The 1,150,676-nt window shown below is 36.8% G+C and overlaps 57 protein-coding genes, 7 long non-coding RNA genes, 2 other non-coding genes and 1 pseudogene across 136 annotated transcripts in view; 39 read left to right on the forward strand and 28 right to left on the reverse strand.

The window, feature by feature from the left end:
* Positions 1-20,091: 20,091 nt before the first annotated feature.
* On the reverse strand, positions 20,092-193,546 carry LOC132908847 (kinesin-like protein KIF13B). 10 transcript variants are annotated; one of them, XM_060963217.1, is made up of 29 exons: positions 193,290-193,546; positions 162,161-162,248; positions 55,939-56,102; positions 48,856-49,124; positions 46,589-46,836; positions 46,287-46,404; positions 45,678-45,890; positions 44,907-45,170; positions 44,269-44,518; positions 44,033-44,175; positions 43,303-43,650; positions 42,661-42,822; positions 41,849-42,371; positions 41,492-41,713; positions 41,138-41,404; positions 40,865-41,047; positions 40,551-40,742; positions 40,174-40,467; positions 39,899-40,074; positions 39,298-39,466; positions 37,070-37,087; positions 34,216-34,290; positions 32,384-32,535; positions 31,168-31,501; positions 30,544-30,809; positions 30,241-30,424; positions 29,953-30,150; positions 29,683-29,847; positions 20,092-29,452 (listed from the first exon to the last, which is right to left on the reverse strand). In XM_060963217.1, exons 1-29 carry the CDS (start codon positions 193,342-193,344, stop codon positions 29,364-29,366), a joined length of 5,829 nt encoding a protein of 1,942 aa, XP_060819200.1. In that variant the 5' UTR covers positions 193,345-193,546; the 3' UTR covers positions 20,092-29,363. The 10 variants fall into 10 exon arrangements, with proteins under 10 accessions (XP_060819200.1, XP_060819198.1, XP_060819199.1 ...); XM_060963215.1 differs by having other exon boundaries at positions 42,661-42,837; XM_060963216.1 differs by lacking the exon at positions 37,070-37,087 and adding an exon at positions 38,811-38,825 and having other exon boundaries at positions 42,661-42,837.
* Positions 36,650-39,058, forward strand: LOC132908858 (uncharacterized). Its single transcript, XR_009658434.1, has 3 exons — positions 36,650-37,343; positions 38,003-38,221; positions 38,287-39,058. It is a non-coding gene; the product is annotated as an uncharacterized LOC132908858 (long non-coding RNA).
* Positions 99,731-102,428, forward strand: LOC132908862 (uncharacterized). Its single transcript, XM_060963246.1, has 5 exons — positions 99,731-99,974; positions 100,311-100,424; positions 100,513-100,665; positions 100,771-100,996; positions 101,075-102,428. Exons 1-4 carry the CDS (start codon positions 99,888-99,890, stop codon positions 100,948-100,950), a joined length of 534 nt encoding a protein of 177 aa, XP_060819229.1. The 5' UTR covers positions 99,731-99,887; the 3' UTR covers positions 100,951-100,996; positions 101,075-102,428.
* Positions 193,547-193,577: 31 nt separating the features above from the next.
* LOC132908852 (DNA repair protein XRCC1) lies at positions 193,578-196,189 on the forward strand. The gene is made up of 3 exons (XM_060963235.1): positions 193,578-193,745; positions 194,584-195,899; positions 195,970-196,189. Exons 2-3 carry the CDS (start codon positions 194,611-194,613, stop codon positions 196,097-196,099), a joined length of 1,419 nt encoding a protein of 472 aa, XP_060819218.1. The 5' UTR covers positions 193,578-193,745; positions 194,584-194,610; the 3' UTR covers positions 196,100-196,189.
* A 359-nt stretch (positions 196,190-196,548) lies between these two features.
* LOC132908855 (proteasome inhibitor PI31 subunit) lies at positions 196,549-198,507 on the forward strand. Its single transcript, XM_060963240.1, has 5 exons — positions 196,549-196,779; positions 197,132-197,281; positions 197,374-197,630; positions 198,104-198,253; positions 198,334-198,507. The coding sequence occupies exons 1-5, from the start codon at positions 196,633-196,635 to the stop codon at positions 198,458-198,460; spliced, it is 831 nt and encodes a 276-aa protein (XP_060819223.1). The 5' UTR covers positions 196,549-196,632; the 3' UTR covers positions 198,461-198,507.
* A 185-nt stretch (positions 198,508-198,692) lies between these two features.
* On the reverse strand, positions 198,693-286,018 carry LOC132908856 (PRL-1 phosphatase). Of its 5 annotated transcripts, none has more exons than XM_060963241.1 (6): positions 285,871-286,018; positions 202,820-203,145; positions 202,258-202,743; positions 202,055-202,186; positions 201,807-201,973; positions 198,693-201,725 (listed from the first exon to the last, which is right to left on the reverse strand). In XM_060963241.1, the coding sequence occupies exons 3-6, from the start codon at positions 202,372-202,374 to the stop codon at positions 201,614-201,616; spliced, it is 528 nt and encodes a 175-aa protein (XP_060819224.1). In that variant the 5' UTR covers positions 202,375-202,743; positions 202,820-203,145; positions 285,871-286,018; the 3' UTR covers positions 198,693-201,613. The 5 variants fall into 5 exon arrangements, with proteins under 5 accessions (XP_060819224.1, XP_060819228.1, XP_060819225.1 ...); XM_060963245.1 differs by lacking the exon at positions 285,871-286,018 and adding an exon at positions 244,861-244,878; XM_060963242.1 differs by lacking the exon at positions 285,871-286,018 and adding an exon at positions 224,019-224,261.
* On the forward strand, positions 235,465-236,301 carry LOC132908939 (uncharacterized). Its single transcript, XM_060963402.1, has 2 exons — positions 235,465-236,018; positions 236,099-236,301. The coding sequence occupies exons 1-2, from the start codon at positions 235,538-235,540 to the stop codon at positions 236,299-236,301; spliced, it is 684 nt and encodes a 227-aa protein (XP_060819385.1). The 5' UTR covers positions 235,465-235,537.
* Positions 269,739-270,785, forward strand: LOC132909115 (uncharacterized). The gene is made up of 2 exons (XM_060963705.1): positions 269,739-270,503; positions 270,583-270,785. The coding sequence occupies exons 1-2, from the start codon at positions 270,023-270,025 to the stop codon at positions 270,783-270,785; spliced, it is 684 nt and encodes a 227-aa protein (XP_060819688.1). The 5' UTR covers positions 269,739-270,022.
* Positions 286,019-287,769: 1,751 nt separating the features above from the next.
* Positions 287,770-354,710, reverse strand: LOC132909149 (solute carrier organic anion transporter family member 3A1). 3 transcript variants are annotated; one of them, XM_060963752.1, is made up of 15 exons: positions 354,426-354,710; positions 306,848-307,155; positions 303,007-303,207; positions 300,956-301,009; positions 299,796-299,901; positions 296,435-296,651; positions 295,543-295,686; positions 295,057-295,272; positions 294,868-294,975; positions 294,395-294,628; positions 293,697-294,239; positions 293,196-293,385; positions 292,898-293,086; positions 292,654-292,805; positions 287,770-292,362 (listed from the first exon to the last, which is right to left on the reverse strand). In XM_060963752.1, exons 2-15 carry the CDS (start codon positions 307,057-307,059, stop codon positions 292,052-292,054), a joined length of 2,877 nt encoding a protein of 958 aa, XP_060819735.1. In that variant the 5' UTR covers positions 307,060-307,155; positions 354,426-354,710; the 3' UTR covers positions 287,770-292,051. The 3 variants fall into 3 exon arrangements, with proteins under 3 accessions (XP_060819735.1, XP_060819736.1, XP_060819737.1); XM_060963753.1 differs by lacking the exon at positions 354,426-354,710 and adding an exon at positions 338,265-338,359; XM_060963754.1 differs by lacking the exon at positions 300,956-301,009.
* Positions 354,711-355,279: 569 nt separating this feature from the next.
* Positions 355,280-355,351, reverse strand: Trnap-ugg (transfer RNA proline (anticodon UGG)). The gene has a single exon. It is a non-coding gene; the product is annotated as a tRNA-Pro (tRNA).
* A 3,371-nt stretch (positions 355,352-358,722) lies between these two features.
* On the forward strand, positions 358,723-361,234 carry LOC132908799 (uncharacterized). Its single transcript, XR_009658420.1, has 3 exons — positions 358,723-358,849; positions 359,067-359,172; positions 360,932-361,234. It is a non-coding gene; the product is annotated as an uncharacterized LOC132908799 (long non-coding RNA).
* Positions 361,235-365,648: 4,414 nt separating this feature from the next.
* On the reverse strand, positions 365,649-413,561 carry LOC132908849 (solute carrier organic anion transporter family member 4A1). 3 transcript variants are annotated; one of them, XM_060963227.1, is made up of 14 exons: positions 413,376-413,561; positions 410,368-410,861; positions 406,040-406,092; positions 385,803-386,019; positions 381,207-381,375; positions 380,425-380,563; positions 379,257-379,431; positions 378,836-378,938; positions 371,414-371,535; positions 370,811-371,074; positions 369,937-370,138; positions 369,282-369,429; positions 368,485-368,861; positions 365,649-368,039 (listed from the first exon to the last, which is right to left on the reverse strand). In XM_060963227.1, exons 3-14 carry the CDS (start codon positions 406,085-406,087, stop codon positions 367,841-367,843), a joined length of 2,163 nt encoding a protein of 720 aa, XP_060819210.1. In that variant the 5' UTR covers positions 406,088-406,092; positions 410,368-410,861; positions 413,376-413,561; the 3' UTR covers positions 365,649-367,840. The 3 variants fall into 3 exon arrangements, with proteins under 3 accessions (XP_060819210.1, XP_060819211.1, XP_060819212.1); XM_060963228.1 differs by lacking the exon at positions 413,376-413,561 and having other exon boundaries at positions 410,368-410,871; XM_060963229.1 differs by lacking the exons at positions 406,040-406,092; positions 410,368-410,861; positions 413,376-413,561 and adding an exon at positions 387,408-390,872.
* Positions 385,271-385,342, forward strand: Trnac-gca (transfer RNA cysteine (anticodon GCA)). The gene has a single exon. It is a non-coding gene; the product is annotated as a tRNA-Cys (tRNA).
* Positions 413,562-415,839: 2,278 nt separating the features above from the next.
* Positions 415,840-420,898, reverse strand: LOC132908801 (dynein assembly factor with WD repeat domains 1-like). Its single transcript, XM_060963136.1, has 8 exons — positions 420,583-420,898; positions 420,415-420,487; positions 419,731-419,934; positions 419,047-419,169; positions 418,401-418,585; positions 418,081-418,210; positions 417,548-417,846; positions 415,840-417,166 (listed from the first exon to the last, which is right to left on the reverse strand). Exons 1-8 carry the CDS (start codon positions 420,620-420,622, stop codon positions 416,970-416,972), a joined length of 1,251 nt encoding a protein of 416 aa, XP_060819119.1. The 5' UTR covers positions 420,623-420,898; the 3' UTR covers positions 415,840-416,969.
* A 430-nt stretch (positions 420,899-421,328) lies between these two features.
* LOC132909397 (nucleoside diphosphate kinase 7) lies at positions 421,329-424,239 on the forward strand. The gene is made up of 9 exons (XM_060964197.1): positions 421,329-421,865; positions 421,943-422,109; positions 422,182-422,340; positions 422,414-422,621; positions 422,695-422,815; positions 422,889-423,013; positions 423,565-423,678; positions 423,751-423,858; positions 423,947-424,239. Exons 1-9 carry the CDS (start codon positions 421,749-421,751, stop codon positions 423,980-423,982), a joined length of 1,155 nt encoding a protein of 384 aa, XP_060820180.1. The 5' UTR covers positions 421,329-421,748; the 3' UTR covers positions 423,983-424,239.
* A 3,609-nt stretch (positions 424,240-427,848) lies between these two features.
* Positions 427,849-451,711, forward strand: LOC132908848 (uncharacterized). Of its 2 annotated transcripts, none has more exons than XM_060963225.1 (12): positions 427,849-428,012; positions 441,377-441,620; positions 442,498-442,652; positions 443,129-443,340; positions 443,810-443,954; positions 444,141-444,380; positions 444,870-445,239; positions 445,342-445,522; positions 445,637-445,800; positions 447,019-447,222; positions 447,960-448,127; positions 448,727-451,711. In XM_060963225.1, the coding sequence occupies exons 2-12, from the start codon at positions 441,524-441,526 to the stop codon at positions 449,296-449,298; spliced, it is 2,508 nt and encodes an 835-aa protein (XP_060819208.1). In that variant the 5' UTR covers positions 427,849-428,012; positions 441,377-441,523; the 3' UTR covers positions 449,299-451,711. The 2 variants fall into 2 exon arrangements, with proteins under 2 accessions (XP_060819208.1, XP_060819209.1); XM_060963226.1 differs by having other exon boundaries at positions 427,867-428,016.
* Positions 451,712-452,131: 420 nt separating this feature from the next.
* LOC132908854 (uncharacterized) lies at positions 452,132-455,248 on the forward strand. Its single transcript, XM_060963239.1, has 4 exons — positions 452,132-452,547; positions 452,918-453,043; positions 453,468-453,816; positions 454,407-455,248. Exons 1-4 carry the CDS (start codon positions 452,411-452,413, stop codon positions 454,947-454,949), a joined length of 1,155 nt encoding a protein of 384 aa, XP_060819222.1. The 5' UTR covers positions 452,132-452,410; the 3' UTR covers positions 454,950-455,248.
* A 3,587-nt stretch (positions 455,249-458,835) lies between these two features.
* LOC132908880 (uncharacterized) lies at positions 458,836-462,442 on the forward strand. The gene is made up of 4 exons (XM_060963276.1): positions 458,836-459,793; positions 460,315-460,474; positions 460,598-460,799; positions 461,861-462,442. The coding sequence occupies exons 1-4, from the start codon at positions 459,790-459,792 to the stop codon at positions 462,071-462,073; spliced, it is 579 nt and encodes a 192-aa protein (XP_060819259.1). The 5' UTR covers positions 458,836-459,789; the 3' UTR covers positions 462,074-462,442.
* Positions 462,443-481,711: 19,269 nt separating this feature from the next.
* LOC132909138 (uncharacterized) lies at positions 481,712-515,003 on the forward strand. The gene is made up of 13 exons (XM_060963738.1): positions 481,712-482,873; positions 505,291-505,462; positions 505,571-505,594; positions 505,732-505,847; positions 506,115-506,352; positions 506,703-509,933; positions 510,072-510,269; positions 510,590-511,301; positions 511,594-511,794; positions 512,734-512,868; positions 513,064-513,341; positions 513,459-513,656; positions 513,852-515,003. The coding sequence occupies exons 1-13, from the start codon at positions 482,787-482,789 to the stop codon at positions 514,091-514,093; spliced, it is 5,832 nt and encodes a 1,943-aa protein (XP_060819721.1). The 5' UTR covers positions 481,712-482,786; the 3' UTR covers positions 514,094-515,003.
* A 447-nt stretch (positions 515,004-515,450) lies between these two features.
* LOC132909140 (adenylyl cyclase-associated protein 1) lies at positions 515,451-534,630 on the reverse strand. 4 transcript variants are annotated; one of them, XM_060963740.1, is made up of 9 exons: positions 530,003-530,801; positions 528,543-528,755; positions 526,101-526,455; positions 525,731-526,015; positions 525,351-525,592; positions 525,094-525,272; positions 524,815-525,021; positions 517,967-518,110; positions 515,451-517,746 (listed from the first exon to the last, which is right to left on the reverse strand). In XM_060963740.1, exons 1-9 carry the CDS (start codon positions 530,661-530,663, stop codon positions 517,663-517,665), a joined length of 2,370 nt encoding a protein of 789 aa, XP_060819723.1. In that variant the 5' UTR covers positions 530,664-530,801; the 3' UTR covers positions 515,451-517,662. The 4 variants fall into 4 exon arrangements, with proteins under 4 accessions (XP_060819723.1, XP_060819725.1, XP_060819724.1 ...); XM_060963742.1 differs by lacking the exons at positions 528,543-528,755; positions 530,003-530,801 and adding an exon at positions 534,479-534,630; XM_060963741.1 differs by lacking the exons at positions 528,543-528,755; positions 530,003-530,801 and adding an exon at positions 533,517-533,677.
* On the forward strand, positions 520,178-524,801 carry LOC132909139 (uncharacterized protein PF3D7_1120600-like). The gene has a single exon (XM_060963739.1). It carries the CDS (start codon positions 520,467-520,469, stop codon positions 524,577-524,579), a length of 4,113 nt encoding a protein of 1,370 aa, XP_060819722.1. The 5' UTR covers positions 520,178-520,466; the 3' UTR covers positions 524,580-524,801.
* LOC132909142 (uncharacterized) lies at positions 531,730-532,870 on the forward strand. The gene is made up of 2 exons (XR_009658499.1): positions 531,730-531,831; positions 531,907-532,870. It is a non-coding gene; the product is annotated as an uncharacterized LOC132909142 (long non-coding RNA).
* A 461-nt stretch (positions 534,631-535,091) lies between the features above and the next one.
* Positions 535,092-537,220, forward strand: LOC132909344 (serine palmitoyltransferase 1). The gene is made up of 2 exons (XM_060964124.1): positions 535,092-536,318; positions 536,421-537,220. Exons 1-2 carry the CDS (start codon positions 535,421-535,423, stop codon positions 536,924-536,926), a joined length of 1,404 nt encoding a protein of 467 aa, XP_060820107.1. The 5' UTR covers positions 535,092-535,420; the 3' UTR covers positions 536,927-537,220.
* A 1,626-nt stretch (positions 537,221-538,846) lies between these two features.
* Positions 538,847-541,096, forward strand: LOC132908899 (large ribosomal subunit protein uL10). 2 transcript variants are annotated; one of them, XM_060963318.1, is made up of 5 exons: positions 538,847-538,960; positions 539,571-539,658; positions 539,742-540,152; positions 540,247-540,591; positions 540,842-541,096. In XM_060963318.1, exons 2-5 carry the CDS (start codon positions 539,605-539,607, stop codon positions 540,983-540,985), a joined length of 954 nt encoding a protein of 317 aa, XP_060819301.1. In that variant the 5' UTR covers positions 538,847-538,960; positions 539,571-539,604; the 3' UTR covers positions 540,986-541,096. The 2 variants fall into 2 exon arrangements, with proteins under 2 accessions (XP_060819301.1, XP_060819302.1); XM_060963319.1 differs by lacking the exon at positions 538,847-538,960 and having other exon boundaries at positions 539,517-539,658.
* Positions 541,097-542,443: 1,347 nt separating this feature from the next.
* On the forward strand, positions 542,444-546,421 carry LOC132908898 (glutamate--cysteine ligase catalytic subunit). Its single transcript, XM_060963317.1, has 9 exons — positions 542,444-542,593; positions 543,223-543,332; positions 543,509-543,694; positions 543,777-543,949; positions 544,043-544,257; positions 544,365-544,733; positions 544,814-545,164; positions 545,240-545,421; positions 545,516-546,421. The coding sequence occupies exons 1-9, from the start codon at positions 542,444-542,446 to the stop codon at positions 545,682-545,684; spliced, it is 1,905 nt and encodes a 634-aa protein (XP_060819300.1). The 3' UTR covers positions 545,685-546,421.
* Positions 545,813-548,065, reverse strand: LOC132908900 (protein Mpv17). Of its 2 annotated transcripts, none has more exons than XM_060963320.1 (5): positions 547,850-548,065; positions 547,272-547,758; positions 547,062-547,177; positions 546,642-546,863; positions 545,813-546,558 (listed from the first exon to the last, which is right to left on the reverse strand). In XM_060963320.1, exons 2-5 carry the CDS (start codon positions 547,366-547,368, stop codon positions 546,433-546,435), a joined length of 561 nt encoding a protein of 186 aa, XP_060819303.1. In that variant the 5' UTR covers positions 547,369-547,758; positions 547,850-548,065; the 3' UTR covers positions 545,813-546,432. The 2 variants fall into 2 exon arrangements, with proteins under 2 accessions (XP_060819303.1, XP_060819304.1); XM_060963321.1 differs by having other exon boundaries at positions 547,272-547,476; positions 547,594-548,065.
* An 862-nt stretch (positions 548,066-548,927) lies between these two features.
* On the forward strand, positions 548,928-560,575 carry LOC132908904 (sodium/hydrogen exchanger 6). Of its 10 annotated transcripts, XR_009658453.1 has the most exons (14): positions 548,929-549,232; positions 549,944-550,170; positions 550,264-550,341; positions 550,430-550,506; positions 550,766-550,975; positions 551,054-551,304; positions 551,399-551,601; positions 551,689-551,954; positions 552,030-552,081; positions 553,364-553,420; positions 554,581-554,784; positions 554,883-554,969; positions 557,727-558,213; positions 558,572-560,575. XR_009658453.1 is itself a non-coding variant. In XM_060963343.1 (13 exons), the coding sequence occupies exons 1-13, from the start codon at positions 548,989-548,991 to the stop codon at positions 557,763-557,765; spliced, it is 1,995 nt and encodes a 664-aa protein (XP_060819326.1). In that variant the 5' UTR covers positions 548,929-548,988; the 3' UTR covers positions 557,766-560,575. The 10 variants fall into 10 exon arrangements, 9 of the variants coding, with proteins under 9 accessions (XP_060819331.1, XP_060819326.1, XP_060819322.1 ...); XM_060963343.1 differs by having other exon boundaries at positions 557,727-560,575; XM_060963339.1 differs by lacking the exon at positions 557,727-558,213.
* Positions 560,576-560,577: 2 nt separating this feature from the next.
* Positions 560,578-561,550, reverse strand: LOC132908906 (metallo-beta-lactamase domain-containing protein 1). Its single transcript, XM_060963351.1, has 4 exons — positions 561,400-561,550; positions 561,171-561,335; positions 560,962-561,078; positions 560,578-560,885 (listed from the first exon to the last, which is right to left on the reverse strand). Exons 1-4 carry the CDS (start codon positions 561,548-561,550, stop codon positions 560,686-560,688), a joined length of 633 nt encoding a protein of 210 aa, XP_060819334.1. The 3' UTR covers positions 560,578-560,685.
* Positions 561,551-561,591: 41 nt separating this feature from the next.
* LOC132908905 (integrator complex subunit 9) lies at positions 561,592-565,294 on the forward strand. Its single transcript, XM_060963349.1, has 10 exons — positions 561,592-561,783; positions 561,994-562,188; positions 562,273-562,677; positions 562,750-562,996; positions 563,082-563,262; positions 563,329-563,564; positions 563,696-563,907; positions 563,974-564,159; positions 564,237-564,431; positions 564,512-565,294. Exons 1-10 carry the CDS (start codon positions 561,775-561,777, stop codon positions 564,629-564,631), a joined length of 1,986 nt encoding a protein of 661 aa, XP_060819332.1. The 5' UTR covers positions 561,592-561,774; the 3' UTR covers positions 564,632-565,294.
* A 663-nt stretch (positions 565,295-565,957) lies between these two features.
* On the reverse strand, positions 565,958-568,309 carry LOC132908907 (FUN14 domain-containing protein 1). 3 transcript variants are annotated; one of them, XM_060963353.1, is made up of 4 exons: positions 568,179-568,309; positions 567,456-567,623; positions 567,053-567,248; positions 565,958-566,249 (listed from the first exon to the last, which is right to left on the reverse strand). In XM_060963353.1, exons 2-4 carry the CDS (start codon positions 567,614-567,616, stop codon positions 566,067-566,069), a joined length of 540 nt encoding a protein of 179 aa, XP_060819336.1. In that variant the 5' UTR covers positions 567,617-567,623; positions 568,179-568,309; the 3' UTR covers positions 565,958-566,066. The 3 variants fall into 3 exon arrangements, with proteins under 3 accessions (XP_060819336.1, XP_060819335.1, XP_060819337.1); XM_060963352.1 differs by having other exon boundaries at positions 568,051-568,189; XM_060963354.1 differs by lacking the exon at positions 565,958-566,249 and adding an exon at positions 566,431-566,960 and having other exon boundaries at positions 568,051-568,189.
* Positions 568,310-569,002: 693 nt separating this feature from the next.
* LOC132908901 (histone demethylase UTY) lies at positions 569,003-723,138 on the forward strand. Of its 8 annotated transcripts, none has more exons than XM_060963322.1 (14): positions 569,003-569,289; positions 569,752-570,005; positions 570,079-570,187; positions 694,463-694,641; positions 698,274-698,402; positions 709,010-709,193; positions 709,572-709,787; positions 712,328-712,489; positions 713,793-713,979; positions 714,201-714,518; positions 715,436-716,878; positions 717,089-717,344; positions 717,668-718,005; positions 718,148-723,138. In XM_060963322.1, the coding sequence occupies exons 1-14, from the start codon at positions 569,222-569,224 to the stop codon at positions 718,358-718,360; spliced, it is 4,056 nt and encodes a 1,351-aa protein (XP_060819305.1). In that variant the 5' UTR covers positions 569,003-569,221; the 3' UTR covers positions 718,361-723,138. The 8 variants fall into 8 exon arrangements, with proteins under 8 accessions (XP_060819305.1, XP_060819306.1, XP_060819309.1 ...); XM_060963323.1 differs by having other exon boundaries at positions 713,796-713,979; XM_060963326.1 differs by lacking the exons at positions 569,003-569,289; positions 569,752-570,005; positions 570,079-570,187 and adding an exon at positions 596,899-597,743.
* Positions 576,942-580,200, reverse strand: LOC132908908 (uncharacterized). Its single transcript, XR_009658454.1, has 3 exons — positions 579,109-580,200; positions 577,562-577,666; positions 576,942-577,499 (listed from the first exon to the last, which is right to left on the reverse strand). It is a non-coding gene; the product is annotated as an uncharacterized LOC132908908 (long non-coding RNA).
* A 1,310-nt stretch (positions 723,139-724,448) lies between the features above and the next one.
* On the reverse strand, positions 724,449-737,604 carry LOC132908902 (adenylyl cyclase 78C-like). Of its 8 annotated transcripts, none has more exons than XM_060963332.1 (20): positions 737,393-737,604; positions 736,381-737,325; positions 735,719-736,287; positions 733,522-733,754; positions 732,856-733,013; positions 732,566-732,755; positions 731,925-732,109; positions 731,566-731,764; positions 730,630-730,788; positions 729,826-730,055; positions 729,445-729,581; positions 728,861-729,173; positions 728,569-728,775; positions 728,324-728,421; positions 727,227-728,093; positions 726,916-727,153; positions 726,717-726,843; positions 726,413-726,519; positions 726,006-726,269; positions 724,449-725,925 (listed from the first exon to the last, which is right to left on the reverse strand). In XM_060963332.1, the coding sequence occupies exons 3-20, from the start codon at positions 735,775-735,777 to the stop codon at positions 725,713-725,715; spliced, it is 3,984 nt and encodes a 1,327-aa protein (XP_060819315.1). In that variant the 5' UTR covers positions 735,778-736,287; positions 736,381-737,325; positions 737,393-737,604; the 3' UTR covers positions 724,449-725,712. The 8 variants fall into 8 exon arrangements, with proteins under 8 accessions (XP_060819315.1, XP_060819321.1, XP_060819320.1 ...); XM_060963338.1 differs by having other exon boundaries at positions 727,227-727,517; positions 727,590-728,093; positions 735,719-737,325; XM_060963337.1 differs by lacking the exon at positions 736,381-737,325 and having other exon boundaries at positions 733,522-733,748; positions 735,719-735,767.
* Positions 737,605-739,006: 1,402 nt separating this feature from the next.
* Positions 739,007-748,221, reverse strand: LOC132909137 (tudor domain-containing protein 7-like). Its single transcript, XM_060963737.1, has 17 exons — positions 748,029-748,221; positions 746,530-746,679; positions 746,120-746,328; positions 745,938-746,041; positions 745,545-745,656; positions 745,138-745,474; positions 744,916-745,079; positions 744,435-744,791; positions 744,180-744,347; positions 743,841-744,098; positions 743,470-743,715; positions 743,044-743,394; positions 742,742-742,959; positions 742,448-742,661; positions 740,782-740,900; positions 740,523-740,674; positions 739,007-740,437 (listed from the first exon to the last, which is right to left on the reverse strand). Exons 2-17 carry the CDS (start codon positions 746,609-746,611, stop codon positions 740,214-740,216), a joined length of 3,315 nt encoding a protein of 1,104 aa, XP_060819720.1. The 5' UTR covers positions 746,612-746,679; positions 748,029-748,221; the 3' UTR covers positions 739,007-740,213.
* Positions 748,222-751,507: 3,286 nt separating this feature from the next.
* On the reverse strand, positions 751,508-754,722 carry LOC132909136 (polyadenylate-binding protein 1). The gene is made up of 4 exons (XM_060963736.1): positions 754,179-754,722; positions 753,289-753,599; positions 752,273-753,218; positions 751,508-752,190 (listed from the first exon to the last, which is right to left on the reverse strand). The coding sequence occupies exons 1-4, from the start codon at positions 754,369-754,371 to the stop codon at positions 751,748-751,750; spliced, it is 1,893 nt and encodes a 630-aa protein (XP_060819719.1). The 5' UTR covers positions 754,372-754,722; the 3' UTR covers positions 751,508-751,747.
* A 1,138-nt stretch (positions 754,723-755,860) lies between these two features.
* On the forward strand, positions 755,861-756,821 carry LOC132909130 (cytochrome b-c1 complex subunit 7-like). Its single transcript, XM_060963731.1, has 4 exons — positions 755,861-756,021; positions 756,115-756,162; positions 756,361-756,527; positions 756,630-756,821. The coding sequence occupies exons 1-4, from the start codon at positions 755,985-755,987 to the stop codon at positions 756,705-756,707; spliced, it is 330 nt and encodes a 109-aa protein (XP_060819714.1). The 5' UTR covers positions 755,861-755,984; the 3' UTR covers positions 756,708-756,821.
* A 502-nt stretch (positions 756,822-757,323) lies between these two features.
* LOC132909128 (sodium-dependent phosphate transporter 2) lies at positions 757,324-760,793 on the forward strand. Of its 6 annotated transcripts, none has more exons than XM_060963727.1 (8): positions 757,324-757,548; positions 757,662-757,715; positions 757,975-758,175; positions 758,287-759,074; positions 759,155-759,361; positions 759,433-759,643; positions 759,729-760,366; positions 760,469-760,793. In XM_060963727.1, the coding sequence occupies exons 4-8, from the start codon at positions 758,871-758,873 to the stop codon at positions 760,697-760,699; spliced, it is 1,491 nt and encodes a 496-aa protein (XP_060819710.1). In that variant the 5' UTR covers positions 757,324-757,548; positions 757,662-757,715; positions 757,975-758,175; positions 758,287-758,870; the 3' UTR covers positions 760,700-760,793. The 6 variants fall into 6 exon arrangements, with proteins under 6 accessions (XP_060819710.1, XP_060819711.1, XP_060819708.1 ...); XM_060963728.1 differs by having other exon boundaries at positions 757,979-758,175; XM_060963725.1 differs by having other exon boundaries at positions 757,324-757,715.
* Positions 760,794-761,015: 222 nt separating this feature from the next.
* LOC132909116 (EF-hand domain-containing protein 1-like) lies at positions 761,016-764,624 on the forward strand. Its single transcript, XM_060963706.1, has 5 exons — positions 761,016-761,063; positions 761,145-761,281; positions 761,389-761,723; positions 761,916-762,364; positions 762,442-764,624. The coding sequence occupies exons 1-5, from the start codon at positions 761,016-761,018 to the stop codon at positions 763,366-763,368; spliced, it is 1,896 nt and encodes a 631-aa protein (XP_060819689.1). The 3' UTR covers positions 763,369-764,624.
* A 620-nt stretch (positions 764,625-765,244) lies between these two features.
* LOC132909127 (YTH domain-containing family protein 3-like) lies at positions 765,245-769,366 on the reverse strand. Its single transcript, XM_060963724.1, has 4 exons — positions 768,992-769,366; positions 768,863-768,890; positions 766,039-767,720; positions 765,245-765,946 (listed from the first exon to the last, which is right to left on the reverse strand). The coding sequence occupies exons 1-4, from the start codon at positions 769,025-769,027 to the stop codon at positions 765,899-765,901; spliced, it is 1,794 nt and encodes a 597-aa protein (XP_060819707.1). The 5' UTR covers positions 769,028-769,366; the 3' UTR covers positions 765,245-765,898.
* Positions 769,367-771,322: 1,956 nt separating this feature from the next.
* On the reverse strand, positions 771,323-773,472 carry LOC132908960 (transport and Golgi organization protein 11). 3 transcript variants are annotated; one of them, XM_060963447.1, is made up of 5 exons: positions 773,334-773,472; positions 772,636-772,866; positions 772,387-772,481; positions 772,078-772,229; positions 771,323-771,623 (listed from the first exon to the last, which is right to left on the reverse strand). In XM_060963447.1, exons 1-5 carry the CDS (start codon positions 773,392-773,394, stop codon positions 771,413-771,415), a joined length of 750 nt encoding a protein of 249 aa, XP_060819430.1. In that variant the 5' UTR covers positions 773,395-773,472; the 3' UTR covers positions 771,323-771,412. The 3 variants fall into 3 exon arrangements, with proteins under 3 accessions (XP_060819430.1, XP_060819433.1, XP_060819431.1); XM_060963450.1 differs by lacking the exon at positions 773,334-773,472 and adding an exon at positions 773,142-773,166; XM_060963448.1 differs by lacking the exon at positions 773,334-773,472 and adding an exon at positions 772,949-773,059.
* Positions 773,473-773,485: 13 nt separating this feature from the next.
* Positions 773,486-780,122, forward strand: LOC132908953 (DNA polymerase alpha catalytic subunit). 4 transcript variants are annotated; one of them, XM_060963440.1, is made up of 22 exons: positions 773,486-773,633; positions 773,897-774,088; positions 774,162-774,474; positions 774,556-774,844; positions 774,907-775,323; positions 775,473-775,841; positions 775,923-776,127; positions 776,207-776,475; positions 776,545-776,661; positions 776,734-776,917; positions 776,987-777,115; positions 777,193-777,368; positions 777,441-777,681; positions 777,739-777,878; positions 777,965-778,170; positions 778,265-778,526; positions 778,617-778,791; positions 778,902-779,068; positions 779,152-779,397; positions 779,466-779,541; positions 779,626-779,825; positions 779,956-780,122. In XM_060963440.1, the coding sequence occupies exons 1-22, from the start codon at positions 773,618-773,620 to the stop codon at positions 779,956-779,958; spliced, it is 4,392 nt and encodes a 1,463-aa protein (XP_060819423.1). In that variant the 5' UTR covers positions 773,486-773,617; the 3' UTR covers positions 779,959-780,122. The 4 variants fall into 4 exon arrangements, with proteins under 4 accessions (XP_060819423.1, XP_060819420.1, XP_060819422.1 ...); XM_060963437.1 differs by lacking the exon at positions 779,956-780,122 and having other exon boundaries at positions 779,626-779,946; XM_060963439.1 differs by lacking the exon at positions 779,956-780,122 and having other exon boundaries at positions 773,493-773,633; positions 773,900-774,088; positions 779,626-779,946.
* Positions 780,123-780,226: 104 nt separating this feature from the next.
* Positions 780,227-782,681, reverse strand: LOC132908961 (pseudouridine-5'-phosphatase-like). Its single transcript, XM_060963451.1, has 4 exons — positions 782,326-782,681; positions 781,482-781,700; positions 781,062-781,294; positions 780,227-780,986 (listed from the first exon to the last, which is right to left on the reverse strand). The coding sequence occupies exons 1-4, from the start codon at positions 782,387-782,389 to the stop codon at positions 780,807-780,809; spliced, it is 696 nt and encodes a 231-aa protein (XP_060819434.1). The 5' UTR covers positions 782,390-782,681; the 3' UTR covers positions 780,227-780,806.
* A 1,050-nt stretch (positions 782,682-783,731) lies between these two features.
* On the forward strand, positions 783,732-786,500 carry LOC132908957 (protein disulfide-isomerase A6 homolog). Its single transcript, XM_060963444.1, has 6 exons — positions 783,732-783,916; positions 784,143-784,336; positions 784,419-784,643; positions 784,750-784,956; positions 785,054-785,379; positions 785,465-786,500. Exons 1-6 carry the CDS (start codon positions 783,901-783,903, stop codon positions 785,781-785,783), a joined length of 1,287 nt encoding a protein of 428 aa, XP_060819427.1. The 5' UTR covers positions 783,732-783,900; the 3' UTR covers positions 785,784-786,500.
* Positions 786,501-786,892: 392 nt separating this feature from the next.
* Positions 786,893-791,734, forward strand: LOC132908956 (gamma-tubulin complex component 5). 2 transcript variants are annotated; one of them, XM_060963443.1, is made up of 15 exons: positions 786,893-787,127; positions 787,204-787,323; positions 787,422-787,850; positions 787,953-788,212; positions 788,293-788,464; positions 788,556-788,766; positions 788,845-789,145; positions 789,207-789,403; positions 789,477-789,783; positions 789,857-790,076; positions 790,141-790,429; positions 790,621-790,698; positions 790,802-790,884; positions 790,963-791,122; positions 791,328-791,734. In XM_060963443.1, the coding sequence occupies exons 2-15, from the start codon at positions 787,252-787,254 to the stop codon at positions 791,375-791,377; spliced, it is 2,829 nt and encodes a 942-aa protein (XP_060819426.1). In that variant the 5' UTR covers positions 786,893-787,127; positions 787,204-787,251; the 3' UTR covers positions 791,378-791,734. The 2 variants fall into 2 exon arrangements, with proteins under 2 accessions (XP_060819426.1, XP_060819425.1); XM_060963442.1 differs by having other exon boundaries at positions 786,894-787,127; positions 790,498-790,698.
* A 72-nt stretch (positions 791,735-791,806) lies between these two features.
* Positions 791,807-792,403, forward strand: LOC132908963 (uncharacterized). Its single transcript, XM_060963453.1, has 2 exons — positions 791,807-791,987; positions 792,132-792,403. The coding sequence occupies exons 1-2, from the start codon at positions 791,809-791,811 to the stop codon at positions 792,310-792,312; spliced, it is 360 nt and encodes a 119-aa protein (XP_060819436.1). The 5' UTR covers positions 791,807-791,808; the 3' UTR covers positions 792,313-792,403.
* A 218-nt stretch (positions 792,404-792,621) lies between these two features.
* On the reverse strand, positions 792,622-795,824 carry LOC132908959 (ras-related GTP-binding protein D). Of its 2 annotated transcripts, none has more exons than XM_060963446.1 (7): positions 795,745-795,824; positions 794,202-794,350; positions 793,701-794,107; positions 793,494-793,630; positions 793,280-793,422; positions 793,051-793,199; positions 792,622-792,952 (listed from the first exon to the last, which is right to left on the reverse strand). In XM_060963446.1, exons 2-7 carry the CDS (start codon positions 794,255-794,257, stop codon positions 792,729-792,731), a joined length of 1,116 nt encoding a protein of 371 aa, XP_060819429.1. In that variant the 5' UTR covers positions 794,258-794,350; positions 795,745-795,824; the 3' UTR covers positions 792,622-792,728. The 2 variants fall into 2 exon arrangements, with proteins under 2 accessions (XP_060819429.1, XP_060819428.1); XM_060963445.1 differs by lacking the exon at positions 795,745-795,824 and adding an exon at positions 794,751-795,271.
* On the forward strand, positions 795,368-800,787 carry LOC132908954 (uncharacterized). The gene is made up of 4 exons (XM_060963441.1): positions 795,368-797,415; positions 797,489-797,587; positions 797,681-797,843; positions 797,916-800,787. Exons 1-4 carry the CDS (start codon positions 795,545-795,547, stop codon positions 799,821-799,823), a joined length of 4,041 nt encoding a protein of 1,346 aa, XP_060819424.1. The 5' UTR covers positions 795,368-795,544; the 3' UTR covers positions 799,824-800,787.
* Positions 800,788-801,148: 361 nt separating this feature from the next.
* LOC132908962 (cyclin-dependent kinase 2-interacting protein-like) lies at positions 801,149-802,497 on the reverse strand. Its single transcript, XM_060963452.1, has 4 exons — positions 802,064-802,497; positions 801,746-801,969; positions 801,558-801,666; positions 801,149-801,473 (listed from the first exon to the last, which is right to left on the reverse strand). The coding sequence occupies exons 1-4, from the start codon at positions 802,092-802,094 to the stop codon at positions 801,277-801,279; spliced, it is 561 nt and encodes a 186-aa protein (XP_060819435.1). The 5' UTR covers positions 802,095-802,497; the 3' UTR covers positions 801,149-801,276.
* Positions 802,498-803,474: 977 nt separating this feature from the next.
* LOC132909319 (uncharacterized) lies at positions 803,475-814,945 on the forward strand. 5 transcript variants are annotated; one of them, XM_060964092.1, is made up of 6 exons: positions 803,475-804,244; positions 805,578-805,770; positions 810,959-811,096; positions 812,867-813,312; positions 813,794-813,959; positions 814,155-814,945. In XM_060964092.1, exons 2-6 carry the CDS (start codon positions 805,768-805,770, stop codon positions 814,257-814,259), a joined length of 858 nt encoding a protein of 285 aa, XP_060820075.1. In that variant the 5' UTR covers positions 803,475-804,244; positions 805,578-805,767; the 3' UTR covers positions 814,260-814,945. The 5 variants fall into 5 exon arrangements, with proteins under 5 accessions (XP_060820075.1, XP_060820074.1, XP_060820077.1 ...); XM_060964091.1 differs by lacking the exon at positions 805,578-805,770 and having other exon boundaries at positions 803,476-804,244; XM_060964094.1 differs by lacking the exons at positions 803,475-804,244; positions 805,578-805,770 and adding an exon at positions 808,773-808,883.
* A 437-nt stretch (positions 814,946-815,382) lies between these two features.
* On the forward strand, positions 815,383-818,510 carry LOC132909293 (tetratricopeptide repeat protein 27). The gene is made up of 8 exons (XM_060964048.1): positions 815,383-815,600; positions 815,719-816,574; positions 816,656-816,722; positions 816,781-817,113; positions 817,190-817,363; positions 817,447-817,599; positions 817,688-817,849; positions 817,943-818,510. Exons 1-8 carry the CDS (start codon positions 815,522-815,524, stop codon positions 818,504-818,506), a joined length of 2,388 nt encoding a protein of 795 aa, XP_060820031.1. The 5' UTR covers positions 815,383-815,521; the 3' UTR covers positions 818,507-818,510.
* On the reverse strand, positions 817,323-818,900 carry LOC132909337 (uncharacterized). The gene is made up of 3 exons (XR_009658522.1): positions 818,763-818,900; positions 818,158-818,333; positions 817,323-818,057 (listed from the first exon to the last, which is right to left on the reverse strand). It is a non-coding gene; the product is annotated as an uncharacterized LOC132909337 (long non-coding RNA).
* Positions 818,901-818,902: 2 nt separating this feature from the next.
* Positions 818,903-820,258, forward strand: LOC132909321 (3-oxoacyl-[acyl-carrier-protein] reductase FabG-like). The gene is made up of 4 exons (XM_060964101.1): positions 818,903-819,051; positions 819,189-819,505; positions 819,594-819,795; positions 819,861-820,258. The coding sequence occupies exons 2-4, from the start codon at positions 819,189-819,191 to the stop codon at positions 820,101-820,103; spliced, it is 762 nt and encodes a 253-aa protein (XP_060820084.1). The 5' UTR covers positions 818,903-819,051; the 3' UTR covers positions 820,104-820,258.
* A 506-nt stretch (positions 820,259-820,764) lies between these two features.
* LOC132909327 (riboflavin kinase) lies at positions 820,765-822,061 on the forward strand. The gene is made up of 4 exons (XM_060964107.1): positions 820,765-821,074; positions 821,458-821,606; positions 821,681-821,783; positions 821,845-822,061. Exons 1-4 carry the CDS (start codon positions 820,987-820,989, stop codon positions 821,946-821,948), a joined length of 444 nt encoding a protein of 147 aa, XP_060820090.1. The 5' UTR covers positions 820,765-820,986; the 3' UTR covers positions 821,949-822,061.
* On the reverse strand, positions 822,059-824,618 carry LOC132909301 (H/ACA ribonucleoprotein complex non-core subunit NAF1). Its single transcript, XM_060964060.1, has 6 exons — positions 823,998-824,618; positions 823,644-823,902; positions 823,437-823,563; positions 823,085-823,353; positions 822,826-822,971; positions 822,059-822,750 (listed from the first exon to the last, which is right to left on the reverse strand). The coding sequence occupies exons 1-6, from the start codon at positions 824,425-824,427 to the stop codon at positions 822,242-822,244; spliced, it is 1,740 nt and encodes a 579-aa protein (XP_060820043.1). The 5' UTR covers positions 824,428-824,618; the 3' UTR covers positions 822,059-822,241.
* A 912-nt stretch (positions 824,619-825,530) lies between these two features.
* Positions 825,531-830,451, reverse strand: LOC132909289 (putative ATP-dependent RNA helicase DHX57). The gene is made up of 11 exons (XM_060964034.1): positions 830,258-830,451; positions 829,937-830,054; positions 829,662-829,846; positions 829,141-829,601; positions 828,213-829,044; positions 827,659-828,154; positions 827,204-827,583; positions 826,999-827,120; positions 826,608-826,927; positions 825,919-826,533; positions 825,531-825,835 (listed from the first exon to the last, which is right to left on the reverse strand). The coding sequence occupies exons 1-11, from the start codon at positions 830,320-830,322 to the stop codon at positions 825,692-825,694; spliced, it is 3,738 nt and encodes a 1,245-aa protein (XP_060820017.1). The 5' UTR covers positions 830,323-830,451; the 3' UTR covers positions 825,531-825,691.
* Positions 830,452-830,569: 118 nt separating this feature from the next.
* Positions 830,570-835,583, reverse strand: LOC132909308 (WD repeat-containing protein WRAP73-like). 2 transcript variants are annotated; one of them, XM_060964072.1, is made up of 7 exons: positions 835,354-835,582; positions 834,997-835,179; positions 834,750-834,926; positions 831,414-831,683; positions 831,165-831,318; positions 830,890-831,099; positions 830,570-830,824 (listed from the first exon to the last, which is right to left on the reverse strand). In XM_060964072.1, exons 1-7 carry the CDS (start codon positions 835,516-835,518, stop codon positions 830,622-830,624), a joined length of 1,362 nt encoding a protein of 453 aa, XP_060820055.1. In that variant the 5' UTR covers positions 835,519-835,582; the 3' UTR covers positions 830,570-830,621. The 2 variants fall into 2 exon arrangements, with proteins under 2 accessions (XP_060820055.1, XP_060820056.1); XM_060964073.1 differs by lacking the exon at positions 831,414-831,683 and having other exon boundaries at positions 835,354-835,583.
* On the forward strand, positions 831,990-834,746 carry LOC132909294 (elongator complex protein 2). Its single transcript, XM_060964049.1, has 2 exons — positions 831,990-833,446; positions 833,530-834,746. The coding sequence occupies exons 1-2, from the start codon at positions 832,257-832,259 to the stop codon at positions 834,662-834,664; spliced, it is 2,325 nt and encodes a 774-aa protein (XP_060820032.1). The 5' UTR covers positions 831,990-832,256; the 3' UTR covers positions 834,665-834,746.
* Positions 835,584-835,586: 3 nt separating the features above from the next.
* On the forward strand, positions 835,587-841,980 carry LOC132909288 (condensin complex subunit 1). The gene is made up of 22 exons (XM_060964033.1): positions 835,587-835,604; positions 835,901-836,070; positions 836,144-836,278; positions 836,380-836,558; positions 836,648-836,787; positions 836,897-836,978; positions 837,067-837,129; positions 837,203-837,436; positions 837,512-837,844; positions 837,924-838,110; positions 838,197-838,519; positions 838,599-838,991; positions 839,076-839,320; positions 839,399-839,519; positions 839,590-839,901; positions 839,969-840,096; positions 840,177-840,431; positions 840,516-840,788; positions 840,866-841,008; positions 841,103-841,423; positions 841,495-841,590; positions 841,657-841,980. The coding sequence occupies exons 2-22, from the start codon at positions 835,956-835,958 to the stop codon at positions 841,833-841,835; spliced, it is 4,257 nt and encodes a 1,418-aa protein (XP_060820016.1). The 5' UTR covers positions 835,587-835,604; positions 835,901-835,955; the 3' UTR covers positions 841,836-841,980.
* Positions 841,981-842,343: 363 nt separating this feature from the next.
* LOC132909298 (regulator of nonsense transcripts 3A-like) lies at positions 842,344-846,446 on the reverse strand. The gene is made up of 6 exons (XM_060964058.1): positions 846,162-846,446; positions 845,286-845,700; positions 845,039-845,190; positions 843,193-843,862; positions 842,815-843,101; positions 842,344-842,714 (listed from the first exon to the last, which is right to left on the reverse strand). Exons 1-6 carry the CDS (start codon positions 846,282-846,284, stop codon positions 842,499-842,501), a joined length of 1,863 nt encoding a protein of 620 aa, XP_060820041.1. The 5' UTR covers positions 846,285-846,446; the 3' UTR covers positions 842,344-842,498.
* Positions 846,447-846,673: 227 nt separating this feature from the next.
* Positions 846,674-848,978, reverse strand: LOC132909311 (transmembrane protein 43 homolog). The gene is made up of 6 exons (XM_060964079.1): positions 848,576-848,978; positions 848,240-848,425; positions 847,914-848,146; positions 847,545-847,845; positions 847,248-847,453; positions 846,674-847,180 (listed from the first exon to the last, which is right to left on the reverse strand). Exons 1-6 carry the CDS (start codon positions 848,588-848,590, stop codon positions 846,898-846,900), a joined length of 1,224 nt encoding a protein of 407 aa, XP_060820062.1. The 5' UTR covers positions 848,591-848,978; the 3' UTR covers positions 846,674-846,897.
* A 72-nt stretch (positions 848,979-849,050) lies between these two features.
* Positions 849,051-853,058, forward strand: LOC132909306 (thiamine transporter 1-like). The gene is made up of 7 exons (XM_060964071.1): positions 849,051-849,196; positions 849,510-849,749; positions 849,939-850,323; positions 850,622-851,020; positions 851,132-851,324; positions 851,405-851,543; positions 852,788-853,058. Exons 2-7 carry the CDS (start codon positions 849,627-849,629, stop codon positions 852,926-852,928), a joined length of 1,380 nt encoding a protein of 459 aa, XP_060820054.1. The 5' UTR covers positions 849,051-849,196; positions 849,510-849,626; the 3' UTR covers positions 852,929-853,058.
* Positions 853,059-853,316: 258 nt separating this feature from the next.
* Positions 853,317-854,208, reverse strand: LOC132909333 (uncharacterized). The gene is made up of 2 exons (XR_009658515.1): positions 853,816-854,208; positions 853,317-853,521 (listed from the first exon to the last, which is right to left on the reverse strand). It is a non-coding gene; the product is annotated as an uncharacterized LOC132909333 (long non-coding RNA).
* A 6,633-nt stretch (positions 854,209-860,841) lies between these two features.
* On the forward strand, positions 860,842-872,588 carry LOC132909309 (serine protease inhibitor 88Ea-like). Of its 2 annotated transcripts, none has more exons than XM_060964074.1 (4): positions 860,842-861,066; positions 868,744-869,097; positions 869,995-870,367; positions 870,870-872,588. In XM_060964074.1, the coding sequence occupies exons 1-4, from the start codon at positions 861,046-861,048 to the stop codon at positions 871,472-871,474; spliced, it is 1,353 nt and encodes a 450-aa protein (XP_060820057.1). In that variant the 5' UTR covers positions 860,842-861,045; the 3' UTR covers positions 871,475-872,588. The 2 variants fall into 2 exon arrangements, with proteins under 2 accessions (XP_060820057.1, XP_060820058.1); XM_060964075.1 differs by lacking the exon at positions 860,842-861,066 and adding an exon at positions 864,865-865,060.
* LOC132909338 (uncharacterized) lies at positions 870,620-871,000 on the reverse strand. The gene is made up of 2 exons (XR_009658523.1): positions 870,868-871,000; positions 870,620-870,792 (listed from the first exon to the last, which is right to left on the reverse strand). It is a non-coding gene; the product is annotated as an uncharacterized LOC132909338 (long non-coding RNA).
* A 60,682-nt stretch (positions 872,589-933,270) lies between the features above and the next one.
* On the forward strand, positions 933,271-933,391 carry LOC132909408 (5S ribosomal RNA; annotated as a pseudogene).
* Positions 933,392-995,618: 62,227 nt separating this feature from the next.
* Positions 995,619-1,126,525, forward strand: LOC132909297 (protein sister of odd and bowel). 2 transcript variants are annotated; one of them, XM_060964056.1, is made up of 4 exons: positions 995,619-997,043; positions 1,038,809-1,038,868; positions 1,088,962-1,089,007; positions 1,122,663-1,126,525. In XM_060964056.1, the coding sequence occupies exon 4, from the start codon at positions 1,122,830-1,122,832 to the stop codon at positions 1,124,909-1,124,911; it is 2,082 nt and encodes a 693-aa protein (XP_060820039.1). In that variant the 5' UTR covers positions 995,619-997,043; positions 1,038,809-1,038,868; positions 1,088,962-1,089,007; positions 1,122,663-1,122,829; the 3' UTR covers positions 1,124,912-1,126,525. The 2 variants fall into 2 exon arrangements, with proteins under 2 accessions (XP_060820039.1, XP_060820040.1); XM_060964057.1 differs by lacking the exons at positions 995,619-997,043; positions 1,038,809-1,038,868; positions 1,088,962-1,089,007 and adding an exon at positions 1,121,888-1,122,130.
* Positions 1,126,526-1,141,340: 14,815 nt separating this feature from the next.
* The window catches only part of LOC132909312 (tumor protein D54), a 22,323-nt gene continuing 12,987 nt past the window's right edge, over positions 1,141,341-1,150,676 (reverse strand). For 3 of the 4 annotated variants that reach the window (XM_060964083.1, XM_060964080.1, XM_060964082.1), the window contains exons 2-7: positions 1,149,888-1,150,018; positions 1,149,075-1,149,223; positions 1,146,851-1,146,910; positions 1,145,442-1,145,604; positions 1,142,476-1,144,407; positions 1,141,341-1,142,445 (exon numbers count right to left, since the gene is read on the reverse strand). In XM_060964083.1, coding sequence (XP_060820066.1) covers positions 1,144,279-1,144,407; positions 1,145,442-1,145,604; positions 1,146,851-1,146,910; positions 1,149,075-1,149,223; positions 1,149,888-1,150,018 — 632 coding nt within the window. In that variant the 3' untranslated portion in view covers positions 1,141,341-1,142,445; positions 1,142,476-1,144,278. The remainder of the gene's footprint in view (positions 1,142,446-1,142,475; positions 1,144,408-1,145,441; positions 1,145,605-1,146,850; positions 1,146,911-1,149,074; positions 1,149,224-1,149,887; positions 1,150,019-1,150,676) is intronic. The other variant, XM_060964081.1, reaches the window with a different exon arrangement.

Consider the following 1,150,676-nt stretch of genomic DNA (forward strand, 5'->3'; position numbering starts at 1 on the left):
CGAATTCGATTTAATTCGAATATCAGTCGATTCATAGTAATGGTACGTTAATATTTTCCAGATTGTATAAGTTAATGGTGATTGCTTCGATTAGAAGCGACGATCAGCGGCGTTTTATATTAGGAATTGGTATATCATAAATTAAGATTATTTCAATTTATTAAAATTATTCCGAGGGAAAGTGACGTTAGGGGAAAGAGTTCAGTTCGAGTGAGAAATGTCGAACTTCAAGGAAGAAATTTGTTAAACTAGATACCATTTTGCTAGGAAAGATAATTTCATTCGTTAAATTGTTATTTGTAGCGAAGTTCAAAATTATGCCTTAGATTATATCCACCAGGGTAATCAAGTTAATAACAAGCGTGTCAATTAGGAAGAAAAGGATTATAATAAATGATTATGGTGTCAGAAGTAATTCAATCGAAAAGATGTAAAACAATAATGAAATAATTGCGACAGATATAAATTTTATGTCAACTGATCAAAGGAACCTATTCGTCTTGTTAGTTAAAAGTTATGTTTAGTCATTCGATGACTCATCTCGGAACATTATGATAATGAACGTAATGACGTTCGACTTTGACTAGATAAAATTCATATTAGCGAAAAACTTTCCATAATATAATAAAAGAATATCATAGAAAATATTCGCTACTTGAAGATAATGATTTGAAGATTGGTACGAAAGGAAAGAATTTTTCTGTATATATTTCACACGTGATAAAATTGCGAATTATTGTCGATTATCTATCGACTAAATTAATTTTGAGAAGGCTGTTATTCGCGTAAAATTGATTACCATACCTGCTGTGACTTATCAGTATATTTATTATACGTGCTGTTTTCTTTTCTAAAGATAATTTCATGGAACTGTTCGATATAAGAAAAATGTTGTCTTCTTTTCCTTTCTTTCTGGAAACACGATGGAATGTATTCAAGAGAAACGAGATGACTCTTCTCATAACGATAATACCGATATAACGAGTTATCGAACCGTTTTCCGTTCTATATCTTTTTAAACAAATTATAAGAGGAATTGCAGAAGTGCAATACGACGAATCGTAAGAGATAACATTTTTATAATTATCGGTAGATTGTCTAACGAATATTTGTTTCGAATGATATGTACGTACTGCAATAAAAATTAACTTACTCGTTAACGTTAGAATGTTTTAATTCCTATTAATTATATTTATTTTATATGTATATTTATATAATAGGTTCGATATTATGCCAACTACGTCGAAAAAGCTTTTCAAAATCAATCTTTTACTTTGGTTCAATTAATTATTTATAGGTATTACAAGTCGTTAAAAAATAGCAAATTAAAAGATCGATGTTTCGTTCGCGCAAATGAAAGATAAAGAAAACACACGCGCGTAGGACGCGCGAATTTCATATTTCAACAATAAAGTTACCAATGCACGCTTTATCGAAACAAAATTGCCCACAACTCCGTCTCTTGATGTTCGATTTTTGGAAAACAAAACCAGGTCGGACCGCTTCTACTCGACGATGAATGAAAGTCTTTCCATTTGAGATATACGTGAGTGAAATACGAATTAACGAAAACCGAAAGAAGAGGGCTATTTTGAATGAAAATAGGGGAGCGATCGGAGGTTGGAAAGAGAAACAAAGACGATGGCTAAAGATGATGGTTCCTCGCGGTTTTATTTCGACCGAAAGAGGAAAAGAACGTGCGCCTCTTTTTTCCTGACCCTGTGGCTGACCCGAAGATAGCATCGTCAGTTTGGAATGCATTTGCATTAATTTGGTCCTAAGCCTATTTAAATGCAGCAGAATCGAGTTTGTAATCCTATCTGGAACGTCTTGCAGAAAAAAGTTCCACGCACAAAGACCCAACCAGGCCATGGAAATTAGGGGGTGAATCGATTTCTGCGAATTCTAAGACTTGCTTTTAAAGGGAACCTAGTAACATACGTGCAATACGTAAAATTCAAATAATAATTCAATTACGAACGATCACGGTTTATTAAAAATAACGTACAACGTAAGTTCTAATATATAACAAGATGCAAACGATCGTTCCCTTTAATAAATATACAGTGTCGTGAATAAATTATAAGCTCAACAGCTTATTTTTCATAACATTACGATAAAAATTGACAAAATTTTGTACGTAATTTATGATATTATAATATGATATTTTCTTCCGTTGAAGTCGCGGCGAAACTAAATTTTCTCTTAAAATTCTGTTTTCTCTGTGAAAAAAAAGATAAATTCAATATTAATTTTCTCACGCTTTCATTCGATGTTTAGTGATTTCTCTGTATTCTTGAGTACTTCTGTTAATCTATTAGGTACGCTGTCCACTAATTGATTTATAGTTTCGTTTTGAATATCCGCCCACGTAGACTTTACTATTTCTTGAAATTCAACGACGTTTTCTGTAGGTAACCTCTCTTGATCGTAAATTTTTCTTGCTACAATTTCTCGCAGCTAATCATCGTAATAATTCATTAGCACAATAGCGTTGTCTCGTTGAAAAATTGTCTTTTCGCCTTCTACCTTCTTTCGGTTATGAAAGGCAATAGTTCGCCATGTAACGTCTTCCGACATTCTGCAATGTTCAATCGCAATTTATAAAGACAATTTCGCTTAACATATGCAGCTACGATCGGTGGTTTTCGTCAGAAGTTTCTTAAAGAAATAATGGCGAGAATTGGTTCGAGTTTATAATTATTCGCAGCAACTGTACGTCAAATAAATCGCAAATGCAAATGCCCAATTAACTTAATTAAAAAAGCAATCAACAATGCACTTGAAATTCACTCGACGATTTAGCGATAACATTAGGAATAATGTTCACGATCCTTTGTTTCGCTCGATTATTCAGTTTGATTCACACCGTAGCGAGAAATCAGTGTGTTTCTAAAGAACCGATAAGTTGCACGGAGGAATTTATTATGGTGGTTTTATCGTGTTGCCGATGCGCCGGCACGTGCCCAGGCGCCACGATTCTTCATTTCTTCGTCGAGTCTCAGATACTTTCGTAGATTTTGAATACGTTTCTCGTGAAATCACTTTACTTTTTCCACCTCCTCTCTTATTCGTTCCTTGCACGGGACTGCCGTGAATCTCTTTTTGTCAGGCCAGTATTCGGAGAAGTCACGCGTGGCTGTGATAAAGAAAAAAAAAAGAGAAAAAAAAATGAAAGATTAGCAAGTTCTGAGCTTCGAATGATCAATTCATTTAGATTGTGAAATTCCGAGAACATTTCTCTTGATAATTATCTCGCGTATCTATCGTTAACTGCGTTCGCAAATGAAAAATTGAATTCGAGCATGAAGCGGTTGCAATTCACCCCGTCGTATCGTAAATACTTTGCCGGGTAAAAGATGTGAAAACAACTGGTTTATCGCCACTTCTAGATGAAATCTACGCTCGTTAGTCTGCTCTTGCGAAGAAATGCACGGTGAAACGGTTCGTTTTGTTCTCGTTTGATCGTGTCGAGCGATCATTGCAATATACTTGTTATTATTTCGCCACTTTACGGCGAACAAGATATTTTCTTTCGAACCAAGTTTTACCTTCGTTTTCGTAATTTTACCCTGTAAATAACAATCAGTACGTTATTACCAAGCAAAGTACGTTTTGTATTGAACTTTCCATGGAATATGTGGAAAAATCTCGAACAGGATCGCTATGATATAAATAATTTAGAAAATATTTGCAAATGTTCGCAGGCGAACTAAAAACACTGGAAGAACGTTCGCGCAGGAAAATTCCCAATTGCACAGAACACTTCCATGGAAGATATTCTTTCTTTCTTAGAGCGCGCGCTCTAGCTGCGAGGAATTCGTGAGAAATAAAAGAACATCTCGATCATCAAGGGGCCCGTGAAAGGAGTCAGTTGGCCGCGCCTAAGAAATCATCTGGTCAACCGACTGTTTGCTTTCTCGTTCCATTGTCACCGTCTAATTCTAATCGTCTATCGATGCTGTCGACTCAGCCCTCCTTTGTCGCTTCCTTTCTGTTTTTTTTACGTCTTGGTCAAGGTTATCGCGTGACAAGCCAAACTCGATGAAACGAAGGTGGTAGATTCCTTTTAAGGATGAAAAATGTTGCAACTGGTCCCATTAAGAAAGAACGAAGATATACATATGTAGATGATAGATTAGCTCAAAGCCGGGTTCGTCTACGACAACATCGCGAAAGAGTAGAGTAGTCTGTAAAGGAATCTTTAGCGTCGACTATAAGGATCGCAGGATTTGAATTCTATTCGATCACGGTGAATCGTGCTTTATAAAAATTATCCAGATGAAGTAAATCGCATCTTCGAGCCTCCATTCCAATGGTAAATCTATGTGTTTGTTCACGCTGATTTTTCACAATTCAAACTCGTGTGGAAAAATCGCACGAATATATTCCAACTTCTTACGACGATATAGGATTTAACTGGAATTTTGGGAAAATGACTCTTCATGTACGCCGACGTAATATTCAAAAAGTCATAATGATCGCGAAGAAGAACATTTTGTACGTGGCAATGCGATTTGGCTAGCCCAACTTTTTTGATTCATTGTGTTTACACGGAACGTCTGTGACCGGACTGTCTGTCTTTTTAATGAGTCAACATCCTTCCTTGTAGCAAACTCTGCGAACAATTTGCTCGCGGTTTCAATCGATACGACGTATCGGTCAGTCTACCACCTTTGTGGTATCGCCTTTGTGATTCACAGTGCGACCATTGAGCAATCAATGCGGTTGCTTCCTATTAATCTACATGCGAATTTATTTGCACTTGCTTTCCAATCGTTTCGTACATGTTACATATGTATTGCTTTACGTCTGTATGGGTATCCGATTGCACTCTGAAGGAACTTTCAAGTACTCTAAATTGCGTTTGAAAGAAGCAAATCATGATCGAACATGATTCGAGTACAATGACAAAAGGAATCGTTCCGAGTACTATTCGAAAGTACTATGAATGGAACGAGAATTTTCCTCTCTATTTCCACTAGATAAAATAAAAAAAGCAAATTCCTCGTAGAATCGAAATTTTTATTCTTCGCACGACAGATGAGACTATATTCGTTCGCGGTCTCGCTTGCGGTGGAATTTCGCCGAAAGAGAGGGGAAACGAAAGCGCAGGGAGTTTCCTTTCGTGAGTCGCGCGCGAAACCGGAAGAATCGATGCCATAATCGTTGATGGATGAGCCGCTGATTCATCCATCATCGACGAGTGGAAGCTTCCCTCGTTCGTTTCTTCCTTTTTTTTCTACCGTGCAACAAGTAACACGATTTGATTATGCATCGGACATGAAGGTCGGTTTGTAACTCATAAGCTGGCCAATTGAACGAAATTTATCGCGCGAACGAGTCAGGATAGATTCGCCGAGTTGTGGGTCACTGATTTTCGCCAAAGAATTCGATAATTTCCGTGAATCGTGATTGGTGGAAATTTTAAACGATAGGAGAGGGAAGCAAGATTAGATAAACGCGGAAATGTCGAAGTCGACACGATCTCAAGCATAGAATTAAATATGAAATTAATTAAATATAAAATCGAAGCTAAGTCACTCGTTTTATCGATCGTTCCGCTTTCATTTGCCAGGATATATCAAAGTATATATTTCCAGCATTGAAATATAGATCAGAAATTCTTTTCTATTCTTCTTGCTTCTTATTATCTTCGGAAGATTCGTCGAATTTAATTAATTCGGCAAGTTCTCCGAGACTGTTCCTATTGCAAAGACGAATGAACGTAAAGAGAGAAGATTCTACTGGTCATCTTTCTATGTAGAAAGTTAAATAGCTAGCTCCAATCGACGAATTGACCGTGACCTACAGGGATATATTCCCTTACGGTAAATAGCCAGGAGATAGTACTCATTATAATTCATAATTTCTCGCTGACTGATTTCCATAACTCGTTAATTTGCCACAAAGGCGAGTCGTTCGGCGTAGACTAGGTCGATTCGACGAATCTACTGTTAGATTTCTGCCGACTATTCCCTTCGAAACGAATCTCGATATTTCTCAGAAAACGATCCTCTTTAAGGCAAATAGATTCGACCGGATATTCGAACGATTCTTATTAAAGATAGACCGACTCGCCGTTAGTATTCGACTTTTTCTCGAATCATGTGACGACAATCCATCGCTTCGTCCAACGTCCAAATTCTACTACCCTCTTTTTCCTTCGCGCATCGATTGAAGACACACATATTGTGCGATCGTCACACAGAGTTTGGTCGATTTTAGTCGAAGCTGACGTAAATCTAACGCAATATCGCTGCGAGCTTGATAGTCTCTATTTAGCCTCATTAACTTTTTTTCAAGACTGCACGCTAGACCGTATCGCGATATATTGCAGTAGACTACGATATGAGTAAAATGTTTACAACCATTCAAAGTTACGAGATAGACTCGTTTCACACCTTTTTCTGCGGTTACTATCCTTCTCCGTGTCATTTGTTCTTTATTTAAAAAAACAATCTCCCTCGGAAATTATTATACTTAGCTCCTTCTTTCGTAACGTCGTAACACAGAAGAGACGCGATTTATCACGTCATCGGTTACTATTTTTCATTTGTGAGAAGCTAAAGTAGCGTGTTATAAGTCACGGTGAAATATGGATCAAAAGTTATCGATGCAAAATAATTACCGTGTGTGCGCACTGTGCAACTAAATCTTAGATATCTCTCGAAATTTTCCTTCGGTATCAGCATCTTGTTTTCCTAGGAACTGTACCAAGCAGAAAAATTTATTTCAAGAAAATCACACTCAAGATATTTCCCATCGGCATCATCGGGAAACTGCGAGACGCACGAACACGCGTCTATCGCAACGAGAAATCTAGTCTGCAGTCGCGACTGTTAAAGCAGGAAATCTGTTACAATTAAATAATTGGTCAGGCCACAGACACTGTACGGTTCACTTTATGGAAATTCCTAAGTCAGCGCTTATGTTAACCCTCTGTGACAGTGGTTGTCAGACTGCGAACTAAAGCTTTTAGTGTAAATATACGTATTATAGGTGAGAACGTAGAAAATGTCCAAAGTATAGTACTTATAATATTTAGTGAGAAAAGCAAAAGTTCTTGGAAAATTGCATGCGTATCCGCATTCTAATCGTGTAACTTGCAAGTTGCATGGATATATTTTTTACATTCTTATGTCTTACTAGTGAGTCATTAAATATTGTAGCATGTTATTAACATGTCGTTATGTCAAGATCAAGCGATTTGTTTATAACTCGAGTCTCGATAAAAATGTTGCGAATCAAGAAATTGTAATTAATTAGAATTTTCTCCTTTCGACGCGAATACAAACAGGCAAAACGATATTCTAATCTCATTGATAGTCTTGAACCTTGTACGGTATTCTTCGATGGAAGAATACTTTTTTCGCGACACATTTCTTGATGTCGACAAGGAAAAATCAATTTACTCGTTTTGATGTCTAATTTCCACGTTGCTTCCGCGTTACGGTAAAAAAAAGAAAAAATGGAGTCGTTGCGTCTGATGTTACGTGTACGTTGCACGTAATTCTGCCCGATGACGATTAAAACACGCTGATTACATTCGTTACGTGAAGTCGAATCGCCCTGCATCTGTGGGATTGTTTGGTACGAACTGCGAAAGATGACGAAGAACGATATGAATTATTTGTTTTCTGTCGAGGTATTGTTGCTAGAAATTGTTATGTTTTTCGAAGAATTGCGAGGCAGTTTGAGCGAGATTCTACGCAGTGGCGATCGCGGTGTAAAATGGAAGATTCAAAAATACGTAGAAACAGAAAGAAGAAAGAAATAAAAGGAAAAATTTAAGATAAAAATATATATAAAGCGATTTAAATTAGATTTGTATTTATCTTTGAATATTATAGAATCTTACAATTTATCTGACAGAAACCAAGCATAAAAAAAAAGAGGAATTTTGATAATATTTATGGGATAATTGATCGATAGCATAATTATTCGTTAAATTAAAAAATTGCTTTTTGATAAAAAAACAGAAGATACAGTGTGTCACCTTTTCCCCTCCGTTTGTCAAAATTATAGAACTTTCGTTCATATGTGACGAAATTATACAAGAAGAAAGTTTCATTGGCTGTTGCACTGTTCAATTTTCATATCATAGCTTCTGTTCAAAAACTAGCAGTGATGTCCCGTCGAAAATATCTGGGAACACGTTGTGAACGTCCTAGAATATGTTTTGATAAAAACGGATCAACAAATGGAATAACATCGTTTTCAAAAAATTCTTTTTAGCTGTATGTTTCGAAAAAGATATTTACTTGACATATCGAAGGAGAGCAGTATTTGAACGACGATGTAATTATATGAAAAAATCAATTTATTCGTATACACATAGACAGAAAAATCTTTCATTTCAATTATATACGTAGATTCAGGTATAAAGAAATATAATAATTTCAATCGGTTCCTGCGCGATAAATGCACAGCAATAAAATAATCTTAAAGATATTTCTTTTCAAGATAGTTGGTGTCACTAGGACCCATAACGACGATCGAGGGTGAAGATCGCTTAGTAATAGAAAATATCACTTATGTTTTCCCCTGTGTTCCTCAGAACCATAGAACCTTCGATCGTAACCTCTGACAAAAAGAGCTGCATCAGCTTCATCCTCTACTGCAATCAAAATTCATGAAAATTCCTCACCTCTTCGACTTCCTATTCTTCTTTGCCTCTCTTCATTTAAACGTCTCTTCATTATCATCGTCATCTCCGTCCTTCCTGATCGTGACATTTCGTCCAGACCAATAATAAATGATTCCTATGCAAGGATCGGCCGCGTAATTATGCGCAAGGTTTGCAGGATGCATCGTATTACCATTTCGATTGAAATGCATCGCGATGGATGATCCGCAAAGGCCAACATATCCAGTTGACGAGATCTACGCTGGCCTACAATGGCGAATTTCTACGATAAGAATGCAACTTGTCGCGTTGCATGGTCGAATAGCATCGGCGAAAATGCGTCAGCTTTTAGCAACGTCTTCCATGACTACAACCCAGTGACTCACAACGCCAATAAGTTTCGTTCCTTCTCTTTTCTCTCCCTTGTCTTTTTCTTTCTGTTCTTTTCTTTTCTCTGTTTTTCCTTTTTTTTAAAGTTCTTTCCTGCATCCGTTTCTTTCCTTTTCCATTGCCCGTGGAAGATTTTATTTTTGCTGAATCGATGATACATCCAGAGAACTCGTCGAATCTGGATGCGTCGATCGCCGAAGAATCTAAAACGGCGAAGGGATGAACGATCGATTCTGCTGCGACGAAATGATCGATCACTGACTCGGACCGAAATCACGTTGCATCGATCCTTACCGATCACTGGTTAATCACGAATCGGCATCCGTACGGAGATATAGAGGATTCTGATAATTTTGAATTGCTATCCTATAGCATCGGTCCCATAGCTTTCCATTAGCAAAGAAAATGAAGGTACTTTGATAGAGATTTATTTCGTTCTTTAAATACAGTGACGACTGTTTTATCTTGGATATTTTTGTACATTTTTGTGTATTATGCAAATCCTGCGAATTTAAAATGCTCCGTAAATGCATAGAGACGTGTTCTTTGGGAAGACGTGTTCTATGCGTGAATGTGAGAAAATTACACACGGTATGAACATTATCATATTTGTTTCTGTAATCATAAGTACGTAATGAACGAATTATCGTCATTATGAGAGAAGTATCGATGTAGACACCAAATTCATCAGAGTGTCATCCTGCTTGTCGTCTCTTTGTTTCAGGAAATTTTTCTTCCGGTAAATATAGTGAATTGTCGATGATTCACGCATTTAGCAAGTTAACCGTTTTAAATCGACTTCTCAGACACGTTAATTGTCATAAATAATTCTTTTAAAACCATACGTATTGCGGAAAAGAAACAACTCTCCAAATAATTCTCATATTTTCTCCGTGGCAATTGCAAAATTTACAGCTTCCTTGTAACAGTTTGAAAAAGATAATGAGTGCAAAATTATTATGAACAATTTCGTATGTACTCGGACAATGCCACGCATTGCTTCTTTCAACTGTATCTCTCAACTCGTTTCTAAAAGGAATAGGAAATGAGAAAAATGGACAGGGGACAAGGGAGAAATTGATGTATAAATAAGCGGAGAAATGGATAAATAGAGAAATGAGATGAAAGAACAAGGGTGAATGAATGATTGAAAACGTAATAGGAAAAGTGGGCGTAAAGTGGGAGAAGATTGTCTGCAAATTGATGAAATCTTTCCAGGATACAATTTTTTCAAAATATCGCAACGAAGTATAACCACTTGTAATGTTTCGTTAAGCCTGTAATAGTCGCTATTTTTTCCAAAAGCTAAGTGTTATCCCTAACGATACGATTATCTTGCTTCTAGTACAAGTTACTCTCTGGAATCTTAACTGCTCGTTTTCTAAGAAATTTCACACATAAACGCATGATTTACGATTATCTACATCAATTCATCTGTCACTGTACTATCTGAATCAATCTAATCATCAGGTTTTTTTCCCCGATGAAACAATTAAGTGATTTCAACTCTTAGAACATTCCATCCGCTTGATGAAGACAGGGGAAAATTTTTAAATTCAATGTCCATCGATTTCGTATTACACGAACTATCTTTATGATTAAAACGATGGCAGCAATTATCACATAAAATTATAACATCTGTCTTATTAAAATACCCGCTTCGAATAACCAAGTAACGTTAACATTAAAATTTCAATAAAAAACGAACCTATCGTACCTTTCTTGTTCCTCGATGACAAAAAAAAATGTAATTATCAATTAGTGGAAAAGCTGAAGAAAAATGAATGTATCACGTCTCTCCTCTCCGTATAATCTTCGAATCAACACGATGGGATAAAAATCTAACGATCCAATTTGTAAAGCAAATTCTCTCGAAAACTATGTTAAATGTGACCTCGAACCTACCTTAAAGGTAAAACTCCTTCGATCACAACGAATTTAACATCGTGCGACTGGATCAATCGGCGATAACACGTGCACTGCATGCGAGAACTCAACTACCAATTTGCTAATGGAAAACAAATATCGGGTGTGAGTGGGAAAAAGGCAGGTGGAAACACGGTTTCGAGGCATGGACGACCGTTCGATAAAGACGATCGTGCAGGCACGTGCCTGTACTCCGCTGGCTTCGTGAATTTATACGGCGAACGGGATGACGGAAGTGGCTGGAACACCAAGAGTAGAAGATACGACTGGAGGAAGTCGTTCGACTCGCCTCGATCATGCAGACGCTCTCAATGTAGTCGTATCTACTCGGAATTCAACGTGCACGTCGTCCAGATGAATTAACGACCGCCTCACCCTGAAGGCGAATCGATCTGGCAATTAGATTCGAAATTTCGAAAATCTCAGGACTCTGAGGCCTCCGTGTACTACGTGCCTCGATTCTCCAAGGTCGATATATGTATTCGTGATAATGAAACCAGTTGTGCCTGGAAAATTTCTCTTGGTAATTGCATTGTATCTTGCGGAAGAGTAGAACGATCTTGATGCGATCCTGTCGCTGTTTCTTTTATGTCTCGTCTTTTTTCAATTACTTGAACGGGAAATGAAGTGTAGAAATTTGTTTCTAGTTATCGTACACGTTAATATATTTGCATAAAATCAAGTTTCGATATGAAGAAAATATATATGTTTTGTACTAAAAGGACAGGGCATGGAACGAAATACAACGCTCAGATCAGTTGGATTAATTTAGCTTTACAACTAACTCGCGTGTTATTAATTATTTCTATGATATAGTCGATCGAAGCTTCATTTTTAATACAATAGCTCGCAGAAGGAGGAGCTTGGAGGAAAATAGATTCGGACTCACGATATTGTGCAAAATTAACATTACTTTTCGAATCACCATTGAAATTATTATTCCAACATACGAAGTAAATACGTTTCTGTAATTTGCTAAACAGATCATCGAATTCGAAGCTAAATGCCATTTAAAAAAAAAATTGCAGTCGATGTAACGATTAAATCATCGATTGTTATTCAACATAACGGGAAAAGTTACTACAGCGATTTATTAAAATTCCGCCAAGTTGAATAAATGCAACTTTATCGCACATTTATTTGGTATTCCCTGTTCGTGTAGATCGACGTTTACAAGGCGATCAGGTGTAAAGCAATTGCAACGAGATCACGCTTTCTCAGATCGATGTTGACGTAATTTCTCAACGGCCATGTCTTTCTCCATTCAGAATTTCTAATTTTACGGTTCGCTTCTTATTTACTGATGCAACGATCGAGATCACACGCAATTAAACAAGTCGAATTTCAAATTCTTCGGAGTAGGACGAATAGGAAGTCACGGTTGGTGACTTTCTAAAATTCTACTTTCCATCGTCTCAAACGATTCACGTACAATCTCGTTCGTAAGCCACCGAATATCGAAACATAATTTCGATTGGTCCATTCGGACCAAACGATTCATTTTTCAAGCGTTTCCTCGCATCCTTAAAAATAATGAGCGTCGCTGAAGTGCTCTGCATAATGAAAGATATATGCAACGACTTTGCCACTCTATTGTGCATGCGATTGGCAAACGATCGGACGATCGACGAGGTACACTAATATGAAGAGCTGATGATCGGTCGAGAACGAAGGTTTGCGAGTGTGCTGGCGGCATTTCGAAAAGCACACGAAGGGATTCCAGTAACACGACCGACCTTGCTGGCCGGGAAATCGTCTGAATAATTCAACGTTCCATTCAGAAATCGTCTATGGCATATCTAATTTTTTATATGCAAACGCTAGGTTACACAGAGGCTCTCTTAGCTTTCGCGTTCGAGATGAGTCGGCTAACGTTTCCTATCTTATTGTCTTTACCGTGATCGAAATATCAAGGCATCGTCGTTCCATTAAAACGTTCGATCTAACGATATAATAGGATCGCTCCTTGGGCAAAATTTCCTGCTAAAGCGGAACGAAATATTTAGCCAGGAAGAAGATTCTTCTGTATATTTCTGACATGTTATTGTTACTGCAGCTTTAGCTATATCCTTTATATTTACTACCGATCCATCTATCCATCTGCTTTCTACGAAAATTTCTATAATTTCATACGATTAATTAGTTTGTAGAAACGTACAAGCGTATAGTTTGAGCGTTTGCATAATTCATCTACCTGTCGGTATATAGATTAATAACGCGTCAAAATTTCTCATGAAATTCATCTATGGAAACGCTGTAACGATCGAACACCTACGTACATATAAGCTGCTCGTGGCTGTGGATTTGTTCAATGCAGCAACGATACTAAACATACAACCCCACGCAAAAGCTATTTCTGAATCGAACGAAAGTTCCTCTGTTTTAATTTTCCTGGAACACATTTCCTCCATAGTTCTCGTTTTACGCAAACTCCTATGTCTAAACCTGTAAACCGATCCCCAGCGTAAATCAATTTTTACTCGTTATTCGTGCTATTCTTACGAAAATATGAAACGTCGTATCAAAGGCCAATTTAACCCATTGTCAAACGTTTACAAAAGTGATCTCGCCACCGAACCTGGATTAAGCAACCTACCACATGGTACACGTGTGTCGATCATGTGAACGCGCTACGTTCGTTGAAACACAAACGATGGGGTCGTTCGCATAATTCTGTCCCTTTTCAAGCACGTTCGAATCGTGTGTCGAGCTCGCGGGTCGCTTGTGAGATTTGTATTTAACGCGTTGTTGAACGGAGTAACGATCGCCGAGGGAAACAACCGCGAGAAGATTCATGTTTTACACGCGCGTGGCCGAGGAATAGGTGTGCGCATTGAGAAAAATAAAACGACAGGAGAACACGCATTCCCGCATAAATGCATTCGGACGTGGCACGCCTCGGAGAGATGGTGCGTGATATATCGGAATGCGACACGTTCATGGCCATTTTTCTTTCATCTGACCCGCAGTCGTTACGTGGAAACGCAACGAAAATTCGAGGAACCACGCGGCTTCTGACTCGTTGTCGACAGAATTGATAATTCCTGTTTTGTAATAGTCTCCGTGTGGATATGACGCGGGTGCACGGTTTACAGTTTGTATCACTGTGTAGAGTCCTTTTGGCAGGATGTAGGACAAAAGATAAAAGGGTTCCTGGAGTCGATGATATTCGATCGTTCAGCTTATACCAGAGGTTTCATCAAACGTGTAAACTCTCATCAAACAGTGAGATCTTCGATGAAAGGTGCACGATATACGGTGGCTAGAAAAAGTATTGCCACGTACGTTTACTCGATATACAAGTTTCGTTTCGAGTCTTATAAATTTCATCGAAAAATACAAGCGAAGAACGGCAACACGTCCAAACCAGCTGGCTGCTGAAGCGAGCAGAACACTCATAGAAAGAAGAGTAGGATGAAAACACCCCACTGACCTCACTAAAGAAATAAAATAGTCAAACTCGAAGATGATATTCTTTTGGGGGTAGCCATCCACATGTTATTTAGCAATTAAGTTAGAAAAACTTACCAAATGTCCAGCTGGACAAATTGTGAAGTACAAATTAAATAATAATAATAATACAAAAAATAAATTTCATTTTCGTAGTATACATATTCTGTGAATTGATTATAAGGTATCACCAACATTTTTATCACGGTGATGGAAAACTCTCGGGGGTGTTCACATATGTCATAATTTGACAACTCATGTACTTATTCACCTGTCGATTACAAACGGAAATCAACGTTTCCCAACAATGTGCTGTCCTTTGACCACACACGTATGACGAGAAGATTAAAAGGATCGCAGGTGTTTCTACTTTTAAGCCAACTATTTCTAGAAATTACTATTTATGACGCGAAAGGAAATTCTTCCCGTCCAAGTTGAAAATTATCCAAGATAGATTAGATACTGATACGAGCATATTGATAACAAGGTGCTGAGATTAAGAAAAATTCTCGCGGTGTAGATCTAACAGGTAGCGAACAAAACTCGATTGAGAATTTATATTGGCAAAACAGGCTGACATATTCGCTAACGTGATCAACAAATACCATCGCGTCTCAAATAATAGATTTCGCTATCATTCACAAACAGTCTCTATAACTTTCAGTACACGTATGCCCATTCCAACACAAGTGCCACTCAATTTCCACAAGCGCTATCAAAATAATCCCTAGCTCATTCAACAAGCTCTCTCAACGCAGCCAAACAACCACCAACCGATTAAGTAACCATTTCGAACCATCGTTTTACCATCAATCGAAGTCTCATCGTCGGTGATTTATGCATCCTGCGGACACGTCGCGTCGTTTAATCGGTATGGTGGCAAGGAGCAAACTTCTCCCCTTTGCATTTTGTTTTACGACCGGTCCCAACCGACACCACTACACGAACCATGTTAGGGTCACAGACTTAGTATCGTCGTATCGATAATGTTTGTTTCACGTGTTCGTACAATGGCTAGTCACATACAGTGAGGAACAAAGATATTGGAACAGACTACAGAGTTTCCCCGTAAAATCCTGTATGGATTTTTGAAAAATACGAATATTTATACTTCATTTCTATATCTTTCGTAAAATACAGCTTTCAAGGGTTAAGGACAGTTACAACACGGATCTCACTTTCCTATGTGAGTTATAAGGAATGTAAAGAGCCTCGGTGTGTAATTAATAAATTTTGCTATTTGAATTCGCTCACGCCTCTCAATAAAAAAAATGTTGATGTTTTGAGTGGTGCTAATTCAGTGATCAGGATAGGGGGCTGTATTAATGAAAATTTACCAGTGTCCAGATACTTATGAGTAGACTAATAGATTCTTACGCAATTTCATATTCTTGTTAATCTAATTAATGAAAAGAATCTACGCAAAGATATATTTCTCTTGCAAAAATAAAGATTAAAAGACGTAGAAAATTTCGAGTGATACAAATTCAATAATCAGGATAGGGGGCTGTACTACAAAAAATCTATCAGTGTCTACCTACTAGTAATACTATGGATTCTTAACGGAATTTTATACTATCGTTAACGTAACTAGGTGAAGGAATCTTCACGAAAGATTTTTCTCACTATCTGAATATTACAAGCACCTCGCTAAAATTCCCATAAATGCATACAAAATCCGTAGTCCAATTATGAACGATAGCGTAGTCGGTGTATCATTGGCGAAGGGAAGAAGCGGAGGACGATGATTGCCCTGCTGGCCATGGGCAAGTTCACTGATCCCGGTGTGTCGCGTTCAAAACGTGCCACGCAGAGACACGCTGGATACAATATACACACGGTTCGTTCGTGGCCACGCTCTTGTCGAGAGAGGAAGAGAGAGAGAAAGAAGAAATAAAAGGCAAAGGAGAGAAGAGTGACTCGAACTCGCTCTTACACCGTGAACACGGCCATGACGTGAAAGCAAAGAGAAGGCGTGCGTTACATCCGAGCGCTACGTTCCCCTCGGTTGCTGAATGTCAATGCTTAGGGCGCTTCTTGGAATTCCGGCGAAAAATCGATGATCCCCAGCCTGGTCAGCCCGATAACGAAACTCAAGCCGCGATCGTTCACCTTCCTCGTCGTTGGGCAAAAAAGTTGCTCCTGCAGAAAGGATTCGAGACGAATTTCTCGAGCTTTTATTTTCGCTTGTGTTTTTCGTTTCGAATTCGTTGTTTGGGTCTGTGCGAAGTTGAGATTCATGGCGGGGAGCGGAGTTTAGAGGTAATTCGGAGCATGGTGGTGTTTGATGGCCTTTCTATCGGTGAGCCGTCGGAAATACGGCCATCAACTAGCGAAAGTGGTTGGATAAATTTTGTAGGGTGCCTGAGCTGATCAGTTGTTTGTTCGTAGGGTACTTTTTATGTTGGCCTCTTACAGGTCTTTCTGGTTGTTTGGCGTCTTCGAAGTAGATGTAAAAAAATGTCTATGAAATCTGAAATCTGTCATTTTTGTAGGTTTGATAATTACAGTGTTAGAGATTGTTTTTATAAAAATATAGATTCGCATAAAACTTCGTAGTCTGGTAAGTATTAGTATGAATAGATGGGTAGGTTAACATGATAATTAGTATATCAGAAAATATTGGTTTTTACAGATGAACGATAAATTCGTCATAAATTGGCACTCGATATTACGCAGCTTCCACGATACAAGACCCTTTTATATCGCCTCACTGTTCAATGTCTGTCGCTTACGTCTATCAAAAGGTACTCTTCTTTTTGTAATGGCTACGCGTCCTTAAGCTTATTCAGGCTCTGACCATGCTAACGTTAATTTGGAATTAAATTTATATACGTGGAGATATAATTCAAAAATTATAAGCTTCTTAGAGGACAGGATATTTAAAACGTTTCCTCATTGTCAGAAAGGAAACGATATAAAATGCTCTTATGACAATGAACATAATAGTATTACTTGGACAAAAATACATTACCTTTACTTCATTGTCATTGGAACATTAAAAATGTTGAATTATGCTACTTTCGCGTCTTCCTCATTTTTCATTTTAGTGACTTGTAGATTACTCCCAGTATAACTTTAACAATTATGAAAATCAGAGCTCTCTATACATACGTGTATTTACATATTCATAAGCTTTACTTTCTTAATGCATTTAAATCTTCCATCTATTAATTTTATAAAAAAATTTCTCGTTATCTTCTCTATCAACAACATAAATAGTCGCATATTCTATATCTTTGTTCTACAATCATCCTACTTCCTCGTAAACAATTTCCCTCGCTCTAACGATACTCTCTTTATACATTGGAATAACCATCGATTCCCAGTTCCATCATTAAACTTTTTCATCCATTTTCCTTTCTCCAGCCAAACGCCTCTATCGTCTAAGCAAGCAACCAAACGTTTCAACACGTCTGCCGTGTATTTTCAACGAGACAAAGGAGACAAAAACGCGCAACCAGTAATTAAGTCTGATTATGGAACACTGGCAATTAATATCCCTGGCAATTAAGCAAGATGTTTTCCGCGAAACAGCGCTCCCGTCGCTGCTCATACGCGTCTCTGCCATAAACTCAATCAGCGTGCACGTGCTCTAGATCCTACTAGCCTATATTTACAGTGACTAACAAAACTCATGTATTTACAATGACTCACTTGACATTTGTCATAGAAAATTTGTACGATAGTATTATATGAATTATACGAAATATTTTGCAATTGAAGACTGCGCAGATGAGAAACACGATAGGCCACGTTCCTTATCTTTTATCGTAGCGTAGTTTTATCAACGTAATCATGATAGTTGCATCTCGTTACCGGTTAATTGGTGCAATATATATTTACAAAAAGTTTCTATGAGTATTCAAATACTTTCGTGAGCAACAGCATGTCCACAACTATTTACGCCGACCAAGGTAAAGCTCGACGACGATGATTGTACGGGAATTTTACGCTTTACCATCGAGCAAACAACGGCTAAGAGGCAACTGTACAAGTGGCATATTAATTGCAGACATCTCATCGTGTCGCTCTATCGACGATGAAAAAAGTTGCTCGAGTGCACTGGTTGTTTGCACTCTGTCCGGCGAGAGATCTTTGTCGCGTCTCGGTTTTCTCGTGTAAGACGCACGGTTCTTCTTGCACCGGAACAAAAAGGACCTTGGAATCCTGTGGCTTGGTGTCACCGACATTCCCACAGGAGTCATCCTATTATATTTAAATTGGGCGAGCGTGCCTCACGCCCATATGCGAGATTGCTCGTACACGCGAGCACATATGCGAACACGTGAGCGTATACACTACCGTCCATAAGTATTTGGACACCTGGTGCAATTCGATCAGAATGGTTGATATGTTTTCGAAATTTACCATCAAATAACGTTTCTCTATCGTTAGTTCTTTACCTCGTATCAGAGCTTGAATGAAATATACTCCGTAAAAATTTTAACTAAAGAAGGGTGTGTTGTATCTGCAAGGGTAGTTCTATGTTTGTCTGTGATAAATGGCTGATACTTCACGAAGTCCATACAAACTTTTAGAATGTGGTTGGAAAAACATATTTCAATTGCTTCAAGACCCTTAACATTGAACAGACACACTTGAAGTCACTTAACTCATAGTAGGATCAATTTTCATCCGTCTTCGTGATTGCTCTTTTATGTGCGTTCTGGAATATTTAAAGAATATTATATTCTTTTTTATTTAATATTGACTACTTGTTACCATCAATGTCCACTAATTGATGATAACATGCTGCTATCAGGGGCCAAATTTAGATTAATAGTTTTATTTGAGAAACAGAGAGTTCTATATGAAATAAAATTCTAATCTCTCTTCTAATGTTTTATATAAATGCTTGCAACAATTCGGAAATGCCAGAATTTAAAATACTTATGAATGGTAGTGTACACCGCAGGTCAGAGCCACCGGCAAGCCCACCTATGTGAATCTTCTTCGATTTTCTTTCTTTCTTTTTTCTTTCGGAGCACGGAGTCGACAAAGGATGCACTTTCATTTGTCACCGAGCGATCCATGATCGCCGGAAGTGCGGAACGCTCGTCGTGACGCTGTCTGCGTTAATATTTATGCTAAGCAGCGTATAATCAACTAACTGAATTTTTGTTGGGCCTCGGGAGGAGCGTCTGATTGCTGGGCCACCTTTTTTGGGGTGCGAATTAGTCGAAATTATTGATAGACGAAATAGGAAGTAGAACTACTTCGATAATTATGTTGACAATGACTTTAGTAAAAATTTGTTTAGATAAACGTTGTATTGTTCGAAGAGGTCTAAAGGGATATTTGCTCTTCATTGACAAATTTGTACGTATGTTTTCAAGAATACGTATTTTTTATGCTTATTATATTTTGGTACTTCACCCTCAAAAGATCTGTAATTTATAGTCGATTGTTCAATTCTTGTATTAAATGACGAGCCTTGAAGGAAACAATGATTGAATACCAAATATATGGTGCGTAATAATGAAGTATTTACCTAAAGGGGGATGAAACATTCTATTTAAAATTCTATAATCAATTCTTTGAAGAATTAAAAATTAAATTTGCAATTAATTAAAATTTTGTACGATTAGCTTAGTTTAATCAGAATACGTGGTTATATAATATAAAAATATAAAAAAACGGAGTGAGATAAGAGAGAAATATGTATATATATCCAACAACAGTACACACAGGCAGAACATTAAATTATACTTTTATTATATTCATAAAAATTAAAATGTACACACCTTATTGTTTAAGTTCATACTCGTATTAGCTTCTATGCAAGTATCGCAGTATGTATAATATTTAACAATAGAGGTATAGGTACTCTCGAGACGAGACGAGCTTACGAAAAGAATACATGAAATTTTTTATTTTGTTATTTTCTTGGGGTGATACGGTATTTTGTAGCTTACTTCCGGTAATTATTAATATTATTGACTGCTTATAAAATAATACTATTACACAATAAGTCATCTCTCGGTTTACGACACAGTTCCGGTGTGACTCCATTAAACTTATTTATTCGCTTCAGCCTTCACATGGCTCTACGAGATCGAAAAAAGTAGTATACGATACTCTGTCTCTGGCAATAAATGAGGGATACCGCGCGATTCCGCTACGAGTCCGCTACTAAATCAAACAAAGAATGATTAGATTTTTTTCCTTTTTTTCGAAGAAATTACATGGAATATATCTCCTACCTATACTTTTATTTATTTTTTTTTCGTTAATGTATCATATATTTTTTTGCTTTTCTTACTTATCTGTCTTCACCGCTAAGCACGTCGTGCCACTAGTGCGTACGCCTGCGATCGGATGTGTGTGTGCGTGTGTAATACGTATGTGATTGCTGTGTGAGTAATAAACGTTAAGAGGTGCTGCTCGAGATTGTCGCGAAATCGAAAGGAAACCTTCGCTTCGTAATAAAGGCTATCGTAATAAAAATGGGTCCATTCATGGTTAAGCGTGTAGGCTAATATGTGAAGATAGGTGCTGAAAAAATGAGGCGAGAATTTAGTCGATATATCTTGTGTGAAGTTTAAGTCAGATTAATGCTAAAGAGATTGCAATATTGATGGAAATAACGCGAGTTTGCATCGAGCCACGACTAAACTTAACTTCCGTATAAGCACGTTCGTCGATGTAACGCGATCTTGTTTCCTTTTTCTCGGCTCTTGTAATCGTGCTCGGTCATGTTGTGTTGTGTTCATGTCCACGGGTGAGCAAGTGTGAGAAATGATCACACGATGCTTTCTGAAAGCGTTCTCCGTACAACGGCCACTGTAGCACCAGTGCGCGCGAAAAAGGTACGATGCTAATTCGATCGCTAACTATAATCTAAGTAATGGAATTTGAATCTTTTCGTCATGACGACGTGTTAATTGTTCACTATATGTATGCGTAACACGAAATAAAAGTCGCCTAAGCGCCTCTGATTTATCTTACTTTTTATTTTACACTCCCGGCTTCGATCTTTACTTCGACCGCGTTCGCGAACACTTATATCAATTCCTTGAAAGTCGATCACATTATTCGCATATTTTTCCATAACTGGTCCTCTTCATTGGTAATTCTTCTATTATGACTGATTGAGGTTAGAATTTTGACGCTTGATCGATCGGTGCTGTACTTCGATAATCGTTATTCGAGTCGATCTTTATCGACTGTTCCGCTTAATCGTAGTGGACTATCGCGTCGCGTCGCGTCGTTTTCTTTTGAAGTTCTTTATTTGTTCGTGAAAATTGATTTGGAAAGTTTTTGTAAGTTTAACGATTTGTGTTAAGTTTTAGTTACTGATCGTATATTAGTGTGTTCTCGCGATCGTAGTCGAAGCAACGTATCGTTACAATATCAAGACGATCTAAGTTCGATTGCTTGATGTTCTTTGCTATTTTGCATCTGATTTCTACCATTATCAGGTAATAATTATTATTTAAATTTTTGAACAATTTATTACAGAGCTGCTTGTTTTATTGATCGTATTTGGTTGAGTACTTTTTTCTACACTTTCAGGAAACTGTATTATGTGAATTAATATTAATATTTTTATTAGAATATCATTTAAAACATATTCAAGGTACCTTATTCCTTTGATTTTTCATCATTTTGCTTCTTTTAATTTTTGATTTTTCTTTGTTCATAATATGTAGTACATCCTTCTCATTTAAATATCTTTTAACCTCCAAGTACAAAACTGGTGAAATGGAAATTTTTAATTGTTGAACAAATTTGTTAACACACAACCTATCAACCAACTTTATATCAATCTACTAACCTTATATAAGAAAACATGCATTCGTATTAATGTTACGCTTGCTTCTTATGGAAATATCGAATGCAATATTAATTTAATGAATGTACAATGAAACTCTATAGACAGCGGTAAGTTTACTCACACACAGACTATTATTTATATTCACCTGCATATTTTGATTCAATCCATGTATTTTATCAATCCATTTATATTACACAGAGACAAATTTCTACAACTGTACATAGAATATTGACAGAAACGTTCTCATTTTGTTCTCGGCTCATGAATCTAAGGTTAAATGAATCGTGGAAGAGTAGAAAAAAGAATGATACAGCGGATCACGGCGATTAAAGTGAAAACATTCAGATAATTCGATCACGCGAACATGGTAATGGCAAAATGGCAGAACATCCCGCGAATCGCCCTTGCATCGTCCCATAGCCTTACATAAGACATCGTTCGAATAGATATCAGTTGAATGGGAACTGACTCTAAACGCGTTTTCTGCCTTTAATCACGCAATGCAAAAATAGGCTTTCCTATTTCCGGTTATCTAGTACCGGAGCGAGTGATACAGCGATCTACGGATCTACAGAGAATTCCCAAAATCCTTACAATCTAGTATCAATCTTTTTTTTTTCTTATTAACTTTTCTCGTCCTACTCGTCCGAAGAGGAGTTCTACGTTATTACAGGGTGAATCCTCGATCAATCGGAATAAGCGTACAGGTATTCCATGTTCTTTTCTTTTCATGTGAATATTTTGATCGCTAGCGATCAATTTGAATGGGATAATACTAATTATGCTATGATTTGTTCAATTCAAAGTTACTTTGTAATTATGTAATTAAATTTGTTTTTTACAACTGAAATGTTTACAATTTATACATCTCAGTGATGTAACTAGCATTTAATATTCGAATGACTCAGTATGTTGATATTCAAGTATTCAAGAATATTTAATCTTCATATTTTACTATACCTCAGAGTACAGAGTACTAATATTAAATTACTTCAAATTTCTGATATTCGAAATACTCATACTCGAGCACCCAAAAGTACCGAATACTGATATTCATGCATTTAAAATACCAAATATCGGTATTCAACCCCACTAGAATACAGGATAATGATATTCAAATACCAAAAGTTACTGATATTACCGGTATTCGAGTATTTGGATTATTAAATACCAATATCCGAGTACCACAAAACATTGAATACCAAATATTTGAGAAATTTTAAATATCAGTTGTTTAATATTTCAGAGGTGGTAATATCATATATCACCAATGCGCCTAGTTCATTGCGTTAAGTACAGGTATTCAAATACATCAACGCGATCAACAGAGATATCCAAGTATACTAGTATTAAATTCGTATAAAGTTATCGATTCAAACGTCTCGTTGAAACAATAATTTTCAATAGAAATTGAAACAATAATTTACTCGATGGGAGACAATTTACCGTACAATTGTTCCCTATGGAGTAAATTAGAACAGAATACACACGTGGTTCCGAAGATCGAGGATTCGAGAAGGTACAATGAACGAAAATTGTACGGTCGACAATTCTATTTGGTCGCACCATGTTCGACGTACAGATTGATTCGATTTGCAATGTACAGAGTGTCGGTCTCGGTATCGCTAATACAATAACAACAATCAAAGGGATGATGGTGAGGAAAAATGGGGGTGGAGGGTGTCTGGAGTTATCGTGAAGCTGGTGCACATCGTAGCTACAATTTTCTTACAATACTGTGTCGATAAACGTCTAAATACCGGTGTGTGTGTCTGATGGCATCTTTCTTTCGTTTGCGCACATACCTCCTTTGTCTTTTGTTATTTGCTCGTTTTTTTTTTACACATTATATTAAAATATAACACCAATCTCGACTCGCTTACATTATACATGTACATATGTGAGTTCTTATTATTTTTTTTTTTTTTCTTTTGTTTCGTTTAATGTATTTAGCGATGATCGTTCGAACAGTCTCTCACCGTCAAGCGTTTTTAGAAGAGTTCCGAATTCAATATTAACATTCTCGCACTTTGCGTTTAATTGACGACATTGGAAAATGCAGGCTCCGCGGGTATAGCAATTAAGATTCTGTAGGAAAGTTTCTGGGCGATTAAGTGCAATTAAATATTATGTAGCAGTATAATTGATTTCCTTATATTAGTTTAGAGATCACCTTGCATTGTTTTATTATATTTTTATCGATTAAATATAAAATACTTTTTACTTGGATTATATTAATGAATGATAGAGTGGAAATCTTTTATTGTAATTTTTTGGCATATCTCTTTCCCAATTTTAAAAACGAGGGCTCTGAAACACTATTTTGGTGATTATCACCCATGAATACAAATTTCGTATGTTCCTTCGCTATATCAAATTATTTATTTTACTTTTCATCCTTAATTTCGATAATGTAGCAGATGGACCATTAAGAATTAAATAAATTTTAATTGATAAACTGTTGCATGTTTTATGTTCTCCCAATGAAAGCAATATAGCTGATAAATACTTTGTACGTTACTACACAATATTTAATACACCCTAAAGATATTTTAAATAAGTTTCTGGTAGACGTGCTGTTAAATTCTTGCTAACTTTCTTGGGAGAAAAGAAGTCAAAAGTTTTCAATTTCTTTTTTACTGCTATCCTTTAGCATTTCGACTATTTAGTAGACAGATGTTTGTCAGTTCTCTGAAATTTGGAAACGCGAATAATTTTACTTTAAGCCAATCATCAATCGTGTATTGGAGTACTTGTAATCAAAGTATTTAACAAATCAAAGCACGAGAATTAAGTTATTCAGATTATTATTAGAATTTGCAAACATTAATTTTTCCTCTAATTTATTACTCGTTAATATTCATCAATCACAGATTGATTATCGTTTATCAACAAGTATAACAATGCTCTGATGATTATATCGTAACACGAACATCTTCAAATTAATGACGCGATAATAAAATACGATAAACAAATAAAAGAGAATGTAAAAGATATAGAAATATGTAAGTTCCAAGCTATGATTTTACAGCAAGTTAAAAATTCCAATTTCGTCACATACTTCAAAATATCTTCAATTTTTACCAATATAGTCTTCATGATCATATTCTTTATAAACAAAAATATTCTCAAGTCTATTGCACAATTTAAAGTACAAAACAGACATATAATTTAGAGTACAGATTTAACTTATTAATTAAAAGTACTCAAATACCTCCTCGACTCACACTTCCTTAAAATGGTTTATGTTTTTAAAATCCTCCGGCATAACACGTTCACCATTCTCTCGCGAAACTTTCCACAAATAACGAAGAAGATTTGTTTTCTTTAGTTGGAGCTTATGCCAGGGCGAACGTTGCGCTTTCTGAGAAGTCCAGCCAAAATGGCTAGCCTGATGGATGCGTAAAATGGTACCGTGCACAAGTCGCGCGTATGCAATCGGCAGCAGTGCGAGGGTAGAAAAACGAGGGAGCAGCGTAAAACAGCAAAAGATTAGTCTCACAGCCTTTTTATAGTTAGGAGAATCGATTAGATTACAGGGCGTTTTATTTTACGTCTTGTTACTTTTTTTTTTCTTTTCTTTAATACTCTGAAAAAAATGGACCCGTGCGACCCTTTGTTTCGACGTTGTTTATTTATTTTACTTGTTCGCGTCATCGTCTTCTTTCCTTCGTCTCTTTCTTTTCATCAGTTTATTCGTTTCTTTCTCATTGGTTTTCGTTTGGAACTTAGACCGTGTGTTGTGTGTGTTTGTCTGTGGCTGCAGCAGCTTTGCTTTCGGATGAAAGGGATAATGTTAAACTCGGAAGTCTTCCAGAGACATTCGTAAAACCGATTGGTCGAAAATATTATTCTAGGATCCGTTAGGGTACAAAGTATAGTTGTTGAACGATTATCATATTAGATAATTAATAACGATAAAAATGGACATTGTCTTATCGTGGGATGGAATAGGCTGTGTAAGCTCCGTCGATGCTAGATGCTCCACTGCGAGATATAATTGGAAATAAAGAAACAAAATTAATAAAAAAGAAAAAAACACAGAAAACGAAAGTAATCATATATGTACAATTTTTAGCTATTACAATAAAATTAGTTAATTATTAGAAAATATTTATAAGCAGACGATCGAACATTTTACAATTATTAGAAATTAAATTTTACTATGTTTCAATTCTATGTATGTATATAATTTCTCATCGTAACGATAGCGGGAAAGAAGAATTTAAGAAAAAAGAAAAAAAGAACAGAAAAGTGTAACGCGGTGTCTGAAACTTAAAAGAGACTTTATTAATCCTATATGCCAGGTAGGCATGTAGCATCACTGTGACATTTATGAGTCTTAATTTTCTTTCATCATTAATATTCTTGAATTACCAAAAAATGGACAGAGATACCTTCGCCCGCGGCGTTTCCCTTTCGTGTAAAATACGCGTTCGTATTTTTATCTTTACCATCTTTACTTCGTTTATTCTATTCGTTTATGATAACACGCGTGCACACGAAAGCAACAACCGGAAGTCTCTCGTCTTTTAATCGCATGACAAAGGAAACGTCGCGTCGCAGGCGAGAGTTTATTATTTATATTCAATAAGTATTACATACAGTAATATATGTTCATTATTGATAGCGTTTAGTATTGTTCTAATTGGACAGAAGTTGTTGTTCTTGTTATGGTTATTTTTTTCTTTTTTTTTTTTTCTTTTTTGGTTGATGTTCACAATTTGGGCGAATTTTCTTTCTTTCTTTTTTCTTCTTTTTCTTTCGTTTCTTTACGATTATATCTTAATCTTTATAATGATTAATTAGCTTCTTTCATTCGACGTTCATTTCTTCGTTACACGTTTAACCTTTTTCCCCCCTCCTTTCTTTCTATTTTCGCATCTTTCTTGTACTCCACACGATCTATTCGATAAATTAAAAAAAATATGCGATACCGTCGTTTGATTTTTCTTTTATACGCGACACCTTTGACCATCTATCGCCGTTATATCTTTTCACAGTGCTTTACTTATCTCCTTCTTCTTCTTCTTCTTCGCTTTTTTTTTTTTTTATTTAATTCATTGTCGAACGAGAAATCAGTATCGTCATCGTCGTACTGAGCAAAAATCACGTTTGAAATGTATCAAATATATATACATATATGTATATTAGAGTCGTTTCGCGGTGAAAATTCAGCCAAGAATCAAGAAGAGTCAAGTGCAACGAATCGTGGACAATTCGCCACGATAAAGAACAGAGAAAGAAAGAAATAACGTCGAATCAACGCAGTTTGACGTGACGCTAATTCAAGATACGATCAAGCAAGCTCGTGTTTTTTCATTTTCTTTAATTCGATCTCTACTATCTAAAACTTACGAATCTAGTATTGCGACCCTATGTGATCGTGTTGCACTCAGAGACGATTCACATTAGCCAGCGAATCGATTGTTGTGAATCAATGCCAGCATTGGGCAACAATTACTCTGTAATTGATAATTAATGATTACAATTAATTGCCATTGACGATGAAATTTTCATTCAACTAAGTGTAATCACAATTAACGATTAAAATTCCTATTTAATCTTGGAACATTATAATATAATATTGTATTCTCAATTGTCTTTTGTTATGAACATTTGTAAGAAACGGTGACTCTTTTTTATTATTCGTGGTCTGTGGATCTTCTTGCACGATATTTTAGCAATTAATAATATCAGTGTATGATATTGCTAGTAAGATAAAGATTGTACGTTGTGTAGACTTGTTTTTTATGATTTTATAATATACCTTTATACAGAAACAGATAATTTGTAATTTGTAAAATTTCGTTTGTTTTGTCAACAAACTAGTTGTTGTTACGCAAGAATAACTCGTGTCTAATTTGTTAAGATTTTAATCGATCGATGACCAACACTGACGATCACTTACGACAGAGACGATAGCCAATGTGAATTTCTTTTTTTATCTTCAATTTATATCGTCATGCAACACGCACAGTTTCTTCCATACACTTTTGCGCCGTATAAATTAATTGCGTGTCATGTTCGCGTTAACAACGTAATGCTGGACAGAGGACAATAATTGTATGTTACAATAAAAAGGAACTTAACAGATTGCGCTAAAAAAATACAATATATATGAAACAATTGTATACATATAAAATCTTTAAATAATCTACGCAACGCGGTAAATTCGTGTCTCATGAAAAGAATCATTATCTTCACATTTATTTTAGTTTTTGGCCGTCCCGTGTGATTTATTCCTCTGTTGGCTACATCTCCATTATTTCAAATTACCGGCCCGGCAATTTTGGAGAGTGTCTTTCATATTCTGTCTATTTATATATATATTCACTGGCAATTTCCATAAAATTGCCAAATTGTTATTTCTTTTCTTTTATTTTAATTCATATGATTATTGTACATATTGTAATATATTTAATATTCGTGTCGATATTTATTCCGTTTCTTTTTCTTTTCTTTTAAATGCAATCGGTGCTTAGAACTTATGGAATATTATTGTTTAAAACGAGCCTTGATTTACCACCAATGGTAGAAGATTACGATCAAAATAACTGACTCTGTTTTTCCCTTCTTTCTTCAATTATTGTTAAAAAATGTACAATTAATACGCGAACTAAATGATGCTTCCTCTTATGTAAAAAGTAAATGGCTCATCATCCCAGTCGTTAAAATTAAAAGTTTTTTGTGGAATGCTTACAAATTATATATATATACTATATATATATTCGATTGAACATCGTTCGCTGACTTTCGATACGCAAAGACGAAACTTTTCTTCGTATCGATGTTTCTTGCGCTTTTTGTTTAATATTCATTCTCTCTCACTCTTTCTCTCTCTCCCTTTCGCGCTATACTCGCTCTCTCTCTCGCTCTCGCTATGCTACTGAAGATGCGAAGTAGTTGTAGATACTATGCTTTCAGAACAGCATGTTCTGTTCGAGAAAAAAAAAAAAACACCAGAAAAAAAGTTTCTTTGACAGAACGTCCCATGCTTTGTGTGATACACATTACAATGACCTAATATTTCAAGTAATATTTATAAGTATTAATTAATCCATAACTGCCCTAATGTCTAAGGGACTGAAACACTGCTGCTACACATATCATAGGCATGTAGCAATTAGGATATTTAGTGGCTTATTAGTAGAACGAAGTTACTGGTGAAGCGGCGTTGTGATCCGTTTACTTGCCCCGTGGAGAAGATCGCGTGCCTGTCGTTGAAAGGCCCTCCCCTCGGCTTCGACTTCGGTGCAAGGAATGTAAACCCTCACCTGGAGCATTCGATTATATATTTGCATAAATTTATAATACCTCAAAGCACTCGGAAGACGTAATATTTCTAAATTTTAGCCAGGTTTGTATTAATTTCGCTACGTCGTACGTTTATCTTCTCGTTTGCAGAGTTTATCTTCGAATTCAAAAGAAAGTAGTTGATTATTTTCTAGTAATTGCACATTAAGTTATTCTGTTAAGTTATTCTTCTATAAAATATTCTTCGTACCTCTGCTGACGCTTCGACGCATCGGTGCAGGTTGAGGGACAGAGACATAGTTTCTAAGTGCTCGGCCACGTTTGTCCTGAATTAGTTTGTCCACTTTAACGAAGATACCGCATTTCGGTCGACACGTGAAGTACCTATGGCCATTCACAGCACCATCGTTTTTACCTGTAACAATAAAATTAATTTCCTCAACAACTGTTCTTTTTTTTTATCTATTAAAAACGTTTTTTCATCTAATAGAAAGGTGAAGATAATAAAAGCGAACGTTACCTGTCGGGGCATCGAGTTCAACTCCTATCCACGTCCCGGATGCAAACTCTGTTGGTCCAACGTACGCTATGACACCAGAATAGCTGTATGGGCGAACCAACACCGATTCACCAACTATAACCCAATCCGGGAGCGGAGTTTCGACTCTACTTAAGTCGTGTCTCGATCCGAAAGCTGAACTCTTGTCGCTCACGTCGTCTATTAAATTTTTATACAAACAGAGACGAAATTTTATTAAAGATTCGTTAACAAACGCTAGTTACTTTCTTGCTATCAATAATTGTTTACCATCGATTCGTTCAGAGGAGCTGTTGTCACCGTTTTCATAGGGAATGTTAGGTTGCATTGATTGTTCGAGTCGTGCTGCTGCTTTGCTCTCTGAAACTTGTGGACGGACCATGGGGAATGAAGCCCTGTGCTGAGAACTCGTAGGCCTTCCTGTGCTAGTAGAAGCTTTTCTTCGACGTACGACCTGTAATCGTCGGATTAACATTATAAGATTAGTCGATTTAATTTGACATATTAGTCAATTCGACACGAATAATGTACACAATACATACGTTCGTTCAATAGCATAAATATTAATATTACCTTCCCTGGTGGTAGCTTCGTGTGTACAACCGAGCTACCCTCCAGAGGGCTGTCTTCTCCAGAATTTGATGCCTGACTAATCTCCATGTCGCTTTTCCTTCTGTTGCTCAAACCCTGGCTTGGTGTATCCTTCTTCTGACAATGAGTAGAACTTGTACGCGACACATTGGTATTTGCATCGCTATCGCTTTTCGTCGAAGAAACCGGACTGTCGATGTCTGCGTCCATGTAGGCACCTGTCTCGTCTAAGTTCTTTCTAGTATGCTCTGCGATATACAAACGATCCGTTTTACATATGTGTTTGTATGTTTATAAAATTCAGGAAGAATATTAAATCAACGGGGAAAGGAAGTATATACTAAACGTTTTCTAAAAACGGATTTCAAATTTCTCATAAATGCATAAAGATCTATCGATCCCGAGACTTTAAGTAACTCTGAAATAGCAAACAACAACCTGGAAACTCTTCTGTTCTCATTAAACTGTTAAACTTCGACTATTCTATTTCTTCCTCCCCTATACTTCCCTTACGATACAATCTCTCAGCAACTATTTCACTCGACGCTCGTCTTAACACGCCTGTATACTTTAAGTATTTACTCTTTCGAGAGCCATTCAACTAACCCTCGCCGCAAGTGTTCTCCATCACGTTCAAGTTGCCCAACGCGTTAGTCACTTCACCCATATATTCCTCTGGCGTTTCCTCCACCAGTGAGCTGTCCATTCTCTCTGGTTTCTTATAATCCAACAGATTCCTATATTCCAAGTCTGGTGTCTCGTCCACGCTGATAGATTTAACGGAGATGGAGTCCTCGGACGTGAGATTGGTCGTAGACACGGCTTGTGAACCGTAGCCGCTGCTGCTCATGCTTGGCGTGTTGATCTTCGTCGATTGAAGTTCGACAAGAGAATCCAGTGTGCGTGAAGAAGTTAGCGGTTTTACTGGTTTCGCCGGTGCCTGAACGTAATCGCGTGTGATTTGATTGTGACAACGATGATATCGTGGAACTTAATAACTTTTTTCTAATCATGGACAAAGAGGAGAAACAATTGTACTTGATATTTCTCGACGATTTGTTCATTTTTATATCTGTAGTAGTATTTAATCTTAATTGTATTTTTGTATCGTTTCTTTTCGGGGATTCAGATCTCTAGATACAGATACAATGTTTCTTCTCTAAACAAAGATAACAATTTCTCTGTCTGTGATAGATGATTTTCTAATGGTTAAGTTTTCTAAGAATTGCTTTTGGTTAAGGTGTTCCTTTTATAGAAACGCATTATATAATTATAAATCATTAAAAAATTAATTATTAGAATCGTTCGCCAACATATGAATAGAAACTTTGTGCTATCGTTCTTTCAAAAGCTCTTATAGAAATACCACAATTTTCGTTATGTTCGCTGCAAGGGCGTGTCTGACCATAGACGATCCGTTTTCACTTTACGCGTATGCTCCTTACGTTTTATCGTTCAACCGCGTAAGCTCAAACAACACATTGCTATATCTTTCGATCAATGTTTCTCTAAGTTGAAATTCATCAAATTTTAAAACTACATAGAAATTATTGATGTAAATGACAAGATATACGATATACGAATAATAAATAAAATATTTCTTTATGAAGATGATCGAATCTAGGAAAAATTTCAAAGTTCAGCTAAAACTGTAGAAACTTCAAATTTAAGACTCGAAATTGTAATTTATTATATATAAGTGAGTTTTTTGAATAAAATACGAATATATCGATCAAGTAACAAAGACAACGATTTCTACAAAAGAACAAAGACAAAGAAAACTATTTCCAATGAATTTTCGAGATTTAAGAACGCGTACTACCTGGTACGAGTCATATTCCGAGTAATCAGCGTCGCTCTTCTCTTCGTCCTCGTCGTGTACGGGCGTCGACAACTGGTTGCCAGTGTTCGACGTTTCCTCGTGTAGAGTGGTCATTCGTAGACCCAATTTGCCACCGACCATATTCGGAGATGCTAAAAACGAACATTATCAAGTCAATAAAAGTCACATGTGATTATATCGCTCTTGCGAAGACTGTGAGAAATTGTAAAGAATATCAGGGCCGATCTGGCCACCGTGAATAAAGAAAAATTGATTAAAGGTAAAGGGAAGAATCGATTGATTTGTGATTGCTCGTTTATTTAGATTTATTCCTTCTTTTGGGTTCCAACATATCAAACATCCATTTAATCGGGTTTATGATTACACTAAAAGGTGCCAGGTCGGTTCTGATACACATTTATCAGTGATTGCAATAATATCGAACAAAAGGAATGTGGTCCATGCTGTTCCTAAAGAAAAAAGAAAAAAACAATGAAAAGGATAAACGGGTATATTCCACGTATTCGACGATTTGTTTTTCTAATTAAATTGTCATTTATCTTTTATTATTCATTCACAAAGTAAGGCGCGTAACTGGAATTATTTCGATAATTTGAGTAACGTGAGTAATTTGATAATTTGAGTAATTGTGAGTAACGAGTAGATGGAGGGTCCTTGTACTGTTGTCTTGTTCATGTTGCGTTCTGTACGTTTTTGCATTTACAAATTTCCCGTAATTTGCATAAAAATCCACAGTCTATAATTAGTACTTGTATAATTATCAACATGTTTTCGGTTACGTATCTCATTCTACACGCTAATTTCGTGTATTGATAATGTTCGACTATTTCTCGTCTTCCACCTAACATTTCTTCGTTCTTCTTCTGATAAAACATGTTTCGTATGTATTTCTATGTGTCAGAATGATCCATGTGAGGTCAAATTTTGTACTCGAGAATCGAAGTAAGTGTTCGAAATGAAGTACTATAAAGATTTGCAAGATCCAAGCACATAATACGTGGAATATAAGGCAGCCTGGAAGAAACGCAAAACAGAGGATGAGAAAGGTACCGTATGGTAATCGAAAGCGATAAAACATCGAACACATACGGAGAATTATGCACTGCGGCACAGTGAGGCTGCAGTTCCGATAAAGGACAGTAACTACGGAGAAAAATGATAAATACCGAAGAAAAGAAGAAAAAGAAAACGAATCGTGATTCTTATCGATATCTATTATCGTAGTGCTACGTAATAATCGAAATAAGGAGTAAGGAAACGAAACGATCTACTAATCACTACGAGAATGATCGAATGGACTCTTTCAAACTCGCCACATTGATTTAGAAAATCGACTATTTCAAAAATTCATTAAATTCAACGAATATTAAGTTTTAATCCTTTCTCCAGTAAATTAGCTTCTAGAAAAATTCTAATATTTAGCAGTGTCCATCTACTGATACTATTGTTAGCTTCGTTGCTAAATGTGAAAGCTAAGAGTATGAAATTCTACCTTATCACTAATGTATACGTTACTATTCTATTATTGCAGCAGAAAGATAAGACGTTTGATAGAAAATATTGGAGAAAGGCTTAAAAATGAATAGAGGAAATTTCTTTCCTCAAAATATCTCCCAACTTATTTTCGAGCTGCGTTGAACCCCTGGAAAATATCATTTCGATTCTTTCAGAGGCGAGGATCCATAGATCCCGCATTCTTACGAAAGATACGAAATTTCCGCGAGAATTTACACGAATAATTTGAAATAAAATCGATGAATTCTCGTGGCAATGTCAGTTCGAAAGAGCCATCAACAGCGAGTGTCACCTACACTTGGCAGAGGTGGATTGTTGCAGACGTGTCAATGAGTTGAGATTCAGGTTCAAATTCAGGAAGGTTGGTCTCGCTGAAAGGAGATAGACGTACTGATTACACGGCACTCGGTTTTTCTCGTCGATCACTAAACACTACATCTTTGTTCTCCTCTTAATGGCGAGCCTTCGACAAAACCTTTCTTATTTTTCTTTCTTTCTGTTTGCAGGCTTGTCACGTGTGATCGATCATGCCTGTAGGCTAGAAGACACTTGATACAATCAGGCAAACCAGATCAGCGTACGGTGTACACCTTTTGCGTCTCATATCGAAGATATTCGTGTCGACAGCAGTTATTATAGCCACGTACAAATATTTGTAAAATTTAGTAGAAAATATTGCACAGGTACAATTTCAAATCGTTTCTTCGTTCCCTTTTCATTTTGAGATTCTTTGTACGCGTGAAACGATTTAACTCGCCATTCTTTAACCAATCCAAAATGCACCAATACGTTAATTAAAACTCGAAAGATATTTTTCTTAATCTTATTCGAGAAAATATTTGTTAGGAATCTTCTAAAATTTAAAGTTATTTCGTACGATTAGAAATATGAATTTATCCAGAGGATTTTAGTTTAGAAATATCATTAACAAAGAGATTGATCGTAATTTATGATCTCATATGCATCGTGGATTTGTCATAAAGTATGCTAACGATAGCATTTTATTAGTTTAAAGTCAAAAGTGGTAACGATCTTGGGCTGTTCTCAATGCGGTATCTTCCTTGGATTTTTACTGTACAGTCGATAGCATTAAATATGTAGACTCTATCCTCCCGCAAAGCATGCTTCACTATGGCCGAAACAATAATTTCATGCAGTACTAAATTACTTTTAATTTTGCCCCCTACATCATTCTCAACTTGTCTGCTTGTATTTCTTCGCTTCGTTCGACTTTAAACTAATACTTCCTGCGGATAAAGAAAATGGGTCTTTCATCATAAAGAATAGTTGGCTAAATTCTTCTTCCAAATACGAATAAATATTTATTCCCTTCTTTGAAATATATCTTCCCATTTTCTTAGTTACTTGTAAGTTTCTTCCTTCTTCTTCGCTTCGATGAAAAACAATTTAGTTGCTTTAATTAATTAAGACCAACGATATCATTTAATTAAGGAAATATTCATAATACAAAAAAGAAAGATCCTGAATTGTTTTTCAGAAGCACGTCCACCTAAATCATTAATCAATAAATATTTATATATATATATATATGTACACATATATGATACAGTTACCCTACGTCTGTTTCTAAAATATCGCTTAATAGCACATTCACAGGTAGAGACAGTAAAAGTAGAACAACTTTACAAGCCATCTTATTCGTTTTTCTCAATTTGTTCTTTTTTACTCTTCGACTATAACTCGATCATGATATAAAAAGAAAAAAAAAAAAACATCTTATGCACGCTGGTTCACTCTTAAATTCAGTCTTAGAATATAGATACCAATCTCGATAACTCGTCGAACGTTACGAATTCTCTTTCTTATCTCAAACTTCGACGAGTCGTCGATAAAAAGAAGAAAAAGATTTAAAAAAAAAGTAAGAAAAAAAGAAAAAGGATAAGAAAAACAGAACTATAGAAATCGTTTCTATTCTAGTAAAAAACTTTTGCGAAAGAATTGTTCAAATACCCATGCTTCTCGACTGCGATTCGTGATATAGTATAGTATAGATCATAGATAATCATAGTCGTGATATACAGTGCTAGTGAACATGATTTCTACGCATGGTGATCTCTGATAGATACTGCGATAGACACGAGAGAAGATCGTTCTTTCATCTTGCTTTTGCAATGCGTTGACGTGACTTTCGTTAAGCGTCGATCATGATCAGCAACGCAGACAAATCATCGTGTAAAAGATGTGAGCCAAAGAGAAACAATCCGCATGAACATAGACGAGCCGATATATGCTTGCTTAGAGGCACACAAGGAAACGCATTCGGCATGCAACAGTAAAGTCGTGAAACTAAAACAGCATTTGCTCTTGTTGCAATGAAACAGCGTTCGACACATAGACAGAGAAGGCATCAGCAATTTTCAGAACTAGAGTTTAAATCATTTGAAGCGAAATATTCGTAATAGGATTTTTGTTGAAAATGACAACGTGAGTTCGCGCTCGCCATCTATATGTAGATGCGCCAGTTACAATAAATAGTAACTAGAAGATAGTTATAGGTACAATCGATAGACTTAATCGATAGGTTTAAGATGTTCTTTTGTTTTTATCCCTAGCCCATGTAAGAAAGTGCAAAAAGGTTTTTCAGCTCAGAACAGTGTGATAGATTTATCCAAAGAATAAAATAGTAGTTATTATGATTCTACTTTTAAAGACAGAAATAACAACAATTATGTCATCAACTGTTCGTTCGCTGTGATCTTTGACAAGTTTCATTCAACTACTGACAATAACAAGAATATAATCTTATACAGAAAATGTAAAATCTTTGGGTTATCCATTTAATCGAAATGTTGAACACTGGTAAACAACTTTCTACCATAGTGTTAGTGAAATTGAACGATTAAAGATACACGAAATATTGTTTATAAGTGTATTACAATACACACAATTTGATTTTGATGATATGAATCATTTCTGGTTCTGAACATTGCTAGCATAAAAAAAAAAGAAAAAAAGAGAAGATAGAAGTGAAGCACCATCGATACACTATATACACACATATATATATTTAAGGCGCACTGGAAGAACTAAACAACAGACAGACTCAACCACTCACGAGACATATTTATATACTAAGTCGTCACTGCCTGTTACGGCATCAATCAAATATCAATCAAGACTCCATTTTACCTGAGTTCAGAATGGAGCCTTGCGTGGGCCGAAATAGTTGTAGAAGTAGTAGACGTAGTGTTATAAACAGAGGAACAGAGATATAAGTTGCGTATTATTGATATAATCGCTTGGACTCGTTCGTGTTAATTTTGCTACAAAATTCTGCTGATTATCAATAAGGCTCGTTAATTAACGTTATCAAAGAGGTTCTGTAACAAGTGGTGGAGCTTTTTTTTTGTAAATATCGCTGCTAATAAACGCTATAGTAAATGCGGATCTGAAGAAAAAAACAGTAGGTCGTTTTTCTTTTTACCATGCTCAACTCTCTTTAGGCCCGCCCCTCTCTCTCCCCCTCTCTCTCTCTCTCCCTTTCTTGCATGATGTCACGGTTCATATGATTTTTTTTTTTTTTTTGACTAGGAAAGCTTTAATAAACGTTGCTAAATAGTGGCAAAAATCGTGCGTAAAAGTTGAACATAGCGTGGTGACATAACAGTATGATAGAAGCTGTAAATAGAATAAATACGAAGTTCCAGTGTGTAGTGGTAATTCGCTAAGAGGGAGATCGGTTTTACCAAACATCGTTAAGGAGAGTGATCGATCTGTTTGATCGTGTCTGTTCTAAGTGATTGAGCGATTTCCTTGTATGGTGTTCTTCTTTTTCATAGATAGAATTCAGTAGAATTTCATAGAATTTTTATTACTTGGAAGTTTCATTTCTTTTTTATATTAGAAATATTAATTAATATTATTTAATATTAGAAATATTAGAAGCTTCATTAAAAGTTTCCGAGAAATCTTCCGTACAATAATTTCCTAAAAAATAATATCGATGAATTAACAAATAGTACGGTTTGTTATCGAATATTTTCTGAAAATTTCCATTAAAATATTGCAATATTTTGATCTATCATAGACACAAAGTGTATCAAAATTCTTGTTATTTTAAAGATAGAAGTAAATTTGATTTCCAGTGGACACGATATAAGGAAACGCTAACGATGGATGACATGATATCTCAATAATAAAAACGAACGAAAAAGGAAACGGATGAAATGAACATCTTCCATTATTCAGAAACAACATATCTAATACCAAAGGAGGACATAACAGTGGAATTTTAAGACAATCAAAAACTAGGGCAAATCTTAGAATGACTATCATGGCAAGGTGGTATATTTATATATATATATATGTATAATATATTAAGAAACATTGCATAAGCCACATTTCAGAAATGAATGAATAGACTTTTATCGTCGAATATAATTCAAGAAAGCAAAAAATCAAGGCAACGAGAAGTGATCGTAAAACGTATGTCGATATATTATTCTAAGACTAAGGTCCTCAAAACACAGTGCCATTAAAATTTATCAAAGCGTTTAAATATTATTAATAATTCAAATTGTGATTTAAGCAAACTAAGATGTTGCATTCAATCAAATGATGAATTCGCATAAGATTATATATCATAAAGATATTCAAACAAAAATAGAAAAAAGAAAAAGAAAAAAGAGAGAGAGAAAAGAAAAGTAAAACGTCGAAAATTAAAATTCGTTCGAACTTTTAATGTAAAGTAGCAATCCATTTAGCGTAAAATTCTGCGCTCAGGTAGCAAGCTCTGTCGTCGATCATAGAGCAGCGTTAATAACGAAAGAAAATAATATTCGTTTGCTAAATTAGCTACGCCTTCATCAACATCATGGCAAAAACGCTTGCGTAGCAAAAGAACTCTCTTGCAAGAAATCTTGGGAATTACCTCTTTGTTGGCGTGCTTATGGTAGCACCGTTGGAGATATTGTTAAAAGTTATTATGAACAATAGTAACATGTTAATTCTATTGCAATTAAACAATCGAAGAATTAAGTGATATATGCAATCGATCGAATTAATAAAATGGATTACTACAAAATGAACGATGAACTAATGAATGAGAAAATGAATTGTATGAGTGAATATTTTGTGTGAATAATAATAATAAAAAAAGAATCCTTCGTTTATCGTTTATATTAGCTTCTAACTTGAGTATCAATCAAAATTTCATTTATCTTCTATGATTTCATAAATTATATATTCTTCCAAAATTGTTCATTGTTACAAACGTTAAATATCAAACGTATAATTATTTCATACACTTTCAGTTGGATGTGCAATTAAGAAATCATAGAACGTATGATCGCTGAATTTGTTGTTTGGAAATGTTTCGTTGGAAAAATGTAATGGATAGAAATGAAAAGTTTGCTTACCGATTCCGAATGGTTTAGCTGGCGCAGAAACGAAGTTCTCATCGTTTCTGGTGTGACCCGTGGATGCACGTCGCGAATGAAGCAGCCCGTTCAACTCTGTGTTGAGATCGGTCACGCTTTCAGAACGCGTGACGTTCAAAGAGTCCATCGAGGTATCGGATCTCATGATCTGCAAGTAGTCGGCGTATCACGTTACTTATCTCTATCTCAGGAGATACTGTATGATCTAACTATAGTCTGTCCAAAATCAATCAGCCGTTCAAGGCCTTTCCCCAATTATAAACGACATCACAAGTGAACCCCTCCCTCTTTTACATTCTTGAACCATTTAAAAAATTAAAAACATTTCTTTCAAATGTCATCTTAGTTAAGTGTACTGAGGTGTTTATATGGCTAAATGATTCTAGACAAACCGTGATAATTTAGAAAAAGTGACAGGATAGCGAATACAATGAAATTTCGAAACTAATGATACTACAATGTCTAAAACTACTACTGCTTTGGATTGAAATAAGAAAATACTTGGACTCAAAAGTGGAACACAAAATACCAACTATAGGATAAAGATTAAAAAAGAAAAACAAATTAAACGAAAGCATACAGTGCGTCCGAGACGGCGGAGAGGCAGTAGTACCTGCGAGAAGTTGGGTACGCTTGCTGTCTTGCGCATAAGTGGTTGACCTTGTGCTTGCAGTAATTCTTTTACCGCGACGTTTTGTCGTAATCGGTCTAAGGTTAAGATACTTTCCACCGCAGAAACACCGCGTGTATATTTTTCTATGCAAACATCAGACATGTGAGTTTAAATTATATTTTTATGTAGGTTTGGTCTTGAGTGTACAAGATTTTGCGTAATTATTATCAAAGCTGACTTACCGATGTAAGTCTCGCCATCACATAAGCTGTTGTCTTCGCCGCTAGCAGCTATTTGTGCCAAACTCTCGCGATCTTCCAATTCTTCGCTAGCCTTTGGTATATTAGACACGACTTCGTAAGTGACTCCAGTTTGAGTTAAGCAGTCGGTACGAACGATTCTCTTGAAGATTCTGTCTGTGATACTTTGCCGTTTGTAGATGTTCAAGGCTAATCGTTTACGCAGCACAAGATCCATTGGCGCCGGATGTGAGAGGCGAACCGTTGTTTTCAAAATTAAAAAAACCCGCTCGTTTGCTAAAATATATTTATAGACAGAATTGAAGATTCCGAATATTATAAATTCTTGAACGTTAGATTTTTATTGTTGTATGTCTTACCATCTGTGACTTTGTTCAGATGTATATTGTCGTGTATACTGGAGTCCCAAGCAGCGATAGCGCACACATCTTTCTCTATACGACGAATTATGGGTAAATTGTAGAATTTATTGCCATGTTCCTTTGGTAAGATGGAATTTAACCCAGTTACGGAGACTTCTTCTCCGGACTGATGCGTTGAAAGATCATCGGCTGTAAATATTCGATCATTAAAAGATTATGAAATGTGTATTGCTAAATATAAACGATTTTGGACAGTTCATAAAAAGATGAATAATTTTACACAAAATATATGTAGAATCCTTTTAACGTACCATTGAGATCAAGGAAGAGAACAGGTATGTGTGGTTCCATTCCTGGAGGGGGGTTCCAGTCAGCAGGTGCACCAGGAATACCTGATCCTGCTGCAGGGACTAACACTGCGTTTCTTTCTTCTGTGAGACTGACCCACTGATCCACGAGGCTTTGTTCTCGTTCAATATCTTGTTCAGTTTTATCTGTAATTATACATTGAAATTAATTGTATAATATTAGTTGTATAATAATTTCAATAGAAGGTTGATGTTTTTTCTATACGGAAAATATACCTTGTTTGTTAATGAGTTTCTGTATCTGTTGATCCAAGTATTGTCTCCTTCTCATTAAAGCTTCGCTCCACTTCTCCCTTAGTATACTTAAGTCTTCGTCCTGATAACTATCCAATGGAATCTGAAGACGATTCCTTACAGACACGCTACCAACTGCTATATTTAATATCGACTGACAAATTATGGGCAATGTTCCTGAATTTTGTACTGGTTTCACACGAACTTGTATTCGTCGTTGCTGTCCTTGACGTAACTGATAAATACCTCCTAGAAAAATATGAATTACATGCTAAGCAATAAGTTATAACGTAACGATATTTTAATATATTTAAAAAAGACAAGTATACAATGTACCTGTCCATGTATCTTGTTTCACAACCACATCCACCGGTGAATATTCCCCTTGCTCATTTAGTTCCTGGATTTCGACCCACAATTCGATCTTCCGCGTTAACTCTGACCATCGATCAGCCAGAGATCTAGCTTTTGCAAGTTGCTGCTCGACTTCCCAACCTGGCTTACTTCGCGAAAATCCGGCACTTCGGTGTCCCCAAACTTCTATGCTTAAGGCCCCTTCTGTATATGAAAATGTGTTTCTATGTATTTAAAAATTCCATATCTATATACGTATCTAAAGGTATCTTAGAGAGAAGCCTAATAGGATTAGTTATCGTATCACTGAGACATCAAACAATTTGATTCACCACTCACCGCTACAGTGTTCGATAAACTCCTCCGTTATGGGCACGGTAAAATCTTTCGTGTGATTAAACTTGAACACCAGAGAGTCTCTCTGCCCTATCTGGCAATTCGAAGTTAATTGTTCGGAATTGTCGATGGCTGGGACCACTATGGGATCTGGATGTCCGCAGAACATATATTGACAAAATACAAAATGGCTCAGTGACAGAGGCAAACCAGTTGCTTGTTTGATGGTCACGCGACAAGTGATGAAGCTCGATCCGGAATAATCCTCAGGTTCTGACGAGGTCGAGTCATTCGACGATTCTGACGCTGCCTCGCAGATACGGTCCTGAGGAAAGTGACCAGATATGCGACTAATCTCGACCTGCAGTCGTCCAGCGACTTCTCCTTGTTGGCTGATAATTGGCGTGTGATAATCTAACCGAACGTCGTGAAACAGAACCTCTAAGAAAATATTCGCTACTCCAATGAGATTGTGATTTTCCTGGGACTCGTAGAACGGGTCTTGAGTCTTCCCGGGCACTTCATCCTAATTTAGAAATCGTCCAGGTTTACATAGTTTCTCTAGTTACTGTTTAATGCATTGCTGACTGGCTATGAATATGCCCGTGTTTGCATAAGCACAGAATCACGTAAGTTTTGTAAAATTGCGTAAAATATAAAATTTTGTAAATTGTATAATATTGTTTCAGTTATGCAAAATTGTATTTTAATTGTATCCGATTAACTTTGATGTCATCAATTTTCCTCATCATCATTTTGGATAAAATAGCCAGTCAAAAATGTATTAAAAAATTGGAATGAACTAGGTAGTATACTTTAATGGCAGGTAATCGTTGACAATTGTTGGGATCCTTTCTGTCCTCGTACATGTCCCGCATATCGACTAATTTGTTTTCTAATTTTTCCATGGACCACACCTGGCTGCCCATGTTTGTCCTTTTCACTAGAATCGCAGGCTCGCTGACGAAGGCGCCCCGCTGAAAAAATACACTCTGCATGTCGAAGAGTGTGAAAGCAGAATGAACAGAAATAAATAAACACAACTCAAAAGTAAATTAAATTATTACAACGAAGAGGGTGCATATAAAAAAAAGATGATAATTGATGAGAAATTGCAAAATTATATCACAAATTAAGACAAGATAAGGAAGAAAGCAAAGAATAGAGAATTCAGAAGATATATAAAGTAAGAAGTATTAATAAAGTAACAAAATATTTGTGATGAAGTATTTGATGAATAAGTTGATACATAGGCATAGTGATATATTTCGATTAAATTTCTTAATTTTCACCTCTAATAATCTGAAAAGATCAGGAAAAGCAATTTCATTAGATTCCAAATTATTTAAAAGCTGTAAACACGAGTTTTAAGAATTCAGAGCCAAACTCTGAAGATTCCTTAATTCCTTTACTTTAAAGATGTAATAAGAATCAATAAGAAACAGCACATGCGTTACCTTTCTATTTGGACTTAAATTGTTTGGCGGAATCTGTAAAGTGACGCTAAACTTCGTTTGCTTCCCCATCTCTTCCGCCAAGAAGTTTGCCTCCTGCACCAATGCGTTCGCCTTTAAGATGTCCGCTTTCAATTGGCCTAAACTCCTTTTGAACATCTCGTCTCTTTCCTGGGCCCACTTCTCTACTCGCATTTGCGTAGTTGGCGTGCAAGCAGGAAGTTTACTACTTTGACTGCCCCGCAGGGGATCGTACGGTACGTAAGGGGAATAGGGTGTCGATGGAGACAAAATGTTGCGAAGTTGCTGAAACTGTCGCTCGTACTCTTGTCTCTGTTTCTCTAACGCGACCTAAATACAGAAACACATTGATGGTACTTGATAAGATAAAACTGGGAAGTAACAGTCAGCTGTGACAATTTCATCCAACATTGAGGAATTTCATATAACAAAATCTGATTCTGAACCTTCCCAAGTAAATATGGAATTTAGGACTATACAGTTAATTAGGTTACTATTATATGACCTCTAACATAGTTTAATTAAAGAAGTTTTTTAAAGAAGTTAAAATAGAAAATTGGTCATTTTTTGTAAATCTCCAAATAGTTCTTCACTTTTCTTGAAAAAATTGTTAGACTTGTGTCATTTTTGAAATAAATATGCGATATTCCCTATTGGATATGAGCAATATCTTTGAGAATCTCCGGCAAACATCATCAATCCCTAAGAATACCTGTTTATCTTCTTCGTGCTGCTTCTCGAGTCTAGCGATGGCTCTTTGAATAGGATCGTTCGACAACTCGTTAAGCATCAGTTCTTCTCGTGCAAAAGTGTAATCAATATTCTGTGCCGGCGTCTGAGGCTCACTGTTGATCGCTATAAACAGAGGGACACACATATACATACAGACTCTCGGATGTCACACATCGATCTCAAAGAATTCAATCAGGGATATCCATTAAGCGTTACCTGTTGCACTTCTGGGACAATTCACCCGGAAGAAATGATGATTTCCCCAGACGATCCTGTCACCGTGTAACAACGGCGTTTTCTCTACTACCTGAGTGCCGTTCACGAAACACCTAGCACCGTTTAATGGCGTCATATAGAGGCCAGTCTCCTCTATCGTGATGACACAGTGTTCAGGCAGAATACCAAGCCCGTGCAGTTGAATGTCCTGCTCTGTCTTTGCCGAACGTCCTCCAACCAGAGTCCTTTCCTAATTATTAACACAACAAGCACAATATATTGTATTATGTATTTTATACTTTATACTGTACGTTCTTTTATATATTATGTTACATATACAGAATGTTCTAGTAATTATGATACAATTGGCAAACGTAGTGATTCACTGTGTAAAATATTATTTGACAACTATCTAATTTGAGAAGCGACGAATAGTTTTGTAAGATTAGTACAATTTACTGGGATAAATTCATATTACATAATAAAGATATTGAGAAATGATATTTTTATGACAAAATTATAGGCTACTAATATATTAACGATTTTCGTAATCAATATTTTATTAAAAATGGGAGAGGGTGTCTTAATATTTCAATACGAGTTTAATCATTTGGAAGTAATTAAAAATTTTTAGGTACCTTCAGATAATAAACTAGCAGCTCGTTCAAGCTAGGGTCGTCGTTTAGATTTACGAGATAATACTTGTTCTTTTCCACTTGGATACCAGAGGCTTGAACACTGATTCCCATTTTTTCTAAGGCCTGTTGCCTTTCGTGTTGCAGCCTCTCGGTTTTCACCAGTTTTTCCTCCCACGTTTGCGACATTTCCTTCATTAATCGTTCCGATTCCGACAGCTTCTCCGTTATGTCTGTGCGTTGCTGGCCCACTATCGATCCTTGTCCCTAGAATTTCCGGAAGAAAGAGAATCCTAAGTTTAGTGGAGCGCAGAAGTAATTATTTCTCGAGTAACTTCTACGAATGTAGTTTGTTAAATCCTGAATGAATTGAAATGGAGCTACGAAGTACGAAGTTCGAGGAATAGGTTTAAGATTATTTCCTCTATCTAGTTTATTAAATTCCCAATAGTTTATAACTATGTTGTACATTATTTACGCCTTTTTTAAAAATAAATCTGCTAGATTCAACGAGTTTCATAACTTCGTTGGAACATCGTCTCTCCTTGAAATATCACATTATTCGTATTTAAGGGAATTAATCTCGATCGTTTTCTTTGACGCTTTCCTCGTAATTTTCTTGACAAAATGTGAAACTTCGACGGGAAGTTTCTAATACGGCTAATTGTAAGAAACTTCTTCAACTTTTTACCGACCAGCTCTAATGACCATGTTTGTCTGTCCGGTCTAACGCATAATTAATACAACGATGTTAACGAGACTTAATCATCTTACAGTTGCATGTAATAGCATCTCTTTCAACGCCTCCACTTCCTGCCTTAATTCTCGAATGATTCTTGCATTTGGATCCTCGTTGACCACCGCGTGATTAACGATTCTCTTGGCTCTGTCCGCGTATCGCAGGGTTGAAAGCGTTTCCTCGTAATTATCCGCGGCAGGAGATATAGTGGCTACCATTACGGTCTTACTGTTCCCGCCAAGGTTATCCTATAATTAAAAGTACAGCATGGTTATAAATGAAAGAAGTTGCTTCTAAAATTAATTAAATCTCGGTGATCGAAAGACTTTGTTTTCTTAATTATTTCGCTGTATTTTAACTGTACAATTTTTTCATACTACGATGTATCATCCACAGAGTCTAATTTATTTATTTTTTTCTTTTTAGGTACAGTTATAGCCTACTTGGTAATTATTAACAAATCTCTTCATATTGAAAGTTATAATCCAAAAAAAAAGAAAGAAAATTGAAATCTTCGCGTCAAAAAGTACCATCCTCGCCACCCCTTCTTATTAATAATCTTGTGTTAATTCTTTCTTTCCCTTTGCGTACCTAGCAATTAGCAGGCTAGTCGCATCTAACATTCCAAATATATCAAACGATACCTTCAACAGCCACGTTAGAACGGAGTCCCTGTACGGCACGAACTTGTCCTTATTCTTATTACTTCCGGAATTTTGATCCGCCAGCTTCGAAATGACTAGACCCAACGTCGTTAGGGATCTGCAAACATTTGTCTCTCTTATATCACACGATCCATCACGTCTCTCGTCTATTTCCAGGCCACAGACGCAAACACTTCTAGCCTTATTAACACGGCAGAAGACGGTAAATATTTAATTACAAGCAACGTTTTCTAACCGCGTTAGACGATTAGCTCTATCGCGCCAACAAAAGGAAACATTACTTGTTTATATTGCTTCCTTCTTTAAGCCTATCGCCCACCGCTCCAGTTTTCACAGCCCTTTCGCTCCCTGCCAAGTCCACCAGGCTCATCCGCGAGACCTTTTCACCGCTGACGCCGCTCTTCGAGTCCGTCAACGTTTGCGTCAGAATGACGGAGAATACAGCGTGCGACCGTGAACTCTCGGAATTCATGTTCGTCGCAGCTACCGTCCTCGACTTGTTCCCCTCCGCCATCAGATTGTCGATGTCCTGCGAAATCATTGCAGCAACTCGTGACGCCAATTTGACTTTTCTCTCGTTACCGCTCGAATCGCACACGCGATATACAGCTTCGAGCGGCATCGACCATATCATCCGGTCGTTGATAGATTACTCGGGTGACTTGACTGACTTGGTGAAAGGTGATTTCTGGGCTCGGGTTACCGGCGAACGGATGGCTGGCATGGAAAAGTTGGGAAATTAAGGCGATTCTGTTGGGAAATTCAGTCGATTCGGCAGGAATGCTGGATTTAACGATCGCAACGGATCGGTAGCTGGCGAGCGTGACGTAACGAGGAGATTCTTGGGTATTCCGAGAACCGGAAAACCGATTTGACATTCTCCGACTTTCGTGTTCGCCTATCTAGACCCAAGTTTTACGAGGGAACCACTTCCATTCGTTTCTCGAATTTTACGTATCCGTCGTTTCTTTGAAGTTCCAAAGCCTTTCTCTGTCTCCTTTTATGATTATCCTGAGGATTACTAAAATGTAGATATAAAAGAAAGAGAAAGATATTTGGACTTTCTAACGATTTCCATATTCTTACACGCATATGTACCTGTCTTTTCCAAGATCGTCTTGTAATTTTGAAAATCAGAGAGAGAGAGATCAATTGGAAAATTCGAGTCTTTCAACGTAATTCCGACAGATACGGCAAATAGTTTCCGTTAATTTGTAGAAACCTAGAGAACTGATAGAGACACGGCGAAGCGAAATATAAACGAAACGTCATGAAATATGAAGGAAGAAGCTGCTAGGTAAACGTTTCTTAAGTTTTCCCTTAAAAGCTACAGAATCGAACGACTGTGCGCGCGATTTGTATGGAAAAAGAGATCGCATCGAAACGATACAAAGGAAAGCCGAAAAACGTGACACGATAGTATCGTAGTTCACAGTCGATGAAGCAAATTGAAACTTATCACGCGTTACTGGTATGCACGAAACGTGTTTGTTGCATAAAAGAGGTAACCACTAGCTTCGCATACATGTAAAACGACCTGATTTTACTTTCTGAAAGGATCGTGTATCGTTATACACCTTCGTTCGTTTAATGTTCGTACGTCGGTCGAGCGATCAGTAAAAGTCATTGGATCGGTGGTAATCGCGACAGTTCAATCAACTTCATCGACTTAGAAAATAAACCGACGTACGCACGATTTTTAACGTTCTTTGGAAATGAATATCAATCTCATAATGGACATCAAACAGATTCGTATTAATTTCGTAAAACGAAGCTACGCTTTTGTCCATAACATTGGGTTGTGTTTCGCGAGAACACGAAATCATTAATTTCGAAAGCTATAAAATTCACCGTTTTGCGATTTAATTGCAGATGATAGTACATTATTGCGGGAATTAAATTGTCGAAGCACCGCAATGACGGATATCGATCATAACAGTTTCAGTTTTGGCAATATGCCAGTTACACGCGAAACAAGCGATAAATAACACCGGTGTGATTTGCCGTATCGTGGAAAAACCGGACAAGCGTGTTCCTAGTCTTCGTTTGTCGATAAATAACTTGATCGAAAAGAATATTTAGAATAAACAAGATATATCGTACGAAAGAATACGACAGTATAATTTATACGTAATTTATATACTCGAGTATCTCGCCTATGTTGCGAATAAAACGAATAATATTAAATATCTCGGTATATCGAACGATACAATTTACAATTTTCAATTTACAATTTTCAATTTACAATTTTCATAATTCGATTGTCATCCGTAACTCGTACGCGTACAGCGTCGAACGAAGGAAAGTTTGAAAGAGAAAGAATGCCAGTGAGACAATGTAATTGTACGAGATGTAATTTTATATTTAAATAGATATAATAGGTTTAAGAAATATGAAAAAATACGAAGAACGTTTAACGCGAAAGTCATTTCGTTATTTTACTTACCAGGAGTTTCAGGCACTTACTAACTTAATATTTCAATGCTTTATGCGCACACAAAAGGAATGATTAAAAGGATGCGACGAATATCGATAAATCTTCCCTTACCTGAAAGGATGTGACGGCGAGCTGACTAAGTCCATCCACGTACGGCCCCAGGACATTGTGTTCCCTGACTTTCAGCGACTGTTTGTTCGGCTTTGGATCGAGCAGATCGTGCACCTTCTCGTTGTAGATCTCCATATAGGATACCTCGACTTTGTAAGTAAGCTCCGAGCTCTGTTGCTTCGCGATCATGTCGAACAGGTTGTCGCACAGCCGTGGTATGATACCTTTGTTCTCGCCGCTTCCCATCATCGTGTACGATTTCCCGGACCCTTTACAAAATTAGCTCTCTTATTAACTTCGATCAATTGTTAAAAAAAATATAGACCATAGAACCATCGTCGTATTTATCAGGTTGTTCGAAAAGTTTCTTTCGTTTTATAAGGAAATAATAGACGCACGATATTTTTTTGTTTATTGAATTATGCACCAACATAATAATAGAAATAGAACGAAATGGATTACGCGTAATTCAATAAAATAATATAAAACAGAAATTGTTGTTCATTTGTTATCACCTTATGAAACAAAAAACTTTTCGGATAACCTAATGTATAAACCTGTGGGGAAATTTGTTAAATCCTTTATTAATATTTTAATTTAATATATTATTTATTATTATAATATTAAAATTTTATTTTTGTTAGTATTGATTAATTTTTTTCATTTCGACGGATGTTTGACGAGAGAATTTGCCAATGTAACGGAATTGAAAATTGAAATCGAAGCTGAATTTTTTCTCCCGAAATTTGTGACTTTTACGAGACACGTACATCGATCTTGAAAATCCTGTTGTTTCTGCTTATTATACACAGCCTCAGAGTTAATGAAACGGGCTAAAAGGATTGTCTTTGCGAGAAGTTATATCTCGGCGATAAAACGACTATACCTCGAGGAGATAAGAGACATCCCGTAATTTTTGCCAGGCTTTATGACTCCTTCTTTGGAAATGTTTAGCCATGGGGCGAGTTATGTAAATTAAGTAATTGAGCGAGGGTTGGCGTTTAGATGTTATCAGGACCGAGCGGAGGATGGACTAATGGATCGTTTCAAACGTAGAACACGAACCCGATGAACCACAGCAAAATTTTAACAATTCCTAGTCTATAAAATTGCGACTAAAGCCAGAGTTCAAATCGAAGCACGATAGTGATAGAATCTATTTTAGTCGGGCTAAGACTATGATCCACTCAGACTGTAACTCATAAAGTTTCATAAGTTTCATAAGATTTCATAAAGTTTTATAGACGAAACGTGTTCCAATTCAAATCCTGTGGAAAAATCGCAAGACGATGGATCGCGCAAACCAAGGCAGATCATCCTTCGGTAAACTCAATTAATTTTCAATTGCGCGTATTCAAATTTCCACGTCAAACACATTTTCCTACCCATCGTTAAGGTCCAAGTCTCCTTTTAATTTCAATCAGTTTCAAAGAAACTGACGCTGCTTCGATCACCGACAAACCACCCTTTCATGGACAGAAACTATAATCGATATTCTCGACGATTCTCATAATGCAAACATATTTTTTCACCCCATTATTAACTTGTAAATCTTCCTTTAAATCCTCGGCTCTCGAAGAAACCTGTAAGACCGCGACGATCAACAGCGAACCATCCTCCAACAGGCTTAACCCCCAATTGACACCATTGTTTCCTCGAACGTTAACAGGTTTAAGTTCGCATTCTCATCTACAATTTCTCATAAGACGTACAAGCATTCTATCCTGCTATAATCCCTTGAGACGATGAGCAGAGGAGAGGTGCAATCCGATTGATCGATGACAAGCGAGCAGCTAAGTGCGAGAAGACGCGAGAGTCTTTAGAAGTGCGTAATCTTGTTCCTTTTTCTTTTCTTTTTTTTTTTTTTTTTTCTTGTTCACCCTCCTTTCTAACATCGCGGCAGTGATTGAACGTCGAGGGAAGTTCAATATTCGTCGTCGTCGTCGTTGTCGTCATCATCGCCCACGCTAGGGTCAATGGCTCTCCCTTTCGACCGCTATCGTGACTATGCGAATATCTATTGCATTTATGGGAAATTTAAATATGGAAAAATGCACAGAGTGCGCGTGACATGAAAACATATGCGGAACATCCTAAGCGAAAAGATATAACTTAGGAAAAACGAAGCTGGCACCCCGCTGGGGGTAGCCACCCACATGCTATATTTATTTTATTTTATTTTTTTATTTACCAATGAGATATAACACTTTACCAAATGTCCTTCAGGACAAATTGTAAAAACCAAAATAAAATAAAAAAAAAATTTGTTATAAGCAGCGGATAGTGTGGATTTATTACGCGCTAGAGGGAAACTTAAAATTCTAAAAAATACACGTAATGCGTAAAAATGATAGGCGCAAAGTATCCAAGGTATAGCGTTACGTATTATAATATTCAGAAGGTGAAACAAATTTCTACTTTCTTCCTGGATATCGAGAAGGCTGAAACTTATTCCACAAAGTCTGGCGCGAGTAATTAAAAATCATTGTCCGAGGCAAATTTATCGCTTGCTTGAATCGTACGCGAGCAATGGACAGATTTATGGCAAGAGTCAAAGACGCATACTGGAAAATAAGGAAAATCTTCAGAGAATCCTTCTAGGACCAATTCTGTACACGCTACACTGTGACATAAACCGCACAAAATGGCAAAAGAGCAGCAACTATAACGCTGCAAAATCGCATCTGAAAAGCAGAAAACTAGTTGCAACTCGAAACGACGAAAGCAAACGCAAACAGATGCAAACACATCATGTTCTCACTTTGCGAAAAACATCGAGTATCGAGCTGAACGACATAGTCATCCCTCAAATTAAACAGGTCAAGCAGATAGAGGCTGCTGATGATAAGATTTAGACTCCAAACTCGCAAATGGGAAGATCGCGCGAAATAATACAAATAATAATATAATGATATTATATATTATTTATTATTATAATATTAAAATTTTATTTTTATTAATATTGATTAATTCTTTTCATTTTGACGGATGTTTGACGAGAGAATTTGCCAATGTAACGGAATTGAAAATTGAAATCGTAATAAAAAATACAAAGGTCAGAAGGTAATGAACGTTAACAACCAGAAAATCAAAAGTCGAAATAGAAAATAAATTAGCGATATAAAAAACAATGATCAAACCTATACGAACCTATGGAACACTCCTACTGGGATTAGCAGCAACGAGCCACGTCGCTAGATTTAAATAGCTACGATCAATTATACTCGCAACAGTTGTCAATTCATCGTGATATATCACGAAGGAAGATCCAGGGAAAGATCTAAAAATACCAACCATTCAAGGGGAAATTCAGAGAAACGTAATAAAAGAGCTGCGCAACGTTCTAATCGACTAGCCCTGGGAATGTAAAAAGGTTGAACGAAGGTTAAAGAAGAAGTATCCTACTGACTTGTTATGGAACTCCCATGGGATACGTGTTGCATTAGCAAGATGAAATCCTACCGAGGATAGTCACCCAAGTGGTAATTCATAGCTGGAAGAATTCTTCGAATGTCCAATCGAACAAATTGTAAAGAGAAATAATCGAAATGAAAAAAAAGACATTTCCACTTCGATTCCATTTAGTTAATTCGCTTTAAAAGCAGAAAGAAAAGGAAAAAAGGGGCCAATGTCTCTGTAAGGTGAACCGTGCTCGTACTGTCCACGTTTTATCGGCGTTGGCCCCCTCTAATTGTGTTATTCGTCGCGCAAAAGCGGATGGCGGTGATCTTGTTCACGGGTTGGAACAATGTTCTCGCCTTATCGGCAGAAATAAAACGTTAGGTGAAAACGCTGAACGTGGATGTCGCGAACGACGTAGAAAATCAGTAACAGGCGTTTCTTTCGCTTGGTACCTCATTTGGTCGGAGATTAGGACCTTTTCTATCATGTTTTTCCTTCCATTATCTTGCACATTTTCGTTCTTTATCTTTGTCTTCTATTTCTAGTCCTCGCGCTCCTTTTCTTATTTTCCCCTTTTTCTGGTCGTTTTCACTTCTGGTCGTTCTTCTTTCACGTTGCTTTGCTTTCTTTTCACCTTTTTCGCTTCTTTTCTCATGTTTGAGCGTTTAGAGTGCCATTTCCTGCATATATAGTTTATAGATGCTGATAAACGATATCTTAAATAAAAAAAGTTCGCGCGATATACTGTCATTCACAAGTTACGTATAGTTTCGCTTCAGACCGGCGTATATCGATAATTTGAAAAGGTTGTTTGCTTTTTATCTAATCTCCGTGAAACACAAATTGAGTCAAGCTTTCCGCAAACGCTAAGTTCTAAAGGTGTTTTTTTTTATAATGGACGACGTACATTTTTATTATCGTGGATTTTTCCATTATGCTTTCTACGCTACTTAAGTTTAGAAATGTTCCTTCTTTTTTATCTTCACTTATTTAGAGCCGCGTCCGCCTCTGAAGATTACTAGCGACTATAGTCCTGTACGATCGTTTTCACAGACTTTTACAATATTAAACTAATGGTTTGGTCATAAATAGTATCAGTACCACGTAACACATGTCAGTTGTATAGATAAATATCGTTATCTTTCCTGCCATTAGATTAATCGGAAAATGTTTGTGTCTCTTAGAAACCAGACTAGTTTTATTTCTTCCCTCGTCGTCTTGACGCTTTTTCGAATATTGCGTCGTTGCATTGCGTTTTGAAAATCGGCGACTCGCTTTAGCCAAGTTTCAATTAACTGTGATAACCAACGTGCAGTTTACGCCAGCGCATAAATTTCTGTTATCACACGCTATTCGCTATTATTTCCCTCTGTCTTTCAATTGGCAGCGTTATTTCCTTAATCCTTAACCCGTGCGCTTTTAAGCGCATAGCCGGCCTCTAATCGACGCTGCTTCTCTCCGTACTATTCTTCCTCGGATTTAAACGCAGCATAAAAACCAGCTTCCTTTTCGTCTCCCGCGAGAAAAGGACGGTTAAAAATGTTCAGAATCAAAATTTACGTCGAGCGAATAAATTCTTTGCGCGTTCAAGATCTACGAATCATTGAGATCACAATCGACGCTTGGCTTTTTATCCTTTGTCCTTTTCACCAGCAAATTTGCCGAGCGGAATTTTGAAATAAAAATTCGTGTCAAAACGAAGAAGGAAAGTCGTGACGGAAAAATCCACAGGCTGCACGCGATATGGAAAATTACACAAAATATCCGAAGCAGTGTACTATCGCGATATTTAGTAGACTCGAACAAATTTCTATTTAGACACTATTTCTCTAATTACGTTCGCGAGAACATAAAATCGCTCCAACATCCGCAGTCTCGTTAGCAGTCACGCGAACGTCAACGCTGCATTCGCTATGCAACGAACGGTAAATAATCAGATTCTTGCCGATTAATGACGATCTCGTCGGAACGGAGAGACTTAAAGACCACAGCGAAGCGACAAATCCGTAATGCGACACGCTTGTGCAATGTTAATGAAACCAGAATCTGATCAAAGTAAGTACGTGGAAACGTTCCACGTGAAGGGAGTTTAATCAGCTACGTGTTACGTTGGGTGTGGCTGTCTGAAGAACCGTGAAATCAAGGTCGAAATGTTAAACGCGTATAACCTATCATGTTATTTATTACTAGTTTCCAAATTATCTACAATATAATGGGAATTCGTTCGATTCGGACGAAGAAAAGAATACACTGTACACGCGAACATCAATGAAACATGTCCATATCCGAAAGGGAAAAATCCGCAGTTGGGAAATATCAAGTTGTCCGAAAAGTTTCTTTCGTTTTATGAGGAAATAATAGACGCACAATGTTTCTTGTTTTATATTATTTTTATTATTAAAACGCCGCGACATTTCACAGACTTGGTTTCACTTTTGGACGGAGGTGCATCGTTGTGAAAAATATATTTGCGAAAGAAAGACACTTTTCGGACGAGCTAATAACATATATGCAAGCAGAGGCAAATCGATGAGTGTTTTCGTATTATTTATTCCGTATTGCGGTGAACTAAAGTTGTAATTCTACGGGAAGTTGAGATTGCTTATGTCTCTATTCAGAAATAATAATAATCGATGTCTTAAGATAGTATATAGAATTATTTGTAAGTTTTATATTTTATAGTTAACCATAATATTTAGTGGAATCGTCTGAGACACTAATTACATACAAGCTCGAGCAACTATTCTATTATATTATTTTATAATTAAATTTATTATTAGGTTTTTCGTTTTATGAGGAAATAATAGACGCACAATGTTTTTTGTTTTATATTATTTTTATTATTAAAACGCCGCGATATTTCACAGACTTGGTTTCACTTTTGTACGAAGGTGCATTGTTGTAAAAAATATATTTACGAAAGAAAGACACTTTTCGGATAAGCTAATGTTATTTTCGGATAACAAAACTTTTGGTATTCTCAAATGAATGTTCGGATAGGAATGGCTATACCGTAGCAGATATTTAAATAATAAAATCGCGTAGACACGGCTCGTAACAATATAAAATCTCTATATTAGATTCTTCCAAAAGTTTCTCTCGTTTCTTCTATTACTACAAAATGGATGCAACGTAATTCGATAAATTAATATAAAAGAAAAAATGTGGTGCATCTGTTATTTCCTTATAAAAGACAAGAAACTTTTGCGACGACCTAATATTTCGAAACTGCAAAGAAATTTCGAACGTTGCTTCGTAAAGTTCGAATTAAGTTTAAAATTAGTTACACCGTCGTGTGTAACTTTGCCACAGATTCGAATTCCTTCTACCAAATCTACGTTACAGGAAAGCTAGCAGATTATCTAAACATCGTATTAGATACGATTAGGAAGCAAGAAGTTAGGTTTGCCTCGGGTTAGGTTCAGTTAAATCTATCACTATCTGATGCTACCTATAAATCCCAATTCCCTCCACTAAATCTATGTCACCTCGCAGGAGAATCCGCTAGATTCCGTCAGATATCGTTAACGCAAATCACCAATGGCAGGTACAGGGTACGAGGATTTATGTATGTACGTAGAATTTCATTTAGCAAAGCCCAACTCGATCTTTGTATCGTAAAATATATTTTGTTACGTTGGTTCTATGGTTAATCGGTATATCGATGGTATGTTGTCTCACCGGTTTGACCGTAGGCGAAAATGCAGGCGTTGTAACCTTGGAACGCATTGTCCAAAATGTCGCGACCCAGGGCGTCGAACACCACATCTTGATTCGCAAAGTTTTCCACGGCCGGGTCCAGGGAATAGAAACAATGATCGAACGCGAAGGTTTTCGGCTTGCTCCTGTAACAACACGAAAAGGTATGCCATTCGTTAGCACATTTTGTAAAGACTTATTACGAACGTGAAATTAAGCTGACATTTTTTAATTAAGGTCGTTTCAACTGAAAACCTCGAGATAGAAATATTCACCGAAAGCTCAAACGTATGATCGTTGTTTTATGTTTTAGGGAAAAATGAAAAGAAGAAACAGAAGAAAGAAGAAAATGATAGATAAAAGAGGAAGTCGATGGAGATGGCGAGGAAGATGATGAAGATGATAAAATACCAGAAGGAGAAGAAAGGAAAAAGGGAAAAGGAACATTTATATGTGGAATTAGTATCAAAAATTATTTATCTATTAGAGTAATTATTTTCATTTGTCCAGTGTTTTTAATCAAATTTAGAATTGAAATCTCTGATAGAGATTAAATTTCCATTTTAAAAATATGGATAAACCGATGAAATTCAGTCGTTGTTTTACTAAAAATTCAAGCAAAATAACTGTTTATTACACTTTATCGATTATATAATATAGCTACATTATATATTATAGTTTATTAGAACTATTTCACCACTTTATTTAATTGCTAATTATTTAGCAATTTTTAAAAAAAAAATACATTTTATAGTCAAAATATTTGTACAGTAAAATATAAAAATGAAACGAAGAAACAGAAGAGAGAAGAAAATGATGGAGAGGTAGAAGAAGAAGAGATAGAAGAGGAAGTCGAAGAGGAAGAAGTCGATGGAGATGGCGAGGAAGACGATGAAGATGATAAGATACCAGAAGGAGAAGAAAGGAAAAAGAACTGAAAGGGAAAAGGAACATTTATATGTGGAATTAGTATCAAAAATTATTTATCTATTAGAGTAATTATTTTCATTTGTCCAGTGTTTTTAATCAAATTTAAAATTGAAATCTCTGATAGAGATTAAATTTCCATTTTAAAAATATGGATAAACCGATAAAATTCAGTCGTTGTTTTACTAAAAATTCAAGCAAAATAACTTTGTTTATTACACTTTATCGATTATGTAATATAGCTACATTATATATATATATAAAAATACATTTTATAATCAAAATATTTGTACAGTAAAATTTTGGAAATTGAATAGTATAGATTCAATTTTCATTGATACGTCAAAGTATAGTTGGAAACTTCTCGTTTTTATATCTTCGATATATGTATCGTAATATTTGTTCATAAATATAAAATAGAAAATCTCCGGGAGGTTTCTAAAGGAACAATGACATTATTCCGATAATTACACATATTTCTCAGTATCATATCTGTCATCGATTTACGAGCTCCTGGGACTTAGTCGATGAAAAAGTTAGTTGCGTGTCGAGGGCTGATTTGTAACCCTTTCCGATGCCAGAAACGTTTTCGGTATTAAATCCCGACGTTTCCCTCCGGGAATGAAACCGTACGTGAGCCGAGAGTGAAATCGCGTTTACGACACATTACTTCTCAACGTATTTTACCAATAATATTTGAATAATGAAGAGTAATGGCAAGCAACTCGATTCTCATTAATTACCAACGACGTTCCATTTATAAAATAAAAAAAAATTCTCTTCCCACGAACGATCGAACAATTCGATCGTTGTACCTTTAATTTTGATTACTCGACAAAATGTCCTCAAACTCCTCAATTATTAATTAATGCTTATTATTAATGCTGCTGTTATCTTCGAATTTTTATATTCTAATCTATATTGCAAGATATACATATATATTTTTGTAGAAAATAGGGAAAATTTTCAATGCCTTAAGAAAATGTTCGACATAAAATTGAAACGGCAAATCAAACGTAGCAATGACAGTTCCTTCGTCTTTTGCTCAAACTTGAGATACCTTTTGATATTAAAAAGATACGAAAGAAGCTCGAAAGAAGGCAGCATATTAAAATACTATATCAGTAGCGGGAGAATTAATTAACCCTTTAACCTAGGATTGTCCTAATCGACCTAATCTGTCAAAATGCACGATCATTTCTAATGCATTGTTTCTCGGTCGTAGTATAGCAACATATTTTTCTGTAACTCTGTAATTTTTCATATTTTACCTTCATCTTATTTTATTGTATTCCTGTAGTTTCGATACATTATACGAGCCGCTTATTTCGAATTGCAGATCGAGTATATTTTTCGAAAAAATAGAGAAAGCGAGAAATGAGTTTCAATGAATGTATTTCACGAAAGATATTTCAACGTGAACTTTTTATTCATAAACAACGCACGATTTACATTTTAGAATATTCCTTTGTTTTGTTCAATTGAAATTTCGATAAAGAACGCAATTGCAAAATGGCTAATGCGTAATCATTTATTTCGAAATGCGATGCGAGGTCATTTCCTGCGATCTACAGTTTTCTCCAACAGTCGTCGCATCAGTAGAATCAAAAACAAACGATATGAAAATTAAACAGCGGTAGTTTGCTTTTCCTGCTTTTATCCTACAAACGAAGGCGAATTACATTACACGAAACATACACTTTGAACGATTAAAATTTAATCAGTTCTACGATTCACTAATTTCGAACGTAGCGTTCAGGTTCGTTTCTGATACAGAAGGAAGACACTGGCCTGGCTAATTCTCAAAGTAACAGAAGGAAATTGTTCGTGTATTGAGTTCAAATCTACTTAAACATATTGCAGAGAAGTGGACAAACCAAGTAGAGCGTATCAATATTTTTCGATCGATGGAAACGCGGGCGCTTCAACATCTCGAAACAAAGGAAGATGGACTCGCGCCACTTTCAAAATCAACGGTCCATGTACTAATTTTACTAGTTTTTGATACACAAAGTAGATGTGAAACACAGAGTAGGTGTGAAACGCAAAGTAGGAAGCAAAAAGTAGCAAGCGTTTCCATAAATTAGGTGTCATTAGGTGGCATTGACAAAATTTGCAATCACTTAGTTGCCAACGCAATACATTTATTAGTGCAAAAATTGGTTAAAGCGTCTTGTAAAAATTAGTTTAAAATGATTAACTAATTGTATCGTACAGGCTTGTACATTTTAGACGATCAGCTGTGCTCATTTTTTACATTGTCACGAGTGTCAAGAAAGGTTTCAGAGGTAACAAGGATAAAAGCAAGTCATTTTTATGATTTTCTTCTTCGACTAACTACTGACTCTACGAGTCTAGACGTTTCTGGCGTGTAAGTAAATGACGTTGAAGTAACTCTTTTTATTTCACTTCTCCTTATCGTTTGTTGCATATGATACGAGCCCAGCGATCATCTTTTATAATGTAACCATCGTTGGCGCACAGTATGGCATCTGTCACAGCCATCAGAACGCAGAAGCAAAGAGATTCTTCTTAACGTTAGATACTTCACGCTGACATCGCACCTATTTTCCCAACAAATCTGCAACATCTTCCCTGACAGATAAATAGAGCGTACGTTGTTTAAAAAGAATATTAGAAAATAATCGAATAGAAATTCGAGGTTCAATCTCCCAGGACAGATTTGCAACCAAGCGAATGAGTTTTGTTCGAAATTGATGGAGCAATTAGTTTTTCAATTATCGCGCACGCCGGTTTAAAAAAGTTATCGAACGTTGCGCTTAAAACAGTTGATAAACGATAAAAAGAATCGAAATATAAAAAAGGAAAAATTAGATTTCTACCTCGAGACTATATCTACGTCCCAGGAAAACGTCTAGTTCCGTGTAACTAGTAGTTAGAGTAAAAAAAAAAATTCATGAAATTCGCTGGCTTTTGTCGTCGTCACACGAGAATCCGCCCCCTCCCCCTTTCAGGGACTAATCCCGAACGAGCAGACATAACGAAGGGAATTATGTCGCTTCGAGGTTAACAGAGATTCTCCGTTGTACGTGACGGAATAACTAGAGAAAAGGCATTTTCCATCACGCAGGAAATACGAAGGCCCGTTCCATTGGAAATGAAAACGATTTCCTCTTGTCCTGGATATATCAGAGCCACGACCCCTGTTTCAACGTCAAAAGGCTCCAGAAGTCGTTGAAAACGAGCGTCGTTCCACGCATCGGCCGGCTATCGATTTCCTGTCGCATTTTCTCCACGAGTAATCAGTTTCCATCGGTTTTTCCTGTCCCGAGAAGAAAAAAAGAAAAAAAAAAAAAAAAACTGGAACGCTTCGACTTCCAGGCCACACCGAGTCATTACGGGGCTTGTGATTTCGGATAAAATCGTTCGTCGAGGACGAATCACAAAGACATCCACTTCGAGACTGGCCAGAATCATTATCGACGGCCACCCACGCGAAACTTTGCCGATGTTTGCGTTTCGCTTTGAAATTCCAAAGAATCTTCTTGCAGCCTGTGCAAGAAGATCTCCTTCTTCCACTCTTTTTGAGAAGCGTCCGGCTCATACCGATGCGCATTCTATCTTCCAATTTGCGTGAAAGCTTTTGGCTCGAAGTATGAAACGCATATTTTATGTATATTGCTAAATTTTTCTGAAGATTTCTAACTAAGAAGTTTCCTCGTAGCTATTCTTTCTTGCCTCTCCTTTTCTCCTTCTAGGAATGTGTATGGTCGATTCCAATACAAGAGTTTACTAAAGTCCTTGCTCACTTCGTCTAAAATAATTATATCTTCCTGTATTTTACGTTAACGTAATTATTAAGCCACTTGTATCCGCGCGCTGCGACTGTCTTCTATCACCAAGCGACTGCGTGTTTTATTTCCATTTTAATCTAAATAATTTTTTTTAAATAAATAATTTTTACTTTCCTCCTCTGTTATAAAGAATGTAAGATGCGATGTTTGCGAAGTAACATCGTTTTGAACAGTAAATTTTCGATAAACTCCATGAAGAATTCGGATGTCATTCACTGTACCTACGACCGACTGCGCACGGTGATATGGACCAGTCCTCTTAAGTAGAGCCATAATTAAAATGGGTTAACAATCGTAATTTCTCTTTATGCGTTATACCAACCGATAAAAATACAATAAATGCAATTTCAAAGCTTTCGTAGTATATATATTTAAATATCGAATTATATTTTATTATATTCTAATTATTCTCGTATATTCTATACTATTGTTATATACATTCACTTTACATAATAATTTCCATCGAAACGCGATATTTTGCTGCAGTAGAAAACGCAGAAGCGTTGTACAATGTAATGGAAAACAAACTTGTACGGTAATTATTCGTTGAAACTTTCATTTCGCTCACTACTGTACCACATTTCGTTTCTTATAGCTCGATATAATTTCACTTCTTTTAATTACGATGCAAACAAGCGTACAGGTAAAAAGTACGACGAGTTATTAATTAGTTGGCAAAGTATGGCGACACAAAGCTTTGACGGGAGCATGTCAGCGATGGCGAAAAAATTGCCCGTGTAAACCGGGGTCAATATCGATCCACGCCCCCGTTAAGTCCGCTCGACGACTCGCCGGAAACCTTTTGCGTTTGCCATATTCCTCTTCGTGTTTACCCGCCTCGTATTCCGCGATTTTTGCGTGGCCGTGTGTAAACTTTCGACTAGGACGTATCCAACTAATTGTGTTTGCCTTTAATGTGGCTACTTTGAAATTGGGACGCCAACTGCCACGCAGAGTGACGAAACACGCGGGATTACGTTATATCGCGGAGACTTTCTTCTTGTCGAGTAGTAGGCGGCCTACTAGGTATAGCGTGCGATAACTCAAGAAACGAATCTATCGTTTAACAGAGATAATCGCGCGTCTCGTATCGTAATAACATCGACAGCGATAATGGTAAAGCAACGAAGCCAATAATTAACGATAACAATGAAAATATCTAGTAATTTTGCTTATAATTACAGAAATACCGAATTCGTATATTTTCTACGATATCTTTTTCGTATCCTTCTCATATCGACATTCCATACATATTCTATTTGTTTATTCATTCCGTAGAGAATTGTGAATCTTAGTCGCCGAAATAAAGGTATAGGAATATTCACATTACACGTAGAAATGGTATGAAAATAGTTTCATATTTATTTAATATGTGATTTACAAGATATTCGTAGATACTCATTGCACGTGTCTCAGCACTCTTTTTGCCTCACCATCTTTTTACCACTATGCGTACGGAACAGTTGTATTATTTTGTTCTACGAGACGCTACGCACGTACATACTCCCCACACGCTTATACTCATATATGTGTGTCACCACTACGCGGCTAATCCAGTGTAGCAAACAAAATTACATACATCTCAATACACTCTTTATTTTGGTTTCTTATGCGCAGTATCTATGGTAAAGAATGGTTTGTTGAAATAAACGAAGCCTTGTTACGATGTGTCGCTATCAAATGTTACCAAGGCGACACGGTGGTCACCACCAATAAAATAAACGGTCCATTGGGGAAGAAAGTTATCTTACATGAATTTATTATTATTTTGTCATATGTTTTGAATAATAAAAATACTTCCGTAGCATCCTGAGCGAAACGTGATTTTGGCGTGGCAACCAAAGTGTTTAATAGACAATGCTATGTTATCTATATAATTCGAATTTCCACATTTATAGCGATATACGTGCACCCTGATTACGCCAGCTTTCCGCGTTACGTCAACATCGAAACATAAAATACCAGAAGATCGTTATTGTTACGGTATTTGCAACAAAGCTCATAACAGCGATCATGATTTTCACATTGTTCTTCTCGCTCCACTTTCCGTTACATTGCAGCTTACAACAACGGTTATTAATACGTGGACGTGAAATGTAGCATTTATGGTAACGAGGTCTAACAACGTCGCTACGAGCTCTTCAGTATCTAAACTAAATGAACGTTTGCCTGAGTTACCTCTCGACCTTATAATTTGACGAGCGACGTGTAACGACGATGGTGCGGGTTCCCAGAGTGGTAGTTCTTACTCGATATCTCCACGAAATTTCGAGAAATCCAAGCTGGCTAAGCATAAACGTGGTTAAAAGTGATTTCTTCGGAAAGTTTTTACGAGATCGATAGACGACGAGACGATAATCAACGTCGTATCCGTTTTGGAAACGATCGAATCGATTTCAGAGTTCGTAAGCTAGACTCGCCTAAACGACGACCGTTCTTCGTCCCATGAATACGATAAAACTTTTTCCATCGGCCTGTAAACGTGCCAGGAGACGAGCGTCTGCCCTCCACTCTGCCAACTAGAATCGCCGATCTCGTTGCAAGCTGTAGCCATTTAACGACCCCTCGAATCCGAACAACGATTCTGCATCGACACGGCTAATTTGCATAATCGCGTGGATGGACGAGCGTCTGCATGTCCATTGGACGATTAGAAAGCGTTGCGATAGACAACTTTTCCAACGACTAAGGATAAAGCTGCAGAGGAGGCTCGTTTAAATGGGGTTGTTGGCGAAGATACGTTTTGCAGAGCCAGTTTGGGGTGGATCGTTCTCGAGTAGATGGGCCGCTAGTTTTGAAATAATAGTTTTACGATATCCGGGATACGTTGATTCTTCGCAGTAATTATTCAGGATAGTGGTCTTACGTAATCGTATCGATTCTCCTATTTCATAAATAAGCGAAATAAGGAATCGTGTTTTTTTAATAAATTTACGTAAAATTGTATAAAAACATACTTTCTTTTCTATATCTCTTATTGCACACACAGAAGAGCTTAAATACATATAAATAATAAATAAATAAATAAATTTTCGAAATAAAAAGCTGCTCTTTATTTTGCAGTACTATAAGTGTCTTGCTCAATTTTTTTCTTTTCTATGTGTTTTTCACAGAGGCTCGATTTATTCCAACTTCTCTCTCTCAACACACACACACACACATATTTTTCTAACAATATACAGTACAACCCACCTATGGTTGTCTGAATCACTGTCTACGTTACACGTATAAAACATACCCAGGTTTCATGCGAAAATATAAAACACATCCAAAGCATAATATTTGCAACGTACAACGTACCATTTATTTCCATTCTATCCATAAAGCTACGAATTTGCGTACGTATACGCAGAATGCTCATCAACCGCTACAACCACCCACTCTTACTCACGTTAATTCTTTTAATCGAGGCTTCGCATTAAGCATTGTCTATCGCGCAATCTAAAAATACCACGTCCATCAAACGAGACCTTCTCAATCCCTGATAACACACACACACGCACCAATTACAAGCAACACGACATTCGTCCTAAAGTTTATCAAAAATTACAATCTCCCGCTACATCCACCCTTTGTAAAAACAGAAAAAGAGAAACACCCTTTGGCAATTAATAAACACCCCTTCGACTTATCACCAGCAAAGCAAACGCACCTTTCCATGTACAACACGCACAACGCGGAAACAAACCTGCCTTTTTCCCTTCCGAGAGTCCTCTGCGAAGCAAACTCTTGTCCGTCGTTAACAACGCGACGAGGACAACGCCTGGTCGTTCACCTCCTTTGGAGAATCGTGTCGAAAGGGAAGAAAGAAAAAATGGTGGGGGTGGCGGAAACAACACTTGGCACACGCGAATTGGGCCGACATCGCGTCATAGAAACAGACGGAGAGATTCGTTTTCGCGTTTTGTAGCACGTTACGGGGACACGGTGCGCAAAAGGCGACGTAGGCCGCTCGATAGTCCCTGTTTTAATCGAGAGCCGAGCCTCTCGAGCTGGCCGGCTGGCCATCGCGTGACAAAATCCCTTTCGATGTGCATCTACCGGGTGTACAGGAAATGGCGTATCTTCTCGATGGAAAATTCTACGAGTCAGAATAAGGGCCAGTTTGGTGCGATTAGCACAGTTTGAGAAAAGACTAGTCTTGGTATTAGGTCGTCCGAAAAGTTTCTTTCGTTTTATAAGGAAATAATAGACGCACAATGTTTTTTGTTTCATTGTATTGAATTATGCACAAACACAATAATAGAAGTATAACGAAATGGATCATACTTACATAGAAACAGAAATTGCTGTTCGTCTATTATCACCTTATGAAACGAAAGAAACTTTTCGGACAACCTAATACTTACGCGACAGAGCGTTTTCAGCTATACGGTTGGTATACGGTCGATATGATAGTTTAAACGTTGGTAACTGATCATTTATTTATAATTATAATATTCGTTGATCTTGTTAAATAAAGTAACGTTTTAAAAGTAAAATTACACAGCGAAACTGTTATAATAACATGTTTTTTAATATTTCAAGCCTTTTAAACTTTCGTTTCTTCGCATCGTACTGTACGTTTCGGTTATATGATTGGCGGACACGCGAACTTTCGTGTAACAAGAAATATACATGTCATACGTGTTACAGATGTACAGGCGTTAATAAGGTGTTGTTAAAAAATGAACTCCCTTTTTCGAAGGTCGTGGTTCTATTTATATATATATACACTATTAAATAAAATAATGGAAACATGTTACACGTATATACGCCATATATATGTATATGACATGTAACAGCTGTTTCCATTATCTTATATTAGGTTGTCCGAACCTAATATATTTATACAACATTTGTATAATTTGTATTGTAACATTTATACAAACATGAAACCTAGTCAGTCGAACGTTGTGATCCTTATTTTGGTAGAACAAAATGGATCATACGTAAATCGATAAAATAATCTAAAACGGAAAATGTTGTGCATCCATTATTTCCTTATAAAACAAAAGAAACTTTTTGGACGACCTAATAGAATTTTATCTACTATTTAATACGTAAAATAATACATATTTTGTTGTATATACGCAATCTTACATATTGTACATACATAATCTATTATTTAATAACAGAAAAGCCTGTTATTTGTCATATACGTACACGATGTATAAGATTTTTCTATTTCATTATTTTGTTCCATCCTTGTATACAGCTATATATAGATACACGACCTTCCAAAAACTGAATACATTTTTTATTAACACCTTTTGTACATACGTAGAAATACAGGCTCCTTGGTATACATGTAGGTGAGCTGTAACGACCTTCGACACGCAAACCTCTGCGGTGGTCAGACCGTCAGTAGTAGAGGTATACAGGTGGTCAGGCAATGGAACTGGGTTATAACGGTTGGCATAAATGCTCGCGTTCGGAGCTGACGTTTAGCAAACTACGATTCGGAAATTCCGTATTACAGTTTGGATTTTTACGGCCGTTCCTATTCTCTTCCAAATTTTCCAAGTGGTTCAGAAATTTATTTTTAGAATATCTTCGTCGAAGTAGGTAAAAGAGGATAATTTATTTTCTACACAATAACGCGGAAGATCTTCGTTCGCTGATTTGTTATAGATATCGTTAATTGTATGTATCGTTAATGGTTACCATTTAAATTAATTAACCAACAAATAAATTAACTTTATTGGAAGTTGTTTAATATCTCGAAATTCTCATTTATTCTGGAACGTCGAAATAACTAACAATTTCTCGATGTAAAATGAAAATGAATTGTAGTTTCGTCGAAGTCTCTTCCATGATTCTTTAGAATTATCGAATATTGGATGGAAATTGTCTGTAGCCTAGGAAAAGGTTAACTAGAATTGCGTATTAATCTACGTTACGATTTTTATTTAAAAAAAGGAACTGCAGATTCCGCTTTGTCGAGGCATAAAATTGAACGGGAGAAATTGCGGATCATGTTACGTTTAATACGCTTTACATTTCGAGGCGTGTAGAAGCAAGGAAATAGCCGATCTTCAAGGGATTTCTCTCTTCAAACGTTCGACGTTTCCAACGTTTGCACAGTCTTCAAAATAAATAGTCGGGAAAGTGATCGAAGCTTCGAGTAACTATAACGTGCACCAAGTTTCCAACCTGTGATCGTAACTGCAAATATACTCACACATATACGATGTCATCCGCAGGATAGAAGAGACGAAGAAAAGCATCGAAGAAAAGAAAAACAAGTCGGATGGTGTAAAATCAAATTTGATATGTAAATTTCTGCGAGCAAGAAGGTCAGTTTTAAAATACAATACAAGCATCCATAAAACTTTTCACGTATTTTACAGGATATTTAACAATTTTAAACTACACACTCTCGCCATAAAATTTGCGTATTATACGATAAGAAGACTAAAAGGGTTGTTTAACACCAGAATTATTAAACCGGTTAAAACGATCGATACGAGATCTCTGGTATTTCCAAAAAATGTACGCGTTCGTAACAATATCATCCACCATCATCGTTAATTTCCATTTCATTCGAACGAAAGTATGATCGCTTGTACATCTTCGTCTTCGTGTGTATCGCTTTAATAACTTTATTTCAATTAATTCGATATTTATATAAAATTCCAGCTCGTTGAACATAGGATCGCAGAAAAAATTATGCAACAATTTTCACGCAGCGTAAAATTCAATAAATTCAACGCTATCGTCCAATATTTGCCGCTATACTTTCCCACGTAGAAGCTTTAATTTTCCAAATCATCTACAATGGAATTTCATTGCACGCGGCAAGTATAGGAAGCTTTTCTTTTCAATTTCGCACAGACAAGCGAGATACATCGGACTAAGACCGCTGAATCGGACCTCTGAAACGAATTATTCACGATCGAAGCAAGGCTGGACGAGTCTCGAGGGGAAGGATGCAGATCGGTGAAAGCAGAAGGGACAGCGCTGCAGGCGGCGGATGTTCACGGGGAACACTGAATCAGGCCTTTAACGAAGGTAAACTTAATTAAGGTAGTTGTCGCTGGTACAGCACAGGCTGCGTGGGTCGAGCCAATAAATCGAGGATTTCGCTTCATAGTAATATACCGATGCGACGCATTGACCAGTCGGCCAGGGGAACTTGAAATTCACTCTGCTCTGCCAACCGTTTCACGTAGAATCGTTTCATTTCAATGTCATTGTACATTCACCCTTTTAGTTGGCAATTACGTTAAAAATGTCTGTAAGTGGATTTACAGTGGCTACAAAATATTTTCTTTTATGTTATTTATTATTTATTTATTTATTGCCGTGTCGATCGATGCTCTTTGAAAAGTTCTTCGTTATTCCTGATGACTTTCATCGGTCTTTTAGTGCACCTATATCTCTTACATTATCTTAATAAACGATTTAAGCGGATAAAAATGTCTTTTCCTTATTATGTGTTAAAATGTTCCTCGTTTCTTCTTTTAGTGGTAATTCCAATGTTAATTAATTAACAACGCGTCTATAAGTAATTATATAGATACTTATCGCTCACATTGTATACGTTTTTCGTATAGGAAAATAACCAATTCTGGATATTTAAAACTCTTGTACGTTGTTAGTCGTACGACCAATGACAGCATAAAATGACGTCGCGAAATTTCTTGGGTGAATCAGGTTCGACGAAAGGAAGCTTAAAAAAGCTTTACTCAGTCACGTGAAACTTGTTAGAATATAAGAGCCAGGATATTGCTTAGTTGCAGCAAAACAAGTGTATAACGTGATGCTAATACGTGTAGATTGAAATTTGATAATAAAATTTAACCGCTTATAAAACTTAAACAACTATATGTATACACGAAGAAAGGAAAATGAAATATCTTACTACATAATTCTAGGAAATTTATGTAATCCATCTTATCCTATTTCCTGAAAAAAAAAAGAAAAAAAAAGTTTGAGAGAATTCTAACATTAACATAATATCGTAGTTAGCGTGGTATTACAGCTAGATTATAACACAATTTGAGTATAAATTCTCTGAAGAGTACCTTGAACATAAATATTCTTAACATTTCTTATTATGTTAATTTCACGTTCCAATCTTTTTTTAACATATCAAGGATATATTTCTATATTTTTCTCATACTTGGTCCCTATTTTTACATAATTTCCCAAGGACGCTCACGCTATTTTCTTCGCACAGAACACAATTGCACGGCGCTTGTAAACGAGAATCGGCTGTTAATCGCAAATTGTCGCGTGATTCGGGAGAACACAAAAAGCGCAACGATTTTTTTCCCTTTTTCTTTTTTTTTTAAATACAAAACATCAGATAATACGTACCACGAGCAGAAATTGAAACGATCGTGTAGAAAAAGTCACAATTTGCAGCACGAGGAACGTTTTCACAGTCGTAAATAAAAATTTCAAGATTCTTGGTTAAATCGCGATCGTATTGTTTTATGACCAGTCGCGAACCGACTGCCACTGACGGAACGATAATAATGTCCCTGAAAAATGTTTCCATCGACCGACGTCATGGTCACGATACCAACTTCCACGTTCATCCCTTATTCATAAGAATTTGAAACATTAAAAACCGACTGTTGTTTGTCTCGTTTTACGGTATGACGTCGGCTAGACCAGACGAAACATCTTCGAACTCGTCGTTTATTTTACATGGCGTTTCTTTGCAAGTTAGAATTCGTGTCGCATTCCTCGTAAGAGACGTTGGCAATTGCCACGAGGGAATATCGTCGTTTGCGCGTCGAAAAATTATTTAGGAAAGCATGCAGCGATTTTTAAACGAGATCCGACGAATCAAAAATGTAGAACAGTGTAGAAAAGTCTTTAGTTCGAAGAAAATAACAATGTTTGGTTTGTCTCGGTTTGATTTATTATTGTTACGATTACTTAGAATTATAAATTTTTATCAGAAACTGAATATCGGGTTTGACTCATTTCTACAGAAAATTACGACATTGCCGCTTCTTGCAACAAGCCACAGAAATCATCCTAGTGGATGGTAATGTGTTTCAATAATTAAATATTGCGGCGAATTAATTATTAACGATGGCGATAAAAATAATGGTTTTTCAATTATTATCCAGCTGTTTAAACATCCAATTTTCGACTCTAAAAAAATGCGAATAATTCAAAAAGGATTTAAACAGTTTAGTGAGACTGTTGTTTATTCAAAGCTGTTTTGCAACTTTCGTTTCGCCGTTTATTTATTCATCGCTCGCTCATGAACGCGAAACAACGATTAAACGATTTTAGAAAGCGACTTGTTGTCTTTCCATTTAATTTATCTCTCGTTGTTTCGTTCAGAGTTCATTCGGCGAGATGTGAAACTTGATTCTTGCGAAGTATTGATTACTCTGAACGCACAAAGTCGTGGAAAATTATTACGTTTTTCCAACAGAGAAATTTTCCATGTTCTACAGTAGCTTCGTCGTATTTTCGAGCTGTTAGATTTAGTAATTTTGGAAGCTGCGTGGCTGCCGATTTTTTTTATGCTAAGAATACGTGACGCGAGAAACTGCACAAAGTTCGTCTCGTGCAATTTCGTTTGAAATTTATTTTCCCACACGTACGTGTACGCCATTTGCTTCAAACGACAGCAAAATACAGCTTCGTTCATCGAATACGAAATTACGAAAATAATTCTCCATTGATTCCAGCAATTATCTCGATGGACAGTTTTTAAAACGTTTCTCGAAAGCATTACGAAGCTGCAAAATTAATTTGATACTACGTATCTGTTCGTTGCGCGTCTGTATCTTTCAATGGCACCGCCGTTGTATCGAAATCGAACGACCTTTTTTTTATCGCAATTGTCGGCTTCGAGATTTGTTGAAAAACTTGTTAAAAATCATCATTGAGAGTTGCCTGGACTCGACTCGCGAGCCGACGAAATTAAACGGAAGATTGTAAATATTTCGGCCCAAGGCGGAAATAAAGAAGTTGTACGAATAGTTGGTTATACGAGCGCGTAATAAGAGAAACGCAATGAATATTTTTGCGAGAGATGGTTCGGTTGTAAATGCGGCGCACGCGATGAAATATAAAACGAACGAGCGACGTAAACGCTGCACAATGCCGTGTCTCGCGACCAAACTGTTTTCGCAATTTTGCTCTGATTAATTTTTACGTCAGCAAAACGATCCTGACTATCTTATCACGTGTAATTTCGGTTAATTTCTCCTGTAAGTAAATAATCGCGTATTTTCTCCAAAGTCTTTCTAAAATTATTACGTCGTTCATCTCAAGAACGATTCAAAATTATCATACCCGTGACCAGGCTTCTTGTCGATGGTCAAAGCCGCAGTTTCATTTCTCTATTTCCTAGGCGCAGCTTTGTCACGAGACTCGATCAAGTTGGAAATTCAAGTTGGAAAATGTGGCTGCATGGAGAGCGAGAGGATCTCGCGTCTAACGCAACTTACGCAAAAGCCTCGCGCCTGTGGCTCCATTCGTCTATCTTCTAAATTCTTCGCTTTCTACGAAACAGCATCTGAAAAGGAAGCTTTTTATCGCGAACAACTGCCATTCATTGGGTAATAATGCAAAATCACAAAAGTAATCGCGTTGTTTGAGAAGCAGGAATGTGCGCGCACGTTGCTCTCGCTTAACCAGTTTAGCTGTTGCGATCTCCTTGAAAACCACGTGCCTAAACTGTGTCGCTAAAGGTAAGCGATGACGACGAGTATACTCGTGAAACGCTGAGTACACGTGCCTGTTGTAACATGGAATTCAGTCGTAAACAAACGACTATTTTATTACTACGATTTACTGTAATCAATAAATTACAGTTTAAGCTACAAATTGTACACGAGTTATGAACGGAAAACACTATCATTTCTTCACGACGAGTATACTCGCGATAAACAGCCAACTGGTTAATTGCTCGTGCCTGAACGCAAGGGAACCGCGTGCGTTTGCGATCAGTTATACGAACAAATAATAGAAACAAATAATAGACACGGGAAGTAGATCTGTGTATCTTTCGTTGATGTGTATCTCGTTACCGCCAGGTTCCATCGTTAACGAATACAGCAGCGGAGAAGGGTATCGGGGAAATGGCACTTGGCGAACTCGAAAACACTCGACGAAACGTATTTGTCGTAGAATTCCGTGCCGAAATGGAAATATCGGTCGCGGATATCGATACTTTGTCGTGGAATAGGATAACTCGTTAAACGGCTCGTTCTTCAACTAGAAACTCTTGTAATCACGAAGTCGAAATTTAATAGAAAGGAATTGCCTTGAACGAGAATTTTGCAAACGCGATTTATTTTCGATAAAAAAGGAAACGACGCGTAAAAAAAGGGAAAGAAACGCCGAATTCTTAAACAGAGAAATCACCACGTTCGAGGGATCGTTGATCGAAACGTTTCGAGCCGACTCGTTCGTTCCTATTAAAAAGTCGAGAAAATTGGTAAGAATTTCACCGAAGCTTTGTCACATTTTAGTGACACGCAATATTTGCTTAATTGATTTATTATCCTACCGAGTCATCCTTCTATCGTTCGTTTATTTCTAAAATTCTTTCATCTTCGAAGTATTCCGATTATTTTCCATTAAAGGTTTCCCGATCGAACGAGAAGTTACATTAATCTTCTACTGGTTTCGGTAGAGCGCACATTGAAATTTCTTCGACTTTCGATTTTTATTAACTCGTTGTGAAAAGCTTCTCGACTAACCCCGATTAACCCAAGTAGAATCCCGTCAAATTCAAATTATCTCGCATCGATCGTCGACAAGAGAAACAGCAACTCATCCGAACGCTACCGACGTAGCAAAATTAATCTCCCGCATAACGCTTACGAGCTAGTTTGAGATTTACGAGCTTTTACAGCTCGCCAAATTACAGAGATCGCTGTTATCATCGACAACGGCTGCTGTATTACGTTGTTCGCTTGTCTTTATACCTAAACGTCTCGAAGACAGGAGAAGCTACCTTGAAAACATGAGAAAACGACGATAAAAGAAGGACGTCGTGTGCAGCTGAAATCTACTCTGGACGTAAGCCTGACGCTAGAGGCACGTTAATTGAACGGTCGATTATGGCACGGTAATTAAATCATCAGAGATCGCTGGCTGATCTCGCCTTTCGTATCTCATTTGTAAATTTGCTCGCCTGATAGAAATAACCGGCAATTTAATCGATAAACCGACGATAAGCGTGGACCTTTTTTTTCTCTTTTCTTTTTTTTTTTTTTTTTTTTTTTTATCAAAAATACGAATATAGACGCGAGAAGAAAGCGCTAGATATTTTTTTTGCAAAACATTTTCCTCGTTAATTCTACCTTTTCTCTCTTCGTCGTTGCTTTCCTCTGTTTCTGTTTTCCGTGGCAAAGAACATGGATTGGAAAAAAGGAGGCGATTTTTACAAAAGCGATTCGATCGCGATGTTTAATTTAATTTCGTTTTTCATGGAGATCGAACCCGTTTGTGAAAGTGTTCCTTTGATGTTTCGCGTTGCTTTGTCATAGCTGCGATACGCAAAAGAAGGCGATACGTACATGTATATCGCGTATGTTTTTAAACGTAGATACGCAAGACGTACGCGAAATATGTAAAAGATACGTAGCTTTGTAACGAAAATATTTCGCGTGAACATACTGTACGTATTACTCGATTAACATAAACGTACAAGTATCTTTCGGAAGGTATAGGTACAAATTACTTGGACATTTAATTAAAACAAAGGTAAACTACGTATCGATGTTTTTTTTTTCAAATTAATCGGTTGAATTGCCCGGTGCCTTTTTAAAGGCCAAAGGTTACCAACATTTTTGAAACATCTAGAGATCTTCGAACAGTGTGAAAAATTCCAGCTTAACCACCAGTTAGCTGTTGTTGCGACCTCTTTGAAGAGTGTATTCCTATATATATGTCGGGTTGGCGTTAGGGGCGTGTAATGAGTCTTCGCCGGTGTTGTTCATTGTTGTTGTACAAACGTTTATTACACTGATATAGTTGGTACACGATTGACAAGCAGCCACGGTAACTAGACGCTAATGACAATGACCCTAGGTTCGATATAGCGAATCCACGGTCCACGGGTTGTCGCCTCGAGCCTAAGCTCATTGCCTCAAGTTTCGAATGACCGTGTCTGGGCTATTTCATAAATGCTACGGTATTGAGGTTTTCCAAGTAACTCCAACGGGAGGGGGGTGTCCTTTCATCTCCGAAATATATATTTATAGGTATAGAATTAAGATAATAAATATCCATATAGAATTTAGTTCCTCCAATTAAACTTCCCATTTCTGAATTTTATTAACGACAGGGCAAACTGTAGCTATCAGAAATCGGAAAAAATCTTGCTTTCTTCATGACGAGTATACTCGTCAGAAACAGATAACTGGTTAAACCAAACATCTACGCTTGATTAAATACAAAGACGTCGCGAAATAATTTGCGCGCCCCTCGAGAAACATCTGGAAAAAATGGCACCTCGAACTATAATGGAAAAAAAAGAAAAAAAAAGAAAAACCACTCGATAATACCCTTTTTCTCTCGAACAAACAAAATTCCACTAACGGAAGCTTAATCCCCTTTCGTCCGCGTGCCGCTCTTTTTACAATACTTCGTTGTCCTATTTATCCATACAATCGAACCATTTTGTTATTGTCCAGCGTTGCATCCCCTGCTATGCACAGAGAATAAACCCGCAGAGCGGAGTTTAAACGCAATTAACGCCGCCGTTTACGCATAGCGATAGCAGAGGAGGCTGCGGTAGAACGTGGCCATAAATGAGCTTGTTTCAATGGCGAATACAGGACGAACGCAGCCAGCCAACCATCGACGACCAAAGGGTTCGATCCCCCGGCCATTTTTAATTACTCCTCTTGGACCTTGGCAGCGCGTTTCCAATGGAAACAGAAACGGCGACGCGTAACAGGTAGCTGTAGATTCTAAATAACAGCTGTGTCCACGACTGCGAATCGATCGCGTGAAGATGCGTTTAGACCAAACGAGCGACAGTTTGTGGCCATTTAGCGCGGACGATGATCGAGCAATCCGTCGGTACACTCATTAACAGATTAATTTGGCAGAAAGAGCTTCTTCGTGGCGAGGCTGGTGATTTAAGAATCGGAGCATTTATGGGACATTTAACCTTTGCATGAGGTTTTCGATTATGGGAAAAAACATTTTTGAGCGCCCATACAGACGATGATAACGAGGAGGAAAGAGTGAAATATAACTGTAACAAAAATTGTTTCAATATTTTTATTTATATTGCACGTACGTTTTGTAGTATAGTCCGCTGTTTATTTATTTTATCGAACGTCTGTGAGTTGTTGAGGGGAATCCTGATCCGTAAATCGTCTCTCCTCTTAAATCGTAGAATCCCGTTAAAGCTATCGCAGCTTTATAGAAACTTGCACGTTAATCTTAAAAACAGTTTCCTCTTAATAGAGTTACTATCCAACGTTATTAACAAGAAATTCGAATCAATTGCCCTGGAGCTATAATCAAGACGATTAAATTAATCAAAGTGATGAGATCGTGCACTATATCCAGGTGAATAAATGTCATCTTATCAATGCGTTCTTCTTATCCTTCAGTCGTAAGATATATAAACAATTGAATTACCTTAATTACGAGCTAATCATACAGACAAATAGACTGAAAGGCGATTAATTAATGGAGCACCGTTATCGACAAATTACTTCGATAAATGCGTCAAAAAATCGTTCGATATACTCGAATACCAAAATAAATGTATTTTCAGTGTCGTACTCTTGTTTCCCGCATCGATTACTTGCTTCAGCTCTGATTGTTCCACGAATAGCGTTATAAATATTCATTTGTTCGCTTGATTCCACGTTAATCGAAGCTTCTTCTACTTCCAATGTGAAGATAAAACGTAGACAGAGAAATCTCACGCGACAAATAAACGTGGTGCCCGAAGTGACTTTTACGCTCCAAAGAAACGAAGAAAAGACGGAAGAAACATTAAACGAATTCCTCGTCACTGTTTCCACACAAGGCAAATCCGCTCGTCTCTCGAATTAATTGCCAGCCATCGATTCTCTTTATCTCGGAAACGCTCTTCGCGAATTAATATTCTCTCACCGATCGATCACCCTCGCAAGGCAAAAATAAAGAAGAGAACTACGAAATGCAGAGCGAGAAGAAATCACAAAGGAATTACATTTTTGAGGGATCGTTGTTATTCGTTACATTTTCTCTTTATTTTTTTTTCTTTAAAAAAAAAAAAAAAAAAAAAAATAAGCGATAGAATTCCAAGCGAAAGAGATTGCCAGGGGAATAAAAAGGAACCAACGAGGAAAATACGCTCGTTTAAGCTCGTCGGTTGTCCTGATGGAATAGAAAAATTCCTCCCCTTCGAAAGGAGAAGGCGGTTCGTGAGGCGAATTCATTAAATTTCGCGGCGTATGCACGCCATTGGAATACCAAATCGCCGGTGGAACACGCATTTTCAAAGAATAATATAATTCGCATTGCGGCATTATAATTGCGAGATACTTGAAACTTTGGCTACGGAAAAACTTTTGCTCTCCGTTGGCGCCGGCGATTTTTTCATTTCTGCATCCCCACTCGTGGCGATTAGGTTTTACTTACAGGAAGATAAAGTGAGCTTGAAAGGTGTAAAAGTATAATTTTATTTGAGATTTCGTACTCGAGTAAAGAACGTGTACATATACACGCAAGATTATTATTTATTTGTTATTTGGAAGCTTTTGAATTTCACACCACTGCAATTTTTTTTAATAAGAACGGATAAATGATCTATGATATTCAAGATCAAGTATTTCTTTACTTTTATTTTAATATAATAATCGGTTGTCATTATGGGTCCTAGCGATCCACAGTTTTACTTTGGAAAGAAATATCTTCGTAATTCGCATGTAATGGCATCGTGTGTACAGTTTACTATTAATTTGAAGCGTTTCTTATAATATCTGTTGATCGCGCGAACGTCAAGGAGTTACATTTTTTCATGAAAATGATCCTTTTTAAAACTACCAGTGGAAAAGATTTTTTCTTTTGGAACGATGTCACTTTGTTAACCAATTTTTATCGAAACTTATTCTAGGACGATCAAACAATATTCCCAAATTTTTTCGATTCAATATCACTGCTATTTTTTGAACAGTAGTTACTTGAAGATTAAAGATGATCTCGGTGGTCCAGTGTGACAAGCGTGACAACCAAGTATTAAAATAACTCCCTCTGACATTGATATTATACGCGTATTAAGGGCGGGAAAGGTATTTCTTTAAAAGTTCTCGCTCCACGAACGATTTGAAAAGTTTCCTTCTAAAAAGCTGTTGAAAGAAAATACTGCAACTTCCTTTGCAGAACTCGACAATTTATTTTCCAACTAATCTTAACCAACATCCGCTATTTGGTGTGAAGCAAGAAATCGTGAACATCCTGCGACATCTAACAATATATCAAATAAATATATCTCTGCGCGACTTCAATGAATCACGAACAATTGCACCTGGCCGCCTACTCTCTATCGATTTTCTATAAACACAGCTCCGGATCACCGATAGGAACAAACGGCCAAATAAACACAAACGTTGAACAATGAGTTAGGAAACCCTTTGAAAATGTTCTAACAATAGCTCGTTTGCATAGATGCGATAAAACGCGGTCTCACGAAAGCCGGAGCTGGAGGAAGAGCTTTTGTAAGACGTTCTCAAAGACCCGCCAGTTCTCATCTCATCCGCCTGCTCCTTTTTCCTGTTTCTTTCGTCTAATTCCTGGTTGAAAAGCACGATGCGCGAGACGTTTCCTTTTGCCTCAGCGAGAAACGTCGCGGCAAGCTCTGTGTCAAGCACCCGATCTCTCCTTTACCGTAAAGAAGCTTCTGGCCTCGAGCCAGCCTTCCCTCCTCTTCGACTAATACGTACTTGTTACTATTAGTCGACAGATGCCTCGTGATTCGCCACGGAAGAATCTCGTTCATCCGATCGAGTTAACACCGGGACTCAATTATCTTAACGAGCTAATTCTGCGACTCGATTATCCGAACGAGTCAATTCCGAGACTCAGCAATCCGAGCAAGTTAACGCTGAGACTCGACTACGAGATGAAGTTAACGCCGAGGCTCGATCGCGCGTACAAGTTGACGCTGAGAGTCAATTATTCGAGCAGGATAATTCTGAGATTCAATTATCCGAACGAGCTAATTCCGTGACTCGATTAGCCGAACGAGTCAATTCTGAGACTCAGCAATCTGAACAAGTTAACACTGAGACTCGACTACGAGATGAAGTTAGCGCCGAGGCTCGATCGCGCGTACAACTTGGCGCTGAGAGTCAATTATTCGAGTAGAGTAATTCTGAGATTCAATTATCCGAACAAGTTAATTCCGAGACTCAATTATCTGAACAAGCTAATTCCGTGACTCGATTATCCGAACGAGTCAATTCCCAGACTCAGCAAACCGAGCAAGTTAACGCTGAGACTCGGCTATGCGATGAAGTTAGCGCCGAGGCTCAATCGCGCATACAAGTTGACGCTGAGAGTCAATTATTCGAGCAGGATAATTCTGAGATTCAATTATCCGGACAAGTTAACGCTGAGACTCAATTATTCTAACTTACGCAATGTCCTGATACGTACGAACATTTGTTCTTCTGGGTATATTGTATATTGACATAAAACCATTTGTTGCTAACAAAATCGTTCGTTTTTAGTGAAAATAAATTCCAAGTACCGAAGAAGGTACAGTCGAAATCCTGATAATTGTTCTATTAATTAACGTATCGGGTTGAAAGTTCGTTCCCTTTTTATGGCCAAACTGAAGTACGTGTTTTATATATAACAAGTACATTGTTTTCGATCGCAATCTATGCGTCAATTCTTTCAATCACATTTCGCCATCTTCGTGGTAACCTCGCTATTCCATTAGCGTAGGATCGCTGAGTCGTGTCTGAGCCTTCTGAGAGAAAGAAACGATCCTATTCGTTTTTGCAGTCTTCCGAGGAAGATGAATTCTTATTGTTGAGGTAGTTTCCGAAGCAGCGGAACAAATGATGGCCTGAGCGTGCAGGATAGGGAGAATATGGTAGATGAAGTGGAAGATCTTGTTCAAGAAGCATCAATTTTTGTCAAAGGCGCGACGGTTGATACACGTAGCGTTGCGTTGTCTTACGGAACCATGTTTGAACTTGTGCCAGGCCAAGGGAAAACAAGTGCTTCTAAAAATGTTGGTATTACGCTCTACAGTTGTTTTGGAAGTAATCAACAAGGCCAATTAAATTGAGGTTAATAGCCATTGTTTAAACTCATCTCGCTGCGAAAAACAGAACGAACTTTCTTCTCAACGCAATATTTGTGTCCGAGAGTGCTTAATTTAACCGGTTACGATTACGAAACCAAAATCAAATGTGCTTCGTGCGAAAATAATTTTAAGTTACTTGAAAATGATAGTAAATCAGAACTAAAGTCGGTGAATTAAAACGAAATAGAATCTTCCTCCCGAACAAAACCGACTTTAACTGTGTTACTTTAAATGATTTGAAGTTACCAACAAATTAATTAAACTGAGACAAAATTTCGTTCCTGCAAAACTGATTTTGAGCGCTATTATCGGCCAAGATTTTTCAATTAATTATTTACTTATTCTTTTTTTTTTTTTTTTTATTAGATTTCTGATCCAGAATTTTTCATCAACAGCTTTTTAGATTCTTATTTACTGTAACACACCTTGTATCATAGTTTTAAAGAGAATACGATCCGCAGGTAGCTGTATCAAGCGGAAGCAGTAAGCTACTCACAGGAATAATTCCAACTTACTGTGAGCATAGGTAACGAGACGCAGCGTCCAATTTCTCACGACAATAACAAGATCCTCGCGAGAATCAGCGAATTCTCGTGTGGTTTTCGCGTAGCCAAGCAACCTGGTATTCGCTAATCCCGTAGATGGTTGGCGACGGTTCAAATGCGTTGCTGGATCAGCGATACGCCATGGAATCGTCGCCAAAACTCCATGCTATTTGCCTCGTATCGGCACGATTCGTCACGTCACGATAATCCCACACGCGCCACTTCGAATTTTAATTCACAATTTTTCGCTCACGTCACGCGGTAATTTATTGAAGCCGTCATCTATAGGTATTTTTGATACAAACAGAGTCACGTGTTTGAACAGATATTTCTGGATCTCCGATGCAAAGAAAAATCGACGCGTCCCTTTGAAAAAGTAAAACGAACCATTGTTTATCGGTCAGGAAAATTCACATCTAACTTCGTGCGCAAATCAAAAATTGCAAATCTAAAAGGTAAAGCAACGATTAAAGGAGAAAATTCGTAGAAGTAAGCAAATATCCAATCGAATATTCCATATTCCTCCAAATACGAGAACCATACACGCCTACGTTTAAAAAAAAGATAACGTCTCCTCGATAAATCATTGACCACGAAACAGACTATCTTTCATTGTTAAAAAAAGAGAAAAAAAAGAGACCATGATTGCCAAACGACGCAAAATTCCTTCTCCGCTAATAATAATTAAATTTTAATTTCGATTAACAGTCGAATTTGAAAAAACTCGATTAAAACCGAGACGCAATTTTCGGGAAGCAATTGCCTTCCATCGCCTCTTAACGCGTTCCCCGTGACGTGACGTGACGTGAAATCGACGACGCAGAAAAATAAAAGAATCGTTCGACTGGCCGGCATTCGAAGAGACTTGGAAAATTAAATCGGAAACAATTCGGCCGAAAATTGTTCGGCTGTTCCCGACGACACCCACGGTAGCCGAGAATTCAATAAAACGCCCGGCAAAGGTCGGAGGTCAGTCACAGTTAACTCTACGTCTGCGAGGTGCAGCGACGTGCAAAAGCCTCGATTTATGGCCACCGTCTCGACTCTTCGTCCTCTATAGATCTATGATCCATGCATAGAGGATAGAGCACGAGCTTTCACCGTGACGATTCGACGTTGCACGGTAAATTGAATTCGACGTGGTGTGAAAGATAACCTGACGTGCACCTGACCTGACAAGCGACTGGCAACCCCTGGGATCATTAAGGAGGTTGTCCTGAATTAGACTCTTCTAAAACAGCCTCTTTTTGTGATTTTTTTTAGAAGGGAAAGAGAAATGAAGTTGAAATGAATGAACGAATACAAAAAATTTTTTTTAAATTATATACATTATATGTATAAAAAATATACATTACATGTTTTCCTCTTAAATTTTTCTACATCGTATATATATAAATACATATGAGATTGAAAGAAATTTAAGAGCAAAGAGCCTATAGCGGAGATGAGACGGTGGTCGACGATGACGAAAAGTAATGAGCTTCTGGATTCGAGTAACACGACGAACGATAAAGTTTACACGTAGAAAGGCGAATTGCGGTGATTTTATGAGCCGAGAGGATTACGCGGATGTGCCTAAGTCTGTCGCATCTGGTTTTTATCTTTTGATGCTCTCGAGAAGAAAACATTACGACGTTGCCGAGAGATCTTTCGGCTCGTTGCAATAATTTCAATGGAATAAAATTTCGACAGAACAGGGGATTAGCGATTTTTCTGAAGGGATTTGTTGATGGTAGACTAATAGCACGACGATGGAACGAAGTGGCATGGCAACAGGAGTAAAGAGTAATTAGCAAAGTAAGTGAAGATTGATGCTTTTGAGAAACTATTAAATTAAAGTGGAAGAGGGTTCTTTAGAAGGTAGATTGGTTTGTGAAAAGGCTTTAAATTGAAACTGAGGAGAATTTCAATTTTTAAAAATACTGACATTGTTCAAATGTAGAAATTTCCCCATCGGAGTTGAGAATAATTCATCGAATAAATACACACACAATTGTAGATTTTACATAAAGTTAAGTATTATTTTATTGTTATCATTCGCGTTATCGTGGATTATTACAAAAGTACGTATAGTATTTATTAGCTGTAAATTAAAATTCTCTCTGACGTTCGTGCCTCAAAAATTATTAATTAAAACGAGAATCCCGCTCAGGTATCTCATTACGTTTTTACAAATACCCGTTTTAAAATATTCGAAGTTCTTTCAATTAATTTTTTTGAACTCTCGTTTTTACCATTCTCAGCGGGGAATTGACGCGTCCTAACTCCCAGAGTATCCAAAAAGGCAAGACAGAAATTAGTTTTTAACAGTTCCGGGAAGCCGATGAGCCCGGATACAAAACTCGCGACCCAGAGAGAACTTTTCACCCTTTTCAAAGTACCATTCACCGTCAAATTTCAGGATAGTTACACGATATTATACCTTCTTTTTCAGTAAAATTTTGCATAACCTGAAACGAGCAGTTTTTACTATTTAAAAACAAAAATTTCAAGGATAACGGTTATCGGTAACCGATAAAAATGCTCTCATTTATGATGGTTATCGATGGATATATCTAAAGAAAGATTATATCACAAATAACTGTTATCCACAAGAAAAAGTATCGTCTCATGTACAATATGATGGTTATGAGCAACCAAAAAGATATTCTCTCGTCCATAATGGTGATCGATAATCCAAAAAATTCTCTCGTCGATAATGTTTATCGGTAACGAAAGGAAAATTTGTTGAGAATAATAGTTATCGATAACAAAAAAGAAAAGAAAAAAAGAAGAAAAATTCTGTTATAGGCAATCAAAAGGGAATTCTCTTATCGATAATGGTTATCGGTAACGAAAGGAAAATTTGTTGAGAATAATAGTTATCGATAACAAAAAAGAAAAGAAAAAAAGAAGAAAAATTCTGTTATAGACAACCAAAAGGGAATTATCTTATCGATAATGGTTATCAGTAACGAAAGGAAAATTTGTTGAGAATAATAGTTATCGATAACAAAAAAGAAAAGAAAAAAAGAAGAAAAATTCTGTTATAGGCAATCAAAAGGGAATTCTCTTATCGATAATGGTTATCGGTAACGAAAGGAAAATTTGTTGAGAATAATAGTTATCGATAACAAAAAAGAAAAAAAAGAAGAAAAATTCTCTCGGTATTAATGGTTATCGGTAACCAAAAACATTTCCATCGTTTGTGACTGGTTATTCGTAACCGAAACGATCTGTTAATTCTTGTACTGCAACTTTTAGTCATTTTGGTTCTAACTGTTAGAGTCCTTGCCTAAGATATTCCATGGAATATCAATTTCTCGAACAGGTCACTCCAATATATCGGAGAATAAGATCATCGATCAGCTTGAAGAGGAAACCGATGCATTAGATATCGAGTATTGCTGATAAGATGGCTGCTGTGGATGGTGGCCAATAGCTCGTAAACGCTCCATCTTCCGTGCAACATCGACATCTTCGCGAATTACGAGCTAATTAAATTGGAACACGTCCAAGAACATTGTTGAGCAACGAGAATAGCCGGTCGCGTGCTCGTGGTATATCTGGATTAAATATCGTCTGGTCTCATGAGAATAGACTGTCGCGAGGAGATGAACTTCTGTTCGAGTCTCTGTTAGTGGATCGTTGACTTGTGAATTATTAAAACCGACCATCAACCGTCGAATCTATAGAAAACCTGGACCATTTTGTCGAAATATTCGATTCGGAAGAAACGAGTAAAATTTTTCTCTTGTGCGATTTTCCATTTGAAAAATAATAATTAAAAGAAAAGAGAGAGAAACGAAAGTAAATAGAGTGAATTTAACGAAGAAAAAGCTTTCGTTTGCAGCGAGATAAATATCTCGTGAATATATCTTAGCGAATGGTAGAGTAGAGCAATGCTAATGCAAATTAGTATACGTATGCACGCGAGAAAAGCTTGAATTTTTCTTCTCTTTGCTTCGAATCAACGTTTATAGAAAATTATCTGCGATCTTGTGAAGTAATTGAGAAAATAATAAAATGCTTGAAACAGTAAAATATTAAAATTCCTTTGATCGCTCCTTTAATCCTTAAACGCATCGTTTTACCAGGTATAACGAAACATTTCGAAATAACCACTGTATACGCCTCGAGGCGTTTAAGTTTAATAATTCTCTGAGATTCTACTCTGTTCAATTTCGCAAATTACATATATAAATCTTCACGCGGTTGTTTTCAATGAAATTAATTATCCTCGGTATTAATCATCCCTCGTATCGTTGCTCGGTAATTCGCGATTTCGTTAGCTTCGCGATTATCCAACTATTTATATAGTAAATAAATTTGAATAATAAATTTAATAACTTGAAAAATCAATTTCTTGCATTTCCCATCTTCCACTTTCAAATTCCTACAAAATTATCCAGAAACAGATTCGACGAAGAAGATCAAACGTCCCAGAACGTCGATATTTCGTCGTAGCTCATTTTTCCAAAAGGAAGACATCACTGTAAATTTCCGATTTTTCGTTCGTTTCCACGACTATTTAATCGGAATTCGATGGCACAATGAAGCCATTCGTACTGGTTTGCGCGAGACTTTGATGGATGTAAAAGCAAACAGCTACGCGCGTCCATCGTTACTTTCGTGTATCGATACGTGTACAGAGATGGGAAGCGTGGCAGAAGCTTCTTTTCCGGAACACGCTTTTTAAAATACGCTTCTGTCAGCATTGTTTCTCCAGCGACTCGACTGTCAGGAAGCTGCGCGATGGAACGGGCCAAAGGTTACATGCGACGTTTATCAGGATGGACTGGCTGTGCCCGCGCAACTTGCCTCTATCCCGACATTCTGACGGGTCTCGGTGCTCATTCAATTTGTTGTCTTCTTCCTTGTTTCTTCCCAGTCTCTTCTTTTTCCAGCTCGTTTCCTTCGCTGCTTCGTCCGAGACCGTTTCTTTTTTTTCTCGCTTCTTTTTTTTTTTCTAGAGACGTTGTGGGAAGTAATTTTCGTCGTTGCTATCTGTTTGGAGAAATTTAAAGTTTGCATTGTCGAGTTAATTTGTCAGGAGGAAAGTAACGAGTCTCGCTGAGAAATCTGGCGTGATTTAACGAGGATTCATTTTTCAATAGTAATTAATCCATCATATTGGTCGAATCTATAAATTGGAAGACGCGAATTTGTTCTACTTTTCTTGAATACATAGAAATTCGCTGTTTACTTATTCAGGTTAGTGCGACAAGTTAGCGAGAAGAAGAGAGAAGCGAGTGATTTGAGAAGTTTAGCAAGACGTAATTAAGAAATTATTAATGAACGCATACGTGTGTATATTAACAGAAATTCAAGATAAGTACGAGCTATGTAGAGACATTTTGTGGATAAGAATTCTCAACGAACGAGATGCACAGTATTTGTGGTTAACATCTTCCGATTAACGATTTCTTAATTGTTTCAAACAACGATATCTTACTGTTGATAGTGAAATAAATATTTTTTCGTGCATATTTTTCTCACTCGAACCTCCTCCCAATTATCATAAGCGTCAAGCGCTTTATTCGTTATCCCATGGATAAGGTTAATTTATTGTTAATAAAATACATTTTGCGTTTGCTATTCGCGCCATCGTGGCGAAAGAAATTATGCAAAACAATGTTAGGTGTACGTAGATAGCGTCAATCTGAATAAATACGAGCGATAAGACCGCTCAACTAGGTGGCCATCTGCTAAAATTTAGTCGGTTAAGCTCGCGAAGCTTCAACGATATTATTAGTTCGTCCGGAAAGTGTCTTTCTTTTACAGATACGCCTTGCACAACAACGCACAAACATTTTATACAAACATGAAACCTAATCTGTCGAACGTTGTGATCTTTATTTTGACAGAACAAAATGGACCATTCGATAAAATAATATACAACAGAAAATGTTGTGCATCCATTATTTCCTTATAGAACGAAAGAAACTTTTCGGACGACCTAATAATCAACGCTGAAGGCGGAAAGAGATTTAAGATTTCTAGTATACTTGCGATTTGTATGTTTATTCCAATATTTAGTATAAACGTAAGAAGTAAGAAACGTAAGTAAGAGAGTTCAAACGTAAGCGAACATCAGGATAACTTTCTGGAGGCACCTGGTGCTTATATTCTAAGTGTCCATGGGGTGGATTTTCCTCGACGTTTCCTATGAAGTGGGAATTTGCGTCTGTTCAATTCCCTGACTTTCCAACGATAGTCTGTCGCTGAGTTCTCACCTGGTGTCGAAGTTTATGACACGTCGTTTGCTACTGAGCGGACTCGTTGAGCGCGCAAGAAGCTGATTAAGTTGTGGAAGTGGTCCGAGTTGTAGACCGTATATTATGGAAATTCCAATTTCTCAAAAATAGCAGATACGCCGTCCGTATCGTAATCTGAGGCTAATCCGACATCCTCGTACAAGGAGTGATCGTGTCAATAGGCAAATTAAAAAACTAATGTTCTTATCCATATTTATCGGTATTTCAACAGAAACTGTTTCTTTAATAGGCAAAAGAAACATACAAAAGGTATTTGTATAAATTATACACTTAAACTAAATAAATAAAAAAGAATTGAATTCTCCTATGGATAATAACAAAAAAAAAAGAAAGAAAATATGCATTTACCTTGGACAACATCGAAATACGAAAATAAACAAAACCGATAAACAAACGTTCAACCAAACCAAACGACCAAATAGAGGGGGAAAAACCTGCGATGCGAGAAAAATAATGAACGTATATGGAAAATCTGGTCTGTTCTATAGACTGCGAGTATCAATGCAATCTTATTCATCTTTACGAACATAATTCAAAAAACACGATCTAGATAGATTTTTATTACATCTAAATTTATTCGATTTTTTAATTTGAAAATGAAATTTAAATAGATATTTGTTTCACCTATTAAATATCACGGTAAGCTCTGTACGTAATGTTGAAGTAGTCGCCACTTCTAAGAAAATATAAAAAATATAACCTAGCAAACACGAAGATGGCACCCCGCTGGGGGTAGCTAAAAATATAGCCACATGGTATATTTTTATTTTTTTCCCCTAATAACTAAGATATAATACTTTACTCAATATCCTTCAGAAAACAAACTGTAAAAACCAAAATAAACTATAAAAAAGAAACTTCGAAGAAAATTCTACATGTGGTCTTTAGTTTTCTTAAGCGCTGAAGCCATCGACAGCGCATAGACAAAAGACTGCGTCGAAGGCAAACCATAAAACGTTGACTTGAAGGTTTTTCAGTCATAGGGCAACGCTGCTAGCGTGCAGATCTGGGGACCAGCTCATATTGTATCCCAAACTTTGTACTTACACTTTAATATTCAAAATATATATTTTCTACCTTACGATTTATCAACGTGTTCCTCTGTATTCACATACATCCAATAACCTTAACACTTAACATAATCTACACGTTTCTCTTTATTATACGAACTGTGTGGATTTTCAGAATCTTCAATTATCCAAAGGTGCGTGAACATCCGCAACATGCGAATCTACCAATTCCTTTCACCGAAATCGAATTACAAAATTGAACCGAGAAGAAGCTGCATAGAAATATCACCTATTCACGTGCCTTTTCACGTCGTATCCCTTTTCCCTTCTGTAATATTCAACCACCGCCGGTCATCCTATATCCTCCGATGGAAATCCTTTAATATCGTGGGATTGAGGACGTGGCTTAGGCTGTGGCCGACCGACTAGGCCGAATAACCGTGAACCGGTTGATTCGCACATTCGCACGTGCAACGATGGCAACTTTTATCTGGCGATAAGCGAGACTTTTCATTAAAAGCAGGCCTAGAGAGCTCACGGACGTTAAACTCCACGGGATTTAACAACGCTCGCTCGTAAAACTTAGCCTTTGCAGGGCGGTCTATTTGATTTACGCAAGTACGAGAGGAGGAAGAGGTGAGGCGGATTCTGTAAACGCGGTATTCGGCATGATTGTTGGCAAGGGATGCGTGAATATCGTGTTATTTTATACTTTTGCTCGATATTCGTGTTTCTTTTACATCGGAGATAATAAAATAACAGTTATTTCAAAGAAAGAAAAATGTACATTTTACTTTTTTGGGAAGAGTCATTGGGGTAGGAATTGTTATTTATAATTTGTATTTAAATGGAAGATAGTTACAGATAAATTTCGGAGGAATTAAACGATTGACAAATATTAATCTTTGATCGTTTTGGTTACGAATAATCCTTGTTATCAGTGATTAAAACTTTCTTTTAGTTACTGTTAGTAAACGTTAACGATGACGCGAATTTAATTTTGTTTCGCAGCAAGAAATGGTTATCGGTAACGAAAATAAAATTCGATCCATCGATAATAGTTGCCGGGGGAAAAAAAATTCTTGCTTTTTGTATTGATTACTGGTAACCAAAAATGAAATATCCAACATCGATAATTCGTAACGAAAATAAAGTTGCCGTCATCGATAACCGGTAATCAAGAAAATTTTAATCGCCTACAGTGTTTATTCGTAAGGAGAATTTCTTAATTAAGTTTCAATAAATGTTACGTCAAAATTCTACAAATTTGTCTTACGACACGTACGATTTCTCATTTTTATCTCTATTTGCCATTTATATTTTTTCATCGTATCTGGCATTGTCGTTGCGAAACGACGTAGAAAGTTTGCTTCGTTTTTATTTTCATTCGATTTCTCTGGCTTTCCTTCAATTCCACTGCAAACGTAACTTCGTTACACCGCTAAAACCTCCCTCAAACTATAACTTTCCACGAAAAAGAACTACTTCTCTCCGATGACAAACCTGGAAGAAGACTCGCGAAGCCAAAAATCTCCGTCGTAAATTCAACGACCAAGAAACATTCGCATTAACTAACCAGCCGTTTAAAGGGCTGCTTAGACATCCCTTAAAGACCAGAATCTATCTACGCTAAAAGCCTGGCACCGCGTCTTAACGTCCTTTAAAATTCCCCAAACGAAAGGAACAAGAAATACCTTTTTCAGAAACTTCCATCAGCCCGCTATCTAACTTCGATTTCCGCCGCAAGTCTTCTCCTTTTTTTTATTTTTATCTCTTTTCAGTCGTCTATCAGCGCAAAAGTCTGAGCGCCGAGAAGTTCGGCTCTGTCCCGTTTCGAGCCGCGCCGCGCGTAATTAACCCAGATTCTTAATTAGTGTAGGCAGCATCGTGACCCGGTGAGTTTTTCGAGCCTGAAAACCTGCGAGATACGATTACGCGCGCGTTCGCGTGTCCCGTGCGTTTAACGCGTTCGCCTTGTCAAAGAACGCATAATTACTGTGGAAATCGAGCCACTCTGGTGAAAATTCGCCAGTTCTCTTCGACATAACGGGAAAAAAAAAATGGGAGAACAAAATGAGGACGTCCAATAGACAGAAATCTTGTCAACCGAATATCCTTAATTCTTAGGTTGAACCATCATCTCTGCGGTTGTGAACGGTTTTCGCATTTTTTGGGAAACGCAGTTGGTTTTGGAAAATAGGCGATGACGTAATCGACGACCGAACGAGGTATAAATTCTCCCTCTGGAAATGGACACTGATAAGTGTTGTAACCATAGCGTTGTGAAATAAAAAATTGCACTTTCGCAACGAAGGGGTTGAACGTTCCAAGAGACAAAATTTATGGGATGAACTGGTGGAGTAGCAGCTCGAATTTCCAGCATCCACGGGCAAAACGGGAAATTTCATTTAGCCACAGTTGCCAGATAAATCGGCCACGCCGCACGACTGGCTGATCCCTGGATCCGGTGAACCGATGTCGAAATTCAAGAACACGAATTTCGCTCAGGAGCCATGAATTTCCACAAATCCTACACTAGGCCGATCATCCAAAGCTCTTTGAAATTTTCCAACGATCTTCCTAGACGGCAAGAAGTGGTCGTAGATCGCCTAAGCTTTGTCTCGATAGTTTCCACCTTCTTCTTCTTTTTTTTTTTTTTTCTTTTTGCACGAATCTCTAATTTTTCATGGAATTACAATCTCACGGCAAACGACGTGGAAAACCGTGAAAGGATTCGACGGATAAACAGAAAATCGGGCGCACGCTGGCAAACTTCCATTTTAGTTTGGACGAAAGAATTGCTTTGTAGGAAACGAAAGAAATATTTCGGATCTTTGTATTTCCTCTTCGTTCTTCGCCATTCCAGAAATATTACGTGTTTTTGAGCTAATGAAAAAAGATTAGAAAAAAGTCCATATTTGTTCGATACGTTACATCGATAGTACACAGATACGATAAATACAAAAAGATTGAAATTTTGATTCGTCGGTGCAATGCTATAAATTAGTATTTATTAATATAAATAATATCAGCTGGAAAAGTAAGCGGAGATTGAAATTTCTTTTCCATTTCGTCACCTACGGCGTCTACTTGCTTATTTTCCTGACAGTTGCTTTTTACACGACATTGTCAAGAATTTACGACTTACACCAAGCAAGTGAAAGTATAAATTGCATGGAAGTATGGCCTAGTAAAAGGGAGCTACGATAGAAGCGATTTCCAATAAATTTAATCGCAGTGTTTACGAAACAGTCATCGATCAACGGGCTTCGAGTTTTAATAGGAAAAGTTACGAGTGCGCAAGCTCGCGGTGAAAAAAACAGCTTTCCATCGAAAATAAATTGCGCGCGTGCAATTTGAAACTATCATTTTAAAGAGATTCAAAACGATTATTAAAGTTCATCGATATAAATTCCACACGATGTACCTAATCTTCCGACGAAAGAAGATCAAACGTTTCCTCGGCAAGGAAATTAGCCGTCGAATTGCTAAATTTAGTGTTGCGAGGTAATATGACGCGTCTTTAACGCGTCAAGTTTCTCTGACGGACAAAGTTAAGTCTGAAACGAGTGTTATTCTACCGTTTAGCGTAATCGACGACGCCTCTGTTAACCCCGGCATCTAATTAACTCGAAATAAAGAGGCGACACAACGATAACGATAATTGTCACGAGAGCGAGGATCAATATTCCCCGTTGAATTCTGTAGGCGCGTGAAACCAGCCATTTATCTCATTTCCAACGACTTTTACGATGATTGCTCGATGTACGTACACACGTAGATTTGTGAAGGTATTCGCAACTTCTTCATTCAAGGATATATTGTGTGTGCTGTAGGAAACATTTTGAAATTTCATTATTTCCGCGGTGAGACTCCATAAAGATTGTATCGATAAAGATTGAAACTAATGCCTGGGTAGGGTCTCTATCTACTTTCAAACTACGTACGGAAGTTTCTAAAGAAGGAGAAGAAAAAAAGGGAAATCGTTTTGCTAAATTTATTTTTCCATTCAATTTCGTCGAAGAGAATTGTGGACCAACGAACGATCTCCTTTATCCGACAGAAGGTTCATTTAACGAAAATATACGCGCCTTTCAATGTTTCGTAAACGTCGCTATAAATTTTCCAAAGCAACTTCGCGGAGGTACTTCTTATCTGGTGAAACGAGAACTCAAAATTGGTCTCGTGATAAAATAAAAAATTTGTCAGCAAGTAGCTTGTCAAAAGTTCCACTGCAAAACTCGAAACTTCTCGATGACTTCTCGATTTTGTATTGCGCTACGTATCGTATAAAGTAAATCGTATTGTCCGAGCAATAGAAGAAAATGATACAAATCTGAATGGATGGAATAATTTGCCACAAGAATTCTATCTTTTCCATTATTTTTCAAATTCCGTTGTCTATACGTGCGAAAGTAATAGGAAACCATCCTTCCGGCCAGTTCCCGTACGAAATTCTTCTCACCAGATCGCACACATAAACCTTCCAGTCCAAATCTAAATCCCGTACACCTGACGATACGTTTCGTTTAAACTACTCTCCTTCCATTTGACCATATCAAACCGCGATATCTCTGACAACAAAATAGCCTCTCAAATAAAACCATTGGCGGTAAAGGGGGAGGAAAAAGAGAGAAAGAAAACGAACGGTGTATCGGAAAAGCACAGGGAAAATCGTATTTTTCGTTTCCCACGAAGGCTGGATCTTTCAGCGAAGATCCGATAAGAGGGACAACGTGATCGATAGAACGCGACTATGCACCACTATTTTTGCGTAGCCTATGCGATAGTGTGCATTAGTATGCGGTTATGCGGTCATCCGAGCGTACTGCAGCCACACGGTGCACGGACATTCGTGTATCGATCTCGTTTCGGTGAAAATAGAACGAAACGCAGGCTGACACGCGGCCCTATCCGCCCCTTTTTCCCCTCCAATCCGTGTTTATCCGACGCCAGTTAACAGTTTTCCACATTTTTCTCCGGTAAAGAAACTCGTAACATTTTTGCGATTTTCTGTAACGCATTCTGACACGCCGACCTGTTCACCTCTTTTTTCTTTCTCTTCCCAATACGCGTTTAGCAACAGCCAATAGTTTTTACTTTTTCGAGTGGAAAAATTCGTCCACAATTTTAATCCATAACACGCTGATCTTGGAAAGTGGAACAGATAAATATCGTTATACTTGATAAAATGGTAATTTTCATATTAATTTGCTGTTCATTTTTATATTTTAACGTTATTCGTTCAGTGTTACGATAGCGTGTTACATGGATGAGAAAGTTGTGTCAGTAAATCTCAGCCGACATTTTACAGCCCAATTTGCAGATTTTTGTACAATTTTGTAGAAATATTCTTCTTAGAAGTCTTAGAAAATCAAAAATGAACGACATGATCGTGGAAGCTCGTAGTGTTGCTTTGTTACTCGATAAGCTCTCTATTCTCAATGTCTGTCTCTCCTGAATTTTGAGTCACGTTTAAAAAATTTTTGCAAGCGAGTTTTGCATGACTGTTGACATAAATCAACGATTTACATAGTAAAATATATTCAGCAGCGCGTTCAGTAAATAATAAAACATATTATCGCTCTGCGTTCTAACAATTTCGATTCATAACAGCAACAGCTGCTTCTGATTATTATCGACTCATTATTAATTCATCGTTCATTTCTGCGCTTTCGTCCAACTCAAATATTGTTGTTAAATATACATTGAACAAAATGTCTGCATACTCCTGAACAATACTACTACCAGTATCGGTACTGTTACTATTACCACCACTAGCGAACATACGTCTGCTTTTGTCCCTAGAAATTGCTCGCGGTGTAATATAATGCCATGTCATGATTTTCTATATAATACGAAAATATGGAACAGCTCCAAGTTTCCAGATTACACGGTGTCGGAATTGATATGTAATATTTCCGGTATCGATCTGCTATGGGGGAGGGGAGAGAGAGAGAGACAAACAAATACGACACAACGAGAATGATTCGTATTCTAATTCCGTGACGTGTCATCGCAAAGAACAGAAGGGCAGTAACAACCGCTGTCCTTGGCCCTTCATGGAAATTCACACCATCCGAATCACTCGGCAGCCACGATTTAATGGGTCACGTTTCGCGCACGAAATGTCAAGTATCTTGCGGACAGCGATAGCCTAACATATATTACGGTTATTTCGTTAGTTTCCAACTAGAAGAAAGTAGATCGTCCGTCCTGAACCTGTTTCAACTTACAAACCCTGTCAAAATGAATCTTCCTTTTGTTAATGAGCGTAATAATAAAGTTGTGTTTCTGCAGCAGAAAATGCGAAGCATCGAGATTAGAATAAAGTAGGTTGAACATAAAAATCGGATCCTATGTGCCGACAAGTCTCGGCTGCTGGGAATGAACAAACCCGCGATCTTCGTAGAAGTAACTTTCCGACGCATCGTTCCGTTAGTCTCGAAAGGGTTAACATAGATTGAATGTAGCAAGGTAGATTAGGTAGATTGCTTAATTTTTCACGAGATCTTCCAACATCGCACGAGCTGCAGTTCTGCTAGAATCTCGTAAGATTTGCAAGAATCGAGTTAAGGATCTTCTTCGATTTTAGCGATTTGTTATAAACGTATAACTTATGTGTTATAAATTTGTATTAATATATTTGTATGTTATAAATTTCGAATTAAGAGCACGATCATTGAATTTCAGTGTGGCAATCTCTCAAGGGATGATATCTTTAGTAGCTTTTCCTCCCTACAAAAATCCGTTCTTTCTCTAAATATCTCCCAACGTCTACGACCTTACGCCTACAAACAACGTGCACAAAAGAGTTTCTTCGCCACGAACTACTCATCCATAAACCAGTACATTTACCCGATTTCTCGAGCCAGCTACCCTAGATAGCATCCTGTACCGGAAGTCACGCTATCCTCCATCGAAATCGTAAGATTGCAGATGGATAGAGTCCACTCGATCGAACCTTAGGGACACGAGATAGTTTTCTTCTCGCAGGACCATCCTGTATACAGACACACGCAAATACAAACACACACACACTTCAAAGAAGTGGAAAAGAGACTGACCCACATCGCGACCGAATTTCGTTTAAATTTCTCCTTGGAATAAATTTCCTGCGCCACGACGAGGGTGGCTCGCGCGTGGTCTCCAGTAGGCACCGCTTATCGCCGCTTCCTGCACGAGAATCCAGGTCGTTCTACTTTCGAGAACGACGCGATACCCCGTAAAAGCGTTGAAATAGACAGCAACTGCCCTGCTATCTGCAACGCTTCCAGGCATTGAATTTTAACGACCAGTGAATTATCGCGCATCGCGTCTTCTCGGGGATTGATCCGACGATCCAAAATACTTCCGGTCTCGGCGAGATCTTCGCAGAGAAGAAGTCGAGCTTCACCGTGGATTTTAAAGGGTCGTCAGGCAACTTGTAGCAGCTGTTCAGATTACATTGTGAATTCGAGCGTCGTTTAATCGGGTTCGCAGCTTGTTTTGACAGATATGAACAGATGAAGCGGGAGGACTGTTTATTCGCGAGAGCGAGAAGATTTTGCGAGCGTTGCGAGCTTGTAATTGTTTCAGGTGCGGAGGAACTTGATCCCCACGCAACATCTACTTTGTAACGAATTCGGTTCCAAAATCCAGGAACCACAAATAGTGCGGGAAAACGCTTCGGATATTCGGATCGGCTTTCGCTTATGAAATACCAAACCAAACGATCGTATTAGGTTGTCCGAAAAGTTCCTTTCGTTTTCTAAGGATGCACAATGTTTTTTTTTGTTTTATATTGGTTTGTTGAATTATCCACGAACATAATAATAGAAATATAACGAAATGGATCATGCCTAATAGACCCAGCTATGTAGCCATAACCCAAAGACACGTTTAGTTGGCCCAAATGAATCCCTCGAGCCGCGCGAACCAGACGTAAACTGTTTCCAGGCGAACTACTGCGAGTTCCACGAACTTGTACGCGAAACACGAAGCAAGGTTCGCTGACGAACGCCAGCACAGGTTAAGTGGAATCTCTGAAATTGCTTTTGCCCCTGTTTCTCGTGTACACTGTACACTGTGCGCGGTACACGTTGCCACGAAGGAAGCGTTTCAGGGCGATTTTTCCGGCGCAGAGTGCGAATGCGTGTAAACGGTGATCGAGAGGCTCGCGAAAGCTCGCTCGGAGGCTCGGAGACGATGGAGATCGGTTTAACGTACGGCTTGTGAACTCTCGCCAAACCTCTAGCCAGTTTCTTCAACCTAACGGAACGCGTTGCAATTTAATATTCCATCGGTATACTGGTACGTTTCTCAGCGGTAATTTTCGTTTCTTCCATACTTTCGTTTGAATTCTTCTTCGCTTAAAAAGATCAAGACAACTCGTGGCGATAAAAGAAGAAACAATTGAATGATATTGCAGAAGCCAGGGAGTGTATTCATGAATTTTCGGTGGATTTTTTTTAAACCTGAGAAACTAAGAAAAATTGCATGAATTTAAGATCGCAAAGGAGTATGCAGAAGACGCGAAGCTTAAAGATGCAGGGTTAATATTCTGACGATTATTTTATTTACTGAAATTTTGTTCCGTTTCATAGCTAAGATGCTGGCGTTGAAGAGAATCATTTTTCGCATTAACGCGTTTGTTATCACGTGTCATATGTCGTTTGCGACGCGTCAGTCTTAGATAGGAAACGAGAGATATACACACACTCACACACAATGCACGTATATGAGAGGAATTGCATTTTAATTTTCCGCAAGATAGCTAAACGAACGCTTATATCTACGTTCGGCAGAGACGTTTCACTATAGCACACAAGTGACAAAAATATCGCGCGAAATTATTAAAATCCAAACATGACACGTGACGGCTGGACTTTTCCATAAACAACGATAACGAACATGTTATAACGAGACGCCGATAATGTCATAGCAATTCGATATTCTGTCTTTTTTTCTACAATCTTGCCTTTTATTTTTTCTTTTTCTTTCAACGACTGAAGGAGACGGTTCTTCGCATCCGATATTTCATTGCACGATTGCGTCAATCCATTCTGGATGAGTCTATCCTAAACTTTCTAATTTTTTAGAACGTGACCAGACTGGCCTGATAAATGGAAAACGACCATTTGTTTTGCCCGCGCCGAAGAAACACAGAGAAAACGAGGCAGAAACTGTCGTACATCGTATTGCAACAATTGGACAATGATTGATCGTCTCGGCTTAATAAATACCGCGATTTCACCGTCAGGCTAATTTCTCAAATCTCGTGTCTACTTCTTAGCTTCCAAGGTACAGAAACGTACCAAGGTTTCCCTTTCGTCGTTTATCGCGCGAGATCTTACGATATAAAGTCAACGTTAATTGCCTACAGTTTTATGTTAAAGTCCTCTAAAAATCTCTCATTTTATTAACACGAGAACGAGAGAGACAGAGATGAAAATTCGAGGATTGGTAACAGCTTCGCTCATCTTTCGAAACTCACAGAAACTTACAGGCTACGCAGTTTCTTCGCCATGAAAATCTGCGAATGGACGATGGTAACCAATATTTTCACCAGGTGTTCGACAAACAACCGATGAAAGACTTGGTAGAACTGACAGCTTTGGAGGGACCTTAACGTAACCGAAAGACGACAGCTACGATTCGGAACGCAGCGCTGGACGACGACGCGTTTTCGCTAAACAAAGCCGAGAAACTTAATGGTGTTAAGGGCTTATTCGAGCTCGTCACCGACAATTATCGTCCACGGCTAAGAATAGAGACCTGGAAACTTTGCGACAACTTCTGCTGAAACAACGACCGGCCACGAGGATAAGCTAGGGAAGCTAGCAGCAGCTTTGACCTCTTTCGGAGATAACAGAGGGGACGAACTTTAGTACGGATTTAGAAATTTCAGTATATTAACAGCGAGAAAAAAGAAGAAAGAAAAGATATTGTAACAGTGGAACAATTATTTCTCCGGTGTCCAACTTGGTTTGTTCCAGGGAATAAAGATCGAGAATATCGTCGATCTAAATTTGAATATCTAAGAAGGTCATATATTTGTTTGCCCGCTAGATTATGTGAATTTTCAGCGTGAGTAATTTCCACGACATTTTCGCTTGCTCTAATTATTCAGTTCATGCTCTGATACGCGTAATAGCAGTATCTATAATAGAACAAAAAGTAGACTACGTTACTGGCAGACATTCTGTCCGGATAAGAGTATTTGGATGAAGAAATTGACAGGGATACGCGAGTATTATCGTCGCACGCGTTTCAAGTCGACATTGTATGACGCAGTTTACGATATAAAGTTCCGCTCGTCGATAATTTATTAACTGGCAGACGCGTTAACGATGATGAGTCTGAGAGACGTGAAACGTCCGTTTCTATCGTTTAAGTATATAATTAAATAAATTAGAAAAATAAGGAAAATACAGAACGTCTAAATAAAAAAGAAGAAAATAAAAGAAAAGGAATATCGCGCGTACTCGTTGAAATTCCTGACCCAGTAAAAGAACGTAATAAGAAGCCGCACACCGGGGGGAAGGTCGTGAAAAACACTCTCTCAATCGACGAGAGTTTCATTTCCTCCGCAACGTCGCGCAGCTTCCGCTTGCGTGCACGCGCGCGAGCAAACTTTCATCCGTTACAATGCAAATTGCAGTTCGTCAGCTCCTGCAGATGCGGACGAAAATAGAGAGGCAAGAGGAAACGTCACTTTCGTAGCTGCAAGAGCAAAAAGGAAAAACAAGTATCATCAGGTTTAATCTTCGCGAGGATCTGAAAAGCATGCGCCAGCGCTTATACACACACACTTGCACGAATTCAAAGATCCTTTTAATATTTTTAAGTTGATATTAAGCGTAGATGTATGAATTTCGTATGCATATACGTGTGCGTGTACATGAAACGTTCGTTGTAACAGTCGTCAGGATTCTCGATTCGCTTCCGATAGTTTATCGAAGAGGATTTCGCGAGTAAAAGTTGGCCAGTCCCTTTTCGCGGATAATAAAAGCGCAAACACACTTCACTAGTTATGAGTATTACTCGATATGAGTAACTTTTTAATTGATCGGCTAAGATTAGATAATGGCAATTACAAATTGAATCTTATTAACAAGACGTAACAGTCTACTTTCATTAATATCAAAAATATACATTATAGTTTAGAAAAATAGAGATTCGGAACAATGTTTACAGTTTCGCGCTTTAATTATGTTCGTTGAACTAAGCTTTTACAATTAGACAATGGACAAAATATTTGCTCCATGTTTCCTTTCTTTTTTCCTATTGCTTCCACTTTACGTGCCATACTGTCTATTAAATTTCTAATCATTTTTGGTTAAGTATTATAACGTTCCTCTTGTGTTCTGTTTCACAACTCCCGAACCTCCCTCCTTTTCCTTTTTTATTTTTTCACGCGCAGAAACCTTCATAGGCACCACGCCTCTTAGGGAGTGGAGCGTAAGATAATGTCAGATTCTTATCGATTAAAACCCTCACGATATCCATCTCTAACGCACAAAGAGGGGCCCTGGACCCTAAAATACATACATCACAAGCCCCCTCTCGTTTACTCGTTCACGGAGAAGGGTGGGTGAACTCGTAAACCCATGAAGCTTATACTTTGTCAGATTTTTTCACAATGAACCACAAATTGTCCATTGGATATCATATTTTTGTACTGGCCACATCATCGCAGAAAACTTTTGACTTTCGAGCCAGGTTTTTCCTACTTTTGTCTTATCCAAATACTATTTCGTGTTCATCGAACGCGATAGAATTAACAACAGAACAGAAACTGTTCTCATTGTCTTGCTTAAGTGGTTTCGTCGTGGATTAAGCGTGTCAAACAATTTGCAAACCGAAGAATGACTACGCAAGAGTGTTGAACAGTTGATCGCGAGATAGTCAACGATCAGTTTTCGTTAACAGTTTCAGTTCTCAAACATTTATTCGCTGTTCTATCTGTTTTGACGAAACCTGCGAAACTTCAAACATTGTTCCAAATGCCTATATTTAAACAATATTCTGTACATTATGATAATATATGACATTAACCCCTTGCATTCCTATTTTTAATCTCAGAAACACCTTTGTCGAATCCCACTCGACATTCTTTGAGTGCCACCTTTTTTTGTGAATTGCATCCTGGAAATTGTTTCAAGATATATCATACGCTTAAAAATTACAAAATACAACAATAGTGTGAATAAAACTGGTATTTAAGTGAATTTCTCTCTTCCTTTATTTAAATTGTCTCATTTTGTAGTTAAAGTAAATTTCAGATAAAACACTTGAAAGCGTTGGGAGGTGCTGGTGACGAAATTGAAATAAAATTCAGAGTGCAAAGGGTTAATGAAACCAAACTGTTACGTTTTGTTAATCAGATTCACCTTGTATTTATTATTACCGAATCCTAAACGTTCAATTAAAAAATTACTCGTATCATCGCTTTTTACGTAAAACTAGCCGAGTATGATTACAGAGTACGTTTGCTCGTCATTGTACGTCGATATACGAATGAAGCTGGACAACTTTCCATAAACATATTCCATTGTTTTACATGGCTTCTATACGTAAACGGCTATTACGATTTCCACGACTCTCCTACATTCGTAAACACAGGAACCATAAGCCTGACTTGAGTTTATTCTTTGCACCATAACGTAATTCGTAATACCATTGATACTATATTCGGTGATATGCTGATCGGAATCCGAATTCGAATCATTATATTCATATTCGATAGAAATTTCGTATCATTCGTCATTTTACAACAAAGGAATAATATGCGAATATACATCGTGTTCATCGCCACCGTATCAATTACATATATAAGAAGAGAATAATTATGTACATAACACGGAAACAGCTAGTTTAGGAAACAATAACTAGATAAAAATTATTCTAAATGAAGTTATGATAATGATAGATGTCGCTAAGTGCGACATTTGAGTTGGCAGTTTTCATTATATACGTAGTTTTCAACCGGAATAGGCGGTAACCAACATTGCCTGTGTATTCATTATATTAAAATCACGTTTTTGTCGAAAGATAATATCGTTAAACGAGGTATTAATTAAATTTTATTGCGCTTGTTACATCTATAATTTAAGATTATTAACAGAAGGGTAAAAAAACAAAGGAGAAAGGTAAAAATGAGTAAGGACAACGACTATGTATTTGTATTGAAAAGTGAATTGAAGAGTTCCGAGAAACATTTTCTATATCAATCAGGATATACAGTAAGTATAAAATGTTCTCCTTTTCTACTATACAAGTAGCAAGAACATACTGTAAAATAATGTTTGCTTTAAAATTTGATGAGTAGACTGCGAATGTTTATATATTTTTGAATAATCGAAGGACACACAAGTGTGCAAAGTATACATAATCTGTACGAATATATTAAATGTTCAATGTGTTTAGTAGTTGAAACGAATCTTTCATTTATGTTCTACTTTTTATTTACGTGTTCATGGAGGTTCAGTATTTACGAATAAATAAAGTATGGCGAGTATGAGAAACAAATAATAAAGACGTTTCACGTGTATAAAACATTGTCTTTTGTATGTTTCCAGTATATTTGCGGTAAAGTGGAGAAAAATGATATACGATGCCGGAGTGAGAATGTAGAGAATTACCACTGTACATTTTTTTATAACGGAAATGAAGTATATGTTACAGATTTAAAAGTACATATTACGTAATTAAATCAATACACTAGAATAATATATTTTCATAATATAATACTTTCATTTGATGATGTTACATTATCTGTAGAGCAAGCATAAAACATATGTAAACGGCCATCCTCTAGAGCCCTATCGGACAAAGAAATTAGATTTGGACGATATTATTTGCATTGGATGTTCTAGTATTGAAGATGCAATCACAAAGGATAATACTCATGTGTATATATTACGTAAATTTCAAGTAAGACTTAATTATATCATCGGATTGTTTATCATCACGCGATATATTTTTTTTTGAAATATTTATCGAGCAAGATTCTTACACTTATTGCGATAATTCTAACAGGTGGCAGACCGGAATGTTGGTAAGAGGGTCAGTTCGCCTTCGGAAACTAGTTCATCGCAGGATGAAAAAACAGCTAATTCTAAGACAGAAGCTGACAAGGTACATAAACTTGAAAAAAAGCACTCCAATTCTGGTTCCAAATCGCAAAGTAAAATGCCCAAGTCCCGAGGTAAAAAATAATTGTCAGAACACAACAATTTTTCAAAGATGTTAAACACTATACAAGGTATTATCGCATTTTTATTCGCGGGTTATTTAGGCCGCAAGAAAAGAAAGAAATGATGGAATTTTGGTTTTATTTCAGGAAAGGCTAATTTCTAAAGGAAAGGATAAAATCTAAAGAAGATTGTCGAAAAGAATCTCTGAAAAAATCTGAACAACTTTCGAAACCACGATTAAGCGGCGAAAAGAAGACAGAACGACAAGGGAAGTTGAAATCAGAGGAACATTTACACGCAAGGGAGCAAAAGAATCGTCAAGAGCCTCGCAAATGTGCCGATTCTCTTCCTCTTAAAGCAAGGTTCTTAAATATTTGTTCTACGGAAGTGTTGGAAACATTGGAAAATGACATAAAGATGAAACTGAAAAAAATAGAGAAACAAAAAGCAGCATTTTTGGCAAATAATCGCGAAGAGAAACATATTTTTCCTAAACCGAAAGTGAATATAACGACAAAGTCTGGAAACGATATCCATCTCGGGCAGACGATCGCTGGATCCGGAAAGAAAATTGCAACGGAGGAGCCTACAGCTTCGTCTAGTAGATTTGCAGCAGCAGATAATACTTGCTCAAATGCAAAAGCGACTGATCCAATAAAAGGTAAAAACGTTTCTAAAGAAATGGCAACGAATTTATATCATTCATTATGTAGTACATTATTATTTCTGAAGCGTTTATATAATTTATAACTTGATAAGATTTGAGAAAAAAATCACAATGATACTTACAAAATTCAAAAACGAACTTATTACGAAAGTCTACTCAAAACTATTACAAATTATCGGACATAAGATAAAATCAAATAAACGAATGAATCCAGTAAATGAAACAAGAAGAAAAAAACGAAACGTAAGGTTGAAAATTTGAAGAGTATAAAAGTTACGTAAACGTGCGTGGTTTCGAAAGGCGTGCAAATTTACCCACGTTTTCCATTTTCAACGAGATATCCTCGTTACGACGGTGACGGAAGAGACTACAAGTGACATAATACCTAACTCTTTAGAATTACACCGATACAAAGGGACAAAGTGATACAAACATGCTTCTTCCGGCAATTGTCCCCTACTACGATCATTATACCGTACTACGTGACTGGATTTACGATCGATCTTCCAGTCCGTGCTACGAATCGATAGGAAAACGATACACGATAACGCGATCTTCCTTTTCTACTTCGACAACTTCGACAAACTACATGGCAAATAAATAATCTACTTTTACTAATTTACTACTAATATTACTAATATTACTAATATTACTAATATTCATCGAATAAGAAATAATCACAAGTTATACGCACAGCAGAAATGTAATTAAAAAATAATAAAATTGATTTATCAAATAGTTGCGAATTCTTGCGTATTTTTAAGGATAATTCGTATTTCATGAAAAATGTCAATTAATACGAGTTTCGAATAAAACGATATATTTCTCAACGACTACGAGCATGGAAACGCATATATTCTGACCCAGATTTCCACGAGTTTTCCACGCAACGAGGGTTTCTCGAGGACACAATGACTCAGGACAAGTTCGAATTCCCAGAAAATTGCCAGATCCTGGGTCGTGGGACAGCAGAGCCTACTACCTCGAGTTTCCATTTTCACTCTACCGTGAAATTAATTCGATCCAGCCATTTTCCTGCCGCCCTCCTTATACAGAGGACATACACGAGGGAAAGAGGCATACTTTGTTGGTTGATGAATTTCGATGAGTATCCAAACGTGTTTCGATAGCCATTGATTAGTTTTTTCTCTCTATAGCGATTATTCAATACGAATATTATTTCCATCGTTATTTCGATCCTTTTTATGCGAATAACTGTTTCATTGCGAAAAACAGTCGGATCGTACGCCTTGTATATATAAAACGGTCGAATTGTGAAGTTTATATTACGCACATTTAACTAACGTATGAAATTTGATGTTTTCAAACTTGAAATATTTTTGTCCGACGTGTAAATTAATTCGGTGCTCGCATAAATAAAATGTGAATTTTCTTTATTTTTACGGAGGCGCGCGGTATCATCGACACGCCGTCAATAACATTGGGAAATTTCAAGTGGAAAATTTATTTAATGAGCTAGGTGATTACTAGGACGATATTGAATAATTAATAATTATAATGTTTCTCAAACTTCTAGAAATTGTCTTCCTCGAACCTCCACGATTATCATGTGTTTGCTTATTTTCTACAAATGTTCAAACACGCGTACGCACGTTTAAATCGTACGACAATCAGTAGAGAGAGTGAAGCGTGAAGTATGCGAAAAACGCATGATTATTGTGTAATTAGATATACGCGTGATTACCTCGGCCAGTGTTGTCGGCACGGGCTATGATTTAACATTTAGTTTAACCGCGAAACGGACACGTGTCAAGTGACTGGCCTGTGGCCAAAGTTCAGGAAATCTGAGTCAAAAGAGACGGGAAAGCTGTGCGTAAATCACATTAGACAGATTGCTATTTTCAAACGTAATTCGTGATTGATCACACTTTAATGAATTGTTCCTAAAATCCAGTGTTATGAAATTAAACGAATTTTCTGTTATAAGACAAATCAAAATTTCTTATTTTACAGAAAATCCATTAATTTCTTTGTATATTTCACAGTAACGTGATTAACGTTTTTAACGTGATATATATATATATATATATATATATATATATATATATATATGTCGGAGATGAAAGGACACCGGGTTCCCCCCCATTGGAATTATTTGGAAAAGCCCGAATACTGTAGCATTTACGAAATAACCCAGACACAGTCATTCGAAATTTGAGACAATGAGTTTAGGCTCGAGGCGACATCCGGTCGCCGAGCGTAGCCACGGTCACGGGATGAACGTTTCACATAACAGAGACATAAAATAACATAGCTTTCCTTTAAAGAATTGGCAGTACAGACACTTGACAATAAGACATTCCAGCGGCCCCGCAGCTCGCCACGCACAGACCCCATTCTTTGGGCCAGATGATCGCCAGATGCCGATGCATCGTTTACAGTTTATGTTCAGATAGCCTGAGGAACCGTTATAAATCTTAGGACCTAGTTAACTAAAGTCCTTCAGATTGACAAACAGTCTTTGTTCCATCAGCCTGTAAATCTGTCACCTATTGCGAGAAGTTACGGGAAAGCCTGATTTGGTCACGTACGGCGTTGCCTGCTAGGAACTCTCTCTCTAGGGCGGCTAGCATCCTTTTCCAACCGCCAACATAGAAATTGACCAATTAACAGCAGCGCCTATTTCCCTCACCCTCCGAGTGGAGGCTTTCTTTGACGAATCCGATGATCTCGTGCCCTTAGGCACACCCCGTCATAGTTTTCCTCTGCAGCGTCGTCGCGACGGAAATTCATTCTTTTCTGGCAATCTGATTAGCTAAGAGTCAATCAAGCGTTCCTAGTATCACGAGTAGTAAGTTGAGTACGACTTAGACTTTGAAGCAAAGTATATTCGTCATCCCGTTGACCGTGGATTCGCTATATCGAACTTAGGGCCATTGTCATTAGCGTCCAGCTACCGCGTCCGTTTGTCAATCTTGTATCAGCCATACTTGTGTAATAAATATCTGTGCGACAACCATGAACAACACTGGTGAAGATTCATTATACGCCCCTAACGTCAACCCGACATCAGAAGTAGGATCACCACCGTCTACAATTAAGGAGCAGCTTCTGGCCATCGCAAGTGAATTGAAAAAGCAAGAGGTGGGTGCGGAACCTAAGGAAGTATCACCACCGTCTACAATTTCGAAGCGGCTTCTGGCTGTCTTGAGTCAATGGGAGGAGCCAGGGGTGAGTGTGGAACATAAGGACATATCATTACCGACGTTCAATCCCGATATCGCGGGTACCGACCCTGTCGCATGGTGCTCACTTGCCAGTTGTCTCATGGAAGGAAGGCCCATGCGATATAATGAGTTACTTCGCACCGTGAGTCAAGCGCTGAAGGGCACTGCCGCGGGGTGGCTCGCGCAGGTGCCGGTCAATGCAAGCCTTACCTGGTCAAAATTTAAAGAACTTTTTCTTACGCGCTTTGGTGGTATCGAAACGACAACCGAAGCTCTAATGAAGATGGTAGCCGAACCTCGGCTGGAAGGTGAATCCATAGGGGCCTATGGTGTTCGTCTCTGTTCCCTCCTTGGGGCAAGGTGGGATCATCTGGATGCGATCGAGATAGTCCACGCCACCGTTCTTTATCACCTGAGTCTGCTCGATGAACGTGTCGAGAAACTAGCGCTTACAAGCGACATCAAGACTCGGGATCAATTTTTGATGGAAATGAAAGCTTTCCACTACGCGAAGAAGAGGCCGGCGCCTTCGTCAGGAAATCCGTCGACGGGCCCCGAAGTTAAACGGCAGAAGATACCTGACCCCCGGATCAGGTGTCGTCACTGTGGTATTCCCGGGCATAAGATAGCGGAGTGTCGTACGAGAATGAGAACCGAGAGACAGGAGAAAAGCCGACCGGCTGGATCGTCCAAGGTGTCATGCTTCAAGTGTCGCGGAGAGGGCCACATCGCATCCAACTGCCCGCTGCTGCAGAAAACAAATCGCAACCCCGTTAACGAACGTCGAGTCAACTCCTGCGTGGTTGAGTCTTCAACTGGTAACTTAAGCCATCTGGGTGAGTCGTTCTCGTTTTATTTCGATTCTGGAGCCGAATGTTCGCTAATCAAAGAGTCCATAGCCTCGAAGTTTTCCGGCAAAAGAACGACCGACGTAGTAGTAATGCGAGGGATAGGAAATCACCGTATTAATTGCACGTCTCAAATTGCATCCATAGTACGTATTAATGGTTTTGCGTTGGAGATAATTTTTCACATCCTTGCCGACGGCTATCTAAATTACGACATCATGATAGGCCGCGAAATTTTGAGCCAGGGTTTTAACGTCAATATTACCCAAAATAGCCTCAGTATTTGCAGGGCAAAAGCTGTCAATGTTTACAATATAACCGCCGAAAGTAAAATCGATATTAATGGGGTCGACACCGAGGTGTTCGGTAAAGACAAAGACCGATTGATCTCCATCCTCGAAGAATTCAAAAGTTCATTTATTACGGGTTTCCCGCGTGCACGAGTAAATACGGGACAGTTAGAGATACGTTTGATTGATCTTAATATCACCGTACAAAGAAACCCCTACAGGCTTAGCGAGGCAGAGCGAAGCATAGTACGCGAACGAATAAGCGAATTAATTAAGGCAGAAATCATAAGGCCTAGTAACTCACCGTTCGCGAGCCCTATGTTACTCGTAAAGAAGAAGGACGGCTCGGATAGGTTGTGCGTAGATTTTCGAGAGCTAAATAAAAATACGGTCGCGGACTGATATCCTCTACCTCTTATCGCGGATCAAATCGCGAGATTGCAAAGGGCAAAGTACTTCATTAGCCTCGACATGGCCAGCGGGTTCCATCAAATCCCCATTCATCCCAATTCGACAGAATATACAGCGTTTGTCACCCCCGACGGGCAATACGAGTATACGACGATGCCGTTTGGATTGAAAAACGCACCGTCCGTTTTCCAGAGGGCTATTCTCAATGCCTTGGGCGGCCTCGCTCACTCGTACGTCGTTGTCTACCTGGATGACGTCCTAATCATCGCTGAATCGGTAGACCAGGCTCTAGAAAGATTACGCATCGTACTAGGTACCCTCGTAAACGCCGGGTTCTCCTTCAATTTTTCGAAGTGTTCCTTTCTCAAGACGTCTGTACTTTATCTCGGGTACGTAGTTCATAACGGAGAAGTTCGCCCAAATCCGGGTAAAATACGAGCCTTGAGTTCTCTACCGGCACCAACGACCGTCGCTCAACTTAGGCAGTTCATAGGTTTAGCCTCCTATTTCCGAAAATTCGTCCCTAAATTTTCACAGGTAATGAAACCGTTGTACGCACTTACCTCCGGTATTAAAAACCTAACTTGGACAGATAGACACGAAACCATAAGGCAAAAAAAAAAAAAAAAAAAAATAATTTCCATCCTGACCAACGAGCCGGTGTTAATGATATTTGACCCGAATTACCCGATAGAATTACGTACTGACGCTAGTTCGGACGGATACGGCGCTATTTTAATGCACAAAATCGACGGCAGAAACCGAGTAATAGAATATTACAGTAAGAGAACGAGCCCCGCGGAATCCAGGTATCATTCATATGAACTAGAGACCCTGGCAGTTGTAAACGCCGTTAAACATTTTCGCCACTATCTGCACGGACGGGAATTTCTCGTTGTCACTGATTGTAATTCGTTAAAAGCAGCTCGTAATAAAGTAAGTCTAAGTGACAGGGTTCATAGGTGGTGGGCTTACTTGCAAACTTTCACTTTCGACATTATGTACCGAGAAGGCAAACGAATGGCCCACGTAGATTTCTTCTCGCGTAATCCTGTAGACACCGACCGCGCCCCCACCAACAATATCGAAGAAAAGAAAATTAATCTGGCCGAAATCTCGGAAGATTGGCTACTAGCGGAACAACGTCGCGACCCTCAAATTTCTGAAATCGTCAACAAACTGCGAAACGACGAGCTCGCGGAAGACATTGCGAGTACGTATGAGTTACGATCCGGTACCCTTTACCGTAAAATACAAAGGAGAGGCAAGACCCTCTGCCTGCCCATCGTACCAAGAGGGTTTAGGTGGTCCGTCATTAACCACATACACCAGTCAATTATGCACTTAGGTTGGGATAAAACGCTCGAGAAACTGTACGAGTATTACTGGTTCGAAGGGATGGCGAAATATGTTCGCAAATTCGTAGAGGACTGTCATGCTTGTCAGATTTCTAAGGCGAATTCAGGCAAAGTGCAAGTTGAATTACATCCCATACCTAAGACCAGCATACCTTGGCATACCATTCACGTAGACATAACGGGAAAGCTGAGCGGCAAGAACGACTCGAAAGAATACGTCATTGTCCTGATCGATGCCTTTACCAAATTTGTATACTTACACCACACTCGTAAAATAGACTCACTTAGCACCGTTAAGGCACTTAAGTCCGCCATATTTCTATTCGGCAGTCCCTCTCGGATAATAGCGGATCAAGGGCGATGTTTTACCGGCAAAGAATTTCAAGATTTTTGTCAGGATAAACAAATTAAACTCCACCTAATAGCAACCGGTGCTAGTAGAGCGAATGGACAAGTAGAGCGTACTATGGGTACATTAAAGAATATGTTTACAACGGTAGAAACGACCGGGCGATCATGGCAAGACGCGATCGGCGAAATACAGTTAGCTTTAAATTGCACCACTCATCGTGTGACTAAATCGAGTCCGCTAGAATTATTAATTGGTAAAACAGCGAGACCCTACGGGTTACTACTATCTGAAAATACCGAAGAAAAGGAAATAGATATCTGCAACGTAAGACAACAGGCCATACGAAATATGGAAGATAGCGCTAAGTACGATAAGGAAAGATTCGATAAAACGAAAGCCAAAGTAGTTAAATTCAATCTCGGTGACTTTGTATTAAAGAAAAACGAGGAAAGGAACCAAACGAAACTAGATCCGAAATTTAGCGGTCCATTTGTGATAGCGGAAATTTTGGAAGGAGATAGGTACATTTTAAAAACACTAGACGGCAAACGGTCATATAAATACAGTCATGATAGGTTAAAGAAAATGCCAGATAGTCGCGTTCCTACTGAGTTGGACGTCTGCGGTGATGACGAGAACAGTGACCATGACGATGCGAGTACCTTGGTCTCAGAGGATCATTCTGACCACAGCACTTAGCAGAAAGAGTTTGCATATGCCAGTGTGGCGATATGGCAAAGGACAATGTCTTCATACATGTCCAGTGCGGTAATCAGGTGTCGGATCGAACATAGTGGCTCACATACGCCTTACGGGGGGCATACGGCTCAAACAAAGTAAGTGCGGGATCAACACACCGTTACCGAATTCGATTCAAGTATCATGGAAATAACATCTAACGCAGTGTGGCGATATGGCAAAGGACAATGTCTTCATACATGTCCAGTGCGGTAATCAGGTGTCGGATCGAACATAGTGGCTCACATACGCCTTACGGGGGGCATACGGCTCAAACAAAGTAAGTGCGGGATCAACACACCGTTACCGAATTCAATTCAAGTATCGTTAACACTACGGAGATAACATCTAACATAGTGTTTGAATAAAAGCTCAGTGTGGTATCATGATCCAGAGAACTGAGGGTCGTCCAGGTGCGAGATCGAGAATGGTCCATCATGTCATTACGCCCAGACTGATGATTCACAAAATGCGACTAGCGCTTCGAATATCAATCGTAACGTTACGGGTTTCCACTCTCTTTTAACTCTTTCGTTATCATACGTCCGACCAGAATTTTTGCTGTCGAACTGGACCCTTGACCTATTTTGACACTTAACTAAATTGTAAATAACGACAGTTATATCGAATCTAACATTGGGGAAACCCAATATTCTAGATACACCCGAGGACGTGTGATAGTCAGGATGGCCGTGTCGGAGATGAAAGGACACCGGGTTCCCCCCCATTGGAATTATTTGGAAAAGCCCGAATACTGTAGCATTTACGAAATAACCCAGACACAGTCATTCGAAATTTGAGACAATGAGTTTAGGCTCGAGGCGACATCCGGTCGCCGAGCGTAGCCACGGTCACGGGATGAACGTTTCACATAACAGAGACATAAAATAACATAGCTTTCCTTTAAAGAATTGGCAGTACAGACACTTGACAATAAGACATTCCAGCGGCCCCGCAGCTCGCCACGCACAGACCCCATTCTTTGGGCCAGATGATCGCCAGATGCCGATGCATCGTTTACAGTTTATGTTCAGATAGCCTGAGGAACCGTTATAAATCTTAGGACCTAGTTAACTAAAGTCCTTCAGATTGACAAACAGTCTTTGTTCCATCAGCCTGTAAATCTGTCACCTATTGCGAGAAGTTACGGGAAAGCCTGATTTGGTCACGTACGGCGTTGCCTGCTAGGAACTCTCTCTCTAGGGCGGCTAGCATCCTTTTCCAACCGCCAACATAGAAATTGACCAATTAACAGCAGCGCCTATTTCCCTCACCCTCCGAGTGGAGGCTTTCTTTGACGAATCCGATGATCTCGTGCCCTTAGGCACACCCCGTCATAGTTTTCCTCTGCAGCGTCGTCGCGACGGAAATTCATTCTTTTCTGGCAATCTGATTAGCTAAGAGTCAATCAAGCGTTCCTAGTATCACGAGTAGTAAGTTGAGTACGACTTAGACTTTGAAGCAAAGTATATTCGTCATCCCGTTGACCGTGGATTCGCTATATCGAACTTAGGGCCATTGTCATTAGCGTCCAGCTACCGCGTCCGTTTGTCAATCTTGTATCAGCCATACTTGTGTAATAAATATCTGTGCGACAACCATGAACAACACTGGTGAAGATTCATTATACGCCCCTAACGTCAACCCGACATATATATATATATTTATTTATTTATTTATCTATCTATATTATTATCTATATATCTATATTATTTTGCAGCGGCAAAATTGACGACTATCTCGTTCTGTCTTTGATAAATCTCTGGCTAAATCAAAGATCTCTAAAACCAAACAGCACAGATTAACATAAAATAAAATATAGAAAGAATAAAAATTAATTTAACCAAGGAAAGGAAGGAAAAATAAAAATTAATTTGACGAAAGAAGAGAGAGAAGAAAAACTGCAACGTCTGTCGTATCACTTCGGAACGACAAATGAAATCAAAAAATTCTCACTGTCATACCGCCGTGCCTTGCATTAAGGCGTCAACCTGATACGCGGCTATCGGTCGCAGAATGTTTGATTAAGGCGTTCAAAAGCATCAATCCACGATAAAAACGAGCCAGCGAGGGTAAAGAACCCGATGATTTTTTCGTTCACCGAACCGTACCACCAGTAATTACCCTCTAACTACGGTGAACATCGTGAAAGTGGAGCTCGTCAGCCCGCCCATTCGTCTCTCTCTCCTTCCTTTTCCTTCGATAATTAACGTTCACTAGTGTCGTCTGTGTTTTAAGGCCTTCTCGTTAATTTATCACGCTTTCCTTACGGAAAGGGCCACCGTTATTCCACGAATCTGCCGACTATTTTTGCGAAAATTTGCCGATCGAGATGATCGTAAGAGTGGAGCATCGTAGTCTGTTCGAGGGAAGAGAAAATTTCGAGCAACGAAAACTATTGGACTGTAAAAAATATCAGAATTGGGGAGAGAAAGAAATGTTGAAACGTACGTGTGCCACGGGACGTAAAGACAGAGAAATATCTAGGAAACGTTTGAAAAATATTTCAAAAGCTAGAAAACCGATTTAGGGAAGCTTAAGGAAAATTAAATTGAAATGATTTTAACGACAGAATGTTAAGCTTTTCTCGCGTTAATTCTACGCTTTTGGAAAATTTTCAAATTACGCCCGAGAAACAAGGAACTGTAATAATACACAGTTTCTTTTAAAAAAAAAAAAAGTACAGAGTGAATTAAAAAATTTATCGCGAAATTTAAAAACTTCCGATATTAAAAGTTATTAGAATGGTTATTGAGAAAGTTACGAGCTATTTGCTGCATGAATATAGAAACACGTCCACAATAGCTGCCATTATGACAAAGCAGTTTTAATAACTGGAAGCGTAGGAAAAATTGCTAGAGACTTGCGTGAATCGTTAGTTTAACTCAATGAAACAGCATACGTTAATCGCTTACCTGAAACGGGAAAGAAACGGCTAATGGTTCGTTCGTCTAAAATACAAAATTCTGATGTCTATCGATCATGTTATTATTTAAACTAGCATTTTCATCTATTTCAAATAAACAACGATGCAAACCATCGTTCATAAATGTTAAGTAATTATTATTCGTATCTATCACGACATCAGTCGGACAATATATTAATAATTTAGCTATTTGAATTTTCGTTATTAACAGTTACTCCAAATGATTAATGTCAACATATTTAGTATAGATATTTCTATTACGAGTAGTAAATAACAATTACGTATTTTATTATAATATACATAATATATTATTATTATTTATTATACATTTATTATAATACATTATGAATTATGTAATTTATAAAAACAATTATGTGATTATTTAAATCGCTATTACTAGATTGCGAATGTTTATGTATTCATGGGTAATTTAAATACGCAGATATGCAAGAACTGTACGTAATATGGAAAAATATGCAAAATATCAAAATGAAATACGTGTATTACGATGTTTGAAAAATTAAAAAAATAGATGTACTTTCATGTTCCATTTCTCTAACCGCGTTCTTAAGGGTGTAAAAAAAAAAAAGAAAGAAAAGAAAGAAAAGAAGAGGTATGAATTAAAGAAACTCGATCGATCGTTGATTTTATCATTCTGTTCGTTTTTTAATAGACCCATTCTATTCGATGCAAATCGACAAAAAGTCAAGGTCCTGTCCGACGCAATTTTCCGATATTTATCACGGTAATTTGCGATAAACATCGCTGACGCGAGCATCGAGCATTGTGCTCGAGTCAATTTCCTACGGCGGAAGCGATAATTTCGTTTCGAATTATCGACACAAAGGGGTGACACGATTAAATACGAGACAACGAGCTGCTGTGGAAGGAGCAGGGTGTGCGTATGCGAGAGAAATGCAATTTAAGACAATGAGAGAATCAAGGTGGGGAAAATAGTTAAAGAACGACAAAGAAATATTCGGCAAAGAAAAACTAACAAATATTTCGACAAGTATGCGACTGTATAATAATTGTTATTTCCAAACGAGATCTTTTGAAATATTTTGAAATATTCTCAAAATGAGTAGAAGATAATCCAAAAATGATTCAACGATATCTTTATGTATCGATCGGAAAATAAATTAAAAAATTTAATTGCTCATATAATTCGACGATGTTTGCTTTTGAATAACGCGGCAACTCTAATAAATTTGAAGACCTCGAAACATTTTCATAGAAGGTCTCGTGACCTCGTTTCCTTATTTTTCGAACTGGAAAGGATGCAATGCACAATCCACTAGGAAGTCACTCTGATCAGTCCCAAGAGTGTTCGAAATTCACCAGAAGAATCTGTATTCGTTGAACCGAGACGTATCTTTCTGTCTGCGCGCTCGACGAATTTCTTGCAACGTTGAAGACACGCCACGACTCGCTCATCCTGCTCGTTTTGTGTCAAATTTTTATCTCGATGACGCAATATGAAATACAGACTGCCAGTTTTCAGGAAAATTCATATTTTCGAGAATATAATTAAAGAACTAGAACAGCCCGCGGTGGAAAATCGTTTGAATTACCATGTATTAGAGAAAGCGCTATACTTTGGATACTTTATACATCTTCTCGTATCATGAACATTTAGCATCATGCAAATTTCGCATCATCAAATTTCCTATAGCTGCATCAAAATTCGCAGTCCGCGTCGCACAGTACCAAACTGAAACATTTTGAAACTTCGCCCTTCCGTGAAACCACAAATGGCGACCAAATAAAATTCTAATATCCTCTTACGATATATTAGCTTGTCCCAGAAGTTTCTTTCGTTTTATAAGGTTTTGTAATAGGTGCACAACATTTTCTGTTTGATATTATTTTATTGAACTATGTATGATCCATTTTGTTCTATTACAACATCATACATAATTCAATAAAATAACATAAAACAAAAAATTCTAGTTGTAAATCTATTACAAAATCCTTATAAAACGAAAGAAACATTTGGGACAACCTAATACAATTTGTAGTAAACTTCCTCTCTGCAACACTTTTCAAAAAATCTGTTCTTGCCTCTGGTTTATAAAACATGCCCCCCCCCCCTCTCTCTCGTTATTTGCACCAACACTCAGCTTCTCTGCTGCCTTTGAATCTGTTATCGCTTTTTCTTCAGCTTCAGTCTTGGTCCAAGTACTATCACAAAAGATCTTTGCCGTATAACGAGGGCACGCGCCCGTCTGTTGCTGCAAATACACAAACGGAAGTTGCGAAAAGGATTCTACGTGAATTTTCTAATCCTATAGCTCGATTAAGCCAACTTTTTTGCCAACAGGTCGTATTAATTATCAGGGACGATGTTTGAAAAGCGACATTAACAAATTAACGGGGAAGCTAGCCAAATGCCACGTGTTCGGAATACTTGAAAAAGAAACAAACCGCAACCGGTCGTATCCTCTGGCCTTTATGTATCTCTGAAACTACGGCGGCTGCCACGAAAACTATGCTGGACATTTGTACGTATAATTAATCCCGCGTTTCTATCTCTGGCAACTGTAAATGCTTTTGCTTCGTAGCAGAAACTGTCCCACTGGTTCAATAGAAGCGTCCCTCGCAAACGCAATAGCAGCGCAGAAACTCTCGTCTCTTGTAGCTCTTTGTCTCTTGGATACGTTGATTTTACCAAAAACGACCTGTTGAGAGTATTTTAGGAAATCGTTCTCCCGTTCACGGATTATTCTAACCGCTTTAACGTTACAACCGCCACGAAGTTATTCGAACGAATAATTTATAATTTTTTTTCTAGACGTTCCGTAGATTCGCGTACAACGACGATTTTTGTTCGAAATTTATCTCGTGAGATGCTGTTATTGTGCCATCGAGGTCCATAAGAATTAGGAGAATCAATTAGTTTCGTTGGGATTTTTCTCCTTATCAAAATCGCACGCGTTCAAAGAAAATCGAGTGAGTTACTCGAAAGCAGCATATTTTCCTCCGTTTTCTACGACTTTCGCCCACCTTTCTCTCTCGACTGTGAACTTTATAGGTTCCGTTTCAATGCTTTCAAAATTCGATTGTTCGCGCCTCTGTCACTTGTCATACGCCAGACGTCAAGCACAAACATAGCCATGTTACGTCACGTAATTCGAGTCCATAGTTTGCAATCAGATCACATGCTTTAGGTATAATTGAAGTACACAATTGTTGAAGAACAAGATAAAATTATCGATGAATAAAATGATAGAATTACCGATAAAAGATCAAACATTCGCCGGGAACAAAAGCTTGGAATATAATTCACAGAGCTTCGTAGCTTTATACCTACACACATCGTACAGATGTCGTGTAAATAACCCAACAAACATCAGCCGGAATTTGCAAATAAAAAACGAGAAAAAGAAACAGAAAAGAAAGGAAGCTAGACAAAACACCACGTCTAACTTGTCAGTCATCTCGTTTTTCGGAAGTAACGTTTACAAGGGACCAACAAAACCAGCGTGTTTCTAATTAAAGATTCTTAAAAGAAGATCGCTTTAGGTACTCGTACAAGCGGAAGAACAACAAGAACGTTTCCGTAACGAGGCCTGTGTGCTTTCGACTATTAAATAACCATTAATTCCGGTATAAAAGTTTGCCACGGTGCGATCGGCAGAGCTTAACCTTTCCAACGGGGTGTCACGAACCTTCGTTAAACTTTTATCCATCTTTTTCCTCTCTCCCTTTCTCTATTTTTTAGTCATTTACCTTTTGTGAGAGGATATCGATCGGAGAATGGAAACGAGCGCTGGTATTAAAAAGGTTTGGAAGATGCTTTCGAGGAAGTGTGGATGCTCGAGAGATCGTGAGAGGCTGATCGCACGAGTTTAGGTTCCGTTTCTTTAGAAGTCTTTTTCATTGGCGCTAGATTGAAACGGGATAACGTTGAATAAATGGAGAAGAAAGTTCTTGACGAAAGGTTTGAATTATTAGTCGATTCGATTCTGTATCAGAGGCGGAGAAAATTCTACTGGGTTAATAAAAGATCGATAAAAAGACGAGGAGTAACGTTGGGACGTATGGAAATTACTTTTATTAAATAAATGACTTTTTTTCTTCTTTTTTTTTTTTTTTTTTTTTTTTTTTTTTTGAGGAACTATATATACGAGTTTATGATTTTGTAGAGAAAAAAAGGAAATTTCATCGATTTAATATCGAATGTTGCATATTAAATATCGTGCGACAGTGTATCGGAAATTTAATAGGTCATGGTGAGTTAATATCGCATATTTCGTTCTATTTCGCATCGTTTATCCCTTTTGTACCTGCTTCCTCCGGAGGAATAAAATGGAAAATGAAAAAGGCTATAAATTTGAGTTACGTGTGTTATATCTCTCTGCATTTACGTGTATTTATGTAACTTTTTAATTTGCGAAGATCGTACGAATCATAGAAATATAGAAACGTCGGGATGAAATTCATTGGAAATATTGAAATAACAACAAAGGGATATCATATCTATAAAGTTCGAATTATTATTACATTTCTATTACGATGGAGTCTCGGCTATGCAAACCCCGCTTAATTACAAAAATTTAATAAAATTCTGTACTATCCGTGCAGCTTCCAACTTTGTTATTACTTTGTCTCTTTTGAAATTTTAACGCGAGAACTACGAAAGTGTAAATAGTCAAGTATTGCGAAAACGATCGATCGAATTTCACCTGATTAGGTAATTAATGAAACTTAAATACACGCACGACATTAAATTATCAAAATGTCTTCTTTTTTCTATCATTTTATTATACGATTTATAAAGACTACCGTATTATCCGAGTTTTTCATTGTTCGATTATTCATTATCGAGATTCTGTTTTATATACAGTGACGAGCAAAATCGTAAATACACTCCACTTGTATAATAAAAGAGAAGAACATATGCTTCATCTAGTAGAATTGTTTTGGGAATATTAATACGTTCCATTCTTAAATTCTTTTGTTTTTCGTGCTTCCTGCTGATAACCTTAGAATGTATATAAATGTACTAAGATTAATAAAACTTAATTAATACCTCGTTTTGCAGCACTAAGTTTCTGCTTTCTCAGTTTTCTGCTGATAACCTTACAGTGTATATAAATGTGCTAAGGTTAATAAAACTTAGTGTTGCAAAACGAGGTATTAATTAAGTTTTATTAACCTTAGCACATTTATACCCTAAGGTTATCAGCAGAAAGCACGAAAAATAAGAGGATTTAAGAATGGAACGTATTAATATTCCCAAAACAATTCTACTAGATGAAGCATATGTTCTTCTCTTTTATTATACAAGTGGAGTGTATTTACGATTTTGCTCGTCACTGTATATAAAACAGTTTACGCTTTTTCTCAGACAAACTCGTGTTTTTAACACAATGAACACACATGTATCATTGATAGGTATCACCTTTTCCGGTTGAAAATCACGTTAATTCCATGTGTGCGGATGTGCGAGCTTAAACATGCCAATTAGTGACACACACAGGAGCTTCGATTTAAAATAATTTAAATTATTATTGGCTGTTATGGCACTATTTACATCATTCTCTTATCACATACATAATTTATTCGATGGATATGTCCATGATATGTACCCACATATTAATCCCAATATACATAATATTTTACAAAAGTATGGATTTGGAAGAAAGTTTATAATCTCGCACTTTAATTATGCTCGTTTGCAAGCTTTCAAAATTAATATTAAGAGGGGGCCCTGGACCCTAAAATACATACATCACAAGCCCCCTCTCGTTTATTCGTTCACGGAGGAGGGTGGGTGAACTCGTGAACCCATAAAGCTTATACTTTGCCAGTTTCTTTTCACAGTGGACCACAAATTATCCATCGAATATCATATTTTTTGTACTGGCCACTTCATCACGGAAAACTTTTGACTTTAGAGCCAGGTTTTTCCTACTTTTGTAGTATGCTTAGGGCCCCATCTTGTCCAAATAATATTTCGCGTTCATCGAGTGCGATAGAATTAATAACAGAACAGAAACTGCTCTTATTGTCTTTCTTATTGTCTTCCTTCGTCGTGGATTAAGCGTGTCAAACAATTTGCAACCCGAAGGATGACTACGCAAGAGTGTTGAACAGTTGACTGTGAGATAGACAACGATCAGTTTTTGTTAAAAGTTTCAATTCTCAAATATTTATTCGCTGTTCTATTCGTTTTGACGAAACATGCAAAATTATAAACATTGTTCCAAATCCCTATTTTTGAAAAATATTCCGTATATCGTCGATATTAACGGCTGTTACATTTTATTAATCAGATTCACCTAATTGTATTATTAAAAAACTATTCGTATTATCGCTTTTCGCGTAAAACTAGCTTTTTGCTCGTCACTGTATTTTGCTCTGTCATTGCGTGCCACAAACAGACAAAATTATCGGAGATTCAGAGATTTCAAAATACATTACGATATTTCCACACGTTGCAATTATTCTCGAGATCGAAGATCTCGATGCTGCGACGATTTAAACTTTCTTTCCGCGGTTCTCAAACGAACACCATCGTATCTAATGGGTTGACTTGGCGAGGAAGAGAAGGGCCACGATCGGAGGAATATTGCGAGATATAATCGATTTCTGGTCGACCAGTCGTGCAGCCTGCGCGTCTGATTGCGAATTGACGATAATGGAAATGATAATCGATGTTCGACGCGGATGTTCGCCCCGCCATTCGGCGCAAACGGCAAAGGCGAAACGAATCGTCGAATGGGCGCAAATAAATCCGGTAAATTTGCTCGACGACCGTTTTTCTTTTTTTTTTTTTTTTGTTCGCTTTTTTTCTAGGTAACGAGCTCGGTTGTGGAATTGATTTGCCAACTGTTACCGTCGATCTTCGTTAAACGATCACGTGAACCGTACAGGGGGAAATCCTGTAGAACGTAGAGTTCAAAACTGTTAAAGTAGTCACCATTTCTAAGAGAACTCGACATCTGGTCTTTTTAGTTTCCTCAAGTACCGAAGCGATCGACAGCGTATAGACAAAAGACTGGGACGAAGGCAGACCACAAACGGTAGACAGGCGACGATGGCTTCAGGGCTTTCAGACAACACTGCTAGCGTGCGGATCTGGATCAGCTCAAATTATATTCCAACTCGTATTTACACTTTTGTATTAAAATATATTTTTTGTACCTTACAATTTATCCACGCGTTCCGTTATTCACACATCAAATAACCTCAACAAAAACGTTTAGGAAAATACCAAGACGCGTAAAAACGATTTTACCGCGAACCAATGCTCGATCCGGCCGCTGCATACTCGATAAATCTGATCATTCGCGACAAAAGGCCAACGACCTCGCTATATTAATAACCCTTTTCATCTTCGCGTTTGAGCTATACAAGAAGTATATTATGAATGTTCACACTCAAATTGCTGTCAAGCGTTCGATCCTCTGTCCTATCCTACCTGTAACGCTTTTAAACGAATTATTCGAGCGCGAGATGTCCCTCTGGAACACACGAGAGCGGCGCTCGGGCCAGCGGACAATCGACGAGACCCAGTTTTCGCGGGCAATTACGTCTACGGAATTCGAGTTTGTGAATTCTCGCGACGTAAACCAATCACAAGGCTACAGCGCACGATTCTCATAGAAACGAAGCGATTTAGATGTTCCGTTGCGACTCGATGAAACGTGTATCCACGGAGAATAATCAGACAATCGAGTCTGATCGGTTAATTTTAATTGCAGGACTTCTTTTCATGGATCGTCTTTTTGTTGCGTAAGAATTTCACGATATCGAAGAGTGGAAATTTTAGATGATTGTTTATGGAGAACCGTAGAGTTCCAAGTGCACTCTCGTTATCTTATTTCATCCCTTAACTACGTCAGGTGTTAATTCGTTTCTTTTAAAAGCTTATTTGTTAGCGGTTTGTTCATAGCGCAAGCACGTGTATTATAAAGAAGAAAACACAGTAAAATTTTGAAGCTAGTGTCACATCTGTCGTTTGATTAATCAATGACTGACCAAATAAAATTGGGTATAAAGTTAGAGAAGCTGACCCATAGAATGCATCGCTCCTTTTTTACTCCTTCTTCTTCCGATTACGGATGAGAAAAATGAAAGTAAATGAGTTCTGAACGACACAGAAAACATACAATTGCAACACGACTTCGACTACAATAAAATAAGAAATGTAACTATAACAGGAAGATTTGTAGTAATATAATAATAGTAAAGCAATATTATATTGTAAAAATATTATACAAAAATACAAGAAGCAGAATATGGCCTGCGGTTAACATTTTGCCGTAAACATTTGCTTCAACACTGCAAATCCGCAAAGTAACAAATGTGTTAATAAAATACTCGTCGTCGTTACATCATCGAACATACCGATCCGCACATAGCTAAAAATCACATCCTTCTGTTAATTAATTCAGCTTAACGATCCAGTTAGACGAAACAGATACTTCGATCGTACATAACGATCTATAAATGATCTTTAAATGATTAAAAAACCACACGTCCTTAAAATACTTCCTTTTTTACTGTTTCAAGAGAATATATATATATATATATACCTATGTGTTCTTCAAACACGCCCCATTTTTTCACCCTTTCCATCACGGTCTTCCTTTTCTTTTCGAGTTTGCCTCTTAACACCGTTTCCAACTTTCACGAGAGAAAGTCGGTAGAAGGGCCGGTAGCCCATCGCCACGATGAATAATTAATTTCTCTAATATCCCTTACCGGTCAAAAAACTCAACACGATTAATTATACATACGAGAGACGTTTCAAAGGGGAGAAGCAAATTTAGGGTGAAACTCGTGAACACGAAGCACCTTTGAAACATTAATTCGCAACTCTTCGCAGCTGCTACGATATTCTTAGGCTCGAGTGTCGATGTTGTTAAGTTTCGTTGAATCGATCGTGAAATTCTTCATTTCCGTAGAACACGCTTGCAATTATTTAGAAATTTTCTACGTACAGTGTTTCACGATATATTTTTATTTGACGTTTAAACGAACTATACTCGATGTTGTATTCGATTGGAGATCACGTTTGTATTCCATTTTTATCTACATTTGTGGCCAATTGTTCGTTATAATTTCATTTTTCCGTTGAAATATCCGACCTACCATTCGTAGAAGCTAACTAAAAACAAAACGGATAGAATAAAGCTGAATGTTTTACGATCAACTTTTAAACAATCGAGGAGTAAATGAAAAACGAAACGAATCCAAACGAATACCAAAATCGAAATTAAAAAGGATACACGTCGATTGAATTTTTCCGATCACGACGTTCAATTTTCATCCGCAATGTACAATTTCAGCGATAAACGAAAAATAAACGAACCTAAATATCGAAATTAGAATACAGCCGAGCAATTGAAAATCCAATGAAAGATTTGTAATTGAATTCTTCGACTATCTCCGCGAAATTCAACTACAAACTAAGCTAATCGAAATTAACAAGACTTATACTAGGATCGTTAAAACAATAACCAGAGGGCTGGCTTATACGCGCCATTATAAATCAAGCTGCAACACCAAAAGAGAAATACGATCCATTAAAAACGAAGCTTAATTCGCAAGCCTCCTGATCCACGCCAACATCAACAGACTCAAAATCAAAGTCATATTTTTGAGGATATAATTAAAAAAAAAAACAGCATGCGATAGAAAAGGAAGGAAAAATATAATTACAAACCTATAGAATCGGTAGAAAATTATATTATATTATAGAAAATTATTTTACCTACCAATTATTATTATAAAACGCTATATCTTTATTTTTATTTTACGTACTTTTGTTTCTTTTTACTTTTATTTATATTTTATATTGTTTTCACTATCTGCGCAATTCTCCACTTTCACATTCCCTACAGAAGCATAAAAATTCGCAGTCTAGCTACAATAAATAAAACGGTTTGTAAATACTTTTTGCAGCCACCGTAGTAGTACGCTTCGAGGGCTAAAACTCGTCGATCTTCCTTCCCGCTGTTTTTCTATTTCACAGCAATTCTGCCCCGGTTCGTAAAGGGGATGGCGTCGGGGTTTAACGCGAAATTTATTGCGACTGCGTGTGCAATACTCGATACGTGATGAAAATTTATGCACACCGACGATAATACATAATGCAAGAAAAATAAGAATTGTTCGAACGCGGTTGGATCTTATCCAGAGAGCGAACAAGTCCGAAAGAATAGAGATATTGGAAAAATTTCGGCAAACAGGTTCGATGATTTTTGTGAGACGATGTGGCACACGTGTTGGTAAGAACGAATGTCTGCCAGTGGATTATGGACTGTTCTGTAATGTATTATCACGCTCGCCAATCGCCTTATACGTGTATCAGTACATTTCGGACAGTGTGTGTAATGAGATATTGCACGGTTTGTGTAATTTGTTCCACGAAACGTTGTTTCTCCGAAATGTGCATTTGGCGAGTTGATACCAGAAATTCAATCTCGTCTTGCTGTTAATTGTCGACCATAGAATTTCGTGGTATTTGCCCTCCAGAGATTCCCTATTAATCTGTATATTATGTTAGATTCGTCGTTTGTAGATTCGCTGCCAATTCGCACATTATTTACCGTGAAATTATAAAACTCAGACTTGCAGCTTGTAACTTTCCCGTCCATTGTTAGTTGATAAATTGTTAGGTAAAAAGGTACCGAATTAATATCGAGCAGAGGAATTCCTATGTTGTTTGATTTTGATTTATCTTTGATTTAGGAGAAATCTATTAAGGACAGAACGAGATAGTCGTTCATTTTGCATATAGAAAAATTTATTTATAACGTGATATACAAATTGTCGTAAACACTGTGTACTTAAGTAGAAGGTAACAAAAGTAAAGAACGAGCGAAGTGGATGAAAGGAAAAAGAAGTTAAAGGGGAAAAGAGACGCGTCGACGTGGAATCGCGCGAGGCGTGATCAAAAGAATCTAATTACAGTTTCATGGTTGTCACAGGAAAGTGCGTTTTTTTGGTCGAAGTTGTCCAGGGAAATTCGTTTATCTTCTCAGCGAGCAGAGAATCGCGAGCTAACGACTTTCAGCTCGTGTCGACGATATTCGAGCGATAATTAAAGCTGATCTCCCTCGCTCGCTATCATCGCGCTACTCGTCTAATAGCTGTTCCTCGTTTCCAATATTCACGCTGAAATCTCATACGCGCGAAATTTTATTTGCCGACGAACGCGACCGAGTACCAGTGAAGATTGCTAGGCAATTCACGGGAGGAATCTTCGCGAGATCTTCCGTCTATTCGTGTCAATTGGATCGCGTTATACAGAGAAGAGCCGGAGTCTACGAAAATGAAAAATCTCACAGATACGACCGTATAATTGGATTTTGACGTTGAATCGAGACACACTGTAGAACTTCATTTATTTGAACAAGATTTTAACGTGAACATGACAGATAGATAGATCTTCTAAATTGAAGATCTCGTTTTTTCTTTTTTTTTTTTTTTTTACACAGATGAAAATGTTAGCTATCGTTTACGAAAATAACGATTAGAGTAAAGCGATAGGTGTAAGTTAAATTAAAAGAAATGAAAGCTGCGGTGCATTATATTCGCGCATTATTCCTCGCAATAAATTCTTCAAATACTTCGTTGAAATTTGTTTCGGATAAACGACAATCCTCCTTCTGTCCAGACCAATCGAAATTATTAAACTCTCGTTTCACCTTCCTCGGTTTCGCTAGATTGGTCCAGTGACCCAACACCCGGTCGCGTATAACGCTGTTTTATTCTCGTTGAATAAAAACCCTTGGGACGAACAAGTTTCCTCGATCGTTCTGGGCAAACGAACGCCACGACCCATTCGAATCCCGTAAGACCTTAGCTCGCTGTACAATCATACGATGACGTAGTTTTGTGGTGATAAAACAGGCGTTTCTATGCTTGGCCTTGTTAACTTGTTTCGCGTTAAATCCTCTCTGTGATGGGAATTATATCGCATGAAACGTTTCTCGTTTAGTATAGCATCCATTATCATGATGATAATATATAATATCAATAATAATATAGCAAATTCGAGAGATTCGATTAACTGGCAAATATTCGCAATAACATAAGATTCACTGTGTGGACTATCGATTCCGGGGCTCGTACACGTATGTTGGACCTTAGTCGAGAAAAGGATTAATTTAAGCATTCGCAGGTTGATAGAGAGTTTCGATTTCTTTATCAGCTTTGTGACCCAATTTACCTTGGTTCGAGTTCCATGTGTCGTGGAAGATATATATATATCTTCTATTCTACCTTTTATTCTACACGTGAGTATATATATACTCACATAGAAAATAAAACATATTTACTATCTTAGTTATATATGTATATATATACTTTCTATATTAACAAACGTGAAAGTAATAAACATTAAATTGCCTGTCTCGATCGATGAATTTGAAAGAGTTAGAAAAAGGTGGATTAAATAATTTTGCCTCTCCGAGAGCTACTGCACTTTTTATACACCAAATTACACGATTGAAATACAAAAGTTCTGATAAAAAAACAATGGTAAAATCGCGTTGCCCGTAGTTAGTCTATCGTGCTACGTATGTACATCTTTTTCGATAGCAATCGCGAAAATAAACAAGAACACTTCTGAAATCCACTCAATTTCAACGTCGATCGATAGTCGTACAGTTTCGACGATTGGAGATACAATTGAAAAAATAACGTACTCTCCAGCTGGATATAACGCAGTTTTAGCTGCGCAGGAAGTTTGTAAAAAAGAAAAGGAAAGAGGAAGAAGAAAGGATTGACTCGTACTGATCGTTATAATCGATATTGATAATGGGGAAAGCGTCGAGTTTCAGGAATTTCGATTGAACAGGATTCGATGTCCGCGTTTCGAATCCAATTCCCGATAATCTCGAAATTCATAGCAAAATTGAATCTGAAAACGACAATCGGACACGCGATTAATCCTTATTCGATGACTCCCCTGTCGCCGTTTCAACGAATTAACACGACCAGTTAATTAAGCCCGCCTCACGGTATTACGAAACAGCTGTTTTGCATTTCTGGCTGCGAGCCATTCGTTCGTTATCCATCGCGATTCGTCGTTTGCCACGTTACACCTGCGATGCATTATGCTAAAAAACGTCATCGTTTTCTCTCATTTATATCTGAGATGGATAGGACGGGAGAGATGCTGAAGAAAGGCTCGGAGATATTTGAACAGTATATTCGAATGCAGCTACGTATCGATCTAGCGATATCGTTGGTATGCTGCGGATTTTTACGCCTTTACAGGAAATTCGAAGACTAGACGAAGAAGTAAAGAAAGTGTTAGGTATTAATAAAGGATCGGTAGTGATTCTTATCTAAAATAAATGCTGAGTGATTCGATAGCGGAGATGGAAAGAGTTACCGAACTTCTTAACAGGTTCTACAAGTTCTATTTAACGCATCGACCGTGGAACTCGTTTAGAAAACATTTGTCACATTGTAAGTTCTGGCGAAGACGTATAGGGAAAAGTTGTCGAAAGTAAAAGTTTTACTTTCAATGGAACTTGTAAATTATAAAAATAGAAGTTCTTCTGCAACAGATATTTTCTTCGTCGATGTTCAACAAATTCTTCATTATTCTAACAAATGTGTATCTTATTTAAATTATTCGATGGTATTAAACGATTATTACGGTTGAACTAAATTACGCTAAATAATAAGAACGTTAATAATAATAACAGTAAGAGTAGTAAAGTACTCTTTAGTATTTCTCTTCCCGTTTGTTTACCTACTTATCGTGATTTTGACAACTAATACATCATATTCTGCATTATCATTCCATTCTTTCTGCCTTATGAGCAAGCATGTATTATTCAAACTTGACATTCGCCACTGGTATTCATAAAGATATCCAATGAATTATTGCTCTAACATGCACATTATCTGCAATATTGAACGCGTTTCGAAATGTCTAATAAATTAGCATACATATATTAATGGGGGATAGAAGCATTCCATTAAAAGAAGAAAATGATACGAAAATCGTTAGGAAATGTTTCGTGACATATAAAATATGCTACGAAAATAAAAAGCATTCTAGAAAATAAACGTAAGTGTAAATGCTTCTCTTCATTTTCCCTTTCTTCTTTTTTTTTTTTTTTTTTTTTTCTTTTTTATGTCACTGTACAATATCAGATTATGTTAAGAATTTTAAGCGGGAATGCAGGTACATTCTGCACTTTACTCTCTCGATTCGATTGTTCGTTACACGCTTTCATGGACTTGTTTTGAATCGTCGAAATTACATTGGGAAATCGTGTTCCGAATTTTATTCCGTATATACGATATTTTCCCATTTTCCTCGGCGTGTTATTTGGCATGGAAATTGAGCTACTCCCACGCAGGGACGCCTACATGTTATATTCGATTAACTGAATGAACTGACATAATTTATACGGCCTATAGGGGAACAGGTTTGAAAATTTATCGGACAACGAGCGTGTACGTTGCGTTTAATCGAATATCTCCATAGTATAGAAATCAAGATAGAAAAATTATATTGGAATCGTCGAATAAGTACGATAACATAGTTGTGCTCCGTTGAGAATATGAATTTTATTTATTTGAATTTAAATATCGTATATGATGTTTAGTAATAACGGACAGTTGAAATAAATTTTTTAAAAGATTAAATCTTTCTTCGCGCTTCATTCTACGTACACGTTGTTCGCGTGAACAGAATATCTTAGAACAGAAATTGGACTTTTTGAAATTTTGGTTCGAAATGGCTCGATTCCTTCGTTGAATATTCCATGCACAGCGGAATTTTGGGCGGATGTAATTTGCGTTGTACCACGATGCCAAAACTTGTACAACACATTAACGCAAATACATATAAACCAAGGATTATAACCAATATGAGAAGCAATTAATAATTAATAATAAAATATAGAATGATTTATTTACGTGAATTTAACAGTTTCGTTAAATAATAACAACTATAGAATAATTGTTTCGATGTAAAAATATCTTCCTCTTGAAGTAAGAATTTCAAAATGATATTTAGAGCGATAGAAAATTTCCTAAACGTACAATTTTCTATATATTTACAGATCATTTCAAATTACAAATTTACTTTGCACGAAGTAAGAAGATCACAATAATCGCAACCGTCTCTTTTATGGGTTTCCAGACGAAAAATATGAAGGCGGAATAAAGGACTCGCACTGGAAGAGCAAAAGCTTAATTAAGAACGGTAATTAAGGGGCTTTATTAATCGTTGAAGTTAAATTCGCTGTAACGCTAGCTATGATCCAGCAACGATCCAAGCTCTCCTGATCCTCAAAGCGAGGCAAATTGAATTATTCTCGAACGAATCGAAAATCTGCCGTTCTTTTTCTGTTTTTTTTTTTTTTCCTTCGCAAGATAAAACTCTGAACGAACTATTATTATTCGGTTTATTTCCGCAATTTTTTATTTTCTTCTTTCAAATAAAGATAGGGAAATTTCTTTTCGAGTGAATCGTGCCATTGAAACATTTAATAATCGTGAGAAACGAAACGAGGGAAACGTGAAATAGCTTTCTCATTGTCGCTTCAGTGGGTCGGTAAATTGTGATTCATTCTCTTTGGAAATCGCGAAAAACAACCGCCTGTCAGCAGATTTGCCACCAGTCGACTTCCAAAGAAAAATTTCCCTTGCGCGTATATTTCCATGAAATTTCCGTATACGCGTGTAACTAGAACTCTTCAAAATCTGTTGTTTAAATTTTCATTGTAGACCAAGATAAAAAAAAAAAGATGTGATTACCTTTTTCCTCGCGATTCCAGCCGATCGCAATTTTTTGAAACGTCTTCTTCTACGCGTTATCCAATAACCCACTGCTTCTAACTTCCCGCAAAAAGTCAAGCAGTTTGGTGCAATTTGAACAGCGTTGTTCTCTTTGCTCCCACAAAGGTGTACGAATACCTTCGTTCGTTACGAGTAAATATGGAAATTGATCGGCGCAGGTATATTCCCTCCTTCAGTTTCGCTTTAACAGAATATCCCAGCTGTGGCAAGAAACGAAGAATCAACAGCGAAGAAACATTCTTCCATCGTAACGTTGAAAATATAATAAAAATACCAATGTTCCAATTAAACTGCATCAAGCTCCCAAATACTGCTGTGTATCAGATAGCAACATATCAAATAAATAAATTTTAACTGCTCCTCCTTAACATCCTGTTTAACATCCGACTAAGACCAGTATATTCTGTCGTTCCATCTCATATTTGAATTTCGTGCACAGAATCCAACGTAGAAGTTCGTGATAAAAGCGATACGAACTTGTCCAACGCCTGACACAAACTACGCTAGAAACACACCACCTACGATCATTTACGTGGGTCTTTCATCCATCTTTCACGGATCATCAAAGAACATAAGAAGCAAAAGCATGAAGACAGAACCAGTCGTTTCCAAAGAAAACTCCTCGTTACGATCTCTGTTCGAATCGGAGCGATGATTCAGTCTACCGATTATTTCGTGGTATTCGCGCGTGGTACTTTTACAGGGTTGCTCATACAGAAAATTTCCCCGGCCATTCGACGGCCGTATCGATACGTCATTTCCCGAGGGTTTAGCGCCGGTTTAATCTCGAAGCGAAGAAAGCTTCGTGTGGGAGGCCGCGTTTCGTTTCAGCTTGAAGGTGCAGGACCCACCTTGCTCGACATATTGAAAACGCCCACCTGCCACTGGCTGCCAGCGGCCTTCCCTACCCGCTAAATTAACGTCAAGCCTTGCTGATATTTAGGCCAACGACGAGAGATCCTGTACGCTCGTGTCCTCCAGCGTTCGTTATCAATCTCGCAGCTCTATACTGTCATCTATAAAAGAGGAGCCCAGTATCATGCAGCCGATATTTCGATATAATATTAAGTTGTTCCAAAGTTGTCTTTCGTTATCCGCACGCAGCTGCTTCCTCTGAAAATCTTCGTACAAACACGAAACCTAATTTGTCAAATGTTGTGGTCTTTGTCTCGACAGAACAAAAATCATAATTCAATAAAATAATAGAAAATAAGAAATGATGTACACCGATTATTTTTTTATGAAACGAAAGGGACAACCTAATGGGTTGCTGGCAAACAGAAGATCGATAGTTCTCCTGTATCTTTGCGAACGCTTTTTATGCGCGTATTACGTCTGTTTAGAAAATTTACAAAATTTTATAGGGCGTCGTAGTGACGTTCAACCGTCAGGATTGTGGGTATTAGAAAAAATGTTGAGGCATTTTGAAAATGTATATCGCCGATCGTAAGTACGTACCAGAGCATATAATCGTTACACTTGTTGGAAAAACAAATTTTACGTTATTTACGTGGTACATGGTTACGTTAGTACAAGACAGACCCGAAAGCAAAGGAAATAACAGATTTATGATACTAGATTGACTAGTACTATAATACTGGACTAACTGTGCTAGGTATAACGCTAGATAACTGAGAGAATGGAAGTACTGAAAAGCATACGAATTCGTATTAAATGATATTCGATATTTGTATCAATCGGTCGGCGTTCATACCGGTTTGAAACACGGCCAACCTACTACTATTTCCCGTGCTAATAAACACAATCGCGTTATCGTATTTATGAGACCACTTGCTTCCCTTCGTTTTCCTCCTTACGTTCTGCGTTTCATCGTATTAGAGACATATAGCGTTGGAATTGCAAAGAAACACGTGCGCGTTATTATACAAGAAAAAGACAACACCGTAGGAAAGAAAATCCTACATTTTCGACCGGTTAGGTCGGCAAAATATAATTGTACGTCAAGGGGTTAAATAAAGAGCAGCGGTAGCATTTGGCACACATTCATAATCCTACACTTAAATTTTACAACGAGGAATTATTTATTTCCAAATGTTTTTACATATTACATATTTTTTATAAGATGAATAAATAATAATACAATCCGATAATAATATTAAATAATTTTTCTCGCTTTCTTCGACGCCAAATCTTTCATAACATCGTGAAAATCGATCGAACTTGCCACTTCACTCTCTATTGACAGAATAGTCAGAAATGAAATTTTCTCTTGGTTTATCGATGATCGCAGATAATTTTCATAGAGGGGCCTCTCAAAACGAGGGGCCGGGTTCCGGCGAACGCGCTGAACCTACTTTGCGCTGGTACTGATTAATTATGAAAAATTGTTCCAACATCTATTTATGCCCAACAGTGTTTTATGTAATTAATCTGTTCGTTTCAATAAAACACGTTGTATATTTCGCAGAGATCGTCAAAAGTATTCCAACAGACAATCGTAAACGCTTCTAAATATCGTAAAATATAAGCCGGTCCAACTATTGTCAATTCCTCTGGTCGGCGAACGTCCGAGAACAACCAATACCCGACCGTGGTTTAATCGAAAGCAAACACGCGAAACGACCAACGTTTATTTCACGACGTCGTTTAGACGAGAAGGTTCGTTTCGTCGTCCGAGGAATGCTGTCTTTATCGAATTTCGATGCACTCTAGGTAGAAACGAATCGCTCGCTGTTTAATCAGTTTCCAATTGCGTTTCCAGATTCGATGAGCTTCGGCCGCGATCTTTCGATCTAAATCGCGCGTACCGTTCCAACGAGGAACCAGCATCGGCCCAGTCTGTTCTGTAACGTCAACCACATCAGAGACCAGGCCGCACGCCGAGAGCAACACGACAATCAGATGTCTACACATCCTTGCCGCGTACCTTCAATATTTTTAAGGGCCCACCATAAATCTTGGCATTTTCATAGTTAGGATTTTTCAAACTGAGATGAAAACATGTCCTTAAAAAACCATATCTCTTCGTGTCCTTAACCCACCCATCACTAGCTTTCCTCCGTCACATCGTCACTTAACTTTACTGATTTTCCAACTCTCGAACAGTTAATATCTTTTTATCGGGTTTCTACCCTTAGATCAGTTGCCTACTTAATTTACATAACGTTGTTAGAGTAAAATGTAATGTATACGTGCCAATACAGTGTGTACTCAATTGAGATTATTAAGTGCATAATAAAGCGCAATAAAAAAGAAAGTTAATAGCTGTGTTTCGACTCAACCTTCTTGTCTTTTTCATAATCTGAGTTGTGACTTGTGATTTTACGTGACAGTTCCATCGTCGTGTTGTTTATTCTAGGAAATTAAGCAACGTTAGACGACTGGTCTGAGACGATCGTAAGGTTTCACACCGGCTGGCCGATCGTTCTCAATCCAACTTTGATCCATTCGGGACGCGCGAACGATTTTCGCCATTTGTTACGAATAATTAAGGTTAGGCTAGGTTTACGATACCGACACGCGTCATTCTTCTCCCGTTTTCCAGGTTACCATACGAATACGCTTTCCGATTAGATTTCTAGTTGGAGAAACTTAGGTTCGGTCGGCGAATAGTTTCTATGCAAGGCGAACTTTGTTCAAGCCTCGTCCACACCGACATTGTCTACGAAATACATTGTCAACCGACAGTTGCCGAAACACGTACCCAGACCATCTGCAGGCAACGTTGTTGCTTGTCCATCGCTAGAAGAATTGCGCCGGATATTCAGCTGTGTTTCGGTATCGACAAGTCGAAGACGAGTTGAACATGGAACGGTTTGAAAATTTAATTTAAGATTGAAATTCTATTGTTATTCCTTTCGTTCGTCTACCTTTCTGTAAATTCTTGTATTATCTGATTAATCAATTTCTCGGTGTTTGTTAATTTAAGAATTTATATAATGTTAGGTGAACAAAGTAAATAACGATGTTAGAACGAAGGCAAAATTTAAAATGAAATCTTAGTACCGATCTGATAAGGTTTGCGTTAATTCCTGACTTTTGAACGATAGATACATACGTCCGCTTCTGCAGTCGGATATCGTATAAGAAGAAACAATTCATGTCAGAAAGAAGGCCGAGAAAAGGTGTTCTTTTTGTAAATCTCCAGATTTTTCCAACGATCGATCGTTTCGTTATTAACGCAGAACGAGAAAATACAGGATCACAAATACAGGAAAACAGCAGCTATCGAGTGACGTAGGTGTAAGATTCAGATAATAAGCAATCGTTACGAGTTGATTAATATTCAATATGAAAGGCAAAACGCGCCAACTTAAATTTACGGTATATGTACTTTCAACCTCAGCCTATATACTTTTCCCTGTAACCTACAGAAATCAATACACCGATCAAATCTCCCTATTGTAGTCAAAATTCAAGATCCAAAGTTGCCAGCAATATCTTGCTGAAATTCCCAATTTCTCTGGCCGTACGAAGACTGGAGCGCAACTTTCGCCTCGATAATAGGGAAAGTTGGATTAAAGGCGTCGAGTTGCAGCGGATTTTGAGGCGCATCCTCGAATTCCCTAGGAAATCGGTGAAACGAAGCTCGCTTTAACGATACCATCGTCAGCTGAGACGGTGTCACGTGGCGAGCAAAGGCAAGACGAATTTTGTTACAAGGAAACGAGGCTCTAACAAGCGCAATATGTAGAACAGGGTGGTGAAATATTGGCTGCTAGAACTTCGGACGAGCGCAGGCAGAAAGGCATTCCTAGACGCAATTTCCTCAGCCAGGCTAAACAATGTTACGCGCGTAGTATGATATTATGTAGCTTATGGGGTTGGAAGGCTAACGTGGACTGGCGTATTTAGGGACTTTACGAACGGGGGTGGAAAGATTTGTGGGCATTGCGCGCGTTGAAAGTGGAGGATGGTCGAATAGATGCGAACGTATGATAATGCGAGAAATTGGCCTGCTCTTCTGAAGTTAAATTTAAATAAATATTGTAAAGTAGAAAGAGAGAGAAGTTTGGAAGTTTGAAAATTTCAAAATTTGGAAATTCGATATTCCGTGTGATGGTGAATTAGAAAGTTCGTCAGTTTGGCAATTAAGAAGTTCGAAAGATTGAAGGTTCAAGCATCTACGATCTGTATGATTTAATTATTTGCCATTTGCAAGTTGGGAAATTTTCAAGTACGCACAACTTGCAGATTGGAAAATTTCCTAACTCGATATCTTGAGAAGTTGGAGGTTCGGGAACCGAGGATTCCTGAAAATTGACAATTTTCGAGGATCAAGGACATTTGAAATTTCGAAAGAACCGAACGCTCCAGCATTTGGACAGATGACATATCGAAAAGTTCCAAGATCGAAAATTTACGAGCTCGCGGGCTTAAAACATTGAAAATCAGGATATTAGAAAATTTGAAACTTCAGATTGGTCTGAAATTTGGCCAACATAACGAAGACAGTCGTGTCTCGTCATAGTGCTAACGCGTTAACGTATTCACAAAGAACTACAAGTCTGCAAGTCTACAAGCGTTCCAACACTTTCGTCAGCCATCGTAACATAACATCTTCCGTTTTACTGTTCCCATACGAATATTGACAAAGTTTAGTCGATGAATACCGGTACACACTGTACATTCAGATTTATATTTCATAGACTTGTCTCGTTTACCCTGTCTGCATAGCGTTCGAAGCTTCATTTCGCGTTTCCATCCAACTCTCCTCCCGATGCCAAACCTTCTCCACTCTCTTTTCCCTCCGACCGAACACGCGACGCAAGGGAAATTTCTCCGCGGAGGGTTTGAAAAGGTCGTGATTCATTTTTTAACAGCTAGCTAGAGGATCTCTCGATTGCGATTCTTCTCGCCCTTCTTTTTCGTTATTAAAGCTTGGAGAGTTTGTGGTTGTTTGGGTTGGATATCCTTCTTCTTTTAATCCTTTTATGGGGGTTGCAGAAGCTTCCTCGTCTTGGAGTCTTTCATCTGATATTTCACGTCATTATTTTTGAGTACGCAGCTTGTATCCCCAAGAATTGTTTGAAGATATAGGGTACATTGAGAGAAGCCTAACAATCTCCTTTCTTTTTTCTTTTGAGATAGGAATCATCGCTATATGGTGGAAGGATTTTGAGTAATTCTTGAACGTTCTAAATTTTTTAAATTTACAAGAATATTGTCTGGTTGTTTGGGTAGTATATCCTTCTTCTTTTAATCTTTTTATGGGGGTTGCAGAAGGTTCCTCGTCTAGGAGTCTTTCATCTGATATTTCACGTCATTATTTTTGAGTACGCAGTTTGCATCCCCAAGAATTGTTTGAAGATATAGGGTACATTGAGAGAAGCCTAACAATCTCCTTTCTTTTTTCTTTTGAGATAGGAATCATCGCTATATAGTGGAAGGATTTTGAGTAATTTTTGAACGTTCTAAATTTTTTAAATTTACAAGAATATTGTCTGGTTGTTTGGGTAGTATATCCTTCTTCTTTTAATCTTTTTATGGGGGTTGCAGAAGGTTCCTCGTCTAGGAGTCTTTCATCTGATATTTCACGTCATTATTTTTGAGTACGCAGCTTGTATCCCCAAGAATTGTTTGAAGATATAGGGTACATTGAGAGAAGCCTAACAATCTCCTTTCTTTTTTCTTTTGAGATAGGAATCATCGCTATATAGTGGAAGGATTTTGAGTAATTCTTGAACGTTCTAAATTTTTTAAATTTACAAGAATATTGTCTGGTTGTTTGGGTAGTATATCCTTCTTCTTTTAATCTTTTTATGGGGGTTGCAGAAGGTTCCTCGTCTAGGAGTCTTTCATCTGATATTTCACGTCATTATTTTTGAGTACGCAGTTTGCATCCCCAAGAATTGTTTGAAGATATAGGGTACATTGAGAGAAGCCTAACAATCTCCTTTCTTTTTTCTTTTGAGATAGGAATCATCGCTATATAGTGGAAGGATTTTGAGTAATTTTTGAACGTTCTAAATTTTTTAAATTTACAAGAATTTTGTCTGGTTGTTTGGGTAGAACATCCTTCTTCTTTTAATCCTTTTATGGAGGTTGCAGAAGCTTCCTCGTCTTGGAGTCTTTCATCTGATATTTCACGTCATTATTTTTGAGTACGCAGCTTGCATCCTCAAGAATTGTTTGAAGATATGGGATACATTGAAAGAAGCGTAACAATCTCCTTTCTCTTTTCTTTTGAGATAGGAATCATCGCTATACAGTGGAAGGATTTTGAGTAATTTTTGAACATTCTGTATTTTTTAAATTTACAAGAATTTTGGCGACTCTCGAATTGTGGAAGTTCGGAAGCTTTAAATTTTCAAATTATTAAGCATATATAGTAGCGTACAAAAATTTCCGACGGGATAGATTTTTCATTTTATATTTAATATTCTCTTGCAAGATTTTTTCGAATATCGTTTCTCGAATATAAAATTAAGGACTCATTCTGGCTAGAAAATTTGCCCAAGCCGGTCTACATTTACACAATACTTTTCGCTCAATTATATCCGCGGAATACACAATAACGAAACAACATTTCAAATCTTTTCATGACCCTTACAAAGAGATCCTCGTCTTCAAGTCTATTACTTGATGTTCCATTTTATTTTCTCATTGTTTTTGAATAGGCAACTTGCGTTTCTAAGAATAGTTTGAAGTCTATAGCACACACAAAGGGAACGTCTTATACTCGCGTCTCTTAGAAATACGAATATTTCGAACATCTTACGTCAAGGCTGAACGAATTGAACGAGAACGTGACTTACGGAGCTACGTAGATCGATCTCAGTTTGCATGGAAAATTAATAAAAATATATATAAAACATGACAAAGCTCGGCTATTGAACCTGGTACACGCTGCATACATAAATAAGTATACACAGGTGCAGAGGTTGCAAATCGGGAACATAAAGAGCCAGCAGAATTGAGATTCAATCTTAAACCACCCTTTTCTATCGTTCCTTCGGTGCTTTTCAAACCGACCAACCCCATTTTCAAGGGCAACATTTTCCCATGACGCCTTTTAAGAATCGAAAACAAAGGTTCGCTTGGCACGATATCTCCAGCTTGGCTTTCGTCGATCGAATGCGGAGGCGAGAACGAAATAAAAGGGACGAGAGACTGAAGTTGATGGATAGAAAATGGGGAGGATCGACGGTTGTTCGTTAGGAAGAATGGATGCCATGAATAAAAAGTTGTCCGAGGTTGCCTTGCCGCAATGCAACGGTTAACGATTCGGAATACAATTTTTGAATAGAATTTTTCTATTCAGTAATCTTCTTACCAATCGTTGTGTATTTAACAGGCAAACATTCTACAGTATCCATTCTAATTGCTCATTTTCTAAATACAACTTGGTTCGGATTTCGAATTTTAAAAAGACGATACGCAGTATTAGCGTCATCGAGTATTTCAATTGAAAGAAACGTTCGCGTATTGACCACGTTTACATCCTGACAACGTCGTTTCTCTATTCTCTATTCATCTCTCTTTTGTTTGCGAAATTGAAATAAATATTTCATGGAATAAAGTTGTTTTATTTATATTTATTAAAAGAGTTTCCGAATAATATTCATCGCGAGCGAATATCGACAAAATTCCAGCTTAAAATACTCTGTTGTTCGTGAAAGAATAAACGTCAGAAAAATAACGACTTTTGACCTACTTTCAGCTGAATGCTACCTTAAACAAGATATCGATGTCAAGATAGATTGAAAATTGAAGCTGTCTCCATTGTCTCTGAAACATTGGCTTGCGCGCATAAACTACACGTGGGTGTTCGTGACGAACAGACTGACTTACATTTTATACCGCGATAGGTGTTCGAAGTAGAGTAGTCGAAACAGAGTAGTCGAAGCCGTGAGCGAGCAAACGTGATTTACAATCATAAGTTGACTTACTCACCGTTGCCAACGCTTTCTTGTCTTAATAGTAATGACGAATCTTTCTAATTCTTTCCACCAATTGTCGTATACCTCGCATTGTTTATTTATAGATACCGTCAGGAAAAATTGCTCCATCAGCTTTTCTCGTTGTCTTTTAACCAACGGTTGCTCGCATTGTCAAATGCTTGGATAGATACGAAGGATTCTCACGATTCGTGAATAAATTAAGGTTCTTGTACGGTAGAATCTCTCGCAGGTGAAGGTAGACGGAGAGGTCTGATATCGTTCGTTAATCGTATAATAAAATCACGGAAAACGGTTTGATAACGTAAATGTATGTACTGTACAAGTGTATATATATCTATTAATTAATTATTTAGTCGGCTGAAAGTTTCATTAACTGCTTTCACAGCATCTGACTATTTTCTTACTTTCTTATCCTTCGTGTTATAATTTCGAAAGAAAGGAAAACAGTTTGATTAATGCGACTAAACGTAATTCGGACAACCGAGACTTCGATGTACTATTACTTGCATTTTATTCGAGTATAAAAGGTAAAGACCAGTGTGTATATAATTATATATACACACGGGGTATTTTCTCTCTTTTGTCCATTTTCTATATATTCTTTTGTTTATATACATGTATAATTTATATTATTTACATTTATAGTTATATATATATATATATAAACAAAAGAATATTTATCTCACGGACTACGAGTCGGTCTGATCTGCTCCAACGCGATGCAAACTCTCTTTTATGCTAATGTTCCCTCAATTTACGCTATCCATTTCCACATCGTAACACGCTCAAGTACGGTTCAAGCGTTTCTGTTCGTCTAAAAAAAGAAATCATCTGCTGCGCTCGAGATGCCGAAAAGCTCTAACGAAAGAAGACAATGGGACGGTGACAGAGGTTGGCCCCGCTCTTCCATTTCTTTATCTCCTCGACATAGGGGAAAGAGCCGGAATAATGGTGGCCCAGTATGCAAAGAAGGGTTGGAAACAAAAGGCCACCAAGATGCAGCGCGAAAAGGAAACGGACGAATCAAAGGGAGACACAGATGAGCAAGACGAAGAAGCGAGAGTTTCCTCACTACCGTTCCAGCTTTTTCTTCGTCTTCCTACCACTGGTGCTCCAGTTTTTCCAGTTCTCGCCCCATTCGACATACTTGACACGCGTGTTAAGTGCACGAACCCTCTTGGTCCTCCTCTGACCGTGTGTCACAAGTATACACGAAGAATACTATCGCACACCGCTTCAAAATGAAGTCATCGATCCTTCAGCAGAGTCGAGACTGCAGAGAAACACCTCTAATTAGTTTGCCCGCCTTTGCGTCGATTACCATCGAAACGATCGACGATACAGTCGTTTAATGAGTTCTTGTCAGAGCGAGTTATCATACGCTCTTATTATATTTTATTACATTGGCGATAAAAAGCATTCGCACGTAATTCTATCTATCGTATCATTGGCGTGTTGTTTCATTAAGGCCAAGTGAAAATTAAATTACGTAATATTTAGTAGTGGTTTCGAGTGGTAATTAACGCGAATAAAAGTTGACATTAATTTTACCAACAACGTTCGCGTGTTCCACATTCGATAATAATCGCCAAACGACGAATGAAACTGAAATCCTTCGATAGCTATGATAGTTGTAGCGTCAAGATAAAAGCTCTTGGAAAGATCCAAGTCTCACGAGATAACACATTTAATTCGCGTGTTTCAACGATGATTGGAATACAATATAAAATCCAGAATTAAGGGTTCTCCATCTATGGGTTTTCTTTTTGTAAATATACTCTTCTCCGTTTAAAATAGAGATTCTGTAGAACCTTGAACGCTTGATGGAACAATTGGTCCAACTATCGACTTTTATAGATCGAAGGTACATCGAGTCTTTAAATCCACCTATGGCTAATACAGTGGCTAGAAAAGGTAATCGCGCGTAGCTTTATTTTCCAGCGAAGCTCTTCTCCTATCAGGTTCTACGTCCCATTTTCGTGCTACCGAAATAAAAATTCGAAAGTTGTCCTATGTCCACAAATAATAAGTATATTCCAAATCCTGTATCCCAGAGAAAAAGCTAGAGATAATGATTCTCGTGACGCAATTAATCGAGTTTACGAATCAGCGTCTGCCTGTTCACGCGTTCGCCATCTTCGCCGACAAAACACGACCTAGATACGGCGTATCAATTAAAAAACCATAAAGCTCCGAAGGAAACTTTCGCAATAATTCATCCAAACCGCACACACCAACTTTCCAACTACGGAGCTACGTTTAGTATTAAAATGATACGTTAACGTACATTGATGGTAATGAAAATCCAATCAACGATGAACACGTTGAAATTAAAGGAAAAACGAACGATTTATCTCCTCCAACGATATCAAGCATGAAAGTAGCTTTAATATACCGTTATGAAGACAAATGGCTCGCATATTTCACGATCGCGACGTTCTCGCGCGTTCTTCAACAAAAACCAACCGCGTAAAAGACAGATAAAAAGAAAGAAAAAAAGAGAAAAGAAAATTTATCGAAGGGTAATGTTAAACCTTAAAATATCAACGCGTGGCGAAATCTTTGGCCGAACAAGAAAGCTCTCGGTTAGTCTAGGAGATCTTTTAAAACAATGCTCGTAAAGGAACACACGAGCACCGTGAAACGTTATTTCCGCCGAAAGGGTTCGTGACTGGCTTTTATCGACCCATGGGAATATCTCGTCCTCGGAGCGTCGAATCACGCTGCCATGAAACGAATCGGCGTTGTAGCTGAATAAACTCTTGCAGTCTCTTTTACGTGCCAAACGATAGCCGACTTTTTCTCTCGTTGTCGCAACGAAAACGAGGCGGTACGTTTTTACCGGTGATATCCGATAAAAGTGATGTATCGAAAGCTGTTTCGACTCGATCTGGCGATATTTCCTGGCCGAATGTGGCGAGGAATGTTGCACGATATTTCCAAGGATCGCCTAGAATGACACGTAGGACGTATAACGCTGCTGTCGAGTTTGAAAAAAAATTCGAACAGTCGGTGATCTCATACGAAATATAACGATTGATGTAGGTCCAAACTGATATCCGAAAGGCAATTTGAAATTTAGATTAAAACGGCCATCCACTGTCTGACTGTTAATAAATCAAATCGTGTCGATTATTCTTAAATCATGGTGGCACGATAGTAATACATCTACACGTGTCTAGATCAGTCAACACTGTAAATGCTTGGTGGATCGCGTGTTCGACAACGTCCCTGGTGATCCATTAAATACGATACCAACACAAAGTGTCTCTACCTCGTTAAATCCGTATAGGGGAAGGAAGGAAGCTAACGAGGATTAGATGCAATAATTAAACTTCTATCTTCATCAGAATCTTGACCTACCGCATAGGAATATTTATATACCAGAAAAACTCCGCATACAGAGAGTAATCTCTGCATTTTGCAACATAAGATTCATATCTATACTTTGTAGATGAATATGAATTGTAGAATTATTTAAAGTGATCCAAGATGTTTCCAATAAGTATATCGATACTTTTTCTTGTTATTTTTATTATTTTTATTATTAGTTCAATAGCAGAAGGTTTAAGAAAGGAAACGAGTCTATCGTGAATTATCGTAATGTAATTTATTTCGCAAGATATGTAGATAGACTCAAACACTGTTGCGTTCAATTTCATTGAAGAATAAAAATCGAGGTTCGACGTATATATTTTGATATTCGAAGGAGCAAGGAATAAAGAAGAAACAACGATAAACAAGAATCTGTATTATTTACCTGTAAATGAAATTCAAAGATCCTCCTTCACCGCCAAATCATAAAATAACAATCCAATATAATGCACGAAAAGATCTTTTCGAAAAGTAAAATCTCTCGTGATATTCCAATATCAAAAGAATAAGAAGCAAGAAGAGTTTTTTTCCCTTGTAGTCCTAAAAATTCTCTATCTCCTGGATCACGAGAGATATAGTGTTTTTAGACCTATGCAGTAATGGCATATATAACTATCGATCTTCTTAAAGTAGGTACAATTCGTAACTGCCCTGATATATTGGGTTGGCAACTAAGTGATTCTGTCATTAGGTGATATTGACAAAATCTGCAATCACTTAGTTGCAAACCCAATAAAACTTCATAGTCAACTATGGCATTGCGTATCATAACAATTATGAATTATAGCTAGTTATACAAAATATAAATTTATGGAGATTGTACGAGGTATGATCGAAAAGTTCGTGTAAATTTTTTTTTAGGATTACATGTATTTATTCCTCAATATTTATATTCTCCTGCCCAAAGAAATCCCCATTAAAAATAATGCAATTTTGTTTTTCCCAGTCCTCGAAACATTTTTGGAATTCACTTTGTTTTATGCTTCTTAGATCGCTCAGCATTTTTGTTTTATATCTTCAATGCTTTGAAATTGTTCTCCTTTCGTAGCTTTCCTCATTCTTGGAAATAGAAAGAAGTTGCACGGTGTCATATCTGGTAAATATAGAGATTGAGAAATCGTATTGTCTATTTGCCAGAAAGTTTCTACAGAGCAACGAGCAGGTTCTTCCACAAAATCGCCGAATGTTCGGTACTAGAACCGACTTAATAGACAAGCAAATCTGAAGTAATCGATCAATGCAAAGAAATAAACCGAAGCGGGTTACCAACAAGTGGATCGACAACGTAAAACAATAGTTTTCTCAATCGGGAAATTGCAAAATTGCAAGAACTTTTTCATCAAACCTCGCACACTCACTGTTGGAAAGATGTAGAGAATGTTCAAGCAACTAAACTAATCAGAATTCTCACTGATGAATGTGTGAGAGATAACAGAACATTCCTGTCATTAAATATCAATGAAACATCAAGCTTCTCTCCGTACAAAATTCCAAAATTCCCAACTTCCTAACGTTTTGAGACGTCGACGTTCAAAGATCACTGAAAGAGCCTCGGAAGTTCGAAAATATCTAAATACCGCAACGTGTAAACTTGCAAGTTCTCGATTCTTCAATCCTATAGTTTGGCAGCTGAAAAATTCCAAATTCGCAAAGTATTCGCCAAGTTCGTTGAACGATGAAAATTCAAAAGTTTCACGCGATTGCAAGACCCACGTGCCACCCAATCTGCCAAGAAACCGTCAAAAATCTTCCGCCAGATACGTAGGTAACAAAACCTGATCGCACGAAAACCTCGAAAGCGAAAACCTCGAAAAAGTCGAAAGCTCGAAAGCGAGCAAACCGCTGCGTCAGTCGCATCTCCCTTTCATTGAATGAGAAAGGAGCGCGCGTATCTGCCATCGCGTAGTTAAATTCCCTCGGCTCGCATTCCGCAATTCGTTCCTCGATAACCGTATTTGCATTCGAGCGGAAGACGATCGCGCTGCGAAGAAATCCGCCTCAATCGACGAAAGTGTTCTCCCCCATGATGATCCGTCTCTTCGCTGTGGAATCGAATGCAACCGAAATTCCGCGTCCTTCAGACGAAATTTGGTCTATGGCCGTAGAGAAAGTTTCGGGGTTGGCCACGTCCGAGGACAGGACGTCGTAAAAGAATCCTGGGATTTACTAAAAAACTGATGACTTTCACGGGATGAGAAAAACTGTTTATTGTATACGAATTTTTCCATCCCCGCCTCGGAAGAAAACTCTCTCTTCCGAGGACCTCGGCACCCTATAAAAAGGGAAAGGAGCAAAAGCTGGTGATAATCCAACGTAGTCGGTCATCCGTCATAATTGACAGTCGATAGCAATTCACGATAGTCGCTGGTAGTCGCATGGTTAGTCCATCACAGATAGACACAGTTAGTTCGTACCAAGTTTGTATCACTTCTGTATCGTCATCGCTTAAGCGCAACGTGCGTCGTTATCATTTAAAACGAAACACATGGAACATCGAAATAAACATTGTTAAAGTTATACACCGGAGTGATTTGATATTACCCAAAACGTCCTTACCACCTCGTGCGGTCCACCATTGGAGCGTTGCGCCATCAAAATGCATGCACCTTAGAGCCTGAGTAAACAAGAAGATTCGACGATGTAGTCAGCCTGAAAACAAATTTGCTGTTCGTGGCCGTCCGAATGGAGAATTTCGCATGCAGTGAATGGGAAACAGTGTGAACGAATGGCTTCTATTCCAGGACGTGGTAATTGCTTCTGTCGAAGGAACCTTGCGATCGGGGGATGCGTGTGCTCGTTGCGAAGAAAATCACGGTGAGATAAGAGGGTACAATTTAGGATTCTTATACGTGGTGTCCCAGTAATTACCGTACAATTTCAGTTTACGACAATTTTGTGTATAAAGAGAAAAAGGAGAAAGAGACAAGCAGGTTATCTATGCGGAATCAAATTTTGTCGTGTAACGCTTTGTTTCTTGGGGCAGTCGAGTCTTGAAAATTACTGGCCGCCGAGAAATATTGGAACGTAACAAAAGAGAGAAAATGGAGAATAGGAGAGAATTTGAGAAGAAAGTTGAAGAACGTGAAATAACGAGGAAAAAAGAAGAGATAATGGAAATTACAGGGGAGGGAAGTTAAAGCAGTAACAGGCAGAATAAGAAATAGAAAAACGAACGATGCAATGGGTGGAAAAGAAAGGACTATGAAATGGAAAATGTGGTAGATATAGTAGAAAGAGAATGAATGATTACAAATGGAGAGAATTAAGGAAGTAACAGGCAGAATAAGAAACGATGCGAGTGGGTAAAAAAGAAAAAACGACCATGAAATGAAAGATATAACAGATGGAAAGAGAATGGGTGATTAGAGAAGAGGAAAATTAAAGTAACAGGCGAAGTAAGAGTAAGAAATGCAAACACAAACGACGCAAATGGTAGAAAAAACAACGACTGGATGAAGGAAATAGTAGATGGAAAGAGAATGAATGGTCGGAGAGGAGGAAGATTAAAGAAGTAACAGACAGGGTAAGAAACGAGAAAACAAACAACGCAAAGGGTAAAAAAAGAAAAAGAAACAACCATTACGAAATAGAAGAAATAATAGATGGAAAGAGAATGGATGGTGAGAGAAGAGGAAAATTAAGAGGAAGAGAAGTGGATTGGAGCTTTGTCCTTCGGTCCTTGGGACTTTCGTCCTCGACCCGAGAAAAGCCCGCATTAGATGTCCTTTCCAGCCCCGGGCTTCCCACCCTCGCCATTATACCTTGCCTAGTGGCCTGCTTTTCTGCCGCAAACCTCGCTCGTACCCCTTTTGCCACGGCCACCGCCACGCTAGTAACGAAGGCAAGAAACGCAAGAGCGAAATATAGCAAGAGAACGAGAGAGGAGAAGAGTAGACGAACGAGAAGGAAGGAATAAGTGAGTTAGTGAATAATTAACACTAGAACCTTGCACGAGGTCGTTTTCTCACTGAGCACTTGCTTTTCTTTTCTTCCTCGTTATTCCGGTACTTCTTTAGTCTTTACGACTTTCATACTTTTTTGAAGTTTTATATCCTTTCTGGAATATCTGTGTTCGAGGTTTCGTAGTTGTACAAAGAATACGACGTTCAAATGTATTAGGACTTCGGGACATTTGCTGGTGATTTTTAGAGGACGCAGAAGCAATCAATGGGTTGTAATTTTTTCATTGAAATTCTATAAATTCCAAACTATATAGATTGGTTCCTTTTTTATGTCGTACATGTGTTCTTTTCGTTTATTCGTTTCGTATAGCTTCAATTTGTATTTCTCTCGAAGAGATTTATACGCTCTAATCGTTGCTAGTTTTAGCGCTGAGCAATAAAGACCGTGAAGTTTACAAGCAGCGGGTTTCAGAAAATAGAGATAATCGTTGGGAAGTTGTTATCCCGAGTGCGATAAGTATGTGAGTTGGAACAACAGATAATCCTAGAATAACATTTATTTAATGCCCCTGGCAACAGTTCAGCCACTTATATTTCTTTTAGCGGTACAATTGAGTTTTCGTTGGTCGTCGAGGGGTTGATTTGACACTCAACCAGCGCAGCGAGATCATCGCTTCTCCTTTCGGACCATCATATCCGATAGATTATACCAGTCGTTTCCTACGTAACAGCTCTATCTAGAATTTAGCCAGCAGATTTTCAACGAAATTGAGAGAAAATTAATTTTCTTGAAAAATATAAATTACTAAAAGTGTTCGAAAAACGCCATAAATCATATTTTACGCCGGCGATTAAGATACATCGAAGATGAAGATGATACTGACAACGATATTCATCAGAAGATTCTATCTAATCTTGAGATTTATGAAGTTTACGTGGCTACAGAACGTTCGGGCAACGAACGTCACATTAAACGAGAAAAGGAAATTTTTTAAATATTTCAAACTTTGCAAGTATACCTCGAGAGCAGAATAGATTATTCTAATTTTTTCCAAACGAAATCTCACGCTACATCAAGGTAAATTTGAGCAAATATTTTTTTTCCAAACAACGAGCAAATACTTTATGGCTTTTGCCTCGAAAGGCGAAACACAGTCCGAAAGTAACAAATTCTCTCTCATCCCTCGCAAGGAGAAAAGATAGAAAAGGGCCCGTCACGTTTTTAGTATTCTGCATGGCAAGAGGAATCTGCACGGAAATGAAATCGCATAATGAAGACGGACAGACATGCACGACAATGGCGGCGAATAGCAAGCGGTTCAATTTCCAAGTTGCTACGTACAGAGAAGTTGCCGGTGCGTTTCAAAAGCGACAACTTTCTCCGATCATAAAGCCGTGAAAGTCTAGATTCATTGTTAATATCCATGCATCGACTGGTACAAGACCTTTAGTTTCTCTGGAGTAGCTGCCTGAAAATTAGTTTCTATTGTGTTCAATTTTATTGTATTACTTATTGTTTAATAGCGAGTCGTATAACTGTATTTTTTAATTAACGTTAACGTTAATTCCATCGTGTAATTACGAAACAAATTGTATAGGGATAGCGTAATTTTGAGATACGCTGTAATACCATATTATTAGCGTAATTCTTCTCAGCCTATACAGACTGTACGATTAGACTATCATTTTATTTCTTTAGTTTCTCCACCTTTTTTTCAATTTTTTAAATTAAACGTTCCAAATTTCACGCACAGGGGGTAGAAAAACGTTCACATCTCGAGTTTCAAATGTAGCTAGAAGAGATGCACAGTCAGAAAATTGTCGAATCGGCATTTGAAATAATTTCAAACGCGAGAGATTCGAAAACTATCGATTCTCCATACTCGAAGCTCAAAAGTTTGAAGATTCGAGATATACGAATATATAAAATTTCGATCATCGGAGGGTTCAAAATCGAAAATTCCGAAACTAGAATTCAAACTTCCAAAGATCTAAAATCTCGAGATCCCGAAATTTTCAATTTCAAACATTCGGAAACAAACGAAATTGTGCGAGTCGAGAGCCGCGAAATTTTACTCTACCAGTCAAACTGCCAAGCTGTCGCGAATTCAAAGCTCGTCGAACAATTCGTCGAAAGCCGATTGTCGTTCAAACAGTCCGGTCACGAAACACCTCGTTAATTGTACAACATCCTGACGCGTTAATTTTCACTGTCGTCAGTTTGTCGCAACGTACGAGAGATATACGTCATCGTTTATAAATAACGTAGAACACGATACCTGACCATTCATTCGCGATATCCCCCGTTCTCTTGTCTCTGACTCGCCAATGATCGTTGCTCCCTCAAGGTCCCTATCGATACGACTTCTCCGTACTCAGGATGACATCCTTTTGAATGTCATCGTCCTATTACGCTTCTGTCACTTCACTGCGATGTTTATAAAAGGAGATGAATAACCTTTCATCGATTACGCGTTAAACGAGACAGCCGATAAGCGACTTTTATCGTAGAGGAAATGGTACTTAGCATGTCTAATTAATTGATTTCAATAAGATTTTCATATATTTCTCTCTTGTTTTTTAATTTCTGTCCTTTTTTTCATTATTGGAATTTGAAATCTGTCTTTATTTCGATTTTGATCCGCCCTCCTTCTATGATTCGAAAATCTATTTCTTAGCTTATTAAATTAGCTGTTTGATAGCTTTGAAAATTGTGTACCTAAGGTGTGTTAAGAAAAGTAGAAGATATACGTAACAAATGCATTATTTTTTAATTTTATTAGCGATAGGAAATTATCCGACACAAAATATCGCCATTTCTTCGTAGCCAGAGCACTCGTTCGAAATAGCTAACTGATTAAACGCTTGAAACCTTACGCGAGCTTTATTTCAGTTGCGTAAAGCGTAAGTATCGTATTGTTCGGACTTTATCGTTCATGGGACCATTTTAAGATAAATTCAGGAATAGATCAGATGTAGAAAAATACATATCGTTGGGTCCAAAACAATATCCCGATAATTTTCCACATAAAGAGAAAAATAGGGATAAAGACAATACTCTATGAGGAAAACTTAAACGGACTGACTGCAGACACCAGGTGGAGGTACAACATGGCCCTCCCCCAAAAAGACACTAAAGACAAACACAGAAAAAACACAAAATAATATTGGTGGATTCCAAACCCATAAGAAAATATAAGTGAAAACTACCAATTTGACAAAAAACCATTCCTACCACCGTGTAACCTAGATGTAAGTACTGTAAATATGTAAATACTGTAATCATTGTAAATAATATAATTTAACACCCCCCTCCCCTTCCCTCTCATCCCCCCCTCAAAATCCCACAACGCATAAAAGTAATACACCGAGGAGTCCTGTTTTGCGGCCAAGTTTCAGGACAAAATACAACACACACAAGAATACACAAAAATCACGCACCAATGCGACTTAAATCCAAAAAACAAAAAATAAACGCAAAAACCGAAAATTCGCGACACATATTAGACCATGGCTACGTATCGGTACTTTTGCCTAAACACACTATAGTCAAATTCATTGTTTATTGTGAACCTCAAAAATGTACAAAAAATCAAATATTGGCTAAATAAACTATTTAAAAAAAAAAAAAACATATCGTTGGGTATAGTAGATGGATCATATTTGAGAAATATAAAATTTTCATGTTATCTAACGTACAATTTTTATATATTATATAAATACCGTGGATTATTTGTACGCAAAAAATTAAACGAGTAATATTTTTACATACCATATAAATATTAATCGTTTGTACGTATCTTGCGAGTATTAAAGATGTTGTACGAATAAAATGCTTTTATTTATAGCGTATAAGACACACATTTCGTTCGAATAGTCCAATTACTTTTATCGATTTTCGATTATCCGTGGACGCTAAAACGCGACACGAATCTCGTCATCGTGGACTAACGACGTATATTAAACGAAGGGGAACTCCAGCAATATTCCTCTTGCTGATATTACGTCCTACCGAAGCTCGCGACTTCTGCAAACATTTGATACGTAATACGAAATTTTCACCGCGACGTAATCTCGTGAAACATCAAACATCGTCGTTGTTACACCGAATATTCTGACGTAACGAAACCATGAGATCCATTTAGAACCAAGTTTCTTTGCTGACGGTGTGTTAGAGAAAACTTTCCACAACGTCGAGCTTGCAACTTCTTCCTGGGAACTTCCTTTGGCGAAATATTAATCCATTTTATACCAACGTCTCGTTGGATACTCGCTTATCTTGTTGCGAGCAACGTTACGTTCAATGTTTCTCTCGAAAAGAAAAATATAATACGTCAACTTACAATTAGTTAGATTATGGAGTTAAGTTTCCCATGGACGGACGTAAATAATCTTGTTCAAGTTTAGATCAGTATCGTTGGATTAAGTCGATTAAATTTTTTAGTATTTTCGTTCAATTTGTACAAAGGTCGCCAACGAAATTTATAATCGGACGATATTCGTGAATTTCCCTGTAATATTATCGATATTCGCTGTAACACTATCAGTGCTCAAATTATCGTGGGTTGCGCGTGATTTAGTCGATATCGGTGTTCTACTAGAGCACTGTCAATATCAGCATCTTCCTATAATACAGGCATTATAGACATGCTTGTACTGTACATTGTCAATATCAGGTTCTTGCAATAGCACAATCACTGTCGATGTAGTTGCCATACAATATATTAGATTTCTAATCTAATCAAGCTTCGTGTAATAATCGATTCGGTCGATCAGAAGAGAATTTTACAGCCAAAAACTTGGAACAATTGAATACGATCGTATCAAATTTTATATTCTCTTCTCTTATATATAATTTTACTTGTAGGGCAAAATTACGATGCAAAAAAGCAATTTAGAAATAAACAGGGAACTTCAAGCTTTTATCGATCAAAATCGAAAAAGTTGTAGAGATAGGATCGAGGTACTCGTTTCTAAAAAAGAAAAAAGAAATTGTGCTACAGGAGCAATAAATTCGAGTAAAAAGCACGCTGTATAATCCCTAGAAGCCTTTTAAAAATTCAGACATATTTATGTAGCAAGCTAGCGTTAATAAATCAAACAGGACGCAAACACCGTTGGAAATTGTAAGAAACTACAATCTACGATAGACCACTATGGACTGTTTAAATTTTCCGTTTACACCTACTCGTATTTCTCTACAAAGTGTCGCAGCAACTCTCTGTAACTCGAGATTCATGAAATCATGTCAAACTTTAAACTTCTTAGTTTATATTACCTTAACAGCTACATTTGTAGTTTATAAATTAATATTAAAGTTGAAAATTGTCGTAGTTTAGCTATTGTTCGTGACACGGATATATTGGATTCTGTCGTGAAACGCGATATGTTCTTACGTGACAGATTTTAAATTAGTGCTTTAATATATACAGTCATTTATCGACTAAATTAAAATACGCAAATTTTCTCTATAGTTGCTTGACACTTTACATCTATCGTCTACTACAGTTTCGTTCAATGGTACACCTTCTATCGAATTTTAGAAATTATATTAAATTCAGGAGTATTCAATTCTGCTAGTATTCCTGTCGAGAGGATTGGAAATATTTAACAAGTTGTTCCCTTGATTCCTAAAATACACACATAATTCCAAAATTATCCACTAACCAATCGTAAATCTCTTTTCGTTCAACAACCATCGATAACAATTTACATCTATCAGTTACCGAAGTTCGCTCGACTAGCCAACTTGATCAAACCCTTCGTCACAACACTAGCAGCTATTATTCAATAATCCTAAAATTGCTCGCTAAACAACCTTCCCTAAATCAGCAACGATAACACCCATTTGCTGCCATCGTTTATCAATAACAATTTGACGTCTATCAATTACAAGACTTCGTCAAAGCCTATCGCCACTACGCTTAATCAAATAGCAACCAGTACGACATATAATCGCCAAAAATGATTCAGCGAAGAGCTGCCCTGACATCATCGGTCATTCCTTTTTCATTCGACATTCATCGATAACAATTTACATCTATCAATTATCAAACTTTTCTGGTTCCAAAACTTCGTCAAACCGCGTCACGAACGCTTCAACGTCGCATACTACCAGCCATTAGCCAACTCTCGGTAAATTCCCTAAATTGCCTAAACCACTACAGACTGCCTAGAATCATCAGTCATCAGCAGGCGCACGCCTCTCGCCTAATATCCGTCGACGTCGCTTACGGTAGACGACGCGACTGCCCTTTGCATTTCTATTTACACGACGCAAACGTCGCTGGAAACTAATAACGTGGCTAATCCCGACCGGTTCGCCGAGAAGAAACAAAATGTCAACGGTAAAACGGTTGGCGAAAACGTTTTGGCACGAGAACCCTCCTATCGGTGCGTTTTATTGCCAGGGACGGTTCTCGTCGCGAAACACGCGTCCTCGTCATCTTGGATTTTATGGCCACGGTGCCGCTACGATTTACGGCGACTATCAGCTCGCTGGTCCGCGCAATAAAAGTCCCAGATATTGGCAGCACGCTACCGTTCTTACGTACGAGTTCATTATTTCCGTCTGCAGCGCGTATATTTGTCGTTGAGCGACAAATCGTCGTTACAAACTAGATAATATTGCAGTCCGAAACGGAAATAAGTGGACAGATGGTGAAGATGTACGTCTCTAAATGAAGTTTCCTTAAATACAACTTGTTTACACAAAAATCCACGTTTCGATTATTGATTGGATAATAATCTGTGCGCTATAAAGATACATAGCGGTGGTGCTAGTCCAATTAAAGTTCATCGATACCTACTTTTCACTATCTGTGCATTTATCTTTGTTCTCGACTGTACGTGCAAGTGTTTCCTTGGAGATTATGCTTTAATGTATATTTCGCATACGTTTTCTTCTCGCTGGATTATTTACGATCTGTCCGCTAAGAAGGCAACGAGAAATCTCGTACAGATAAAGTCGACACGTAGGTGTACTTGATCGAAACATCGACTTAATATCTTGCTCGTATTAATTAAAAAAATCTACTCGTACATTTATCTGCTACGGCTATCGAAATCGTTCACCTTTTCTTTTCTCTGATCCTCGTATTCGGTAGAAAATTTACGATCTATAAAACAGGTCATCTTTTGTCTTGTGCGCGATCCAGAGAGAGCGTTATACCGAGCATCCTCGCGGACGTTTGTATCTCCAACTTTACTATCTACTTAAAAGTTTCGCCAACTGTAGCGAAAACACGCGCTCCACGGTTCGTCCCACTTCTCGGCGATTCTTCAAAATCGAAGCTGACGTCGGGCCCATGAATCTTTATGGAAACGTACGGAGAGTCGAAGAGGTAGAAACTCTTGGACAGGTTGCAAGCCAAGGGTTTATTAATATGAAACGTTTAGCCAAGTACCGTGGCGTGTAACGCCATTTATCTTTCCTGGTCTGGATCCTTCGCCTTGAACGCGTTTCTATTCGAACAACTGCTGTCTACGATTTAGTATATTTGTACAGTAAAGTACGTCAAAGAGTCTACGGACTTCGATTCGACGATCGATACCACAGAAATCATGTTAGTACGGTAGAGTCTCGATAAGTGGAATCTGTTTCGCTCAAAAATTTCTATAAGAATCGAATTTTGTTCGTTCCTTTCCGATGCGCTGTAGAAGCAGCTCTGCAGGTCGAAATATAAATTTCTCTTGCATCGAATTATTCTTTCCGCTATCTATTTTATCTCTGTAACTGAAATTCAGAAAAGCTCGGTTTCTCTGCAAGTAGAATTTCTATAAGTTAGCGCGTATCGTGTCTCCCTTTATTGCATGGAAACAACGTACATAATGTCCTTGTTCGTGTCTTTGTTCCTCCCGTGCAAACTGACTGCTTCTCGTCAGTCGTGTGACAAGCGTACACGGTTAGTATAGTTTGTAGCGTTGAATTCACGCGTCTCTTACCTTACGTCTTTGAATCATCTGGGAACCGAACCCGCGTACAATAAAGCCGAATTTTCGTTCGTTAAACCTCTCTCAGTCGAAAACTTCGTTAAGTGGAAATCTCCATAATTAAGAGAGTGAAACTCTTCCCTTGAGATTCGAGTTACCAAAGTTCTAGCGGAATTAGTGGGGTCAGTCTTTCGTTGAGTTCGTAGGTGACTCGATATTTTCAGAAATTTCTCCTCTTAACCTTTTTTGCGTTGCGAAATTAACGATTGGAAATTTAACGAATATTCTATGTCACTAGATTCTAGATGTTCTATATTCCACATTAATTCTAGATTCTGCTCTCTAGATACAGATTCCATGTTAATTCAATAGCATAAAGATTCATATTAAATATATAAATATGGCACTTTCGTTAGAGAAACGAACGCCTTGTACAAACCACAACGCGATTGCTCACGGTTAATTATCCTACGTGCTAATTGCTTGTGGCGTAGGAGGATCGTGAGTAGGCGTGTGTGTGCGCGCGCGCGACCGCTAAAACACGTTTAGCGCCGCGCCGTGACTTTAGATATGATAAACTATCGGCTAGAAAAACAGCTAGCATAATTACTAGTCCATGCGGCTGCTCGCTCATTAGTGCGAGACCTTGCATCGTAACGAGTCACCACCGATCCGATCAAGTTCAATACTATCTCTGCTATTTTATTCTATGTTGCTGACCAGTCGAAAAGTATTTAAGGATCGTCGCTGTTGCTTTTATATCGATCTACGGAGATGATTATACGCGTCGATATAACGTAGGAAATAATCGACTCGTTTGCATTCCTGTACTTCGTGCTTCGTTAGGAAAAACTTCACTCTCACTCTCGTCTTCACTCACACGCTCATTTTCCTGTCGCGTTCTCATCGTTCCAACTTTTTTACGTATTTTCTTGATTCCAAGAAATTCGTCTCGCCTCTCTCTGTCGTCGATCGTCTCACCTTTTTCACGTATCTTTTTCATTCGAAGTAAATCATTATGTTACGACTGTTCTTCTTAGCATTACTTTTAGAAATCATTATATCGATATGGCTGTGGAAATATTATGCGATACAATTGACTTTCTTATAGGATTTGTTCGCTTCCATGGCGCTATCGTATTTACGATGATCGTTTGGGAGTGATCGATTATGTACGTGGAGGGCAGCTTTCGTTTTATTGTTCTTAACGCCATCGACGTGATACTGTTAACGGGGCCACCAAATGATTTGTACAGATATTCATAAATTATGGAACGTTCGGTCTATCCGCGTCGATGTTTCGGATCTGGCACGTGCCGAGGATAATCGAGCCGAGGATAAAATTTTCTCAAGTGGGTCAGCGTGTCGAAGCTCCAGGCTTTCGATTCCTGTTCTCACAACGAAGGTTTTCATATGTTAATCATTCGTCGCTGGCGTTTTCAATAGACGAATGTCCCTTCGAGTCCGAAATTATTCTTCTATAAGCTGTATACATTGACACATATTATGGTTAACATTGTATAATATGTATGTTAACGTTATGTAAGCTGTATACGTATCTTTACTTTCGTATAATTCGTAAAGATTGGCATATTACGAAATTTCGGTATATTACGAATCTTATCATTGTAATATTCTATGTGTTTAACAAATAATTATTATTATAATACTTTTGATTTTTCAACCAATCTTCTTAGTATTTTCATTGGTCTTCTAATTGAAATTACGAAAGAATTATTGGAAAAAGAAGATGGGATTGAAGTACAAGCTTTTTATAAATATGTTACAGTTTAATTATTTTAATTAGACCAATAATTAAAGATGGTAATTCGATACAAACGATTGCAACTTCTATTAGATATGCGTCGTAACTTTAAAGTAGCTCGTTCTAAGTCTATATTTACACGAAAAAGCTATATGTATATCATTGATAATGGTGTTATAAATAAAGCAGGTGGAGAGATAAGAGGTAGCAGATAAAATTCATCGGACACAAATAATATTTGTACGCTAGTGTACAATATAGCCATTGTTCTGTTCGTACAATGACGTTAGCCAACTATTCTCATTTACGTACTTTCTGAAGCTTTTTTATTGTAAAAGTACGTGCGACCTTCGGACAAATTATCTTCCAGTTTCTATATTCAGAGCGTGATACTTCATTTTCAAGTGGAATACGCTGATTTCACCTAATACTCCATTTTAAATATTCAGAATATTCGGTCTTAATATTCAAACAACGAAAGAAATCTCCATTTAAATTGCAGAATTTCATTTCATAAATAAAATATTTAATAGTAATTGTTTTATTTTTCAATTTTTGATGTACAAACATCTCTTATTCTGATCTAAAAATTAAATATAATTCTAAGACGAAAATAAAACTCGTTCATACGACAATTCGAAACGACGAATAAACTTCGCTCCTATTCAACGAACAGCTAAATCGCATCCTTTATACGCGTTTCATCCGATTTCCCTACGAATTTTCTCACGAACGAGAGGAAGAAAACTATGCGCGATTACTATCCTGCGCGTCGCCGCGAGGCATCGAGGCAAAAAATACACTACGAAGATCAGGAAAATTGCGCAGCGTCGTCTACGCCGACATTTTATGACAAGGAAAACAAGGAAATCGTCCGTGACACAGATGGATTCATAGAACTTGGTGAACGAGTTTAGAGGCTAATCGATGACACAGGGCACATTTCAATCCGAGCGTCCTCCGGCTTCCAATCGGCTCGATCGTTAATAAAACGGTAAATTGCATCTTGACGGACAGTTAACACTCGTTCTCGATATCCGACCTGATTTCTCCACACCATGGAAACGACAGACTCTTGAGTTTCGGCTGTCGTTCGAAAAAATTTCTGCCAATTTTTATATTGGTTATCCGTCTTTTTCTCTTTTTTTTTTTTTTTTTTAATTATTCTACTTACTCGAATAGAATCACTAAGAGAATTATCGAACTTTCGCTATTATTTGTTACTTTTAAAACATCAGGATCATCGATCACCGAACAGGGAATTTCCAAGCAATTTGGGAACAGGCATTCTTGCAACGAAGAGACTAATAACACCAAAACTATCCAATTTTTATCCGAAACATTTTCCAATATAATTGATAACATGGAAAACAATTCAGCTGCAACTCTCGGATGGTAATCGGCCTGTAGAATACCCATACGAGAATAATCTACATAAGAACAAAGTACAAACCGGTAGTATTAGTCAGAAGAATATTTTTGTCGACTCATTAACATACTATTCCGATTTAGTCACCACTTCTCAACTTTCAATCTCGTCGTTCCTCGGGCTATTCGGAATTCTTCTCAATTAGAGGTTTAACAGCCAGTGACTTTCCTGACAGTTTCCTTCCACGGAACACTGTAATCGGTTTCACTTTCGTTTCTCTAGGAAAAACGTACGCGTTTAAGGCTCGGCTACCAACTTTGTTTTCACCTGGTTCCCCGGCAGTTTCGCAACAGTTACACAATGACTAGCGATCATCGAGGAAATATGACGCGGAAAATGGGCCAAGTGTGAAAAGAAATCTTATCTTGCTGTTTCGGTGGAGAAGACACATCTCGTTCTCTCGTTTCATCGTGTTTCGCGTACCTTTTGCTCGTCTTCGTTGCGTTCGTTGTTCCAATTATTCCGCGCGATTGTTCCACTTGCGCAAAACGTGTTTCGAACTGGATGTTTGCGCGCGATAAAAATCTTTCTTCTCGGTCGGAACAAATTCGTACATTCTGAGTCATTCCTATACACGTGTGGGCACGATTGTTGCTGTTTCTTTTAAAACGTTACCAAACTCTCCGGTTTTACGTAATCATAGGCGTTTTGTAACGAGCTGAACGTGACGATGTTCGAGTTTTACACGAGGCGTCGAGAATTACAAAACTCGATCGTAAAGTTACGATTTACCTAACTCGACGTAAATTCGCGAAATTTGGAAATTACACGCTGCTGCATCCTTAGTTACTACTCGCAATGGTATCGTCGTTGCCCCTTCTTGTATCTCGTTACTCTTCCGTCGCTGTTACATGTTAACACATGTAAATAGACAATGGGAAACACGCGATAAAAAGTTTTCGTACTAATTCGTTTTCGATCTTCAAATTTATGTATTCATTTTCGTGACGTTTAGAATCTCCAGAAAAATGTTCGTTCTGTACGAAAGATTCTGTATAAAGCGCGATAGATCGTTTCAAAGAAAGAAAGAAGGAAGAAAGCAGGCAGCAACGATATATTTCGGAAATTGCTTTCTAACAAATAGGCGATTAAGGCCACGTTGATGATTATGTCGTTGTTCTTAACTCAAACAGCCGATATGACGGTAAGTAGCCATCGTAAAATAATTACTGGATGGTCACTTTCCACGTAAATGCCCTTGCCTGTCATCCATATAAAGTAACAGTAGCTTGATATACTGCTCGTACTATACGTAGAGTCATTCTTTGTAAGCTTATACGCTGAAACGATCGTTTATCATGGGAATTATTCCATCTATCAGGATGGAAAAAATTTCCACCCAATTATCAGATCACGTTCCATCACCGTAAGCCATAAACCAATGCCAGAAATCTGGCTACATAAATTACAAAAACGCGAAACTAGAGATATATAGAACCATCCAGCGAACAAAAGGCAACATCACCGCTAATCCATATTTACACGCAGCAACGCTGACTAACTATGGCCACCAGCCATTGAAACCTCGCTGTGTACGCACCGCGCAGGCTGTAGCAATAAATAATCGGTCTTTGTTGAAAACGCCGTGCTGTTCTCGCGCATTTTTCCACAGCGGCCAGTACGGTGCAACAGCATCGGACTTCACAAAGCCCCTTTCCGGATACGATCTCGTTCGATGTATGGTCTCGTTGTGACTTGTGACTCATACGACTTCTCATACGCTTCTGACGCCCCATACAAAACCGTAGAGCTTTTTGCATGACGTCGCTGCTCCTTGCTATCTTGCCAACTAACGCGTATACAGAGCATTCCACGATTTTCCATTTAAAACATCGCCAGCGTGCTATAGAAGAAAAGATGGGGACTATCATCGCGTGACAAAATGTTTGCAAGTTAAAGGGTACAACTTTCCAACTGCAGAGATTCTTAAGGAAGGAACTAATTCCTTGATAAAAATCGGTTATCTGACAGTTATCCGGCCTCGAATATGTACAAGTCGAAGATCCCGTTCCAGTCCGCAGCGAGAACGTTCTATCGGTCGAAACAAAACTCCGACTATTTGCCACGTGTCCAGATGCATTTTATTTGACGCCCGTAGCTCGAGCTTGGAGTAGCCAGACTTCTACAACAAGTCCAAGTTCACCTTTGTAAGTGGAACTTCTATCGTTGCTGCTTCTGCAACACGAAACGTGTGTCTGTGTGCAACGATAGGATCTAAAACAGTTTCGAATCACTTCGAATCTGTATCAGTGTAGATGATGACAATTTCGAATCACTTGCAACTGGATTCGAAGCTTACGACTATGGAGAGTCTTGGCTCAGTTTTGAATCTTAATAAGCCTGGAATCTTCAAAGTGTCTCGATTCTCGCTCATCTTGGAAGCCTTGAAAGTTTAGCCTGGATCGTGCCTCGTCGTCAAAATGACGGTCGACGAATTCATCGAGCCGCTCCTCCGTCTTTGTTTATGTCTCAATAAGATAAGCCGCGTAGAGCCATAGTCTTTAAAGCCTGCACCATGGCCTAAGCATCGCTTCCACTCCTAACTCTCGAGCTCGAAGAATATCGAATATCTCGCATCAACGCTTCCAAGATGATCAACGCTTGAGAGACATTAAATACCTGACAAATCTTAAGAATCAACAGCGATCAAGACTCTCAAGAGTCTTGAGATTCGAATCAGATTTGACGCAATTTGAATTTGCCGCCATATGTGTATATACATTCGAAGCGATTCGAAAGTGTTTCAGATTCCATCGATGGCTATGTGTCGCGAGGCGTCAGAAACCAATCAGTGCACGTATCGTCTGTCTTTAAACTGTTACGATTATCCGAAATCACGTAAGACGATGAAAACCGTGTTCCTACTTCGTTGTGTTTCGAACACGTGCACATCCGTGGAAGCTGATCCTTTTTCCTCAGTCGAACGCGTAATTGGCATCGCTTTGCTCGCGTCTTTAACGTTTACATTTCATAAAACGAGTTCCAGGAGGAAGCTTGGGATACCAACATCTTCTGAAAAGGCGAGCCTTCGTACAAGCTTCTGTATGTCCAAGTTTCGTTTGTTAAACTTGGTAAACTCGTTTGGTGAACTCTTTTACTCGGAAATTTCGATAGGTCTGAACCTAATAACTCGAAGATCTTCGCTCTTCTCTCGAACTTAGAGTTACCGGTGCTCGACTGTATGAAGATGATTCGTGCGACTATAAACACACGAATTAGAAAAGGTACGTACGACGAACTTGGTTTCAGGGCACGCTGAATTTCCAACATGTTTTTCATACTGCATGATAGTTTTTGACAAGCAAAATCCAAAGGTACTAGGTTTTAGGACGCGGTATAATATTACCGTAATATATAAATTGTAAAAATATATAGAAAATATATATAGTATGCAAACTACTATATTACTATATAAATAACAACGTCTCAGTCTTATTCTCGCTTATGCGAATAATGTTTGTATGGAACCTTGTGACATCCTGTACACAGGTTTTCGTGTAAGTACAGACACACGTGTAAGACACGTTTACAACAGCTTGACGAAACGAAATTACGAGGCTGGAAACGCGTTTTCTCTGTGGCCCTCGTGCTTGAAAATATCCACAACGCTCAAGTACCTTCCACGGCGCCATCGAGGCCAAACGAGCACCCTCGTTCCCGAATATCCGACGTTTTTCGCCTCTTCTCGTGCTCACGCGCCAGTTTCATCCACGGGATACCATGGGCGAGCTGTAGTTTTGCGGATACGATAAAGATTCCATGCGTTGAGTGGTTGGCTTTGGTGCTCGAAGATAGGTACAAAAGGGCGTGCCAAGAAATGTTACGCGTTTTATGATGTTGAGTCATCGAGATAGAAAAAGGAGTGGACGTATATGGAAGAATAACGTTATACGGATACGTTTTCACAGATATTGCTGGACGTCGTGATCTCCTTCTCGATTGACATCACAATGGTGTTAACGCAATGTGGTCGTAACGCGTCATATCGTGCAGGGTTTTGTATGTTTAGTTGATCCGGGAATTTTTGCAGGTTGAAAATACAGTCAGTGTAAAATGTATATTCGCTCGGCACTCGATTTACAAAATTACAAAATTATCAAAAAACAGGAAATATATACACGTACTTACGAACCTGCAAAATAATTTTCAAAAGAAAAAGTGAAAAAAAAAAAGAAGAAGAAGATGATGGCTATTCCTGTTGGGAAAATGTTAATAAACATCCAGCGAAAAAAAATAAAATTATAGAATGTAAAAATATACGCGTAATAGTAAAAGTATTCGTATCGTTTCATAGGTCGAAACGTACACAGACACGAAATGAAAAAAGGTCGAGCTTCCTAAAGAAAGCAATCATCCCGTAAATCTCTAACAAAACAATGTCAAACATTGTCGATCGGCTTTTTCTTCTATCGATCAGGATTTTTCAAGTTCCAGTAACAAGATCCAATTAAATGACGCGGCTTATGCTACCAACAAGTAATCTTCCGCGAATTACACGAAGAAATAGCGAGGAAATTCTACTTGCAGAAAATAAGAAGAGGAATTAAGAAAAAAGAAAAGAAACCTAGCAACCAGGTGAAAACGAGCAGAAAGTTGTAACGACCTCGCGTAAGAGAGGAAGAAAGAGAGAAGATAAATCAATAAACGAATGAAACCGTACATGAGAAGCGTCCAGGAAGAGCGTGCGGCTAAATCCTGGCGAAAGAAACCGGAAGAGAGGAGAAGAAAGGCCGGCAAACAAGCGTATTTGAAAAAATAGAACCACAGCCACTGTTTCAAAAGGATTGTTCCCCGTGGCGAAATAGTTCTTGCAGTCATTGTTCTTTTCCTCGAAAGAACAGGCTCTTTTCAAAGGAAAACGTCCCTTTCACACGTAAACGAAACGCCTCTAGCGTGTAATCAAAATGTCTCTTGCATCGTTTTTCCGCCGTGAAAAAAGAAAAAAAAGAGGATATAAGGTAATGGAAAATTGGCTATGTTGCTTCTTCGTTAATTTTAGAATTTTTGGATTTTTGGAAATATAGTAGAAAATTCCTCGAAACGAATGTTAGTCATTTTATTGAATCATGTATGATTCATTTTGTTCCAATATAACAACTAAATAAAATAATATAAAAGGGAAAATGTCGTGCATATATTATTTTCTTACGAAACAAAAGAAACTTTTGGTACAACCTAATAGAAAGTTTCTATTTATAATACCAAAATACATATGTCTCTCGTATCTATCGCAATGATTAACAAAGATTAATCGAATAACAAAATTTCCTCGTCCGTGTTACCAGGAATTAAAAATTTTTCATTTATAACATACTAAAATACGAGTGTTGGAATAAGTGTCTGAATAAATAATCAAAATCACCCAGGTAACAAAAGTTTTTGAATGAAACGATCGTCGAATATCTTTCACCATCCATCGTCCAAGAGATTGCAATTTGTTATTTATCAAAGAATGTGTCAACCTAATTCTACGATAGACACGAAGATCGAATTTGTTTCGATATAATCTCATGGATTTCCATCGTGGTTACGATGTTCGCGTATCATGGATGTTCCAGCAACGATGTTATCTGCCTACGTCGATAAGACTGTACGATCTAATTATCTGACAAATGGCGCCGGTACGCGCATGTATCGTAGTTTCTTCTTATCTGCATCGATGCTGTGGCTGTCGCCTACAAACCCATAATAATCGCCGGAACGATGAATTTTATTTCTTGGTGCACGATCTAACGATCGGTGTTCTTCGAGTTTTCGGTTTTATATGCAGCTATAATTTCTCTAGTCTACGCCAGTTCTTCTTATGTTCTTGTCTTGTCAAGCAAAATTATTAATTTTACTTGCACTCAGGTTTCACAATTCTCATCTTATCTCATCTCACCAAAGTATCGCGCTCATCTACAAAACGTGTACGATAAGACGAAACACAAAGAAGATATTGAAATATTTTCAGCTTGAAAAATATCTTTCAAACTGTGCGATTCTTCGTTGATATAAACGAACGTAAAATACGAATTTTATGCTTCTTTTTTCTTTCGACGAAAACGTCGTATATCCAAAGAAGTTAAGTTTCGGACAAATTATTACGACAGTAGCAAGTTTCTTTTTAACGCAACTAAGCTAGAAAATTTTCTAAACGCACTCGCAGCATCTCTCGTACAAATAGTAGCGAATTTCTTTGCTCTAATCGACGAGGTGTCTCGAATACTAACACAGTATAGATAAAGCAGCGTCTTATCGTTCCTTAAACAAAAAGGAAACTCCTAGCATCCCAACAATAATTCAAAAGCAGATTGCATACTGCTCGATAATTGCCTCGCACGATGCAGTATCAAGCAGGCTCTGATAAGTTTGAATTATGTGCGTCGCGGACAAACTGAAACGCGGAATAAATTAGGAACTTCGACCCTACTGTTGTATCTTTTTTATCCAGAAATTTTCCACAAACGTGTAAATATCCAGTATATATATATAATTGACGCGTTTAATCTGCGTCATAAAACGAACAATGATTGTTAAATTATTCAACGATTCGCATGTATCCATCATCCTCAACCATTATTATTCCCTGTTCCATCGCATAAACTTCCGAATTTCATGTATTTCCGTTGAACGGATAAGGAGGAGCAAGTTTTTCAGCGCGATTACTCGAAAGATAAGAACTTTCGAATGTATCTCATTGGAATTTCATGAGACAGTTACTATCTTATCGTGGAGGAACTCGACCAACCGACGTGAATTCGATGGATCGCGAAACTTCGACAAAAGATTAAGAAGGAAAAAGATGCTCGCCGAGGGAAAGTCAGAATTATGCGGAAAAATTTGAAGGGCTCAGGCAAAAACGACGATCTATATTTTTCCTTCTCTCGGAAGAGCAAGAGGAATATTGTACCGAGTGTCATCTACCAAGAGTCTTCCCATTCCTTTAAACGGAATATTTATCATATTACACGTCAAAATTCCCGCTCTATCGTGTTCGCGTTTTGGTCCCTAAATTTGTATTCCGAGTTGTTCTATAGTATAAATAATACTTTAGAACAATTACAACTATTCGGAATAATTTTTAAAAGTCCGAGCTTCGAAGAACGAGAGGCTGGTCAAAGATTCAGTTTTCTGGGGTTGTTCCAACAACCTCACTAGGTTTAAGTTGTTGTTTCTTGTTTCTTCGGAAAGACGCACTACAACTTGGAACAACAACGAAAAGATTCGACATTTAAGAAATATGGGGTTAACTTCATACAGGGTTTACATCTCTTGCCGCAGATAGGCTCCGATACTCTGGTAAATGTAAACCGAAACGAGGAATATACCCGCGTTATTTCGAGTTTCACTCGAATTCGACGTTTTTCCTTACGAGCTAGACAATGTTGGAGAAATATTCCTCAAGAGATCGCTCACCGTTCGATCTTGTCCATCGTGGTGGGATGCTGCAAGATGGTTTGCTGTCCGGACATCTCGACGACGCATTGTGTACCGAGTTCCAGCTCTGGAAAAATGGAACAACCAGTTAATTCGAAGTGAGCAGAAATTGCCATTTGAATTTTAAACGAGCAGCACGAGACACAAAAGGTGATTCGCGGTGAAAGAAAATTTGACGATATTTAAATTTGTCTATCGACTCCTCGTTTCACCTCTCGAAACAAAGTTTCCTATAGACAAATTTAAATATCGTCGATCGTTGCGCGATTGTATAATGACTGAATGAGAGTATTTGAATTACGAACCGAGGTGCACGCACGGTTTGCTATATTTATAATATATAATTATTCTCAAAAATAAAAGTATATGTATATACACGGTTTTATATAAGTAACAGTATATAATAAGCAAATAGTGCAGGTTACATATTTAATTTTGGTAGTACAATTAATTAAAATAAAAATACGTAACGTGTTAAATTTTGGGCAAAGTTCTAATTAAATTCACGTCTATGTAGACACGCTGTAGATCGAAAATTCAAATGTTCAATCTACTCGAATGATGGAAATTCATTATCGACTTTCTCTTCTATTAATAACTTGCCATCCGAACAATAGGCGTTAATATGTTCATAGAATGAAATCAGAGAATGTTCGATCGATTTATCCAAAACGTTTCGTAACTATCGTGATAACACGGTAATCATGTATAATTAATCGTTATACGAGACCATTTCATTAGGGAAGATATATTGTATTCTATAATATCACAAATTACTCAAATGAGATATGCTTCTGATTGGAATAAATAACGATTTAATCGGAGCAATGATCTTCGTGATAGATAAAAGATCGTAGAGAAATTCCTTGAAGAATAAATGAATCGATTTAAATTAACATCATATACATAGATATATTTAACAATTGCTAAATTAATAAAAATCTGTTTACTGTTTCGTTGTTGCAAGCCTATATTTTCTATGTAACGAACGTTAATAACGTTGCACGAGGCGTGTTTATGACGTTCCTGATGCATAATTAAATATCCACAGCATGCCCAAGGGAATTTATATAATTATAAACCTCCGACAAGCTGAACAGAGCCTGGACATTATTCAACGTACAAGTTGCGATTGGCTATGAAATTTAGTGACGCCATTATGAGATCTCGAAAAACAGTACATACTTTTCAAAAGCACCACGTGTCTAGAATTCCAATTGACTCCGATGTTGAGTCAAAAATTATACGCTGCATTCACAATTCCATAAAACATATGAAATTTGTAGTTTCTACGATCGATAAAAATTTGTCGTCTAGACACATGAATTTCACGGTCAAAGTAAAATAAAAAAGCAATAATCATAAAATGTCCAAGCTGCGATAACCAAGTCGTGAAAATTTTCCGAAATTTAAATAACATTGTTCAAACTTTATACGCGATACTTTGCAGAACCACAAAATTCGCATAATTTATTCCTCTAAAGCGGAGACTGTTGTTTGAACCTGTTATATACACGCGTGGCGAAGTACAAGAGAATATGGAAATAAGGAGAAACGGATCGTGTGTAGTCAGACGCGCGGTGGACGCAAAAACTACTTTCACATGATGATACATATTCTTCGATTGATTAATTTCTTTTAGTTGGATATCGTCTCTGCTTCTCACGGTATACGCGTTTTGTAATTATATTAAACACTTTTTACCCGTGTTACTTGTGCTATGTGCACAAAAAAGTGCGTAAACCTGTTTCAATTGCTCGCGCGACTGCCTCAATTATTTCTTCCAAGAATACTTTTCCGAGCTTTGCGAAATGTAGTAGCATACATCTACGCTAAATATCTCGCAGCTTCTCTATAACTAATAATTAATTTTTCATATTGGTTTCCAGATTTTACCGATTACGACGCTAACGAAATTTCAAAATAAATTCCGTATAAAACATAATATATTCGTAAAAGGTTTCTGTAAGTTATCGAATACTTTCGTAAGCTACTGTATATAAATACCAAACGCAAATACCAAGTTTCTAAATTACAAACATCCACCGTAAGCTAAATTCGATAATAACAAAAAGCTGCATCTTAATCCTTCGCCTCGAGGCTGATGCTATACCTGTTCATATATATATACAGCATGAGTCAGAATATGTGGGAAGTATGGCAAGAGCTGATTCAGCGCACCAAAGCAAGAAGAAAAGTTCGTACAAACATATACTCGACATGAATTTTCGAGTAATGGCTTGTTTTTGTGCTGTAATAGTTGCTTACCTATCTTCAAAGATGTTGCTTCAAGTGATCCAGCTTCAACAGAAGCGTGAATGTATAGCGTCATAGAACTTGTTCGAACAGCTTACGCGAATTTCCTCGTAGCTTTGGTCTTTCACGAAGAGTTTCAACGCGGTCAACTGGCTTTTTACAAGCGACAGATTCTAAATAAACCATCCTAATTGATAATTCGAATGGATTCTCTAGAGAGCGAAGAAACAAGACCAACACCGCCTATCCGTTTGTCAGACGATCGTTGACTGCTAACAAGGGAATGACACACGTCGATTTTGATGAAACTTCGTTTAAGCGTCCGTTACACCTGCCCGAGGAATTTAGTCGCAATTTGTCGAAATAAATCTTGTAACGTAGCTTGAGATTCATAGATCTGTGCGAAACGTTTCTTGAAAAATCCAGTTATTCGTTTAATTTTCGTAAGAGGATGATTTCTTCGGCAAGTTTGTCACACAGATTTAAGAATCCCTCGAGAAACTGTATAACATTTAATTCAATCGCTTTCTTTTCGTATCTTTCGTCGTAGTTTTACGATTTAAATAGAACGAGCGGTTCGGATAAAAAGTTTCAGATAGTTGAAGCTGCCTTAAAATAAAGAACGACCATGAACGAATTACGACTAAATTCTTGGGTAGTTCTAAGGAACACTTGTGCAAAGTTTCATCGAAATCGACGCGTATCGGTCACCTCGAGTAACGTCTAGAGCATCGTAAAGTAAGCTGTAACTGGAAAATAAGGTCATTCCGGGCGTACCATATGTTTATACCAACTTTTCTTCTTGTTTTAGTGCGCCGAAACAACACCTTTGTCGTACTTGCCACATGTTCCGACTCACTCTGTGCACGTATGTACCTACGACCAACGAGAAACAGAGCGAATAAGAAAACATGGAAGCCATACAACTCGTAATGTACAATGTATGTTCCTGCTTGGTAGTCGTAATGCTCGTTACATCCACGGCCGGACATAATCGTATCACACGACAACGATTCGCGAGTAAACATTCGCGCTCGAGTTATTCGAACAAACTGGCTGGTCGGTTCGATCGATCGCGTTTCGGGACGCGAAACTTTCCTGGGATCTCCATATTAGAGGTTTGTGGTAGAACCTTTTTTCCGAGGAAAAATCGTACTCGTGTAAGTTGTTGCGATCGCCAGGAAATCCAGCGATTTCCAAGCGACCGCTTTTATGCCTCGTAAGATCTTTTTCTTCGTTTCTTTTATCTTCTTCTACCGTTTCTCCGACTATTCCGGATGCCGCGGATGTTCGGCTTCTAGATTTTTATGTACCAGGTTGTGCCAAAAGTTTCCTTCGTTTTATACGGAAACGATAGATGTATTTTTTGTTTTATATTATTTTATTGAACGATCCATTTTGTTTTATTGGAAAATGACCATCTGTCGTTTCCTTCTAAAAACAAAAGAAACTTTTGGCACAATGTGATAAATAATTTCGCGAAGATGAAATTTCTCGAGTTCCTCGAACCTTGGGACAGTCGAGATTCGATAATTGTTAAAATTTATCGATAAACGTGGAAAACTTGAAACCTTACCGCGAAATTTGTGGATCGTTTTATAGACTCGCAGGTTCATAGGTTTCTACAATCAGGTTTCTGTGCCACGCTTGTGTTTTCCATTCTCTTCGATCGTTTAATATTTCAAGCATTAACTAAGTCAAATACGTACATTATTCATCGCTATCGATTATAGACGGTCACTGGGAATGATCTACGTACTATAAATGCGACAGTTGAATCTCAAAGACGTGCACAGTCTCGTAAAAGTTTCAAAAGTATACGTACTATACGTGCTACAAGCGAAAGAACTATTTCCTCAAATTATATTTCCTAATGGGATTGTTGGAAGTTTTACATCTTATTAAAAAAAATTCTATCTTCGTTGCCTGTCATCCATTTTATCAATTACTGCCTATAAATCGTGTAAAAATATATAGCAATTTAATTCTCCGGACTAAACGCAAGCGCAAAAAATCGTAAAAAAGAAAGGAAAAGAAATACAATTCGAACGAGTAGACCTTAAGCCACGTAAACCAAGAGGAACCCCTACGAAAGAAGAACAGAAACTAGAAAGAGAAAGGAAAGAAAGAGAAAGGAAGAAAAGAGACGAAATAGAAGAGAATGTAACGACAGACGGGTCCCGGATGATCGATACGATTACTCAAAGCGACAGAAGAGAAAAGCAGAGAGGCGTAAAAGCCAGAAGGGGAACGATGCACGAGGAAGCCATGCATGAGACAACGTCTTATGACAGCCACGAGTCATAACGCTCGTAACATTCAACTGCACGCGCATACGTAATCGCGTAAGGCGGCAAATCCATACTAAACGACCCACCATTCTTCTCTCGCTTTACCGTTGGCGTTATTCAAACGCGTCTCGGCGACTAGAACCGCCGCGATCCGATCGATACACCGTGTACCGTGTGTTCATTCATGACTCGATGCGTTCAATACCACGGGATATCGTTTTTCCTCCCTTCGTTACGAGCCAGCCCTTTGCAGAGGCTTTTCTCTTTCAGAACGCGCGGCGATGATGGTAAATGACGCGAACCGGGAAGGTTTTTACGGTCGTTTGAAACTTGACAAATGGAAAATTAAGTTCTTCGCCTGTGCGAGCGTCTGCGCGGTGCTCGCCAAAGCAAGCGAAATTTCAACACTTTTACGCCCACGTGTCACATGTCACAAAGCGTTTTCAGATTTCGACAGACACCGCTTGAACGAACGCATCGTCGTTAGATGGACAATTTATTTCCACTCATTGATTAGCAATACGTTAATGATTCGTTAAAGCGATCTGAAAATGTATTTATAGAAGTTACGAGATATTCGTTGGAAACGTGTATCGAGTAGGCAACTGGTATGAACGATGAATATAACGACTAATGAATAGTCATCGATAATCATCGAGCGTATCAAGCTGATTTGCCTCGATAGTGGCGCAGCTTACAAAATGTAATCCTTAGAGGAGAGCGTGTTTAAACGCCGACGATAAAACCTTTTCCTTGCGACCTCTCCACTAAATCAGTTAATTAACTAGATTAATTTAACTAGGTTAACTAAATAACGATTAACTAGATCGGTTGAATTGCAACTGTCCGGTTGAGCGGCGAACCCTGAGCGATATTATCCTTTAAGGTGGGCGAGATTAAAAATTTATAGTATAAACGTAAGGATATGAAACGTAAGTAAGAGAGTTTAAGTGTAAGTGTCGGTCTACGGGGTGGGTTTTCGTCAACGTTTCCGCTGAGATGGAGATCTGTGTCTGTCCAATTCTGTGACTGTCCTACTGTCGTAGGTGTCTCGCAAGCGGTGCGTCTTACGCGTACCTGGTGGAGGGTGCGTAGCGTAACGTCCGCTAGCGACATTGTCCGATAGCCTGTCGTCGAGTTCTCATCTGATGTCCAAGTTTATGACACGTCGTTTGCTATCAAACAGATCTTATCGAGCGCCTAAGATGCCAATTTAGTTGTCGACGTGGTCCGAGTTGTAGACTGTATAATGTGCAATGTGGAAAATTCCAAGTTCTGAAAAACAGCAGATGTGCCGTGCGTATCGTAGAATGAGGATAATCTTCTATCCTCGACAGTTTAAAATTCCTCAAAAATTTACGAATGAGATCTTCGAGGATCGTTTGAACGACGTTACAAGGCTGATTTAACGCAAGATATGACATACAGTTATAGCCTTTCACTCGTAGCGTCACAAAAAGAAACGAAGAGCAGCCAGTGGTGTGAAACCAAGGGCAGCTTGATGGCCGAATAAATAATACACCGTTCTACGCGATAAAACGTAGAAACACAAGGTAGACGTTCTAATCGATAAAAGCAAATTCGAAATTTTCCAAGTGGTGCCACTATCAGAACAAAGCAGCGATACGATAAGTATCGAACATAGTCTCTCTGAATATCGAGGTTTATTAACATAACAGAGATAATTGACCGTTTACATATGTTCACGACCTCTGCAAAATATACTTGCGTTAAATATTTTACAACTTCTTCGTATATTACATCGTCCATGTATAACCCATTTTCTTCCAATAGATAACATAGTACAACATAATATGATATTCAATAAAACAATATAAAACAAAACATATGATATAAGCATCTATCATTTCCTTACAAAACGAAAGAAGCTTTTGGGACAACCAGATATTTCCAAACTCGACCAATATAATTTTATTAATAGTAAATTCATTATAGCCTCGTTATGGCATTAACGAAATTTCAAAATGTTTCCCCCAACCATAAAAGAATACAAGTATTGGAATACTTTTACAAGCGAGTGCTGTATTGGGTTGACAACTAAATGATTACGGATTTTATCAATACCACCTAATGACAAATTCCGCAATCGCTTAGTTGCCAACCCAATACCACGAACAGAACGATATTTCTAGAAACGCAAACAAGGAGATTTTACGTATGCGGCCTCGACATGTAGCAACCCTTCACACGACTCGATCATACAAATGCAGACTTTCAGATGAAAAGCTGAGGCAACTGGATCTATAACGATACTACGCCCACCACGTCCATTGACATTTCCATCCGTATTCATTGACGCGAGGTTCACGCACGATCACGCGCGCGCGCGGTGTCGCGCGACGATTTATCGAGCGTGTCCACGCATAGCGATACCCGTCTTGGAACTTCTAATTGCCTTTGTGTTATAGGAGAAACGTGTCGTCGTGTCGATCGTGCCGATCCGGTGCAAAGAACACCGATAGACGATCGACTATTCTAATCAACGTCGAATTCGATATGCAGATTGTTAAAATTCACGGGAATACCCGGTATTCCATGGAATAAATCCATGTGTTTAATTTTTGTGCTCGGTTTTACCAACTTTTGCCAATCGCTAATTTGCAGCGATTCGTTGACTTCGAGTCGGTCGTAATCTTTTCGATATTTTAATTAAACGACAGTTTCGAAAGATTTGGCAATTTTCCTCTATTTTTCTGCAAGTTCGATACTACGAACATTTATTACCAGGATATTTCATAATTTCAGCTTTCACGCGCTAATGAGTTTTACTCGTATAATCGGTAAATAACAAGTGACTACAATACGTAAGGTATCTGGGAATTTTCCTGGAAATAGCGTCAGCATATTCTACGAGTGGATTTAAGAAGAAATAAACGTGACGCACGTATTGCTTGGAAACGTTTCGTCGATCGAATCGACGAATGGATTAATTCGTACAGACGATAGATCGAAATGAATATGATAAAACTTGATTACACCTTGAATAGAACGTAGAAAGGAGAATAGCTGAATCATGAAATTTTGAGATGGTAATAATTAGTTATTACATCGCGTGATATATAGAAAAGAGGATATGTGCACATATTTGAACGATGAAAACTTTGTCGAGGATTTTTCATTTGATTTTACGAGATAAAAATGAATCACAGGAAATTTTCCATGAATGTCATTCGAGTTTCTCTCTCGCTGAGAATAACCAATGTTCTATTATATAATGTTTCATTAAGATTGGTTTCTTTGCAAGGAGAGAAAGAGAGGGGGAGAGAGAAAAAGAGGAAGAGAGGGAGACAGGATGGAGTAAAAGATTATTCTGCTTTATCTATATCAAATATTTTACTTAATCTTGACTTTATTTTATCATTGATATACTTTTCTTTCTAGGGCTTCTTGCGCAATAATTTATCAATTAATAACGTTAACGAATTCACAAGTTACAAGCTGATTCTTTCTTTTTTTTCTTTGACGAGGAAGATTATAAATTTTTCCTTTATTATTTGAAAATTATTTGAAAATATTTGATGATTTGTAATTTGTCAAACTTATTAGTGGAATTTCGTTTGATTTATTACCAAACCTGTTACCGCTATACTGTGTTTGTAAAATTTTATCGATCGCAAGTAGCAATATTTATTAATTCAGTAAGAATCTTTCAACTATTTCTTTCCACACAGATACGATCGAGTTTTCAATCGAAGGAGAGGAATTACAAATTTCATTCCCAGATGCGTTTCTTATCGGAACAAATTCCAGCGAAGAAAGCGAGAGGATTTCGAAGAAACGGAAATTATATGAAATTAAATTAGTCAAATTGCTTGTCCCCTTTATTTTTACATCTCGTCGATCGGTTCCGGTTTAACAGAATCGCTTACGTCCTTTAACTTTGTGATCCCATTGTCGGTCGATGGAAGCAGAAGGGAAAGAAAAGAAAAAGAAAAAAAGGGAAACAAGGGAGGCAAAGAAACAAAGAATTTCAACGTTTCAGGAAACTACGAACAAAGACCAAAGAACCCTCCTCGGACTCTAATTAATTGAAGGGAGGACACGTTGTTTCTCTGTCGCTCGCTTCTTCTTCAAGATCGAAGCAAGGCATCGAGGCAAAGAAGGAACTAATCGTCAAGCGACTAATGAAAATTGAACGAGGCAACTGATGGAACGTATTAATTGTCTTCTGGCGACGCGACCCGCTCCCGTTTCCCAACAAAACGTTCTTGATCTCGATTTAGGATAATCGAAACGATCGTTGAAAACGCAATTGTATCGCTGTACCGACCATTGGTCACGATCATCGTCGTCGAGAGATTTGCATTTTAAATTCCAAAAGATGGAATAATCGTAGTATAGCATCGATCGAGTAAGACAACTTAATCGGACGAAATTGCCAGATCGATCCGTGATTAGCAGACTGCGGATGTTTATCCAGATTCGTAGCTTGATCAACGTGATTTGAAAAGTGAAATCTCGAACGTAGTGCGTATTGGTAGAGGTACATTGATAGACGTGTGTGTCATAGTGAGACAGATGACGTCATGTCGTCTCAAGACGCGTGATAGAGGAAATGGGGCAAAATGATATCGGCAGAGCCACCGTCCGAAGACGTACATAGCAGCATGAGTCACGTAATTTTACTTTGTGCTCTTGTTTAAATAGTTCAGTCACCTTGAGCGATGAGATTCGATTTTGAAAACCATTCTGGCAAGAAGGAAAAGAAGAAAAATCACCTACAGAAGTAGGAACATATCTTGCGATATTTCTTAAATATCGCTAAACGATTAGAGAAAATAATTGATTAATACCTAACTATATTACGATAATTAACAATGAAAGCTGATTTTTCCCTTTTATCTTGTACTTTACATTCGTAAGAATTAAAACAAACTTTACCGCTGACCTTTACTTATACACTAGTATTATATATTTGCTCATACTCGGAATATTTATGTCGTCGATATAGTTGTGGCACGATAATATTCCTGGTATAATATTCGTGAGATGAAAGCGGTAGGAAAATTCTACCACTATCCTCGAAGGAGTTAAGAGTCAACATCCTTGGGAAAACAGTGGGAACAAAGTGAGAGAAAAATGTTCTTTATTGGTCAGCAAAGAGTGACCTTCCACCTGATCGAACGTCTCGAGATTTTCCTCGCGCCGTGAAAATCTCGTCTCAAGCGGGCCACGAGAGCATCTTGAGCAAACATTATTTTTATTTTCTCTGAATCCAGCTGCTGAGTCAGGTAGACAGGTGTTCGAAGCTGGTCTCTTGGCATACGTTGGAAATTGCTCTCGACACTCGACGCTAAAAGTTCGGAAAGGAACGTTCAAGGAGAAACTTCGAAAGTATTTTAAAACCTTCTAAACGTAAATATTAATCACAGAACGAAAAAAATGACAAAAGGTTAATCTATATTATCTTCAAGGATATTACTGTATTTTGAAATACATTTTAACATCTTCTTCAATCATAAGCAATAAAAACCTGTACGACGATATTCCCCTTTAATTAATTCATCCGCTGCACAGAATCTCCAACAAAAACCTCCGCATCAATTTCTCCTCTATGCTAATGCATTTTAATACTTAAACAAACACGCATAAATGAATAATAAGAGGGAAGAAAACGCGACTAATTTGACGCTCGAATTTCATATATTCAAATGCGGAAGGCCTTCTATTGTAATATCAATTTTATCGCTTTTTGTCCTAATTTTCCATTGTACAATACGTAACTGCGATGATAAAGGATAAAGTCAAAGTAGATCCTTTATAATTAGTAACTTTATAATTAGATTACGCGCACTGTGATAAATAGACAGTGTTAGTAGGCGTATGGAGTAGTATGTGTTTGAACGATACTGTCGTAACATACTTTCGAAACGTAAATGTGTTATGTTGTTCAAAAAGTATCTTTCTTTTACAGACACGTCTTTTACAACGACGCATCTTTATACAAACATGAAACCTAATTCGTCAAAGGTTGTAATCTTTATTTTGATAGAACAAAATGTATCGTACGTAGTTTATGCATCTATTATTTCTTTATAAAACGAAAGAAACTTTTCGGACGACCTAATATAAAGGTAAAATGAACTCGCTAGTTGCAAAGGGCACGTGCACGCGCGTTACGGTGAAATTGCAGCTTTTCTTTCGAAAAAAAGACGCTAGCTCCTCGTTTAAACAGCGTTGCTGGCTCTGTGTGCATGTTGTACAAATAGAAGCGAAACTCATGGCGTTCGCGTGTATATTGTGTAGATTGGAAACGGAGTTCGTTGTTTCGAAGTTTATTATTCAAAAAGGAACTTATTTAAAGAAACGAGAAGTTTTACTTTCTGCTTAAAGTATGTACGTTGCGAAATTATGTTTACGATACAAGTGTATACGATAATAACAAATATTATTTTTATTTTTAATCTCCCTTCCCTTGATGATAGATTTTTGATCGCTTGAAAAGTGTATTATCGTAGAAATTGTAGAGAAAAATTTGTTACACCAAAGATATGGTACAGCAAAGAAATATTGTTCCTTTCTTGTATGAAAAGTTACTTCTATATTTCAAAGAAAGGTTTCGTAATTTTTCTGCGGATTTAGGGCAAATTTTCGAAATTCCAACTACCTTCCCGCTTTAGAAAACCCGTTTGCGATTTATTCCTATGTTTCCCGCGAATAAATGTAAATTTCCATTAAACAATCCTAAATAGACGTTAAATAAATCTATCGCGCGTCTACATTTGGAATTTTAATACACTCGTTCTTTAAAAAATATTAGAATTACACGAAATGTATATGATATTCATCATAAAATACGAACAGAGAATATTATTGTATTAATGATATACATACTTGTTTCTAATGGAATGTTCGAATGAAATGGAACTATTCTGACGAGGATATACTGTGATGGTCTGATGATAAGGGCAGTCTTGCGAATCCCGAAAAGATTTCTTTATTAACAATACGATAATTCTACCAACACTGTGAACGTGATACTCACCGAGATAGACGTGTACACTATCCTATGATGTTTGCACGATTAACAGTTAAGGAATAACTAACAAAGGAGACGAGCATGTATTTATACACTTCGTTCGTTCCATGCTTTGAACAAACAAGCAAAAAGAAGAGAAGAAAGAAAGAAAAAAAATTCCAAGGAAGGACGTTCTGTAATCGCGACGATCAATAACGACGCTACCGATTCCTTTGACCTTTCAACGCTACATTTCGTTTGATATAATATTAAAACAAAGCTATAGCGACGTACACAAAAATTCATAATCGATAAAAATCAAAGAATCTTCCAAAGTGTCTACAATAGCTGGAAGATAAAAAGGAAGAGAAGAAGAAGAAAATAAAGAAGTCTCTTTATCTTTCCTTCTGCGATGCTCTTACGGCAGTCGAAGTTTAAACATTTATCAATTAACGAGGTAGAATCGACGAGGACAAACATCGTGATACTCTTTAATACGCGGACGAACATTTATCATGGAAAACTCGACATCCTGCGAAACCAGATGGTATCTGTTGCACGAAGCACGTCAGTCTTATTTAAGGTGCTGAGTTTCGCATCATGAGCAAACGTACGCGAACAATTTCGTATACGTGGGCGAACGTTCTTTATTTGGAGCGCGTTACGACCACAAATTCACTGTCTATATAATAAAACGTGTGCGTTACATTGTATTAAGCGAGACACGTTCTATATCGTTAAGAGCGTTTTATTTATTTCCCATATAACTCATTACCGATGCAATGTCATTGGAAAATCATACGCAGCAGAAGCTGCAGAGATTCCGACCTCCACCGTGCGGAAAAATTGTGATAAGGAAATTAAAAGATACTATTAGGTAGTCCGCAAAGTGTCTTTCTTTCGCAAACGTGTTTTTTACAGCAGGTGCACCTTCGTACAAACGTGAAACCAAGTCTGTGGAACTCATTTCAACAGAATAAAATGGATCGTACGTAATTCGACAAAATAATATAAAACAAAAAACATTTGCGTTTATTATTTCCTTATAAAACGAAAGAAACTTTGCGGGCGATCTAATACAAAGATCTGAGAATTCAGACGTTGCAATCGATGAAAGCGCGATCGTTCATCTCGCGTAGCAATTCGATGTTTGTCGTATGAATTTCAAGACGCGCGTATCTACTATTCTGATATAACAATTTCGATTTCGAGTAAATATTAAGAAATATTTAAAAATAAAAGAGAAACTAAAATTTGGAAAATTTGTTCACAGCAAATGCATCTATTTATTCGATATACGTAGCTACGTATGTTTCATATTTTTCGTAGTAATATCGAGAATTATCGACCGATTTCGATTTCGCGTTACAATTTCAATTCCAAAGGGATATTAAATTATCGGTACGAAGATGAGCACCCCAGTAAGACGCTTGTCAGGTTAATGAAATAATTTTGCTTAACTGGTTCCGCTGACAAGTACCGATGACAAGTTAATAAGGAACAGCTACAAACTTTCCTACATTCAAGCGAGTTTCAATGGTTTCCGTGTTTGTGTTGCTGCAAAGCGAGAAACGCGATCGTTTGACGTCGAAAGGTACGTTTAGAGTTTATACTTTAAACCAAACGAGCAAAAACATAGAGCGAGTATACTTCTCATTACTTTCGCCAGCAACTTTACAATGAAACTACTAATAATAAAGCATCTATTTCTCGAGTTTTCAGGATTTTCAAGAGATTCTCGATACCCTAACAAAACTTTTTTCGCCCTTAATTTGTCGTCTTTTCTATTTTTAGTAGCGTAAGAACATCTTCAAGTGAAATCATCGTTTTAAAAACGAATATCGTCTGTACGAAGCAGCATTGTGTTCATCCGCAAAATTCTAACGACATTGTGGCCATCGTACGAAAAAATTCATGTCGCTTATGAATATTCCACGCTGCGCAACCAACTCGTAACAATTCCACTGGAAATTCCGCAAAGCTTCAGACGACAGAAAAATTCCAACGATGAGAGATCAATTTTTAATTAAACGCCTCGACAGTCCTCGACCTTGATTCATCGAGTTGCATTAAACATGCTACTTACGTAAATCAAAACTCTTTCGCTTTCTCTCTCCCCTCCCCTCTCCTCTATTATCTCTCGTTTGCAATTTTTTAATGAAAAATTCACCAAGCCTCGTTCAGTACCTTTTCAACGAGCAACATCGTTCCCTTCGACCTCTGCAACCGTTTCAAACGAAAGATACGATTCCGTGGGAAAGCGAGTTTCTTTCAGATTTGCCACCTCGAACGTTTTAACGAGTCAAAATTCGAAAACGATGGAAAGGGAAGATGCTATCGAGAAGCTTCAAATGAAAAAGCCTCTGACTGATGGTTCGATGGAAAATGAACTCGTCAGGTTTGAAGATGAAAGGAGCTGCTCGAATAGATGCTACAGCCACTAATTTTCTCGCAAGGATCCTGAATATCGAGCGTATCAATCGCTGGCTTTGTTCTCCTCTTTTAAAATTACGTTTGTCTGTATGGACCGTGAAAAATTGCGCCGAGACGAGGAAAAATATCTCTGTTTTCGCAATTGTCTAAGAAATGCAGCAGCCTTTTATCTTTGTCTTATAGAACCGTTTAAATTGTAACAGAAATAATTAATCTCGTGTTTCTCCTAATTTACTCTATGTTTTATTATAATATATCATGTGTGCGTGTAAAACAGAAAGTAATTGCCTGTGGTTTATGAAAATATTACGTAAATGACCATGGAAAGGATACGATAATTTTAATAGAAAATTACAGAAAATAAAATCACCTGGCAATTCAAACTCTGTGATTCGAAAAATTAACTGACAAATCACAGATAAATTAAGTAACAAATCTTCGTTTAGTATTTATCAAAAAAGAATATATCGTATGAGTATACCATTTATCATATCTCAATGGATATTTTAATCTCGTTCATCCAATTCTTCAATCGCGTAAATAATTTAAAATTATTTATTACATTGGAAGAAGCAAAGCCAGAATTCGTAAGTTTATGAATTCGTAAATTCTCGCAACAGATGTGACCCGTTTGTTCGTTCTACGTGCTACGATATAAGAACGAAACCTAAATTCCTAAATTCGTAAGTTCATGTACTCTCGAAACAAAGCTACACCGTTTATTCACACTCTACTTCCCGCCTTGCCAACCTCAGAAGACAAATCCCAACGATAAAAAACGCTTCCACTTTACCTTCAGTAAGAGAGCGACTCTTAAGTCAGCGCAAAACCGCGACGTAAATTATAAATAATTGCAAACAGCAATCGTAAATAATTGTTTGGAAATTCGGTGCATTCGCCACGGATTCGTTACGATACTTTCCGCGTCCGTGAACCACGTGCCGCGCTAATGGAACTCGTTCCCTCGTTTCACTTTCTCTAAACAACAAGAGAAAACCGAGTCTAACAAACGCGTTCTCCGGGCAACCTCTCTTTCGTGACGCTAAAAAGTCTACACGAGAGGAAAAAACGGAAAATGATAAGGCGCGCGCGCCTTCTCGGCCAGAAATTTTACATGCGAGTTCGATATCTTTAATTCGCGAGCGAGTTCCGCTTAACTCGTCGACGATCGTCGAGCGTCGATGCAAACGGGTCAAGGTAGCGTGAAAACAAGCAGGATGAGAAACGATTTAATAGAAAAGCTTGAGAGAAAAAAGCTCTTGATCTGTTCCGTTTTTCAACGATTCGAACGCTTCGATTCGAAACAATCGTCGAAGGAAAATCCTTGAAATTTAATGTACCGATTTAAAAATTGTTCTCTCTGGCTCTTTTCTCGCGTGTAAGTATTCGTAAAACATTTGATATTATCGGAATAACGATGGCAGATGTTCGATGAAGAAAGTTACAAATATGGCAGAGAAGAGGAGGTTTATAAAAGGAAAGATATGAAATTTCGGGAGTGGAGAACGAAGCGAGATAGATAGTAATTAAAGAAGGGAGCAAAAATTATGCAAAACTTATTATAGTAGCGTTACTAGCGGAGCTTTAGTCCTCGTGTGGCAAATAAAATCGCCAACATCGACTCGCAGTCTCCGCTTTCAATTTCTACGATTTCTATCTTGGCAATAACAGTTTGCTAAAATATAAAATTCAAACGCAGCAGTATATCGCAGAATATAGAATTTCCCGACGTTTCAAACAATATTTTCCAGTCGAATAAAATAAAAATTATTTCTCGCACAGCTCCACGTTTGCCAAATCGTACCGAACAATAACTCGGTTCGTCACAGGTTTCCATTCGTGTGGAAACAACGGTTCAAAGCAGGCTGCAAAAATTTCGGCTAATAGCGAAAAATAGTGCAAAAAAAAAAATAATAATGGAAACTAATTTTGCAAAAATTAAGCATGAAAGAAACGTGTCGATAATTACTTTCTTACTGAATTATTCTTTTGCTCCGTTATTTTTAAAAACGATCATTTAACCAACTAGCGTTCTAACGTTTCTCGCAAAATACTTTTAGGGGATTCATGAAATCGTATCGCTGACAAAAAATATTCCACGCGCAAGAGAACAGCGACCACATTTTCCCCGAACGTGTGTATACGCATTTTCCGTGTTTCCTACGCGAATAATAAACCAGCAGAACAAATAGTTTCCAGCATGCAGAGAACATGGTATTAAATTCCATACGCCGTCATACGAACAAGAGGAATACTGTATCTACCAAACTGATTGTTTGAGAAATGAAATAAAATAGAGAATGGAATAAAAGAATTTCGTAATAGTTCGTTAAAATTAACTTTTTATCTATTTCCTATCCGAACTGCATATTTCCATATAACATTTCCATAGAAACGTTCGATCGTTCAGTCCTTCGGTTTTCCAAAGTATCGTCTAAAATTGGAAAATGGCCAACAACGAATAAACAACGATATTTAACGCTTTACAAATTAACAACGTAAGAGAGAGTCGTGCGGCACCGACCAAAATTAATTCTGCCTTTTTTCACCGGATACTAACACTCTTATTCGAGTAGAAAAATGAATATAACAATTTTCTGTAACATATTGGATGACAACTAAGCGATTGCGGATTTTGTCATTAGGTGGTAATGAAAAAATCCACGATCACTTAGTTGCCAATCCAATATTTCGGAGCCATATCGTTTATTTCCTTTGTTTTCGCTGTTCCGATGCGAAAAACGTACACGTTGACATGTGCGAGTATTAAAAGTTACTTTCTTCGAAGGCAACTGATATTTTGTTTCTCGGACAAACGCATGACCTTTTCTATTGGATTAATTTACTACCTAATAACAAAATCCCCGATCACTTAGTTTCCAACCCAATAAAAAAGGTCATGTGCTTATTCCAGAGACAAAATATCAATTCTCTTCGAAGAAAATAACTTTTAACACGTGTCAACGTGTATGCTTTACGCGTCGGAACAGTGAAAACAATGGAAATAAACAATATGGATATTACGCGTACTATATGTAGTTCACTGAGCGTAATTACCTGTACGAATAAATTCTTGCAATTTTCTTTGTATATTATGCGCGTGATAATCTGAAACGTCCGCGCGTTGTCGTACAGACGACCAAGGAACCGTTCACCAACACGAACTAAACTTTTTTCTATCTGTAAATTCAATCTGTTGGTAGCTGAAGGTAAATTGGAAGATGTTCGTTTAATCTTCCTTCTAGGTTTTGCCAAGCTCAGAGAGATGTCTGAATTCCAAAGCAGGAAAAAGGAAAATGTACGGAGGAGAACACGAATGCGGCTTTCAAGCTACCCTGCGAAAATAAAATGACCCAGAGACAGGCCACCGAGGTTTTCTGTGTTCCAAAAACGGAGAATGCGAGGCTGGGTGTACGTCGAAATGCGCGAACCAAGAAAATATGAATTACTTTACTCGCGATGTACGTAAAAGTAAGATTTGAATAGAAATATGTATTTCAACGCTTAAATATCTTTTTTTTTAAATTATTAATCATTTAAACCGAAAAGAAATTTTCTTATGCAAATTGCAACATTTTTATTGTCGCAAATTATTGACTCTTAACATCGAATGTGACAAAATAAATTTCTCTCCTCTTACCAAGTTTCATTTGTATTGGAAACTTCTTTTCGATATCTTTTTTTTTATTATTAATCATTTTCCTACGCAATTGCAACATTTTTATTCTCGCAAATTATTGACTCTTAACATCGAATGTGACAAAATAAATTTCTCTCCTCTTACCGAGTTTCATTTGTATTAGAAACTTCTTTTCGATATCTTTTTTTTTTTATTATTAGTCATTTAGACCAAAAAGAAATTTTCCTACGCAAATTGCAACATTTTTAGTCACGCAAATTATTGACTATTAACATCGAATGTGACAAAATAAACTTCCCTCCTCTTACCAAGTTTCATTTGTATTAGAAACTTCTTTTCGATATCTTTTTTTTTTTCTTTTTTATTATTAATCATTTAGATCGAAAAGAAATTTTCCTACGCAAATTGTAACATTTTTATTCTCGCAAATTATTGACTCTTAACATCGAATGTGACAAAATAAATTTCTCTCCTCTTACCAAGTTTCATTTGTATTAGAAACTTCTTTTCGATATCTTTTTTTTTATTATTAATCATTTTCCTACGCAATTGCAACATTTTTAGTCACGCAAATTACTGACTCTTAACATCGAACGTGACAAAATAAATTTCTCTCCTCTTACCAAGTTTCATTTGTATTAGGAACTTCTTTTTAAATGTTCATTCTTATCGTAGCCCACCCAAAGCGCATATAACGTGACGCAAAGAACTTAGAGCGATCGGTACGACGTTAAAACAATTTTGGATTGGCAACCAAGTGATTGCGGATTTTGTAATAACCACCTAATGATAAAATCAGCAATCACTTAGTTTCCAACCCAAAAACAGTGCAATGTCCTACGTCCAATGACGATTCTACGATCCGCGACTTTATGTCTCTTCGTTTCACGCTGCCACAATTCTGTCTCCTGTCTTTTCTCACGCGAACGTTTCTTCTCCGTGACGATACAACGAACCATCGTGAAAACCGATAACACATGAAAAATACACGATTGGATCTGGTCACGAATCGAACGCCGACTAGTCCCCATGGTCGTCATAGTTTCATCCAAAACTGTATCGTCAAACCGGTATACGGTTAATCGATAGAAAATGATCGTTCATGCAGATAATTAAGAAGAGATGACAGAACGACGATAGGACGACACGAATCACGATATTCCGATCGGTCGAGTGATAAAGGCCGGTTTGCTGTGTAGCTCGATAAATATCCGATCGACGACGCGCGCCAACCTGCTACGTGTTACAACCCCTTGACAAAAGCTCGAGGTAGGGTAACGAGAGAGGGTAGAACCGTGGATCGATAACGCGACGAAGATGGTGTCTGCGAACGGGGATCAACGAATCGTACGGTTATTACCGTCGAGGTACGACGTACGAGTTTCGACGAACGTATTTCAGCAAAATAATGGCTTTTTTGAAACTCGTTCGATCAACCGATTTTTGAAAATATATACAGTCACTCGTGGAAAATGTATATAACGTACGATCCTATAGGAAGCTTTTACGAACATTACGTAAGCTATACGCGTCTGAAACATCGCGAGGAAACTCGACTGTCTTAAGAAATTTGGAAAAACATATAGAAATTGGATTAACCAGTTAGCTTTGCGACCGCTTTGAAAACTTTGAAAAGCGCGTAGCTATTGGGTTGCAACTGAGTGATTGCGGATTTTATTATTAATCATTTTCTACGCAATTGCAACATTTTTATTCTCGCAAATTATTGACTCTTAACATCGAATGTGACAAAATAAATTTCTCTCCTCTTACCAAGTTTCACTTGTATTAGAAACTGACAAAGTCCGCAATTATTTAGTTGCCAACCGAATAAATGCGGCAAACAGTAAGCGGTGACGAGTATACTCGTCAAAAACAGCTAACTGTTAAGTAGAAATATATTACAGAAAAAAAAACACACTTTTTTAAGATACACCGAAATTTGGGATTTGCAATTATTTAAACGATTTAAAGTAGAAGTAGGAAACTTTGTAGGATACATTTGATGCTTTTTAAATTGAATACAATCGTACAATGTATGTGACGAAAATTGAGAAACAAGGAACAAGAGAATATACCGTTCATCTTGTATTTCTGTTATATTCTTCGTTCGATAAGATCGATAGGTAAAAACGGACTACGATTTTGAACGTTTCGAAGGAGGAACTGATTGCGCGAAAATTCATTTCTTAACGATTTATAAGGATTTTCGAGGAAATCGCCTCTCGAAACGCTCCGAGTCTGCTTCGTTTGTATTTTTGGAACGCACGAATCGCTACCAGGGAATATTTGCTTCCATCTTGAGTTCAAGTGATGCGTTATTTTTTAACGCCACTCGAGGCGATCCTGTCGTTGGGCAGATGCATACGACGTTAAAAAAGAAAAAAAGCCAGTTACATGCGCTTCTTCTGAAGAGATCTTAGATTGTCCAACGTATTCGTGTTTCTAATTTTAAATTTCATATCCGACTCTTAATATTTCTCATTCCTCGCTCGGTCGTAAAAGACAGGATCGCGTACGTTTAAACATTTATTGAATTGGCAACTAAGTGATTGCGGATTTTGTCAATACCACCTAATGACCAAAATCGCCTATATGACCAAATGACCAAAAAATAAAAGACAGGATCGCGTACGTTTAAACATTTATTGAATTGGCAACTAAGTGATTGCGGATTTTGTCAATACCACCTAATGACCAAAATCGCCTATATGACCAAATGACCAAAAAATAAAAGACAGGATCGCGTACGTTTAAACATTTATTGAATTGGCAACTAAGTGATTGCGGATTTTGTCAATACCACCTAATGACCAAAATCCGCAATCACTTAGTTGCCAATTCAATAAATGTTTAAACGTACGCGATCCTGTCTTTTACGACCGAACGAGGTCTTTTACGTGATTGCGGATTTTGGTCATTAGGTGGTATTGACAAAATCCGCAATCACTCAGTTGCCAACCCAATAGTAAGTACACACATATTATTATCAATTTCCCTATGGAGATATACGAGCATGATTAAGTTAATATCGAAAATACATTGCAATGGAATCCTTTACATCGTTGTTAGACTGCGGATTTTTATGCAAATACATATTTTTGAGAACGTAATTAAGAAAACAGAATCTACGTAGACGATTGTTTCGTTCGTTAACACTAGAACTAACGATAGTTGACACGAAGCTATTTCTACCAAGCCAATGGAAATGACTGATCTTCAAAAAATACGTAATAATAGAATATTTTTATATTTATTGATTTACTACTTTCTTACAGAAGGAATTCCACGTTATGTAGTACATTTTTGATACTATTAATCCATCTAGGATCCCTAAACGAGGGTTGACACATTTATAAAATTGTCGAGCCAATCATTTTGACTGCTGTGGTATTTCTAGCGTTAGCATCTAGCGATCTAGCGATCGATCCGCAATTTTCCTGATAACTGATATCATCACATCGAATGATACGCGGTAAAAATTTGAAAAACGTGTGGCAAGTTGTACAAAACGAGGAACCTGGTTAATTGGGGTTCGATAAACAGATTGCAGGACCCTTTTACACTTTGACAAGTACCAGTCATTTTCGCCGGTATTGGTATAAGTAGCCTTGATACAAAATTATTCTCAGTTTGAATACATAAAAAACAAAATTGACTGGTTTTACAATTTTATTTTAAAATTCCTGCTTCATGTTATTTTTTTTTTTTTTTTTTCGCAATGATGTAATGACTTTCGCAACGATAACTAAAAGAATAATATAATGAATTTTAACATGAAGCAGGAATTTTAAAATAAAATTGTAAAACCAGTCAATTTGATTGGTGTGGTAGTTCCAGTGTTAAATATCACAGAAAACGCTACATACTTTGGATATTTTATATGATTTCTCGTATTATATGAATTCTGTGCAACTATGCAGATTTCCTATAATGCATAAAAATTCGCGGTCTAATTAACTATACGTTGATTAAATTGAAAACATAAACGAAACGACGGATGTTTGGATTTACATGGCAAAGAATCGAGGATCAATTTATCCATATGAATCGATGTGTATCCATTGGAATTTAAATTCTTGGTAGATAGGAAATTTCTCTTACGTCACTTGTTTTGCAACGTGATTGATCGGAGTTTCTTATTTGTTCTCCAAGTTGCCGCAACAACTAAATATAGTTTGTTCCTTACGATAATAGCTTTCTTATCGGTTAATAAATTCTGCTCGAATTATTTTCTCTTTCTGTAATTCAAGATATCGGTAAATCAGAATTTCATCGACACTGTACTTCTTCATCGAGAAACCCTAACAATCTGGTCTCGGAAAATGTCACAAATTTATTTTCAAGATTAAATCTTAAATTTTCTCGTCAAAATTTCTTATCTCCTTTTTATCAAAATTTAACTACCTGATCTGTAATGTATATTTTTAAAAATTCCCGGAATTATGTTTCCTCCTAGTCCTAAGATGGAACAAAATTTTCTAACATCTACCAATTACCTGGTATCGATCTATCTCAAAAGAAAACATAGAAATAGGTATGATATTTGAAGCAATTCATTTTTGTATACACACGCGTTGCTCGACTTCTCGAAAGAATTATTCGCCTGTTACATCACATTTTATATGAAATAGACAGCGTCGTCGATCGTCCAAGTCAGCGAGATACGAGCAGAGCAATCTCTGATAACGTTTATCAACGACACGAAATTCCATTTTTCTTTCTTCTTCTCTGATTCTATCTTCGCGGCGAACTTAACAGCCACGTATCTTCCACGTAAGTTCGACTCGAAGAGAAGAAGCTTCACGGCGTTTTCCACGGCAACCGAAATGAATTTTTCTATGCAAATGGGGGACTCGGTTTCAAACGTAAAGATTCCAAGCGTTCGTAATCGCGCGACCAAGGATTGAAGTTCTAAAGACAGGACAGAAAGTTTTCGAGCAAAGCTGGAAGAAAGGGAGAGCTTGAAAGAACTTCAAGGAGCAAAGTTTTTAACCGACTTCTATATTTTAATATCATTTTCGTACGTTTTAATTTTTACACCGTCCTCTTCCCTACCATTCTATTTCAACGCGAGATATTCGAAAATTACGCTGATTGAATACATAAAATGGCTTGCATCGCGGAAAATCAACAAACCCTATGGAATTTTCGTTTTAATATATTATTCATCGGATCGTGGAACTTGGCATCTTTATATTCGGCATCGCGTTCCATTTGCATGCGAAAATTCATTTCGCTATCACGTTCAAAAACATTTGTCGTATTTCATTAAACATATTAAGCTGTCCGAAAAGTTTCTTTCGTTTTATAAGGAAATAATAAAAAAATTTATATTAATTTATTGAATTATGCGGGAACATAATAATAGAAATATAACGAAATGGATTCAATAAAATAATATAAAACAGAAATTGTTGTTCATCTATTATCATCTTAAAGAAACTTTTCGGACAACCTAATAGATCCCATGAAATTTTACGATATAACGCTATTTTAAGGTAAACGTCGTACCATGAAATCAGTATGTTCACGTACATATTGCAAATTGTTTGCTTTATCTCGCGGTCAAAAATCGATATTACTTTTCTATCCGCTGAACGATCTTGTTCCATGCGAGTTGATATAAAATATCCCGTACGATCACAGTCCTAAAGGATTACATCCTTTTCGCCTGATACAGAAATTGGTAACGCGAGGCTCGCATTTTCAATCAAATTCCCGTGAAACATTTTTTGAAACAAATAAATATTTTTTAGAGTAACTTTAACACACTTTGACTGCCACGTTGGTCATCAACTTCTTGCAATTGTAAAAATTGAATGAAAATTCACAGTTGGGGCATTTTAAACATAACCGATAAATAGAAGATACTTTGAGATAAGAAGTACCATTTCGACCGAATGTTTCATCGAAAACATAAAAATAATCATAATACTATTTACTGATATCTTCTACACGTTTCAACCGAATGTTTCATCGAAATTATAAAAATAATCATAATACTGTTTACTAATGTCTTCTACACGTTTCGACAATACATATATTCTGAACGTTTTGCTTACAAAGAAATAACGAACGCGAATGATTCATTGAAATAAATGAAACCTTGTTATAACATGTCGCTATCGACTGTTACCAAGGCGCCACAGTGGTCACCCGTGACTACCAATAAGATAAACTGTCCATTGAAGAAGAATGTTGTCTTACATCGTCAATTTATTACTATTTTGTCATTATATGCTTTGAATAATAAAAATACTCCCGTGGCGTCCTGAGCGAAAAATGTGATTTCGACGTGGCAGTTAAAGTGTTAAAAGATGATCGTACGTAACGTATTTAACTTTGTAAATAGAATTTTATATTAAACAAATAGAACAAATATATAAAATGGAATAATGAAATAAATTTCAAAGACAATACGTTCAATTATAATAGATATAATTGTTGAGAATTGTGGATCTTAATTGCCGAAATAAAAGTAAAGAAACACTAAGACTAAACTTAGAATTTATATTGAAATAGTTTTAGATTTATTTAATAAACGATTATATGCTTTGAATAATAAAAAACCTCCCGTGGCGTCCTGAGCGAAAAATGTGATTTCGACGTGGCAGTCAAAGTGTTAAAAGATGATCGTACGTAACGTACTTAACTTTGTAAGTAGAATTTTATATTAAACAAATAGAACAAATATATAAAATGGAATAATTAAATAAATTTCAAAGACAATACGTTCAATTATAATAGATATAATTGTTGAGAATTGTGGATCTTAATTGCCGAAATAAAAGTAAAGAAACACTAAGACTAAACTTAGAATTTATATTAAAATAGTTTTAGATTTATTTAATAAACGATTTCTAGGATCTTCGTCAATATACATTTGCACGCGTCTCGGCAATTCCTTTGTCTCGCCATCTTCCATACCAGACTACCAACGGAACAATTACATTCGTCTGTTTTTCCAGACACACATACTTCCACGTACTTATATTCACATACGTGTGTCACTCCTACGCGGCCAATCTAATCTAGCACACAAAATTACACATATCTCAATAATAATAGATATTGTGTGTACTGTAAGCTTATGAATTCCACCGTAGTAAAATTAAGATAAGCTGTCCTTTGTCATGAACTAACAATTTGCCACGTCCTTTTAAAAGGACGTCCTTTAAAAAGGTTGCCGACTATTGGCCTAACTTATATCACGTTGACTGCCACGCGTGTTTTCACTGAAATCTCAGTCAGACCACGCGTGCCGCAGTACCAAGCGTTCTCTGCTAGGTACTCCCATCGATATTTTAGTAATGCGATAATTTAAATAATTTTGTTAATAAACCATTTTCCTATTACTTTTATAACTGTTGAGGTTATTCGATGTACGAACAGAGGAACGCGTGGATAAATTGTAAAGTAGAAAATATATTTTAATACAGAAGTAAGTACAAGTTTTTTTTTATTTTTATTTTGGTTTTTTTTTTTTACAATTTGTCCTAAAGGACATTTGGTAAAGTGTTATATCTTATTGGTGAAAAAAAAATAAAATAAAAATAAATATAGCATGTGGGTGGCTACCCCCAGCGGGGTGCCAGCTTCGTTTTTTCTAAGTTATATCTTTTATGATAAGTACAAGTAGAAATATAATTTGAGCTGCTAGCAGTGTTACCCTATGACTGAAAGCCTCGAAGCTACCGTTTATGGTCTGCCTTCGTCCCAATCTTTTGTCTATATACTATCGATGACTTCGGTGCTTGAGAAAACTAAAAAGACCGGATGTAGAGTTTTCTTAGAAGCGGTGATCGCTTCAACAATAACATTTCGATAGTTTTATTATTTCCTCTAGAATATCTTTTCAAATACCTACGACGATCCTTCGCAAGTAGTCGAATAAGCGCCACCCGAATACGGGTGACGCGGCCCTACCGGAAACTTTACTGTCACCCGAATACGGGTGTCGTGGCAGACGTGGCAGATATAGGTTGGTAAGCAAGTACACGAGTAACAGTGTAAGTCAGAAGGAACAGAATGAAGAATTGCACGATGCAGCGAACCAGGCGGTCAGTAAATCTGCCAGTTGCCCGTATGGCATGACGAATAACTGGAAAACGTCATAACCGTATGTCATCGGTAAACGGGAATATCATAAATCGATTGATTTCGACCTCGACCAGAGAATTTTGGTGTCTAGCTATTTTACACGTGCAGATATAGCTCTGCTTATAAATATCACGACAAATTACTGGTCTCGCATGAAACGTGATAATTGATTCAGATTATTGGAGAAACGATTAATCGGGTCAGCTCTGTCCTTCGATTCGTACGTATCTTCTATTCGAATATAAACGACAGTGTTGAAACGCGATAAGTAACATTTACTTTCTTCTATCTTCCATAGAAGAGAATTTTTTAATTCAACGTGCTATCAACCATACAGCACCATATCATCTAAAGAATTTGTTCGTTTGATCAGGAATTAAATATGTATTTTTACTATCTTATATCATATTGATGAATCTACGTATACATAACGTGATTAGTCATTTTATCGATCTCGAAAAACAACACACATTGTCTACCATATGACTGCACGCTGCTTAAAAAATTGTTCTATTTAATTTAGCAACTAAATATGTATTCTTACTATCTATATCATATTCTTCTCATTTAGTTGGTTTTATACGAAACTTTCTGCATTTATCGTCTATCTTGCAAAGGTAATATTATCTTTAGTCACAGTCGGTTGCTTCTCTTTTCAACTAATTCTAAATCATATCAAAATATCTTCTCTGTCACCGAATGATATAGAAATGCGAAAATCAACAATTCTATACACAATATCATATCTTTTCCAAATGATCTTTATAATATTATCTATGCTCTGTCGTCGAGTATTTTGCAAAAAGCGTAACAAATTTCGCCTGAGAGCTTACAAATTCGTACTTTGCCAATGTTACAAAAATTCACAGAACATTCTGTACACACATACTGGATGCTTCCATTTAACCGCGCCACGTTTTTCATTCTTCACCGAATTATACTTTTCTAACATTGAGAAATATTGAGTTGGCAACTAAGTGATTGCGGATTTTACCATTAGGTGGTATTGACAAGATCCGCAATCGCTTAGTTGCCAACCCAATACGTTCAGAGACTCAACATCTAACAAAAGAGAGAGAAGACAGAAATATAAAAATTTTAGAAACATAGCTAAATAAAGGTCTGTACATCCGTAGAGACTCAACATCTAACAAAAGAGAGAGAAGACAGAAATATAAAAATTTTAGAAACATAGCTAAATTAAGGTCTGTCCATCCGTAAAGACTCAACATCTAACAAAAGAGAGAGAAGACAGAAATATAAAAATTTTAGAAACATAGCTAAATTAAGGTCTGTCCATCCATAGAGACTCAACATCTAACAAAAGAGAGAGAGAAGACAGAAATATAAAAATTTTAGAAACATAGCTAAATTAAGGTCTGTCCATCCGTAGAGACTCAACATCTAACAAAAGAGAGAGAGAGAAGACCGAAATATAAAAATTTTAGAAACATAGCTAAATTAAGGTCTGTTCATCCGTAGAGACTCAACATCTAACAAAAGAGAGAGAAGACAGAAATATAAAAATTTTAGAAACATAGCTAAATTAAGGTCTGTCCATCCATAGAGACTCAACATCTAACAAAAGAGAGAGAGAAGACAGAAATATAAAAATTTTAGAAACATAGCTAAATTAAGGTCTGTCCATCCGTAGAGACTCAACATCTAACAAAAGAGAGAGAGAGAAGACCGAAATATAAAAATTTTAGAAACATAGCTAAATTAAGGTCTGTTCATCCGTAGAGACTCAACATCTAACAAAAGAGAGAGAAGACAGAAATATAAAAATTTTAGAAACATAGCTAAATTAAGGTCTGTCCATCCGTAGAGACTCAACATCTGTCCATTAGTCACAGAGAATCGACGTTTACGGACTTGAAAACTCCAAGATTCGCGTCAGCGTACAAGGAATCGGTAGCTTTGAACTCGCGGAAACCTTCCGCGGAATCCTTGGCCCAGATATTCGGCACGTGATCGAATGCCTGGTCAGCGTTTGCACGTAATCGACTAACCCCCGTTATAGGATAAGAAAACGATGACACAGAAGTAGTGGATCGTGATAGAGAATCGTTCCGCAACCTCGTCGTTCTTCCTGGAATGTGCCAATCGAATCGATTCGATCCCATTCACTACGATCTCGCCGTTCGATTCGATTTACTCTTGTCAACCTTTGATACAAGACGCTCGAACCAAGCATATTGAATGTCTAAAACGATCGACGATATCGCGTTTCGACACTCCATTCCATGTACCGCGTCTTCTTTTCATCCTTTTTGAGAATTCGAAACAACGTGGAAGACCGTTCGATCGAATCCTTGCCGCGTTACATTTCTTTCCTTCGAGAACTATGCTTGCGATCGAATAACCGACGAAATACGAGGAAAGAATTTTTGATCAATACGAACGAATTATGGCGCGCTTTAAACTGCATGAGATACATGCAATTGCCAACGTTAATATTCGCACACGGTGCTAGCTTTGTATTTGTTGGTTTGTATAAAAAGGGACGATTTAAATATGTCATTAAATATGTGTTAAATATGTTGTACGACGTGTAATGTTATTTATTTGACGAAAATATGAATCGTTTATTCTATCTTGAAAATAAGTAAACAGTTGGTTCCTGACGATGACGATTTAATTTAACGTAAGTAATTGTAACAGTTGTAATATTCGAAATTAGTAACAAGTCAGAGAAAATTAGCAACGAGTAACTGAGAGGGCAGAGAGGAGCGATCGTTACTCTTCGCTCGAACGTTTCCTCTCGATTTATTTTTATTTCCTTAATTATTCGATGACGGTGAGTAATTATCGGGGAGAGTGCACTTCTCCCTGAATAGCGATGCCTGTTGATAATCCGCGCTATTAGAGACCATCCTCTATGTACTAACACGTCATCGATCTTTTTCTCCCTGTGTTCGTGGCTCCATTTCGATGGATAGAACTGATTCGAGATCTCTATCCTACAGATGTAGTCGATTCGAAATGAAATACGGCCTTCTGTTCGTGTTTTAACCTTTCAAACTCCTATATTAATCAATCGAACCCTATTACGTTCGCACGTTTAGCACGTTTCCAACCCTATCGTATTCAAAAAATCTCTCGATCGATATCGCGTTGAAAAAATTCATCGTTTCGATCTTATTTCAAATCACACTAAAAACATATAAAAAATATATATATATTACCCGAGATAAATAAACTTTACCTCGTGTAATTTTTAAAAACATGTTCAACGTAAAATTGAAAAATCGTACGTACCAATAACACTTTTCCGTATTTTTTCCACACTAAAGGTATTTTTTAAGGTTAGAAAAGTATAATCGATGGAAAGAACGATCGAAAGAACAGGGTTAACCTAGCAGCGGTCCGCGCGTAAAAGTCACGGACAATGGTAATGGCGACGCTTTAACGGCGTGTCCACGATCAACGCGCGTGTTAACGATATGTCGATTCCGAGGTAGACCGTATTACGTCAAAACACTGACAAACGCACGCATATTCTGCTGCTCCGTCAACCGATTGAAGAACATTCTTCAAAGGACAAGAAACGAAAGAAATAAAAGTAAAAAAGATTCTATACGTATGAAACCGGTCACAGGTTAAATCGGTTAACTTCACGGAACAAAAAGCAGAGAATATTAATGGGAATTATATAAGACAAGTATCGATCAAGCGCTTCGGCATTAAAATTTACAAAATTTTAAAAAGCAGAGAATCTCAAAAACCGAATACGCGAATACGCGAGAAAAAGAAATCTTTTCCTTTATGTATTAAAAGCGACAAGGTGACACGTAAACGTCATCGTCACGTTATCACTCCACCTGTGCGCTCGTTGCTGCATTCACGATCGTTATCGAATATCGTTTCAACTGTTTACAAGTACACATACACATACACGGATCGTGAAATCAAGTATAATAAGCAGACTGCGGATTTTTATGGTTCTGTGAAAAATTTTAAAGTGCAAAAAATATACAAAATGCATGTAACAAAAATACAGGAGACATTCAAAGTGAAATATTTATTATAACTTTTTAGTAGGTGAAATAAATCTTCATGCAGATTTTATTATTCTAGTGATGTTGATAAAAATATGAAGCTGCATAAAAATACGCAATCTAGTAACAAGACATTCGAGAAATCGATGAAAAATGAAAAAATCGTAGCGCGAGGTACTCGAAACGTACGATTTTGTTATCGAGTCGTGATAGCGCGAAATCCAATCGAGATAGCTATTGCGACCAGTCGAACTCGTAAGAATCACTCGTCCGATCGATCGAAATTCGACGTCGGAAGGCCAACACGAGTAACGTCACTTTTAGTCACATGTTTGTTCTTTGTCACGCGGTTTTACCGTGCGACAATTGACGGCCAACTATTTCATGTTTTCTTTTTAGACAAATGCGAATGATAAAGAAACACGCGAATCATCCATTCATTCATAATTATTTTCTATCCTAGAAAGTTCGAGTTCAAGAACTTTAACTTCGTTATTTTATGATATGTTTAAGTACTACGTTAGTCAGCATTAGATATTTACTGCTACAATACCATGTCAACTGTGAAATACACAAATTACGCGTAACTGTAATTATGTAATTCTCGATATGACGGAACGGAGCGAAAATTCTAGTTTAAAAATTCTATTATAAATACAATCTGTCATGTTACGTAGAATAGGCATTTATATGATATTACAAAATAAGATTCGCATAATTGATCTAATAAATATTTGACAAGTTACAAGTCACGAGTTACGAGTATCGATAAATTTCTTTGCATAACAGCAACAAATTTGGCAATTTAATTGCCCTTATTCGATATAAATTTAAATTGTGGAAATTTGATGCAAGAGAAGTCTATAACCTAGAGAACTTGTCACTTGTCACTTGTCAATTCACCATATGATTTTATTCATTAGTAAATTATTGTGCAAGGGGGTCCCAGATGTCAATCCAAGCATCGAGATGAAAGGAGAGGCAACGATCCCTAAAACGGTCCGTGACTTTCTGTGCTTTGCACAAAGGAGCGACAGAGATTCAACTAGTAAACACTAGAGAAGTGGGTCTCGTAGACTGAGCCCTCCTCTTCATCTCATGCACGCTTTTTAACCAGGCGTAAAGTATCGATACGGGCGCGAGATAAAGTAACGTGAGACACGATAAATAGATGCGGTATAGCGTAGCAGGTGAAAAACACGTTCGTATCGTTGAGACGATAGAAAGAAAAAAACAAAAAATGTCACTGTCAAAACGTACTCCGACCGTAAATACCAAAGGTCGATTTCGAAATCGTTAACCGGATAAATACGGTGATCCAACGTGAATAAAAATTGGCAAGTGATAGAATGATTATTAAAGAGACATGGTAAAATAATGATACTTTATTTTCAGATGTACGTACCTCTGCGATTGAACGGCCGAACCCGAACGGCAACCTTTATTTTATCCGTAGCCATGATTTCACACCGGTAACGCGCACTGTATATCCCGATCACAAGGAACTACTCGATGCTTTTGTTGTACACAAATACGATATTCACACGATCTTCATAGCGCTACATTATTCTCAACCCATACCGCGAACTTTTCATTCTTTCAAACGGCACTACGTCTCACCGAGCCCATGACACACTTCGCCATATTGCTTGAAGCTCGTCGTGCGCCAGACGACAGTCGTCCTATCGAGTGAACGTGCTTCCGAGAACTACCGCTAGGAACGCTCGCGAGCCGAAAGTTCTATGACGTCACGTGTGCTGAGCCATCCGTCATCTGGTGGCCGAATATGAAACTAAAGGACAGCAAATTATTCGATCGATGGAAAGGTTACACGGCAACAAATTACCGCGCGATTTGAAACGTTCGCATATTTTTACGCAATAAAACGTAAACATAAAATAAAGTTCTATGACAGTACTTATTAAAAACTTATAAAGTTTATATAATATATACAAAATTATAAGAGCTATTGCTTTACGTGTTACGATAACAGCGCTACCTAATGTTCTTACAAAATATGAGTTACAAGTATTCCGGCTTTTAAAACTAAATAACTCTATTATATACAATCACGAAAATCAATAACTGATTATTTTTTGGTACTCATTATTACAAAACAAGATTCATCACTCGAAATACAGAAAGAGTAAAAATCTATCTCTTATATTTTTTATAACAACAAATTTCAAATTCAATTCAATTTATCACTATCGTAACGATATTATAGATATATCGATTTATCAAATAATAATATTATCGATAACCTTATCGATAGCAGCAGCTCTATTTTTTATACCACAAGTCGAATCATCAATCCTCACAAGAGGACGTAAATAAAGACACGTGATCAACATCTAGGGGAAAAAGGATTACGCTCACTATCTTGAGATATTAAATAGAAAAATATTTTTCTAAACATTAACCTTTTAAGTATACAGACCGAATACGTTCGTCAAGTTTGCAAACTCAATTTAATATAATTCCTATAATGATACGAAGTCATCCCTAAAGATTATAATTCACTAGCGATTATCAGCCAATAGCTGACGTATATAGAATACGAAATATACAAACATTATTACATGTATTTCTTCGACAATTTTGGCGGTAAACCAACTTATTTTTAGATAATTATGCTCTGATTCGCTTTTAAATAATTATTCAACAACATAATAATCTGTTTGTGTTTAATATTGTAGGTATCTTATCAATCTGAGGTGTTATCAATGATTATTAAATTTACCAAAGTAATAAGCTGTTCTTCAGAACATCCATCATACCCTGCATCTAATCTTCTGCAACACCGTTCACATTCCTCATGGCGTTGCGCAAAACCAGGAGAAATGCTTGCAACTGTTATTTTTCAATTGGCAGAATCATCTTGTATCACAGGTTTAGACCTTGGCAATTATCGCAGTTGCGTAGTAGTTGTTACTGCTTCTACAGAATTAGAACCTGACATATGGCTTCCCATTGTGAACCATCAATTCTTAACACATGATGAAGCTGCAAATGGCAAATTTAGAGATCAAGTACAGATATTTACAAAAAAAGACCTAAATCCAGACACAATAAAAACAAAGTTTGATCGTGTAAAGGTAACATGCATGCAGTCAGCAAATTTGAAAGAATTATTTGGACTGTCCTTCATTGAATTAAAAACAGAAGTTGTACTTGATCTGGGATTAGATATTTTTGGAAGATTCAAATTGAAAAATCCTGAGGAAAATAACATTGATGACATTAAAGAAAGGTATATGAAAATGATTGGCCACAAGAAAACAGATTATAAGGCTGAATTGCTTGCAAAAGTTAAAGAAACAGGTATGAGTAATTTTTCTAAGCGACAAGAAGAGGGTAGAGAACCGATGAAAAGGCCATTGTTGCAAAAGTTGGAAGCTGGCAAAGCAGAAGAAGTATTTGGAACTAGGAACAAAGATTCTGATAGTTCAACTTTAATGAATGATACTAAACATAAAAATGAAAAAGTTACAAATGATAAACCAATAGTAAGAACTCCATTTGGTGATGTTGTGACTTCAATTAAAGAAAATAAAAATGATATACAGAAAAATGACAGCCAAAAAAATGATACACTTTCAAGAAAACGTACTTTATCTCCTGAACAAAGTTCCTCAAAACAGAATAAAAGAAAACAAAATTGTTCTCAATGCCAAGATGAAAACAAACTATGTAATACCTGCGGAAAGTTACCAAAACCTAAAACAATAATTACACCTAAAAAACCTGTGAAAGAACCAAAAAAATCATTTTCAAAGCTTTTTGAAGATGTATCATTTTCACTTAGTGGATATGTTAACCCACAGAGAGATGAAATTAGGAAAAAAGCTCTTCAAATGGGTGCAAGATATATTGCTGATCCTAACACAACTAATAAAAGATGCACTCACTTAATCTGTGCCTTTAAAAATACACCAAAGTATCAACAATTAAAGGGCCACTCTAAAATTGTCTCGCACACCTTTATTGAAAAATGTTTTAGTGAAAAAATAAGGTAAGGTAGCACAAAACTATGACATATAAATAAGTAAATTAGTACTACATAGTAAATAACCTTTTTCTAGATTTCCTTGGAGACGATATGCCCTAGATACCAAAGACAGTGCTGAACCAGAAAGTGAAGAAGAGATTTTAGGTAGTTCATCTCCACTCAATGCATTTGAAGAAGATACGGATTCTGACTCTTATTACTGAGATCAATATTTTTATATTTTTTATGTGTTGAAAATAAGTGCTGGTACAGAACTCAATATATATGTACATAATAAATATAGTTATTTAATATATTAGTTCTTATCCAAAATTCGCTTGTTATTGATATAATTTTTACTATAATAATAATAACGAACTTTGTTTATTACACATACTTCGTTACCAATTAAAATTAAAATAAATATGTTCATGTAATTGAATATTCTAACAAAAAAGACACGTACCTTGGATATCATAACAAGAATTTAAAGTTTGAAATGTTTTCAAAGATTCATTTGTTTGGCGGTAATACGCATTACCGAAAAATCATATCAACCAAAACTAAAAAAATCATGATTTGAACACACAAAATTTTTGGCGATATATTGCGATGATTTAAAATACAATTTAACATTTAATAATGGGTAATCGTTGAAACATTATACCGGTTCCGGAAAATAAATCGTCAATTGGATTCAAATACCAATGGCGTAAACTTGTAAACTTCAAAACTCGTCTGTCACTCAGATACCAAAATGGGTGATACAAGGAACGTTTTCGGCTTCGAACTGGTACAAGAAATATATAATAGCCAGATTACGAAAAAGGAGGATGTTTTAATATTATTCGTTCATTGGTATCTTATAAAATATGGATTCAGATGTATTGGAATCGGCGATTCTGTAAGTTGTTAAAAAACAGTGCTGTATAAAATATTGCGCAATTCTAACGTTTTATGTAGTAATATCTTTTTCGTAAATTTATTCGTATAATTAAGAAAGAAGGTACATATATAAGTCCTTATTGAAATTTTTTATTGCATAACCTGTACTAATCTTCATTTCGGCATGTCCAATGTAATAAATGATTTATAATACGATTTTAATGTAGATACAAATATTGTCATTGTATACGCTTGAAGATAGTAGAGTGAAACTTCTATCTCAGCACTATTATAATATGTATAAAAATTGTAGGAATAGAGTAATCTTCTAATGATAATTACAAAAGGTTTTTGTTTTTTCTTTTTATCAGAAAGCATTTGAACCAACAGAAAAAGGATCGCAATTACTTCCAGAAGGATGGAACACACGTCCAAATTATGCATTACGTTATATAAAGGACAGCAAATTGTTCATATTTCATGCTATAAAGTCTGACGAAGATTTACTTATAAATTTATTGGTAATTTAAATTACATAATATGTTACACGTTATCAAGCAATCTGTCTTATCTATAATGACAAAATAATAACTGTAAATATTTTATTTTGCAGAAAGTTGATGATCAAAATGTGTCCAATGTTCAATTTCCAATTAATCAGACTGTAAATGAACTTCGTGGAGCTTTAGACACTGTAATACCTTCATATCAAAATGTTATAAATGTAATTCAGGAAGATCTTATACACGCATTGATTCCTGGCAATATGATCGGAAATTCTACTCAAACAAGCTTTACAAATGATCAGTCAAGGGACAATCCATTAAGGGTAGGAGAGCCGACACGTCCGTCGTCTGCATCATATCCATGGTAATATTCGCATCGATTCATTACAAATCTATGAGTAATTTTATATAAAAAGAAATGTCTTTTATCATCTTTGTATAATAAAGGCTGACAGGGAGACAAAAAAGAGAAGAATCGATGCGATTTTAATATATTAAATTTACAAATAACATATTTGAAACATCTTTACAGAATTTTCATAATTCCGATGATATAAATCTGGACGACTTTTCATCAATTTTTGAATTTTAAATCTTTACCGTTTAATTTCAAGCATGAAAAAGCAATCCTTTTGAGAATTAAAAATCTTACATTTTACGAATACAATTGATCCTGCAAACGTGATTGGTATAAACATTTTTACTCTCTCCATGACATGCCAAAAATAATTATATTCTCTTTGCAGTACTACAGGAATATTATGTAAAGCAAACAGTAACTTTATGCCAATATTTTATGTTGAAATCTTGTTAAAATATTTGTTTAAAATTTTAAAGGAACCGTGATGCTGATCCTTTAAGGGTAGGCGCCGCAGATTTAAATCCATTTGGCCAGGGTAGTGGTATGATTTTTGATCCATTTTCATCACAACGTAATCGTATAGACCCATCTAGACCTGGTTTAGGAGTTCCTGGTAGACTACCACCGTAAGTAAATAATAAAGAAATATAAAAAATATGTTTTTATTTGTATTAACACTGCCATTTTCGTTATTATCTTATTATAGAGGCGCAGTACCACCATTCGCAAAATTTGATCCTTTTGGCCCCCCAGACGTTAATCTACCAAGACCACGTCGTGATCCAGACAACGACCACTTTCCTCCTCCAGGATACGACGACATGTTTATGTAAAACGACAGAACAAAATGTAAGAAATAAAACAAGTATACTTACCTAAACCATAGTTTCGTGCAGATTATTATATTTGCAAAATACTTCTGACTTTATAAAAGAGGAAGAAAAAAAACTGTAGTATAACGAAGCTATCTGAAATAAACGATTTCGCTCGTTTGCAAAAGAAAAGTTGTAATGAAACATTTTATTTTGCAACGCATCAGACATATAAATGATAAATCACAAAATGTTTCTTCACAAAACGACTTCCATTCTTTTTTATTTCATTACTGATGTTTTACAATATAACAAAATTTTTCATTTAATTTAATTAATGTCTTTAATACAGCATTATGTAGGAAATTACATTAATAAATCAAATATACAATAATCATAATTCTTGTTTAAATTGCGCTAACTCGTTAAATTTATTTTTTGCATAATCGATTCGAAAGGAGTGACTGTTCTTACTTCATTACGTCGGTTCAAAATAGAGGATTTCTTTGCTACCTAAGTTGTTCCTGTTCTTTATTATTTATATGAATTGAAACACTATTATTTTTTTATATTTTTCTTAACGTAAAATAGTCATCATATGAAACAAATGTTCATGATCGCCGTTTATAAAATAACGGCGATTAAACGAAACATTTCGTGCATTTTATGGGTCATTTTTCATCTTCTGAATAATAAAATAAAATTTGATAGCGTTTCGATTCAATTCTTCAAGAACGAAATCTTTCTTTCCTTCTTCTATTAATACTTTAGGAATACGCGATATAATAAATATTCAGATCAAAATATATTTCTAAATCCCATTTTAGATAAGTTCTATGAATACCAATTGACTATTCGATTTAACTGTGGATTACAATTCTGGTCAACCCTGAAAAAGATCTTTAAATGTCATTTTCATAGATACCACGTTCTGCGATAAGCCCAATCAATTGATGTCCTTTATAATTTTGGACTTCTTTTTCGCAAGAGATGTATCACAGATAAAATATTTTCACTCATAAACGTAACTACTTCAGACAGTGAAGTATAAACCGCTAGAAGAAGTGAATCGATTTGCAAAATTAAATTTGACATGACAAAAACTTGATGGTAACTTTTACGATGAATTGCTAGTAGGTATACCTAATTAAAGTATGAATATCTTACTTAAAAGAAAAAAAGAAGTTCATTGTAAAGAAAAAGGAAATTAAGAACATTTCACCAATCGTCATCAATTGTTAACAATAAACCTAAGGAGATAGAGAAAAGAAAAATTGAATAATTAGAAAATTATTCATTTTCGGATCTAAGACTCGATAATTTTTCTTTTTTTTTACGAATGTCCCTCGTCCCATCCTCTGGTAAAAAATATTGCAGTTTTTTTAACATTACAAAAAAGTAGCTGTACCAGGTTCAAATTTCATTTCGAGTCTGCGATTATGGTGAATGTACAATGGTTATACAATGGTACTTAAAAGTTATGCACAAAAAGGACGAATATATCTTATCATTGGCGTATCGTGCAATTAAGTTCATTATTTAGTTAACAGTTCCGTACAAAAATTTCATCTGGGTTTCTTACACGCTAATTACCAAAAACTGGGAGAGGAAAAAAATACAAACATCAACTACGATAGTTCACGTCAGCATATCACGCAACCTTCGCTATAAGCACGAGAAACGATTATGAACGCAATTCATGTATCATAATTATATACAGAAACGTACATTCACGTTAAATCTGCAGACACATGAAATGATCTAAATATTACATTAATTAGTTTAGGAGCGAAATTTTTTTCTATCTTCTGAACACAGTTTAGTGTGGCGTACAGCATCACCGACAATTTTACCAAAATTGCGATTACGATTACAATATATGCTCCACACAAAATGCGTATGCAGCCTTTTAAAATTTATCGAATAAAAGTGGGTGTTTTTTTTTAAATTTTGGTGAAATTGCCGTTAAGCTACGATAAAATTGATATATAACTCTGGAGTGATTTTTTTTCTTCACTTTGTTTCGTAATATTCGTTATTTCAAGTTAACGCAGATTTCAAGTTCAGTAAGAGTTAAGAACACTCATCAATTCGGCATGCCATTGGAAATGCAACGCAATGTTCCTTTTGTTTGTTATATTTTCAAAATTAATGCTTGATCGTTTAAGTTTAAAAAATTTGCTAATTTTTGTGCAAATTGTTTTATTTCATACAAAGCTCGAAAATTTATTCATATGTGATAAGCACATGGAAATGCGTATTGCAATTTCTATGTTAATTGTTACTAATGTATACCAAATTTGATGTGATAATATAAAATAGAAAATAATATTTAAAAAAATATTTACAACGCAGCGTTCACTCGTGTTTCTTCTTGCTTATGTTATATGAAAAACATCTGCAGAAAATATGTACTTAATTATAATCTGAAAGTAAATACGTTGAATTGCTTAAAACATTTATTTATTCCTTTCATTTAATCATTATGGAAAACGCGAGCTATTTTCTTATTGCACTAACTCTTTAAATAACTAAATTTGATGACGGCTGGGTACAATTGCGGTACCAAAGGAACCACATTTTACTACAAATCATACTAATCCAAAGGTATTTACCCCAACCATCCTTAAAGTATCTTGCATAAATAACATATTAACTAATGTTCACAAATTAATTAGTAATATTGTGTATTTTATTTTATTGGACCAAATAAATGCAGCCTTCTAGAATACTTGCACACAATAATCTTAAATGACATAGAAAATATTATCATAAAACGCATAAGTTGATTACATTTTTTGTTTATTTATTATACAAATGATCAGATCCATTCGAATTTTATTATTATTCATACTATGTTCAGAAGGCTTTTTCTTTTCTGTAATATTTTATGTTAATTTAGTATCAAAAATAAATACAAAAATTTCGTAAAAGAAAAGTGCAAATAATGATACACAATTTATTTTAGTCTTAAATCGCTTCATTTATGCTGGAGAATCAGACGGTGCAAAATATACTATTAAAATTGTTTCATAAGTACAGTTGCATTTCCATTGATAGGCCTTTCAGAACTGAGTTGATACAGTATGTCTCTTGTTATCAGGCGCGAAAACCTATACAATTTAGGTATACCAATCAGTATGAATTAGTAACTTTTCAAAGAAATCGTTTGATCTATTGGACGCAGCAGGAGTTCTTTTGTCCATTCTTGAGCTTCAGCCGAGATTTGGGACGATACTTTTCAAGATAGGCCAGCTGCTTTGAGTTGATAGCGCCTCGTCTTTTACTGCAAAAGTAAACAACATTTGTATCTACCTCATATATAAAGGAATTGCATAAAGATAAATCAAAATGAATATATACTTACTCCCTGATTAACGCAACTGCATCTTCATACTTAAGTCCCAGCTCAATAAGGGCAAGTGCAACTAAGACTGGTGCCCTACCAAGTCCTGCAACACAATGTACTGCTACACATGCATCAGGAGACTCGCGAAATCGATTTTTTAGCAGTTCAAACCATTCATCAATGACCTATGATCAAAATTGTGTCATTAAAATCAAATAAATTATATCGTGTGGTTACTTTCAGAATACTATCAAAATAATACTTACTTCATTTGGTGGAAATGTGCCATCATCAAATACCAAATCTATGACATTGATCCCTTCTGTCTTGAGTTCCTCAACTTTATACGTTGGTTCACAGACCCTCACTACTTCCTTAACATTGTGCTTTTTCAGTTCCTGTTAGAAGAACAACGTTTATTATATCGTATTACGGTTTATTAATATTATAATAAAAGAGAAAAACGTACTTGAATAAAAGTATGGATGGTCTGATCATTGGGCCGATCAGTAATAAGGAACTTCATGTTTTTGTATTCGATCTCGGCGGGTTCTGGTCTGATATCCTTCACCCTCATGTTGCTCATTTCCTTCTTGGACAACAAGTGGTGTAAAACTCCTACTTCCTTTATGCTTCTAAGTTTTATGTTTTTAATAATTTTGTACGACACTGTTTCTCTTTATTTTTGCAATGTGCCACACTATATGAAGCAACAAAGGCTGAATTTGACAACTTAGCCCATAGATGTCAGTCTTATAAAGTTGTTTTTCATTTAACTAATTGAATACTTTGTTATTTTTTTACAGAGGACAGAACAATGGGTTCACATGTAGACCTCAAAGATGGTTGTTAAGGTGCAAATTTCACTGAAAAGGTGAGGGCTACGTTACATTAGGCGTTGTTGATATGCGATCGATTCCCACTTGGGATCCTTGACTACGTTTCGGAAGATTATCTGAAAAGAGATCACTGTGACAACCCTTGCACGATCCAGCTTATATATAACAAAAGTCACTGACTTTGATGCTTACCTATTTGGCACTGGCTGCGCCTGGATCAGGTGCGCTCAGTAACTACAATGCTTGCATTTAATATTGTATATTAACAATTGATTCTATTTAATTCTTCTATGTTTTGCGTGATGACTAGCTGATGATTTTCTGACTTCGAGGAAATGATCCCAGTATTAAAAAATTTTTCTCTGCCTGATTAAGATGTTCTTTCCTTGTTTCTTTTTTAATAGTACCTAGCAGATTCTAGGATATTTGGGCGTGTCTCTCTATTTGTGTTGAGCCTGGCAGTATTCTGCACTATCCAGCTGAAACTCCATGTATGTGAGGATGCACTCACCAGGAAACTGTAACATAAACACAATTTTCATAATTATGTTATATATTAACAATTATATTATAAAGAAATATATTTTTGATTTTTCTACTTGAATTTTTCTTGAAGAACTATTGCTTTTATACAATATTTGGTCCGTGTAAAATGAATGAAGGTTAGGTCCAGAAGACAAAACGTGACGTACGCATTTTTCAAAAAATAATAAACGCAAAATGTTACATTTATAAAAGTAACAGAGATTCTACGTCAGGTCATTGTAAGATATTTTCGATTTGTTTCCAACAAGGAAGCGATTACAAGTTGTGAATGTTTGACACGTGCCAAATCTTGCGCCAATTTTCATAAGTACCCGCACACGTAATAAATATTCTTTAAAATCCTCACCCAAAAAATCCGAAACAATTGTCGTAATACTTTGTCACGATAATTCATTACGAATATGCAGCAGACCAAATTTTATCACTGAAAAAAAGTTTGCTCGACTACGCAAATTCCAGGGGATCTGCGTTGTCATAATGACATTAGTCGACATCTCGAAGCTCGAGTAAAATCGATTAGAGGTAAAGCTTGTAGTATGCAAAACCAGGATACGATGTATATATGCATATTGTGACTATGACGCATCTTAGAAAATTCTATTCATCTATGTTTTGTTAATTAATCAATATTCCAATTCCAAAATGCTAAACTAGTAGCAAGAGAATACTCGCGAAAAATACAAAGTTTAATTTTTATTCCGTATTTTTCTCAAATTTGTATTATAAAAGTAGTCAGGAGAATTATCTTTCGTGTTTCGTAAAAATTTCGATTACGAAACGAAATTACGTTTATACGATTTCTTCAATTAGTTAATAATTATTTGCGAATGGTAACATGGAAAAATATTGCATGCAATTAAAAAATTGAAAGAAAGGTGAATATAAAAAAATATTACGAAATATATGGATTATATGGTATGAATTGTGATTATATCATTTAGTTACAATTTAATTATAAGCAACAGAAACGGATATGTTCACAAGGAAAAAAGTAAAAGTAATGTCACGTTGAAATCTTTTAAATTTATCGGTGGCGCTAGTTGCGCGTGATCTTGTAGAATGTGTTGAATTCAAAAGATTTCAAGTAGCGCCGAAGAAAGAAGACTTTTCTCCTTATCTTTGGCACGAAAGTTTTGTGTAGATGCCAAGCGAAACAGACAGTTTAGTTTCGAAGAAGTGCTTCCGTCATTTTATGCATCTGGTTTTAAGGATTTGTACTGCTCGCAAATAGAAATGTCTAGGTCAACATTCCGAGAACGCGTTCATTAATCGAATTCACGCTATACGAATTTAATTTGAAGTATTTTACGTTAATGATTTTTAATCGAAATTTTTAATTCAAATATGAACGCATGCAGAAAGAGATATGTTCTACCATATTTGCTTCCTACAAAATACTTGTACTAATAATCGAAGACGTGAAATTTTTATCTATAAAAAGCAACATTAAAAACTTTGTCTTTCAAACCTTCTCGCTGTAATTACTTTTCATCAAGCGAAGGTAACTACGGAAGTATGTACTGAAGTATTGAAACTTCGACACTTCTGTATCACAACTTAATGCGGTATTTATAATTTATAATTTACACTTTGAACGTTTTTTTTTTCCACGAGAGCAAGATTATTTATTCGAATGAGTTACGTATCGACGCGAATCGTCGGTATCGCGGAATGAAAATACGTTCGACTGACAGTCGCCTCTTTACGGACGTTTGTGAATTTGAAACGCACATCGAACAAATATAGGTGTCGATACTTCGGGGTACACGACGAATAGCGCGGCGCGTCGTTCCGTCAGGATGTCGAGACGATTTACGAAATCGTCTTTTTACGTAACGAAAGCTTCCGAAGCAGAAGACGCCGGCAACATCTCAAACTGCGATGACGGATAGGAAAAAGTGAGAGCGCTCAGATCGACGTACCGGAATAACCAGAATAATTGGCAGCCGGTACACGAACAGCCACCAACGCGACTCCACGCTTCGCAATGCGCTCGCTTCAAGGTCGAATCCATCTTGCCAACCCTATACGTCTATTATTTAATTTACGTCGGCCCTTTCGACGTTCTCAATTGATAATGAAAAGGCAACCATTCTTACGTCAACTTTGATTGAATGAATGAAATAAATTTGTAACAATTTCACCTCTGGATGAATTGATTTAAGACAATATCCGTGATAGAAATCAGGCAGCCTTAACGAATAATGTAATGTTAGAATCTTTTAAATATTCAGGTAAGGATAATGATTTCGAAATGAAATAAATGAAAAGAAATAATACTACAATAAATTTTCTAATTAATAATGGAAATAGTGGTAAGATGAAATAAATGTCTTTTTAGACTTCTTGCGACTATAATACATATTTATGCGATATTACAATTATCTCTCGAGTAATTTTAACCATTTTTTATGTAATCTCTTAGAAAACATGATTATTCCAATTTTCTACTAAGTATCTTTGATTTTCATTGCCTAATTCATAAATATTTATGAATTCTTGAATCAATATGCGGTTTCATTAATTGCATGAATAAGTTTCCATTATATTAATCGGATTATGTTAATATTGCAATTAATCGAATTGTAACTAATTGGATTTTAATTTATTTATATAAATTAATCTGCCTCGTCTGTTAATCCAGGACTTACATACACAAATCTCGAGAGAACATAAACAAAATATGATCAATCATGAAACATTTAAGAAATACTAGAATGTTTTAGTCTCGTGAGAAACGAAAAAAGAAAATCAATTTATAAGTGGTCGTCCGAGTTTTAATAATATTCTGAAGATTTTTCTATGCTTTATACTATTATTATATAATGTCAGTAATTAATGTTGAAATATGTTGCTTCATTTACTATGTTATTTTTACAAAAGTAAGCAGAATATATCGTGTCTTGGAAATATGTATATGTATAAAAGGTTAATTTAAAAAGGTAAAACGTGTCGATGACTGAGATATGTATAGAGGTCGCCACGTATACGTGGTTTTACCGTTAGCACCTTCGGTGGAGCGTCGCGTCGGTGGAAAAAAAAGATTCACTGAAATCAACCTAGAAACCTACTTCAGCGCGGAACACGTTAGCCCTAGTGAAAACGAACACGCCGTGCGGGCACCGTTCATCTTTTTACACTCGTATATCGCAATCCGAGACAAGTGAAACTCGCCATCGTTGTGCATTCCCCTCCCCCCATTTCGATGTATGCACTTACTTTAATCCCGGAACTATAATAAATCTCGCATCGAGAAATCGTCTACGATTCGCGAGTCTTTTTTTTTTTTGACATTTTCACTGCTTAACCTTTTAATGGCCAAACCTTTAACCCTCCATAGATAGGCGTTAAGAACAGAATTAACATCGAATATCTTGTTTTATTAATTCAATACAGATTATTATAATCATATATAATCCAGTGATGCTATTTTAGGTTAAGGTGCAAATACTTGACGCATAAGAACGTACGGCCGACCTAACCTCACTCTTGTACTGCTTAGAAGCAGTTTAGGTTAATGACCTAGAAATGAGATTAAATTGGATAAAAACCAGCTTCTTGGCCTCTTGCAGGTACAGAAACTCGGGCAATCTGTTTTCCAGAGGAATCGGTCTCCGTTCTGCGACACAAAGAGCGAAAAATATTTATTCGCAAAACGTTCCTCTCGCTTTCATTGGCTATATATATATTTTATCCGATAAAATTCGGGAAGTATCTGGACACAAGACAAGGCGGGGCATATTATTATCACGAGAAAACAATATGTAAGTTCAATGAAGCGTGCAAAATGGATGCAGGTGTTCTCTGTTTGAGAAAGATAAGTCGCACGGCGTTGGAACTGGAATTAAGAAACTACGCTGAGAAATGCAACCCTGTTGCGTTATTTCAGACACTGTCGAGCAGATTGTATTTTTCTAAGGTTAAAGAATATCTCGGGTCTGATCGATTCACGCGATTTCTCAATGTTTCGGTTTTACGTTAACTGTTTTCTTAGGACGTCACTTGACTCCAACTGTTGAATTAATCAATTCCATAAGACCTTTTGTTGTCATAGCTCCATAAGATTTAATAAATTTCATAATTCGATTAGATGTAATTCTTCTGCGATAATTAGAGATGCGTTCATGGAACATTGTGAATATTTGATCTTTAAAAAGGTGAAATATATATATATCAGACAAAGCTGAAGCATTCTTTTGCTTTCCTGTAGGAAAACGAACACGAACAAGTGTTTCTGTTACGAATCCTCTCTTTTTAAGACGTATACTTCCCCATCGCTTCTTTTTAGCTTCACCACGATATTCTACGGACTTAGAATATTAAAAGAATTAAAGAAGGAATGAAAAATTTGTCTTTTTAAAATTGAGCGCAATCCTTAAAAGCTGCATGAAAATCAAGCGAACATGTTCCATGTTCACGTTTCTATTTTCTACTAAGTAGAGTAATTCGATCGGCCACGAATATACTAGCTACTATGCTGCGAGCTTACTTTGCGATTACAGAGAATAGCCACCCTTCCTGGAAGCGGAATTCTTTTTCCGCTTATCAACGCGGTCGTGATCCGATAGAAATCGATGAGCGATAAGAACTTCCGTTTTGGAGCGAAATCGCCAGCAAAGTGGACTTTGCGTAGATACTGAGATTGTAATTCGTCGTGGAAGCTCTTTTTTTAAACGATTTCTTGCCCATACGCTCCTGGAAATACTTCAACGTTTACTACGAAGGACGTTCACGTCTATGTCGTATGTGTTATATATACGAGACATTTTAAAATTTCTTTAATACGTTAACGAGACACCGCCGTCGCGATTATATTGATAAAATTTCGTAGAAATCTGAAAATACAAGATATTACAAGATATCCGTTGCAAACGTATATTCAGTGAAAACATGGAATATCTATTTGAAACGTATGTGTAACAAGCATTGCCGAGATGGAGTGTCGGAGACTCCGCAGGTGCAATCTTCCTTACTCTCTTTCATTCTATTTATAACTAAATAGCTTTGTATTTTTTCATTCGACATCAGGTACTACGATACACGCATTCACGCAAATACACCAAAATGTGTACTAAAAATAATCCTGTGCATATTTGCTATAAACCAAAAAGCTCTTCAAAAAGTTTCGTCATTACCAAGTGATAGCAATTGTCCGTAAAATAGGAACCGCAAGACGATCCGAATTCCTAGAACAATTAATCACTCCGACCAATTTGCTGTTTTGTCGTTGGTTGGCGTTGTCTAAGTCTCGAACGCCAGCCAACTAATTCCTAAGGTAAAAGAGAACTTTCATTTCGACGCGAACTGGAATTTATTCAGAAGCATACATCATACGACACACTCGGAACGTTCGTATATTTCAGCCACGGCTGCAACTCGTGCAATTTTCCTACCATAAAGTTGCACGCATCTCTTTATTGGTAATTGATAAGAAACGCGTTAAAGCAACGGTTACGTCATGCAAGCAAATGGAAACTATTGGACAAGAATAAAATTGTTATTGCAACTCGATCTTATCGCATCAGGCATCGGGGAAAGAACATTTTCACGAACAAAGTGAATATTTCGAATTCGATCCGTAAACGCACATTATGTCGCCATTTGCCACTTCGAAAATTTAAACATTTATCTCGCATCAAGATTCTACGAGCATAAAGAGCAAACCACGCGAAACAAACGTATTTCATAGCTATGGTGTCGGATTTTTTTATTTTATTTTGGTTTTTTTACAATTTGTCCTTATGGATATTTGGTAAAGTGATATATTTTATTGGTGAAAAAAAAAAAATAAAATAAAAATAAATATAGCACGTGGGTGGCTACCCCCAGCGGGGTGCCAGCTTCGTTTTTTCTAAGTTATATCTTTTATGAATGGTGTCGGATTGTAATCAGTTCGTTTCTTTCCACCAATGTTTGATTCGTAATTACGTTAGCGGTTGATGCAATTTCCAACTTTGAACACTGTTTACCCTGGCGCATCTCGTTTCTGAGCCTTCGTAGTCGTAGTATAGTATAAAAAGAGAGAAGCATAATAAAATGAAAACGTATTATTTACAAGCTTAAGGATACTTAAGAGATTCTCGAAGAATTTTAAAAACTAATATTAAAATACGTGCACAAATCACACGTGAAAAACTCTACGATTCTTTGTTACGGATATACATATTTTGTTCTTTTATATATATTACACGTATTGTTTTTTTTTTTTTTTTTTCGAATGTTAATTCTTACGGATACGTGCGCGTTTCTGAATGTATTTTCAACAATACATCATGAACGATTTAGGAGCCGACATACTTGGAATGCACAAGCGGGCAAGACAAAGGACTCGCGTAATAAATTTCCATCAAGCGCATAGTCGTTTGCGAAATTGCGGGACAGGGGAAAATTTCTGCGAATCGCCGCGCCGAATTCTTTTTTATCAACCACGAGCCATTGTTGGCTGATCGATCGTGAACAAACATATAACGTCGATCCATCATCGTATTTTCTCGCCGATAATACGGCCAACTGAAAACACGTGACAAAATGTGAAGAACGCGGTCGTAGAAACTTTTTGGCGAAAGAGCCACTGCAGTTCTGTGAAATTTTCAATGCGAATGGGTTATCTTTGCTCGCTTCAATAGATTCATCGATTTCGCTCGATGATATACGTATATCGATTCTTGAGTCAACGATGATCATTTCGAAGCTTTTCAATTTGTATTTAAATCAGTTTACAGTGGCGGTCAAGGGACAATTTATGAGCTAAAAAGTATGTAAATGGATTCGTAATAAACTTGATAAGAGCAACAAATAAATGCGAAACATCGTTAATATAAAAATTATTACAACTCGTAGTACGTTAATTTTAAACGTTCTTTTATCCGCGGTAGCTCAATTTATATTTTATATCTTTTTTGTCTTATTTATTTTCTCCATTTGTTCTTTACGGTTCAACGTAATTCGACGCAAACGTTGCTTCTCGTAAAACACCACGCTTACGAATCTTCGAAACCTAAAGTCCAGAACCTAAAATCTACGCCCTTAAAACCTATCTATTGCCATTTAACGTTCTATATATTTTTGCATATTACGTGCGCCCTATGCATTTTTGCATCTTTGAATTTTCGATTAAAAAATCTACAATGAACAGTGTTAATCCGGAAATCGAAAGAGCTTCATAGAAAAGGAGATTCTACGCGGAAACTTTTGCTCGTGGAGCGTCTGGGAAACAAACCATTTCGTACTTCGTCGAGGCATGTTTGTTCGCGCCTTTTAATTAAACTCATCGGCTAAGCGCAAGACAAATGCGTAAATTCGAGCCGAATTCAATGATGGTACGGCAAATAGAATTTTATTTACCGTTTGCCGTGCTTAAGCTGTCAGTACGCGTTGCACTTTATCTGCCTGTCAGCGTTTTCACTGTACCACGATATTTTAAGCCCAAGCAGCCAACTATAAATATAGGTGTACTCGACCGGCCGGCTGTTTACCATTTAAGTTTCGCGTTAAACGTCAACATTCCACCTCGTTTTCGTCCCGTCGTGCAATTCACCATTAACGAATTCGTTAACTCGTAAAGAAGCTTCGACGTTTTGGCTCTTCTTTGACGCTAGGAAGCTCGGTCGGGCCATTTTTACTCAACCGCATATACATAGCGAATCGAAGATATTAAAAGAATATTACGTTCCGTAAAATTCCTTCAACATATTACGAATTGATCGTATTCGTTCATTGAGTTAGTTGGAAAATCGTGCGATAACCGGCACGAAAGATAATTAACACATTTTCCGTTTAAATTCATCGCGCTACTCTGGTCTCGGGGCAACGTGAACGAGCAATCTTCTTTAGGAAAAAAAAGCGGCCATGTCGCAGTCGATTCCGAAATTGGCAGTAGAAGCATTTGGCAGAGAGCTCGAACAGCGAGCGCACATATAAAGAAAAATATCTTTGCTGTTATGTCAGACGATAATTCGCGCAGTTGACATCGTGCGTGCATTGTGGACGAATAGCAAGGACATTGTCCACGTGATGGAACGGTAATCGACGAAATGGCACAATTAATTACAGCTTTAGCTTACACTACGTTTAACCCCTTACGTGGTCACAGTCCGTAACTGTCATGGACAAATCGACTATGTTTGCGCGTCATGTCAATTCCTCGCTGTTACGAATTCTAGCGGTGCAAACCGATTTGTCGCACGACGAATAGAAGTAAACAGAATGTAGTTGTTGGCCTTCTATCGACGATTGAATTATTTTGCATATTAGATCCTAGAGTGGAAAAGAATTTATGAAGATTCGTGAGGTCTTCTAAAAAAAAGTTCTATCCGAGTTTTATTTGAGATTATTTTACTGTAAAGAGTCGAGAAAATTGATACAGAAAATCTGATTTCGTTGCATTATACGATGTTTCGTTTTAGCGCAAATTATATAAAAAATGTAAAAGAGGAAAATAGTGTAAGTATATTTGAAATTGTAATGTAAAACATTTATCATACTGTTGGGCAGTATAATGATAAGACCAATTAACGTTTCAGTTTGAAATCAATGACAAGAATAAATGGAAAGTTCGTGTAATATAATACATTCGTAAGAAATTAGCTATAAGAAACAAACGTTATTAGTATTGTTATAAACGAAAGTTGCGATAGAATTTGTACGAGCAATTTTATGTGATAATTTCAGGACACTCTCTTTCAATTGATAGCGGAAAAAGGGAGGATATTTCTTTTGAAAATGTGAAATGAAATTTCTCTTTCGAACAAGCTTTTGTTTCCGACGAAATTAATTTAGAGAACAATAGACGTTTACTCTGTACCGTTAAGATTGGACCACAAACGTCGTTATTATTCATAGTAATTTCACAATCAACGTAATAATTGTAGTTTTCCCATTAACTATTTATTTATAGCAAGTCTAGATATTTGTAGAAATTAAATAAACGAAACTTGGGGAGAAATTAATTTTGCCTATTTTGTGTGTTAGATCAAAATAGCATTACAATTTTTATTACAATTATAATCGTGAGATAATCATATTTATAATTGTATATTTATATTTATTATATTCGTAACAAATATATAGTCTCTACTTAGATACTTCACCGCAAAAGCTAAATAAATTTTTAATACGTTGGATTATTGAAATTTGTTTAGAATATTTTGAAGTCGCGAATATTATGAATTCACTCGTTACGAATGTATATATTATAAAATTTATACATTTATAAATTTTTTAAATCATTCTCGCGTTTCCTTATAATCTAAATGCTATTTAGCAATTGAAAATACTCGAAGAAACTGGCGAATAAAGGACTAAATAAACGATGAAATAATTTCAAAGTAACTTCCTTTTGTTCTTTGTTTTACTGCTTGAGTTTTATGTCTTTAGGATATACATATTGCGTGTCGGACTATCTAAGACTATTTATTCCGTGACGAATCCACCTGTTGATGCATTTAAACAAAATTGATTGTAAAATTAGAATAAAACGCTTCGCACAATAATATCTATTAATATGGCAATAGCGTTAACGTTTTAAGCTCAATTATTCATAATATCATGACAATATTCATAAAACAATATGACAACAGATTATTCGTGTAATCGACGTATCGTCCACGATGTTACAGCAAATACCAACAAAATTGCCAGATTACATGTTTAATACACTCGAAAGCGGTCAAGTTATCTAAGAAGGAAACGTTTAAAATAAAAAGGTGAAAGTATCGACGTCAATTTTATCACGAGTAGACCGCGGATTTTTATGCATTTATTTATATTCAAAAATTTAAAAATACAAAAATTCCATAGAATATTTAAAGTAACTGAAATACCTAATTGCTGTAACATTTAGATTAAATAAATCTCTATGATCCAGTCACAAAGTATCAATGGTAAAAAAAAAAGAAGAAGAGGAACACGAATTCACAATTTCTTGTAAAATCGCTGTAGAAAGAAACAGAGGAGAAAACGCCGATGAACGATCATCGATTCGAATTTCCTGTTGCTACGAGATACGAAACCCGGGGCAACTTTCCACAATTTTGCGCCGATTCTCGTTCGAGAAAGTCAGCGTTGCAGAACGGCTCTCGATCGTACGCTAAACAAGGAAATTCATTGTTAATTATCGCGACATGGCAGCCGGTGCGCGAGTCTACTGTACGCGAGAGCGTGTAACAATAAACGCGAGACAAGAGAAATCGCGGGTCAAGAGTCATCGCGCGTATCATCTATCGCCGGCGAGTTTATCGAGCAACAAGAAAGAAAACAGCGATCGTCTATTATGGAAAGGAAATTTTCTGCCGGTTCAATGGGAGAGCGAATTATTTGAAACGCGGATGTGATACTGTGCTTCGATAGCTCTATTAGCGCGGAAAATATGTTGCTGTTGCGAGGAAGATCTCACGACTAGAAACGCAGCCTTTTATGCATTTACGAAAGATTTCAGAGTGTAAAAAAGAAAAAAGAAAAAAAAAAAAAAGAAAAAAAGAAACAAGAAGAGTATAACGTGAATAAATGAATTCTGCAAAAGTACGTAAAACATGGCAAGTATAGTGCTCGTTATAATAAAATAGGTAAAGACATATTCTCCTCCCTAGGTTTCATTTTCTTTAATTATATCCATTCGTAGAAGCATGAATTTGCACAAGTTTCTGCAGTTTACTTATGAGAAAAGTAAATGGTACTCCATTATCACGTTCCGATGTTATTATTCTCTCCTCTGTAAGATATAAGTTGCAAAATATTCGTCAAATATGTAAAAATTTATTAAGATTCCTAATACTAGCAACGTAAAAATAAGAACAAAGAGGTCGGAGTATCGTGGAAACGCGTATTTTTCTAGACGAGACGAAAGAATCGGGCAACCGTGGTCGTGACCATGAGAAAACGTTACGTTAGACTTGGAAAAATCGTAAATGCACGACACGCTAACAAAATATAGGCTTGGAGGTTTCGGTTTCACCTTCGCGATCGCACAGATAAGCTCGATGAGAGAACGACAATCGTAAAAATGTTGAAGCAGACACCAGCGTGACATCAGAGTTAGATTAACTTTCCAAGTGCTCGGTCTATCGGCGCCTTTCCCCACTTCTCTCTCTTTTTTTTTCAAGATATGCATTGTACTGTATAGCGTTTTTCTCGTGCGAAAAATAAACGAGTTCGCCGTGTATATCAAGATAGTCTGCAGAGTAGAACGTTAATCACAGCGAGAAAAGCGAAATTAAGTTTTCCAGTTTTCGATATTCGTTTCGGAAGAGAGATAATCGAGGATAATTTTGAAGGAACGTTAATTATCATCGAGTAAGATAGACCTTGGCGAAAAAAATTAAGCAAAGATATTAGCGGCATTAAGCAACGCCTGATAACAAGAGAATATAATCAGACGACAAGTATATTAAGTACCTAGTCATTACAGATTCTTAAAAACATTTGCTAGTAAAGCTTGGAACAAATCTATCGGAGATGAGTCATTTCGCTGATAAAAGTACATAATCTCTATTCCAAAAATACTTACTCATTACGTACGAAGTATGCGTGACTATCTGTTTGAACAGTTGATTCATTCACATATATGTAATCGAGTCGACGATATAACAACGAATGAAAAAATCGATCAAATCAATCGAATTCGAAGATCGTTTCGACGATAAACCTAGAAATTTGTATCTTACCGTCTGATCTTCGATTTGGCTGATCGAGTTCCATCAAACTATAAAACCTTGAACTTTTATTACACACGTTAGGGACACTTTGTTACAATCGAATTTATTCCACAATTTAATTTGTTCTTAATACACTGTGAAACGTATCGGCAAAATTATTCAATTTTAGAAGCAGAGTTATATTTCTAACTTAAATTTCGCAGGTTTAAAGTAGAAAGCTCGTTACAACGAAACGATCGTCCTCCCGTCTCGTAATGTGACAACGATTTTCCAAAATTTCACAGATCTGGAGCAATTTATCATAAACGAATGGCACATTTTAGGTTTGTTACAATGACCCAAGAAAATGTCCCAAAAATCGATATCGCGACGTGTCTGGTTTCGTTTCTCAAAAAATATCTCGAAATACGAGAACGCCGAAACTTGAACCCAACACGAGGTCAGCGCTTAAAATTACATACACCGTGAGTAATCTCTCAACTTTGTACGGATCAAACTTGCCGCGCCTCTTGCACTTTGTAAACTTGTTGCACGTACGAACTGCACTTAATGCACCAAACGTGTTCTTCAAATCGTTCTAACCTTGGCAGATCTGCAACTTTCCAAATACTTTCGAAAACGTATCGAATTTTCCAGTCAAAAGTGTGCGTTTTTCCAAAACGCGACGACGATTTTTCGAATTATCCGCCAGAAATCGATGCAATTTTTTAATTAGAAAGCTCGAAACAACAGGATTGGTCACTGAGCTTTCACGATAAACTTCGTTGAGGCGCTTCGTTGAGAGGGAAACAATAATTTCCTCACATTGGAAGGGTTGCCGCCGCATTATGTTTGCGAAACTTCAATCAATCAATCGATTCGCGTTCCAGGAACTTCCTAATCTATCGGAAATCGATTATTAGGTCTGATAAAGTAACGATATTCTCGAAAGATAAAACGCGCGGTTCAACGTGGTGCACATGATCCTGACATTTGGAACGCGCTATATTTATTCGGAAAGCACGTGTTTACCGATCTTCCCCCGTCTTCGTGCTTCGATACTTATAAATATACCAAGACCGTCGCGAGCTTTGTCGCCTTTGTAGCTGGCTACGATAGTCGAGATTTTTAGCGTGACAATATAAAAAGCACGATCTTCTCGCCCTCTCGTTTCATTCTCCCCGTTTTTTCTTTGCCTCCGCTTTTTTTCGCTCTCTCTCTCTCTCTCTTTTGCTCTCTTCTTTGTCGTGCGCGTAAATTCGCTTTTAAAGTATTCGCGGAAATTCATGAACGAAGAGCGTTGAACCGATGCACGAGAATTTGCATTGACCTTTATTGCCTCTTTTGAGCCGACCACGGATGAAACATTTTTTTCTCTTCTCGCTTCTTTCTGCACTTTGGCTTTTTCAGGAAATAACTCGGCGATACTTTTGCAATAAATATTTCTATAATGTCAAACATTACCAGCTTTTAATATTACGCCAAGTGTACTTTGTACGGTGTATTTTTCAGAGCAGAGAGATTTTCAAACGTTCGTGGAACGTCAGTTTTTTTTTTTTTTTTTTAAATAGTTTATTTAGCCAATATTTGATTTTTTGTACATTTTTGAGATTCACAATAAACAATGAATTGAGTATAGTGTGTTTAGGCAAAAGTACCGATACGCGTCGGTACGACGTAGCCATGGTCTAATATCTGTCGTGGATTTTCGGTTTTTGCGTTTATTTTTTTGTTTTTTTGGGTTTAAGTCGCATTGGTGCGTGATTTTTGTGTATTCTTGTGTGTGTTGTATTTTGTCCTGAAACTTGGCCGCAAAACAGGACTCCTCGGTGTATTACTTTTACGCGTTGTGGGATTTTGGGGGGGGGGGGATGAGAGGGAAGGGGAGGGGGGTGTTAAATTATATTATTTACAATGATTATAGTATTTACATATTTACAGTACTTACATCTAGGTTATACGGTGGTAGGAATGGTTTTTTTTTTTTGTCGAATTGGTAGTTTTCACTTATATTTTCTTATGGGTTTGGAATCCACCAATATTTTTTTGTGTCGTGGAACGTCAGTGTACAAGGTGAAATGACAAATGCGTTTTCATGGGTTTCTCTAAACGGCTAACGATTATTGTAAAAAGAGTGCAATTTCGTTCGGATATCGATCCAGAATAACGTTACTCGATCCTCTCAACAGCTTTTTTCCTTCTTTTTTATGATACGCATATACCGTTTCGTATTACTTCGTGTATTTTTGAAATATTGTCAAATATTTGTCTATCGTCGAATAATACATTTCGAATGAAATATTCTGTACTCGCTTATTCATCGATTAATTAAAAATATTCGGCAGGTAATCGTGAACATCCCGAATCTGTTTACGCGAATGATACGATCAGAAATACAACGTTGAAAAGTAAATAGCAATTGAAACAGTGAAATCGAAACTCTGTTCCTTCTTTTTCACTGTATTTCTTTGAATAATTATTCAAATGGTCGTCGTTTTTTCGGAAAGTCAATGCGAATAGATTGGAACTTCGCAAACCAAAGAAAAAGCTCGCACGAACGATTTCAGCGATAAGAATCTTCGTCCAAGCAACAGTTACGTAATTCTTGAACGTTTGATCGTCGATAGAAGTTGTTTGGCGGTTCTGCAACTGAGAAATTATGTCATCGGACAACGCGGCACGCCGGAAGCGGACAAGAAACTACGCGAACCAGTTTGCGGTAGTAGGTAATTCGAGGAATCTGAATTGATCGATCGAGTGGCAATATTTTCACGACGATTTATAAAGTTTCCAAGACCACGCGGTATCCGCGTGTCATCCATTAAAATGACGTTCTAACAAAACGTGTAAAGATATATCGAAAGCAGAGGATTTCGCCAAACTTTCCATTTCTTCGGTCTTGTCGCGTTAATTTATGAGAATAATCTTGTTTTCATATATTTTTCATTTATTAGGTTGTCCGAAAGTTTCTTTCGTTTTATGAGGAAATAATAGACGTTCAACGTTATGTGTTTCATATCGTTTAGTCGATTTACGTACGATTCATTTTGTTCCGTTGAGGTAAACACCGCGACGTTTCAGACTTGGTTTCACGTTTGTACGAAGGTGCATTGTTGTAAAAAACACGTTTACGAAAGAAAGACATTTTTCGGACAATCTAATATATTTCATACGATGCCGTTGCCTAGAAATATTTATTAACAAACTGCTAAAAATTATTAGCTGCAGACAAACTCTAGGGAAAATTGTTTTATCCGCGTTTACACGCAGAAGAATTTTATTGCTCAATAATATTGCATTATTGTGAAAATAAGAAATATATTATTAGCTGTTAAAGGTTATCACGGTGGAAATCTCACTTCGAGCTCTAATTCATAGTATCTAATTCTATAATCTCTATTTTAACATCGTCGTGTAAACAATCGTAGCAAACAATTTTTCTATTTTTCTTCTTTGATATTGAAGTTTTATCGCTTAATTGCCACGTTTAAATTACATTTGTCTGACTTTATCGAGTCCTGAAACATATATTTTGAAGTGCAATGCCATTCACGATACGCGCGAATGCGATTTTCTTTGACGATAGCCTTCTAGGTGAAACCAGCGAATTAAATTCTATGTAATAAAATACGAGAAATCAAACGATTAACCCGGAGAAAATACAAAATAGTAGCCCCGATATAATTAGTCAAATTCGAGTAAGCTGCGCGAATTGTCAAACTCTGTTTCCTCGACAACAATAGGACAATGCCACTCTAGATTTTCCATTTATCTTCTCACGCAGACTCGCCTCCTTTCCACTTGTATCGCCAGTTCAGCGACACCCTGTATATATTTCTAACGACATTTCTTCACCGTTAGGAATGGCAGCTATTTGTTGTATAACTGTTTCTTTCCAACTATTTTCAACTACTTTCTCCTTGGCACCTTTACTCGACCACTAGATCACTAGGTCTGATTAGGTCATCGGATTACTGCCGGTAGACTGCTAGAATCTAAGTTACGCGACTATAGTCGCTTTTCTTAGTCTGTTAAATCCGTGCAATTTTCTTTTTACGAATCAGCTTCGTCTAATCTCTTCGAAAGATTCCAGTTAGAAATCTCAACATTTCCCAGCTATGTGTACTTTCTTTAGGAGAATCAAACTCCATGATACGATTTGACTGTAGCCATCGTTAGAACTATTCGCGTGCCACTTGGCAAATTTCTACGAGTCTGAACGTTTGATCGAACTTGGATTACAAACGAACGAATTAACGCTCGATTAAATCGCCTATTCAATGATTGTATTTTTTACAAAGCAGTTGACAGATGCGACGCTTTACATTGTAAATGCCCGACTAAAAATGCATCTAGGATACGCGTTAATTTTTTTATTCTGCCAGCCACTTGCCGAGTACCCGAGTACCCAACAAGTCGCATAGTAACAGCTCTAATTTCTACGTAACCGAGTGTGTTCTCGGTCTGTTGCTTCAAGGTAGCCTCGTCGTTTCCGCCCCGAGATGCACTAAACGCGGCTCTGTACAAGGAGCCTTTAATGTAATTGGATTTTACGCCATGTCGTTTTAACGTTGTATAATGCTTTTTCGATTCTTCCTTCCCTTTTATTTCTCTCTTCGAAACGGTGGATCTCGAAACGCTAAAGAATTCGAGCGATATAACAAAATTCAACGGCAAACGAATAAACGAACGAAAGGAATAATTTACAGCTTACCAGATAGCATTAATTTATGAGCAAACGAATTAATAAAATTCTCACGTCGCGGATCTAGTATCTAATTCGTGATGGAAGTTTCAAAGGAATATCTTTTTCAGTTTAATTAGGACTTGCGAGAAATTCGAGTGACATTGGCGTGACGTTGCACGATTCTTTTATTATATTTATCTTTATGAAGCTTATGTGACAAGATAATTTCTCTATCCTTCTTACTTGCAGGCTGGCTGAGTCACACGATTCTGACAAGTCGCGTATTCCTTGTTTGGACGAAATTCCGTGGAAAACGCGACAGAGGAAAGAATTTAATTGTGTAACGTGATTAGAGTGCCTCCTGTGACGTCATTCCTGCTTCACTGCAGTCTAAATAATGTAACTGTATGTTTCGCTTTGAAATTAAAATTCTTCTTTCCTGGCGAAATTGAAATCTGTGTCAAAATATTTCTAGCTTTTCGCCGGTCTATTCTTGCACTCACACGTGCTTGTCAAGTACGTACATCGATTCCACGCTCTCCGATTTGTTCATAGTTTCTGCTAATTACATTAAATTCAAATATTTTATGCTAATTTTATGGAAATCGCTATGCGCGATTACGTAATCTCGCCGAATTTAGATAATAGACTTTTGACAGAGATTGACAAGTGTACGACGTTCGACGATAAATAAATAAGACTTGAATTTCATTAAAAAAAATATACACGTCTTATCTCATCTCTTCGCCGATCTGCGAATAGATTAAAATTCAAATAGAGCTTAAAAACGACGAACAATTTAATCAATTTCCTAGGGTATAAAATATATCCAACGAATACACGAATATTTCGAAAAATAGTCGAATACTACGAGCGAATTGAAATAAAGAATATTTCCCTGTACGTTATTCAGGGAAATTAAATATTCGAGACATTAACCCTGAATTGGTATCGTCGGGTCGTAAGGTCGACTACAAGAGTTTGCGTAAACTTATTTAATTTTAGACTATTCCATTTCAATTCATATTCTGCGATTAATGCTATCGATAGGCTTATCGCGCAAGATATAAAATACGAATCAAAATTATATACCTTAAAGCTAATCAGCTTACTGTTGTAGTCACTCGTAACTCGACAACATCGGTCGTAAGTTAATTTTGAAGCGATCGTAACAACATCAAAGTAATAATACGATCTATACGATACGGTTATTATAAAACTTTTATTATCGTAATTTTTATTATCAATTACTATTATTATAATATGCTTCTAAAATACCGAGGTTTATTTATAAAACATTTGCTTGCCTGGCAGTTAGCGGGAAGAAAAGAAAGAAGAAGAGAAAGCAAAGATTAAAGGGAATCGATATTCTTTACAAGCTTACGTGATGTAAACGCACGTTTATATAGCAAAAAGGCGGTTATGAGAGCCTTATGACGCGAACCAGCATTAAAAAAAGAGTTGCAAACGCTATAAAACCATCGATACGAGAAGACGGAGTACGTTCCTCGCTTCAGATGTGTTCGCTCCAGTCGTATTTTCAATAATGGATCGTCTAATCCCTTCCAAGTGCACGTTATCTATGAAATCCGATACATTTATCCACGGTTTCCAAGAATATATCCTCCGCCGGCGACTTACTTTCTCTCGTATATGTGTGGAAAAGAAATAAAAACAAAAGAATAAGTAAAAAAAAAGCGAAGAACGAGGAGCTAGTTCCAAACGTAAATTGTTTTTTTAAACATACATTTTTTACTCGACTATAATGTTACTTGAAAACCAAGAAAGAAGTTTACGCGACATTTCATCCTTTTCGAGTTTCTAAATTTGTCGAATCTCAAGTTTTCAAGTTGTAACAAAAATGAACGACTTGTCATAGTGAGAAACTTGTTGAAATTTTCGTGTTCTCTGAAATTCTTTTCCAGGTTGTCGAATTCCCAAACTCTCGCAGTTCAAATCTCAATGTATTTCGTTCGAAAATGTTTTTGATAATATCCATTTATCTGTATAATATCATCGGAAAGCACGTAAGATTTAAACAGGAACACACACATGCAACAGACCGTCGTCGGGCAGTTGCGTAAGGCAATTTAATCGTGTAGAGTGTAGATAATACCTTATAGATGGCTTGCTTGTAACATACGCGAACAAATAAACACGTAATTCGATCGGTATAACAAGCCCGATAATAACAAGAAACGTTTACTTTTCGCGTTGATCGGATGGCCGCCGTCACGTCGAAACTTCGCAGAGAATATGTTAAAAGTCGAGCAAAACTTCTCTAACATTTACGAAAGCATTGACCCATTTCGAAAACATTTTACCCAAGTTCCAACGGAACCTGATCTAAATTAACCTTCTGCTCAAATTCGAGAGATTCGTTTAATAAGCGAAAACACATTCTCTGTAAATTTGCATAAAACGTGATGTAAACTCTCACCAACTCGACCTTGAGGTTATTAATACCAACGAATAAAATCTGATAAAGGGTTACTTGCATAGAACACGAATTGACATTTTAGCAATTTATTTAATATTGAAATTTATTTAATATTGAAAGCAATGGAAGTTTTGAAATTCAATATAGTAGACGGATAGACGATGCCGGTAAATTAAAACATTTAAATAATTACCAACCAATTTTTATATTTTTTATTGTTCGCACAGAGATGCAAAAACCGTTGAAAACGCATAAACGATACTCGATATCAAATTTTTTTTTTTTATTTTGATTATTTTACAATTTGTCCTTATGGACATTTGGTAAAGTGTTATATTTTATTGGCGGAGAAAAAAAAAATAAAATAAAAATAAATAAAGCATGTGGGTGGCTACCCCAGTGGGGTGCCAGCTTCGTTTTTTCTAAATTATGTCTTTTATGTCTCGATATCAAATTGCATGAAAATCTAGTAATTGTTTATTATAAACGAACAGTCTGTAATTTTTTATCGAAATATTTTCCGTCTATGAAATATCTGTATATTTTGAAACGCTATCTTTCTCGGCACTTTTTAGGTGCATTATATTTCACTATGGATAAAAAAATCGCAAAATAGCTTTGCAACTTGCAATGTTCTAACCTTCAGAATTTCCGATCGCGTTAATATTCATAAAAATTCCCGTTAATACATTTTAATTATTTCGTATATATCGTAAGATTCTGGGATCCTTTGAAACAAGTTTGAAAATCCAATTCTACGTCCATATTTCTGAAACGATACGTATGGATAAGACGATGATGCTTAACTAGCGAGCCTTTACGGGTCACGCGTAAGTTCAACGTGCCTAGAGAGAAACTTGTCGATAAAAATAGTAGAAATGCCGCGCCGGAACGATTGTGCTTCGATACTGGACCAATTCGTGGCCCGATCGATCGATAAACGAGCCCCTCGAAAGCCAAATTGATTAATCCCATATTTTATAAAGTTATTAAATTCGCATTGTCCGGGTAGAGAAATTAGCGTTCGATATGGTAAAAGGAAATGCTTATTTTCATAAATTTAACATAAAGGAATAGCGTAAAAAATAAAATAAGATAGAAACGAATATTCAACATCTATTTTAAAGAAACTGCATATATTTCAAAACAAAGATACCTTCTACCTTAAAATAATTTTACGCCGTTCCTGTGATTTTTTTAACAATCCTGACTTGGTCGTATAAGAAGTTAGACGGCGCGAAATTTTGAAATTCTTTCGATATATAGATAATATCGAGCGCGATTTGAAACAGAGCCACTAAAAGTTGCGATAAATTACGTTCACTCGTCAGATCATTCGTTAGACGTAGTACGCCAGAAGAGGAAAAAGTCGCGTGACGGAATTGACTTTGTGTTGTAATGCATTTCCATTTACACACAGATCGCTTAATAATCGTCGCTTGCCAACGCTTACGCTAATGAGTGCTCGCAATGCCAAGGAATGCGTGCGACCTGTTTGCCGTTTACGAGGCGTGAATGAGCCATCGAATATGTATATCGTTTACTACGTAAAAGCGTGATACAATTTGAGAAAAATCGATCTTTCAAGAAACCTATAGTGGAACGAGAATATCGAAAGCAGAAAATTATCGAGTACCTCGTTTTCTTCCTCTACGATTTAGTTAGCACGACAGGCCTATTTCGACAAATTATTAACTAATTAACTGATAAATAAGGAATGTCGAGTTCTCGGGAAACTTTTGTTTGAACTAAAAAGTTCCAAGAAACGAATGGTTAATCAAATCGTGTTTTTCCTGTACGCTTCACTTGTAGCAACGATGAATACGTTCTAACGATACGTCTAGCTAAACGATAGATGCATGTACTTCGGTAGAATTGCTCTTCAGTTTTTAGCGTATTACGTTTTTTTTTTTATAAAAATAGGAAAAAAAGCGAAATACGTTTCTATTGTAAAATTATAGGATTTTATTTTCATACGAACACTCGTTATTTCTTTATCGACTACACATAATCCAATGGAGATATCTGACCACGTGGTACTTCTGGCATCGGAAAACGAAAGAAAAAGTGTAACCAAGAGAAACGTACCTTAAGGTCCTCTGACAACAGGACAAGCCTGGTCACGGTGAGCAGCTGTATCCCAATCCTGTGAGACGCGGCTTTGCACGTTGCACGATTGTGGGTTCAACAAAACAGCGTGAAGATGCACGCCGGTAGTCACATCTTATACACACTGTGTAAAGCACACTACGTGTTGTACACGATTTCACCTCGCAATAATTCCGTAGCAGGAACAGGTCGTAAAAACACGTCTTTCTCTCTCCACCAACTTCACGAGATATGTATTACTATACGTATATATATATACAAACGTATATATACACGACACAATCACTTAACTGATCTTGAGATTTTAAGATTTACGCGTAGGTGGTTGGCCAACGTGGTCAACCAGCGACAAGGCGAATTCCTATTGGATTTATTTACTGGATGTTCGGTAGATAGTCGTAAGCGAAAACGTAAGAGAACCGGGAGGCCCTGCGAACTCGCGGACAACTCGAATGTTCACGTCGAGACGGTCGAATCGAATCTGGGCCAGCAGTAGCGCGTCGATGAAAATAGCACATTGCCGAGACAACTCTGCCCTCTTCATACAGACGCCCCACTATTTAACTCGTCGTGCGCGCTCTTTTCCTCCGCTAGAGCGACCGTGACGCTTCAAGCTGACCGACCAATCAGGATGCTGCATTCCTCCGTGACGTCACGCCCCGGAGGAGTGGTTGCTCAGAACGAAGCGCAAACGTGAACAATACGAATTACCTGTAGTGTTAGCTTCGCTCGATATTATTTATCGTTATTGTTAGAAGATGCAAATACGCACAGAATGCGCGCAATACGCAAAAGTATATCGAGTATTCGAAGTATAACACAGCGCTTCCCTTTTTTATGTAACAAGCCTTACGTCATAAAACGAATTTAAACGAGACAATCGTTTTGGCGCCATTATGGTTATTACAGACAACTGCAAGGCACACGTGGTTGAAATTATCTCTCAAACAATGGAATAACTGAGAATGTCGACATACAAATGTCACGAAGATTTCACCCATAGATAAAAGACGTGCTTGTACGTGTGAATATTTCCTTTGATTTGCAGTAAGAGATCCGACATTGCATCATTCTGTAATATATGGCAGTTTACTGTTTCGCCGATTGAATACGATTCTTTCTATAATTGTATCCATTAAGAAACACTTTCGTACATTTTCTAGACACAGGAACGCTTTGACGATTTAACGATTTAACGATTTAAAAATGCTGCAAAAATGAAAATTTAGATTTATTGGAAGGTGATGTAACGCATAAAGAAATAATTAGAAGGTAAATAGTTGGCACATTTTATGAATTTCGCAGCAATTTCTCCGACAAAGTGATATTTGAGAAATAAATAAATATAAGATAAATTAAATGTTGCAATTATTTAGGTAAATTTCTCTTTTATCTATCTGCAATCATATTGACTGAATTAAGAGAGGTTCAAACATTAAATTTAATATGAATTACTACGTACTTATGCTATAGGTACCGACTGTATTAGAATTCATTGGCGACGGTACGTCCCGAGAATATTTATTCTAACCGATATAATCTATTCCAACTTAGCTGTTCACATTACCGGATTAAGATCGGAGCCTCATTTATCGATAATATATCTAAGCGATTAAAATTATACATATACATATATCGAAACTAATAACAATTCAATTTGATTGCTCAAACCCTTTGAAAAATATTAAGCAAACGTGCATCCTCTGTTCGAAAGAGATATTTATATTTCGATAAGTTATATATCATTTTATATTTAATTTTGTCATTATGCTTTTAATTATCTTGAAATTTAATATATTTCTGAAATATCGAGTTCTTAAATATTTTAAATATTTACTGTCAGTATTTAATCATTTTACAAAAGATTTTTCTACAAAATTTTTGATTTGTGTTCAACGACCAGAAACGATTCTCCATTTAATTCCATTAAAAGTTACAATTTACATATAGTAGATTAATTGATTAATTAAAAATCTGCATTTCGACCGATGAAATGAACTAATGGATAAGAATTGAGAACGGAGAGTCAAAAATTTCAAAACAGAGAATCAACAGAATAATTCGACTTTTTCGCTGTAAATGTTATTTTATATTTAATATTCCGGTAGGTTTATTTGGCCGAAAATGGCACGAAAAATCGTCGAACAAAAGGCACGTGCGATATGTTCGACGTACGATTGATCGCACGAAAGATGGACATTTGTCGCGAAGCGATAGATAAAAGAGGAACTCAAGAACGAACAAGGCTGTACGTTGATCGTCTACGTTCTGCGCTCTACGAGATAATGGAGTAAATAAGCGATTGTCTGCGACACTCGATGCTTTTGACATTGATAATGACGGAAATCACTTAATAAATACTATCGAGAGTATTTAATTGCTGTGTCATAATGAAACGTCACTTGAACTATCAACATTTTATTATCGTATTCGTAGGAGCTCTTGCTTCACCTTTTAAGAGCAAGTTTTTATTTATGTCTTCAAGAACAATCTCTTCGTGATTAAACAAGGGTAACTTTTCTTTTTATATTTTTTAAGGTTATTCGATGTATGTGGAATTAAAGAAACATGTGGGTAAATTGTAATTGTGGGTATTGTAAGTATATATATTAAAGTACAAAGTGTGGAATACAATGTAAGCTGATCCAGATCCTCACGCTAGCAATGTTACCCTGAGACCAAAAGAACCGCCAAAACAATGTCGTACGTGTACCGCTTATGGTCTGTCATCGACGCATTCTTTCGTCTACGCGCTATCGATGACTTCCGCGCTTGATAAACCGAAGACCAGAGTAGAGTTTTCTTAGAAGTGGCGATCATTTCAACGATATTTATTTATATTTCATTCGCCGGAAATCTAAGAACAATGTCATAGGCGTACGAATTAAAAGATCAGATAAGATTATCGGGAATATTTGAAGTAAGAAATGGGCTACAGGGGTATTAACTGCAAGCTGAACTCTTAAAATCATCTTCACCAGCTCCTATAACGAAAATTCACCGTTTTGTTTCTAGACTGTACGCAAATTTTCCACGAGTCTCTTTTCAATGAAAGATCAGTGAAATAAACATTTTGCACGTTCGACTCGTGTCTCTTAAATTCTTCCGTACTTCCGCGAACCAACGAAATTCGCAATAACGACGCGACAATTCTAAGCAAGCTGCTCCACTTGAAATAGAACGACTCGCGCCGTGTCCTAATCGCCTGGTGACGCGTCGGTTGACACCGAAATATACGATTTCCTGTGATTGGATATAATTTATTAGCGATAGTTTCCAATTCATAAATAATGTCACGTGCATCTCTGTTAATTCAGATGGAAACAGGAACGCGACAGGCGCAGTCGTGCTAGTCGTAAATATTAAATATACCTGGTAACATGATAAAGGAGTTGCTACCATCGAACGTGTAGGACGTTGCACGCAAATGTGTTAAGATCATTTAAATGTCAAGAATTCAAAATTCCTTTTATCGATGCGTACGATATACAGATAGTAGTTCTTTCGTAGTATATTCTGTTGCATTCGTTCTATTTTCATTTCATCTTTCAAGGTCGATTAATTAATAGGGATAATTGGCATGTACATTTTTGAAGAGAGGATTTTTATTTAGACAATTCGTTTATTGAATTTCGTATACGTCTTAGAAGTATATCCATTTTACATATTGATAAACAAACTGTTTATTTCGTGTTTATTTAAATTCTCCATATACTTGAAGAGTTTAATGTCTTCGTATATTGATAAATAAATAATCGATTGATTGTATACCTGTAAAGTGTATAAAGTATCGATACATTTCCTTATTCTGTTACCAAGTAGCTTCACGTATGCGAGAATTATAATAATTATTTATCAACATATCACTGTATGTACTATTTCATATATTACATCTTTACATTATCATATTAATAATTGTCTATTTGTTAAGAAATGATTCTCCCATATCATCGCTCATTTCTTTTCTCCTTTTTACAAAATCTCTTCGCGTAAAGCGCAGAGAATCAAATAATTCCACAACAACCTACAACGCCTATCTACGAATAGTCCTAAAATCACGTTTAAGGTATCAAAGAAGGATTAAAAACGAAAGAGAGACACGGCGAAGAGCAAACAATCGACGAAGAAATTCAACGACGAGGAAGCATTATAAAAGCATAGAAGCCGCTCGCGAGAGATCGCGTTTTCCAGCTGTCGACTTTTCGAACAAATCGCCATACGATCGACGAACTCTTATCTTCTCGCTACCGTTTGTTCCACACTTTCCACTACGTGCACCGTAATTCCATTTCGCTGTGCATTTTGACCACAAGCGGCAGTTCACGATTATGCAGAGACAGGATTGTGTACTAAGCCCCGCGAGTCGGATTTGTTTGCCAGATTCATCGATATCTAGAGCTTACGTTGCTTGCGATGCGATTGGAAAGGACGATTTGAAATTCGAACTAATTCGAATTAATTTATATTTGTGTGTTTTGCACAAACATGTTCCTTTTTTTTTTTTTTTTTTTTTTTTTAGCTGTTGTAATTTATTGGTGGCCAGAGAAAGTACAATTTTTAACATATATATATACGCAATAATCAAAATATTTGGTAGAATCTACGGTGTTCGATAATTCGGAGTTGTTCAGATGGTTACAACTAGCCTCTATATTAATGTGGAAAAAGTGGAAAATTTCATCGTTTGTAGAAATTTAGAAATTGGGAAGTCGTTTCGAACAAAACAGGATATTCCAATAATACACTTATCCTTCGTCGCTGCTTTACCATTCTTAAGTACACTGATCCGTCATAAACCATAGGCCATATCCATTTACTAGGACCCGCAGGGAACCTTCCTAAAATTAAAACTTTTATTTTTCTGCAAAGTCGTTCATCGCTATAATTATCTTTTACCGTTAAGGTAAAGTATAATATTCTATTCTCTATTCTATTCTTCTATTCTCTTCCAAGAACCCTAATAGAGAAGGAAAAATAAATACCAGACCATCAATTTGGATTCAGAAATAAACACTCCACCATAGAACAAATGCACAGGCTTGTCAACGAAATAATACACACAATAGAAAACAAACAATATTATACAGCCCTATTCATGGACAGAGAGAAAGCATTAGTCAAAATAAACCTCGAAAGCCTACTACAAACAATCAAGAAACAATTCCCGGAGCAAATATACCAATTAACAAAATCATACCTAAGTAACAGAACATTACAATAAATTACAAATAAATTACGATAAATTACATTACAAATAAATAGGTCCTAGGACCTATACTATACACACTATACACGGCCAACATACCAATCCCCGCTGGGGGTAGCCACCCACATGCTATATTTATTTTTATTTTTTTTTTTTTCTTCACCAATAAAATATAACACTTTACCAAATGTCCATAAGGACAAATTGTAAAATAACCAAATAAAATAAAAAAAAAAATTTATATACACAACATACCAACAACTGCCAATAGCAAAATACTGACATTCAAAACCTTGCAGAGATAACTAAAAAGAAGCGTGCAACGTACCAAAGATACATAACTGAAGAGTACTGGGCTAATATGTGGTTTTCTATTGTACTGACATAAGCGATCTGTTCATCTTTATTTGTCAAATATTATAGAACAAACAAAAACCATATTTACATCATTGGTCGACGATCGTTCGACAGGGAAACGTACGAAAGATAAGACAGCTTCGCGCTAAGTAGCGATAATCTTCCGCGTCCTACAGGCAAGCCATACAACGCGTACGTGGATACGTTCAATTTTCCAGAACACCGTTTCGTTCCGATAAATATAAAGAAAGAAGAGAATAGCTTTTTTTTCGTTCAGCCAACAAAATCCGCAGGTAATCGAAACACCGCGTAACGTGACGAAAAGTTTCCAACCGGCCGTGATTCCCCTCGGCCGAGGGAATCCGACAGATAAAACGATAAATCCACCGTCGACGTTATCGTCATCTCTGCACTTGTGATGTTACGCGTAATTAGTCTGCCACAGCGCGACTCGATAAGCCGAAATTTCGTTGAACGATTCGATCCTACGACGATTGAGCTGTAATAAAACGTACGAATCGACAGAACGGCGACTCGTATCGCGATCGCAAATCATTTGGATTCGCGCCGGTGTTCTTATCGTTAGATAAGACGAACAGAGCGGAGCAACTTTGTTTCCTTCCCCCAAATAAAAATTTCCTTTGGGCGCTTCGTGGAAACGCGAGCCGAATTAGGGCAATTTTCGAGGATAAAATAATTCTGAATGAAGATAAAAATCGGAAGATAATGCGGAAGGAATATCGTTAACGGAGAATCTTGTGGATCGAATGGCAGCGTAGAAAAATCGTCGGCGTTGATGTTCGATCGACGACAACGTTCGATTATTTTTTTTATCTACGAATTGGGTCAAAGAAAGAGCGAAGCAGATCACGATGCATATTCGTCTCTGTCGATCAGCGCTTATTCGAATTCGATCGAATGGATAATTGGAACACAATTCGAGAATCTTGAGACGTACGGATAGAAGGCTTCACCTTGAAAAGACGTCGAGTGTTCGTACTGTGTACGTGTGTATGCCTGGAATCAAGCGATATTCGATGCAACGGAATTCCAACGAGCAAGATATATTTCAATTTCAATCATACGCGTGGATAACCAGAGCTGGTGGAAATTCAGATGCAGGAAATTTACGAATATCCGCGAGGGACTTTTACTTTCTACAAACTTTTCAATAGAGCCAAGCCATTCCGATGCAGATCGATTCGACTACTTATGCATACATAGTACCTTGGTCGTTCCCCTGTGGGATAACTCGCAACTCTAATCGCGATGAAAATCATTATTTTTTGTATGCTGTAGGAAAGGAGGATCGATCGATGCCTCACTATTATTCGTAACTATTATTCGTAAGAAAAACATTTGAAAATAATTGAGCCGAATATTTTGAAATGTACTTTGCTCGAAGGGATGACAAAAAGACCTTCGAAAAAGGGTAAAATCCTTTCACTTTCCCAGTTCTACCTTAATGAACAATAACCCTAAGAAATTTCTTAACCTGAAGAATGTCTCGTAGCAATTACAGTGTAAAGCGACAATACCAAGTTTATGGCAGTTTCTTAGGATTATCGCGTATCGTCCTAAGTATGTTGTACAATTGTTGACCGAGGGATAGATTTAATAAACAAATGTGAACGGTACTTAAGCCGTAGCCTTGCCTATTAATCGTTTAACGAGACGATGTAAAGCGAAAGAAATTTAATTTTGAAACTCAAAAGAAATTCTCTATGACACGAAATTCGTTGATAGAATTTTCGACGAGTCATCTTTAACAGTTTTAATTTTATCTATATTTTTGTATACTTTTAATATATACTTTTAATTTGATCTTTTCCATAAACAATATGTGAAACCGTTAAACTCATTATGGGAAAATAGAATTAATTATTTTAATAATTTGATTATTTCTTTAATATATATATATATATATATAATACAATATAATAACGACCTCATAAAAGATATAACTTAGAAAAAACGAAGCTGGCACTCCGCTGGGGGTAGCCGCCCATATGCTATATTATTTTTTATTTATATTCTTTTTCTTCACCAACAAGATATAACACTTTACCAAATGTCCGCAAGGACAAATTGTAAAATAACCAAAATAAAATAAAAAAAAAAAATATATATATATATATAACGGAACCTGAAGGGTAGTTTCCTTTTCCTTTATTCGAACGTAAATACCATAAATCTCGAGAAAAGTAATCTGCTGTGCCTAATCCGCTCGTACGGTTCTCTATTGTTGCACGAAATCCATTTACATGTTGCATGGTTATTAACACGTATGAGCAAAACATGTGAACGATGGTAGAATCCGAAAGACAATAGAAAGAAAAGTAAAATGCGAATGAAATAAAGAGAAAGCTTTGTTAATGAATTCATCGACCTTCGTAGCTGCCATTGTATCTCTAAATTGTTCACAGCTTGAAAAATTAATCTCGAACGATATTCTTATATGAAATTTCGATTTTACAATAAAAATGTAAAATATCGAAAACATCGAACGGTCCTAACTTTGCGTAAACCTTTATTTTTCCGATAAAACTAGTTCACTGTACGACTCGCTCGTTATAAAACCTTTCGCTCTAACAGCCCCCTTCGTGTATGCTTCGGAGCGATTCGTTTCCCATTCCAACAATCGTTTCTTCGTTAAACCAAGATTTTAATAACAGTTGGCTTTGATGAACATTTCTAAAAACGAATAATAGATAGAAGTACACGCGTAAATCGTTCAAAGATTTACGTATCGTATTACAGCATTGACGATTCAAAAAAATCTCGACGATCGAAAAACAGCGATCATTCAGCGCGAACGTAATCGCTGTGGCACGCGATTGACACGGTAGCGCGAGAAACAGCTGATCGCGCGAAGGTGAATACGCGTGTCGCGGCGTAAAATTACCAACGCCAGCGAAACGAGAGGCTGAAACCCGCCGAACGAGAAACCCGAAGCAATCCGAACGTTAAAATAGAAGGCGACACGTGAATTACCATGCTTCCTCGCGTAACCGCTCGTTCTCGACGCGAACAAAGGTCAGGGTTGCCGAATGGATGCGCCCCGGTGACCGTAGTTTTTCCACGAAGCCGATGGAAAACGCGGCCCCCGAGGTCGAGCCGCACCGGTTCTGCAGTCATCGATCTGCCTCTTTTTCTCGCGAGTTCGTAACAGGTGAGCGTTAATCGCGCGACGAGAAATCCCGAGATGGAGGAAAGACGATGCAATTAACACATCGCGTTAACGAAGTTATTCTTCTCAAGTACCAGACGTTTCTACGTATATTTGATGAAAATTCTTATTTACACTGACGTTGAACGACGTGCATCAGTAACGATTTATCACCGTTGGTGGTAAATTGCGCGAGACGAAGGAGCGTAACCTGGAGAAAAATGTTCATGCAATAAAAATAGAATTAGATATATCGATATATAAAATTGTAAATATTATAAAATGTATATTTCACGTTTAAATCATTGGCAATGTTTCGCATATTTTCCAATTTCCACTTGTCTAGCTACATTTTTACGCGTCTGTTATCACCGCTATTTTTACGTTTTTTAAACGCACGAGCTGATAAAGAAACGCTCGAGAGGGAAATAAGAAAACGTGCAAATACTTTTGCCAGCCACTGTACGATATTTGTATAGGATAAAGGGTAGGTGTAAGTAGAGAAATAGAGAGCGATATATAGAGAAAACACAAAGAGTACGTAGAATAACTTTCCGAGAATAGTTTAACGATATAAATATTTATTGATAATTGTTTCGGCTAGAAATAAGTAATCGTTTCGATTTTTAAGGAATTTGATCGACGTAAAAAATCACACGGAAAAATTTTTCCACAAAACCTGAGAGGTTCCGACGGATCATAAAAGACATAACTTAGAAAACACGAAGCTGGCACCCCGCTGGGGGTAGCCACCCACATGCTATATTTATTTTATTTTATTTTTTTTATTTACCAATGAGATATAACACTTTGCCAAATGTCCTTCAGGACAAATTGTAAAAACCAAAATAAAATAAATAAAAAAAAAAAGGTTCCGACGGGACGGAATTACATTCGAATTATTACGTGAAAGATTGAGAAAGGTTATGGAATAAAATGGTTCCTATATAATTCAATAAAAATACATCGAGTAGAAATGCAAATCCGAACCAACTTTTTCCTATTTTTTGTAGCCGTTACGTGACGAATCAAACCTGACAGCTAAGTCAAACCATTACTTTCGTCTGTGTAATTCAACCCTTACGAACTAACGACGTGGTCACCGCGAATTAGCGGCACGCAATTGCAAAGTTTCTTTTTTCCGTATATGCGCTTGAAACAATGGCCAGTGGTGTTCCATACCGCTGGCCAATATATCGGTCAAGGTAGAGTTTCGATAGGAACGTTAATTTACAGATCGATCGCGCTTCGGCGCCAAGCGTCTTTACATTACCATAAATTTGGGAAATACGCAACAAGATGATGGGCCGATAGTAACACGTTGCTTCCAGTTTCGTTCGTGGTTTGACCCTTGCAAAACTGTGTCACGCGTTGCGTTACCCTCCACGTTCCTCTTTATTCGATTCTTCCAAGCTTTAACGCGTAAAACGCGGTATTATCTTTGTTATGGTAAATCGGAGACTTCTCGTAAACAATACTGCACGTTTGGCAAGCGTAAAATTTTTTCAAGAGGAAGCAGGTCTTCTCTGTGATTTAAAATCAATTTCGAGGTGCTATTTCAAAATTTCAATCTCGAGATTTCGAGATAAAAATGTTAACTACTGTTAAATAAAACAGTAAAAGAAACAATAGATGCTAAGGACGAAATGTTATATTTTTACATTACACGTTCGAATAATACGAAACCGTTATCGGTATATTAGATATAATATTGGTTACCCTGAAAGTTCGTTCCGATTTTTAAGGAATTTAATAAAATAATCAATATTACTCTGTTTCAAACTGTTTCCAAGTATATCACGCTGAGAAACGTTACCAGAAGTATCTTACCATCAAGCAATAAAATATATAAATTAAAAAAAATCGAAGAGGTGGTTTTTATAAAAAGTATACTAAAAAGAAGAATAACCTCGTAGATACGGTTGAATTTTGTACAGGGCTGTTTCTGTGTATGGCAAAATTTGACGAGAATTACGAGCAAAAAATACGGCACTGCAATACGTGACGGATAATGCTGTTCTCCACGCAAGCACATTGAATAACTAAATGATAATTTTTCTTAAAGGCTTGAACTTTAATAATTAATAATACAATTGAGTGTGATATATTTTGAAGCATAGCAAGACAGAGACTCAAGACACGTCACAATTTTTACGCTCATAGCGAGCTAGTGCTTTTCAAATTGCTCTTCGTTTTCTATTTTCCAGCGACATTTTCAGGTCGAAGATTTTAGAAAATGACAAGGATACGGATCGGCATGTTAAAAAAGCATTTAATAATGGTATGATTATTTTAACGAAAAGCAACAATTGACGCTGGCGTATCAAAAAGAAATACTATATATTCTGCCTGTATATATTGTTAACACACAGACTACCGAAGCGTCCTGTTTTGTGGCCAAGTTTTAGGACAAAAAATACAACACAAACAAGAATACACAAAAGCTGTGCTCCCCAGCGGCTTAAATCCAAAAACACAAGAATAAAAAAAAAACTCCTTGGCTAACACTCCTTATGCTAATTCATAGTTTAAATGAATTACATTCAATGTATAAAAAAAACTATTTTGGCTAAATAAACACAAACAAAATATTGTTAACACTGTCACAGAACATTGAGAAGGCGAGAAAAGTGTGAAACAAGGAAATGAAAATGAACGTTTAGTTCGACTAGCGACCGCACGAACAAGGGAGGTCCCTCGTGTAACCCTAAAGTACTGGGGGTGGGGGCCCTACTGGGGTATATAAGAGGGCCTCTTCCTGACAGCATGTCAATTCAAAGCATCGTCTCGTCTAGCCACATACATTTGGCAGATCAGAAGTGTCGAACAGTGACCAAGATTTCTCAAGACTCGTTGATCATGGAGATATTGCAACGTACGAACGATCGCTTCCGAGAAGGAGTTCCTGTCCAGGTGATGCGAATGGAATCGATTACCACCATGTGGGTCCGCATCGTTGGATTTCCGAAAATAACTCAAACACTCTATTCGGAGATGACGAATCGTGACATGGAGTACCTGCCGAAGAAGAAAAGTTTGAAAACAGGCATGCTCGTCGCCGTGCTCGCAGAGTTCGGGGGCCGCGCCATTTGGGAAAGAGCTCTCCTTTTGCAACGGACCATGGAAGGCTACATCGTCTTACTAATCGACTGGGGCTTAGAAATCGAGCAACCCCTCGATACGATACGGCTGTTGCCACGAAACTTGGCGCAGATGGCACCGTGGGCTAGAAGAATCGTCCTGCGAGGTATTGTTTTTTTCTTTTTTTTTAATTTTATTTTGGTTATTTTACAATTTGTCTTTACAATCTTTTATGAATCCTGCCAGGTGTACGAGAACAACCGGTCCAAGGGAGGCAACATCGAGTAGCCCAATTCAGCATGTTGAGACGGACAGGCACCCTAGTCGACGTCGATCCTTCTCCGGGAGAAGCAATAACAGCAAGGTTGGTGCTGGATGCAGAGCCAGGAGAAATCCAAGGAGATATGGGAGCATTTTGGTTGGAGAAGGGATACCTCGATCCACAATAATCGACACTTGCAAGATGCTTGCTCCTTTTTTCTATGTATAGAATCGTTTTGAATGTATGGTTTTGTATGTATGATTGCGTTATATTGTATATACAGTTATATTTTTCTATGTATATCTCTACTGACTTATATATCCCAAGGATATTAATATTAATGAATAAACACTAATTGAAGCTTAAAAACTTGTAAACTTTCTTTTATCCTTCCTTTCCATTCACAACAATCCTACAATATTAAATTTAATTTAAATAAAAAAAAGAAAAAAAGGAGAAAGAAAAAAAGAAAAAAAGAAAAACATATTAAATTTAAGATATCTTTTAATCTAATAATTTTTCGAATCAAATACTTGTATACTCTTCCGTAGAGAATTAAAAACTGCATGGAATCGCGTCTAAAAAAATGTTTCGTACCATTTACAAAAACAAAGACCACCCTCGAGTCTCGGATATGCATCCACCTAGAAAAGATCTGCGACCATGGCCGGATGGCCCTCTCGAAATGGGGCAAGTTCTATCTGAAATACTTTTTCCGAATAACGTACAGTTTGTATTCTACGAGATTATTTATCGTAATTCCATGTTGCTTTTGTACCATATTATTTTATATTTAGATATTCGATATAAATTCTGTAAAATTTATAATGTGAGATATAAACCTATTTAAATCTGGATTTCGATTAATGAAAAAGTCTTTTTCGATCGTTATCCAATAGTTAATTGTTTGTGATAAACAAATGTAAACAGATTCATGAAGCTTTTCCAACGACGATTCACGTAATTTCACTGTTTGCCGAGTAATGTGTTAGTTTTGGTCATTTGAGTAGATAATGCCACTGTCATGAAACGGTGTTTGTTCGGAAAGATTTCTGGGTAAATTCATTTATTACCTGTGTCAATTGGATGTAACGGAGACGTCTAAGCGAACTTGTTGCATTTAGAAAATGAAGTAAGGTAATTGAAGATCATTAGAAATGCGATATATGCGTTTGAAACTTGTGAGAAATTGAGCGTCACTCAAATAAATAAAGATGCGAAAAATAGGTTATAGAAAGAAACATAATGAATTTAACGTAGGTATAGCTGCGGAGTGGGGAAGGCAATTCTCTGGCGATAAAGAGGTAAAAATGGGAGAATATTTGACTGAAATAACCAATCCAAAATGGCAAGCTTTTGAAAGTATCAGAATTCTGAAAATCTTGGAATTAAACTAATCCGCGAGCTGGCCATGTTTTTATTTTTGATAATAAAATAAAAAATAAAAAATGAAATAAATAAAGTTCAGCAATCGAGCAATACCCTATTGTGTAATTACAGCTTGACATGTACAGCTTTCTCTGTATGTTATTATTACATTCAATTGCATAATACCTGGTTAAAAAAATTAGTTTTTTCCCCTGTAGTGGATTTTCTAATAAAAATCATTTAAAAAAAAATTTATTTATTCCGTATGTTCTATTTTTTACTTTTTTAGTCTTTATAGTTGTCGTCAGAGTTGTCACATAAAAAAGTATTTTTTCAAATTTCACCTCGGCTAAACCAACAATTATCTCCAATAGAAAATTGTCAAGTTTTTGAAATTATATCGCAGTGATATTGGAAATGAGCATGCGTTTCAAATTGCAGCTTTTTACAGCTGTACGGAAAATTAATGTTATTTCGCTTCGATAGTTTCACGCAGGCAAAACAGAAAAATAAGCTAAATAAAAACCGTTAAAAATATGACAACGTATTGCTATCTTCATTGTCTGCGATAAATTTTAACGCAGCGCGTTTTCTTTACAGGCAAAGGAGAATGTTTCTCTATTATTAATAATTAACAGGGAAAACAATTTTTCTCTGAGAAGCTGTTGTAATTGCGCTAATTTATGTGATTTTATACGTAATTATTGAATGGACATTGAGTGGCAATTCTATCTTCATTAGTATATCGATAATTCTTGATAAAAATGGTTATGAGATGAAGCAATATCTCTTCGGGGATTAATCACGGTAAATTAATGATTAATGATAATTACACAACTGTATCTATCGTACGAGTAAAATCCAGCGATATTCTATCGTTCTTCTCAAATGATGTAAATGTACATCAATGTAATATAAATGATAAATATTTTCTCGAAATGCCAGAACAAAAATAGGCTTCTACATACGAAATTTGTACATAATTTTCCCTCGTAATATTTTCTTTGCTCGCTACATATCTTCCTTTTATCAATAAAGCAGAACTTTTATTAATCGTTGCATCGTATTAAATTGACGTTTCTACGTCATATTAAACTGATTTAACTTTCTCAGGTATTTTATATTTATACAATAACAATTTTATACCCTGTGTGTTTGTACGTGTGTGTTTGGAAAACCTTAGATGTTTCTAGCTACCTTGCTACTACTGCGTTCGATGGCGAACTTTTTTACACAGGGATAGTATATTTAAAGTTCGTTGATTACACTTAAAATATTCTGCATAGCAAAAGCGCTGACAGACGTCTCTTCAACAACTTCACGTCGCGCAGAAAAAACTTATTTATACCGTATATAAAACGTCTCCGCGCATAGCCAACAACTTTCATTATAAACATTTCTCCGTGTACTGAATGGTTTAAGAGACGTTCCAACGTTTTTCAGCGAAGTAAACATAGCGTATAAGAACAGCAAAAATAATATCGTCCAGCCATGAAGAAAGACCACGATCGCAAAAAAAAAAGAGAGAAAAAGGAAATAATTGCAACTTGATTGAACAAATCCGATCCAAACTTGATCGTCGTGCCTTCTACGACGTAAAATAGCAAATTATCGATCGTCGTGTTGTCACGAAGATTCGATATCGTGGATAACAACGTGAAAATGATCGAAACAGGAAACAGTTTCGTAAGATGAATAAAAAATCGACGATTCGAGCGATTCGTGTCGGACCATATTGCCATCTCGTCGAGCGAACGAAACGCTGTGTGTACGTCGATGCGACTCGATAGCCTTGAAATTTCAACAACTGCAACGCGATTGAAATTGTAGAATGGCACCGGTTCAAGGACCAGATGGAGACTTTTCGCGATTACGAGCCGCTCGTTCTCGCAAATCGATGCGTCAAGTGGAAGGTGAGGATTTTCTCAGTTTGTTGCGAGCACACCGCGCTTTCTTTATACCAGAGAGACACCAGCTACGATAAAATTACATAGTCCACGGTATAGAATATAATCTTGTAAATGTACCGTTTCTTAAAATAGAACGATTCTGTCGTAAGAAATCTTGAAAATTGGCGCTTCGTTTATATCTTCTAGTTCAATTTAACCACTGCGCGACCATTCGCAAGTGTTCGAGTACTTTGGTTACTTTATAGTAACAGGTGGTGGTGATAGCAGGGTTTCTCTTACACCAAGTTCGTTCTATGGTCCCTTGGAATTACGATAAATATACATACAAACGTATAAGGATAGACATCGAGAGAAGGTACTTTTTGGTTTGCCAAATTTTGGTTTGGTTTTGCCAAATTTCAATCGAGTTCCTATCGATCGGTCAAACAGTGGCAAATAATAAAATTGAGTACAGTTGCTTCTCATACACCAAGTTCGTTCTATGGTTCCTTGGAAAAGGATAGACATTGAGAGAAGATAATTTATGTTTTGCCAAATTTCAATCGAGTTTCTATCGATCGGTCAAACAGTGGCAAATAATAAAATTGAGTACATTTGTTTCTCATACACCAAGTTCGTTCTATGGTCCCTTGGAATTACGAGAAACATACATACAAACGTATAAGGATAGAAATCGAGAGCAGGTAATTTTTGGTTTGGTTTTGCCAAATTTCAATCGAGTTCCTATCGATCGGTCAAACAGTGGCAAATAATAAAATTGAGTACAGTTGCTTCTCATACAAGTTCGTTCTATGGTCCCTTGGAATTACGATAAACATACATACAAACGTATAAGGATAGACATCGAGAGCAGGTAATTTATGTTTTGCCAAATTTTAATCGAGTTTCTATCGGTCGGTCAAACAGTGGCAAATAAGAAAAATGAGTACAGTTGTTTGTCTAAGTCTTCGAGAACGAGTTGCATCGTAGAGAAGAGACTGATGGAAAGCTCGCGAATAATAATCTCTTTCTTCGCGATTCGATGACGATCAGACGATCGTAACATAGATATTTCGCAAACTTCCATACGGTTGAATGTATTATATGTATTCCACGTATGAGGCTAATTTACTGGAGAAAACTTCTACACCAACCATAAACCACGTAGTTTATCGTCCATTTGTAAATAGCTACGCCACGAACGTTGTATTTCGAAAATATAGTATCAGTCAAATATTTGGAAGGTAAAGACACTGTACACGAGCAAATTTCCTGTCTACGCCTGTGCGCGAAATTATAATCTTCATAGAACGTATTTTAATATTTCAAAGACACGATATCCGTTATCAACAACGTGGAGTAAGATAAGTTTGCATTCAACGAGGATGCAAATTTATCGTTAACGTAAATTACGATAAAACAGCGTGATAATCTACTTCGTACAACACCGATTCGCGGTGGGAAACGTTGAGGGATGGTTGAGAGGATTTAACTTTAACACCCTGATGTTACAGATTAAGTTAGAGAAGACTGAATCGTAACATTAAGCGAAGTAAATGTTGCCCATTGTTCCGTGACTTTGAAATGTCAGGCGCGTATAGAAGATCGGTCTATGACCCGAAATTTTCCACAATATAATTTATTTTCACGATCTTTTTGGTATTATTAATAAACGCAGTTTAATATTTAGCTCCTATCTACCGCTCGCATATTTTACGCGTATTAATTCGATAAATTTGTATCAACGTTTAATTACGTCGTCCGAAAAGTTTCTTCCGTTTTATATTATTTTATCGAATTACGTACGATCCATTTTGTTTTATCAAGATAAAAATCACAACGTTTGACAGATTATGTTTCATGTTTGTATAAAGATGCGTCGTTGCAAAAGACGTGTCCGTAAAAGAAAGACACTTTTCGGACAACCTAATACTTTCTATTATTCCCACGTTTCGTACGTCACGTAATTTATCACCGCGCGTAAGAAGTTAATTACTCGGGAAAAATTGTTTTCTCTATATACAAATCACATTGCAGAGCTTGTCAGACAACATCCTACACGTAATACAAATTCCACCTACGAAACACCCCCGTACAAGCCTACACATCCTCTTCCCACAGCCTATTGCACGCATTCATTACAGAGAACTTCTTTGAACCGTAAAATATCAATTGCCCCTTATCATCATCGTCCTCTGTAGCGAAGAATACCGAAAGGGATAAATCTGAACACGTAGCGTTCCACATAGTCGAACGCGTTTCACCCTCGAAAATTTCTCGGTCTATCGACTCTCCGCGTTCATAAATCTCCGATTTATCTGAAAATTTGCCGTACGAATCGCAGAGTGGGTGTCGAAGCGCGCGCTCTGTTTTATAATACGTGCTAATCGCCAGTATATCGTCGATTTACGTGATTTCTCATCACAAATTACGGTGGATTGATTCGTACTTTGGTGAACTGCCTTGTTAAACAGAGAAAAAAAAAAGATACAATTGCTGTAACGCTTTACCGACCGCTAGCGGTTCAACAGCACGTTCGACCGGCAGGTCAGGCGCTCTGTTTCGATTTAGACTCTTCAATACCATTCTTTTCGTTCATCGCGAACGGTAAGACTTCAAATTGGTATAAAACTGTGGGGGGTTACAAAGCAACGCAACTGAGCAAGGTACCTTGGTACTAAATAACAAAATTATTGCTCAAACAATGAGAAAGATTGTCGGCGATGAAAAGCCGATTAATAGGTTATCGATCGGTAAGCGTAGGTGACAAAAGCCGATTAATAGGATATCGGTCGATAAACGTAGGCGACAGAAGCCGATTAATAGGTTATCGGTCGGTAAGCGTAGGCGGTAAAGGCCGACTAATAGGCTATCGGTCGGTAAAGTGTAAGTAGGAAGAAAGGAAGCAAGGGAAGAACTTTGGACACGTTAGATTGAAATTGCAAATTGCAGGTAAAAATTGGCAGGAAATGAAGCGCATTCAAGAATTATACGTTCGCGAGAGTGCGAATCACGAAGGGTTTTGGGCAGACTCGTCTACGCTTAGCACGCACGAAGACAGTCCCTTTCCAGATTGCGCGCTGTTGCATAGCGTTGCATAAGATTGCATAGTTTCGTGTGACGACCGCATTGCGCAGGTTCGACGCATTCCTAGGGAACACGCGGGTCTAGTTTGAACCTATCGAGGACGTGTCTTCCTGCGGAATTTCATTCGCGCGTCTCCGACATGTTTCATCGTCCTTCGGCGCAACCAAGTTCAATGGTGTTCCTTGGATGCTGGCACGCGAATCGAACCGAGTCTCGAACGTTGCATGTGGTTTTTTTACTCGTATCTCATACTTTTAGTCGTTTTCGTACGTTCATATTGTATCGCACAGTAGCGTGAAGAATAGCGTAGTAGATAGTAGGACACCCTGTATAAAGCCGAACTCACGAAACAGAGACGTAATGGTCCGATAACTATTACGCACGGGTGGCAGCTATTTTCGGACACACAGTTTGCAAAGAAATAGTCTATTGATAGCTTGAATGAAAATCCAGCTCGATAATTTAATTTCGGTTATTTGCATGTTCTCTGGCAGTACTTTCTAGAAAATTCAACTAGACGAAGATTTCTACGAAGCTCGTGAAGTTTCTGCGATGTTACTTTCGCACCACGATCTTTTTGTTCGTGAAATTCTTCTGTTTTTTTTTCTTTTTCTTCTTTTTTTCCCTGAATGGGAGAGAAATGCCAGGGGCTTAACGAATGTTTAATTTTGAAGCGGTTTATTCAACTTTGAACAATTTCCAAACCAAACTCCATCTCAGAAGACAAATACGAAACATCATTCGGAATGTAGAAATTTCAACTTCGAACACTTATTATGTTATTATCGGAAGAGAAGGTAAATTTGAACAAGTAACAGACGATCGAAAATGAATGGATAGATAAAATATATTAGAAGCGATAAATTTTGATCTCTTCCAGTCGGGACAAATTTCATTTCGGTTTATAACTCGTGTTATAGTTCTGGAACGTTCAACGTGGAGCGTCGTATCGTGAACAATTGGAATTGTTTGAAATTTCTTTCCAATTTTACATTTTTCCTTTTCTCAAACTAAAGGAATAGTCTGTCTCATAAAAAGAGGGAAAAATATATATTTAAAAATAATAGACAAGTTTTCTAAAACATAGTTCTCGAAAAACATAGATAATGATATAATCCGTTCGTAAATATCGCAGACGTTTTGTGTACTTTAGTGTATGCAAAGAAAAATACTTTCTATTTGAAGGAAATAATTCAAGTTTAAAAGCTGCGGCAAATAATCAAAATTTCGCAAAATAACACCCAGCAGAATCGCGAAAACAAGTATTTTTAAAGTGCAAAATTTGCGAGAAAGAAAAAAAACAGATACTATTTTTTTACGAAGGCGATTGTCGTTCGAAATAAAGTTAAAGAGTTCGCCTTACACGCGCAGAAGCGCGATAGAAACTTAGTCCAACGTTGTCCTTGATCAAATTCTATTCAAAAGCGACCTTTCATTTGGAAATTTTCACCGAAGGAACCAATTTAACTCGTGCAACGAAACCCTAGGTAAACCAAATAAATCGCTGGGTCGTGTCGAATTACCTTGTATCGGATATTTATAAATAGTTCTTTCGAAGGGATTAGAGAAGCTACTTGATGTGTGAAAACAACCGCGAAAAGCTGTCGGCTCGAAAAAACTTTTTCAATAATCGGATAACTCTGTCTTTTTCTGGGTGAACGAGTTTGAAAACATGGAAACGTTGAAAAATAAATATTTTCTCATAATTTTCTCATAATTTCGTTATTTTGTTCAATCGTCGCTTTTCCATATACAAATAACGAACTCTCTGCCACTCTCACTTCGATCCATTGAGAAATACGAAACAGCGGAAACATCGAATACCATTCATTATTAACAGAGTTTCGTAAACTCCTTATCTATACATATTCGACGAAACTGAACATGCACCAAAAACTAGAAGATATACACGAGACTACAAAGCTGGAGAAATAAATCAAACGAAACATTGAATTTTGTGAAAGCAATTTTAATTAAGCAGACTCGACAAGTGCTAAACAAGCGTGGCTACTAAAAACTGAAAACTATATACAACGCTGTTACTGTCAAAAAAAAAAAAGAAGAAAAACCAAAGAAAATATTCTCATCGCAAAAATCCATCCATTGCAAACCAACCTCAAACTATTGGTTTGGCAACTAAGTGACTGCGGATTTTGTTATTACCACCTAATGACAAAACCCGCAGTCACATAGTTGCCAACCCAATACCTAACCTCTTCTTTCATACAGCGCTCACGACGACTAATACGTTGAAAAACCGTCGCAGGAAAATGTTCGTAATAAAAGGGAGCTTCTAGCCGATCTAATAAAACAAAACAAAGCAACAAAATCTTCGACAAGAAGCTTACTAAAAATCCTGGAAAAAGCAATCGATATCGTGTTCACCGCAGCGATCGATCCACCTCAAAGAATCCGCAAAAGGCTGAATCCCTCTCTTTCGTCATCGATGAAACGTATAGGAAACGTCGGTGTCGAGTTGCCGCTCTCTCAAAAGAAACAATTATCGCGAGCTTCCGCGGAACCCATTACCCACTCGAGCAGCGGAGTCTTGATGAAAGCGCGCACCGTTGAAACAAAAATGCTCGGTGGATCGAAGAACGATGACGTCACGGTTAACTAGCGCTGCGGGGGGGTAGCCGTGGCCGTCGCGTGGGGGTGAGCCACTGTGACGTCGAATCGGTGACGTCAGACGCGGGTCATAACGTCACGAAACTCGCTGAGGTTACAGCGAAAGCGCTGTCAGAGCTTGAATTCGTTTCCACGCGTCTGTGGCTGTATTTGGTGGGGATGGGGATTAAGGGGAGCGCGGAGCGATGGGCGAATTTTGGACGCCACCCCTGGCTCTTTCGCCCTCTCGTTTCGCGAGCTTCCCGGCGCACCCTCGTCGCCACAGCTCTTCCAGACGGCGAAAGGGGGATTGAACGAGCACAGGGCGACGAACCGCGGCCATTAGGCCATGTTCACAGCGGCGGAGCTTACGTTGTAAGCGTTTCGCGCAGGCTACGGACGTGTTGGTGCGTTCTTGGGAGATTTAAAATTCTAGAAATCTACAGGATGCCGTACAACGGCTGAAAATCTGCCAATTATTTAACGTGGAACATTTATTACGACGTCCAGTTATAAGCGACGTCCACTTTAATTGCGTACAGGGTGTGACCGAGTAACATAGCAAGCGGGATTCACAGAGACGTTGCGAGAGAACGAGGAGAATTCGTAGGGCGAAAGTTTTTCGCGCGAGACTCCGTTTTCGAGATATTCAGGCTTGAAAATTTGCCAAGTACACTTGAACTTGACCAATTATCGACTGGATATGAGCAAACGACGATTGTAGCACGTTATTGTGGACGCGAAAACAAGCAAGAAACGTAAAATAGAGTTTCTCCATTTAAGGCTTTCGTGTTCAAGAAAACAGAGCTCCAACGCGCGTAGTTCTTAGAGTAAATTGAATTCTATGTTTGTCTTCTATTTTGTCACAGAGGATTGCCTCTCACCCGCTTGATATATTATTCCGTCGCACTCTGTATATTCGTACGAAAAATAAAAATTCACCAACATTCGCGGTTATTTTATTCATAAATAAATCCAGAGATCTATTAATCCATTTCCATCGCGCGTGCCTCGCAATGTAATATATACCAAACGTAACAAAATTTGTTTTGAGTTCATTGAACGAACGGAGGTGATTCGTTCGAATTTTCTAAACGATACGAAATTCTTCGAATTGTGGGAGTCGAACAGGTGTTTCGGTATTTGTTTTCTGATATCCGCCGATGCAAATTTACATTAAACCGTAACGTATATCGCAAAATACTTTGTACAACTTACTATCGAATAGAATGCTTTAATGGAATTATGGATGGATTCTTTGTCGCGTACGTACTACGCTTTAATGCCAGAGTTGGTAAATGCCACGCGCGTGGAATCTGATTTCTCGTGACATTTCGTCGTGCATCATCGAGCGAAAAAAGCGTATCAACGGAACAATGCGCCTTGTTCTCTACCCCCGGGCCACGCTTTCTCAACCGACAAGACACTTTATATTACTTTTGTCCAGGGGATTTCAACTATGCAAACGACCTGCTGCGGTTTCTCTGCGACAATCTCGCGTATTCATTCGTTTAGCTCGACGTGTACTATCGTCGCCACATTATTCTTCCGACTACTTGCTCCATTTTCGATCTGCAATTTATTTCCGCATAGCGTTAAGGAGGCAATGGCAATACGTTTCGTGTTTCGAAATTTGTCGAAACTCGTCATTTCGTGAAGGTTCGACGTTTGAAATTTTCATTATGAGACGTTCGGTTGAAAATTGTTGAAATGTTTTTAAATATATTTGCAACCTAGAACGTTCGAAAATCTTTCTCGTTTAAGACACACGAAATTTTGCAAAAATAAAACATTCGAATTTGCGATTTCCAGTTTCAAAAAATATGAAATAATTTTTTTACCTCCGTTTTTATATCGTGCTTCGTGATTATTAATACGACCATCTCCACGCAAGCTTAGCACTTTTATCAAAAAATATTACGCGCCCTATCCGGGTACTTTACACGGTTTTTGAAATAAATTTACGAACGTTCGCTGCACGTTCTATTTTATTTTCTCTATAGAACGTTCAGTCGCGATTACTACCTTCGTTCTAGTTTGCATTAAACAAAGTATTTCAAGTCCAAGACGAATCTCGGATTATTATTATTTTGTTGATTTATTTGGACAGCAGGCTTTTTACACAAAGAAGCTACATTTTCGTTTTTAATCCTTTAATTTTTAATCCTATATAATAATTTTATAAAAATATGTAAACTAAGTGCTTTAATAGATCGCGCATAGTTGTACTATATACCGTTTTCCCATCGTCCTTTATTTAAATCTTTCCATTATTACTATAAAAAAAAGACAAGTACTAACTTCCATCGATAAAAACGCTCAATTTCACCTATTGTACGCCTCCTACAAAAACAAACGCGTTGCATAGAACTAACTATTAAAAGAAGAGAGAACCTTTTTAATACGAGAGGTTTTTGCCTCAACAAAAGAAACTGAATAGAAAATTCGAAGTTGTTTTTTCAGTAGCTAAAGCATGTACGAAACGCATGTTTCAGCAAATAAACTACAAGAAGAATATTACACAGGACTAGCTATCAAAAGAAGAGAGAACATTTTTCAATAGAAAATTTGAATATCTTCTGCAAATCGTTAAATCGTACCTGAAATTATTTTACAATTTCTCCGCAATTACTTTCTTTACACTGTCTATCTATTTCGCTGTATAGCAAATTTCTCGCGCGGTTCTTAGAAATAAAATAAATCAGGTTCGAAGAATGGAAAAATAATGGGAAATTACGCGCAAAGTACCCGCCGAAGTAACAAGAAATTGCAAAGTTAACTTCGAAAAAATAGCGTTCGCGACATTTTCCCGTTTTCCAATTTACACACTCGACTCGTTTCGTGGCTCGCCAGACCATTCGCGTTCCTACCAGTAGAAAATTCAATCGCCGATAAAACACGCCTTGCTCCGATTATTCTCGAAACGTTTCGCGTACGTTTTACCGGGACTGCATTTCCAGTCAGCTCGGCGCGTTACAACGTTACAGCGAAAGAAGTCACGGCAACGGGGGGTTTCAGGTGCTCGTAAAATCGATATCGCAACTAGGACACTAGGTTATTCGGCGAACGATGATAAGGGGGCTACCTTCGGCCGAATGATCACCGCTGATAACGTCGACAACCATTGCGAGAGAGAAGGGTGGGAATAACTGGTCGGGCCGATGCAGCCAAGAATAGACGCGGCCGTGAAAGAAGGGGAACAAATGAAATTCCCGGAAGTAAACGAAAGAGCGACAAATCGCGCGGAAATTAACGCGCGTTCTCTGCGACGCCGATTTCTTCGAACTTCTTTCGTTTGCTTTGCGTGGCTCGCGTCACGCGTTAGGGATATTAATTATTTTTCCTGTCAAGCGCAACTCGCAGCGTGCGTAGGATGATTTTAGCGATTAAACCGTGCATTTCCACGAGAATTTGTATATTTTTGCGAAGCTACTTGACGCTAGCCTTAGCAATCGCGGGCAAGCGACCGGTTTCAAAATTTAGCTTGAAATTCAAACTTTATGTAAATTCTTTATGTAATATCCGAACAATCGATTTCTCAATTTTTGTCAATTTACACAAAGTTGGACGAACGAAGGGAACAACAATGAACGCGCAATTTTAAACACAATTCCGAAACCGGTTCATTTGACCGGGTCTGGCAAGGTTCCTGTTAACCGGTTAACTGCGCTCGTGTATACTCGTCGTAGCTCGTATTTATTTACGCGCTCCATGACCTAGCCCCATGACGGATTTCTGAAACTAAACTCCGCGGTTAAATGGTTAAACGAATGCGAGATTTCAGAGATTTACTTCGACAGCTGATTCTCATGACGATTAACGCCGAGGTTTAAATAACTTTGCATATGACTGTTTAGTATCAACAGTGACACACGACTTAACCTTTTGCGCACTAACGTCGCATATACGCGTTCTGCGTAAGCCATCAATTTCGCCGAGCAACTCGTATATGCGTTCGACGAAAACAACAGATACAGCCGAATGACTCATATGTATGTCCCAGGTAAACGAGTCGCTATGAGCGAGAAACTTATTAACAACTGAGTAATTGAGGATTTTGTTAATATCATCTAATGACAAAATCCGCGATCACTTAGTGGCCGAGCCAATATGTACGCGTTCGACGCAAACAACCGATACAACCAAAAGGCTCGTATGCGTGACATTTTAATTATCCTGCGGAGAATCTGTGCATGTATATACGTCTAGAATTTAACATCTATGAAGGAAAAGCGTGTCTACGCAGAAGCGTGCGCTGGCAATTTTAAATGGCAGCAGCACGGGCCCTATTGTACGACTTGGACTCTGAACCGTCCCGACCGCAAAGGGTTTCCTTTCTTTTTCTTTTGAAAGAATTTGACAATCAACTCTCATTAAGAATTATAAGTAAATTATTCTGGCGTGGTATTAAATCGTTATTTAATTTACTACTTTTCTAAATAGAACTCGATAATTTTTTCATCAACCGTACGACGCGTTTTTTTTTAAAAAGAAAGAGTATCGAGATACTGTGGTCAAAAATTGCTTCTTAATTTAAAAAAAACGTTCGATTCGATGTAACTGTAATTTTGTAAAATTCCGCATATGAGAAAGACGGAAAAATGCGTTTATATTTTCCGTCTCATAAAAGATATAACTTAGAAAAAACGAAGCTGGCACCCCGCTGGGGGTAGCCACCCACATGCTATATTTATTTTTATTTTATTTTTTTTCTTCACCAATAAGATATAACACTTTACCAAATGTCCGCAAGGACAAATTGTAAAATAACCAAAATAAAATAAAAAAAAAACTCTCATTGAGAATTATAAGTAAATTATTCTGGCGTGGTATTAAATCGTTATTTAATTTACTACTTTTCTAAATAGAACTCGATAATTTTTTCATCAACCGTACGACGCGTTTTTTTTTAAAAAGAAAGAGTATCGAGATACTGTGGTCAAAAATTGCTTCTTAATTTAAAAAAAACGTTCGATTCGATGTAACTGTAATTTTGTAAAATTCCGCATATGAGAAAGACGGAAAAATGCGTTTATATTTTCCGTCTCATAAAAGATATAACTTAGAAAAAACGAAGCTGGCACCCCGCTGGGGGTAGCCACCCACATGCTATATTTATTTTTATTTTATTTTTTTTTCTTCACCAACAAGATATAACACTTTACCAAATGTCCGCAAGGACAAATTGTAAAATAACCAAAATAAAATAAAAAAAAAAAACTCTCATTGAGAATTATAAGTAAATTATTCTGGCGTGTATAATAGGTGATTATCGTATGTTTGATCCTAGCTGAAACTAATCTTTAAATCTACACCAAAGGGTTAAGAAATGTAAATTTCAGAGAAGACACGTTCCGAGCCGGCTTCGGTGTAAGCGGCACGAGTACGTAGAACCGATGGAATTATAAATATGTCGTTTTGCAGGATAAAAATAGAAATCTAAGTAGATCTTCTATTGGATAAATGAAAATTTCAAATTGTTCGAGTCGTGTCGCTATCGGTGTACCAAGTAGCGATACGTTGCGCGTATTTTGTATCTGTCTTCGTGTCGTCATAATTGTTCTTCGTGTTCGCGATAATTTTGAATTACCTACGAATGGATAAACATCCGAGATCTAGTAAAGATTAGACTGCGGATTTTTCGAACCTGCAAAAGCGTATGCAAAATGTAATAAGCGTAATAAGCAAAGATATGCAAAATAGAAATGGAGTACCTTTTGTAACGCGTAACAGGCAAAACAATGTTTCTTCGAAGCATGTAAAAGTTGAAATCGAATAGAAGAAACAATTTTGGCAGATACGATATAGATAATTTCGAGCGCTTTCAAAAATATTTCAGCAAAAATGCGTTTATCGCGTCAGATAATTGTAATCGGAATCCTTGAAAAATTCGATTTATCAATAAGTAAACGATCATTATTATCTGTAATCTGCACAAATCGACGAACCTACGTGGAAGTTACGAAAATTCTCGATCCAAAAGTAAACGATCCAGCGAGATATTAAAATGGACAAGATTACGTCTTATGGAACACTAAATTCTCCGTTCTTTTTCTCTTATCGTTGAAATTACCCTCGATGATAATAAACATTTTGTTACGTATATTGTACGAAACATTTTACGATAAACGAAAAGGAAAAACCTAAACGAAACAAGAAAATTGCACGAGTTAACGAAAATCGTTTCGACTTCGTCAGTTAGCCGTTGTATTAGTTATTTACTTTGCAAAATATTTATTTATCCTTCAAGATTCGGGTTTAGAGACAGAAAGGGAAGCAGCTCCAAGTTTCTATCGACATCTCGTTGATTCGAAAGAAATTTTGAATTCCTAACAAATTCACGCGTTTCAAATTTATCGTAAGCGCAAAGCCTTAGCTACAAGTAGTTAAATACCATTAGCAAGCGTTTAAAACACGGTAAAGCTGGCAACAGAAGAGCCAAGTGTTAAAATAGCAGCTGCACCATCTTTACATAAGGTTATGCATGTACCATTAGCATTAGTTTCAGCACTTAACCCCATAATGCCGGTGTATAGCAAGCAGCGCATTATCAGATCTTAAGCGTTCCAAGATTCATTGCTGCGGGCCATAATTCAACGTATAAACCGCTAAAAACGATGGCTTTTCGCGCGGAACCTCTGGCCAGATTCACCTTCTTATAATAGATATCCCATCAAAAATTCTATCAGAAATAGAGGCAATCTATCAAAAATGTCTTAAATCCAGGCTGACGATTTCTTGAAATCCTGCTTCTATACAATATCTACAGGCCATAGTTTGAGTGTTTACTCAAGCTATCGCGCACAATATTTTTCCCTTAATCCAAACGATGTTATAACGATACATTAGACAGTCTTATCTCTGACACTCGAAATTACCAATTGACAGAGTCACATTTTTCTGAAATTCGTCGAGATATGCTATTTCCAGCTACGTACGAGATCAACTTTTTCAGACGAAGATATTCCTTACGACGATCGCTTATGATGCTTTCGCATGTGACAGTTTTCGACGAGAATGAAAACATAGTCTGTTCTTCTCCTTTCAGATTCCTCAATTTGAGTATCAAACGTTTAACGACCCCAAATTTTTTAATTGCTGTATATTATATTACATACATGTTGCTTTTATATACGTGTGTTGCTTTTATTTGGAAACATTTAAATACGTCGGAGACGACGCTAAAAGATGTTCGAAAAGAACGTACGATTTCGAGGTGGACATATCGCGCCATGTATTTAGAGCTTGAAAAACCTTGTGAGGGTCAGGGTTATGTTTTTAAACGGCAAGCGTACTTTTTTATTTTCTATGTATTCTTAGAAAGTGTAGTAGACATCAAGACATTTTTCAAGCACTCGTTACTTGCATCTTTCGCACGATCCGCTATCGAGATACGAAATGTCAATTTTCGTCCAATTTTTCGACGAGCGCACTAAAAATTTTTTGCCAAAAATTTCAAATGCACGCACGAGACGATAACGTCGCAGACACTGAAATAAGCGAAACAGGAATTCTTAACCGGTTAGCTGTTGCGACCTCGTTGAAAGCTTTGAGAAGCGTGCACCGTAAAACGTGTCGCGAAAAGTACGCGGTGACGAGTATACTCGTCGGACAGAGAGTATGCGTGGCTGTTATAATACGAGATTTTATTTTGTAATTTTATTACCGATTAGTCACGACAGAAAATATTGCCATCTCTTCGCGACGAGTATACTCGTCGTGCGTAAAAAGTAGCTAGAATTGACTGTTTAAATTGCAATTTTAATGAAAACTAAATTAAATACGTAAATCTTAGGATGTTTTGAATATTCGAAGGCGAAGGGGGGAGATAAAACGAAGGAATAAAAAAATAAACTGTATACAGTGTGAACGCAAAGTAGTTGCTTTTTCCTCTCCAACACATTTTACGTACACGCTTTTCAAAGAGCTCGCAACAGTAGCTAAACTGGTTAAGTACGTCCGGATGAAACTGACGCGCTGTACATTCCAGTCTCTGTTATTATCTTCAAATTTCAAAGAACGAACCTTATGAAAAATGCGAAAAGACAAAGCTTCGAATATCAATTACGCGGCGTCGCTTTCAGCCCTTTTGAAAGGAACGTCGTGTCGCAGTCACCATTTCGCGGATTAACGAAACGCACGTACCAGCTACGAGATAATTGTTTTGCAGCGTGTTGTATAGCGAAGAGGAGAATCAACCCTCCCTAAATTCGAGCGGTAACAGCATTAGCGTCCCGTGACTAGCACCCCCCTTCCAATCGAACCCGACGCGAACCCCACAGACAGTGGCGATCGTTAAGCAAGGTCAGTGACATCGGTCGTCCAACCCGTCTACCGTCGAATATCTTTTTCATCCAGCTATACACGACGATCTTGACGCGTCCTGCCTAGAACGCTACATTTGTCTGGCTATGTATGTAGATAAAAAAAGAAGAGAAAAGCGGTAAAAGCAAGAAAATTATATTCTGTCTATATTTTCTTTTCTTCTCTCTCTCTGTCTCTTTCTTTTTTCTTTCTGTTTACGAATTCTTTGCTTCGGTTGATGACAAAAATAGACGAGTTAATTTGTTATTAGAACGATTGATATTTACAGCTTTATCTGTACGCGTATTATTTACGATAGTCGATAAAGTATAAAAGAATGAGTTAGGGTGATTAAACATGGAGGAACGATCGATCTAATTAACTTTTCTTTATATTCTTCTCTTCGTTAATTTTTAAATACAGGAAGAAGTTTCTGAATAAGCAACGACCTAACGAACGGAAAAATTCTTAATAGAATTTCAAAATATTGCTAATATGTTTTACGATAAGTTAAGAGGACGATAACAAATTTCAGTTCGTGGTCGTATGTTTAAAATTCTTTGATAAGAAACGTTTCCGACGATTTTTCCCTTAATATATTAATTGTTCACAAGAGCGAGTGGAAATTCCAACATTAAAACAATGCAATTATTGCGTTTCTCATAAATTTACCTGTACTTCTAAAATTTGCAGCAAGGTATCGTACAGAGGTGTCAAGTAAAAGCGCATACACAGGTGCACGCGCTAATTATCGTTACCTGAAGCAACGCGCAAGTCTATCAGCGATTGAACAGTAAAAAACAAAAGATATTTCTGCATGTCCGTCCTAAGATACGCCGATTAGTATCCATAATCGATGAAAGTGATCGCTTACCTGAAATCAGAAAATAGTTTCATTAAAAATATGATCTGAGAACCGTGAAATTTTCATTGTATCGTTACTTTTATTATTTTAATATTTATTTCCCTACCACGCTCATTCCACTAACGTGTTTTTTACGTTCAACGTTACATCGCCTTCCCAACAAAATATTAAGTCGTCCGAAAAGTTTCTTTCGTTTCATAAGGAAATAATGGATGCACATTTTTCCTTTTACATTATTTTATCGAATTACGTACGATCTATTTTCTCCTACCAAGATAAAGGTCGCAACGTTTGACAAATTAGGTTTCGTGTTTGTATAAAGATGCATCGTTGTAAAGGACGTGTCTGTGAAAGAAAAACACCTTTCGGACAACCTAATACCTGCGACCTGTGCGCGCTAAATTACAGAGCAACCGTAGAACCACGCTCTGTTGTTGATTCAACTTCGACGAAAACGCACTGTACACTCTTATTCGAGCTTCCCATAGCAATTAACGAAATTGAGAAAAAGCAGAGTCGATCAATTTGACTTGCGACATGCTCGTACGTAAACCTTCCACGTCTGCGAACTAATTTCTCCGCTGAAGAAAATTTCTCGCTCCAACGACCGATAATAACACCATCGTGAAAGTATCAGTGAACGAGTTTTCAAAAATAACTACCAATATGCCCATACGTGGTAAACCCAGCCGCTGTACCATCGGCTCTCTATGTTTTTGCTGTCTTTCGATCTTCTTTCGATGCAGCGGGATCCGCACGAATCGTCAGATGGAAACTATCGAACGTGTCTTGCAGGCACAATTGCGAACCGGTGCAAACTTCATAACCGCCCATTTAATGGTCGTACATTGGTCGATTCATAAACTACAAATACGAGACATCGTATCGGCATTAAAAGTGACGCTGTTAAACGAGACGGACCGGTTAAAAATACGAAACCAGTTCGACAGGTTTTCGAAACCGCGATCGTGGCGAATTTCACACTGGCCCGACAAAACGTTTCGTCCAGAACGCGAAACGTTATCGATCGGTTTAGGAAACGAGCAGCGGCGTTAATTAACAAATTAGCAAAGCCGACGGTGTTAAGGATGCGTGCCGGACGATCTAGGACAAGCCGCCAGAGGATAACGCGGTTCCTCGGCATCGTGGCGTTTAAATTCTCAGACCTAAGATTCAGAGGATTTTCTCGCAACATCGTCGCAACGACAATGGTTTTTCGCTGTAACACGAACGCGAGACAGTCGAGATGAAAAAAGAAAAAAAGCTCGTTCTTAGAGGTAAATTTCAAGAAGAGAAACCGTCCGGAAGAAATCGTATCGATCTTCTACACGGGTCTCTGTGATTATCTCTAATTCGTGTTTACCAAACGATTTCGCGAAGAACACAAAAATAGAAAGATTACTTTTCCATTCTGACCCATGGAATTCGTACGGATTTTCCCCCTTGCAGAAATTTCACAACTGCGCGTATCATTAGGACTTTTTCAACTCGCAATCACGTACGAGATACGCTTACAGATCCGTTTCAAAGTTTGACGATATAGGCGCGATAATCGAGTCTCGTTACGGCGCTAATGGAACTTGTAAATCTTTCGTACAACACGGATAACACGTCGATGACGGATTTCTATGATACGAACGTTCGGATAACGTGTTCAGCTAATTCAACTGCATCAGCGTTTCGCGACAAACTTATTGTCATATCGTACAATGTAGGTATTGGATTGGCAACTAAGTGATTGCGGATTTTGTCGATACCGCTTAATGGGAAAATCAGCAATCACTTAGTTGCCAAGCAAATACTTCGTAGTACAAACCTTGGCGCCCTTCCGCTTATTTTTATTCTCCTATTTTTATTTCTTCCCTTTTTTCATTTGGTTTATTTTCGGAATAAATTACCGATTGTGTTTCCTTTTAATATCGGTGGCGCTCGAACGTCGAACAACGTGATGTCTACACGTGTATCGATCAAGTTAATTATAAACCGCGGCCTTTTAACATCCGTTATTTTCGTGTAATTGCGGCGCAGCATCGTGGCCGATCCGATCGAGCAGAAACATTGAATTAATTTTGTTGCGTTCGAGGTTATTCGCGGATCACGCTCCGTCTCGTGAAAGTAAGTGCACGCCGATCGGGTTGTGTAAGACGAACCGCGACTCTGTGGTTATCGATCGATTCTAAAAATTGTAACACGTGTTGTAATTAGCGACAACTGACAAACTTTCTTCCTTTCCCATGGCTTTCCCGTGCGTGCGTGCGTATGTGAATGAGTGACTTTTTTAGGTGGTTAAGCGAAGAAAGAAGCGTCGAAGCGTGCAATGAAACTTGATGGCAAAATTAATGTTCGGGATACTGCGTTCTTGTTTCGAAAGTGATACAACCCGGAACGTGTAAATATATATTTATGTAACATGTATCTTTCAACATAATATATAACGCGTTGCTTCGCCGATTAAAGTCGGTAAGAAGAGTAATTAAATGGTTCATAAAGCAAAACTGAGCCTCCGTTTGTTCGCATAGTGGATCGTCTAAGCTCGTGCAATTTTTCTTAGGTTTTTGTATTTTAAAAAATCCCCCCAAATTTCTGCTCTTCCAAGAATCGTCTGAAATCATCAGAATCAATCTAGAACATTATCCAATAGATTTTATCGCTACGCGTTACCTTAATCCTCTTTTTATGCGAAGCAAAATGAAAAATTAGATAAAATTGCTGGTCGAAAACGTCTCAGTACGGAGTGTTAAGTACGATGCTCCTATTTATAATTCAGAATTTTAAAGAATGTTAAAGCACTTTTCCATAAAAATGCTGAGAAGAAAAGAAAGGAAAAGGACGGTAAAACAGAATTTTTCGAGTCACGTCGCTTTTGTTTTGTAACTTTATTTCGATCGCGCTTCGTGAAAGGCAGACGTGACGGTAATTTTCAAGTTTGCGCGTGCCATCATTTTGAATCGATCAAGCATGTAACTGCATCAAAATTTATCTATGCGCACCGAGGGAACACACGATGTCCGCATCTTCCTGTGTTCCTCGTCTCGTCGGAGAAGTTGCCGCCAAGGGAGTCGTGTAATTATCCCTTTCACGTAAATATGAATGGTCATTCCAGCGGCTAATTGTATGGGTTCGTCAGGAATCCTTATCGATGAATTCGCCGATAACACCGTCTTACACAACAAGTTGCAAACCGATAGTGTTAATGAATTTATAAGTTGGGAACCGCGGCTATACAACTTCGTAAATAGCGAACACAGCGTCGTACTCAAACCTAATTAACCAGTTAACTGCGTTCGACGTGTATACTCGTCGTTGTTTGATTTTTACCTGCGCACCTCGTAAGGGACTTTTAAATTAAATTGCGCGGTTAACAGGTTAAACGTCGAATGCCGCACGTTGGATTTTATTCTATCGGATCGATTTTCTAGTTATCATCGGCGATCAAATTGATAAGCAATTTATTCGCTTATATAATTGGAAAGAATGTCTGGAAACGGTGGCAACTTACGCGAAACGTCATCGAACGGCCATTTCGAGAAAGGGAGGATAACGATTGTGCAACGTGGATAATTATCATGGACGTGGTAATTCTTGCTAATTACATCGATAGAACGCAAAACGCGCGATAGTAATGCGCGACAGATGCTGGCGGAAACGACCTCCCATGATAATTTAAACGATTCCACGTTACATCACGCGTTATTGCTTCGAACCTATAAACAGCTGTTCAAGTATCCGATTGCTATATGATAACAATGAAGAACATTTTACTCTTCTTAGTAAATTAACGACGAATCGATAATTAAAAGCTACGTTTATCATTTTCTTGTAGAATCCACTCGAACAACTTGAATTAAATTTAAATCGATCGTCGGTAGATTATATATAACATATAATACACGTATAGCTTATATGGAATATATATATATATCGTATGTTATATATAATAATAATAATAAAGGTATTTAAAGCGAGTGTCTCAAGTATCGTTTCTTTTGAATTCTACGAGACGAACAAGCGTTGTGAATATTTTTGCGCAGTAATATATCCGTTGCATGCGGCTCGATTATACTGCAGATGTTCCCACCGTTGCTAGGCTAATTATGCATCATTAATGGATTAATTACTTTGACTAATTATTCGCGTAAAACAGCGCAATTTTTTATTGACGTATCGAGAAGAACATTCACGTTCAGGAGATATTACGTCCTTCAAACAAATCTAAATTAACATAATTTTTTATATTTTTTAAGCTCTTCAAGGGCGATATTTGTTAAAGTTTCAGAGACACGATTTATAATTACTCGTTTAATTACATTTCATTTATTTCGAATGGATATCGATGTCGGTAATAATATTCAACGTTATCGTCCTATCTTTGTATCTTTCTACGTAACAAAGGAAAAACAAAGTATGTTTCTGTATATTTAATGGCTGCATCGGCCAAGAGATTAAAAACAAGATCTCTTGGTAGAAAAATAGAATACATTCAGATATTATCTTTGAATTTATAACAAATTACACGGTATACGTAATTATCCTCTTTAGTTTCGTTGAGCGCAATTTACATTTGCGATACGATATACTGGAATCCCCGTATTATATCAAACTTCTGATGTATTCAAACTTAAAACCAAGTAACTACAAAAGTCCCATAGAAGGAATCAAATAATTAGTGCAACGCAGAAGCTTCATACATAGGCAAATTCGTCGCTACGTCGCACTGGGCGAGCAAGTATTCGAAAACTTTCACTCAATCCGAATTTCAGATATGTCGAAACGTTTCAAATCCCGAGAGGATCTCGCGTTACGATGAGAAAACGTTTTTATCTCGTGGTACCCCATCGAGCATATTATTTTCCCAGAATTTGACCCTTTTGCCTTCGATCGTCAAACGGAATTCAAAGAAAAAAAAAAAAAAAAAAGAGAAGAGAAGAGAAAGGTAGAGAGAAAAAAGGAAACGGGAGAATAGAAAGAAAAGGGGAAAAAGAAAGGAAAATGGGAACGAACCGAGGGAAAGGATGACGAAAAAGAAGAACAAAAAGGATCGGGGGAAAAAGGAACGAAAGAACAACGATGGTCGCCAGCGCACGCACGGCACCCTATTTTTTGCCGACATCGTCTGGATCGAAGAAGCCATCTGAGCAAGGGTCAGAAAACCTCTGGTCACTGACCTTAATTTTCGTCTCGTCTCGTCTCGTCTCGTCTCGATGAAATCTCAGTCGGTAAGGTCACGATCAAGAACCTTCTCCTCTTGCACGATTCGACCGATTTTATTCATGAAATTTCGCAAATCGTCAGAGTATTTCGTTTCTCGCCTATGCCTGTCGAATAAGTTTTTGCGAAGACCGCGATAAATAATAACGAGCAGACTGTATCATATTCGATGAACGAGGAAGACAGAGGCGAACATCTTTTCTAGCTAATGGCGAGATCGAAATATCGTGGACCGTCAGCGAAACAAGAAACTTTATAGAAAATAAATCGAATTTTGATATTTACGAACTCTGAAATTTCTGAATTTTCCGGGCATTTCTTTATATTTCTTCTTACGCTCTTCATATTTTTTTTTTTTTTTTTTTTTCTTTCAATACCCAAACGAAGACAGCATTTATTCTAACGTCTCGTCGTTTGATATAAATATAGAAAAGAAACTAGATGGAAAAGTTTTCGAACAGCTCGGTGATTCGTGACTTGTTGGATTTTTATCGGTAGTCGAATCAAAGGGTTTGTCGGCTTTATCGCCGATGAAAACAAAGCTGTTTGTATCCGTGAAACATCATCCACGCGGTCTGGTTGTGTCTGGCCGTAAGAAAAGCAACCGAGGGTGGCCTACTGAACAAGTCTGTTTATCGAGTTGATTGAATCATGGCAACGTTCTATGATACTGTTGGCGACGCGAGTTTCAAGAGTTCTTCGAACGTGTATATATATATATAGCAAGCTACGTGAATCAACGAGGTCGTAAAACTGTTCGTGGTTGTACGATATACATGTACATCGGATCTGAAACCAATTTTTATGGAATAACGTAAAACCTTGCTATGCAGTGGCAGACGAAAATATCTGAACGTTTGTAAAATCCTTTCGTGAATATATTACGCCCGCTATGTGAAATATTATTTAATACCGTTATTTATTATTTCTTTGTCAAAGTATTTCTACAGCTTTGAATTTTGTCGGATTTAAACAATTAACCTAACGTAGATATTTGCGAGACGCAACCCAAAGCCATCGGTAATCGTTGGAGCGAGGATTTTCATGGGTTTACGGGTAATTCGCATTAACCTTGCTAAGCTCGGTGGAACGACTGATTTCAAAACTTAATTTCAAATTGTCCCTTCATTCTTATTTCTTTCGTTCGTCCAACTTTCTGTAAATTCTTATATCGTCTGATTAACCAATTTCTGAATTTTCGTTATAATATAAAAATTTACATAAAGTTAGATGATCGAAAGAAATAAGAACGAAGGGACGATTTTAAATTAAATTTTGAAACCGGCCGTTTAACCGGGTTGGGTAAGGTCAGGGTTAAGGGCGGAAAAATCCATACCAAGAGAGAGTGCACACAATATAGAAGAGCCGTGGAACAACCAAAGTGGACTACTCGTCATAATTCCTAGCAAGCGAAGCAAATTGCTAAGTAAGCTCCATTTCTTTCTAGTTCTTTTCATAAAAATACGAAATTGCATATGGTCGATGCAATTGCTCTCCGTAAAAATATGAAATTGCCTGCAAGCGTATGTAATCTTCGACACCTGACCGATTTTATCTCGTTACGTTTCTTCGCCTGTACGTTCCACGTGTTCTATACGTTGGTATATTTCTGTAAGTACTTCGAATAGGGCACGATGTAACATAAATCGATTCCACGAGTCCATAGATTCGCTTGGTAGCTTATGCAGATCGCTTTACAGGCGCACTCACGTTGCGCTTCGCTGCACCACGAGGAGCACTGACCCTCTTGTCAGATTGTGGCCACGGAAAGAAAACTATGTACACACGTATCTTCCACGTGCAGCTGAGACGCAGATTTCATTTTATCTTCTTTCCTTTCTCTTTCTTTCCTTTTCCTTTTTTTTTTTTTTTTTTTTTTTTTTTTGGATCGATGGTATTATTAGTAGACTTTGTACTTTCATGCAGTAATTCGAGAACCGTACGAGCGGATTACGTACAGCAGATGGTTACTTTCCTCGAGATTATGGTATTTACGTTCGAATAAAGGAAAAGGAAACTACCTTTCAGGTTCTGTTGTTATATTGTGTTATATATATATTAAAGAAGCGAACAAAGTATTAAAATAATTAATTCTATTTTCCCATAATGAGTTTAACGGTTTCACATATTGTTTATGGAAAAGATCCAATTAAAAGTATATATTAAAAGTATACAAAAATATAGATAAAATTAAAACTGTTAAAGATGACTCGTCGAAAATTCTATCAACGAATTTCGTGTCATAGAGAATTTCTTTTGAGTTTCAAAATTAAATTTCTTTCGCTTTACATCGTCTCGTTAAACGAATAATAGGCGAGGCTACGGCTTAAGTACCGTTCACATTTGTTTATTAAATCTATCCCTCGGTCAACAATTGTACAACATACTTAGGACGATACGCGATAATCCTAAGAAACTGCCATAAACTTGGTATTGTCGCTTTACACTGTAATTGCTACGAGACATTCTTCAGGTTAAGAAATCTCTTAGGGCTATTGTTTATTCAGGTGCAGTTGTGAAAGGATTTTACCCAGAAAGTGAAAGGTTTTACCCATTTTCGACGGCCCTTTCGTCATCCTTTCGAGCAAAGTATATTTCAACTCGCTAATCACTTTCTGTCTTAACCTGTTCTCTCTAAACATGTATATTAAATTACTAATTATAATTATCTTAACCGAAATACGGGGTGGGGTGGCGTCGATCGTCGTATCGTAACGAGAATTTACGATTCTCGTCTCGAATACGCGTTTCACTAACTTTTAATTTCAAGAAGGCTGCAAAAATTACAGCAAGCGATAAACTAGCAAATAAAGACAAAACACTTGTCAGAGAGAAATAATCGTCGAATGGTAAATAAACAACAACGTGGTATGCAAAGCGACCGAATAAATTAAAAAAAAAAAAAGGAATTACGATTCTCTAAAACTAGAATCTCCTCGAATTTTTCTTAAATCTCGCAGCGAACATTCCGAGTCGATAAAATCACATCGGTATTTTCCCAACGAACAATCTGAAAGCTGTAAATTCTATTTATTTCGCAAAGATACGATATTATTCTTCGGACGAAGGGAATCGCGTGTTCCAATTTTTCACCGACGATTACCACGTAGACGTGTCACTAGCAACAGAGACGATAAAGTATCCTGAAATGGAAACTAATTAGAGCGTCGCGAAACAGCAACGAGTTTCTTTGGTGGAACAGGTCCGGAAGGAATAAAAAGGAGAAACGGAGAAATACGCGATGCATAGAGGACACGTAACACTGTTAACTTTATAGCACAGCGGCGCCAGGCTTCGAACGTCAAGGCCGATTAAAGTCTCGGCAATTCCAAGTATATAATTTCAAAGAAATTCCACGTGCCAGGTTGTTTATTAACCGACTCGTTCACTCGTCCGTCAACGGTGAGTTGCTTTTTGGCTATGACGAGCATAATGTTCGTCTGAATATTTTTCACTCGCTGTCCTGTCCATCCTCAGGCTGTCGTACGCGAAACGATCGATTTGACAGATGCGTGATATTTTTCAACATATAATACAGGCGACTGAAAGTGCTTTTATCGCAAATACCGTGCATATATCAGGTAGAAAATAATCGCGTAAGCTCGTAAAATCCTTCACAATTGTTTCTGTGTTCTGAAAGGTGCTAACTAACGGCGTCGTTAACATGTTAAAATTAAATGGGTATATTTAATTAGAAATAGACGCCTAGTGGACAAACTTCGCGAACGCGTAAAATCGTTAAAAATTTAACGAGCGACTGAAAGTATTGTTAAGTAACACCCGTTAGATAGAAAACGATCGACTTCACGAACGCCTAAAGTTATTTAAAATTCAGTGACTAAACGTGGTCGTGCCAAACTTAATTAACTAGAAATAGCGTATTTAAATATTTCAAAGGTCTGTACCTGCAGCGTTAATAAATTAAGTGACTCACCCTATGCATTGGCATCCGAATTGAAAGCAAACACAATATTGTACAGGATAAATCACGCGACTAGGACGAGCTGTAGCTCCGATTTCCTCGACGATAGAGAAAAACCGAATGCTTCGATAAAATCTATGTTTGTAGGTATTTATCTTTTTCTATTGGGTTGGCAACTAAGTGATTACAGATCTTGTTAATATCATCTAATGACAAAATCCGCGATCACTTAGTTGCCAAGCCAATATATACGCGTTCGGCGAAAACAACCGATACAGCCAAAAGGCTCGTATGCGTGACATTTTATTTATCCTGCGGAGAATCTGTGCATGTATATACGTCTAGAATTTAACATCTATGAAGGAAAAGCGTGTCGACGCAGAAGCGTGCGCTGGCAATTTTAAATGGCAGCAGCGCGGGCCCTATTGTACGACTTGGACTTTGAACCGTCCCGACCGCAAAGGGTTTCCTTTCTTTTTCTTTGGAAGAATTTGACAATCAACTCTCATTAAGAATTATAAGTAAATTATTCTGGCGTGGTATTAAATCGTTATTTAATTTACTACTTTTCTAAATAGAAGTCGATAATTTTTTCATCAACCGTACGACGCGTTTTTTTTTTTTTTAAAGAAAAAGTATCGAGATACTGTGGTCAAAAATTGCTTCTTAATTTAAAAAAAAACGTTCGATTCGATGTAACTGTAATTTTGTAAAATTCCGCATATGAGAAAGACGGAAAGATGCGTTTATATTTTCCGTCTCATAAAAGATATAACTTAGAAAAGACGAAGCTGGCACCCCGCTGGGGGTAGCCACCCACATGCTATATTTATTTTTTATTTATATATTTTTTTTCTTCACCAACAAGATATAACACTTTACCAAATGTCCATAAGGACAAATTGTAAAAACCAAAATAAAATAAAACAAAAAATATATATATTTTCCGTCTCTTTCGTACGCTGAACTTGGCGACTACGATTTTTCCCCATTTTCGACGAAACCGAAGCTACAGTCCGTCCCGGTTGTGTGGTTCAGCCGCGTAAACACAAAACAAAACCACGTAACTTTCGATTGGAAAATGAAAAGTACTGTACGAAGGAAAGAATTCGGAATTGAATAGAATTTCGAAACGGAACTACAAAGGAAAGAATGTCTTTTTACACTGCAAGAATCACTCGAAACACGGTGATTAGAGCGATTCAAGGTATCTGAGATAAACAATACGTGATATGTAACGTTATAACAATAATGACGTAAGTATGGTCACGCCTGTATTTCTTTATCGCGACGAAACACGAGACCCAAGATATAACATGTTAAAATTAAATGGTTAGCCACAAATACGTCTGTGGACGCAACGAAGTTGATTGTAATTAGTCTAACGGTATAATTAGGCCAGATCGTAATTGGTAATATCGTGGTCAAACAGAATTAGGTTAGTAGGTACTGTTGTAATTAGCTAGATATTAGTGGCGAAGATCACACGAGTTCCCTCTGTTTATTTAAAACTTTTAGCTTTCCATTTTTTATTGCAATTCGAACAATCGATAGATCGTTGCGCGATGATTAAATCGCGGATATCTCTGCATCCGTGGATAATTCGAATAATTTGTAAAAGAAAAAAAAAATATACAGAAAGATACGGAAAATATTCAAAGTAAATTATTTTCTAAGAATTTACGAGATAAAACAAATGTCTGTTTAAATTCTGTTTCATTAGTCGCGCTCGTAAAAAGCATAAAATTGCATCGACTATAACTCTAGCGTATATCGTGCAATTTTCCAATGCACAATAATGTTTATAAAATTGTATCTTTGTTGTATACACGGAACAAAGCAGAAAAAAATCAAAGATATCGTAGTATCAAGCAGGAAACCTTGCAAGTTGAAGCCTACGGTTTCAAGAACAATTGCGGTAACAACGATAAGAGCAACAGCTACACTGAAACAACTTCAATGGCACCGTCGTCAACTTTGCTTGATTTACCGGCGTTTATTTACCAGAAAAGATCTAGAGAGAGAGAGAGAGAGAGAGAGAGATTAAGTGACACGGTTTTTTACAGAATCTACTAACCCAGAAAAAAAGGTGGACGTCTCTCATACGAACACGAAGCTGAAATGTTTCTCCCTTTTTTTTCTTCCTCGTCTTTTCTTTTTTCACGACAAACTGTACAGTTTCATGAAGAGCTTGGCAAAATGGAAGTGAGCAGTCGGTTGCCTGGGGTGCGGTACGACGACGCGATGTGTGTCTTTGCAGAGGGTGTACTCGAGAAAGAAACAGCCGTCGAGTGACACTTAAAAGGGTTATGCGCGAAGAAAATTTTTTTTTTTCGTTGCTAGAAGACGTCAGCACGTGAGGAAACGAGACTTCCAGTTCTACGTAGGATTTGCGAATCGGCGACTCGAAACCTCGAAGGTTTCCAGCGATTTTGAAAATTTCACAGCGTGAAATATTATGTATAACTGGTTAAAATGAAGATTATCGTATCCGTGGCGTGGTGCAACAAGCACCTATCGATGTCTGCGTTCGCAAGGTTGAGATACTAGCACTTAAAGATACGTTAGTTGACTCACGTTCGAATAATTTCTGACGCAGAAACTTCTGCCGTCTCGAATTTCTTTTTCAATACGAAAAAAAAGAGAGAATCACAGCTTGCGCAGTCTGTGTGTTTTACATCGACTTTGGTATATTTCGCGGGAAGTTTATCTTGTGAAAATTTCCACACTGACGTACACAGATGCCATTTCATAGTCGTTTCTAGATAGAACTGGAAATCGTCGTTTCTAACATAGAATCTACAACTATGTTTGCGAGTCGGTTTTGCAAAAATATGTTATTGGCATTTCTATACTAATTATTACCCTTGACACATATTACTGTACACGGATTGCGTCATAAAATATACTGTTATCATATTTTTGAATATACTGAATATTTAACCGTTTCTGCGTAGGATAAGTTTTCAACGACAGCACAATTACCGCGTTCTTTATTTGCAAATGTTTCGTCGTAATTTCAAGAAACTTTTTACATTCATTCTGCGAATCCTGTCATAGGATAGGGTAATAGGATAAACAAATTAAATAACATAAAATCACGACGTCCTATTGTTCCTTCATTCACCCTCGTAAATTTCACAACGAAAATAATTTCGATATATGTACGTACTCTACGTCTATATAAATAAACGTGGAGAAACGCGCGATAAACATTGAAAATATCGAAGGATATATTCTGGAAAGTTTTTTCAAGAGAGATTTCTACGAGATTAATAACCGCGTTGCATGTATTAAAACGTGAAATTTATGGTACTATATTTAACGTTTCACCCTTTGCTGCAGTCTCGGGCAGCATCGTGAAAGAGTTAATTACATCATTCGTACTACGGTTGCACAACATCGATTTACCGCAAGAAGCTGGACTATGATCGAACGACCTAACCTAACGTTCCACTATTAATCAAACCCGATGCTTCTGTGACCGCGGAGAAACCCCTAGATCCTCGACTAAAATCGATTCTTTCGAGGAAACGAATCAAACTACCCTTCGCTTCTCGTCCATCGAGAAAAACGTCGCGGCTTCGCTGCTGTGTGGTTGGAAGGGACGAGGAGAAAGGAGGAACAGACTGAAATTAAATCATAATGGATCGAATACAGCGGCTAAACACGTTACACGATTCTAACGAAGAACGTCACGAAAAAAACGAGGGAACGTTCCTCTCGAGGATATTCGAAGGGAAAATAGCGCTCGTACGGATGTGCTCGTGCGCGTCCGTTTTTAGACCAACACATAAAAACAACGTTAGAAAAGAAGAGCACGGGGTCGAGTCACGATTAAGTCCGTGGATCCGTCTAGTCGAGATAGTAATTCAACTCTCACACGTGGCACCGGTAAAAAGGAGAACCGTCTAGGGGAGTAATCTTCGTAGACGATACGGAGGGTGGTAGTCGTCGGTGCACGTCAGAAAGACGAGACAAGAGCAGCAGACAGGACCAGAGATAGTCTCGTCGTACGCTCGCGTTACGGTAAACAACACATACGTGCGCGTTTACGTCGCGATATTTTAGCTTCTTTGTTTCTACGATTATTGCTTGCTCGTGCTCTTTCAACGAAATTTCTTGCATAGCTTGGCAAACGACTTTTCTATATCGTAGCAGAATTTATAGGAATCTATCGAATACGATAGTTGACTTACTTTTTCCGCTACCTACGCGACTCTTCGTTCGTGTAACGAGCCATTACACGACGATTCAACGAATCGTCGTAACAATTTTCAATGAATATCGCAGCGAAATTTTACTCAGCTTGAATAAACGTTCGCGAATCGAATCCGCTGTACGCTATCGTAGCGTGTTGCGCTCGTGAATATTGGATTCTATTTTGATCACGCGAAATAAGAATCAGCGCAAATCTTTCTGTTGCTAATTTATCGATCGATTAAAATTGCATTTTGTGAAAGCAGGTAAAAAAACGTGCAGATAGCTGGTTTCGATTGATAGAGCGCATGCACAAGGACGACAGTGTTTTATCGTATGATACGCGATTGTAGCTAATGAGCAATGCGAATGGTGTTCTCGTATTAGCTTAAGCATTATGCGTTAGCCACTCCTTGCTTCCTGTTCCGATCGTTCACCGTTATGTAATGTAATGCAATTTACATAACAGGAAACGGTAAACCAGGGCCTGATCCAGCGAATCGTAGGCATTATTGGACAATGTTATCGGGTAACGAGGTTGATCGATCCGCGACAAGAATTCGCGTAAAGTGCAATGAATGAACTTTACTTACGAAACATCGGGTTTCATCAAAGTATTTAGTTAGATGAATGAATATCGCGGAATATTGGTGACGATCGCGAGTCGATGAAACGCGAGAAACTGCGGCACGCGTCGATCAATTACATGGAAAAGTTAGTCGAAAAGAATTCGATTAAAAGCTTAATCGACATAGAGGTGAAAGTACATTTAAATATTGGAATCGAATGGAAGCGAAAGAGAAACGATGGAATACGTACTCACGAATTTAGGAATAATAGAAACGTTCTAATTTTCTAGCGCCTGTCGGAGCAAAGATGTTTTATTTTACGAAAGTTCTTACCTGATCTTATTCGCTTTGTCCGTCTAATAAGCCTACAAAGCAACGATCGAGCTTTTTTCGCAGTGCAATTATTTCGTAGCAATCGATCAACAGCCTTGACACGCTTCTGCCTCGTTTTATGCTTTACTGGCTTCGCAAGGATTCGGATAAAAAAGCTACTGTACAGTAAAAATTGATAACAAAAGAGGATTAATATAGGAATTTTATTTTCTACGATTTTCTAATAGCGAGGAATTTCTAATTTCGCGAAGACAAGTTGTCGGAAAGAGTTTCGGAATAATTCATAATCCAGAGGAAATAAAGTAGCAAAATAAAAACTTTCGTATTTATACAAGAAAACTGAAATATATATAAAATTCCATTTATCCGATACGACAGGTTAATATGAAAATTTCGCATATATTGAATTTAGAAGGCGCTCTTTCATAAAACACATGAAATACAATGTGTTTTTCACCATTCCAATAATTGTCAATCACTAAACTACGAATCGGATATCGGTAAAGAGCTGAGTTTAAACTCCGCAAATTAAATTCGTTCCAACTATTTTTCTCTTCGCCACTAAAACAAAAACTAGCGACGATCAGAGAGAAACAAGGAAGCAAATAGAAGAAGAGGGAGGAAAAAAGAAAAAGAAAAGAAACACTTCGATCCTACAAGTCGTATCGCGTATCTCTTTGAAGAAAACTTGCAAAAGATCGATTTAACATCTTAGGTACGTACGGTTGAATTTTGTACGGAGCTGTTTCTGTGTACGGCAGAATTTGACACGAATTATGCGTAAAAAATACAGCACTGCAATACGTGACGGATAATGCTGTTCTCCACGCAAGCACATTGAATAACTAAATGATAATTTTTCTTAAAGGCTTGAACTTTAATAATTAATAATACAATTGAGTGTGATATATTTTGAAGCATAGCAAGACACAGACTCAAGACACTTCACAATTGTTACGCTCATAGCGAGCTAGTGCTTTTCAAATTGCTCTTCGTTTTCTATTTTCCAGCGACATTTTCAGGACGAAGATTTTAGAAAATGACAAGGATACGAATCGGCATGTTAAAAAAGCATTTAATAATGATATGATTATTTTAACGAAAAGCAACAATTGACGCTGGCGTATCAAAAAGAAATACTATATATTCTGCCTGTATATATTGTTAACACACAGACTACCGAAGCGCCAAGTTTTAGGACAAAAAATACAACACAAACAAGAATACACAAAAGCTGCGCTCCCCAGCGGCTTAAATCCAAAAACACAAGAATAAAAAAAAAACTCCTTGGCTAACACTCCTTATGCTAATTCATAGTTTAAATGAATTACATTCAATGTATAAAAAAAACTATCTTGGCTAAATAAACACAAACAAAATATTGTTAACACTGTCACAGAACATTGAGAAGGCGAGAAAAGTGTGAAACAAGGAAATGAAAATGAACGTTTAGTTCGACTAGCGACCGCACGAACAAGGGAGGTCCCTCGTGTAACCCTAAAGTACTGGGGGTGGGGGCCCTACTGGGGTATATAAGAGGGCCTCTTCCTGACAGCATGTCAATTCAAAGCATCGTCTCGTCTAGCCACATACATTTGGCAGATCAGAAGTGTCGAACAGTGACCAAGATTTCTCAAGACTCGTTGATCATGGAGATATTGCAACGTACGAACGATCGCTTCCGAGAAGGAGTTCCTGTCCAGGTGATGCGAATGGAATCGATTACCACCATGTGGGTCCGCATCGTTGGATTTCCGAAAATAACTCAAACACTCTATTCGGAGATGACGAATCGTGACATGGAGTACCTGCCGAAGAAGAAAAGTTTGAAAACAGGCATGCTCGTCGCCGTGCTCGCAGAGTTCGGGGGCCGCGCCATTTGGGAAAGAGCTCTCCTTTTGCAACGGACCATGGAAGGCTACATCGTCTTACTAATCGACTGGGGCTTAGAAATCGAGCAACCCCTCGATACGATACGGCTGTTGCCACGAAACTTGGCGCAGATGGCACCGTGGGCTAGAAGAATCGTCCTGCGAGGTATTGTTTTTTTCTTTTTTTTAATTTTATTTTGGTTATTTTACAATTTGTCTTTACAATCTTTTATGAATCCTGCCAGGTGTACGAGAACAACCGGTCCAAGGGAGGCAACATCGAGTAGCCCAATTCAGCATGTTGAGACGGACAGGCACCCTAGTCGACGTCGATCCTTCTCCGGGAGAAGCAATAACAGCAAGGTTGGTGCTGGATGCAGAGCCAGGAGAAATCCAAGGAGATATGGGAGCATTTTGGTTGAAGAAGGGATACCTCGATCCACAATAATCGACACTTGCAAGATGCTTGCTCCTTTTTTCTATGTATAGAATCGTTTTGAATGTATGGTTTTGTATGTATGATTGCGTTATAATATTGTATATACAGTTATATTTTTCTATGTATATCTCTACTGACTTATATATCCCAAGGATATTAATATTAATGAATAAACACTAATTGAAGCTTAAAAACTTGTAAACTTTCTTTTATCCTTCCTTTCCATTCACAACAATCCTACAATATTAAATTTAATTTAAATAAAAAATAAAAAAAAGAAAAAAAGGAGAAAGAAAAAAAGAAAAAAAGAAAAACATATTAAATTTAAGATATCTTTTAATCTAATAATTTTTCGAATCAAATACTTGTATACTCTTCCGTAGAGAATTAAAAACTGCATGGAATCGCGTCTAAAAAAATGTTTCGTACCATTTACAAAAACAAAGACCACCCTCGAGTCTCGGATATGCATCCACCTAGAAAAGATCTGCGACCATGGCCGGATGGCCCTCTCGAAATGGGGCAAGTTCTATCTGAAATACTTTTTCCGAATAACGTACAGTTTGTATTCTACGAGATTATTTATCGTAATTATTTATCGTATATTATTTTATATTTTATATTAGATAATTCTATAAAAAATTATATGCAATTTTTTCATTTCATATTTTGTATATTATAGTGATCCGAGTGTGTTTCGGAATTGTAGCAAATCGTTTTTCGTTTTCTATTTTCTAGCGACATTTTCAGGTTGTAGATTGTAAGATATTGCAAGGATACGGATTGGCATGTTAAAAAGAGTATCTGATAATGGTATATTTATTTTAACGGAAAGCAATAATTGATATCTGACACTGGTGTATCAAAAACAAAGAGTATATATTCTATCTGTAGATATTGTTAACACTGTTATAAAATATTGCGAGGACAAGAAAAGTGTGAAGCAAGACAAATGAAATAGATCAATTAGTTCAAACGGTGAGCGAACGAGTTAGGAGAGTAAGCCATTATAGTGGAGTGTTGTAATATAAAATGACATTCGCGACTAAAGTGGCGCGTCGTACCTAAGATGTTAACGTTGCGGTATACCAACTATTTTTCGATCGTGGATTTTTTCGTCCTTTTTCCCTTCTATCGTTTCTTTTCCTTTTTTTCTTTTTTTTTTTTTTTTGCGAATCGTGAGTTTCGCAGGGAAAGCTAGAAGTCACTGTACAAACGGGGTTGCGAGTGACGCGTACGATCGATCGACATTCACTCGATTGTTTCGCGAGTGTTTTCTAAACGTTCCCTTTGTTCCTCATCTCCGCCCATTGTTCTTTGTTGCCGGTACATAGGCGCTCGTTACGCGCGCGAATAAAACGCGCGCTGTGTTTACTTGCTCGTTCGCGCGTGTTGCGTGTTTTCCCCCCACCGCCCTCGCCCTGCGTATGAAACGAAAATCCGCGAAAGTCTTTTGGGAAAAAAAGAACGAGAAAGACATGGATAGTATAAATTTTGATTAGGCTAGGATTTTGTCGAGATCGAATTCACGTTGAATTGGACGTCGCGATTATACTTTTAATACATTTTAGTATTATATATACTTTAGTATTGGTATGGCTATCGTGTTATTTTAAGCGTACGTTTGCGAAGAATATATTCTTTCGTACAAATAAATTATCGTAGAAACGTTATTGTATAAATAAAAATAAAATGAAAATAAAATAAGAATATAATAACATATATTTAATATAGATGTTTCTCCGGTTGAAGAATCTTGCGTAAGATCGATTGTTTGATAAATCGATATTTCCGGTCGGCAAAGACTGATATTCCTCTACTTCTTTCCGAGCATGACTAACTTTTCTACAAAATCTGTTACGTCGCGCGAGATGATCCGCGCGACATCCCTCATGGTCAGGCCGCCTAAGCCTACCCATCGTCACAGTGACCCGCATTAGGCCCAAGGAACCCCCATAAACCACATCTGTTAACCATTAAACTACGGTCATATAAACATCGTCGACTTATGGAGGGTCCCAAAATCCGTAAGTTTATTGCGCATTCTCGCTAATTACGAGGAAAGCACATGTGCCCTGCGAAACTGCTGGGTTTTCCCCAAGAACAAGGACACCCATGAGCCATATCTGCACGAGACTTTCTCCTCGTATTGAGTTTATTAATATTGGCCAAAATCAATGGGCATCGCGGATCGTTACCCTCATTATTCTACCGAAAAGTGTGAACAATGAATCCGCGTCCTTAGTTCAGCAAGGGTACACCCACACCGAGCTTTCCTCCTAAATAGGACGAGATGGGTCAGTCACTGTTCTTATACTACGCAGACAGTCAACTACACTGTTCTTATACTCCGCATACAGTCAAGTACACTGTTCTTATACTCCGCATACAGTCAAGTACACTGCTCTTATACTCCGCGGACAGTCAACATACTTCGGACGGTTCTTTCGCTCATTGGACAGTCACGTTTACTAATATGAGTCAGGATCTCGGGCTATAACGCGCTAACACCTCAACCCTCGGGTAAGACATCAAAATAATATCTGTACGTTCCACGTGTTGTTAACGGTAATAAATAAATGTATATTAGATAACTGTAGACTATAGTTATTCCAACACAACCACCCCTATTATTGTAACTGAAATCAGGGGATCGCCTGACTCGCGGTGTCGATTCGTATATCGTAACGGGAATTTACGACTCCCGTTGACGCGTCTCAAAGCGAACGCGTCTCCCCGCGAATGGACGAAAATACATAATCCACTCTGGATATTTGCGACGGTATTTAAATAACATTGTTCGTTGTTTAATAATAATTATCTGTTGTTTAATAATAATATTTGCGGAAATTAATTTTGACGTCGATATCTCTCCTAACAAATATCGAGCTTCGCGTTTAAACTACCATCGAGTTAAACCGATCGATTCCATCGAGAGTAATTATTTGATCCGTAAAAAAAGCTTTTTCTTAATTTAATTTGGAATAATTTTCAAATGACGCGATTAAAAAAACCGCCCCAAAAACGCGAGATCCGTTATTGGCTATGCTACAGTCAACTATAACTTTTCTCCCAATAACAACAACCTCTCGCAAGACAAATAAAATACCAATATTATAATAATCGTAATAAAACGTATCTTTACGAACGATCTCTCTCGTTTTCGCCCTTCCTATCTCCTTCGCCAATTTTACTTCCAACACGTGTTAAAGAATCTTCGCGTACACTTTGTGACAAAAAAAAAAAAAAAAAAACGAAGAAGAAACGAAAGAAAGATCGCGGTTTGAAAGTTCCGCGATCCTAAAGATCTAAAAGCCCGCGCGACCCACGAGATCGAAGGAGTTTCACCGAAACAAAGTTGTTCCATCCGCAAACAGCTGTCACCGTACGATCCAATTCCGCGACACGTTCTTCCATCTGTCTCCCGTTTCAACGAGTCACCACCCACGTATTTTCCCCGCCATTTCCCACCCCTGGAAACCTGTCCGCTCCTTCGGACAAAGAAAATACACACCTCTTCCTTAGCGACCCGCGAGGCCTGTTTGGCGAACAAAGAGTGGCTCGCGGCCGCTCTAAGAATCCAATCACATGTGCTAAATTTAATAAGCATTACACAGGTGAAATACGAGCACGTAATTCGATGTCCCCGCGTAAACTAGATGCGCACGTGGTCTTGTAAAGCGAGACGTCAAGGTGATAACGAGATTTCTATTCAGAAAAATCGTGCACCGCGTTACCCGACCGGGATGAATTCCCTGAACGTCCGACATATTCCGATGAGAGTGCAAGGATATTGATATCGATCCTTTGTCATGCTTCTCGTCATTCTTTCCGTTCAATTTTCAACTCGTACGTCTTCGATGAACCTTGGCACTGACGATATGCAGGCTGAGTTAGAAATACGTGTCGATAGTTCAAGGGGTGAACGCTTAAGGCGTTAAAATAAGCTTAAAAAAAAAAAAGAAAAAAAAAGAGAGAGAAAGGAAAAGAAGGTCGAACGAACCATACGACCTACGTGCATTTTGATCTTCCTACATTTACATACGCGAATTTCAGGTGTGAATGTAGACGAGAATCAAGATTAAATTTTATTTTATTTTTTGCAATTAATTTCCTTCAAGTGCACAATTCATTCTGCCTGTGTATCTCTACCTAGATCTCTACGATATCAGAGATACTCGTTTTAATTAATTTGAAAAGTTTCGTCAAGTGCGAACAGATAATATATTTCACGTGAGCTATTGCTGATCCGCGATCAGATAAATCACAACGATCGTCATCATTGCACACTGGAAGCTTCGATACATCGTCGTGTCGTTTATATTTTATTTGAGATTAACCGAATCTCCATGTGATGTATATTACACCGTTTAATATGTTTCGTGTTATATTCGCGAAACGTTACAAAACGCTGTATCGGTGTGAACTGTTCTTGTGATTTCTCGTTGCGATCTCGCGTCTTCGGAACGCTGCAAATTTGTTTGATTTGCCACGCTTAGACGAAAACGAAGACGCGATTGAAATAAAAAAACTTGCTACGGCGGTAAAAAGCTGCTAAACGCGATATAACGTATTATTTCCTTCTGTCTTTCAACAGCTGTTTGGACGAGCGAAGAAAGTTTTTCACGTAGCAGTTTCTGCAAGCAGTTTGATGAAGTATAATATACCATTGTCACGAAAGAACATGATATTCTGACTCATGACATTCTGTATTGCACGATGTTAATTCACTTTATGCAACCTCGCGAAACGTTCCACCGAATAGTAAAATGTTATCCGACGTAGAAACGACCAAGATTACCTGAATTCAATTTTCACCATATGACAATGAATCACGCTGAAACGCGGGATGTAAAACTCGAGGAGAGGCGAAGGAAAAGTGTTTCGATTGGAAAACCGTTAAATAATTCTTTCGTCAAGATCTTTTTGTGCGTCAGGAGCTAAATATACAAAATTCGCATCTTATCTAATCGCTATAAACATATTAATAGATAATGAAACCTGATTATGCATAATAACGTTTAAATGCTATGTTTGCCCGAGTATTTCCTGTATCGTATCGTGCAAGAGTTAGTCAAACTTTGTATTACTATAATTTACGGCCTCGTTGTATTTCTTCTACCAAGTATAATATGTATATTGGATCGTGATATACCAAGTATACAATTATTTTTATAGTATACGCTAATTTCATGTATACATAGTACAGTCAGAAGCATACAGTAATTTTAAAGCATTTCTTTCGTTCGATAAATATCGTCGTTTTTGTAGATACACAACTGTACAGCAATCTTCAAACTAGAAATCGGTACATTTTATTACTACACGTATGATTTCAATTTTTACGTTACGTTACATGACGGATAATGCATTCTCGTATTTTTGGAATTGAAGCAAAACTGGACTCGCGAAAGACCAGACATTGTACAATATGTTGTAATATTTATCGATCGTAACGCTAATTGTTAACGTTATACCGCTAAGCTATTCGATGTAAGAACGAATTCTGTACGACGAGTTAAAAACAAAACGTATGTTCGTTGAGAGATCCATACGATTACTAATAATCTAAAAAAAGCGAAGGAAAAACAAAAGAAGTTCTCAATCGATACTGTATCTTACTACGTCTATACTGTATTTTCCCTTGTGTTTTTTAATTTATTGTTTCTCTGTTTCAAAAGTAACACGTTAACCTTCTTCCAGAGTTTGGAAAATTTTTCGTAAGATTACATTTTCGCGCATTTTTCTTAAAAAAAAGAAAAGAAAAGGCGCACTTGTTTCTGAATTCAAGCTGCTTCTTCGCCAACACGCTGTATCACTTCGGATGACTAACGTAGCAGGCGGTTTTTCTAGTAAAACTCGCTTTACAGCAAACAAGTTCTCGTCTATCACGGCTGACTAATGGCACGTTCTTTTTTTAAAGGGAACCCGTTCACCTGGGCATGAGTAATTTCTGACCGACATATCGCGCATCGATATCTTCCTTTTCCTACTTTATCAATTATACCGTTTTGTCGGACACGACTGATTCAAGGGAACATGGAAAATCTATCATCGAGGCAACAGTTTTTCTTCGATAGATGAACGAGCTCACGTTCCATCTACATCTATTCACAGATTAATTACGAGAAAGTTGATACTACGATCTATCTATTGGATTGGCAACCAAGCGATTGCAGACTTTGTTATTACCACCTAAAGTCCGCAATCACCTACTTGCCAACACAATACACATTGTAAATTAAATTTTCGTCAGCGAGATAAATTCGACACGCTAATATTTTCTACGCTGCTGTCTTTTCCTTATTTTTCTTCTATTGATGAACGAGCTCACGCTCCATCTACACCTATTCACGGGGTTAATTACGAGAAAGTTGATACTACGATCTACCTATTGGATTGGCAACTAAATGATTGCAAACTCTGTCATTGGGTGGTATTAAAAGCCGCAATCATTTGTTGCCAACACAATACACGTTGTAAATCAAATTTTCGTCAGCGAGATAAATTCGACACGCTAATATTTTCTACGCTGCTGTCTTTTCCTTATTTTTCTTCTATTGATAAACGAGCTCACGTTCCATCTACACCTATTCACAGGGTTAATTACGAGAAAGTTGATACGACGATCTATCTATTGGATTGTCAACTAAATGATTGCGGACTCTGTCATTGGGTGGTATTAACAAAAGCAATTATTTGTTGCCAACACAATACACATTGTAAATCGAATTTTCGTCAGCGAGATAAATTCGACACGCTAATATTTTCTACGCTGCTGTCTTTTCCTTATTTTTCTTCTATTGATAAACGAGCTCACGTTCCATCTGCACCTATTCACAGGCTTAATTACGAGAAAGTTGATACTACGATCTACCTATTGGATTGGCAATTAAATGATTGCGGACTCTGTCATTGGGTGGTATTAACAAAAGCCGCAATCATTTGTTGCCAACACAATACACGTTGTAAATCAAATTTTCGTCAGCGAGATAAATTCGACACGCTAATATTTTCTACGCTGCTGTCTTTTGCTTATTTTTCTTCTATTGATAAACGAGCTCACGCTCCATCTACACCTATTCACGGGGTTAATTACGAGAAAGTTGATACTACGATCTACCTATTGGATTGGCAACTAAATGATTGCGAACTCTGTCATTGGGTGGTATTAACAAAAGCAATTATTTGTTGCCAACACAATACACATTTGTAAATCAAATTTTCGTCAGCGAGATAAATTCGACACGCTAATATTTTCTACGCTGCTGTCTTTTGCTTATTTTTCTTCTATAGATAAACGAGCTCACGTTCCATCTACACCTATTCACAGGGTTAATTACGAGAAAGTTGATACTTCGATCTATCTATTGGATTGGCAACTAAATGATTGCGGACTCTGTCATTGGGTGGTATTAACAAAAGCCGCAATCATTTGTTGCCAACACAATACACGTTGTAAATCGAATTTTCGTCAGTGAGATAAATTCGACACGCTAATGGTTTTTACGCTGCTGACTTTTGCTTATGATTCTAACGGTAAGGTCAATCTCGTCTCTTTGCACGCGCTTGTGCCCGTGGTAAATTCCTAACAGTATGTTCAAGGTCTAACACTCGATCCTAGGTCACACTTTATTTTTGAAATAATACTGTAGCATCGTGGAAAAACTCTGGGGAAAGTCCCGATGAACTACGGGTAGAAAACGAAAGTGTGGACGGGCCGGGAAGGATGAGAAATCCCGAAGAATAGGCCTTTAGGACAATGAGCAAATTGAAAAAGATGTAGGCGACCATGTTGGGGCATCGACGGTTGCACTTGTAACAGGAATATCGAAAACTTTGCTGTAAACAGTCGGTGGAGAGAGTGATCGATAGTCGATAATTGCAGTGGAAGTTTTGAGTAAGCTGCGAATAGCTGCGGGTTAATCCTTTTACTCATGAGCTGTCGAGTTGTTACGAGGTGCGAGTTGTACGTTGAGTAGTTAAACAAATTTAATAGCTTTAATTCTATCACATTACTGCGTTAAGTTCAAATTAAATAGTTATAGTTCTCTGTTTCAATCACGATAAATAAATCTAATATTACAATATACTAATATTATAATTACATATCCACGCACACACTTCTGTATTTACCTGATATTGTTTCAATCCACCTATCACCGTCCTATTGTATTTTATCAAAGTATAATTCTGCCGATCGATCCATTTAATACGATTATCGACTCTTAAATTTTTCAAAGAAATAATACCAGGTTTCGAGCGGCCATCGTTTAACCAGAGATTTAATCGAGTCACGATAATTCTAACTTTAGTACAATTCCAACAAACAATACGCCGGTTATAAATATTTAAAACGGACGAGGCATCGTAACCTACGCCAAGAGAATAACCGAGTCGAATTCTAAAGATAAACCGACTAAAAAAAAAAAAAGAAAAAAGAAGAAGCGCATCTTTTTCCCATCCTACGTAAACCGGCGAGAAACTTCTGAAAGTGGAAACTTTTGCGAGGTGCCTGGTAAGAGCGCGTTTATCTGTAACTCGTTGACGCCAGCCACAATATCATCTCATTAGCATACGCTAAGACGGATAAGAAATATCACGGCTTGGACAGGTTGAAAAGTTTGAAGAAAACGCGTAGCATCGTTTCGGAAACGGAAGAAAGAAGTTTGGCGAAAGATTCGCTGCGGCAATTTCAAGATGATTAATGCTCTACCTGTTCGTTTATTAACACAGAGGATTGTATAATGATTGATGGACCGTACGCTGGATTCGCTGGTGGGAAAGTAAATGTTTAGTTTGCGATTGTTACTATTTGATAAACGCGCGTAATCAACAGTATCAAGTGGAGTGAGAATTTTAATCTCTGTTTTGATGCCGATTGTCAGAAACGATCGAGAGTCAACAACTTTCTCTGCTTTTTTCTAATTGTTTTTTAAACGCGCGCCAACGAATTTCGCGTGGTTCCATTCTCGTTTCGATGCAGCCACGTACTTCGAGTCTTACTTCGGATAAACCACGACTTTCTCCGCGTTTACCTGTTTTACCTGCTACAAGATGTAGGTAACGACATACCGAGAGTGAAAGAGACAGATACATCCAGCTGAAACCTTGAGTGGCCATTGCGGCCATTGTGACCATTGTGGCCATCTCTACCCTTCCTTCACAGGCAGGTTCACAGGCTGCTTTAAACACAAACGACTTCGAAATACAATTCCGGCAAACCGGCCAGTCCGTGATCGATTTCACGAGCGATTTAAACAACACGCGTTCCAACCTCGATCACGAATAAGCAACCTAACTAACCACGAACGATTTTGTTAGGTCGCGCAGAGAAAGGCGTCAGAGTTGCTAAAAATAGAACGCAAATATAGAAAATTCAAATGACTCGAGCAGACATTTACGGAAGACGTGCAAATGATAGGAGACCGTTTGCAGCGAGGAAAAATTTGCACGCGAAACGTTTGTCTTTATGTACCGTGCACGGTTCGTGGGAGTGGATGACGTCATTCATTTTTCCCTCTGACAACACGGTACACCATGGCTGGTAATTTACGGGAACGAGAATAACGTCCATCGAAAGGTTCCAATGCGAGGATGCCCTGCGAGCGACTCGCGTTGCAACTTTACCAATTTGTATTCCAAGTTGTGCTATCTCAACACGCTTATACAGGGTGTCTGGTTCGTACCGAACCTTGAGAATATTTTTTTTTTTAATTTTATTTTGGTTATTTTACAATTTGTCCTTGCGGACATTTGGTAAAGTGTTATATCTTGTTGGTGAAGAAAAAAAAAATATAAATAAAAAATAATATAGCATGTGGGCGGCTACCCCCAGCGGGGTTCCAGCTTTGTTTTTTCTAAGTTATATCTTTTATGAGGGAGAATATTTTGGCAACCATCGATCGTTCGATACACCGTGTTTCGAGACAAGGAAATAAATGTAACGATACGTGCGAACATTCGATGTAAAGTTTGTTTGAAATCGTCAATTTGTCGAAGGCCGAACGATCGAATCTTTAAGCAGTACACGTGTAATCCATTTAGATGGATCAGAAAGATCGATTCTTTGGTAGACGAGCGTGCGGTCATTGACAGAATTCGTCTTACAAAATTTCATATTGTATCTTGTAACACGCGATGTACATACGCTTGTAATCGTACAATATTATTCTCCACGCTTATGATTACCTCGAAAACATAATGAAAAAAGAACAATAGGCTATAGTGGGAAATTCTTGACGATCCTCGCTATAGTTATTACCGGACGAGACTTCCGGTTGTACGCCGTGTCCACGAGGAATTACGTAGATATATTGCTAGTTCCTTCGTGAGTCAAACGACACGATAGGAAAAAATATCCATATTTTTCTTAAACAAACCGAATCGTTTTAATTTCCTTTTAAGGAAGGGAAGAAAAAGGATCGGGGAAAATATATCTTTTCTTTTTCAACGAATTTTTATCATTCGCAAATTTCCAGTATCGGTAGAACATCTCTATTATTGATAAAAAAATTAAAATATCAGAGAATGCAGACTTTTATCGTTAAAAAAATTCTATTATTAATAGAGAAGAAGAACGAGGATATTGGGGAATTCGAGCTTCAACGAAACACCCTATACGACGAAGATAAAGCTAAAATTAAATTTCGAAGAAGTTCTTGGGAAAAAGCAAACTTGCCTTTATTGACAAAATCGATTTGTCATTGGACATTTAACAAAGCCGTGGAATTAGCACCGGATTACTGGAATAAATTCGATTTAGACAAACTCGGTGTATCGATGACTGAATGGTAAACGCATTGAAAGTAGTCGAACCTCTGAAAGCTTCACGATGCCTGACAGAAAACCTATTCGATGCACATCGTGCAATAAAACCTTGTTTACTATACATCGGCTGATTTAACAGAAGCACTATCCATTGTTGTCTAAAATATCATTCTTTGATATACACGAACTATCATGTTTGCAAAACCAATATTAGATATTCTATTAAATATCCTGTGCGTGTATGATGGTATTCGATTGGTCTTATCGACGATTGATATTAATAGAATTGAAAGAGAAGAAATTTACGATAATATTATACGAAAATATTATGTACAATAAGATAAAGTATTTATTGCAAAATTATAATATTGAACTTCAAATTAAGAGATATGTGTATATTTTAATTCTATAAATTTCGTAGGGTTTGCTCCATTTTACTGTTATTAGGAATAGTAATTTTGAAACAAAGAAGCGGAGAATAATTTATTAAATAATTTGAATCTGTTTTAAAATATATTATCTTTCCTAATATATTTATGGTATCGTTAAATTCTGATAAAAGATCGATGAGCAACGTATAAGGTACGTCTGGCTGACCCGTTTTATATAGACACAGAGTATATGATCCATGAATCGTCCATTCATGGCGGAAACCGCCCATAGTCATTTGACAATTACAGTGATCATATTATGATTTTAAGTGACACGTGTGTGGCATACAGACAATAACAATTGCTAAGCAAGATAATGATAGGAAATGAATAGGAAGATGAAAGCAGAAAATAAATGTATAATCTGTTCTTCCTCCTTGATTGCGATTAAAGCAATTTGTTATTAAAAGATCTTTGGTTTAAACGTATGAATGACCTTAAAATGGCCCAGTATAGAAAATACGTACACATAAAAAAGTACGTTGGTAAGAATAATAAACGAAAGATAATAAAATTTGTTTTATAAATATAATTACTTACTTTTTCGTAGTATAAAGATTTGTTAATGACGCTTTAATAATTGCAATAACGAAAAAACATATGTATCTTTTACTTATTTCTGGAATAATTAAAGAATTACAATAGAAAGTAATTTTGTAATAGTTTAAAAATTATGATCTACGAACGAATTAATTTTCAATATTTAATCTGCAAACTACTTAAAATATCTCAAATAATTTTTATTTTAGAATGCTACGTTATATTCCATCAGATTAAAGACAACACAGATACGTAACCTCTCTTAATCATATATACTTTTATTATGAAATAACCGCGATTAACCTTGATACATCAATTACAGTGACCCTGGAATAAATTACTCTCCGTTTAAAAAATGTATCTCTTTAATACCAATAATTTTCTCTAACCTATTTTTGTACCGTTAAAAAGAAAGAGAGAAGAAGGTTAGGATCACGCTATGTTATCTAACAAGCGTTAATCAGACCACAATCTACAAATATAAAACACGAATTATAGACAGAAATGAGAGAAATATCGACAAAAAATACTATTCGACAATTATTTCATGACGTTCGTCGATAAAGTGTTCGAAACAACAGCAAATTAATAAATTGTCAAGCGGCTGAAAGATGCACGCATGACCTTGCGTTATTTGACGTCAGTCGACGTCTGTGGAACGCGTGACGGATCATAAATATATTCTAATTTATTAACACGATTGCAGAACGCGAACCAAGCATTTCTCAAAGCGTTATATTCTTTTTACAACACAAATATTATATAACATTTACACCAGATACTCAATCGTGCAATAAGTTTACTGTATATGGAATTCAAATTTCAATGAATTATCGACGATAAAGAAGAAACAGGAAATAGTCGCAACTCCATTTTTATGACATCGATACAACGTGAGTCGACATGTGTACAATGAACGACGTAGAGTTGCGACGTTGATCACACGATAACTTCAAAGTTATCGATACTACACTTGCGTTTGTAAGTGACCAGATACCGTTAACTTCAAACATATAATGCTAAAATTCTAGAATTCATTAATGTTAGAATTACAAGAATAGACGAAACAATATACGATTTATCTGAATCTAAAAATATAATTTTTACATATTTTAATTCAATTTACGAAATTTTATAGATTTGTAATACAGCGTATCTGGGCGAATTTGAACGATTTTTATAATAGTCCTAAACACTAAACCTACCGACACTTTGTGTATACTTTGTGTATTGGCTAAAAGACATCACATAAATTAATTAAAAAGAAAAAAAAAAGAAAAAACAAAAATATCGCAACTTCGTATAAAAATTCTGTAAGCATTCGACGTTCTTTAAAATGCCTTTTTTTAAAAAGCATTCGATCTTCCATCGATCAAAAGTAACGAATCAGTTGCAATTGTGAGAACAATGGCTGCCATCGTGCAACTCGAAACTAAATTCGCTACTGTATTCCCAATATAACTATACAATGAATTATAAAAATACGTTCGAAACTTCATCCTCCAGATACGCATCGTATTACATTCGTCTCTTTTTCGAAGTAGCTGCACGCACAAATCTGAACTTAACAATAGATGGCGAGAATCTGCCAGTTTAATTCGAGCGAAAGTGAACAACGATTCGCACTTAAAAACATTAAGACGACAGGTAATACATCTTAAAGTGGAATACCGTTCGATTCGATTTTTTTAAGAGAAGGGTGTGTGCTTACGATCGATTATCGCGTGGATCGTTGCTGGTCAGCATGTACGCGAGGCAAAACAGAAGCACGCGTGCCCCTGGCGTGCGATCCGCGTGTCACACGAGCGTGCCTTCGTTCGCAACCGACCTCGGCCCGTCACTCGGACTTGGCCAACTGAACGTGTGTTTACAAAGAGAACTCGCGCTACAGAAAAAATGCAGGTCTGGCCGATCTTGCTTAACCCTGTTACATTCTTTCAGTCGTTTTCAACTCGATTTCAGGTTTCCAACTTTAAGAAATATTTCAACTTCCAACGATATGAGAAGATTCTTATATTGGTACGCATGGTTTCTCACTTGCATATATTCGCAAGGAATTTTTCATTAATAGATTGCGAATTTTTATCCAAAATTCATATTTTTGAGAATATAATTAAAACAGAAGAACTCCCGTAGAAAATTGTTTTAGAAAGTGTTATACTTTGAATATTTTATATATTTTCGTATTACACGTACCTATGTACATTCTGTGAAATTTTTCACTTTCAAATTTCCTATAAATGCATAAATATCCGCAGTCGTTAAATTAGAAATCATTTTGCAATTTTTAACGTTTCGATTCTATACTAAACATCCTTTTAAAGCAGCACCACTCTTCTCCGTTTGCTAAAACGGGAACAGAATTGAAATATAAAAATTCTATGATCATAGTAGGGTTAAAGCCAGCGTGCTTCGGCGCATGGCATGCAATGTCCTCCACAACTGAAATTACTCTAGAAATACGACGCTGTTGAATAATACACCGAAGCAATTTCCCTTAGCAGGTAAATATGAAATAGATACTTGGAGAAAATTTGACGAATCTCGTATTTTCTCTATCCGAAAATTCGTTATAACAAGACATATTCGTTTCAAGCGGGCATCCATGAAGGGATACTTTCGTAACGAGAGAACATAAATACTACATAAACGATGACGAAACAACTTTCTTAGTAATTACTTGGAGAAAATTTCAACAATTTCAATTTTTCTCAATATGAGAATTCGATATAGATACACGTATCCTCTTCAGGCATGAATTCATGGACAGTTTGTTTCGAAACGAAGATACACAAGTACTATATAGACGATACTGTTGAAGAATACCTCAACGTAATTTCTCTCGATAAGTAACTACTTAGAGGAAATTTTAAAAACTTCGATATTTCTCTATCTGAGAATTCGATACAACAAGACGTATTTTTGTCAGGCGTGCTTCCATAGAGAGATTATTTCGAAACGAAAGAACACGGATACTACATATATAGAGTCAGGCAGGCAAACTACGGTGGTGGCGAGTTTCGATGGGACGCCAGAGTTCGTCGTCCGCGCAACACACGTATTTCGATGCGTGTAAAAGAGCGTGGATAGAGGGTCGGGCGAATCGTGCACGTAGAGAGACGCGCGCGCGCACACACACGCAAAACGAAGCATCGTTACGCGAATGTAATATATAGGATATACTAAGGGAAGCACGCAGCCAAACGAGGGACACACGCGCGCGTACACGGCGCCCGTAAATCCAGCGATCGACTTTTTGCTGCGAGGAAGACATCGAGGCGTACACGCGGAAAACCAATCGCAAAATCGAGCTGAAATCTTTATTCGAATAATCATAGCTACTAGAGACTCACCTGAATCGCCATACACATTGAATATGGAAGGTACGGTGGGGCGTTCGTTAGCGAAAACGCGACTCCGTAGGTGACAGAACACACCAAACACTCTCGTACGTTCACACGCTAGAAAAGCCTGCGAACAACTGACGGAAGTGGATGAAGAAGGCCGTTAGGTGGCTACATCGATCCTCTCGCGCGTTTGTTCGAGTATTGAGTAGCGCCACATTCGAATATCAGCTACGTGATTGCTAATTTATCTCATAATGACAAAATGAATCATTTGACAAAATTAAAATAAATCGACACTTTAACTCTAGTTTCAATCGCGATTCGATCACGTAACTATAAAAAGGTTAATATTCGCTAAAATTTTAATAAATTATCAACCAACCAATTAACGAACTGAAATACATACATCGCGTAGCTAATGAGAGATATAAATACGCCGGTTTAACAGTTTTCAAAACATTTATTCATTGTAAATACATTGTTTGTGCCTTACTTCTGAAAGAAGAAAAAAAAAACTGTTAAGTTTCGACGAACGGAGGAAAAGACAATGTCCCGATAATAATATCTACATTATCATCTTTTCGCCTCCTGATAAAACGCAAAACGAAAATTACACGAACCCTAGTACGACTCACAATCTGTATTTGTTCCATATGTAAGGAAGAGATTCGGTGTTCGATATGAAAACAGAATGTTCACCTCAAGAAAAAACAGCTTTCTTCGACCGCGCACGCACGATATATTCTCTATCATAAGGGGTTTAAAATTATATATATTTATATATAATACTCGAGGAAACGATAAATCATTTTTGACAATACGAGATTTCGTTCTTACGTCTAACATTATCTTCATATATTTATTTATAATATATATAATATATCTTTATCTCTGCAAATCCACGGTCATTCTTCATCACCATTGATTTCCTTTTGCCACTTGTACCATCGTCAGAGCGTTCCTTATGAATTACGTTTTTTTTTTTTCTTTAATCTTTCGTTTTTTAAGGCAATGTTATATCAAGTGTTCTTTCTTTTTTTACACACCGTTTCGCAAATTACGAAATCGGTCGCGTCTAAATCATTCTTTGCATTATGATCGGTATATCAAAATGACTGCTTTCTGTTGCTTGGTTTTTTCTCTGTTTTCTAGGGTGGCCGAATGCGTTCATTTATGTAATTTTATTCGCTTGCTACGCGACTAAATTTAAGCAACGTTTGCTGTGTGACACAAGAATTTCTATAATATACAATAATCGTAACAAAGTAACGTATGGTAGGTGTGTAGGGGTGTTCGTGTGCGATATGTACCTATGCATGTGTGTATGAAATGGCATGGCATTAACACGTATCAAACTGTTGGAATCCGACTGAAATGCTTTCGAACAAAGTCACTGACGCTTTATCGAACAAACTCTCTATTTCCATCTCTCTGAACCATTTCTCTCTCGCAATTGTAATATCGATTATCTTCGTTTACGATTTTTGCTACTTTGTCTCGGAATACAGCTCCATTGAGATATCAATTGGCTGCTCAAGGTCACTTTTCTTATCATCGTACAGCCAATTTTTCTTATTACGACTTTATTAACTTATTCTATGACGTTAATTATGTGTGACGATTGTATGTGTAAATAAAGTGTACTTTAATTTCAATAGTGAATTTTTATTTTTTAATAATCAAATAAAATATGAACAAGTACGAAAAAATAACCGAATATAATAAAAAGAACATAATGTAACTTTTTCTACGAGATAATATAACAATATAATTTGACGTATTTAGAACGGATTAGACGGATTTGAAGTATTCTAGATAAATAAGAAGAATAATAGGAAACATGAGCTTTATGATGTAAGAAGTACAAGAATAAGCCAACGGAATGAAAAGAACAAGTGTAGAGTGTACGGACATGGAATAGTGTAATAAAATAAACGATCTACTACCTAATTTTTCTTGATGACCTTCAACAGCCGATCAACTTCACACATGCTATAACACACGGCGACGCTCGAGGCTTAACTTTTCCATTCGCTGTTATGCTCGTAGAAAAGATTTTATTAACTATAAATATCATATAATATGTAAGAAAATCTGTTCTGCGAGCTCTACGATCATAAATTATTGACACTCCATCCATTCATCGCACGCATTTCGACATCTTTCTTAACTTTTCATTGTCGCGAAACATTCGAAACTACGTATACGTTTTCAAATTTCATTTTTCTATGAGCTTCTATAATTATAATACCTAATCTTTGAATCTCATAATTTACGAAGCTTTGCCTTCGTACTCTCATCTCCGCATTCGCAAGCAAACACGTATTGCTTTTTATTTCTCTGCCTTCATTTTTTCACAAATCTTAGCTAGAGCTTTCGACTCACAGTCGCGTATCACCATTCAAGAACCGTTCGATCGAAGAAAAGAAGAGAATGGACTAAAAAAAAAAAAAAGAAAAAAAAAAAAGAAAAGAAAAAAAAAGAAAGAAAGAAACGAAAGAAACGTCCTCGTATCGTTCTGCTTATACATTATGGTCCCTACAAAAAATACATTACATCTATAAGCGGTTTATATTAATCATTGTAATAATCAATATCTATTTACACAATATTTCTTTTTTAATTTATTAATTCTTGTCGCTATGTTAGAACTTTCTACCTAATACTTAAAACGCTTTCTCCGCATGACATTTTTTTACGTTCAACGCTTTCCTTTTAGTTTCAATTAATAATGTATATTAGCTTGTGGGAATGTGTTAAATACAGCAAATATAGTACGATCGAATCGATTAAAAAAAGAAAAAAAACATCCGCTACGAAATAAACGTACACGCTAAATTAAACTATGAGTATACTAGCGGTAGACAGTAAAAAGCCCAGCGATATAATTACAGTAATCATGATAATACTAATAATATTAGTAATAATAATAACAATAACGATATGACATTGCAAAAATTAATCTGACAACGAATTAGCTGTACGATAGAAAATATTGGAACGGAATTTTAAATATATCTAACAAAGAAAAAAAGAAAAAAAAAGTAAAAAGAAAGAAAGAAAGAAAAAATAGAAAAAGAAAGGAAAGAAATTCTGAGGATACGATTCATCATAAAACGGTATATACGAGAAAGACTTCCGTAAAAATATTTAAGTAACACGATGGAAAAATTGTGCGAGTCGCGCGAGCAAAATCGTTCGTTCATTCCATAACGTTCGCCATAAATCGTACAAAACGATGCGTTTTATATTAGAAACAGAACGTCGTCGTGTCAATGGCGACCATCGTAAAACCCTATTAAATCATATAATATATTTATATTTATATATGTATATATATATAATTATAATGCACGTAACCACGTGTTCATTTATTTCTCGATTGCTCGTTATAAATCGCTCTAACTATTATAATTCCCTATGTACAGTTGTAGCGTCTCCGTGGATGCAATTATTATTAATATTTCTCCTGTTAACAATCTCGCATCTTTCATTCTCGACGAAACGTGTGAATTGAACTGAATTTGATTCCACTTGTTTAACTCTTCTTTTTTTTGAACATTTTAATCTGCATATTCTCACATCTTCCGTTTTTCTCTTCTTCTTCTCCTCCTCCTTATTCCTCTGCTTCTTCTTCTACTTGTCCGTCTTCTTTTGTGTTTTTCTATTCACAGCACTTTTTTCCCTTTTTGTTTATAATCCACAAGTATACGAGAGATCCGTCCGACAAAATCAATCGTTCGACAGAGAGATTCATATCACAAAGTAGGTATAGTATTAGTATTAATACGTAAGTTGCTTTGTAGTAATTAATGTAGTTAGGAGAGAGATCATCACGGCCTCGAGAACATTTCGAACGATGAACTTCGTCGTACGGATTCGCCACTTTGCAAACATCAAAATTGCCTCTAAAATATAATATATGTATGTATGTATATATAGGTAGCGTGTGTAACTACACTTCGAAAAATTGACAGTGATGGGCCAAACAGCGTGCGAGATACAATATCGTACATAGGTAAGTGTGTCTGCATTAACGTAAGTAAATGCTACGACGACGTCAGCATAATAGATTATTTATTTATTCTTTTTTTTTTTTTTCGAGATTGTGTAAAATTAACGCTATATACCCTTCGTTCGTTTATTTCAATATTTTTTTAATTGAATTAGATAGAAGCATTAGTAGAACGGTTTCGTACCCGAAGCGATAGGAGAAAAGAACAGTTTCAAATGATAGTTCATGCAAATGGCATTGTTGTCTCTATATAACATCATCGTTATTTGTTAAAATTTTTCTTATGTAGAATCTCTTTTTTAGTTATCTTCTTTCATCTTGCCTTAATCATTTCTAAAAGAAATTGAGCTGAAACGAGTTACTTTATATCATTCTCTTTTTGTTCGTTTCTTAGGCTAAGATTTCGTTCATTTTGCACTGATAGATATTTCATATTTGTATTATTATTTATAGCTTTCCTTCGATTCAGTTAAACGTGTTCTTAACGCGCTATAAAATTTCTTTTCCTGAGTGAGTTTGTTTTATATATTTCTTTCTTTTTTGTATTCTTTCGCTTGTTTCTCCTTCTCCTTTTTTTTTTTTTCATTCTTTTGTCACATCGAAATTGGATACAAGAAGCTTTCAGGTACAAAACAACAAGTAGTCTTCTCTCTAACAACGAGTGAGCTAAATTGTGTGTAATAAGCCAGAACTTGTTTGAAACACGTCTCTCAACGTGTTGTACAGTTAATTCCAATTGACCAACGATTTTGTTACACCAGCATTCTTTGACCGAAAATCTATAGCTTCCTGCTTTTCTTTCATTGCTTGGAAGCATAATTCATTTTATAATTCATTACATATGTCATTCCATAGAATAGCACAAGAAGTAACGCATGCGTCACGACGAAAAAGTCGCATCAACACTTCCGTTTTTTTATTTTGTTTTCTTCTTTTTTGTTGTTTAATTAATGCTAACGTTTTTTTCTGAAAGCTCTTAAAATAGTGTGTCGCTGATACCATAGTACTTAGGAGAAAACATATCAGAGATCAACGTGTCGCTTTGTTAAAAGCGTGATTCTTTCATTGATAATATAAGTGTTATTTGAGAAACTAAAAGGAAACAAAAAGGAATAAAACGTACGCTACTGCAAAGTTAAACTAATTTCATAAACGGATCAACGCTATTAAGTTCATTCAGTTTGTTTTTTGCGTGTTTTTTCCTTTACATTGCTAGGTTAAATTGACTACTTTTTTTTTTTTATTTCTGAGAAAGCCTAATCTCTAGTTATAAAATAAATCGCAGCTCTCAATCTGCAATTATAATGATATTATTTATTATAGATCGTTAACTCTATCACTTAATTAATTATCTTTAAATATACGTTTGTCTAGTCTTGTATTTCTTAAGGCAGGAATTTTTATATTTACAGTTTTGTCCTTGTTGGCCTTTCTTCCTTTTTTCCTATTTTTTTTTCTTTTTCCTTTTTCTTTCTCTCTTAAATCGCGCAAGGCTCGTTTCCCAACGGCGAAGGAAACTCGTCTCAGACAAAGAAAATCTTTCTTGCATCAAGATACAACACGTCTGTCTGAAACGAGCCTGATTATTTTTTTTCACCTATTACGTTCCTATTTATTGACATATATATCGCATCACCGTAAAAATGTACATTCTAGTGATATTAGTTCCTAAAAATAGCCAAACCATCGAGACAAACCTGTGGCAAATTATTTCGCACGATAAACAATATCCTTCACGCAAATATAACCACTGTAAAAATATTTTCGATTCGCTTGTATTCAAGAATATATAACGTGTGTTGTATGTGTGTGTATGTAAAATTTACTTATATCTTCAACACAATTTAAATTTGTATCTGACGACGTACGGAACGATATAAGGTAATTCTTTGTCTTTCGATCTCTTTAAAAAAGTATATTAGCACCATATATGTATACAGAGATTATCATTTCTTTCTTTCATTTAAAGTCATTCGTACCACTTTCCACCATTATTAACAGCGTTTCTTTTTTAGGATTGCACAAATTAATAATGCACATGCGTTGTACATATTATTCCACTCTATATATACTGTATTCGTTTACCTGCGATCTCAAAACAATTTGCCACAGACTCACATTATCACCTTTTTGATATAATTCAATTGAATAGCCTCTAACACGAGTTAAACATTAAACGTTCCGTACAAGCTTGTCAGAGGGTTTACCAGTCAACGGTTTGACTTCTGTGTCCGGTTCTTCTAAAGCAAGGGGTGCTTGCCTTGTATCGGGAACATCGATATCATCGACATCCATTGCGTTCTTCGAACGATTTCCTATCTCCGTCGAATCTTGCGTCTGATTCGACGAGCCAGTGTCTTCTAGGTTCGTCGACTTTGTAGGCTCTGTAGGCGACGATATTGACGACGGCGTGGGCAATTCAGAATTTGGAGATGTGCCGTCTCCATCTCCCACACTGTGAAGATGCGGTTTTTCTTCGAATACTAAAAGATAAGACAAGTATTTTGAAGCTGAACGATAATATGACGACAAAAATTTGGAAAAATGGCATTGTTCTGGAAAAATGATAGTGGCTGACGAAAGTACTTGAAAAACTTTTATGGATATATTATCTATACTATACAGAACCTCCTGGAATTTTATTAGCACTATAATAAGTATCATGACAGCGGTGATAAAGTTTGAAACGTATTTGGAAATACACATAGAGATTACAAAGTATTTACTACGAACATACATTTAGTAACAGTATTTGGACTAATTGTCCTACTTACATTTATCAAGGCTGATAATTGACCCTACGAATTCGTTGACAGTAAAAGACGGTGCTTGGTCTTCCATTTGCCTTCTCCTTCTAACTAACCACCAATCAACGAGGAACAGTGCCAAAGCTAAAATCTTGATGCCAGCGCAAAGTCCTACATATCTGAAAAATGTTGAGCGAAAAATGTCGCTGCTTAGTAACATTTCTAAAATTAGCTTTTTCAAATTGCACACAGATGTGGGAATAATGAATACCTGTATCTGAACTGTTCAATATCGTAAAGTAAACATCGTCCACCTTTCTCTCCACACGTGCTTTTCCAAAGTAAACATGTAGAGTCAATTAAATTACCAAATAAAATAGGAGCAGGTATGTAACCAAATAATCTAAAAATTACAAATTGCATGCCTAAAGCAAACGATCTTTCCTCCTCTGAGACTGATCTGCGTTAGAAACAAAAGGTAAAATGAATATAACAATAATGTAAAATTTGAATATAATTCAAGTACACTGACATATGGAAGATATAAAAGTGATAAAAGTGAAACTTACCGTAACACTATCATTAATAGAGGCATCTGAGTGATAGCAACAATAAACGTCATAAAAAAAAGTAAAATTAAAAATGGAAATATAGTCCTACAAGGTGAAGTGCACGGGCCAGCAGTAGCTACTGGCACTACCGTTACTTCCGCAAATTCTGGAGCTGCCGGTGGCAACATTGTTAAGTTTCCGTGTATACCTAAAACATAAATATGGAAATTATAGAATTGTCTAACACTATCGATAAATATAATGATATTTATCAGCGGATATTTAATTATATTTATTAGCGATGTACTCTGACTTATTTTAGCCTTTTACTGTACTTTGCATTAATCCCATTGTAGAGGAAATATTAATATCGTTCAAAATAGAACATTGACGTCTAATATACAATGGTATGCAAAAGTTCCCAGCCAAATAGATTTTTCACCTGATGTATAAGAACTTTTCCTACTCATTGTATACTCGGCGATGTACAAAGAAAAAGAAGGAGAATTTTACACTTACATGCACAATTAGTAAAGTTCGATTTCGAACTGAAGGCAGTGCAGCCTGCATGACAAGGGCTAAAATACGTGAGACCGTTGTTTCCACAGACTGGCTCGACGTCTGTCATTCGGCACTCGCAACCGAAGTTGCACGCGGCAGTGAGATTTACTTGAAAGGGTTCCGGACCCTTTGTGCTGCTGTTAAAGTACGGTATAGTGGTCCCAGCCATTTTTACGTTGTCGCAACCGAGGAAGAAGAGGAGGCCATAGCACACCAGGCATATCATGTTCGAGACGAGAACGAATTGAACTGCACCTTTTGGTCTTAATTCTAAACGTTTGAGCAAACATCCGCCAAAAAAGATTCCGATGCAGGCACCCGGTATCGCTATAGAGCCGGTGAATACACTGGCTTGACTCTTTCCTAAGCTGAACTGTGTCTCCAGATACTTTGGCAGGAAAACCACAAACCCGGAGACGATTACTAATTCCATGCAAGCTCCTAGGCACGTTACTACGTACACTGGATTACACACCAACCTCCACATACTCCTAGGGATATCTGAAACAGAGAGATATGTATTTATTTATGTTTAATTATAACTTTAATCTTTGATCATTTTTGATCATAATTAATGTATAATATTTATTAAGGAAAATTTGTATAGAGCAAATAATTAAATCTCTGTTGTAAAATTTCAAGAATTAAAAGTTTACCCTTCACATCTTTGCCGTAACCACTATCATTTAGTTTCTCCTTTTTCGGTTCTTTGCATTGCTCTTTCTCTTTCTGCGACGAAGATTTAGCTTTCTCGATAATTCGTATTTTTTCTTTCTCCCGTTGCAGAGTTTTCGGGAAACTGAAGAACGGTATTGCCACTAGAATCAGGAGTAAGCCACAGAGTAGGAAACCACCCCACCACATGCCTACCCATCTGTGATCACCTGGATCTGTAGAAGAATAATTTTATCTTAAATGAGTATATTTTATTATACTATATATATACTATTTATTATATATATACTATATTTTATATTATAGTATAATTTATTTTATCTTAAATAAATATTTCATAATTTTGAGAAAACCAAATATCACTAATAAAACTGCAGACTTTTATGCATCTGGTACATTTCTATAGTCGTGTTCATATAAATATGCAGTCTACTTATTAGACATATTTCATTACCTATACTGATGATTGTTCCGGAAAATGAATCCATATGAAATGATAACAGATAAGCTCCAAGAAGAAAACCTAAAACCGGTCCAAAAGCTGCCATACTATACATACAACCTAAAAGAAACGTAAGAGCTGCTTAATAAAATAATCTTATACGGTAAATCTTAAACCTTTCGAAACAGTATATTTTCTTACCAATATACAAAGAAGCACTTTCTGGTCGTACGTGATCATCTATGTAAGTAGTACCGAGGGTAAATAAAGGGGAACCACCACAGCCTAATAATAACTGAGCAAGTACAAATAACATAACAGGACCAGCGGTAGATGGAGATCCCTGAATGCAATTATCACCTCTTAAATTGTTGTGTGGTGCTAAAGGCGGAGATGATAATCCAGACGATAAACGACCTACGAAGAAAGGATGATACTTTCAGTTTCTGTGCAAATGTTATTTTTAGACATTACACAACAACGTAAATTTCGTTGGTATTTGGCATTTAAGGAAAAAGAAATTGGTAAAATTGGAAAATGCAATCGGCATTAAATATTTCTCTTTCCCTTTTCCTTTTTTTTTTTTTTTTTTAAATTAAAATTTATATTCTTTTAGCAGACGAACCAGGAAATTCACATTTCTACATGTAACATTATTCGTCGTTTCACAATTCATTAAACTCTCACCTAATCCCATATCTTGTTCGCGTAACGAAACACCACGACAAATGTTGTCCGAGCTAGAATTGTTTGCAGCCGTCATTAAATTGGGTTCGGCTGTGAAGTGTGGTACCATAAAGATCATCGATCCCAGTCCCATTATGACGGCGCCTGGAATGACAATAATTAAAAAATATTTCATATTATTACCTTGCAAACACGCTTATTTTATTAGAAATTTAATATGAATTTGATGCAAGTACGATACTTGGTACCAAAGAAAGCAAAATATGAGTACCGTTTAAAAACTTACAAAATTCCTGTAAAAAGAAAGCGTTGTATTAATTATCTTCTCTACTCTACTAATTCTAGTGCTACCTTTATCTAACAAAAACTAGATTATTGTTGTCCCAAGTATCGAATGATCTGTTTTGTAGCGACAAGGCAAACAGTCAATGTTCGTAACATTCGCTTGAAACGTAAAACTGTTTGCACAATTTAATAGAACACATCTATTTTAATAAATCGACCTTATCAATCTTATGGGATAAATGGAACACGACAATAATTAGTAACGTAAAAAGTAAGGAATACGATATAGTTATATATTGAAATATTTACGTTAACGTGTCAGGATTGACCCAGCCTCCGCGAGAGTTAAATAGCGTTACATTAGGTTGTCCGGAAAATGTCTTTCTTTTACAGACACGTGTTTTACAACGACGCATCTTTATACAAACGCGAAACCTAATCTGTCAAACGTTGTGATTTTTATCTTGATAAAACAAAGATGGATCATACGTAATTCGTTAAAATAATATAAAACGGAAAATGTTGTGTATCCATTATTTCTTTATAAAACGAAAGAAACTTTTCGGACGACCTAATAGATTCGAATATTTTTATGATGTATACTTACCAATAGCTATCCAAACAGGTATATGTCTTCGGCTACCAAGATAGCTGACGAAGATGACGGTGATGACATTTCCAATTTCATAGGAGCTAGCAATGACGCCTGAAAGGCTGGACGGGATTTCGAACCTTTTCTCTATGGTCGTGATCACAGAATTTATGTAACCTGAACTAAGTGCTTGCTGCAGCGTGACGAGAAACGACAGAAGGAACACAAACACCTGGAAAAATCACGGGATGATCGTTCGTTAATGTGTGTTAATTGAACCTTGAGCGTCTCCGATGACGATTGCGAGTGCAAATTCGACGTGTTTCTTTGTTAGGTTTCCTGTTCTAAGAAGCCGCGAGGTAACTCTTACTTCTACGACATCGCGACGTCTTGCACCGTGTTCTAACCACACACGTAGATTAAAAATACCGATGACAAATTTGCTAATGTCTGTGGTGTGTTTGGACATATTGGGTATATAAATTTATATTTCTTATATTTTATATTTTAATATTAATATAATATCATATTTCTTAAAACGGTAGCGGTGAATTTACAAGATAGAAAACTACGATTGATATTTTTCCCTTTTGCATTTAAAATGCAAAGTGCTGCTACTACCGCAGAGAAGTTAAAAGAGCTTAACGCGGTATACCAAAGGATCATCCTCTTTTATATAGAAAATTATGGGGATTATAGAGAATTTACACACAACGAACTTGAAGGTTGTAAAACGATCGAAGAAATCAAGATTGTTCTAGATTGTTTGCAAGGTTACGTATGTACATCTGTGATTACCACCACCTGCAGTACGTATAACTCAAGACTTACACACTTTACGAACTTGTACGCTTATTTACACTTAAAGAGGAATTCGCAGCTCCTCCTGCAATATTTATTTTTTTAACGCGATATGACGTTTTCTTTATCCATGAAATATTTCGAACAAGTGATAGAAGATCAATGAGAAATATCTGAATAAAAATCACGTATATATATGTAATGTCGTAAATCTCGGGATAATTCAGGTGATCGATTCTAAAGTCTGAAAATCGAGTAAACAACAATTAATACCGATCTATAACAGTAAACAATAAATAACAAGCTCTGTGCAATGTCTACCTGAAAATCGATTCTCGATATTCAGCGTCCTGAGCTACCGATCTTTCTCCGTCAATCTTCAATGTTTTAAATAATTATTCTGTGATTTTGTCTATCTCTGATGTTGCTCTCTGTCCGTCCGTTTGAGAAATGAGTGTCTCTCAAAATGGTTGTCCGTAATATAAAAGAATGTCGCTCTGTCCGTGAAACAAAGAAAGTCGTGCTATCCGTAAACAGAGAGAATCCTTATCACACGTGAACTCTAGGGAGTTTACATATATATGTAGCAATTAATTTATAAAGGAACGTATACTTGTAAATGTTTGCATCTATCCTTTAAAAACAGCCAGAGATACGAAATACTTTGGTTTACGCGTTAATTTTGCCTTCGAGATGAAATATATTCTGAAAATACGTTAGAATCTATGAATAAATACGCTTATCGTAGACGAAATATCAATATTATCATCTCAAATAATAAAACGTATTTCCTACGGAAATCGAAGAAGAGAAGATAAGAAGCTTTTGTTTCAGTGTTTACGGAATCTATATTATTTTATATAAGACGATTAATATTTCGTGGAATAAATTTCTACCTGAAAAGGGGAAAATGTGACAGCGTACTTTATCAGAAATATGTTTTTTTTTTTTTTTTTTTTTTTTTTTGGCGTGGGCAGAACGAAAGCATCCTTTATCATGTAAAATTCAGAGATACGTGTACCTGATAATATCGATTCTTTCATACATCCATGCTGCCGAATCGAACGATAAAACCCGATTAGATAAGCAAAAGCTTTATCGATTCCATCATTGTACCCTTGAGTGCATTTTAACTAACGAAGGTAAAACGCCGCTTTAACGTAACATTATGATCTTACGATGGGAACAGGATAAAACATTTTGCTGTTAATCGACGTGCTATGTTTGATAAATCAAAGCTAAAAAGCGCTCGATACGAACAGGTGTATGTAGTACGTTTAGAATTTTGTATTCCCAAAATCATGAATTTAATCTTGTAAATCTACATGATTTTTACCGATATCTGCACCAAAAGGAAAGGTAATTTACATTGGTTGAAGATCAATTCTCGATAAATTCGGAAATTGATGTTGACGGAAGAACGCAAAGTAAGTGCATCTTATTGGATTTAATGCAAGAAATAATTTTAAATTGCGATTTTAAAATTGAACTTTCGAGTTATTTGAGAAATTCAACTTATTCGGTCGAGTTTCAGCAGTTTTACAAATTTAAGCAATTTTACAAATTACGAACGATTGGAATATCCTTTCCTTTGATTTACAAGCATTTATTGTTACTTGTAAAAAATTGTGCGTGACTGCAAATATAAATAAAAAAACTGGATAATCGGCAGACTAGAAGAGCCAGATTTCTAGGCTAAACCTGTTCTTGCACGAGTTAACAAAATATCTGATTACGTTGCAATGTAATGGTAACGAACAATAAAAGCACGCCAAATGAAAACGATGACGTCTTTGCTTCATACTCTTACGATGACTTAAAACCTTTCACAGAATGTCAGCAACGTTTCAATGTCGTATCCTTTCGAAATGATGACTCACCGCACCTCGTTTTGCACATCCGTGTACCATATACGCAACAAATGTAAGTTGATTGGCGATTTCGAATTAATCGAATCGCTTAATTCGGAGACTGTACGACGAGAAAATGTAACATCACCCTCCCGTTAGAACAACACACGTACAAAGCGATTTTTGGAAATATCTAAATGCTTTACGTGTATGAAATTTACCGTGTGCCCTTCCAAACAGTTTATGTAATTTTAACTAGTACAACGATAAAAATTTGTTCAAGCAAAACAGCGTGGTATAAAGGAAAGCATACTGAAGCTTACCAACGTCGAAGATTCTTTTTTTTTAAATAAAGTAAAATTGCAGAGATTTAAAAATATTGGTTCGCAGTTGCTCGCCAGAGTATTCGAACTTCTTGTAGAAATCTTAATTTGGTCTTGATAGTTGCAGTAAATGTCTTGTAATCTTTATGTACGTTCTCACACTCGTTACGAGCTTTATTCATTTAACCGTGATAATGAAACGTCATTATAGCGTGAACGAACTTTTAAAATGTCTCGTGCAAGAAGCTCAAACACTTCATAAAAGATTCCTCCACTATAAGAGTCGAGATTCTTTCACGAATAACCCGCTGTTTTCAAGATAAATAAGTGGCGTTACTTCAACCGGATCTTGCAGGTTCATCGGGCATTGCAGGAATTTTGGATAAAGTAACATTTGCGAACCTTTATTCCAGCGAATTTTTGTATAAAGGCCGGCCGGCAGCTCAGGATTCCACAGTCCTTCGAATCCGGATTAAACGGCGGAGTTTGCGCTCTTTCCTTCTCCGTCCTGTGTCGCCAGTCCATGCCAACAAGAAAAACGTGTTAAGAATTCTGCTATGGAATCGTCGGGTATTTTGGTATAAAGCGAAGGAACAAAGCGAGAAGCACGTGTGCGACTCGATTAATCCTTTAACTGCGAGACGCTGGCGACGAGGTGAAGAAACTCTTGGCGTTATTTTTAAAAGATCAAGAGAATGAATTAAGAGAGCGTAAAATTTGGAAAACGATCATCATCGAAGATAAACATTGATCTTTTTCTTGCTTCTCGTTTGGTTCGAATAATTTTTTGCCCATTTATCGTAGACTCACAGGATCTCCAGTTAAACATCGTTAAAGAAATTTCACATAAATTGGACGTGTAACGTGAAGAAGATTACTTCTGTACGATTTAATCGTAAGATTCCCAGCGGAATTCTATTCCGATTAGATCGATTAACGTCTCATAATGTACAACAAGTTCGATCATTTCATGCAAAGTTCGAGATTGTTTAGGTTCTCGGGAATTCGACTGACTGAAATATCTTTACCTTGCAATAATGCTCGTAATCGTATTAATTTCGAATTCTTGCAGAATTTTATTATCCTCAACGATCGACTCTTGTTTAAGCCAATTGAACGTTACTTCGGATCACCAACAACTAGTAACTAGGCTACATCTGTCAGGTTGCTAGGATCGTCGACAGTCTACAATCCACTTGGCGTCGCTTCGATTCCTTATTTAAAATAAATTCTTCGTTCATCGCGACGCGACGCGTCGTTCTTAAAAGGAAATCCGGCTATCGCGCTCATCGTCCTAGCTTTTCGCAATCTTCGTCTCGTGTGCAATTACTTGCGAAATTAGAGCGTAGAAAATAGCCTTAGAGTGCCTTCGAACGTAATTTTAGTCCAATCCCGGCAATACAGTTAAAGGATTAAAGAAGACGATCGATTCGATGGGAATATAATACAGATTAGAATGTTGTTAGTCGACTTTGCAGGATTTTGTTAGTTGATCATAATCGTCTCGCTTTTCTTTTCTCTTTGATTAATTGTATTGTAAGTGATAATCATGCCAGCTTTACCTGTCCACCATGGAAGCACTGGGATTCCTGCTGTGACATTTGATGATAAAATCTCTGAAAAAGTGTAAGAAGAAGAAACAGCAAGCATGAATAATACTGTGCTGAATGATGCACCGTGATTGCGTGCATATGAGTTAGGACAGATTAAAGTTAACACAGAAGTATACGTATTAATCTTTGGAGACATAACAAATACGTTAGATGTCGACCAACTATAGTGATAAATATGACTAATTATAGCTAGACTAGATTATACCATATAGCGATATAATTAATAGGAATTATATAAGCAATTGCTTGTATAATATATACAATACAACTTACTGTACAATTAAATTCAAATTTACTTCAATACAAATTGTAGCTTCGTTATCTTAGTTTTTCTTCGTTATCATTAAACGAGAAAAAAGAAAGATAAAAAGGAAAAGATATCAAAACTTCCGTCCTTATTCGCTATACACGTTCTGTTTTACGTCTCCAAGAGATCAAGATACTTCAAGAATTGTAATATATACAAGTAGTGTATTCAGAGAAACATCGAATTTATTTACTCGTTTTAACACACCCTTAAAACCTGATATCGTATCTTTACAGTTATTTTTGCAACATATTCGAAGATTACGAGAGAAGAATTTTCCTATTATTTTACAAGGGAACAGTCTCGTATTACCAAAATCTCCTGTATATTTCGTTTTTGCAGCTGAACTCGTGCATCTTTTTATCTCCACCAAAATTTCCAAAATATTGCTCGTTTTCATAATTACATCTTTGCTTTCTATGGAATTTTGTCAATGTATCCAGCGTATATTTAGAAAATTTACTCCTTTGAATCGAATAGTTTGATTTCATTTTCGATTATAGCATATTGCGACATCGGCCACCTTAATATTAAAATTCTCCTGTCTGATCGTAAAGCGACAGTTAAATCGGAAGATGGTGAAAAATATTTTCACCATATCTTTCTCCATCTTCGTTTCTAAACGAAACGCTCGTCTCTTCCTCCAACGTCGTTCCTAACTTCATTCAGGCGAATAAATTTATGATAACAGGACTCGTAACAGGATGTGCCTATGACACATATAACACTGTTACAAAAGAATCTATTTCACGAATAACCGTGCCATGGTCAGCTTGGTGCTTTCACTTTGTACGTTTTCGAGGGTTACAGCTTGCAATTTTTACCACGGTCATTTAGAAACCATTTGCGTATGTAAATTCACGGATGGACTGGCAGAAATTTCCGATTGCGTAATAGATAGAAACGCCATAATATTTTCACGACTCGCTTCTTAGCGTCTCGCTTTCTCTTTTTCGTCTTCGTTCGTGACAATTTTGTTCTGTTCGATGTTATTCACGATTGTTACTTATAATACAGCGTGTACATTGTAGCCGATGACGTCTAACCGCGGAAGTTTATTTCTTTTTTTTTATAAAAAACGAGCGAGGAATGCTTCAAGTCTTTTCGTGGAATTCACAGTGAAAATTGAAAAAATAAACATAAAATTCAACTATCCGCAGTTGCTTCGAGCTTTTCCGCTTTACGTGAATAATAATAAATAAAACTAAGTAAGAAAAGATAATAGCAAGGAAAACGTAGGAGATTTTCGAAGCATATTTTTACAGATTTGTTATCAAACTTCTTATCATACTTTCAAAAACTTTGAAACTACGACACTAAAAAGAAGATATAACTGCGTTTGTCTGCTTACTGGCCGATAATTTCTCCGATATTGAAAGAACGAGCGAGATTCTTTGACGTTTTCCATGCGTCGTTCGAGCCAAGTGATACAACTCAAGTTCAAGCCCGTCGAATGTTACAATTTTCATTTATTATACATACTGATAAATATAATAACAAAGGATATTTATATTCTGATAATAGAAATTCGAGTATTGTACATGTCTTTCTCCATATACTGTTCTCATAGATTCGCTAGTTCCTAACAGTTCCTAGTAACAGCGATGTTAATTACCGCATCACAACGTTATTTTTTAACAAGATCCGCAACAAAATGAGTATACCTCGTGTTGTATGCGTCAATTATACTCACCTATGGTCCACGAGGCCAGAACTGGGATTTCTACTGTGACACCTGATGACGGTGTCGTGAGTCAGTCTGCTACCGGTTGCCTGCAGTGGGTCTGTGGTTTCGTCGGTTCCCGTGGCCGCACTCTCCGCGTACAGCCCAGTCATAGCGTACATGCTTTCGTTCCTTCGATGTCCGGCATGGTAATTGCTGCCAGACTCGGACCTGGAAATGCAATTGACGATCAACGTGTAATTTGGAAGTGATCCATTAAGCTTCCACTCTTGTTCTTGTTGACCTCGATAAAGCGGCCATCCAATCGTCCTCTACATACGTTGCAAATTAAGTGTCCAGGTCTGGCGTTGTTGCGTACAAGATCAAGGATTCAGGAATTGGTCAATTCTTCGCGAACGATTAGGAATTGAGAATTTCCTTTTTCTTTTCTTTTTTCTAAGGACGACTCATAAGACGACAAAATACGTAAATGAGTGAATCGAGTAAATCTCATTGGAAGTTTCGGTTTTACTTTCTTTAAACATTAGCCAGGTTTAAGTTGATAGTTGTAATAATTGTGATAATTAACCGTCGACTGACTTTATTCGTTTTATGTTTAGAAAATGAAATAATTGTCGGATGTTTTTGTCTCTCGTCGTATTTATCTCGAATTTACGATGATTCGACAATTTGATCAAAAGATACGGATCTTCTTTTCGGAAAGCTTCTTAACAATTCTGTTTCGATTTGGCTTGTCGATGGACTGGCAAGTTTCTAGATTTTATATCTAAAGTGTTTCATACTTTTATCGAAATAGACGAGGAAATTCTGAATGGCATCGATAATACTGGTAGCAGATACCTCGCAATTTATTCCTATCGAGACGCGAATCTTCGATATAGTTCCGGCTGCAACTCGTGTGATTTCTATCGACTTTGATATTTATTTTAGCTGATCGATGGAAAGAAACGCGTAAGCTTTCGCGAGTGTCTATTTCCGTACAATCGTCGATGATTCGATCGATTGCAGTGGAACCTGAAGTCATCGTTGTAAGATCATCGTGGATCATTAGCATATGAGCACGCCAAAGCCCTCGGATGTTTCTCAGTTAAAAGTCAAGAGGAGATCGCAAGGAGAGGCAGCGAAGGTCAATTAGATCTTTCTACTTCCTCCATTTTTCATGAGGTTAAATTTGAAGATCGATGATTTACGTCACTTTCAATTTAGAGCGAACCAACAACATTCGCAACGAGGCTCGCGTAAGATTATGAAATTTGGAAAACTATGCGAGTCTCTTCGATGAGAATGAAAATTGATAGCGATGAACGAAAACTACGGAATATTTGTTACTTGTACTTGTTGTACTTTAATAATAATCTTTCCAGTATTTAAAAAAATGTATTCCAACATTACATCTGTTCGAATTTTTAAAGCAACCTCTTTCCGAAAGTTACAAAATTCAATGTCAATGATTTCAAGCGGCGATGAATCAACGTCGATAGCGAGCTACTAAAATCGCGAACGTTTCTACTTTGTAAAAACGTTTCGAATCTTTTATTGGCAGTTTTCTCGCGACAGTTTCAAACGCCAGATTAAAGGAAACATCAATTACAAGCTTCTATGAAAAAACATTTACCTTCTGATTTAGGAAAAATGTTGATAATTGTACTAAAAATAAATATCAATTTACTGTCCTTTCTATAAAGCAGCTTCTACATTTCCAATACAAATTTGAGAAAGTTCTATTCGTTGGATATAAAAACGACAAAATGGATCAAAAATAAATTCCTGTTTACCATTTACGCTACCTTTGCGAAACTTTCGATCAGTAGGTTAAAAAAGTATTGATCAGCTACCCTTCGCCTGTCTGAACGAACCTTTAAAGGTAGAGTTATCGTAATATGGACAAGTTAATTTTATTTTTAGTAGCTGATGGGTAATTAACTCCTAACGATAAAAATAGCGTTTGTCGTCGAAACAATCGAAAAGGGTTAACCCCGAGAGAGGAGTTTCTGCGCTGATCAACGTAAATAACGAACGATTGGGCTACCTTAGCACCCTGGACTCCTGAATAAGGTTTCATTATCTACGTTGCATCTTGCTCTCGATACATAGGCAAAATTTAATTAAAACTAGACGCGCAGTTTATAAACAGAAAATGAACAAGAGGATCGAACTCATATACCTAAACGTACACTGCTCGAGACAAGTAATAATACCGTGGAAAATAGCTAGGAATATTCGAAGATAGTAAATGAAAGGAATATTTGAAAAAATTTAATTAGAAACTCTTTCGAGGAAATAAAAAAAGAGAAAAATAAAAAAGAGGGAGATTTTCTCTTAATTTTGAGGTTTGCGGTTTGAGCCTCGTACAACAGGAAATTCATATACCTCGGAGAACGTTATACGGTATACTATATACTTGTGGTAAGTATAAGCAACGATCTTAGACATAATAAAACGCGAATACCGCAGGACAGGAAGTCGGTTGCGTGGTCGTAGACGCAATTTCTCGGTTCCTGTCTTGTTAACGAACAAGAAAGGGAGAAGACAAACAGAATCCTGGAAGACCCTGAACGCCGAACCTCTACTTATCTAAACATTACACGCAGAGCTCCAGTCGGAGGATCATATTACTTTACAACCTAACAAGAACCTTCCCCCGTGTTATTTGAATTTTTTTCGCCCCATCTATGGGGATAGCTCTGCCATACCAGCGCCCGCAAAAAATCCATATCCACGTCTATGGTTTTCTCTGATTTAAACATTAACCCTTCAAGCGGTCCAAGGATACGCGAGCTTATACTATCTGCTTATACCATAATACTTGCTCATACTACTGCATTGTAGCATAGGTGGCAACGAGCCACCTGTGTTTTCTAGTTTCCGCTTGTCGTTGCTGCCGCTTCTTTGAAAGAAAAAATGAAAACAGCGGGAACATTTTATGCGGAAATAGTCGATAAATTGTCAAAAATAATTATGCGTAAACGACAGCCATCGTGTCGCAATTCTTGACGAAAAAAAGGTAGACGAAAGGTATGGAGAATGAAAGTTTCCCATAGGTCTAACGGTGTTGTGTAAATATACGATGTATCGCTGGATGAGTGGTGCAAAGATCATCAAAGGGGGAAGGAATCAAAGGGGATTGTAGATGCAGCGACGGATCGAAAACACGAACGAACGAGGGGCCTTCGTTTACGAGAGAATCGAGTTTGGAAACTTCTCAGGTTGGCGCGTATTTAAATTTCGATGGGACAGAGTAATGGGAAAACGGTGATAAGCCGATGAGCAATGTAATAAAAATGATAATAAAGAGACTGCCTTTTTAATATTAAAAAGTCTTAAAATTGATAGAAACGCTCGCGCTGTTGTTGAAAGTTCAACAATTGAAATTTAAACTTTCAGTCGTTCTAAAGAGTCTGGCTATGCGTCTACTTATTTAAATCACAACGTACCATTTCACCGTCGAAGAATAAAGACTAATCAAAATTCGGGCGAAAGGTTCGATCGATAAGAGTTCGCCTAAACATGCTCCGAGTCCCCGTTCAAAAATAAAACCACGTCTACCGTTTCAAATAATTGTCCCATGAAGGTAAAACCTAGAAGTCTTATAACAAGCGTGAGAATTCACAGCCGTAGACCCTGAAAAGCAGTTTTTCCACCGCGTTCTTCCAACGAAAAGCAAGGTCCCCTGTATATTACATCAGACTCGCAAGAAGAAGGGAAGGAAAGGGTATTAAGGAAAGAAAAAAGAAATGAAAAAAAGGAGAAAAAAAGGAGAGATGAGAGAAAGGAGCCGAGACTCTCGACTTGGACGAAGGTAAGCAGCAGAGAGGGCAGGCAAGGTAGAGTTCGAAAAGGCGAAAATCACCTTTTGTGGCCGAAACCACCGCCGCTGCTCTCGTTCCTCTTGTGGCCACTCTCGGATCGTTTGTAGCCAAAGGCACTGGATATGCTCTCGGCGCGTTTGTGACCGCTCTCCGAGCGTTTGTGGCCGATAAAACCGCCACCGGATTCGGTGCGTTTGTGGGTGAACATGCTCGAGCTCGAGCCGTTCCTCTTGTGCCCGCTGGTGGACGCCATTTCTTCCTTGTCCGCCACTTCTTCGCGGCCCTCGGCTTCCTTTCTACCAAGATCGTTGAATTACGGCTCAGCCGGCGACATTTTCGAACGAGTTGCCTGAAACCAAACCGATAATTCTCTGGTTAGCCTATAGCTCGATTTTATTCTCCATTTACTCCAATTTCCATTGATGGATTTCGGGGAGTTTCGTTCGGTGAAGGTTTCGATATTTCGTCCCAAATTTTCTAGGATTCTGAGATATAATTTTGGGTGCACTTACTTTTATGGGAATATTTATAAATAATTTTGACGTATATCCTTTACCGTATATATTTACGTGCCACTTACCACGCTATAAAAAATTTATTTATAATCTTTACTGTATAAAAATTGTTTTCTTTTTTTATGGAAATACGAAGAAAGGCCATAGGCTATTCGATTATCATTGCGTTTGTTATTAGCGTCATATAACGTATGACGTTCTAGGGTAACACGATATAAAATTAATTTTAGACTTGCATGATTAACCGATTGGTCGGGTTAAACAAAAAAGTTATTGCATGTGACAAAAACATAGGTATATTTTGAACGTTTTAAAATATGTACTAAATGGAGGATTAATTATATGACTGGAACGAGAATCGCTAATAGGAAATACAAAAAAAAGAACAGAACTCTGTTCTTCAGTAACAACCGCGATGATTTTCTAAACCGGTGGAGAACGATGAACGCTCTAGCTAAACTAAATTAAGAGAAACAAAGTTTTCAGTACTTGGAAATTCTAACGACGTCACATCGCTCGTCTGTCTGCTGAACCTAACGCGACGAAGATTGTCGCGAACAAAGGAAACTCGTGACGTCTGATAAAAAGAAACCACGCTGTAACGATATCATCCTGTTTTCATTCCCTTTATCTACGGCTTCGTTTCGAAACGACGCGCCACTAGTACTCTGCTCTTTATTTTAAAGTCTATTTATCGAAACTATGCCGTTAGAAATACAAAGGTAGCGAATAGCGACGCATCGTCGAGGAATACGAAATCCCAGCGACCGTTTCATCGGTCGTTTCGTCGCGTGTGCATATTATACGTCCAAGTTGCGCGCCAAAGTTTATCGCCGGGAACAGTTTTGCTCGTCGCACGATGTCGCAGCAGAGAGAACAGCAGATACAGTTATACCGGCGCTGCCTTCGTTAACGAAGATGACAGCGTTTCTACTTGTGAGCGAGCTCGCGTTGTTGAACGGCCCTGACCTTACCAGAAGCAGGTTCGTTGAACTGTTGAATACAGAGATGTCAATTGATCGTATGATCGCGTCAAACGCTGTCGACACGTGGATTTCCCTCCTTCAATGCCTCGTCTAGGCTTTATTTATATATATATAAACGATCAAATTAAATCGATAGTCGCTTCGTTAGTAGGCCGTGGCTTCTGCCCGTGTGGTGGAAAATAGACGCGTGCAGTGGCTCGCGAAAGTATTCCAACACTTGTGGATATTTTTTATGAATATACATACATACGTGTGTGTCATATATGTAATATTTTAAAATTTTCTCAGTATACTACAGCGAGATTCAACCATCAAAATTATACGTATATTGGTCAAATTTGAGAGAGATTTGAAATTTTAGAACGAGATTAAACAGTTAGCTGTTGCGACCTGTTTGAAAACTTGTACCGAAAATGTGTCGCAGAAAGTAAACGACGATAGAAAACATACTCGTCGAACACGGAGTATTCGTGGCTGTTATAATATAGAATTAAGTCGTAACGAAAGGACCGTTTTATTTTTTAATTTTATTACCGACAGGGCTCGTCGTAAGGCAAAATATCGCCGTTTCTTCGTGACGAGTATACTCGTTAAAAACAGTTCTGGTTAACATCTCTGTTCGGAAGAAATTTGTCGCGCATGTCGAGTTACCGTTCGCGGTAGCATCTTTGCGAATTTCCCTATTTTGAAATTTGTATCCCTTACAATCCTTAGTCTTCCTACAAGTTTCCCATTTCTATCTCCTTCTTCCGCTTTATACAAGACAGAAGCTCGTTAAATCAAGCAAATACGATCAAGGGAATACGTGTTCACTTTTCCAGAGATTCAGACTGATTACAACCGTGATATTCTTTGTCCCTATCGCTCGTCAATCTCTTCTTCGTCATTCTCTTTTTTAATTCAACGTGTTTGCTCGTTACGCAATTGGAACGTGTCTAAACGTCTTAAGTATAGAGGAAAGTATTTCATTTTCCAGTATCTCGGACTTAAACAGTCATAAAATTAATCGACGCAAAACCCAAGGTAATTCCATGGAAGCCGAAGAAATCGTAATGTTACTGTTCGCAAACAATTCTATTTTCGCAGATAACCTCGAGCCGAATAATTCAGTTTGTGATTCCCGAAGTGTCCATCCACAACGAATCGTTGTCGTTCAAGTCGTTTCTGTCGCAAGAACAACGGGCACCAGACGACGAAAGTTTCGAATTAACTTATGCAATTAGCTCGTTACGTAAACGGCGTGCGGTTCGTTTCATCGTGGCAGGAATTGATTAATTTGACGCGAACTCTCCAGTTCCGACTTAACGGACTTCCGTGCCGACATCGTAACGCGACCAAGCGTAAAAGTACGGAGCGAAATTTTATTTGTCAGTTTGTATTATTCGGCCACGTCCTGTATAAATCGAACGTGGTAAGTGTTTTCAAGCTTCGTCGCACGTTTTTAGGAATTTCGTTCGCTCTTTGGTTAATTATACGTCCAAAAGGAACGAAAAGATTCGTAGAAAAAATCAACTTTGTACAGTATTTTCGTAAATACGAATTTTTAATACAACGATACGAACACAGAAAGAATCGTTTTACTTTCCTATTTCCGTAACGTTCGCGAATTTCCATTATTATTAAACACTGGCGTGCAGTATGCCGTACAGATTGCACGTGAACGATAAAAACGTGCAGCGTTTCTGAACGTCATTTCTGAAACTCTATATATTTTTACCTTTCGGTTATCGAATTTGAATCTTTGAATCCCACGCTTCAACCTTAATTCCTCCGTTGACAACACGAACGTACATGATTGTGAGAAATTAAAATATCCATTGAATCTTTGTTCTTAATTACATCGATAAAACGGTCTAGATCGTATGCCTAGCGAATAATAAAAGACAAGAATTTTCAAATGCTGTTTTATTTTAAACTTGCTTATATTAAAAAGGCAAAGTAACATCTATATTCCTTATTAATCTCCGTCGTAGGCAAAAATTAATCGAACTTGTTCGTTCCAAGTTCGTTTTGTCTGTTCAAGGACTTTCGTAATTCCGATGAAACACGAAAGGCTCGCGATAATTATTTATCAACGGCAAGAGATCGACGACAAATCGATCACCGGTATCACCCACGAATCGACCACGAGACAAACATTTCCAAACGCTATTTCAAACACGTTAGGATACCGTGGTTCAGACATGTTTCGCAAAATAAAAACGTTCGCTTTTAATTAACACTTTACTGTCCGCTTCAACTGAGCGGTTCAACAGCATACGCACGTCCGACAGGTAGCTCAGACGCAGATTCTCCCTGGCGCCGGCTTTGTTTCGGTTTAAACTCTCCAATACCATTCTTTTCGTTCATCGCGAACGGAAAGTTTTTCAAATTGGTATAAAACTGTGGGAGTTTACAAAGCAATGCAACTGACGCAACTGAGCAAGGTACCTTAGTACTTAATAACAGATTACTGCTCAAATAATGAGAAAGATTGTTGACGATAAAAAGCCGATTATTCGGCTATCGGTCGGCAAGCGTCGGCGACAAAATCCGATTAATCGGCTATCAGTCAGTAAGCGTCGGTGACAAAATCCGATTAATCGGCTATCGGTCGGTAAAGTGTTAACATCGTGCTTTCGTACTACCATATTTTGGGTTGGTAACTAAGTGATTGCGAATTTTGTCAATATCACCTAATGGCAGAATCCGCAATCACTTAGTTGCTAACCCAATAGCTCCTATTACCGCGTAACGACATCATCACGAGTTGTACAACGAAAAGAGGCGAAACCCTATACTGTACTGATCACCGCATGTAAAAAGCAGAAAAAAATGTGATTGTAATCTGTAAAAGAAAATTTTGCACGAAATATCGAAGAAAGCCAGTCGAGAAGAGGAGCAACGAAATCGTTAGCGTTATTACGCTAATCCCTTAGATCACGCCATCCTGTTATCAACATCCAGCACTCTTTATCCTTTCCACGAGCGTGCTCCTCCGAACGTATTAAAAGTATATAGAAAACAGATCGATCGTCGACTAACATGTTAAAAAACAAATTCTTCTGCGTAACAGCATGCCGACGAACGCGTACGAGCGACGAAGACATCGAAGTACATAGAAAACAGATCGATCGTTGACTAACATGTTAAAAAACAAATTCTCCTGCGTAACAGCGTGCCGATGAACGCGTACAAGCGACGAAGATGCTATCATACATGTAGCTTCGCCTTCTCGAAAGTTGACCGTCGCTTCGTTCCTATCCATGCCAACACACATGGAGCATATTTTTCGCAGCGTGTTTTTAGATTATCGACCCGCCACGCCCTTGATTTCGTACCGATGAAAAATTGAAGCGTGGTATACCGTACATGTAGCATAGGCTGGCTAACGAATTCAAAGTCAGGGATACATCGTAATGATCCGCGGGTATAGCGAGGCACGCGTGCCACCGAGTAGAACCGCATCAGCTGTTGACGCTACATCGACTTCCGGCGAACTTCGGACTGAAATATCATTCATCGGCATTGTGGCATGTAACGCGCATACGTACTTTTGTCAGCCATCGCGTTACGTAAGAACGTAATTTTTAAAACAAGTTGATTACGATCACGATCGAATATGTATTGCATGGATGCGCGTAAAAAATTTCGTTTGTTTTATCTTCGCCATCAAATAGATAGATCTTTAGATTTCACTTTATGTTTGAAATATTCCGATGACGATGTCAATGAATTTTGAAATTAGTTTGGATCGAGTAAAACAAGAGATCCCTTATGCGAATGTTTAGGGAATTTCGGAAAGTTTCGACGATCAAGATTTTGAGAATGGAAAAAATGCGAAATCGAAGAATATCCAAGTGGCAAGTGTAAAAGGGAGGATTTGAAAAATTTTGTAAATCAAAGGAGCTGTTCGGTACGACAAAAGCAAGCGCGTCGGCGATTAGAACGGCAATCAGCTGTCGACGGCTTCATCGACTTCCGGCCAACTTCATTCTTATATCTTTCATCGACTTTACGGTAAACAGACGCGAAGCGATGCGGAAAATTTGTTCGTTGGAATATAGCGTAAAACGTTTCAGTTTCTTGTCTTTTATTAATCGCGTTTTAACTGAGTTTTTTCTTTTGCATTTTCATTGATTGTATCTTCATCGAGGGAGAGATTCTTAAAATTTCTTTCTCGTTTTCTCGCGTTCTTTTTTCTATTAAGCGCAGGAAATAATTCTGTATTTTAATTCCTCTCTCTTTACTCAATTTTCACCAAATTCTCCGTATTTCTATCGATTTTACTTCGAAGCAGGAAATATCATTTGTCGAATATTATCTTTTCTCTCTCTTTGGGTTTCTTTTATTTTAAATATAGCGATGAATTCTACGCTCTCGTTTCCCTTCTCCTACTTTTCTTCGTATTTCGCTCTTATCTTCGTATACTCGTATCTTTATCAGGTGTACAAGAGGATTTTTCAGCATTTTGCCGAGATAAAGCTAAATTAAACTAAATCCTTTTCCCTATTTAACCATCGAAGGAAGAATACTAAAAACTACGTTTCTCCCTCATTTTTCAATGGCTTTCCACTTTTCTTGCTCTGTTTCTAAAACGTTAACTCTTGATTAATTGGTTCTGTATCTCTCGTCTGGAATAAATTACGAGAATGAGTAACGAGCAAGGAATAAATGCAAAGCAGCGAGTGAAGCGATCGTTAATTTTAAACGAGCTTGTTTAGAGGGAATAAAATAGTTTATGAGACACGATTGACCGATTAAACGGACATGATTGTATAATCTGATGTTTTTTTGACAGGAACTCGGTAATTCAGTCTTGCAGTGAGATTCGACGGTAATGGCCTATTATGCGAATACATTTACAATCAGATAACGAAAGATAAGAGAAGAAGAATCAACTAATTACGACCTAATCTTCTTGTTCTCTCTTACTCGATGGTTTACAATTGTATTAATCGCTTTAATGGGTTACCAATACGCTATGGACGTCCGTGTAGATGTATATTTTTTATGAACACAGTTGAATAAACGGAATTTATTCGCTGAATGTTCGCTAAATGTCATGACGATTTTATACTTTGCATATTTTACATTTTTTATATACTTGTATATTTCTTTACATTTTTACATGAATTCATATTTCTATGATAGCGGAAGGAATGAAATTTACACGGATATTTGTTTTAGTCACGAGCTATACTTTGCATATTTTTATATTTTTTTACACACATTTTGATTTCTGCCTTTCCACGAATGCATGGACACCTACAATCATTGTACCGTTATTAGGAGCGATCGAGATCATCCAACGAGTTTTACACTTTTTGGAAAAAATCGATCCGTTTTAAAGTTTATGCTTTAATGTCTTTCGGTGTACGTTGGATTTTAACGATACCAAAGGATGAAAAAAAGAAGTATTTTCGATGTCGATAGGTTTGAAAAAGTATCAACAGTTTATTGAATTTCTGCTTATAAAATCTATATGCAGGAGAGATGAAATAAACTGAGAAACATTAAGAGGGAAATAAAAATTGCAAGTCTGATAGGATATGCTAGCCAGATGCCACACGCTTTCGATATTAAAGACCTTTTTTACAACATCGTTTCCAACATTACGCCACGTGCCATTAAAAAGGGTATTTCTCTTTGCGACCGGTTTCTGTGAAATCTGTGTTTTGTAAAATTACGACGGGAATATGATATATCATTTAAAATGTAACGTGGAATATTTTAAAATATTTCAGTTTCAGCGAGTTTCATATTTTCTGAGTACAAAGAGTTAGGTCTTTCAATGCTATGAGAATTCATTATAATCGTTATATATTTGAGAGGGACAAATCAGAAATTCTTTTGATATCAAATACTTGATATCAAAACAACTTCCGAGGATGATATTTTTCTTTAATTTGTGAAACTGTTGATTTAACGATATTTAACGATGACGGTACTGATAAATGTGACTCGAGCATTAGAAATAAAAGTTGCGAAACTCCAAATATTCGTAATTTTATTATTCTCTTATATTATCTTATTCTTTTTCGAGTTCCGATAAGACTCGTTAAATGTTTAAGAATCTCCAAAAAAAAAAAAAGTTTTCTGACGTCAATGGTATTCATTACGAGGAATCGTGATAAAATTTTATTTTAAGCACTTCCAGGTACTCTTGTTATCCACACAGAGAGTAGAATATTTTTACATAAACTGTATCAACATTTTACAACAGTCGTGCGTCTGTCGATTCAAAGTAAAATTATTTTTCTTTGTCCCGTGTTGATAATGTACAAGACCTTGCTTTTATTTAAATCTTTCATATATTCATATATTCTTATCTCTGTTCTGTTCCATCGCATTTTTACGTACATACGTTGATATTATGTCTGCAATGTAGAATCAATTCAAAAATAACGTAAATCAATTCTAAATTGCCACCATCGGTAAAATCATATTTTCTAAATAGCAGTTTTTATCTCCTAACGAGATTGATTGTTAATACGATGCAGAAACAAGTCGAGTGCCACGGATTAAACTTTCCCTCGTTCCCTCATCAAATCTTCGTTACTAAACCACCGTTAGTCGCAAACCCAATTATACACCGTTGATCGCATTATATCTCGAGGTTATACACCTCGTTCTCCTCTAACCTCAAATAGCATTATGGTGTTATGGAGTTACGTATGTACCCGCAAATTCCACCCAACCATACGATTCGTCGTTTCATTTTCCTGGGTCTTTTTTTTCATTTTTTGTTTTTTTTTTTTTTTGTCGTAAAATTAAAAATCGAAGCGACGGGCCCAAGCCTGGAACTGAATTTAAAACCGTCGTGAAAAAATTGCATCGGCGATTCGTCTACTTTTGTTAGACTTTGATAAAACGTGGAAATAGGAAACGTGGCACGAGAGAGAAATAAAACGGAAGAGATAAATGAAAAAAAGAGAAGTATCCACTAAAATCGTTTTCGCGACTGGAGCAAATTTTCAAAAGAACGAACTGAGCTGAAAACTCGGATAAAACGTTCTCCGCCCTTTCCAGCGTCTCTCGTTCTCCCTTTCATCGAATTGTTAAACACACAGCCGAGTGCAAATACATCAACGCCGGCGATCGCTGTGTGTTTGCAGCCGCGTCAAAATATCGCAGCGAATAAAGCTGTTACCACGTCCACGTCGTGCCTGTTTCATTTTAGTAACACTTTCCAGCCAGACCGTTAAATTCACCAAACGATCCTCCTTTTATTTATCGACGCTGCGGACGCGTCCGCCGCTCAGATTACGTCGTATTACGCGTATAACTGTTACGTATAGAAGAACGAATTTTGAAAATCCTTTCCGAGTCGCTAATGTGTTCTAAAGGCAATGATTCTTGGTAGGTCGATGCAATCCTTGAAAAAAAGAAACAAAGGCAGACGAAATGTGATTTTCGACACAAAACGAACTGTTAGGGGAACAAAATTTCGATCCGAGAATCGAAAGAAAATTTAGTTTTCTAATGAATCGTTGCTCGACATAAGTCAACATTTTTCCAAGCAAATCAATCGTATGCAAAGATCATAAATTTCAATGGAATCGCTGATAAACTAATAAATAAATAGCGACGATGATAACAAATTACGCGTACAATTTTAAGCACAACGATGGTAGAAATATTTTTATAACAGTCGTATTAGTATGCAACTTGGCGTAATACGTTCGCGTTAATTCAGACCAGAGATTCCAAACGAGAGATCCTCTTTGAACGAGGAAACACAAACGATGGTAATAAAACACAGGAATACGCAATTAAAATATTAGGCGATATCGTTTGTCGAGAAACTCGAAGACAGACAGGAGCTTCAATCGCACGAAACAACGATTTTCGATCGGTTACGCCAACATCCTGCGACACTTGCATCGAATTTCTCTGGCTTTTCCCCTCTCTGACGAGAGAAACCTCTTAACAAGGGAAACAATAGCTTTTTTGCGAAATCGAACGAAGGAACGACGCGGCAACGAGACGAACCAGCACTCACAGGTTGAATTCGCCAGGCCAATTTCACCACTTGAATTCTACTCGGTCGAGTAATTTTATCCCAGCAATGGCAGAGGGGAAAAAACGTCCGTCTCTCCAAATGATTTCCGATACATCGTGTATCGAGTTTCTGTGCTTCCACGAAGAGGCAAATTCGTCGATATCTTTGATCGATCGCGGGCATTTATTGTATTAGGTTGTCCGAAAAGTTCCTTTCTTTTTATAAGAAAATAATAGACCGTGAACTTTCGAACGTTCGCGGGGAGACGCGATCTCGAAGAAGCGCGTCAACGGGAGTCGTAAATTCCCGTTACGATTTGAATAATCGACGCCGCGAATCGATCGATCCTTATTTCGTTTAAGACAATAAGGGTGGTTGAATGTAACATTGATATTAACAGGTTGTAATATATATTTTCAAAGATCCAGCAACTTCGATGTGACACGATATTACCTATGTGGAATGTCAAACTACGAATGAGTACGACCTGAGACTCGTTTCGTGTTGGCGATGGTGATAATGTATCTTCTGTCGATTGACTTGACTTGACCCCTGATCCCTTCTGTTCCACGAAATGTGTTTTAACTCGAGCTTTGACTGTTACTCGAATTTTACCGTGAAACAAGTCTAGTTCTAGTTCTGTAGTCCAAAGAACAAGTCTAAAGAACAAGTGAAGTTTGTTCTTGTGTTATGACGGAAGAAAGCTCGGGGTGGCTATGTTTGTTGTATGAAGAAAGCGAATTCCTTGCTCACACTTTTCGTTAGGAAAGCGAGGGTAACGATCCGCGATGCCCATTGGGTATGACTCACGTTTATGAACGAAGATATGAGGAGGAAGCCTCCTACCAACGTGGCTCGTGGGTGACATTGTTTATGGGAAACACCAGCTTTTTCCGTTAGGTAAATACTCGCTTTTCTCGTTAGATAACTACCCGCTTTCTCTGTGATTTTTAAGAACGCGCAATAAACCTAAGGATCGTTCTAAGGACCAGCCATAAACCGAAAATACTTGCAGGAATAAAGACTCCTTAAGGTAAAAAGGTAAAAAGATTCTGTTTATGGTGGTTTCTTAGGTTTATCGAGGGTCTGTCTAATGGTGCATGGACCTTTGACGGTCGGACTATGAAGGACGTCGCACGGATCATCTCACGCGACGTAACAAGACGCAGAATGTTTTTTGTTTTATGTTTGTTTATTGAATTACACACGAACATAATAATAGAGATAGAACGAAATGGATCATACCTAATTCAATAAAATAATATAAAACAGAAATTGTTGTTCATCTATCATCATCTTATGAAACGAAAGGAACTTTCGGACAACCTAATACTTTGAGATCGTCATTTCGATTGTACGTATATCTATGTAGTTTAAATAGTAATTTGCAATTTCTTCGGATAAAATTTCAATCAAATAGACATCTTCCGAGTAACTGCGTTCTACGATACGTTATTTCTCTACGTCTCTTTCGACGAATTTCATTTCTCCGGGCATAGCGAACTATCAAAGTTCAGAGTTGAAACGTTGCAATCCGAAGAGTTTCTCTGTTGAAAAGCGGCGAATGGAAAGGATCGAAGGTGAAGAAATTTTTAAAGTCGGAGACTGAAACGTTGAAAACGTAAAACTCGCAGGTTCGGAGATTCGAAGTCCGAAAGCCAAAACGCGAATGATCAATAATCACGAAAGTGGAGAATTCGAAAATTTCGAAATTCGAGAACCAAAAAGCTAAACTATAAACCTGAAAGTTTATATCGTAGGTATTTCTACAGTTCCTTCGTTCGTAAAATTATTTGTTCGTCTAAGAAAGATATATGTGTCAAGAAACGAAGATTGACGCGTGTAACATCGTTAAAATACAGATAACGCGGCGGAAAGAACAGCGTTTCATAAAATGATTAAGCGTTCGTATGATGTGAATAAACACGGAAAAACGCATGTTTCCGTTCTACGTAAAACGCTGCCGTCACTCTGAGTTTCCATTGAAATAGCGAATTTCATTCTTTGAGAGTTTTCAATGACCAACTGCAGCCAAAACGAACAATGACTAGCTGCAGTTGCCAAAACGTTACAAATACTACGACAGAAAGTTGTAAAGTACGAAAACATGAAAGATCGCTACTGCACGAGCTTTTACAATCATGTTTTTTCCACGTTGTCATTTTAACTTGTGCTTTCATCTAAAAGTGCACATGCCAACATTGTATCGGATATGTCGAAATATAAGGACTCGGATTATACGAATGAAACGTACCAGAAATACTTACGACTTGAAATATTCGAATAAAAATTCTCCATTATGTTAATAAAACTTATAGCGAAACTAAAGACAAGAGGTACAGAAAAAAATATGCGAAAAAAGGAAAAAGAACCAACCGCACTTTTACATATTTTACAAGAAATCATTCAAGTTACCAAAAATGATAGTTCTAGCAATTAAATTGAATTAATTTCAAATGCGGATAGAACGTGAACGTGACTTAAAAATCTAGCTATCTTTTCTGTGCGTCAAACTTTTGATAAAAGAATTTTTTGAACTATTTTTATTGATTCATTAAAAACTCTTCTGCATTGGAAATCTGAATGAAAATAATCAAAGGTTTTCCATACAAATTTCCATATAGTTTCCCAATAAAATTTCCAACGCAGAAGAAGTTTTATTTCATTTTCTTTTAACTTGGCTGAATTTGATAGAGTTTTGTTAATTTTGAACAAACAAGTACCAATTATATTCAACGTTATAATATTAGAATAGCGTTCGACGATGCGAATCTCGTACGCGCACACAGCCGAGCAAAAAATAAAGTGAAAGTACAGCTGGCAATTTTCGTTGCTAACAAATTAGAATAATGCACAACCTCGTAACAATGTCTATTCAATATTGTTCGTCCGACAAGAGGCTAATTACGAATTACTCTCACGCCACCAGTCCTGACCTAATAATCTTCTTGCGATCTTAGACCCTCGGAAACGTCGCGCCGCCGCGACGTAACCGGAAGAGGAGCAATGAACTGCAGGTCGTACCGTTAAAGAATTAACTGAGACGTCGTTTTTCGGCCATCGTTATTCATCGCTACACGGATTACCAGTTACAACCTTTCTCTCTTGCTAGGAGAACAAAAATGGGAACGAATTTATTCATCAACTACGTACGAACAAAGGCGCGCGCAACAAATATGTCAATTTAATTCTACAATGATGTAAATTACTATGAATCGTTCGAACAGCTGGCATGTATAAAACGATGGGTAAAAAAAAAAAAAAAAAAAAAAGAAAAAAAAATGAAATTTCTTGAAACGTTCTACTAGTTCTTTTTGTGCGATTATTATATTCCGGATCTTATCATTTTGACAGACACGATGGTGTAGTAACATGATTAATTACAGTATTAAATTAGCTTAGAATAAAATTAAATCGAGTTAAATGAACGTAAAATATGTATAGGCCATGTATTGTTCGAACATCTAGATAACTATTCTACGTATTAGATGGACGTTTTAGAAGAGCGAACTTTAAGAAATTCTATATTGCACTAGCGTCTTTTCTCAGGCATTCCTCTACATTCTACATTACCACACACAGCAGAAACGTTTGATCACGTTGCATCATGGCCTTGTATCGAGTTTACGCGATTTCCTCTCTTCGTTCTAACTGCTAGCAGTGGTTAACATTTCTTTCTATATATATATATATATATATGTAACAAAAAATTCAAGCATCGTCGCTATATAGAAAAAACATTTAATATCTTGACATATAAATGTTTCGTCGATTTACTAACTTTTTACAATAACCACTACAAAAGATGAAAGTATAATATATCTTTCATAATACATATATATATACATATCGTAGCGCAAGGTAGCTCGAGTACATAGTAACGAATGAACAAAATAATCGATAGACTAAGAACAATCTGGGCATGTGCGTTAACTTTAATTGTATTTAGACACCCTTCGACCAAACTTACTTTTGGCAACAAGGTCCTCCTTTGCATTCAACGATACAATGGCCTCGCCATATCTTGGCCCGACTATACGAAACAATCGACGAAGGAGTTAACCAGGTAGACTAAAACATTTTTCCCCGTAACCCAGTTCCTTGTGTTGTGCACCCGGCAACCAAGTCGATCCATTATTCCCGCGGCACGGGCCGGTATCACGACATCCGGCGTCGTCTCTGATCGCGCTTTTTCGCGACGACGATCATCGCGAGTTCGCAGAACGAGAGATCAATTTCAGCTACGTCGTTGTAATTCTCATTTGGTCGCACCAAGCAACAACGTCAGCACGGTAAAAAGATCAAGAAATCCGAATAAATTGAAACTTTCGTTTACCTAATTTTTCGGACGAAACGAATAATTAATAAGCTTTACCCTTTTCCTCTAACTCTAAATTTCATCCTGTAGATTCTCGTTTGCTCGCAATAAGGAACAACGTTGGCATTGCGATAAGACCAAGAGACCGAATAAATTGAAATTTCCGTCTACGTAATCGTTTAGACGAAGCGGATAATTACTACCTCGATCCTTCTCCGAACTCTAAATCTCGTTGTCTAAATTCTCAGTCGTTGGCGATAAGGAAGGACGTTGACACGGTGAAAAGTCGAAAAATCCGAATAAGTTGAAATTTTCGTCCGCGTAACTGCTTAAACGAACCAGGTAATTAATAACTCTATCCTTTTCCCAACTCTAAATTTCAGTCTCTAGATTCTCGTTTGCTCGCGCCAAAACATAACGTTGACATAGTCACACGACTGAGAAAAAAGCGACCGAATCAAAATTTTCGTCCACGTTGCATTTCCGTGCGGCGTCGTTGGAGCGTGGGCCCGTGGACGAAACGCTGACCTAGTGCCCAACCCATCGTCGGCTGTTTGAAGACCTTCCAACACGCGACGGACCATTCGATCCCCGGGTGCACACGTGAGGATGGATGGACGGATAGCGAGCATGGCTCGTTACACCGTACCACAGCGCGATAGAGGCGTCGCGGCGCGCGGCCTCCGCGATATCGCGTCGCTGCTCGCCGTCCGCCGATCGATAGCTGGCGCGCAATCGGCCCCCAGGTCCGATACGTCGATCGAGGGACGTGCAACCGCGACCTTTCCTCCACCCGCGTGATCAAATTCAAACTCGGAATCGAGCAATTAAACTTGCATGAATTTGACGCTGTTGCATAGAATGCAGTTGATTTGTTTTTCCTTTATCTATCTGGACATCGACGCGACGCGAGTGTACGTGTGTTTCTTGGTGGTCGTTTTAGGTCCACTAGAGAAGGCTTTATTCGCGTGTTGGAACATTTTCATACATTTTTCATTTCTATGCATCTTTCTATACGATTGTACGTTTGTTAAAAATACTTGGACGAACTGTCGTACGGTGTTATACGTTTACCAAAGACACTTACACGCTATGAAATAATTGATCCGAAAGCCCCAAATCACCACGTTCCCATACGATTCTCGTCGAAGAATCAAAATTTCACAATCTCGATAATTTCCTCCAATTCGAACGAATACCTGGAACATACCGAAACGATTCGCCTCGCAAAACCGTTGATCACGCGAAAACCTCCAACCTATCCTTCCACTGTGCCAAACCGCACCGACGCTACAAAACCAAAATTCCACGCGACACGACCTCGTCGTACCCAATTTCACAAGCGTATCGAGCACACCGCAAACCTGAAAGGCCCGCCGCGTAAAACCATCGGCGGCGATTAATCATCGAGAACCGCGAGGCTTATCGACAAACAGGAAGCTAATAAATTCGAAACGACACGGTTAATTGAATCCATGGTGGATGGAAGGTCGCAGGGCGGAAAAGAAGACGGGAAGCGGCCGGTGGTGAATTCGCGATGCCCGCTTTTGTGGCTCCTGTGAACAGAATCGGGCAGTGTAGGTTCGCCGCGTGTCACCGGCCGATTCACTGCTGCACAATGCCGTACACGCCAAGAATCGCGCCGCCCACCTTCGTGACGTTGGATTGTTTGTCGGGTGAAATGGCAAAAACGGAGAAGGCTCCGACGGGCAACTTGGATAGCTGCTCGCGATTCGGCCGCTTCCATTGAAATCTAACGTCGTTCGAGTGATCGAGGAGCTCGTGGATTAGAGGCTGGATCTAGACATTCGGTGGCCATTTGTGGTTTTCAAATTGATTCGTTTCCGGTGTCCTCTTTTTCCTTGGCTGGCTCAAGGAGTTCGATTTTCGTGGAATTCTTCTTGCGAAGGAGCAGCATGATATTCGATCGAAATGGAAGACAAATTGAATTTTCTTTACACAGGGAAATTATTTTCCTCGACGATGTTTTTACGACGTTACGTGCAAGCGGCGATGTCGACGAATTACAACGATAATGTTCGTTAGTAACTTAGTTTAGAATTTAATAGGCAACTGTGCAAGGCGTGTATGTAGCCGAGGCATTTTACCTTCTATTTCTCTGCGTCCATTTAATTTTGCGATATTCGATTGAAAACGATCTTTGTCATTTTTTCTTCTGTCGGAAGAAAACTGTGGATCTCTGTGGACGTGGATCTTACAATTTGGTAATTTACTTGTCTGTAGAAATAAATTATCGTAGGAAACGAGCTTCGATGATAAATTTCTTTCAACAGATGGTCGTGATGGAGGTATTTATCGATATATGGTAGAGTGGCAATAAGAAGCGTAATGCGAATAAAAATCGCGAGACTTTCAGACCTTCAGACTTGGTGCGCTAGAAGTTTTAGATGCGTGAGAGATATAAATGTCTCGAGTGTTGAGCTTCAATTTTCAATATTAGCTCGTACTGAAACCGATACCACTTGAGAAATAGGACGTAAAATATGCGAAACGGTATCATTTTGGCAACTCTCCCGTACCATGCATCGCATCGCATTTGCGTTGATGGCTATCACTCTAAATAATTTGTCTGTCTATTCCCTGAAATATAATATATTTCCTCCGAAGTATTTTTACTTATACGAATTTTCCCTTACAAAGAATCCATTTATCCGAACGTTAATTTTCAAATTGAAGTTCTAAACGACAAATTATATATTTTCAAATATATTTGCTTTTCATTCGCGATAAGAGTGTGCTTATGAATCAACGTGATAAGCGCATAGCGTCTAGTACATGTTTAGTGGTAGCTGACTTGACTGTAAATGGATCGCATTATTTTAATCTGCATTAAAAATTTGTATCTTGAATCTGGGTTCCTAGCTATTGTTGCATACTTATAAATATGTGATCTGTTAGACGTTAAACGTTAGGTTGAGAAAAATTTCATCCAGTTTCTCACGTGAGTTATACTTTTATCCGCATATTTTCAGGTATATGATATTTATTTTGCTCGAGTACCGATATTATTATAAAAATCTCCTCATACAATCTCCCTAACACAAAAATAGATTTGTACGTCAAGAACTTCTAGAATAAGTATGTTTCAGCGTGCACCTAATGACGTAACGAAAATCCAATCTTTCGAACGCGTTAATGGCACCGGAGGTCGAATCGAACGGATCTTGCGACTAACAACTCCAATTACCTTATCGCGAAAGGAAACTTCCCTAATTACCTAATTCGAACGTTCGCGAAAGTTTCTTCCACCTTTGTCAACCAAACGGAAGATTCGAGGTATGTTAGGTTAAGGTCGAGCTCGAGACGCGTATACGACACCCGGTATATGTTCGGGGCCGCCGGAAACTTTTGGCAGCGCGATAATATACCGCTATACGGTACTGCAGAAAAATATAATGCGACAGCCTGCTGGCTTTATATAGATCGAATCGTATACCTGTCCCATGTACCGAAACGAACGCAATCCCCGGCTTACCGGACATATTGACTTCGTGATGAATCACCGCGATCGCAAGTGCGCAAACCGCGTCCCGATGCAACACGACGTTCTTAACAGTCGCCTGTAAAACGTTTCACGCCACGGGACAAATCCAAAACCTCGGTGGAATTAGTCAAATTGCTCGAATTCGAGTCGTTCGAATTACAAGAATCGTGCGGAAATGAATCGAGTCGACTTTCGATTCAACGCGTTTCGGTTAAACTCCCGACGCTCGGGTTCCTTTTCAAATTTACCGTATTCGCATGCGTGAATTTAGCTGTCGCGTCGTTTCTCCGCTCTGTCGCGTATTCTCCGTTTTGTAGCGGGGATACGAGATACTTGCGTTTTTCTTATACGAAACCAAAGAGTCGTAGAAAATTGTGCGCTAAATTTACGTAATACGGACGCGCGTACTTACCGGTCGTTTGGAAATCGAAGGAACGTGTAGAAAGTAGCAACTCGATGTACCAAGGACGGGACTCGATCGATGGGGTTGAAAGTAGGAATTTGTAAGAACGTTAAATTCGAAGTCGGGTAAATGATAATGGAATAGGTAAAGGGCTTTCGAGTTGCTGAAACGAGCTTCAACTGTGCATACTATCTGCTATTTTATCTTCGTTTGGAAAAGAACTATGCGTGACCCGTGTGTATTCTGCGACAGCTTGTATGGAAGTAGGTACGAAAGTTCGTGGAAAAATGACCGCCAGGGTGATTGGTAGAGGATAATTGGATATTTGGTGGCAGACAGGCGTTGATTTCGATGAATAAAAATTGTAAGTAATCATAAAGGGTTTGAAATGAAAGGGGATTTTAGGTGGTTCTTAGTATACGTTGGATAGGGGTGAAACTTTCCATGCAAATACGTACTTGTTCGACGAGTCGGTAGTACTAAATATGGAGTTGTAAGGCGAATAGGGAGGAACGACGTTTACTTTCTCCATGTTTTTTTATTGTACGCACAGTCACTGTACTTGTTCTTTTTTCAAACGAACGTGACCGACGCAATTCGAAAATATGAACTTGCTCTGTTCAAATGGAACATCTTATAATAGACGCAAGTGTTGTCTAAATATACGTGTCTCAAATATTTCAAAGTAACCTTACATCTCTTTATTTTCGTCTACCTAGACACTTAGCTGGTTTCGAAACGAATTTATTCGTTTGTAATATATTAATCTCTCGAAACCACGCGAGGTTACTTATAATAGGTTAAATAATAGGATCTTTCATGTACAATTGCGGTTCGATTCATCGCGATAATCCTAAATCTACGTTTACACATATTGTATATCATCTCTTTATTTTCGTCTGCCTAGACACTTAGCTGGTTTCGAAACAAATTTATTCGTTTGTAATATATTAATCTCTCGAAACCACGCGAGGTTACTTATAATAGGTTAAATAATCTTTCATGTACAATTGCGGTTCGATTCATCGCGATAATCCTAAATCTATGCTTACACATATTGTATATCATACGGTGTACTAATTGCAATTATTTAATTCTAGATTTGAATTATTTAGATCTGACAAAGTCTAATAAATTATACTCGATCGCACGCATTCTCGACGATTAAATATAATTTATCCTTTTGATTCAAAGGAAATTCATGGTCCAACTGTATATTTCTTTTTTAATTCATCACGCTGTGGGACATAATCGATTGTTTCGTTTCGTTTCTCATACCGAGACGGAGTACTCCGAAAGAATACACTCGCAATTAATCGTACAACGTTCGTACACGCAATCGCGATTAAGAATCGGAATAATATTCCAGCTCGTTTCTGAACTTGAATTACTCGCCGATCAGCTGATAAGCAAGCAGATCTATCAATGGAGCGAACGTTTTTTCATTAAGCTGCCTTTTCTATCGCCGATAGTTTCAATTGATTAATGACCTGAATAACACGAACAATACGCTTCCTATTTTTAGCCAGTGAACGGTATCGAAGACCTTTGTGATTTTTATATCGATCGCGTCCAGGTTACCTTCGTTGAAAAATTGTAGAAATTTCAATGAGCCGTTCTTACGTAATTCGAAACTATCGTTAGTACACGACGATCCAATATTTACTAAAAATTTTCTGGAAAATCAGGAGTACAAGAGCTTTGAGTAAGCGTCGTCATATCGCTGAATCGTTACGTATTATTTTATTATCAAATATCACTTTCGTTACTTCGTTCAACGTATCACGATTCGAATTTCGTTCAAATTCAACTTTTCCGCGGTTCGATTATCGGAAACCTACTCTTTGGAAATTCAACGACAAATCCCACAGCTAGAAAATTACGTCGCATTCGTTACCTTGGTCACCGATAGGAAAAAATCGCGATTGTTTTTTACGCCAGCAGGTTTTCTTTTATGCAACGTTTTTACACGTATTGGGTTGGCAACTAAGTGGTTGTGGATTTTGTCATTAGGTGGTATCGGCAAATACGAAATAATTGGTCTTCCGAGTAACTACAAGCTGCGCTACTATTAATTCGAATAAGATGAACTCTCTGCCACGATCGTATCGGGTTCGTTTTACAATCGAAAACACGAACAACATAGTCTCTCGTATTCTTCAAATTTGTTTTCGTCGAGGACAATCAAATGAAAAACACTTTTAGCTACTTTTTTCTATCGCTCCTCTTTTCATTATTTCAAGTACCTACTTATACCGTGCTCTCTCAGAACTCGATGGACTGTTACGTTAAAGAGGCTATCGAAGTTTTTAAGATACCGAGGTGAAGCAGGATTCAAAAAAAGATTGGAAAACACTGGTTTATATCTAACTTAGAAGGGATAGAAATATGAATAGATATCGGTATCTTTTTACTCGAAACGCCCATTCATTTTATATACGTCGTTTCTCAGAACTTTGTCGACTAGAAATGGAACTTCTCGCGAGAATATCAAAATCTTTATTAGAAGCGGTCGAAACGAAGTATGCTCGAAGAAGCATTGGGATACATCGCTCGGCGGTCTCGTCGCAGCTCTCGCACCAAGAGTCACTGTTCTACTTGCAGGATGAATCAGAAACGGTCCATATAACTTCGACTGGCTCCGCATGAACTGAGTCACTATATTCTGGACTGTAAATGGTGGACTTGTCGAGTAAACGGCTCGTTTCATGTGACTCTAAATATAAAATCACTTCCTCGAGGAACACGTGCCGGAAAATGAGGCTGCGCTCCGTACGATTACACGGGCTACTGAAACCTCTTCATTAGCAACCAGGCAAAAACCATTGCCGCTGTTAATACGGGCCATATGCAACGAATGCGAATGAGATTCCACCGTTCAAACTAGGAACACCATATTTCATCGCCGGCAATTCATCCTTCTTCGAAACACATTAACCTCGGAGAGAGAGAGAGAGAGAGAGAGAGAGAGAGAGAGAGAGAACTGTTTGATTAATTGGTAGATACAAGTTTCCTGCGTTCTAGTTGGTAGGGCGACTAAATATACACGTAGTTCGTAAGGGATGGTTAACTCGTCAAACTCGAAGCAGCGGAATAATACGTGAAAACTGTGCAAACGTAATGTTGTCTTAAGAATAATATGTATATTCGATGCTTGAGAATCTTGTGTAAGTTTCGACTTTTACTAACAGTAACGTATAAAATATATCAAACCTTTGCGATATGAGATAGACAAAATTTACAAAATTTTGCTCCTATTGTAGGATTTCATGATCGTATCGTTATCTTTTTATTGCGTTGTTTAATAATTCCATTAGCAATCCTGCAAACCGAATGACATCAACTTGTAAAAGCTCGAATCTCAAATTACTAGGCCGTGGATTCGTTTTATCCATCGAATCCGCTATAGCGTCCACTCCTCTTTGTGTATTTTATATATCTTCGTGCATTACACGCATCCTGCGAATTTTTGCATTTTTCAATTTTGCATAAATGCATAAAGATCCACAGTCTACCGCTTAAACGTATCAACTCCAATCTCCTCCGCATCCTTCTTATTCACTTTGCTTCCATACCAACACCAGCTTCTTCTTTGTATTGCGAAATACAAATACAAATAAAAACTGTCTACTGTCACCAATTTACACGGCTGACCATCTTTTGACCAGTTATTGTACGCGCTACACGGATCGAACGCTGTAAACTGCTGCTGTAAAATTAACATCGAGCCCCGGCAGGACGTTAGAATCTGGAAGAGAGCGAGGTCAGTCGCTGCAGACTGTGAGATCGAGTTCAGAGAGCGTAATCGCCGGGATCGTTCTGTAGGAAACTCGAGCCCGCTAAGAAATCGTGGGCAGGATAATGAGGTCACGCGTATAAAACGTTTCTAGATGGATCGCAAATCCTGAATGTGACTTGCCTGTCGCTTCGTAGGCGGTTCGAACGAGCCACAAAGTGGGACACCAGTCTTTGAAAAGTCTTAGTATTCTTTTTATCACTGGGTCACTTATGACTGACACCTGCCGTAGGGATTTGTAAAAGAGAGTGGGAAACTTTGCAACATTGTCTGCAAGGTTGTTTTGGATAGAAAACTTTACACGAATATATGTATCTATTATCGTTCTTGATATTTTTCTATTTCGTTTCTTGCGAATTTTATGAATTTGATTTACGAAATGAAAGTAAAGAGGCGATTTTTCCACAGAATCTTTTGTATTTTCACAAACTCCGTAAATTTGTTTACTACGCTAGATCATGTTCGCGGGAAACTCGAAAGACGCCAACATTAAACTCGCGAGTATCCAAGTACGCAAGGGATTGAAAAACCATCGGATTTATCAACGACAAGTAGCGTCATTAACGAGTAACATTATATTTTATGTTTCGTGTTTCTTTCTCTCGAGTTTCCTCGACGAGTATTCGCAAACATTTGCATAAACGTTCGCAAACTGGTAACGATTTCTTGCCCAAGTACTATAGAACGATTCGATGTACGCGAGCGAAATTCTAGAAAGCATATTCAGCCCATTACGATCGCGTCACCTGAATAACATTCATCTCGCTTCAATAATCTAGAAAAGAGAAAACCAATCTAGAATACTATCTTATACTCGTATTGACGTGAACGTTGATCGGTTCGATCGATCGAGCAATAAAAATTGTCGACAGTTCAGCTGGTTCTGAGAACGGGGCAGACCCAACCAGGTTTCCATGTGGCTTCTTTAATTTTACACGAGAATAGTGTTTGCAATCTTGTTACTATACATAAAATATTACGTGCACACAGGAAATCAAGCTGAAGACAGAACCGACTGCGAGTATCGTTCTTTAAACCGTTCCTTTCGAGTGCTATTGTGCAAGGTGTGCTAGGACTCATTGACGTAATCGAATTGGCATCGCGAGCGTCACTGAATTCGAAAGTCGAGGGATTTTACATTATGAAACAGAGTGCGTATCTTCTTTTACTGCTCTTACTATAGTCTGTAGCACTCGAAGCTGTTAAACGATCGAGCACATAGGCGAACACGCTTCGCGACAATATCGACCAGGTATTTTAAAAAACAAAAAAATAAAAGAGGACGATCGATACTGAGAAGAGTCGATCTTTACCGAAGATCTTATAAAAATATGTTTGTCATTTCTTTGTTCTTTGATCCGAGGCGCAACGTACTAATACTCGAACTACGATCGAAGTATGAAACTTGTATCGGAGATATCGAAATGGAAGGTTATACGAAAAAGTACACGACGCAAAGGCAAAGCAAGCTTTCATCTATATATTTTATAAAAAATCATTCGAATCGCCTAAAACACACCGCTATCGATCTATAATAACATTTCTATAAAAATGTTGGTTTTAGGATATTTAATAATTCCACTGCTAATGACACGATCCAATGATAAACCACAAACAGAACATCTAATCTCACAAATATGCGATAACGAAATTTTCAAGTACACAATTTTACGGATGCATCCATAGGAACGTAGACAAGATTAGAAACAGCCTAACGCAAGTACAAATATTTTCTCCAAACTACATTGTCCTCGGAAAAGGAAAAAGAAAAAAGAAAAGAAGAAACGCATTAAGAAAGAAATAGTCCTAAAGAATCTTAAGATCAGACAGTTTGTTCCCAGCGGTTGTCTTGTTCCCTCTGTTTCGGCTCGCACAGAAACCAGGCTTTCCTTGGAAATCAAAGGCAGATCTGTGTGTATCTCGATGATCGTATCACAGGAAACACCTACATAGAGAGCCGCGGGCAGGATAACGAGGACACAGGTACGAACACGACGAAAGAACCGTTTGACTCCGTGTCTTGACGTTCCTGACTTCTCAAGCGGACATCGTAACTCTGCCCGTTGATTCTCTTGCCAGGTTAAGCGGATTAGATCAGCACTGAATGGGAAAACAGCCATAATTCCGCTTATTCGGATCGGATAAGGGTCGAGATAATGTTTCCATAACGGTACGGTGTTTCATTCCCCCAAGGATTTCCCCTGGTGAACACGCTTTCTTCACTTTGTGATCCGACCTTCTCGACTCGGTTCTATTCGTAGATGCTGCGAGCACTCGTTTCGCTCGCGACGATGTTTGTCTCGAAGCAACGTTCAGATTCGCGATATGGCGAATAATAGCGATTCGCGCGAACTCGAACGCTATTGTGCGTGTTTTATATTTTTGTATCTCCTTTTCGTTTAGCGTAACGAGATACGACGACTATCGTGATCGATCGTATCGGTAAAATTTGAACGAAATCTGGAAATCTTTATAGTTACAGGATATTTATACTTACGAGTTAGAAGACGCTTGTTGCTGACGTACATTGTTGTAAAAAGATTAATCTCTGCGCGTGTGTGCGGCATATGTGATTTGTGTAATACTTATTTACAAACGTCCTTGCTTGCAGGTCATATTTTTTTTTTATACTTTAACGTCAATCGTATCTTTGTAAACGATGATTGGACAAGAATTTAATCGGACATTGCGACTGCTCAAGACTTTTTGAAACAGAGCGATATTTGTTGAAGGTTGTGATTTCGAGCGACGAGTCGCTAACAACCGTGTTGAACAACGACTCGTGCAACTGTAAACAATCGATGAAGAAAACGATCTGTCTTATCCGTGTCTCTTAAAATTGTACAACCTCGGGCGCTTTCAACAGACTCGTCACTTTACAGAAAATATAGTCGACAGTATAATAATAAACTGTATTCTTTCATATCCTTGGCATTCCGACATGTTCGAAAACTGTGTTCCATCTGACAACGAAATTGGTGTTGTTGCAAGGGTTATTATCAGAACGTCCTCCATCGGCTTTCGTTTCCTTCGGACGCGTTGTTCAACGTTTCAGCGTAAGGGAGACACGTTTCTTTATTTATAACCAATCTCGAATATACAAGGAACGAAACGCACTCAAGGATGATAATAAATTTCATCTGCATTGACCTCGCGTTAACCAGTGATATATTTTATGACAAAAGCGAATGTACACACAGATCGAGCCATTATTAATTGCACTTGTGTGACAAAAAGATAGAAACGAGTAACGAGGAAAGTTGAGATTAATGGAAACAGAGCAGGAGACATAAGAATTAAACGAACAAATATTTCTACTGATTGTATTTCTGTTTTACTCCGCTGTATACTGGACATTCGAATTTTTAGGCTGCCATCGAAGTTCAGGACATTTCATTAACTAACAAAGACAGAATTGATGCTAAATCGCCTAAAAATATCGATATATAACCTCGCTGGTATCTCTACCACCATTTCTACGTCTTTTTCAAAGCTTCGCGCAATTATATTATATACCTTTCAATCGCTCGAGGCAACAAAAAACATCACACGCGGCGACAAATCTAATCGCGTCCATCGAATCTTTCCATCGATTCATTATGTTGTATGTACTCGTTTCTAAGGTAATCGATATAGAATCGTATCTTCCAGCCTGTGTTTGCGCAGTACACAGTCGCCATAGGAGGCTACGAAATTTTGACGCGCATCAGACTGATTTACGGAGCTGACGAAGGATCGTTTCATCGGACAATAAGCGATAATAACAAATATCCAAATAATGCAAATAATTTTTCTAGCTCGCGATGTCTCATGACGGAATAACGACAAAATAGCGGGAACCATCCGCGTGAATTACGCGATAGCAAAACTGAATGTAAAATAGAGGGTAAACAATCGCATTTCTTCACTCTGGTATCGACAGCTCCACTCGTTACGTACGATAAGTCGAAAAAAAAGACCAGGGATAATTAATGGTACGAGGAGGAAGATCTCGTCTGGTTCTTTCCACGATCGACGGATAATTACAATAAAATGCACTGTGTAGTCGAGTGTCGACGATGTGTCGTTAATGTTCGGCTTTTTTCTAGAGAAAATTACACAGATTCCATATTTACGTTCCAATTAAAATGGTCGAGTAGATTACGACAACTTATGAAACGTGGCAATTTAGTTAAGTGGAGATTCTTGACGGGTATCAACGTTTTGTCGTTTCCTTGCGATTACGAATTTGTAGAATTATCGGCGTATTAATTCTCTTAACGGCGGAATTACATTGATTATAGCGAGATCCGTGAAACGAGTGCGATTAGGATTGAATTAGGAATGAAATAATTGTATAACGGAGGCTAATTTGTCTTCCGTGGAAGAGCAATTTGAAAATCCGATATGTTCAGGTACGAGGAAAAGCTTGTATGAAAATATCAGCTACCTTCGCCTGGAGACTAACAGTTACATCGGCCTGAATTTGAAGGAAAAATTCTTACCGAGTGAATCAAGCGGCGGCGCTCAATGAGACCTCAAACGTACCAAAATAAACGAGGAATATAACTGTAAAGCATTCGTCGAGTCGCTTCCGTGTGACATTACCATCGAACATGAATGAGTCACGATAAAAAAGATACCGAGAAGTTCGTATTATAAATCGAAGATGTAATTGGACGGTGGCGATAATTGAGAAAATTAACAAGCAACGATTATATTATCCTCTATTAAACGATTACGATGGACTCTCGTTTCGCCGATGATACGAACGAAGCTAATTAAGCGATTAAAAGATATGCATACTGCGAAACGGAAAATACAGCTTCTTCGCAAATCGAATTTATCTTTTCGTTGAAGAAATCGATAGAATTTATACGTTAGAGATATCGGAAGAATTTCGTTAAACTCGTTGTAATAATAATGGTAGTCCTAATATCGAGCAGACAGCCTGCAGCGTTTATTACAAATTACCATTCTGTTGCTCGCAAAGATGCTTGTCATGTTCCTTTTCACAAAGCCTATATACGATCCTCGATAGGTAAATGTCTGTCCTAACGAACATGCAAACTACTCTCTTATTTTAATATTTAACGTAATCCACCTAAAATCAGCTGCTGGCCCATGCTTTGCGAATTTATGCTCTATTCGCTTTCTTTGATCGGTGTACGTGCACTCTATCAAGGGTTTTCGGTGCCTTTGGAAGCTCGCCAGAATGCTCTGTATAATGCTGTTACAATGCTAATTCCTGATCGCAATGTCTTGCGGTGCCAGGCGAAATTATGCGGCCCAGCCTGCCAACCTTATAGTGCTTTATAGGCGTTTGTACGTGGCACGCGGGTCCGCTTATCGTATCGACGTCAATTCAACCAAAATACTGTTTCATTTGCGTAGTTGGCTACAACTCGTTATAGGAAAGATACGCGAACGATCGATGATAATTAATGTTCGCCGTTGGAACCAGCTTCGGCAGACTTGCTTCTGCTATTCCGAGTTAAAGGATATTTCCTTTCTTTTTTTCCCATTATTCCCTCTGCGAGGTATAAATGTTCTATCTTTCTGGAATGCGCGTATTTGCAATACGAGATTGTGGAATTATCGAATTGATCCAATAACTAAAATGTATCTCAGAATCGTTGTTATATTTCTTCTTTTGCTTTGGAATAGCAAGCAATCTAAAGCTTCAAATATCAATATTGTATGTAAACCACTGTGCGATCAATGGAACTAATTATTCTGAAAAAAAAAGAAAAAGAAAAAAAGCAGTGCTAAAATCCTTTCAAATCTAACATTTAGAACGTTATGCAATCAATCATTTTAATTTTCCTTCTGCTTGCTCAAAGAAATTGCTTTAAAGCTTGCGAAAGAATGTTTTCTTCTTTCGACTAATAACAATATGTATCCTTACACGTTGGTAGGAATTTCAATAACAAGAGAGATATCCATAATTATTTCGTAGCGTGTAAATCGTATTAAACGATACACAACGAATCGTACAACTTAACGTTTACGACTGCTGTACATAATATTCTACGTATCTCGATCTCTAATAGAAGCTTCCAATTAACTCGCCTTTCATCACGGTTCGTGGCATAAACCAGGTATTACGTTTTCATTAATCGGCGTTGATTTTCACGTACAAAGTCTTATGTATCCATCTCAACCTTGCGGTGAAAGACAGCGTTTACCACTTTCTCTAGGAATCGTGGGAGTTCGTTTTACCCATACGCAGGTCCCAAGTACTCAGGTATCGTCTTTTTTTATTTTCCATAAAGTTCTCTGCAATTTATGCGTGCGCGTAGCTTCTAAGCGCCAGCGTAAATTCTGTTTTCTCGATCAAGCTCGTCGCAAGACGAAACATAAGCAACGCGTGAAACGCTTTATCTATCCGCTCGTAAATCATAACGATACAACTGCCACGAAGATAAAAGATTACACGCAACGTAGCCGAGTCGAGCTTAAGAAAAATAATTACTTTCTTTTTGTTTTTTCAAGCTTCCAATGAAAACGATAATTTCCATGTCCCACATTTCTCTATTATAAATTATCGTAATTGATTTTTTACTTTTTATTTATTTCGATGTACAAACGTCGAGAAAGACATAATAGATAAGCGTTTCTATGGTGAAACAGGGTCCCGTAAAAAAGGTGTTGAAAGTCCGAGTAACGGTTTCTTAACGATGTTTCATTTTCTGCGACCATCTTTTAATGCTTATGAATGAGAGTGTAGTTACGTAACCAGCGATATATTTTATCCGTGTCAAATGTACAGTTTTAATTAGGTTAATGATAGGTCCGACCTGAATGGCAGATCGTACGGGATAGACACTCCGTTAATTTAATTGGCTTATGTACGCTATAAAGAATATTCTTGCAAATTAATCGTTTAAGCCAAAAAAGATTAATAGAAAATTGACCAAACTGGTTGATTTTATTTTACGCCAGTAAACGTAGCAGTAAATTAGCTTACGGAATAAAATGGCAAAATATAGGAATATCGGGAAGAATTTCTGATAAATGAGAGATTCGATTATCATTGACCCAAGTATAATCCATTTTTAATCTCTTCTACGAGTTTATTAAAGAAGCGAGGACGAGACACGCAAAGTTTCCTAATAAGCAATAATTGCTTAAACCCGATATTTTTGAAGGAGTAAATATTCTTCCAAAGAATCGCAATATCCTTCGTGTCTTGTTGCTTGAAAATAGCGCCAATAATTAACCGATACCGAGTATCGAGACTAGAACACTTTTCTAAAACAAACATTTTTTCTCGCGTTATATTTATTCCCTCTACTCTATTTTTATCCTCGTTTCAGTTTCTTGATTTGTAAAATTTATGACACCTTTTAAAGAAGCCACGCTGTGGTTAAAGTTTTACCATGGGAATAATATTTCATATGTGGCAACCTAATGCCAGAGTCGTGCGAGATTCTTGAGTAGGTGCTCGTGAAATAACGTGGGAGGCCCTTTACCTTCCTTCCCTCTTCAACAGTTGTTCGAATTATTTTTAACACCAAGCTACCCCGCTGAGCTTCGACATTTCTTTCCTTTATAGGTCGGCCGAAGGACTCTGGTGAGCCACATGATCGACCATTGTTGAATTAATCTCTCGTCTTGTAATGTTATCGCTCGTAACGTGATTTATAGACCAAATACAGCAGCAACAATACGTACCTGTAGACCGCTGTATTTGTTATATTCATAGAACCAAAATGAAGAACGCAAGAATCAAAGAATCAGGGAATCTAAGAACCCTAAGAATCCAAAAGTTAACATTCAAAATTGAAAACAAAATTTTCTTATTATTTCTTAGATTGTAAGATCGCGATGCAAATAAATTACTATTTTTCTGCGAAGCAATAATAAAATTCAACGATTGGGAATTCAAACTGTAAACTGATCCCAGTGCAGTAGCTCGCAATGTCTACGCTATTCGTAGAAAGATGGAAAGACAGGCGAATTCGAATGGAACAGCGCCGAGCTCACGGAATTAAACGTGGCGATTAATTAACTTTACGCGGAAAACTTCACTGGCGGTATTTAAACGTTGTCATTGTAACGGTCCGGTAACATTTCGTTCTTAATGACGATCATGTCGGCCATACGTCCATTTCGACCGTATAACCATCGTCACCGTTACCATTTTATGGCCACCATTTCGAGTGAATTCGCGCATATAAACGATCGCTGTTATTTCCTTACGGTCGAATAACGTTCCAAATTTTCTATCTATCTACATATGTGTCTTTTCTCAATGAAAAACTTCATCCCAGCTCTCTCGCTCTCGTTCGATGATATTCCATCTGCAATTTTCCATCTGCGATTTTTCATCTATAAGCGCTATTACTCCATCGATTCCAGGCATCGATTTTCAGCTCGCGTACACAGCCATCCGATAAATTATCCTCAACCTCGACCTACGACGGAATTGCCGAGAGAAAACAGTGGATTACGGCAACCAGTGACTTTCTCTGACAGAGTGAGCGACTGGTATACGCGAGTTCCACTGGTCGTTCGAATACGCCGTCCAACATTCCGAGTTTTCTAGTCGAATCGCCGGTTTTCAACGTATTTAACCAGCAAAAATACATACACCGTACGTAAGTAGACATGGACACGGGACATCAACGAGTAACATCTAACGATTCTACTATAATTTACTTCGATTAATTTCATAAACGACAAATGTCTTTTGTTGTTTGGCAAAATTGATCTGAAAATCTAGCGCATTATATTCTTCTTAGAAAGTCTACGATTTTTTTTAGGAATCTTATTAGGATTCTTATCGAAGATAAAACGAAGGAATTATAAATACGACAATGCTTACAATATGTCTCATTTCCCGACACAAAAGCAAAACTCGGAATATAAACAGAATATAGATAGCTGGCGCACTCGAAATCGTAGAATAATGTTTGACTATGATTTGGTGAAAATCGATTTTGAAACGGATGAAATACGTGCACTTAGGTAATGAGAAGAGGATATAGTCGAGGATCGAACGTCTTTCGGATGAAATTCGGCGTGAAATACGAGATTCCATACGGCTAGCAAGTTTCTGAAATGTTCTAGAACTCGAAATAGTATTAAATATCGCAATTCCTCTACAAAGTAGCGAGGCAGTTCTCATTAAGCCCTACTTGATAAAATTATCACGACGAGAATACGAGTTGCTTATATGAATAATAAAAATAAGCATCTTAAAGTGGTAAAGAAAATATCGAAAATTATTCCCATAAATAATTTCTGCAACAGAGACAGAAACCAGAATCAGGATTTGAAAAATTCCATCGAAGTGGTTATTATTATTAATATTGATTCGGACAGCTCCGACAAATAATGAAATATATAGGTAGCCAAAAAAGCAGACCCCGCAGAACTTGGTAAATTGGCTTCTTTCCTTAAACGGACGAGCGACATTATTCTCGAGAAAAATAGCACCGAATGGTCGATTAATCACGTTCGTGACGCAAACTCCGAAATGTGAAAATTAAATCGATGATACACAACGTTCTCGTGTTACATTTACGCTTCGCGTAAATTTTCCTTTTCACGATGTTATATCGTGTTACGAAGGTAAATAATCGACATGCAGACCTAAGGGAAAATTCTGTCATGAAAATACGCGTAAAAGCAACGTTCGATATCAGGTGCAATTACCTTGAAAAGGTTCGACAATTTTGTCATGGAGATAACGAGACGAGTGAATTAAAATATGTAATTCGAAATAAAAAGTGTCGAGATGAGCGAATTACGATAATTTGAAACAAAGACAACGAAATGGAAGAATTGTGAAAATGTTTTACAGAAAACATAAACGTTTCCATTAACACGATTAATAAGAAATTTATACAGAAATATGATTAATAAAAACGAAAACATGGTCAGGTTACAAATGTTTCACAAGGGAAGAAGAAACACGGAATTTATCACTTCCACGTTTATACGTAGTTCTTAAATTAAACTCACCAAACCGTATGTATATCACTTGTTACACCAAAGCGTTTCTTCGAACTATCATTGTCGACTTTTGTCGCAGTACACGAAAGATAAGGAGCAAACTGTGTCATTCAAAAGTACACATGGAATATCACGCCCACCGTTACAACACGCTGGAAAACACACTGTGCAATATCACGATTCCTTTAAATATTTATTGTTTAATCGAGACGATTCACGCTATTCGACGATCTGGACAACGTTGCGAGCCATCGAACGCTACCTTCGACGAGACCATAACGCGACCGTACGATGACTGATCGCTTGTAAACCGAATTTTTCTATCCGAGTCTGGAGAAGGCCCGCCTACTTTTTATTTCACAGACATGTGACTGCCTCTGCGTGTCACTTTTGATTCGTCCAACGCCAGATTTTATGAGAATTGTTTGGCGTAACGTTGCTTCCATGATTTTACGACGGAGGTGGTTAATTCGATCGAAACTCGGGCTACACAGAAACTGAAAAATTCGAAGTTGCAGAGAATACCGAAAATACATTGCTTTTAAATTCATCGGTTTTTAAAGATTTACGAAACTATTCCATCGTCGAGGAATATCTTCGTAATATCCATAAAACTTCTGATTTCCGACGAAACATAATTTTCATGATTTTACGACGGGGGTAGTTGGTCCGATTAAGTTCATATTGAACGTCTTCATTTTATTGGCTCGATCCTCTTGCACAATCGTTTACTAGCTTATAATATTAGCGAATAAACAGGAGAGAAATTATAGATTATACGCCCCTCTTATAATTTTACACGCTCCGAATACGAAAAGAACGATCGAATGATCCGTAACGTTCAAAATTTACTTGCAAAATTTCATTTACTTTCTCATCAGACTTCACCCTGCTACATATACAAGAGAATTTATTGAGAAAGAAAATAAAATATGAATGAGTGTAATAAAAAGTATCGTACAATGAAAGGAATTTTGCTGGTAATTGCCACTCGTCTAAATTAATTATCATTTTAAATAACAGTTTTAGTATACAATGTTTTAAATATATTGTTTACAATAGATTTATAGTATCCTAATAGTATGTGCCTTTTTCCTATTGCATCCCTAAATTATCAGAAATGATGCAGTAAAAGAGGAAAAGAAAATGCTGCAAGTTGCATAAAAATATAAATTCGATACGTAGGTACATGAAATTTCCTAGATCATTGGAAAGAGATATCAAAAGCCCAAAACAAAGTCGTCGTGGGATTATGCAACGATTATGGGGAACCATGAAAAGGAAGCCGACTGGACACTCTCTCCGGACCTATTCGATCACCGATCAACCTTAACCTCCTTTCGTTCCGGAATAGGGAAATCGGCAATTATGGTAAACTTGTTACTTTCTCCGTGTGTGTATTACGTTGAGCATAACATTACACGCGTAATACGTAAACACAGCAGAGTGTACGTGCCCGAACAGAAAACTAACCCAAGTCGAACTGGTCTGACTAAAATTTTCCACTATTTCGCAGCGTCTAAAATTAGATAAACTAAAATCAGATAAAGTTTAGAAACCATATTTCATAAATACGACGAAACGAAAAATTCAGATATATTTCGGACGACATTAGCGTAGTTTTCAGCTTCACTGTCCAATTTTTCCTGAAGAAAAATGTGATAAAATGTCAAAACTATTCGCTGTGTGCAAATATCGATAGCTGAACGCCACTCTCGACGTGTTTGAAATAAAAAATTCTCTTGTATTCGCAAGCTAAAAACTATCGCAAACTATCTGTCTAAAATTTAGTATAAAATTTGTAAAAAAGTTTCGCTGGTATTGGGACTAATTCAGCGCACTCGGTAAATCTGTGGCGCAAAGTTACCTTCGTATCGGTTCCAATTTCAAACTTTCGTTCGGTCACAACGGTATAACGAAACAAGTTTTCAAATTCGATTCTATCGAAAACGAAGAGCATGGTGAAAAAATATTTGTATTCCATATTTTCGATAGGTATATCGTCTCGCATAGAATCGCAGCAGCTTGTAACAAAAAGCAATGAAAGAGATAACGATCGGGACGATAGAAAGGATCACACCGTGGAACTGGTAGAATTTTTTAATTGGCCCAGACCAACAATGAATCCGCGTTTCCACACTTTGGTTTACGTCACTCGTCGATACCGTGTTTCCGCTAATGAAGCAAAATTCCCAGAGTGTACACGAGACACGGGAAACGTTTGTCTTGTGTCAGCGTACCTTATAATCGGTACCATCGACGTGCTCCACCGCGCGGGAAAAAATTCCTGATAAATTGCTGGGGAAACGCTCGAGCGGCGCATTCTCGTTCACGAATACGCGCGGACACCACTGAAACCATTATGTCGTTGCATCATGTGAGCCAGCGCCGCGCGATCCACGTGAGTTTAATATCCTAACCTCGTTTCAGTTAATTACTTGTGATTAGCCTGAAGACAATCTGAACTAGGTCTTGTCACGTAACTCCTCCCATGTCTTTGAACGTCGACCCATTCGGTTCGCATTCTTTGTTTCCTCCTTCTGCCACCTTATGAATCTTTCGTTTTCTCCTTTTTTACCTCTTGGCGACGCCTCCTCCTATTTTATTTAGGTCGAACGACGACTCAGATGAGCAGGTATCTCTCTTGTACAGAGTATCCCAGTAATTATAGTATAATCGACACGAAGCCGATTACTTGAAGCAAACTCGAACCTGCTACCGAACCGTTTCGGTTCAATAAATTCGTCGCTGTTAGGAGAGTAGTATATTAATAAAACGAGACGAAAATAAATAGATAAAACGAGATCTAGCTTTTGGACGGCAAAGACTTATTCGATTCTGATAGGTATAATTATATACTTCACGTTTATTGCTTTCTAATTATAAAATAGCTTCACGCGTTCGATTATATCACGTTCAGTTATATTATTTCAAATTATATTAATTTGAATTATACGAATATAATTCTTTAAATTCCTATTCCTTGAATGAATTTTATTATCGCACGACGGTGTAAATTACTTCCGTTTAAAACTCTTTGCTCTGTCAATGTAAATACAATAAGATGTTTGACGTGTATGTGACGATATTCACGCGACAGGTTTGAGCAAACCTCGGTCAGGCGAGGTTTAAAAGAGATAGATAACTTGTAGTCGTAAGCGGCATGGTATTGCGGAAGGTTAAAAGGCAACAGTTCGATATATACATATAAGCGAGCGTTCTACACAAAATCAATCATAAACCAATATTTAGATACTGTTTCTTCAGAAATATATGGTAGCATTTTAGTAATTTTCTCTGCGTTTTACATGTCCCGTGACTAGGATATTCCATACTATTATAGCGATCATCTTCAACGACATTTTTCATCGTCGCTTGATAATAAATATTCCATCACGAACAGCTGGTTTCTTATAGCTGACTCGATCATTGGAAACGACAGTGGAACATGAATAGTCTGGATGCAATCTAGTGTTAAATATACGCCTATGAAATATTTTTAGGTGTAGCTTGTGCTTCGATGCTTCATTCCACGGAATAACGCGGGTTTGCTCGTGCGTGAAGCAAATTGGACGGCGTTTGGTAATCGTCGATGATTCTTTCAATGTCTCAACGACCAAGTTCTCTCTCCGCCTTTATTTCGTCACGGATATTAGTTCATTAATACTCGTAAATTTATTTCGATAAGAATTTATCGGAAATATCGGATTGATTAACAAAACTGGAATTTCAAGTTGATAAAACGTCCGCGCAAGGCTTCCGCTAATTACATCTCTGTGATTTACGCGAATTGTTCAAGCTGTACTTTTCTAGTTATGATTAATGAACGAAACCTCTCAGGATACACCTACAAAGTACTTAGCAATTTAAATAAGTTCGTGCGCCAAAAAAAAAGTAGATCAGTGATATCATTATTCTCGTGTCGCGTATGCGGTGAATTTTCATTTAAATATCACACAGGAATAAAATTCTAATGCATCCAACGTATACGACGAATTTTCGAATGTACTTTCCTTCTTTCAGATTTATCGTAATTTTCGAAATATTCGATTCCAATGATTTACGTTCGTGCGACGTGATATTCGATATCTGATAAAGCTCGTGGCAATATTGGAAATGAAATTTGAAAAATCGTCGTACGTAGCAAAAATATTTACTACGCGTTTTACGAGAGTTTGGTTAATAATTTGCAAAATATATAGATAAAATAGAAATTGTTTTTCCCGTGCCTTGCGCTTTAATATCGTACAAGAATTTGTTTTAGATCCTAGCCATCATCAGAAATATTCAAATAAGGGTCTGCGCATACAGAATTTGCATAAAATTCCTCCATCCTAGAAATCCATTTCACGGGTACGTTCATCGTTTAAAGTCAATGAAACGAAATTCACGTGGAATACGAATGGTTGTCTGACCTGGTTTTCAAGTTATGGCCGTTTTTGTGTTTCAAAGCTGCTTCTAACAAACTGAACTGCTGTAACTAATTCCATAGAACTGTTTACCATTGAAGTCTGTTATATGTACATCCAGATAAGGATCTGAAGCTATTGAGCGCATCAAACCTATCGTTTCGAACATTGTATTCAGACGGATACACGTTTATCGATCGAATTAACGCGAATAACTTGTATTCGTAAAAAACATTAAATGGATCGTATACCAGCGTGAATTACGTTATTTTTTAAATATCAAATTTCATCAAAAGCCACTCTCCGTGTGTCGTATAGTTTACTTTGTAGTTAGTGTGCAATTTAGCTTAGAGCTTAATTAATTAATGGGATTAATTTACTTGTTTATTCCGATTTCTAAGAAAAGTACAAATTCTAAGAGTCGAATTCTATCTATAAATCTAGGAGATACATCGCGGAAGATTCTAAGCTAGACACGATTCCTTCTTCGCGATTCTTCCAAGGAATATGTATCATGTTGACAAAATATGGAATATTTTTCTTGTAAGGAGGAAATTCTTGTTTATTAAAAATTCTTATATATTAGATATGTTAGCGTCGCTGGATTAACATTTTTATTAAATCGTCGTAATTTTTAACGCCAACGCTTGTGTCGTGGCGATATTTTCTGACGAATAACACGATAATCTGTATCGATTATTACCACGGATTATCTCATTTGCCATCGTTTCAAACATTTTCACCACTTCTCTGTTTACAAAACTTGCTTGCTACGATATCGTTCATTTTATAGTAAACTAGTCTTCTATCAATATCATGATTCATTCACAAATTCTTATTCACCTCGAACTCTTCCTAGCTATATTTCACGTCTTAAAATACTTTCACTACGCTCTGAACTATAATATATTCTATCCAAAAATAAAAAAGTACTCCTATTAATCTTCAACAGTGTCATTCATTCTCTTGCTTCACGCAGACCATCATGCAACAAAAATTTCATGATATATAATCCAAAAACTTTTTTCCAGAGGAAAATTCGTTTCTTTCTCCGCTTGGGTTATTTCCATTTTGCGATGTTTCCTCATGGAAATAATTCAAACCGCGTGTTCTCTCGCTTCTTTTCGAGTAATTAATCGAACCTAACTTTAGAGGATGCATTCTTCGGCATATGAATAAGATAACCAGTTTCAACTGCTTTTTCAAGCTGCACATTGAGACACGAAAAGTGAGTTTCAAGACGAAGTTAGATGTTACAAGAGAAATAAAAGAAATCGAAGAACGCCAACATCCTACGCACATCGACGCAATATTTTTAATCCCTGACTTTTTCACGGTCAGCTGGAAATTTGGCACGTAGAACCGCGTTTACAAAATTTTAAAATCGTATATTGTAGGAGACAAGGAAATATTTGTACATGGATATTCGTCATCTCTGTGTGTACTTAAGAAGAATTGGCTTGCGATCACAGCCATTCTTCTCTCTTAGCCGAACACGGAAATCAGACAGGACCGAACAGCTACGACCTTCGTAGATTTACCCAACGTATTATACAATAGCGACGTATAAATAGGATCAAGCACATCTGGCAATTTAACTGAAATTGGTTTTTATCTGCATGGAAAGTCACATGCTTGCGAGTCGATACTTGCAATCTACACGATTTTAGAAGCAGCGACGAAATTGTTTGCAACGATCGCGAGAAATTATGCCCCGCAAAATGTGATTGTTTCCCCTCGAGCAAGTATTCGGCAGGAAATTTCTGCGATATTAACGTCGAAATTGAGTTAGAGCTTTTCCTGCATCGACGGCACCGGTGATCGGTTAACAGATATTGAATTTTAGAGGCCGCGAAGCATTAAATCACAGGGATGTAACCATTGATTAATCGCTAATTACGTGTTTACCACAACGCTCGTCGATTCAGGAAAACGTTTGGCAATCGGAATCAACTAATTGTCCATTTAACTTGCATTTCTAATTTCTCCTCGTTGCAGACGTGCTATCGTAAAGGGCAGGATGCCATCAGGTACGTACGCAGATCGCATCTTCGTTATTGCATCGAACCATCGATCAGAGATTAATTTAATAATTTTACAGGTAATAAATTCTTGGTGATTATCGATAGTTCATGGTGTTCGTATCTCAATTTTCCACTTAATTTACTTAATTTAATTCTCGTTGGCGATTCGTAAAAGTATTTATCGTAATATCGTATCTCTAACGTCTCATACTTCACTGAATCTTAAAATGCTATGAATTTATATTTTTATGTAAGCACGTGTTGAAAAACGTATTATACGTTGCTATTAATATTATCGTTAACTAAAAATAATTTATTACGAAAATACGATAGATAATATCAATGATACTACAATGGATAACTTCAATACATAATACGCGATAAATGAATATATTCATAAGAAACTGAAGGAAAACATGTATACGTTTATATATACACATATATTTTGCAAGAAAATTTGCAACAAACTAATTTACTGCATTTAACCATCTCGATCATCAATTCGATAATCATGGCAGTGAAATATTAATTTTCTGGGCTAAACACAACGAGAAAGTACGCTCGCGAGAATTTATGGTCTACTAGCAGCGCGTTTATGTAACGATTCCTCTATTCGCGATCATAAAACTGTAACGAGGTCTCTTCCGAAACAAAAAGCGGGGGGAAAAAAGAGCAGCTGGAAAAAGAAGTCTCTCGTAATCGATGCTTATCGAAATTACTCTCTCACAGCGCGATATAATTGCACGCTTCTCAGAAATCGCTTAACCGAGACGCTTAAACCGTTCCAAAAGCGTCCTCAATTTTATAATGAAGCTAATTTCACGGTGACTTACGGACACGGCGGAAAAATCTGCGGAAAAATGTAGGAGAGCAAGGAAAGAAGTTCTTCGCGACTAAACGCTTCAAATTTGGCTCCAAATCGTATGCCCCATTAAACGAACAACGACAATATGCATCGATGTTTCGTAATTGGAGACAGCCTCTTCGATTGCGAGCTCTAGCGAACATTCGAATAAAATTTGACGGAAAATTTACGTTTTGAGAAGACTGTGGATAAAATTCACTTTGTAAACGTTGATACGTTAAAATTGCGGTCTCGGAATTATCGTGTCATTTTTGTTTTAACGAGCAGCAACGATCGAATTACAAGCGTAGAACAACTTTATTCCCTGTATGTGATATAATTTATTTCTCAGAAGAGAAGAGAAAAAAAAGAAAAAAAAATTAATTCACACAACTAATATTTCGAACAGTTTCATTGTCACTTTACTATTCTTTCCCATTAGTTTCTCAAGTTTTTGCTGGTATTCGGGTAATCACGTTGCTCGTAGAAATGGTTAGGTTTCTTACTTTGCTAGACACCGCGGTTCGTGTGAAAGGAAAAGTAGCCAGGATTCTGCAAACGAGCAGAGGAGCCCTTGAAATACTTTTTTTGCACTTCCAACGATCCTCGATCGTTTTTCCAGCTCGAAAAGATGGATTACCCACGAGATGCGTAGGTATCTGAGTCCTTCGTAAACACACATATACACACACACAAAATAATATACATACTCACTATAAAGACGTATGTGTGTCTATATGTAAGGTTTCCCGTCCTTTCAAACCGAACGTTCTAGATACAAATATAATCGAAGGCGATAGAATGGATAAAACTGCAGCAAATCTTTGATCGACGATTAATCACGTATAGTTAGATATAATTTTCTGACGTTCCGAAAGTTTAATTACAATAAATTAGAATCAATTAGAATTTAATTACGGTGTAACTTCGCTAACTATCTTGAAGATATTATCAACGATATTTTCGTAATACTAATTTTTATGCTCTATTACGAACGATTGTTCTACATCAGAATAAAGAGGTAAATGATGATTTAGGAATTTTTTATTTTATCAATTAAACAATCTTCAAGTCTCTCTTATGGATACGACGAATCTCGTTTGGTATCGTCATAGGAATATCGTAGTTTATTCAAAAAAAAAAAAAAAGAAAGATTTTTTAACCCTCTTTTCCCTATAGTGACAACACGAATATGGGCAAAATCCTGTAGAAATCTATCTATGGAAAGCAATATGTAACGTCAGGTTTACATGATTCATATACTTTTGTAGCGATAGAAAAACGATAGTAAGATGCATACAACTCGAGACTCTAGTTTCATCCTTTCGCTTTGCATCTAAAATTCAAAACATTTTCACGAAAATTTAGTCGTCCCGTTGAAAAAATATTGATCGGTTACCGTCTCGATCTACTCGAATAAGTTTCTGAGAGTGGCGTGCACTCAGAAAATTAATTTCCACAATCGATCACTATGGCTTCGCGACACAATGTCACATACGCTTCATTCTCATCAAATAATAAAAAGATTGTCATCAAATAATAAAAAGACCAATTTTTCTTGAATCTTATTGCGAAAGAACAAAGAACGAATTGGCACGGGTTTGAGAAACTAAATATTTTTTCCAATTTTCAAGCCGATTTCTACTTCGAAATGACCTTCGCTGGTCTATTTCGAGTTTCGCAGATGACGATCTTGGTTCAAAACTTTCATAGTCGCCGCATCTAGAAATATTTCATGCCAGTTTTTCTCCTAGAAGCATCTGCTCCCGTTCCCGCAACAGTCTGTGCACTTGTCTGAACGCATACTCTACGGGCAAATAACTATAATACGTTCGTACACCAAGAAATGACTTTTATCCTGCATAAAGGAACACGTCGTGAAAAACGTGCACGTCCATTCTCCTTTCTCTGCTTCAGAATTTTCTTGTTTCGCTGTTATACCTACGTTAAATTAAAGCCGCGAATAGGACGTACCCATCGTTCTTTAAAATTAGTCTAATCAATGACAATAAGAAATTTTCCGTGAGACTTTTTACGAGCGTTGGAAATTTTTGCAATTTTTGAATTCTACTGTTCTGCAAGCTTGAAATTTGAAAAATATGAAATTTTGAAATCTAGAAATTTGACACTTTTAAAACTCGACATTTTAGGGATTCGAAACATTGGAATTTTTCATTTCCAGCACTCGGATTTCACTTTTATATTTCAAATTTTCTCTTGAATTTCCTCTCTGTCAAGAAATCAACGCGGATACGAAAGGAATCGAGGTCGATAGATCTCCTTTTAAAAGAAACCAAAACACGGAAATAGCGGAGGTTGGAACGTAAGGCCAATTTTGTGAAAAAAAGGCCACGAGCGTTAAATCAATCCCCATAAGGATGTTCCTTATCGAATCTTGTTACTCTCGCTGCCGTTTGTACACGCTGCCAATAAATCGATATTCAATGACAATTTACTATCCTCGATTTTGCGAAAGAGGAAAACGAGGCCAATTTTTCGCTATTTCTGAATTGCAACCAGGTCATATTTGTACCGTCATCGTTGTGATACTTTGGTTAATTAGTTTTACCACACATGTACGCTGCAAACTGTAGGAAGTTTGTAGGAAACTGTGAGAACCTGTGGTCACAGAACGAGAATTATTTCACCGACGTTGACAAAGTTTCGCTTTTTCAAGGCAATAGCAGCGGTCGCCAACGGAAGCTTTTAATAGTACTAATGAAAACAACTTGTACACGCAAATAGTATGCAAATAAAGTAATTCTATTTGCCTCTCTTGAATTCCATGTTTATATAACGCCTGAATTTTTGAATATTGGAAATAACGCAGAGTCGTGCAAACGGTATGTGTTTAAGAAGAAAAATCGATATAAGCGTGATAAAGCTTCTTTCTGTTACACAAAGTATTATTAATTGACAGATAAAATTTGTTGACCTTCCTTGGTCATAATTTTTTGTTTATTAGATTGCTAGTAATAAAAAGAAATTACGGTCGACCGTTAAAATCGCTCGGCTTCTGACATCTAAACATATTTTAAGAGAAAAGCATTCTTAATAAAGAGTAAGACGAGCAAGTGAATTTATGTAAAAAAATGGACAAATTTGTAAGAATGTTACATTAGGAAGTATCGAGGTATCATTATATTGTTCCAAGTAAAAATGTTCGTACCCGAGGTAAAGTTAAAATTACGTCAAGCTGATACTATTAAAACTACAGTCATGAAGAATGTTCTGTTTTATCGAGTTTTATATCCTAAACTAAGAAAGTTCGCGAGTATGTAACTCTTGTCAAGTATCTAGAGTTACCCATGTCATTTTTTTTCAATGATTTTTTCTTTTGATATATGATATATTTTTGAAGGATAGTCGTTAACTGACGAAGCAATAAAATGACATATAAATTTTTAAAAATATTTCAGTAAGAAATTCCTGTATACAATTCGCGCATAGAGAGCGCATATTTTTCGCACACCCAGTATATAGAAATTCAATCTCTACTAGGTACGCGCACAAGCAATAAAAAATACGATAAAAAGGCCATACTGCCAAAACAGAATGGTAGTATGTATCTACTACAATAAAACTTAGACTCGTAAATATCAATGAAAATAATCATTCATTAACGATCTTTTAATAGACTAACATACAAAATTGTTCCAAAATTAAACGTATAATCATCTATACCGAAGAACTTCTCTTTCTGATATTGCAAATTTATTTCTAGAAATATTACAAAAGAAATGTAAAATATTTTTAATTAGTTTAGCTTTAGATTGATTTTAAAGGCAAATAGGATGTCTATTCAAATAAAAAGACGATTTATTAATTGTTAATAAAATAACACAAATATTCAATAGCAACGAATCAATCAGAAACAAATAATGAATTATTGATATTACATCTAATTAATATGCAAGTAAATACATAATTAACAATGCGATCACACGTGTACCTATATCATTTATATGCACGGCTAATATTGTTTAAATCATACGATGAAAAACTAGGTTAAGTGCGCCACGATTTACTGTCCCACATTCTTCTCTTGTTACAAATTTTCAGTTATAAACCGTCCGCGTCAGAATATTGAAAAATAACATACTCGCAAAGACATTAATGATATTAAACTACTATTTCCATGTTCATTACGAAGACGCTAAATGTGTTTACCTTTTGCATTCATAAAATTCATTAAATAAAAATGCAAGCATATAATAACTAGGAAATTCCACATCAGCTAAGAATGTGAATATTGATACTCCAGAAAACGATAATTTATTATTGGAAAATATTTCATAACATAAATTATTGTTTCAAACACCCAGGAAATACCAACTATCAAAGTATTTGTCCAATCGATTATTCATTATATTAGTACGCTACAATATTTAGCGAGATCATTAGCATTAATTGTACGTCTAGGATCACTATTCGTGCCGTATACCAAACTTTTACTAGGTTTCTTAAATATTTTGTTACTTCTACGTAATTTTTCAAAATCGTCTCAAATCTTACCAATATAATGATTATAGTCGAGTTTCGTTACACCGTTAACGAAATTCCAAAACAATAACGTACAAAACGTAACATGTTCATGAGAAGACCCCATAAATGTTCGAATATCGAGCCACAATAACGAACCATTGTGAAAGTTATCGCGATACGATGCTAAGCAATGGCCACATTTACAGCGAGTTGGCCTAACCAGGCGCGTCGCGCGCTCGAATTAATTCGGTCATTCCTTCCAGGCTATTTCGAACAGAAAAGCAGACAAACGCGCGAAAAATGCATTACATAACTACGGAGGAGAAACGTAAGTAGCTCGAACGAAAGCATCGGTTAGCTAGCGAAGCACACATGTGACTTTCAATTTTAATATGTCCACGGTTCGAATGTTTCGACCCACTGGATCGCTAAATCGTGCTAGTCGCGGCGACATCTTCCCGTGGTGCACGAACACCGTGGAATTTATAGAGGTCACTGGTAAATTCATCCACTTCCCGACGGACATGGGTCCTCGCGTGGACGTTGTGTTTTTGCACGAAATGTCTGACCCTGCAAGGTTCAAGGATACATCGAACTCCTGCAAAAAATATACCGAGCGAGGACAACTTACATAGAGCACCGGCTCTTTCGAAAATTTATGCCACTACACTATATATTTATAGACGAATAATTTAATGGACGATGATTTGTCTTTCAGTCGATCGAAGATCGAGAAATTTCTTCGTTTCTGCTTTCGTTTCCGGCGTAATACGCTGGTGAAACCAACGTCCTTGTTTCTTTCGCTTTTGGCCAACTTCACTGAATGGGATATAGCAAGGTAGGGTCGTTTCAGACGCCTAAACTTGTACAATATTCAATCTTAAACTTTGCGTGAGAATAATCAAACTTGTATATTATGAGGCAGCATTAAGCTTTGATGTAACAAGGAAAGAATGAGAAAATATCAAAAAACAAGAAAACGATTCGAGCGATTCTGTGATACGATTACTTGAGTTAATGAGAGTATTATATAAGAATATTATATAAGAACTAATACAATAAGCTACAGCATACTTGTGCTATTATAACAGCACATAATATGTACACGTTGCTGAATTATGATAGTTACAATCGAGAATATTAAGATTAAGTGAACAAACTACTTTCCTTTTGATGAATACGAGTGATATTCTTACGGAGAATTATAAACGTCGAGCTATCAATGGACACGATACATTTGCTTCTTACGCCGCTGATAACGAGTTAAATAATATTTACAAATATAAATTAAAAAAGCCGTCCCTATGATAAAAAAATAACATATCTATTTGAGATAGCTACAGAAATTCATTACGAAGATACTAAATACTATAAATTCAATCTAAAGTCTCAAGACTCAAAAATATTTGAACATGCACTTCTAAAGCCAAATATGTATATAGGTATCGTTAACTAAATAGTAAATGAAAGAAATCTTTTCTTCGCTGAGCTACCGAAGAATTAATCATTTTCTACTCGAAACGTTCTATTCCAACTTTGAAAATTTTATAAAATTTCCTAAAAAAATTGCATTTCTTATTTATGTTGTTTGTCTAACGAACGAACGACGTGATTTTCAGCGGGATAAGGTACGATTTCTAGCACGTCGCATAAAGACGGGACTTTTTACGAGGTCTCTGGCTTAACTCTGCGACCGCGATGCGCCTGGTTGGTCAATAAAGTTCTTCACGAGCTGACACCTACTAGCCGACGGAAACGGAACAACTTTGACAGCGATTCTTTCCGCGTTTCTGCATTGAGATAGCGTTGCTCATACTGCCATTATAGGTAAATTTATCTGATGGAATTTCATCAGGGGAATTCACCAGCGAATTGGATCAAATCTGAACGCAACGAGCACACCGTGAAACTTGACACGTCAACCTTGCGCCGTGAACGGGTGCGCATTTTTAACAGCCGGTTAATTATCGATACGAGAGTCGCTATATCGAATGGTAACAGCTGGCCGGTCGAAATTAACGTCTCGAAAAGAACACGCTGCTCTTTGTTTCTTATATCGGCGATCATATGTTGCCTTCGCTTCTTTGCGATATCCTACCAGTTATACGTGATGTTGCAAAAATAAGTGTAAAGTTTTGAGAAATTGTGCTGTGTATAACAATTCTATTATTATTATTTGTTACTTACGACGAATGAATAATAATGATAATGGAACGATAATGAGATATTTTATATCTCTTATAGTAGTAAAATTCCTGCAAGTAGTTTAATCATTGCTCTAGAAATATCTTAACCTTTTAATTCAACCATGATCCCAAAAAGATACAAACTACTGTTTTCTCATATCGTCGAATCCATTAAAAATATTTGTAAATGTATATTTTGTACAAATATAATCGAAAAATTATAGTAATAACATTTGGATCAATATAATGTAGGAATAAAAGATAATTATTTTTCTCTGTTTAATTTAATTTTTTTAATTAAATTAATTTAAATTAAATTTTAATTTAATTTTTTCTCTGATAATTATTTTCCCACTGTTATAAATTCGTCCATTTCCGAACAGATTAAAAAATCGCAAGCAGAATGAGCGCGAGAAATGTTCGTTCTTGCTCGTGAACTTGGCCGATGTAAAAAATGTTGAATCCTAGATTATATTTTTGATATTTACAATAACGAGCAGAAAAATAGCGAAAGTCCATATACCAAACATTCAACACAATTTGTTACTTGTTACGTATATAATTTATCGCTATCTATTTATCGTACTTTCCTATATCCTATCTCATATTACAGCAATAAGACTACAAGTAAAACTTCTCGTGATTACTTAAACGCGTAAGCAAGAATCTATTTATTTATATGCTCGCTTCTATTAATGAGAAGCAGACTGATCAACTTCATATCACATGAAGATATCTATTTCATTAGCCAGCACACCATCGATAGCTACATAATCTATTATATAATCAAATCTCACAAGACAAAGAACTTATTTTTATGAATTCAATCGTTACCGAGTAACAATTTATGTAAATACAATACTTTACAACGCTGTGTATTCTCTAAAAGTTCACAGATAACCAACATTCCTCACGCTCGTTGTGAAACACCCAGTATACGGATATCGGTAGTCGAGCCATTCCGCAGCACTGTAATAGGTGCATGGACGGATCGATGCTGAAAAACTGGAGATCGAAAGTAAACGTTCGAAGTTCAACGATAATGGGCATCGATACCGTGAGAAACAGTAAGCAGGAAAGAGGAACAATAAAGACAACACCATAGCCGATGTACGAGCAAACGAGAGGAACATAGAAAATTAAACTAGAAAGAAACATAAAATTTATCGTGTGTTTTGAACAATGGTCGATTAGCCGGTCCGTTATTCGTCTTCGTTGGAGTAACTAATTAAACCGCAACACCGAGTGGACGGTTAATTGGTACACCGTTTAAAAGCATGACTAGAACGGGAAGGTATCGTTTTGCATAGGACAAGGTCAGAGTCCTAAGGACTGTACCACGGCCGTGCACCGCTCGACAACAGCCGGATTCCACTCTCGATGCCGCGCGCGCGGTGACAGAGCATACCGAGAATGTAAAAATAGTTGTACAGACGCCGAGGTTCAAGACCTCAATATTGTATAGATACTACGGTAGCGCGATAACGTTATCCATGGAATTATGGCACAGCTGTGTTTGCACGTAAACACCAGCGAACAGAAGAATAACGAGAACGACCGTGCGACAAGATTAAGATTTTAAGATATACGTATCTTTCTTCATCACTTGCAGCGCTTATTTAAGAATTGCTTTCAGCCGCAATTTCGTGTTGGAAATTTTCCGTTTGCAAGTTGTAAATAGTCACAGAGTGGTTATATCTAAGTATATACGCTGCCTAACTAAAAGAAAAATTCAGCAGAGAACTGTGATTTTTTTGGTGCAATCTAAGGGATAACAAAGACAGTTCATTTCCAAAGGTTTCACATGCAAAGGGAGCAACGAAAGATAACGCACGATAAGAATCTCTCTCTCAACAGGCGATACCTGTCCGGAACCTCGCGACCAGATTACGAAAACTTTGTTCTGACCTATTTCTGAAGATGCTGCATGCCATATCCCTCGAGTTTTTGCGACTTAAAATATCATTTTGCTTATAGAAATTGTTTAGAGAATTTATCCCACGAAATATACCACGAATTTTGTTTTGTCCGAATTTTAGTACGAATTTTGGTAGTCTGGAAAACGTAGATTCGCAGAAAATATTGGTAGATACGCGATGCAATTTTCGGTAAATCGAAAAAAGTCACTTGGCTCTGCGGATTCACCGAATATTCGATAGCACACGCGACATAGGAGACCCCGATGCGACGAATATTTAAAGTAGATGTTTTGATAAACTTACCGAAAGGACGCTCGAAGCACCTCACGAAACTCCTTTGTATCCAGGGCAGTGAAAAATCCTCGTGGTGACACCGCGATTGACGAGTTTTGTATACATTTAAACACACTCACTGACACTACGAGCCGAGCACTGAACGAATTTTACACGCACGCTTGCCTTGACCTCACGATCTGACCGGTAGATCGGTAAGAATTTCACGAAAATCACATTGATAGCGTTCGACCGTCAGCTTCCTTCGGAGATCATAGACCAGCTGTGTTTTTGCCCGACCATTGAGGAACTGGTGCATGCGCACTGCGTACTGGCCGCTGTCCGCCATCTTGACTTTCTCCGGAGTAGGAAAACATACCGCGCGCAATTTGAACTTGCTAATTTAAATCTACCGACTTTGTGCTCGTTAATGAAACTTTTATTAATTTTCTAACCGCATTAAAATAACACACAGTGTCACGAATTTTATTTACATATTTTTTTAATGGATTCTAAAGCATATTATTAAATAAAAATATGTATACCTTTTACATTTTTAACGAAGGATGATAATATAAGTTTAAAAAATTAGGTTTGTAAAACGAAAACACTCTTATTATTAAAAAGTAAATAAAAGAAAATTTTTTAAAATAGGATGTTAAGAAACAATTTTTGTTACAAGCATTAAATTCGTGTATATTTATAATTTCACACGCTTATATCTACATATTAACAAAATACATGTTTCTTTTAATTGTATAAAATGTTACTTAATTTTAATAGACAATACTTCATATAATAAAGCTTACTTAATGCTTTGTATACATGTATATTACTTTACAGTGTTTTTGGATACAAAATTCATATCAGTATAAAAAAATATCGGGCCCCTCCGGGATTTGAACCCGGGACCTCCTGCACCCAAAGCAGGAATCATACCCCTAGACCAAGAGGCCTCATGTTAAAGGGTTTTGTAACATACTTCATTCGGTACTTAGTAAAATTTAAATATATAAATAAACATACAATTACTGTTGTAATTATATATAAATATGTTAAATATTATAATGCAAGCATATTATAATATTACATATATCATGTAATAATATGTCAATCATAAATTTCTATAATGGCAGACTAAAACTTATAATACAATGTGATAGCCTTCTATTTATAATAATAAACCTAAATATATAATTATCGCTTTATCAAAATATAACCATAATATACACCCTTGGACAAAAAGATAGCACATGTGTGCTATCATTAATTTCTCATAGATAGAGTCCGAATTTCCCAAGTTTGACGAATGGCATATAAACAGTACCTTGTAGTAATAAGGTATATGAGCTTGAAACTGTATCTTCGCTATTCCTCTTGTATTTATCAACAATGATTGTGAAATCCGGTCGGCGAAATGATAGCACACCAAGCATTTTGTTTCCATTCCTTAGTATTTCTGTGTATTCTGAGTGGTGTAGACGTAGTGAAAAGTAGAAGAATTTCATTAGAAACCTTACAAATTTCGATTCAAACAATGGGACGTGGAAAACAGCTAAATAGTGAAGAGATTCAAACAGTTTTGAAATTAAAGAAAGAAAACTTTACTATTTCTAAAATTGCAAAAGTTCTCAGTAGAAGTCGGAAAGTCATTTATAATTTACTGAAAGATGTAAATAATTATGGAACAAAAAAAAGCAGTGGGAGACCTTCCGCGATTAGTACTCGTGAAAAACGTGCAATTTTACGTGCCGCGTCAAATTCGCTTCTCACGTCACGTGAAATTGCAGAAAAAGTTGGCGTAAAAACTAATCCTCGGAATGTCAGACGTGTACTACAACAATCCGCGCACATAAAGCGGATGAAATTAAAACGAAGACCAGCTCTAAAGCAGATTCACAAGGAGCATCGATTATATTTTGCAAAAGAACATATACGGTGGAACAAGAAGTGGAGGAAAGTTATATTTACAGATAAAAAAAGATTTAATTTAGATGGCCCAGATGGATTCAATTTTTACTATCATGATGTAAGAAAAAAAAAATTGTCACAAATACGGCGTCAAATGGGTGGAGGTAGCATTATGCTTTGGGCAGGTATTGGGTATAACGGAAAGACTGATTTAATATCAATTCGCAGCAAGATGAATGCTATAACCTATCGTAATTTGATACAAAATCAAATTGCAAAGTACGCAACACATATTGCGAGACAAGATTTTATTTTTCAGCAAGATAATGCTGCAGTTCACACCGCTAAGGTTGTGAAAGAATATTTTTCAACAGAAAATATTGCAGTTTTGGACTGGCCTGCATGCTCCCCCGATTTAAACATAATCGAAAACTGTTGGAGTAAATTAAGCAATGCCGTTTATAGAGAAAATAGGCAATTTGAAAGTATTAATCAGTTAAAAAAGTGCCTTGAAGAGGAATGGAGAAATATATCGCTGGATTATATTAGAAAACTATATCGTTCTTTGCCGAAACGAATGCTGGAGGTGGTGGAGAATAAGGGAGGATCCACACATTATTAAATTTTAAAAGGTTTTTTATTTTTGTACAATTTAGTAGATAATAAACACTACAACTTTTGAAAGTGTGCTATCATTTCGCCGACCGGATTTCACAATCATTGTTGATAAATACAAGAGGAATAGCGAAGATACAGTTTCAAGCTCATATACCTTATTACTACAAGGTACTGTTTATATGCCATTCGTCAAACTTGGGAAATTCGGACTCTATCTATGAGAAATTAATGATAGCACACATGTGCTATCTTTTTGTCCAAGGGTGTATACATAATTTATACGTAAAAATGTAGAAATTTTAACCTTAATCTCAATAATGTCAGTCGATAAATAGATACGCGATCATATCTACAGATGATTATTAATTAAAAATGCATGATTATGATTGCAGTATTGATAGTAGTTACGAATACCAACAAATATATACGTATATATGTACGTAGTTTAAATGTATAGTCAATAATCTCGTATATGATACCATCGACTAAAGATCGTCGGTGATTGCAGCTACTTTTACAGTAATAATTATAAATTTTTAATTCTTACGACCCATTATAATATTTCATACCAATTTATAAATTTTCCAACTTTAGGCACTTTCATATTCGACTTATTCTCTATTTAGTTATTAGCATCTTCTATATAATGAAATTAAATTAGTAAACGCATTATTTTCTAATATGTATTTATATTTGTTTCCAACGTATGTGTTGTTTCCTTATTGCGTAACATGATATCGCTGTTGAAAACATTTTTTTGCTTCATCACACAAGACAGTTTTTTTTTAAATTCGTTGATCCGACACGATCTACTTATCGCCACGTAAACACACGTCCCCACTCGTAGGGTAATTAATGGCGAAATATATATACATATATTTATATACATATTGTTAGGATCTGTCAATTCTTGTTGTTCGCGACGTATTAATTAATCGCATAGTATTTCCACTCCTATTTCTATTATTAGTTTTTTTCTCGATGTTGTATTTGATTTATCAGAATTATCGGTAGTTTGTATTATTAGCTTCCGAGCTAGAATTTGAAATCGATTATTGTATTTATTTTATAATATCTTTACATTATATAATTGATTTGTAATGCAATTGAATTAACAAACAATTTCATATTTAAGAAGATTAAGGTGACATTGGAAAAAATTATAGAATTCATTTTGCTAGTTCGAATATATTAAACTATTCGTTCGTTCCGGAAAAAATTAAACGAATTATTCCATTGCTTCGATCCACATAAATAATATATATAATAGAATTCTGAACGATTCGAATAAACGTTCTTAATGAACTTTTCTACTTCTTTCGTACTGTTTCCTTAATTGATTTCCATAGTAAATATTTTTTAATAGATTTCTTAATTTAATTTAATTTAAAGTTGATTTATTTAATTTTATTGTACGTATATATGTAATCTTTGAGAGATTGCAATAAGTCATACTGTGCTGCATTTTCCGCATGAAGACGCCATTACAAGTTCAATTTTTGGCGCGTAGCATTATCGTACTCTTCAAGCAATTGTTTTGCCAAGGAATTCAGGATTTGTTGCAAAGACTTTCGAGTATTTATAAAATGTGATACAATTTATTACTATAACACATATCTCAGCCTTCAGTAACAAACAGTATAATCTCTAAAATCAGTTATATTGCATTTCGAGTATTCGTTAATGTTCAATGTAGAGATACATATACATTCAGAAATTAGTTAATTCGACACGATTGACTTCGCACGCCATAAACACACATCCCCACCCGTCGGATATTTGATAGGTGAACGGGTCGCGGGGAGCGTCATTGCGGTGTCGAAAGTTGTCGCGTAAGGACCTGTCAATTTTCGTTGTTAGCGATTTATTAATTAACTGCGTAGTATCTTCACTCATATTCCACTGCCTTCGTACGCTATTATTAGGTTTGTATTGTTAACAGTTGTTCGCTTATTAATTTATTATACATTATTATAACAAAGTTAAATAATATTTGAAATTCTTTTTTGTTCTTTTTCTTCTCTCGATCGTATGTTTGGTTATTAGCTTCCGAGTTAAAATTTGAAGTCGATTATTGTTTCTGTCTCATTTTGATTATAATTCTATATATTTGTTTTAAATTGGTGATTTTCTTTTGTGCAGGTTACTCGACCATAGCGGGACGATAACTGGGAATTCAAAATAGCGTCGTTTGGACGCCATGATGATTAACAGTCAACTTGTCAGCTTCTCATGGAGATTGAGTTAGGTTTGTTAGAATGATAGAATGTTTTAATTATTGTAACGAAAGCAGATTTATACATACGTTTATATTATCTTTTTATTGGATTATTGGTAATACAATTACGTATTTATTATATAATACATATTTGATACTTACCTTTGCACTATATAATTAATATGTAATATAATCGAACTAACGAATAATTTCATATTTGAGAATACTAAGATGAAATTGGAAACAATTATAGAATTCACTTTGCTAATCCTTCGTTCCGAAAAAAATTAAACGAATTATTTCATTGTTTCGATCTACATATAATTATATATAAATAGAATTTACTTCTTTCATACTCTTTCCTTAATAAATTTTGATAGTAAATATTTTTGAATAGATTTTTAATTTAATTTAATTTGAAGTCGATTGACTTAATTTTATTGTATATATATGTATATTCTACATTAAGAGATTGCAACCAATCACTTTGTTTCGTTTCCCGCGTGAATTTTCTATAGTATCGCCATCTCACGACTTTTATCAATAATTTTTATTGTTTCTAAAGAAGACGCCATTACAAGTTCAACTTTTAGCGCGTAATATTATTTGCTCTTCAAGCAACTGTTTTGCCAAGGTATTCCGGATTTGTTGCAAAAATTTTCGAGTATTTATGAAATGTGATACAGTTTATTATTAAAATACATATCTAAGCCTTCGATAACACAATATAATCCGTAAAACCAGTTATACTGCATTTAGAGTATTCGTCAGTGTTCAGTATAGAGATACGAATTTTATAATATTTGTAAACAATATTTTACGCTCTTCCATACATCGTTTTAATATGTAATTTTATGACAGCAGCAAACAGCGGTACTTTTTAAAACAAACGCTCGGTAAGAGGAAGAAGGAAAATATGTTTACATGTTTTGCTTCTTTCCCTACAGCCCCCTCCCCCTAATACACTTTTACTTTCAGAGAATGTTTTTGTGATCGCGTGCAATGCGATTAGTAGAGTCAGTGTTTGTTTCGTAATTGTAATTTCAATATTTCTTAGAGCAAAGTAGCTCTTGTTAGTACTAATTGTAATAGTTACACGCGAAATTAGAGTCAGTGTTTGTTCGTCGGTTTATTTATCGGGTGCGTTGGTAATTTTTTATTTCTCTTTTTGTATATAATTTATTTTTTTTAATATTCGTTTTCGGTATTCGAGTCAGTGCTCAAAAGGATGAAGCCTCTCCTGGAGGCTAGCAATGTAAGTATTTTTGCACATTATTTACCAATTTAGTTTGTTCTTTGTATATTGCTTGAATCATTTTAATATCTATTGGAATGAAGTTTCAAAGTTTCAATATTGAATTATAAAATCTAAATTTCAAATTGTTCTATTAGAGTTTCAATCCTTATAGTAATTACAGTTTATTAGAATTTCAATTTTGATTATTATCAAAGTTTTAAGTTTAATAGAATTTTATGCTTCATTTTCTTGGACTTTTGAAACAATAAACACTGTGGTTTTAAGAAAAATTATAATATTACTTATTTTGTTATAGCTTTCCCACTATCTGCACTTCCTCTTGTTCTCTGGATAGGATCTTATGGTGCTTCGAAAGCTAGAAATGTAGGTACTTCAATTAATTCTGTTTCTTTTATTTTTTAAAAATTATAATTGACTAATCAAGGAATAAAATTTGCTAAAAATTTTTATTCTTTCTCATTATATTAATAAACTATAAAACTGTATCTTCAACAATAGATTACATGTATACTATTCCATGTTTTGTTACAGATATTTCACAACCTGTACTTCTACCGTAAGGTTTGATGATTCTTCCGGGATGACGGCCTTCACGGTGGTTTCCTCTGAGCTACGTCAACATTGTCGACATCGTTCTTCGTATGTAATTGTGAGTCGCATGCTTTTTGTTCCTCTGGTCACTCAATCATGTCGTAGGATGAAAGGTCCGAATCGACACGGGTGACTGGTTGTATCACGTAGAATTTTTTACGAGCATAGTGACCGCGAGTATTTATTATACCCGTGAGTGGTAATACATATTTCCTTTTCATGCGTTTTATTTATTAGTTCAGGATAGATCTTCTTGTACATCGCGTTTTTTATTAACACGAATAATGTTGTGTAGTATTAGTAATTGATTAATTAATTATGAATGATCATGAATGAAGTCAAATATATTCATACGGATATAAGCCCGCGTATAAATAAAATGAATGAATATTTGAATACATAATAAATGTTAAAATTACTTGAATTGATTATTTTGCGACGGAGAAGTACAATATCCTGCGACTTTGTCACAAAAAGATTAGAACTACAATGATGAATATATATTATATATAATTTGTTTGTAAAAGTATCAAAGTCCACTTCTTTCCGTACAAAAATGTATTTTTTATGTGCAAGAAGAAATTTCGCGGCAGGCAGATTTTGGAATCAAGGCAACAAATTTTGAACACTTTTTCGTGATTTTGAAAATATGCTTTGAGGAAGAGATCGCCTGAGATTACTTAACATTAATGTTTAAACAGCAATCTATTATTATATTGTTTTGAGTTTTAGTGTTCTCTTTCATAAGTAAATTCTATGTTCGTTGCCTAGCTTTTTTACAATAGTAGAATTTAAATAATTTAGTAAACTATTAAATTCTGTAAATTAACAGAGATTCATAATAATTTCAAATATAATGAATAAATACAAAATGAAAGAATAGTAGTCCGTTAGATGCATACAAAGCAATTATACTAATTATCTTTTAGATCAGGATTTTCAGGTTTAACCCTTTCCGTACCCATTGTCAGGATCTCATTCACGTGCCCAGGTGCTACGTGGGTGAAGGAAAGACGATGGGTACGATGACCATAAACTTAATAATTTGTTAGCGACTGACGATAATTGGTGTATCGTGCGCGACGTAATTTCCACATTGTGTGTGTGTGTGTGTGGTTAGGCTGTGGATTTGCGTCGTCTTTTCAATTATTAATATTCAATTTATACAATATACATAATATAGATGTACAGACATAGACGATAATATCCTTCATTCTACCATTATAACATTCAAATAACAAAGTGATGGTACCAAATTTCGTACCATTTGTTCAAATGACGTCACTTCTTTAGATAATGCAATGCATGTATTTCTTCAATTGTAAACTTATTTCTAATTAAAATTAGAATGTGTTTATATCACATTGTACGCAATGGTCGCTAGCTATCGTCAGTCGATTTCAGGAAAACGGTACGTAAATTAGAGTGTGAAAGTTGAATGCCAAATTCGGGTGTCGGAGGCGTCCCGGGACGTTCTCTCTAGTGTAGGCTCTTGCACCCGGGTATTATGTGTGAGAATCGTGGACTGAGTGTGTTGGTATGCCTGTTTTGCCACTTTTTAAATATAGGGCTAGGTAAGATAGGTAGTATACTTTCTGGTATGAGTGTTAATCCTAAGTAGGTAGGGCCGGGCAGGTTGGCACAGTCTGTGGTCGGGTAGGCGCGTTTTCGCGTGACCAACCTGTTTCAGGAAATCTAATTTGAAAAATCGTCAGTAAAACTAGAACTAGTGGGGAATGCCACTCGTTTATGGTTTTGCCTATCGGTTTTTTGAATTGCGCGGTCGTGGTCGCGAGTGGGTCTCGGTACGCACGTTCATGTATCGCTCGAGCACGCACATGCGAATGGGCAACAATCACCGCTGTGATCGTTGGTCAGTCCATGTGCACTTCAATTAGCTTCCGCGGTTTATGTTTTTATTTTCAAGTTTTTTTTTTGTTTGCGATTTAGAAGTCTCGAGCTTAGATATAAGTTGCAGCGGGCATTGCGCCCGAAGAAAGAAGAGGCTATAAGCCGAAGAGGCCCGGCAAACTGCCACTCAAGAGGGCAACTACTAATGGCTCTCCATCCTCTGGATCATCCAGAGCATGGAAAGTCATTCGTATTACCACTTTGTCACTATGCTCGTTTTTAGTATTTGTAGTAGTATGTAGTTCTCTTCTGGCCAATTTACATATCAGCTCAACGTTACATTGAGCAAATCGCGGTGTTTTCTTAGTGTTGCGAATGATTGATAGCGGTTTGAATTAGAGTTGCGAAGTAGTTGAAGTTTCGCGTTGCAAATTAGAGTCGCGAAAAAATGTGAATTTCGCGTTTTGAATCAGAGTTGCGAGAAAATAGTGACTACGGTTTAAATTAGCGTTGCGATGAAATGTCGTGTTTGCTGTAGTATTGCGAATTATAATAGTTCGCGTGATTGTTCTTAGCATTTCTTATTATCAATTATTAGAATTTCTTAAGTATTATACCACAATGCTTATCGCGTTCTCTTCTATTTGAACAATATCAGTTTTCTGTTTTATAGCTGAATTTAATAAATTAGTGTTGCGAAACAGAAAAGTTCTTCCACTCACGGGTTGTTCGGGGCTACATAGAGTGGATGGCCCTTCAGGCCAGCGATTTCTTTTTCAGCATCCCCTAATCCCAGAGCGTTTGCTTTTGAAAATACTGCTGATAAACTTACTCTTCGATATTTACAAACATTTTTTAATTTGCTGTAGTACTATTATATGATTTTGAAATAATTTTGTTAACTATTTATTTAATACTTAAATATACAAGTCTGAGTGGCATCCAAATTACCCGAGAAGTCATTGAATATAATAAAAGCTTAGTTTCATGTAAAGCTGTTTAGTTTAGTAATTTTTTTAATCCGTTCTTCTTTCATCTTAGTATTCATTTAGAACAATATTTTGATAATCTGATCTTTTTGTGCTTCCTCCCTACCGTTTGATGTACTAATAAATTAGTTTGTTATAGGTTTCTCGAATTGTAAGAAATATCATCAAGATTCGTATAAGTACGTCAAAGACCTATTTCCATAATGTGGATAAGTGAAAGGATATAAATACGTACTAAGAAATATTTATCTGCATTTTGAGCATTTATTTATATTAAGAATTTTCCTATATTTTTTATATTTTGTGTTTGTTTCAGAAATCATCATGAAATCACCAGAAGAAGATTTATATCTCATATAATATTTCCTTCCTCTTCTCTTATTATATCAATTAAATCTTTAGATAGATAGGACCCATAAACAGATTGTTAGGTTTTTAGTTAGGTTGGATCCAGAAATCTTTAAATTCTTATATAGTCAGGTTAACTTAAATTTACAATTAGACAAGACGTCTTTAAATTGAATAAAGGTTACGACTACGATGATTAGAAAGTTAGGCTATTCTTAAGTCTGGCCAGGTTTATCATTATAGGTTGTAGGTAGTTAGTAGAAAAGTAATGGTAGAAAGTACTGCTTCCTACTATTGTTAGCTCTTGCTTATATAAGTGTGATAGTATTTAATACATGTATCATTAATCCTTAATTGGTGAAAATCGTATTTAACTGCTAACAATTTAACATAGTGACCATTTATTTGTATTGCGTATTTTACATAATAAAACATCCTTATCGAGTAAAATACAGAATATACATTGAAATAAAATTTTCTAAAATTCATAAGTAAAAAGTGTAATTCTTTATGGGACATATTTTATTTATCTTCTTTTATTTTAATTATTAATTAATCTACATTTTCATGCCAACGAGAGTCAATCGAACTTTCATTGTCATGAAAATGTACAATATTGATATGATCACGAAATAGCGTCTCATATTGAATTACACAGCTGGTTTAAAATTTGATTTATTTTTATTTTCAAGATTAGCATTTCGCGTCGGTTTTGCTGAAAACTCCTTTTGTTGTTTGTTTCGCATAACAATCAAGGAATTGATCGTTTTGCAAACACACACCAAAAGAAGAATTTTTTTTAAATTGATGTTTTAAACAAATAAATTTTTGCGCGTAAAAGGAGGGTGGTTGGGATCGTGGATAGGGTGGATCTCCATTCGCAACAACTTCCAGGTCGATGAGACTCGGATAATCGAGGTATTATTTCGTATATAATAACTAATCGCATTAATATACGTGATAAAAAATAATACGAGCTGATTGGATGCGATTCTTGTCTTACGTAGTTCAAAAAGTCGACTAGGGTCCATAATTCCATAAATGCGTGTCATTTTAATTCCGACCATTAGTGTTATAGCACAGACGAGTATGGACTTTTACATACATATGTGTATGTTAATTTGCGAACTGATCCCTCTGACTCTAAGTTAGAAAAAATTAGATTAACTGCAACGTTCTTGACATATAATACAAAAATATGGCATGAAAGCTTATTCAACGTGGACATTACATAAAGAACAATGAAATCGTTTTAACAATGAGATTACTTGACACGTGAGTAGTTACGGAGTGTGTCTACCTATACATAGTTTAGTAGTATTAAAATTTCGTTTCAATTTTAACAACTATGGTTACTACATTTTTAAAAATTAATTTAATTTCGCGGACAATCTTGTGATAAACGTTACTAGCTATCGTATTATTGTTTCATAAGTTACTGATGACAAGGATAAGGAACACTAGATTGGTTAACGTATTTTACTAGCTCTTTATTAGTGACGCGTACAATACACGTGTTAAATATATTTATCATAACGAAGATAATTAGAATTAGAAACCGCACAAAATGTTTCGTATCAAACCGATATAAATAACATTTCACAATATATTCCCGTACTTGAAATTTACTCGATTGATTATTTCAAGCATTTCTACTTTCATCGACGAACTGTACTCATAGAAAATGTTCAATAAAAATCTTCCAGCGCTTGAAATTTTCCATATCTTTTTAAAAACTGGTTAATAAAATTTGTACGATTCGTCCTCTAGAAATTTTTAATTGGTGCCGATGTTCTCGACGATTTTCTGAATAAAACGTTCCGTTAAAGGCGACATATAAAATCTTAATATACAAAATTCCAAATTGATATATCGAGGTTATTCAACATGTGAAAGGGATATGCTAAAATCGATACCAGCACTTGCAACTATATCCATAATTGTATATACTATTACAAACATCAATTCACAATAGAGGTTGTTCCATTTCCTTTGGACACTATGTCTTTTATACAAGCAATAACATCATACAAATATGGTATATCAATTCTATGAAAAACAGTGTCTTCCAGAGGCATTTTTGTGACACGATATTTCAGCTGGTCGCAATAACAATTATACGTATATCGCGTAAATAAGACGAAGATGTATAATTTCTTTTACCTCGAACATCGATTATTATCATCTGCGGTAAATACATTCTTCGGGTTTAATTGACGGTCGGTAAATACTAGGGTTATAATCATAGGTTGTTACACGAGTTGTAATCACATTTAGATCAGATAGCAGAGGACAATACAATGATACAATTCTAGATAACTTTGATAGTCTTCTTTGATCCAGTGTCTAGCTGTGATTATTCTTTTCTATAGAAGAGTACAGAAAGCGTAGTGATATATCAAGCTAACGTTCATCCTGTTAGACGAGTCCACACTGCAAGTAGCTCGCGTAGACCCAGCATTATTTCTATCCTTAGTGTTATGTATTCAAATTAGAACCTTACGAATGAATTATTTCATGTTAGAAAGTACATACATAATAAACATCGAAAAGGACTACAAGTGCACTTGCCCATATCATATCTTATAATTGATACTGATAATTCAAATATTAAAAAACAACGATACGTTCTTTACAATAATTCTGGCAGTGAACAGCTCTTACAAGAAGTATTCTACTTATTACAAGTCGTATAAATGTATCTGTACAATTTTAAACAATTCTCGAAATAAATAATCTTATATCCGAGTTTCACTGATTTCACAGTTGTATTCGCTACAGAGTCACATTCACATATATCGATTTTTCCTCACGAATGTGCCACATCTGTTTTACGCTTACTACATGTACAATAATAATAAATAAACGCGCTTTTTATAAATCCCTTAAAAGTTAACCTATAGATGAAATTGTTTCCTCTCATGGTGAAAGATCACAGGAAAAAACGTGATAAGTCTATTCGGGTCGATTTTCAAATTTTGATGCTACTTGACGGCTAGAAGGGGATATCTTAATACATTCACATAGTTCTGAAAAAGATTTGTTAAATCCAAAGATAACAATCCTTTTCCAAATAGCTGATAAATGTACGAAGCTCCGTGACAATCAATATTTTTGGAATGTTCGAGGAAATGGTAAACATATATATACATTTAATACTAAAATTATATAAAAATGGAGAAATTGACTACGTATTGAATTTTTAAATTATTCCTCTGTAAAACATGAAAATTGTTACTTGTTATATTCTTCTCCTGTGATCTTTAATTATAAACACGGCCTATATTATAAAGTAGAAGTATTAAATAATCTATCTATCCATTTACATTTCCCCTCACTTATTCTACAACAAACTATAAACAGAATTATTAAACACGTATATTAAAGCTATATGCTAACACGTTCTTTTGAAATATCTCCTATTAAAAAGTGTACCTACCAAACCGAACAAGCTAGGTTCTGCATTACCGATACTGGCTTTAACAGACCAGCAAATAGCGGCATCTACTTGTAATGGATCTGCAACAAGAGTGAATCGCTTTGAAAACTCATTCGATCGATTGTTTCCTTCGATAAGTTTGACAGACATTGAAAATTCTTATTAAATGTAGATTATTCGCGATATTTCTACGGCGACTTTATCGAAATGTCAGATTATCGTTTACGGATCGATTATAGGGTTTATAGTTGCCGGTGTGGTTGGGCCTTCGTGCTGAGTGTCGTTTAACATTAACGTCGTTGTTGGTTCTTCCCGCGAATTTTGTGTAACTCTTCTGTTTGGAGGAATATACGTCCACCAAGCGAGGAAAAAGAAAAGGAGGGACGCTGCTTTACCGATGAAGGCTAAAGCCAGCATGTACCTGAAACAGTGTTAATGCTTTTTGTTCTTTTTCATGAAAGTCTATTCTTATGGGAATTGGAGTCTAGTAATCTTTGTATGGATACGAAATTCCATATACACCAACCTACATGATAGTAATAACTATGTATATAGATGAATTGTGATAAATGTAAACATTATTATGGTCTGTACAGTAGTAGAATAAATAGAATAAATAACAAAATATAGACAAAGAAATGCAAATATACAATCCTACTTTTTATCGATTTCTGAATAGTAGAAATTCATTTTATATAAATGAAAGTATACAAAGAGTATTTGACATGATTCCAATTTTCTATCAGGCCATAAATTTAGAAACGATTAAGCAGAAATTTGTCGTGTATGTTTAACTCTTTAAGGATGATCGATGGCAAATCTTAGCAAATACTTATATCGATATATATTTATTTTATCATACGTACCTGCTCATGTACAAATTATCATAAACGAGGCAGGATCCTCCACCGTCGCAGGTTCCATTCCATAAAATACAAGTGTCGTCTATAAGTGCGCCGAACACCATAGGTGCAGGTATCGTGCCCAGAATTCTAACTTTAATCCACTGAATACCCAAGGCAAACGACCTCTGATCATCTCGAACGACGCGAAGCGTCGCTGAAAGCGCGGGCATCGTGCAAAGAAAAGTTATGAACATGTTGCAGAACGCTAGAGTAATGAAGGGCCATAGGTAGGAGCACGATGTGTTACAAGTCGTATTTATTGCCTCGTAACTGATCACATTGCCACCGGTGGTCAGATTTATTGGTGGCTCGCGTATGCAGGTGCAGTCTGAATACACCTGTAAAATACAAAACGGGAATATTAACGCGATGACTACAAATTAGTTCCGAACGTAGCTTTTATTAGCGATCGGCTATTTCCGTTTAAAATGAATAAAATAAATAAAAAATAGATATTGATAAATTCTTTTTCAATTAGGAATTGAACATTTATTTGAACGAGATCTAATAAATAATAGAATAAAATAATAATAATAATTTAATGTTTAATAATAAAGTAACGTTGCAAGCTTGCAACTGAATGAGTTTCTGTTTCTAACGAGCCTACGCTTTCATGAAATATCTGAAATAGCACGTTAGCAATAAAGACAAGGCGAAGATTAAGGAAAATATATACACATGTATATACATATAGTTCCAAGAAACAGACTGGGCATTCACAAGTTTGCATACTAAGTGCGATAAGAAATCATACTGACTTCGACGTTATTTATCCTCGTTCCTTGATAACATCCTGCATGACAAGGGGAATAGTACGTGATCCCATCAACTCCGCATATTGGACTGAACTCTGACCTCGAGCAGCCGCAACCGTTATTGCACGTGCTGTCCAGTGAAAAAGATTTTCTGCAAACGTAAGATTTCTTAATTACGTAGCAATTTATATCTCTTGTAACTTCTCATAATATTTATATGGATATAGCTACTATGAAGTAACAGTCAACGTTTTCTGACTCAAATACTGCTATACAGTTAGTCGCGATATTATTCATTATTTTATTGAGATTATTAAGATGTAATAAGAATTTATGACAAATAGATAGAATTTCCTCATATTTGGTTCTTCTCGACTGCCACAAAAAATGAAAAATTTCGAAACACGAAAATAGGTAAAAATAAATGAAAATGGAAATAAACGATAAAGAACGAAAAGCAGATATATCATACATCGTCGATGAAGTTATAAATATGCATACAGCCAAAATTGTCACATTTTTCGCTAGTTTGGAACGCGAAGTAAAGCAACTAGAAAATAGAGTTTCTGATACGCAATTTTACTCGCTACTGTACTAAAACTAGTTTTAAACAAATAAACGAAATTCATGCACACGCGGATAGAAAACAATCACGTACTTGGTTTGGTCGGAGTAGGGTACGGTGACTCCGGCGAAGTTTAAATTCGGGCAGTTGAGAACGAAGCACAAAGTGAAGGCGATACACGATGCGGTGGCCAGCAGACAGAACTTTAAAATGCCCGAGCACGGCAAATTAAAACGCTTTATGAGATAACCACCGAGGAAGGTACCGCCACCGCCTGCGGGTACAGTCACTAGACCTAAAAAAACATACACAAAAATGAAACATAAAAACAGTTATAAAAAGGGTCCATTTCATTCGAGTACCAGTTTGCACACGAGTTTAGGTCCTCCTGGTCGTGCCGAAATTTCGCGAAATTACATGGAAACATTAGTCAATCGTAAATATATCGTGCACGTCGATATACAGGATGTTTCGCGCAAAGACGCCAATTTATCGCTGTGGGAAGGTAGAAGAGGAACAAAGATTTTATTAGTCAAAATATCGACTTAAAGGAAAAAGATACACGATAGGTCTATTTTTGTAATTTTCTGACTTTTATGTTACCTACGATTATCATTCGATATGATTCGATTCTTGCCTATTGAAATCCTTTTCAACCTTCCACGTATCAAGCTATAATTTGGTCTATTTGAAACACGCTGTATAAAAATATTGACGATGATTTATGTTTGCGACATCCGCGCAGATATCTGACGGTAACATATCGTTGAGCCGATATTTTATGTTGCGCAAAAGTAAAAGAAAAAAAATGTTGCATGATGAAAGAGGAGAATAAAAAATGTTTTGAGTATTTGACGAAAAATGTGGACGATTACGCGTTACGATGGGCGAGAGTCACGCGACTTTCTCTCTCGCTCTCTTTTTTCTTTTTTGATTGATTACAACAGAATGTTTGAATATTATTCACCCATTAGTAACGCAGCGGAGCTAGGGCTGACGTTGAATTGATTTTCGATCAGCTTCGGCAGGAACGCGGCGAAACCAGCGATAAGCAATCCTTCACTGGCACCTGCCAGATTCAACATGAAAAATCCTGGATTACCGAGCAAATCGGTCAGAGCACGAGGTAGTTCTCGTATTTTCGAGAACGCCTCCCCTCGATCGCTCGAGGACGGCTGCTCGGGCTTCTGATGCGCCTCTGACACCCGCTCTTTGGCTAATTTCTCCGAACCTGAGAAAAGAGGTATTATCGTTGAAGAGTCGATTAACGTTCCACCAGCGAGAAATATTTGGACTATTGCGTATCTTGGCAAGTACATAGTTAAGTTAGAAAATTATACGAAAAGAACGACTGGTATGATTTTAGTCTTTAGTATTATTACAGTCGTATACGATGAAACGAATACGATGAAATTGATTTCTGATGATTAGTACGTAATAACAAAACTGACGTCTATAACGTCAAACGTTACAAATCTGTTTCTTACACATGTACATTTTAAGTTACTAGTTTCAGACGGTAGAAAGGGAAAATCTTTGCGACGTCTTTTTCAAATTGAAGTTGACGTACCAGGTAGAGCTGCCGGAAACGCCAAGATCGGTATAGCAATTACGAAACATATAACTGCAGCTGCTAGGAAACCTATCCACCATGCTCCCACCCATACGTTGCTGTTTGGTGTTAAGCCAATCCTGAACAAATGTCGTCTACAATTAGTAAACATTTAAAATTATATAGAATTAATAATTATATATAGAACACACACTGCAACCGACTGATCCTTCTTTCGAATTTTCATCGTCTTCCTAACTTTACATCGATCTACCTACTTAACCATCGTTTTAAACGCAAACAGGGGAGCTCGGCGGCACTGCTAATATCCGCGAAACGGGTCAATTCTTTCTTTTTTAAACGCTTTAAAGCGGCATTCATATTAAACGAAACTCCGGGAGAAAGTAGGCCGCGCGTAAACAAAAAAGAGCGGGCAAGGATTCCAGGGGAAAAAATGTAATTATCTCGGAACAGTATAGCGGACGACGAGCACGACAGGGTGAGTAGGCCGGAATTGCTCTTCCGTCGCGGAACTTCCGGCGCAACCGGCCGATTTCCTCGCGCTTTTTTAATTGCGCCGCACGGCGCGACCGTCTGAAATTCCCAACCGACCGAGCTTCTGTAACTTTCCCGACTAATTGCCGCGCAACGAGCCCGGAAGTTCTCCTCTCCTCGTGTTCTAAACCGATACGCGGACAGAAGTCTCGTTTGGCCTGCACGATTCGTCATCTACGAAAAAATCCTGGTAATTCGGTTAGGAAACAAAGGACGCTGTGTGCTATTAGGACGACAATAAGTAAAATTTATAATTTATGAATCATCTTACGTAATAAAAAAATAGTCGATAACAACAAGATAACACTGCTATTAAACATTTTTCCATGGGAGACGTCTACCACGAGCAATATTCTCTAACCTCGCCAGTACTTTCAAAACGTTTCTCACTCATCATCCTTTCCTTCACGGCGTACAATGCGCCATCATCATCGTACGAGCATAACCGAGCTCGCCGCCTAGCAAATTCCTTCAGAATCGCGGTATTACGCCGCAATATGTAGCATAATCTATTCGTAGCGTAGTCTGCAGAGCGGAAGGTGAGAAAGCGAAAAACTATGAAAAGTACTCGGAGGCAAGTCGCGCTCGAACCAACATCTGCCGTCTAATCTTTTGTTTGACCACGAAATTAAACGAGGCACATACATCGTGAACCTAAATTCACGGTACAAAAGAAATAAGGGACTTTACCAGTGAAAATAAAACGAAAAGATACGTCGTACTATAGGATAAGACGGTACACGGTAATTTTTGTGTTGCGCATATCGGTAGACTGCGGATTTTTATGCAAATCCGTATCTCTGCACACATAAATAACAAGATGGTTTCTAAATAGAGAATTGTTTTATCCATGAGATATTATAACGAGTATTTTAAATGGAGTATTTTTAAGAAGTAACGTCATTGTTTTATTTTCGATAGATCGATTTGCAGTTGCCGATTTTGATTGAATCCTTCCGAGACCATTTTAATTAATTATTATAAAACATATATGTAGTTGACCGTAGTAGACAGTCTCATTATCTTTGATTTTCTTTCGAGCCATAGCGTATCCTTGGTTTCACTTGCACTAGGAATTTAGGTCCACGGTGTATAGTGGCTATTAAGCTGCTACAGTAGACGCGAGCTTGCAACCGGAAGTGGTCGTAACGCAAACGGCTACTCCTACTCTTTTCCTCCATTCCAGCTCCATTCAACTACATTCAGCTCCATCCAGCGGAATCGGAAGGAAAATGTAATTGCACTCGCGAGAATGTTATTAGCTCTCGACAAACGTTTTCGTCCCTTTGCTTTTATTCGAGGTTTCTGTAGGGATGAAGCGGCCTCTCTCTGTTTGCAAATTATCGGATTGCGTTCGCTTCGACACGCAATTTAAGTTTGCGGAAAACTCGGTAAATCCTGTTGCGACCCGGCCTTAAAACTTCCGCCGTTTAGGCGGTTACGAGAATCGAATTTTAAATTGAGGATTAGCAGGCTTCAACCGGGAAGCGCGTCGTAGTTGATGTTGGACAAAGGATGTTGTTCGATGGTTGTTCGATAGAGATGGGATATTCTCGATGAATTTTATCGATAAAGACAGACGTGTTAAAACGATTATCGAAGCTTATGATAGGTTAACACACAGGGTAGTATAACAGAGTTGTGATTAAACAGGAAAGAATATACATTTCTCCGATCGAAACTTTTCGTATCTTCGTTTTTACGGATCAAACTACACGATCTTTGTCCTGAAAAAATATTTAATTGTCATTAAAGTATACTATGTTCTGTTTAAATTGTGTAATTCCAATAGTTCCAGTAGAACGCAATGCCTGTTGCTTTAATTACAAGCTGATTTAACTACAATTAGTTCTCGAATAGGCAAATGTATAGTACGAAATTGAGGATTACGTCAAATAGATGACTGGATTTAAGCTTCGTGATTAGTAATTTACTCTTAAATATTGTACGAAGTATAGTGTTGAAATGACGGTGGATGATCGAGATTGCTTTGAACCGATTTGAACTATTAAGGTGAATAATTGAAATTAATATTTCTACTATTCTATTCGTGACAGTAACCGAAAGCGCATATGATAAAAGTCTACGAGAAAAAGGAAGTATTATCCATTTGGAACGATGGAAACTATCAAAATTCAATTGGTTTGATTAATTTTTTAATCGAGTTCAAGCAAACAACGTTTCTCCAATTCTTTCATAGCCTTGATATATTTTTCTAAATACCCTGAATTTAACTAGTATCATCAGCAAATATGATGTTGGACGTTGAATCAATTCGATATGACGAACAGAGATGTTTTATCGATTGACGAAACGAATATTTCTAGCAGAGGCTTTACGTAACTTTTTTCCCGTCGGAGTTACGTTTGCTACGTCCGATGGGCTGGGCTCATTTTTTCCTGGCAAAACCCGACTGGGAAGAGGTGATTGATTGCTCGGAAACGGCTGACTAACTGCGCGATCATCCCTTAGCAGACTTAACTGCTCTATACCGACTGAAGAAATCGCCGTTTAGCCTTCTTTTTCCCCCGTTTTCTTTCTATCTGTCAGTCGTAACTGATCTTCAAATGACACTCGACTGCTATGACTTCCTGATGTTGAATCTGTTCGTTGGTAGAAACACGGAGAAATGGAGAAGAAATTTTGATAAGCTTCTTAATTTTTAACGGGATGGAAATTTTAGATTTCCAGAGAGATTAACATTCGAAGAAATTCAGATTTCAACGTAGAAGAATTTTAGAAGAAGATGGGAATCTCTGCCAGACAAGTAATTTCAATTAATTTTTTAATCCCTCTGGAATCTTAATCGTAAGTTAAAGTTAACGAAGAGTCGAATAACGGAAGGTGGGAAAAGCCCTGGTTCGATCCAGTGTCAAAGACCTTTCAAATTCTCATCTTGAAACCATTAAATACATTATAAAACATTCTCGAACATTTCCGCGAAATCGAACGCGCAGTCTCGCGAAAAAGAATCCATCTGCTGAACCTTAAACGCTTGGAGAACATTAAAATTGGTGGAAAGAGAGGATCGTCGCACGACTTGCAAGGAAGAATTACGATGGACGGACAATGGCTGAAAAGTTGCCCGCGTTCATTATGCGTTTTACTCCGGCTAAAGGGGTTCATAGTCGTCGAATGCCGATGGGGAATGACGCGTAATGGGCTCACCATCGGAATTTGTCGCCTCTCGTGTTGCTACGCGTTAAACGCGTTTCCCGCTTTTTTCCCGCCGCTTTAAGAGTGGGGCTGCGTTTAGCCAGACCGTCACGGCAACTTTATTAAATTCCCGCCAGGATTTATCGGCTGTTTGCCCCGATCTGTCCAACATTTGGGGCCGAATGTGTGCATCACTACATTACTCGTTGTTAGTTGACCATTTATACAAGAAAATTTACGATTACGACGTAGGAATGTTGGAGATGCCCTATTCAAGAAACGATAAAGTGGGATACAGTGCTAGTTATATTTGACGTATAAAATAATATTAACAGCTTAATCAAACATCGCTGTGTTATTCGAATCTCATTTTTCTATCGCTAGAAAATTTCTCAAATTCTACGAATATAAATTGCTGAAACGAAATCGGGGCATGAAGAATGATATGCACCGGGGCAGGGTTAAAGCTATAAATTTCTGGAACACAGTAAATAGAGCTTAAAGATACAATAACCGTGGAAAAATAAAAAGGAAAACCACTTTCCGAAAGAAAGCTCGCAAAAACATGTTACTATACACCAGCGTCGCAAACCCGCAGAAACATACGCTTCGAATCTGACACTCGACAACTGGTAGTACGCAAATACGAGTGAATCACGTTTCTCTGAAGCACATTGCAGATGCATCTTACACCGTGTTGTAAGAAATTCGAACTTTATATTCCTACATCTTACACGTACGTAAATCCACGTCGCAGAATTTCGAAATTAATCGCGAAATCTTGGAGACGAGACACGAGGTTGGGGATGGTAGAGGCAGTGAAAAATGGTCGGGCATGAAGATTTCGTGGTAAACCAGTGAGGAACAGGATCGTGGAAATAGAATTTTCATGGCTGGGATCTTGTTTTAAACGGTGCACGAATAACGTCCGAAGAGGAATCGAGTTAATGGACAGGGATGATGTTGCTGGTATACACGGGCTATCGGATTTTTATCATCTATTTTTGCTGTTTCACAGCCTTGAAAAGAAACTTCGCAGGAGGAACAGCGGCTTGTCGTTACGACGGCCAAACGTTCTCAAACGTGTTTGCATCGCTTAATTATATCTTCTTGTCCCTCAAACGATAACGAGGATACCGATGTCGATGCTCTTTTTCTTGTCTCGTACCACGGGATTAATTAATTAATCTTTGCTTTAGTTGATTTATTAGTTTTCACGAGGCAGACGAATTCCTTTCGGTGAAGTTTGGAAAACGGGGAAATTTTCGGTTTCATGGAAATTAGTTTAATTTATCAATGGGGAGTAAGAGGATTCTATAGATTTTGCAAAATATAGAGGACACGGTGATTTATGTTAGAGTTTGAAAATAAAAAAGCTTCATAACCATGAAAAAGTATCGAAGTAAATTTTCTTCTTGGAATTTTAACTTTTTCCTTCGTCGAAGAAAAGCTTTTTGAAAACAACGTACATGACACAGAACTTCCATAATGCCGCAACAAAAATCGATAATACACAATCTTCGGTTCAGTTACACGGTACGACAGCAGTTTTCAGTTCTACGAAGCAAGAACTGCGCAGGGTGATACGGAAATTTCGAAGGAAATACAATCTTTGTTTTCAATCTGCTTTCTGCCCCGTTGAAAATATCTCGGAGGACCATTAGAGCGTATAATGGGCCGCGATTAATAGCGCATGTAACCCCATGGACACGGTTGCACGCACGTACACGTACACGTACACAGCCCGTGGGGAAAATGTCAAGCGGTGAACCAACGTTTGAGGATGATGCCGATGTTACCCTTCAAAAGTGTCACTTCATCCCCCGACACTTGGAGCACAATCAAGTTCCATTTGTCTGCAATGCTTCCTTCCCCCGCGGAGCAACCCTCGTCTCTTTCGTTCAGTCACATCCCCTCCACGAGATGCACGTGAGAATCGAATTAATCGTTGCTCGCTGTCCTTCTTCCCGCCTTTTTTTCCCGCTTCCAATCCTTTCTGTTCGCAAACGGAGACGCGTATGACATCAAGAGCATCGAACAGTAAATCGAGTTGTCGGCCGTGTAAAAGATTCCCAACGTCCGAGGTTCTATCTTCGCGTATTTTACTTTTAAATGACGGGCTATCGATTCGGAGCTACGTATTTTCTGTTTGGTCGACGTCCAGGGTTCTGTGGCGGTTTCTTCTTTATTTGCATTTCTCGCGTTTCAACTTTCTCAAACTCTTCAAACGGTTTTTCTTTGTAGGACGTTTTCGCGTAAGAGTGTTAGCGATAATTAGAATGGGAATGTTTGTGTGCAATATAAAATATTGGAGATAAAGTGGGACGACGGAAGTTCGAAACTTGCATAGAAATTAAGATGGCAAAGAATTGAGATTTTAAGATCGAAGAATATTATATAAGATCGCTTACGGTAAATAATAAAAATTTCATGCGATAATACAGTAAATTACCAACTAATAATTATACAATTATGGATATTTATTTATACAAAGTATCCATAAGTAAAGTAAGAAGATCGACATTTGAAACTTGCAGAGAGATCAAGATTACAGAATACAAACTTCTAGATAGAGGAGATTTATTGTAATAAACTGCGAACAATCGATTGAAAATAAGGAAAATTCGATTTCGAAAGATCAAACTCGCAGAAACGAATCTTCCTTTCGCTCTTCCTGTGTTTCTACTTTTGTTTCATACCGATAAAATGCCCGAACCACTAAACTTTCCAGAGTAATCATTTTCTGGGGAACTTCCATTTTTGCCCGATTAATAAATCAGGCTAGACTGCGTTCCCGTTAAAGCTCAAGGAGCCAAGAAATTATTATGATAACAGCCTACATCAGAAAAGACAAAAGAAAGGAAGGAGAAGGCGGGGACGAGGAACGTGCAAGAAGTGGTTACAAGGAGACTGAAATTAAAAGTCGAAAGGATCTCCCTTCACATTTCACGGTTAACTGCGCCTCTCGTAGCAGCGGACGATCCGAATGGACATCAGTAAATTTAGAATCCTCGCAAGTTTCTTCTGAAAGTTTATTTGAAAGCCACTTCTCGAAATGAATCGATGCTCCTGCCCCGGTAAACACGGGCAACGGACGCGAGAATTTTTTTGCCCAATTTCGAAAGAGCAATGGTCGAAGTTAAAAGGACGCATCTAATTAATAAACGGTCGTGTTTCATTTAGAAGTACGGAGACATTATTCAAGGTGCAACGGGATACAATTTAGAAAGAGAGAAACGAATCGATAGAAGAAAAAAATTTCTAAAAGTAATTCATCGTTTTCGATTCTTTTATCAACGAAGAGTTGGTAGTTTGCGCGCTATCTTTGATATTTGTCTGTGATAACGCGAGGAGATACTCGATCGAGAATTTAGGGCTAACGATAACTTTTAGTTAATATCGTGAGCTTAGCGTGTGAAGGATGATACTGAACGATGATATTTAAGTAACCTTAGGGGATTTTTTGTTTGTTGGCGTTAATTTTAAACTCTCTCCGATGCGAAAAATTGGAATCGTGTTTACAAATTGAAGTTTGTATAATGCCATACACGTGTGTGTCTGTATATATATATATATTTTAAGATTCAATTTATTTATACCTTCGTTATGTTTTATCGAATGAATTGTTTTGAAAAGCGGACATAACATTCATTATGGACATGCATAAAAGCCATGCATATGACGCTAGTATACGAGTTGTAAGTTATAAAAATTTGTATTCAGACTCACTCTGACGGATCTACGGTGATAAAATCTGTATACAGCTTCAACAACTCGCCTCCGACAACGTACCCTAATGCTGGCCCTATTATGGCCATTGTGTAGAAAATTCCTGAACAGAACAAAGATACATTGTGAATGTAACGCGATGCAACCAAAAATTTAAGGGGAAAGATGTAATGCTTTTAGCATTTTTTATTTTCTTTCCCTCTTTTTTTTTTATTATATCTTTTACTTCCGTAAAATGTAGATATCAAAAGTGATTTAAAAATTTCAACGGCGATGTACCAACGTACTGAATTTAATCCCATAATCGCCGCAAATGATTCAATATTTTCCAAATAATACTTAACTACGCTTTAGCTTCTTTTTAGTAACAGAAGCTCTAATAGTTTCGAAAGACGATAACAGACAGACGTGGTTTTCTTACCTACATACACAGAGGACATCTTTTTCGACACGTTCTCATCTAGGTACGTAACGCCGAGCGTATAGAAAGGAGCGGAACCCGCCCCGTGCAGAAGTTGGGCCATCAGAAAGATAGTTAAGTACAATCCGCTGTATGGTTCCTGGTCTATTTGGCCCACGGATCCATTACAGGATAGCTGAATGGCGAAGAAGCGAATTGAGAGTAATTTAATCAGCAAACGAGAATAGTCCAAAAATATGTCTGTTCTTTTTCTCCATAATGCGAGGTTTTATTAGACTCGGAATGAAAAGAGTGGAACGAATGAAACGTTCAAAATGTCAGTTGATTATACACCGTTCACGTCGCGATATTGGATTTTTTATTATAAGATGGAAAAAGTAACGATTCTACCAAGTTCTCGATCAATTATGGAGATGATTGAGTTTATTGTATATGTAAGAAGCTTCTTTTTGTAGAATGGCTAGTTTCATTATTAAGATTAATCTTTTTTCGAGAAATTTTTGGTGTCACAATTTTTTCTTTTTTTTTTTTCGGTTTTTTTAATGTTATTATTTTTTCCTACTTTCGAATTTTTCGTAAGAAATTAAATTTGATATTTAATTATAGAAAAATTAACATCTATTTTTGATATTTGACGATAAAAAAATTGGATTATGTTATAAAGACAGGAATTTTGCAATATAAAGGGTGACATCCATCAGTAAACCCTATTCCTTACTCCTAATTGAATCTTTACTCTTCGTTGATCAAAGGCACAAGCTCGTATCCTCTAGTAATTGATTCTCAAGTAGTAAACAGTATAAAATTATCACATTAAAATAGGAATGAGTTTCTTCTTAAAGAACCTCTTCTCATTTATATATTTTGTTCTTAATCAATGTCTAATATTCCACCAATCTTTAATATTCCAAGCTATTATTGTTTGCTTCCATTATTCTGCCTTATTTTCTCTTTTGTAATAATGATTGCTTGTCATTTTCCTCGTGTTAAATTTTAAATTCTTCTTTTTTATAAAATCTTTGCCGCAGTAAATTCTACTGTTGAAAAAAAGCTGCATTTTCAAAAATTTATTCAAAGAGCTTTTCTCACGCTATAGTATGAAAATCAGTTGAGGAAACACTGATATTTGGGCTATTAAATTAGTTAACAGTTGCGTAAAATTACTTACCGAACGGGACGATGTGTTCGTCACCCTCTGGCATATATTCTCCGATTGCTGGCCGCCTCTGTATGGTCCAGCAATATAGTGAGGGGACGCGAAAAGTAGACTTCCTAAGCCTAAGACTACAACACCTATGCCTATGTACCTGTCAGACAAAGGTGAAACCGGCCATTTCATTTTATAGGAAATTTGAAATTTCAACGTGTGTTATTTTATTATCTAGAAAACTCAAATATCTAAGGGCTAAATTAGATAAATCCTAAACGCTATAAACATTTATGTTGGAACATTAGCTTCGAGGCTACGCTGTTTAGCTGTTTGTTTTCAAGTGTTATCGATTATCGATTTAGGATTAAGCTCATAGCATACAGGGTGATGAGGGCACGAAAGTGTCGAATGGAAGAAACGAAATGGAGATTAACACCGACATTGTCCGTCCGGCTGACGTTAGGATTAATATTTATGAGAACTGTCGGGGTGAACCGATATCGGCATTAATATTAATAGACAAGACAATACCTTGTATGCGTGCATACGTACATATATACACATTATACATATATGTATAAGGTATATATCTGAACATATTTGTACGCATACGCATCATTGATTTGCTGCAAGATTGATACAACTAGGGAAAGTAAATTGCCAATAAGAAATCAAGTTGGCGAAGAGGTATGTTCGTGAGAAAAATTGAGAGAAGATTGATCAATTTTGTAGATGCATTACACCCCTAACTTGTGGTATCGTCTAGTGAAATATGTATTTATGTATGTATATATACACACCTCGGTTTCGATGCTTTTGAACGACCACCTAGATAGCTCACTGGAACGAGTGTAAGGAAACTAGCTATGTCGTATCCGCCTGCTATCAAGCCCGTCTGCGATGACCTCAGACCAAATCTCCTTTCTATCGTGGTTATAACCACGTTCACAAAACCATTGACCACCATACCTAAAAGAAAACCGTAAGATTTTAATAAATTGAAATTGCAAAATAAACGGGATCACACACGTTGGTAGTAACGTGGCTTCAAGCAATTTTGATACTTAAAAACTTGAAGTAAAACAAATAAATGATAATTCAGCTTAGTGATAATAGCGTGGTTTCGAGTTTGCTCGAATTCAAGTCGCAAAATTAACTCATCTAAAAAAGTCAATATGTATTTTCATAGAAATTATATAATTTGGAGTATGGAGGTGGGGAATGTTCCTTTCAATGCTATATGTATATCGCGCAATGGTTACGTAATAGAAGTTTCGAAGAATCTTATTAGAGCGATACGATTGAATCGATGAAGTGTTTGATCATCACTAACAGCCGATTGGTTGGATAGTTTCTCTAACGAACGCGTAGTCCGCTTATTTATGTATTATTACGTAATCTAGGAAGATTTATTTAGAAAATATGTAATAATTATCGAAGACGTTTCAACGTCTTCAATTTTCACTTCGTTTACTGTATTTAATTTGACTCAATTTATAAAAGTCCCAAAATCCATTCCTCTCTGCACTGAAATTCAATTTCCTTTCCATCGAAATAACCAATCCCAAACTTGTAAGAGCTACATATATCGTGGGCTATTTTGCACCGTACTAGAAAACATCGTACAACCGATAGTATCTGGAATTTTATCAATCCTGGTCGACTTAAAACGGCAGGGAAACGATCGATAGGAATACTCGAGTATCCTGATAATAGTCCTTCCGATCTCGTTGTCCCCATTTTCAAATTCGGAACAACATTGATCTTCGATACGCGTGTGTCGTTCGTATCCGATGCACCGAAGCAAATTCGTGTGCCGGGTGTAAATGAATCAGAAGGGCTAAACTAATTGAATTACGATCTCCCCTCTGCTCGATTCGGTGTCCGCTCACCCTCGAAGAAATCGCTCTCTCGAACGTAAATCTATTAAACACTTCTTTCTCACGAATATACACGATGCTGATCATCTCTGAATCGAACAGTGTTCGTTCGTTCGATGCGACAAACAGGCGTTGACAGGGCGTTGAATTACAAAACCGGTGGCCATGCTGTACAGTATCGTTTGACAAAAGCGTTCAACCATCTCTGACAATCGGAAAAATCAATCTTCTCTCTCTCTGCGAGATTCAAACGTGGAGAGAAGAGAGTAGCAGATCCCTGCTCGAGATTCTTGCTACATAGATCCTTTTGACGGTTGTGTTTCGGTAGAGAGTCGTAGTTATTTGCTTCTGGTTTTATATTTGGTTTAACGAATGGAGCTTTTTTGAGTGAAGGGGTTTCAACCAGGAGTCGTTTTTGTAAGGTGGACAAATTTTGCGATAGAATTTTATGTAGATACGAAATTTTACTAAATTTGCTGTATATGTAAATTCGCTTAAAAGGTTTACGTAATGATATGAAATTTATTAAATATTTTTATTGGTAAGATAAAATTGTACTGTAATTTTCAACGAAATTTATATTTCATTTACTAGATTTTACGTTCTGGAACGATTGATCATATTTTATTTGATCGTTATTTTTTATCCATTATTCTCGCTGAGTGCTTTTTACAATTTATGTCTTTTAACATTCTGTATATTTCAAACTAATTTACAAAGAAGGCTCTAAATCTTATTGTACAGGCCAAAAGATATACGAGTCTTTTTCGCTACAAACTTCCAAACGTAGTTTAATAGCTGTGCTATAGTTTATCACTCTGGCGTTATTTTTCTATGGTGTCAATATCCTTATACTTGTGAACGGATAAATTATATATATGTGTGTGTATTTATATATACGGGTTAAGAAAGAAACAGGGTCAATCGGTAGCTGGAGAAGCAAATCGTGCACGGTACACGATTGGTGCTCTGGCTTTAATTAAAATTCTCTTATTAGCGGCGGACAATGGGGAAACAAAGGTGGTTCATTTTCCGGGTGGACAGACGCCGGATATGTCGACACTCGAACGCCAGGCCTCCTTGCTTCTGTTCGTGAACGTCTGTGAACGCGTTAATTCGATGGACATTGGTAGAATGGTATGGGGGAGACCAGTTGCGAGTTATTACTTAATTATCGGATATTTGAATATCCAGGTTAAATTTAGATTTCATTGAGAACATTATACCGTGTATACAGTTGCCCGTGAAAATACTCAAACATTCTTAGATTCTTTCACGTATACGCAAAAGGTTTCTAGGAGTATTGGAGTACTTTCGTTACTCACCGTAGATAGATGCTACAAATCGAATTTATGGGGATATTTTTTTGACACAAAGTAAGCTCACATACTTTTAACAAAATCTGGATCGATTATCATCGGGACCAGCAGATGGCTGGATACTTATAAATACCTTAGCGTACACGGTTATAACAGCGAACTCGCCAGGATCCACGTAAGCGAAGTATGCACGAGTATCACGCTCGTACGCCTGTACTTAGTCACCGGCGAACTTATTCTCGACTTATATAGACGATTGCCGAGTCCATTGTCCAGCAATTTGTTCAATCCCACTGGAGAAGGCACGAACCTCCAGCAGGACGATTTCTTTTGTCGCTTGTCGAAGAAGGGGGACGTACAAACTTATTTAAACTAAGTACCCCGCACGACTACCGCGTTCTCCCTTTTCTTCATTTCCCCTCTCGCCAACGTCGACGACCTTCGTCCCGTCGTCGTAACTCGCCCTTTTCGCCTCGATCGTGTTCTCCTTTCGTCGACGTTGTCCCACCCTGCAACAACCCGTCAACCTCCTGCCACCGGTCCGGAAAACTCGATTTCCGGTTATCGTCAGTCACCGTCGACCTCTCTCACCCTCTACCGACCCCCTCGTGCCACCGTGAAAGCTTCGAAATTGCATTCGAATGCACCGCTATTAGTAACGCCAAACGGCGATATAGCAGTCAATCAGCTGCTACGTGTTTGTATTACTATATGGGTATATGTTTGTGGGTGTTTATGTACACCCAGGTTCATAAGCGTCGAGACATTTAAGGAAAATCAGAACATCGAACGATTATTGTTAGGAGATCATTAACGCTTCGAAGCTTTATTGTTAAATATCATATCATATATGTTATGTGTATTATGTAAAGCTTGGTTTGAACTTTAAATTATGGGGAATGTATGTGTTATATATTAGCCTCGTTAACTACATCGTCGCTCATAAGTATTTGGACATTTCCAAATCGTTGTAAATACGTGCAATACACTTCAAAAGCAAAATTTCAAGCTTTTTAATGCGCTTTCACAACGTATCTAATCTTGACCTCTGTTCTTATCTCAGATCGGAAGACTATGGATGGAAAATGTATTAAAAATAATTTTTTAATAATAAAGAATAATTCATATCTGGATGGATATGGTAAAAATGTTTAACTTTTCCATTAAATCGCAAGTGTGCAAATATTTGTGAACGAGACTGTACATTGAATTATACCGAAAAATCAGCATGGATTTGTTCACTGTGGTTTGGAGAATATTGTTACCGAGTTGGTTGATGGTATATTGGTAAATGTCGCGTTTATGATGGACAGGGTTTTCAAATTCGATCGGCAGTCCAGTCGTTTTCGATACGTCGTTTTCGATACGTCGTTCGTGGACACGGATTTTATCGCTGGTAGGGGTGTTTGACGCGTTTGTGGCGACTGATTACAAAGCACGTCTGTTGCATTACGTTTAACAACTACATCGAGTAACCCTTTGCGATTCAAGCAGATCAGTTTGTTGAACCTGTGTGTTTCTGTTGTTGTCATTGCACAACCTTGTTCTTGTTTTACTAATCTATTATATATTTATCGGAAAAGACGTAGCGTTGTTAAAATTGAATGGCAATCGATAAAGTGATAATCCATTGATCAATTCCGATTATTCGTAACTTTCTAAGAAGGGGGTATAGCTCAGTGGTAGAGCATTCGACTGCAGATCGAGAGGTCCCCGGTTCAAACCCGGGTGCCCCCTTGGCCCTCGCTATTATTTTATGTTTTTAATAATTTTAGACGCGTAAAATAAAAACAAAGATTAAGAGGCTTTCACAATGTTCAGAATGTTCAAATTCAACCGTCGACAACTACGAACATACGGAAAAGTTGCAATATATTATAATAAGGAAAAAATTTTTTTATTTGCTTAATTCTTTGCTAAAATCACCCCGTCCCTCCTCAAAAAAAGCAACACTGATTTATTCTATTGATTCAAAGCAGTACTTAAAAATCAATTCTAATATCGGCAATAGTTATCTATTCTGTGCTATATATTACATTTATTCGTCGCTCTTATTAAATATAAATACACCTTGCTAGATTACAGCGTCTTTTTAAACTTGTTATTCTGTGGACTTTCTTTTACTCGGCACCAAAATTGGCGTATACGTGGGTTTATTCTGCTGTTGTTCGAAGGGAATCAAATTTGAATCGCTTACCTTGCATTGCACCTGTCCAACATAACCAGAAAAGCGCCCATTTCGCGGTTCGAAATTGCTGCAGATACATGGGCCTGAACCAGAACCAACCACACTTCGGTTCATCAGTCCTCTCCGACTCCTTGGCTGTTTCCGGCTTTATTTCCGGTTTCGGCGGCCCGTCCCTGAACTGTTCCGAAAAACTGGACAGGGTCTCGTGCATGTCCGGCACCCCAGACTGTAAATCACGTTATCACCGTTGACACGGTCAGAATCGAATCACTTGATGATTAACGTTAGGTAATGCGTATGATAATAATAGCTGACATGAGTGACGAATGTGTATTACTGGTTGAAAGCAACTTATAGTGATATTTGTTGAATAGTAAGCTAATTATTGATAATTATTTCCTGTTTTAATAGTGTTGTATTTGATGATATACTGTGGGCGTGGGGTACGCATTTATAGGGAAAAGAGCGCATTTTAGTATTTTAATTTCATTATTGCTGTTACGTCATTCTAAATGCAATGTTCCCTGCATGAAATATTTGATTTTAAAGGATGAACTATAAATACATTTCTATCATTTTATATAGATATATTTTAGGAAACAATAAGATTCCTTACATCGTACAAAGAAGAAATGGATTTAATTTGTATAGCTTATATTTTTTATTATAATTGAAATTGTAAGTTGTACTGTAATTGAATATTTAATTGCTTTAAGAATATCAATTTTACAAGGAAAAGAATTAATAATCGCAAGCTTTCGCGATTTATGTTTTTTATCGATGCGATATCGTTGGACGCGCACGGAAAACGAAAACAGATTAAAATTTGCGATTGCGTGTAAATAAAATCATAGCGGAAGAAGTTAAAATTGTAAATATGTAGACGTGGAATTATTAGTTATCGGAAATTGCGCGATGTGTGCCGAATAAATACATCATCTATATCTATACGATATTCCCCGCATCAACTTTAATTATTGGCTTTCGCCTGTACGCGTAACGTCGAGATGAGTAACTCATACTACGATCAAGGGGTTTAATTTATGTTTTATCGGTATCCTAACATTTTACATTATCACGCTTCACACGGTTCTCATTATCCGTTTGACTGACGGTAATTAACACTCCTCTATACGATTTGGTAGCTAACATGAAATTGGAAAACCGGCTGCGTATCACGTGTCATGATTAATTAAGGTAAAGTTTTCCTCGAACTTTCTAAATAAAAATGAATATTAAAAAAAAAGTACGAACTTTTAAAAATATACTTGTAACATTTTACGATAAAACTGTGATTCATGAACCATCATCGCGCAGAACGAAGTAACTGAAGATAAAAATACACAAGTAAGATATTCGTCATCTGACACAATTACAACAATAAATCAACCAGATGTATCGGACAATTCCTCCGCGATCTACTCGAACCTGATCAATATTTGATCTCTTTAAAAATACGCACACTTGGGAGGGAGCTTTATAATTAATTCTAGAACCTCGACGTTACAGGCAACAGTTCCTACCATAGAACTTGGGAGCGATCGATCGACCAGCATCGATGTCACGCTCGCCTCCTAAAATAAACGCAGAATCCAATATTTCCAGAGCACTTACGCTGAATGCAAATTTATCCCTCATGATTCTTGCCTCTTCTTTCACGTTTCACACCAGAAACGTTGAAACGGAAACACACTGTGTCTTATACACTTGTCAAATTTTGTTTACGCGGTACTGATCGATCCTAGCATCCTTCGTTTCCGGTTTCTCCCTCTAACTATCGGTTCTTCGCGTTCTACGCTGTATTTTCTCAAAGAAACGTGGTCGATCGCTTCGAAATTCCGCTGTATGATATTTCCATCGTGATTGCGGATTCGTCGAGCGTGTCACGTTCCGCGAAACCGTTTCTCATCGCGGGCAGAAGTGGCGTCGAGAACGGAACTTCCGGCACCCAGTCACGCTTCGTCGTTCGCCACCAGCTCCTCGACTTCTTGCCTCGTGTCGTTTCTCAATCCAATTTCGACAGAAGCTCGCTGACTTTCTCAATCTTGGTAGGATAACGAATATTATTGTCGGGAAAGAGAAGCTCGATGATATCGAACGATAGAGCGCAGGAAGGAAGTGAAAAATTCTGTCAGTTTGATCGCTATCTCCTTGTACAATACGCTTAGATATGCGGTGATCTTGGATCGATTCGTAGTTTTGTTCCTTCGTCGATTAAACATTCACTTCGTCGAGGTCGTTGACCGAGGAATATCTAAAAGATGTTCAATCTTGAGCTGCTTCCCTTCTTCTTTCTTATATTTTCTTTTTGTTTTTCGTTTCGCTTCTTCACTTCGTTAGTCCGCTCTTCGACTGACGTTCCGCTTCGAGGAACAGCTGCGATTCGCGGAGATCTTGCAGCGATTTAGTAACGCGTTTTAAGTTCAGTCAGTTGATTACTGACTCGATTTGCGCGTCTTCGTTTGGAATTTTTTATTCGAAGATTTGAAGTGCGACGAAGATTTACGTACGTACACTGTTTTGATATTCTTCTCGAACGATGAGCGAAAACGCTGTTTTACTTTATTTCGTTAATTTACTAATTTTATGAATTACTTTATAATTTTTCGGAAAATTTTGAGAACGATAGAAACCTATCTAGATACGTACATATGTGTATCAACCTGTTTCCTTCTTCTTGAACTGTTTAAACGTGTTCATTTAAAAGTCTCGGCAAGAGAAATTTGCTACGGAGCATCTAAAGAGTAAAACAAGTTTTGACACACCGTTTCGATGTGTTTTCTTTTAATCGAGCTGCGAAGAATCGTTCCTGTAGCACGTTACCGGCACTATCGTTTGTCAAACGTCCGGATTGCAGTTTCCATCCGGTTCGTATATACCTACGTCCCTCTTATACGCGTCCTCCAGTTCCGGCGTTTCTCGTTCCACCTGCAACGATCGTCAAACGCGCCACGTCGCGAGAGATTCTATCCAGCCCGTTCACGCGCATCGTTATAAATCCTTGGAGAGGACCGGGATATCGTTTTTCGAACGAATGGCCCGCTGTGTTTCACCTCGTCCTCGATGAAATATTCATCGTCTACGCGGGATTTATAATTTCGACGGGGAATTTATAATTCTCCTTTCGTTCGATCGAACTGCTGCCTTCTTTCGTCGATCACTCACGATCGTTGGAACCTTGATCGTATTGATGGTATTTTATCGATCCCTCTAGTATTCTATTTAATCCCTAATTTATCGTACCGATAATGTCTTACCGATTCTTGGGTTGTAGCGTGCTTGATCTATTTTATTTGTCCTTATGGTATTGTATTTAATCCTCGATTTATTTTATCGATCTCTATAGATGTTTGACGTATTAGTAAATCTGTAATCCGCTGTATCGATAGCTATAATATTCTGTTTGATTCTTGCATCCGTTGAAACAACTACGCCCCTTTTTGATGATCATCAGTGATAATTCGATTTTCAATCTGTGGTTTGTCGATTCTTACGATATTCTATTTAATTCCTAGTTTATTACGTTGATCCTTACAGTACTATACTTGATAGTGTAATTACGCGCGTTGCACTTTATGGTCGAAGTTGTCCTTTCCGGAAGCTACGTGGGATTTTACGAAGGTTTCTCTTGGACACTCGGACTTTGTCGTTGTTTCTTTCTTTGTTAATGGGAAAGTACGAGTTTGTTGAGTCGGTGGAGGTAAATAGAGGGACAAGTTTGTGAGATGCAGCGTGAAAAATGAAAATAAATCGTGGTTTTTGTTTATGTAGGGTGTTAGTAGCGAATTGTTGAGACGTAAAAGTTTCTTGGATTTACAGGACGAAGTTTAAAACATTGGTAGCAGTAAATCGTGATTTTAAAGTATGCAGAGTTATTCAAAATTTATAAGAGTTTTATAAAGATAAGTTGCGGTATGTTTCTTAGATTTCAGTTGGAAAGAAGCTTTATATTCGTGGAATCTCACAAAATCGCTATTTTATTTTCTACCGTGTTTTCTGACTACTAATCGATCTCAGTATTAAAATTTTCCGCTCAAAGTCTCGATATTTAAGTGTCTTCGAGATCCACAAGAGTCAGATATTACAAAAGTATGTAAATTTTTCAAACGCGAAAGCGTTGCTCAACGTTCAAACTCTCCAAATGCAAATTTCAATTCACAAAATCTCAGGACGTTCACGATCTCTGATCTCTATCAGTTCTATCGATAAAAATGTCAAACTTGGACAACCAAAGTCCAGAATATCGACGATTCACGAGGTTCGTTGATGTCATTGGTTCCATCAAAACCACGACTTTTTCGAGGTCTGCCAATAACATCGATAAAAATATAAATAAGTAATCCAAGAATGTCCACGATTGCGCTCAATTTGCGTTGGGAAGTATTGGAAAGACGAGTCTGTAAAATTCACAAATATTCAGGATTTCAACTATCTTCGTCAGTTTTAATAATAATGACACGAATTTACGAGATCCAAGGATGTTTACGATCCATCGATTCTTCTAATCTGAAATCCATAAAGTTCGAGAACGTCTGCACTATCCACGATCCCCGGTCTTATAAAACTTTCAAACCTGAATTGATAAATTTCCAGGTTCCACGATCCGCACGATCTTTATCGTCGATAAAAGTTCCAAACTCGAACCCACAACATTCAAAAATATCCACTGCCCACGATGTTCGTCAGTTGTTGCATCCCATAGATCTTTCCCATAGATTTCTATCGATCTCTGTCGATAAAACTATCGAACATAAGACCAAAAACATGCACAGCCTCCGTTAATATCATATCGGTAAAAGGAATTCAATTTTAACCAATTTCTCATAAATATAGAAATGGCAGTTTCTACTCTACAAAGTCTGAGTACTCTCAAGATGCACTGTTCCCGTCAGTTCTCACGATCAACGACCCTCGAGGTCGATCGAGCACGACGCGGCCACGCAAATGAGACGATCCGGATGGCGATCCGAGCGCGTACTAGGCCGCGTGTCACACGCGACTGAGGATCGCGAGCTCGTGCTCTCAGAGTTTTCCCCGCGAGTTAAACCGCCGTATATGCTACTACCGCCGCTACTCTGCCACGACAGACATCCTCCATCCTTCTTCCTTCCACCAGTCTCTACCAGTCTCTTCTCCCTCTCGAGCTCTCTCCGCTTCTCTCCCACCTTTTCATCCCCTACCCTTCTAAACCCCAACCAACTCTTTCTCTCCATTTCTCTCTTTCTCTCTCCCTCTTCCTTTCTCTCTTTCTGCCTCTCCCTTCCTCCTCCCCTCATCTCTCTATTTGTCTCTGTTTCTCCTTGTTTCTCTCTGTTTCTCTTTCGTTTCTCTCTGCTCCCTATTCGTCTCTTATCCAACCCCTTCCAAAACCACCCCTCTTTCACTCCGTGGACGCGCGACACACTGTAAACCGCTCCTACTAGCTGTTGCTTCGCTCACGGGAACCAAAAAATCCGACAGCCTCGTCGCATCTGATAAGGCTCATTAGTTTGCGTTAATTGCGCTGATTTTATGCACGATTAAAGGCTCGTTTGTATTATCTGCGGTTAGGTGTAAGATAATGTGCTGGTTCTGGTTTTAGATAAAGACGCTTAATATATATAATAAATAGAACTTGCGAATTTATATGTTTCTTTGGTATGACATTTTATAAGTAGTGGTATGATTCTCTTTATTGCACTTAGATCATAGAGACTATGTATAAAAGTATGGAATGAAAATGGAATAGTACAAAATACGATAACGTCATCATATTGATATTTTTACATACAGATAGTGTAGTATCTTGCAATTTTTATACGTTTAAATAAGTATTAGTAGAATAATGGAACCACTGAAATAAAAATTTCGAAAAAAGCATCAACTGGGACCAACACAAAACGAGTTTAGAACGGAAATTCATAGAGTACTTGTTTTTTGATAAAAATGCGCAGAAATCCTTCCGCGGTGAACAGCTAAGGACAAGAAAACAATTAAGGGAAATTTGCAAACGTGATGTCGATACGGTTCGATCGGTGTGCCCTATTCGAATGTTATCGTTCGTCGATGGTAACGTGGATTCGTAACGTGGAACGACCCGCGGCCGAACGGCGATCTAAATCGAACAGGGGCAACGAGCCTCGTTAATGGAACGCTGGAAGACAAATGCGTTTCTCGATACAGAGCATTAAGAAACTCGTTGCAACGGCAAGCTGGAAAATAGCTCGAACTACCGGGCTATCGGTTTCGTTGGTGGCTCGCGGCAGGAGTTACAGTTTATCTCGTTGCACCGCAGTTCGCGATAGTTTGCTTTGCTGCGGTCAAAAGTTGAGCTTTCGCTTGGGACAAGGCAATTTACGTGACAACGATGCAAGTTCGATCCTCTACTATCCCGCTCAAAATTAACGACTCACTGGAAAAAAATGTTCTTTGTCGTAATATTTATCCTATCGTAGGAAATATTTCCTTCTTTAGCGGCACTTTTCTGTGTCACCAAAAATGTGGTAGGATTGTATATAAATGTATATATATAGTATGGGAATAACAGGTCGGTTAGACTAGGAAAGGAAAGCAACGTGAAAAACGTAAGAGGACGGAGGGAATATTTTATAGGGACTTCCGCGAAGTTTCTCATATTTCAAGATGAGGTAGGTCAGGTATGGTATCAACCGTGGAGAACGTGTTTCGAATTTATGACGGTAATAACCTAAGTATGCAGGCTCGAAAAGTTCCAAATAAATCATTCTGATAATATTGGTCGTTAGGGAAGGAACGTAAAGAGGACGCGGTTGACGTTAAAAGCACGCGGTTGACGTTAAAAGCACGCGGCGAGGAATCGATAGCGAATGCGAATTTAATAGATTATACGACAAATATGCGATTCGATGGACATTTATGTAAGTATGTGTGGACAACTTCGTGGTTTAAACTCTAACCTACCTGAAGCACCTATTCTCAGATTTCTGACATTAAAAAATTCGGTGGCTGTTTTCGGTCGATGATATCTTGGAAGCTGACTGTTGCATTTTGCCATGTAGGACTTGTATTTTTATTTGTGGCCTTTTCCACGATCGAATTAAGATCGTTAATGAAATTTTATCAGTGCTAATACTCTCTTTCCTATAGGAGTAACAACAAGATAAAAGAAGTTCTACAAGTAAATTTTATAAATTAGGATATTTCTATATTTTACATTTTTCATATGCTATGTAGAATATCGTAGTTTCATGCTTTTAAGCTGTGTGGAACGCTAAGCGTAAATAATTAGAGAAGAAAGCGATGAACTGTATTTTTCCACGTTCTTGCAGTACTCAACTACCTCTGTCGCTGGCTAGGTAGGATAAATTTTATATATACAGGGTGCGCCGTTAGAATCCGGACAAAAGAAGTTTTGTGCAGAAAGTTGTTTATTTAAGTCAATACACAAAAACACATGAAAATGTTGTTATATCTCATTTAAAGGGTCCTTGCTGAGAACTTTTATTCTATGTAACCACCCTCTGCCTCTATGACCTGCTCTATTCTTGCTCTAAAGCGCGAGCACGCTGACTTCAACTGGTCGCGTTTAATTGTCGCGAATTCTGACTCGATAGCAGCTCGTAGGGAGTTGACGTTGGGGTGCCTGCATTTATTAGTTTGTCTCTCGATAACGCCCCACACGTAATAGTCCAATGGGTTTAGGTCGGGACTGTTAGGAGGCCAGAAATCTTTCGACCAAAACATGTCCACATTGTCAGAGAGCCAATTTTGAACAAGATGACTTGTGTGAGCAGGTGCGCCATCTTGTTGAAATAAATACGGCCTTCCAGAAGCCGTAATTTCCATCCACGGCTTTATTACTGTCTTCAGGACCTCCAAATAAACCTCCTTTGTGATTCTTTCGCCTTTTTGGAAGAAGTGCGGAGGCATGACGTCGCCCTCACTTGAGACAACGCTCAAAACGTGAACACTTGCTGGAAATTTGGTTTTGCCCACAACAAAATTAAATTACCGTCGATCTTGGGTAGCTAAAGAATTTTATAATTTCGACCGGCGTTCTCCCGGCGCGAAGACTTTCTATAATCGCCGCTCTTCTATCGTATTCCGGGTTTTGCTTAACGAGTTCTGTCATTTTGAGGTTATAGAAGACTTATTGACATATTTAACTAACTTCAGAGTCAATCAGCACAAACATCTGAATTCTAATATGGTGGGAACTACAAATTGAATTCTGTCCGAATTCTAACGGCGCACCCTGTATTTGAACAAGATCCTTGACACTTGCTATATTATATCAATAGTGACGGAAATGAATAAAATCTTCCATATTGCGACACACAATCTGAGCTACGCGCATTACAGAGTTTATGCTTAAATGACATGATCTTTCTATCGCGAATTCAACTTTCTAACCAATCATAAATAATCTGTTTATTTCGATACACGGTTTCAGATTAAAAACAATCATGAAAAACAAAAATGAAAAACTGGAAGTTGAATACTTTCTCAGACATCGTAATATCCGTAAGAGAAAGGAGTACATCACGAGAGATTCGTCGTTTAGAAAGAATCAACGTTTCGCTGTCTGAAATTCGCGAAGCGTTAAATTAAATTTCCCAGAGGCGTCAGCCTGGCATCGAGAAGGTCGATTGACACGAGACTATCGATATTTAAGCGATAACATCGCGTCCTCTATGAAATGATCGTTAACAGAGGCTCCCATTTTGCCTCCTCTTGTCATCCGACAATTCGAGAATTAAAACCTATACTCAAGTATCATATTCGCATCGATTTTATATTTTTCGTACCATGAATTAATTTTCAATACTTTTTGTCGAATTAAGAGTATTCCTCTTTTTTATTTTCGCTTAGAAAGTCTTATCGTTAGCGTTACTATCAGCGTTAATTTTTCAACAACAAAGTGAGTTTAACTATCTTAACTTTTTCCTTCTTCACTATAATTAATTAAAAGGAAAAACATGATAAATTTATTTTTGTTTTCTGCTTTTGACGGCTAGAGTTCGCTTGGTTTTAATTTAAAAAACGCTGCGGTAAACTTTCACTCGTGGTTATCCTTTAAGTGTAAAAAAAAAAACTGGAATGAAAAGAAAGAACTAATTAAGAAAAGAAGCAGGAAGAAGGAGAAAGATGATATTTCTGGAAGAACACTGGTAAATATCTTCGTGGCATAATTATGGATTTAGAGAGGTATTTATCGGTGAGAAGGCAGTGGTGCGTTCGAAATTCCTTCAAGTGCAACGCGCTTGTACCGCAATGATAACGGGCCTCGTGTAATTAAAGTCCTTCCTATCTTTAGGGGGCCACTTCCGTTGCTGGATACACCGACTCGTTTATGCCGCTACGTTTTCTCAAATATCCACTTCCCGAGTTGACGCCCACGATCTCTCTTCTCTTCTCTTCTCTTCAATTCTCTCTTCTCTGTCTCTCCTTGATCGCGTTTCCAGATCTCGTCTGCTGATATCAGCCAACTTACGACTGCAGAGGTCAAGGTATATACATTTAAATTGCCCCGCTTCCTATATTATAGACGCTCCGCCTTGCTTTTATTAAAAAATTCCTTTTCACCGAAGCTATTACGAAACGAAATCGTGACCATGGCTTTATCTTTTTTATTTCGTAAATAAAGTATGCGTTCTGTTTTGACGAAACGAAACGGTCAACAGATGGATAATGATATGGATATCGATCGATGGTTCGCGTTACTGCAGCAAAAATTGATAATAAAACGTATAAAATGCTACTAGCGGGTCTTTTCGTTTCAATTTCCTTTTTTTTTCGGGACCACTATCGGAAGAGATATTTTTTCAGTCGAATTTTTCCATGGGACAATTACGATGAAATATTACCTGCACCTGATAAATCGTATATAACTGACAAACGAGCATTTATTATAAAAAATTACCACTAAATATTCGAGTATTACTGACGTAATAAAAGACTTCCTTCTACTTGTACAAGTAGATATAAATCATCGTAACTATCTTCTTACCAATTGAATATTAGCGATATGAAATATACATGTTTAAACGGGTTTCAAATTGAACCTACACATATATAATCTCTTGCAGTCGCGTCTCGCTACGATGCCAATGAAATTTCAAAACGTTTCGTACGATAACGCATACGATACGGACAGAAAAGTTTTCTATGGCACATTAACGGTGACTAAGAATTTTGTGAGTCAGTGTTCGCTACGGTAAAGTAGAAAATTCCTCCTTCAAGCCCTATAACGCGGTACATGGGCCGAGTAAATCCTCGAACTCGTGCTGATCTCGCCGAAGGCGTCCAGTAAGCGTTCAAATCGAATGGCACGTTCATTAAAACGGACATTCAGGAACGATTTGTTTGACGAGCGTCGCGCTTTGGGGGCATAGACATTATCCGGGACAAGAAGAAAAAACGCAATATACTATCGACCTGTGTGTGCACGTCGACACAATGGCGGAGAGGGAAGGCCGTGCGTCAACGTTCGTTTGCTCAACGCAAACGTGTGGATCACGCGCTCGAAACGCGGTGAGAGGGATAAATACCCTTTCGGGCGGCGCGCACGTTCCGTCGGCCACGCGACCTCCACGACATAAATTTCGTGGATTTAATAAAGATCCATGGCTTCCGGTTTTAGGGGTCGCCTGATCGCTATGCTTCCTCCGCGACCGTTGACCAACGCTCTCTTTTTATTGCACGAGTGTATTCTTCGTCAGATTCGAGTTTCGTCAAGCGAATTTTGACACGTTATTACATTAGTAAAAAGATGAAACAAGTTGTAGGAATATCAACCATTTTTCATTTTTTAAAGCGATGTTGTAAATGTTATTTTGCTTTCATTGATTGTTAAGTCTTTGTTCTCGTTTGGAATTAAAACGGAGAAAGAATTTCTCGAATTATTATCTAAGCGTTGTTCCGTCTATCATCGTCCGTACCGTATAACGCGGAAATTTGTAAGGGCGTCTCCAGACGATCGATAATATCGTCGATATTTTAGAGTTCTCGTTATGGTTTGTCAATAAACATTATAATATTGGCAATATTATATCGGCAATGCGCGTTGATCCTTTCAGTCGAGAAGCTTGAAATATCGACAGTACATATGGAGCGTCTGAGAGCTCTCTACAGGTTACAACGTAAAAGTAAAATTACTAAATATACGTAATTGTAAATTTTCTGAAGATGGAGATATCCGAAATGAATGTAGAAAGTAACGCGTACAGAGAAATTGTATCGAATCTGTAGGGGAAGAATGGAGTGGAACGTGACGAGAGATTTGTTTACCGAATGCGGGTTATTTATTGCTTCGATGGGGTAATTGCTACTGGGTTTCCGGACGAAGCGATTGAACGATGGTTGGGAATCGATGATACGGATTTGGTTAGTTTATTCGAATACGTGGATTGTTCTTAATCTCTGATTGCCTATAAATATGCTGCATGTTTCGTATTAAAGTTTTGCGTTTTTCGTTTAAGTATTTTATTACTCTTTCTATTAATCGAAATAAAATATTACGATATGGGTAAAATAATATTATAACACCGTAAGCTCGTTTTCTCTCTGGTTTTACGACATGTGAAATATAACAATGTTAAATATAATAAAAGAGACTCTGGATTTTCATGATACCGTGCAAAAAATACTGTGAAATAAATTAGTTTATTTATAACATATTTTATTTTTCCTAGTACCATGCCACGTTAACGAGGACATTAATCCTTAATTTTTAAAGGCCATGTTTTGTATCTCCAACGTTCCGCTGTTTTCACACGAACTTTAATATAAAACTGATAAATTAAGACGATGAAGGTAATATTACTAGCTCGTCCTAAAAGTTTCTTTCGTTTTATAAGGAAAGAATAGACGCACATGTTTTGTTTTATCCATTTTGTTCATTTCATTACTAGAAAATGCATCATACATAATTCAATAAAATAATATAATAGAAAAATTGTTACTCATCTATTATTTCCTTAAGAAACTTTTGGCACGACCTAATACAAAAATTCATGAAGTAATCGGATTCACGAATAATTTATGATCACATATTAATCGAATTCTCTATGTGAGATTCTGCTTTGAAAGCGGTGATCAAGTTTCATCGACGCCTATGCAAGGGCGTCACGTTAAACAACGGCGCGTGTCACGTTGTTACATCCGTGGGTGGCCCATCCTATATGTTTAGAGGAAGTTTTCAATAATTTCTTATTGAATTTATTAACACTTACGAAACCGTTTCAGGGGCACGTACACGCTCCAACTGTCGGTTCTCTGGTGCGCGGGAAAGGAAAATATTGTTTCAACTAGTATTGCTTCTTCCAATTTCATTCGTTCAACAGATCCACGCGCCGTGTGTGACACGAGTCTGTCAATTGTTAATTCTTCCGCCGTCAATTCGAACGAAAGTCTACCGTGCCTTTGAGACGAAGGTATTTAATATTAATGTAAAGATTAAAACGCAGCCTTCCATATTATTCGCGTAAGCGATTGAAAGTAAAAAAACGGTCATAAGTTTGGAAAAGTATGAAACGTCAAATTAAAAAATTTCTAATATACCACGTACAGACCATCGCGTTCACAACCGTGAACGATATCAATGAGAAACATCAAGCAGGAAATTTGAAAACATAACGAGCATATTTTCCTATTATCTTGTCGCGCTTGACAGCCCTTTTCTTCTTCGTTATTTTTTCCGTCCGAAACATAAGACAAGACGAAAGAAACAAACAAAAGGGAAGAGAAAAAGCTAATGCATAGTGGCGCATGAGATACACATTCGTATTTCTTAAAGCGGTGGCGACGAGCGTCGAGCGGAGAACAACTCTCGGAAAAACCAGTCGCGATATTCTTATACACACTTCGCGTGTAATGGAATACATTTTTGCACTTTTCTCGCTGCTCTTTTTCTCTTCGTCGACTCTTTTTCTCTCCTCTCGCCACAGCTCGTTCCGCAGGCTCTTTCCGTCGCACTCGACGCTCGCTCGGTTCGAAATGAAAACGAGCCTCAAAAGAGCTTTGTACGCGCTTCCGTCACGTTCGATATTCGTGCGTTCTTTTATGCCGTCACGTTTTTTTCCGTCCTGCGAGGATTTCACGTGACGCTTAGAAAGAAACAGAGAGCGGCTCGTTTTTCCAGAGCAACATCGACCAACTGACGTTTGTCGCCTAAATTCCTTTTTCTTCCACTTCCTTCTTCCTTTCTTTCTCTCTCTCCCTCTCTCTCTCTCTCTCCCCCTCTCATTCTTTTTGTTTTTCTCGTGTTTTACCTTTTTGTCGGTTGGTTCTCTTTTTCGCGCCGCCCACGCTTTTTGATTTCTTTTGTTCGTTATTTGGTTGCGTATAACTTTGTCACGCAGAGAATCGACACTTTACCGAGGTAAATGAAATCGTGATTGACGAGCTTTCTGGAAAAAGCGTGCACAAGACCAGATGGTAAATCGAATAAATTGCGTAGGAATTTTTCCCTTCTGGTTTTCCGTATAACGAATACGCGTCCGCTTTGACTATTCGACGACGACAGACAAAGTATCGTTACTTGCATGAGACATCGAATGTGAAATTATTCAACAAGTTTCTCTTTTAACAGCCTTTGTTCCATAAAAGGAAGAGATTCGGCAATCACTGTCGAGAAAAAGCTCTATACATCTATACTGGCACTCGAGTACTTGAACGATTCCTGTAGAAAAATTGTACGTGCATATTGTTATACGAGACATTTTGAAATTTCATTAGCAACAACGAGACACCACCGTCATATTTCTATCGTTAAAGTTTGAAACCAATGTGAAAATGCGTTACGTATATGTATAGTGAAAAGTTTTGTACGCGTCGAAATACTCACTTTCGCGAGCCACTGTAGACAAATACCAAATTACACACCGTATCAACATGGACTCTCTAGTCATCTCGTCTTTCAGCCGCAGTCAACTTCTGTCGCGTCTACGTCGCGCGAAACAAGCGAGACTGGTCTCGCGCATTCCTAACGACTTCATTCAGAAGTAACTCGATTTGTGGGCAGGCATAAAGTGAATACGTCAAACAGCTTGTTAATTCAGATTAAATGGCGCCCGTGCGGCAACCGGCGTTTCTCGCAAAACCCCCGCTGCCAATTATTTAGTCGGTCGTTTCGCTTGAATCGCTCGTTCGACCGACTCCTGTCCCCGTCTGTTTCCCATCCTCCGGCGTTTTCATCGTCGAACGCCGACTAACGAATACCGCAACGAGCATCTCTCCCTGCGGTCCCTGTCCCTCTCTGACCTTCTTTTCTCTCTATTTGCCGTCGCTTCGTACGGTGCCAATGCCTGGCTACTTGTCCGTTCCGGATCCTTTCAAAGGAAAAATCCAACGTGAAAAAAGAAAGAAAAAAGAGAAAGAATAGATGCCACCCGGATGGAACGCGGTCCGATTGATTGGAATTTTGCGGTCGATCGTGATTAATAAGCATCACCATAGAGCAGCATCGACTAACTTTCTTCCGCTTCTTTTTAGGCTCGTCCTTTTCTCGTGGTTTCTTGCCGATGTTGTTCGTGTACGTTGATTAGTTTTCATCTAACTTTTTCCTTTTCTTCTTCTTTATTTTTCTGTTGTTTTTGGGAGAATTTTGTATGGAAAGAGAGAGAGAAGAGTGGCTGGATTATTCGAGTGATACGCTCGACCTGGTATCATTTGGTCTTCTTCTCCTTCGTTGTGACTCGTTCGTTTAATTTTGCGAATGAAGCAAATTTTCTAATTTAAAGTCGAAGTAAATTCTTTAATTTTCTAACCTCTTGCGAGTCTTGTTGACTATTTTGCGTTTGATTAGATTGAGAGAAACTTTTGTTTTCTATTTTTCTGTGGAACAGCGAGGTGGCTTTATAGTTTTCGAACGAAACGCTTGATCTAGAATTCAAAGGGTTTTTGGTAGAAAAGGTAAAGAGGAACGCCACTATTCGATTGATATCGATGGGAAATGAACCAACCTCCCTTCGTTGAGACGTTTTTGACAGGGAATTTCTGTGATTTTGGGAATGGAAGCGAACGAAGGGTGCGTTGGAGAGCTCCGAATACGATTCGTTAACTCGGAGATTGCGTTTGTCAGTATGTGAACACGTAAACGGTGTGTTGGATCGTATTGATTTAATAAAAAATTTTAAATAATTATCGCTGAATGAAGAGTTATTCTTAGCTTTAAACGATTTTTATCGATATTGTAAATTAAAACATAACTGGATCTGCTCCGTCTCTCCCTCTCCTTTCTAAACAGTTATATATAACATTAGATAGATATATGAAACATAAATATCATGATAGATTTGAATTCAGGTAAAGTCATTCAAACATTTCTTATATAGGTACTCTATAAATGACTATAATTTAAAAACGATAAAACAAATAATACGATAATAAAAAAAAAAAGAAAGAAAGACGACATACGTTTCCACTTTCATCGTTAAAATAAATCCTATATTATTTAACGCGATTAGTTTTTTATTATTCAGTGCATGCCTGTAAACAACTAAATTACGCATGAATTGCATGCAGTCTCCTTACAAGTGACACGCGACTATTATTTGATCGACGAAACGTTCTTGCCACAGTCTCCTGTTGCTCTAAAAGCGATGCGGAGGAACGTCGATGGTAAGCTGCTACCGTCCATTCCACTCGCTTCCCTCCCCCAAAGTCTTTTCCTTTCACGGTTCAACGTGAAAACCGGTTAAAAATGCCTCCCCCAGGAATGTTAACGTTATATAACTTAGGAGTTAGATATATAGTGTCCTGTTTTTCCCAGCAAAACCATTCTAATACGTTCTACGAGTAAAAATAAGACCAACCACGTTAAAACTCTGGCTAAACATTTTGTAGTGTACCAACTTGTTACCACATCGGTGTACCAGTTCCAAGCAATTTAATCACGCTATTGATTAATTTCTATCTTCTAAATCAAAGAAAAATCATATCTCGTTATTATTTCCTTCAATAAAATGTTAACACATTCTCCGCCACTTGTAAACTTGTATTACATCATCATCTAACGTTTTAATGTCAAATTACATTACACAATATAGGCAGAGTCGACTTAAAAGAAAAAATACATATCAAAAGCCCCCAAGAATGCCCAAGAATGTCTGAGGTGCCCAAAACTTCAGAGGTAGAGGAAGGTCTACAGTGCGTTAAATTATGTTACGGTCTACTAAAGCAACAAGTTATTTGAACTATTTCGTCGTCACAAGCGACCAAAATCTCAGCGACAAAGACGTCAACGATAATCCCATTTCCACGATTACGATACATAGCTAGCGAGTCTCTTCCCACGTATTCCTGACCACGATCCATTAATTTCGACGATGCTCGTCGGCCCAACGAGCCATCCTGTCTGCCAGTGTCCCCATCCTTCTTTTCTAACCATTATTTTTCTCTTCGACATCTTCGTGATGCTGTGCCACTACTCCTCGTAATTGCGGCACAATCGTAGCCCGCAGGCATTAAACGCGCGCAACTACCGAGTGAAGCCAAGCCGACCAAAACCTGTCTCCCTCCACCACTCCGCTGATAGTACCGAAGGCAACGATAACAATGGCCGAGTGAACAGAGCTACGAGAACAAAGAAGTAAACTAGGGACGACGAGAGGAGCCGTGCGTGTAAAATATGTAGATCGCTCGAAATTTTCGTCCCATATTCCAACGTCAGCGTCGCAAATTCCGGAAAAATCGCGTCCAGGGGAATTGGGACTTCCGTCATCGAGCTGACGTGCCTAGCCTCCGGTGAATGATCTCATTTTCCCCCCCTGGATTGCCATTCATACGCGTTTCAGCCTGTAATTCGTCAAATCCTTTTTTCTTTTTTATTCTCTCCTCTTCCTTCTTCGTCTTTTTTCTTTTTCCTTTTTTAATTTTTTCAAATGGATAAAGTGATTGGGAAAGATTGATGGGATTTATCGGAGTTAGTCGGTTAGGTTGAATGGCGGAATATGTTTTTATGAGATGTATTTTTGACGTTCGTTGCGCGATGTATTGAAGGCAGAGAGTGATTTGTGGCTTACCAGTGAACGTGTTTCGTTCACGTAGATTTTCGGTTTTTTTTTCCTTTTTTTTTTTTTTTTTTTTTGCTGTTTTGCGTTGAAGGGAGATGGAGTTTGATTCGTTTCGAGCGACAGGTTGATCGAGGGTATGTTAATTTAATTATAATCGTCGTTTCGCTCTTTTTAACGAAACTTCAATTTATCATTCGTGGAAGACGAACACGTCTGGTTTCAGCAGTTACGGAAATCATCTGACGAAATGAACACGTGAAATCAAGCGATTAAAATTGTCGAATGTGAAATTTTTCCAAAGTTGTTTTTCGATTATCGTTGCGATATATCAGTAAACTGCATCTCGAAATTGCAATTCGATGGAATCAGTCTGCGTCAACCACACGCACCGCAGCTACGGAAATGAACGATCGCCGATCTCATATACGTTCCGTCAAACCGATTGTAATTGCAATAATACAGGCAAATAAGCCATTAATAGCTTCTTATTAATGTAATTTTCGTATTATGTAATTTTTATAGGATACATAAAACGGTACATAATTCGATACAGAGAATAATCATTCTATGAGAATTCTGACGTAATTTATCTTTCGTTATTTAATCACTTTTAGGCTAGAGTTTTGTTCTCCTTAGATAATATCACTCTTACAGAAAAGAGAAAAAGAAGTATAAGAGTTATATAAAAACTGACAAAATGCAATTTAATAGGTGTGATTAGGTATATTACGTGAGCATTATACGTGGCAAGATTCGTTTCTATAGTAACAATCATTTCCTACTTCGTAGAATAATCGGAGAAATTTCGAGCCAACAATAAAATTTCCTCTGGCGACAGGCAAACAAAAATTCCGGTTACAAAAGGTTAATAATACGAAGGTTTGCCGTGGAGGCAGCTTCAACCTCTTTTCGTCTTTCCTTTTATAAAGGCTCGTAGATTCCGGTACGTATCGAAAATGGCGCGAACCGCTTTCACAGACAGGGCAAGCTCCTTTTAAATGAAAACTAGGATCGGGATAACCCGGCTGAATACAAGAGTTCTCCGCGAGCTTGAAACGAGTTTACGTTGTACGCGCATTGTGCCAGACGTTGAGATCCCAGGGTCCCCAAGATATACACGTCGTCGAAGAATTTGGCCTGACTTTCATACGAAACCGCTTTCCTCCGGCCAATATTCTTTAGGCAAACATCGTAGTCGATTCTTCTTATCTTTCGATTTTTCAGCAGCCCCTTCGTAGCTGTTGGATATCTTGTGAAAGATTACGAGATTGGAATCGGAGAAAATAGACGTTTAGACACTATTTCTTGGAAATCTAAATAATATGAACAACTAGGTATGAATATAAACGAAGGAGATAGATATGGAATTATTCGAATTAAAAAAAGAAATAAGTATATTCGACTGTACGATAAAGTGAACTTTAAAAGTTTAAAAAAAGCTTCAATTTTTTCCATCTTTGATATTTCGCGTCGCTCGCACGAAAGTTGTAGACGCTTTGGAATTTCTCGATTTCTGAAATTATTATTAGCTTCAAATATGTGCGCATGACGTGGAAAATTTGAATATTTCTACCACGATTCCGTACTCGTAACTTCCGAAAGTTTTTACAAGTCTTGTAAAATTTTACGCGAATAAAAGCTACACATCCTAAACAATCCAATTCAGCGCGCCGGTTATTACACTCAAAATCCAATACCTCGTCGCTACAACTTAAACGAACTAACAGAAACTTAAATCACGATCCATGCAGCTTTCCACGATAAAAATTCACCGCTCTTAAAATCCCTTTGCAACAATTTCCCCATTCTAATAAACCATACCGAAACAGCTTTACGATCAAACGCGCAAATTAAATAAGTCCCCTGAGGGGTAGCTGTTTGAAAGTTAAGCTGAAGGGGGCGGTGGTTTCCGACGATTACGGTGAAAATGATTCAACGAAGTTGCCAACTTTAAAACACCGTTCAACCTGCCCACGAAGGCACCTTTTACACATTTTTTCGTCTTTTTCTTCCTATTTCTTTTCTTTTTTTCTTTTTTTTTCTTTTTCTTTTTTTATTCCAAGCGCAGCGTGAAGTTCGTTCTAATCTCGCAGCCGATAAACCGAAAGTTGCACCAGCGAAGCAACCTCGGCGTTATTTCAACGGCTATCCCACGGGAATAAACAAGTGCAATATCTTGCATCGTTTCACCGATCCCCGTAGCGTCTGACCTAGCGCAAATTTTCCATCCCCTGCGGTCTCTTCGAATTTGCATAAGCACGTGTGAGTGCTTCTCGTTCTGCCTGTTGTTAACATGGTTACTCGAAAATTGAAAAGATAGCGAGCTAGTTTTTAGTTTTGAGAACATAGGAATTTGCCTTTCGACTGGTTCTAATTGCAAAAATTTAGCGCAGTTAGTTTAAGTTTTTCGTGCATTTAAGGACATCACAGATAGTCGTTTGTACGAAATGGAATAGACAAAACGAAAGATTCTTTTCACGCTTGCTTTTCTACATATTGGGTACACTTTAATAGAATTTATTTCCATTCACTGAATCTTTCCTTCTTTTCTCTAAAATTGAAAAATTATTCCACTTCGATATTCCGCGTAAGAGTATTATTAGATTTATCTTGTCGCTAGGAGAAAAGACAGAAAAAGAGTATTTTAATTAACAAGATCAGATTACAATTGCGTTTATTTGTCGCATAGAACCAGTTGTTTCAGTCGAAACAATTAAAGATTGCGTCTGTAGGAAGGAGAAATTGGCCGAGAAGGGATTATCTCATCCCCGACACCGACTGGCCTAAACGTTTAAATTACTCCTACGACATTGTCTCGTTTGTTTGAAATTCAATTATCTCAATTTCGACTTCTCGAACGTCCAACTTTGCTCCTTATACAGTATAATGGCTGCACCAGCATTGCCGATGCATTTATTCGCATCTAAATGAAGTGTATTCGGACGAACGATTTCCCTATATCGTAAAATACGCTCTCTGTTATTATTTATGTTAAATGAATCTTAGAACGATGAGAAATTTATCGATTCACGAAAAATGAGATTGTTAAAATCACAGAATGCGCAAGATTTTGTTCATTTCGATGTTTCAGCCAGAATTTGGTGTTACGTTACAGAAGATTGTATTAATCTGTGACAATCTATAACTATATCGTTACATCGCTACGAATTGATAATGTAACAATATCGATGGTTAATGACGATGACTATGGCTTGAAGTAATTTTTATTCACGCTTACTTAATTACTTTTTATCCTCGTTGATATTTACTCACCGCATTGTCCGGAGCGTCGTACGCGAGATTATCGACCCCAGTCATCATTATAACTGAAAAAATAATACATCGTTTTAGAAAGAAAATGATAGATAGATGATTGAAATAATAATTTTCAAAGTACGAGTAGTATTTCTCTGTTCGGCGTCGCTCGCGCCTAACAAACAATAAATTCAGTGCATTCTCAAACCGTAAGACAATCGTTGAGAAGTGCGAATGAACTATAATGGAGCTGGTAACGATCGAACTAACAAGATAATAGATGCTCCGGTTAAATTATACGATCTGTATGGAATGTCTTTGGTTAAAGCGTCTTGGATGTCGAATCGTTCGCATTCTTCGAGGGCGAGAGTATCGCTACAAATTGACAGTCAGTTATCAATTAGAACAATAGAAAATGTCGATGAAGCTTCGAATTAGAAATTATAATTATTTTTTAACGATTTCGTTTTGTAAGCGCAGGAAGCGTTAATTGGTCGATGAACTGATTTCAGACACGTCGTGTATGATATTTCTGGATTTGACGTGCAAGCAAATTTTGTTGTTGTAGAAATGCGGACGATTTACGATTGCATATGACACAAAGAATATTTGCGATGTAATACAATGGATAAACTTTCCACGTATATCACAAGAATTTAGAAACATATTGCGGCACGAACAATCCATTCATATTATTCTACACAACTTACTTCCTTCCTGTGCGACCATAAAAACTTTAGTTACCTAAGTTTTTGCAATCTGTACTACTTGAAGTTTCCCAGTGCAAACTGTCTTCTGTGCCTTCTTAAAAGAATGATACCGAGATATTCTCAGCACGGTAATATACCAACGGTAGTAATAAATATTACTATTACACAGACGATATCACATTAATCGAATATATTTCTATTAATATGTTAATTAGTTGTATGGATAAAAACTTTGTACAATAAATAGGAACAATCGTTAACTTTGCTCACGCTTGAATCTCGAAATTTTATATCTCGATCTTTTGTTCGTTTCACAGGATTTTTAACGTTTTAAGAGAATATCTTCATAATTTGCTCAACGAGCTCGATATTTTTCAACTTTGAAGAAATATAATTGGATTAAAGACGACAAAATAAAGACAACAGAGTTGATACACTTAATTCATCATCCCTCCTCGTTTTTCCCTCTCGTACTAAAACTAATTCTTTTTGAACCATTGTCACGACTTCCTGATAGAACGTGACCCAATGGAAAAGGAAGAGGAATGGCGGTCGATCGGTTTTTATATAGATCGAAGGTAAGAGTCCTCGAAGAGAGACATCTTTAGGTTCAACACGATTTCATCATTAACGATCTTGCCGCGATTGCATGCATCGAATTTTCGATCGTTTACCTCCTTAAATAGATAGAAAGATATGAAAGAAATAGATAAAAAGAAATTTTATGGAAAAACGTTTCACGGTTGTTTTCGAAAAAATATAAAAGGTGTAGAGAGCGATGCTGCCGAATAGAACTATGAAGCACTCGGTTAAGAACTTAGAATTCTCCGGAAGAATCATCGCGAGAATGCGGATTAGTCGGTATTGAGAGAATCCGCACTCCCTTGCCAGCTTCAGCGACCCGACATCACTTAGTTGCCAGCTTCAGCGGCCCGACATCACTTGGTTGCCAGCTTCAACGGCCCGACATCACTTAGTTGCCAGCTCGAGCGGCCCGACATCACTTAGTTGCCAGCTTCAGCGGCCCGACATCACTTGGTTGCCAGCTTCAGCGGCCCGACATCACTTGGTTGCCAGCTTCAGCGGCCCGACATCATTTAGTTGCCAGCTTCAGCGGCCCGACATCACTTAGTTGCCAGCTCGTATGACCCGCATACTTGTTATAATATGTCGCTATTAACTGTTACCGAGGCGCCACGGTGGTCACGGGAGACCACCAATAAGATAAACGGTCCATTGGGAAAGAATGTTGTCTCACATCATCAATTAATTATTATTTTCCCGTTATATGCTTTGAATGATAAAAGTACTCCCTTGGCGTCCTGAGGGAAACGTGATTTCGACGTGGCAGTCAAAGTGTTAATTCTCTTCGACTTGGATATTTCATTCAGTTCCGTTGAGACGTTCGTTGATTTCTCGTACACGATATTAAAAGGATTTCCTGAACATTTTATGCGAATCATCCAGCAAAATATCGTGGAATCTTTACGCTAGCCGAAAATGAAATTTTCTTCGTGACTAGATAATTTAGAAATTTGTTACAATTTATGTAATTGTCTCGCAGTTGCCATTTTTTTAATATATTTTCCTACCTTTTATATTTTTCACCTTTGTAATACAATGTGCAACAAAGCACCTATATTTAGTTATTATTATTTTTTACAACTTTCACCAGTATTACTTCGCTATTTGATCTTGGAGAAATTAAACCTAATGTAAACCTTTCTGAATCCACAATTTTACACACTTTCTTTGTTCTCGTGGTAATGTCAACCAAACAATGGCTTGCCGACCTCGAATAATCAACGGAAGAGAAAAATACATAATAGCAGAGTAATAGCATAGTACAGTAAGATAGCGTGTCCCCATATGGAGAAACTTTCGTTTTCTCCAAGAACATCGCAATGAAAACGTTTCCCTGTTCATTATCTTATCGCGATACGAACACATGCTGAGTAATTACGCGACTATTAAAAAAGACGAACGACCGAGTAAGCGTTCCATTTGTTGACTTGGAATATACAATCTTGTTTTCGAGTTCAATTATACTCTTTATAGGAGCAAGTGCTTACTCAGAAACGCAATATCCTGTTTCCCGGGAAAAACATAAAGATCATAAAAACAGGCCGCTTTTAATTTTGTTGATTTTATTGCCAAAACAGCTGCATACAAATACAATTGGGAAGTTTTACTACTGAAAGCCGGTAAAAAATCATTTCCATTAAACAGAAAATATTCGTTGTAGTTCGTTGGTTCGTAATTTTACGTTCAATCATAACATATCGATAAAATTGCGTACAATGTGACGTTATATAATATTGTAACACAAGATTCTAATTAAACGAGTATCGATAATGATATTTGGAACGTAAAAAGCAAAGCTCCTCAGAGGCCGAATGGACAAACGAGGTACCAACAAATGTATAGTATAGAAAATCCTAATACAAATCCTAAAGAAATGTTTAAAATAAACTCTCGAATAAAATAAAATTTCTGAGCAAATTAATTCTAAAATATTGAAAATAATCTTGCGAATAAAGTAATCCCGAAATATGCGTAAAATAAATTTCCAAACGATAGACCGAAGTCTGAATGATACTAAAATATACCAATTTCTAAATAGGATTCTCCGATGTTTTTTTTCAAAACGTAATTTTTCAGTATTTAAAGTGGAATTCTAATACATTCGAAATTAAGCTGTAAAATATTTAAAATAAATTGCACGATAAGACGATCCTATTAAAATGTAAATTTTCAAATAGAATAATTTTAAATAGTTTCAAACAATTGTCGAGTGAAATAATCGGGAAAAAAATCCATCGCTGTAATATAACAGTGTCTTATCTGCGTTCCACTCGTCCGAAATCTAATTATCCTTACAATTTCAGCTCTGTGGAAATCCACTAGCCTATAAATCGCGCTCCGAGAAGCCGCTTTATCTCCCTACGTTAAACGAGTGAATGCATGAAGCCATCCACCGTTGTAGAACCAGCCTCTCTCTGTATCTCGGTTTTTATTACCGAAGGAAGCGTCGCGCGAATTCGTGCTTTATCACGAGCGAGCAACACCATTCGATTCTCAACGTTGCAGGAGCACCGTGCATGCTGCTTTGCTGACAGGACATTTTATTTATCGTGGCCCATTGCAAGACCTCTCGTTCTGATTTTTTTTCTTTTTTTTTTTTTTTTTTTTTTTTACGATTACGAACATTCACCGATAACACGCATCCAGTCAAATATTCTACAGAAATTTTACTGTATCAAAAGGATTTTAAAACCGATCTTACACCGTTAGACATCAGAGAGGTTTTTTTATTACAACGGTATATTGGATTTATGTCTGAGCTTGGAATGGACTTTGAAACGAGCGCAACGCTACTACGAACATGCTATAGGAGGAGGTATTTTGCACAGTTGGGCATTATATTTGAATTATTTCGAACAAGTATTTGTTTAAGATAGTTATCGGAATAAATAATACAGCTTTGTGAAATATTTTATCCGTTTAATAATTAGTATAAACTATTCGTCGTAAATCATCCTCTCTGTTTGTCCAAATAACTGGGTGCTATTTATACGAATAATTTATTATTATTAATGGTTCTAAAATTGTTCGAATAACACGATAATTTCTTACCTCGCGAATTTCACTTGAGCTTCTTGATTCACAAGTTAATCGTCTCTCCATCGAACACATCACAGACCGCATAAATTTGTCCAAAACAAATTTGTCCAACGTTTATTGCAAATTATCCTCGAATAACACAATAATTATTAATTGTCACTAAGTAATACGCTACAAAGGTCCATACGAAGGAATTTACGAAACGTCTCTTGTTATTTTCACGATATTCACCGAAACGCGGAGGAACCAGGAACTCGAGATACCGGAATTTCCACGGCAATACTTAATTACATGTCACACAACCGGCAACGAGATTGCTCGTTAATTAATTTGCGTCCGTCTCGTGTCTTCTGCCTTTTCTCGGTGACACTGCTAATTAGAGACGTAACGATCGCAACGAAGACACAGAAGACCTGGCCTGGCTATCAAACCTCTATTCTCGTCGTTAGGGCGGATCCAGCGTCGTTTGCAGCTACAGTTTGAAGTCTGTTCTCCCAACGAAACATCTAGAACAGGAATAGATACTCCAACTTTCTTTTCGCGCCAAATTCGCGCTAGATCAGGCCACTTGGGACTGAGGTGAGCTCTTGGATTCCTTTGACCACTTTGTTCGTTTTATCTTGGCTAAACTCGACGACCTGTCGACTACGCTTTCGATGGATTCGCTTGCTCCGCTGCGTGGAAGGGATCATTTCGAAAATTGTGGTCGTGCGAAGCTCGATTTGCTGGCAGTGTTTTTCGGATAATTTTGAGATAAAAAGCTCAGCTTGTTAGAGATTATACGACGATGCCGAACAATTTATCGATTTTCATTGACACTTTGGAGTTTTCGTAGCTGTTTATCGAAAATTCTAAGAAAAAGGAATTCTAAAAAAAAAAAAAGGCTATCGCGTATAAAGTGGCAGTCTAAAATGTGCAGGTACAACGTTACGTTCTGTTCGCGTTTTAGCTGAATTTGCAAGAGCTCTTTTTTTTGGTGTCAGTACTTTAACGTACGTAAAAAACAATATCGGAGGTGCCGCAATGCATATTTAACATTTGGAAATCAGCTGAGTGTTCCAGTTACTTTAAAAATGTAAAATCTAAGATCAGCAATAATCAAATACCAAATAAATAGATATACGTATTCTTGGAAAATTGAGAACACATCGATATCGATGCAAGATATTCGAATTGAAATTAGAATGGAATAAGGGTAAAAAGTTCAAGTTATATTTAAAATTAGATATATTTGTACGTTTCATTTTTATCTATAAATCCTTCGTATTCTAAATAGAGTAAAATTTAGGCACAAAGATACGCGTGGTTTTAAATAAAAGATTAATCTAAAATAACAGATTAAGTTTCAAGCAATTTCACAACCTATTTTATACGGATCCTTTACTTTTCATTCATTCCAACACGTCTGTCTGTTAAAACCTCCCTATCTCTTTGTACCTTAAACCTTCGAAACCTGTTAAAATCTGTTAATCTTTTAAAACCTGCGCCACCCTTTTATTCGCTTTAATTGGCGCCTTCCTTTGACCCCAGTCACTTCGAGAATTCTTTAATTATTCATTGCCTCGGAGCAACGCGAGATAATCGTTCGGACCGATTCACGTTACAAGCTGCGGGACTGTTTGTACGCTCCAAAGAGATTTCCCTTCCCATGGTCCACGAAAGTGCGTGTCATAATTCCAGAGAAAACGCACAAGGCCAGCAAACCGGTTTCCAGTAGTGTGCTTTTATCAGCCTACTTCGAAACACCGCACAGTTGATGGGATAGACACAATGAAATCGCGAATTACAATATCGTTCACCTATTTTTAGAACGTCTGCCAAGACCGATCGTTTTCTTAATTTTCTCTCCTGTCTTTGACTTCTACACCATGACTATTCAATTTTACGGCTGTGAAACCACCTGCCAGGTCACGTCGTGGCTATCAAGTCGTATCGTACCTATGAAATCATACTATGGCTGTTAAATTTTACAAGCAGATTTTTATGCGTTTATAGGAAATTTGAAAGTACAACGTGGCAGAAGATGCACGTAATACGAAGAAATATATAATATATTCGATGTATGGTGCTTCTTACGGTATTTAGTAAGTAGAACAATTTTCTTCTCGGATTCTACTCTTTTGAATTATATTCTCAAAAGTATGAGTTTACGTAAAAATCCGTAGACTTATAATTCCATCTATGTATACGTGACGCGTAGTATCGTAATTAGAAAAAGAACGAAAGCTTTCTGAATCTCAAGTTGGGAGGAAAGTTTCGTCGATTCAAACTATGTGATATTTTAAATCTTTACGAACTCGATACGTATCGGTTGCGCTAACTATACACGATTCGTATTTCAAATATATATCTTTTTGAATTCATTCATAGAATTCTCCGACACAGCGTTTGCGTTATGACGCTGCTGCAGCATATACGGGAACGCAATTAGCGTGATTGCAGTTTAATGGACGCCATTATACGGTTTGATGACACTTTGACGAGAATTTAAGTATAAACGGCTCGATGTGGAAGTATAGGACTCTTATCAGTATAGATATTCTACGTTACGGCGAGTCTTCGTTTATCATTCGTTTATAATTATTTTTACGTACGTTTGTGTTTATCTATGATAGCGATAATCGTGATATTTATTTTGCATGAAACTAGAACGCATTCATTTGAAATTAAAATTGTTATTTCCGAACGTCATTAGTAGAAGAAAGGTGCACGTATCAGAAAATTTTCTAATGTATAAACTTGTTACTTTAATGATTGTATATGATCTCGGCACACGTGCAAACGCGAATATATTTGCGATGAATAAACAGTATATCGATAAACGATATCTTTACGTTCACCTGGAATTCACCCGGAATCTTAATTCTGCTACCTTCAAACTTATCTACCTGTTTCCTCAAACCATTCGAATTTTCGATAAACTTTAACGCGAATTGCTCAGCCTTGAAACATGCACATAACGCACGTTATTTCTTTAAACGAAACCGACTATTTCGAGGGTTACACGACAAATCGATTACCATTTTCTACAGTGTTCCTCGTCAATGACAGACACTCAAACACGATTTTTTAATTCATTCAACGAACGCACTCTGCAACGATAGATCGATCATAGTTAGCGAAAAAGGTATCTCCCCACTGTGACTGATTTTAGCACAAAGTTATTTCACATTTTGTTTCGACGTTCTGGAGAACAGGAAATGGCACACAATAAAGCTCGATTCAAAATACACAGATCTGTATTCAGGAAACGAATCCTTCGAAACGATGTATAAGAATGTCGAGTTCTTTGTTGGTATATTCAGCGATAATTTTAGATCCCCGGTGCTTTATAAGAAGCTTTACAAAAGGCTGTGTTACTTTCAATATGTTACACTGGCAACAATTTGAACTGTTCTCAACGACGCGACGCTGTCTTACGGGCTGAGTAGAGGGCAACAACTGAGACAGCAGCAGCGAGTTTGTTCGCATAAGTATACAATCGAGAATGACACTTTCGAGGTAGCTTCTCCCACTCGACCATACCTTTCCAAATATTTGACGTTTCGTGGTCATAAATAAGTAAATCATGTATAGTATAGTAAAATATAATTAAGATTTTATTCTTTCTTCTTCGAGATTTACTTGATATAAATATTATCAAAGTATTAACGTGATATTTCGCAAATGTGGCAGAACATAATGTAACAGATTATGTAATTTTTCCAACGCCATATTTGTTTTAATTAGCATGCGACACAACGAAGGTGCAACTCGCTTAACCAACACGTACCCAATTTTATTCTGTATCTCACATGGACATTAAGTAATATAATGGCCAATAATGTAAATTTTTATTAACATAATATAATTAATAATAACAGCATACGTTCATTTTCATTACACAAGGAACAATCTTGAGAGAAACTAATACATATTTTTACAAATTAATTAATTTTTTATATGCCTGTATGTAAATCTCATCCGTTTGATTTTTCATTTACAATTTAATTTATCATTTTGTTTCCTTAAGATTTATCTTAGTCTATTAATTTAAATTTTTCTGTTTGCAATTACTAGAAAATTATTCGTATACCACGCTATATACGAAAATTGAATAAACGTGGCAGTGTAATTACACGAATAAATTTTATATTTGTGACGCGTGCAAATCAGATGACAAACCATACCATTTTAGAAGCAACATTGTATATTCGATATGAAGGAACTGAGCTTATGACGGAACCGTTTTAAAAATTGGAACACACTTTACATTTAGGTTCGCTATTCTTGGCATCGTTCCAAAACGCAGCGTCTCCTATCACGAAATCGAACCATTTTTTAAATACTCCCTCTCAGATATACATGGCCATTATAAATGAAAAAGATAACCGAAAAGCGCTTAATTGCAGTCTCTGTTCTGCTACATTTTAAATACCTTTGTAAATTATCGATTTTGGTTCACAGACGTGCACTATGATTTATGATCGAGAACTATCGTACCCTGGTAATATTGATGTAACAATAGAAATACCCAAGAAATGATAGACGAAATAAGAACAACTGCTAACCTACTATATGTACAATAAAATGTCGTCCGTTTACAAACGAAGAATATGATTACAGATTTTTGAAATACACATCGTGAAACAACAAATTGCAAAAGATCAAAACTGTCTTCTTGCCGGAACTTAATTGCGCTAATAATGCTGAGTGTAAAGTTACGTAATTTTTCGAACGTGATATTGTTTTAATTACCGTGCGATACAGCAGAGGTGTAATTGCAGCCTTTAAGAGACGACTTTTAATTAAACGTCCCGCCAAGTATTCGTACGCGTTTCATTATAAAGCGCTGCTGGTTCCATTTTGAAGGACGTTGCCAACAAATACCATCCTCGTAACATCATATTACGTTTCGTTTAATACATTTCGAATAATTGGTACATTTGCAAACAATTCATTCGCGGAGATATTGCATTCCCACCGATTATCTTCACTTTGATATTTTATTTACAATTATTATCGTGTTTGTATCCTGCTGGAGGAGAACAATATTATGGTATGCAAAACAGATCCAATATTATGGTTTGTTACGTTATCCGCCTTTAAAAATAACATTCGTTTCGTGCTGGCAAGATACGTTTATACCCGTAGAATGTGTAGAATATTGTATAAATGTAATCATTATCATTGCTATTCTAGTTGTAGTAGTATATCGCAAGTACTGTTGACGCAGTAATTACGTTCAAATTACGAATATACAAAGCATGCTATTTAACTTATACATTATGCTCACTTGATCTTAAAATACGTAATATTGATAAATTAATCGTATTGATTAATTTTTTTTCCTTTTAAATAAATGTTCTCTTACTAATCTCTTGACATTCAATTTACATTTGATTCCACTTAAAAGAGTACTGGCGAAGAATCTTAAATATTGTACTTTGTTCGTTTGCTATATAAATATCTCGTAGAGGTTGTAAACAAGGTTTTTCTTTGAACTTTTTTTTTAAACATTTTTTTCTGTCATCAACAATGAGTAAGGTATTTCAAGCTATCGCATTACACAGATAGAACATCTTGTGTGTGTATTTCTATGTTTTAATTTAGATATGTATTTATATATTTAACATTGTTTAATTGAAACATTTACTTCTTGTTAGGTCAGGAACAACGAAATATTAATTAGCTCAAACGAAAATATGTAAAACTAATCGGTACCGATTGATAGTAATTATGTAATTAATTATGTAATTGTGCTAATAAGTGAAAAGATTAGATCATATATTGAACGATGATGTACCTGAGTTAGTACGATCGTTAAATTGATCGTTTAAGCTTTCCTTATATATACTACGTTTCATGCCGCTCAATTATTCACGCGAACGTATTTATACGCCATCCCAGTAAAGTTACCAAGCGAATTAATCAAAATTGTTTTCTGAAATTGATCGAAACTTGGTAATTTTCGTACGAAAGTTATCGTGTTCCGAGAGAGAAGAAGATAATTTTCTTTTGAACCATCGGATACATTTTCGTACGGAATACCAGCCATTAACTGTTTACTAATTAAATTTTGAGATTTCTTATTTCAGTTAGTTTATATAATTGGAAATCTCGTAAGTCGGAAAATTTTATTTTAAAACTAAAATACATTAATTTTATAATATAAATTATTTTACAGTAGTAAGGGAATACAGTAATACTCCTTTATTCTGTCTACTGAAAGATTCTCATAACAATTTGCAATAAAGAATTTTCACTTAAAATTTTATGCTTAGTATTTCCGACTATTTTTGCTTCAACGCCAAGATGTATAAAAATTAAAAGATACTTGTGGAAGTTACAATTCCATCTATATAATTTATTCTATAAAACTTGCAAATCTCAAATCTTAAATATCATAACGAACTTTCCAGAAAGCTCTAATAACATTTATAATTTAGTAACTTTAAAGAAAATACGTTCGCCTTAGACAGAAGCACGTTTAAAACGAATAAACAGATTCAAAGATATTCAACTCCGGTTTACAAAATCAAAGTAAATAACGTTTAAATTGCATAAAAGTATACAACATAAACGATGAACAACACAACAATTATAAGCTAAGGACACACCTGGAACCAATCGAGTCATCTCCAAATCATGCAAGTATTATCTTTGCTTGCCGTGATAATAGTATCGCCGTTATACGAAAAGGCGCAACTGAAGACATCGTCTGTGTGACCATCCAGCGTTTGTATACAGCATCCACTCTCCAAAGACCATAATTTCGACGTCTCGTCCAACGATGACGTCAGCAGATGCTGACTATTTGGACTGAAGCAGACTAAACCAATTTTTCCTTTAATTTCTAGCAAATTTTCTCCTTGATCGAAGGAAATGAAAAATACGATACAAATTAGATGAAAGTCATGAGAGTATTTGTGACAAAAATACTACTCAAACTAAAAGCTACAACGCTATTCGAACGAAAAGTTTGTAATTCAAGAAAAATATTGTATCGCAACAGACGATAAACGTTTCAAGACAGAAAATATATGGAATCGAGAAACAAAAAATATCTTCGCATAATGTTCACGTCTACGTTCAACTTTCGTTAGCCCTTGGCTAAATATCGAGACATTTATGAACCGATGTACAAAATAGATTTTATACTCGCGAATAGTAGAATTTATTATATTTTTGTCTGTCGTTCCAAGATAATCACCTTTCGAGACTTCTTCTCGGTGGCCTCTCATCGAGGCTAACTGCTGAAAATTGGTGCTCACATCCCAAACTCGAGCAGTGGTGTCGCTGCTCGCGGTCGCCAACTTTTTCCCGTTGTTGTCGAAGGTCAAGTCCAGGACCTCGTCGTCGTGTCCTCGCAGAGTGGCCAAGCAGGAATTCATCCTCGTGTCCCAAACTTTGGCCGTTTTGTCCATGGACGACGAGGCGATTAACGAGCAGTCAAAGTTATACACGCAATTTGACAATTCCGATCGATGACCGATTAAAACGCTTGTGCGACTGAAGTAACAGTAAATATGGAATTATATGTATAGAAGAAGCAATAGGAAGTAGAAAATATTGAGGAAGAGAGAGAGAGAAAAAGAGAGAGATTAACTTGGATCTCTTGCTTTCTTTGTCGTTTATATACATTACCCAGTATTATTAATATATCGACGATATTTCTACATAAATGCAAATTTTTATGAACAAGAAATTGGACTCTTACAAGAGAAATGGAGAATCAGCGCTCACCTGAAAGTTCTCGTGTCCCAAATATTAACAGTACCGTCGAAAGAACCTGTTATCATTTGAGTGCCATCGTTGTTGAAATGTAAAGCGATTATTTCTGCCGTGTGACCTCTCAACGTTCCTAATTCCTCGCCTATTAAATAAATGTTCCTTCTACGTACAAATGTCAAATATTTCAGAATACCAATTATAATTTATTATTAATTTGTTTCCACGTTCGACTATGTTATTATTCTAAGACTTGAACGTTACAATTATTTAAAATGGGTAGGTATTTTTAATATCAGTATGGATATTTCTTAATTTATGGGTTTTAAATATACCTGTTGTTAACTCAAATATCTTTGACGTCGTGTCTAGGGAAGCCGTCCCGATTTTGTTGTAACTGGGTGAGAATTTCGCGACAGCTATTCCAGCGTTATGTCCCCACATAGTTAGAAAACAGTGGCCTGTTCGAGAGCACCAAATCCTAGCTGTCTTGTCAAAGGAACCGGTTACGATTTTGTCTCTAAGGAACAAATATTACGTCGTGGATAATAAGGGTAATTAGTTATAATTAACATTATATTTTTATTTGTCATATCCGTATTCTCCTTTTCTTTTCATTTCATTATTTATTCTATGAACGACGTTTAACTTTTTTACTTCGCTTATCTCTTAAAAAGATTAAACATCGATCTCCCTTTTACATAATAAAAGTTACGTTTCTTTTTCGCGTAGATAATTTTAAATTATTTAAAAAAATTTTTGGCACTTTTTTTTAAAACGCGTCTTATGCATATTTTGCTTATAGTCGATCTAGATATTAATTATACTTATGTGCAGAAAAATGTACGCTGAAAGCGACTAAAGCGAGTTTGATAGGATATTATTTCGTCGACAAAGAGAGTAGGAGAAAGAATATATCCTCGTTTCCGGTCGACGGCGATACAGATGAATTGTTAAGAGTAATGCTTCAACGAGACGTACGAAATTGGGTTGTTGAAGGACACGGTGTAGACCACATTCTTATGGCCTTCGAGAGTAAGAAGCTCCGTTCCACTGTCAATGTCCCAAACTTTACACGTTCGGTCATAGCTGCCTGTCAGGCATCTGGTAAAAAAGATTATTTCACTCTTGGCGATATAAAAGTTATTATATATATATCAAATAAGAAAAGGAACCGAACATGATGATGATTTTTATTAACATAGTAAGTATTTAGTAAAAAGAAAGACGCTATTTTGGATACTATATAATTTGCGAGAAACTTTGTTAACGATTTATTATTAGAATCCCAGATAATAGAAGAGTTATCCTCGCTGCTGAAGCTTTTCAGAGAATATAAACTTCCAAGATAGATAGTCAAACTTCTAGAAGCTTATGCCACTCGTTCGAACAATAAAATAAGTAATATGAAGGTAGCAGCACGAATGTTTCTCTGTCAAGAAAAACGAGTTGCTTTTGTAATAAAATCTTATATAGGATACCATTTCCAGTCTCTCGATTTATCGCAGACGTCGATTATGGTAAGGCGGAAATCAAAAACCTATCGAAAGAGCTATAACATCTTTGTTCGAATCGTCGCCTCGCAAAATGCACAATGGCAGAGTCGATAAACGGCAAAATTAAATTTAGAGGAGAAATGCACGGAACAATCTTAATCGGGAGTACCTTTTACCTAGTTTATCGAACGCTATATTCGTAAGGGGTAGAAGATGGGTCTGCAAGGTTTTGTATTTGTAGTAGCGCTTGGCGTTTGTTTCACAAACTTTGGCTTGCAGCTTCTGCAGGGTCTCCACTAACTGCTCCATTACACTTTCGGTTATTACGGGCTCGGTCGCTTTTATACTCTCCGCTAATGCTCTTATGTCCGTTCTGCAAAACGACACGTACACATTCGCTTACTTCCCGCCAAGTAATTATACACCCACGCGATTTCCTTTTCTTCCTTTTTGAATAATCCGACGAGCTTAATTATGACGTGCGACTGTACGTCTGTTCTTTCTTTAGAACACTGTAAGTTTCACCGCGCTCCAAATTGCTAAGTCTTTATTTCCTTCGGACAATTTTGTAAATGTAAGTTAAAGCAGTTGGAAACAATATTTAGCGTCAAGGTGTTTGCTCGCCCTTCGGATTATTTTGTGATGGATCGTAAATGATTGGAGTAATAACAGAGTTTCGAAACGAAACTCAGTGTTTGTCTTTTTCTTTCTTTTCGGATTGCTTTGTGAAAATGACTGCGGATAAAAGGATGAAGGATTTTGTAGCGAATCTCAACAGTTAAATTACTTGTAAGAAAGCTCATTTCTAGGAACTCTGCACACGCTAACGAAAAATATTAAAAGATTTAATTACTCGGCAGATAGATCCAGAAGATCGATCATTTTTGTCTTGACATCTCCACCCTGTGTGTACTCCAAGGCGAGACCTGTAAAAAGACAGAAAAGAAAAAATATCGTTTTAGAGGTGTCGGAGGTACAGGCGCGCGTTAATTTCGTGGAAACTGGCGCTCGGTTGGCATACCTGGCGGAAAATAACGAAGCAAAAACTTTAGCAGCTTCATGTGGACATTCCAATTACGGCCACGTTCAGTGTTTCAGACAGCAGCCAGATTGCCGCCGGCCCACCAAAACGAGAGGCCCTGGATTTAATTATAAAATGTAATCGACGTGACTTCACTCGCGCGCAAATTACATACAGAATCGTAGAGGCTAGTTTTTACCCGCGGCTGTCAATGCAGTGGCCCGCGTCTGTTGGTTGCGCGGCTCCAACTGCCTCTGTCCTATAATTACAGAAATAAAGCCGAATCGCGATACTGTACGTTACCAAGATAAGTTTGATCGATTCCGTCCTGGTCTCGTGCAGAAATTTCGTGACTAATTGCTGATACGCGACCAAAAATATTCTTGGAGAAATATTTTACCGAAGGTTTTGGAGAATCAGGTTGGCAGTTTCGGTGAATTTAGATGCATTTGATAGAAATATAACAGAAACGGACGCGTAATAGATATTTCTCATAGACAAATTCGATGTGCTTTTACTGCTTTTAAATTAAACTAGTTGATAGTTGTTTTTTATGAAAATAGTAAATTTAGTGAAATTTTGATTTTTATTGTTTGACACATATAACCGTTTAGTATTACTTTTTGGAATAACAAGTAATATATATGTAGCGAATAAATTTAAAAATTCATACGCTTACGAAAACTACCATACCGACAGCTGTCAAGTTAGTCAATGATTAAAGTCGGACAACAGACGAGTATACCGGAATTTTATACACTGTCAGAGATGAAATTCCTTCTCTGACACTATGTACATACTCCTATTTTAGACGTCTGAAATATCTATATAATTCGTATTCTATATCACAGACGAGTTAATCAATGATCGTATGCATGGACAAATCGTATACATACTATATATACATACAGTATACGTATAAATATGAATACAAATTAATCAGCTGATAAGTGATTATTATCATGTTGTTATGGAAACGTGTTAAAAGCATAAATGATCATAGTTTCTATAGTAATATATAATTATACAAATGTGTCATAACTATAATAATAATAATGTAATAATAATTTTGGCATAAAGCTGGTGATGTATTTGGAACATAACCTCAATATAATTTGAAAGTTCGACCTGTAGATTTTATTAGTAAAATAAATTTAACTGAAACAATGTCGGTGGAGCATAATGAAAAATATATTTTCGAAGCTGAATGGTACGACAAAATAGCTTGCGTTTTAAAGAAGTTTTATCTGTATTATTATCCATTCGATAATACGGTTGAATTGGTATGTTTGTTATAAACTTTTAATTCGTAATAATTTTAAATATATAATTTTAATTATGTATTTCTTTAAATATTCAGTTTGATATAAAAAACAGGAAAACATTTCTAAGAAGGACAAAATGCGAAGGAATTCAGGCAAAAGATTTTTATGTAGGAGCCACTGTAACAATATTTTCAAGGAGTATAAGGATAACAGATTATGCGGATTGTACTACACGAACAAAATTGCAAACAAAAATGCAAAAGTATACCGTTATTTCTGTCGGTACTTTCATTGATACTTATTAAAATTTGTTATGAGTTTCTCCTTGTTTTAGAACATTTGCGATGGTGAAACCTACCGTTGTAGATAAGTTAGGAGAAATATTAAAACATATAGTTGCCTCTCAATTTCATATTGCCAATATTAAAATGGTGAGATTGTCGCAAGAAGAGGCGACAGACTTATATCGAGATAAAGAAGAGCCCAATATAGCGTAAGATATGTCCTGATGCTAAATACATTTTTAAATTTGATATGTAAATACTATTTCCTGTATCTTTTATTAGGTATATAGTGAATTATCTCACTTCTGGTCCTATTGTAGCTTTAGAACTATTAGGTGATCATGCGATTACACGTTGGCAAGAAGAGATGGGACCGGAAGATCCCAGGGAAGCTGTTGCAAAAGCTCCATCTTCCCTCAGAGCATGTTATGGTAAAGATAATATTCTCAATGCGGTATATGGTTCTGACAATGAGGAAACAGCAGAAAAAGTTTGTTATTCTTTAATGTTTATAGTAAGGTGATACAAATATTTGGATTTATTTCTTTTATGTTTCTTTTCAGGAATTACAATTTTTCTTCCCTAATCCAAAAAGCGGTAAAAAGGGACCAGTGAATACAGCAACGTTAGAAAATTGTACTTGCTGTATTATTAAACCACATATCGTCCAAGCTAAACTAATTGGTACTAAAAATTATGCTTTTAAACGATAAATAATTTTTTCAGTAAATACTATTTTATACTTCTCTTGTTATAGGAAATATTATCGATGACGTGCAAAAAGCTGGTTATACTATCTCTGCTGTACAACAATTTTTTGTCAATCTATTTGACGCAGAGGAATTTTTAGAAGTTTACAAGGGGGTTCTTCCCGATTATGCGGTACGTTTAGATTAGTAATATAGAGATCATGGATAAGTGATCTTTATTTATTATATAAATTTATTTATTATGATTGAAAGCAGAGAACTATAACTATTTAATTAGAACTTAATGTAGCAATGTGGTGCAGTTAAAGACAACTAAATTGGTGATTCACGACTTAGCTTATAACATACAACTTACAACTAACAACTAACAACTTACAACTCATAACGACTCGACAACTCATAAGTAACGATTGACCCGCAACTATTCGCACTTTTCTCGCTACTGCAAGTCGCTAGTCGCAACTGACTAACGGCTATCTTTTATACCATGGTTTTGGTATTCTTAACATGCACATGCGTTCCATAGATATGAATGGCCTATGGTCAAGTACGCTTTTCTTAATTACCCAATGTCCTAAAGGGCCTTGGTATATGGCCTATCGTGATTTCCCATTTTTTCCGGCCTGTCAACACTTTCGTTTTCTACTTGTAGTTTTCCCCAGGGTTTTTCCCTGATACTACAGTAATGTGTTTTTTAGGAAGTGTCAATAATCTTGTTTTCAGGCCATGGTAGGAGAACTACAGTCAGGACCATGTATTGTTATGGAAATAAAACATAAAGAAGAAAAACATGATGTCCAAGGAGAATTTAGAAAATTATGCGGACCTATGGATCCAGTAAATATACATAGATAAGAATTTTTGTCATTTTTGTCATACTATATACATATACGTATTATTGTATAATAGGATATTGCACGGCAAGTGAGACCAGATACTCTTCGAGCAAAGTACGGAAAAACAAAAGTACAAAATGCTGTACATTGTTCTGACTTACCGGAAGATGGAATATTAGAGGTAAAATCAATTCTCATAAGTATTTTTATATTTATGTATTAAATATATAATTTATGTATATACGTATATTTATTATAATTTTATACAGGTGGAATACTTTTTTAAGATTCTTGACAGCAGCTAGATACTTAAAGATGAAATTACACAGAAAGCTTAATTCATTCCTTGTCTTATTTTTATCATTCTAAATATTTCATATACATTTAAGAGGATATTACTACACATTGCCTTTCATAAATACCTTCCAGTTGTCAATCATAAATTTTACCCAGGTATGAAATTAAATAATAACAGTTAAATCATTGTTTATGATTAAACCTATCAGATGAATATATGGAATTTTATCCTACTTTTTTATAATAAAGAATGCTATAGCAATTACCCGTTTTAATCATTCATGAAGCAAAGAATAATCTTCCAGTCACGCGTTACTTATGTCCCATGAACGTTTAATCGTAATGAAAGTTTCTTGACTTGCTCAGGCTATAAAAAGGTCGTTCACGCTGTTTATATCACTTTTTACATTGCGCGTTTCGTTACTTCCCCGTCCGTTCTATCTTATAATTTTTCCATCTTCGCCTCCAATATTTCCAAAGTACCATCGTTAATATCAAACTTTTTAGCCGTACATAATTTTTACTTGAAACATTAAAAGTGTAAATTGTTCAATCGTGGTTCGTACACGATAACGAAAATATAATTAACACGTCGAATGCCACGCCAGTTTTACAAAGTTTGGCCGTGGCGCCACGATGAATTTTTTATTATGCGATACATATAATGTTAAAATATTACCTACAAGAGGTGACTCCGTGGCGCTGTAATGCAATTTCGCTCGATTCACTTATTTTTTCCGATTATCAATTATCTCATTGTTTCTTCGCGTTACTAAATAATTGTTCTATATTGTTACGTCACAGGACCTACCATAAACCCAAAGGACCGTCACAATATTTAGCATTTGTTACTTTACTGTCAAGGCCCCTAATTGCCATCAAACATCTTTCAAACGTTTCTTAGAGTTATTGTTCACTAAGGTAATAGCGGGTTTTCCTATATTCGACAGACACTGATGGGAGGTACACACAATAGATCTACAAAAATAAATGTATAAATAAAACTATTTTTATATGTTTGTTAACTGCATTAATTTCGTCACACCATTGTAGTAACAATGGTAATACTAAGAAATGTATAACTATTGACATTTGTTCAAATTGTGTGTTTCTATCAATCTTGGTGCGTCGGTCACGGGTGACCCCCATGGCATTCAACGTGTTAAACAAACTCTTTATTCTCACACATGCATCAACATAATTATTGCATAATTCGCACAATACAGTTAATTATCCTGTAATCATCATAGATTATAGTATACTTTCAACATGATTATGTACCTTATATAGTCACGAAGCATTTTTATCGGTGGTCACAGTCGCAATACATTTTTCAAATACCCATGCATTCCCTGACAAGTACACACTGTCGATCAAAGGCAACATGGGAAAGGGACGCCTAGAGTATCCCTAGAAGCAAATTTCGCAACGTCCTACTTTTGCAAGTAAACGGCGCGGTGCTATGGATCTGTCACTTTACTGTTCTAGAAGATTCAAGAGAAAATGTCTGTATTTTTCCTTCTCGCTAATATGTATCTAAATTAGCCGATAGGATGGAAAAACATTGCTGATACAAGCGTTTACTTTAACAAGAATAATAAAGAACAGTATCGATTATCTAACGGAAAAGTTATATTTAAGGGTACGATTCTTCACAATTGAGATTAGACCAACAATGACAGCGTCGAGTAATATTTAAATAAGATATTTGAAAAGTGATTATCGACATGCATATTTTGAGTAACATTGTAGTTAATCCGAGATAACTATAGAGATTGTCAGTTTATTTAAACGATGAAATATGAATATACATTAAATGAAATAATCTGTCTCTTTCCTGAAATGCATAATCTCTTAGATAATTTTAGTTTTTGTTTTATCGATTACATCAGAAACACAGATTTCTCTTCGTAGCGCGCTAACTATGCATTCAAGGGTAATTGAAATGAGAACAATTCTGAAAGCAAATATTGCTATGTCGTGAAATAATTCGGCTTTACCATCCATGACTTATGATGTCAGTGTGTGAGAAAGCTACGATATTTAAAATTCCAATCAATATTGAAATCCAAATTATTTTATCGCTATCTAAGATGAAAACGATGAAAAGATTATCGCAAGTTATTGTTAAAAATGATGTGATCTTTGCATAAGATGAAATTACGTTTCGTATATTATTTTTAATTATTGTTAATTTTTATTTTCCTTTCAAGCAAGATTTAATAGCTCTGATAAAGAGTAAATAATTGCACATTAGTTCTTTTACTAACTTTTGCCTGATAACTCGTGTGTGTACACTTTGAAATACAATAGTAGATAAGTACAATAGGTAAATATTAGATGTATTGGAAAGTTCTGCCGTCCCCTCGATAATTCCATTTTTATTTCTAATCTCCAATAGCGTCGGAAACCTTCATTTTAGATCGTCAACCGATCTAAATTTTATAATGTTCGTTTGTACCATAAAAGTAATGAAGCGTTGACGCAGAACATAGTCTATTAGTTTCAGTGTCAGAGGTAAGACACAATTTATGGCACTATATTTTGCGCCTCTTGTTTGTCAAAACAGAAGTTCGCACATAGAAATTTGAGAATTATAGAGAATGTGAAATTACAAATATAAACACGAGACTATGAAATTACTTGGATGATACGTAACTTCATTTTTTTCACATGTTAACGAGATAATTAAACACGTAACACATACCTAGGGATATAAAAAAGACAAACACTATTTCATACTATTATTTCATACACCTGATAGTTGAATAGAAGAAGAAGAAATAAAAGAGATGGAAAAATCACAAACCTATACGTACGTAGTGTGTTGATCCCTCACGACGTATCACCATTAATGGTGAATCCATCCGTTTCGAATCCGCTATATGGTGTGCTTATCCTGCCTTAATAACGGCATAATGATGTGTGTCAAGGATTCGCAACTCGTCGTGATGAAAAGTTGCAGAAATCTGCTACCTGTTCGCCGGGCAACTGACACCAGACAGATAAAATAATCTCACAACCTCGCGATACCGTTATACGAATACGATCGAACGATTAATTTCAATTTCACTTCCGATTCAAACAGCAACGATGTGCATGGATTATCGGAATAAATCCGAATAAATCAGAATAAATCGCAATAAATTACTAAATGTCAGATTTGCTATTTGGATTCTCTTCTTTTGCGGTTTATATTAAATATTTCATATACTGTTTAAAACCAACAATCCAACCGATCCATCGACCAGTTTACCAAACACCATCGTATACGCGATATGTACGATAATCGATCGATGAAATCAAGATGCCAATGAAACCAGCTAATGACCAATGAAACCAGCTAATGACCAATGAAACGCTTGTATCTCAGAAAAATTGCATAAAATTGAACGAAAAACGGTTGCACCGGTTCCTTATCGTGCACACCGGCTATCAATGGGCAGGTAAATCGACGTGTTCCGTCGCGGTCATGGTCTTAGATCCGATTGGCGTATTAGAATACACGTATTTTCGAGCTGGTGCGTTGCCATCGACGATCGGGTCTGGCAGTATTGCGCTTGACAGCGCGCAGAACGGACCCAGCGGCGATTCTATCACTTCTCGAGGGTCTAAGAACCGCGATTTCGACGCGTTGTTCGATCTTCGTTGTCAATTGGACACGCAGACATAAGAATTCTTAACGATAATCCCGTATCACGTAAAATCTTTACATCCGAGTGTCTTCGTCTCGCGATCCTTCGTTTCGTGAATTGAATAGATTCGAATTAGAGTTTGTTAATAAGAATCTTGTAGTTGGATCTTCAAACAGAAACAACAAAAAAGAAAAAGGAAAATAAAAAGAAAGGGGATAGAAAATTTGAAAATTCTGACTCGAACAAAAAGTGCGAAGAATTGAATTTGGAAGATTTTGAGAAGAAGAATTTGAGAAGCGATTTTAAAATATTGGAAAGTAGGCCGTCCTCGTGGCTGGCCGAGAATCTCTCAACGACGAATTGTTTGATGTCTCTACTTCCTGGTATTGAATGGTGGACGAATGTACGTAAGTTGTTCATTTTACTCTCAGGGTAATTGTTGTTGATATAGTTAGGTGAATGAAGAGGCAGAGTATCTCGTGTGCGTGTGGTGGTTTGAGTGGTATGAATAGACATAGTCTGTTTATTGGCTGGTGATGTCGGTGCTTCCTGTTTGACGTTTTTTATGCACGCGTTGAGCTGCCGGGTTGTAAGTATAGCGAGGTTCCATCATAACGTCTATGAAAAACCATCCTGTGAATATGGGATCCGGTCCATGGCAATTTTTAGCTTCGTAACTGCACGATAATGCTGATTCGTTTTGAAACAATCTCTGGTACAAGTTGCAGGCCGAAGCTTCGTAACGATATAAGCCATCGTTCTAAAACAAACGTATACGAAACTCGTCCAGTCTTGCTAATATCTAGACTCATTCGAATACCACAAGTCCGTTCAAAATCCTTTCCAACGCGAATCTATCTTAATCGTCAATAATTTTTGAACTTGGGTATTCAGAAAACAATCAGAATCCAATCGAGATAATATTAGGAATCGGAGAAATAAACGAACCAGACGAATAGCGATAACCATAAGGAAACAAAACCACCTTTCTAAACGATGGGAACTACCTGAAAATCAGCAACGACCATACTTTTCTCGTATTTTATTATTATAAATAACGTTCCACTTAATCATACACTATGTAAAATTATGCAAATGATAGATGACGTTTAGCTCGAAGTTTAGCCTGATGTATTATGTAAAAATATGTAAATTATATAATGTTTCTTCAACTTTATATAGCAGACTACAAAACTGAGCAGCGAGTTCACGAATATCTTTGTGCAATTTCTGCTAGTGGACAAACTAGTCGTTTACACGGTGTTAGGGTTAATTCAGCGTTCGAACACCGCGCCGTGAAGTGTAGCAAAATTTTGTCCACGGGGGAAAAGAAGCGCGATGGAAGGTACAAAAGTGGCATTCATCGATGTTGCAGATATTGTTGGCGCTCGTCCACGGTGATGTGACCGGTGACGCGTGTCCGAGGGTACTAATAATGTAATTTGTGAGTTCCTTTCAATGCTGTGGACGGACTTGGCAGTCGTAGCGAAGCTAATAGGCAAGAATTTTTAATAAAGCGATGCTTTTCAGCGAGATCGCCCCCGACAAGACATTCGGTGAATTTTAAAATCTTCAATTCGCCTCCGCTATTTTTAGCGGCGGAGAGTAGCCTCCATGAGCTCGAGTTTCCGGAAGTTTAATAAAACGGAGCAAAAAAAGTTCGAGCAACTGAAACTACCTCTTAAACGTTTGCATTACTCTTAACAGCGGTAGTTTGTGAAAGGAAACGCTGGCTTGGTTAAAAGGCATTTCGTTGTTTCCAAGAGATTTTTGTGGCCGGTTTCGTGTACTCGCGTCGGAAAAGCTCGTGTCGGATATAATTTTCGAACAATCTTCACGCCTATCTTCGCAGACAGTTTCATTTTATCTGCCTTCTTCGAATATTTGCGCTTGTAGCTACTATAAATTTCACGATATCTGTTTCGAAGAATAAACGAAGAGAAGTTTTAGACCATTTGTTTGGAGAGAAGGTCTACTGTGTTCAGATACATAATTCGATATTCTGGTAATGGTGCAATTACTAATGAAAAACGTTACATTGTTTCGCATGAAATACGGCGTTGCCACGGTGCATAAATTTGAGGGACCATTTATGAAACGATGTCCCATCGTCCATCGTTATTAATTACCTCAACTACGTTAACGAGAAAGAAATTTATTCTAAAACACTTGTAACGTTAATTAGATATTTCGTCGAAATATCAGAGTTTCGTGATTATTTTTCATTGATAATTTTATTTGCTCATTCTTTAACATGATGTAACTGTTTAATATTTGAACTCGGTAAAAGTGCCACCAAGAAACGTAGAATCCATACATTTAGCATTTGAAAAAGGTTTCGCAAATGTTAGGAGAGTTCAACGTTGCCTTAGGAAATTCTGGAGGCTGGTCATTTGTTTTTAGGAAATAAACCACGAAGGTCAGAAAATAGACAATAATGTTTTAAACGAAAATAAATTATTCTGCGAACGGAAAAAATAGAGAAGATAGACGCGCTAATTTGGCAGGATTTAACTAAAATACAGAAGTTTCGGCGAATGGAAATAGCCGTGCAAAACACACACCTGTACATACATATTGGCGAATGTTTGATTATCTATATTTACTAAGTTTTGCAACTTAGGCTTTCTAATACTATAATTTATCAACTACTAATTTTAGTACATCGACCTGTCGCGTCTTGGAAATTTACATTAATGATAGAAATCAACTTAATTATAAAAAAGCGATCGAGAACTGCAATTGCCAAATTTATGATGCGTTTTCGCCTCGATTCGTTCTTTTAACATTCCAACGTTCTTTTTTAACCACCGTTGTGTATTCATATTTCAGTATCGCATTCTTCGTTGTAAAGAATTAGTTTTTAAGGAAATAAAAAAAAAAAACCACTTGCAGTAGTAGCGGAGACGGCTTGATCAGATAGAAGCGGCGAAGATAGAGATCCGCAGGATATGACAGATAAATCCGAATCATATTTTAATCCTTGAAGTTGACAGGTTAGCCTTGTCATGCACCTACATTGATTTCCGTCTATTCAATCACGATTACTTCTTTGTAAACATCAGAATTATCAAGCGATAGCGATATTCTTTATTTTTACTACTTTCTAGGACCTTTTTAATATTTGAATTACTTACCATCAAATGAGATCATAATTTAGAATTGAAATTAGAATTAATATTAATCTTCGTCCAAATGCGAACGTGGACGACGATAGGACGCAAAGCAAACGATAAAACTGCAATTTCCTGCGATTTCAAAATAGCGGACGATAGGAGATTTTTAACTGAGAGATGCAAGGGATGCGTGACAATTCTTTCAACGGAAAAATTTAACGATAACGCGTGCCAATGATGATAGTCGAGCGAACGATTCCCATGGCAATCGATCTACTCCCTATATTTGTTTCGACCGGGTGCATTATCCAGAAACGTGATCCTCTAATTGTTTTGAGTGGCGCATCATTCGGAGCATTGATCAATGACGCAGATCGGACGATCTGTCATCCACGGTGACGCGTGTCGCGGACTACTAACAACGTAATTTGTGAGTTCCTTTGAATGCGCTCTGGACTCCGGAGGTGCATACGGAGCAACATAGGAGCTGTAATAGTTGTTGAATACACTTGACCCGATTCGACGGCGTCGCGTCGCCGTCGTTGCCGCGTTCGTAACGGTGAAAGCGAAATCGAAATGGAAATCGAAATCAAAATGGAACGCTCGATCCGATCCACCGATTATTTTTTCTCCTCTCGAGCGATGGAACAACGCTGCACTTTGTCGCGTTCGAACCTGCGTTTCTTTGCCCTCGATCTCCGTAGATCTTTCCATAGCATTGTAGTCTTGGGAGAATGCACAATCCAGAAAGATGCCAAAAACGGATCTTTCTGCTTTCATTGCGAATTCTGATAATTATATCGCGGTTATTGATTTAAAATCGTATCTTATGGTGCTTCGATCGGTACGTAAATTTTACTCGATCTTCTGTTGGGGAAATATCGCAAGAGCTACAGGATATCGATTATTCGAAGTTTAACAGCTACGAGAATAAACAAAAATAGCTATTTTCGAATCGTTAGACGAAAATAAAACACTGCCGGCTATTTACCGAAGTAAGATTGTACATTTTCATTAATACGAGGTTTATCGCGGATAAATGGACTCGAGGAATGAATGGACTCAAACAAAACGACATAACTCTGAAAAAGAACCTTTGCGGTTAAAGTATCCAACTATAAGCGCGATACTTGGTTGCCACTCGTAAGAGAAACTCGTAAATCTGCATGCCTATTTGGTAACGCTTGTCACCGTGTTTACGTAACTATGGATTTTGCTTATTGTTCGAAATCTATGTCATGAAGATTAGCAAACCGATAGCACGGCGAGGGAAAGGAACGATGAAATAAAATAACGAGGTATTAGTCTTGTGAGCAGATGGCGAATCATTAAGCGGCAATGTTTCAATGACGGTTCTTATAGGAATTTTTAAATCTGGCAAACTTCCGCTATTGTAATTTATTTTTCGAAAATTATTCGTGCAATAATTTTCACGAAAGATTTCCAGATTTTCAGTTGGAAAAATATATCTTTGTTAATGCGCGGATATTTCCTGTTCGAATAGAATCTTTGGTGAACGTGATGCATCTCGAAGAACGATCTGTTCGTTACTTTATGTCATTTCATATTTGCAGGTAATTTATGTAAAAATTATTTCGATGAAGCGTCTTTCGAATGCTAATGAAACTAAATCCTTAAAATAAATATCGCGGAGAAAACTGTAGAATCATGCAACACATCGCTAAGAAATAGAAAGGTATCTCACTCGCAAGATAATTGGAAAGGTAAAGGCACGACGCTCGAGTATTGGTGTTGTTTTAATAAAAATTAATTTCTAAATGGGTTCGTAACATTAAGAACTGCTCAGAAAATGAACGTAGCGTAATTGTCGTTGTTTTAATGAACTTTAATACGAGATGCGTGCAACAAAGAATAATACATCAAGGTAAATCATACTGTGTAATAAATTAAAATGAGATGACATTAAAGAAACGAGAGATTTTTATTTTTATCTTTATTCAATGTTTATATTTATTAATAGTAACAAATTCATTAAAATTTTTGCTTCGCGCTAATCATCGTTAGGGACCTTTCAGTAGCCAGGCACGTGTACCTAGAAAAACCATTCAGTTATAACATTCAGTTATAACCGACCCACCTTCGTTACCTAAACAATATTGCATTGAATGAGCAGCCTCTTCATTATGAATCATGGTTTGTTCGAGCCATAATATCATTTCAATAACTAGTCTTTAATAGCATTAATCGTTGTTCTGTATTTTTCGTATTTCAGTGTCTAAGCGTTTACAAACTCTAAGTTACTCGTCGAATAATCAAGGATTTAACGTACTTTCTTCCTTACAGATTCTCATTCTCGCATTATGCGCGTTAGGAAAATCATTGAAAACTTTTGCATAGGTATCTAATATTCGATATTTATATATGCAATATATAGGTATATACATTACAGACCAAGATGATAATAGTTGAGAATTAGAGTTTATAACGAATTCATATGTAATCGGATATCAAACATCGTTATAATATTAAAAGATTTTAACTGAAATCTCTACGGATCCAAAGACCAAGTTGCAATACTTCGTTGATGCATCGTACTTCATTTTGAAAACGAATCTGCGAATCGTACTAGGAATATCGGTTACATCGATGCTATGAGATCAAATATGTAACGACACGAGAAACAGATCTAACGGTAACTGGATTAGAATTGCGCAACGAGGGATCATTTTACAACTTACAGTCTGTTCCGCGTTAAAAAGCTTACCAAGATCGTATCCGAAGTTGTTGCGTTTCATAGATCGTAAATCTGAGAAAATGAAATTTGTACAGGCGACAACCTAAATATATGCGGACGAGAAAGGAGAAAAAATTCCTGACTTTTCAATGGAAAAAGGTGTACGATAGGTTCGTGGTAGAATTACGAACAATGAAAAAGGTTGGAAAATACACGAGGCAGGAATGATTCTTAATTGTTTCAATTGCTGGAAACTAATAATCGATATTGGAGCCGCTTGTTACGATACACATGCGTCGACGTCTTTTTTTACACATGCTTCCATTATTCCATTTTCATTTTCACGTGACAATAAGATAATACGTCGTAATGGGCATTGTTAAGGAGCCGGATAAATTGCTTCAAATTTGCGATACGTCGACCTACATGTCTTTTGTTTTATTTTCTCTCTCACTCTTCCCTTCTCCTTTTCTTTTTCTTCCACGCTTTAAATTTGGAGGATCCGAGTGACTTTAATCTGAATTTTAGTTTCAGTCTAAATGCTGCTTTTGGAATATTGAAAATAATGTAATTTAACGAATTATTGGTACGTACTATTTCGCGGATACCAAAATTTGGATTTGGTATTAATCTTGCGATGTTAAAAAGCCGCTGGTTTCTAGTAGATTTTCGTTGAAAAATATTTATTAAAAAATTGTTTGGTAATTGAATTTGTTCGTCGAATGACGTTATTAAAACAATAGTAAACAACGAGAGACTATGGAACCATTTGTATCGCGCTGCGCCATTTTTAATGCCTTTTTACTCGTTCACAGCACATAATCGAATAAAATAAGATAATGGCGAAGATTTATGACGTCTGTGTGATCTAATGCAATTCTTTCGAATCAATGTTCCAGACTGGTGTTTAAATCTTTTTCGTTTTCTTTTCAACAGCGAAATATGTCAGTTACAATAAGTGTAGCGACGATGACACCATACAATGATTGCCACAGATCTTCTAACCTCGCGTTAACAAAAAATTCAGTTTCTAAATATCTCAGAAGTCTCTGCCTGCTTCGTTCGAAAAATGAAGAAATTTAAACGCTATAATCGAATCTACTCGATATTTAACAATCGAATCTGAATCTTTTTTAATTAAACACACAACTTACAAGCTAACCACTGCTGATAACATTGAAGTTTTACGATAAAACAAATCTTATTCGATGTACAACTATGAAATTGAAAAAAAAAAAAGGGAATAACTTGCATAAATTCACTAACGTTACTAGTTAATAAATTAATGCGCAAGAAGTCTCCGCGAGTAAAATTAAAATAAATATAAATTAATCGAATATAATTTATACCAATTAATAGCTCATTGGGCGAAAAATTCCTGGAAATAAAACTGACGACAAAATAGGTAAATAAAACGTGTTGTTGGTATCCGTTTGTTCGAATTCCGGTCTAAACATTATCTTTCTCGTTGGTTGACCGCGTCAAGAAACTGAAATCAGTATAAGAAAAGCATACTCTTCTCGCGAGCTTCCATATGTAACGCGTGCCAAGCCTTGAATAGAAAACGTGTCCTGAGTTGTTGAGCCACAATGCTTCCGTACTACTTGAGCTCTGCTTGTCTTCGCGAGCCTCCAACTGTCACATTAGAATCGTGGTCGCGAACAATTACAAAATCTCGTCCTTGCTTTGGCGTCGATGTTCCTGTCAATTTGAATCACCATTGAAACTAGCCATCGATCTTTCAACCGACTAATTATGTATACACTGTAAAACGTAAGGAATATATTCCCAAAGTGCGAGTCGCGTTGAATGTTAAAACATGAGAGTAATTTACATGTTCGTTAGATGTTGGTGAGTTCACTCAATGAAAATCGTCAAAGTTGCTGGAAGCAACGTCGAAATAAAAATAAATTACTCGAATATAATAACGAACATCAGCTGATAGATTGTCAGGCAAGGAGTCCTTGATGGTATAATTAAAATCAAATTAACAATTCAAAGTCGATCGAAGGAAGAATAGAAAAGAAGAACAAAGTCAAGTTTGAATCGCTTATCAAACAACCGTAGGCAGCAATTAAATTTTTTTTTCCTAATTGTGATCATCGTTATGAAAGAACTTGCATTAGGTTTGCTCGAGCCAGTCCTTGTGTATTATACGATGCTATTCATTGCAAATATATACCGCCGTGTTTTTAATTCAAATATTCGTATGGTTAAAAAGCGGATGGCTCGTTTACGTTGTAAAGTTTATCGCAGACTGTGTGCTAAGTGTTTCTATTGTTAGAAGAATAAAAATGACACCGTATCGGAATGTAATGGAAAACACGACAAGCCATGAACTCGAGCAAACACGATCGCATACCAAGGCTAACAAAAAAGTTCAAGAGAAGAAGAACGACGTAAATATTGCCTGGTAATGGTAATCTTACGTGATATTCTAATCAAACACGTATGTATCTAGCGCGATTAACGCGATCCTCGTTTACCAAAGAAAAAAAACCTCCGTTTCCAGTATTTTCCATCTCTCGTACAAATTTTTCGCCTGTTTTCCTGCTGTTTCTTAGCTGTCGTTGAAAAATGCCCCCGAAAAGAAGAAAAGAAAACGGAAGGAAAAGGAAGGAAGAAAAAGAGAGAAACAGAATGTTTCAGGAAGAGGATACTTAGCACTCGGCTCGTCCGACAAACTCCGACGTCGTACGAATTACGCAATTACATTTGTAATGGGCCAACATTCAGCTCCGATAACGCTGACAATTCGCGGTAATTACCGTGCTGTATCTCGTAATGCCAGGTCGCCTTCGTCTACCAAGTCTTCCGATGGAAAGGAGCAGAAGAAATAAAGTACACCGAAAAAGTTATTTCTCTTGACCGAGTGACTTTAACGTATATTTTCCTGTTTCTCTTCTGTTTCTTTGGAAGTTATAATACAATGAAACAACGACGAAGGGTAGATGAAAGTTCCGAAGGAGTCGAGAATTACGTGCTTTTTTTATAATGGGAAAAACTTGTTTCTATAGCGTTTCGAAGTAAGCGCGTAAAACTTAGTTTCTATCGAGTGAATTTTTTAGATGCCGGGGAAGTTTCTTCTCGAGTAAATAAAAGGCTTATAATAAATAGATGTCGTCGAAATTGTTGATATTTAATATTCTGGTTATACGTGACTAACTGAATATATAGATATAACAAGTGTGAAAGATGATATCAAAACATGTCGCACTGGAGAAAAAAATTTCTGAATCGACGAGTAATGAATATCGGATGAGATATCGCGGTATTTAATAACGCTAAACACTGTTACATCATGAACATTGAGTATGATATATAGAATATCCTTTCGGTGTGATAGGAACATATGGTTAATTCATTATCGTTAGAGATATTGCTCATGAATATAACAGTGGGAAAAGAATACGAGAAACGTAAGAAACTATTTGCAAAAACTGCGAAGAAATGCGTCTTGAAACGTGTTTGATACGTCGATAAATATTCATAACTATCAGAGAGACATTTTAATGTTTGTAATGGAGTAGCTTGTAAAATTACATTGCTGCGAGTGGATCGTATATCGATCTAGAGTTATTATTATTAATTTTATTCAGACACGAAAGATATTGTATTTTTTATGAATATTTTCTGACGATTAAAAAAAATTAATTCATAATTAATGATAAACTAAGGATAAACTATCTTTTTGATACTTTTTTTTCTCTTTGCAATGTTTCACGTCGCGTTTATTTTTCTAAAAATTAAGTAGATAAGGGTTATGTAATGAAAAAAATTCTGAGAGACTATTTTGTAGTTGGTGAAACAAACAAAGTATAAAATTAACACTCCACCGAGCTGTTATTGAATATTTATCGATTTGTACGAACTATTCGGATCCATTCGTTACCATCTTCTTGTCTATTCTGAATGCGTATATAATTTCCATTTTTCATAATCATCGAAGCTGAATTTCACAAACTTTGTACGGAAACCTTAGTAGTAGATACTTTGATATTGAAAATTAGTTGTTCTATCTTTCATCCGTAAACTGTGGACTTAATAATTCTATCAATAATTTGCGTGACCAGAGTTTACGAAGCATCTTATTAGCATTAGAAGTACGAAAAATATTTCACTCCTCTGTTATATCGATTATGTCACGATGCCATTTAGAATAACAAATAGCGTCGAGAAAAGTCTCTCTGACATAATTCTCTTACGTTATTCGCAAGATAATCTTCTTCTACTCGCGGGAACAAACCACAATTCATGTTAAATTACAAAATAATCTTATAGATTGGCAAGATGACAAGAAGACAATTATCTCTTGCACCCAATGAAGAAAAAAAGAAAAAAGAAAGAAAGAGACATTACGAACAAATTTTCATGAAACACGGAAGAAAACGCGTAAGATCTAAACAGATCCGAAGAAACGAGCTCCTTTGAACTCCGATTTTTTTTTTTTTTTTTTTTTTACTGAAAATAGCTGAAATTAGCATTCTTCGAGTCTCCGGAAATGGTCATCGTGTTGCACATAAATATCATTACGACCTTCAATTCGTTATGTCACCGTTCCCTGGCTCGGTATAAAAGCAAAAATTCAAGAATTTATCAGAGAAATCGTGTATCTCGACACGCATCTCGATCGATGATGTTTCAAAGAGAGTTTTTACGCGTTGATCGTGATTGTAGTTGAGGTGCGGTAACGATTGCTGTAATTCATCCCTGAAGAGAAGTCACGCACGGTTTCCTTGTGAAAACACGTGGAATTTGCTCGGTGGTTTCAGTCGTTTCGTAACCGAGCAGAAGATGTTTAGTCTCGTTAACGTCTCGTTCGATTGTTGTAATCCTTTGTTTAAGACTGTTTTGGTTTTTTTGCTTTTTAATCTCGATTAGAGTTGGTCGATGATAAGAGTAGACTGCGATCGTCGATGCAAATGTCGCGTTTGTTTTTAAAAACTGAACTCTCAAATACGATTGTGTATTTTACGGTAATACATAATTCATCAAGCAAATAATGACGTTAGTGGATGGTTACAATAGTTTTTACAAGGTAGAAATTATCGTTGACACGCTCCATAGGTATCGACAGCAAAAAAGAACGGTGATTGTTGCATATCGTAAATTATTAATTAATTGGAAAAGTTTTCCTCTATTTGTTATATGTACAATATTATGTAACATATAACGCGCAATAATATGTATAATAAACGTTGCACTATTAATTGCAATTTGTATAGAGCAAGAGAATTACAATAGAAGAGAAAAAATGTATAGGTTTTCAATTTCGTATCGTGCTTCGGGCTACACCGTCATTAGGTTACATTTTACCATCGGCTTGTTTAATGCTCATCGAAAGGCAATAAATCACGCAGGATTACAAGGATTAAAAGAATAGCAATCGCGTATTATCTACCGTAATTTACAATACTAATTTCGATTTATCTATCTCGCATAAATTAGAAATAACTATCAATTAACATACACGATGAGACTAACATGATACGTCTATTTTGCAAATCGCGTATTTCTCGTGACTTTGGTACAGGAGACGGTGACCTTTTGACTTCCTGTTCTAATTTCTTGTTTTAACACTTTCCTTTTTTACTCTGACGAAAAAAATACAGTTATATAAAAAGTCATTTGATTGTCGATTCGCGGACGTCAATTTCATACTTTTAACTTCGGTTATTGCAACGTCATTTGATTTCCACAGCTGATGGAACGAGTAGGATACGTGCCGGACAATTAAAACACATCTGGCGAGCCTGATCGCGAAACAAACAGCGATATCCGAGACTCGGTTTATGGATTGGTTCTTGAACTTCGTACAAGCGACACCGTTATCGATAGTTTTGAAAACAATCAGCAACTCGATAAAGGAAACACGAAATTCAAACGAACGACGCGCTTTACGGACTGGCATTTAATCGTACGATGCTATGAAATTTTTAAAATACTTCAGTACGGTATCCCTGTGCGTAATTCAATTTGTTTCGAACGTAGATACGATTCAAAAATTATATTTCGTTATATTTCATCACATCTTTTGAAAGCACTAGATTCCGTTACGAAGGAGCGTCGTGGTGACGTTCGAAACATTTAAGAAACATGTTCATCGCGGAACTAAACTAGTTTTATTTTCAGAATCAAACGAATGATCTTACAAACTGGAAATATGCGTTGGAAACACGTCTAGTAAATAATAAATAATATTTCGTAATCGAAAAGCATAGGAAGGTAGTTTAATTAGAATTAAACGATAAAGATGGTAATAAAATAATAATAGCGTTTCGTTAATTAGAAATTACTCGTATGGAAAATATCCATGACACGATACAGATTACGAGGAAATTAAGCCAGCTTGGAACTTGGAGCAGGTTAATGTACGACAACCGCGAATTTCAATAAATCACGAGCAGAACAGCAGAAAAAGATCGAACCCGTGGATAATCAGCTAACCTGCTCCATCGTGTATATGCAGAATTACGTAACCTGGCGATGCATAATTACCATCTCACTATACCGCCGTTTCCGATACACGCACCAATTTGAATTATTCATTTCCCCGCGACAGTTTATTCGTAGCTTTGATTTAAGATGAAGTCTCTCATTAAAAGTAGCAGAAAGTGTCGTTACGAGAAATTTTCTAATTATTCTCCGGCTTATCTTTTATTTCTTCTTCAATTGCATCGCGAATCGGTATCGTATTAAACATCATAGATACCTATATTTGGTCGTCATTGATCTTTCAAAGCGGAAACTGACGTACAACAACGTAACATTCATGGTGTGTGGCGTGAATTGTTAAACCGTTATGTAAAAGTCATGACATTCGTATTGACACATCATCCACTGTCACGGCTACCGTTTCTTGTCCACTGTCAATAACCAAGCCTTTATTAGAGAGTCCCTCGTTTTAAACATCTCTATTTCGAAAATAGTCGCGTTAACACAATGTACAAATCCATTTTTCACGATTTTACGATTTTTATGTTAGCCTGATTGGTCGGAAGAGGAAGATTTAGTATGAAATTGAAATGCGGACTGTACGTTGTATAAACCGAGGAAATCTTACAGAATTGATATTTCAATAATTAGTATCATTGGTCGTAATATAGTAAAATCTATTAATTATAGTACTCTATCAATCGATTTAATTCTTGCGCATATCGCTTTTGGAATATAAGCGGGAGCTTCTCCACGTCTCTGTAAATAATTTCATAGCTCGCGTAATGAACAATTTTCCGAAACTCAAATATGATTTTATAGCGCTAAAAGAAACAGACAACAGCGTTCGTCGTTACGCTGTAACTAATGACAAACGTCGTCCATCATCATTTTCCAATAACTCGAAGTAACCAAGTACGTCTAGAAGTTTGTTTCAAATAAATATTTGCACCCGTTCGACCAGCTAATGGCTCCTGTTACCGGATGTAGTACAGTGCTCGATGATCGTACACAGAAAAAATCAGCTGACCCGAACCGAGGTGCAAAGTTGGTCGTCTGCGAGCAACGGTATTTTCATGGAATAAATGTGTCATAATCGATTTGGTAAAGTTTGGTATGCCTTCTGTGACGAAATTCGTATCGCCATTGTAAACCTTGATTAACATTCGATCCAACTTTCTTCCGATTGTTATCGCTCCGTCCTCGTTAATATTTTATAATGCCATGACACTCGCAAGCAGTATACGCGTACTTACAATGACGCGTAAAATTATTTTTGGATCGACGGATATTATATATTTTCTCCAAAAAAGCTGCGTCAGTGAAATTTTAGTCGAACCGATTATATTTGCTTTATTCTCTTTTCTTTTCTTTCTTTTTTTTTTCTTTTTTAATTCATATTTGGAGTTATAACGATACTATGATAAATAAATACTGCCTTGTTATATTTATCGTTACATCATGTAGGTCGCAATAATACGTCGAAATGTTGACTTAGGAAGCGCAATCACTTTTTTTCAGTGGGAATAAAAAGCATGCAACGGTGACGCTGTGTTGTTAAAAATATGCGTGGTGCTTGATGCCATTCTTAATATTTGACTGGAATCATACGCTGTTATTACTTACGAAACTCTTGCACACGACTGATCGTTCCTCGAAAACGACAAAATGATGCTGATCAAGAGTTTTTTCCGGAGGATCATCAAAGACTTCCGGCACAAGGAGTTGCTACCTCTTAAGATGATATTCTTCGTTCAAGCATCGAGTAAGTATTTCTCACAATTGATCGATCGTTAATTAAAGTTAGTCGAACAGCAAGCGTTAGTATCTCCGTTTTATTCGAAAATTAGGCGAATCGTTGGCTCGAGTCTATAGATTTGTTACAATGATTATTCGAAAAACATTTTGCTGAAAATTTTTATTATTATTTTTCCCGGAATTTTTTTTTATCGATAATAACACAGAAGTTGCTACTCTTTGACCAGACAAACCAGATAAATTAATATTGTTAGTGATAAACTGCAAAAAATTTGGTGTTACGAGGAAGTTTAAAAATACGTAGAGAACGTAATTTCTTAAGACAACGTCGAAAGTTGTATTCGTTAAAGTATAGATTTGGTTTCGTATATTCACTGCAGCATAGGTCAGATGGATATATCCATTAAATCATAAGTTAGTACGTTGTATATACATTGAAATATCCACTAAATCATTCTCTCGACAGTAATATATATGTTGAACGGTATTTCTTGTTGTCAATTTACTTTGACCACATTTTGCACCGTCTTCGTGAATAATTTGAAGGGAAAACCGCAGTGCTGATTTAACTTTCGCACCTGGTAAGGTCTTAAATTCTGTTTTTAAATAGATTCCGGTATATTTCCATCTCTTTCTTGATTCATTTTATTCTTGATCTATGATAATTTATCTACATCCATCTACGTTTTAATTCTCTATAAGGTAATAATAATTCTATAATAATTTATTTACGTTTATCTATACGATAATTCAATTATTAACAAATAATTAAAATAAACACTCTGTTGTATTTCAACTACCTTTTTCTTCAATTTTCAATCTCTCTCGAGATTATTACGTTTTACGTAATGTAATAATACTCTATCTTTAATAATCGTTTTCAGCGCTTTATGTACTTTATCCATATTTGACGATACACATGAGGGAGCTTGGCATAAACGTGGAAGAAACTGCCATAATGAGCGCCATAACGCCAGTGATCGCAATGGTGATGCCACCCTTGGCTGGAATGTTCGCCGATCGCGTGGGAAATTTCAAAGTAAAACTCCATTAAACGATCACGATATTTCCATACGCGCCACTCGAATATCAACAAACTGTAAATATTAGATTGTCGCGCGCAATAAACGACGAAAGCTTCGATCAGTCATTAAAAGCCACACGAATCAACAGATTTTTTCTTTTCTTATCGCATAAGTTCGACGACTTGAGCTTCGAGAAAAAACTGACATTTGTTTACACACGTAAATATCAACGTCGATAATTGTATCACGAGATAATTGCAATTTCTCGCTTAGAAAAATGCCGATTCGTTTAAATCTCTTATCGTTTACTACATTCTCGATACGAATAATAAATTGTTTGTATCGCTTAACTTTCTATAGCGCTTTCAAATACCATAATTCTTCTAACGATCGTTGCTCGAATTTCATCTCTGGATTTATCGTTAGTTGGCGATAAGATGGAGCAAAAGAGGAAGCAAACCACTGACATTGAAACTATGTTCTCATTCAGATCTTATTATCTCTGTTCTCATCGTTCGGCGGAGTCGCGGCCCTTTTATTGCTGCTCGTGCCGATCGGTAGGATAACAGTGGAATTTCCAGACAGAGTCGTTATGGACCTCGGCTGTACAGGGAATAATGGGTTGCTTTACACCATGAGCGAAAATCATCCTTGCGAGACCAGCTTGCAGCCCAAGATCTTCACCAGGATAGAAAGTTGCGGGTAGGTAAGGATACGTGTTCGAACGATTCTGCGTTTTTATACTCGAACCAATTCCGTTGTTCATTGAATATCCGATAACTCTGTTTATTCTTCTTTTTTAATCTTGTTAGAAATTAAGTTAGTATCGTATGTCGACGATCGTTTGATCTAAACTTGCGTTTATCTTTGCGCAATTATAGATGTTTGATGGAAGATATATTAATCGTAATATCGTTAAAAAAAATATAAGCAATACGATTCTCGTGAAAGAATCAGCTGTTTTGCTCGATTCGATATATAGTTCCCTTAACCAAATACGAAGTATTTTCTGAAATACGTTTTAAATAATATCCGCAATTACAATGGCAATCTATATTAACCTGGATTTTATATCACGAGCAAAACTAAAATCGTCTTACGCAACGTTAAAATATCAACGTATACGTCATTGTGACTTTTAATTAAAAACGTTTAATCTACCTTTTTATAGTTACATGTGTCGTCTAGACGTTCGTAATGACACCGAAGTGCAGTCAATTTTGTCGTCAAGGCTGTACACGATTAAACGATACAACATGGAAACTGGCGCGAATTCCTCGTTCAAGTTTTCGATTGCTCAGGATGAATTGCCACAGGTAATTGATTTAAGTAATTTTAAGTAATCGATTTCACGTGGTTTATAATATCTCGCAATTGGAATGAAGTAATTTTAATTGATCTTTAGCAAAGAATCGTAGAAAGAGAGAGAGAGAGAGAGACTTGTATAAAGAATTGAAAATTTTGATAAAAATAATACATCACGTTCTCTTAATTTTTTACAGGAAATAGAAGAAGACCTAAGGGAACACCGGAAGCTAAAGAACAACGAGTACTTCAGGACGTCGATTCGTCAACTGTATGCAAACGAGTACTTCTTTCCATCGAATCGACTGTACGAGTTCTCATGCACCGTGTCGGGATTTATCGAAGATTTCGAAATATCGACCCTAGAACCTGCCATGTCGAACAGAATATACGAGAACCGAACTCTCTGCACTTTCAATCCGGTTATATCACGAGAGGTGAAGTACATAGACAGACTCGTTTAAAAAATACACGATACTTGTTTAAGAAATAGAGAAAGTAGAATAATTGTGAAATAATGGAAGAAAATGCCTATTTAGTAACGCGCTTATTTCGAAAATAAAAGATACTTTTGTGTTTTATTTTCTATGTAAGACGCGTTAGAATTTTTCTAGATATATTTTTTAATTATCTTTTCACACTCGATATGTTTCACACGAAGAAGTTTCGAACGCAGAACGAATTAGCATAACTAATATTCATTAAAAAAAAAAAAAAAGAATCACTCTCAAAACGAACACTTTTTCTTAGTTCAGTGAAAATGAAAAATACTCGAAGATAATACGGCTGACAATGAGAGATGCTTTGCCGCGAAATTGACTTAAATAAGAAACAATCAGTATGGGATTTTTCGATCATTTTTTCTATTATACGTTATGCTTCGTTATTCCTCGTGTATTAATCACTGTATGTTATATAACGTTCAGGACAATGCCAGTCAAACGACGAATTATCATTCGTACAAATCGAAGTTGAAAACGTTGGAAGCCACGGACGAAGATCACGGGATGAAACGACGAAGATACATATCGGAAGAAATCGCGTGGACAGGAAACGAATTTCAAAAGATCACTTGTGGGAATCCTGATCTGGATACAGACAGGATATCTGTGACTCTACCACTTTTTAATTACTCCTTGAGCTCCGAGCCTTACAAGATCCTAAACGCGGAAGACTGCAACAAAAGATGTATCGTCACTGCGCCTCGTAAGGAGATGTGCTCGAACAAGAAGACAGTGATCGAGTACAACATAGGAGTAACTTTTTGGATGTATTTCGCCATTAGAGTGTTTATCGGTGAATATCGCATCTTTTATTGCTTCCTCTCAAATTGTCTTATTTCTTTTCTTTTTTTTCTTTTTATTAAACGTAGAACGACGTCTCGAAATTTATTCGCAGGTGTCATCGGTGGAACTACGTTTGCTATGTTCGAGGGGGCGGTGATCGCTATATTGCGCGAACAAAAGGCCGATTATGGTCTTCAAAGAATTTATGGCAGTATCGGTGGCATGATTTCGTCGCCACTATCTGGTCTGCTTATCGATTACGCGAGCACTGGCAAAGAGTACACGGACTTCAGGTAAAGATTCATCGTTTCAAAGACGTTCAGTCGTCTCGTTTCTATAAATTTGTAAAAATGATATGCAATATAGAGGTAATGTAGAAATTCTCAGAAATGACATACATTTTGCAGGCCAGCGTTTTATTTGTACGCAGGCTTGAAGCTTATCTCAGGATTGTTAATGCTCGCCATCAATTTGGAATTCAAATCACCGTCTACGAATGTGGTTCGCGACGTTTTCACCGTGCTAAGGAACATCGAGGCCGCAGCTCTCTTTATCGCCTGTTTCATTCTCGGTAAGAATCTCTACGTCAATAGCAATAATTAATGTTAACATTGATATTAATAGTGATAGTAGTAGTAGCAGTAGTAGTAGTAATTTTTTATTTTGGCAATTTGATGTAAAGCGGGAGAAGATATTGTGTCCTGTTGAATTATCGAATCGTAGGAATTCTTAACTTGCTGTGAACTTGCAAAGCTCGAATAAGTTGCGTAATCTTCGTCATTGCTGGTTTCCGCTAATCTTTGGTCCACTGATCGACTAATGAAATTGCAGTGACATTGACATTCCTCATCGATGCCGCGAAATTGCGCGCATTTTTTAAAGCAATTCGATTTTAAACGTCGATTGCGCTATACTTCCTCTTTCATTCGTTTTAAACGCACGAAGGTACTTTTAAAACGTCAAGTATAATTTTCAAATTTATCGTTTCTATCGCAAAATTGTTCGATATATTTTTTTAAGCTCATTGAATGATGTTACAAATATCGGGCGATCTTTATAGCGACTACAATTTTAAATCTCCCTAATATCCTTAATGATCGAAATTCATAATTTGTTTAAATTTTATACTTTCTTGTTGTAGGACCATTTAAAAGATTATTCTGTAGAAAAACTGTGCATACGACGAATTTATCATTTTTTACAAATTTTTATCAGAAAATCTAACGATTACTATGGCGTTCGCGTGACTTGGAACATCCATCAAAAACTTTTAGAACTTGAAACGTTAATCACGTTAAATGCAGTGATTGCACCGTCCGGCTCCTTTTATTCTTGTTAACATCAATCTTAATTTGAGGAGCGAACGTATTGAAACGTATCGATTAAAATTGGAGAATATCGAGTCGAGGATTAACTTGAAAAGTTAATGGAACAAAACGCGTAATGGATTCTACAAATTTCATTCATAACGTCGTTTTTAATCATTCCTGAAACATTCTGAATTGTAAGAACTGCGAGAAAATGAATTTTCTCGTATCTCGACAAGAAAAAAGAGTTGAAGATATTCTTTACAGTTTAAAATCACAATGTATCTAACCGAGTTATACTTACGCGTCATTAATCAGAAACTCTGGTCAGTTTTTCCTTCGTCGTGATAAATATTTATGAACGCAACAAATTCTAAGAAGCGTAAACTTCTTTAAAAAGAGTATCTCTGCTTAATGAGCTTAACGCGAGCAATACGTTATAGCCTGATGACTTTGTCGAGATAAATTCTTTTTTTCTACAGGCACTGCTTGGGGATACATCGAATCGTTCCTCTTTTGGTTGATACAAGATTTAGGAGGATCAAGATCACTCATGGGCATCACCATAACCGTAGGCGGTATTGCCGGTATACCATTACTGGTACTATCTGGTCCAATCATATCAAAGATCGGCCATGCCAATGTACTTTTTATAGGCTTCGTTTTTTACGCCATAAGACTTTGCGGTAAGCGTTCATTTTTAATTCTTACGAGTCTACTTCATCTGCATGATGCTCCTGATAAACGTATGATAGAACTTTCTTTGCCCTGGTAAAATGAAAAAACAACTAGCTATTAAGCAACTTTATTTAGGCATGTTTTATATTTCGGAGTTTGAGGTAGCCGACTCGAGGATAACGTCACTTAGCATAACGTCAGAGCAACATGTATGTAAATGAAAGAATAAGGAAGTCGATGTTAGGATGTTTAATCGACAGATTTTACGAAGATTATGCGTTGCTTCTTTGGTTCGCTAAATTATAGCTGGCTCGACGAGGTGGGAAAAGAAAGAGAAAAGGAGAATGCGATCTTAGAAAAGATTACGAATTTTTATGGTAGCGTGTAAAGGTACATACATAGATGCAAACAACATGATAGTATAGAATGGACAGGAAATAGTGATGCAATAGCACGTTAGAAATAAAACGACATGAGGTAATGCACATATACACGCGCATATAATTTTAAAAATTAAGTCTAGATGGTATACGCACCTAGTGAATTTGTGTGGTCGAAACAGATATCTTTCACTCGCCACTGTGATACGCTCGATGTATTTAAAGTATTTACTTTGCGTACTTTTCACCATGATTTTTTATTTCTCTACCCGGTAATTAGGTTTTCATATAAAGTCATTATACAAAGATGTAGAAAAGAAGTTGCTTTACGTTTCATTGATTTTTAACTGTTTTTTGTTTTGCAGGATACTCGTTGATATACAATCCTTGGCATACTCTTATTTTCGAAGCGTTAGAGTCTGTCACCTTGTCACTTAGTTTCACCGCCGCTGTTACTTACGCAGCGAAATTATCCACTACGACCACTGACAGTTCGATACAGGGATTATTAGGCGGAGTTTATTACGGAGTCGGTGAGAAACACTTTCTCTTGGATAATTTTACAACCTTTTTTGCCCTAGATTTTTAACGCGTTGACCTTCCATTGCGACTGAATTTCTTTCTAAACTTGTTAATTTATGCGCGTGACGCCAACGTAGCGTCATCAGCAGTCAATCGATATTAGCTCGTCACTTAGATCGACGCTCGCAGATTTGACAACTACAAATCGTTTCGAAGTAATTATCTTTGAAAATAATATTTTAGCATTTATTTTTAAACGTATTTATCGTGTCTTATTATCGTTCGTTGTTATACCTGTTACTTACGTTTAAAATGAAAAGCCTTCAAATCTACCGTTCTAATTATATCGTTATACGATTATATATAATTGCAATAACTATACCGCGGATTTCTATGCAATTTCATATCTTTCGAAACAAAAGTAAAGAAGTGGAACCTTCGTGAAAATTTGCTTCGTTTACTAAGAATCATAACGAGTAGTTTTATTGTATATTTATAACAAATTATAATATCTATACGCTATATATATATAAATTCCGTGCGTTTTCCTACCTTTGCACGATAACAGTCCACGATGTAGCAATAACGATCGTTCCTTTAATGCTTGTAGGCAAAGGTTCAGGAAGCTTGATCGGTGGATATCTAATGAAAGCCTTCGGCACTCGACCAACCTATCGAATCTTCGCAATGATAACTCTCATCACCGGTATAATGTACTACATCTTCAACGTGGCTTACCTGAAAAAGCAGCCACAAGTCGAAGGTAACGACATCGTGAAGAAAAAGCCGAAGAACCTCGGCAATCAAAACGGTGTTGAAAATGGCATCATCGAGATCGCTTTGGAGGAAAAGAAAGGCGCGAAATACGACGATGATAAGAACGAATCGAGCAATCTAGCCGGAATCGACAATCAGGCTTTTAGCAAGGAAGAAACGGATAATCGAAAGACGAACAGTCTGGAAGCTATCAATAACGCGAAGAATCTTGACAAAATCGAAAAAATGCCATCCGAAGCGAGTAAGAAGAAATTCGGTGTGAAGAGGTTGAAAAGGATGCAAACCGACGAACGTGATCGAGCGAAGGAATGCTCGAAGCAGAACGGCGCGACGAATCAAAGCTTTGAGAACGATCAGTTTAGGTGTAACGTCACCGTAGAGAGACAACCGGAAGACAAGAAGTGACGAAGTTGCCCCACAGATCTCGATACTCTTTCCTTTCTTCGTTCTTTATCGCGAAATCACCTTTGTACCATCGGACAGGTATAACATATAAACGAGGCGTTGTAAAAAATTGAAATGCGAACGTAATCTGGCGCGTGTACGGAAATTTCACACTGTTCAAGTTTCTACACGTTGCTCGTTAGCGAAGGTTGCCGAGTTAAAGATGGATTGATGTTGTTGGGAATTATTCGAACCTAATTAATATCTGCACAGAATTCGAGAAATTCCGGTGATCGTTATCGATTTCGTCTGAAAGAAAAGAAATGCAATTTACATGTTTCTATAATACGAAGTATTGAGAGTAGTTACAAGTTATAACATGATCCAGCGATTGCATTTTTGTAATGATTAAAAGGATAATTATTTGTACTTTACTGCACCATCGAATATCATCTGGAGTAAACAGCCGTTTTTTGAACTAAATATAAACACTCGAATGATCCGATTTAAATCCCAATTGGAGAAGAAAAGGATATTAGTTTGAAAAATTTCGTAAGAAGATTCAAACATATTAGATAAAAATATGCTATAAATAAATGTATTGTTAATGATCGTATATGCGAATTTAAAGTAATGATTGAATTTGTTACTGTTCGAAGAATTATAAAAAGGTACACCAATCCAAAGTGTTAAAAGTTGTTTATCCATAGTTGAATCTCCCCCGAAAAATTTCTTCGGGATTACTTCGTAACAAATAGCATCGTGCATGTACTTCACACAATGTCAGATATCGAATTAATTTTATTATACATTTTTAAGCATTCGAGAACGCATATAGAGATGTGAAATGTAACATTCTACTTGTACTAAGCCTAAGGTAATGTAAAATCTTTATTTTATACGTATTTTTTCCTAGGATAACATCAAATTAGTATTGATATTACGTGTAAAAGCGATTTGTAATAATTTTTGCAATAGTGATACAAAGTTGTTATACTATTAATAGATGAATCTATTTGACGTTATCGTAGGAAATTGTGGAATTATTACAAAAATTTATATGATTACTATTGTTAGAGATGTTAAACAGCAAACGCCGTACCATTAAGAAGTGGAGCTTTAGATTTCTAATTTAAAATTATGATGTAATCCACACAACTAAATTATTGACATTTCACGTAAAAATTAATTTTCTCTTGTTTTAAATATTCAAAAGAGTTCTCTTAAAGTTAAAATCTTTGTTAACGGAACATTTAATTACATACCATATAATTATAAGATGTTACAGAAGATATTGCTTTGTAAGATATTAATTTATTATAAAAGAGTGAACACTAGTAGACAAATATTGGCAATATTCTACTTTCAAGAAATATATATTTATTGTTATTGATACTAGAAAGAAACATGAATCTCATCGAAGAATATTGGCAATTCTGATATAATATATATATATATATATATTCTTTTTCAAGAAATATTAATTACAAAAATATAGTATAAATATAGTTGTAATAATAAATTACCCTAAGTAAATGTCATTATTAGAAGCATTATGAAAAAGAAATAAACGTTAGTGATATAAAAATACTCATGCTGACAAGTATAATACTAATTACGACAGTAATATGGGATATTAATATTCCAAATATCGTATAAAAATAACATTTATTTATAACATTTATTATACTAATCGGTTAATTAAGACGTACTAATGAAGTATTGCAAACGCGTGTTTTCTAACAGAACACGGCACATACTCAAATATCTCTAACAATATGAATTGTAGAAATCTTTTTTATAATCGTGTATCAAGGTAATCGTAAATTGTATAAAATTTTGTGTAGAAATTATTCACAGAAATCGATTAGCCATACAGGGTGAGTCACCTAAGAATTTGAACTGAAATATTTTCGATACTACTAATTATACCGAAAGATGTTTCAGATCAAAGGTATATGACTTCAAGGAGGATATATTTCGATGTTTCTAACTTTTCTGTAGATGAACGCGTAAAGCTCGTGTGGAGATCAACTTTGCTATTTTAAATGGAATTATATATTTTTTAATAGATTCTACAGCATCGAAATTATTTCAGCTCAAACTCTTAGACGATTCACGCTGTACAGTAACAAATTGTTTCTTAATAACAGACTTTAAAGACCAAGGGAATGAAGTATTAATATGTAGAAGCAAGTTGTCAAAATAAACTCAAGCGTGTTATAAAATTATTTTTAAACGATAAGAAGATAATGACAGTTCTCCAATGGGAAACCATAATGTGATATAATTATGCAGGAAATAGCGCGTAATTACGAGTCTCCATAGTGTACGATAACCGAGTTACATCGTTTATGAGCAGGATAATTAAGAAAGGATTACTCTGCTCTATCGTAGTTCGAATAGAAAAATAAACGAAAATATAAATAACCAAGATTATCTTTCATTACTTCGAACTCTTTCGTAGTATTTCATAGTATTCATAGTGCAACAACGAGAATATGTTACAGGTAAATCGAGCAGCGTAAAGATTAAAAATAAAAAGAAAATATCGAATGAAATATCCTATAAATTCATAAACATGCGCAATTCACAACCGCTCGTAACTTCACTCAATCAATGAACCTCCACGTCTGAACAATCGTTTTCCGGTCAAGGACGGATCGACGATAGTTGATTTCCTTCCTGGTCGCGATTCATCGATCTCGATCATCTCGTAACGGTGTGTTATAATTTGCCAAACAGATTAGAAGGGTTTTGTCGAGTTCCGTCTAATTAACACCATCGATACACCTAGAAAATATTTTGTCCCGTCGAATCGAATCCTATTCCACTGGCCAAAATCGAACGAGGAACGCGCGCGTTTCATACGCAACAAAGACAAAAGAAAAAGAAGAGACGAAGCAGAAGAAGTACGTCTGATAATGAAGTTTAATTTCTGTTTTCAGATTAGCATGAATGTCTTTGGGCAGAGAGGGGAGAAAATTATAAGTGGTGTTAAGTAGCGACGGCAGGTGAAAATGGAGTTGGACAATAAATTAGCAACAAGTCGTTGGTGAGGTACAGTTACGAGTCTATATAGAAGACTGGCAAACCAAGTTGCTCGATCATTCATCTTTGAATATCGTGGAAGATGATACGCGCATTTATCTCGCTGTTTCTAGCGAGTCTGTCGATCGTCTCGGTCTTACCCCAAGTGACGTCATATGCGAAAGTGTCGAAGAATGGTCAAGAAGAACCGCGAGCAAGCAACGATCCGTGGATCGTCAGGTTAGATCACATCGATCGGTGAATTTCTACGCAAGTTCGTGTTTCTCGCGAGCACGCGTTTAATCGTAGAAATTTGTTTCGCTCTCTGAAGTTTTGTCTAACAAGTACTTTGCTTTGGATATTTTATATATTTCTATGTATCACGACCATTTTGTATATTATCATTTTTGTATATTAGAATTTTTCATAAATATATAAACGTTCGTGATCTAGGGATGAATGAATTGGAAAATGAGTCAACGTTTGAGTTTGTATGTTTTTCTTCTCCTTTTTTCAGTTTATATAAATAGATTTTTCATATCACGTGATTCTACGTAAAAGTATAGTATCAGACTAATATTGTATTTTTGCTTGTTTCTATTCAACGAAGTAATGGAACGGAAGCGGAAGGTAGGAGTATCAAGAACATCGCGATCACTATGTCACCGGTTTATATTTCACCGAAAATCCAGAATCTGAGGAACGGCGAAGCGATCAACTATTCCCCTGGTAGAAGGTGTGAGAAAGAATTTGAAGATTGTACAAATTTGGAAAGGAGAAACATTTGAAGATTTGAATTTGTTTAAACGCTCTCCGATATTAATAAAGTTTAATACAGAATTTATATTCGAAGAAAATTCACAGATTCGTGTTTAAATTCGAAAAGAATGAATTTAGGGACAAAGATTGAACTTTATATTTATCTTTGAATAATAAAATGGAAGCTTGAGACGAAAATCAAATTCGCAAAATAATTTGACTAAAAAGACGCGAAAAGCTGAATTTTGAAATAAATGCTTGGCGAATTGGAGCGTTTGAAATCAAATATAAATTGTTTCTCGAGTACGTTTCGTAACTTCTTAATGCCTTTTCTTCGCGCTTTTCCTACATTGTTCCATATTTTTCTTCAAAACACCCTTTTTACGCTTTCTAATTTATAGATACTCGACGTTGGACCACGAATTAATAGCACAATTGAACGCAAAGAAACAGATTCAGGATAGATACCATCCAGCACCGTTGCTTAACTACAAATCCAAGAAGGAGCAATCGAAAGACACGGAGGACAGTTCGAAACCTTCGAGTAACTCGAATGGTCCACCGACCGGTCCATCGTCTTCGGGTATGTTTGAATTTTCTAATCCAACGTTTTCAGAGGGCTACGACTATAAGCCGCTAGATTACCCGAGCAGTAAGCCGATTTCAAAGCCGCCGGATTACCTCAGTGACAAACCGATCTCCAAGCCAATGTCCATGGACGATTACGCAGATTCTGAGATGAGCGACAAGGTACTTTGAATATCAAAACATCATCCTATTTTCCTTTTAGTAACGAAGAAAAGCTTACTTCTGAAAACACCTACGTATCCACTATTTCCTTCTACGAAGCTATATCCGTGGATCACTAAGAGATGAATTAGATAAATCATTAAATCGATCTGTAGTTGAGTAAATGATAAATTAATCGATAATCAACAATCGTCTTTAATGGAATACTTCTTCGTATCGAACTCGTCTTTATTGAAAAATTGCGCGAGGAGAATCAGAATAATTATTGTAATTACGATGTATACATATGTTACTGCAATTTTTTCCAAACAGTTTTAACTAACAATTTCCCTGTATATATATGTATATACGTACGTTGTAGCGGAATCTCGCACGACTACAAAATTTTCGTTTCATTGATCAATGATTTATAAGTTATCAGGTATGCCGATACCAAGGATGAAAAATTCACTCGGGAAAAGAACACCGCTTCCTAAATTCCATCGTACATAAGCTTCGACCCTACGACTTCCCGATATCCCAACTTCAATTCCAGCGAAGCAGTCGCACCGAGTCGCGTCGCCGAAGCTCACGTAAATCATCGTTTTCAGCCACCAGATTCCTACAAACCGGATTCCTACTTCGCGTCCCACGACCATGACTCCTCCGACTACTCCGACAATCCGCCCGACACGTCTTACAACAATGATGCAGCACCGAAACCGATCAAGTATTCCGGCCATTTGGATCATCCTCCCTTCAACGACGACGACAACGACGACGACGACGATCCTTATGGCCAACATCACGACTTCCATCACGAGGTGATCTACGATCACATTCCTGAATACCACGAGCACCAGACAATGGCACCAGAAATGAACGATCAAAGACTGAACAAGAGGCCGTATTCGTATTACTACGTAGGCAAGAAGCTTTGGTACGTTCCACTGTACTTCAGCATTTATTTTATCATCTACATCGCGGCTCTGGTGTTGAAGAGCATCGCCAGACACAAGATCACGTTCCCTGCGCATCTAGCGGATGCTGTGGCGCATACAAGATCGTACAGTGATTTTAGTTGGTGGGATTTTGCGGGAGAAACGCTGCGGAGTGTCGAGAGCTTCGTCGACAAGTATGGAAAGATTTCTTAGAGTATTTTTATCGATCGTTTGCGGATCGAGGATCGATTTAGAGTGTTCAGATAGCAATTAAGTTGATGTTGTTAGAGTATAGTCGATAAGTATATAGTTAAGTATTTTATCGGTTTGCTAAGGATATACAGTGGCTATTTGTTGTACATCGTTGTTACTTGTCGTTATACATCTACGTATTAATCGATTAGTTGAAAGTAGAGTGAGAGTCAAAAGTGAGTATACACCAAAAGAGAAAAGAAAGAGTTTCGTATAATAGTGATTTATTTATATATTTAGCTTTCGTTCGATGAACGAAAGACTGCAAGTACTCGTGCTCTCTGCCACATAGATCGTTTGTTAATAGAGAATTAATTGGGTCAAGAATTGTTCTTGAACACACGATGATACATATGTTTTATTTATAAAATGACAGTAAACAATAGCATAACGTAGGCCGTTCGTAAGGCTTAGACCGTAATACATTGACTTAGAGCTACTCTACGGTACGAGCAGTGATTCTGTGCGTGTACGTGTAAATATTATTTTATAGTCAAGTCTTGTAAATATCGAAAAGCGCTTCTAATAGACTATTTATTTAAAAGTTATGCAGAACTCTGTTCATTAGCATAGATATAACGTTATAGATAATTTGGCAGTTTGAGATTTCTGGGTACATGTAAAATTAAGAGTTGACAACGCGCATTCGGCAAATCGTCGTGTCATCTCAGTTCTAAAAAATGACCCGTAAACGCAATAAAAATCTACGAAGAAAATTTCACATTCACCATGGAATTTCCTCCCAGCGATCCATCCGACCGAATACCAAAAAATATAGATATATTTCCGAATAACGAATAAATGTAAGTGACAAATAAGATTTAATACATTCGGATGTATTTGTTGTTAAATAGTTAGGATATCTCTATAAATGTTTTCGTAAAAGCGTCTAATTATATATGTATGGCGAGTGTCGTTATAACATTAACTGTATCAACGATTAATAGAAACAGCTGGAAAATAAATTTTCTGAATTGCTCGAATAACATGGAATAAATATCGTATGGACATTTGCCGCGCACTTGGTTCCTAAATTCCCAAGGAACAAGCGTGGTCGGATATGACTGTTTCTTATGATCGCGCCACGAGCGGTGGCGCAGGTTTTTGGCGGGATAACAAGCCGGAATTTGTCAGTATCGGTGGAATGGAAAGAATTACTGAAAACGATACGAGAATTCCGATGGTCTCGCATTCCGATTGACCAATTACGCCATTTCGACCAACTCTCATCCCTGCTTTCTTTCCACGTATGATTCCCTTATTTCATCGCGTACAGAGAATACAAAGTTTCCTTTCGTATCACACATTTCGCAGACTTCGCGTGTACTTGCGTCGCGTTGCGTTTTATATGTAGAGCGAGAACACTCTGTCATGTCGGGAATTCTCTTTCTCACGTTTCAGAGGGAAAAATGTAAAATTGCGACGCGCTTCGTGGAAAGTGAATATTTATCGATCTTATTTTGAGTTTCTTTCTCCTGCTGCCTCTTGTACAATGACGAATCGGGAATTTGACAATATTTATCGATGAATGGACAAGCTGCAGGTTATTGGTAATGGCAGGAAATTTTACGATTCTTTAAATATAGAAATTCTCAACGATATAGCGATCGATATAAAATAATTCATTTGTACAATTCGTTCGTCGAACTTCATTGACCAACAGTTATTATCCGAGTTATCGTTCCGTGAACATCTATCAATAATAATATCGGTTGAACGCTGCGAGTGAATTCTGATCAAATTTTGCGATATATTGATGAATTATTCTAATTGACTCGTTACCGAACGGTTCTTTAGATTGAGCGATATTTATCATGGTTTTGCATTTTTATATTTACTGTTCTCGGAATTTCAGGATTTTCGAATACGTAGATTCTTCCGAAACGTCGCGTTCTTTCATATTAATCGAGAAAAAGAGATCGGAACGCCAGTTTCTCTCCCAACAGGCGCGGGTTGTCTAGCGACGAAACAAAAGACATCCTTCGCTCGTTTTGACGAATGCAAACTCGTTGAAATGTTCGACAAAGTCGAGCACCACGCCCCATTCTAACTGAACCAGCATCAAGCAAAAACATTTGCCGCAATTATCGCCGGTTTAGAGTATTGTTTCAACGGGACTTGTTTAAGAACTTGCTAATCGCCTGGCCTAATACAGTAGAAGGATGTGCCTCGGCTGACTGACCCGAACTTGGTGTTTCCTTTGCCTAGATACTTGCCACGGTCGCGTTCTGTCGACAGCATCAAAAATTCCATCCTTCTCAAAGAAACTTTCCGTCGATTTACCGGTCCCACCTTTCGCGGTTAAATACTTATTGCGGTAGGAAACAGCTAAACGCTCAAATTGACTGAAACAACGACGATATCGCTCGAATCGCTGCTGCCATGCTTTTGCCTAGATCAGCGATTTTCCATCTTCTTCGCTAAAATTCTGCCACACCCGCGAGATATATATTTGCTCGGAGACAGAGCATTTACAGCGGACGACTACTCTCTTGTATCTGACGATCTTCTTCCGACGAAAATTTAAGAGAAGCAGCACTTTGATACGTCGCGTTAGTCTATAGCAGTTAGATAGATTCTTCAGGTTTTATCTCAAAAGTGACATTAGAAAAGGTATTATATAAAGAGACTTTAAGTAATATTATACAATTATGTAACAACGTTTGTGTATTATACTATTTTCTTTTGCTTATCACACTCTTATAACCAACATTGCTTGTAACGTTTATATGTTACGTCGGCTTGTCGATTAAGAAGGAAATAATTGTTCAAGAAATCAGTTCAAACTATCTGTTAACGCTTACGCCCGACTTTCTACTTTGTAAATGTTTGCTCTGTCGAACTTTTGTTTACTTATAATTATAACGTTTGTAATTGGGTATACGGGGTGTTCTGCGTAACGCGACTCACCGTTCTTCTGCCATTTGCAAATATACAAAACAAGGTGTTTTACAGATTAATGTTTATAGATTCGTAGATTTACAGTACGTTTTATCTTAATGTCGTTCGAATCCTTTGCAAAAGCCTGAACGAGCTGTTAGAGCTGGCTGGATGTTACAACTCTACGCGTTGTAGTAATTCTCTTTATCCGAAATGTGAATAATTCTGGAATGTAACGACGAGTACAATGTTTGCACCACAGTAAACTTAGTATCGAGTTAATAAAAAAATATCACGTGATATGCTTTTTAAATCTGTCGTAAAGTCTTCTCGAACCTTGTGAAAAAAAGACGTATGGTCCAATTTATGCTAGCCATGATGACCTCGGTTTCACTACGAAGACAAAGTATTTTTGGAATATCTTCTCTCGTCGCTTGTACTGCGCTCGACGCCCTGAAAATATAGTTTGAAATATCTTTTCTTACATCCACAAGTTGCATAAAAATAGTGAATCGCGTTACGCGGTACACCCTGTATATTGAACTCCATTTTACATCTATGCGTAAATGTATCGAAATCGGACGAACCCGTTAAATTCATATTTTTCTAGATCCAAAGCACCAGTTTGATCACTTAATTATATATCACGCGAAAAAATTACTGCTTCATCGTACACACAAATATTTCTTATGTATTTTAAATATTTGACTGCATCGATTAATATACCTACTCCACTTTACAACTGATCTCCTCTATACATACACATCCATACATTTTTATTTATAAATTTACGTGCCTTGGTTTCTATACAATTTCCATGAAATTAATTTGCCATTTGAGAAAGATATTTATTATGTAACGATATTTAGAAAACTACATCGTTGATGTAATACAAAAGAAGAAGAAGAACAACTGGAGCATCGATTTACAAGGCAATTCACTGATTGATAAAAAAAATATAACGAGCCAATATATCTGAGAAGTTAAACCGATCGACTGGCTCCACTTTTTACCAATTTCTCAGTTTCATTACGTAAATTGAACAGCTATATCTAACTTTCAAAAAGACAGGCTACTTACATTTCATAGCTTCGTAGCAAATAAAATTATATAAACAATAGTAAATTGCGCAAGGTAAGCTTAAAAAATAGTATTTGCAACCTCGTCGCGTGTCTACGCTTAGAACAATAGAAACTTTGTTAGTCCGATCCAAATTTAACCGATCACCGTTTAAACACCAGAACGAGAGAATCAACGTGCAAATAGATCTTTCACTGTGCGCCAGATCCAAGCAAAACGAAGCTCAACCGACTTAATCGCACTAAATCGTAACAGCCCCATGGAAAAGTCGAACAGTGTGATTAAAAAATCAAATACGGAGACACGATAATGCGATCGTCCGAAATGATCAATCATCTATAACCGAATTTACGTCTGAAATGCTCCTAGACGACGCGACGACGTACGCAAGAGTTGTAACAATTAGGGCTTTTAGCGCTGCACGTTGGATTTGCTTAACGTTCCTGGTGATACAGTTACCGGTAACCGAACAGAGTATGTTTGAACTGGACCCACGAATCGTTCAGTCGTTCCTTGGAGTTTATCAACGACGGTTCCTCGGCCGAGGTTCTCGTCGTGTGACACTCGCCTCTGAGACCACGGGGCAAACATCTGAAAACGTGTACGCACGTTCCATGTGTTTGGAGATCGATGAACTCGCGACCATCGTCCACGAGGAATGAACGTTCGTATCGAGGAATCGGCCAGTGGTGAGTCATTGTCGTTTCCATGAATCGACAAAGATAGAGTGAAGGAGAAGTGTATATAGAGACACGTGTTCACGGATGAGAGGAACAGGACGTGTCATTCTTCGTGCAACGAGGGTCCCTTGAAGAATTTGCTGCCATCGAACAGTACAATTATGGGTAGATATCGTTGGATATAGTAGATGCACAGATTCCATGTAAATCGCTAAAGCGTCGAGGATCAATGTAGGAATTTTCAGTAATAATCGATCGCTGTTCAATCGGAAAACGGTCACGGTGTGAAGCATAATAATATACAGTAACGTATTTTGATGTGAACTGTGACTGTAGAAATTCTACGAGGAAGTGCGAAAATTAACGTGTAGCGATAATCTGATAATAATCTATGGCTGTTGAGAGACGTAAAACGGCAACGATGAGAGTCACTATAGTACAGCGATCTGTGATATTTAACGCGCAGATGTACAGATTTCACGCACAGTGCGATAATCAACGTAGAAATCTATAGTAACCCTTTTATCGCTGTTCTAAACAGTTGAAACAGTAACGGCGTGATATATTGTACGGTAGTTTGTTGAACGTACGAACCGTAGATGTACAAATTCTATGTAAATGATCCAAGTGCGATGAAGATAATAATCTTGTTGATGTTCTAAGAAAAATCTTGTTGTATATTTCAGACAGAGTACAAACAAATTTAGTCTATCACTGTCTTCTGCTTCTTGTTTGCGTTTCCCATGCCTCAACGAGCGAATCGACTTTCGACGAAATCGAAACACTTCCGGAGACCAAGAAATACGAAGACGCTTCAACGCTCGGCACTGCTGTACAGGCATACAGGTTTTCTTTACATGGAAGAATTATTTTTGTGAAATTATTGCTCTATATAATTGATTCAGTCGATTAAATTGGAAGCGTTGGAGCGAGGTTAATAAACATTTATTTTCTCTGACTTTCGATTAGACGTCCAAGGATGTATCGGCGCGGTTACCACGAGGACCACGGGTCCATGTATAAGGATGACCACGATGATCATCACGACGATCATATGAAAGACGAGGAACAGGCTATGAAAGCCATGGGGAATGCAAAATCTGATTATTGGGGCGGTTACTATGATTTTCTGATAAACGAGGGTAGTTATAAATTCTGGGCCGTGTTTCAAGTAAGTTTCGATCAATTCTTATTAGACTGTTATACACTGCCGGCTGCCACTGTATTAAACTTTGAACGTTTCAAAGGGAAACTTTATGATAACATCGGAACGAGAAATCATATCAAAGACATATCATTTTTTCGATATTTCACTCGAAGTAATACAATTTCAATTGAATACGGAAATTCATAGAAACTGTTAACAGCAATTAGATGCAATCGCAAAAGCATTTTCAAGTCGACCGTATGAAACGCATTACTGTACAATGTACGTTTATATGGAGTTGCGCGCGTTCTTCGCATTCCGCGCTCATTCGCGTCACGAATTCGATCGAGATTAGCCGTATCAACTAGGAGAGCCGTGATAGAATATGTAGGTATGTTAAAAATATTCGTACCAAATAAGACGTTTGTCGAAATTTTTCAGAGCATTTAACGCTCGTCGGTGATTGTTAACGTGTAACTGTAATGCTCCATTTCCACGCGCAAAACTGTTGAAAACCGTTACGATTAAATTTACAACGCTGGAAATTAAATTACCGGATTTTAATTAATTGTACAGAGTTAAGGAGACTTTCTGCATTTTGTAATTAAAAATTTGTTCTTTTCGGGCCGCTCTATTAATCAAGAGTACTAATGTTCGTAAGAGACACAATTAACGCGACGATGGAAGGTTCGTAAAATCCACGATACGAAGGTTCCATTACTTTGATGTAATTTCATTTATCATGTTGGTACTCTGGCACCTTTTTCAAAATACGCTTGCCGCTGCTCGAAATTCAAATATTCGCCCGATTCGTTTACAGTTATTATCAAATATTTATACCAATGCTAACTTTTATAGAAAAGAAAAAGAAAAGAACGAGATTGAAAGTATTAGTTTCAACCTTCCACCTCTGAAGAACTTGGTGCAATTCACTGTTTCGTTCGTTGTATAGTAATGCATTTTGTATCGTATAGTAGAATATAGAACGAGTATAAAATACGAAACATCTCGAGAGATATAAAACACAAAAAGAGAACGATTTAACATGGAAAATAACGCAACTAAATAAATGCGCTCTTTAACAGCTTGCCACCGCAGCGCTTCTCATCTATAGCGGCTTTGCGGCGCTTTATTACGCCAAGGTAAATCCGCCAACGATAGACGACGAGTTCGACGATATTTTACGTCGACGGAAGCGTAGAGCGTTGTCCATGTTCCCGCGAGATAAATCATTCTGCGGTTTGGACAGTGCCACTTTTCAGAGGATAATCGACGCGGTCGCCAGAGAAATTCACTGACGAAGAAGAGCGCCTACCTTTTTCTAACTTAACTTTTATAGGAAATATATGTATAATAATTTTGCAATAACATTTTGAAAAAATTGAAATGAAAGCGATTGGGGAGAAGAAAAGGAACTGTTTCAAATTGGACATTTCGTGGAAGATTTGTTATATTCGAATAATTAAAATTACAGATACGTATCCTTTTCTATTCGATTTAAAAAAAGTATGTCTTTATGCTTCTCTTTCTATTATTTAATGTAACAGAAGAGCATCGCCTTGCATGTTCTTCCTATCGTGTTTGTAATTAATTTATAATAATTATGTTAAATTATATTGTAATTTGTACATATATGTAACAATTATATGTATATGTGTCATACTGTCCATGCAACTCGTGTACGTTGCTTTTCTGCAGATTTCTTTACCGTCACGAACGTAACGCGTGAGAAGATAGTTATCCTTCAACTCGTACCGCGTAACGTTTGCAACACGCTGAAATACGAAAAAACGGAACGATAACAGCCTCAAGCCATAAACTTCCTTAATAATCTCGCAGCATATCGTCATTAACTTATTCTACATCTTCTTATCGACAGCGACTTTCGCATGTACTTTCGCATGTACTTTCGCTCGTACGCGCGTTATTACGAGGCGCATATTTCGGAAAAATTGTTCACACAGAACGTCCATAAAAATAACGTGTAACTGTAATAAATACACCTTCTAGTTGCCGTACACGTGTTTTCCGATCGATTAAAAGTTTCACCAATACAACATGACGGTGGGCGTCGTATCTCGTAACGCGGTATCAATAAAATTTCAAAACGTTTCATACACGGGTAACGTACAGAACGTGCGCAGAAAAAATCCTACGAGCCGTCGAGATACTTTGACGAGCCCCGCTGCACGTCCACGGTTGACTAATGGAAAAGAAGCGAACTCGCTGGTGGCAATTTGTCGAAAGCGACAAGATGCAGCATCAAGGCCATCGCGTGCCGTTGCGTGTCGAGGACACGCAACAATACGTTCTCGTGCTGAATGAGACATCTCGAGCTTGAAATTAAGCGATCCACCGATTAATACCGTCTTATTAAACGATTTCGCGGCTCGTGTAAATTATCGCGGTAAGCACGGGTTTACGGCTGGAAGCCGGGGAAGCCGGGACTTGTGGGAAAAAAGCAAAGAGGATGGCGGAGATTTTACCGGGCGATTCGAGTGTCACGCGCTCGCTCACAGAACCGTCCTGTGGTAGCTGAAGGTTAAAATGTATGCGCGAAAGGATCAAAACGTAATAAAAATCGCCTGAAAAAATGTCGACCGATAAATCAACGGTGGCCGTCGTGCCGGCCGTACATATGCATCCTCGTGTCTATACGAGTTTTATATGTGAACACGTACGCGCGCGATACGCGCGGTTCAACCTCGCAGGCAAATTTTCTTGTCGAACAACGTAACGTAACGAGAGGCCCTCGAGCACCTTTTCGGAAGAACAGGAGCGTACGAACCATGGTACTCGAGTTTCTGGATCATTCGATCGCGCGATCGATAGAGGTACACGTTCTTGTTCGTTTAGCTTCAGTCCTCTTAACGTTATAATGGAAACGTTTGCGACGAAGAAGCTCGTAGCTTCTCTATATCTATCTACACTGCTTGAAATTGAATATATAGAGTCGTTATAATGTAACGAATATTCGGAAAACGGGAAGTTATACGTATCGTATTATATCAACACAAATGTTACCAAGTTCGGTCAAATGACCAGTTGTAAAAATTAATTTAAGATCGTACATTCGTTGTTATTTGTTTCGTTCGTCCAATTTTATGTAAATTCTTATATTGTCTGATTAATCTAATTATATAATGTCTCAACTTTTGTTAATAGAAGAATTTACCTAAAGTTGGACGAACGAAAGGAAGGACAACGAAGCTACAATTTTACATTAAATTTTGAAATCGGTTATTTATCCTGATTAACTGGTAAGGTTAGTGTTAACTTATGGGGTAAAGCGAACATACTTTAGATATCGTCAAATTTTCTTAGACGAGTTTCCGTCTAGAAGAATATCTAACGAGTTTGATAACAAGTCGTATTGTCTCCTTTTAGCTGTTCCATATTTGGGGATAATTAAAGAAAGAAATATGAGAAATAAAAATGAATGCTTCTGAAAGCCGCTATCATTTTATAATAGCCCGGTTTCTAACGTATTTAGTTGATTTTAGTGCAGGTTTAAAGCTACCGTCGAGACACAGAGGGTCAAAGTAATCAAAACCTGCTCGTGCTATATACGAACACTTTTATAGCGTTCTCTTTGCTCGAAACTTTTATTTTCCACTATCTTTAGCGAGAAATATTTCACCGCGTATAATTGTACGGTGATTATAAGACTATTCGCGTTCCGCTAAAAACGTAAAAAGGAAACACCATCTCTTTTTCCCTTGAAGCGTAATGAAACGGTTGAAACGTTCTTAGATCCTTCAACAACGGCCAAGGCAAAGTCGTATGATTTTAACGATCCTTCCTCCTCTCTCTTTCTCTCTCTTTCTCTGAAGTAAATCGATTATGTGAGAAAACCAGTCAAGACACCATTCTTCGAGGGATCTACGTTAAGTAGAGATTCTTATACATCAGAGTTATGTCCGCGTAAATATGAAAAAGACCAACGAGGGTTCCTAGCGTACCAGTAATATCAATATCAAACATGACACAGCGTTTCTGATATTTATGCAACTGGAATTATAAACAATTCTTCCGCTAACTTCGCCATACGTGCAAATCAGCGAAATGTACACATACGTGTACAGGATCTAAAATATTCTCTACCCGTCAGTGTAAACATTCTACTCGCAAAGTGTTTGCCGTTTACTCGCTGACAGACAAATTCTTGGAAAAAATTATCTTCTCCCGTAAAGATCGCGTATTGATAGACGCGTGCGTGTTTCGTCGGTAGATGAACAAATAATAATAATAATAACAAGGGAGAGAATAACAACGAACCCGCAAGGGGTAGTTACCTGGTAAACTACACGGGCTTGGCAAACCCGCGGACCCTAGCTGCGTAATATGTTTCTTGAATTCCAAGATATTTCCAACAATTTTTAAACGTTGACGGTCCTTTCTTCGACTTTGCACGCGCCTATACAAAAATTACGAAAATTCAGATCAGCCACGACGGCGAATAAAACGAAGTTTCGACTACACGTAATCGCGAACTCCTCCTTCCTCGACCTAATCGATAATCGACAATAACACGAGATTTAACGTGTCTGATCGAGGCTCGTTGGATGGAAGTTTGCGAGAGACGCTTCATACGCGCCAAAAACATGGAAATGTAACGTAAAATAGTCCTGTTTCACTGCTACTTGCGAACGAAGGAAATTGATGGGATATACGAAAAAATAGCTGCAAAATGTAGCTACAAAAGGCATTTGCACGTCGTCGTGTTTGCTACAGCAATTGCAAATACCGATCAACGAAATTCAGGTACATGAAATTTTCTACAGTTTAATATTTCATACGATTACAAGCGTTTGATAGCGTAAAAATGAGATGTGCATATAAAATGTGATAAAAACGCGCTTCGTCGAAAACGAAGGCTACGTGCAAATACTTTTTGCGGCCATCGTACGTTACAGCCCAATATATCCCACGTAATACGTTCCATTGATACTTATCAAGCTCGAATCAACATCCACCGACGAATAAGCTTTCTATACACGAACGAAAACCCTTTGGTACTCCGGAGGACCACGTGATCGGGACAAGAAAGCCCTTCTTGCGGTCAAGAACGGAATATATTAATCGCGACGGTCACCGAACCCTCCCTGGTTCGGACCGCGCAAGCAATTAGAAATTGAGTTATATTTCTTGCGCTTGCCGGTGAATAAATTTCATCGATCGTCGTGGACGGCGTTCGTCGTGCAAGAAATATATTAACCATGGTGAGTCGGTCGAGAGTCCTGCGATCGTCGTCGGCGAATATTTCAGCCGGAAAGATAGGGGAGAAGGATCCGATACGGCCCTGCAAAAATCACCCACCCAGCGTATTCACCAACGCATTCCGCCACGTAGCCGGCTGCAAGGGGGTACCTACGGCCAAAGTACCGCAGTTATGCGTGCCTCTGCGCCGGATAAAAGTTTATTCGAATAATCAGCAACCAATGAAATTTCGTTTGTTATTCGTTGATTTGTTATTTTTCATCGAATTTATGTCTATCGTATTCGTTATTGGTTCGCTCGATGCTTTTTCGGCTTTCTTTAACATATTCCTGTTATCGATATGACGTGACAATAAGTAGATAGAATTTCGGAATTTTAGAATCGGTAAGGAATATATTTGCGTTTTTCGCATTTAATTTATTCGCGTATAAATATCATTGCCACGTTGAATATATAGTATGGCAAAATGTTGAGTAATCGCGCAAGAGCTTTAACTTTCTTGTCGCTTTATCCTCTTCTTTTCAACCTCGCTAGGAAAATGGTTTATTCTATGGGAAACTGTCCCTTCCAAGGGATTCGATCTTCCGCAATCTCGTGGAAAATTGGCAAAATAGAGGAGGACTAAGCTTACGCGAAACGACCTGACTTTTGCATAACGCGATCCACGGCCGTCTCGCAGAGTAACTAACCAGCCAGCGGGTAAAACGAAAGACGGTTTGAACCTCTTTCTTTCTCTCCTGTCCTTTTTGTTTCACTTGCCTCGGCTTTTATTTTACGAACAGAAATTTTTCAAATAAATCTCCGACCGCGGGGGGAAACGGTAGAGGATAAAAACCGCATAAAAACTGTTATTTACTGCAGAGGAGCGCATCAACGAGCGTCGATAATTCTCGCGTGGACCGAACTCTCGCCACGGCGAGAGATGATACGCGATGATAATGGCGCGTTGCACGGCGAAACGCGAAATCGAGCGGTGATCGCGAGCGCCCCAAAGGCGATCGTGGTCATTAACCGGGGACCATTTTGTGGAAAAGGTTGCTGCTCCAAAGGGGAAAATGTCCTACGAACGCCGAAAGCAATGTACGCTCTCTTGTACCACCCGACCTAACTACCCTTTAATCCTTGCAGGCATAGTCTTCCTATTTCGTAACGCGTGTAACTCGTATTTTGTAATATTGCATACACATAAGCAGATTATGGATATTTTTACGAACCTACCTTGAAGAAGTAGAACTTGAATGGTAATTTTAAGTATTATGTATTACAAGATGTAGATATCTCGTGTGCTGTTTAAATGTTTCATACATTTTTGCATATTACGCGTGTTCTATAGATTTCTGCACGTTTAAATTATAACCCATCGTTCGCCGGATTTTTATTTATGAATTACATTTATCGCGTAGTTGGGGATGAAATAAATTACGCAAACATTCGTTGGTATATTTATATTTAACGCGCAATGGATAGCAAGTAAAATTGTATTTACGAAAGGTAAACTACGTGGAATTCAAAAGTTGCGGAGAAAAAAGTATAAAGAAGATTATTCCGTAATTTTGTAGCACGTAAACTGGTATTTTTCATCAATGTTTTTAAATCGTCATCGTGTGTTACTTTGAAGATGGGTATTATAGAGCAACGACGAGCTTTTTGAGCTTTGTAGGAAAAATTGAAAGGAAATTAATTGAAAACGAATACTCAAACATGATGCACATGAATTATCATAAGAAACACGTCCAAAGTAACTTGTAGCTAAATCGTTACAGAAAGTAACGACAGCTATCGATTTACTCAAAATAACCGGTCTTACGAGTCGATGTTCCAAAATGTCTGGCCAAACATTGGCACACCGATATCAAACCGATCGTTTTAAATTATCCATCCACCGGTATTACTTTTAAATTTATCTTTTAATTAGACTTAATTCTTTCTGTCCAACGAGCAACGTACAACATTTCTATATACAAGGTGTCTCTGTAATCAGATGGTACAAGCGGAATAGTAACTTTTCATGAAAAAATCGATAAGAAATATAGAACAAAGTTTTTGCGTTTGACGATCGGTACGTCTTGTTCGCAAACGTTGATCGCAGACGAGACGAGGAATAAAAATCGAATGCAAGAAAAACGACCAATGTGACGAATAGTCTACGTTTACGAGGAACATGTAAAAATGCACAGAATGTCCAGAAATATACAAAACATTCAATCGAAGATCCACTTTTCCAAACTACATTCCTAAAGGTAGAAGATTCGCGCGCGATTGTAGTCTAATGATAAGCTGTAAAGTTTTCCACTTATTTTTACGCGGGAGAACCATCCTGCGCGCTGTCGTATCACGATCGCAGAGACACTCTGTATAACGAAGGAACAATGGATATTTAGCGCCGAAGATTGAATTTGCATCGAGTTTCGGATGAAAATGTTGCAGCACCGATGAAGATGTATGTCGATATCTTAAGATCTTAAAATAACGTTGCACCGTTGCACGTGGTAGCGAGCCGAAGGAACGGCATTTAATACCGCGGATAAATCTCTGACGCACGAATAATCTTCCCAGCCCTGAACGTTCTGAATATTTACGATGCATTCTTGGTATTCGACGTTTGAGCCCTTCACCGGAAGAAAGGATGAAGGATTCTTCGCGTTAATGCAATTATAGTAGAGAGTTGCAAGACCAGAAGTCCACGGTTTTCGAATACTCCGGATAAATCTTCCGAATCTGATAAACAGGAGGAACAGGGAGGAGAAGGAAGAGGAGGAAGTATTTCGTTTAAGAAGCATGCATCGCTAATGTTCAAAGAGATACGTTTATCGATGCGCGGATTTAAAAATGTTAATACCGATGCATGTACGAATCGGAATTGCAGATAAGATCAGATTATGTCATTGAAGCGAAGGGTGACTTTTAACGGGCTGGATAAGTCCCGTATTAAATTAACAAGCGAGAAGGAGAAGGAATTTTTTTGGACGGATGCCCTTTATGTTAACAGCGATTGGCGTGTTAAATATTTGCATATTGAATAGAATCGTGCGATACGAAATAAAATGTACATTGTATATTGAGCATGAAACGGTTCGTAAATTAAGAAACACGTACGGTTGGTCGTTCGTTCCTCGCGAGTTTATATTGGTCGCACCAACGCCATTAAGTGTTACATTTTGTCGCATAAAGTGTCACTCGTCGAAAACATTGGACGATTCGCGTATATTTAATCGCAGGAAGATTTACAATAGAAATATTCGGTGCGTCAACGCGTCGCTATTAGTCACGTCATAAATAGAATTTTCATGTATTCGCTAAAGATATTTTGCCTCGTGGACGTCGCAGAAATGCACCAACTTCGAAACGTCCAATTTTAAGTGAAATTTAGCACGTAAGAATTATATCAAAGTATCACAAGGAAGACAAGATGTTGGTGAAAACGATCGCGAAGCTACTCGACGAATGGCAAGATATTACCGAAGAAGAAAGGATAAACACATTCTACGATAATCAACCGGATAATAATATCAATTTCACGATGAACATATCGATTTGCAAACGACCCAACAATAGCTCGTTATTTCTCACTATCTCTCCGCTTTACGAATTCTATATTCTGTTTCTTGTTTAACCAGTTAGCTGCTTTTGACGAGTATACCCGTCACGAACAAATGGCAATATTTAGCGTTACAACGAGCGCTGTCGCTAATAAAATTAAAAAGTACAACGGTCGTTGTCGTTACAACTTAATTCCACGTTTTAACAGCCACGCAATACTCTGCGTTTCACGAGTATCTCTCTGTCGTCGCTTACTTTTTGCCACACATTTTAGGTACACGCTTTTCAAAGAGGTCGCGACAGCTAACTGGTTAAATCTTCGAGTCGCTTTTCTCCTACGGTCCACTGTTACGATCCTCTGGATCGTCGAGAAACGAGACAACACCACACACAGAAAGGGCCCGATGCAACGCACAAGCACGAAGATGTTCGACTTGGAAAGCGAATAAATTGCGATCTTCGTCAATAATAAAACTGTCGAAACTTGGTACGTGACAAAGTACACCGACAGCAACGGCCGAGCGGAAGAAAATGGCGGGACGGGACGAAGTTGCAAGGCAGGAAGCGACTTTTAATATTCTAGATAAATCTTCGACGCGCGAGAGCGAAAGCGAGATGAAGCAAGACGTTGGCGAAGAAGAAGGGGGCCAGGTGTATGTGTGTGTGTGTGTGTGGGGTAGAGGCCCCACGAAATCGGGGCCCGCGGATAAAAACAGTAATTTATGATGCAATGCTCGGCGGCGATCGATAATTCTCGCGTTGCGAATGCAAGCAGACCGAAATACCGCGGCTTCCCTCTTCCAACGCCGCCCTCTACGCTCGCTACCAGCGTCCTTCTTTTCCTTCTGCTTTTATAGTTAATGATAATAATAATAATGACGATGACGGGGACCGAGGAAGATTCCAACAGGGCGGGGACGTACCGAGAAGTCGTTGGCAACAGCTCAGCCACCGCGTGCAAAAAGAATTCATTATGACGCGCACAATGGATATCTATGAGGAGGGGGCGACAGAAATTTCATCCCGATGTGACGTTCAACAGGCAAGAGTACAGAGAACCGATAAAGGTGTTATTTACGACGCCCCCCGTTCGAAAACTCACTGAATAATGGCGAATGCGTGTGTTCGCGCGACAGTTGCCTCGATTCGACGACTTTAAGAGACAAATCGAGATAGACGACGTACAGTCCGGGGGCAAAAAATAAGGTGGAACAGGTAGCGAGAATGGGGACGAAAGAAGCCGGCATTGTTAACTCGTTCTTTCGAGTCGCACAACACTCTTGGAGAACACTTTGATTTTTGTAGAATTGTTTGAATATTCAATCTGGTCTTGTGCGGTGTCCTCGAACTTTATCGTAACTTCATCTATTTTATTTTTCTTTTTTTTTTTTTTCTTTTTTTGAAAGTTGGAGTAACAGAAAGAATACGGAAGCGTAAATGGTATTTGTCAAGGCAGTTAATCGCACTTTGAATCGGTTAGAACGTCGAATATACTTAAATACATGCACGGTGTGTTACGTTATGAGAATGTTTTCCGCGATCTTATCGCACGACTTATTAACCGCAATAAACCTTCCCGTATTATTCGAGTTTTTGATTATGATTATGCGAAGTAGGACCGGTTCGCGTCACGTTGAATAATCGAGGCTCTACCGTACGTTGCGAATTTTAGGTTTAACTTGGCAGAGCATTGTTCGGCTGTTTCGATCGGCGTAGATCTCCTCGTCGAACCGCTAAGAATTCTCCGTTTCGTCGTTCTGACGAATTTAAACCTCGTTTCTGACGTTAATTCGCTTCTTCGTATTATACAAGCACAGATCTTCGTTCACGTTTATTCGATTTTGTAGACTTAATGAGTTCGGACTTGGTCGCTGCGATTCAAGCAGAATATCATGGCAAATTTAAATTTACACGAGCTTAATGTACGTAAATCTTATTTAACGAGTTGTGGAAGATGCTGGTGAAACGAAGACTCCAATTTAGGATATTAGATCGTTGAAAAAAGCGAAGCAGAGCATTGAAAAAATTAAGAGCAGAGAGACGCCCTTTTATTACAACTACGACAATATACGAAAATATAAATCTTTCGATGAGATTACAACACGTGTCTGAATATTTATGGATGGTAGTGTGTATGTTGAATGTACACATGTAGTGAAGTTGTAAACCCACAGGCGGAGTTGAGAGTGCAGTATCGCAATAAATTCAAGGATGCGAGCGTGAAGGTGAAGTTTATGGCTACATTGTGGATTATAAAGAGGGAGAAGTTATTAATTGGTGAAGTATCTTTTTTTCATCTTTGGCCAGCTACGTGTAATGGATAATAATTTTTTTAATAAATTAAAAGAAATTGAAGTTGATATATTAAAGAGATGTTGAAGTAAGCTTGTTGATTCTCTAATGAATTTGTGATTGTCGTCAATTTATTTCTGTCGCGGATTACTCGTAATCTCGCGTTGATTAATCGTTTAACATATACGTATTACAATGTGAACGAGATTAATATACGTAAATTATATTCTGAAAGTTGAGCACAAATTTTCATGAAAAATTCGGATTTTTTTATTCCGCTGGGAATCTTTATTCGAAACGCGCAGCTTTAATTTTCTTCCGCAAAGAATTTTTGCGAAGTCTCGGTACCCGCAAAATTATTTCCATACCTAAATATGCTAATCTTCACTTAAATATAGACTGCTGACTCGTTTCTTTCCAATAGTAGAAAATTGCTAGATAATTGTTATTCTCGTGGAATTGTTTTTTTACATCTAAATGAATATTTTCATCTTGCATTCTACGGTCGTAGAGGCAATTTACAAAAAAGACACGAATTTTTATAAAACTGTCTCGATGTTTGCTTCTGGCAGTTAAATTCCAAACAAATTTCCTTAAAGATCGCAATTCCCATACAATTTTATATTTTTCTCGATAATAAAACGTTCCGAATGAAAGCTTAAATTTTTATCTAAAATTCATTCAACGTTCAAAGTTTATCGCTCGTTTTCATTAATCTTCGCTCTCGTTCGTACGATTTCAATCGGATCATACGGATAAGCGACAAGAAGATTTCTACGTTTTTTTCTTTTCTCTCGAGTGAAACAAAAGTCCGGAACGTATGACTTATCTTTAAACATACTCGCTTCAAGAGATATAAATGTTCCTGTCTTTCCTCTGCTCGCTTAATGAAGAGCCGAGATATCGTTATATCGAACAGCTGGCAGAAAATTCATTTGCCAGTGACGACGCAAGAAAAGACCCGTGCAAGACGTAAAAATTTATTATTCGTCGGACCTACGTGAGGGTCATTTATACGAAGTGTATGATTTATCGATGCGTTTCGATGCGTTCTGAATGAACATCCGATACGCTGAACGACTTTTTGGCCTCTATCCAAAGGGACGGGCGAGAGCCCGTGATTTGTGTGGCCATTTCGTGATTTTAATGCAGAATTCTCGATTAATTTCTTTCTGTTCAAACATTCGGCCGGAAAAAACCAACCAGCCACATACGAGCTTCTTTTTTAAACGTTACAAACGTATCACCGTGAACGAAGATCTACCTCCGAATTACCCGAACTAATGTTCTTCGACAATTTCATTCTACGTCTCGGTTTATGTCCCACCATCCACGATAGATGATAGATTTTCTAAAATATTTTTCTGTTTTAAAATATGAAATTATTACGACGATGCGTAAATATAAATATACGTACAAGTAATCGGAATAATATTAAAAGTGGCATATGGAAAAAACTCTATTTTGCTGGGAAATTAACAAAGTTAGAAGATTTTATTAAAAGTTTCTTACTACGAAGCGTTAGAAAGCTCGCGACAAAGTTTTAGAAGCCGACTTTATCCCTTCGAGATGACACTCGACGAGGTAAGCGCGAATCGCGTAAGCTGCAAGTTAGTCGCAAACAAGTAGATAGAATTGCGCGGTGCGTAGAGAAATGGCGCATCAAAGAAGCTATAGTTCCGGTTGGCGCGGCTTGTTCAAGCTTTATTATCCAGCCGCGGCTTGTTCGAGCTTTATTACCCAGCCGCGGCACTCTTAAGCCTTTAATTGGCAAGAAAGGAAAATTACAATGTACAGACGGGGCTGGCCCGAGTGGCGATCGCGATCGACTATAAACGACGTGGCGAGTCCTTCGTGGCCAGAGATCTTCGGCCCAGAAGCTACGAATCCAACGACCGGTAAAACAAAACATTCCTTACGTTTTATGTAATAAATAAACAATGACGCGAATATTCTTTGTGTGGGTGCAGACAAACAGCAGGTTTCAAGATCATCTCCGTCTTTGCAAATAAGTATAAAATAAATAGAGATTAGAGTTAGATTAGAGGTTTCGAGTTAGGATTAGGTTAGGATTAGGTTAGGATTAGGTTAGGCAGATTAGGTTAGGATTAGGTTAGGCAGGTTAGGTTATTAGGTTAGGATTAGGTTAGGCAGACGATTAAACTCCGAATGCTACGTTGCATGATCTCGACGATCTCGACGACTTTCCAAAGGACGAAATATTTTTGTTCGTTGTATTCTTCGTCTTGTTTTATGTCGCAATATGAAAAATAAAATGGGTTTGAGCACCTCTCGAGCTGCTATGTCCCGTTTATGAACTACGCTTCTTCATTTTTTCCATGGAATGCTGTACCTTTCTTCTTCTTTTTCTTTTTTCCTTTCCTCTTTTTTTTAGCGCCGTGTGCTGTACACGATATAGATTCGAAACGATTCTAAGTGTTTCGGATCCCATCACTAGTTACAAGCTAAATAACAACGAAATACTTGGGACCGGTGGATCCGTAGGGAACAAAAGTGGCCAGCGGGCATTATGACGGGAAAAACGGTGAGAATGCCAGCCGGAATTTAAGCGGCGCGTTCCGCCGTACCGAGAGTCGGCACGCTTAGAACTTAGTAAATAAACGAGAAACACGCTGTATATAATTGGAAAGGAAGACGGAAAGAGCGGGTTGACGCGCGTAAGAACGCGAGCCGGACGTGGATGCGTGGATAGGGGCCGATAGAAAAACGAGGAACGCGTAAAGAGGGGAAAAATGAGCGCCGGATAAAAAGGATCTCGCGGCGAAACGGAGACGAGCGAGGCGGTAATTACGCCGTGTTGGAACCCTTTGACCATCCTCTCTCACTCTCTCTTTCTCTCTTTCTCTCTCTCTCTCTCTCTCTCTCGCTTTATGGCAAGATGAAACAGAAGCAAATTAAATATCGACGATGGCGGAAAGGGGTGGAAGATCCGCGCGGAATGCCACGCGTTTTCGCGGTCGATAATTCCGTGTCTCATCGACGTTTAAAATTGCTGTTTTCTTGTCCTCGGAACTGGTAAATTTCGTGATCGGATTTCTTGTTGGTACAGAGATAGGTTGTTTCCAATAGAAAAGTATTTCCCTCTTGATTCGCGGGCATTTTATATAGTCGCGTCGTGGGCCATTATCCGATGACATTTCCGTCGGATCTAAAGTTGTAACGTTAACAAAATATTTTCTACTCGATTTACAGGGAATTATTTCGTGGCGTTATTTTCCGAACGTTATTAAAATCTTCGTTGCTTTATATTCCTCTATACGTTCGAACAATTTTCAACTTTACGAGCTGCTAAGTTTCGCTTATCAACCGCCTTTTCTCGATACACCGTAATTCTTTGATTCTATCTTTGCGAAACGCGATTCAACGAAGTAATTAGACCCTGGGTGTATCAAGCTCGTTATCACGAATCCTTTTAAGATGTAGCAATAATTATTTCCTAACGACGACACGTACATGCGTCATCAACTCGGCAGACTTCCTTTTTCGTACCTCCTTCCTTTCTAGTATGCTTTCTCGGTCCTTTCTTCTTTTTTTTTTTTTCTTTTTTCTCAACGACGCGATACGAACGCGACTAATAGCAAGGAGAAACCACAAGGAATTTATGTAGAGGAGTCGTTCCTCGTCGTACCGTTAAGCTTGGGTTGAAGGTAAGATAAGAGGTATCAAAGAGGAGCGTCTTTGTTGCGTTTGATGCCAGTAAGTCGTAGCAGGCTGGTTAATCGGTTGGTATTTTCGATGTTTATGATAATTGATAAATTATATATATATATTTGTTTATTTAATATACATGTTGCTGTATCTTGTTATACTGTATCAAGTAGTGTGCGTGATACGCATATAAAGATACGTACATGCACAAAGAAGTTCGTAATGGAAAAACGGTAAATCCTACAACGAATGATTTGTAACTGTCCACGCGAGAACTATATCTACAACATCGATCACTATTTTTAAAGGTACAAGGTCTGTCTAAAAATGTTAACAAAATTCAGCTTGCAAAATTATCTTAAAATCCGGTGGATATTTCTCAAGGAAAGATAAAGATTCCCTTCGAGGTACGTGGGAAAGTTCCTTTTTTCTACTGTAAAAAGACAACTGTTGAAAACATAAATACGACACAATGTATTTTTCATGACTTAGAACTATACACGAGATATTGTAAAAAAGATATATATACACAAAGTAATAATCCCATAAATTTAGAAAACACGAAAGTAGAACGAATAATATGTAAGTAAACGAAAAAGTAAGCAAATACAAGTACGGTGAATAATGACGCCGAAAATAGCATTTTCGCTTTCAAATAGCGTAACATTACGTTCCGTAACGTTATGGTCGTAACAATGTGTAAACGGTATGCCGTGTTCGCGTAATCCTCCATTCAGTATCGAAAGCGCGAGTCTACCGATCGCGTTGCGCTTTTTCTACGTCTTTTTATTCTGGCTATAGGCGTGCATCGTACGCGCAACGCGTTATATATGGAAAAGAAATTTCGCAACGTTAGAAATCGAAGGTTACGCGACCAAGGTCTGGGAAACACCGCCACTCGAGGAACGCGTTAACGCGCGCGTGACGCTTACGAGGATAACGTCTAATGTAATGTACACAGTACTATGCATAAGACACGAACCATTTACGATGGTAATTTCATAGTGGAGATTAATGATATTTTTCGGAAATATTTCCACCTGATGTCGCGTGTAAGATGAAGTAATAAATTCAACCACGTTTTCTTAACCAGTTAGCTGTTTTTGACGAGTATACTCGTCACGAACAAGCGGCATTATTTAGCGTTACGACGAGCCCTGTCGGTAAAATTAAAAAATACAACAATCGTTTCGTCGCGATTTAATTGTACATTATAACAGCCACGTAAACTTTCTGTATACTTTTGCTACACATTTTAGGTACACGCTTTTCAAAGCTTCCAAACAGGTAACTGGTTAAAAGAGCATGTCAAGCGTTAATATTTTCACGTATAAACATCTATCTAAGAGCAGGTAGTGATTGATTCGTCGCATATAAATATATGTAGAAATTATTATAATAAATATATAAATCACTTTGTAAATTCAGATAGACGATTCTTTAGGAGATACACATCAAGTTTTATTTCCTTCGCGTAAGAGCTACCTAACTAAAGAGTAATTCGTTTTTCCAGTTTTCGAGCGTTATTATATTTTGAAATAACGAAGAGAAGGTTACATAAAAATCACAAGACTGTGTCTTCTCGATTAATAACAAAGCATCTTCTTAAACGCTTCTAAAAAGTAGCACAACAGATTTAACACAATACCAAGGGACCATCGTGTTCGTTCGTAGAAACAAAATATTTCCGTTCGATAAATCCTTAATCGATACTGTTCGACACAAGATGATACAACGTGAGATCTGCGACGTAACGAGCCAAAGAAATAAATAAAGCCAGAAACAAGCAAAAGATAGATTACCTTGGTCCGGATGCGAGTTGAGTCACGGACTTGCAGTCGATTGGCGGACGAGGTCTATGCAGATCTGCGGTAAAAAGCTCGGCGATCTCCTCGGTAACGATCTTAATCGCCGTGTACACGTAAACTTTCTAAATGTAGCACGCACCGATATCGAAGAACGCGCGAGTACACGCCTTCCTCTCTGTGGGAAAATCAACCGATGAATCAGGTACTGATTCGAACATCAACTTTGTTATTCTTACGATTACATTCCTGGATAAAAAGATAGCACGGGCAATGCCAGATGGAAGTAGATATTAAGACACTTGTTATTATATAGTTGCATTTACTCACTGGAAAGTAAGAATAAAAGTGAAAAAATATATAGAATATCCAAGGTATGGTGCTTTCCATAATACTTGATAGATAAAACAACTTTCTACCCAGGTCTTTTTAGGACTCTTTTTAGGACTCTTTTTAGGAATTTAGGTATTTTCTTAATTACATTGTCGAATATATAAATTTGCATAAAATACACAGTCCGTGGATGATACTCAGTAGAGTTGAGTTTTAAGATGTTGGAGCTTAGCTACGAAGGATCCGGCAGAAAGCTAAGCTACGTTATAACGTACCAGGCCAAGTTTAAAAATATTCTTCGTCTTCAATTTGCGCAGCTACTTCTCAATTACCAAATGACAGCACTGTACATTCGAGAGTACACATACCCATACACTTGATAAATCACAGATAGACTGCAAATTCGTCTCACGGTATTTAAATAAATATTCTTGCAAAGATAGTCGAAGAAATTCGTTTGAACCACGAAATATAGCGAGCACCGCGTTTCGGATATTTCATACTTTTTCTCTACGCGTGTCTCCACCGTCAAGCTTGCCGTGAAAGTATGAAAAATCCAGAGTCTATCGTAGGATCGACGATTGAAATCAATAACTTATCCGTAAGCAACAACGTTTCTGCAATTCCGTGCATATTCTATTGGAATACAATAAAAATATGGCGAGAACGATACACGGTTACGCAATTTAACGCTAAATCTTTTTAACGGTGCGGTAATGACCGTTCGGCCGAAAATTCCTGCCGATAAATCGTTATTCGACGGTCTGATTTATTACGTAGACCACGGCAGAAAAGCGACAAAGTATGAACGATTTGACAGTGATTATACGTGTAGGTTGATTGCGCTTGGCTGTCGAGATCGATTCGATCGGTCAGATCTCTTACAGCTATGGGGACAAATGTGCTTTAATTATCGTAATAGCGGATCACCGACGTTACCATCTTGCCAATTTCGATTAAATCACGCAATAGCGACCACTGTGTTGCGTACCGTGCGTGTAACGTGATCGTGTAATCAATTAAAATAAACGTTGGTGCAAACATTGAATAATAATCGTAAGCCAATATCGCGAAGGTTGCCGTGTAATAAAGCGAATGGTTCGGAGACACGAGAAACGGAAATGGCTGGCGTAATGAAAATTAATTACGAGCGATCGTTAAAGCGCATCGGCGAGTTCGTATTTCTTGGCGATATTGATTGAAAGAATAAGAAAGCTGGGCAACGAGATCGTGTCGTTTTTCAAGAGGAAACCGTTATAGAAAATTCTGTCGTTCGTTTATCTTGCGATATGTATAATCTACATATGTAATAAACGCCGTGTCTCGACGAATAGGATTCACGATAATTACCCGTAGATTCCGGTCGTGTTTAGGAACCAGGTCGACAAAGCTGGTGTACGCAGTCTGATTTGAAAGCCTGCAATACAGCCTTTCGCAAAAGTTTTCGTATAGTTACGATGCAGAGTCTACGCTCTACCGTTTATAGGAAACTGTAACGCTTTCAAAGAATAGATTTGCACATCGACCTGATGTCGTTAGTCGAAGACGAAAGTACTTGGATCGATTCCTCTAAAAACTTCGATACGATGAAATTATTATAACAAGTAGACTTGTGGATTTTTATGTACTTACGGTGCTAGTTATAATACTCGGTAGATAAACGATTCTCTACTCAGGTTCTATATGTTTTTCATTGTGATGTAAATTTCTTTCTCATTGGAAGAAACATTCCGTAGAAGTGTCATCTTCTGTTGGCGTACCTCCGTCTCCTTTTATTTTAGAAAAAGCAATACATCTAAATATTTTCGGTAATATAATTCCTTACGAGTTATACATTAAATCGATGGTTCTTCTTCGTAATTTGTTACGTTACATTATTATTCTCCTCCTCTGTCACGCAAATATAATATAATTTAACGTCTTTGAGAGTGATAAAAAGCGACGACCACGAAAAAAAAAAAGGTGACGAGTTTTTATTTTAAAAATTGCAAAGATCGTTTCCACTCGCACGTTACAGCCCGTAACTAGAATAACTGGAGAAATTCGCAGCAAAAAGCTGATAGTAAAACAATTACAATAATTTTACATATAATGACTCCTGTATTGTACTAATGTCTTGTAAAATTATTCTGCGAATTCCATGCTCACAATACATACTTAAATTCCACTCCCACCGTACCCGTACCCTCGATGTCCAGCGTGAGAAATTTTGCGGGTGGAAATTTTTTTACCGTTATCGATGCAACGATATTACATAGGCGAGACGACGATGGGTTTCATTAAGGGTCGTGCAACCAGTATCATTAACTTCTCTTACGAATAGCGTTACTCGTCGTGAATAATACGAGTATCATCGCAGGGAACTGTAGAGACCGCATAGTAACCTACTGTTTCGATCAGTGTTGAATACAATGAACACGGCCCTGCACCCCTGCTATACTGTTACTGTATTCTTTTCAAGTTTGTTAATCGAGCATCAGTGCAGGTTATTATCGTGCCGCGTAATCTACGGATACCTCGGTCCATTATATGTATATACGTGCAACGGTCTGATATAAAACGATAATTGCAGTTATGCAGCGTAGGCTACAACCTTAACGCACGATGCAGTTAGAGGAATCGGGATTGCCAGTTGAAAATGCGGGATAAGAAATTTAAGAGTGTCGTTGCGTTTAACACGACGAGGTCGAGAGCATATTTGTGAGAAAATTACAAGAACGTCTTGTAATTGAAAGATTGTCTCAGTGACTTGACAAAATTTCACGAGTAAATCGTAATATCGACAGATAAGAATGTTTGGATGATTAATGATTTCGCAGCTAAGGAATGCTAATTTTTTCATTAGTTGGTATTGACAAAATTCGCATTTCCAATCCAAAAAATTCCATGTTTTCATGAACTTTGCCAAATGGATGATAAATTGGTTCCTAAACAGATATTCCTCTCGTCTAGCAAATGCTCGACGAGTATACTCGACGTATTACGAATATTTACGTACCTTCGTACGTCTTTATGTATTTTATGTACATTTTAAGCTCGTAGTATTGGTAACTTGTACTTTGCGACGAGTAAAATTTCGCTGAGAATTTTAGTCCGATTATACGAAGTGTAAAACAAACTCGAGACGATCGTTGGCAAAAATCACGATAACGGTAACAGAATGGTAAAAATGAGACGAGCGCCACACCTACGTCGAAAAATGAGAAATTCCCTCGGAAAACTTGTCGCTGGTCCGATGCTTCAGACTGAAAGAAGACTGAACGCTGAAGAGATTTCGACGCCTGAAAGGCAACGCCTCGTGCGCGCATCGAAATCACCTCGTCCGTACCGCGTATCGAAATCTCCGCGCGAGCGCTAAACGCGAATCGCGGACGTCGGGACGCCATTTTCTCATTACACGAGCAGCGTCGAGGTAAACGTAATCGCGAAGTCTGTGGGACTGTTTTCGCGGATCGATTTCGATGGCGACGCGAGGAAATCGAAACAAATTGGCGCGGCGACGGTGAGGCACGAATCCTGGCTGCCCGAAGCGCAACGAAGACAGAGAGGAATACAGAGAAAAAATGAAACGGAAATTTATGTTTCGCTTGGGCGGAGAAAAAAAAGAAAGAAATCTGCCTTTTGCTTAATCCAGCGTTACTACTCCTACTACAGCGTCCTCGAATCTTTATATTTCCATATTACCGTTCATTTTAGCAAACGAAAGGATCCGTACGACGTTTTAAGAAATTGTTCAATACGAAGTAACCGAAGCGAGAAATGAGACGTACCGGTAAGACTCGCTTCGTGTTTCGTCTAGACTGAAGAGACTTTTTAACGTTGGAAAAATATAATTGGGTGTGGAGTGTGACGTGAAAGAACGCGGTGGAATCAAGAAGAACGAAGAAATCCGCCTTTTGCCTAAGAAGAGGAGTAAGAAGAAAAAGAGAGAGAGGCAGGGAAAGAAGCGAAACAGCGACGAAAATTAAAGGAAGAAAAATAGCGTCCGGCTCGGTTCCCACGAGGTGGAGGACCCGCCAAAAAGTAAGGTAGCGTGAAGCGTTGCCTAACCGACAAAGCTAACTCGCTCGACTTTAAGAAGAAGTCGGATGAACGGCGTACAGTGCCTGTTAGCCGAACGGGAAGGATGAAGATGAAGAACGGCGGTGCGTGAAGATCTCCTGCTGTCAGTCGGTGGTCAACCGTCTCGGAGGAAGGACGTGTGGTGCCGCGTGCTTTCTGCCTCGTCTCGATTCTCTCTCGTCGAACTACGATATACGTTTTCTTCGAAACCTATCGTTCAACGATCTGCTTACCTTGGCTAAAATACTCGCTCCTTATAAATTACAAAAAAGAGGGACGAGCAAACGGTTAAACATCGGTTAAACGATCGCGAATGAATTTGTCGTTGAAAACATCGAGCCGATCGCGGTGCTTGGATCAACCGCGTGATCGAAATTTAGAGTTTCTTTATTTCTTGGTAAAGACTTTGGATTAGCGATTAATCGTCGGACATAGGGAGAAGTTTATCGTGCGAGAAGTCACAGGGAAAGTGATTAGAGGCAATCGTAAGCGATCGAAGCTGATCGATGTTAATTGCAAGCGATTCTGGTGATTGGTATCGAAGCTGAGATTCTGCGTTTCAAACGGAGTGAAAAATGGGACCAGCGTGGTTCGAAAGCATTTAAAACAGGTCTGAAAAATGAACTGGTTTTTTATGGGTCGACCCATTAAAAGGTAGACAGAGCGAAAGAAGAAAAAATACGTTGGTCGCGTATGAATATATCGGCAACTGTGCTTAACGGGACTGTTCAGGACTGTGAAAAAAAAAATTGTGCTACAACCGTGACCTTGAATACCACGGGCATCGCGAACGTATCGTTGGCCTATGCGTGTCTACGCGCGCGAATCTCCAACTCGAGCGGAGGCGTATAACACTCGCGTTTCCCTTGAATAAATTTCCGCCTCTGTTTTCTCTAACAATCGGTAGTAATCGTTCACGGACGACCACAGAAGAAAAGGAACTGTGTCCAACGATGAACACGTCTGGAAACGTTTGAGACGACGACGACGACGGCGACGCGATCCCATTGTCTGTGGAAGTTGGACGTGAGTGGAAAAAGAGTAGCAAGAAACTGGTGCTGAAAGAGAAACGAAGAGGAATCAATGAAAGATGGCTTCTATGTGTGGCAGCAGCAGCAAAAGTTACCCGGCGATTAACACCGGCAGCTACTACAGACCAGGAGCTTATCCTTATCAGGTGAGTGATACCAGCGTTGTACCGCGAAGTGGATCGAGTGGGAAATGGGAAAAAGGAAGACGTAGAATGGGAAAGATCGAGTCGTGTAAAATTGCAAGTATTCGCGTGAAATCGGAGGCCAGGATTGAACATAAAATAAAGGCGAAATGTTTACGTATAGTATAGTACTAGTAGTTAGGTTCTGTGGGAGTATTTAGGATCGAAAGAATTTGTGTGGAATCTATGGGGAATTAAATATTATACGAAGCAGAGGAAATCGACATTTACGCGTATCACAAAGTCGTATTAAAATGGTGAACTATCGTAATGTCTTTGGATCTAGCCATTTCTGGTTTATAAATTATTTTTAAGTATTTATAAAGTATTTTTGTCTCTTACGGAAGACTTTCGGAAAATATCATCTGTCATCATAGTATCATTTAAATAGTTCCACGCAATCAGTTAAGTAACAGTGACTGTTTCGGTGATCCATACAGTGAAATTTATTTTTCTTCCGGTAGTTTGCATCAGGTACATCAGATGAGACACGACAGGAATTAAGCTCCAAAAATTTGAAGGCGAGCTGCGATCGAATTCAAAATTGTCACGAGTGAAATGGTTAAAAAGTTGCGTAAAAAGAAGAAAAAATTCTAAATGTAAATGATCCGAGGGTAGACAAATTTACAAAACGAAGAGAAACATAAAGACTACGAAGTATTAACAGACTAATTTCAATCTCAACGTACGAAGTATCCATTAAAAATTTCGAGATCTATTTATAAAAAAAACGTAGTAAGAAATTTGAAGAGATCGAATGTAATTCTTATACGAGAAACGTACGAAAACATTATCACAATGGTTAGGCCCGTCTCCGGATATTCGGATGCTTACACTTCAACTCCGTTATGATCCGTACCGGAAATCATTCTGACGCGCATCGTGGCGAACGCATTAAGTTTACGAAGGAGGAGTGTGACTGCATTTATTAAAAGAAAACCCGTTTCACAGGCAGCGTGCGCAGCACAAGTAAAATTCGATGAATAATGCAACACATAATCGATTGTTCAGGCATTTTAGACCATTAGTTTTTGAGCAGTTATGAAGGGAAAATCCAAACGTTTAAATATGATGGTCTTATGCTAACTTGTACCAGGAATTTAGGATCGCAATGTACACAGATAAATAAATTTATTAGAAGCTAATATACGTATCGTATTCGTGTACAACTATTCGTTCCAATACACATTACGTAAACACGTACATAAAAATACTAATCGTTATAGATATTCCACGAACAACGCGATAATAAAAATGGAAATACTATTGAAAAATGTAATTCATGAAGGAACAACAGAAAAATATTTTATCGAATATCGACAATTATTGTCGCTTCACGAGTGTACGTAACTCGATGATACGTAATTACCGTCGTCTGTGTTTGCTGTTAATGCGAAAAAGTTTCTCGTGCTTCGCTTTGACGTTATCGGAAATGGGAAACGAATCGATACATTTGAAATGCTTCGGTTTATTCTCCTTCGTAAACCATAGGAAGATGAGCGCCGTTGGCGTCAATTTTTAAGCGACGGTGTACGAAACAGACACGAATACCGATTGACACTAAAAGTGACGAATAACGGGGCAAAAACAGTTCTCGCTCGAGTTCCATGGAACTCGTTAAAGATTTCTCGATGCCTGTTCCGTTCCACTGTTTCCCGTTATTAGCCGACGAAGCGAACAAAAACTGCGACGAAGGGGAGCAACGAAAGTGAGAAAAAGGAAGGAAACCTTCTCGAAAGATAAGATAGAAACCGATAACGGACTTAACGAGAAGGAATGCTTTCAGTGTCAATCGCACGCCTCGAGTAACGTGCATGAAAGAAAAAAAGAAGAAAAAAGAAAACAAAGAACAATGTGTAACTACACGCCGCACTGTGAATTTTTGACGTGTAAAATCTGAAAATAAGGGCGGTATTTGTGTGCGATAATTACGGTTGAAATTGTTACTAAATTACACTGTAATTTCCGTGGAAACGTGTAGCAGGTACCGCCGCTTCGAACGCAGCGAACGTAATTATTTCTCGGAGTATCGAAAACATTGCGCGTGTAAAGTGCGAATTTCATTGTTTTTGAGCAACGTTGCTAGCAAGCTTTAAGCGCTGTGACACCATTGTCGCTCTGTCGCGCGTCGATTTTTATTTGGAAATTATGAGAAGAAAACGTGGGAGATCCATTTCTGTTTCTCTTTATTAGCTACATTTTCGCGGTATCGCATTTCTTTTTGCATTTCTTGGCTTTCACGCAGCTTCGTCACGTGCGAAATGTTTGTCCAAATATTTTGAAATTGACTCGCACGCAGCTTCGCTTTCAAATGTACTCTTCATCTTCGTTGGGACGATCATTCGTCTTCCTCGTTGGTAATTTTCATTCGAGGTAAGAAGCGCCGAAATCGATAGCGTTTAACCGAAAATATCTCAAAGCCATTTTCATTCGGTGCTTTAAGCCACCAATTATTTTTATCGGAATAATTAATCGTCCCCTTTGGTCGTAATTTTCATTTCGAGTAAGAAGCGTCCAAGCCAATAGCGTTTAACCAAAAAAATGTCAAAGTCGTCATTTTCATTCGGTGTTTTAAGCCACGAATTATTGTAATTGAAACGATTATTCGTCTTCTTTATTCGCGATTTTCATTTTAAGTAAGAGGTGTCCAAGTCAATGGCATTTAACCAAAAAAAAATCTGAAAATCATTTTCGTTCGTTACTTTAAACCGCCAATTACTTTTATTGGAATAATTAATCGTCCTCTTTATTCGTAACTTCCATTTTAAATAAAAAGTGTCCAAGTCTTGACAACGTTTAACCGAAAAGATCCGAAGATCACTTTCATTCGCCGCTTTAAACCACCGATTACTTTTATTGGATTAATTAATCGTCTTCTTTATTCGTAATCTTCGTTTTAAATAAAATGTGTCCAAGTCGATATAACGTTTAACCGAAAGGATCTGCAAATCATTTTTTCATTCGGTGCTTTAAACCGTACACACACCTTGAGAAACCTTAACAGCAGCGACATTGAAACCTCCACAAACATCGACCGGACGAAACCTTCGAGTCCTTGTCAAACAATTCTCGCGCGAACAACCTTTTTATATTTTCAACGATCTCAGAAAATAATTACACGGTACGCACGGTGGTTAAGGTCTGTTCTCAAAGGAAGTTATCCGTCCCCACGGAGGACGCGTCCAAATTATACAATCGAGCATTGTCCTGTTACGCGTTACAGCCGCCTCCTGACTCGAAATTCCACCATCTTGGTGGTCCGACGAACAAGATCCGCGACGTTTCTTTCGATAGACGTAATTAAATGCGTCGCCGACTGTGGCATAAAACAATATGAAGCGGAGGGACCACACGTACGTACACCTCCGTTCATAAGTATGGGAATTCCGCACAAAACCGTGTATTTAAGATTTTTGATTTAATTTCATTTAATTTCATTTACGAAACGAATCGTTCGATCAACATTATATTTATCAAATACCTTCGTCGTAAACATACTTCGTGCAACTGCACTTGGTGAAACGAAATCTTAGTTAACGCTCGATTAATAATAGAACCCTCGCCGAATGGGAAAACCTAGCGAACCGGTGAATTACGTAAATTTGTTTGTCCTCCGACCAGTTTAGACGAGTGAAATTTGGAAAAGTTCAAACACGGTGATCGAGTTAGCAACAAATCGCTTGCTTTTTAACCTGTTAACTACGGAGTTTAGTTTCGAAAATCCACTACGGTTAAAATCAAGCACCGACGGGTATACACGTCGAACGCAATTAGCAGGTTAAAGAAATAGAACAAAATTTACTTGATAATAATTACAATGGTACTGAATAGTAGGATGAATGCTCTACACCTTTATGACACCTTTACTTGTATCGTTACGTGGATTCTGTGCATTTTACGTTCTCGATTTTCTCACAATTACGTAACAATTGAAAATATATCCTGTAAATTGTTTCTCGTAAATTACATTGTGTGAAATTAATCCGAAATATATTCTACGAAGAAACAATATTTTCCCGTGGATATCCTAACACTTATGAACGAAGGTGTAGCCGAGGCGTCTGAGTCGTGGAAACCTTGGCCTTGTCTTGCATGAAAGCGTTACATAAGTTTGCCTCGCTTGGCATCGCGAGAAGATGACGATGATCCTCGGCTTTCTTCTTTCCTTTTCTCCTCGACTGTCTCGACACGCCTTTCCTTGCCACTTCCATACCTTCTTCTATCCTCGGTCGAGCATACGCCTCTCTCGCGTGCAACTCTATGCCAGGATCTAAAATATGAATGCATTCAGAGTTAGAAGGACGCCGGAGAGAAAAGACACTGCCGTACTGTTCGCTGCAAGATGCGCATTTCTCGTGCATGATCCTTGGATATTTGCGCTTGATCTTCTTACGTGTAAAGCATGAATATTTATGCATTTATGCAAAATTTGAAGGTACAAAAACGCATCGACTACATCGGAATGCAGGAATATCAAAATTATCGTACCTACTCGTAACATTGAACATTTTACCATCCTTCGTACGATAAACGTTATTAATCCTATGATAAAGTCATTATTAATGGAACAAATTGCAGGAAATTTCACAAGATCAACGCGTTTAGTTGCAAGAGAACCAATTAAACGCCGTTTTATCAAATCGTCCGGAAAATATGTATTTTTATTATTTAAAAAACATCGACCTTAATCCTCTGTATATTCCAAATTAACGAATTTCGTCCTAAATTCTGCATAAGACTTCGTTCAACGTGCCCGATAAGTATTTTACATGCTTGAAAAATAAGCGAAACAATTTTGTAAAAAATTCTTATGATACGATGTAACAAATGTTGTAAATCTTCCAATATTTCGTATCGCTTACGTTTGTTTTTCGAATACTTATCTAAATTATGTGTCCAAATTCTTCCTCGAGCACGTGAAATACTTTGCACGTCCATTAACTCGCGTTTAATCGCTTGCATCGCCTGTCCACGTTGGTTTTATCGATTCCAAATATCGTTCCTCGGTTCACCAAACATTCCTAATCGTACGACACAGATTGTTCGTACCCCGTTAGTACCGTCGTTGAATCGCCGACAAGCGACAAACATCGCGATTAGCGCGCGTTTATTCGCGGGTAAATCGCGAAACAACCGATAAAGTTCTCCACGCTGGCAATCGTTTTCTACCTGTGAAACGAACGCGACACGAAGCGAATGCGAATTAACGCGCGACATTCAGGAAGGAACAGCCGCCGAGGTAAAATTGGCGATTCTCTGCTAATTTTTTCCGCGATTACGTCAATTTGAACGCACGCATTGTCCCATCGGTTGGTCGCTTACCAACGCGGTGTTCCGTTAAAATCACATGTTGCGAACAAGTGGACGTAGTGCAATTAAAATCGTGCAACGCAATTACGGCTTTTCCACGCGTCAAGATAAAGCATGTACCACTTGTGCGTGTCATTCCGGTCAAAGACACGTGTACTTCGCACCGCCATGTCCGTTGACCCTGCAGCAACAGATACACCATTGTTTCAGAGTTCGATGCATTCCTACTTTTCCTTTCCAAGTCCAGCGTAACAGCGTAAACGTTGAGAACGTGTTCGTTTTCGTTTCCTACGAAATACATCGCAGTTCTGTTCAACGTCTCGCGAAGTTACGATCCGAACCTTGCACGAAAGCAAATCGATCAACCCTGGTTTTCATCAATTTCTCCGTCTCATCTCGCAAGCACAACGATCGGTACTTGAATTCTCGATATACGAATTATACGCAATATACGATGTCTTAAATCCTAAAGTAGATAAATTTATAGTCGTTTGAACGCGAAACCTGTAGCGTTCTTTGTCCTCGAACAAATGCAATTTATATGTTGGAGTTGCCCCGTTGTCGTTGCGAGCTCCTCAAATCCGAACACTACGGTGTGTTGGCGCGCTAGGACTGACTCATCTCGTATCGATTCGCGCGACAATGTCAGCAACCTCGACCGGCAGACTACGATTGTCCTTAAGCTATCATACTCTGACAGCTTAAGTAATTACAGGCTACGTGGTGCCGCGTACGATTCCACGACCAACAATTTACGAATCGAGAATAGAAGGCGAAAAGGGCTCGGCTATGATTTACCGATATAACCGATATACGCGCGGCGGCTGGTCGTAGGGCGATAAGCGTGTTCCTCGCTAATAATTTACAAACGAACCGGCGGTCAAGGGAATTCGCGATCGTACAAAAGGTTGGAGCGTCGAAGAACGCGTGAAGGGAGGCAGCACCGGTCCTTTTGTCGACGCCGGGAGGCCGTAGGAACGCGAGCGCCAGACAAATCGCTATCAGCCGCGGCAATGCAACGAGAATAATGACTATAATCCCCGGGCTGATTTTTCATCTTTGTCAACCGTCGCGTTATACAATGTAAACGCGGCGGGAAATTGTTCCCGAAAGACACGGCGTGCAAGCGCATCAATAACCATCCTGCGAACGTAATGTATACACGGTGTGTCGGAAAGTTAGATTAAGTTGGTTGTATTTCAAATTGTTGGTTAGTGCAGATACATCTTTGCGAATTGACCGATTGATAAAATTATTATCGTAGCAATTAAGTTTGTTGCTGTATCGTGTGCTTGCTCGTATTTCAGGCTACTGCGAACGAGATTATATTGGTCGCTATTGTAGCCAATATGTACGCGCATAAACGCCGCGACATACTAACGTGATATCTATTACCGTTCGACTGACATCGATTTTCGTACTTTTATAATCTCTCGCACAAAGTGGAATACGATTCTTATTTCCTCGGCGTTTCTAACGTCGAACAACTCAGGGATAATTCCTTTTCCTTAAGCTTTCGTGCGTAATCTTGCTGATACTCGGTGCACACGAATACAACACGCTTTGATGTCTCTTTCTTCCCGAATTGCGTTAATTTACAGCGTGATAAAATTCGCAATCATAAAAATCTGCGAACCTGTCTAAATACCTTGAATCATAGTACATCTTTTAAGGTTCTTAAGGTAACAACCAGTGTCTCTCGTTTGGCGTCGATTTATCGTCGTTTTCGGTAGAGTGCGATGAAATTCACTGTAACCACAAACCCGCTACATATATCTAAATACTTGCGAGCATTATAAACGTAACTGGAGGCAGCATAACACTGGCAAGCGGTAGTATAAATATTATTTCGCCGTAGCGGTCTTTTAAAAACACTCTTGGAACGTCTGCCACGGGAGGATTCTCGAGGAAGGGAACGAAAGGTAACAAAGACGGTGATTAAAGCGATGATAACAATGCTGTCGTTCATCTTCTTCTCGGTCTCTCCCCGTGATTCTCGCGGTGGTTGGAAAACGTCGTCGTTGTTCCGCGCGCAATGCCCCAACCAGCTCCTCCTCCATCATCATCGTTGAACGTTTCCTCGGTCACCTCTTCGTGTCTCTGACGATTCCGGCGTGTTCCCCTGCTTTATTTTTCTCGGCTGCACGCTTCGGTAACCGAGCTCGAGTGACACTAAATCCTCGAGGTGGCACTGACCTAGCTGGCAGCCGGCTAGGACCAGCAAGAGGTGGACCGTTTCACGGCTCTGCGTCGTGGCTCTTGGGTACTGTTACTTCGCTGGCATACTTCGCTTCGAATACCAAACGAATTCAGCCGGTGGAAGATCCGACGAGCAAGAAAGGAGGGACAATGATGTATCGAGAATGCCATCTAGAAGGAAGGATAGATCGGTAGAGATCAGTCAAGGTTGAACGGTTCGGTTCAATGGCCGAATTCTTTCCATATTTTCCAAGAAAATTTTTACACGACCAGTTTCTTACGCTGTGTAAAGTGTTTGTAATATTTTGTATAGAGTGTATGCTGTATAAAGTATTCGTGCTACTTTGTACACGGTGTTGGTATCTTTTTCTCGCAGAGAAATAGGATTGGCATATTCCAACAGTGTTGAGATAATGCTGGTAGTTGGTTAACGCCGATTATATATAACACTGACTGAAACGGATCGATCGTCAAGAACGGTCAAGGTCTTTTTCTTACGAAATTTATCAGAGCGATTAAAATGAGATAAATTCCATGGACTAACGTAATGTAAATACGACTTAGATAGACGTAGACATCGTGGCGAATGAAAAGTATTCACAGATGTATTTAGAATACGATGTGTAAAGTTCAGGTGATTGATAAAGCCCAAATTACTGGATATTACAATCGTAGAAAGACTGGACCGAAACGAGGTAGAGGGAGAGACGATTCGTTGCACCAAATAACGTATTCCCGATAGAGCTAACTCGAAGCTACACCGTTGCATCGAGACTAATCTCGACCAACGTCCTCGTAAAACCTTAAGATTATACAATTATGTCAAGTGGAACAGCCGTTGCAGAAGGTTCTGCGACTCTTCGTAAACGTGAACGCATGAATCAGCGATTCGAATGTAACCGCATTGGCCACGAGCAAAGAGTTCATTAGAATTCGCTGACTTCATTTCTAGACACGTTCTAATCTTTCTTCTCGCGTGTTGCGTTTGACGTGCGCTCATTACGTGGAAAGCCTCGTCCGCGTACGGATACGATCATCCGAGCGTTCGTCGAAACGTGAAAAAAAGAGATACGTTCGCGAGGAACACCTACGTCGCTACGAGGAAGGGTACGAGATGGGCGTTTGCCAATTTTCCACGCGAAACGCCCGTGAACGGCCTCGACCACAGAAATTGGCGTTGATCGTTACGCAGCTATGCGATCACGATCTTGATCTTCGCGCACACGCGATCCTCCATTCACGCACGAGCTTAGGCGAGCACTGCGCCTTCATCCTGCGAGCCATTTACGCTCGATCGCTTACGCCGCGTGATTTTATTCAATGAAGAAAATAACGAGAAATATATATCGGGTTGGCACCTAAGTGATCGATTCAGTTATATAGATTAATTCAATTATTAAAATTACTTTGCGGCCGGGTTTCGTTTATCGGTACGGATAATTATTTCTATTATTATTTGGTTTAATTAATTGTTTAGCGAAGATATCAGATATATTTTATATGAGACTACATCGATACGCGAATGAGAGATTAGAATAGAATTCAAGATTTCGAGACAGCTCGATTTATGGGAAACATAACTCGATATAATTGCATTATCCGAATTAACTCGTTTATTCTCCACTTATCACCGACCATCCTATATTTATACGCAGATGCCTCGCGTAATTAAGAATCTTATATTAATTACAGTTCTCCTCTATAAAGTATAATGCGAGCCGTTTAATCTCAAGTATATGTACATTCGTTTCTATTTAGATAAACATTAATTTCTTTTTCCCTCTCCAAACGAGAATTATCGTTTCTCTAAAACGAAACAACTTGCCTAACATTGGTAAATTATCATTGCTCGCTCAGACGGAAACTAAAACCATTAGTGCCCGTTAATTAGGCAAAGAAACGGAAGAAAAGAGTCAGTTTCGAGCGAACAAATTCAAATGATATTTAAATTGCGTTAACTATCCTCGATTAGCCGCTTTTACGTCTTGGTCGATATCTCCGATAATATTGTGTCGGAGACTGGTTAAGCCAGGATATAATTAGATCTGTTCGTTAGGGAGCCGGTAGAAGGATGAAAAGAAGGACTACGAAGGCAGCCAGTGACCTTCCTTTTTGTCTAGCCGCGATCACCATAATGATGGACAGTTAGGTTCAACGGACCCAATTTACGAGGCTCTGACTTGTGATCTACGTACAGCGATCCGTCATAGTATTTAAGTATTCGACATAATGGTTTTACGAATGCGTGACGCGTTACACGAAACTTTTTGTAACTCATTAATACCGTAATGAGACGAGATTATCGTGATTAGCGCGATCGGCGGACACTGAAAGCAATCTGAAAATGCGTATAGGAGCTAGAAGACCGCAAACAATATAATAGCGCGTCGATAATATCAGCAATTTTTCAACGGTGCCAACGTGAACAACAATTATATCCGGAGAATGAAGAACTAATCGAAGGCGTAGATTTACACGTGTGCGCATACACGCGAACGAATCCTAGATAATCGAAGGTCCATTGGAAACGACTCATCGCTAATATAATTACAGAGCCAACCATGATCCATGGATCGTCGGAATCTCGGCTCAATTTCTAATATCGTAGACGTAATTAAGTTTCATCGACGTACACGATGACCGTGAGTCCGTAAACGTGACTTCGGAACTATCTCGTGATAGTTAGATACTGTGACTCGTGAAAATACATATTTGAACGATTATCGTGAAAATTCCTTACGAACGCGTCTGTAATCTTTCCGATAATTGACGGAAAAGAACCAATTCGTCGGACGTCTAATATCTTTCAAAAAATAAATATCACGCTTGCCAGATGTAATTTGTATGAAATTTACGCGACGTAGTCGTGTCTCTTTAATTACGTTCACGAAGGTACGCGATTGTCCGCATTTAGAAATACGTTCGATCAATAAGAAAGCGTCGACGCTCACTTTCTACCGATGTGATCGTATTTCCAAAAGCCATAACACGAAATATAACCGTAGCATAAGATACGCGGTGTAGAAATTTCCGGGTGACCCGAGCCCCGGCTGGAAATCCTGAATCCGAGCAGCGAGGTCCTGAGAGACCCAGAAGGTCAACCCAACGTGATACATCACGATCTTGCGAGTCTCGGGTATCTTCCGGTTCGTGGTAAATCAAGAAGAGGCGTACCGCCGCGAGGTCCAGTACCGCCTTTCCGTTTTACTTAGAAGCCACCAACTCAAACCAAAACTGTTACGAGCCTTTCCTTTCCTTCGCGGTTCTGTCACGGTTAACGTGATTCCATTTTACATAGGGCAGACTGTATTCCTTTTTGTTCGCCTTTTATTCAGACTCGAAGTGTTCAGGATCACGAAGCGATTCACGTGTTCCGTGGTTCGGTTAAATACGTATTTCGTGGAAACGCTTGTTACGTTGTTAGGTATAGAAGTTAGACTTAACGATCCGAGACACGTGAAGATACTTTGAGATATTCTAATATGCATATACCGCTGTAATAATTCGCGATTCGTATAGTTGTACGACGATAGTACAGTAGTACGTTGCTTTCTAAATACGTATCGACCGGTTCGTGCTAATCGTTGTATATTGATATGGAAATCGAATCGAATCTGAAACAACGATTTTCGTTTCGAGAATTCCGCTGTTCTGGCACTTGTGACGCGTACGTCTCGCAAATAATCGAACCTTTTTCGCGAAACTGAAGTATTTCTCTTCGATTCGATGCCTGCTTCTCTCGTTTCAAACGAGCAAACTATCTTCGTAGCTGGATGTCTCGTTTAGAAAATTGGAAAATTTCAAGTTACGATTATATGACAAATTTCACGATCGGTTTAAGGTCATGAGAAATATCCATACGTTGAACGATAGCTTGGTTAATATGCCTATTGGGCGGAGGCATCTATTATGTTGTCGTTACGTCAGAACCGAGTTAACGGTTCAAGATCTGTGAAAATAGCGGGCTCGTTGATTGACTCGCGAGGGATATCGTTCGAAAAGCTGCAATTTATGTTGCTCCTTGAATGAAACTGGCGAAACACTGTAATTTCAGGAATACTCGTTTTTTCTTTCTTTTTGAACGATCTTCGAGCCTGTACCGGGTGTTTCTAGCTCTCGATCGAGAACGTCGAACGATCTTGGTCATCGGAAAGTTAACAAAATTCAACGGACGATGAAACGATCGTGAATCTTGTCTTAGGAATTCGAGAAATCATCAAATTTAACGCGAACGCTCGCGTCGTTCGCTTCGAATCGTTGATCGATGCCCTTAATTCTTCGAGTATCTGAATCTTCCGAGACGATTCGTGTCGGACACACTCTAATTGCGAAGAAAAGTGTCGTCATACGTGACGCGTGCTCGCGTTAACGAGAAGATTTCAGTAATTACACCGAGAGAGCGCTGTCGACAAAATGGAACACCGTGAACAGACACGCGTACAAACAGTTCACTTTCTTCCTCAATGAAATCAAGACTTACGACATTCTGCAAGGTGAAGCAGAATGCAGCGCGTATAAAAAGAAGCAGCGCGCGGGCTCTTTTTCACAAGCTGCTGCGAGCCACAGCTGTTTGTTTCTCAAAGCATGAGACTTATCGCGTTATTGCATTATTTATAATTCGTCTTCGTTGAGAAGGTGAGACCTTTGGAAAATCCTTCGTCGCATTAACGTCCAGTGTCCTACGTGATCCTCGATGATAGCACGTACATGCAAATTGTCGATCGTTGCCAGCATTCGAGGATCACACGCGTACTTCCGGTCTTCTGTTTCGGCGAACCTGTATCCGGTCGGACAACCATTCTCGCCTCGCAACTACGAATAATTTCGCGAGTCATCGAGATGTTGAGTCTTCCTCGAACAAGGACATTGTTGTCGCAGTACTTGACTCCGCTGCGACGCACGCGGAAATTTTACAACAACGTATTTGCATGGAATTTAATCGTCGAATTCGTAGGTTTCGATGTCATTCTTATTTCATAAACGAAACTTTGACTTTATATAGAATAGATACATTTTTATCGAAGTTTAATTCGATAGGCATGTCGTGTATCGGTCTATCGTGATAAAAGGTTGAAATAAAACGATCAATTTCGTCGTGATCCGTTATCAGAGAACAGCATATTCCACTTGAAACCAGAGCAATTAAATATAGAATTATAGATATATAAATCGAAGGGCGATCGTGAATAGAAAAACAAGAGGAGGCAATTTACTTAATCGTACGGTGGTAGTCGTCGGAGATAAGAAAAACATAATTCTCAAGGGTGTCTTCTTTGAGAATTCTTCGCGGATGTTATCCGCTACTCCGATCCGAGTTCTGTTCGTGGTCCAACAGGGACGATATACTCGGGTGAGAACGTGCATGTGTCTACGGAATAGAGAAAATTGTTGTTGGACACGTAGCGACATACGGTTGCGGCAATTGAACACGCGCCAACGAGATCCTAATCTCTCATAAGCGGAGAACGCCCTTAAACGCCATGGAACATTCGTGATGTCCAATTTAATGGGTATCTGTATGGTTGCCAGGAGACGATAAGGTTTATATCGAAGCATGGAAACAACTTCTAATGAAATATATTTTCATTACGGTTATTCTCGTTTATTTGAAATAAGAAAGAAACTCACGAGCGTGCGAATCGTATAATATCGAAAAGAATGATTTTCATGACGACGCGGTATCGGTCGTTTAAAAACCTGTTTGTGTTTTTTCGCTAGGAGATTGATACGTCTCTGTAACGTCGCTTCGTCGTATTAATTAATTAACGTTAATTTAGATCCGAATAACGAACTAATTTGTATTCTACAAATTTACTCTTCCTACCATGAATCAAAAGTAGCAAGATACTCGATCGCATACTAACTGTTCTTTTAGCCATTCACGTTGATTTCATAATGAAGCCGTAACTATTTAATTCCAGACCGTGACTCGTGATCGTAATTAATTTATTTACCGCCATAAAAGACTGCCCTGCTTAGCCAAAATTTCAATTTACTCTCCTAGACCGATACACACGCACCTACGTATGTATAATATCAGCGAGCGAAAGCATAAAATCTTGGTCCAAGAAAGAGAATCTGCTATTTTTAACAGGTATTCGCTAACTCACCGAGTCTATATTTATCCAGGCAGTCTGTAATGGGGCTTGGAGCGAGTACTTTAGCAGAAAAATGCCAGGTCTCGATCGGTCTACTTTTTGCTGCCTCTTCTCTTTACTTTTCCTCTTTGTCGGGGATCAGCTCGGTTGCCGGATAAAGGGAGAACGTGCAGGTATACGTAGAAATGCGAAACCTTCGCCATAACATAAACGCCACTTGATGCACCGTCAAGAGACGCATAATACGTGTAATTTCACGTGGAATTTGTAATCGTTTAGTACACCAATCCACCGATGGGTCAAATGAAATTACTTTGATATCTTCCTTCTTCGATTAAAATACTTTTCGTATACTTTCGACTTTCTTAAAATCGATTTTCATGCTAATTTTATGTAATCAGACGATTGCGTAAAGTTTCATCGACGAAACTTAAGTCTTCGAGCATAAATATACTTGCCATACCGTAATGGCAAATACATTGCAAATGGCCAAGACACAACGTAGAGGGTAACGCTCGTTATCCGAATCTCTTATTTTACAACGTGTAGCATATCTGCTGTAAAAGATATGGCCGAGAAAAAGGAGGACACCCTTTTGGAAATTGGATTTCGACTTTTATCAGTGGCAGTCCTTTTCTGGAGCGTCGAACGATTGTAAGCTCGGCACTGTGCATTCGTTACAGCCTGTACATCCACCTGTAGAACGTACGTGCATGTTTCTAAGGAGTCTCATTAAGCGAGACAAGGACGAGAGGTACGATTCCGACCTTGAGAGATCTTTGCACCCGCGGATGCATCTTCTCTCGTCGCGTTTCCTTCGTGCCGCCCCTTCGAAGGCCGCGAAATGACTCCGCCCAGGTCATGGTCCACGCACCTGCGTGCACATTGCACCTGCAACGATCCACCTCTTTTATCTTCTGCCCTCTCGTTTCTTTCTTTCCGCCTGTATATTCTACGTGTACTGTGTACACGCACGATCCAACATAGGACAGCTTGAAAAATGACGGAACTTCTGATATCGTGCACAAATACTAATACGTCGACTAGGTGCCCGATATCTCATAGGTGATTCGACCGCGATTACTTGCCATGTGCAACAGTTGAAATTCTAATAATAGATATCGTCTCAGCCATTTACCAGTTGGCTGTTTCCGACGAGTATACTCGTCACGAAGAAACGGCGATATTTCGTGCCACGACGAGCCTTGTCGGTAATAAGATTAAAAAATAAAACGATCGTCTCGTTGCAACTTGATTCTGTATTTTTAACAGCCACGCACACTCCGTACTCGACGAGTATACTTTCTGTCGTCGCTTATTTTTCCCGACGTGTTTCAGCTACATAAAAGATATAACTTAGTAAAAACGAAGCTGGCACCCCGCTGGGGGTAGTCACCCACATGCTGTATTTATTTTTATTTTATTTTTTTTTTCACCAACAAGATATAACACTTTACCAAATGTCCATAAGGACAAATTGTAAAAAAAACCAAAAAAAAATAAAAAATGTTTCAGCTACACGCTTTTCACAGCTTTCAAACAGATCGCGACGGCTAACTGGTTAACGATCGTGTTAGAATTTAATCTTAAAGTTAAGATTAATAATCTATAATTAACAAAGTATGCAAGAATTGTTGATCGTTGGCCAGTTACTTTCAGGCTAGACCTAGGTAGTGACCCATGATCCCTTAAATATTTTGAGCCCCACTCTCTATACAGTAACGAGTATGACCTGTGTAAGTGTCCTGTTCTAATGCCTGTGTAGGTGCCTGTGTAAGAGTGTTTGTGCCTATGCGTGTAACATCGTTGTATTCCAACAGATCGTAATACGCACGATCTGTACGTTTGTACGCATTTAAGGTTCTCTCGCGAATGCACAAACAGTCGCAGTCTAGTAAATATGAAATAAGATTTAACGGCCAGGCGATATCAGTGCCATGTAACGTGGCTGTTGGACGCACAGAGGCGATCAACACGGGTACCTTGAACTTAGCCAGAAAAATTTGCCCATTATTAATACCGTTACCGTTAAATGCTACTTCTATAGAGCCACGGGACGAAGTCCATTCGATTTATCGGCTTTCATCGGTTCCGTGATTTATGATGTTGGCGAAGCGATGATTTAAAGGTGCCGCGTTGATCCGACGATAAGCGGAATGATGTATGAGATCGTCTTTCGATTGGTTCATCTTCCCGATCCTCTGTATTTCACGCACAACCGTCTTAAGTGAAGCAATAACGATCAGGGATTCTCGTTTTGCTTCTCTGCTTCTTTGCGGCCAGAAATTGTGCGCGCATCCTTAGCTGGCCAAACAAAATTCTTCGATTCACCGGTAGTATTCAATGGCTGGTACGAGATGTCATTAATCATCTCGAGGATAAACGAACACAGAGACGTTGAAAAGCGACTGAAAAAGCTACAAAATTATTAGATCGTAGCGCGGTATAGCGCAACGGGCATCGTTTTCGAGATGGAAGGTATTCATGGAAACATAACTTGTTTCAATTTTAACACTTCCGGAATTTAACGCGTTTCAGAGTATGGGAAAGAGATGCCTTTAGAAAACTCCTCGATTATTCGTCGTAACGAAGAGAATTTTTCATTCTTTCCAAACCGATGGCGTGTTTTAGCCGTCTTGCGGGAGAAACTTCGTTCTGTCAATTGTTACGACAAATGGATTTCAGTGTTATTATCCTGCACGATGGAAACCGGTATTATCGACGAAATTTTACAAGTCCCAACTTTGATAAATATTAATAAATAATTAGTCCCCGGTATAACACTAACAAATTTGATAAATATAAAAGAAATAAAATTTCACGAGATACGTTTAGAGATTACGAGTTATCCGACACGGCGGAAAATTCAGAAATTATACAAAGATGTTTATTACCTGATTTACTGCTATCGCTAGTCTAAGTAAAGTTATTAAAAGAGATATTTGTTATGCCACAATGTAATAATTGCGGAAATTCAGCCAGTTCCATCGTGCGTGGAAGGTTCTGGTTCGTGAATGACGCCTCGAGTCTTAATTGAACGTGTACCGAGGTTCTGCAAAATTTATAGACAGAAACATGGCGTATACGGTGGGCGGGTGACTTGGTCTAACTTCCGGGGTACAGACTATTACGTTTTAGTCGTAGTAACGCACTTTCGCGGTAGCTCGGCTTTAATAGCCTTTCGAGGAATCGTCTAGCTGTTACCACGGTTTGTGATCCACATAGTTGGACATGCTCGGTAACGTGACTTAAGTAGAGGCTAATTTTTCTTACAGCTCGCGTGTTCGTGTATCGAGAAATATTTAACGAGAGAGTAACGAATGGCCGATGGAAAATCACCGGCGTTTCATTAAGAGAAGCGCCGATCTGCACCGGCAAACAAGCAAACGCGATTTCGATCGACTAGCTCGATTCTCCTCTAAAAGGATAATTTCATTTCCGGCTGACGATCTACTTTTACGCCAGTGAATTCGAAGGAAATATTTATAGATATTCATCGGTAACTTGTGGAAAATTCATCAGTCTGTAATTTATTCGATAACGATGAAACGAGGCTCTCAGAGAACAAACCGATCGGCTCCACTTTTCCACGATCGTTCGATTTCGTTGTACACGACTATAGTCGATCGCCGTTCGATTTTCAGTTGTAAGTTGATCTGTACACAGGTTGTAAGTTAATTTATTATTTATTTACGAATGGTCAATTTCAATTGGGTTAAAAAAAATTTAAAAGAGTGGTTTAATAACAAGTTCGAAGTCTGTTGATAAGAGAGCAACGATATCTTGTTATACTTAGAGGGTAAGCGGATACGAATAGATGAAGATCTTGAAACTACCGAGACACCTGTTGCACGCGGTGAATGAAATTCGACGTTCGTTAAGCATTTAACGTCGAGTAAAGCTCGAAGAAGGCGCAAAGCCCCTGAAGGCGACGACGTATTTCTTTGTAACAAGGCAAACATTCAGGTTTCTCTTTGCGGAGGCCTTTTCAGGGCTACGCCAAACGAACATCGATACTGTCGACGATAATGGTGATTCTAACGGCGGGCTCGCTCTCTGCCTTGTGCGAGTCGCCGACAAACCCTCGTCCTTCGACGGAAATTGCATAGCTCTCTCTGGACGGCTCTTTTGTCGCTCCAACAGCTAACGACCTACACACCGGTCAATTGGCTCCGTGAGAAAATTCTCCGAATGCTTAATTTAGAACATCGATCCTCTTCTCCTCGAAGTGCCTTTCGTATCGATTAAAAGAAGGTTGAATATTAATGTAATTAACGAATAAAAGTAGACTGAACGCGTAATTGTTTCTCTAATTAGCTCTTCTTTCTTTCTTTTTTCCTTTATTCGTTATTTCCTTTATAATTGGCCGTCGTAAATTCTGAACTCGAATCGGTTTAATCTTAAGTTTGCGAAAATGTTCGTTTGATCGCGTTTGAATAAGAATAGGAAAATAATTCCGGGAAAAATTCGTAAGAATTTTCTGAACGAAGAACTTTGCAGCCAAGAATTCCTAATAGAATCCTATCGTCGTAAGCAAATACTCTCGGGGATAACGAAATAAGTCTAACAAAAGAAGTCCCTCGACCATGTCGAACATCTTGGAGAAGAAAGAACATAGGCGAACAGGCCTCGGACAGAAGGCCATTGGTCGAAACAGAATGTTTTTATCAAGACGCTAATGAACCGTACAAGAAGACAAAACATGCCAGTTTCGTTACGAGCAATAAGCGAAATTTCCATGAAGCAATCAACATGCCGATTACCTACTCTTCGTCTGTACCTGCGGCGTTTCTATGCAAACGCGATGAAAATGCCGTCGTAAGGTTCCCAAGCAGGCTGACCCAATTCGTGGATCACTATCATCTGGAGCATAGCGACGAGCTGACTCATTGTCAACGAATAAATCAGCATCGTCGATCGATTGCGCGGTTCGCTCTCCTGTTTAATTCGATGATCGTTTTAAAGACGGCGAGCATTCGATAATTTCCGATTAAAGGCTCGATCAAAACGGATCGAAACGGCTGAAAAAGATGCCGAGGCAAGGAAACGAACGCTGATTATGAATTAAACGCGAACGAAATTAAAAGGAGCTCGCTAATAAATTTACGAGATAAACAACCTACGCTTCGTATGGTAAATCGGATCTCACGTGGTCGAAATAAATAAAGCCACGATGCCGAACGTTTTTTCGTTCGCCGAATTTTTCTCATTTCTCTCCTGTTCTGTGATGCTAATGAAAAAAGATAGCCGGCGATAAATCAAGCAACGCGCTAAAGAATGGACCTTTATGAACCCGCAGTCCTGCCGCAACGGTTCCTTCGCGTCTTTCCCGCTAACTCTTTGTCTCGTGAACGCACCGTGCGTCGTTTAACACATAATAGGAGCTTTGTTGTTATTTCAAACGTACCACCGTGAAATAACGTGGTATTAGGAATGCTATTTTGAGCGTGCGGAGTTCGAAACAACGCTCGCACGCCTGATCGTAGAGAACTCGAAGTTACCAAAGTGCAAAGCTTGAATCTTTGGATTTGCAAAAAAGTCGACGGTCTGCCGATCGGTGTTCGCTGTTTAAGCCTCGTTTTCGCGACGAATATGTCCGTCGCGCGTCAAATTGACGCGATGGTAAAGCAAAACATCAACCAGATGAAAAGGTAAATAATTAATTTCTCTCTTTGTCGTTCACAAGCGTTCGAACCAATTTTTCGCGCGTCGAGGTCAACGCGTCTCGATCTTTTACCGGAAAAGTGTGGCAAATTGCGTCAGCTGTGCGTTGACAAGACGAGGAAATACTTTGTCTTCGTCGAAATCGTAAGAACGTTCGCGAGAGCAGATCGTCCGCTAAAGCGGGAAATTCTCGTCGCTTCGCGTGCGAAAGCGGAGCACCGCGGAGCTTGTTGCATCGCGATTCTCTCCAAACTTGTGCCTCGCAACGTGGCTTCGTATACGTGACCATCTTGATGACTCGCGCGGCGTTAACACGCGTGCAGTTAGCGCGGTCGTTGTTCCGAAAAAAGAGCAGACAGAATGGTTGCACGATACTTCCCACCGAATCACCACATCGGATGAACCCTTAACGGTGCATCCAGCAACGCGGTATTCCCCCGCCTCGGGATTTTCAATTCGACTCGCCGAACAAACCGGCAATCTAATCGTACACGCGACGCCTGGCATTCGATCCTGTGCTCGATACGCGATTTTAGTCAACGCGGAGCCTCCAGCGATCGACCAGGTGAGATAGCGTTAGCGGTCAGGTCGCTCTCTTATCGACACGCGTTATCGTCGCTACGCTCGTCGCAACGTTTCATGAAAACGACCGTGATACGTTTGATTACGTCCATCGGTAACGCGATAGCGTAATTTGTTGCACCGGATTTTGCCATGGTATTAGGAAAGACGGTTCGATCTTCCAAGACTTTGGTCGATAATAAGATTCTTTGATCTTGGAAGATGAACCTGGAATCATCGCAGATTGATTTTTTATCCTCTGACACGGAAGACAAGCAAGAAAGGGACAAAAGGATCGTCTTTCAACGACGTGTTCGAACATCGGCCTTCGTAACTTGGCGAAGAACTGGCTTAAAATCATCCGACGAACTTTCTTCGTTGAATGGACGCGAGAGACAAACAAGGGCTAAAATAAACGTCTTACAGCTGTGCTTTTCGCTTAGTCGGATAACGTAAAGTCGGAATTATGGGGTTTGATTTACGACAGCCGTCGCGAATTATCAGAGACGTCGTCCAAATGAATCATCGGAGGAAATTAAAAATTGAAATTGAGAGTCACGTTTTCTCTCGCTGCTACCATCCACCAATTTGTACCCGCCATATGCAATTGATAGTATTGAACGAAAACAAAGGATCAAACGTACCCTATGGGATAATGATATTCAGATTGCGTCAGAGCGTGCTGTTCGGGGATTCGGTTGCCCGTTTTTAAAGGCAACGACCTCAGCGTACACATTGACTTCTCCATCTCGCACGGCCATGAAGTTTCTATCGTACTCCGTGAGCGTGAAATTATTTTTCACCCTCGATCAAGTCGTTAACTTCGCATCAGCGTCAAGCTGCGTTGAATCACCGCGAGATCGTGACAGATGTTAAAAGCTATTTCTATAGACGCGACCTTCGACATCTCGTACGTGTACCCACACGTGTATTTAACACATCGTTGGCCGGATACGGCCAATTAATCGACAATTGATCGATCATCGCGACACTCGCCTGCATTTTTGCCGCTCTAATTGCAAGTTTGCAAGATTCTTTATATTTAACTATAATTTCTATCGCCTATGGAAATAAAAGACTACAATCGTTGCACGTATAGATAGTAAAATAGCGACAAACGGGTGAGAAGAAAAATATTGCAATCTCTTTGAACGATCTTTGTCGTTGCGACGCGTAAATAATTAGCCCGAAACGTGTTCTTTCAGACGTTTTTCCCTTTTTTCTTGCATGTATCGAACATTGATTCGGTGATTTCACGCATGGTTTCTGCGATAAATCTCGCGTCGCAACCGACCGTGACCAACGTTACAGCATGTTCCATTCCACGGATGCGTTTTTCCATTTTTCAGGCTTTGGTAAGAATAACGCGAAGCTGGCTGGCTGGTCCACTGACCGAGCCAACTACTTTTTTCTTTACCTTGACTTCGATTATGTATGCCACCGTACGCATAAATTTTATTTCCTCGGAATTGGAATATACGTTCGTAACCCGATCACATTTTTAACACGCTTCTTATACACGATGAGTCGTGTAAATCTCTACGAATGAAATAGTATAGTGTCCTGAATAGAGTTTTGTATCGTTTCTTCTCTCGCTTCTCTTTTTATCGAAACACGTTAACCGTGATATTACCGAGGTATGTTTAAATCAATCTTTACGGACAAGTTGTATATTCTCAAAATCATCATCGTCGTTTCTTTAAATGGAACGTTCTAGCTCTTATTATAAACGATTAACGATAATGTACGACGAGCAAAGGTAACAATTATATCGCAATTATAACGTAAACTTAATGTACCAAACGGTGCTGTAAAATGGCACGGATGGAATAGAAATCCAAAGGAATATTCGTACGCGCGTTGTGCTGTTTCGTGACCTTCGAATGACCTTGACAGACAAGGCTTATTTCTCGCCAATAGAATCATAATAATAGCAATAACGATTATGGCGAACTCGTAGTGTTTTTCACGACGTACCTTCCACACAGATAGAAGCCAATATTCAAAACAAATAACACAATCTATCGAAATGAGAATGCAGAAAAATTGATGAGCAACGTTTTACACGATTGTTGTAGCACTTGTAATATCGAGGATCTAGCGCTATGGTCGAAATCGTATTAAATCATCGTCATTGACTCGCACATGACTATTCCGATTATGATACTACATTCGCTGGATCATCGAACGATATACCACTAAATTTTCATAATTTCGTCGTGCTTAACTTTGGAAACATTCTTCTGTTTCTTTTTCTTTTCTTTTTTTAAATTCCTTCTCGACTCCAGTACCGTTACTACGTATCGCCGTACTATGCTGACTAAATTTATTACGCGTTCCGATTATCGAATCGTCGAATAGCAGCGGCCAGTTGCTCAATAAATACGTTGTACGCTGGATTCGAGAAAACTGGTGGCTGCGCTTAACCCGTAAATGCGCTGGCGGACGTAACGTCTTATTGATATCGTATTATCCGCTTTTATGAAAATGCTTGTCATTGATACGAAGGTGCAGTAGTCGTTAAATTATGTTTTCTTTTTCGATTGCAGAATGATTATTATTTACCACCGCGGTCGACATGGTCCAGAGTCTCACCTGAACACACGAAGAAACAAAGGGGCAACAGTACATGGAAAGTCGGCAGTGCGATGTTAATCATCTCTGCTATGTTAGTGTTAATCGCGGTGTTCGCGATCGCAGGACTTGCGTTATGGATGGGAGGTTCGTTGGCATCTTTATGTTACTCGTAGCAATCTATCGTAAGAAAAATTACACTAAATATCGATCGAACCGAAAGATGTTTATGAACGAACGAATTTTGTTTTTCAGCCCTTCGGACAGATTCAAAAAATGGTAAGCGCCGATCTAACGTACAATCGAATATAAAATCCGAAAAAATATAATTTCTTTTTCCTTCGTAACAAAATTAATTTCTAACGAGAAAATGAATATTGGAATATTAGTAACGTTCGTTGCGATAATATTTACAGCGATCGTTGGATTCTCCTGCACATTCAGGGTGTCTAAGGGTGAGAAATATAATCCGATGTTGAAGCTAAATACCAGTATGGTGTTCCGTGAAAAGGAACGAAAATATAAAAATATAGTAAGGATGATAATTGTTATTTCTAAACGTAATTTCTAGAACTCGGTTTACATGAACTCCGTTTATAGAAATTAGTATAAACTCTGTTTCCTAATCTCTTGAAGAATATCTACGAGTACCGATGAAACTCGAGCATAGAAACTCGAGTCGTAAATTATTTGTTTCTCGACAAGTTCATATAAATAGAATTCTATCCTGCGAAGATTATGTAAATTATCCTTTGCAAATAAAAGAACCAATAATTGAAAATTCCTTGGTAATTTTCAGTTCGAAGTTCTATTTAGAAGAAGCGTGTTCGGCGCAGCTTACAAACAGACGATCATAGACAAATTCGAAAGCGGTGTTCTGAAGGTGTTCTTCAGGATATATCTGGACAGAAGAAAGATACCGCAATCGATCACGAACGTCGAGGACACGATCGAAGACATTATCGCGAAGGAGACGTACTCATCGTCCTCCTTGTTCAAGGATATGGAACTGGACCTCACTAGCATATCGGTGAAAAGTGAGTATCCGCTGGAAATAAAGATTAATCGTGATAAAACAGTAACATGGTAATTACACGATTTCCAATTTAATCGTTTGGCTATTATTCGTAAAATATGAAGATTCTTTTTAATAAAATTCAAGCTGTGCATCTCTCGTACGAATATTTCAGTTAATATTGAAAATTGTAATGCTCGCGCGAAATATACATGCGATGATAGTTCGTGGATAAATAAATTAAAAAATTAAGACGAATCAAAGTTTACGGTTCAGAATAAAAAAAAAATATAAAATATTCATTTCGAAACTTATCGTACACATTCACGCATATAAACACATTCACGAAATATCCGTTTCCTCTACATTTAGGAATAAATCAGGAGTTGCCAGGGAGTCAAAAGCAGGTTCAGCAAAAGAACGCAATGATCACGAAGAACGGGCTGCTTCGACCCAACAGAAACAGCTCTTTGATCACCAGCTCGAAACCGAAATCCAAACCAACGAAAATCGAGTCCACGGAGCCAGACATCGACTTCAGTAACATACCAACGATCCAAGGCACCTACAAAGCGACGAAAGTGAACATCACTTCCTCGAACAAAACGATCTCCGCTCAACAGCCTGCAAAGGCTCAGTCAGAAACGAAAAACAATACCAAAGCGTCGTTACCTCAAGAACAAACTACGATGAAACCGACCACCGTAGAAGACAGTACCGAAGCGAGTGCGGGTGTCGCTCAAACCACCAACGGAGCAGATAAGAAAGTTAATTACACCGTGCACGATGAATTGTCTTCGTCGAAAAAGACCACCACATCCACAGCTTCCACGCCCCAAGTCGGAAAGGACGATCTGTTCAAGGATTTCCGCAATCCGAGCTTCGAAACTTCTCCGTGGAAGCCTATCATTCCTGGATACATCAATACAGAATTAAAATTATTGCCGGACAACGCTCAAAAGCCAAATTACAAAAGCGAAAGCAACTATAAAGTGAATTACAGCAATACGAATCTGGGAGACGTTGTCTCCGATACAGCCGTAAAGAATCCTCAGTATAGCGTTCACGCGAAGGTTGCACAATCCTCTACAACCAGCACGAAATCTGCCGAGCCAGCGGTGATATTAAATTCGTATATAGGTGTTCCAGGAATGAGCACGTTGGACATTAGCGACACTGATTTTCCACGCGATAGAATCGTTCCTCAGGAAATGGTGAATTTCAGGGTGAACGGCAAGTTCAAGAATAAGATTCCAGGATTGTTAGAAGGTGGGGAGATCTTCACGGAAGCTTCCCCGGTCAGTTTAGACGGCCAGAGACCGGACATAGAAGTTTCTGGCCAGTTACCACCGGAAACTTACGATATCAAGCTTCGAACTTCTTCTCAGCCTTTTGGCCTCTCCTCTTCCCAGCCTTTGGAATTTTCTTCCACGAAACCTCATCGATCGACGAGCGAGAACGAAACAGGTTGGAGGATCCCTGGCTCTCAGATGACGTACGCTATGACAGACGGTGGATCCGATGGCCCTGTTGGCAAAGAGCAAGACGACGTTAAGAGTTCTGGCGATTCTACGAAGATGAATAGAAAGAGGTTGGGTCAAACCACCGTGATAGGCGCTTCGGACAATTTCTTGCCTTCGATGGTTTCCAGTACTCCGAAGTGGCACGCGCAGAGTCCGGTGGAGCCAGATTCCGACGAAGAATCGACGACAAAAGTGTCTGGAGTTGGAGTGGCAGAGCCTGTCCCGGACGTGGACGTGGATTTGGAAGCCAGAAATCGGTACTCGGATGTTCAGGCTATGGTGAAGCAAGAGAGTAACGCTCTGCAGGACAGGAAAGTCGATAAGAATACGCAGGAACCCGTGTACACCAGTTACAAGACACCCGACCTGAATGGAGCTGGCATGAGACCAAGTTTGATCGAAAGTTCTGGAACTCCGAAGCCGTTCAGACACACGATTCCCGTGGACAAAATTACTTCTGTCGTTGATTACACCGAGGCTGACAAAGAAGGCTCTTCGAAGCAGGTAATCAACACCGTGACAGATAGTATAATGAATCAGGAGGAAAGATTCACCGAAGAAACCAGCGAATTAAGCACAGAGAACAAAGGGGATAAGGAAGGGGCAATTAAAGTGCTACCGGTCAAAGAGAATAAAGAAGAAGAAGAAGAAACGAAGGTGCTACCGGTTAAAGAAAATTTGAAGGAAATCATCGAGGTAGAGACTTTCGTGAAGAAGAACAGCGATTCCGAGGCGGATATTTCTCTTAAAAATGCAAAGATCGAAGAATACGCAAGATCAACCGAATCGAATACCGAAAGTGTGATAGACGACGAGAAGCTTCTGAAGCTAGGAACCACGGAAGTCTACTCGGAGATGATACATCCATTGTACAATAATATAGATAAATTAGTCGTAAAAAAGGAGGAGAATAAAGGAGCTCCGGGAAGGTTGACGTCTAATATTTCAAGAAATTCTACGTTCATCGAGATCGATACCTTGAAGCACACACCTGGAGAGGTCGAGGAAGATTCCGACTCGACGGGGAACAAATCGGCGACGAAAGGCGAAGACAGCTGGCCTTTTAATGGAACCTTGAGTCGGCCGCACAATTCCCTGGAAACTAGAAAGAAGACTTACAACGACACTTTGAAGGCGTACGTGGTGGAAAATTTGGTCACTCTGGCGCCTGCTAAAAGTAATACAGGAATTGGAAGACCTGTCAGACCAAGACCTAAGATAGACGGGGAGAAGACGATGAGAATCGACGAGAAACCTAACACAGACAGAAGCTCCACTGGCGACAGCCTGCTCTTGGAACAATTGTTCGGCATGCACAATCGACAGAGAAACGCGACGAAACGCAATTCCTTTAATCACGGCGACTCCGTTAGATTTCATTCGGCGGAGAACGAGAGGAACAGGGAAGGGGATTCGCATAACGAGCATCCTAGAGTCGAGCAAATCGTAGAAGTCGTCACGTCGATTAGCACTAAAGTGTCGTCGAACTTTAAAGGAAACCCAGTCGTGTTGAAATTTGTCGTTACCAATTCAACCTCGCTTCCGATAATCCGTTCAGAGTCTCATCAGAATGCTGGGGAGACGTTCACTTCGGAAGCATCAGCGCCGAAAGAATTCTCCGCTCCCAACGACGCAGGAAAAGGAGAAAATAGATCTTTCAGAGACGAGATTTCGAACAAGACCCCGTCTTTAACGTCCAGCGATGTGCAAACGTCCGACAGAAAGATCTCTACGATGGAGGAGAATAAATCTCTTCTGGAGAAATTGAAAGAGTTGGCGGATATCGGAACGGAGAACGAGCCTGTGCATAGCAAAAATAGTTCCAGACCGAGTGTCGACGCGTTACAATCGCATACGTCGAACGTAAAATCGAAACCTCCGGAGGACTATAGGCCGTTGCCGAATTTTGAGAAATTGAAGCAAATCGCTGATATCGCGACCGGAAACGAGACCTTGATGAATTCGAGCGCGGCATTTACGATGACTCGCGACGGCGTTGAGATATTGACGAAGATATTGAACAAAATGGAGGATCGCACCGATAAGATGATCTCTAGCACCGAAGAGAATTTGGAAGCTGGTAATTATTTCCTTGAGATTTGAATCTATCGAGATGGTGGTATCTATCGTTCTGATATATTTTTTCTATCTTAATGAAACAGTATGCAAGTTTATCTTTTGTAGTCTCTCGATAACGTTATACAACGCGTTTTTACAGATCACTGTCTCGGTTTCCTATGCAAAGACGGAAAATGCTTGCCTTCCAGCGGCAGGTGCAATATGTTAGGTGAATGTCCGAATTCGGAGGATGAAGCAAACTGCACGTGCGCCGACTTTCTAAAGGCGCAACTCCTACACGAGAAAATTTGCGACGGTGTGGCGGACTGTTGGGATTATTCGGACGAAACGGACTGTGGTATTTATCAGTCGATCTTTCAATCGTGTTTTCCTGTCGTTGGAAAATCTCACTCGATTCGTGGAAAAGTTAAAGAAATCGTTAGCGATGTACGTAACTGTTCAATTGTACGTGAGATATTTTCTTAACGCACTGAAGGCGTGCTCGTTTACTAAAACGAGGACGAGATTGCGATAAAAATTCGAGGTCTATGGCAGGATTAACATGTTCGAAAATACAGCAATTAATAAACTCGTTATAAATATAACAATTCACGCTAACAAAATCCTAGTTGACTCTATACTTGGTAAAGATTTATCGATAATTTTCTAATTCGATAGATTGGTGCCAGGAAGGCCAATACGTCTGCGGCAACAGTCGAACCTGCATAAACCAAGACAAAGTTTGCAACGGCTACACTGACTGTCCAGGCGGAGAGGACGAGAAGAAGTGCGCGGCGCTGATAGAAGACGATTCAACGTTAAATTACGAAGAAACGAGTAGCTTTGCCAGGAAGGACATTGATTCCGAGATCAGCGTAACCAAAGATGCACATCCATCGTTCGAAGGGCAGTTTTCAGAAATAGAATCCATCACTAACAAGGACGCTCTGTATGATCAAGAAGCGGTGGAATCGTCCATCTTCGAGTCGACAACTTTGCACGCGTTTGAAGATGATATACGATTAGAAAAAGTAGTAAGAGCCAACGACCAGTCTGTGATCGAGGAAGGTGAAACATTTTTCGAGAATCGCGAACGGAGCAACGCTACTACGACTCTCGTTTCCGGAAGAGAAATATCGTCGAACGTGAAACACATGTTGACGCGTGGGAACTCGATCCATGTAAATGCGAAAAACGACGATAAAACGTCGATAATGAATTTGAAGAAAGAAGTGAATAATTATAACGAGAAGGGTTATTTGAATATCAGGAAAAATGGAAAATGGGGGAAATTGTGTTTGACTGGAATGGATAATCTTCTGCAGGAGAGACAAACTGTTTGGTCTATCGAGGATCTTGGTAGAGCTGTTTGCAAGGCAATTACATATCAGTAAGTATTTTCGGTCAAAGTATCGATCCATACGTAACGAGCTTCGTATAATTTTATCGCGTGAAATATCGCCTGCTACAGTTAAAAGATTTTGCCGTACGATACGTAGAAAAGCAAGAATTTATTTGAAAGATTCGACATAGATCTAAAATTCTACGAACGAAAAGAATTCCTCGATTGTTGACAAAAATACTTCTAGCGTCGCAAACAACGTGCCGATTAGATTCTTGCAATTTGTACGTGCAATTTCAGATTCGTTTCAAATGTGACCAATGTGTACGACAACTTTCAGAGATTACGAAACCGTGGAAAAGGTGTTGGACGAAAATCCAACGTCTGTGAGGTCGTACTACACGCTCTCGTACAACGAGAAACCTTTGGATAAAACGATCTTGACTTTCAAGCCTTCCGAGTGCCCGACTGGCGAGATCCTCAGGGTCAAGTGCAAGAACCTTGAATGTGGAATAAGAACTCAGGCCCCATCCCAGGCCAGGTACACTCACTGAACCAGTTTCTCATAATTATATGCCGACCGGATCATTTACAAAACTATTTGTATACAAATTCATTCGAGGATAATGACCTCTGTGCCTCCATAATAGCGATGTATCGATGGCAAAACGATATTAAAAAAGATGCGCATAAAATTAGTATGATCGCGATCGTTATGGTCATCGTCGTCGTTCGAGATAAGTAACTATACCTGCTGTGATATATACGCTCGTAAATTTTTATCGAAACTCGTGAGAATATTAAGTTAGCTCCGCCGGAAAAAGACCGTCGTCTTCCTTTTTTTAACGATGCTTTTCAGTAGCTTAGAATCATTCTTAAATTTCGTCGAAGGATAACGATTACTGTGAAACGTGCTTTACCTGTAATTGGAAACAATCGGATATTAATAATGACATCGTTATTTAGAATTAAACGGCTTTGCGTTACGATGAGGAATTTGTTATACCGCTATACTTGTTTCGTTTCTAATGAAATTTTATATTTTTGAAATTATCAACGTAGCTTTTTGTTCAGTTTAGTAAAAGATTAGACCAACTCGTGCTCAGTAACTTGAAAGATGTTTTAGTTGCGAAATAAAAATTTAAATACGTTGATAGATTAGGTCTCTATCTTCAAGAGACATTAATTCTAAAGACTTAGACATATTTATCGATTTAAAAGAATTATGGTCCACACATTTCAATTTTCATTTCGAAAATAAACAATTTTATAATCTCGGAGCTGTCACTAGATTATGGATATTCCTACAAATTCGCATATTATGTGCATTCCGTGGAGTTTCGCGGTTTCAGATTTCTCGTAAATGCATACAAATCTATTAATTGTACATTACAATATATGAACGTAATACATCGATAAAACGAACAACTCATTTAAGATGTATACATTGAAACAGATGGAATGTTTCACGACGTTGCAGGATAGTCGGAGGTGGAAGCTCATCAGCCGGAAGCTGGCCATGGCAAGTAGCTCTGTACAAGGAAGGCGATTATCAATGTGGTGGAGCTCTGATTAACGAAAGATGGATTTTATCTGCCGCACACTGTTTCTATCAGTAAGTAATAGTGTACTGGTAACACAAATAAAACTAATTACATCGATTATAAGAAAAACGAATGATACACAAGGACGATTCAAGCTTGAACATTAAGACCAGGCTAACCGGTCCACTGGAAAACATACAAACATTTTAAGGAGTTGCAAAAATTGATGGCAATAACCTGATGGTGTATTCCAATATCTGTCGCAGTGCTCAGGACGAGTATTGGGTCGCAAGAATCGGAGCGACTCGCAGAGGAAGCTTTCCGAGTCCGTACGAACAAGTGCTACGTTTAGATCACATATCCCTGCATCCTGATTACATCGATAACGGATTCATAAACGACATAGCGATGCTGAGGCTCGAAGAACCAGTCACATTCAGCGACTACGTTCGACCAGTGTGTCTTCCAGAGTCAGAACCAAAAAGTGGCACTACGTGCACCGTTACCGGATGGGGACAGTTATTCGAGATCGGAAGAATATTTCGTAAGTTATGATTATTTGTCAGGTATTCGTAAAAACAAAAAAGAGCTAGCCACGTAAAGATACACTGGTCTATAACGATATACCAAAAATATAAAAAAATATGTTTCCTTTGAACAGCGGATACCCTGCAAGAAGTACAACTTCCGGTAATCTCCACGGAGGAGTGTCGAAGGAAAACTTTGTTTCTTCCATTGTACAGGATAACGTCAGGAATGCTTTGTGCAGGTTTGAAGGATGGTGGAAGAGACGCTTGCTTGGGAGACAGTGGTGGGCCATTGGTTTGCTCGGGATCAGACAACAAGTACACTCTTCATGGTAAACACAGCTATTTTTAATAAAAGGAAGAAACGATAATAATATATCAAACGCCATAATTTATCATCTTTAAATATTGATCTGTACTTGGACTTACCAAGATCGTTAAATAGTATTGCAAGTTACGAGTGAACATCACGGATGATCGCCAAGTCCTGTCATACTGTTCGGGTATTAATTGATCCTTCTTTCCAGGCATCACTTCAAATGGATATGGTTGCGCGAGACCTGGAAGACCTGGAGTCTACACGAAAGTACACCACTATCTTCCTTGGATCGAGTATGCGATTTCCAGGGAAGATATCCGATCCTCGATCGCTTCGTGTAAGGGCCATCGATGTCCTCTAGGCGAATGTCTACCGAAATCTCGAATATGCAACGGGTTCTTAGAATGTTCGGACGGTAGCGACGAACGTAATTGCCCTCTTAATTTGTAGCGAAATGAAGACTGATCGTATTCGTATTTATTTGTCCGATCATGCGCATTGAACGAACAAATCAGTTAATAGTGGAATTTATAAATTTACGTTTATAATATAATATTAAAATTCGTATTTACGACGATATCACGATCATAATATTATATTGAAAAGGTATAAATTTATAAAAGACAAAAATAGTGAAAATATTATCTGTCAATTACAAGTTGGAATGGAAGGGACAAAACGTTAGGGAAAAGATGAATGTTTAAATAGATATAAAGGTAATTAATAGAAACGTAGGTACTAAGAAACGTCTCACGATTAAAGTGTGAAATTTTCCATCGTTGGAAGTGTTGCTGTGAAATATTAAATATTCGTTGATTTTACATAGATGTGCAATACATAGCTAGAAATCAAAAGTTGAAGATAAATGTTAGAGAGTGTATGGTACATCGGTGTGAAATATTTGTAAAGAGTTTCGGTTATTAATGATAATTAACGATACTGTTAACACTGATTTATACTCTTCTATACAATTATCTTTGCGTTTGATAGTTAACATTAATACGTTTGAGTTATACGTTTGAGAATAAATCTACTAATGACTATGCGTTAGAAGATTGTTCGCGACTCGATTCGTACGAAAATAGCACGGATAGTCGCGAAGAATAGTATTGCTGAGTCACTCGTGATCGACTCGGAAATACTTGCTAGCATAGGGATATATAGTCGAACCTGGCATTTTGATTCTTTTGCTTAAATTACGAAACGAATCTCAAGGCCACGTTATATCGTGCTCATTACTTCAGTCTCTTCGTAAGTTCGAAGATTTTTAACGTAACGTGTATGTATATATGTCGTATCTAATTATGTAAAAAGATTCTTTTGATGCTAATAAACAAGAATTTTCAGAAAAGAAAAGAAAGACGCCGTTTATGGTAAGTCCCTGATCATTGAATTAAGACTGTACAAAACTTTCAATGTCTTTCATCTTCTTCTTCTTAGTAGGAGAACCACGAACAAATTGTAATAACAAAATTTTGTTAGTTATTAATAATTATAGTGACTCGCGAAAGTATTGGAAGACGTTTTCTTCAATGGCACTCGAAATCAGATGAATCGTCTGACCATAAAAATACGGAGATATCTTTCAATATGGTGTTGGAAAAAATGTAATAAATTAAATAATTTCTATCTGTACATAATAGTCTGTGCATTTAGTAATAATTGGAATAATCAAGAACATGATATAGCATGTGTATAAACGACATCTTGTGATTTGATGAGAAGGGACTGCAATTTCTTGTTGTATTTAAAACACTTTAATCGTGTTCCAAGTTCTTGAAAAGCGGAAAGAATTACGAATACAAGATTTGAATGGAATATTAATTTGTTTTATTAGGACAATTAGAAATAGCACTGAAAATCATATTCAGAAATAAATATTAATTATCCTCGATATAATACTCTATCGATATTAAAACGAAGGCTGTTAAAGAGTACGGCATTACAGGCAGTGCGATCCTTAATGATAAATAATCTCAGTCAAACCATCATCATTCTAAAACCAAACGAGCATAGTACTACATACGTACATATGTAGGTATATAAATTATTTTAAAAAGTCGTGTCTCTTTCGAGTTTTTCCTTCGTCTTTTCCTCTGGTAAAAAAAGGATCGAACTGCTTCATTGTTACTCTATTATGATCATGTTATTCTAGATCGTGCCTTTAAGTAGTTCTAATATTAGATTATACCTACGATTAGCACAATATACCAAGAGGTAAAAATCACAATGTAATTTACGTCATGTTCAAACAGCACGCTTTTAAAATTCAATATCGAGTTTACAATTCATTTATCGTTTCGGGGAATATCTATCCTTCGCGGCTGGATCATCAACACTTTAGCACAACCGTTATTCCTGATCATTTTTCATCTCACGACGTCTCGAAAAATACCTTTCGAGTGTGAAAGTTCTCAAACGCACGCGCATAAACGATCGATTTGTTTCTCATTAAATAAATTCAGCGTCCCATTCTATTTACACATCATGAACATTGATGAACACGGAAGACTCGCAAACTGAAAGCACAAACTTGAAAATTCAATGAAAAGTGTATTATAATATATACTGGCACGAAATAATTCCTTTCCAATCAGTTACGCTCTACGTGATTGAATTAATGCGTTATGTACTATAAGGAAACGATATGTAAAGTATTAATGGTGCAAAAGTCTCAAGTTATCTCGTTCTATATAGGAAATACACTAGGCATAAATCCAGCACACTAAAATAAGAAAAAAAGCTCAGACAAATATGAGCTGGTTTTCCAGTTACAGCTTGTTTTGTATTGCAACGATCTTTTAATTTTTTAGCTAACACACATTACGTGCAGGCTCCATTTCTCAGTCAGCTCACTCTCCAGACCCAAATTTGCTCGATTATTAAATACGAAGACATTTGAAATCTGTAGTTTCTAAAACGCTAATTGACGATGTTAGAACATTCATTACCGTACCAAAGTTGCTTACAAATCCGTGCAACATCTCGTCTGTTTGAACGAGTTCGACGATCCATGATGAGACTAGTCCACTTCGAAATAATCTCTGACGGTAAGTAAGTAATAACGCAAAACAAGATATAACTCGAAAACAAGATCATATCAAAGAGTTTATGTTATCAATTTCTTTTTCCCTGTTTTAGCGTGATGTATCCACCTCTGCTATATTTCCCACGTACAACGAAATACATACTCTGTACGACAAGCCATTAATATGATATCGCTTAATATACAGAGCAACTTTGTTAATGACTCGTGAATGCTTTCTGTTTCTGCTTCCTCGGAAACTGTTTAACATGTGCGGCGCTCGCTTTTCTCCCACCGAAAACGTCGAGTGGCAATTCCATAGCGAGTCGACTGAAAAATCCCGAGAAACGATTCCGACGGTGTGGACAAAAGTTCGTTCGCAATAAAAAATGGTGTAAATGTATAAAAGGTCCGATTCGAAGGTAGAAAAACTTTTGTCCATAGCTTTATACTTAAATCGAACCTACAGTCTCCTCGTATCAGCACCAACGTGCGTTAATAACACATTCGTGAAGAATGTCGACCCCATTTTCATCCCATTATCACCTCGATAGACGAATCACAATTACTAGGGATCTAATTAAGACTATATTACAAAATATCGAGCCACAGGAGGTCGAATAACCGTGTGTTTTTATACATAAAATTTAATAAGGCTCGATCGATTGAGCATCGCTTTAAACGTGATTCTACAATTTAATTCGGAATGGGGTCGATGATCTTCACGAAATGCGGCAAATACCTTCGAAACAATATAATAGAGCTGCGAATATTTAAAACATTCAATCGATTTATCTAATTCAGTTCTATACTTCCGAAAAGTGTATACTCGCATCTCTCCTTTAATTCTTCGCTCTTCTTCTAAAACCTTAAATTAATTAAAGAAGCAATAAATAATAGATCGACGAATCCTCTGAAGATGATACCTCTAATGAACTGTACTCTTAGACAGACATTTAGTTAGGCTATGGATAATTGAGTCATCATCGACGCTTTAGCCCAGTGAGTCGACAGCGATCGTACTGAGACCTTTGGAACTGATGGTCGTTTTGAATTGCTCCGGTATGGGATATTCCGCCTGTAAAAATGCAAAATAAAAAATATTAAAAGACGTTTCCTTTTTTTGCTCAAAATCTTTCACTGTGTTTTATGAGCAGTTTCATTGGATCGTGAGAGAAATTTCAATTAAAAAGGGAACAATTTTTTCCTATTTATACTCGTAGAATAAATTAACAAAATTTGATTGGAAAATTCTGAAACCTCAATGTGTACAAATTACCGGTACACATCAAACTTACATAATCTCCATTTCCTCGAGGTACCATAACGTTCATCTCGCTAGACTTGCTGCTAATAAATTCCACGTCTAATGATTCCGAGCTCAAATACATCTGACAACCGTCTGTTTTGTCAATAGAGATCGTGGGAACTTTTCCTAGTACCTGCAATCAAAGAAGAAAAGAAATTAATCGAACACCATAGTCTGTGAATCATCGAAGAATTTCAAACATCGTCGATCAATTCTATGACACCCAAAATTGTCTCTTTACTTGGCTCTCGAACTGAATATTATTGTTCCATCCTCTTCGTAATTTCCAGAATACTACTCGTTATAGTATCGAATGTAATATCAAAATATCGAAGATATTAAAATATTTCGTATACTAAGATAATACTTTTTAATCGGTTTAAAGCGACAATAACAAATAATAAAATCAGAAAATAACAAATATATAATTGTCAGGTTTCTCTCTTTTGATCTTCGATTGGAATATTATAAGGTCTTGCGATCTTGCCTAATTATCTTGTGATCTGTAATTATGTACACACTTTATATGTGTACACTATCGATATCATAGACGTCGAGAGGCAATAACTGCCGATCGCAGTTTCTTTCGATTTTCCACATTTCACGTAGTGTAGGCAGAAATAATCGTAGATGGAATTTGATGAAATTTTTGGAGCCTATAGTTGAATTTTCACCCCACACTTGACACAAACTTACTCCCGTTATCAAAATGCATTGGCAATTCGGTAAGATTTCAGTCTTTGTATTTTCTTTCTCCTCCTTCATTCCAATTAACATGTAATATTCGAATTGAACGAAGCTGTTTCATTAACAAAACTTTGCTGTCCGTGTTGCACGAATAAAATTCGTTAATAAAACTTGGAAATGCAAATCGTTGTTAAACGCTTGATCGCTGTACGCAGGCGGAAATCTCGAACCTGTGCGAATGATCTGCGAAGTTGACTGGAAGGAATGTCCAAAAGCAATCGCAAATTACGTGTGGAACGAGATCGTAACCGACGTTCTCGACTGCTTGAGGAACGAAAGCATAGTCTGGCGGGTACAGAGAATTATTATTTTTGACTTGCGCAATGAATATCGAATTAAAGGTCTATGAATACATGAACATAGCGGTCAGGTAAGTTCTTGAAACTGATAAGACTTTTTATATCTGAACGCTATGTTCAAAAAAAAAAAAAAAAGGATAGAAAAAGATAAATGAAAAAGATAGTATTTATCGAATTAAAATATTCTATTAATCGCGTTAATAATATTCATAGGTACTGGCCGTAATATCTATGTGCTTGGTATTACTACGTATAATATATATCAAAGGAAAACGTGGTAACGATGCGTCCATTGATAAAGATGTGCTTAATAAAGTTGGATACAAAGTGGAGGATCTTGAACTGAAAGTCAATATACTAACGTATAAACTCCAGTATGGTACTTGGCCTTTACCCCATCAGATTCGGAAATCGAACTTTAAGAAGAATCTAAGAAACCTTAGACTAACTCTGTCCAATCCGAATGATCGTAACAATTGGATAAAACATGTATTGTTAAGGTGCTAAAAAAATATTTAAGAAAGAGAGGGAGAGAGAAGATAAAAGAAATAATGGTTGTCTTGGTCTATTTTTTTTTTAGCCCTAGACGCAACGAATCGTACTTTTCGTGTTCAAAGTATTACCCTTCGGAACATCGTCTGACCGAATTGTTCGATGCAAAGAAAAAGAGGATGTACCCTCATCTGCGGAAAGAAAACTTGCCAGTCGAATACAGCAGCAAATCGTCGAAAAGTAGCAGCGATATATCCGTAAAGTACGGTTACGCGTTCAGAGTAATTGTTGCAAATATGTAAATGACAACTTAATAAATTCTATTTTCAGGCTAAATTCTATGTTCAACCATGCGATCGATGGGAAGCATCGTGAGACATTGAGAAACGAAAATTTCCAAGCGCATCATCGGAACGCGATATCGGTTCCGTTGTTCTCGAAGAAGAGACAAGCTAAATGTGGGAAAAAATTGAGGAGAAGCTCGAAGAACGCTGAAACTATGAAAATGAGCCCGGTGTGTAGGAAATTCACGAAAACTATAGACGATTGCAAAAAGTATTTGAAAGAATTACACGACAGCAATAAAAATCTTGGATTAGTCTGTAGCTCGTCCGAGATCAGCAATGAATCCTCGATAAAAAATTTTTGGTCAGATACACAGGTAAAAATGAACAAGTTATTACATCTGGAGACAAAATTGTCCGAGATCGACAATGATCGTGTTTGATCGTATTACAGCAACGAAGAAGTGTTCGAGGGAAAGAGGCGATTAATGTGAGTGAAAAGCTTGAAAAGAATAATAGAAATGGATACGGAAAGGAGGAAAATAAAGAAGAGAAGAAGCTTGAAAAAATTGATAAAAAGCAGCAAAGTAACGAGCAGCGTTTGGAACTATCGAATGCGATTTATCCAGTTCTACAACTGATTGACAAACGTTTACTGCCCCCCAAAATGAACATATCGTTTTGCGCTGATGTGTTTCCCCAGCAACTGACCTCGAAGATGTTAGTGTCGTGTGAACCGAGGAAAAAGCTGAAAACATCTCAAGAAGCCCTGTACCAAGTGAAAAAGAAATTAGAGAGCTTGCATAATGTTCTGCGTATGTACGAGTTGCAAAATATTGAGACGAAAGCCTCGGAGAAACAACGAGATAATAACAATAAAATGAACAGCGTTTGCAAAAATATCGTGAGTACGCTTGTCTCAGTTACGACAGACACGGACAATTTGAAGAACACCGAAAATATCGAAATAAAGGCCAATAGAAATATGAGGAATAACAGTAAGGAAATCCAACGGACAACTTCCAACAGCTCTGAACAATACGACAGCGATGAAACAACTAGAAGTTCAGTAGCGTCTATTCGAAATTATTCAAATATGTTCAACGCGTATCGTGTAAATAACATAAATGATCCTTATTGTCTGCTTACAAGGAAAGACGATGCAAAAATATCTTCTACGAATGACCACGAATTACAGATAATTCCAAATAATCAGACTGTATATTCTTCTAGCGTAAAATATGAAAGAATACCTGAAAGAATATATTATACTATTTCGTCGGATTCCTCTGAAGAAAAGAAAGTTAAGAAGAAAACAGTAATATCAGAAAATTTCATACCGATACCGGATGATGTATACGCGAAGAGCAATCGAGCGAAGCCATTCAGTGGCTCTGCACAATATCCAGTTGCAATGGAAACTGATGAGGATGCAATAATATCACCAGCTTCGAGCCATACACAAGTATCAAAGGATAGCGAATTAGATGACAAGCCGACAGCGTTATTACTTCAAGAAGCCCTTCAATTCAAAAGAGCATTATTAACGCGTGTCGAACTGGAAAAGATATGCTACATAGACGAAAAGAAGGATGGGATAAGTAACGAATCTGTATCAGATTACGGTAGGTACTCTTACGTTAACAATAATCTACAATCGAAGTTCTTGGATATTATATCAGAAGAACAATCTGTTAGCAGTTCCACCGAGAAAAACAGTAAAACTTATATGTTTTTCAATTTGAAACAAGACCTTAATCAACGAAATGAAATTAAAGACTTGGACACGTGTAAAAAATATTTGGACTCGAAACAAAACCTTAGTTCACCCTCTGAATATTTTAGTTTTAGTAATATAATTCAGGAAGGAAATGAGATTAAAAATAAGCTATCTTTACCGAAGCATAACCACTTTCAAGGAAACGAGATAGTTCCAAGTAATTTAAGGATAAGATATTTAAACGACATATTGAACGAGTCTGATGAAAAGCTTATAAAATTTGTAAGTTGTTTAAATACAACGGAAGCGAATACGAACGAAGAAAGGACATGTTACGACTATGATCATGAGAAAGAGAATTTCAAAGAGCATTTCACGGGCCTGAATAATGTAAATGAGTTTATAAATCGGGACACGAATAGCGTAGAATTGTTCTCGCAAAACTTAGACGAAACTCCTTCATCGGAGAAGGTTGAAAATTCCAACAATTTTCTGAACTCTGAATCTCTGAAACAATGTACCAATGTTAGAATTACTAAAGACACAGGAACTGATATATCGAACTTGAAACTGAGTACATTGGATAATGAAAAATACGACGATCAAGAAATTTTATCATGCAATTCGAATTTAACTTTAAAAAGAAATCCTGGTGCGTGTTCGTTAATCGAACAAACGTTGCTCCATAGAAACATAAATAAAACATTAGAAATGCACGGTATAGTTGAGAACGAAGATCCAATATATGAATTATCACCCAGTGAGAGTAAAGAAACTTCGTGTGGAACAAATTTAATACGGGATTCATTAACATCCAGCATAAATCAGTCCAATGATTCTAACATTCCGGAACCACCATCTGTAACAGTACTGATTAACAAGTCATTAGACAAAGAAAAATTAGAATTAGATTGGTTGAACGTCAATAATAATTTCAGTGATGATACTATCAATGGAAAAGATGTAAAAACCTGTTCAACAAATACAATTACTCTTCGGAAATATGATACTACAAACATAAATAACTATAATAAAATAGAAACTAATTACAACAAACATGATCACTTTCAAGATGAAAAGAATTCAGTTACACAAAATCTATTTACAAATCTGAATAAAAAAGAACTGATAAAAGAGACGGATTTTTTAAAATCTTACTCCAATCTTATTTCTCCACACAGCAGTGTGTATTTTACAGATGAAGCCTCGAGTTCTACTACGAAATTAAATAATACACATTCAAAAAACCTTAAAGGCTATTTACACTCTAATCTGTATACGCAAAATAACAAGGAAAATACATTACACAGTAAGCATGAAAATTTAAAAGGTATTGCAAGTGACACTAAGAAAATGAATATCATGGCCACTGACAAATCTTTTGTCAAACTTTCAAACGATGAATTCGATATGAAACAAAACTTATCAAAATTCCAAAATAAAATATCTAATAAAAACAATTCATTATCTTCTAAACCTTGTGCAAAGAACATTGATATAATTAAAGAAGCAAAGGCTTTAAAAGAAGAAAAGGAAATTCTGAGCAATAGATCTCCAGTGGCATATGCTGTTGATAATTATAATTTATTATTTGCAGAAAATGTTCCGATTGACGAAACACTACCCAATTTGCCAACGAATGATATGAAAACATTACATCTAGAACAAAATATTATCTCGTTAAATTTATCTCCACGGCAAGTTTCTCCAAGAGAGACGAAAAAAGATAATACAATGAAAAGAACGAACGCGACAATGAAATCGTGGAGCCACGAAAACTATACTTCAAAATCCGAGAAACTGAAAAGATCAATAGCTTCACGAAACATAAAAAGTTTAAAATCCGATTTGTTGAACACTGTTCAAATCAAAGCAGAAGATAGTACAAACACAACATATCCAAAATTAAGCGATTTATCTGCAGAACCTAGATGTAACACAGGAGATGTTAAATTAGATGTTAAATTAGATAGAAAACGATCCCGATCGCAAGTAAGTTTTCGAACGAACGAATCACCCAAAGAAATAACACCACGGTCACACGAATACCCAAGCAATACAAATTTTATACATTACACTCAATCGTTGGAAACTAAATTAAAATCAAAAGGTCATTTAAAATCTTTGTCACCAACGCCGAGAACGTCTTCAAAATCTTGCATACCGATTTTAAAAAGTCGATTGGAAGCAGCTCGAAAGACTGAAAATGAATCGCGACCTAAGAGTCCGGTGAGAGGACCACTGACAATGACTATGTTCTGGAGGGATAATCCGAGTAATAAGGACCAAAATGAAATAGACGAAGTTCAAGTGGAAGGTAAATCAAGAAATACAGATTCACGTATAGAAGAGGTAAACTCTTGCGTAGGAAAGATCAATGATGCTGATAATCATAAACAAGATTTAATAAAAGCATCGCAGATTGCACAAAATATAAATGAAAATGCCGGCAACGATATTATTGCACAAGAACAAATGGTAATATATGTTAACATATTCACAAAATATGACCACGCTTCGACAAAAATAGTGGATCCAAATAAGTTTTTGGAATATATTAAAAATAGAGAAGTAAGTGTACAAAAGATGGAAGAAAATCAAGCCAATAAAATGCACGATGAACTTCGAGGGATTTCCACAGAAAATGAGAAGGATAGGATACATAAAATCGTTACTGTTGTTTCTACTATCGTAAATGGTAATGAGCTGGACCAAACTACGTCAACTAATTTATCAGTACCGAAAACACAAAAGGACTCGGTGTCGAACGTTTTATTAAATTCTAAATTTAAAAATTTATGTTTCTTGTCTGTCGAGCAAAGAGAAGTCGATGTAACCGCTAAACCGTCTGTTATCGATACAAGTACATCTATATCGGATTTGGAGAATATTTCAAAAACGTCAAAAAAAGCGTTAAACAAATTTCAAATATGCGGAACACCTAAAGAGTTAAGCAATGAGGAATATATAGCTCTATTAGAAATTCTTCACCAGGAATCGAATTTTATGCATCTAGAAGAATTACAAAACATTTGTAAGAAGCTTACATCGAAACATTAAAAAATATAAGTAAAATTAGATCATAAATAATATTATTTATCTATATTTATAAAATTCATCATTGATAATGTCTATTATATTTTTGTAATATACACTTTTAATACAGAACACGAACATCGTATAATTATGTTGTATATATATGTACTCATTTGGAAATAAATATATTTTTCACATGATGTTAGAAAGCATTATATGTTGTTGCATCTTTTATAGATAATGGGAATAAATAACATACCTGCATTTGTACACTCTGACAATTGACGAATTCGATGCTCGACACAACAGAGTCGAAAACAACGGATGATTTACGGCATGAATCCATAACGATGGAGTTAACTTTGCCTTTGACAACTAAAGTACTATCATGACATCGGAACATATAGATTACGTTGTTCATCTCCACGTTGTCAATGAGCAGATCTTTATTGCCTTTATGATATTCCTATAACAAAAATGAAATTTCGTCAATACAGAATAAACTAATAGAACGAAGCAACAAAATGATATTACTTACCACAAGCCACTTCTTTCCATCTCTAGTAAATACAGGGGGTTTATCAATTGGTACATTTGCAGGCGGCACTGTTTTTGTAGATATAGCATTATCGACAACTGGTGCTTTAAATGGTGCTGGTCCAGTTCTCAATGCAGGATTTTTATGTGTTTGCATGTCTGACGTGACTTTCTTTAAGTCTGTAAAATGCCGATTCATTTTAAAAATTTCATTATTTAATAAATCCCGTGTTTAGTAATTTAAACAGTTACACTTACTCTTTGTAATAGCTTCTCCTTGATTAATTTCGGCGAAAAGAGCACTTCTGTCATCGACAATATCTGCCGGTGTTACGTCTCCCATAGGAGGCATACACGGTGGTGGCGGTGGTGGGATGCCTGTTGGTGCAGAGCCAGTTTTTGCCCATACAAGTCCTGTTGTGTAGTGCTGACGCACATATTCCTGTAGAACACTTAGCGTCTGTACCCAAGCCTTGCACCATTCAGCATGTACTTTATTTCTGTAGATATAAAAAACTAAATGAATTCTGCATCAGTAATTAATTTCCAGAAAACAAATTGTTATACATATGAAAAAGACAATAAGAAGATATCATACTTATTATTATAAGAAATAATAGTCTATAATAAAAACTTACTTCTCTTTCCACTCCTTTAATACACGATTTGTATAAAATTGTCCAGCATCATTCATTTCTTTTATATAAGGTGCTGGAGTAGGTGATACCGCAACCCATCCCAAAGCTGGAATACTTTCACTAATTGCTGATAGATGATTGAAAAACTGAGATCCTCTATTTTTCTCGCGAAACTCTTGAATCTGCTGAATCTGTGCAGATGTGGGTGCAAGAAGAGAAATTTGCTCTGATTGATTTGTTGGGGCTGGACGACTTGCTGCAGTTTGAATAAATTCCAACTGAATGCTACGAAAATAAATTTACAATACTTAATAACTTACATAAACATATCAAGAATTTAAAATACAGAAATTGATAGTAAAGTACTTACTTGAATGCCTTTTCTACAAGCTTGCTGTGAGTAGCTACATCACCGCCAATTTTTTCACTCAATTGTAAATATTCTTTCACAGGTCCGTCTAAAAACTGTTTATATCCTGCGACTGACATGCTGGTAAATTTGTCCTCTTCTTTTTTCTCTACTGAATGAGAAGTTGAGGCAGACAGCACTGAGTCACTATTTTTTACTGCTTGAGACCTCTTTGGTGATGGTGTATTTGTTTGAACAGCAGAATCTTGTGTTTCAGTTATGGATTGGACTCTTACGTTTTCCAATCTTTTTGTAACGTTTTCTAATCTATTTACCAACTCTTCTAGATGTTCCTCCTTATCGCTAGCTTCACAACCTTTAATTACAATACATTTATATGTATATAAAATGGAAATATACTCCAATATTGTTAATAAAAAAATTATTTTTTTATCTATTCAATATTATTTCTATTATTATTATTATTATTATTATTATATCATTTCTATATCTCATTTTTGTTTGTTTCTATATAAAGTAACTATAAATACACACAAAAAGTAAACAAAATTAAATTTAAATATCCATAGAATGTAATAATAAAATATTCTTTATTATAATTATACTTTTATAAACCCAATATTTGAAAATGAAATGGCAATGAAACAAAATTTGTTGATTCACAACTAATAAATTATTAATACCGATTAACAGAAAATCTTCGGTGATTGAAAGAAATATATTCCCGAAAGTTCGCATTAAGAGCGACTAAATTAAATATAGAATGAACGTATAAATAGTTACATTAACATCTACAGCCACTAGATCATTATGTTGCAAGCGACATGTAATATTATAAATAAATTTATGTGTACTTGAAAATGTTAACATGAAACAAATTCACGATGACTATAAAATTGTACCTGATAATTACTGTGAATGAAAGTTGTAAGTAATAGATTACATTAAAAGAGATTAGATTAAACGATAATCACATTGTAAATCTTAAAATAAGTGTACATCGTTTCGACTACTATAAAAATTCATGAACCACAAGAAAATTAAGGTCAAAGAATAACTTGCTTTAAATTATACAATTTTTAAATTTATAATTAAATATGAAATAATATACAAATGAATGAATTCGTTACCGGTGTTTCTGTGACTTATGCCACTCTAAATTACAAAGACACACCTGGCTTAATTATTCTTTTCCCTGATTAAAGATTATTCTTGTACGGACAAAAGATTTCACAGACGAGATCCTGCAGCCTTTTCAGAAACGCTTGAAGAACTAAACTACGGCTCTAATGATATTCAACGCGGGTGTGTGCCGCGACCTATTCTTAGAAAATCTGCGGAAATTGAATCACGCGTGGGTAGATACCATTCTGTATGGAATCTCACGCATTAATAAGAATTTAATAATTAAAATTTCTCCGCATATCTGTATACGAATCATGTAAACACTCGAGTACAAAATACTTTCTAATTTATAACTTATTTATATACATAAAATTAAAAAATAGATGTATATTGTTCATTGATGTTTTATATTTATAATTAAAAGAAAATGTATATTTCATGACTAAGAAAAAACAAGAAATCACTGGTGTGTATTTTTAATGACAATTATTTCTAATTATTTTAAATATTCTTCTCATTTTCTAATGAAAACAATAGTAGCGTGAAATAATACACCAAAAAGTTGAAAGATAAATAGATCAAAATATAAAAATAGATCGAATAATAACGAAACACTACACTGGACGGTAACAATATGTGGAACAGAGTAAAGTTATAAAACTCCTTGTCCCAACTTGAAAACAAATGATTTTCCTGAGAAATAATTACCATATATAACATTCTCTTATACACAGTGTGAAATATTGATAAATTAGTCATAATATTCAAGTTTTGACGGAAACATCACACGACATTTGTCCCATATTTCATCTAAAATCAATTGTTCAGAAAAATCTATCCTAAATTTTCGGAACATGTATTGTAATCTTGATACAAATAAATTTAGTCAACCGCATTAAATAATCACGATGCAATCATAAAATTCTTAGTGTTTGTAACTGCATACATTTTTCAACTAATATCTCTATTCACATGAAATATTTTCCTAAGTATAATCTCAAGCAATTTTTCAAAGAAATAATAATATTAATATTTATAATAATTCCAGCCCTCCAAGGTGCCATAGAATGGACTTGATTTACAAAAATCCTTAAGATCACTCATCTGTCTCCAAATCACGATCATACCGCACTCATCTTGCAAGGTATTTTCCACTCATTCTGAAGCATAATTAGAAAATTAGAATAGATCGGTTTGATTGTATCCGATATTCTCATATAAATAATAATAATAAATAAATAATAAGCAAGTAAATAACTCGAACAGAAGATCTAAGAATCATGTAAAGTAAGAAATGGATTTAGGGTGAACCCTAACCGGCGTGCACCATCGGTCCTAGAGGGTCGAACCTCACTCTGTGCTCCGTCGCGTTTTGCGTAACGTGTAACAAATCGGAGAAGAATCTGTGACGTCTTAAAGCTAGTTCGTCGCGAGCAACCGGCGTCGCCGGTGGTTCCTGCATTCCGCTGCACTCTTCTGAGTCGTGCTCGCCGTCTTCCTCCTCCGAAAGCCACCGAGGAATTGACGAAACTGCGCATCGTACACCCCAATATAGATATCTTTATCTACATATCTGCAGTGACTCACGAAATGCAGTTGAACGCTTTTAGAAAATTTTTATGAATGTATTATGTGCCTTATACAAAACATATTGAAATTTCGTTAGCTCTGTAATAATCATGATCGTAATGGCAAAATTCAGTTTAGTAAAAGTTGCAGGATATTTATTGCAAACTATATACAGTTCATAACGATCGATAAAATAGTTGAACAATCAATTACTTATTATATATTAGTAAGTCACGTTATTTAGTTATCATCAACGTTGACTCGTGCATTAACGTTTAACTGAAATATGCCTATCAGTCTTCTACATAAAAGGATGATCCGAAAGATGCAATTTTTTCAAAATGTACATATACGCTAACAAGCCCAGTAATCTTTGGAATATTTCAAAAACTAGCTAATAACGATGTTACAAAAATATTCCAAAAAAAAATTCCAGCATATTAATTTTTTACTAACAATAAGTGCATGTTTGCATTACACTTGTATGTACATTTTCGAATTGGTTTAAAATTTGTCTGATATGCTAATGTAATTTCAAAATATCTTGTATAATACATATAATATGGACATACAACTTTTCTACGACAAGCGTTGAAATACACTTTCGTATAGCCATTATTCGTTGTATGCAATTTCCTCGTTTATAATTCAAAATAATTTAACGCATTTCAAATCCTACATTCCAACACGATAATGAAATTCCTCATTTAGCATGTAATTGCTTGTAATGAATTTTTAACATATTTGATACTGTTATTAATATTGTAAATCACATGTAAGGAAATGTTGAAAAATCAACGGGAGAACGAGTCGTGTAACGAGCAAATTGCATATTTATAAATGACGGTAGGAAATTTCCATTTTTGGCTTTGCTTTAAAATGAAAAATTCGTTCGCAGGTCACGGAATTATGCATTCTGGTGGGCAACAAACGTAATTATGTATATATACATTATGAATGTAAATATTAAAATATGTGTAATTTCGAGAGTGAATCAGTATCTCAAAAAAGTGAAATTGAAATTTAACGCATAAACCAGTTCAATTACTATCGCATTTTCATATTTACTGTCACTTTTTAGAGATATAACGCGTTCTATTCATCGGAAGGTATAATTTAACGTCCTGCGCGAATCTTTCATCTTTAAACGAATTTAAAAATATCTATTTTCTTTACCAAGGAGAAACTGCGCAATAGGATATATGTACCTGGCGGCGTCTTTTTATTCGCGTTGGTATCGTTCGGGCAATCTTCAAAAACGGAATCATCGCCTTCCTCCTCGGGCCCATCATCGATCGTTCTCTCGATATGCGCGAAAGAGTCACAAAGATTGGTCTTAAGGGTATCAGAAACCCCAGAATTCAGTATTGCTTCCATCGCTCCTCCCTCATCCACGTATCCGCTTACATTATCATTTTTCTCCGCCTTTCCGTTTCCATTAGCATCCTTACTTCCGTTTACCTCGCCATCTTCCTTCTCTAATTTCGTTCGATCACCCTCATTTCTGGTATCGTTCTCATTGTCATCTTTCTTGCTATTGTTCGATTTTACTACCGTTTCGGTTCGCAAGAGAGAATTATCGTTGACCTCGTCGCGCTTTCCGGTAGGCAACGGACTCTTAACGGTCAGGTCGTCGACCATTTCCGTGCTGTTTTTCTCCATCGACGGAGAAACTTTCTCAAATCTCTGCACGTCGCCGTTCAACTTCTCTTGTCTACCGGTCGGCCCGTTTTCCTCGAGCTTCGATGAATCAATGCCAACTAATTGCGAGTCGACCGCTTTCTGATTTTTCTTTGGCGTCGACTTCGTCACCTCGCCGTTCGGCCTCTCCTTCTTTGAGCTTTTGTTGCACACACAGCATTTAAACATCGTCAATATCGATTATGGATTTCCCTTGTATCAGCAATAAACGCCTTTCGCCGGCTTTCAACCGAACTTTCGATGCTTTCAAACCGATAGGCCGGTATGTGTTATGTCACGTGGCTCTTATCAACTAGGATCGTTTTACAATGATACCGTTTGATCCGTTCGAATCAATTGATTCGAAAGACCCGATAAAATTGATCGATACATTTCATACGTATCAACGAGAGAGTGAGAGAGAGGGAGGGAGAGAGAATATATATTATATACAAGTACGGACAACTTCGTAACAATGTAAAATATTGACTGCTAATTCGGAATTTCGTGTCGTTTTGTTTTTTTCCTTTTATATAGATTAAAATATATGTAACAATATTAAGTAGAAAATAGGGTAAACGGTTCTTAATATATAACGATTATTGAATCGGAATAGTATGGAAGATAATAACGGCGGATAGAAGAATACTTTAATATTTAGGCTCAAGTTCAACGCTGATCCCTCACAGCCGTATATAGTTGAAACTGGTACTTGAATATTTTAGCTCTGTTGGCCCTTTTCAACCAAGCAACCGAATATTTCGTTTCAACCGGATTTCCCACGGGAATCACCAACTATAAATTGTTTGATGTACAGCCGGTATAAATTACATTTGTTCACAGCCGGTTTATGTATTTACGGTATGTATCCATTGATATCATAAACTAACAATCAAATACGCGCTTTAACGAAACAATAAGATTAGTAATTAACATCAATTTACTTTCTTTCTTTACAGAAGCTACTAATAAACAGTTTGATTAACGATCAACGTACATCGGAAGAGCTATATCTATCATTTATTGTCAATATTAACAAAGATAAAATATTTATGTAAGTTTTATCAAGCTTATATTTATTGTTTCAACGACTCAAAAATCTTCACTTTATCATTTACAAGCAACAGTTTCTAGGAACACATACGTAACGTCTTCATAATAAATACCTATGAGAACATTTGCAACAAAATTACGACACTTTCGAGGAATCGTACAATCGTGTGTATAGGCGTGTATTTTCCCCGCGAATTTCCCTTGATGGCGCGATGATCGATTCCAACAACGCCCAAGTTTACGTTTACGAGATCAGTGTAACAGATATAGAAATGGACGTTGTATGCCCATCTAATGCAAATAAGTAAAAAGACGATCATGAAATTTTTTGATATTTCGAAACGCTAAATTCTATTTTAGAATGGTTTCGGATTACAAGATGTACGAAGAAAATAAATTCCGCGTTAGAAAAAGAATAGACATTCTATTTGGCAGTAACCGTACATCCTTCCAAACGTGAGCCGTATTCGTGTTTTTCATAATCTTATGAAAGAAAATGAACCAGAAGCTAATCTGATAAGTAGCAGTCAAAGGATAAACGTACACGTATACAGGATATCATCACAAGCGCATGCTTTTCAATTTCAATACACGCGAATAATATAACGAATAGAATCGCGAATGGACAGACGTTCGGTCGTCGGAGAAAATTTACATACGTTTATCTGTAATGAATCACGTTTATAAACTCAACCGTACAGAATGTAATTAAGAATGTAAATTAATATTGTGCACGAGACGAGATTAATGTACCATCCTCGCTAAGAAATGTTTGCAACGCTCATTTCAATTGTATATCCTTTTTAACCGGTCGACTTAATACCATAATATATAGTTTGGCAAAAAATTTGTTTAACTCTTGGAACACCACCCAAATATTTAAAAAATAACAATTGATATCAAATCACTTCCAGATATTTCAGCGTTATTGACACTTGATAAAAAGTTGAACTCGAGTTAGATTGCACATTGCGAATGAAAATGTTGAATGATTTCACGAGATTCGTAAGGGTGGAGTGTCTACCCTCTAAAACAGTCTACTTTAGAAGCAGCCGGCGCAATGCTCTACTGCTTTAGGTTTCGACCGGTACTCTGCGGTGCTGCCGCAGGGTGGTCAAGACCCGAAATTGTTGCAGGTTCCTTAGGTAAAGAGCCACGTGCAGCGCAGGACTTTCGAAATCTAACTTCGTTTCTAACAGCACCGTCAAACTTTAACCCGTAACTGTTCTTCGCAGCAACTAAAAGTCCAACGGATTACTAATTCAGTTGGATACATGAATGTAACTACTAACAGGATGTTAGTCAATAAATAAAATCATAAGATCTGGTTTAGTATAAAATTACTACTGATATAAGAATATATTAAAGCACACGTGCCTTATGTAGAAAAAAATTTTACTCATAAAACGTTTCTCACAGACAGGTCGGAACGAAGATCAAATAATTCATAATGACTCATTCGCATTTGACTCACATTTTCGGTATACCTATGAACGTATTTATTCTTTATCAGACTTCGCTTTATTATAAATAGCTTACACTGATAATGATAAATTTTATCTAAAACTAAAATATTACAATGTTTTAAATTATATCCTATACGATCAATGCTTAATATAAATTCCATTATTATGAATTATAGCAAAAAATTATCATGTATTTATGTAATGTTACATAATGATCGACATAAAAATAAATAATAAAATGTTGATCGTTATTTTATAAGAATTGAATACATACTCAGCATAAAATTTTCGCAATATAATATTTATTATAATTGTAATAATAGCTTCATAACCATCTTTTGCATTCACATATGGTTTATTCATTAAAAAACTACAAAATTATAATTAGTTAATATAATATATTAATTTTTTGATAATTTGTTAAACTTTCATGAATCAAACATTGAGTATTATAAACAGTAATAGAGTACATATCATTTTCCATATTGCATCAGAGAATAAAAGAATTTTAATTTATACTCACGATTTTTCCACATATTTAAAACCTTTTTATAAGCACCTGGTACCATTCGGGAATTATCTTCTATCGTTTTACTAAGTTCTGACATTTCAAAATAACGTTTTTCACTAATCACGCAAATGACTGTTAAAAAATATAATGATAAGCAAAATAATGATAAATAAAATACAAAAACTAATGCGTTCGACGTGTAGATGATGAATAATGATAACGGACTCACTTCGTCAGCTTTCACGATGGAATTTTAATCTCGCGTCAGAATCACAGGACCGTATCATGTAACCAACCTAATAATACAAAATCTTGGTAATGAATATTTTGTTAATCATTATCAAGATTTAATAAGATTATTATATCTCAAAGCAGTACCTTTAAATAGGAGTAATCAAAAACATATCTTTATATAAATTTAAATACTTCTATCTAGCATTAAATTGAATAACTTCGTACGTTAAATAAATATATCCTTATATAGACATCAAATTTTGAATACCTTCGTTAAAAATGTTATTTGTATTTTTTAAATTACAAATCTCAATTTTTACGGCAAATATGAAACATAGTAATTAAAATATGTTATTTAATGAAATTTAGATACCTCTTAAACATTGTACAGGATTAAAATACGTTACCAGGTGTCAAGTGTCAGGTGCAGCGTAGTATGACTCACAGTCGAAACACAGCAGGAGATACATACAAGTATAACCATGTTCATAACCAAACCAAATGCAATTTCGTATCTTTTATCGAAAAAACAATTATAATTGTTCAACTTACACATACGGTATATTGCACTTTTCGAGTACACATATATGTATATATTTATATATAAATTACATTAAAGTACAGACAATGTAAACTGCGGAAGCTCGTAAATAGTAAAATGTTTTCAGCAAAGTTAATATGAGTCTAGCGGCAGTGAGATGCATTAATAAGTATTGATAAATTAATGACAATTCACTTACCAGTATGAAGCCTCGGTGAAAGTCAGCGATATGTATACTGTCACTTTATGACAATCGACTTAATAACAACACAACAAACACGATACACAAGTGGCAAGAATTCAATCTGACAACATAACTAACTACATACACTGGGGCGTTTGCCGGATACCGGAAGTACTACTCTTACTATTGCGCGAGCTTAAAATTGTTGATCGCGCATGCGCCCATATTTAAATATTATCTCTAAAAGAAATTTACCCGAATTCTATATTATTGCTTTAGAATTGTAACTGTTATATTAACAAGATAAGACAATAATAATTTCTTTATACAATTAATCAATATATTTGCCACATTGTAGAAATAATTTTAAATTTATCTTTGTAATTCTTAATGCATTTTCACGTATTATAACGTAATTAAAATTGTAGTGAAATGTATCTATATGGATTCTAAAATTTGTATGATAAATATATTTCAAAATAATATTTCACATATATATATTTCGTATTGATATTATATGTATACGTGTGTATGCATGCGCGCGCGCGCGCGCGAGTGTGTGTGTGTGTGTGTGTGTGTGTGTGTATCGGTGCTGCCACCTGGTTTTTATTTGGTTCTTCGAAAGAAGTAACCGCAAGACGCAATCACTGCTGATAAGCTGAGTCGCAATTAGTTTTATCTAATGCCTTGTTAAGAATATTTATCAGTATGAAATGAAAACTTCCTTAATACTTTGCAATACTAATTTACCTTTAGAGTACAATTATTAATATCATTCCTACGTGTAACACTTCAAAGAGTGATAAACTTTTTAAAGTATGTATGTATTCACTACAATTTTTGCACAAGTATATTAATCAAAAGTAATACAAAGTATTACATAAGGTGATTAAGTCACGTTAGAAGTTATACGAAGATAAAAACAGGGTATTTGTAAAATATCATACGACCAAAAACATGAGCACAAAATTTATATTTATTGAATCAATGAATATTTTGAGTACGATACCTCAATATCATGTGTTACTAGGAACATTCTTAATTCTGTGGCTTATTTGGTTTATTAGTAAGAGATATTTCAGCCGAGATAGAACATTAACTGAAGATGTAATAGAAAGGAAACTTGCGGAATGGAATCCTGAACCTCTTATAAATAATCCACAGATGAATCATATATCTTTAAATCCAAGATGCATAACATCTAGAGCTGGTAAAAGAATAGTGGTAGATGGGAAAGATTGCTTGAATTTAGGTACACACAATTACCTAGGTTTAACTGAAAATAATGAAATAGAAAAAGATGCAATAGCAGCAATAAGAAAGTATGGAGTTGGTTCTTGTGGTCCACGTGGATTTTATGGTACTGTGGATGTTCATCTTGAATTAGAAGAACGTTTAGCAGATTATACAGATACAGAAGAAGCAGTTGTATATTCATATGGATTTAGTACAATTGCATCTGCAATTGCAGCTTATTGTAAACGCAGAGATCTTATATTTGTAGACGAACAAGCAAATTTTGCTATACAGAAAGGATTAGATGCAACTAAGGCTAATATTACTTATTTTAAACATAATGATGTAAATGATCTTAGTAATTTATTGATGAAACAAGCAAAAATTGATGAACAAAATCTTAAAAAAGCAGCTAAAATCAAACGCTTTCTAATAGTTGAGGGTATTTATATGAATACTGGAAATATCTGTCCACTACCAGAATTGGTTGCACTCTGTAGGCAATATAAATTAAGGATATTTATTGATGAATCAATATCATTTGGAACCCTTGGTAAACATGGGAAAGGTATCACTGAACACTTTGATGTTCCTAAACATGAAATTGATATGATTATGGGTAAGCAATGTTATTCAATTATAATTATCAGCAATAAACTATTATAGATCTTAATTTCTATTAATAATTTGTATTATATTTTATATACTTTATACTTTTTAGGTTCTCTGGATTGGGCAATGGGATCTATTGGAGGTTTCTGTGTAGGCACATCATTTATTATTGAACACCAACGCTTATCTGGTCTTGGATATTGCTTTTCTGCATCTTTACCACCTCTTTTAACAACTGCTGCTATTACTTCTTTAAATATCATGAAAAATAATCCACAGCTATTTAGATCATTAAGAGATAATTGCATAGCCATAAATGAGGGACTGCAAAACATTCATTGCCTGGAATGTTCAAGTTTCCCAGAATCCCCAGTAAAACATGTATATTTAAAGAATAAGAGAGACCGTGCTACAGAAGAAAAATTGCTTTCTAAAATCTCTGATAAATGTATTGAAAATAATTTAGCAGTCATAACTCCTGCCTATTTAGAAGCAGAGAAAAATGTACCTAGGCCTAGTCTTAGGCTTTGTGTTTCTACACTTCTCAACAAAAGTGACATTGATTTTGCAGTGAATGTATTGAAAAACTGCGCTGAAGAAATACTATCAGTATAATTGAAAGTAAAAGAAAAAATTTTAAACCAGTGTTTTAAAATTAATATATGTTTTACACATGAATTATTTTTCTTTATCAATATATGGTTGATTATATATTAATTGATTATATATATATAGCAAAGTATTCCTATTTCTCACAAATTTGACATTACTTTTTATATAATATTGTGCCATTTTCATATTGTGATGAATATATCATATTATAAAGATTAATTTAAAACCGATTTTGAATTAAATATAGATTATATTATGTGTAATTTCAAATGAATAAATAAATATAAAACAATGTAAGATTTTTATCATCCATTTTATGCTATAACAATGCATATTATAGTAGTACTTGCAAGATAATTATACTTAAAAATAACATTAATATTTAGACGAAATTAATAGCTTACATTTCAAATTTAATTTGTAATCAATTATTTCTTAAATATAATTCTGCATATACAGGGTGGTCCCTCTAAATATCTCTCCCATTTGTTGTTATGAGTGGTGGACAAAAGATTAAGACGAAATGGAAAAAATAAATAATCGATTTACTTTCCATAAAAAATATAAATACAATGTTTTACTTTTGGTATTAACTAATTAGACATTTGTTTATACATTTACAAAAAAAATTTCATTTTGATATTTTGCTCAGTAGCTAAGATATAAAAAAGGAACGAAATCTGTATAATATTTCGTCGGTCAAAAGTTTAAGACTACACTAAAAATATTAATTTTTGGTAAGAAAATATACACAATTTTTGTTTAAATTCAATATCCATTGAATTGGACAATATCATTGTCCAATATCCATTATTTCTTATCACTTCTTCTTGGCATAGAATCTATTAATTTTTTACATTAATCTACCATAATATTACACCAAGCTGTTTCAATTGTAGAGTAAAGCTCATTTAAATTTTTCGGTTTATAACCTTGTACTGTCTTTTTTATGATGCTTCACAAATTCTCGATTGGATTTTTGAGCTTTAGCAAATGCGTCGTCTTTTTCGATTCCTAGAACTCGGCAGTGGTTTCTTTTGGGATTTTCGTCCTCTTAAGCTAAAGTCTTCTGATCTTCTCCTAGCAGTTCTAGCACTAATTTGTGTATTGTTTTTATAGTTTATCTCCGCAGCAATATTATTTGCACTACGAAAACGATCCTTCTCGCTCAATCGATGAATCCGGCGATCCATTTTCGGCGTTGTTTCCCGTGGTCTTCCGTTTTTCGGTTGATCGCAATACATGCCTGCCTTTAAAAATTTATACCAAGCTTGCTTACAAGCTGTTTCTGTTTACGATATTTGCTATTTCGGTGAAGGTTTTACTTTGCTTTCGCAGCCTTACGATTTGTTCCCTTTCGTTTTGAAGTAAATTCTTTGATTTACCCATAGTGTGTTCCTACCTAAATAAATTTTAAGCAATAAAAGGTACACTAAACAATGATTTTGACATTCCAGAATCAAAATGTTCAAAAACTGTACTCATACTCATGTTTTACACAGATCGTCTTAAACTAATGTCCACTGTTTACAAGTGCTAAGCGGTAACTAACTGTTGTAGCTAACTCCTACATTGTTTGTATTTAACAACTGACAGTTTGAGATTACGAAGGTCAAATATACAATTATGTTATTCCAAAGAGACAAACCGAATAGAAGAACAATATGCGTATAAGATGTTTGCAATCCGGTTTACAAATCATCGTCTTAAACTTTTGTTCGCTACTGAGATAAATTTCTCAAGACAAAGTGAAAAAACAAATTCAACGACATTAATGGTAATAACCATACTGTTCCCGTAATTTAATTTCGAGATATCGTTTACTTTTAACTATTTAACTTACGTATTATGAAAACAGCATATTTAAAAATTTATTATTTGTATGTAACTTTATTTCTTTATGTGCATTTAGACATTTTTTAAATATTCGCGCTAGAATATTGATTTTCCTGAGGTGCGTATCCGGTAAATCTTTGTGTCATGGAGAAGGAAGAACTTCCTCTTTCTTCCACATTGCACCCGCAAAGTTTTGCTGAGGTAAGAAAATTTATTTCGCATTAATTTTGTGATAAAATAATAGCTTACTTACTTTGTGTTTATAAAAATCATTTTATAACTCTATTTAAATTATGTTACATTAATAAAATGCAGAAAGTATAAAGATATTCTTGATTATTCAAGTGAAAATAAACAATATGCATATGCCATGCGGTCACATAACCTTAATTTTAGTAATTCCTAAATATTTTCATATTTATAATTTATATGTTTAAAAGTATTGATTATTTATACATATAAAATTATCATACATGCTTATAATGAAAGTGCATGTATAAATTTTATTGTCTACATATGGTTATATGTGTGATGAATTATGTAGAATTTTTATACAATATTTGTTTTTCTTAAATATTTGTAAAATAAGTAAAATATATAAAATAAATGAGAAAATAGGAAAAATTATATGATGATAAAATAAAACGTCTGATAATTCGAGAACCATACAGACGCTAGAAATAGTAGAACCCATCTGTGTGCGAATTACAAGATTATACATTACACATGCGTGTAGTCTGATTTTAATTTTTGTGAAACGCCTTAAAATATTAATAGTAAATTATATATAAATAAGCCTTTTTATTTTTAGTCCTTAAACGTTTTATCCCTATACACACTTCAAGATGGGTAGGGAGGACAAGGCAACATGGAAATCCAATTACTTTACAAAACTTGTTGTAAGTATTTCAAATATTTTATTGCGAAATCGTCATTAAAATATTTAATTCATATTTACATTATATATATATTTTTTATACAGCAACTATTGGATGATTACCCAAAATGTTTCATTGTGGGTGCTGACAATGTCGGCTCTAAACAAATGCAACAAATCCGTATGTCCCTTCGTGGGAATGCTGTTGTATTAATGGGAAAGAACACTATGATGAGGAAAGCTATTCGTGGTCATATTGAACGCAATGCTGCCCTTGAAAAACTTCTTCCACATATTCGTGGAAATGTTGGTTTTGTTTTTACCCGTGGAGACTTAATCGAAGTAAGGGACAAACTTTTGGAAAACAAAGTCAGAGCACCAGCTAGAGCAGGTGCTATTGCACCACTAAGTGTAATTATTCCTGCTCAAAACACTGGTCTTGGACCTGAGAAAACATCATTCTTTCAAGCCTTGAGCATTCCTACCAAAATTTCCAAGGGTACTATTGAAATTATTGTAAGCATATGATTCAATTTAAATTAATATCTTTTCGTCTAAGTAAAAGGTTAATATAATAATAAGTAAAAAATTATATTTCATTATGTTTTAGAACGATGTACATATTTTAAAACCAGGTGATAAAGTAGGTGCATCTGAAGCCACTCTTTTAAATATGTTGAACATTTCTCCGTTTTCATATGGTTTACTTGTTGAACAAGTCTATGATTCGGGTACTATTTTTGCACCTGAAATTTTGGACATCAAACCAGAAGATCTAAGGGAAAAATTCATGGCTGGAGTGGCAAACTTAGCTGCAGTATGTTTAGCTATTGGCTATCCCACAGTAGCTAGTGCTCCTCACAGTATTGCTAATGGATTCAAGAATCTCTTGGCCATTGCTGCTGTGACTGATATTGAATTTGCAGAAGCAGCTACAATCAAGGAATACATCAAGGTATGTTATATTCACGTAATTTTTCAATTTTCATCAACACATACTGTAATAAGTTCCTAAAATATTGATGTGATGAATCATGTTTCTGAAAATCTTATGTAATTAGTGCCAGAACTAGAAATAGTGGAACCCACTGGCACTATTAAGATTCTTGTTGAAAAATGCATAAAATGCAGTCTGATAACATATACTATGTATAGCTTACATGTAATTATTAAAACCCATCTAACATTATCTAACGTTTTTATAGGACCCAAGTAAATTTGCTGCCGCAGTTTCTGTTACTGCACCAGCTACGGCTGCTGCAGAAGCACCAGTCGTGGAAAAGAAAGAAGAAAAGAAAGAGGAATCTGAATCAGAAGACGAAGATATGGGATTCGGTTTGTTCGACTAAAATACGAATGAACATACATATATATGTATTACATGATTGATCATGTGATTATTTTAATAAACCGAACCTTCAAGACGTACAACGCTGAAATAAAAAATGATTCATAACATATGTTGTATATCAGTTTGATCAATTCTTTTACTTGTTTGTTACCTTCATTTATTTTCACAAATTTATATCGATAATGAAGCTAAATATGACACCATTTAAACGAGTGATATGACATTAAATGGTAATTGATAAAAGTAAAAATTTTTAAAGTAAGGATCAAAATTTTAGTATAATAAGTATAGAGAATCTTTTGAAGATTTTTATTTAGTCGGTAATTATTTATGGTTAATTACCTTAAATATAAGATTATATTAATATTATTGGTTTGTATAGAACCGAGATTTATAAAATAATTAAAATTACATAAATTTATGTACAAATTATTTTATCATGCTAAAACATGATAAAATCAGTATCTATCTATCGAATTTTTCATCCATATTAATAATTAATCCTTGCGTTCCTGTGACTAGGTCACTAGGATAATGTAACAGTGAAAGAATTGTATATCTATAGTGATAAAATTGATCATCCCTTTAGTGGGATATCTCCTAAGACCGAAACATAGCGCTTTAAGAAAAAACGTAAAAATTAAGAACAAATTTCCTTTTGTATTCAAGTTCTTTTTTATTTATATTTACATTATACATAAATAAACAATTTTATGTAACAAATAATATTGCCTGTAATGTTTATTTACTTAAATTAGAGTATCATTTACCTATAATTTACAAATTTATTGTTTCATTTTGCCTCACTTACGGTAGACCGCATTTCTATTTAAGAAAAAAGTTACATGATATAACTGGTAAGATATAAAATATGTAGCGGACTATAGCCTATAAGTACGACTATAGAGAATCTGCATTAGTAAGTTCTTAACAGCACATACATATGAACCACGATTGACCCGGCTACCGGAATCCGCGTTCTGTATTGCGGAGGGTTAATCTGTTTAATTACACACGTGAGTCATCTGGACTGATCAGAGAAATGTTATATTATGATTATCTATCAAGGAAAGAATGGTATATTGCTATCTAAAGAAAACAATTATTGCTATAGAATTACCTAAGTTTTATCAATTGAAACATGAATTGACAATATTTTAAGCTGATATCTCCAACTGTTTCTAGTTGGAACGTTGTGGTAGGAGGATATGATTACCTTGTAGTTATATATCATTGAAGTGACGGGATACTCATAAAAGACTGTAGTTAGTCTACAAAGCAGTATTATACTTTATTTCATTGTAGGATTTGTGGCGGTTTCTCCGTGCGTGAACGTGAAGTTAAGATTGTATCTCGATATAACTCGGCAGAAATCGGGTTAAGTCGATCTTGCGCGAAATTCTATTTCAAGTGTCAAATTAAAAAAAAGAGAATATATTAATTGTCCTGTATAATAATGGGATTACTATCGGAAGGAAGCCCTTTAACCTGGGAAGAAACGAAAAATCTTGCTGACCATGTTCGAAAACATGGAATTATTCAATTTATTAACCTATACAAGAGACTCAGGGATCGACAGGGTGATATACTCAAATGGGGCGATGAGGTAATATTTATTTTTTACATTTTTGTTATGTGACATTTATCAACATATATCGTAATGTCATGCAATAATATATACGCTAAGTAATTAGGAAGCACGTTATCTTCTTTTCGCGTAATTTCCGTACAGAATAATAGAAATATAAATCACGCAATATCTTCTATTATTAACTCATGTTAATTTTTAAAGTATAATTTTAATTTTGTTGATAAATATTATTTCTATTATATTATTTCTAATTTAATATAATAATGTAGTTATTATATCCCATGTGTAATTGTAAAAACATAATTTTGATAAAAAATTAAATTTAGACCTTAATTCATTATCTATTTGTTATCTGTATATTACTTTTATTTGTTTGAACTTTTATAACATTCTTACGAGATTAATGTTTGTAGAGGCAATAAATGAATATTACTAGCAATTATAGATATTGAACTACTGTAAGGAATGACCTTGAGTTTTCTCCAACTACAATTCAGTCTTAGATACATGATTCAACATTTTTTGCTCTGTGTTATTGATATGTCGCCTATTCATTGCAAAATTGACATATTTCTTAAATCTACTCTTAACACTGTTATTTCCATATTTAAATTATTAATATTTTTAATGTGATTTCTAAATAGGTTGAATATATGCTTGTTAAATTTGATGATAAAGCAAAAACTGCAAAGCTTAGTTTAAGAGCTGCAGAAATATTAAAAATATTAAATGAAAAAGAATATAATGATCCAGAGTAAGTATCTTATTCTTTATTTTTTAAAAAGAATTTTAATTGATGTAAATTACAAATATTACTGAAATATATCTTAAGCTGGCTGTTTAAATATATAACAATGTATCTTAATAATAATTATATTTTTTTAAATAATGATAATATAATCTAAAATATTTAAATAATTTGTTTCACAGCAATATTAAATCATTATGGAGACCTGAATATGGTGCTTATATGTTAGAAGGCACACCAGGAAAACCATATGGTGGTTTATTAGTTCATTTTAATGTTGTTGAAGCTAACATGAGATATAGAAGGCAAGAAGCTTCAAAATTACTTGAACCCAATGAAGTTTTAATGTCTTTAACTAATTTTCCTAGGTATGTAAGTTAGTATTTTTATCAAAATTTATTATATTTGATATATATGAAATACATTGTTAGCTTAAATATTCTTTTACAGAACAGGAGCATATGATTTCACAGATCCTCCGACACATCCAACTCCAAATTCAGGGGCATCAAAAAGTTTATTTTTTCCAGATGAAGCTATATATCCAGGTCATCCGCGATTTAAAACATTAACTAGAAATATAAGACTACGACGTGGAGAAAAAGTTGCTATAAACATTCCTAGTATGTACTTATTGTATTTAATAGTTACACATGTGTACCTTTTTATGAATATAAAAATTCAGTTAGAGCTTGACATGAAGTGTTTCTTTGCAGTTTATAAAGATAAAAATGTTTCAAGTCCTTTTAAAGAGGATTTTAGTCCCTTTATTGAAGATGAATCAAGTTGTGCAGCAAGAGAAGATCATATTTACATGGATGCCATGGGTTTTGGAATGGGTTGTTGCTGTCTACAACTTACTTTTCAGGCTTGTAACATAGAGGAAGCAAGGACATTATACGACCAATTAACGCCTTTATGTCCAATAATGGTCAGTAACATGTGAAAATATAATTGTGTTTTCATAAACTTTGAAGGCATGAAGTTAGCATATTCTTTCGCGCATACTCTACAGAACATTTATTTAACATTCGACAGTTGGCTCTAACTGCTGCTAGTCCATTTTACCGAGGATATATAAGCGACGTTGATTGCCGGTGGAATGTGATATCTTGCTCTGTAGACTGCAGAACACAAGAGGAACGTGGCTTAAAGCCTTTGGAAGAAAATAAATTCAGAATTAGTAAATCTAGATACGATTCTATTGATTCATATCTTAGTGAACAAGGAGAAAAATATAACGATGTTCCCTTAACATATGATGATGAAGTATATAAACAGCTATTAGATAATGGAATTGATAAATTACTTGCACAACATATAGCTCACTTATTTATCAGAGATACTGTATCTTTATTTTCTGAAAAAGTCCATCAAAATGATTTGGAGGATACTGATCACTTTGAAGTAATTATCATTATTATTATCAATTGAGTTTATCTATAAAAATTTAGCTTTGTATACAAACACAAAATATAAAATTTCAGAACATACAATCAACTAATTGGCAAACTATGCGATTCAAACCACCACCACCAAATTCATCTATAGGATGGCGTGTTGAATTTCGTCCATGCGAAGTTCAAATTACGGATTTTGAAAATGCTGCAATAGTTTGTTTTATTGTCCTTCTTACAAGAGTTATCTTAAGTTATAAATTAAATCTTCTGATACCAATTAGTAAAGTTGATAAAAATATGGCTCGGGCACAAAGGAGAAATGCTGTTACAGCAGAAAAATTTTGGTTCCGTCGAGACATTACATCAGACGCAAAAAAGCAAGATGATGGACAACCAGAGTACACAGAATTTACTGTTAACGAAATTATTAATGGAAAGGTATTAATACTTTGTTCATGAATGAAATCAATTAACAGATCTCAAAAATATCCTACAATATATTATTTGTATCAGGATGGTATTTTTCCGGGTTTAATACCATTAGTAAATTCGTACTTAGCTAGTATGGATGTAGATGCGGATACACATTGTACTGTACAAGCATATATGAAATTCATACAAAAAAGAGCTTCTGGAGAATTATTAACGACTGCTGCGTGGTTAAGGAAGGAAGTTGTTTCACACCCAGAGTACAAGTACGTATGTCATTTAGTATATATATGTGTATGTATCTGTGCAAAATGTATGAAAATTTTTATTATATTTCTAACCCTATATTACATTATATAGAAACGATTCTGTAATAACACAACGCATCAACTATGACTTATTAAAAAAAGTACAAAAGATTGTATCTAATGAAATATCGTGTCCAGAATTACTCGGAACGTGTATACTATCAAAAACTAATGAAACTATACCTGCAGCAGTTGCAAAAGCGGAAAAGGTTCCCATGTGAATTATTGTTGTTAATGGCAATGGCTTAAATATACTTAAATAGATATATATATATATATATATACATGTGTGTGTGTGTATATATATATAATATAGATACACAATGACTTAAATAGATAACGATTAATATAGATTTAATTTTCGTTTATTTTAGTGCACTTCTGATCTTCTTGTATATACTTAACATTTAAAATATTGTGTGTTCACGTCCAATGATTTCATGGTTTCTAAAAACGGTAACATTCCATAAAATGATATTATACCCAGTACATTAAAAATATGTATACTTTTGTAAAAAATAACAATTTACTTCACAATAGCAGTTTAATTAGAAAACAAATTTTAATACAAACATACAATATAAATTATAATATTGATATGCTTAAACATAAATAACAACTACTAAATTACAATGAAATGTATGTATGTCCTACATACATCAATTTTAGGAAATAAACGAACAGCAATCATTTTCTTTGAGGTCAAATGTACTTCATAATATAGAAAAAGAAAACATTTTTTTTTAATTTATAACGAAAAGCTTTTGGGATCTACATCGTCTATAATGCTATTGTTGTTTTATGTTATTATACTATATTGTTTATTTAATGATAAATATCATGTAGTTCTTCCCAAAAGTCGAATTTTATTATTCTATTGTGAACAATACTTAACAAAATTTAATAGTATTAACATTTGTATTTAAAAAAATATGTTTATAAATTTTTACTTATTTTATATTCTTATTTTTATTTTCCTGAACTTGTCCTATAGGAGATATAAGTATTCCATAACAAAGCTATAGATTGTACTACTAAAACCTGATGATGTAAAGGTACAAAATAAAAGTTAAATAGTTGTACCATAGGCCAAATCTAAAACAAATTTTTCATTCACAAATCTTTTCACATAATTTATTTTTAAATATTTTTAGATATATATTGTCTTAATATGTTACCTTGTAATTATTTTTTAAAATATCTGGGTACTCATTATACAATTTTTTTTTTAATTGTTCTAAGTCATTTCCTTGTAGAATACCAATTGTTGATAGTAAAACTATTAAAAATACAGGTGCAAAAAGTAATTGATCACAAGATACCTTCTTTAATACTACAATTCCTCCCTTTGAGCCAATATATTTATCTAATATTCCATACCAAGTTCGTGTGACAGGACCCTGCCATATAAATTTAATGGAATTTATTTTATAAAAGCTTATGCAACAAATGTATAATTTATTCAGTTTAATTAATTATTTTATAGATTTTATTATTATTTTACAATCATATGCATTATTAAGCTTTAGTAAATCAATATCATACATGTTATAAGCAAAAATCAAACATTTTTGCAGTTTTATATCAAATTTACTTACAGTAAGGAAAAGTCCTATGCATCCAAACTGAGCTGTTCTTATAAAATCTAAATCTTTAATTTTTCTTCGCTCAACTAGATTTTGTGCAATCTGATCTCCAAGTGCCATTAACGTACCTATTCGTTTAAAAGTGTAAATAACTATTAATATATGTATAATAATAAAAGAATTTTTGATATTTCAAAAATGCTGTATATGTATGTTCTTTACCCGCTTGAACCGCTTGAGTGAGTAACGGATATCTTGTTAAGAACCTTTGGTATATTTTGACAATACCCAACATGTTTATAGGATGTGTCATTATCATATTAAAAATTATTAAAATTTTGTTGGTTACTTTTTAACTTCATGCATATTACGTATCTTTAATCTGATATTACGTACACACAATGTATATGGTTGTCATATTATGAAACTATTTTATTGAAAATACATTTGATTAGTACATGTAATTCACGTTATATGAGATTTAATAAATACACGACATGTGATAATATGTAACAATGTGAAACACGTGAATTATTAAACTTACAATTTACAATAGTATAGTAGATTTTATTTAATCCGTAAAATTATAGTACACGCACACGCATGTATGATAACACACAGGCATACATATATATATCTATTTTATGTTACAAGAGAAGAAATTCCTCTCTGATATTATCAATCCTAGTTTTTGTCATCCATTATAAAACTGCATTATAAAAAGTAAATAATGTTTTAATATACTTATAAATACTTTATTTTAAAAATATATGTACATGTACATATGTACTATATTTTACCAGGCATTTGTTTGGTATTCTGTTACCAAAGCCATGATCGTGTTGTGTAGTCGTTTAAGAACTTGGGGAATTTCAGGCTGAATTGTTGTCACCCATGTAGTACCGCTGACGAGTGTTACCATTGCCAAGTAAAATCCGTCACCAGCGATAACATGAGATCATATTACCCTCGCTGTCACTCTACAACTTGCTCATATCACATGAAGTAAATTTCTTCTTACATCTTTCCGCATTGCATCCGCAATTTGTTCCCCTACCTTATTTCTCTACGGTATGAGTCACGACATCATTAATCCTATAACTATACTATTGGGTTGGCAACAAAGTGATTCCGGATTTTGTCAATAGGTGGTCTTAGCATATTCTTTTGTTTTGTCAACGTGTTCAAAGCATCTAATCTATATTGTTTTCTTGTTGTTGGACTTCCACCTTTAACTTAGTAAAAAATTTGTATCGTTTAGTTATTTAGTTTAGTTTTTATCCCAATTTAAAAATGAAAGAACAAGACGCGCATTTCAGATATACTTTATTGTATTATTTCCGAAAAGTCAAGAACGCATCGCAAGCATACAAGAAGTTATGTGCCGTAAATGGAAATGAAGCCTTAAAAAAAAGAAGCATCAAAATTCTACATTACTAAACTCTACATTACAATTCTTTCTCTTCTGTCGTTGTTTGGTCTATTTATGTCTCTAGATTTTACATAACAAAATGCAATTTATTTACTATCTAATAAGAAAAATTATTATTAATTAATGATAATAAAAATGAATTTGATTGGAGTTAATTATATAGAAAAGCGAGCGATTTATGCCTTGTCAATATGCTTTATTATGGTAGTAAAAGTAAATATACAAAATGAAGAATGATTATAGTTATCATTGATAAATAATTGTGATATTTAATCGATAAATCTTTTGTTAAAATCCACTTGCTCATTGTTGCTTCGATTACGTTACTGCACAAAATCATACTTGTCGCGCTACACGGAGTCAAGCGTGCGTCAATAAATAAAAGTTCTTAAAATTTACGCTACGGGGAGCCACCTGGCTATAACGATACATAACAAATGTATTGAATGCGCAGTTGGTCATACTGCTGAACTGACAGTACAGTCAGAAAATGGTTGTAAAGTAAAGATGGCAGTGAGAGGTGATGCACGAATTCTCCTCCTCGGAATTTTATGTATTTTCTTGTTAAAATCATGCAATGGAGCCGCGACAGATATTGAATTAGACGCAAAAGCACAGTTGTTACATAGACTCGATAGTTTAAATCTTTTATTATATACATTTTTATTGATATTAACTGTTTTAACAATATGGACATTTAAGCATCGTCGTCTTAGGTTCCTCCATGAAACTGGTCTAGCTGTCATTTACGGTAAGTCGTCTGCTATAGTTTATGTTTACGTAGTATAAACGTAATAATAACGCGCATGTTTTGCAAAATTAATAGTTTTTATTTATAGCTATAAAGGGTCCTTTGTCATTTTATTACTGCATAAATATAATACATATTAAATACTTTTCTGTCTCAGATCTATATATTTTTTTATATATACATATGATATTTTTCTTGTATGCTTTTAAATTCTAATATTATAAGTTGATTTGATTATATCTATACATAAATTAAAAGAATATATTTAATTTTAGTTATTCGTAATTAAATATTTTATAACTTTTATAAATAATTGTATTTATGATTATATAAAAATAAAATCTCCTTGAAAAGTATAAGCAATGAAACTGATTCTTAAAATTATTCAATATCTTATTTTATCTATATTTTATCTATTTTTACGAATATAAAAAATATTACATTATAAATATTACATCATCTATGTATACAATTTTATCTTTATATGTATATACACCTATGTAAATAACAATTTAAGATTAAGATTTAATAAAATTTAGGAAAAGAATAATTTACCATCATGTAAAGTATTAATTATTAATTGTTAATGACTTTAAATTGTATATAAATTGTAATCATTTTATAAAAATTACATAATAAATTATTATTTATTATGTATTATTTAAATCTTTTAAGAAATTAGAAATTAATTATTCATATATGTCTTTTTAGGATTAATTATAGGGGCAATAATTCGTTATGGCTTCACAACAAGTAGTACCATTCTTCATATGCCTGTTGTGCCAGACAACAGTAGTAAATATAATCAATCAGTTCCTCCAGATACCTTATGGTTACGTTTTCCAGAAGATAAAGGAGGTGGTGTTATTAAAAATAAGACATTTGCCTATTCATTTAGGGGAGAAATTTACAAGCAAGATAATGAGATAGATTTGAAGGTATTATTTAATACAATTATTCTATTTCTATTAAACTAAAATTAATTTAGACAGTAGAAAAATTAATTATATAAAAATATAAAATTTTAACAGGCCACCTTTGATCCTGAAATATTTTTTAACATTATTTTACCACCAATCATTTTCCATGCTGGGTATAGTTTAAAACGTGTAAGTAACAGTATATTTGTTTTTTATATTTATTGTATAATATAATACAATATGAAACACCATAGAATTTGATATTTCTTTATTTCAGAAATACTTCTTTAGAAACTTAGGAGCAATTCTTATGTATGCTTTAATTGGAACATCTATATCAGCTTTTGTTATTGGGTATGTTTTTCACATTTAATGAGAAGTATATATGATTAATAAGTATGCAATTACTTTCATATCACAATAATAAATTTATTTAGAGCTTTTGCGTGGAACGTTTCTTGTGATAATTTTATGTCCATAGGTCATTTAGATTGAATATATCTGTTGTTTTCCTCATAGGCTGTAGATAAATGAAAAAATTCTTTGTAATATAATGATATATTTTTTTAATTATGCTCTTCTCTGATATGTACACTATTTGTTTTCTTTTCAGAGCTTTGATGTATGCCTTTGTGCAATTAATACCACATCTTTCTGCTTCATTTACGTTTTTGGACACCTTATATTTTGGTGCATTAATATCTCCTACGGATCCACTGACAATAATTTCTATTTTTAATGATTTACATGTAGATGTAAATTTATATGCTTTAGTATTTGGAGAAAGTGTGTTAAATGATGCAGTTGCAATTGTACTTAGTGGGTATGTATATAAAAACATTACAAATGTCAGCAAGAAGTTTCAATGAAATACACACATAAATTATATATTCTATTGCAGTGCCATACAAAATTATGGAGAACGTTATCAATCAGGTTCAGGTGGATTTGAAACTGTAGCATTTTTCCAAGCATTTGGTGATTTTGTTGGAATATTTAGCTTATCTTTATTTATTGGTGCTACCATGGGTTGTATCACTGCTTTGTTAACTAAATTTACTAGAGTCAGAGACTTTCCACTTTTGGAATCAGCATTATTTGTTTTAATGTCTTATAGCACTTTCTTAATTGCTGAAGCATCTGATCTTACAGGTAACATTCATAAAAATCCCACATTACCTTGAATTTTCATGTAGATATTTTTTAGTAATTGTAGTTAATATCTAAAATAATTATTTACATACAGGTGTAGTCGCTGTTTTATTCTGTGGTATTTGTCAAGCACATTACACATATAATAACTTAAGTCCGGATTCACGGCAACGGACGAAACAATTGTTTGAACTTTTAAATTTTTTAGCTGAGAACTTTATATTCAGTTACATTGGTGTTACAATGTTTACTTTTCCGAAACATCATTTCGATCCAGGATTTATTTTTGCAGGATTCGTATCCTTGTCATTTAATAATGTTTAACTTCATATATTATATATCGAACATACACGTAACATTGAAACCTTAACCACTTTATTATAGCTTTGTGCATTATTAGGTCGGGCAGCCAATGTATATCCATTATCTTTTATATTGAATTTAGCGCGGAAACCAAAGATATCGTTAAATTATCAGCATATGTTATTTTTTGCTGGTTTACGTGGAGCCATGAGTTTTGCTCTGGCTATCAGAAATACTGTATCTGATGCTCGGCAGGCTATGTTAACAACAACGAGTTTAATTGTAATTCTGACAGTCATTTTCCAGGGTGGTGCAACAACCCAGTTTCTAAGCTGGTTTAATATACCGTAAGTGCAAAACATATCTTTTTTTATTATTTTTCTCTTATAATTTATTTATTTAAATAAATTACTTTCTTTCAGAGTTGGAGTAGATGAAGAAATAGAAGGATTATCACACAATGGAATGCGCAGTGTAAGTATTACATTTGTACTTTTAGTTATTGTAAAGTCATGTATTAGTTTTCATTTTACAAAAATAATATAAGTAATATGAAATTGAATTTGTACTAACATATAATGTGTGCTAGGTTTCTTTTTATGTATTTTTGGTATAAAATATATAGTAATATTTATTAATAACATATAATTTAGGTAATCTATTGCTAATATATGTTTTAAAAGTATTTTTATTATGTTTTGTAACTTTCTCAGATTCTTTTTCATGCATATACTTTTAGTCATGTTGCTTGTTAACTTATAGTGGTTTTTTTTTTATTTTGTGCAAATTACAGGTTTATGTATATTTATTAAATATATTATTATAAAATATAGATAGTGAAACAGTAATATCCATTATTTAATATATATTTAAATAAAAGGTACAAATAAATTTTTGTTAATACAATGTACATCAAAAGTTGTCAGATGCAAAATTTTAATAAGATTAGTTTTTATTAGATGTTGATCTTTAAATCTTATTAGTTATAGTTGATATCCAGAAAGCATCTCTTTCTATATAAAAGTATAGTAATTTTTAATTAATAGCCAATATTATTTATAATTTAAAGAGTATATTGGTCCACTGGTTTAAAATCATTATTATTAAAACTGGAAGTATTTTAAGTGTTTAGAAGTGGTTTAAAATATTCTCAGAATGTTGGTTATTGATTATAATTTATTTATTTTAATACATGTTTTGAATAAAGATTATTTGATATAAGTAGAAACAAAAGATATTTTAATTATTGACTTTTTGGGCCATTTATTCACAATATATACAAAATCATTTATTGAATATAAAATAATCTAAATTATTCAGGAGTATAGTTTATTTATAAGAATTAAAGTGTAAAAATATTTGCGCATGAATGCTTCAAAATTGTTCTGATACTGTTATATTTTCTATCCTTTATGTATTCCCAAGTATTATATTCCAAATTATTGTGGTATGCACTTTTAATATTATACACTATTATTAAAAATTCTTAAAATCTTTATTTCTGTGTTTGAAAAACGTCCGAAAAGATTATACTTGCAAATGTTTGTTTTCTAGTTCCACTTAAGTAACCTTGGGTTACTCTTGCACAAAAACTACTAAAATCATAAATAGCTTGCACTAGAACTTAACGTTTTGGAAAATCCAGCATGTCTAATTACATTGTAACAAAGTTGGTAAAAATGCTTGGTTAATTCTAAATAATTTCGCTTAATAATTATTATAAAAAGATTAGAATTTAACGTACTAATGTTAATAGTCTGGTGGCGAAGGTGGCTTTGGAGATCTGGACATACATAGGGAGAGAAGTCCGCCGGTATGTTTTCATTTTAATTCAAAAATTGAATTATGCTATTTATATGGTAATAAATAATTCGTACATTTAACTTGCTATATAAATATATAAATTCCTATGTTTATTATATTGAGATTAATTTGATGCTATAGACTTTTGTAGTTATTTAATCTTCTCTTACATGACTATGCAATATATAAATAGTTTTGTATATTATTAGTATTGTCTGAGTTGCTTTCTGTCATTAGTACAGATGTGCAAAATAATCAAATTATGGTATTTAATAAGGGATTTAATAAAAATTATCTTATTAAAATGCTTGCAATGACCACTAATTGTTATATTACATTAATTGAATTATTGTTTGTCAAAAATAATACAATGATAACAAAATAAATATTTCTGTTATTATTATGACTTAAATATTGAATTATAAATATGTTAATATCTATTAATACATACTAACGATTTTTAAAGGTAGGATTTAGTTTCAAAAGTGACACAGAAATTATTATTTTATGTTAAAGATTTGTAAAATATGTTCATTTTAAGATTTAACATTTGGAAAATGATATTGCTAACAAATTTATAGATGCTTGTGTTTATATCGTGCAAAGTAGAAATTCAGCTTCTATTTATTTATGCATATATAATCAAAATTAATTGCAATGTAATTATTGCTTTATATATGTAGAAAATTTTACTCTTATTTTCATTATTAAACATCAGTTTGATTTGCTAATTGCATGTGCTTCAATATTTCCTTTTGTATCATTTTTGTTATCCATTCTGTATGTTGATGATTAGTAGTGTATAAAATATATACATATCCATTTACATTTATTAACAAAACATATGCAAACATAATTAACAGGGTATACCAATATAAAGATAAACAATTAAGCATGTTTTTAATACTTAATAATAATGCTAAGTGTTTTATGATATAAAAAGTTAATTAATCTTGATATAGAATTCTGTATAATATGTGCTATGGTTCTTCAATCATTTTTATATATATAATTTAAAGTTATTCATTTAATTCTTATTTAATAAATTATTTAAATTGTCATCATCTTTTAAATATTTTTGATAAGTATAATTTTATACTTAATTACATTTGAAAGAAGATATCATTATCATACAGGATGGATAATCCAAATATCCTTCACATTTCACAGTATAATTCTATGCAGGATGGATCATTACCAGGCAGTGGCATAAAACCTAATGAAAAAGCATTACTTGCTAGAATCTGGGGTGACTTTGATACTCGCTACATGAAACCACTTTTAACTCACTCCAGGCCTACATTATTAGAAACATTACCAGTTTGTTGCACACCTTTAGCCAGGATTCTTACAACAACACAACAAATGACACAGGTACAATATATGATTTTAGAAATGTTTATTTTACTAAAACTGTTGATAAAATGGTTAAAACAGTAAAGATGTTAGATATTTTATGTTTTTTATTTTAGGATGAAGCTGTTAGAAAAGCAGATTCAGATTCAGATTTTTGTCTCGAAGATCGTGAACTGGAGCGTCGAAGGAGTAGTATTCAACCGGTGAGTTTTCATCAACCTAATCTCAATTACACTATTAATCCGTGCTATCAGCCTAACAGCACAGATGTCACTAATCCAGATGAACCTTATGTAATCCTTAATTTACACAGAAGGTAGAAGTACTGGATTTGAATTGAAACATTTGAATTTTGTATAAAAATTATGTATGAAAATATTTCTTACATTGGTATGAATGAGTATCATTTATACCTAATTTTCATGTAATTATATTTTAAACATTGTTTCAAATTATCTCTTCGTTATACCATTTACATAAAAACACTTGTACAACATAGCCTTTCCATTTTATATGAAAGTAACATTTTAGTATTAGGTGTAATATATGTTTCTACTTAATGTCCGAAGTTTTCAGTATTAGCAATTGTATAGGTTTCACTTATTTATAGTATCTTCTCAATGTAATAAGTAATTCTTTATGCCAAAACCTTTCATATAAAATGTATAGAATATGCATGAAAAACTTATTTTTCTTCACTGTAGATATGCAATGATACACATTTGAATAACTGATTAACATATATACTGAAGTTTATTTATTTATGAAATATACCATAAGTGTACACTAATTACTCAAATAAAATCTTGTTAATATAAAAGTAAAATATTGTGTATCACTGTCATATTTAGGTTTGTGGGTGATTAACAATACTAACAATGTTTTTATAATGACAAAAATCAATTATATATAAAATATATTGAAGTTGAAATGCTATTATATAGGCATGAATCTATATATAGTCTTCTTACTAAAGTTATTTTACAGATGCAGTAAATGTATGCAACTATTCTATCTATATATAACTATCAGTAATTACTTGTAAGAAACACGTGAAGAATTAATGAGTTTATTCGAAAAAATTTATTCAGAATTGAAATATGTGTAATACTATAATTTGACATTTCCTTATCCACATAACAGATTAAATGTTAAAGAGATCATTTCATTTCTTCTTTTTATGAATAATCTTTTTTCTTCGAAAATTATGTTTAATGTCTATTATTAAAATAATATTTAAGAACACTCAAAATATTTTTGTTAATTTAATTGAAATGTGAAAAACCTGTGTTTTTATCCAATATATATATATATGTATGTATATATATGTATGTGTATATATATATCTTTTTTATCAATTTAGAGCAAATTTTTTAGTCTACATTTGATCGCGCTCTTACCGATTTTTTTAGAGAAAAAGAAATGATGATGATGATGAGGACCTAAGAATCATTGGAATGGAAGGATTTATTCCGTTAAGAACATTGTAACGAGACAGAAGCCATTGAAAATAATGTTTTCAGAAGATTATTTTTAAATGCTTTGTATATTATACTTGGGGGTAGGAGTAATTATTAAAAATAATTATTTTGTATATATTAAAATTTTTTAATAATACCTTTAATTTTTGCATTAATGTTAAACAGAATTTACATTACTAGTTAACATTTCTGAATCTTTGCAGATTTACGAAAAATTACATTCTTATTTAAAAAATCTGATGTATAGTATTTATTTATTATTTAAAGATCAATCATCATATTTATATTTTCTATATTTATGTTCATAATTTTGAAATGTTATTTAAAATTATTATGTTTCATATATGTGTTTCTTTTAAGTCTTAAAACTAGACTAATATTATAGAACAAAATATCTGTGTCGCACCTTTTATTTTCTTGATATCAAAATATAATGTATTTTAATGTAAACGCAAATTACAAAGATCAAAAGACATGTAGCACATAAACAACAGATTTTAAAAATGTACATATTGTGATTTCTTTGAAAGTATTAACATAAGTAAAATAATTATAGTAAAGAGTCTGATAGAATTTTGATCTATATATATATTAAAAGTTTATATAAAACTACTAAAATTTTTAAACATATTGTAATTGAACATTAAACATAATTTTCAGTGTTCAATTCATTAATCTGAAATTCTTAAAGCTTTCTAAATGTCATTATACTTCATTAACACCAAATCATTAATATCATTATGAGGTTTATGAAGCAAATATTGTCCTATCATTTCTACAATTTATTTTTTTTTCCGTATATTTTATTTATTCATAGCAATATTGGAGAAGGATCTGGTTTATGTCTGTCACTTAATGAATGTTATTGCATGTAGCCTGAGAAACCAAATTACTTTTCAGGCATCAATTTTTATATCAGAAATGCTATCTAAAAGTTGCCGCTTGCACACTACTTATGCTATTAGTAACAAGTAATTTCTGCAGGAAAAATAATCTTTTACATCTGCTTTCTATACATTATTTACCAATATTTCTCACTATATAGTTATACTATTTTTGTTTACATTTAATTATTGGTATAAGTTTTAAATAGCACTGCATATCATTTAGTGCACTTGTACTTAATTTTCTTTGGTGTAGTTTATTGATGTGGTCAAGAAAAAATGAATTGTATAAGTGTTTTGCAATTTTATATATTTTATATTTAAAGAAGAGATTTTAATAAATTATAATAAAGTATTATTAATACTTTGTTCAGAATTTTTTAAAAATTATACTATTGTGCAATCGGCAAATAATTTATTTTAATAACGATAAACATGTTGCAATTATGTTCATATCTTTCTAGGGGAAAAAGTTTTTAGTTCTGTGTAAATTATTTTTTATTTTTGTATAAAGTATTATTTTTATTACATTTACTTTTATTTTTTAAATATTTTTACAGCATATATTGCTTATTTATATTTGGTTTCTCCACAGACACATGTAAGGAGCTCTCCAAACAGAATACATTTATAAGAATAAATTTAATATAATTTATGAAGTTGTATACATTTTTGTGGGAATTTGGCTGCATTGATTTAAGCATTAAGTAATTACTCTCTTTGTTGTCCAATATGCCATAAATATTTATGCTACTTAACATTAATATGTTATTTCACACAGACTCTAATTCGGTATGTTTAATTTCTAACATTCTCTAATTTTGATACCAAATAAATTTTAATTTCTTCAAATGATACGAAACATGCTTTCTGATAGATTGTAATCAACATCTCAGATAATACTTAATGAGAAAAGTATGACATAGGTATGTGCGTATGCAATGTTGGTGTCAAATATTACATATTACTATTGTATTATAGCTTCTATAAATGTTAATTATATTTTCCTGGTATTTATTTTCTTTGGGAAGTATTATCCAATATTTTGGATAACAAATGACATTGACAACAAAAGATTGAATGTAAGTATTATACAAAGAATAAATGATAGGGAGAAGGCAAAAAATTACAAAATACATTTGTAAGATATACTGAACTTACAAAAATTATTTGCTACATTTCTAAATTATGAAAAGAAATCATCAGTAAATAATAAACCTTCTCCTTATTTGATAGTGTATTTATTCTAATTATGGTACTTGCATAAAAGTAGATTCTTAGATGTTGACTTAAACCTGTACACATTACTGATTTTGTCGCAATGATTTTTATGAAGAAATTTTACATGTACAAAATCAATAATAATTTTATTCGGTATATTAAATAATATGTAAGAATCTAAAGATGAATTCTTGATCTATTTAATACTTTGTGGGGCAGCTGGGAACTGTGATGGGAGAAGTTAGTCCGGGACCACTACCATTGCACACACGCGTCGCCTTGCCAGGTTTGGTCGGCAAACATTTATAGAGACTAATTGATATTGGTAAATAAACTTACCTTTTTATGTGTAATATTATATGTGCAACTGATAAATGTATTTATTTGAAAAGCTTAAAAAATCTGTGCAAACTATTATATCTAATACTATTCATCATAAGTAGAATTTGGAAGATGTTTCTATTACTTGCTGTTTTTATTTAGATATTATAAAAAATAAATCATATAAGTTATTAATGAAATGTGAGTGTATGCTATTATAATAAATGTAAATTATATTATTTTCTTTTTATAATTAATATTATTACATTATTATCTTTTGATTGTCATGGATAAGTCTTGACAAAATTATTGACAAAATCTTTCATAATCTATATGCATGTGTATATATATGAATTATATGTTACTATGTTATAGCAACATATATATTACATTTATTGGTTGTACTAAATGTAACAAAGTTTTGTTATATGCAGTATCAACAAATCAGTTATATGAAAATCAATAAATATAACTTATATTTTTCACTTGGTATATAATGTATAATTCAGTGGAGGTCCTGGTTTGTAGTAATTATCGCAGAAAATTTATTTTAAAACGTTATTGAATTAAATATGTTAATGTGACACCAACTAACAGTTGCACTATGCATTTGAATATAATAATTCATAACACAATGTGACAAAAGAGGAATAAGAAGTAATATGTTTTGTCAGAAATTTTAAATTTGTAACATTAAATTAAATATAAAAATGAATCCTGAAAAAAATAGTTACATCAATACAATGACAATAAATTAATATGATTGAATTTTAATATTCTTATGTTCAAAACATAATTTTAAATTATTATATTTGGATGTATCTTGCAATAATTTAAAGTTAACTTTGTTTGGGCAAAGAATTTAATTTTCTGTTCAGCAAATTGATTTTGCTGGCATATATAATAATATTTGCATTTAAGGTGCAGGACACTTAACATGCAATAACAACACAAATACATACCATTTGTATTATAATTTGTAATTGTATATGCATAAGTGGTCTAAAAAGTAAATCAATCAACATAAAACAATTTATTGGAAAGGTTATTATACACAGAAATTATAAACTGTGCCAATCTTCGCAAAAATTACAATATAAATTATAAAATTCTTCTGTGAAAATGATTATAAGTAAAAACTTTAACATATTTTAAATGACATGTAATACAGTATTGTTCTCAGAACAGTACAAAATACATATTACAAATTATAAGAATAGAAAAATTAAATAAAATAGCATTATCTGCAAAATGTACTGTAATTATTTTTCAGAATCTTATATCTTAGTGCTATTGATAATTGCATATTTGTTACATATGGCACATATATTTGTCAGGTATCTACTTATATAATTTTTTATATATCAACATTAAATGTGTGTACATAATGTACAAGTATATTCAACTATGATTTATTATCAGTAACGTTTGAACTATTCATAAAACATGAAAAACGAAAGTTATGAATAAAATATGTGAAGTCTTATTTTAGATGTTGGCTGTGAACACAACAAAAATATTTGAATATGTAGTTTAAATATTAAAAGTGAATATTCAAATTGCAGCATATTAAGAAAATATATCTATAACATGTGTATGCTATTCTTTCTACAATTACCTATATTTAAATTAGTAAATTATTTTTTAATTATACAAAATACTACATGACTTATTATGATATTGCATAACAAGCAGGATCGTAGCACATAGCTATTTAAATGCTCTTTTTCTAAACATTTGTGAATTAAATAATATGTAATAATCATTGCAATGTATACAAATATATATATATATAATATAATATAATAATAATATATATATATAATAATGTTGTGATACTATCTGATACTGTCTACTATGTACTACACTTTACAGTGTTTAATAAAGTATTTGTAAAAACAATGTGAGTGTACGTAAGATTTAATCAAATATTACAAATAAATAAAATTCTTGTTACAAAATATACAGAGTATAGCTACAGAAATGTATATTTTCATATATACATTATGATATTATAGAATTATTTGACTCTTAATAATTTTTCTCATGTCATCAGTAACAGCAAACATGGGCCCATGTCCAGGTATTATAAGATTTGCCAAATCTACTACATGAGATCGCATAAGTGATTGAGTTTTTTGTAATTCTATAGTTCCTAACTCTTTCCAAATCGATGGATCTGATATGTCTTCCTCTTTTTCAAATAAATCTCCTGTAAAATATATAACAATACAGAAATGTACATAAACTATTTATAATGCTACTACATTTATTTTAAAAAATAAAACCTGTAATAGCAAAACATGTAGGTCTCCCAGAAATTGTAGTTTCAACTAAAACTGTAACATCATCTGGTGTGTGACCAGGGGTTGCTATAACTTTAACTTCTGGGCAAATTTTATACCCTGTTTAATATATTTTAGTAATTATAATTTTTATGTATTAATTTTACATTATTGATATAAATTTATAGTAAAATATATTTTAAAAACATCACCGTCTTCAAAATTTTTATTGAAAAATAGTTCACCACGGTGAACACAAGTTCCAATTATATGTTCCGCATTTACGAAAAGATTATTATTTCCTATATGATCGGCATGACTATGAGTACATACGACATAATCAATTTTTTCAGGTGTAATATTATGCTTAAAAAGTGCTGAAATAAAATGTTTTTTTAAGTACTTCGGCAAAATTTGCAAACGTCAGATAAACAGTAACACCTTGTACTATTTTTTCTCGGTCCCAAGCTGTCATAGTATCAACGATAATATTCTTCGATGCCTTTATTAATGTACAAGAACAATTGGCTTTCATTATTTCATTGCCAAGTTTTGTAGAATAACCATTAAATAATACAATAACCTCGCACATTTTTTAAATTAAATTTAAAAGAGTGCTTTTACGCTTTAGATCTTATTTCTCTGTAATTTTATATTCTACACAATATAATCTATTGCAGTATTATTAAATAGAAAAATTATACCAGCTTGCTTAAATTAGCAAACACATTACATTTGTGGTTATGTTAATGTATATGTCGGATCAAAACATACTTGTTCATATTTGTATCGATAGCATAAAATATAACATTTAAGATGAAACTGGTAATTATAATTATTGTAATATTTTAATATAATAGCATATTTATGGAGATTAAATTTAATTTATGAAGATTACTTTTACTGATCTTTTCCCAAATGTTTTAGTTATAAATATTTCTCAACCTAATTAAAACCATTCAAATATTATATATCTATTAATTTTTATTAATTAGATGTGCTTTTATAATAGATGCATTTAAAATATATTTTTAGTATTGTTTATCGAGTGAACCAACAAAACCATGTTTAGTTCTAAGTTTCAAAGGAATTACTTTAATGTTAGATTGCGGCTTAAATATGCAATCTATACTACATTTCATGCCAATGCCTATGGTTCCCAGCACCAAATTTAATTCTTTACCTTTGTGGCTTCCACGTGACAATCACCAAGATTGGCAAATAGAAGGGGTTTGTATATAATCACATATTTTTTAAAATTTTATACTTCATATATAATATATTACAATATATATTATACATTCAATCTTGTAGGAACTAAAAGAATGTTGCGGCAGAGTATTTGTAGATTCGACCCCTGAATTTTCTCCACCTTTAGAGAAAATAGTAGACTTTTCAGAAATTGATGCCATTTTGATATCAAATTACACTTGTATGTTGGCTTTGCCATTTATAACAGAGGACACTGGTTTCAAAGGCATTATTTATGCTACAGAACCAACGTTACAAATTGGACGATTTTTTATGGAAGAACTAGTAGAATTCATTGAACAAACTCCAAAAGCTACATTAGCTAAACATTGGAAGGAAATGTTACATGTATTACCTCCTCCATTAGCTGATGCTCTTAAGCCAAAATCTTGGAAACATATATATTCAATATCAGCAGTTAATACTGCTTTATCGTATATCCAAACAGTTGGATATGATCAAAAATTGGCAAGTTAGCATAATGTTAATTTGAATATTTATATAATTTAATGCTATTTGTAAATCCTTTACTTCTCATAGGATATATATGGTGCATTAACAGTCACTCCTATAAGCTCTGGATATTGTTTGGGTAGCAGTAATTGGTTAATTTCATGTGATCATGAAAAGGTTGCATTTGTAAGTGGATCCTCAACACTGACAACACATCCTCGGCCTATGGAACAAGCTACTTTGAAACATGCTAACATGTTAATATTAACTGGTTTAACTCAAACACCTACTGCAAATCCAGATACTATGCTTGGAGAATTGTGTATGACTGTTGGTAGGTAGAATTATATTATATTGTATATATTTTATTTAACATTTAATTAATTTAATATGTTGTATATTGAAATTCAATTTTGTAGCTATAACACTCAGAACTGGGGGATGTGTTTTAATACCGTGTTATCCATCTGGAGTTGTATATGATTTATTTGAATGTCTTAGTACTCATTTGGATAAGTCTGGTTTCTCACAAGTTCCCTTATTTTTTATATCACCAGTAGCTGAAACATCTTTAGCATATTCAAATATTTTAGCTGAGTGGTATGTTTTATATTAAATAAATAAGTATCAGGACTATTTAAATTATTTATTTTAAAATTATTGCAGGTTGTCAACAAATAAACAAAATAAAGTTTATCTTCCTGAGGAACCATTTCCACATGCTTTTCTTGTTAAAAATGCCAGATTAAAACATTTTACATCTATATATGCTGAAGGTTTTAGTTCTGATTATAGACAACCTTGTGTTGTCTTTTGTGGTCATCCCAGTCTTAGATTTGGAGATGCAGTTCATTTTGTTCAGTTATGGGGTAATAATCCACAACATACCATAATTTTCACAGGTATATCTATTGTTATATATTATATTAAATATAATTTATAGTATATTATAATACATTATTCGTCATATATATATGACTATTATTATGATGTGATTTGTAAAAAGCTTTATAGACAATAATTATCATTTCAGAACCAGATTTTCCATATTTAGATGCTTTGGCACCATTTCAACCATTAGCTATGAAAGCAGTGCATTGTCCAATTGACACATCTCTTAATTTTACTCAAGCTAATAAATTAATTAGGGATTTGAAACCAGAACATTTAGTTATACCTGAGTGTTATACACAACCACCAATAACTGCTCCACATAGAACAGATCTTGTTATAGAACCTGTAGGGGTAAGTGTATTTTTTTAATGATGTGTTATATGCAGATTATTTCATTTAACTTATTTTACATCTAAGGAAAAAGCTTTAATCACTTTCAAAAGAGGTGAAGTTATAAAATTGCCTTTAAAAAGAAAGAAAGGGCGGGTGTTTATTGAGCCAGAATTAGCTGGAAATATAATACCTAATGAAATTCGTCCTGGTTTAAGTCTTGCTTCTGTTACTGGTGAACTGGAAGTTAAGGATAACGTATATACAATAAAAGTATGTATTATTAAAATGAAATTTAATAAGTATGTAATTGAAAAACATGTTTCATTAACCATGAACTTTGTTATTAGAGTATTGAAGATAGACCTAGTGGAAAACGTAAAGCGTCTTCCAGTTCACCTGCACCAATTAAGGAAGAAGTTCTTAAAGAAAGAAAACATGAGTATGGCAATTTGGATCCACAAGAACTCCTTCAAAAGCTTAATCAAGAAGGCATTCAAGGAGCCAAGTTACAACATAGTCCAACTGCGACCAGTATTCATTTAGTAAGAATTTATTAAATACTTTCTTCTTAAAATATAAAATTTTCTTTTATTTATTCTTATTTTACTGTTCATGTTTACAGCAAGATGAAGATACTTTGATTCAAATAGGGGATAATTCGACACATATATTTTGTAATGGTGATCAAAAGATTAGGAGACGATTAAGGTCTATTATTATGCAGTGCCTTAAGAGATTTTAAAATAAGAAGTAAATAGTATTATTCTTTCATATAGTTAAAATTTTATTATAATTTAATTTTATTTATAAATGAGATTTTGACTTATATAGCACACAGAATAATATTCATTCTAAGTACTTTTGATTAATCATAAGCTACAAAGATATATGTCAATATATCTTCTTGCCTTTATCTTGCATATATAGGATGTGAAACTTAATGTGTTACAAAATAATATTTCAGATGTTACAAAAGATACGTTAAATTTTACGATCGTATAACGATCATTTTAAATATTTATATTTGTTTGACTCATTTACTAATGATTAAAATAATTATATATACATAATTATATATATAGTATTGAGAAAATAGAATGAAAATAGCAAGCGCTGTCATAGCATAGCACAATAAAATTCTTGGTATAAAATAGTTTCAGTTACCTTATAATGCAATAATTACATTCAATGGTTACAATTAAAAATTTTGCACTTACTGTTGTAATATTTTGTAACAAAGCAAGCATTACATCTTATACATACATATATACATACATATCGATCTATACATAATCTTTACAAATACAATAATTAAGAGCATGGCAGTATTACATAATTTATTTCATTTATATCTTTTCATGCCATAAAATACTTGAGTAAATTCATTAAAAATCCTATGCAAAAATCTTTACGGAAAAAATATTACAAAATACTATATCATCTTATTCAAAACCATACAACTTATAGTTATATGTAAGACAGAACACATCATTTGAGGGAAAATTTGTTTATAGTACTCTATTTTAACAGTATCTTTTATTTCATACTACTGTGTCCATTTTATATTTTTGATAAGATACTAATTAAATAATATAATTTACCTAATAAATTAAATAAGAATATTTTTATAAAAAAATTTTGTAGCAGTTCGAAATTATATGAATATATTTCACAGATCTAATTAAATATAGAAAAATGGTACAAAAGAGTTATACCATTTGTTAATATTGTTAATATAAGATTATATCAATTTCTATACTTTATAAATATACTTCCTAAAATTACTGCATTATTTTTGCTACATTCTGAATGCAAAACGAGTTTTAGTATTTATTTCAACACATTTTATAGTATCTATATTATTACTTAACTAATGAAAAATTAATCAACATGTTACAAAATGGCAAATGTAGTATTAATAAAAAATATGTTATTAATGTTAAATTAGCAACATAAATTAGTAAAGTATTAAAAAAAATGTTATTAAGTTACAAATATAAAGAAGTAAAATTTCATTATATTATGTACTGTTAGGTGTGCTTAATTATTAGCATTTTCAAAACGTAAGTTCCGGTTTTATATCTTATCACGTATATTTTTATGAAGTTTTATATATTGATCTTAAAATGGAAGGATCTGAATTTTTTATATGCATTCAGAATACAGCATACTTAAATCTAATTGCCAGTTGCAAAACCAAGTGCTAAACCAGCTACAAAAGATGCAAGGAAAAAGTGAAATTCTGTAGGTTTAAAGGAGGTATCACCAGTTATAGAGTGGTACCAACGGCGCGTATGAGATTCACCATTTTTCAATAATTGTTCAGCTTTGTCTAGCTTTCTATCAACGTATCTCTCGACCTGAAACAATAGAATTTGTTACTAATATAATTTATTTAATTTTGAAACAATTAATAATATATTTGTAAAATGTTGTATATAAATTTGTATTTGTATATACAAAGTATTGATATTTCAACTTCCAAAACAAAAATTTTTTCATGATATATACGAAAAGAAAAGAAAAGAAAATTTCAATTAATCAAATTTAAATTATCGTATTTATTGTTCAATATAACTAACTCTTTACAATGTATTTACTATGATATGTTCGTTATTTTTTTTCACAAAAGTTAATGCATAAATTTGCATATATGTTCGAATAATCAGTATAATTGAAGTATAATGGTTAGAAGATGTATAAAAACTTCTTAATGCATGCGCATTACCTTAAAAGTGTTAGATTATAATTACATATACATGAAATATATATGCTATAATAAACTTATATATTAAAAAATTGAAATAAAAATAGTCTTCTGCGATTTAAATAATCTTACTAATTTAAATAATAATATGTGTTTCTTTGGTTTTTAAATACCAATGATCATGATGAAAATGATAAAAATAATATCTAACATACAATGTCAATATTGAAAGTAATAAATATATAATGTTAGTCTATGTTTCTGTACACAACTAATGGCTTCTTATTCAGGATGCTAAACCAATAATGAAACCACCAATGAAGCTTGTTGCCACAAGTGAATTGTATCGACACCATGTTCCTACCTATAAATAATATTAACATTATATTTATATATAGCGACATATTAAATATTCTGAACCTATAAAAATTGTAATATATATATCAGGAATTTTACCTTGTCCATAAGTCTTGGCCCTTCACCTGTCACCTTCTCTTCCACTTTATCTGATAGTTTCTCAGCTTTCTTTTGAATTTTATCCCAATTAATTTTGATGTATCCTTGATGTGCTGCAATCTGTAATATTATAATTCCACCACCAACCGCACATGCAGCAATTTTTCCAACTTTCATTGTTACAAAACCAGTCAACCTATACAAAGTATTTATATAAAGTTAGATACTTTTCTTATTGAGTTCTTTTCTTTGCATGTAATTATATATGAACAAAAGGTATTCTAGATATTTAAAATTACCTTTCTTCAGTTATCATCTTTTTTTAATTTTAATTGTAAATAACTTAGATATATAATGAAATTGAGAAGTTTTAATACGTTTTTGATATATCTATAATACTCACCATCCTGATGTTGTACCGATAATGATTTGCTTGGTGGCAGATTTTTTGCTTACATCTCCTAAGATTTTATCTATTATGCTTTTTGTTTCCTTTGAAATATCTAAACTACATTCTCCTCTGTTCGCATCATCTTTACTTTTCTTTGTTACTGGAAGATTCATCTTCACACTGAAAAAATGTATCAATGTTAATTTCTCACTACAATATAACAATTTTAAAATACATGGGCTATTGTAAAATTTTTAAAATACATGATTTTTTTATTTAAAAATATTATTTTTTGTCAAATATTATATCATTCTTTATATTGCTTGATATCCTTGATATCAGTTTATTTTACAAATTACTACGCAAATAACTATGTATGAACGCTATTTTCACGTCTTTAAATAACACTATTAGTCTTTCTTCGACTATTCGTCAGAATAAAAATATATCGATGACAGCATTATTAAAATATTGCAATAATGAATGTCAATGAACGATAAATTATTACTTATTTCGAATCAACACGTTATATTTACAACGTGTAGATAGAATATTAAAAATAGAAACAAAACATTTCGAAATACAGTGAAAAACGAGAACTGTCTACCGTTTAAATAATTTTGTTGCTCCTGACTTGATTTTTTTCTTGTACACTTTGGACATGATATATTTCAGATGTGTCCTTAAATTACATAATATTTCATAGCGCTTAGTATTTACATATGCGAGGCTCACCTAATTTTTTCGATTACCGAAGTATTTAAATAAAATTAATGTCTTTGAGCTTAGATCAATGTGACAAAATTTCTGGTACTCTGCAACGATCGTTCGAGTTCAAAAACTGACGAAGACGTTAAAATAGCGAAATCACGACGTAACCGTCTATAATATTTGATATTTTAATAATATAAAAATGTATGAATTGATATGCCATATTGTGAATTGAAGGATTAAGAATTAGAAAGATAAATAATATTAATTAGAATAAATTTAATCTAAAATAATTTTTTTAATTACACGAATCATAGAGTAATTTCTTAGAAAAATCGAAAATCTAAGTAGTAGATTTTATCAGATTTTACGAATAATAAAAGATAGATCAATTTATTATTCACTACTTATTTTCTTGTTAGGTTTGGTCCCTGACCTTTATATATTCATTATAATAAATTAAATGTATTATTATATTGTGAATTTTTATACATTTATAGAAAAGTTGAAGGCATAAATTTGCGCAGAATGCACATAATACGAAAAAAAGTATAAAATACCCAAAATATAGTGCTTTCTATAAAGGTAAAATAATTTTCTACTACGATTTTCTTTTTTAATTACATTTTCAAGAATATGAATTTGCATAAAAAATCGCGGTCTATTTATTATTTTTAAGTACCGATCTTCATTGATTTAATGACTTGATAAGCTCGAATTATATTTTATGATTAACAAGTTGAGAATTAAATAAGTTTCCATATGCATCAGAATATATAGGTCAAATTGTTTAACTTTCCGCGCGCTTTTGAGACGTTTCAGAGAACAATGTTCTGTGATGCCGGAATTACATGTCGACATGAACCATGGTAATGGTCTTCCGTAGCGTGATTCGCCATCCTGATTTAACCTGATCGCCGCTTTTAAAAACTTATCGTCCCGATGAGGTGACGAGGTGTCGAGAGTATAAACCGTGAAAACTCTCGGATTTTCGTAGAAAGCGGCCTGTTCTAAGTGTAAACATGTGTCCTTCCTGTTTTTAATGAGTATATTTACCGAGCACGAAAATGGCCCAAGATACTGACGATATCAACTTGACCCCTCAAGAATTACAGATATTATCTGAGTTAGACAGGTGATTTTGAAGTGAATAAAATCTATTCTAATAAAGCTCGTTTTGTCCTCTTACTTTGCTTTATATCAATCGTAGTTTCCTCGCTCTTCTATCAAAATATAACCTAAAAGTTTGTTTGACAGAATAGGCGCGTAATTTGATCGGTTCATTTGGAAGCGCTTGCTCCCCACTGACATCCTTTTCCATGCGTTTGAATACAACGAATATGATTAAAATGTCATTTTGTTTTTATAATTCATAATGTATTTGTCCGTAATCTCTAATATATTAGTTGACACATGAAAATGTGTTTATAACGTTATATAAACGAAACTATTAATGTGAGCTTCTTGTTTATGTGTACGTTGTTAAAAATTTATTATAAAGCAACAATAAATAATGTGCAGTGTCATTTGTGCTTATATAAGAGGTTCTTATTATAATCTTTTAATTAACCAATGTATTTTTTCAATATGTGTGCAGTCGACAATTTGGGTTTTTGAAATTAAACTCACCAGAGCAAACAAAGAAAAAAGCTTTAGTTGTTCGTGCGATTAAATATCTAGAAAGGATGCTAGTCCAAGCACAAGCTGAAAAGCAACGTAGAAAAGCAGATAGTACAAAAATGAATCCTGATGAATTAAAGGACGATGACGAAGACAAAGGAATTAGTATCGATCCTAAAACATATTGTAAACTAGGGCATTTTCACTTACTTTTAGAAGATTATAGTAAAGGTAATTAATTGTTTGTGATAAGTTTTTATTGCTTTTCAGTTACAATATTTTACATTTCTTTTAATTTCAACAGCCATGTCGGCATATCAAAAATTTTACTCGTTAAAAGGGGACTATTGGAAAGATGCTTCATTTTTATATGGTCAAGGGCTTGTTTACTACCACTTCAATGCTTTTCAATGGTAAGTGATAGTGATATAACTTTTTCATTCAGTAGTATTTTGTTTCATAATTGTTTTCCATTATTTTGCATGTTTGTGTTTTCTTGTACATACATAATATTTCATTCTGCTTCTTCGCTATTATTTTACATTGAATAAGATAAATAAAGAATATTTTCAATTTCAATATGTGGTTTAAAGCTTTCAAATACAATATAGTGATAATTTTATACAGAAGAACATTTGCTAGGAATAACAAGTATATTAAAATACTTTGGAAATAGGAAACTTATATTTGCGTTAATATCACCATTTTTTATGATGATTAAAACCATCAAAATCGTAGTAACCCGTTATTAGAAAGAAATCACAATAGTAGTTTATTTAAACTAGTGCTTTGAAATGGGAGGATAAAATTTGAATAAAAATCTCTACAGAAAAATGTTGTAATCTCTCATGAGAGTTGTTCACCTTGAAAAGGGGGCGTCGGCCTCTTCTTAGACGATGTACACATAGGGTTCATCGTTCTCATCTTGTATCCTGTATTTTTTTAATTTCGCGCAAAATCCTGTAGGTAATGTGGTTTTGTTTCTCGATATCGATAAAGTAGAACGGTAAAGTTCGATAAGGTAGATTACTTTCAGAAATTACGGAATGAGTTATCAGCAAGCGAATGCAACAACAGGTGTCGCTAATTTCGCTGAAATAGAGCGAAATGTGCCTACGTGTCGAGTCATTTCATGGATATGGCGACTAGGAAAGCGCGTGGGGGAAATAATAGGCCAAGTACGTATTTATTTCAATGGCCAGAATGATAATTTTCGCTATTAATGCATTATATTCATAGTTAGTGCACTGAATTACTACATTCGTTATTTCTTATCGCTGAGCAAAGTTATTACAGTTTTTAAAGAATTCTTCGTTATGTATTTATGAATTTTTTTAACACATTGCAAGTACGTCTAATTTAGAGAAAATGTAAAACTTGTGCTATGATTAGATCCTTACATTTTTAATGAATTTATTTAAAAAATTCTTTTATGGATTTTTCCATTTATGGATTGTATCGAGAGCCATCGATTACGATATGTATCGACCGCTTTGATAAAACTATCCAGGAAATGTAATTTAACCTTAATCGACATCAATTATCCCTGGTATATTCGAATTTCGTTGCAAATCATTGCACGCGACTCGTGTGACATTTAGCATTGCCAAATTCAGAAATTGAAACGTTTTCATTAATTCTTCATCAGTTGCTTCAAAATAGCTCGTATGATTGCAGCACCATCAAATATTATCGCTTAATGCGGTTACGTTCATCATTCTTGATTAGCATCCGTGTCAGCGACCAGGTCAAAAGTTCGGTTGTCACATTACTATACTAATGAGAGTTCGCGTTATAAAAATCAAAGATGTGTCAAAAATATAAAAATTTGATATTTTAAATCAATTACGTTTTAGCTCGAATCAAATTTAGGTCTATCTAACATTGAAATGAAAATATTGCTTTATTTCTTTCTTTTTTTATTTTTAATACTTTGTAAAATATTATTTCAACAGTGTTATGTTATTAATTAATTACATCAATTAGAAATTTGGCGTAAGTAATGTAACTGCAGATATTGTTACTGTTAACTTGACATTTCCTGTCAGGCAATCGGCTTTGTAGACTGTTAGGAGTGGGAATATCGATTTCCTGTTCAACCCTCCTTAACTCGGATGGTGCAAGATTTCCGTGGAACGAAACTCACAGTGAACTCCCTTTCGATCTTTCAGCATTCTACTCGACTACCATATATCATCTAATCGTTACCAATTTCTGTAATTAGCATTGTTTCAAAAGTATTACTTATATAATAATACAGGGTGTCCATTATAACAACGTAATAATATTGACTAGAGGATGATTCTACGTGCAAAGAGGAATCGGAGGTATGAAATAAAATCGTTTTGTTCAAGACTTAGTTTTCGAGAAAATCGAATTCGAAAATTTTCTTGGTATACATGTATATGTGAACTTGGTCAATTAACGAGTGCGAATATAAGTAGAAAATGTAGAATAAAATTTTATCGTCAAAAAAAAAAAAGTTATTTTATTCTTAAATACAATTGATCTTGATGGTATTCCAAATTTAAATGTATGAACTTAAACGTTTATAAAAGTTACATCCTTTTCCTTTCTTTTCTTTTTCTTTTCTTCTAGAAACATCAAACGACGATAATGTTATTTAAATTGGATATTAAAGATTGAGTTTCACTGTAATTCATTAAACTCATATTATGTAGAAAAGGATTCTGTTCTGACAGTAAAAGTACAACTCGTTAAAAAATTACTTGGTCGAGTAACGCTTTTTCATTTATCCTCTGATTAACGGGAAAGCTGCTGCGGATTTCACGCTGTTCATTTTCAATATATTTGCCGCCATAAGTCACACGTTTTCACAGTAATCTGTATTTACGTGTTAATTGGACATATTTCTTTTTACTAACACACATTTATTCCTATTACGTTTGTACATACAATTTCTCGTTATTTTTATCCAGCATCATGTGATCGTTTCTAAAACACAAATCTTTTTTGTTTTTGTCGCGTGAGTCATTCAATAACCTAACTAAATTTCCACAAAATTTATGATTATTCTATCGCTATTCGTATCGATAATAAATTATGCTATGTTTAAACTTTATAGATTGGAGATTTATATTTTATCTAAAAAAAAAAAGTTGAACAGAAAATATTATTTTGTTTACAGAGAAAGAATTGGATAGAAAATCGTACATTTTATTTTATAGAGGATTTTATAGGGAAATCTACGTCTGCGCTTAATAGTTCTATTTTTTTCTTGTCTTACATCTGCGGGTCAGTTGGTAACCTTGAAACGTCAAAACAAATGCATAATCTTGGTGTAGAGTAATAGTGATCTTAATTTTAGTACAATTTATAGTAATATAGTGCAAAATAGTAATCTTCGGATGGGTCGGAAGAGAAATTTTTCGAAAATGACTCTTTGCCCATGAAAATTTGACCAGCTCTGTTCTAATAAATGCTAGGCATAGCGTGTGATAAAAGAATGAAATTATAATTTCTCGTGCGACGTTGTCTGGAAGGAACGACCATATTGTGACGTACAAGGGTAATATCTTTCGTCTTTATCCTATTCGATAAACCGCAGACTTATTCAGTGAGTGAAATTGAATGGAAAATCCTCTCTGTGCGGATGCGTGAGGCGGTTTCCTTGGATATATTGGGTTTCAAAGCGTCCGTTCAGGTGTGCAAAGTAGGAAGTACGTAACAGCAATTATTTGTAGTCCACGTGAATGAAAAGACAATTACGCGCGCGTATTCGCCATGTTTATGAAAACAAAAAGAACCTTCGCCAAACATGTCCGACTCCCTTTTGCGACTCTATGTCTCTCCGATACTATTCGTAAAAAAGTCAGAATCTTCGATACGATAGATAGAATATTTATTCATGTTTCTACGAAAGGGAATCTAAATAGAAATTTTTTTTCACGAATCATACGTCGTAATAAATATTATTCTGTATTGGTGTTTTCCACATTTTCGCGTATTATGCGCACGTTGCAAATTTTTGAACTCTCGAATTTTCCAAAAAAAAAAAAAAAAAAAATATGCATAAATGAACGATAATAAAATCGAGAAACGTCAAACGCAAGGAAAAATTGGTAGAAGGGTACGTCATGAAAATAAAAGTTTATTTCGTAATATGTAGCCTTGGATTTTGATCTTTTTCTCTCGAATTGCCCCGTTTCTTCTAATTTTTTTTAATTCGCCTGCTTTTGTATCGTAAATTCTATGGAGATTCGTTCGCTTTTGTATTAGCTTTCACTCACCCTGCGAATAGCAACAGTAAATAGAACTGCAAGGTAGTGTGCTCGGTAACTAAAGAAACTGGAACGGGTCGCTCGATACCGCCGCGCTCTTGATAATTTTGTGTTTTGTTTGGAATGGTAAAAATGATAAATCTCGTTGAATAATTAAATCTCGGTGGATGTTGAATTTTTATTATATACGCGAAACGAATGATCGTTACGGCAAGGAATTTTGTCATTTCGAATTACGCGACTGTGCATTCGAATTAGAAATAAACAAAGAAATGAAAGCAAATTTCTCTCTATGATAAATTTCAGAGATACAGATTCTCGACTCCTCACCGCAAGGCGATTATTAATATTTGTCCTACAAAAAAAAAAAAAAAAAAAAAAAAAAAAAAAATTAGCGCTATATATTTTTTTTACATCCGATACCAAAAATTTAAGAATTTTTAGAGATAACGAGGTGATCGTTCTGTGGATCATTCATTTTCAATTCTTCGTCATTATATCGTGAAAGAATTAATACGAGAAACAAAAGAAAAAAAGAAAAAGAACAAGAAATACGTGAACGTATTGATTGCGTAACACGTGGTACTTCATTTTTCATGTTTTCATAATCAAAAATTGAAAGAAATTGGATATATTAATTACATTCGCGTGATAGGTTAGTTGGTTGCAGCGTATGGCACCGCGTTTGCGATCGCGATAATTAGACGAATAGAGCCACGGTTCGTCGATAACAGAAATTACAAAGAGAAAATGGTTTGGCGCACGCTAACTCGCTGAAGTATCGACGGTGAAATGAATATTATGGTTTTTGTACCGTGAAGTTATTTCTTTGTTACCTTACATCACGTGACTGCACAAACAGGATGTTCACTATATGTATTTATAGTATTTTATAGTGCACTGTAGCTGAAACGAGTTATTGCGACTTTCCACCTTGATTCAAACATCTCCTTTAAAGGTAAATCGATATTTATTCTGGAAAATAACTTAATTTATAACAACGTGTAAATAGCTTTGTAAATTAATTGGCCTGTTTCTACATTTTAAACGATAATCGAAGATAATTAACAGGTGAGCCCTCTTGCACGGTGATTTAGTAGCTGACATCAATTTTGGATATTATTCGTAGATTTTTTTATTCTTATTGATTCTATTGTAATAAATTCGATGTAATAATTCGTTTCACTTGCTAAACTAAACTGTGAACCGAACCGTTGGTAATTATTGAACGCTTCTTTGAAATTTATTAGTACTGACACTAATTATACCGATAATTTGTAACTTGGGAAGTTTGACTAACGATATTAGTTCGATTATGCACTAATTGTTTACACAATGTGTCCATTAAATAACTTTATGAAAAACGTTTCAACGCAACGAAACAAAAACGTACACTCCTATCGAAAGATACCGAACGTAAAATAAAAATTCAAGCTCTCTCGTTGGAAAATACTAAACACGAAATAAAAGTTCAAGCTCTCGTTGGAAAATACTGTAAACGTTAAATAAAAATTCGAGCTTTCATCGAAAATGATATTAGGCGCAAAAAAAAGAAATAAAAGAAAAGAATTCAATCTATCCACTGAAAAATGCTAAAACCTTTAATCGTAGTACGAATATAAAAAAATGTGTTCCATTTTTAATAGTTCATATAACAATTATACGCGTACGCTTAATTATACCGAATATACCGAAATTAACGCGAAAGATGTCGATCGCGGCACAGTATAAATTTATATATTTTGTAGAGTACTTGACTGTCTTTGGTCCGAAACGAAGGGAGGCTGCAGCAACCCCTTCTGTTCGATCGGCGAGCCTTTTTTTCGTCAACTTTTCACCCTCTGGCATTGAATGGAGCCAAATCTCCCTAAGGGTGATTCACGTGACGCGTGACTCGTCAGTTCGTAATCTCTCGTACGTGTGTAGCTCGCGTATTGTGCATTGTATCGGTGGTTGCAATATTTATAACGGGCCCGTCGCATTATACAGTCGTCGTCGACTCTGTGCATGCTTCTGTTTTACCATTTATCGATTTTTCTTATTTTCTACGCGCCCGCGGCCCTAACAATCACAGAGGGATACGACGCGGCTACTTTCTTCTATCGTACGAACAGACTATTTGTATGCGTTTCAGAATCTTTGAGCGATTGTCTCAGTTTTAATGGTATATGTCGGAAGCAGTCACAGTCAAACGTGAATTATGAGCAAGAGTGTGATAAATGTATGTACTGAGTAGTTTATGGGATGTCAAAATAGGAATACTTAATCATCTCGTACATGAACTTTCTACAATAAAAATCAGAGGTTATGTGCGCGTCCGCGCGCGCTCGCACGTAGCAGTTGTAACCCAAATTAAAATTGTGATGGGAGAGTTAACCTTAAAATTAGTTGGAACGACTTTGGTGACGCTAATCGCTATAAGCAATCTATATTTTCTCGGTTACGTGTATCGATGATGGAAAATTATTTTTGGATAAACATTATCGGTGGTGATAGAACATTTCTTGGTTACTGTTGATCGTTGTCGATGACGAAACGAATTTTCTTGCTGATTACTTATCGAACATAAGACTGACCTTCTAGCGTTGAATTATTCTGTAATTCGTCCTTTGAAATCCAGCTTCCTCAGGAATCATGCAAAAAATGATGTTCAACGAAAAATACTTTCGAATAGGTCGTAGATATATGAAAATCGAATTACAGTGAAAAGAAGATGAATTGAAAGTACATTTTAAAAAAAGCAGAATCCACGTTGCTGTTTTTCTATACAGTGAAATTTGTGCATAATCGTTTCGTTATTAGGTAACTATTTTGAGCACAGTTGGTTGATACAGCAGCCGGGCTGTTTGTCCGCCATGGCAGAGTGGCGTTGAGTCACGTGCAACGCATAGAGATGCGTTGCAGACGATCGATTTTACGGCCTCTCCTTCTACGCACGTGTTCAGCCATGTATAGTCACACATCAAATTGGCGATCGTAACAGTCCTTATCTGTTTCCCGTGGGAGCACGATTCTGCTCTTCTTTTCGTTTTTATAAAATTAACCTTTTAAAGGCTCGTTTGGTTTAAGTAGAAAAACAAAAAAAAGATACTTCTTTTATCTCGCTACTTTTATTACGTAAAAACTATTTTACTGATATTTTAGTAAGTGTATGATGTTTTAAGCTTCTAGTTTTGTATTTATGGTAAAAGATCAAACGTATAAAATACGATTATTATTGAGCAGTAGTATGGGACGTGACCTTTTATTGAAATATTAGATGAATATTACGGAGATGTTGGGATTTTAATTAATACTTATACATACGTATATCTTCTTTTAACGACGATCGTGAAATTTTCTCCAACAGCGTGGATATTTTGAAATTACGATAAAAGTTTATTTAATGGTGTATTAGAGATAAATTTCTCAAATTATATTCGAATTCGAGTTAGATAAAATATCGGTTAGCGATTCTCTGTCGTCCATTGTTCCATCGTTTCATCTGGAACATTTTTAGAATGTTAGAATAGAATGGTAATTAAGCTTCTTGTCACTGTCAATTACCTTAGACATTGTCATAGTTAATCTCGTCAGTCATCCATGCAATTATACATTTATCTTCAATCTCCTTATTGTGTAATTCACCGGGTTATTTTGTACTCCTCGTGTCTGGCAGTGGAAAAATAAAACGTGGCAGTGTCACGTTAGCATTATAACGAGATCATTTTGCTTCAATATATTCATCGTACAATTTTTGTTATTCCATAATACAATATCTTTTGTGCATTATGAAATAATAGACGAAAAAACAGAAAAAGATGTCAGCGAAGAGTGAAGATAAAATATGCAAATAAAACAATAAGTAAAATTGTTATAAATCTTTTATTAAATATTTTTAAATTTTAATGTCATTTGACGAAGAATGCAACTGATTTAAAAAGTCTTCTTTGTTATTCTACCGAATCTAAAAAAATGTTTGAAGGAATATTTTCATTACTAAGATTAATACGATCTTAAGGAATTTTCAATTTTATGCAAATCTCTTCCGTAGTATGAATATTCAAGAAGCTTCAAAGAAATAAATATAGTCGTAAAAAAACATAAATCAAAGGATATTTGAATACAGACGCCATAAAAGTTCTTCGTATCAACGAATTTTTGTTACCGAAAAAATGACGGAAATGATTAATAAATACGTTTTCTTCTCAATATATTTAACTAATAATAATAAATATATATTAACCAAGTATGTTTCTTTCCAAAATTTGCGTACATCGATCATGTATAGAAAAAACATTCAAAATATTTGAGATATATTTGAGAGTGCTATCAAATTTGTAAATATATAAAATTTTATTTTCATATTTGAAGGATGAAAAATGTATAAAAATGTAATTTTGATAGGAAAATATTCAAAATATCACGATGAAATTTTCACTAGTGTATATGTAGAATATGCAGAAAAATTCTATGTTTTTACTACCATCCTAAAAAGAAAAAATGATATTTCAGTTCTATAAATAGTATATTCGAAATATAACAGAGTTCGATCTGTGTAAGTAGAATTCCGGAAACGATCAAACATATTTTTACATATGGCACACTAATAAAGCAAGTTTCAATTTTACAAGCCTAATATGCAAAGCCTAATGTGTAAAGTTCTATCTATTTGCATGCAGAATATTAAAGACACGAAATTCTATTTTCAGAAATAGAATATTCAGAATACATAAAATTCTACCCATGAATGGCTACCTATAAATCTATATTTTTGGAATCAGCATTGTGTCTAAAACAGACACAAATTTTATTTTTTCCATTCATAGACATAAATCCATAAAACGACCTGTGTACTTAAAATGTTACAAGCGTAATAAATATACATACATATACATATTTATTAAACTCGTCCAATATATTATTATCACAAATAGAGTATACAAAATGGGTAAAAATTCTATTTTCGCTAAGGTCACGAAAATAGAATAGCACGTGCCCTCCAATCAACGATAATATGCAACGATTCGAACGACCACGAAAAGAACCGAACGTTCAACAACACGTACAAAATTCAGAGACGACAAGGGCAATTAATTTGAATACTTATCTACCCGTTGGCCACGTGTTTCCAACGCGAGGAATTAAACTAAGGAAGCAGTCTCTTAGCAGTCGGCGGTTCGCATTTATTCGCTCTTATCGCGCTGACTGTTGTAAGTTTCCAGAGGTGGAGAGGCACCTTGCACGTGAGACTTTTCACGAGGGCTACACACGTGTACGTCGTTGTTCAAACGACATGGCCGCTGCACCCTGCCGCGTACGCGTGCAGCAAGGTGCATGCAAGCTCTGACCCAGATCGTACGATCGATATTCTCTGCCCCAGATACGCTTACAGAGATTAATATTTTTTCCACGCAAGCCTGACGATGATCGACCCCCCTCCCTTTTCATGAACTTCGTATTTACCGTCATTTCGAGTCGAGGTCCTTCTGACCACGTTTCAGGATTAACCCTCGCTACGCTGTGCTGTAATCGTGTGCGACATTGTTGAGCTTGTTGATTTGAGTCTCTTAAACGGTAAATAACTGCTACTTATATGACGAAAGAATTATTTTAGGTTGTCTAATATGTTTGTTTTTCATCAAATTCTGTTTTTTTTTTCATATGTATTCTTTTAGCACAATTGTTTCCTTTTAACTGGCTCGTATTCCTAAAAACTACGTTTGAGATACAAACGATAATCATTTTGATATATCTTATTGCGTTGTACAAAATTAAACGGTATTTTAATGAGGTGCGCTTTACTCCAATAATTCGTACGTGTAATTTCGCTGCTTGTGAAATCAACCATACAAATTGATGCTTACAATCTCTCGAATTACGCACGCGAGTCTGACTTAGTCGCTTAATTTGGAGTCATTGATCTAGATTGATCTTTGAAATTCATTTCTCGCTGCTAACTGATTTACAGATTACTTGCTACGATCGGCCGTATAATTGGACATATAAAACAAGCTGTTTGAATAATTCTTCGTATAATGAATTATATTCGAAAAATAGAGGGAAACGTTTGCATTAAAAATTACTTTTAAATATTGTTCCAAAGATATCGTTCTAGTCTTCTTCTATTCCAGGTAATCTATACCATCTTCAGCACAACATTTTTTTTTTAGAGATTTGTAAATTGATGTTTAAAGAGACCTTCTAATACCGCTGAATCACTATAAAAATACCTTGAGAATTTGCATTAGATTCTAAAAGACTTATGAATAATTACATAAATATAGCATGTCGCTTAGCGGCATGTTATTAAAAGAGAGGAATATTCATACATGTTAAGAACCTTTGGAGACAAGAAATTAGAATATTTCTCGTTCGTTCAAAAATATTGAATTCATTCAAATATTTTTAATATTTCTATAGATTCAAGCTAAATATCATAAGACGATTAAATTTTCCCAGAAGTCTCGTTAAAAGCGAAGAAATCACTGCAGCCTTGCATATTTAAATACAAAAGTCTCTGTTCATAGCCATTCGTATAAAAAATCTTTATTAACCATGATCAGCGTAAATCATACAATTTCCCACGATACTCTTCCAACAATTACACAAATATTCCAACTGAGAATGAACACGGTGCAACGGAATCAAGTTAAAACCTAACCGACAGCCTAAGCTGCTCCTCCATGCACTCGAACTTCCATCTTCGGTACAAGCATCGACGCCACCAACCGGATGGCAATGACCGCTATTCCGCTTAGTACGTCGTTCGTTTCCGTCGAAATTCCGATTCCGCATCGGCACAGTCGACAACGCGGCTCCCAGCACCGAGCGTCAGGTGGATCAGCGTCGAACTCGAGCTGTTCCTCCTCCGGTGACGTGCAACTGCTTCTCGCCGGCTAGGCTGTTGTATGCAAGTGTTACCGTATAGGAGGGACAACGAGGACAACGACGTCGACGGCGGGTGGCAGGGAGTCAGAGTCGTCTCGGTATTACTTCGCGGATCGTTCGGCGAGGTCATGGTCAGCCGGCGTGCTGAAACCGAGAGTCAACAAACTCTGTATAAGCGAAGAGAGAAGCGAAGCCAGAAGCGGCGAACCAAGAGTACCACCGTTCGGCCATCCAGCCGGACAGTTAACCAGTCTGCCAAACATAACCCCCTGTGTGTCCGTTCAGCCGTGAGTTCCTCGAGGAAAGCCGCCCACTGTTAGCGGATTCTCTCTTGCTCTCTTCCTCCCTCCACTTTTCTTTCTTCTGCTTTCTCCTTTCCCCGTCGTTTCTGCTTTGGTCCTCCTTATCTCTGTCTTCTTCCTTTTATCCTTGTTCTTCTCTGTGTAGCGAGACCTTCATCGCTAAAAATAAATTCGCAATCATTATTTATAGCCAGCCCCGTTGCTTGAGGTTATGGTTGCACCTGCAGGTGCAGCAAGAGCGTGTCTTTTGGTGATCTCTCCTTCTGGAAACGAGATCCGTGACCTGCGATCGATTTAGTGGTCATCGATCTCTGTTTGATGCATTTGATTTGGTTAGTAGCTGTGAAGGGATGTTGTACGAGTAGTATTGGAAGCTCTTGGGACGAGCTAGCCTTTTTGGAGAGAAAGGTGATTTGCAGGAAGACAAAAATGTGACAGAAATGTGATATGTTGATTACATTTCTGTACTGTTTGCTAAGCTATGCCCACGTGTGCTTACGTTGAACGCACGTGAGCACCGTTTGGTGAATCATTCTCCCCTTACAACACGTGACACATTATATGTTATGTACAAACTGCTGAGAAAGAATTGGTGGTTTTAAAGTCTCATAGCTTTCAAATTAACATGGATCTTACAACTAATTTCTCTAGCAAAATTCATTATTATAGTTTTCTAACAATGCTAATAGTTAACGATATAATTAACAATCTCACATAGCGTTGGTAACAATTGCCAATGATTATCAATACGATAAAAATGATTTGTCACCAACACAGCAATTTGATATCTACTCCAGACGTATCAAATCGCCAACGTCTTAGCAATCTCGTATTAATCAAAACATAGCTTTATCTCCCCTGTATTTGGTTCCAAAAAAGATGTTACGCAATTTACTCTTGACGAAAAGAAATATTGATATGATATGATATATGCATTTATACTGCTCAATCTCTGAGAATACGCGTGTTTATGTATACAGCCTGAAGCACGGCAAGTTTATCGACATTGGTACTTGTGACGTCGCGATTTGCGGTGGCAGCGCCCTGGACGGGTCCGTGCCTCCGCGAGCTGTGACGTCATTGGGTAGCGGGGCGAGCCGCGGGCCAATGGACGCACGCCACGTCATCGCCTGCCTCCGCTCTTCGGAGACGGCGAGTCACGTGACGTCACCAGGGACGACACGGCACTCTCCACGAGTTGAATGACCCCTACAGACCAAGTTCAATACACCGACGAGGAAAGATACGAGCGATACGACCCGCAGACCTGCGGAGTCTACCACCATAGTTCCTCCGGCGCTCGCCGTTTCGTCCGTGTTCGAAGGAAACAGAGTCTTCCTTCTACTGCGTTCCGCGCGTTCAGCTACGCTCGGCTACGCTCGAGTCGTCTCGGCTCAATTCGGCTTTCGGGAATCGGGGAGCCATTTGGCCCATAGATTCGGGCTAACTTGCGTTCGATCCGATGGACACTCGCATTCGATGACTGCCTTCGTGGTTTCGAACAGGATTCGAATAGCCAGTCGAAATTGCCCGAATTTTATCGAGGAATCTCAATTATCGAAGAATCGATTTTGTAACTTGCAATTTGATTAGTACATGGATGTTGTATTGGGAGGAATCTGTATCGTGTACATGGTTTATGGTAGATTGTAGTTGTCGGAGGGCACTTTGAGCTTTTTAATAGTTTAATGCATCTGAGAGATGCTCAGGCCGATATAGAGCTACATGTGTATTGCGTGCTACCTAAGGGTTAATCATTAAACGGGAGGTAATACGAGATGAAAGATACATGTAAAACGTAATATACATAATTATTTTTTAAAGTAGTATACTGGCAATTTTATACGCAGAAGTTTGATCATTTATTTAATTCTGGCACGTTGTATTTGACTCGCTATCAAATTAATTAATACTCTACAAATTTGCATAAGTAAAAAAGAAATCCATTTTTGAATATTTTTCTGTCGGATTATTGACAAGATTTTAATCAAGTAAAATATTAATAAAACGATTAATAAGTTCTAGGTATATGTTGAAGGAATTGAATTAAATATTGAATACATTTGAATGTACAATGTTAAATATTGAACGCATAGGAATGTACAAACGTCAGCTATTAATAAAATTGCGTTACACTTCTGATAACGATTGAATAACGATAACTTGAAAGATAGACGAATGGAGTTTAGCACGTTGATTGCGTGGAATCATTCTAGAGAATTAGGTTGTGCGTCGTGAGGCCACGTGACCTTTATTGCTTAATAGATCGTTATGTGAAAAGCGAATCTAGGTAATGTCATTAAATTGCAGGATATTCTTTATTAAGAGTAAACGTAACGAATGCACCTTCTTTCTCAATAAATACGCATGTTGTGTCCTGCCTCGCGAAATTCGTTCGATAGAAACGCATAGCGGAACTGTGATGAGCAATTAAATTATGCCGCGTTTACAGGAATAATTATTCACGTTATTTTTATATTAGAAACTTTGATCTTTTTCAACAGGTCTTTCAAATCTCCAAAATTACCAATTTTTATAAAATTTTACTAGTGTATTCAAAATTATGCAAAAGTTTATTTTCAAATTATCGTGTCAACTGTACATCTAGAAACACATTAGAGATTGAAAATCGATGTTAAGGTTTAAGGTTGAAATTTAAAGTTGAAACCATAGGATATTTAGATACTCTTTGTGCGAGATATATACCGTTATTTAGGTCGAGAGACCCGAATTTACTATTCCACGAAAATATCTTCGTTGCTATGAATTTCAAAAAACACACGACGAAACAGGAATACAGAGCGCTGAAAATGAATCGAACGGCGTGCGGATCGGCCGGTTTCGTTGAGATTCGTTCTGGAGAAAAATCGCTTTTATTTCGGGCCAAACGCATCTCGATCGGTCTGTTTTTATTCATTTAGCCGGCGAGGAAGTTAAAATTAGTCGTCGCGACGTTACATCTGGGAGTCAGTGACTCCTGTGTGCGAAATGTTATTCGCATTGCGCCAAAGAAATCAGTTATGCGCTGCACTTCTTCGTGCGGAGGACAAACATGTCTCCAGCTGTTACCTCTCGCAATAAGTTTTCGACTAAACGCAGTAGTATTAAGCCAAGCGAAACAGCCTGCTACAGTTTTCGAGATGTAAAATATTTATGATACACTGCGTTTCGTAACCAGCCAAAATGAAAGAAGACACGATACATTAAAATTCGTGGCAAATTTTACCAAGAATAAATACGTTTATCGTTGGCTTGATTAATAAAGCGTAATTCGATTTGGTCGATTCGTTTGCTTAATTTATTGAATTATAATGATTGGCCATTCGATCGAAAACTTATTGCCAAACACAATGTATTCTATTATAGTCTTATGATATTTCCAGCGAATAAATTCCAACATGGAGATTATTCGATAAATAAACTATACGTATCGATAAATTATACGGTGCAGCCGAGCGATTATTCACGGTGGCCGCATGAAAAGGCGCCTTTAAGCATTGTTAAAGCAAGACTGAGTATCAGTGGGAAATATTTCTTAAGCAAATACGGGATGGATCGGTGGAAACCGACCGCCATTACGTCTTCTACTGGGCTCACGTGGGCAATGGAAGTGTGTTAACAAAAGGCAGGTGCCTTTCAAAGAGTAAACCCGCAACGGCGAAGAATTTTTCTTTCTCTGAATTTTCTCCTTGGCAAAGTATTTTCATAGCAGAGCGTTTGTTAAGGAATTATGAGGTTTCTTAAAAATTAATTCGCACTACGTTTTGGGCTACTCGTGAAAAACTAATGGATCCACAAAGTAAAAGTTTACTTTCTTCACGTTAGACGGTGGTTTCCTGAATTAATTAAATTGTGGCTGTTGCTTCTAGGAGTACATCTTTTATGAGCTGCTTTATTATACGCAACTAGGCGCGTATATCATCTCGAATATTCTTTACTTTCAAATGGATCGTCACATTAATTACTTTATCGTTATTATGTTATTATTTAAGGGCGAGAGAAAATTATTACGTCGAAACGTGAGACAACGTTCTTTGTATCCGTTTAAAGAATCATTGATGATTCTTCGATACGAAAGTTGCACTGATACGTATATTTTTGTAGAGGAATATATATATATCATCATCGTCATCCATATTTCGTCCTCTTAACTATTAGTCGGAGTTTTCGAGGAATAGAAGATATCAAAAACGCATCAGTTTCGTAATTACTCTGCATCAATTGTACGCGTGTATTTTTAATTCTTTCACCGGATAAAAAAAAAAAAAAGAAAAAGATAGGAGATTGTTGAAATCGAACAAATTGAATTCAGATCGTTTCTCGCAGCTTCCGAAAATTATTCACATTCGCGTAAATTCAAATGGCCTATTAGTCGAACGAAAGATAACGATCTATACTTACTTGTAACGAACCTAGTACACGTTGTGGCCAGTTAAAATTCATTTGGCGCATAAGCAGGCAATATTCGACCGCGAACAACCATCCAGCCCAGATCCTGCGTGTTTCCCGGTTGAAGTATGACACCATGCTGTGCAATTTATATGCATCCATTTGTAATAGATGTCGTGAAAGTAAGTTGGCACAAGCACCGGTTTCCGAGGGGGGAGAACGACAACCGCCTCACGAACACGTGGTTAAAACGAAGTGCGTGTTACGGCCACGTGGCTCGCCATCTGATAAGACCGGTTCTAACGTGAACGTACTCGCCACTTAACTTAACTAACTGGCCATTTTCTTTGCAGGCCATCCTTAAAAAAGTTCTCGCCGATCGCGATCCTGTCACACATACGCTTATACGCTTTACGCAGTGGCTCACGAAGGTATTTCAACGATCGTAGAAATTTTTTTTTTTATAAACGCGCTACGTATGAACATCGTACACAACGTTTCGAGATTTCATTATCGCCGTAATGAGATACGACTGGCACGATCGAGTCGATGAATTTAGAGACGAGCTTGAAAATATATGATAGAAATTACGAATTATTTACTAGAAACGTGTACTTGGTTGAAGCTTCGTGTATATACTTGTGACTAATCATCGTACAATTTACATATTCGTTTCGTCGTTACATCCATCGTTACATATAAACAAAATTAGATTACCCTTGTGTTCAACGATATGTTGCTTCGTGTAATACTCGTGACTAATCATCGTACAATTTACATATTCGTTTCGTCGTTACATCCATCGTTACATATAAACAAAATTAGATTACCCTTGTGTTCAACGATATGTTGCTTCGTGTATATACTTGTGACTAATCATCGTACAATTTACATATTCGTTTCGTTGTTACATCCATCGTTACATATATACGAAATGAGATTATCCTTGTGTTCAACGATATGTTATTTGAATTATGTATTTTATCGTTGTTATATGGTTGATCAATAGGCAAAAATTTAATCAAAGAGGACATATTTCGCGATATTCCTCGAGTGCGTAGGATTAATCAATATACATATGCATCTCGTCGTGTTATCGAAAACTCGATATACATTTGAGAACGATAACGCGATATAGTTTATCTGCGAAGCAATCGTTTTCGAAACGAAAGGATTGCGGCGCGTATATCGATGGAAAATAATTGCCGGCTATCGTTGGAAGAGGTCCGAATATTCAGGCCGCTTATCTAGCCTAATTCCGTTTTCCACGGAAACACTGTTACTTTCAGCGGAATCGATAAGTCAACTGGAATGGATCGGTTTCGTTGGAGGCGAGACGCCGACGTTATACGGCAAAAAGCAATCGATCATGCTCCGGTGAAAACGTATGCAAGTTGCCACGTGTTCAGAGACACGAGGCTGTGGACGAATATCGATGCACGCGGGCTTAAAGCGCTCGATTAGCGGCGTTTAAAGCGATTACGAACGTTCGAGATCCAATGATTTTTGCGCAGAACGTTGCCCCGTTTTCCTCCGATTTTATAATGAATTTATTTATAAAAATAAAATTTGTATACGCAAATGAATTTAAATATTAACGTTCTCCCTTGTTTTCAATTTAAACGTTACACGTTAATGTAACACTGTTAACGTAATCCTGACATAGTGTCAAAGTTGTTTTCAGACGAAACTTTGACACTTTTTTTCGTATTAATTCAATGTCCTTCGCTCTTTTCTTCCTTTCGCTATGGTATCTTTTAGAAAGAAGCTCGAATATCTTAAGATTGGAATCGTCAAAACATTCCGGAGATTGAAGAAAATAAATACAAAGTAAAAAGTAAAAGTACTTACTTTCTTTTGTTCTGTCTTTATTGCCGTTTGTTTATCTACAACCTCGGTCGATACTAAGTGACCTATAGTCTTTGAAATCGTTGGAACGTAAATTCCATTTACTCATATTCGAACCAAGTATCGAGTAAGCGAACAATGTTGTGCGCAAAAAGTCTTATTTTCGTATGCAAAATACATTTTCTTTCTAAGGTATTACATATAGCGCGTCCATTACTGATAGCCAACGCAAAAAGTACGAATAGCGATTCGACGTCGGCTAGAAAAGCATGGAATAAAGAGGCGTGTAGTTCTCATGTATTGTAAACATACAAACAAAAGTTACCTTCATAGTCGGTGCTCTCTCTATGTCCTCGCAAGGTAAAATAAATATTGGCACCGTACGATGCCCACCTCGAAGTCCTACGACATTTGTCTCAAACATTTTCTCGGTTTTACGTGCACGATTTTACTCGAGATGTTTCCAGGTGAAACGAGCACGCTGTATATTGCTTATTAATATATTATATTAGACTATCGCCTATAAATAACCTGTTTTTTGTATATCTATCTGTATTTACAAAATATTTACTCGTTGCACTTCGCGAGTCTCACCTTATGCATACGTTAAGCATATCGGACAAATTGAACTTGATACAGGCTCGCATGAATGCAAATCGTGTGAAATATTACTCGCAGAACCAGTTTACCACAGGCAACAGTACGCAACTCTTGCATTGTGTAAAATTCCGATTACTTAATCGGGCCACATTGACGAGATATCTCGCGGCCCGAAGTTGTTTGACGTTTTCCACGAGATATCTCGCGTTTCCTGATATCGGCCCTCCCTCCTATTTGTATTGCTCGTTCGATGAAAAATAAAATCGCGCACGCTATGGGAGTCTGAGTTAGGTTGCACGGTGAGAATCGAAAGCGAATGTTAGCACCTTATAAAAATATCGCTCGTATAATATTGACTTATCTATCTACCTATCTACTTACCTACTGATTTTTACTATTCATTCCTATTTCTACATGCTTTCTATCTTTTCGATGAATTCCCAATTTATGCAACGTACGTGTGAAAGTTTTGAAATATATTTCGTACCCTCGGTGTATCGAACACGCTCATTTTTTCCACACTCTCGCTGTATTTCTGTTTCAAGCGAACGAAAAGATCCACCAGCTCTGTCGTTCTACGGCGCGAGCTTTTTCGTAAGCGCGTAAATCAACTCTTTTTCTAATCGCAGGTGAAACTAGGTTTGTATAAATTGTTGCTTCGGGTCATTTCGCGTTAGATGACATAAATGAATGATACGAATTTCAAATTAAGCTTCCTTCTCTTACACTGAAAATCATCACTTTCAGTTTCCTTTTCACGTATATAACTAATTTATATCTATCAATCTGTATATATTTTATACAACTATTTTATTTCATCATCCATACGTTACATACATTCGTGGATATACATGAAACTTATTCCCAACTTAGAAACTTGTTTAAAACCGATACAGCCAGTACAATTAAATATAACAGACTACGTAAATTGAACGTAGCGCTATTCAATCTTTTCTATAATTATTTCTACTTAATACAATATATTTAAATACACGTAACACGTAGGTTGTTATAGTAATATGAAATGTTGATTCAAATGGTTATGGGTCACCTATAATCGAAAGATATCGACGACGAATCGATATACGATTAATACTAAACGATAGAATTATAATCGTATGGATGTTACGTCCATAAAGGACATATAAAATTCATTCGACAGTCAGTAGTTAATATTACATATCTTGTTCGAACTTATTGCTCCGTCTGATCGTATGTGCTTCACGTATCAAGTATTATCCTGTCGTAAAATAAACTTTCGTCCAGCCATTCGGATTAGGAACGGGGAACGATTTCCTGTTCCCGGTGGGCTGGCGTGTTCGTTAAAAATAATTAAATCCGAGCTGAAAGTCGCGCACCCTCCGCCGTTTCGAAAGAAAGAACCGAGAAAACGAGATTGCACTGCGCGTGTGTATTTTGGTAACGAACCTCTCCGCTGGAATTTTCGCCCTTTCCATTCCATTCCGACGAACGGCACTCATCTCGCTCGAATTCATTCCACTGACTGCGTGAAATAAGTTGGAAAATTATTTTTTTCGCCTTTCAGGCAGAATCGTAGACGATATTAACTGTCATGTGGTTGGCCGTTTTTCTTTTTTCTCCAAACACTGCTGAGCTTTCTTCCTTTTTGGCGCAACTTTGTCGGGCTTTTTGTTCAGCTTTCCCGTTTCAAGATGAGACGCGGCATATGATATTTCTGATTTTTAAAACTTTAAATAGAATCAATCGAAATTTTTAACAATACTTCGGTATTTCTTTCAGCAAAAATATTTTCTTTAAAATATCTTCGAAACATTCCACTCCGATACGTTTCTGCTCGAAATGGCGAGAATATTCGAATCGAATGCGTAGATCGTCGTCTATATTTATATTTCAAAAAATCGTACAGTTCCATTTAAAATAATAAAATAGGATAGGAATATATAGTACTCGTTTGTATTATTTTATTTATTATGTGTAACGCGATAATCGAAATTCTACATTGATGGATTCTTTCAATGAGTGCATTTTTATACTTTGTATCATTTTTTATGTAGATTTTTTTTTTAAAAAGAACGTTCAACAGCATACTAAAAGGGCTGCTGATACATTCACATCGCCGCGCGAATATTCAGATTTCTACCGCGATATTAAAATTTATTTCCTCTGGCATGTGCTTTCGCTAAAATTCTGCTGGGAAATATATAGTATATAACGAGCGAAAATGTATAATTTAATGTAGTTAAAAATCTCGTATTATTAAAAAACGACCAATTCGTTGGTCCACTAAATAGTGGTAGTCCAACATCAATAGCAGCGAATCGATATGTTAATTTAATCTTGCCCCATCGAATTCTTAACTCATTCTTCATTGTACACACTTTGATAAAATTACGCCAATAATTCCATGTGATTATCTAAAGACGACATGTCCCGTGTAATATCGTATCCGTTCCCCATTAATTATCCGTTCATATATCTAATGCCGATATTTATGGAATCACGTCATGGCCAGAGCGTAACTTCAAAGAGTGAAGTAATCGCACTCGCTGCGCTTGTTTTTATGTAACTAACCTTCGCCTCCTGTCATCTATTCCCATTCACTGTACATAACAGGTAGAAACTGATTCCTCTCGTACAACTTTCTCGGACCATCTCTCGTTCATAGATATCCTAGCACTTGTGTCAACTTAGAGAGTATGTACAATATACAATGTACAATGTGTACAATATATAAATGTTACTAAAGCGCAAGAATTAGTAACGAATTAATAATAACTAGTCTGTAGATGTTTTGTGTAAATTCAAAGTTCCTATGAACATTGTTAAAGAGGTGAAACTTAAATATTGAATAGTTTCATCCAATAAATATTGGAAAAAAAAAAAAAGAAGTTCGTGGTAAGATCGAAGCGCTAAATATACAATTTCTACTGGGATTATGTTGACAAGATTCTCGCTGGGATTTAAAAATGACGACTATCCAATAGCGAAGAAAAGATCAGTTTTCTTAACATTTTTCAAAAAATCCTCGGACATCTAAACAAAGATGCAAGAAAATAATAATATTCTCAGTTGTTGCTAGAAAAAGATGCTATTAATTTCGATCGCCTTCGTGTGTTTGGAAACTCTTAAACGTATAAAAAGGAGAAGTCTGCAGCAGGCTTGAAAATCCACAGAATCTCGTCGTAAAAGGGTATTTACCGGTAAAAGACTCGATCGTATTTGTTCGTGGCCGTGTTAAAGTTAACGCGTTACTTTCCTTCTCTTGATCACGTGGTTCCAGGTGTCCAAGGTGGACAGTAGAAGGGGAGGAAAAAACGTGGATGAGGATCACTGACGAAGAAGTTTCTTTGCCCAACGACGAGAAGTGAACGTGATACGAGAAAAAGGAAACCGGAAAGTGGTGTGGTCTGTGTATTTTAGTAACGAACATTCTAAGCGAAAAACCTCGCGTTGTACGTCCGAACAAAGACGACACACGATTTTTGGCGGCCTACGGAGCTTCGCCTTCGAACACCCTCTGTATTGGGTCATCCTAAAAATAATACTGTTTCTTTTTTTTTTCTTTTTCTGAGAGTTAAGTTTAAAACGATGGTAGTTGTTACTATCTGCTAGTTTAATAAAATTGGAATAGGAAATTTAGTAGCAAACTGTAAATTTAAATGTAGACATCCTATATCACTTGGCTGTCTCAACGAAACTCCAGCTACTCCGAAAACGTTCCAACCCGCATTTATATTTACGCATTAAACGCGTCGTGGCCGAGCTTCCTTCCACGTTTTTCCCTATATATAACGAATTGTATCCGTTTCCGACTTCCTTCATTTGAAATGCTAATGGATCTTTTACACGAGGTTTTTCGAGTGCAGCGAATAACATCGTCGCGAACACGTGAACAATGTGTATACATATCGTGTGTTGACACGTTGCTGACTGGCTATTTTACGTAAAAACTAACACGTGTCATCGGCCAGTTTATGTAGAACAACAGTTCGTGTGATATAACTTTACTTGCAAGTGGAAAACTCATGCATAACATTAAATATGCCTTCCAACGGGCAAAAAATGCGATAAATTATTTATCCAAAGTAGCAAGATACAAGTGTAGATATGGAAATGTGACAGTTACAAGTTTCAAATAAATCATACGCGCGTTACGTTCTATTTTTACCTACTGACATAATGACCCGAGGTTTTAGTATAATTCTAGAAAAATAATTCACACGGTGAATGCAACAGATTCCAACATTGTATCGTTCGATATGTTGGATAAAGGTACAAAAAACGAAATATGATCTATGATGAGCGTCTCGTTCCAATTCCACTATGATAACCTCTAGACATTAATTGCAAGGGAAGAAAAAGAGGAAAAAAATAAAAAGAGACAGAAAAATAATCCTTTTACTCTTTCTTCTCGCTATTACCTCCTCTACAGGTAATAATACCCTATTCGCGTCTCGATGTTCGTAGCAATATATTTTCTAAAATTCGCTAGAACGGTGAAAAGAATTCTGCTTAGAACTATATTTGGAGTGGTAGCGAGAATTCGATGAGCACATGTGCCCTTGTGGCATAGTGTGACCTTAACGTTATAGAGCCGTGCCAGATCACAGACGTATAATCAGACAATTATGCTCATAATAATAGGCCGGAATTCTTCGTAACCGAGCCATGTAGAGATATGTAGAGATGCCGACCGAGGGACTATTTACCTAGGAGCCTTATGGGAAAGTTTACAGTCGCCTGGTCGCAAAAACCAGCGTGCAATTTCGCGACGTCGAAACGTCCTTTGGTTATTGTGACCCGTGGGCTCCTCTCGTTCGCGTAAATGCACACGTGAGAATAACTTCAACCGGTTCCCTCGAATATGCTCGACTACCCAGCTCATCGTGTCCAAAATAAATAACCACATGTAACTTGATAACGTTGAATCTCTTTAATCATTGTGCACGGTGGTAAGAAGCTTGTTTATCCCAGGAGTTTATTTTAGCTATAATATTCGGTAGTTACAGGCATTATTAAGATGCTAGTAGCGGTTGACATTTATTTTCGTGTTTCTGTGAATAAATGTCAATTGACTTACGTATCGACTTTGTCTCGCAGAATCTAATATTAGAATCACCAAACCGGTCAAAAAGGGCGTGATCGGGTTCGTAAAGCTCGATGCACACTGCGTGTATGTTTAATATCCAATGATATTCTGTGACACATTATAGCGACAGTTTGCGCTGAGCACGTGTCATTAATTCATACGTAACGTCAGAACGTTCTTTGCAACGGAGAGGTTAGCTCGTTATGGCCACCTCTCTAGCGTCGCCTGGTTTCCATGGAAACGCAGACACGCCGAGCGAGAAGAACGACTTGCAAGTGACGCAGGCGCGTGAGGTACGCTGATCAGCGTTGGTTACTATGAGCAAGTTCACATGTGACGCAATTCCTGACGGCAACTTGTCGTCTTGTTCGCATCAGAAAAAATGATCGCTGGTACTGCTAGGACGTGAACGTGACGCGTGACGCTCGTACACATCGGGCTTTAACCCTCGTAGAACGGGATTGCGGAAGTAGAGTCGTTTCCAATCTATTACAGAATCCTGTCATTATGTTTCCTGATTTGATCTTAAATTATTGTTAATTTATTTTATGATACATAGGACAAAGAAATTTCAAATTTTAAGTAAAAACGGTATTCGTTCTAGACCTAGGTCAGTGAAGTTAATGCATACGTAAGGTACAATTTTGCATAGAATAGAGATTTTAAATTTATTTATGGCCTGTTATGTTTTTTTAAATGCAAACAACGTGGCATTTGAAACTTTTTTATAAATTTTGTAAATTTACTTGTGAAATTTATTATGACTCTTGGAAAATTAATGATTTCTTTCGCAAGTTATGATTATTGACTAGTAATTAGTTAATATTTATTCATTATATCGATCTCAGCCATTATGATCATGATTATGGAGTAATCAGCTGACTTGTAGAATTTGACCTGTTTTATATATACCAAACTTGTTATTTGTATAATATTATGCATGAGATTATTATGCAATTATTAATACTGGTTCCTCATAACCTATAAAATTCATTAATAATATTTGTTCGATTGTGTATATGTACATTGCAAAATACAAATATGGTGTTTATAATATTTTTGTTGCAACAATATCTGTATGATTTCAAACATTGGCATTAAATGTTAATATTCACTGTTGAGGTGAAAGAATTCCGGTCATAACCAAAAAATGCAAAGGTATGCAGCTTTAACAATGCATGTAAATTTGGTCGAGAAATCCGATCTTGAAAATGCCGTTTCTAAATTGCATCCATTCCCCAATTTGTTAAACGGAGTTATTATATCTGATTTCACGTTTAAATACACAGCGAGCGTACCAAACAAGGTTTCAAATGTATCGAACGCGCGCGATCGATAGTCGGATGTTTACAAGCTTGCATTAAAACGATGATGGTCGTTTTGTGCGGTCGATAAGCGATATAAGTAAATGCAAACTGTTCCGGTGTAAAAACAAACGCAATTTAGACACGTATAGAGAGTTAGCGTGTTTATATGAATTTACTTCAATCTCTTGAATCGTTAGTTTCTTTCAAAAAGAGAAGGGAAAAGAAAATGATGAGTTTTCTATAAAAATGTTCTGCCTTGTGGTCCCTTTCTATCCGCATACCGTGAAAGGTATTTTAGAGGTTAGCTTGTAAATGTTCCCGCGAAATTTCGTTCCATTTATGAGAGGAGGTCGTGTGGATTAAAAATTAACGAAAATGGGTCATAACCTCTGTGTTATTCAAATTATTGGAATTCATATATGTGCTGTACGAATAATTTAATAAAAACAGGAAAAGAAGGAAAAGAATTGTATGATACGTAACATTGTTTTAGTTCTTTCATGATTATGAATCTATGAATATATGTACATATATCAACTACAAAAATGAAATTTACAGCAGTAAAAAATAGTAATACCTTTTTTCATTACACTTTTATATATTCTAGATTATCTCATTATCACATATTTTCCTCAGCCGTACGGTATACACAAATAAACTTTTTACAATGGTCACGTTTTACGGTCGTGCTTTTCTTTTTTACACTTTTGCAAGTAACACACACCGGCTCATTTTCTTCTTACATCTTCTAATATTTAATCAAAAACGCTTGAATGTCTACAAAACAAGTATCCTTTGATAAATTCTGCTTTAGTCCACGAACAAAATAATTACAAAAATGTAATTGAAACAGTACTGTTTTATACTCGACTGTTAGAGATAGAAGAATACTTAATAATGTACGAATTAATATAACCTAAAAAATTGGATGCAGAATTTTTCTTTAAATATCCACAAAATGTACCTAAATATTCAATGACAGTATATAATAAATAAATGTAGAGACAATAATATAATAAATTACATATTCAAAAAATTTACCTTAACAGAAAGCATACATATAATAAAAATATAATAGAATATGAAAAAATATTTATACCAATAAAATAATGTGCGAATTTGATAATACAAAGCTTTGTAGCAAATAACTATATAGGTTAGGTTTAACTTACAATATAGCCAAGTATAGCGATATCAATTCGTGTAGTAAATCACATCGAAACCATCGACGAAACTGCCCTTCACTCGAGGTTAACAAATCAAAATAGTACATAAAAAAATAAGTATACTGCTAGAGGTGACGAACGTTTCACGGAAAGCGATCGCTTATCATCATTTTTAACACCGGACCTCTCTATCCATATCTGCTGAATCCACCTGAACATTATTATTCCCAAGTGGATTTTTAGAAAATAGAATATTGTAGGGGACTGCGTCAATAGAGTGTATTATTATTACAGAAAATTAGAATGTTTTACGATACAACTAAAATAGTTGTAAGTCGACGCTTCTAATTACAACTGTGGACGCGTGTCGCACATGAAACTGATTTTGCTTGTTATATGAGTATATGGTGCGCGACGTGATTACTCTGGCAAGCTCTGTGCTTCGCTTATGTAGGTCTTGGTCTTTTGTGTGACGTTCTCTTTCGCGCAGAGTAGCGAAGCAGTAAAGAACATGCGAGAAACAGATTAGCAAACGCAAGCCTCTGCATCGCGGTAATTCGGTATAATTTGTTAACCTCTCTGGGAATGGAATTTCCATTTTACGCATGCGTCTATTTCTTCTTCTTTCACGAGTTCATTCGGTCAAACTGATTTACGTTAAGTAGCTTTTGAAAACCATATACAGCAAACTTTGTATAAATGCCCGAAAAAAACGAGATACAATACAAGTTTTTTGTATATATATATTTCCTAAGTTACAATCTATTCTTGATATACAGCGACTACAAAAAATATTTGTATTTATTATAGCAATTAAGTCGAAGTATATTCAGTTTCGTATCATTTAGTAGAAATACTGTGAAAATGAAATATGAAACCAGGTAGGGAAACGCTTCAATGGAAAATAAGAGTACAATGTACAAATACGTTTTGTAGTCACTGTAAGTTCATGTTATGTACGTTAAATTATAATCGTAACTTAACGACCTAGATTTACTAACAGAGTGATAAGGCGACCGCTTTAGTATGGTTAAAGAAATGTAGGAGATAAGGTTGCTCTCTTTCAGAGCGTAGACAGCTGTAATACGTATCGTGACTCGTGACACAGACGGGGTGGATGCATCGGGCGGTGGCTTGTCAACGAGTGTCACGGTACTGTTCTAAAACAGGGCCACTACGCATGCGCAATTCCCCTATCGGCTCGCGTTGTCTCTCTGCGTCCCTCTGCCGTAGTATTACTGTCGTTTCCCCCTCCATCCATCTTCGAGCATCCCCTCTTTCATGCTCTCCTAATCCCCGTGTGCCCTTCGCGCCAGTCGCGTCAGTTGCGTGAGAGCCTTTAACGGGGGAGGTGCTACTTAGCACTTACCGTGCGTGGCACCCTCTCCTCTTCTAATCACTGCCATTAATAGTATATATATATATATATGTATATACACACACACATATATATATATAAATATATACATATATGTATAATCGAAAGACAAAATAGAATATATCCGTGGCAACAAGGAAGGAAATGTGATGATGCGTGAACTGTGACACGGAAACAGCGTGCAGTTCGCGAAGATTAACGTAACGTGTTACACGACAGATCGACAGGAATAAAATGTGCCACGGAAAGGGAAAACCGTAAGTGTTCTTGTTTCACGGAAAAAGAGAGCATCGGACCTATCGTTGTGTCCGTTGTTACTAGTGCTCCGCTTCGCGTGGCGAAGCACACGGTCGCGTTTCTTCGCTTCGAACACGCATAGTGTATTCATCGTATCTTTCTTCCTCTCCCACTTTACTCCTTCTCTGCCTTTCGTCATGTTCGTTTTGTGCATCGACACGTTTACTGGCTGACGCGCATCCGACGGCCTTGTTCTCCTCTGTGTTCTTTTCGCCTCTGTTCGCCTCGGTGTACGTTAAGGAGGATAGCGTAATATGTGGCTATCCGTGTGACGTCGTGACTGGAAGCGACGTCTTGGATCCTATGCACGACTCAAACGCGGAAGTCGGTGAACTTGTACATCTGGTGTCCAGTGTGATATTTCTCGCCTCGATCTCGTTTTCCATTCTATCGAAGAGGATCCTCCTGTGACGCGTGCACGACCTTCCAAGAGCGTACATACGGCGTCTTCCTGGCGCTGATTGAGATTTAAATTCCACGGACCTTGGGCGATTTAAATGGTGAGTGAACCGCTCGCTGACTCGCTGCGTGCATCACTGTGTGTCGTGGTTGGCACGCTTGCACGTAGGTACACTACCGGCCATAAGTATTAGGATCGAGTATTAGGACAGCCACTCGTTACATTCATCGAAAAACTATCAAATTTTATTGTCTAGTATTTTACATTATACGACACTCAGGCACATGTGATGCAAACAACGTAAGAGATTTATAATACAACAAGTTCAAAATAAAGCCAATGACCAAACAATTTGTGTTAAATACTGTCCTAGTACTTAATCGACCGTAGTATATATAGATACATATAGTGGCTCACGAAAATAGTCGAATACTTCATGATACACAGCATGGATAATAGTTTTAAACAAAATGGTCTCGCTGCATATCGTGGCTTTATGGTCAGTGAATAATTGACAGCGCAAATAGTTTGGTGATGTTTGCGAAATGTATGCTTCCAATGAATATCTTGTAACGTCTATATATATTTTCAGATCTGATCTTGCCAATATGTTGTGTATGTTAATGAGATTTCAAAGTGTTCTATATGATATGTACATAAAAAGTTCCTAAGAATATTCGAATATTTCCGTGAGTTACTGTACGTATATGTACGGAAATAGGAAGCGTGTTTTCCTCGATGATACCGACACGGCGTTTGGTCCAAGATTGATCGTCGTATGTGCGTGCGTGTGTGCGTGTGTTGTTTAACGGTGCATCGCAAGGCTCTCCGACTCGTTTTCCACCAACGGACGACATATCGGCCTCATTTTATGCTCGGATTAGGAGGCCGAGCATGAAATTTTTGTCGAGTGGTGTACGATCGATGCCTCGGGGACGTTTCGTATACGCCCTCGACTCGTCCTTTGACCCTTAAACGAGCAAGCGCCGTATGCATCGAATATAGAACACTTTCCTTTCCCCAATTTTTGTCTTCTAATAATTTACCTTTACAGATTGACTTAATTAGAATGCGATAGAGACACGGAGAATGTATCGTTGTACAATATTCTAAACATTATATAACTATATTTATTGAACTTTCTATTAGTACTAAAACTATCGATAGCTAGATATTAATTCAATTAAAATGTTATAGAGACGTGGAATAATATATTGACATAAAATTGCGGATACCGTGTAATACCGTTTGCTAAAGTTTATATCAGCACCAGAATTACCGACTAAGTTTACATTGCAGGAACTAAGATGAAAGGTATATGAGAGAACACGCAGTGAACAAAAATAAAGGACAGATATAGTATTTTAGAAAAAATTATTCCAATTTCCATAAATGCAACTTTGTAGACTTGTAAAATTTTTACAAAAATTTCGAAATATTCATCATTCTTTTGATTTCATTATTAAATTTATTTCATCAAACGATATAACGTTTTATATTTTACATTCTCTTCTTGTATCACATAAGTAGATATATATATATATATATATATACTATTCAGAGTTGGTCAGGCTTCTTCCTCCTCACCTTGACCCGCATAACTCTTTCTCACGATCGTTGAGTTACTTACCGATCATCGGTACATCGCATTCAAAAGTTCCGATAAATTCCGAACTAAAACTGGTAAAATAGAGGATCGTGTACCTGGGTCACGTGTTTATGAGGCATATTGGCGGTCAGTCGCGTTCTTGATTGTTCCAGCGACCTTGATGGGACCTTGATCCCCGTTGAAAGTAAAGCTCTATTTCGCTTGGTATAGGTCGCAAAATAGGACCCGATGAAATCCGTAGAATGGCGTACGTTCGCGTCATGGGAGGCTAGCGAACGTGGAAACAATAACGGCGCGTATTAATCGGCCATAAGCCAGAGTAGGTCAATGCAACAAGTCGCGTAAATGCCAAGCTCGATAATGATAATGCGTGAAAGGTTGAGGAATACCGGTGAGCTGGTAACTGCTATCCGATGAGAATCGTTAGCAACTGAAAAAAAATTAGGTCACTGTGTGCGTGTACATGCGCTGTATCTACGAGTGTACATATGAATGCACACTAATGGGGGAAACCATACCAAGTTCGGCTTAGCTCGACGAATTACGAGTAATTATTCGATTACGATAATAGGATGTAATTAGCTTTGCCTTTGTTGTGAGCTTTCGTTTGTTTTCTCGGATTTCCTTAAGAGCAAAAAATTGAGGTTATCTTGGTATCGTTATAAGGAAAGCAATCTTTATGCAATTAAACGATGATACATTGTATTGTACATTTAATTTTGGAAGTTACAATGGTTGTTTGAGAAATATCAGAATCGGAATATTGGATATAATTAGCACTTTAGAATCACGATTAGTACGAAGATTGTAATCGGTGTTAGATGTTATTTGTGGGTTTCAGTAATTGCGAGGTATACGCCAGAATTGCTGTTTACATATTTAACAGTATTTAGACCGAAGATACGGTACTCTGTTGAATCAAAGGTTCGATCATTCGAAATTATTCTAAAGATCACTTACTAATGTCTTGAACAAATTAAAAAAAATCAATTTTTTAGTTATTCATATTTAACACACCTAACTTGATTATTATATTTATAAACATTTAAGATATGAATTACAATGTAAAGTAAAAATATTAAAGTCTGGGTCGAACTACTCTGAAACTTATCTTATTAACATTTTAAATAATCTATAAATGACTATAAAAAAATTTTTTACACATATATATATTTAGCGTATCTAATTTGTGTATTATATTTACAAACATAAAATATATCTGCGTAAAATAATATGAAAATGTCAAACCAGATTATCTCGAATCGGATGCATCTAAATTGCAAAATGTATAAATCATATGATTCATATCCTTCATTTTATTTACCATCCTCTTTGTAGTTATCTTTTCTGTACTTGATAAATCTGTTGCAAGGAACAATTCAATCCGCTTGATAATATCAGCGGGGAAGCGGAATGCGATGAACTTTACGTCGCAATTGCATGACACTCTTTCCATCGCGTTTGAATTACCCGCGTTTACGACTCGAAGCAGCGAGCATTTACGGTTATTACCGCGCCCTTAAAATTGTTCCAGGTGCTTCCCAATCGTGGCCACGACCGAGCCTAACGTACATAAAATCCCGAGATTAATTTTCGTAAGATTGCGTTTCAACCGCTTTTTTGACCTCGATCGGATTTTATCTCGAACTGGTTTCTTTTTTCGCTGCAAATTTTTCTCGTCCGTTAAATCTCGTCTCGAATCTTGTTCTATGCTTCTTTGTTGATGTTACATACGTACATCTGTTCGTGTTTGCTGCAGATTAATGTTTTATGCTTTGAGATAAAGTATTGCACGGTTGGTCGAATTTCTTTTACAAAATCAGTGATCTGGAAAGATAGTAATTTTTAATATCTTTTTGAAGAAGTTTCTAAAGGTATGTTTCTTGTTTGCTGAAATTTTCTTGTTATAATTTTCTATAAAGAAAAATCAAAGTTGTATTTTATAAGATTGCAGTTTTTTCTATTATCCAAATTAAATTGTCTTCAGTTATTATAAATATAAATATTCTCGATGGTGGTGTAACACGTGCTCACTGAAAACAATAATTTTCATAAAACAAATTTCGTAATATACATTACATGAAAAGTAAAAGAATTGTTCACAACTGGTTGTCATGTCGCAAGACGAGAGGTTATATAAAACCAAACATTAAAACAAACATTCGTTTTATTATTTCTCAACAAACAAGTTCTATAACTGTTATCGTGCAGAAATTATCCATAACGGATTAGTCATTTTCAAAGTATTGGGTTATGCAACATCCACTTAAAATAAACTACACTCTGGAAACTTTACGGTTAAAAATTTGTCTTTATAGGAAAAACCTAAAGAGTGGAATGAACATGAAACGCGAATTACGTCCAAATTATGAGATTATGTAACGTTTGTTTAAAGCTTGAAACAATTTCCAAACTCGTGGAACTGTATCGTTTAAAAAAAGAATTATGCTCACTGAGAAAATAAGAATAGACGATAAAATACCAGATTATGTAACATCCAGCTAAAACGAATTTTCAAAACACTTGAAATTCTACCGCTAAAAGAAACTATATTTGTTTGAAGAAGACCTAAAAAGTATTAGGAATATTCATTCGCAGTGCAATTTACATTCAAAATGCGAGGTTACGCAACACCCACTTGAAATTCGTAAAACTTCACCGCTAATAAAGATTATTATCATGGAAAACAATAAATTTAAAAACGAATATAAAAAGTCCATTTGGAGTGCAATTTATGAAGAAAGCATTGTCAAATATTTCCAAGCGGCGACACCGGTTCTATTCGCGGACGAACGTTTTGTCCCTCTAGTGTTGATACGCATATCTGCATGTATATCGCGTTCATTTGTCTGCATACGTCTCTCTTGTGTTTACGTTGCCCACGTACGTCCGTCCCTGGTGTTTAGCGAAAGAGGTGTCGAGTTTCAAAGCAGAGCAAGTCACCGCGACTAACACCGAACAAAACGCGTATACACGTGCATTGTGTGCGTAAAGTCCGTACTATTTTACACACAGAGATAGAGAGAGAGAAAGAGAAATGTGTAACGAACAGAAGGGCGGTGTTGCTATCCGCGTGTACACCGGATGGATGAAAAATGCTTGAAAAGTGGTAAACGCGACGCAGGAAACAGGGGAAGTAGAACGTGTCTTCTCAGGATTAAAAGTAGTGTCTCCAAAGGCACGGTTAGGCATAGAAATGCACCATGCAAAAGGAACTAGCGACAGTGAGCTCGGATTTGTTGCATTATTATGGTAACGTGACTCAGAAACCACGGTTTAATTGGAACACGGAACAGGCAAGTTTATAGGATACGGTTTACGAGAAGCGTGAATGGTTTTCAAAGATATACTTGTCTACGGAAATGTCGTGCTTGGAAAGAATGTCTACTATAATGAATATTTTAGAATTCTGAGTTTATTATGAAAGAGGTTTTGTTCCTAGAAGTTACTAGATCGTTTTAAGATAAATGTTGTAACGTTGGCTTCAAGATCACGTGCTTTAGCTATATTCAGATCTTTTTACACGCTATATTTAACGTTTCTTAACAGAGATACTATTTCTAAGGTATTATTACATTATGCGGAAGAAAATAACAGGTTTGAAAGTTTGGTTAGGACGAAAGTAACATCGTTCCAAGTGTTAAATTTATTTTGTCGTTGAATTCTGCTTGTAAGCTTTAAAACGCGATATTAAAAAGAGAAAATTTTTTATTAAAATTTCTTCCGGGAGTTTAAGAGCTTAAGGTATTGCCAGATAAAAAAGAATTCGAAAAACGAGGGATGACAATGTATTTAATTTTTTTGAGCGACAGGTACCATCAACTTTTTGCGAAAAAGTAGACTGACGCCTTTAAAAAATGCATTTTCAGCGTCGAAACGATGCTTGCAAGAGATTGAAGTGTTTGTTCTTTTTGTAGCGCCGCTATGGCCAAGAAATTCTGGACAATAAGATACAAAAGAAAGAGTAGGCGAGTCAGCGTAGAATTTAAATTCTTGATCTCACGGTCACTGACCATGGCATTCAGGCAGTGCCACAGTGTTGTTGAACGAGTTGAAGATCAGTGCCCCCTGCTTCCCGGGCCGAGTTCGATGAAAGATCCGACGATCAATGAGTCACTTATGTATTCACGCCAGAAAAAAAAGGTACTGTGGAATTTAATTAACGCGACGCGTCACATCACCGTGATGGGTCCGGTTGGTAAGCAAAATTTTATCTTTTTCCTGAAGAACACTTTAACCGCTATTACAAAAGTGACTTATTGTATTACATTAGTGCGTGTAAAACTGTAAACGATACCTTTCGATAATTTTGAAGGAAAATGGTGGCTCGCTATATAGGGTGTCTAACAAAAATCTAGGAGGCTGAAATAATTTCGATGTTTCCGATGATAGTAGAACATACATAGAGTAGAATGCAAATGGGATCTGTACAAGTACAGTTTGAAGGGATTGATTTAAACATGCAGTCTACTATCTACACTTAGCCATTGAATTATTTTAATATTATGCATTAAAGCGTAAAATTCGTTGACGTATGGAAATTATTGACGTCTTAAATAACGATGACTTTATATCGCGTTTCACTCTTCAATACTATTTAAGCTATGTTTACGATATTCCGATACTGTACTATATTTTTATATTGTATCATTTTTATTACGTAATATGGTACAGTATACAGTGTTACGAATATACTTTAAATGATATCAGAGAATGAAAAATATGACATGAAATCGTTCTTTCAAACGTCAACGATATTTTGTATATCTCGGTGTATGATATAGAAAATAATTAAACGATGAAATTTATATGGAAAATTCTGTATATTTGAAACGATCTTCGTTTAATAATCAGGCATATATCGATTTGTTAGTGGAGTATTAGTGATTTCATTGTATCGAAGCATTACCCGTAAATTTCTTACAATGCTGCACATATACGCTATTACAGTCCCGAGATAATCAACGCTAGCGTAGGGAATTAGCGTAGAGTGTAGATTTTATAATTTGCCAATCCCTCGTATAATTCGCTGCATAATGTGAACTAACTGTATCTAGGAAACAAGTAGTTTTAAAATGCACATTAATTAAATTAATTAAAATTGCTCCTCCTTTATTAAGACTTTTTCCGTTGTAGAGAAGGGAAATTAAAATTAAATACAGAGCGAAGTTCAGCATCGTACGATTTAAATAGATGCACATCTAGATTTATACTAATAGCATCATTTAGCATCTATATATCGATTCTTGCATAAAATTCAATTTATGATTTCAACCGAGTCGCTAATAACCTATTACGGTGATTGATGCGAGTGGAACAACAGGCGAGCAAAAATGAGGAATTAATTATCGTTACAACGACCAAATGGTTTATGAACGCGATATGCTTGCCAATGCAAGGTTTTACTCGTGCTCATTTTCCAGAGAAGAAGTGTTAAAATTGTTGCCACGCAGGTGATTAAACCTGGATCTAAGATAAGATACTTGCAACATACGAACCATAACCCCGGTGTTAATTCCCAGTAGAACCGCTAGTGCGTATAATCGGACTGTTGATAACCTGATTACACCGTTATTACGTTGCATCAAGCAATTACGTCGGTAAACGACGACTGGCTGTCGGAGGAGTAATTAAAATTAATCGATTTATTAATACGCGTGATATATTAATACATTTTTTAGTAAGTTCTGATAGAATCGTAGTGTTTTAATCTCGAGATTACGAGTTATATCAAATGGGTATATTACACGGACATTAATCTGAACAGCCAATATTGGTATTATATATTTTCTATTTGTATCATTCATATTTTCTTGCTATTACTTTATAGCTTCAATTTAAAAATGTCATAATTATCGCAACACGTTTCCTATCCTCCAACCGCGTCTTATTATTTCTTCACATTAGTGTAAACACTTACGTACACTGATTTGATCATTACATCGACATAAGCAAAATTACATTACTTTTCATAAACAGTATTGAAATATAAACTAGCGTAAATAAACTAGCAATTAATAATACAACGATATACAACAATTACATTTAACTATGCTTACCAACTTCACACAGTAGCATACGGTTACTTGACTATTAGTAACCGCATGCCCATCCAACACGTAGACCCATAATACATAAAAAGTAAAAAGGATTTATATACATAAAACAGTTTACTCGTTCAAAGGACAGAGTACGATTTGGTCGTTTTGCAAGGCAAACACCTCGCGACAATTCCAGGGGAGTAATTTGCACGCGAAACTAGTTTTCCAGCACATAGTGGAGTACGTGCCCGTGGCGCGTACAGAGAGAGATGGGAGTATCGTGTGTTCGTACGCACAGTTAGGCACATGTACGCGTCTCTCTGTCGGAGAGGAGCCAGCCTGATGATACAGGTACTAGAGAGCGGGTCGTTGAACTTAGGTTCCTCTTGTATACACTCCACACCACCGTCTTCCGGCCGTTTTCGTTTCAGTTTCTTATAGTAGGAAGCATCGCTGGAATCTAAATGCGACGAACAAGGAGCTGCTGAGTAAGAAGCTGAACAGCCGATGCTACGCGGGAATAGATTGCCTAGACGATAAATAATTTAACGGAATGGTAAAAAATTCGGCGGTCGCGTTTAATCTTGTCGTTAGCGATTAGCGATACCTCGTCATATATTTTTTGTCAAACGAAACAGTTTGGAGAACTTGGATGTATTATTAGGCGTCGTTATTGTAAATTTTACATCGTAAATTCTATCATGTATTGTGTAATTATTGTAATTTACTGCTGGCAACACCTGAAATCACGTGTTTTATCACGTTTGACACGCGAAGTTGTAGAGAATTGTGTTACGATTAGGAAAATATAAATTTTTCAGTCGTTTCCTCTAAACTTCATGCCGTGTTATTAGCGAGAAATCTGACGTTTGGATGATTATTATTACGTTGATAGAGGATAGCAAGGTTACATATGTCTACGTTTGGAAAATTCATTTACCGTTGTTACATTTAACAGGCATAAAAATGTATCTTAAAATATTTCACTCTCGGAGCGTCGCTCATAAAACTCGAATCATCGAGTGTTTTGTTCTAATCAAATGTTTCCATATGTACACGTATAGTTGTTGGAGTTAACGATTTCCGGCATGTTCGTGGAATCCTGTTCGAAGTTAGTCACCAACTACAGTTAGTTTCCTGGCCTGCCATCCTGCTTGATCAAGGCGGTGCACACCTTGTCAGCTCGGATGCGTCTCTTGTTTGTGCGTCTTCTTTTTTACTTATATTCCGATCCTCCTTCTACGTAGCGTCTAGCCACGGTCTATACTCCTAGCGACTGACTGGAACCGGGAAAAAGATGAGATAGGATCGGAGGAAACTTATATCCTCTCGTCTCTTCCTGTAGATAAATTTATTGAAATTGCTTCTAGTCATTTTTATGAAATTTAAGGAAAATTGTGCAGTCGATTGGTATCCTCCCGTAGATAAATTTATTGAAACTAGTTCTGCTTGTATCAATCAAATTTTAGAAAAATGTATAATTATTCAGTTCCTACAATTATCTAATTATATAGTAGCTCCTTGTAGGTAAATTCGAATAAAATCTGCTTATTTCTATGAAATTTTGAAGTGGAGTCACAAGCGTTCTTACAACTGTTATTGAGTAACGCATAAAACATGTCCTATGACTAGATAACGAATTAAAAGTTATTTGGTATTTTAGGATGGCTTATCAATTCATGTTGGTATAGCGTGAATACGGAATCGATTCCTTTATAAAAGATTCTATTGTTACAACAGGAAGTCGATAAAAATATCTGCATCAAGCTGGAACTCGAACCACGTGGTTATAATATCAGTATCGTTAAGTTATCATTCTACATTAGACGTATCCATCGTGAAAGTTACAAAACCTATTATTAACCTCCAACTTGTATAAACTTGATAAACCTTTCACATAGAAATCAATTCAAGAACACTGATACCGAAACGCTACTATATCATTTCCTTCTATACCGTTTCCTTCGTAATTCTCTCATCTATCGAGTCATTAACCAAAAGTAGCATCTATCTTATCAATCGTTAGTTACAGCATCCACTAAAAGGGAACGTGCCAGAAGCACTTGTCAGCCGCGTATCAGCTTAGTCTTTGGAGAGATTAAAATCCACAATTCGTGCGAGCTATTTTTACCGACGGCGCAGGCTGCGCTTGTCAACCCTCAACGCTGACCGTTCAGATTTCAATTAGACACACAGATGGACATCTCGGTTTACTCCGGTTCCGGTGAAACGGAGGAGTAAGCGGCGTGCAGCAGCCATCGGCGCAAGCTCGTCGCGATCCCCACCTTCCACCCTTTCCCCTTCGTATAACCGTACCGAAACGGCCGAGAAAGGGACATAGAGAGGATGAACGTTCGTTCAAAGCAGCGTAGGGATCCGGCGTTTGGGAGCGACAGGGGTGGCAACGAAGCATCGCCGTAAAATCACAACGCGAAACAAAAACAATATTTCTCGAGCTATCTGAAACAGTTTCGTCTCTGCGAGGAAATCTAATCGAAGGATACCGAATCAAATTTGTCGCTAATAAATAATAATAGATGTCGACGCTGTATACGATAGAACCGCGACATAGAAATATAAAAAAAAAAAAGAAAAAAATTTCACGAAGAGAGGTCGAAAATGGTATGGGTCTTTCGCGCGTCGTGGCAAAGCCACGGAACGTCCCTGAGAGTTCACTAGCTTCCACGGATCGTTGTGAACCGCCTCTTCTCTCTTTCTCTTCCTCGTTGCCTGTCTCTTCCTCTCCTTCGCCATGGCGAAGAGACGTAGCCGGGTGACCATGTGCGCGTGTGCGTTGCACGTCAGGGCTGGCGAGCCCCGGAGGAACGGTCCTTTCTCGGCCGAAAACTGGTTCCGTATGCTTTCGTGCACTATATCGGGGCCTCCGTCTTGTATACACGCCTGTGGCCCGGGACTCTATCTGTCCCAGAGAGGAGAGCAATAGAGGCTCAGGGAGACGAATTGGCCGGACGATCAGTCGTCGAATCGCGGCCCAGAGGGCGCGTCGTTAGGGACGGTTTAGGAGTGAGTTTTCGTGTTGGGGCGGCTCAACCTCCCCTCGCGTCCTTCCTCGTAGTATCGTTCTACCGCTATACACCTCTCCTCACCTCTAACTCGACCTCCGTCCATCCATCTTTCTCTTTCGTCCTATCCGTCTCACTCGGTTTCTCTCGCTTTCTCTGTCAGGTACCGTACTCTCTTCCTTTCTCTCGCGTCCTTTCTCTTTCTCTGTCGGTCCAACTAGCGGGGGCCCGCGGGAGTGACCCTGAAAGTTCAACAGCCCTCCCTCGAATGGCGCCCCTAACCGCCCCCCTCCTCCACCCTCGTACCTCTTCCCGTGTCCCTTCCCTTTGTGTTGTGCACTGAAACCTAACTTCGCTTAGGCGGCCGCGGTTGCCGCCGCAGCCACCGACACGCCGTTTCTGTGCTGCACGGACTTCCATTTCTTTCTTTCTTTCTTTCTTTCCATCGTTCTTTCCTGCGTGCGCGTAACTCTGTCTCTCTTTTCTCTGTTCCCTCCTCGGACCGTTTATTTCCATTTTCTCTTTCTAACCTCTTGCCACCTCGTGTCTATGGTATATATATATATATATATATATATATATATATAATATATATTAATATATACATATACATATATATATATATGTATGTATGTACGATGGCCTTTACCAACCGCCAGCCACGACCGTGTTCCTAAGGCTAAGGACCTTCTCGCGCGGACCTGATTGACCGTACATCACAGGCCAAGTGTTTTTCTCGCGAATCTTTGAGAAATCGACGCAGTTCCGAGATTCTCAAGTCAGAGAATTGGTTTTTCGTCGCTCCGAGTTGCAGCGGATGATTTGATTGGGGTAACGAATTAGGTTAGGTTAGAGGCGAGTGTGACGAAGTTTCGCAGTTTTTTAAGTGCAGATTGCTGGATGTTGGGTTGCGTGCGGACAAAATTTTGGTCGGGTCGGTTTGATTAAGGGAAGTTTGGTTGATTTGATGGGAAGTATTATATAGATTACGAAGTTTTCTTGTTTTCAGACTAATATTAGTATTAGAATTGCTTTCTGCTGTCTTGTTTGCTGTTTGCCAAGATATAAGATACGTATCTCTAAGTACACGTGCTAGAAAATAACTCTATTGCAATTCTGCAGCATGAATTTTCTGTTTCCTCTTTATTCATTAATTTATTCAACACCAGTGCAACTTCCTTTTCCCATTTCCCTTGAACTGAAAGGGACGGAAGTCGGTACATTCTTCTCCCGCATTGTAGTATCTTTCAATGCTACAATCGTGTATATACTGTATAATTCGACGTAACTTCGGAAATATAAATTGCAGCGCGGAGGACTTATGCCCGGATGCGTTGCATAAGTCACGTTTAAAGGCTTAAAACCTTGACCATAAGACCATCATTGTACAACAGTACTTTGTTCGCTCGATACTATAGTAGCTTATTACTTCCCTTTTTTCTTTTTTACGCTGCTGCTTGTATTTCGAATCTCTTTTGTTTCCTTCTGTATCGGTGTAAGAATCGTCATGATTATTACCAGCATGCTATTTCCAGATACCAAACGGTGTTATTAATATGCAGATACGCGTGTCATCGTGCAGGTTTCTTAAGATCTGTTCTCACGACGCGACGCGATGCTTTAAGATAATTGTCCTTGACGTTTCATAGTATCGATGAAATAGAGAAGAAAGAATTTATTTAATTATTTATAAAATTAATGTTGACTTATTAATTTTAAATGAAATTATAATTCTAATATTGATATTAAAGTTAATTAATATGTATATAAGTATTTAAAGAATTTAATTAATCTACCCGCTGGTAATTAATTAGTCGATGAACTTTTAACTTAATTAAACATTTTTACACGTCACATGCATGTGCGGTAAATATTGCCTTTCCACGCGTGTAATTCTTTTGAAATAGAATAAATATCGCGCGGAAACGTTGATCAATTAAATGGGTGGTCCAGCAGCGTCAAATTAACAATAACTTAATAATACGCTGTTAACAATTTGTCGAATTGTGAGATATTCCCATTCGTTCACACGCGTGCATTGTTTCAAATGTCCACCCTTATGACAGTTCCCGGTCATTTAGATTAATCATTTTTAGTTTTCAACATTTATCAGCTTCTATTATTAAATCGTCACATGCCAAACAGCTTTTCGTTTATCTTTGTAATAAACCCGTAATGGAAATAGATTCTATACTTTTTTTTTTATCTTTAGCAGTACAATGGAACTTGATTGTCGGTTAATTACTGTATAAACGGAGACAAAGCTTTGTTTCAAAGGAATATATAGAACGTGGCAAAATTTGATTTCATAGGAAATAAAATATAGAATATCAAAGTTTGAGACGAGGAGACTCGAATTTTTATATACGAATTTTACGATTAATTAAATTTCAATTTTAATATTATGCCATTGTATTATTGTTAAATATATATCAAGCATTATTTTGTTACGACAAGATTTCGTTATATGTAAATATAATTTACAAATCTTCGGTCATTACACGCAAACATAAACAATCAATAAAGCACAGTCGTAAAAGTAAATGTTGCACGGAATTTCACTGATGCAATCATCGACAATTCATGGGAAAAAAGGGATCAGAATATCATTACGAAACGCGGAGGTAGTCCAGAAATGAAAGTGGCAATACGGTTTCTTTATGTTGCCAGATAGCCATTGAGTAAGGTCAAGGCGGCAGCTGTCGAGCTGCCATTTTTTCCGTCCGTTTGAAATTGTTCCTCGTACGTGAAAGATGCGCACGCCATTGCAGGAAGTCGAATCAGCCGCAGGAAACCAGTGTTTGCTGTCGGCGTTAAATCGGACTTGTCCGTGATCGTGGGAAATGCCGCGAGGTGTAGCCAGAATAAAAGGATCAACCACCTGGATAAAAGTGGAGTAATTCATATCCGGAAGAGAAACGAAAGCATTTCGTTCGAGTGACAATAGTCACGCCATGCTGTTCCCCAATAATATTTTGCGATAACTAACATGGAAATGTAATGGAAATGTAACATGTGAAAATATGTCACACAACAGTGTAATATACATGCGCGAGATATTTTATTAAAAAAGAATTACACAGTTTAGAGAAACAAATATGAATGTGAATGTACAAACGAATGATGTTTCTCACTGATACGTATCATTTACAGATTATTTGTAGAAAGTATGCAAATGCAAAGAATACGATAAAAATGTATGAGAATTTTTAACAAAAAGGATGAACCATACACGAGTTATTTATTTAGAAAAAGACTTAACTTATTTACTAAGAAAATATGCAAAATGATAGAGCGATAAAATTTTACTAGAAATGGTATCAAAGACGATAAAACAATTTGGAACGTATTAACGTATATATAAACAAGAAACATTCGTCGCTGTTATAGAATGTTCACAGGTTGTCCGAAAGAAGCGTGCAAGGTGTTAATACAAATTACGTCGCGGTTGTCGGACGTCTTAATCACAGTGTTTCGGTTCCCGTTCTATCTTTAATATCTCGGTGAGGTACGTTTACGCGAGTATGTTTTGTTCCCCTCTTTGTATTCTGTTCAGAATAATAAGCAGCCGAGTCCCTCCGATCCCCTCCTTCCCTGTAATTTTCTCTTAGCGCACGCACATTTTCGACGTTTATCAATGACCAAGTACGAAATTACAGGCGTGTGTCAAACTTTATTCCTTTCTTGGGCCCTATTGTTCTCTTCTTCTTCCTCTTTCCTTCTTCGCTTCTTCTTAGAACTATTTCCTCCAATTTCCGACTGTTCTTGTTCTGCTTATCTCTTATTTTTATTTTCTTAATTTACATTTTTATCAGCGATCGGATCTTACGTGGATGAGCCCAGTAGCCACCTTTAGCATCGTTTACAAAAGTCAATTACGTGATTTAACCAAACATAGATTCATAATTTTTAAATATCTTACAATAATCATTCGCTCTCCTGCATCCCTCTCTCTTTTCTCAACATGGAGCTAAGAAGCACGATTCCTGTTTCTCTTGGCTCCTGTTGTCAGCTGATGATCTCCAGTAACGCGCGTTGCTCGTGCTCATACGTACGGTACGTACGTACTTGAAGGCCTCGTCCTTCATACACAGTCACGTGATATTTGTTCGCACGTGCACCAACACACGTCGCCGAACGGTAGCAGTGGACGTGGGAGAGGTTAGGGGAGGGGTATCTCGGTTGGGCAGGGGAGAGACGAGGTTCTAGCGAGGTTACGGTCGGATTGAGGAGGGGGGAGGGATGCATTGCCGCATTCTACGAACGTTATACATGCAACGCGAGTTGCAGCCTCGGCGTGTGCTCGTTGCAGCGTCGCGTAATCAGCGCTTACGTCACCTCGGTGTGTGCCGTTGGTGAGCGCGTGCATGTAACCGTGTGTGTCATTGCTCTTCCCTTTCGCTTTGTTTCTCTCTTTAACGGCGTCTTTCTCTCGCCGTTCTTCTTCCTTGTTTCGCTCGGCACTGCAGGTTCATGCGCATGCGCCCTGCATCGCGCGCTCAAATCTTGGCACGCATGCGCCCACGCACGCGCAGTAAGTTTAGACACGGTGGTTCGCGAAACTGTTCGAACAGTTACAGAAACTTTTTTTCGAATATATTATGTGGGATACACGAATCTTTTTGAAAGTTCATTGGTATTACACCTTAGTGTATAATGTGGATTCTGTTGAATGGAGCGGTAACGCGAAACTGACATAGAAATGATTTTTTTTTTCGTCACGGTTTAAAATTTATCGTTATGTAAAAAAATTTTGAAGCGTTTCTTTTTATGACAGTGTTTTATGACAGTGTAAATGTCGTGCGTTTGTGCCAGTGTTTTGTAATGTTATCGAGTATTTTACTGGCTGGTGAAATCGATGTCAGGTAATTTCTGTTACGAATAGATTGGCTGGAAACATGAAAGGTATGTTTGCATGTAATTTCACGATGTTTAGATATGTTGATAAGGATATTGTGTTATTACGGCGTTTCTCTTTTACATCAGATTAATAGAATACTCGTACGTTTCATGCTTGTCGTTGAAAGTAATTAAAATTTGTTCAAGCGTTATTACTGCGAGAAATAATGTCCGGTCACGTCTTTGCGTTTGAGGTTATAAAAACTTGGACGACTTCCATTTTGAAATTATGTCACATTTATTATGCTTCTCGCGTTTATTTCCTATTGTTTATCGTGTTTTTTTGACTGGGACAATATTTCAAAATCAATGGATATGATTAAGATGCTATGAAAGTATTCGTTTGCGATTCATAGAATCTGGGACACGAGGATTCTCTGCAAATGGAATTCAAAGCGTTCTAACGAGTTGGCACACGCGCCTTTATTCAAACGGTGCACGCTGACTAATGAAATTCTTTTTTTTTTTTTTGCTAGTTAACGTATGTACTTGTGCAAGTCGGAGTAGAATAAATCTAAAAGCATAATTTGGGTAGAATTCGTTTCGAGGTTTTTTCTGATTCATTTGAATAAAATTTATAACCAAGATCGATAATCGTAGAATGTCTTTCGCAGCAGAAAGTTTTTCCAACGTGTTCTGCAGTTGTCTATGTACCGAGGAATGAATCATTCAGTGTCACACGTATCTTTGTCACGTATAATCGTGGATATTTCCTGATACCAAATATAGAAATAAACGTAAACTAATTTCCAACGAAGGATAGCGCGGTCTTCTATTTCTAGTCTACTTAATTATAAATATTTGAAATATTTATTTATCCTATTAAACGTATCGTTCTTTGCGCGATCATTATTTTCGTTACACGTGTAAATTCCTCTTTTCAATCATCAAAAAACGAAAACGTAAACGTGTAAAAGACTTCTTAATTCCAATAGGATTTTGTTGTTTGTAAATTATTTCAACTTTCACTAATAAGTAATTATATCACATATACATACGTCGTTACGTGTATTCACATTTCCAGTGGTTCAAACAAAGGAAACCTCTGGCTAGCTATTATTACAAGATAACAGCCGTTTTCTCTAATAAATCTAAAGATCTCAAACGCACTGAAACTCACTGTACTAACTCTCGATATATTAAGTAAGCAAAGGCATTTAGAAAACAATGTGAAAGACTGTAAAACCAGGAAACATCCTGTAATACCGCAATATATCCAACGCCAAGTATACACGCATTATTAATGGCCAGGATAATTCCGCGTTACATAATGTAATGTATCGCATACACGGAAGTCTAGGGATAATAATTAATCGTTATAAGATAGTATAAATTGACGTGATGTGTGGATACACACGGTAGACTATCTTGGTGCACGCATTCGTGCATCTTTACTCTTTGCTCTTCCTTGGATATGCTCTAATGCGTTTGCAGCGTGAAAGAAAGACGCTGAATATAACGATAAGCCATGGACCAGAGGAGCTGTTCTTGGCCTGGCTTGTCGCGATAACACGGGCCATTTTTGCTTCAACGAATGGCAACTACTCGCTCGTGTAAGTACAGCATCTCGCGTTGCATCCGCGCCAGCGAAACATCCTGCCACTTCCGTCCGCCAAGGAAACGATACTGCTAATCCGATGTCGTGGCTACTGAATCGCCATCGTGCTTTTAATGCCGCTGTTGGCAAAACGATACCGGAGACTCGCGCTTCGCGTGACAAGTCTCCTTCGGGATTTTTTCCAAAACCGGTTTATAGTTTTCCAACTTTGAAAACTTTCTTTCGCGGTTGTTCGCGTGGTCGCTCAAGTGCAGGCAAAAAAGGATAATGTTGCGATTGTGTAATATCGTAGGATCGATGAGTTCGAGAGCGATGGTTTCGAACAGTTGCAACAAGGCTCTTCAAACTTTTATAGAAGCCATTTTCGATAATGGTAATTTCTTAAGAAGCATCTCTGAGCAACTTGAAACGCACAGATTTAATTACAAAATTCGCTACATCTACGTGCACGTATATTCTGATCGACTACAGGTTTACGAGATTCGGACACTCGTAAACACCTTGTTTGAACGTTTCACGCGTGTTACACGAGACACTTTGGAGTTTTATTATTGTCGTTATGAGACTCGATCGTCGTGATTACGTTGGTTTTGGGAATTACACGAAGGAAAACAGTGGCTACATTATTCTCGTTTATATATTAGTTACTTAGGTCCATTATTTTGTGGCACTTTCGAAACGTTCATACCATAACGATGACTAAAATAACTTGATACTATAATCAAACGTAGATATAAAATGAAACGGTAGAACCCGATAAGAAAACGCTGCATTATAATGTTTCACGAATGGATAGTAGGATATGTGCAAATACTTTTCGTAGCCACTGAACGTTCAAAACGTTTCCATCCACGATACTAACTTCTTTATCGAGTATATGCTTGCAGTAAATGTCTTGTAACTTCTATCATATACATTTTCATATTAATTTCAGACTTTACCGATGGAAGAATGATATTTATACGAAATTTCAATATGTTTCATACAACACACACGATATATACACGAAAGTCTTGTAACAGTAAGCAAAGTTCCATAGTATTTAAATTCTATCGCGGACCCAATATACAAGGTGTATCGTACAAACACCAACTACGTTCTATTCGATCCTGTTTGAAATTTATAGACATTTTCGTGTCTCGATAAACCCACAACTGCTTACTTTTGTAGAAGATTCTCGAAACGTGTACTCTCGTATTATCATTCGACGTACACAAGTGGAATTTTCACTACAAACTCGCGTACGGACAGTAGACGTTCCGAGCACCTTCTATGAAGATAAATAAGCGATGGCTATTATCGAGACGTAAAAATGCCCGTAACTTTGAAAGATCGGACGGGACACGCGTTCGTACGAGCATTTTTCACACGTTACGCGATACCACCCTGTACACGTTTGTTCAAAAGAAACGTAGGCTCGAAAGTCGTTCGATAGGATCGAAACGAGGCATTTTTCATTCGTATTGGACCCTTAATCGTGCGAATGCAAAAGCGCGATCAGGGGATATATAGCAGGCAAAGTCGTTAAACGTTAATTGGCAATCAGGAGCAGGAGATTGCCACCTGCGCGAACATCGTTGTTGGCTGTGCCCGCTTATGAATGACAATTTGTAGATCGTTGAAACCGCGCTGTCGATCGTCCGTCTCTTTTTAAATGCACGAACAGTCTTCGCCACGACTCGTCTCTTTAATTCGTAATTTTGTCTCCTGTCAGAGGCGATTCGTCCGAGTCGCGTATTATACGAAGAATTATGCGCCGATCGAACGCTGATAATTGGCAAACAAAGCGATTAAAAGTTACGTTAATTCGTCGACCTGCTTCTGTATCATCGGATATTCGATTCTTCCAAATATATCGTTCCACTTGAGTAACTATCCTTTCGAAATAATTACGCGTCGATTTATTCTCCAACAAGCAGGTAATTTATCTTCCATCTATTTCATTCGCTCTATCGAACGAAGTAATCTTTTTTATTTTCACAGTCGATTCAATGTCTAGGCAAATTCTATTTCGAATAGAAATAAAAATGAGTCATTTCGATCAGGTAGGTAAATGATAGTCTGCTCCTTAACGCCGTGCTGCATAACTCGTTTAAATAATTGTCACGTTTGATTCGAGTAAAAGAGATCTGATCCTATCGTATCCACGTTATTGCAACGAGTTTCTCATTCGATCACGGAACGATCGATATCATCGATTGCGTGAAAAATTCAGAGATCGTCGAATTAAGAAATTAAAAGGCTAAACGCGATCCGCGCGACTCTGTGAACATCGTACGTCGATGACAGAGAAAAAAGAAAGAGCGTAAGGAAAAAATTAGATTTTCCTTTCTGGTTATTTATACTCAGCAGGTCGGCGAAAATACACGTAATTGTCGTTCATTAACGCCGCGACGAGATTACGCGTTCGGTTACGTCGTCGGCGTAAAAATGACGCACACGTGCTAATGCGAGTGGCACGTGACATTAAACTCGTTTCGCTCGCAACTATTAATAACACCGGCTGCTTGTATAATAGAACGTATTATTGTTCGACGTTGGCCTGTCGTCGTCGACGGCATCGTTGAACCCTGGTGACGTTCCCGACGACGATGTAACGGACTTTTGCATAATTGTCCGCCTCCATCAGCGCATTATCCTCTTACTCTTCGACTAGCCAACGTTTAGATGTTTTCATTTCGCCACGTGCAATACCGCTTGAGCAAATTAACGCGCTCGTACGCGCGCAATTTCTTACGCGTTTGTTTTTCCCACTATATAATAACATGTTTTCTTCTTTTTTCTATTTTTAACACGCTACTTTAACGCGTCTTCTTTAATGCCATAAGTTTCTAACAATTGGAACTACCGACGGTTGAGATCAGTTAAGACCAAGCTGTTCCTATAAAAAGCCAATGAAAATGACTGGTCTTTAAGACTAGGACTAGCGATAGTTAAGACGAAGCTATTTCTACCAAAGCCAGTGAAAATGGCTGGTCTTTAAAAAATATGTAATAATAGAATATTGTAGTATCGTAAACTATTGTGATTAGTTTATTTATAACGAGTGGATTAAACAGACGTCGATTAAACAGGAAACGTATTATAATTAAGACAACTAGATAATTAATTGACAACTCTCGTCACCACGGATTAAACTCTCTCTCAGCAACGCTAGCAACACTATCTCGACTCATACTGCTGTTAATTCGTTTTTGTCCCTTAGCAACCCCTTTTTCTTTTGTCTTAACTTCGTATCTTTTGTCTTAGCCCCACCACGCACATGCTCGGCAACCGGTTGTTTATAATTCGCACGACACCCCCAGGCCCCTCGTCCACGATGCTACGATATTTTTATATTCATTGATTTATTACTTTCTTACAGAAGGAATTTCCTATTATGTGGATTTTTGGTATTATTGATCCATCTGGCATCCCTAAACGAGGGTTGACACATTTATAAAATTGTAGAGCCAGTCATTTTGACGAATATTGGTATAAGTAGCCTCGATAGAAAATTATTTTGAGTTTGAATACATAAAAAACAAAGTAAAATTCATTATATTATTCTTTTAATTATCGTTGCGAAAGACGTTACATCATTGCGGGGAAAAATATAACACGAAGTAGGAATTTTAAAATAAAATTGTAAAGCCAGTCAATTTGACTCTATGGTTGTTCTAGTGTTAAGAAACACGTAATATTAGGTTGTCCGAAAAGTTTCTTTCATTTCATAAGGTGATAATAGATGAACAATTTCTGTTTTGTATTATTTTATTGAATCAGGTGCGATCCATTTCGTTCTATTTTTATTATCACGTTCGTGCATAATTCAATAAACTAATATAAAACAAAAGATATTGTGAGTGTATTATTTATTTATACAAGGAAAGAAACATTTCGGACAACTTAATAATGGAATATTTTTATATTTATTGATCTGTTGCTTTCTTACAAAAGAAATTAGGTACATTCTTGTGATCAGACGAGGATTGGCGCGTTTCTAAAATTGTAAAACCAGTCCTCTCCACCCGTCGTGGTAGTTTTAATAAGTAGACTGTGGTTCTTTTTTATTTGCCAAAAGAAAAAGAACTTTCGGCGAGAATTACGCCACTTTACGCGAGTTTAGTTTACGAAAGAAAAAGACACGTTTCTAAGACAAGCTGCGGCTTTTCTCTCTTCTTTCATCCCCCAAGAAGAAACTCTCCGTGAGAATTATGTTGCTTTGCAGCTTTTTATTTCTTCGTCGTTAATTTATAAAAACAAACAAAAGAAGAGAGAAAGAGAAAGAACAACATAACGCGAGTATTCAAATTGGAAGATTACATTTTCTTTGAGAAACACGGTGTGCGTGAAAACACGCTACGATATTTGGTTCAGCAAGTGAAGAGCTCAGATTGAACGAGGGAAACAGGCCGCTTTTACCTAAACCTTCCGAGGGATCGGCTTTCTGAGTGTGAAATAAGGGGCATTACCAAATTACACGATTTGAGTCTCGCTTGTCGGCATTATAACTACACCACGCGTCGCTTATTATACTTATACGGGACAAGCAGGTAGCACGATCGTACCAGTCTGACCTACAGCGGTTAATTGTTGTGATTAACTCGCGTGTAAGACCTCTATTTGAAAACCATGGTTTATTAGCGTCTGACGAATACCAGATTAGTGCGAGTGCGAAAAAATTGGTCGAACAAGGAAAGACGAAGGACGAAGCATATTTACGATACACAAATACTTGTACTAAGAATAGATCGTGAATATTTATGCGAATTTATATTTTCATATTTGTAATTAAAAACCTAGCACGCAGGTAATCGATTGTTTCACGTGTCATTGATTTGTAAATTAAGCGATTGCGGATTTTATCAATATCACAAGGAAAGACGAAGGACGAAGCATATTTTCGATACACAAGTACTTGTGCTATGGATAGACAGTGAATATTTATGCGAATTTATATTTGCATATTTGTAATTAAAAAACTAACACGCAGGTAATCGATTGTTCCACGTGTTATTAATTTGTAAACCAAGCGATTGCGGATTTTGTCAATACCACAAGGAAAGACGAAGGACGAAGCATATTTTCGATACACAAGTACTTGTACTAAGAATAGACAGTGAATATTTATGCGAATTTATATTTGCATATTTGTAATTAAAAAACTAACACGCAGGTAATCGATTGTTTCACGTGTTATTGATTTGTAAATTAAGCGATTGCGGATTTTATCAATATCACAAGGAAAGACGAAGGACGAACATATTTTTGATACACAAATACTTGTGCTATGGATAGATCGTGAATATTTATGCGAATTTATATTTTCATATTTGGCACGCAGGTAATCGATTGTTTCACGTGTTATCGATTTGTAAATTAAGCGATTGCGGATTTTATCAATATCACAAGGAAAGACGAAGGACGAAGCATATTTTCGATACACAAGTACTTGTACTAAGAATAAACAGTGAATATTTATGCGAATTTATATTTTCATATTTGGCACGCAGGTAATCGATTGTTTCACGTGTTATCGATTTGTAAATTAAGCGATTGCGGATTTTGTCAATACCACAAGGAAAGACGAAGGACGAACATATTTTTGATACACAAGTACTTGTACTAAGAATAAACAGTGAATATTTATGCGAATTTATATTTTCATATTTGGCACGCAGGTAATCGATTGTTTCACGTGTTATCGATTTGTAAATTAAGCGATTGCGGATTTTATCAATATCACAAGGAAAGACGAAGGACGAACATATTTTTGATACACAAATACTTGTGCTATGGATAGACCGTGAATATTTATGCGAATTTATATTTGCATATTTGTAATTAAAAAACTAACACGCAGGTAATCGATTGTTTCACGTGTTATTGATTTGTAAATTAAGCGATTGCGGATTTTATCAATATCACAAGGAAAGACGAAGGACGAACATATTTTTGATACACAAATACTTGTGCTATGGATAGATCGTGAATATTTATGCGAATTTATATTTTCATATTTGGCACGCAGGTAATCGATTGTTTCACGTGTTATCGATTTGTAAATTAAGCGATTGCGGATTTTATCAATATCACAAGGAAAGACGAAGGACGAAGCATATTTTCGATACACAAGTACTTGTATTAAGAATAGACAGTGAATATTTATGCGAATTTATATTTTTATATTTGTAATTAAAAAACTGGCACGTAGGTAATCGATTGTTCCACGTGTTATTAATTTGTAATTTGTACCACCTAATGACAAAATCCGCAATCACTTAGTCGCCAACCCAAGCTGTGCTAAAAGTTGCTTTCGTTTTATAAGAAAACGATAAATGCGCAACATTTTCTCTTTTATATCGTTTTATTAAATTATGATCCATTTTCTAGTAATAGAACAAGTATCTGTTATAATATAACGAAGGTAATAGAGAAAAGAAATAGAAGAAAATGTCTTAAAACGAAAGGAACCTTCGCGACAGTCCGATACGAATCGTAGAGAAGCGTATTCAGGCGATCCAGTATCAGCGTCAATATTATTGTCAATATTCAAGGTTTTCAACATTGTCGTACATCCAGACGATCGATGATACGCGTATCGTCAATAGAACGTCGAGGATACCCGATATCGACGCTAATATCGGTCCCATGTTTCGACTATTTTGTATATTTACGCATACCACGCGCTAATTTACGTCACTGTAGCTGTGCGCTTTCAGATTTCTCAGACACGTAGAAATCTGTACTTTGATGCGGTAAATCCAAGCGAAGTAACAGATGAGAATTTTATTATAGTAACTCGAATGGAAATGAACAGTCGATAATTGGATAGACACATATTTATGGATACTTATTAACGTCGTATCAATCTTCGTAAGGTGTTTTTCCTTCCGATGCGCTTGTTTCACAGTGCGTTTCGATAAATCACGCGAAGCCAACTAATTATCCCGTTTCACGTATTCGTGTAATTTCTACGTAATAAGATAATTTCCCGTATTAGTGTTTATTAATTTCACTATGTTCTACGATTCGCAAAGAAACGCGCGTAACAAGTAAATGACCGATTAACGTTCTTCGTGCATTTTAATTACAGCTTTGAGTAAACGTACTGTGATACCGGTTTTACGAATGTTATAACAAATAAATAACGCTACGCATCTGTTACACGTCAATCTTTCGTTACATTATTTTTTATCGTAATTGGCGCGGTTAAAATTCAGATATATTGGATTGGCAATCGCGATCGCGTATTTTCTCATTAGGTAAAAATTACTTAAAAAATACCATGTTTCTCAAAGAAAATGTAATGGTAAAAAATGACCACCTAATGACAAAATCCGCAATTACTTAGCTGCCAAGCCAACATAAAAATAGCAGCAAACAGCAGCGAATCTCAGTCTACTAATTTCACAATTAAAAATAACGAATCGGGATTATTCGTTCGAACGTCAAATTATTCAGAATATTCGCATACTTTTTACTTCTTCGTGCGCGCTATTAGCACAGAGTACAATCAGCAGTTATATCGGGCTGAGTAAACCTTGAACGTAATAGATTCACGATATACGTGTAACCGGTAGTTAAACGCACTTCCGGCGGCGCACGCGTACCGCCGGAAGTCCATTTATTGTTACGTTTTGCTGCGCCCGGTTCTTCGTTTCCGACCACCTTTCATCCAGCGCACTTGTGGAAAAGAAAATCGATACCGTTTTCTCCCCTTCCGTGTAACGTGCTCGAAAATCGTTCGGCTGTCTAAATTGCTCGAGATTGTTGTTGCATAGAGCGCAAAGGGAACGATACGATTGAAACGTTGAGACGAACAATGCACTGTCCTACGAAACGTGGAACAACGACATTTTGCAAACGCGACAAACGCACAACGAATTACAGTCGTCCATTCGCGAAGATTTACCTCGAAAGGTTGAAATTGGTAAAACGTAATTAGATGCGCGTATCTACTTTAGTAATTTCGATTTATCCAAAGTAATTTATTTCTAAGGTAAATTTAAAAACCACGTTTTGAGAAACATGGCCTTTCCGTGATCTTTGTCTGTGGAATCGATCAGAGTGTTTCTTTCGTTTTATAAGGAAATAACAGACGCGCGACGTTCTTTGTTTTATATTAGTTTATTGAACATAATAATAGGAATAGAAGGAAATGGATCATACGTAATTCAATAAACTAATATAAAACAGAAGTTGTTGTTCGTCTATTATGAAACGAAAGAAACTTCTCGAGCTGCGTTTCACGAGGAAACGGTGACATTTCGCGTTACGACGAACCTTGTCGCTAATAAAATTGAAAAATAAAACGGTTCTTTCGTTACAGCTTAATTCCGTGTTACAACAGCTACGTATTCGCCGTGTTCGACGATATACTCGTCGCTTACGCACGTTTACACAGCAATGCTGTGCTTTTGCATTCGTAGAATTGATCGTATCGATAGCGGGACGATCAAAGAACTTGCAAATCTGCTTTTGAATAGGAAGAAAATTTTCGTTGTGTATTTGTCTGCGTATCGCGTCTACGATCGCGTCAGTTTTGCGTCAAAGGTCAAAATTATCTACCGCGTTCTAATTTTAGTTTCGCGAACGACACTGTCTCCGGAAGGCTGTCCTTTGAAATTTACGTTTTTCGCGTTGCGCCGCTATCGACGCCAAGCATTTAGCGATCTACGGAATCTTCTCGTGCAATTTCTCTACCATCACGTTGTACGAGAACGCTGTAGCAATTTTCTCATCGCTTCCTACCGTGTGTCAAGATGAGAAAATTCTATGAATTTTTTCCCGACATGGCCTTTTATTTAAGAGGCGTCGAAACCATAGTCGATCGTATGTCGCGCCGGTTTTCACACGGAGCGTGTGCGTGTCAGCGTGTCGTTGGAAAGCGCGTTGCAAGTGTCGCAACTGGCGGACGAAATCCTCGTGCGCCATCGAACAGGAATACACAGAGGGTGCAGGGGCGAGACAATAAATGAGTAATGCTCTGTTTCGATTGAATAACGAGGGTCGACGAGCATCGCGAGACTCGTGTTATGGGGTTCCAGTTCGTTCTCTTCTCTTCTCTCTCTCTTTCTCTTTCTCTATGCCTCTGTTTTCTCCTTTCGATGCTTCGCAACCCTCGTCGGCTAGTGGCCTAACCGCGCCACGTAGCGTATACATATGCATGTACGTAGTACGTGCACGATCGTCGATGATTTTTCGGGGAAACAATCTCTCCTTTCCTTTTCCCGCTCGATTCCTACAAGCGCGTGTCATTATGCATGCGACGACGAGCAACCGCCTATCCATCGCACGCCATCGTTGTGTCCATTCTAAGGGGTGTTGGGCAAGTGCAGGTCAGTGTACCGATGAGCATAAAAAGATAGGAGAAATGTTTTTTTTTTTTTTTTGATTGATATTATGTATCAATTAATCTCGTATATTAATGCGATGAATATATATTGGGTTGTCAACCCAACGGAAGGAAAAACCTCGCGCATCTATTATTTTCTTATTGAAAGGGAAAATCCTTTGGGACAACATGACGTGTCGATAAACGACAGGCGGGAGGCATTTGTCGTTTTGTATTATTTTAGTGAACTATGTACCGTCCATTTTGCTCTGTTGCAACAATAAAATAATATACTGTGTTGGCAACTAAGTGATTGCTGATTTTGTCAATACTACTTAATGATAAAATCCGCAATCACTTCGTTGCCAACCCAACAGAAGGAAAAACCTCGCGCATCTATTATTTTCTTCTTAAAAGGAAGAAACCTTTGGGACAATATGACGTGTCCATAAACGACAGGCGGGAGGCATTTGCCGTTTTCTATTATTTTAGTGAACTATGTACCGTCCATTTTGCTCTGTTGCAACAAAATGATATGCAACAATAAAATAATATATTGTGTTGGCAACTAAGTGATTGCTGATTTTGTCAATACTACTTAATGATAAAATCCGCAATCACTTAGTTGCAAAGCCAACAGAAGGAAAAACCTCGCGCATCTATTATTTTCTTCTTGAAAGGAAGAATCCTTTGGGACAATATTTTTTTCTTTTTTATTTTATTTTGGTTTTTACAATTTGTCCTGAAGGACATTTGATAAAGTGTTATATCTCATTGGTAAATAAAAAAAAAAAATAAAATAAAATAAAATAAATATAGCATGTGGGTGGCTACCCCCAGCGGGGTGCCAGCTTCGTATTTTCTAAGTTATATCTGTTATGCATTTGGGACAATATGACGTGTCGATAAACGACAGGCGAGTTTTGTATTATTTTAGTGAACTATGTACCGTCCATTTTGCTCTGTTGCAACAAAATGATATGCAACAATAAAGTAATATACTGTGTTGGCAACTAAGTGATTGCTGATTTTGTCAATACTACTTAATGACAAAATCCGCAATCACTTCGTTGCCAACCCAACAGAAGGAAAAACCTCGCGCATCTATTATTTTCTTCTTGAAAGGGAGAATCCTTTGGGACAATATGACGTGTCGATAAACGACAGGCGGGAAACGGCGACGAGGCATTTGTCGTTTTCTATTATTTTAGCGAATTATGTACCGTCCATTTTGCTCTGTTGGAACAAAATGATATGCAACAATAAAATAATATTTTGTCATTAGGTGGTATTGACAAAATCCGCGATCGCTTAGTTGCCAACCGAATAGTAATAGAAACGCATGTACACGCGAGCTTCTCGGAAGCCGAATTGATCGTTCTGCGTATAATTTGTTAACATTTTGCGAACTGGAGACAGTTTGCGAATTCGCGTCTTACATACTAAACGCCGTGTGCTATAAAAATGTTAGCTACTGTTAAATGAAACGGTAAAAGAAGCAATGGATGCTACGAACGAAACGTTACGAAAGTGTTTTTACATTACACGCTCGTATAATACGAAACCGTTATCGATATGTTAGGTACAATACTGATTGCTCTGAAAGTTCGTTGCGATTTTTAAACAATTGAACAAAATGATAAAAATTGTTTTCAACCGCCGATAAACGCCACTAGCGGTGTCTTTAAATATGCTCGTTGATTTTTAAGAGAATATTATGCTTGTTAAACGTCGCTCGTCGAAAGTTCATTTTTATTTGCTTGGTCGACAGAAAAAATCATAGTGACAAGCCTTTTGTCGAAAAATCTGGGACGTTCCGAAAGGATGGAATATTCCAGTTGCGTAAAAGACGGGGAAAGAAACATTTCGTTTCACGAAATGCCATCGACATAATTCGACGAACGTAAATCGAATGGAAGTGTAAACGAACTTCTCGAGCAATCTTTTCAATCTTTTCGATCGCCCAAAAATACGCGCCAATTCAGGCGATGTTTGTCACGCCATACGGTCTTCGAGGCGTTAATTTCATCGCACAAGTACACGATCAACGTACAATTCCGAAGAAACAAACGACTCATTGCGTAAGTTCGATCGTCGACAAGAATATGAGATAAATGGTGGCAAATTTTAGGATAAATCTAACGAGCTTAACAACATCATCGCTTTCCTGTACTTTTCGATCTATAGAATCTATCGATGCTGCTTCCACATGGTTCATATATATGATAAATATCTAATTATTATTATAAAACGTTAATTATTCGTACAAACAAATATCTTATTCTACACTCTAACGGTGATCGCTTAAACACGTACAATCAATCAGCACCTTTGGTCTCGCGGATGTTTCGGTGAATCTTCGAGTAGCTTGAGGTTTGCAAAATCGCAGATTTTAATTCTTCATCGGAATTTCTCTCGCGATTACGCAGGAAATTAGCGTATCTTCCATTACACCGTGACCATTCGAGTTTGGTTGCAAGAACCAAGTACTTACATCTGTAAGTTTTAAGTATGACGCCTGTCTAGGATTCTAATGAATTTTTTCACAATATTTTTCCTTTTTTTCCAGTGAATCTTCACATATCGTCTCTCTACGATACTTTTCCTTTTTCTACTTTACACTTTAGTCGATGATCGTATCGCTCAACGTTGCAGCCCGTGTCTCTCCCTATCATCCCCCATTTACCCGGCTGATCCTTAACATCTGATCTGAAACATCCTGTATAGTTTCTTGTTATGTTAGAGCAACGTTCTCGATACACGCACGCCAATAAAGATCGCGTTACAACTGTCAAAACAAGTATGCGTAGGTCTTGAAGCGTTTAACGCCCACGATATTTGCGCCTGCCTCGTGTCGATCGAACCATATCAGAGCAGATAAAAGACTTTAGAGAGAGAGAAAGAGAATTCAGAGAGATTTCGGACATTGTCAAGTTTAAATTATCTACGTTACAAAGCTGCGAGAAAATATGTACCTTACATCTTCCACGTATCTTTTCACGCATGTCCGTCTTCTTTCGGCTTGTACCAACGGTTCGAAGACAAACGCGTGGCAGATCTTCGAGTACAAGCTAACCGGATCTTCTATCCTTTTCATCTTTATCCACCTTTCAATCTCGTACTCGTAATGCAACGAAAATGATAAATAACGAGTACGATGAAACGCGATGATACACTTGCAAATTTATCATTAAATCTCTCGCATTTACGATGTCGCGCACTTATAGGAATTTCAATCCGCGTTTAATGAAACTCGTAACAGCGCGAGAAAGATGAATTTGCATAAACATTCGCTATTTACCGCCTATATAGACGAAACAAACTTTGCCGTCTGGAGAAACAAACCCTTTAATCGCTCCGATCGCATCAATTTTCGAACAAGCAGTCCGAACAATACGTCAATTTCTACCGGTTTTGTTAAAAAAAGGAAAAAGAAAGGAAAAATCCCCATACGGAAGGAGCCGAGAACAATGGTACGCCGGTTCAATTTCTGCTCCTAAAAATTGGGATTCCTCGTTCTCTTGGAAACCAGACGAGGATCTCTGAATGCCACGTTTCCGTGTATTATTCGAGGTGTGCGTCAGTTCCATCGGTTTTCGCGATCCTGGGCTCCGTTAGCTGGCGCGAACGAGTACGAGCAAAGAGAGAGAAAAAAAGAAATCCATAGGCGGTGGGCCGCCTGTCATTCGCGTATGTTATACGGTCGAACGAACAATAGATTCTCGCGTGCATACACGCCAGAAGCTTTTTTCTTTCGGCGTGTGTACACGCACGTCTACCGAGAGATTCTTTTGTGATCGACGAGCAAGTGTATGGGTCCACGCGCGTGCACGCGTGAGCATCGCTGTTTCAAATGGCGCAAGCACGCGGACTCGATAGCGAACGAACGAAGGAAGAGGGTACAGGCGCACCGCGGCGTTCTCGTCACTCCATTTTTGAGTTTACTATAAAAGTTAGTATACAAGTACGCGGACTCGATAGCGAACGAACGAAGGAAGAGAGCACCGCGGCGTTCTCGTCACTCCATTTTTGAGTTTAGTATACGAGAAATCGGCAGGAAGACACGACAGTTTGGACGAAGGAATTTTCGGATGATATTGCGTTGGAGACTAAGTGATTGCGGATTTTGTCATTACGTGGTATTCACAAAATCCGCAATCACTTAGTTGCCAGCCCACTGGAGAGAAATTTAGGATGAAGGCTTTTAACTTATCTGTTTTTATGGTACTGTCAAACTGTAAACACGGGTGTTTTTACGTCCGGTAGGGAATGCCTGTTGGAAAAGTTGGAAAAAGTTCGTGTTACATTTGCGAACGTTGTAAATGAAGGTTGTCGCAAGACTTTCGCTAAATAATTTTCTTTGGGCAGAGGGAGAAGAAGATCTTCTATCTAGCACCATGCGAGAAGCTCAGTGTGAAATAGCTCGGCCATGAAATAGCTGTCTCTACGGTTTAAGGGATAAATGTCTGCACGTTATTATTCCTGCAGGTATCGGGAATGCAAAGACACGTTTCAGTTGGAAGTTTCTTAGGATTTTGGAAACTCTCGCGCGTCTAAAATACTTTACTCGTCTCTGATTATGCCGCACCAAGGCGCGTGCATTCAAGAATTCCCATCCCAAATATGAAAATCCAGGACGATCGAATCGCGTCGAATTGCCGGAGAGTGTGCGACATGGACTTGGAAGATACGTCGCCCGCGAGATTAATAAAACGATACGCAGAACTTGCCACAACTCTCGGGATACTCTCGGCGCTTTGAGTATGCTCGTTCTTGCTCGAGAGTATCGTAGAACCGTTTTTAGAACCGAACTTAGTTTTTTTTTTTTTTTTAATAAAATCCTCGATCAGTTGGTCGATCGCCTAGAAATTTCTCAACTTACGATAGGTTGCAGCGATACTCGTTAGAAGGAGAAATATCTTTCATATCGCTCCTTACCGGGCTGGCTTAGGTAACTCCGATTGTATTAATAGACTTTGCTCGATTGCGAACGATTATTAGCGAATTCGTCGACTTTTTCCACGGATTCGTAACCTCCTTTAACCAGTTGGCTGCTGCGAGCTCTTTGAAAAGCGTGTATCTAAGACGCGTGGCAAAGAGTAAGCGACGACGAATATACTCGTCGAACACGAAGTATGCGTGGCTGTTGTCATAGAGAATTAAGCTGCAACGAGAGGACTGTCTTATTTTTTAATTTTATTAGCGACAGGGCTTGTCGTGACGCGAAATATCGGTTCTTCGCGACGAGTATACTCGTCGAACACGAAGTATGCGTGGCTATTGTAAAAAAGAATTAAGCTGCAACGAGAGGACTGTCTTATTTTTGAATTTTATTAGCGACAGGGCTCGTCGTGACACGAAATATCGTTTCTTCGCGACGAGTATACTCGTCGAACACGAAGTATGCGTGGCTATTGACATAGACAATTGAGCTGCAACGAGAGGACTGTCTTATTTTTTAATTTTATTAGCGACAGGGCTCATCGTGACGCGAAATATCGTTTCTTCGCGACGAGTATACTCGTCGAGCACGAAGTATGCGTGGCTATTGTAAAAAAGAATTAAGCTGCAACGAGAGGACTGTCTTATTTTTGAATTTTATTAGCGACAGGGCTCGTCGTGACGCGAAATATCGGTTCTTCGCGACGAGTATACTCGTCGAACACGAAGTATGCGTGGCTATTGTCATAGAGAATTAAGCTGCAACGAGAGGACTGTCTTATTTTTTAATTTTATTAGCGACAGGGCTCGTCGTGACGCGAAATATCGGTTCTTCGCGACGAGTATACTCGTCGAAAACAGCTAATTGGTCTATCCTTCGTACCGAACGTCTTGTTTGCTGCCAAAGCGGAAATTTTTTTATCAGAGCGGAGCTAAAGATACGACACTGTGAGAAGGACGTGTATATTATGCCTCTGTTTGTTTTTTTTACTGAGAGATATGGTGTCACCGAGCAAAAACAAAGATACGTAAGTATTTATTTACTTCGGCTCGGTGGCTTAGAAATTAGAGTCGGTCACGCGAACACAGAAACGAAGTTAAAAATTACTTGCACGCTTCGTCGTTATAATTGGCAAAACTACGCGTTGCTACGTATCAATGGACTTCGTAGAATGGAAAATATCAAAATCGTTCTACATTCTATTCAAGAATACCAATGGTCTTCAAGTACATTTTCCAACCACTTTAATTACGAGATATAACGACAGACCCCTTATCGTTCTTAACGATGCGTAACATTTTGCAAAAACCAGATACGTTTGCAGTATCATTGAAAAAGAAGAAAATAGAAAAAGAACAACATTTTGCAATGACACCAACCTGACACTTACTCGAAGTTATTCGGGAAATGCCGACGTTTTCGGGAAATTAAACCTTCCAAAAGCCTACAACGAAATGCGTTGTAACTCGCAAAAGTAGACGCAATATTCGAAACAGAGCACTCGCTGTGACATTCTGTAGACGAAACAAATTTCTATATAAATTCCAATTCTTTGATATCGCTGGTAAAACATTCGCGATCTACGTATAACGCGTTACAAAATAAACCTAAAAAACGAAGAGAAAAGAGAAAGAAAGTAAAAGGTAGGAATTCTCTACCAGACCCCATACGTGCGTGGAAACGATCCAAGCGATTCCAAGCTGCTAGATACATAAACCATCCCCTGTTCGCCTCGGTGTGTGCGCGCTCGATCGTGGAGAAAGAAGAGGCGCACGGTGGTAATTCTGCACGCGTACATCGAGACAGGGGTGGGGAAAGAAAGGTAACTCGCCCTTTCTTCGTGTGCTTGTGTGCATGTATATGTTCTCAGACCACTCTGCAACCCTTCCTTCGATAGCTCCGACAGTCTGAAAAAGAGGCGCAGAGGGGTTGTTGCTGGTAGATATTCGAAGTTGCCAGATGCCGGAGTAGAGCTGCTAGGATCGAACCCTCCACCGATTAGCGACTCTCCTTTCCACCTTCCCCTTTCTTTTATCCCTTTTAGGGTAGCACACGTTGTACACCATCGTTCGTACACCTCGACACTTTAGCCTAATTTTTATCGATAGCGTATATTTGTAAAATATATAGCTCAGTGGCTAGAAGCTGTCTTCTTGTTGCGTAATTCTTAGAGAATTAACGAACCATACTGAAACTTTAATAATTAGAAATATACTAATTAGAAATATCGTAGAGGATATTTATCCTCTTTATCCCTTTTATGAGAAACAGACTCCGAAAGTTCGCTGTTCTTGCAGGCAATCGATCGACGTGTAAATTCTATTCGAGAATACCAATGGTCTTCAAGTACATTTTCTAACCACTTTAATTACGAGATTTAATTACGTTCGTAAACCTCGACACTTTAGCCTAATTTTTATCGATAACGTATATCTGTAAAATATATAGATCAGTGGCTAGAAGCTGTCTTCTTGTTGCGTAATTCTTAGAGAATTAACGAATCATACTGAAACTTTAATAATTAGAAATATACTAATTAGAAATATCGTAGAGGATATTTCTCCTCTTTAGACGTTTTATGAGAAACAACAGACTCCGAAAGTTCGCTGTTCTTGCAGCCAATCGATCAACGTGTCAATTCTATTCGAGAATGCCAATGGTCTTCAAGTACATTTTCTAACCACTTTAATTACGAGATTTAATTACGTTCGTAAACCTCGACACTTTAGCCTAATTTTTATCGATAGCGTATATTTGTAAAATATATAGCTCAGTGGCTAGAAGCTGTCTTCTTGTTGCGTAATTCTTAGAGAATAACGAACCATACTGAAACTCTAATAATTAGAAATATACTAATTAGAAATATCGTAGGGGATATTTATCCTCTTTATCCTTTTTATGAGAAACAATAGACTCCGAAAGTTCGCTGTTCTTGCAGCCAATCGATCAACGTGTCAATTCTATTCGAGAATACCAATGGTCTTCAAGTACATTTTCTAACCACTTTAATTACGAGACGTGATATAACGACAGGCCCATAATTGTCCTTAACGATGCGTAATATTTGGCAGGAACCAGATACGTTTGCAGTATCATTGAAAAAAATAGAAAAAGAACAACATCTAGCAATATACATCAGACTGGCTTACATCGTTACGATTGCCGTTTTTACGATCGTTATCATTCGTAGGTGATAAACTTTGTTATCTCACGATGTTAAGTTAATTATCGTAGATAATGTTCGCTTGTAACTTTGTAATTAAATTTATGCGTTAAATAATTAATCTTTTGCCCAAAGATACGACATTCAATGTCTGAATAGCTCCCAGCTAAACAACGTATATATACGTCATACATACATGTATATATTGACGCTATGATATGTATGGACACCATGGTGAACCTTCTCTGAGAATTGGCTGCGCGTTCAAGTTTAAAACACCGACGTCGAGCAAGTAGCCACGATTTATTCGTTCGATCGATCTCGACGTGTCTTTAACGGACTGCTACACCATGTGGGAACGAGTTCTCCGGCCAAGTTGCTTTTTGTGTACGGTCTACATGTGAATGTAGAAGGTACGCAGCAGAGTAACGTGGTCGAGGATGTGCTTGAATCTTTTGAGCTACCACGAAGCTTTCTTTGTTACCTGCGAGGGTTAAAGTGTATTGGCTGAGATTGCTTTTGGTATAGGGGATGGGCTGAACCGGGCAAGTTTGAACCCTCTGTAACGTTGCATAATTTAATTTGTATCGCCGCATTATTTATATTTTATATTCGTATTCTTTCGATATGATTGCGACTTTGTCAGCGAACATGGGAAATATTTCTTTTCCAAATAGAATTTTGGATACCTGTGGCCTCTTCAAGTGACCTGTGTGTACGTGTATACGTGTGGTGATATACATTTTGGTTGATTTTAAAACGGAGTATCGGATTACGTGGACAGAATTGTTAAAAATTGCAAATCGCAACGATCTATACTTTAAACGTAAATAAATTCGCTGATTGAATTAGGACTGGAAAAAAGACGAGATGTTAAGCCCAAAGTATTTCTTTCTTCTCTTGCAGATAGTCTGTGATTTATTTAGAACGAAACATTTTTCATTCTGATTTCAGTTAATTGGTTGGATAATTTAGATCTGCAACGGAAGTATTAAGATCGTCGTATCGTTGTTACGTGCTTGGTTCACAATTTCCAAGTATCTTTGTCAAGTATTTCTTTTCTAACGCTTCGTATAATATTCGCTGTTCGCTTACGGACCGGAGTGCATATGCCTGTAACTTTCCAATCATATAATCAAGTCATCCGAGAGAGTTAATTAATGTTTCTAATATTAGACTCCTAAGATTCTTCGATGCTACGCGTTACGTAACGCAGAAAGTAACGAATGACAGAAGAATTTGTATGGGAGCCAATAAATTACAAGACGTGTTCAGCTACCAGACACGATAAATCAAACGACGATGAACAATTGCAAGAGCAGGACTGCTTGCCATTTAACGATCTTTCGTTTATTTTAATATTTCCACGCAACGAGTAATATGCAAGGAGATACATTATTATTTGAGGAATAGAAAGGCCATCGTATCTAACGTTAGTGGGAATAGCGTTGTTTTGAGAAATCTTACTGGAAAGAGAAAAGATGTTCGGTAATATCTGCGTTAATTCTGCTACGTCCTTTCGAGTACGCTTTTCCATGCAATTGTATCTTTTTAACGTCAAAATATACGTTAAATTTTGGCCAAAAAATATGAAAAAAGTCTCGCTGCCGTGCACGATTTCTCGTTTTAATCTTCCGTTAAAAATCCCTCCAAAACGTTACGTGCTTTTTCTATTCGCCAAAAATAAGAGCAAAATCGAAACATAAAAATTGGAGGTTCGTGAAAATGATTTATCAAGTAACGCTGCATTTCTCCGCGTAACCGCCAAAAAGTTGATTTTTTCACAGAACTCTACTCAATTAACGTCGATTAATATCGATTCGCGAATAAAGCATAGAATCGTTGAAACTGCCCCATTCGTTCGGCATCAGCTGTGTATTTCTCACGTATCGGCTAATGAAAAGCTCGAATAACAGGAACTCGGCTAATTAAAAAACTCGAGGCCCGGTTAATCAAGGTCCCAATGTGCTTCCGTTTGAATAGGTACTCGCTCGTTTTGCAACCAAATGGTAATTACGCGTTTCGCGTACAAATTATGCAGGCAAAAATGATAAACGACTCTCTGTGAACGGGCTATTCACAGTCATTGTCATTGAAAAAAAAAAAAAGAGGACGAGGATGGAACGTGAAAATGGGAAAAGTGGTTTGTTTGGTAGCGTAGTTGTTTGAGCCGTGGCATCCTTTTTGTCGAAACAGCGAAATAGAATCGATGGAAAATACAGAGGAGGATTATCGAGTGACCGTGTCCCTTTGTGCAATGATTACGGATTTTTATGGTAACGTAAATATGGAAATGGACATGAAAATGGACCGACTATCAAACATTTGCCCCGTACAAAACGCTAACTAAAAACTGTTCTCCTCGTTGAAACAAGATCAAGATCGAGGTATAGATATTCGAGTGCGTAAACTAAGTCAGCCTGGCGATTAGACGAGGCGAATGTTTACACGTTTTTGGAAAATTCGCAGCCACAAAAATATAAGAAATATCGGGAATACCTTTGTCGATATTCAATGAGTCAGACGATGTTCCGTCTACGTGCAATCTGTTTCGGTTACGTTCGTAAAACTCCAAAGAGTCTTACGGGAACGAGTGGGAGTTTGGAAAATACACGGGCCAAGTGCCTTTCCGCGAGCCGCGAAGCAGGAAAATAAATAAATATATCTAATTTACGTTCATAAAAGTATGAATTTGCAGGAATACACGGCGTTCCGCTAATAGTCGAACGAATGAAAAATAACGCTTGTTGTAATTGATCGCATAACCGCGTTCTATTTTAAGAGATGGCCAAGACCAATGCTAAGTTTAAATCAAGAACACCTCCGGTGACCTTGTCAGCGGTTCTACTCTCGATGTTAGTAAGATTATACCGCTCGACAGTCGGATTATACTTGTAATTACGTAACCTAGTCATGGATGACGGGCAGAGGCAGCAATTAAAATAATTATCACGGTACTCGACCCATGAAACCTGTACAATGTACAATATATAGCTGTATAGCATACGTAAGCATCGAAAGGATCCTCGAGACGTAGGATCTTGGAACGCGATTGTGCCGTACAGTACCGTGGCAATCTTTAAGTGACATGAAAACGCTTTTTGCATGTACCTTGAGCTGCGCTTTTGTCCAATTGCTTCCAATAACCGGGACTACTCGAGCTGGAAGAAGTGGCGCGTTTGGCGTATGGGATAGCAAGAGAGAAGAAGAGTGAAAAGAGCGACATTCTTTTCGACTACACCCTCTCGAGCTCTTTTTAACGAAGCCTTTCGAGGAAAGACAAATATCGCGTCGCGTCGACTTAATGGCACTCCGTGTAACGTTTACCAATTCCGCTAATATCGCGGTGATTGCGTTGCTCTTACGAGTCTCAACCCTTTAACGCGCTCGAGTTTGAATCTGAGAAAGGCGAGCCATCGTCGAGCCTTCAAAAATGAATCTCGCGTATTTTTTAAGTCGTTGATTTAGTACCGAGATTTATCGAATATATCGTGCGCCGTGAATTTTCGCGCAAAATCCTGCTTTTCGTGGATGCGATTAAAAGAACGGGACAGGCTACTATTACTACTACAGACTACTATTGTACTTACTAGGCATAAATTTGATTTATTTGTTAAGCGTCTCGAAGAGTGTTATACTTTGGGTACTTTGTTACACCCTTTCGCAAATCACGTGCTTTCGGCTCTGTGCTTTTTATATTTGGAAATTTCTGCCTTTTGTGGATTCTTTTAGTTTTAGCGGACACTTTTAGTGGATTCATCTATCAAGTAAGATTTTACTTGCACCGTGTCTTGCGTTTTTTCTCTATCTACTCGGTCTCTGAATCTACCATTCACCGCGTGATACTTTCTAGTCTTCGTACGTTGTTAACACTAGAACTAGCGATAGTTGACACGAAGCTATTTCTACCAAAACCAGCGAAGATGACTGGTCTTTAAAAAATACCTAATGATAAAATATTTTTATATGTATTGATTTATTACTTTCTTACAGGAATTCCATGTTACGTAGTACATTTTTGGTATTATTGATCCATCTGGAACCATGATCCTTAAAGGAGGGTTGACACATTTATAAAATTGTAGAACCAGTCAATTTGGCTGTGGTATTTCTAGTGTTAGCATCTAGCGATCGATTCGGAAATTTCCTGGTAACTGATATCGTCATATCGAACGATACACGGTAAAAATTTGAAAAACGTGTGGGAAGTTGTATAAAACGAGGAAACTGGTTAACTGGGGTTCGATAAACACATTGCAGAATCCTTCTGCACTTTGACAAGTACCGGCAATTTTGACTGCTATTGGTATAAGTAGCCTCGATACAGAATTATTTTCAGTTTGACTACATAAAAGACAAAATAAAATTCATTATATAATACTTTTAGTTATCGTTGCGAAAGTCATTACATCATCGCGAAGAAAGATATAACACGAAGTAGGAATTTTAAAATAAAATTGTAAAGCCAGTCAATTCTTGTGTTAAAGACACGTGCATCTATCGTTGATATTCACAGTCGGTGAACGTGGCAACGAATCAGAAATCCGTAAAAATAATCCACCAAGCAATTTCGAAGCTTTCCACCTAAGCTTCGTTCGCTGGAAAATATATCGTCACCGCATACCGCGTGCATAATCGTACCTATGTGATTCCATAAAAGTGACGGAATACGTTCTCTATCGATACACGCGTTTCGACTTTACTTTTCTCTCCCCTTGCAAATTTCAAGATATCAAGGGAAAAAGAGAAAGTCCAGCATCGGCCTGAGAAGGTTGGTGGTGAAAAATGCCTCGTTCGAAAGGGGGAGCAGAAATAAAGAAAAGTGATACGGTGGGCGAGGGAGAGCGCGAGTTTCGACGGAAATCGTTCACAAAAGAATTATTCAACCTGAGTTTACATTCTATATGCGCGCGAGTACAATGCTCCTGGAACATGTGCGTTTATCGAACGACCGTTCCACACCGAGTTATTTTTGTGTGCGCGGTCGCTTCGGCCGGCTTTCAGAGTTCGATCGGAATTGTTATCGGCTCTTTTCAGCGGTGCGGCGCCGCGACGTGGCGATGCGAGCGTATTCCGTAGGCGCCTGCCTTTTACAGAGATTTTTCGTTTTACGTGGACGAACACCGTGTTCCATCTTCGGTCACAGTTTGCCCACGATGAATTACACAATTGCGGTATTCGTTTAATATTCATTTAACGTTTAATATTCGATCGAATATTCAATTAAAGAGAATTTGTCGTTCCTTTGTTATCTTGTAAATTAGAATAGAAATTGCGTTTAAAAACATGATATATGTATTTTAATTGATTCATTGGTTTTTTTTTTATGTTTCAGGTAAGTAATTTACAACACGAAGTAATGGTGTATAATGCTTTAAGCTGAATCAACTTGCCAGATGAGTAAGTGTTACTTTTACTCTTATTTATCTTTGTATCGTTATATCGTTAGTGAACAATGTATTTGTAACAATCGTTGATCCCCGTTTTGTCAACCACGATGGGTAATTTCTCCCAAAATTTATGAGAGATCAGCTAACAGTCGATTTAATAGAAACTCCGTATGATTTGATTGCTTTGAAAATTCCTCGCTAATTTAAATACGTATATACATTTATTGACGATTCAATTCAAATATCGATGCAACGAACTCGATCTAAACTGCTCGCTAACCTAATTCGAATCAAATATTGATTCAATGAATTAAAATTAGATTCCTCGCTAATCCAGAGTTATACATTCATTGACAGTTCAGTTCAAATATTGATTCGGTAAATTAAACCTAAATTCCTCGCTAATCTGAACGTACACATTTCATTTCAAGTATCCAGCCAATAAATTGAACTCAAATTCCTCGTTAATATAAATGTATAAATTCATCGATGATTCATTCTAAACATCGATCCAATAAATTGAATTTAAATTCCTCACTAACCTAATTCGATTCAAATATTGATACAACGAACTAAACTTAAACTTCTCGCTAATCCAAAGTTGTACATTCGTTGACGATTCATTCCAAATAAATTGAATTTAGATTTCTCGCTAATCTAAACGTATGCACTCGTCGACAATTCATCCCACTTATTGATCCAACAAATTGAACTTAAATTCCTCGCTAATCTAAATGTATACATTTATTAACAATTCGTCCCAATATAGATTCGATAAATTGAATGTAGATTTCTCACTAATCTAGACGTATACACTCGTTGACAATTCATCCCACTTATTGATCCAACAAATTGAACTTAAATTCCTCGCTAATCTAAATGTATACATTTATTAACAATTCGTCCCAAATATAGATTCGATAAATTGAATGTAGATTTCTCACTAATCTAGACGTATACACTCGTTGACAATTCATCCCACTTATTGATCCAACAAATTGAACTTAAATTCCTCGCTAATCTAAATGTATACATTTATTAACAATTCGTCCCAAATATAGATTCGATAAATTCAATTTAGATTTCTCGCTAATCTAAACGTATGCACTCGTCGACAATTCATCCCAATTATTGATCCAACAAATTAAACTTAAATTCCTCGCTAATCTAAATGTATACATTTATTAACAATTCGTCCCAATATAGATTCGATAAATTGAATGTAGATTTCTCACTAATCTAGACGTATACACTCGTTGACAATTCATCCCACTTATTGATCCAACAAATTGAACTTAAATTCCTCGCTAATCTAAATGTATACATTTATTAACAATTCGTCCCAAATATAGATTCGATAAATTCAATTTAGATTTCTCGCTAATCTAAACGTATGCACTCGTCGACAATTCATCCCAATTATTGATCCAACAAATTAAACTTAAATTCCTCGCTAATCTAAATGTATACATTTATTAACAATTCGTCCCAAATATAGATTCGATAAATTCAATTTAGATTTCTCGCTAATCTAAACGTATGCACTCGTCGACAATTCATCCCAATTATTGATCCAACAAATTGAACTTAAATTCCTCGCTAATCTAAATGTATACATTTATTAACAATTCGTCCCAAATATAGATTCGATAAATTGAATGTAGATTTCTCACTAATCTAGACGTATACACTCGTTGACAATTCATCCCACTTATTGATCCAACAAATTGAACTTAAATTCCTCGCTAATCTAAATGTATACATTTATTAACAATTCGTCCCAAATATAGATTCGATAAATTGAATGTAGATTTCTCACTAATCTAGACGTATACACTCGTTGACAATTCATCCCACTTATTGATCCAACAAATTGAACTTAAATTCCTCGCTAATCTAAATGTATACATTTATTAGCAATTCGTCCCAAATATAGATTCGATAAATTGAAAGTAGATTTCTCGCTAATCTAGATGAACACATTCGTTGACAATCCATTCCGAATATGATTTCTCGCTAATCTAGATGTATAGATTCATTCCAAATATTGACCCAATAAATTGAATTTAGCTTTCCTCGCTAATCGAAATGCATAAACATTCGTTGACAATTCATTCCAAGTATCGATTCAGTTAATCGAATTTAGATTCCTCGCTGATTTAAACTTTAACACATTCATTGGCCATTTAATTCAATTATGAGGCCAATAAATTGAATTTAAATTTCACACTCAACTAACTATATATACGTGTATCAGCAACGAGTTCGAAATATGTTTAAAAAATCGAACGATTAAATATGCAGCTCGTTTATGGAACGAAAAAAGGAACAGGAAAATTTCAATAGCGTCGGTCGCTCGAATCTGGGCCACCCTGTATACGGATCAATAAGAAGAGCGCACAGTTTCCGTCGCGCGAACAAAGTTGCCCAACTCTCTCACGACTGGCCGTGTCACGATCTCGCAATTAACAACACGGACGCGCATTTCGCTCTTACGTATATTGACCGTAAAAACTATTAGCACATGTTGTGTTTCATGCTACGCGGACAGACTAGTTTCGACTAACCGTCGGATAACTACAACTGACGGAATAGAAGATTCTACCTACTATCTACAATTGTTATAATTTTTCATACAACAATAGGAATGTACGCGCACACCATTGAATTCGACGATTGGGAAATCAGTTCGTATGTCTTAATCATTTCATCTTAGTCCATTTACCCGTCTTTTCTAGCCATTATTATTTATCAATGTACTCATATATATATATATATATATATATATGAGACACAAGAAAGAAGAGTTTGCAATTTGCATAAAAATTCTCATCGATCAAAGATACGATTAAAATCGATATTCTATCATCAGACGTATGAGAAAAAAGAAACTAAATCACCTACAACGTTCTTACCAATAATTCATTCGCGATATTTGTATGGCGAAGGAATAAAAATATCGTAGTCTCAGTTCGTCCGTTTGCGAAAGTAGCAACAACAGCAACACACGATGTACACGACAGAGGTTCGCGAACTCGTGCTACTATGCAATGCATCGCAAGCAAACCTCTGGCTACGTCTCTGTCATTATACACGAGCTTCTCTCCCTTGCTCCTCGATGCAGTCGATATACGTTACCCGTTTCGCAAGGAGGAAACGCTTTGACAGTTACACAATCAAGATTCAGCGTGGCGTCGAGGAAGGTGGCGGCAGTAAGCGGGACCAGGGGAACGGATTTCCCTCCAAAGTCAATTCGCTATTCCATTCAGAGCAGCCGGTTGCCTCTTCCTCTCTCTCTCTCTCTCTTTCTCTCTCTCTTACTCCCGTCCACCGTGTCTCTCTTCTCCCTTGTTGCAACAAGGCTTTTCCTCTTTCTTTACCGTTGCTTTCTTCGCGCCGGTACACGTAGCAATGCAGTAGCGTTAACCGGTGTTGATATATACCGTTTCTCTAAATGGCCACGATTATCCCTGTGCGCAGTGGATTTTGGCAACTGAATTTCTGCCTTCGCCGTAAATACATAATCGAAGTAACGAGGGTCGTTAGCAAAATTTTGTGCTTCACGAGATACGAATTATTGGTATCAACGGATAATAGAGATAGATAAGGCAGATAAGATTTTTCGATCGCGTAATAAAATTCGCCTAACGACGACCAAGTTTGGTAATAAATAGACAGCTGATTTTTACGCGATCTTATGTTTTTCTTTTCAAATTATTATTATTAATTTATATGTTTCGTTGGTAACTGTAACGAAAATGCGTCAGAGGAGACACAGGTAGCTCGGACGCAAAGAAATTATTACAACTTACGGATTGTCACTTTTACCTATCGAATATTATTACAACGAGCACTGTATCTTCGTTATTTTAAATTTCCCACGAGTACGCGTCTAATCATCGACGTTTCTCCTTCTGTACTCTCGATAATCGATCGCAGAAGGTTCTAACCTGTGTCCAGTTAACCATAATTATCCGCTTAATCAATTACCTCAATTTTCCTTAATATAAGTATTTACGTAAATCTATAGACGAATGAAAGAAATAACGACGAATGTAGGATTTTAAATGAAATTTTGAAACCGGTCGCTCCTGATAACGTTAATGTTAAGGAAGCGTCACTGTATTCGTACGCTCTTCCTCGTCCACTATCCGCGTACGGCAACTCGAATGCAACGGTACACGGCGACCACGAGATGCATAGATGATGATAGCGCGGCGTATAAGTTTGCCCGATCGAGCTCACGTTCCTTGCGAATCCTGGCCAAATACGTATAATACGATAGCTGGAAAGACGATTAGGCGGTGAAACGCAGATCCGATTAGTCGTTTCCGACAGACTACGATACTCCGTGTAATTTTGAACGTAAACACCTGTGTCGGTGGAAAGTGTTGCATATAATCAAATCTGACGAATATAACGTACTGTAGCTGTTTAATACGTGGCCGATTTAATGAATGAGAATTGGCGCGCGAGACTCTTCGTCGAAGCGTGCTTTCAGTGGAACGTTATTCAGGCCTGTGTGATACGCGAGCGATAATTATATCGTCTTGAGTCTTGGCCGACGTGGTTTCTGTCGTGTTCCGTTTGCCTCAGTTCGCTCTGGTTTGCTTTGGCTGGTGCGGCGCGTGTTGCAATAGCAGCCTGGCATAGGTAGGTATAGCAGTTTCATGGAATTGAAATAGAACGTTTGTACGCGTGGCGAGATTTCAACTGCGCTAGGACGGTGATGTCTTCGAGCAGATCTTTCATTTCGTTTTTCGTCGTTGTAACACGCGTGTGATGTGAAACGAGGCGAAACGCGATCGAAATATCGCGGTTGCCGCTAGTCGCTGCGACGTGTCGCAAGTTTCTTCAAACGTCTTCGTATTTATCGTACGAATCAATTTTTCTGTCAAATTTAAATGGCAGCGTTCGAGGAGCGCGAAGAGGGTCGATAAATCGGCAAAGAGAAACACGTTGCAGACGATACGTTGGCTTTCGCATTCTTCGTTTTGCAGACATTTCCGAAGAGAGAAACAAGTTTTCGTTTTGCCGCTTCTAGCGGATTTCTTCGGACAACTTGGAACGACACAGTTTCTCGGTGCCAATCAACTTAAGAGAGCAACTGGGAGAACCGAATCTACTGGCAGAGCGGTGCACCGAATATCACCGGCCCGATGTTCAGCTGCGCTTAAAGCGGTCACCGTTAGATGTAATGCTCGTGTTGACGTAGAGCAGCATAGTATCGTTTGTTAAATAAACGATAACACGAATAAGGAAGCGTGAATAAATAAGCGACGAAAAGGAGAATTTTCTTGTTTCTTTTTTCGCGATTTTCTCCGTATCTGTTTGACTGCTAGGTCACGTAAATTCTTTCGACACGTGTAAGTAGTTGCAGAGTTGCCTTCTTCTCGCATTTGGAATCATCGAAGCCTTCTTTCCACTGGCACGAATGCTTTCGCGCGATTGTCACTGCTGTTTCCATTTTTATAAAACCATCATTTTTACGGAGACCATTTCGTTACTTCGGAATATCTAGCTTTTTCTATCAGATTGCCAGCGTTCGAGGAATCTAAGCGCTTCGGATAATTTTCGATATCGTTTTTGCCTTTTCAATATCTGCGATCGGACCTTTCCCAACGTATTATTATATTTCCCATGTATTTCTGTCAGTTCCCTCGCACTCGCCACATTTTCGTCTTGTTTAACTATATCGTATTTCGTTTCGACGGTTGGACCACTGTCGCTTATTTTATACTAAATTCTTCTAATCAGAATTCGCTCTATCTAATAATAAAAATAAAGGGAAGAACACATTGTACACGAACGTTGATAAAATGTGTACCGGGTCGTCCAGAAAGTTTCTTTCGTTTCGTAAGGAAACAATAGATGCGCCACGTTTTTTGTTTCGAATTATATACGATCGTAATAATAAAAACAGAACAAAAAGTGTTACGCGTCTATCATTTTCCTTATAAGACGAAAGAAGCCTTTGCCACGACCTAATATACGTTTAAATAGGAAAAAGGTATTTTTCTTCGCTGTGTTATAATTACAAGCCAACGAACGAAGAGCAGCACGCGCGTGCTATTATTCTCGCCGAAAACTTTTATCGTTTTCCACTGTGCGCAACTATCTGCGTGCATCTCGTCTCCAACAAAGCGAAACCACACGTAGTATATTACGTAGTATATTACAGCTTTTTTTTTTCTTTGTTTTTAATCGATCGAGGACGCGATGTAATCGCTCGTGGTAGTCGTAAAATTCTCGACAGACCGCAAAGGTATAGGGCTTCGTTGTCACGTATGCACGGCAGCAGCGCATATGGCAGCGAGACAATGCGAGCCGTGGAAGCTTATTGCGCCGCGATATCAGATGGCATCGCGCGGCAACTTATCCTTCGCGTAGTGTTCTCTCCTTCTGTGCGATTTACACGCGCGAAATTACAATCCGACGTAGAATCGCGGCTCTCGCTCGGCGCCTGAACTCCGCTAGGAAAGAACTTTTCAATGGAAAAATTGCATCGTGGCCCGCGCCTCGCCACGTAATGGGAAAAAAGAACGGTCTGGGAAGGGAAACGCCGCTTAATTTTCATTCACCTCTTCGCCATTCACCCTTCCTTTTTTTCCTTTCTTTCTTCTTCTTTTTTTCTTTCTTTTTGCTTAAACAGCAGCCGTTCAACGATCTTTTGATATTAATTCCGCCGAATCGTTCCGTCGAGTTAATTTTTTTCTTCTCGTTTCTTGCTCCCTTTTTTTATTTCGAGGGAAGGAGAGAGAGAGAGAGAGAAGGAGAGCAAAGCGATATACAGTACGCTGGAAATATTAACTTTTAATTATGCGCTTTAAAAAGGTGGTTTTCGGTTGACACGTTGATCATCGCGTTGCCAATAAGAATACAAGCAAAACTATCCGTAATGCGTACGAGAAAGCGCGTGAAGAAGATCGATGATAATAATTTAAATGCGCGTAGGATGTTTTATAGATATTTTTAGAAATCGAGGTCAAAAGGCTGTGGCATGTTTGACGGAAGAATTTTTCTTTGTTATTATGTTTATCGGTACCGAGTTCCTTAAAATACCTTAGTGCGTTTTGTAGGCGAATAAACGGAGAGTGATACAGGTGTAAAATTCCTCTCGCAATTCGTTATTATAACATACAACTTTTATTTAAAAAAAAAAAAAAAAGACAGAGAGAAAAAAGAGGAATATCCGCTTAATTACGGAAAAGGCGAACTTATACATATATTATGCACACAGATATGCAAGTATTCGAGCATTTGTTATGTCAGCAGCGTTTCCTGAAATGCGATACTCTCAAAATTATTGAATAACATATTTTCTGCTGTTTCCTCTGACCACACTGGTGGAACAATATTATCTCGTAATTATCATAATATATACGCGGAATTACGATACGTTTGCGTTTGTTAATCTGCAAAATAACGTCACTCTGCGCACATCCGACTGTTTCTAATTATAATTGGAGATCCCTTTTATCTTCGCCATAAAAAACGAACAATCGCATTTGCTACAGTGTTTCACTTCTTTATATACGTGCACGCAATTCACCACTCTCTGGCATCGATCTGATGCACGATTTCCTTCGAGAATATAATCGTGACAGTTTTATCGAGACTGAAAAATATTTTCTATATCACGTGCAATTAGAACGCCGACGTGTATGCGAATTTAGAAAATTTGCAATTTAGAAGAAGATAGGTCCACTGGTTTACCACAGTGTTTTCTATTCATAGCTTGGTGCAGGTCGTAGTCGATCAAATGCAATCATCGATTTCGGTACTTAGGAAATTGAGATATTAACATTGAAAGATATATTGAAAAATTCATGTTCCGATAATTTTCAACACAGACAGTAACTACTTTTCATGTTCTGTTTTATACATTCTTTTAATATCTCTTTTAATATTAGATGTTTACAATTCATTTGGATACGATCCTTCGTTAATTCTATTTGTTACACTTCCGTATACTCTTACAATTTTGCAGATGGAAGTTGTAATAAAAACATTTAGAACGTAAGAAGTTGCCGTTCCACGAACATAATTTCTCCATTAATTTCTCAGTAACAATGGAAAAAAATCCTCTTTGCGGTTGTTTTACCGTCAACTTAAAGCATCGAACTCACGTACAGCCAACCGATTCGAGATCTCGCGGTTCTTGCTCACAAGCAAACCTCGGGTAACGGTCTTTTAAACGAACGTTTCAACGTGTACCTATCTCTGCAATTCTCTACACAGAGTGTACAATTATTTGCAAACTCAATACCGAGTTTGACTCGTTTTTCCAAAGACACGACATTGCCGCTTCTCGCGTTCAAGCCATTTTCCTCGTTTCGAGATTCTACTTCGTAGCTTCGAAATTTCCCGTAAACGCAGAAAACTTCGCTGCCCAACGAATGCGAATATTGGCGCAAGGTTTCCGTAAGAGTTCGATGCGCGTGTAAGAATGAAAAAAAAGTGCGTTTCTGGAGAATTCAGACGAAGATTTCGTTGAAATTCCTGCACCCTCGGCGCGTCGTCGTTCAAGGGGTTGATATATCCAGCGAAGCGGAAGACACCGCGCGTTTTTTTCCGTATCTGTGACCACGATCGAGCGAACATCCTCCCTCGTTTACCATCGAGCCTATGCTTGCAGAGCTTGCTCGGCCTCTTCGCATCCCTTAACGCTTCATTCCTTAAAGCGGATAGCGCATTCCAAGTATTGACCCGTTTACCCTTCGGCCCCTCCAGGTATCGGAGCAATGGAGCAGCTCCGAATTTCTCCGATTAATCGGTCGATTCTCGTCGATTAACCGCTAGGCAATTGCGTTCCTGTCTTTTAAAAATCCAAGGAAGCAAGATCGAAGGATGTTAAAACGCGATGTTAGATAAATTTTTTCGAGAAAACGAGGGAAGATCGTGCGATAGATTTCTCACGCGTAGAGTTTGTAGAAGGATAATTTTCAATTATAATCGAGCTGAGATTTGCACGATGTTCGAGATGAAATTTTTATATTATATTTCAGATGGGAGTTAGTAGAATTTGGAATAATTTTATTCTCCTCTTTTTTAATCGTTAAAGCGTTTCTCCAGCTCGAAGAATATGAAAGAATCGTTGCGATGGTACGCGTGATCACTCGTTTAGCGTATGTGCTCCGAAGTTTTTCTCTCTTTGTTTGAACAAACAGTGAAGTTTGTGGAGTTAGTAGCAACTCTGCATTTCAACGTCGGAGAATCTCGTCGATTAACCGCTAGGCAATTGCGTTCCTGTCTTTTAAAAATCCAAGGAAGCAAGATCGAAGGATGTTAAAACGCGATGTTAGAGAAATTTTTTCGAAAAAAACGAGGGAAGATCGTGCGATAGATTTCTCACGCGTAGAGTTTGTAGAAGGATAATTTTCAATTATAATCGAGCTGAGATTTGCACGATGTTCAAGATGAAATTTTTATATTATATTTCAGATGGGAGTTAGTAGAATTTGGAATAATTTTATTCTCCTCTTTTTTAATCGTTAAAGCGTTTCTCCAGCTCGAAGAATATGAAAGAATCGTTGCGATGGTACGCGTGATCACTCGTTTAGCGTATGTGCTCCGAAGTTTTTCTCTCTTTGTTTGAACAAACAGTGAAGTTTGTGGAGTTAGTAGCAACTTTGCATTTCAACGTCGGAGAAAATTCTACTAGCGGAGTTAACAGTGACGCGTAATTCTGGATATTATATTAATTTAACGCGTTAAACCTCGGCAAAGATTCTAACAATGTTTCAGAGACTTTGAATAATTTGAAGAAACTACGTAGTCGAGTCTAATCTTCCTTGGAATTCGTACAAACAATCCGTTTAGCTAATTTTCTAAAGGATACATATTTCTATAGATTCTATGGATTTTACAGAATCTGATCGCAACGGTCGATACTCGGTCAGATTACTAAATTGTTAATCGCTACATTAAGTATGCATGAACGATATGATTAATTTAATAATCTCACCATAATCATAGTCTCACGCACAGAGCCGATTTATGTTACAAATCGATTTACCAATGAAACCTCCTAAATTTCCCGAGATCACTCGAGCAAACCTGCAACCTGAAGCGAACGAAGAACCGGTTGACTTTCAAATCGCGCAAATTACGCGTAATCTGTCGAAGCTCGGTTTACACTTACCACGTTTCACGAGTTTGTCTCGTAGAGGCATCTTCTCGAAGGCTTTTAACTCGCCACAGTGCTGCGACATGAAAAATGCACAAAAGTCGAAATAATTCTCGCCCGATTTTGGTCTTATTACTCTGATATCGTCAAACTTTGAACGACTACTGTGGATAAAAACGACAATTCTCCCAAAAATCGATAGACGACTAATAAAGGTCGGTTACGTGTGTCTTTACTCGTCACAGTGCTGCGACATGCAAAATTGACAAAAGTCGAAATAATTCTCGTTCGATTTTGGTCTTATTACTCTGATATCGTCAAACTTTGAGCGACCACTGTGGATAAAAACGACGACTGTCCCAAAAATCGAAAGACAATTAATAAAGGTCAGTTATGTATGCCTTTACTCGTCACAGTGCTGCGACATGCAAAATTGACAAAAGTCGAAATAATTTTCGCTCGAATTTGGTCTTATTACTCTAATATCGTCAAACCGTGAGCGACTACTGTGAATAAAAACGACAATTCTCCCAAAAATCGATAGTTGATTAATAAAGGTCGGTTACGTATGTCTTTACTCGTCACAGTACTGCGACATGCAAAATGCACAAAAGTCGAAATAATTTTCGCTCGAGTTTGGTCTTATTACTCTGATATCGTCAAACTATAAATGACTACTGTGAATAAAAACGACAATTCTCCCAAAAATCGATAGACGATTAATAAAGGTCAGTTATGTATGCCTTTACTCGTCACAGTGCTGCGACATGCAAAATTGACAAAAATCGAAATAATTTTCGCTCAATTTTGGTCTTATTACTCACTGATTTCGTCAAACTACAAATGACTACTGTGAATAAAAACGACAATTCTCCCAAAAATCGATACACGATTAATAAAGGTCGGTTACGTGTGTCTTTACTCGTCACAGTGCTGCGACATGCAAAATTGACAAAAATCGAAATAATTTTCGCTCGATTTTGGTCTTATTACTCACTAATTTCGTCAAACTACAAATGACTACTGTGAATAAAAACGACAATTCTCCCAAAAATCGATACACGATTAATAAAGGTCGGTTACGTGTGTCTTTACTCGTCACAGTGCTGCGACATGCAAAATTGACAAAAGTCAAAATAATTTTCGCTCGATTTTGGTCTTATTACTCACTGATTTCGTCAAACTATAAATGGCTACTGTGAATAAAAACGACAATTCTCCCAAAAATCGATACACGATTAATAAAGATCAGTTATGTATGCCTTTATTCGTCACAGTGCTGCGACATGCAAAATTGACAAAAGTCGAAATAATTTTCGCTCGAATTTGGTCTTATTACTCTGATATCGTCAAAACGCGAGCGACCACTGCGAATAAAAACGATTGCTCCAAAAATCGATAGACGGTTAATAAAGATCGTTCATGTATGAAAATCTAATCGCTTGAACATTAGGTCGCTCGTTGGTTATACATTCTTGTTTGTTAGTTCTCGTTAAACAGCGTTTGTCACGCTCTATATACGAAGAAGCATTCGAGCAAAGATACGTTTGAATTTGCAATTTAATAATTTTGTCCTTGTTTTTAAAGAGAGATTTAAGGAAACCATCCCAAATATCCAATACCATTGATTTTTCTGTATCAACGAGGCATTGTATTACATTGTTGTATAATCTATTTTCACTAGAAATTGCTACACCGCGTATTCTCAATTCTTCCGATTGAAGAAATCAAATTTCTCGTCATGTTTATTCCAAGAAAATTTGAAAACCTACGCAAATTCTTTTTTTCGTGTCAGCTTTATAACTGATAAAACAAAAGGGAGAACTAAGCAGTTTCTGCGTGACCACTTACGAAAAAATGGGAAGATCGTAACTTTACGCTATTTACACGAACGTTACCGTGCGTTGTTAGACAGAAGAACAAATATTCCAAATATTTCAACCGAAACAGAGAAAAATAGAAAAGATACCAACAAAGATCCGACAAACACACTTTTATTCGCATCTTCCTGTATCAATTCATCTTCCAGGAAAACTACGCTCCATTTACATCTTTCATTCTTGTCCCGAATCCTCGTTCAAATGCCTCGTTGTGCAACGCGAAAACGTCTCCTCCGAATATGCAAACGTTGCCTGCGAATTTTGATTTTTCTTCCAAACAGCCGTTCAAATGCCGCACCGTACGCCGATGAGATTTTGCAAGGCAAATCCGAAGGCCTGGGTCGCCGTCTCCGGACCACGTCCACGAGGTTTGCGTTCACACGATCCACGAAAATCGATGATTCCCCCTTTGGACCAGCCTCAAACTCCATCACCAGCGAATTTTCACCCTAACTCTGTGTCTGCGTTTACGTACCAGTCGCTTCCCCTATGGCTAAGTTGGGCTAGGTTAGGCTGCGTTCGCGTTCCACCGCCACTCTGCCTCCTAACACGCAGGAATGCGTGTCCGAATGTCGCGGTTAATGAGAAGATCGACGACGTTCGCGTAATTTCGTGGATATATTATCGTTCAGGGAAGTTTCAGGCGGTAAGGGTTCACGCTCCCTTTCTTTCCGCTCGGAACGTGACAATTACAGCGAGTTTGAGCGTAGGTTTTCGAGATAAAAGTCGGAATAACGATAAAAAAACGCGAATTTCACTCTTTTAGCGATTCCTTATTTTTATCATATTTATTACTAACGCGCATTTTTAACATACAAAATGCAATCCGAATTAGACCATTGAGATACAGTTTCGAGTAGCTGGATGACGTATTAGGGTCGTTTATGGCAGTTGCAAAGAATCAGAGGTGTTTGTATCAGTTTCTTTCTTTTGATTTCACGGAGCGTGATGATCCGAGGGAAGCTGAGTTTAGGTTTGAAGTCGGAATGACTATTAGAACAAGAATTTTTCTCTGTTACTGTTTCTTTATATTTTTATGCAAAATATGTAACGCAATGCGATTTTCACTACGCTGATTACAGCAACTCGACGACGTATTAGGGTTGTTTAGGGCAGTTGCAAAGAATCAGAGGTGTTTGTGTCAGTTTCTTTCTTTTGATTTCACGGAGCGTGATGATCCGAGGGAAGCTGAGTTTAGGATTGAAGTCGGAATGACTATTAGAACAAGAATTTTTCTCTGTTACTGTTTCTTTATATTTTTATGCAAAATATGTAACGCAATGCGATTTTCACTACGCTGATTACAGCAACTCGACGACGTATTAGGGTCGTTTAGGGCAGTTGCAAAGAATCAGAGGTGTTTGTGTCAGTTTCTCTCTTTTGATTTCACGGAGCGTGATGATCCGAGGGAAGCTGAGTTTAGGCTTGAAGTCGGAATGACTATTGGAACAAGAATTTTTCTCTGTTACTGTTTCTTTGTATTTTTATGCAAAATATGTAACGCAATGCGATTTTCACTACGGTGATTACAGTGATATTCTGTTTGGGAAAGTTTCTCAGATAGCCAGAGATATTTGTACCGAATGGTTCCTTCCGTTCTGTTTGGAATGTGGTAAAATTCCAACGAGCTCGAGTTTAGGTTTTTCAAGCTGGATGGAACGCTGAAACGACGTGATATCGAAACACGAATTCTACTTTCTTCAAGTTTCTTCGTTCTTTTTACTATTTGGTTTAACTGTCAATAGGCTGTGAATGCTGAGATCTTTAGAAAGACGATGATATTTGAATATCACAGCTGTTCGTTCGATGATCAACGAGAAGACAAGCTCCGTTTGCAAGAAGAGAATTTACGCCTGGTTTACGAAGAAACGTACGAAGTTGTGGATATTTTTCGAGGATCGTATTCGAAATGTAATTCCATGTACCGAAGATACTAAAAGTATAACCGCGACGACGATAACGGACGTAGTTAAGCAGTTTATAGCGGAGTTTTAGTAGAGTGCAGAAAGTTGGCAAACATCGTTCGGAAACTTAGCACCTGAAACGCTCATTTAACTATAATACGATCGTACTGCAAAGAAGAAGGCGACGAAACCGCGAATCTTTGAAACTAATTCCGCCGTAATAGCCAGAAGGGAACCTAATTGTCGTCAATTTCTTCGTTCCACATTTCTTCGAATTGCAAGAATACAGACGGTTTCATCACTGGCTGGGCATAATGCACGGCCTTCTCTTTCTCTTCCCTTCCACGTTCCTGCTCCCTTTTTCCGTTTTCTCCATTACTCTAGTTCTCAGTGTTTCTCAATCATTCTCGTATCACGATCCTTGTTTAGAATAGACAGACATACCGTCTTTGAACTATCAAAGTGATTGAGAAAAACCATCGACTTATATATCAACAGCTATCGATAGATGGTGAATATTTAAGCATTTTTGGAAAATTTAAAATTCCAAAAATCTACAAAGTGCGTGTAATACGCTAGAATATGTAGAAATATGCAGTGTTCAAAGCAGAGCCCTTAACCATTTAATAAACGAAAGAAATTTCTACTTAGATGCAATTTCTTTAATTGTCGTGTAGTTATCGATATTATTAACATACCAACTGTTAATATCGTTTAATTATTAACTATTAGGTCGTCCGAAAGGTTTCTTTCGTTTTATAAAGAAATGCACAACATTTTTCGTTTTATATTATTTTATCGAATTACGACGATCCATTTTCTTTTATCAAAATGAAGATCACAACGTTCGACAGATTAGGTTTCATGTTTGTATAAAGACGCATCGTTGTAAAAAACGTGTCTGTAATAGAAAGACACTTTTCGGACCACCTAATATTAATATATTTAATCGAGAAACAAATTTCTCTGGATGCAACGCAAAGAAACCTTCCAAAGAAACGTTCACACGATCCATAAGAAATTGTTTATCGATTAACGAATTACTGAGTTTACGTAAATTCCTATTTCTATGAGCATAACTAAGGATACAAGACAGGTAAAAAGATCCGCAGTCTAATTCAAAATGCAGAAAAAAATTCACAGTATGATGAAGTATTTCATAAAAATAATCGCGTGCTAAAGATAGCCAAGATGATCTCCAAGAAAACGGTTCGCAACCCTCTTGGAGGTCACTACCTCGTGTACAGCTGGGGAATCTCGACTCTAACTTCTCCCCTGCCCCTGTCTGTCATCGGTTTATCCTTCTTCTCCTTTCCTTCTTCCTCCTTTTTCAATTTCTTTTGTCCTCTTTCTCCCGCATCTCCGTTGCTCATCGCGAGTTCTCCACTTTTCTCCAATTTCTTATCCAGTTCAGACCGCGATCTCGTCAGGTCTCGCGTGTCGCATTTGATCGTCCCAAAAGTATCTTTTGCTTTCTAAGGAAATAACAGATACGCGATGCATTTGTTATTTTGTATTATTTTAGCGAAGTATGTACCGTCCATTTTGCTCTGTTGCAACAAAATGATATGCAACAATAAAATAATATATTGGGACGGCAATTAAGTGATGGCGGATTTTGTCAGTATTACTTAACGACAAAATCATTCAACCCAATAGAAGGTAACACCTCGCGCATCTATTATTTTCTTCTGGAAAGAAGAATCCATTGGGACAATATGACGTGTCGATAAACGACAGGCGGGAGGCATTTACCGTTTTGTATTATTTTAGTAAACTATGTACCGTCCATTTTGCTCTGTTGCAACAAAATGATATGCAACAATAAAATAATATATTGGGACGACAACTAAGAGATTGCGGATTTTGTCAATACCACCTAATGATAAAATCCGCAATCACTTAGTTGCGAAGCCAACAGAAGGGAAAACCTCGCGCATCTATTATTTTCTTCTTGAAAGGAAGAAACCTTTGAGACAATATGACGTGTCGATAAACGTCAAGCGGGAGGCATTTGCCGTTTTGTATTATTTTAGTGAACTATGTACCGTCCATTTTGCTCTGTTGCAACAATAAAATAATATATTGCGTTGGCAACTAAGTGATTGCTGATTTTGTCAATACCACCTAATGATAAAATCCGCAATCACTTAGTTGCGAAGCCAACAGAAGGGAAAACCTCGCGCATCTATTATTTTCTTCTTAAAAGGAAGAAACCTTTGGGACAATCTGACGTGTCGATAAACGCCAGGTGGGAAACGGCGACGTCGTGGTTGGCGCAATCGTCTGTCGCAGTGTATCACAGTTTTCCGAAACTGGTCGTTAACGTCTCTCTTTAATAGCCATAAATCCTCATAACGTGGCTCGATCGGCCGAAAACGAAAGAAAGGGGAAAGATCGCGCGTCTATTAGCCCATCTACATATTACAGCGTATGCATTTTCGCGGACGCGTGACGAGGAACCGGTTGAACGGTGATTAATTTGCGCGTGGAACGCCACCCTCGCTTGGCAGCGGTCCAATTTATCACGCGCTTTGGATTCGCGCTGGCGATAAAGGGGTGGCGGCAGGGCGGTCGACAAAAAGGGATGAAAAAGCCAACGCCGCCGTTGCTGCCTCTCCGATACACGCGAAGCAAGGAAAACAACGGAACTGGCCGCAAATATAACTATATGAAGAAAACAAAGGATGGAAAGGTAGAGGCGGAAAGCTCGTTGGATAAACTGTGGATGTTTATGCAGGCGCGGTGTCTCGAAATATGTAAAATATGCAAAATACAGGGTGTCTGGTATAACGTGATATTAGTGGCTAGGGAACGATAAATCGAAGGTGTAACAAATGCCAGCTTTTTGGCGTGGGCGTTAGTTTCTTTCTGAGAGAATTGATTTTGCAAGTTCGCATGGTGAGTGTATCGGTGAACGAGGTTGGATTACATTTCTGTATCTTGCTACGTATACTTTTCATTTTTCTTTTTATCTTTTGCATTTACGAATACGACGAGTAACTGGCCAGGATTAAAGTTAAAAATAATCGTAGTTTCTTAAACAATTTTGTTTCATGCGTTTTACGCACCTAACGAGCAAGCAAGTAATCCAAACGTTTCAGCCACGCTCGAAGTTTAGTAGGAAAAGCAAAAGAAAGAAAAGGGATAGAAGAATGTTGTAAATTGTTCGAGCGAAGTATTTGTCGTTGGTTTTTGCAATTTGAAGTGTACCAGGCAAACAATGAATTGCTTTCACGGGAAAATGCCGCGACTTTGGACAAGATCCAATCGTCAGGCCAATGACAAAGGAGAGAACGCTGTGTGAAATTGCTGCGTGACAACGTTAGGACACGCGCTGTTTCTACGACAAAAGACAGCCACAATGAGACTTGTTTGCAACGCCTTCCAGCAGCCAGCTTATTCACTGGACGTTGCTACTTCGGATTACACCGAACCTGTTCCGATCGATGCAACGCGCCTTATCCGATTCCATTTCCAATTGGCGGATGAAACACAAAAATGACTCGATGACTGGATCTTCTCTAAAGACGAAGATTCGTCGTTTGCCTGATAGATAACTCAAAATTATAGAAAGTAACGGCGGATATTTTGACCGAATACTTTGCTGTATTTCCCTTTCTTTTTTTTTCTTAAACTTTTAGTTTTATTGAAAAATCTGAAAATTATTCATTCGTACACGTGATGTTTTGTGAGAAACGCTTGTGTGTCTAGAACCTTTATTTTACCGTTTTTCAGAAGATTGGAAAAGCGGCATTATAAGATCGTTGGATATCAAGTGAAACAATATTTTGATATCTCTCGTCAATCATCGATGATCTCTACTGTAACGTTTGCTTGGTTCTGTTGGATAACTCGTCAGATTTTGGTCGAGCTATTTCAGTTTAAAGGAGACTGTATAAAATATAATATATGGATATGTGGTAAATTTTGGAGACTATTCAAAACTGTGGCAATTTTTAAATTTTTCTCATACACTAATACCTTTATTGCTTTCCTCAAATTTTTAGTTTCATTGAAAAATCTGAAAATTATTCATTCGTACACGTGATATTTTGTAAGAAACGTTTGTGTGTCTAGAACCTTTATTTTACCGTTTTTGAGAAGATTGGAAAAGGGACATTATAAGATCGTTGGATATCAAGTGAAACAATATTTTGATATCTCTCGTCAATCATCGATGATCTCTACTGTAACGTTTGCTTGGTTCTGTTGGATAACTCGTAAGATTTTGGTCGACCTATTTCAGTTTAAAAGAGACTGTATAAAACAATATATGGATATGTGGTAAATTTTGGAGACTTTATTTAAACCTGTGGCAATTTTTAAATTTTTCTCATACACTAATACCTTTGTTGCTTTCCTTATGGATCACAAGGTATTCCCCTGGTTTGCTTTGTCTCTTGATTAAAATTCCTATCGTACACATAGTCATTGCTACATTACGTATCACATATTTCTTTTTTTATTATTATTTCTAGAATTGTTCTATTAATTGCTAACGATATTAGTCGTTTGAAAATTACACGTTCCAAGGTAATGTTGCGTTTACACACACAAAGGAACGTCAGTTTTAACGAATTTTGAATTTAATATTTCCCCGGAGTGTCGCGCTCTCTTCTTGCCCGCTCTGTCGCATTTATCTCGATTACAATTTTCCGAGTTTTACCGCAGTTACAAGGGATTTCCCGCGGTATGTGCTGCATGCGTATCACCGGAAGCAAGTAAACAGGTGAAAGTTGAAAATGACGCATAATAGAACGAAGGATAAAACGTTTTATGATATTTAAAATTATATATTATTATATATATTAAATATTAAAATTATATATTATTATATATATTAAATATTAAAATTATATATTATTATATATATTAAATATTAAAATTATATATAATATTTAAAATGCCGAGTCGTGTCGTTGTATTGGGTTGGCAACTAATTGATTGCGGATTTTGTCTTCAGGTGGTAATGACAAAATCCGCAATCACTTAGTTGTCAACTCAATATATCGAAAAGTAAACGTTCGTTTGCTGAGAAACGTTGAAATCTCGGCGGTACCCAGTTGCTCCCGCGGATCTTCCGTTTCTCTGATTATCTGCGTATCGAAGTATTTGAAAGAATCAAAGGGTTTAGGCGATTTAATTTCCTTAATCCGTATGCTAGATATTCGGTAAATATTCGGTGGAAAGTTGGAACAGTTGAACGACGCTTGGAAAGAGGGTCGATTCCGCTGTACTGGGATTAAATTCGATCCAATCAGAAGATATTCTTTATGCCTTTGAAATCCAATCGCACATTGTGACGAGGGGAGGCTGGCAGACGCGTAGTAGCACATTTCGCACGGCACTTTCAATTCAACCATGGGAGGATTCAATTTCTCGTCTGCTCTGGACGCGGCCAAGGAGAAGAAGAAGAAGAAGAAGAAGAAGAAGGAGAAGAGGGACATTAACGGATCTGGCGTTCTTTTGTCTCTCACAGCGTCGTAGATTCGATGGGACAGCGGGCTATTTCAGGGGCCAAGTCCCAATTTTATTTCTTCAAGGTTCTTCTTCTTCCTGCTTGTCTCTCTTTTATCCTTTTAAATCGATTACAGTCTTTCTTCTTTTTTTTATCTAATTCTATCTCACGAAACGACGCGGATGCGAGGAAAAAATTCTCTAAGCGTGAAAGACGAAGGATCGTGATTGGCGATCGTTGAAAAAGCAGACAGCAGATGACTACGAAAAGATCGTGGTTGTTGTTGTTATTATTATCAAATTATGGTTAAAATACGATTTAAATGAAACTATAGAAAAGCTTGAATTCTTTCGGTTACACGTTGTCTGAATCCCCTGAGGTCATTCGCTAGGATAATTAAACATAGTAAGAGAAATGGACATTTGTTTCCTAAACTGAACTGCAATTGACAATTTTCCTGAACATAATCTAAAGCAAACTAAACGACGATTTATTTCGTCTATTAAATATTAGCAACTATACTTCCTTCCAGACGTACAGTATATATTTAGTTGTGTCAAGAGTTTCTTTCGCTTTAGAAGGAAACAACAGATGCATTACATCTTTTTGTTTTATATTATTTTATTCAATTCTCTACGATCTATTTTTATTTATTACTAATAGAACAAAACGGATTATACATAATTCAATAAAATAGTATAGAAGAAAAAATGTTGTTAAAATATGTTCTTTCCTTAAAAAAGGAAAGAAGCTTTCGCAACAACCAAATATTCCTACGCGTTAAACGCATTCTAGACATTTTCGTGTTCTTCGATCTACGATAATAAACGCACGAACGTCTGCATTGTAATTACAATTAATACACTAATAAAGTAATTACCTGCAATTAATAGAGTACGCAGAATATGAATACGAATACGAATTAAGAATCCTGGCATCAGATATACGCGAGTTATTAGAACTTTCTAATGTACCGGTTCTTTTACCCTGCGATCTTCCTTCTTCCTCTCTCGCACGCAACTTCTTTTCTCTTTTTTCTTCGCCCTTTCTATTCTCTCCTTTCTTGTTCCTCGTCTGTCGGTCAGTTTGAAGAAAAACCGCTGCTCGGATATGCGTTCCACTCGTGCTTCGGTGATTAAATGGTACCGGGCCGTGTTGCAACTTTTTGGATGCCTTGCGCGAGTTATGGGATCGTTAGCGCAGAATCTTTCTTTTGAAGCTGTCGACGAGAACCGTTCGGCTTTGCTACTTCTCTTTTTCCTCTCTTCCACAAGCTTCCTTTCTTTTTTCACTCGTTTTATTTGCCTCCTTTACTTTTCCCGTTGCAATAGATTTAATAACACAGTTGCATACGTATTAGATTGTCCGAAAAGTTTCCTTCGTTTCATAAGGCGATAACAGGTGAACAACAATTTCTGCTTTATATTATTTCATTGAATTAAGTATGATCCATTTCGTTCTATTTCTATTATTACGTTCCTGCATAATTCAATAAATTAATATAAAAGAAAAATATCGCGCGCCTATTATTTCCTTATAAAACGAAAGAAACATTTCGGGCAACCTAATATTATCAGTAGACGCGCGTTTAAGGAGGAAAAATACCTGTGAAATAGCCGTGTGTATGGCTTAGTCCATGCAGAAGTCAAGCGAGTTGTTAAACTTCAATAGCGCGTATCCCCTGATCGATGTTTTTCCTCGACCCAATCGTCTGATTAAAATATTTGTTGTACCTTATCTAGTATAGTCCATGTTTGCAATTTGTTTGTTGTTGCAGGTAGTTTTATAAATTTCATTTGTACGTGCAATTCGTATTACGAGTAGTTACGTGTCTATTTCAACGAATTACTGTTTCTTCTGCTGAATAAATAAATGGGTAAATAATTGATCAAACGAATATTCTCTCGAGAATTACATCGTACATGCACCAGTTACGCAGTACACAAGGTTTCATTAAAAAATCATGTTTCAACGAACCCGAGGATGTTCCCTTCTAAAAGTAATCCTAGAGACTGTAGAAACGACGAGAAATACAAGAGTTGGGATATTTCTCGTCGTCTACATCTCAAAATTCTTTTCAACCTCTTCAATACGAAAAATCACGACGATTCGCCTATTATCAAGATCCATTCTACGGCCTCGTTCGGCTCAACGCATAAAGAGAGCACAGACAACCTTCGTTCCCGTACAAAGACCCCCGAAGCTTCCTATCTTTCGTTCACCGACCGACCGACCAACCAACCATCAGCGTAAAAGAAAAAAGAAAAAGAAAATGGTAAAAAAGGCGAGACGGAAAGCAAAAAAGAAAAAGCTGCGTGAACGGTGTGCATTCAATGTCAAAGGCCATTCCACCGGTATTTCATCCAAGGGTCGCTGGTTCGGACAGGATAGAAAACATTGGCCAACAGAATTTTCTTTTCCGCCCCGAGAGCTTCGTCTCGTTCGTTTACCACCCCCGTGATACAAACAGGATCGCCTGTACTATCGTTCGTGAGTATTAGGTTGTCCCAAAAGTTTCTTTCGTTTTATGAGAAAATAATAGATACGCAGTATTTTTTCTTTTGTATTATTTTATTGAATTGCGCGTTCCATTTGGTTTTATCCATTTGGTTCTATCGCAACAGACAAAAATGTTTCGTTTCACGAGGAAACGAAAGAAACTTTTCGGACAACCTAATATTTAGGCTCTGGCAAATTATCACAGATATACGGGATGAACAGCACGCAGAAATTAAAATTCTTCCTTTACGTTAGATATATTCGAGAATGAAATTAATTTTATTATAACGAAAATGGAGTAATATATTTATATTTTTATTTATCGATTTCGTTATTATTATACAGTGTAGTTCGAATTTATCGCGATCAATTTGCAATTTGCAATTTTTGATAAGAGTAATCGGCTAATGAAAAAGTGTGTTTGTGATTTACGAAGAATAAAAAGCGTTCAATTTATTACTGACGATTACATGTTTGTCACAAGTTGCACGCTTGATGCAACGTTACATTTATTCTTACGTTTCATTTACATTCTTATTCTGTCACATTTTTATTTCTTGCGAACAAATGTTTGCGAAAACAACGCGTAAAGTTTACCCGAGGAACTTATCGAGAGTTGTCCGCCGTTTGTATGCGTTTGTTAACCGCTGAATGTACTTCTCATAGTCGCGATGGCTTTCCAAGTTTGTTGTTCCGTGTGTAAAAAATAAAACGTTACATGTGTTCGTTGAAATTAAAGGTCCGTTTAATTTGCTAAGAATTCGTATCGTTCGCCACCTGAGAGTGATTATCACGATCGATACCGATCGATCGAAGTTTGTTGATGGTAACTGGATTATTTCTATCTAGTTTTACATAGAACGCCTTGGAATCGCTACTATTTCCGATAACAAGACTGCGCGGATGTTTATGCAACTCTATACTTCTATAAACGTAATTAGCGAAATGTAACATAAACAGAAATTTGTTTCGCCTGCTAAATATCACAGCAAGTGGTGTACTTTGTCTTACGAAAATCAGATAAACATCAGCAGTCTAAGCTGGACATTCGATAAATTTTTCTACCTTTGTTGTTGAATAACATGTGGATGGCTTACCCACAGCGGGATACCATTTCCGAGTTTGTCTATTTCATTTCTTTAGTGAGATCACTGTGATGTTTTCTTTTTAGTCTTCTTTGTAGAATTTTTTTATTATCTAATTTGGACTTTACAATTTGTCCAGCTAGACATTTGGTAAATTTTTCTAGCTTAGTTGTTAAATAACATGTGGTTGGCTACTCCCAGTAGAATACCATCTCAGAGTTTGTCTATTTTATTTCCTTACTTAAGTCAGTGGAGTGTTTTCTTTTTAGTCTTCTGTGCAGAATTTGAAATTGAATTTTGAAACCTGCCACTTGACCGGGCCTGGTAAGGCTGGTAAATGTGCTTCTCGTAAATGTCCAAGCATTTCTAAACGAGGGTGTAGAAGTACATATATTTTCTATTGGTCTAGCCTGGACAATAGCCGTGTTTCACCGTGCCTTTAGCACGGTGAAACCGGCTGCAGCACCGGCATTTACCATAGGATTTTAGAGAAGAGGTTCCCCTTACAAAGTGGAGCTCTAGTTAAGTTTTTGTTGGCTTCCAAGCGTCGCCTTAGTTGCACCGTTCCCCTCCGCGTCCCTTAGTCTCGTGTCTGGATCCCTTTTCTGCCGGCGTTCCATTCGCTTCCGCCGATCAGAATCCATCTAACCGATTTTAGGATCGTCTCGGAAGGCGAGACGATCGGCTTCTTCTCTCTTTTATATGCCTCGACCTAGCCGCAACGAGACGAAGAAAGGAAGGAGTAAAAGGGGGATTTCGGCGACTTACCTGAATCCGGTATGTGCCTCTGGTATAATCAGAAACCGATGAAAGCGGCCAAACACTAGCGAGCAATCGTTTGCCGATTTCATCATCCTTTTCCTTTAGTTTCATTCTTACTGTTTCTCTCTCGGTCTTTTTTTCACTTGGTTTTCGAAAACAGTCGTTTTACAGGGATGAAAATTTGGCATCCAAACAACTCCAAGAGTATCTACAGCTATATGCTATCCATCATTCGATATTGTCGCCTCTCTTCCAACCGTTAGAGCTGGACAGTCCTAAGAAAAACGTAAATAACACAAAGTACAAACCGTATCCCTGTTTCTTTATCCTTCGACCACGTGCACACACACGGAAACCAATCGTTTTTCATCAGTCGAATGGATCATTGCCGTCGAGTAAAATGATTTCTAAAAGGAAGTTTCAAGTGCTAACACTTTGTGAAAAGGTGGATGTAATCGTTCGTTCGTTCGTAGGATGCTTCGATACGTCGAATTTTCGTTCGCTGTAGCTATCTTGTTCGGAAATTTGGATAAATGGAAACCTCTCTCCCCAATCACAAACGCACGCACTGAGAGTGAGACTGAGATACACGCGACTAGTTTAAATCGAGCGCCAGACGATAACGTCAGCAAGCTTTTCTCCGGCTCTTTTTCCTTAACCGAATGTTCCACGTTCCAGACGTCAGCCAGGGTTGTACGCAATTTTCCATCTTCCTTTGAAGCTGCTCATCTTGCCGGAGAATCCTCGTTTAGGCAAGAATTCCACTCAATCCTCTCAACCTTCGCCCTCTGCTTTCATCTTTTTTATATTTTCCCTTTTTCTTTTTTCTTACCTGTCGAATCAATTCAAGTATTTACCGTGGAATAAGCCGCGTGGATGCATGCGAACAAAGAGATAATCCGGTCGTTCCTGTGGCGGTTACTTTCGTACGGAATTTCGGTCAGTTTCCAAGGTACATCCACCGTGTGCTTGCTCCTTCTTCGAGGCATCGCGCGTGACACGTCGCAGAACTGCGCGCGTGGTGAATAGAGAAAATTCGCGGAACAACGCTTCCTCCGCTCTCGTCGGAGAAAATTCCACCACGTTTTAAGAACGTTTTCCCCTTACGTTGCTTTGTAACGTGGTTTTGGCTGCGTGCAGAAACGCGCGAGGCTACGCGTTTGGGAGAAATGCTCGATATTATTCTCTTTGTTCGCAGTTTCTGTTGGTTAACAATGGAATTTTTTGTAACGGGGAAGTTTCCATGGAACGATTTTCAAGAAATTTCTTCCCTGTTTTTACAGGAATTATTTTCCTCCAATTTGTATAGTTTTCGCAGAATGTACATTTTGGACTTTAAAGGAATTTCTGTTTCATTTTTGAGCAGAGTTTTCAGAGAAATTATTATTTGCTTGTATTTAATTACGGTGTAGGACTTTCTCCTTTGCTTTTGCAGGAATTTTCTTTACACTTTCAGAAGCCTCTTTTTGCAGCCTACTTTCTTGGATTCTCAAAGAATTTTTGTCTCACTTTTGAAGGCAGTTTTTAAAGAAATTATTATTTGGTTTCTGCGGAAATTTCCCGAGAAATCTTACGATTTCGGAGGAAGACGTGTAAAGTACGAAAACTTCTGCATATTTAAGGAAATTTCTTCTTCGATTTTTGTTCACCTCTGAAAGTCTTGTACCTGCGAAGCGAAAATTTACGTAACTTCTAAGGAAGTTCTGTTACGTACAAAATTTACCAAGTCACGTAATGAATTTATACAATGACATTTTTATAATAATTTCTCATTACGGACTTGCCGAGGTCGAAGCGAAAAGTTGAAGATTTTATAAAACAAATATCGTGCGAGGTATTACGCGAAAGCATCTTATCGAAAGCTCTCGTTAAAACAGATTCCTCTTCCTGTAACGTTGCAAAAAAAAAAAGAAAAAAATTCGCGAAAGTTCGTGAAGCGGAACTAGCCATTTTTAATCGGAGTAGATTTGAATTTAAAAACAAGCTGTTATTTATTTTTCTTCCGCCGATGCAAACCACCGGAAGAGCGCTCGTCTTTTTGCCCGATGCACAGGCTATTGTCCCTTTCACTGTTGCGAAACGAAATATGGAGCACGTCGTATTAAATGCAATAACAATAATTGCGAAATAAACGTTACAAGAAAAGTACGTGAACTATGCAATACTCAACCACGATTACTATCTTGCCCTGTTGCTTTCTTAATAATATTTTTCTCGTGTTTCTTTCTTTACTAATATATTTCTCCGATTTTCTAAAATCCTCTGGGAATTTAAATTTTCAATCATTAAATTTTCGTCGGAAAATGTTTAAATTGTAACTTTAGAATTCGCATAAACTTCTAGAAACCACGATGTTGTTGGTCTTCTTTGTTCTTCCGTTTCTCCGCTAATCCACACCAGACTACATCGTACAGTCTGATAATATTTTATCTTCGCTTGCAACACCGTGTACGTCGATTTCCACGAATACACGTCACTTTTGATATCTGCTGGAATAAACGTCACTGGCGAATTCGTTCTTTCGTTCGTTCGTTCGCGGGGACAATAGTTGGCAAACGTGTTTTTCGCTGCGATAAACCGAAAATGATTATTGCGCGTTGTCTGGCAGAAAATTTCATTACGCGCCGTTTTTCCTCAGTTAACGAAGTCTGTCGATCTTCCTGTTGTCAGTGGCGGGATAATAAAAGTGTCTTGCCTATCGATCGATCTGTTGAACGAACGAATATTCGATAGATTTAACTTTTGGAATTTACTTTGAAAGTTGTTCGAATTTTTTAAATACCTTTAATAATTATTACGGAGACCATTGTTCTAAGGATTTTGACTTGGATTGTTCATATGTCGCTAATATTGCACGAATACGATATTTGTATAATATCAAAGTACAAAATTTGAAAGATCGTACTGTGGAAAGTTCGAATATTTACATGTAGCGAATTAGAACATCGTTACTACCGGAATATTTAGCGATATTCAAATGTCAGTCGTTCAATTACGAAAAAGAAAAAATCCATACAATCGTAGCTCATCGTTTATTCCATTACACACCGTTTTACACACAATACATCGTAAATGGAATATTACCCTATCGTATTTGTTAGTATTTGTCACGATTTTTTTTTTTTTTTTTTTTATTTTATTTTATTTTGGTTTTATTTGCGGATATTTGGTAAAGTGTTATATCTTGTTGGTGAAGAAAAAAAAATATAAATAAAAAATAATATAGCATGTGGGCGGCTACCCCCAGCGGGGTTACCAGCTTCGTTTTTTTTCTAAGTTATATCTTTTATGAGGTCTGTTGGGTGTTTCCTTTTTAGTCTTCTTGCGATGTTTGTTGTGTTGCACGTTTCAGCTGCCAGCTGGTTCGGGTTTGTTTCTATTCTTGTTCTGTATCTTATTGCGAATCTGGTAATCTCCTCCTTGACCGTTGGTATTCCGAGGTCTTTCCTTATATCCTCGTTTCTAACGTACCACGGTGCGTTAACCATTGTTCTAAGGATTTTGGCTTGGATTGTTCATGTAATGATTGTTCTCGCTAATATAGCACGAGTTTAACGCCATTCTGAACGCGTATAGGTAGTCGACGATACTCCGTCCGGATTTGTTACATCCTCGAGGCAATCAAGTCTATTACGAAACTGCCTCTTTATCCTGCGAAATAGCAGGAGAAGCTTGCGATCTACGTTCATTCAACGATTCCGCTCGAACGAAAATTTCTTCCAGCGAGAACCTTTGTCCCGATTCAGATTGGGAAGCGCGCGTACCTGAAAACCTCTACTCCCTTTGCCGGTTGATCCTGAGGAGGACTCGTTTTGTAAGGGAACACCGCGTGGTATCATCCTCCAGCTGGTAAACAGCTGCCCACATCCTGTCTCACGTACGCTATGCGCCTCTTCTTCGTCCTTTTCCTTCCTCTTCCTCTCGAGACACGATCCCGATACACGATCCCTTCTTTTCTTCTCTCTTTTCTCCTGTCTGTTCCCCCCGCTCGATTAACCAGAGAAACAGACAGCGAGAGACGCAGAGGGAGAGAGATTGCCAGAGAAAGGAATAAAAAATGAAAGGAAAGAGGGGTTATATATGGAAGAAGGACACTCTTCTGTAGACCGTAGACCGTAGAAGCGGTACCAAAATGGTGGACAGGTGCATCGTGGACACGAAGTGGACGGCACGCGACTGCACCGTCTGTTTACCCATTAAAAATCGTGCTGGGTATTACGCGCGTGCTTTTTCACGCGTGCAAGCGTCCGCCAAGACGAAGGGAGCGGAAGGTGTGTGCATGCAATGTACGTACGCGTTATCGCGCTGATCCAAGGCGATGGATCGCCGCGCTGCTAAACTGCTTAAACGGTTACCCGGACAGATAGCATCGGACCCAGGGAGAACCTGACTTACTCTACCCGCTGTTAATTACCATGGGAATTGTTAACCATTTGGGTGGTGAGTTTCGATTTTACTCGAACGTAAAGGGAGAAAAGAAAGCCGAGGGACAAGAAAGCGTAGGCACGTTGCTGGCAGAGAAGTGGGTGTAGATTTTTCTCCATTTTTCGACCGCATTTTCCCTACGAGAAAATACTTCAACGTAGTTGAAAATGCAAAGAATCTGTTAGGCCGAAGGATGGTATTATCGCGTCCGTAAACGACCAGTTATCGCAGTTAATCGAGTTAAATATTTCGTTTTAATTTGTACCTTGTATACTGTGTATGCGATGAAGGTTGTCGATGGCGTAGAACGTAAATTTTACACGACGCAACGTCACGACCGATCTATGGCAATCGTTTCAAAGCGGTCGTTGAGAGTAGAATCGAATCGCTCGTTCGTCGGATCAAATGTTTCGGAACTCGATATGGGGAAACGCGAATACCGCAGCAGACATGTATTTAACCCGAGATGATATTTTCCAAAAAAAGGACCCTGAACATTCATTGGACAGGAAATCTAACGCTTATCGCCGAAGAAGAACCGAAGAGGCGTAACATTTGTAACGAAAAAATGAAAGGCACCGACCAGAGCAACGTTCCAGGCAATCGCAAAACGATCCTAAAGAGAAAGAGATAAAACGTCTCTTGCGGTTTCTAGACAATACTATCTTTTCCCAAGTAATTTTTAGGGCAAAAAAGTAGCGGCATTTGTTACACGATCGTCATGTTGTTTAAATAAATTAATATGCCCGTCAATACAATGTAAATATCGTGCGTACAGCAGAAACTCGATTATCCTAGATGACGTGGGTCGTAAATTTCACAATAAAATCATAGCAAATATTTCATCAACGTAACATAACGCTTAATCGCCAGAGATGAACCAAAGAGGCGTAATATTTGTAACAGAAAAATCCCTGTAAAACGTGTGCTAATCGAGTGCTGAAAATTTTCAGGTAAAAGGCAACTTTCAGAGCAACGTTTCAGGCAATCGCAAAATGATCCTAAAGAGAAAGAGATAAAACGTCTCTTGCGGTTTCTAGACAATACTATCTTTTCCCAAGTAATTTTTAGGGCAAAAAAGTAGCGGCATTTGTTACACGATCGTCATGTTGTTTAAATAAATTAATATGCCCGTCAATACAATGTAAATATCGTGCGTACAGCAGAAACTCGATTATCCTAGATGACGTGGGTCGTAAATTTCACAGTAAAATCATAGCAAATATTTCGTCAATGTAACATAACGCTTAATCGCCAGAGATGAACCAAAGAGGCGTAATATTTGTAACAGAAAAATCCCTGTAAAACGTGTGCTAATCGAGTGCTGAAAATTTTCAGGTAAAAGGCAACTTTCAGAGCAACGTTTCAGGCAATCGCAAAACGATCCTAAAGAGAAAGAGACAAAACGTCTCTTGCAGTTTCTAGAAAATACAAACTTTTTCCAAGTAATTTTAAGGGCAAAAAAGTAGCGGCATTTGTTACACAATCGCCATGTAGTTTAAATAAATTAATATGCCCGTCAATACAATGTAAATATCGTGCGTACAGTAGAAACTCGATTATCCTAGATGACGTGGGTCGTAAATTTCACAATAAAATCATAGCAAATATTTCGTCAACGTAACATAACGCTTAATCGCCAGAGATGAACCAAAGAGGCGTAATATTTGTAACAGAAAAGTCACTGTAAAACGTGTGCTAATCGAGTGTTGAAAATTTCCAGGCGAAGTGCAACGACCAGATCTTAAAGAGAAAGAGATAAAACGTCTTTTGTAGTTTCTAAAAAGCACAAACTTTTGCCGACTAATTTAGGCGCAAAGAAATAACGACGTTCGCTACAAGTGGCGTGTGTGTCTTAAGCCTATTAATTAGCAGGCCAGTACAATGTACTTGATTATTATTGATCCGAGATGATACGGATCGTAAATCTTCTACAAAATGATAGAAAACATTTTGACAACATGTAGATTTAATTAATTATTCGGTCGGTTGAAAGTTCGATTAACCGATCAACGGAACAGATGAAGTTACGGTAGAGTTGAAAGCGGCCTGGATATTACGGAACTTGGGTTAAACGAGACTCGGACAATCGAGTTACTCGACCAAAGTATTTACGACCAAACAATAGCGTACTCGTCTGACGTAACATCGTACAATCCTATGAGATGTGTGCGATTATAATCACCGATAACTATCAGAAATAGCTACGATTCCAAATAAATAGATAAATTTCAAAAAGGCATACTTATAAGAAGCAGAACAAAATACAAAAAATTAAAAATGAATATTGCAAAATTGTCTAGTCTAGCTGGAGCCTTTCTCTAGAGAATTATTCTCTGCCCAATCGAATTTCCCTTCGAACTATATTACCTTTGAATTATCTTTCAATATCAAGGAAGAAATAAAAATAACCGGATGGAATGGCAAAATGCAACGAAAGGACGAAAGGACAAGTTTATAAAGGACCAAAGATATGACCATTACGAAGCAATATATTTCAATGTCCTCCTCGATATCTTAACACCATTGTACCGGATGAGCGTTAAAATTACCAAGATGGATGAAAACGAACTATTCGAGCTCGTTGTAACTTCTTACCGCAACAGACCAAGTTCGCAATGGACGAGACGTGGTCGTCGAACAGACTTATTCGCAAGCAGCTGTTGCGAGTTGCACAAATTACAGAACACGAGCGGTGCGGTTGTGCGTTATCTGTACGATGCTTCTTTCCATGCGATTCCTCTTTAACAGCTTTTCGAACGTACGTGGGATCGTAGCGATCACCTGTTTATCGAAACACGTTATTTACCCTTGCCATTTCGCAGTCGAACGGCCGCTTGAAGAACAGCGTGGCGTGAAGGTGCGTTATTATCAGATTCTCAAGGCTATCAGTGTCACGATGACACGCCAACCGCTATAAAACGTTCGTTTTACGTCGATATGGGAAAATGAGAATTTCAAGACGATCAACGTGAAACGTAGTCGAAGAATATTTTCCATCATGCTAAACGATGATAATAGCGAACAGGAATACACGGAAATGAACGAAAGCATCGACATAGACTGCGATTTACCTGTAAACTTGCACGTAAATCTGTAACACGCATCAGGTTCTTTGCTCTCGGGTTATTTGTCGTAGAATTTCGAAATTTGAATAAACGTGAGATTTTGACAAATTTCTTATCAGGGTTCATAATAAACGTTCATTTATTAGAATTTATAAATTCGCCAACTTTATAGTTTGTAAGAATTTACTGGCGTTAAAACAGTACGACGATCATTAGGCTGTTGCAAAAGTTTCTTTCGCTTTATGAGAAAATAACAGACGCGCCACATTTGTTCCCTCATGTAACTTTGTTCAGTTAATTGATAATTCGTAATTCGTAGAAAATGTCGTGCATCCACTGTTGCGTATTTCCTTATGAAACGAAAGAAACTTCTGGCATCGGCCAATGCTTTTCTCCTTATCTTCTATTTACCGTATTTTTATTCCTCGTTATTGGGTTGGCACCTAATGACAAAATCCACGATCACTTAGTTGTCAATCCAATATTATCCATTCGCATTCATTTTCGAAGAAAAGTAATTAAAAATTTCGAAGTAAAGTAGGCACGTGCACGTGCAAGTAGCGAATGAAAATCGACATCTTACTAGTCGTGAAAAGATTGTACGCGTTCGAAAATATTTATTCGAATCGTGCTTCTACTAAAAGAATTCTAAAATACAAAATACAGACTATATATAGACTGTAAGCAATATCCCTAAAGGGGTTAAGGACATTAGCCACGGACACGATTGAAACGTTTCACGACGAACGCAGGAAAATATCGACGTAAATTGGCAGGAGAGCGGAGAATGTAAAACTAGACGAGACATTCTCTTTATCTTGCATCTTACAGGGGTGCATCGAAAGATATTATCAGCCTTCGTTGAAACCCCAATGCCAAGACAACGTCTTAACGACGGCTCATATACACCGTGTCGTACGTGAAATACGAGCGACCCTGAACGCGAGTGGGTAAATTGCGACCCAACGATTCTTCCCAGCCAATCGTATCATACATACGCGTTAAAAGGTGTTTGCGTCCACCTGTCCGTCTATTACATCGTTTGCAACCGAGAAAACCAATCCCTTTATTAATAATTTATATCGACAAATATTGGCAAGGAGCAACAGCAGCTTCTCTCGTAAAATATTTCAAATTTACGTAAAATTTCTTCATTCCACTCCGAGTGCGTACTTCGGACCAAATCTTTTCTCCGATCGCGTTTCTTACGAACGCGGATACGAAGATCGAGCGAAACGTGAAAGTATGAAATGCGAATTTCTTTCTTCGTATCGTCGAGAGAATCTTTTTATTTAAAATAGTCGAGAAGAAGCGTGGAAAGTGTGTTTTAAAAAATGATATCCTCCACGACAAACGATAATTGAACGTCCTGACATATGGATACGCACAGATAAAGAGGATGAAGAAACATTATTTTACTATTTTTTTAGATAAAGGAATATACAGTTGGACAATTTAACGCCGATAAGATAAACCTTTTCGAAACCACTCGGGGATAATGCTTGCAGGGTTGACTGAACAGGGTATAGCGACACTCGACGAGATACTAATGCTAAAATTAGATAAAAGCGGAAGTTTTTAGACTTTCGATAGAAATTTTAGAATTCTTTCAAAATTCTAAACGCCACTCCTCTTTTACGCGATATAAATATCTGGCCTAGAAATTGCCTATTTTCAATTTGTAATTTAAATTCCTCGATAATAAACCCTGTCGAAACTTCCGCTTTTCGCTTTATCCGAGATGAAATATCGCGTACGATCGCAGTTGTAAAATTCTGACCGTACCTTTGTTTCTATCAGAGGAACAGTTTACAACAAAAATGCGTCGCGCGATAAAATTTCTAAAATCGCCAGTTTGAAATTGCACGCCGTAGAAGAGCTGCGAAATTCGATTTTCAATTTGATGGTCGAAGAGCGAAGAGTTTCAGAAATCGCCGTAGGAAATGTCCATTTATTTGATACGCTCGCGAATCCGTTGCGTTCCTCGTGTCGACCATGGCACGATCCCATAATCAGAGCGCTAAAAAGGCGCAAATTCAAGCGTGCCACCTAATGCACGTTCGTTCACGATCGTCGTCAACCGGTTTGAAAGCGGAGGATCGCTAAAACTTAAGTGGGGTAAGAACAGAAGCGAGGTCCCTACAGACACCTTGTCCAACAAGATTTAGTTCAACTGCACTCGCAGCTGCACCTGCGTGGCGCGTGCTACGGAGATGCATCTGTCGTATTCTCGCTCGCGGCCACGTGCCAGTACGCTTACGTGCTCGCCTGCACGCTCCACCATCGCCGCTCAACGGCCAGGCAAAACGTATAAGAAACAACAATTTTTATCATCGAATAGTAATTAACTTCTTCGGAGATACCCGGCATACGTGTTCTTACACGTATGTACGCGTTCGTCTTTTTTATCCGGTGCGTCAGTAACGTTGACGCAATATTTCGTTTTCAAGTTCTTCGATCTTTCAATTTGTTCACTGAAAAATTTGTCAGCTTTCGAGTTTCCGGATATCCGAATCGTTACACTCCCGAATTTTTGATCGTACGAACGTGCAGATCTCGGAATTGTCAGATCTTGGAGGCTTCGAATTTTTCAAGAAGGTTCCGGTTTTTGAAATTTCAAGCCCTCGGATCTCCAAATTTGTAGACATCGAAATCTGCCAATTTTTATGTCCCAATGACACTTTGTTCACTGAAAAATTTGTCAGCTTTCGAGTATCCCGATTTCCGAATTTTTGATCGTACGATGCAGATCTCGGAATTGTCAGATCTTGGAGGCTTCGAATTTTTCAAGAAGGTTTCGATTTTTGAAATTTCAAGCCCTCGGATCTCCAAATTTGTAGACATCGAAATCTGCCAATTTTTATGTACCAACGACACTTTGTTCACTGAAAAATTTGTCAGCTTTCGAGTATCTGGATTTCCGAATCGTTACACTTCCGAATTTTTGATCGTACGAACGTGCAGATCTCGAAATTGTCAGATCTTAGAGAATTTTTCAATTTTCAATTTTTCAAGGTTTCGATTTTTGAAATTTCAAGCCCTCGGATCTGCAAATTTGTAGATATCGAAATCTGCCATTTTTATGACCCAACGAGGCATTTAAAGCTGCAAAGATACAGCAAATAGATACACAATCCGCAAGATTGCATGGAATATCGAAGACGTACGATGCTCGTCGTAATTAGAACGCGGATTTACGCGCAGTCGTATCTTTGGAAATATCATGAAAAATCTCTAAAGTCTGTATCTCGACGATCAAATGTTAATCGCGTGTGTGTACGATTCAAAGCGTTTTGCAATTGTTCCGAGACACCGCGTATACGTATCCCAACTCGAAAGTATCATTCTCGTTGAAATTATACAATTGAAAGGAAGCAAAGCGAAACGTACAATTGCAGAGATGATAGTCTGTGAGGTCCCATATATGAAGGGGGTTAAATTACAGGGAGTGAAAAGGGTTGATGGGTTCTTGGCTCGTTAACATAATTTCGAAATAATTAACCGCGCGTGAGCTGGATTACTGCGTCATATATTGTACTTCCAAATCTTTGTTTTATCTCTCCCTTAATTAAAGCGTCTGTGATTCTTTCTTTTCTTTTTTTTTTCGCTCCTATCGCAGATTTTTCTTCCTTTCCTCTTCCTTTTCTTTCTTTTTTTACAAGTGTCGGCTTGCCTTCGATGTAGATTCAAGGTTCTCGTTAGATAATAAGATCGTAAGTGATTTGGTTGTTGATCGGCGTTCCTGGCTGTAATTTACGAATAATTACGGGTTTACGAATTGGATCAGATACCACGAGCGGTTGATTCTCGTTCCTTTCTTCGTTTAATTTTGGGGAAGGCCAGGGCTTGTTTCTTCGCGCCGTATTCCTCATCGTGCGAAAGAATTTCGATCATCCTCTTGTTGGTATTTTTAAACGAAGTTCAAAGTCTCATCTTTCGGTGTTTCGAATTTATATTTCTCCGCATAGCGACTCACTGATAATTTATTCGTTTCGTTTTATTTCATTTTTAACGAATACCCGAATAATAGATGATGCTTGATACAGTTCCAATGAGATGAACGAATGCAGAAGAATATACAGATAAATACAAAGTAAAAGATTTATTTTGTCGATTTTTTGTAAACATTGGGCAAGCAAGAAGATAAGTGAAATATAGAGTCGGTGAAAGATACTACGCGGCGAGATTAATCGTCTGTGTAATAATTTCCGTTAGCCAAGTACAGTTATCCCTTTCTATCGAAAAAGATAAAGCCGAAAGTAAAGTGGAGTATGTATACACGTTTCCCTTATCTAACCTGCCTAGGGGGCTATCTGTAGAAGCACCATATTTTTTTCAAATACGATAGCGTTCTGCCTCCGGCTTTTCTCCCTTTATTCTCCGAAATTTATTTCCAGCCATACGTTTCAAACGTGTTCCTGCACACGTGTAATGGTAACAACAAATCTAATTAACGCGGAATTCCATTAACAGCGGACAAACGAATTATCGAATTGCAACCAATATCAAAGATCTCATCGAACAAGTTCTTTATCGTCGAAACGAGTAAGGCTAGCGTTATTAAATATTCTGCAAAAAGAACGTCATCGAGCTTCCTCGATCGATACACTCGATCGATCTAGCGCGACGTAGTTGTAACTGTAAATACAGTGGCGTTTCATCGTCTTCGTGAAAACGTCTCAACTCGGTCGCCTTCTTTCGTTCGTTATCGACCTACTCGTAGCTTCTTACTTTTTTAAAGGCGCATCTCGTGTTTGAAGAAAGTACGAAAGTACAACAGTCATCGCTATATAACTTCTCCTTCCAATTTTCGTCTTAAACATTTCCTTAGAACGTTAAGACTCTCTGTTCGTTGAGACGAGGGTAAGTTTTAAAATTCTTGAACGAAGTCTTAAAATTGAGAGAATAGCTAGAGGTAGGGTTAATCGAAAGTACACCCGGTATGTTGGCATAGCTCTGTATCACGGCGAACCAGCACGGAAGATAGCGTTGGTGGTAGTAGGAGTACCGTTGCGCACGTTGCATCGCACGGCGAAAGAACCGGCAATTTCCAGCTGCACAACAATGCGGCATTACACTGTTGCGAAAGCACGCCGGACCCTGCGCTCTGTCCCTGTCTCTCGTCTGTCGCAATTTACGATCTAGTCTGGTGGTCTTAGACGTGCCTTACGATCGGAATCGACGATATTCTGCATACCTCGTGTCCCATGCGACAATGGGACACATGTCGGTTGCACGTATGTACGCTGGTTCGAGAAAGTATTTGAACGTTTGCAGTAGGAAATTTTCATGTTCGGACAGTATGTGTTATGTGAAACATTTCCAGATTTCATTAAGACTTGTTATTGGCGTCTATGAGACACGATTGTCGTGACTATATTGGCTGAAACATTGTATTTGTCTGAATTCGATTATATTGGCTAGATTTGGCGATGTATGTGCTGGCTCGAGAAAGTATTTGAACATTTGCAGTAGGAAATTTCCATGTTCGAACAGCATGTTCTATGTAAAACATTTTCAAATTTCATTTGGACTTGTCATTATTGCGTCTATGAGATACGACTGTCGTGATTATGTTAGCTGAAACTTTGTATTTGTTTGAAATCAATTATATTGATTAAATTTAGTGATGTATGTACTGGCTCGAGAAAGTATTTGAACATTTACAGTAGGAAATGTTCATGTTCGGACAGTACGTGCTATGTAAAACATTACCAAATTTGATTATATTTTGGTTAAATTTGGCGATGTATGTACTGGCTGTAAAGAGTATTTGCACATTTGCAATAGGAAATTTTCATGTTCGAATAGCATGTTCTATGTAAAACATTTTCAAATTTCATTTGGACTTGTCATTATTGCGTCTATGAGATACGACTGTCGTGATTATGTTAGCTGAAACTTTGTATTTGTTTGAAATCAATTATATTGATTAAATTTAGTGATGTATGTACTGGCTCGAGAAAGTATTTGAACATTTACAGTAGGAAATGTTCATGTTCGGACAGTACGTGCTATGTAAAACATTACCAAATTTGATTATATTTTGGTTAAATTTGGCGATGTATGTACTGGCTGTAAAGAGTATTTGCACATTTGCAATAGGAAATTTTCATGTTCGAATAGCATGTTCTATGTAAAACATTTTCAAATTTCATTTGGACTTGTCATTATTGCGTCTATGAGATACGACTGTCGTGATTATGTTAGCTGAAACTTTGTATTTGTTTGAAATCAATTATATTGATTAAATTTAGTGATGTATGTACTGGCTCGAGAAAGTATTTGAACATTTACAGTAGGAAATGTTCATGTTCGGACAGTACGTGCTATGTAAAACATTACCAAATTTGATTATATTTTGGTTAAATTTGGCGATGTATGTACTGGCTGTAAAGAGTATTTGCACATTTGCAATAGGAAATTTTCATGTTCGAACAGCATGTTCTATGTAAAACATTTTCAAATTTCATTTGGACTTGTCATTATTGCGTCTATGAGATACGACTGTCGTGATTATGTTAGCTGAAACTTTGTATTTGTTTGAAATAAATTATATTGATTAAATTTAGTGATGTATGTACTGGCTCGAGAAAGTATTTGAACATTTACAGTAGGAAATGTTCATGTTCGGACAGTACGTGCTATGTAAAACATTTTCAAATTTCATTTGGACTTGTCATTATTGCATCTATGAGATACGACTGTCGTGATTATGTTAGCTGAAACTTTGTATTTGTTTGAAATAAATTATATTGATTAAATTTAGTGATGTATGTACTGGCTCGAGAAAGTATTTGAACATTTACAGTAGGAAATGTTCATGTTCGGACAGTACGTGCTATGTAAAACATTTTCAAATTTCATTTGGACTTGTCATTATTGCATCTATGAGATACGACTGTCGTGATTATGTTAGCTGAAACTTTGTATTTGTTTGAATTCAATTATATTGATTAAATTTAGTGATGTATGTACTGGCTCGAGAAAGTATTTGAACATTTACAGTAGGAAATGTTCATGTTCGGACAGTACGTGCTATGTAAAACATTACCAAATTTGATTATATTTTGGTTAAATTTAGCGATGTATGTACTGGAAGTAAAAAGTATTTGAACATTTGCAACAGGAAATTTTCATGTTCGAACAGCATGTTCTATGTAAAACATTTTCAAATTTCATTTGGACTTGTCATTATTGCGTCTATGAGATGCGACTGTCGTGATTATGTTAGCTGAAACTTTGTATTTGTTTGAATTCAATTATATTGATTAAATTTAGTGATGTATGTACTGGCTCGAGAAAGTATTTGAACATTTACAGTAGGAAATGTTCATGTTCGGACAGTACGTGCTATGTAAAACATTACCAAATTTGATTATATTTTGGTTAAATTTGACGATGTATGTACTGGAAGTAAAAAGTATTTGAACATTTGCAACAGGGAATTTTCATGTTCGAACAGCATGTTTTATGTAAAACATTTTCAAATTTCATTTGGACTTGTCATTATTGCGTCTATGAGATACGACTGTCGTGATTATGTTAACTGAAACTTTGTATTTGTTTGAATTCAATTATATTGATTAAATTTAGTGATGTATGTACTGGCTCGAGAAAGTATTTGAACATTTACAGTAGGAAATGTTCATGTTCGGACAGTACGTGCTATGTAAAACATTACCAAATTTGAATATATTTTGGTTAAGTTTGGCGATGTATGTACTGGCTCAAAACAGTATTTGCACACTTACTTCAATCAATATGGAGATATATATAGAAATTACAAGATATTTGGCGTAAGTGTATCGTAAATCGATTATCTCCTCAAAAATAATCCTATCAATAAAACTAAAAATGTTCAGTACCTCGATATTTTATTTATCATTTTACGATATCACCTTCAATTTGTACAATTTTGTACAACGTTTACAAATTATCTCGCGTTTCTCTAATGACAGAAATCCACAGTCTAGATCAGCTGTAAACTAAATCCATTCTAAACGAGCCCTCAGTTCCAGTAAAGTGAAAGTGTTAAATACAAATTGAAACAAATTGTTCTCCAGTTTTATAGCCGCCTAGATCGAGAAAGGTCGGTCGTTCTTTTTGCTCGTTCCCTGCCGTAATGAACCTGATCCTTATAATGGGTACCGTTAAAAGGATCACCGTTCGACGTCCTTACGGCTGTTTTATTTTCATTCGATTCCGACGATACCACCGGTATGTTGCAGTTAAACGCGGATCAGCTTTCAAATAGAATTAAAGGTAGCAGCAAACGTGTGCACAGTGGTTTAATTCGACATGCATCACCGACAACCGGCCACACTTAAATACTGTTTTTGTGCTGTCTGCAAAATTACAGAGTTACAGGATTACAAGTGCAGGCTCGTTGGGAAACAATGCAACCAAGCTGCTGAATCGTTCAATGTACCACTTTAATCGTAATGCCACCATTGTTACGATTTTTCGTGAAATCCTGGAAATTTGTAGGATAAATTTCTAACAGTTCCGATTGCTGTAAATTTTAATTATTTTAACTGCTATTTTTGGTAAAAATGCAGCTTTTTCGTGACTCATTAAACAAGGCTCGTTATCGCTAACACGTTTTCTTTGAGAAAAAGAATCGGAGTAGTGGTCGATTTTAAGAAAAGGAATAGAAGTTCAGAAATATATTAGGTTGTCCGAAAAGTTTCTTTCGTTTGATGAGAAAATAATAGACCACGACATTTTTTATTTTATATTATTTTATCCAATTATACGATCCATTTTATTCTGTTGAGATAAACAACACGATATTTCACAGTGTTTTTTTACGTTTGTACAAAGGTGCACTGTTGTAAAAAACACGTTTACGATAGAAAGACACTTTTTGGACAACTAAACGTTCAATTTTATAAAAATACAGATACATTTAAATTTGCTGTGTCTTTTGTCTTAGGACGAATGACGCGTGTGCATATTATTCTTCGACCTAAAAATAAATAATACAGCATTAATAATTTATATTATGTACCAATAAAGAATATCGGTATAACATTTTTACAAGAACCATATTGCTACGGTGTTATAATTTTTGACTCGCACTCGGTCTGCTTAATACTACGATTTATACGAAAGTAAATTAAACGCAAGCTGATAAATCTAAACGACGTATGAAACGATCGTAAAATTCTGCATATAAATAACGGAGTTAATTGGAATGGTTCAATTTGAACGGGAGAGCGATGCTGACGTTAAACTTGATTGCAACTAGGAAATGTGAATAAATATTTGCGCGATATATTTTTATCTTCTATACATAGACATTAATCGGTTGAAATTTCTCGATGCCTGATATTTATACGACATATTATGTCTAAATAATTATATATATATATATATAATTATATTCCAAATATAATAATTTATATAATTAAACAAAACCTAATTATATAACAAATATAATAATATTCCAAAGAAACGTAGAAGATTCTTAGATCCATTTAATCTCCGAATTAAAATGGAAAGAAAAAAAGGAGAAGAAGAAGCTACGTTTGGAAAAAAAGAAAGAAATATCATCGATGGCGAAGGTCGAATGTCGCAACCGTCGGTTGCAATTTTGAAAGTATCGGAGGGAATATGAAAAAGAGAGAACGGAAAGAGAAGACATCGTCGATGCAGCTGGATGGCCGATGCAGGTGCAAATGCAAGTTAACCTGCAACAGACGCGAATAGCATAGGCGCGTTCGCGGTGTCATCGGCGATATATACCCTTGTGCATGCTGAAAATTAATCGATACGCAGCCTCGATCCCTTTCGATAAATCCAATTAAATTAAACGTTACAAATGGCGTGCTTGGCGCACAAATGCATAAAAAACGGATCGCTGTAATATTCATTAACCGGTCGGCACGTGAATCGAATAACACAACAGATATACGCACGCGTATATTCATATATTCGAGTACTTTTTTTTTTAAAGTGGCTCTTCATATTTCTGATGACTCTTTAATCTTTCGTATTAATTGGACGTGGTATATATCCGCTCCTTGTTATTTTAATCGGTACTTATGTTGCGCAATAATTTTTTATCGAATGTTTATTACTTATTTATATTATTTATTATACGCTAGCTCATTAGCAGCGTTGATAGGCGGAATATATCGAGAAGGGTTCGGCTGTTGCAATTGCTAATTAATTTCTTGTTTCTTCGAAAGGCAGTCTTTTTTAGAGTTTCTTTTAGAGTTTGCGTGAGTAAGTTTCTTTGAAAAGAACGAAACTTCTCTCGGTAGCGTAACAACGCTGGAAAATAATTGCGACGCGAGCTGCTTAAGGATTCTAAGATTAAACAGTTTTGTTGGAAAGTTCGAGGAATCTACGATTTTCAGGAGTCGAACAACGAGAAGATAAAAATATCAAAGTATTCAAAAATTGAATTCTAAAGGTTGGAGAGTCGGAGATCCAGAGACTGAGAGATTGGAAATTCCAACGTCCGCGTAATAAGAAATTTCTTCGATAATTCAAGAGTTGGACGATTTAGAAGAAATATACAACGCAGGTTCGCGAATTTAAAGATTCTTCTGATCAGAGGCGAAGGATTTCTTGACACGGTGTGGTTCAAACGGATAGGACATTCACGATCGCGTGACCATGTACAGGAAGCGATAGAAACTCGAGTTACAGAGACAATGCGAGTTGCAGCAGAGATTTTTGTAACGTATTACCTTTGTAGTTTATTACGAACCTCAAGACGGCAGAGATACTAACGAGTTTCACGAGAAGTTTGAAAGTTAACCAATGCGCTAGCTTCGTCCACTTCCTGTTATTAATCATTGGATATCGATGGATTGTACCGGTGGCTGTCTAACGCAGGAGAGTGGAACATTAAGTAAAGGGATTTGTGGTGAAATATTCTCTTTACTTTCGACTGCCAAGGATTGACATTTCGTACAATGGAGATATTTCGACTGAATAGAGTTGTTAGCTTTGTTCGTGAATAGGAAATATACAGAGAAATTGTGGTTCGTAGTAGCATGATCATTTGGTAGCAACGACGAGAGAAAGGTATCCTTGCGACACTGTGAAATAGATTTCAGTACCGCGAGAATAATTTCTTACGCGATATAAATATTAAAGTGTCGGACTCTCGGTTCGTATCATCGAATCGTTCACTACGCTACGTTGAGTTAGGTTAGTGAATCCTCTAGGAATTTAATTTTATCTCCTACGTCACATTTTACGTGGTAAAAATGGTCGATCAATCTTATCAAGTCGGAGACGCGAAGTACAGATATAAAAATAGCAAATTACCGTCATCGACTCTGATCCGAGGATTAAAATAATCAGTCGAGTACACGATACGTGTAATTAGAACGTCGTATATGGAATATCAAATATAGAAACTCAGAAATTCACGAAAATAGGATTTTCAGGGAATCGTAGGTTCCAAGCTTCGTTAAATTTTCAAGTTCATTTTCAATTTAAAAAAGCCTCAAGATTCGAAGATTAAGCTTTAAAAAACTCGCCAACTCAGACGCTCGAAGATCCCAAAATACAAAGATTTACTAATAGTATTTAGTAAATGTTGAAAGGAAGCTACACTAGTCCCCCGATTTACTCGGCGCTTCTTCGCGCGAGTCTTTCCGATGCGATAAGTTGTAACAGAAATTGCGCGATGGTTTTCAAGAGCTTGAAGTTTGAGATAAGTACATTACGTTGCGCTAGGTCATCGTAGGCGTCCATACTTTTTCCGTATTTACTTTACAAACTTTATTTACGCGATTTTCGTTCAAATCCAGGCGGAACTTATACTTCGCGTAAGTTGAGAAACGGTTGTACATACAACAAGCAGAAATTTGACATTTCATTCGACGCTAAACACCGGAAAGGACATCGCGCTAGCTAGCGTCGCGGTGCTGGTCGCCAAGTAGTAAGCGTAAGTGTAGAGTCCGTGCAGAAACTCTGGCAGAGACGCAGACCGACTTGCGATGCAGCGTGACGAGTGCGTGGGAGTGCAAAACGTGGGGCGACGAGGGCGCGATGTAGGTCACTAGGAAATTGTTAGTCGTCTGTCGTTCTGACAGCCTTCCTGTCCCGGTACTAACGCGGTGTGGGCGCCATTGTCTGTGATCCCACGATAGGATGCGTTAGAACAACTTCTCTGTGCTTAAGAAGGGCGCAAGGAAAAATTTCGAATTGGTCTATTAACGAAATGTAATTCGTCGATCCGGCGTCGATTACGTTCATGGAATTTCTTTCACAACCTCGGCTTTTCGTATCTCAGTACGTACGTAGGTATTCACCGCATAACGCACCGTATTTTTACTACACGGATTCGCTTTAACGGGAGGTTTCAGAATTCGTCGAATCTTCAATATTTATACGTATTTTTTATACAGATGTACAGAAGATACTTACTGCACATACTTTGCTGTATGAATTATAGATATTATAGAGAAGATACTTACTGTATATACTTTGCTGTATGAATTACAAATATATTGTTTCATATAGATATTATACAGAAGGTACTTATTGTGCATACTTTGCTGTATGAATTACAAATATATTGTTTCATATAGATGTTATACAGAAGGTACTTGCCGTACATACTTTGCTGTATGAATTACAAATATATTGTTTCATATAGATATTATACAGAAGATACTTACTGCACATACTTTGTTGTATGAGTTATATGTATTATACAGAAGGTACTTACTTTAGGCGTTTTGTTGTATGAATTACAAATATATTGTTTCATATAGATATTATACAGAAGGCACTTACTGTATATACTTTGCTGTATGAATTACAAATATATTGTTTCATATAGATATTATACAGAAGATACTTACTGCACATACTTTGTTGTATGAGTTATATGTATTATACAGAAGGTACTTACTTTAGGCGTTTTGTTGTATGAATTATAAATATATTGTTTCATATAGATATTATGCAGAAGTACTTGCTGTACATACTTTGCTGTATGAATTACAAATATATTGTTTTATATAGATATTATATAGAAGATATTTTATAGGTTTTGTTATATGAATTATAAGTATATTGTTTTATAGAGATATTATACAGAAGATAATTACTGTACGCGTTTTGCTGTAAGAATTATAAATATTGTTTCATATAGATGTTATACAGAAGGTACTTGCTGTACATACTTTACTGTATGAATTACAAATATATTGTTTCATATAGATATTATACAGAAGGTACTTATTGTGCATACTTTGCTGTATGAATTACAAATATATTGTTTCATATAGATGTTATACAGAAGGTACTTGCCGTACATACTTTGCTGTATGAATTACAAATATATTGTTTCATATAGATGTTATACAGAAGGTACTTGCTGTGCATACTTTGCTGTATGAATTACAAATATATTGTTTCATATAGATATTATACAGAAGGTACTTACTTTATGCGTTTTGTTGTATGAATTACAAATATATTGTTTCATATAGATATTATACAGAAGGCACTTACTGTACATACTTTGCTGTATGAATTACAAATATATTGTTTCATACAGATATTATGCAGAAGATAAAGTTAAAGAGGATAAGAATGCGAGAAACTTAGGGGAATCGTAATACTTCTTTATCGTTAACGAGGGAAGCGGTGCGCGATACTTGGTGAATTATTGAAACTTTGAATTAAAGTTGCGTGAAAACTCTCAACTAAAATATTAAACTCGAAGAAAAGAGTAGAAAAGGAAAGGCAAATACAACTGTGACGATAGTAAAGTCATAAAACATCGAGCAAAGATCTTTGAAGAAATAAAAATTCCATCTTAATTTAATCCCACGTCGGTTCGCGTTTAAAATCGCTTATGTACGCGCGAAGATCGGTCATTTGTTATATTTCACTTTCCCGCGTGCCAGCTTTGCTTCAATGGGATTAAAAACAGTTGCATAACCGAATAGGGAGAGAGAGAGAGAAAGAGGAGAAAAAGAAAGAAGGAAAGGTATATACGACACATATAAATCCATGGTATGGGTTCATTCTACCTCGTGAGCTCTCTGAATGATACACATTTATTATCTCTTTTTTTCAGAGCGCAGCATAACGCGCGACTGCTTTTATATCCGGTGCATCCGCGCCTACGCTCTCTCCGCGATACCTCATGGCCCCTTGAAAAAAGAGCGTTATTTTTGCAATTAAACGTTTGCTGATAAATTCCAGGCGCGCACACACGACGGGAAAGGTCAGAGATTTGATTTTTTAGGTCACTGAGTTATTACTTTATTCGACGTACAGAACCTTTTTTTTTTTCTTGCTGTCCTTTCTATTCTTTTCCACGTTAACGACGACGTTTTAAATTATTTTAAAATGTATTTTAAAAATTCATTATATCGTGGCTTCAAATAATATTCGCCGTACTAACGTATATCGTAAAGATATATGGAAATTCTAGAAATCTAAAGAATAAAAAAAACATTGTCGCAATGAATCGTTGAATTTGCGATAAAAGTTTTAGAATTATCACATTCTACTCTGTGTTACGATGGGAAAAAGCATTTGTCATGGGGACTTTTTGCGAAAAAGCCCTGCCCTATTTAATAACGTACTATGTTACAGCCTCGTTTTTTCGATCAGCGAGTCATTGCTGTATTCGATTTATAATGTTCGATTCCTGTCTTCGAGTCGAACACCAGAGTATCCATGAAACGTGCTAAAGGAACCGTGGAAGCTGCGATTCTAATTTTATACTAATCTAATTTTATTACCAATGTTGCGTCGAAGAATGTGTTAACAACCCAGTTATACGGTTTCGGGGAAGATACATAATAACTCTCAAGGGCTTTCGCGAATCATTGATTTCGTGTCAATCATCGTACTAAAAATATAAATTCGTGAACTTGACCTCGTTCGAAGACAAGTCGAAGACGATTAACCAAGAGAGAGTCTTCCGCGAGACTCGCTCGCGAACAAACGTGTTTCCAATCGAAGAACGCGTGACGAAAAACGTGACAAGTCACATTTCCTGTCTTTTGATAGAATCTTCAAACTCGATAGATTGCAAATTAATCGATACTATCTTTCCTTTTGATTCTTTTTCATTAAATACGCGTGTTTGTCTAACGAACATTCGAAGAACTTTAATCGTTTGCAGGTTTTTCTGCGTTTACGAGAAATTTGAAGACGCAGAAATGTACATAATATTTCGCAAAAACACAATTTTTACCACCTTGCCATCTTTTTTATTTACATCTCTAAGAATATCGATTCGCAAAAATATCCGCGATCCATATACGTTCGCCACAATTACAGTCTGTATTTTTATGCAAATTCATATCGTTACGAACGCAACGAAAAAATAGGAACCTAAGCGAAATTTCACCTACGAAAGAACACGAGACAATACTTTGATAATTTACGTGTCCTCGCGTATTCGACGCGTTCTGTACGCTCCGTGCATCTTCGTATTTTTGATATCTCTCATAAACGAGCAAATATGCGCGACCTACAGCAATTACAGATACGATACCGTACAAATGCATCTCGCGGCCGCTGTATATAGCGAAAAGTGCGATCGATTTATAACTCGCGTTACTCTCAAAAAGCAACAAAGAGAAAAATCATTTATATTCTCGTTTGAATGGAAACAACGCCACGGTATTATTTAGCAATAAAATCGGTGAACGTTTTGAATTTTCTCCAGAGGCGAAACCAATAAATCGTGATTTCGTTCGATTGGCCTCGCCAGTTTAGGTCTCTGTTGAACACGTGGGCGGGCAATTCCGTGACACCATAAAGCTCTCCCTATCGCTAAGAATCGCGGGAGTACTATTATAACGAGCGCTATACGAAACGCTGACAAGGGTTACAAGCCAGGTAAACAAGAACTTGCGCGAATCGTCGGACGAGATTTAACGCGATACGTGTTAACACGGCCTGTGGGACACAGCTTTGCCACGGTGATGTGGTTTCTGTTAACCCTTTTATTTCACCGTGCCGTTTTTTCAAGATACAAACGATTAGCATAAATTGTGTTATATGGTTGCTCAACGATATTCGAGCGTATCAGGTTGGACGAGGATGGGAAATCGGTGTTCGTATCGCTTAGGCTCGATTAATACGTAATCTCGATTATCGATTATATTTTTCTCCACTGCTTTTCGAAATACAAGCAGACTTTATCTTCGATCGTGAGTTATACACGATGTAAAGCGTAGATTTTATTTTCGCTAGAATTTTCCCTGCTACGAAAGAAATCACGACGATATCAGCTTCGCGTTTCGTGAATTTTTCGATCGCTCTCTCGACGATCGTTGAAGTTGGCTGTTGCGATCTCTTTGAAAAACGTGGGGAAAAAGTAAGCGACGACGAGTACACTCGCGAAGAAGAGGTAACTGGTTAAGGAATGAATCTCTCTGGAAAGAAGCAATATTTTTCAAGAATAAATTCTTCCAAATTATAACGATAATATCATCGACCTAACTTCCATCTGTGGTAATCCGTCCACTCTAAAAACTGTGATAAAATCCTTACGAATAATAATGACGACGCAAACGGTAATCGCGAAAAGGGAGGCAACAACAGCTTTCGACTTTATGAAAGAGAAACAGCAAGTTTCTCTATTGCATCCAACGCTAGGAAAATTATATTTGTCGTGTGGGTGTCGAAATGCTATGTTGCACGGTATAAGGACATTCGTACGATCCTGTGGAGGGAGAATGGCGCTATTATTGCGTAAGAATGGCCGGGTTACAAAGCAACTGACAACGATACGTAATATGTAACGTGAACACGAAGGTCCATATATTATACCCTGAACGAGAATGTAACGTGTTTTTGCGTCTCATTGTTGGCGTTTGTGCAAGATAATAATTGCGTATATACGTATTAGGCTCGCCTCGTAAACAACATGTACGTGGAATTCGTTGTTACATTCTAAAAAAACGTACGTTATTATTCATGCGAAATGTTGCGAATATTTAAAAAAATCGTCTAATCCGTTTCCTTCTTAAATTCGATCGTCATTCGCGCGATTCCTTTTTCCCCTCCAATTTCGTTCCATTTAATTTGCTTCGTCTGATATTATTATTATTAACAATAATAATTTATTGGATTTCGATCTTCTAACTTGTCGTTATATGATTTATCTTTACGCTGTTCTTAATCAGTTAGCTACTTTTGACGAGTATACTCGTCACGAAGCAACAGTAATATCTCGCGTTACGACGAGCCCTGCCGGCAATGGAATTCAAAAATGAAACGGCCCCTTCGTTACAACTTAATTCTATATTACAACATTCACACGTACTCCGTATTCGACGAGTATACTCGTCGTCCCTTACTCTTTCTCAGAGTAATTTTAGGTACACGTCTTGCAAAGCGATCGCAACAGCCAACTGATTAATCGAAGCAGTTACTACGTGGATATTAAAAGTTTACGCTAGAAATTCCGCCTATTCTAAAACCATTACGTTCTATTACTATTTTCTTGTTTTATTTTTAGCGAATTTGTCTTGGGACGTTAACACGTTTACACAGGATTTTGGAATTTTAATCTGCTCCTTAGACTCGTCTGATTTCTCTAACACATTTTCAACATTTTGCTTAAGATCTTCGTTCGTTTCTCTCGATATCCACGACGACTCAAATAAATTAACGGAACAAAAATGGTAATCGTAAATGTCGCACAGATTCGCAAAGAAAGAAGGCCGGTGTATCATCTTGTCTTGTCGACAAAGCGACCATTAATAGGTCATACCAACGTTAATTAATTTACGAGGTGCTAAAGCGGCTTGCCAGGCTCGAGGGTGCATTAAAATGCACCCTTCGTGGTTGCTGCGTCGCGACGCATAGCATTGGCCACGCTTTTGGCCGCGTTCGACGCACGAAACAGCCGGCAGCAGGAAATCCGAAATGCACCAACCTCCATCTACGATAACTAAAGAGAAGATCCTTGCGATTCTAGCAAAGATACCGAGACTATAATACGTCCACTTGCGACCTCGCCGCACGGCTTTAATCGCTTCATTTACATTCCATTTCAATCAGCTTACGTTTTTTGTTCGAAAGTGCCACTCCTCCTCGCAGAACAGCGTTGGCTGGCTAAGTCGTTGAGTCGAGAGTCAATCGTGAGCCTCTTTACTCTGAATCGCTGCGATGTGTGCGGGTATTTTGCGGTAGGTTAGGGTGAATTCGTGAAATTATTAACACTTCGACTGCCACGTTGGTCATATACGACCAGCCACGGTTTCTCCACGGTGGTCACTGGTCACCGGAGCGCTCGAACTTCTTGCAATTGTAAAAATTGAATGAAAATTGACAGTTAGGGCATTCTGAATATAACCGATAAATAGAAGATACTTTGAGATAAAATTGAACGATTAAACATTTTTATTAGAACACCGATACAAAAAAATGAGAACAAATCTTGCGTCTAACGGTGCACTGTGTTTGCGTCCATATCATTGAGGGATAATCTACGAATATTTGTATAAACACAGCTTAGAAAATAATCGTAAACGCTGCTTTATAATCGTATAATTGAAGTTACGAGTGTGAACATACCTTACTATTATATATAGAATGAGCAAATACCGTTTACTAATATCTTCTACACGTTTTAACGTTATATTCTGCACGTTTTGCTTGCAAAGAAGCAACGAATGCGAATGGTTTGTTGAAATAAACGAAGCCTCGTTATAATACTTCGTTATCGACTGTTACCAAGACGTCACGGTGGTCACCCGTGACCACCAATAAAATAAACAGTCCATTGGAGGAGAATGTTGTCTTACATCGTCAATTTATTATTATTCTGCCATTATATGATTTGAATAATAAAAATACTCTCGTGGCGTACTCAGCAAAACATGTGATTTCGATGTGGCAGTCAAAGTGTTAAGAAGAATCGGAGATTAAAGAATAAGAAGTTAGAAGAACAGAGGAGAGTGGGATCGTTAAGAAGAAACGATAAAAAGTGAATTCCTACGTGATTCTGCGGATTCTGGATCAGCTGTTTGTTTCTATCTCGTCATTCGCGACAAAGAATAGGTTCATGTACGATCTTTCTACGCGATCATCTATTCTTCTTGAATATTTGGTCGTAAAAGTCTACTTGGAAAGCACGTCTATCGAATCTGTCCAACTTATCAAAGGAGAAGCACTCTGATCGCGATATTATTTCTACCAACGTGTCTACTAACGAGATTATCGTTAACGTAGCTGTGGATGAAATATGAGAAATCGAAACGTTTCGCTGGCTAAAACTTTGGCTCAAAATTACGTAAATTACGAAAATTTTCTTCTCAACAGCAAGAAGATGATAGGACGATAACGTTGCCAATTTCAGTGGAAGAATAAAATCTTACTGCGATCGAACTCCATCGTTACAAGTAAACAGTAAGGAGCAGCGATTTGAAAAAAGTCTCTGTGGATAATGTATTACAAAAATATAGAAATTGCTACATCATTGCGATTAGATACCTTAAATGTTTTCACAGAGATTACTAAAGTAGTTTTTATCTTGTATATTTATAGCAACTTTGTCCGTAACTACCTTATTTTATCTTAAACTTTATCTCTTCACATACGACTGTTCTGTTTTTACAAAATAGTAGCACAGTCAGTTCGTAGGATTAGGCTTAGCTACAAAGTTCCATTTCGAGACAATAATCTGAAGAAGGGGATAATTAAACAAACTTAAGGTAAATAAATAAAATACTTTATAGTAATTTTATTCTCGTTTACATCGGTATCCGAGAAAATAACGTTTCTTCGAATAACGTGGCTTCGTTGACATGTACCAGCGTTGCAAGTTATAGAAAAACCAAACGTACGTATATTTTACAAAAAAAAAGAGAAAAGAAAAATATTTATTTCGATAATATTTCTAATCTACGTCGTAAAACGCGATTTCTTTGCATTCAAAAGCAATCAATCGCTGGTTTAACGATTTTAAGGTATATCGATAGCGATTATTACAGGAAAAATCAATGTCTCATTATTCGATAAGCATTCTTTCGTTTCTTATTTTTCTTTCCCACCTAAGATGTTCGACGTTTGTAACGATAAGGAAATATATTTAATAAGATAAATTGTTATATTTTGAAATAAATACTTGTCGATAGCGAATCTAGGAATGAAACAGAAATACGGGAAATTAGTAACGAACGTATAGAGTAAATTTGTATATTTTAATTGACTTCTTCAATTATAATTATAATTGCAGAATTATAAACTCGATATTTCGCTTGAAATAATATGATCGACATCGTTTCAATTTCTTCTTGCGCCTTATATATCATAATCCTCGTTAAGCGTAAGAATTTTCTGCGGGTAAAACAAATAAAATGACAGTAAAAAAATCTATGAAATACGTGGCTAAATACATTTGTCAATGCAGATTGTTTATGTTTGTCCATTAAATAACACAAGCGTGTCGAAAGGGTTAGAATTTATCTCCAGCTGCGTTTACCAGAGTGTTAAAACACGATGTCGCTCGTAAAACGTGAAAAGTATAGAACGATTGTTACGGTTGCTGCTCGATTTATCGATCTGTATTTTTTTCGATCCGGATGATGAATATCAACGTTGGACAGCCACAGCCGGGTACAAGCTGTTCCACGCCGGGTGAATCGATGTTTCAACCTATAAATACACCCAGGTCAATGGCAGAGCGGCCAACAAACAACGACCATCGACTTGACAGGATCAGTATCGGTTTTCGTTTCTGTTTCATCATGGTTGAGATAGGTCATCGGTCGCGGATCGATACCGCTTCTTCTACTCTTGCAGAGTTGGAAGGATTCTGGTGTCTTGGCGTAAGACGTAACGACGTCGCTGATATTTATAAAGTCCAGATATCAACGTTGAGATGTTCGCGTTCGAATAATTTCTGACGCGCAAGTCTCTGCCGTTTTAAAATTTCAAAATTCGTATCTTCTACGTTGCCTTTAGTATTTCTTATTTTTATTTTACAGATACAGCGCGCGAAAAATTTCAGACTCCGCCCTATCTTTAGATGTTTCATAACGTTGGCAACAAAATGAAGAAAATCGTTCGTAAGATCTCGTATCGTGATTTAAATCGAAAAGGAAAGCCGAAGGCGACGAGAAATGTTCCTTTCAATGAAATCTGAGAAGAATTGAATTTTTACGTAGAATTGATTAATCGCCGATCAATTAACTTAGCTTCTACTATTTAGTTCTTCTCCTTACGTACTTTGTATCCTGCCAAACGATTTTCCCAGCCAGAATTCTAAGGTGAATTTAGAAGCGCGCAAAATTGAAAAGTGGCGCGCGGCCTACGAAAGGCTGGCAACGACTTTCGTTCCCATCCGTCGTGCTTTCGTTGCCGGTAGATATCGAACGTTTCTCGCGAGCATATTTCGCAACACTGTCGAGTCAGTGACATTTCTGTCTCTCCCACACAGCCAGCCGACCGCGTGTAACAGTGACTCATTGCCGAAGACAACGAACCCCGAAAGGAAACGCGAAGTGAATGAAACGATGAATGAATAGCTTCTCGTGAATGAATTTACTACCGCCTTTACGCCAAGGCAACCGACCGATCTCTTTGCCTTCCCTGCTTCCATCTCGTACTTCTCATCCTCTTTATTTTTTCTCCGTTTTATATTTTCTTTTTTCTTTCTTTTTTATCTCGGTCGTTCTACTTCTCATCGCGCCAGGGAACGACAGTCGAGCTTCGATTAATTTGTCGTCGTCGTGCTAGCCGCGGAATTAATCTTCCCGTTACTTCCATTCCTCCTTCTCCGGCTTCGGTCTTTTTGTCAGCGATGAAACAATGGTGTCTGTCTCTTGCTTTATCGCATCGTACGACGTCTCTGCACGCTTCGCTTTTTCACCTCTCTTTGGAGTAGCGGGCTTCTGTAACAGGTTCCAGGATAACTTTCGAGAAGGTCGGTCATTTTTCTAATGTCACTATGAGATCTATCGTCGTATAATTCTCTTTCTTTAACTCGTTCCAGCTATGTAATGGGACGGTAGATTCCAAGAGATCATCTTTCCAAAGATCCTGTTCGGTTACCGTAATTTTTCTAACGTCAGTGTGATATGTATTATACTGATGCGGGATCTAATTCTTAATGATAATAATTTTTTAACTCTTCCGAGTGTAATGGTACGATAGGTTGCGAGATAATTTTTCACGAGATCGGTTATCGTAATTTTTCCAACGTCCATGTCAGATCTATCGCGTTATTATAGGATCGCATCTTGGTGGACGATTTTGGCTTTGTTTTTTTAACTCGTGCGGATGTGATGATTCGTACAATGATACATCGTCGTATATGCTAGTATCTATACGTATACGTAAACCAGGTCAATGTGAAAAGTTTCCGTAGGTAGGAGTTGCTTTATTCCTTGTTTCGTCATTGTCATTTCGCAAACTTCTCGATCTAAACTCGTAACAGTAACAGTATAAATTATAACATTTGTAGCAGATTTGTTACGCTATCGGTATATTTCTATTGGCATAAATTTCTATTGTAAAAAGTGCAGCGGGAACTCGATCAAAAGTACGATTCACTGGCACATCCGATGGATACATGCGATCCTGTTTCAAATGACACCGAGCAGAGTATTACTCAATCCGCGTACGTCGATTTAACGCTGGCTTTCGTCCAGCGACTCTAAAAGCCGAAACAAAATGACGACGACCGACATCGCACGACTTGGAATTCCAGTTTGACACTTGCCAAACGGTTCGTTAAAGCCGATGATTCATTGTTCGTGGTGAGAACAATTGCGATAACAATGTGACCAGCTTATAAATATATATAGAGAGAGACTTCTTAGGCATTAGACTCGACTTAATTTAACTCGTAATTATCGTAATTATCGGATCGCGAGCTTTTATGCAAATTCGTATTTCTATTAATAGAGAGAATACGTTTGTGAAAGACAGAAGTAAAGAAATGAAATAGCAGTTGTAACTGCTAATTCAGAAATCAATTAAATTCCTATTACTGCGTTATAATCGATTAAACTATTATTACGTGTCAGATAAGATTTATACGTCATGTAGATTTTATCGTAAGATTCGTATATATCTACAAACACGTACGTACGTGTACAGATGGAAAATAAATAAATAAGAGGAAATAGATTTCATCATATATCAGAAACGATACACACGCCATTGCATTATCGAAGTCGGCTTCTAACGTAGTGCGAACATACGCACGAAAAATAATCAATCATTTGAAACATACGAAATAATTAACTGGTAACTGTCTGGTAGAAAATATTGTGCAATTTTTCGCACAAAATAATTTTACACAAAAAAACCATTGCAAGACTGTCTTTTTATAAAGGAAGCGATACTTTTGCAAGCTTCTTCCACATAGGTCAATTTGAAACATTTTCTGTTAAACTATCTTATTTTCACTACCCATCTCAAACTGCCATATCTGAAATTCTACTACAAGATAAAAGTTTCAGTGGAAAAATCGCCTCGAACTTCCTCCTGAAAACGTGCTTTTTCGTAAGTCTGTTGAACGCACGAAAAATAATCGATCATTTGAAACATACGAAATAATTAACTGGTAACTGTCTGGTAGAAAATATTGTGCAATTTTTCGCACAAAATAATTTTACACAAAAGACCATTGCAAGACTGTCTTTTTATAAAAGAAGCGATACTTTTGCAAGCTTCTTCCACATAGGTCAATTTGAAACATTTTCTGTTAAACTATCTTATTTTCACTACCCATCGCAAGCTGCCATATCTGAAATTCTACTACAAGACAAAAGTTTCAGTGGAAAAATCGCCTCGAACTTCCTCCTGAAAACGTGCTTTTTGGTAAGTCTGTTGAACGCGCGATCGTCATCAGGAAGCGTTGATTTGCGACTTTCTTTCTCAGCGTGGAATCAGGTCGGGTTCGTTTGGTTCACAACGTGTCTCGACCGACTGAACGCACGCACCGTGTCATTCGCAACTGCACGATCGTTATTGTTGCTTGTCCATCGGCCGTCCCTATGGTTATCGTTGCAACCCCAGACGCGGTTGTCGCGTGACAAGCCAGAATACCACCAACCACTTCCTGTTCATCCTCGATGCACGCGATTACGCGACAAAGTCCCTCGCGTCAACCTGTTTCTTAACAATGAATTTTTAACGAGCCACGATTTTTATCGAGTAGTCGTTCAGTCCACAGCTTCGCGAACTATTACTGGGCCGAGACCCACTTTCGAAAACGTTGTTCTTCGCGACCCACTAGAAGATTACGCCAGGTGTAATAGCCTGTCTACGGATTTTTGTACGCGTTTACGAGAAATCTGAATGTTTTATATTCGTAACGCAATAAGAAAGCTTTACAAGCTGAAAGTCGAAATATCTGCTGGACCAATGGTTGTTCGAGGTTCGTTGAAGGAGATTGAAATAATCTTCTGTAGAGAATGTCGAGCTGCGTCGATCAACCTACTGAAAGATACATATGATCGCGTTTAAAAGGACAAAGTCCACGTGGTCTTTACGCGGCCACCTACAGAAAGACGAACATGAAAATGCCATGCACCTCCTTCGAAGCTATTCGCCTTTTATCCCAAAACATTTGTCGATATAATTAATAGTATCAAAATTATTATTATATGGTATTATTCATTTTTACTTGCTACAAGATGTGATCGATTTACATGTGTAGATTTCTCGTTCACACTGCCAACCTTCGATCACGATATACGCTAGATTATCACATTTATACTTGAACTTACTCTTAATTGTACTCAATCGCTCAAATTCAATCTTATATTTGTATTGCACACTCCCTCTCCCTTAGGCTTCCTGTCTCGTAGGAAACCAAACTGTTCTCTGCTCTCTAGTCAACAATGCTCCTTCTTCTACGCTCTTACTTCCCTTTTTCTAAGCTCCGCAACTATTCTATTATCTCTCCTGCGTCTCTCCCATTTCTTCTGTGAGTCTCTCTGATGTTTTGCTCCTGTCCTCGACGTTCCTCCAGTCAGTTGTTTCAGTGTTCCTACGAATATTATACGTACGATTATATTCATAACGAAGGTAGACGCAGCGGAGGTTGTCCTGAAGGCACGAAGTCCGGGGATCTCGAGATCCCGAGGGGAATTGAGAAGGAAGAAGCGATGGCTAGTAAAGAGAAAGCAGAACAAGAGAGAAAAAATGAAGGAGAACAGAGAAGAAGGGCCAAAGATTAGCGAATAGTTTTATACTATACTTACACACGTATACTTATAGTTTTCTATCACCAGTCTTACATTTTTTACACTTTACTGTCAGAGTTCCGTACTTGATATTTCCGTGTGAATTTGTACGCGTCTTGAGACTTGGCCTCTTCGAGGATACAAATAGTAAAAGCATAGATAAGAAACTAAGGAGGTACGTTCCAAGGTCGAGTTTGAGTGGTAGTTTTTGAGCGTAAATGTTAAGTACGGGAGATGTGAAAGGTTCTCGATAGTTGCAAGTGAACGATAAGGGTAAATGGAAGAAAACTGTAACTAAAAATCGAGAAAATTAACTCGAAGAAGATGGACCGTAAAAAATAAAACAAATAACGTATTATACTCGCAGACGAAGATCGCGAATTTCAGGAAACTGTAACGGAATGAACTTTGTCTCACGGTGTGTCGATCAAGGGATAGGTTGATGCGATAGAATGGTCATTTTTATTTATTCGATTGAAATTGTATTCGATCGTTGTTATTGCAGGGCCGTGAAAGCATTCCAGCAGGTGCTATGGGTGGAACCAGGATTTCCACGAGCCTGCGAGGTTCACCTACGGCTCGGCTTAATGCTGAAGGTCCACGCTGACTTTGAAGCCGCCTTGAAGCACCTGACACTCGCTCTGATCGATGCCACGACACCTGCCTCCTTTTCCAAGCTTGAAAGTAAGTAGTTCTCGGTTTTCTTCGCCCCCTTTACGATCGCCTACGCGTCTTCCACCTTCCAAAAAATATAATTCACGGTGAACAGCTGCCCACCGTAAACCGTGCATTTTTACTCCCGAAATCTTACTCCCATACCATATGTTGGCTTCCTCGTACCGCCTTCCTTCCTCTTCGCACACTCACACGACACTCGTACAAGAACTTGGAAATGTCGAGGCTTTTTTAGATTTATTTATTAATTAAAGATTTTGATTTATTTAATCGTCTTGCAAAAGACGAAAGACTATGCACGTGGAAGGATTTGAATTTTTCTGACGATTCGAAACGATACTCGAGATATATCGCGATAATCGAAGAACTCGTGCGACGAAAGCCATCAGGAATGAGCAGCTTTTGAGGGAGAAACGTCTTCTTCGTTAAAATTATCGTTAATTTTTGTTAAAATACATAGAGACTTTCACTTTTCACGGAACTCTCGCTTTTCATGGACGCCTCATTAAAGAGAGGACGAGCTTTGCGGCATCTTAAAAATTAAAAGCCGTCGAGATCTCGCTCTCTTGGATATCGGGTTATGCGAACCACTTTCACTCCAACTTGTCGATTGATGCAAAAAGTCATTAAACTCGTGCAGTCGATCACTCTAGATTTACATTCTCTGTGTTCTATATCGCAGTTGTTGAATGTCAATACGAGAACTTGCAGCAGCAGAAAAATCCATCGAACGCGTCAACAAACTTCGATCGGTCAATTTCTTAAAAATAGAATCTCCGAGATTGAGAGAATAGATCGTTCCGTTGTCCGATATTTGAAAAAGAAGCCACGTACTCTCTACTTTCTATTTTTATTTTTATTTCAAATTTTTCTCAATCTAATATACTCGGATTTGATCGATCAATCTATGAATGCTTTAATCAATTTCCTAGCCACTGTAAATCCATGAAAGAACTACGCGATCGTTCGTTTCAATTTCTTAAATACAATGATATTTTATTTGAAACAAAGTTCATCGAAATAAAAATTCTATAGCGCGAGAAACAAATTGTTTTTTACCACCGAGCTTTTCAACTTTATTCGACGTTAAATGTTCCAACGGATTCGATCGATCCATCAAGTGTGCAAGTTATTAATCTACCTGCGGAGAAATGAAAAAAGCAAGCGGATGAAAAGTTCCTATGGGACGACGGAAGGTGCAATAATCTCGACGATTTTCCCCTGCGCGCTTTTAATACGTTATTTAAAAAGACACAATGAAATCGATACTTTCGCCGCGTGAAAAGCGCCTATTACATACCTGCGCGCCACGTCTTGACAACGTCTAGATGCCAGACCTTTTGCTCGCGTTTCGCTTCGAACTTGACCCCCTTTTTCCCAACGTGATACAGCGATTCTTGTGTCACGTATGACCTACGATAACACGTATGGCGTAGTAGACGACATTTAAGGCGCGTTAAACGCTTACCCTAACGATTTTTCTTGAATTCACCTGGCACTTAACTTAACGTTGCGTTCGTGATGCCTCGCCACTGTTTCCACGGTTTCTCCCTCTCTCTTACTCTGTCTGTCTGTCTCTCACTTTCCATTGCACCGTGTAAGAGTTTCGTTTACTTTTATTCTTCCTTCGTCTTTTACGCCGTTCCGTTACATTCAGATTGCAAAATAATTGGAAAAATGAACCGACAGAATAAATAAATAAATACAGCAGATTGATCGCGAATAACGTAGCAGATAAAAAAAAGGGGAAGAAACGGTTACGGTAAATAATTAATTAACCAGTAGGTAATTTTTATGGTTCGTATGGAATATTCATGCAGGTCGTTTAACTTGGAAAATATTGGATGCGATTCGTTAATCGGTCGATTTATTCGATTTATTCGCAGGTAACGTTTCGAGATTGGAATTGTTGGTTTTCGATTGACACGTACGTACGTACGTTCGTAGCTTTTAAAGTTGCAGTATTTGCAACGCAGTTGGAATTTACCGTTCGACACCGAACATCGTGTTTGTTAAATGGTCAAGCTGTGACTGTAGCTGCGCTAGCTACTAGGAATAAATTTCCAATCGTCGATTAAATATTAAATATCAATGGTACATGTACGTACGGGCTACGTAGTGACTGGATTCTACGTAACGATTTATCAAGCAGCAGAAGTGGAACAGAACGTTAAATCCTAAGCGCTAACGGGAATCTCCGTCAGTTTTCCCTGTCGGTGTTTCATCTCGCAGCGTAGCATCACTTCGAATTACCAAGAACCAGCAATGAGTCAACCGGGACTCGACTGGGTCTCTGTCCTGCTGTTTGAAGTTTAAATTTAGTGTAGAGAGTAAAAATAACGAAGCCACGGATACGAGCTGTTGAATGTTATGAGAGAACTTGATTCTTGTAGGCGATCGATTCTAATCGTTCAACAGCGTGTTACTGTTCGAAATATTATGGCAGCGAATTAATATTTCACCTGCGACTATATTTCACCATTGAGAAGATGGCGCAAGAATAATAACAAGCTTTTTCATTCTTAATGGCTGAGCGTGCAAGTTAATGGACATTACGGACAATAATAATTAACGTTATTAATCATACGCTTAACGAGTTTAATAGACTAATTAAAGAGCGATGATAAAATATTCAAATTGAGTCATACGGAAGAGTGATTCACGATTCAAACGATTACCACGATCTCATGCACACGGGGAATCATTTCCGTTTACCGAGAAATTGGTTCTTCAGCCGAGCGAAGTTGTGTTTATGAAATGAGGCGAACATAAAAGCAACGACCCATTGAGATTTCGAGTCAGTTTGGTGTCTGCCAACGATCTAAACGATAGTACGTATTTGCATACTATAGTTAGATCAAAGGGAGGAATGCAACTTGGAATTAAAATACGGAAACGAAAATATAGAAAACCGACGAATCGTTGAAAGATTGAAATTTTAATGTAAGTGTCATTGCTCTACGCTTTGTGTTACTTTAATCAAGGAAATTTGATTTGTAATTATTGGAAAACGTTATATTATATACACGTGTATACCCGTTTTTTATTTTATTCGAATATTAATTTAAAAATAAATTCTCATCAGAGATGTCAGCTTTCGAGTGTACTAATTGAAATCATAATGGAAACAGAACGTGCAATTATCGCGTTTTTCATTCAACATGTATATTTGTTGTAATTATGACGTATAATCAATAATATGCAATTTGTGTAAACACCGTGTCTCTTGTTTAACATATTCAAATTTCCACCATAACGTTGCAAAGCCAAGCAGGCTATTACATAGTTGATAAATGCAGCTGTACAAAGAATTAATTAATTATTCATAGTTTTCGTATTCTACCGGTAATAACAAAGTGTGCGAGTATCGATGAATTATTATACGCAAGTGATTAAATTGCAAATACACGATACGGTATTATTATTGCTTCGAATCGTCCTGTCCGTTCTTTCTCTTTCCAACGAATATTTTATCAAGCATATTCTTCGTTAAGTTTGCAAATTCGTATCAACAATTCGTAGCGTAATTTGACAATAACGCGTCTAACGCGAAATAATCGGTGATTACGAGCTCTACGTATCGTTACACGTATCCCACGTACTCGACATTAAACCGATGTCTTTCTTTTCCATTGTTGCAGTAAAATTTCACATAGCCCATTTGTACGAGGTACAAGGGAAATATCGCCTTGCCAAGGAGCATTACGAGGCATTACTCAAGGAAAAGATTCTGCCTTCTCATCTGAAGGCCGACATTTGTCGTCAATTAGGTGAGTCACAACCATTCTTAACTATAAATAATAAACGTTAACGACTGCCGTTGAATTTACCGTTAGAACAAAAAAGTATCGCCATGCCATTGTACCTACGGTAGCGAATATAGAGCAATTGATTAACTCCGAGCATATTAAACGTATCGTTATAGCGCTACTCTCGTAGCGACTATGAACGTTCGATAAAAGAACGTTCGATTGAAAAAAAAGAAAAAAAGACCCTTTATTGGAAAATAATGGTACCACGTAGAAAAACGTTTCGTAGCTACCGTACACGAATGCCGCCAGTCAAAAATGCCAACCTCGTGCTCCGCCAAGGTAATTAACCCTACAACCCTTTTATACCCACGCAAAATCACCAGCACGCGAATCGTTTTTCTCCTCGCCAGCTGTCAGCTCCTCGCGACGATTCGGCTTAAGGGCCGAGCCGAGTGTACGAGCAAGTAGCAGACACGTGTATTGATTTATTCCGGGTTGGGGTGGCCTGGCGATGAGATGGGGCAGCGAACGCTGGCAGCAGAGTGGGGACAAGGGAGAGGGTGCGTATTCGAGCGAGAGAAGAAAGCTGGAAGAGCGACAGAGAGAGGAGAGATCAAAAGAGAGAGAGAGAGAGAATCGAATTCGATAAGGAGACGAGATTGTGGGAACCTCTCTACCCCGTCAGCCTTTCCCAACTTATCTTTCCTTGCTCCTCCTCCTTCTCGTTCCTCTTTTTATTTGCATCAATTGGTCACGTTTTCTCCCGTTCGAGGCTAATTTTCTCGCGTTCCTGTTTTCCGTTATTTTGCGATCGCGTCTCCCTGGCGAACTGCCAAATTTCGATTCTGGCTCGGTGAACCGTCTTCGGCGAGGATCCGTGGATGCGTCGCGACGCGTTCACCGCGCACACGCTCAACGTCCGCTATATCTTTCGTAGCCGCGTTATTAACTCGGTACAGCGCGGATTAAAGCGGTTGTTAAGCCGACGAAGACCACCGACTCGTGGAATTACGGAATCGTAGCCCGGTTACTAGACGAGCGTTTAACCGGCAAATCCTCTTCGAGCACCGTTCAATTTCAATTTGAGTCGCGTGTTTGCGTTCTATCTTCTGTTGCTTTTAATATTCCGTTTATCGATTTACATCTTCCCGATCAAGTATTTCATCGTTTATTTACAACTTAATTCTACATTACAACAAACACAAATACTCCGTGTTCGACGAGTATACTCGTCGTTTACCTTCTGCCACAAGTTTTAGTCTGCACGCCTTCCAAAGTTTCAACGAACTCCTAACTGATTAATCGCAGAATAAAAGTTACGCTTATGTTATTCTTGTTTCTTAAATAAACAAACGGAGAAAAGATTTTCGTGCAAAATATCGGCTTGGCAACTAAGCGATTGCGACCTATGTCATTACAACCTAATGACAAAATCCGCAATCACTTAGTTGCCAACCCAATAGAACAAGGCCATGCTCGAAATTTTCCAACCGATGTAACGTCCGTCCGCACGACCGTCTGCCTTTGACGATAGTCCATTTTCCGATGAAAACCGGGGAAAGGACGCAAGAGGCGAAGAAGAAAGGTTGAAATATATTCAAAGTGCCGATGCATTAAGGCCGAATTCTCTCCGCAGCCGGATCGTGAAATGTGTGTTGCGAGCGTGCTCGACTGCCGTTTAATGAGGTGGTACGTGCTACGTGACACGGCAGGTAGAACCGAAACATTATACAGGTCAAGCTGCACGTCGTGCTGACCTACTTGCGCGTTGCAAATCCCTCGGCAAAGCGGTAGGCTGCGCAGAGGAGCAAAGAGGGCTGAATAGAAACGCCTCAAAGGAAACGGCGAGGATCCTTGCTCGACCCATCGAGGGGAGAACGACTCTCGCTTTCACCGTTCCGATGACCAACCTCCGAATTATTAGGTTGCCCGGTGGGAGGAGGGGTGAGCAAAAGAAGATTTGAAAAATATTTCGGGCCTGAGAAGAAAAAAGCGCATAGAGGCAGCTAAATTTCGCACGAGGAAGGTAGATTTTGCGTCGAAAGGAATACCGTCTGGAGAATGTTAACACTGTGTTACGATGTTAGCACAGTGTTACACCGGTTTTAAAATTTAATTTAACATCGTACGCTCGTTGTTCTTTCTTTCGGTCGTCTAATTTTATGTAAATTCCTATATTAATGAAAATTCAAAAATTGAGTGAAATTTCATTTAAAATCGTACCTTTGTTTGTTCGCCCAACTTTATGTAAATTCTTATATTGTCTAATTACATTAAATTTCTGAAGCCGGTCGTTTGACCGGGACTGGTGTTCAGGTTGGTGTTGGTGTTACCTTAGCGCGAGCAAATGCACACGTATGTATAAAGGGAAACGATTTTTGAAAACGTACGCACACGCGTGTGAGTCTTCTGCAAGCTAAACCGATCAGCAGGGTATTTTATCAACTCCTTAATTTCATTTCGCGAGACTCGATTTTCAATTCAATCTTGCTATCCTTGATTTTCGTGCCGTTTGAAATCATCGGTCTTCCTTCTGATTTCGTTCGTATCGCGAACCTAGAGCCGCGATAGAGCAAATTTATCGTACATTCGTCTTTCGTTAATTTTTGTATCGACGTGCGCAACTCTCGATGGTCAGATCGTATGGTTAGTTTGGTATCTCTGATTCCCATTGGATAAATACCGAAGTGAAGAATAAAAGATAAAATATGTGACAAGCGAAACGATCAACGACATACGAATAAAAGGTATCTTAATATCTACGACGATAGTCGTACGAGTATAGCGATGAAAGAAACCTGAGTATCTGAAATTTATTAATAATAACGCGGACGAATCTGGATAAAAGGCGAATTCGTACGTAAGATCGCGGCCTGGATCGAACGGCGAAAAACGCGAACGTCATCAGGGGCGCAATAAAATGCCATTACATCGGCACGCGGCTCCGACATCTGGAAATTACGCTTCGAAGACGAAGCCGATATCCCGCCCCGATAATTTAAATGCCTTCGTGACGAGCTCGACCTCGCGTCTCTTCCTTCCTCGCTTCTTAACGCGTTTATTACACACGAAGCGAAACAAAGACGGGGAATAAAGAAGGCAAGGAAAAGAATCCGGAAGCACGAGCGAGTAGCGGGCGATACGCGAGATTTCAAGGAAAGCCGGAATTCCAAGTATTTGCTGCGCTTTCTCCCGCACGATGGAACAGGTCGATAACTCACGTGAGAATTCGCGGTTACGATGGCGTAGCCTGGAAATTTACAAAACGAACCTAAGCATTTTGTACGATACAATACCATAATCGCCGTATGTTTACCGATAATAATATACCATAATCGAGTCTAGTGAAGTTTAGCGCCAGCCAAAGCTCCGCCAAAAGCCTGTAGGCTTCCGCGACAAATCAATCCTCGATAATTACAATGTTTACAATCGACCAAACATAAACTATTTCTTTTTTATTTTATTTTGATTTTTACAATTTGTCCTGAAGGACATTTGGTAAAGTGTTATATCTCATTGGTAAATAAAAAGATAAAATGAAATAAATATAGCATGTGGGTGGCTACCCCCAGCGGGGTGCCATCTTCGTGTTTTCTAAGTTATATCTTTTATGTCTTATATGAAACGTAAACTTGTGTCAAACTTAAACGCAACGTCGACCGTGTTTTTTCTTCCCGATCGTTTTCATCCCCGAGAAACGTAGCAGAGTCGAAGTTCGCGTTAAGAACACGTCCGTGAACACGTTGCGGACTGCACAGCAAAACGCTGGCTATTTAATTCGATAAACGTATATCGAATGGAAATTGTAAATCGGAACGAACCTTTCCAGCGATCTTTTCAATCTTTTCAAACGCTGCAAAAATACGCGGCGATTCAGGCTATACGCTTGTCAGACCGTACGGTGCACAAAGTGTCAATCTAGTCGATTGGCGAGCGATTTATTAACTCGCCGTGCTCGAACACCGAAATTTTGGCCCGAGTGGTTCGATGAAAAGTGACTTAGGGCGCTGGATGCAAATTTCTAGACCTTTCCGGTTGATCAGATCTGCAACTCGATCGTACCGATACCGGACACTTTTTACGCACTAAAGCGCTTAATTTAGCAGTAAGTGGCGACTCGCGTCACTCGACTAAATTACGTGGACGTGTCCGTGCGAGCCTTTACGGGTTCCAAAGGGTACAGGACTCTTTTACAACCTGTTTACGGCTTCTCGCGTGTCCACGTTGGGACCGGTTCGATACACGTTGCTTCTTTTTCTTCCTTCTTTTCCTTTTCTCCTTCAGCCGCGATTTTTTCCTCTCGTCCGTGCCATAAACTGGTCCTCCGTGTTGACAGAACTTCAAAATCGTCGATTCGCAATTTAAGGAACTGAGAAACGCGCCTTTTAAACGCCTTTCACGTATCGTGTCCCTCCCCTCGAGTCAATTTCACGCGCTTTTCCGCTCGAACATCCCATCGTTCGAAGGTTCCATTCGTAGAGCAAGTTTTTCCAAACTCTCCGACTTCGACGTACGAACGTAACGCGATAGCCTCCGGAGGAGAGAATCGCCGCGAATGCACGCGAACGACGAAGAGCGCAACGAATTATTCGTCTTTCCGTTTGATCGATGTTTCGCCATTCCGTCAAATTTGACACGCGACCAACGCACACAGCGCTGCGAAAATGAAGGATCGACGATGGTTGGATATTTCAAGCGTCTTAGGAATAAAAATACCTGAAAAAACGAAGGCAGGGGCTCAAGAGAAGACACTTTTATAGCGACGTTTCTATTCGCAAGGACAATGATCGGTCAATAAAATACCAGAACCAGGACGCTGACTTTCTCGAAGATATACGACACCTTTGTCGCAGTAGACGATTATTATATCCAAATAATTATGTTGCAAATTATGTGCAGTCAATTGGAAGTTTTACGACTGTTTGCATTTATTAAATCTCACCTTTTTATAATTCCAAGTAGGTTCACGAGCAACAGGAATACTCCAGCGTTAAATTTATTTTCTAAGGCTCTTTCGTACTTCGTATTCCGCTTCTGGTCTCAGCTGCTTCCTCTTCTTTTACATTTCAGAGATTTGCGAATCGACACTGGAAAGATAAAGACTGGAAGATGGAAAATGGAATGTTGGAAGATTTTAGAAAATATTGAAAAATATTCGAGACTGTAAGGATTAGTGGTAGGCTCTCCAATGAAAAATTCAGAAGTTGAACTTTTATGAGCAATTACGAGAGCTATAAATTACATGTGAAATTCGTTTAGATGAATTAGTTAGTACCGTTACGTAAATATTCGTTTACAACTAATTGTAAGTTGAATGGCTGGAATCGAGGACGATAATTACAACGTAATATACAGTCGCTTTAATTTGGCTGACCTCCATTCGATACGAATTTCGAACGGATTACAATATTGTTATTAATACCACTTCAATATTGATCGCACCAGCGATATATATTGAAAATTAATATTAAAAATCCGGTGGAATATTAATAAGGATAAAACCCTTATAAAAAGGGGATTAAATACTCGATTTAACACGTTCGTCCCCAACGTGATTCGGCTAAGTTTCCTGCGGGGCCCAAATCCGACGGTACGCAGAACGTAAATACAGCGACAAGCAGGAATTCATCGTTTATGACTTTCGATTCATTGTTTATCGCCTTCGATTCATTATAAAGAAAAGATTATTTATTCCTGGAATGGAGAAAGCGATAAGCTATCCAGCTAGAGTATTCCGAGGGATCTCACGGCAGATATCTCGGATCTTTCATTTAGTCGAGAAGCATACTTGCGAGACGTACATCGGTGATTTTTTCATCCTCAAAATGTTCGGTAAACAGCGTGAAAATATATTTGAAGGTGAGGAGAGTAGTGATAACGGAGTCTAACTATTTTTCGAAGTGCCCAAAATCACCCCAAATGTGTTTGGAATGTTTTAACGAATACCATACGATATAGGATAATGTAATATATTATCCAGAATATAAATTAATAAAACGTATGATATAATGTGTTTTTAATATTTTATGTTGTATATCCTATATATAATATCGTATATTTAATTAATTAACTCGAATAAGAAGAGCGTCACCATCGTTTGGTGACGGAGCCCCCACGGAAGTATACCCGTCGCATGGATATGTGCGACGTGACGACGAACGTGTTAACAGAATGCCGAGATATCGATATGTAAATTTCATGTACGTTTAGATACGATCACGTACGTACCACCGATAGTTAACACGAAGCTATTTCTACCAAAACCAATGAAAATGACTGGTCTTTAAAAAATACCTAATGATAGAATATTTTTATATTTATTGATTTATTACTTTCTTACAGGAATTCCATGTTACGTAGTACATTTTTGGTATTATTGATCCATCGGGGACTATGATCCTTAAAGGAGGGTTGACACATTTATAAAATTGTAGAACCAATTAATTTAGCTGTGGTATTTCTAGTGTTGGCATCTAGCGATCGATTCGGAATTTTCCTGATAACTGATATCGTCATATCGAATGATACGCGATAAAAATTTGAAAAACGTGTGGCAAATTGTACAAAACGAGGAAACTGGTTAATTGGGGTTCGATAAACACATTGCAGCACCCTTTTACACTTTGACAAGTACCAGTCATTTTCACTGGTATTGGTATAAGTAACTTTGATACAAAATTATTTTCAGTTCGAACAGATAAAAAACAAAATAGGAATTTTATAATAAAATTGTAAAATCAATCAATTTGACTGGTGTGATAGTCCTAGTGTTAATCTCTGTTTAATCGAATATCTCGTTTAAACGTCTCTGAATATATGTTACATAAACAAGCAGAAGTGAGAAGGATGAAGAATTCTCGATAAACAGATAAATCACATCATGTTTCTCGAACAAATAAAAAAACGAGTTGCATAATAAATTCGTTTGTAAAGAGATCGATACACGAATGAAACGGAATGAATCGTATCAGGTGTATTCATCGTATCAATTGTATCAAGCGAATTTCAAGAGAAAAATGCACGGGAAAATCCCACCAACGATAACTAAATTTACGATCTACTAAAAATATTTTATAAATTTATCTACTGGTGAAAGAGAACCGAATAATATTTCCTCGTAAAGTTGGCGTTAAAAGCGTAGCAATGGCAAAAACGAAGAAACACGGAACGTACGAAGACCGTGAAACGAATAGATAATAAAGAAGAAAAAAGAACCGTGAAAATGAAATATCGCGATCCATTGTGTAACCGGGTAGAAGAAACGAAAACACAGAACTGAATGGATGAATGGACGGCGAGCGACAATTAGAGCACAGTAGACGCTTTAATTTCGCCGGGTGGTTTATGAACCGACCGACTTAATTCCATTTAGAATCGCCGTGCGTTTAGCATCGCGTTCTATGATTGTGTAACTACTTGTTGCGAAACTCTCGTTTTCCCACGGCACGTATTTAATTTGCAAGGTATAATACGCGCTGCTCAGCCACATTGAATCGCTATGATAATTAAGACCTAGCGTTTGGAAGCGGTGTCTGGTCATTTTCGTCGCGGACATGGAAACGTGATCTCGATCGACGATACATGAGAACGATTAATGGAGATTTATAATTTTGTTAACATAAATCTCAATCGTTTCCTTAAGGGAAGATTTATCAACGTTTCGTTAACAAAACCTGAGTGTTTCGCTCGACAAATGAATTTATCTACGTTCGAGTATCATCTTTCTATTAATAAAAATGACAAATGACGATATTATAAGTTATTGATATTTTCGTACATATAACGCTGAATGTAAAAATATATATAAACAAGTATAGATATTACAGAAAATCATTTTCATGTGATCTCTATTTTTTATACGTATGTCTCGCACGAATTATTACGAGGGAGTCTTCTCAAATCTCAGCTGCGTATCCTGAAAGTATCTTCTGATAGAAATCCGTGACGTACATAGCGAACATTGTTATCGTATTAGCTACGATACAACAGCGTTATTTTACCACGTGAAATTAACAGACTTTGAAACTCAACTGTACGCGGTGATAGTACAATTTACCGCCAATGGAGCAATCGTAGTAGTATTAAAAGATAAAATTAATTTCGACGAAATCTGTTTGCAGGAACAGGTATAGAATCATAGAACGAATCGCAATCCTGGGAAAATCTAGAATCTTGTTCGGAAAATTCTATTCCATTCACGACGTACATCATCGTAGCTGACGCAGACCTACGCGCAGCAGATAATAATGAATGAAGGAGCTGAGAAATAAAGGCTTACCGTTACAACTCTAACAGCTGCCTTTAAGAATACAGCGTACACAGATACACGCGTGTATCGTGTACCTACTCAAACACACGTCCAGCAACATATGTATAGCAATGTATTATATATTTGGTACAAGGAAACGCTCGCATGATTCGATTCAAGCAACAAGTAAAAAATATCTCTATTGACTCTTGAGCAACTTTTCTCAGACATGGAACAAATCCTGTATATCTCCAAGATATTTAACATTCGTATCATGTTTGCCATGAAACGAACCGCGCGTTAGCAATTTGTAGTTTCTTAGCAAAAGCGTAGTTTCTTAAAGAAATTATACTATCAAACGCAAAAGAGTCTCCGCTAATTCTCGTACAATTCTGCCTGTTACCTAGAAAAAGCGCGATTATTCATAAGATTGTTCGAATTACTTTCCAGAGATAAACAGGAGAAGGTAATTTCGTATAAAATTCCGGTAAAATGGGTCAAAGTAATTCGAAGAATATCCTCCGCGCGTGGAAGAATTCCGAATGTTCCCAAAAACAGTCAAATCCGATAAACTCTGTAATTTTTCCTGTGAACGCGATTTTCCCAATACGCACGCCCATATTCGCGAGTTTTAAAAATCCCCGGCTTCTCAGTAGTGTTCATCGCATACGATAAAACGCTGCTTACATGCTCAGGGACGTTTGAACTATTTTCCCAAGACAGAGACCGCGTACAATCGCTTCTACGCCTATGTTTATAGAGGGTTGTAATTCGAGACCGCCTCGAAGGGAGAGTGGGGTAAAAGTGGCTACCCTAGGTTATACCTGCGAAAATCTATTCAGTTCGGTACTCGTCTAGCTTCGAGCCAGCACAACGCGTCCAAAATTCTCAGGAAACTCAGCAGGGAGAGGAACGGTACTTCGGTCCCTCCTCTTCGTTTTCATTCGCACGCACCGCATCATCGTCCACACGCGATTCCCAATCTCGCTTTCCTTCGAACTTGCAGTTCCTTCTATCGCATATTTCGAGGCAACACCTTGGATCTGCTGGCTTAACGCGCCGCCAAACATCCATCGATCTACAATTCTGCCGAGTTCGTCGTTCGTGAAGTGTATCCGCTGTAAAGATGCTTTTGAAGTGCCCCATAGAAGATCGTAGAAGATATTGGACCGGCTGGAGGGAATTCCACGTTGGCTTAGTATAGGCAGAGACAAGCAAACGAAGTTACCAAAGAAGGCAGTGAACCGACTGAAAAATTATTCAACGTCTATTTCCTTGTAAAGTCAACTAGCGTGATATTCCTCCCACGAGCTTTCGTTAAATACGAGGATATTTGTTTGGAAGAAATAGTTATATGGAATAACAGAACAAATTAGAATAGTTAAGTAGAATAATAGTTTGTACGTATGCTTATGTGTTTGAGAAATAACTCGAAGCGAAAGAAAGTATTCGCGCTAATTTTCATGCAATTTCTTCTATTCGCGGGGAAACTCGGAATGCTTATGAAAAGAGATAAGACTCGGTCCAGCCGCGTCGATACGAGATTTCAAGTCCTTATCTCCTCGTATTCTGTCAATTCGCTTGTCACCGCACCAGACACGAGATAATCTCGTTACCGATTAATTTCACGACCTCGTGACACGAATTATAGCAAAGCACACGAATGCTTGTAACTATTCTAATTGTAACGAGCAGTGGCAAGAGTATGTACAATGATGATTTCATAACGATGACTGGTTATAGTTTGAAGAAATATTTCCACATTGTAGTGCGAGATAGAAACGAATCTTGTACACGTTGCTTTCAACGTACCATTTGCTTGAACTTTTTCCTAGTTCACAATATTTCTAGAAATAATTTATAACGAATAGCGTGCTGGATTATTTAATATGTCGTTTAAAACACGCACAGAACGGTTTAAAACGAGTCGCAAGAACAGAGAGAGAGATAAATCAACGACATAAAGAAGTTGCTCGAAATAGCAGAAACAGTAGAAAATAAATTTATTCAGAAGCTAATTAACGAAATCCCTGAAGAAGTTTTCGCTACTGGCGCAGCCAAACAAAGTCGCATAAACTGTACTGACAAGAAGTAACTTTAACAAATTGAATTCTCAACAAACGACGACAGACGTAAAACAATATCAAGTATCTCTGTATTCGTCCGTAAGAATTAGACACTTTCAGTTCGAACGGTGGCTCAAGACTCTTGCACGCTACCGTGACACACCTTTCCGGTGGCAAATATTAGTTCATAGTACATAATTACAAACGACGCTAAAACGAACAACGAGAGATCAACTTCTACCAACGCGTTTCTTCCCTCTGTCGCGCGACCTACGCGATGATAACGTTCGAACATTGATTTTTCGTTGCAGGATGGATGTACCACGTGGTTGACTGCACGGTGCTTGGTATAACGAGACAGCAGAAGCAAGCAATCGCTATACACTGTCTGCAAAAGTCCATCGAGGCGGAACCGAAGAGCGGGCAAAGCCTTTACCTGCTGGGACGTTGCCTCGCCGCTTCTGGAAAAGTTCACGATGCATTTATCGCTTACAGGTAACGTACGTCGTCCTTATGATACGCGAAGAGCGTGAATCTTGGAATTATTGCACCGATGTATCAGCCACGCGCTTAAGCCTCTTAGCCTCTCCAGGCAACACCGACTAATTCGCCTCTGTTTGGTAGCTTTTTCGTTTTATCGACGTTTAAGCTGGATTAACTTCAACGCAAGAACGTAGGCAATTCCTTGAGAAATGACCGTCCGTTCGATTTCATCGGTTAAACGCGCCGGTATTAAATTCCAGCAATTTTATGCCCCCATGTTAGATCGACTATCGTGGACAGTGGATGAACCACGCGACACGAAACAATGTCATCCACCCGCTTCGATGCTTTAACGAATCCAGGTCACTTACGAACCATCGTCGATTGCAGAAATTCCGTGGAAAAGTCAGAAGGGAACGCCGACACGTGGTGCAGCATAGGCGTTCTATATCAACAGCAGAATCAACCTATGGACGCTTTACAAGCCTATATATGCGCTGTACAGTTAGACAAATCACACTCAGCTGCGTGGACTAATCTGGGCATTCTGTACGAAAGCGTTAGTCAACCGAAAGACGCACTAGCTTGTTACGTCAACGCATCCAGGTAAAGTAAATTGTCGGCCCAACACGCTAAAACGTTCACGTTACATTAGCCGTTAAAATCTTTATCGTTAAATAAGATGGATAAGCTGACGCTGTCGCGAGCGAAATTTCGCTTCGTTACGCCTTTTTATTTGTTGAAAAACGTCGTTTGAAACGGCGTAATATTACAATTCACATGGAGCGAAATTTTGTTCTTGTGGTCCTTTAAGAGTTGGTGAGATGTTGTTGGCTAACAATGGTTTGGCTAAAACACATCTGTGCTGTGCAATATCCAAAAACAGTGATGTACGTGTAAAATCTTTACTGTCAGCTTCATTGTTACAACTGTTAGTTGTTAATCGACTTTGTACATTTCCTACGAAACTAGATTTTGACATGTTTTCTACTATATTTCGTTTTAACGAGAAACAGTTGCTTCATATGACTATATAGTGTACGTCAATTTATTCGATAATTTATTCGAGATTTCTTGTAAGATATTTAGGAAGAGAGAGATTTTCTTACTTTACCTGCTAATGACGAGAGATCGCAGTTCCTTTTATATGAAATATTTATCTTACTATAATTAATAAGAATATGTCAGTTTCATTTTTAGGGAAGGAGTAGAAGGAGAATTACTTTAACATTTAGCCAACCGCGCGCGCTACAGTGAGGTATACTAATGCTCACTGCTTAAAAAACAAAAAAGTGTAAAAAATATTTAAGTGGTCAATTATATTTTGCGGTAATGATTTCGTTTAACAATTTCACACATTGTTTATAGAAAACATCAAATTAAAAGTATATATTAAAAGTATAAAAAATATATGTAACATTAAAAACATTAAAGATAACTAAAGATAAATAACACGACTGGAACGTGAAATTAAAAATTCATAATGCGTTTTAATATTTTTTTACATGATGTGGTATCGTTCGATTATAACTTTATTTAGTCATAACTGATGATGTAACTTTTTAATTAATTTTAATTGTATTTTATTATATACTGTACTTAATAGAAACAGAAAAAGTGGCGCAATTAATTGGGAACAATACCAGATAAATAATAACTGATAATAGCAAAAAAGAAAAAAAGAAAACGCGTTGCAAATGTCAAAAAGGGAGATCTCCCTGTTCGGTCACGCAGCGATGTTCTTCACAGAGGGGAGATCTCCCTATTCGATTGGCTAAGTGTTAAGTAGAGAGAAATTCGTTAGAACATATTTGATTTAATGCGAGGGATTTATTCTTTGTTTCTTAATGAAATGTTATAATCGATGAAAGCGTATTAATGTATCGAATAAATTATGAATAAATTATTTGATTATCTATACTGGGTATCTCGTATCACTGGAACAAATCGTATCTTTAAATATCCTGTGTACAGTGGAATATTTATATCGAAAAGTTGATTGAAATTAATTCCCTACATCGTTCATATGTCATTAGAAAAAGTCACTGATCTCTATCGAATTAAAAATAAACGCGTCATTAGATTCATGCGAACAAAAAAGAGCTTATAAAAGCACGGTAAATGTATGCATCAAAATGTCCTTATAATCGGAGTTCAACATTTTTTAATTTTAATTAAATAAGCAATTAACGCGCTTTCGCAATTGTCAAGCCAATTTCGTCACGATTTTCTAAATACCATTTTTTCAAATGTTCAAATGAAACGCATATGGATAAAAATCTGTTAGGATCGACTCAAAGTGAGATTAAATTTGAGAAAGTGCATTTTTATCGTAAGATCATCGTATGAATGTGAACAACAGTGGTACATAGTTGCTCGTGCATTTAGCTTCCTTATGTCACAAATTTAATTCTAAACCTTTGTCAAACTTTTCGAAATCCGATTTCGGCCAACTTCTCTATGCAAATATCTCGCTGTACATTGGCCCCTTAAGTTTTATAACTTCATTATACGGCGTCATCGTCACTGTATTATCAATGTACGTTTTCTCAGTTGAAATAAAAGATGAGACAATCGATCTTCCATCGATCGCTAACTGCTCCAAGATCCCTGCCCATTTTTTACGTAAAGCCGGTTACGCGTGTTGCAAGACGCCTACTCGTTACATTTATAGAGAAACTTGGTCAAATTTTACTTTATAAGTAGATCGCAGGATTTTATATAAATTCGTATCTTCGCAAACTTAATTTCAACAAATTGGATATAAGAAGAGATTTACTTGGTCCACTGAATGTTGTAATAAGGATCATACTTTGGATATTTCGAATCTCGCTAGTCTCTCCGCAATTTTTTCCACTTTATTCATGTATTCATTATCTATACCTCTTCTATAGTTTTTACGCTGCATAATGAGCGCCCTGCTGAATGGCGTATCACGCATTACATGTTACGAGAAGAATGAGTAAGTCGAGGACAGGTCAGCGTTTCAAAAAAGAGAAAAAAAAAGGAAAAGAAGGAGAAAAAAGAAAGCAAAAGAGAAAATAAAAGAAGAGGGATGATAAAGAGGAGGGAGAGACTGAAAGCTTACCTGTCCATGAAAGATAAAATATAGAATAATGACAAGACAATCATTTTCGTTTATACAGGGGTAATAACAACACACCGAATTGCACGGGCTCATTGGCGGGCCTGGGTGGCGCTAAGTCAGGAGGTAACACCCCGATGAACCCATCGCTACAACAGCGGATCAACTTTCTGCAAAGTCACCTAAGCCAAGCACCAATGCCATCCGTCACCACCACCACCAAGTAAGTTACCTCTATCGTGTTTCACAAATTTTGATTAATTTTAGACTTTTGCATTCACAGTAGGACCTCGATTATCAGAGCAATTGATTAAACTACCGAGGACCAAGTAATATTATTGAAAAATATGAACAAAGTAATTTATACGTTGCTTTCTCAAAGTAAAGCTAATGCGTTAGGATAATAGATACCTCGCAGAGAACCACTATGTAAATCAAAATATTATAGTGCAATTGATATTAGATCATCTCATAAGTAATACAGTTTACTGTGATACATATGTATACCAGAGGTATGTATCGCTAATCAATGATGTATTCTCTCTTAATTTTACGTTCTTACTATTTTGCCATCATTTTAATCAAATATGAAGAATTACTTATGAGATGATCCAATATTTTAATTTATCATATATTCAGTCAGAATAAATAGGTAACAACATATGAAAACAAAGTTATTCAATTATCTGAGCGGAAGATATGATGATTAGTTTAGATAGACAAGGTGTTACTGTATTATGATAATCAGACAGTTTTAATATTATCATTTTCTGATACATCTCACCTTTTTGATATCTTATCTTAGGTGTGAAGAAATTGCTTGGAGTTACTTAAAGGATGAGTGAAGTTATTTCAATGCTGATAAGTGTAAAATTCAAGAATCATATATGTGTATGTGTCCAAGCGCGCGCGAATGTGTGTATATATATATATATATATTTTTTTTTTTCAATACAATTTTTGAAAAAGATTCACTTTCAACTACGCATGTCTTAATACCTTTCTTGTGGAGAATAAAGATAATGTATGACTCAATTGGTGTATAGGAATTATACAGATCTGTGTAAAACAAATAGTGGTGATTTTGAGATCTTCAAAATGCCTTCACTTTCTTTTTTTTTGTGTCATCTACAGTTATAAAACTATAATTTAATCAAATAAATGAAAAATAATAAGTTTTTGATGTTCAAGGATTTAGGATCTACAAGATTCTGTTCAATTCTAATCAAAAATTCATTATTTGCAAAAATAAAAATTTTGGAAATTATGTAAAACGATAGTTTTTACTTCTTCAATCTCAACCTACACAGAAACATTTGGAACTCTTCACGTGCGAACGTGTTGCAGATAAAATGCAATTTTATTTTGCCCACGCGAGTTAATCACAGAAAAATAAGAGAAAAAAGGAGCGGAGAACACGAAAGATTTTTTTTTAGAAGGTTCGTTCACAACACCGGACGATTATCAAAAGAAACGTGTATATGTAAACATTGATCTTGTTAATATGTCATGTTTCTGTTTTTAAGGAGACGGCAGCTGCCGTCTATAGAAGAGGCTTGGAACTTACCAATTAGTGCTGAGATGTCCAGCAGACAGCAACAACAGCAACAGCCACCCACTGGACCGGGTTATAAGTATGGCGCTACACCAGCTGGACCACCACCTCCTTATCCTCAAGGACAAGGACAGAATCTTAATACAAAAAGATTTAAGGTAAATCTTTTAGTCAGTAGTAATGATACTATAAGTGACAAAAATTTTAAAATTAAAAAAGCTATGGTAAAGCGAAGTTCACTAGAAATAAAACTTAAGATACAGTTTAATAAAACAATGCTTTTAGATATTAAAACACATACATTGTTATATACACTCATACAGTAAAAACAAAATACTTGTTTGATTGTCTTAACTGATGAAATAAATTGTACTTTCAGCCAGGGGAAGAACCAATCTCTCCAGGCTCTCAGCAAAGACCACCGCCATTTTACCTCACATCTCAGCAACTACAGATGTTACAGTTTCTTCAACAAAATCATGGAAGTTTAACGGCACAACAACAGGGTTTGCTTGCCCAGTTACAGCAACAGTACCGATGCATGCAACAACACCAACAACAAATTAGGTTACAACAACAGCAAGCTGTTCAAAGGGGGTTACGACCTGGACAACCAGGTTATCCTACTACAGGCTACAATCATACGCAACTAGGACAACCTGGTGTGATCAAGAACTATGGAATACCTCAGCAACCGGTACTATACCTTTTGTTTTATATACATTTATGAATCACCTTGTCATCTAGCTGTTAAATAATCCTATTTCATATTTTATAGCAGAACTTCATACAATCTTATTCATCTTCTTATTCATCCAATATTTTACTTGACAAGTTTTTTGTAGTAATGAATCGGAACTTGTTGATAGTTACTGTTTAGCATATCCCTAAAAATATTATAAACCGATGTCCTGCCAGGTTTGCAACTTGCATCTATTTCCTTCCAAACTATACCATCGGGCATTTTAAAATATTTGTAACAATCGACCATAAAAAATGCTAAATTTTATGGCGGTTCCTTAGGATTATTATGGGCCTGAGTTGATATGTTTTAACACCTGGTGACCATTTTGATCGAGGAATGGATTATAGTTTATGACAAGACTACAAGCGTAACAGTTGTTATTATTTGTTATTACTGATTTTGTTTGTCATCTAACCTTAAGATAACCTTTTCTTTATACTGATTGTATTTATTTGAAGAGTAAATAAAATATTTTATCGACCGGTCAAATTAACCGCCCGCGGTAGACAGGAGAATACAATTTTTTCTTAGGAAAAAAAGCAAGCTAGAAGTAAATACCGAAAAGTATATATTAAGCATGTTTTATAAAAAGTCATAACTTATGAAGCGATATGATAACGTTTAAATTAACTCTCTGGCAATACTAAAGCCCACTGGCAACACTAAAAACTGTTAACTCACTAACGGCTACCTTACCAAGTAGGCCTCTTAATTACCCAGAGTTTTTCCCGATATTATACTATATGTCTGGCACGCACATGTTCCATGGTCAAATAAACCTTCTTAATTACTCAGGCCTTAGACCTACTTAATTACTTTCGCCCAATACTACATTATATTATATTTTAATTAATCTCTCTCTGTTACAGTTGCAGCAAGGTGGAACTGTTGCATTACAAACAGGATTCTCAGACTCCAATGTCGGTTACAACACGGCAGCGACTGGGAACAGCCAGACGCCAGGAATGCCTTACAAATCTGCCTCTGATCCAAACTACCCTCAGAGACAATTGACATCCAACCAATACAACCAATACCAGCCTAACCAATTCACTGCCCAGGGTTATACTCAAATATCGTCCACAACGAGCAATTATCCAGAAGGCTCAGCAGGAAATAAAGATCTAGGTGTGACAGATCAGGAGTTACAGGCTCTGCTATCCCAGAAGGATATAGCGACGTCATTGGCGGAGGATCTGTTGAAGCATTTCGGATCAGAAGATTTAGACGTGAAGGAAGAGGCGCCGAGTATTATAAACAATGGTACGCTAAGTTCAGGTCCGTTTTCACCGTCGAACCTTGAGGAGAACGCAGATAAGATCAAAGAAGTGAAACTAGAAAAGGTAGAGGATACTCAACTGTCGGCCACGTCAAAGCTCGAAGCGTACGAAAAGAGCAATACAAAGACGTCAACTCCAGCAGTTGAGACGGTGAAGTGCGAGGCAACGTCAAGTACAAATAAAATTGAATCGATCGCTCGGATCGAACCTGTGCTGAAATTGGAAAGCTTGTGCGAATCGCAACCTGAACAAGAACTTAGTATAGATATGGATTCCAAAACTATCGTAGAGGCGTGCAAAGGTCAGGGATTGAAGGGTGTACCGAATTGCTCCATACTTAGCGATCGTTCACCTCCACCCACGCCGCCTGATCCTCCAAGTCAGAGGCTAACTAAGGAACAACTCCTACCCCCCACTCCTAGCGTTTATTTAGAGAATAAGAAGGATGCATTCAGTCCTCAACTTCAAGAGTTTTGTCTAAAACATCCGATAGCTGTGATCCGTGGCCTGGCAGCTGCTTTGAAGCTGGACCTTGGTCTTTTTTCGACAAAAACTTTGGTAGAGGCGAATCCAGATCATGGTATCGAGGTGAGAACGCAAATGCAGCAAACTAGCGATGAGAACTGGGACCCTGTAATGGGAAGGAAAGTTTGGGGTTGTATCAGTCATAGAAGTCATACGACCATCGCGAAATATGCACAATACCAGGCATCGAGTTTTCAAGAAAGTTTGAAGGAGGAAAAGGAAAAGGCTCAAGGTATACATACCTCGAATCTATCTGATTCAGACTCGAAAGATAGCACTGGAGCTGTCAGAAGGAAGAAAAACGCGTTTGGATTGGCGGGTCGACCGGGTTCAAAGATGTTGCGATTTGGGACCAATGTAGATTTATCAGACGAGAGAAAGTGGAAAACGCAGCTCAACGAGCTGATGAAATTACCAGCGTTTGCTAGAGTCGTATCGGCTGGAAATATGCTCAGTCATGTCGGACACGTTATTTTAGGCATGAATACTGTCCAATTATATATGAAGGTACCTATAACATTTATTTAAATTTGTTTTTCATAACTATTGTTAAATAATATTTTAGACTGTAGATATATTTATGTAAACATAAGATATCGTTATATTCTTCGATATTTTCATAATCATTGTTGCAAGTTAGATATGAAGAAACTCTTATAACCATTTTATTAAATGATGAAACATTTCCCTAAAAAGCATCTTTATTTGCTTTTATAGGTGCCAGGTAGTAGAACACCTGGCCACCAGGAAAACAACAATTTTTGTTCTATTAATATCAATATTGGACCAGGAGATTGCGAGTGGTTTGCAGTGCCTGATGCATACTGGGGTGTAATTTGCTCTCTTTGTGAGCGGAATAATATCAATTACCTTCATGGTAGTTGGTGGCCTTCTTTAGAGGACCTATATGATGAAAACATTCCTGTGTATAGGTTTTTACAAAGACCAGGAGATCTTGTCTGGGTTAATGCAGGTAAGCAAATTACAAATAATTATAAATTGCTTAACACTAATTAAATAGATTGCATAGTAATCTATAATTTGGAAAAAAGTACAAGTGAAATCAAACTCTTTTTCATCATTTTTATCCCATTGATATCAAATCAAGTTCAAAGTATCTATATGTTAATCATATTAAATAATTCATCTTTAATAATAAAAAAATATTATAGAAACTAAAATTAATTAATTAAAGTTCCATTAAAATAAACTACTTTGTTTCATGAAAAAATAAACAAGGTAAAGATATTTTCATTATAAAGTAACTAAGAGAAAAGAATTTTATTATTTCTTTAGGTTGTGTGCACTGGGTTCAAGCTGTTGGATGGTGTAACAACATCGCATGGAACGTGGGTCCTTTGACTGCTCGACAATATCAACTGGCAATTGAACGATATGAGTGGAATAAACTGCAGTCGTTCAAATCTATTGTACCAATGGTACACTTATCTTGGAACTTAGCAAGAAATATCAAAGTGTCAGATCCCAGATTGTTTGAACTAATTAAAAATTGCCTATTAAGGACAATGAGACAGTGTTGCTTAATATTAGAGTTTGTGAAAAGTAAAAATGTGGAAGTTCGGTTTCATGGACGAGGAAAAAACGAAGCATCGCATTACTGCGGACAATGCGAGGTAAGATAATTTTAAATAATATTAACTCATAGTTTTTACTTATGTTTTCCTTAAAATAAAGGTGAACATGATACAACCAATTTAAATATTGAAGCAACTTAATAAGTACTGATTAATATTATAAATTTTGCTTTTCTTCCAGATTGAAGTGTTTAACATCTTGTTCATAAGAGAACAGGAGAAACGACACGTCGTACATTGTATGGATTGTGCACGAAAACAGTCCCCATCCTTAGAAGGGTTTGTTTGCTTAGAAGAATACAGAATGCGAGATTTAATGGACGTTTATGACGGATTTACTTTACACACTTCTCTAACAACTCCCTCATCAATTCAGTCTAGCCAATCCTCCTGAGAATACATGCAACACAGATATCTGGACTTCCTAGGCACTTTACAGTGACTTAGATAGTACAGTATCTGTGTTTAAAAAGAATCTTTATAATAAGCATTATTTAAGTACCTGGGAGCTACTATAAAAAAATGAAGAAGAGCAGAAAATTTTGTACGTTAAACTACATAAGTCGAACATCTATTTCCATGCTATTTTTAAGATACGCACAATACATGTTGTATATGAAGCAATTGAAAATTTCAAATTTTTTTAGAATTAATTAGCACTGACTACATATAAAAATTGAGACGTATATTCGGAAAATTTTATATTGAATTGATATAAAATCTGCGAAACACTGCTCTAGCTCTCGGGTATAGAAAATCGAAATTAAGTAAACGAAAGAAGACTGCGTTTTACTTATAAATTACTCAATATTACCATTTGTAATCCTTTAATGGCACAACCATGATAATGTGCATAAGCTTTGCAATAAGAAATGCTTGACAGTTATCAAACTTGACCGTGTTCCTTATCAGTTTTATATCATCGCAAGTAACTACAAAACAAGCATACAATATTCATTTTTGTCACAAACAATAGAGAATCTCGTTTTTTTTTTAATATCGTTCATAAATTACATGTTTCGAAATTTTTACGAATAACAAGAAGAAAAGTTGGAAAAAATTGTCATATAATCGAGAAACATCACGGAATTGTTCACTGCCAATCGTGAATATATTAAAGGATTACACTGTAACAGTCCACAATGATGAGGGATAAGCTGTCTGTCGTTAACTATTATTATGAATTAAGATAGAATTGTAAAGTATCACCAAGCTGCTCAAAAAACATACTTGTACATTTTTGTATACAAGCGAATTGAAACGATTATTGATTTTTATGAAATTCATAGGAATATTAGCACAGTTTCGAATGTCCTGCTGTCAACGACGATTCGATTTTTTAAATCGCAGCAACGATTATGTTATTATACCAAACTCCAAGACAATGAAATCAGCATCTGATTGAGATTTATTAAGGAAATAATTATTAAACATTTTGCAGCAAATTCAAATAATTTTGCAAAAAAGTGTTAACAGTACAGTGGCATTCGTGACGAATATCGTGCTTTAAATAAATCAATCATTGTGTCAAGCAAAAAATAGCGGCTCTAAAACATTTGTACAGTAAAAGATACTGTTTATAATAATAATTTCTAAGATAAACCAACCTCCGTTTTTAGGACAAGGGGACGATAACATGCTGCGATCAGCTCATAAAACGGCGTTTTTCAATTTATTTTTTGTTTATTTTCATAAACAGAATAAAAAGAGAAACGTGTGACATTCTAAATATCGGAAATCATGTGCTGAAATCATTTGAATTTTTCTACCATAAACAAGTCAATGATAAAGAATATTTATTAATTGTAAATGTATTTGTTTCAAATGATTTTTAATTATAGAAAATCTTCCATCAATTTATACAACCTATTCGGTACATGAAAGATAGAATGCTATAGTCTAATGGCTTATTTTAATTATTATTTAAGGTAACAATTATAGAATATTAGTACAATTTTAACGAACTTAAGGACGGAATACAAAATCAGATCAACGTTAAGAAAAAAGTTGGGAAACGCTGCCTGTCTAACAATGAGTTAATCGTATCTTAAAGCAAAGGAGAAGCGTACCTTCAACTCAGTCTCGTCAATTCACATTGGTGTCTAGTAACGCCAAATGTACGTGCCAGAAAACAAAAAAAAAAAAAGAAAAACTCTTACCTACCACAAGTGTATAAATAATGCAATTCTCGTTACGCCGAAAAGATGTATTTTCACAAACGCATGAGAGAGAGGGAGAGAAAGAGAGAGAAAATGGAGAAAAAAAAAGCAAAAAATGGTAGATAGTACAGGTCGTAATAAGATCATCGAAGAACGATGTATTTTTGAAAATCCTAGGAAATACTAGTTCCGCCGAGTTAGTTAATCACGAAGGATAACCGCATTTCTTTTATACGCGCGACCAATTTCAATGTTGCACCATTCGATTGCAATATATGTGTATACATATATATACATTTGCACATGTATATATGTGTATTTCTACATCATTTACAGCGATGGTATATGCTAGTTTCCTGATGTATTAACCCGCTCTGTCGATGATTATTAATGAAGATTTTCCGGGTTGAAAAAGCTCGTGTCCAAGAGTATTTTAATCCATGCACTCAAATGATCTCAATGCATGTAATATTGGCAGTACATGACAATGAATTCTGCCAATATTTCGAACTGACTTGACAACTTTGATTAACGATTAATTAAATTATGTATAAATATATTTAATGTAAAAAATAAGATTAGGTAACGTGAAATGAATCGAAACAGAATGGCTCAAGAGCTTCGATAGTTAATAACGAACAAACTGAAAGCGGTCCCGTCGTGCATCGCTAAGCCTGTTTTGCTGTGACCCATGGATAATCTAAACCAGTTCGTATTCGAAATTGAAAAGATGATTTTCTCTGAAAGTGTGCGACATTGTATAGAAATTACTTGACATTGTACTATTTAATTCGAGTTGTTATATATATATATATATATATGATTTGGGTTCTATTATTTTTTCTCATTCTTTTTTTCATTTATTATGTGTCAATGAATGTTAATCGGCAATACTGAACAAATTTACTCAATACATTATAATAAATATATACAATATCTAATGATGCTACATTGCAAATGATTCAAAGGTTTAGAATAATTACTTATATACTTAAGTATATATATAACTATTATACTTAAGTATATGTATATATATATGTTAAAATTTTATCAAAAACATGTATTGAGATTGCGTTGTTTAACGATGGTTTTATTACAAATGGTTCACAGCACTGGCAGCTCAAGTTTGTTAGCAGTTACTTTAATATTTTAGAAAGTTTTAGATCCTTCGAATAGCATGAAGTTTCGTTCGTAGGTAAACTGCATACACAACATGACTTAAGATAAGAAGACATTGAGAAAAGTGTACTTTTCTTAGCAATCACAGGTGTATCTTTTTACCTGCAAATGAAATACTTGTAATGGAGTGGAAAGTAATTTTATGAAATTCAAATGAAATAATTTGTAAAGGATAAAAGCGGAAAGTTGCGGCTAAATATTGGTAAACCCTGACGGCAGTAAATGTCTTTGAACGTAAAAGGCACGTGATCGAAATAAGAAAAAATCTTTTTCTTTAGATGGGTTTCTCTTCAATTTTCCCTTTTGGATATTTCGTAAAAGTATGCTGGAATTATGCAGGATGATTTGAAAATCTGGTATAACAACTTTGAACAATTGGCAGTATTACTTCTAGTAGCACTTTATTGTTAGAATTGCAATAATAGTAATTTAAAATATATCGTTACTTTAAACATCACATAATAAGGAAGGCTAGATGTTATTTATCTAAAAAAGAAAATTCCTTTTTTTAATGTACTAGATTTTTATGACAACCTGCAAGAATGTCATATCTTAAGTTAGCGAAAAGAAATACAAAGAAATATTAGATCGGATAAAGTGTATTACTCGAAATAGTCGACCAGTTAATGTAAGCTTTCAAATACCATTTTTGTTTTAGTTATAATTATTGGTTCTTAGGAAGTTTACATTCACTAGTCAATATATATGATTTTATATATATATATATATATATGTATATATATATACATCTTGACATACTAAATAGTTTCTTTTCCGTTTAATCAAATTTAAATGGTGTATCGATACATCTGTCTAATGAATTATGAATTAAATCTGAGAGGGAAAGCCAGAAAGAACTCGAGCAGTAGTTGTATTAACTTATCATTTAATGGAATTGTAAGTAATTGTAAATATCTGATTTTTTTTTTAAACGGAGAACAGTAGAAAAACATGAGGGCAGAATTGTATATTAAGTACATTCTTGTAATAATCACTTAATTGTTTATTCTGCACTTATTGCAGATTTTTCAAAGTCTTGTATTTTGATACTGACTACTCGAGGAATAATCGTGACATTGGTGATTTTTTAGAGAAATATTATGCAATTTAGTATTGCGCACAAACGCCATATATAATTATCAGGAGCAGAAGTAATCGAGAGATCCCCTTGAATTCGTTATCTTGAACAATTACTTGAAATGCAGAAAAGTGGCGCACATAAAAAATTGCGTACTTTGAAAAGCAGAAGAAAATGAAAGAAGACAGACCAGAAAATTAAGGAGCACACACATTGAAACATATTTTCGCTAAACAGTGTACGAAGAGTTTGAGTTCTATGCTTACGGAATGGTTGGAATGTTAACGAACAGGCATAAAAAAGAAGATTTATTTTTTCTGAACAATAGCGGGGAAAAAGTAATATTTTCGAATTCTGTAATGTCTGTAAAGTGAAAAGTAGCAAACCATAGCAGAAAGAAAGAAAGAAAGAAAAAGGGAAAGAAAAGAAGATGATGATGATAACGATTCACGTAGCTTAAAAAACTTGTAAAACTGTATTTTAAACGTGAGAACGTTCACTGCCAAATTGTGATAAACAAATCCCACCTTTAAACCGGAGCGTTTTCTTAACTTCTGATCGCATTGACCAATTATTTCCTCCCAAATAGTTACCGTGAGTTCTGCACATTCTGATATAATAGTCATCTATATTTTTCCTTAATGTTTAAGATATATAGCGTCGAAGAAGATATAGCGTTGACCAATGCAGCTAGAATCGAAGGAAACCGCTCCCTATTTTAAGTGCGTAGCATCGTAACAATGAGAAGAATAAAACGAGAAAAAAAAAGGAAATAAAAGGAACAAACAAGAAACAAATGAAAGAAGATCGTATCGATATTTTTAAACGGACACGTTTTAACTGTTTAAAAAATAGTATCCATCTGGACCGCCTATAGCGCTCTTCTATAGTATATTGTATGTTTACGTGTACAGTGCCTTTATACTTGAAAAAGAGAGAAAATGAAAAAAAAAAGAATGGAAAAGAACTTTTTAAAAGAAAAAAATGATACCTTCGTTTTCGAGAAATCAATGTATATAGACGATTTTCCAAATTTTTGACGCAAAGTAGCGTGTACAATTATCGTGAACAAAAGAAACGGGGCAACATGAACGATGGAGACTCTTGCATTAATTTCTCGAAAAGTCAAGACGTGCGGTCCCTCCTACGTGTCGCAAAACATTCTTTTAATTAGGTTGAAATTGTAATAATTACCTAATTATAATTAATGTAATTAGATTATTATTATGAAGTACGTTGTAAAAGTGTACAGTTGGATCGGGTGATCTCTTTATGCGGGAGATCATGCTGTAGCTAGCCTTATTATTATCATTACAACTATTATTATCATGAATTATTATTACGGTTAATTAAAATATATTGTGTTTACCATAATAATGTAATATACAGTTACACAGAGCTCGACTGTGCTGTACATTATGATTATCAACACGAACGCTGCTGCCCTGCAATTATTATTAAATTGACTTTTCCCAAAAAAAGAAGTGGTTGCTATACGAGATTTTTTTATTTCCTACATGCAAGACTCAAAACACACTGAATCGACTTTAACAGAAACGTTGTGACAATTCCTGGTCATGTTCGTTATAAAGTAGAACAGTTATGTGTAACATGTTTGAATTGATTGCTTTAGACTTGTTAACTATTAACTTATTTATTACTGTGTCAACAATGTTATTCCATTATTTAATTTATATTTTTTATATATCATTGCATATATTTCCAGATTTGTCGTTATTTACTTCACATGTTGGATTAATATTTACAGATATTGGAATTTGTTTCATTATAGTAAATACAGAACGGAAATATAATAGAAGCAGAAAAAATAGAGAATGTACAAGAATTCATTAATACTTAAAACTGGTCTATCGTAAGATTTCTACATATAGCAGCATATAAAATTTTAAACCTAATGCACTTAGATAGGTACTATTTTTGGTGTCGACTGATTCTACAGCCAAGTCTATTTTTCACCTATGCAAGAGATGCATTAGAATTTCAGTTCTCTGGAAACAAGAGCTACATTTATGTGATTATATTTGTAGCTAAGAAAAATAACTTAATCCTCTATAAAATGGTCCATTTTAATCTAGGTATAAATAGATACATAATGAAAAGTATAGTGAATTAAAAACACAATCACTGTAACAGTGAGAAAGATAGTGAAATTTGTTAAAATTTTAAAGCAAGAAGTCGAGGAGGTTTTGGCTTCAAGGATACTTCAAGGACACTCATATTTCCCCAAGATTCCTCTTATTGTTACAAGAATATCGTTATTAAGATTTCTTCAAAAAATTGAAAATCATATAAACTTTTAATGAATTTTACTATGAGAAGAATATAAAATTCCTGAAATGTCCTTGATGCCTTCAATCACTCACTTTGCTTAAATATTAATGTTCCTCTTTTTAGTATTTATATATTTAATTCAAAGTACTTCTTGAAATATATCCATTTATAAAATAAAATGGGTCACAGACTACTTTATAATCTTTTATAAATAATATCGTTACACTGATAAAGTATTCTTAAATAATGGAATGGAAGTAAAAATTATGTTTCTATAGAGTTTTTAGAAGAAAGAAGTGAGTCAAAGAAAAGTTAACAATTATAAATACAAAACGAAATTAATTTACAATTTACATTGGTCAATAATAATACATATTATCAAAACACGTTAATTAACATGTTATCCAACACTCCAACAAAAAAGAAAGTGTATTGGGTAGTATGTTAACTACAGGTGTTCGTCGTCCTTTGAGCTCTAATAGTCGATGAGTCACTTAAAATGGATTATCTGATAACTCTTATATTTAGAAGGAAAAAAAATATTGCAACTAGCAATTAATTAATTAATTCGACTGAAATATTACATATATTTTTAAATAGGAATATTTAAATTATTTTGTTATTCACTTTGTTAATTATATTTAATTATTAAATTACTCTATGTTTAACAGATTTTATACATCTAAAAAAAATATTTGATTACCAAATACAAATTTAAAATTAGAATAGTCACGATCTTAATAATAAAATTTGCTCTCTTAAGGAATGTAACAGACAATTATTAACGATGGAATAAAACAATGGTGATTTTAAGATGACAAAGGAATACACAGAAAAAGAAAATTTACTGAAATCTTTTCCTCTAAACTAAACGATCTCTAAAAAATATTCTTCTGTCTTCAAAAATAAAAGAGTTACTGTAGTCATTCATTTTAAGTCTTATCTCACAAGTTAGTTGCTAATTTGACGAAGGTGAATCGTTTGTACATAACTATAGGCACCAACGAACCAAAAAAAAGGCTGATGTGAATAGAATACTTATGTCCTCCTAAGCGCTCGCATTTGCTTGCGACGTGCTTGAACGACACCATAAACAACTGCTGCAAGGCTTCGGCATCTTGTTGTGTGCTTAGTCGTGCCTTCTTGTTGTAGACTTCCCTTGCCCAATACGAAATACGTCTCCATCGTCCCTTTCCCTTTAACTTCAATAAGTCCTCTTTTCTGAGTTTGATATCCTCTCGATTCCAAGAACTATTGAAATATTTGAAATTGAATAAACGATTTATATGCGTAGCGAATAATTATTTTCGTTTTACATGCTGCACAATTACCCTAGCAATATCCTGCGGGACTTGTATTTTCCCCATAACGCCTGTAGAGTCCATACGGGAAGCCAAGTTTACAGTGTTACCCCAAATATCGAATACAGGCTTTCGAGCACCGATTACACCGCCTACCAATGGGCCGCAGCTGATACCCACTCTTAAGTCGAAATTATTAAACGAGTGTATATTCACATCTTCAAGACGAAGTCGCATGGCTACTGCATAATCCACTAATCTACACAAATGCTCCATGTTATCCTTGTTATTATCCTAAAAGGAAAATATTTAAGAATTAATAATATTGGATAATGTTTTAAAAGAACTAAGTTATTCAGGAACAATACAATGGAAATAGTTTATTATTGCATCTCGCAGAATATGAGTAAAGATATTTGAACCATATATAGAATTACATTTTGACAAGGATTGAGACCAGAAGCTGCCATGTAAGTTGCTCCGACTGTCTTTATCTTTTCAATGCAATGAAACCGATTCTCATCCAGAAGTTCGTCGAAATCAGCTGGAAAAAGATATTTCAAATTCATATCGTTGAATTATAAATTATATTAAAAGCAACAAATACTTTTAAATCTGCAGATCCGCCAAATTTGTCGCTCTAATTTGTACCGATGTTTGTGCGTTTATGATAAATTTACAAATATTAAAACGCACAGAATGTATATAATATTCAATAACATACAAAATGTCTAATCTTACCAATGATTTCATTCAGTAAACGTATACACTCCATTCCTTTATTAACATCTTCTGAATAGAATTCTGTGAAATTCGGTACACTAGCAAACATCACTCCAACTATGTCACGCGACTGAGAATACAATTCCTACAAAATATAAAAATGAAATTATAATATTTATGAAATTTACAAAGAAGCCGGAAACATAAATTATTCTACCTCTGGTGCTCTTTCTTGTGTTAAAAAATGATGAGCTACATGGTCAGGTAAGATATTCTTCAACAACTGCATGTTATTATGTCGTGATTCTATCATGTCACTTAGCTCCCTCTCGGCTTGTTGTTTCCAAAGGAAATCTAATCTGGACGTTACTTCTACTAATCTACCATGATACGTAACCATTACCAGGAATACTAACATAAACGTAAGCATTTGTGCCGAGAGAGGTATCGTCGCCCTAAAAACACAAAAGCATAATTAGCAGCGTGATGTTTCTAACTAGATTTTCATGGACGACAAGCACAACTCACGAATCCTTCTCCTCGTCAGGGATCGAAAAAAAGTCCTTGCAGACTACGAGGATCAGCACGGCGTAAACGGACACGATGATCGTGGCCAATGCCGTTTTCACTAAATAATACAATTTCAGTGCAGAGGCTAACGCAATCAGGCATAAGATCCATGTGAACACAATGTATTCCGGTCGTACACAGGTAGTCCCCAAGACGATGTCATCATCGTAATCCAACGAATATATAGGTTCCGCTTGAACTTCCGTTTCCGGAGTTGATGGCATTTTCCTCAAAACGACGTCTTCGTCCCTACGATTACAAGCAAATCTTCTATAATGTCTTCCAAACACGAGTCGGTGGCGTTGTTCATATCTATAGAACCTGAAAAACTCTTTTCTTCTTCGACCTTTCACCAGACTAGCCCTGTCATTGAGGATTCTTGTCAGTTCCATATCAACGTTATTAGAACCATGCGGTGCAGTTTGATTTTCTTTCGAGGAAACGTCTTTCTGCTCTTCCGAAGGCTCATCGCGAAGGGCCGCTTCCAGAAACGTCAAGATGAACTGGTCGAGACCAGCAGTCGGTGCTACCAGTCGTTCTGGTTGCAGTGTTGGGTTCGCTAATGGCTGCTGCTGAAGCTCCAAAGCTTCAGGATATTGTCGGATCGATGTTGGACACGCCAGGACACCGACTATAGATGTTAAAGCCATGAGACTGATTACGCTACATATGAAGATCGTTCGATGCTGCTTGTTGTGAACCAACATGGAAGAAGCGTGTTGCAAATACGTTGGTAAAGTTTTGAACTCTTCTGCCATTACCAGAATTGAGGATGCTACCAGAATGAGCGTCGTCAACAGCAGCGAACCCAAAAGAATAATACAGCTGTAGAAAGAAGATGATGTAATTTCAAAATTAATACATTGTTAATTATCCTATTTTATAATCTTCTATCCTAATTTATTTTATAATCTTTGTCTCATTGTTTGTTCTACAATAACAATCGAATCAGTATTTTATTTTCAAAGTTTTTATGATTAGTTTTTCTAACGTTCATAAATTTGTTTATTATTCGATTATTATTGAAACATAGTCATGAAAAACCAGTCGCTTACTCTGGCAATATCACTGCTTGACAAATTGCGATGAATATCCATACGACGAAGCAACAAATCATGTTGGATTTAAACATATCCTCGCGCAATTGGCCAAACTACGAACACGTAAAACAATATCTGCATCAAGATCACTACTTTAACGAAATTAATTTAATGTTCAGTTTAATTGAATTTCATTGAATTCAATTGAACTCATTAAAAAGTAACTTTATACGCGCAGAATGTATCAGTATCGATCTCACCTTTGATTCCAGGCTTTCGTCATTGTAACGCAAAGTCCAAGCATTTATGTTCGCCAACCTCATACGCTTGTTACTTGCAGTTTCAAGGCCTGCCGCCTTCAATTTCTCAGCGGATGTAGCAGACGCGACCTTGTTACTTTTCGCGGATCCATTCTCTTCCTCTAAGTATTCTGACTCCAAATTGGTGACTGACGTCGCAGTATTCAACTATACAAATAACCTAACGCTAGATTCTCAAAGTGTTTCCCGATTTAAAGTCGTTAGTAATTTCCAATAGTCGTTAAATACTAACGTTTTCGAATGGTATTTCCGGTGTCCAGTCCACCCCAATGTCGTCGTCCGTGGAAGAATTCGGAGCGCTACTGTTTGCAGCTAATGGATTATTCAGTTTGAAGCTCTTTTTACTTTTACTCGCATCCTCCTCGGTCCATATCTTAGGTCGTGAAGAATATCGACGTCTGCATCTCAAAGGTTCCACCTGTTTGATTAAGTACGTTACCACATTTCTCTCTTTTAAGTAATTGTCCCTTTCGGTTCCGTTTCCTGGCTCCACTTCGTACACGTCATTTAAACAGTTTAAAGTATCCTCCGAAATATGTACTCTCCTGAAATATTACGTTTTCCTTGTATTACTGCGACTACTTACTTTATTAACGTTCTCGCACAATTCATTATGCAACAGTAAATATTACACAAGGGAGTTTCAGAGTTTCAGAATGTTAGAAACTTAAAGTTTTAGAGTACTGGAGTTGAAGTACTCTCTTGTAGGTTCCAAATGATATAAAAATCAGAAAAGCAACAAATATAGACTTATCATGTTTTCCTTGTGTGTATTTCTTTTGTTAAATCCAATGAGAGATACACAGTAAGTTTTACCCTGGTATGCCTCCACTTTCAAGATGATTGGCCAGTGTTACATCGTAAGACCAGACATCGAATTGCCATTTTCGAAGTCCAAGTACGCCACACAGTACCGAGCCACTATGAATTCCTATTCTCATATTTAGGTCAACCTAAATGAAGAACAATTTTTCTTAAATTACTCACTTAACGTATGGTGTATCTTTATTGTATATTTTTGAAATATTGGAAAATTCAATTATATTGTTAAATTGCAGCTTATAATCAATTTTAAAAGAAATTTGCGTATTCCACATATACATTGTAACAGTTAAAATTATGTCTTTCGAATTTGCTAACTTATAGTATGTCTTAAATTATTGTTTGATTATTTTAGATTATACAGAATTTAATTACCTTTGTTGTATACCGCACATCTCTTATTGCTTTAATCATGTGCAAGCCCATTTCGACGCAGCAATGAGCATGGTCGCTTCGAGGAGTCGGTAGTCCGCAAACGCAATAATAACAATCCCCGAGTAATTTAATACGCAAACAATGATTTTCTGCAGAGAGCTTGTCGAAACGAGCGAACAAGTCGTTCAACACTTTAACGAGCTCTTGAGCACTACATTGGCTGGCCAAAGCTTTGTGATAAAGACGAATATCATAGATTAAATTTGAAACTTTGTAAGAGTACTTTAAGAGTTACTACATGTATCTAATATCTTATAATATACGTTGTGTGTGCTAATAGAAATTAATGTACAAAATAAAAATTATAATTAATACACTTAAATAATTGACATATGTAAATTATGTTTTTTTAAGAATAAAATTTATGTTGATATATAACGTAATTTAAAATTTTTTACCATTTTGATATCTTCGAAGCAATAATAGAGATAAAAGTTTGATTGAAAAGATGTTAATACACATGAATTACGGAAATAACTGCAAACTAGAAGAGACAATTAATTAATACTAATACAGAAAGAAATATAGACTTTTATAAACAATCACACCGTTTCATTCGAGAAAATAAATTTTATTTGGTATACCTAAAAATAAAAAATAGTTACTTATTATTAATATTTCTTTTCCCATTGTATTTTCATATATTTCCATTTTCCATTGTAACAGTAAACATTATACAAAAGTAACTTTTAAATAAAGATGTAAACTAGTGCAGTTCACTATCATAAATATGTGATTACATACCAGTGAAACCTTTGATGTCAGCAAAAAGTATGCTCACATTTTCGTAGCGATGGATATATATTCTATGAAATTGATTAGGTGTAAAAGAGATTGTTCCACCTCGTGCAGTCTCACGAGCGATATCACGGATCATTTCCTTAGCCACGAAATCTGGTAAAACTACAATAAAATTCGTCGATCATTAAACATGATTACATGTTAAAAACCATAATTTTTATTCGACAAAATACAAAACGCTATATTTAAAATGAAACGTTCATCGATTAATTATATAATAATCTATCGTTAATCAAACGAGTATGACGGGATTGTTTATTCTATTTTATTTGATTGTATTTTACTTATACTTCCTAAACAAATAATCGTCGAAAGATCGATAATACGTAAAAGCAAAGTACTGCTAGGCTATCGGTAAAACATATCTGGCGCAATCGGGTGAAAGTGTCTAGTGACCCTTTTTGACACTCGGCTGAGCAAGTTACACGCGCTGACGAACCCCATGCCTACGGCGCAACCCCATGCGTTTTTATAGACTACGTTTGACATGTTCGACATATATATAAATATACTTAAATACATGTCGTACGTATTTTGCATCAATACGTAATTATACAGTCCATATACATTTATGATACATACATATATATACTCTCTAACTCATGTTCGTATTAACTGTATGAATCTATTTAATTGAATCAATCTAATTCTATTTAATTCGGTAATACTCCTGTAAACGAATAGATTAATTCGCATTATAAAATTGCTGAAAGGATGATACGTATATTGCATTTTGAACTGCAATAAATCTTGCCAAACTGTTGAACGAAATATTAAATTATATTCTGAACAAAGCTGTAAACTAAGTCGACTGTAAAATAAACCACAGCGCTAGGAATCATTCGTGGATTTGATTAACGAATTTAAAGCATGTCTCACCGGAAAGGAGCAACTTCTCTTGTCGATTATTCTCGTTTTGAGTTCGTTGCCGAGTTTCCATGGATCTATGCGTTTCCAGGAAAGCCTGTCTCTGTCCTCTGTCTGTCAAATACTTAGTGTACATGCCAGCTAGATTCATTGCAAGATAAAGAAGGACGTTGGTTGTTAGCATTCGAACTATGCACGTGACATCATGCAGCTGCAATTGCAAAATTAAACGTACTTTAACGAAAAGAAAGCTGCGAAGCGTACTTGGGATTGCGCTAAGAAAGAAAAAGTTGATGGAAGAGTATTATATAAGTGAAATGGGTAGGAGGCGTTAACTTGTAGAAACTAAAATGTAGACCAAGGATTCTTACATATGTGGGATCTCGTAATAAAGTTATTCCCGCCATCACCATGTGAGTTAAAGCTGTCCCGTAACCGGCAAGGACACACCATCTCAAAGGTAACGGCAGCATGGCATACGGCGCATACACGACAAACAAAATGTACCACATAAGACGTTGTTGACTAGAGAAATCTAGACCAGCTCCTATAAAACCTGCAATTGACAGGGGGTGTGCAGATAACATAAAGACACTCTCGATTGTAGACCCGTTTATGGAAACATAACGATCGTTTCGTTAATCTTAAATAGCCGCAAAGGATCGCCGATCAATAGTAACCCATGCCTAGGTATAAGTTTGCTCTACCGTCTCTCTCTTTCTCTCTCTCTACGGTTCGCTGAACATTCAAGCAATTCGCTGGACCGCCAACGCACGAGCCAGTGGAGCAAAACTCTATTCGGTAAACGAAGATACAATCTTCCCAAGAGAGCACGTACGTATATTTATATGTGTATATGTATATTAGAACATTGCAATGTGAAGCACTATACGTACGTCGACTATTATATCCAACTATGAAAAGAATGTGTCTATTCAGGAACAGAAAGAAAAGGAAGAAAAGAGAAAAGATAAAGATATAAATTATACATGACGTTTGTACGTATCATCACCTTGAGAATTGATCAGTAACCAAGTGAATATGGAAGCCCAGTATAAATAATTATTGGAGAAACACCGCCACCAGCCGAGAACGCAAACCACCAAGTTCGCTATCATACAGCAGATCGCCCAAGACAACGACTCGATCAGGCCGCCGCTGTTCTCGTCTCTTTCCCACAGCCATATCGCCATAAGAATAATCTGGTATTCCCGGTGCATAGTATGGGACAGAAATTAAAAAACAAAATACAGAATATACTTCGTAGGATTCGAGCTATTCGTTCTTTAGGGATCAGTTTACCTTTAAGCTAAGATCGACGATATTCAGCATGATCAATGATTTCTGCCTTTGACGATTCGAGTAATGAAGATAGGACGTCTCGAGCTGCTTGCTGTGGAAGCTGTTCGAAAGCGATGGACAAAATATTCCCTTATAGAGTACGCCTTTCTTGAAAACATCTGGAAATATCCACTCGTATTTATAGCTGAAGGCTGTATTGCACGGAATAAATTAATAACATGTGTGTGAATAACAGTGGCATGTTAAAAAATTCGCCGGACGATCAAGACACGAGAGAAATTTGTAATAAAATTAAGAAATATCTCCTTTGTCCATGTTTGTCTTTTCCCAGGAGATAAAAAAACCGTTTCAACCGTTTTAAACAAAACGCTCATCACATTATATGGTTTCTATGAGTGCATTTGTAAATGTATCATAAAAGAATTATATCTAATTAAATGACGAAGTTGAATCAAAACATACAGTGATTCACGAAAGTATTCGAACACTCGTAGAAACTTTTTATGAACATGTCGCATGTGTTACGCGAAACCGTAGATCGTATATTATAATATCGATTTCATAATATTGCGAGTGTAGCTTCTGGTAACTAGAATGCACCATTAGCTGATGTCGTTACGAGCCCTTCGATTATATTAATTATATTAATATTAAATATAATCGAACCTCGCTGCGCTTGAGATTCTGCATCAACAGGCTGATCAGCAAGAGCCACGTCCGGGTCGGTAGAAATGTCCGCATCCTCGGTTGGATCGGTTGTTTCATTGATGTCTGGAACTTCCGGATCGTTGTTGGATTTCCGGTCCTCCCAGGCCGCCAATCCTTCCCTCCCCAGCCTCTCGGAAGTTAGTTTCTTCACAGCCTTGATCCATAATTGTTTCCTCGGGGAAATACTCAACCTATCGACGTCAAAAAGTATCTAAAATTAATTTTCTCAGACGAGCAATACTTGCGAGAACATCTAGGACATCTAGGAAATTGACACACGAATACATACCAAATGCACATTGCGTATGTATACATTTTTGTACATTGCACAAAGTAATTAGAAGATCGTATTCTTAAAAGCCGCTCTTTTCCAAATAAGTTTGGAAAATAGATAAAATGTTAAAAATAAATGAAATATTATATTTTAAATTATTAAATTTCTTACATAAAGAATTTCCATCTACTTTAGGTAAAGATTTATCAAATTCGTCGTTAAAGTATGTAGGATTTAATATAGTAAATAATAATCAATGTAAAAATTAATGAGAAACATCTACAGATATAATACAAAAATACTATTTGCGTATCTCGAAAATTTTACAAATTGCTATAAAATAAATATACAAGTATACGAATTTATATTTTACGTAGCTATGAAAAAAATTGAATACTTTACAAAGTGTACACGATCTCCTAATTATATTGAGCCGTGTATAAACAAAGTAGTTGCAAAACATTTATGCAGGTCACGATAAGTAGGTAAACAACTTTTGTTGTTAACAAATATTTTTACATGATCATTAATGTTATGTTCAATATTTTTACATTATATAATACATCAATTGTCTTTTTGTATTAATACTTGTTGTTTTATATGTAAACAATTTGTTTCTAAAAATCAATATTTTATGAAAGGACCTTCACAAAATGAAAAATCAGTTTATTGTTATTGATTGAAAAATATTACCGATAGGTAATGAAAAAAAATAATTCCATAAATACAGACTACATTTTTAATATCTGAATTAAACCTCTCTCTTCGAAATGAGCTTCGTCCAAAATAATTTCACATTTCTTCATTGTAATATTCTGTACATAACAAAAAGTTGCTGGCTTTGAATTATGTATATTCATCCAAAGTGCAATTTAATCCTTCACACACATAGATATCCTTCGTGTCTTATAAATAATGGAATCTCGTGCATGCATGTTCGAGTTCAGAACTAATAAGAAAACAAAGCACAATAAATAAATAATTAAAAAAGTAATAGGAGGCATTAATTAAGTAAAGAATAAAAAATTAGAAATTACTGTTTTAATATTAGTAAGTCGAAGGTAGCTTTAGGGCAAATTAAATAATAGCAAAAGATGAAAGAATAAATTTTCCCTATAAATAAAAAATAAATCTTCTTTATGGAACTATTCTGATAATTATCAAATTCTCAAAATTTCAATAGAACTATAAATGACCTGAAATTATAAGTCGCAAGTGTAAAACATAAATTATAAAGTTAAGAAAAAAATACGTATAAGAACAAAATACAAACTGATTCCATCATTTTTCTTTCATACGTGGAAACAGAAAATGTTCTCCGAAACGATCTTCGCATAGAAGGACGTTATACAAAACAATATTTAGTACTAACATTCATATGTCGTAAAACGTGTCTCACGACCCGAAGAATAGTGTTTCCTCAAAGCACGTATGGACGATACATCATAATAAGTGCACACATATTTTTAAATACGCAGCACTATCAATCCAGACACGTGAATTCTTGCACGTACATCATGATTCATCATTAAAACCACCGCATACAGGCGATCAAAACAAAAAAAAGGAAGAATAAGGAACATCGTGTCCTCGTGAAAAATAGTATCAAGTGTGTGCATGTGTAAGCACGTCGAAAGGTGTGTTACACTATTGGAAAAAAGACACAAAAAATCTCGCCGATACACCTGCAAAATGTGGAACTTACCGAACAGTGTTATTGTGTTAATGATGTGTCGCATTAAACAAAGAAACAATTGAAAGTCTTTCTTGCACGGTACATATTTTCTTTTCATTCTAGTTTCGTTTCTTTTTTCTTTTTTTTTCTTTTCTTTGTCGCGTGTAAGAGAAACAAAATGGAAATTGGCATGGGTGAATACTTACTCATTGATGCCCGCGACATCACTGTCCAGCATCATGCTCCAGGTCTGTTCTGTAATCATTATCCCCCGGATGATCCGCGAAACGAACAACCGCTCACGTTGTGATTGTCAGCTGTGCAATTGCCTTAGTATCCGGCATTTTCACACACCTTAAACCAGAACTTGTTAAGAAAGGAAGCCAATTTCTCTAATGTCCCGCCCGGCGTTGGTTCAAAGAACTTTTTTTTTACCAGAGACCAAGGAGAACAATCTTATCGAATCGCGAACACTTATTGTGGAGACGTTATCTTTGCTTTGCTCGTCGATTTTTCTTTACCGAGCAGAGCACCGGTACATTTTTTTTCTTTTTGGTATTAAACCTCGTTCAAATTACCCAGCACGACCGCGCCGACGGGTTTCCGGAAGACGTAGCCGGAAACAGAAGGTACTCTCCGCCGCGAATGCGCGATCAAAATTTTTCGTTTTCCTACCAGTTCAGTTTTATTCTCATTGCGTGTATTCTTTATCCTAATTGAGTATCGTGTACAGTGTGTAACAGAGTCAACTGTTCTCCCTTCTATCTCGTTGTGTCTTAAAGCATGTTATCGTTCTAATTCGTAAATCGAATAATCGTTTAGTACGATAAAGTTTGTCAAAAATAATGTTATCATAAGTATACACTACCATATATAAATATCTGGACAGCTGATGCAATCCGATCAAAGAGTCGATATTTTTATTATATTTTCAACGTTATAATAGCAGAATGTTCCCTTACTGTTAACTCTACGCTTCTTGCAATAACTGCGATCAAATGGTCTGCTAAATTTAAACTGGAACAAAGAATATAGCTACGTTACTCAAGGTTCGTATTTATCTGCAATGAATAGTTGACACTTCATAAAATCTATATAATAGATTTATTATTTATCATTGTTTTATCAGAACTAGCATTGCTTATTTGTAAATAACTTTTATATAAAGCGTGGCAAGAAACAACGTTGAAAAGACACGTTTAAAATCACTTAGCTGAGGTAGAACTGCCCTGTAGAACTAATTTTCATTCGCCTTCGATTATTGCTGTTTTATTTTTATTGAGATAGAATCAAAAGTGAAAATTAGATCAGAGTAACGTTTCAAGCATACTTTACATATCTGCGATAATTTGGTAGTGTCCAAATACTTATGCACGGTAATGTACGTATAAAAATACCGTATTATAGCAAGTCCCCCTCGGTTTCCGTGAAAAATGCTCCACCATAACATCGGAACGCGATCGAGCTTATTTTTATACCTAAATATCAATGAACAGGCATCCTAGAATTACTGAAACGCATTTTTAAATAATATACTCAATAATCTGTTTATTATTAGTATACGTGTATACTCAAGAATTCAAGATTTACGAAATATATTTAAGAGATAAGGAAAATAAGAGGGAACGTAAACCGGAAGCCATCTTAAACCAAAAGTCAAGAATTATGAATAATAATAACAAATAATAATATACTTGAGAATTCGTCGAGTCGAAGGAAATTCGCGATTTAATGCTATGGTACTTGAGTAAAGAATTCACGTATACCGACGAGGTTAGTAATTTAAAAAAAAAACGATTAAGAAGAGAGAACGCTGAAATGGTAAAAAAAAGTGATATAATTCCAATGAGCGAAATGTTCGAGTTTTGTTTTTACGCTACCTGTCGGCTCCAGTCTAGTCCAATTGAGAAGAACAAGCAAGGAATTCCGTACGATTGCTTCGTTCCAGCATCAAGGCTGCCGTCCGCGAACGAAACTGGTGACGAGTGTCGAAAATCGCGAGGGGGCATCCGCCAACGATAAAACTCGCGCTTCCACGAGCGAAATCGGTCACCGAGTCGGTACCTGATCTTCAAACGAGTGAGTGTAACGTGAGCTTGTCACCGCGCGATGGCTCTCTTGACGTCAGATACCTTACTTCATCCCCTCTAATATGCAACGAAAAAAGAAGGGGTGTTATAGAAACGATATACAGTATTTATGCTAATATATATATTATTATAGAGAATTGGTAACTTACTGTTATTATTTATTATTATCGGGATGAGACATATCTCCCAGCATAATATTTATATTACATTCGTGTCGAAATATATAACTCAATCACTTAACTAACTTATGTTCTATCGACTTACAATTAACGCTATTTGTTATGTATGTTACATGTCAGATTGATAATAAAACGGAACCAAATTAAAAAGTGTTAACCTTTATATTTATTTTATATATTATGCATATATTTTGTATTTTTTCCAAGATATGTGATTTATTTCGTATGTATATTCGTGATACATTATGTATTATGTTTGAAATTGTAACAATTTTATTAAGAATAAGATATTTATATGTATATAGAGATTGTATATAACTTATCAAGTAATTTCTATTAATTGATCCAATACAATTATTAAATGTTATCGATATATTAATAACTGACAAAGTTAGAAAAAGAATTGGTGCAATTTTTAGAACGGGATCCAATTTCAAAAAGACAAAATATATCGTAAATCGGAGAAATTTTAAGAAGTAAATTTGTTGAGAATCTAATAGAAGCTAACACTGCAATTAGAATAAATTTAGATATGCATCCATTAAATTCATCAGATGTTGAACTATAAATATATATTGAACTATAAAGTAATTTTTAATTGATGAATCTCATCGATTAACTAAGGTTAGCATTATAAAAATAGTTATAGCTTACTGTCATTTAAATTATAATCATAATAAATTATAATTTATAATTATAAATTATAATTATAATTTAAATAGATACAAATTTAATGCTAATTATTAAAAATTACTAATACTAGTTATTAACTAATACTAATTTTTAAAAATTAATTTATTGATTGAATATTTTACGGTTGACAAAAAATATGATATAAATAATATATAAAATATCTATATATTTATATGAAATAAATACAACTCATATTACGTCACGCAGGGATTACAAAAGTTGATTTTCGTAAATCATGGACGCGTGATAAGCGTAATGATCGATGATTATTGGCATAACGCGTGCGCTTTCTAACACACGCGATTCATTATACAAGTACGCGTTATTCATACCAATCAATAGAAGCTAAACGTAACAACACATGTAAGAACAAATAAGACATTTTATCCATTTATACGTTCTGTAATTATTAAATATATGTATTTGTATTAAATATTCATCAAATAAAACACATATTGAAATATATTTATTATTAATATATCATACTATGTTGATATTAACAAAGGAGGTTTTTGAAATAAGAATCCTTACATTTATGGAAACGTTAGTATTTATTGGCACCTTTCATCAAGTTATTATTATCAAAAATAATATTTTACCGCAACGTAACATTAAGTTATAATATCGTATCTTACTACATTAACAAAACAAAAATATTCTTCATAAAGCAATATTTGCAGATATATATTTGTATATATATATGCATAAATATATATCATGTTTTACTAATATATCGCATATATATTTAATCTAATTGAATACTGAAGTAAAGAAATAATTATCTAAGACAAAATAAATTTGTAGTATACACTACAAAATATAAATTTATCTTTCTTCTGTTAACCAAAAACAATTAAAACATATAGGACATATTATAATATTCCTAAATTATATATAGTTAGATTATGTTAACAATTTAAATTGACAAGTCAATAACAAAATTGAAAGCATTATAATAGAAAAAAAGTAAACAACAAAGTATTTATCACATACAAAACACAAACAATAGCTTGCAATCACTTGAAGATAGCATGTTACCCTAGGGTGCTTAATACCCTAACACAAATAATTAAAAAAAAATGAAGAATAACCAATGTATTGGAAGTTAAAAAAATGGAATGCTTTTAATTTTTGTCAAAACATTTTTGTCACAGTTTTGTTGTCTTTTATACGACACAGCCAAATCTGTTAATATAAAACAAAAATTAAATTTAAGAAGTTTGAAAAAATAAAGAATCTTAAAAACATAGAATATTATAACAAAAATATATAAAATACTCTATAAGAATATGCATATATAATGTTTAAAAGTTAGTTCAATAAATTATTTTCTTGAAAAATAAAAAGCTATAATCTTTCAGACATAATTATAGGTATAGACATAGATAATATATGTAAATGTATAATGTACACATACACGCGTTACGTATATACACGTTTGATGTATGTGTACAGACATACATTCATATAGTTTCCATTATATCTTCACTACTTCTGTCCGGAACAGTTAACGATGCTATGGGTTTTGCATATACTATTAAATAGAAATATTATTTTTATATACAAACAACTAAGTTCTCGAGCATAAAACAGTAAAACTGTACAAAGATATCACTTAGCATTTACATAGGAAACAAATATATATGTATTCCATGCCGAAGTTGTCAAAACTAATTTAACCATTAGTGTTCACTATGATACTCCTATTTTGCATCAACTGTGTCCAAGTATATGTCGCTTTAATCATTTAATGTAGCTCGACCTTCCTCAATTAAAAGTTGATCGATGTAAATATCTTCAGCTGTATTAACATCTATCAATTTTAAACCCAATATAGTATCGGCCGGGGAAAATCCATCAGACTTAGATTCGTAAACTATTGATACAAAATTTTTATCCACGACTAATTCTTGAAACCTTAAACTATCTTCAACAGACCAGTCAACGTTAATCGGTCGTATGCCTGTTTAAATTAGTAACAAAATTTACGAAGTAAAACTCTGCATCTTGAAAATAAATTAAAACTGAAAGATAAAACAATTACATACCAGCAAGTCTTGCTTTAATAGCTTGATACGGTAGTTCTAAGAATTCACTTTTCAAAGGTTGTAATTTATTTAATGGTAGTACTGATACATCTCCGAAATCGCAGAAGTAAACGCTAACCATATTTTCTTTAATGATACTTGAAATGCATACCCTTAAAAGTAATTTAGAATAAATAGAAATTATTAATTAATATCAATAACTCCATAATGTAAAGTTCAGACTTAAAATATGTATTTATAAATCACTTTTTATTTATACCTATACCAGTGACTGTCAATGTGTTGAGCTGCATAAAGTTTGCCTTCTTTTACTGATTCTGGAGTTGGAGTTGGACCTTTGTATACTTTACAAGCTTCTTGTAATTGAATCATCATTAACTAAAATTATAAAAATATATACATTTAATTTATATGAAATATATATTTTTTATATAATATAATTATATAGTTATAAATACAATTATAAAATGATACAGTGTAATTATATATATATATATATATATATACAGGGTGCGCCGTTAGAATTCGGACAGAATTCAATTTGTAGTTCCCACCATATTAGAATTCAGATGTTTGTGCTGATTGACTCTGAAGTTAGTTAAATATGTCAATAAGTCTTCTATAACCTCAAAATGACAGAACTCGTTAAGCAAAACCCGGAATACGATAGAAGAGCGGCGATTATAGAAAGTCTTCGCGCCGGGAGAACGCCGGTCGAAATTATAAAATTCTTTAGCTACCCAAGATCGACGGTATACGACATTGCTAAGAGATACGCAGCCTCAGAGTGGTTCGAGAAGGGTTCTCCTTCTCCGGCGAGAAAAGTTCAGGTTAGGGAAAAATCAACAAGGACGCCAGAAATTATTCAAAGGGCCCAAGACATGATTTTGGAAGATCCGGGAACTTCTCTCCGAAAATTAGCCTCCGTCTTGGGGGTGAGTGAAACGATTGTCCGTCGAATAGCTCAAGAGGATCTTAGATATGCCTCCTACGTTCTCAAAGTCCGTCAGATGCTCTCCGAGGCCGCCAAGCTTAAAAGATTTGCCCGTTGTCATTTGATTCTGTGTTCGTTAAAACACGAAGCTGCTGGCCGCATTATGTTTTTTTCCGATGAGAAAATTTTTACTGTGGATGCCAAAGTGAATCAGAGGAACGACCGTTGGCTGGCCCACAATCTCGAAGATGTTCCTGTTGTGGGCAAAACCAAATTTCCAGCAAGTGTTCACGTTTTGAGCGTTGTCTCAAGTGAGGGCGACGTCATGCCTCCGCACTTCTTCCAAAAAGGCGAAAGAATCACAAAGGAGGTTTATTTGGAGGTCCTGAAGACAGTAATAAAGCCGTGGATGGAAATTACGGCTTCTGGAAGGCCGTATTTATTTCAACAAGATGGCGCACCTGCTCACACAAGTCATCTTGTTCAAAATTGGCTCTCTGACAATGTGGACATGTTTTGGTCGAAAGATTTCTGGCCTCCTAACAGTCCCGACCTAAACCCATTGGACTATTACGTGTGGGGCGTTATCGAGAGACAAACTAATAAATGCAGGCACCCCAACGTCAACTCCCTACGAGCTGCTATCGAGTCAGAATTCGCGACAATTAAACGCGACCAGTTGAAGTCAGCGTGCTCGCGCTTTAGAGCAAGAATAGAGCAGGTCATAGAGGCAGAGGGTGGTTACATAGAATAAAAGTTCTCAGCAAGGACCCTTTAAATGAGATATAACAACATTTTCATGTGTTTTTGTGTATTGACTTAAATAAACAACTTTCTGCACAAAACTTCTTTTGTCCGGATTCTAACGGCGCACCCTGTATATATATATATATATATATATATATATATATATATGTATATATATATATATATATATATAATTGTAATACATATTTTATACATAACAAAATACATAAAAAATTACATTTACCTCTAATGAACGTTTATCGTCAAATGGTTGAACAGTAAAATTTCCGGGATGGGCAGCCATTGTTACATGAACATCAAAATATTCGCCAATGCCTGAAATTTTTGGCGGTTTTAAAGACTTTACAATGTCATCATCTTCACTTCCTGCGAATTTAGAATTCATACGTTCGATGCGTTTCCTTGGTTTTATATTATTGTTACCATCCCCATGTGTTCTGCAAATATAATAAAAATAGCAATTGCTTATTATTTTCTTATTCGTAGTAACATTTATCAATACTTTTATATACTATACTTGGCAATTTCCTCTTCAAGAGCCAAGGTGTTATTGACAGAAACAAGCATATTACTTGGTTGAATTCTTTTAAATAATTCCACAACTGGTGTCCCCTTTATAGATGATACAACTTTTACAATAAGTGGTTCACCTTTTGGTGCAAGTTCTGCAAGTTTCACAACCATCTTTTCATTGAACATTGATTTATCAATGTTATGAAGATGTACCTTCAGTGCCTATTATTATGAATGTATCGTTAAAATTTGTTCGAATATATTAGATTTTTAAATTTTTATCAAATATCCAAATTAAAATCTTACCTGAGGAGGATAATTTGCTAAAACTTGAGACAATGTTTCTAAAGAAAGAAGATTGCTTTTTGTTATAGTGACAGTCTTACCAAAATCAATTAAAAATGCTCTTAATTGATTGTAAAAGCTGTCACTTACGATTTTCCCCCTGTACCAATTATTATTTACTGACACAAAGTATGTTTTACTAGAATCAACTGTGGTTACTATGCAACTCTCTAGATCTTCTGTGTTTAGTCCAGTACATATTAATCGATTTAATAAATTAACCAAAAGTTTCATACTTTCAGACTGCACTTGTACATAAACATCACCATTTTGTTCTACATGAGAAATAAATACTTCTGATACTTGTCCCTCCTATAAATAATAAAAAAAACATTATTTTTTGTCGAAAATTCAAGAACATCTTCTGGAATACAAACAAGTACTTACCACGTCTAATTTAGGAGCAACTAATACGTTTTGTGAGATTTGTTTAAACAGTTCTAAATTCAAATTAATGTCATCTGGTCCATGCGTATCATAAAACACAACTGTTGCAGAGGGATCATTCTGATCTTTCTTGCGATTTCGTACTTCAACATATAAAGCACGGTCAAGCAAACATTTTTCAATTGCTATCACAGTGCTATCACAGTCATTGAAATCTTCCAAACCATAAAGACACAGCCTTAATGCCTATATATAATTTAATACAATTGTTTACAAATATTTTTGATAATATTATAAAGTTTGTATCTTAGTAAAAATGGCATTATATTGTTGCGTTAGAGAGATTCATCAGTGATTCATCAATATCATACCTGAGCAGGAAGCACACAAAACTTTTTATCCAACATTTGTAATCTACTATAATGATAAATATCCTCATCACCATGATCGATAAATGAAACCGTAACCATTCCAGTTGCGATATTAAAATCTACACAACGAACTCTGTGCCATGATTCATCTTCAAACACAACATAATAATTTCCAATTTCAATAAGTGGTGCTTTCAGAGATTGTTGGATATTACTGTAATGTTTACTCATTTCGGTGGTCATAATGTCAAATTCATCCTACATAAAGATCATGTAAGTAAATATAAATAATAATTATAAAAAAAGATTATATATAAAAAGAAACTCTTCTTAACTCACACTATATGCATCTCCTACAATTCTAGCCCATATTTCAACAGTACTTATAACATATGTAACAGACACAATCCAAAATTCTTCTTCCGGTAATTGCAATTGTCCAGGTGCAACAGGACCAATTGGATGCAGTTGTATTTTATCTGTCTTTAATGATGCTGTATTTCGTATCTAAAAATATATATATTAAATAATAATTGTATTTCTTTCATATACGTACATAGAACAGCTTATAGTTTACAAAACACATTATTTTACCTTTTCACGTAAATCCGACGAGGTAAACCGACGTAGAATTACCGAATTATCTACACCCTTTTCTAAAACAATTTCTGAGCTCGTCTCGATAACTTTCTCCCAGTTTCCAGGTAAAATTTCCTCGTACTGTTGTTTATAATACATGGGTATCTGATGCATAAAGATACCATTTGGATGAGCATCTATTATGGACAAAACTCGTTCTTTTATTATGCTTTTGTCTTTAGTTTCATTAAAACAGGAAGATGAACCATATTTTTCAGTTAGATCAACCAAGGCAAATTTCGCCGCAAGTTTTTGTGCCTCGTCCTCAGTATGTGCTTGTTCCGGATAACTTGAATATCCGTGAGGACCAATCTAGAAATATATTTTTGATGTTTTATATCTATTATAAATTACTATTTATTTCTTATCGTCGTTAATTTATACTTCAATATGTGAATAATTTCTATCAGAAAAATATCAAAACAATTTCACAAACCTTAACTTGTGCAAACACAGCTGGTTCTTTAGTATTTTTAATTGTTGTAGGACAGATTTGATACATAGGTTCTGGAAGATTTAGTACACTAGCTCTTCGTTTCAATTCTTCTCTCGGATCAGTAGGTTGTAATTTTGGCACAATTTTTCTAGTATTAGCTAATGCTGTCTATAAATATAACTTATTAATCATAAATTGTATAATTTAGTAAGTAATAAATACTTACAGGTAATTTTATTGATTGCTGAATTTTCATTTTACTATCTGCTAAAACTTGCCCAGGTGAGAAAGGTGACAACACTTCAGGTGATTGAGGCAGTGTTGAAATGTTGGTGCGTATATCCATCAATGAAGGAATAGGAGGATTTATTTTAAGTCTGTCGTTTGGACTTGAAATTTTTTTAGGAAGCATTTCCACGTTGATATTAGCATTCTTTGAATGTTGACTTATCACAGATGTTACTGTCCTTAAATTGTTCTTTATTTGTGTCTCATCTTTAGACTTATTAATACTTTGGTTTGTTGATAAAACAGAATTCACTTGTCTATCTTTCAGTCTCTAAAAATTAAAATAAATTTCTCTCCTTCAGTACCAAAATATGTAATCTCATCAGGTACACATTACTTACTTTACTAGGAGAACTCGGTGGTACACCACAGTTAGATTGTATATATCTGGGTTTCTCATTATTTTGATGAATAGTAATTTTGGTTGACATTGCAGGAAGATACATATTTTGTCTAAAATAACAAATGTTCAAATGTGTGTACGTACATACACATACACATATACACTCGCGTGCGCGTGCACACACACACACACACACACAATATACTCCATATACAGTTTTGAATATCTCTTAAAATTTATATACTAACAACGTTTCAAAAATATAAAAAAGAATTAGTTATTTGTGAAAGATATTTTTATCTATTCTAGTTATTTCTTATATGTTATTTAATATTTAGGACATAAAGAGATGAAACATAGATGATGTAAGTATCTTGTATTTTACACTTACTTTCCACTCATTTGTGAATATAGATTATTATTAAAACTTCTTATATTGCCAAAATTTCTTGTCATCATAGGCTTACGAAATGGTGTTGGTCTTTTGGTATTCACCTAGAGCAATACAACATTAAAGATAATGTAATATACAATAAAATGATATAGAACAGTATAGATCAATAACAGACTTACCATTTTATTATATTTTTTAGCTGCTGTTTTTTGTCGAGCAATTAACTTCGTAATATGTGCAGATTCTCCAGTAGGTATAGCCTCCACAAAACAATCTTTTCCTTTCTCAGTAATTTTAACACTAGGGACAGTACGTAAAAAGGCAACCAAAGATTGATACCCCAATTTTCGAAATGGTATATTTTCATCAATGAGCAATCTATAATCTTCTGCAAAAAGTGTTAATATAAATATTTTTTATAACTGCATTATAAACATACACTGTAAAATTGTTAATTTCTATTTACTTTAGTTAATATATGTATGGTTTATAACAATATAAACATTCCAAATGAATATTATGAAAATTTAAGTAAATTATAATAAGATTAAATAGCGATGAAAAAAGCTTCTTAAAAGAAACAACTTACTATTTAGATCGTCCATCTTGACTCCACCTTTTGAAGATATGAGACATGCACGTACATTTTTTATTACTTCTTCTCTTTCCATTATTGCTTTTTTGTATATTTAAAAATGTTAATAAATGTGTATATAAATTATATTTACAAAGTAAAATTCTGAAAACATTTAAACATCAGATAAATGACTTGATACATAATTTTTAACAAAGTACATTCTGAATAACAATGTTTAAATAATATAATTACTAATTAAATGCTTAGTACTTATAAAAAAAATATTAATTTACTAGAACAACATTAATGGGTTAATTTTTATTTATAATATAATGTAAATATTGTTTATTTATTAACCACTTTAAAATAAAATCATACAAAAAAACATTTATAGATATTTGTAAAATATAAATCTTATTGTAATAATATAAATATTTTTTATAATATAAATACAAATAGTAATTGTATAAAATACTTTTCAAACAATTTTTATGTTCGATTATTTTATTATTCTTCAATATCTTACATGTGCTTGACGAAAAATGTTATGGTTTGACAAAAAGTATTACAATCAAGTTATGAGAATTGCATCTTGGGAAATGTTAAACGAGATAAAATACAATAAATATTATGTAGTTTCTTTTTAACAACTTACTTCTGTTATATATTTTAAAATTATATCGTACACTGATGCGAGAATGAAACAAAGGATTGGAAATATACAATTAGTATTTCTGACTTATAATTGAGATCTCGGACAATGCCGGCAAATGGCGATCAGTTCGGTAGTGTAAAAATTGGTGAAACACGCAAAATTATCAAATACATATTGTTGTTAACAAAGGATAGATACTTACTAATTATTTGAAATACGATGTAATACATTTGACACATTATAAAAAAAAAACATTTTCGCTTCCAAAAATTTACATTCTACCATAAAATTCTCATGACAAAATTAATTCACATACTTCATAAAATTTTACTGCGAAATTTTATACATATATTGATATATACAACATTTAGTTTTAATATCATTTTTAATTAAAATCATGTACACTCCCTATACATATACATCGAAGTCACAGTACAAGAGCTAATGTAATAGTTTAAACTACGTAATTGTACCATAGTAATATTATCTAACTATACGCTTACTAATTGGAATAAATTTGACAAACGATATAAATATTATATACACTTATTTTGCAAAACTAAATACGTCGTTACTTTGACGTCATATGAAAAGATAAACCAATCATAATTCCTGATGACATGTAACGAGTACACAAAATCGAATGTAAAAAAGCAGTGGCAACAGCTGCATATCAAATTATAGGCAATTCACATATTTTCGATAGGTATTATCGTTCTCATATTAATCAAAGTATAAATTAATAGTATATAACAATCTTTAATTTATTGAAATTTCAAAATTATCTGAACACTGGGAGAATACTTTAAGAAAAAAAATTAGGCCACCGTTATACATGCATAAAAATCAAAGGTACCTTATTTCTCTTCAAATGTCGCACATATATAATATATTATAAACTTCTCTTGTAACTCCACTAAACTTTATCACTTCTTACGTAAATATATCATAATTTGACGATAGCTCGACTGATTCTATCTCGAACATTGCCTTCTCTTTGCTATTCGTGAAAACCCATTTCCAAACTCTATTACATCTCCGCAGAGAACTATCCAGCATATTATTTGTTGAAGTCGAACACGAAATGCTTCGTTCATCCAATCAGACTTTTCCTCTGTCCCCTCCATTTCTAGGTAATGAACCAATCATCGGCCAGGTTTAAGTAGCGGTATATTTAAGAAGTCATAATTTTCTATTATATGCTTCTAATTGTTACTAAAATTTATATGTTGCAAACGATAAATTATTAATAATAATCATATAACATTAATGATAATGCATAATATTAAGTAATTATTTTAAGAAATTTCAATAACGTTCAAACGTAGTTTTAAGCAAATTTAATTGTTCTATAAATATACCATGCATTTGAAACTAATTATAATAATATTTAAGCTTATTAGGAATTCTTACATATTATATTTACTCAATATAAAAAAAATCGAAACTCCTCTAACTCAACTAACTAATCATACTTTTAAATTAAATCTAATCGCTGTTACTCATTATCATAATAAAACATGGTAAGTTTTCTTCATCTTGAAACAATTTTAAGTAATCTTTTAATAATAACTTAATTCTCATATACAGAAACGTAATACTATGAAAAGAATATTTTAAAGAATTAAACTTTCACGAGATATTATGTACACCATATATATTTCTTTGATACTTTTACGTATAAGCTGGCATCTACCTGGAATTTCATCCCATTTTTCTTTAGCATCGCAATTAATATTTTTAACTGATAATAACTATAAATTATCATTTTCTATCTGAGAATGTAAGAAAATGTGAACTTCGAACACCTGGGATGACCGCCTGGCCTTCATCACTCTGTAGATAGAGAAAGCGTCACCACTTAACGATACCATAAATTAAGTCTTCACCCGCTTAGTGCGTAGGTCAACGGGTCCCGACGTCTTACAATTGTGACGTCTGAAAATGCGAAGCTTCGAACGCTCGCAGGGATTATCTCAGTTCCCTTATCTCTGGTTCTAGGAAGAGATAGTAAAGTCACTTAAGAATGTCGTAAATTATGCCCCCTCCTTTGCTAGCGTGTTAGAAATTTCGAACCTTTTCAAACAGATACAAATCAGATGTCAGGATGCGTTCATAATACGCTTATTGTATATAAGGTTTACGAAATGACTATGCTTTACCGAGTACTTAACGGATTTCTTTAAAAACAAGCTAATCTTGAAGTAAAACAGATGTTCTTTATTTTTAGTAGTGCTGACCTGAAATAGAGGAAAAGATACTTTCTCTGCTATCTGTTCTTTGTAGTACGTCGTAAAAGCCAATAGTTGCAAGGCTATTTATATTGTTGAAGAATTTCGATTCTATCTCTATGAAAGCAAATAATAATAATAATAATAACTTGAAGAAGTTAGCTACGTAATTAAATTGAAGAAATTTCTTTTCTTTTTCTTTTTTTTATTTGCGTTTAATTTACAATCAATTCTCGTAGAGAATTTTAAGTAAATTTATTTGGCGTGGTACTATGACATGATTAATAAATGTTTATAGTATGTTTGATTCTACTTGAATCTAGTGCTTAGGTCTAAGGTGCAATGTCTTTTTAGCATACGGAACTGTTCCGACGTGTCGAGTAGTTAAGTAATTAGACGGTTTTGGTGGTTGTTAACACTTGTGCTATGTCTATTGCTAAATTTGGATATTTAATTGAAGAAATTTGGAACTTTTTATGAATCAGCAATTAGCAACATTGTATTTCCTAAAACAACTTGAGTAATTAGAGGGTTTTGGTGGTTGTTAACACTTGTGCTATGTCTATTGCTAAATTTGGATATTTAATTGAAGAATTTGGAACTTTTTATGGATCAACAATTAGCAACATTGTATTTCCTAAAACAACTTGAGTAATTAGAGGGTTTTGGTGGTTGTTAACTCTTGTACTATGTCTATTGCTAAATTTGGATATTTAATTGAAGAAATTTGGAACTTTTTATGGATCAACAATTAGCAACATTGTATTTCCTAAAACAACAATGAGTAAAACAACGCGAATTCGTCGTTCATACTTTTCGGAAAAAGGAAACACCCAATAGACCTCATAAGAGATATAACTTAGAAAAAACGAAGCTGGCACCCCGCTGGGAGTAGCCACCCACATGCTATATTTATTTTATTTTATTTTTTTATTTACCAATGAGATATAACACTTTACCAAATGTTCTTCAGGACAAATTGTAAAAAACAAAATAAAATAATAAAAAAAAAAAACTTTATTAGCCTGGACATGACCAGCGGATTTCACCAAATCCCTATTCATTCTAATTCTACGGAATATACAGCATTTGTTACCCTGATGGACAATACGAGTGTATAACGATGCCGTTTGGGTTGAAAAATGCATCATCCGATTTTCAGAGGGCCATTCTCAAGGCTTTAGGCGACCTCGACTTATTCGTACGATATTTTAATTATGGCCAACTCGATAGACCAAGCTTCAGCAAGATTACACATTATGTTAAATACATAACACAACGCCGGATTTTCTTTCAATTTTTCTAAATGTTGTAATATTGTGTAATAAATACTATTCTTTGGATATTTTTGTACATTATGTGCATTTTTTAAATGTTAAATTTTCTATAAATGCGGAAAAATCTACAATCTACTAATTATTTTTATTTATGTTTCAATAATTCGTACAAATTTTACAAATAGAAATATACGTTCCTGTCTCTTTTATGTTCTTACTTACTTATTACACTTAATTAACAAGATTACTGATCGCACTTTGTGTTATTTTTATAAAAATAATTGAAGTTTAGCAATATATAATTTAAAAAATACTTACTGCTATTTGATTAATATCAAAGCATAATCCCAGATATTGATAATGTTATCATTAATTGTTAATATTAAAACATATGTGCCAAAATAACGTGGATAATAATTTCGCTCAAAACAAATGTTCATATTTATATATTTTATTTATTCATAACTTATACAATTTTTGATAAAGAATGATTTATAAAATAAGTTATCCCGATAGTTTTAAATTTATATAATTTGCATACAAAGTATAGGTTAATAAAAACGCACATTTTTTAAATTGTGTTATTAAACTATTTGATACTTTATACCAGTTTATTACAAAAAGAAAAGGGAACAAATATTAACATATAGTTCTAATCAATGTAATCAATAAAGGCCAAATTGCAGTTCAAACTCTTCGAATAATTTATTTTCTATACTTTCATTACATGTGTTACATGAAAGTAAGAATACAAATATCTTAATAATAATTAAAAAAAAAAAAAAAACATTTAAACCAAAATAAGGATCAGGGAAAGAATGAACTCATTTGATACTTTTAAAGGAAAATTTATTATCATAAAACTTGATGAAAAACCCTTTCATGACCAATTATTAGTTTTGAATAACAATTTGTTCCTGTCATTCTTGCATGTAATAATCCTTAAGCCACCATAAAGCTTCAGAAAAAATTTTATTAAACCAAGGATAATCGCAGAATGAGTAAGAAAAACTGAACATTGTTACGAACGATTAAAGAAGAATAAAATAATACCTTAATTAAGATGTTTATTCTTTTTTAGAAGCCACAGCCTGTTTGGCCTGATGAGCTTGCAATACAGCTACGGCCTCTTCAACCTTGGCTTTCAGTGATTCGTTATGCTCCAACATGTGCAGGAGCTCTGAGTTGTCGATCTCCAACAACATTCCAGTGATCTTTCCAGTAAGTTGCGGATACATACATTGAATCAATGGGAAGAGACGCTCTCCCAACATTTGTTTCTGCTCTTGCGGTGGAGCAGCTGCCAACATTGAGGCAGTTAGTGGTTCTTGGCCTTGAATATGAACAGCTTGCTGAACAGGAGTAGGAGCAGGAATTGCCATTGCTTGTGGAGGATTACGCATGTTTGAAGTGTATTTGTAATTTGACGGACGGCTTTGAGCTGTAACTCCCACTGCTGGACCAGCCATGGAACGATTTTGCATATTTGCACCACCAACCGTTTGTTGACCTAAAAGAACAAATAAAATAAGTTGAAGTTTTTACAATTGAAATTTCGAAAATAAATTTCGTAAAAATTTAACCTTCATTACCTGTGATAGGTCGAGCAGACAAAGCAGTTCGCATAGCACCAGGTTGTGCAGTAGGAGCACGCGGTGCAGCCCTAAATGGACCTTGCATCGTAGCGAAACCTGAACTTCCAGTTTGTGCATTGGGTCGTACTTGATTAGGTTGCGCTGGCCAACGAGGAGTTGTACGAATTTGGGCCATCTGTGCAGGTCCATAGAATCTCTGCGGCTGTGGAATAGTGGGAACGAAATAATTTCCGGCGCCACCAGGCTGAAAAATTTGACCCATTTGCTGCATTCGCATGTTTGCTAAACGTTGCATGTATTGAGAAGCAAGATGTGCTTTACGATCTTCTTTACGCTGAGCTAGAGCAACATATAATGGTTTAGTAACTATTATGCGACCGTTCATCTCTGTTACAGCTTTCGTAGCTTCTTCAGGAGCAGAAAAACAGACAAATCCAAAGCCTTTGCTGCGTCCTTCTTCCATCATAACTTTAGCAGAGGTAATCGTTCCAAATGGTGCAAATTCTTTGCGCAACCGCTCGTCATCTATACTATCGTCCAAATTCTTTACGTATAGATTTACACCTTGATAACGATTTAAACGTTCTAATTTCAATTGCTCAAACTTTCTCTTAAGTTCTTGCTGACGCTCTGCCTTCTTTTGCGCCCGTCCGACGTACATACACTTTCCTTCAGCGACCTCTTTTCCATTTAATTCAAGTACAGCTTGTTCAGCTGCATCAGGATCCTCGAAAGCAACAAAACCGAAACCTCGAGATTTTCCGTCATCTTTAATCATTACTTTATGACTGGTGATGGTCCCATATTTTTCAAACATTTCTTTAAGTTTATCGTCTGTCATATCTTCCCCAAAATTCTTTACATAAACGTTGGTGAAAAGTTTAGCTTTCTCTCCTAATTCCTTTTCGCGTTCTTTACGGGGTATAAATTTACCAACATATACCTGCACATTAAAAATTAATACTATGAAGATTATTATAAAAAGGATTAAATAAGAATAAGAAAAATATTACCTTTTTTCCATTAAGCAACATGCCATTAACTCTATCAATGGATTTATTTGCTGCTTCCTCAGTTTCAAAATGCACAAAACCATAACCTTTAGAAACGCCAGATTCATCTTGAGCTACTTTGCAACTAAGTATATTACCGAAAGCAGAGAACGTATCATACATTGCTTTATTGTCTATGTTTTTATCTAAATTTTTAATAAAGACATTTCCAACACCAGATTTTCGAAGAGATGGATCACGTTGAGACCACATGATACGAATTGGCCGCCCCTTTATCATGTCGAAGTTCATGGTATCAAGAGCACGCTCCGCTAAAATGAGCAAAACATTTATTTGTTACTATTATTACAAATCTACATTAAATTCCATAATAACCAAATTGTTGTTTTTTTTAATTATATAATTGTGAACTGAAAATTTAAAAAAATGTCTAATCATTTTGTAAAAAAACTCCAAACGACCTACATATTACATATACCAACAATTCATAAAGTATCCCAATAATGCAAACATATTAATAAATTAAGGTACAAAATGAATCATTACGTTATTTTAATTTTTATTTAAATTACGATCGTAGATACATACATAATAAATGTCACATATTAAAACCTATTATTGTTAGGACTAGCAGATTTGTATCAAAATATCCGATATCTCAAAACCTTTCCCCAAAACGAAAAAAAAGTATTAGAAAAAATAAGGCATGACTCAATCCAATCAACTGCTATTACTTTGTTCGAAGTAGGTTTCAATATGGTGGCATCGTATGATTCGAAACACGTGTCAAGCACGGACAAATGATGTAATAAAGGATGATGTATCTTGAAAAAATGTAGGATATCCGAGTACAAAAAAATATTGAAATGAATAAATATGATCGTACTCACCATCAGCAGGCTGCTGGAAGTTAACATAAGCATAACCGAGCGAACGTCGGGTAATCATATCACGACAGACGCGTATCGAGAGTACGGGCCCAGCCGATGAAAACTTCTCGAAAAGCATCGCCTCGGTGATATCACTATGCAAGTCACCCACGTAAAGTGAGGCCATAGGGTAATTTGGAGCTCCCGGATTCATTATAATATTATTCCCTCGTCGTGCAGCTGCTTAAGTTGAAAAATTTCTCTGGTTTTTGGTATCTCTCGTTCCTTCAATATGGCTTGCGCTCTTCCGACCACGTTGTTCTTCGTAACGCAATTGATTACTATTTTTTTCCACACTTTACTTACGTTTCGCGGTTTTCAGCTACGGTTTTTCGATTTTTTTGTGTATATTTTTGTAATTTTTATATTTTTTTTGGGTTTTTTTTTTATAGAAGAGTTATTTCACGAATGGAGGTGGGTTGTGTGACCTATTTTGTAGAAAAAGGAGACACAACCACACGTGAACACAACTCTACTCTTTATGAGGAAGAGGCACTGGAAGTAGTTCCGTTCACGATTATATAGTGACCATTCAACGCACTTGCACGCTGGTAAAAGTAGTCCCTTTCGCGAATTGCACTGCCATCTACATTCAAATCTAGTTTATTTTCAATGTTCCTAGTACGATCAAAGACAAGTCTGAGATAATCTAGGCACAGCAGTCATATAAATCGTTTGTTTGTATGACCGTAAGCCTGGACCCGGGCAGGTAGATCATATAATTTACTATATAATTTATATGATTTATATAAGTAGTTTATAGTACTATAGATAAAGTATCCACCGAGTGAAGCCAAAAAATTAATATGGCGTCAGTTTCAGAAAGCGTTTCGCTCGATACATTTACAATACCTATGTATATGTATATTTCACACATGCGCGAAGCGATTTCTGAAACCGTCGCCATGTTAACTTTTTCGGCTTCACTTGATAGATGCTTTCCCCTAGCAAAAATCACGTGTACATAACTGGTCATATGAACAAGACTGGACACTCCTATACCAAAAGTACAGTTGTATACAATCGTGACGATTGTCATATAAGCAGGACTGAACACTTTTATACCGAAAACATTAAAAAAACCCCATTAACTCTTTTGAGTCCATAAAAATCAAGATGGAGGCTAAGAAAAGATCTTATTCTGCGCATGCGTGACACGTACAGTGATACTATAAATGTCTCAAGCAGAGATAGACATTCTACTGGTCTCTGTCTGTTTCACAGAATTATATTTTTCCTAGTCCTCCATGTTGATTTTGTTCGACTCAAAAGACGGACGGTTTTCCCTAGCAAGTGTCGACCTATTTATACGATTGTACCCATATCTGTCTTATACCACATAAATAAAATATTTTTTCTTACTTTTATAAACGAAATAAATTATTATCATAATATATATAAAATTTCTTATACAAAAGTATCAATTTTTAACGATCTTTAAAACGTCCAAATGTACCAAATTTTACATTTTATTTTAAATACATATATATCTCTGAATGATGATAAATAAATTGATATTTTATACAGCTCACAACTATACGTTTATTTATATTATAATTTTCCTAAAATATGGCAATTTATACAATTGCACAAGCATAAGATAACTTGTATACTACATTAAAAGTACTTAAGATAATTCATTGAGATGATATACTGATGCTGAGCAACTATACACTATATACTGTAGTAGGGAGAGTAAGCACGAACGTTAGCAGTTGCAAACTGCAAGTGTGAACAATTTAGCACTAAGTACGTAAGAAATTTAATATGGCTAGTCTGGTTAGATACATAATACAAAAATATCGTGAGTAAATTTATAATTTATAAAATTTTGTACATTAGAAAAGTGTTATATTCTTATATAATTATATATCTATATGTATGTCGTGTTTTATAGCAAACATACAAAAGTGGGCATATAATGCTAGTGGATTTAATAAGTATGGTATGAAATATTCATATATTATATTTTTATGTATGTATTACTTGTATTATATATATTCGTATAATAATTATTATATGAATATATCTGTCAGATGAGATATTTTATTTATAATATGAAATGTGTAATGCTACTTTAAATAATTTAATAGAATTTACATAAAAGTGTACATTCTAAATGTTTAATTTTATGTAAATTTAGGTTTATATAAAGATGACCTTTTGTGGGAAGATGAAGCTGTATTAGAAGCATTACGGAGACTACCACCTCATATAGTAGAAGAACGTAATTTCCGAATTATCAGAGCCACACAGTTAGATGTTGAACATAAGATTTTACCAAAAGAACAATGGACTAAATGGGAAGAGGTAACTTAATATTAATGGTTCAAAGCATCTATTTACATGTTAAATATTTTTGTGATTATTTTGTATTTGGAACAATTAATTATTTTATTTGTTACGAAATAGGATGTAGAATACCTTACACCCTATGTAGAGGAAGTAAGAAGAGAACAAGCAGAGAGAGCAAAATGGGATGCAGAGTAAATTAAAATGATGTAGTAATAAATATATTCATCTTACACTTAAATTGTAGTTTCAAGATATTGGTTTGTGTATATAACATACAGATATTAAATAAACTATCTTTAGGCACTTAAATTCTATCGTTTTAAATATTGTTATTAACATGTGAGAAATGTTACATAATTGATAGTATTTTTTTATATGTTATATATGTTTCATTGTTAAATATTAAAGTAAATAAATTATTCTATATATATGATTCATTAAAAAAATTTTTCTTTAATTATTTTTCATTTATATTTTCATATCGTACAAATGTAAAATTAGTTACTAAATTAAAAATTATTCAACTAAAACAAGTGTAAAATTAGTAATTTGAAATATTAGGATAATGGAAGTCATTGAAATATTAGCAGTTAAAAGAAATTAATATATCAGGATTAACGTTTAAAATTAATGAAGATTTAGGTGGATGACTATTTTGTTTAATAATATATTTAAGAGGAAATGATTATTGCTAGTTATGCCCGCATTAATTGGAACTCATCTAACGCCCTTTATGCAATGACTTATTCATCATTCCCCCACGAATCTATGCCGCATAGTTAGTGCGTAATACATACATTGTTAATGAGCATGATGACATTAAAGAGAAGCCTTCACGGGCTTGTAAATGTGAGGACAGAATCAATTTTTTTATCGATTTATATATAAAAGACGACAGAATTGCGATGCAGTAAATAATTTTCGCATTATACTTATAAGAGTTTCGCGGGCAAATGGCGGATCAATATTTCACCCCCACGCGGATCTGAGCGGCATCCCCAATTACCAAAGATTTATACAAAGTAATTTAAGTTTCGTGAGTAAAAAAATCTATTTCCGTTTTTTCTTTTTTTTTCTTAGCAAATTTTCAAGTAATTTTTTTCTGTTTTCATTACACACGATGCATATCTTTTACACAATTCTTAAAAGGAAAGCTTTAAAGTGAAAACCACACGGATCATATAAGGGATGATACAAAGAATGGTAATTGGAAATCACAACTTAGAAAATTGTTATATACAAATTTAATATAACGCACGATCGAAAATTTCGCTTATTCCAGTTATTTACTCTCTTTTTCTTTCATGAACTTAATAGTGTTCGTAACTAGTGTTCCTAAAAGTAGTACGTAGTCTTCGAATTTTCGTTGCATTTCGTACACATACCCTTTTTGTAACGAGATAACAAGTTTTTGCATTTTCCATTGTACACGCATGGAGAGAAACAATAATATCTGTTTAAGTCAGTTCTATTAGGATTGTGAATTCTAATCGAGATATCAAGTGCTGTTATATGAAAAGTGAAAGAGTAACGCCACCCCTTCAAAGTCGAGCGTGAGAAAATTGACGAAACGTTTTACTACAATAATTAAATTCGCTTTGTGGATGTGAAGTACCTCGTTGTTTAAAATTCATTTTGGGACAATTATAATGTGTGAACGAAGGTAATAAAATAAATTAGTTGCATTGCTTTTAAGACTTTTTATATGTTAATGTAGGAAATTTAAGACGTATATGAGTATTATGTCAAATATGTATGTTTCGGTTAATTGCAGATGCCGGATGAACAGCGATCAGTGTGTTTTCAAGGAAGGAAAACGCTGATAATGAATCCCTATAAAATTGATCACAATATTTTATATTTAATACAAAGTAAAAAATTTAAGGAGTTTACACAATAACTCTTTTGATGCTGTTAAAAGCATTCTAATTATACATTGTTGTATGAAGAAAAAACAATGCTATATATATCAGGTGCTGCGCCAAAATACTACCTCTGCTATGTGTACAAAGTTATAAAATTGATTGTTTTAAAAGCAAAATAAAATTATTAAATATATATATATATATATATATACATATATAAATATATATATGTATGTATATACATCTACACATGTATAGGAATTTAAATATAAATGGAGAAATATATTCTGAAACTATAAGTATTTATGTGTAAATGCATAACAGATAAAACTGGAAGCTCTTCCTTGATCCATGTTCTCTTATTCAACAATGTATTATCTACAAATAATATGACAGAAGAACATTCTAACACGATGATCTACTGACAAATGTATAGAAGTAAAAATATCTATATATCAATAGCTCAAAGGAAATAGTCATTAAGTAATTAAAAATGAGTATACCATATGATGAGAATTTGATATGGATAGTAGTGGTTGGATTCATAGTGGCCTTTATTTTGGCATTTGGAATCGGAGCTAATGATGTTGCAAATAGTTTTGGAACAAGTGTTGGTGCAGGAGTACTTACAATATTCCAAGCCTGCATTTTGGCAACAATCTTTGAAATTGCTGGAGCTGTACTCATTGGCTATAAAGTATTTTCAAAATTTATATATTTCACAAACTCTGTCTTACATTATTTTGTTTAAAATATATTATTTGATGCTTACTTTAGGTTTCTGATACTATGAGGAAAGGTATATTAAATGTGACATTATATGAAGGCCATGAAAAAGAATTAATGGTAGGAGCATTATCTAGTTTAGCTGGATCTGGTATCTGGTTAATACTAGCAACAGCATTGCGATTACCTATTTCTGGAACACATTCCATTGTTGGTGCTACAGTTGGTTTCTCACTTGTGTGTAAAGGTACTGCAGGGGTTAGTAAAATCATTATATTAGTTTGAAAATAAATAAAGAATATTCCAGGATGTAATAAGCATATTTATAGGTCAAGTGGGTAGCTCTTGCAAACATAGCAGCATCTTGGTTTGCAAGCCCTGTACTTAGCGGAATTGTATCAGGTGCTATATTTTGGGTTCTAAGAAAATCAGTACTTCAATCTAGTAAGCCTTTAGAACAAGGTCTTTATATTCTCCCATTAGCATATGGACTTACTATTGCTATTAATGTTATATCAGTTGCACATGATGGACCTAAACGTAAATAAATATTGTATTTATGTTGCAATGATTGATCTTGTTTTATATCAGCGAAAATTGATGTCATTTCATTAATGTGTTTTAGTTTTGATGTTAGATCGAGTGCCATGGTGGGGTAGTGTACTTGCTGCATTAGGTTGTGGCTTATTTTCAGCTGCAATTGTTTATTTATTCGTTGTACCATGGCAAAGGAAAAGGATATTACTTTCATTAAGTAGCAACAAAAAAACAACAACTAAGTTTGGTACCTGTGATAAAAAAGAAACAACAGCATTATCTGTTATTTCTGAAGCTCCAAGTAGTAGTAATAGTAATGGTAATGCAAAAGAAGCAGCACCAAAATTACGTGGCAATAGCAGTGCCAGCCCTCTCTTAATGGTAGCAGGATCAGACATTGAAGGAACTCAAACTGAAATTGAAAGAAAAAACGAAGAACCACCAGAAGTATCTCAACTCTTTGCTTTTTTGCAAGTATTAACTGCAGCATTTGGCAGTTTTGCTCATGGTGGTAATGATGTCAGTAATGCAATTGGTCCACTTATTGCACTCTGGGCTGTGTATGCAGAGGGATCAGCTAAGCAAGAAGCAGAAACCCCACTGCTTATATTACTTTATGGTGGTTTAGGTATATCGACTGGTCTTTGGGTATGGGGACGTAGAGTAATACAAACTTTAGGACAAGATTTAGCACGGATTACACCAACTACAGGATTTACTATAGAGGTATATACATTTGAGAAATGAAAAATTATAATATCTAAGAAAAAAATAACGTTTATTATAACATTTATCACACAAATACATATTATTAAATATAAATTATAGGTAGGAGCAGCAGTAACAGTTTTGTTGGCAAGTAAGGCTGGTTTACCTGTGTCAACAACTCATTGTAAAGTGGGATCTGTTGTCTGTGTGGGATGGGCTTCGCGAGGTGGTGAGGGAGTTTCGTGGAAGTTATTTCGCAATATTGCATTTGCATGGTTAATTACGGTGCCAGTGGCTGGCTGCTTGTCTGCAGGATGTATGGCTATCTTTAAGGAAATAATTAGTTTGTGACTTTAATGCCAAGGCAACTAATCCATTTTAGTGAAAACCATCCAATGCTACTGTTGTCAATAATTTATGCAAAAATAAAGATCAAATATAAATTAACTTAGTTATTCTTCATCTATAAATATATTATGTATTCAATTATATAATTTTATAGTTAAAATGATAAGTAATATAACAATTAAAGTACTGTTAAATCAATATAAAATAACGTTGTTATGGAAACCAATCTAAACAATCTTTTTAACAGCTACAAGTTCAATAGATATTCACTAGAGATGCTTCTTGAAGATATATTTTATTAAATAATTTAAAATTTAACATGGAAAATCTACCACTTATACCAGGCTATACATTTCAAGATCCAAATGTAAGTCTGAAAAATTATTTGAATTAATTGTTACAATCATTATATTCAATAAAATTAAGCGAGAACATATCTCTTTTAAAGATCAAAGACTATAGGTTATTACAAAAATTTCATTTTTTAAATGGTTATCGTGTAGTACGTGATAGACACAGTGGTATCGGAGGAAGACCAATAGATATTGCATCTAGTGCTTATGTAAAAGAAGAGGATTCTGTACAGTAAGTGATAAATAAATGCAAAAATATAAAATTCATTTTTGTAAAATCTGATTTGTTTTTTTCTTAATTTTATAGTAGTTTTCAATCTTTTTGGTGTAATAATATTAATTAAAATTTAGTTATGATCCATCATTAACATATGGTCGTGTAAAGGAATATGCATATCGACAATTCATTCCACACTATGCGCTATTTGCGCAGAAATGCCTCTGCTTTAAAGCGTTTTTTCGTCAAGGAGTTTTTAATTCTCCAGATGAACATTTTCGTATACGTCATGTTAATATAATATATCATTTGGAGGATGATACTGTATGTGTAATTGAGCCTGCAATTGATAATGTCGGCTTTCAGCAAGGAAAGCTTGTTAGACGTGATAAAATTATAAAAAATATAAATGGCGACACATTTCATTGGAAAGATTTTAATGTTGGAATTGACGTATGTAAGTTATAAAAATGTTTTTGTTATGATTGTATATGCATACGTTTATTAATAAGAGGCGGCAAAGAGTCCAACTTTTATTTAATTTATTTTTTTTAATAAAGAAAAATACATCTGCATTTATCTTTTATAATCTTTTGACATATTAAATATTGTTTCTTATTTTTTATTTAGCTTTATTATGGGTTTGCAGGTATTTATGGCGTAGTCTATCATATTATTGATTGCGATCTATTTACTAGAGAGTATTTAAATAGCCAAGGTATAGATGTTGGAGATAAGGAAGAACCTCCTGTAGATCCTTATACAGAACTGAGATTGAGCAAGCAGAAAACATTAACTTGTATTACAAAAATATCAGATGATGTTAGACGACGATTTTTAGAATATGATAAAATGGTATTATTGTTCACTGCAACTTGGGATGACGATATTTATCAGATTATGTATTTCTTGACGGACGATACGATCGCTGTTCGTGAAGTACAAAAACCGAATAGCGGGAAAGATCCGATACCAATGCTATTAAAAAGAATGAAAGTGCCAAAGGATTGGAAAAATTTGCCATCAACTTATCCTGCTGCATATATGGAATATGGCGATCCAGAGATCATTGAATACTATACACCAAGTGACTTTTTAGTTAGTCTATAAATAATTTACAAATATACGTGTGTATTAATATGTTATAATTTATGTATTTTTCTTTTTAATTGCAGATAGGTGGTACAGTTTTTATATTCAATCGACGATTTTTTTTGCATGACTGTGACTCCTTCACACGAAAATATTATTCAGATATGTTAGGAATAACGCAACCGGAAGCAATTCCTTTTCCAACAAAAGACGTTATAGCTGCACCAGAATATAAACCTCCACCACATATAATCTTCGGTACACCTGAAGATACTTACGTTTCTTGTCTATCATTTATACCGGAACCACCTAAGAAAGATGTTATTCGACAACTTCTTAATTTCCCTAAAAAACTACGTTATTCTATGAAAATAGACATAGTACATCCGGAGGATAAAAGTCGCGACTTTATTTTAGAATACAGTTTAAGTGACGGTACTGTACTCGTGCAGGAACTTCAAAAACGTAATTCAGGACGTCGCGAAGGTTGTTTCTTAAAAGCAACATTGGTTGCAAAACCAAAGACTGGAAGAGATAATCCAGAATATTATACCCCTCAAGATTTCTATGTCGGTGCAAAAATTAATATTTTTAATCATTATTTCATAATAACTGGCGCTGATCTCTTTGTGTATCGTTACATTGAGGCGAATCCTGAAAAGTTTCCACAAAAAGTACGAGATAATATTCGTAATTATTTAGTTAAGCAAAATTTACTTTCCGCCGATATAGGGACAGAAACGAAAAAGATTCAGGATAATGAAGAAGCGAAATTGCAATCGCTTGAACCGTCTAGAGAGACCATTACAAGGGATATTAATATGAAACAATGTATAAAGGATTTTGAAATTCAAACTAAATGTCGATATGAAGGAGAACATGGTGAATTACGACCACGCACACCACCACCAGAAGAACTTTGTCCAGATTTAATAACAAATAATAAACAACCATCTCATCAAGATCCAAAGATATTTACTGAAAACAAAGTAAAAAAGAAAGCAAAATAAAATGGGATGATCAGGTGCAATGATGATAAAGAAATATTATTTCTGATCAATAATTACGTTCAACACAATATTTTCAACAAATTTATAAATATACATTAATTTCACACTTTAAAATATGGTTTTCCTAATTTAAATAATTGTTTTAAGTAAGTTAATATTTGATAACGCATGATCATAAAACATTGGTATTATACATGTATTACGTTGAACGCAATTACTATTCAATCTTTTATCATTTTTTAATTATAGAACTTGTAATCAAAACTAAATCAAATTCATATTTTCTAAAAAATTCATTGCCTGCATACATGATTCTGTAATAGTTCAATTTGAATATTAAATTCATAGTTCAAATCAATATTTAATCAAGTACAATTATACAATGTAAATACTAAACAATGTAGTACATTACAAGTATACTATTTGTATGTCTGCATATTATAATACAATGATAATATACAGATACACAGTCTGTATACATTAGCATGTGCTATATTAACCATAAAATAAAGTTTAGATAAACTTTGGAATCCAAACATTTTTAAGCAGAATTCTAAAATGATTGAAAAAAAGCAACTATTTTCAATAATAATTTCCCATAAAATACTTCTTAGTAAATAGTCTAACAAAATATTTTAGTGCTGTTCAACTGAAATACAGAACTTTAATAGATTTCATTTTTATTCAGTTTTTAGTTATTGGACATTACTACATGTCCATTTTCTGAGCAACTTATTCTACTTGTAAACTATAAATAAGCTAAAGTGATTCAAAAACATTGGCTACAAATTTTTAATATTGATATATTACTTTAATAAAATGTGTTTGTTTTTTAATCATTTACAATATAAAAACAAGAAAAGAGATTTGTAATATATACGATTCAGATTCCCTTTCTTGTTGTTTATAATTGAGTATGCAAAAGTAGTTATGATAATATGCATACCTTCATTAAAAAATCTGCATTAAACTATTCTGTGGTTTAATTCATTGATTAATTTTGTACAAACTCTTTAATCAACTCAAAATCTCATGTCACTACTTTGTGATTGATTCTTTGATCATATGGAAAATGATACTAATTTGCAATGAAAAAGTAATTTAATTTTTATAAAACTTAAAGAACTCAAATTTCCTTATTTCACTGCTTCTTTTACAATTTTCTACAAATTAATTACTATATGTAACTATGTATATGTAAATGTGTATATATAACTACCAGCAAAATGTAATCAAATCTAAGATGGAATCTATTATTTTATATATTTTAGTTTACTAAATCCACATTAGTTAAGCAATTCTTGTTATATCAGTGTTCAATTTTCTACATATAATTTGTGAAAAATTGTTTAAATTTACTGATATTATTTTTAAAGGAGCCTTTTTCTTAATGGGCATGAAAAGTATACATATTCCTTTTTTTTAATGTACAAAAACACAAGGTTTCTATTTCAGTAAAAACAACTGGAATTTATAAAATAATGAAACCATGACAAAAAGTGTATCAGACATTAAAATAAAATAAAGTAACAGTCAATTTTAACAATAAAACTGATAGCTCATGAAATTTTCATAAAATAGTACAATAATCATTATCATATGTTACCATAGAGTAACTATAATATTATTTTCATATAATGTTTTAGTTCACTTTTGCAGTCCATGAATAATATAATAATATAATAAGAGGTAATATATATATATATAATACACATATATATTATATTATATATATTTATATATATTTATACATATTATATATAATTAATGTATATATATAATATATATAGTGAATATATGTAATATATAATATATATTAGAATAATATATATATATTATATATATAATTTGCAATAGATATAGAATATGCATAAAATAATCAGTTGACAATAATTTCTATTATTATCCAATGATCAAGCATAATTGTTACACATAAACTTAAAACGTTGTAATAAGCCCTTGCACCTTTATAACAAAGAAAGGTGAGTCCTTTCAGCCACAGGCACCAGGTTATATGTCCATCAAAGTTTAAAATGGTAATTGATTTAAATGACACTTGCTTACAATATTGTTCTCGCATAGATTTTTTCATTATCAACAAAAGTTTAAGCATTTTACAAGGGTTAGTCCATATATTACAGTTTTTTCTTCTGTTCCATATTTCATTTTTCTCTCATTTTTAATTTGTACGTTTAAGAAACACCTTTCGATGAATAGCACGCAACACCACACTATATGCTTATAACTGTCAGCAAGGTTACCCAATATCCCTTGAAATTGAATTACGTTCTTCTTCATGGTAGTTATGATCAGATAATATTTATGATGCCGTCGTGACGCTAATTATCATACAAGTTGATTATTTAACAGAAGGAAATAGTCTCAATGATGACAAGTTTTCACAGGAATTAGAAGCCTTTTGTGTATCCAAGAAAGCAAAGGTAAGTAGTAAGACGATAATTAGTCGTAGCATGCTTTCTTTACGATGATTACTATTATGAACAGTATTATATTCTTGTTGTATCCATCGCTACTGGCGTGAACCTCCTCTGCCTCTACCACGACCACCATCCCGATCCTATACAAAGAGATACATTATTTAAAACAGTACTACCATATAATTAATTTTGAATTTCATTACATTTATAATATCATAATGCTGTCACTTACTTTGCGTTGATGATGTAAATGCGATTGATGAGGATGGTGATCCCTTGATAAATCTGAATGTCCTCTATTTCTATGATTGGAAGAATGATGATGTTGTATAGCATTTGATGGAGCCTTACGTTGATCTTCTTCTGCTTGTTTACGTTCATAATGTCCAAAGTCATCAAAAATGCTAGTTGAATGTCGATAAGTATGTAATATACGTAACACTGTTATGCCTTTTGCATGAGGGACTTCCTGTGCATCCCTTGAATTAGTCACTGGTTTATTTTCATTGTTTTCTAGTCTAATGTGACGAAGTTGCACATTAGGAACATCTTTAACATAAATCCAACGTACACGAAATTGGCCTTTCCATTTATCTTGAGACCATACAGAGCTATTGCTCTTATAATCAACAGGTGACACCATTTGTGCCATACCACAAAAGTGACCAGATCCATTGACAGAAAAGAACAAATATAAAGGCGCACCTTCACAACTGGCTTCTTTATATGCTTGATCCAATCTTTTATTACCATGCTCAGTACTGCACCAAATCTCATATTTAATGGATCTATGAATATCATCTTCAGAGTAAGACTTGATTACAAAAAACCTAGCTCCAGGAGCAGTTTCATCAAATTCTACAGGATTATAATCATTCTTCACTTTCAGCTTATCTAAGACAGGATGCGACTGTGATTGTGTAATTTGCTGCTGTTGTGGCTGCAGTTGCTGCTGTTGTTGTTGCTGTTGTTGCTGCTGCTGCTGCTGCTGTTGTTGTTGTTGTTGTTGCTGCTGCTGCTGTTGTTGTGGGGACATATGAATTTGTGATTGTGGTGGTGATGGAGGTGTTGTAGGTTGTCTATTCCAACATGGTGGAGGAGGAGGAGGTCTCTGTCTCTGAGCCAATGGCGGAGGTGGTGGAACAGGAGGCTGTACTTGAGGTGGCGGAGGTGCTGTTGGAGGAGGTGCAGAAGATTTACCTTCACCCCATGTTCCAATGTCCATATTGTGCTTCCCTGGCACAATAGGTGGTGGTGGCATTCCAGCCTTTTTCTTCATTCCTTGAGAAGATGAAAGTGGAGGAACAGGCTTTGCAGGTTGACTTGCAACACTGGCCCATGTTATCTTTCTAGGTTCTTTTGCTTCTGGTTTTATTGATTGATTAGATGAAGTTTGTTCTTGACGTGGAACTTCTCCACTTCCTAGTGACAAGCCTTGCACACTTTGTTCAATAGTCTTAATTTCTGCGTTACTAGGTGTTGGATAATTTTCATTTCCACGTGGAGCCTGATAATAATCTTCATAGCGTGTTTTTCTTGGAGTGCCCCAAGCACTAAAATCACCATTTCCATGAAAATAATTAAAAGCAGGCTGACCAAATGTACTAAAACCACCTCCTGCACTAGCAGAAAACATTCCATCCATGCCATATGCATCGTGACCTATTTGACCTCCATAGCCAGAAAGAAACGCAACGGGGTCTGTTCCATTTGACCAAGTACCATCCCCAGCACCAAATGTTTGATAAGGAAATGAAGTACTTGCATAGTAAGGACTATATGGATCACCAGTTCCAATTGGATAACTAGAGTGATGTGTACTATTGCCTCCTCTCCATGAATCAAATCCAGTATCTTCTCCACCAGCATGTTCTGTCTGTGGTTGCTGCTGGTGTTCTTTAGGACCATTGCTCACTAAGAGGATGAAATTTCATTTCATTAATATATAAAATGAACTTTTCTTGATGAAATAGTCTAAAATGTATTCTTTAATAATTTAATTCAAATGATAATTCTTAAATGAAATTGAATATTCCAGTATATTGTTAGAAATATTTCTATTTAATAATTAAATACTATCAACAAAATATCAATTATAAAACAAAATATTCTTGTGATTCAGAATTTAAAACCATATAGAATGTATGGTACAATAACTACACATTACTATTAAAAATTAAGAAATTGTCTTTTAGCAAAATTTCTTTAATTTCTTAATTTAGAGAAATTTTTCCAAGTAATTGCTATAAACAATTCTATATTGAAAATTTCAACATATTAAAGTTGGTAAAAACTACATGTGTTACAAAACACATAAAAAAGACTTTATTTTATCTTCTAGTAGAAAAACATAATTTCAATAATGAATAATTAAAAATGACATCCTGTTGCAAAATTTTGTATAGAAATCGAATTTTGAATACAGTGAAATATTAATTATAATATACAAAATAGTAGGTCACTGTGATTTAATAATTATATCTTGTATAAAATATTTCATAATATTAACAAATCGATATAAATAAATGATTTTGGTTTTTTTACTAAATTATGTAATATTTTTAATAATTTTACTATATGACGTAGCCGATATATGAACGTATTATTTTTTAAGATTTTTATAAATATTTCAAATTATCAGTAACATACACATACACACACACACAGAAGTGAACACGATTCCGATTTCATTAAAAAAATGCTATGAAATAATGCTATTGATAACCTAACATATCCGATATATACTAAAGCATACAGATAGGTTAATGCACTATGTATATATATCTATATAAAGATCGGCTAAAAATATAGATAACAACACTTCGTATTAGTTAAAAAAAAATTGTGTGCATTAACTTACCGCGACACCGACAGGTATTGATAAAATTGCACACAATAGATACAAACTCGGAGCAAATTATACTATTTGGAGTATAAAAATCTATGCACGCATGCAGTAATTTTTATAATGAACAGTTCATCTGATTTTAGAATTACACATCGGCAAAAGAAATAATGAAAAAAAGAAAAAATCGTAGGAGAATACAAAGTCTCACCTTGACTGTTAGTTTGTCCTTTCATCCGCTGCATTCCGTTGCATGGAAAAATATACAAAATTTAGAATGGCTGTCTTCAGTGAAAGGTATCTGCAGTATAGCGGTGTGGTAGCAAGTCAACACACTGACCTGATTTGAAACAGCACCTGCCAATCCAGTTGACATAACCTATCACACACTCTTGTCCTCTCTTCACAGACGCCAAATAGACGGCTGTGCCTTTAATAAAATAAAGTTTTTCAAACGCAATACCACAATTACATGCGACCAGCGTTATAGCACTCGATGTACCGCGGACACTTCTTTCTTACGGGAAGTCTTCAAACTATGAAATTCGCTGAACCTGAGACCTCCGCGTTATTTTCCCGTAATGTCTTGCCGCGAGAGAGTCTCAGGAATCTTTTTTCGTTACACTTCCAGACAGATAAATTTCCACAAAATCCTCAACTCTGAATAATAACTACGTGACGTACACTGACCTCTCGTATGTATTAACAGATTGTCTAACATTCGCAACAATAAGGTCCCTATACGATTATTCTGTCGAACGTGTGTTATTCTATAGTCCGATATGATTGAATTAGATAGATTAAATTAAAGAATATGTTGTTCCCGTTATTTTTAAATGTATCTTACAGATATATTAATATTATTGCATAGTATGAAAATTTCCTTTTTATCTTCGTATTTACTAGTTTTCTACTGATGATTAGAGCCAGAAACTAGAGACTCAATGTTGAGTATGGTCGTGTTTTGATGAATTTAGTTCGTACACATTGTGTAATACAGAATTAATTCACACAATATATGATATGATGCGATATAATATTTGTATACATCATATAGGAAAAATTTCATGTATAAATTTTGATAAAAATTTCATTTATTGTTTCTATAACTATGAAAATCTAATATAGAATATATACAAACAATTTAGTAATTTTTTCCTATAATAATTATATCATATATAATGCATTAATATAATATCGAAAACATTTTATTAAGCATTATTAATTAGAATGAATAATGTTAAAATAATGTCTAATTTTTATTTTTTTAGTACATAATAAAATATAATAAAACATTGATTTTTTATAATATGAATTTAGAAGTATATGATGTTTTCAATTATATATAATGCCAAAAAAAACTACCGTAACATATTTATGAAAATATCAATCAATTTTCAAATCTTTTTGTTTTGATTCATTAACAAATTTGATTGAAATTATATTTAGTAATTGATATCTGAACATAGAAAAATGTAACATTTTGTATATAAGGTTAAAATTTCAATAGTGATATAGTAGTAATAATGATAATAACAATTTAATTATTTAAGACATTAATTTGTTGTGTAATTGTAATTTGTTATACGATAATGCAAGAAATAATATAATATTATCATTTTATTTATGCATTTTGATACATTCATTTATTATATCATATATTGATAGATATCTATTGAAAATATGAATTAGTTTCACATTTGATGGATAAATTGAAAATAGAAATTTTAAGAAATTTTTTTTGCTGATCTAAATAAAAAGAAATCGATGTCAAACTTTAATATATTTAAAAATTGCAGATGCTAAATTTGCTATGAATTTAACAATATCTTAATAGCCAAGGTTTATATTACAGCAAATAAAAAATCTTTAAAGATGTAAACTATGATAGTTGCAATAAATTTGTAGCACGTGTATTAATAAAAGAAAATTATTACAAGTTTATTATTTATTTATTTTTCATTAATAACATGTTATGTATGTTATAAATGTACAATGGTGTGAATATCATGGCCACAAAAAATACATCGAACCTAGAATTAAATTAAGTATTCATAATAATTAATTGTTATAATTTTATTAATGTATTGTGCTATAATATAATATTTTAAATTATATATATAATTAAATAACAATACATGAGAAAATAGAAATCAAAATTTCAATTTAAATACCTAGAATCACATAACATCATTTTCCATACTTTTACAAATTTACAATTACCTGTCGCATACTGTAATTAAGCCTGATATTTGTTTATAGTTTATCACTTTTAAACAATTACAATTATTCGTGTAAAATGGATTCTTTAATAGATCAAAAGAAATCATGTTCTGCTTATTTGATCATGCAAATTACTTTTTACAAACATACTTAAACATTCAAATTCAATTACTTTAAAAAGATTAGTATCGTATATATTCAATTTTCTTGTATATATTAAGTAAGAAAGAGTTTCGATTCATAGTAAGCAATAAAAAAGAATGATATAAATATAACAAACATTGGATTTTATAAGATATTTAAAAGTTTAATTATAGTACTTTCATGCAAGTATCAGGAGTAACTTACTTTTGAATATATACGATACAGACATTTATTTTGAATATGTTATAATTTCATATTCAAAATAAAGAGTCTTTGGTTACAAACGTCTTCTTGGAGCAAAGGAGACTCTTCCAGAATATCGTGTATTTATATGGATAAAGAGCTCCATTTTTTCACACAAGATACAAATATTTTGTATTTTCTTAATATAAATTCAGTTTCTGGTCAACCATGAAAAAGCTTTAAGAATTAAATACGTTAATGTTAACGCATATAAAATTTTTTCTCTTTGTTGACGTTGTAACATCTCAAGTTCGATTGCCATTACTCGACGATTTAATTTCCCTACTTGTCGACGTAAATGTTGTATCTCTTCACTAGGTGGAAGAGAAACATTAAGTGCATTATATGAGGGTGTCTGTTCTCTAGAAAAATAATTATATGTTTTCAAGAAAAAAGTAATATATTTTTAAAATGGACCAATAACGTTGATTATTTCATATGTTACCAAATCGAAAGTTTTATGAAATCGGCGATTGCCACGTTACATCAGTGCAAACATATTTGAGACACCTCTTATGATGTAAAGTTTGTCATTCTACTCTTTTTTTTTTATATCAAATGATCTTATACTTGAAATTATTGAGATATCTATTATTTTACTAAAAATGAAATTATATAGTATGAAAAAAGTAGAAGTATCTTTGAAATCTGTATAAACATTCCACCAAGAAAGAAGAAAAAGAAAGAAATGCTACTGATACATTATGACTTTTCTCATACTACATACAAGTTTTTTTATATTTTCATATGATCAGTTATTGGTCCACTTTGTATATATAATTTTATATATATGAATTGAAAAGTATTAGTTATTACCTTGCATGCGTAACTATTTGTGTTTCTGTAGAATATTGTCCATGTGATTTAGATGATAATGAATCCTTAGTTTCTGTTGGGTATGAATTTGGTTCTTCTTCATCAACTGCCGGAAAATAATGGTCATCCAGTGTCAAAATCCTTGGTGGAGTCTATCAATAAAAAGAAAATTGTAGATATTATTGAATTCTAATATAGGAAAATGCTAAACCTTAAAATATATGAGAAAATCTTTGCTGATTAAATCATATTTAAGAATAATTCTCTAAAGTATATATTTAAATTCATTTAACAATCTTAAATATTTACCTGCACTCTAACCATGCCTGCTTCAGGTGGTAAAACAGCATTTTCTAATGTAATTTCTCTTGGTGGTGCTCTAGTTCCAACATGTTGTTCCTGTCCTAGATTTATTTAATTATATTTAGCATTAATAAGTTTTACTTTACTTATGTATAATTAATGATTTTGTAAAATATATTTTTAATAAAAAAATTAACTTGGTTATATAACAATTAACATACAAATTTATCAATAAACAGAAGATTATATATTTACCAACAACTAAAATTCTGTCTGGAACATGCATTTCAAATTTATCTCCTGCAACAATCTGATTCCAGCTAGAACCATTGGTATCAGCTATTTCTTCTTCTGTGTAGTCGCCACTCACACGAATACTTTTTGGTACACGCATCCTTTTGTTAATATCCAAAGTAAAATTTGGGTCATAAAAATTGTCAGCCTCTCCATTAAAAACAGTAGGACTATGTGCTTTTGACATTATAACTAAAATAATTAAAAACAAAATTCAGATCTGTACTTTTTATATTTTTTACTAAATTTGTTACATTGACTTGTAAAATATTACATAAATAAGTCATGATATTTTATATTTTTATTTTAGGAGATTAAAAATAAAACGTAATAAATGGAAAAAAAACTTCTTTTTTATTCGATACAATAATTTATACTTTATCAAGCAAAACAAAAGTAAGAGAACTTCCTATCTTTGTTAATTAATTGATAAAAGAAATAATCTGATGATTATTGTAACAAATTACATGTTTTTAACAATTTCACAGTACAGTATGAGACAATACAATGACGACATAAAAACTATACGATTTAAATCTTCCATAACGGCAGCAGAATAAAAATAATTGTGCACCATAAATTACATTTATTAATAGTAACTGTTACAATAAATTATTATACATGCAAAAAATACTTTTCTTAAATGCTTGAATAATTACCTGTCTGCAACTTTTCGATCGTTGAACACAAATTCTTTACACGAAGTTGGTAATGTTTCATGTACAAAAGTTACAATTGTACCAATCGAGAGTAATCGATATTTAGAAAGGTATCGATTCCAATAAAACTCCCGCCAAAATAACTAAATGTATCTGCCATTAAAACCTTAGTCAAGTGCTCTGATTTTCGTCTATGTGTGAATGTTTTTTAATTTTGTTTCCTGTAGTATTAACTATTTATGATATTTTTTACATTTTGATTTAACAATTTATTTTTGGGAAATATGAGTGACACACAATGTAAGTTTTATAATATTTTAATTCTTTACGAATTTTATTTCTTAATTTTAAAATTTTACTTACATTTCATTGCTTTTATTGTTTAACTATTTAATTAAATTTAAGAATATTTTGTTCCGTTTTCAAATGTTTATTGAATACGGTAGGTTCATTACTTTAAGATATTCTTGTAATAACTAAAGATGAGAAAGATTTTGAATTGAATTTTGATATAGAATTTGAATTTATAAATATTTATCAAATTGTATTATCTATGAATTCAGCAGGCAGAGCTAAACGCCAGAAGTTTGATAAAACTGGACGGTTGTCAGCTTTAGAAAAATTGAAACAATTAAAAGGTAGTAAACATAAATATGAAGTTGATGAATTGGAAAATGTATATGAGGAAGTCGATGAAAAAGAATATAGCAAAACTGTAATAGAAAGGCAAAATGATGATTGGATTATTGATGATGGTAATAACTTTAGAATTATTGTTTTTATTAGAAATAAGAATAAGCATTACAAAATAATTATTTGTTATAAAAGGAGAAAGTGGTTATATTGAAGATGGTAGAGAAATTTTTGATGACGATCTAGATGATGAAAGCATACAAGAAGCAAGAAAGCATAAAGTTACAGGTCCTAGAAAAATCAAGAAAGATCATGCCAAAAAGAAAGGAAACATTCAAAATATGCTAATGAATATGTCGTCTAAAAGGAAAACGGATGCTAAATTGGACGATGATAGTATTTTAGGAGATTTAATGTCTGAACTAAAAAAAGATGATATCCCGACGCAGTCAAAACCAAAAACTATTTTGAGGAACAAATTTTGTACTACACCAAAATTAAGTGAAAAGTAATTAACTTTTCTATACATTTGACATTTGTGTTTTAATATATTTAATATTACTTTTACAATAATATTATGGTTTCTTAGAAATGTAGAAAAAAAGATAGAATTAATTTCTGAATATGAGAAAATGCAATGTGATGATAATGATGATGATTTAGTAATGTTTGATAAACCAAAAAAGGTAGACATGCATAAACAAGCAGAATCAATTGCCCAAATAGAAAACTTTACTTCAAATGAAAATAGTAGTCAAACAATTATAGATGATTCTGATAATTCAAAAGTTAGAATATTAAGTATACAATCAAAAAAAGATCTTAAAGAAACAAGCATCAGTCAAGTAATTGAAACAGAAAGTGAAGATCTTGAAGAAGTAAGTTTTATTAGTTAACAATATTTGGAAATGATACTTGGACTACATTTTGTTTATTACAGTTCTCTGCAGATTTTGAAGATGACAGTATAGATCATAATGAAAAGCCTAAGCCATCTATTAATAAAGAAATTATAAAAAACAAATCAACCATTCAAATGAAAAATAAAGATACCGAAGAAGAAAACTTTGATTTAGAAAATTTTAATAAAACATTAGATATTGAATTTGAAACACAAATATCAAATATTGAAATGCCTACTGATACTACAGAAGTGCCTTTACCACTTGTAACTAATGCAAACAAGGAAGAAGTATTTAGATTTTATTGGTGGGATGCATATGAAGATCCATATAAACAACCTGGAGTTGTATATTTATTTGGAAAAGTTTTTGTGCCCTCAATAAAAGAATATCGTTCTTGTTGTTTAACAGTAAAGAATATTCCACGAAGAATTTATCTTCTTCCTAGAGTATATGTATGAGTATTCAAATATATTTTAAAATATATTTATATATACTATCTATTATTATTATATTATTAACAATTTTTATATATCATCTATTACATATTGATCATTTTTCTTCTTTAGCTTTAATAAAATAATTATGGGAATGTAAATTTTAGGTGAAAACATCGTTGAATGGAAATAATGACGAAGAACAATTAAATACAATAGAAGATGTGTATAAAGAATTTAATCAATTTGCAAATAAGTTAGGAATAAAGGAATTTCGTAGCTGCAAAGTCTCAAAAAATTATGCTTTTGAACAAGAAGGTACTCCAGCAAAATCTGATTACTTAGAAGTAAGATATTCTGCAAACTACCCACCTGTTCCCTCTGATTATTCTGGACCATCAATAGAAAGTGTTTTTGGAACAACAGTAAATTCTTTAGAGCTACTTCTAATTGAAAGAAATATTAAGGGACCATGTTGGTTAGATATTAAGTCTCCATTACCTACTGGTGTACAAACCAGTTGGTGTAAAATAAAGGTATATCAGTTTCATTTATTAATTAAATTTATGACTAGTAAATATACATATTAACTAATCAATTATGTTATAACTGAATAGGTAAATTGTATGAAGATGGAGAATATATCTGTTTTCTCTGAGTCTCAAACATTACCACCATTAGTAATAACAACACTAAATATACGAACATCTTTCAATGCAAAATTACAACAAAATGAAATAGTTATGATTACAATACTTATGCATCATAAATATCATATTGATAAAGAACCACCAAAACCACCATTTCAACGACATTTTTGTTGTATGATTGTTTATTAAATTATTATTCCAAATGTGTATTTTTTTCAGTATTTGATATATTTTAACATTATTTCATGTAGTGATTACACATCCACGTGATACATCTTGGCCAAGACAAGCACGAGAAGTGCTCTCAAATATTTCATATACTACATTAATGAAATTTGAAACAGAAACGGACTTACTCGAAGAACTGTTAAAAATAATAAATACTGCAGATCCTGATTTGTTGATTGGGTATGATTGTGGCTTCCAATTTGATATCTTAGTGCAAAGAATGATTACATTGAAAGTTTCAAATTGGAGCAGGTTTGGAAGGTTAAGGCGATCTATACCTCCTTTAATAAGGGTATGAAATATAGTCATACACATTTATAATGAGCATTGTGTTGATCATAAAGAAGTAAAAATATTTTAGGGAAAAGTAAATTTAAATCAAGCAGCAGCTGGTCGACCTATCTGTGACATACAAATTTCAGCTAAAGAATTAAATCTAAAACTTAGAAGTTATGATTTGCAATCTCTTTGCACAGCGGTAAATATTTAATAATTATTTATATGTGCAATGTTCATAACTAGAAAAATTAAATCCTAATTATTCTAACAGGTATTGAAGAAAAAAGAAAATGAATGTAAGGAAATAAAATCTGGTGAATGCTCATCATTTTATGATACTCCCAATAAAATAGATAATTTAATTAAAATAACATTAACAGAAGCATTATACATTTTATCTATTGTTTTTGAACTTAATGTTCTCCCACTTGCTTTACAAATTACATGTATCGCTGGTAAGTATATATAAACGTTTGAAATAACATAGAACTTTCAATTAATATATATTTATTTTATTCATGTAGGGAATGTTATGTCAAGAACATTAACAGCGGGACGTGCAGAAAGAAATGAATATTTATTATTGCATGCATTTCATTTGAAAAATTATATAACACCTGATAAACGTGTTATGAAAAAAGGAAAGAATGAAGGTAATAGTATATTTTTTGAACATATGAACAGTTACTACTTCATAATATATTTATCATTAATATTGTTCTATATGTAGAAAATGTTAGTAAAAAGAAAGCAGCTTATGTTGGTGGCTTAGTTCTTGATCCAAAAAAGGGGTTTTATGATAAACTTATTTTATTAATGGATTTTAATTCTTTATACCCTAGTATAATTCAGGAATATAATTTATGTTTTACTACTGTACCTGGAGCTGCATATGCTGAGTACGAGGTAAATTTATTTATTATTATGGATTAAAGAACTAATTAATACTTTTAACTTTATTTATAAACATGTATGTAGGATTTATCAATTCCTGAATCAAATTTAGAATTTGGAATAATTCCAACTGAAATTTGCAAATTAGTTGAAAGTAGAGGAGAGGTGAAAAAACTGATGAAAACCCCAAATATTTCACCTGAATTGAAGATGCAATACAATATTAGACAACTGGCTTTGAAACTTACAGCAAATTCTATGTATGGTTGTTTGGGTGCAACTCATTGTAGATTTTATGCTAAAGGACTTGCTGCCTTGGTTACAGGTAAAGTATAGAATTTTATTTGTAAATGTATTTATAAAATATTGAATATCATTGCAGCAAAAGGTCGAGAAATTTTGCAACATACAAAAAGCCTTGTCGAAAAGTTGAATTATGAAGTTATATATGGAGATACTGATTCCATAATGATAAATACAGGTTTATTAGAGTATGAAGAAGTGTTTTCTGTTGGAAAAAAGGTACATATTATATCAAAAATATAAAATAAATATTTTTATTTATTTTGTATCCGAAATATAATACTAATAGAAACTATGTTGTGTAGATTAAACAAGAGGTGAATAAATTATATAAACGAGTAGAATTAGATATTGATGGTGTTTTCCGTTATTTATTACTTTTACAAAAGAAAAAGTATGCTGCAGTTATAATGACAAAATTACCTAATGGGCAAATAGAGTTAACACAAGAACATAAAGGTCTTGATATTGTGAGAAGAGATTGGTGTCAATTAGCTTGTGATGTTGGAAGGTAAACAAAATATAGGTAGATTATTAATATGATGTTATATAAACTAAAATATTATGTTATATCTAATAATGTTTATAACAATGATCGTTTTTAGAAAAATTTTGGACCATCTTCTTTCTGATAAATCATGTGACGATAGAATAGAACAAATTTTTAGTATATTACATGATGTTGCACAAAATGTTCGAGAAAATCAAGTTCCTTTATCTTCTTTAATTATTACGAAACAGTTATCAAAAAATCCAAATGAATATCCGGATACTAAACAAGCTCATGTTCAAGTAGCTTTAAGATTAAATAAAGAAGGTGGTAGAATGTGGAAAGCTGGAGACACCATCCCTTATATTATATGTGATGTTCGTGTTTGTCGATTTCACTAGTATTTAATATTTATATATTATTTTTATAAGTACTATTAAACATATAGTCATTTTTCTGTATGTTAGGATGGAACAGAAAAATCTGCAACTGAAAGAGCATATCATATTGATGAATATAAAAAGAGTGATTCTTTAAAAATAGATGTTAATTACTATTTACTGAGTCAAATTTTCCCTATTGTTTTGCGAATTTGCGAACCAATTGAAGGAATTGATGATGTTTTGTTAGCTAAATGTTTAGGTACAATTTTACTTAACATCAATTTTATATATATTATTTTATTTAAATTTTATTTTATATAAATTTTATAATATAAATTTGTATTATATAAATCAAATTCATTTTCATAGGCTTGGAAAACATTTATAAATCTAGAAGAATAATACATCAAGAACATGCTGATATACCATTATTAATGGAAGAAGATAGATTTAGGTATTGTCTTCCTTTGAAGTTTAATTGTAGAAGCGAAAAATGTCAGTCAGAAATTGTAATTAAAGATGTTGTAAATGAAGAGGTAAGAAATTAATTATAAAAAATAAGTTTTTTTTCTTATACATATCTTTCTATTTATTTACTAAGTGTTGAAAAATTGCATAGCTTGGAAATCGATTGTCGCTTGCATCCTGTTCAAATTCAGAATGTAAAGTACAACCATGGACATATGCTAATACAATACAAAATGTAGTGACACTTTCTATACGAGAATTGGTTAATGAGTATTATAACGGATGGTTAGAATGTGAAAATCCATTATGTGGTGATCAAACACAATGGATACCATTAGATTTCGAGTCACTATATCCAATTTGTAGGAAATGTAATGATGGTGATTTACATAGAGTCGTAAGTTAAAAGATTTATCACCATTTCCAAATATTTTAGATACTTTATATATTTATATTTATTTAAAGTTTACAGATACAAAACTGTATAATCAAATGTGTTTTTATCTGCACCTTTTTGATGTGAATCAGTCAAAGTATAAAAGTAACTATCTTCACTTTCTTTTCTTTTTTAAGTAAGATCTCAAAAAATTATCTAACAGTTGATTCTAAATGAATTTATTGTTAGGTTTGTTATCTCAATACCCGCAAGGTATGAGAGAAGCTTATGATTCTCTGAAAGAGGCAGTAGAAAAAATGTTAAGGCGAAATGCATTTTCTGTTGTATGCTTGGATACAATCTTTTCAAACAATGATGAACAAGAAGAAATATCAAGTTTATGTGCAACTACTTTAGAAATATCAGATGGGTTAGATAATGAAGAAATGGTGGGTAATACATATTAGAAAAAGTATTGTTATATAATTTGTTACTATATAACAATATAAATTAAAAATATTTGTAATTAATTAATAAATACAAAAACTGAACGTATAAATTTTAATTTTCATGTTTCAGTAAACAATTTAATAGGTAATGAATAGATTTGTTCCTGTAAGTATATTTCATTAAATTAAACGTTTTTTATATCTTAATGTTATTTTCCTATTCTTTCTTACAAAAATTATAATGTAAATATTTTTGATATTATTATATGTAAAAATAAAAAACATGAAATATTAAAATAGCAATATAATCAATTTATTTTCTGATTGCACTTTATAGAAACAATAGATAGGTAGATAGCACTAATAAGAGCAAAATAATTTCCAGCATTCATTATTTTTCATTGTTTGCTATTTATATGCAATTATTGTTGAAAGTTTATGATATATATGATCTAGATAGTAGATTATATTATTAATTTCTTATCCTAAAATCACTACAATTGTTACACAGTATGCAATTTGAAACAATTTCAAATAATTTTTGTATATAAAAATGTATATTTAACAATAACTTGTTTTCGTACATTTACATTAAAAATACATTATGAAGATAAATTAACAACATAATATTTTTAACGAATATATAATTTATTATTTTCTGTTTTCTTTTACACATATTTATTAATATTACAGTATCAGTATATCTATTAGGACGTTAATCTATTAATTTTTTTCTCTTTTAATCTCTATTACTATCATAAAACATAAATACCTATGTTACAATGGATTGAAATAATATTGTTTGTAAGCATGTGTCTGTAAGGAGGAAGATTATAGTTATGTTTTCAAAAAATCACAAGGAAAATTAATTTGTTTCTTTCCTATATGACATTAAAAACAATACAAATTTTATGGAGTGTGTTTGTAAGTATTTGTTTGCCACTGTATATTCAAATCATATACAGGAATACATTTCAGATATTATACACTATATGGTGGTAAACCAAATAATTCAGGTTGAAAATTTTCAAGACTGTTTACTATCAATGTTGGATTTTTAATATAATTTTTTGGTAACATTGGATCTGGAACCATAACAACTTGCATTCCAGCAGTAAGTGCAGCCTTTACACCATTTGGAGCATCCTCAAACACAAGACACTAGAAGTATAACATTCAATTTATTAACAATTATAAAATAAATCTAAAATGCAAAAAATACAAATCCTAACAAACCTTTGAGGGGTCAGGATTATCAGAAAAACGTTTTGCAGCAATCAAAAAAATATCAGGTGCTGGTTTACCATTAGTAACTTCAGAATCAGAACCACCAAGAACTTTGTGACTAAATAAATCAAATATATGTTTCCATCTTTGAGTTTTTAATTCAAAATTTTCTTTATTAGAACTTGTAGCTAATGCTATTGGAATATTATTTTGTTTCAGATGTCTCAATAATCGTTCAGCACCTGCTTCCAAACAATATATGCTGTACTATGTATTATACTATGCATTTACTATACATATTTATTCATTTAGCTTTGCAAAAATCAATTTTATTTTTAATATTGATTATGCATTTTTTACACTTCCGAATGGAAACTATAAATTTCGTAAAATTTTAGATTCTTATTTTTTAAAACCCTTATATATTACCTGGCATCATGTTCGCTGATGGAAATAATTCCTGATATAGTTTGACTACCTCATTTTCAAACTCTTCTGCTGTTATTGGTAAAGATAACATTTCAACAACAGCTTGTGCAACATCCTTGGTCTTAAAACCCATAGTTTTTGCTTTATGTTCCCATGTGAATTCCTTCCCATAGCGATTTGTAATATGATTAAAGGCTTTGGTGTAAATTAGTTCTGTATCTATTAAGATTTTAATACAAGATTACTTATACAAATTGATGTACTTTATGTAAGATTTATTTAACTTACTGATTTAAACTATGATTCATAATTGAAATGTTAATTTGTAGAAACTGTGTTGAAAAGTAGTTTCTCAATATTATGATAAATGAAAAATTGTTCGACAGAAATGTTTGTACATGTCCGCAAGTATGTATGTACGAAATTCTAACACAGCTTCTTAAAAATTAAAAGTAAAGCACATACAAACTCACGCTATAATGAATGCTATTTAAACCCTTTCTTTGACAGTAAAATCCGCTCATACAGATGCATGGTGTATTTTAATTTATATCCCTCATATTTCTTAATAATTGCCATTGTGATTTTATTCATTACTACACGTACATAGACAAAACAAAATTACTATATTCATGTAAACAAATACAATCACTTATCTACAGGTTAAGTTTTTGCGTAGAACTCATAAGAGCGCTGACGTCATAAAATAATAGCAATGTTAAAAATCCATTTCTATTAGTTATGTTAAGTATAGTTTTTTTCTTTTATCGAGTCTCTATAATTAATTCTTTATAGGTATATTATATAACTTCATAAAAGATATAAGATAGTACAAATCACTTACTGAGCAATAATCCATCCATATCAAAAATACAATGTGTAACATTTTTATACTGATTTTGCGACATTTTTCAATGAATTTTTTTAAATTCTTCTAATTAATAGCACCTTGTATAATTGAATTATTACAATTTCAAACTGATATATCAATTCATTTTTTTAAAGAATATTTTATGTACGGAACTTTTACCCTTCACTGATAGTGATAAGATAACAATTAACGCCACTACGGCATACTAGATTATGGCGCCAATTATGTAATATACCATGAAAATAGATGAAGTATTTAATTGGCTTTTATATTTATTTTCATAGATGCATGCATACACATATATTCGTATGTAGTAGTGTAAAATGTAATAAAATCCTCTAGAATCTAAAATTAAACTTAAAAGTTGAAACATACACAGAATGGTCTAGCTAAATGGAATCATCTAAATATCTGCCTTATTCATTGTAATATGAAAAAACTTCTCAGAACAAAGTTACTGTATTTCAAGGGCTACGTACAACGATGAAAATGATCTTTTTCATGGTTATTTCTTTACGAAATTTCAGTCATCATCACCATTTTAGATGCAATCATATATTTATTTTTCGATATCTTTATAAGGCACGGCAAACTAAATTCATCGACCTTAATAATCATATCGTTTCTATTATTTAATCTTGCGCTATTTGCGTTTGAATTATACATCTGGTAATATTTATGTTCAATCGACAAATGACAAAATTAAAAAGTCCAAATTTTTCGGTTCCTATGAAGAATTTTCGAAGGCTTAAATGAAATTTTAGAACGTAAGGAATTAATTAAGATTAGTTTTATCAAAGAGAAAACTTTCGATCTGATTCTATCTAGATACTTCCCTGAATTTCTTAGTTATAAGCATATTTAAAAAATCGTCCAATTGGCGGGCCATGAAACACTATAACCAATTCTAATAGTCGAAAGGTGGAATTAATCCCTCTATGACGAAATTAAAAGATTAAATTTTTCGACCTATAAGGCGAATTATTGAACTATTTAGGACTTAAATTAACACTTTAACTGTCAGAAATCTTATACAATTTTAAATAGAACTACCAAAGAATTGTTAATATATGAAAATCAATCAAATCTAGTAAATGTAACTGATTCAACCTACGCACCTATGCATTATACATGTTTGTCTAAACAGCCGCCTACATGTATTTGTAATTTGTACATTATTTTAGTTTCGAGTAAAATTTGTAACAGTTTTATTTCTATAACATAATATGACATAGAGTAATATTTTCATTTACGAGGCGAAGCAACAATCCAATTTTGGTCACTCCAATTGAAACGAATGATTTCGGAATAACAATCTTTCTATAATTATTTCCTTTGTAGCAAGTGCTTGTTGATTACAAGCAACCAATCAGAACGATCCACGAAAAGTTGTATCTGGTTATAAAGAGTGGGGAAACAGAGAGACGGATTGAATTTTACAAGAAAAAGTTGTGTTCGTTTCAATCTTTTATGTGAAAGGTTTCTTTGCTGAATGACTTTTTCAAAATAATTGCAAACACATCAGTTCACGTTAGTTTGTTAAGCAAAATGCAAGACTTTTTAGGTGAGTTTTATAAACCAATGTATATTGTAGATCTCACGACTTATTACTATTAAATCTTACCGGTAGGTGTATCTTACCATTACAATGTAGTGTATAATTACCATTATAATGTATTTTTATTCACTGAATAATCATTTTTTAAAACTCTAATTTTATGAATATTTTAACACTTATTTCTATATTATTTACGTGTAATTCAATCTCGTTTTATATTTGCTTTGTTTAGGTATTTTGCTGTTAATTACTGGAGCACATTGTTTGTACTCCTCCAATTCAGATGTTATTGAACTAAAACCAAACAATTTTGATAGTTTGGTATTAAATAGCAATAATGTATGGATTGTAGAATTTTTTGCACCATGGTGTGGACATTGTCAACAGTTAACACCGGAATATGACAAAGCTGCAACTGCTTTAAAAGTAATTTTTATGTTTTATACTTAACATATTATTTATTTTATACCTTGTTCTTATCAGAGGCTTTTAATATAAAATTCCACAGGGTATTGTAAAAGTCGGTGCAGTAAATGCAGATGAACATAAATCCCTTGGATCAAGATATGGAATTCAAGGTTTTCCAACAATCAAAATCTTTGGTGCAGATAATAAACCAGAAGATTATAATGGACCAAGAACTGCGACAGGAATTGTTGATGCTGCTTTAAATGCGGCTAGTCAAAAAGCACGTAGAGCTTTAGGAGGTAAAAGGAGTGGTGGAGATTCTAAGGTAAATATAATGTCAATATAATGTCAATATAATGAAATATAGGTACAGTAAAAGATAAGGAAAAAGTAGGTAATTAATAATTGAAGATCTTTTATTATTATTATAGTCCAAAGATTCCAAGAATGTAATCGAATTAACTGACGATAACTTTGATAAGATAGTAATGAATTCAGAAGATATGTGGTTAGTTGAGTTTTATGCACCATGGTGCGGTCATTGTAAAAATTTGGCCCCTATTTGGGCATCTGCAGCAACAGAACTTAAAGGTAAAGTGAAATTGGGAGCCATTGATGCTACTGTAAATAGAATTAAAGTAAGTAATTATTTTTTAATTAACTTTTATTTATAAGTATATGATTTATTTGTGTTTTTAAGTTAATATAAATATAATCAAATCATAATGTTGCCAGGCTAGCCAATATGAAATAAAAGGATATCCTACTATCAAATATTTTGCACCTGGGAAAAAATCTTTCGATTCTGTGCAAGAATATGATGGTGGTCGCACAACTAGTGATATAGTAAATTGGTCACTAGAAAAAGTAGAAGAAAATGTTCCAGCACCAGAAGTAGTTCAAATTATAAATGAAAAGACTTTAAGAGAAGTCTGTGAGGACAAACCATTATGTGTTGTATCCGTTTTACCACATATTTTAGATTGTCAATCAGATTGTAGAAATGGATATTTGAAAGTTTTAAATGACCTCGGAGAAAAATATAAACAAAAAATGTGGGGGTAAGTTCTATTTACTGCTTACTAATAAAGTGAATAAATAATATCTTAAATTATATAATGCACATATATAAATATGTTTTAACAGCTGGCTTTGGGCTGAAGCTGGTGCTCAACCTCATATTGAAGAGGCATTAGAAATTGGAGGATTCGGATATCCAGCACTAGCAGCTGTAAATATAAAGAAAATGAAATACTCTTTATTAAAGGGTAGTTTTTCGTATGATGGTATAATTGAATTTTTACGAGACTTAAGTTACGGTCGAGGAGGTACAGCTCCTTTAAAAGGAGCTCAGCTACCTACAATTCTTGAAACAAAACCGTGGGATGGCAAAGATGCTGAACTTCCACAAGAAGAAGATATCGATCTTAGTGATATAGATCTCGATGAGAAGGACGAACTGTAATTATAAAACTTAGTGTTTCTCAGGAACATATGCACCTTCATATTCATGTATTAGTAAAACAATTCGATACTTATTTTTATATAACATTATTCTCAGTTGACATAACTACATATTAATGTACATTGATAATATGACATCATTATCAAAGTATCATGAATATCTTTTTCTTTCAACTGAAGTAAATTTCGCAGGTAGTTTAATATGTTAAATTATAAGTGCATAGTCAACAACTCTTCCATTGAGAACTTTCACAAAATTTAATCTATGTACTTTAACAAAATCATGCTTAATTTATGTGTACATTTTTAAACTGATAGTCAGATAAACATCATAGTAAAGATAAAATATGTACTCAATATGTAAACAAAAACTTTTTTATGGAAATGTGAACTTAAAATAGTTACTGATGATACATAATGTTAATATGCATTCCATAAGATGTTTTTGGTTTTCCCTAATATGGGACCAAAATAAATGCAGTTAAATGAATTTATATTTACAGAATGTATTACGATCCTTATGTTGATTGAGATCTCATTGTTGTTTGACTGGGTTATGTCAGGTCTTCCATCATAATTACAGAAACATAATATGAAATATGTTTATATGTATATGTGAATGTAAATCTTCGTCTCATTTATACTTAACTAATTGTAATCCTTTTTTAGTTTATGTTTTTATTAAATAAATTATACTAAAAAATGTATAATAATTGTATATTGTTCATGTATTTTACTCAATAATGTGACTATTTTACAATTTTCATTTAACAACTTTATTATTGAGCTTTCCTTCAGAAAAATGCAATAGCTCAGGCATACTAAACGCGTCTCATACCGCGTTTTTTGCGTTAATTGTGTATCTTATGACATACTTGTTTTACTTTATTTGAAATGAAAATCCAGCCATGTACTGAAAATAGTGTACGTGGTATGAAAATTAAATAATAATAAAGAATAATTCAGTATATTAATTTCTTTTTTTGAAATACTGTGTTGAAAGCTTATTTTAAAATTATTTTCATAGTGCTAATAAGACAATGAATTTTTATAGAGGAAATAATTTCATATCTTTGTCGCATTCATTTATTTTACGTTACGGATACTTACGGATAAGAATTTCGATGTCTATTTAAAAATGGAGTCTAATATTTGGGAAGTGTCATGCGCATATTATTTAATCGGGGTATATTTTGCTTTAGAAGAAATTAAAAATTGATGTTGTTTTAATGAAACGAGTATTTTTGTATAATTGTTATGGAACTAAAATTATATATAAATGAAATTTCAAGATTACATAATCTTTTTGTTTATATACGAAATTAAGTATAGAGCACTTTAAAAGGTTAGATTTTTAATTATTTTTTTTCAAAATAACTGTTCATCTTTATTTTATTTTTACTTTTATATTTTATTCTCAGCACAAAATTATTCTTTTGCCTCAATTTTCTACTTTTCTTTAAATAAGGATGGGTACAAAAATATTAAATGACATTCACAATGACATGAAGCAGTTAATAACAGCAATTACATCTTTTGAGGTAAAAAAAGATATATGTTTAAAAATATGTATATAAATTAGAATTATAGACACAAACTTTGATAAATATATGTGTATTTTTTTTTATATTATCCCTAGGAAAATGAAGAAGGATTTCGAATTTGTGAACGATTCTGTATGACAAATATTAAACATCATCGATATCTATCTGTCAATAGTAACAGTACAAAAGAAGCTATTAAAGCTCTAATTACAAAATTTTCGATTCATGGAAAATATGATGTAGCAAAAAAATTTGAGGAACTTGTAGATGCATTTCTGTCAAGTTTTAATTTTGAACAACATCCACAATATGATCTGCAGTGGTATCTATTAACATTGCTATTGGAATTAGCTAAAGAAACCTGTAAATCTGATTTGGAATCTTTGGCATTAACACGCGGAGAATATACTTTCAATGTAACAGGTGAAGATGAAACTGAGGTTGCAGAAGAAATTGATTGGGCTGAATATTTAAAAGAAGGCCAAGAAAACTTTTTCAATGATTATAAAAGTGACACAGACAGTGTAAATAATGTTATAGTTACCTTTACATGTAATATTTGATTAATCAATGAAAAATACTTATAAAATATGTTTGAATTCATGCAAATGTTTAATTTTTAATAGGAATGGTCTAATGATACAGAAGATAATGTGGATATAGGTTCAAATTTTGAAGTACCAATAGACATCTCAGATGCAAATAAAGCAATATGCATACCATCTGTTGAAAAAGAATTAAATAACTTATCTTTAGCTCTAAATGAAGAACTTAAATCTAAAAATTGGTTATTATCAAATGTTCAAAATACTTGGTGGAATGAGTTAGACTGGAGAAAATATCCAGTTAAAAGCAGATTTTCTGATGCTCATCTTTGTGAAATTTGGTGATTATTTATTCTTATGAAAATTATATTCTTCATATTTTGTACAAAATATTTCCAATATATTAATATAAAATATATAGGCATAAAGCAAACGGCAGAGATCTTTATACACTTGGAACTCTTAGTGAATATCTAGTATGCAGAGAATTGTTATGGATGTTCTATGCTCCAATACAAATGGTAGTGTTTCAACAAAATGAAGAAACAGGGTTTTTTATTCGTCCTGATATATCAATACCTAGTTTAACTACTGTGAGTATATAATAAACAATCTGCATTAATATATATTTAATATATTTATGAGTTTTAATTATTTAGGAGTATTAGTAGTAATGTATTTCAGGCCGCATTTAATAGTATTCTTTTACCATTTTGTAAGTATTTTTCAATGATACGTGATTTAGAACAATTTGGAATTAGATTGTATTCCATGCAAGATGATTTTTGTAAAAAACCACCTTTAACATATGAAACTTACAATGCAGTTCTGAGACAACATTTGATGAAATTTAGAAAGAAAATAATTACTATAGAGAAATCTCTTATGAAACAAGGTAAAAGCTTTTTTGTATTTAATAGATTTATAAATATTTTTGTTATATTTACTATTTTGTATTTATATTGGATTTTAGATGGCAATTTAACGTTTCTGTCTTTATCATCAATCCTTAAAAAAAATTTATATAGTATACAAATTTTACATGAAGTTCATAAAAGGTCAGTTTCAAATTGGAAACTTCATCCAAATTGGAAGTGTGCATCTAAATTACTATCATCTTTGTATTTTGAAATACAAAACTCACACAATATAGAAAGAACAAATATTTGTACTAGTTTATATTTATCTAGCCTTACTGTTTATTTAAATATAATTGATACATGGTTAAGTGATGGACGATTTGAAGATTGGAGGGAAGAATTTATAATTGCAAGGTAAAACTATTTGAATATATGGTAAAATGATTACAAATGATAAGTTATTTATTCATATTAGGTTATCAAGCAATGCAGTTTCAGAAAGTAGCACACAGTATGAAACATTATTTTTGAGACCTTTGGATAGTATATGTTTAAGAGATCCAATCATGCAGTTCTTGATAAGAAAGATACAACATATAGGACAAAGTATTGAATTGTTAGTATCTCTAGATCGAATTACAGATATATGGAGGATTAATGTTGGAGGGAATGGTAATTGGTATAATTTTAATTATCTATCTTTCCTACTATTATAACTTTACTTTTAATTTTATATATCCTTCAGAATTGAAGAGATCTTTGGTGGATGAATTTTATGCCAAATTAGAAATAGAAATTTCTAAATATAGTACAGATGAACAAAAAGAAGAAAAAAATGTATCTCCATCTCAGAAAAAAGAAGTTACTAAGAATGAGTATGATGAGGATATAGAAAAAAACATTATAAAACAATTATCTGAGTTTAATAATCCATTTTTATTAAAAGCTTTGGAAGAATATCTTCCTTCTGAATTGTTAAAAAAAAGTGATACTGATGATGCTGAGGTTTCTAAGATCCAAAATATCAAAGTGGAAACTAATATTTTCAAAAAGTAATTCTATTATCTACTTCAAATGAATTTTCTTGCATAAGTATTTTTTAAAGTATAAAGTATAATATTTTAGGCTTGAAAAAGAATCAAATTATATATTACCATTCAGAAAAATGTTAGAAAATATTTTAGCAGAAATTTTGATTTCACGATATAATGGTGCCAGTAAATTAGTCAAAAATATTATGTGTGAGGAATATAAATTGGAATCACATTTAACATTAATGAGATCTGTCTATATGATGGAAGCAGGTCATATTATGAACAAATTTTACCAAAGATTGTTTCATGAGGTAAAGTATATAACATTAGTAATTCTTTAAATTATTAAATTTCCATTATATTTATTTTATTTAGATTGAAACTAATCAAATGTGGAACAATTCATATTTTCTATCATGTATACTTGAAGAAGTCCTTTCTCAATGGTGGGCAGATTTAAGTTCACGTTGGTCTATTACAGTTTCTAGCACTCATACAAATCAAGTACTAATGGCTGTTGATAATATAACATTGCATTATACAATTGGCTGGCCTATAAATATTGTATTAAACGAGAAAACCTTCATCAAATATAATGAAATATTTAGATTTCAGTTAAAATTAAAATGGGCTTTATGGACATTAAATAATTTAAGATTTAGCGGTAAGAAAACATATTACAAGATTTTTTTGCTTTTAATAAAATATTATAAACAAAGATAGTTTTTATAGACTTGGAAGGATCGAAATCAATGTGTAAAAGGAATAAATTAGAACAATTTCATATAAGGCGTATTGAAAGCTTACGATTCTGCTTGTTACATGCAATTACTTCAGTACATACTTATTTGTCAGGTCAAGTATTACAAAATTTAAGTCTTATGTTAGAAAAATCTTTAACACAAGCTGAGAGTTTGGACACAATCATATCAGGTACAATTATAGTAATGAAATAATAAGTATAATAAAATTGTAATACACATACGCAGTTATATAGGATTAATATATACAATTCTTTTCTTTTTTTTAATTACAGTTCATAATGAATATTTAAAAAAAGTTCATGAACATTGTTTATTAACTTCAGAGTATGAAGATTTAATGGCAACAATAAATAATGTATGTATACATATTAAACTTTGTTATTTAATACAATGTAGTTCGTACAATTACATAATATATACAAATTTATTTCAGTTAATTGAAATGTGTAATCATATCCGAGTTCGATGGAATTATAAAAAATTAACATTTGCCAGTGAAGAATTAGATGTGTTAGAAAGCAGCTATAATAAATATCACACATACCTTGCTTTAGCCCTACATAATGCAGTTCAGAATAAGGACGCAAATTATTGTAAGTCTGAAATTCTATTAACAACATTATATAATTCATTTCAAACTGATATTCTCAAAATTGATACAATTGTTTTAATATCAGAAGACAAAATATGAAGTTTTAATAGTTACTACTAATAACTCTAAAAGATATATTAGCATGGTAATTAGTTAATTTATATAATCATTTAATGTTTTCTTTTTTTAAATTGCTTTGTTCACAGTGACTGGCTTAAGCTCTGCATTTAACTGCAGTATGTCATATACCCAATAGTAAAATATTTTTAAATTTTTTATATCCAATAATAATTCTATAGAAAATAACATTATAATAAATTGCATTATTACAAATCTTCTTTTTAATCTAAATTTTGTGCTAAATCTTTGATTAACAAAAATACTATCAATATATTGCTCTTACTAATACTTTGTAAGTAATTGTGTTAAAATTCTTTTTAATAAGAAATATATGTATACTTCGCAAATCTTAAATATTTCAAAATATGTATTACAATTTATGTAATTTTATTGAAATATTTATGAAAATTGTAATATCATATGTTCTGTTACATAATTTGTACATTAAAAGTATATCAATTTATACTAGAATAAAAGATCTATTTTAAGTTTTTTTATTTGCTTCATAAATTTGTTCCTCCTATTCTAAAATCCTAGTCAATGCCCAAATTCCTTTCAGATGAATTAATGTTACAATATCAAATTAATACAAAAGATATTTATATAAAGAACAATGGTACTATGTGTCCATTTAGTAATCTGAGTCGCAGTTTTCTAATTGAAATAGCTTATCAATATTTACCACCATCAGGTTTATCTATACCAATTCCAAAGATAATACACAAAGTAGACTGGTATAATAGCAGGTAAGAAATTTGATATTTGAAGAAATATTATTTGTTAGATTTGTATATAAAGAAAAATGTTGTCTTTGAATGCCATCAAGTTATGATGAAGCGTTTAAAAATATTATTAAAAATGTTTAAGATTTTAAAACTTGTATTTTTCAGTGTAAATTCTGAAAATTCTTTACCAAATCATATTATTCTAAATGAATATGAACAAACATTTTCATATATACGTTGGTATCAATTAGAAGAAAGTATTGTTACAGTCAATTTATCTCCATATACCTTACATCGTGAAATGGAAGATTTTATCAATGGTAATAAATTAGAAACAAATTATTGATTAATAATGATAGATTACTATGATAAAAATAAATTATAATCAAGGTTGCTTAAGTATAAGCTACAAAAAATATATTGATAAATATAAGATTTTAAATAGATGTTTATTAAGAATTAATACTTCTATGTCATTTCATGATAAGCAATTAAAAAGTAATGTTAATTTTTATAATAATAATTAGTTAATAAAAATGTATGAATTGCTATTTTAATAGATGATAATAATTTATTTTAATACACAATTATATATACATTTAATCCTGAATTTAATACCATTAAAAAAATTGATAAGAAATAAAATAAATACATCTTTCACATTAAGTAAATATTTATAAAATTAAGTTATGAATAACATGATTGAGATATATTATTGCCAGTATGTAAAATAAAAGTGAAAAACTCTCTCTGTTCAAATATTTAAAGAAAAATTCTGCTCTGCCCAAAGCTTTGTGCCATTACAACAGTACCATTTTGTCCCATTGTTCCACTTTGCGATACTGTAGGTGCATTTGTAGTTTCATTCAAATTAATAGGTGGTGTTGAATGATTGTTAACATTTGTAGTAGTTAAAGCTTTATTACGTAATTCAAAGACCTGTTGTATAGCTTTACGAAAGCAAAGAAAGTTATAATCAATTACACCTACAAATTAAAAAGAGAAGATTTTAAATATAATATGAGCAATAATTAATAATTATTATTATCTATTTCTTAGTAAATTTGCTGAAGCATTATGTTACCTTGTCTGTCAAAATTGTCTTCGCGCAAAATACAGACTAAAGCCAAGAATTTATTGACTTCACGTAAGTATAAAATTGTTCCATTATTTAACTTGATTAAGCTAGAACTTTGATTATCAAATGCTGCAGCCTCTAAATCCTCCCTTAAACTAAAATAAATATGTGATGTAATTATTTCTATTATGTAGACAGATAAAAGCTTTTATGTAGAAATTTTTGTAAAACATACCCATATATGCAAGAGACATCAATAACAACATCAATCATATCACAACAAAGTTCATAACTTTGCATGTCTACAGGAGAACTATCAGTTGCGATATAAATTTTAGATACTACATCAAATAAAAATGCTTTTTCAATTGCAGAATTCTGAAAAACAAATTACAATTTATTTTGTACAACTATGTGACAAAAATTTATATATTCATATTTTTCCTTACCGATATGAGTATATTAAGTAAATTTTCTAAAGTTGGTAATTGTGGTATCAATTTTTGTACAACTTTACTAAATGCTTCAAATATACTATGATCATATATGGATGTTAAATGGAAACTCAGATGTATTTGGTCACATCCTGAAATGTATACACAATTATTTCTAAGTGCTGTTAATAAAAAAGCTTCTTAATTATTTGTGTTATTTACCAGAATCTGCAAGATCATCATTTGCTCTAGTGTGTATATCTCTTTGTGTTTCCATTTTACAATCATCAGATAAACCATCAACTTTATGTATAAACACTTCAAATTTTATTGCTTGATTAACTTTGTATGCTTTTGTAACTGTCAAATGAAGTTTATTAAGTGCTTCCATATAATCATCTTGAGCATCGATAACAAAAACTAGTGCTCCACAACCACCAAATATCATATCGCTATCAAAAGTAGGATCAAAGAAGTCAATTTGTCCTGGAAAGTCCCAAATTTGAAATTGAACAAAACTAGAGTTGCTTATATCATCTTTAATAATTTTATTTGTGCTTTCCAAAAACAATGTTTCATTTGGTGACATTTTATGAAAAACTACTTTTTGTATTGAAGACTTTCCACTCCTAAAATTAATATTAATTTCATATAATCAATAAAAATATTACTAATAATGTGATTAATAATATTAAAATAAAAATATTTTGAACAGTTGGATACCTGCGGAGACCCATTAATAATATTCTAGGTTTTTGTTCTCCTGCTAAAGGATCCATAGATCCTTCTGTTTCCCCATCAAATGGAGCATATCCAAAATCTTTAGGAAAAGATCCTACATCATAACCAGCTTGATACTGATCATCATCATCCTACAATAACAATGTTATTATTAATACATAAATATTATCTTAGTATTAATATGTACATATTATCATAAATGATACGTATTTGAAACTATTTAAAAAATGGTTTATTATAAACTACTATTTTTTATTTTATTCTATTTTACATATATATGTAAAAAACATTTAATTACTTAAAATACATTAGATTTCCAAATATTTTAATAAAGATAAAATTTAAGAATAAAATAAAAGACAAAGTCTAATGATTTGAAATAAGAGTGTTTATTTAAGTATTGAAATATTTGTCACAAATATTTAATTATTTCACAATTAACAATATCATTATTAAATAAGTACCAATATGTGTATAAAATACAGTATTAAATTCTTCCGAATAATTTATTTACAGATTGGTGACACTTACCATATTCGTACTTTGTATCTTTTATTTATTTGATATTCCTTTTATGTTAGAATAGACTTTGGATTCACAAAATTTACAATGTTATCACGCAACTAGACATTTATGACACTATGTATGCATTAATTGTAATTTAATATCAATACAAATTGTATACATATATACAATTATGTGAAACTGTAATAAATCATACACAACAGTTTGATACAATATCAATGCGAGTTGGACTAAAATATGACCAAATAGACACAAAAAAATAAATATTCATTTTCAATCACATATTTAAACCCTTGAAACAAAGAATTGTGCATAAAGTTCATACAATACATTCAAATAACATTCATAGATACTTTAAAGTGCTATTTCTTTTAACTCTATCACAATTTTTTTTCCGTGCTAAATATATTTTTATAACAGTACATACAAAAATGTATTACAATAAGATTTATAATTTCATCATATACGGAACAAAGTATTTTGTATATCTGTGTAACTATTGTACAATACCAATATCGAATAAACGATGCAATGAAAATAGACATAATACGAATTACCAACTATGCAACTATACACTACTAATACTGTCGCCATTTTCTTTGCTATATCTGTGATAAACTTCATACACCTCGTGTGTTTCTGTTTGTGCGAAAAACGTGTACAGTGAAATGGAATAAATGCAAATTATAAAGAGAATTTCCAAAGAAAGAATCACGTAAAATATTATTCTTAAACATGAAAGTAATTGCTACCATTGCATAATTATCTTTTATAAACTAAGGAGCTAGAAAATTTTGGATATGGCAGAAATTTCGAATTCTACTGTGTTTACAAACGATGCATCTTCTACTGGTGCTTCCGATCTTCTTCAGCAAGCGTTCCAGCAAGTTGTTGATGATGACGATCATGATAATGAGTTTGTCGCGTTTTTACAAAACGACGACAATGATTCTCAAACTATACACTTGACCCCAGAACAAGCGGTAGCCTTAGGACTAACCTTCGAGGTAAACTCGAATGAAGAGGTTATATATCAACAGGAACAAGATAACACCACTTCAAACATACCAGAGAATGTTTCTGTAAAAGATAACATTAATGTACAGGACCAAAATTCATTATCTTCTCAGGAATCTATAACAATTGATCAGTTAAATTATCAACCTGAGGAAGTACAAAAGTCCAATGATACTGAATTAATTAAAACAGAGTGCATTAATTTCCAAGAATGGCATATGCAAAAAGTTTCCCACACAGAACAACTTCAAGATCAAATAGTAGAGAACAATATATCATTAGAAGAAATAAGTTTAAGTAGTCAAAATCATGAAGCTCAACAGATAATTGAACATCAGAATAATATAATTCAACAAAATTCGGGTACACAGACGATAGTTCTAGAGCAGCCTAAAGTACATGGAATAAAAGCAGATGTTACACATGTAAAAAATATTCATGAAAACAATTTGCAATATACTATTGAAGAAAATATAGCACAAAATCAACTTAACACAATACCCAATACCCAAGCGCAAATCTTACAGAAATTACCAGTGATTTTACCATCTTCACAATTTATCATAAAACCTGCACAAACTATATTGAAACCAGCTAAGAACATTAGATTACTTCAGAGTTCAAACAAATTAAGTAACACAACTGTTAATTCCATTAATGCAGTACATTCACTTAATACTAGTTCAAATGCTAATTCTGTACTACTTTCAAAGGCTACAATATTAAACAATTTGTCACCACAGATAATAAAAGCTACACCTATAACAGCTCAACTATTAAATACTAGTGGTATATCTGCACAATTATTAAACACTCAGCTGTTAACTAGTGCTTGTGAAATACAGAACCAATCTGTTGGTACATCACACATTTCAAACACCTCTGTAAATACCACATCTGGAGCAACACAAAATATTGTTACTTCACAAATACGTTTGTCTCCAATTGTAAAAACATCACAATCTTTACAAAGGGGAAATGTTCAACAACTTTTAACTCCAGTGCTAAAAAGTGCATCGAATGTGCTTCCAAAAACTAATCATATTCTTAATAATACCAGTGTGACTACAGCTATTCCAACACAATTTTTAAAATCAGTTCAAATCCCCCCTCAGTTACTTAAAGCAAGAGCCTCAATTGGTAAGAAAACTACAGGAACAATTGGAACATCAAGAACTACACCTAATCCTGATACACCAGTTTTGCTTCGGACAGCATCAATTGTTAAAGCTCAAGATTTGAAAACAGTAACAACTAATTCTGCATCTGTTTTAAAATCAACCCAAATTTCTTCAACACCAATATCAATTTTAAAACCTCAAGCAAAAATTGCATTTAACAACACAACTAAGCAAAATGTTGCTATTGCAACTCAAAATGTTGCCAGTATTTCAAACAATTCACAAAATAATTCACAAAAAACACCTATAACACAACAAAGTAGTACATTTGAATCTACTAAGTCAGTTCAAAGTGAAGCTACCAAACCAAAAGTAAATCTTGTAGTAAATGGCACAAATCTTAAAGTTAATAAAAAAGCTAAAGGTACTATTAAATCTACAACGATAGTAAATGAATCTACAGATACATCTAAGCCATTAGGTTCTAGTGAAAACCCCATACAAATAGTTCAGCAAGGTCAAACGTTTCATAGGTATGTAAATAATACATATAATGCAATATATTTATCAAGTTCTTTCATTTAATAACAATAATATTTATTCTAGTATACAACGCTTAACACCAACACAATTAAAACAAATTGCGCATGTTCTGCAACAACGTAGTCAAGAAACAACTACATCAAATGAAAGAGTAGTATATAGGTAAATATATGAAAGAGTAGTATATAAGTAAATATATGAAATTACTTAGATATTACGAAATTTTATATCTAAAGTAATTAAATGTATGTATAGAGTTGTGTTTCCTGAAGAACTGGATTTACAAATTAGAAATCCAGGAAATATATTAAAAAATCGTGGTGGAAAAAGAGGTAGACCAAAAAAAAGTGCTATTAGACCTTCCTTACTTCCATCTAAACCACCACCAATTCCTGATGAAGAACAAGAAGAATTGAAGGTTTTTTACTTAATTTGCTGTGTTTTGAAATTGTTTTATGATTCTAACAGGTTAAATATAATATTTTTTTAGGATGAAAGAAAGAAAGTTGTAGCTAGAACACGATCTGGCAGACTTTCTCGACCTCCTAGACATATGGTACGGGATTATAAACATTTGCATCATTCAGATTTTCTACAACCTGACTTAGATGATTCAGATGGTGGTTATAGCGATTATAACACCAATAATGATAAACTTGAGGAAGAAGAATCACCTAAAGAATTATTAACAGGGCTAGAAGTACCAAAAAGAAAAATATCAGATCATTTTAGGTGTCCTACATGTAATAAAATATATTTAGGGCGTACTCGTATGGCAAGACATTTTGAGACGCATCCTGACCATGGAAGTCCTGAACAACTACCTCCGCCAACGCCTGAACCTGAATTAAAACAAAATGGGGGTCAAGATCCTTTAAAACGAAAAGGAAAAAAGCGAGGTCCTTGGGCTTATGTTACACCAGAGGCTAAGTCAGAAAGACGCCAAATAAAGTTACGTGAAGCAATTTCTGTATGTGAAGATCTCGAAATAATAAAAATAGCTGCAAAACCGGTACTTAACGCACAATCATTATTTGATTTATTAGTACTAAAGTCCGAAAATAATGTAAGGAACTTTCTGGGCGAATTAAAACAATTAATGGATAAAATACGAGAAAAAACTAAAACAATGTTGACTATTATAAATAATGATGAAGAAACAAATAAAGATTTGATTGATATCAGTGAAGAATCACTTTGTGATGCTTTAGGTCTCAATCCAGGTTTATATAAGATTAATAATGAAGCTTTAAAAAAGGTTGATACTTCAATTTGTACTACCTATGAGAATGAAGAGCCACCCCTAAAACGCCAGAAAACAGATAATTCTGAAGATGGTAAAGAAAATATGGAAGAACGGATGTCTAGCGGGTTTTCTGAAAGTTCAGATCTCAGTGTCTCAGACTTTTTAAGTGAAAGAAGAGGTGACTCTGTGACAAATCCTACTTGCCCAGAAGTGTTATCAGCTTTAACATTAATGCGAAGAAATCCTAGTCCTGTGAATAATGCAGAAAGTAACAAATCTAGCAATGTATCGAAACTTTTAATATCAAATCCAGAGATTCAGAATCAAATTTCAGATAATCCTGGATTCCAAAAAGTGGATATCACTTCGCCAAAAATTTCAAGTTATCAAAAAACGGATTCTCATAAAGAGAATTTTACTAAATTAGGGAATGGTTTAGGATCGTCAAACTTTTGTAACATTGAAGATAATTATGACCAAACTAAAATAGAACATATGGAGCAGACTTTCATAAAATTAGAACCAACAGAACAAGGCTTTGTCAAATTAGAAAATGGATCTATGGAAACTTATGTAAAACAAGATGCTCAGAACTTTGAGAAAATACAAAATGGTTTGAATAGCATGGAGAATGGATCTCAGAACTTTATTAAAGGGTTCCAAAAACTAGTTTCTAAAATAATTCCTATGACTGTACCAGATACAAATTGTGTTAAAACAGAATCTGAACCATTAGACACAAATTCTTGCAAAATAATGCCTACTACTTCCAGTTGTAAGATTTCAGATAACCTACCTATACTTCAAGATACAGTACCAATAATTTCTAGTAATTGTGATACTAGTATATTTGAAAGTTCAGAAAATTTAGATATATCAAAAATAGCTCAGTATGATCACATAGCACATTTAGACATTCTAAATACAAGTGGAGTAATAGATAAAAACTTATTAATTGATGAAAAATTAGTAGAGCAACTGCATCTAGTAGATCAGTCAAATTTAGTTGATGAGCTTGTATCTGAACGATTAAAAAATATTATGCCAGACAATATTTTAGAGAACAATTTGATATCAAATAATTCAAATTTAGATACTGATCTTGATTTTGAAGCATTAAGTGAAGAATTTAATAGAAATACCACAAGTTGATTCTTGAATGATTATATGCAAGATGTTCCTAAACAAATTGAAGTAATATGTATAGTGTATAATAATATCAAACTTATATAATTGAAATGTATATGTATGATTACACAATTGTGTAGATATTTTTTTATAGAATTTCTGACAGTATCACACAATCAATATATTATAACTTCCATATTTGAATGAAGAGTATCAATAGTAAAGTAATATAATGTCTTGTATTCTAATATGTGTATGTAAATAAGACTGTTTCTGTTATATTTATTGTGTATAATGTATATTTCACATGGAAAAAGATAGTGTCATGTTGTATTGACAATGTTAAAAAATGCATTGATGTTATACAAAGAAATTTTACTTTGTTGTATTGTCTTCTACAAATTTTTACTACAACATATAGACACATTTTATTTTTAGTAAACGGTCTTTATAATCATACACATAGAGCAACTAATACTTTCTGTTTAAGTTTAATTTCTTGAAAGAAGATAATCTAGATAAGAAGGAAGATAAGAAATTAAAATTGCCAGGGTTACATATTAAACAACGTGAAACAAATATAAAAATTTTTTGTACATATAATTTCTCATAGTTGTTGGTTGTACAGTCTGAGACATATATTGTAATTTCTTTTTAGTTATAACATTATTATAAACATAAAACAAAAATGTTTATGCACAAATTATTTTACGATTTAATTTTAACTTTCTATATCTATTATTAAATATTTAATAGGATAATACCTGTATTGATAAACTGATGAGTAAAATAAAAAGTGTATTTATATTATATCAATAATTTCATTGTAACGACAACAAAAATATTACAGATTATAAGTAGTAATGAATTAATGTGAATTATTTACAGCTTTTGTATGAAATATTAAATCATTGAAAATACTTTAAACATCAAAAAAATAATTCCATCCACATTGTTATAGCATTTATGTACAGTGAAAATTATTAATTTTCTATTTATCTGTAAATAATGTATTATACATATATAAGAAGTTATTGATATAATTAAAAATTAATGGAACTAACATTAGAAATACTAATCAGAATATAATTAATCATAAAATTTTGCATTAATTTTGCAGGTTCAATTCCCTGTATCTATAGATACATATTCTAGAATCTGCATTTTTAAGCAAATTTCTAGTATATTTATATTTATCTATATTCATATTAATTCTTTGTGATCTCAGGTACCAATTGTAAACAGAATTTCATAATTCACTTTAGATTTGGACTATATATTTCAATTTGATATATTTCGTTTTGTGAAATCATACAAATGGTATTTGGAAAGCCACAAATAACTGATCATTCTGTTAATCTTTGTTTTATTTCAGTAGTTGTAACTTATGATATAATACAAAAAATAATTATTGTAAACATTGAATTGTTTTTGAAATAGAAAAATACTTACCAAAATTTATATCACCAATAATTAATTACCTATGTCCACTCTCTATTAACATTGATTCTAAGACTGTTGTTAGATTTTCTGGTAATAATGGTTGATGCACCCAACTAGCAAGGAACAACATTTTCCAAGATTCTGTATAATAATGCGCTGTATCTTCCAAAATTGCACGCTTCACTTTTGCTTCATTGGAATATATACTAAATATTGATTCTGCAACTTGTCCTAAAATTAACATAATCTTATAAAATAGATTAATTATAAAAATATACTAATTTTTATAGATAAAATATAATTGTGTATTTTTACCAAATTTTGAACTGGGCCATGTTGTAAATAACTTGTCCTTGCTAGTTTCTAAAGAAGCTGTTATTTTCATCTGTTGTTCAATCCGAGCAAAATTTTTTACAATGTCGTCCTAAAAAGTAATATTATAATAAAAATATCTTTATGACAATAATATTAAATAAAGAATAATCATGTAAAAAGCGCATTACCAATCCATCACAAACAATTTCCAATTTATCACATTGTTCTTGCAAAATTTCAGAATAAGATTCATCTTGTTTCGCTTGAGTTATGTTATTTAGTAATGTTACTCCTTCTAAATGAAGTGTATTCCAAATTTGTATATTTTTATGAATATCTGCAATTAAATCTCGTATATGGCGAGCAGAACCTGTTAAATTTCTTCCTTGTGTTGATTTTGTATGTGTAAGTTCTGTAATATGTATTCAATAAAACATGTTTTGTACTCTATGTGCATTATATGCATTGCTTAAAAATTAATATATTAAAAATATTGAACTACTTACTATTAACTGGGGAGAATTGTCCTTTACTCATTATTTGTATATGACACTCTTGGCACAGTCCATTACAATTGAACTTTTATGCAAATATACATTAATACAATAAGTCGAAAAATGGTGAATACTTAATAATCTTATATTTAAATGAAAAATATACTTATTGTTAATATAATTATAATTATTATTATAATATAATAATAAATTTGTTCATTTATTGATTAATTTAAAATACGTAATTCTTACGGGTATAAAATCTCATGCAACAGCAGAGAATGTCTGTACTGTTTGTACTTATTTACATATGTAAGTATATAAGATCATTTCTCAAATTGTATGAATACTCGTCAAATGTAAAACATAAAAATCACACACTTTTTATTGGCAAAACTTAATGTATAAGAATTTCAAACATTATCTCATTGGTTATTATTATAAAATAGAATATTTTAAAAGGGAAATATCCAGTGGCAATAACGTTTCCGTTCAATTCCTAACGGACCATTTACAAAAAACATAAGTATGTGATAAGTAAAAATTGAAGATTTTTAATAACATTTTAGATATAATATAATCTTATTAATTTTATGAAATATTACATAAACTCATTAATCATATTTGCCCCTAAATCTGTTACAAAAATTATAAATAATTCACCTTGAATTTAAAAAATGTTAAACCGAAGGATACAGATGGCGCGCGCGATATAGCATATGCTCAATTATGCGGTAAAATCAAATTTAAAACAGTTTGTGTAATCTTTTATCAACATAAAAATACCTTTATATCACAATGTTATTATTATTTGTGCCTATTATAGCGAGGTTTAAAGCCTAATACAATCTTTGGTTATATAAGTGCAAGTTTACTACAATTGTAGTTGCTTTTTAGCTTATTACAAATATTATGATTTAATTGTAATTTTTATATTTCAATGTAAGGGGAAAAGACTAATACCAGTTTAAATTCCACCAAGATTTAATCTTAAATACCCTGTATGCCATACCATATCTTATATACTATTAAAAAGGAATTGAAGACTCAATTGTTATAAACATGTAAAACTTTATTTAAATAAAATTGAAAATAATCATGTAAACATAAATTTTACTGAATAATAATACGATACTTTCTTTAATTGAACAAACAATTGTCCAATCATTTACATTAGGAAAGTAATTATCATTATTATTCATTATATTCGTCATATTTCTAGGAAAAATACCTGTGCGACGTAAAAATAAACACCGGGTTATAACATTTTAGTCGTTTCAGATAAAACCAGGAAAAACAAGAGAGGAAATAAAAACGACATCACATGGTGAATAGAATGGAAATTGCGAAAGTGTATATTTACACATGATAAGCCGAAAAGTGATTTGTATCAGATGCAGCGCGGTTCGACTCTGTTGCTTTTGTTCGGAGAACGGGTCGGGGAACAAGGTCACGCAGGTAAAATGGCAGTCGCCGAACGGAGTTCAGCCGTGTTTCAATCATAAGCTCGCGGTTTTGGAAATTACAGGAGCAACCGGGTAAAGAAGAAGAATGGAACGTGCTCGAAAAATTAGTTTCGAAAGCAAAGTCTAGCGAGTGTCGTTGTCGCGTCTCGCAATAATATACACCGGCTTCTTGTCGTGTTTCCTCTCGACCAATCTGGTTAGCTGTACTCTGAGAGTCTCGAGTCGCCGTGGCAAACGCGATTCACACTCTCGCATCTCATAGATCACGCGAGATCCTCTTCGGGTGTTGGGTTGGAAATTATCTGAAGGGAATCGATCGAGCACGACGAAGCTTTCGAGTTACGGTTCCACGCCACGGATCGAAGAGAATTCGGCTTGGTGCGGTGGTCGTAGTCGAAGCCGGATCAACTCTCAAAAGCAGTCGTCGACGAAGAAGAGATCGGTTCGATTTTTTCGGGATCGAAGAAATTTCAATCCGGCAGATTTCCTTGCAACTTTTACGCTTTTATCGGCGGGTACACGGTGAAAAGAAAAAAAAAAAAAAGAGATCCGACGATGTGACGTAACTGCGCGGCATGATAATAGATACGAACGTAAACCACCTGCGTCCACGATCAGATAAACGGACCGAATTCGAGTTCGGCAAGCAGAAAGAACACGTCCGACAAAGGATTTAGTGTTTGACCTTCGCTGAGAAATCCTGTCGGCAGCAACAATGAAAATGGAGGTAAGTTTAGTGTACACGCGTATGAATAAGAAATTGAGCGTGAAAGAGCAAAATCTTATTGTCATATTATCGTACTACGTATCTTGCTATCAAAACGTACTATTTATATCGCCAGTCGTATAAGTATTAGAACACTTGCTCGTTACATTCATTGGGACGGTCTAACAAATTGTACTTCGTTTAGTACTTATTGTAAAACTTTATTGTAATATTTATAAAAATGTAACTGGAAAATAAGAATAGTGAAATATCAGAAAATGTTCTAATACTTATGGCCGGTAGTGTACGTGAGAATCAACGGTGTAGAATTGACCTTTTTCCATTGTGTCAGAACAGATTAACATCTGACGCGTAGATCCTATTGTATCGATATTTTTCTATGGTAGAAGTTACCGTACGAATTGATCAACACAGCGGTACTTTTAAACGACGATCGAGCAGGGAAACGTCAATGGGATTCCCGATTTCTCTCGCGAGCGCTGATATATACGACTCATTACCGATCGCAAAGTGTCTCTTATTCCAAATGAGTCAATGAATTAATTGTTCGAGAAAGTATCTTGGAAAAGATGTCACGATACTCGATGTCGTTTAGTCGGGCAATTTTAACAGAATCGTTCCATGTCGCTCGAAAGCGGTTTATCCAAATGAAAAATGCGTGAATTCACACGTGTCAGCGTGTTGCTCTCGAAAGACTGGTTGGACGACTATTCAAATCAGCTCGTACGCGATTTTTGAACGTGAGTAGCTCGATTCACGCTTTCTCACTGGAAAGTCGATTTTCTTCATTCTGATAACTTAAATGTGAAAGATTATACCTTCTTGATAATCGGTTCGACATCATCCGGATCCGACATCATCGATATCATAATCTGTAAAATATTTTAATAGTATAATTAAATTCAAAGCCGTTGTTCTATTCAGATTCGTTTAGATTGAAATATCCTTGATTACTCGTGGAACAGAGTAACAGAAAAATTTAGCTTAATCTTTTTATTCTTATTTTCATGTTTCGTTTTTTTAGTTTTTTTTTTTAAATATTTATAAAGAAATATTCATATATCGAATTAAGCAATAAAGTTGATAGCATAAATGTAACCATTTGAGATAAGGTAGAACAATAGTAATTACAAACTATTCATTAAGCGAGCGTTAAAATAGAATTCAATTCAATTCTCTCGTCATTTCATTATTTCCCTTCTCTATTTTCTTTATTCTTTATTCTTTCATTATTTTTCATTTTATACGTTCTTAAGATTACGTAGTACTGGATTCTACGAGAAGTTTTTAATGTTTTTATTATGACATTTTACCAACTATTGAAATATTTCAGATGTTTCTAACGCGTTATCGGATATCGTGAAAGAAGCTTTCAGTCGAGGACGGTGGTTAACACCGGTGACGAGATTGTGGACAAATGTAATTCAAATGCAAACTGTCGAGAGATAGTTGGCAACTCGCGGTTGCACTTGCACGCGTTCACGGAGGAACCGGTATCGTGCATCTTTCGACGTGCGTATATAATGGTATGGCTCACGAAAGTATTTGTACACTTATTGTAAAAATCCTTTATGTGTATGCATTACACGAGTTATATAAAACATTTTAAAATTTCATGAGTACTTTAATAAGACACAATTGGCATGAAATCAAAAGAATAATTATATTGGTAAAATTTGGAGCAGATCTGGTATAATATGAGGATCACAAAAAAAAAACACATGATAAGTACATTTCTGTTGGCTTCCTGATTTTAGCGCTACTTTACGATTAGACAGTATGACTCTAATGACATACAATGGCAAGAAAAAGTATTTATACGTATCTTCTTTCTAACGAAACTTCTTTTTTGTCGACCTTTATATATATATTTCATTTGTGCATAGTATCATATTTTTTTAGTCATACGATATTACTATTAAACGATGCAAAATTTTAAATACTTGGACTTAATTAATTACTATGTAAAATAATAACGAATATAATGCTTTGTACAATGCTTTTTGTCAAATTGGCAATTCAAATAAAAACAACTTGACAGGTTCAAAGATATAGATATGTAAGTCTTTTAAAAATAGAAGATAAGCTGATGGAGTTTTGTAGAAACTAAAAATATAATTATTAAAACAAGCATTATTTCAATACTACGATGAATAATGCTTTGGAAGAACATATGTTTAACTTTAGAACCGAACAGAAGGATAAAAAATGTAGATATTTTTGTCCCGTAGTATGTCGCCTTCGTATTTAATAACGATTAAATTTCTACCAGTGTTTGAATACTTTCGTGAGCTATTGTATGCACGATTTTTTACACGCGACGAATCATGTAGCCCGCGATCGAACACGAGACAAGAACATTCCACGTTGTTCCCGTAAATTGGCCGCGCTTTGAATGCTTATTAATTTCCGCGGGGCGTAATTATCACGCACGAGAAGTATCGTACGGTGTCCGTTGCGTTTCTCAACGGCATCGATGCTGTTTAATTTAATTACATATAAGGTATGTGGGTCGTCGTTGGACGTAGCACGGTTAGTCTCGTTTCTAAAGATCGACAGATGTTTGAACGTCAGGTATATGAAAAATTGAAACAGCTGTTGCGCTTTCAGCGATCTTGATGATAATACCATTAATACTATTCGAGAAACGCGATGGTGCAACGCGATGCATTTGTTCTCTGTCGCATGTCGTTCACGTTTTTGAAGTCTATTCAGCGTTAGAAACTTTCAGAATTTTGTAGGTTTACATAGGCATACGTGTACGGTGCATATTAACGGGAATACATAAGAAGTGTATAACGACGATTATTAGACATTCTTAGATTTTCGCTGACGATCGTAGAATGAAAAATATCCTTTAATCTATAATTCAAGAGAACTCTACAAATTGATTTCCTAACTAAAAATTTCGCAGCGATAAATCATAGGAGCAATCGTCCGTAGATGCTTAAGTTAATTATGTATTCCGAATGAGAATCACGGAGTCAGTAGGGTCAGTGAGAGATTTTCACCAGCAAAATAAGATCCGCGTACGCCGACAATTTATTAACAGGTTATCCTCGATCTTGTATCGACCTCGAAATTTATTATCCTTCGACGAAATCGAGCGTGCATCAGCAGAGAGGAATTTTAAGTCGGCCAATCGATACGGATGAAAACGACGACGGGGGGTTACGTCGCCGAGAAGGAAGGAGAGGCAGGAAGATGATCGGTGGCCCATTTTTTTAGAAAGGAAACAGGCACGGGTTACAGTTAAGCAGCCGTGCTAGCCGCCGCTGTTCAGTTTTCAATGAGCAGCATTCCAGACGGTCGGCCAAGCTACAGCTGCTCACCTGGAAACCCTTCAACAAACTCGTTTCAGTAATATTCGGTTCCTACGCGGAAGTGCGGGCGAAACACCTGAGCGAGTTTGCTTCCTTCTGCGAGCCGCGAAAGAGCCGACCCTCTATCCTTCCGTTCTCGGACAGAAGGACATGGCAATAAGTCGCGCGTAATCCGCAGCAAGAGCTAGATTCGAAGGATCTGGCCTATCGCGACGATCCAGTGATTGATCGACCAAGTTCCATTGTCCCGGAGGTTGGGATGAAACTGTGAAATCGTACGTTACGACCGACGAAAAGGTTCTTTTCGTTTCTAATTGCGAACGCGTGTTTTCCCTTGCGATCTGCATTCAAAGAGATCGTTCCTTCACTCGTGGGATCTGTCGAAATGATAAAAACGATGGAGGGAAATTCTCTAAATTTCTAGAATGAAACACTGGCTTTGATTTTTGTCTACTGTTTGAATGATCGTTCATTGATTGATTTAATCTCTTGACAGTGTGATGAAATGACGAAGAATTTGAAATGAACGATTTTGAGACACCCTTCCAATTTTTCTATTGGAAATAAATATTAATAATCGGGTTACGTGTAACGATTAACATTGTTACGGTTTTTATACATTTATAGGAAATTCAAAGGTACAAGAGCGCATAGAATGCACATGAAAAATATGTAAAAATATCCAAAGTGTATATTATTACATCTAGTTTGTAAGCGAAAGAAATCTTCGCGCGTTTCTTCACGTGCGTTCATAAAAATATAAATTTACATAAACATCCGCAGTTTAACGATATGTCGCTCAGATCTGAAATTTATAATACTGTATTGTTGCCTAAGATTTTCTTATAGTGTACCGTGAATGAATCTAAAACAATATACGATAATCGCTATATTACATCTGTGCCTTTTTTTCTAAAGGTAATTATTTGTAGTATTAAGCGAAATCCCGATATGTCATAAAAAGAAATCTACAATATAAATTGTACACATATAACTTTCTGTTATATCAAATATGATATCTTTAGATATATGGATATTGTTATCGCCGCATTATCGAGGTGCCTGAGTCATAGAAAATGGTCATCAAAGTAACATCCGTTTCGCGTTGTCATCGAACGATCTGTCGATCGGCAACAAAATCGACCTTGGTTTCGATCCGAGGATCTCCATTTAAAGGGTTACGATGTTTCCAATTAAAATCCACGTCCACCCATAAAAATCGATTGTAAACGAGTGGATGAAGCTTTTGTTTCGTGGTGGCCGCAGTGTAGAATCAAAGGGCAGTTATCGGTCGCGATACCAATTGATAAAATCCGGTTAAGTATAGTTAGATAAAGTATTGAATTCCTCAGGCGTATGCCGCAACAAAATCGTTAGACTATTCGCATTGTTTCGCATTATCGTCGAACATCGCGAGATTCAGTAAGCTGGAAAAGCGATTCTGGTTTTATAACGCGTTAAATAACATGGGAAAGAACTAGGTAATACAGTGCCACGCGTTGTACATTGATTACGATTTGATTAAGGAATTGATTAACGAACACGAGAAATGTGTTTTCTACTTTTTCTTATTTAGCCGAGTGAAGTGAGTGTAAAAAAAAAAGATGCTGAATAAGGAATAACGTTCGCTTGTTTTTCTTTCATTCTTTTTAATGAAAGTATAAAACGTGTCTGAAACATACACGTTGTTGTTGAAATGTGATTTTACAAAACTACGGATTGTCGATCTACAGTAATTTTGTTCTTTATAAAATCACCGTATGCGTAATAAAATAATATAACGTGATAAAATTGATCTTGGAAAGTCAACGGGTTCGTGCAATTTTATATTTCTGTGAACGTAATTAAGAAGGTGCTTTGCATATCTTATAGATCTTTGTTTATGATATCCATTCGATGCATTTTTGAGTCACTAAATTTTCCATAAATACATAAAAATCCGTAGTCTAACAATAATAAATTAAAACTCATAATTATCAAAGTTTATGGAACTGTATTGTTATACGCGAGCTCTTTAATCTCAGCATATTTAATATCGAGAATAATGAGAGAGATAAACATTTTTCTAAACTTTTTTATTCTTTTAAAATCCGAAATCTACCTCAAGTTTGTTAATTGACGATTTAAATTTATAACTCGCTGATTCGATTCCACGAAGACCACCGTGTGCACAGCAAGTTCTGCTACTAGCCATTAATTTGCCATTACATGGCACGCTTTGCTAAAATTCACGTACTGTTATTTACAAATTGACAAAAGTGCCTGAATACTTATTCAATATATGTTTAAAGAATTACGAAAGCACGAGTAACGCGGAAACAATAACAGCCCGTTAAATAGCGTACGTAAAACAAGATCGATCCATTTCGTTCGATGTAGCTTGTGCAAACAAGCCACGTTAGTGGTGCACGTTCGTTCTCGTACAGAAAACCTGATTAGCTTCTCTAAGAGCATACTATAAAAATTTTGATAGATCGTACCGACGAAGTGAAGAGAGCAGAACGGGTTAATCGTATGGCAGTCGTGTTCAACTAGTTTTCTGGAATTCGCTTCCCGTTAGCGAGACGATCGACACGAGGTAGTCTGGAACTTGATTCGTCTCGTGGTTTGTATTCTTTTTTTTTTCCTGTTTCTCACTGGTTTTTTCTCGTATCCTTCGCCCGCATGAAAATCGAGGATCGCGACTAGTGCAATAGGAAGGTTCGTAAACCGCGGAGGCGTTCAGAGACCGGTATTTAAACTGGTCACACGGTTCATGTTGAAATTGGAATCGAGGGTCAGGTTGCGCCATCATTAATTTAACAATCTGAAAACACCGGTTACTATAATTACGCGAGCCAGCATGAATGCAACCGCGTCCGTCGTGAGGTAGAATTAAAGAGAATCCTCGACTGGAAAAATGTGGAAACGCGGAGTATTCCACGACTTGCTCATCCATCAAAGTCTGCCTCGCGCTTGACATTACGGAAACATGCGTCGAATCGAGTTAAATCAACGGAAGAGAGAACAATTTTAAAAAACGTTTTTCGATATTTTTTTAGCGATTTTAAGCTCTTTGTGATTCTTCGAGTTTCGATCGTGTTCTTATTAGTACGTTGCGCTTCGTTCCGATGAAGATTTTGCGTCTTGATGTCATTATTTGCAATAGCAAAATCTTCATTTTCAGGTCCGTCCTGAAAAAGCGAACAACGACGGATCAATAAAAACACAATTGAAACTCAAAGAATCACAAATGTATCATTATTCGTCCTTTTAACTTTCGATTTGTAATCTTTCTGCTTTTTCTTTTTATTTGAAAGACACAGTTTTTTTTTTTTTGTCAATTTGTTTTTAATTCTCTATGGTTTTATCTGTAAAAGATGGAATTGAAGGTGATACCATTTCGTTGCAGGCGGAGCATAGGTTGGAGCAGCTGAAGAAGGCGACGGACAGAATACAGAAGGAGATCGAAGAGGTCACGGAGAGGGAGCACGAGCTGAGAAACGTGGGTAGCATTAAAACCACGTCCCACGAGACGGTGGATTCCAAGGTATGCTTAAAACTGCACGTATATGTATATACGTGTGTGTTACGTGTACATATGTACATTCGTGTCGACCATGCTCAAGGTCGTTGAACGAAAGAAAGAAAGAGTAAATGCCTGCGTAGTCCTTATAGGGACGAAACGCATCGGACGGTTGTGATGTCCGTGAGCGACGAGGACGATTATACACGCACTTACTGATTTAATGATTCATCACGTAACGCACTGTTTCAATCTTGTTACGGACGTGATGGGAATTCATCGATGAAAAATTAGATCTTGCGCCGCAAACTTAGAAGAAATGCTGTTTCAATGAAAATTTTTGTTAAAACAAGTTCTACGTTGTAAAAATATTATACAATGGCTCGCGAAAATATTTGAACATTTACCATGGAAAATTTTAGTATGTCCCTCTTACTATTATTTTTATGTACAAAATTTATATACATATATTGTCAGCGTTATATAAAATACTTTGGAATTTCATTAATATTGTAATGACACGACTGTCGTGATTGATAAAATTTATATTAATAAAATTTGAAACAAACTTGGAGATGTATATAGACTTTACGAGATATTTAGTACAAACATGTATTTAGTAAAAAATTAATATACAACCTGGATATTCATTTTAAACATATAATAAGTGTAAAAAGTGGTCCCACTAGGTATCGAGGCCCATTGTATAGCTATTCAATACTTTAATTGTATTAAGTATCTTCGTGATCTCTACGAAATAGATATTTACACCAATACATATAGATATACTGTTGGTAGAATTTTAAAATACAGAAAGTAGAAATACTGATAAGCGATCAAAGTTACACATTTGTTTAATGACTTACACAGTTAACCCGAAACGGGTCAATCGTTTCTGCCTTTTATCTCCAGAAGATAAAAATAAACCATGATAGAAATTAGTAAATGACATTTATATACTATTGTACATTATATACTGCAAATGTTTGTGAGTCGAATAAATTCTAATTTTATCATTAATTATACTTACTAAGTGCCTGAGATGAAATATAGCGTGTTCTCGAAGTAACTTTATATGCAAAATATTCTGTGGACAGAGCAGAGTCAATCAAGTATAATAGTTTATTTTTATATTTATAGTGAGTACGTTTAAGCAGAACGGAACTAACGAGGATCGTGAGCCAACGTCATACTCTTTCGTTCGCCAAAATCGTGGCACGCTTTCGATAATGGAAACAGATGCGCGATCGCCAGATTAATAATAATCTCGGCATGATCGCGCGATTTTCTATACTTTACGCTAATTAATTAGCAGCAGGCGTGCGAAGTAATTGCTACAGGACGCGAGAGTGTGCACATTTATTTCGCAAACAGCAAGTTGCATTCGGTTTTCGTAACGCAGTCAGGCCACGATTTCGATGAAAATATCTTATCTGCCGATATGTTAAAGTTAATCCAATGCCATTTTCCGTAAAACAGCCATTTTTTTGCTCTTGACGTGACTATTATGTCGTACTGATAATAATGATTAAAAATGTAGCTCTCGTATAATTTGCGCTTGCTAAATAATCTAAAGTGTGTTGCAAAGGTCGCTATACTTTTGTTCTTAAAGATAATGCGATGTTATTTTGAATACGCTCGTTCTCTATTTGCAAATAGATTGTCGCGTGACTAAATTTTTACAACATTACCATTACTCCTTCTTTTTTTTAATCGGAATTATCTTCATTTTGAATTGTAACAAATTCAAAACCAATGTAATAACAATTTTCCCAATTTAATAATGTACAACAGGTGCGTCGCATGCCACAAGCTTTGGCCTCGGGAAAATTGAAGAGGACAACGTCCACGCCACAAATTCTGGAAGCAGTCAACCTTACACCGTCTACGCCTACCTTAACGCCAAAGATGACGAATGGAGTCATATCCAGTCGCACCACTCCGACACCTCTGCGTTTTGCAACGGCACCTAGTCAGAAAGGGCTGATGCACAGGTTTCTGGCGACTAGGGGGAAAATATACAAACCAAAATCTGCAGGTAACGACGCGCTAACACCACCCATGGCACCCAGTATCACGCTCAATCCGCTGAGCATCAAGGCTTTCAATAGAAGTCTGGAAATTCAACTCGAACCAGATGATGAGCCCAAGAAGCCTCCCGTTAGGAAGGGATACGTCCCTGTGGAAGAAAAAATTCAAAAAGAATTACATGAGATGAAAGAGAGAGAAAACGAGCTTAGGTAATATGTTTATTTTTAATTTTATTTTACTTTTATAATGATTAATGTATTCATAGCTATTATTTAAGCTGTTCAGAGGTCAACCCTATAAGTTGAAAAGTACACAAAAATGACGATGTTATAAATATTGTTTTTCATTTTTTTAAGATTAGAATTTAGAATTAGAATTTACTATTATTTACATCATCTTCTTGCGATGAATGAAGTCACTTGTACCTTGACAATTGAATATTAATCGCGTACTTGTATAGTGAAATTAAGAAAGCGAATAGAAAATGGAGTTGATAAATGACAAGTTATAGATATTTTAAATGTTATTGTTTTAAGAACTGTAACTAATATGATTGATAATTTAATGTCATTTTCAATCATACATTATTATCGGATTAAGTGTATTTTTGAGGTAAATTATTATGATTAATAGTAATAATTTATACGTTTTTCATTTCACGATGTAACAAGCAATTACATACATTTTTAGATTAATGCGGTCTCAAATGTTGGCCAAGTCTCAACCAAATCTTTTGGACATTGGAAATGATAACGATTCCGATATCTATGATGGTTCAAGTTCGTTAAGAAGCGGTACCTCGACAAATACTTTAAATGAGGATGAAATAGAAAAAGAAGCTAAAGGAAAACACAAGGTATTGCCAGTTCTTTTAAAAAGTTCGAATATGTTAATTATTATTAATCAAATGTATATAGCATATTTAATATATGTGTTTGTCGATAATTAATTATTTGTTTTCATCAAGTATTGGAATGGATTATTACGTATAGATGCGTGTGTTCATATTTTCAAACGACGATGACTTACTAATCTTTATTTAATTCTATAGCCAAATCCACGACGTAGGAGCACTCTCATCGCACAGTGGGAAAATTTGATAGCTGCAAAAAAGGAGTCTAATGACAATAACAACGAGAGCGATCTAAATTTTTAAAAAATTTCACCACCTTGTAAAAAATAAGTAATCAACGTTTATCCTCGTCTTAATATTATTCCTTTTAAGTACTCAAATCATTTAAGTGAATGGTATGAGCCTTAAAGTGTGCTGCAACACTTTTAGTATTTCAAGCACACATATGTATATTTCAGGTTAATATATATTGCTGGTTTTATTCACTTTTTCAGTTTTCAAATTAATTTATTTAATGTTACGATAAATATTTATTCAAAAGTAAAACATTTACCTGATTAAACATATATTATATTTAATGTCTTTTTTGTTTCTTTTTTTTTTAATGTTTTCAGTATTAAGAAAAAGAATTATCAATAATGAAAAGAAAATTATCTTCCCTTTGTACGGGTCAACAAATATTATTAGTATTACAAGCATATATTTAATATATCCGCTTGTTAATTGTAATATATATACCTATTATTATATTATATAGACACATAAAAATGACTGAGAATTCCTAATTCTAAAGATTTCCTTTAACATGTGCTATATAATCGTTATTATAGGTCATATAAGCAAGATAATATGTATTATGTACTTAATCAATTGTAAAGAATAATTGTATTCAATTTACTTGCATATGTGATAGTATCGTTCCGATATAGTAATAATAAAAAAATAGTTTGTGCAACTATGTAATTAATAAGATACATATCTCAAAACTTTTTCTTGTATTTTTTTAATTATAAACAAAACACCTAAAATGTATTAAAAATATTTGTTTTGAACCACAATAAATATATAATAAATTTACATTTTTTTATATAGACATATTAAATTGTAAATATAGATAGTTCTTGATGAATGAACATTAATAAAAAAACTTAACATACCTACAATAAGTAGAATCATAACCTGGTCTGTACATTCATAAGATATAAGTAAAAATAGTAATATTTTTATACGTTTATTTATTATAACATATATTTATTAATTCTTTATTTTGTAGATACATCGTAGATAATTATATTTTGTTTGCTATGTCCAAGAATTGATAGAAGTAACTTTTTTATTATTTTTCATAATATTAATTTACAAACAATTAATTACATGTATGGAATACAATACATTAATAAATAACTTCATTACAATGTATTATAACATGTAATATAAAATGTATAAAACCTCTGTATTAAATATTTTTCTTATTTTGTGAATATCTGTATCGGTATAATTATTGACTTCCGATTGTGAATAATATGCAAGCTTTTCCACGTGTCGTCAAGTAACACGTCGCAGTAATGAATCTTTCAAATGCAAAAAAAGCAATAAATGAAGAAATCGAAATTTCATTATTAATAAATGTCGTTAACAATGAAGGTAAATGAATGATTTTGGAATATACGTATATGTTTATATATCGTATTAGGTTATATTCTCGGTCAATATATTTTGCTATAATCAAATTCTATTTTATATTTTATGTTACTTGTTTCAGGTCATAACCTGCCTATTTGTGTGCAACATATATTAAATGGAAATTATAAAGATGTCATAAATAATAAGTTATCTTCAAATCTAATTCAAGAGTTGAATAATAGCAATAATGTTTCAAAATTAATACATGACAATATAGAAAAAACAGACTCGCATGATTCTTGGCTATACACAGGCATAGCCTCTTTATTATATTTTATTCAACAGAATTGGACAGGTCCACAAATTGAAAAAGATACTGAATGGCAAAAAATTAATGAAGAGAATATACTTAGAAATTTATCATTACACGATGAATGTAATGCAAATGTTAAAATGTCAGACCTTCTTTACTTTTCTAAGATGATATTCTCAAATGAAATTCTACAAAATGCTTATAAAAGTTGTATATGGTGGTTATTTAGAACAAATCTTTTACATCAATTTATACTAAATGAAAGTTCCGGTACAATATTTGATGAGACTGAACATTTGATTCAGAAAATCAATGATTTGCAAATGTTGAAAGAAAATTTGTATTGCGAAACATTGTTTTATATTGAAGCCGCACAATTTTATTTTTATTATAGGAGAATTCAAAATTCAGAAAAATATGTTAAACTTGCTCAAAAAGGAGCGAAATTAAGCTTAAATCTTGAAGGTGCATTAGGTAAACGTACAAAATATCAAGAAGACAAGGCACAACTGTTTTTAGGAATAACTTTAGAAAAGGAACAGTTTCCTTCTAGATATTGTGAAAATTTACCAAAATCTTTGGATTTGAATGATGATATTAGATTAGAACATATTCAATTTTCAACAAATATAGAAAATACACAATTAGGAGCAGTAGAGGAAGCTATTATATTAGCAAAATAGTAAGAATATATTTTACATTTTTGTTATACTATATTTATAAAGCAAAACTCATATTTTATTTTAAATTTTACTTCTAATAGCATTCAATTACAGTTATCACAACCAAAGGATAAATTAACAGATGAAGAAGTAACGCCTTATTTATCTGTAAGTATTTTTGGCTTTTATATTTTTTATTTTCTTACCAAAGATTATTTTTTAATAGGTTGTGGTAAATAATACAAGAAATTGGTCCTTAAAAATAGCATCTCTATATCATCGGTGTTCTTTAGAATCTGAGGATAAACGAACTGTTGAACGATCAATGATACAAATGGAATATTTAATACATGAACTAAACAAGTCAAAAATCTGTGTTGCAAACAGAATGGACCTATTCTTTGCCAGTGGGCTTAAGCCAGTTTGGGCTTTAGAACAAATGTGGGCACAATTGATGCTAAGTGTTGGCTTAGTAAAGGGTGCTTTGGATATTTTTTTAAAGAGCAAACTATGGGAAGAAGCTATTGCTTGTTACAACATATTAGAGCTAAGACATAAAGTATACATTTTAGTTTATATAATTTCTTCTTAGCATACGTGAAACAAATAAATTTATACTTTATTTTTAATTTTAGGCAGCAGAAATTATTCAGCAAGAAATATCTAAAAAACCATCAGTTCAATTATGGTGCTTATTAGGTGATGCAACTCAAGAACCTAGTTGTTATGAAACAGCATGGGAACTATCTAATAAAAAAAGTAGTCGAGTTCAAAGACATTGGGGATTTTTTTATTTTGCCAAACAAAATGTGCGTACATAAATATAAGCTTGAAAAGTTTTCCCTTTTCTTAGTAATTTAATTAAATACATATATTATTTTTTATTTTTAAGTATGAGGAAGCTATACCACATTTAAAATTATCAGTTGAATTAAATAACATTCAAGAAAATGTTTGGATTAGACTTGGATTTGCTGCTTTACAAGTGAAAGATTGGAAACTGGCAGCAACAGCATATAAACGTTATTGCGCACTAGAGCAAACGGTTTGTATTAATATTTTCAATTATTAATTTGTTATGTAATAATATATATGAAGAATATATATTAAAGAATTTGGCAATTTAATTATAGACATTCGAGGCTTGGAATAATTTAGCCAAAGCTTATATAAAGCTAGGTGATAAAGTGAAAGCTTGGAAATCTCTTCAAGATGCTTTAAAGTGTAACTATGATCAATGGCAAGTTTGGGATAATTTAATGGTCGTTAGCATTGACTTAGGACATTTTTCAGAAGTACGAATATATAATATTAATAAAAATAAAATTTAACTCATCCCGAAAATCATATATCTTTTAACGATTTATGTCTTTTACACATTTTTCTAGGTAATTCGATGTTATCATCGTATTTTAGACTTGAAAAATCACCATTTAGATGTTCAAATTCTTGACATACTTACTGATGCTGTAGTAAACAATGTTAATGATTCAGATGGAAAGTCTGCACAAAAATTACTTCCAAAAGTTTTAGAATTATTTGGAAGAATTACTTCATTTATACCTAATAATTCTGATATTTGGAGAATGTATGGACAACTTACTTTTCTTAAAAAAACTGATATTGATAATGACAAAGCACTACACTATTTACATCAAGCACATCGTATTGCAGTATCAGATCCCAAATGGCTTTTACAAGAAGAATCAGTTCAGAAAGTATTACAATTGTGTTGTATGTTAGCAGAAATGTATTTGCAATATGTTCCCAATTGTGAACCTAAGAAAAAAAGAACACTGTTAGCAAGTGCAAAATTATCTCTTCAGGGAATTGTGAAAAAAGTTAAAGATAAAGAGTGGAATATTGAAAAGATTTGTACATCTGTAGAAAAAGTTGAAAAATATTTAAATATTGTAATAATTGAATTAGAAAAAATAAAATTGGCAAATTGAAGAATATATTTTATTTTTATTATATGCAAAATGATCGCATTATGTACTAATTTTTACTCGGAAAGTACAAAATTATATTGTAATATTATTGTATGTTAGCATTAATTAATTTTTAGGGAAATATAATTTAATAAATTTTGTTCAAAGTATTTTATGATTATTTCAAAAAATTACATATAGTCTTATGGAAGTTAAGTATTACGTTTGCTCTTATCACTTTTTTTTCACAATTTGAATAAATTATAAATTTACATACATTTAGATTCATGGATATTAAATCATAACTTTACACTGGAAATGTAAACTTTAAGATAGCCAAATTTAGGAGCATGCGATAGTATCCATGGTTGTAATCTATCTATAGTCGATTCGTAAAAATTCTACGTTAGGTTAATATCAAACGATGGCATGGCAACTATTTAGTCTTACTTCAATCTCGATCACGAGAACGTAAATCTAAGCAATATAAATAAATTATATAAATCAGTAAAATTTTATTAAAAAAACCTTATAATATATTAAATATATTTTACATATCAAGAAAGGTAAGTAATTATGGAAGTATTAAAAGTTTTTATATAAAAATATATAAAGCTTATGAATTACAGAAACTTTAGAGACTATAAGAATATTCATTTTTTAAAATAAAATTTACTTAACTGTAATTCATTACTTTTTTCAGATGGCATTTGCTGGGAAAGTTGTATTAATAACTGGAGCTAGTTCTGGCATTGGAGCAGCAACTGCTGTACAGTTTTCACAACTTGGTGCATTATTATCATTAACAGGTCGTAATATACAGAAATTAAATGAAGTCGCTGAACAATGTAAGTCTAACAAACCATTAATTGTAACTGGAGAACTAACTAATGAAAGTGATGTTGAAAATATTGTCAAATCCACTATTAAACATTATGGTAAACTGGATGTCCTAGTTAATAACGCTGGTATATTAGAAAATGGAGGCATAGAGAACACTTCATTAGAACAATATGACAGGTATAAGTCTATCATTTGTATATCTAGCTTAAATCAATAAAATTTAATCTTAATTTTATACAACATATTAAACATGTAAATATTTTAGAGTTTTCAACGTAAATGTACGTTCAATATATCATTTAACAATGTTGGCTGTTCCATATCTAGTAGAATCTAAAGGTAATATTGTGAATGTATCAAGTGTAGTTGGAATAAGATCCTTCTCAGGAGTTTTAGCATACAGTATGAGTAAATCAGCAATTGATCAATTCACACGATGTATAGCTCTTGATCTTGCACCAAAACAAGTACGTTTGATTTGAAAACTTATTAATTACAATAGTAGCTTTTATATTTAATCTTTAATTTATAGGTAAGGGTTAATGCCGTAAATCCTGGTGTAATAGTAACAAATCTTCATAGAAGTAGTGGAATGTCAGAAGATCAATTAAAAGCATTCTTTGCTAAGGGTAAAGAAACTCATGCACTTGGCAGAACAGGAGAACCTAGCGAGGTTGCAAAAGCAATTACATATTTGGCAAGTGACGATGCCAGCTTCACTACAGGTGTAACTTTATCTGTTGATGGAGGAAGACATGTCATGTGTCCTCGCTAAATTATATTTTATATATGGTGGAAATAATAATTTTATACCTTTTCAATCATAAATATGATAAAAGTTACATTCAACATTAATATATTGTATTCTTTTTAGAATATTTCTCATGTTAAAGAAGTTAACGTTTCTCAATAAATAAATAGTTTAAAATTGATTTCTTATTACATAATGCTCACAATGTATTAACCTATACTAATTACCACATTATTTGCTGACTTCTAAATATAGAACTATTAACTACTTGTTTAAATTGTGTTGTAATACCACAATAGAAAAACATAGCAAAATACTTTACTTTAATTATATTAAGACAAAAAATGATTTCAATATTGCTCAAATTGAAATAAGAAGATAATTGAATTTAAACACAAATAGAAGATTTTATTTTATAAATTTGCTTATATTTCTTTCAATGTTGATATTTTTGTTACTAACAAGCAAAAAATAAACAACTTCCAATAATTTGTTGTTCTCAGAGGAAATTGTAAGAACTAATTTATGTTATGATAATACAGAAGTAAAAAAAGTTACGCGTAGATAACACGTAACATGCGATAATTATCAGTTTAAACAAAATTAAAAATCCAAGGACAAATTTTCCATAAGTATATTCATAATGTTATATTTAATTCTTATTTTATATAAATATAAAATTATTTGTATAACATATTAAATAATTTGTTTTAAAAGTAGTCCATTCATTTCATCAACATGAATCTATACAACACTAAATAGTGTGTAAATATGCCACGTCATATAACGAACGCTTTATCTTCTTTCAAGATAATATATTATGAAGCATTAAAGTAACATTCATTTACGTTACTAGTTACTAGTTACGTTACTAGTCTGACAGTCTGACGCGAAATCAAGATTCGTTATGTCTACCAAAAGCATACCATACTTTTTATCAGGGTCGGTAGTCAGGGGGTTTGGCAGAGGTTCCAAAGCCTTGGGGATACCTACAGGTAACACTCAACAGTTTCATTTTTTGTTTGATAGATTCGAAAATTTTGAAATTAATCAGAAACAATTTAAAATTACGTTAATGTTGCGGAGAATAGTTTAGAATTGTATGCAATTGAAAAACGTAATCGCTTTATTGTATACATACTTATTGGCGGGAATATATGAAATATGTTAAAAAAGTTATTTAATATCATGTATTGTATTAATCGCTACCTTATTTTGTGTTTTATTTGATATTTTAATCGCTTTTTATTAAGAAATATTTTGATTTAAAAACTTGCGAAAGTTAAACTAATTATATTGTATAAATAAAAGAAAAAATAATTTTTTTCAGTAATATTTTGTTGATATTGTATGTAGCTATAAAATTATTTTTCTATAGCAAATCTTGAAGACAAGGTAGTAAATAATTTACCTGGTGATCTTAGTACTGGAATTTATTATGGATGGGCTTCTATAGACGGACAAACTTATAAAATGGTTGCCAGTATTGGATGGAATCCGTTTTATAAAAACGAAAAAAAGACGGTGGTACGAATGTAAATTATAATACCTGATAACATGAAAATTTGAAACCATTTTTTAATAATATATCATTGCTGTAGGAAATACATTTAATGCATAAATTTGAGAACGATTTTTATGGGAAACAAATTAAAGCTGTTTTTACGGGATATGTACGACCAGAAAAAGATTTTACTTCTGAAGGTAAATAGTAACTGTATCAAAATTTGTCCCATCTTTATCATATTAATCATTATCATTTCAGAGGAATTAATTCGAGCGATAAAAGATGATATTACAATTGCCGAAGAACAATTACAGAAATCAGATATGGCGGTTTATAAAGATAATTCATTCTTTAAAGAATAATCTGACTATATAAGAGTACTATAATCATAATTTGCACTGCAAATGATATGATCATGTTATGGCAATATTTCCTTACTATATACGGAAATAATATTAACTCATACTTTGCCATAGTTCATAGTTTACTCTAATTAGGGATAATGTCTATAATATAAATAGCTTTAATTATTAATTTCATAGTATATATATGTATAACTTGCATTATATAATTTCTATTATTTTTAATATACATACAATTATATATATAATATATAACTAAATTAAAAATATAATTCATACGTAATTAATATTAATTATGTTGAAGTAGTATCTGATGGTGATGAAGTTGGTGGTGGAGGTGGAGGTGGTGGTATAGGTACCCATGGCAATTTCATTCGAATAGGAACTTGTGATGCTTGTGGTAGCCAAGGCATATTTGCACCGTGAAATCTTACACTTGTAGATGAATTTGGATGATATTGTGGTGTTATGTATCCTGGAGGAACTCTTGGACATGTATTGAAAGGAATTCTAGGATTTAGATATGTTGAGCTACTATCTTCACTATAATAATTGTGTGAGCCATAAAAGTTTTGGTTAAGACCACTAACATTATGGTTCATATATTGCACAGGTTGCAATGAACACATTCCATATCCGTAAGGTTCACTATTAGTTTGATAGGATTGTGACCATAAATTCTGAGAATGATTTTCAGTTTGCATAGAAGGAAATCGTCTATCTCCTCGTGCATAAAATCCTTTTCTTTGATTCTGCATACTTCTATTCCACGGATGATTGGATTGCCAACCAGTAGCAGGTTCTAAAATTATAAATGTTAATAGAAAATATAAATGTTAACAAATAAAAAGATATAAATATTACATAAGAAACTTACTAGAAATACGCTTTCGTTTAGATGGATTTTCAGCTTCATTAACGTTATTTACTTGTTTTGCTTTTAGTTGTTCATAATAAGCACGTTCTTCCTCATCATCTGAAAACTCTGGAGGATCATCTGCATTTGCATCAATACCCCTGATTCTGTAATAACCATAAATTGCTTACTGTATGTTTAATTTCTTATAGATTAATATAATAAATATAAATAAGAATAGTATGTATAATTATATACATATTTAAATATATAAACTCACTTTAATAATTCATGTAGAAATACTAAAGAAGTATATTCCGTATTTGGACAGTAATAAACAATCATTCCTGCTGTAATGTTATATTCTTTTATGTGCTCAGAACTATTGAATCGCACACAATAATAAGGTTCATTCACTTGTCCAAAAACATCAAATATTTTTCCTAATGTCCTTTGCCCTTTCTCAATAAATAAAACTGTATCTAAGTTCAATGTCGGTTTGCCAGATTTTGGTTTTACAACTACTAGTTGTTCAACCATCCATGCAACCTATAATTTAATATTATCTTACGGAGAAATTATCCTATTTTCAATATTATCCATATATGTATTAATTTAATATTTATAAATACCTCTCCTAATGGATCACATAATACTTCAGGTACACTAATTTTTAAGTCTTCAATAGGAGGTAAATCATCTAATTCAGTTCTTATTTCATTATTCTTTTTTCTTCTTACATTATTTTCCTTGCCTTTTCTAAATGTACAAGAAATTGCTTTAAAATTTCGTATAAAATTAATTTAATGTATAAAAATTTACAAAAATGAATAACATACTTCCTTGAACTATCATCACTATCTGAATCATCTGATTCAACTATTACTGAAGAGTCACTGCTACTAGTAGAATCATCGCTATCACTTTCTTCACTTGACGATACTTCTTTATTTTGCCTATAAGTTTGCATCTGTACTTCATTTAAAAATTGACTTTGATTGCTATCATTTTTTGTTTCATCAATATTAAATTCTGTTTCTGAATCTGAATTGCCATATTCTATAGCAATACTAGTAAGAGAAGATACTTTATCACTTTCTGTTAAAAAGGAAACATAAATTTCAATTGTTAATTTTATATTAAAATTATTTATAATTTTGATTATAATAATAAGTATATCCCTATATCCTTACTTTGTACCAGAGATACTGTATTTATTTCACGTATGACACAAATATCATCATCACATTTTTGTTCCAAGTTTTCGAATGTTACATCTTCATTTGTATTCTGATTTTTGTCAGTATCGTTAATAAGTATTTCATTTTGTTTAGTATTTGGCAGCATGACTGATTTGTTTTGTTCATTCATGTCATCTTTCTTATTAGAATTTTGTTTAATTTCAGCATTATCAGTTATAATTACCTCGCAGTCATTTGTAAATTGACTTGTCTCATTAACATTGATTTGTGTAGCTTTTTTGTACATTGAACAGTCTTCAACAATTACTTTGTTTGGAACACAACTACTTTCTTCAACATTTGATATAAGGTCCATAAATCCATTATTTGAATTTCTGTCTTCTATTACTTTTTCTATCATAACCTCTTCCACATTCATCATAATTTTACTTTAAATTGCAAGTTATGATTAATAACAATAAGCAGACTTCACTTTAAGATGTATTATAACCATTAATAAATACGCAAGAAAATATATTTCTCGTACAAAATTTCATAAACTTCATATAAATATATTTATTTCCATCAACCGCGTATACCTAACACCACATGTTTCGTATTAACCCTTTAACCTATGATTTACGTTCAAGAATTTTGAGCCGAAAACGTAAACAAGCTCGAGCCATTCACATGACTTGTGTAGTACATAGCCGAATTACTATTGGAGAATATACCAAAACCGAATTATAGAGAACGAGGACAATTGTCTTCCAGAAATATGCCAGACTGCACGCGAAGCATTGACTTATTTTCCAAAACACATTGACCCAACAATATCAAAATTAAGATCGTCAAAACCTTGTAGGGTTTGCCAAAAAAATAAAAAACGTAAAGAAACAACGTGAGAGTGTAAGAAGTGCAAAGTTCCCTTACATCTACCAGAATGTTTCGAATTGTGTTCACACCATTGCAGCTTATTAATTTTGTATTACTGATTTTTGTATAAATAAACTTTTTGTAGTACTTGCATCTACCACAATTATTGCATCAGGTTGTAATTACTTATCAAATATTCCACAAATATTTATAACTTTACGAAGGCGTCGCCGCTAACATTACATTTAGCTCGATCATCGTACTACGGGCTATGCCCGTAATATTTACGTTTGGGCCGATCATCTACTACGGGCTATGCCCGTAATATTTACGTTTGGGCCGATCATCTACTACGGGCTATGCCCGTAATATTTACGTTTGGGCCGATCATCTACTACGAGCTATGCCCGTAATATTTACGTTTGGGCCGATCATCTACTACGGGCTATGCCCGTAGTTGTAGGTTAAGGAGTTAAGATGCTACTGTACTGTTGTGTAAGTACTGATGTACAGTACATATATATATAGGCAAACATATTATATATTTTTAAAAATAATTATTTTTATTGTAATAAAATATTTAATAATTTTTTATATTTTTAAATTTATCTAAAATTATACACATAATAAAGGACAAAATCTTATATGGTTCTTAAATATTAAAAGAAATTATAAAATTTTACAAAAATTTTGTGATCTTTAAAAATATTTCGAATATTATTATATATATCAGTTACACAAAATTAATTTGTATAGCATAATATATGAATTACAGTATGTTTTTTTTATTAATTTATAATTTATATTTAAAAAATTCACGACATAATATTTTATTCTTTCGTGACTACATTTACAATTGTTTGTATAATCTTCTTTCCATTTTGATGATTTAATAGATTCAGAAGGGGTTCTCTCATCTTTTGTTCTAGTAATTTGACTAATTCCATTCTCATTCCTTGCAAAAGTTGAGCCACCTAAGTAATATTAAAAGTATATTTAACATACAATTATCATCTTTTCTGTTTTAATTTCAACAAACGCTAATAAATATTCTTACCCTATGAGATTCAACATCAAATAACATCCAGCCATCTTCTAATGATACAATAAATATTCCATCATGCACTTCTATTTTTAATTCGTAATCAGAGAATAATATTAGTGGTAAAATTGGTACCATCGATACTTCTTTAATAAATATTTTACTTGTTTTCACTTTTTCTTGAAATACTAGATATGGACTAGGAAAATGACCAACATGAAAGTTGACCGAGGATGGATGGATACTAACTAAACTATCATTTTTAGTTTGGAATCTAAGTTGTTCGGGTCTCGTCTCTGTTGGAACTGCCCCAGCAAACTGAATTTGAAACAATTTTTCTGGCGAAAGAACCTTTACTACATTAGGGTATAAAGCTGCACAAAGTAGACCTTGGAGAAGTTTATAATTATCATTATTGATGTTCAGTTCAAATCCAGTAATTTCTATGATCTTGTCAACATTTGGTTGTCGTTTAGGTAAATTAACGGGGACAAAACCGATTGAAACTAACAATTCTAATAACTGATACTTTATATCTGCCAAGGAATATAGCGTACGCACAGACAGATAGTTTTCTTTTGCGAAAGCATGCCCTGCACTAGTATTGCGTGTATATGCTTCTAACCATTTCTGCCAAGAGAAAAAGTATCTTTTATATTATAATTATATATTATATACATTTTTATATACTTTTATACATTTACCTTATATGCTTTGAGAATAGTTAGTTGATCAGAATTGGCAGTAAAAAATTCTTTTTTTGCATCAATTTCGTGTCTTTTTTCAAAAGGTATATGAAATGGATTTTTATGAGATAAACATGCTGCTATAGTAAGTGCAGAATCAAGACAGCAGAAGATTGCTCCAAACAATATTAATTTTCCGATTCGTACATTTACAGGCAATGCCGCAAGATGGTGACCTAGTGGGGTTAATGTACATTCGGAATTAAATGCTCCTACATCTTGTAAACGTTTAATTGCACTACTGATATTTTCTTCTGTTGGTGGTTCCAACATTTTGCCTAAATAGAATATTATAATGGATATTAGAAAGTTAATTAATGATATAAAACTAAAAATATATTGTTATTACCTAAAACTTCATGTAAGTCAACTTTTTTTCCGTTATGTAGAAGTTGAATACGTAATAATAGTGGTTCTAACGGAATTCGTAATATCTCAGGTACTGGCTGTGCTGAAAAGTGGTATTTGAACCTGAAACAATTGTTTAAATTGAATAAATATTGGTAAACTTTACTATAAGATTTAATGTTTTAATGAACAATAATTATACATACTTGTACGAGGTATATAAATGAATAGATACTCCAGGCATTACACGCCCAGCACGTCCTTTTCTTTGTAATGCATTTGCCCGTGATACCCAACACATCTCTAAACTTTCCATATTTTGGTTTGAATTAAATCTAGTCTCTTTCATCTTTCCACTGTCAATTACAAAGACACAATCATCTATAGTAATAGACGTTTCAGCTAAATTTGTGCTTAATACAATTTTTCTAGCGATAGATTTTTTAAAAACTAAGCTTTGCTCTTCATTAGATAAAGATGAATGTAATAATATTATAATAAATTTTCCAGTCTTTGGCGAAAAATACTCATTCTTATTCAATCGATCTTTCAATGCGATAATTTCAGCAAATCCGGGTAAGAATACCTACAAATGTAATATTAATTTAACTATATATTGTATATTTTTCGTATAATAAGAAAACTTAGTAAAAATACTTACTAAAATGGAACCTGTTTTAGGATAATTGTGTTCTCCAAAAGCAATCCACTGCAATGTTGCCTCTATAAGTTCATAATTAATTGAATTGTGATCCATATAATATAAATTTTTTTGTGCCTGACTATTATAACCCTTATATCTGCTGATAATTTCCTCGAAGTGTAGTTCTTCGTCGGGTCTAAATTCATCAGGTACATATCTAGAGCGAGCTGCAGACTGTGATGCGATATCATAGCAAATTTCTAGTTCCTCCAAACTACCTTTATATTTGTATCGTGCTGCTCTTGAATGTTCTGTTAGAGCATAATTCGTTTTTTCATATAAATCTTCCACAAAGAGTTGTTCTACAGGAAATGTTCTTCCTGGTATACATAAAATAGGAGCTCCTTTAAAGTATGTGGAAAAAATCTCACTTCTAAGAGTGGCACTCATAAGTATTACTTTCAGATTTGATCTTCTGGACAGTAATTCTTTTAATAGCATCAAAAGGAAGTCACTAAAAAAGACAAAACAGTTAAATAACATTAAACAAATAAGTATAATAGATAACTTACCTTTCTGCACTTCTTTCATGAACTTCGTCTACAATAACATGTGTAACATCTGATAATTCTGGATTCATAGCAAATCTTTGCAACAAAATTCCGGTTGTACAAAATGTTAATCTAGTTCTATTAGAAATTTTACTTTCTAATCGTATTTGATATCCTACTGTGTCACCTATGCGTTCATTTCTTTCTGATGCAACCCTTTCTGCTACTCCTATTGTACTTATCCTTCGTGGTTGTGTACATATTATGTTAATATGTTCTTTGGATGCAGATCTATTAATAATCCAATCATCTAATAAAAATTGTGGCACCTGTGTACTTTTACCACATCCCGTTTCACCAGAAATTATGATTACTTGATTTTTGTGTATTACATCTAAAATTTCATACATCTTTGACCATGCAGGCAACCTTTCCCTAATTTCTATCATCTTGTTATATCTGGGATTTGTTAGTTTCTCTTTAAAATTTTTTTCAATTAGATCATCATCTTTCAATATTTTTTCCCAACTAATATTATTTCTGTTTTTCCTATGTATAGACCCTAATTCGTAATGAGTAGCTGCATTTGTTTCATCTTCATTTTCTATGTGCTTTCGAAATAGCAACTCACTTTGATCCAGAAATTGTTCTTTATTTTCTGCTAAATATCTTTTTATATCATATTCGCTTTCCAAAAGAGATATTATTGAAAAAATAGAAGGTGTTCCATATGCAGATATCAATAATGCCTCTTCATACAACCTTCTTGCTATTCTTAAACAATTTATACTTGGAAATGTACCATCATTTTTATACAAATAAAAATAAGGCGGTTCATAAGGATATTTACAACCTAATGAAATATTTAAAAAGATTAAGCATAAAGTCTGCACATAATTTATATATTAATTACGTAACATATTTTATATTATGTAAATAATTATAATACCTTCAGGAAATCTTATTTCTAGGGTAAAACTTGGGTTCTCTCTTTCAGGCATTCTTAATACTTGTGGTTGTTGATGCAAAAATTTACATCTATTTCCAAATCTACATCTTTTATGAATAAATAATCTGCAAACTTCTCTTTCCCTTCCCTTTTCTTGTTTCTGCCTAGTCCTTTGAATTTCCTGTTCTATTTCATCATTTCTTACTAAATAATCCAAACTAACTTGTACAATCCAAATTTGATTTTTTATTTTTTCAGTAAACATATTCCCATAAATAGATTCGAGTGCTTCTTTTTCCTCATTCTTTCTTTCCAATAAATCTATTGTATCAATGTTATCATGTATCTTGCTTCTTGCTATATTTTCCAATCCATAATATTTATAAAACAATATTTCTAAAGCTTTCCCTACATCACCCTTTGTATATAATAGCGCTTCATTGCAATGCGATTGATGAAAACTTAAAACAATATAAATGCTCATTTATAATTGTCCATTATTTAAAATTTAACAAACTTACCCATAACTTTCAAGTTTGGATGTTGCAAATTGCCTAGTAATTTGTTCTTCGGATTTTGGTGTACTATCCTTAGAAGAATAATCAACTATTTCTTTAATGACCAAATTGCCCCTTTCCACCCAATATTGCTTTTCTAAATTGGACTTTTTATTTTCAAATTCTGATGCATCAGAAAGTTTAAAACTCTGTTAAAAAAAATATGTTACTTCTCAATAATATATTTTAAAAGATATGTATACAATAATAAATTTATAATAATGTCTATGAATACATACAGGACCATAAATATGCTTCAAAGTATCGTATAGCTGACGTTCAGATTCTTCAGATATTCTTAAGGTTTGCAGTTCTTCTTTCAGTATGGAGTCACTTTTATCTTCCATTGAAAAATTTCTATCATATAAACATTAGTAATTTTATAAATTATTTACAAAAGTAATTTTAAGCCATGCAAGAATAGTATCTCGTACGATAATCTAATTATATTTAATATTAGTTCTTGCGTTAAAAAGATATGCTTTTAATAATACATTCTAATTATTTTTATTTTATTATATTATTTTCGTAACATATAAAAGGTTATGTTGTCTACTTACGTGTTATTTTTATCCACTTCTTGTCCATCTAAGAAGAAATCATCATCAATATGAAAAGGATTCATTTTGATAATATATAAATAATTTTATAAATTAACTCAGAAGATATTTTTAAATCTGTATTTTAAGGATTGGGAAAATGCAGGTTAAGAGGTAGTGAATGTACAAATAGTGGCAGTTGATTTATGAATGAATTTATATGCCTCTCCCCCACGTAGTGCCAACCATTCTAACTAGAAAATACGTTAAAATCGAATTACTTTAAATTTTATTTCTTGTTTTATTATTTTGTCAAATGTTACTAACAAGTAAAAAGATAAATATACGTTTATTTATTATATTCGAATGTTATTCCAATAGTTCATCATTTATTTTCAATTTGATAAATAATCGCCTTATTATAACCACAAAGCAATAAGGAATTTCCCCCAGGATGCCATCGTGCATCTAATACCGTAATATTTCGTGAAATTGATATACAACTCGCATTATGTGGTGTCCATTCAAATATATGCGCACACTCGCAAAATATTAAAAGGTGAGTGCGTGTAGGATTCCATCTTGCAGCTAAATTAAATTTTTAATATAATTTGATATTGCATAGAGAAAATATATATTGTTGAAATACTCACCTACGATAGTATTTTCAAGAAGTAAATAATCAAGATAATCATCAATAATATTCCATATCCACAATGTTGTAGGATAAAGTTGATGTTTCACGGCCAAATATTGCCCGCAAAAACTAAATTTTAAAATATCAAATTTTGCAATTGACAATCTCTCAATAATATTCTTCCTTCCTATTTTTATATTTACTGGTCGTTCCGATTTCTCTTCCACTATAAAAATCGACTTTCTTAAATATCAATTATATATATATAAATGTCTATAAAAAATTACTTACAAACATGTCTATCGTAATAACTTGTATTTTTATTCGAAAATTTTGGTTGAATTATACGTTCTTCATATACCTTATTCAAATAATTTTCTTGAATTACGGGTTCAAGATATAATTGCAAAAGTGGTTTCCATGTCACGTGATTTAACAGTAAAATCTACAATATAAATACTTTTACTGAAATATTATTATAAATGTTTGCAGTAATATAAAAATGCAGTTTAATCTATCAAGATATATAAAATTATAAACCATTTCATTAAATCCTATTACGGCTAATAACTGTCCACTGGGCATCCACGTTACATTTTCGATTCCTTTCAAACACGTATAATTTGCACATTCCGCTTGAGATAAATTTACAGTTTGTGTAGGAGAGAATACTGCAATATCTCTTTCGAATATACTCGAATAAATAATTAATTTTGCTTCGTCGCTAAAGGAAGACCAAATACATAATAATTCGCTATTTGGAGACCAGCATAATCCATCAATGCTACTTAAACGACCACATATTAATTTCTAAAATTAAAAGATTTCAATATCATGTTGAAAACTCTAGATATCATTATAAAGCTTTTATAATTTTTTTTATAAATCTTATTATAAAAATCTAATTAATTCTTTTACATTAAATTTTAACAACATCAGATTGTATTTACGGACTTTTTAAAAAATTCTTCCTTACTTTGTAAATATAAATAAAAATACAATATCGTTCCAGCTAAATTCACTTAATGTTTAAAATTTACTAAAAAGGTAGAATCAGATTAGATTATGTTAAGTTGAAAAAGCATTGAATCTTTTAAATGTTTCCTTATTTTCTGACAAAAAAGACAAAAGCCAAATAATCAAAACTAAAGAAAGTTATTAAACTACATAATTATCACGTTAAAAAAACGCAATATATAAGAAAAATATAAGCAAAAGAAATTGGTGATAAAAATATAGACGACATTCATATCTATAGTAGTAGTAATATAATAACCTTTCATGGTTTGAAATGAACGAAGACAGTGCGCATAGTGCACTTGTGTATGACTTTTAAGGTTAAGTTAATGTTTTGAAAATTAATTTATTTATTAAAAGCAAGATATGACAACGAGTTATATATCGTGTGCCTGCAATAGAGTTCCACATTCGGCTGATTGGGGAAAAAATGGACTCATTTGCTTCGCAGCATGTCATGCAGTTGCAATATATGATCCGTATATTTCAAAAATTGGAAAAATAACGCACACTCTTCACCGACACAAAGATCGTATTAATACTGTACGATGGCTTAAACGAAGAGATGCGAAACCCGAATCAGAGCTATTATCGAGCTCAGTAGATGGAACAGCTATTATTTGGAGCAAAAGAAATGAATTATTTAAATGTAACAATATCATAGGAGTTGATGATACTCTAATCTTTTGCAACTCATTATACATTTCTGATCATGACTCCATAAATGAGGAAACATCTCCGAAATTGATAATATGTACTGGGTCTGTTAAAGGAGATCTAAGAATATGGTTAAGAGATACGGATGATAATGTAAAATGTTTACAAACACTTACATTTGATAAGAAATTACCAATAGAAGCTTGTTTTTCTTTCCTGCCAAATAAACATTTACCACTTCTGGCTATTGCGATAGAAAATTTTACGATTGAATTGTACGTAACTAATTGTAATATCATAGAAGAATCATATTTTGGAAAAGTTCAAGTTTTAGTTGGGCATGAAGATTGGGTACGATGTATGGACTTTAATTACGATACAAATAACAGTATTTTGCTTGCAAGTGGATCTCAAGATGCCATGATACGATTGTGGAGAATTTCTGCAAATAGTACAGAATTTTCAAATGATGAGTTACATCAAAAAGAACAAGTGTTTATGGTTAATGGCATAAAATATAATATTACTTTAGAATCCATCCTTTATGGTCATGAAGGATGGGTTTATGGCGTACATTGGTATCCGTTACAGCTTGATAATAAGAATAGAATTTTAAGATTATTATCTTGCTCATTAGATAAATCTATGATTATATGGGAGCCAGATGAAGTAACTGGGATTTGGTCCGAAAAAGTAAGAGTGGGTGAAGTTGGTGGCAATTTAATGGGTTTTTATGGTTGTAAATTTAGTGATAATGGATTAAATATATTAGCACATGGTTACCAAGGATCATTTCATATTTGGGAATACTCAAATATTGTAAAAAATTGGATTCCAAAGTCTAAACCAAGCGGTCACTTTAGTGAAGTGATTGATCTTTGCTGGGATCCAAATGGAAGGTTTGTATCCAAAATTATATATATTAAAAATATATATACATATAATTCATCAAAACAATATACAATTACACATTGCATTACAGGTTTCTAATTAGTGCAAGTACAGATCAGACAACAAGAATTCATGCAGCTTGGAAAAATGAAACAGAATTTTGGCATGAAATTGGACGTCCACAAGTTCATGGATATGATATGTCTTGTTTGGTTATGCTAACCCCCTATATGTTTGCTTCAGGAGCAGAAGAAAAAGTTGTACGTATATTTACAGCACCAACAACATTTAGGAACTGTTTAATGAAGATTGCCAATGTTGATGATTTCAAAAATATGGTGGCCGATAGTGCATCAGTACCTGCTCTTGGACTAACAAATAAGGCAACATTTAATGATAATATCACAATTGAAGATATAGAAGTTAATAAGTTTATAAATGAGGATTATACTCCTCCAACAGAAGAAGAATTAATGCAAAATACACTATGGCCAGAGTTACAAAAGCTTTATGGCCATGGATATGAAATATTCTCTATAGCTGCCAGACATGATGGATCATTATTGGCAACTGCATGTAAATCAACATCACTAGAACATTCTGCAATATTATTGTGGAGTACAAATACATGGGTCCAAGTTCAGAAACTTATGTCTCATCAATTAACTATAACACAAATGGAATTTTCACCCAATAATAAATATCTACTATCTGTTTCCAGAGACAGAAGATGGTCATTGTTTGAATGTAAAGACAATATGTATACCTTAATTGCAGCTAGTCTAAAAAAAGATAGTCTTCATACTCGTATAATATGGTGTTGTTCATGGACACATGATTCATCTTTCTTTGCAACAGGTTCCAGGGATGGAAAAATTGGGATTTGGAATCCAAACTTTACGGATGATAAAATTGTTCCAATTACATCCTTGGATGTAAAAGTTGCAGTTACAGCACTTGCATTTTCATTACAGAGTATTTCTCTAGATTTTTATATTTTAGCAATAGGATTTGAAACTGGATGCATAGAAATACAGAAATTAAAAATGTTCTCTAATAACTTTGAATGGGAAAAATACATAATGTATGATACTTCTCAAGCACATCACTTAACTGTTAGAAGGCTTAAATTTCGGCCTCAAAAGGAAGATTTTAATATTTTACAACTAGCAAGTTGTGGATCTGATCATATTATTAAGATATATGACATAGACATTTTGAAATGAAACAATTTGTAAAAAATATTTGTTATTTTTATATATTGAAACCTGAATTATTTGAATTAAACTAAATAGTTTAAATAGTAAATACCTTACTTAGTTTCCATGTGTCAGTTTTATAAATTTCTATATTGTCATTACCCTCAATTGAAACTACCACTGCTAATTTATTACCATCTGGACTAAAATATAATTTATGGAAAGAAGATTTCATATTTTGTATGTGAGTTACACTTTGATCGTCCAGAGACCATACAGATATCTGAATCTGAGTATTTTAATAATCTTAATATATTGAAGCATAAGTTCATTTAATATCGATCAAATTTATTACTTACATTAAAATCTGACAACGTCAAAATGTATTTACTATCAGGAGACCAACTAACACTTTCTAAACCAGCACTGCCTTCAATCAATTTGTATTTCCATTCAGGATAACGAATGGAATATACTTGAATAATAGCTTTCTTTATATTTGCACATAGTATGTATTCAGTATTTCTAGACCACTCCAAATACTGTGATAAAAAAAAAAAAGAAAAAAATGAACGTAATGAAAAACGAATTTAGGTATTATAAACACTTTATTTCTTTTACAGTATATAATTCACATTTCACAGTATTAAATATATAATAACAAAAATTAAAATAATAGTTGTCTATATATTATCTGTTTAATCATATACACTAACCTCGATTATATCTGGAAATACAAATGAATGAATAGTGTCTAATTTCTTGTAACCTTTTATTGTTAAATTTGTTTGATATGCAGTTGCAAAAAATCTTCCATCCTTAGAAAAATCACATAATTGATTATTTACTCGTATTAAATTATTTTCTACTTCTAATGACATCGCGCCACTGTTAAATTATAACGTATTGTTTTAAAAATTCAGCTTCGCCAACACAAACAATTGCAATATGATCTGGAAGAAAATACGTAAGGATTTATTAAATCAATTTAATAAAGAATAAAATTTCAATATCTAAGATAAGGATCTAAAGAATATTTAACGCGCAATATTTTTCTGTTATGTATATAATCCGATATAATATATAAATATGTAAATACAGAAAAATATAAATTTATGTTTAATATGTTGGTTATAATGAATTTGAAAATGATAGTTGCAACACAGTCGCAATATACGAGCGTTCGTGTATATGGTGTCTGATTACAAATATTAATATAATTCGTATTTTTATGAAATATTATACAAACTCCTAAATTTTCAGATTTATAAATGAAGTGGTAATTTTTCAAAAAGCTATATATTAATAATCAATTAAAATGATCAAAGATTTTATTATTCCTATAAATAAAGATGAACTTTTACAAAGTCGGAGTGGACAATATTTTGTTAAAGAAATCGTTCCAATACGATTGTTACCACAAGCTCTAGATGGTATTTCATAAATTTTATATATCTCTATACATTACTTTCAGTATTTGTTACAGTAATTTTAATCTTACTGCAGAGATTCGGTCAGCACTCCAAGCAAATGGAGCCAGTTTCATTTTAGACCATTTTAATACATTTTTCTCTATAATTGTTCATGGAAATAAAGTTGAATTAGCAATTATTATGCGTGCTTTTACCAGAATTCAAAAAGGTAATAAAATTCTTTTATTGTGATCACTATATATTATAATTATTTAAATTATTACATTGCATATAACTGGTAATATTAACTTCAACTATTATTTCATGAAGGTATTGAAATGTTAGTACTTGATATGGAAAGCATATTCGAAAGAGGAAATGAGTTGGAAGAGGAACATAGATTGAGTTTGTTAAATATAAATAAAATGCTGGCATATTTATTTTCTTGGTTTATTTGCCATATAGATGATGAAGTTTTTAAAGATGTGTATGATAAATTAATAGGCAAGGTATGATATCTATAATTTAATTGTGCTAATTATGTTAATAATTCCTTTTTATAAATAATATTTTCATGTTAATATTGCTTCATTTACAGCGTAAAAAATCTACAAAGTCAGATATAGAAGATGAATGGGAAAATAGTAGAGAGAAAGCATTAGAGTACATCTATAGATTGTTACAATTACCGTTATCAAAACTGTGGCAACCTCCTATCGTAGAAGACTCATTTATTGTGTATGTTTATATGCATTAATCGTCAAAAAATATTTGTTTACATTAGTTATAATTTAAGCAATTATTTTAATATATATATAAGATAAATATATGATTTCTTATATTTTAGATTATTCACTAAAGTGTGTTATAAAATTTTGGAACAATGTAAAGATTCAAAACAGAAATCCCTGAGACAAACTATTTTCGAGGTACAGTTTTACATATTCCATTAAGTTATTTTTAATTAAATTTGATTTTAATTGTTTTGATATTTAATTATTAATTTTTTAAAAAAAGATTTTAGGTACTTCAATTAAAAAATATAATCATGGTATAAGCTGTGTGATAAGAATTATTCAGGTATGTATATCAATAATTAAAAGTTTTGTTTTAATATAAAAATATACTAAGTGACTAAATTTCAATATTATAGTTAGTGAAAATACATGATGCATTAGCATCTCACATGGCTGTTGGAGTTATTCATATGATTAATGATTGTGGTTGTAATGGTTTAGTGAAAGAAATAATGAAAGAGATTGATCAAAGTGAATTATCTGAACTTGACAGTCGTAATATATCAATATTCTTAGAGACTATTGCTGCTTCAGCACCAAATCTCATAATTCCTATTCTTGATGATGTGATGGATTATTTGGGTAGCGAGGTAGCCCATTTTACATTAGTTCAACTATAAAAGTACATATTACATTTATTTTATATTTATTACTACTATGTTTAGCATTATGCTATGAGAAACTGTACTATTAGTATTATACGTGAGGTTGTACAAAAAGCATTGACTGGAGATGATCTTACGCAAGAACAGAAGGATCAACGTGATGAGTGCCTTAATAACTTAGAAGAACATATTCTTGATAATAATGCTTATGTCAGATCAAAAGTTTTACAAGTTTGGCAACATTTATGTTGTGAAGGAGCTATTCCACTAGCAAGGCAAGGAAAACTTTTAGCTACTACTGCATTACGTTTAGAAGATAAAAGTGCAAATGTACGAAAACATGCGTTACAACTAATGCGTACCTTATTACAAAGCAACCCATTTGCAGGAAAAGTAAGTGGAAAAAATTATGTTTTATATAATTGTCTTGAGTTAAAAGTATAATTATATGTAATATGAAATATATTTACAGTTAAATAAAGTAGAAATTTCTAAATCGTTAGAAAAGGAAGAAATAAAATTGAGAAAGTTGCAAACTGAAAGAGTTAGTAAAAGTGCTCGTGGTGATAAACAAAGATTAGAATTATGGAATACTTTGCTTCCAGAAATAAGAAAAGCATTAAAAAAAGTTACTGATGATGGAAAGAGAAAGGACAAAAGTCAAGGTGCATATATTATCTGTATGTTTTGTTTCATTATGACAAATATATCTAATTTAAACATATATTTTTATTTTATGAATCAGATGATGAAGTTGAAGAAGAAGAAGAAGATATTAATTCTGATACAGCGTTTGAACATGTAAGACAATTAATATTAAAAGAAAAAATTCTTGAAGCAGTAACATATTTGTGGAAAGTTTGTATAAAATTAAAACAAAGTCCAGATATAGAAGTTCTTTCTCCTGAAGCAAAAGAAGAATGTCTGTTTTTACTTCTGTTGAAAACATTTATGGAATCTGAAAGTAATTTAGATAACATAGGAGAAAACACAGATGCAGTACATTCAACAGATAAAAACAAAGAGGAAGAAGAAATAATATCAAAACGAGTTGTAAATTATTTAAAAGTATGTTTCCAAGCATTTTATGTTAATTATAATAAACTATTCGTTTAAAAATTATATATATAATAATATACCTTTCTAGAATTGTTTGGAATTTGCAACTGAATTAGAGGTTGCTATACCTATGGCGGAAAAATTACTTTTTTCTACTACAGCAACCGATGCTATTGAAGCATGTACTTTACTTGGAATTGCTCATCAATTTGGTGTAGCTGGAGCTGCAGCTGCTATACGTGATGCTTTATTTCAAGTATTTCATCGTGATCAATCAGTACGAAACAATATAGCATTAGTGTATAAAGATATTTACTTAAATAATCATGAAAATCAAAAGTCAAAACGACAAGAGGCTCTTACATGTGTTAAATCATTAATTGATTTATTGAAAGGACTTCAACCAGGTCAAAGTCAAGCTTTAACTCAGCTTATATTAACATGGTATAATAATAAAGATATAGGCAATGACGTATTACAGGTAATAATATAAATATATTATGGTTTTTAATTTTATATGTTTACGTTATAAGCAAGTTACGTATATTTGTAATTTATTTAATAGGTTCTATGGGAAAAATTTTCGATGAAATCATCAGACACAAATTTATTAGATAGTAGATCTGCTTTAATGTTAATAACAATGATAGCTCAAGCTCAAAGCAGTATTATAATTGATAATTTAGAGGTATTAATAAAGGTGGGACTTGGACCACGAGCAAAGACTGATCTTTTATTAGCCAGAGATACATGTAGAGCATTACTAACTATAAAACATATGAGTAATGATATTGAAAAGACACCTTTCAGGTATGTTAAATAATAAGAATTAAATAATTGTTCAAATGCATTCAATAATTATAGTAATGACTAGTGCGTTATTCATAGGTATCCCAATGATCATGAAATGTTTAAAGAAATTCTTACTTTATTAATAGAAAATTTTGCAAATTTAGAAAATGATGGATATATTTCATTTGCAACTGATGCGATTAATGCGATTTATCATGTAAGTATTGTAATGATATAATCTAAATTTTATATTTAAGCTTCACTAAAACTATATTTTAACATTTCAGTTAGCAAATCAGCCCGATCGTTTAATGAAGCAGTTATTATTACAAATCTGTATTCAGGGAAAATTTAATAATGATTCATCTGAAAATACTGTTCCGTTCTTTTTGTTATCTAAATTATTATATTTAGTTGGACATATTTCAATTAAACAAATGGTACATTTAGATACATCAGTCTATAAAGAATTAAAACGAAGAGATACTATACGAAAATTAAGAGAAGAGAAGAATTCAAATAAAACTAATAAAAATTTGGATAGATCTCGAAGATCAGTTACTCCCAATTGTGCAAGACAAATACTTCGCAATAAGGAGGTATATAATATTGTTTATAATATATATTTACTTTAAAATTTGTTCAATTATTAATTTTTGTTCTTAGATAAGCATCTTAGAAGATAATGGAGAGGATGCTGTGGAAGGTGCAGCAGAAGATGCAGATGCAGAGTTTATAAATGACATTCTTGAAAATCATATTGTAACTGGAGATGGACTTTTAGTAACATTTGTGTACGTTATACTTTTTACCATACTTTTTACCATACTAAAATTATTTGTCTGAGTAAATGTCCATACCAAATTTCTTACAGTCCATTAGTACTAGATGTATGCCAATATCATGATAAGTATAACGATGAAGATGTACAAGCTGCTGGAGCTCTTGCTCTCAGTAAAATGATGACAGTGAGTTCCAGGTTTTGTGAAAAATCATTACAACTTTTAATTACAATACTAGAACGTTCACCATATCCTAATATTCGAGCCAATGTTCTTATTGGGATAAGTGATCTTACAACTAGATTTCCAAATCAAATTGAACCATGGATGAAACATGTTTATGGCAGGTATTTAAAAACTTAAAACTTAAGCAATATCATTATCCTATTCTACTATTTAGGTTATCTGCCTAAAGCATAATTAATTTATAGACTTCGTGATGAAGATATGAATGTAAGAAGTACCTGTGTTCGAGTTTTATCAAGTCTTATAATGAGAGAAATGGTGCGTGTGAGAGGTCAGATATCAGAACTAGCTCTCTGTATAATTGACAAAGATCCTCAAATTCGACAAGATGCAAAGCAATTTTTCAAAGCACTTTCACAAAAAGGCAACGCTCTCTACAATGTGATGCCTGATATATTGTCTCGCTTAACTGATCCTGATTTAGATATAAGGGAATCAGATTTTCAGGAAATCCTGAAGTATGTATATTAGTAAAGGGAAATCATAAAAATACGATAATTTATTGCAATTAATTTATTGTTCAAAATATTTCCAGGTATATTTTGAATTTATTACAAAAAGAAAAACAAGTTGATGCCATTATTGATAAGATTTGTGCTAGATTTAAATTGGCTACGACAGAAAGACAATGGCGTGACTTCGCGTATTGCCTTTCACTTTTACAATTTAGTGCGAAAAGTATAAATAAGAATATATATTTATTTAAAAAGTTAAAAATGCGTTTAAAATTTTATGAAATATCATTTTTCTATAATTAATGAATTATATTTAGGTATACATCGTCTCATTGAAAGTTTACCTTTACTGAAAGACAAAATTCATCATAAACAAGTTTTAAAAGCATTACAATCTGTTATTGAACAAACAAAGAAAAAACCAAATACAAAAGTAGCATGTATAGAATTGGAAGAAAAAATAGAAGAACTTCTTAAAGGAAAAGACAAGTCAAATGAAGATGATAGTGAAGTAATGCCACCACCACCAGTGCCAAAATTAAGAAAGCGCAATAGTAGACGCAGAAAACGTAGTAGCAGCGAGGAAGAAGAGGATGATAATATTGATAGTGATCCTGATTCAGCATCCGTAACAAAAAGTACATTTCTTCCTATATGAAAATAGTTACTTAAAGTTACATATTTATTACCTAATATGTAATTGTTTTAGTAAAAAGTTCTAAACAACCAAAATCGCCTGAACATAAATCGAGTTCCGATTCAGATTCAGATAATGGTGGATCAATGAAAACTTCTAGAAAACAATGTATGTATTATCTTGCTAAATGAATAATCTTTTCATTATATTTAATAATTATTTCTTTCATATTAGCTACAGTGAATACACCAACAATAAGTGTTTCAAGATTAAGTCGAAAGAAGCGTGTTAGTTCAGTTTCAACCGCACCATCAACGTCGCCATCACGAAAAAAAAATAAACAAATTACAACGTCAATGCGTTCTTCACAAAGATATTCACTACGTTTATCTCAATCAAAACAAAACCATTAAAGTTTGCATATGTGTGTAGATATATCTCATTTTGTAATTTGTTATGTAGCTTAAGTTCAGGAAGTAAAGCAAATGAAAAAAATATACTTTTATATCTTGATCATTTTAATAAAAATCGAATAAAATATAAAAATGCTTTTTATAATTGTACTTCTTTTTCTTAATAGCATCAAATATAAAATGAAATTAATGTAAATTAATTTCCTTCATAAAAATCTTTTTAACGTTAAAATATTACCTCTATCTTAATTTTTAATCTCTTCTCCTTTTAGAAAATATTAATAAAAAGTATAGCAATTTTATATAAAATGTAAAATATTATTATAGAAAAATTTATTTTAATGAAAATTATGAACATTTGATGCAACACTTAGATGATTAATGATAATAGTATAATATATATATATATCACAACAAAAGAATTAAACAGAAAATAATGCACTATATATATCAAATTACTTAATGTGGAAAGTTTTATACATCTGCAGCTACATGGATTTTCCAGTAAGTGGAACACTGTATTTTATTATGCATTTGTGTATAATAAGATACACTATGTGATATTGTATGTCGTGAGAAAGACTAGTGTAAAAACCTTATATGTTAATACAGTTTCAACATATATATCACTGATGTTAAGAAAAAATTTCCATTTAGCGATTGTTATACCAAATCACGACTAATACTACGTTTAAACGTCATAGATCGCACTTCAGTCCCAGGTTTTCCTGATTTACAAAGATTATTAGAATTGGGGTTTGGAGTAGGACTTTGCGAAAGCGATGCTCTCTCATCATTAGTATTAGATTTTTCTCGTTCTAATCTTTGTTTGCTAAATTTTCCCATTCCAGGCCGATAGATCTCCATGGTAGGACGATCCTATTATTTTATAATAAACAATATTTTTATAAATAATTAATTGAAGTTAAATAAAAATTAAATAACATTTTTAATATTTTAAGCAAGAAAAAATACACACTTTGTTTCTAATTCGACGTTCTAATCGTGGATCCTTTTTATCTTTTTCTTTATCTTCATTTTCAGTCTTTTGTAAGTTATTTTGATCTCCTCCATCTAAAGACTTGTGCCTCCTTAAACAATTCCCATCTCCTGTACCACCTTCCCCTCCACTTTCAAGTGAACTCCGCCTTTTTGTGACTTTTGAATCCTTCTTTTCTTCAGATTCATCATCTTCATTAATTTCTTTATTAATATCTTCATTGGATTTTGATTTCTCAATGTCTTTGTTACTTTCAACAGCTGTTTCTATAAGTAATAACGTATTAGTATTTTACAAGTAAGACATATGTACTAGAATCTTCTATTTCATTTAATTCTAATATGATAGGATTTTTACCTGTCCTTTTCTGATCCGTTGTCCCAAAATCACGCACAGAATCTTCTATTAGAACCTTTCTTTCGTTAGTTTCTTGTTTCTCTTTTCCTTTATTATATTTAGCATCCTCCTTATCACCCATAGCTTCGTCATTTTCTTTAATATTTTCATACAAATCAACTGGTGGTTCTTTCTTCTGGAATTCTTCATCTTCACTTCTTAATTTAGCACTATTTTCTGTATCAACACTAAATTCTACATTCTGTTTTTTGGTTTCTGCAAGCCTTTTTTTTTCTTGTCTCATTTTTTCGTAACTTTTACCTCGTTTTTCCTCAATCTTTCGTTCCCTAGAATCTTTAGTATCTTCTTTAAAATCATATTTTCTATCATCTTTTCCATCAAATCTTCTATCATCTTTTATACCATCTCTTTCATCACGTCTTCCATATATCTTTTTATCTTCATGTCGTCTTTGATGTTTTATATCTCTATCTTTATTTCTATCTTCAATTCTTTCCCTATATCCTTTTGTTATTGATTTGGAATCTCGATCACGCGGTACCTTGTCACGTAATTTATCCTCTTTCTTAATACGATTTTTTATATCTTTGGGTGAAAGTTTATCCTTTTCCTCCCTATTTTCTTTATTATCTTTACACATTTCTTTATCAAGATCTGGATTTTTCAATACCTACAACAAAGTTAAATATTTATTTTGAGTAAAACATTTTTACTCATCTTAATATTAATAAATTTTAATGGAGTTCGGCATATGATAATTGAAATAATAAATTATAATAAAGTAACACAGAATTTTCACATTTTTTTCTAAAAACAGTTTCTTTTACAAAATTTAATGTATACAAATTAAACAATAATAAATTAATTACATCTTAATAAATGTATATAAATTTAGAATACAATATTAAACAGAAACAATACATAGCATTGAACTAGGTCGCATAAGTGTGATGAATAGTTCTTTAATCCTCATGACTTTTTAACATGCGATAAATAAATACATAAAACATGAATTTCCCTGCTAACCACATGCAGTTCCTATTTCATGAAGTTTTACGATATGCTGGGAATGCTGTTTTAAAAGGGTAAAGTTTATGATAGTCAAACACAGCACTACAACTTCTTGACTTTGATACCTCCATTGGTATTTGCATTTTCCAAGTTTTGTGTAAATTAGTAAATTGAGATTTTGATAAGACAGAAAAATAATTTTTATTATTAATATAATGAGATGTGCATTTAGTATTATTATAAATATGATTATTTTTAATGTTACTCCAGTGGTTGTAATTATTTTTTCTGCAATTAGAATCTTTTTCTTTATAATTTTTTTCATAAATATAAAATAATTTTCGTTGTTTATTAGTGTATTGCCAACGTTCATTAACATGAGGCATACTTCTAACGCAATTTATATATACTTCTGTATTCTCGTTTCTGTAAAATTGTTGTTGTATATTTAACAAAGTTTTGTTAGCTCGTGTCATATTTGCAGTACCACTACTGCAAATTTCTTCTTTACATTCATGAGGTATATTTAGATTTTCAGTAGGATGATCAAAAAATATATCTTCTGACTTGACAATTGGGGAAGTGCAAAGGTAGGAATACTTGGTCTGATTATCTTCAATATTACATGCAGACTGTAGGTTGAAAAGATTAGTATCAGCAAATACAGTAGAGAATATAACAATTAAAATTTAAATTTAATATGTTGCTAAAAGCAATTTCCATTACATATCTGATTAATAATTCCTTTATTCTATACTGTATTTGTCATATTTAAAATTAGTCTATTTAGTAAGTCAAAAATAATAAATGAATACATTATAAAATATAGTGTCACCTTAGATATAATAGGATCTTCCTTTGTCCGCCTCCTTTCTAGATCTCTTCGTCGTCTTTCTTCACGTTTTTCATCTCTGAGACGTTGTTTCTCCTGCTTACGTTGTTTCACATATTCTAAGAGAGGTGTGGTTGTAACTTTTTTTGGTGTATCTATAACGAAAAAACAAATATAAATTTATAAATATACATTTCATATATAAGAGTATGTAATATTTTAGTATGTCAGTTGTTAAAAAATAACTTACTATCAGGTGGTTGATATGAGTACTCTGTTTTTGGCTGTGATACATTAGATTCAGCTTCTTGATTTTTAAGACTTTCTAAGAAACTTATATAATATGGATCTGACTCTATTGTACCACATTTCAAATCTTTCTTTTTTCCTATTCTTTTCTTTGGTAACCTTTGGAAAGGTGCAAATTCTACTACTGCTGGATATTCTGTTCCTTTAGAGTCGACAAATACATAATTATCAAATTTCTCTCTGAACATAAAAATATCCTGTTGCTCAACAAAGTTAATATATGCACGGGAAAAAGCATATTGTCCCAAAGACATATCAGCTTTTACAAAATAAAGATAATCATGTTCTGGCAATGGAGAAACTTGCTCTAGGAATTGTTCTTGAGTCATAGTTGGAGGTAATCTCCGTATTACTACCTATAAATATATTTTATTTCTTTCATTATGTATATATATATATATATATGTATTGGTTAAAGTTGAATTAAAATATATAATATGTTATGGTTTTTATAATGATTACAAAAATTTATACGAGTTATCATTAACATATTAGTTAAATATTTTTTACTTTTTATTCAAAAAATAAGATAGTAAAGAATGTCACATGACATGTAATTGTGTCTTTTTCATTTCCTATAATAATGTTATATTTACTGTCATATAAAATGTACGATTTGTTGTTTTATATCTGTGAGAGTATTTTATCTGCGATGTATCAAATAAATAGCATCTTTTTTACAGAATTATGTTATAAATGTTTCAAAAATCGAAAGTTTAACTTCGATCTTTGTTCCATTAAATATATCATATTTGCGTGGTTGAAAAGTATTTTATGGAGGCTCGTAAATTTTCAGCATCATTTTAACCAAATATACCTTAGTCATAGGTCGGCATTTTTCTTTTTTACTATCTTTAACTTTTCCAACATCTGGAGAACTAGTTTGTGCCTCATTTTGTGCGGTTGTCTCAGATTGTTGTGTTTCCTCAGTCATTGTCATCTACATTTATTTAATTTCTTGGCAAATCGGGTCTATTTTGTGTCAATCCGATACACTCTAATCAAAAATAATATTCAAAGCATGTAATTTTTCTTCGAGTCATCAAATTAAACGCTTCCGTTTACAAAGTTTTCGCGGCCATCTTGTTTCACTAAATCGTAAAAATATTATTGGATGGATAGAGGAAAAACAAACTTCCATTCATTAGGGAATTTTTCAATGCACATATATTTTACATCTAGGGAATAAAATCAAAACGGATATTTATTTCTTGTAAATTATAATATTTAAAATTTCGCAGAATAATATTGCACATTATAAGATTTTTAGTTAAGGGTAAGAAAAGGTTATTACTGAAATAACCTAATGCATAAAATTATACAAAGGTATTTAATGTTTACAAAATAATTTATTGCCTACATTTTAGATATTTGTAACTATTAATGACATTTCTATAATATAACAGTTTATCATATAATTGATAAAATTTAGTAAGACTAGATATAACACCTTTTTTTGTTAGATCACACAAAATAAGCACATTGAGTATAATAAAAAAGAGGATATATGTTAATATATTTACATAAGTAAAATTTAATTATTTAATAAAAATTCATAGCCTTCTATAATTATCACGGTTTTGAGATTGAGATGCTGATGTTAATGTTGAATAAATAAATGGTAAAATTGATGCTAATGCTAGGCAAAGACCTATTACTGGTCGATACCAAACCCAAGCAAAACCAATTACTAGTAAACTAATAGACATTGATACAGACATTGTTAAAGATTCAACTGCAATAATTCCACATAAGAATGTTGAATTTAGAATTACTGTCCTTAATATATTTGCTAAACATGTTGCTGCTAAAAATAGGACTAACCATCCAAGCCCTCTGAAATAATTAGAAATATTATAACAATAAATTTTAAGATTTCGAGGAATATTGAAAATTATGTTACCTAATACTCCACGTACGCCAGTAATTGTGCACATGTTCTAAATGAAACATCTGATCTACTGATATTTTGTGCTTTCGTTGAAGTAAAATTTCTTCTCCATGTGTTGTAATATATGGCACGATAGTTCCTTTTTGCAACATGCCAACTATGGAATATATATCTCCTCCTTTTCCTGCGTAGGAAAATTGTATACGTATGTCACCTACCTATAAACGAATAGGTCAATTATTTAGTATATTGTTCATAATAAATAATAAGTTCATAATAGAATAAGTAGTCAAAAGTATAATTGTATACCTCAGGTTCCCATAAATTAGAGCTATGATAGTATAAACCTGAGTGCATTTTAATATCTCTACTTTCAGGTCTTTCATCACTGGTAACTTCTACAAAATCATTAAAATTCTTTTTTAATTCAGTTCCTAGAATAAATGCACCAATCTTAACTTCATCTGCAATCTGCACTTGGCTTTTAATAGGCATTTCTTTTGGATTATGATGACCAGTTCTAATATAGAAATGATCTGAATCAACAAGTTTATCTTTCCATTCTGTTGTATAATAATAATGCTTTTCTTCTTCTGCTACTCCTCCAAAGCTAAATTACATAAATGATAAATTATACAAATTTATTTATAATGGAAAGAAACATGTTTTATAACATACCTTCTTTCTTCTTCTATCTCAACCCATTGGTACATCTGAACTCTGCGTTTCAGTTTCACACTTGATACAATCACGCCATAATCAGGTTCAGTTAATGGTTCTGATATCTTTAATGGACCTGATAAATGTATCAAACGTCCTTCATATTCAGGTAATAATTTCATCGTATTTGGAAGCACTGCTACATTATGTAAAGCTTCATCTAAAGAATGTGCTACTTTCACTGCTCTTCCCTACAATATTATGGATATAGTATACTATATAGTAAACTATATAATAAATGTAGTTTTAAAATACAAACTTTTCTGTTTAATCAATTCACAAACCTCATTCCAAAATAAAAGACACATGCCAGTTGCAAACATAATAAGTCCAATAATAGCAGTTAACCATGATTCTCTAAATTGTTCCGAAACTGTTATTGGAATATTTATAGAAGGAGGTTGCCTTCCTCCATTTATTCGATTTTGATGAATGGGTTCAGTATTTGCCCTTTGGGGTTGCCCATTTTGCTATAAAAGATAATTTTTTATAAATTATGTTATGATGACATGAAGTATATAATACATGAAATACTGCATGAAAATATCATATATGTTATATTAATTAAAAATAGAAGTTAGTACTAAAAGAAAGTAAGCAGTAGTGGTTGTTATGCTTACATTTGTACGATACATTTTAACAGATTACATTATATGGCTGTAAGAACTTCTGACTTATTTATTGTGACTAAATCATCTAAAATAACATTTTATATGTAATTTCAGATGAGTGTTAGTTCAAAGTGCGTACATGCAAAGTGCATTTGTATGAATCGGTCTGTTCAAAATTAGACTGGTGAATATTGCTCAATGGATTTTACGCATTGTACAATGTTACATTTGGATTCGTGTAACTGCATACAAATCCATTTGTTGTAACTGTTCGATGATACCATAAATCACGTGCGTGCGCTTGAAGAATTCTAATGGCATTTAATCAAAATTTATTTTGTTGTATACACATATACGCCACTTGATGCCAGCTTAATTCGATAAAATCTTCCCTTCCTTTAACTTCTTATTGTATGATAAGGATAAGATCGTCGCGCCCTCATCGTGTTCGATCTTACATTCTTGGGCTAGTGAATGTATAGTGTATAGTGTTATAATATATTGTAATTCGTCGGTCAGGATTGTCAGTATCGTTTAAGTTGTGAGTTGTATGCTACGACGTTTTAAATAATAAAGTTATTTGTGACTATAATACATGAATAAAATCAAAATTAATATCCAACGTAGACAGTAAGTTTTTAAATTATTGCTTATTTGGGTATTATAAGAAAGGATTAAAATTTTATAAAATTTGGTTATAATTGTAATATTATTGGCAACAATATTAAAGCAACAATATTGAATATTAACAAAATTAACATCATAGGAAAATAATTCTTAGAAATTGATTAAATGTAGAAGGAAGTTTTAGTGCCAGTGAAATAGAAAGTTCAAAATTATGTATATTTGAAAAGCTAGTGTGAAGTTAGAATAATCATGATTTGAGTGATGACATAGAATGATCAAATCAATTTTGTAAATTGGTAATACATGTGTTTTTTAGATATTCTGAATGAAATATGAATGACATATGACATAAAAAGATGTTGAAAGGATATTGCACAATATAATTTAAGAAATCAAATCAGAACAAAGCAGGAGAGAGAAGTATGGTATTAGTATGAAGTGGATAATAATTTCATGTATTTTGTGTGTATTTGGTTGCTTTAAAGAGTTTAGGCCTTCAGAATCTTTTGTGACTGATTATTTAACAGGACCATGGAAAAATTTTACAGATGTTCAAGTAAATAAACTATATACATAATAACTAATATTAATAATTAATACTGTAACTACAGAAGTTAGTTAATAATTTTGAGAATGTTGTGAATTTTATATGTATTCTTTTTGTTGAATTTTTTCTTTATTTTAAACAGTTGTTACATAATACATTTGCAATAAAAAATTTTATAAGATTGTCATTATTTTTCAGGTAAACCAGAAAATATTTCCTGTTTCCACATATTCCTATTTTGCAACGTTAATTATTGTATTTTTAATAACTGACTTTGTACGATATAAGCCAATTATTATCTTATGTGGTCTTTCTGGAACTATTACATTTCTCTTAATAATACTTGGACAAGATGTTTTAACTATGCAAGTTTTAGAATTCTTTTATGGCTTGTTTTTATCCACGGAAGTAGCATATTACACATATATCTATGCCAAAGTTGACAGAAAACATTATCAGGAAGTAACTAGTCATACAAAAGCAGCAGCTCTAGTTGGTCGTTGTATGGCTGGTATTATTGCACAATTAACAGTATCTTTTGATATATTAAATTATCATCAATTAAATTATCTTACAGTTGGAGGTACTTATTTTTGTACATTTATATGAAATAGAAATGATCATTTTCATATTAATGTGAGATAAAAATAATGTGTGTTATGTTTTTTTTAAATAATAATTTAGATATTAGTATATAGCAAAAGATCTTTTATATTTGTAAGCTTTTAAATTAAATTTTTTAATTTAAAAGAGGAATGAATTGTAATTAATTTGATTGATTTATAGGAGATTTATTTTATTGTAGGTTATTGTATTTCTACAATAACACATATTCTATTAAAAAATTCAATTCGTCATATGAAATAATTTTCATCTTTCAGCTGTTACATTTGCAACAATATGGGCATTCTTTATACCTTCAGTTGGCCAGTCTATTTACTTTCATAGAAAAAATAAAAATAATTTCTTAACTCATAATGGAACAATTGTATTGCAACAAAATGATATAAATCAAGTTTCACACAGTTCTGAACAGTCTGAGTGTTCTTTTTCTAATATTTCACTGATACATAAAGTTAAAGAAGCTTATGTTCTATTATGGAAAGATTTTTTACAAGCATATTTGAATAGTCATGTTGTAAAATGGTCAATATGGTGGTCATTTTCAACTTGTGGATATTTGCAAGTTATTAGTTATATACAATTATTGTGGCAAACTGCTGTAGTCCCTGGAGATAAAATTTACAATGGAGCTGTAGATGCTTTATATACAATTATAGGTGAACAAGTTATTTTGCACAATGTATAACTTAATTGATAAAGTAACATAGTATAATATATATAAATTAATATTTGCGATAGTAATACAATATATCTATTTTTATTAATAGGTACAATCACTGTTTTCTGTATTGGGAAGATACCATTTAATTGGTCTTTAATTGGAGACATAGTAGTATCATCTATGTCACTTGTGGAAGGTATTTTATTAGTGGTATCTTCATATAGTTGCAGTATTTGGTTGTTATATGCTATGTACATAGTATTTGGAATCATTTATCACACAATGGTTACTGTTGCAAGGTTCAGTTTCATATGAAATTATTTGTTACAAATAAAATAATAGGCCACATATATTTTAATTTTATGTGTATAATTTACAGTTTTGAAGTTGCAAAATGCATATCAGAAGATAGTTATGGTTTAATATTTGGTATAAATACTTTTTTTGCACTACTATTGCAAAGTGTATTAACAGCTATAGTAGTAAATGGAAATTTAAAATTAAATCTGAGATCTCAGGTAAGATTATTATTTAAATACTATTAGAGCTAATAAAACTCATAAAAATGTGTCGAAAAAATTTTAATAACTATTGGTTAAAAAATTATTTATATCGATATTTCACATTGAGAATGAATATATACCTGGTATTGCCTATTTTGTTTGTATAATATAGTATAGCAACGCCTATTTAACTGTCGTAGGTTTATACATACAAATTCCTAGAACTAAAAATTAAGAAAAATAATGCTAATCAAATTGGTGAGGTTCTAAAATGATATTGAACATGGTACTGAAACGAACTTTAATTGTATGAATAAGCACGATCGTGCGATACATTGTATTTCACTTACGCTCGATGTTTCTTACAATTAATTCCTGTCCCGCTTAAGAAACAAGCAAATTCGAAAAATATAGTAGCCTATAATTTCCAGTACTTATCTTTTTAGATAATTTTAAAAGTCAGATCCGAGAATGTAACAATTAAACAGGCATTAGTGTACTTATTTTATTAATAATTAGTTATTATATTAACTTAAAATGGTTTTTCACCTATTAGTAATTTTAAATTCTATAACTTAGTAATTAAATTTGATTTATTTATGACATTTGATGTGGTGTGACATGTGTGATACATATTTGGTATTAACAATTTGCGATGGTACTTTTATATTGTAATAACGATTTTAAATTAGTACACGATTATTAATAGGATTGTACGTTTTAATGTACATTCAACGTTGGAAAAAATAACTTGTATAGCTGAAATTATTAGAAAGTAAAAATTTTTTAATAATATATAACTATAGATAGAAAGGATGTATATTGTTACAATATCAGTTCAATTTATTACAAGTAGTAAACAATACTTATATATTTAAAACCTTAGTATTTCAATTACATAATAATATTTTATCATATTAACTGTAGAATTGGTTATTTTACTTTTCATTTTCAAGTTATGCAAAATTTTAACTTATTGAAACTTTCCTAATGTAAATATATTAAAGATACGAGGAATGTGATAAAGTGATATAAGACATAAAAAATCCATATTTGTGACATCTAACGTTTAATAATTTTTTATTATTTTAAATAAGATATAAGAGCATAAAATGAATAAACAAACTAAACAAATAACTTTTTTTATCTCTTTTTATGAGTTCTATTAGTTGATTAGATTTCTATTTGATACTGATATTCATATTGATATTGATATTGATATTGATATTGAAATGTTTTACATTGCACTTTTTTTCCAGTATTTTATTTATGGTGGTTATTATATCGCTATATCAATACTTTACATGATAATCGGCATTTTAAACATTATACGACATTGTAAAAAAGGTACTGGATTTAAAATATGGGTACAGAATACAGTAATTGAGAATGGGAAATAGTCTCCAAAATGAGTAGGTTCTAGTTACTGGTATAGTTTTCAGAAATTGAATTAATAAACATTCATTTGAAAATGGTGATATTAGGTATGTACATAGTAATCAAGGATAGTTGATAGGATATCAAATAAACTTTTATTTTTCGGTTCAATAGCTTTGGAAAAGGAACTTGATTGGTTTAGCTCACATAAAATTAAAATTAAAGCCGAACTAATGTAAAACTATTGCTTTCTTGTCCTATTACACTTGTTTTCTCCTGCTTGCTTGTCTTCCCTTTTAACTCCACTAACATCAGCTCTAACCGTTGTCCGCAATTGACTCGCACATCTCTGTCCTCTTCTTCCTTTCTCTATTCGACATCCCTAGCCATTTTGTTCCTTCTTTTGAGCCCTTATTGCTCAAAATCTCCTCAATTTTTACACTTCATTTTTCAATCCCACTGTACAGCCTTAGAAAGTGTTATATCGGATCGCCCATTCCCCATATCATACATACTCTGTGTTTGTCATCATATCAGTTCCCTAATACTATCTCTGTTTCCTCTAAATTATCATATCTCGCCCTAGATACCGATCAATTTGGCTTCCTTTAATCCCCTTATTAACTAAGTAAGTACTTTGGTATTCCATTTGTTATTAGATCCTTATATCTAGTTAAACCTAGAATTTATTATCCTTAAACCTATTATTTATTATCCTAGAATTTATTATCCTATTAAACCTAGAATTGTTCTTGAAGTTGTACATCCTCATCCCTTTTTCTATGATCGCATACTCTCTCGTTTATATTTTTCTGTTTCTTTCCTTTTTTCTCTTAACGATTATATTTAATTATTATATATTCTATTTAATTCATTTCTTCTCTCCCATCTCCAGATTTCTTTACTAAACTGTCAAATAAATTTATTTCCAATAAGTCAAATAAACTCCAATTCCACAGATTTGCCTTAATGCCAGATTATCTTTCCTTATCAACCCTTTCAACCGCTTTGTATTTTTCTCGTTTTTACTAAAAATATATGCTAAATATTTAAGATATTGTATTATCTGCTCCAATTTTTTTTCTTTCCATTCCCATTTTCTCTTTTACCGCCTTCTTTTCCAGAAAGAAGAACCTTCGATTTATCGACATTTAATGTTAACTTCTTCCTTTTCTAAATATCTTACTAATCTTTTATCTTACTAATATCAATTAAGTTCCTAAATAAAACGCTATTATGTATTATAGATATAATACATCTGTGTCGATAAAACGTAGCCTACAGTATTATATTTTTAATAATATATATTAAGTGTTATGAAACCAGGATGCTACGAAATCAATTTGTACAACAGGGGACACAAATACCTACGAATTATATAATTTTACCTAAAATGTAGAAGATATTAGTATTAGGGATTCCTATAAAAACAGTGTTCTGAATGTATAATTGTTATATTTGAGAAATATATTAAAGTTTTATTTTTTAACAAACAATCTTTTTACAAAAAGATTTTAATATTCCTCTTCCAATGTTCAATTATTCTGATGCTGTGATCCACACTAATATTACCTTCATTTTTCTTTCGTGTTAAATAAGAGTAATCTTACTTTATCCAAAACGGGTTCTCTACATTTCTATAAACATAAAATAATGCGTTTTAATGAAGATTCTTTTTATCTAATTTATTTCATTCTCTCTCATAAACGTATCGCTCTTTTTTTTCACCATTGTTCGAATCATTGCTTACGAATGAAAACGTTTGAAACAAGCATCTCCCTAACTCACGACGAGCACTTGCATTCTTATTGAAATGCTTGAATAATTTCCACCAAACCGTACAGTCTTGTATATTTTGTTTGAACTCCTTACCGATGACATCGTCTATTGTATCATTTCGTATTATGGATACAACGGATTTCATCGACTCGTTTTCAATGATTTTTGAAAACATACAGGGGTAATTGCTGCAATCGCTTATATGCGAGTGTAATTTATCTAATAACGAAGTTTCTTTCAAACAAATTTGTAATATCTGCATATAAAAATCAATAATTAGTATTTGTAAAAAAAAGGGAGAATCTTGAAGATTTTGTATATACATATGTCTTTTTATACCTGTACTTGTATTTATAAATATTTCATCCGTTATAACAAGAATCATATATGTACTTTTATATATGTATGATGTATTTCATATTTAATAAAGAATTTATACAATCAGTGATAATGTTACACAAAGTCTTTGTACATCTTATAAAAAGACAATTTTTTAAAATAGAGGGTAACTTGAAATATTGGTTTTTTATTATTGTTATACGAAGCAAAAGTATAAAATAGCTCTTAGCCGAGTAAGAATTCTTCTCGTTTGAAGTTCTTCTTAAAGTAGAATCCACTAACTTTGCAATGATATTTTATAGCTTTATTTTAATAAAAACTCTGACTTTTTATTGGTGTACGGAGACTTTTTATTGGTGTACGGAGACTTTTATCGATGATTTCATATTTTTACCCAGTTTGGTGAAATCAATACGGGATATACTTCGAACAGACTGGTATTTAATTTATCAAAATATATATCCGTGTTGGTGTCTTGTGCCATGACCATATTTGATATTACAGAGGTACGACCGTCCTTTAGCGCTATCATTAATGACTATATCAGTTACACAATGTTAGATAAATTATCCAAACGATATTTTAAAGGTTATTTAATACATCGAAGATTGACTTACTGTGACAGTATAAAAGAATCATGCTTGCTAATATCGTTATTAACATTGTAAAAATATCTTTGAAGTTTGAAAAATTGATAAAGGAAGGGAAATAATTGTAAATATACACAGCGCGATGGAATATCGCTTTTTGATCATGAAAAATTTTCGCCAAAACTCAGTTGATACAGTTCGATCGTATTTGAGATCCGATTGCACGTATTTGAGTATTCAAATGGAAAGAAACACGTAAGATAGCATCGTTAAGTATTTCATATGTAAAATGATAACAGATGAATCTCTCGTGTTGAACTGAAAATATATATTCGAGCAATTATTAGAGCTATAAAATGTTGGTATAGCGATAAGTACTTCTCAATCGTTAAGATAAATATAATATACTTTGCTTATTAGATGCGTAGTATTACTATTTTATCTTGCACCTAAGAAATTTAATTTAGATTAATTTAATCTGAGATTAGTGTTTTAACTTAGAGGTAAATGTTCGTTATATATATCGACAAAGCCAGATTTATCGTACGTTTATATAATGTATATGGAATCAGAAGAGCAAAAAGCAATGGTATCAATTCAAAGATGATTTAAAGCGTATGAAACAGAAAAATTATATTTAATTATGTATTTACTATTATTATATAGTTATGCATTTATGCGTTTACAAGGATGGAATTAATTCGACTAAAATGTGATACGAATGTCTGTAGTTTTTCGTTATTTGTTGACTATGTTGATAGATATCTATCGCTGTCGTGCTTTTATCAATTCTTTTCGTTTTTATCTTTATTATATTTACATGTATATTTGTCTTTATTATAGCAGAGAAATGGTCAGAGAATAGGCAAATAACGTCTGTAATCTAAGCTTTAAGGCTTATTGTAGTTGCATGATAGGTATCATCGAAAAATACGAGGTTTTATTATATTAATTTTTGGATTGCATCGAGTACAGTGGATTCACAAGCTTTTGCAGCCTGTTGCGTCAAGCATAAACCTATTTCTTGAAGACGAGATAATTCTGCTCGATCATTCGCTAGAGAATATTCTTCTAAATTGTCAGAAGGTCTTCTCGCCACTGTTAAACGCAATCGATTAAGCTCGGTTTCTTCATCTGGATTTAAAGTTTCTAGAAAATTGATTTATTACATATAATTTAAGATTTTCTTTTTTAATGCTTCCAATTAGAAAAGAATCAGTTTACTTTCCCTTTTACGTAAAATTTTTCTACCGTTGGACATCGCTATGTACGATTAAAATTAAAAACTAATATGACGAAAATATCATTAAAATTGTTATTAAACTTGAAAAGTGCAATTATAGATTGGACTAGAATCTTTCGAATGAAATTTTTCGAAATTGTTTTGTCTGTTATAGCTATCGTAAAATTATTTATTACTATACGCATCAGGTATTTTTAATACCATCTATAATATCATTATTTGCTGTTGTCGCCATGATACTATTATTTTTTACCAATATTTATTCTGATGCTATTTATTTGCCTTTAGTTTCAAGTTCCCTAATCTTATTCGACAAGTTCCTTCGAATGGCTCGCATTTTCTTGGCAGCTCGTCTCCTTTTCTTTGCGTCCTCGTCACGATCTTTCACCTTTTTCTTTCTTAAATTCTTTTCTGTTGTTCCCGAGCCTCGGAAACTTCTATTTCTTTTCGAAAATCTTTTTTCTCTGTTCTTTGCCTTCGATGGGAATAAATATTAAACAAACAAATCACACGATTTTTATGAATTTATCGATTAACTCACGTGAACGTTTAATCGCATACGGATTAATCTTTTATCTTGAATTTGTTTGTAGCTCTGCCAGAGTTTCCCACAAATTTCGGCCGCACGAAGCAGTTTTAATCTCAATCCACGATTAGAAAGATTGTGAAATAACGAGACGATTTTTCCAATGTTAAAGTCGTTTTGTCCTCCACCCTGGTTATCAATTATACTTGAACGAAGTTGTACCAACTTTACCAAATACTTATCGAGATTAATGGTTTTTCGTTGTCATTTAAATTTTTACTAACTTCAGTGAATATTTTTTTCTTAAAGCTTTTTTTAGATTGTATAGGAAGATACGAATAGATTGAACTAACTATAGGAATGATTTGAAATAATTACAAAATTATTCACCTTAACAGAGAAATCAATATTTTTCGTAGCTTAAAATAATGACAGAATCGTTTAATTTAATTAAGCCGATATTTTAGATTCTAGAAGTAAGATCACCATGAGTCAAATTCGAGTTTTGTAAAATGCTTTCACTGTTAGCGTTTGCTTGAAATTGCCAATAATAACCGATTGTATTAAGCAATTGTATTAAGTAATCGTATTAAGTAATTGTATTAAGCAATTGCATGTAATGAATCATAGTGTGTGCAAAATGTCAAGGTAAATGTCACTTCCTTGTTGAAGTATACAGAATTGGCAACATAAATTTAATGTGGTGGAACATTAAACATCCACGGCATTGTGTTAAAATATGAATTTTGTCTCTTGTTTGAATTTACCTCTGGTAAACTTTTGATTTATTCGCAGTATGTGCCAACGAAAATCGCTAAACAAGAATGTTAGCTAAGAATAGGAAACTGCCAGAGTTTTTACTGATACATTTAATCTTTCGTATTTTATCTATTTACGTTCTTAGCTATTATAACAGACAAGAGTTAAAAGAAAAATACCTTGGGTTATTAAAACTTACAATGGACAGAAGCGAAAAGAAAAGTGATATACAATTCTGACAATTATGCATTCTCAGTAATCGGTTTAAAGATGCAAACATGTTCGAAATGCAGATAATATGGAAATGTATATGCAAAGTAAAGTATTCGTGGTAATATTTAACGAGTGAAACGAATCTCTTTCCAGATCTTAGCCTTTTAATCGTGTTTATAAAGATCTGAATTTGCATTAAAAATTTTCAAAGTCTATTTATAAATTACGAGTACGAATCTTGAATTATAAGCTTTTACCAACTCGATGAACGTGCAATCCCAGTCTGTTCCGTCGTATTGGCACTGTATCGTGGCTTTCTCAACATCTTCAGAAATCTCAGTGTATTTCACACAATAAGTAAGTATCCAACTTTGAGGTATGCTAATCACAGGCAAGGTTCTCCAAACTTTGGCTGTGATATCTTCCAACATCTTTAACGAGGTACTATCGCTGAAAGTAGGTAGTTCCGTGATCGATGAATCCATATTCGGAAATTCTATCGTTCTATTTTCATGACGCTGAAGCAAGATATCACATTTTAACAAGCTTTTCGATTTTATTACACTTTGATCGTTGCAGTATGTAAAGTAGATCAACTTGTGATTTCTTCGGATGTTTGTTGCTTTTGGTGGATTTGGCAAACGCAAATGTACAGATGACGATACATCCGATTGCTATTACGTGTCTTAGCATGGAACGATAAGGTTTCTGTAAAACGATTTTCCTCGAACGAGTCTTCGACAGATCATCGTAATATTAAATTTTTTCTCACGATTAAATTTCATTTGTTAAATTCTCTATATCGTGATTGAAATATCGCTGTTCACACTAAATCATTAAAATATTCGAGAAATTATTTCGATTTTCAAATATCACATCGAAGTATTATTCCGCTATTACGCAAGAATCTTTTACATCGGTTTTAATTCAGGTTACGAATTATTTGTTTTTAAATGGTCTCTGATTGAGCTACGAAGGTATACACGTGACACGAGCCTCTCGAATTTAGCTAATTATCGATAATAATTCGGACGGTGTTAAGTTATCTTAACAGCTTTATCGCAACAAAAATCGACATAGGTAAGGCCAGGAAAAAGGGAATCTGTACAGGGAGGAAACCATAGACCACAGAAATTACCATCCTATTGATTCATTATTGCATTAAAATAATCTTCATTGTTGCTTCCGGCGTAATTCATAGACTATTAATCGGCCAAAAATTTAGAGCCTACAAATCAAGAAAGATGACAAGATTGTAAGAAAATTGAAGGAATTGCTTCCTTTAATTATTTACTTTATGATTGCTTATTCGATTTGGACTAAAATGTCGCTTCTGCTTAAATTCTGATATATTGGGTTGGCAACTAAGCGATTGCGGGTTTTGTCATTACCATCTAATGACAATTATCTTAAATTTATGCCTAAGCTCTATCTTTCCAAGAAGTTTTCAGTTTTACAATCCATTTTTCATAAATGGGCCATTAAGTGATTTTCTTTCAAACCATTGATCAAATTTCCATTGAGATGCCAAAACGGTAAAAAAAAGTTATATGAAATTACTCGGACTTGATGATAAAATAAATTATATTTTCAGAACTGAAGATAAAATGCTCTTTCTGAGCTTTTTTTTCGAGATCAAGAGTCAGCCTAAAAGAAAGAAAGTAAATTTAGTATCACGTGATTTCTTCTACATAAGATAAATTGTTTTGCAATCCTTCGTTTGCTTTTGAAGCATTTCACTGGAACTGTCATTTAAAAAAAGAAAAATCAACTTGTGTATTTGCATACATGATAAATGAGTATATTATAATGATGAAGTACGGTAAAATAATCGTCTGCGAATGGAATATTGATGAAATTTTCAATGTCGTATAAATCGACGTCTATTTTTGTTTTCCGCCTGTATTCAATACTAATGTAAACGTATGATTGACAATACGATCAGTGATTCCGATGCAGTAAATTGCATTGCAATTACAATGATTTACATAAATAGCTTTATGACTTAGAATTACTTTACCAATATTCTACGAATATTCTATAAATAAATATTGCAGAAAATAGTATAAATGAATAAAAGGCACACATTCTATCGCCAAGGTTACAAAAAACCCAATATTTTATCTTCTCGTCTCGGCAGTTTTTTAAGATCGCCCCATGCCCATGATTCACTGTTATGTTCACAATTCATCGTCGTATTTGAAAAATTAACACAGACTTCCTCGATTTTTGTCGAAAGGATCAGAGCAACGAAAATTACGAATAATTGCGGAGATCCACGTGTGGAAATTAATGGCCTGGTTGATAAGCGCGAGTTTCCGGGAACATTGCGGCCGTCGACCGCACAAAGTCAACATGTTAACAAAAAGACGATTGTCACGAAAAAAGTGGATAATCGTTAACTTGGCTGGGATTTCCCTGCGTCCTATGCGTCTTTTGCCGCCCACCTCCCCGTATAAGGTATAAATGAAAACTGAAGCTGCGTCTTCGTCGAGGATTAGTCTTGAGAACGTCCAGTTTCGTGCGAACAGATTATCCTAATATATCGTAGCGAGAATACTTGCCTTTTTCATTAGCACCAACAATTCGTAACGTAACACTAGCGAGTGAATCAATTTTAGTTAAAAAAAAGAAAAAGAAGATAGGAAAGAAGACTAAAATCGTTGAAGAACCGTTCGACCATCCTGAAAGATGTTGGTGAGAAATTTACAGGTAAATCATTGTCATATACGGTAATTTGTAACTTGTGGAGTAATGTAAATGTTAGATATATAGATTTGCGTTTTGTGTTTGTAGTATATTGCTTCATGAAACTATTCGTATACTTGTTACAGAAAATTTTTATAGGGTAATATAAGTTGCTTGTATTTTATGCCTTTATATAATTGAACCTTATGAAAGAGCGTAAATTGTAATATGCAGATGAAGCATACGTGAAATGTGCTTCATATGGAAAAAAATATTCGCGTTTCGAGTTCTTACGAAACGTTCTTATGTTCGGTATAAGAGAATTTAAAATCAAATAAATCATTTAAAATAAAAATATTTCGGTTTACTTGTTTATTCACATTACTAATTAACAACTAATATTAACAACTAATTAATTTATTTAATACTTTGATATTTAACAGTCAAACAGTTAATTTGGGTATTTCATACTTTAATAAAATATACTTACGCGTAAATTCCATTTTGCAAATTTCACGTGTATATGTATAACGAACTCTAGAGTGGTTGAAAGTTTAATTAAATAATTTGATATCTCTTATCATCTTTGACGGTCCGCAAAGTGTAATAACCATGCCTATGTATATCTGAATTTTCGTAGCTATGGACTTTGTATCATCATATAACATTGACACTACGATAAAATGTATTGATTCTTTTGACATATGAGAAGGGAGTTTAAAACGATCATAAACCATAGATAGCATGCGTCGTAATATTGTCATTTCTCTCGTCAAACTTTTCCAGACAGTTCAAATATTAAAGATATTACTTACTATCCTATTATTAGTCAGAGATCGTAAAACAAATAAAATGTAATAACACAACTCTTTCCATAGTTTTTTTAATATTTAAAAGTGTTTAAAATTTAAAAGAGGAAGTTTATTTTGTAAATTACCATGAACTTAACGATCTTTTAAGCAGCTCTGAATATCTAGACGCTAATTTTTCTAGAGATAGAAGAAACAACATTAAAAATATTGCAGACACAAAAGAAATATCATATATTTAATATATAATGATATTTTCATAGAAATTCTGGTAGTATACCAAGAGTCTTTGAAAATTTTTTATTATTTTGAATTTTAAATAATTTTAATTAATTTTTATACAAATTAAATTTTTATCAAGTTTTATTAACTATCTACTACTAACTAATTATCTACTTTCAAATTTTAAATCATACGATACAATTGTACAATTTTAAAGATACTTTAGAAAAGTGTTTCGCATAGTGATGTCTTTCAATCGTTGCTGTCACAATAACAACGAGGGCTTTTTATTCCGACGGCCTCTTTATACGTAATCATATTGTATTGCATAATACGATACGGAGCTTCACTTTTCAGCTTGTTACGATTAATCAACGGTAAAAGCAATGCGTTGTAAGTAAAGCTGTGGAATTTCCAGGTTCCTCATTAACATCTATACGTAATTAACAACTGGTCGCTCTCAGTTATGACTGAGGAGAGACAGAACAATGGAATTGTGGAAGGTTCTTTCGCAATAACAGATGAAATATAGCGAAGGAAAACATATCTTGCTATTCTTACGCAAGATCAATTAAAGAATCTAATGGCATTTTTTCCTTCCTTGAATAACTACGACGAGTTCGTCTTGATTAAATAAAAAATAAAAGGAAAGGGTATTCGAACAATATTTAATCGAGATCAAAGTTTGAATAGCTAAAAATTGTTAAAGTTCATATCATAGAAAATTCGAGTTTACACGAAAAGAAAAATATACTACAAGCGATGAAATGATAGTAAAAACAGCGAAAATATTAGTTAGAAGACATTGAAGAGTTTACAAGGATATATAGAAGATCATTATACTATTCTAAGAATGTAGGAAATGATTCGATTTCTCGAGTGATAAAAGGATCATAAGAATAACGATTCGAAGAAAATTATATTAATTTGCTCGTAGAAACGAAGAAAGTAAGAAATGAGTTATTTCCGACAAATTGAATTTTCATTTTACGCAAAAATCAAAAAGAATTCATTTTTATAGTTAATAACTTGATTTCTTTTTCAATTGAAAAGATTCAATCATACAACAGGAGTCAATGTCGCTTAATTATCTCTAACAAATCTTACGACAGATTTGTTGATCGCTCTTGTTGTAGCTGCTTAAACGATCTCGACTCGGTAACGATTTTCGAGAACTCACAAAGGAACTAACACTCCTTTCGAGTTACTTTCTCTGGCTATTGGCCAACGCTTTGAAAAGGAGCCTGTTTTATTCGCTGAATAAATTCTGGAAGAGGGAGAAGCGAGGAGAAAATTTCAAAGAACGCTTTCTGAAAACGCAAGGAACTGTGATTCATTTCCAACTCTCGTGCTTTAATCTGACTGGATTAAAAATATTCAAGAAACATGAAACACAGACTATAATAAATATAAAGTATGAAAATTACAATGAAATTTTCATTTAATGTAATGAATAGATGCAATTTTTGTATTTTTATGAACATAGTTAAACAAATAGAAACTAAATAGAAATTTGTTTCACACACCAAATATCAATAATACTTCGGTTGCTCTACTTTAAATATCTCATATATTTTTACATATCATATGCATTTGTATGCAATATAAATTATTAAAATCTCAAGGTTTCTAAAAAATGCGTGAACATCCACAGTCTAAGAATAAATTTAGAAAATTGTGAGTTAACGTTGTTGAGGTGAAAGAATTAATCTAGCGAAGATCGTTACTCGTAAAATTAGCGTTAATGTGCGATTCTAAGAAGTCAAATAGAACTACATTCCTGATGTCGATCGCCTTAAATGGCGTCGAAGGAGGAAGTTATTACTGGTGAAGACAAAAAGGGTGAACGTTCTTGCAGTGAATCTAGTTTTTGCTTCAGCCTGAGTTGATGGAACGAAGACATCTTTCTTGTGACATTTGACATCTTTCTTATCTTCTTGTAGTTATAAAATAAATAAATAGCGATTATCTATATCATTTATATATACGCGCTAATTATTGTATCGTATTTGTTATTATCGTTTCGTAATTGCATTTTTATTTTTAAACGTTCTACGTTTTATTTATATGCGTATAAAAGTGAGAATATTACTTTGTATCTGGAATATTATTATCTCCTATATCTATACTTTTGTGTTTTATATATTTTTATTGTCTTCGCTTTATTATTCCTTTCTCACTTTTCTATAGAATCTTAAACGTTAAAAAGTTAATTCGTACATTGAATAGACTTCGTGTCAATGACTGTCATTGAGAAAAATTATTTAAAATGTCGCATAATTAAACGCAATCAAACAAGTTCAATAACCTTGAGTCACCCGCACAGAGTACCGAGGGAAATGTAATTTGAGAAGCCGAACCTACCAAGCTGGTGGATTATCTCTGGTTTACATACGTTAGCCTCGATTTATATGTTAATTACAATTACGAGCTTACGGGTTTTGTACGAGTACTCGCAAGTAGACCAATTTATGCCGCAGGTATGACGAAATATTCTCCAAAGACGCTTAGGTATCAGTTTATCAACCCTAACATCCGCTTTCATCGGAACAACTGTGTATTGAAAGTGTACGCATAGGTACGCGCACATAATGAATTGTATCGACGATTTCCGATTATGACGTGGTTTCCCCACCGACTTCATATGGGATTTCCTGGCAATGAAGTCATTAGTATCGGGCATTTCCAATATTGCAGAAGTAACGACCTATCGGCTTTGTGAACGTTGGTTTGCGCCGTTGTGCTGCAAAGGATTCGTGTCCGATGAATAAACATGACTCCACTCGCGAGCAAAACTCGTGGTGGGGAAGTGGTCGAGGAGCCAGTTACTCGCGGGCATCTCGGTGACTCTGCTTTTCCTTCTCCGCACTCAGTTCAGTTTTGTAGCGAGCAACAATCGGACGTTTTTTCGTATCTAAGCCGATAGTTTACAATTTGAGAATCTAGAAAGCAAGAAGGCGCAGATCAGCGAAATGTTTTTCAAACCGGTGAGTGGTGACGCTTCGATGAAGTCTCAATTTAAAATTCAGTAGAAACGACGTAGAATTAACGTAGATCTTCATTGTCTCAGCCGCATTAAGATTTGATCTCTGTAATGGGAAGTTAAGTTGTCGGTGGAGATCCTATTAGTCTGATGAAAATTGTATCGATGCATCGATTGTTGCATATATTGACGCTTTAGTTGTTCCTAAATGAAATTGTTTTGATGTTTAAGTAACGATTTCGTTAGTTATCAAAGATTTTACGTAAATACTCCCCATTAAATCTAATAGGATGATATTTTATACATGACTCTTGTTGTCTTCGTAATGAAAGTTCAACTGTGATAACTTATCTCGTTGTATACACTTTTTGCGCTTTCTATCGTTTTTTTCCATACCTCGTATCGACCCGATATTAAATCAATAATATTCTATCGTGTGTGCTTCAAATATTCTGTTTCAATCAAATATTTCTATTTTTGTAGGTTTATATATCTTTTAAATTGGTTGTTTAGTGTTGTAACAACTGCTGTAGTAGGTAATTGACAACATGGTTTTTCGTAATCAAAAACATTTCCGTCATCGATGATGGTTACCGGTATCCAGACAAATTTTAATTATTTATAATAATTATTCGTAAGTTGCGGAATACTTAAAAATTAATATTTTTTAATCACTTAATTTATGTTAAAAACCTCTTTCACATTTACTGACCACTTTCTTCCATTCAAATAAAAATGAACTTTTTCCCAATCACCTGTTTCGTAAGAATTTAAAAAATATGTGTCATTTGTTTTTGGTATCTGACTAATTTTCTGTAACCTACATATTTTGATTCCCATTAATATTTTCACGCTGTTAAGTTTCTCATATAGAAGTGAAAATGTTCGTTGCTTTGTTTTACGATCAGCCTTCCTCGAACCATGAAGGACAGACAGTCTTTACTCACATTTTTACTCATTCTACATCAAGGAAGAATCATAATCACAAGAATTTAATTGACTAGAACGTTTACAAGAAACGTTGACACAGTCATTGTATTACTCTTTGATCGACGAATTGCGTTAATTCGATTTTAATTTGTCTTTGTGTATAGTCACGCTAGGCTGCGGTTGATTACACGAGTGGTACGTGCCTTATTTGTTAAGTTGGACACGTATTTGTTCGAAGAATTCACTTGTTATTCGCCGATTGTCTCTGTTGGCACTGTCAGATTTTAAATGTCTTCGTGAATGCTGGTACTGTTAAAAATTACGAAAAAATCCAATGTCATTGCGAAGAGAAAGATTTCAGTAAAATAGTCAACTGCTATTGCCTGTGCTATACTGCATAGTCGTAGTAAAATTTTACAAGTTGCCGGTTACCAGTATCGATAAATAATTCCCGTATAACATTAACAAGTTTGACAATAAAATCTTCTGTTAGTAAATTATACAAATTATCTGATCATCGCATTTGAGTTTCTAGATTCTTTAGAATCTTTATACTTGTTATAAGTTCATAAACATCCGCAGTATCGTAATAAATTATTTCCACTCTTGTTTCTAACATAAGATGGAACATTTTTATAAAAAGGTACAAATTTCGAAGATAATAAATTCAAATGATAGATACATAATGAAAAAAAGAAAGAATACAGCAAGTCAAATAGAAAATGGCAATAAATATTTGAGTACTGAAACAAGTAAAAGTATCCCCGTGGAAATAGGAGAAAATCTTGAAAGGTGTAAAATAGAAATTACACGATGCCATTCTCATAAATCAAGGAGAGTTTCGTTCCGAAGAACGTATAATGAAGTAGTAAACAGACGAACGGAATGAAATTGAAGGTTGTCAAACGAGGAACTGGAAAGTCGCATACGAAATTACGTAAAATCTGTATTAGTATTTGCATAAGGCGAAATTAAAGTGGAATAATTCACGCAAGTTTCCCACGTGCCACAAGTAGTATGCTATCAGGAACAAACTGTACAGGCGTGGTTGTGTTTTCTCTTGCTTTCGTCATACAAGGCTCGTCATACTTCAATTTCAACCAAGAAAGCCGGACACTATGATGTCACGGTTTACTCGTTGCTTTCACTCACCTCAAAGCTTATCTTACTTTCGTCCCAGATCGTATAATTTTCACTAATTTTACCATTACGTTCCGAACCCTTTGAGAAAACATTTCTATATTTATTTTATGTTTTTATCGAAGTTAGCCCTAATCATTAACAGAATACATTATTCTCTATTTCATACCGTCTTTTAGTAATATTTTGTTGATGTTTCTTAAAAAATTGATGATGGTATTTCCAAGTATATAATTGATTAATGATTTTAAAGATATAGTAGCCTTGCTAAAATGGTAGTTGTTTTGTTGATAATATGGTAGATAATATTTATGTTAATGAAAAACTAGAGTATTTTCATATAATAAAATACAAATTAGGGCGGAGAGATAATAAATGTTTTAACTTTATGTTAAATTATATGAAATTTTCTATAAAACTGATGTCAAATACATTTTTATATTTGTATGAATATAATTTTAATAGTGGATTGAAAAATTAATAAGAGATAAGTAAAATAGTATCACTTTATTCCATAGCAAGTAGTACAAATTTAATTCAAACGTTGTCCAATTGTGAACTATTTTTAACATAAAATAATCTAAGATAACAAACTATTTTAATATAAATTTATTCCTTCACAAAAGAAATTAAAAAATTCCAAACGTGTATTTTGACGAACAATAGATACTGATTTCGTCATAATCTATGATTATCATCGTGGGTACAAAACCAGTTCTGCCCTAAATAAGTGTATCTGATATCACTAAAATTGCAAAGTATGTTATTGTGATTAACTAGAGCGTGACTCCTACACGAAACTCTTCCCCTGGTTGACATAAAAGTGTCGTAGATATGGATGACATGTCAGACGATTTATTCGTTGACCTTACGATCGTAATCTCAGAACTTGTATAAATTACGATTAGAGGTCACGGCTACCAAAATGTGAAGGGGTTGCGAAACGTCTAGCTGCAGGATTGAAAATACTTTCCTCGTCTTATTTGTTTTCTTTAATGTTTCTGATAAGATACCTTCTCTTTTTTTCTATCTTTTCTTCGATCATGGATTATCTTCGAATTTCTGCCATGTTGTAATTGTGCGATACTGGAGGCTAGTAACAACGATGACACAATGATAAAATGGAAATGTCGTTCACTCGGAGTTTTATAATGATACAGGAAATTACTCGAACGTCCGTAAATGTTTTCGAAGGGTGTGATTTAACTTTGCGTAAGCCACGCATGTATTTCGTTTCAATTTCCTAGTTTCTGGTCTTTCGTATTTTCCTTTACGTTCTTTGTTTTGCCTCACTATAGTTATATAATTGTATATTCGATTTTTTACTTCTAAGTATTGATATTATAAAAATATTTTGCTTTCAACTTAAAATATACAAACGCTGCAGTGTCCATTCATACTCTTTCCATAAAAAGCTGCAAGTGTACATGCTCATCAAACAAATCCTAACAAATAAATAATAATATTTATTCCAAGCTGCTTTATACCTAAAATTCACCTTATTATACTTTAAAAATTTCATATTTTCTTATTATCAATAATTCAACTACTTTGAAGAAGAGAACTCTTCAGAAATTTTTAGAATATTATTTTCTCAACAATCATTCTTTCTTTCAGGCAACGTCGGTGTTACCAGTACTATTGCTGGTAACTTACGTATCAGCACAATGTCTCACCGGAAACGACAGTCCTCCGACGATGAGCGCTGGCTCAAAGAAAGGTGTGATCAACTCGAGATTCGAATTCGCTCTCGATACTCTTAAGAAGATGTCTTTGATCGAATCACGCGACAACATTTTCTACAGTCCGCATAGTCTTCATCAGGCTTTGACCTTGGCGTACTTCGGTGCTCGAGGCACCACCGAGGACTCCTTAAAAAAAGCCTTGCATCTACCTAACGATCTGTCCAAGGTCGACGTGCAACGATATTATGCCTACGAGAATTCCCTCAAAAATCAAGGTGACCAAGAGGTGAGGATTTAACTGGAGCTGTTGCATAATTCATCGTTTGTGTTTGCAAGTATTCCAAGGCGAGCCACATAATCGTAACATCAGGACCCCTTTGCGCAATAGTAACATCAATAAATTCTGCTTTTTAAAATTATTATTATGAAAACAAGCTATAAGGATTTGTCCAATACTCTTTTTCGTCTTTAAAGTTTACTTGAAATCACCTTTTTTTATCAGTAAGTTTGATTATTTAAATGCTATATATTATTTTAATATTTTTTTTTACTTTAATAAAGCAATATGTATGCCTTTTACACTTTCCAGTAATGTTACGTAATTTTTAGGTATTGTTTCACTTCTTAACGGATTAGACTTGGCAGTCTGTATAGTTAGATACTTTGAGGTAGTTGAACTTATTGAAATTCAAGTAGGAAGCATTTTGACCTCATAGCTCTATAGAATTTCTTAATCAAAAGTTATGAATATAACGCGTGAATAATGTTTGTTTCCTCGACGTGGACGGATGACACAAAGTAAATGATTTTATTTGATCAGTTATATAATTCTTGCCTTTGTTCGTGACGAGTTGGTGCGACTATAATGTTCGGGTAAAGAATATCTTTTTTTACATTACTTGAAATTTTTCTATTTTTTAGTAGCTAGATAATTTTGTAAAAGTTATGTTTAGAAATAACGAAATTTATGACGATTGCAAATAAATAATAGTTTCTGTACTACTGCTAACGAATTTTGATGCAGTAATAATTAATATAATACTTAATATTATCGTAAAATAGGTAAAGGATATAAATAGGAAATGTAATCCCAAAATACCAGAATTTTTTTATAGTATTAAAATTACAACATTTAAAGTATTTAAAGAATGAATCGTTAAATTAGTTTTCTTCCTCTATTCAGAATTCATCACGAGGTTACGAGTACAACTCAGCGAATCGATTATGGGTATCGAGCACGAGAAAAGTACGAGAGTGTATGTTGGACTTATTTGGAGACCAACTGGAAAAGACTGATTTTCATACTAATCCAAACGCGGTTCGTGATCACATAAATGAATGGGTGAGCAACATGACCAAAGGACATATCCGCGATCTCCTTCCTATTAACAGTATTGGAGCAGATACTGATTTGGTCCTGGCTAACGCAGTATACTTCAAAGGTCTTTGGGAAAGTCGTTTTAATCCAACTAATTCTAAGAAAGATATTTTCTACATTTCGAACTCTCAACATTCCATGACTACATTCATGAAGCAGTCAGGACATTTCAATCATCGTAAGTTACACATCTTAAATTTATGAAAGACTAAAATTTATCTACAGAAATCTGTGGTGGGCAAAAGGAGTATAATTCAAATTTTTAATCAAAATAGGATAAGTATGCTAATATATTCTATATTGATCTTTTTACATATGCTTCTAATTGATTTCAAAATGTTTTAATTGTTACAAACTCTGCTTGGTCAAATAAATAAAAGTCAAACTAAAAATTTTAGTCAGAATAAGTCATCAGTTTCGAAAGAAAAAGAATGTTTCTAAATCGAGTATACTGTATATATTTTGTAAGTAAAATGGGACGAGACATTGTATGTTATAAACTTTCATATCCAAAATCTAACCACCTGATCTTACATTGCAGTTCAAATGTTGTAAGTGCGTCTCTACAAGACTAATAATTCTGACTTATATTCTTTTGCCCGACTAGAAAAGCTATAATCATATTATATCATTGCAAACATATATAAATAGAAATAAATACAAATAACCTTTTCTTACAGTTGTCTCCGAAGTACTTGGCGCGCACGTGCTAGAACTGCCGTACAAAGGCAACGAAATCTCAATGTTCGTCCTTCTTCCACCATCTGTCTCCGTCGCAAAATCCGCCGCTGACGTTGAGCAAAACGGAGAACGAGACAGTGTTCGTCAACTGATAGAACGCATTTCCACCGAATTAGGATCCACAGAACTCCGCGACCTCTTGGATTCCGGTATACCACCTCAACAAGTCGATGTTATCTTACCGCGATTTGAAGTCGAAAAGGATCTTCCAATAAGCACGCTGCTTCACGCTATCGGTGCAGGCGAATTGGTAATGCCTAATGCTGCCAATCTTCAAGGTTTTGTTAAGGATGGTGAAAAACCGTTGCATTTGGGCGACGCTGTCCATCGTGCGCGAATCGAAGTCACTGAAGAGGGCACCACTGCAGCCGCAGCTACTGCTCTCTACACTTTCCGATCTGGACGACCATTGCAACCGGCAATTTTTAATGCGAATCATCCTTTCTTGTATTTCATCTATGAGAAACCAACTCGTACTATTTTATTCAGTGGAATTTATCGTACACCTAATACTCCACAAAATACCGCGGAGACATCAGCTTGAAATGTTTGAAGAATGATTGTGATTGTCGTCGTTATTTTCCGTTTATTTTTGAAGAATGTGGTGCGATAAATAAGAAGCTTTATATGTGTTTGTAACATACACAGGTATGAATGTTCGGTAAGATGTGTTTGCATGTATATATTTTAAGATGAGTATAATCGATAGTTATTTACAGATCACTTAATATTTATACTAAATTTTTGATATACTAAAATATTTTGATGGATATTGTATAATTTCGTACAAATCGCACATGTATTTAAAAAATGTCATAATAAGTGTTATCGTATCAATATAATTTAGTTATGTGATCGAAGAACATCAAAACCGCCAAAGAAGGATTTTCAGGACTGAAAATGGAGAATCATACATTCCATTTAAGCTTTCAAATAGTGTTTCGTTTTTCCTGAAAAACTTGTGTTGAATTGTGTCACTTTTGACATACATGTGTGAAATGTATCGAATAATATGGATGAAAATTTGTAATCGGATTCTATTATAATATTTTGCTGCGTTAGATATAGTAAAAATTAAATTATTAGATTAAAGGACATTAAGCTGAGATGTATCAAGTTATAATCAAATTCGATTTATTGTACGTATAACGTATATACATGCACAGTATTCGAATTTACTAACTAAAACGAAAAAAACAATACGTATTGAATATCCTTCATAATCCGGTACGAAAAATCGATGTTATATGAGTTGTGTTATGTTTGCAATTGTGTTTGTAATTGTGGAGCGTTGTTAAAGGTTTTATAATTTTTTCGACAATTAAAAATGATGATTGTAATTTCTGTTTCTAATATGAATTTCAATCTATACATGTTATATTGAAAATATAAATTTAATATAATTTTCCTTATTTATATAATATATAAATTATAATTATCGAAATGGTAAATCTTTTACATTTATCAATTAAAAAAATATTTTTCAACCCTGATGTGAGAGCCTAAAAAACAGGTATAATATTATACAAGAAGAACTTCAGATTTGATAATATTTAAAAACATGTGTAAATGTGCTACTTGTGAATGCTTGTACTTATATTTTATATACGTGTATTGGAAAATTTTAAATTAAAAATGGAGAATATTTTATCCATGAATGTAGTTTTATTCTTTATCTTTAAAAAATTTTTCAGTATAGAAGATTGTACTGTTTAAGTTAAGAAATGATAAATGAAAAAATAAAATAAAAATCCATAAATTCTGTTCGTTCAAATTATACGTATTAGCTCAGACGTTCTATTGAAATACGTGTTACTACCGAAAACGTCCTTTGCAGGAATTTGACGACTTCTGTTCGTACGTGATCGACTTACCGGGGGGTTTCCCCACTCCTCGTCAACCGAAATTCGTAGGGCAAATTACGCCGCAGGGGTTCAGTCTAATGTCAAATTTCGAAGCGATTAGATGTGTATTGGTGTCACTCCGTGACAGGTACCGATTTCTATACTACGTAACATATATTTTCATTCTTTATAATCATTCTTTTGTCACTTATGCTCTTATAACTTCGTTTACTTATCATAGTTTTTTAATTGAACAATTCATAGTAAATAATTTATTATTTGATTATCTATTTTTCTTCGATCGTCTTGTTGGTTATTACATTTGCCGGTGGATCGTATAATGACCCTTCAAGATACAATTTGAGCTTGATTATTGTTTCATTTTGTACATAATTTGCTTTTTATACATTTATTATAATGTTTTGGCTTTTTCTTTGTGCAGATTATTGCTCGACTACGCGAGAAATTTGGAGATGTTAGGGAGATGCAACGAAATTACAAATGGCGTCATAAAATTCAAAAGGACGCCATGCTGATTAATGGTAACATTTAATTTATTTTAACAAAGTCAAACGTATTTATATGCTTATTTTCTTTTTCTGTTGGTTACTTGCTAACATTTATTTAATATTCAATCGATATACATTCTTAACCAATCATCATATTTTTTAGAAGGAATTATTCATATATATGAATTCATATTTTGTTAAAGGTTTCTGATCCTTCCTGTTTTCCTTCCTTTTTTTCCTGTTTTCTGGAAAGGACTTAGTGATGCTTAATAAACCAAGAATGTAGGTAACTTTGTATGTTGTACTTCATTTAATTCCTTGTATTTTATGTCAATATTGTATTTGATCCTTATCCTTGTATTTTATGGAATCTGATTGAAAATTTGACAAGTTAAAATTTTTTATTCTTAAATTGATTATTATTAAAATTTTATGTTTTATAGAGATCAATCTTTTATTATTTCAAACTTTCCAAATAATTAACACTGTCTTTAAGGACGAATTATACAATAATGTTCTATGCTTTGTTATAGATTTCTTCCAGTCTGTGCTTTTTCCATGGGATTCAACGATTCCTGTCTAATGATGGGCTTCGTGATGACGTTCCATAGGGCACAATGCATCGATGACAACGTTCTTCGCAACTAATCGTGAGTCGCATGCATTTTTGTTCCTCTGGTCACTCAATCATGTCGTAGGATGAAAGGTCCGAATCCACACGGGTGACTGGTTGTATTACGTAGAATTTTTGACGAGCATAGTGACCACGGGTATTTATTATACTCGTGAGTAGTAACATTTTCTTGTATGTGTTTTATTTATCAGTTCAGGATAGGGTTTCTTGCACACCGCGTTTTCGAATGTTGATAATAACACATTAAGAATTAATAGACGAGAGTATCGTATTGATATAATTAATATTATATAAAAAATTGATATAAATAACTCACTGCTGATAATTAATGTGTATTTCTGTAATTGAAAATCACGGAGTGTATTGATAATAATTATTTAGAAAATCAAAGTATATTCATGATGATTTTATATTTGCAAATATCAAATACCCAAAAAACAAATATTTGAGTAAACAACGAGTATGAAAATAGCTTTGTTTAAGTATTATGTAGTGGAGAAGTTGGATATCCTCCGATTTCATTATGAAAATTACAATTATGATTGAAATTATTATAACTACTGTTAATGTTATTATTGATTTTTATTATAAATTATATATGATTTTATCTTGTGTTTTACGGTAATGTTACGGAACAATTTTATTGTTTGAGTTCCATAGACAGTAAAATTTCGGTAAAATTTTAAATGTAAAATATAAAGGTACGGAGTCTAATTTTATCCGTCCAAGAATGTATCAAATTTTACGTGCAAGAAAACACTTCGCGACAGGCAGATTTCAGAATCAAAACAAGTTTTAAATGCTTCTTTGTTTCCAAAGATGTGTTTTGATGAAAGAATTGCCTGAGGATATTCTTTTTAATATTTCATTTAGAGTTCATTATTATTATTTATTGATATAAGTATTATTTGCATTATTTTGAAGCTCAATTTATTTTTTGCAATATAATAAAAAACAAATGAATAAATATTAACTCTCTGTATTCAAATTCAGCATTTCAGTAATTCATTAAATTAATAGAATGAAGTATAAAGTAGACTTTAATTAACGAATATTAGCCCGTTAGATACAAAACATAATAGATACGCTTATTATATTTTTAGCTTAGGATTTTCAGGTTTAATCCCTTCCATGCCCATTGCCAGGATCTCACTCACGTGCTCAGGTGCTACTTAGGTGGGAGAAAGGCAGCGGGCATGATGACTATAGTTTATATGTTTAACATTGTCTCAGCGACTGACGTTGCGTTGGTGTATCGTGCACGACGTATTTTCTACATTGTGTGTGTGGTTAGGTCGTGGAACTACGTCGTTTTCTTATTATTCCAACCCATATAATTCTGAAATATTAATGAGTTTCACAAGTGTTATAAATGCAATAATAATATATAATAATATTAAATTACAATGGTATCAAATATTATACCATTTAGTCTAAGAATATCCTAATTTTTCAAATGATATAATACAAGATTATGAATATTTATACAATATGATCATGAGTATTGATTAAAGTTAACATTGAAATATATTAAAAACATAATAAAATTTCAATATACACATATTACATCTTACGCAATGGTCGCTAGCCATCGTCAGTCGATTTCAGGAAAATGGTACGTAAAAGTTAGAGTATGAAAGTTGAGTGTCAAACTCGGGTGTCGGAGGCGTCCCAGGACGTCTCTCTAGTGTAGGTCCTTGCGCCCGGGTGGTATGTGAGAGAATCGTGGAGTGAGTGTGTTGGTGTGCTTGTTTTGCCATTTTTAAATATAGGGCTAGGTAGGATAGGTAGCTTACTTTCTGGTGTAAATGTTAATTATAAGTAGGTAGGGCCGGGCAGGTTGGCACAGTCTCTGGTCGGGTAGGCGCGTTTTCGCGTGCCCAACCTGTTTCAGGAAATTTAATTTGAAAAGTCGACGGTAAAGCTGGTAGGAGTGGAGAAACTCGTCTCTGGCTTTATCCATCGATTTTTCGAATATCGTGGTCGCGATTGCGAGTGGGTTTCGAAGCGAACGTTTATTTATTGTTCGAGCATGCACATGCGAACGGGCAATGATCACTATGATCCTTGCTCATCCATGTGCACGGGGAATAGTATCGGCGATTTATATTTTTATTTCACCTTTGTAAGTTACTTTTTATTTTGTGGTTAGAAAGACTCGAGTCAAGATCTAAGTTTCAGCGGGCATTGCGCCTGAAGAAAGAAGAGGCTACGAGCCGAAGAGGCCCGACAAACTGTCATTCAAGAGGGCAACTACTAATGGCTTTCCCTCCTCTGGATCACCCAGAGCATGGAAAGTCATTCGTTACTACTTTGTCACTATGCTCGCTTTTAGTAGTTGTAGTTGTAGTATTTTTTTTCCTGGCCGATATATATGTTGGTCCTCAACCATATTGGGTAAATCGCGATTTTTTTATTAGTGTTTGCGAGAAATTAATTACGGTTTGAATTAGAGTTGCGGAAAAATTACGCGGCTTTTATTAGTGTCACGACAGAATGATTACGGTTTGGATTAGAGTTGCGAAAGAATGATAATCGTGTTTGCTTTAGTGTTGCGAATTATGACAGCGCGATTGTCTTTAGTGATTTTGATTATGAATTGTTAGAATTTCCTGGAGATTAATATATATTAAAGTTGATGTCGTTTCCGGTCATTTAATATTAGATTTAAAAGTTTGAATTAACTTTATAATATTGTAATTTGTAGTATAACATTTTTATTAAATTTGTGTTAAGAATTAGTGTTATGGTCCTCCATTTCTATTGTTTTAATTAATTTTCTAGTTAGAGTAGCGTTGATGAATGATCGCATTTTTTGAAGTAGTGTTGCGCTTATATTATGCCCAATTTTCATCCACTGGACTGTGGATGCACGTTCGTGTTCCTGAATCATCTGATGCAGTTACACCGGTAGCCTACCATATGGCTGCACTGGACGTTTCATTATTAGTGTTGCGAATATTTAAATATGAGTGCATAGATTTGTATTTATAATTAAATCTTTTTTTTTGCTTTTTTTCATTTCTAATAATTAATTAATTAGTGTTACAAGTATTGTATGGAGCACTCTTCGCGATTTGTATTGAGAATGTTCTATTTTATATTTAAATTTAGTACATTAGTGTTGCGAAAAAGGTAATCCACTCACGGTCTATTTTTCGGGATTATACAAAGTGGATAATGATTTTTTTTATTTAACTTCCAGTTTATTTCAGAAAGCCCTACAGAACCAAGGAAAAGAGGTAACACAAAGTATTTCAAGCAACATGGGTAGTATGCAAGGCTTTAAAGGAACCATTTCATGCAATATTCTAAAATGATGCTTTCAATGTTTTGTTTAAAACTGCTGCTTCCTAGGGATATTTAATACTGCTAAAAAGTATTGCTTTTTAGAGGCACTAATTTGTTCCTGAAAGTACCTGAATAAATACTTGAATACTTAAATAAGATATAAGTAATAGTGATTAAGAGTATGCAAAATTAAGGGTGATATTTTAAATAAAGTATTATTAGATAGATAAGTAGCATAATTGTTTATGAGACGAATTTCGCTCTTTCTTAATACTTTAAAGTGTCAAGTTTTACATTTTTATAACAGTGAACAAAATACTTTTTCACAGAGAGTTATAGTAGAGAATGTTTATCGTTTTCGATCGAGTTGAATACTTACCTTGCATACTTCCCTTGCTGCTTGAAAATATAATTCCTATGTTGGTCGTACCAAGTCGCAGAGGGCGTTAAGAAACACTTCGGCTTTTTTCAATGTCGGTATTTCAGTATGCGAGATACGAAGTCCCATTATTTAGTCAATGACCAGAGCAACTACATATATCATAATTTACCGATAGTCGATCTTCCCTGATCGGCAGATAACGCGTTAAAAAAATCCATTCACGGCAAACACGTAATTTATCGAAACATCGATGTTTCATCGACAAAGGATGGTAAAAAAGCTTCCCTCGGAGAACAACGACGATATTAATCGCCTGTCGCTGGCAATAGAAGTACTCGGCTCTGAAATATCCATTGAATGTTGTTGATCGATGTACAATAAATCAAAACTCTCCGACAAGTCGCGCCTCCATCGGTCGCGTTTCCAACCACCGTTCGTTCCATTCACTGACGCTGACGTCACCAAAAAGCCACGGAGGTCCCGGTAAACGTGTGCACAGGCGACCGTTAGCCGGTAGCATCCGCAAAACTCGATCCTCCGGCAGAATCTGGCATCTGGTTGCGTCACGCGCCGATACAAGCGAACGGGCGCACGGACGTTCGTCTCGAAGTCTGGCAGTCCTTGACGCAGGCCTCGATCCCGGCGAAAGATGAGCAAACTCGAGATCCGTGAGAGATTTGCCGTACTTCCTCGAAGGAACGACTCCTCCGACCAGTTTGCTCGCACGAACGGTATTGCGCTTACTACGGAATCTTCTTCGATCGATCTCTGCGCCTAACCTTTTTTTTTCTTCCAATCCAGCCGATATAAGGCTGCGAACACGTGAATTTTCTCGCTGTCAAGGAAGCCTGTATGGAGGTCATCTTTGATCGATCGTATTTCCGTGTAGTTCGACGGGGCCTATCTTTGAACCCGTCAAACCATTGCACATATTCTTTTCTTCGTTTTCGCGTGAGATAGGGTTTTGACTGGCGCTGTCTGAACATACAGTATACGGACACTGCGTTGAGTAGGTTAGTAATTTTTGAGTCTGTCGAGGGAACGAGAATTGAATAGATGGTGATGCGGATGTTCTTCTTTTGTGGATAATAGTTTAGTTATTTATTTATTTTATTTTGTTTACGGATAGATAACTCTGCACTATATATAAGAATGTGTATAAGTAATTTCAAGAATGTGATACTGAAAATTAATAATACGTTAATGCATCAATTGTTCGAAAAAAAGGAAAGGGCTAGGTTTTAAAAATCTTTTACTTTCAAAATTACTAATTCTTCCGTATGTAGGGTAATGAAACTACATAGTTAGCTGTCGGTAAACAATTCTCAATCTCTAATTTCTTACGACATATAACGTAACTTGATTTGAAGTATGTCTAGCAAACAGCAAGCCTAAAGAAGCTGTTTCAATATCATAAGATTAGTCGCGCAATTAAATTCGTCACTGGTGAACGTTTAATCGCGATTATCTTATCGGCAATTACACCGGTGTTACTTCGATATGGCGTGCAGTATTGTCGCGAGAACATTGTACATTCATTGCTCGCGGTAAATCGCATTAATTAAAAAAATTCTGTATAAACGCTCGTTCTCGTTGATTCAATAAATTCCGATGTGTTATCCTTTTTGCGTTTGAATTACAAATTCCCTCGTGTAGAACAGCGTGCCATATGCGGCAATGGTGCCGCAACGCGCGTGCGCGATAACGATTCTATCTTCGTCGTCCTTGCGCAGAATCGTACGATTCCCGCGCAAAGACACGTGACACCATTCCACGCGTTTTTCGTAGCGCTGATGTCAAAGTAGGTTATCGATCCCTTCGAACGAGGATCTATAGATCGGCGAGATACAGTAGGTCGTGAAGGTATTTGAATATTGGTAAGAACTTTTTATGGATACGAAGACTATAGGAAGAAAATGCTATAAGTGATATTTTTTATTTTTCAGAGGCAGCCAGTTTTTAAACTTAGTATTCTTATTAAATTTAGTGTTCTTTCATCTTCTTAAGAATTTCCAAAGTATTACTCATCATAATATTAAAATATTGAAGGTATTAGAATATTGTTTAGTAATTAAAATTTGCAATCTGTTACTTGCATTTGAAAGATTTGCATCTTTGAACTTCACAGGTTCTTTTCATTTTTCAATTGTCGTACTAAAGTTGTACCATTTTGTTGCAAGTATCCTGTAACATTTAATATCAGATTGCTTTCAAATTTCACCAATATAATCATGACAATCGTATTGCGTTGTAGTATTAATGAAATGTCAACATGCTTTATGTGATATAAATATAACAATTTTCTATGATAACTGTTCAAGTACTTTTATGAGTCATTGTACGATCTTTGCAAATGTCTCTTTACGTTTATGAGTAATTTCGCGTGATCCGCGATGCTGATAATAACAGACAGGATTTGAAAAAGCATCCGCTCAAACGATCGGCAGATAAAATTCTAACAGAGTCTCGGCGTTGATCGGGCAACCTTGACAATCTCGGTAAACGTGGAAACATTGTTAAGGTTTCCCTCGATACTTTCACTTTCCTTCCTCCTTTTTCGCGGCAAGTGCACAAGCCCGTTGCAAAGATCGCCGCGAACACGTGGTTTTACGCTTTGACGCTTAACGGTAAATCTCGATGGGTTTCTCGTTTCTTCGCTCGAAATCCTTTTCGAACGAACGTTGACCGCGTTGCTGACCCCATTTTTTCCCCTTTTCCTTTATTTTATTTCCGTTTGTTATTCACTGTTTCAGATTGAACGCGCAGCGTTGTTCTCGTATGGTTGAACCATTAATCCTTTAAGTGTTATAGCCGCGCTCGTATGTGTCCGGTGAATGCCATCTACATATACACATAGACTATGGTGTGCGTTATTGTTGGAAAGTGTGGGAACTTTGACGATTGAGTGGAAAAAAATACGAGTGGATGTTTGAGCTTTTATATTGGAAATATTAGATCATATTGAAATTATTAGAATATATTGGAAAAATTGGATGATTTTTAATTGTTACCTTTATTTAAGCATTTTTCCGATTCGATTTATAAATTATAAATGTTAGGGGAAATTAATTATTTGTTGAGGACACGGAGTATTACGACTCCCTATGGTATAATTAACATCTTGAATAGAAAGTGAATATATTCACATCGTAATTGTACGACAGGTTGAGGAGAATTATCTGTAACAAAAGTATCAAGTAAAATAATAAGTTCATTTAGAAGTAGTTGTTTCCCTACAGAGTTGTTTCGCTTTTACGCGAGTTTCCTTCAATTCCTTGGCGAGCCTCGAAATTCTAGCGTGTCGGGGTATCGTATTCATAAGGCACGTATATTAATGGACGCACGGTGCTACACCGGTGCACGTGCAACACATAAACCACTTCCTTGACAAGACCCAGTTTCGATGTCTCTCGCGTATGTCGGTGCTTAATTATGCCAAGGGAGCACTTACACGGGTGCAGCTCGCTGGTAGAAAAAGAACGTACTTCCTTTTTGGCTTGTTTATCGATCGTTGATTATTTATGCGCCAAATTTTTTGCGACGGTCAGGTATCTTTTTATTTCTTCCTTTTCCTCTTTCTTTTACAAACCGGATAGCATTTCATGTATTACGAAAATGTTAAAGGGTGACTGGAGTTTCATATTATAATTATAATAAATTTAGGTTGTTTCAATAAATTTGAAAGTTCTCCATATATATCTGGGTAGTTAATATATGTGTTTGTGTTGTTTATTGGTTACGTGGAAAGATAATTGGCGTAAAGAAATTTCACGAAGGAACTTCTATATTGACAGTTAATAACATTAATATCAATTTTGTAAGAACATTATTATGTAAGAAAATTCTGTTATTATACCAAGTTATACCAATGGCAAATCTTTATTGCTTTTCTTGCGGTATTCCCAGAGGGTTTATAAACTTTTACCAAGTTATGCTATTACATTAATATACAATGGAAAGAGATAGTAACGTTGATTAATTATTTACGATTAGACTGCGGATTTTTATGTAAATTCGTATTTTTTGGAAACACGTATAATTGAAAAAGTAACAATAGCTCGGTAGAAAATTGTTTTACTTGTCAAGTATCACAGAAAGCTCCACTATACTTTTGCCCTTTTAATTTTGTTCTTTAAAATTTTTCTAGAAATGCATAAAAATTCACAATCTGTCTGTGATATAGGAAGTGTACAGAGGAAATAATATATAAAATACTTGTGATTTGATAAATAGCTGTACTACAAATACGTTTACATTAGTACTTCAGCTCCAAGTGGACTCGCTTTTCACAAAGGCGGCGCTTAAAGTCCCACGTGAATGTCCAATAAAAGGCGATAAAAGCCCAAAAACCACGGCAATAAATCACCGGGCAGGACCGTTTTCTCGCAACCTGCAATTTAAGCTCGCTCTTTAAACTGTTCATTACTCGTCCCATTCAGTTGATTTCAATATCCCTGTGCGGCCCTGTCGGCCCTGTCGGTTCGACGTACCTATAATACTCGTACTTCACGACCAAGTGTTTACGACTTTTATTAACGCCCGCGAAAATTCCGGACAACACATCGAAGATTCTTCCAACAGAGAAATTTGCCTTCTCACACATATTTACTTTTTACTCGTGGTTATTATGACGACATTGAAGAAGATTCTTAAGATTCTTCGCTGGAACCAATCTTTTCACTCACGTTGCGTACGTTTCTAACGTTATCAAACTATGAGATCAAGACCAATGTGTATTTATAAATTGAATTTTAATACACGGGTTTGTTTATTTCATATTCATATAAAATTCGAAAAGTCTGTCACTATCGTCAAGAGTTAGAGATCTTCTAATTTAAAATCTCAGTCTCACATGCAACAAATTTTAATCGCGACATTCCTTTGTCAGGAAGGTGTTTCAAAGAAGATTCAGCCTCTTCCGCCACGTCGTTCTTCATTGTTCATTCGGTTGGTTGGTCGAGCGGTAACTCGATTCGAAAACCTGTCGACGGGCCTGTTTTTACGGTAGCGGAGATATTATACGGGCGTCGGTCACTTTCTTTCCATCGGTCCCAGGACACGCGTTTTTTCGCACACACTCTCGTTCCACATCCTTTGTTCGCCGCTAATTATACACCATCCGGTCGCGGCAGCGAAACTACAGTGGCTCATGAAAATACTCGAACACTTATAGAAATCTTTTATGAATACGTTATGTATCATTCCTCGGAACTGCTTTAGTTTCAACTACTAAATATTTAATGAATTATTCATTGAAACCTGTGTGCCCGAGACTCTGTATTTCTAACGCAGCTGTTTTAATATCGATATATTAATAAAATTAGAAGCTAGTTGAGAGATCATCGAAGAAAAAAGATTTATTCAAATATGAATTAAATTAAAAATTTGCTACCTAAATAAGGAAATAATTTGTCAAAAAATCATTTACCTGTCTAGACAGCTCAGTGTAAAATTATTTTAAAATGACACCTATACAAATAGACGATACGCTATTTATTATACATTATTTAATCATTTTTCAAATATTTTATTCAAGCAACCCTATAACGAATCAGAGATAAACGTTTCTTATATAACAGGAAAAAGATTGAAACGAAAGCAAGGATATTGATATCGAAAGATAATTCGATTGACAACGAACGTAGAAATGTCTCGTAGAAACGTAGGCGCGAGCGTTGCAACGATAAGTAAATGCACGCCTTTAACAGCTGTTTCGCTAATGGTAGCCGGTGAACGAGCCGGTTGAAAATATAAATCCGCTCGTTTTTCTAATTACACCTTGGTTCACGAACGCTCTCGCGCTTGTTCTGCGATCCGATGAGCCCGATAAAGTGTTCAGCGAGCGCCGCGGGATCTCCATTCGCTTTGTTCCTGTCCCGACGCGCCAGCAAACACATATTTACTCTCAGTCGTCATCCGCTGATTTCATAAACCTCTCCACCTCTTGTACCGCCGCGTTCTCACCTGTTCTTGGTCGGATATGAATATCGAATTAGCACGATCAATAATTTTTCTTATTGGATTGTCACAGTTCAAAGTACTTGGGCACTTGTTTACTCTTAATAAAAAACCACGTTGGCGTCATCAGCACTCGACGCGTTAAGAAACAAAATTTCGGTCACGCCAAGTGGTCATGCAACTTTAGCTCCGCAGTCAACGCGTCGATTAAAAAATTGTGCATAAATAGAACTACGATGAGATTATTTTTTTCTTAATCAATATGCAGCGAAGAAACTGGCGTTTATAATTCTCCAAGCAGGAGATTCAGTATATTAATAAAAGAGAGATCATTGTACATCGTAGCAGGTATCGATTTTGATCATTAATTTCTCTTAATTCATACGTACTAGCAACATTTATCTACTTGTCAATACAAATCGACCAGAGCATCCACATATTTATACACAACAGCATAACTCAAACTCTCACAATCGTTCGTAGACTCGACAATATCAATTAAGGCTTTAACTTGACATTTTTACTTAACAGATTAGATAAACGGGTATAAAACCAAGCATTTTTCATCTCCTCTCTGGAGTCGCATTCTGATTTGCATTCGGAACAGAGAAACCGTGATACGCTGCGACAAGCTGTTGGCTTGCTGGTCGTTTATCGGAGTGGCCACGCGAGACCGCATGTTCCAGTATCTATGTGTGTACTGTTGCACCGGTGCACCCGTGTAATTACGTTTACAGCGGCGTTCCCGTGTATACGTACGTACGTACGTGACGGTTGTAAATTTTTAACGTTTCATAATTATACGCCTGTAGCCGAGCACACCAGCCCGATCTAATGTTACATTTAGCATGGCAGCCTTCCTCTCGCGAACGCGCCAAGCATGGACAAGCCTGCACGTCCGTGGAAAACCTTGATCCGATATCGCAACGATTTTATATTAGGCGCGAGCGGATTTTATCTGCTTCGAATTAGTTTGATAATTGGATTGCAGATTGTTACGCGTTTATTGGAAATCCGAAGATACAAAAATCGAGTATTTCGATTTTAAACTCTCACGATGATTGGATTATATATTTGTGGTTCTTCGAGTTTTAATCGAGTCTTTATCGGTACATTGCGCTGCCTTTTTTCTTTATTAAATTAAAAAAAAAAAAATTTCTCACCATGAGTTATATGATCCGACATTAGTCGTTACGTAAGATCCTTACATGATAAATTTACTATTTCTAGAGATACGTGAGAAATTAAACGCAAATTGTAGGAACGGTATTATATATGAGAACATCTTGAAATATCTACTTTTAATATATATGCGAATATGTTATAAATAGTTAAGTAGAATTAGAGCAATATGACGAAAGAAAATAAGTACGTATGCGATCATGTTTCTGCCTGAATAAACGTAAACAATAGTATTAGCAAAAACGTTCGCGTGGATCAATTGGTTCGATAGTTCCTGGCGATAAAAACACGTTTTGATTGAATCCATTTAAAAGCAGTTAAAACGTATAAAAGCGTATAAGAATTTTAGAAAAGAAGTTGGCATGGTTTAATATTACGCTTCCTCGTTTATTTGTTTGCCTTTTATCGAGAAAGTTGGATTCCTAAGTTGATGGTAATCTGTAGAAGTCTAGCAAGACGGATGAGGAACGATGAAGGAACTGAGTAGCTCTATTGTTGAAATCTTTTTGGTCTACATTGTGACTTAAATTTATTCATGTTCATATCGTGAAACGGAATTAATTTATGACATTCCTTATCACTGGCTTTCATAAATCATTTAATTTTTGTCGAATAAGTGCTATTTAATAGCGTCTTTAGTGTACAGTAATGGTGTTTGAGTAATTAACTCGTACTAACCATTCTCCCTCGTATTTCACTTTATCATCCTTGCTCCGTCTAAAGAGGAGAAGAAAATAAAATCAGATTAAAAAGAACACAGATTAAGATCAAAGATTAAAAGAAAGGGTGATTTAACACAGCAGCGTATGGTCGCTGTTTGTAATAATAATAATTCGAGAAACGAGATGAAGGTTCGCGTGATTATTCGTGCGAGGTACCTGCAGAGATACGTAACGAAGAGAACTTCCGAGATGCAACAGTTCTACTTACAATTAGGCACACACCAGTTGAGAAGTGATTGTTTCCGTGTTGAACTTCGCAGTGATCTCCTTGATTCATTGGACCACCGTTATTCCGGATATTATCTTACTAATAAAGAAGCGCGCAGCCAGTAATTACAATCGTAAGAAGTCGAAGAAGGAGATAGATGAGGAGAGGCGAACAATGGTAAAAACCGAAAGACCTTGGTCGTTCGACGGTAGACGTTTATTTAAATGCACGCTTTTACAAAGGACTCTTATAATTAAACTGCGGAAAATGCAAAAATGTTTGAAAATATATAAAATATTCAGCTGTCAGATGAGACAATGACGGTGCATTATAAAACTATGTAAGTAAATAATAGTGTCTACGAGGAAAATGGAATTTAATTCCATCTAATCCAGGATGACGATTTTACTACGTAACCCGTGATTAGTTTAACGGTAATCCATCACAATGCCTGGAGAACAAGTTATTATAGCGTAGATGGCGATTGGATCACGTGTACGCAGGATAGTTGACAATTAGAAGAATATTTTTTCCCTTCTACGTGTACTATATGTTAATCAAGTACGGTTCAGCGTGATTTATTCGTTACATGTCGTATAATTATTGAGGGTACTATAAACAAACTTATCGAGAGAGAGCGAGAGAGGGAGGGAGAGAGAGGGAGAGAGGACCGTAAACTAGACGATCGTGAAGATGAGTATCTGGTAGACGTTGAACGTGTCAGCGTTTCTTGGAAATTTGTCAAGATTTTCATCGAAGATCGATGGAAAAAAGAAAAAGAAAAGGAGGAAGAGAACATATGGACTTGTCATTGGAATCCGTTTAGAGTCATCGATTTCTATCGAATGTTTCACGTACGGACACGAGATATTACGTGTACATAGAGTTTCACGAGTTATGGGCTAATTCAGAGAAAAACAGACGATAAAGACGAGAGAAATAAATGATTGCATAAAATGGAATGTCTTTTATTCGTGTGTTCTACTTGAATAGAGTTTTAGGGCTACTAAACATCGAAAGAATTTTTGAATTCTAAATTTCGTAATTTTCGGCTGTGATTTGAAATTTGGAATAATAAAATTTATACAGTCGTACGATCACTATTTTGACTAAATAAATCGAAATTATTTATTCCATTTCAAAAATTGAAGAAGAAGAGAAACTACATATAGTTCAGATTTTATTCTACAGAGCGACGTTTCCTACGTCGTTCGTTTTGGCTCGAGCCAAACGCAAAGACACTGTGACGATTATCTGAAAACGTAACGACGAGTAAATAACATAGTTGCAACTTGGAAATCAACCTTGCTTTTCGTATCACTATAGCGTATCTGGAAGATGGGTTGCGCGTTATAACTCAGCCGTCAAACAAATGATATCCGTTCTTCCATCATGTCGGATCAGCCGCGAAACGCCTCTTACCTGTAATTTGACTTGCAACTTTTCTTTATTTTCCTTCCTTTCTTTTCGACCGTCTGGAATTTGCATTGTCTGTATGAAAGTGCGAGAAAGTACCGGCTATGATTTCAAATATTTTTTGCGAATTGAAGATCATAGGTTGGTACGTAATAGGAAATGATTTTGCAATGAATTGTCTGTAACACGAGATTTATAGCGAATGTTTGATAGAGAGAGCGAGATACTGTAGAAAATTTGATACTTTGGGTTCGCGTGCAAGATGTTGCGAAGTATACTGATTATTTAACGGGAACTATTTATGGACTTTAGAGAAAAGTTTTGGGTAATAGAAGTGAATAGCGTCTTTATATTGGTAAATTATTATTATTATTATTATAACTCTCTAGAGGCTCTAAAAATTTATATAATAGATCCTAAAGATTTCCATAGAAAATTACGATAGGTTGCAGTGTATATGACTTCTGAAGGATACAGTAAACTTAATTTATGTCGCAACGTTAACATTTACAGAAAACCTGAGAATATATGAGACGCATGGAAATTGTTTGATTTTATAAAAACACATCAGGATCAAGGAACGATGAATTTAATATATAAATTACATTTTTTAAAATTACACGGTTACATATATAAATTTATCTTCTTCTTATCAGCACCATTACGTCATGTTTTCAATAAAAGAAATATCTTTCTTATTCCTCGAGTATTTTCTGTATCTAGCTTATAATTTAATTTCGAAACTCCTGCCAACGATCAAATATTTATTCTTCTTTCATAATTGTGGCTGTTCGTAGAAATTCGTGGAAGTTACGTGGACGGCCGATAGGAAAAAGAACGAAAAATTGGTCTGTTATGGCTTCGAGAACTGCGACAGTCTTTTTGACGCGCATGGCTGATTCCTGGGCCGAGTCGTAATTGTTTTTTTCATACGTACCTGCCGGTCTACCTGGCAAATGTCTGGTATTTTCAGTCGGTGTAGTTGAAAAGTATCCCATAGACAGTTCTTTAGTTCGATTGAATCGAAACTTCCACGTCGTTAAAATGATACGACAAACTATTTCGATGAGGGATTATTTTGTTTGAAACAAGAAAGTATAATAGACAATAGAGTAAGAGATATTCGAATACTTCGTGGTAAAAAAGAAATGAATAAACTAGGACGATTAATGTTGCTGCTAGTTTAAAGGGATCTGTGAGCCTTAACTTTCTCTTTCTTCTTTCTCTTAATTTTGTTGATTCAAGTATAACGTTTGTCTGTTGCAACTATATATATGGTAGTAAACATCTTATCTTTTCCTTACTATGTATATGCATAAAATATAAACAAAGTTTGACTACAACCTATATATAATGTTTCATCGTATCACTAAATAATATTAAATACATGTTTGAATTTGAAACAAAATCCTATATGTTATGAAAGGTCTTGTAATCGTCTATCTTTCGATGATTTATTCGCTTCATAAAACCAGTTTTCGATATCGACTTATCACCGACAGACCATCTCCCACGATAATGTAATAACACCTGAACGTCTATGATAATCCAGTGTAACGTCATTTTTCACTAGTGATCACCCATGGTGTCTTCCGCGGAAATTCATTCGATAATCCAGGCACGCATTCTCCGATCTGTTCCAGCTTGATCGTTCACTCGCGATTAATTGCTCGTTGCTAGTCTACTGGTTACCTATTATTACTTGAACCACCAGCTTCGTTCGTGATACCGTTAGGGGAACGTCTTCGTCCATTTCAAAAATTTCACGCGTCCATCAACACCATCGATCTATAAAAATATCCAATCTACGAATCTATAAATTTATAAAATATCCCTGAAAAACGACGAATTGGCTATTTTGACAACCCTCGATAGTTTTGGCGTTAAAGCGAGCAACTCTAAATTAAATAATCTTACTGAAATCTATAAAATTTATTAAATTAGGGAATTATAAATTGATCATTTTGATATTAAGATAAAGATGCTTAAATTAAGTAACGTAACTTAGGCGTGAATCAAATTGTTATGATCGGCGACATCACTTGAGAGATAAAAATTAAAAATTTAATTCCTCGAATTCAGCAAACCTTTCTCAAGCCACACCATCTCACGGTTCCGGTTCCCTCACTCAGGCGTGTTTTGGTCACGGTACGTTCGATCCAAGAAAAACGAACAGAACGACGCTGTGTTTTTATTCGATCCACCGTGTGTGTCGAGGATCTAATTGAAACCGGCTTGGTATGACCACCGAGGCAGGAAGCGATCGTCGAAAAGCGAAATGAAATTAGGGGGTCCGGCAAAAAGTCGACTGTTATTTCTCAATTAAAGTCGCCAAGGTATCTCGATGGAATAACGTCGTGTACGAGTGTTGTTCTTCGCGTTTATCTTTTAGAATTATTATCTGTTATCGAGCGTATAATCTACGACCGGATTTTCAACTCGCAGGTCATTACACCTAAAAGGGTCGTAACTGTTTTTCGAGGGGTCATCGCGGTTATTTTTCAGGATTATATAACATTTTTCAGCGTTATTCTTAATTCTACGGGAATAAGGTATAGCAGATTATCGGATTATTTCAAGGCGATATGGCTATGAAAAAGGTTGGGAAACACTGATCGACGCCGATCGAAGAAACGCGCGCTTATCGTAAATTCTGCACCAACCTATAATGGCCGGTGATTTGTTGTCTATTTTACAATTATGTTAGAATTTATACCTGTCTGGTTCCGTATACGTAGGTTTCGTTCTATGCGAGTCAGTTTCATCGTAAAACACGAGTGTGTTTATGTGTCGCGCGATTTCGCATGTTGCCACTGTGTTAAGTTTATGCGATCCAGTGGTTCGAGACCGTTTGATTGTGCAGGCTATTAGGTTCGATATTATACGTAGATACGTGTTTTCGGTTCTATTTGATGGCATTACGAATGACTAAGCTTTGTCTCGAGTGAAAATGTTCAAGGTCCGGTGATCGAGACTGACGCGCGGAATTTTGTCTGGAATGCTTGAGAATTCTGATTGTCTGGCTGATAGTAGGTTTAAATAGGTCAAATTCAAGATGATTGTTAGCGATTTAAATGTAATGTAAATTAGCTTTGATGTCTGATGTGATCTTTTTCTAAAATATACCGATATAAATATATACATAGATATTTTCGAACTTGAAATCGACGAATATTATAAATATAATAAATTTGTGTTGTAAAAACTTGTCTTATTATTATGGAGGAATTATACTTTTATCTATTTTTAATCTCACTAGTTTGTGCTTCGGAGCATTTATTATGTAATAAATTGTGGAGTTTTAATTCAGGTAAACGTTTTACGGTTCAAATTACTTTTCGTTTATTTGTGCTTTTTAATGAAGAGTATGTACATTACACGAGTCTAAATACGCAACTGCGAATTATCCTTTGGTTTTTGCGCGTCTCAAGGATCGAGTACACCCGAATGATTTATTGAAACGGGATACGTTATTACACATTAACCATCGTAACTTAAGTCAGCTGTCGTCGCTTCAATTTGTGGTTGTTCTTAATGGGCATTCGATATAATACAACACATCCGAAATAGTAATTTTATTGTAATATACGCATACATTAAATGAAACCAGCATTAAACTACGTCCGGTTTGTTATAGGTAAAAGATCGTAAAATCAATACTAAATTTCACGAAGGATTTAATCGAAACTATAAATCTAAATTGTTTTCAACAATTGCGAAACTTATCGGCATACGATTACATATCGTTATATACCATAAAAAATTCAATCTTATTATTTATGAGATTCTTATCGTATCTAACATAGAATATACGGACTTTTCGCGACTTATAATTTCGAGCGAGACGATAATCATAAAGTTTTTAACAAGTCTAATGATCCTTCGAGTTTATCTGGTTTCTATAAGTGTCGAGTAATACTTATAAACGAAGGGTATACAGACGTATAGCGTTTAAGCTCTCAATCACGGTTTTCAGTATCCAACATCGTAGAAACGAGCGACACAGGGCCCGAACACGAATTATTGCGAAACAAGGCGCGACTCTACTTCTTACATTCCACCCTCTCCGTGGAACAGATTGACAGACCGGTGACCCAGCTATTACGCTACCAACAGATTATTCCGTATTTTTCTCTCTCGCTTCTCAATTAAGTCCGCCGCCGCTGTTGTCCACCGTTCCGATCAAAACCCGCCTTTCCATATAGCGCACGACGCACACGCCCATCGTTCGCGAGAGTATTTCTCTCTCGTTTCGTTCTCATTTATTACCATTATCGTTATTACGGCCATAATCTCTGTTCAGTCAACGACATATCGTCATAGGGACAGTTCCCCGCAGACGCTGTGTCAGTAGATAATGGTCTGTGACTTCTCGTGCTCCTTATAATGCAAATTGCACAAATTCTCTATGTCTGTGCCTCGCTAAAACATTTTCCATCTATATCCACCATCTTTCTCTAACCTTTCTGTCTAACGGATATTCCATCTCTATTAACCTGCCTTTTCTTTCTCCCGAGACCTTTTGTCTCTCTTTTACATTCTGCCCGATTTCTTACCTCTTTTCTCGTCTGATTCCGTGACCACGTACGATCGAGCCCGCGAAACGAAAGAAACTGCCCGATCGTAATGGAAAAAAACGCACGTCATGCAATGGTCGATCTCGTATCTGTCAGCAGATAACATCGAATTCCTATGGCGGGCTCACCCACTCTCCCGTGCTAAGACCGACCAACCTACGAACTACAAATAAACGCCGCCGTTAACGTTTACCCATAAATCAATTTAATCGTGCGTACAGGAACGATAGCCATCGGTCGAGCTAATGTAATCGTCCGAAGCGGAGCTGTCGTTGCGCGTGCGCGGTTGCGTTTGCGCATGCGCACCTGCACTTTTGTTGCTTGGCGCGAGAGTAGCATCCGCGCGTACGCGCTGAAAAATGTAATCGAGATCGACGTTTTTGCGCATTAACCCTCGGAAGGCTAAGATCGGATCAACTCCGACTCACTCCGACGCAGATAACTCGTTTATTATATTTTAAGTAATTCGAAGGCACGGTCGAGTTAAATTCATTTTAGGTTGGTTTATAAATTTGGTTTCTTATGGAAATTTAGTTATCACACAAAGGTAACATACGTTACTTCTCGTTCGATTCTTTGTTTTATTTTTGTTTCTGATTCTTTCTAGATTAGGTGGACATGTGGATGTAAGATTACGAGAAAAAATGATTAATAAGTAACGCGAGTTGGCGCTTTGTAATGTCGAAATCGGGAAGATACATATACCTTTCGTACGAGTCGTTGGTTTCATAATGTACTTAGCGAGGAAGAAACGGAGAAGCTGAACAGTTTTTGCTACCGCGAATATTACTCTTCGTGCAATTTACAAAGAAATACACGCTGATGAATCATTCACAGCGGTGTACACTAATTTTATACTGGAACTTAATAATACTCCAGTGTACTTATCGATGATCTTTTTTTTAAATATATTTAAATCAATGTTTAAAATATAATCAACGAAATAAAATAATAAATTCTGCGCAGTGTAACGATATATGTAGAGATTGTGAATAATTCTTAACAAAACCGTAATTTGCATATATGATTATATAGGCTGTTAAACACATAACGATGCAAGACCTTTATGGTTAATGTTACAAAATTACATTTTATGTCGAAAGTATTTATTTTAGTAGCAATGTCAATTATATATTTTTTCTTCATCCTGCCTAATATCAGGAACTCTCATAATCGTAAATCCATTTTTATATACAACGTCTTAATGGCAAAATTCTGTGATAATTTCGAATATTTCCAAGTTTCTATGAACATAATTCACCCAAGAAAGTACAATAAGACCGCGATTACGTTGCAACGTATCGGGTATTAGTTTCCCATTAATTTTTTGCTGGCAGCGGCTCGGGACCATGATGCAAGTTGCAGAATATGACATATTACACAGCAACGCGGTAATTCATTTCGTTTTAAAAACGTCGTGGAATTATTAACAGCCGACTAATCAATCGTGTTTTGCGATTACGCAACGTTCGTACGTATTTCACCATCTGTTGCAATGACAATGGGAAATCTTTGACAATTAAGAACGGATCTGGTTTGTATTCTCCGTTACTTGTGCGGCGTATGAATCCATAATGCGGCGATAACAGGCGACACCTCGTACCGGATCATAAATAATCACGACGATAAATCCATAAGACATTTTGCTGAATTGTCACATCGATGAAAAATGTCGGCTTTTACGTTGCCCTTATCGCGTATCGTGTTTTTCTTTAGTCGGGTGTTCTATGTTTAATCGAGCTACGAAAGCCTTGTTACGTATCGCTCAACGTTATCCAATTCACTTCGTTGTCGTACCTATGACGATAATTATCGGCAAGAGCCACCAGGTAGAGCAGAAAATGGAAATGACGAAAGATTTTTAAGAATCCGCTTCCCGTGAAACAACGATGGAATTCGATCAGCAAAACGACGACTTTAATCGATTATAAATTTCTTTTTCTTGGAAGTACTTTGTCGAATATGTTATGTATTTCCTCGTTTATCGTTTTTTTACTTTTCCTTCTTTTTTTTTCTTTTTTTGTCGATGATCGATATTGCATTGACTGCAAGGTTGCTAGCAGTACCGTGTAAAAATACAAGTGTAATTACTAGAGTGTGGGTGTTCGTGTAATTCAGGGAGATTTAAATGTGTCGGGGAAATGAAAGAACATTTAAAGTTGGAACTCGTGTGTTACGAATATCACTAACTTTTATACGTTGTAGACATTTTTCTATCAAGCTGGTATCATTTATTCTAAGATATATTATTTATTGTTCTTGCTCGATAAATATAGGCACCTATTTGTAGTTTGTATAAAATTACGATTTATATTCAACACGAATTCCATATGATCCAGAAAAATTGTTGAAAAGTGGGGGATAAATGAAAAATAACAGGTTGGTTACGTCACTGCGATGAAGTAAATTGAAATTGTAACTGAAGTCTGTATAGTAACGACTAGTTAATGAGGATAACGTCGGCCATTAAAGAAGGGATAAAGGAAGTACCATGGAATTCGTCCCGTTGTCACGTTGAAAGAAATTGGGTCTCCTTTCGTTAACCTTGCACACAAGTTCTGGGTCGAAGCGTTGAAAAGAAATCTCCGCTTTCGATACGAGCTCCCGTGTCGGCCAATTATTTTTGCTGCCTTCACGTTGACAGCATGATGAACGTTTTTAGCTTTCGTAACTTTGATGTTTGTGATACAAAATGAAGGGGATGATTTTAATGCAATTACGAAAGGTACACAGAGTTGTAGAAACTTTCGTAAAATTGATTAAGAATTTAATTTTTATGAGTTAAGAAACTCCCTGTTGACAATAAAATTGTTCGTGCTGTGAAAATTGCCAGTTTTCGTTCTGCCATCTACGAAACTTATTTTCTTCTTTAATGGAATAAAAATCTTCCAATAATCCGGTATGCTTGGGATTTCGATCGATGCTTGCGTATCAAACAATGGTTGACGAGGTTAAAATTTAAGAAATAATATTGATCGTTTTGGTTCATTGAAATACTCGAGCAGCACAACAGAGAAACTTTGATACAAAGTATATTTTATTGCAACTTTTTAGACAGGGATTCAACTTCTTCTCGACAGCGTTCGTTCACCGTGTTTCATTCACCCCAACGAATAACTCCACACGATCGCTTTCTATCAGAAAATACCGATAATTAAACGCGTTGTTCGTAACCGCGTTCAATGATCCATCATGTAAAAAGCAAACGAAGCAAACGGTGAGTTTGCAGGCAGGCGTTCTCCTTTAAACGGCCATTCATCATCATCGCCGGACAAGTGCAAAGAGAAAAGAAGAAACGACGAAATCTTCGATCTCGAGTGTCGAGCACGCACGTTACAATGTAATAATTCGGTAAACACGAGAAGCGTGCAGAGTCGCTGTTAATTGCGCATGCCCGGTTGCCACGGCACGGCGCATACGCGCTACTGAAATGTCGCGTTACACGCTTTAAACATTTCGATGTACCGTAGAGAAATAGATTTTAATTGTTCATGCGACGCGACAGGGGAGCATTGGTATACTACACGATGTACTTGCCAGTCTAACAGCCCATTAACAAGGGGACGATATGTATGTTCTGAGATGATTTTTAGGAATACACATGACTAGATTATTACGACTTTGGATTACACTATCGAGATCCTTAGGTCAGGACATACGACCCCATTAGTAGAATCATACATGCGCCATATTTTAAATGTTACGATTAACCTACAATATTTCAAGTCAGAATGTGTTGTAGTCCATGCTATTACGTGTCATCGTTAAAAGAAAAAATTCATCTTGACAGGGTTAAAATATCGTCTAACTTTTCTTCGTTTTTAATGGCCAGGATCAATAAAATCCACACTTTGTTGTAAAATCTAATAGATAGTAAAATTTAATAAAATCGAGTATTTACATAAAATTGTCATAATAAAGCGATCAACTAAAATGTTTTTGCATCTCGTACAGTATCTAATATACCCGTGATCGCCGCGAGGATATCGCGTTGATCGTGTTTTTTAATTCTCTGGTAATCCACGTGGCTAGCGTTCGTAAGTACAAGTATCTCTGCTTTTCGTGCTACGATTCGTGAGATAGATAGAAAGAGAGGAAGAAAGAGGAGACTATGCACCGTGGAGTATATGCCGGATTGTCGTAATTATTCGCTGCAAAAACAGAATACAAGATGAAGGCGGCGATAAGCAGCGTGTTTTTGCGGCTGGTCTCGGAACGAGGTACCACGAACCAGCCGGACTTTCTTATTCCTGTCATCCATTAGTTTTGCTACGTCTATTAAAGTAACGCGACTCGAGTCTGTACCTGACTCCTCTTCTTCGTTGGCTATATGCATTAATGAGTAGGTGCACCAAGAACGGCCTAATCAGCCTGGAATCAACCTACGAGAGTCGCTGTCGTATCAAATTGAAGGCCTTTTATTTTAGGACCGGTTCCTCCTTTCAAAAGTATATCTTCTTTTGTTAATTCGTCTTTTTCTTTTTTTACTTTTCTTTTTTTTGTGAGGTGGCGGGGATGGGAGGTACATGATATTGGAATACACTGAATTCGTTGGACACGCGCAACGATTGAATGTTCTCCGAAACGTACGTGAGATCGTCAAGCCGCGGAACATAAAGGTGGATTAAGCTCGAGCGAGAAATTTTGCTGGAAGGTGGAATTATCAACATTTAATTTATGAATATTATTTATGACGTGGCACGTCAAGCACGTCGCGGACGATGAGAGATTCAGCAAACGACGAACCCGACGTGTCGGCACGAAAGCGTTAAAACCTGTAGAATGTAGGAAATTTCGTTCATAAAGATATCCCTGTCCAGGGGACAAGAACATTGCCGGCTTTCTTTTCCGTGGACTCGTGCCTGGACATCGTCGCATTAAAATATTAGATGTCCATGTTAATTACACGCTGAAGCGTCGCAGTATTAACATACTGACATGTATCAAGACGGTACAGGAAGCGGAAATTCGTTGCGGTTACATAATTATCGAGCATGCGGCGAGATTATTTACCACCCTCGGAGAGAAACCGAGGAGGAAGCACGGAGATTCTAATTAACGAGTTATTGATGCCTCTGAGCGAAAAGAATGCTTGACTACATAAATAGAAGTTGTGTTGGAGTTATGGTGTCAATTCTGCAACAGTGAAACTTGTATCCTTCTGTTTCTTTTTTCTTTCCATTTTTTCATATGAGATATCAAAATTTGAAAATTTGTTCGATTACCTCTTTTACAAATTGAAGATTGTAAGGGGAGAAACGCGATAAGCGTTATCTAGTATTTATTTATCTATCCTCCATTGATTATTTGGCATTATTAATTTTCTCTGCATATTTCAAAACCGTATAAATCTTCCATCATTCACAGAAATTCGTATGCATCAATGACGCTATCTTTCTCAATATCTGGCATAAACAACATCCGTAGTATAATTATGCATGACATACCTGTGCTCCACAAGGGGAAAAGACGTCGTATCCGGGCACATTTATTTGCCTAGCAGATCCAGAAGAAGTGACGCACAGTTCATCATTTAATGCTACTTTCATCCGTGTAATTAACCGATAGTAAAATTCAAAGCGAGGACCGTTTCAATTACAGGGAAATGGGACACGGTCGATCGCGAATTAATGGGGAAAAAGATTCAAAAGAAAATACGGCGACGTTCAGTTTGCTAAGATTTGAACGGCGTGTGGGTTTCGCGGTGAAAAAGCCAATCTCTAGCCGCTATAAATCTTCTCTCGTTCCTGGCCGGAAGGTGGGGAAATGGGGAAAAGAACGAAGGTTTTACGGCGGTTTTATCGTCGACGCTACAGGAACCGAATGGCCACTTAGATTCACGGCTGATTTATCGTCGATTTTACTTAAGATACTCGCGTGTATCGCGACCTGGTGTTAAATATTTAGCGCACTGCTCTCGTACCGTACGATCATAACGTTGTGTTACGCAATTATGGCAAATTTCTAGCGTGAGAACACGTCTGTCCTTTTTCCTCTTTCCAAATAAATACTATTACCAGACTGTGAACTTTTATATATCGAAGATACAAGAATGCACCGATAATTTGCATATAATTTGAATATTTATTTCGCGAAATCGCACGTATCTATACAGATATATATATGAAATATTCGAAGTGGAATATCTGTTATAATTTTCAATAGGTAAAAAGGATTTCTATTCAATTTCCATATTTTAATTGCACTCTCGCTGAAAAGTCGTAAAACGCTTATTGTATTTGCTTAAAAAAATGCAAAATACGAGGAAACAATTAGGAAATCTAACTTGAGAGAATATTCAAAAGAAGATAAGAGGATCTAATCTCGGTTTGGACCAAATATATTTAATAAAAAATTCTCGTTCTCCTTCCAACCTGTCGTAGATAATCAGGAAAACATAGTTAGAAAGTCGTAAGCGATATTAGAAACTTTTAAGGAAAGACGGAGATTACCAACCGCGAAGATGAAAACGCAACGATTAACCGTACAACGATTCCTCGATTGTAATTCTATTTTTTTGTCCATTATTGAGATTTATCAAGACGTCGCGTATCGATACGCGTATTTATTTATAGAGACTTACGCGAATCACGATGAAATTTTTATAACCTGTCGTGGAAAAAACCTGAGATCTCGTCGGTTTAGGTTGAAGGTTCGTGCGAACCGCGGAGACAATAACTGTAAACAGAAAACACGATAGCCGGTTATCCAGGATAAAAAGAAAGACGAGTCATTAAGCAAATCATTCTTTGGAACTATGCACGCATGAATTATTCATGCACCGCTCTTCTCGATAATTCTTCGAAACGGGAGGAAAGTGAAACCTTCAAACCATCAAGTTCATCGACGTTACCTCGTGGAGTATGCAAATGTCGATGAGTTTTTGAAAGTGTACTGTTGCTCGTTGGAATTTCGTACTCTAAATGTCTTCTTTTACAGCATTATCCTAAACGGGGACTACTTTTTAGTATTAGAACGTAGAACGTTTTCCGTAGTCATTCCGTATAACATTCTCTAGTCATTGCTATATATAAATGGGTTGATCTGTGTCAGGAGAGTGGCATATTAATAAAGCACAACGTTAATGAGATAAAGTAAGATTTGAGAAACGTAGATAGATGCATAGGTATGTAACTTGCGTAATAACGTTATAGAAAATTGATCGAATCTCCTTGACTCTTTCGCGATTTCTATGTTTCGTACACGCAACGTTGCACTTTTAAAAATTATTAATTAACTAAAGTAAAGTAAATAAATTTTCGATAATACTAGCTTCTCGATTCTTTCTTCTTTACGAAACTGTCCGAAAATATGCGTTTCTATTATCGATGACTAATAGGAACTAACTTCTTTCGCGCGTTGAAAAAGTTCGGTCCTAAGAGATTCGAATCGAAAAATTCAAATTTCTCTATACGAATGGAAAAGTATCTCATACGAAGGACTACCGAATCGCTAAAAATGTGTTTAAATAAATTATTCTCGGCAAGATATCGCCTTTGTACGATAAAAGACGCCAGGTATGACGTCAAAGGATACGAATAACATTCATGAAAACGAGTCTGCGGGTCTTCTTTTCTTTTTTGCATTCTTTCCAATGTGCTCATTCTTTCTTCAGGAATCGAGAAACTCGTTCGCCGCTTGCACAAGCTTTTGTATCCCTCCCCCTCCCATAAGCGAGCGACTCCATCGAACTCCTACAATCGTCGAAGCAATGGCTCACGCGAGCGACTTAACTAAATCGCGCAACCGTGAAATTACGCCGACTCACGCGTTTATTTTTAATCACGCACACACACCGTACACCGGTATCGCTCTAATTTGAATATCACCGATACGATTACTCCACCGTTTGCTCGGGAACATTGTGTTCACTTCACGGCAAGACGTCTTAATCGTCCAAGATACGAGTTTAATAGAACTCGTGTCTTTTACTATTTTATCCACGGTAATTTGATGTAATTTCCATTTAACGAGTAGCTATTGAAAACGATTGGTAAAACTATGAGATATATTTAGCGCTGGGGTCAGATAAAAACACTGTTTTGGAGAATTGTTTAGGAAAAATTCTTAAACGTTGTTTTCTTCGTAGAATTCGCAAATTTCTTTTTAGAATTTTTCTTCCCGAAGAATCGATCTAGTCAGAATGTTCGTCGCGTTGTACTATTTTTCTTCTTTCTCTTTTCTTTTTTTCGAAGCTCCGAAAAAACACCGCGGACATTTGCAAGAATTCGTCACATTGCTGTCGCCTTATCGCTGCAGTTCCCAACAAGTTAGTATAAATAGATCAAATGCAAAGTAGATCAACGATGCGATGATATGGTCTTAATCCTGTTACGTTCTTTCGATCATTTTCGGTCTAATTATATTTTTTTTAACGTTGAAACATATCTTCGCAGTTGGGGCCGAAAGATCGGACTTTCGATTATTACAAATAGCTTTTGTTTGCTAAAATAAGAGGAAAATTGAAATATAACGATTCGGTGGTATTTTAATTTAGATGTAGAAATTTTATACGTAATTTTCCGAGCAATCTAAATGATACGTTTCATTCGGTTAAATCGTCCATTCGTTAAACCGCGCTTTAGTCGCATTTTCACGGTAAATCAGTTCGCCCGACGCAACCAAGATAAATTAAATGGGCCGATACGATTGCCGATCGGCGTGGACCCCGACGACGACTATCTTCCCTCTCTTCGCTTCCCCTTGGGAACGCGTCTCGTGGAAAATCCTCGCGTCTGCGCCTGGGAAGCAGAGCCGCACGGTGATTTACGACGCATTATCCACGGTCGATAGGGGATCGCGTAACGATGGCTGCGGCGAAATTAATCGCGAGCGGTAATTATTTTCATTCGATTCGATTTCTTGGAACGACCGCGTTGCTGATGGGAGAGCGTCCTGCTGCTCTTTGCGTCCACGATCGGTATCCTGTGCGCCTGCATGTATTGTACGTGCATCGCTAATGACTTAGACGGCGGAGGATGGACAAAGAATCGCGAGGAACGGCGAAATTTCGACGAGTTTCAGTGCGTCTTTCGACTCGTTAACGATGTTGGCTGGCTGTCGTAAATGAGTTATGGGTGAACCCTCGCCAACCACTTAGTTGGAACGTTGGCAAATAATGGCGAGAAGGTTTTAAGTCGAACTATTTGGGGGTCTCGGAGAAGCGCCAAACGTGGTTGATTTAAAGCGAAAACAGTTTCTCTTTGGAATATATGTCGGTCACGAAATATACGAAGCTTGGTAGAAATCTTTTTACGAATATATTAGGTTGTTCCAAAAGTTGCTTTCGTTTTATAAGGAAATAATAGATACACAACATTTTTTCTTTCATATTATTTTAGCGAATCATATACGATCCGTTCCGTTCTAATATTACTAGAAAATGTTGTGCGTCTATTATTTCCTTGTAAAACGAAAGAAACTTTTCGGACATTTATAATATTATGCGTTCGTAGTATATTTTTTCACTAACATGGAAACGAAATACCGCTATCGCGGTTACATCGGTAAAGTTCGAAAGAAAACTGAAAACGCACCGTAATATATCTGTGAATATTTTCTGTGATAAATGTCGGAATACTTTGGTGAATACCTTGTACGCTTTTTAAGATACGATACAACTATTTTATTTATGCACGCTAGCCAATAGTATTCTTTTCTTGGACCGTCGAAGCCAAAACTATATAAACGTTTTTACGCTGCGTCGATCTCCGCATTTCACGTACGGCGACTGGTGTAACGTATTTGGCATGGAGGCTCGTTCCATCGACGATTTGCACTACCGTAACCTATTACTCGTTCCCTTCTCCCTTCTCTCTACTCAAAGAGCGGGACACAGGGATAGAAAAGGCAGGAGACGGACGTCCAAGTCGGATTTTCTCACAGACATCGACAGGCTAGCGTCAATAACCCTTATCGTTTTTACACGCCGGCCACGACGACTATGTTACACCGACGTGTAATTTATTCCGAGATGTAAATAGGCGAATGCAACGGCCGAGCGTGGCTGTCAGGGTTTCGCTTCTAAAATGGACAACACGAGAAAAATGGATGGAAAACGCGCTTAGACGAAGATCGAGACATTTGCACGACCTTCTCTCGATCTTTCCGTCTCTTTCCCCCTTTTCTTTCTTCGATTCTTTTGCACTCGCGATTCTTTAATAAATGCGCGCGTGCTGATTCCGCTAATCGTCGAGATAAATTCAACGCGTCGCATCGCGAGATTTTATTGCGTAATACACGTGTTGGTAAAAGCGATTGTTTATAAAGAAACTATCGAAGAGTGAAAATAATACGAATATAATAACGAATACAAGGGACGAAGAAAGAAAATGATGTCGTGCACGCCTGTTAAAGCGGCGTCGACGCGCGCTTGTTCTCGGCTACTTCCAGAGAAAAGTGTTTAGAAATCGTGTCGTTAATTTGATTCTGCTCGCACAGTTGGGCACCGGTTATTCGAAAGCGGCGATATCGGCCGCACTATCGTAAATTCGATTTCAGGAACAATGCGAGAAACCTGGAGGATGCACCTTCGACTTGTCCTACTTCTCCCTCGTCCACTCCCTCGTCATTGTCTTTTTAACATAACGTAGCCTTTATGCCGCAGCGAGATCGTAAAACCGTAAAATCGCCGAAGCTTTTACCGTCGATGCGATAGAAGGGTGAAATATCTAAAAAATTGACAATTTTCATGTACGCGATACTATGGTTCGTAAGTGTATTTGGACTACAATTATATTTCTCCCTTCGTAACCAAAGGTCGATATTTATTTTTATTAAAAATATCCACGTATATCTAGCGAAAAATCTGACATCTGTAAAAATGATGGCAAAATTGAAATATTTTAAAAGCTACAGAGAACGACGATTTTGTTCGTTTCAGCGTGAGAAAAGTTTAACACCTTCGTTGAACAGATTCTCATCTCACGTGCGAATAAATATCCCCATTTATCGTCTCTAATTGTAAATTCCACTTAATCCGCCGTTAAAGAACGCCGTATATCTCCTCGTGTCCTTAAAATAGCGGCTTTAATCGGCGATTTTACCTGCGGTCTTCCCTCCTCCGCCCTCCGTCTTTCTTCTCCTTTTCTTGGTCTTATTGTTACTCCTACTTATTTTTTTCCCTTTCGTTGGTTTTCGCCTCGTATAGGAGCGTGGCTAAGCACGTTGTTTATTCAACGTTTGACTCGTTGCATTCTCTTTTAGCCGTGGACTGCGTGCTGGATAGGAATAATGGCGGAAAAAGTTATGGTACACGGGGAAATGCGAGGGGAATGGTGAAATATTGACGCACCGTTTAAATATACCAATAAAGGCGCGAGCAAACCACGTATAAATGTAACTGTACAATGGCAGTAAACGCATTGGCTGTGTGTTTTTCATTCTGTTTTTTCCTTTTTCCCTTGTTCGTTTATGACGCGCGGAGGATACCGCACGAATCGACGACGAAGTAGATCGTGCATTATGGCCGGACGCTTCGAGCTACGGCTTGACAGGGTGCAATATGCTCCCTTAATTTTCGAAATTTATTACGGCAATAAATATCTGTGTACGTTAGAATCGAGAATTCGCTTGATAACGTGGAAATATCAGACGCGTATCGGATCGAATGTTTATTGTTGGATTTTTTAGTTGTTCGCTGCGCATTGGTCCTGTTCATTTTTGTGCGATGCTAACCTTAAAAATATACAATGGAACAGATCTGGAAAATTTTATAGAATCGTATCTTATTGAAAATTTTATTTAAATAATAGTTTCATATTGGGAACATGGCGCGATATTTTGATGGAAAAAGTACGAGGTTGTGACGAAACTAAACGCGTTATTAAACTTAATAATCTAATACACGTTGTACATTGTATACAACTGGAATCGTAATGTACGCGTTCTTGCTTTCAATCACTTCTCAGAATATCTCTTGTATCACTTTGTGAAAGGGTTAATTAACAAAGGAAAAAAGGTAGAAAATATAATGGAAACGTTGGACTTTATGTCAGCCTGGTTTGAAAATTCTCATTTTTCTCAATTACCTAAAGAATTCTTCTCGCTCCACCTTTCCCTGGCGTCGATAATAATTATTGCCTTCGAATGCATCGACACCGTGACACATGTCGCTAATTAGAACACTATAGTTGGCGATACTCTCCCTAGTGCTCTTATCTATCTACAAGCTGCTTTATCGCGCTCTGTCGAAAACACTGTACCGCCTCGTATTTTATCACCGACAATGTCTCGCCCTCGCTTCTAATGGTTCTTTGTTGTTAGTTGACGTGATTTTTATAATTCATACACCGTTACTTTCCTCGGATAATTTATCTTAGAAACGTACGATCTTTTCTGGGTTCACGGTTTTCTCGTTTCGAATAGGATTGCGGACATTGTTCGAAGAAAATATTTGCAAAATAATTATTTTATGTATATATATACGTATATATTTGTTTGTAGTATTTTGGATGTAGTAATTAGTTTGGAACAATTAAGTGTTAGCAAATTTATTTTTTATTTTTGTTTCTTATTTTTTAACGTAGTTGATAACTAACGGTACGACATCTACAATTGAACGAACGATATTTACTCACCAAGTTCAAACGTGAGAAAAACATTTCATACGTATATCAGTCTAGTAGTTAGAACGAATTGTTATTTGAAATTTTATCGATTAGTTTCATTTTCAACAAAAAATTTACCTCGATCTGCCTTCGGAATAATTTGAAGCAATTTCGAATTAATTTCATAGTAGTTCCATATAGGCACGCGAGATCGATTCAGGCGACTTTGTTTTCCGTGTCAAACGATTTCACGCGCGCGGGGATCGGTCGCGTAATGGGCTGGTAATTACGCGATAACTCAAACTAGCAGCTCGTTTAATAATGTGTTTATTAAACGCGTTGGCCGCGTAATTTACGATGTCGTTTGGCGCTGTGGTACTTTGATTTGTGGCATAGTTGTTGGCGATACGGCGGTTTTTCGGTGAAGGTACGTATTTGTAAATTACTCGATTTAATTTGCGGTTAAAGCACCGTTGTATCCACACACGCGTACGTGTTTTCCTTTTTGATAGTTAGATTTATCGAGCTTCTCTCGTCTTCTTAATTTCTAAACCGTCTTTTCTTAAACGATCATCGTCTAATAGATACGTAAATTGATAAGTAAAATACTGTAATTATATCGACCGTGGAAAAAGCTTCGATTCCGATCGAAAAAATTGGCGCGCCAAGAAGAAACTGAAACTGAGAGTAGAGTAAGTAAGCTCTCGTAAGTAAAATAAAATTCCAGTCATGGACAGTTAACAAAAAGACGTAGTTCTCGCGTTAACACTCGAGTGAAATATGCTCGATTACTCTCGTCAAGGAGAAACCGCCATTTTCCTCTTGTTTTGCGCTATATTTGCAGATGGTCAAATAATGGCGCGTGTTTTTCACAGAGAATTGCGGCCGATGGAAATAAAGAAATGGTCGGATATCTTTTAGCCGTTGGTTAATGAAAAAGATTTCAGTATCGTTCGTTCAAGACGAATTGCTTCAGGAAACCTACGAGTCTGCATTTTATGGCAACACTTTGGGAGTCTCAGAATCACTGACCTCTGAATGACTTTACACGGTAATTCGACTTTCTCTCTTATAGAGTCTCGTAAAATCTCGAGTTTTATTTAAACTTGCCCCGTTTCGCTGCCTCGCACGATCTCGTGAATCCGTTTCCCGATCAGTTTTTAGAACTTGGAACATGTGTCTTTGTCGTGCAAATAAAACACCTTGCTATTGATTTATAATATCTCAATCTTTCTTTAGTCGATCGAAATCCCGTTATTTGACGTTTAATTTGTTAGATCGATTTATTAGGTTTGTCTATCGAGACAATTTATCGAGTTGATTCGTCAGCTTGCTCGAGAAACTCTGTCGTTTCTGTTCCTCGAGATTGTTTCGATTGAAATTATCAGTGTAAGATTAATATTCGATAACGATATTCGTTATCATTAGATTGTCCCAAAAGTTTCTTTCGTTTTATAAGGAAATTTTCTATTATTTCTATTATTTTATCGAATTACGTATGGTCTACTTTGTAGGAATAAAACAAATTATATCCACGAAATACTATGAATTTGCATGAAAATTCGCAGTCTACTAATAGTCCACCGTTTCGTTTTTGATAAAAATCATCTGGATGGACGCGTACGATGAATCGCGATGAAGATAGGCGCAAGAAGGATGCAAAAAGACACGGGCGAGATCACCGCAGAACGCTTCTCGGGAGTCCCCTGCCGGGCGATCATCGCCGGCGACGCGACACGATGCGATGCGATGCGACGTGTCAAATTTCCTGGCCATTGCTGAAACCTCGTCCCAGCAACGGGACGAGAAACTCTGTTTGCATCGGGAGGGATCGAGAGAACCGAGGTTCGATGCACACGCGACGTGCGAATCGCCGATCGACGAACGCGCGATAGTGTCACCATCGTTGGGAACGTGTCCTGCCCATTTCCGGTTCGATTGAACCGTAAAATTCGATCTGACGCTTGATGATTTAGCCGTAACCGGAGAACGTGCAATTACTCGCGGAGAGGATCGCTTTTGGACCGTTGGCTTTTTCGGTCAGCAATTACGGCCACCGCAAGGTATAAATTTTCGAACGCGATTATGGCCACTTTACGCGCGTAGATTCCATCAACAGATGCATTCGATGTACAGGAACTTAAGATCGCTCTTTCGGCTATTTTCGAGCCAATTATATTTTTCTAACGTTAAAAGACGCGTTCGTTAAAAGAAACGTCCAGTTTGGACAAAATATGGAAAGAAAGTTTCGTGGATTTGCGTTAAAAATCTTCCTAAAGCGTTATACGTTCTTTTTTCTTCGCTTTGCGACGAAATAAGGGCAAGATCGAGATATAACAATTGGACGATTCTTTTTGGAAGATGACGATTCTCTTCTCTGGAATTTAATTTTTCCAAAGTTTTCAAGTTCTCGACCCTGGTCGCAAGTAATAACAATGACACTGTCTTTCGTTACTTTGACGATACTTTGATCGCCAGGAAACAAAGGCTTAAAAATCAAGCATTCTCTTTAAAATCTATAGATCTCGCTAAAGCGACTCCTTTCTTCACCTCCTTATCCATCTTTCCGGAACAATCTCCTCGGAGATTCTCGAATTCCATCACGAGACCGCAAACATATACAAAGTATTGAAAAATCGGCCAGAGGAAAACATCTTCCGGGCGTGCAATCGGAGTTTCCAATTTCGCAGATACGATCGATCGTCCTTAATCGTCTCGTATATCAAACAAGAGCATCGGACCGATCGAACCCGAGAATTCGGCACGAACGCTCGTAAAATTATCATTCGATACCTGATAAGCCGCAATTTGCCCTCGTTTACCGGTTTTGTATCCTCTTCCGTGAAAATGCACCGTTGCCCGGTGACATCGTCAGCCTGAAATCTCGGATCGAAATCTCGATTGATATCCGAGATTGATCTGTAGGTACGGGATACCAGAAAATATGACGATGGGATCGATTCTAGGCATGAAAATAAGGAAAAATGTACGGAACGATGTCTGGTGTTCGATGCTGGTTATTTTACAAGTTGGAGACGATGATATTTTAGAACGTTGCGACCTTCTCGTTACGTGCTCGAACCCGTCGTTAATTATAGTACAAGTTCTTTCCGCAGAATTTGAGACATCAAGCGATTCTATATGTATTTTTGTCGAAAGTGAAGATTCAAGAACGAACGTGGCGCGATCGTTGGATGTATTTCGATGATGAATGGTTAGACGGTCGGGATCGGTTCGACTCTCACGGATGGACGAACGTGCAAAAAATCAAATCGATGGCTGGATCGTAATTGCAACCCAAGACGTTGTCTGTGGTTATGCACAGCCGCTGCAATGGGTGCAGCCGTGGTCGCTCCTCTGACTAACGTCTTTTGCAACCTTGTATCTGGGGCGTTGTAGTACATCCCCGAGTAAACCTTGTGCAACGTTGCAGCCATTTACCAGAGTCGGATAATGTATAAAAATGTTTCCTTTAAACGCGTTTCCCTTCCAAACGATGTAACGTTGCAACCATTTAATCCTCGATTGGGTTCTCCGAATGTAATAGCGCAGCGGTTCTTAATTCTTCGCTTTAAGATCACCGGCTCTCCTTAAAAATCACTTCTTCTTTGTCTCCAACCAATCTCCAACATTCAACCGAAAATATCCGATAAATCGAAAAACGGTTTGGACTGATACAGTGCGAACACGATATGTGTCAAAGGTTAAAATCTTTTGGGATAGACGAGGACGATTATTCGCGAATCTTTTATTATTTGTCTAATAGTCCAATAAACGATCAGTTTCGTTCGATTCTTGACGAAATATCATAAAGAAGAACACGACGAACAGCAGGATCACCAAGAAAAGCTCTGGCAACTATTAAATGTACCGTGGATAACTCGTGGAACCGCGGTCAAGAGACTTTATCGTAAACCAGTGATCGTTCAACCCTTGACCTTTCGGTAATTTAGCGGCTCAACGTGTAACATAATTTACGCGACAGCTTGCTAAATACGCGAGTGCCGCTTATTACAGCTTGTAGCCGCTGGAAGTCGACATTCCGTACAATTATTGCGACATCGGTTGTTCTTGGAACCCGCCGCGCGTTAGTAATAAGTAGATTGCGGATTTTTATGCGATTAGTGGAAATTTGAAGGCACAGAGATACACGAAATACGTATAACCAGCAGAAGCGAACCAAAAATATAGCGTAACTCGTAACATTTAATAAATAGCACGATTGTCTGTTATTTCTTCGATCGTATTCGCAAAAATACGAATTTGTATAAAAACTCGCAGTGTCTGGTGGACGATAAGGCTCGATACGAAACATCGTTGATTGAAAGATTATCTACCGTTGCTGTAATTAGGCCAGTGTTTAACCAGCTAGCCGTTGCGAACTCTTTACCTAAAACTAAAAGTACGTGTCTAAAGTGTGCCGCGATAAAATTAAGCGGCGACGAATATATTCGTCAAACGCGGAGTATGCGTGGCTGTTGTAATATAGAATTAAGTTGCAACGAAACGACTGTTTTATTTTCTCTTAATCTTATTACCGACAGGACTCGTCGTGACGCAAAATATTGCCATTTCTTGGTTTCGTTAAAACCAGCCAACTGGTTGAAGTCGTTGGATTTGCGATGCGCCTGGTATTTATGACTTTGCGGAATATCCTACGCTATTCTAATGATAAGTGGAAGGAGTCTTGGAGATGAAAGAATCGCAACAGCTGTTTCTTGTACCCAGAAATCGTTCACCAGTAGCAAGCACCACTGTATTCCGACACCTTTCATCCAGTTGCACCTATCAGTGCAGCGTATTTAGCTGTAAAATAAACGGTGCTCGCGTTGTCACGGATTAGCATAATATTTTATCAGGAGCCGGTGTTCCGTGGAATATCGTTAATAACGCAGTCACGGCAACCGTATGTAGTAGTGTAGTATGTACCCTTTCGGCGTGTTGTCCTTCTGCTGACTCGGGACGTGCATAAAGCACGCGTGTCTCGTTCGCCTCGCGATTGGTCCACGCCACGTTCGAGCCCCGTTTCAGATCGTTCGCACTGGTCGACATGCATCACGCTAGCCGATTTTTCCGTGAACAGGATATTTATGCGCTCCGCGACGCCTGTTGCCACCTAAAGTAGGTAGGTGGATAATTGCGTTTACGTCGAGATCGAGAATAGCCGCGTGGAAGCGGCGCAAAAAGTTAATCATGCGTTGCCCACCGTTGGTTCTTTTACGATCGCGTTTTTCTCGCGCTCTATCGACTCTTGTTTTTCCCCTCGAATGCGCCCGAGAAGTTGGCGATACAATGAAGTTTGGGATTGACGAGGAATCGCGCTGGAGCCGTGTCTTTTATTGATCCGTAAAGTTGGCTTTGTATTGGAAGGAGGAGAGAGAGAGAGAGATTTCGCGTATAAGTAGACGAGGACTGTAAATGCATACCGACTGGAATTACAAGTTGTTGATAGAAACAAGGCTGACAAGCGGTATAAATTATGTTCGCTAAGGTATGAATGTTCACGGATTGCTCCGTATCTCTGATTGATTATGATCGAACCTATTTAAGTTTCTTTCTTTGCTTCGGCGCGTGAGCCAAGCTTTTTACCAACGTTTTCTGATTCTAACGATAAATACAGGGCTACGTAACTTCAAAGAACATCAAAAATTGAAGAAAATCGATATATTATATACATTTTTGGACAGTAGTCGAAATTTATAAGTAGCTACTATGAGTAGTAGTACGGCTAAATCTATATCTCTCAGTATTTAACTATTGGAATTGAAATCCTAACATTTTTTATAACGATTTGCTTCAGAATGACCCGTCAAATATCTTGCAAATATTTTCTACTTGTTCAGAAACACCCTACGTATCTAGGATCAAAGAAACGTTACATCGTTACAATATCGAGCAGCCGACTAGTCGTGCAATTACTCGAGCTGTGTTATCGTATGCCGAATCGAAGTTGGAAGCTATCGGTTTTTAATCTAAAGGAAAACTTGGACTGAGAAATTAAGGTCGATTCTATGCATACTAGCGTATAGACTTCGAAGCAACGACATAAATCTCGGAATCAGGGATTTAATTCTAATTGATTTACAGATTGATTTCCCCTGTTTATACGTAGCTAAGGAGAGATATTCTAGAAACGGGAAGGTGCCCGTTTCGGTGTTGCATGTTTGCCAGGAATAATGAGCACGGTCTCTGTTCACGCATACACGCAGCTTGGACGAAGCGAACCTCGAGCCTCAAGAGCCTTAAGAACGAAACGAATAACATAGCTGAGTGAGTCTAAAACACCCACCATTCTTTCTTACGCCGTTTCTTTCGATTTATGAGAGCCTATTTGCGGTTTTCTTTATTGCACTGCGTGGGGTAGGCTTGTTAACTTGTTCATCTTGTTAGCTGCAACTTGTACTTTTACTTTGTTGGACCGTCGGCCGCGATAGAAAGTTTCGTCGTTTCCTCGTTTCCTCGTTTCTGTTTGCAAATGTCAGATATTTCCATCGCGTCGCTTGAAACTTTGAAAAATCGGTAAAAGAGAAAATACGACGGCAAGATACGAAGAAGAGTATGTCATATTTCGTTGCTTTTGATTATATTCGAATTTCTAGTACGTATTTTTTGGTCGAACGTGAGAAACCTGTAAGAAAAATATTATTAAACGTATTATAGTTTTGTATCGTTTTATAGCGAGTGGTCAAATTACAAAGATCACTTTGAAATTATCAAATTATCTCACGATAGACAATTTCGTTTGCAAAGTGATCTCTCGATCGAAATTTTTCATCAGACAGATTGCAGATAGTTTTACCCAGTAGAAAGAAAACGCTTTTATCGTCGTATTACGATCAAATTATCATCGATCGCTTTAAAATTACCGCTTATAAATTATCACTTATTGGATGTTCGAATAAAACTTGGAAATCTCTATTAAATATCGTATTTCAATTAAATATCGACGTTAAGTATCTGCTGGTTTCTCAACGCTCGTTAACAACAAAAATATGGCAAGAAAGTCGATTACGTTGTCAAGATAAACGAAGTTAACGAGCGTATTCACTTTGCCCCTTCTTCTTCCATTCTCGTATCTGTTTATTTTATCTGAATACCAACTAGATCGAATAGTAATGTCCAATCACTTTCTTAAAAAGGGAGTGTTTCGTTTTCAAGCAATATCGCTTAGTCATCGATGATGGTTGAATTTCACCTACTTATTGACAGTTGCCAGCGTCACGAAGAAATACGAGATTCTACAAGTTCATCGCCAACTATAAAGCGTTTATTGTTTAGCACGTGCCTTAATTGCCAGTTGTTCGTGCCTCTTCATCCAGCCTCTTATTTCCTCGTTATACATTTTTGTTTCTATTTTGTCCCACTCTATCTTATATTTTTCTTTTCGCTTGTTCTTCAAAAATCGACATTCCTTCCGTAAGAGAAGGCAAATCGCCCGACAAATATTATTAACAACGACCGAAAAATCACACCGACAACCTGCTCACGGATCTCCTGGACATTTTCGAAGAACGTGTGGACGTTTTCTGCAACTATCCTTCAAATTTATCCATATCAGCTGGACAATGTTACCGTGGTACACCATCGAGTGTATTCACGTTCAATCCAATCTGAACTGCCATAATCGGAGTATCATTGAACGATAGATCGCGCATATGCATATGTTTAAAAAAGAAAAAGAAAGCAAAGAAGAAGAAAAAACATTAGAAAATCAAGACCGTATGGTAAACGATGGAAAGAACACAGGTTTGGTGTACATCCACCCACTCTCGCCTCGGTAGCAAATCGAACACAGCGCAGCCTTTCGAATCTGGCATCGAACCTTTGTTTCTTTCTGAATATCCACTGAACGAGCGTTTAAGCAACTCCGGTATTGCGATCGAAGACAATTACGCGTATCGATGCAGAGATAAATCGAGGGCTAGCTCGCAAACAGTCTAACGCGTAATCCGATCTACTCGCAGCTTGACACGCACGGGAGGTGGTCCATGTGTGGGATTTCGCAGTGGCTTGAAATTTATCGGGAGCCAGGTATGCTAACGAGTCTCGCAATCGGGACAAATTGGAGGCTCATAACGCGACAGTGTTTGCGTACGCACTCGGTCGACACTCAACGACCGGTCATGTTCGATCGATCGATCGTGCCGTAGTATGGCGTTGTCATAGCGTGAACGGAAATGCCGGACCATGGTGTACGCATACTTATGGGTGCACCGCACATATTTATGCAAATTCGTATTTTTGTAAATGTAGTTTAGAAAATGGAAACTTGGCTAGAAAATTGTTTTATATGTAACACAGTTGTGCGAAGGTTGGTGCGTTACGGACGTTTAGGGACGATTCGTTACCACGGTGTTTCGAAATATTGATTGATACTTTGCCAACACCACGAGTCTCCTAAAAATCTTTATAAAATTCCATCACGAAGCCAATCAAGTTGTCTTTGATAAGAATATATTTGTATTAACCGGTTAGCTGTCGCGATCTCTTTGAAAAGTGTATACCTAAAATGTGTCGCATTGTTCGTTATTTATATTTTTTTATTTGTTGGTTTTATTTCGTCCTGACCATCAAATATTCAAAATATCTTAAAGTCTACGAATATGTTTTAGTTTTCACTAAAATTGCAATTTAAACGGCAAATTGTAACTACTTTTCACGCATGGCGAGTATACTCGTGAAAAACAGCTAACCGGTTAATTTGCAACATAATGTCCACTTTTTGGAGCCCTTTTTGTATTTCCAAGAAGTGGGATGGATAACGCAATGCCTTTATGCGTACATATTGTCATCGTCTTCCATACGATCAATTTATAATATAGAATTATAAGAGCAATACTACTCTTCTGTAGAGAATTAAAAAATGCATCGAATAGCGTATGAAAAAGTGTATAGTTTCGTTTAAGAAAACTAAAATCACCTTGAAATCTCAAAGGCTCGTCTACCTAAATAAGATTCTTCATCGTCGCAAAAAATTCCCTCGAAACAAAACAAGTTTCATGTTTTAAAACACTTGCTCGAATAACGTACAGTTTACATATCCCTTCTGAAAGGATATTTCTCCAAATGGAAGAATCCGCCTTCGAGACCTACCTAGTACCGTTTTTCTCCATAATACTTGGTCGTGTGTTCCCCTTAACCGCACAAATCACGTCTGTTACAAATAAAATTTTCGACGATCGTTACATATCGCGGCTGCGCCTCTTACAAACTTTTGACGGATCCTTACAGATTTATGGCCCGTTATGAGCGTTAATGCGAGTTTCGTGTAGCCCTCGGTACAGCGTGATTTAGTATCTTAATAGGACAGGACGGTGAAATCTGGCTCGATCATTCCTCGCCCTGCCGCGATAATTAATTCAATTGTGCGAACCAACCCATCGTGCACGCCTTCGTTTTCGTTCCATCCTTCTTCATCCAAAGCGGCCGAGGGATCATTTGTCAGTCGATCCTTTCGCAACCATTCGCCTCTTAATTCTTTTTTCAACATCGCGGCACACACGGCTTTGGTCAACTTGTGCCTGTGTTCCTTTCCCACTAACGAGATCGTCGTTAAACTTTATTACACGGTCATTTTACGTTCAATACGTCGTCGTTCATTTTACGTCAGGATCGGCACGGGTTATTGAATCGATGCCAGGTTACCGCGGGCTGTTTCGCTATTTTTTATCGCTGTCGAAGATACGTGCGCGCGTAATTGGCGAGATGGTTGAAACGGACGTAATTGGCTGGGATTAATCAACATTTTTGTCGATTGCTCCGATTTGAATGTTACGGTGTCAATGGACGCGTACCAGAGGGTTTCTACGACGAAATCGGGATCAACGATTTATCGAGAGATTGGCGAGAGCCATGGAAATGGTCGATCGTGGACGCCTAGCTTCTGCAATTAGATCTATGATTTTTATCGCAATTTCTTCTAGACGGGTACGCCTGATAGTAATCGAAAGGAGAGACGCGTCGAATAGACGTATCGATCTTGGCTTTATAAAAAGACGTAGCATCGTATTTCGACAGAATCCTCGTCGCTGTGTTCTTTCGGGGAATCAACCGAATTCCATTATTCCCTCGTCACCGAGCCGCGTTACAACAGCCCGGTCCATTCATTACGGGTGCCGACAGCAGCGTAAAATTTTCGCAATTACAGGGCGTAAACAGCGGTTCGTACAAGCCGCTTTACTTATCTACCGCCGCTTGTCAAACATTATAAATAGCCACGAGACGTTGCTTGTCTTGTTCCTCGAACTCCTAATCCCGGTGTCGAAATATATGTTAAGTCTGTTAACGCGGTGACAGTACGGTACTTGTACTATTAACTACCTCGATATTTTTCTTCGCAACCTGTTACTTTCTTATTTTGGGGGAATCTGTAGTCCAGAAAAATTGTTTTCTTTATTTTCGATCCAATTACACTTTCAATGGAAGAATAGATAATGATGAAATAAGTGAAATCGATCTTAGGAATTACGAGCAGCGTTTCATCTTACTCTCCAAGTCGTGTAAAATATAACAATGGCCTCGTAAAAGGCAAAATTATCGCAAGGAAAATTTCCTTGCCCTTTTTCGTCCAGATAGTTATGTGATCAATTAAAATTTATATCGTGGAAGTTGGTTTATCGTTGACCTATGACCGGTAGAAAATTAGTGCCTGGTTGACTCGTGATTAGTTCGTCAGTTTTACGCGCGAAAGATAAATTACGATCGTCGTAAAGGATTTTGTATCATATTCGAAGATATGGATAATTGTTCGAGAGTGGATAGAAATAACAAAGTACGATGCTGACAAGATGATTAGAAGAGATAATTAGAAATATATATTTTTGTGAAAGGTATCGATGTTCCTTTTATGGATATTTGTCTCATCGTAAATTACAAAGCCTCGTAAAGTATCGTGACGTTATCCTGTTAATAATACGTAGTAACAGAGACCAATAATTTTAAATATGTAAACTTATCGTCGAATATATACTAATTGCCAGAGATACCAATATAAAGGGAAACAGGTAAATGTCCAGATAGACTCGAACCTCTCCGATTTCGATCTTATCTTCCGCTTCTAAAGTCGAGAGTCGGCCGAGCTTAAAGACCCCGCGCACAACTGTATACGCAAGCCCGCAAGAAACGTCTGTTACAACTCAATTTAATGTGAATATCGTCGATGTATTTATTAGGTTTCGGGTTTGGGTTAGATTTTTCAATCCGATCACCGAGAGGCTGTCTCGCGTATGCACGTGTAGCCGAACCTTCGTCTCGGATACCCAAGCTCCTTCCACTCGCGTTTGTCTGTATAATCAGAAAATTTTCATCGGATCGTTTTATTCGACAGTGGGAACCAAATACAGACGCGAACATTTCTACGTAGGATTCTTCTCTGTAGTAGAAGCAGCGACAGTTTTTCACAAATCTCTGAGAAACTAAGGTCGATCGACGGTAACACGTATAGGAGACAGTTGTTCGGAATAATGCGATCCACCGCATATTAAAAAAATGTAAAAATCAGTGGAAATCGGAGAGGTTGAGTCCCATTTGTACGTCGTCCAGAAAAACATCAGTCGATAATATTAGATGTTTGGTTGAATTCTATTAGTGCAATGATATCGATAACCAATTAACTCGATAGTCGTACTGTATCCCGTATCCTTTCACTTGTTATACCTGCGTATAGTGTCAAAGTATCAGGTGTGGCGACACTCGACAGCAAAAATACTACCACACGACACTAAATAGTGTCGGACGAAGGCAGCGCAGTGGTTAGCGCCTTAGGTTTACGAACGTTCGGAACCCGGGTTCAAATCCGGCGACCGGAGTCCGATTTTTCTTCCACGCATCTAAATTAGAAGAAAAATACAGCAGTACCCCAGCAGCGACATCCACACACTAGCAGCATCGGCAAACTACAACTATCACTGCCTATTCGCCTCAAATTGGTGACCGTGATAGCGCTACCCGAGGAGACTTCTATCACCGCGAACCTAAGAGTGTGGAAACGGAAGCCTACTACGACCCCGGGGCGACCGACGCTAAAACGCCCGCATCCTACTGACAGGCATCCGCGGCCACATCGAAGACTTTGCGCAACATCTGCACGGGTTTGACAACAAGCGATCGTCGCTTTACCCCGTTGCGAAAAGTCAAATCCGCAGATGCCGAACTCTCTCGCAAACGCACACGGAAACAACGAACAAAGTCATACGACAAACTTCTGACGCCTTTACAACACATAGAAGAAACGTTATCATCGGTAAGAGGGTACTGTGGCGGCACTCGATAGCAAAAATACTACCACTCGACACTAACTAGTGTCGGACGACGGCAACGCAGTGGTTAGCGCTTTAGGTTACGAACGTTCGGAACCCGGGTTCAAAAAATCCCGGCGACGGAGTTCGATTTTTCTTCCACGCATCTAAATTAGAAGAAATACAGCAGTATCCCAGTAGCGACATCTACTACACACTAGCAGCATCGGCAATTACAACTATCACGGCCTATTCGCCTCACAGGTAGTATATATTCGTGACTAAAACGTATCTTTAACACCCGATATCTTACGGACGTCAGTTTCGTTCTTTTTAATACGTTCGATGCCCCTGTCGTCACATATACATCCAGTATATTCTGCGTTTCCGAGACACGCGTACATCACGAATAATGATACACCTTAATTACTAGTATTTAGACGCTTACTAGTATCGTAGTTATATATACGTTAACGGCAACGTATCGCGTCTTCGCGACGATATAGCGACGGATAGAAGAGCTTAGGTTTAAGAGCTTATTAGGTTTACCGTAATCGATGACTGAGCCTAGGGCTCGATAAAGACCTCGGCAAAGCGCTTGAGCGAATGTTTGGAAAGTCGAGGCGACCTGGAGTCGCCGAGCTACCGAGGTGTCGATGATACAATCGAGATAGTTTACTTAGGGCAAGCGACTCGACGTCACGTTGCCAAAGAACAAGAGGCATCGTGTAAACTGTCTACGACTGCACAGCATTTAGCCCAGAATCTCGAAAGGGTACGGTCTTTCCAGAGAAGATTCTAACATATGTTACATTCGCGATTACAATTATAATATTTATCATACAATTAGAATATTTTTAAAATGGAATATCGAACGATAAGGTGTCCTCTAAGAAATGAAAAATAATTAAATAACTCTCCGATTTAATTCGTGCTTTGGTGTGAAATCGATACAATGATAAATATATGATAGAATGTACTTATCAATGTGAGCATTCGAAGTTATACAAGCGCAACTTCCATGATCGTTAGATTAGGAGCTTTAATTTTTGTACAAACAGATTTCTAACCGACAAGACAAACACCGTCAAGAGTACACGAACAGTTTTCAGGCGAGAATCGACGCTTTCTACGTGGCAGTGTCGATACCTTTCAAGATAATGCACACGTCAGAAGTTGGAACAAGGTGTAGCAAGACGCAGTACGATTGACTGGAAGGAACGAAGCGTTCGGAAGGAAAAGACGGCTAGAGCGCATAAGGGAAAGCGGAACGTCATTGTCAGACGAATTTGTACGGACTTGTCAGGGATTACTTCCACTTGTAGTTGCACCAACGAAAGAAATATCGTTGATTAAGACGGAGAAACGCGAAATAGAATTACGTACGCTAGATTTTAGTAATCTAACACGAATTGTTGTCGATCCAATCGTCCGAGAATTGCGATCGAACGAATGCTCGAACAAGACCAACGATCACACCTTTCCCTACGCTTCTGTCTCACAGTCGGAAAAACTTTCTTCCTTCCACGAACGAACGGCTTCAAAGCGAGTGTAGCCAGGTCGCAAGACCATGCGCAGGAAGACAGTGGTAAAAAAGGAAAATCTCGAGCGACCGAACGAAAGAACGATCCTGTTACAGAAGCTTCCCACGACCGACATTTTCATCCGTGTCTAGCAGGAAAGCAACGCGCACGGTCCGTGTCCCCAACCGTCGAACGAATATTCAAGGTTTACAGCGGGGGAGCAGGATCCTGGTATCTGCTTTGGAAATCGATTACGTCTCGGCCACGCATTGCGTCTCGTTCGATGCTCGTTACCGTTGAAACAAGCAGCGCTATTAATCACCTGTTCCACCGTGTGTGCAACGCTCGCTGCGAAAAATCTTCGGTAGAGAATTGAAACGTACACCACTGACACACTTTCTAAGAGGCATTGTGCGGCCATCGATATCTCGCCGAGCGTGTACAAGCCACGGACGAGTGGATCTTAGGAAAAGAAAAGGGGGAAAAAGGAAGGAAGAGAGAAGAAAGAGGATGGACAGGCATGTCGGAGGTTGATCGATTAGTTCGATGGTAGACGCGTGCCCTTAGACGTTTTTATGGGTCGCGACGCATCGCACAGATGAAAATGTAAGAGCCACGCGACCGCTCCTCGCGTTGAGATTTATCGTCGAAGCTAGGATTTTTTCGCGTGCTGCGAAGTAAAAGTGAAAGCGAAGGTTTTAAGAGGGCTTCGGTAAATAGTTCTCTAAAACTAGGTGAACTTTGGGTTTTTTTTTTTTTAAGAGAACGGAGGCTTCGTGAAATATTCTGAACTTTTAACGCATTTTCGTTTACATTTGGAAATATAGAAAAGTTTTCTTTTATTTTAATACGCCCGTCTTCCTTTTGCAGAGTTACTAACTAGACGGCTATCGTGCCGGCAGGTTGTTCTGTAAGATTTATGGATCGTTTCTCGCCTTCTCGATAATGTTTTCGTTTTATTTGGCATTTTGAATTTCTAAGCAAAATGCAAGCGGTAGGCTAGTGGTAGAAAGATTACAAACAGAATTGCGTCGATTAATTAAGTTTTATAATTAAACGTCGTATTTAAATAATCTGGTAGAAAGATATTAAATATCGCATAAAGGATATAAAATCCTCCGTGTGATCATCCGGTTAGTTCGTGTAATCAAACTTGTACTGTAGCTGGCGATGATTTTCTAGTCATCGACCATCGCCTGAACAATCAAATCCTCGCGATAATTAAAATTAATATAATAGCCGTGACGTGTTGCGAAACGCTTTGGTTCGCGTAAAGGTTGGCGATTTCTCGGTCGCGGATTGATTTTCGTCTGATCGGTAGCATGAGAACGAGAGAACCGGTGTCAGTCAAAATAGAACGCGTGTACAACGCGGCTCACCGGCGTTACGTAAAGACGTTAACGTTTATTCGATAACGATCGCCGGGGACCGGAACGAGACCGGTTACACAGGACACCCGGTATAAGCGTAAGGTGGACGGCCTTCGGGATTGGGTGTATTTTACAGTTGTCTACCGGCTCCTCTGTGTGCCGACCGTACTGCTCATAAGTATCCGGACACTTTGGTCCATTTGCACTAATACTATTTGGTAGGTCACATTTTGATCGACGTGTAGAAACGATATTTAAATCGGATCTCGATGTACAAATTAACGGGGACTTACTGATCGAGAACAGAATTTACTGCCTTCCTTAATAAGGAGACTATGTATTTAAACTACTTGTTAGATGAAGAGTATTTGAATTTGACCAGAGGATACGAATTAATAACGAATTATCGATTAGAAAGTGGAACTTGCTATGTTTGAATTTGCCATGGAATAAAGAGATCAAGCGTTTACACACTTTTCGTAAAACGAGCGCATCTTTCTCGATTTTATTTTTTAATTCGACGGTTGTAGAGATTCTGGTTTCAGTAGAAAACAGTTTCGCTTTGGAATTCGTGAAATTTCTTTGAAAATAAAGAATCGAAAATTTGAATCATCGCCTTCTTTCGCTATATTCTTCGCGCTTCGTTCTACAATGTACTTTAGAGTAACATTTCCACTAATTCATGCAGCGTGCCAGTTCCGATAGGGCAGAGTTAAGGTATTTACGCGGGAGAAAAGTAAAGGGGAAAAAACGAATTACTTTTAAACATGCAAAACAGTGTACATTAAGAGCATACACTTTGGTGAAACGTGTAATTATGTTAATAGATTTGTATCTACTTGTGCACCACTTGTGAGTAAGTTAATCTTGCCTTGTGATATTTTTCCGCAATTGCCAATCGTTCAAAGGCTCGAACTGGCCCATTTATGTGTACTCGGTAATTAATCAACGTTTTAATTGCTCTTTTAGTAATTTATACAAAGTCGCACACGTTTCTTTGACAAGTTGTCATACGTTTTGCATTCTAGTTGGAAATGTCTACGATGTTATTAAGTGTACGATTTTCTTTTCACATTTTGAAACGTTAATTACTTCCGTAATAAACGTTGCAGTATTATGCGCCTGTCAACTAACTCTATATGCTTGGTTTGTTGAAAGAGCGACACACTTTGAAAATTGTCAATTTTGAAATTACTCGAATATCTTATCCTCTACGCGTGAAATTATCATACTCTCACTGTACCGCTATCTTTGCACAGTCCTGTATAATCAACCTCCCTCGACTGTATACGTATTTGGTAGTTTCAAGATGGAAGAAAAGAAATTCAGTGAATTTCGAGACTAGACAGCAAGATAACGCAAATACCGATATAAAAATCAAATAGCAGAACCAGCCACGATACGATTGGAATCGAAGCAGCACGAGCACGAATCTCGATATTCCGATATCGGGTCTTTAAACAATAGATGGAGAAAATTCACACGAACTCTAATCATTCCGCGTGTTCACTGTCGCGAGACAAAATTAACCGGGTAGAACGTAAAATAATAAAGGCGCACGTACTACTAAGCGATTCGTTTCTCGACCGACGAAGAGACTCGACGAACCACCAGGCAAAACGAATTTCGGTGTAACAATAAGTTTCGATCTAAATTGCAAATAGCGTTCTTCAAATCGTTTCGTCGAATTTGCCAACCAAAAGAAAGGGTTTATTATGTGTTATTAAAGTATCGTTCTAATAGCTCGCGTCATGCAAGAAAGTCGAATAGTCGATCGGTTGAAACGCGAAGCGAAGAAGATAGGATAATATGGATAATATATATGGTGTGTAAAGGAAATGGCTTAGGATATCAATGCTTTCGTTCCTCGGAAAGGTAATTACGATGCGAGAACGATGTTCTAAATTGTTTCATAATAAATGTCGGAATAAAATTTGTTTCGAAATTGAAATGTCTAGCCAATAAAAAGAAGATAGGTAATATATGGAAATAACGATCTTATAACGATTTTATTCGCGGATATTAAATTTCACAAGAGTTCAACGAAATACTTTGTTCTATCTGATACCGGAATCTTTACTTTCGAGAATATCATTCGCTCAAAAAATGCTGCAACAGTTAAAGGTAACAATGTAAAAAGAGGGAAATTAAAAATTTGCGTATTTTAATTTTACACACCTTGTATAGCAGAACTTTGCGTGGCGAATATAAAAAGCGGAAGGATTAACGCGAGTTTCACTGTGTATCCAATTACATACGGCGTCACTTCGTTCTGAAACGGATATCGTAGACGTAGAATTATGTAAAACGTTCGATGCTAGAGAATTTAGATTCTAATCTGGAAATTTAGCTATGCCAAATGTGGAACAACGAGGAGCATGCATACGTATGCATACGTATCTATGCGTGGAATTTCACGAAGAACTAAATTATGAAGGAAACTCCGAAGCGGTTTACTCTTCTATCGAGGAAGAACGAAGGAAATTTGCGGGCAAATTCATCTCATTTTTCCACAAGCGTGCCGATTCCTAGTACATATTTTAATTATGAATAAAAGTAGACGCATAACTGTAGTGCTCTTTTAATTTAATTCGCGTTACATCTTGCCGTTAGAACAATGCCGTCTTCTTACGGATGCAAGATCGAGATTTTGACCTTTCGATCGAGCACTTGCGTCATGAAATACCTCGCGAATCCCTGCATCACCATTAATTATAGCCAATTATTGAACTCGATAGGAATTCGTCGATGAAACTTTGTAGCAAGTGGATGATTTAACGTCGTATCTCGATCGTGAATGTATATTACAGGTACTTTGGGAATGAAACGACGATCATCGGATCGCGTTCGATGTACAGGGCGATTCTAAAGTTCAGGACAAGTCGCAACGCGCTTTTCTGATTCTGAAGTATTACGATCAATCGGGTCGTGTCGATGTTTAAGCATTTTTGGAAAATCTCAACGCGTATAACATAGAGAAATATCGAAAATATGCAAAATGTGTAATGGTCGGATGGAATATTTATGAACATCTAAGAATAGTAATAATCCTGTATTATTACTGTGTAGCGAAGAAATTGAATCTGCTGAAATGTAACACGAGAATCAGCGTGCGATTATTATCGTAGACAGTGTCTGGATCTGGATATTCCGACCACTAGACGCTGATTCTTCGGGTGGTCATCTTTTAAAACCACCTGTGAGAGTAGGTCAACTTTAGAATAATATCAGATTTTAAAAGATCGTTCGAACGTACCTGTATCCGATGAAACGGCACGTTTGAAAATTTCTATATTTTTATTCGACAGCGAAGAATTGGAAAATAATATCGCAATTTATTCTTATTCGTTGACAAAGTAATCGTTGGATAAGATTCATTTTTCATATTTTATTTCCACTCGGAGAATTATTTTCCATTCGTGGCATATTAATTCTCTCGGTGGTTCTATTCGCATTCAGAGAACGAAAACTTTTGCATCTAATCGCAGGCAAATCTCCATCGCGATCGCAATTGTTACGCTCGATGTAAAACGAGGAATTAATCGAGGAAGTAATCTCTGTCTTACGATAGTACAATTCAAACGAATTCTTTGAGCGGTTACGTCTCTCTCATAATGTGGAATTTGTATCTTTTGCCATTAAAAGAATGGTTTTTCATTTTTCTGGTCTTTCGATCGTTTCAGCCGTTCGATTTCTTTGGTACAGCAAGAACCGTATCGTGAACGATAGCGACACGCGACTCCCGATCGTTTCGACCCCTCGAGGTGTTAGATGTATCTCGGGACCTAGATCAGGATTACAGATAACGTAATGGGATGATTTATGTATAACTGCACCGGTATTCTTATAGCATCGAATACCGTGAGCACGAGGATGCTTCTAGTTTGACGAGAAAGCTGTTGGTAATGCCTCATTGTTGCGAGGAGATTTATAACCCTTTTTTTGCGATACAGAACCCTTCATCTCAAGACGTTTTCGCTATAAAACATATAGCGGAACGTAGCTAGTACGTTGTTTCTTTCCAAGAGTCACGAGACCTAATCGATTAAGGCAAGGGGGCTAAGAGTTCTTTTGTAATTTTTTCCCATCAGTTTACATTATCAAATTGTGTTCAATAACTGCAACACGAAACACGTTCCGTTCCTTGATCGGTTTTTGATGAGGATAGATCCTTCGAAAAGTATGCTTGAAAGTATAACGAAGGTGTAAAAATCCGGCTCCATGTGTATTATTGAAACGGATATTTCGTCTCGCGAACATCTCGTGCGGACGTTCCGACAGAAAAGAGAACGAGGAAGCGCAGAAACGGGACCCCGGAGAAAAAACGGGATACCTGAATTCATAGACGACTCGTTGACGTCTCTCGAACTGGTTCGAGAAGGGCATCGAACCATCCTCCGCCTTCTACCGCCGTCTTGGCGGACACCCGAGCACGCGTTGGTGTCGAGATGAATGCTCGGAATAGAAGCGCGTTTGACCGAGTTCACGACGTGGTTATCCTAACCACATTTCCTTCGATAGCTCCACGGATCGTATACTACTGGATGAAAGTTGGGAAAGGTCGATGATTATACTATACATCCCTCGCGTGTTCGTGTTTCAAGATCATAGGAGGACGATAGGCACATTGTTTTGATTTTCTAATTTTTAATATCACTCTGTGGTTCTACTGGAGAATTTTAGTATGTCGCGCGAGTGGCTCGTGAAAATATTCCAACATTTATTACGGTATATAAAACATTTTGAAATTTCATTGACAGAGCATTGATATTATATCGATCAAATGCCAGACCAATCCGAAAGATATTTGTCGTAAATTGTAATTATGTTTAATATTAACAAGGAAGCGTACATTTTGATATAATTAACAGAATTATTCGGAGTAAAAAATTTCAAGCCCCGTCGATACAAAAATTTGAAAAGGTTCGTATTATCGTTTTGCGCTATTTAACGTATCTCTGTTTGATATCTACGAAGGAACATGACATTCGCACGATGAATAGAATTTTTCCGAATAAAAAGTTTCGATTGCTTCAATGGAAAAGTTCATCGAGGTTGTTCGATCGATATATATGTTTCATTTTTTCTTTTTCTTTTCTTTTTTTGTCGCGCGAATAACTTCGAATCGAAGATAATAAGGTTCACAGTTACAAAGTGTAAGTAGATTAAAAATTTAACAGTTTGAATATTATTATAGACATTAACGGTAATGCCCCGCGTTACCTCAGAGTGCATTCCTTCCGCTACAAAATGCTCATACGCGCGGACTATAATTTTCAATTATAGCGTAGACGTTGATGGCTGACTGGTGGTACTGCGGCGAGTCATTTTAGCCGATTTGTTTGAACTTCAACCTTATACATTCAAGGAACCATTCGAGCAGAATAACTCATGCCTCGCTGTAAATAGTTCTTCGAAATTATCAATGCGCCGCAGGGAATGTAGCACTAATCTGCTCTTATGTAATTTAGAAGCTTAACGCGTTGAAAATTAAACAAATTGAAAATATAGAGCAGAGATTTTTATTTATTCTCTCTTTCTCTCTCTGTATATATATATGTTAATTAATTTTGACGTAATTTTTATTTTAAACGTTATACAGTATATTAGTATAATATAAGTATTTGTCGAAGGCATAGTCCGTTTCAGAAAATTTCTTCTTATTAAAAAATCTATATTTGGAAAGAGTTAATGGTATAGGATTTAACCTAAATGTGTCTATCATATTTTTGAGAGGATGATTGCCGGGTTCTTCCTGAGTTTATTTTACGATTTTTCAAAGCTGCTCGGGATGTCCAGTAACTTTCTGGAAGGATCATTACCTCTCGGAACATTGGCTAACAGTAATAAAAAAATTTAATCGACAAGTTCAATTTAGACCTTTTTTATAGCATTTTTTAAGAGATTTTTAGAGTTCCTTAAATTGATTGTTTATAGCAACATCAACCAATATATTAACAACTCGGTTGAAATTATAGCCTATGTAGTGTATAATTTATGGAAAAAATCTGTTTGCTTTTGGTAGCTGTGGTGTTTAATTAAAATTTGTCAAATTTTCTCTTTTTTTTTTATAGACGAGGAATTTTTAGAAATCGTACGGAAGATCGATTCGTTTTAAAAATATTAAGAATTTTACCTTTACTCGTGATGCTCGATTAAAATTGTTGAAATTTCGCTATTTTTTCAACATTTCAACGGATTAAGGGAATTTAACGATCCAATGATCCGACACATTTGCCGATAATCCCAAGATAAGTGGCAAATTATCGAAATTCTACTAACGTTTAAACAATTGCTGCAACCGTCGTCTCGACTGCAGAAACAAAGCGAAAACGACACACACGTTCATCTCTCGTACGTTCCTTAATATTTCTCGTTCACAATATTTGACCGAGAGCTTTGTAAGTTTCTCCGGGTTTCACGAGTTGAATGGGTTAGACCCGGCCGCTGCTGACAGGACGCGAATAGGCGTGTTCCATGCACGAATAGCTTCCATTGACTCCCTTTATTTATGAGCGTGCGTCTGGTTTCGCCCGTTGTGACATTACGATGAAATATTATCATACACATCACGGCTGGCGGACCGTGTGGGCGGTTTCAACGCGAATTCATACGAGGTTACGGTCTTTTGACGTGTCCCATTTCGTTCTGACAGAAGGACCTTCGATTCGTAGTTTGGTTGACACGTTGTCAAGACCTTTCGGATTTGAACTTTCGAAGGGAAGAAAAAGATACTCCAGCTATCCTGGTAATTTATCTAGTTGACCGTTTAACGTTTCTATATAACGCGGGTGATAGATTAAGCTTGACGTATTAATATTCTACGTACGATGTATATTATACGCATTCGATAAAGAATACTGGAGATACGAACTCGATACAAACGTATATAAAATGTATAATTAAGTAAAATGTAAATGTTGCTTTCGATGAAAAGTGTCGATGAAGATATATGTAAATGTTAAGACAGTCGAACGTCGGTTTATGAAATACACGACGGGTTGGCTTGCGAAACACACGGCTGTCAATTTTTCACCATAAAACGAACCAAGATGAAGGTCGGAAAATGTCATCGATAATAACGTTGGAAGAGAAATTACGAAAAATAATCAACGACAAATAGGGAGAGAAATGGCGTTTCAAATGCAAGTAAGCCATTCTACCATTATTTGTCATTTGACTTAAATAAGAAGCGGTAAAGGAAATATACAAATGGGTTCCGCATGAATTAAACGATATATCGGAGCTTAGACAAATGGAGATAGGCAATAAAATCAATCGAAAGATACAAGCGATATTAATTCTGTCGTTGTGTTACTCGAACGGGGAAAGAATCGTAGAAACGATTCTGCCCATGATTCTACCGATATTACAGCAAATAAAATATTACGATATTTATAGGCTATCATAGATTAGAGAAATTTAGTTGAATTTGGCATAAGGACTTTCTCTATTTATATGCTCGTTATTCCGTATCATACATAAACTCCTAAAACCAATACAGAAAAAATCTACCTGCTGGAATTTCTTTCACGATGAGACTTCAATCTCCACTAACTTAATAATACAAAACTTGTCAACGAACAACGATCCAAAGCGTAAAAGCTATTCGTTGCTTGGAATTCACCAAATGATGATTCATACGATCCACGAATCTACGCTACGCAATTTCCAGTACAATTCCATCGCCAACACAGGTCCCATCCATAGAATTGGTCCAGATGAACGAAATTGTTTCAATCGGCGAGCGAACCTCTGAAAACGTCGTCCTAGTCGTCTTTCAGTAGAAGGCCTTCCTTGTTGGCGGCGTCCCGTTATCAATGGACGAATCGCTGAAACCTGACAGTGATTTATCGATCTGACCTTGTGGCGGCGGTCTCGGGTCACGGAAATTACGGCGGAAAGGTTCCTTCTTCCCTGAGCGGATCGACCGCGAGAGAGGAGTCTCTTCTCTGGATGTTCGCGCTGTATAGTAGATGGAATCGATATTGCAAGCTTGTCGAATAGAGCTTTAAAATCGGGTACAGATTGATCTAAATATACGTGTATATACATGTACATCTCTGTTCACAAGTGTACATAGTGTTACGGAAGAAATTTTATCACTTTGTCTTTAAATAACTTTCAAACGAAACGAGATGCGTACGTATGTTTTCTGAAATTTATCGAATCGTTCTAATTATGTTTGAGATACGATACGAGTCAAATAGCCACTTCTGATTGCAATTATATCTTCCGTAATATTTCCACGCCTCTTTCCTCTTATTTATCGCATTTCTTGGCCAATATTGATCTTTTTCGATTTGTCGGTCATCTACCAGTCTCCTCTCGTAAAGGCATTTTCTAAAAGCGAGAATAGAATAAAAATCAGTTCGTCTAGCGCGTTTTGGCGACCGAAAACTCGTAAGTCTACGGATTATTGTTGTAAGTCCTTCGAACGTACTGTCGTAACCACTGGCCGATTTTATATTCTCACTATGTGTATCGTTTCTGCTTGCCATACCTGTATCAGCCGCGCCTCTTAACATCGCCATTACATGGAATCGACGAGGCTTTATTTCAACGTCAATGAGAATTTTCAACGTTCGATCGTCTCGTTAGTTTGACAAATTGCACCGCAGTCTGATTAGCGGGAACGAATGATTTATCGTTTGGTCCACACGAGAGAGGTTTTGGCCGATCGAGGCTCGAGCGATGGATCTCCCGAGATAGCCGAGGAGATCGAAGATGTGACGAGGATCGTAGCACTTCGAAATGAGAAGATAGCTGGTACAGAGAGCGACAAAGGAAGGCTTAGAGGAATACGATAAGGGTAATAACACGATTGATATACGAGCGAACGATACAATGTACGAACGTACAAGATTTTTTTCTAGCATGAAATTTTCCATCTATCTCTCGATCAAAAAAATTCGGATAAAAATTGAGGTTTTATAAGCTTTTACGTTCGTGAAACGTCGGAACGAAACGTACACTGTTAAGAACAGTGGATCGAAAGGACCCGGAGAAGCACAAATATGGAAGAAACAGCAGGAGAAACTATACATCCATCGATCACTTAAATACGCGTATAATGTCGAAGATATCCACCGAACGTTTCGTCACGATTCCACCCAAACCAATTCATCGCGGAACCGAACAAAAGAACACCGATACATCAGTCCGAAACATCCGAAGTGATCAACCTCGTGTGCCAGTCGACAAAAACCCTCCGACAATCCCATACACGAAAAACAGAGCAAATCGTAGCCGGCGAAAGACACAGAAGCACCGAACCATTCAGGAAGCCGGTAACCATACTCCGTCCAATTACCACCAGGTAACTCGCTGGTAGCCTCATCCTGATTTATCACCGACATGGTTAATCGCATCTCGCCGCGGAGGCCCAATTAAAACGATCAAACAAACCGATCGAAAAAAGGAAAAAAAAGGAAGAAAAAGCAAACAAACGGAGAAAAAAGCAAGAGAAAGACTATAAAACGAGAACGAATCAAGTACACGCATAGGATACATTCCTTTCGGCAGAGCACACCGGCTGCTACTGGTACAAATCAACTGGTTCAACCGTGACATTCTTTGAATTTAGGGATGCCTATGATCGTAGAATTAAAGCTTTAATTTCGACATAGATACACGCGCGTGAACGCGATATACAGTGCGACCTCCAACGATCTCTTTCTTACAGTTCTACATCTTCGATGATCCTGTACTTGAAAGAGGGTAGTACAGAGAAAGCTTAGATTAGGTATTAGGAACAAGGTATAACGTAAATGTGTAATGTTATCTTTCAATTATCGATGGATTCTCCAAACGAATCGTCTATTTTTGCTAAATCAAAGAAATTTTTCGTACATCAGGCTCCGTTGAATTACTTTAGAGAGGTTCCCTGATTAGGGGAAGTGGACGAAAGTCGCGCGAGAAACCAAGCGCAACTATTGTATTTACGACGCAATGGCCATCGTATCGCGTTATTCCATGTAATTGTACTTTGGACGGAAAGTGGCCGGGTATAAGAGGCGACCATCTACTTTCTCATGAAATTCATGGTTACCCTGTTGGCGTTTAGTAGGACAAAATATATCAGAGACGGTTAAGAAGAGCACGAATGGTCTCGAGATGGTGTACGCCCCTGGTCATTGGGTTCCTCCTCTGCCAGGGCCTCGTTTCACAGGTGAGAGAGGAAACGATCCAAGAGAGTAGCCTCTCTCGATCCTCGGCTAAGTAGGTCTCGGGAGCGAAGGAAGCGAGCAGGATGAAAGAGGACGGTGAGATAAAGCGAGATGAAAGGGGGAAAAAAGGACAAAAACCGGGCCGAGTAAAAATCGCGGAAACGTATGTGAGATGGTTGAGAGGAAGAGAGGAAGATACAGGAGGAAATGGAAGAAGAGAGAAAGGAAGAGGCCCACTCCTGCGGACGCTTCTTCGTCGAACCGTGACCAATAACTATAGCAATCGTCCTGGGGATTAACAAGCGTTGTTGGCTACTCTCGAGCATCTTGGCTCACCTGTGTACGCTTCAGCTGCCGTGCGATCGATTCCATGGATTCGATCGATTCGATGGAATGAATTCGACCAGGGAAACGCGTGTACGTACGAGGATGTATGTGTTGCGCCTCTTGCGAGTAGAGAGTCGTTGAGTTAAGTTCGTGTGCGTGTAACGACACGGAGATGGCAACAACTGCGAAATTTCGAATGAGTTGGCTGTCGTATGTCGATCATTCGATGCTTTAGGTTGATGGCAAAACAGCCCTAAAAGGATTTCAGGGACGTCTCCCTTGCTTTTCGAGAAATTAATAAGCTTCCTTTGTTATATCTTAATATTAAATTCGTACAATTTATTGTGATAAATTTTTCACTGTTACTATTTGTTAATAGTATTCCCGCACATTGTTGCAATTTGTCGGGTGGAAGTTGCGATAAAAACATTTAAAACGTAGAATTCTTAGCGAGAATTTTTCTCGCTGTATAAACATTTATGGAGGTTTCGAAATTTCTATAGGTCAAAATGAAGATCGTACGTTTGTAAAGATTACGAAAAATATATATATGTTACATTGGTTTGTAAAAAATAGCCGATCAAGTCTTATTAGAGATTCAATCGAATCGCGATCAAACGAGAAACATTTGTTGCGTAATAAAAATGATGAAAATTAAAATTGAAATTAAAATTGCCGAGATAGTTATCAATTTTTTAAAACTTTAGTAAAGTTATACGGTACGACTAGCGATCGAATCAATTATCGCGTAATTAATTGTCAAATAATCAACCATTGACATGAGTAATCGCTATAAAGTAAAACATCGATAAAAATAATTAACGTGTAATTGATCATCGGTACGAGTAACCTTCATGGGATTAACTATCGACAAAAGAAGTTACTATCCAATTAATCATCAACGAGAGTAATCCGAAGGAAGTTATCGATGAACGAAATCACTGCACGATGAACGATCGACGTAAGTAATAATTATACAATTTACTATGAACGAAAATATACTTATTATCCGGTTAATCGTTTGGTAATACATAGTAATACTCGAAATAATTATTGCACAGATAACATCATTATACAGCCGAACTAATTATTATACAATTAACCACTAATACAACCTTAATGACACCGAATCAGTCCGTAGTTGCTACAAGTACTCTCCATGGAATCAATCCATTACGCTACCAAGATCTTACTATAATTTCGTACGTACAGTTGAAGCAGAATATCTAAAGGTAATTAATTTACGTGTAACAGAAATCGTTTTTCAAGATCAGATCGTACTCGACCATTGGTAAATCTTAAGAGAAAAAATTGCATAGCATTTATCGTTTCTCTGTGTCATCGTTTGAAACTTTTTGATATCCTTTTACGATTTTCGCATCTACGAAACTCGTTGTATTACGCCACTAGATGGACGCTATTTTGAACTCACTCACGCAAACTACCCACGTTCCGTCAAGTACACCAATTTCTCTGAAACCAAATACCAAAACGTTGAACACGACTCGCCTTGTGACACTCGCCTTCTATACATTTTCGTATCAAAGTGCAGCCAGAGTCGTGGATAAATAAATAATAAATAAACGATAAGGTAACAGCGTAAAAAGCTCTCCGCGAGATAGCACTCGATGCGTGGTCATCGCTGTCGCGTTTAATAAACGAATCATTGCTTTCTCCGCGTCGTAAATCGAATTTACGTCGACGAACGCGAACGAAGAGAAACTTGGAAGTCGCGTTTAGATATAAATTCACGACTGTCACGGGTTGGGCCGATGGGATTTTCGGTAAATGTCCCGTTTGCACCGTCTATAAGCGTAGATTTACGGGGCTGGTACAGTCCATAAAGCTTCCAGTTTATGGTGTACTCGCGGTTCCAACGAATGACCGGTGAATGGGAAACGATGAAACGCCGTTAGTCGAGGAAACTGGCGTGAATTGTTGGTGGAAAGCCGTGTTAAAAGTTGCGCGCTATGTCAACTCGATATTTATTGCGGTTTCGGAGCTTGGTGTTTGATTTGCCGCGAAAAATCGATTCAAGTATGCTGTTTATCGCGCCAACTGAGCGCTGGGACATTGTCGTCAAGCATTGAAATATTATAAAATATCATACTCATGGATAACAGTATCGAAGCACATCTATATAATCCAGAAATTATGTTTGCGAATGCAAGCTCTAATTTAAGGTGTCGATGTAACGTTATTGTATTAATGTCGATCGCTTTATCGTAACAGAACTGGACGGAACAAGAATCAAGCTCTAGTCTTACTATTTTAATTAAAATTCTTTGATACGTTAATAATTCTCATTAGGCGAACACGAATAGAACACGATGCAAACTTTATTTTTACTATTTTAATTAAAATACCTTAACACGATAACAGTTCTCATTAAGTGATAGTAATTGCTAATTTTACTTTAGCTCTGCCATTAATTTTCCCCTGTAATTTACCACTTCAATTCAAAGCGGAAGGTATAAACTTTCTGTCGATCTTTTCACCCTGATGTACCATGGTTGACAGGATACTCGTTCCACGTGAACTGATAAACACGATGCAGCCTTACTTAATGACAGTGTTTAGAAAAGCTTTAGCAATACGAATGTCCACGATGTTTAATTGGTCAGGATCGACGCGGTCGCTAGCGTGTCTAATTATTATTCGATGCGGATCAACGTACTGCGTCCAGTTTAATAAAGGATGTACGATAAAACTGATTTTGCCACGCAGCTTCAACGCCGTCGTAAAAGTGGTAAAATACAATCGTCAGATATAAACGACAGGGAATTTGCCGCGGAGTTCATCCGACATACAGAGAGCACGAAGAGATAAGAAAATAAATGCTGTCGGAATAAATTGCAGATTGGCAAAGTCGAAGCGTAATTCAAGGAATTCGTAGGAATTGGCTTTTACAGATCTGGTAGAATGTAGCATAGACGAGAGTAACTCGTTTTGGCATTCTTCAGATGTTTTTTAGGGTTCCTCGAATGTATCGAATTTTTGGTTTCTGAACAAACGAATTTGTCGAATTTTCGTGTCGATAAATTCCAAATCGTGTTAGAAGCTTATCGTTTCTTCGTGGTATTGTCCGTACGAAGAAGGAAGGTTGAAAAGAAGTATTTGTAATTTTACACGTGTTGCACCTATTATTACCAATTATCAGTTACAAATTATACGTTCTACAAGATAAATTAATTCGAATAAGCTAACTTTATAAATTGCAAATGTTACATTCAAGTATCTAGAATTTTATTAGACCAACGGTGTTTACCCTATATGCGCAATAAGTTTGATTTTTCTGTGCAAAGTTCCAAGATTGAATTTTAAGGTGTTCGAGCTTAGCGATTCGAACAGTGCTACAAGCCTTGTTTATTATATTTTTACAAATGAAAAATGATTTGGAATTGTAGGAAACGATGAACACGAATATACGAATCGTATGTTTCAGCCAACGCTCATACCACGCTGAGTGCACTCGTTCTCGTCCGATCACGAAAGTTAGAAGCAGCGTTGGGCACGGATAGTACTTAGATGGGTAACTGCTTGGGAACTCCGTGTGGTGTTGGCTTTCTTTTTCCATTTTTTTTTGTAATTATCGTTACAATTGTTAAAGAATTACTATCCACCTAAAAATGTCGTTGAAACTAGTGGAACCTGAATATCTAACTTTCCGTAATATCTAAAATAGCAAGCTTCTATTTTTGCACGTATCATCTTGTACGTTGCGATGAAGACGATTAATTTATCGCATATAACGTATATATGAGATACACACATGTTGCTTATATTTAATATTATACGAATATGAGAGGATATAACAACAATATTACTATCATCGATATCATTTACAAGAAATATATAGAATTGTAGAAGATATCGGAATACGCATTACGTATCATCCGATGCTCTCTTTAACGAAACCGCGTTGAAGGTATCGTCTCGTTATCCCGTGTAAACGTGATTCATTAGACACGCTTTAACGAAGCTATAAGTTTGAGCAATTAAACACGTTGGCCTCTTCTCTGCTATGATGCTGTTCTTCTTATCAATTAATTTGCATATTCCGCTCTGCTAGCGATTTTAATCGTCGATCACGTTGCTTGTATTTTACCCCTTAAACGAACCAGTTGCCTCTTGGTATTCGCGAGACGAAGACTCAATGGTATCCTCGACATTCGATTTCCAAAAAGCGTATCACGTTTCCATTTGTAAAACGTATCGAGAGCTTTAGTTTGGCTCATAATTGGGTTTAGATAAGGCTCGAATTAGATCTAAATTAAATTTGTTTCGCGCTCGAATCAGATCTCGGTTGCAAACGTTCTCTTCGTCGTATAACAACGTCATCAACTACAAAAATTGTATCTCGCCATTGAAAAAGTCGAACGACAAACCGTTTTCAACGGTGCATGAATCTAAATCGTTGGGAGTTGTTATCTCTGAAATCACGTTGCACCGTTCCTTATGTTGCACCGATGAACCGGAAGGAGGTTTGTCTCGGAGACCGCTTATTCCGCATCTCGATGCCCCTTTTGTATTTGCTCAGCCACGCCTGAGAATCGATCCACAAGAACGAGTACTTAGATCTCCTCTAATCCGTTCGTTTCCATAAGCACAGCACGCGATACATTTGATATTGTTGGCTGCATCATCCATTGGCGTCGAGAATTCATCTCTGACCCGTACTTCCTGGCGTTCCGTAGAAATCGAACAATTTTTTCCTGCTCAGTTAATGTACTCTGGCTGTTTGTTAACGAGCAACGATTAAATTTTGCTGATTACCAGTGTTTTATCAAGTCTTTTCCATGTGCAGGTACAACGTACGTCTGGTATACGCGTTTAGTCTGTTCTCTCGTTTTCAAGCTGGTTAGGTTAATTCGTTTTGGAGAAAAAGGTGGTATCGTACGTCTGGTACGTGGCATCGTAGTTTATCGTAGCCGATAAAGTGGTGTCTAGAGCATGTTGCGAGGTGCTATCTTGTAGATTAGCGGAGTAGCAAGGCAAAATGATAAAATGTTTTTTTTTGCTTAGTAAAAGCGCTATTTAGAAGGTAAATCTACTTAACTTTGATAAACTTAACAGGAATTAGTAAACTGGAATTCGTTAGTTATATAAAATCATGTTTTAACATTTATGAGAAGGTATTAGTAGATAGATGGGTCGTTCTATCAGCGGCTACGAGAAAAGTCGGTACAAGGGATAAAAAATTCAATTTAACAAGAGTGCAAGGAAATTAAATTCTAATAGAGAAATCCGTATGCTTCTAAATAATAAAACTCATTACATATACGCGATAATTTACAACAAAATTTTCTAATTGCGAATAAATACCGACGCTGTTCGTTCTACTCTGTTGTACACTTTCGTGTAATTGCAAAAAGCTGATACCGATTAGTAGCGTACTTTTTTTCGCCTATCATCAAAAGCTACTTCGAACACCGATCCTTCATGCCTGTCTGGACCGTCAATCTCAAGAATACGATCAGGAAAATAGTAATTAAAGAGCGATTGAAATTTTCCTTTATAATACTCGAAATTTTACGTTTCAAGCGGTGAAATTTTTTTTCACGATTCCTCCAGCGAATCTTTGAACATGATCGTGATTTTTAACATTGCATATCTCGCGGCGAGAACCGATGACGCCAATGGCGGCGACGTGACTCGACGCAGCGCGCCGATTTCGATCGTTAATAGGAACCGCCTCGCAATAACAATAATAATAGTAATAACAAGAATAGCAAACGACGGTAATGGGAGAGTAGCCGCGTCCTGGTAAGGACGGGACACAACGGTGTCCCATTGTACGCGTCCCTGTCCCGATATCAGGCATGAACTGGCCCGAACAATCGGCAGAAACAGCCAGGTGGAATCGATAGAGGCCAAGCCGGTGGTCACACTTTGCTGCATCAGGATGTGCTGGGTAGCCGGGACATACTCAGTCACCGTATACCTTTTCCTTTTTCCCCTCCATGATCCCGCCTTTTTTCCCATCGTTCGAGTTAGCCCATCCAAGGAATCACGGTCGCCGACCCGTTAATATTAACCAACATTCGGACTTGCAAGAATTACGAAATCTCGAATCGCTTGGCAAATATGTGTATTCGATGCTGCTTCGAGATCGATGGGAAAACAGCCCCAAAAGGATTTCGGTGCACGGTCCCTACGTTCACGAGAAACAATGTTCTTCGCACGACAATTTCTCGCGTTTAAAACGTTTTTGTTAGAATTTCCGGGTACGCAAAATCGCGTAAGAAGACGCAGAAGTACTATATAATAAATAGAAATAATAAAAAATTTGTCAAAAAAGTTTAACGTCGAAGGAAAACATAATATCGATATTAAGAGAATTTACGAAGTAAGATGTAAAAAGAGCTTAATTTCTTGAAAATAAACGAATATACCCTGCAATCATTTTGGGGCTGATCGACCATGGATCTTGAAGCATCGGACGAGCATCGTGCAGCCAACTCTTTCGGGATATCGCGGTTTTTGCCATCTCCTGGTTAGTATGTATATGGTACATGCATGTATACTTGAGAAATATGCGTTTAAACGTAAGTAGACTTAGGAATGGTGATTTTAACGCGGAAGTAGAGTACGACTAATTAGATCATTTTTCTCGATGAGTTTCCAATTTTAAAGCTATTGTCCTGCTTTTGGACTTTCTCTTTGGAATTATTGCTTCGAACAGGAAAATGGATAGAATCATTTAAATAATCGATGATCTGTTGAAGATGTTAAGGCCACTAGAGTCGAAGGCAGCTCCTCTCTCAGTTTCTTTTTAGTTTTACTTTAGATGCGACAGATAACTGTTGGACGATAGAATTGGTTATTAAATTACAATATTTAAGTGGTATTTATTTTCAATATGCTTTTGTCAGTCGATTTACTCTGAATCTATTTGCATTAATAGATTTAAAGTGGAATATTTCATGCGATTAAGATATCTACCGACGTACATCTCGATTCATCAATAAACCGTCCAAGCTCGTTTCACGTTTCATTCGACGTATCAGAGAGTTAGCTGGAGCGGCTGTGGGAAAAAACGCGATGCCGATCCGCCATTTTCCCTGCGTCGCAAGTCGTGCGTTTCTTCTTTCATTAAGATGTAATCATTGCTTTTAACGAAGCCGAATGTTTCTTTAACGACTCGATCCGTGGCCGGCGCGGCATTAGCGCACGGTGCAAGGAAATCGTCTTCATTACTCCGGTGAAACATTGTAGCAATCCGACTTGAACTTTTTTATCAGGGCAACACGCGCAATTTCCATCGGTTATGCTCCCTGAACGCTGTGTTTTAGCGTTAGTAGCCACCGGCCACTAGCGATGGTGCCGATACGACACGTACCGATGTTATACAAACAACTAAGATACCTAATTCATTGGAATCTTGCGTGTATTCGTTGTACCTGCGTGAAAAGGATATTCAACAATTAGATACTGAATTAGATCTAGATACTAAAAAATGGGTATTTTGTTTTAATTTAAAATGAAAAAAAAAAAAAAATACACGAAAGAATGATGTATAATCAGTGGATATATATATATATAAACTGAAGGAAAACAGAATTATGTCGTGTAAGTACAAGTTTGAAGATTGTTATCCGTGTTACTTATATATGTATCAGTTACTCATTAAATGTGGAAACTAACGTAAAACTCTTTCCGTAGATACTCGTGTAAAGTTTGTTTAATTACTTTTAGTTATTTATAGAATTTACCCGATGCCCTTTTTTCCTTCTATTAAGATAAAACTAGTCGTACTATTTATCCACGTTATCGAGTAATCATCCAGTAGAACGTATTTGAGAAATTATAGTTAACAAGTAAGTACAGGTGCTAGATTCTATTTTAATACCTGCGCTGATTATTCAGTGACTTACTTATCTTAAGATTTTCTTCTATTTCATTTAATTACATGTATTTTTGTTTCATTTATTTCCCATTTATCTTATTAAATCATTTTCTGACCTATTAGAGCGAATCCTTTGAAGTTTACAGAATAAATTCTGATCTTTCGATGACCGAGTGTTTTATCGCCTTAATTAAATTGTATTTAATTATTATTAGACTTGACTGTATCTGAAAACCAATGTTTATTAAGAAAACACGATGCAATATGAATATAAGTTACATATGCATATACGTACATATTTATACATATGTATGTGTATATATGCAAGCTGTAATTACATTTTAGCGAATTTATCTGCGAGAAGTTCTTAAATAATCGTTTTAAAAAATAGGTTGAGGTAATGGAGGATAATAAATCTAAATGCACAAAATAACAAGTCACGACCGTATCATAAACCTAATTCATGTTGCAAATCTTGACATATCTATGATCCAATCGCTTCACGATTTACCCGTGGTCTGATTTATTCTATCCACGACCCCTCCTTCCATTTCTCTGTTATATATGTATGCTGTATCACACACACACACACACACACATTACTCTGGGAATAGTTATATCCTTTCGTCGAAGATCGGTTTATTTGTATATTTCAGTGTCAATTAGAAATAATTAAATTTTAAAATTCGAGCACATTCTACTTGAAAAATTGCTTGAGGAACGAGGATGTATGCGAATAAACTCTAAAATATTGCGTTAAGATAACGCGTTAATCCCGTATTTGCTAAAACGTTTAATTATTTCCACGTACTTTGTTACATACGCTTTAGTTGAATAAAAACGACCTTTTTATAAACAGTACGAAATCTTGAGCTTTCTCGGTGAACGATACGTAACAGTTCGTGATCGATAATTCATTGAATTTCGTCGGATCAGTTCACAGAAAATTTATACGTTAAGTGTGATGAAAATTTGCAAGGCAAAAATTATGAAGATTTTCGACTCGATACACCATGTCCCGTAACGAAAGAAATTAAATATTACGCGATAGCTTTGACTCGATACACTTTGCACAACCCGTTTCTCATAATTCATTTACTTCCACAATATAAAATTTACCACACGCTTCTACACAATCCATCGACGATTCAAACATCCCGAGGCTGGTTTCTCAGACGTCGGACGAGTCGTTTCGCTTCGACCCCGTTGCTCGTAATTCACATAGCCGAGTTGTCCACTTCATCATCGCTTTCATCGCAATTAGACACCGCGGTGAACTGCTATACAAGCCGCGGAGCGGATCAAACGCCATTTAAGGATCATGGATCTCGCCCCGCGGCTGACGCGCGTTTGGATTTCACTCGACTGGAAATAAGGGCAGCCTGCCGACCGCCTGATTCGACACATTGTTGCATCGGTTCGTGATATATACGCGTACCGAGTGCTCTTCTTCCTTTTGCAACGCGTTAAACCCGTAGCTCGCAAGCCGTGCACAGGCTACAGCGACGAAAATAAATTCACGCGATCGATTGTTGTCGTTACACGCGGGCTAAAAAAAATGAAAGATGTTGTTACTCAGAAAGGAAAACACACGAAACCTGTTGTTCGTGTTATTTATAATCCGAAGCTTAAAAGCTGTTATTTAGGACTAAAAACAAGTTGGTATTCGTAGAGGGGAAAAAGAAGTTTAGGTTACCAGACATTAGGTATAATGTTTGCTTTCGATTCATAGGGTGTTCCAAAGTTTAACAGGCGAGTTTGATTAGTTGATTCGCAAATGTAAAGTCGAATCGATCTAAAATAAAATCACAGACCACGTCGTAGTCGGTGCAACGTCGAACGTTCGCGACGAGACATTTTTCCACCGTGCACTGACGTACAATAACAAAATTGCTTGGAAAGCAGATTATATAGGATTAAACCGGAGCAGACAGGTTCGCTAAGTACACGTGTAATGACGAGCTTTTCTTCGTTCGCGTATTAGCAACATCCTAAACCTTGAAAAAGCGATACAGGAAACCTATCAGCGCTAATTAATGCCAAAGTTCGAAACTGGTTCTCCTTTTTCATCGTCCAATGTCTTGTCGATCCGGCACCAGTTCCAGGTACAGTTTTCTCCTAATAATCATCGATTAACGATTTGTCAACCGTGATGTGATGTACAGCGTAATAATTGAAACTTGTTTTTGTCGAAGGTAACTATCGGACGTGCTGGTCGAAAAGTATTTCGTACAAGTATTTCTCCATTGGAGCAATTAAGACGCGAGTCGCTTTACTTACTTTCTAATTTTCATTGCGTCTGGCGGTCGGGAAACAGACGAGAAAAAAGAACGCTTGTTGCGTCGTTAGGATCCGGCATTATAAATCGAAGATGCTACGGGAGTGAACCGCAAGAGCGGGAAAAAGAATCCAAGTCCATTCGACACTGTCGTCTCGCTAATGATCGGCCGTAGTATGATAAATAGTTTTACTCGGATTTCTAATCTTGAAAAAACTCTTTGAGAACGTGCCACTTTCGCTCGTGTTAAAATAACAGATCACCTACTCACTATAGTATCGCGTTTGATTTTATTGGTTCGTTCGACGTTAGATTAATGGTTTAAATTAATCAAACGGGAGGATATTTTCTATAAATAAATACACAAATATATCGCTGTCTAATAATTCTTCATTCTTCTATCCCGTACAAGCAATGTAAAATGTCACGATAAAGGCGTTTTAGAACATCGTTGACCGATCTTGTATCGATTCTTAACAGTTTTCGAAGGAATGCAACGTAACCTACATAATAATTCTGTTTCGCTTCAAAGGAGTTTCTCTTTCCAATCAATATTTATTTACTCTCCTAAAGGAGAAACTATCTTCCTCGTTTTACTAAAACGGCGAAAATGCAATCTCAATTTTGTCCATAACAGATTTCCGTTTCGTTTAACCACGAATAGTTATACGTAAAGCTCGATACGAAATTTCTTTTCGTTTCTATCTTCTTTATTCCCAGAAATTATAGTTTGTAATATATTTATGTGTCTGTATACAGAAAGGTTACATCTACTTTTATCCTTTCTACGCTATTACGCTGGGGAAACAAGCTGCGAACAGAGTAAAATAGAGGAATAAGTAAGAATTAATTTCATCGTTTTTCCTAAGCGTAGCAATGTTTGCAGTATTTTTCTTTTTAGCTTGGAGATACCTTGATAATCTCGCTTTATTTATCACATTGTAATGTATGTAATTTCTCAAGTTACAGATAAGCAAACCGATCGTTGAAGAATCGATAACGATCTACGACAGAACACCTGGTCTACGCGAGCTTATATAAAAAAGAATTGGCGAAAGTTGGATTTCGAAACCACGATCGTTCCCAATTTTCATCACCAATTTTCTTCGTGCCTTTCGAAAAAATCTGCTTGCAGTTTCACGTACGGTGACTCGTATTAATATTCGAACGCTTCTCAGAAGCTAATTGATCAACTCCACTTTTTGCCAGTATTTCAATTTTCTTTCATAAACACGCGAGATTAATATTCAATTTTAGAAAAACAAATTACGCGTTTCCATCAGATCATTTTTCATAAGAGGGTAATCTAAATAATGGAGATTCTAAAATGATTGATTTAAAGAAGGTAGCCTCGATACGTGCCTTTAGTAAGTATCCATGTATTGGTATATATAGGAATTTTTACTAAATATTATATAATAAAATTATGTAACACGCTCCTATTATTACAAAAAGTAAAAATCAATATTCCATTAAATTTTAATAAATCGTAGATTAAACGTGTTAAATGTTAGCAGATGAAATACTACAGGCAAATTTAAGAAACGGTACTTGTAACATCGTCGCTTCGCCGTGCTTTCCGCTGTATGGAGCGAATTTTCGAGCGTTTCGTTGAATCGTTTCTTCCCTCCCTCGGGTCTAAAAGTCCTCTGCTCTAAACCTCTCTACGTAAACAATGTCGCTCCAAATTCCTATAATAAAAAGAAAAAGAAAAAAAAAAAAGAAAAAAAGAAAGGAACGTAACAACATCAAGGAGGCTTGTTATCGTTTATCGGCGACCATTTTTCAGCGGGGCACTGCCTCTGGACTGTCGAGATAGCATCGTTATCCCAGCTCGTGACCAATTATATTCATAGTCGTCGCGAAAGCAGCCGACATGGAAATCGATCGATGGACACGACGCTACTTTTTATTAACGACGTAACGTCGTCGGTATCGGTCATCGATGGAATTAGCTGCTGGTCGTCGCAACGAAAATTACCTGAAACCCGGTACGAAACTCTTATTTCAACCCGACGAGGGTAGGCGATCGCGCTCTTGATCACCACGGCTATTGCTTTTTCGCGAAATTGTTATTATTAGACGATAGCGATCTCTCGTAAAAGTCGCGCAAACGGCACTTTCTAGGCCAAGAGCTGGCACCGGGTCCTCCCGCAGGAATCTCAGCCAAGAGAGATCGGTACGATCGAAACGCGGTGTAATTAGAGGCCTATCTCTGGTGCAGGTGGACGCGTTAACGAGCTACAGTGATCTGGAGTACGGATTTGAGGAGACACGGCCATGCGGATGATAGACCGATAGAAAGATTACCGTATGATAGTTTTTTTGTTAAATCGTGATCTACTTTCGGAGTTGCACCGAGTTCTTTTTATTAGAAATGTCTTTATTTTAGGTGGAACATCCGGGCGATCGGTTTACAGTGTATCGTGTATCAGAGTAAAACTGCACGCCGGTTAATTATTTTCATAGTCTAGCAAATGCTCGACGAGAGGAATATCTGTTTAGGAACCAATTTATCATCCACTTGGCAAAGTTAATGGAAATACGAACTTTTTGGGTTGGCGACTAAGGAAATGCGGATTTTGTCAATACCAACTAACGACAAAATCCGCATTCCTTAATTGCGAAACCATTAAAATGTACATAAAATACATAAAGACGTACGAAGATACGTAAAGATTCGTAATACGTCGACTATACTTGTCGAGCATTTGCCAGACGAGAGGAATATCCGTTTAGGAATCGATTTATCATCCATTTGGCAAACTTAATGAAAATACGAATTTTTTGGGTCGGTAACTAAACGAGTACGGTCCGCTCGAGCTGGCAACTAAACGAGTCGATACGGACTAATCCGCGTGAAAATTGGCAACTGTGTTCGAAATGGCCTACTTTTGAAAATGAAGTTCTTTTTCCATTAGAAATGTCTCTATCTCGAGTAGAACAGTTTAGCGTATCATATATCAGGTTAAAATGGACCTGGAAATACGATCCGATTACACGTTGCAACTCTGAATTGACAGTCGTGAGACTTTCGTCGATTTCCATTTGCAAACTTTCGATGTAGTAGATAAATTAACCTAAAAGCCACGTGCGTGTACCGTTATGGGTGGAGACCAGCGAGCTTGTCCTTCGGTCTTCTATTTAACCGCATACCTTCTAAAGAAAGGGATACGTACTATGTTTTGCAACAAAACTCGGACGATCACGACGTTTTACTACCGATCGAAGGCAATTTAATGGAATAACGAAGCCATTTTGCGCAGGTGCGAACGATTAAAGCGAAAATGCCAGGCGGCCACCAATTTTCTATTTATTTCGAAGCTGATAGAAGATAGGCGCAGGTAGCAGATATTTTCAATAACGTTTCGTTTCTTTGAATCGTGATCAACAGCCGATCGAAAGATAAAGCGATAATTACGGCGATCGTAAATTGTTGATTTAATTATTCAGGAAAGAATATGTGGGTTTTACGATGTGATTTGAACGATGGTCGATGGCTATTTTCAGCGTGTTATTCGTTCGATAATCGAAATTCATCGCGCTCTATGTGGCGCAATTAAAGGGAAAATCGCGTTTCTTCGAAGGAAATATTAAAACTGGTGTAACGCAATTTACTTTAACGATTTACTGTACAATTATTTGCAGCCATTAGCAACTCTCAGGTGATGTAAATAATTGTCAAAGTTACGTCGATAGTCGATCAAGGTATATTAAGATTATTAAGGATAAGAGAGAAGAATCGTTGAATAAAATTTAGAGTATCCAAATGTAGAGTTTGGTATCCAAGTTGGTCGTTTCATACGAATATCAATAGTCGAAATTTTCAAATAATTGTACGTAATAAATATTTTCTGACGGACATAGTTAAATAAATATCTGTGTCATTATTATCGGCCGAGGTTGCAATTATTAATTTCAAGTTCTTAAATCAAAACGAGAAATTGCAATCAATTACAGTTGTGCGTTTTATATCGAGGCAAAAGGAAATTCTGATTATAGAAGGTTAAAACCAATATTACGCTGAATGCTCATCTTTCACTCATCAAATTCGAAACGTCTTTCAAATAAGCCTTTCAATCATCCCGTCACCACGTAAAAATCATTTTCCAATCAATCACTTTGCTCAAACACTGTCTCGATTTTTTATTCCTCCCGAGCGTAAAAGTTCATCGAGGAGGATTCTGCCACGAGCTGTAAGACGTTAAGGTGTAACGATCGACATGGTAAGTCGCGTTCTTCGCTCGTGTCCCACCAAGAGATCATAGGATATGGCCGTGCGAGAGTCGTCGAAGCGTGTTTCCTAATTGTCCATTAGTTTCGTTGCAGCGAATCTTCGCGGTTCGACAAGGCCACGTAAAATTCGGCGAGCTGTTCATCGAACATTTTGTTCTATCATGTATACGCGTACTAAACCACCGTTTCTTAAGTTGAACTTTCGATGTGAATACAAACAAAAATTTGCGAAGAAAAGAAACGCAAATCGAACGCCAACTAAACTCGAAAGAAATTTTTATTGCAAAGAATTGGCATGATGCAAGTTGTTGCACCGAAGGTAACGTTATAAAACAGCATGAAAATGATACGACGATTTATGTACATAAGTGACAAAGAAATTTGCCAAAGTATTACCCGAGGGATTTCTAACGAAAGAATCAGCGAAGAAGATAATGTACTCGCATAACATTCCTACGCGTTCAAAAGCAAGCATAGGATTAAAGATAGTAGCGAGATGGTACGAAACACAAAAAGAAAGCAATCCTATGGAATTACTAGAAGAACTTTAAAGAAAATATGCAATTTAGTAGCCGAGTACAGATCGTATTGGGAAAGTATATTAGAAGAAGAAAAAGATGATTGAAACGTATATATGTATGTAATAATACGCAATAAATTACATATTGTTTTTCACCTGAAATTTGATTATAACGCAAATCGTATGATTATCCGAAAAAATTCGATTATCCTCTATATATGTTGGTTCGAATAATCGACATGTTACTTTGTTATTAAAATATTCTTCCAACTAATAGCAAGTAACTCATACCGTAATTTTTTGTCTTATTAACTTTGAAACTAAAAGAAAACGAGAATAAATTAATGATAAAGAAGAAGAAAAGAGAATTGTCTACCACGTGGAATATGAAATTCCTGCGCGTTTTCTTTAAAACAAACGATCGTGGAAAAGTAGAATTTTCGAGTTACCTGCCAGAAAAAAGCAACAAGAGAGTAATAAAGAACCGGTAAAAGGTAAAACGATGTCAACAGCGTTAATCGATTAATAAGAAACAGACGGTACGTATCTTTACACACGACGATACGACTAACGGATGAGAAATGATAATTGAGATCACTTACGCAACTCTAGAATATCCAACCGAGTTTGAGCCTTTATTTTCCAATATTTCTATTAAGTCGCTTATCAAGTGGTCTGAAACGTTCGTTACTTTGACACTTGGTCGAATTTATGAGTCACTTTAGTTCGCTTCCAGCTTTTTAATAGTGTTGCGTATCGTTGCGTAGGCTGTAATAACTCACACGTCACGCGTCAAGTTAATCTTACGTGATGGATCAATGTAAAATATGTACAAAGTAACGATAGCTGTCGATGTTAAGGTACTTAACAGTTACACGGTTGCTACTTATCCTTACTGCTGTTAGAGCTCTTTCCGCGGTTCTTGGTCTTTCTTTTGCGTCTCGAGTAACGGAAGTAGTAGCGTCCATCGATATTTATAAGACGGACAATTTTTCAAGGAAATGTAGAAATTATTCTTTCTAAACGGAGGTTCGCAAGCTCTACCTTTCAATTCCAAATATTCGTATCGAAATATGCAAAATAAAATATAAAAATTTGTACATTCAAATTCGTATATTTGAATTTCAATTCAAATATACCAATATTCCAATATTCAATATACCAATATTCAATATTCCAATTCAAATAGACAAATTCACATATTTAGGTAGAAATTTTATCTTTATTTACTTAGGTAGAATTCGTTAATGTTAAACTTTGGATTTAAAACTCTTTTACAAACATTCCGCAAAGGAATTCTTTCCTGAAAAATTCTACGTTTCCAAAGGATCGAAGATTCGTATCTACCCGTCAGATGCGAACGTCAGAGAAAAACGTCGACGGACCAAACTTAAATAAATAACTGTCAGAAGGTTAAAGAGCCAGAAATAGCCTGTCGAATGCGAACTTTAAAGAAACGGCGTTTCGCGTGCAGGATTAAAATAAAATGAGTTTGAATTTCACCAAAAATTCCAATTTACTATCTATTCATCGGAGATCCAAGCTGTAGCGCGTCGCATGTCGTTCCGATCGACGCGTCATAACCAGACGTTGAAATCTCCACGCTCGATCGTACGACGATTGAAGGTGCGTTTAGACCAAACGATCGAATGCTCGTTCTTCCATCGCTTTGGTAAAATCAAAGTACAAACGAGCGCGTCTTCCGTCGATTGTTTGGCGAATCGTTCGCCGAAGCGAGTCTGCGCGAGCAGATTGCTCGTTTACGCTAAACGAGTCAACGCTGTTGCTCTGACTGTGCGTTCTCGCTCGCTCGGTCTAAACTCACCTTAAAACGGCGGAACACAGGCGCGCACAACTTCATCGCGCACGAAATCGTTCGATTGTACCGTGTTAACGCGTTCATTCATCACCGATCGTTCCTCGTCCCGTGCACGCACACGTTTTCACGTGGCACGCAACGAAATCCATCACGATCCGCGTTACCGCAGCTGGTTCGCGGTGAGAGAATGCGTCACGGTTCATCGAGCTTCGTTATCGCGCCTCTCCGCGCCATTTGACGCGCGTTTTCCCGCGAAACAACTGGATCCAGGAGCGATCGACCGACGCGATGAGATCGCGCCAGCGCAGAACGATGCCGGTGTGTGCCGGGCGTTGAACGTTTGTAATTGGTGGCGGCGTGACGGTGAAACGATTTATCGATACCGGCGGACCCACCCGTGGCCAAGAACAAAGCAATAATATATCAGGATAGCCCGTTACGCGCGCATCGTGTACCGTTATCAAGGACAATTACGCGAATAGATGTGTATACCAGCGATGGGATCAAGTACGTCGCAAGTACGTACATAGGTTCGAACATTCACCGACTGGAAATGACGGACATCGTAACGTAAGATAATTAGAAACGGAGGGAATCTGTTACGTTCAGTCGAAGATATGGATCTTGCAGACGAACAACATTTATAGGATCATAGGTGGAAAACAGAAGTTTGATTTTCCATCCTTTACGGAGGAGTAAAATTCAACCGTTTGATTTCGATCGCTTCATTCGGAATAAATATTGAAAAATGGATTTGTCGTAATATCTTCGATATTATACTAATCACGTAATTACGTATGTATTGGGTATATAATTGTCTAGGTAATATTAATATTGCACAATTAAAAGGATCATACGTTTAAGGATCAAGAAATGTGAAATAAAATTGAACAGATTTTTTCTACTTATACTTACAATTTGCAGCCTAATTCAGTGCCCTTAATAATACATATACTCGTAAGGAACTACTCGTGGTATGGAAGAATCTGTACATATATATATATATACACGGTATGTACGTAGCTACATGAAATGAAACGATCGCTTTCGAGGGAAGATCTCGAGCTCGGTGACCTTTCACTGTGCGCGTTCGATATAAGAGGCATGTAATTTTCTCGCGGGCTCGTTTTGTTGCTAATGCAACGGTTAGTGGCGCGAGATTAGCCGGCGATCGTGCCTGTTACACGATCCTGCATCCGACTAGGAGGATGCGATTTCTCGAACCTGTGGACCAACCGATTTTTCCTTGAGCCTACAGTGTCTAATTACTGGGAAAACATCGCCTCGAGCGACAGATAATGGAAAAGATATTAGCGAGATTAATGGTGGAAATGGCCTATTTCGCGTGTTTTTTCTTTCTTTTTTTTTTTTTTTTTTTGTCAGGTTCCATGTGTAGGTATACGCGTATATACATTTTAAATTCCATTATAAACTCTTCGAATACAACAAAATTAGATATACATTTAGTTATATAAAAATTGCACGTTAAAGACGAATTTGAAAATACACCAGTGCGAAAATACTTTCTGTAGCCACCTGCACGTAGCTACGCGTATCGAAGCATGCATATAATTACCTATATATTAAAGAACACGAATTTGTAATTTCTTGAAACACGTTGCACGTGCTTGGTGTACGTACACGTGTCCATTTAATACAGGTTCAGAGCCACGAACTCCGGAATTAGGTGTACTATCGACGTTGTTACCTGCTGGAGTAATCCACGATGAACTTTGAGATTACGCAGGGTGATTCTAGAAAGTGGGTTTGGTTGAATTAGCTTGGTTGCAAATGAAGGTCATTCGTCATCGCTACGAGAATTATTACTAAGCAGTTTTGATTGGTAATTGCAAGTTTGATGTTAGTTTTGTTAATCGCGATGTACTTTCAAACGATCGAATAGTTAACGTAATATTTCGTTGCGTGTAAGGGTATTGGAATCATACCGGAATCTGCTGCTCGATCGAAGAAGATCGATTTTACAGCGCTATTATAGGATAATTGCGTTAATATCGCGTAAAATATAATTGTACGTTCTATTACAGCAGACGAGCGTCTAGTATAAAAGAAACGTTCAAGACAAATTGACGATATACGAGCATCGGTATTAAACTTTCTTGTGTCAGCCACTATATGTACCTACGCGCGTAAAGTCTCGTTTAATCTCTAGTCGATCCGTTGCCCCATAATCGTACTTTGACCTAATCAAGTTTCCTCAGAAACGTCGTCATTCTTTACGCTTGATCTGGAATTATTCGTGAAACCTTGCCGCAGTAATGACGCGAGAATCGCGAATTCTCGTAACCGTACCGAGGAAGCATATCGCGCGAACCTCGTAATCCGTTGGTAAAACGCGAAAACGAGAACGCACGATGCTTCTTGAACGAAGATTCGATTTCAAGAGGGCCGCGTCGTATCGTTCCTACCAGACGATCAACGTCGTCGTTATCGAACGTTTTTCTCAGCGTCCTCGTTATCGTAGCTTAAAACGCCGTTAAAAGCCAAGGGGCCGGGAAAGAAGAGCGCGCTCGCTACATAACGAACAAGAAAACAGCTTTTCAGAGCGTAAATAAGCGTGTTCAATCAAAGAGACATTAGAACGGTACCGAAGCGTGGCCGGAGGATCTCGAACTATCCCGTCGACAAGGCGCAGGTGGACTAAAATAATGTTAGAGACCTAACGTACTTGAGACACAAGGTCGTTACAACGTGGAAGAATTATGGCGTAGTTTGCCGGAGTAATGGGATTGTCTGTTTCATTGGATTCGATAAATGAGATGGCAGGCAGCGATTTAATTGTCCGACCGAGAAGGATAAAGTAGACGATTGAGTTTTCGAAATACTTGTTGTACAATAAACGTGACTTGCATTCTTCGAAAGCAGTGGAGTGGAGATACGATAAATATTTCGTGAACGATGTAAATTATATAGTTTATAAGGAATACTTAAAATCCTCCATCTTTTACCTCATACAATACTCGTCGACACATTGATTTATTAATGAATATATATAGTGGTAAAAGATATTCCGCTAACAGTATCTACGTTTGGAAGAATTTTTTTTTGTCGTCCAAAGAATCCAAATTGTGCAAGTTGCAGTGAAAAAGCTACCGTATAACATTTGCGACTTTACTCTTTTCCAAAATCTACTGCTTTGTATCGACAGAAATAAGAATAAACAAAATTTCCCACTCTGTATCACGATTCAAAGTTCAGATTCTGAAATGATGGTTAAATCTCTGGAAATCTGTTCTCGCAACCATGTAGGAAAGGAAACTACGATCTTCACAATGCCTCATAAAGCTGTACAACGTTGTTGCACCAGAAATTACTTCGAATTTTTGACTTCCTGTTTCGGAATCGCGCTCCACCCTATATATCTCGCGACTCTTACGGGATCCAGCGCGGTCCGACCTTTTGACGCAACGGCTCTAGCTCGCGGGTAGAAAAATATTAATGCAGGCATTAGAAAGTTCCGTGTGCTCGCGAGATCCTCGTCGTCCGCGTGCACGCGCGCATGTACGCCGTTGCAGAATCCTATGCATCGGTTGCAGTCGCGTTCTATCAGCTGCTTCGCATTCTTCGGGATGCGCTTTAATTCCGCTTCAAACGAGCTTCTCCTCTTTCGTTTCGCGGCCATGCGGAAGGATTGGATCGACGTTCGACTACGATAGGGGAACTCTTTTCCGGATGATCGGTTCTCTCGACGATTCTTTCGAGATTCGAGAGGGAAGGTTGCAACGTCGCGTTTACACACGTCGGACAAGTTTCGGTCCGCTCGTCGTCAATCTCTTTTTTCTTCTGTCATATCAAAATGAAATATTTGATACATACCGTCTAGTCGTTACAAAACACGTACGTCGTAATTTAAACGTTTTTCAACTTTTAAAGACAAACACGTTCCAACTTGGGAAGCTTAAGAAACGCATCTGGCAAATTCGCTGAATGTGAATGTAAATTGCATACAAAGGAGAGCTAACATTGTCCAAATAAATTATACGCGTAAAATAGCGATATAAAATATCAGATTGCGATATTGAAAAGTATAGTAATAGTATCTTTGTTGTTATCTCGAATCTCTGCCATTAATTGCGTAGATAATTTCGAACAAGCAGAACACGTCATTCGTAATCGGGCAAACACGACAGCTACTAAGCGTACAGGGAATCCCATTTGGAAACGCGTGTAACTGTGCGACTCAAAGTTGCTTCACGAGTTTATGTAGGACATGGTTTAATGGTATTGGAGCGACAAATTTCGAAGTGGAAGACCAGTGGCAATTTGTGCGTCGGTTAGTCTTGTCGGAGGATTCTTAAGTGGAACGTTAGGGATTCAATTTTATGGAAATGAGAGAGTACGTTTCAGATAAAGGCTAAAACAGGCTTTGGCTTTAAGATGACGGGTACCGGAGAAGGACGATCGGTACCATGGGAAAATGGAATAGGGTATCGAGTGAAAAAAAATTTGTTATTCGACGTTGAATAATTAAATAAATTACGATAATTACGGAGCATTTATTTTGAATGACATGAAACTAATATCTACTTAGAGGCAATTTATTACCGCTACAGCTACGAGATAACTTTTGATACATTGTACATCGTGAGTTGTTTGATAATCAAAGAACGGTTTTATAAGCACCAGGTGGTTGAAGTAGAAAAATTTCTCTACTTTTACGTCCCTTTGATTCGTGTCTCTCGTTTTACGCACATTTTCCCGGGGAAAGGAAATCGCGTACTATCGCTCCATTCTACGTAGTAAGATCTCTACCAATTTTTAATGCCAAGTATAAAAAATACATACTTCAAATTTCTTCTTCTTCTTCTTAATAATTCCGTTAATTACAGCGATATTAAGCTTGAAAGTACGAGATTTATAGTATCGTACTTGATAACTTTCGTATTAACGTTTGCCAATCCCCGTACGTAAAGTTTCGCAACGTAAATACAGGCGTTCCATTATAAAATTGACTCGTTAGACGTTGTAGGAAATTGAAATCGACTGTACGAGGAACGCGTCGACCTGATCACAACATCCCCGCAAACATCGAAATAGTTGCATCGCAATTGCATAAGGACAATTCGGAAATATCACGAAGAGGAATTGCAAGTGCGATACGCGGTCGAGATTGGCCGGCTCTCTCGATTATCGCGGATCCCCCTCGGTCGACGTATTTCGTTCCCAGCTACGTTCCGTTACGGCCAGATACGCTCGTATTCCTGGAATTACGAGCCGCGTGTTCGCGCGGCCGCCACGAAATTGCGGGGTATCGATCAAAACCGAGCGGATATCTAATAGCTCGGATGCACGTTTTCCTCGCGCTCTCCCCGTTTCATCCTCATCTTCTCTCTGTTTATCCACGGAGAAAATACGACTCCGTTGGTGGCATGGCGGATGGGAGAAATCTAGCGAGGTCGTAAAATCAACAGGGTCGTAGGAGGTACTTAGACTGTGGTTACGGGAACAATAGATTCGGAAGGTTCGCATAATCGAAAAGGAAATATTTACAGGTTCGAGCGAATATCTGCCTGCGCAGGTTTCATCTTCGTAGTGGTTCTTATAAAAGTATCAATTTCAATTTGAAATCTACGACCTATTTATTACTTTTGGAGCTTTGCATCGATCTCTTATACGTACAGGTGCTTGTTAAAACTATCGAATTATAAAATTTTATATACATATATTGTCTTGTTCGTGAATTTATTTAGCCAGCTGTCGTACAGGGGTGGGAAGTCTTTTCGTTTCTCTATTTTAATGGTGCGTTAAATAAAATCAACGGAACTGTCGAGATACTCTGGTTACGGTAGCTACCTGAACAACAGATTTGGAAGATAGAAAACTGAGGGTTCGACGAGATATTAGGGGGACTATGATATCGCGAGAAATACGTCTGTGAGGTTTCTGATATTCGAATTGTTCATTGGTGATATGATGCGCGTTAAATATTGCACTTAACGTTGCTTTTTTATAATGGCTCGTCAAATTTCCGATGCAGAAGAGGCAACTCTGTAGAACGATGTAATGGAACTGATCGTTGGAATCGGCGTTATTTCCTCTTATTGGAAACGAGTACTAGAAGCTTTGCTTTCGCTTGTTATACGAAGCTATACGAAGTTAATGTCAATTTTATTTCCAATCTCCGCAAGACCGAACGAAAGATTTCAAACGACCATGTTGGGATCTGTCGAGCAACTTCTGTCCACTTCGTTTTATTTTCCTTTTATTCGTTTGGAATTGCGTTTTCCCGAAAAAGTTATTTATTCAGAAACGATTGAAGTAATAGTTTAACGACATCGTAGAGAGAAATTATGAAAATTACTGCACAGTTTAAGGAGAAAGTAATTTCAAAGAAAAAGTTGAATATCTTGCTAATATAATCTTTGTTAATTCGGCGAACTTGCTGGTACTAAATCACGTTGCAATGCAGTAAACTGCTATTAACTCGGGTGCATTAACTTCTCTCTTCCGATAGGAAAATTAGCAGAGGAAGTAGGTCAAGTAGTGTCATCCTCTTAATGGACTTATGAATTATGATTTAAAGAAGCCGTTACTTATTTAATTCTAAAGTTAACCGACTCATATAACCTGTCGAATTTTTCTACTATCCATTTCTTGATAGTTCGCTCGTTGCAAAAGTTCTTCATTTTTATTACCATAAGTACCGTAAACCATGCAAAAGCTTCCGATATATAATTACATACGTATCAATACGTAGCTTCATTAATCCATTTTCGACATCCGAAGGAACAGGCTCGACGAACTAGCGCTAGTTTGCGAAGTTGCAAATGAAGTTTGAGACTAGCACGACTCTGACCTATGCTAATATTTCAAGTTTATTACCACACTGTGGACTTTTACGCACTCGTAAAACATTCGAACGTGTAAAAATGTAGAGAGTTGCAACAATTCACGTTGCAATATTTAAAGACTGAAACACATCTTTCTACCTTGCAAGTTCTATTTCTATCGTAGCCGTATTCATAAGAATATGAACTTGTCATTTGCATGAAACAGCCGATTTATTGCTTCCGGAGATCTATGTATTCATTTGTTAGACATGTATCCGTTATATCTGCTTATTTTAGCGTAATTGTTCAAACTAAAGGAATAATTTGGTTCACGAAATTCTAGGTATCGCATAGGGGTAAGAAGTCTTTTCACCTGCTTCTTCGCTTTGATATTATATAAAATTTTAATAACTTAACAGATTTTTAATATAAAGCTCGAATCGTATCGTATAAAAGAAAATTATCGTCGCTTGAAAATATTTATCGCGTTCGACTTGAATATCGAAATATTCGGACTTGGCTATATCGGTGATCGATGATCGATCAATCCGAAACGAATTTTAAACAAAAGTAGAAACTTTGTAATACGGTAGATACGTGAATCGTTGTATCTAGAGCTCATTTTTGGTCTCGCTCGACCATATACACTTGAGGCTTTCTCCGATGAAGTTATTAAGTAACTTCAACTTCTAACATGTTCGATCACTATTAAAGATCAAACTTGAAGAACATGATAAGCCACATTTTCTGACTTTTACAAGGGTGTAATTTTCAAATTTAATGCGCTGTAAATCAATCTTGTACAATACTGCTGAAAGTGGTTTTTATTTGATTTTTTAACGAAAATACATACGCGTTACTCGCACTTTCGTTTAAACAACATTTACGAAGAGAAATCTATATATATATATATCGTAGAATATAAAATTCGTTGAAGAGTAAAAAATTTTCCATCAAAATTTGTAGCTAACTTCGGTTGTTCCAAGTATTTCATCGTCGAATTATAATATCGTGGACTTGTCGCAATTTCAATAACGCAAGCTTCGACCACGTTTCGAATCACCTGATCCCGTGTACCATGATATTACACCGGATCGTTTCTTGCCACTAATCTTCGGAATAAATCTATTCACGATATTTCAAAAGCGTGGAATACGTTCAAACAAGTTCTATTAAGTTTCAGCGCCGCTCGAACATCTTCGTTTCATCTAACAGCTGTTGTGCAGTTTCATAGATTCGTTTCAGAATCACGATGTTACGGTATCCTCGAACCTATTTTCGCAAATATTCTGCCTGCCGGTGGATAATATTACAACTGGTCAACAAGTTTAAAATTATTCATCGAATTCCCCATATCGTTTGAATATCTTAGTTGCCGTGGGTCATGACAGACATTAGATGATATGATTGTAAGTTGTTACTATGCAGCGTTAATACGTTATTATGCAAAATATTTGTTGGTATGTAGAATACATTTCTATATTCTAGAAATTATAGTAGACATATATATATATATATATATATATCGTAGACGTATATTTTTACATCGCGGAGTACAGTTCTATATTTGTATGTAGATCATTCTGTTAGATTCTTCTCGATCGTTCGTAGATTCTTAGATTCCCGAGAATGATTCAAGAAAAATTTAGAAACGAAGACGAATATCAGATCGATCCATTGAAAATTAAAGAATCGAATAACGAGTAAAAAGCAGCCAGGCAAAGGCCGCACCATTATGGGAAAACGTATAACAAATTAATGCGTATACCGTTTGCCGAGGTACGAACAATGTATCAAAATGATCGACACTTTACAGGCGCTCGTTATACAAATGAGAAACACAAGAAGGTTTCCACGATTAAAAGGAGATAGTCTACCGTACCTGTCATATAAATAACTATATAGCTATTTTAAGAAGATTCAGAGTACATGGATTCCTAAATCATATAGAGAAAGTTTAGTGTACTGGATTTTTAAATTGTTCCCCATAAAATACGGAATAAACCGTCGTATCCCTCACTTGCAGCGCTCGATTATACGGGAAAGAAGTTTTACAAAATCGACGTCGAAGCAACATCAGAGCCAGAATAAAAAAAATTACTGAATTCATGTTTTTTTTCGAAAAATCGGTCAAAAATCTTCATGAAAACACGCATGCCTGTTTTCATCGATACCCCATCGTGTATCAAATTGAAACGTTTTTCACAGCCAGCGTGTTAACAATCGCCGTACTAGCCACGGATGGACACGATTGCTCATTCTCACCATCAAATAATCGGTATACCGTTGAAACAGCTATTGGAGCCCAACTGATCCTAACCTCGTATCGCAGTCGACTGTAACACCGCATAGCATCCTCGACCTTAGCGGATCGTTAGCGCGGGCAAGGAGCAAACGATCGAATAATTATCACAAGAAAATCCGCATGCTCGCCGCTACTTAGCGTCGTCGACTAATGTCCTCCCATTAAGGCCCAACCCCGTGGCTTCCATACCGACGCGGTGCATTCGGCGCGTGAATCTATCGGCTCGTGAACAGCCGTAACACGGATAACAGACCGCTGACCGGCGTAATATATTCGTTGGCGACTGCCACGACCTGGTCACTCCCCAGCTGGCGAGAGGATTCGCGATTTTTTTCAGCGTCGATTCGCCGTTTTATCTCTTCTCGCCTCTGGGCGAAATACGGTTGTGTCGAAGTAGAGAGAGAGAAAGAGAAAGAGGTTGTGCGAAAGAGGGGCAAAGATAGAGGGAGAGAGGTAAGTTGATGCGCGATATCGGTGAACGATCAACGATGATCGTCGAGGTTATTGTGCGAGCTTTCGTTCGCCCACGCTCTTGACAGGGTGGTCGAGACTCGGGTGACCAGCAGATACGCGACGACCGTTATGATACAGAGGTTTCAGCGTCGATGCATCGTTTCATTTAGCAACGTCTCTGGTAATTATTATCGATTGGATGTCGATTCGATTATTCGATTGAATTTTTCATTTACATTTATCATCGATTTATCGAGTTTGTTGTTGGATCGATGTAAATTCGCTGTCTCCTATTTTGGAAAGATTTTTGCGCGAAAGGGGATCTACCAGTTGTTCTAATTAACGGTGACGCATAGTTAAGGCGTTTTTAAGGTACTTAATCCGTGCAATAATGTTGCAACGAGCACGGCGCGAATTCCATAGAAAATTCCTTCGATTCCTCTGGAACACAAATATCCCTCGTAAACCTGGTATCGTTGCAATTAAACCCTCTTCCCACGGCATTTCCATTCAATTTTAAGTAGCCAATGGCGCACCCAGTCAACGCGGTGATTAAGTTGCCCGATCGAGCCGCGCAAGGACGATAGTCGCGCGTTTTCCAACGTTTCCAGCAAACTTTGAGCGAACTCCATTCCAAGACAACGCGCAGTATTTTTCTGCTCTCTCGTTACGTACAGCCTGTGCCAGAACGATCGTTTAAAGCTCGTCAAAGAGCCGCGTAACGTTGATTTCTAGAGTAACGTTCCGCTTAGTTTTGCCATTCGACTTGGTTAGGTCCTTGTGCTCGGATCTGCGTTTGTACGTAAGTTTACCGCCAAATGCTACGGAATTAAAGAAACGTAACGCGACAATCGTAGAGAGAAGACGCGAGTTTTATTAGCCGAAGATTCGCTCGGTCCAACAATCGTCAGTCAGTCAATAGTAATTCAGATATCGGAGGTTTTACTGTATCCTATTACAGGCGAGTCACCGTTTACAGAACCGCAGCGTTAAAACGCGCGAGTCAGGATAAATATATTAGCCTGAACGCGTACATACGTATCTGAACGCGGCACGTTGCATTCACAGAGAGATATCGCTATCTTTGCGGAGGCACCTTGTACGGATACGAATATATATTTAGCCCGTCCTCTTCTACTTACTCGACCGTAATATTCCGTCGTTGGAGTGGATCCAACTTGGCTGAATATTCATGAGAACGGTTCACTCCGCCGGATTTTGACGTTTCCTCGCCTCGGGTAGATAAACGTCTCCGAGAACAGAGTACTTACATTCCTGAATGGACATCAAAATATACACTCTTACGCATTAATTACGGGCCGATTTATGGAACGAAGGCTACAAAGTTAGTGCAAGTATCTGTCGGACTTTCTCGATTAAGAAAAAGGAGTAGTCTTGCAATCTTTTCATACGTAGCACATGACAATGTAGTAGTAACTCTAATTAGCTTAATTGCGCGACGGTTACGCTTCTAGGAATATCAAATTTGTAGCAGAAATTTATTGCTATTCGTTCCTAGTCATTTTCTTTCTAAAGTTCGTTAATTGATCGATCGATAGACGGAGAATCGTATGGAATACAGTATAAGCAACAAGAACAAAGAGATTGGTACGAAGAATACGAAATAAGCGTGCATATTGTACGAGGATATAATCTGTTTCGGTAAAAGTATAGTTATTTTCTTGTATAGAATGTAGAAATTCTTTGGCGAACGACTAGAAAATCGCCGGTTCTTCTATCGGTAGCGTTACGAAATGTAATAAGAATACTATCTCAAATAAATACCTATGTTGCACGATGAGGCGAGTTATTTAAATAAAAATAACTTTTTTATGCAAGATGTACAAACTGTTTCGTGAATGGCTAGAAAATCATCAGTTTTTCCATCGCGTGGCGTTACGAAACGATAGCTGCGCGCGTTGGCGCTCGCGTGAAACTCGAATAACTTGGTCGAAGTGAAACGAAAGTCAGCGATCCACGGGGTCAGCGTCCACGGGCTCAAATTGACGTATGTAATGAGCCCGTAAGAAAGTTCGCAGTTTTGTTACTTTTCAGCGACACAGTCCCGCCGGAGACGTCCGGTGCTTGATTAAATTTGCGGCCGAGATCAAGGAGGAATCTCGTGTCCAGCGTGATTATCGAGAGAAATCTCGTCGCTGGGCTGTGGCTACAGCGCTCTCTGTACGCGCGTGTAATTGGTTCGGGCGACCGAGGATTATAACGCGCTCCTTTCTTCCACTTTGACACGTTTCCTCGTGGTCGATGTTTGTTTCGGTGTTTCATGCAGTTAATTTTAAGATTCTACGCGTATGTCATCCTTTTCTCGCGCAGATGTTTAAAGTATTATAGCACGAACATTTTCCATTTTCTATATACGTACGTAGAGGCGGCTTATGTCGTCTTATCGCGTTTTTTGTGGTTCGAAGGGCTATACATAGGATTTGTGTAATTTTACCATTACGTTCTTTGTGGCTAATTTTTGTTATTATTATTACGCGAAAAAATGTTAAAAGCGTAACTTTTAATGTCAGTTTAATAACGAACCGAAGAAAAACGACATTTTCTCGGCGGTTGATTCTGACACCATACATCCAACAAGAAACGCGTAGAGCGAGTCCTCGAAGGCAGTCGCGGAAACGTTCTCATGGTTAATACGCAACCATGCCGCGTAACACGTTGCCAACGGGTTCGCCGTTTCTTCTTCCCATCGAGTTTTGTTTCTTTTTTCACCTCGGCCGTTTGACACGCCATCGAGGGGGATTTCTTCGACCATGGATAGCGTTGGGACCGATACCGCATCGACCTACAGCGTATTAAAGAAAAAGTATTCGCACGTCACTATATTTATTACAGAATTATCATTAGGATCGAGTATAGTCGTACCGTTTGATGGTACATGCTTTTATACAATTACACAAATTTGAGAAAACTTTTGTAAAGGCAGTAACAAAGAATAATTGGACTACGATACATCGGATAAACGATATACATTTCGAACAAGACTCGAAATTTCTTGGATTTGCGAGCTTTTCAACATCCGAAGCAACCGAAGAAAAGAAACTCGTTTCAGCAACGACTGTAGGAACATTTTCACGAGTCATTGTGTACAACTTATACGATTTTTATAAAATAGTATAATTTGTGTAAAACGTATAAAGAACGTCTATTTATATTCTTTCGTTACACGCTTGTTCCGCTCGAAATGGTAATAGTTGCTTTGCGCGATAGCAGAAGGAACACACCCAGCGTTCGAACGATTCGAACGGCGAATTGTTTGAGCATGGTCGATGTATTTCGTCTCAATTCCATCGCTATTCGCGAACGACATCGACGACGTTTCCTAACCTGGTGACTTCGATAGCCGCGACGCGTAATCTCCGCGATACATCGCGCGCGCCTGTGGAGATTTCAATGCCTGATATATCATGCCGCGCGCGTAGTTGCACCATATTTGCTGCGCGCACGTAACCACCGCTTATTGTGCGTCTGCATCTTTATCTTCGTAACATGGCAATTTGACAAGCACCGGGAATACAGATATTGCGTTCTGTTCGATGCGTAACAACTTTTTTCGCTATCTTCTTTGTCGTACCGCGAGAAACGTCACCGAGATGTATGGATGCAGGAAACGAAGCTGGAGAAACGAAAACCGGGATGCCAGGTTGGAAGGTACGGCCGATGAAAAATCGGAGAATGTTTTTTTTTTTGTTGCCAGCAGGTCGTTGCGGAAAGCGAGGAATTAAATGTCGAAGGTTTCGCTTGCGCGAGATCGTAAGCAAAGCTTTTGGTTCCTGTCAAGCGTACGTGCGACGAATCACGAATCCGCGCACGAATAAAGTACGATCGAAAATTTCACGTTTCGATCTCGCTGCTCGACGGAAGAAAAGTTCGACGGTGTAACGAAGTTGAGAATATCGGTACACGATCCGATCGTCCCTGTCGTATCTCGTGTTTCCGTAATGAAATTGAGAAACTTATCAAAAGCAAAGTCGATCGGTTTGACTCGAAAGACGGTCGATAATTATTACTCGATAATAATTGGCAGGATGCTGGCAGTTGCAGATTTCAATGTATCGAATGGAATTACGACACGTGTTCTGTTCCGATGAACTTTGTACGGAAGTCAACGGGAGATGGAAAGAGGAGAGGCACGAATTCGATCGACGAGGAAGATCGAGATAAGTCGAGGCCGTTAGGTCGGGCGAGATTCGCGGGGACGATGAATCTCTCTTTAGATGAACTCCGTAGATAAATTTATAAAGTGATCAGATAAATAAAGGGGTAAGCGAACGCGTGATTAAGCGAACAGGTGGATGGGTAGATGAATGGGTCGATCAAGTAATGGACGCATAGGTGTATAAGTAAATTTTATTGCGACCTTCAGAGACACTCTGAGTCGGCACTTTGGATAATGCGAAGTAAAAGCTGGTTTGATGCTTATTGTTGTCTACGATTGATTTCTTGTTGCTTTTTCGTCTTGTCTGTCGCTTGTGTTTTTTCGAGTCTGTCTGTTTTATTTTTACAGAAGATTTTGTATCGATCGTAGCGTATTGCGTGTCTCAGGTTCGTAGATCGCAATGTTTTAGAAGATAGTAAATATTAGATTTTGTTCTAAATTGGACTAATCGAGATCATTAGATGAATTTTACCGAAGATATTTGAATTTTTTTTAATTATTTAAAGTTCAACGATACTTTAGTACTGCGAGAAACACACTATACGGGAACCAATAGCGGGAACACCCTGTACACTATGCAGCAGAATAAAATTGCGAACTGAGAATCGGAGGAACCACGGATCTATAGCACGCGATTCGAGACTTTCTTTCGAGAATTGAAATTAAATTTGCAACACGATCTTATCGACGAGGTATCGCCTACAAATCTTGATGAATTTGCTTGCCACTCACGCATCAGGAACACAACGCGGTACACGGAACACCGATAATAAACACGAACGAAGTATTTGTGATCTTCGGCGCTATAGCAAAGGCATCAAATGAAACGAATAGAACGTACTTATGGCACGATAAAACCGCGACGACAGTTAATGCGTTTCGTTTTTATCTCGACACGGAATCTTGGACACTTTAATCGCCAATAAAGCCAACAAAGCGACAGAAAGAGACGTCAGCTCGTTGAACGACATGGCAACGTCTAATATGATTTATTCGTTCGGCTACTCTTAGTTTACTTTTATTTTCGGTTAGCATAGGCGAAGATTGCGCGCGATACCACCCGTGACTCGTATCGATCGATCGAACAGAGCGGTGGACTTGAATTGCGACGAGACGGAGTAAACGAAACGATGCTACTCCGTTTCGTGGATTTTCGTTGCAACAGAATCGAAGATCGATGCTTGGAATTACGAACATTTGCCGTAAAATGTTTTGTATTCCAGGCAAATTAAAGAACGTTACCGTACTTCCACGACTGGCCGCAGATTTTTCTACGAACGTGGAACCTAAAAGAATTTCACGACAATCGTGTTTTCGCTGTTCTTCCTCTCTCTTGCCGTTGGAACGTTCGCAAATCGCACCGGATGAAAGAAACGTAAAAAATATGTCAGTGCCTCGCAGTCAACGATCGAGCTAACGTCACAATCGTACGACTCGTTGCAAATTTTTCTGCGATCCTGTGAACCCGAGGAATATCATTGCGCCGATCTTCTCGCGTTTCTTTCTTTCTTTCTTTCTTACAGTTCGTGCGTTCGTAAATCACTCGGCAAACGAAACCAGCCGCGGTATTCCACCATTACAGTTTGCAGAATGGTAAATGTTGAGCTCTGCCACTTTGTTTCCTTCTCCGTAAGTGGCACAACAACCACGACTAATGCGGCCCGAGCGTTGCCACAGTCATCAATCTCTACATGCTCGAAACGTGATCACACAGACCCAAGAGTAAACCGACAGAGAAGGAAAACGTTAGAGACGAGGAAGCTAGATTTCATTTGCCTTGTCAATTCGAACGTCTACACTACCTTGAGACAGGCACGCTGCAATTATATTTCCTCGTAGACCTTGTCCAAGGAGATGATCCTCCTCGTTGCATCTCGCGAATATTTGCCTCGACGAGACAAAGACGAAGCGGGGCCCGACGTTTTTCTACCTTCTCGATAACTCCTCAAGCGAATTAGCGTGCTTAGTCACCTCGCGCTCGGCGTCAGTTTCAAGCCTAATCAATCGCAATTATACAGGGTGTACCTTGTTTCATCGGACGAATCTTTAGGATGTTTTAGAACTTTCGAATTTGGTTGAACCACGAGAAAAGGTGTTTTTAGGTTAATCGTTAGTTTGCAGCACGAACTTCGATAGATTGGTTGCTTTACCAACGTTGTTATTGTCTCTTCCGAGAATTTTATATTTCGACGACAGCCTTTCCGCGACACGCTGCTCGAAGCTTCTGCTCGAAAAAGACCGAAATTCCACGCACGTAGTCTCTAATTGTCGTAAAAAATGTTTCATTTATTCTTCTCGTATTCCTCAACAAACATTCTGCCTCTAAACTTTTCAAATACACGTTTACGCAAACTTCTTTGGATCCGCTCCGTTATTCGATACACTAGAATTTTATACACGTACATATTGAACTGTGCTAAGTTTGCCATGCGTGAAAAAAATCTGACAACGAAACGTAGAATTAGTGAAATTTAACGGTGGACTAGAATCGCTTTCCAGATTGCTCCGTTATACCCTGAACACCGTGTATTTAAAAGATTTCTCGGTCGTCGAAACGATTTCATCCGGACTGCACGAACATAGCGAACTCGTAACGAACACCACGGGCGACGACATAGCAGACTAACGCGTCATCTCACTCGAAGAACATTCGTCATCCCGACGAATTGTCTGAAATACTCTAATTTTCACGTAACGTTTACCGCCTCACGAGGCTTCGGCTCGACGTACGAGGCTCTCCTTAAAGGAAGACACGGTAGCCATCGTCAATCAGCGTGTTCTCGATTTCCGTTTAAGCGAATCAACCGGCGAATTGACTTGTCAATTTCAATTAGCATGCTAGAGCCTACCGGTATCTTTCCTTTGGCTGTCATTTAGCGATCGGCTGCAACGAAGGCACAGCTTGTACCGGCGACACGAATAAGCGCTTCCTTCGGGCGAAACGTCGCGATTATCGGCGATCTGCGTATTCCCAGTCTCCTGTACGAACTAATTAGAGTGACTAAGGGGCATTGGAATCGTCAACCACCGTGATTTCGCCTGACAGGTTGCACAGGTCTCGATGCCCGTTAATGACGCGGAGAAAACTCTTATAAGAGTTACGCAAGCGCGTAAAAACTCCATGTTTTTGCGTAACTTCGAGCCGCGCTTGTGCGTTACATCGTGCAACGTTTTACATTGAATATTTATTGACGGATGTTTAATTTCCTTGTTCGTTTTGGCTCGATCGGCATAGAAGAAAGTTGGAAATAATTATGCGTGTACTTAGGTAGATCGAAACATTAATTGATTTTAATTGGAATTTAAATAGATCGGTTCGATCTAACGTTTGAAATAAATAAAACGAATAGACCGATTTCAAGCTAACGTTCAGCCGAACGATCCTTTTTTTAAATATCTTACCGTTGGACAGTAAGATGATTATAAAACGTTACGAATATTTAAGAAATAGTAAAGTTAGAAAATAATCGCAAAGCCAATCTCGTAGCTAGAAAAATTTGATCCCTCGTCGAGGCTGCGTGAAACGTTCGGTAAAAACCTGTAGAAAAATCGGTGCGAGGAGCGTCGATAACTTGAGAATGTAATCATCGTTGCTCGATTCGATCGGCAAGCGGTTCTGTCGTTTACGCTTTGAAAGGTTAATGCAGTTTCAGGCAATAAACTGCATCGCAGTCGAAGAGTCGGTTCTAACTACACGGAGGATTCTCTCTTTGGTTGGAAGTCGAAAAATCTCAAGTCTCGAGAGCGTCTTATCGTTAATTGCCGCCTTAGAAAGCGTACGAGGGATCGAACTTCTGAAAGAAATGGGAGAAATCTGACAGAGGGTCGCAAAAATCAGACGGAAGCTTAGGATCGACGTTAATTTATGCTACCGTTTCGCCATGCAAGTGTATTTATGACGCGCCGTCGTACAATCTAAGCGGAGTTTCTACTTGGAAATTATTGAAACTGTACGGGGATAGTGGTCAAGTCAACGGTATTTCGTTGAACTTTGGCAACGGAAATCACGGTGTTAGTGATTAGTCGACGCGGGCTTATTCCTGATCGAATTTCCATCGTACAGGTTGTATTTCAATGTTCGGCGAAAATATGGTGGAATAAATTGAATTGAAATGAATATCAAAGCTACCGGAGCGGTCGAAGTAATCAATTTGCCAGGGAAATTTTATACGTTTATTTCTGTGCATTTTTCGCTATTAAATATATGAACGAAAGATTATTCCTTCTTTTTTTTTATGTAGCTTGCATTTTGATTTTTTTGGTACAAGTTTTATGCAGTTAGTCGATGGGGTTTTAGAGTTGAGTATAACGAAATATATTAAGATTTATTCGTTATTCCTTATTCATTTCCAGCAGCGAATAAAATATATGGAATGACGGCTTTACTTATTTAATATTTTAATATTCGGGAGTAGTTGTCGGATAAATAATCATTGAACTTCCGAGCTTCTTCTTACAGCGGGTAACTCGTTTATCGTTCCACGGAATAACGAGAATTTTATTTGTATAAAAAGATAAAAAATATTTACATCGGCGGTTATCATATTAAACTAACGTATTCTATCGCTCTTGTATAAAATACAGAATTTTTAAAACTACTGCCATTGTGACGAGTGTTTGTGTCGATAGTTCTGTCGAAAAACTAACACCTAGTACAAAAGGTAGAAGTACACTGCTTCTTAAATTGACTTGTTTTTACTTTCGACGAGCCGCTGTCGAGTTTAAATCCGTATACGTAGCGTAAGAAGACAAATTTATTCACCGAAGATGAGTTCTATTTTAACGCCGTAGAACGACTAATATCCGATGAAGACTACATCCAGTATGATTGACAGCGAAATCGTTGTGTTTTATGCAAGAAGCCTAGTGTTACGTAGCAAGTATCTTTGCTAAATAGAAATCGGCAACGTGTTTCAGATTGGAATTTCATGGAAAAACAGTAAGCTTTCTGCACTAATAACGTGTTGAAATCTTCGTTTCTTTTATCGACGACGTGTACGTTTTAATAATAAAATAACGCGCAAATAGGAAGCGCTCCTATTAAAAAGCTTTCTTTCAGTATCGTCGATGTATTCGGATAGAAAATTTGCAAAAATCTTGCAACACACTTTGCTTTTCTTATTTTCTTTCTTCTTTATACTTTTGTCCTTGGAAATAAATAGATGAAAAACTACGGAGACTCGACGACTCGGCTTAGAAAACAGTTTAGAAAACGCAAGCAATTAATTCATGTTTTGTAGCTTGGCAAAGTCAAAAAATGAATTGGCGTTCGTAGGTTAGAAAAGCTGAAAAACGACGATAATTTACTTTCGTAGATTAGAAAGCCGAAAAATTCTCGCGCAGCCTCAACACCTTCGTTTTATTTACATAATAAAATCCCCCGTCGCATCTTAAAGCAACGAGGTAGCAAAAGGCGTGCTCGAAATCCAGGTTTCTAACGCCTACTTCTATCGACACGGATGCCGATATCGCCAGCCATGGATATATGGGATACACGTATGTCTTGAGCGAGCAACTTTGTAGACCAACGAAGACAGACCTCTATTCCAGTACCATGACTCAACCAGAGTCGGAAAGAGAAATAAAATAAAAAGGAAGAAAAAGAAGGTAGCGTAGTAAGAAACGGCGTAACACGCTGACAGACACGCAGGAAAGAAAAAGATGGACGGAGAGAGATTAACGCAAAAAGAGCATGTAAAGCGTGCAACGTATTAACGTGGAAAGCAACGAGCGAGGAGGATAGACGGTGATGGAGAACGAGACGGAGAAAATGAGCCAGCAATCAGAGAAAACGAGATCGAGCAACTTTGTAGAGCGAACACAGCTTGGGATACCCTCTGGCGTTTACACACTCGTGAATAGTGAGATGTTAAACGCAGGTGTATTTGTAGAAAATCAGTGTCTGGTCGATACATAGCGTTCAACTTTTGGCCGTGTACGTCGAACTCGAGGATATCGATGATTCTTCGTTGGCTGTGAGACGTCGCGCCGTCGTATCGACTTGTCGTCTCGTTGTTGTTCCGTCATCCATCTTTCGTGACATCGGTTCCGATGCTTGACGAGTTTTACCACGGAAGGTAATTAAGCGTTAATCGATGGAAAACCAATTTCCTGGATGTTCGTGCATGTTAATTACAGAGTCGAGATTGACCTCTCGGTGGACGCGCGAGCGGAGCTTGTTCGATCAGAGGTCGCGATGAGATTTATCGATACGAAATTGGCCTCGGTAAATTTTATTCCACTCAGGGATAAAGAAGAAGAAGTGTTTGACGAAGAAACGACGAATCGTCTTGTCCACTTTATTATTTTTTATGCCGTTTATCCTTTAAACGTGCAATTTCAACACACTGGTTATTCACAACGAAAGTACATCGTTCGTAAATTGAACTTTCCTTGGAAAAACGTGAAGGTTTAACGAGTAGTATCGACCGTCGTTTTTTTATCGGTACCTAGTAACCGTATAGGTTGCCCGAGATAAGGTGAAAGGCGAAAATAGATTAAAGCGTTTAAAATTGAAATGTACTTAATATATTTGCGATAACTCGTAAGCGATCAAACGCGTCTAACGTAAATGGAAATAGATAGTGGAATTTAGTTGGGACAGCGCTTGGATTTCCAGCGCATCGCTAATGTCTACTTTACTCTTTTTCACGTCACGCGAAACTGGAATTATCCTCGATCCGAACAGGTACCGCCCTTGGTACGCCCCTGTGCGCGAACCCGCGATTAGCGAGCGCCACTGTGTTTTCTCCGACATTAGTCGCGAAGCGTGAGTCTCGTTTCTTCTCGTGGACGTTGCATACGCGACAAGGTTGGCAAGCAAAAGCGTTATTAGGAGGAAAAAGCTGCAAGGCCGGCTGCGCGATTTCCGTTTGAAACCAGGCCGCTCTCGGTCGATCGAACCTCGCCAATTTCACGCGATATCCGGCGACTAACTATGTTGCTGCGCGCCTTCGATTATGCAACAGCGGTGGAATTAATCGGAATAATATTTGGAACACGAGCTACTTCTTAGCTGAAAAGCTTCCTTCCGAAACGCGTTACACGCGAAAAATACGAGAGTCGAGTTTTCTCGTCTTCTCTTTCTTTCTTCTTCTTCTTTTTTTTTTTTTTTTTTTTGTTCTTTTTGTTTTTTCGATTGCGATTAGATATGTATAAATTCTCTGTCAATATATAGGACGTTTCATAACACGTGGAATCCATTTTACAAGTGGGACACAAAAAAGAATCCTATTTTATCCCGTTTCGGGGTTGTAGCCACTTTTGCGTTGATTTATCTTCGCAGAAGATGCTCGAAATGGCCACCCACGGTTTCTATGTCGAACTTGCGGTCGTTGCTGCGCGAAAGAATTTCGCGATTTTTCAAAAATTCCAGCGGCACGTCGAATAACACGAACGGAGTAGCACCTTCTACGAGGATGAAACGCAAAAGTGGCCACGACTTTGAGACGAGATGGAATGGAACGCTTGTTCGAACGAGCTTCGTTGTTCATTTCTAAAGTGGGACCCACGCGTTGTGAAACAGCCTGTACACAGTCTCCTTTGCCGTAATAAATTCTTCTCTCGTCGTATAGCATGGCAACAGGAATTTCATTGCTGTTCCCTTGGTTTTTCGTATCTTTGTTATAACTTTTTAATAAAGCTTCGAATGACGCAACTCTAGAGGTGTAATATCGGAGTACCAAGAGAAGGTATCTGTCGTTTTTATCAATAGACATAAACCTAGAAACGGCACGAACTTTCTCGGCTACCCGATAGTTTTGCTTGGTTATGCCCACGGAATACATTGATGAAAATAGGCTTTCAAACCATGGGACACCGTACAACGTTTGGAAGAATCTGCGCGTGGTAAAAATGTTAATTCGAGGAAACGACACTTCGTACGCGTAAGCTGTAGATTTTCACGGTGTAACGAACATCGAACTTTCTAACTTAGAAATCAAAATGGAAATCCTACCTACTACTTCTGCATCTTCCACTTAAAAAGAGAAAGAAACGAAAAAAAGAAAAAGGAAATGAAACGGTCTAATCTACTCAGAGACGTTCTAGACATAAGCTCCACAAGCTTAAACTCTTGACGTTATTCTTTAAGTCAAACAGGAATCGCAGAAGGCGAAGATACTCAATCTTAGCGAGTCTCGAACGCTCGATCTAAACATGGATGCGTATTATTCAACGGAGACAGACTTCATTTCAACGTAATTTCGCTTGCGTTTGGTGTACGGTCGCGATCCGCGTGAAAGCGTTACAGGACAGTTGAATGAATCCGCTTGTCATTCGGCGTCTTTATAATAAATCTTGGTTTCATAATTGCTTTGCTTTGACACGTTCTCAAGATCGAACAAGGATATTTATTGCCTGGAACGCGGCGCGCGCTCGCGCGTCAGCGCCTCTTTTTCGTTTTTTCTCGCAAGGATAATAGCGATCCGAGAGTTAACTGATCGCTTCTAAATGGCTTTAAATAGCAGGAACAAAAGAAAATCATGGTTAACGGTCGATGGCCAAAAGTGACCGCCGAGATCTCGGTCGATTCGTAGTTTCATTCGCTTCCTGTTCTGGAAGCGGTTAATTACACGGGTTCGATGATTAATTGAAACAAAAAGCCGGGCTCGATTGCTCGAGGTGTTTAGGGAAATTTTTCGATCGGCACCGTTCGATAACTCGATTAGTATAATATCCTCGAGTCTTTCGTTTTTGCGTTAGTTCGTTCTGTTCGTTCGTTTCATGGCAATTCGTTGCTTCACCTTTAGCTTTTCGTTTTCGAATCCCGTGATAATCGACGGTATTACTTATAGAAATTAATTCCATGTCTTTCCTAGGTGAATTTAACGTTTATCTATCCGCAAGGTTCTTAGATCAGTTCCAATCTATTCCTACGATGGAAAATTGCTTTTACTTCGGCTGAATAAACTGTCGATGCACGAGGTATATATGTAGATCATCCGCTATTCGAAAACTAAGGTACGGAATATCGACACGCATTTACAAATCACCGCGCATGTGTTGAGGCTTCGACTCTTGCTTTATGACGCGCTAAGGACGATTCCTGTTCTTAAGAGATCTAGCTCTTGCGTTATACGTGTCAACGCTTATATCGACGTATATGAACTCCAGAGATCGTCGAAAAATCGTCCAAAAATGGTGCAGAAATCGCATCGATCGACTCGATAAATCGAAAACTACGAGCGAACGACGACGTTGGAAACAGCGTCGCATCGATGCACAAGTTGATCCGCTGAAGTTGTCGATACGCGTTTGCAAATCACCCTGTATATATCCTTCGACAATAGCAACAGGTTCACCGCTCTACTTGATCGCATCTTACGTCTCTGCCGAATTTTGTAACCTCACGTCACTCATTTTATCACACTTGCGTCCATCTGATGGAGCCGCGTCTGTCTCTTCGCTTCGTCCGCCTGCGTCGTCTCACGCTTCGCGTTTCACAGAACCGTTCCGTTTGATTCGTTTGATCGCGACGAGCACTCCTCTAACTCGCTGGTCTAGTTGGTTGCCGAGGACGGGCCTCGCGGATTCTCCTATCAATTACGCAGTAGGTCGACGCCGCGCGGCCAACATTCATTACGCTCTCGAGCGGTCTTTCGCAACGCGCGTGTCGCTCGATTTATGGACCGACCTCGAGCATCGAGTCTCTCAGCGGGACAGGATTATCGGTACGAAGCATCTCGGCTGTCTTCGAGAAACCCAGCCACGACCACGACCACGACGACCACGACGAAGACCACGACGACAACGACAACGACTCGGACTCGGACGAAGACGAGGATATGCCGAGCACCACGCTTATTGGTACGAGCTTTACCGCTCGCGAGTCGACGTTCGGACGCGTTTCGTGATCGATGCTGGAGCTCGTGTTTCAGGTGCACTCGCCTCGAGTGTTAGGTGTACTACCGATTGAAAGTTTACTATCGAGAGTCTCTTACGCAATAGTTTACCAATAGCAGTGCGTCTTTGAAAAATATTTTTGCTTCTCTTTTATTTTTATTCTACAATTTTATAGTTTTGGATAATTTCGAGCTGGATGTCGAGCACTCTACGTTTTTATCGTATTTGGCGATTGCAGTTTCATCTCGAGCCAGCAGTACTTGCATTATGGACAGATGCAGTCATCTCGAGTATTGTACGTATCAGTGATTGAAAGTTTGCTATCGGAACTCTTTTTCACGATAGTTTAGTAGATTGCAGACTGTTCCTTTGCCATCTTAGAATTTTATAATTTCAGCTAATTCGAAGGATATTGTCAGATATCGTCAGAAACCTTGGCATTTCGTAGCTTGATCTCAGACGTGCGACCAATCTACGTATCTATAGCGTTCGAGGCTCAGTAGTCACTTGGAACAAACCTGAAAATTCTCGTTACTATACTTCTTAATATAACGAATCGTCAAAGTTGTCATATAATATTCCATTATATCAGGCGTTTCGTAGACTCTAGAAATAATTTAAGTAACCTTGAAATTAAGTAGCCGAACCTAAAGCAACGTAGTCAATGTGCGATAAAAATAAATGATATTACATAGTTGAGTTAATCATGGGTGCAACAGATTGCCGCAATATCCTTTGGTCGCTACGTAAACGCGCAAGAACTCGCCTGTTTGTAGTAAACGGCTGGAATTTCGATTCGTCACTCTGTAAAACGTTCTTCCAGATTTCTAAGGTTTAGTTCTCATGCTCCTTTAGCCCACTACCTTTTCTGTAGCCTTTTGTTTTTGTTTTGCGGCTTCAAAGAGTGGTTTCCGTGCTGCAACTCGACCATGCAATCCGCCAGTTACTAATCTACGCTTTACGGTACTCGCGGATAATGCAGCTTCACGGATGATATTCAAAGTTGTTTGATTTTCTGCAGCTCTAAGTCGTCTGTCTCTCTCGCGCCTACGCCCTGATTCCTAAATCCTCTGGTTTTTGTCAGTCGCTTTAGGACTTTCTAAACGTTTCTAAAATAAGATGCATTCGTATTCTACTCCCAAGACTTCACGGTGTATTCGATTCGTAGCACTATACAATAACCTGTTTAGTAATCAATTCTTCCGATATCATTTTAAGAGATAGAATTGTTCCGTACAAAGTACCTATATCGCGTTTCTAAGTTTCCTATTAGATTTCATGGGAGATTGTGATTATCGAGGATCTTAAGGATGCGTAAATCCGCGGAATACGTACAATACGCAACATGTATAAAATATCCGAAGATTTTTGCTTATTATCGTATTTGGCGGATGAAACAAATTTCTATTCGTGGCTTTTTTCAGTTACGTCATGTACGTAAATAAATAGACATTTCTTTAGTTAGGTTCGTGAGGATGTAAGATCGCGGGAACATCGGTGGCAATCTACTTTTCCACGTTACGCGGTTAATTATATCGATACAGTTAATCTTATTAATAATAACGTTAATATCTGAAAGAAATGAAAGAACGAACCTCGTTAATCACATCGTTACTTTTACGCAAAACAATAAATATAGAAATACTCTGCTGCGCCCGACTATCAATGCGAGTAAGTGTACGTGGCGTACGAATCGATCTCTGTTGAAAATGCGAGAATACTCGAACAGATTATCCGCTTGGTCCAAAATCGAACGCAACTCTGGGAAAATGGAAAGCCGAACGCTAATATATCAAACTCTCGAAGCGCCCTGTTACCGTAACACGATTCCACGAACATGAATTGGTATCGTGCGAGTCGAACGAAACGCAGGAAAACACGATAAACGCAGCTGGCTCGGGACTCTTCTAATTAGCTGCGATCCGTCTTCGTAAAGCAGAACGGGAAAAATCACGGTACAAGCACCGCGTTAACGTTAAACGCGTCGATCGGTTTTCACAGCTTCTCTAACCCATATTCAAGACGAACATTGGCTATAGCTAGTTACTCGGATGATCAGCGCCGCAAGAAATCGCGTGGCTCGTGTATCCTGAATCCTTTCGATCACACGAGCACGCGAGAAATCGCTACTCGTCGCTCGTGTGATCCTAGTTACAGCTGCCTGAGTATAAATGAAAGTTACAGGAAGAGAAGAGTTTACGGTCTAATACGTTTCATGTAATAATATTTGATCGTTTATTTTGTATTTGTTAATAAGTTAATATCGAATTGATATTGATATTAATTCGGGGATCACCTGTGGAACCTCTGCCATTCTCTTTTCGTGTCACGTTACCGATTCGGTATAGTGGTTCGATTAGAGTGGTTTCGATTAAAACTATGGTTATCGTATGGTTTTATCGAAACCTGTAAATAAAAAATATAGAACCGCATACTCTATCATTACAACGAAGTATTAGAAGGATAAGTTGGACAGTGTATATTCGTAGAAAAAGCGCGCACAACGCACTCAGCCTAGATATACTTATCTTAAAATCGATTGAAACTAAAAAACACGCTACCCACGGCGTCCCAAGATGGGCGCTAATAATTTATCGATCTATCTTCTGATTAATTAAAGCTAAGACGTACGCATCCCACGTTGCTGTCTAAGCAGAGAGTTAAAATCGACACTTGAACCTAAAACTTAGAAGTAAGGTGTAAACCACACATCATTTATCTCTCACAGAACCATTACATATACATCGTACATTATGCCTACTTTATATCTAGTTTATAATTAATTGAAGTTAAGACACGCGCATATTGCGCTATCCCACGGTGTCCCACGTCGTCTCACGGTGTTCCCGCAAGGGCTTCGATCCAATCTAGGTCATCCAAAATTCTCTTGGGTGCGTTTTGCTGGTCTAAACCGGACTGTATTAAAGTAGTTCTTAGCTTGATATCGTTTTTCGAATAGTAGCACTTGGAAATATTGGCGCGTGAATCGTTTTACAAATAGCCATATGTTTCTAGTATTAAAATGAAATATTATATTTATTGTTAGAATATAGAATAATATTCCGAGATGCTAATATTTGGAAAGCGGTGCCAATTACCGGGACCCACCACGGGGAGGTGACTACGCTCGGGTCCCATTATATATCGCAAATTAATCCTGTTTATCGTTAAAGCAGGATAATCGTTCAAAATTAGTGGAATAATTGCTATAAATCAGTAGTAAATATGTTATAAAATGGTAGTTTGAATGTTTTAAATTAATGGGTTAAATGTTATAAATTAATAGATTAAATGTTTCAGATCAATAATTAAATTCTTAATAAATAATTGAACCGATCTCTGATTTGCTTTCGAGCAGGATATCTCAGAACACGAGACACCAAAGTCCAATTCACTGTCACGTCTATTCTGTTCAGTGGTCAATGGTCTCGCGTACGTAACTCGAATCAACGTTCGGATATGTATTTCGAATGATTTTATGACCGGAAATTTGAACGTTATTTTCGATTATCTCGAAAACGGAGCACCGTATGAAAAGACTCGATCCTTCGATATCTTCGACTTACTTTCACGCGAAGAATCATTTCTTTCTCGATTGTAGCACGATTTCGGAAACATCTGCTCGTCTACTTGTAATACATAAGAATTCCTATTCCGGTGTTGTGCCAATTAAGCCGTAATGTAATTTTGCAACTGTTTCCTGCGCGCGTTAATTCAATCGAGACGTGATGTTTAAAAAAAGATACCTGAGTCATATTTGCAAATATCTTTACCTGCGGTGTTCTCGACTGTACGCAATGAAACACGGATCGATCTACCCACACCGAAGCCCCGGTGCGTTTCAAGTCGGTTAATTATAACCGTATCTCTCGAGTGGTTAACCTTATTCGAGGATTAACAGTTTACGATCGCGCTAATACACAGGATGTTCACGTTAATCACAGGGATTTTTTCTTCTTCCTCCTCCTCCTCCTCCTCTTCTTCTTCTTCTTCTTCTTGTTCTTCTTCTTCTTTTTCTTCTTCTTCTTTCTCTGTCATGAATGGAGCGAGCAGAACGTGACAGGAGAGAAATTTCTCTGTTCCTTACGGGGAACGCGAATGATTTATGCAAAGCGAAAAAATCGCATCTATATTGCTGGAACTATGTGCGAGCATAGTTGAAACGGAAATAGCGAACTCGACTTGTTCTACAATCAGTCTCGTTCTGTTTAGATTAGTCTCGAGGCAGATGATGTTCTTTATGATGTTTTGTTAGGCTTTCAGAGGATGTTACCGTGTTTAGCAAATTTGTAAGAGATTGGTCGATGGTGATTAAGTTTTGGAGCCAATAAAAGGAACTGAATCGCGATATTCGTAATAAAGTTATCGAGGCTACTAAATTTTCTTGCCTAATGGTAGTAACGAACTTGGTGATAAAGGAAGCAGAAGCGAACTGTAGACATTTAAAAAGGAGAAGTGTTTGAAAAATTTCGCTAGTTCTGTCAATTACGAAATAGCCGATCACAGCTTAAAGCTATGAAATGGAGAAAATTATCTGCAATGGGAATCTCTCTTCATTTATGTCGAATCCCTAACGTTGCTAATTAATAGGTAATTGTGCAAGAGACGCTTCGTTTTATTCCTAACGTGGAATATATTAAGATACATTAAGGGAAAATAATTGCTGTCCTTGAAAGATAGAGAAAATTAACATTTTAATCGCTCGGTAATTACCAATTAAGTGGTACACAAAGCAACAAGTTGTAATAAAGAATTGCCATGTTTAATAGTAATCAGTTTGTAAGATTCTCCCTTACTGAATTATCTCTTTTCTCAAATTAGAATCTGCATGTTACGCTTACAACACGTGGAAAAATGAACTCTCAGTTGTCTTACGGTTGTAATTACCGAACACATAGTATATAAAGCAACAAAATTGTAACATAAAATTGTTTCGATAGTTAGTTGGTAAGACCGCAATTTACGTAAATTAAGACTGCGTGTCGTAACGAGCAGAAATAATTGTCACGCTTCAAAAAAGGAGAAAATTCATGTTTTAGTTGTATCGCGATAAACAGTCACGATTAGAAAACGAATAATACGCGAGACAGCAAACATTCGATAAAACGATTGCTCGAGTAATAATCAGTCCATGAGAATGTCTTTTATCTCGATTAATAACGCGTTCAATTATGTAGATTAACGTTAAAGTACGAAATATATGTCTGTTAAATCAAGTAAATTATCAACTATTCTAATATTTGATCATTGTTATACCATACAACAGTTAATTATTTCTAAATTAGTAGTAGCAGCACACGGATCGTGAATTTCCCGAGACAATTATTTCATTATAATAAGTTTTACTGGAAACATCGATACGTCGACGGAGGAACACGATTAAAATTCTACACGTAACAGGAACGTCTTTTCACGTCAAAAGAAATTCCATACAGTTATAACACAGTTATGCCATTTTCACTGGCATAATCCAAACAAAATTTATCTTGTACACACTCTACTAATTAAACCTCCACGTTCTTTTCGACATTTATACATGTGTATACTCTTCTAATCACTTTAACAACATTACACAGCGAAATTATAATTACTCGTACTCGTCGTGAATATGCAGAAAATGTAGAAAAAAAGAAGAAAGAAAGAAATAAAGATAGAGGAATTCTTCATCATCTTGTATACGAGAATTTAATCTCGCGGAGCAAATGGAACGGCCATGATCGTTGCTCTCGCGGTTCTGCCATTTTCTTTCGAACGTATTAAGGTTCTCGACGAATAAAGCGAAATCCCTAATCGTAAAAATGTTGAAATCAGGAAACCAACGAAATTGTAGTTAGCGCGTTTTATCCGTGTGATCTCCGAGCGAGACTTCCGTAACCGGTGCCAACTCTCCTGAGTACGACATCCCGGTTTTAGCCGCGAATAGTACTAATTACCGCGGGTAGAACAACCTCGAACGACACGCTGCTTCGCCTCGATCTCGCTAATTTTAATTGCGAGCACGAAGCTGGACGAGAATGGCGTTGCCAGGCTGGAATATGGAAAATCGTCGGCCCAAATAAATTTTAATTGCGGTCGTGAATGAGCAAAGGTGCGTTACATCGGTTCGATCGGTTGTAAATCAGTTGCGTAAGCGCGTGTTAAATCGCTTTTCAACCTTACGATTTGTATTAGGCTCGCGCGTGAATGATGGCGTTTCGCTGCGGGGATATTTATTGGCGTAATTTAGATTTCGTGTATAGCGGGAGTTCGTGAGAAGGTTTTTTCCTTTTCTTTTCCAGCGATGTTGAAACAGTCGCAGGTAATTAGAATTTTAGTCGAAGCGAGGATAAACGGAGTCGCGTTCGAAGTAATCTGCTACTTTTATTTGAAAAGGGGGGCTCTCACGAAGGCTCTCTATCTTGTTGGAAGATTTTTATATTTCAAGATTCGAAGGGTATCTTGAAAAAATCCTCTTCCTGGATTCTATTTGAATAGTTCTTCGGGGAACATCGATAATGAAACGATACGCAAGTAATTAAAATGGCGAGCGATGTTCTCAGAATACTTGGAATATGAAGAAGCGATATCGGAGTAAGTAGAGTTCTGATAACCTGGCTGATTCAAACGGAATGCGTTTCCAGCAACGTGTTTCAGGAAGCCATAAATTGTCACTTTTTAGATTATCTTTTACACTTTGTAATTATATAGGATTTGACGCATTAGTAGATATCGAACAATCTGATACGCTGCAAACAAATTTGTTATATATTTGACTTCGATAGAGAATATTAAATTGATAATAATTTCATATACTTTATTGCTTTATCGATTTGCTTTAATCGAAACTGGAGAGTAAGCGTTAATTTGATTTCGTTATTCTTATACTCTTCGTATTCTTTTTTCCGAATATTATTATCGAACGATTGGCCAGCACGCTGCATCTTCCAAACGAATAACGTTCGATTTATCTTCATCTATTTCCATACAATTGCTTTATGCGACTAAAAATAATTGTATTACGTATCGCGTAAACGTGTTCGCAGCGAAGACCAGCTTAGCAGCGACAAATGCATTAAAGGAAAATTACAAAGTATTTGGTAACGCGACGTAAACACTGTACGCGAGATTGTATCGCGAGCAACGGTAACACGTGGCAACACGTGATAATAATTATTCAGGGATGAAAAGAAATGGTTACCCTGGTTGAACCAATAATATCCGAGGTGTATCTCGCGGCGATCAACAGGAACTAACTCGAACGTGCAGCATGATGAACGGCTGTGGCGAAGGTCTTTTCACGAGGTGTGCTCTCGCGCTGTTACAAATACACGGACACGAAACGAAGGAAAATGCATGCTTCCGACCGCGAGAGCACCGGTGCTGGCCAGCGAAGCATGGAGAAACAGCATCGACCGGTACAATGAAGGGGAGAGAAAAATAAAGGCAGACGATACGGGGATGCTGAGAGGCGAAGAGGAAAACATCAGGAGAGCGTGACTCGGTGCAAACGAGAAAATAAAACGACACCGAACCTACAGGGGAATACGTTAACGAGCCGCGATCTCGTGAAAGAGCAGTGGAACGATGATCTCGAGAGATTTTAATGGGACCAACAAGACCAGAGACGAGATTCAACCCCCTTTGTAATAGGATTTCTTCTTCTTTTTTCAGCCAGCTTGAGACAAGCAAATTATTAACCTTTTGTAGTTTGAATTTCGTTCGATTAGTGGTCTTCTGTTATCCGCAACAACAGATTATAGGCGTATAGTGTCCGTAGGCGAATTAATTTATTTTAGCTTTTTAGACACGCGTTCGCTCACAAGAGTCGGGACGCTTTTAATTCCATATTAATATACGAAATTGTAGAACGATAAAATTAAATTCTTCTCTCGTTCATATATTTTCTATCGACCGCCGCACTGCGACTAACTTTGTCATTTTTATTAGCAGATCTTTTCGTCGTAGTTTGCCTCGTTCTTTGGCTCCGTGCATTTTGTAAATGATTATTTCAATCGGATTCACGTTGCAGACTTTGCAGGCAGTTCCAACGAAAAACATGCGTTACAACGTTGACATTGTTCTATTACTACGAAGCGAAGGATCCTATGTAATTCGATTAAACGATATAAAAGAAAAAATGTCCAGCGTCTGTTATTTCCTTCTAAAACGAAGGGAACTTTTCGGACAACCTAATATCTTTTACGTCTTGTATGTACGTTTACAGACTTATTTGAAACCTTGCAAGTATAATCGCGATACAGCTAATTAAATTTCAAAACGTTTCACATACAACGCTTTGCATAATATATTCATAAAATATACCTACGAGTGTGCGACCGAATACTTAAGCGTGTCTATGTGTAAGTGCTTATACCACACCTGAAGGCGGACTGTAAGCGTCTGCTCGGCAAGAGTTCCGTTCGACTGAAACCACCGGCGGTTTCTTAACGGTATCGCGAGTTACGTCGAACAGAGTATATACCTGTCGGATGTTCTCCAAGGGAACGGCGAGGTGGAGGCGCGTATGTAGGTCTCGCCGTGCGATTGGTCGAACCAGGTTCGCGGTGCGCTGGCGGGTAGGACACGGCGCGCACTGTCCGGGCTTAAACTCACCTGTTGCACCTGGCTCACGGCGTGGTCACACACCGGAACCCCCCCATGATTTTGGAAACTGGTCTCGACTATACGATCGGTGACCCATATTCTTAGCCGTCTCTACGCTTAGACATCGGCGAAAGATGGGATTCGATCGGTCACCTCAGCCGCCGGCCATTTGTTCTATTCGAATTCCTCCGCGAATTTTTCCAATTCGCTCGCTGTTGCGACTCGCGATGATTTATGCTTCTTGGAAAACACGGACCAACTCCATCGGACAGGATAAGTTTCAATACGAACCTGTCGGCAGCGTGAAATATTTTTCGACATTCTGACGCATTTATTTGTTAATTTTTGTACGTTGCTAACAGGCGTCTGGATACCCAAATTGTCGTGAATGTAATGGCTCATGAAAGTGCTCGAATATTGGCAGAAACTTTCTATGAATATACGGGGTGACCGGTTTTCATCTGGAAATGTGAATTACCGGAGTCGAGACTGGAATTTAATGATTTCGTCGGGGACAGGAATCTGGTGTAATTATGTTTCCTGTAGATTGACGCGTAGAGATTGTACGAAGCTGATATGACGTCTTCTTAAGTGGAATCATGTGTTTTTAAACGCACCGGTCGATTCGTCTTGACATCGTCTCTGTAAAAAAAATTATTGTCGCGTTCATATCGAAGAAATCTTTAGTTTAAGCGGATATCTTTAACTTTCATTTTGTAAAATCCGTCCTATGAAATACGAAGCAAAAAAGACACGACTTTTCCGTTTGTTTGCCTCTTCGTCCGTACGATAGATTTTGCAAAGTAAATAGTTTCTCGATATAAATAAGAATAATTTTTTTCGTAGACAACATCGAGACTAATTATATGATTCCATTTAGAAAATCGTATGTCACCTAGGTACCACCTCTGCGTGTCCATCTGTGAAATAACTAATTACACGCAGCGCGTAGTTTAGCATTTACAGAATTTACAGCATTTACAGATCAAAGTCGGACACCCTGTACATCATAGGAGCAATACAAAACATTTTAAGCTTTCATTGGCAGCGAGACGAGACACCAGAATCACGATGAGACCGGTAAAATTTGAAACGAATGTAAAAATTCACACGTGAGATGAACGTGGCGTAACGCGTTGATAAACGTGCTCCAAAAACATCTTCGGATTGGTTTTACACTTTATCAACACGATCGTTGACAATCGTGCGTTATTAGAACGCTAATGGAAAATGTTTTATCGCATAACGTGGACGCACAATGCGCGCATAAAAATTTCCTACGATAGATGCACATGGATGCTCTCGCGAATACCATACGTCATATTAAAATTCTCTTGTTTCATCGTAGATGGACGCTAAAGTCGGAAAATGGAGAAAAATGAGTTTATCACGCTTCTCTCCTCATAATCTTCGAGTGTGGTAGATGTACCGAAACATTTGACCCGTAGTGTATACATGTACGAGCAACACGAGGCGAAATGACTAATGGCCGATCAGTACCTGTAGCTCTCGTGGCTTGCAGAATTATGCACACACGAGAGACGCGTTTCTGTGTTTCGTTTTCGAATCGTTTTGGTTGATAGGGAAAGATGGAATTCGAATGGCGAACAGGAGAGAGGCGATATCCGAGGATCGTTGGGTGTAACTATTACTTTGCCAACTATACGACGCGTGATATATGTTATTTGGAACAGGCTAAAGTGTTTGGGATGGTACGGGGTAAATACAAGTCGAACGTATGGAAGCAGTTGATTGGGGATATCCTGCAACTTGGAAATTACGCGCCTATGGGATGTGTACTCTTTCGAGTCGTAAAGAGTTTATGGAAAAATGGAATTGGGTTGAAGCGTGTAGATAGTACTTTCAGATTGTGAGTGAAATTGTAATTTGTGGGACAGGTTGGAAGCTTGGAAGTTGTACGATTCGTGATTTATGTTATTTCGGGTATTGTACAGTGGTCGAACGTTAACACGAAGACGGAGAGTAAAGTGAGGGCAGAGCAGCGATTAGATTTTCTACGATGCGCTTTATGATGAATATTTGCTGTAAATTTTGCGAATATTGGTGCGCTGAGTAGAGATAGAGATCTTACTTGGAGTAAATGGAATTAACTTGATCGTCGATAAGGAAAAGGAAACGGAGTCGAACGTGGCAGACGGCAGCTCGCAATGCCTTGTCATTTTTAAACGGTGCATCGTGAAACTTGGGAATATCGGCAACAAACGGAGATAGAAAAATTATTCCTCCTTATTAAGTAGATAAATTAATTGTCGTATTCACGAGAGAATACAAATCACGCGAAATTACGAGTTTCTTAACGAATATTCTTTACACTGTGAAATATATACCGCTACAAAAATAGAAATTTTACTCTGAGCTGTATAAAGTGCTTAGATGTTAATAAAAAGAAAAAATAAATAAAAAGAAAGCAAGCGTAATAAAACGCGACAAAGAACTACGACGCTTTTTAACTTGTTCGAAAATATTGGAAAGGGAATTGGGTTGACACGTACCACGATACGTGAGAAGTAACATGTTGCACGACAGGTGGATTAGACTCGAGTTTAGAATGTAGCGGAGAACAAGTAACAGCGAGTTAGGTCCACATGTTGTAACCTTGAAAATTACGTGCAGCAACGCGCCATTTTTTCAGCTTTATAAAGTGTTTAACGCATGTGCTAATGGGGAAAAAATGGAATTCGATTAAGGTGCAGTAGAGAGCAATGGCGAATTGGAACACCTTACAACCGACCAACACCAACGTAAATTATATACTTAATGATATACGTTTTTTCCTCTTTGGTCTCGAGCTACACTCGGGTATCTGCACATTAATGGAGAAACAGAACTCGATTATAGCATAGTTGAGAATATGTTGCTACAGACTGGAATTCCTCGTAACTTTGAACGCTGATCTCGACCAACAGATTTATAATTAATGCGTTTCTATGAAGCCGGGTGATGTGTTCAGATAAGAAAATAAGAATCGACCGGAGCACGTTAAAGAACTAGCATTGGCAGATTGGAATTCTTTACGACATCGGAGCTGCTATAATTCATATTCTGGTTGAATTTTATGCGAGCCGGCATAGACAATGATGCGAGAGGCAATTAATCGCGATTCATCGGGATTTTGAAAAGTGTATTTTTGCTAAATATTATAAAGCTCGCGAAGCGCTAATCGGTAAATGGAGAATTCCTCTTATTGTTACGATTGCATTATAATATTGTAATCATTTTACATTTTGTTTTAATGCTACAGTTACCATGCGAACTGAAATTGTACGCAAAGCAAATAATAATTTAACCCAGCTGCGTTTGTTATTCGATGATCGTATCGAAGCTCGAGCATTACACTAGACATTATTTAACTATTACGTAGTGTACTATTTCAAAGTACTATCTATAATTGTATAGACTGTGGAAACGCAATTAGGAAGTATACTCGACAATTCTTAGAATTCGATTACGGGAAACAGTAGCAATTATCGTTACACTTTCACGGTTCGTAAATTTAATAAACTATTTGAATTTAATCGTATAATAAATTAAATTTATTAAAAATTGTGTCAAAATATTATACCCAACATGTGGGTAAAAGACGGAAGAAACTTGTACATTCGATATTTATTTGCTATTTTCTATCTCGTTATTGTTGCTTATTATTATTTATTTATTAATTCTGTGAAGCGGAGACTTAATTCTACCTCGACTATGAACACTATGATAAGATTGGGAAATTTATAATACGGACAAAGTTGGTCTTACAGTTTCAAATGGTAGCTCGCAGCTTCTAATCTTGATGTAAATTTATGTATCTATAAATACTTATATATATATATATATATATATATAAAGGAAAGAGTATTGAGAATTTTCGTAGAATTCAATGTTTATTGAATTAACGCAAAATAATCGTTTATCGATAGAACGGATAATCGACAGTTTAAGCAATTGTACAATCTTCTCGAATTGTACGTTTATAATAGATATCTTGTACGATCTAAGTAATGCACATAATTTAAATATCCTGAATAAATTTCCTGAATTGCACATTTCTAACTAGTATCTTTCTATGTAAATTAGATTTGTTGTACACTTTACCTATTGAGAAAAAGTTTCTGTAAATGTTGAAACGCTTTCGCAAGCCGCTATACATAACACTTCGACTCGTACGCCACAGAATCCACATTAATCTGCAACGTACTTGGTTATTACTAGTATTTAAAGGAAGAAGTGGAAACGATGCTTCACTGGCCCTGCTTATGATTTTGAAAACTGGTTTCGAAGATTTTGTTACCTTTAACGCTTTCGAAGTTGCCACACGTCCAGACGAATTTAAGGTTGCTTAAATTAAGCTTAATAGTCAAAGACATCGCTGGTCTGACTGGAATATATAAGTCATCGACTAATGGTAAATCGATGCTATTTACGATTTTGAAAACTGGTTTTCGATTAATTTAGAACATACACAGAGAACGCGTAAAAATTGATAAAGTAACGAGCAGTATCAGTCACTCGGTATCTCGTGGTCACATAAGTTAGCCAATTTTCCATAGCGAGACAGGTTATATTTAGTTATGGTTCGTATGATTCAGTAGAACCTAGGACTCGAGTCGTCGTCTACCTTATGGAAATAAGACGTCTTTCTGTCTGCTGTTATCAAGATTTTCTTGTGATATGTAGCAGCCAATTTTTAAATCGTCTTATAACTTTATAGCCTGTGAGGGAAATTCATTTCTACTAGAAATTTATTTAATACCAGAGAATAAAAAGGTTGGGATATTAATTCATTTAGTTAAGTAGCTTAGAACAGATAAGAATTTTTTTTTTTTTTGCGACGCGTGGGATTTCACTTTTACGTAAGTCGCTTCGCGTTTTTCTAGCTTGTGCTGCAAGTTAATTTATTGATGTAAATTGATACTGGGAAATGGTGTAATATCCTGGATATTGATGGAAATGTGAAAGTTATCGATACCTTCGTTCTTTTCTTATCGTATGTTTTAAAATAAGACGGGAATATTTTCCGATACCGAAGACAAATTTGTGACGCGATACGATTGTTTAATAACAGGGATCTCTGTGCGAAATTGCTACGAATAATTAAAGGCAAGCTCCGAAATTTTGAATGATTTACCGTTTCGTTATGCTGTTATTGCGCTAGCCATGGATTATCACTTTACGAGATATACAAAGTGTCGAAAGAATTTACGATTCTAAGGATCCATAGTAGTCACGACTTGTAGCAGAGTCGCCGATTTGATATTTACGAGTGACTCACATATTCCTCTTGAAAACAACTTAAATATAATTGGATACGTTGATCAGAAATATTTCAGAGAAGATATCGTATCATGATGTAAAAGGTGTTGTTAACGAAAAATCATAATAAGAAGCGAACTTATATTTCTCTCTCTCGCGAAAGGTACCCATATGTTTTTTCTATTCGAAATAACATTCACGCGAATAAGTTAATAAATCGACATACGAATAGTATATTCATAAATAATTCCCTATTGTGTTATACATATTGCCCGACATACATTCATTCTGCGCACATTGTTGCAATTTAACCAGATACATTACTTGTTACGCACGAGTAATTTGATCTCATAAGGTATCTATTCTAAAGAGATACTAAATCATACTCTATACTGAAAGTAGTGATCTCAGAATCTACATAAATTGATTAAACATTTTTTATTCCAATTGTAGGTATGTACAGGTCTTATAGGTTAAGTGTTACAGAAAATTATGTGTTAAAATCTTTGATTCATTTCATTAACGCCATGTATTTGATATTTATTTACACAGCAGAAACAGAGACTTTGACTAACTGCATTAAAGTCTAAGAATCGGTCGACGATGATCGACGATGAAGTCTTCCAATGAAAATGACATCCATAGGTGCATTTGTACATTTTATAGAAAAGAAGTATTTTTATTCAAATAAAACGTACAATATGTTTCATATAACATCTAGAGCAACGATGGAACATCCTTCGGTCATCTTGCTATACTATAGAACGCATCAACTTTACGATCAGATATCGTAGCATTTGATTTTAATAAAAATAGCTGTTTCGCAAAGTGTACAAAGATTTTTACACGCGACTGTACGTTCCTGCCGATCTTCGTTCTTTTAATCCGTGCTTAGGTATTGGAACCAGGGGGTTTGAAATTCGACGGTGTTTGGTATCGACCAGGTAACGTTATACCGAAGCCCTTTACGATTTCGGAAGCTACTATTATATATATATATATGTTAGTTGCGACCTACATTCTTCCGTGCAGCGCTGGGAATATCGCAGTGTAACAAGAGAAAGGGTAGCAAGTTGAAAGAATCTTTTGCACGAAGAAATTATAGTCACGTTCTAATATAACGTTAAGAATTCGTATCTATAGAACGATTACTTTACGTTAATTACTCTTTCAATAAAACGATTTGAATAGAAATTGAATCCTACGAAGATTGTAATGGCATCCAAAGCCTTATCCTCTTTAGTGGGATTTTAATATCAGGAAAGAATTAACAAAAGGCTATATTTATTGTATTCTTTTCAACGCGGAATGTCATTAAATCATTTTCTACCTTTTTCTATTTCAAGGTATAGTAATCCGTTGCCGTAATTAAATAATTAAGGCTAGGAATACATCATTCGCTCAACAATCAAGTTAAACGCGTAGGTTGCGTGGTAATAAATCTTCTTGTCTACAACGAAAAACGATACGTTCCTCAGTGACGAACCATTATTGAATAAGGTTACGCTGTTTGAATTCCAAACTAATGTATAATTACTTTGAGATCCATTAGCATGAAATGTTGGAGAATATCTATAAATAGAAGTTTGCTACTCTTGCTTGATTAACTTACTAATAGAGAAATAAAAATTCCACGCGATCGTACAATTCAGCAGGCATCGTTCTTCTAAATTTTCCATGGCATTTACAATTATCTATGCTTTACGATAGATGAATTTATGAACGTAACGTTTCACGAGACGTTGAATATTCATTACGCACGCCTGACTAACGTGAAATCGTTAGCTTTTTAATTTAAGCGAAGTCGATCAATTTGTTCGCGTGTATCGTTACTTCGTTATTATCTGCTTGCAAAAAATATAACGCCGATTCACTGTAAAAGAAGGCTGCAAATAAAATCAACCACCTTAATCCATCGGCTGTTTTGCGTCGTAAAATATATCGTAAAGTTATACTCCGTCGGCCACGCATTCACATAAATACACCGGGTTCCCTCCAAGGCTCCATTCATCCGGGGCTGGTTGGAAATCTAAAGGAACATAAGCTACCGATGAAACAGCGATTCAGGAATAGTAGTAAATCGGTCGTGGTCGATTCGGAGGGGCTGTTGCCGCGTCTACAAAAAGGTCCGTAGTCAATTAACGATTCACCTGTTACATCTGGCCGAGGAACTGGTTCTCCTGGTAGCTGTAGCGAGCGTTCGCGCGGTGACGCTCGTATATCTGGCCAGCGTCTTTCCTTTTGCAAAACCCTTTGAACCTAATTGCATTAAAATAACGAGCCGCTTACGCCGTGTACGCGCGATCATAACGGAAGAGCGTGTCGCGTTTATAAACGATCGCGTGGCCACGTGCACGATACACCATCGATACATCGTGTTCACCTGTTTCGAGTCAAACGGCTGGTCAAAAGGATATTGGAGGATTTTCATTCGCCTATCGTTGACCGATTAGATACGTTTGATTTTTCCATGTAAATTGCCATTCAATCCCCATGAACCTTTATAGCGCCATCTTATTTCTACAAGTAAGAGGACTTTTCGTATCTCGAGGAAAATACTCGACAAGATGGGGTTAGGTATCAGCAACGATCCTCTCGTATTGTGCCGCGAACCATCGTTTGTCGCTAGTCGTATTTTTCTCTCCTTTTCATCCTTTTTCGGTTAGACGCGTTGACCTATCCTAATCGCGATAAGTAATCCTTCCTATAATTGAAAACAAACGAGAACATACACGAGCTGGAAAAAACACAAGGAAACACTGGACGACGTTGGAACGTCAGTGAGATACGTGTGTACGTACTTGTACATAAGTAGAGGCAAGGCAAGTGCAGCCGGATCGAGGCTAAACGCGTTGGTCGTTCACCGGAAACGCCAACGATTTTGAGGCTCGCTTGCAACAGCCTGGCGGCAATAGGCTCGTTCCTTTAACGATCCACAATTAGACGAACAACTCCCACGCAACGTTGGAAGGCGCGCCTTTAGCCGCTGAGAATTTCGCCGTTATCCTTTGAAACGAAAGCTACCGCTGTTTGCACGAGAGCAACGGATGGGTTCGATCGGAGCAATTTTACTAATAGATGGGACTTATCGACTTGACACGGTTTATTTGAACTTCGTTTAACGTAGGATATAGTTGAGACGGTACAACGAGGGATTGTGTTGGACGCCCGAAGGCGTCGATAGTACACGATGTGTGTTCTTGTTGAGCGCCTTGTATGCGCTAATAGCAGTCAAAGGGTTAATGATTTCAGTAGTAGGAAACGTTGTGTGGTAGTGGTTACGTTGGAGGAGTTTCAAGTTTAAAGGCTTCTTCGATCTATCGCATTCCTAATGTCTGGTAGGAGGAGGTTTTTATTCGCTCGTGTTTAATTAAGGTTGGAAGTTTTGATCGGTAAATTAATTCGAGTAATTGAGCGGAGAATTTTCTGCCTTTTTTTTGTATTTTTGCATACCGTTATTGGAAAATATATTTTTCATATAATTTTCTAGCGGTAATTATTTTGCGGATTCTTCCTGAAATTATTTGATCGTCCAACCTGTCTTTATATTTGGCAAAACATTCTATTTTTAGAATATTAATTAATTATTTGTTTACGATGACGAAGAAACTACTACTAAGAATTTACATGCTTCTGGATTTATTTTCTCTGTGAATACAAACGTTCGGTCGGTATCTATGAAAGTAGTTATATTCAAGTATCACGTTATTTGTAGTGTTTTTTTGAACGCAAATCGTAAGAACGAACTGTATCGATGACGAGAAATCGCTGAAATAAATCGTTGGGAAAAAGAACCGGAACAGACGAAATAAACAAGATACCGGTGATCAGCTGTTTAATTTGAAAGTCAATAACTCCACGCGATTGTTCTACACATGGAATATAAATCACGAACGAGATCTATTAATCCTAATTAAGATATCGCTAATTCATTACGACATATAAACGGTGCTCGGTTGCAAATTGAGAAATGAGATCCGTTTAAAATTAGTTTGCTTATCAATCCCATTAATACTCGTATCGTATATAAACCGATAATTTATTCACATTGTATATCCAGCGTGAATAAAAAAGTTGTAAAAGTAAGTCAAACAAAAAAATTCCCCGAAAAAAAAACCTTTACGCGATTACCACCAATAGAAACAAAAAATAAAAAAAATAAAAAAAAAAAAAAGAGTTACACTACCGGGTAATCAGAGGAATATTTCAAAATTACTTGTTTCGCTGGATCATTTAAACCTTGAAGCTTAATACCAATCTACAAAAGCTTGTTTTCTCTAATTTTACTAATAACAATAATTATCCAATAATAATACTAACTACGTTAGATCGTACAGTCAATTACAATGAGCACTTTCTACGTACAATCGCAAAGTATACCGAACGTTGAACCTTATCATTATCTATACCTTTCTCCGTTTCGACACATCTTCGCCATTGTAGAAACAACACAGAGACGATTCACGCGGTACAATTAGAAACTAACGAGGATCGTCGAAAGCATAAAACATTCGATAATGGTATGTACCTGCGATAGCAAGATTATTATAATGGTCGCTAGAAATGGGGCGAATCTCAGTGTTCAAAGCACCGAGCCACACGAGTATATGCGTTCTTGCAATCGGAGTGCGGATATTCATGAAAATTCATATCTTGTCGCGTGTCGTGTAAGAAACAGGCATATTTTAAATTCATAGTAAGCGCAGATAAATTGGCTCCTAAATCGAGATTGCCAATAACGAACGTGATAATCTCTTGGATCGTAGATATACGTCTCCATCGAGGAATTGTTCATCGATATATCTCCATTATTGATAAAACGTTCAACGTGTTGATAGAAACTCGGAAATTCATGACAAATCACCCCAAAGAAATATATTCTATATTGCTGTTTTTTTTTTTATTTTTGTAACGCACTTGTTCCACTTTTCCACTCGATCCTTTAAATGATAATGACTTTCTTTTGCAACTAGAGTAGCGCCGTATGGTACGACTAGCAAACTAATAACTAATAACGTAGATAAAACAATATTTCGCTTCATAGCGTATTTTCCTGTGTGAAAAACCGAGTTTGTACTGTGAGAAACGAATACGCACGCACTTAGGAGAGTTTAATGCCTCGAAAGCCAACGATAATTTTTCGAAATACTTTGCGAAATTTTTGTTAATGTTTAAATTTTTAGGAAAGTCGATCGAGTAAAAGGTTCGTATCCGCCGTTAACGCGATTCGTGGAAATGGAGACATATTATTCACCGCGTTCCATGTTCTAGAATCGAGTGCATCGTGCAAAAACTCGCCAAGCGTCGATGATTCATTAATAGCGTGCTATGTGGTGAAATTCTGCTGGCAATCCATTTTAATTTACGACCTTCCTTTAGCAAATAACAGAATACGCATCGATCATATAGCATGACCGATAAGTAAACCGATTTTTATGCAAATTCCTACCTGGGTAACTTGCTTAATTTACTTCTTCAGTCGATTAAACGAACGACACCCGAGAAGACATTTATCTCATCCCCACCGAACACGATAACGACCGCGTATTTTTCCGTATTACGCGCATTCCATGCATTTTCGTAATTCCGAGTTTCCTGGAAATGTCTAAAAATCCATGGTCTGACTCCGAGAGTAGACAGATACCTCTGTGACTCGCTGCGTGAAATAAAAATTCCCTATCACGGGCGTTCAAACGTATTGGGTCGTCTCAAAAGTTCCTTTCGCTTCACAAGCAAATGATAGACGCACGACATTTTTTATTTTATACTATTTTATCGAATTATGTCAGAACTATGCATTTCGCAGTAATGGAACAAATACATCGTTCATTCGTATCATAGTAATTCGTAATTTAAGGATCATATGTAATTCGATAAAATAATATTAAAAAAAAAAAAAAATGTTGCGCGTTCTTATTTTCTCAGAGAACGAAAGAAACTTTTGAGACGATCTAATACTCTGCCGAGTCATCGTATATCCGGAAAACCGCGAGCGTCAGTTTCCGGCGTCCGTCAGCTCGCGCGGATCGTTTCGCTTCATTCGACGCCAATTACAAGAGGCGACGGGATGTACAAGTGGTCACTCGTAGTTTCGAACTGCTAACGAGCAGCCGCAAGAGCGCTCGGTGCTGAGACCGTAGCTTTGGCCTGGCCGATATTAGCAAAAGCAACTGGACTAATGACCATAAAGGGGTACGGAACGAACCGTTAACGTTATTAAGAATATCTACGTGCTGTTCTTCGTGCACAGGACCGGCTACCCTTGCCCGGAGGAAGCGAGACGAAGGAAAGAAAGGCCAGCTTGAAAAACGAGCAAAGGAAGCGGAAGACATCGGCGAAACAACGTTGAAAGTCGTACGGGTCTTTACTCGCGAATATTACTCGTTGATCTCTGGCAAAAATCATCCGACAACGGAACATCGGCTTCTCGTTGAAGCGTGTCGATACCGCGGACGGTTTCGACGGATCGGCTCGCCTAGCTCCCTGGAGATTTGCTCGACCTGGCTAATGGACACGATTAATAGGCCTTCCAGCTAATTACTCCGCTATCGCCTTTTTTACACCGTTTCTACCCGAGCTCGTTTCTCGTCGGACAACATCGATTATTAATGCGACGATCGCTCGAGGAATTCCACGATGGAAAGGATAGCATTGAGTGAAAGATGTTGAGAATTGGAAGGGGTTGGTCATATTATTTCGTTCGTTAAATGGTATTTGAATTGGAATTTTTGCAAGTTCGTGGGATAACTGTATTATACTAATTGCTCGTGGATGGCGTCGTTCCGTTTCAAGTTGATGGAAGCAGGTGGATCGTAGCAGATGAATCGAACGAGTTTCTTCGTTCCGATAGAAGCAATTTTGCTTTCGCGCGATTTAGAAACAAACCCGATTCGATTTAACGCATTTCACACGACGCGTTTTCTTTCTTTTTCGGAAATGTCCATTTCGACGTAACTCTTTGTCCGCGATTACTTTCGTCGAACTTTAAAATTCAACAGTCCAACGGTTTTCTAAAAACGTCGATCAATTCTATTCTAGCAACTTTTGTTTCGCTATGCAACGCGAGGCGATAGGTGTATCTGGTTAAATTCGATATTTCACCATTGTTCGTTGGAAAGTGTTGCGCAGAACTAACGGTTCGTTGCTACCGCCACTCTCTCGATTAAAACTGTAACACCCGGCCTTTTTGTCATCCAGACATCCAAGCAAAACGCTGTATGTATCTCGACGATTAACGGCATATCTCTGAGAAACTTAAGGACGTTAATAATCGACGGGACGACGATTTATCGGGAATAATAACCCGTAAACTCGGTCGAAAGAGAGGAACCAGTTTCTCTCGCGGGTAGAACCCATCTTTCGTTGCTGGATCTAGGTTCTTTGTGTCCATTATTCACCGTGGAACACCGTGACGACGCGCGTAACACGTTCGAGATTAGAACGAACAGCCAGAAATACGAATTCGTCTTTGGTTTTATCTCTAGCCACCGGTCTCAGTCTGCATCTCGCTTCTCTTTCCTCTACGTTTTGTTCTTTTCGTTGCTAGAAGGTCTTAATCGAACGCAAACGAATACAAAATACGTGGAAGTTGTTTCTTTGGCAGATAACGCGTCTGTCGCGAGTCGTTTTGTCCTTTTTGATAGATAAATTGCGTTGCTTTGACTATCCGAGAGACGAGAATAACGCGAGTCACGAAAAGGAGAGGAGAGCGGCGAAGTTTATTTGAAAGTTGAGATCGTTCGATGTTTATCTCGATTTCTGTTTCATGAATTTTTAAATCTACCTATAATTGGATAAGCTGTCTCGCGAATGTATTCCAACAGATACCACATTTTGCAATTAATGTTTTTAATCTAATCTGTATAGTCGAAACGTTATCGACAACGCGTGTCGATACTCGGCTACGATTAGTACATTGCTTACCGACTTATTAAAAGACAAATGATCAGAAGTACAGTTTTTAGATTATCGAAACTAAAACTTTATACAGCATCTGCAATAGCGGATGAAAGTTTAACGCTAATCTTCTGTCAATCAGTTTCTTCATTTTGCTCGATATAAAAATTTACATAAAGTTGGACGAACAAACGAAGTAACGATGAAGGTACAATTTTAAACTAAATTTTAAAACCGGTCGTTCGATCGGGCCCGGTCGACAGATTATTACACCGTCTTATAAATACTAAATAACTAACACGGTTCGTAGTTGTCTTTACTGTTACACGTGTACGCTGTCATACACTCGTGCTCTCTTTACGGATGATCGGGATACTTGCAAAATACGAAAGATACTCGAGGCGCCGAGTACGAAGATTAAAAAAGAAACAACGACGAAAATAACGAAGCCCGATGTTCAGCAAACCGGCGAAAAATATCTCCAAGAACGCTTATTGTTATCTTCCTCGCGCCGATCTCTTCTATCCTCGAAGGAGGTAAAACGAGTCCCGAGGCCATCGGTGCATCTGCAGTGTCCCGCAGGGCAAAAATACCGTCCGATCCTGACTAATAACCGTGATGGCGAAAAATGGCGGTGGCGCGAGCGAACGAAAGAACCGGAGGCCGCGGCAAAAAGCGGGAGAATCGCGCAGGGTGGCTGATCGATGATGTCAGAGGAGCGGAAAGGATGCGCGTTATCGACGCGTGCACGTGCGCTGGTATTCCGCAATTAAGTGGCCGCCTTCGTCTCCGCTTTTTCCCTCCTCTTTGCACCGCTTGCAAGAGAGACCGATCGCCCGGTAGCACGTGCACGCGCCGAGGGGCCAGCCGGTGCGCGAGAACACGAAAAAGAAACAAAGTAAAAAAAAAAAAAAGGAAAAGGAAAAAGAAAAAAGAAAAGAGCGAAAGAGGGGAAAAAGGATCGAGCATAGTGTTGCAGCTCGCCGTCTCGCGGAACGGTTTCACGATAAATGATAACCGCTTTAAATACCAGTTTAGCGCGTGTATCAGGAGAAGCGAGGTGAGCGCGCCTCGAGCCATGGAATCCCCTCGTTTCGACGATCGTCCTTTTGCCCGATTTATCACCGGTCGCGCCCTGAAACGCGCTCCTGCGACCGCAGCGGAGAGGCGCGAAGCGGAACGCCCGACAGGAAGCTGTAGCAGAGGACGAGACGTGCCGCTGGAAGCTCGATTTACACCTTCGCGTGCTGTACTTTAGGCCACTTTAGGCGAGTGGTTTAATCGGCGATGAAGGCGAGTTTCTTGTCAAGCGGCAAATTTATCGGTGGATGAAACGGTGGATCTAATGGATCTAAATTGAGATAGGCTGCGTTACGTTAAGTTTCAAAGTATTGGTAACGAACGTATTAAAGAGCCGCGAATACGAAGACGTTGTTCGTTGCGTAAGTCTTTTTAAGTTTCTTCGTCGGTGATCGGATTTTTGAAGTGTTTTCGAATGCGCGTAAAAGGAAGAACTTTTGATACGTAAGAGAAATTAGAGCGCGGAGAAACGACGAAGCAAAGCGAGACATTGTTTTGTCCGATATTCGTGGTGCGACGTTAATGGCTATTCCGGTTGCTGCGATAAAAAAGGAAGCTACTATCGTTTTTTAGACTACTTGTTGGCGAAGTAGAGTACATAGTTACAGTTTTTATCCGAACTCGCGAAAATGTTTCTGACAACGGGAAAGTAATGCGTGATTTACGTATACACACGTTACTCTTTTATCGTATTACTTCGATTATACGAAAATACGTTGGCTTAATTTCAACGTACGAACAATCGCCGTAATTTATAAATTGGATACGTTCGAGATTCGTCCATATTTCTCTCGCGTATTTCTAGGAGCAAAGTGAAAGGGGGGCGCGGAACGAGAACCGATACGAAACTTAATTAACAATGTAATAAACTGTCTTGTTCCTTCCTTTCCTATAATTTCACTCAATTTTTAGAGAACGCTATTTTAAACGTTTCTGTACTTTTACAACTTGCTTTGGTATTCTCAACTACCTGTGTCAAATAAGCTACAATTCTCCCTGTAACATTTCCAATTATTTGCTTCAAAACCGACAATACCCCCTATAGGACAAACGTGGAGATAAATAATTTATGTTTCAAAAAAAATCACCGTTAGTCACACGCTCGAATAAAAACAAAAAGCGTCGAACCGATCGACGCTCGAATCAAAGTTCCGCACACCGTTGGTCGAAACGTCACAGCGAAAAAAAATTGCACGTTGAAGGGTTAATGCAACCGTCAGTAACCCGCCAGCACATGTGTGCTCCCCAGAGGGGTCGTAGCATCGCACGAAAACGGTACGCTGCGCTCGTCTCACCAGGCAACCGACCGACCAACCAACCAAACGATCGCGCCGTTCTCCGTTCAGCCGCAGAGGGCAGGGACCCTTCTTATGCGCTCATCGAAGTCTCCGGCTCGGCGCGCGCGCTCTCGTCCAGCAGTAGGTCGAGCGAGGCCCGAAAAGCTCACGGCCTACGTCCTTGAGAGATCCTGCAGGCCGTGCACGCTGCGTCGAGCGGTAGACCGCAGACCTACCGTCTGTACGTGTTGTCGAGCCATACACACTCTCTATACGCTCTACTCGAGAGGCAGAGAGGCAGAGAGGCAGAGAGGCAGAGAGGCAGAAGAGGAGGAAACGGTGTACACAACGTTCGGCAGATACACGGACGATGGTTCCGTAGGACCGTGGTCGTAGGATCGCGACACGTGCAGCAACGGCAGCGGAGCGGCAGCATCGTGAACGTATACACACGTAGAGAAACACGGGCCACCTTTGGAGGTAGAAAAACGAGGGGCAACGTGGGGTACCAGGACAGTGGTCGGAAGAGGGAGAAGGAGGAAGAGGTGGAGGAGGATACTCGACCAGGTGGTAGTGGCGGCGAGGTGTAGAGAGGGGAAACGAGAGGTGGCTGGAACCGAGGTGGTGGTATAGCCTAGGGTAGGGGACCAGGTGAGGTCGCGGGGAGGGAAGTCGAAGAGTACCGCTATACCTGGAGTCGCTCGAGGCGAAATACATACCTACCTACCTACCTAGTATATATTCTCTCGGCTCGTTGTACTCGCTACGATCGTCTCTGTTCACCTCGTGGCGCCTATCTTGCTCGCGGCCCCGACTCTCTACCCCCTTTCGTCGGCGTGCCGAAGCCCCGGCAAGGTATACCGCTGTAAGTCCTCCATGATGCACGCCATAGAGCGCACCGCGGCCACCGTAAGACATTGCGCCAGCATGCAGTGTCTTACCTTGCCTTGCCAACGTCCGTCGCGGTGCGCCGTCCGTTTTCTTCTTACCGTCCGCACAGGCTTCGCAACTCGATCCAACGCGTCCGTCGTCGCTCTTTCCTTCCTGCTTTCCCATCGGAAGCTTCGAGTCCAGACGACTCGTCGTAACTCTTTTTCCTATATCTGCGTTTCTCCGCTGTCTCCGAGCAACTTCGAACCAAGCATATGTATATATATGTATGTATGTATGTATGTATGTATATATGTACGTATATATACTGTATATATATATATATGTACATATATATACGTATATATAGTGGATATAAAAATCATAGAGATTCCTACGTTTCTATCGGTGAAACTCTCGAGAATCGTTCAGTCGATTTACGTCGCGTTGCTCGATTTCTTCCGCCGACCAGCGTAGATTGACCTGTTTTCACGGCAGCGGATCAGGCTTCTATATAGTTGTTCTCGTTGAAGCGTATCTATGTAATTTCCCCAGGAAGTCGTTTTTCACGAGTTTCCCGCGGCAGTCGACAGCCGCCGCGTAGCTTCCCCGGCCGGAAGGGGGAAAAAAATTCGAGCAGCGAAGCCGCGGGGGCAGACCTGTCTCTTCCTTCGCAACATCCGGCTTCTCTCGGAGAAAAACAAATTCTCTCTCGGCTCCGGATAGAGAATTCGAGGAGATCAGCAGCCGAAGGTGCACCAAGGTAGTCTCGAAGAGGAACACGAAGAAGCGTTCTCCTCCTTCCCCACCTTTTCCTCCGCCACTACCTACCGCTACCTCTATCTCCTCCTTCCTCCACCTCCACCACGCGTACAGTCGTACGGTCGCCGGCGAGCAATACGGTTTACGGCCGCGTGACACTGTCCCGGACAACATCGGCGTCCACGAACAGCTGGATCCACGTTGGATCGGGTTGGATCGCAGTCAGACCTCCGTTCCTGGTGCACGTTGTCCCAGGATGGTATCGTGCTCGTCGCGGCATCGTTAATCGTGCGTAACGCGAGCCACCAGCAACGGCCAACATCGGTGATCATCGAGGACTTTGGTCCTTGGTGCCCTTGTTTCGTCCGAGCGAACAAAAGTCGTCGCATTCCTTCGTGTTTCTTTCGAGTTGATCGATGTTCCACGATATATTCTAACTGTATGTTCGAACATCACAGGCGCGTACATGTCGTGAACAACGTTCGAGTGTACAGTTGGAGACCAGTGGGTGAGGAAGAGAACGGCGCATACGTAGTACCACGGCAAGAAAGAAACCATCGTACCAACGAGGTGTTAATCCGGTGGATAAGCTAGCGGAACATACGTGTCCGTGTTCGGTCGCGAGTGAGAGTGTTTTTCGCGTGTAAACGCTAGCGTGGCGGCGTCCGGGCTCCTCGCGAGACGTCAACATCTGGTAGCGTGTATCCGGCCGCGCGAACGCGTGGACGTCCCGTTCTCCTGGCACACGGTGCGTGTCCGGGTTCCTCTGCCGGTGGATCTCTTCCGTGCGACCCGGACCTTCTCTCGTCTTGCAATTTTCACGAGGTTAACTCGGCTTCTGCCAGTGGCGTATACCGGCGTGTGTATCGTCGTGTCTGACGTTAACCGCTGCTTGGCTAGCACGCATACGAACCGTGCGTCTCGTTGCTCGATCCATCTATCGTCAAGGACAAACTGAATGGCTATCGTCCAAGTTTCGTTGTCGATTCCACTGTGACACTTTGTGCCCGTACGACTACCATCGTTATTCTCTATGAATTATATCTGGCGAAATATTAGCCTGTTGGACGAAGAATATCGAGCGTGCAGCATGCCGTGGCATAAGAGACAGGTCTCGACGATCGTTTTCTGACCGTTCCATCGATTCTTCAGTCAGCTGTCGACCAGAGGATTATTCCTGCCAGCTATCCCCGTGGACGTCCATCTTCTATTCGCAGAGGTTAGTCACTCTCCGCTTCGTTCCGGTATAGTACACACTCGTACGTGCGCTGCCTGTTCTCCGCGCGCCTCTGTGTACGTGCAGGTCCGCGCGAGCGTGTCTCGCATCCGTGGCTGTGTGTCTGATCGTGTGATCGACACACGCGCAAATACACAAACACGCGCACACACACTACCATGGCGTACACTCGTGTGGGCAGACGCTCTACGACTCTGGATCCGAGACATGTATGGGGAGAGACACGCACACGTGTATCACGCGCGTGTATATTCGACCGCGTGGATACGAGCGGTGCAACGATCTACTCGTCGCGAGAGTACGAGCGTGCGAGTGTGCGACGAGTTACGCGCGAGCGCAACCAGTCGTCCGTATTGCGAAAGCGGCTAACGCCGCGCGATTTTCAGTGGAAGCGTTTCGAGGTCTTTCGCGCGGACAAGTTTTCGACGGTTCGTCCAGGAAGCAGGAACGGGTTTCGCGTTCGATCCGCGAAAGCGGCGCGCGCACATAGGAAAGTGCCAATTTCCAAGTGGGAAAATTCTGTCGATCCGACGTTTCCTGCCGCAACTTTCGCGCTTTGCAGCAATATCTTTGCGGCGAAGCATTCGTAGAATGTGTGGTGTGAATTAGCAGAGCAACGACGTAGTAAGCGGTGGTTGGTTCGTCGAGATAGACGTCGATGGTCTTTCTGTGGTTTCGTTCTGTGAAAAATGCCGCGGTTTCTCAGCTATCTCTAATTTGACGAGAATTTGTGAACAAACGTGTATGCAGGTCGCTGCGAGTCGATCGACGAAAGCTATACATCGCCGAGAGATCGAGTTCACGGTTTGCGGCAGTTTGTTTCACGAGCAGTACGTTTGCTTCTCCAAGCTATTCGAGAAGTTTGCCAAGTGTACGAAGCTTGCTGGAAGTTGCCCGATAGATCGACGAGAGATGGACTTTGAGATTTAGGAAGCTTTGCTTCTGCTTTTTTCCAGGAGGATCGTGTCTCGTTCGAAGAAAATTTCGATAGGAGAATCTGACGCGAGATACGACAAAAGTATCATCGGTGACCAATTTGTGGACATTTTACGCATTATGGTTCTGTGCAGTTTCGTCCTGTGTGATGGCGTTTATTCTGTTAGAAAGTTTATTTAAGAAAATGCCTTATTTCGATCTCGTTCTATTTAATATTCTGGTTTAGAGATCGTATTTTCGGCCAAGTTTCCACCGTCAAAGCAGGAAATCTACCGTAAGACGAGTAAATAGGTGTATCGCACGAAAGATCGGTTTGGAGGTTTAAGGAGACGTTCGATTCAAGGTGTAGGCGTAATTACATCGTGCATTGGTAGTCAGAAAATAATGCCGAAGCGAGTTTGTTGTTGGACGATGTGCGGATTAGTCGAAGGTTTTATGTTTTACAGGATGTTAACGAACAGAAGTTCAAGGTTTCTCAGTGCGTGATGATCATAGAAGTGGAAATAAGATCTTTTCAAGGTTTCTCCGTGTGTAATAGCAGTAGAAGCAGGAATAAATTCCTATCGGTTAGAAAATCTTCTTATATCGAAGGACGTTTAATATTTCGTCGGAATTTTTGTACGAATGCCTGTGTGAAGTTTAGCGCGTAAGATATCGTATTAAAATGCAATTAATGTTTAGAAACGGCGTGTAAAATGAGAAGAAAATTTCAAGTTAGTCGAACAAAGTTGATTTCTTGGATATTTTTACGTGTAGCGTACGTGATCAAAATACGGGATTCGTTCCTTTATCTACCTGGATTAATTACATATTCATCGATGTTACTATGACGGTAGACGCGTCGTATTTTTTCGTGTTTGATATTCAGATTCATTGTCTCGAACAGTCCGGGTATATTTTATCACGTTATATTAATACGAATTTACGTCCGTGAAGCGAGAACTCGGTGACGAGGGTTTAACTCGGTTTACAGAGTTCCAAGATCGAAGAGTCGAAGAAATCAACGAATCGACCGTACTTTCTACGCGATTGTTTGTTTAATTTTTTACTAACACATTTACAAAGTCGACGTTCTCAATCGAAAATCACGAGTAGTAAAAATTAATTTAAACGGAAGATGATTATCGTAAATAACAGAGGATTTTTAACGAGCTCTCTTTGCCTGTTTGCTATCAAAGAGTCGCGGATAATCCAAAGATTATTCGCAAAGGTTAACCAAACTTGGCCAATTTACCATCGCGAGGAAGACGGAACGAAAGAGGCAGAAAAATAAGCAAATAGGTACACCTATCACGCTATACACGTGACAGGCAACGATTGAAACTCCGAGTCGATGGAGCACCTGCCATGTTTTGGCAGAGTTGGTAATTAACGCGCTCGTAACTTGAAATATGGCGCGTGAACGTACACAATATGTTCCAAACGACGTGTAAATATAACGCTACGTGCGCTAACATTAAAAAATATCCTACTACCCGTTTATTTCTTTACGTCCAGAAGACGAACAAATGTATTATTAAAAACCTATTCAAATATTTACGAACAACCATTCAGAATCGTCTATTAATCGATCAACAAAAAACATTGATAATTTATTCGACCGTGTACGACGATTGAACGACAGTAATAAACCGACGAAACGTAATAACAAGTATGCACAACGCGTAAATCGTGAAATCGACGAATAAAATAAAATGTACACGATAATCTGCGTACATCGTAGCTGGTTCTAGATCCTCGAGATTTTCGAGTGACAGTAATTTCAGCGACGCGGTCTGGAGAAACGTCATCGAGAATGAAATCCGTCGGATGACGCAGCCGTCCCTATACGCGTCGAAAAGACATATCGATCATTCTTTTCGAACGGTTCGCTCGATCGTTGGTGATTGGATCGTTTCGAAACGATCGTGCGGCAAATGCACGACGCACTGATCGAGCGCGTTCTGCTCGCTGACGAAACGATATCAATTTTATAGAAACGCGTTCGAAACATCTTTTTGCATCCGTCATGCGGGTAAGCGGTATGTTTGTAGCAAATTCTGCGGGTATAGTAACTCATCTTTTTGTGCAACCTTTGATCGTTAATACGTATCGACACCTACGCGTACGTATAATTTTAACATGGCGACGAATCTTTGACTCGCGTTCCGCAAATGCAACGTTACCTCCCAAAATCTTGTTTCCGTTCTTAAACAACTTCCAAGCGAATTGTGTAAAAAGGAAAGAAAGAAAGAATTGCGTGCTTGTATATTATAGGACACGCTCGTTCCTCCTTTATTCGCATTCTCCCGTTCATTTTCATTCACCGGGATAACCGAAATGAAATTACCCTCGATACGGCCGTTCGAATAAGATCGATGGATCCGACCGTGGAAGATAAATACGCGTCGGGTGTTATATTCGCATCCAGGATTATGCAACGACAGCGTGAAATTAGATCCCCGCCTCCTTAAGCGAACGCAACCGTACACCTTTGTTCTTCGGGGGCCGCGCGAGGCAGTTGGTCATCGCCTTTTTTTCCCCCGTCCCTTTTCACCCGAAACAGATCCATGATAACGTAATAGTTGCAACGATTGTTTCCATCCACGGTAAAATCTCTTGGACGCGATAGTGAAACGTTGCTTTGCACAATACACCTCCGTTACATCTCTGTTACACGCCTATGTATATCTGAAATATAGTTTCTTATCTGTCTTTGTACGTAGAAAAAGACACAGTCGATTTAAGAGAAACTCGTTGCAACGAAATTACACGAAATCGTTACGTCCCTCCGTTCGTTCGATCACGCTGGCTCCTCTTTTTTAAATTAAATTCGTTACTCGAGACAGAAAATTATCCGTTACCTGTCTATCCGTGTTACCGTTCGATCGTCGGGTATTTGATAAGTTTCACGATCGACCGAGTCAACCGTTAAAAATCCTTAGATTCCTGGTTCTGAATGTATATCAGGTGGAAAATGGAAGGTTAGAAGGAGACCGTGTGACACGATTCTCGCGACGTTAAATCGTGGATCTTGCTGTGATTGATTTACCGACGATTCAGCAGAGCAACGACGTTACTTCATTTCTCCTCGTTTCACGAGAATTCCCGGCTCTACGGTTAGAAAAATATCGGTAACGAGCGGCTGATTGGATTTTTACGCTTTTTACCGGCGTTTCGTGTCCGTTTCTCGCCGCGACACTCGAATACCGGATAAATGCTTCGACTCATCGCAAGAAAACGTTAGAATCTCTCTTTTTCGATTTCTCTGCTCCTCGTTTCTAAATGGATAGACGCTCCGAGGGAGGGGGAATTCTTCATCCTTCGAAGTATTTCGTCGCGTCGAGTATCGTCGCGAACGTCGAACGAAGCCGACGAGAGGAAAGAATTTTATAATAATTTCATTGCAATTTCATTAATCTTTATGACGCGCGAAGTTTTTACGACGTGGAAAACTGAAATTCCCGGCAACGATTATCCTTCACCTGGTTGGCTGTACGATTTTTATCTTCGTTAGAACAAAGTCCATCTAAGGTAAAAGAAACATCCCTGGAATTCTACTAGGACGCACAAAGTTATCTTGCTCGTTTTTTAATTATTCTTCGGGAATTTTTTCCCATTTGTAGAAATACCAGCCAAAAACCAGAACGACAGACTCGAAAATTAGAGAGTAGATAAGCAGGATAACGGAGAAATAGCAAGAGAGTGAGAACTGTATGTATGTCAGATTTGAAAATAAAATTATACAGTTAATCGTCATGCTTTCGTGTCTTAGAATCTAAAAAGAAAAAAAGAGAAAAAAAAAGGTAGAAGGAACGTATTGACCATTAAACGAAGCGCTATCTATTATGCTACTTACTGAATATGATTACCTTAGATTTCGAGTAATAGTATTAGCAGGTCAGGACGCTGCTTGTACGATGGTTCGCAATAAAGCAAATGATAAAACTGTCAGAAACGATCGGGAATGAACATAATTTCCTTAACACACATACCTGTCCAACTGTCCATCCAATATTTTCGCATTAACCCTAACATCGTAAAGCGACCACGATCTAACCGTTAGTCCATCGTAATATCAAACGTTTGCAGCTACGCATGCTTGCGAAAGTGGAAAGTGGAAAGATGCAAGAAACAAAGGACCTTAGTCACTTTATATAAGAAGTCGTCCGCCAAACATGCACTCCCTCCCTTCTTCTATCTTCACAGGATTTCGCGTTCGTCCACGGACCGTTGATATTTTCGCGTTGCATCGCAATATCGAATGGGAGTCGCGTGGAAAATGACGTAGCGACGATTTGAAGGAAACCGTGTAACGACAGATGGAATGAAAAGACGCGACGACAAATTCGATGGACCGATGCACTTAGAGGGAAAGATAAGATGCGTTGAAAAAGACTCTGAGCAAAGAGTATGAACGCTCGACTATGAGACATATTTTACACTGCCTTGGATCAAACAGCGTTCCACAGAAATTTCCACGCGAGACACGCGCGTCTGCTTCCTGTAAAAAAATTTCCTCGTTGTTTTCTCGAACGAAAGGTCGAGGAAATACGTCGATCGCATGTGGCACGTCAACGAACAGAACGTAGTATGCCCGTTAGCCGGCCAGGTCGAATTATTTACTGGGAGTACCGGCTGCTTTTACGGTCCGGATTTCTCTGGCCTTCTCGCGAGTCGCCGGCCCGCTTCAAAAGCGACGATACGTTATGCAAATGAGGGTACGTCAGCGAGATTCTCCCTTCGATTTGCATTAAGCTCGCATTCAGCGTCGCTAAGCACTTTCACCCGTTGAGCTACGAGCGTTGATCGAAACGGCCAACCGGAGCGCGACAAGGATCGAAATCCGATCCACTCGGGAAGAACGTGTCCCGACTTGCCATGCGAACGTTCCACTTTGTTCCGCGAATCTCTCTTTAACCCTTCGATTCGAACAATATCCGGAAAATTAGTTGCCATCGACTATCGACGAAAGACAGAAATTCAGTTTCGAATCTTTCGACGTTGGTTTCGTTCTATCGCACCTTGTGCCGGCTCGCTACGTAGTTTTCAACTTTGTCGAGACTGGACACGAGACAAGAGGTCGCTAGTTTTTCTATCCCCGCTTCGTAGAACCATGTCGCCTATAGTCTGTCCAACCAGACGAGAGAGTCGCGATCGCGTTTCGTTTATGTCTATTCTCTCGTCTCGTTGGACAGGCCACAAAGCGGTAGCCAGCGTGAGCGTAACTTCCGAAATTCCGGACGGTGTAACACAATTTCCACTCTTCCCGTTGGTTCGCCACAAATTTTACGGTCACTTTTCATCCAACACTTTGTGTTTGTGTATTTGAGGAATTACGTTGACGCTGGGTGCCACCTTCGGCGCTCGAATGGCACCGTTCTACGAAGCGGAGACACAAAAATCGATGTCCCGTTATGACAAAGTGTCCGAATAATAGTAAAAACTACGCGGCAGAGTAGTTTAAGGTGCGTAGAGCTGGACGAACGCGAAACGTTATGGAGATAAATTTCTGCTTTTCTCTAATAGCCAATCAGAACTTAGGTCGAGGATGCGCCTCGTATTTATTCTATAATACGAATAGTGTGTAGCAGCGGTGGCAAAGCTTTTTACGCGCGACTGCATTTAAGCAAATTGTGCGAATAATATTTATGGAGCTGTGCTGATGCGCCGGGCAGTTTTTAACGGGGGGAAAAAATTAATAGAAAATTAATGACGCGAGATTTCACAAAGCCCAACTCGCAACTAGGTTGCAGATTCTTTTGCGTTTATGGGGAATTCGAAGGTGCGGAAAGATGTACAGGATGCGCGTAATACGAAAGAATATATGAAATATCGGAAGCATAATAATGTCTGTAATATGGACAAAGTAGGTAAAACCTGACACATTTTACGTTTCAACCTACAAAATTTGCTCCTCATCCGTGCAATGATTCTAAACACGGTTCGCGTGAATAATCGGTTAGAGATTAATGATCCTTTGCTTGTAATAATAATTATCGGTAAAAAGTAGATATCCGATATTGTTGCAATAAACAATTAACCTGGTTACTTTCCAGTTTGTTCTTCTTTACGCGAGTGATCAATTCGATTAATGGAGCCAGTTGCTCCAAAGGCGTATCCGTATTGATAGTTAATGATCTTTACATGTTAATTGGAACAATTTTAATACACCTTGGTGATCACACGCGCGCCGAAGAAAAAGGCGTTTTTTTTTTTTCAGATTTTCTAATTAATTCTCATAGAAAACTCTCGCTGCTTCGAACAGCTGAAGTTTCTTATACTTTCATCGTAACGATATTTTTAATTAAAACGCCGTAAAAAGAAATATATTAATATCAGGTAAAGACGATTATATCGAGATCGAGATATTTTAGATTCCTGATCAAGGTAGATTATAATAGGACGCGTGTGTGCGCGCGTGTGTGTCAGCTGAAATGGAAAGAAACGGCGGTATTTTCTAACGCGTAACTAAACTTTTGATTAACGTGACTAGAGAAAAATTGGAGAAAAGTAACAACGAATGGGAAAAGTGTAGAGTTTAATCTCTCAAATTCGCTGGAATAGTTGGATTTTAGAGAGTGTACCATTTGTCTCGCAGCTCGAGTATTTAAACGAGTGCTTCTCACTTAGCACCTCGTAAATTTTGAATTGATGCGCGAAAGAAAAAGAAAAAGAAAAAAAAAGTGAAATACCGCTTTCTTAAGCACGCAATCTTGTGGCATTGGCTTTCTTGAAAATTGTTTGTTTCGTCTTCCTTCTTCTTCTTGTTCGTTTTTTTATTTCGTTCGCGAATGAAAGCTATATTAACATTTTACAATGACAGGATATTTTGCAACAGTTCAACGGTTTAAATATTCAACACGGAGGAACTAGTTTTATTACTCTCTCGATAAACGATCAGGTGCTAATGAAGTACGGATGAATTTTTTTTAATAAATTAATTTCTAGATATTACTTGAGCGGAATCTTGCTTTCAAGAATTATAGATGCCTTAAGGAGAATTTCCAAAAAAATCGTCGAAATTAATTAGCGAGAAATCGGCAAGAAAGTGGACACGAGTACTAAACACAGGTATGGCAAAGTGAAGCACAATACGGTAACGTATTAATTTCACGTGGAAATATAAATATTCAAAGAAACGAGAATATTCAAACTGGTAGAATCATGCAACGCACAATAGGCTAGTTACCTTAACCTACAGCATTATACTTTTCGTTCGAATTCTCTTTCGCATACGTACGATTATATCGTCGAACAAACTGCTATTACCATTATTATACCATTATTATAGCATTATTATTTGAATAGTAGCACGTAACATGGTACGCGATCTGGCGCGATCCTCCACGCAACGTGTCAAGGAATTTGGCGTCACGAGGTAAAGAAGAAACAACGTTACATGCTCGATGCAAACAAGCTCGACACACGACGATCGGTGAAAGTGAATTACGATCTCGGCGTCCGCTCGCAAACGTGCTTTCCTCCCGCTTTCAAAAACCCGTAAGAGCCGACGATTAGGCGAACGATCGACCCATCTGTTGGATTTTCTCGCGCGAAACTTTAATTTTAACCGCGAAACAGCGAATAATCGAGGGAAAGAATTTCCGCGCCACTCTGTCGCTTTTCACAACGTTCGTTCGATTCTGTAATTTAAATCTTATCGACGGATACTTGTTAATCGTTCGATTTTACATTCCACATTGTACAATATTCTTTGCTTCGTTGAGAGGGGAACCGCTGATTTATTTCGCTTTCGTTAGATCTAATCCGAGAAAGGGGACAAACTGGAATCGGTTGTGCCAATCGGTGGCAGTGTTGATAATGGCGACCGATCGTCGCGACGCGGTGGCGTTGCGTGCGCGTGACGGTTGCCGACGAAACGAATAATTGCTGAAAAATTCCTGGTCTCCATCGGCCGCGACCGCCGTGCTATTAATTAACTATAAAACATTCGCGATGGCGAACGTGTCGATCGGCGAACAGTTCTTTCTCGTCCCGACACTGTCAGCCTGTTTTGCACCAATGATCGCGGTTTTTGCGATCGTATCGGGGGCCTCTGATGCTCGACAGAGATGGTCATTCTACGCGAGCACGTAGCTCCAGGTCGGACGAAAATTTTACTGCCACGAAATCGCGCGACATTCTCTCAATGCTAATCGATGATCGACAGATTCTTTACGAGCGTTTAATTCGAACTGTTAGTTACTTAGAAGTTATCAAGTTTATTCAAAGAAGCTAATTATATTCAAGTTTCAACACTTTCTACCCTCCAGAAGACCCGTTCTTTCCTATTAACGAACGTATTTCAAGAATCGAACGATTCTTGGAAACAAGCCTGTATTTCACCGTAAATGCGACTTGTCGTTTGAATCATAATAATTTGCAATTCGAAGCATACACGTAATAACAGATATTAATAATACGACGACATCGTTTACTCAACTTTACGTGCGAGGAAAACGCTGATTTCTAAATTCAATTACGCTGTCGTCGATATCGCGGGACGTTAAAATACCTGTAGCTTCTAAATCTGTTGACTGGATCGTTCGTCCGCTCGTAACGCATCTCGTATACGCCACTAGAAGATAACTGGCGATCGAGTTAGTTCGTTTCGTTTACCAACGGATCGCTAACACGACATAATTCGCCTTCAATACATGTACAATAATGCGACATTAAACGAAGGGATTTTTAGGCAAGCAGCCGACGTGTTTGGCCATTGACAGAGTACTAGCAGACTGATCTCCCGCAGAAGGTGTAACAGGTTAAAGTATCAACGGTCGTCGTTATTCTTAACGATTGCCGCGTTATTTCCAACATCTCGTCCCATCTACCGGAATAACGCAACGTTGTATGTTTAAAAAAGCTTGGAGATTATAAAAAGACGACGAGATATTAAATTGACCGATTTCACGTTCCAAATACCGATGCTACTATTACGCTGCTTAACTGTGCGATCATTCGCGCAACTACCGTTGCAAATTCCAATTTCAAGCGAGATTTTCTTTAAAACTTGCGCGTACAGATATCGCACTTAATGGTGGTTCTTTTTAGGGAATTTTTACATTAGGCCAAACATTAGAGTAGCCTCGCAAAACCGCAAGACCATAATTCACACGGAGTCGAGAACGGCGAAGAATAGCAGCGTTACGAAGCAAAGGCGAAGAAACGAGCTTCGTACGGCGACTTGTTTGTTTCGCGGGAACATAAATTTCGTCACGCGTAACTCGACTGCAACTTTGTGTCGTTGCTACTTCGTCTTGGTCACGAATCATCGTGGCTGTTGAATTATGACTCGGATGCAGGTTACGCTCCTTCGAAAACCAAACCTCCGATCGAAGATCGCCGCTCGACTCTTTAAACTTTTTCATCGTGTCGCAATTACCACGCGCCAAGTGTCGCGAATCCTACGCATCTTTCGAACATACTCGTCGTCTATCGTCGAATATTTTATACGCTGGTTCGTGAATTTACGCGACACTTCTTTTTTTAAATTACGACATAATTCACGTAGGTTTTATGCGCGATCTTGATTCACGCGGTCGGAAAATACGTTTTCCTAAAAGTTTTAAAAGCAAATAATTTAGCAAATTTAAAACTAAACAAGTTACTGTATACGTTTATTACCGCTAGCTATTTAGTTTAGGAGATGTTTACACTGCCGTATGAGATACGAATAAAAGTACGTTACGTCGCGCTGGTCATCGTACGCGTACACAGTTTTTCTTTTATGTCGACAAACTTTATTTACGCGATTTTCATTCGCGTCAAACGAATCCACGCGAAGCGGATACTCCGCGTAAACCGAGGAACGAGATCGTACGGAAGCAAATGTCGATTTTCTCATCTCGTGTTTCTTCCTCCTTTCTTTTTTAACAAAGACAGAACTTCCTTCTCGATAAACGTACTCGTATTTAATTTAAGTTTACGTAGCTACGTACTGTATACAGTGAAACCGTTTGGTAATCACGGTTCTGCTTAATACATAACGATGTTTAGATCGCGTACGAGCAATTAAAATTAACAGACAACCGCAGCCTCGTCTATCCGCCGGCAACTAACGCGCATAGATAAGTATAAACGTATTTATAGACTCGGCTCGCAGATAACGAAATTCCAAATCGACTAGCTCCGCGGTAACGAGTTGCACTGCCGTGTTACGGATATTACTGTACGTTATTTAAATTTCTGTCTGCAGAATACAGCGAGTTCTTGGCACAACGGAAAAACCATTGGCGAATTCCTCGCGTTCCGTTCGTCAACGCCACTTACCCTAACGTCGACTCGCCACTTGCAACGTTAACGCTCGAAACAGGGTAAAAGAGAAAGGAATCGACAAACGGTCTAGCGAGAGATCGCTGATTGAAAAGTGGCTAATTCGCTTTTCTCGAAATATCGAATCATTCGTTTCGCTTTTGAATACACATAGATATCGCGTAAAGTATCGATATTGGAATATAAACGAGTACGTTAAGACGAGGATTATCAAAAATTTATCGCGTCTTTATAGTCTTCAGTAATCATAAAATTAGCAAATGTAGCATCTGTTAGAGCTAGAGTACAGGAATCGGGAGACAAATGGTTCAATGGATAAACTTGGTCGTTATCAGCAGAAGTTACGTAGATGTTAAATTAGTTTTCACGGAAATTGTAGAGTGTCTTGTAAGAGTTAAATACTTGAGAACTGAGAGGGAAAAGCGTCATTCAGCGAAAAATACAGGTAGCGTGAACGATGTCCCACAGTCTGTCGCAAGTAGTTCTAAAAGTATATAATAAATAATCTTTTTATAATCCTTTATCATTTATCACCATACGTATACCGACTTATATTTATAGCTGAGAAGATAAAAATTGTGTTTACACGGCCTTATTACTTTAAAAAGTACGAAATAACGTTAGTCCTTTCTAGATGCTTCGCTTCGTCCTCCAGGTAACTCTTAGTTCGTCTTCTTGGAATTCTTCTAGAATTCATTAGCTTGGCGAACTTAAATTTCGGGAGAATTTTATTCCATTTTGTGATTGATGATTTTACGTATTTTAATTAATCGTTTCTTTTTCCTTATGATCTTATCTTCCTTATATATACCTATATATTATTATTATACCTTTATATATTTTATTATACAGTTTATCTAGTTATATACCTCGTTGCATACCTGTTCAGTGTACGCGTTAATACATGGAATTTGCCCTTTTTCAATGCGTTTGTAAAAAACTGACCCTCGCGAGGGTAACATTTTATATTACGACGAACGGTATTGTCATCCACCAAATTTAGACTTCGTCGATATATCGTTTGATATGGATCAGGTTAATAAAATCGTCGAGAGGGCTACGTATCGATGATGTTGTACGCAGGTGGTCCGGTTGGTCGATTAATTTCCCAAAGCAGGATGCCTGGAAGACTCGCGCGCCAGGTGGTGAACGAGCAATTAAGCGATGGTAATTTAATCCTTGGCAATTGGGGTGTGTGTCTGTAGGTTTTGTTGGGACTACGTTTTGTTTCAAATTCCCAATTCCTAGTCTCGAATTAAAATTCCTATTCCGTTCGACTATCTCCTATAGTTTACGAACAATTTTTATTCTCTCAACTTTTCTCTCTTCTCGTTACTTTTTCGATCAGAAATTTTCATTCCAATTGTATTCTTCGTATCGTCGTCGAACGTTACACGACTACTACTGCGTATATACACGATTACAATTTTTTTTAACGGAAAGTCGCTCAATTTTGTTGGAAAATCCATGGAAACGACAACAATCCGCATTCTGGAGCATCTCGATGCGATTTTCAGAACAATACGATTCAGAGGCATCCAGTCGGTCGTTCGTGCACGCACATCCTCGCGCATACATAATTAATCACGTGTGCCTAAATAACAGGATTACGCAGACGCGACTAATTCGAACGTACAACGACTCCGTGGATTCGTCGTTCAAACATGGTCGTTCAGTTTATCGCTATTTTTTACAATCGCAACTTTTCTCGTTTCTTTTCTCTTTTTTCTTTTCCCCCTTTTCTCTGCTCGTAGAAGATTTGCAACGGTCGGAACGTCGTAAACTTAAACAGGAGAAAGTAATGCCTAGTCATTTATCCAGGCGATTAAACGCTTTAACTCGCCACAGACGTCTCGGTTTCGAGAGATGAAAATCGATAAGGATATGAATTATTATTTTCAGCTTGAGGCGATCGACGGATACTTTTGAGTATTATCGACAACCTCGACTCGCGGAATTTTTTTCTATCGAAAAAGGAGTACACCGCCGCTCGACAGTTTCCAATATTTGTAGCTCACGTAGCAAAAAAGAGAATTGTTTATATTCGTTTTCGAGATTTTTAAAGTGTAAACATATTTTGTCCCGTTTTAGCTTCTCAAATTTTTCGTGCTTTTTAACGTCATCGCGTTCCATCGTGATAAGTTTTACAACGAAATCGATATTGTTGTTAAATACCAGACGCGTGAGTTAAGTTTCGTGTCTGTTGGAAACAAAGCCAAATTTTATTTATCCGTCGCGCGATATAAACTTGGTCATGGAACGAATCATCGCCGATTCACATTGTCGCAAAACATTGTCGAGCGGTAAAATTTCAACCCAACGTCGCATGTCTTATTAGCTTGCGTTAGATCTTTGTATCCTTCGTACTTGAACATCCGAGAAGAAATTGAATGTGGATGTCCGCGTCAAACAGTGTCTCCGTCACGTTTATCGAACCGAATAAAAAAGTGAAACAAGCGGACGAAGAGTCTCGCCCGCGAGAAAGAAGAAAAAGAAGACGAACGATCGAGTGAGGACAATGTCTGCCTGTTTTTGGTCGAGCCACGGTCGGAAACTATGGAATAAAAATTCCTCGCACGGTTTCCTGGGAAACGAAAGCAAAATAACAAGTTCATCCGAATTCCACGGGCAGGCTGAAACGAAAACCGACCCCAACCCCGAGCCAGCCGCAATAAAAGTCTCGGCAATACGACGTAAACGCCATTTTTGGAATTTGAATTTGTCCGTTTCGCGTTTCGGTTAGCAGAGACACCTTTGGTTCGGATAAAACGTGAATTTCTCGTTCTTTGCGAAATAAGTTAGAATCGTCGCCATGGCCAGTTTCTGACACTCTAACGGAGTTTTATAAATCGCCAGTTTATTTGCTCTCAGCTACTTCGCTCTATCGTTTCGCGTTGTTTCCTTCTTTTCTTTTTTAACACGATCCCTCGTAAAGAAAGGGAGAAACGAGAATCGTAGAATCTTTCTGGGCGAGCTTGTTTGTTTCTCGCGAAATTGACGGCGGTGGTATTTTTGGAATCCGATTTGTAGAATTATCTGCAATAATCTTGGGGCCCGTTTATCGGATTTTAACGCTTCGACTACCGTCGTTGGCGCCTAACGGCGCTTAGTAAATTCGCGCTTGCGATACTGTAGGCGCCTGTAGGCGCTCGGAAAATTTTATCGACCGTAGTTGCAGCAAATCTCGTTTGAATCAGACGCGAGTGAATGCTGATTCGACAATTGGATTAGTCATTCCATTAGTCATATTTTCTTTAAAATACCTTTATTTTCCAATTGTTTCTTTTTATATGCTTAGAATGAAAAATTGGTTCGTGTTCCGATTCTGTGGAAATGGAAACGAAAAGAAGTACGCGAGACAATTACGATATATTTCTCGTATTATTTTACTTCCTCGTTACGTTACCGCGCTGCTAATTGATCTATTCACACCCTTGTTGTTAGTTCCTATTTAGCCTATCAAACATGGACACCACAATTATTAGCAATTACACTTGTCGCTTCTAAAAAGAAAAAGTCCGCGGTAGAACGTTAGGATGAACCATGCGAAGGCAGGCGCGCAACGAGTACAAGTAATACGAGTATACCGTACGCACGAAGCTGCGGTAATTCTCCAAATCATCCTCGATGTTCTTCCCCGTGCATCCGTCAAGAGTCCATTAAAAAGGAGCGAAGAAGAAGAAAGCTGCGAACAAGAGTCGCCAATGAGACGAACGACTCATACGTCCGTATACATGTTCATGTAGTTTTTCTTTTCTTTTTCCTTTTCGCGAGTATCTTCGACAACGTTGCACGTTTCACGAGATCGAAACTCGAATTTCATCCTCGGCTCGGTAAAGACGTCTTCGCTAATGACCCTAATCGTTTTATCGTCGCGATAAATTCCATCGAAACACGACGCTCAGCCGTGCCACGACGATTCGAAGGTGGTCGCTCGAGATTGCACTCTATTACCTTGCTATTACACGCTACCACCTGTCAGTAAGTACGCAGTTCTTTCCTGCCCGCTGCTAAATTGTTGTAGATATTGGCAAATATTTACTACGAACTATATATATATATAGGCGGATACGATGGGCGTTTTATTAAATTTATGGATGCAGTTTAATCTTAAACTGTGTTCACGAACCGCAGTGCACGTCGAGTTGACGAAGTCGATGATATCGATGAGCGATGGAAGGATTATCGGGATGGTTGCACCCCGCGGCGAGACACAGCCTACCGAAGCGTACTTATTACGCTTCGTTTCGTTCGCATTGTCCGATTTAATCTGCGAAAAGCTTCCAATTTGTACGAGGGCAAAACAATGCGCCCAGGGGGGCCCAACAATACGGCCATTTGCACGCGCCGTTTGCTACGGGGGCCAAGATTCAATTTGACTGTACCAGCTACGAGAGAAGCATCGCTGAGAGTTCGCTCGTCGAGCGAGCAGAAATTAGACCGATCTGTCATTCGGTCGAGTCGATCGAAATTTATTCATCGAGTTTCTACGTACGTAGGATTTTAAGGAATGACGACGACACGTTGTTCGATTCGTGCGTTGGCGCGTCTTGATGACATTTACGTACCGTTTGATACGTTTAAAGAAATTAAGAACGGTACTCGTTATATTCACTTAAATTATTCACTGTACGCTGTTAAATCGCTCGGTATGCATCGTTACGATTCATTAAGAATAATATTTCTCTCTGCTATGCAAATTTCAGCACACATACTACGGTGTGTACCGGCTTGGTTATCTCGACCTGTAAAGTTAATACGTTATCCGATGCAGACGAGATAATATAATTTAGATGGAAGTACACAGGTAGACACGATTTATCCATTCAAAGCATCTTTAATTCTATTTTTATGTCAAATAGGAAACTGTCTCATTTACCATAACGAGGAGTATCTTTTTGCCTATCTGATTAGCAAAATAATTAAACGGGCCGATCTATAAAAACCAGGATCGATTCTCGTGTTTGTCGTCATTGGATCGCAATTATAGGCGTAGTTACACGCGAATCCACTATCTTTTAATAGTATTCTTTTTTTTACCAATTTCAGCTTTTAGCAAGACGGTGACCATTTACATATTTTATTGGCCGGATTCTGCGACTTGGCGAAACGTCGATTATCATCGTTATTACTATTATTATTATTATTATTATCGAGTGACAGTTTAACCAAACTAAACCGTCGATGTACGAGAATAAAAAGTCGAAGCTTACAGGACCCTTCTACGCGCAACGGGCCTGTAAAATTCAAAGAAGCTCGACGGTGAACTCTGGGAGAACAGTTCGGCTTGGTGCACGTACTCTACCTACGGTTATGACACCGGTGCACGCAAGCACGCGTGTATCCCTTCGACAACACGCAGGCCACGTTGTAAATGTAACGCGGCGACCACGGCTCTCTTATAGGTGAACCACTCGCCGGCTATCAACCTGGCAAATGTCAGAGTATGCCAGGCCAGGGTGGTAGAACCTGTCTTGTTACCTACACACACGCACGCACGGCACAGCTTTCCGGTGGAAAGTTATTAGACGAATCGGCAGGTAGAGCAAACTCGGCTGTGGAAGTGGTACAGGCGAAATTCGACGAACGCTGAAGGTCTTTGTCTTGGTCTTTGCGGTAAACACGCGTCGAATATTAATCGCTGTGTATTTTTCATGGAGATTTTTCGATTTAGACGGACTTTGAATTGTATCAGGCCGTTCAATAAATTAGCGTCGTTCGTTGCCTTGGTATATTCGACACATCGATGTTGGAAATAACGTTCGAACGAAACCTTGAGATGCTGCGACAACGCGTATTTTGCTTTCGTATATCGATAATTTAATACGCGCGTACGTAAGTATATTCAAAATACTTTGTAGAATGACGTGAGAATTTCCGATACACCAGAATTACGAAATATAGTAAGTTTCAAGCTGCGATAACTTTGAAACTGGCCATGGAACGTCCGTACCATAGATCAGAAATAGCAATGTAATAATTTCGTAAGTGATCAACGCGAAAGTTTCTCAAGCGACAAAATTCTTTTGAAAGCGACTCGGATGGCGGGGTCCGCTCGCCGAGCTTCATAAATTATTAATGCGCTATTTTTAACAACAGTCTGCATTTCGAACGTACGCTTAGTACGTTTGGATACAGGTTTTGCTTAAATGTATGCCAGAAATAGCCGGTAATATCGCATCCACGTATTTCAATGTTATTCGTGTAAAACTGGGTATACAGGCGTCACCTGTTCCGTAATTAAAATTGTCTTCTCGTTTCGACTTTCACGTATCTTTTTTTTTTTTTTTCTGTTGTCTATCTTCTCTTCCTATTTCTTTCTCATTCGTATCGTGTCCAGAGGACGTTGTTCAGAAGAAGCTCGGGCCAAGCGATCGCTGTAAAGGATCTCGCGAAACGCAACTGTGAAATTTCTCTCTGCTTGTGCCAATTATAAAGGTAAAGGTAGAGAAAAGGAAAAGAGAAAAAGAAAATAATATCCAGGAAATAGCGGATCGATAAGTGGAAGTCGATTCGACATTTCGCGACGCTTGTCTAGACAATAATCTTGGAAACGTTGACCGGTTTTAAACTTGATTTTGCTACCGGATTGGGTAGACTAATGTGTTCGATTTCATTTGGAGCAACAGGTTTACGACTTACCTGTATTATTACAAGGTTTTCAGAAGTGTTTAAATACCTTCGCGAGCCACTACCCGCAAAAAGGCAACATCGTCTACACAATAAACGAATAGGAGTCGAACTCGATTGGTCAACGGTTCCCATCAATTTCTAGTCGCCTTCTGAAAATACGTTAGGCTACGTGAGTCACCATTTTCTAGCGGAATGTTAACTAACGGTAAGCGCGGTGTATTACGGAAAAAAACGTGGACTCGTCGGCGTCGATCGGTGTGCATGCTCCAGTAGCGACTTATTTTTAGTGATACATATTCATCCACGAGGGCAGAACCGAGCTTTTTATAAACTAATCCGAAGGCCTTATAAATTAATCGCTTCTTGCTACTCCAACCTCTCTCTCTCTTATCTTAATAGTTTCGAAGAGGGAACCTCGACGACTCGAACCTCTTTTCCCTTGCTTTTGTTTTTCATTTTCTCTTAACTTTTTCTGTACGCCGAACGACGTTGGAATTTTACACTGAACGAACATTTGGAGGATTCTGCTTTTTGTTCGATTCGTGGTTTCACAGGGACGACGTTGGAACGACCACGTCGCGCAATATTACGACTCTGAAATATCAGTGGAAATTTACCCGACGCTAGGCTTAAACAAACAACATCAACAGGCAGGAAACTTTAGCTTAATCGATCGTTTAATGTGTCAGTTTGGTATTTTAATCTTAAACGCGTAGGCTCGAGAAAAAAACAAACTTGCATCGAAGTAAGCAACTGACCGAAGCTTAAGGATGTGTGCTACCTTGGAAGCCTAAAAAAAAAAAAAAAAAACAGGGTAAATTTACCATTTTTTCTTTTTTTTTTTTTCACCTCGAAGTATTCGGCGAAGGATCAAGATTTTTATAGGAAACTACGAGCAACGTCTTTGCTTTGCTTTTTACTTCTTAATTCTTTTTACTACGCAACCTTCCAAAATGGTGGAATGGTTCGACGTTATCTGACTCCACTTGAAGCTATAACTCGTTTGCTTGCATCCAGAGGCAAATGTGACTGGAATGTAGAGAAGTACGCAATTTTTCCGCGAGCTTGAACGAAGATAGATTATCTCCAGCGTAGCGTAGGATTTTTTCAAAAATTGTGGAGAAGAAGGAGACGGTGGCTCGTTAAAGGCAAAACTTTACTTGTCGCTGAAAAAAGTCAACTTGGAACGTTTGTACAAATGTAACGGATTGAGATAAAAGGAAAATTATACGCCACATTGTAGGCAGTCTATTTCTGTTTAAGCTCGCACAAAATTGTTCTACTTTTTACATTCCACTCATATTTGCCGCTGGGTGCAAGCAGGCAAGATTTCGCTGGATATGGAGCCAGATGGAGCCAGACAGCGTCGTACTACCGTGGCATTTTGTAATTTTATGCGATGAAAAGAGATCCAGAATTGAGACGTAGCTTTTTTGAGATTTCCTATCTTTTACCAAATATTTGTAGGCGAAGGAAGATGGTAGATTCACTTTTTCTTTCTTCTTTTTATTTTTTCTTTGATCTTCAGAATTGCATATCCTCTTAACGTGGAAATCCTAAGCGACAAGAATTCCTTCGACACGGACTTCCAAAAATTCGGTTGCCACCTGCGCCAAGTTGAAAACCACCTTCCTAAACCTGTTTAAAGGCTCAACAAAGTCTGACCGCGATAATCATCGCTAGACGATACCGAGCTGGAAGAAAGAGTCTCGGGTAACCCTTTGGTAATTTACGGACTTCTCTGGAGAAAAGCTCGAGACAAGTTGTAAGTGGCGAGAAACGCTGATGTAAGAGATTTCGGAAGGTGTTACGGTTGAAATACAGTGTAATAAAATCTCATATCGAGAAATCTGAGAAAATTTGCTTTGACTTCTCTTTGCGTCGAGATGCCCATTTATATCCAGCGATTTAGCGCGATAAAACTGGGACAAAGACTAACTGGATGAAAGAAAAAATTAAATCAAATTTTTGGAAAAGTACACGCCACCCCTCTAATTCACACGTTCAAAAGTATTATGCGAAATCGTATAAAATTACGAAACGTAATTACGCAATTTTACGATTGTGTGCGTCTTTGTATTTCCATATGGCGATATTTTTGAAGAAATCGAGGCTGTTGAAAGTTTGCAATTTTCCAAGATCACAAATTTAGAATTTCACGATTGCAAAATTCAAAATTTTATTGGTCGTCGTCTATAGTGGAGCAACGTATTACGATGAGGAAATCGTTTATTAGCAATGCGTAGGTTATATACGTTTACGCGTTAAATCGAAACGTTGCACAGTCAGGATAGCGGCAATTAAAAAAAAGTGTTATGAAATGAAGAATATTAGGAATTTCCAATTTTACTTCACGAACTCACCGCTTAATAACTTTACCATTTCATGGTTATTCCGTCTTACCATTATACAACGCTATACTTTTAGAAATTGAACGTTTCATTCAAAGTCTATTATTTCTCTCAACTTGGCAACTTGCTCTTCGTTGTCTTAAAATCCCAAATTTTATTCGTTCTGTCATCCGTGCGAGGCTATCGACATATCCTGCGGTGATGAGGAAATCGCGCCTCGACCGATAGCAACGGATCTGTTCGTTCCTGTCAAGACTAGCGACGCGTGGCAATTAAGTGGAAAATTAATCGGTCTTCCGAATGGAAAAGGCGTTACGCGCGGTATTTTGCCCGCCTTATGTAACGAGTATCGCCAGTCGAGTTCGCGAGCGTAAGGCGGCCTCCGGCAAAATTGCTAGTGGAACTTACTATCGTCACGGTTTATTCGGGTTCGGGAATAACCCTAATACGCTAACACAAGCGTTACCGGTATATCCGGTTTACTAGCTTCTGAATTAACTTCTCTGAATTTCATTTCTGTCACAGACCTTTGCCAACTGGATCGGAACTTGCGTCGATCAGCCGCGTTCTTCCACTAGTTTCCTAATTATATCGCTCAGTTTATCGACCAGTTTTATGTCTATATCGGGCAAATTAGGGAAATTTGTTGCTTCGATTTCTTTCTTTGCCTTTCTTCGGTGTAGCTGATTGCGAACCTTGTTCGCGATCGATGCGTTAACCGCGACCAATCTGAGTCTGTCGGAAGCGAAACTGGCCGATCGAATCGCGTACCAAGTTCTCGACTTTCGTTAATTTCCGGTAGATACGTAATTGATATTCGACGTGTGGAACAGCCAAGGAATGCTGGCTATACCCGTGAATTTCGTTTATTACGGAAAGATTATGTAAATAATTAATAAGCGAATTTCGAGGGAAATTTTGAGGAATAATTTTGAAAATAATAGAATCACTTCTCTACCGTATTTCAATTTACGGAGTCGATCAACGTGGCTTCCGACCGCCTTACACGTTCCTCGTTCAACTCCTCATAACTGGAATTCCTCCTTTTAGTCGACGGATTACAGGCACATTAACTAACCAGTAATGGGTTATTCGTAACTTGGCTGAAATTATCGGGCAAATTTTACAATCTCTTTAACAACCGTATCTACCATTATAGTGGATTATTCGTGACTTGGTTGAAATTATTAGAATTTCGATTTATGCGTATCCTCTTGTGTGTACAATTAAAGTAATATTATTAGCGAAGTACAAGTCAGCAGTCATAAACTGCCAGTATTAATAGATTTCCTCGTATAACTGTAACATGTTCGGTAAGAAATGAAACGAGACTTTACAAGGAAATTTTACAATCGTCACAATATCATAGAAATCGTCTAATTACTCAATCTCTTTAAACAGAATATTTTTCGCTCGTTTGGCGATTTCTTTAAAACTTGGATCGACTGTCACGCAGATTACAGACTCGATAAAAGATACGATTAATCGCTGCAACTTTGTAACAAGACATTTTTCCATAGGAACTTTTATTATTCGTATAACTTATTAAGTCACGTGTATGTATAATTAATAAAGTTTCTTCTAAATGAAAATACCTTGTATACGGATAATTCATTGCAACATATGTCTGTCGCAATAACCTGTTGGGCGTTTGTAAAAAACTGTAATAATAATAATATCTTTCCTGTTATATTATTCAAATCATGCGGTATAGTTTCCATTAGAAGTTATGTTAATTGGACGACGTTTAATTTGGTCAGGTTTAAAATCTAGCCGCGAAATATGAAATTATCGTTAGAACGACGCACTGGATGATTCACCGAATTTAAACTGCCTCGTTGATGAACATATTTTTTTTATCCTACCGTAAATGAGATCAGAAGCAAAGAAGGAATAGGTGGTTGTGTCGCAATAATTAATTTGTTGCCGCCATAAATTTCACGTATGAGCGTGTGGAAATAGTTGCAGAAAAAGATAGCTTTTTTACATTTCAATAGAATTAAGACGTTATAAATGATCATAAATTGATTTATCATGTAAGTACGCTTAATGTTTACCAATTATCCCGTTTACATTCTTCAGTCATTATCCGTGTTTCTGCAACTTGCATATGTATGTACACGTCAGTCTGTCTACGAGCTCTATTACCACACCCATGAAGAATAAATTTCGTTACTCTGATTATTCAATGATTAAACATGCATATGGATTAACAACCGACATTATTATTTCTAGAAATACAAATTACCAACAACATTATCATTCTTGGAAATATAGCGCTATTTAATAAGAATTTATCGTTGTTAATTCGATATAAATCACCGATAATAATGTTTATAACAATACGACGTGTTAGAAATCGTTTATACACTTTCGTAATTTATTAAATTACATTGTAACGACAGGATTAATAAGATTAAATTACTAATTACAACGAGCGTCAACAAATTCAAAGCTCGATTTATCAAAACGACCGGAGGACTAAATTTCGTCTCACGAAATTACGAAATCTAATTCTAAATAAGTCTAATTTCTCATTCAGTCACAACTTTCATTAACCATGTCCCGAATAAAAGGCGAACGTTAAAATTCCCTGGCCTAAAGCTAAAGCCTACCCATCCGTCACCACTCACCATCACGTCAGCTAAAATGCTGCTCCATGATGCTCGTTCCTTCTTTGTTTTATCTCTCTCTCTCTCTCTCTCTCTTTTTATTCGTTTTATTTCGCCGGCGAAAAGCGGTTCTCTAATTGGAACAAAATTCTTTTTCGTCGTGGCGTGGAAATTACGGGGCCAGAGAGGCCTCGAACATCGTTACCGTGTCCCAGATATTTCCTGGTTAGAGCCACCACGTCGAACGCTTCGACGCACGATGCTTGTACGCGGCGATCCCACGCTTGAAGATTCGTATCTACGTCTCGTTTGGTGGTTTTCCTTTGTTTTGGCTGGCATCGGCCAACTTCCTGCCGTTTTCTATTCCCCGGGCCACGCGTATTACGCAGCCTTCCTTCTTTTTCCTTTTCCTCTTCTTTCTCTCCCTCTCTCTCTCTCTCTCTCTTCATCTGCGTCTCTATCAAGCGCGTGGATACGAACAAGAGTACAAGACCGGCGGAGACATTGTACTTGCGCGACGACGTTTCCCAAGTCGAGTCGAGTTTGGCCTTATTAGTCGGAATTCTAGCCTACTTCTCTTCTTTTCTTTTTTCTTTTCTACAATTAGTGCATCGATTTTTATCGTTGGAAGAAAGTTCGGCGATTACTCGCGAGTTCCTGGTCGAAGCGATTCGTCCGTCGATCGATACCCGCCGGATTCGTACAAGACGACGATCCAGGATTACGTGCATCGGGACACTGGAGATTCGCTCGGCAGAGCTGCGCCAACGCGATTCGAACGTTGGTTATTACTATCCAATAACGCGCGATGTTTTTATTTTCCTCGTTTCTTTCTCTTTATCGAGAGCCAGGTAGAACGCGGCACCTTTGTCCGTGTTTCTTTTTCTTTTATACCGGGTAGTCGATGGGATGGTTGATGTTGCTGTTACAATGTAGCTGATGGCGGGTTAGCTGTGGTTTTATGATAGAGAAGGGGAACTCTGATGGCTGGGTTAAGAACAGACTCGGTGGCGTAGCGATGTGCAAAAGTATCGGATTGGAGGGTTGAACCGCGCTTTGCAACAACGATAGTCCGACGTTTCTTCTGTACGAAGTCGTACGATATTAATTAACCCTCTCGGATGAGTAGCTAACAGCTGGCGTATTATTCCTGCAACTCGTTGCACGCTTCGAGCCATCGAGCAGCGCGAGAGTTAAGCCGTCTTCCAGTTCGAATATCCCTCTGACCGATTGTACCTGTTTCGACAAAAGAGTAATCAGATTCGTAATAAGAATTCACCGGTGCATGCAGCCATCAGCCTCTACCGGACCATTGTTGGTCTTGCCCTCGTGATCAACGCCCTCGCTACTATAGGCGTTTCTTTCTCGACGCTTCTTCTTGCCTGATCTTCGATTAAAACCCGTTACCGTTAGTCGACGTTAGAAACTTCGTCACCGTTTTATTTTTCATCCTCGAACGAAAGAACCGCCGCCGCTCTTTTCGGCCACAGTGGTCCAACGAACATGATACACGGTTTCCGAAGGGATCACGAAGGTCATTAATATCCAGAAGGTTCAATGGCCTGGAACGTGGTATCGCAGCTTCCTCGACGGAGATACAATCCTCGAAAGAATTAGGGGGTCGCTTACCTGCGTCCACGATAAAAAGCGTTCGCCTAATTCTGTCGGACAAAAGGCTGGAAACGTTACTTCTTCGAATCGGTCCTCGTATCGTATCGTTTATGGCACGTAAACAGTGAAATATCGTTTCTCTACGCGATTTAAAGCGAACACCTGTTATTTCGAAATGTTTCTTTCCGTTGATGTTCGTATTTTAGCATAAAAATTCTATAGAAGGGTGCCGCGAGACAACGGTCATGCGCCATCGTAAGATAATACGCCGTGAAACGATGTAACACGCTGTTGCTCGTGGAGCCGCTGAAATCGGATGATGTAATTTTCGATAGAAGGCCGAAGAACGGTGATTTCCGATCAGGATACCCAAGAATTTCACGGCAACCATTCCATACGATTGGCGAAGAAAAATAGAAGACCGACTTATCGCAACAAAGTCAAGTATTTGTTCTTACGATAAAGAAATAATGGTAGCGTAAATTCATAACATTACCGACAATAAGCATTTAGCAAGTAAAATTAATGGTCGAGTTACCAAGGAGAAATAGCTTCTTGACGAATAATATAGGTAAATTTGATCGGTTCTTTTCTCATAATTACTTCCTCCTGATGGATATCGCGTAATTATTCTTTGTCAAAATAAAAACTATAACTTGGATAATAACAGCATTATGTACGATGACTATCCTTTCCAAATCTTCGTTACCATGCCACCGGCAAAATCAACCTTGCCCATTTTCTCTTCCGTCGTGAATAGACAAAGAAGCGATTGTCTTCGTCCGAAAACAAAGGCATCGCTGTCCTTCCTATCGCTAAACTCTCTATTGAACTAACCGAAGGCTCTCGAGATCCGTTAATCTATAAGCAAACATAATTAAATTCTAATTAATTAGGATTTCTGTAACTCGATGCGATCATTAGCGACATTAATAACCCAGAATGGTAATAGTAGAAATAATCGATGAAACGAACGCTTGCTTTGTGCTCTCTGTCGAGTCGTTAAAGACTTGTAGAAATTGTTCGAGTCGTAAGCAAACAGAATTAAATTACGTCTGATCGTCGCTCGAGTGTTGCAATTATTAAAATCTCGAACGAATTACCAACCGCTCGGATAAATCGTTTAACGCTGAAAATGTGGTATTCGAAATTAACACTGTACAAACGACGAATAAAATTAACCCGCACGCGTAATATTTGTCGAGAATAAATTTATATCATTACGGTTTAGTAACATCGTTGTCAGGGCTCCGCTCTTCTTCCACAACTGTTTTCTTTTTTTTTTAATTTCCTCCATTTTATAACGATCGATATCGCGGACATTGCCAAGAACCGATAGTTTTGTTGCTATTCTGTCACGGTGTACGTTGACTTTGACGTTCCACGTCGTGACTGTCGAATACTCGCAACGGCATATCTACATGGCAACATTACGAACACATCATCCTGATCGTTAAATCGTGTGCATGTTGAAACAGATGTAAATTGAGCAAGTATCGAGGTACAGTTAAATTTATTATTCCATACGTACACGCTTTTTTACAATTCTCGCTGGGATTTAATTTTTATAATTTCCCATAACGTGGAACGTGTTGGAAGAATCGCCCCCACATGCGTTTTCAACACGTTCAGGCAGAGTGTGGTGAATGCCAAGTCGAATATAAATTCAACGAGTACAGTGAAATATTTATTGAAAATTGATAAAATTTATTGTTTATAGCTCCCGTTAGAACAATCCGATTTTTAATCATTTTCCATGGTGTGAAACGTTTCGAAACAATCGCCTACGTGCGTGGTTGGCTAATTAAAGCGAGTATCGCGAATGTTTTTTCCACGCTCCATCAGTTTTCCTGTCGGTGTACGCTGTACAATCGTTAGCTTTCCCAGTGCGAATGATATGTAGTCTTCCATTGAGCGTACCCTTGCCAGCGTCTTTTTTTTTATTATCAAAAAGTACGCGCATTATTCGTGCATTTGTTTGTCGATTGTTAGAAATAAATGTCTTAAATCGCTAGGAAACATGTGGTCGTTCTGTTGCGAGAACCTTCGAATTAAAATGATACGCTCTCGTTTACGAGTATTAGTACATCTGTTGCATTATTAAGGGAGTAATTCATTATGTATTCGAGAATTATGTATTCGTCTTTTTTCTCTTGTTTTATATATAAGACAAGGACCCAAAAAGACGAATCACAGATCAAATAAATAAACGAACGAAGAAGAAGATTTTTCCTAGATAAAGGAATCATTGATTTTTATGAAATCAATTACACAATTACGTGGATTATTAGTAGCAGGAAATTCATACAGGTGTATTAAAAATTTAATTTCAGTTTGTTAAAACGTTTACGGAATGCGTAGAAACGAAGGATGGCAAATACAATGGAAAATGTGATAATGCAGATAACGAAACGAATTAATTCAACGAATAATAAAAGGTTTAATCCTTCAAGCACGGTTGTCGTAAATAGACGACGTTATTTATCGATAATTACATCGTATTTGGCCTTGTGGTTTTTTTTTTTACGTTTGAGGGATCGATCTATGTAAATGTACGAACGCTCGATGGATTAATTTTGTTATTCTTCTTTTTCTTTTATTTTCTATTCTTATTTCATGTCTCGTCCGGCAGAGCAGAGACAGACAGGATTTCCTCGCTGTTGCAAAATAGCCACACGATTTCAATTATTTCGCGTTCCATCCCACAGCAACGATTAAAAATCCTTCGATCAACAACTTGAATAAAATGAGCCAATAAGCAGATACAGGATATCTCATCGAAGAGACATCGTTCCAGGAAAGCAGCAACTTTGTTATGCGCTCGTGTGTCACTGATTTCTCTCCATTCGCTTGCATCCCGTTGCATGGAATCGTCCGAGTCCGAAATCGTTACCGGCATACATAAAACATGAATTTCGATACAGGCTGCATCATTAGTCGTCTCGCGGCGCAGCATCGATACCGGGCCTCGTTATTGGCCGCGCATCTTCGGTCGCTGGTTCCGCTTGTCCCCGATAATAATTGACGACTTTATGCCGAATACAAACACTGTTCGATAAACTTCGATATCGGTGGTCCCGTTCATCCTCCTTAACGTTATCTCGGTCGGGTAATCTCGATACGCGTGTCCGCGTGGGCGTATCCGTTACGTCCCGCAATCTCCAGACTGTACTACCGATTTTACGACGAAAATAAAGATATCTCGAATATCGATCAGATGGAAAAGATCGTCGACAGACAGATGGATAGATTGGTCTCTCTTTACCGAGACAGTTACGAAGGTACATGATCTATTTTGATAAAAGTAGCATTTTTATGGGGTGCATTCTCAGGAAGACTTTGCTGATCGTTTAGAAAGCTACCGACATTCTGGATTTCGACGATGCTTCAATAATATCGTAGTTGACATTTCGAACGACTTTTCTCTTGGCGCGTAACCGGCGATCGGACTCAGTTCCCGAGATATTTGCAACAACCGTGTCGGCATCGCTACGGTGAAAACGTCTACGCACAAACGTTGCTATCGATTGGTACAGAAACTATAAACTATAAAAGATAGGAATTAGATTTGTTAGGCGATATTTTATCCGATTTTTATTTTGTACTCTGCGACGGAGCCGCGATTATCGTCGGCAGAATCCACCGTAGTGGTGGTGGTGTCGACAGCTTCTGGCAAATATCTTTGCAACTCTGAAAATATCGATCTCCGCGACGTACTACTAGGTTGGCGACTAAGTGATGGCGGATTTTGTTATTAGGCGGTAATGACAAAATCCGTAATCACTTAGTTTCCCATCCGATAGAAAGTCTTGGAGATTAAACGATCGTATCAAAGTATCGCGTTTATTCGTTGACGTTTTAGAAAGACTTTCGCGAATAACTATATATATATCGTTTTAGTCCCTAATGTGCATGCGTGGTAATTAAACAAATGTATTCTGCAAAATTATTGCCACAGTCAACGTCAGCAAATACCAACAACTTTCTCGCAAGTCCCAATTATAGAGAAATTTTCTCTATCTAAAATCAGAAAATTGATTATAACTGAACACTTTGCTCGCGCGTGGAAAGCCGCAAAGCACGACAGACGACTCGAGGAAAGGAATTTTCGTAGCTGTTGAAAATTTCTCGATGCGAGTGCCGATTCTTTACGACACTGCGCCTATGTAAGCGTAGGATGTGACGCGACTCCCGCAACAAGTTGAACAACCGAAACGAGTTAAACGATTCTGCAACATATTGATGCACTTTGGCAAAAAGAACTATCGACATTTAAGAATCGCGCGGACATTCGTAGGAAAATCTCGTAACGCAATCTGGTCGTACAACTTCGAAGCGAGCATTTTTATGGAAACCTAAGGCTTCGCCGTATGAACATGAAAACGCGATAAAGACATTTTCCGTCTACACAGAGTCTAAAATCGAGTTTGCAGGGAATCTGATAGAATAAAGTCGTAAACGGTGTGCGCGGAGTTCTATCGTCCGTTTGTATATTTTCTTTCTATTTCGAGCATCGATAAGGCAATTACTCGTACGTTTCAATTAAAGCTACTTTTATTAGTCGGTTTTACGTTTATTTTACGTTTATCGCGTTATGTTTATTTACGCGTATACTTTACTCCGTGTAATGTACGAAGCGCCTGTTCTCTACGACTGACTATAAACGTATTTCTGCTTTTAGCAACTATATTTCTACCTTTTATTATCTCGTTGTAGTTAAAGCTGCAGAACCACAAAGAACGTGAAGTTTACTGGGAGCATATAATACGATTTAGCAAGTCTTCCAATTTTATATAATAAGTAAATACGTAAAGATTCACGGTCCGGTAATAACTGGATATATAAATTGCGATTAGATATATGCGAACATAAAATGGTAAAAAATTAATCGCTAATATAGAAACTAAAACGATGACCCAGATCTAACCCTATCGACGTGTAAGTTGTATTTTTCTCGTCTGGTCTCTTGTTACGCGCTGAAATTACGATCCCATCGATTTCCATCGGAAGGAAATTATAATGCACGAGTTACGATGGCCTACGACAGAACCGTCGTTGTATAATTCTCTGAAAGATGACAAGAATCTCCGCCTTGTATTCATCGGTGATAGAGAATGCGTTACAAACAGCTGTAAAATAATTCGAAAGTTGATAAAATAGGTGATAAACGTTGCGAGATAACGGGAATTCCACGTAACGTGATATCGTACTTACGCCGCGTGCCCAATATTCAGCAACGTCTCTCTCTCTGTACGTCTACGATTAGGAAGTCAATAAAACGCGCGAAGTGAGCGATCCACGTATTCGCCCGCGGGGTTGAGAAGAAAAACTATGAAAGAACAAGTTTCCATATTACCCACTTTCCACCTATTATCGTTCCTCGATTCTCCTACACCCCGGGGCAGCTGAAAAATTCAATTCATCGATTCGCGAGAGACCGACCGGTCGCGAAATCGATTTCTCTGCTCGAGATCTGTCAAAGTCTCGCGACAAAGTTGAACGACACGAATCCAAAGTACAGTGACTGCGAAAAAGAGCATTCGTACAACGTTGCGTTCTTTTTACTATCGTTATTTATTTATTACTTTGGTTATTATTTAGTTATGCGCTGTTATTTCGCTGTATTTGATCCTTTGTGTCATTTATATTAGAATTCATAAAAGATATAACTTAGAAAAAACGAAGCTGGCACCTCGCTGGGGGTAGCCACCCACATGCTATATTTATTTTTATTTTATTTTTTTTTCACCAATAAGATATAACACTTTACCAAATGTCCATAAGGACAAATTGTAAAAAACCAAAATAAAATAAAAAAAAACATTTATATTAGAATTGAGTCGTAGTATGTTAAATTTCGTATTATAGTAAACGCGAGACTTGATGGAAAAAACGCTTTACCGGAACATAATGGTACGCGTAAATACTTTTTGGTAGTCGCTTGGTATATGCGACGGAATTTCAGTTACGTAAATTCCATTTATCGGCAAATTTTAGTTAATGTTGCAAAATGATTAAAAAAAAAAAAAAAAACGAATATAAATCTCGGCGAATCTCTATAGTTCTCATTCATATTCATCGCTTGTATTCACCCGATGTTCGTATGATATTTATAAATCATCAACTGGGATAATATTTCGTTGCAATCACACGCACAATAATTCATTCGGTTCTTATAAGTCATTGTTGGTCCTGTTTCGCAGAACACTCGCTCGGAACAAAAATTATTTTAACAGATCGCGCAAAAGTATGCAAATCCTCGCATTTTAAACTTATCCTCGATAAATCTTTCCTCCGCGCGAATGTTATTCTAATTACTTTGATTTACCGTCGCTTATTTATTCCATTTTTATTAAAAACCAGTCTCTTCCGTCATTCCTCTTACACCTCTCGAACACCGAATTAAATTATCTCATCTTTATTTCTCTCCTTTTACTCGACTAACTTGGTTTACCAACGTTTCCTACGCGTAATTACTTGGGACGAAACGAGCCAAGTTATCGCTACGATAATTTATCCACTTTTTCCAACCCCCGCGCCAAGCATAACTCCGCAGCCTTCGAACAATTGAAATTATTGCTACGATAATTTATCCAACTTTTGCAACCCCTACACCCTCGATTCTCTATGCATTTACGATCGTAAAGATAACAGACCCGCGGGCACCGGCAACCGAGCTTCAATTGAAAATAAATAACGCGATGATAATGAGTTTCTCCGAGCGCCGTTTATAGGTTTAGCCGCGCGTGGGCCGTTTTCTGTTACGCAATCAAACCGATGGTCCTTTGTGTACGAGTTCCGTATCGGCCGACCAGTGGAATCTCGACCCCGGATCAACGTGTTTCCCCCTTTAAAAATTTTTTAACATCCTTGGAAACAACTAACGCGAACCCAAACGTTCAAAGGGCACGCTGTGTTCGTATCGTGTAGTTTCTTTCGTTATCGAGCCTCGTCCCGACGATGATCCGTGACCGCAGGTTAACTCTTTCGCTTCGTCGTCGATCTTAAAACGTAGTGGTAGTCGTGTGAGTCGTTGGAAATAAACTTAGATCTACAGATGCGGTGGAGTGCGTGGAAGCATCGTGTTCGTGCATGCACTCGACTTCTCCTCGCGTTGCTCGAAACACTGGGTCAGTGTATCCAGTCGCCTGTTCGTCTTCCATTGCTATAACAGTCGAGACTGGTCCAGTCCAGTCCGGTACTTGGCCGTTGCAGCGCCGCAGGCTCGCGCATAGACTGTTGTACCATTGCACCTCGGTGTGCAGAAGCCGCGTGGAAAGTTTTTACGCGACGAACGATCGCGTCGCATTAACAACTTGCACTCGCTCGATCCAGACGTTTCTCCCGTTTCGTCTGCCTTTCCTCTGCCGCGAAGGACGACGTGTCTTTTCCATCGTTATTTTGCAATTCTAACAAATATTCAGGACACTCTGCGATTTAGGACGCTTGCGAGGGAAATTTAAACGGATCGTCACCGCGGAGATTACGTACGTCGAGTATCGACGGCGATTAACGAATATTAAAAAGAAAAAAAGTGGTAATCCAAGCGTCAAGAAACTATTTCTCGTAAACTTGGCAATTTATCGGCTATCTCGCTTTCCCACGAATTTTCCACTTTTCCTTCAAACACGCGCCAAAGCAATCTTCGCTACGTAATCGCGCGTTCCTTCTCAACCGATCGTTTAACGCGACCGTCTCGTCGATCTTCGCTTTCCACCGTTCGAAAAATGAACTTTTTTGTTAATCAATCGATTAAATTAATTAAATTATTCGCGTTTCTCGCAGATCAATGACTGTTTCACCCTCCGGAGCCAGGATCGCGACGCCAATGCGGTCGTGGAAAGAACAGAGAGCCGGTACAGAAATTTCTCTGGGTCGGTTGCAAATCTGCCCTCGGCTATGCCGGCTCTAGCATCGCTGCTGCGATCGTTGGTGCATAGCGAACGCGACCTGTCTATATACAGGGTGACGCGTTTCGGTATGAAATGGACGAATTTGTTTTGTACATGGGTCGTATATGGGGACGCGTTACACGCGTTAGGACGAAATAGGACACACTGCTTGATTCGTCGAAGAGAAAGAGCGTGTTTCACGGGGATACGCGAGATAAATTTCACGAAACGTCTTGCAAGATAAATTCTAGATTTCAAGCTCGAGACGTTGGTCGATTTCATGGCGATTTTAATCTTAGCTCTCTCGTGGCTCGCTCGATATCGACTTATAATCTTTTAAGCTTGCGAGGAATGTAGGCGATACACGTTATTTATTGAAAATTATCGATTCTCAGATCGCTAATCCGTATATTATTAGCCTGTGAGATCGTAATGTACCCGGTCGTTCTGTTAAACGCGCTTCCGTTTTAAGACCGCACGCATGGATACGTAGACTCGATGTTACTAATTCTATCAATTTTTTCCTTTGACGAATTTCTAGTTTGAAAGCTAATAACCAAAGGTTATAGACCGCTGCTTCTCATTAGTGCAACTAATGTAACTTTACTACCTTGTGCCTTTCGTTTCTTCGCGTTTCATTCCACTTTTTTTCTCCACTTTTTTGGTATCGTCCGCGTACTTGTTCGTCCTTAACGGCTCTCGAACCGATACTCGCAACTAGTTGCGCCGCGTGTATATTATTAAATCTAGAAAACATGAAATATTATACTTGTACAATACCTTTCTACGTAATTTTCAATCTACTTGGCACAGGCGACAATCAAAATCTCTCATCGTGTAGAAGCCAACGTAGCAGACTTTCTCCGAACGAAATCTCTTTTGTCATTTCCCCTCGTTTCACCGACACCGATTACGGTCCGTTTTTCTCGAATCACGGAGTCGTGGTCTGTGCAGAGCCATTAGTCCCTCTGCTCGCCAAGGATACATTATCCTGCGCTCGTCCGTATTCTAATTTTCCCTCGCCAAACTCGTTCAAACGATCTTCGTCGATGCACTTCCGATTTTGCATCGTGCGCGACGTGCGCAAACATCGAAACGATCGACGTGTCTCTTACCGTTCGATGATATCATCGATCCGAGTGAGCGACTAACACAAACGCGAACGATAATTAGCGGGAAAATCGAAAGAGGTTTAGCAAAGATCGTTTGTACGAGAAAATTAGCTCGCTCGTTCGTTGATCCTTCTGGTTCGCCAATTCTCTCCGACAAATAGCTTTTGTCGCGCCTCAGATGCGAGCAATTTGAGCGAAGATACGTACAATCGTAGTTTTCAATTTAGAAATTTCTCTCTTCCTTCGCAAGGAAGAGCAATTTGAAAAGAATCGTTCGAAACGTCTTGTAATTTCGATAGTTCTGTTCCAAGAAGATATCATTAGAAGGTATTACGTTGCTATATAATTCTTTTTCTGCTTCTAGCGCATTTTTCTTCCTTTTTAGTGAAATCTATTCGTTGGATTCGATCGCGATTTCGTCGAAGAATTTTCATTCCGCGCTTATTCCGAGAATATTTTACAGGTTACACGAAAGCTCTCTTCTCTACCAAACGACGGCCCAATATCTGACGGAGCAAAGGCGAATGACTTTCTCATGTCAATACTTGCGAAAGGAAGATTTTTGGAGAGGGAGATACCCGTTGATGTCGAGTTTTAGAAAACCTGTACGTTATATACAATTGTCCCGAATTCTCGTTCAAACGCCACACTCTGAAACACGAGAACGTTGCCCGCGAACCTGATTTACGAACCTAGCGAATTTTCCTTTGTTCTTTTCGAAATCCTCTTGTCGAACTTCGCACCGCGCGACGAGCAAATTTACGTAAACCTCTGAATTTGAAAATTTACCTGATATTCGCAGCGTAATTCAATACGCGATGGAACGATGTTCTTAACGTAAACGAGAGAACTACGACGATCGATCATCGCGTTTAGCCAAAGAATTATTCGTTCGGAGAAACGAAGAACGACACGGCGAAGAACTCGGTGGGTTGTAACGACCAGCCAGTCGTTGGTTTCCTAGCGTGCATCCGGTGCATCACGCTCGAATGCTGGAAATAAATCTGAGAAACTGAAATGTCAAAGTGCTACCGAGACTACCGAGAGACTAGCCAGCTGCCTGGTTTACGACGCTGTTACAACAATAGCGATCCTTTGCGTCACCGAGAAATCACTCCCCACCGATTGTCGTGCGGTAATGGCCGTTGTAATCGCCTCGTGGCTGCGTGTATTAGCCGTGTTATTTTCTTCTACACGGAGGTTGGGTCCGTCGAGAATCGCAGACAGATTCAATGGAACGAGGTCTGATTACCGTAATCGTATTGTCGCTCCGAGTGAGCAATCGCACAATTTTTCGGCTCTTACCCCATTCCTCTTCTTGCTTCTATTTACTTTAAACTGGATGCATTCACTCGACTATCTACTTCCAACTGGATTCGTTTCCATTCGATTGGATATTGAGAAAACGAGTTGGTCGAATTCGACTTATGAAAATGTCAATTGTATCGTGTAATTAGCAAATGTTTAGACGTCTATCTGTGCGTGTGTGTGTGTTTGAAAGCGTACGGTACGAGCTTGGAATATAACGTTGAAATGGACTTTGAAAACGGGAGATTTTTAAGCTAAAGTTTTTGAGAATTTTCTTCGCGAGGGGATCGAAGGCGCGTAAACGTTGGAAATCTCTGGTTTGGAACATCGAATCGCAAGACTTGAAATCTTTGGTTGTAACAAGATAAACTGGTTATCAAAATACGAAAATTTATGAATACGTTTAGAAAAGTAAGTAACGATAGGAGGAAACAACGACACCGATGGATTTCTCTCGGTATAGAAAATACGCGTTTGTATTAGAAATATGTTGGTTTACTCGTTCGTATCTGCTGTATTATGTACAACATGTTACAGAGTGTTCGACGCAGCTCAGCCGTAAATTGGATTTTAATTGCTACGGTAAAAACTAAGGATTTCAATTTATCAACTGTTTTTTTCTAATTTCCCATTTTACTCGATCGTGAAATAAGTAATTTATTGCGAAACAGTGTATTAGAATGCGACGTGTTCGAACAATTTAGTACACGAATCTAACGTCGTAATTATTCGTATGACCCGTGTCTAATTCGTAAAAACCAAGTGTAAGATAATTAAGGAATCCGAGTGGAAGAACGTCTACGCGTAATGCTGCGCTGGTACAGAAATACCGTGTCGGTAAATCAATTATAGTCATTAAAGAGCGGAAACATGCTATTGAAAAATATCTACAACAGGCGGTGTGATTAAACGCTGCTCTACCAACACCGGAAACGTGTAATGATGCCAAAAAATCCACTTTTAGAAATCTTCCTTTTCTAATGCATCGTACGATCGTTTTATAAATTACGTTTCGTCGCAAAAACAATTAACCATTTGCATCGATAAATCAAAGGGAAATACCTTACGGATAAAATATACAGACGAAACCTTTTTTTCTTCGCAGTATCGGTGGCATTCGGTTAGGCGAAAGAAAGCTTGGTCGCCCCTTGAGGCTGCTTCGTGTTAATCGCCATCGATTTCCATCCTCTCTCAAACCACTCGATCCGAATGGAAATTCCAAGTCGTCCGAATACGAGCAGAATTGCCACACCGGCGAGTCGACTCGCCAAGGATAATTTCTATCCCCCGCAGTGATGGATGATGGATCTTCCAGCGCTGCAAAATCTCGCATTCAATGAACGCGGCCGAGATATGGCACACGGCCGTGGATGCGCCTTAATGACGTCGTCGTCGCGGTGCTGGTTGCCACATCGCGCGCGAAAACACGCGAGTAACGGCTTAATCAGTTTCACCGTTCGAAAATTACGACTGAACTCGCCTGCAATTCCATCGACGCGAAACCTCCGGTCGCCGTTTCGCAATTCTGTTCTCCTATTCACGAAACCAAGTCTTCGTCGTTGCTCGCACTTAGACTTGCACAGGCAACTGTGCTAACGCGTTTGACTATCCGGATACTTTGGCCAATTTCTAACGATACATAGACCGAATACCTGTATCTTTTTATTCGATATTAACGTGCTCGTAATTGTTATTCTTTTCTGGATAGATCGAAACTGTTACTCTCTGTATCTCTCGCGCTTCGAATCCCTTGAAAGAAGAGAAGAAACTCTCGGTCGGCGTTGTCGTGTCGCGTCGTACGCGACAGCGGTAGTTCGAATTAGATTCGAGGAACATAGTTTCTCAATTCTAACGTATTTAATTTCAACGTGCATGGTGTAGCTCGTGTAAGACGCGGAATATAAAACGTCAATTAGTGCTCCGAGATGAAGTAACTCGATCCGATCTCTCGCAAGTTATCAACGATCCGACAACGTTACCGGAAGATTAAAATACAAACGCACGTTACCTACACGCGAGAAACCTACGTTAGAATTATTTCATCTACTCGGTGGAATTAACAAGGAAAACATCCCTTGCATAATGGACGGAAAACTAGCATTTCCAAGGCAAAGAGAAACATTTCAACTGTTAATTCGCAGTCATTCGTTATCGCGCAGCGTTGAAAAAGCGTAATCCAAGCTGAGAAGAAGATCTCGACGGAGTCGCTCGAAAGCTTAAGCTTTTATTTGCCCCCCGGTCATTTATTAACACGTTTCCTCATCTCGTAGCAATGATTAAACACTGTTTTCAAGCATTAATATTTATACGAACCCATTGGTTTTCGCCGTTACTGCTATTTCATCGTGACAGCCAAGCCAATAAATCCAGGATGTGGCAACGCGCGTTCATCATGCTCTCGTATCTCTGCCATATTGCGCGCAATTCATCGCGTATACAGCTACCTTTTTCGCCTAAATAGCGAGCGATCTAAACAACACCCACGTCTCTCCCTATAAACTTTCGTTCAGATCGCTCAGGTTGCTCGTTCGATTCACGTCGTTTCGCCTTAAATAACTTGCTTTCCAGCGAACGCACCTACCGAGTTGCCAAACAAATACAATTCCCGACGCGATTCGCTTCGGATTTTTGATCAAATTTATAATCGGTGCTTTCTAATCGAATTTAGTACGTCTATAATACCGCGAATTCCAAGTTGTAAAAATTTTAGATAATCAGATTAATTAGTAAGATAAGATTCAAACGACAAAGCATGAATTTACATAAATATCCTCGCTCTATTTATATTCAAAGGATTTACAAAGTGCAAAACACGTACGTCAGCGCTTTCCTCTCGTTTATCCATCAATTTCAAGCGACAAAAAGTCGATGTATAGTGGAAGGTGGCAAACGTGCGATTATATATTGAAAATGTATTTAGTCGAAGTAAACGACCGAGTCCGCGATGATAATTTATTGGCTGAATGATTCAGCGACCTTCGTGCAGTCGATACTCGCAACGAGCGTTGCACGATGATGGCGGACACGATTTTCTGGAAATTTTACTAATGGAATGGATAAAACTAGCAGGTTGCTTTTCATCGTGGTCGTAACAGCATTTCTTAGACTGCGATATAATTCACTTGTTCGTTACAGCTTATAGATTCTGGCGTTTAAATACTTTCTGTCCGTTTGCACGTGCATCTCTATATAATTACGTAAAATACGTTGACAGAGGGAATGCAGATTTATCGTATACTCGGGAAACGTAAAACTTGGCCGAACCAGGCTGTGCAAAGGTCTCCTATAAACTGTAACCTCTTGAAGAGAGAGAACGTGTTCGTTTCAAGAAAGAGACGTTCGCAAAACCGAGTACACGACGTGATTTCGTATAATCGAAGACGCAGGAAATATATGCCTGAAATACGAATCAAGAGAACGCCTGATATATCCACGAAGTTTCTTTAATTGAAACGGATACCATGTACTAAACATTTCCTTACTCGCGTTCATCGCAAGTAGAATCTTGCGTACGACCTGCGCGTTACAATGCATACACGATGTACGATCCAGTTGCGACAAATTTTTCATCGAGATACCCCTTTCACCAAAATGTTCCACCTATTTCGAGTACAAACGTTATTTCAAAAAGCCTGTATTTTTGGAAAGCATGGCGCGCCCGGACGACTACTATTGGGTCGGCAACCGAGCGATCGCGGATTTTGTCATTAGGTAACGACAAAATCACTTGGTTGCCGACGTAACATACGCGTATTCGCGATTCGCTCAGTTTCTTCCGGCGGATCGTCGCGAGTAAAACGGCCGCCGTACACAATCGTCGACACAGCGGCGAAGATAATCTCACAGATATAAAAATTACGATTCATGTTGCTTTAAATTTCCTGCTGAGCTCGGTAATATTCCATGGCATTGTGTACGTGCAGGAAATATTCGTCAGTTGGCGCGAGAACGCAAGAATTCACGATGCAGAGGTCGACTCGATCGCCTCTGGCCAGCGTCTACCCGCAGAAACACGAGACTCTCGGAGCCACGTTTTATTTATACGTTGCCCTACGACCCGCTGTTTCGACAGCGATGGCAAAAAGTGTTAACGCCTGCCCAGCCGAGCGAAATCGAGACACGTCGAGCCGCAATTTAACGAACAATCGACATCGTTTTACGCTCGTCGATGGAGTTCTCCGACGGTCTGATCTATCGCGCAAAGGTGGGCGCGCGTAATCGATTAAGATAGCAGCGACTAATTCAGTTATCATAACGGAGAGACAGCCGACACGAGGCGAGGCTGGAGCGAATGAGGAAGACGGGCAGAAGAACGGCGTGCGTCCGCGAATGGAAAAGAATTCGAAGGCGAATTAATCAGAGAATCGACGATCGTGTGGTGGGACTCGAGTTCGTGATCCCAAGAGCGTTCCTTGCCCTCGAGACAGAAATTCAGGTATTTCTACCTAGGCGCGTGGAAATTATTCAGAGACGCGCGAACGCGCTCAGAATTTCTCCGCTCGAGTGGAACACATCGATAATTTATATGTGACGCTTGCTGGAGTACGGTCTCGAAGGTGAAGCGTAATTCAGATCCGCGCACGGTTTTCGTCGGATAGAACGAATCGCTAACGAATGTAACGTATCGATTTTGTAGATTTGTTCGTGACAATCGATCGCGATGCGATTAAAAACGACGTAGATGGTTGAAACGGAGGAAATCGATCGTTCGACAGGACGGTAATTTTAGACAAAGTTATTTATTTATTTAGCCTATTTATTTAGTTTTCCATTTAGACGAACGATATTTGGTATTTTGTACTTTGTATTAATAGTATCTTGATCGTTACACCGGCCACTGTTCCTCCGTTGGATCGGAGCGTTCAAGCGCAAGAAATCGACCACTTCCCTCTTACGAGCCGGTGCTTTTTGCGGTCGGTCATTAACTGCATAGTGGCGGGTTTTCGATGCGCGCAAGGGAAAGTCTCGCTTCGAGGAATCCCGGGAGCGGTACGTTGAAATCGTAAATCGAAGAAGAAGTCTCGGAACAGTCCGCGAATGCGACTTTCTCGCTCGCTACCACCTCCTATTTTGGAGCTAGTCGCCAGTGTCTGTCTATCTCGCGGACGCTTTCAATTCTCGCTTTTCCTTGGTCGATTTCCTTCGTCCAATGATCGCTGATCTAGTTCTAGAGTAACGAGATGCAAGGACGAAACGTGCAACGTGACTTTTTTTCCTGCCGCGTCCACAGCCAACTTTACAACCAATTACGACCCGACTGTTCAGCCTAATTATATAACGCCGACTTTCTGATCGTTCTTGCGAATGACCGAACCCAACGATTCCTATGGTTGCTTCGAGTTGCGGCGTTACGGTCTCCCGTGCGAGTTTCGAGTTGGGCGAGACGATGCCCGACGTTCCTCGGATTTGAGAGACGAAGGTTAAAGAATTGGATTTGGCCAGCTATCAAATTGAAATTTACCTTGACACTCGTTTCTTGTATATCATAGAACGTGATAAAAATCGATATCGACGGAATATCTGTGGTAGAAATTAACGTATGATAAAATTAGAACAATTATACGATACATATTATACGTATATACGTATATCAAAATCGATATACAGGTTGCTTTGGATCGCGTGTAACCGTACGGAGATCGTTTACCAACGTCTTAGGTCACCGGTAAAAAGTCGCAAAGAGAAAAACTTTCGTTTCGTCAGAGACCTAAACGGCCTGATTCCGTGACCACCTGAAGACGTTTTAACGCGTTGGCTCGTTAACACGTTGACCCGCGATACATATAACAGTTAGTTATGTTAATTCCATTTGGAATACCACCGATCATCAACTAAATCGCATTAAATGGATATTAGGTTTAAACGTTGAAACACGTGACTAAGTTGAAATTTATAAAACGTGATTTACACCTCTATGATTTTCAGTCTGCCATATTTCTCATCCTAAATTTATCATCTGTCCGTACGAGTACGCTTCTCATTGTTCCTTCCACGTTCCCTAAAAAAACACGTGATATTTCTCAATACGTGCTAATATATAATGTTTGCTTGGAACTAATAGCCCGTGAAATTAAAAGCAACGCCGACGTTAGGCAATCTGGCGATCAACCTGCCGTCACGATTGTCAAATTTGATTATCGAGCCTGACGCAATCAATTTATTGGTTGACCGCCTTCTGCCGCGTACGAGACACGGCATAATTCATTCACCACCCCCGTTAATTACGCAACAGCTTTCGTTCGACGCACTAATTCATAGCCGCGAGCTCGATACAACACGGCCGGCTTCGTTGATCATCGTTAAGTGGTACCGGACACGTTTCATTGCCTCTTTAACAACGTTATCTCGATGTACGGCGCGGATAAGATCGTTCGATGTTGTGCACTTGGGAGACAAATCTGTCGATCGAAAATTCATTTTTTACCGCGTTACCGACGAAATATCGCTTGTCCCCTCTTGGAAGCAAAAACAGCTGACGATTCGTAATCGACGAATGACGTTTGCCGTGATTAATATTCGCAGTTACCTCGATAAAGGGATTGACGATTCTCGCATGCGATTCTTCGTAATGTTAGCAAAATCATACTATTGGTTTCTGGATATTTTTACGCTCAAGAATGGTCCATGCGTGATCATACCAATCGTACAAATTCGTGTACCTATGAACGCAATTAAGAGGAGATGATTCTTATACTCGTTGAATATTTTAAACGGCGCTCCGAGGTGAATGTCTTTTCGTATTTCTGGATATCATGTTTATTCCATAGCTTTTTGCACACTTAAGTTCTCCGCGGTCTATTTACGAACGAAAGAAAACAGATTCTAAAAGAAACTGGATCTAGGAAAAACTTGTAAACGATCATCATAAGCGTTCGTATAACGAGCGGTAAGAATTAAAATCATGTTTGATTATTAGGATTATTCGAAACAATAAAGTTTCATATATGGCGGTAACTTGAATTTAGTTTTAATCTCGCATGATTTAAATCGCGTTAACATTTCAAAGCGTAAAAATGATGTTCGTTCTGATTTTAGGAGATACCGAGCACGGTTACCAAGATGAATTGAAGAATCTGCGATTCATGGTGCTTCAAGGTATTTGTCTTGCTCTTTAAGACGCCCGAAATAGCTTGTTTGTACTGTTATTTCGTAAAATAGTCTGGTATCATTGGTCAAATCGCTTCCTTATTGACTTTCGCGGGGAATTTTGTGACACAATAAATCTCGACAATATATATCTTGCTTCGCTCGTGAAATATTTCTCTCGTCGTATCATCTACCACTTGAAATTAAATTTCCGCAAGTTGTTGCAAATTTTCTTCTTCAAATACGTCGCGTTCTCGTCGTAAATTCTACGACGCGCAATTCTACGTAGAAAATTGTACGTTTCGTTCGACAAATATTTGGAAAACGAACATCCGACTACCGTAGTTTGCGGAAAAGCTAATTTTAGTCGGAAGATTATAAACTCAAGTTTAAAACGAATATACCCATGCCTCTGGTCCAGACTGTAGGAATTCTCAGTCGTCAGACTTCCACGGAAACGTGCCTTGAATTTCATCACGTATCTCGCCGCGGCGAACGTAATCGTTAAATAGGCCGTTATAAGAAAAAAAAAAAAAAAAAAAAAAAGAAAAATGTAATAAAATGTGGAGGTAATCAATTGCACGCAACACTCGTGTTCACGCACGCGTAGTAGGTATAAACGTGAATCCACGTAATGAGAGAAGAAAGCGTGGGCTGATGTTTTACCCTGTGGCGTTATTTGATTAAACCCACGCGAGTCAATTAAAGATACATAGTGAAGTTTCGACAACCTTGCGCCGTTGCAGGCTAGTCGGGAAACCTACGTACATACCTAAATGCGTGTCGACTGTTAACTGAAAGAGCGTGACAAATGCAAGGCATAATACGCGAGTCGTGATCCAAATTGCAAAAATAGCTGAATATATTTTCTACGATTTTCTCTGCCAACGTACTTGATTTTACATCTTGTAACTTTTTCGATCTACTTGAATTTCTTCGCGAGTTTTCGTACGGTGGAAGAGCAACGATTAAGCGTCGGGAATATTTGTCTTGGTTTGATAATCGTCGGCTAATTACAAAATACTTAAACTTGGAAAAACGTTACCAACAATATTGGTCAAAATTGTTTCGACCGATCAATCAAAATTGTAAATACAATATCGTAATGATCAATTTTTATTAGATACACGCCTATCGATGGTGGAAAGATTTCCAAATAATAATCAAGACGAAAAGATTAACTACCAAACGATTAACCGTCGAATTGCTTTCATCGTTCAAAGTATAGGTTGAAGTATTTACAGAGCTATACAGTTTCATTGAAATCTCCTCGTAAACGCGATCGTCTCGGAGACTTCAACGCCCGAACGAGACGCGAGGCGACAGTACATACGCAGACGTATATATAACACTCGTTGAAAGCAGTTACTCATTTGTCTGAATATATCGATTATGAAATATTCAGGATCGAGTTGCGTGGAAAAAATCGTTCGTATGACAAAATGGTGAATTGAAAGAGCAGTTTGCTCACGATGGCACGCAACTTGTCACGACCTATACCAGGCGCATGCAGACGGTAGAAACTAGAAACGCCTCCTCGCGTTAACTCATTATCTGTTTTTGTCTTTTCCGTCTAATTCCCTGCAGCAAAGTTCGATCCGCTTAAACGGTTAATAAATATTTATCAAGTACGTCGCGATAAATCGAACGGCAGAGAGCAGAAGGATGTATGCTAACGTTGGTGTAGGAAATGCATTTAAAACGGTAATCGTTTACGCGGAATCACGGCGAAAAATCCGCCGATAGGTTGTGGAAAAAAGCCACGGCTTACTCATCGAAAGGATTCATGCTAGTTACTAGCGATGGCACCGAGCTCGATACGTACTCGTAAATCCGAATCAGCCGCGCTACCGGACATTTCGTTTCGCGATTGTTGGCAACGATTACAGGTAAAGCGGTCGTAAAGTACTTAGGTTCGAATCTGATTAAAGATACGTCGGCTTGTTGCTTTTCTCGAGATACTTGCGAAAGACTGTGTGGAACCTTAGTGGGCGATTGTTGGAAACTGCGTGCGACGTGCTCGAGTCCGTCGCTACTAATTACCATCGCTCTGCCGGAGGTAAATGATTATTAAAACGCTCGTAAAATCGGCTCACCGGTGTGTATTTCTGCGTTTCAGTAAACACGGTTTACGAGCGGCCAGCCGATTTTGCTGCACGCTCGCCATATTAGAATCTCGAAGCTTTTTGCTCGTGCTGCCGCGGATTTTAATTATGCCACCTCTGCCGTTCTTCTGCGTTTAAGAGGCAATAAACGTCCGGCCGTTTAGATGGGAAAAACGATTGAAATATCTTTGCGTTCGTCTTCGCCGATTCGATTCGATAAACGAGACGAATTGCGACAGAGAGCGGGGGAAAAAGTGGCGACGGTGTATTTTGTTGGAAATTGGGTTGATTTTGTCGTTCAATTTTACCGCCGACGTCGTCTCGAGATTCGCGACTTTTAGAAATATTTGGTGTTATTTATCGAACGACTCGTGTAAGGTGTAACGCGCGCGTTTTTGAAAGAAAGACGATGTCCGTTCGTCACGATGCGCGACGAAATCGTCGTGAACGCGCTGCAACGGCGCCGAAATGAAATTTTCCTTTCGATCCGGCCGTATTTCCAGTGTCCACGACGACTTTCTTTCGTGGCACGCGAATATCGAAAGAGAGTTCCCGGTGGCCGGTGCTCGTGCGCTCGCGTCTGACCCAGATTTTTCTTTTTGCCCGCTCGGCTAGATTGCCGATAATGATTAAATCGCCGCGCTAGTTTCGCGGAACGGTCAGCGGCCACGGAGAGACAGCCTATCCTTTGCAACCGGGTCTCTATCCACTTATACACACGTAACTTAACGATTGTTACACGGACGTACGGAAACCCATGTGGAAACGGTTACGTGCACGATCAGGCCATAATGGTGTGCATACGCTGCTGCCGTTGCTGCTGCTCAAAGGTCTTGAGACACCTCTTATTTCGAACGCTTACCGTACACGAGTTTTATATTCGCGTCGTCGTACGTGTCACGTGGAAGATTTTGAAATTCTATTGGCGCTGTAATTGGATTGACGGCGAATTAAAGGGGAATTAAAGGGGAAGCTGGAGGATTAATCGCGAGGATTAATCGCGAGTATTAATCGCGAGGATTAGTCGTGAGCAGGGAAAATGCGAGGCTTTATGAAATCGCGGTTAGGCGAATCGGTTTTCAACGATACAGATATTGCCGATCGTTGCTCGTTCCCGTTCGGGGTTTCTCAATCGCCGGCACGCGAAATTTCTTGCCTGACACGAATTTATCTCCTCGTGCTTGCAGCCCATTTATATCCGTCGCGCGGGCTTGTTGCTGCAAAAATGTAAGATCTCCGATTGCGAGCACGCCGCCGACTAACGATATCAAATATTAACGAATCCCTTTAACGTCTGCGAAACGCGTTCCTTCTATTTTGAAATCGTTAACTAATTCTTCTATCGGTCCCTAATTATTTGCCGATTAAACGGATTCGCGTAGCATCGACACGAGAGGAAAAGTGGAAGCTGATTTGGACGAATCGCTCGCTTTGTGACGAAAGCGAAAGAGAAAGAATATTTGAAAGAGCAAATTAATTTACGAGGAAAGCGAGAGGAGAGAAATATCGAAGACGACAGGAGGTAATTGTTTTTGAACGTCGACGAAATGAAATATCGTTCTATTTACGGAGTCCGACTGGCATGGCTTTCGAGCGGTTCGTGACGTTAAACGAAATATCAAACGCGTTAGGGTGTTTCGAAAATTAAACATCGATGCCGATGAAAGCTGAAGTATCTTCGTTCGAAGCACCGTTACGACACATTGTTGTAAATTCAGCGACTAAAAGTAGAGAGTTGCTTTTTACAATCAACAAGACTACTCGACCCACTTAACTCGGTTCCAATTTAAAAACCAAAAGCAAAAAAGCACCTTGAGACTCCTTGTTCGATTCAGCGTGAAAAAATTGTACAACAAATGCGACAATCCGAAGCTACGAAATTCTTTCGTGTCGGATGAAAGTGACCCACTTAATTTTCACTTAACGTTGCGGCAACGCGTAAGCCTGAATCTAAAGGACACCTTAATTCTCCTCTCGATCCACCACCAAAATGCAGACCACCAACGAACATCGCAACCTCGTCGCACCCTTCTCCCATCGACGTAACATCGAAACTCGTGTAAACCATTAATCTCCATTTAACTGATCTATAACGTACAAGCGTGCCATTAAAGCGGCCTCGCAATTCCCTGAAAGATAATCTACGCACGGCGAGGTCGTGCATTCGCGGAATTAATCCGTACAACTATCCGAGCACGATCCAACGCGCGACTCTGGCCAACAAAGAGGCAACGGCTCGGTTCGCGTATCGCGTCATATTAAATACAAATCACGAATTTCTCGCGGAAGCACGAACAAGAGAGACGCGAGGAAAGAAAAAGAGATCCTTAACTACTAAAGAACGAAGCCGGTAGTTCGGTGGCTGTGTGCCAAGCCCTCGACGACGATGGAGTCGAGAGAGCCGGTTGAGGCAACCGCGATATCCAGCCACGGCTCTTTGCAACCGCGCCAGCCTCTAAGCCAGCTCATGACAGCTCCGGGCGATGTAGGCGTACGGATAGCTTTCGTCTCTGTTGCTCACGTTGGCGATGGTTGCGCAAGCAGGCAAGCAACGGGAGAGCCAGCCGGCGACGACGACGTCGCCATCGTCGACGGTGGTACGTGCTCGTTTCGTTTCGTTTCGTTTCGTTTCTGTCGGTTGGCCACGGTAAATAGGCTAAAAGCATACCTGACTGGTATGTACCTGACACCGAGGCCGCGTTCGGTTGCAATAAAGTCGATGCTCTCTTTCCCTTTCTTCGCCTCCCACTCACTCTCTAACGCTCTTTACCACCCTGTCTGCTTGGCTGGCTGGCTGGCTGGCTGGCTGGTTACCTCGTGATCCTAACGGATCGATCGTTCTGTCTTCGATCGCTTGGATTCCTGGTGCTGATTGTTCTCGTAATACACCAGGTATCGGAGGTAAGTTTCCTGAAAATATCATTTTTTATATTGCCTGCCTTCGATCATATTCCGGATCCGACTAGTAAAAGCGTTGAATCCAGGCGCGAAGATATAATAGCAGACTGATAATTCTTATATCGACGCTATTTACTTATTTGTTACAATTCATCCTAACTGATTGGTTGCTCGATTACCTGGATCCTTGGCGTTCTTTCGCAGGCACAGGAGGTACGAGAGTTCAAGTTTCGTAAGATACATCAATTAAAAATTTCGCGTGACTACGATTGATTTAGCGATACCGCCTAATTCGATCTGATCCAACTTTCAACAAATATTAATTCCGGGGTTAAGAGCAATTGTTCGCGTCCAAGTTTCACCGGATATAGACAAAAGCCGAAGTTATTCTCCGGTTATTCCTTTCTTTCTTTATTTTTTTTCCTTTTTCGCTTTATATATAACGAAGTTTCGACCGATCGATGAGAGCTCGGAAGGACGAGCACGCTTCGTACGTCGGTGCTCCGTTTTCTTCGTCGCAGGTGTATTCGATGGGGTCGATAGAAGAGATAACAAGGAGAGTCGGGACGTACGAAGCCGTCTCGCTTGCACGCGGCGCTTTTACCGACCGATCGTTTCAACAGCGGCTGTCGGATTCGTTTAACGCAGAGAATCAATTGGGAGGATGAAGTTTGAACACCGACAAGCCACTGCTGCGTTGCGTGTACGACGTGTGCATTGTACGACTGTCTGTTCATATCGCGTATTTACGGATTTGACGTGTTCTATGATTTTCTGACCGACTACTTAGCCTTTAAACACTTTATCGTATCGACCTTATACGACTCGTATTTTCCACTCGATGCATGTACCTCGGTATACGATCGTATACCCACATAGTTTTAATAGCGTTGCTTGTAGAAATTGATTTCTCCTGCGATATCACTACCTAATATTTCAGTCGCGATACGTTAATCGTAGGTACGTAAAAAAATTAGTTTTTCACAATAACCGATAAATACTCATCGCACTTTATCCATGACACGCTTATTATCAGCAATTTGTATACATCGAAAATCTCGTTCTACGATTAATTATACACACAAGTGTACTACTTGATCGACGTAAAAGGTAATTCGGTTGGCAAACGAATATAGTGCAACCTAAACTTGCAACCATGTATCCTTCGTCGTTGTAACTCGATGTCGATCTAATATTGATAACATGGAACAAGTTAGGGTTAACTGTCGAACGTAATTCGATTACCGCAATAGTTTTGCAACGCGTTTGTCCGATGTAATTTCAATATCGAAAGAAAAGTTGTCCAAATTTCTCGCTTGATATCGTTAAGCGTCGATGTACGAGTAGACCAACCAGTAAAAGCACGAAAGAAGGAAAAGGTGATGGTCCGATAGCGTTGAAAATATAGGCGATACATCGCGGATTAATAAATCAAGAAAGACGGAAAGATTTGATTTTTCGAAGATATTAATAGATATATGTTGACTCGTACCGTTTTGGAATTCACCATACGTACACTTGAGTCGATAAAAATGCCTGTTATCATTCCATAATCCAAGTTTATGCGTTCCCGTTCGAAGCGTAGGCGGTTATAAATCTCGGTGCGAAATCTATGCTCAGTGATATTTACATCCCGAGTAGTGTCTTTCCAGTCGCTGTCTTAATCTACTGGAATCGGAAAACATATTTTACTTGCTAATGCTTATAATTAGTATCGCCGAGGAATTTTCGATAATAGCACAGCGCGAACTCGTACGATTAAAGCTTTATTATCGTACCTTGAAATCTATTATAGGTATAAATGTCAGCTATTTTTGTCAGATGGATTTTCTTTTCTTCTTTTTGTTTTTTTTTTTTTTTTTTTTTTTTGGTTGTCGAAGAAACTGCCGAGATACGTATGCAACTTGTTTCGACGGTGATGCGAATAATTCCTATGAAGGTATAACTTAAGTCGACGAGACAGTGGATGCAAATAATCTTAGTATTTTCTTAGTTTCTTACCACGCTTTATCTCGTAATCGGTTATGTCGTTACGTTTTACCGGCCTTGTTCTTCGTATATCTTCCGTCTTGCATCTTACAATTTATACCTCGCTACCGTTTCCCTATACACCTATACTTAACAACTTTGCAACATCTTGCACTTTATTACAAATAATAAAGCGGCAGAGAAATGGCTATTTGTCAAAAACTAATTCTAATTTCATCGTACGTTGCTTATTATCATTACTATTATTATATATGTATATGTATATGTATATGTATATCTTGGGCTTAAATTATTGAAAATAGCGCTCGAGTAATTACGGTCCGCAGTGCATACATAACGCTATGGTAAAACGAACATTATGATTCACAAGGCAAGGGGCAATATCGTCAGGTCTCACATACTTTCCACCTAGTCCTGCCAACTGGACGCAATAAACGAACTAAAAGCACCGGTCGAGACATGAAATATGTACCTGACACTGAGACCGCATTCTATTTCATTTCACACTCGCTCTCACGTTTTGCCCTATAACACGGTTGATTTAATAATTGTACCCGTTCGCGGTTGAAAGGGATCTCACTTATTGGCTCGCTCTAAAAATCTACTCTGGAATATAATTGGTGGCGAGACTACAAAAGGCAACTTGTCGCTAGCCGCATTGATCGTTTCATTGATTGCGTTTCGAATTAATCCTTTCATGACTGATCCGTATATGGATTTCAGGACGGCACGCAAACTGTAACGCCAACCGACCGGAGATATGAAAAAAAGTTAACAGAAAATGATAGTCGTAGAACGATTCGAGGTCTTGTTTTTATTTCCATCGTTTCCTGCGCACACCCTTACTTCGTAAACAGACGCTTTACCAATCAGCCTCTGTTTATTCGTTTTCATAGCGTCGAATTTCTCACAGTCAAACGAATTTCTATCGTTAAATGACACGAGACTCGATTAACGTAACATACTGATGCCGCAATAATTGCGATGGTACGTAAACGTTTTTCACGATTGGCGTAGATTGTGGGAAAAGATTTTATTTCAGTTATTTCTACGTATATACACAGGTTGCAGGAAAATATGAATTTTTTCCTCTCGAAACAGATACTTCGCTTTGAAACCGACCGCTGAAATCCATCTTTCTCGTCCTATTTATACATCTACACGAGCATTAGAACGTTCCCTTCGGCTCTCTAGATTTATTTCTGTGTATTTATTTCTTTGCTGCTTTTATTCCTCTTAATCGAGATTAAATCGATTTAGCCGAATTGAGCAACTCCGGTTATTTGCCCGCGGAGGAGGATTCGATTTTATTGAATGTAATTGACGAGATCCAGCGATGTTTCGCGGTGGCAAAAAAAGGGGACGTTTATTTCGCGGAACAAGCGGATCGCTTGCACGGATTGCCACAGTTTCTTCGCCAGGTACCGACCGATTGTCCAGAGGCGAGTAAATACGAAATGGCGAAACGAGGCGAGTTTCGTCAGGCGTCCCGCGATCGATCGGCACCGGCGGCGCTCCACCACGGACAAAGAAAAATGCATTACTGTGGGAACAATTCAGCGAACGAGCAATCGTTACCCTACATAGCATAGCGTTAGCGTTCGCTATTGTGTATTCGTTTTACGCGCTCGTTTCGCGGCTCCATTTATTAACTCATTACCGGCGTGCAAAGCTTCGTTAAACCGATTTCGCAAATCATCTCTACGTTTTTCCACTTCTTTTTGTTTTATCATAGAAACCCGAACGAGATGACCTTTTTCTTTTTTGTGGCCTTCATCTTTCTCTAGTTACGTATTCTCCGCTATCGTTGTACAGTAAGGCGGGACGACGAAAGGATTCGAGTTGACGCGTGTGCATACAATAACCGTATTATATCGATGGTAGACAGTAGTAGTAACGTTAAACATTTTTTTAATCGTGTTTAATAGCGATCTGTCGCGAGGAGTCTATAGCACGTTCGCGAAGGAGACGATGGAAAACAACGCGATACGAGTGGATCGACGAGGCAGAGGCGACGACGCAAAATCTCTACGTATCATATTCTCGGCGAAATCGTTGGTAATGATAATAGGCGGCACGGAATTTCCTCGACGGAGCAAGAAATCGTAGGGAAAAACGTTACTTCCGTGTGAAATAAAACGAAGGTCGTAAATCGCGGTGTAAAAAAAGACTTTTAACGAAAATACCTATGCGAAATGATTATGTATGGATAATTGAAACTGCACATGCACGTGTACATCGATAGCGTAACACGTCGAACGTGTCGATATCATTAGCGGTTTCATGGATTAACCGCGAATAATCGTGTCGTTATTTTAATCGTATATTTCTTTTCGTTCTGCGAAGAAAAGAGGCGTTACATCGCTCGTGTCTGATTCAAACGAGTTCGATTTGCGTATCGCGCGACGAGCGTTAAACTCGTCGCGTCTAGTCGACGCTGATCGGCAAAGTATCGTCGTTTCGCTATCGATTGTTGTTTCCTCGCTTCGACATACGTAAGAGGTATTTTATCTCCACGTTGTTCAAATTCTTAATCCTAAAATAGCCGTTGCACGCACAACCGCTGCGAGAAGTATCGGCACGTGATATTGTTCATCGACGAAGCGTTTTTCTTTCCATCGGATTCCGCGTGTCATCTTCGTCAAAATTTTGTAATTATACAAAAGCGCCGGAAAATGATGCGAAATCTGATACGATTGGACTCGATCGAACAGCGTATAAGCGCTACAATAAAGACAAACGGTGTGCCAATATTTTCCCTAGCCACTGTATCTTGGTTGTACCGTAACTCCAAGACCCTCGTAATTATCCCGTAGCGTGCGTTTATTCCTCCTGAATTTATTACTTAAAATTCCAAATTCTACGCTAGCAGCTGTATTATCTGCGCGTTTCCCGCACGAGAATTTCCATACGTAACAAGGATCCGCAACGCTTTCGATCGCGTTCCCGTAACGCTGCGTAAGATATCGCACGAGCGCGCGTTAATTATTCCGAAGGCGCGTTTCCCGGCAAGTATCGTTAACCGGTGACTGGTGAAAAATGCCGTTGGTAGACGTAACAGCGTAAACAGCGGTGGAACGCAACGATATTTATGGGCCGGCGATGCTATCGTCGATCTATTCTCACGTGGAAAGCACCGAAAGAAATCGGCAGTCGTTCGAACCGAACGGGACCGAAGAGAAAGTAAAGGCCGAGGACTTGCTAGGCGATCGTGCTGCCTCCGAGATAATGGTTAATCACGATTATTAGGCTTAATGAATGGGCCCACGGTTCGACCGCCCCAGTCCACCAAAGCCGCCGCCTCTTTAACCAACCCGTTTGACCGTTAATCGTCTAATTGAGAGCGAATTACCGTGCAGTTGGCGCGAACTCCTCGATTTTTAAAAGCGTACGATTTACGTACGATTTACGAAGTTTCGTTTGTTCTGACAGAGATCAACCGGTTAACCGCGCACGACGAGCGTACTCGTCGTGCGTAAAAAGTAGTTACAATTCGCTGTTTATTCGCTGTAATGGAATTAAAAAAAACAAAACGGTCGTTTCGTTGCAGATTAATTTTATATTTTAACAGTCACATATACCACGTGTCTGACGAATATAATACTCGTCGTCGCTTAGTTTTTGCCACGCGTTTCAGATACACGCCTTTGAAAGAGGTGGCGACAGCTAACTGATTTAAAGAGCTGGTCGGACTAAATCTAAGACGTCGCGGACCGTACGAACGCGAAATGACAGATTTTCGAAACGAGGAAAACTATAAAAGAGGTTTCTAACGTTGCTTCAAAATTCATTCGTCATGAATTATTCACACGTCCATTCACGTGTTAAAAATTGGTGGTTTTGTACACGAAAGTCATACATTATGTAAAAAGAAGAGGAGGCGAACAAAGAAGTACACCAATATGTGAAAATGTGTGCTATGCAGCATGTACGATAAACATTTGCATATAATGGACAGTATGGTGGTAGGAAATCCACGAATTTTGCAAGCAGCAGCCACTGCTTCGGACATTACCGACCGATGTTCTCTCTTTGCGGCATTGTGCGATAAACATAGGATTAAAAGCGTTATAGAAACTTTGTGGTAATAAAAAATTGTAAAACGCCGCATATTTTACGTATTCTCGCGTATGCGTCCTTGTGCATTCTCGTATCCTCGGATTTCTCGCCTCGACGCATAAAAATTGGCCGACTGGTATAACAAGCTTTATGAGTAACGTTCGTTAAACTCGGAGATAAAAATATGGAAATATTTGGCGATAAATTGGATCGTCGTTCGAGTTCCATTGTGGCTGGGAGACGTAGCTTGTGAGACGGTCTTCTACCTGGAGGAACAAAATTGATGTATATCTTGGAGGTGACATCGTGCGTAAAAAAGGGCACTGGAAGGCTTCTTTTTCTCACGATTTCTCGCCACGGTTGGAAACAAAGCTTGCAGAATAATCGGAAGTTCCGGCGGCTAGGACCACACAGACCCGACTGACGATCCACGTGGATTTCACCGTTACGCGACCCAGTTTCCGGCGTATAGACACGGCCTGCCGAAAATTAATTTCCGGCCCGACGTTCACCTTCGCCTCTACCACCACGATATACGCAAGCACGAAATTCCAAGTTTCTTGGAAAAACGAAAGATCTTGATAAATAAACGAGATTTCTTCGACCATGTGCAATCTTTAATTTCCTTTAACGCATCCTTTTTGCGACGATGAGCGAGCTACATTCTTAAATTCTTCCCGAGACTTTTTGCTAATTTGTCTTATCCGTTTTTACGAAGAGGATCTTCTTTTGCAATTCCTTAAAGAGACTTTTAAAGTCTCGTCGACTTTTGCGTTTTTAGCTAGCGATCGTGACGTTTAATTGAAATGTACTGTTAACGCGGAAACTGCGTGGCGAAGAACGTGATACAGCTTGTACGATGAAATATCGTAATACGAAACGAGGGAAAAACAATCAAAGATCACCGCGACGAGTTTCGTGCGTTCGCAGGAGACATGATTATACAGAAATACGCAAAATGCAAATAATATGCAAAAGTAGACAGAATGCACAAAAAAGGCGTAACATCCAAAAATTCAGAAATGCACATGACGCGCAAAAATACATAAATTATCATCCGAAATAGGATAGACGTTACGACATACGTATATTCGTGGAATCTTTGTTCGTGAATTTACATGGAACCGCTCGCGACCCGATACAAATGACAAACCATCTGCGCGAAAAGCGATGATAATAGAGATTCGGTCGTGATAGCGCCGTATCGTGGCATTCAGTTACGTTCCTACGTTTTGAGTAGCCATCGAGTGGCACAGTTGAGATTCTTGGATTTGCGCGTTTTCATTCGCAATAGATAGGCGTCGATGGATAGCCACGATTTGAAGGTTCACGGTAAATCGAACGATTTATACAGACGATCAGGTTTTTCGAAGCAACCTGTTCGTTGTTAGAGAGAGAATTGAGAGGTATCGTAAGGTGCAAGGTTTATTTGATTCCCGTGAGAAGTAAGAAAACCGTTCATTGGTATTCAACGCGTTGTTCGTATGTTTATTTCTGTCAACTAGTCACATCACGTCTCGTATGAACGAATTTATGTACCGCGATAAATGCACAACATGACAGCCGTTTACGTGTAAACATGCATCAATTAATTCACGAAGAATATGAGCGTTGCGCTATGATCGTAGATTTGATTAACTGCTTTCTTATTATCTGCGAGAGATGGACCCCATTATAATATTTTGTACATTATGGCAGGTAAATAAAGTTCGTCGGAGACGACGATGGTGGAACGTGGTTAAGGAATATATTATTTCGTTCAACGTAAAGTTCTAAATTATCGAGTTGATGCGTGAATTTTGTATATTATTCTCTTCCTATATTATGCACACTTATCGATTTATTATTGATTTCTACCAAAAGTTTGTGATTCCAACCAACTATACGTGTATACGCATAAGTATAGTCCAAGTTAAACGTATAAAAATTCCGAAGAAAATGTATACAAGAATTTATAGGGAACTATAAAAAGCAAAAGTTATTTCGAAATATCTTGCAACCTAAGCCTGCACAAAGTAGCTGAGGATATCTAATAATCATCAATCTCAGGGTAAAAGAAGGATACTTTGGATTATGCAGATTTCCACAAAATTGGACCCTTTCCCCCCGCCTCGTAAAGTTCGTCGTAAAATACACTTTAACCAGAAAAATATAGCATATTATTTCTGTCACGAAATACCCACCTCGTACTCTCGTGAGCTTCGATATCAACAATTTACAACGAACCGCATCTTTAATTTTCTGTTCAAACTATCCAAAAGTTGCTATGTTTATTTCAGTATCAGAACCACCCTCTTTACGAATCGAAGCTGTCGTCTCGACGCCCTTCTAACGAAAAACTGAAACCTAGATCAACAGACAATCGTCCATCTGCTAAATATTGCAACGAGTAACGTTTCTTTTTTTAAATAATTTGTATATTTTCGCTCATTTTTTTGGGGGGGGGGGGAGGTACTGTGTATTTTTGTAATTCCGAGTCTCCAAAGCACAAACGCATGAAAATCCACGATCCGCTAATAGCGCGATAACGTAATAATTCGAGATATTTTTCTGCCCAGCTCTCGACACTACTGAGCGTCTGTAAAGAAAGATTAAGAAAAAACCAGCTTCCTTATCCTCCCGTAAAAATAAGAGCTGAGCTCACGAAACAGCCTTCTTAGCAAAATATCGTGTTGCCAGAGGTAAAACGTAAAACTCGGGATAGAGAAAGAGGGAAGGAAATGCGTTGGAAAGTATTTCGGGCGAGGAAAGGATCGGATCACGTTGGTCCAGCGGTGATCTCATTCAATTAACGCGTTCAGATCAGGTTGCTGGCCTCTTGCGAATTTTAAAATCGCGTCAAACGCGCACGCACCTGAATCCTGTTACGGTGCCGCACCACTGAACAAACTGGAAATTTCCACGGATTCGGACCAATCCGATTCCGCCTCGGTACCACGATCTTTTCTTTCCGTGCCAATCCGCTTTGTCGGTTTCTTCGTTCTTCCTCGTTTTTTCGCTTCTTTCGATTTATTTCACCGCGGTAATTAGGCCGCGAATTTTTACCAAGTTCTGGGAAATTCCTACCTTTTGGAGGGGGGTCGAGTGTTCTAGTTAAAACGCGTTATCGGTTTTACGGTTGAGAAAGAAAGCAGCAAAATTTTCGATAGAGCGGCTCTGTCATCGGAATGAATAATTGTTGGAAGATCGTGCGTAAAACTTCTTAAAGCGTGGAGCAATCGAGAACGCTTCGTTTACTTAAACGGTAGTTTAAATGGCAGAAAAATGATAGTAGAACTAAAATGACGTCGCGTCGTTAAGAACTTGTTTCTCTATACTGACTCTGCAAGAAAGTATGCGAATGTAAAGAAAAAGATATTTTTTTCTCCTCGTGTATGACTATCGCTAATCATCTACTTACAACCATCAATCATTCCGACAGCAATGACAGTCTTACGCTTATTACGCGTGATTAAATATCTAATTTCAAGGTTACAATTCGTTCTTCGCATATCTACCTGTTTCTCAGCTTTTTCCTGTTTTATACGTATCCGTTTGGTTTTTATTACAATTATTATTGTCGTCCTTAAAGATTTCATAAAATTTCATTGTTCCATATGTACGAAATTTTCATGCAAAGTCGTAACAAATAACGTGACAATTTTGATGATAAGATATTCGATAATTACGTTAGTATGAAAAGAAACGATTTAAACGCTATTTTAATAAGTAATTTAAGTAATTAAGAAATTGTTTGCCGTCCACGATATTCGATGTATAATTATTTCTTATCCTAGGTAATAATTATATTATATTATATTATAGTGTATTTGATTAATAATAAATCAAATTTGACAAATAAAATATATACCGACGTACGCGTAACACGTTACAAATAGAAGCAATAAATATCGATTTCCCTATAGCCAAGAGAGACATTCAATTCGTACAATAATTTATTAGATCAGGTAGTCGATCAGATAATAGCGCACCTCTACGATCATTCAAATAATGTCCCAAGCGCAATAATATGCAGGTGTAAAGTGTATATCTTTTATCCATCGAACAGGTTGTTTTATCTTTGATTCCGAGCCATTAGGACTCAAATCAAACAACGTTTTATCGATATCTAGTTTACAAACCACTTTATAATTTTTATCACAGTAACCAGTGCCGGCTCTTATATGGGCACTGCGACACTGCCAAACCCCCTACGAAAAAGAAGGAAAAATCTGAAATATTCCGATTCCATCTATCGCGTTTACAACGATACGTGCGATAATTAACGGAGCAAGCGTTCGGCACGTACGCGTTTGGGATAGTTACTTTTGTGAAATTGTTATTTCAGTCTAAGCGATGGTCAGAGTATATCCGACGAGAATTATTTTATTTTTAACCCCTTCGGTTTCTCGAACGAAGCTATCTCGTCCGCAGCCCATCGCACACATCGTCCTATTTTTTTCACATTGACGAGACTATCGAGAAATTTTGTCAGCGCAAGCAACGACGGGTGGATTTTATTTTTAAATAAAAATAATTTCCCTTGATTTTTTTATGTATTTATTTATCAGTAAACTGCTTCCGTGTTGAAGGGCGCTGAGCTTTTATTCTTGATACTTTGATCTATGCAATAGCTCTACGTAAGATTCTCAGCGGCAGCCACCGATAGTAACCACAAGAGAAAAGTACAGACGAAGCTTCGAAATTCAACGCTTAGCAAACGTTTGTTTCTCCATTTTCATAGAGAGACATTACGGTCGGGCAAACTGAAGCAACAATCAGTAAACTGCGAATTCTTATGCACGTGTAAGAAACGTCAGGATGTAAAAATACACAAAATGAGTGTGATATTGAAAGATATACAAATTACCGCCATTAAGTTGAGCTGCTGTAATAACTGCAAAATATGAATCTGCATAAACATCCCGGAGTCAAATAATCGGTATAAGACAAGATAAGAGAAGAGCCTCTAGTCAAAAATTCTCTTATCTGATCCAATATTAACGATCGTGTCCGCGTATTAACTGCGAGCCTCGAACTTCTCCACTGGATCTCTGTAAGATTCGAGTAAGATTCAGTTCCCACAACGAGAAAAAAAAAAAAAAAAATAAAGAAAAAAGGAGAAGAAAATAAAGAAGCGAAGCGATGTCGGGGACACGCCCGAAACCCATGGCCGTAGTCGGTCTACCGGCGATTTACGATATCGTCTTCGTCTCCACTCCGCGTATATTACCCTAAATGCCAATCAAGGAGATACTTCGTTACGAGAACAGAAAGCTGAACAGCCTTTAGCGGCGTTAATGCAACGTTGATTCGAGAGGAACGACGTTGATGGACACGCGGTCTCCTCTTCGTTCTTTGCTCTTCTTACGGTTCCTCCGGGCTTTTTGCAATGTTGCTGCTGCTGCTGCTCGGCCCTCTATATACACACGGCCGAGCGTTTGCACGTGGAGAGCGGCGAGCCGAGTTACAGTTACCAGGCTATATCGAATTTTAATCGAAAAACGAGATCGCGCCTCACGGCGTAGGCCGGTCTCGTTGGCCTAGAAACGACGGCCACTCGATTCCCCAACGAGAACTCTCACCGATCCAGCCACCTTGTGCAAGGGTGCGAATGATCTATTATAGCGGAACCGTGTGATTCCGATAAGAAATTTCTGGCTTTCAACAGGTTCTTATCTGCGGTTACCGGCAGACTGCGGATTTTTATGCGTTTGCGGCAGATTCGAAAGCGCGAAATTGCACAGGATGATGCACGTAACAGCCCCTAATTTCCCGACATTTTCTAATATCTTAAGCTTAACATTTTAATATTCCGATAATATTACGCGTGCGTCGTTGATAAGATAGAATGAAATTTAAACGAAGGTTCACATTTTATCCGCTGAGAGCAAAACTAGCGACGACTAAAGTACAGGATTTGAATATGAAAGAGCGGTCAGGGAAAAAAGGGTTCGCCAAGTGTTTTCTACGTAAACAAGCGAAGCGGAAGGTAGTTTTTCCGAGATTGACGAGAAATGGAAGAAAATCGAACGTCGAGATAAAAACGACACGCCAGGTGCGAGGAAACGTTCTGTTTCGGCGCTGATATCTTCGTCGTCGATATTTTTATTTTTCGTGAATCTTTGTAGGGAATGTACTTCGTACGTTTGGAAAATATCGTGGATCGTTTAAAAAGTCCGATCTTTCGTACTCGAGTAATTTGACGTTTTGTTTGCCGGTCTATTGTGAGTTTATTTCGAAACGAACACAGGTTGGAAGATTCATATAATTCTGGGAATATAGTTGGTGCCATAAAATACGTGTTAGTACCTTTGTGACTTATTATGCTAGCGATCGAGGAAGTGGAGGATGTAATCAAGGCCAAGTATCATTTCAAAGTCTCGCGAAGTAAGAAGAGTTCACAGAATAATGGAAACGACGAGAGAATCAGCAGAGTTGCGATGTTTGCTCGTGTTTGAATATCTCCAAAGATGCGCACGACAGTGACTATCAATTACGCGCGATAGTTTGTGAGAAATTTATATCGAATCTGAAATGACTAGAAAGTTCGATAGACTAAAACTCTATTAATCATATAATAAGAGAAATTGTAGATTTTTTAAATTGGCGATTAAAATCGAATTTAGCTATTATCCTTTAATTTGTTTTTTTTTTTTTTTATTTATTATCGACCAATCCAATATCACAGTTGGAGATAATTATTGTGATTTCTAACATGCGAGAGATTTAATTGTTCGATCAAAGGAAAAAAGATCTAGATACGATATAATCGAAAATTAAAAAGCCAGAAAATGAAAATAATTTGGTAATTTATACGAACGATGTGTCAAAAGAGTCAATATAAAATGAGAAACAAAATCTGTTCATTTACGTCAGAGAACTAACGTGAATGGATAACGTTACATCTACTAGGCAATGTTCATGGGAACAAAACGCTAATTTGTTAACACAGATATGAAAAAGTATATTGCATAAGCATCGTTAAACGGATTAAAGGAATTTTAATTTCATTCGATTAAAGCAGTACGAACGTTACAAAAGTAACACATTAAATCCCGTGAGTTGCAACTACTCTCACGCAACGTACTATGTTCGCTAATGTGGCTTAAAGCATGTTGTACGTGTGATTGAAAGCCTCGAGGTCGTAACGTGACAAGTTATATTTTCACGACGCGATCGCGTAAGTGTGTTAGATTAACAGAAATTAATAGAACAGAAATTATGAAATTTCCATAGAACTGCTTGAAATAGGCATTAGTCAATTTCATTTACACTTTCCTTAATCTGATAATAGGAACGTGTCTTACGAAATTGCAAATTAAGTCTGCAAAATAACGTATTCACCAACTATGAATCATATTATTTTCTGAGAAAGATCATCCGCTGAAATTAAATCGCATTTTAACCTGCAGAAAAATCCTCAATTTCTATTTCGAGGTCTCAGCAGTCAGCGATTCTCAACGTCGGTGGCATAAGAGATTAAATTTGACTATGAGCGCACACGAGAGAGAAAGAGAGAGAGAGCGTCGTACTTCGTGACAGAGAATAAAAATCACGGGTATTCGGCCGAACCTCGACTCAAGAATCAGGTACATTGAGGTTAAAGACGTAATTTAACCGCGATTTCCCAGAACACGCCGCGAGGAAATTGCCAGTTAACGCATTCATCCCATCGAATACTGATGTCCATGAGATGTTTAATATGTAGAAACAATATTCAGCGGAGGAAGACTGATGCGGTAGGAGAACTAGAGTAGAAAGACAACTATAAAATCTTGAAACGTTAACCTCCAAAGGAGTCTAGTCATTAGAATGATCTCCTTCGCTCGGATGTTCGTATAATAAATTATATCGAATAAGCGCACTGTACGATTCCTGCGATATTAAGATGACGAATTGCTACGTTAGCCGATACTTCTTGCATAGTGTATTCTCTAGAAACCTTACGATCGAATAAGTTGAATAATAAATTTATACAGAATCCTACGATCAATATAATTCTGAAATACTAGGAAAACTAAGCATGGATTTGCGATATAATAATAGGAAAGGAGGGCAATCCTTTCATCTTTTTTTTTTTTTTTTTGCGGGAAAATAATTTCCAATGATAACTTTCTCCCTGAAAAGTTATGGTGGAAGAGATACAGTCTGGTCCGATAAACCTTTAATGGTTAAAATCATTTTCCCCTGCCACGTGTTCCATTCTTAAACCGCTTTACTTTTTGCCGCGTCAGGATATTTAAAGGATCACCGTCCGCCAACATTCGTAATGAATATGGAACAGAAATCAATATATATAAAAGTTTCAACATCGAAGTTACGGCAACCATTGAACAGATAATCATTGTCAGAAACAATAGCTCTCCCATCTCCGATAAAATTCTTTGCCCATTGCTCAGACCTCTATGTTCCAACAGACACACGGTCTGCTAAGTATATAGCGACATAAGTTTCGATTCTATCTCGTTGCTACCTAACAACCTCGCTGGACGCCGTAACTTCCATATTAACAGCGTTACAGCGTTACGCTGGTTCGCGTTGCGTCTACCAACGAAGGCGCCACGACTGTAAATCTTGCGAACGAATTACAGAATTACGACTACGGCTCTGCCTACGATAATAAACGCGAATGAAACGTTTGACATTACTCATTTTGATCGATACCGAAAGCAGTAGAATATGAAAAAGCTGCTATCGGTATGCGCGATTTTTTATCTCAATTTTACGTTAAATGTACTAACTAAATTAAAGATCCTTTTTACTTTCCTGGGAAGAACAGAACTGAAATTACGAAGAATCGTTACGAGTTTCTCGCGACGAGAAAATCGCTCTGATTAATCGATATCTCGCGATATCAAAACTGACTTGTGCTATATCTAAGTGCTTGTTTTCCTCTCCCTTTCTTTTTCCTTTTTTTTTTTTTTTTTTCAACGAACGCAAACTTTGCACGAAATTTGCTATACGCTCGTGATCGAACGTTGACCACGCACGTCGCAAGGAATTGATTTGTCCCTTATCGATATTCAGCGATTCGAACGGAACGGTATGTTCCTCTCAACTTGATTAGAATCGAGAATTCCAAGGGTTTCTTAATACAGGCGTAAAAAGTTAGCACCGAAGAGGAGAACATTTTAGACACGCGCTAGCGTAAGATTTATTGCCTCGTCACGTGGATCGACGCGGACGCGCGTTAAACGATAGTGGAATTATTGCGTGTAATGGCAATAAAACTCGTACTATGGCGCGCTCTTATTGCCAGCTAGAAAGTAACGCTGCTTTAAATGCGGGATTTATACTTCCTTCGACTTCGCTCAGACCATTTCTGTCCAAGCAGAGCTTCGGAGCTTAAAGGGTTACCAATCATTCTATCCCGACATGATTGATATCGTATCATACGAGATAAATACGTATCAGTCGACTCGGTTGGTCTTCTTTATTTAAGGCAATTTTATCGTTTTAAGGCAATTTATAATCTTACACCGCATTCGCAGATTCCCAACGTTACAGCGTTTTGATACGCATTTGACGCTGTCTAACGCTGTTTGCGGTTTCCGGGAAAGAGACGCGTCCAGAAGGAAAAGAATTCCGACGTCTCGCCAACGTCGCAGATTTCAGATTGCAGTTGGCTTTTCCTTCTGGACACGTCTCTTTCCCGGAAGCGGCAAACAGCGTTAGATGTGTATCGGTGCTAAGTGTAACAGTGTGGACAGCGACAATCCAGGCTGTGAAAGTCTCGAGACTCTACATTCACAGATTTAACAATAGAATCAAATGTAAGGTTGAAGCTAAATTTCGGAAACTATAAAATACTAGAGTATTCTGAATTCCCAATGACTTTCGTTCAACTTTTCGAAAGTGCGGCACGAAAGACGCTATAGTACAGTACTATAAATTTTACATGCATAAGTGTAAAAGATACTTGCAAAGGTTAGGAAAAATTGCAAGAAGCTACTGTTGGGAATTGTGGATCTTTGGAACCGAAATAACGTTATAGGAACACTGAATATACACTGAGGATTAATATTAAAGTAATAATATATTTACTTCATGGACGATTTCTCATATATTCATCGATACACACTTGCACGCGTCTCAGCACTTTCTTCTATACTCGACTGTTAACCGACTCTCCCAGATGTTTCTAAACCACTGCCAATCGTCTTTTGTCCTAAGGCCTGGACGCCCTCTGACACTTAGATATATCCACACACTGATACTCGCATACAAGTATCTCTAATACGCATTTAACCCAGCCCAGCACAGAGAATTATACATATCTCAACAGCTACGACGTTAAAATTATTCGGGTGTTTCAAGAGTTAGAAAAATGTTAACCGAATCGAAAAGCTACCTATGTATATCCCGTTGCATCGTAACGATAATAAATCAGCGATAAAGGTATGACAGTATCCAGATATACAGTGTACGTATCATAAGAAAAAGTTCGGAAATTTGGACGAGTACTGTCATCGACATTTTAGTTCCTGATGTTCGAAGAGAGGAGATTACGGTGAAAGCGACGATGAAAAGCCTTGTTATTTTGAAATGTTTATGGCACTGGAAAGAGGACTTACTGTTACTGAGATACTTTGAGGCACAAGCAGAATATAATTCGACATAGTATTAACAAAATTTGACGTAGCAATTGTCGTCGTTCTCGTATCGTATTATTTCTATTATTCGAATAATTATCTTCTTCCATTAATTCGGATCCTAAAAATTCCACTGTGATAGCCGTAACTGTAGCGTGTTAAAAACTAGCTGTCGTTTCTTAAGAGATACTGGACAGAATGGACAGGACGTGAAGGATACTACAAAAATCGCGAAACAAAATTACTTAGTCCCGTGGAAGGGCGATAAGCGCGTTCAAGCGAAGCGAGTGGAAGCGCAGAAACGTCGTACCCAAAGAAATACAGTTTCGTACGGACCGCAAACGTGGAAGATTGACACACGGCAACGACACCATGGCTAATGAGTTACGGCCCGTCAGAACGAGCGGAAAAGAAAGCCTTAATAAATCTGCGCCGAGATTCGATCGCACCGAATATATTTCGCGTGCTTTGATGCTCACCCGGTATACCAAGCGGAGGAGCAACCGTGCCCCTCGAAGGATTTATGCCCGCGACGAGATACGCGGCCATGGACACGGTATTTTATCCGGCTCGAAGAACCGCCGCGCCGCTTCGACGTCCGAATAAATTTTTATTCGTTAACGTCGCCGCGGACCGGCTCGATAAGTGCGCGCGAAAATATGGCGCATCTTGGGTCCTCTTGGCCGGTGGCTTCTTCTCCGCGTTTCTTTCGTCCTTTTGTATTGTATAAAATGTGACTTTTAGGTAGGGAGGAACGAACCTTCAGGAAGATATACAGGGGAAAGTTATAATTAAGATGTGGAGGACGAGAAAAAGTCATACCGACGTTTTTACCTATATATTTTATTTACACACCATTTTCAAAGAGAAAATTGAAGTTCTATTTCCCTTGTGCCAGTTTGCGCGCCTTTGTTTCCCTCGGCTCGGTTAGAAATATTTGCTCGCTATTTCGGTATAGTTTACGTGCAGCAATAGTTATTACGCGTCGGCGTTTAGAAATATCATTGGTGTTTGTAACGAGGCGCTTGACTGTCACGATTGCATCGTTAGAGATCGAAGAAACAAATCTGAAAATGTACATGGAAACTACGATCGAGTTATCTTGCAATTCAATTCTAAACTTTAATCAAACGGGATAATCAAATTTGTTGCATACCACGCGATATCGATGGTCTTCGGTACAATAACGAAAGAATGAGAAAATATATTAAATAAAAGAATAGTACGAGATAAAACGAGTAATGGCCTTAAATATAACGTTAATAATGTCAAAGATAGTTCTACTAAATAATTGTGAAACGTATAGTTGCAATAAATATCTCGTCGTCCTTATATCTATATTTTCAAACTCGTTTTTAATTTGACCACCATAGCCATGATAACAGTGTCTCGTTACGGTGCTCATCCAGTTTCAAAATGTTCTGTATAATATATTTAGAAATAGTTCCTACGAATACGAGCTACTGTATAGTGTACGTGTGTATAATACCGTACACGGCATCTCTGCCTTACAACAATAAATCTTCTTTCCACCAACATATACGTGTTTAAGCCACTCAAACAGATTCTCTGCCTTCTTCCCGCTTCATTTCTCATCCTCGTCCAAATCATTCATTCAACACCGCGCATCTTAAACACCACCTACCGTTCCACCAAAACTCACATAATATCAATCATCCTTTCCAAATGAACCAGTGGCTCGCGCGTTTAACATCACGTTACTTTTACCTTCGTGTTTTAGAAAAATATCGATATCCTCGCGTAAAATCTCGCAAAACATCGGCGCTCGTTTCTTTCGCCAGTGAAAGGTCATCCGTTGCAGTACGGATTATTCATCCGCCGCGCGTTTATGCGCTTCCTCTCGAGTTTTATTCGTGAGAAACGATCGAACGTGCCGCCGTTCGATCCTTAAATCTCATTTTCGGTCGCGCAGCCAACCGTGACTCGTTAAACACAGCCCTTTCATCCCCATTAAACTCGTACAAAAGCGAAACAAAGGGGAAAAATCCGCCTCTTATCAAACGAAAACCAGTTCTCGATTGATTTACGTCGTTACATCGATCCATCCCGACCGCAATTACACGCAACCTAATAGCCTGTATTATAAACAATTCGAGGATTCTTGGTCTTCGTGTGATTTATCGGCAACCCGGAGGCCGGGTATCTACGAAGATTTACAAATCGCGGATAGCCCGCGAGGTTGCGCGATACCGCTTCTAAATACGATCGTTCGATCGCTAATAAATCAATCGTTCGTCGAAGATAAATCGATTCCGGTATTCTCGCATGACGTGTTCATTCTGCGGATCGCATGCAGGGTGAAATATTCGAGGGCCTGCCTTCTGGGTAATCGCCGTGATCTCGCTGGGCACCGTGCTGATTCTAAGCTCCTTGCATCTTTTTTCTTTTTTTTTTTCTCTTTTTGCTTTTTAAGCATTCTCGCGATTTTTATTTGGCCATTAACCGGCTGCTCGAGGATAGCCGTTTCTTACGTGTTGCTTCGCTTCGCGTTCGTGGTGGACTCGTATCGTATCATTGGCTCGCTAATGATATAATCGAGGAAGGTAAATTTTTCAGGAAACTGGTTTCAGATAGACGATTATTCGTTACTCAATCATTTAGCAATGAAAATATATGAGAATAACGATAAGCAGACTGCGAACGTTTTGCGAAAATTTATAGTTCGGTGAATACAAATTAAAAAATGAAACGTAACCAGATGTTTGTTCGGTCCGTAATATTGGGTTGGCAACTAAATGATTGCGAATTTTTTCATTAGATGGTATTGACAAAATCCGCATTCGCTTAGTTGCCAACCCAATATTAAGCGTTCGAAAACTTCCGAAACGATAACGCGCGGATAGTTGACGTTTTACATTCGTTCGTAATAAAATGAGATAAGAGGAATAGAATCCCCTTGACATGGCGATACCGTAACGTCCAATAATTCATTAATACGCATCATCGAGTGCTTTCACCGTAAATTAATAAAGGTTATATTTTCGTTCGAGCAAAATCGTACCCGCTTAAATGTTATTCACGCTTAACAGCCAGCAATTATTATCTCATCGTGTTGTCCAATAACAAACCGTAGCCTGTGGCCATGGCCAGCGATTATGCGCTTAATGATCCTTCACGATTCTTCCGTAATTGTCGTTAATTCAGTTCCCTTTGAGCTACCTCGTTATTGCTCGCGTTATAGTGAGAAATTCGAGTAATTAAACGCGCCGACGCGACGTAAAGATCGGACAAGAGCCCGTGAAATTACGCAATCGTCATCAAGCATCTTGAAGAATGATCGTGTAACCAGCGGCTCGAGTATCGATAAATGCCGGATGCGCATTTCCTAACCTACGTGTCGAATTGCCATTTCGCAATTATTCTTGCCGATACAGAAGATCCTCGTTTTAATAAACGAGCCTTAATTAACTGTTGAACTATTCGGCTGACGGGCATTCGAAATTTATGCAAGATAAAACCTATTACAGTTACGAAGATCACTCTTGTCCATGTTGCTCCAAGAGAGCAATAAAATACTCTAACATCTTTCAATTTTAATTTTTACAAAGAGAGCATTCGTTACACATTACGTAATTTCCATGAATTCGTGATCTTATCAGGGAAAAGTTATATCTAATTAAATTATAAAGTTGTGCACCTTACGATGCGCAGATTTTACAGAAGAAATTAATTCCCGTTAATTTTCCTTGCGAGTCTTTCTCTAGCACTTTTCGTTAAAATGCTTTTCACCCGTATATGGCGTAGCGACAGTGTTTATAAATGTTTCAAAGCGAGATCATGTTCAAGCTTAACTAAGTACGTCGTAAACGCAGTTGTGCCTTTACCACGCTTAACGTTTGTTACTTACTTTATTATTCGTAATATTTGCCACAGAAGCGCTGCCCGATAGTGAGTGTAAAACAAAGGTGGTTTAAGGCTCTGAGCAGCGAATTCTAAATTGAATTAGGCAATATATCTGCCAGTTTGCTTTCCTTATATTTCGCGGCCAAGTAAACGTAAGTTTATTACAGGTGGTTGAATTTTTACGTTCAATAAATTAACGATAGACAACATTTATGTAGCAAACTATGTAGCATTTATATCTTTCGTATAAACTATTATATGTATCGCTCTTAAAATTTGCGGAGTTAAAAGTGGGTAGCATTTTCTCGAAGCTTTAGCCGTTGCAGTAAAAATACTAACGATAATAAAAGTGGACTTTGCATATTTGTGTATAATATTAAAAATATTAACATATATATTGTATTATATTGGAATTTATATAGAATATGGTTCAAATACAAAAGATCTTAACGTGAGACGTGTTCTCTAAAGTTTCGTTACTTAATCTTAATACTTTTTTAATCATCGTTACAATATTTAATATTTGCGATATACAAAATGTGTATGTTGGCGCGAAATCAAATTTTTATTGACGCTATTAAAGGAATAACACCAAGGTAAAGATCTGTCTCGTCCATTACGTACATTACAATGGTTGCTGTACGTTGAATATTTCATATTATTTGCATATCATATAGATTCTATGTGTTTTTGTTTCTTTGAATCTTCCATAAATGCGTAAACGTCCACAGTCTAATAATAATGTCTTTCAGCATTTGACATTTAATTTACCTTCAACATACGATGTTTCTTAATATTTTTCCCATGATTCATACAGTAACGATACTTTAACTCTTTATGTCTCTATCGCGCTTTAGGCAATTTGCGATATTTATCGCGTCGATACTATATTAATTTAAGGAATAATATGCAATATAGTTTCAGAACTGTTCCTATCGCAATTGATTCCATGCCAACTTTCACCCCGTAGTATTATATACGACATGTACCAACACGATGTGGAAATAAATCAGAGTCGCCGCCCGATCGTAGTCTAGAAAATTCCAAGTACAAATGGTCAACGTGCCGCAGCTTCCTTTTTTCCTAACCTCGCGCCCCTACCATCTAGATATTCCAACTTATAAAACATAACCTATAGATACTTGGCAACGGATCTACAGCGGATACCGCAAAATTTTACGAAAGTTTCTCCATACTGTACCTCGATCGATGTTCACTTTCTCACGCAGTGAACTGCATCAATACCCCACTCTCCTTATTCGAGCAAACTTTCCAGCATGCAGTACGCCACTTGTTAGACTTCGACTGCATATCGTGCTTCGTGTTTCACGGCGAATGAACTCCGACGTTAAGGAGTTTATTCACGCTAATGTTCCGCGTTTCCTTGCCAATACGCCCGCACCACGAGACAAACGCGACACAAAGTTAATGGGCAAATTACTCTTCGACGGGATAAACTATCCGTACTGCTGAAATTTATATTGTAACGTGGATGCGCGAACCGCGTGAAAAAGAGCGCGCATCTGTGCTCTCGTTAGGTGCGCGCGCACTAATGCTCACGCGCATGCGCGGCGCGGAACTCGATAGCGCGGCGCGGCATAAAGACGAAAATTCGAATCTTACGATTAGTTTCGAAACGATTCGATGTGTTTCAAGGCTTGAAATTCGGATCGCTTCGAATAGTACTCGATACCATAGAACTTCTGGAATGTTTTCGAAGGTTTGGAAATCTTTAAAATCTACGAAGTCTTGTAAGTGTTGGATGTTACTTTGATACTTCGTGTCGATGATACTATACTCGGATTAAATTTCGGAATTATTCGATATTTGCTTGATAATCCATCACGGGGACGACGATTCGAGAGCGCGGGAGAAAAAGAATTAGGAAATTGTTTCACGGCGGCGCAATAAATATTCATGGCCGAAGGTAAAACGACGAATATCCCGAACACCACGATAAATCGAGTTTACGGGATGAGTCAACGAGTCATCGGCCACTTCCTTTTTCGATACAAGCGGAACACATTGGCCTGTTCTTGAATGTCGTCGCCGTATCGCCCGACAATAAATAATATGTACCGTTCACGACGGCCGAAAGCGATATTACTCTGCTCTTCGTTTTTTCTTTTTGCTCTCTCTGCTCTTCCTTTCCTTTCAACAGGACTAACCACTCCACCCGCTTAATTAAATACCGTGTTAAGCGGCCCACAAATTCGCTGCGCCTCGCGAGACAACGGATACCACGTGACATTCGCGTTAATGGCCAATTTAACGTCCGCCTTTTCAGGCGGTCCCGCGCTGGAAGAGTATTGCCTCCTTCCCCGGAAGTGATCGTTTAAATTGAGAAACCGGCGTGAGAAAAGGCATTCAATTAAACGAATTTCACGATAATAACGCACGCCGCGATGTAACCGGCGTTGTCTTTGCAATATCGAAAAGACGAATTAAAAGCGAGTACAATCGTTGATAGTAACGATTTTTTCAATGTTCCAGCTACGATTTTGTTTGTTTGTTTCGTTTGTCACATTTTTGTTTCAAGCGGGTTAAAAGATCATTCGCTAATCGCACGATTAGCACGATTAGAAAATACACGTAAGACTAAAAATTGAGCTTATAGGAATTGTTTGAAAACTCGTATTTAAATTAGTCATTATAATAATCATAGAGAAATTTACTGTAAAATTTGTTGTCTGCGCGTATTTTTGTGTTTATTTAATAAGATATTTTGTAGAAATTGCATCATTTGATAGCGTGTATCATAACGTAAAAGGACGCATATATTTTTAGAACAAGTTAATCGTTATTTAATTTTTGCTATCCCTATGCAATAATTCTTTTACTTTGCGTGCTTTATTTATTACACGTGAATCTATCTAAAGTAATAATTCGAAGCATGAAGTATCCCGCTATTAGCGGCGCTCGTTACGCTTTCTTATTTATTGTTAAACAGTTTTTGTACCTTTATTTGTGGAAGCTTGGTTAGAGATAATTACTACTATATTTCAAATCGTTAGTAGTGATTTGCACGTTCAAAGATCTTCATAGCATGTTCATTCAATGAATATGGAATTTCTTAACATTTCACTAGAAACCAGAATATTTTACATTATTATAATTTATCTTCCCATTTCTTTCATAGCAAAAAATAATGATACCACACAGATAAATTAACGATAATGTAGGTAGGTAAATTTTGTACAGAATTAGAATATAATTTCGAAGAATGTAAAACTAAGCTATGCGGACTACAATTTAAAATATTATTAAACTGTTAAGTTATCGCATAATAAATATCGGATTTGAATCGAAGCATTTCAACGAGCATTAACTTTTTCCAAGATGGAATCTTTTAATTAATCTAAGAACCGCTTTAATCGATATTTTTCTACTAATCATAATATAAAGTTTTTTGGTCGTCTGCTTCCTGTTTGGATAAGTTAGTTTAGAAAAATTATGCAAAAATGACATTTTCTTATATTGCAGCAGGAAGAGTACTTCTTTAAGACTTCTTAAGACTAAATGCTTCTTTATAACATTGTTGCTATAAGAAAATGGTCGAACTGAGGGATTTTAAGAAGAACAATAAACTCTTTTAAATCGAACTCTTTTAAACAAAAGCTGAGTAGAAACAAATATCGAATATTTTGTAATCTTTCGATAATCGAAACAAGGCCTCGTGGAAGGGTGTAACCATTGTTAATCGATAATCTAATACGATACTTTAAAGTGTCTGACTCAGGAAATTTTTCAAAGATTTTTCCAAGTCCTTCGAGAATACTTTCAATTCACGTAATATCCCATCAAACATTAGTATGGCTGCGTTGATTGAAACCTTGCGAAGCGGAAACTGACTTTACGACTTACTCATGTGAGCAGCGTATATTTTCCATTCCCAGTTAGTTTTCATATCGCGAGACGCCGCTCAGATCCCGATCCCACAACATGTCCATCTGATTCATCGTCGAACAACGCGAATAATCATCGTTAGATACTCACGTACACTTTTATAACGAAAGATTAAGTATAATTTCGAATGTCCGCAATCATCCGAGACGCGGATGCTCGTCGAGGAAACGAATCCGCGTGCGACTCAAGAACGTAACTGTAAATTATCTTCCTTTTTCCCTCCCCTTTTTTCCCCCCTATCGATTCACACCATTTTTCATGATTATACATTGTTCGACTGAAAGGTCAATGAATATTCGCAGAATTATATACGCCTTCTGATTGGACCGTGTGGCACGTACGAAACTTTCACGTCGTTAGTCCATACCTTTATTTTCGTGAGCGAAACGCGTATCGTTGCACGGTTTTAGTTCACAAATGGCGTTTTAATGTACCGTGTACGGTGGATCTTTAAAATCGGCCCACTTGCGAACTTTAATTAATTCTTGATGGAGATGTCGCATGTCTGTGCGAAGCTTTCGACGCGATAGCCGAGTTACTCTATCGATTTTCAGCATGAAAAATTGGACGTTCCATTGAAAAAGGAACGATATTGACTAGAACTTTGTACTTGTGTAAAGTAGCACAAAATAGCTTGAAACATGTTACGGTTGATTTATATACAAATTATTTGTGGGAGTTGGAATTACAAAGTGGGCAAGTATGTTCTGATGTTGCTTGGATCTGTGTTTCTATATTGAGAAATAAAATATATAGTTTGTAAACTTGGATTCTTGTAAGACGAATGGAAGCAAACGTGAAAAGAAGCTGAAATGTATGCTGAAATTAGTAAACTCTTGTATTAAGGTATTAGCCGCGGGTTTAATTAAACGTCGTTTAACGAACTAAATGTAACATTTTTATACGTGTTTTCGCAACTTCGTAATAATTTTTCAAGTTCATTCAATACATATTTTAATATCTACGGTATTTGCTAATAAATATTTGCTTGACAAGTAAATATCGAGAATTCTTATTTTACAGATTTTCCGATATTATTATATAAATCTATTTTACATGTGAAACACATTTCTAGTATTTCATTTTCAACAACGGAGAAATCTAATGGGTAGAGCAGCAGCATATCATGTTTACCAAACAGCAACGTTGCGAAACACCAATTTCCCTCGCATTTATAATTTCAATGCACATTCCCGCCATTTTCTGTCAGTCAATCTTGTTCTACTTTTTTCGTCCTACATGACTAATTAAGGAGGTAATCGAGTAAAAAGAAAAAGTGAAAAAAATATAATTCGAATGCAAATGAACGAGCGTATTGGTATTGGTAGCTGTGAATTTATGAATAAATTTTACCACGTTAAATACCGGACTTAACTATACTCGATCTAGTTCAGTCTGGAAGATCAGAGATCGATGAATCTGTATCTGCAGACAATAGAATATTTCCCGATGTGTAACGTTACGCGTTAATTACATTACCGATCGAATCGCGAGTCGCGTTAATCGTAAGAAAATTAATTCGTCATTTGGGAAACGCACGAGAGAGTTTTAGAATACAGGATACCCCGGAAGAAAACATTGGCGTTAGACGACGAAAGAAATAAAATAAATACCGGTCGATAAAATGCATTAGAATCTATAAATTATTAATTTGCATATACAGCAGCGCCTCGATTATCTGAACTAATTAATTATAGAAAAATCGTTTCATATATTAAAAACGGTAATTTATTGCATATGTACGTATGCTTCGATCATATTTCTCGTCTGCATCCTCTAATCTGCGTTCCCAATCTTTCAGAATTGCAAAATTACTTTACATTTTAAAAGCTGTTCGAATAATTTAAAATGGCAATTCCAACTTTAATGCAACCGCTGCTTCGTTGAATAATTGCTGCGAAGAAAAAACAAAGCGGGTCGCCTCTTAACAACTGTGAAATTACCAATCTCGACTTTAAGATTCTCTTGGAACAAGGACAGTCTCGTTTCTCCGTTTCCATTAGGTCGCGAGTCGTCGAGGAAGTATCGGACTCGGACCCTGACTGTCAAACGGCCCAAGATAAATCGCAATAGAAAGTAAGAAAACAGAACTGTCGATCGTTCGGCTGATCGAGCTGGACATTTCGAGTTGCGACTACCGAGGGTAGGCACCAACGCGGAAATTATTTTTAGACCGAGCGAAAAATCACGAAACACACGAAGGATAGATTGTACCGCTAAAGCGGTCACTCAATGGCGAGCGGTGGCTGTTGCTGAAACCCGTGGTTGCAAACCCGTTTCAAGGGCAGGGTCGCGCGAATAATGGCGACCAACGAGACTAAAACGAAATTAAAAACGACCATCACCTTCGCTTTCTTTGTTCTTTGACTCTTTAAACAGCATATACAGAGCGTGCACGAAATTCTCTTAACGGGTGTCTTTGGTCTCTTTAACCCGTTCCGACTCAGACTTAAACTTGCAATTCTCATAGTTATCTACCCTACTTTACGATTAGACAGTGGAAATTTGAGGATGCAAAAGTATAAAATAGTATAAAAAAGTATGTAAAATATCCAAAGTATAGCAGTTTGTACGTCCAATAAATAAAACGATATTCTACCCAAATTCTATTTTGCGAAACACCACCTACACGAAGATTCATTTGGTTCGTTAAATGTTACAATAATCGCTCTAACTTGAATATTCTTTTTACTTTCGCCTGTTACGAGTATCTCTCGCACCTTCGCATCTTCAAATTTCTCGGAAATGCATAGTGTAGATCGATAGTCGAGTAATTTATATGAAAAGGAAATTCTTTGCGTTACCTCGAAGCGAAAGCTTTCCATCATAGTTGCAGCGTAGCTGGTGTGGCCAGCTTATCGCGAACACATTTTCATCGTGTAAGTTCGATGTAAATCGAATCTAGCGGTGGGTGTACGTCGAGCCCCATGGAAGTCAACGATATTACGAGTGGCCAGAGCCGCAAGGACGTCGAGCTGAACGGCAGGTATCGTAGATTTATGGGATTTATCGGATCTGCTTGTATCAATGCTGTAGATCGACATCCAGATTCGACGTATATCGTTCACATTGGATTATGAGCAAACGGATACACGTACACGTGCGCGCACACGTGTTGAACGTGCAAAAGTGTAATACGCGTAGAATGTGCTGTGCATAGCTACCTCCGTACACGCCACGGGAACACGGAACTCTTACATCATCGTCGATACCACTACTCGCAATTATCGACGTATCGATATACCCTGTGTTGCAGCCTGAGGAACTTTGTAAGTGCTGTTGGTTCTCAACTTGATCTTCAGATTTTTAAGAGAGAGAAAAGAAAAAGCAATGGCAGATGGAAAGTTGAATCTTTTTATCCTTGGATAGAGTTTCACTTTATCCTTATTTGTCTTCAACGTTGTGCAAAGATCACCCAATTAGAAGGATGTTCCGAACTCGTTAGGATGAATGTCAGCCAAAGTCACGTTAACGCGACGACACGTTTCATCCGCGATCTTTCTCCGGTCAATTTACATTGTTAGGATTTTATTAGATTCGCATTGCGCTTATGAAAGAAAATGAATTTCACGAATTTTCCAGATATTTGTTTCGCTACTATTCCTTCCTCGATTTAAATCATAAATTGTACGACGCTCGACGATATTGAAGCGTTTTACATTACTGTACGACAAACTGCGATATATTACTCTTTGAATCGCAAAAATCCACTTTGTACCTCTGACTCGTGGTTCTATAGTTTATCCATTATTCCACTAAATTTATTGTAATCTGACAAAACGATAACCAGTTCAGTTGCTCTGCTGGTGTGTTTTTTAACGATATTATACGTCTGTTTCACGGCTCGGTTTTTAATGAATCGATCAAACGTATAGTCAATCGTCAGGTTGTACGAAATCAGTTCCACGAAGAGTCTTTTAATCCCCACCCTTTGCGCCGCTCGATGAAACGGCTTAATCGGTTGAACGTAAAACGAACGGATAATCGAATTCCATTTCAGAAGTTGCACCTGTTTCGATAACGTGTCGGCCGCTAACAGCTTACCTGTGTAGAGTTGCAGACCTTTCACGGTTTGACGTTGACGCGTAATTAGCTCGTCGCGAAGTTATCACCGGTTATATTGTATTTGATTTGGTTAATTGGCTGTCGGCTGCAACAAACTTGAAAGATGCCACGGGCTTTTCGATGAAAAATATCTTATTTTCGACACGCGAATTTATTCATTGGACGAGATACTTTATTGTCACGCTTTTATTCGTCAAACTCTTTAATTAGGCGGCTGCTTGCAACGAAACCGGACGAGAAGAATCAGCCCCGTTGTAGAAAGTTACTTTGCTAATTACGCGTATGTCAATTGTACGCTCTACTCTCGAGATTTAGCGCCAACTTTTCGTTTCTTTGCGAATTCATCGATGCAAGTAACATGGTTTCTCTTAAAGTTGATCTTAACTATCAGTCGGTAGACGATTGACGACTATTTGGGCTAGTTTCGAATGAAATTATTCAATTTTACGGTACGTTACGTAACATTAAATATCTCGCAGTGTATAAAATAGAATACGAAATGAAAGTGAATGCCGTAAAAATTGAGTAACCTAACAATAGGGGATCAATAGATCTCATCTTAGAAAATTAGGATAAAATTGAAACGACAAGTGCGCTGGATTTTATTCGACGAGCAAGAAAACTAATACTTGTACGGAACATCGTAATCAATGTTGCTATCAAAATTTTCCATGCAGTTGCAACATCAAATCGACCGTACCAAAGAGGAAGAAAATCACAGTTCGAAACTTCCTACATCTCCTGTCGGAAGAAAAAACTGCGAAGGCGCGGTCTTCCACGTTGAACGGCGTAATCGTGCGTTAGCTTTCAGCTTGACACGCGAGAATAGCAAACACACAGGACGAAACGAAAAAGGAAGACGAGGAAGAAGGTCTAACGCATCGAACGTTGCTCGTTAGTCGCCGGTTAAAACGCTTAATTTCTCTACAGAAATATAAAATTTCAATTTTTCTGAAAAATCATCGAGATGTATATTCTTTCCATCCATCTTTCCACGTGATACACACGTTTACGTAATCACTATAATTTAAAGAGTTTCCGAAGCTCCAGGTAGCCGCGCAATTATCCAAAGAAGAAATCGTTAACGAACGCGAACACGATACCATCAATTACGAAGACTTCTACAATGTTTGAAGCTTCGTGGTTTCTCGGTGAAAGAAACGCTTTCCAGCCACACAGTTTTACGCTCCTTAATTGCCCACCTGCTTTTAGCTTGGGAACACTCGGGTAGAATAAGAAAGGCTGGTTAAAAGATGAGAAATGAAGAAAAAGAAGTCGTCGATACGCGAATATCGAATCTGTCACGAAAGTCAGATCGTTATCTGTTAATTTGGTCTTCTCGAGTGTGTTACTAAAGGCGATTCTAACGTGTGGCTATAAAAATGTTGCAAGTCGTTATCGCGCTTTCTTCGTATAATACATTTTCATGATTCTACGGCGCTCGACGATTTCCTTGCAGCTCCGCATTGACGCACAATTAATCTCGGACCGAGCCATTAAGCAGAGAATTATGTAGATTTTGACTAACGCGATGGATATCTTGAGGAGAAATTTCCAGTTCGAACTTTTGAAATTATAGATGCAACAAGATACGTTAGATACCTCGAATGACCACGGATTTTTATGCGAATTATTTCACGCTTTAAATACCACGAGTATCTTACTTTGGATATTTTATATTCTCGCGTAAAGAAGCGTAAACTCCACGTATCTCTAAATATTACAATTTTCCGCGAGAGTGTAAATATCGATAGTTTAAATATGAAAATTGAATTCGTTATGGATGAATACAATATGATTACGTACGTTCCAACTTTAACCGTAAAATCTTTGCTGCCGTGCACAAAATGATCCAATATCGATAATCGTCCTTTACAAGCGGTTAACATTGAAAATCTACTGAACAACTAAATTCGACGATCCAAAGATTCCATTTGGGGCTCGAAACTTCCTCGAAGTTGGCAACTAAGTGACAAAACCCGCGAACAATTAGTTGCCAACCCGAAATTACTTTCTACAGAGACTATCTCGTGGCAGAATGGCTGAAACATGGATGGATGGCGGTCTGAAAGGTGGGCGAAAGGACGCTTAAGGAAATGACGGGTGGAAATCGGTAGAAACGAAGCTCGCGGACGTCGGGGAATGTAAAGTAGGTGTAGCGCGCGATGGATGCACCGCGAAAGACATCTGAGAAAATGAAGATACCGTTACGAAGCGGCATAATTGTAGTCACGGCTAATGCGAGGACATGGAAGAGCGCCGTGATACGCAAGCGTAAGCCAGTTGTATCGTTGGCGCTGTACGTAATTGTCGGAAACCTCGGCAACTGGAATGTTTCTCGATGGGCGATCGACTAAGTCCGCGCGCCGCCAGCCGTCGGGAATATCCTCGTTTCGATTTGCCGGGAATCGACGCCGCAGGATTAACGTGCCACCGTGTAAAATATGAATTTCTGTTTTGCCACGGCCGAAGAACGTCGTAATTTCAACGACGATCAAGAGGAATCCGGTTGATTCCTGGGCACGCACGATGCGGCTTGCGAACGGTCGGACGTTCGCTTATTTTTTGGTAGAATTTTATTTCATTCGTCGGTCGTCGTGGTCTCCGTTTGGACGTTGTAAAAGATATACGAGGAATAAATTTGACAAGTCGCAATTTTAGTTACGGCGAATGGGCATCTTTTTCGATCGGACGATACGCAGATTCGATATTTGAAACGAAACATGCCGTGATCAAATCTATCGAAGAGCGACTAATGTCTTTAGAATTATGCGATAGCTTGGAGAAGTTACGTAATCGGACGTCGTTTGAAGTTTTTATTGGAGATCCTTCGGTTCTCGAATTTTAGATACGAAATAACCTCTAGGCACAGATTAATCAAACGACGATATTTAAGAGCAGCGCGCACGGTGACGAACAGAGTATTTAATTGTAATATATCGTTGCCTCTGGGTCATTGGACGTCTGCACGTCGCTGTTAAATTGGCGTAAATTGGGTTGCGGTATGGTGGAGAAAAATTGCGTTGAATCGTAGCTGAAGTTTCAAACGGTGGAGTTGAAGTGCAGGAAATGGAAGAATTTGCGCAAGAAGTCGAAGTTATTTTTACTTATATGGAGCTTTTAATGGTTCGAGTGATTATCTAGGTACGTTTAGGTTCCGCGGTACGCGAGATAAGTTTGAAGAAACTTTCTTTGCAAAGTTTTATTAGAATTTGTTCTTAACTTCTTCCTCCAACTTGGAAACGTTCCGCGTTCATCGTCTGTTTCGCAATTCCAGAAATTTCATCGACTCGTATCTTTCGTAAATTCGTAAATTAACAAATTTCCTAATAACTAACTACATAAATATATAAGCAAAACGTGTTACGTATATTTGCAATCCTATACAATTGTATTCATTAACATCATATTGTTTTTCAATAAAATATTAAATAATACTCTACCGCAATACAACACCAAATATTAATTTTACTCGTTCATTCGTATTTCCTCGTTTTATTCCTTCTACTTCAAACGATAAACAAATAGTCAAGAACGTTCGTTTGTATCAAACATTCGCGTTCATCGATATTTCCTCTAATATCTTCTTTTTGATATCCTGCGAGTTCAACGTTCCCTTTCCACTCGCTGAGTATCTTTACGCAATCGAAGCATTCGTCTCGAAAGACACGCGGTATCAGTACGGATTAATTTGAGGAATGTTTGAACGCGATTCGGGCCAGCTCCAACATGGTTCGATCAGCGGTCGGGCGAAAATTTCGTCGAACGGGTTTCCAGTCTGATAATGTTACTCGCGACCTGTTTCGGCATGAAATACTTTCCATGCCGTGGTGAACACTAAATAGATAGCCGAGGAAAATGCGAGACGGCCGCACATGCGAGCTCGTGTATACTTGTGGCCGCGCAGCGGAAATGAATAAGGAGCGCGTGGACTAAAGGACTGCTCGCACGAAATAATGAACAGGTATACATTGTAAGCTCGTAATCTGGTGAGTTTGTATCTCGTAACGTGTTCGAGTCAAAGGAACGTCGTCGAGGTGAAAATACGCGCAGAGGATGGATCGTGGTGACGGTGTTCGATATACAGAGTCGTTTACGAAAGTATCGAAACGCTTGTACACGTCTATCGTGAATATATTGTATGTACGAGGCATTTTGAAATTTCATTGGCGTTGTCGTTATTATTTATTCGGTAGCAAGACACGATTACGATGATCGTATCGGTGATATTTTTTAACCAGTCTGCTGACGACGTAGAACAGGTATAGCTAACGAAACGATAAAGTTGCGGCAAGGATAATCGTTTGTGTATTTTTAACGATTCGTGGATAAGTTATGTTAACCTGTCAGATTATTCTTTGGATTATTTATGAGTCGGAATAATCGTTGTGATCGATTAAAAATGCGTGACTGGTTCCATGCTGCCTTTAAAAGGTAATCGATCGATGCTACAGAAAATTCCTGCGAAACATCGTCCAAACGTTTTTGCAACAAACCTCATAGAGAATAAAATCCACGAGGTGAGAATTCTATTAAAAAACAATCGAATTTTATAAAAAGTAGGTAGATCCAAGCGATTTACACGATATAAGAGCCAGACGCTATTAAGATCGCAAACTACTATTAGATTTCTCTGTCGAGATGAAAGAACGGAAAATATGTACCGGATAAAACGGAAAATATCATCATCGCTGCAAAATGATAAAGTACACTTCAAATAAAACTGATCGACCCACATCCTCGTTTCGTTAAATCAATCTTCGACTAATAGACTTTCTCGTTGCGAAAAGAAAAAGAGACGAAAATGAAGAGTCTTCCAGTTTATCGATCACGACTCACGACTAACCACGTCTCACGATACCAATTTATAATCGAGCTCACCAGGTGCACGTATTCCATACCATCGTCGGCAACTATTAATCGCTACGTTCGTCGACCGAGCCGCGAGCTTCGTGTTTCATGATCTCTCGACATTTGACACGCCGTGGCACGAAAATTCGTCGTCGAGGGAAACTAAACCGGTCACGGGGTTTCACGGGGTTTCGCGCGTGTGCACCGTCCGGCTATGGTTATTGCATAAGCGTGCGGAAAATTTATAAATGGCAGGCGGTCTACACATCTGAAACGATCGTTACGCAACGGTACACGCCGCTGTATAATATCGAGAGATAAGTACCGGTTTCGCAGACGCGAACTTCCACCAAAGTTCGCCGCGGACCGTTATTTGTTTTCGATAATTTTACAACCATATCGATCGATCAGCTTCGAGAGGAGCTTCGGGAGGAACGCGTAAACGTTGCGCGTAAGAGAAAATTCTAACGAGTTCGCTGTTACGTTTGATCGTCGACGATGCACGATTTTTCTTTAAAACGATTAATAGAAGGTAAATCTCGTGGACTGAAAAATTGTCAACGTTTCGGTCGTTAATTTGCAGCAACGAAACGGAATATAAATTTAAAGCCACGGAATTCTCGCTACGCCGAATAACAGAAAAGGAAAAGACGGATAAACGACGATTTTAATTAACGATGTCCGTACCTTAATGACTTTTTCATTAACGAACGCGTGCACGACCGGTGTCACGCGATTCCATTGCGGAAAGTGGCAATCTCCTCTTGTTTTATGATAAAAAAAAAAAAAAAGAAAACATCGTTCAACGCAACGTTTAATTAAGATAAATATTGGCGAGTCGGTCCAGCATGTGGGAGAGCCGGTCCCATGACGTAACTCGTTATTCAATGCACCGTGATTGAACTTAGAATTCAACCGCGTCCATCCACTATCCTGCTCTCTCTCTCCCTCAAGAGAGAAAGAGAGAAAGAGAGAGAAAGAGAAAGAGATGCACGCCGGTGTCTCTGCATTCCGTTACACCGGGAATACTCTCTGGTCTTACGTAAGTAACGAGCCTGACGACGACGGCTTACGACGACCAACGTCGTGAATTCGATCGGTCGATCAGCGTCTTTCACGAAATAATCCGTATCGCGATATATTTATACGAAGCTACTTCGACCGATAACTGCGACGTGTCCTGAGAAGAACACGTTGTAAAAATTGAAATAAGAGATTTTTCGTGTAAATACGAACGCGCATATCTCGACGATGCCGTAAATATTATCGTCAGCCACTTGCAAATTTGTAATTACCGGTCGATAATTAATATAATGTCGATTATTCTTACGCCCTTAATTGCCGGTTAACTGCGTTTTAAAAGCAAAATTATTGCTGCGCGTATCAATTTTCTCGTTTTGAATATTCCTTCGTACTTTTAAAGTTTGTCCGTGAAAACCGGAAGCATCGTGCATATCGGGTTGTCAATCTGAATGCATAATGCAACGATGTCGGGATCGTAGGCTACATTATAAATTAATGAAATTCACGCACGTGAGAAGATAATACAATAAATGCAAGTAAAAAAATTACACAACTTGCTCCTATTAGAAGTATCCTTGCCCGAGAAGAGCGAGATGTTTTCCTGAATCCTAATCTATTTTCTTCACTCGCCACTGTACAAAACCATAGAAACACGCGTAAAATATTTTGAACCCGTTAAAATTATTCCACTAGGGTGTGTCTCGTTCTCTTTTTTTTCTTTTTTTTTTTTTTTTTTTTTTTTTGTTGTTTTTAGCCAGAACTAATTTATGCATGAAGTTTACTCGTTTCATGAAAAATGTATAAATCGAGCTCTAAAAGAGAACACCCATTACGCCTTACGTTTTCATTAATCGCGTAACTTCCCTCGTACTTTTTAGCAAAACGAAATATCTATTTCCTGTATATTCCTGACAAGTTTTTCCAAGTTTACTCGGAATATCTATATGTCTTGTCGTATCTGAAACTTGGACTTTCTTTCCAATCACTCGACCGACCAAACACAGCGAATTATTAATCAAGCGTGCAAATTATTTGTGATATTCATTATCCTTGCTACAATATTATAAGATATAATAACCGCACGACAGTAATTCGAGCAAATAAGTAATTCACGTCACTTCACCTGACGCGAATAAATTAACATCGTGCTTGGCCGACGGGTTTTTACGTGTTTTTATTCATTTTTATCCTTCCCTCGGGAAACCAATCGGGTAAAAAAATGAAAAAGTCGCGTTCAAGGCCTGCACGAACGATCGAGTGAAATAAGTATGAACAGGCTTGTGACACTTGTTACGTCGATTTGCTCTGATTCAAAAATTTGCATGATCGATACGATCGTAGGAACTCGCGCATTGCCGAGTTGAACACGCGTTGAACGCTGCCTATTCGTGAAACCGCCGCTTCTCATCGAGAAATAAGTCGTCGAGTTTAGATGGAGACGGCGGCCTTAATATGAATTTAATGCAGCTATCAAGCGGCTCGCCGTCTTTCCCCGCTGTTTCCTGCTCGGTTCACCGCGTCATCCTACCTGTTACTTGGATTTATTAGCAAATGGTGTCGGATTTTTCGACCACCCTCGGTTTCCCCTGTCGCTTGCGAAACCCATGGAACGCGGTAGACGCGCGGTGAAACTGGAATTTCACCGTTCGGACAGGTGATTCGGAGCAAGATTCTGTAAAATTTGATGGACGTTAACGAGAACCGAAAGAAAAGTGGAAAGTGGTTGCTCGAGGTGTTCGGAACGTTGTTTTTCGGATACGAGCATAGCAAATTTTCAGACATCATCGTTATTACCATTGTTCCACTAAGTATACATGGTATATCTTATGCTCGCTACTATACAGGGTGTAACAGAACAAGCGGCACTTTGCACTTGGCGAGCTAGAAACGGTGAAAAAGGTATCGCGTTTAATTGTTTCTTTTATCCGTCTTCGTCTACGAGATACAACGAATTTTCTGTCATCTAATTGCCTTTACGGAGAATGCTCGGAGTAATCAGCTTGCGTGGCAAGCGAGGCAAGTCCGTAGACGTCTTGCCATGGATCCGGTTCTCTATGGTTTCTGGTGTTTCCCGAATTTCTCGAAGAACCTCTTCTATCCTGAACTTTCGCGTTTTAATAGGTTTTCGATAGGTTTGCTCTCTGTTTATATAAAATACCTTATGTCTGAACGAAGGCAGATGAAACGTATGTTTGTACGAGCATTTTTCATCGTTTTTAGGTTTTTAGGTGTACGAGCCCCACATGTTCTGTTACTTGTGTAACCTTTCGCTGTACGATTCGGTTAAAAGCGGTTTGTACGTGGCCAATGTTTTGCCAATGTTATAGCCGAAGGAGAATTGCGAAGGTCTATGGAATTGCAAAATTTACCGATGCTCACTTTTACGCGGTTAACGCAGTTCAATTGGCGATAGATGGTACGGTGAGCTTCTTGATGCGGTAAACTAGGATTTCTTCTGCACAACGTCGGCGTATTCAACTTAAAACGAGACGATATCTCAGGGCACGTGATGGTGCCATTAAGCATATTTTATGTGCCATTGGTATAAGTTAAATATTCGCATAGTAGGAGACACGGAGTTTATTTTCTTGCCAGTATCGTTTTTACTAATTATTATTGGTTACGTACGGTCAAATATGCGTACGATCGATCAAGAATAATTGACTGTTCGAAATCTCACGTGAACGTGTAAAGGAGAAATACTTGAAAGTTAGAGATAGCTGATAAATTACACGCGTAAAGTCAAGTTTAATAACAGCTTGAACCCGTACAACCCTTTTGCCGTAAATTTCAACTATATATCATTAGATGATCACCATAATCTTTAAGAATATTCCGCAATAAAAACATATTATTATCGTGTCGGATATAAGAACGTCACGAACGTGCATCCTATTAGCTCGCAGAACTTGTACACATCGATGCAAATTTTAGTAATTAATTATATACAAACTACGGAATATAATTTTCAGGAATGTAATCACGCAAACAGAGTTAAACTTACAAGATACTCTGACGTTAAATAAGTTTCGTAAAACAGACTGTCGAAAATTACACGACATGACCTTTTAACGATTAAGATACGAATAAATCTGTCGAATAACGATAAATCGAGTATGCCATTCGTTCAGACAATTCTCTTCATAAATTGGGAAAATAAAATCACAACGTCACGATGTTATGGATACGTCGATTTCTTTGAATTTCCCGAAATCGTGACATCGAGATGAACAAAGATAACAACAAAAGTATCATACTGGAATTCTCTTTCACAGGCAACAGCCACGATATTAGAAAACAGAATCGCGGGATGTAAATCGGTCGAAAGAAATGGCGAATGAAACGTTGCGTCGATGCGACGTTTTACTCTCAAGTTGAATTAACTAACCGTATGTCAAATTAACTCCAGTATTTCTTCGACTCGTAACGAATAGATTACAGTGGAATATCGCTGAGCGCATCCCCTGCTAAACATCCTGCTTAAACCACTTAACGTCTCCTCGATCTCATCAAGACAAGCCACAGCTCTGCAACAAAGTAGCCGTTCGGTGGTCGGATCTCGTGGCTGGCATTCCCGGCGATTCTCGTGCCGCTTCCGGTAGCTATAAAGTCGGACCCGACGAAAAATGCAGACGTCGCGCGCACATCGGCAGATCGTGGCCCGTGGAGCGTGGCGGTTGAAAAAGGCGACGGGGTTAACGTCGTAAATTTGTTATCTCGCAACGAGGACGTTGAATCGCGCAAGGTTAACGGGACACGCGCATAGCCCAGTGATTTTCAACCTTTTGCGTTTCACGGCCTGCACGAGCTAATTGCTGAAATGGGCTGGCATGCCAAAAATATATTTGGTCGGAGGCAGAGTTCGTTCGTTACGCGACTTCTGTTCTTTTCATTCGACGATCTAAGAGAGAAGATGTCGACGTTCTTCGTTGCATGATTTTTGTACGCTTATGCGAAATTTAAAGACTCGAAATTGCATGGAACGCGTATAATATGCGAGAATACGCGAAACATTCAAAGTTAGTGCGATCGTCGTAACTTTCAACAGATGAAAGAAACGTCTGTTCAGGTTCTATTCCTTGGAATTATTTTCACAAAAATTTGAATAGACACAACGGTGGAAACATCGTAGGATCGTCAACCTTCCGCTCGAGTTGCGACAGATGTCGAAATACTTCTGGACGACGATGCTGCCATGTCAAATTGAAACAGGCGTATCTGGTCGGAAGGGTGGTTTCGAGAAAAATGACTTTTAATATTTAACAACACGGCATCGATTTTGTATGCGTCGTCAGAGATACGAACTGTGTCGTATCTTCGGTTTCAATGTAACCGTTTCTTTCTTTTTCTCTTTCTTCCCCTCCTCCTCGTCTTCTTTATCCTCGATCTGCTGTCTCACTCGACATTTCGTTAATTTAGTTTCAACGCGGATACGGCTTTCCGGTTTAACGTGCATACAGATAAACGATTTTCGTGCTACCTGGCACCGATGACTGGATTTAAGCGAAAGTCGCGGATTCGCGTTTTCGGCGTACACGGCAGATGCGAGCAACTTACGAAAGACAAACAGCCGTGTGCGACCTGAGCTCGGAGTCGCGCGAGTTAACGAGGATGTCCCGCGAAATGGGCGAACGGGTGGATAAAATGGCGGCGTTGGCCACGGTCACGCGTGTCACGCAGCCGAAAAAAAGGAGAGATAATCGAAAGAAGCTAGCCGGAGGGCGAGACCGCGCGTTCTTTCACGTACACTCGCGATGAACGACGCGGGATTTCGTATGCCGAAGAAAGAACACGAATTCTTCTTTTTCCGCTCTGTCAGAGCCGAGAGAGATAAAGAGCGAGACAGAGAGGCTGAACGGATGTTGAGACGACTTTAAATGCATCCTGCGTGCCGCCTCTGTTTCTCTCTGTGCCTTTTTGTTCCTCCTCTCATTGTCCTCTACCGTTGCTGGCCGTTTTCGCCGCGCCTCTTACGTCCACTGTCCTCATCGTCCTCTCTTTATTCGCCCCTCTCTTTTTCTCTCTTTCGTTTCTCTCGGCGAAACGGCCCTTTCTCCCAAAACGCGCAAAAAATGCGGTAATAAAGCGGCGGATCGAGTTTTGGAATTAAGCCGACGCGCATGGCGGACAAACGTAAATGAAAACGTGACCACGAACGAATGGCATGGTTGATGCAAAATTGTGCCATCTCTGGGATCTACCACGCCTCAGGGTGCATTGCTTTTCGTCGCTTTGCGCGATCTCGGGCGGAAAGAGGGGAATGGCTCCTCCTTTCTGTCTGATCCTATTCGCGTAAACAGGGGATTTTTCTTAATCGAATAAGTGGCTTGTATCTACGAAAGTACTTCGTTATTCCGTATAATACACGTACAGATCGTGTGTATTTACGGAAGTTCGTATCTTTGTCGATGTAATTAGAAACACAGAGTCTGGCTGAGAAGTACCTTCGTCGCTTGGATGTTGTACGGAGAGTACTCCGTTTCAGATGTTCTCTCCCCGTAACTTTTGTTTCTTACGTGTTTGCGCGTCTTCGAATTTCACGAATTTCGATACTAAACGCCAGAGTTTCGATATTCGACATAGACCGGTAAAGAAGAATACAAGAACCGACGGAAATCGTTTCACTCTTCTCGAGAAACTTCTGTCTCCGTTTGATGTTAATATCTTCTTGTCGATCGCAGCACGACGATTACCGGCACACGCTGTATGAAGCGAAGTGCCGTCCAAAAAAAAAAGAAACGCCCGATTTCTCAATTTTCAGTCGGTTCCAGACTCACGACCGGCCATTTGTAGTCGTTTATGGCGAGGCATTATGGATCGTCGGCGTCTGCCTACTAATTACTAATTAGCAATTAGATCCGAGCGTACGCGAGCTGCTTTTCTAGGACAGCAGCTCGCTGAAACCATCGCGTTCCAGCTTAATCGTCGTTCGTGCTAGAAGCTCGACGATCCCCCGTCCCCTCTCCTCCCTGTGTGCCGCGACGCGAGCGCGTTGTCCGCTTTATTAATAATAATTACTTTTCCGAGATTTCTGTCCGGTTTCCCTCGTCCCTGGATCGATCTCGAAGGCAGCGAGCTTTTAAAGGAAATTGGCGCTCGTTAACAAGCCACGTTGCGCAGCCAGTGGCCGGGTAATAGGTGGAGGCTGCTTTAGGACGGAATTCAACAGCGGAAAGTGATAAAAGTGGTCCTACGAACGTGTTGTAATAGCGCCAGTTCCTAACTGTCTGATCATCTGACTAGAGACAGAGATGGTTTCTTTTCGGTTTGGTTTTTCGGCTACGTGGTTTGGTAAATAATCGAGCTTAATTGTCGATAGGCGTTTCGTCCTATTTCTTCTTTTTCTTTCGCTTCTTTCTTTTTTAATTATTTAATTCGTACTTTACAATTTGTCCAGCTGGACGTTCGGTAAATTCTTCCAGCTTCTCGTCCTGTTGAACGAGGCACTCGACGTTACGAGATCACACGTGCTTGATCGTAGGTAGTCAGAAATTTGTTTAATCGTAAAATAAACGAGCTTTGTGCATTCGATGTGCGATAGTTGGTTACATCGGAATCAAATTCGTTTGATCGTAATTGGAGATGGAATTGACGAAACTAGCTTGGTAAATGATTTGTGTCGTTGCGATTAATTTAGAGCGAGTTGAGAAAAAGCATCGCGCGTTTCTCGTATCAAATATCGATCATAAAATATCTTTATAATGACGTAATGTACCATTACTATTTATATCGATACGTGTGTTCTTAGCGGCTTTTAACATAAAGAAGTGGCAGCGAAGTAGAAGAAACAGTAATGAATTGAAACGTCAACTTAAATAATACCGGCGTTTCGTTTCGCAAACCCATCACCGTAAACCTAGTTACATATCCATACTAAATACAAGGTGTCTCATAATATACGACATCCAGTGGAATTTAAAATTCAGCGCTCGCACACAAGATCCTATATTTCACCTTGTTTTCGAGTTATAGTTAGAGGGAATTTTATGTCCCAACAAGCCATATCTGGTTACCGATGGATTCTAGCATTCGAAATGACCACGTTGAGCTCGATGCGAGCCAATAAACGTCCCGTCAACATCTTATTCTCTTACTCCGGCAATTACTCGTTGCTCTCTCAATCTGTTATTCTAATTCGCTGGAAGCCACGTTCAACCGTGCGGTATCACTCGAGCCTAGAACTTCATTCGTCCAAAGAGTCGTTGCAACACGACGAATCTCGCCGCAACTCGTAGCACCAACCACGTGAAACAAGATGTATGCACTACCGTCGATGATTATGCGAAACGGCGACTCCAGAACTCGACGGACGTTGCTTTGATACGCGTAAATTCAAATTACGTAAAATCATATGTACAACGACTCGCCAGAGTATTCGAACACCTGCGAATACTCGCCTATTTGCGCGAAATATTTCGAAATTTCGTGTTAGTATCGTAACGACAACCAACTATCGTGATGCTGTAAGGGAAAAATTTCAAACGATTTTGAACGTGCACACAGAAGTTACGAGACATTTAGTGCAAATATATATATTCTTCACGAAGTTCACAAAAGTATTTAAACAGGCAATCATTCTCGATGTTAACCAGTTGGTCGTTTTCGACGAGTATACTCGTCACGAAGAAATGCCGATAGCTTGTGTTACGACGAGCGCTGTCGGTAATAAAATTAAAAAATAAAAGAGTCGTTTCGTTACAATTTAATTTTACGTTACAACAGCCACGCGTACTCTGCCTTTGACGAGTATACTCGTCGACGCTTCCTTTTAGATACACGCTTTTCGAAGAAGTCGCAACAGCTAACTGGTTGATAAGTCTGGGCATTCGACGAAATCGCCCCCAACACTTATCGTACGCTTAGGTTCACAGTGAATATCTTGCAACCTGTATGCATATTATCAGATTGGGTTTCAACTTTACCCTTTCACTCTCGCTAAGCGTTACGTTCAAAGTCAAAGTTCGTAAGAAAGCGATAAGTCGGATATCTCTAAGTTTCCAGTAAAAACTGTCAAGCTTTCCAAAAGGAAACACGATAGAAACTCGTCAATTTCCCGCGTCCTGTAAACTGTAAACGCACAGTGGAGATATTTCCACGAGCCAAGCGCGCGTGTTTCCTCGGTGAAATTTCTTAAGCTTGTCCGACTTGTAGCAGATAACGCGAAACGCTTAAACGTCCCGAGTCGAGACAGATAACGAGAAACCTTCTGAATGTCGGAGACGCGCATAAATAACGCGGGACGTTCGAAACATCGGGTGGATAGATAGCGGAAACGTTTTGTGCGTTAGGGTTTTAATAGGCGGATAAATTCTCCTCGACGATCGATAAAGCTTCACCACTGTTTAAGAGTTCGACGTCTCGTCAGCTTCGGACAGGCTAGAATCAATAAAGGTTCGAACGAATTTGTCACTGACTCGGATCGAAGAAAATTTCTGAAAAAAGAGTCGGAGATCGTCGATCGGAACGGGGAAGCCCGAGAATGTGAAAGCGTGGCATATTTTACAAGTATCTGTATAAGAAATTCCAAAGTTAAAAGAAATGTTACATTATCGATTAGAGAAACTGGTTGCGTTTACGTACCTACTGGATCTTTGGAATTTATCAATTTTTCCTTTTTAAAGTTATTTTTCGTAGAATTACGTATAGTCTCGAGATTATTCGCTCGATTAGGAAGGTAGGAAAAATCGATGAAAAACAAAAACCGAGACAACGAAATTGTAACATCTTCTGCAACATCAAGTCGTATCGAGTATTTTCTTAAATGTTAATTATACCAAGTATTTTGATAGAAATTTGGCCCACGCTTTAAAACCTTCAGCAATTTTTTAACATTTTAACGACACGTTGAAAAGCATCACGGTGGTTTTTTCATCCATTGCATCATAGCTTGTGGAAAGGATCGTTCAAAGGGATCAGTCGATTTGGTGCGAAAGAAGAAGATAAAGTAACTGTTAATTTGAAAGTCTTCGTAGCGTAGTCATTATATCGGATTGAAAATCGGAGCACCTACAGACGGACTGCGAATGAAAATGGCCAAAACTATATTCCTCTTCTAGCCTTGCGGCAAATCCGCCGAAAAAGGTCAATGAAAACTAACGATGCGAACGCCATATACATTTGATAGGAATATCTATGGTGGCTGTTAAGTGGGCGACAATCTTTATACGTTTGTAGCTCCGTGCCGCGAGAACGGTTAGAATCGATTGGAACACGTATTTACGTGTCGTGTAGCTGGCAAGCATGCAGGCAAAAACTGCGGCTGTTGCGCGAATCGGTGCATTAGCGCGTATCACCATGCACGAGCTCGTAAGCGTGTACCGATCCAATTAGCTTTCTCGTTCGACGGCATTCTCAAAATTTATCCACCTCGGTTAATTAATTGCCGGACGCGCAGCAGCACGTTGGTTCGTCGTAATTCTGTTGATAACCTGGAAATATCTAGCAGTGGCAAAGTGAAGCGATAAAGTATTCTCGTATAGTGGTGTTTCTTTTTGTCGTTTATTTTTATCGTCGTCGATGGCGAAAGTTCAACGTTCAGAGTAAATTATCTAATCGTCGTATCGATGGAAGATAATTGGAAATTGAGATTTATGCACGACGTTGAATAATCGAACCGAAAAATGCTACCTATGATTTCGCCGATAAATACAAGAGGATAAGAAGGTCGTCCGGAAAGTTTCTTTCGTCTCATGCGGTGATGATAGACGAACAACAATTTCTGTTTTATATTATTTTATTGAATTTTAAGCACGATCTATTTTCTATTCTATTTCTATTATTACGTTCGTGCATAATTCGATAAATTAATATAAAAGAAAAAAATATTGTGCGTCTATTATTTCCTTATAAAACGAAAGAAACTTGTCGGACAACTTAATATATGTATCGCGTCAAGAGTCAAATCTCGACCGATTCAACGCAAATCACTGTGAAATAGCAATTTCGTTTCTTGCATTATCGTTTTTGCTGCGGTGTTGGATCGTTTTTCACCACGAGACGAGTATACGCGAATTTGCAGTAACTGGAACGCGATCGCGGAAGTATCGATAGCTTTTGCTAATTGAATGATCGCGTAAAAAGCAAATGGAATCGTTGCCTGTGATTCAACGTGTTCGTGTTTGATGCGGCGTTTCGATTGTGAAACGAGGAAGAGATTTTGCTCGGCAAACGAATTATGTATCGCTTACGTTAAACTCACTTTCGGTTACCCGGTTCCGCACGTAACGATTTTTCAACGGGTTCGAATGGAAGAGCCGCGAGAGAAATTTGTACCATTTTCTGATATTATCGTGAAAGTGCCGATCGAGAATTCCTTTTCCATTAGATCGACGCACAATGAAATTTCGATTAAATAAATTGCCTCCATCGATTGTCACAAATTGTTCGGCAAGCTCTACGTATTAAAATTTTAATATACATTCTACGTAATTGAAGTTTCTCTTTCAATGAATTTTTTCTTTTGAATGAAACTTCTCGTGCCGAAACGTAGAATTACGAACATTGTGCGTTTTACGTAAGAGAAAATAATTTCAGAAATTTTATCGCTATTTACTTTTCAATCAGTCTCTTTCCCTCTCCCCCCGAGTTAGAACGAACTTTCAGTTACATTTCTCTTCCGTTTACACTCGTCGTCTACTTTTCTCATCATCAAATTCAACATATCTCGTACTTGAGAGTTACGCTCAAAACTTGCGAGTTGAACTTTACTTTAAAATATACCCGTTGTATTCGTAATCGTAAATTTCATAAATTTCTTTTTCTCTTTCAGACGAGGTGTTTCGGAGCTGACATATTCTTCTGTTCCTGCCACTGGGGTACGTAACTTCGACGAGGAATACCCAAAATTTCTCTCTACCTCACTTTATGCTCTGCGATCTTTGTACTTTTATAGCATCGACTTAAGTTTCCAACGTCGTTAAGGGATTCTATAAATTTCTGTTAGACTAACTAGTAGTTACACGGGACTAGGCGTTTTTCGGACATAAACGTAGAAGTACAGGCGTAATTTCTTTTCATTTCGATTCCTCTTGTGGTTTTTTAATTTTCTAGCTGAAAAATTGCCGAAAGAGGCAAATCTTTCCTCTGAACGCCAAATTTCGCGTATTTCTTTCGAAAATAAACCCGATCCCAGTGCAAATTCTCCAGCTTCAGGAATATTTCTTAACCATTCGCATGACTTTTACGAACGCCCATGTTGCGCGCCAACGACGGTTACACTGTGAGAAACGATCGAAAGACTTGCAGACAATATGCAATAAACGATAGAAAAAGTGAAGTAAAAAGATTACGTTTCCACTTGAAGACTATCCTGTTTACGTCTCGAAAAGATGCACATAATCGGCGGTTAGTCTAAAAAGGATCGATAGAAATCACTCGGTTGTATTACCGTTACGCGAGAACCTCTCCTTGACTTACGATATTTAACCATTGTTAAAGGCACGATTTTCTCATTCGTTACGTTCTTGCTGCGCATCGCGCATCTCTGAGATTAAAAAATTCCATGCACGTAACACGACTGGCCTAATACACCGTTGCGTCTCACATCAGGCTCCTCCTAAACGCTAAAAATCTCTCGTCTCTCTTTGCATTTCGTTGTGCGCCTGTAACAGCAAACGCGAACCGTTCGATCGCTGCGATCGGTCGCAATTGCGTAACAGCAAGGCGCGTACCGTTCGCGTAGCCGATCAAAACACGCATCAAAATACCTTGCCAAGCGGTAGGCGTGCGCTTACGCTTGTTCCTCTTCGAGGTGGCCTGCCACGAAGCACGTTCGGTAGCTCCTCCGAGTATCTGTTGCAAACTACCGGTGCAGCTGCGCGCCATGGTTCCCTCCTATCCGATGGTACCGATATTTATACGTGTATCTAGGTGCTCGTGTACTTGCCAGTTGCTTCACGCGATACCGTGCTAGATTTACCAGCGTTCGGCCTGCATACGGGCGGCTCTGTTCGCCAGCCAGCTTCGCTAGTAAATACTCGTTTCACGAGCGTGCTCGTGCTTCTATATAACGTACATGCAGGCCTATATAATGTTAATACCTGTTGCTTGTCGGCGCAGCCGTGTATACACACCCACGAGTCAGCGGAGGAAGAGCGCGCGAACGCGGATCGATTGCTCAATATTTTCGGTCGTGCAGAATTATTTCGCGTCGTAGGATACTTTTTCGCGTCGCTGTTACGAGACGATTCGTGGCCACGCTCCCATTTCGCCGAGGCTCGTTGGAATAAAAAACGATCGGTAACCAGGTCGAGTGACACGATGACGGAGAGTCATCGGTTAGGAAGAAGTCCGGTAGCGTGTTGGTGTTTTTTTCTTTAAGGGAGGTGTTTAATGCCGGAACGCTGGAAGAAAGAACGGTTAAGATGTCCAATTGATCATTTTTCGCGTCTGATCGTTCAAATTTCATTTGTCTATAAGAACGGATTTTGAGAGATTTGACAGCGAGAACACGAACTTCCTTTACATCGTATCTTTTTCGAGACACGAGTCGAATACCAGTGTCACGACGTTTCGTCTATGGTATCACGGAAGAGTAGAAAGAGAATAAAATGACGTCTGTGCTAACGGATAAACCTGTAACTCATTGAGTTTGTACAGTTGTTTCCTGTCGACAGATACACCTGCGTATGTGGAGATTGGTACGACGTTGACGATATCGGCTAAAGATTGATCGAGGTGGTTGGCACGTGGATTGATAGAGATTGATCGGAGTAATACAGTTGGAATGAACTTTGAAGTTGATTCGTTCCTCAAACTTGTTTCCATGTGTCTGAGTTGTTGGCAAACGTAACCAGCGTTGAGCAAATTTTCCAGATGTATCGAGTTCCCAATGTATTATTACAGCAAATGTGAATATCCTGTTCTATTTATCGTGCAGGTGGTGTATGAATGAATAAACTTGGTGGCATTTAATCAATGAAAGTTTGATCAACGTTCTGTCTTTCTGGATCTTTCGGTATCTCAGAGCCGAGAATTCCGAAACATTTCACAGATATTCTTCACGCAGACCTGGTTATCTTAAGGATCTGGGTATGCTTTGAGTCATTGATTGACACTTTATCTGGCTATCTATCGTTTCTAACGTGTAAAGGGTATTTGTCTACCTATTAAGCGCGATGTAAGAAGCGAAGCAAGACTTATCGAGATTTATCGATGTATCGTGAATTTGCAGCGCTGTCATTCGCGAATTCGACACGATAAAAATAAAATGATATAAAGACCAAGGATTCTTTTAGACAAGTTTCTGTTATTCGAGACATGTTGATTCGAGTGGAACAGCAATGACCCGTCAGGGCAAGTCAAGAACCGTATAGAATGACTAGCGAGTCGCGATCGATTACGTATAAATACTAAGTAGCTTGTCATTCGAATTATTTCACGACTTTTTGCTAGTCAGAAATCATGTTTCATTATATTTGACTTTCCTCTTTTCCACCCTGTTTCACTTTACTTTTTCTAACTAAACTGTCTTCCTCCATTTATCTTATTTCTTCCTTGTCGTGTGCTTCGACCAAACGTTTCCGGATCGGACAGTTCTTTTAATTGTTCTAACTATGTTTTCATTAGTACGAGAGATAATAAGATCATTCTCTCGAAACACGCGATAAATATTATCGCTTTCGTACAAGATCCGTGTATTTACAAGCCAGGAATATTTCCTTCGTTTCTCTACGAGTAGATCTCTTTGACGGCTGATCCTCGCTTCACAGCGAAATACAGAGAACGCGTTAATCTCTCCATCTGGCACCTCGCGAGCGTAGGTCGTATCATTATGCAACCGACCGCTCCGTGGGCCGCGATTTCGAGCAACCTGTTTACGATCGCACGGTCGCCGCAACGTAGCTGACAAATCTTTCTCAAATATTGGGAATATTCGCTCGTCTATCTACCAGTTACGAGAGAAATTCGATTCTCAGACAAGTTTCATTTTCTAGCTTAAGAATCCCTTCTTACGGTTTCGAAAATTTTCCAACAAAAAGACCACGCAGAACCGATGCCCGGTTTATCGAATAAAACTCTCAAACTTCTATTACTCGACTGCAGACCATTCGAATAAATATTTTTATCTTGCTATATACAGATTTCACCTTAGTCTTACCAGGACTGAGAGTTTCGACGCGGATCTGTACATCCCGAACGAACAAATAAATAAAAGAAACCGGTATACCCAAGGTAAAAGAAGAAATGGCCAGTCGCAGCAGGTTATATCGACAAACCGCTGAAGAATCATCCCAACAAACTGACCACAAAACTGCTGGACACCGCAGAAGAATACGAAAGATTAAAGAGACATCACACTTTGCATCTACATCTACTTTGTATACGTCACTGAGTGTAAGCTACCACAGCCTGTGCTGATTCCTCGCTGTAGACACGATAGACCGCGTTACGCGGATTAAAATAAAAGAAGAGAGAAGTCTTCCTGCGTAGGAACGTACTTCGATATCGACAGCGATGCAATTCCAAATCCAGTATAAAATTAATTCATGTAAAAATGAACTTGGATTGTACGGACGAGTAAACAACGAAGATCTTATTATTCTGCCGAACCAATTATCCGAACGCGCCGGATAAATAGACTTTTCTGTACTCGTTATCGTAATTTGATCACTGAATTTCCCAGTACAAATCACGATCTTCCTATCTCGAACGTTTCTTCGCAAACTGTAAAGAGTTGCCTGACTCTGTTAAACGATATCGCAACTTTATCTTAAAAATTCTAAATTACCAAGCGTGTGGCTTTTTTCAAATTCTCGATCCTCCTACAAAGAGACGGACAAAGATCCCTAAAGAAACGGTGAAAGAGATTGCAAAGCAGAGTGTGGAGGAACTGAAGAGGCGTAAAGACGCTAGAAGACGAACCACGGGGAAATGACAAATTGTAGTCTATTTACCGCGCGTCGTTCAGCACGAAACATCTCGGACACGCTTCGATCCGCGTGGATCTGGTCGTTATACACGCGGTAAAACGAGGTACATGTTACGTATATACCGTGTCCAGCGGATATTTAGTTGTACACACAAAGGTTTACAGGTAGAATCGGTGGGGATAAATCGCGTGGACGTCGAATGCAACGGCCAACGAAAGCTCGCTCGTTCCTTGAGAACTGCTCGAGGAATCATGAGCCGCGCGCTGACGTAGGATCATTTATTCGGAGGACACGGTTTGCCGAGCGCGGCGAGGGGATGCTCGATAAACTGCGTTATTTATTGCGCTCCTAAAGCGCAACTCGTTTGATTATTTTTTTGCGCGACCGAGTCTCCGCTCCGGGAAAAACTGTTTCGCCGCGGCCACGATGATTTATGGGGAACGATGCGCGGCACCGAGTAAGGCCTCCTTCTTTCCTCGGCAATCAGTTTCGGGAAGCTTGTCGGAACGCTCCGTTACGCTAGCGCTTTCTTCCGTGAACTGATTCCACGGATTAGAATTCTTCTTGGTTTCCGATAAACTGCTGACGATGAGCGAATTTCGAACACAATGGGAGAGGAGAATTCTCTACGAGGGTAATGAGAAACGTCTGTACTCGACGAATTCTGTATGGACATTCATCGATCGTATTAAATATTCCATATCCAATGTGTCTAGTGTTTGTTGAAAAAAAGCGATACAAGTAAGGAGACAGATTTTCAACAACGAAACATTCTACAAAAGAGTATCTGGTCTCCTGCAAGATGCAGAACGGATAAAAAAAGTTTCCTCTAAACTCGTAAAGATACTGTCGTCGTTGGCTGAAGTAACAATATCAATAAAATTTCACGAGAACCAGCGAATATATCGATGAATCGTCTAGTGCATTTCGATGTAGCTGTTGGTCAATTATTATCTGTCCTATTCGCCAGACATTGTTGTTCGTCATTTATTTCGCTCTCCGATTCCTTTTCCTTTTTTTTTTTCTCTTTTTTTTAACTTAGCAAGAACTCGAATATAATAAAAGACCATGAGAACTACTTGAAAGAATTCATCACCGAAGAAAACGGAAACTTCCTCGGCCGATATGTCGTTAAAAGAGCGTCAACGAAATGTCAATTCTATAAGAATATATTGCACACCTTTGTCGAATTTGGCAACGAACTTTCCAATACAATCCTCCAAAATTACGTCATATTTATACCGTCGAGTCATCGATCATGTCAAAGCTCTCAAACACACGACGCACTGACGACAAGCTAAATTTCTTTCCTCTTCAACATCCGATCAAACATCGTCCTACACGCGAAGCCAGACTATCCGTCTATCACGTCCGTGGCAAGGCGCACGAGCGTTCGATGCGTTTCATCCGCCACTATTTCCATATTCGTACGGGAAACTATTTTTCTCTTCTCTCTCTCTCTCTCCCTCCCTCTCTCTCTTTCTCTCTTTCTCCTAAGCTGGTGCGTATACATCGTGGAAAGATTACCGTGTCTCGTTGTAGGCGTTTCAGTACGTAGACGTCTCAGTACGTAGACGTAGCACATCTGGGATCGGTGTCCTCTAACGGGACGCGATGCAAATTTCAGCCAAAGCCAAGGGTATAGATTCCTGTTGCACGTGCCTGCGGAACTTGTAACGACCTCCAGCTCGGGGGTGTTCCGTGGAAATCGATTCGAGTACGAGTACGTTGCCGACTCTCGCTAATCCAGCGGAGAAATTTGTAATGTTGACGGTACAAGTGTGTGGAGTTTGCGAAGTTGATACGGACGTAAGATTTGCGGAGGTTGAGAAGGATGAGTGGGTTTTGGGTTTTTACAGACGGCGGAACGAGGACGATAACAGAATCGGTTAATCTCCTCGAAAGAAGAAGAGGAAAGAAAAAGAAGAAAAAACGTTGTACGATTCTGTGGATATATCGAGTGTGTCGTTTGGTGAATTAAAATTAGATTGGCCAAGTGGCTCACGAAAGTATTCACGAAAGCTGATCGTAGAACGTTCTGGATATCGTTGAAATTATCGAAACACCTGCAAACACGATAAGCGTAATATGTAATTCGTTGCAACGTCTGTGTTCGTTAATAAATATCCATCGACGAATACTTCGACGTGGCGAAAAGTATACGAAAAGCAACCGCCAAGTGGCTGTTGGTTCTTTTGAATTGTCCGAAGAGATAAGCGTGTGACATACTGCTTTGCTTGGATGTAGTAATGGTAGAACGCTATCGTGATACTAAGGGTGTACGTAAAGAAATATTATATTACCTAATTACTATATATACCGTGTAAACCACAGAACGTTTAAAATCCTGAAGAATTCGGAAACCTGTTGCTTGGAAATTCGAAACGACGAAATCTTCAAATACCTGGTATTTCGCAAACATCTTCGAACATCAGAAACCACACCCACGAACAAACATGTACCGAGGAAACCGCCGAGGGAACGTATCCTTCGGCCGGCTTCTCAAATCACATCAGCATCCACACTTTCTAGAGACTGTTCCTGGTAGAAACCCTGCAGCCCATAGATTGCTCTTTCAACCGCAGACTGCCCCATAGATTCAGCTGTACACAAGGCCAGTCCAATTTAAATTTGTCCAGAAGCGAAAGGAAATCTCTGTGTTGTGTTTTAACGGGATCGAATGCAAAACAGCCACGTTCCAGACTCAAACGCGTTGCACACCTTCTGGATTCTGATAAATTTTCTGTTTCTCCTCTCGAGTTTCACCATCGCTTCCCCCTCTGTTTTTCTCCGTTTCTCTACGCACCCACGCGTTTCTCCGTGTTTCTCTCCTTCTCTTCCATTTCCTTTTTTCTTCCTCTTTCCAGCTTTTTCTTCGCGAGCGTTAACGTGAAAACGTAGAACCGACGATAATACGACGGCGGACCATAAACCTGGCAAAAGATCGAGACATCGCCTCTCTGAAAATGTGTAACACGAGGCTCGGAGAAATGTTGGCTGTTCCGCGGTTTCCAGCCAAATCGTTCCATATCTGGTCGTCTGTTCTCTCTTGTAACGGGATCTCTCGCTACGGCTGCGTTCGCCTATTTTCCATGAATCTCGCGATACCGATCCCCAGGAACGCTGCGTGCGCAATGCATAATGCACGCGCAGTTAGATCACTCGGATCGATTGCGTTCGCGGGTAAATTAGGATTAGCGGAGGTAAACGCGTCGATGCATAAATCGTGATACAGGTTTTTGGTGCATGCAGCTTGGGCAGGAAAGTGTGGGAATCGAGAGTAGGTTCTCGTTGTCATACTTTTTTCCCCTTTGAATCTGATACCTATAACTGGTACAGTGTATCGCACACACGCACTATTGTTACACACCACTTAATACGTACAGATGAATAAATAAGTTTAGGATCGACGGCATTAATTCGCACACCTGTAAACACGCGGCGTCTCTGTATCCTTTGAAATGGCACACTTACGTTCACCTATTTTCCATGAAATCCACGTTACCGATCCCCCTGATGCTGTACGTATACGCTGCAATGCATAATGCACCATGTCAGATGACTCTGATAGATTACTTGTAGATAATTCAGCTCGGTGCATGTACAATGTACCTTCGATGTTCTAACCGTGATTGTCGATGAAAATCACGAACGAGAGAACAGGAAAATCTCTTTGCACGTGAGTAGGTCGAAATCGTGGAATTGTATACACAGAAAGAGAGAGAGAGAGAGAGGGGGGGTAGGGAGGGCATATGCTATCAGAGAAATAGAAATTTACGTCGAAGCTGGTTTTTTCGCGTGCTGATAGCTTGGAAAAACTGAGATCGTAACGTTCGTGTAGATATAGTCTGTCAAGACAAATAGAAAATTTAGCATATACTCGTTGGCAACGATCGTGATCGGCAGTTCTTGCTATTTCCAAGAGCACGGCATTCGTTAGGATTTCTACAATGTGCCGTTCTACGGTAATGGAAGTAGAATGTTGAAAGTATCTTAGCTTGAACTTTTAAGTATAGAAATTTATGTGTCTTGCAACGTACTAAAGAACGTCGACGAATTCTTTTTGCTATAGCTTTCTCGAGCTTCGGACGTATTTGGAGGTGCACGTAGAGAAACGTGCGTATAAACAGAATCTTTATTCGAATGGAGAATTTGGGAAATTAATTGAAGAAAGTTCAAGAGAGCATAAGATACATAACTGTAAAGCGGGCCGTTTATTTTGAAAGCCGTTTATTTTTGGAAAAAGTTGAGAAAACGACAAATTTACCTTATAGATTTAGTGCCGTCTTTTTTTATTATCATCGACATCGGAGGAGAAGAATGGTTTATAAACGATTTATAATTTACGTGTGAAAATATTTGTCCGTTTGAATCGATGGAAAGCTTCCTAAATAAACGAAATTACGTAACCGTTTATTTCGAAAACGATGTAAGTTCGCTTCCTGTAATCCGTAACCTGTCCAAACAGTCGACACACCGATAATGAAATACAAATGACAGCGAACGTAATCCTATCCTCTCTATCTCACGCGATATTGCACGTGCGGGCGTGAACAAGTTGTTTAAATGCGATTCGGTGATATACTCGTAAATTATCATTACATTTACCAGTCTTATCAAATTAATAATAATTTTGCGTTTATATATGGAGGAGGAAGATACGAGGATCTCGACGCTAATTGGCAAAATAACTGTGTAACGCTTCCAAAGCGATAAACGATTTACTTTATTTCACTTCATTACCGAGCAACTCAACTTATCGATACTTGACGCTTAAACGCGGCGTTTGAACTTTACAATGAACTTGGACAAAATCTGCCCATACGTTCTTGTACCACGTCCGGGTAATTGAATTGTCGTCCCTAAACTGATTATTTTCAAAAGGAACGACGTTGCTAACGAATTACTATAATGAAAATGCACGTGCAGAAGGTAATAAAATATAAGGATATGATGCAGTTATTGCCCTACATACCTCGTCTATATCACGAGCCTTTCAAAACACCTCCACATAACGACCCGAAATGAAAAATATGTAGAATGTACCTAACATTAATCTTACAAGTCTATCGCTCCGCCAAACAAGTAAATTAAATATCGAAATGAAATAACAGTATTTTGTCCGCCCTGTTCTTATTTCTGAACAAAAGTGGATTAAAGCATAAAACATGGATTCTAAATAATCGTACGATTCATTAATTTTGAAAGTGGCGCGAGTCCATTCGTGACTCACGAAGAAAGATATTGGTCTAGTTAATTCTCAAAAAAAAAGGAAAAAAAAAGAGAAGTTGTTCATACGATGAATCTACCGTCTGTTTAAACACACAGACAAACCAAGTATTCGGTAAACCGGTATCTGAAGGCAGAGGAGAATGAACTTGCAGCAACTTCGAAATAAACGATCCGAACGTACAAAATAATAGCCAATTGTAACGAATGAATTTATAAAATATAAACGATAAACAAGAATATCCGTTGAGATTGGAATTCAGCGACCAAGCAGATTCGAGGAAACCTCGTTCGAAAGAAAGAAACGAGGCCTTTCATGGCCCGCAGGAGATGAGCAGAAAACAGCGAATGACCGATTTATTTAAATATAATCTGCATACGAGTAGGCAACGTGTCCGTCACGGTCGCATCCCGCGTGCCTATCGCAACAAGTCGGAGCCTCGTTTTTTTTTCTTACTTTTAGCCGCATACAATGACGCCGAATTCGTAAGTGTAGCGTGGCGATCGCGAAGTGTTCCAGCGCGCGTATGTGCGTGCGCTGTAGAAATTGGGCCGAGCATCCGTTTCCTTCCAACGATCCTGTCTCGCGAAACGCTTTTATCTCGTTACTCTATTACGATGGTATTAACGCATCTCTTCCTATTACGCGAATATCGGACGAAAAATTAGAAACATCGTCCGATATATCCGAAATATCAATCGTTTCTTCTTTTCGTGTTTCGAGTAATAGTCGAGCAAGTAATAACAGCGAAAATCGTTGTTTCGTCGTAATGGAGTTGCGAACGATCGAAACGATCGGACAGCTAATGCAGCGTCGTGAACGTTAGGCTTTACGTAGCTGCAGAGGTTAAGAAATCAGAGGCCAGGACTTGGTTTTTTGCGCGTAGGCCGCTTGCCAATTTTCGATTACGTAAGCGCAAATTGCCGTGGATTAGGAGAATATTTTTGTGTTTTTAGAAATTTCTCTCGTCGAGCAAACGCACATTGAGATTGATGACCGGAAAACTGGCAAACAACTATATTAAGCTAGCAACCAGTTCGGTGATTTTCAGATTACGCGGAAGCGGCGTCGATTTTACGATTACTGTTACGTATACGTGCCAATAATTCGACATTTGTTCAGCTGTTTTCTTAAAACTACGTGAAACGAGGATGCTACGTGTCAGCCTGGTTAAACGATAAACCATATTATTAGCTGTTAATAACGAGCCAGTTCGTCGCCTTTTTCTTCATCCGCGGTTCGTACAGCAAATTTTTCTTGCGACTGTCGTCCCCGATCGATGGGCCGCTTTACGAGCACCTTGAATCAGCCGAATTGTCCCATTTAAATTCAATTACCTCGATCCTGCTGCGAAGACTACCATGGCTCCACCAATTATCCGTTTTCGTTCGTCTTCTGTCCACATGGACGTTCCGTCTGTTATTTATAGGACGAAGAAGAAAAAACGCTCGGTGCGATTCTCCGATCGATAAAGATGTAGTACGAATAACCTTCTCCCTTTTAAAATCACCGTGGCGCTACGTTTTATCGAAACGTTCATCGTACATACTCGGTGAGTATACAAAGCCGGAACGTTCGTAGTACAAAATGATTATTCGCAGAAATACCCTTGGGAAAATATCGGAGGAGGGAGATTCGTAGCTTTCGTATACGGAAGAAGAGATTTCTATTTTTCGTACGTTAAGGTAAAATGGGTCCCTTGCTTTTGCCTGGCATTTTCTTCGTCATCGATTACGGTTGCTTGTCAAATAACGAACCATCGGACAGCGAGAGGAAGAATACAACGCTTGGACCCAACGTAATTCAGAATACACAGGCGACTTAATTTTACGCCTTCGACCTTTTACCAGCGACTACCTCCGCCTAACGAAATATTTTCGACGTTGAATTAAAATGAGACACCCTATATAGCCATTTATTAAATCAAACGACGTGGTAACTCATCTACCCCACTTACTTAAGAAGTTTTAACGCAAAAAGCAAGAAACACTTAAGCAGCTGAATAAGGAAAGAAAAAAAAGAACGTTCCAACGGGGCCGCAATTAAATTGTTTTTTCCGAAGGCCAGGTCAGAAGATCCAAGCGATCCGACTTCTCGTGTAAGTAAGAGCGAGACTCGACCGCTTCTCTCTTAACTGAAAAACGAGACGAGGCGAGTAATTCCGCTCGCGAGAGCTGGATTGATATTTTGTCTGGACACGAGTTTAAAGCCGCTTCACCCTCCGGGCCGCGTGTCCAATTGTTAAGTGGCAAGTAGGTTAAGGGGTCTGCGACTTAATTGCCGCCAGTTTTATCATTTTTTTAATTGAGGGGGCCGGAGTTCCTTTAATTACACACGTGCAGCGACAGAGAAAGCTATTCCACGAGCGCGCCGTGCTCCTGACAGCGTTACGTCTTTCTCCCGACGAGCTCGTCCGCCGCTTTTTTTCTTATTTTCTCTTTGGCCTAGCGCACTGCCACAGCAGCAAACTTAGACATCGGATAGATGCTAGAGACGCGCTAACGTTTCTTTTCTTTTTTCTCTTTCGATCGTTTCAAGTTCCAGGAATCCATAAAACGTGCACAACGATATACAGAAAATTGCAAGAATATATAAAAAGAAAAAATCCAAAGTAGCGTACCTGTCGCGATATTAAGCGAACGGGACGAATTTCTATTTCGCGACTGTGTCTCCGTAGTTACGTTCGGAAAGATACAACGGCAGTTTTGTCTTAAAATGCTGTGTACTCGAGGGAGTTGAGCGAGCCAGAGCTTGGCGGCGGAAGATGGTTGCACGACGAGAACGCGAGGGCGGAAACGTCCTTTAAAAAGACGATACCTATCGTCGCGGAAGAGAAAAAGCCGCTTCTTAAACACAATGACAGTCGACGAACAATCGACCGCTACAGGAAAATAGAACTCTCGGCGGGGAGAGCTCGCTGACGTTGCGAAGAAGAAGGAAGAAGAGAAGAAAAAGGCGAGTCGAGGTCGAAAGAGTCGTCTGCAATTAGTAATTACTCCGGGCTCGGCGACTGAAATTATGTCCGTGAGGTGAAGGAATCGAGATACGGTCGTACCACGGTAACTCGAACTGTTCGCTCCGGGGAAACGCTAAAATCTTCGAATAGCCGAGAAGAAGAAATTGTCAAACTGTATTTCCTGATAAACGAGACTTCGCACGGAACGAAACTATCCTACATTCTGGATTTATTTTCACGCGTAGAACAATCTTCAGGGGGAAAAAAAAACAAATTTTGCGTTTCAATTTTTCGATTCTCGATTTTCTCGTTATTCCATCGAGCCACGGAATTTCCTTGACCCTGTTCGCGTCGTAAGTTACGGACCACCCCGTGTTAAACGTCTTGGACAGGGAAACGTCAACTTCTTTCTACGTGCCACGGTTTTGATCCATGTCGGCCAAGGCGACCGTGATCGATCCAAATTTTGTTTGCCCCGTTTACCGGGCCAATAGCCTTCTTTTGCTCCTTTTCACGACGTGCCGAACAGGCACATCCGGTTCGACCGTACGAAAATATACGCGTTCGATCGGTTTTTGCCAGATCTCGCAAGAAGTAAGTAGGTAGATTCTGATCGGAGTTTCAGATTGAAATGCCGTCACACATGTTAGTAATGGGGGATTAATTGGCTCGGTTGTTTAATCGTTGAAATAACTGGTCTTCTTTTTTTGCGAACGATTTGAAAGGAAATCGAGTTCGAAGAGTTTAAGTCAAATTGATATTTACCGATGCTTTTTATCCGACGGTCTGTGTTAAATATTTATTATGGAGTAAATTCATACGCTATATGGCACGATGGATTTTTAGTTGGTCGTACTTAATTATAATTAAGAAGGTTTTTGATGTTAACGAAATGTCAGGTTTTATGTTTCCGCAGAGGTCAGTAGGATGAAGTTGTTAGCGTTACTACACTTAATATATATATATATATATGTGTGTGTGTGTGTATTTTTTAATCGTATACGACATGTACATCTGTATCTTAATTGTACACACACACACACACATTTATATACAGTACACATACGACATACATATTTGATATATAAATACGTATTATGATTCGTTGTTGCAAGCCAGTCGAAGAAATCTCGAGTGCGGATCTTTCACTCGTAAAACGGTCGCTTTGGTCAATTAAACTATTCAGCCTGTCGTTTAATTTTTTCACCTCGCGTGTCACAGCCAGAATAGCTATCGATAAAACGTTTTACGCGATCGTAACAGTGGTCACCCGCTATTACGAGCTCGGATGTGCGTTTTATTCGCAGCAATAAAATAAAACGTTTCGCACGCAAGTATATAGAATACAGGATTTCGAAAGGTGTACGAGGAAAACGTAACACAATTGCTTTATGAATTGTCTTTGCGTTTGAATAATGGGAAGCAGTGGCCGTGCTATTACGCTATATAGTAGGCTATTTATATATCCTACAACTATCCATTACTTATAGATATTTCTTCGGTCGGAGAATAATAATTGAGTTAGTTGCACGACGGATGAAAGATTTTGGCCATTCAGGGTCACGTGTTTAAGTGCAAATCATGCCAGCCGTGACTCTCGCTTTTTATTTGTCATTGCAACATGACCTTCGTCTTTCTTCCTTTCACTATTCTTTCTATTTGTCATTCTCTTTTTTTTTCTTTTTTTTATTACCACTTTGTTTTATGCAACGTGTTCTATCGCTGTTTCTTCGTTCATTTTCATCTCGTTTACATATGAGAACACGGCAAAGCGACAAAATCATAAAAGCAAGAATGTGGATTGTAATGGTTTCGAATTAAATTATTCAAATACGATTTCCTCGAGGCGCAAGTTTCGCCTTGTTGATTATGATCTTCTTGCTCGAGTATACTCAGGTCTTATCGATTATTCCCAACGGTTGATATCACAGGTAACGAAAAATCGCAAGAAAAAGGAAAGAAGAAAACCTAGTGGACGATTCTTTTAACGAGGAGGATGTTGTATTTAAAGAACGTTGCTGTGTTTAAAATATCGCTACAAGATGCGCAACTGCAACTCGAATTCTTCGTCGATCTTACAAATTACGCTGTTCTCCTCGCTATGAACGAAAGCAATAACAAACGCGCGACAAAAATCCGCGTAAAAACGTAAAACGAAATGAAAAAATAAAAATAGCAAGGAAATCAGGCGACCGTGATAAACCTGGCTTGAAAATGAACTAACGCCGACAACTCTTCGACAATAGGAATTTTAGACTACACGCGGCCGCGGTTGCATCAACGAGGAACGCATCCTCGCAATCATCTGTACGGATTGGAAGGAATCGCGGAAAAGAGAAATCTCATACAATGTATCGTGCATCCGTTGTTTATCAACAATCGACTGCTATTCCCGGGGAAGGTTTACACGTAATTAACAGGCTGGCCTTTGCAGGCATCGTTGCGTCACTGACACTGACTGCCAGCAGCTAGACACCGTTGACATTGACACGCCGTCGCGATTTCAAAGTCAGATCCGTCAGGATCGTTCGGAATATGCCGTGAGAGTTCTTTTTTCTTTTCTTTTTTTCTTTTCTCTTTTTTTCATGCAATCGGAATACCTTGAACGACGGCTACGAGAAAATAATGGCCACGGGGAGGGAGAGACGGCGAACGATTCCGAAAGGCGTCCCGCGATGAGAGAAAACCGAAGGGAGAGAAAAAAAAATCGCAACGTTTTTTGTTTACCGCGAGAATTATCGTGGAAGGAAGTGTGTCAAAACGGAGAACGCTCGGACAAAGGTTGTTTTGAACGTCGGGATAAATGAGAAGATGACGATATATACGTAGACATAAGATGGCTTTTTTTTTTGAGGTTTGAGGTTTCGAGGTTCGAGAAGGAAGAAAGAAGAAGGGAATAGCTTGACATTGTTATTCAAATTTCTGATTCTTAAGTACCTGCAATTGAATTTTGTTTGTCCGTAGAGAAAGAAAACGTGATTGATTACGTAATTTTTTCCTACGATCGAGATCTATCCCGAATCTGATAAACAGGCTATTTTTAATATCGGTGATTCATGGGAAACTTTATACATAAAATTAAATTGCGAGAATGTAAAAAATTTCTAGGAATATTTATCGTACGTATCGTACAGGATTCGAAATTTTTGTTAACGTTGGCACGAGACTTGTTGTTATTTCTGTATTTAGGGGTAGGTTCGCAATAGCTATTATTTCATTCTTTGGATAAATCTATCACACCGTTCTGAGCCGAAAAACCTTTATTCGCACCTTCTTACATCGACTAGGATAAAAACGAAAGAATATCTTAAATCTATCGATTATATCTAGAACTATCTTCTAATTACCATTTACTGTAAGTAGCGCATCTGCATACGGATGGCGAGCGCGAACTCACGTTGTCATTTTCAACAAGACTCTACCTGGATGTGATCGAATAACTCCGTTTTCGTTACGTAGGAGACGCAAGAAATCACGAAATTGACGGATAAACACAAATTTGCTTTCATAAATAAGCTAAAGAATTGAACTTTACACACGGTAGTCAAATTTATTGTACGAATCCAACAGAGTTCACGGTTCGGAGTGTTGTAACAAAAAAGGTGTTGGGTGCTGATTTCCGAGGGTTCTTATACCGAGGTTTTGGTCCCTTTCGATTAGTTATCGTCGGGTTTATATCAGACGCGCCTGTTCCGTTCCTATCTGGTTAGTGTTCCGATGTCTCTGCAAGATGAGTTTCGGTATGCAAGATGTTTTGTCTATCCTGTTACTGCTTCTGAGCGTGTCACACATTCGTACGGTGCAAGACGATCTATTTTCACTGTGTTCAACACCGTGTTATCTTTTTTTTTTTTTTTTTTTTTTTTTGTTTTTTATCGCGGAAAATCGCGCGGTGCGAATGAAGCGTAAGTTTTTCGATGTCTGCGGCATGCAGGATGTTTTGCCTACCCTGTTGCTGCTTCTGAGCGTGTCACACATTCGTACGGTGCAAGACGATCTATTTTCACTGTGTTCAACACCGTGGTATCTTTTTTTTTTTTTTTTGTTTTTTATCGCGGAAAATCGCGCGGTGCGAATGAAGCGATAAGTGTTTCGATGTCTGCGGCATGCAGGATGTTTTGCCTACCCTGTTACTGCTTCTGAGCGTGTCACGCTTTCGTACGGTGCAGGACGATCTATTTTCACTGTGTTCAACACCGTGTTATCTTTTTTTTATTTTTTTTTTGTCGCGGAAAATCGCGCGGTGCGAACGAAGCGATAAGTGTTTCGATGTGTAGAGGTTTACGTGTAGAGGATGGTTGGTCGATGAGGTTTAATGGACGAGATTGCTCGTTGTTGAAACCTTCGAATATATTTAAAATGATAAATTAGTATACAGATAGCGTTCGCAAAGACGCTCGTACTAACCGATTCGCTAAGACAGTATATAAGTCGTAAAGTAGGATCTCTAATGACTCGTTAATTAGATCGCTGATAATTCATGATATCTGGTTGAATTGATCGACAACTGACTGTAACTCATTTCCTTCCGATCGCGTCCGTTTATTTATGCTATTATTATTATTATTATTTATACTGTAATTCAAATTCGTCTTTGTTCCACGGTTGCGCGTGGCGGCGAAATTGTTTTGCTCGGAATTTATTTATTTTTACATTACGCGTATCCTAACGATCTTGATACTCCGAGGCAAAACAACAACGTTATTTCAGTTGTCCTCTAACTCACGTGTCGCTACGGATGTCTGCGGCACGCAGGATGTTTTGTCTACCCTGTTACTGCTTCCGAGCGTGTGACACTTTCGTACGGTCGAAGACGATTTATTTCCACTGTGTCCAACACCGTGTTGTCCTTTTTTCGTCGTGGAAAATGGCGCGGTGCGAATGAAGCAATAAAATCCTTAAACGTCGGTGAAGATAAGAAAGAAACAGAGAGGCGACAAACAGAGACCAGCTGAAAAAGTGGCGAGACAAGACGGACGTATTTCACGCGATCTCGATGATCGCTCGAGATAAAGGAAACCGAAATGATACGATGCTGCGTAGCTTTTGTCCCTCGAGCGAGTAGAAAGTTGAAGTTGCTGTTTAATCGACTTCGAGGAACATCATCCGGGTATCGCTCTACAAAAGGACCTTCAGGAAGGATCAAGAGATTCTCTGGAATCCGTGGAATTCCGTGTGGATAGTACGGCAGTCCGTATGTTAGCGGAAATCGATTCGGTTGGTAAAAACACGCGACTGCGTTCGATTAATCCTTAAACGGCGGCGTGTGTATTATTTACGATCGGTAGAAAGTACTTACACGACTGGACGATGATTTTTCATGAGAGGGGTTACGCGATACTCGAGTTTCTTTCTCGAGACACGTACTCGTGCGATCGCACGCTTCATAAAATAATTCCAAGCTTTCGGTATTTCAAAGCAAGAAGAACTTCGTAGGGAACAGTCAAGGTAAAAGGACAGCCACGCTCAAACAATGTTTTTGTAATCGCAAAGTGGTAATTCGCGATTAGAATGGCAAAAAGTATAATACGATCGGAAGCAGGTTAAAAACATGTGACACGAAATTTCCACAAAACCACCGCTTCGAATGCTGGGCGATGACGATGACGATGACCTTGATGAACGATTCGACCATGACCGTTCAAACTTCTTACCATGGACTACCGAATCGACCATCGACGATATAGAAAAACCGCGGAACAAACGTTTCTCGAGAAAAGAAAGAAATAAAAATCTAACGGAAAAATGCGAGGAGCAGAGCAGCTAACGACGATATTTGAGAAATCACGACGAATCGAGTTAAAGTCGCAGACCTGCAAACGCATTATTACGGCTTGGCCCAGCGCAACGCGAACAGAAGCACGAACGAAGAATAAACGCGATTTCGTTATAATCGATTTTCATGTTTCTCCAACATAAAGAGAAACAAACTTTCGACGTATTTGCGGCATCGATCTATCAACATCGACAAACTTTTATCCAAATTCAGTAATAGATATAACGTACGAGTTAACAACCACCAAAACCAACTAGTTACTCGATTTCTTGACACGTCGGGTCAGATCCGCGGGCTGAGAAGACACTACCCTTTAGATTTAAGCACTAGATTCAACTATAATCGAACATTATTAAACGCGACATGGTACCATGCCAGAAAAATTTACTTGTTCTCAATGGGAATTGATTGTAAAATTCATCCAATTAAAAAAAAAAATCGACAAACTTATCCAAACGATGGAAGAAATTTTCAACGAATTATTTCATATGTGTAAAATGTCTCTGAAAAATGAAAGATCCTCCGACAATCATAACGTTAACCCTCCGCTCTTTCCACGCTCGAAACTCGTTGCAAAAATCCACAGGAAACCTCCGTTTTGTGTATAAAAGCGCAAAACCGAGAAATGAAAGTCATTAACACGAACTTGTTAATATTTCTTGGAAAGAATCAGCAGATTGTTTAAAGAAACCGGAAACAGAATCGAAAACGATGCAATACGTCTACAGGAAGACCGAATGCTCGGCCGTATACGCAAGCTTCTGAAAGCAGACGAGTTCCGAGGAGAATAAGCGCGACGGTACAAGCGTGTACAGCACGCTGAAAGGATGAGAAAGGCGTTCCGTGTATGTTTCACCGGCGACTTCGATTTCACCTTGTTCCGAAGTCCTTTGACCTGCGCTGGAGGCAACGCGTTTGGAACGTGCGACATAACGCTACCTTGTAGCGATAAATTAGAGCTCGTGAGCTCGTGCCGCGTTTACGGACTGTTTGACGTTTTTGCGGACACGCTTCCTCGTATGGTATTCAACCTGTTCCGTGTCGAGAGAAAAGTAAACGTTTTGGCATTTTACGCTCCAGCGTGCTCCGAAGCGCAAACATTTACATCGTGAGACATTTAATGCGTCATGCACGTCACTGGCATTACACCTGCCGTCTGTCCAAGTTACGGATGATCGGTACGTCGTATGGAACTAATAAAGCGATTCTTTGTATAATAATTCTCTAATAGGGTATTATTGTATTCGTGGAAAAGAAAAGGAAGGAAAATACGAGCGAAGAGTAGAAAACGTCAGACGATATCGATGTAGTAGCAGAATGTTCTCTGTTCAAGATGTTCCAAACAAATGTGCCGTTTCTTTCAACTTTACATAATATGCATATTACACGGTCATCTGTTCGCCAACTTGTACTTTTCTTCCTCTCACCTTTAGTATTCGCCGAGTATCGTCGTCCTTCAAACTCAAACATTCACTCTCGTAAAGCAACTTTCCACGATCACGCTCGGCTCGTGTATTAATTTCTGTGCAAACTCGACGAGAGAAGACGCAATCCCCTCCGTGAACCTACTGCGATTACTCTTAACCGCGACACGTGACACGCGATCGGAACGACATCGCGAAACCGATCGAGTCAGAATCATCGGCGAGATTCACCGAGCTTCTTCGACATTAGAACGAGATCCGATGATATCGTGCGCTGCGAGAACGACCAACAGGAACGAGTGATCGTCTTTCACTTTTATTACTCGTTAGAGTTTAATAAGAAAGTCTAACCTGTTTCTCACGAATTGTGATAAAACACAATACAGGGTGACTCAGGCTTAGAACCGAGAGCCGTCCGAAGCAAACGAGTCTAATAAAAGAATCCGAAGCGGACGAAAATGTAACGGTAAGTAGCCTTAGCCATCGGCAAGAAAGCAACAAGAACTGTGCAACAAACTTCGAGGTAGTCGTGGTCTCTGGTGGAAACCGGGGAAAGAGAAGCGTAGCAACGGAGAAAGGACAAAAAATCGGTTCCTTGGGGCTGCTTGCAATTAGAAGACCCAACGAGAGAGCCGGCGGCGACAGACAACCGACGCGTGTAAAAGGATTTTTGCGAGCGAGCCGCGTTTCTAAACGACCGTTAGAAAGATCATGGAAAGAATGCGCGGCTCGCGGAACGCTCTATATCCTTTAAAGCGTTTTGTCGCGATCGGCGCGTTTGTCACGGCTATGCTTTGCCGAGCGAGAGAAATTATCTGCTCTCTAGCGATGCAACAATTATCAGGTCATGCCGGTGTCACGTAATTTTTAAGTAATTACACGACTGTTGATTTTTTAGTATAATCTTTATTCTTTTAGACTCAGAGTTTTATTACAAAGGTCAATATTGTGACTGAATTGGAATTAGAAATAGAACCGGATTGAAATTAGAAATAGAACTGTTTGAACGGTCTCGTACCATCAAAGAAGAAAGCTCGGTGTGGGTGTTCCCTTTGGAACTCAGAACGCGGATTCGTTGTCCACACTTTTTGGTGGAAAAGTGAGGGTAACGATCCGCGATGCCCATTGGTAAATGAATTAGGTAGTAAAGACAAGGAGAGCTAGATATGGCTCGTGGGCATCCTTGTTTATGGGAAAAGTTTTATCTTGCCAGGCACCCGCTTTCTCCGTATTAGGTAAGAGTCGAGTGCAACAAACATAAGGACCATCTGTAAACCGAAAATGTTTAAGTGAAGAAAACTGAAACTGAACAGATTCGGTTTATGTCGTCTTCTTAGGCCTGCTGCGAGTTACTAGAACAATGGATAGGTCTTGGCGTCCGGACTAAGTGGAATTTTACAAGGACCGTCACATCTGGCGTACCACATGGCAAAAGGAAAGTTGGTACGTGACACCGGCCACGCTGTTTTTCAAATCGATGCCTCCGTTTAAACAGGGTGTTGAACTAGTCTTTTTTATCCACCTACAGTCACGTTACATTCGCTGGTTTGTATAAAAGAGGATGGTTTTAATTATCGCGTTTGCTTATTCCACGAAAAAAGCAATCGTTTATCGCGAAGAATAATTAAAAGTAATTTCTTTCTAACAATAAACGTTCCATCGCGGTGTAGATCGCGAAGAAAAATACGTCTTATCTTCACGTTGCGTTAATATTCGAACGCTTGTTTACGTTCCGCGATCTAGCAATTTGCTAGGAACAGGTGGAACTGCCAGATGAATTTATTTCGTATAATTATTTTGTATAATTAGCGGCCGGAGAAATTAACACGAACATTTTTGTAGGATACACGGTGATCGTGAGCGAAAGAGAAGCGTTTAAAGCGCAATAGCGAGGTTTCGTAGCGCGATATTCAGAATACCATGAAGCCAGCTGTTCATCACCTGGCTCGTTGCAAGGATATTAAGCGTATCTCTTAATTTGCGAAGAAACACGAGGCACCTTGAAAGTCTTCTTCAAGAACGCATTATTCGTCGGCGTTATAACTCACGGCGGAACGCGTTGAAAGGAAAGTTTTAACGACTGCATCAGCTGCATGTGGAAACACCGAGGAAAGAGCCTCGTGTACTTCTGATGGCTAGATACTATGATACTCCACGTCGTTGCAAACAACTGCCAAGTCTCGTTCAGAACTCGACACCTTGTTTCATTTTTTATATCTGTGGCTGGCCACTCTCCTACGTTTGCTATCGGAGAAATTCGCTTGATTTACTTTAAAGACAATTTTCACAAAAAGGTCATTCGCTTCTGTCACTTGACGTTTCCGATTAATTGTCCCGATTTTTAACTGACAATCAGTGGTTCACCGTACACCAAACTTTTCGAACGTCTTCGCAGATAACAGTGAGAGATTTTTATATCAGGTTGTCCGAAAAGCGTCTTTCTTTTACGGACACGTCTTTCACAACGACGCGTGTTTATACAAACATGAAACCTAATTTTTTTTTTAGGTGTTTATTTATGCCAAGATTTGTTTTTTTTAATACATTGAAGTAATTCACATAAACTACGAATCAAAATAAGGTGTGTTACATGAAACTTAATCTGTCGAACATTGTGATCTTTATTTTGATAGAAGAAAATGGATCAGACGTAATTCGAGAAAATAATGTAAAACGAAAAATATTGTGCATCCGTTATTTCATTCTAAAACGAAAGAAACTTTTCGGACGACCTAATACATTTACATGAGATTTAGAGATGCAAAAATAGACAGGATGTGCGCTATATACGAGATCCTAAAAAATATTCAAAGCGAACCACTCGTTATAATCTTTAACAGGCGAAACGAATCTCTGCCTGTTCCATTCCTATTTCTTTGGCCGCGTCCATAAAAATGCAAATTTGCGGTCTAATCGCCAACACACGAATCTGCATAAATACACGCGGTCTGATAACCAGTACGTGAACTACAAGCTAGCAAATAAACTCTCATCGTGATGATCCATATACGACTTGGAGACGAATCGACGGTTTCCATGGTTCGTTAAAAAACACTTTGACTGCCACGCCGAAATCACGTGTTTCGCTGAGGACACCACGGGAGTATTTTTATTATTCAAAGCGTATAATGGCAAAATAATAATAAATTGACGATGTGAGACAACATTCTTCCCCGATGCATCGTCTATCTCATTGGTAGCCACGGATGACCACCGTGGTGTCTTGGCAACAGTTGATAGCGACATATTGCAACGAGGCTTCGTTTATTTCAACAAACCATTCGCGTTCGTTGTTTCTTTGTAAGCAAACCGTGCAGAATATATCGTCGAAACGTGTAGAAGATGTTAGTAAACGGTATTTGCTCATTCTACATATAATAGAAAGGTATGTTCACACTCGTAACTTCAATTATACGATTGCAAAGCAGCGTTTACGATTATTTTCTAAGCTGTGTTTATAATAATATTCGTAGATCAGCCCTCAAAGATATGGACGCAAACACAGTGCACCGTTAGACGCAAGATCTCTTCTCATTTTCTTTTCATTGATGTTCTAATAAAAATGTTTAATCGTTCAATGGGGCACTTTTTATTTCAAAGTATTTTCTGTCCATCGGTTATATTCAAAATGCCCTAACTGTCAACTTTCATTCAATTTTTACAATTGAAAAAGTTCGAGCGTTCCGGTCACCGATGATCAGCGTGGCGTCACAGGAGAAACCGTGGCTGCTCGTTATGACCAACGTGGCAGTCAAAGTGTTAAAAAGTCGAACAGACATGGTTTTTTCTAGCATCCGAAGAACACCATCTTCGAAATACTCGAGGAACGTACTCGATAAACCGTAAGAGATGTAAGCGATGGTCATCGAACTCGAGTATCGCGTTCTCCAACGGCGAATCCTCGATCGAATGGCGCGTATCTGCGAGCGGCGTAATAATTGAAAGATTCAATTCAATCAATAATGCTATTCATCGCGCGGTTATAATGGATTGGAAAGGTACGAAGGTTAAGAAAGTGGGTTCCGCATGAACTATCAGCAATAAACCATATTCAGCGAACGTACCTTCTGTGCTTCTTTCGCGGGACTGGATAAAATCAACTGGCCGTTTCGCTGATCGTATCGTTGCCAGAAGGTGAGAAATAGATCTTGTGTAATAATACTTCAAGGCGAAAGATAATAGGACGGTCGTGGAACACAATTAGTGTGTCTAATCTTAGGCCTTATGCGAGAATCGTTTGAAAAAAAAGGAAGAAAAATAGAAAAAAAGAAAAAATCGAGACACGATCGACCTAGAGGGAAACAACGATCGGATCGAGCTTCGATCGATCGAGATGCAAGATCGAGATGATTGTTCGCGTATTTTGTAAAAGGCTCGCTCGGTATGCTCGTTCTCGCGTTGGAATCGCGTCTCGTTGTAATAAGATTAATGTCGCGTGGTTTACGCGAATAATCCAAGATATCGGGATTATCGAAGGTATTAGAAGATGAAAAGGATCGCTGATTATCCCAATTGAAGAGATACGAGTCACATTCGGCGATTCCTTTGGAGCTGAGCAATGTTTTCTATTCTATTCTATTCGAATGTTTTCTTATTCTAGTCGAAGATTATAGAGAAAAAATATCGACCATATTTTTGCTTCTTTATAGAGGAAAGAGTTGTAGATTTATTATGTAGATTAACATTACTCAAATTGTTTTTTCTTTTTTATTTAATTTCAGCATTGAATATATATACCTTTGCTCTCCTCTTGAGTATTTTAAGAATATCAAAATAATCTTCCTTTCTTCTAAATTTCCGACCATTCATCAGCTATTTTTAAAAGACTGTTACCAATAGCACAATAGACAGGATACGAGAGATCGTTGATTTCTCATACGAAAATTAGGATCGTGAACGATTTTAAACCTAAAATTATAAACGTCGTTTCCCATGTTTCCAACGGTTGTGTTGCGAATTCTCGACTAAAGAACAACCGGTCAGGTCAAACCGATCGGTCGATATCGCGTACCTCGAACGAATTAACGCTCAAGGTGGAGGAGGTTTAATGGATCGAGTGTTAGAGTAATCTAGCACTGTATTCGCACTCGTTGTATAAAAGTAAAGTGTGATGTTACGAACACGGCTGTGGTAAGATCTTGTTGAGAGTGAAGTATTTCACCCGCACGGTACGATGTCTGATGATCAACTGTCCTAGTACGTCGCTGATTCTCTTCCCCAACCGTTGGGTCTCGTCCGTCCGTCGTGCCTTTCCGACCGGGCTTTTTCCCTGACCTTTGAGTCCTTAGGTTTACAGCTCGGAAAGGACAGGTAATTCGGAATTTCTTAAATGGGTCTGTCCGTGCCATAAATGGACGGCCATTCAAAATTCCGAACAGGTTGTCTCTATTCTGGAGTATAATATCTACTTAGTGATCTTATCAGGTATAATTAGGTTTAGTAAAGTTACACCATTTTCTGTACTGTTTTCACCTCTTAGACTTTCTTCTGCCCATTAGTGCGTATTTAATGCAGCGTGTTCATTACGACCAGTCATGATACTTTTCCCTTTTATTTATTTTACTTTCATACCGTCTACTTAAACGACAAAATATTGAGCATTAAGGAGCCCGAAGATGTTGGATAAGGTAACGATTTCGTAAATAAGTACGCTTTTAATAACTTCTCTTTAGGTGTCAATTATATAGTGGTTCTTGATTAAACTGGCTTGACTTGTTCCCAAATAAGCTTGTTAATCTCTTTTTGTAATATAACGCGTGTGAATATACTAGCTTATCGAAACGACTTCTTTTCGTGGATCCACAAGTACAGTTCCAATTTATCGTCGATCGAAAGCCTTTTCCACTTTTTGTAACGGCAGAATATTCTTGATCACGTGGACGATGTTCTCAGAGAGGATAAAAGTATTGGAAAGAGACTATCGATTTTCATAGCCGATGGAAGAACTATATTGGAAATTTGCTTCAATATCAACGAACAAGTTCGTTTGTACAAAAAGTGGCCTCGCGGAATATCACGAGAGATTTCCTTGACTTATACCATAGGTCAACCATGTACGCTATTATTCTTTGTCTAAAGTGGATTGCTAGCTCAAGGCCATTTCACCGTCTGTGAACATGACACGAGTGACTCTTTCTTTTATAAACTGGTTACACACTCCAATTGTGCCTGGATATTGCGCTTTTTCTTTCGAACGTATACACCGAAACAAAATTTTCAAACCAGGTCGATAAATTACATCGAAACAATAACGAACGTAACGCGAGATACCAAGGAAACCTAATAACGTTTCAGTGTGTACAATATATACACGTAATGGCATTATTATATCATAAATTTATATCCGGAGAAATTTAATTGGATATCTGGATATTAAACAAATTGCGTTGCATTAAATAATTTGATATCAGTTTGAACGCAATTATCTTGTTACAAAGTATACTTGTATAAGACCATATCGATGATGAAGGCGCGATGTACCGATAGCAGAAATTTTTAATACGTCTCGGAATTGCTACAGGAAAATAAAAAATGTTCGATGGAAGATTAAAACCGGGCCGAAATATTATACTCCGATGTTAAAATTGCGAAAACAAGTTTACGATTTACCATATATTTTCCACGCTTTTATTTTAATTTAACACGGTATCTCGAAATTTGATCTGTCTCGCGTGTTATAGATATCGTTTCTGACAACCGTGATGAATTACCGACACCTCGGAGAATATGTTAATATAAGTAAATTACCTTGCATCGTATAATAAATTACGTTACGCGTTTCGTACGATTCCTTGTTTATTTCAGCGAGATGGCCAGCCCACTCTCTCATTATCCCATCTTACGTTTTTACAAATATTCGCCTCTCCGTTACCATTTCTCAAAATCACTTCCACGAAATACAGAGCCCTTAAACAGGTGGAGAAAAATTCGCGGCAACTTGAGCACCGACCCGACACATTAACGTACGCAGAAATCATCATCTTGAAACTCGCTCGTATAACTTGGTCTTACGATCGCGTCGTAAACCGTGTGGCCAACGGACGCCTAACGCGGACGTGGCGCACCAAAAATCCCATAAACAAGCGCTTAATCCTCTCGCAGAAGTCGCAATAATTTCGAAAACGAGTCCTACAACCGTCATTTCTCGTAAACGTATCCGGATCGAACGCGAAATTGAGATCACGTCGCCCTGGAACGCCGAAACCTGCTAATTTCAACGGTGTGATCCGGTTGTGATCGTTGTGGCTGCCGTGGTTTCCGTGACGTTTTCGACGGAAATGAAATCGACGGTGGCCGGATACTTGGCCCGTTGAATTATCTCTTCACGTGGCAGCCAGCCCCTGTCGAAAACGTACTCGGATAATTGGCGAGCTCGCGAGCTCGATATCCGGCTGGATACACGAAATCCTCGGCCAGTCTGACCCCATTACTCGCCCGTCATCCTCGTCCGCTCCTCCTTTTTTCGACACTTTACGCGTGCCTCGACAGGTCGACTCAATTTTCGACCGGCCGTTTCTTTCGGGCCCGTTTCACCTCGATCTCGTTTCGACGGATGACGTGCCGCGAGATCGTGCGAAGATATTTTTGCCCGTACGTTTCCAACCGATTATCTTTCCATGCGTTTCTTCTCGCAGACGATGCCGATGTTACACGTTCCAACACGTTGCGAGATTGTCTGACGTAGTACAAAGCGCGTATACGTATAAGCGCGTTGACGTTACATTTCGTTGGCATGTTACGATTATATATGTTGAAGTGATCGTCACTTCTGAGAAAACTCTACATCTGGTCTTCGGTTTCTCAAGCGCCTAAGGTCTTCGAAAGCGCATAGACAAAAGAATGCGTCGAGGAAAGACCATAAGCGGTACACGTCCGACGTTGGTTTCGGCAGTTGTTTCAGTCTCAGGGTAACGTTGCTAGCGAGAGGATCTGGATCGGCTTACATAGTACCACATATTTTCTAATTTACTATTCACAATATATATACTTTCAATACCTTGCAGTTTGCCCACGCATTTCTTTAATTCCATCCACTGAATAACCTTAACAATATATATTCATGGAAAATTAAATAGTAAATGGGATAAGCCTGATGAGTGTGCGTAAACAAGAGTAGCGTGCAAGGAACCGTACCGCGAAGACTCACGGAAGTTTGACGATTTTGAGATAAAGTCACTCGCGAACAAGTCTGTGCTAAACGATGCTAAACGATTCGATTAGGATTCGACGATTTTGATACAAGTAGCGAGAAAGCAGATGTACAACGACGCGCGCGAGGAAAGTTCGTGAAGATCCAGATGATCTCATAGGAGCGTAAAAATTTCTCAACTCGAGAGGTCGCCGGCCAACCGACGATACCGTTAACCAGCTTGAATAGGAAAAGCAGATCCGCTAAAGTTGTTCGAGAGTGAAGCGATTTAAGGTTAAGCTGACTCATGATCGGATTGCAATTACGATCCGCTGAAACCGTTCCATCGGTCGATTAGAAAATTCCACGATATTTTTACGTCTGTATATATAACTTGGCTGAAATTGATATAGAACTTTGATAAGTTTTTCGATAAGTTCGAACAAGCGCGTTCGTGTACGCGATAATTTCGTTTCGAGTATCTCGCGATTCTATGTATTCGCACGATGCAAAGAGGAAAGAACTTATTTCTGTAGTTTAGTTTGTATCACGAAAATCGCATAAGGGTGATTAAATTGCAGGGGCTCGAGGCGAACAAAAATGTAATACCAGCGATCTTTCACGAACGAGCGTTGCTTATTGCGGCAACAGGCAAACGGAAGATTGGCCTGGCGGTAACTCGGTAACTCAGCTAAATGTCAAGGATAGTTTGAATTATTCTTTTGCTTTTTGCGTCGCAGCGCTGCGAACGAGCAAACTTTTCTACGCTACGAACCCTACGATCGACGAATGATATTCATTGATATTTTCCACGCGAAACAATCGCACGATCGCCTCGTTGCAAGTTGAATAGCCAACGTTTTATAAGCTGTTCTTGTCATACTACAAGCGTGTAAACGTCGATCACTGAGCCTACTTTGATAAATTGAGTTTAGACGTTTTCTAATTGCAGCATCAGCAACCTTTCCGTTCCCTATATTTCTGTAATTTACTGCGTCCTTTGTATACGCAGTTCTGCGCTTTCCAGAAGTATGCACGCGCCTACACACGAGGGTACTCGTCGAAGACACGAAATTTATTCAAACGTCCGTACGAAAAGATATAAAGTACGGAGGAATGCAGATAAACGCAAAGTCACGCGACGCTCGCAATGAACACAATGTGGAAGACTGGTTTTTCCAGGCGTCGTTTTGCGCAATGCGATCTAGTTCCGTGGGCGACGATAGGAAAGCGGAGGTGGAACGACCCTAAAGTTTCAGCAACGATCGTTCGGCCCGAGGCGAGTCGGGCACGATCGAATCGTGAATCTCTCGGCGCGGTCTCGCAACGATTTCACGATGCAAAAAATCTCGGACGGAGAAACGGACGACGAAATCGAATAACGAGAAGCCATAAGCATCGCCGGTTCCGCGAATTCGCGGCCTTTTTCTACACTCAGCGACACCTGTTTTCGCTTTTCTTGCCGATCGATCGCAAACGCCACTTCCTGTTTCTCGGTTTGCCGTACTTTGCTTTTTCTCCTTTCGAGTTTTGCCAGCAAATTGTTGAAATGGAATAAGTAATTAGACGATAGTTAACAAAGTGGAAATAGCTCGTGATTTGATAGGTTTACCGAACCTTCCTTTTTTTCTCTACAAATATTTTTATCTCTATAAATATACGTATATCTGTTTTATTTAAAGATTCCCTTTATTTCTATATCTTATTCGACGAGTCGAACTTTTGTCTTTCGTATTACAACACGATGATAAATCTATCTGATGCACAAGTTACCGATATGCGCATATAGACAGGTAAATTAGCCGCTGCAACTTAAAACTTTCTTTTGTCCGCTACCGTACATCTAATCGCTCCGATCTGTTCACATTTACGACCATTACAGATACTTCCTGTCGTAATCTTGATTCATTCCACGAAACTATTCCGTATCTCATGAGGAATGTATCGCGCCATAAATATCGTTACTAAATGCCATCGTCTGATGTATACAAATTATCGGTACACTAATCTAACGGCGTGCGATTCTTTTTTTTTTACAATTCCACGCACGAGTACAATAAAATCAGCGTAACGGGTTAACGTCGTTGTATCTTCCTTTCTTCTTCTTTGTTTTTTTTTTTTTGTTTGTTTCTTCTTTTTAATTCTTCCTTTTTCGTTTTTGGTTATTACTGCGTTTTCAATCACCGTGGTTGCTTCATCCGTGCAGCGGTGGAATTTTAATTACGTTGTAGTAAAGCAAGATTGATGCCACCGCGTACTAGATGAAATACAAAACACGTTGAGTAATAAATGCACGGTGATAATAAGCGCATGAAAGACAGTGAGAGTTTGATCGTGCAATATGATGATCATTACGCTGACATTCCTCTGGCTCGAATTAATGAAGCGGAGACACTTGACGATTATATACTGTTGCCTGTGATAGATCACCGGCAATACGACCATAGTACGCATTGTGCTGAACTTGTGATACATTCGATGTGTAATTGTAAATACGATTTCGATTACGATAGCCTACGAGTTATTTGCAACGAAAGGAAACACGAATCTGTGTCACAACCCAAATTGTCGAATTGTGTTTGTTACCGCTCCGATGTTTCACGCGACAAGTACACTTTCGTCGACTTTTGGATTCTATTCTCATTTTACGATTAAATAGAAGAATTTTGATACGACGTAAAATACGAAGAAAATATTCAATTCGAAAAAGATGAAAATGTCAGGTCGAGTGACACGAGTTTGTTAAAAATCGCTGATAAATCGAGCAAGTTTTATTGGAAACCAGAGATGTAATTATTAAGATTTACGTATTAGGTTGTCGAAAAAGTTTCTTTCGTTTTATGAGCAAATAATAGACGCACAATGTTTCTTGTTTTATATTATTTATATCATTATCCATTTTGTTCTGTCGAGATAAACACCGCGACACTTCGCAGACTTGGTTTCACGTTTGTACGAAGGTGCACTGTTGTAAAAATCACGTTTGCGAGAGAAAGACACTTTTCCGACAACCTAACAAGATCCTCGATATTTTGCAAACATCGCGACGAGGAATGTTTCGAATATCTCGGGGATGAAAATACATTTCCAAGAATAATCATTTTCTATAGACAAAAATAAAGTTGAGTGATGGACAAGGATGTGTTTATTCGCTGGTATTTCACTAGACGCGCTTTTTATCCGCGATGCAATCTCGCAAAATCGCTAATAATAAAGTCCCGTATATAGGAAGTCGAGAAATGCCTTGAAGAACCTTGTAACATACGTCTGATTAGAATTTTCTATCGATTGGCAGACTCGTACGTACATCAGGCAACGAATAATCGTAAAATACTTCGTTGGAAATATGACATAATAACTTCATAACGCACATGGCCATGTTTGTTACAGTTGCGTGAATCACCCTGTACATCTTACAAAACACATTACATCGTCAACTTTTCTACCAGACAAACGTTCAAACGCTTTTATGGGCCAACGTAATATCGAATTTATTGGGTTGGCAACTAAGTGATAAAGGATTTTGTCATTACCATTTAACGACAAAATCCGTGATCACACAGTTGCCAACTGGATGGTATTTCGACTCCTCGATTCTTCTCTTCCTACGTACATCGAAAATGGAACAAGTCCGCGTTTTCCTTACCGAAAACTTTGCTCGCTATTATTTATCTCTCGCCTAAGTTATCGTTACGCAAAGCAGAACGTTGTAGAGCATTAATCAAAGTGATACATCGTGTTTCGTACGTGATATACTCGCGTGGAGCAAAAATGACATCACGTCCCGAAAAAGAGCGTTGGCAATTTCGACAGGGCAGATCGTTCGTTAGATACTCGCGAGGATTAATGATAGCAGCGATTCGGCAAGTTCATTTTCTGTAGGACCGTGCGTTGTACCGAAAATAACGGAGACCCTTGGACCGACGGAGAAAGTGTAATGCTCTTAGCGATATCCGGCTATCGATCTACTTCGCAATCGATCGATCGTTACCAACCCCCGATGTTCTGCTGCGGCGTAAGCATGTACTCGAGTACGTGATCATAGATAAAGATCCACTTTCGCCATCTGCGGTAACGGGATAAAATTCGTCGTGGCGATAGCAGCAGTGACGACAGGATAAAAACGAATCGATGAAACGAACAATTTCGTTCGATCTGTTCCATTATCTTCTTTCCCCTTTCTTCCATTATTTTTCTTTCTTTTTCTTTTTTACTACGCGTTTTTTATATATAAATTGTCTTCTTCAAACATGTTTCAGAGCAGATCAGACTTCTAACAGTTGTGTAATTACGTTTCGAATAAGGAGACGTCCAGAAGCGATTCTGATCGTAGAAATTTGTATCTCCACCTCTCGTGTAAATTATGTTTTTGTTTGGTTCGAAACGAAACTCGAAGAATGCTTCGTTATTTCCAGGAAATATTCGAATTTTCATCGTGCCATCGTAAACGGCAACAGTGATAGAAATCCTAGACGTTTAAGAATTTGTAAAACCTTCGGAAGGTAAAGCGCGAATACTGAAAATCTTCGTAACAATATATATATAACGATCCGCGATTTGCCTAAAAATTGCTCTTTATTAACGGGCTGTAGAGTCGATAAAGATCGCTAAGATCCACTAGGATGTACAAAGCTGCCGCGCGATCGCTTCTCCGTGAACGCGGATGATGTATCGCGATTGCAGGCCTCGGTTTCGCAACGCGGATCGACCGTTCCGTCCTCGGACATCCGGGTGGCGAGCGGCCCTCGATCAATTGTTATACGCCGTAGCTGGCATTTAGCCGCGCGACTCGCGTCTGCACTGTTGCCGCATTAATTTGGTACGGTGCGTTGCTGTAGGATAGCTCGCGGAAAAGAAGTTGCGCAAGCCTATGCCGCTCATGCCTCGTACCACCGGCGCAGCGCCTATACAGGCTGATCCTAGCGATTGGGCCATGAATATCTAGTTCTATGAATACTCGTTCCGACTGCGATTGCGAACAGTGAAAGAAATATCGCGTGTAATCGATGGTTCGTAACACAAAATATTCACCGATATCATTTTCGTGGAAAATATCGAATTTAGAATTTCCGATAGATGAAACGACTCTCCGTTCAAGTTGTTGCGCCAACTATTGGGTTGGCAACTAAGCGTCAATATCACCTAATGACAAAATCACTCAATTGCCAAACCAATATTTATTTGATACGTAAAAATCCGTGGTCCGGTCTCATACTCCTTTAAGAGGAGGCGAATAAACTATCACGCGATTAGAGGAAAATGAAACGTGATAGACCCGGTTATTAGAATCTCGCTATACACACAATATTCATGCGCAACGTCCCCGGTCTTTACGTTCTCCCTTCTCTGTTTCACGGTGTATGCCTGTCTATCTTCTAGTTTCTCCATCCTTATTCCGTCTCTGTCTAAGGCACGGTTTCTCCTTCGTTCAGAGATTCAAGGGAGTCGATCTGCGTCGATCGTGCTCTCTGTTTCTATCCCACTGTCTCCAAGAGTGTACGGTTGATCGTTGTGCCGGCTAGCTTCGCTACGGTGAATTTATACACGGCCACGGTGCGTTCCCACGCCTAGAACATGCGAAAGAACACTAGCTCTTCGGCCTAATGCCCGCGTTGGTGCCGATCCTATTTCACTGGCCCGTCGCCTAAGAAAACGCGGAAAATCTGGGACACGGCGTCGCGGTATGCGCCATTGTCCCGCGATTTTATGGGATTTGATCTCTGGGTACACCAAATCGACAACCCAACGAATTTTCTTTATGAAAAATTCCATTGCTATTTGTCTAATTTGTATTAATACGGTTATTCGGTTATATCAATCGATAAATTATATTTTAATAGCTTATGATACAAAAAGGACGTATCTCTATCTACGTTTCATACTTTATATTTTTATATCGTGATCATTCAAAAATTTTGGTACCATCTTTAGATGAAAAGTAGATTCGTAATATTTACAATTTCGTTCGATTGGATATTAAAACTTCGTTCGAATAAATAATAAACGAAGCTCTATCGTATAAAAAAATAAAACAGAGGGCAAGTGGATTCCACCAACTGAGCAAAATTTCAATTCTATTTTCCAGGTGATCCCCCGAACTCAAGGATGCGGTGGGCAAGGAGACACGCCAGCTACCATCACTGAAATCCACCTTCCACCACCTGAAACTTGCGACTGCCAGCCTAACAAGGCCACCTCGAATTCCATCCAAAAACAAAAACCACCACGAGGACGAAGTACCAAATCTACTCCATGGATCTAACGGAGGCATTCGCCCCAGGAGGGGGTGGGGAAGATCTGCCAAAGACCGATTTCTTCGACTTCGTCGTCTCTCCGCCACCGCACTGTGCCTCCACGGACGGCGTGTCCGACGAAGAAAGCTTCCTGCATCGTACCACCTGCAGAAGCATCGGCTACCTCCAGCAAGGTCACGAGGAACACGAAACTAATCGCGAATTGCACAGCTCGCCGTTCATCAAAGAAACCAACAACAACACTCTGACAGCACTACCGCCAGTCTCAACGATCACTGGCTCCCTCAGCCATCATCACCACCATCACCACGTGAGGACGCACCATAGCGCCTGCAACGTTCAACAGAGCAACGAGCAAACACCGATGGATCAGTCGGATTGTGATTATTGGGGCACGGACGAGAGCAAAGAGCAGACCTGTAATATACTCTTGGAAGACCTGAACAAGTACTGTTGGTCGGCCCACGCTAATGCTCAGAGCCACGGGAATGATAACGTGAGCGTCCATCAAGGTTCTAACGAGCATCATCAAGGAGTAGGTCGAGGATGCTCAGCCAACGACAGACAAAATACGGACGGCGCGATTTACACGTTGACCGTGTTGAACAACGAAGCCAACTCTATGGATGCATTGGATTGTTGCAAGAGTCCAGCTCCCACGTCCAGTGATTCTTGGTCTCTGCGACCCAATCTAGACCTGGACGCTATACTGAGCATGGAACCTGCGTCTACCGAGCAGGAACACGATCAGACCAGTAGCGTGACCGAAGTGTCGCGGACAGTCAACGACAGGTTTCATCCAGATCGTTTCTCTGTTGCATCCTCCCAATATGCTACAGACGACAGCGGATTTGTCGAAAGTAAGGAATTATGCGGCCGAGGATCATCCAGTGGCGCTAATTGCACAGGAGGCGATAATAACAACGATTGGAAGCTTTCTGATCAGAATCTGCAGGAAGCTGCGGCCGCAGCTGCGGCTGCTGTCGCGGTTGGTGCAGGTGACTCGGCGGAGAGTCTTCTAAGAAGCGCTCTTCAAGGAAAATTGTACACAGGTCCGACCCAAGTGGTTTCGTCTTCCTCGCCGTCTACTCAAGGATCCACTATATCCATGCCTGTGACGAGCAACGCTGGATTGCAGATAGTGTCCGACCAACAACCTCAGCAACAGCAACAACAGCCTCAACAACAGCAGGCGCAGCAACAACAGCAGGATGAATCTATGCATACTTGTACCGATGAAGATCTGTTACTGTCCCAGTTAGACCAAACGACCTATCGTCCCGGTGATTACGAGAAGCTGAAGAGCATAGCCAACGAAGTGGTAGAGTCGTACTGCAGTTTGGAGCCCGTTTGCAACGTGTCTGCGACGACAACGGTTATGTACACGCTGGATCCAACCAGTGGGAGTCTGGGAACGATAACTCTTCCCGCGGATCTGGGCCAAGTTAGCACGGTTACGGTAGTGACAGCAGCTCAGCAGGATGTTCTACAGCAACAAGCTGCTCCTCGAACCGAAGTGGAGCAACAACAGTCCACCAACCAGCTTCAAATAACTCCGTCCAGAGTGGTTACAACTAAAGCTCCGAAAAAGTACTGTCGACGTACCAACAGAAACAGCAGCAACTCGAACGCAGCCAGCAACGGCAGCAGTGGTTCAGAGACCGGTGGAAGCACCAGTGGAACGCAGCAAGGCGCATCCGGCGGTTCTCCAGGCAGCGTCCAACGCAAGGAACGTTCGCTGCACTATTGCAGTATCTGTAGCAAAGGCTTCAAGGACAAATACAGCGTCAACGTTCACATCAGAACTCACACCGGCGAGAAGCCTTTCGCCTGTTCCTTGTGTGGCAAGAGTTTCCGACAGAAGGCGCACTTGGCAAAGCACTATCAGACCCACGTGACGCAGAAGCCCAGTGTCCAGCAGCAAGCGACCGGCAGTAGCACCAGCAACAGCGGAAACAGTGGGAATCCCAGTCCATCCGGCGAAACGAGTAGCTCGACGACGAGCAGCGTGACAAATAGGAGTCAACCGCACCAAGTGTCTGTCGATCCAGCGGGGACCGCATGTAATCCACCCAGTTAGTTGCATTGGGAGGACCAGACGGCCCACACCCGGTTCCCAGTGTCCAGTTGGACGCGTTCGATCGTTGCTAATCCATTCTCTATTCCCGGTGGCACGGTGCGGATTTTGCACGACGGTGATGGTCAACGAAGGATACACCGTGCGAGTCTTCCTCTATTACTATTCACTTCTACGTATCTCTCTTTCTGTCTCTTTAATTCTTGCTCTTCCCTACCCTCGTTTCTCTGTCTCTCTGTTTCTTCATACTCTCCGATTACGATCTTCGTTCACTCGGAGAGATCGCGCGGGAATGATTTACGACCAGACAGGTCGCGGAACCCCCGGCACAGAGCGAACCATGACCAAGGATCGCGAGATTGGCCAACGTCCATGGACTAATTTTTTGACAGGCGTCTCGCGATCTCGTCTTAGAGAGAATTTCCTGCCGATTGGGAAAACGATCCGGGATATTTATTCGAGCTGCACGCGGCGGTGCTCGTGAGTTACGCCAGATAGAGCGAACTGGTAGCCGCTGGTAGCTGATCCTCATAAAACGCATGGGCTTCGGCGAGCCACGTCGCGGAACGCTCCCTCGAACGCTTTCCTTTCTAGGCGTTTCCGATATCGCGTGTGGTCGTTGCAAGAGATATAGCGATATCGTAAATTTGCAAAGAAATAGAAGTTTATGGACTTCGAGAATCGAGTAATTTGAGACGTTTTGAGAGACTGTTCGAGAACACATTGATAGAGGATCTAGAGCTTCAGTTAGGGTCTAGCGACGTCAAGTCGTTGTCAGTAGCAGTTTTTCCTTTGCTGTATACTTTCAAAGATCTGTTTTCTGAAATAGAAGATCACATCTATAGTGATCTATGTAACTTGAAATGAAAACTCATAGCCGAGATTGTGTATCGAAACTAAGCTTAACTTGTGTTATACGGATTTTTCTAATTAACACATGTAAGCATTTGTTTATTTTCACGTTATGTTTGTTAAGCATTAACTTATTCCGAATTTATATTCCGCGAGCTAGGATTTTATCACATCGTTGCATCTACTAACGATGATCAAAGAAGACTAGGATAATTTAAAACAAAGGAGGTTCTTGTAATCGATGAATTTATATTCTGCAAGCTCAGGTTTTATAACACGTCGTTAAATTTAACAACGATGATAGAAATTGCCTTTGAGAAACACGTGTCGGTACCACCGTCTAACCGAATCTAACGTTTCATTTTACGACCTCGCTATATCTCTTGCAGGCACCGTACCCTTGTCTCACGCGTAACAACGTTTTCTTAATCGAATACCGTCCTTAGAATCGCGATCGAATCCCGTGTCGTGAATTTATCCGCTGGAGAACGAAGCTTCTGACGACTTGCATAGCTGTTCCACGCGCCGATATAAATTTCTGGATGTATCATTCGATTTTTCTAACGAATACGATCTGTGAATAGTGCACGCGCTTGGAAACTCGCATTGCTGATGCTCGTTACGAAGCGTGTTATTCCGGTCGATAAGTTCACGATGATTAGGTTAAGCAGGCGAGCATAGATCGCCATTTATTTTTTTATTCTCATAATTAATTATTCCTCGTTCGATATCGATTGATCCAGGTCGTTTAACGTGTCTTAAAAAAAAAAAAAAAACAGTGGAAGAAAATGACGGGAAATGTAAAAGTATAAAAGCGAAGAGAAAAAGAGAGACGAATAAAAGTATGAAAACGCGAGAAAGAGAGAACGTCGAAGGATTTAAGTAACGTGATGGGTGGGGGAAGTCTGTTAAACGATCTTGAGCGATCAATTGATTTCAAACGAGCTATAGTCGAATCGTCGATCGACGGTGGTTCAACGCGAAACGACTTGGTGAAATTGTTGTTCCTAAAACGACTTGTTTGCTGTTTCAAACGAGAGAGCGAGAAAAAGAAAGAAAAAAAAAAAAAAGAAAACGACCACGTCGACGATGATCGTACACGATGATGATCGATATTTAAAATACCGCTACGAGATATTAACGTTGAAGATATTTTACAGAGAAGATTCTTTTTCTTCTTCTTTTTATTCTCCTCCTTCTTCTACTTTCTTTCTCACCTCTTTTTTTCTGTCACCTTTTTTTTTCTTTTTTATATATATATATATGTATACACACAGAGACATATAGTAGACTATAGCGGATGTAACGTAGAAAACGGTAAGTATCAGAGTATCGAGAGAGAGATATATAAGAGTTTAGAAGTAATTAGTAGCACGAGCTGTGATTTAGATACATACTCAACGCGCGAGACCACGCTCGTCCCTGGTTTAACCTGGCGATCGCGTGTCCCGCCGTCTGTTATTCGTAAGAGAGTGAAAGCGAAACGTTCGACGCACGATTTTGCGAAGAATTTAACCTTCGAAACACTCTTAAAAAGCCTGATCGGTTCACACGAGCCTCGTTCGGATCCCACGGAAATTCCCCTTTCAGCTCTGTAAAGCTTCAAAGCGTTTCTATCGCGAATTCTCAACTATGCAAAATACGCCGCACTCGTTTCATTCGTTCGATAGATGTTGGAACCCGAAGCTGCCTGTGACATTCCGCCTCATCAGAAAATCTTCCTTCCCCTTTTATAGTAAATTTCATTTTCCATTTCTTTTCTTTCGCGGTTATTTCTTTGACCTTGCAGCTAATGGACGAATACTCTTTTCTCACTCGGAAGTTTATTAATTCGTGGATCGTATCTGTCCACTCTGTTAATACGTTTCTCGTTTAAACGTAAGAACCGCACTCCGTACAAAATCAATTGGCCGAAGACTGTTCATTCGCATCGAGTTGTAAATAACGTTGAGAACGATCCTTTCTCAAGTTTTACCTCTTCGTGGTCGATGCGTTCGCGCACCCTTGAATTTCTCATAAATACAGAAAAATTCTCAATATACTGTGCAATCGACGATAAAAACCGTCGTCAAGATATGGCAGACGAAGGAGCAAAAGATGGAAGAGACGAAACGAAACCAAAATAATTCACAAAGTAACACGAATTACGAATTCGTCCCAACTTACAGTTAATAGTCTCGAGTAAGCAATTGATTTTGGACGAAGAGTACGGCAATTCTTCCACCGGTTCTTATCTTGATCCTCGTTACCAGTGGCTCAGAGAAGATAACTCCGAAAGAAAAGACAGGAAGAACAGGCTCGGCTATCAAGCAGACTTTTCAGCTGGAAACTGCCTTTGACCTTTCAACGATCGTTTCCCACGACCACATTTCCCTGCCGAATCGTTAAGCGGCCAAGCAATTAACGACCGTTTAATCGGCGCGGTTCCCTTGGTGTTCAAAGTCGCGTTGCTCATTGTCCTTTCGTGTTCACAGCCGTAAATCCTGTTCACTACCACGATGAGATACAAGCTCTTGTCTAATTTATATTTCAAAGCCTCTTTATTTTGTAATAATTCGTAGAGTAATTTTTATTTGGCTATTTATTGTAATGGTAATCAATCATTGGTTGTTATCTAGTTTTGGAGATTGAATAAAGTTTTAATACGAAACTATTACAATTTTCCAATTTCTTTCACTGTATCAATCTTCTCGTTGACTATTTCTACATTCGTAAAGCATATTTCATCATCTGCGCTGTAGCTTTTCGAACCTATAGAAAACTGATCGTTGGAATATTTATACCGATTTCTAGATGCAAAATATCTGTACGAGCAGCGAAACGATCCAACGCGTAAGCCACTACGTTTGTTATTACGTCGCCAATCTATCGCACGATTTGCACAGTCACAATTTTCAAATCTAGCGGTTCAAGCCACCGAACAATTGAGAACTCTTCTGCCGATTGATCTTAATCGATCGATAACTCTTCGAAAAGAATCAACATTTTGTTCGCAGTTAAGTCGATGCTAAAGTACACGGTATTTTCTTACTCTTCTATCGTTACATCGAAGGCTAACAGCGTCTCGTGATATGCAACAAACTTGATCGTTTTGCGCGAAGCTGTTGAAGCATAGGTGACTCGATAATCCCGTCTCGCTATATGGTGTGCACGATACAGTTTGGTGAATTCGTCAGTAAGTAAGAATTCCTCGTAGCTGTTTCAATTAATAATAACGACTGACAGAAGCCTGAAGAACAAGCTCTTAAAATCTCCGCCCTCGCCATAATTACAAGAACCTGTAGTTGCTGAGTTACAAATTTCCACGCAGAAGCTTCCAACCACCAGAATGCGATATCCGTATGATTGGCTTCGAGTACGAATAATGTCTTTGAACTAAAGTAAGCAAGCAATAAAGCAGGATGACGTAAACTAGGCAAGAACTTACCGCTCATCCTGGTGTATATCGTCGTCCTTTTTCTCCATCCTGCTTTTCCTATGAATATTCTCGGCGTGCATCTTTTTCTCTAGTTCTTACGCCATTGTGACGAGACGACGCGACGCCAGAAACGAGGCTGTCTTCGTTCGTATCGCGTTTTATCTTCGCTCGTAAACTTCGATTTCCAATTAACGATGTGCCGTTCACGATCCAAGGACGAGACGGTGTGAATTTCTTGTTCGGCCGAGTTGGCGAACCGAGTTCACGGCATAGGGACATAGATTCCGCCGTACGGATTATCGAATCCATTTGGAATTTTCACTGTAGAGAGAAAGAGAGGGAGAGAAATTTAATTGAGCTTTTTCGATGTAAAGAAGTGGATCGGGTTGGTGGTGAACGGCGATGATCATTCGAGGGGAAAATGAAGTGGGAAATTGTTGGACATGCTTTAGTGGAGCAATTTCAACCCTTTCGTTATGGGAACGTTAAAAGGACAGCAAGTGTTGCGAAATAGAATTATACAAGACGCTGTGGTTGTTTGTTGGAATAGTGGGAATGTATATCTTTTCTGAATTGCCTTTGCGAAATTTATTTTGATAGCTTCAAGGCGCGTTGCCAAATTACTTGCAAATTAACTAGCGTAAAATTTCTCTGGTCTTTTAATATTAGAATTTACTCCTTCAAATTGCAAAAATAGACCGGTTTAGCGATTAATATAAATCAAGTGTAGGCAAGTTTATAAATTGCGAACTCTGCTTGCTGCCTAACGTTTGCCAACCGAAACGTGTTAGAAACGTTTGATGTTTGAGCGAAATTGCGTCACATTTTCGTGACCGTTCGGTAACGTTTTCTTTCGAGAACGTCGATGAAATTTTTACGGGCCGATTCGTCGAAACATCGACTCCCTAGAAACCGTATAGAAATCGTATCTGATCGAACAACGATATCATCGTTGCACACGAAACACGGAATCGCGATCCTTTAGGGCATGAATTTCGGTATTAACGAAGAAAAGAAACTCGCCAACCTGAACGTGAAGTTGATATTATCATTGTGTATTAGCAAGGTAGGAAAAATATATGACAGGTTATACAAGTAAAATGGTTCGTACAGGACATTTGTTGCAGCGCATGAGGATAAAAGGTTTACTACCTTTTAATGAAATTACCAGGCTATAAATCTAAATTACCTATTAAAAAACATGGCAATAATATATTTTACTATTTACTACGTGTACTACCACATACACTCGCTATTTAGATATCATTAGCCGTCTTAACGTTACAAGTCTCTTTCTAACGTTAGCACCGCTTTTAATCTGATTTAATAGACATACTAATCGCAGTGGAAAATTTTGCATTGTCCGGCAAATTTTATCATCCTATCAGCTATATAATAGTTTGTGCAGTCTTTTTATAGTGCACCGACGCAGTAGCAAAAAGTGCAATTACACTTTTTTTTTTTTTTTTTAATAGAACCCTACAATTTTTCTTTCGTAAATTCAATTTATTAAATCGATTCCCCGTATCATCCTGCGTACGAAAGATAATAATAGGCTTCTGATGTAGAAATGAACTTTCAAAGAAGCAAAGGTCAGCTGACTAACGGATACCGTGCAACGTATTTAGAGAAACGACTATTGCGTTGGCGTTTACGATAAATAACGATGTCGTGAGAAGCAGATACCCAACAATGTTGTTGCAGAATTTTATAAAAGCACGACTTTTTAATTTTGATTCGTTTAGACAGGTGGTTATACGAAGCTTCGTATGATTTCAACAACGATCTATTTCTATAGTTTACTAAATTATCGAGCAACCTAATTTTCTAAATATCCGGTACATTGACAATCAAAGGATTCTCCTGTTTGTAGTCAATCAATTCGTATTCTGCAAAAATTTATGATCGCAATAATCGATATTTCGCGAGAGACGTATACATTCTAAGGTAACTTTGGTTTCAAGATTATCGTAAAGTACGCGTGAACCGCTTACGAAATTTAATTACTTGCGAGTAATTATAAACGTTTAGAAAATTAGTACTTCTCCTTGGCATTCTCGTTTTACAATTATTCAATTTTCGTTTCCTTTTTCGCAACCAGCTTAATAACCACTTTCATAATGTTTCACGAGACCGACCATAAAAGATTTACATTTATTCTATATAATTTGAATGAATATTTCACGAAACTTTCTATTAATTACAGCAACAATAGCCTACTCAGAAATCGATATTAGAATTACAAATCTACGAGTTCTCACTGCCTAAGGTAAATAGAATAATAAATTTAAAAAAGCTGAAAATTTGTTCACGATCATTCGCATGACGGTAATTCTTTTTTCAATTTCTTTCTTCAAAATATTCTATGCTATAAGATCTATACTAAATCTACGAGAAATCTTCACCTTTCAAATAAATAAAATATCGATATAGAAAAAGTTAGATTTCCATTTAAGATTACTGGCACGAGTAAAATATTAACGCGATATTTCTAACAAATTTTTATTCCTTTTCAAAATATTTTATCCTACGCAAGCTGAACAAACGTGTTACGAAACGTAGTTAATTTTCACGAAATTTACCTATCATTTGAACAATTTCCCGTTAGACGCCGCGTTTCACGGTGGCTATGACTTTTACGAACTCTTACGGACATAAAGAAAAACCGTGATTTTTAGAAAATTTACCACGCCGTTTACGATCGTCGCTGTTTCGCAAACGACACTGTGCAAGAATTTCAACCAAGTTTTATGAATTCGAGCGCAACTTTCGAGGAATTCCCCGTCGTGCTTTTACGATTCCACAATCGATTCGATCGGACATTTTTACGAACTAACATGAAATGTACATGATCTTCAAAAAATTTATTCCTCGTCTTACTCTCTATATCGCGATCATTCGCAAAGCTTTTATGGTTTCATACAGGAGACAATTTACGGCTCTGTTGAAATATACATACGTCGTAATCTTGCTATTATTTTTGCGTAATTTCATACCAACGATGAGTTGTTTAAATTATTAACCAATCAAGAAACAAAAAAAAGAAAAAAGATCTTCAAACATATTTTTTCGCATTCGCGTAGCATTTTTCCTGTGGTTTCCAGTTAGCGGTTAGAACGGTCAGTTTCCGCAAAAACAACGTCCACTCTCTTTGCATCTTCATTCGCGGTTGGAAAATTAGACCAACAAATACGGTGTATTTTCAATTTTTCCTCGCACTTTCCTTTCCAACTCTTAGCCTAAAGCCTTGCAAGGTTGATCTACGAACAGAGTTTCGAAATGTTGAGGATCACGTTCGTACGTGTTTCGCGAATCGTTCAGACTTCCGGCTATCACGCCGTACATATATGGAAGGCAATCTTCTCGAAGAATCGTTCGGAAAAGTTGCTTCTGTTGCAAAGGACGTCGCTCTATTTGTGGTCATTTCTCTTGCGGTCGCGGAAAACTGGTAGCGGTTGTGGTTAAGCGGACGATTTGACGGATACTGCGAGACAATGTTATTCGCAGCGGCTCCGCTTGTGGTCATGAGATTAGTGTGCAACTTACACACAGGTTTTGGAATTGTTTCTCTTCGGATTGATTTTATGCGGGTAGATTTAGTTTCTTCGAGAATCAGCCTAAGTGACTTGTAGATTGCCAATGTTGGTGGCATTCGTGGGTTTAGAGGTGCGTTTCGCGTACCAAACGCTCAAGTAAGTACATTTTTCTTCTCGATTATTTCGTTCGACCTATAAACATTTCTACTTTGTGGTTACGTATAACGGTGAGTATGTAAATATGGAAGATATGGAATTCTACTAAATTCAGCTCGACTTAGATCGTTATTATTAGTCGAAATAAAAATTTGGAAATTATTCCGCATTCGTGCTGCTTCGAGGTACACGTGTGCATTTTCTAGGGCTTCGGTGTATTTAGAAGTCATCCTTCTATTATGCAAGAGAAGATAGAGATCAAACTCTTCGAGATCAAAGAGATCAAGTTTAATTCGGTTTGGAGAAAACTGCGGTGAAAGATAAATTCTAGTGGAAAATCCTGTACGCAATTCACGTAAAAAATCCTCTATATAAATACGAATCTTAGGTATCGTTTCCTATATATTTATCTCGTGAGGGAAGGGAAAAGTCTTTCGTATCATTTGTTCCAACGAAGTTTCTCATACTATTTCCAAACGATATTCTACGTGGAATAGAAATTTTGCAGGTTGATAATTCTTTCTCTCGTTTCCTTCTCCTTTGCTCACGCTATTATTCAGTAGTTATAAATCTTCTTCAAACACTGACATCCTCTGCCAACTTCCTTTGCACGCACCTGCCTCGATCTACCCAAGATTTATCACCGCGCCTATCACTGTTTCAACCACTAACAGCCTTTCACGACGGCAAATTACCCTAATCTGATCCACATTCGCAAGTGGAACATCGGTGACCAGCAACGACCCCAAAGTCTATCGTTCGAATCCTCGGACATAGCGAATTTTATCTCGCGCGTAATGGAACCGGTCCGTTTTATCGGTTATTGATAATTTACCGCCTTGCAGTTATCAGACCGCAATTTCGCGGCGCCTCGTCCTGAGCCAACAGAATCAACTAGTTGGTCTAGCCGAGAGACGTATGGAGATTAAAATTTTCAGAACGATTTCCTTTCCGGGCTACGTTTCTTCGCGTTTCTACCGATCGCTTGCACCGTTTCGCTAGTTTCCGCAAAAAAAGAAGGGAAAATGTTCCATAATCGACCGGGCAGGTATCGTTTTCTCGCAGGTGCGCGCGATGGTATCGTAGATCGGTGTGCTCGTAACTTTGTCAGAAACTGCCTATCGAGAATAATGGAAGGCAACTCGGTGGCCTTTGAAGTATAGTTGCAGGTGAGATTTCCATTGATCTTCTAGCTGCCTGCTGCTACGTTTCACCGGTATCATTAGTCAGTTTTATGGACTAAATCGTGACAGAGAGGAAACCGATACGGCCGTGGCACTTTGGTCCGGAGATCGCGACCGATCGCCAAAGGAATTCGACCAGCTAGCGATTTACTGTTTCTCATCGCGAAATATTATCGATAGCGTTCTACACGCCGACCGTTCTTTACCGATTCGGTCGGATAATGTCAAGGTAATTGCCGATCGAAGGATAGGCATCGGTCGCTCTCTAGCTTCTTCCTTTCCATCGCCTTTGCCTCGCAGCGACTATCCTCTTCGAGATAACGCGTGAACGATAATTAACTGTGGCGCGTACGTTTCCGTACAGTTGACATTTTCAATGGTCCAAGTACCAAAGTGGTCGGTATCTGAAATTTAATCGATAAATTAAAACGATCATAAAATCCACTCGACATCGACATCTGTCAACGAGATGCTGGAAATGGCCGCGAAAGACGAGAAAATTCCAGGAAAGGATGTATCAACGTCATCCAGACCATCGTTTATGATATTCACTGAAACCAGACTGCTCTCAACTCACGCGTTTCTTCGACCCACGTTACATCCAGTAGCCGAACGTTAATGTTGCAGAGTTCCTGCTAAGTTTTCTCGTTGATCGAGTGGCTGACATTATCGAAGGGTGATGTGGTAATTCGCCGAGCCTGCTATTAATGACGCGTAGCCAATTTACCATTGCAGGCTGCCATGACGATTGCAAGGTGACCAGTGACGTCGAGGTCCGTTACTTTCGTTCTAACGATATCTCGTTGCACTAACGACGGGAAATTCTTTCCATCTTTTCTTCCAGTCTATGGGAGGGAAGACGCGCTTCGCGTCATCCACGATGAATTAGTCAACTGGCAAGAACGTGTTGCCGGCTGATTGCTGCCTCGGTTAGCAGCGAGATAACTCTCTCGTTGTTAGTGTGTTATCGACTTGTAATTCGAAGGTGGGCTGTTAACGCGATCGCTTCGCTCTGTTTTCCAACGTTTCTTTCCCAGAACTCGAATCTTTTCCATCGCCACTTTTCATCAAAAAAATCGCGAAAAAGAATAGGAAAGGAGACACCTATGCTTCGCCGTATACTCTTTTCTTTTATCCTCGTACGCACTCCGACAACAATTCCAAGAGTTAATTAGCAAACAGGTAGTCACAAGGTCTAAATAACCATGGTACGATGCGTGTGGTCGTACCGAATACAACCATAGTAAAGTCTGAAGAAAGCGACCCCCATTGCTGTTAAACGCACATTACCATCGAAACCAAAAATTGGATGTCTCCTACGAAGCTAACAACACCGATGGAAATTAACGAGGTAGCACCAACGACCGGAAGATAACATCAGAATTCCGAAATCGGAATTGCTATGGAGCGATCGACGAATCGATGACAGTTGCGAATGATGACGTATCACGTTCTGCGAATTTCTACGAATTTGATGAAAAGCGAAGCCTCGTTTCTCGCGAGTCTAATCCGTCCAGCAGTTCGACAACGTCGTACCGCGACTTAACGAACGTTGCTTTGGCAAATTTCAAAAGTAAAAAAAGATACAAGAGCGGTAATTAAAAAGGAAAAGAAAAGAAAAAACGAGACAAGGAGAAATCGTACAACGAAAGAAACTATCACGATTTCACGATGAAGTCGATGTCCATGTGCCGAGTGGGAGTTCCAGGAAAGCCCCCGACGTACAAATATTCTAATTAAGCGCATAATTAGCGAACAGCGATGAATTATCGTAAACGGCGGTCAAACGTATTTTCATACGTTATCGCGGTAACAATATCTTGTCCCGATATCTCTTTATCGCTTTAATTAAGCCGAACTACTTGGAACACGCCTGTCGGAAAACGTACAGCCGCTGACTCGATCATAGCAACTCGCTTAATTGACTCATTCTTGACTATCGCCACTAGGAACACAGTTGCGATCGAACGTTATTCGATTTGGCTGGGTAGATATCTGATAACGACGTCTGTTCGTGCATTTGCAAGTTTGTAAGGTTTGAACGAAGGCCATTCGGAGAGAACATTATCTCGTTGTTTAAAGGTTAAGCAAAATAGCGAAGAGGGAAGTGAAAATGCAACTTGTGTGGTATTAATGGAGAGCGTAAATTTTAATTGGAATTAATGTGGCTGCAAGGTATTTCTATCGTTATTTTTTCTTTCTTTTTTTTTTTTTTTTTTCTTTGGTGCGTGAAACCTGGCTCGATGAGAATTATTGCGCAGGTGTCTTTGGAAAATTTGTTTCGTAACGCTGGCGATTTCGGTGTAACGAAAAATCATACCAGACAGCGCATTTTCGCGTGAAATTGTTTCCACATCGAGTTTCTTTCTTTATTCTCACATATTCGCAATTGTATTTATAAGAAAAGTTATTGCCAATTATATCTAAAATGTTAGATACAAATATTCTTTGTAAATTCCTCTTTTAAATACTCGATACATTTTGCGTGTTATATACGCGATTCGATAATTTAGAATTACCATATGTCGTGTGAGTCGATGAACTTTGTTCGTTACAAACAAGGTTTCAAAATCTCTTGAAATTAGTTGCGGTATTATCTTTCATTTATAAGACGTATCCGTACCGTACCCTTTGTCGCGAATTCAAAGTGTGACACGAGCAACGACTCTAATTATTCAGGAATGAAAACTGTCCGCAATGGCCCGACTTATGACATTTCAAACAGCATAAAATGAACTACGAGGGAGCAGTCTTATGTAAAATTCATCGATATCGTTCGATGCACACCAAATATTTTAACCTCGTTAAAGTTTACTGTTTAGAAACCGAGATGCTCAAATTCTTTCCGTACGCTTTATGAATAATTGCTGGTAGAACAACGTGTAAACTTCACCGATAGTATCAGAACTAAATCAGGATGAGCATCGTGCGTTTATAAATTGTTACGTTAGAAGAAACGTTTTAGTCTAACAGTTTCAACGCTAATTCGATTAACAGGTTGACTGCCGCTCGAATTTTATGTATTTTATTTTGCCAGCCGCGACACATCGAAATATATTGTAGCACAAGAATTTCAAGTAGCAGCAGCAGCAGCAGCAGCTTGAAAGAGGAATAAGGCAGAAACGGAAGAGAAACGCGTGCAATGGACGGCGCTCCAATTAATGGGCCGGTCCAAGGCGGTCAGAAAAAAACGTCATGGAGTTCTATTTACGAGGTAGATCGATAGCAGGCTACGGCTAATCGGCGTGTGCTCGTGATTAAGCCTCGTTCCTCTTTCTTTATAGCTGTTCTTTAAAATCGCGTTAGTCGAAGCCCGTGGCACGGACACCATTGACGGCAACCATACGCTTCTTGGGGCTTGATATGATGAGAGCCGCCTTATAAGGGTTACAACCGGTGTTTAAAGTCACCAGCGGCGCGGCTTTCACCAATTTAAAGTCAGATTGCGACCCACCCGGCTTCTAATCGCCTCTCATCTATACACACAGAGAATCGTACGCCCGTAATCGATCCGCCGATTTCGCCTTGTAGCCAAGAAGACGGCTGTGATTCGTTGCTTTGCTATTGTGTCGTTCTAATTGGCCTGGTTCTTTAATCAGATCGATCCTTTAATTAACTTGTTGCTGGGACGCTTATAAAGAACGAGCTGAAAGTAACGAATAAAAGACGAAAGCCACGGAATTCCTGCCTTTAGATACAAACGATTTATGTATTTTATGAGCCATTGACGAATGTCTAGACTTCAAGAGCGAAGAATGAATTTACACGTTAGAAGAAATAACAAGCTTCGTATGAACATACGTAATGGATGCGATTAATCTTGCGAATTTTCAGCAAAAATATCTAATCCGTCGGCTCGGAAAATCTAGAAACACCAAGAGGAAAATAATCGAGACGTACGTAATATATGCCGCAATTTCAGTCGTTCGATCGCGAAAAATTTGATTATCCGATTTCTCGGTGATTAAGCAGTTCGGATAGTCAAGGTGCTGTTGTACATTTATCGATACGAGAAACAAAAGTATCGAAGAACGTGGTGAAATCTCGGAACGATGTATTCGTCCCGGTTGGTCCCGGAATTTTTCAACGACATCCGCAGCCCATTGTGGTTGACTAATATACCGCTACAGCGCGTTAACCTTCCAAAGGTAGGAGGAAGGTGCGCCACACCCCCGTCTCTCTTTCGCCGTGAACCACGAGAGCAACGAGAGATACAGCAACAATGGCCTCCGTAGATGGAAGATTGCACGGAAAGGTGCAACGTTCACGTGCAAAGGTCGCCACGGTTGAATCGGGTAAACGAGGATAATGTCGTGGCCCGACTATCATAGGTGAATTTTATTGCCGTGAAAAAGAAGGCTTGCCGCATCTTAGACGCGTCTGCATGCGAGATCTGCTCGGACCGTGAGCCTATTGTCCGCGAATAGAAAGAAAGTCTTTCGTGCAACGCTGGGATCTAAATCGGTCGAGAACGTTGTGTGCGAATTGCGAGGTCGTTTTTCTTTTTCTTCTTTTCTTTTTTTTTTTTCTTTTTGTTTCAGGTCATCTGGATTGTTTCGTACATTTTTGCTACACTTTGTTGTAGAGTGAGAGTTGCGCAGAATTAATTTCCATCGATTGGAATGTAAGCAGGTGCATACGAATATTCAACGGTTTCTATGTGGATAATAAACGAAAGCCATTCAGACTTTTCGCAACTTATCGAATTAAATTGTTGCAAGAATGTATGAAAAATTTCAAACAGTATACGATAGTAAGTACATCGTACTAAAGCTACTCTGTAAACGTGATGGAAAAGTAAAGAAATGTGATGTTTGAGACGTGATATTTACACACAAGTCGGTATAACGTTATACTTAGAGCCGCTTAGCAAAGTTTAATCGATGTAAATTAAATCGTAAACGAATAACGAAATTTCACATAGCGAAATTATTTACAATTCGCCTATTCGATCTAAAAGTGCAATCTTAGTGTCTATATACGAAACGATAGATCGTAATGTATACGTGAAGTTATTCGCATTATTTCACTCTCTTTCGTAACGTGCCCAAACTGCGTACAAATGCGATATGGGACGCGTTACCTTACGCGTTTACGGGACAAGATCCTTAAGGATTATTAATGCGTAGCATCGTTTACGCCAAATAAAAATCCAAGAGGTTCGTGAGAACGTAACATTTTCAGCAACTCTAATAACGTATCTTAACATTGCTATCTTCTTCTACTTCTTCTTCTTCTTCTTTGGCTAATTCTCGACACGTTGAAGAGATTACAATAAGGAGAGAGAGAGAAAAAAGAAAGAAAGAAGAAATATTGTTAATTGTTCCTTGAAATAAACTGCGAAGGATGTTAACGACTTGAATAAGCAATGGAGGCTGAAGCGAATTTCCTCTCGGCACAGAATCGATTCCCGCCAACTGCGATTCATCAACGACAATCGTTACTCGTGATTCGCTTAATCGTAAGCATAATTATATCGTTACCGCGTGATTCAACGACGACAGACGTTGAGAGAGCCGTCGCGCCGATTTGTTCACGTCGAATAATACTCAAGGTACCGTTGTATTATAAAACGATCCCTTCCAATTACGCTGCACTGCGTTCTTAATTTAACGTTACTCCCCCATGTGTTTATAGATATATACATATGTTATAGATAAATATATATATATATATATATGTATCATCTTTTTCTCTCACACCCTATACCTTAGTTAATACGAAGCCTAATCTTAAAGGACAACGGAGAACTTCGATATTGTTGGCCGTTGTCGAGATGGCAAACCCAATTCCAAGGTTACCATGGTAACGAGATATATCTGTTACGAGATACTTTCAATATAAATAAATAATTAAACGAATAAACTAAATAATACTCAAACGGGGCTGCACGGTGCCTGATGGAAAGAAAGCGACAGGCCAAGCTCGCTCTTTATTACTCATAAATGGATTCTTCTTTCTCATTGAATTATATGGTAATTAAACGAAGATTAACGAAAGAAAGGAACATTATTAAAGAATCTCGACTATATGTATATAGGAAACTGTACGTGTTGGCCTATCCAGTACAAAAGACAGATCGTTATAATATTATAGATCGCAGATTATTGTGTTATGTGAATAATTACATTTTATGTTGTTAACGAAGTCGTAAATATATATATATACACACACATATATATATACACACACAGACACACGTTTCTATACGTATACAGATACATATACAGATATGTATGCATTTAACGTTAACACAGCTCTCTCTCTCTCTCTCTCTCTCTTCTTTTTTTTTAAATTTCTTTTCTCTATCTTTCCCTGCTTCATCTCGTTTTACTCTTGTCTCTTTCTCTGTTTCTTACCTTTCTACTTGTTTGCTCTCGCCATGCAGCTGGAGAAGACTACTTGTAGAGGATCGTTTTTGTTTTGTACTTAAGCGTGCTCGTACGCACCCGAACTATGTTTTGTACCACGTGAAGAATGGCAATAAAGTAGTTGACCAATTCCTTTTTTTAATGCTGCGTGTATGTATCTTCCCAACTGATCCTTATCGTGAAGTACCATCCATCCAGGCACTCCACGTCGTCTCCATACATACTGCATGTTACTAGAAAGCATCAGATTTGCAGGTAATATTTTTCACTTTTGCCAGGCATATTGTCAGATACAAAAATTAGCAATTAATATACTCGGGTATTAAAGATTAACGCTTAACTTATAATTATTTCATTTAATAGTTATCATTAAATTGTATTTTCAGAAATACCATTAAAAGGAAATCGATCGAAATCAAGGACTTCTTTCTTGTCGAAGTCCGTTTCTGCATGAGCTGCAATACGATACACAAGCTTAAACTCACGAACGTGGATAAACGTGTGCTAGGAAATTCCTAGCCGTATTGCTTTCCATCTTTTTTTACTTCTTCTTTTAATATAAAAGGTTTCGTAGAAGACGTAAATAAAAAGAAAGAATTACGTTACAGTTTAATATAAACCGGAACTCGTACTTTTAAAAGTACTTGAAAAGTAGCTGCAAAGAAATTTCACTTTACTTGGAATACCGTTTACTACTGCCGAGCGAATTTGATACGCACGTGCGCGTGTTCAAGTTATATTTCATTTTTGTATTTTCTGTCTAAAATATGCGACTTCTTGTTTAGATATTATTAAAGACCATGATAAGTAAGAAATCCCAGTAATTCGTTTCTTGCGCTTCGGGTATCTGAAATTTACTAAGAAATGAATTTACAAAAACGAGGTTTATTTGAAAATAAATATATAAGACGATGGTTAAGATAGTCTATAAAGTGGTCCATTTATTATAAGCAGGAAACTGGAACACTCGAAAGTAGAGTAGTTTCCACAAATTGTTTCTTATATTAGGACGGTAATCTTAAAATATCATACAAAGTACATATATACTTAAACAATATGCAAGATTATTCCAATGACACACTGTATCATGTAACGCAGAAAAAAAAAAAAACTCTGAAACATTCTGCATTCTGTATAAAGGGGAAAAAAGTCAATCATAAAATAAAGAATTATTTCTAATTTCTATTAATAATCACACAGTGCCAATGTATAATGAATTACGTAGAAAATGATTGTCAAATATATAATAATATTCCGTGGAATAATCTTAATCTAAATGAACAATCTTATCTAATTAACTAGAAATCGTAGAGATCCTACTGAAACTAGCAAAAGAAAGGGAAACTGCAGAAATTTTCATAAAAAATATATTATTAAATTGGCATTATAAGTACGAATAAGTTCCATATACTTAAGAAGCACACATAGATTTTTAATATGTAACAAACGTTTAGTCACGCTCCGTACTACGGGTGAAAAATCGCTCTTCACGTGTAGCATTTTTCAAAATAATTTATTCATCAATATGAACAAGTAGATCGTGTAGCAGGTTGTCGATGACGATACGAGCACAGATCTTACGACACATTCGCAGGGATTAGATCCAGTTTCAGTGACATATAGAGTTCGTTAAATAGGCAGAAAATGCTTTATGTATATGCATTTATAATATCTGTGTCCGACTCCTTAAATTAACGAATTTCTTAAACAAGCAAACGCGCTCTGGTTATCGCGCGTCCGCGCCACATAATTTCATTCTAGAGCTTAGTAAAAAATATTCTTCGCTTTCCTAGACAATTTGCAATTAGATCGGTCTTACACGTGTTTCTTTAAAAGTCGTCCTTAAGGCTCAATGATCACGGAACACGGGAAGCCTCGCTGTACCATTGACTACCGTACCAAGCCATCCTTATAATCCTCATAAACTCTTCAAGGCAAAAACAATTCTTCTTAATATAGTGTAACGCGTAGCTCACCTTCCCATTGATCGGTCGTATGAAACTCTTTTTCGTTGTATATCCTTAAATACACGTTTCGAATTTTTAAAGACTTTTGAGGATTTATAATAGAAAAGTTAACAACGATCGTTAAGACAATTATTACAGAGCAACGAATAAAAATTATCGAATTTTATTTTCAAAATCGATGCTCCATTGTTCTAACGCTGTTTTAACGAGATGCCAGGTGCATTTTCAATTCAATGGGTGTGCTAATTATCAGAATAAAACAGATTTTGAGGCAGTGGAAACTCAAGATTTGTACATCAACGAGAATTGCATTGTGTAAAGATTATAGTTTGGTGTAATGTTATGTCGCAAAAAGAAATCGGGTCGTATTCTTCTTTCCTTTTTAAGGCTTGTATTTGTTCCTCCGTTATAAATTTTTTCAAAAGTCTGAAATAAGAATTTAAAAATATACAATAAAGAAAGTTATACAACTGTTAAATGGGAAAGTGACTTATCGACCATTCTCTATATGTTCAAGCATAGTGCTGAAGAATTTGATTCATTGCGAACATGTATAACAGTATCGCGTTTAGTAACTCTCACAACGATAAGATTTCGATTTTGAACGAAATAACATGGTCGTGATAGCCATAACAGCTTCGTTATTTAAGATCGATATTAGTCTCGCTTAAATGCAACGAGTTATAAAATGCTTCGTAACGTAATTATAAGGACATTTATCAACGTACAAAGATAGATACTTATTAAGAAATATTTTCGGGAATATTTAAGACGAATCGAATAATCGTGAAACAATGGCGGCCACCTGTGTCCCGCGTAAAGTAATCCTGGAAACTCTACAAATGTTACTGCACGAATTCGAATTATTTTCAAATAGACTGCACGATAGAGGTCGATCATTTTGTATCACACGAAAATAGATAGTATTGTCGAAGCACGAGTCTTATCGAAGAAGATTGATAGTCAGAATTCGTATGTCATAGGAATACATCGAGGTATCGTTTCTGATGTTAAGATTATCGATATCCGGAAAAGGACGAGAACGCCACCAGAGTAAAATATCTATTCAAAGCGTGTGTGCCTACTTTCACGAATTCGTGGTGCAAAAACAGGTTGAACCGCTAAACGTTAAGGTACGTATCCAACGATATATTATATTATACGTTATTAAAATCGCTGTAGTGCAAATAAGTTCGATAAAGTAAAGAAATCAATTGCCATCTTCTTGAGTAACATGTTCCCGATACGAGGAAACGCAAACTATCGATACAACGCTGATAAGCTTGTCACCGTAAAAAGATCAACTAACGCAGAAATCCTGCACGCTCTTTAAACGACAAAAAGGAAAAAATATAAAGAAATGAAAAGAAACGTCACGTGTTAAAAATCAACAAGATTTCTCCACACATTTCTAAAAATCAATTCATTAAAAAGAAATAAACAAGAATAACCACTAAAGAAAAAAAAAGAATCACAAATTAGCTTTTCCGTTCTCAACAGGGCATATCGTGCAACTTAATAAATCACGAAGAAACATCAAATTGCGAGTTCAATTCCAACAACGTTCAATGTCCTATACAGCTTTGTGCACGCAAGGAAACATCCAAAAGACACAAATTGTTCGAATCGTTGTATCATATCGATCGATATCCGCAAAGCCAACTCATTTTCCACGACTGACTTGACTTTTTTTTTTTTACTTTTTTTATTTCGTTTTAATAGACGTTCGATTACGTAGACGACATCGCATAGCCCTGATTAATAGCAATACGCAGTGGAAAGTGATAGTTTGTAGCATAGGGCGAAACACCGGCATCGTGAATCGACGCGTCAGCATGTTACGCAGAGAAGAGGCAGAAATCGATGTAAACTCGAGATGCCCAACTCTAAGACAGAAGCTTGTCTTCCGGAATGGTCGGGCTGGTAGCTGTTGGTGCCGAGCGTAACGATTCAGTGTCTCGGAGCATCTCATTGAAGCTTTGCATCGAGCTGGATCTTGAAGGCACGACTTTCGTCTGAAACATAACGTACGATATTAACTATCTTCGGCGTCCGTTTTCAAAAGCTACAGAACAGCTATTCCCAAATCTCTTTTGATCCTGTTCTGTTAATTTGTTACATACGAAACAGCCGGATTCCTTTCTTTCACTAACCTCTGTCATCCGATCCGCATTTGTTCTTCGTTCTCGCATCTTCATCCGCTCTATCATCGATGCAAAATTCTACATATTCACACGCACACACAACACCGTTCATCCTTACACGCACTCGCGTACTATGTTTTCTTTCTTTCGTTTAACGCAAATCAATGCTAACGTTGTTCATAAAATACGTCAACGTGGCTCTATTAAATTAAACAATTGTCAACTAACTAAGAATAGCCACTGTAAAAATAAAACATTTCAAAGACCAAGAGAATCACGACGCACAAGTTGGAAAGGACATTGTACCAATGTCGCGTGGTAAAGTTGAACACGTGTAAATTAAAACGAATACGAAGAATGAAATTACATACAGCGAAATTATTCACGATTCGTCTATTAAGTCTAATTAGTACGCATTATTTCATTCTCTTTCGTGATATGCTCAAATTACGTATAAATCCAATATAGGACAAGTGTTCTTTTATTATTAAGATCTTTAAGAATCATTAACGCGTATGATCGTTTACGTAGAATAAAAATCCAAAAGGTTCATGAGAATGTAACATTTACAGGGGGCTCTAATAACGTGTCTTAATTAAAATCGGGTCTTGGCTATCTTCTTCCGACCATTGTGGACACGTTAAGGAAACTAAGAGGGTCATGAGCCACAGTTTGAAAAGCCAGGCTTTGCAAGTTTTGCGTTATCATTTTTTAAACGAAACTTGGTGGAGCCGTGTCTACGAATAAAACGACGAAAAGGATCTTGCCAAGATTAGGAAGCATTTGAAATTCGCATAAAAACCAACAATCTAGAAATGGGCCGAAAAAAACGCGACAGGTTTAAAGGAAGCTTTTCTAAACGGCTAAAGAAAAAGCGGAAAATTCTTTCAATCGTCGGTAACAACCTTCATGTTCTCGTAGGCAGATCCAACTCGTTCCTCCAAGGAACGGAAGCTGTCGGAGTTACGCATCTGGCCGAGCTTCATGGATAATCCACTTCCGAAGCCGCCAAGAATGCTGGTCGTCTTCTCAGCCGTGGTCTTGAACACAGACTCTGTCTTCTGGAATCTGTGGAAGGAGGAGAATGATAAATATTCATTTTACGCGGAACTTGTTCTGTCCAGGCAAGGTCGCGTTGTCCGTGGTCACAGATGCTTTTGCTCGGGACTTCGATAATGACTCAAGCTCGATGTATATGCCATGCATTTTACTTTCTCACACACGGCAAGCTCCGCAATCTCGTAATTACACATTTACATCGCATTATTCACAAGCATTCCGTGCTCGTCGTTAGATTGTCATCATTATAAAAGCTTATGCTTCTCTGCTATCGTTACTTCTACGCAAGCGGCTAACAGAAGACGCTGTTTCGTGGCAACCCGAGGTCGATACACCGACTTTCTATCTTGGACACTAATTAGCTTAGCGGTGCGTGCCTTTCTATTTTTCTATCTGATTATTTCTCGAATCTCTGTACGTACTTCGTTTCGGCTACGTTAGAGCAATTAGAACAACCTGAAGCGTTGTGAATTTTGCGCCTGTGGCGTGACAACGTGCAAGGGAATATCGTGGCAAAAGGAAGTTATGTCTAATACGTATAAATCGCGTTAATATCGTGATCCAAAATTTCTCTCGGACACAACCCTCAAATGGTGCGGTACGATCAGGTCGCTCGCAAACGTAACGTATGTTCTTCCACGTTCAGCGCGTTGTACTTGTCGCTGATTGTTTTTGGTACTCTTGTAATGCAGAACGAATGGAAGATTACAGGAGCTACAGGTTTTACTCATCTTACGGAGGAACGATTTTTAAATTCGAGATATCGAGCAATTTCATGTTAGTAATTTCTCTTTCGTCGTTTAATTTTCCTATTGAAATATGTGGCAACAACTGTTCACCACTTTCTCGGACGTTTTAGAAATATCGATCGTCGTTACATTATATCGTTGGTTCGTTACGAAACTACGTTCATCAGGTGTTCCTAAAAAGCTCGCATCTTTGAGTTTAACGAGATCTCCATCTGAGTTATGTAATCACGTAATTTTGTACGATATAATGTCGATGTGAGCACGTTTTCCCTGTGTGTTCTTTAATTGTTAACAGAACTATTTCTCGATCAATTATCTATTTATTACTCGTTTATCGACGATCTGACTCGCGCTACACCAGTTGAGAATTCTAAGGAAGAAAAATGAAGAAAAGAAAAGAAAGGAAAGAAGAAAAGAAGCTTATTTTAGTTGAAGATGATAACGGTTAACAGTCGATGGAAGAAATGTTGGATCTGAAAGGATAACACGATTGCTTGTGTACTTACAAAGTGTTCTCGGTGACCGCCTTGCTGAACTGACCGAGTTTCTCGCCGACGTTCTGATAACTGAATGAGAACCCAACCAAAAGTCAAAGAAAAGTGTTCTACATGTCTGAAGAGCAGAAGTAGCAGAAAATAAACGGAAGAGGTACGGAGGGCTGGCAGCCGTCACCTTACGCGCAATTAAAAAATCGACTTTGATTAGAAGCGTGCGGATATCCATGTAGTCCGGATAAAGTCGAGAAAGTAGAATGAACTGTGTTCGTCTGACGTTTCGTTTTCGAGAAAATGAAATTCGGAAGATTGCAGACCAATTTTTAACTAAACATTTTTGCAACTCCATTTTCTCAACAACGAAGTCTGCCATAGAAAAATTTCATTTTACGTTCCTGACTTATTTTTCCATGTTTACTTACTCCTATTAATTACTTGCTCGTGCCCAGTTGGTAATCAATCGAGTTCGTGTTAATCGATTAAACAAACAATGAAATTCGATTTTATCGGATACGAAAGCTCGTATGAGAAAATTTAATTCTATGCTTTTCCTATTATTTCCAATTTGTTTGCTCCCATAGAATTAACATCGTCGTCGACTGTACTACGATTACGTACTGGCACTCCCTGTATCCTATTATAGTTCTATCATATCCAATTATGAAACTTCATCGCGATAATATCAGGATCCAGAATCGAACCCGCGCCGTTTCTTCCAATCCGTTTAAGACCCGTCAGATACAATGACAATTCTGTCCATCCGCACACATCTAACTGTAAGTCGTTGATACACGTGTAAATGTACAAAAACTTGCGTATTATGCATGCGTTTCGTCTATCGCGGTTCGTAACGCGGTATCTGTACAGGTGATTTAAGAAACCTGTCGAACGAAATAATAAAATGGGGGATCTCTTAACAAAGGACATCTACTTAAGTTGCGCGACAATTGGGAATGCTTTACGAAGAGATAAACGAACCGCTCATTTGCCAAATTCGATCAACATCAAAACAGAGAAAATTGATGAAGTTATAAAGATAGTTTGGCGGTGAAATTTCTAAAATTTCGTAGAGCGAAGTTGATCGTTTTGGTCCGTGAACGGCACGAATAGACGCATCGATTTCGATAGGAACGAAGTTACAGCAACCTCGACGTTTTTCTAGTAGCGACAAGCTTTCATAGCTGTAGCTCGAACCGCACAAATTGTTCGCGTGTGGCATTCGTAACTGTGCTTGAAGTCTCAGGCATCAGCAGCATGCGGTAAAACGAAATTGACCTGTTAACAGAACAGCTATAGTATAATTAAACCGTAACTGCTACGTAAATTAAAAATTATACATTGGCTTTCTTCGATAGAATTTTCAGTTACCCTAACAAAAAGTTGAATCCTTTGTACTCTAACGGGGCGCTGTCGCAGTAGCGTTCATTGATATAGTATAAAAAAGTTTCGCTTTGTTTAACGATAAAAAAAAAAAAAAAACGAAAAAGGGAAGTAGGTCGCTGTGTAAATACGTTCAAAGATATTCATAATATTTTTCTTACGAGAACGAAGCTTTCGGTTTTAAAAAGAAAGTTTCACTTTGTTCGATTTTCACAGGTAAACGCATAGAAGAGGAAAAATAGAAGGTTGCTATGTAAAAAAAGAATACATAGACATTTATAATATTTTTCTTTCGAAACAACAGCTTTTCGTTTCAAAGAACATCACTGAAAAAGTACGCTGAATTAATCGTAGCGTAAAAATTGTCAGACTACAAAGGGAAAATGATAAGCGTAAAGAAAGCGAAGAAGACTATTATATAAATCAATTCACAGACGTTTATAATGTGTCTTTCTTTTCTTTAGAAAATGAAGCTTTTGATTTCAGAGAGTCACGAAGCATATTGATTTAATATCCATGGAAGCACAACAGTGATGTAATTCGTACGAAGGAAATAGAGAATTTTCTAGCTAAATAATTTATCCGTCGCGAATGTTTTTTCATTCCATCATCGAAAGATAGATGACTAGCTGCTCGATTAACAGATCGAAACAAGTATTTCATTTAGCGAAATTAAATAACATAATCGAGTATCAATTAAATACGTAACGATGAAATGGTTGAATAGATCATGCTGCTGACAAGCCTGCGCGTGACAGCGCTGGCAAAAACCCAGCCAGAGACTCCGTTCGTGCAAAATGAGGGTGAAAGATAAAGAAAGAAGTACGTGCTTCTGCAGGACTGAATAAAAACGTACACTTGACTCTCCTTAACGTTTTTCAAGCCCTGATTCATGTCGTCGGTGATCTCTTTCCAAACGCTGATGCCCAACTTCCTCTTCAGCTCTTGAGAGACTCTGATCTTGTTCGCCAACACGTGCCTCAGGGTTTGAATCTCCTCTTCCACCTACGACACGCGGCTTCTTCAGCTTCTTCGCGAAATAGTTAATCGTTCATGCTCGAATTTCTCTTTTGCACTGAGACTTTTCGCTAATTAAGCGTAAAAAATCCGAAAAAACACGAGATCGCTATCGATCTTGATCACTATTGAGTTGCGTTATGTGAATATTAATCAGCGATCCGCCATAATCGATAGAAGTGACATTTTTATTCGTAAAATTATTGTATTTAATAATTGCAAAAACCGTCGCGTTTATTAATAATTATTTTTCCAATGAGCAAGGGAATTAAAGATTCAACGCAAACGTTCTCCAATGAAATATACTAAACAATAGTAAAAGCATATTATGTGGAGGATGTCTATAAGGTTGAATAAAAATATAGCTACAATTTGTTATAAATATTGACATAACGATCGTTTTATTTGAAATACAAATGCGTATATTTATGTTATAATTAATAATTTTCCAAAATCTTCTATCTTTGAAAACGTCTTTGAAAAAATACAACTAGTTGAAGAATAAGGACCCTGAGTATGTATAGGATAAAACTGTCTTCGCGGAATTAATTGAAATAGATGCTGTAGCCAGTGAATTTCTTGCTGGTCGTATTTCACAATTCTAACTATTTCAGTGCTTTCGACGGAATGAAAAAGCGTGGCAAGTACGTACCTTGGCTAGTTCCGCGCTCCATTCCTCCTTTTGGCGATTCTGTTCTTCCAGAGAGAGTCCTTGCAGCTCGTTCACTACGTTATCTGACGTTGGCGAGATGTAATCGGCCGAGTGAAGAGTCGCGTCTTCTCCTGAAACCCCCAAAAAGCATTAGAAAAAACGGTTTCGTTGCACGAACGTTAAAAAGGATACATAAGATATCCAAAATACGCTTAGATTCCATAATGGTAAAGGCATGGGACAATGAACACCAAAATCATTTAAACAATTATTTAAATAATTCTGACCGAAGTCAGCTCTGTACGGTAGAATATAAACTTTGGACGAGTGAATTCAGTCGATAGAAATTTAGTTAATTAAGTAGTTCCGAAATTTCGTTCGTCTAGATACAATTGTACATGCTATGTACGCAACCGGGCAAGTCGAAAAGACAAGTCGTATCAGTATCGTTCGTATTCAGTAATTCATTGCTCGATTTTATTAGGAATAATCGCTCGAAATCGAGAAATCGGTCAACGTGATCAGACTCACGGATATCATAAAAATAGGACGTAAAAAGTTACGCAAGTGTTCGACCGCCGCAATCGAAGGGGAATGGATCATTGCCATTTTATTGATCGTGTTACGATTAGTCACAGCCTCTCGAATCGCAGATGCTGGTCTCTTCTTACATAAAGAGTTAGTTACGTTTTTGCTATGTTAGCTGTTGCAGTAGTTTGTTTACGTTAATTATGACTTTTCACGAAATCATCGTGTGAGATTTTTACGTTTTCTAATATTGGTATGTTT

The sequence above is a fragment of the Bombus pascuorum genome, chromosome 7, assembly GCF_905332965.1.
Source record: "Bombus pascuorum chromosome 7, iyBomPasc1.1, whole genome shotgun sequence".
Lineage (NCBI taxonomy): Eukaryota > Metazoa > Arthropoda > Insecta > Hymenoptera > Apidae > Bombus > Bombus pascuorum.

Coding starts and splice junctions, on each gene's coding strand:
- LOC132908862 (XM_060963246.1), top strand. CDS start 99,888: ATGAGTAAGGACAACGACTATGTATTTGTATTGAAAAGTGAATTGAAG. Junction 99,975..100,310: donor TATATCAATCAGGATATACA/GTAAGTATAAAA, acceptor GTATGTTTCCAG/TATATTTGCGGTAAAGTGGA. Junction 100,666..100,770: donor ATATATTACGTAAATTTCAA/GTAAGACTTAAT, acceptor TAATTCTAACAG/GTGGCAGACCGGAATGTTGG.
- LOC132908847 (XM_060963215.1), bottom strand. CDS start 193,344: ATGGCTACGGATAAAATAAAGGTTGCCGTTCGGGTTCGGCCGTTCAAT. Junction 41,714..41,848: donor GTTTATCGAACACTGTAGCG/GTGAGTGGTGAA, acceptor TTTCATATACAG/AAGGGGCCTTAAGCATAGAA. Junction 29,453..29,682: donor GCGTCGAAGCGTCAGCAGAG/GTACGAAGAATA, acceptor CGAATGCTCCAG/GTGAGGGTTTACATTCCTTG.
- LOC132908852 (XM_060963235.1), top strand. CDS start 194,611: ATGATTATTAAATTTACCAAAGTAATAAGCTGTTCTTCAGAACATCCA. Junction 195,900..195,969: donor TGTTTTAGTGAAAAAATAAG/GTAAGGTAGCAC, acceptor ACCTTTTTCTAG/ATTTCCTTGGAGACGATATG.
- LOC132908855 (XM_060963240.1), top strand. CDS start 196,633: ATGGGTGATACAAGGAACGTTTTCGGCTTCGAACTGGTACAAGAAATA. Junction 197,282..197,373: donor ATTTACTTATAAATTTATTG/GTAATTTAAATT, acceptor TTTATTTTGCAG/AAAGTTGATGATCAAAATGT. Junction 198,254..198,333: donor GTTCCTGGTAGACTACCACC/GTAAGTAAATAA, acceptor ATCTTATTATAG/AGGCGCAGTACCACCATTCG.
- LOC132908856 (XM_060963241.1), bottom strand. CDS start 202,374: ATGAGCAACATGAGGGTGAAGGATATCAGACCAGAACCCGCCGAGATC. Junction 201,974..202,054: donor GCACATTTCCACCAAATGAA/GTAAGTATTATT, acceptor TTTTGATCATAG/GTCATTGATGAATGGTTTGA. Junction 201,726..201,806: donor GCAGTTGCGTTAATCAGGGA/GTAAGTATATAT, acceptor TTACTTTTGCAG/TAAAAGACGAGGCGCTATCA.
- LOC132908939 (XM_060963402.1), top strand. CDS start 235,538: ATGTCAATTCAAAGCATCGTCTCGTCTAGCCACATACATTTGGCAGAT. Junction 236,019..236,098: donor TAGAAGAATCGTCCTGCGAG/GTATTGTTTTTT, acceptor GAATCCTGCCAG/GTGTACGAGAACAACCGGTC.
- LOC132909115 (XM_060963705.1), top strand. CDS start 270,023: ATGTCAATTCAAAGCATCGTCTCGTCTAGCCACATACATTTGGCAGAT. Junction 270,504..270,582: donor TAGAAGAATCGTCCTGCGAG/GTATTGTTTTTT, acceptor GAATCCTGCCAG/GTGTACGAGAACAACCGGTC.
- LOC132909149 (XM_060963752.1), bottom strand. CDS start 307,059: ATGGCGTCCACCAGCGGGCACAAGAGGAACGGCTCGAGCTCGAGCATG. Junction 294,240..294,394: donor TTACGGCAAAGATGTGAAGG/GTAAACTTTTAA, acceptor TCTCTGTTTCAG/ATATCCCTAGGAGTATGTGG. Junction 292,363..292,653: donor AATTATCAGCCTTGATAAAT/GTAAGTAGGACA, acceptor CTTATCTTTTAG/TATTCGAAGAAAAACCGCAT.
- LOC132908849 (XM_060963227.1), bottom strand. CDS start 406,087: ATGATGACTGGGGTCGATAATCTCGCGTACGACGCTCCGGACAATGCG. Junction 386,020..406,039: donor ACGACGCTCCGGACAATGCG/GTGAGTAAATAT, acceptor CGTGATTTACAG/TCTGGGGTGCCGGACATGCA. Junction 368,040..368,484: donor GATAATTTGTACATGAGCAG/GTACGTATGATA, acceptor ACACTGTTTCAG/GTACATGCTGGCTTTAGCCT.
- LOC132908801 (XM_060963136.1), bottom strand. CDS start 420,622: ATGAAGCTGCTAAAGTTTTTGCTTCGTTATTTTCCGCCAG. Junction 420,488..420,582: donor GCTTCGTTATTTTCCGCCAG/GTATGCCAACCG, acceptor GTCTTTTTACAG/GTCTCGCCTTGGAGTACACA. Junction 419,170..419,730: donor TTCGATAAACTAGGTAAAAG/GTACTCCCGATT, acceptor CTTTTTTACCAG/ATGCCTGACAGGCAGCTATG.
- LOC132909397 (XM_060964197.1), top strand. CDS start 421,749: ATGTCGGTGGAGCATAATGAAAAATATATTTTCGAAGCTGAATGGTAC. Junction 422,341..422,413: donor AAAGAAGAGCCCAATATAGC/GTAAGATATGTC, acceptor ATCTTTTATTAG/GTATATAGTGAATTATCTCA. Junction 422,622..422,694: donor ATGAGGAAACAGCAGAAAAA/GTTTGTTATTCT, acceptor GTTTCTTTTCAG/GAATTACAATTTTTCTTCCC.
- LOC132908848 (XM_060963225.1), top strand. CDS start 441,524: ATGATGCTGATCAAGAGTTTTTTCCGGAGGATCATCAAAGACTTCCGG. Junction 442,653..443,128: donor ATCGCGTGGGAAATTTCAAA/GTAAAACTCCAT, acceptor GTTCTCATTCAG/ATCTTATTATCTCTGTTCTC. Junction 443,341..443,809: donor ACCAGGATAGAAAGTTGCGG/GTAGGTAAGGAT, acceptor ACCTTTTTATAG/TTACATGTGTCGTCTAGACG.
- LOC132908854 (XM_060963239.1), top strand. CDS start 452,411: ATGATACGCGCATTTATCTCGCTGTTTCTAGCGAGTCTGTCGATCGTC. Junction 452,548..452,917: donor AACGATCCGTGGATCGTCAG/GTTAGATCACAT, acceptor TATTCAACGAAG/TAATGGAACGGAAGCGGAAG. Junction 453,817..454,406: donor ATTCTGAGATGAGCGACAAG/GTACTTTGAATA, acceptor CATCGTTTTCAG/CCACCAGATTCCTACAAACC.
- LOC132908880 (XM_060963276.1), top strand. Junction 460,475..460,597: donor ACTGCTGTACAGGCATACAG/GTTTTCTTTACA, acceptor ACTTTCGATTAG/ACGTCCAAGGATGTATCGGC. Junction 460,800..461,860: donor AATTCTGGGCCGTGTTTCAA/GTAAGTTTCGAT, acceptor GCTCTTTAACAG/CTTGCCACCGCAGCGCTTCT.
- LOC132909138 (XM_060963738.1), top strand. CDS start 482,787: ATGGCTTCTATGTGTGGCAGCAGCAGCAAAAGTTACCCGGCGATTAAC. Junction 505,848..506,114: donor AACGAAAATATAAAAATATA/GTAAGGATGATA, acceptor GGTAATTTTCAG/TTCGAAGTTCTATTTAGAAG. Junction 511,302..511,593: donor TGCAAGGCAATTACATATCA/GTAAGTATTTTC, acceptor GACAACTTTCAG/AGATTACGAAACCGTGGAAA.
- LOC132909139 (XM_060963739.1), top strand. CDS start 520,467: ATGAACATATCGTTTTGCGCTGATGTGTTTCCCCAGCAACTGACCTCG.
- LOC132909140 (XM_060963740.1), bottom strand. CDS start 530,663: ATGTTTAAATGCTGTGTGTGCAACAAAAGCTCAAAGAAGGAGAGGCCG. Junction 526,016..526,100: donor CTTGTAGAAAAGGCATTCAA/GTAAGTACTTTA, acceptor TTATTTTCGTAG/CATTCAGTTGGAATTTATTC. Junction 525,022..525,093: donor ATGGAAAGAAGTGGCTTGTG/GTAAGTAATATC, acceptor TTTTTGTTATAG/GAATATCATAAAGGCAATAA.
- LOC132909344 (XM_060964124.1), top strand. CDS start 535,421: ATGAGCACAAAATTTATATTTATTGAATCAATGAATATTTTGAGTACG. Junction 536,319..536,420: donor TGAAATTGATATGATTATGG/GTAAGCAATGTT, acceptor TATACTTTTTAG/GTTCTCTGGATTGGGCAATG.
- LOC132908899 (XM_060963318.1), top strand. CDS start 539,605: ATGGGTAGGGAGGACAAGGCAACATGGAAATCCAATTACTTTACAAAA. Junction 539,659..539,741: donor ATTACTTTACAAAACTTGTT/GTAAGTATTTCA, acceptor TTTTTTATACAG/CAACTATTGGATGATTACCC. Junction 540,153..540,246: donor AGGGTACTATTGAAATTATT/GTAAGCATATGA, acceptor ATTATGTTTTAG/AACGATGTACATATTTTAAA.
- LOC132908898 (XM_060963317.1), top strand. CDS start 542,444: ATGGGATTACTATCGGAAGGAAGCCCTTTAACCTGGGAAGAAACGAAA. Junction 542,594..543,222: donor TACTCAAATGGGGCGATGAG/GTAATATTTATT, acceptor ATTTCTAAATAG/GTTGAATATATGCTTGTTAA. Junction 543,333..543,508: donor AAAGAATATAATGATCCAGA/GTAAGTATCTTA, acceptor TTTGTTTCACAG/CAATATTAAATCATTATGGA.
- LOC132908900 (XM_060963320.1), bottom strand. CDS start 547,368: ATGATAATGACACATCCTATAAACATGTTGGGTATTGTCAAAATATAC. Junction 546,864..547,061: donor GCATAGGACTTTTCCTTACT/GTAAGTAAATTT, acceptor TTTATATGGCAG/GGTCCTGTCACACGAACTTG. Junction 546,559..546,641: donor TTTTAAAAAATAATTACAAG/GTAACATATTAA, acceptor AATTTGTTTTAG/ATTTGGCCTATGGTACAACT.
- LOC132908904 (XM_060963348.1), top strand. CDS start 548,989: ATGGCAGTGAGAGGTGATGCACGAATTCTCCTCCTCGGAATTTTATGT. Junction 551,602..551,688: donor GATTTATTTTTGCAGGATTC/GTATCCTTGTCA, acceptor ACTTTATTATAG/CTTTGTGCATTATTAGGTCG. Junction 551,955..552,029: donor CTAAGCTGGTTTAATATACC/GTAAGTGCAAAA, acceptor ACTTTCTTTCAG/AGTTGGAGTAGATGAAGAAA.
- LOC132908906 (XM_060963351.1), bottom strand. CDS start 561,550: ATGTGCGAGGTTATTGTATTATTTAATGGTTATTCTACAAAACTTGGC. Junction 561,079..561,170: donor CAATAAAAATTTTGAAGACG/GTGATGTTTTTA, acceptor TATATTAAACAG/GGTATAAAATTTGCCCAGAA. Junction 560,886..560,961: donor TACATGTTTTGCTATTACAG/GTTTTATTTTTT, acceptor TATATTTTACAG/GAGATTTATTTGAAAAAGAG.
- LOC132908905 (XM_060963349.1), top strand. Junction 562,189..562,272: donor AAGATTGGCAAATAGAAGGG/GTTTGTATATAA, acceptor TCAATCTTGTAG/GAACTAAAAGAATGTTGCGG. Junction 562,678..562,749: donor TTGGATATGATCAAAAATTG/GCAAGTTAGCAT, acceptor TACTTCTCATAG/GATATATATGGTGCATTAAC.
- LOC132908907 (XM_060963352.1), bottom strand. CDS start 568,106: ATGTCCAAAGTGTACAAGAAAAAAATCAAGTCAGGAGCAACAAAATTA. Junction 567,624..568,050: donor GCAACAAAATTATTTAAACG/GTAGACAGTTCT, acceptor ACATTTTTTCAG/TGTGAAGATGAATCTTCCAG. Junction 566,250..567,052: donor GGCCAAGACTTATGGACAAG/GTAAAATTCCTG, acceptor CTATTGTTTCAG/GTCGAGAGATACGTTGATAG.
- LOC132908901 (XM_060963322.1), top strand. CDS start 569,222: ATGGCCCAAGATACTGACGATATCAACTTGACCCCTCAAGAATTACAG. Junction 694,642..698,273: donor CTCCTTTTCCAAGCTTGAAA/GTAAGTAGTTCT, acceptor CCATTGTTGCAG/TAAAATTTCACATAGCCCAT. Junction 712,490..713,792: donor TCCGTCACCACCACCACCAA/GTAAGTTACCTC, acceptor TCTGTTTTTAAG/GAGACGGCAGCTGCCGTCTA.
- LOC132908902 (XM_060963333.1), bottom strand. CDS start 735,777: ATGATTACAGAACAGACCTGGAGCATGATGCTGGACAGTGATGTCGCG. Junction 728,422..728,568: donor ACGAAAGCCTGGAATCAAAG/GTGAGATCGATA, acceptor ACGTGTTCGTAG/TTTGGCCAATTGCGCGAGGA. Junction 725,926..726,005: donor TCCCGCAGGATATTGCTAGG/GTAATTGTGCAG, acceptor ATATTTCAATAG/TTCTTGGAATCGAGAGGATA.
- LOC132909137 (XM_060963737.1), bottom strand. CDS start 746,611: ATGGAAAGAGAAGAAGTAATAAAAAATGTACGTGCATGTCTCATATCT. Junction 745,657..745,937: donor TATTCACAAATGAGTGGAAA/GTAAGTGTAAAA, acceptor TTGTTATTTTAG/ACAAAATATGTATCTTCCTG. Junction 740,901..742,447: donor ACGATAAACGTTCATTAGAG/GTAAATGTAATT, acceptor TTATAATTTTAG/TTAATGATGATTCAATTACA.
- LOC132909136 (XM_060963736.1), bottom strand. CDS start 754,371: ATGAATCCGGGAGCTCCAAATTACCCTATGGCCTCACTTTACGTGGGT. Junction 753,600..754,178: donor CTTCCAGCAGCCTGCTGATG/GTGAGTACGATC, acceptor TGCTCATTTTAG/CGGAGCGTGCTCTTGATACC. Junction 752,191..752,272: donor GTCTGCTCGACCTATCACAG/GTAATGAAGGTT, acceptor TTGTTCTTTTAG/GTCAACAAACGGTTGGTGGT.
- LOC132909130 (XM_060963731.1), top strand. CDS start 755,985: ATGGCTAGTCTGGTTAGATACATAATACAAAAATATC. Junction 756,163..756,360: donor TAGTGGATTTAATAAGTATG/GTATGAAATATT, acceptor ATGTAAATTTAG/GTTTATATAAAGATGACCTT. Junction 756,528..756,629: donor AATGGACTAAATGGGAAGAG/GTAACTTAATAT, acceptor GTTACGAAATAG/GATGTAGAATACCTTACACC.
- LOC132909128 (XM_060963725.1), top strand. CDS start 758,871: ATGAGTATACCATATGATGAGAATTTGATATGGATAGTAGTGGTTGGA. Junction 759,362..759,432: donor TGTGTAAAGGTACTGCAGGG/GTTAGTAAAATC, acceptor GCATATTTATAG/GTCAAGTGGGTAGCTCTTGC. Junction 760,367..760,468: donor CTACAGGATTTACTATAGAG/GTATATACATTT, acceptor TATAAATTATAG/GTAGGAGCAGCAGTAACAGT.
- LOC132909116 (XM_060963706.1), top strand. CDS start 761,016: ATGGAAAATCTACCACTTATACCAGGCTATACATTTCAAGATCCAAAT. Junction 761,282..761,388: donor AAAGAAGAGGATTCTGTACA/GTAAGTGATAAA, acceptor GTAATAATATTA/ATTAAAATTTAGTTATGATC. Junction 762,365..762,441: donor ATACACCAAGTGACTTTTTA/GTTAGTCTATAA, acceptor TTTTAATTGCAG/ATAGGTGGTACAGTTTTTAT.
- LOC132909127 (XM_060963724.1), bottom strand. CDS start 769,027: ATGTCAACTGGATTGGCAGGTGCTGTTTCAAATCAG. Junction 768,891..768,991: donor CAGGTGCTGTTTCAAATCAG/GTCAGTGTGTTG, acceptor AACGGAATGCAG/CGGATGAAAGGACAAACTAA. Junction 767,721..768,862: donor AGGACAAACTAACAGTCAAG/GTGAGACTTTGT, acceptor TCATCCTCTTAG/TGAGCAATGGTCCTAAAGAA.
- LOC132908960 (XM_060963447.1), bottom strand. CDS start 773,394: ATGAAACATTACCAACTTCGTGTAAAGAATTTGTGTTCAACGATCGAA. Junction 772,482..772,635: donor AGACAGAATTTTAGTTGTTG/GTAAATATATAA, acceptor AAATAAATCTAG/GACAGGAACAACATGTTGGA. Junction 772,230..772,386: donor CAGGCATGGTTAGAGTGCAG/GTAAATATTTAA, acceptor TTTTATTGATAG/ACTCCACCAAGGATTTTGAC.
- LOC132908953 (XM_060963437.1), top strand. Junction 777,369..777,440: donor CTGCATATGCTGAGTACGAG/GTAAATTTATTT, acceptor ACATGTATGTAG/GATTTATCAATTCCTGAATC. Junction 778,171..778,264: donor TTAGCTTGTGATGTTGGAAG/GTAAACAAAATA, acceptor GATCGTTTTTAG/AAAAATTTTGGACCATCTTC.
- LOC132908961 (XM_060963451.1), bottom strand. CDS start 782,389: ATGTCGCAAAATCAGTATAAAAATGTTACACATTGTATTTTTGATATG. Junction 781,701..782,325: donor TATGGATGGATTATTGCTCA/GTAAGTGATTTG, acceptor AAATCTTAATAG/ATACAGAACTAATTTACACC. Junction 780,987..781,061: donor ATAATCCTGACCCCTCAAAG/GTTTGTTAGGAT, acceptor TTATACTTCTAG/TGTCTTGTGTTTGAGGATGC.
- LOC132908957 (XM_060963444.1), top strand. Junction 784,644..784,749: donor GGAGTGGTGGAGATTCTAAG/GTAAATATAATG, acceptor TTATTATTATAG/TCCAAAGATTCCAAGAATGT. Junction 785,380..785,464: donor TATAAACAAAAAATGTGGGG/GTAAGTTCTATT, acceptor ATGTTTTAACAG/CTGGCTTTGGGCTGAAGCTG.
- LOC132908956 (XM_060963442.1), top strand. CDS start 787,252: ATGGGTACAAAAATATTAAATGACATTCACAATGACATGAAGCAGTTA. Junction 787,851..787,952: donor ATAAAAGTGACACAGACAGT/GTAAATAATGTT, acceptor AATTTTTAATAG/GAATGGTCTAATGATACAGA. Junction 789,146..789,206: donor GAAGAATTTATAATTGCAAG/GTAAAACTATTT, acceptor TATTCATATTAG/GTTATCAAGCAATGCAGTTT.
- LOC132908963 (XM_060963453.1), top strand. CDS start 791,809: ATGTTACAATATCAAATTAATACAAAAGATATTTATATAAAGAACAAT. Junction 791,988..792,131: donor GTAGACTGGTATAATAGCAG/GTAAGAAATTTG, acceptor TGTATTTTTCAG/TGTAAATTCTGAAAATTCTT.
- LOC132908959 (XM_060963445.1), bottom strand. Junction 793,423..793,493: donor TACTTAATATACTCATATCG/GTAAGGAAAAAT, acceptor TTTGTTTTTCAG/AATTCTGCAATTGAAAAAGC. Junction 793,200..793,279: donor GATGTCTCTTGCATATATGG/GTATGTTTTACA, acceptor TATTTATTTTAG/TTTAAGGGAGGATTTAGAGG.
- LOC132908954 (XM_060963441.1), top strand. CDS start 795,545: ATGGCAGAAATTTCGAATTCTACTGTGTTTACAAACGATGCATCTTCT. Junction 797,416..797,488: donor CAAGGTCAAACGTTTCATAG/GTATGTAAATAA, acceptor TATTTATTCTAG/TATACAACGCTTAACACCAA. Junction 797,844..797,915: donor AAGAACAAGAAGAATTGAAG/GTTTTTTACTTA, acceptor ATATTTTTTTAG/GATGAAAGAAAGAAAGTTGT.
- LOC132908962 (XM_060963452.1), bottom strand. CDS start 802,094: ATGAGTAAAGGACAATTCTCCCCAGTTAATA. Junction 801,970..802,063: donor ACAATTCTCCCCAGTTAATA/GTAAGTAGTTCA, acceptor TACATATTACAG/AACTTACACATACAAAATCA. Junction 801,474..801,557: donor ATGGCCCAGTTCAAAATTTG/GTAAAAATACAC, acceptor TGTTAATTTTAG/GACAAGTTGCAGAATCAATA.
- LOC132909319 (XM_060964091.1), top strand. Junction 811,097..812,866: donor ACGAGACGGTGGATTCCAAG/GTATGCTTAAAA, acceptor AATGTACAACAG/GTGCGTCGCATGCCACAAGC. Junction 813,313..813,793: donor GAGAGAGAAAACGAGCTTAG/GTAATATGTTTA, acceptor ATACATTTTTAG/ATTAATGCGGTCTCAAATGT.
- LOC132909293 (XM_060964048.1), top strand. CDS start 815,522: ATGAATCTTTCAAATGCAAAAAAAGCAATAAATGAAGAAATCGAAATT. Junction 815,601..815,718: donor AAATGTCGTTAACAATGAAG/GTAAATGAATGA, acceptor TACTTGTTTCAG/GTCATAACCTGCCTATTTGT. Junction 816,723..816,780: donor AAGTAACGCCTTATTTATCT/GTAAGTATTTTT, acceptor ATTTTTTAATAG/GTTGTGGTAAATAATACAAG.
- LOC132909321 (XM_060964101.1), top strand. CDS start 819,189: ATGGCATTTGCTGGGAAAGTTGTATTAATAACTGGAGCTAGTTCTGGC. Junction 819,506..819,593: donor TCATTAGAACAATATGACAG/GTATAAGTCTAT, acceptor TAAATATTTTAG/AGTTTTCAACGTAAATGTAC. Junction 819,796..819,860: donor TTGATCTTGCACCAAAACAA/GTACGTTTGATT, acceptor TTTAATTTATAG/GTAAGGGTTAATGCCGTAAA.
- LOC132909327 (XM_060964107.1), top strand. CDS start 820,987: ATGTCTACCAAAAGCATACCATACTTTTTATCAGGGTCGGTAGTCAGG. Junction 821,607..821,680: donor AAAACGAAAAAAAGACGGTG/GTACGAATGTAA, acceptor TCATTGCTGTAG/GAAATACATTTAATGCATAA. Junction 821,784..821,844: donor AAAAGATTTTACTTCTGAAG/GTAAATAGTAAC, acceptor TTATCATTTCAG/AGGAATTAATTCGAGCGATA.
- LOC132909301 (XM_060964060.1), bottom strand. CDS start 824,427: ATGATGAATGTGGAAGAGGTTATGATAGAAAAAGTAATAGAAGACAGA. Junction 823,354..823,436: donor TATGTGATCCATTAGGAGAG/GTATTTATAAAT, acceptor ATTAAATTATAG/GTTGCATGGATGGTTGAACA. Junction 822,972..823,084: donor TTTCTACATGAATTATTAAA/GTGAGTTTATAT, acceptor TGGTTATTACAG/AATCAGGGGTATTGATGCAA.
- LOC132909289 (XM_060964034.1), bottom strand. CDS start 830,322: ATGAATCCTTTTCATATTGATGATGATTTCTTCTTAGATGGACAAGAA. Junction 827,584..827,658: donor CTAAAACAGGTTCCATTTTA/GTAAGTATTTTT, acceptor TTACATTTGTAG/GTATTCTTACCCGGATTTGC. Junction 827,121..827,203: donor CATTTATATACCTCGTACAA/GTATGTATAATT, acceptor CAATTGTTTCAG/GTTCAAATACCACTTTTCAG.
- LOC132909294 (XM_060964049.1), top strand. CDS start 832,257: ATGACAACGAGTTATATATCGTGTGCCTGCAATAGAGTTCCACATTCG. Junction 833,447..833,529: donor TGCTGGGATCCAAATGGAAG/GTTTGTATCCAA, acceptor ATTGCATTACAG/GTTTCTAATTAGTGCAAGTA.
- LOC132909308 (XM_060964072.1), bottom strand. CDS start 835,518: ATGTCATTAGAAGTAGAAAATAATTTAATACGAGTAAATAATCAATTA. Junction 831,319..831,413: donor TAATAGGATTTAATGAAATG/GTTTATAATTTT, acceptor TTTATATTGTAG/ATTTTACTGTTAAATCACGT. Junction 831,100..831,164: donor TTATTACGATAGACATGTTT/GTAAGTAATTTT, acceptor CGATTTTTATAG/TGGAAGAGAAATCGGAACGA.
- LOC132909288 (XM_060964033.1), top strand. CDS start 835,956: ATGATCAAAGATTTTATTATTCCTATAAATAAAGATGAACTTTTACAA. Junction 840,097..840,176: donor GGACTTTTAGTAACATTTGT/GTACGTTATACT, acceptor AATTTCTTACAG/TCCATTAGTACTAGATGTAT. Junction 840,789..840,865: donor GATTTTCAGGAAATCCTGAA/GTATGTATATTA, acceptor AAATATTTCCAG/GTATATTTTGAATTTATTAC.
- LOC132909298 (XM_060964058.1), bottom strand. CDS start 846,284: ATGACAATGACTGAGGAAACACAACAATCTGAGACAACCGCACAAAAT. Junction 845,701..846,161: donor AATGCCGACCTATGACTAAG/GTATATTTGGTT, acceptor ATATATTTATAG/GTAGTAATACGGAGATTACC. Junction 842,715..842,814: donor AACGTCGAATTAGAAACAAA/GTGTGTATTTTT, acceptor ATAAAATAATAG/GATCGTCCTACCATGGAGAT.
- LOC132909311 (XM_060964079.1), bottom strand. Junction 848,147..848,239: donor GTCTTTTATTTTGGAATGAG/GTTTGTGAATTG, acceptor ATAATATTGTAG/GGAAGAGCAGTGAAAGTAGC. Junction 847,181..847,247: donor TGGCGTACGTGGAGTATTAG/GTAACATAATTT, acceptor TAATTATTTCAG/AGGGCTTGGATGGTTAGTCC.
- LOC132909306 (XM_060964071.1), top strand. CDS start 849,627: ATGAAGTGGATAATAATTTCATGTATTTTGTGTGTATTTGGTTGCTTT. Junction 849,750..849,938: donor AAAATTTTACAGATGTTCAA/GTAAATAAACTA, acceptor ATTATTTTTCAG/GTAAACCAGAAAATATTTCC. Junction 850,324..850,621: donor AAATTATCTTACAGTTGGAG/GTACTTATTTTT, acceptor TTCATCTTTCAG/CTGTTACATTTGCAACAATA.
- LOC132909309 (XM_060964074.1), top strand. CDS start 861,046: ATGTTGGTGAGAAATTTACAG. Junction 869,098..869,994: donor AAAATCAAGGTGACCAAGAG/GTGAGGATTTAA, acceptor TCCTCTATTCAG/AATTCATCACGAGGTTACGA. Junction 870,368..870,869: donor GTCAGGACATTTCAATCATC/GTAAGTTACACA, acceptor CTTTTCTTACAG/TTGTCTCCGAAGTACTTGGC.
- LOC132909297 (XM_060964056.1), top strand. CDS start 1,122,830: ATGGATCTAACGGAGGCATTCGCCCCAGGAGGGGGTGGGGAAGATCTG.